This window comes from Ambystoma mexicanum, chromosome 7q (assembly GCF_040938575.1).
Source record: "Ambystoma mexicanum isolate Mex_15411 chromosome 7q, UKY_AmexF1_1, whole genome shotgun sequence".
NCBI classification, from domain to species: Eukaryota; Metazoa; Chordata; class Amphibia; order Caudata; family Ambystomatidae; genus Ambystoma; species Ambystoma mexicanum.
In genome coordinates this window covers 961,155,031-962,297,429 of record NC_090941.1, presented here as the reverse complement: position 1 = coordinate 962,297,429, position 1,142,399 = coordinate 961,155,031, and the positions used below count along the sequence as shown (strand labels likewise).

At 47.2% G+C, this 1,142,399-nt stretch overlaps 1 protein-coding gene and 1 pseudogene across 5 annotated transcripts; one reads left to right on the top strand and one right to left on the bottom strand.

Annotated features, from left to right (window-relative positions):
- Window positions 1-272,548: 272,548 nt before the first annotated feature.
- Window positions 272,549-272,699, bottom strand: LOC138529137 (5.8S ribosomal RNA; annotated as a pseudogene).
- A 17,361-nt stretch (window positions 272,700-290,060) lies between these two features.
- Window positions 290,061-988,465, top strand: EMSY (EMSY transcriptional repressor, BRCA2 interacting). 5 transcript variants are annotated; one of them, XM_069640040.1, is made up of 20 exons: window positions 290,061-290,170; window positions 291,207-291,310; window positions 334,354-334,453; window positions 336,872-336,946; window positions 353,374-353,549; window positions 391,181-391,333; window positions 391,954-392,213; window positions 429,012-429,282; window positions 444,462-444,704; window positions 455,249-455,398; window positions 562,252-562,425; window positions 627,374-627,513; window positions 663,090-663,263; window positions 711,817-712,015; window positions 783,828-783,887; window positions 784,520-784,684; window positions 865,439-865,692; window positions 895,312-895,848; window positions 959,600-960,178; window positions 982,579-988,465. In XM_069640040.1, exons 2-20 carry the CDS (start codon window positions 291,241-291,243, stop codon window positions 982,762-982,764), a joined length of 3,966 nt encoding a protein of 1,321 aa, XP_069496141.1. In that variant the 5' UTR covers window positions 290,061-290,170; window positions 291,207-291,240; the 3' UTR covers window positions 982,765-988,465. The 5 variants fall into 5 exon arrangements, with proteins under 5 accessions (XP_069496141.1, XP_069496140.1, XP_069496143.1 ...); XM_069640039.1 differs by having other exon boundaries at window positions 711,793-712,015; XM_069640042.1 differs by lacking the exon at window positions 783,828-783,887.
- Window positions 988,466-1,142,399: the final 153,934 nt, after the last annotated feature.

Below are 1,142,399 nucleotides of genomic sequence, written 5' to 3'. Positions count from 1 at the left end.
CGCAGGCACAGAAACTGCTCTTCTGAACATCCGTGAAGACCTGCTCTCAAATCTTGACCCTAACACCCCATTTCTTTTGTATTTATTTATATCATTTGTTACACGCCCAGACCCTGGGGTATCACGGCGTGGTTACAGACAGCTTTGGCATAAGTCATACAATTTGTACAGTTTACATAGGTTATTTACAGACAGCAAATCAGTATAGTACAAATAATGAGGTACTTAACAGATTACACCTGTGGGCTTCGGTTGGCAGATCAATGTGCTAATATTGGTTGAATAACCAAGTTTCTAGTTGTTTCTTTAAGCCGGGTAGAGAGGACTCTTTTTTGATGTTGAGTGGGAGGGTGTTCTAGTGTTTAGGGGCTAGAACCAAGAAACTGCTGCCCCCCGCTCTGGTAGATTTGTAGCGAGGCGGCACTAGTAGTAGATTGTCGTTGGATCTCAGTGTTTTGGAGGGTTCTTTTTTCTGAAGGGTGTTGTTTGTTGTATCTGGCCCCGAGGCCCACGCACACAGACACGGACCATAAGAACATGCGGGACGCGATGCTGCTTGCTCCGCGTCCCGGCGGCAACTGCCGCACGGATGCACTTTATTCAACCACGCATGCGCGGGACCATAACGAGGCCCGCGCATGCGCACCAACAAACCGGGACGTCACATCCCTTTTTAACTTTAACCAAAACAAATTAAACAGCTAGGCGTGCCTCCCCCCCGCACGCCGGGTACCCGGGTGGGCGGACATATGACCACCTGAGAGTCTCACCTTGCATCGCTCAGCTCAGTCACATGAGTCCAGGACATAGTCCTTGAGATGCCCGGGCAATCGCCGCTCGCGGCGGATCGGGTACCTTGGTGATGCGGGAGGTGGAGTCGAATCCTCACGTTCAGGTCTCGGGGAGTCCCTGCCCTGCTCGCCCTCCTGATCTCCTGGCGGACCATCCTGCCCTACGCCTTCCTCTGATGTCCCATTTTCCGTCGGTCTTTCAATGCGTTTGAAGAACGACCGGTTGCGCGTGACTGTTCCTCGGTCGCAGGCTGCCGTCACCATGGTGCCCTTAACATGCGTTACCTTCCACGGGCGCGGCTCGAAGGGCAGGGACAACTTCCCCTCGGGGTGCCTGTTCCTGACCAACACTGTGTCCCCCACTCGCACCTCCTTTTCTTGCAGACCCCTTCTTTCACTTTCTTTGTCGTTGCACCTGGCCCGTTCTTCCCTGACACCAACATTGTCTATTACTCCGGGCAGACGGCCGTCCTCTTCCGGTAGCATTCCCCTCGGGCATCTCCCAAATAGTGCCTCGGCTGGAGCCACTCTCGTGGACTGGTGGGGCGTCGTGCGGTATTCTCTCAGAAACTCCACGAGCTTCCTCTCCAGGTCTTCACCGCCGCAGGCGGAGATCCTCAGGACCTTGTTAAGAGTCTGCATCATTCTCTCGGCCTCGCCGTTGGCCCGCGGCCAGAGCGGGGACACCCTGCGATGCCGGATCCCCCTTTCTCGGAGGTAAGTTGCAAATTGGCTGCCTGTGAACGGTGGCCCATTGTCCGAGCACAGGAGGTCTGGGAATCCATGGGTGGCAAACATTTTCTCTAATGCCTTCGTTGCGAACTCTGTCGCCGTCGACTGTACCACCTCCACCTCGGGGTACCTGGACCATTGGTCCACTGCCACCAGAAAGTACATTCCCCGACCAGTGGAGCCAAAATCCACATGGACAGTTTCCCATGGTCTGCAGCTACGCTCCATCGACCTTATCGGCGGAGCTCTGTCTCCCGGGGCCGCTGCTTAACATGCGATACACCTCCTCACAAAACTCTCCACTCGCCCCTCCAAGTCCGGGAACCATACTTTGTGTCTCAGCCGAGCCTTCATTTTGACAATCCCCTGATGGCCGATGTGGGCTAGTTCGAGGACCCTTGACCTCAGTGCCCGTGGGATGACGATTTGCCGCCCTCGAAGTATAAGCCCATCGTCCGCGACCGAGAGTTCATCCTTCACCTTCCAGAGCGCTCGGAGGTCGCTCTGAGCCTCCGCTTGACGGCGGGAGTTGTCGTGAAGCACTTCCCTCCACTCGCCGCTCCTCACGGCATTCTTGACAATGGTAAACACCTCGTCCTTGGAGCATTCCGTTGCCATCTCAAGTCTCGATATTGCCATCGGAAGGGACCCTTCCACCACCTGACACAAAAGCCCATGGCACTCATTCGCCCCAATGTCGGTGACAGAGTTCTCCTTGCTGGGGTGGCGCGACAGGTAGTCGGCCGGGTTATTCATGCCTGGTCGGTATACGAGTTTCACCCCGTACTCCATCAGGGCTAGCATCCACCTTTCGATCCTGGGGGGCGGCTTGGACGACCCCCCAGCCAGTATGGGCAGGAGCGGCTTGTGGTCAGTTACCACCACGACAGGTTTGCCCAGTATGTACAACCGGAAAGGGCGACAGCCCCACAGGATGGCTAACGCTTCCCGTTCAATCTGTGAGTAACTCATTTCCGTGTCCGAAAAGGCCTTACTCGCATAGGCGATGGGGCGCATGTCCCCACGTTCGTCAGGTTGCAGTAGCACCGCCCCTACTCCCACTGGACTCGCGTCAACCACCACCTCTGATTCCACTTTGGGGTTGAAGTATGCCATGGTGTCCCCATCGGATAGGGCATTTTTCAGAGTCTGGAATGCCTCCTGCTCACTGGCTCCCCATTTCCACACAGCGTCGTTCCTCGTTAGCACTCTGAGTGGTTCCGCCAGCGACGCTAGCCCCTTGATGAAACGCCCACAATAGGTCACCATCCCCAGGAAGCTCCTCACATCCGTAGGGGACTGCGGGGGGGTGGCTTCCTTCACTTTGGCTGGGTCGGGCGACACACCGGCCGCGTGGAAGATGAACCCAAAGAAACCAATACGGTCCTTGAAGAACTTGCATTTTTGTCGATGAAGGGTGAGCCCTAAGTTCTTCAACCTCAGGAGCGTGTCCTCCAACCTCTTCATGTGCTCCCTTTCAGAGTCCGCAAAGACTAGAATGTCGTCGCTCATGTTCAGCACCCCTTTTAGGCCAGCCAAAGCCCCTCTAATGGTGTTCTGGAAAACTTTGGCGGCCGATGAGATGCCGAAGCTCAGTCGTTTGAATTGGAAGAGGCCGTCATGCGTCGTAAAAGTAGTTATGAACCTGGAGTTCGGGTGCAGTTCGAGCTGATGGTAGCCCGCTCGTAGGTCCAACTTCGAGAATACTCTCGCCCCCTGAAGCTCTCCGATAATGTCATCTAGTGTGGGTGTAATGTGCCTCTCCCTCTTAATTGCAGCGTTTGGGAGGCACATGTCTACGCAGATCCTCACTGCCCCAGGCTGTTTTGGCTTGGGGGCCACCACTATTGGGGACACCCAGGGCGTCGGCCCCTCCACTCTCTCAATGATGTCCATCTCTACTAGTGACCGGAGTTCCTCCTCCACCTTTTCCCTTAGGTGGAACGGGATCCTGCGGTGCTTGAGGGCTGTCGGTCTGATGGACTCATCGATGTGCATGCGCACTGGGGGTGCTTTAAGTTTCCCTATGCCCTCGAAGATGCCCGAGAACCTGTCCAATAGTGTCTCAATGTCTATCTGGTATACACCATACGCAAAGTGAACCAAATTGAGGGCCTCCGACGCCACGCAACTGAGAAGCGAGTGAGGGCTCACGTCTGTGACAAAGAACTTTGCCTTGATGGTACTATCCCCCTTCGACACAGGTGACACGAACACACCCTTGAGTGGCAGTGGGGTGTCTCCTCCAAAAGTAAATATCTTCGCCATGGACTTGTCCAGTGCAGGCGGGCCTGGAAGTTTCAGGTAATCTTCCTCTGCCAGCACGCACACAGAGGCTCCTGTGTCTATGAGTATCTGAGTCGGCACACCCAATATGTCCACCAAACACCTGGGTTGCCTCCTCCGTTTGTCTTTCGAGGCAATGTTAGAGATGAAGAACACCTCTTCTTCGTCCTACTCCTCTTCTTCCTCTTCCTCCGCGAGTTGTAGCCTCCGTATCTCCTGTTCGAGGGCTGCAATGCTGCGTTGCCTTCTGAACCCGCCGCCTCTCATTCTCGCGGGGCCTCTCTGGGTGGGTACAGGGGCCGATGCGCGGCACATGCGAGCATAGTGCCCTAGTCCATTGCACCGTCCGCACGACCTCGCCTTGGCGGGGCACTCCTCTGCATGTGGCAGGTCATATCCGCAATCTGGACAAATCGACCCAGGCGTGGACGGATGCCTGTTCTCTGATGCCTTCGGGGCCCACTTCTCCTTCAGTTTGTTCTTCTGTAAACAGCAAAAGCCTCCTCCCTTGCATTCGGCCTGACCGCCGCGTCCATGCTAGCACCTCTGGATTCCGCTAGCTCATATGTCCTTCCACTGTCTAGTATCTGCTGCAGTGACCACCCCGGCTCCCTCAGCACTTGCCGCTGCAATTTGCCCGAGCTGCAGCCCTGGAGCACCTGGTTCCTTATCATCAGCTCGTCGTTGTCCCAGCGACACGTGCTGGCTACCAATCGCAGTCTGGCACAGAATTGATCGAGAGATTCTTCTTCCCTTTGCTTCTCTCTGCAGAATAGGAACCTTTCGTAGTCGACATTTGATTGTGGGATGAAATGGTTTTCAAGCGCGGTCTTGACAGTGTCATACGTTACCACTGGTAGGGCGAGTGATTCATAGATGCGCATAATGTCCAGGCCAGCTGAATATAGAAGGGTCACCCTTTTTGCGTCGTCATTCGAAGTCCCAGTCGCAGTAAAGTACATTTCCAACTTCTTGACCCATAGGAGCCACCTGGGTCCCAGCTTGGACGGGGGCCCTGACATGTCAAACTCCTGCATGGGCAGCAGCGATCCCTGTTGTGTCCTCACCACTCTTGTCGCCACTTCCGTTTCATCCTCGCTGCTTGTCATCTTCACAGGTCGCACAGGCACCTCTCGGGGTGGTCGAGGCCGCAAACCTGGCTGGTGTGCTCTTCGACGTACCTTCTGCTGTGGTCAGCCGCTCTAGCCTTGTGTCCGGCTTTTTTTTTTGATTGGATTGTCCCCAGGTTGCTGGGGACAATCAGGAGTTCCAAAAATGTCCTTCGTGGCAGCGCACAAGCACCTTTGCAGGTCGCTACTGCCTCGAGGCGAAAAACGTTCGCACTCGATCCGCGTCGTGCACTCGCGTGCCGACGATGTGTATAGTGCGCCCACGTCCGTTGGGCGAACGCTGTGGCAACGATCCCGCCTCGTCGCCAGTTGTTGTATCTGGCCCCGAGGCCCACGCAGGCACACGCACACAGACACGGACCATAAGAACATGCGGGACGCGATGCTGCTTGCTCCGCGTCCCGGCGGCAACTGCCGCACGGACGCACTTTATTCAACCACGCATGCGCGGGACCATAACGAGGCCCGCGCATGCGCACCAACAAACTGGGACGTCACATTGTTGAGGTAGATTGGGGCTTTTTTGGAGAGACATTTGTGGGTGATGCAAAGTGTTTTAAAGATAATTCTAGCTTTGATTGGTAACCAGTGGGCTCCTTTTCTTGTCATAGAAATACAATCAAACTTTTCTATCCCTAGTGCTGCCCGTAGGACTTTATTTTGCAGAAGCTGCAGTTTGGAGAGGTTGGTGTTGGAGGTCCCTAGTAATAGTACATTGCAGTAGTCCAACTTGGATAATACCAAGGCCCTGGCCAGGTTGAGGCAGTTGGTGGGGGTAAGATATTGTTGACTTAGTGCAATAAGTTTGGAGGTATAGGCCATGGATGAAGAGAGCGTGCTTATGTGTTTAGTAATGGTGAGATTGGCTTCTAGGTATACACCTAATGTTTTCACTTGCTTAAGTACTGGGATCAGGGTTCCGTCAATATTGATAGAGGAGTAGTCTGGGTGGAGGGCCGTTATTTTGGATGGGGATCCCACGATGAGAACGTCTGTCTTCTCATCGTTGAGGCAGAGGCTGTTCAATGCCATCCAGTTTTGGATGAGGGCATATATTTTATTAATGGTCGCTGTGTCCTGGTCATAGTTACCAGAGATGGGAATGAGGATTTGGGTGTCATCAGCAAAATCAGTGTAGATGACACCCATATCATCTAATGCCGAGAAGAGGAGCTTTGTGTAAGCATTATATAGTGTAGGGGAGAGGCATGAGCCTTGGGGTACACCGATGGGGACTGGAATGGGGTTGGCCGCTTCTTTGCCTATGGCGACTCTAGAAGTGTGTTCGGCTAGGAAGGATTTAACCCACATTGTGGCATCCTTGGAGAAATTGAAGTCCTTTGCGAGTGAGGTGCACAGTTTGTCATTGTCTACGAGGTCAAAGGCCGCAGAGAGGTCTAGCAGCAGTAGTATGCATAGTTTCCCTGAATCCCTGTGGATAGTGGATTTTGAGATCTAGGAGGGCAGTTTTCGTGCTGTGATTTGGCCTAAAGCCTGATTTTCGTGTTCCGAGGAGCTGGTTCTGTTCAAGGTGTGCTTGGATTTGAGCGTAGGCTATTTTGTCTATAAGTTTCAGTAAAAAAGGGACCGTAGTTATTGGGCGATAACTGGTCGGTATTGTGGGGTCCAGTGTTGTTTTTTTTAGAAGTGGGGTGACCCAAGCTTCTTTGATGCTGGCTGGGACTGTGTTGGTGTTGAAAGAGGAATTGACAAAGTTGGTGGTATTAGGGGTAAGGATGGATGCGCATGCTTTGACTAATTTATCTGGAACACTGTCCCCTTTACAATTGGTGGCTTTTAGCTTAGCAATGGTGTCAAACACTAATTCTTGAGTGACTGGGGCGAAGTGGAATAGGGAGGTTACGTTCTCATTAGGGGGTGTTAGTGGATGGGACATTCTTGTCTGCTAATAATAGTTTTTTGGTAGATATTCTGTTTTAGAGCAGGGCAATTTTAAAGGCAAGAGCCTCTTGTATAGTGGTGCACCATTCTTTACTGGAGTTGACAGCGGTGGTGATAGGTATAGGATTTTCTAATTCTCGAAGGATAGAGAAGAGTTCTTTAGAGTCTGAAGCTGCATTACTGATACGCGTGTTGTAGTAGTTAGCTTTATGGGAGATGATGGCTGTTTTATTGGTTTTGTTGGCGTCCTTGAAGGCTTTGGCAGTGTCAAAGGAAGGATGTTTATTATAATTGTGTTCAAGTGAGCATTTGATCCTTCTTAGGGAAGCTAGTTCGTCGTCGAACCAGAAATGCGTTTTTTTGTTGGCACGTCGCGTTTTTTGGTTGTGATGGGGGCTACTTCGTCTATGGTAAGGGTGAGGCATTTATGGTAGTAATTGGCAATGATATTTGGATCGTTGCCAATGACTGAATTTGTTTCTAGTGTTTTGTTGAGGGTATGGGTGAAGTTCCCTACCGTGAGCTTTCAGGGGTTTCTACCTTCAAACAAGTCTATTACTTTGGCTTTGGGAGGGCAGAGTTGGTCAATCATTATGGTGAATTCTATGCAAGAGTGATCTGTCCATCCGAGGGGAGTGATTGAGTCTATGGTAAGGCTGGTGTTGAGAGAAAGGATCCAATCAAGGGTTCTGCCCTTGATATGAATGGGTGCATTGACCAATTGGATGAAGTTCATGTCTTTGAGTGCTGAATGAAGGGCTGCCGCTTTAGGGTCTTGGTCATCATTGAAGCCTAGATTCAGGTCTCCAAGGATAATGCATTTCATCTTGGGTTTAATGATGGGTGCAAGAAACAGTGGGATGTCTGTTTCTGGGTGGCTATTGGAACTGGGAGTTCTGTAGATCACCACAATATTAATCGTGGTATTCTCATTCATGGCGAGTTTGCCTAGCAGTAGTTCATACCCTGCAATGTCTTCGATGGAGCTTGATCTGATTTGTAGGTTACTCTTGGCTATGATGGCTACGCCACCTTCTGTAGATTTGTTTCTGTCGGCTCTAAGGATGGAGTAGTCGGGAGGGATAGCCAGGGCTAGCAAAGGTCCTGAGGCTTGGTGAAGCCAGGAATCTGTGATTATTAATCGGTCCAGATTTTGTTCAATAATTAAGTTGCGGATTTCGATAGTGTGCGCTCCTAGAGATCGGGAATTGATGAGGGCAATTTTGAGGCTAATGGGTGGCTTGGGTGCAGCTACAGGCGCAGACTTGGGCATCTGGGGATGAGGGGCATCGGAAGTTTTTTTTGGGGTCGGGCAGGGAGGGGGTTGTACTTTTGGATTTGCCAGGCGTTATTGTACTTGGGAGGTTTGGGTATCATGAGGGTGGGGGTAAGGCTGCGATGGAGTTGCTTGCTGCGTGATCCTTGGCGGAGCATCCTATCATTCCCTTCGCCATCTAACCTCATTCTTCTTGACCTCTCCTCTGCTTTCAACACATTTTACCACAACATCCTGATCGCACGTCTCAGCAACACCATGGGAATCTCAGGTCAGGCTCTGGCATGGTTAAACTCTTTCCTCTTCGACTGCCCATCGCAGCTGGAACTCGGAACCTTTCACTCGACTATCACTCTCTCAAACTGTGGCTTTCCCCATGGATCTAACCTATCCCCATGGTTCTTCAACATCTATATTGCTTCCCTGGCACGGGTGATTGCCACCTTCACCTCTAACTTCCAGTGCTACGCGGATGACCAGGATCTATCTTTCAGGCTACCCTCAGCCGCCTCCTCCTCTTCGCTCATATCCGACCGTCTGTCCTCTTTTCAGTCGTGGTGTGCTGCAAACGACCTGTGCCTCAATGCCACCAAGACTGAGGTTGTTTGCATCCGAACCCCTGCTCCCGCTTTCCCACTTTCACTCTGGCCGGCCTCCCTTGGCCCTGCACCTGCACTCACCTGCGAAGCAAGAAAACTTGGGGTCATCTTTATTTCCACTCTCTCCTGCTCCTCTCACATTTCAGACATCTCTAAAACTACACCTCCTCAGGGGTTCTCTACCCTTTCTCACTTTCCCCCAGAAGCTCACTCTCTCTGGAGCCCTGGTTCTCTCCAGGTTGAACTACTACAACAGCCTCTTCCTCAAACTCCCTTCTTCTGCCATGTGCACTCTGCAACTCATTCAGAACAGAACCGCAAGACTTATTCTTGGGCTCAAGCCCAGGGACCGCATCTCTCCGGCGCTGAAATGTCTACACTGGATCCCTGTGGCTACAAAGATCAAATTCAAGACCCTTTGCATTGTCCACAAGGCTTTCTGGGGCCTGGGACCCACCTACATTCAATGCTGTCTAGCTAAATTCTGTCTCTCACGAGAGCCTCCGCTCATCTACCTCCAACCTTCTGCGAATGACCGGTTCTCCAAGCAGAGATTTGGTAGGAGATCCTTATCCTCAGCAGGTGCCTCCCTCTGGAACAGCCTCCCTGCCACCCTACGTCTTGAGCCGGAGCACCAGAAATTCTGGAAACTCCTCAAGACCTTCCTCTTCCTCCTCTCTCCCTCTACCCTGCTAACCTAGCTCTCTGTCCCCTCCCTCTCTCCCTCCTACTCCTTACAGCATGCTGACTGGCCGCCTGGTGGACCTCAGAGACTCAATGGTCCTGGCACGTCCTCCAGTCCTCTCTTGCATTTGCCTCAACTCAACGCACTAAGAAATGAACCCAAGAGAGTGGCTCTCTCTGCACGTACCCCATTCTCAACCAACCTGGTGCACTTGACCCTCCCCTCCCTGTGATCCTCTGCCTCTGTGCACTTGCTTCCATCCATACGCACCACTCCTGAAGGTTGTCTGTCTGTCTCTCCTCTGTCGTCACCCTTTATTGTACTATTAAAATTGCACAATCGCTGTCAGGCCTATGTGCTATACCCCATACTGTTTAAATGTATTTTAAGCACTTACTTTGGCTGGGCAGACTATTATCGTCTCAGATTTTCAAGGACTCTGAGCAACTGTTGTTTTTTTCCCTGTGTTCTCACCGCCCTTCTTGAGCACTTTGAAACACTTGCCTGTATATAGGCGCTATATAAATAAACAATACCATACCATACCTATGGGGTGGAAGAGGTGACCTGTGACATTAGGAGGGAGGAGGTAGTGTTCAGATTTAAGGACCACTACCTCGAATCTCCTATTCAGGTCATCACCATCAAAAGAGATCTCTCCAACCAACTGGAGGATACTGCTGAAATTGCCAAGCCCAAGGTCTTTCCATGTTTCAAGCAGATGGTCGAGGAAAGGATCAATCTTGCTGATGCCTTTGAGACTGAGGAGCAAAGACGAAAACGAAAACAGGTCTTCCTGGAATTCCAAGATATCTTTTCAGTGGACTCATGCGACTGTGGAAAAAACATCCATTCATTCAACCACTATACCAATGAACCCTGAGATGGCTCCAGTGTTTGTGAAACAATACCGGTTACCTCTCGCGTCCATGGAGTCACTCACAGGAATTATTAAAAACTTAAGTTCCTGTGGGATCCATAGTACCTTCAACAACCTTTCAAACTACCACCACAGTGCCACTCCCTCCTACAACTAGAGCGCAGTGTGGGCTTCCATGCTCTAGTGATGTTCTTAACTCTATTCCTCCTCGCCCCAGTATCTTTAACCCCTTAAGTGCTGAGGACAAGCTACCTTCAACTCTCTCTTCCTAAATATCTCCCTTCTCGAGCTCTTCGCTCATCCGCCTTCAACTACCTCAGGGTCAACGAGCAAAGAGTTGGTGGTAGATCTCTTTCTTCGGCTGGTGCCTCCCTCTGGAACAGCCTCCCTGCCTCCCTTAAACTTGAGGAGAACCATCTCCGGTTCAGGAAGCACCTCAAAACCTTTCTATTTTCTTCTGATTTTTCTCCTCCTCTCCTGGCTGTAAACGGAACTGCACTGGCTACCTGGACACCCACTAATCTTGGGTCCAGGTCCCTCCACCACCAGTGTCACACCCGCACTGCCCACCTTGCAACCCCCACACTTGTGGGACTGTTTCTGTATCCTGATGTCTGCACTTACCTTTGCACTTAACCTTGCACTTGCTGGCCGTTACTTACTTATTGTTATTACCTATTCCCATGTTCTGCACTGTCCCTGCTCCCCCTTCCATGCACTTTGCGCGATCTGAATGACACCTGGCCTAGTAGGATCGTTGTCCGTCCTCCCTTTGTTCCCCTCCCTTGCCTTGTCACACCTTGAAACACTTGTGTATAGGCGCGTTATAAATACCATATCATATCATATAACCCGGTACTGGTGATACTCAAACCAAATGGCCAATGGAGACTGTGTGCAGACCTAAGGGATTTGAACAGATGGGTCACATGTCAAAATGGCCCCTTCCCTACATCGATCAGGGACTGACCCAGATCCAAGGGGCAAAGGTGTACACGCCATTGACCTGACCAATGGCTACTGGACAGTACGCGTGAGAAGGAAGACCAGTACAAGCTTGCCTTTACCTTTGGGGGCAGAAGTACACGTGGACCAGAACCCCCTTTGGATAGATAAACTACAGAAGGCCATGCCCGTTTTGGGCAAAAGGGGAAACCTGGCCTATGTGGATGATGTTTTCGTCAAGAGCTCAACTGAGGATGAACATATACCAGAAATCAGCTATGTCCTTACCCATTTGCAGAAAGCCCCAACAAAATTGTCCTTTCAGAAAGTACAGTGGTGTAAGGCTCGAGTAAACCTCTTAGTGCACTAGATGACCCCTGAGGGTCTTAATCCCCAGGCAAAGAAGGTGAAAGCCTTATTGAAATTAAAATCCTCTACTACACTGTGAGAATTAAAAAGCCTTCTTGGACTCACTAATTATAGTTGGAAGTTAATTTAAGACTATGCAGCGGTCACACGACCCTTGGTCCATTTATTAAAGACCAGAGTCAAGTAGGGGTGGGGCCTGGAACAAGCTGAGGCGGTTAAACAACTGAAAATAAGCCTTTCCAGTCTCCTTGTTTGGCTTAACCTATATACAACAAGGAGTTCTTCTTGGAGATGGGGTTCCCAGATAGTTGCCTAACAGCTGTATTGTATGAAAAGCATGACAAGGTCAACAAAGTCATCTTGTACGCAAGGAAGACTTTGTCCTCTGTCGAAGAAAAATTCAATGACTGCGAGAAGGCACTCCAGGCAGCGGTGTGGGCGTTAAGAAATTACCGCCCATTCATCCAGGGGGAGCATATCATTGTCCAGACTCCTCACCAACCCATGCAATATCCCCAAAATGACAGAATCCAGATTGGGAACGGTAGTAATTCCAGAATTACTTCCTGGATTTTGTACATGCAAGATTTTCCTGTGGAGGTCCGTTATGGCCAAAACAAGATGAGTCCCCTAGCACAGGGATTGGTGGACTTGCATGGTTGTGCTCAAGAAAACTGTCATAACGACGAAAGTCTAATGACCAACAACAACATGGAGGCATACTTAACTTCCCCACACAAGGTCTATGAAGAAGACACATGTCAGGGTATAGCCACAGTTTATGTGGATGGGTGTTCCTACCTTGTTGATAACAAAGGGGGAAAATAACTGGTGGCTGGCATTGAGAATGCCTGGGTTAATGATACCCTGGAACCCTCTGATGGTTATAAAATAGAACCCTAAAGTAGTCAGGTTGCAGAGTTGATGGCCGTTCATCAAGCCATCCTCTCTGCAGTGCACCACCAACACAATGAACTGGTCATAATCACTGACTCTGATTATGTCGGGAATGGGTTTGTGGAGCACCTGATTAACTGGAAAAATGGAGGCATGCTTTGAGCCAACAATTGGAAAAAGATAAGAGGTCATTCCAAGATAGAGGAACCAGATAAGACTGGGAATGACCTGGCTGACCAGCTGGCTAAAACTCTGCAGGAGGATTTCATAGAATCTGAATCCCTGCTGGGTGAAATCCTTATTGCTGCTGTCACCAGATCATAAACTTGTGTGAATAGCGAACTCTCAACAGCCCAGTGAAGTAAAGATTCCCCAGATGCAGATTTGATCACTGCACAGAAAGCAGACCCGATCATCGGGAAATGTTATCAACGCACTGAAGACCCTGTGAGCTTTCCTGTAACAGAGTCAGATTGTACCTGTAAAGAATATCTCTGGGTGTTGATGAAGTTTTCCAAGATGTTCTGGATCCAAGATGGTTTGTTGATAAGGAGAGCCCTATCTGGCTGTGACCAATGGGTGGTACCTACCTTATTTCAAAGCCTGATGTTGAACCACGCCCATGACACAGCCACTCCCGGTTATAGGGTGTTTCACACAACATTAGAAATCTTGTGCAAGGTTGTCTACTTGGCCACACATCAGCCAGGACCTCAGCACTTACCTAATGGGGTGTCTGGTGTGTGCTCAATTCCAACCCAGTTCACTCACACACAGAGCTCCCCTACAGAAAAGGGGAAGGACATTACCTTGGTCAGATTTGCAAGTTGTTTTAATCGGACCAGTGATTTGCTCCTCTAGAGGAAACAAGTACATGTTGATTGTGACATGCTTGTTCACAAAGTGGGTAGAATCTTTCTCAGCCCCGAATTGTAAGGTGGTGACAGCTGTGGCACCAAAGATCAACCACATATTATCTCATCTCGGCCTCCCACAAGGATTGAGTCGGACCAAAGAAGCCATTTTACCAGTGAGGTGATAGAGAACATGTGGGAGATTCTATGGGTAAAAGGAAAACTCCACATTGTCTACCACCTAGCCTCAAGCGGTGGGAGTAGAGGGATAAAAGAAAACAATTGTGAGTATCTTAAAGAAGTTCATGGCAGACTCTGGACACAATTCGGTCATCCGGTTACCGCTTGTCCTGATGGCTATTAGGTCTGAACCATCTTCTGCAACAATGATGTCTCCATTTGAGCTCATGACTGGCCAAAAAATGGTTTTACTACAGGATCTGCTTTATAGGACTCAGGAGCAGACCGTGGTAAATGCGTCCACGACTCATGAGTACATTTAAAATGGAAGGAAGCACCTCCAGCATGCTTTTGCTTATGCACAGCGCAATTTAGAAAAGTCGGCTGAAGGATGGAAGGCCTATTATAATCTAAAGACTACTATGAAAGAGTATGAAGTAGGGGACAAGGTTTACTTGTACAATCTTCAAAGTAATCAATTCCTCCCATTTTAGGTGGCCTCTGTACCTAATACGCACTCACTGTTCTGTAATGTGGTAAACTAGGGCTGGCCGCTCTCTTACTGCCTGCATGCTCTCGTTTCGTCTGTCCTCCTCCCCCACTCTCTCCCTCCTACTCCATGGTACTCTCTATCTCGCCTATCTTCTCTAACTGCTTCTCTATTGACTACCCTGCTCTCCTCACTAAATCTGGTAGGAAAAAGTTTAAAAAGGACATCCTGGTCTCCAACCCAGGCCTCCCTATCGCTGACACCTACACTAGTGCCTGCTCCAAGGAAACTCTCACTGACATCCTCTTTTTCATGCCTTCGCCTGACCTATGGACCCTTCATATGGTCTCTGTGCTCTCTCCTTTCTCCTCTTCTCCCATTAATGGTGGCACCCGTTGGGATGTCCTCTTGGCCTCCTTCCACTCCTCTAAGGCCATCATTAATGTCTACGCTAACGGGACCGTCTTGGTCCAAGGCCCTCAGGCCAACCTTCACCTCTTTGATAGACGCTTCCCATGCCTCATTAACTTCCTTTCCTCTCCTGCTGTCCCCCCTCCTCTGTCCTCGGCTACCTTGCCTCTACCCTCCCTCCCTGCCCCCTCTCTTGCTCCTTCTTCTACACCTCCACAAGGCGTACCTCTGATCTGTACCCCTCCCCGGAAGTCCTTCAAGGATGGCAACCTTCTCCACATTGCCACTCTTAACTCTCGCTCTGCAATCAAGCATTCTTCTGATATCTGTCACCTTCTTGAGGAGCTGGACCTTGACGTCCTCGGTCTCACTGAGACATTGTTCACGGCCAGCTCTGTCACCAGCTTTGACACACGCCTACCTGACGGCTACAAGATCCTCTCCGTGCCCAGGCCCAACCGTGCAGGGGGTGTGTTGCCCTTATCTTCCCTGAGTGGATTCCTGCCACTGTCACTCCTACGCAGTCCTACCCCTCTTTTGAATGCCTTGTCTGCCGTCTCTCTCTCTCCTAGCCATTCCCTTACCGTGGCTACTATCTATCGGCCACCTGGTCAAATCTCCTCCTTCCTCTCTGAGTGGGCTGACCTCTCCTCCTCACTCCTGCCCTCAACCACTCAACTCCTCTTTCTTGGTGACTTCAACATCCACTTGGATGTCTCCTGTCCCCCCACGGGACTCTTTCGTGACCTCTGCGACTCTCTCTCACTCTCTATTCTCCCGTCTGGGCCTACTCATTCTGCAGGGCACACTCTTGATGCTCTGATCTCTTCTGACCTTCCCCTCTCCCTCCCTCTCTCCACTCCTCTCTCCTGGAGTGATCACTTTCTCCTATCCTCCCACCTCACCCTCCCTACCCCACTGACAAAGCCACCCTCATCACTGCCACCCACCTTCTCGGTTATCCGACCCATGAAGCGCGTGTCAGTTGAGGCTTTCGCTGCCACCTTCGCACCCCCCCTCCCCCTTCGGCGGACTCCCACCCTGACACTGCCCTCTCCATGCTCCACTCTGCTATATCTGATACTCTTGATATCCTTGCCCCTGTCATGAGAATCCGCCTGAAGCCCAAAGCCAAATGTAACTCCTGGTATGACTCGGAGCTCGTCACCCTTAAACGCAAGTGCAGGGTGGCAGAGAGGAAATAGTGTGCTTCATGTTCATCCTCTGACAAACTGGCCTGCCGCCTGCTCCAAAGGCAATACCGTCCCTCCGTTCTCTCCAAGAAGAGAGCCCTTATCCAAGCCCGCATCTCTGCAGCATCTAACAACTCGGCCGAACTCTTCAAAATCTGTAAGGAGCTTGCCAACCCTGCTGCAGTCTCTACCTCTCCTGTCCCCTCCCAGGCCCTCTGCACTGCACTTGCCTCTCACTTCATCTCTAAAACTCAGGACATCATGTCCTCACTCTCCTCCTATCACCTCCCTCCCTCTCTTCCTGGCTCTTCCTCTGGCCCTTCTACAGCCACCCCTCCTCCCTCCTTCTCTGCCTTTCCCCTTTTTTCTGCTGACGAGGTTTCCAGACAAGTCCGATCTATGAAAGTCTTGTCTAAACAGATTCACTGCTGTTCCTCCAAAACTATCAAGGACCACATCGACGCCCTGGCTCCTGCCCTGGCTGACTTTTGCAACCACTCCTTCGCCTCTGGAGTCTTCCCATCCCCCCTTAAGCACTCCCTTGTGCACCCTCTTCTTAAGAAACCCTCTTCTGACCCCTCCTGCCCGGCTAACTATCACCCAATCTCCAACACTCCCTTCCTGGGCAAGCTCCTGGAGAAACTGGCCATCTCCCAGCTTAACCTCCATGCTGAATCTGTTGGCAGTCTTCATGACCATCAATCTGGCTTCAGAGCTGCCAGAAGCACGGAAACTGCTCTCCTGAACATCCGTGAGGACCTACTCTTGAACCTTGACTCCAACACTCTGTGTGTTCTCATTCTGCTCGATCTCTCTTCTGCCTTTGACACTGTCAACCATGCCTTCCTGCTCAACCGTCTCCGTGATAACCTGGGTATCACTGGTCAGGCTCTGGCGTGGCTGACCTCTTTCCTCTCCAATCGACCCTCCCAGGACCAACTGGGGTCCTTCCTCTCTGACATCTTTTTCTCCACCTGTGGTGTCCCCCAGGGATCAAATCTCTCCCCCTGGCTGTTCAACCAGTACCTGGCACTCCTTGCCCACCGCATCGCCGCTCTCTGCCCCAACTTTCAGTGCTATGCGGACGATACCCAGCTCATTTGCAGGCTACCCTCGGCCTCCTCCTCTCCTTCCCTCATCTCTGACTGTCTGTCTGCTATCCAGGAATGGTGTGCCGCCAATGACCTCTGCCTTAATGCCAGTAAGACTGAGATCCTACTCATCGGCACACCCACTCCCTCCTTCCCTGCAGCTCTCTGGCCGGCCTCTCTTGGCCCTCTTCCTGCTCCTACCTGCACGGCAAAAAACCTCAGGGTTATCTTCGACTCCACACTCTCCTTCTCTCCTCATATATCTGACGTCTCTAAGAAGTCACACTACCAGCTGCACCTCCTCAGAGGTATTCTTCCCTTCCTCTCCTTCCCCCAGAAGCTCACTGTCTCACGAGCCCTGGTTCTCTCAAAGCTGGACTACTGTAACAGCCTCTATCTTAATCTGCCTGCCTCCACTCTCCGCCCTCTGCAACTCATCCAGAACAGAACTGCGAGACTTGTCCTTGGCCTCAAGCCCAGGGACCGTATCTCTCCAGGACTGAAGTCTCTACACTGGCTCCCAGTGGCTGCGAGGATAAAGTTCAAAACCCTCTGCATTGTCCACAAGGCCTTCTGGGGCCTGGGGCCTAAATACCTTCAACTCTCTCTTCCTAAATATCTTCCTTCCCCAGCCCTCCGCTCATCCGTCTCCAACTCCCTCAGGGTCAGCCGCTTCTCGAAGCAACGAGCTGGGGGTAGATCTCTCTCCGCGGCAGGGGCCTCCCTCTGGAACAGCCTTCCTGCCTCCCTGAAACTTGAGGAGAACCATCTACGGTTCCGGAAGCACCTCAAAACCTCCCTCTTTGCTTCTGCTTTCTCTCTCCCTCTCCCCTGCTAATTCTTCGCTGAATCTGCACTGAATCTGCAACTGGGCCACTCTCTCCGACCTCGGTCCTGGGCCCAGCCACTCTCTACTTTCACTGCCTCCCTGGCAACCCCTGCACTGCGAGACTGTCTCTGTATCCCTACAGCCCCCGTTCCCAGCACTTGTCTGCACTTACCTTGCACTTGCCACCAGCTGGCCCTATTTATTTTATTCAACTTACCTTGTACTGCACTTACTCCCTCCCCTCGCACTTTCTCCCTTCCCCCTACCCCTGCACTTGCGCGATCTGAATGACACCTGGCCTAATAGGATCGTTGTCTGTCTTCCCCTGTTCCCCCCTCCCTGCCTCATCGCGCCTTGTAACACTTGAAACCCTTGTGTAAAGGCGCGTTACAAATGCCTTATCTTATCATATCATATCATATCTTGGCGTAGTGCTTTTGAAATTGTAGATACAATATCACCTATTGCCTACAAGATCCGCATCCCAAAAAGAGAACAGACAGACGGAAAATTGGTCCACATCAATCAGCTGAAAAGCTGTCATCCCAGAAACACTTTACAACTGATTGAGGTGCCAAATTAAAGTAGAGCAGTGGAACCATCTGAAGAATGAAAAGGAAGGATGAAAAATCGGATGAAAGCTGAAACAAATATATATATAACGGAGTTATTTACTTGTTGCTCATTGTTAAAAGGAAAAAAAATGTTTTTTTGTGAAATGGTGAACATGTCTTTTTATTCTTGTATGTGTTACGCTCACCTGGTTCCCACAGGGGTGTCGGGCGCAACTGGACAGCCGCGGTCTCCGCCAACGTGATGCGTAGTGCAGAGATGACTGACTGGACTGGCCCACCTAGCTTCGTCTGCTTGACCCGTAGAAGTAGTCTCCTAAAGGCAGAGAAAGGGAATTAGCTACCCGTGGAGTTGAGTAATAGCCCCTCACTGCGTCCCCATTTATCACCTCTGATATTCCCTTTCACCAAGCTCACCTTATAGTTTTGAATGATGAGCGCTCCATCCTGGGAGGAACGCAGGGGCGCGTTGATGGCCAGTTACTTCACTGGTTTGAGGATATTGGAAGAGTTCTAGACAATCTTGGCTCCAAAACTCCTGGCGAAGGGCCGTAAGTATATAGTTCTAAAGAGTTCAAAAATGTCTGAATAATCACTCTTGTCCAATTCCTTTGTTTATCTTGCAGCTTAGACCCAAATGAAGATAGTTCTGTGGCAGCTGAAAGCGTTCTGGTAAGAGTCTGTGCTATTCCACACTGTCCGTTAAATGACGCCAAAGTTTAACTCGCTGCTGTCTCTTTTCTTACAGGTGCGGCATAAGAAGATTTGGCGTGCTGATGAATAATACCTCCGGCGGTAAAATCAGGTAAGTATATGGTGGCAAGAGATTGTCCTCATTTGTTTCCCCTCGGCTCACCTTTTTGTTTTCTTGTCCCCCTTAGGTGCTGGAATGCGGCAACTTAATGATGGAGACAGCGCTGTATCATAGAGATGCTGCGATGAACGGTGAGTATGGCGGGGCGCTGCTGCTGGCGATGCGCCGTGTTTAAAATAAAGTATTTTCATCGTGCAAAGATGCAATGAATCCGGAATCAGGTAAGAAACCCAATAATGTTCTTGTTCTAACCTTTCTTTTTCTTTCTCTTCTTTCTAGGAGCTCTGGACTCGAGGTGGGCGTGGCACGAGGCTGGATGCTGACTGCAGGCAAGGTGAGCGTTACGCTGCTGGATGCAGAATAACGCGAAGCGTCTGCTGCCCTTCGGGCGTGGTTTAAATAGCCGCCAAAGTAGTCCCAGATAAGTATTCCTCCACCACCACACCCGAGTAACAAAATAGTCCCTAGGTAAAGTAGTCCCTTCCATGCCTCACATGGGCTTGGATCTCTTGCAGCATGGTCTGCATCAGGTAAGTTTTAACATATGAGCCTGGCGCCTATGGCGCCAGGACTGTTCCCCCATATGAGCCTGGCGCCATAGACGCCAGGACTGTACCCATATAGACCCTTGCAAGGGTTGCTGGGTTTTCTCTGGGTAACATGATACCTGCTTCCGGGGTTGCTGGACTTGCTCTGGATGCCCGGGGGTAGGCATCATGACAGCACTCCCCCCCCAAGGCCCCTCCTAAAGTCGTTCTTCACCTTGGTCCTGGTTTGTCTGGGAAATTCCGGTGGAATCTTCTCACCAACCTAGGTGCATGAACGTGGTCACTAGATTCCCATGACCTTTCTTGTGGTCCATAGCCTTTCCAGTCGATTAAATAAAAAAATTTTGACTTAACCATTTTGGAGTCCAGGATACTTTTAACTTCAAATTCGGGTTCCCCGTCTACAAGGATGGAGTCAGGTGGCTTGGTTAGTCTCGTTCCAGGTTGTACTGGCTTCAGAAGCGACACATGGAAGACGGGGTGAATCCGCATACTAGCAGGTAATTCCAATTTGACGGCCACCGGGTTGATAATGGCCTTAATAGAGTAAGGTCCCAAATATCTAGGGTTAAAGGTTCGTGTTCCCTTTAAAGGTATGTGGTTTGTGGCCAACCAAACTTGATCCCCAATCTGGTATTTTGGAGCATCACCTCTATGCTGATCAGCATTTTTCTTGTATTTTTCTTTCGCTTGCTTCAAATGTTCAGTTGCTTCCTTAAAGGCTTGTGTAATAGTAGCGTGCAGATGGTTCACTGCGGGCATTTCTAAGTGTTGAGGTGAGTCAAGTTCTGAGGTTCGAGGATGGTGCCCGTATATGGTATAAAAGGGGCTTTGTCCAGTTCCGGAATGTACATAGTTATTGTATGCGTATTCGGCAATCCATAAAATGTCCTTCCAATTACCTTCAGTCTGATGTAACATACAACGCAGGTATTGTTCAAGAGTCTGGTTGGTCCTCTCCGTCTGGCCATCGGTCTGGGGGTGGTGACTGGTTGATAACCTCACGTCGATTTGCGCCAATTGACAACATTTTTTCCAAAAATGTGAAATGAATTGACTACCTCGGTCAGACACCAATATGGAAGGAAATCCGTGTATGCGAACAATGTTTTCAAGGAACTCCTTGGCCAGGATTGAAGCAGAAGGTAATCCCTTTAAAGGAATAAAATGGGCCATCTTGGAAAAAAGATCCACAATAACTAGAATGGTGTTAAATCCATTACATGGAGGTAGGTCTGTAATAAAGTCTAACGATAAAGTGTGCCATGGTGTAGGCGGGACATCCAACGGTTGTAAAAGTCCAGCTGGTTTTTTCTTCTGACTTTTGTTTTGGGCGCAAATGCCACACGACATTACAAATGACTTTATGTCTTTTCGCCAGGTGGGCCACCAGAATTGTCTCTTAATTTTAGCTTCAGTCTTTGCGATACCTGGGTGCCCTTCCATCAGGGTGTCATGATAATTGGAGATGACTAGTTCTTGTAGTTCCTTGTGTGGCAGAAATAGACGCCCTTGATAATAAGGTAGATCATTGATGACTGAGTAGTCCAAGCCTTTCTTTACCCAGTCCTGCAGGGCTGTTGGATCGAAGAGTTGTTGGATCTTTACCTGAATATCCTCTAGTGTCTGTAGAGTAGTTATGCCAAGAATTCTTTGTTCTGAAATTATAGGTACCGGTTCTGGGTTCACATATGCTTCTCCCATCCCTATTCGGGATAAGGCGTCTGCCTTCCCATTTTTACAGCCTGGTCGATAAGTGATCACGAAATCGAATTCGGCAAAGAACAATGCACATCGAAGTTGGCGTGACGATTGGGCCTTGGCTGTTTTTAAATACTGCAAGTTCCGGTGATCGGTGATTACAGTAATGATATGCCTGGCACCGAGAAGATAGTGCCACCAAGCCTTGAAGGCGGATTTGATGGCTAATAACTCTTTATCAGTAACTGCATAGTTGAACTCGGGTGGACGAAAACTTTCTGGACCAGAATGCTACTGGGTGAAGTTGACCAGTTTCAGGATCCTTCTGGGACAGGACAGCTCCCATGGCTAAACTGGATGCATCAGTTTCAACTATGTATGGAAGTTCAGGGCGTGGGTGTTTTAATACAGGTGCAGACGTGAATTTCGCTTTCAACTCTTGGAAGGTGTTTTCAGCTTCTTCAGTCCACAAGAAGCGTTTGTTTTTTCGCAAGAGTGCTGTGATAGGGTGTACAACATGTGAGAAATCCGGAATGAATCTGCGGTAGAAATTAGCAAATCCGAGCATGCTTTGTACTCCTTTAACTGAACTGGGTGATGGCCACTTGAGAATTGCGTCCACCTTTCGAGAATCCATTCGGACTCCTTTTGGAGTCAGGATAAATCCAAGGAATTCAACTTCCGTAGCATGAAAAACAAAATTTTCCAATTTTGCATATAACTTGTGCTGGCGTAATTTGTCTAGGACTGCACGAACGTGCTTCACATGGTCTGATTCTGAAGAGGAGTACACTAGAATATCGTCTATGTATACGACAACACAGACGTCAATGAGTTCAGGAAGGACATTGTTCATAAAATACTGGAAGGCTGCTAGTGCATTGCACAACCCGAAGGGCATCACCTGGTATTCGAATAACCCATACTTAATGCGAAAAGCAGTCTTCCATTCGTCACCTTTCTTCACACGTACCAGATCATGTGCCCCTCAGAGATCTAATTTAGTGTAGATGCAAGCGTCCTTTACTTGGTCTAGTAATTCGGGGATCAGAGGCAATGGGTATCGGTTCTTAACCGTGATCGGATTCAATGCGCGGTAGTCAATGCACGTTCTGAGGTCACCTTCCTTTTTTGGCACGAAGAACAAAGCTAAAGATGCAGGGGACTTGGATGGACGAATGAAGCCATTGGCAAGGTATTGGTCCAAGTATTGTCGTAGGTGAAGGTTTTCAGGTTCAGTAAGGGCGTAGATCCTACTACATGGAGGTTGTGCACCGGGGATGAGATCGATTTGACAATCGTATGATCTGTGAGGTGGTAAGGTGTTTGCCTGTTCTTTTTGGAAAACATCCTGGAATTCTTGATATTCCTGAGGTAACTGCACGACTGGAGTAGCGACTGCGGCCAGACCTTTGTTCAAGGGTTTTTTTCAGGTAACAAGTATGTGCACAATCCGGGAAGGTTATTCTCTTCTCTCGCCAATCAATACAAGGATTATGTGTTTCCAACTAAGGTATCCCCAGTATTATTTGGAACTGCGGGGCTTTGATTAAATCAAACACAATAGTCTCTCAATGCCCATCCTGACCCAATAGTCTCATCTCTGCGGTGGAATGAGTTACAGGCCCAGAGGCAATTTCAGTTCCATCGACGGTGGTGATGATATCCGAAGTGGTCTTTCTGCAGAGAGGTAGATTCATCCTAGAAGCCAATTCATGGTCCACATAGTTTCCTATGGCCCCGCTATCAATCTATGCCCTTACTGTGTGCATACGTGATGGTTGCCTTGGATCTATTAGGACCATTGGTATGATAAAGTGCAAGGTCTGAGTATCGTTCTTCAAGTTCGGCAAGCGGACCTCTACGCTTGTCGGGCGTGGTCGTTTCCCGAGTCAGACTCCATATGGCTTTTATCAGCAGCTCCTACCACTTTCTTGGGTGGTTTTACAGGGCAATCCCGTAGGAAATGTCCCGAAGTTCCACAGTATAGACACAATTGCTTTTGCCGTCTCCTTTCTCTTTCCCTCTGAGTCAAGGGTCCTTTAACCCCTACGATTTGCATGGGTTCTGAGGCATCTGCTCCTTTGGAGGTAGAGTTGGGTTTAACCAACACCCGGTTCTCGAACTTGGCTCGATCAGCCTTTCTGTTCCGAAGTCTGTGATCTAACTGGACCACTAAGTCTATATATTCAGCACAGTCTTGAGGTGGGTTCACAACTTGAGCCAAAACATCTTTGAGTTCTCCTCGAAGTCCTCGATGAAATAACGTAATCCGTTTTACCTCAGGCCATCCAGTTTCCACCACCAACCTATTGAAGGTTGTGATGTATGTTAAAAGGTCCTGGTTACCCTGTCGTAGAGACAAAATTTCGTTATCCAGGGCCTGTCCTTGGGAGTGCCGGGCAAATAGTCTTTCCATGCTCATTTGAAAACCCTAAAAATCCCGAAGAATAGGGTCCTCCTGATGGACTAGTAGAATTGACCAATCCGCTGCACTGCTGCTGAGATATGAAAATACAAAGGCTGCTTTGGCTTGATCGTTTGGAAAGGCTCCAGGTCTGCATAAAAAGTGCAAGCGGCATTGGTTCATAAACACGGCGAACCTTTTTGGGTCCCCAGCAAAGCGTTCAGGCGGGCTAAAGGAATGCTCCTGAACCACTTGCACAGGATTGCTTGATAAAACAGGAGTTGAATTCCCCCTGAGTAAAGGTAATGGTGTTTGCCCAGCTTGGTTTTGCAATAATTGTCTAGCAAGATCATCAGTGCGTTCCTTAGAAACAATAATTTCTCTCCTGAGAGTATTAGTTTCTTGACGAGCGGCATGTACTTCAGCCCTAAGTTCCCTTAATAATAGGGCCAATTGGTCAGTTTCTGAGGTATCCATGACACCCGGGTGAGGGTATGTAGAGAGGCTTTGCGTTCTGTTACGCTCACCTGGTTCCCTCAGGGGTGTCGGGCGGAACTGGACAGCCGCGGTCTCCGCCAATGTGATGCGTAGTGCATAGATGACTGACTGGACTGGCCCACCTAGCTTCGTCTGCTTGACCCGTAGAAGTAGTCTCCTAAAGGCAGAGAAATGGAATTAGCCACCTGTGGAGTTGAGTAATAGCCCCTCACTGCATCCCCATTTATCACCTCTGATATTCCCTTTCACCAAGCTCAACTTATAGTTTTAAATGATGAGCTCTCCATCCTGCGAGGAACGCAGGGGCGCGTTGATGGCCAGTTACTTCACTGGTTTGAGGATATTGGAAGAGTTCTAGACAATCTTGGCTCCAAAACTCCTGGCGAAGGGCCGTAAGTATATAGTTCTAAAGAGTTCAAAAATGTCTGAATAATCACTCTTGTCCAATTCCTTTGTTTATCTTGCAGCTTAGACCCAAATGAAGATAGTTCTGTGGCAGCTGAAAGCGTTCTGGTAAGAGTCTGTGCTATTCCACACTGTCCGTTAAATGATGCCAAAGTTTAACTCGCTGCTGTCTCTTTTCTTACAGGTGCGGCGTAAGAAGATTTGGCGTGCTGATGAATAATACCTCCGGCGGTAAAATCAGGTAAGTATATGGTGGCAAGAGATTGTCCTCATTTGTTTCCCCTCGGCTCACCTTGTTGTTTTCTTGTCCCCCTTTGGTGCTGGAATGCGGCAACTTAATGATGGAGACAGCGCCGGATCGTAGAGATGCTGCGAGGAACGGTGAGTATGGCGCGACGCTGCTGCTGGCGATGCGCCGTGTTTAAAATAAAGTATTTTCCTCATGCAAAGATGCGATGAATCCGGAATCAGGTAAGAAACCCAATAATGTTCTTGTTCTAACCTTTCTTCTTCTTTCTCTTCTTTTTTAGGAGCTCTGGACTCGAGGTGGGCGTGGCACGAGGCTGGATGCTGACTGCGGGCACGGTGAGCGTTACGCTGCTGGATGCAGAAGAACGCGAAGCGTGTGCTGCCCTTCGGGCGTGGTTTAAATAGACGCCAAAGTAGTCCCAGATAAGTATTCCTCCACCACCACACCCGGGTAACAAAATAGTCCCTAGGTAAAGTAGTCCCTTCCATGCCTCACATGGGCTTGGATCTCTTGCAGCATGGTCTGCATCAGGTAAGTTTTAACATATGAGCCTGGCGCCATAGACGCCAGGACTGTACCCATATAGACCCTTGCAAGGGTTGCTGGGTTTGCTCTGGGTAACATGATGCCTGTTTCCGGGGTTGCTGGACTTGGTCTGGATGGCCGGGGGTAGGCATCATGATAGCACTCTCCCCCAAGGCCCCTTCTAAAGTCGTTCTTCCCCTTGGTCCTGGTTTGTCTGGGAAATTCCGGTGGAATCTTCTCACCAACCTAGGTGCATGAACGTGGTCACTAGATTCCCATGACCTTTCTTGTGGTCCGTAGCCTTTCCAGTCGATTAAATAAAAAAGTTTTGACTTAACCATTTTGGAGTCCAGGATACTTTTAACTTCAAATTCGGGTTCCCCGTCTACAAGGATGGAGTCAGGTGGCTTGGTTAGTCTCGTTCCAGGTTGTACTGGCTTCAGAAGCGACACATGGAAGACTGGGTGAATCCGCATACTAGCAGGTAATTCCAATTTGACGGCCACCGGGTTGATAATGGCCTTATTAGAGTAAGGTCCCAAATATCTAGGGTTAAAGGTCCGTGTTCCCTTTAAAGGTATGTGTTTTGTGGCCAACCAAACTTGATCCCCAATCTGGTATTTTGGAGCATCACCTCTATGCTGATCAGCATTTTTCTTGTATTTTTCTTTCGCTTGCTTCAAATGTTCAGTTGCTTCCTTAAAGGCTTGTGTAATAGTAGCGTTCAGATGGTTCACTGCGGGCATTTCTAAGTGTTGAGGTGAGTCAAGTTCTGAGGTTCGGGAATGGTGCCCGTATATGGTATAAAAGGGACTTTGTCCAGTTCCAGAATGTACATAGTTATTGTATGCGTATTCGGCAATCCATAGAATGTCCTTCCAATTACCTTCAGTCTGATGTAACATACAATGCAGGTATTGTTCAAGAGTCTGGTTGGTCCTCTCCGTCTGGCCATCGGTCTGGGGGTGGTGACTGGTTGATAACCTCACGTCGATTTGCGCCAATTGACAACATTTTTTCCAAAAATGTGAAATGAATTGACTACCTCGGTCAGACACCAATATGGAAGGAAATCCGTGTATGCGAACCATGTTTTCAAGGAACTCCTTGGCCAGGATTGAAGCAGAAGGTAATCCCTTTAAAGGAATAAAATGGGCCATCTTGGAAAAAAGATCCACAATAACTAGAATGGTGTTAAATCCATTACATGGAGGTAGGTCTGTAATAAAGTCTAACGATAAAGTGTGCCATGGTGTAGGCGGGACATCCAACGGTTGTAAAAGTCCAGCTGGTTTTTTCTTCTGACTTTTGTTTTGGGCGCAAATGCCACACGACATTACAAATGACTTTATGTCTTTTCGCCAGGTGGGCCACCAGAATTGTCTGTTAATTTTAGCTTCAGTCTTTGCGATACCTGGGTGCCCTTCCATCAGGGTGTCATGATAATTGGAGATGACTAGTTCTTGTAGTTCCTTGTGTGGCATAAATAGACGCCCTTGATAATAAGGTAGATCATTGATGACTGAGTAGTCCAAGCCTTTCTTTACCCAGTCCTGCAGGGCTGTTGGATCGAAGAGTTGTTGGATCTTTACCTGAATATCCTCTAGTGTCTGTAGAGTAGTTATGCCAAGAATTCTTTGTTCTGAAATTATAGGTACCGGTTCTGGGTTCACATATGCTTCTCCCATCCCTATTCGGGATAAGGCGTCTGCCTTCCCATTTTTACAGCCTGGTCGATAAGTGATCACGAAATCGAATTCGGCAAAGAACAATGCACATCGAAGTTGGGGTGACGATTGGGCCTTGGCTGTTTTTAAATACTGCAAGTTCCGGTGATCGGTGATTACAGTAATGATATGCCTGGCACCGAGAAGATAGTGCCACCAAGCCTTGAAGGCGGATTTGATGGCTAATAACTCTTTATCAGTAACTGCATAGTTGAACTCGGGTGGACGAAAACTTTCTGGACCAGAATGCTACTGGGTGAAGTTGACCAGTTTCAGGATCCTTCTGGGACAGGACAGCTCCCATGGCTAAACTGGATGCATCAGTTTCAACTATGTATGGAAGTTCAGGGCGTGGGTGTTTTAATACAGGTGCAGACGTGAATTTCGCTTTCAACTCTTGGAAGGTGTTTTCAGCTTCTTCAGTCCACAAGAAGCGTTTGTTTTTTCGCAAGAGTGCTGTGATAGGGTGTACAACATGTGAGAAATCCGGAATGAATCTGCGGTAGAAATTAGCAAATCCGAGCATGCTTTGTACTCCTTTAACTGAACTGGGTGATGGCCACTTGAGAATTGCGTCCACCTTTCAAGAATCCATTCGGACTCCTTTTGGAGTCAGGATAAATCCAAGGAATTCAACTTCCGTAGCATGAAAAACAAAATTTTCCAATTTTGCATATAACTTGTGCTGGCGTAATTTGTCTAGGACTGCACGAACGTGCTTCACATGGTCTGATTCTGAAGAGGAGTACACTAGAATATCGTCTATGTATACGACAACACAGACGTCAATGAGTTCACGAAGGACATTGTTCATAAAATACTGGAAGGCTGCTAGTGCATTGCACAACCCGAAGGGCATCACCTGGTATTCGAATAACCCATACTTAATGCGAAAAGCAGTCTTCCATTCGTCACCTTTCTTCACACGTACCAGATCATGTGCCTCTCAGAGATCTAATTTAGTGTAGATGCAAGCGTCCTTTACTTGGTCTAGTAATTCGGGGATCAGAGGCAATGGGTATCGGTTCTTAACCGTGATCGGATTCAATGCGCGGTAGTCAATGCACGTTCTGAGGTCACCTTCCTTTTTTGGCACGAAGAACAAAGCTAAAGATGCAGGGGACTTGGATGGACGAATGAAGCCATTGGCAAGGTATTGGTCCAAGTATTGTCGTAGGTGAAGGTTTTCAGGTTCAGTAAGGGCGTAGATCCTACTACATGGAGGTTGTGCACCGGGGATGAGATCGATTTGACAATCGTATGATCTGTGAGGTGGTAAGGTGTTTGCCTGTTCTTTTTGGAAAACATCCTGGAATTCTTGATATTCCTGAGGTAACTGCACGACTGGAGTAGCGACTGCGGCCAGACCTTTGTTCAAGGGTTTTTTTCAGGTAACAAGTATGTGCACAATCCGGGAAGGTTATTCTCTTCTCTCGCCAATCAATACAAGGATTATGTGTTTCCAACTAAGGTATCCCCAGTATTATTTGGAACTGCGGGGCTTTGATTAAATCAAACACAATAGTCTCTCAATGCCCATCCTGACCCAATAGTGTCATCTCTGCGGTGGAATGAGTTACAGGCCCAGAGGCAATTTCAGTTCCATCGACGGTGGTGATGATATCCGAAGTGGTCTTTCTGCAGAGAGGTAGATTCATCCTAGAAGCCAATTCATGGTCCACACAGTTTCCTATGGCCCCGCTATCAATCTATGCCCTTACTGTGTGCATACGTGATGGTTGCCTTGGATCTATTAGGACCATTGGTATGATAAAGTGCAAGGTCTGAGTATCGTTCTTCAAGTTCGGCAAGCGGACCTCTACGCTTGTCGGGCGTGGTCGTTTCCCGAGTCAGACTCCATATGGCTTTTATCAGCAGCTCCTACCACTTTCTTGGGTGGTTTTACAGGGCAATCCCGTAGAAAATGTCCCGAAGTTCCACAGTATAGACACAATTGCTTTTGCCGTCTCCTTTCTCTTTCCCTCTGAGTCAAGGGTCCTTTAACCCCTACGATTTGCATGGGTTCTGAGGCATCTGCTCCTTTGGAGGTAGAGTTGGGTTTAACCAACACCCGGTTCTCGAACTTGGCTCGATCAGCCTTTCTGTTCCGAAGTCTGTGATCTAACTGGACCACTAAGTCTATATATTCAGCACAGTCTTGAGGTGGGTTCACAACTTGAGCCAAAACATCTTTGAGTTCTCCTCGAAGTCCTCGATGAAATAACGTAATCCGTTTTACCTCAGGCCATCCAGTTTCCACCACCAACCTATTGAAGGTTGTGATGTATGTTAAAAGGTCCTGGTTACCCTGTCGTAGAGACAAAATTTCGTTATCCAGGGCCTGTCCTTGGGAGTGCCGGGCAAATAGTCTTTCCATGCTCATTTGAAAACCCTAAAAATCCCGAAGAATAGGGTCCTCCTGATGGACTAGTAGAATTGACCAATCCGCTGCACTGCTGCTGAGATATGAAAATACAAAGGCTGCTTTGGCTTGATCGTTTGGAAAGGCTCCAGGTCTGCATAAAAAGTGCAAGCGGCATTGGTTCATAAACACGGCGAACCTTTTTGGGTCCCCAGCAAAGCGTTCAGGCGAGCTAAAGGAATGCTCCTGAACCACTTGCACAGGATTGCTTGATAAAACAGGAGTTGAATTCCCCCTGAGTAAAGGTAATGGTGTTTGCCCAGCTTGGTTTTGCAATAATTGTCTAGCAAGATCATCAGTGCGTTCCTTAGAAACAATAATTTCTCTCCTGAGAGTATTAGTTTCTTGACGAGCGGCATGTACTTCAGCCCTAAGTTCCCTTAATAATAGGGCCAATTGGTCAGTTTCTGAGGTATCCATGACACCCGGGTGAGGGTATGTAGAGAGGCTTTGCGTTCTGTTACGCTCACCTGGTTCCCTCAGGGGTGTCGGGCGGAACTGGACAGCCGCGGTCTCCGCCAATGTGATGCGTAGTGCATAGATGACTGACTGGACTGGCCCACCTAGCTTCGTCTGCTTGACCCGTAGAAGTAGTCTCCTAAAGGCAGAGAAATGGAATTAGCCACCTGTGGAGTTGAGTAATAGCCCCTCACTGCGTCCCCATTTATCACCTCTGATATTCCCTTTCACCAAGCTCAACTTATAGTTTTAAATGATGAGCTCTCCATCCTGCGAGGAACGCAGGGGCGCGTTGATGGCCAGTTACTTCACTGGTTTGAGGATATTGGAAGAGTTCTAGACAATCTTGGCTCCAAAACTCCTGGCGAAGGGCCGTAAGTATATAGTTCTAAAGAGTTCAAAAATGTCTGAATAATCACTCTTGTCCAATTCCTTTGTTTATCTTGCAGCTTAGACCCAAATGAAGATAGTTCTGTGGCAGCTGAAAGCATTCTGGTAAGAGTCTGTGCTATTCCACACTGTCCGTTAAATGATGCCAAAGTTTAACTCGCTGCTGTCTCTTTTCTTACAGGTGCGGCGTAAGAAGATTTGGCGTGCTGATGAATAATACCTCCGGCGGTAAAATCAGGTAAGTATATGGTGGCAAGAGATTGTCCTCATTTGTTTCCCCTCGGCTCACCTTGTTGTTTTCTTGTCCCCCTTTGGTGCTGGAATGCGGCAACTTAATGATGGAGACAGCGCCGGATCGTAGAGATGCTGCGAGGAACGGTGAGTATGGCGCGACGCTGCTGCTGGCGATGCGCCGTGTTTAAAATAAAGTATTTTCCTCATGCAAAGATGCGATGAATCCGGAATCAGGTAAGAAACCCAATAATGTTCTTGTTCTAACCTTTCTTCTTCTTTCTCTTCTTTTTTAGGAGCTCTGGACTCGAGGTGGACGTGGCACGAGGCTGGATGCTGACTGCGGGCACGGTGAGCGTTACGCTGCTGGATGCAGAATAACGCGAAGCGTGTGCTGCCCTTCGGGCGTGGTTTAAATAGCCGCCAAAGTAGTCCCAGATAAGTATTCCTCCACCACCACACCCGGGTAACAAAATAGTCCCTAGGTAAAGTAGTCCCTTCCATGCCTCACATGGGCTTGGATCTCTTGCAGCATGGTCTGCATCAGGTAAGTTTTAACATATGAGCCTGGCGCCATAGACGCCAGGACTGTACCCATATAGACCCTTGCAAGGGTTGCTGGGTTTTCTCTGGGTAACATGATGCCTGTTTCCGGGGTTGCTGGACTTGGTCTGGATGCCCGGGGGTAGGCATCATGACAGCACTCTCCCCCAAGGCCCCTCCTAAAGTCGTTCTTCCCCTTGGTCCTGGTTTGTCTGGGAAATTCCGGTGGAATCTTCTCACCAACCTAGGTGCATGAACGTGGTCACTAGATTCCCATGACCTTTCTTGTGGTCCGTAGCCTTTCCAGTCGATTAAATAAAAAAGTTTTGACTTAACCATTTTGGAGTCCAGGATACTTTTAACTTCAAATTCGGGTTCCCCGTCTACAAGGATGGAGTCAGGTGGCTTGGTTAGTCTCGTTCCAGGTTGTACTGGCTTCAGAAGCGACACATGGAAGACGGGGTGAATCCGCATACTAGCAGGTAATTCCAATTTGACGGCCACCGGGTTGATAATGGCCTTATTAGAGTAAGGTCCCAAATATCTAGGGTTAAAGGTCCGTGTTCCCTTTAAAGGTATGTGTTTTGTGGCCAACCAAACTTGATCCCCAATCTGGTATTTTGGAGCATCACCTCTATGCTGATCAGCATTTTTCTTGTATTTTTCTTTCGCTTGCTTCAAATGTTCAGTTGCTTCCTTAAAGGCTTGTGTAATAGTAGCGTTCAGATGGTTCACTGCAGGCATTTCTAAGTGTTGAGGTGAGTCAAGTTCTGAGGTTCGGGAATGGTGCCCGTATATGGTATAAAAGGGACTTTGTCCAGTTCCAGAATGTACATAGTTATTGTATGCGTATTCGGCAATCCATAGAATGTCCTTCCAATTACCTTCAGTCTGATGTAACATACAACGCAGGTATTGTTCAAGAGTCTGGTTGGTCCTCTCCGTCTGGCCATCGGTCTGGGGGTGGTGACTGGTTGATAACCTCACGTCGATTTGCGCCAATTGACAACATTTTTTCCAAAAATGTGAAATGAATTGACTACCTCGGTCAGACACCAATATGGAAGGAAATCCGTGTATGCGAACAATGTTTTCAAGAAACTCCTTGGCCAGGATTGAAGCAGAAGGTAATCCCTTTAAAGGAATAAAATGGGCCATCTTGGAAAAAAGATCCACAATAACTAGAATGGTGTTAAATCCATTACATGGAGGTAGGTCTGTAATAAAGTCTAACGATAAATTGTGCCATGGTGTAGGCGGGACATCCAACGGTTGTAAAAGTCCAGCTGGTTTTTTCTTCTGACTTTTGTTTTGGGCGCAAATGCCACACGACATTACAAATGACTTTATGTCTTTTCGCCAGGTGGGCCACCAGAATTGTCTCTTAATTTTAGCTTCAGTCTTTGCGATACCTGGGTGCCCTTCCATCAGGGTGTCATGATAATTGGAGATGACTAGTTCTTGTAGTTCCTTGTGTGGCATAAATAGACGCCCTTGATAATAAGGTAGATCATTGATGACTGAGTAGTCCAAGCCTTTCTTTACCCAGTCCTGCAGGGCTGTTGGATCGAAGAGTTGTTGGATCTTTACCTGAATATCCTCTAGTGTCTGTAGAGTAGTTATGCCAAGAATTCTTTGTTCTGAAATTATAGGTACCGGTTCTGGGTTCACATATGCTTCTCCCATCCCTATTCGGGATAAGGCGTCTGCCTTCCCATTTTTACAGCCTGGTCGATAAGTGATCACGAAATCGAATTCGGCAAAGAACAATGCACATCGAAGTTGGCGTGACGATTGGGCCTTGGCTGTTTTTAAATACTGCAAGTTCCGGTGATCGGTGATTACAGTAATGATATGCCTGGCACCGAGAAGATAGTGCCACCAAGCCTTGAAGGCGGATTTGATGGCTAATAACTCTTTATCAGTAACTGCATAGTTGAACTCGGTGGACGAAAACTTTCTGGACCAGAATGCTACTGGGTGAAGTTGACCAGTTTCAGGATCCTTCTGGGACAGGACAGCTCCCATGGCTAAACTGGATGCATCAGTTTCAACTATGTATGGAAGTTCAGGGCATGGGTGTTTTAATACAGGTGCAGACGTGAATTTCGCTTTCAACTCTTGGAATGTGTTTTCAGCTTCTTCAGTCCACAAGAAGCGTTTGTTTTTTCGCAAGAGTGCTGTGATAGGGTGTACAACATGTGAGAAATCCGGAATGAATCTGCGGTAGAAATTAGCAAATCCGAGCATGCTTTGTACTCCTTTAACTGAACTGGGTGATGGCCACTTGAGAATTGCGTCCACCTTTCGAGAATCCATTCGGACTCCTTTTGGAGTCAGGATAAATCCAAGGAATTCAACTTCCGTAGCATGAAAAACAAAATTTTCCAATTTTGCATATAACTTGTGCTGGCGTAATTTGTCTAGGACTGCACGAACGTGCTTCACATGGTCTGATTCTGAAGAGGAGTACACTAGAATATCGTCTATGTATACGACAACACAGACGTCAATGAGTTCACGAAGGACATTGTTCATAAAATACTGGAAGGCTGCTAGTGCATTGCACAACCCGAAGGGCATCACCTGGTATTCGAATAACCCATACTTAATGCGAAAAGCAGTCTTCCATTCGTCACCTTTCTTCACACGTACCAGATCATGTGCCCCTCAGAGATCTAATTTAGTGTAGATGCAAGCGTCCTTTACTTGGTCTAGTAATTCGGGGATCAGAGGCAATGGGTATCGGTTCTTAACCGTGATCGGATTCAATGCGCGGTAGTCAATGCACGTTCTGAGGTCACCTTCCTTTTTTGGCACGAAGAACAAAGCTAAAGATGCAGGGGACTTGGATGGACGAATGAAGCCATTGGCAAGGTATTGGTCCAAGTATTGTCGTAGGTGAAGGTTTTCAGGTTCAGTAAGGGCGTAGATCCTACTACATGGAGGTTGTGCACCGGGATGAGATCGATTTGACAATCGTATGATCTGTGAGGTGGTAAGGTGTTTGCCTGTTCTTTTTGGAAAACATCCTGGAATTCTTGATATTCCTGAGGTAACTGCACGACTGGAGTAGCGACTGCGGCCAGACCTTTGTTCAAGGGTTTTTTTCAGGTAACAAGTATGTGCACAATCCGGGAAGGTTATTCTCTTCTCTCGCCAATCAATACAAGGATTATGTGTTTCCAACTAAGGTATCCCCAGTATTATTTGGAACTGCGGGGCTTTGATTAAATCAAACACAATAGTCTCTCAATGCCCATCCTGACCCAATAGTGTCATCTCTGCGGTGGAATGAGTTACAGGCCCAGAGGCAATTTCAGTTCCATCGACGGTGGTGATGATATCCGAAGTGGTCTTTCTGCAGAGAGGTAGATTCATCCTAGAAGCCAATTCATGGTCCACATAGTTTCCTATGGCCCCGCTATCAATCTATGCCCTTACTGTGTGCATACGTGATGGTTGCCTTGGATCTATTAGGACCATTGGTATGATAAAGTGCAAGGTCTGAGTATCGTTCTTCAAGTTCGGCAAGCAGACCTCTACGCTTGTCGGGCGTGGTCGTTTCCCGAGTCAGACTCCATATGGCTTTTATCAGCAGCTCCTACCACTTTCTTGGGTGGTTTTACAGGGCAATCCCGTAGAAAATGTCCCGAAGTTCCACAGTATAGACACAATTGCTTTTGCCGTCTCCTTTCTCTTTCCCTCTGAGTCAAGGGTCCTTTAACCCCTACGATTTGCATGGGTTCTGAGGCATCTGCTCCTTTGGAGGTAGAGTTGGGTTTAACCAACACCCGGTTCTCGAACTTGGCTCGATCAGCCTTTCTGTTCCGAAGTCTGTGATCTAACTGGACCACTAAGTCTATATATTCAGCACAGTCTTGAGGTGGGTTCACAACTTGAGCCAAAACATCTTTGAGTTCTCCTCGAAGTCCTCGATGAAATAACGTAATCCGTTTTACCTCAGGCCATCCAGTTTCCACCACCAACCTATTGAAGGTTGTGATGTATGTTAAAAGGTCCTGGTTACCCTGTCGTAGAGACAAAATTTCGTTATCCAGGGCCTGTCCTTGGGAGTGCCGGGCAAATAGTCTTTCCATGCTCATTTGAAAACCCTAAAAATCCCGAAGAATAGGGTCCTCCTGATGGACTAGTAGAATTGACCAATCCGCTGCACTGCTGCTGAGATATGAAAATACAAAGGCTGCTTTGGCTTGATCGTTTGGAAAGGCTCCAGGTCTGCATAAAAAGTGCAAGCGGCATTGGTTCATAAACACGGCGAACCTTTTTGGGTCCCCAGCAAAGCGTTCAGGCGGGCTAAAGGAATGCTCCTGAACCACTTGCACAGGATTGCTTGATAAAACAGGAGTTGAATTCCCCCTGAGTAAAGGTAATGGTGTTTGCCCAGCTTGGTTTTGCAATAATTGTCTAGCAAGATCATCAGTGCGTTCCTTAGAAACAATAATTTCTCTCCTGAGAGTATTAGTTTCTTGACGAGCGGCATGTACTTCAGCCCTAAATTCCCTTAATAATAGGGCCAATTGGTCAGTTTCTGAGGTATCCATGACACCCGGGTGAGGGTATGTAGAGAGGCTTTGCGTTCTGTTACGCTCACCTGGTTCCCTCAGGGGTGTGGGCGGAACTGGACAGCCGCGGTCTCCGCCAATGTGATGCGTAGTGCATAGATGACTGACTGGACTGGCCCACCTAGCTTCGTCTGCTTGACCCGTAGAAGTAGTCTCCTAAAGGCAGAGAAATGGAATTAGCCACCTGTGGAGTTGAGTAATAGCCCCTCACTGCGTCCCCATTTATCACCTCTGATATTCCCTTTCACCAAGCTCAACTTATAGTTTTAAATGATGAGCTCTCCATCCTGCGAGGAACGCAGGGGCGCGTTGATGGCCAGTTACTTCACTGGTTTGAGGATATTGGAAGAGTTCTAGACAATCTTGGCTCCAAAACTCCTGGCGAAGGGCCGTAAGTATATAGTTCTAAAGAGTTCAAAAATGTCTGAATAATCACTCTTGTCCAATTCCTTTGTTTATCTTGCAGCTTAGACCCAAATGAAGATAGTTCTGTGGCAGCTGAAAGCGTTCTGGTAAGAGTCTGTGCTATTCCACACTGTCCGTTAAATGATGCCAAAGTTTAACTCGCTGCTGTCTCTTTTCTTACAGGTGCGGCGTAAGAAGATTTGGCGTGCTGATGAATAATACCTCCGGCGGTAAAATCAGGTAAGTATATGGTGGCAAGAGATTGTCCTCATTTGTTTCCCCTCGGCTCACCTTGTTGTTTTCTTGTCCCCCTTTGGTGCTGGAATGCAGCAACTTAATGATGGAGACAGCGCCGGATCGTAGAGATGCTGCGAGGAACGGTGAGTATGGCGCGACGCTGCTGCTGGCGATGCGCCGTGTTTAAAATAAAGTATTTTCCTCATGCAAAGATGCGATGAATCCGGAATCAGGTAAGAAACCCAATAATGTTCTTGTTCTAACCTTTCTTCTTCTTTCTCTTCTTTCTAGGAGCTCTGGACTCGAGGAGGGCGTGGCACGAGGCTGGATGCTGACTGCAGGCACGGTGAGCGTTACGCTGCTGGATGCAGAATAACGCGAAGCGTGTGCTGCCCTTCGGGCGTGGTTTAAATAGCCGCCAAAGTAGTCCCAGATAAGTATTCCTCCACCACCACCACACCCGGGTAACAAAATAGTCCCTAGGTAAAGTAGTCCCTTCCATGCCTCACATGGGCTTGGATCTCTTGCAGCATGGTCTGCATCAGGTAAGTTTTAACATATGAGCCTGGCGCCATAGACGCCAGGACTGTTCCCCCATATGAGCCTGGCGCCATAGACACCAGGACTGTACCCATATAGCCCCTAACAAGGGTTGCTGGGTTTTCTCTGGGTAACATGATGCCTGCTTCCGGGGTTGCTGGACTTGGTCTGGATGCCCGGGGGTAGGCATCATGACAGTATGCTGTTTTTGTTGTCAATTCTTTGTAAATCTTCTGCAGAACAATGTGAGCAAAAAGTACTGAACGTCTTTTTCTTTCTGTTGTTAGAGAACTAACCACCTTAACTTCCAACCTGGAGGTGAGAGGGGAGTCCAGTGAGAGCCCCAGGGACCCCAAAAGACGGAAGAAAGGGGGTGCCATGTCACACACCCAACCCAAAGATTGAAGGGGAGGCTGGAGTGCCGGAAGAAAGGGGGTGCCGTGCCACACCCTCCAACCCAAAGATGGAAGGGGAGGCTGAAGTGCCCACTGCCTAATGAAGTAAGAAAGGGGGTGCTGTGCTGCATCCCCAAACCCAGTGACTGAAAGCGAGACTGAAGTACCCTCTCCCTAATGAAGGAAATTGAGCCGGACGAGCTCCAACAGAAAGATGAATATAAGGGGGAAAACAGTTCATGTTGACAAAAAAGTAATGTATATAATGTTTCACATACAAAATACCAGCAGACATTCAAAAAGAAAAGCCCACTTTATTTACATGAAAATGTTTCTGTAGGCCAGAGGGAAACCCTTTTGCTGGCTGTGGGACACATGTCACAAAAAACTCCCCCGCTGGAAAGCCTCGTTTACATCCCCCTAGCTATTTTACAACTGCAATAAAATGTGGCCTCTGGAAGGTGTGGAAACCAAGTGTCCTTTAGACTTGCTGTCTTTGCAGGACAATTTCTTTTGTCTGATGCATGACCCAAATGTGAGAAGGAGGCATGAAAACAGGAACTACCATTAAGGGAGGCTGAAATGCCAACTTCAAAGAGCAAACAACCAACTTTGTAGAGACTCATAAAAACTCTGGTCACAGGCTGTCCGGAGAGACAAATGGCTGGATGAAGTAGTGCTCCCATTTGCTGAACATACAGATTTAAAAGGACTATTATAATTTAGGCTTTTTTCCCAACAACCATAAGTCGGATTTCCTTTATGCATGTGTCAATTTTTAGGTAATTTCCATGTGATTTTGGAGATATAAAATTCCTCCACCTACGACTCAGGTAACTGTAATGGCCATCTAAGATGTGTTTCTGGCTGATCTGAAAATGTTCCAAATGTGAGAGTTGGTGAACCGGCGGAGGGTAAAATTAGGAATATGGGTAATAAATTACATGTTCCTAACTATTACGCTTTTGGTAAAAATGGTGGAAAATTGCCACACATGGGCGTGCAACAGGGTGTGGACCTGGCTGTTATCTTATTTAATTCCCCATGATTAACTGAATCAGAAAAGATACATATATTTTGGCAGTTACAACTAAAATTATTAACTTTTGCCTCATAACTAGACGCTTGCCAAAATCTGACATGAGAATAAATGGCAATTACAAATGGGAAATTCCATATGTCTGCTCCAGAGTTCTAAGCCAATCCATCCATACAGAGGGGCTGGAGTGGGGAGGAGAGAGAAGGGTAACTGTCCAATCCTATTTGCAAAACCTCTTGCAGGGTACTTCCCCAAGATTGTAAACTTGATGGTGTCATCACTGCTATATAAAGTGGAATGCACTATGACAAAGGAAAAGAGCTGCTGAAATATACCATCAAGAGGGCTGTTGAAACTTACCATCTGACAGCTGCAACAAAACACCAGAGGAGATTGCTGAGAGTGCATCTGGGTGAAGCTGTCTATTTCTGTGAAGGCCTAAAAACTGACTGGGTCATACGGTGGAGTGCTGGGGGCCATCCTTGAGAGTGGAATGACCAGGCCCCTGTCCTATCTTTCCAGAGGGTCCTGACATGCAGCTGGCTTTCCCTGAACTTTAAACAGAGGCTTTCTATGTAAGTAGAATGGAGACCTGTGAAACCAAACAGTGGGGGAATCTACCGGCCTTACATCCGTTCCCTTAATAGAGGGTGGGGGGAAACTGTGTAGATCCTTAGCCTATTAAACTAAAAATGCTAATTTAAGTAATTCCCTTTGGCAGAATACTAGGGGGTGATTTTGTTAAAATTCAAAAGTAGCAAAGCTCATTGCCTGTAGACAAATGGCTCCACACTTTAGAAACTGGGCCACATTGTATAATGAGTGAAAAATATATGCGTTTAATGGGTTGCCCTCTTTTGATAACACGTGTTTCGACACACAAGTGTCTTTTTCAAATCAGGGCTAGTCTTAGCTATCCTCCATATCAACATTTTTCAATTCAAGATGGCAACATGAATGGTCATGGGATAAATCCCCCTCGGTCTCGCTTAGCGTCTCCTGCCGTCTGGTCCTCAACTATAACGAGCAATCTGGCGCAAGGGCCTACAAGTTGGTACTAAAAAAAGCCCCAAAACGCTTTTTTTTTTACAGAAAGCTCATTGCCAGTGTGGGCTGAAAAACTATAGCCTATAATTTAATTGGGTAATCCTTTTTATCCTGTTGATCCCCCGACTTATTTAAGGAAGAGGGGTGTCGTTGTTCTTAAATCAGGACTGAAATCTCTGCACTGGCTTCCAGTGGCTGCGAGGATTAAGTTAAAAACCCTCTGCATTGTCCACAAGGCCTTCTGGGGCCGCAATACCTTCAACTCTCTCTTCCTAAATACCTTCCTTCTCGAGCTCTGCGCTCATCGGCCTCAAACTCCCTCAGGGCCAGTCGCTTCTCCAAGCAACGAGTCGGTGGTAGATCTCTTTCTTCGGCTGGGGCCTCCCTCTGGAACAGCCTCCCGGAAACTTGAGGAGAATCATCTTCGGTTCCGGAAGCACCTCAAAACCTTTCTCTTTGCGTCTGCTTTTTCTCCTCCTCTCCCTTGCTGACTTCCTGGCTGACACTAAAACTCCACTGGTTACCTGGCCACCCTCTGATCTCAGTCCCAGGTCCCCTCCCCCACCAGTAGCACTCCTGCACTGCCTTCCCAGCAACCCCTGCACTTGGGGACTGTTTTCTGTATCCCTACAGTCCCACTACCAGCACTTGACACCCAACGTCTGCACTTAGCCTTGCTCTTGCCACCTGCTGGCCATACTTTTACTTATTGTTTATTTTCTTATCCCATGTACTGCACTGTCCTCCCCACCTTTCCCCCACACTTCTCCTCCTTCCCCTTCCCATGCACTTGTGCGATCTGAATGACACCTGGCCTAGTAGGATCGTTGTTTTTCTTCCCTCTGTTCCCCCTCCCTTGCAACGTCGCGCCTTGAAACACTTGTGTATAGGCGCGTTATAAATGCCATATCATATCATATCAAATCAGTCCAATCTTTTTGTCCAAATTTCCCTGACACAGACCGTTCAGTTGAGGGGGTCTGAAATCCAAAATTCTTCAATCATCTTAATTTTTCTGTCAGACTTCCCCAACCCAAACCAAAGTAAGGGGCTGGGGTCTGAAAAACAAACATCTAAATCAACCTGTACTTATTTTAAAGCGAAAGTGTAGGTGAAATAATAATGGTCATATGCATTGGCCCACATTTATAAAACTAAACTGCTAGCCTTTACGCGTGCAGGAAAATTGAAATTGCACAGCACTACATCTATAAATTGTGTTCACTGACCAGCCCTAATTATTTCTTGAATTGAAATTGAGATAAAGTATTGTGATTTGTGTTGTTTTCTTAACTAATTTGTATAATTGATTTGTGTAACAAGAAGTTAATGGTGAGCCACAAATAAGGTGACGTGTGTAGTTTGTGCGATTATTCTTAACATTGAATTCAAATAAACATAAATATATTCCCTGTACACCAGCCTGGTTCTTGACTCATTGGTAGCTCAGGGGGAGGGATCCAAGGGCTATTAGATGAATTGGACATAGTGCTGAATAAAATAACCCATTAAACAGTTTGTTGCATGACACCTTGAGTGAGGTGGGGGACTTCTGTGTTGAGGGTGGCCCCTCGATAAACCGTTTGAGGACCCTGAAGTCTGAGAAGTTAAGTGACAGGGCTTCCAAACCAACAGTGGCCACTAAAAGGTCTCTTGGGTTTGATATTTGTAGTAGCCGAACAGAAAACATCCCGCCAAAAGAAAGGCGTCTTATCCCTACTGATCATGTTCTTATTACACCTCCCGGAATATACATCAGGTTGGCACCCAAGTCAGGACTTGCATGGAAGTTTGGCATCAATGTGCTGGCCGGGGTGAGTGACCCTGATTCTAGAGGGAATGTGAAGGTACTAGTCCAAAACCATGGGCAGGAGGCTTTTCAGATCCAGACAGGAGACCAAATAGCACAGGGAATACTTCAAAGAGTGATGTTGGACTGGCCACCAGGGGGCAGGTGGATGAGGTCTGCCTCTATGTGAGCTCCTCTCCCATGGTCCTGAAAGCAGTCTGAGCCCTCGCTAATGCCCCCCCCCCACCATCGGTGACATTAAAACCCAAGAGGCCCCCCATCATTTGGGAAAAAATCAGACAAAAATCGGAGTTTCCTTCACTGCAAAACAGCATCTCCGAGTGGGGTGAACAGCTACGCCACGTTGGAGGCACACGCCGGCGCTACACAGCCCGGAGTGAGGCCGCTGGAACCAGAGAGGCGCTGAATCCACCGAAGGCAGAAGAGGTGCTCCGGAGATGTCTCAAACGTCGGAGGCCTGGCATGAACCAGCAGACCCACGGCGACATGGGAGCAGCTAGACCGACCCCGTTGGGCAGAGAGGTGAGGTCTGGCCCCTGGAGGCTCGGGATTATGCGAAGTCCACCGCACATAGTCCCCTGCCCGTCCTCCCCAGCGAAGGTTGAGTCCCTGGGGCTCTCCCCATGGGCACACCCCTGCAGATCCCTGAGGGTCTCCGCGGCATGACATCTGCATCATATACCGCATCCAGCGGGCGCACAAACGATGGAGAGTCCCGCAGAGCAGATCTTCGCGCACCGCTGCACCGGACATGAAATAATAAAGACAGGCAGATGGGAGGAGGATCTTTCACCTGACACCGAGATGGAATCTGCGCTGTGCCGTTCACCAGAGGAATGGGCACACGGAGCCTTTGCCGGCTCCACAAACACCCAGGAGCACTCCGGTGCACACACTCTCCTTGCCTGTACAACATGCTCCCCTGAGAATAGGACCAAAGGAGAGAAGAAGCGAACGACGTCCGCTGGCACAGTGAGAGCGGGATACACGGAAGAATATAGCAACTGAAGGGGGGCCTGTGCTTGACAACTCCATGAGAGGAATGATCCCCAGGCAGAAAACCTAATGTGCCACAGAGGTATACATCAACCCCGAAACCCACACCTGACAGAAGACAGGTCCTCCACATGTACTGACCTGAAATCACGCGGATACAATACAGATATCCTCCACTTGCCTGCAGGATTACTGTGGACACTCTAAGCCCTCCCTATAACCGCGACCCAGGAGGCGAGTGGGGCTTCCCCTAATCTGCCCAAGAGACTCCATGAGAGCATACGACTGTTAGAGGCAAACAAAAAAGAAGGTACAGGTACGGACCAGGAGAAAGTGGAACTTTTTGTGGTACAAGGAAATAGTAATAGAAGCCGAACCTCTGGTTCCTGGAATCACTCTGAGGTCAACTGAATTACACGTACCTCGTCTGGTGTATTGGAGGCTGGGCGAAGATGACACAGACAATCTAGGGGCACAGCGAATTTTCACCTCGACAAAGAAAATAACAAGGGGATCAACGATTCCCATATAGTCAAACGCTACAGTGATTTACATACGGTGACACTTCTACACGCCAAACAAACCACCGTAACCTCACTCTCCCCGCACCCGGAGCTTATGGCCACCAAAGAAAAACTTGCATCTTACAGATTTATGCCACAACACGTTCCGACCATTCCTCCTCCTCCCAGTAGTGAAAAGGCGACCGCTGGACCTGAAGCTTCCGCTACATAATCCGATGTTGCGGACCTGCTTTCTGAAATGAAGAGCATGCGAGCGGACATAAGCGGGAAGATCGACAAAATAACGCAAAGAATTGACAAAATGGAGGAAAGACTCGAGGAAGTAGAACATAATCAAACCTCACTATCGACACTTGAAACACAAATGGAAACCAGACTCACCGACATAGAGATGTGGGAGGAAGAATTTCAGCTGAAGGTCGATGACCTGGAAAATCGAGAACGACGTAATAACATTTGTGTTTTTGGTGTACCAGAAAAAGAAGGTAAAACAGAACAAGATTTAAAGAGCACCCTACACACAATCTTGAACCTATTGTTTGTTGATGAATCTGTTGATGAACCCAATCTGTTGATGAACACCGTGCAGGAGGTGTCGCGGGCAGACCCAGGACGATACTGGCCAGATTTCATAATTACGCAGACAAGGCTCGAATCTTAGAAAAAGCGAGAAATACCACCCAGATCTCCATGGGCACAGCCAAGGTTACCTCTCCTCCCTCACCCTGGCTATGCGAAGAAAATGCCTTCCACTGCCTAGATTCTTGAAAGACAAAGCAATCAGATATCAATGGGGCTACCCTTTCTCGCTGACTTTCGAGTGGGAAGGAACCACAATTAAACTGAAATCTTTAAACTGAAATCTGAGAGAGATATTAACAGCTACATATCGGAAATACTTGGAGAACAGAAGGGCCTCTCGAGTTCTGAGGGCAATTGAAACAGAGACAGAGAATGGAAGATCAAAGGCCCAAGGTGACCGAAAATCCCTGGATCCTAAAAATTTAGACGGAGAAATGCCTCTTCCAACATGGAACACTGAACCACACAACAAACACTAAAGTCGTCAAAGCGGTTCTGAACAACGTGGGCATCTGGTGATTATTCCTGGAACTACTGTTCTCCCACGTGAAGCTTCGAACAATTTGACGACCAGCAAAGTTGAAAATAATGCTCCATTGCAAGAGTATCTGGTGAGATTGAATGCTCTGAATTGGGAAACGAAGGGGGGGCGGCAGGGTCTCATTGTTTATTAGGAGATGATAGATGATTGGACCAACGAGGTACGGTCCTTACTGGTGGTCCGATGCTGACTGGGTGTGATCAACCCAGATGGATCGGATGCTGTTCAGGGGGGTGGGGCAGAGAGGGGAGACGGGGGCAGGGGGTTCAAAAGGGGAGGAGGTATACAGTGATCCACGTTCACATGAGAGCTAACTTCTGCAACTACACAGTCAACACAGATTTGATAATGTCCCGAATGAGTGCACAACGACCCTTAGGAGGATGATGGCGGTACCTGTTACTAAGACTGAGGGTACTCACATGAGAATCTGCTCGCTCAATGTCAAAGGGCTTAATTCTCCCACAAAAGGTCCATGGTGGTGAGAGAATTTAGGAGATCAGGGATAGACATACTCTACATGCAGGAGACGAAGTATGCCAGGGGATAGGAGCCGAAGGTGATACCACCCAGGATGGGTTCGGAATACTGGGGTTCTGGAACTCTGAAGAGAGCAGGTGTGGGAATACTAATCCGAAAGAGTATTGACTTTAAAGTCTCAAAGATTTGGAAAGATGTGGAGGGGAGGGCCATGGTGCTTGTGGGTACCACGAGGGGCCTTAAGGTCACGTTAGCAACGCTTTATGCCCCAAACGTTGGCCAAGCCAAATTCATACAACGCACACTATCCAAAATAATGCTGGAGGCCGAAGGCCATGTTATTGTTTGAGGAGTCTTCAATTTATGGGCCGATGCTAAAAAAGACAGACAATCAGCTGTCCCTTGCCCATCCGAACCAGCAGATGCTGGTAGAAAGGAGGTAATGAGAATGATACAGACCTATAGATTGCGAGACACCTGGCGTGCCCTGCACCCAGACACTAAGGGGTTGTAAGAGAGCAGTTGGGTATAGACCACTCAGTACACAGATTGGCTTGAACTGCGTTTATTTCTCTAAATTCATAACTTTAGGAACAAAAGGTTCAACAACTAGACTTCTGTCTTGACTCCCTGCTTTGACAGCCAGTCTTTCACTTCTTTGGGCTTCCTGCTGTGATGATTATACTTGTTGGTGGTAAAGCGTCTTTAGGCCGTTACAAGTTAATCTTCATGTCCTTTCAGAACATGACCACTCATAGGAATGACTTTGTCTTTCATGAAAGTGCCCTTTCAATTTTCCACGTGGCTGAACGTGAGTGGCGATTAAGGGGTTAAAGGCAAGTACCCATCAGGTTTGAGGTATTACTGTTTTATCCCCATAGACCAATTGTTGTTAAAGTAATTCTCTATAATTCAAATAACAGCTCCCCTCCTTTCTGATCTTCACCTTTTCACTTTGATTTAACTTTCTCTGCCGCCCATTTAGGCAATTCAACCACCTCACCTTTCATACAGAGTCTCTGACTCATTCTGGGCACTTCCGAAGATCTCCTGTCCCTCCGCTTCTTGTGCGTCCTTGTGAATCAGCTGCCTGGCTGTCGGCTGCCTATTTCGCAACACCGGGCCTGGAGCGGCTGTGCGGAATCTCGCAGCTGGGCCCGACGTCTCTGATGGCTTTGCCGCGTCGGCTCCTCCCCCGCAAAGGTGGGGGCTGGAGCGAAGCAGCGGTGTCCTTCTCAGCGGTCCTGACAGCTCTGGGAAACTTGCTCTGGCGGCTCCTCCTCTACAGCGGTGGGGACTGGAGCAAAAGTGCGACGTCCCTCTCAGCTGCTCTGACAGTTCTTCCTCCGCAACGTAGGGCCGGAGATGTCGATCGGGAGCTTACAGCTGATCTCTTCTATTTCTCTTCAAGCATCCGGCCTTCGTGACGCCGTCCAAGCTCTACTCTCACCTCGTTAGTCTGTATAACTTCTCAACTCAGCTCAAACAGGTTTGTTGAAAAGACTTCACAAGACGCTCAACAGGAGCATATCTTGACTTACTCTTGGGCCATCCTCTTATCAATATGCCCATTCATAAATGACATCTTCTTCTGGGCAAACCCTGTCCTCCTCAACCTTTTCAAAACCCTGAAAACAATAATCAACAGAAACCCTGAAAACAATAATCAACAGAAGTCCAGTTTTAAAGAAAAGCACCCATTTGAGAACAACCTCTTTATCTCTCATTGGCCCACTCAAAAGTCTTTCTAACAGAGGGCCCTCCCTTCCTGACACTTCATGACATCATCACCTCACTCTTACTGGCTTGATGATGAAACAAAAGGAGATTTAATTATTTGATTGGCTCTGAACTCCCTCATCTTCTTCTGCCTTATCACAGGGGTACACCTTCTATTCCGCACCTCATGGTACATATACAGAAATTGATTATATTTATATCTCGGAAGAACTTATGGCAGTAACGGAATGCTCGAAAATCAAACCAATTACTTGGCCAGATCACGACATGGTCTCCACGGAATTAGAATTAGGTGCACTTCCGCCCCAGAGGGACGAAAAGGCGCTGCAATGACTCATTATGGAAAGAAAACCTTTCATGCAGAGATGATGACTGAAACAGAAAAATACGTGAAGTGGAACGACGATGGAGTAGTGCCCCTCCAAACTGTCTGGGATGCAGGGAAAGTGACCTGGCGGGCAGCATTGATAAGGGAAGGTGCGAACAAAAAAAGAGAAAGATCCCTGATAGAGAAAAAATTGAGAGGAAAGATAGCAGATCTACCCTTGGCAGCCCGAACAGCCACAGAGGGAAGATAAGAGCAGATCCTTTTATCTAGACAGAAAAGAGAGGAACTTCGTCTCCTCGAGGAAGCCCAAGTCATCAAGAAACTACAGCTTCTTAAACAAAAATACTATGAGAAAGGAGATAAAGCTGACGCCTTATTAGCGAGCAGACTTCGCGGGCAAATGGAAGAAAGATGGGTAACATCAATACAAAACAACCCAGAGAACCCCCTGAGCGCACAAGAAACAGACCTCCCAGAAGCTTTCGCCCAATTATACCAACTTCTATATAACTCAGAAGTGGAACAAAATAGTCTAGAGATAGAGACCTACCTGTCCAAGATTACGATGTCCATTGTAACAGACAACGAGGCGTGTATAATGGATGCCCCGATCACCGGAAAGGAAATTGAGGCGGCAGTAAAAAGACTACCATTAGGAAAAGCCCCTGGAAATGACGGCTTCACAGCCTGTTTCTATAAGGCATTCCTGTCCCCTTTGCTCCCCCTGTTAATAAAACTATTCAACGGCATCCTTGACACCGGGAAAGCTCCGGACTCGTTGTCCGAGGCCCTGATTTCAGTAATACCCAAAACAGGAAGTGACCCCAAACTTTGTGGCTTGTACCGACCAATCGCATTGCTCAATATAGACGCCAAGATATATGCCAGAATATTAGCAGCACGATTAGAAATATATATGCCTCGACTTATACATCCTGATCAAGTGGGATTCATAATAGGCCAGCAGGGTGATGACACAATGCGAAAGACCCTACACCTAATAAATGAATCACAGAAGAGAGGGGAGTAATCAGTCCTCCTCTCCATCGATGAGGAGAAAGCATTCGATAGGGTAGAGTGGGGGTTCTTGGAAGCAGTCTTAAGAAAGGCGGGTCTCGGGGAGGGATTCAGAAGAGAGATGAAGGCCATTTATACATCCCCCAAAGCCGCAGTGTCTGTCAACTCTGATTACTCTAGATGGTTCCCCCTGAAGAGAGGAACGAGACAAGGCTGCCCCCTATCTGCCATTCTCTTTGCCCTATCACTAGAACCACTGGCACAAAAAATAAGAGCAGATCGATCGGTCAAGGGGATCTTGGTCAATGAACAGGAATATAAACTAGCATTATACGCGTATGACCTCTTATTATATATCACAAACCCATTTGAATCCATTCCCAGAGCGATACAATTGATTGAACAATATGGCCTTCTCTCCGGCCTCAAGATTAACAAGAGCAAATCCATCCTGTTCCCCCTTCATGAACACACCCAGAATGATAAAGAGAAATACTCGACCCTAGGACTCACCATCGGCAGGCCCACATTGAAATACTTGGGGATCAACCTGGTTAACCACTTGAGTGCCCTTTATGATGCTAACTTCCCACAATTACTTGAAAAATTTCGCACCGACTTGGTGAAGTGGCAAAACCTAACGGTCTCATGGATAGAGAGTGTCAACGCAATTAAAATGGTATGTCTTCCGCAATTTCTATACTCCTTCCAAATGCTGCCCATCAGAATCCCCAAGTCATACTTCAATGAAGTCAAAAAGGCCATCCTGCGCTTCTTATGACAAGGGGAAAAAAACCAAGAATCGCATATGACGTTCTGACGCTACCCAAGGAAAAGGGAGGAGTGGGTTTACCAGATCTCGAGAAATACTACATGACAACACAACTTACAGTACTGATTCCACATCTCAGAAACCACACACACTTACAATGACAAGCCCTCGATTATTCCCACTTCGCGCCGGCCACTCTCTCAGAATGGACTGGGTCCCAAAGGGGAAACTGACACGCACAATACGGGAACACCCAATAATAGGAACTATTTGGGAAATTTCGAAGGACACTCCGGAAATGCGACACATCACAACTTGGCCATCCCCACTGAGCAATATTTGGGCACCGGGAATAAGAGAGGAAATCCCGGATCATGCACGGTTCCGATCATGGTTCGAAGCTGGTTTAGAGAGGGTAGGTCAACTCTGGAAAGAAGGGACATTTATCACAATGACTGATCTCGAAAATTCCCTAAACATTGACAAACTCTCAGTCTTCCAATTCCTACAGTTAAAGGGAATAATGCTAAGAGGCCCATGGAAGGAAAAGATCCAAAGGGACCTTACCCCCTTTGAAAAGCTTCTCGAACCCTTTCAAACACCGAAGGCTTAATCTCAGCCAACTACAAAGCTCTGATAGAAGCAGGGAGAGGTTCCACAGATAAGCTGAGGAGAAAGTGGGAAACCAATATGAAAACAGATATCTCCCCTGAATTATGGTCTAAGATATGTACAGGAACCCCGAAGGTAACAATAGCCTCCCAGTATAAGTTACATGCCGTAAAACTCCTCCACAGGTGGCAATATGACCCCCACAGACTATCCAAAATGTACCCGCCTGTGAACCCCGGGTGCTGGCGCAAGTACGGCCAAATTGCAACCTATTGGCACATGTGGTGTTAGAGTGCCCCAAAATAAAGGTGTTCTGGAATAAAGGTTGGGGTGGATTAAGGATATTGGGCCTCATTACGACCCGGGCGGTAAGTACCGGTCATTACCGGCATGGCGCAATTACCGTGTCCGTGCTGGCAATAGACCGCTAAAAGCGGCCCTTTACGAGTTCGCGGGCACGAGCTTTGTGCCATGCCGGTAATGACCTCACCGCCATGCCGTAAAAGGCAGAAAAATCCCCCTTTCCGGCACTGTGTGTAGTGGAAATAGCTCCTCCGGCATCCAAGCCATCGGCATTAGCGGTGACCACTAATAGCGGTCACCTCTAATAGCGGTAACCGCTATTAGCGGTGACCGTAAATATGCGGAACCGGAAGTAGCGTCATCGCACAGTAACGGGAAAGAGCATGGCGACCATCTTTAAAAACACAATCCATTGCCATCCACCACAACCAGGAGCCATCTGACCCCCAGAACTCGAGCACACCTCCACCATTACCTGTTGCATTTTACTATGCCAAAAGCAGTGAAAAAAATCGGAGATCGCCTGCGCAAGGAGCGCTTCTCCAGAGAGGAGCTCACCATGTTAGCGGAGACACTGCAGGAACATGCAGATGTGGTGTTCTCAAACGACATGTCCCGTCCAGCACTGCAGCGCAAAAAGCAGATTTGGGCAGAGGTCGCCCAGAGAGTCAGTGCCGTTGGCACCACACCCCGCACACCCAAACAATGCTGTAAGCGCTGGGATGACCTGCGTCTACGTGTGCGGAGCATACTCTCCGCCAACTGCAACCTTGGGATGGCGACAGGCGGAGGTGCAGAGTCCTCCATCAAACTGCAACCATGGGAGGAGATAAGCGCCACCACCATAGGCACCGAGGCAATAGAGGGAGTCGGAGACATGGAGCGAGGAGCCCCGTCATCAGCCGATGCAGGTAGGTGTCTAAATGAAACAATGCTAATACCACCACGATGATGTCCACCTGAACTGACAGTGCAATTATGTAGAGCAGGGTCCACCAGACACATAAGTACAAGACTGCCTACAGGCAGTGCAGAGCATCACCTTGTCCACATGCATAATGCACCCCATATGTGTTGCAACCCAGATGCCTCCATGCATCACCCACCCAAGAGTGAGGCAACCCGTATGTCACTCCCCCCAATGTTAATCATCTACCATTCCATATCAATGCAGCCACCCCAATGCATGCCCGATGCCTGTAGACCCATCACTAACCCTCTCCCTCCTTTGGTCCCCCACAGGCACACATTCTGACAGCGGTGATGAGGACACCAGGGAGAAAGATGCCACACCACAGAAGAAGGCCAGGGCCGAGGAGGGAGAACACCGCCCCTCAACCTCAAGGGGCAGAGGCCAACCTGCACCACCGTGGAAGGCCATGAAAACCACAGAGGCCACAGCACCAATGTGCACCACGGCCCCCACAACAAGACCCACACCAACCACCATCACCAAGGAGGCATTGGCAGAGGGCACACCATCGGCTGCCAGCAGCACAGTCGGCACAGTCGGTGAGACAGCTGCCACAGCAGCCATATCGGACGACAAGGGCGACGTACAGCTGCATGGCGCAACACCCACCACAGGCTCCCTGCACTCACCACAACTATCCCCATGCAGCGTGGTGGACGGCAGCATGCACGGGCTGTCACCTGGAGATTCATGGCCGGCAGGTTTCAGCCCCATGTGCCTGATTGTTACGCTCACCTGGCTCCCACACAGGCGTCGATCTGGACTGGACTGCTGCGGTCTCCACCAATGTGACGTGTAGGGCCGAGATGACGGACTGGACTGGCCCACCTAGCTTCGTTTGCTTGGCCCGTAGGAATATTCTTATGCAAATGGAGAAAGGGAATTAACCACCCGTGGAGTTGAGCGTAAATTCCCCCACCCCGCTGTTCTCCCCACTGATCACCTTGGATGTCCCCTCTTATAGTCTCACCTGATGATTTGAAAAGATGAGCTCTCCATCCTGCATTGAGCGCAGGGGCGTGTAGATAACCAGTTACTTCACTGGCTCGAAGGAATTGGTGAGTTCCAGGACAATATTGACTCCGATATTCCCGGCAAGACGCGTAAGTATGTAGTTCGTAAGAGTTCAAATGCCTGACTTTCACTCTTGTCCGATTCCTTGCAGGTTGCAGCTTGACCCTACTGAAGAGTTCCTCGTGGCAACCGGTAATGTTCTGATAAGGATTTGTATTATCCAACACAGTTCGATAAAATAATGTCCATATGTAACCTGTTGCTTTCTCCCTTATTCAGGCGCTGAGAGAAAGTATGATGTCTCGGGGAATAATGCCTCCGGCGGTAAAATCAGTTAAGTCTTTTGTGGTGAGGAGGGTTCCCCTTGTTAGTCCCTTGTTTAACCTTGCTGTCCTTTTGTTTCTCCTTAGGGGCCGGGGTTCGGCTAGGATGCAGTGGAAGCTGCGCCGACCCGTGAAGAAGAATAGTACCCCCGGTGGTAAAATCAGGTAAGTTTTGGGGGGGTTTTCCTCTGTGTATTCCCTTGGCTCACCTTGCTGTTCTTGTCTTCTCCTTAGGTGCCGGAGTGCGGCGGGAACATGCAGGAGGATGCAGTGAAATGTGAAGATGCTACGAAGGCCGGTGAGTTTAGCGCGACGCTGCAGCAGGTGAGGCGACGCACATAAAATAACTTCTTTCTTCCAGCTCGAAGGCGCGATGGATTGGGAATTCAGGTAAGGATCAAAGGTATTGCTCTTGTTATAACCTTTTCTCCTTCTTTCTCCCCTTTTCTAGGAGCTCCAAACTCGAGGCAGGAGTGGCAGAAGACTGGATGCAGACTTGCAGGCACGGTGAGCGTTACGCTGCTGGATGCAGAATAACGCGAAGTGTGTGTTGCTCTTCGGGCGTGGTTTAAATAGCCTCCAAAGTAGTCCCAGGTAAGTATTCCTCCCCAGCCCCACCTGAGTAAAAAAATAGTCCCTAGGTAAAATAGTCCCTTCCAAGCCTCATTTGGCTTGGAGCTCTTGCAGCATGGTCTGCATCAGGGAAGTTTGCAGCATGGTCTGAATCAGGCAAGTTTTAATCTATGAGCCTGGCGCCTATGGCGCCAGGACTGACTCTCCATATGAGCCTGGCGCCATAGGCGCCAGGACTGCACCCAAATAGCCCCTAGCGGGGGTTGTTGGGCTTGCTTGGGGTAACTTGATGCCTGCTTCTGGGGTTGCTGGACTTGGTCTGGGTCCCCGGGGTAGGCATCATGACACTGATGACCAAAGCATGGTGGAAACGCCTCACACTTCCACCCCAGTGACAACCAGCCAAGAGGGGATCATGGCTATACAGAGGCGCCAGGAGGAACTCACAGGGCTGTTGACGCAGCATATTACCGAATGTACCCATGCAAGGGATGACATTAGGGATTGTGCTGCATCCCTAAAAACAGCCATCGAGTCCACCTCAAAGGACATTTGCGCGGAACTGGCAGCAGTGCGGCATGTCCTCTCGGAAATGGTGGCAGCAATGCGGGACATGCATCCACCACAGTTGCCAGGACAATCTGGACCTTCATCAAATGCCAGCTCTACTGGGACCAGCCCTGTGCGTCGGTCTGGCAGGAACCTGCGCAGATCGGACAGGGGGGCACCTGGTGCTGGAAGAGGGGGAGGGCAGTAGGCACAGCCATGCATACTGGTGCCATGTGGACTACTGGTGCGCGCTACTGCACAAAATGTGTTGGGAAGTCAAGGGGGAAGGGGGAGAGGGTGTGTGGGGGAGTTGAGGGGGGCGGGGGGATAGGGTGTGTGGGGGAGTTGAGGAGGGAGGAGGGAGAGGGTGTGTGGGGGAGTTGAGGGGGGAGAGGGGAGAGGGTGTGTGGGGTGGAGGGCTTGTTCACTTTGTTATGGTTCTTTAATACACATTTTGGTGACTCATGATTCACATGTGTGGACATTGCTTATTGCGTACGTGTGCTTTATTGGTGAACAGTCTACAGTGTCCATGTCCCTGACACACCCAGTGCCCCGAGTGCCACATCCATGTCACACTCCCCGTCCATGTGTGCTAGAAACATTGGTTGATCAGAGTCTGACGCATGGCACGTCCCTCCTGTGCATCGCAGCCTCCCTGAGGTGCTGCCCCATCCCCACCCTCCTCATCCTCATCGTCACATGGTTGCCGTTCTGCATCAGGGGGCAGGGGCACATTCCGTCTGATGCACATATTGTGTAGCATGACACATTCCATGACGATCTTGGCCACCTTCTCATGGCGGTACAGGAGTGCCCCACCAGACCTGCTGAGGCAGTGAAACCGTGCCTTCAAGAGGCCAAATGTCTGCTCAATCACCACACGGGTACGTGCCTGTTCTGTGAGTTCCGGACTGGGGTAAGCAGCCATCTCTTCAAGGGATAGCATGCATCACCTGCATGTGGGCAACAATGTAGAAGTGTAAGTCATCACATCATATGTGACCTCGATCAATGAAACCATAGCATGCATTGATTTCCTGATTGCAACCACATTCCCAGGCATGAATGGAGACACACGATGTGACTGCTATGTGTGTATTCGTTTTATGGACTGGAATGCATGCCATCGACTAGTGGGCGCAGGGGCGGTCCAGTTCCTTGTGAGTGCTCATGCACTGTGTTAGTCCACGCCGGTTGTTTCCATGATCTGGCTGATGTCCAGTAATTTGTATGCTTTCATCCTGGCACCGTTGATGTCAGCCTCATGATGATGTCACTATGCAAAACAAATGGTGAAATGCACTTTTGTTGGACCTCTGTGTCAGTGTAGTGGTGCATTAATGTATTTGGCCCTCATGTGACTCCTTTGTACACAGTAATGGGGGACTGTCCTTTCAGTTGATGGTATTTGGTGCTGTGTAACAGACATAGTAATTGCTTGTAGCTGCATTGTGTTGAGGGGGATACGGTCTGATTAGGTACAGTGCACATGTAGATGGCTATGGAATGGTTGTGACACTGCATCATTTACATGTTAGGGCAGCTTTCATCTTGCATTATGTGGTCAGGTGTCAGGTCCAGTCTGGGCTGCTTTGGGGTATGAGCATGGTCCATTCTCTCAGGCACTCGCAGCCAGGTGAAGTATGCATCTCCCCCCCCATCTCAGCCAGGTGAAGTATGCATCTCCCCCCCCCATCTCAGCCAGGTGAAGTATGCATATCTCCCCTCCCCATCTCAGCCAGATGAAGTATGCATCTCTACCCCAATCACCTACCCACATCATATTTCCATGGGCCTAACATGCGACTCACCGAGAAGCCAGGATCTCTGCCCTGTATGTCGCTCCATGTAGCGTGGTCTTGTGGAGTTCCGCAGGACCATTGAATCATGGTGTCACGTCCCCCATTATCGCTGCTCCTCCCTCCTTACACTTACCTGCAAAGGCAGTCACAGCACACACACCAAGGCGGCAGCATCCTACCCAACGAGCGAAAACACCAGCATGCAATCCGGGTGTTTTCCGTCCTTCATTTCGTTGGCAGTTGCCATGGAGACTTACACACAACTGGCAACGTCCCCGGTCTTCACGATCATCCATGCGGCACATAGAGAGACTCCCACAGCAACCTCGCTCATCCTGCATGACGTGATCAAGATCACGTGACAATCCTCACACTGCACGCTTCCATGATTCACATCACGTGACTGCCTCAAACGAGTTCAAAAGCATCCGAAAACACGGAAGCAGTGCTTCACAGCTGATCTTGTGAGGATTGTTTGGCGTTTCTTGTTTTTCCCTTCGAATCACGTTTACTACGACCTCGGACTGCTTAACGGACCTGATTTTGCCTTCTCCCTGGATTTTGGAACTGTTTCCTGTACGACCTCGGATTGCCTTACGGACTCGATCTTTGTCTACTCCTCGGAATTCGGAACTCCTGTCCCTTACGACCTCGGACTGCTCAATGGACCTGATTTTTGCCTATCCCCTGGATTGCTTCTGATCAATCTCTCTGGAACTTTGGATCTTTGAACTCTGTATCTTGGAACTTGTGTTTTCGGGTCTTTGCCATCTGACCCAGGTGTTATCCTCCTACAAGCCGTGCGGAACGCCTGGTCTTCCCGCCCTCGACCTCCTGCTACCCACTACATTCAAGGCACTGCTGTCATACACTGGGGTAAGCCTTATTCCAATTGGTGTCTACATTGTATTTCCTTAGTATTGCACCTGTTTAAATAATCACCCATTGCCTTACAGTGGTCTGGGGTTCTTCCGTTGTTCCTGGTTCCTGATTGACGGCTCACAACACCTGTGGCCTCAAAGATTGCACAGGCAGTTTATTTCTCCTGCCTGTGCGGTACTTGGGGACAAAGGTACGATAATCTGCACGACCATCAAGTTCAGAACACATGGGTTGATCTGGGGTATCGGGCACAGCAATGTATGATGATCTTGTTTGAGTCACATACCATTTGCACGTTCATTGATTGGTATAGCTTACGGTTGTGGTACGCTACCTCCATGGCATGTGGGACCACCAATTCCACATGGGTGCAGTTGATGGCGCCAATGCAACCAGGGATGCCGACCAGTGAATGGAAACCAACTTTGGTGTTTGGGATCTCCTGGGCAGACCGTGGTAAGTAAATGTGGTCGCCTGTGTTCTCCAGGAGGGCATCAAGCACTTGGTTCAGCGTACATGAGAATAATGGTTGTGATATGCCATGCATGTGCCCCACTGTGTGCTGGTAGGTGCGTGTGGCCAGGAAGTGGAGCACAGACACTATCTTCAGTAGGGGTGGGATGGTGGTGCGTGATTCAATCAAGCTGACAATGTCGTCATGTATCATATCCACAATGGTGGTGATGGTGTCCCGGTCCAGATGGTACAGGGTGTGGATCTGCTCAGGGGTTAGGTTGAATGGACTGGCTCTGATGCGAGGGATTAGGGGCTGCCTGCGTGGTGGCACTGGCTGCACTGGTGGGGCATGCTGGCCCTGCCTCGCCCTCCTCCTCCTCCTGCGTCTCCTCTGTGCTGCCAGTTGTTGTTGTTGTTGTTGTTGTTGTTGTTGTTGCAGCAGTTCCACAGCAATCATGTCCTCCAGCCCCAGCATTGCTAGTAGTATTGGAATCATTGTGGAGTGTGACTGGGTGTGGGAAGGGGTGGGGTGTGGTCCTTTTGTGCTGACCCAGTCTGTATTGCCTCTACCTGCGCTGATTGTGTGCACCTGTGGCAGTTGGGAACACTGCACATGGCCGTTTACGGGTGTCCGCGATGCCGGAATTAGCTCCATGCTGGTGAGGTACTTTTCGGGCTTCAGTAGGGCGTTGTTTGCATGTCCGTCTGACTTGTGATGTTCCCCTGTTTGCGCCATGCTGGTATTGGCGGCATGGATGGTTGCGTGCCCGCGCTCCTGGCGCTATTAACGGCACTGTTAATTACGGTGCCGCTAATAGCGGCTAATCGTGTCCTAATCGGCCGGAGTGGTAAGCGATGCCGGTAATCCTTTACCGGCATCGTTGTTCACTTACCGCCCGGGTCGTAATGGGGCCCATTGAAGGGATACAACGCGAATGCACAGCCCTTTTAATACTGCTCGGATTGGAGCTGAATGAGGATGAGTATGTGAGAGTAACTGGTTTGGTCACCCCCTTGTTGTTAGCAGCCAGGGCCTGTCTTGTCATCAAATGGAAAGCTGAGGTAACTCCAAGTAAGGGAGAATAGGTGAATGTTGCAATTAGCATCTATGTGATGGAAAAGATTACAGCAGGTTTACACGCGAGATCTACCCAGTGTGACACCCTATGGCAGGATTTTGTAGACCAACACATAACCAGTCACTAGACCACAAAATGGCACTGAACAAAGAATTTAAGTGCTATGATACAGGTGATTAAATGTGTGCAAGGGTCTTTTAGTTAAACTTTATTTTCATCCCACTAATACCCTCAGCTTATGAATTCTTTATCATCCCCCAATTGCCCTGCCAGATTTTCACGAGCAATTTGGGGCATTCCTGGGTCCCCTTATCAAACCCCTATCTCCATTTATAGTGGCGGGAGACTTCAACCTATGGGCTAACAATACCACAGATTTGGAGGCATGCTCCATGTTGAACCTCATGGCAAATCTGGGCTTTAAACAACGTGTCAGCACTGCCACCCATCAAGGGGGGAATACATTAGACTGGATCTTGTCCAGAAACCAGTTGATTTCAACCACAGAGGTCAAAACCTGCTGCAGGTCGGAACACCATCTCATTTCTTTCCCACTTGTTATACCTATTATGGTGAAGTAAGCCTGTGTACGTACTAAATCCACCATGCGTAGATGTACAAGCAAGGTTACTCATGATGCATTTACTTGCCTTTATTATCTGGAAATTGATGAATCCAGTTTGCTAGATTCCTGCACATCCCACTTGCACAGTATTCTTAACCAGTCCTATGATAAGCTAGCCCCTCTTAAAGCGAGCTACGGAAGGAAAGATATACATCCTAGTGCAATCAATTCATTCTCTTCAGATGTCTTAGCAGCCCGACATACCAAACAAGCTGCCAAAAGAAGTTGGAGGAAAGCACCCAATAAAAACACTCTGGCCCTCTACAAAGAGGCAGCCAAACATTATAAGAATGTTATCTTGGCAGCCAAAATAGATACTCTGGAGGAACGTATATTGGGTGCTAGATCTAGCACTAGAGAACTCTTTAGTATCTTAGGTGAGCTAAAAGGGAAAGTTCATGAATAAAGCATGGTGCCAGAAAATCCATGGCTGCTTCACACCTAAGGTTAGGCTTAGGTGTGAACTGGTACTGGTACTTCCCATGCAGCACAAAACCAGATAGCCATTGTCGACGAGGTATTTACCTTCAGGCAGGTTACAGATGAGGATGTACTGTCAACTGTGGGAAAATTAAAACCTACCACATGTAAGGGGGATATAATCCCAGCAAACATGTTTAAGACATTTTTTCCCAGCATAGCAACTTCTATTACTGCTATTGTAAATCGCTCCTTTATGGAAGGGGTTGATCCTGTTCCTGAAAGCATCAAAGAGGTCTGGATCACCCCCCTTTGAGAAAAGAGGGGTTGGATCTGGAGGGCCCCTTAAATTACCGCCCGATAGATAACGTTCCATTTCTTCTGAAGATTATGCACAAAATTGCCTGCTCATAATACAATAAATCTGTTGAGGAGCAAGGTATTCTGTCTAGTAGACATTCCGGTTCCGGAAATACCATGGCATGGAGACTGCGCTCATAGATATTAAATCTATGCTTTGCGGGATAGTAGATCAAGGCAGAGTGGCCATGCTGTTGTTGTTAGACCTGTCCACCGCCTTTGATCTTGTTGATCATGGAAAGTTGGCGGACAGGCTCACGGAAGTGGGCAGATGCTCCGAGCCTGCCCTTGATTGGTTCCGTTCCTTTTTTGGACCAAGGAGGGCCAGGGTAGCCCATGGAGACTGTAAATCAAAGGAGGCCATCCTCGACTTTGGAGTGCCTCAGGGATCTAGTGTGTCCCCACTACTTTACAACATTTATTCCAAGCTATTCTTTAATCTCTTGGACAGTATGGGAGTCAGTTATGCAAACTTTGCTGACGACACACAGATAGTCCTGCAACGTGCAGATTCCTATGAAGAAGATGCAGAGCTGGTTTCAAAAGTCTTTTGTGCCATTAAGGCCTGGATGACTGATAATGTCCTAGCCTTTAATGACAAAAAGACAGGAAGTTTGATGGTGGGCAGTGCGGCCAAGCTAAAGACTCTTGACTATTGTTACAGTGCCTTCCAAGTTGGAGGGGCTTCTGTCGAGGACTCCAGCCAAGTCAAGACCTTAGGAGTAATCTTTGATTGCAACCTTAATTTTGACAAACATGTTGCGTACATAAGCTCTAGCTGCACTCATACTATTCATCTGCTATGGCAGATTAGGCCCTATCTTTCTGAAGAAAATTGAGCCTTAATAGCTGCAGCCACTATTAACTCGAGGTTGGATTATTGCAATGAATTACTGACAGGCACCACTTCCACCAATATAAAGAAACTGCAAACCCTGCAAAATGGTGCAGTCAGGGCTGTCTGTGGGATAGAGCGCAGAGACCATGTGACTAATGCACGGAGGAAGCTACATTGGCTTCCTGTGCCCAAAGGATTTGGTTTAAGTCTTATTGTCTTGTCTATAAATGCCTTGCTTGCACTGCCCCCGGTACTTACAAGATCGTATCAAGAAAATGCCTTTTAGACATTCTCTTCAGTCTAATGACAAAGATCTGTTGCAACAACCTCAGATTAAATTGTACAATGACCTTAGCTTCAATGCATGGGGCCGAAGGTCTGGAACGACCTCCCAATTGCATTTAGGCAACTACCGTCATATGCTCAATTTAGAAAGTCCATCAAAACCAGTCTGTTTGATGGCGGAGGTGCTTAGATTGGTTCCATGTTCTTTCATCGACAGGCTTTCTAACGCCTAGTCTTTCAACGTGGAAAGAATAACGAAAACGTTAATCAAATCTTTTTTTATTTTTTTAGGGGGGATCTGCCCCCCAAACCTCCCCTCACTCACCCCTTTTTAACTATTCCTGACCCCCCAAACCTTTATCTGCCCTTTCCCACCCCCCAAAAAAAGAATCGATGAAACGTTTTTGTTATTCTTTCCATGTTGAAACAGCAGACGTTAGAAAGCCTGGCGATAAAAGAATGTTGTACCCTTAGATTATCCCGTTCTGACCATCTCGCTAGAACCAGGGACCTTGGCACTTGGACCTTTCTTATTATACTATGTTAATTCTTGTCTGTTCTATGTATTCTTTCAGCGCTTTGAGTCCTGCGGGCGAGCTAGCGCATTACACAAGTTAAATAGAATAGAAAGTAGCACATCTCAAACCGTTTCTACCTGAGGCCCGTAGAAATATCGTCATCAAAGAAGTAGAACAAATGCTCCAGGCCAACATAATTGAGCCATCTACCAGTCCCTGGTCCTCCCCCATTGTATTAGTAGAGAAGCCAGACAAATGTCGGAGGGTCTGTATAGACCAAAACGTGAATAACATCTCAGCCTTCGACACCTACCCAATGCCTCGTATTGACAATCTTGTTGACAAATTGGGTAGGTGTCGAAGGCTGAGATGTTATTCACCTTTTGGTCTATACAGACCCTCCGACTTTTGTCTGGCTTCTCTACTAATTTTGTCCACCCTAGACTTAACCAAAGAATACTGGCAAGTTCCCCTACATGGAACAGATAAAGAGAATAGCACTTTTGCTACCCCGCTAGTTCTATATCAGTTTAGAATCTTACCCTTTGGGTTGCATGGTGCCCCAGGAACTTTCCAAAGGATATGATATGATATGGCATTTATAACGCACCTGTACACAAGTGTTTCTATGCGTGACAAAACAAAGAGGGGGAAACAGAGGGAGGACAAAATAATGATCTTACTAGGTCCGTGTCATTCAGATCGCGCAAGTGCAGGGAAGTGGAAGGGGAGAAGTGCAGGTAACTCAAAAGTGGAGCCAACGGTGGCTCATAAGTGCAGAGAGAAGGAGAAATAGGGTTGCAGATACGGACCACAAGTGCTGGAGGAGCCAAGAGGCAGTGCAAGGTGAAACTGGACCTGGCCAGGTGACTAGTGCATGGAGCAGTCAGGGCATCAGCAGGGGAGAGGAAGAGAGAAAGCGGAAGCGAAGAGGAAGGTCTTGAGTTGCTTCCAGAACTGGTGGTGGTTCTGCTCAAGTTTGAGAGAGGCAGGGAGGTTGTTCCATAGGGAGGCCCTAGCCGAGGAAAGAGATCTGCCCCCAACTCTCTGCTTGGAAAAGTGACCGACCCGCAGAGAGTTGGAGGTGGATGAGCAGAGAGATTGAGAAGGGAGATGTTTAGTAAGAGAGATTTGGAGGAAGTGCAGTCCCAGGCCCCAGAACGCCTTGTGGGCGATGGAGAGAGTCCTGAACTTGATTTTTGCAGTCACGAGGAGCCAGTGGAGAGGTTTCAGTGCTGGAGAGATACAATCCCTGGGCTTGAGGTCAAGGACAAGTCTTGCAATCCTGTTCTGGATAAGTTGTAGAGGACAGAGAGTAGAGGCAGGTTGATTTAGAAAGAGGCTGTTGCATTAGTTCAGTCTATAGAGGACCAGAGCTCTAGAGACAGTGAGCTTCTGGGGGAAAGTGAGGAAAGAAAGAATACCTCTGAGGAGGTGCAGCTGATAGTTTGACGTATTAGCGACGTCAGAGATGTGAGGAGAGAAGAACAGGATGGAGTCGAAGATGACCTCAAGGTTCTTAGCCACACAGGTAGGAGCAGGATGAGGGCCCAGAGTGGGCGGCCAGAGATGACCATGTTTTTTCTCACTTCCTTTAAGGAAATCTCAGAAACATTAGCACCATTAAAGAAAAAAATCTGCTTTGAAGAACGTAAGAATAATAGGTGGTTTAATGCAGATATTCAAGAGCTATAAATAAGGAACCCCAAATGCTTCTACAATTGGAGGAAAAGGCAGGACACTTCAAGCCTGGAAGTGTATACAAAATCTGCTAGGATTTATAAAAATGCAATTCTACAGTCTAAAAAAGTCATGTTTAATGATAGAATAGCAAATGCCACCTCAGATAGTAGAGAACTATTCAAGATTCTACCGAACAGGAATGCCCCAAGGGACCCAGTAAGGAACCACTAGTGAAAGATAAGGCATGGCGCTCATCAATCCAGGAGGCCATGACAGATAAATTAGAAAAAATCAAAAAAGACATTGAGGCAAAGAAAACACCTTTAATAAACAATTAGGAATATACCATAAGGCTGTCAGCAGTAAACCCAGCATACAGCAGGAATTGAAATTCTTGCCTATCAGAGAAGAGGAGCTGGCAAAGGTTATTAGGCAGCTAAAAACCACCAGCTGCAAGGGGGGCCCTTGTTCCACCCTGATCATCAAAGAGTGCGTATCCACATTGAAACCGGGACTCACCAAATTTGTGAATACTTCATTTGAAAACAATGTTGTGCCAGACGGACTAATGAAAGCATGGATAACATCCCTCCTCAAAAAGGCAGATCTATGCCCACATAAATCAATTAACTATAAGCCGATCACAAACCCCCCATTTCTCTTAAAGATTCTTGTTAGAGTTGCATACAATCAAATCTCATCATACCTGAATAGCCATCAGATTCTGAATAAGTATCAACTGGGCTTCAGACAATATCATGGGACTGAGACAGCCCTCCTCAACTTGAAATCTAAGCTGTTGGAAGTCATGGGCATTGGTCAAGCCTCGTTGCTAATGATTCTCGATCTCCCCGCAGCCTTTGATTTTGTAGATCATTCCATCTTTGTCACCAGGTGTTAGGCAGAAACCTGTGCAGTTCCCTTAGGGACCACTGCAAAAGATTTAAGACTACAAGTGTTGGCAGTAAACCCACTTGGTAGCAGTCTGTACCACCCAGATCTACCTGGTAGCTGTGGCTGAGCAGTCAGACTTCCCTCAAGAAGAGTTAGGCAGTATGCAGAGTTTACACAATAGGCACTCAGGTACAATAATACAAGAAAACACTGACCAGAGCTTTGGTATCAAAGTATATAATTATTTATTTAAAAACACACAGTTTGAAACACTCCAGCACTCTTATTGTAAAATATTCTAAACACAGTTACTATTGTAATATATACACCCCTTTTCCCCTATCGGATAAGTCACAGTAAAACACCACTTATTTTCATACAGAGGTGAGCGCTTAACTAGATTGCACTCCAATAAGTTTGTGAGAAAGCGGGGGAAAAGACAGCATATGGAAAGGTACACCACTCTAAGGTTCAGGAACACTACAAGCAAGGCAGAAGAGCAAAAGTCACTGGTGAACCAAAGTCCAAAGGCTGGGCCCACTCTTAGAGAGAGCAGAGCACAAATGCGCCCAAGATCACACAGTTACACTAGGCTTTGAAAGTCTTGCAGAGGGTTCAAAAAGGGTTTAGAGAGGCTTTAAGAAAGTTTAGCCAGGGTGTCCCAGACTAACCCAGGTTCGAAAGCCGGGGACTAAATCTACCCTGTACAGTCGGTAGCAAGGGAAGCCAGGCGGGACACGGTACCTTAAGTGGGAAGGATCCTCCAGCGGTGGCAGTTGTTCCTGGTAGTGGGTGCAAGTTGCGTCGTCATCCAGGGGAAGAGAAGATCTCGACTTGGAGGAAAGATGAAGGTCGTTGCACTACCAGGGAAGAAACCAGCCGCAGAGTTTTCCGGTTAAAGGTGGTACCTTTGTTTCGCGATCGTGGTAAAACGTGGTATCCGGGTTGCCGGGGTGCTTGGCATGGGCAAGGCGGCCACGAGATACGTCGGGAAAGCGAAAAGACGGTGATACTGGTTATCCCCACCAGTCAAAGGAAGAAGACTCTCCGGGGGGAGATCTCCTCTGTCGTTGGGAAAAGTGGTGAGGCAGTCCAGCAGGGCTCCACCGGTGGTGGTGTCGTGGCAGGTCGGCTCAGCCTCTCCCTCGTCGGATTCTTAGGTCCTGTGGCGACTTCTGAAGTTCCAGTCCCCAAAGCCCTGCTTTTATGCAGCAAACCCTCATTCACTCAGCCTAGCTGTCACTCAAACATGCTAAGTGGTGAACCGGCCGGCTCACCACTTGGGCCAATCAGGATGGAGTGCGACTTGAGTTGCCTAGGCAACTCAGTCCAGGGTGCCTAAATTCCCCTCCACCCCTCCCAAGTACCCCAGACAGAGTGGCACCACTTTGGAGGGCTTCTGTGGAGAAGCCCGCCAAAAAGTGGAACAAAGGGCTCGACTTGGGTTGGAGTCACAGAAGAGAACACAAACGCCATTTTAGAATCAAGTTTTGGCAAAAAATACCAACCGGAGAATTAATATTAATTAAATAAACCGGCGGTATGTTCAAGGCTACCGTAAATAAATAAAGATAGTAGCCTAAACAATGGGAAATCCCATAGGAAAATATTCGCGGTTGAATATAAAAAGTAGTATCCACTGCCACCAGCCAAAACTCGATCAGGGGGGACGGAGACGTGCCCCCTCGACTAACAGACCCCGGGGCAATTGAATTGCCCCAGCCAGTACGTCCACAATATGATGGTTTGTACTGGTTCTGTTCAGATTTTAAGACTAGTAAAGTCAATGGTGACTTTACATGCCCTGGGAGACAGTAGTCAGTCCCAGGGTATGGAGTCTATACTGGGGGGTCACTATGACACCCCTGTGTTACTGCATGGAGGGTGTTGTGTAACACACATCACAAAAACACATGAAGCCCTATGGAGTAAAAGACCCCATAGCCCATTAAACACATCTAGATTCAAAGAAACACACTTAAATCATGCCCAAAAGTGAGGGTAAAAGAGTCTCACTCTTGGCAGGAGAAAAAAATAAACCCCAAAAATCCAGCAAAGCTGCTGGGGGACTCACTAGGTTAGGAAATTCAGCCTAAACAGAGAATTCCCCCTAACACCAGGCTAAAGGACGTCGCTTCATTCTCAGAGCAAGCTGCTCCGTGGATCACATCATTCTTGAATGGAAGGCAGAGTAGCATAGCCAGCGGGGAAGCAGAGGCTGAAGAAGTAGCCTTAGTCTATGGTGTACCACATGGTGCATGTGTCTCCCCGTCCCTATATAACATCTTCATGGTGCCCTTTTTTGACATGCTAGAGCATAAAGTCATTGCATTCGCTAATTACGCGGATGACACACAATGTGTCATACCGCTTACAGGGTTACACAGCACAGATGAAATTCAGATCAATAAAGTATATTATTCCATCCAGACTTGGATGGCACAGAATGGCCTAGCATTTAACAACGAAAAAAATTAACTTATGGTGGTGGGAACGAATAAGAAACTGGCCAAGTTAGGGCCTTTGTTCAACAGTTTTAACATTGCAGACTGTAAGATCGATATTGCAAAAGAAAGTCAAAACCTTAGCCATAACACTAGATAAGAACCTAAAAATGAAATCCCAAGTGAGCAACCTGGTTTCCTCCTCCACCTACTACGTAAAGCTATTAGCTCATGTCTGGCATTTAATCTCACAAAATAATGCAGAGACAATAGCCAGAGCCATAATCGGCTCAAAGATCAACTACTGCTGCAGTCTGCTTATTGGGGCCCCACAATCCGAGATCAACTGTCTGCATGTGATACAGAACAGTGCAGTCAGGTTAGTGAAGGGTCTTGAATGGAGAGATCACATGTCCGATGACAGGCGCAGTCTACATTGGCTCCCAGTGAAGGGAAGAGTGCAGTTTAGATTGCTACTGATCATCAACAAATGTCACCTGGGCCGCATGCCAATCTACTTGACAGAAGTAGTGGGGTAGTGGAGAAACAGAGCCAGAGGGCTCTGAGATCCAATAACACCCACCTGGTGAGAACACAGCGATGCAAATCCAGTAAAGCTCTAAATTTCGCATAGCGGCCCCCATGGCATGGAATGCTCTCCCCCTGGATTTAAGAGAGAGAATCCTGTGTCATATTGGAACACAAACTGAGACTCTCTAAATTGTTGTCGTCCTGTCTGCGTTTCATTATGTGTGTGCCCATAAACCTTCAGGTAGCTGGAGTGCGGTAGAAATTAAAGTAAAGTAAAGAGAGAGAGGAAAGGAGGGAGCTGGTGTTCCGATGAGGAGGATCTGTCAGGAAGGGCTAAAAGGTAGAGGCGTGCCCACTAAGCTAAAGGGAGAAAGGCACACAAGAAGCTGGATTACAAGGAGTCCTGCAGACAAGAAAGGATAGGCAACAGAGGCTGTGAACAAAAAGGGGCAGGGAATACAAAGAAAACAAACACGTTTGGTTCCCTCTTGGGGTGTATGCAGAATGGGGGAAGAGTGTCCCACGGAACCAGGGAAACTCCAGCCTTCTGAGCAGATTGCTATTACAGGGGCACACTCTGAATGCTCATGGAAAGGAGCAACAGCAGTGGGTGTCTGTGTCTGAACCCCAAGGCACGAACATGGTAACAGTACTCATAAGCGTGAAGCCTGTACAAGTCACCCAGGAACTAAACAATGACTGCTTCCTGAAACAGGTACCAGTACACTGTTAACAATGACATGAAGTACAACACTGAAACGGGACGAGGGAAGGGGCAGAGATTGCTTGCTGGAAATCCAGCAGCCAAACTCTGAACATAGGAATTACATAAAGCACAAGTGAAGACAAGAACAGAAATATCCAGGGGAAAAGGAAGTCAAAGAAAGCAAGGTTGAGGACAGAGAACCGGAAGAAAAGAACGGCAAAAAACGAATATCTAAATCCAGGTAACGGCGACCGGAAACTGTTAACAGGAATCAAAAACAATAACTCAGGGCTGGAAGAACAAGAGTAAGCTAGCAGAGGGAAAACAAGGAAACAGTACTACTGAAGTGGAAGGAAAAAAGGGGAGGACTGAAGACTCAAGGAAGCTAAGGACAGGAATCATGGGCAGCGGGCGCAGCACACGGCAAGGAACAAGATAATTGATGGTAGAAAGCAAAGTGGGTGTAGCCAGGGAACAGAGGGCTGCAAGCAAAGAAGAGAGAAAGGGGGCTATAGCCAGGGCACAGAGGGCTGCAAACAAGGAAGCAGGGCTGCAGTATGAGAAGCACAGAGGTGCAGGCAAAAGGCAGGGGACAGAAGGCTGAGAAGCAGGGTTTCAAGGCAGGAAGCACAGGGCTCTGGAACAAGAGCAGGAACTAGAAACCACAGGACACAGCAAATTACCAAGGAACAAGGCAACACAGGGCTGGTAGAAAGCTCAATGCAAGAGACCTGTGCTCCTGCAGGCAGCTGCTTAAATACTGACCTGCCCTGTGCTGAAGTAGGCAAATTAGCAGTACCTGGAGCAGCACACCTGAATGTAATTGGCCTCCTCCCTCTCTAGTCCTGGGAAAGCGAAAGCTGCACTGTTCTCTAAGGCTTCTGGGGATTGTAATACTAGAACTGCTGCATAGGAATAGCCAGGGAATTGGAACTGCCACAAGGTGCATTATGGGACATGTTGTTTGTAAAAGTAAATAAGAAAGTTCCAAAGCCTTGCAAACGGAAAGTAAAGACAATAATATGAATTGGTGTTGTCCATGGAGTATTACGGAAATGAATGAGTCCCAAATAGTCCACGATGGGTGCCAATTGGTGCAGCAGTGGCACAGTCGTGACAGAATCTCAGTCTTGCTGGCATTAAGGCAGAGATCATTGGCGGCACACCATTCCTGAATTGCGGCCAGACAATCTGGAATGAGAGAAGGTGAAGGGGGGGCCAAGGGGAGCCGGAAAGAGAGCTGGGTGTCATCCGCATAACACTGAAAGTTGGAGCAGAAAGCAGCGATGCAGTGGGCAAGAGGTGCCAGGTATTGGTTGAACAGCCAGGGAGAAAGGTTAGACCCCTGGGAAACACCACAAGCAGAGAGAGGGATAGAAGAGAAGAAATACCCCAGTTGGAGCTGTGGGGGTCCTTCAGTGAGAAAGGAGGACAGCCAGGCCAGGGCCTGATCAGTGATACCCAGGTTATCACGGAGGCAATTGAGCAGGAGGGCATGGTTGACCATATCAAAAGCAGAGGTAAGATCGAGGAGAATGAGGATAGAAGGAAGGTAGAAAAAAGGTTAAAGAGCAGGCCTTCACAGGTGTTCAGGAGAGCAGTTTCTGTGCTTCTGGCAGCTCTGAAGCCAGACTGGTGGTCGTGGAGGCAACAAACAGATTAAGTGTGCAGATTAAGCTGGGAGATGGCCAGATTTTCCAAGAGTTTGCCTAGGAAAGGAGTGATGGAGATCAGGCGATAGTTGGCCGGAGAGGAAGGATTGGCAGACAGCTTCTTTGGGGAGGGGTGCACAAGGGAGTGCTTAAGGAGAGAGGGGAAGGTTCCAGTGGCAAAGGAGTGATTGCAGGAATCAGCCAAAGCTGGATGAACCGGGGAGAACCTGTTTTGACGCGAATTTCATAGATCAGACTTGTCTAGAAACATCGTCTGGGGTGAACAAGGGAAAGGAAGAGAAGGGAGGAGGAGAGACGGCCATAGGCGGGCCAGGAGTGGAGGATGAGGAGGGAGAGGTAGAGAGTTTGTGGACAGGATGCCTGAGTTTTAGTGCTGAAGTGAGAAGCTAAGGCTGTACAGAGGGCATGGGAGGGACCAGGAGTGGTAGAGACTACAGCAGGATTGGCAAGCTCCTTCCAGATTTTGAAGAGTTCGGCCGAGTTGTTAGATGCCGCAGATATGTAGGTTTGGAGGTGGGCTCTCTTCCTGGCGAGGACACAGAGTCTGTATTGCCTTTTCAGTAGGCGGCAGCCCAGTTTGTCAGACGGTGCACCTGATGCCCTCTACTTCCTCTCAGGCACCCTGCACTTGCGTTTCAGGGAGATGAGGTTGGAGTCATACCAAGAGTTGCACTTGGATATGGGATTCAAGTGAATCCTTATGACAGGGGCAAGTACATCAAGAGTGTTAGAGATTGAAAGATGAAGGTTAGATAGGGCTGTGTCAGGATGTGAGACAGCCAAAGGTGCAGAAGGAGGAGAGAAAGTAGAGGCTAAAAGCATCAACTGACACACGCTTCATGGGTCGGATGACCGAGAAGGTGGGTGGCAGTGCTGGAGTTGGCTTGGCTTGAGGGGTAGAGAGAGAGAGGTGAGAGGAATGGAGAAAGTGATGGCTCCAGGAGAGAGGAGTGGTGAGAGCGTTGGAGAGGGGGATGTCTGAGGAGATCAGAACATCCAGGGTGTGCCCTGCAGAGTGAGTCGGGCCAGGGGGAAGAATAAAGATAGAGAGAGATTCACAGAGGTTGTGAAAGAGTCCTGTAGAAGGGCAGGTAGCATCCAGGTAGATGTTAAGGTCTCTGAGGAGAAGTTGAGAGGTAGAGATGAGGAGGGAGGAGGAGAGGTCTGCCCACTGAAAGGAAGGCATGGTATCAACAGTAAGACAGACACAAGTGATCACAATACAGGGGTGTCTATTGAACTTCAACAAGGGTGTAATAAATGCCTATCTAATCCTAAATCTACAGATGGGAGTAAGCTACGACCATCAAATATTAATAATGCAGTCCTAGTGAAGTCTCGTAAAAAAAAAAAACATACTAAAAATAAACTATTGCCAAGCATTACTGCAAAATACAAATAGTGTGGGGTAGTGTTCATGAAAAAAGAAAGAAGTGTTCACAAAATGATATGTCAGGATGTTCAGGCAGTTGGCCTCCCTTCCCCACATTTTCAGCATGGGACACGGCGGTTCAGTCGACCAAAGCAGACACTCTGGCTTCTTCGGCACAAGGATACAGTTCCATTACCAGCATCAGGCCTTTTGTGCCCAAGTCTGTTTATTTATCAAAGTCCCTTGATTCAGAGGGCCTAATGTACCAAAACAAAACATAAAGTTCCTTTCCTCTCATGACTACTCAATTCAGATGATTCACCCTGAATCCCCCTCAGCCAGGCTCAGATCACTTTTATATTACAATCGTTACTGTGGATCCCCTTCTTCTGGGCTCAGATCCCCCCTTTTTACAATCTTCAGAGAATATTCTTCATCGGGTGACTCACAGTTCACCCCGGAAACCCCTCAGGCAGGCTCAGATCCTTCCTCTTACACAATTAGTCTCCCTCAGCCGGGCTCAGACCAATTTCAGTTTGCATTAAGCTATCAAAGACTTTGAAGGGTGCACAGAGTTTAGCTTGACCCGTTGCTGGACCACTTTGATCTCAAAATTCCCTTTTCACAGTAGCCAACCAGTTGGATACCTAACAGAGACCTTCAAATGAGCACCCTTGTGGAGCCAGACCACTCTGTCTACGGTACCTTTCTTGGCCTCCGAAGTTCAGTCACTGCTCCCTGAATGGCCGTTGTGCTTCCCTGAAAAAAACGTTTTTCATGTGAGGGAGCCCCTCTACAATTTGCCATCATTGTCAGTTTGTGGTGAATGCCACTCGTTTTATCTTCACCTGCCTCCATTATTCTGGAGTGCATCCGTCGCCATCTGTGACCACGAGGACCTTTTGCCACTTAAAAATGGCCGCCCGCTTTGTTGTAGCTGGTGGAGCTGGTGTTCATATGAGGAAACACACCATGCTCATTAGCCGAATCTGATTGGCCAAAGGACGCTACTTTCAGCCAACTGCAAGCCGGCAGGCGTCTAAGCCGGCCCACATTTCAAGGCACACTTCCTAAGGCAGCCTCCTGTCCTGAGCCTGTCAGGAGCCGCAAGCGCCGAGTGCCAGGACCCCTGCACCGCTGCAAAACTGAACGTAAGACTGTTTTACATCATAATTGTCAACGTATCCATTAGGGTAAGCAGTGCTGTGCTGTCGCTACCCATTGCCTTAATTTATAACCATTGGCTCGTTGCGCCTCACGTTCCACTAGGGTGCCGTCCATACTGTAACTTTGCTCTCTGGCGTGCATGCCTCTGCCCTGTCGAAACCGCCCCTGCCACCGATGTCTCTGGGCTATCAGACCTGTTGTTAACCTGCTAGATTACTCAGGCGTAATCGATAACTAACTGTCTACAACTACGGCCATCTGCCATATGTAGACTCTCATATTGGTGCTTACCACTTTGCCATTTCAACCATGCACATATGAATAATTAACACAGATTTATTCTGACTACATGGTCACCGTTACTGCCTAATCCGTTCTTGTATCCATGTATTACCGTGTCACTACTGTTGCCCACATTGTGCTTCAGCATGAGCGCCTTACTAGTCTTGTCTAAACATGCTCCAGCAAGCTGCATAACGCTCTGATGCCTACTGTTCTATTACGACCTACTTGCTACCAATGTTACTTATGTTACTATACTGCTATTGTTCTGCTCGATTCTGTTCTCCTACAGCAGTGTTGCTCACATGCCCAATGATACCTACATTGCAGGCTAGATACTTTATAGATATAAGTCACTGAGGTACTGCCTTCATCTCGCTGTCCAAGTGTTTAGGCCAAAATGACTAGTTCACAGACAGGTGCTATACCTTTTTATTGCTTATCACAGCCATTTCCTGTGTATTATAGTCATAATATAGGTACTACCTGTGCAATTGATACTGGCCTACCTGCCTATTGATATTAGCCTACCTATGCAATTGATACTAGCCTACCTGTGCTATTGATACTAGCCTACCTGTGCAATTGATACCGGCCTACCTGTGCTATTGATACTAGCCTACCTATGCAATTGATACTAGCCTACCTGTGCAATTGATATTAGCCTACCTGTGCAATTGATACTAGCCTACATGTGCTATTGATACTAGCCTACCTGTGCTATTGATACTAGCCTACCTGTGCAATTGATACTAGCCTACCTGTGCAATTGATACTAGCCTACCTGTGCAATTGATACTAGCCTACCTGTGCAATTGATATTAGCCCACCTGTGCAATAGATGTTAGCCTACTTGTGCAATTGATGTTAGCCTACTTGTGCAATTGATATTAGCCTACCTGTGCAATTGATATTAGCCTACCTGTGCAATTGATATTAGCCTACCTATGCAATTGATACTAGCCTACTTGTGCAACTTATTTCTTTGCCTACCCCAACCCACTAGTGCAATTGCTGTACAATCAACACTAACCTGCCACTAGCCTACTAAGTGAATCTCACCTAACCCAAACACCATCTGAGATCCCACGGCATTGCCCTGAACATGCTTGACAACCTGAGAATCCTACCTTTAGTATTTACACTCAGCCTCCTAGTCATTATGTCTCTAGCCACCCCCCTAACGCGCCCACCTTTGGATAGAAATATGAGACTTAGATCCAGACTATCCCGGCTCTATGATCCTAAAAATACCAACAACCGTACAGTGTTACCCACTCCTAATAACCAGATTACGTCCAATATAGTAAAAATAAACCTTGCTAGTCCCAACAAACCTGAAACCAAACCTCCCCCATACCCCACAAATAAAGGCACACTATCCCTATCTGGATCACTTATTAACGCCAGATCCCTAGTAGCCCATGCCTCTGAAATTTCAGATACATTGCACAATGAGAATCTATATCTATTAGCCGTAACTGAAACTTGGCTTCATGATGCGGCAGATCCTGCCCTCATGATAGTAATACCCGAGGGCTACCAGATACTCAGAGTGGATAGGCCTAAATCTCGCGTGGCGGCCTAGCTATCATCGCCAAAACTAGCCTCTCCATTAGACTTGCCACTCCAACTACATGTCCCTCATGCGAAGTTCTCACAGCTAAACTTCTCCTATCCAACAACCGTACTTTAAGGATCCACCTGATATACAGACCTCCTGGCCCACTAGGAACCTTTGAGGAGGACCTTACAGATATCATAACTAGCAACACTAAAATCCACTTACAAACCCTACTACTGGGGGATTTCAACCTCGACTTCAATGAGGCTGGAAACAAACTTACCCAAGCTATAGCTGCACTTCTCAAAGATCATGAACTCTCACAAAAAATCCTATCCCCTACCCACATCAAAGGTAGAACCTTAGAGTGGGTGGCTGACTCGAACTGTAACATTATTATTACAGATAATGTACCACAATTATGGTCCGACCATCACCTCATTACTTTCTCAGCCACACTTGACCTCCTTAGTCCTAAAACCATTGAGCTGGCACCCCCACTCCCCACAAGAAGCAAAAAGTACATCACAGCACAAAAACTACACCCGCACCTCCTCTCTTCTCTGAATAACGTTAACAATAATGCTGACCCTAAATCTCTATGGTATATCTTCAATACTACCATGCCTAAGCCTTGGACTCGGCCGCCCCACTAAAAATGCTCAAAGCCAGACAAAAATCCCACCTCAACGCATGGTTCACACCTCAATTTAAAGAGTTAAGACTACAGAAAAGAAAATTGCGAACAATCTGGCGCCACTCCCCGACTACTGTCAATAAGGCTAAATTAACAGAACTCTCCAAATACTACAAAAAAGAAATAACCAACACAAAAAAATATATATTCAATGATAGTATTGCAAAAGCTAGCTCCAATACTAAGGAACTGTTCTCCATGCTTCGTGAAATGGAAGTCCCAACTCCACCGGCAGACACTGTCCCGAAGGACAAGCCATGGTACACTGCAATTCAAAAAGCCCTCCTAAACAAAATCACTACACTCCAACAGAAAATAGCAATTAAAAAAGCCTCCCTGCCCCCCTCTGACAAACAACCATCCCTTGACACAGGGTGTAACACAACTACACCATTTACCTTTAAAGACATCTCTATTCTTGACACGGAAAAAATAATTCTCTCTCTAAAACCATCTAACTGCAAGGGCGACAGTTGCCCGACACAAATCATAAAGGATGCGGCTAGAGACCTTGCCCCATTTATCTCCAAGCTAATAAACGCTTCCTTTAAAACCAATACAGTTCCTAACAACCTCAAAGAATCCTGGGTCCTCCCCTTGCTTAAAAAACAAACACTAGACCCCACCATCCCTACCAATTATAGACCAATTACCACTGTCCCCTTTCTACTTAAAATTATTGATAGAGTAGCCTATATTCAAATTCAGGAATACCTAGAAGCTAATCACCTACTAGGATCACGACAGTCTGGCTTCCGCCCACTCCACGGTACGGAAACTGCCCTGCTAGACCTTAAGACTCAAATTGACGAGTTGAAGGGCAAGGGCCAAACAGCTATGCTACTTCTCCTGGACCTCTCTGCAGCGTTCGACCTAGTGGATCATGCAGTCTTATGTAACCATTTTAGGTTGGCGGCGCACTTCTCAGGGGAAGCCATAGCCTGGGTCCAATCCTTCCTGGCCAACAGGACAATGCGAGTCTTTTCCCCACTAACGGCTGCTGACCCAACTCAAATCTCCTGTGGAGTACCCCAAGGATCCTGTGTCTCACCCACTATGTATAACATCTTTACTAAGCCTTTGTTCGACAAATCGGACAGACTGGGTATCACCTACACAAATTATGCAGATGATACCCAGATCCTCATTCCCCTTTCGGGCAACTTTTTGGAGGACACAGCCTTAGTAAACAGAGTATACCTCCGCATTCAGGCATGGATGGCATCTCATGGCCTCTGCCTGAATGACGATAAAACTGAGATACTAATCCTAGGCTCTGAAACTAACATAAAAAACCTAGCCCTAACTATACTGCCTTCAATATCGACAACAATCTCATCAAGGTGATGCCAGTGGTCAAAGCACTAGGCTTCTATCTTGATGCCACTCTCTCGCTTAAGAAACAAGTCAACTCACTCGCATCTTCCACAGCTTATACCTGTAAGCTTATCCGAACTTGCAGACCATTCCTCTCTACCTCGAGTTGCATCACCCTCGCCAATGCCCTTGTAATGTCGAGATTAGACTACTGTAACGCTCTCTACTCAGGTGCCAACAAAAATATCATCGACAAAATATAAAGAATGTAAAATAACGCCTTAAGAGCGGCCCTGAATATCCCTTAGAGAGAACACATCTCTGATGCTAGAAGAGAGGTTCATTGGCTAAAGATATCTGACAGGAAACTTCTAAAAACAGCCTCCCTTACCTCCAAATGCTTAAATAACTTGGCCCCACTCTACCTTGCTGAAAGGATAAATAGAAGATCGTCCACACGTCCAACGAGAACAGCCAATGCGTATAGATTTGAGTTGGGTCAGCAGCCGTTAGTGGGGAAAAGACTCGCATTGTCCTGTTGGCCAGGAAGGATTGGACCCAGGCTATTGCTTCCCCTGAGAAGTGCGCCACCAACCTAAAATGGTTACATAAGACTGCATGATCCACTAGGTCGAACGCTGCAGAGAGGTCCAGGAGAAGTAGCATAGCTGTTTGGCCCTTGCCCTTCAACTCGTCAATTTGAGTCTTAAGGTCTAGCAGGGCAGTTTCCGTACCGTGGAGTGGGCGGAAGCCAGACTGTCGTGATCCTAGTAGGTGATTAGCTTCTAGGTATTCCTGAATTTGAATATAGGCTACTCTATCAATAATTTTAAGTAGAAAGGGGACAGTGGTAATTGGTCTATAATTGGTAGGGAAGGTGGGGTCTAGTGTTTGTTTTTTAAGCAAGGGGAGGACCCAGGATTCTTTGAGGTTGTTAGGTATTGTATTGGTTTTAGGAAGGAAGCATTTATTAGCTTGGAGATAAATGGGGCAAGGTCTCTAGCCGCATCCTTTATGATTTGTGTCGGGCAACTGTCGCCCTTGCAGTTAGATGGTTTTAGAGAGAGAATGATTTTTTCCATGTCAAGAATAGAGATTTCTTTAAAGGTAAATGGTGTAGGTGTGTTACCCCCTGTGTCAAGGGATGGTTGTTGGTCAGAGGGGGGCAGGGAGGCTTTTTTAATTGCCATTTTACCCTGGAAATGCCCAGATTTAAACGTGTCACAGCTGGAGGATCTAGCTTCCCAGTTATTGCAGCACAAACTTGGAATGCACTACCGTATGACCTCAGAAAGGAACAACCATATCCTAAATTTAGAATCTATGTAATTAAATGGCTACGAACGAATGACTGTTAGCGTACCTTCTCGGTATATTGCACTCCTGTCTCTGCTGCATGTCTCCTAATTTGTTTCCTTCTGTATGCCACTGTAACCATCCTGGCAGCCTATTGTCAAACTGTCTTGTATATTATATGCTTCTTTGTACACATTATGTAACCAAGCTTAAGTTGTCTTGATCTCTACTGCGCCCGGCTACCTAATGGGTACCTAATGGGTTTGGCGCGCAATACCAAATAAATAAACAAACAAACAAACATACAAACTCCTCTTGTTTTCAATTATATTTGTTTCACTTGTCACATACGTTTCACACACTGTTCGCTTTAGATTTCTTCATAAATTGTTCATGCTTGCAACCTTGGTTCTAACGCTGGCTGGTCTGGTATCGGTCTTTCCGACTCATCGGCTGTGCTGTCTTTACTGGCGCTGCTTTATTGTACTGCGTTTCATCATCTAGTGTCCCACTCCCTGAAGACACCTCATCCAGGTGATCCTCCCCCACTGGTCCACTGCCAGGAACTGGATCCAAAAGCCATGGCCGTGTCCTGGCCACCTGGATGACAGATCACCGAGGACTAGCGGATGAGACAGCTTCTGGTTTCTCACACCACTCAGAGAGGAAGGAAGCGGCCTCGCCGGGCGGCCTGTAGAAAGTGGCCACAGTGAGAGAAAGGCCAGGAGAGATAGAGAGCCTAGAGAACAGCCATGCAAAGGAGTAGTCCTGCATAGGAATGATAGAAGCAGGGATCCACTCTAGGAAGATCAAGGCTACACCCCCATTGGGATGGTTGGTTCTGGGTTCGGAGAGGATCATGTAGCCATCAGGAAGGAGAGTGTAAAAGCCTGTGACGCAGCTGGCTGTGAACCAACTCTCGGTCAGACCGAGTACATCCAAATCGAGTTCTTCCAGGAGACGACAGATGTCAGAGGAGTGTTTGACAGCTGAGCGAGAGTTCAGAGTAGCAATGTGGAGCAGGTTGCTTCTTTGAAAGACTTCCATCTAGGGGTCCTGGTCAGAGGTACACCCTGCAGAAGTGTTGCAGGTGACCCAGGATGGGCAGAGCAGGAAGGAGGAGAAGGCAAGGTAGCCAGGGAGGAGGAGGTGGGTGCCAGAGGGGTGGCGGAAGAAGAAGGCAACAGGGTGGCCAGAGAAGCAGCAGAGGCAGCCGTAGAGGTGGCAGAGGATGGAGGCGGCAGAGGAGCCAGAGAAGGGAAAGAAGGGACACCAGGACAAGAATGGAAGTTGATAAGGCGTGGGGAGTGTCTATCAAAAAGGAGGATGTTGGCCTGAGGGCCTTAGACCAAGACGGTGTAGTTTAGGTAGACATTAATGATGGTCTTGGAGGACTGGAAGGTGGCCAGGAGGGCCTCACACCTTGTGCCACCATTAATGGGCATAGAGGAAAAAAGAGAGAGAACAAAGACCATATGTGTGAGTCCGTAGGCCTGTAGAGGGAACGCCCAAGAGGATGCCAGGAAGGGTCTGTCTGGAGGGAACATTGGTGTAGGTATCAGCGATAGGGAGGCCTGGGTTGAAGACCAGGATATCCCTTTTGAACTTCTTCCTGCCAGACTTAGTGAGAAGGATAGGATAGTTGATGGAAAAGCAGTTAGAGAACATAGGTGAGACAGAGAGCAACATAGAGGGTGCAGAGAGGAAGAGTGGGGGGAATAAGTAAAGGGGAGTGGGATAGCACTGCGAGGCAGGCAGGTGGGGAAACACTAGGGTGAGGGGACACAGAAGGAAGAGGATCACACAGAGGACAGAACAACGGACAGAAAATCAGATGCAATACATAGACAAAAGACAATCACCAAAGGAACCTAGAATTAAAGAATGAACACAGAAGGGATGCAGGCAGTACAATGCAAGCAAACAACCGTGGAGAAACAAAAACGAGAAGAACAGAACGATCATCAAGGAACCTAGAAGTAAAGAATGAACACAACAGGGATGCAGACAATGCAATCTAAGCCAACAACCGTGGAGAACCAAACGTCAAGAACAGTACACAATAGGTCAGAGGCAAGTGCTAAGAAAGGAGGGTGCCCACAGGGAGTGCAGGGGGCACAGCAAGGACAGTTTAGGGGAAGGAGGGGTGCACGCAGCCGAGTAGAGAGAGAGCGCACGCAGCCTAGAGTTACGAGGGAGGGCAAGCAGACTAAGATACAAAGGAAGGCACACATACAAGAGTTGCAAGGTAGCGCACACGGCCCAAGATGCGAGGTAGCGCACGTGGCCTAAAATGCGAGGGCGCACACGTTGGCTTGGGGTGCAATGGAGTGCAAGTAATCAGGAGGGGTGAGGGGGGTGCGAGGACAGGTCACAGGGAAAAAACAACACGTGTGCAAGAGAGATGATGTGGGGTATACATCGACGACATTGTAATACACAGTCCAACATGGGAATACCACTTATACCATCTATACACTGTAATAGGAGCCTTTACGAAAAGCTTGGTTAACAGCCAACACAAGAAAATGCATGCTAGCCCTACCTGCTGTAAAATATCTAGGGTTCTTTGTTGAAAATGGCAGTATTCAACCTCAAGAGGAAAAAGTTAAAGCTGTTTTAGAGTCCCCAAAACAAAAGGCTAAAAAGGATTTCAGATCTTTCCTAGGGTTAATTGGGTACTATCGAAGGTTGATACCTAATTGTTCTGATAAAACAGCTAGATTGACCGATAAACTACGAAACTCAGAACCCCAAAAACTCACATGGGATAAAGAGGACGAAATGTCTGATCGGGTGCTCAAACAGACCTTATGTCAAAGCCCTATTCTTAAGGTAGCAGACTTTTCTAAGGACTTTATATTACAAACTGACACTTCTTCGACTGGTTTAGGTGCAGTATTGTCCCAAATCAATGATGGGCTAGAACATCCCATTCTATATACTAGCTGAAAACTGTTCCTCAGGGAAAATAACTATTCAGCGATTGAACTTGAAGCCGTGGCAATGGGCCATCATAAATCTTTAATATTACTTATTGGGCAGAAAGTTCAGATTGGTCACTGATCACTCCCTGCTAATATGGATCAGTCAACAATTGTGGATTGAAACACTTTTGTATAGGCGCGTTATAAATGCCATATCATATCAAAGGAAAGTGTACAAGAGTTGTGGATTGGTTCTTGGACTTACAACCTAATTGCTTCTCAGTGGAACATCGAAAGGGTAAGACCAAGGAAATGTAGATTTTCTTTTGAGGTATCCCTGCAAAGCAATTCAGTCCAAACCGCATAGGGTAAGGGTATGTGAGAAACCTGATGGTATTCTCCCACCCACCCCCTTGGATCTTCCATTTAGGTGGCCAGGGAAGCGCCATCGCTTTTGGATCCAGACCCTGGGGGTGGAAAAGCAAGGAAGGATCAGCTGAGTGGAGGGTCATGAGGGATTGGGGGGATACCCAAGGGCAAGACATGGTATTTACCCAATCCCAAACCTACTCCAACCTACTCTCCCTCAGCCTTTTTGGGGCATTTCCAATCTCACACCAACTCCGGCTCCCATTTCCAACAAATACTAAGACGAGGAAGAGGCAACTAAGATCAGTAAAAAGAACTCAAGTTCTCCCACTAATAGAGTCAGGCAGGGTCAGGCATTCACTAATAACTATTCACACCTGATGCCACTTGACTGGTCTTTTTCCTATAAAAGGTGTGGTTTTACACAAATGGATGAGCCAGTAGGAGAGCAAGCAGAAGAGTAAGTGGGGAGGAGAGCCAAGACACCAGAGCTGCCCAGGACCAGAGGCCAGAGACCGGGATGCCAAGACGCTGAAAAGCTGCAGTTCATAATTGCAGAAGTGTGTCGAGGGAGCCATGTCTTCAGGGAGCCCATGAGAGTCTGTATATGGGAGCCGAGAGGCGTGCTGATCTCCTGCTGAAACTGCGGATGCAAGTGTTTGTTCCTCTGGGCCGGTGAGACAGCCCAGGAGTTTCCGAAGGGCAGGCCGTGAGACCCTGAACGAACAGAACAAAGAACCATTGTGAAGCCGAAGCACTGAAGTCAGCCCTGTGAGTCTGAAAGAATTGCAGTGCAGGGTTGTGAAGATCGTGATACAAAGTGGCATTTGAAACGCGTAAGAAAGAGAACTACGTTTGTTTGAGTATTCGAGTGAAGTTAAACGGAAGACTTCAACGATGTGAAAGTAACAGTGTAAGCATGACAATGTGGAGACACGTGTGTGAAGTAATAAGTGGAATAAAGTCAGACATTGAAGTGATAAGTGCAAAAGGGGCCAGAAGCCCATGGAAAAGGTGCAAGAGGCACGAAAGGAAAAGAAAGTGTCAAAGAAGCCCATGGAAAAGGTGCAAAAGGCACGAAAGGAAAAGAAAGTGTAAAAGGAGCCAAAAGCCTGTGGAGAAGTGTACAAGAGGCACAGCAAAGAGGACGATTAAAGGACTGCAAGTGAAGATAAAAAGTGCAAATAGTAAGAAACCAAGAGAGGGGCAAAGGGTCAGAGTGGTCGCACTGAGGAAAAGCAAAGAGCCTGGCATTTTCGAAAGCCTCTGATTCTACCCCATGAGAGGATGATGTGTAAGAAAGACTATATGTAAGGTAAAGGCATACCCTGACTAGTTGAATTAGTGTTTGGAACTAGAGGGGTCTAAGCTTGAGCAAAGGCACTCTGTGAAACGAAAAAAGGGACTGTGATATATTGTGTTTTGTTTTGAAAGCTGGAAGAGGCCTGCGCTTGGAGAAGGGAAACCTGAGAGGCCTTTTGAGGAATCTGACTTTGTGTTTTGTGTTGATAGCTGGAAGAGGCCTGAACTTGAGGAAAGGAGCCCTGAGAGGTCTTTTGAGAAAAGCAAAGTGAACAAGTTGAAACTTGGGGAAGGGAATCCCATGGAAATCAAGGACACTGGAGGTATTTGAAAAAATCACTTTAGGGGCTCTGTGGAGAAGGCCTTACTAACAGCCCTGTACAGTGAAACCATCTTTGTGACATTGACCAAATTGAAACTGTTGAGAGAACCATCAGAAACCAACTCTGGTTTTGCCATTTTTGTTGAACTACCATTTTACCTTATAAAAAGACTTCCCATCACATTTGTGTACACCGTCAGGGCAAGCATATGTTTAGACACATACAGATTTTTATTTTGGACTATTATACAACAACCACCATTAGAAACATCAGTTAAGGGAACCATCCCTTTAGAGTTAGGGGCAGTCAGGCATTCCACCAACCCAGGAACCTTAGTAAATAAAGGTTTAAAAACAAATGCTTTTGAGTCTGTGTCTCTCTTGATACCATGCCTGTCTCACACCACTTAAAGCCTTGCATATGTGACATAAAAAAGATAGATTTCTTGCTGTCCTCAGAAATCAAAGCTGTCACCATTCACTGGAAAAATGCCAATTTATTAAAGGTGCTAATTCAGTGCCAGATAGGGGGCAGCTCATACCACCTATGAGAGTAAACAAGGGGGGCGTGGGGTACCATCTAGGGGGAGAAAACACGGGCACACAAACCAACTGCAGTCACACCATGAAAGAAGGCCTGGTCGGGAAATGCAGGGATGGGGTTGTACTGGGGAACCCATGAACATCAGAACAAAACATAGAGGAAACCCCAAATAAACACATCTATCAGGGATGCCCACAGGGGGAACCTGCTCTGAACACATCATCAACACACACACCACGGGCTGGGGAGGAGAGTGACAAAGCCCACTCTGCACGTCACGGGCAGACTGAATCAGCTAAAAACAACACAAGGTGATGTAACAGCAAGGCACCGAGCCACCCCTGTGGGTACTTGGGGGTAGAAAGCAAGTGGATCTAAGCCAGCAAACTGTTCACATGGCCACGAGTGCCTCTCAGCAGGTGGTTATGAGACTGGGAAGCTGAACAAAGTGGCATTCCAGGAAAGACCAATAAAATGGTACGTTTCTCTGTCCCTGGGAGGTGGCAAGCTATCAGAATATCCACTACAAGGTTTGTGAAGGCCAATATCTAGCAGGTACTGTATGAATGCCTCCCTTCCCAACAGTAACAGTGTGTCTTGTCTTCTTTTTGCAATGGTGCTGACCAATGGCAGTATATTGACATTCCGGCGGTCTGCACAAATGTTATTTTACTGATTGCAAACTGTTCCTGGGAGGGGTGAGAATAGGTGTGGTGCCACATGGGGAAGCAATGAGTTGGGATACTGTTGATCTCTTAGCTCCAATCATGTTCCACTAGCATACATTAGTTCTGAGAATATGCCATAGTATGGTCAATGAATTTCTTGGGAACTGTAGAAAATACAAACCTTCAAGCTGTAACAGTGTCTAATGTTCTAATGCCTTGACCATTGTATTCAGATTATAACATTAAGGTTCACTGTATGAACAGATGCCAGCTCTCATCAACCAGTTCCAGTCCACTGTTCTGTTTGATTTGTGTTCCTCCAGCTGTAATAAACAGCATTGCTTTTTGCCTGGTGTGTGTTCCGTTTTGACTACAAGCTTTTTATGGTGGTATCGGAGGAACCCCGAGTACATTTGTTGTAGGCCCCAGTGAGATCCTTAGTCCTCCCCATTAGCTGAGGGTATCCAAGCAGCCCTCTCTTAGGGTCCGGTGGCTAAAGACCTGACCAACGCACATCATCGGTACAGGTACAGGACCTATGGACGCAAGAGACGTGAAGGTCTTGGGATGAATGCATACCCTTGTTCTATCATATATTGATAAAAGGATTGCAGCCAGAAGTACAGACATCATTAGATAAGATAGTGGGCATCAAAGCTAAAGGGTGGCCAGAAATACAGGCAACAATAGTACACTGCTGCAAATGAAAACAAGAGTGTGAGAGACAGGCGGCAGAAAATGCTGCCAAGTCAGAAAACAGACTGGTGTAAAATAAACTGGCAAAGCAGATGATGGAAGGGACAATGCACGTGCCAGATGCTGCACCGGTGGTGCCCGCACCACAGGGAGGGTTTCCCATGGGGAACGTGCTACCACAAGGGGGTTACATGCAGCCACAGTACACGCCACAATGGGGAACCACACCACAGGGAAATTGCATGCACAGGGGACTTTTTCCTATGGGGAGAGGTTACCTGCAGCAAGGAATAGGGGGATATAGAGGGCCAGGGGGCAGGGTCTTCAGGCCATGAACATGGACCTAGTCCGTACACTGCCCTTTGGTGCAGCAAGCACAGGCAGAGGGGATCCAAGTGGCGCAGCAACAGGGGTACAGCACAGTATGGCTACAGTGGCAGCAGGTGCAGCTTCTTTCAGCCCAGCCACAACAAACACAGATGCCCATTCAGCAGGGTGCGACGCAGATACAGAGAGGGACAACGGAAGGTGGAATAGCAGCCCCAGCAGCGACACAAACACCAGCAGTGGTGGCAGGAACAGCAGTGGTGCTAGGAAAAAATGTGGTACCCCATTGTACAACGTTAAGCGTTGTAGGGGAAATTCTTTCCCTTTTCCACCAAGTAACATGCAACACAAGTGGAGTCCACAGAGAGCCAGAATGTGTCCAGTCCTAGCAGTAACTGATGACCCCGAAGAGGAACCCGGTGTAGCAGGGAAAATAGGGCCAAGAGAATTGTCCTTTCTTATAGACACAGGAGCAACCAATTCCTGCATTTGGGAGGGGGAATTCCCATTATAAAACAAAATAATAGATACGCTGGGCTTCTCTGGGGCAGTGGTCACGGTTCCAGTTACAAGATGTTTACCACTAATCATAGGGATGCAACACTTTGTAGAGCCACTACTATACTCCAAAGCCACTCCTATTAATATACTAGGGAGAGATTCGCTCAATAAGTTAAATGCAACAATATTATTCACAAATAAAGGGATGGTGTACACTACGCCATGTATTTATTACACACACATAGCTGCACTCTTCTTGGCAGCACACGCACAGAGTACTCTGCAAGCGCAGCCTTTGTATCCAAGCATGTTCCTCTACAGGGTCAGAAATCTGCTAGAATCAGTTCCGGGGATATAAGGGAAGGTGTTCTGATTGGCCTCAGAATTTCTTTTCAGACCACAATGCCAGAAAGATGACGTGAAGGGTACAACAATTGTGTTACAACTGGAGGAAGTAGTGATACCCAAAGACATTGTAATCCTGTGTGGGACAGATAATGGCAACATGGAATGGCATGTGGTGCTATGCATCACTGACAATTACAGGCATATCGGACGAACAATTGTTCTCCGATGAAGAAGAGGAGGGAGAGATGGTGTTTCAGATACAGATCCCTTGCCCAGTTCAATTAATGGAAATGCTGGTACCAATACTAACACAGCTAGTGAAACAAGGGAGCAAACATACAGAAGAGGATCTAAAAGAAATGCCAGAGCAGTTATGGATGAAGGGAAACCATGATGTAGGGGTACTAAAAGGAGTGGGGGCAGTGAAGATAAAACTGGAGGAAGGAGCGCTACTGCCCAGTGCAAAACAATACCCATTGTCCAGAGAAGCAGATGAGGGAATATACTCAACCCTGCACGCACTATGGTAGCAGGGCATCATCCAGACATCCACAACGCCATGCAACATGGCGATATAGCCAATAAAGAAATCAAAGGCCGGGTCATGGTGTTTTATTCAGAATCTACACCCTATAAATGATGTGGTTGAAGCTGAATTTCCCTTGATCCTGAACCCTGCAACAATAGTAAGCAACATCCCAACAAAGGCCAAGTATTTCACGGTCATTGACTTGCAGAGCACCTTCTTCTTTATTCCCTTGCACCCAGAATCAAGATATTGCGGAACCAGATTCAGGCACACTCGTTTGCCTCTGGGGTACTGCGAGTCACCTAGCATTTTTAACAGAGTGATATGTATGGACCTGTGCAATGTACAAATGCCAAGCACAGTGATCCAGTATGTTGATGGTCTGTTGATATGCAGTGAGAGGGAGGAAGAGTGTAGAGCTGACTCGGTGCACCTCTTGACATTGCTTGCAGAAAAAGGATACAAGGTGGAGAAAGCAAAATTACAATATTGCCAGGAAGGGGCTGTGTAGTTTGAGGCAAATAATATCAATTGAAGGGTGCAGGATAACACCAGAGAGGGTACAGACATCCACTACACAACTTTCCCTCGTACAGCAAAGGAAATGCAGAGGTTCCTATGACAATGCAATTATTGCATGGGTGTTTGATTATTCCACATTCACAAACCCCTTTTGCAGGGCCTAAAGAGGCGGAAATAGAGAAGAGGGAATTCAAATAGACATCAGAAATGAATGAGAGCTTCACAGAGTTAAAAGAAGCTTTGGCCCATGAACAAGTACAGGCCATCCAAAACTACAGAGAATAGTTCTATTTGTTGTCACATTCAGGTGACTCAGTAATGACGGTGCTCCTCACACAAAAGATACCCCAGAGACTCAAGCATGTGGTATACTACAGTGGGATTCTATATCCAGTGATGCAGGGACACTTCTTCCCCAGCAAACAAGCGCTCGCAGCTGCAGCGTTTGCTATAGAAAAGGGAGGAAAGATCGCCACGGGATGTCCTGTAGTACTGTACGTGGAACAGTCATTATTTGCCATCCTCAAAAAATCTTAAAGTACAACACAGAGGGCATCAGGTTATAAAATAATCCTGGCAAACCCAGCCTTGAAGTGGTGAGGTGTCATGTGGTCATCCAGCCACCTACATAGCAGAACCTGTAGAGGAAGGGGACTACATGCACGATTGTGCAGCACACATGGACAGAATGGAAGGGAACATACAGATAAAGGAGGAGGAAATAGCAGAGGCAGACATGGCTCATATTAACGGGTCGTTGAGTATAGACGTGGAGACAGGGGGAGACATACTGGAGTGGCAGTGGTGTGCAGCATAAATGGGGAAAATGTAGTAGCATCCCAACAATGACTAGCCTCCCACTATTCAGCATAGGCAGCAGAACTAGTAGCAATGATCAGTGCATTAAACATGATGGAAGGACATGCGGCTAACATTTATTCCAACTCTGTCTATGTTACATCAACAATACATTCAGGATTAACACAATGGGAAAAGCAAGAGTTCGGAAGGAGTGACGGGTCCCCAGTACAACACGTAGAGCTGCTCAAACAGTTAATTGAGGCCATAAAAGTACCAGTAGAAGTGGCAATGATAAAATGTGCTGGCCACACAGGTAAACAAGACATGATATCAATAGGAAATTAAATGGCTGACAGAGCAGTGAAAGACGCAGCCTATTTACCTGAAGGAAGTATAAGAAGGTACCCAGGAGCAAAAGAAAGAGCCCCCCTCATGAGCCACAGAAAGGAGGATGGCTGGGGAGGAAGAGAGAGAGGAAAGCTTCAACACAATACCCATTGTCCAAATTATAGTGCTGAAAGGAGAAGCACCGAAAGAACAAAAAGAGTTATGATACAGTGTGGGTGCTCATTCTCACCCACTGACTTGATTTGGCATCAGAATAGCAGAGAGAAGCCTGTAATGCCCCAAAAATAACTAAGTGTAGTGCTAGAACAGCTGCACTTCCATGCATCCAAAGAATGTAAAGCAGCAGAAATGAATGAAGGATCTTACATGCCAAACTTGCATGAGAGAGTGGCAGAGTACTTAGGGAACTGTGTGAGGTGTCAACAGGTCATACATTAAAGTAGATCCAGGAAGGTATCCCTCAGCCGGAAGGGCCCTTCCGGCACATGCATATTGACAGGCAAGAAAGATGTGCCTCCTATAGGTACATGTTAGTTGTTGTCTGTCCATTCTCACGTTCGCTTGAGGTGGGACCCTCTGCAAATAATGACACAAAATGTGCGGCCAAGTTCTTGCTTAGGGAGGTGTTTCCAAGATGGGGAGTGTGTGAGGAGATAAAGTCAGCACTTTGGCCAGCACTTTGCCAACTACCTTTTTGATGAGATTACGCATCTCTTGGCAATAAAACATAAACTTTGCACAGTGCACCGGCCACAGGTGAACAGGATTGGTGAACGCCTCAATGGCTTACTAAACAAACGCTTGGTGAAGCTAACTTCTTCTATGTGCCAAAAAGGGCTTTCTTGCCACCCCTTGCCCTCTTTGCTCTGCATAACTCATCCAGTGTGGATTATCACTTGACTCTGCACGAAATTGTAACCGGTAGGAGGATGCATGCACCTGTCCCTCCTACACGTTTAGTTTTGGATGCTAACCCTAGATCAGAAAAGCTCAGAGATAAAATGAAAGCATATCTGACTGAGATGACAAATGTACTCCGCCAATTCTCCCGCCAGGTCCAGCGACCTACATGTCGCTGACCAACATTGAAAAACACGCAAGTGCCTATCAGGGGGAGAAATTTCCGCAAAAAAAAAAACCTTTATCTGAGCGACAGAGTTCTCGTCCACAACATGGTCAGAAGGTGGAAGGAGCCAAAGTTTTGCGGCCCTTTCGAAGTGGTCTATGCAACACAACAGTGGTGAAAAGAAGGGAGAGAATAGCATGGATCCATGCGTCCGACGTTCGCAAAGGCAACAGGAGCGCTACAGAAGGAGAAAGAGTGACGTAATGGGGAGTATTAGCCAGTTAACATTGACTTTGTGTGCTGCAATAAGATTGTACCGCAGGCCCATAGATGAAAGAGAAGATGGACAAGAGAATACTAGGGGAAGTGGGGGAAGAACAAACATTGATGCAAATATAATAGGAAGTGGACTGTTCTGTGTTTTTGTCTTTTCCTCTTCTTCTGGTTCCTACTGCATACAGGTATTATAAGCACGCCAGCTGATGGTGAAAGGAAGAAATGCACTAAGAGGAGTATATCAAGTATTGAAGGATTTTACAATGCTATTGGGGAGGGATTGGACATTTCCTCTGAAAACGTGTGGTACAGAGCGATGAAGATGGTGGGGTGGCTGAGCACTATTGGCATGTGCTATGTATTCTCCCTCATCCCACACCTTGCAGGGACACCGAAACAATTCCTGACACAAGAAGTAATGGTAGAGGAAGAGGAATGTCTGATGCATATGTCATTGTGTAAAACGAGAGGGCTCTTCCACGGGCACACCGTAGAAGTAAAATGGATAGATGAGGGGGACGAGGTGTACACTGATAACTATATGCAACTAGAAAGCATGGCCCAGGGTGAAGCTACCAAGCGCATTATCCTGGAATACAACACAGAGGGGGCACAGAGGGGAAACAGGTTATCACTGCCCATAGGAGAATATTTTGCATGAGTGCAACAGGACATGATATATGGTGTCACACCAGGCCCCTGATGTGAATCCAAGGTTCAGTGTATTACAGTGGACAATGGGAAAGAGGGATGGTGCAGTGCCTAGCAGAAGGGCTGGTCGGATTTGAAGAGAAAGAGGTGAAGAAAATAGATGCAGGATGTAGGAAAATATGGAATAACAACATAAATGCCTTAACCTGGATAGATGAAAAGCACTGCCCAGTCTACATAAAGCCGCTCAAGCAGTATTCTTTGTGTTTCAGAGCAAGTGGGACAGTGGCATTGGGGATGAACACCGGCTGTGAGAAGACGATGGACATTGCAGCGTTGTAGAAAGGGACCGCTTCAGTGATGGATGTGTTGTGGGCCAATGGGGCAAGAGCGTATGTCCAACTGCCACCAGATTGGGGAGCCATCTGTGCACTGGTGACCCTCCAGAGCCCTGCCTTCTTGGTACCCCGTGCATATCTGGTACCATTCACCAAGCTATCCACCCAGAAATGGAAGAATAAAGTAACTGGGGCCATGCAGATGCGGGGAGAACAACTGAAGATAACAAGGAGGAAGAGGTCGAGTAACTATATCTCAGCAGAATCCACCCAGAGCTCGGACGCCATTCCACTACATTTAAGAATCTTCAGCAAGGCGTCCGTGTTCTTCAGCTCACTCCTACTTCTTGGAGTACAAACGACAGCTAATGCAAAATGATACAACTACGCATTATGAGCTGCTTCAATTGGCTAATGCAACCACGAAAGGATTAAATACAGTTCGAGAAGAGCTCCGAGACTTGCGTCTAATGGCCCTCCAAAATAGGTATATACTGGACCTCCTGACTGCTATGGAAGGCGGCTGTGCCACAAGATCGGAAGCACATGTTGCACCGCCACACCCGCAAACGATGCAGCCAACGAAACACTTACAGAGGCTGTCGAGGATATACGAACAATGCATGAAAAGATGATGAAGGGGACACAAGATATCACATCAAACACCTGGTTGGGCACATTATTTGCCTGGGTGCCGGATTGGCTGGCAGCGCTGTTCAAAATAACTGTCCCTTTGCTCATTGTGATGCTCGTCACCATCTTCATCGGCTGGTGGGTCATCGGATGGTGCAACTGCCACCAAAGGAGAGCACAATATATAATGTCTTCCAATAAAGTTGAGATTGAAAAATGTTAGGTAAGGAACCTCCAAGTGTGAATGAGAATGAGGATGATGTGGAATTAATATTTACAGCACCCCCACAAGACTTAGAAAATTATGAAGCCCTTTGGTGCGAGTGCTCACCCGATGAAACAAAAATATTAGTATTCAGAAAATACATAGAGGGATACGAAGAAGAAGGGGACATAAACAGGGTCACATGGGTGTGGGTACCTAAGGAAAGGAGCGAGGACATGAGTGGGATCGAGATGTCGATAGACAGATCGATCAAAGTGGGAATGTATTAAAGATGCTAATTTAGCACCAGATAGGGGGCGCACCTAAAACCTACGAGAGTACACAAGGGGGGACGAGGTACCTTCTAGGGGGAGAAAACACAGGCACACAAACCAACTACAGTTACACCATGAAAGAAGGCCTGGCCAGGAAATGTGGGGATGGGGTTGTACTGGGCGTATCATCGGCCTGGAGAACCTTTGAATGTAAGAACAAAACATAGAGGAAACCCCAAATAAACGTTTACTTTACTTTACTTTATAACATTGTAACGTTCGCAAAGACAACAGCAGCGCAACAGAAGGAGAAAGAGTGACGTAATGGGGAGTATTAGCCAGTTAACATTGACTTTGTGTACTGCAATAAGATTGTACCGCAGGCCCATAGATGAAAGAGAAGATGGACAAGAGAATACTAGGGGAAGAACAAACATTGATGCAAATATAATAGGAAGTGGACTGTTCTGTGTTTTTGTCTTTTCCTCTTCTTCTGGTTCCTACTGCATACAGGTAATATAAGCACGCCAGCTGATGGTGAAAGGAAGAAATGCAGTAAGAGGAGTATATCTAGTATTGAAGGATTTTACAATGCTATTGGGGAGGGATTGGACATTTCCTCTGAAAACGTGTGGTACAGAGCGATGAAGATGGTGGGGTGGCTGAGCACTATTGGCATGTGCTATGTATTCTCCCTCATCCCACACCTTGCAGGGACACCGAAACAATTCCTGCCACAAGAAGTAATGGTAGAGGAAGAGGAATGTCTGATGCATATGTCATTGTGTAAAACGAGAGGGCTCTTCCAGGGGCACACCGTAGAAGTAAAATGGATAGATGAGGGGGACGAGGTGTACACTGATAACTATATACAACTAGAAAGCATGGCCCAAGGTGAAGCTACCAAGCGCATTATCCTGGAATACAACACAGAGGGGGCACAGAGGGGAAACAGGTTATCACTGCCCATAGGAGAATATTTTGCATGAGTGCAACAGGACGTGATATACCATGGTGTCACACCAGGCCCCTGATGTGAATCCAAGGTTCAGTGTATTACAGTGTAAAATGGGAAAGAGGGATGGTGCAGTGCCTAGCAGAAGGGCTGGTCGGATTTGAAGAGAAAGAGGTGAAGAAAATAGATGCAGGATGTAGGAAAATATGGAATAACAACATAAATGCCTTAACCTGGATAGATGAAAAGCACTGCCCAGTCTACGAAAAACCGCTCAAGCAGTATTCTTTGTGTTTCAGAGCAAGTGGGACAGTGGCATTGGGGATGAACACCGGCTGTGAGAAGAAGATGGACATTGCAGCGTTATAGAAAGGGACCGCTTCAGTGATGGATGTGTTGTGGGCCAATGGGGCAAGAGCGTATGTCCAACTGCCACCAGATTGGGGAGCCATCTGTGCACTGGTGACCCTCCAGAGACCTGCCTTCTTGGTACCCCGTGCATATCTGGTACCATTCACCAAGCTATCCACCCAGAAATGGAAGAATAAAGTAACTGGGGCCATGCAGACGCGGGAAGAACAACTGAAGATAACAAGGAGGAAGAGGTCGAATAACTATATCTCAGCAGAATCCACCAGAGCTTGGACGCCATTCCACCACATTTAAGAATCTTCAGCAAGGCGTCCGTGTTCTTCAGCTCACTCCTACTTCTTGGAGTACAAACGACAGCTAATGCAAAATGATACAACTACGCATTATGAGCTGCTTCAATTGGCTAATGCAACCACAAAAGGATTAAATACAGTCCGAGAAGAGCTCCGAGACTTGCGTCTAATGGCCCTCCAAAATAGGTATTTACTGGACCTCCTGACTGCTATGGAAGGCGGCTGTGCCACAAGATCGGAAGCACATGTTGCACCGCCACACCCGCAAACGATGCAGCCAACGAAACACTTACAGAGGCTGTCGAGGAGATACGAACAATGCATGAAAAGATGATGAAGGGGACACAAGATATCACATCAAACACCTGGTCGGACACATTATTTGCCTGGGTGCCGGATTGGCTGGCAGCGCTGTTCAAAATAACAGTCCCTTTGCTCATTGTGATGCTCGTCACCATCTTCATCGGCTGGTGGGTCATCGGATGGTGCAACTGCCACCAAAGGAGAGCACAATATATAATGTCTTCCAATAAAGTTGAGATTGGAAAATGTTAAGTAAGGAACCTCCAAGTGTGAATGAGAATGAGGATGATGTGGAATTAATATTTACAGCACCCCCACAAGACTTAGAAAATTATGAAGCCCTTTGGTGCGAGTGCTCACCCGATGGAACAAAGATATTAGTATTCAGAAAATACATAGAGGGATACGAAGAAGAAGGGGACATAAACAGGGTCACATGGGTACCTAAGGAAAAGAGCGAGGACATGAGTGTGATCGAGATGTCGATAGACAGATCGATCAAAGTGGGAATGTATTAAAGATGCTAATTAAGCACCAGATAGGGGGCGCACCTACAACCTACGAGAGTACACAAGGGGGGACGGGGTACCTTGTAGGGGGAGAAAACACAGGCACACAAACCAACTGCAGTTACACCATGAAAGAAGGCCTGGCCAGGAAATGTGGGGATGGGGTTGTACTGGGCGTATCATCGGCCTGGAGAACCTTTGAATGTAAGAACAAAACATAGAGGAAACCCCAAATAAACTTTTACTTTACTTTACTTTATAACATTTGTAATGCGCAGCCATAAACCCGTGGGTGTGAGGGCGCGGACAAAACCGAACGTAACAGAAAGCAAACAGTGGATATCCTGAAGTCAAAGAGATGCCAGAGAGAAGAATATCACATGAGTGTTAATTAAAGAGGAATGTTTTTAGATCCTTTTTGAAATTACTCAAGACTGAGGAACTTCTCAGGTGACTGGGCAGGGCATTCCAAAGTGCAGGGGCCGCAAACACAAAGGCACTGTGTGAGGTGTCAACAGGTCATACATACATACATGCTTTTAAATCTTGGCTGGTGAAGGAGATTAAGATTGTTGGATCGCAGATTTCTGATGCAGGATTTTTTTCTTATATACCTTTGTAAGTAAGGGGGCATCGTTCCCTTTAGACATTTAAAGGTAATAGCCAGAAATCTGAAGGATATCCGAGACTCCACAGGGAGCCAGTGCAAGGCTCGACGCACTTCAGAGACATGGGCCCTATACGAGAGTCCAGCTACGACTCTGACCGTGCCATTCTGGACCACTTGAAGACGATTAATAGTGGATTTACTGGAGCCTGCTAGCAGACTACAACAGTAATCCAGTTTGTCGATCTAGAAAAACAGACACCCCTCGATCATGGGGAAATGTACTATGTTGGCCAAAGACCAACCGTCTCATGCTCTTAGTGTTAGTAATACATAACCATAAGCTTGACCGAAGTGTGGCCATTTTAAGGTGACAGAAATCGCCATCTTGTTTTCTCTAACGTTTGCTTATTGCTTTCTGTTCTAAATGCTTTGCTGACATGATATTCTGCTTTACCAGTGTGCAATGCAAGGCCAAGGGAAATATGCTGAAACATAACGTAGCAACCCTGATAAAAATACCCGGTCTCCTCCCACGCGCTATCCTTTAAAGAGGGCAGCGAGGCATCATAATCAGCCCACAGGTGCCAGTGTGTCTCGAAAACACAGTGAAAATACTCGGAACGAACATTAAATTGCTTGAATTATGTTCTTCTTTGTGGCCCCCCTTCTTGAGCCCTGTAGAGTCCTGGAGAGCGAGTTGACCCCCAGGACCCAAATAAAAACTAGGAGATAGGAAGGCCTGGAATGTGGCTCTCCCGCCCACATACAGCTTGCTAGCGAGAACAGAAGCATTCTGTTCTTTTCAACAAAGACTTATGTCTGCAGCCTTACAAAATTGCAAACTGTTGCTAAAACAAATGTTTGAGGTGTCATACTCATCACGATTGTCAATCATCGTGCTCAGTTCAAAGGAGATGTGCAAGGGGTGGTTTTTGATGTGACACTACTGATTGTAAGATGTTAGTTTTGTATATATGTAACTGATGTTTGTGTCTCGCTCTCTTGCGTCTCCCGAGGTCTGTTAGACACACGTCACGGGGCGTGAGACCAGTTGGCCAACTGAGACTATTTACTTTGCAATAAACCCTAGCTTTTGGGAATACAACCTCGTGTCCGGCGTATCAGTTCGTGTGTGGTGACTGTGCCTTGTTTCCACATTCGAGGGTCCCTCAGGGGCCCCTTCACTACAATCGCTCGAGCGATAGACTCAGCATTCTGTTGAGAGATGAGCTGTCTCAGGTGTGCCAACAATTTGATATAATATGTGGCGGATGAAACTATACTGGCCACATAGGACTTCATGTTAAGTGACTGATCCAGTACCACACCCAGGATTTTTACTTTAGGGAGGGTGGGGATTTGATCATCCCCTAACTGGAAGTACTTGTAAGCTGGGTCCAGTTTAGCTAAAATACCCTCAGATCCCACCACCATAAGTTCAGTCGTACTGCGGTTGAGTGCGAGGTTGTTAAGCATCATCCATTATTCAATAATGCAGAATATGCGATTAAGTTTGTACTCGTCTCGGTCGTGCTGACCCATAAGAGGGATGACACATTGTGTGTCATCGGCATAATTAGAAAAAAGAATACCCTCTTGAGCAAGATAAGTGAAGAAAGGAGCCATGAATATATTCTAAATACAAGGAGATAAACTAGCTCCATGTGGAACTCCAAAGAGCACCTGAATGGCCAGTGTCTTCTCCTCATTGGCGCACACCCTACTGACTCTATTTGATTGAAATGAAAGCAGCCATTTGGTGGCGGCTTGGGAACAATAGGCTACCGACATAAGCCTATCTGTCAAAATAGAATGGTCGACGAGATCAAACGCCGCAGATTGGTCCAAAGAGATTAAAAGTGAAGTCTGCTGATTATCCAATCTCTGGAGCAATTGAGATTTGAGGTCCAGTAAAGAGGTCTCAGTGCCGAAGACTTGTCTGAACCCTGATTGAAAGGGATTAAGGATAGGGTGCAAATTAAGATGTTGAGCAATTTGAGTATAAACGACCCGGTCCATTATTTTCAACAGGAAGGGGGTGTTGATTATTGGCCTATAATTGGTAGGGACCATCTGATCCAGGTTGGATTTTTTAAAAGAGGGGTAACCCAGGTTGCTTCATGTCGTCTGGAACAATACCATTGAGAAATGAAGAGTTTACAAATGTACATATGGCTTGTACCATTGTAGCGTGGCAAGTTTTAATAACAGTAGAGGCACAAGAATCCCCTGTACAATTGGTGGCTTTTAGTTTGGAGATAATTGATGCTAATTCCTCCTCCGATATGGGAGTGAAATCAAAAATAGGAATATCTGGGCTCCTAGTGAATGTGTTGCTGGCTATATGTGTGCCGTGGGTCTCATAGGCACTTTTTTTAATAGATATGCCTTCCCGGATTCCATCCAATTTCTTGGACATGGCATTCTGAATATCTAAATACCAATCATCGTTTTTGATGATCATGGATGCTACAGGCTCTGGAACAACCTATTGTTCCTTCAGAATTCTGAACAATTCCCTAGAATCAGATGATGCATGTGAGATTCTGGTGTCCAGATACGATTTCCTAGCTTCCATAATGGCTGTTTTGTATGCTTTGGATGCTTTGTTGTAGTTGGAAAGAGCCAATTGAGATTGATTGGCTTTCCATACATAGAATAGCTTAAGGGATGCAGCATTAAGAGGAGAACCATGAATTGGTTCTTTTGGTTTCTACAGATTTCTTTTTGTTTCTTAGAGGCGCGAGTGTTTTAACCACCAGGTTCAGAGTAGACTTAATTTTCTTAGCTAAAGTGACTGTGTCATCAGTCTCCAAAGTTAGCATAGCATGTGATGTTAGGGCTTCTATTTTTTCCAGGGCCAAGAGTTTATTATTGCGATATAACGTCGCTTCAGAATGGATCATCTGGACTTTGGTAACATAAGGAACTGAGATTGAAAAGTGAACGAAAGCATGATCTGACCAAGGACAGGGTGTTACCATCACGTCATGACACGGACTATTGATGGCAGATACCCAATCCAGGGTGTGGCCCAAGTTATGGGTAGGGGCTTGAACCATTTGTGTAAAGCCCAAGTCTGAGAAGGATTGAACTAATTCAGCTGGCAGGGATGCCCCGAGGATGGGCTGAGCCCGTGGAACCCGCTCTGAACCCATGGTCAACACACACACCACGGGCCGCAGAGGAGGGAGACAGAGCCCAAGCTGCGTGTCGCAGGTAGACTGAAGTAGCTAAAAACAACCCTAGGTGATGTATCAACAAGACAGCAAGCTAATCCTGCAGGCCCTTGGGGGTAAAAAGGAAGTGGATATAAGCCAGCGAACCGTTCACATGGCCACGAGAGCCTATCGACAGGTGGTTATTGGAATGAGAAGCTGAACAAAGTAGCGCTCTAGGAAGGACCAATCAAATGGTAAGTTTCTCTATCCCTGGGAGGTGGCTAGCCTTCAGAGTATCAACTGCAAGGTTTGTGAAGGCTGATATCTAGCAGGTACTGTGTGAATGTCTGCCTTACCACCAGAAGCAGGGTGTCTTGTGTTCTTTCTCAATGGTGCTGACCAATGGCAGTATATTAAAGTTTGGGCTGTCCCGGTGATTGCTCCTTATTAGAAATAATTTTTGTCGTATTTCAATTGTCATGTCTATGTAATAGTTCATGATTGATTGACAATGTTACCTGCTCTTTCATGCCAGTTATAGGCTCTGTGGCGAGTTAGAAGAAGGATGCAGACTCTGATAAGCCATTCCACTGATAACTGTATTACATAAAAAGATAATACCTATCTTTCCCTATGGTATAAGGTATCCCTACATAGCAAAACTAGCTAAGGTGCTCGTCAGTCGTCAGTGAATGTTTTTACAGAATCTGTCTACCGTCCAAACTAACTAACGGACCCCACCATTAAGATAACAACTAAACAGGGAAATGACATCCTTCCCCTGGGCTTTTGGCTTCTTCACAACTCCAGTTCAATAGCTGATTTTCAGATAGTTTCTGGTGACCGTTTTAATCAGTTCATACTGTTCGCTCAATACTCTATTGGGCTTTTGTTTCTTTTCTCTTGTGATCCCATAACGATTCTCATTCATTCCTCTGGGTTTCAATATTATAATCTCCGTATCTTGACTGGAACGAGTATGATTGGTCCCATAACAATTTTCATTCACTCCTTTGGGCTTGAATAGTATAACCTCTTTACCTTTACTACTGGTACACTTATGATTGATCCCATAACGATTTTCTGTCCATCTCTCAGGTATCCCATGTTCCCTTGTTAAACGGAAATCATATCATGCCTCCTTTTGACTTATATTGGCCTAAGCCTAGTTGCGCTGCGAAGAAAACCGCGTTGCAAAGTTTTGATTTTGGATCGACCTCGCCGCCATTTTAGAATCATCCGCCATTTTGATTTCTGTTTGTGTGATTCGCTGTTCTAAAATGTTGGACTGTGTTTCTAACTTTCAACCAAGCCTCCCGACCTTTGAGTTCTGTTTGTGGTTAGACTGTCCGTGGGCAGACTGTTTAAACTAGGTAAAGAGACCTTGTACTATGAATGAACTGTCGTCTCCGTATTGGCTGGCTAACAAGCCTCATCCACGAATACACATCGGCGACAATGAAATGCAAACGCCAAGCGTGGACACAGGCTGAACTACGTTGTGTTGGGATATACACTAAGGCTTATTGTGAGATTTGAGAATATACATCGCCATTGTAACTTGATGGAAATACAAATGTATGTAATCCTTCCGCATATTATTGTACAAGCTGTATGTGAACTCGGCACAAACTCTAGCCCACAGATTATTAACATGTAGAGGGGCTGGACAATATTGTTGAAATGTATAAAAAGCATGAATGTTCAGATGTCCAGCACTCTCTCTCCTCTCTTTGAATCTCGTGAATCTTTATAGCCTGTGTTTGGTGTATTTCAATTTGTGGTACTCAGCCTCGATATTTCCTTTTGTTTTAACAGATGGCGCCCGAATAGGGACCCTCAAGATTGATGCCATCTCGTTGAAGAGTTGACACGGCTATCGGACCGGGATCGGATGGTGAAAAAGGTGGCCCCTTCTTGGATGTGACGTGACACCTCAACAGTACTGCACGACCCGATCCCCGGACGGTGAGCACGTGATTCGAGACAGCATCTTGACGAGGGTCCATATATCGAGGCGGGCAGTTTTGCTGAAATCACCAATCACGAGGGTCCTTTGTTGTCCTTAGTAATCCAATCGGACCTCCCTTAGTTCTTTGATCAGGTGAGTCGTGCCCCGATTCCTAAGTATCCTGATCATTTGATTTGGCGTATTGTCCTCGCAGAACAATTATTGACCAGGTAACACCAGAAATCTGATATGCCTGAGAAATTGTCTGCCTGTTTCAGGGCATTATTCCGCAGAGACAGACAATCTTTGGAATTTGGCTGTCCGGCACCACAGGAGGAGGCCCCACGTGTACTATGTACTGTAAGCACAGCATTGGTAGTATAGTGTTTAACGATATTTGGCACAGACAAACCAGACATGCTTCCGAACTTCAGTGGCCAATCAATGGTAGCTTTGAAATTTCTAGTATAGAATATTTAGAATCTATATTATTGAAGAAAAAAGCTAGACCTGCAGCATTTGATGTATTGCAAACTTGGAAAAAAGGAGCTATGCAGCAGCTTAAAAGTAGAGAGAAACATGCACGCCGACATATGTCGAACGCAGAGAAAGCGTTATTGTATGATCAACAAAAACAGTCAGAGTCAGTTAGAAACATGGATAGGGCTTTTCAACTTGGCATTCAGAAAATATACCCATCTAAAGATTTTCATGCGTCAGATGGATTAATTGACAAGCTTTTAAATGAACGAAGGCCTGGTGCCACTGCGCCCGCTCCGTATGTACCTATTCCTATTGCTTTACCTCTTCCTGCTGTTATTCCTCCTCCCGTAGCAATTCCTGCTCCTCCTATCATTCCTCCTATTGCTCCTCTTCCTCCAGTTATTGCTCCTCTTCCTATTTTTGCTCCTCCGCCTATACCTCCACCTTTGCCTGCTGCTATGGGTTTGGTAGATTTGTCTTTTCCACCAGTGATAACACCTTCATTACCTAGTATACAAGAGTTGTCTACTCTTTCTCTTCCAAGTGGTTCTGTTTCGCTTATAGTTGATAAGGGAGCGGAATCAAAGATTGTAACTCGTAATACAGTTTCCAAAGAAAGAAAGTGAGATTTGAATGCATGGGCTAGACAGTGCATGGAGAAGGGTGAACAATCTGATGTTCTTGCTACACTCTCTAATTTGGATACATTTCCTGAGAAAACTGTGCTTATTGACGGACTGGGAATTCATTTATCCGTAATGTGGAACAGACTGAACGATACAGAGGGTTTTTGAGTATAGAAGGGAGTTCGAAAAGTCACGGAATGAAGAAATAGATGGTGATGATTTGGGCGCTATTTTTGTACAGAAACGGTTCCTTCCCCTTAGTAAGTCGATGAGTGAAGAAACGCGAATTTGCACGAGAGATGCACTTAGATGGATTTTAGATATGTCGCTATCTCCCGTAGAAGTATATGACACGTATAGTCAGTATACGCCAGAAATGCAGAGGAAAGTGACACAGGTAATGGTAGAATACCTGCAGGATGAATGTATAAAAGGAAAGATTTGTTGTCCCGCAGAATTATTGAATATCTATAAGAGATCATTTTCGTTTAACACTCCTTCAGCTGCTTTAGCGCTCGATTTGTCTCTGTTGCTCAGTAAGAGTTTGGAGTTGCCTACTTCTCAGTTGCCTATGAGAGAGGTTCCTCCGAAATGTGTCCGTAAAGTCGAGGTTCCGGCTAACGCCGCAACGGGTCTTGCCACCTATGACACTGATGCACATTATGTATCGCAGTTTGTTCACGTCCCGTTCTCAAGACAGGAGGCGAACACCATTAGACAATCTATCCCAGATATTAGAAAGAATCCGACAGGGTTCTATAAAGAGATAGAATCTGTCTTGCAGTCGTCAGTATTTATTCTGGGTGATATAGATTTGTTATTTCCTGTGCTCCTACCTGCTGATTTGTGGAAACAGATTAGAACAGTAGACGATGTACCACGGTTAGGGGACACATGCACTAATTTGACTACACAAGATAGAGATAGACCACCGGAGGTAATACTGACCTTGCCTGATAGAATAGTGACAGAATTGAAAGCCTTAATTCCTGAGAGAAGGATTGTCTGGGACAAACTTACTGCTTGTGTCCAAGGAAAGTCTAAGGGTGCTACCAAATTCTTTAATCGGTTTGAACAAGTATTTTCAGATTTTAGTGGACAAGATTTAAGCACAGAGTCTGGAAAACGATTACTTGTAGACAAATTTGTGCATGGATTGTTGCCTGACATCCAGTCGCAAATTATGACTTCGGAGAGCGCATGGCAAGCTAAGTCTCAGTCTGAAGTGTTGCATATGGCTCAGTATTATGGAAACCGAGTCAATAATAAGAAGGAAACTAAGGTGTTGTTGCAACAGATTGTTAGAGGTCCTAGAGGGGGTAGTACACAGTCTAGGGGACAGTGGGGGTCATTACGAGGTTGGAGGTAGCCATGGCGCTATTAGCGCCATGGCTACCCCCTTACCGCATTCCAGGTCCGTGTTCCCGGAATGAGGACTTACCAGATCATTCCGACCTTTGCGGGACCGGTAAGTCCCCATTGCGGGAACCATTCCCCATTCCCATTTGAGCCCCCATAGGGCTCAATGGGAAGGGGGAGGGCGGCAATAACAGTACTGCAAATTGCGGTATCGTTATTGACCCTGGTGTCCCTTTGAGGGTCCCGTCCTTAACGCCTGCTAAAAGCAGGCGTCAAGGAAGGACCCGCAAAGGGAACTCGTAATACGGCGCAAAGGGATTACCGGCATCGGTGTCATTACCGGTGCCCGGTATCCCTCGCGCCTTACTTGTAATGAGGCCCAGTATGTTCCACAAGGTATTATGCCGTTGGGTCCTGTACATGCGAACCAATGTACTTATTGCAGACAGGAGGGTCATTGGCGAGCACAATGCCTGATCCTCCAGCAGAGGTCGAATAACACATTTGGCATCATGGGTAGATGATCCAGAGGCCGCCCTGTGGCAGGAGGTCCTGGTAGAAGTCAGTTCTCTCAGAATCCTCAGTCTTTTTCACAAGACAATCAGCCACTGAGTGTGGATAGTAGAAATATTTTTGATCATCCCTCCATTGCATATCTCTGTGAAGACCTTCCCTTAGATGATATATTGTTTCGCTAGGATTGCCCGAAGCAAGGTTTGGAAACTATATCTATTCCCGTTAATCAGAAAGACCCCTACGTTGAGATGACGGTGGGAAATAGGAAATATCTATTTTTGATAGATACAGGAGCACAGAAGTGTTCCATTGACCATTCACGGGTTCCAGACATTCCACTGTCAGGGCAAACTAATGTTTATGTAGGGTTTTCTGGTACGCAAGTGGTTAGTCCGGTTTCTCTGCCGGTACCAATTTCACTGGGTCCATTCACGGATCACTGTCCGTTTCTTTTGACATCAAACTGTGGTGAGAATTTGTTGGGGTTGACTCTGTTGAAGGAATTAAATGTGGTAATTCATTGTTCTTGGGATGGAGTGCGTTTAACGATTTCACCACAACAATCTTCTGTCTCACAGTTTCTGACTAGACCGTTGCTGCTGGAATTTAGTGATGTTCCAGAATGCGCATGGGCAATTAATGACAATGATGTTGGGGTTTTACAAATTGAGCCTGTTAAAAATGTTTTGAAACAAGGAGTAAAGTTGCCACGTATTCCTCAGTATAAGATTTCGATTGATGGTGAGCAAGCTTTGAAGTGTATAGTTTCCGATTTTGTACACCGTGGTGTAATTGAAGAAATTGTAGGTAGTTTGTGCAATAGTCCGATTTTACCAGTGTATAAGAAAGGGGATAATGCATTTCCTTTTCGTTTCATTATCAATTTACGTGCTATCAATAAGATTGTTGCTCCACAATTTCCAATTGTGCCTGATGTAACGACGATATTGACGATGATTCCAGCTTCTGCTACACATTTTAGCGTTGTGGATCTTAAGAATGCCTTCTTTAGCATTCCTATACCCGAGGATGGCAGATACTTGTTCGCCTTCACCCTATGGGGACGGTCGTTTACATTTACCCATGTGCCACAGGGGTACACGAAAAGTACAAGCATTTACAGTAGGGCTTTGAAAGAACAGCTTGATATACTCGAGTTGCCTGATACTTGTACATTGCTCCAGTATGTTGACGACTTTCTTTTAGCTGCAGATTCAGAAAGTGCCTGTAAGAAGGGCATCGTGTTATTGCTTATTCACCTAGCAAAGCATGGACATAAAGCTTTGCTGAAATTTTTTTAATATTGTCGACAGGAGGGAAGAAGATTGACGCTGGAGCGGATTAAAATCATTGCTGGCATGTCTGTCCCAAATATGCAGAAGGAAGTCAGAGCCTTGATAGGAATGGCTTCTTACTGTAGGCAGTGGATCCCAAACTTCTCACTAGTGATCAAACCAATGTTGGCTTTGACAAAGAAGGGCATTTCTTTGCAATTGCCATGGAACTTGGAACACCAGAAAGATTTTGATCTGCTCAAGACTGCATTGTTCAGCACCAGTTTTGGGCACATCAAATTATGAAAAGGACTTCGAGTTGTATGTGCATGAACGTGATGGATGTGCTTTGGCTGTGTTAACACAGGAACATGGGGTGAAGAATAGGCCGTGCAGCTACTTTTCCTCCACCCTTGATCCTGTTGCATGCACTTTGCTGAGATGTCTGAGAGCTGTCGCTGCTGCTGCTGCGTCTGTAAAACAGAGCAAGGGTATGGTCCTAGGCCATGCTTTAACCTTGTTGGTACCTCACTCTGTAGACGTTCTATTAAATAAAACGCAAACACAACACCTCACCTCCGCACGATTAACGAGATACAAATTGATCTTGTTTGCACCGCATATTCAAATTAAGAGGTGTTGTGTACTGAATCCGGCTGAATTATTACCTCTCCCGCAAGATACTGCTTGCAGTGACGAAACGTCACATGACTGCCTTTATGCCACAGAACAAGAAACTAAAGGCAGAATCGATTTGAAAGATACACCTTTGAATGATCCACAAGGGGAGCTGTTTTGTGATGGCTCCTGTTTCAAACTTCCGGAGGGTACATCCACAGCTGCTTATGCCATCACTACACTGAGCACAATCGTGGAAAACAAAATAATTTTGCATAACTCCAAGCAGGCCGCAGAGATTATTGCATTGACTCGAGCTTGTGAACTTTCCGAAGGGCTTAGAGTAAACATATATACTGATAGTCAGTATGCTTTTGGGGTAGTTCACAACTTCGGTAGACTTTGGGCAGAACAAGGTTTTTTGACCTCACATGGAACGAAGATTCAATATGGCACCTTGATAGTTCAGCTACTCTCAGCGCTTACACTTCCCACTCAGCTAGCGGCACATCAGAAAATCATAGACGATGTAGGAAAAGGGAACGCTTTTGCTGACCAGATAGCCAAACAGACTGCTACTGATCTCTATTCAGATATGTATTCTACAAGGGAAGCCACAAATGTCTGTACCATAGACGAAGGAATTGAGTCTATAAAGAATATCCAAGCCAACGCCACTCTAGAAGAAACAAAGCAATGGGCTGAGGGCTTGGCGAGGTTGGATGATGATGGGTGTTGGGTGGATAACCTAGAGGGAAAATGGATGCTGCCGGATGCATACATTACTATGATGGTTTTGATGGCTCATGGTTCCACTCACATATGCGCTAGGAAAATTTGTAAAATGTTAGAAATTGTCTGGGTAAATGTTAACATTCCGAAAACTGCTCAGCGTTTTGTCCAGAGTTGTATGGCCTGTTTACAGCACAATATGGGGAAGGGTACATCAACACTAAGGGTTAGTTTTGGTCCACCTTCTGTCCCTTTCGAAGTGATCCACTTTGACTTTATTGAAATGGAGCGTTGTTTTGGTTGTTATTTGTGCTTTCAGTAAATGGGTTGAAGCCTTTCCTGTAAAAGATGCCACAGCAATGACAACGGTGAAAACCATGTTTAAGGAATATTTTCCAAGAGTCATCTGGTCGGACAAGGGTCCACATTTTATCGCTGCTGTAATTCTACAGATATGTGCGGGATTACAGTTCGATAAACGGTTCCATTCGGCCAGACACGCACAGAGTGCTGGATTGGTAGAGAGACACAATGGAATCTTGAAGAACAAGCTCGCTAAGACGTGTGCCGGCACCAATTTTAAATGGCCGGACGCATTACTGATAGTGTTACTCTCGATGCGAACAACCCCACAAACTAGGACTGGGCTCTCCCCATATGAGGTGGTGATGGGGAGGCCAGCTAACATTTGGAATCTTCCTAAGCCCAGGGCTTTGAGGGAAATAGAACATGTACTTCTTTCTGAATATTGCAAACGGTTAACTAAAAATCTGTATTTGATTCATCAACAGATGCGAGAAGCCCTCCCAGCTAAATACGAGGGGCCAGGTCATTGCATCCGACCTGGAGAATGGCTGCTGACTAAAGCATTTGAGAGAGCATCCTGTCTCACACCGAGGTGGAGAAGGCCCTATCAGGTCCTATTGGCCCCACAGACTGTGGTACGAGTAGCTGGAAAGAAACATTGGATACACTATTTTCTGTCGTGATTATCAGGGTTGGTTGAACTATCCCCTCCTTCCTCCTCACCTGAATTGACTGTGGACCTTTCTTGTAGTTCCGGCCTTCTTCCAGGACGTCTTTGGGTCTGCGCTTTATCAGTCTTCCTTGCTTCCTTCTTCTCTTCTTCTCTTCATTACGAGGTGGACGCAAAGGGATACCGGGCACCGTTGTCACGACCCACCTCTTAAAACCCCCCAGGCAGGCCCATAAACCAGGAGGAGTCCCGACTCGGGCCCCCACCAAGCTGAAGCGTCCTTTGCCCCGGCCCTCTTGGGGCCAGTCCCATGCTTAATGAGGACTGTGCTTGGGAACTACCTTACTTGATGCCAGTCAACATGGAGGCATCCAGATAGCTTGGTTCCTTAGAACCAAGTTATACAGTATAGTGTTTTGGGTGTGGTAGCCTAGGGACTACTTTACCTGGACTACTTTTCCTGAGGCTATTTAAACCACACCCAATTTAGAGAACACGCTTCGTGTTACTCTGCAGTCCTGCAGCGTGACGCTCATCGTGTCCAGCAGCATCTGCGAACCAGGAAAGAACCGCACCTGAAAGACAAAGGAACATCGTTATTCGCAGCAGCTTACCTGTGATTCCACCGCTAGCTGCCCTCTGCTCCTGCAAACAACATCCAAGTAACAGCGAGCCTCCCGAATCGTCGGACCTGCAAAAGGAGGAAAAACAAGAACATTAGACTTTTACAATTGCACCGGCGGCTTACCTCTCGAGTTGCCCATCGGCCAGCACCGCCTTGGAACTTCTTGCTCTGGTGAGCGCCGCAACCTACAGGAACAAAGGACAAACCGGTTAGCAAAGGCAAGGCATTTGAGCGCTGCGCATAGCGCTTACCTACCATCTCAAGGCGCTCTCACCATAATCAACCGTCGGGGATCCCGAATTCAACAAACGTCCCACCACGAACTCCCGTGCAGCTGACGAGAGAGAAAAGACATTATTAGAAAAGGCAAGGCATCTTAGCGCCGCGCACAAGCGCCTACTTACTGCATCAAGGTGCTGGCAAACATCATCATCACCTGCCGGCGATTCCAAACTCAGCCCAAGGCCCACCGCGAACTTTCGCGCATCTAAGGAGAGAGAAAAGACATTAGTGCAAGAAAGGCTTACAGTATACCAGCAATAAGACCTACCTGAAAGACTTTAAGGGGAGCATCAGTGAAGTAACTAGATCGCTCACCCCCACAAGGACAACGCGCCCCTGCCAAGAAGGCAGGACGGAGAGCACGCCAAAACAGATAACAAGGTGAGGAAAGGCCCGGGGAGGGGGCTGCGGGCATACCGGGTGTTGGGAGGCTCTCACCCCAGTTGCCCAGTATTGAACATTGCCCACCTGTTTTCCAGGCAGAACTTCCGCGCTGATAATACCACGGAGCGGCTGAGAAGGGTACCAGAGTCCCTGCAAGTGAGTGGCATCCCTGTGGATACCTGGTGAGCGTAACAACCGTTAAGGACATCGGTGCCGTTAATCCCTTTGCGCCCTATTCCGAAGTCCCTTAGCGGGAGCCGCAAAGTGACCAGGGAGCAAATAACGGTACCGCAAATTGCGGTACCGTTATTAGTTCCCTCCCCATTCTTATTGAGCCATATGGGGGCTCAAATAGGTATGGGGATTACCTTGTTCAATGGGGACCTAACGGTCCCTCCAAGGTCGGAATGGACCGGTAAATCCCCATTGAACCAGGGCGGACTCGGTACCGGTATGGGAGGTAGTCATGGCACAAAGTAGCGCCATGATTACCTCCATACTCGGAATGAGACCCAATGTCTTCCTGCCATATGTTAAATGATAGGGGGATGTTGTGCACAGACTGTGGGAACGTTAGGACCAAAGGTACACACACCGGAAAGAATGACCAACGAATTTGTGAAGAAGGAAATTTCCGTCGTAGATCTTATGGCGATTGATATATCTGATGAATGTGATTCAGGTTGTATGGACATTGAGACGTGAAGTTACTCGTAAAGTGATTAGTTCTTAGTTTAGCACTTGGCTTAGACCAAAAGGAGGGTTTGTTAAAAGGAAATCATATTATGCCTCCTTTTGACTTATATTGGCCTATGCCTAGTTGCTCTGCAAAGAAAACCGCGTTGCAAAGTTCTGATTTTGGATCGACCTCGCCACCATTTTAGAATCATCCGCCATTTTGATTTCTGTTCGTATGATTATCTGTTCTAAAATGGTGGACTGTGTTTCTAACTTGCAACCAAGCCTCCCGACCTTTGAGCTGTGTTAATGGTTAGACTGTCCGCAGGCCGACTGTTTAAACTAGGTAAAGAGACCTTGTACTACGAATGAACTGTTGTCTCTGTATTGTCTGCGCTAACAAGCCTCATCCACGAATACACATCAGCGACAAGGAAATGTAAACGCCAAGCTTGGACACAGGCTGAACTACATTGTGTTGGGATATAGACTAAGGCTTACTGTGAAATCCAAGAATATACATCGCCATTGTAACTTGATGGAAATACAAATGTATTTAATCCTTCTGCATATTATTTTACAAGCTGTATGTGAACTCGGCACGAACTCTAGACCACATATTATTAACATGTAGAGGGGCTGGACAATATTGTTGAAATGTATAAAAAGCATGAATGTTCAGATGCCCAGCATTCTCTCTCCTCTCTTTGACGGGCTGGTACTCATTGTGGGGTGTTGAGAGCCAGCTATCTATCTGTATCTGTTTCTATGTTCTTTGTAAACTGTACAGTAGAATAAAAGATCTGTGAATCTTTATAGCCCGTGTTTGGTGTATTTCAATTTGTGGTACTCAGCCTCGATATTTCCTTTTGTTTTAACACCATGTTACATGTTGCTCTTAGGGATAACGTCACTGAGCCATTTACTCGCTAGAGATCAGGTATCTCTTCTGCCAACTTGGTTTCTCTCGTTCCTGCAAAGCTTCTTCCTTTGTGCTGTCACGAGGATGGCCGTACAGTATTTCCGATAACATTGGGTTCCACGTCTTCAGTCATGAAATGGTTTCAGTGTTGTTTTTGGGCCACCTATCCACCACAAGTTTTTTGTGCTCATGCCACAATTTTTCGTCTCTCTCTCTCTCTATCCTGAAATATATAAATATATATATATATTTCAGGATGGAGTAAGGCCTAACTTTCCCTATACTGAGGTGGGATTTCCCTACATAAAGAAACTAAAGATAGTCTGAGCCAGTAAGTTTAACTTAACAGTCTGTCTGTGTCCAAAACCTGTACTTGCCCTCACAACTAAAGCTAAACAATGTGTAGGGATGTCAGCACTAAAAGGAACAGTGTTCAAAATAAAGTGCTCAGCTTCGTCCAGCTCAGGTGTGTTTCAACTTCCCCTCCCCCAAGTTCAAAATAGTTCCAAAAAGGTCTTGGGGTTCCCTTCCCCAAGTTGAACACAGTTCCAGGATATCTTGGGGGTTCCCTTCCCTAAGTTCAACACAGTTCCTTCAAGGATATCTCGGGGTTCCCTTCCCCAAGATCAACAAAGTTCCAAGTCTCGTGACTTTCAATGATACTTTCGGTGTATCCTTTATATTCTTTAACAGTTCAAACAGATGATTTCGTTAATTTCAGCACTTATACCACACAACCTTTGCATCTTGACTTTTCTTGGCTCTTTCCCATGTCGGGGCTTTTCGGTTTAGGCGCAGTTGTCGGAACACACAGTCCAACCATTACAGGTCACGCAACCGATAACCCTTGGCACTTTGTGATGCTTTTGGTTTTCCTTGCCCAACATATTTTTCCCATCACACACCTTTGTCAGTACTGTGAAGGCATCATGAAGTAAGACACAGACAACAGATTCACTTTTCTAAAATAGAGCTTTTTATTTCTCAAATGTCAGGATGGATTAAGGCCTTACTTTCCCTATGCTAAGGTGGGATTTCCCTACCTAAAGAAACTAAGGATAGTCTGTGTCATAAAGTTCAACTTAAAAGTCAATCTGTGTGCAAAACCTATGCTTGCCCTCACAACAAAATCTATACAATGTGTAGGGATGTCAGCAACCAAAGAAACAGCGTTAAAACTAAAGTTCTGTGCTTCTTCTTTCTTAAACTCAAAATAGTTCCACAAAAATGTCTTAGAGATCTCTTACTCAAACAAAATTCCAAACAACCTTTGGCGTTCCCTACCCCAAGTTCAGCAAAGTTGCAAACAACCTTGGGGTTCCCTTCCCCAAATTCAACAAAGTTCCAAACACACTTGGAGTTCACTTTCCCAAGTTCAGCAAAGTTCCAAACAACCTCAGGGTTCCCTTGCCCGTGTTCAAAACAATTCACAGTTAATTCAACTTTGTTAGCTTTTGGTACACATGGTATTCTTTTAGGCTTCCTCACCATTTGCTTGGCTCTTCTTGCTCTTTTAGTCACTTCCAGACTGATGAAACAAACCTTCCATCTCCTTGTGTTCCTTCGCTTACTCCAAGTATGGGTTACTCAGTCTAGGCGCAGTTGTTGGACCACACAGTCCAGCCATCACAGGTCACACAAATGATAAGCCATGGCACTTTATATTGTTAATTGATTCTCATTGGACTACCTTGCCACCATATGATTCCTTTCTGCACTTGTGTCATTAGTCCATTTACACTCTTGTTTCTTCTTGGCAGTGTGAGAAACCAGAGGGTGTCTCACCGTCTAGTACCTGGGGATCTCTTGCTCAGGTGGCCAGGGCACAGCCATCGCCTTTGGATCCAGACCCTGGGGGTGGACCAGTGTGGGAGGATCACCTGAGTGAGGGATCCTCGGGTAGTGGGGGTGAGATACCCAATGGTGAGATGAGGTATCCCTCCTTTTTCAGAACTTTTATCCCATCCTATTTTTTAGGATATTCCGATTTTCCATCTCCCCCCCTTTCCTGCACAAACACTGAGCCAAGGAAGAGGAGATCTGAATGAAGAAAGACTAACACTCAAACATTACACCGGATATGTCCTTTTAGTACGGTCAGGCAGTGTAAGGCATTTGATCACATTTGCCTACACCTAATACCTATTGACTTTCCCCACATGGATAAAAGGCAGAGCACTGCGACACACTCTGAGTTTGGGCAAAGCAAACCACGAGAAGGAGCAATTCCTCCGGGGCAGCAGCGAAGCACGTGGAGCAGGACGGCAGGCTGGGAAGCAGAATCAAGTAGTGGAGAGACCTTTGGCATCCGGCCGAACAATCGTTACCTCCAAACAATCTTGAAGGCTGCACAAGTGAAGCTGACGAAAGAGAAGCATGAATCTGGCACTGTGTACGAAAGATACCAAAAGACCTCCGGGGTGAGCAATCGAGTTGGGGAGGTGAAGCAGCAGCTGTGGTATCAACCTTGGCTCCTAGATCAAAGACGCAAGCACAGAAACCATCATCAGCCGTTGAGTTAAAGAAAGCTGTGAAATGCCAGTATGTGGGGGAGATAAGATTTACAAGCAGCAATCGTTTATCGCAAGAATGAAGGTTGTGCGTGAAATGAGAAGACGCGAGCGAAAGTAAAATTTGATTAAACCGCCAAAGTATTGCTGAACTGGGAAGTGAGACATGATACAAGATAACAGAGTGGTCCGGCATAGCAAAAGTGCTAAATAGAAGGTCTCTGTCTAAATGTGCATAGTGGTGCAAGCGGAAAAGTGAAAAGCAGAGAAACCCATGAATGACAAAGATATCTGACAGTGGAAAAATGAATATGAAAAGTGAACTGTAATCAAAGTTGTCATGCTGATGTATTCATAAAACCCCTTGCACCTTCGAAAGTCTTCGATGAGAAAAGCAAATCGTAAGCAATTGTGATTTGGAGGGTCCGAGTCTGACCGAGGGAGACCTGTAGCAAACTGAGCAATTATGAATTAGATGGTCCGAGCCCAACAGAGGGAGACCTGTAGCGAACTATGGGAAAGTCTGATCGGAAGGTCCGAGCCCGACAGAGGGAGACCTGTAACGGAATCTGAGAAAGTGTGATCGGGGGGTCCGAGCCCGACAGAGGGAGACCTACGTGAACTATAAAGCCTGAAGTTTGTGAACTCTGAATCCTGGAGGAAAGGGACCTTTGTCAATAAGAAACTTTATGCGAACAAAAGACTGTGTGCGACCAAGAGACTTTTTATTCATGGAAGGCCATGGTCCGCCTCCTGAGCTGCATCCTTGTGTCTAAAGCCAGAGTGTGCTCTAAGACCCAAATGTGCCACCATATCCCATGCTAAAACGTGGGGAAGGGAGTTTTTCTCAGTTACCTGGACATATAGTTTTGAACACTGCTTTTTCATTTACATATAAATCTTTCCATATACACATGTATTGTAGTAGATTAAGGGCAGGCAATGGTTTTTTTTTTTAGTATAGGCCATTTTGCTGTAACTGACAATTGACTAGGACTGTGTTTTATACTTTGATGGTCGAGAGTACTCCCATCTTTATATATAGCGCATGTTGGGAGTTTTTCAAACCCCCCCTTTTAAGTACAATAGAGGTTTTTGAATTTGCTAATCTTGTGTCTGTGTCTACTTGTGATACCATACCTCTGTTACATATGGTGTCAGAAGTGGTATGCGACTCAATTGAAACAAGTTGGGGAACACTAAAATTTCAGAAACTTAGCCTCAGAACTGTAAGGATGGCATGGCATCACAAGTAAGAATATAAGACAATTGGTTCAAGTTCATGAGTGTTTATTCAATAGTTTTTAAAGAGTTGGAGAATTCCTATCTTGCCCTTATGGTAAGATGGGAGTATTCTCAACCATCAACACAAAAGAAAAGACAGTCCTAGTCAGTCTAGTCAACTTAAAAAGGCCTAAACTAAATAAACCTATGTCCTGCCCTCAGTCTAACACAATAAATTGACAGGAGAAATACAGCTTCTTATAATTATAATGCAGAGAGTGTTTTTTCAAAGAAAAGAGAGTGTTCAGGTTTTCAAGGAGCAAAGAAAAAACGGGCAATGTGTATCAAAGCAAATATAAGATTAGCTGGATATGCCAATATTAACTCCCTTTCCCAAGTTAAAGCCATTGGGGTAGGTAGAGCTTGTGTATCGCTCACCTGGTATCCACAGGGACGTCACTCAGCCTGTTCAGACCTCTTACGACCTCAAACCCTTCCCTGGGGTCTACTTGACTGGAGACTGGGCCTGAAACACAGGATTGGTAGAGTTTAACTCCCTATTGTCTCTGTGTGCTTTAACCCCTTTCTTCCCCGGGGTCCAACCCTTCCCTTTGATCCACAGCTCACCTTGTTTTCTTGGAAAATGTGCTCTCCGTCCTGCTTTCAGCGCAGGGGCGCGTTGATTGATGCGGGCTCATTGCTGCCTAGTTACTTTACTGGCAAGAGTCCGACATGTAAGTATAATGAGTCTTTTGAACAGTTCTCTAACTTCGTTCCTTTCCTTCCTTAGATGATGGCCGGCGTCCGGGGATGGCGACGTGCTGCTGAGATGAGTAGCGCTGAAGGTGAGTGAGAGCGCGATGCGCGATGCGATCCTTTCATATTTGTATTGAACTGAGTTCTTTTTCTGTGTCTTTTAGGTGCCCCGACGTTTTCAGCATGGATGCCAGTTATGAAGAAGAAATGCGGTGAGTAAGCGCGGTATGCAGCGCCTCTAGATGTTTCCACGCTAACCTGGAGTGTCTTTTCCCTCTTGCAGATGGATGAGAAGTTCTGGAGACAGAGTTCCCCCAGAGCGGCTGGGATTCAGGTAAGCGTTTGGAGCTCCTACAGTCTTTAAAAATAAGCAAAGATTTGCTGAATGCTTACTAATGCCTTTTTTCTGTTCTTTTCCCTTTTCCTTAGGAAGCGCGTGCCGGGATGGGAATGACACCGCCGAAGATGCCCGCAGAACAGAAGGAGCGATGAATGATGGGCAGAAGCGCCGCAAGGTAAGGCTGTTCCTAATAGTGTTCTTCTTCTTGCAGGAGCTGAGCGCAGAAGAAAGATGCAGGTCTACTGGAGACCGATCCGAACACGGTGAGTGTCACGCTGCAGGTGCAGAAAACACAAAGCATGTTTCTCAGCCTGGGCATGGCTTAAATAGTCTCTGGTATCCCAGGTGTCTCTGGGCTGAACCACACCCAAAAGACTAGACTGCACATGCAGTTCTGGGAACCGAAATATGTGGGGGCATCCATCTTGTCCCCATCAATGCACTACAAGTCCAATCCCCAATGTTATCCTATGGGAATGAGTGAGTCTGGTGCCACAAGCGCCAAGTCTGACTCCAAGTGGGTCTTTGGAGGGATGGAGAGGCCCTTAAGGGCCATGTAGGTGATCGTGGCCTGGCTCCAGCCTGACATCTTGGAGGGCTGGGGACATGAGGGGCAGGAATCATGACAGCACTCTCCCCCAAGACCCCTCTCAAGGTAGCTCTTCTGTCTGGTCCGGGTTTGTTTGGATGGTTTTGATGAAATATAGTATAATTTGGATCTGACCTACTTTGAATCCAGGATGTCCTTGACTTCGAATTCTGGCTCCCCGGCGACTACTACTGGCTGCGGTGACGTTGCTACCCGGGTCCCAGGTTGAACAGATTTAAAGAGAGACATGTGGAACAAAGGATGAATTTGCATGTTTGACTGCAAAGCTAGTCTGACCGCCACAGGATTTATCACAGAGGTGACGGTGAATGGACCCAGGTATTTTGGATGGAAAGTTTGGGTTCCTTTAATGGACACGTGTTTAGATGCCAGCCAGACTTTGTCTCCCACTTGGTAGTTGGGGGCCTTTGCTCGGTGTTGATCAGCAAACTTCTTTTGGCGATTCTTAGCTTGAAGTAGGTGTTCAGCTGCCCTTTTAAAGGTTTGAGAAATGGTCGTGTGCAAGATTTTGACTGCTGGCATTTCCAGGGTTGTAGGAACGTCCAATTCAGAAATACGTGGGTGCCTGCCATAAATGGTATAAAAGGGTGTCTGCCCAGTGCTGGCGTGTAGGGAATTATTATAAGCATATTCAGCTATCCATAATAGGTCGAACCAGCTTTCTTCAGCTTGGTGTAACATGCAACGCAGATACTGCTTGAGCATCTGATTTGTCCTCTCAGTTTGACCATCCATTTGGGGATGGTGACTGGTGGATAGCCGGATGTCGATCTGGGCCATAGAGCAGCATTTTCTCCAGAAGTTAGATACGAATTGAGTACCTCGGTCTGAGACTAAAACTGAAGGAAACCCATTGAGCCGTACGATGCCTTCAAGAAATACCTTTGCCAGAGTGGAAGCATTTGGGAGCCCCTTAAGAGGAACGAAATATGCAATTTTTGAAAATAGGTCCACGACCACAAGAATAGTGTTAAACCCTTGACTGGGTGGTAGGTCAGTAATAAAATCGAGGGACAACGTGTGCCAGGGTGCTGGTGGGATTTCCAATGGTTGTAATAGCCCAGCCGGTTTCTGCTTGGATGACTAGTTTTGAGCACACACTCCACAAGATAGGATGAATTGGATAATGTCTTTACGACACGTGGGCCACCAATAATTTAGTTTTACCTTGGCTAGGGTTTTAGCGATTCCGGGGTGGCCCTCGATCAAGAAATCATGATAACCAGACATGACTTGTTCTCGTAGTTCTTGGTTTGGTAAGAATAAACAATTCCTGAAGTAGGGCAACTGATCTTTTATCATGTAATGTTCTCCTTGTGCACTCCACGCTTGTAATTGCTCCGGACTCATCAGGTTTTGGATTTCTTCATGTAATTCTTTCTGAGGTATGGTTGCTGTGATTCCTAGGAGCTTGTCACTCGGGATGATTGCTATTGGGTCAGGGGTCTGATACACTTCGCCTTCCACCCCATACGGGAAAGGGCATCGGCCTTCCCGTTTTTCACCCCTGGTCGAAATGTAATCACGTAGTCATATTCAGCAAAAAAAAAAGAGCACAACGTAGTTGTCATGAAGATTGGGCCTTTGTCGTTTTTAGGTACTGGAGGTTCCGGTGGTCAGTTACTACGGTGATTGTGTGTCTGGTGCCCAAGAGGTAGTGCCGCCATGCCTTAAAGGCTGACTTAATGGCCAGGAGTTCTTTGTCTGTGATAGCGTAATTGAGTTCAGGGTGTGTGAATTTACGCGACCAGAAGGCAACAGGGTGTAACTGGCCCGTTTCGGGGTCCTTTTGTAAGAGGACGGCTCCCATAGCCATGCTTGAGGCATCCGTTTCCACTAGGTATGGGAGATCAGGGCAAGGGTGGTGTAAGATTGGGGCAGATGTGAATCTTGCTTTGAGTTCCTGGAAAGCTTCCTCGGCTTCTGTTGTCCACTGGAACTTTTTGTTGCTTTTCCTTAGCAATGACGTGATGGGATGCACGATTTGCGAAAATCCTGGGATGAACCGGCGGTAGAAGTTTGCAAAACCCAGCATACTTTGAACCCCCTTGAATGAATTTGGGGATGGCCAGTTCAGGATAGCATCTACCTTGTGTACATCCATTCGGATTCCATTCGGGCTGAGAATAAAGCCCAGGAATTCCACCTTGGAGACGTGGAATGAGCACTTTTCGAGCTTGGCATAGAGCTGGTGTTGACAGAGTTTCTCCAATACAGATCAGACTTGTTTAACGTGGTCCTGCTTTGATGCAGAATATACTAGACTATCGTCGATGTACACTAAAGCACAGACATCAATCAATTCCCGTAGGACATTGTTCATGAAGTATTGAAATGCTGCAGGTGCATTGCAAAGGCCAAAGGGCATTACTTGATATTCGTACAAGCCGTATTTGGTGCGAAAAGCGGTTTTCCATTCGTCCACCTGTTTTACGCGAACAAGGTGATATGCCCCCCTCAGGTCTAGTTTTGTGTAGATATGGGCATCTTTGACTTGATCAAGCAATTCAGGGATCAGTGGCAGGGGGTAGCGGTTTTTTACGGTAATCTGGTTCAGTGCGCGATAGTCGATGCACGTTCTCAAGTCCCCCTCCTTTTTTGGTACGAACAATAGAGGACTGGCTGCTGGAGACTTCGATGGTTGGGTGAACCCGTTGGCCAGGTATTGGTCAAGCGAGGCCTTCAGGTGCTGGTTTTCTGGTTCCGTGAGTGCGTAAATTCGCCCACAAGGGATTTGTGCGCCGGGTCTCGGGTCGATTTGGCAATCGTATGGTCTATGCGGTGGCAGTTTATTAGCCTGTTCTTTCTGAAAGACATCTTGAAAGTCCTAGTATTCATTTGGTAGGGTGCCGATTGCCACAGTCGCAAGCGTGGAGGTTCTGGTGTCTATTGGTTGTTTCTCTTGGCGATAACATGTGTGGGCGCAAGTCTCGGGAAAGGCCAATTCTTTTGCTCGCCAATCGATTCGAGGATTGTGAGCTACCAACCATGGCATTCCCAAAATCAACCGGAACTGTGGTGCCTTAATGAGGTCGAAAACAATAGATTATTGGTGTCCATCCTGGCACAGAAGGGTTAAAGCTGCAGTACATTGGGATACTGGACCAGAAGTTATTTCCGTGCCGTCGACAGTGGTAACAGTGTCGGCGGTTGATTTAGGGCATAACGGAAGCCCCATCTTTGCCGCAAGATCCTGGTCGATGTAATTCCCAACGGCTCCACTGTCAATGTACGCTCTTACTGCGTGCATCAGAGATGGTTGTTGGTGATTGATCAAGACCACAGATAGTGCAAAATGGAAGGTCTGTAGTTCACTTTCTTCGCTCGACAAGTGGACCCCTACACTTGCCAGGCTGGGGAGTTTTCCGATTCCTTGATGGTATCTTCCTTGTCCGTGGCCCCTACCATCCACCTCAGTGGCTTCACAGGGCACTCTTTAAGGAAATGACCTGACCTTTCACAGTACAGACATAACTACTGCTGTCTCCTTTTATCCCTTTCCGCTTTAGTCAAGGGGGATCTGACCCCCCCGATTTGTATTGGTTCTCCTGAACCTTCCGTTGTGCGGGCAATATTGTCCTTCGGGCGAGGGTCCGGTCTGGTTCGATCTGCTCTTTGGTCCTGCAACCTATGATCCAGTTGAACAACAAGGTCAATGAATTCTGAGCAGTCTTTCGGGGGGTTCACTACGTGTGCGAGAACATCCTTGAGCTCCCCCCGCAACCCCCGATGAAATAACGTGGTTCTCTTCTCCACTGGCCATTCTGCTTCAACTACGAGTCTATTGAACGTGACTATGTATGTTAACAGGTCTTGATTCCCTTGGCGTAGGGACAGAAGTTCGTTGTCTAATGCGTGCCCATGAGTACGACGGGCGAACAACTTTTCCATCTCCTGCTGAAAGCCCCTGAAGTCATGCAGCAAAGGATTGTCTTGGGCCACAGAGGGTACAGACCAGTCTGCGGCGCTACCACTCAGGTAGGATAGCACAAAAGCGACCCATGATTGGTCATCCGGAAAGGCCCCGGTCTACAAAGGAAGTGCATGCGGCACTGGTTCATGAACGTTGCAAACCTCTTGGGATCCCCCGTAAATCGTTTGGGCGAGGCCAAGGGAACTGCCCCAGGAAGGGTTATCTGAATGGGATTGGCTGATGGTGCTGGCATCGAGGGCACGCTTCCCGGCAATGGTGCATGCCCTGCTTGTGACTGGAGAAGTTGCCGGCTTAAATCATCAGTGCGTTCTTTGGCTACTATCAGCTCTCTCCTCAGAGTGTTGGTCTTCTGCCTGGCTGCATCTACTTCGGAACGTAGCTGCCCCAACATGTGGGCTAACTGGTCGGTTTCTGACGTTTCCATGACGCCCAGGTGGATTTTCATGTGAGGCTTTGTGTTCTGTAACGCTCACCTGGTATCCACGGGGACGTCACTTAGCCTGTTCTGACCTCTTACGACCTCCAACCCTTCCCTGGAGTCTACTCGACTGGAGACTGGGCCTGAAACACAGGATTGGTAGAGTTTAACTCCCTATTGTCTATGTGTGCTTGAACCCCTTCTTCCCCGGGGTCCAACCCTTCCCTTTGATCCACAGGTCACCTTGTTTTCTTGGAAAGTGTGCTCTCCGTCCTGCTTTCAGCACAGGGGCGCGTTGATTGATGCGGGCTCGTTGCTGCCTAGTTACTTCACTGGCAAGAGTCCGACAGGTAAGTATAATGAGTCTTTTGAACAGTTCTCTAACTTCGTTCCTTTCCTTCCTTAGATGATGACCGGCGTCCGGGGATGGCGACGTGCTGCTGAGATGAGTAGCGCTAAAGGTGAGTGAGAGCGCGATGCGCGATGCAACCCTTTCGTATTTGTATTGAACTGAGTTCTTTTTCTGTGTCTTTTAGGTGCCGCAACGTTTTCAGCGTGGATGCCGGTTATGAAGAAGAAATGCGGTGAGTAAGGGCGGTATGCGGCGCCTCTAGATGTTTCCACGCTAACCTGGAGTGTCTTTTCCCTCTTGCAGATGGATGAAAAGTTCCGGAGACAGAGTTCCCCCAGAGCGGCGTTTGAAGTTCGTACAGTCTTTAAAAATAAGCAAAGATTTGCTGAATGCTTACTAATGCCTTTTTTCTGTTCTTTTCCCTTTTCCTTAGGAAGCGCGTGCCGGGATGGGAATGACACCGCCGAAGATGCCCGCAGAACAGAAGGAGCGATGAATGATGGGCAGAAGCGCTGCAAGGTAAGGCTGTTCCTAATGGTGTTCTTGTTCTTGCAGGAGCTGAGCGCAGAAGAAAGATGCAGGCCTACTGCTATGCAATGCTAGGCAATTCTCCTCTGAACAAGAGTACAAACAGAAACCCCAGACACGTGTTTCGGTCTGGTTGGACCTCATCAGTAGGGTGGATCTGTGCCTCTCTAAGACTCCCAGGACCCCCCTTGTTAATTTGCATATTTAAGTAACTTTGGGTCTCACCCGAAGTTACTGGTGGAATCCAGACGTGGACCCCTTGCTCACTATTCTTTTTTTTTTTTTTGTTTTTGTTTTTTGGAAACTTTATTTACAAAATTATAAAATCACATACATTACAATACACTCCATAAGACATTTAAAGTACTTGAAACCATCAAAACACATTTTTTTTAAAACAACTAATTACATTGAAGCATATAACCACGCATAGCCCCCAGCCTAATTCACCACATCCCCAGTCACCTCCCCCCAGCCCCTATTTACATAAGTACAACACCAAGTCTAGTATAGCTGAAGAAATTTACCCCATATTTTCTCAAATAAAACCAATTTCCCTTCCCTTCTGTAAAGTGTCCTCTCCATAGCCGCCAAGTCATGCATTTCAGTCAACCACGTCTCAATATTCAGAGTCAATACCGACTTCCAGTTCCACAAAACAATTTTCTTACCGATCATTGCCCCTCGCAACAACCACTTCTTCTGATTCTGAGTAAGATCCTCCAGAGACTCATCACCCCCCAATATCACCATTTTGAAATCCAAAGCAGGTAAACCCTCAATCACCACATCGCACACCCGACCAACCTCACCCCAGAACAATCTCACCAACCTGCAGTCCCACAGCATGCCACATGAATACACCTCCAACAATCCAAGCTCTCCGACATCCCCCTACTCACCATTCTCTCTGGTGTCCAAAAAACCTGATTAAGAATCTTTATCTGTCTCGACCTCTCCGTGAGCCCCAAAGAACAAAGGAGATCCCTTGCTCACTATTCTTAGAGAGGCACAGCTCCTCCCTACTGATGAGGTCCAACCAGACCGAAACACGTGTGGGGGGGATGCTGTTGGTACTCTCGTTCAGAGGAGAACTGCCTAGCATTTCGGTGCTGGACTGCCCCAGGGCAGGACAAAGACTGATATGTTTGGGATATTTCTTCTCTGTGAAAGATAGTGAGCTAAAGACTCTGGGTAAGTCTCTCGTAACCAGGGCTAATGTCTGGCAGAGGGACTCCCAGGATCCCCCTTGTTAATTTGCATATTTAAGTAACTTTGGGTCTCACCCTAAGTTACTAGGGGAATCCAGACGTGGACCCCTTGCTCACTATTCTTAGAGAGGCACAGCTCCTCCCTACTGATGAGGTCCAACCAGACCGAAACATGTGCCTGGGGATGCTGTTGGTACTCTCGTTCAAAGGAGAATTGCCTAGCATTTCGGTGCTGGACTGCCCCAGGGCAGGACAAAGACTGATATGTTTGGGATATTTCTTCTCTGTGAAAGATAACAAGCTTAAGACTCTGGGTAAGTCTCTCGTAACCAGGGCTAATGTCTGGCAGAGGGACTCCCAGGATCCCCCTTGTTAATTTGCATATTTAAGTAACTTTGGGTCTCACCCTAAATTACTAGGGGAATCCAGAGGTGGACCCCTTGCTCACTATTCTTAGAGAGGCACAGCTCCTCCCTACTGATGAGGTCCAACCAGACCGAAACACGTGTCTGGGGATGCTGTTGGTACTCTCGTTCAGAGGAGAATTGCCTAGCATTTCGGTGCTGGACTGCCCCAGGGCAGGACAAAGACTGATATGTTTGGGATATTTCTTCTCTGTGAAAGATAGTGAGCTAAAGACTCTGGGTAAGTCTCTCGTAACCAGGACTAATGTCTGGCAGAGGGACTCCCAGGACCCCCCTTGTTAATTTGCATATTTAAGTAACTTTGGGTCTCACCCTAAGTTAAGAGGGGAATCCAGACGTGAACCCCTTGCTCACTATTCTTAGAGAGGCACAGCTCCTCCCTACTGATGAGGTCCAACCAGACCGAAACATGTGTCTGGGGATGCTGTTGGTACTCTCGTTCAGAGGAGAATTGCCTAGAATTTCGGTGCTGGACTGCCCCAGAGCAGGACAAAGACTGATATGTTTGGGATATTTCTTCTCTGTGAAAGATAGTGAGCTAAAGACTCTAGGTAAGTCTCTCGTAACCAGGACTAATGTCTGGCAGAGGGACTCCCAGGACCCCCCTTGTTAATTTCCTTCCAACTCGCTCATTCACCCAAAGGAGACGCTGGTTATCCTTCAACAAAGTGGAGGAGTTTTCTTTGAAGCTTCTATCACGACCCTCCTAGTTATACGTATATGGCCATGGTCTTACTTGCACCGTCTCGCTGCCTCGCCTCTGCATCCAGGGCCGCCTCTTTCTGCTGGGAACTGCTCTAATGCTGCTTTGCTCACCTTGCTCAGCATGTGCTTCTGAGCTCTGCCTTTTATCCAGGTGGGGAGAGTGTCACGCATCCAGCACATAATCTCATAACTCATGCCAAACACACTCACAGTACACAATGGCGCCCTACCAAACAGCAGCATGGCGGTTGTTTTGCAAGCCGCTTCAGATTTCAACCAAGAAGAGGCACTAACTCCTCACAGAGATTGTGCCATTGGCAGCTCCGGCCATGTTTCAGATGGCAGTTGTCATGGAAATTGGGGGAGGCGCGTACAGCGCGGCCGTCCGATCACGTGGCACGGATGCTGTCACATGATCAGGTAACCATACCAATGGTATAAGAGAACGCTAGACGCTCCACTCTGCGCTTCTCAACTGTGTTATTTTTCACAGTTTCAAGCGTTATCTCTTGTATTACGGACTCTTGTTTCTCCTGGATTATGACCATGTCTTGGCTTCACAGATTGCTTTTGGAACTCTACTCAACTAAGACGCTTAACTTGCATTTGGATTTACACGAACTGAAACTACCTTTGACAAAGCTTTCAAGGACCGATTTATGATATCGTTTTGCTACGAGCTCCTCTCTTGTGCTACCGGACATACCCAACCTCGGACTCTGTTATTTGTATTGCTTTTGGATTTTCCCTTTGCATCACGCACAGCCTCCCAAAGTCCCCTGTACCTGGGTTATTGCCCTTCACGCTACAACTATCGTAGTGGTGCCACATCACGTGCTTCCTTGGACCAGGCATCTAAGTTGCTGGATTATTATTGCTCCACAATACTGCACCACCCTAGTGGGGGAACTGCTTCCTGAATTCAGGGACCCCGTTTCCTTCCCTCACTTCCATACCATCCTCAGTAACACAACTGGTAGGTGCCATTTCTCTACTTGTGTCGTTATGGTACTTGTGCATTATACAGTACTGTGATTGATCCTTTAATATCCTATTTCCATTTCAGCTACCTGGGGACCAGGTACTCTTGTTCCAGCCAACTGTGGCCTCAATAACCGGTCAGTGAGTTAGTAATTATCTCCCTGACTGGTGCTTCGGGACGGAGGTATACATAGTCTACGCGGAAATCAAATCTTGAGAGTTAACAAGTCTCAGGTGAGTTTTCTGGGCTTGGTAAGCCTGACTTGGCTGACTCTTGTTAGTGAAGAAGAGCCATGGTAACTCACAGAAAGTAAAGCGTCCATGGTCTGTCATTCCTTTCCTTACCATAACAGTGGGATTGTAAGGATTGTGGGAGTGATGCTGTTTTACTGGATATTTAGAGAGATTACATAACTTGCTGTCAGAAAAAGAAGAATAGGTGTGTTTTTGTGAAACTTGAGTACTCGGGTAGTCAACAGGAAAATAGGGATTAAGGGAGATGCGATTTCCCAATGCAACTGGGTTTGGGTTTAAGTAGTGTGGATTGTTTTTGATACATGTCGAGAATGACAACACGGAAATGGAACAGGAATGATAGTGTCCCAAAATAGCAGAGGGGGAGTATGGTGATGAAGAATTGGGAAGAAGTGGCAGAGGATATTGTGGAAAATAGCTGATCTCTCTTTCAACACTGGGACAGGCAAATGGCATCTGTGAATTTTGGGAAAGGTAGTTTCCTGTCTCAGCTTAAGAATTTAATCTGTTAGAAAGTTGGTACGAGAAATGATTGAACACTGGTTGATCTATATAGTTAAAACAGGGATTATGGGAGTTGTAGTTTGGTATATAAATCACAGGAAAGTCTTACAAACCCTTGTCAGGATAAAGGGCACACTTATGTTGTGGTGAAGGAATGCATCTTAATTCTCCCACGTGTACTCCCAAGATGTTCTTTCTTGTTTTCATCTATTTTCTCCTTTTCCCTATAGGTTTAGCAAATACAGTGGGGTTGTTGGATCTTCCTTTTGGTAAGGGAGATTTTTAGGGTGGAAGGGAGGGTGATTGGGAATAGCCTATAAAAGCCCCAGGGACTTCGGCCTCCTCGCCTTCTTCCCCGCTGTAATGCTGCATCTCACCTTGAGTATTCCCCCGAGCATAACTCCGGGTTATCCAACCCAGGTGATCCTCCCTCTCTCGTCCACCACTAGGGTTGAGGTAGGCGAGCGTCAGCCTTTCCCTTGCCACCTGAATAAGGGATTTGTGGGATCTACCTGCCAGAATATCCTCAGGTTTCTCACAGACCCCTCTATAGCCACTAAGGAATCCATTGGAGTTGATATATGTAGCAGTAGGGAAGCAACCATCCCTTCTGGGAAGAGAGGATTAATTCCCACTGAACTAGTTGTAATTCCCCCATCGGGGGGTGCAATATCAGGATAGCCCCAAAATCTGGTCTAGCCTGGAAATTTGGTCTGGATGTCCTGACAGGAGTTACAGATCCAGACTTTAGGGGAGACATAAAAGTTATACAAAATCATGGAGAAACATGGAGAAAACCCCTTTGAAATACGACCTGGGGATAAAATTGCCCAGCAAATTCTTGAGAAGGTCCCATTTCCCCATCTTGAAGAGGAAATTGAATCTGAGGAAACTGGGAGAGGCAACTTAGGTTATGGAGAGGCTGACAAGGAGCCTAGCATCAACGCCAAAAGGAATGACAAACCCACCATCCTTCCTGACTTAGCCTTTACCCAACAAAATGATCCAGTACTCGCAGAAATCTTCTTACAAACTATTCCTGAAGAAGGCCAATAAAAAGGCAGCCCCTTTTTCTTTCTGAAATAGGGACTCCAATATAGGAGAGAAACATTTGGGGAAGGCCTGGTCAAAACCCAATTGCTAATACCTAAAACTCATCGAAAAATAAAATTGGAAATTGCACATTCTAATTTGACAGGGTGTCAGGCTGCGAGCCTAGAAGCTGTGGCAAAGGTGGAGATACTAGTCCTGTTACGTTCTGCCTCTGTGAGAGGACTCGGTCTAGTCCTCACCTAATATGGCCACCTTCTGTTTATCAATTGCCGTTCCCTAGGAACGGTACGTTGTATCCGTCACTTTTTTTGGGACATCGCTGCTGTGTGACTTCACAGTTTTCCCTCTACAGTTCCTGACGATTTCATTGTCCAAGCTCTGGTTTTTCCCTAGCCTTTCTGCCTATCTTTCTAGCTCGCTCGTATTTCTTCTTCTCTGTATTCCGACTTGTTTGTTCGTTTTGTTGTCACAGTGCACACGCTATATTCTGTGCTCTCCCTTTCGCTCCTGCTGTGCCTTAACGCTCCTCTTCGTTCTACCTTATCCCAGGCTTATTACCGTGGGCTTCGTTCTGTCCTTCTCAGATCTTATCTCTACTTTCTTTTGTTCTGCGTACCTCGTGCTCCCTCTATCTTGCTCCGCCTATTCTGTCCTTTGATTCCTGGCCACACGTAGGATCTCTCTTCCCTCTCCGCCTGGCCTTTTTGCTCTGTCATCCTTCTCTTTCTGGTACCTCCTTTGGAATTACTGCAATTCTAACTATTGCCTATTGTATGGGTCCCGCTACTTACTCCTTACTATCAGGAGTGCTCCTGTTACTCTCTAAGAACTCTGGGCTGGTTTCAGTCTTCCGTATAGAGGGAGACACCATCAGGTGGCAGACCTGTCCTGATTCTTCTAGTCTTTTAGGCTGTGTACGCACATCTTCCGGCAAGGAGACTTCAAGATGCCATCCATCTTCCAAGGGGTCTAACTCCTCACTCAAACCACAGGAGCGGATCCAGAAGGTTCCTACGAACTCCCCAGACAGGACTGTTTTACCTCCTGGTACATTTTCTTAGCAAGTTCTCCGACACCTCCCAGGGTTTTTTGGTGCCCACTGGCTTTTCTCCTGGAATTTGGGGTGGCTCCTTTGCGTTCACCGTGACTTGGAGCTTATACCAATCAAGGTGGCCTCCGAAGGAGCTCAACCTTACTTAGACGATAAGAAGGAGAAAAAGCCCAAAGAAAAGAAGACCACGGAATCCAGGCGAATACGAAAGGAGAAACAGACGGAGACAGCTCTTCGGAAAAGATCAAGGTGAGGAGGAGGCTCGGGAGGGTAAACCACTGCATGACACATGGGGACACCTAGGACAATCTAAAACCCAAACCCATATCGGCGGAAAATTGTATTGCCCGGGTATACATGCAGATATAAAAACCTTTATTCAAACATACGAAATATGTCAAAAGACCAGTGCACCTATTCCTTTACCCGCTCTGTTAAATCTGCTACCCATAATAGAAATTCCCTTCTCTAGAATAGGCATGGACATTATCGAACCCTTGGAAACCTCTAAATTGGGCAATAAATGTATTCTTGTAATTGTAGATTATGCCACCAGGTACCCAGAAGCCTTGCCCATGAGAAATAGCACCACTCAGCAAATCTTAAAGCATGTGTTACCCTTCTTTTCTAGGGTTGGATTCCCCAAGGGAATTCTAACTGACCAGGGAACGATTTCCATGAGTAAGGTCATGGGTTAAATAAAGGAATTACTCCACATTACTACCTTGAGAACCTCAGTTTATGCCCCCAGACAGATGCATTGGTGGAGAGATTTAAAAAGACCCTCAAAACAATTTTGAGAAAGTCACAAGATTGGGATCCCATGATCCCATGGGTCGTCTTTGCAATGAGGAAAACCCCAAGCATCTACTGGATTCTTCCCCTTCTAATTACTGTATGGTAGGAAGCCGAGCAATGTCTTAGACATGCTCAGGGAGACATGGGAAGAAAGAGAAGAAGCACCAATAACCTTGTCACAGACAGCTAGCCGATTGCGAGAAAACATGAAGCTAGTTAGAGCTCTAGTTCATACTCATATGGAAAAAGCTCAAGCCCAACAAAAACAGGCCTGTGATAAGAGAGTGAACCGTAAAATATTTTCAGTAGGTCAGAAAGTGTTAGTCCTTTTACCCACCTCTGAAAATAAACTTGTTTCAAAATGGCACGGGCCCTATGAGATACTAGAACAAATGAGAACCTGTACCTACAGGGTAGCCCAACCAGATAAAAGACAAAAAAAACATCTGTATAATACAAATCTCCTGAAGGAGTGGAAAGAAAACCCAGCTGCCTCCAAACCTTCCATATTATCCTGTCTGGTACCTAAAGAGATGGATACTCTAGACCTAATTCCACAAGAGATATCTAAGGCTAAACAGAAAAATTGAATAAACCTTGTTAGTGCTATCACTGATGTATTTAGTGAAAAACCTGGAAGGGTACAGGGTACTTATCACTACATCAGGACCCCACAAGGGAAGGTAGTGCATCTAAAACCATACAGAGTCCCATCGGCACAAATGTACATAGTGGTTGAGGAGGTTGAAAATATCCTAAAGGCCAATGTCATTGAGCCACCTTCAAGCCTGTGGTCCTCCCGTATCGTTTTGATAACCAAACCCGACCGATCCTGGCAGTTTTGCATAGATTTCAGGCAGGTCAACGCCATCTCTGCCTTTGACGCCTATCCCATGCCTCGTATCAATGATCTAATAGATAAACTGGGAAGTGCAGTATTTTTGTCAACCCTGGATTTAACAAACGGATATAGGCAGGTCCCGGTACATGGACCTGATAAGGAAAAGACAGCTTTGTCTACCCCAATAGGGCTATTCCAATTTAAAGTCCTCCCTTTCGGCCTGCATGGTGCCCCAGCAACTAAAAAACTTATGGATAGGATACTCTAACCCTACTCCGATTTCTGTGGGGCCTACATTGACAATATTGTCCTATATAGCAAAACATGGGGCGACCATCTCTCCCATCGTTACACTATTATGAGGGTACTCTGACAAGCTGGATTGATTGCCAACCCAAAGAAATGCAAATTAGCTCAATCAGCAGTAAACTATCTGGACTTCTTTGTTGGGAATGGTAGTGTAGAGCCACAGGAAGAAAAAGTAAAAGCTGTTCTAGACGCTCTGACACCCAAGACCAAGAAAGATGTTTGGGCATTCTTGAATTTGATTGGATATTATCATAGGTTCATCCCAAGGTTCTCTGACAAAACATCTAGGTTGACTGACAAAAACAACAGAGCCTCAGAATGTTTTGCTGGACTGAAGAAGACAATGAAGAAGACGATATCTGTCATAGCAACCTAAAACAGACCCTATGCCAGAACCCCATACTAAAGGTGGCAGACTTCTCCAAAGAAGTTACATTACACACTGATGCATCCTTAACAGGATTAGGAGCAGTATTATCCCACATACATGACCATCGTTTTGTATCCAGACCCTAGAAGTGGACCGGTGTGGGAGGATCACCTGGGTGAAGGGTTTTCAGGGAATGGGGGTGAGATACCCAATGGTGTGACGCGGTGTCCCTCTCTTTTCAACACTTTTACCCCATCCTATTTTTTAGGATATTCCGATTTTGCAACCCTCTGACCCCCTTTCCTGCACAAACACTGAGCTGAGGAAGAGGAGATCTGAGCAAAGAAAGACTCAAACATTACACCGGACATGTCCCATTAGTACGGTCAGGCAGAGTCAGGCAATTGACCACAATTGCATATGCATGATACCTATTGACTTTCACTCCACGGATAAAAGGTGGAGCACGGGGACACACACTGAGCTAGGGCAAGGCAAAGCACTAGAAGGAGCAGTTCTTCTGGGGCAGCAGCAAAGCAGGTGGAGTAGTGTAGAGGAGGTCCCAAATAAAGCCTGCATTCCAGTTACCCATTTTGAAGTTCCAGGAACATTCACACCAAGAAATGTGATGTATGATGAGCAAATAAACCAGCAGAGAGCTGCAGTGAGGATCTGCCCAGTGCCTATTAGAAGAGCAACACCTATTGAAGTACCGATACCCAGAAAATCATGCATAGTAAGGAATCCATTGAAGAAACCCTACCAGCAAATGAAACAAAATGAAGATTGATCAAGTACTGTCCCGGAAGAAAAAAGCCTTAATGGAAGACGAATAGTGACGTCACAAGGGCACAGACTAACATGCAGATAGAAGAAATGACAACCAAAAAATTACACACAGAGACGAAACGTCATGAAAAAAGATATTGTGAACCTAGAGGGGGAGAATGATGTTGAAATACAAAGAGGTTCAAGCTGTAAGCAAGATGAAGATATTCGACCACTTTACACCTGTAAATATGCTTGGAACCGCAAAAAAGCTAAGGAAACAGTGCGGCTTGCTATGCTAAGTAGAAAAGTAATGCGGCAAGCGCCATTATACATAATCTACCTCAAACGAAGTACCTTATTATAAGTATGTTTCCACTTTGCAAACAAAGAAGATCCAACCCAGGTTACTCAAGGCCAAATGAGCAGAGATTCATATTTAGCAAAACAAGAAGAGACGGCTGAATCGAAACTCGGCAGATGCAGCTCGTGTCAGGGAAGCCAAGGTCGTACCAATAGAAGCTATGAACGGTAGCTACTTTTAATTGAAACTAAAATCAGATTATCCTACCTCTGAAGGATTGAGATAAGTGTAACGCTCACCTGATTCCCGCAGAAGCGCCGGTCTTGACTGGGTGAATGCCGTATCTTCAAAGGTGATGTGTAACACACGGTTGGCTCTTTGGGCTGGACCTCTGTGCACTGTATATCTGACTCGAAGAGTAAGATGTCTGCAGATAGAAAATATGGGATTAATGAACTGGGGTTATTGGGTGCCTCTCTCCTCTTCCCTTTCTCTTCTCCTGTAGAACCCCAAAGGTTAACGCCCTCACCTTAGGTAAGTGAACGCCGAGCTCTCCATCTGCCTCGGGGCAGGGTGCCGTAACCAGTTTCTTCACTGGATAAGGGTGCAGGCCTCTTGACCTCAGAGGACTGCTGTCCGTCGTTAACTGCACGAACGGTAAGTTCTGGGCACTTCAAATGTCTTAAAAGTCTTTTGTAATGATATCTCTTGTTTTGCAGGATTCCGGCGATGGCGGATGGCGGGCTGATGAGAGTTGAGGATCGAACCCGCGTGAGGAATAGAAGCGCCTGGAAGCACGTAAGTAAGCGCTTGTAGCCTGCTTCACGATGCGCACTAACTGTCCCTTTTATCTTGCAGGTACAAGTTCGGAGCTTTAGAGAAGCTGAAGGGTGCTGGAATACCCACTGGATTCGGCGTGGGAAGGAGTAATGGCACGTGAGTAATAAAGTTGCCCAATGTCTTTAAACGCACCTTTTTTTGTCTTTCAGATGCGGGATGCAGCGCCGAAGGCCTCCGGAGCGTGCGAAGAGCTGTTAAGCTTTTGTCTTTCCGATGCCGGAATGCAGTGCGAAGACCTCCGGAGCATGCAAAGAGTAGGTAAGCCTTTGTCTTTCAGATGCCGGAATGCAGTGCGAAGACCTCCGGAGCATGCGAAGAGTAGGTAAGCCTTTGTCTTTCAGATGCCGGAATGCAGCGCGAGGCGTTGGTGACAGCCGATGGACCAGGTAAGAGATGCGCTGCCACTGAAGACCGTAGTGCTAACCTGTTCTTTCTTTGTCTTTACAGGTGCTGCTGAAGACTGGATTCTAGGATGGTAAGCCTTTATTCCCTTAGGCCCAGGATCAGAAGCAGAAGACACGATGAGCGTTCTGCTGCAGAGAATGCAGAATAACACAAAGCAAGATTCATCCATCGGGTGTGGTTTAAATAGCCTCCTGAAGGGCTTAGGTATCTCCTTCCACAGCCACGCCTAGGTAAGAAAAGAGTTCCTGCTTTCCAGAAGAGTTCCAGTGTTCTGAACCTAGGGAGTGGCTCCTGCCCCACCCAACAGGAAAAGTAGTCCCAAACAGAAGAGGATCAGGGGTTCAACTGGCAGGTAAGTAAGCAGCATGGTCTGCTGCAGGTAGGTCCACCCAAGCATTATGAGCCCGGCGCTTCCAGCGCTGGGACTGGGCATCTTTATGAGCCTGGTGCCACTGGTGCCAGGACAGGGTCCAAAAGGTCCCAATTGGGACTGGCTGGCACTCGGAACCAGGGTTATGGGTCTGCTTCCAAGGGAGTCGGGCAAGTCCTGATCTTTTGGAAGCAGAGATCATGACAGCACCCCCCCCTCAAGGCCCCTCCCAAACCGGGCTTCTCTGGGGGTTTGGGCTTGTTAGGAAATGTGCGATGAAATCTTTTGATTAGACGAGGCGCGTGGACATATTCTGCAGGTTCCCAGCATCTTTCTTGGGGACCGTAGCCTTTCCAGTCAATCAGGTAAAATAGTTTAGATTTGGAGATCTTGGAATCCAGGATGCTTTTGACTTCAAACTCGAGTTCTCCATCAACTAGAATAGGTTTTGGAGATGTAGTTAGTCGGGTTTGAGGTTGCACGGGTTTTAATAGAGAGACGTGGAAGACCGGATGTATCTTCATGTGAGGAGGCAAGTCCAACTTGACCGCTACTGGATTTACTATGGTAGTGATGGAATAGGGACCAAGGTATCTTGGGTTGAATGTGCGTGGTCCTTTTAGAGATAGATATTTGGTGGATAACCAGACTTGATCTCCTACTTGATATTGGGGGGCTTCATTCCGATGTTGGTCTGCTCCTTTCTTGTATTGTTCTTTAGCCCTTTGAAGTTGAGAAACGGCTTCCTTAAAGGCTTGGGTGATTGTAGAATGCAGGTGGTCTACTGCTGGTGTTCCAAGATCTTGGAGTGGATCCAACTCCGAGGTTCGAGGGTGACTACCGTATAAAAGAAAAAACGGGGTCTTCCCAGTTCCCGAGTGGACAGAGTTATTGTAGGCATATTCGGCTATCCAAAGGATATCTTTCCAAGTTTTTTCAGTTTGTTGTAGCATGCAGCGCAAATACTGTTCCAGAATTTGATTGGTCCTCACGGTTTGTCCGTCGGTTTGAGGGTGGTGGCTGGTCGAAAGTCTCACATCAATTTGAGCCGACCGACAGCAACTTCGCCAAAAATGAGAAATAAATTGACTACCTCGATCCGAAATTAGAACTGAAGGAAAACCGTGCAGTCTGTCAAGTTGGGAAGCCCGAGAGGGCTGCGTACCTGATGTCTTGGAGGTCGATCTCGCAGAGGTCGCCAGTCTGGAGCTCGTGAAAAAGATGAACAAGTGGCACGAAGAACCAGCCTCTCCACCACCCACGATTAGAAATGGGTGGAGGATGGACCGACTCCCAATGTCACAAAGGCACTCTTCTGATAACTGTGACAGTGGGACTGTGCAAGCACAGACAGGTGAGGCCAAAGTTTAGGTGAAGATTGCTGGCAAGATGAAGTCCGATGACAATACTCCGGAGGCTCAAGAACTGCAGTAGTAGTCAAAATGTCCGACGCGGCAAGACAGGTCAATACCGCAGAAAGAAAAGATCTTGGCAGATGCTGGTGGTCCGACAGGAGCAGGCAGACAGGAATGAGGGAGACCAGATATAACTAGCAGTCAGGCCCTAAAAGGTGCCGAGTAGGCGGACCCAGAGTTGACCTGGAAGAGTTGCTTGGCAGGGCCCAGGTAAGTGATTGGCAGGTTCTGGACGGGATTATGGCAGGAGTGAGCAGGCAGGCCCAAGACAGGACCCAGGTAAGGATAGCTGGCAGGCCCAGGGCAGGTCCTAGGTAAGTAGTTGGCTGGCCCAGGATAGGGCCCAGGTAGGGGTAAACAGGCAGGCTCAGGGCAGGACCCTGGTAGGGTAAGCAGACAGGCCAGGGCAGGACCCAAGTAAGGGTAAACAGACAGGCCCAGGGCAGGACCCAGGTAAGGGTAAACAGGCAGGCCCAGGGCAGGTCCCAGATAAGGGTAAACAGGCAGGCTCAGGGCAGGTCTCAGGAAGGTGGAAGGCTGGCCCAGGACTGGACCCAGGTAAGTACAGGAGCACAGGACCAAACAAAGCGAAGCGAAGCAAACCGCGTTGAGACGCGGCTTGCATCGATTCGTGGCCTCTTTTATGGGTCGCCGGCGCCCGAGAGGCTTGGAACGCAAGCCGCTTCGTCTCCGGGCACCGGCGAACCCACAACAAGGCCTGGAAGGCAAGCCCTTCCAAGGAGGCGAGCCCAGTCCACGGCGCATGCGCGGAACCGCGACAGAGGTCTCCTGCGCATGCGCCGTAGGCCGCCGGGCCCAACACCCAACGCTCCTCCCCTGGCGAGTCCCCAGACGCGAACGCGCGGGTAGACTCGCCAGGAGGAAAAGGGAGCGGCAGACTCCGGTCTCCCATGTGACATGACACTATGCCCCCTCCCAGGAAGACCCGGGGCCCCAGGTTTCCAAGGAAACCGTCTATAGAATTCACGTACCAGACGGGGGTCATGCACGTGCCGGTGCGGTTCCCAGGTACGATCACAGGCCGGGTACCCTTTCCAATCAACTAAATAGTGTAGTACCCCCCTGCGATAACGGGCATCACAAATCTCGTGAACCTCGAACTCTGGAACGCCTTGCACCAGGACAGTGGCCGGGCGAGGACAGGTGCGGCCGTAGGTATCGACCAAGTAGGGTTTCAACAAGGACACATGGAAAACGGGGTGTATATGCCAAGAAGGGGGTAATCGGAGACGGAAGGCTACAGAGGACAGCCGCTTGGTAATAACGAAGGGCCCAAAAAATCGGGGAGCCAGTTTGACGGGCAGGTTGTGAAGCGGCAGGTTCTTAGAGGATAGCCACACCCTGTCTCCCTCCTGAAAATCTGGTTCTACACTCCTCTTCCTGTCTGCCTGTATCTTTGGTTTCTCTCAGGATCTTGCGTGCTAGTTCCTGTTGTTTCTGAATGTGAGTGACATAGCCATCAGCAGATGGGACTGTACTGGAAGGAACCGGATGAAAAGGCATCAATCGAGGATGTAGACCAGTAGAGCAGAAGAACGGACTGACTCCAATGGAAGCGTGAATTGTATTGTTGTAAGACACTTCTGCAAGATCTAAACCAGCTTTCCAGTTGGACTGAGTAGCATTAGCAAAACAGCGGAGGTACTCTTCCAAAGTTTGATTGGTCCTTTCGGTGAGCCCATTGGTCTGTGGGTGATAGCCCGAGCTTAGAGCCCTATGAATTCCCAGATGACCACACACCTTGCTCCAGAATAAAGAGAGGAACTGGGTCCCTCGATCTGAAATGATCTTCTCAGGTAGACCATGTAACCGGTAGATTTCATGCAGGAACGCTGAAGCCATCTGGGTTGCTGTAGGGATCTTCTGAAATGGGATGAAATGGGCTAGCTTAGTGAAACTGTCCACTACCACCATTATGCAAGTAAACCCATCTGAAGGAGGTAGATCCACAATGAAGTCGGTGGCAATGGTATGCCATGGGTAAAGTGCTATTTCAGTAGGTACCAGCAATCCCAACGGACGTTTTCTAGGTATTTTGCACTGGCCACAAATTGGACAAGCTTCGATATACTTCTGGACTTCGGTAGCCCAACCAGGCCACCAAAACTGTCGGGATATCAACTCCCGTGTGGCTCTTATCCCACGATGTCCTCCTATAGGCGAATCGTGGAATCCATGCAAAATGCCATTCCGAATAGCTCCCTTAGGAATGTACAGCCTTTTTCGAAAAAACAAAAGCCCATCTTGTTCAGACACAAATCGACAACAGAGAAGAGTCGCTCTTTCGGGATCAGTTCGAGTAGCGTCCACGATGGATTCAAGGTGAGGAGACAAAGTCAGCAAGAAATGTTGAGGGGAAATCAGTGGCTGAGCTGGGCAGGTCACCTCTTCCACATTCCCTAGGGATCTAGAAAGTGCATCTGCTTTCAAATTGGAGGTTCCCGGGATGTAAGTAACATGGAATTCAAATGGAGAAAAGAAGACGGCCCAACTGGCCTGACGAGGAGTACAACATTGCAAGGAGCGAAGGTATTGCAGATTGCGATGATCTGTCCGTACTTCCACGGAAAAGCGAGCTCCGAGAAGGAAATGTCTCCATTCCTCAAATGCGGTCTTAATAGCCAACAGTTCCTTTTCGATCACCGCATAATTTCTTTCGCTGGGATTCAGTTTGCGAGAAAAATAGGCCACTGGATGTTCAACCAACGTAGTCGGGTCTTTCTGTAGGAGGACAGCACCGACTGCGAAGCTGGAAGCGTCGGCCTTCACAATGTAGGGTAGCTCCTCCTGTGGATGGCGCAGTATCGGGGCTGCCATAAAGGTTGACTTCAGGATGTCGAAAGCCCGAGAAGCCTCGGAATCCCACGAGAAAGCGATTTTGCAGCTGGTTAGCCTGGTGAGGGGCGCAGAGATCTGAGAAAATTGAGGGATGAAGCGCCTGTAGAAATTAGCGAATCCCAGAAAGCGTTGAAGGGACTTGATATCATAAGGAGGTTTCCATTCTTGTATGGCTTGCACTTTCTTGGGATCCATCCCAATTCCTTCCTGATTAATCACAAACCCCAAAAACTCGATGCTGGATTGGTGAAAGCTGCATTTCTCCACCTTGGCGAATAGATGATTAATGGACAACCGACGGAGGACCTCACGAACATGTTCTACGTGCTCGTCAAAGGATTTGGAAAAAACCAGGATGTCATCCAAATACACCCAGGCGGATAAGCCAAGTAGATCGCCGAAGATGTTGTCCATAAATCATTGAAAAACAGCAGGGGCATTGCATAGGCCAAAAGGCATGACTCGATACTCAAAATGCCCGAATGGTGTCTTGAGGGCTGTCTTCCACTCTTCCCCGTACTTGATACGTACCAGGTGGTAAGCTCCGCGTAAGTCCAGTTTGGAAAAGACCCGAGCAGTATGCAAGGATTCCAGGATGCTGCGGATCAGAGGTAATGGATAACGATCTTTTGCTGTCATATCGTTCAGTTGCCGATAATCAATACAGGGTCTCAAAGTGCCTTCCTTCTTCTTTATAAAAAACATGGGGAATCCTGCGGGCGATTTAGACGACACTATGTATCCTTTTTGTAGACTCTCAGACAAGTACTCCAGAAGCACCTGCTTTTCGTCTCGTGTAAGGGCATACAATTTCCCATGGGGGATGACACAGTCCGGCAGCAATTCGATGGAACAGTCAAAGGAACGATGTGGAGGAAGAGGTATATCACCAGGCTCAGAGAATACCTGTTCGTAGTCGATGTATTCCTGTGGAATCAGAGACGTGGAACATAGACTGATCCCTCTGCCGTATGTTTCCAGGGAGGTTGAAACGGCCAGGGTAGGAGCTGGTAGTTTGCATTTCTGAGCGCAAACAGTGGATGAAAAGGTTAAAGTCTGAGTTCTCCAGTCTATCACCGGGTTATGATATTGCAGCCAAGGTAACCCCAAGACCACTTTGTAGGATGGGGACTTTATTACATCCAAGGCGAGTTCTTCACTATGGTCCGCAATCTGGAGGACTAGACCTACTGTGAACTGACAAACGGGCCCGGAAGACAAGGGAGTTCCATCAATGAGCTCCACGGTTAAAGGAATGTGTCTGGAAATTAATGGTATCTTGTGTCTGGAGGCGAATGTCTCGTCGATGTAGTTGCCGGAAGCCCCACTGTCCAACAGGCCTAATACTTCCAAATTCTTGTCAGGCAACTTAATCTGGATCTTCAAGGTCTGTAACACTGCTGGTTGCATGGGAAGACGAATCGAACAAACAACTGAAGGGTCTGAAGATGGATTGAGACCTGTCGTTGCCCTTCCAGTACACGACAGGTCTCCTAGTTTCCCGACTTCTTCTTCTGCGGGCGCAATGGGCACGTACTGAGATAATGCCCGGCTGCTCCACAGTAAAGACATAAACGTAAAGACCTCCTCCGTTTCTTCTCTTCCTCAGACAATGGACCTCTTATGGCTCCCAGTTGCATTGGCTCCGATCCAGATTCAGTAGGACCGAACGAACCTGCGGGTAAACTGGACTTCCTGGGACTGTTTCTTTCAAGCCGACGTCTCTCAGCCTTTCGTTCGGCTAATCTCTGGTCAATACGGAGCACCTGATCTATCAACTGTTGGAGGCTCTCTGGTTCAGGGATATGGAGTAACTCGTCCTTGTACTCCTCTCTGAGGCCTCGGCAGAACAGAGTCTTCTGCGTAATTTCTGGCCATTGGGAGTCGGTAGCCAAAAGTCGGAAGCGGCTGATGTAAGCTATAATGTCAGTGCTTCCCTGCTTGTAATCCATCAGTTGATTCTGTGCAGCGGAAGCCAAATTAGGTGTCTGGAACACCTCAAGGAATGCCTTTTCAAAAGCAGCAAAATCGTTCAAAATGGGACTGTTTGTAACTACAAACGGAGTTGCCCAGGCTAACGCATTTCCAGTTAGATTTCCCAGGATATACCCGATCTTGGCCCTATCATTGTTGAAGTAAGTAGATCTGAAAAGGAAATGTATCCGACAGTGATTACAAAATTCAGCCACCCGTCTCGGGTCTCCATCAAACTTGATAGGTGTAGTGTGAGCCAAAGATCCCTCCACCTGAGAGGTACTAGGCGCTCCTTGGGTTATCATCTGGCGTAACGTCTGATTCTCCTGGCGCAGGGCGGTCATCTCGGCCCTGAGAGCTAGTAACTCATTCCGCATGTCTTGCGTATCATCCATCTCCAGGTCAGAAGGCAGGCGTCTCAATCTGTCAAGTTGGGAAGCCCGAGAGGGCTGCGTACCTGATGTCTTGGAGGTCGATCTCGCAGAGGTTGCCAGTCTGGAGCTCGTGAAAAAGATGAACAAGGGGCACGAAGAACCAGCCTCTCCACCACCCACGATTAGAAATGGGTGGAGGATGGACCGACTCCCAATGTCACGAAGGCACTCTTCTGATAACTGTGACAGTGGGACTGTGCAAGCACAGACAGGTGAGGCCAAAGTTTAGGTGAAGATTGCTGGCAAGATGAAGTCCGATGACAATACTCCGGAGGCTCAAGAACTGCAGTAGTAGTCAAAATGTCCGACGCGGCAAGACAGGTCAATACCGCAGAAAGAAAAGATCTTGGCAGATGCTGGTGGTCCGCCAGGAGCAGGCAGACAGGAATGAGGGAGACCAGATATAACTAGCAGTCAGGCCCTAAAAGGTGCCGAGTAGGCGGACCCAGAGTTGACCTGGAAGAGTTGCTTGGCAGGGCCCAGGTAAGTGATTGGCAGGTTCTGGACGGGATTATGGCAGGAGTGAGCAGGCAGGCCCAAGACAGGACCCAGGTAAGGGTAGCTGGCAGGCCCAGGGCAGGTCCTAGGTAAGTAGTTGGCTGGCCCAGGACAGGGCCCAGGTAGGGGTAAACAGGCAGGCTCAGGGCAGGACCCTGGTAGGGTAAGCAGACAGGCCAGGGCAGGACCCAAGTAAGGGTAAACAGACAGGCCCAGGGCAGGACCCAGGTAAGGGTAAACAGGCAGGCCCAGGGCAGGACCCAGATAAGGGTAAACAGGCAGGCTCAGGGCAGGTCTCAGGAAGGTGGAAGGCTGGCCCAGGACTGGACCCAGGTAAGTACAGGAGCACAGGAACAAGCGAAGCGAAGCAAACCGCATTGAGACGCGGCTTGCATCGATTCGTGGCCTCTTTTATGGGTCACCGGCGCCCGAGAGGCTTGGAACGCAAGCCGCTTCGTCTCCGGGCACCGGCGAACCCACAACGAGGCCTGGAAGGCAAGCCCTTCCAAGGAGGCGAGCCCAGTCCACGGCGCATGCGCGGAACCGCGACAGAGGTCTCCCGCGCATGCGCCGTAGGCCGCCGGGCCCAACACCCAACGCTCCTCCCCTGGCGAGTCCCCAGACGCGAACGCGCGGGTAGACTCGCCAGGAGGAAAAGGGAGCGGCTGTAACGCTCACCTGATTCTCGCAGAGGCGCCGGTCTTGACTGGGCGACTACCGTATCTTCAAAAGTGATGTGTAGCACCCGGTTGGCTCTTTGGGCTGGACCTCTGTGCACTGTATGCCTGACTCGAAGAGTAAGATGCCTGCAGATAGAAAATATGGGATTAATGAACTGGGGTTATTGGGGTGTCCCTATCTCTTTCCTTTTCTCCTCTCCTGTAGAACCCCAAAGGTTAACGCTCTCACCTTAGGTAAGTGAACGCCGAGCTCTCCATCTGCCTCGGGGCAGGGTGCTGTAACCAGTTTCTTCACTGGATAGGTAGCGCAGGCCTCTTGACTTCAGAGGACTGCTGTCCGTCGTTTACTTCACGAACGGTGAGTTCCGAGTATTTCAAATGTCTTTAAAAGTCTTTTGTAATGCTGTCTCTTATTTTGCAGGGTTCCGGCGATGGCGGTTGACTGGCTGAAGTGAGTTGAGGATGGACCCGTATGCGGAATAGAAGCGCCTGGAAGCGCGTAAGTAAGCGCTTGTTGCTTGCTTCACGATGCGCACTAACTGTCCTTTTATTTTGCAGGTACCAGTTCAGAGCTGCTGAAGGATGCCGGAATGCCCACTGAGTTCGGCGTGGATGGAGTAATGGCACGTGAGTATTTAACGTTACCCAATGTCTTTAAACGCACCTTCTTTTGTCTTACAGGTGCGGGATGCAGCGCCGAAGGCCTCCGGAGCGTGCAAAGAGTTGGTAAGCTTTTGTCTTTCAGATGCCGGAATGCAGTGCGATGACCTCCGGAGCGCGTGAAGAGTAGGTAAGCCTTTCTCTTTCAGATGCAGGAATGCTGCGCGAGGCGTTGCTGACAGCCGATGGACCAGGTAAGAGATGCGCTGTCACTGAAGACCGTAGTGCTAACCTGTTCTTTCTTGTCTTTATAGATGTTGCTGAAGACTGGATTCAGGATGGTAAGCCTTTTTCCTTTAGGCCCAGGATCAGATGCAGAAGACACGATGAGCGTTCTGCTGCAGAGGATGCAGAATAACGCAAAGCAAGATTCATCCATCGGGTGTGGTTTAAATAGCCTCCTGTAGTGCTTAGGTGTCTCCTTCCACAGCCACGCCTAGGTAAGAAAAGAGTTCCTGCTTTCCAGAAGAGTTCCAGTGTTCTGAACCTAGGGAGTGGCTCCTGCCCCACCCAACAGGAAAAGTAGTCCCAAACAGAAGAGGATCAGGGGTTCAACTGGCAGGTAAGTAAGCAGCATGGTCTGCTGCAGGTAAGTCCACCCAAGCATTATGAGCCCGGCGCTTGCAGCGCTGGGACTGGGCATATTTATGAGACTGGCGCCACTGGCGCCAGGACAGGGTCCAAAAGGTCCCAATTGGGACTGGCTGGCACTCGGAACCTGGGTTATGGGTCTGCTTCCAAGGGAGTTGGGTAAGTCCTGGCCTTTTGGAAGCAGAGATCATGACTCCGGTCTCCCACGTGACATGACACAGTCGGACGATGTTTTCGAGAAATTCTCGGGCCAGAGTTGCTGCTGTTGGTAAGCCTTTGAGTGGAATGAAATGCGCCATCTTGGAGAATAGGTCCATGATTACTATGATCGTATTGTATCCAGAGCATGGAGGTAGGTCGGTGATGAAGTCCATAGAAAGCGTATGCCAAGGGCGAGGCGGGATGTCAATAGGGCGTAAGAGGGCGGCTGGTTTTTCCTTTTGACTCTTGTTTTGGGCGCATACTCCACAGGACATTATAAAGTCTCTGATATCTTTTTTCCAAGACGGCCACCAGAAGTAGCGCTTGATCTTTTCCGAGGTCTTGGTCATACCGGGATGTCCTTCCATTAAAGAATCGTGATAACAAGAGATTACCTTTTTCTGTAAATCTGTGCTGGGCAGGTATAACCGTTCTTGGAAATATAATAGGTTGTCCTTCACCGTAAAGTCCTTTCCCTGCAGATGCCAATTCTGTATGTCTGTTGGAGTTACCAGTAGCCTGGCTTTATCCTTAACTTCCTCTATGGATTGTGTGGCGATTACACCTAGAATTCTTTGTTCGGGAATGATAGGTACAGGTTTAGGATTGATCAAATGTTCTTCCACTCCCATCCGAGAAAGGGCATCAGCTTTACCGTTTTTTGTACCAGGTCGATAGGTAATTATGAAGTCAAACTTGGCAAAGAATAGTGCCCAACGGAGTTGCCTAGAGGATTGAGCTTTTGCGGTTTTCAAATATTGCAGGTTTCGGTGATCTGTAATCACAGTAACGGTGTGTCGGGCCCCCAGAAGATAATGCCGCCAAGCCTTAAAGGCGGACTTGATAGCTAGAAGTTCCTTATCAGTAATAGTGTAATTGATTTCAGGAGGCGAGAATTTGCGGGACCAAAATACCACGGGATGCAACTGATTGGTTACTGGGTCCTTTTGTGATAGAACTGCCCCCATGGCAAGGCTCGAAGCATCAGTTTCAACGATGTAGGGGAGTTCTGGGCGAGGATGTTTTAAGATCGGTGCAGAGATAAATCTAGTCTTCAAATTCTGGAAAGCTTGTTCCGCCTCGGTAGACCATTCAAAACGTTTGTTTTTCTTTAACAAGGCGGTGATGGGCTGGACTATTCGAGAGAATTCGGGGATAAACCTGCGGTAAAAGTTAGCGAAGCCTAACATGCTTTGAACACCTTTTACGGAGGATAGTGATGGCCATTTGAGAATTGCATCGACCTTCTTTGAATCCATACGCACTCCGCTAGGTGATAATATGAATCCCAAGAATTCAACTTCAGTCACGTTGAAAACACATTTTTCCAACTTAGAGAAAGGTTTGTGTTCACGCAATCTCTCGAGGACCATTTTCACGTGTTTCCGATGTTCAGTTTCCGATGAAGAATAAACGAGGATGTCGTCAATGTAAACAACAACACACACATCTATGAGCTCTCTGAGGACATAGTTCATAAAATATTGAAAGGCGGCCGGGGCATTGCAAAGTCCGAAGGGCATGACCTGATATTCAAATAGCCCATACTTGGTGCGGAAGGCCGTCTTCCATTCATCGTACCAAGTGGTAGGCTCCTCTAAGATCCAGCTTTGTATATATGCATGCTTTTCTGACTTGGTCCAGGAGTTCAGGAATCAAAGGTAACGGATATCTATTCTTAACGGTGATCTGGTTCAGGGCGCGATAATCTATACAAGTTCTAAGGTCCCCTTCTTTTTTTGGAACGAAGAACAAAGCTGAGGAAGCAGGGGACTTGGAAGGACGAATAAACCCATTTGCTAGGTATTGATCCAGGTATTGTCGGAGGTGAAGATTCTCAGGCTCGGTGAGGGCATAAATTCTACTACAAGGAGGAGTAGATCCAGGTATCAGGTCTACAGGTCTATCTGGCAGTCATAAGACCTATGAGGAGGTAGAGAGTTAGCCTGATCCTTCCGGAAAACATCTTGGAATTCTAGGTATTCAGGAGGTAACTGGGGAGCCTCTGAGGAAATTGCTGCCAGTGCAACACCAGGTCGAGGGTGACAAGTAGAGACACATTCTGGAAACTGAACCGTTCTTGCTCGCCAATCGATCTGAGGATTGTGCTTCTCTAACCAAGGAATTCCTAGAATAATCTGGGACTGAGGGGCCTTGATCACATCGAACACGATCTTCTCATGGTGTCCATCTTGACTTACTAGCGTCACTTCTTGGGTGGTATGCGTTACTGGTCCGGAGGCTATCTCCATACCATCCACCGTAGTAATGACGTCCTTTACAGCCTTTGGACAAAGAGTCAGATTCATCCTCAAAACCATTTCATGATCCACATAATTGCCGATGGCACCGCTGTCGACGTAAGCTTCAATCGTATGTAATCGATCCGGATGTTCAGGGCTAATGAGGACCATAGGTATCACGAAATGCGAGGTCACGGAACTGGTTTTAACGCTCGGCAAGAGGACCTCTATTCTTGTCGGGCGAGGTTGTTTCCCTGCTCAGAGTTTGTGACCCTGGTAACTGCAGCTTCTACTGCCTTCTTGGCTGGGTTCACCGGACAGTCTCGAAGAAAGTGCCCCGAGTTTCCGCAATAGAGGCATAATTGCAGCTGTTTTCTCCTTTCCCGCTCCTTTTGTGTTAGTGGTCCTTTCAGGCCCCCTATTTGCATGGGTTCCCCGGAGTCTACTCCTTTGGTAGGAGTTGGTGGTTTGGAAAATACTTGAGCATCAAACTTGGAACGATCGGCCTTCCTGTTCTGCAGTTTGTGGTCAATTTGAACGACTAAGTCAATATAGTCCGAACAGTCTTGCGGGGGATTCACTACTTGGGCTAACACATCTTTGAGCTCTCCACGTAGACCTCTATAAAACAGCGTAATCCTTTTGTCCTCAGGCCATCGAGTTTCCACTATCAGTCTGTTGAAAGACACAATATAAGCCAAAGGGTCTTGATTACCCTGTCGCAATGAAAGGAGCTCATTGTCCAAGGCCTGCCCCTGTGAATGTCTTGCAAACAGTTTTTCCATACTGAGCTGAAAAGCTTGAAAATCATGGAGAACCGGATCATCTTGATTAACTAGAGGGATCGACCAGTCTGCCGCATTGCCACTAAGGTACGAAAGCACGAAAGCTACCTTAGCTTGATCAGTTGGAAAGGCTGCTGGCCGGCATAAGAAGTGCAACCGGCACTGATTAATAAATACTGCAAACCTCTTTGGGTCACCAGAAAATCGTTCGGGCGGAGCCAGAGGTACATTCCCAGGTAGGATGATCTGCACTGGGTTCGTAGAGGATGTTGAAGGAAGATTTGCCCCTGATGCGGGTAACGGAGTTTGTCCGGCTTGTGACTGTAGCAATTGTCTAGCGAGATCGTCTGTTCGCTCCTTGGAAATAATCAGTTCCCTTCTTAGAGCATTCGTTTCCTGACGGGCTGCATGCACTTCTGCTCTTAGTTCCCCAAGTAACTGGGCTAGCTGGTCGGTATCCGAGGTTTCCATAGTGCCTGGGTGGGAGTTTTGCGGTGGGCTTTGTGTTCTGTAACGCTCACCTGATTCCCGCAGAGGCACCGGTCTTGACTGGGTGAATGCCGTATCTTCAAAGGTGATGTGTAACACACGGTTGGCTCTTTGGGCTGGACCTCTGTGCACTGTATGTCTGACTCGAAGAGTAAGATGTCTGCAGATAGAAAATATGGGATTAATGAACTGGGGTTATTGGGTGCCTCTCTCCTCTTCCCTTTCTCTTCTCCTATAGAACCCCAAAGGTTAACGCCCTCACCTTAGGTAAGTGAACGCCGAGCTCTCCATCTGCCTCGGGGCAGGGTGCCGTAACCAGTTTCTTCACTGGATAAGGGTGCAGGCCTCTTGACCTCAGAGGACTGCTGTCCGTCGTTAACTGCACGAACGGTAAGTTCTGGGCACTTCAAATGTCTTAAAAGTCTTTTGTAATGATATCTCTTGTTTTGCAGGGTTCCGGCGATGGCGGGCTGATGAGAGTTGAGGATCGAACCCGCGTGAGACAAGCTTCGATATACTTCTGGACTTCGGTAGCCCAACCAGGCCACCAAAACTGTCGGGATATCAACTCCCGTGTGGCTCTTATCCCACGATGTCCTCCTATAGGCGAATCGTGGAATCCATGCAAAATGCCATTCCGAATAGCTCCCTTAGGAATGTACAGCCTTTTTCGAAAAAACAAAAGCCCATCTTGTTCAGACACAAATCGACGACAGAGAAGAGTCGCTCTTTCGGGATCAGTTCGAGTAGCGTCCACGATGGATTCAAGGTGAGGAGACAAAGTCAGCAAGAAATGTTGAGGGGAAATCAGTGGCTGAGCTGGGCAGGTCGCCTCTTCCACATTCCCTAGGGATCTAGAAAGTGCATCTGCTTTCAAATTGGAGGTTCCCGGGATGTAAGTAACATGGAATTCAAATGGAGAAAAGAAGACGGCCCAACTGGCCTGACGAGGAGTACGACATTGCAAGGAGCGAAGGTATTGCAGATTGCGATGATCTGTCCGTACTTCCACGGAAAAGCGAGCTCCGAGAAGGAAATGTCTCCATTCCTCAAATGCGGTCTTAATAGCCAACAGTTCCTTTTCGATCACCGCATAATTTCTTTCGCTGGGATTCAGTTTGCGAGAAAAATAGGCCACTGGATGTTCAACCAACGTAGTCGGGTCTTTCTGTAGGAGGACAGCACCGACTGCGAAGCTGGAAGCGTCGGCCTTCACAATGTAGGGTAGCTCCTCCTGTGGATGGCGCAGTATCGGGGCTGCCATAAAGGTTGACTTCAGGATGTCGAAAGCCAGAGAAGCCTCGGAATCCCACGAGAAAGCGATTTTGCAGCTGGTTAGCCTGGTGAGGGGCGCAGAGATCTGAGAAAATTGAGGGATGAAGCGCCTGTAGAAATTAGCGAATCCCAGAAAGCGTTGAAGGGACTTGATATCATAAGGAGGTTTCCATTCTTGTATGGCTTGCACTTTCTTGGGATCCATCCCAATTCCTTCCTGATTAATCACAAACCCCAAAAACTCGATGCTGGATTGGTGAAAGCTGCATTTCTCCACCTTGGCGAATAGATGATTAATGGACAACCGACGGAGGACCTCACGAACATGTTCTACGTGCTCGTCAAAGGATTTGGAAAAAACCAGGATGTCATCCAAATACACCCAGACGGATAAGCCAAGTAGATCGCCGAAGATGTTGTCCATAAATCATTGAAAAACAGCAGGGGCATTGCATAGGCCAAAAGGCATGACTCGATACTCAAAATGCCCGAATGGTGTCTTGAAGGCTGTCTTCCACTCTTCCCCGTACTTGATACGTACCAGGTGGTAAGCTCCGCGTAAGTCCAGTTTGGAAAAGACCCGAGCAGTATGCAAGGATTCCAGGATGCTGCGGATCAGAGGTAATGGATAACGATCTTTTGCTGTCATATCGTTCAGTTGCCGATAATCAATACAGGGTCTCAAAGTGCCTTCCTTCTTCTTTATAAAAAACATGGGGAATCCTGCGGGCGATTTAGACGACACTATGTATCCTTTTTGTAGACTCTCAGACAAGTACTCCAGAAGCACCTGCTTTTCGTCTCGTGTAAGGGCATACAATTTCCCATGGGGGATGACACAGTCCGGCAGCAATTCGATGGAACAGTCAAAGGAACGATGTGGAGGAAGAGGTATATCACCAGGCTCAGAGAATACCTGTTCGTAGTCGATGTATTCCTGTGGAATCAGAGACGTGGAACATAGACTGATCCCTCTGCCGTATGTTTCCAGGGAGGTTGAAACGGCCAGGGTAGGAGCTGGTAGTTTGCATTTCTGAGCGCAAACAGTGGATGAAAAGGTTAAAGTCTGAGTTCTCCATTCTATCACCGGGTTATGATATTGCAGCCAAGGTAACCCCAAGACCACTTTGTAGGATGGAGACTTTATTACATCCAAGGCGAGTTCTTCACTATGGTCCGCAATCTGGAGGACTAGACCTACTGTGAACTGACAAACGGGCCCGGAAGACAAGGGAGTTCCATCAATGAGCTCTGCGGTTAAAGGAATGTGTCCGGAAATTAATGGTATCTTGTGACTGGAGGCGAATGTCTCGTCGATGTAGTTGCCGGAAGCCCCACTGTCCAACAGGCCTAATACTTCCAAATTCTTGTCAGGCAACTTAATCTGGATCTTCAAGGTCTGTAACACTGCTGGTTGCATGGGAAGACGAATCGAACAAACAACTGAAGGGTCTGAAGATGGATTGAGACCTGTCGTTGCCCTTCCAGTACACGACAGGTCTCCTAGTTTCCCGGCTTCTTCTTCTGCGGGCGCAATGGGCACGTACTGAGATAATGCCCGGCTGCTCCACAGTAAAGACATAAACGTAAAGACCTCCTCCGTTTCTTCTCTTCCTCAGACAATGGACCTCTTATGGCTCCCAGTTGCATTGGCTCCGATCCAGATTCAGTAGGACCGAACGAACCTGCGGGTAAACTGGACTTCCTGGGACTGTTTCTTTCAAGCCGACGTCTCTCAGCCTTTCGTTCGGCTAATCTCTGGTCAATACGGAGCACCTGATCTATCAACTGTTGGAGGCTCTCTGGTTCAGGGATATGGAGTAACTCGTCCTTGTACTCCTCTCTGAGGCCTCGGCGGAACAGAGTCTTCTGCGTAATTTCTGGCCATTGGGAGTCGGTAGCCAAAAGTCGGAAGCGGCTGATGTAAGCTATAATGTCAGTGCTTCCCTGCTTGTAATCCATCAGTTGATTCTGTGCAGCGGAAGCCAAATTAGGTGTCTGGAACACCTCAAGGAATGCCTTTTCAAAAGCAGCAAAATCGTTCAAAATGGGACTGTTTGTAACTACAAACGGAGTTGCCCAGGCTAACGCATTTCCAGTTAGATTTCCCAGGATATACCCGATCTTGGCCCTATCATTGTTGAAGTAAGTAGATCTGAAAAGGAAATGTATCCGACAGTGATTACAAAATTCAGCCACCCGTCTCGGGTCTCCATCAAACTTGATAGGTGTAGTGTGAGCCAAAGAGCCCTCCACCTGAGAGGTACTAGGCGCTCCTTGGGTTATCATCTGGCGTAACGTCTGATTCTCCTGGCGCAGGGCGGTCATCTCGGCCCTGAGAGCTCGTAACTCATTCCGCATGTCTTGCGTATCATCCATCTCCAGGTCAGAAGGCAGGCGTCTCAATCTGTCAAGTTGGGAAGCCCGAGAGGGCTGCGTACCTGATGTCTTGGAGGTCGATCTCGCAGAGGTTGCCAGTCTGGAGCTTGTGAAAAAGATGAACAAGGGGCACGAAGAACCAGCCTCTCCACCACCCACGATTAGAAATGGGTGGAGGATGGACCGACTCCCAATGTCACGAAGGCACTCTTCTGATAACTGTGACAGTGGGACTGTGCAAGCACAGACAGGTGAGGCCAAAGTTTAGGTGAAGATTGCTGGCAAGATGAAGTCCGATGACAATACTCCGGAGGCTCAAGAACTGCAGTAGTAGTCAAAATGTCCGACGCGGCAAGACAGGTCAATACCGCAGAAAGAAAAGATCTTGGCAGATGCTGGTGGTCCGCCAGGAGCAGGCAGACAGGAATGAGGGAGACCAGATATAACTAGCAGTCAGGCCCTAAAAGGTGCCGAGTAGGCGGACCCAGAGTTGACCTGGAAGAGTTGCTTGGCAGGGCCCAGGTAAGTGATTGGCAGGTTCTGGACGGGATTATGGCAGGAGTGAGCAGGCAGGCCCAAGACAGGACCCAGGTAAGGGTAGCTGGCAGGCCCAGGGCAGGTCCTAGGTAAGTAGTTGGCTGGCCCAGGACAGGGCCCAGGTAGGGGTAAACAGGCAGGCTCAGGGCAGGACCCTGGTAGGGTAAGCAGACAGGCCAGGGCAGGACCCAAGTAAGGGTAAACAGACAGGCCCAGGGCAGGACCCAGGTAAGGGTAAACAGGCAGGCCCAGGGCAGGACCCAGATAAGGGTAAACAGGCAGGCTCAGGGCAGGTCTCAGGAAGGTGGAAGGCTGGCCCAGGACTGGACCCAGGTAAGTACAGGAGCACAGGAACAAACAAAGCGAAGCGAAGCAAACCGCATTGAGACGCGGCTTGCATCGATTCGTGGCCTCTTTTATGGGTCACCGGCGCCCGAGAGGCTTGGAACGCAAGCCGCTTCGTCTCCGGGCACCGGCGAACCCACAACGAGGCCTGGAAGGCAAGCCCTTCCAAGGAGGCGAGCCCAGTCCACGGCGCATGCGCGGAACCGCGACAGAGGTCTCCCGCGCATGCGCCGTAGGCCACCGGGCCCAACACCCAACGCTCCTCCCCTGGCGAGTCCCCAGACGCGAACGCGCGGGTAGACTCGCCAGGAGGAAAAGGGAGCGGCTGTAACGCTCACCTGATTCTCGCAGAGGCGCCGGTCTTGACTGGGCGACTACCGTATCTTCAAAAGTGATGTGTAGCACCCGGTTGGCTCTTTGGGCTGGACCTCTGTGCACTGTATGCCTGACTCGAAGAGTAAGATGCCTGCAGATAGAAAATATGGGATTAATGAACTGGGGTTATTGGGGTGCCCCTATCTCTTTCCTTTTCTCCTCTCCTGTAGAACCCCAAAGGTTAACGCTCTCACCTTAGGTAAGTGAACGCCGAGCTCTCCATCTGCCTCGGGGCAGGGTGCTGTAACCAGTTTCTTCACTGGATAGGTAGCGCAGGCCTCTTGACTTCAGAGGACTGCTGTCCGTCGTTTACTTCACGAACGGTGAGTTCCGAGTATTTCAAATGTCTTTAAAAGTCTTTTGTAATGCTGTCTCTTATTTTGCAGGGTTCCGGCGATGGCGGTTGACTGGCTGAAGTGAGTTGAGGATGGACCCGTATGCGGAATAGAAGCGCCTGGAAGCGCGTAAGTAAGCGCTTGTTGCTTGCTTCACGATGCGCACTAACTGTCCTTTTATTTTGCAGGTACCAGTTCAGAGCTGCTGAAGGATGCCGGAATGCCCACTGAGTTCGGCGTGGATGGAGTAATGGCACGTGAGTATTTAACGTTACCCAATGTCTTTAAACGCACCTTCTTTTGTCTTACAGGTGCGGGATGCAGCGCCGAAGGCCTCCGGAGCGTGCAAAGAGTTGGTAAGCTTTTGTCTTTCAGATGCCGGAATGCAGTGCGATGACCTCCGGAGCGCGTGAAGAGTAGGTAAGCCTTTCTCTTTCAGATGCAGGAATGCTGCGCGAGGCGTTGCTGACAGCCGATGGACCAGGTAAGAGATGCGCTGTCACTGAAGACCGTAGTGCTAACCTGTTCTTTCTTGTCTTTATAGATGTTGCTGAAGACTGGATTCAGGATGGTAAGCCTTTTTCCTTTAGGCCCAGGATCAGATGCAGAAGACACGATGAGCGTTCTGCTGCAGAGGATGCAGAATATATCTCAGAATATATCTCATCATTCAGGCATGGATGGCCACACACGGTCTATGTCTAAATGATGAGAAAACCGAAATCCTGCTCCTCGGATCCAATACCAATCTCAAAAAACTCAGCTCCAACTATAAGGCCTTCAACATTGATGGCAATACCATCACAGTGGCCAAAACAGTGAAAACACTGGGCTTTCACCTTGATGCAACCATGTCACTAAAAAAACAAGTCAACTCACTAGCATCCTCCACCACCTACACATGCAAGCTAATTAGGGCATGTAGAGCCTTCCTCACCCAAACTAGCTGCATCATCATAGCCAACGCCCTAATACTATCCAGACTGGACTATTGCAACGCCATGTACCTAGGAGCCAACAAATGCATAACCAACAAACTACAGACACTACAAAACAACGCTCTCAGAACAGCCCTCAACCTACCCTCTAAGGAACACATCTCCAACAAAAGAAGAGAACACAAATGGCTTAAAATCCATGACCGCATCTCCCTCAAAACGGCATCACTCACCCACAAATGCTTAAACAACGCAGCCCCCCCCTATCTCGCATCCAGAATAAAGAAAAAAACGTCCACCCGCCCCACCAGATCGATCAATTCCTACTGCCTGCAGGTACCCAATTTCAGACAAAAGAAAACCGGCGGCAGCAGCTTCCCTGTCCTGGCAGCCCAACACTGGAACGCCCTCCCACTCCACATTAGGACAGACCAATCCTACTATAGCTTCAGGCGAAACACCCTCACTTGGCTGCGGGCCAATGATCCTCACGACTAACCCTGCCATCTAATCTGATCATGCCAATGCTATAACCTGACTACCATGCACAGCCTTAAATTTGTAAATATGTAAATGCAACCGAACTGCTCCTACGCACAGTATTAATATGTACATTTGTAAACCTTCGCTCAATTATATGTATATATGCACATCCCACACAATGTAACTGTAAATGCAATGCACTTTTTCTCATGCCTATCTTATTCTGTAACCAAGTTTTTAAGTAATCCTATCTTCCTGACCTCTGTTGCGCCCTGTTACCTCTGGGTTTTGCGCGCTATACTAAATAAATAAACAAACAAACAAACAAACAAACAGAATAACGCAAAGCAAGATTCATCCATCGGGTGTGGTTTAAATAGCCTCCTGTAGTGCTTAGGTGTCTCCTTCCACAGCCACGCCTAGGTAAGAAAAGAGTTCCTGCTTTCCAGAAGAGTTCCAGTGTTCTGAACCTAGGGAGTGGCTCCTGCCCCACCCAACAGGAAAAGTAGTCCCAAACAGAAGAGGATCAGGGGTTCAACTGGCAGGTAAGTAAGCAGCATGGTCTGCTGCAGGTAAGTCCACCCAAGCATTATGAGCCCGGCGCTTGCAGCGCTGGGACTGGGCATATTTATGAGACTGGCGCCACTGGCGCCAGGACAGGGTCCAAAAGATCCCAATTGGGACTGGCTGGCACTCGGAACCTGGGTTATGGGTCTGCTTCCAAGGGAGTTGGGTAAGTCCTGGCCTTTTGGAAGCAGAGATCATGACTCCGGTCTCCCACGTGACATGACACAGTCGGACGATGTTTTCGAGAAATTCTCGGGCCAGAGTTGCTGCTGTTGGTAAGCCTTTGAGTGGAATGAAATGCGCCATCTTGGAGAATAGGTCCATGATTACTATGATCGTATTGTATCCGGAGCATGGAGGTAGGTCGGTGATGAAGTCCATAGAAAGCGTATGCCAAGGGCGAGGCGGGATGTCAATAGGGCGTAAGAGGGCGGCTGGTTTTTCCTTTTGACTCTTGTTTTGGGCGCATACTCCACAGGACATTATAAAGTCTCTGATATCTTTTTTCCAAGACGGCCACCAGAAGTAGCGCTTGATCTTTTCCGAGGTCTTGGTCATACCGGGATGTCCTTCCATTAAAGAATCGTGATAACAAGAGATTACCTTTTTCTGTAAATCTGTGCTGGGCAGGTATAACCGTTCTTGGAAATATAATAGGTTGTCCTTCACCGTAAAGTCCTTTCCCTGCAGATGCCAATTCTGTATGTCTGTTGGAGTTACCAGTAGCCTGGCTTTATCCTTAACTTCCTCTATGGATTGTGTGGCGATTACACCTAGAATTCTTTGTTCGGGAATGATAGGTACAGGTTTAGGATTGATCAAATGTTCTTCCACTCCCATCCGAGAAAGGGCATCAGCTTTACCGTTTTTTGTACCAGGTCGATAGGTAATTATGAAGTCAAACTTGGCAAAGAATAGTGCCCAACGGAGTTGCCTAGAGGATTGAGCTTTTGCGGTTTTCAAATATTGCAGGTTTCGGTGATCTGTAATCACAGTAACGGTGTGTCAGGCCCCCAGAAGATAATGCCGCCAAGCCTTAAAGGCGGACTTGATAGCTAGAAGTTCCTTATCAGTAATAGTGTAATTGATTTCAGGAGGCGAGAATTTGCGGGACCAAAATACCACGGGATGCAACTGATTGGTTACTGGGTCCTTTTGTGATAGAACTGCCCCCATGGCAAGGCTCGAAGCATCAGTTTCAACGATGTAGGGGAGTTCTGGGCGAGGATGTTTTAAGATCGGTGCAGAGATAAATCTAGTCTTCAAATTCTGGAAAGCTTGTTCCGCCTCGGTAGACCATTCAAAACGTTTGTTTTTCTTTAACAAGGCGGTGATGGGCTGGACTATTCGAGAGAATTCGGGGATAAACCTGCGGTAAAAGTTAGCGAAGCCTAACATGCTTTGAACACCTTTTACGGAGGATAGTGATGGCCATTTGAGAATTGCATCGACCTTCTTTGAATCCATACGCACTCCGCTACGTGATAATATGTATCCCAAGAATTCAACTTCAGTCACGTTGAAAACACATTTTTCCAACTTAGCGAAAAGTTTGTGTTCACGCAATCTCTCGAGGACCATTTTCACGTGTTTCCGATGTTCAGTTTCCGATGAAGAATAAACGAGGATGTCGTCAATGTAAACAACAACACACACATCTATGAGCTCTCTGAGGACATCGTTCATAAAATATTGAAAGGCGGCCGGGGCATTGCAAAGTCCGAAGGGCATGACCTGATATTCAAATAGCCCATACTTGGTGCGGAAGGCCGTCTTCCATTCATCATACCAAGTGGTAGGCTCCTCTAAGATCCAGCTTTGTATATATGCATGCTTTTCTGACTTGGTCCAGGAGTTCAGGAATCAAAGGTAACGGATATCTATTCTTAACGGTGATCTGGTTCAGGGCGCGATAATCTATACAAGTTCTAAGGTCCCCTTCTTTTTTTGGAACGAAGAACAAAGCTGAGGAAGCAGGGGACTTGGAAGGACGAATAAACCCATTTGCTAGGTATTGATCCAGGTATTGTCGGAGGTGAAGATTCTCAGGCTCGGTGAGGGCATAAATTCTACTACAAGGAGGAGTAGATCCAGGTATCAGGTCTACAGGTCTATCTGGCAGTCATAAAACCTATGAGGAGGTAGAGAGTTAGCCTGATCCTTCCGGAAAACATCTTGGAATTCTAGGTATTCAGGAGGTAACTGGGGAGCCTCTGAGGAAATTGCTGCCAGTGCAACACCAGGTCGAGGGTGACAAGTAGAGACACATTCTGGAAACTGAACCGTTCTTGCTCGCCAATCGATCTGAGGATTGTGCTTCTCTAACCAAGGAATTCCTAGAATAATCTGGGACTGAGGGGCCTTGATCACATCGAACACGATCTTCTCATGGTGTCCATCTTGACTTACTAGCGTCACTTCTTGGGTGGTATGCGTTACTGGTCCGGAGGCTATCTCCATACCATCCACTGTAGTAATGACGTCCTTTACAGCCTTTGGACAAAGAGTCAGATTCATCCTCAAAACCATTTCATGATCCACATAATTGCCGATGGCACCGCTGTCGACGTAAGCTTCAATCGTATGTAATCGATCCGGATGTTCAGGGCTAATGAGGACCATAGGTATCACGAAATGCGAGGTCACGGAACTGGTTTTAACGCTCGGCAAGAGGACCTCTATTCTTGTCGGGCGAGGTTGTTTCCCTGCTCAGAGTTTGTGACCCTGGTAACTGCAGCTCCTACTGCCTTCTTGGCTGGGTTCACCGGACAGTCTCGAAGAAAGTGCCCCGAGTTTCCGCAATAGAGGCATAATTGCAGCTGTTTTCTCCTTTCCCGCTCCTTTTGTGTTAGTGGTCCTTTCAGGCCCCCTATTTGCATGGGTTCCCCGGAGTCTACTCCTTTGGTAGGAGTTGGTGGTTTGGAAAATACTCGAGCATCAAACTTGGAACGATCGGCCTTCCTGTTCTGCAGTCTGTGGTCAATTTGAACGACTAAGTCAATATAGTCTGAACAGTCTTGCGGGGGATTCACTACTTGGGCTAACACATTTTGAGCTCTCCACGTAGACCTCTATAAAACAGCGTAATCCTTTTGTCCTCAGGCCATCGAGTTTCCACTATCAGTCTGTTGAAAGACACAATATAAGCCAAAGGGTCTTGATTACCCCGTCGCAATGAAAGGAGCTCATTGTCCAAGGCCTGCCCCTGTGAATGTCTTGCAAACAGTTTTTCCATACTGAGCTGAAAAGCTTGAAAATCATGGAGAACCGGATCATCTTGATTAACTAGAGGGATCGACCAGTCTACCGCATTGCCACTAAGGTACGAAAGCACGAAAGCTACCTTAGCTTGATCAGTTGGAAAGGCTGCTGGCCGGCATAAGAAGTGCAACCGGCACTGATTAATAAATACTGCAAACCTCTTTGGGTCACCAGAAAATCGTTCGGGCGGAGCCACAGGTACATTCCCAGGTAGGTTGATCTGCACTGGGTTCGTAGAGGATGTTGAAGGAAGATTTGCCCCTGATGCGGGTAACGGAGTTTGTCCGGCTTGAGACTGTAGCAATTGTCTAGCGAGATCGTCTGTTCGCTCCTTGGAAATAATCAGTTCCCTTCTTAGAGCATTCGTTTCCTGACGGGCTGCATGCACTTCTGCTCTTAGTTCCCCAAGTAACTGGGCTAGCTGGTCGGTATCCGAGGTTTCCATAGCGCCTGGGTGGGAGTTTTGGTTGGCTCTTTGGGCTGGACCTCTGTGCACTGTATGTCTGACTCGAAGAGTAAGATGTCTGCAGATAGAAAATATGGGATTAATGAACTGGGGTTATTGGGTGCCTCTCTCCTCTTCCCTTTCTCTTCTCCTATAGAACCCCAAAGGTTAACGCCCTCACCTTAGGTAAGTGAACGCCGAGCTCTCCATCTGCCTCGGGGCAGGGTGCCGTAACCAGTTTCTTCACTGGATAAGGGTGCAGGCCTCTTGACCTCAGAGGACTGCTGTCCGTCGTTAACTGCACGAACGGTAAGTTCTGGGCACTTCAAATGTCTTAAAAGTCTTTTGTAATGATATCTCTTGTTTTGCAGGGTTCCGGCGATGGCGGATGGCGGGCTGATGAGAGTTGAGGATCGAACCCGCGTGAGGAATAGAAGCGCCTGGAAGCACGTAAGTAAGCGCTTGTAGCCTGCTTCACGATGCGCACTAACTGTCCCTTTTATCTTGCAGGTACAAGTTCGGAGCTTTAGAGAAGCTGAAGGGTGCTGGAATACCCACTGGATTCGGCGTGGGAAGGAGTAATGGCACGTGAGTAATAAAGTTGCCCAATGTCTTTAAACGCACCTTCTTTTGTCTTTCAGATGCGGGATGCAGCGCCGAAGGCCTCCGGAGCGTGCGAAGAGCTGGTAAGCTTTTGTCTTTCAGATGCCGGAATGCAGTGCGAAGACCTCCGGAGCATGCAAAGAGTAGGTAAGCCTTTGGCTTTCAGATGCCGGAATGCAGTGCGAAGACCTCCGGAGCATGCGAAGAGTAGGTAAGCCTTTGTCTTTCAGATGCCGGAATGCAGCGCGAGGCGTTGGTGACAGCCGATGGACCAGGTAAGAGATGCGCTGCCACTGAAGACCGTATTGCTAACCTGTTCTTTCTTTGTCTTTACAGGTGCTGCTGAAGACTGGATTCCGGGATGGTAAGCCTTTATTCCCTTAGGCCCAGGATCAGAAGCAGAAGACACGATGAGCGTTCTGCTGCAGAGAATGCAGAATAACACAAAGCAAGATTCATCCATCGGGTGTGGTTTAAATAGCCTCCTGTAGTGCTTAAGTGTCTCCTTCCACAGCCACGCCTAGGTAAGAAAAGAGTTCCTGCTTTCCAGAAGAGTTCCAGTGTTCTGAACCTAGGGAGTGGCTCCTGCCCCACCCAACAGGAAAAGTAGTCCCAAACAGAAGAGGATCAGGGGTTCAACTGGCAGGTAAGTAAGCAGCATGGTCTGCTGCAGGTAAATCCACCCAAGCATTATGAGCCCGGCGCTTCCAGCGCTGGGACTGGGCATCTTTATGAGCCTGGTGCCACTGGCGCCAGGACAGGGTCCAAAAGGTCCCAATTGGGACTGGCTGGCACTCGGAACCGGGGTTATGGGTCTGCTTCCAAGGGAGTCGGGCAAGTCCTGATCTTTTGGAAGCAGAGATCAATGCAATAAGAAGGCGAAGGCAGGTGGAGGGTGAAACGAAAATCAAATACACAAATTGAGAAAAACGAGACAAATTCACGGTTTGGTATTCATGCGACCGGCTGAGCAAGAAGAAGCACAGGTTCACACCTATGCTTGGCACCGGACCAAGCAGTGATATCAGAACCTTTCCAGACAGAAGATGCAGTTTCGAGGCCAACCACAGTGAACTAATTGACACATGGCTATTAAAGTAATGAATGATTGTAACCATAATCGGAGGAAGGCGGGTAACTAAGAGGCACCCCGCACCTGCCCGACCATTCTGCGTGCTGCTAAGCAAAGTGGAAAAGTATGCATGGGGTTTGTGCCAACCCAATCACAATGGACCAAATAATCTAGGGTCCTATAGTTAGTAAAACCGATAGGACGTCGTACTTTTAGTGACGCTCGCTGTAGTCATTTTTGAAGGAAGGGCTTAGATGCCCACCTGACAGTGTTTATCCAATCCCCTCACTCCGTTACGATATACAAATATAGTACCTATAGTAAAGTTACCTTTTTCCAACCAATAGAATTGCATGTTAACTTTTGACTGTTACACGTCAATTATGACAAGTTTTGAGTATAAATGTTACAACTTGTATGAAGTTCATTGGAGTTGAAGCGAGAAGGACGATGGCATCACTGCTGATATCCATGACTCCCCGTTTTTTGTACTTGTCATTAAATGGACTCCCTTTGTCAAACCATTGAGTTGTCCTTCTTGATTGGTGTTGGAGTAATGAACCTGCACCCCCATCCATCACAATGGTGCAGCTATCTCGTCTTAAAGTACTTCTGAGCAAACCTCGGCTCTATGGGCCGGCCGGGGGTCTCAGAGTACACTTGGTAGCAGAGGATGGTTATCGATTATTGATTAGAATAAGACACCATTGACCGTCGACATAAAGTAACTCTAAATGTCTTCGGCAATATCACAAATCCTTTGCCATTTGGCTGAGCAGACTGTGAAGCTCACCGTAGACAGTGGTAGTGTAAAAGAAGTCTGCAGACCAGGGTCTGAAGGAACCCGTGTTACCCACCTAGCCCCTCCCCATTCCTACGCGCAGCTGAGTGGGCGAAAAACCGAAGAATGCGGTAACAAAGGCGGTGATCCCGAGGGTCCAGAGAGGAAAAGAAATGCGAACGGTGAGTGAAAAAGACTGAGTGTTTTGGCAAAAGTGCACGCTTTAGAACAAGTAAAGGGAAAGGGTAACGGAGGGAGAGGGGAAAAAACAAAATATAGTTGGAAGTAGAGAAGAATGTATATATCTAAGGGGAAGGGAATAATATCTCGAGAATAATTAAGTAAATAGAGAGAGGTTACCGTGGAGGACACCCGGGAAGAGAGAGGTTACCGGGGAGGACACCCAAGAAGTGAGAGGATTCGCCTTATTCGGACGCTTGTAATACAAGCAGCTAGAAGAAACGTGTATCCATAGTCCCAACTAAAGGGGAACAAATAGACTACCACGGCGATTAAAGACGCTGTGAAAGGGATATGTTAAAACTCCATGAAGGGGTAATCATTAGAGGCAGAGATACCTGTGACCAGCTGGTGTTCGTCTAGTCTGTTAAACGTCTGTCTTACATGTTGTGTGTTGTGATGTCACAAGTCGAAAAATTTCCTTTGAGAGAACAGATTTAAATGTTACGTGATTGAATACCTAAGATACTATCGCATGCGAATCAATGTTTTTGAGTAAAATAGGAGATATAAGATTTTGTGGAAAAAATCGTGATTGAGCTTGCAGGGTTTGGTGCTCGCTCATATTGTTGGAAGTTGTTTAAGTCACGTGAAGCGTTGTCAAGTGTTATAGATGGAGAAAGGGAACAGATTTAAGCATGGAAGACATAACTCCATTGGCACACCTATGCAAACAGTTGCCAAAACATGCACCTAAGTAAAGAAAATACAGTACAGAGTGGGTTGAAGGAACCGCCCACAAAATGTTTATGCCATGGCCACAGTGTGGGTCCTTATCTAAAGCTGTCTTGCAGCACATGATGACATATTTGAGACCACATACACTGGCTAAAAGTTAGACAAACGCATCGCTGTTCTCGAACTTTGGAAGATGTATGAACAGGGACAGGAAGAGGAGCCACCAATAGGTTGGATACTTAATGTATGCACAGAGGGGGTGAGACGCCTACTGCGCCACCCGCCCCATCTGAAACGAAGGTTGAAGAAAACAAAGACGAGGGGTTATACCCGCTGAGAGAAAGTAGTGACGAAAATCAAGGGAGAGAAAAGGATAATGATATTGCCTCCAAGGTCCCAAGGGACAGGGAGAGACGCGATGATGAGAGAAGGGACCAGACACAGACAAGTGCATCTCTCGATAAAGAAAGAAAAGGGAAAAGATGGAAGGGAAATGAAGATAGAACTGATGAGATAGCATTCGCAAAAAAATGAATGGATGGGAGGGCAAATTTTATTGAAACTCAATGGCAAAGGCATTGATGATGTGAAACAAAAGGAGAGGCTAGACGAGGTACAGAGAAAGGGGAACGAGAAGGAATTGAGAGACAAAAGAATAAGGAAAAAAGATAGACAAAGGCGAGAACAGGTATATCGCGAAGAGCAAGAAAGACAGCTCGATTCGCAGACAGAGAACAGCCAATGATCAAGACAGACAGAAGCAGCAAAGGTTAGAGGAAGAGCAAAGAATACGAGAGAAGAGAATAAAGAGACAAAGGGATGAGGAAATTCGAAGGGTAGTTGAACGTAGAAGTGAAAAGAAAAAGGGAGAAGATGGGGTCAGAGAAGAAGCGAGGAAGCGCAGAGAATTCGATGACGATGTAGAGCGAAAACAAAGACAGAGAGCACGCAAACTTGAATATCTGGAGAGCGAGATTAAGAAACCTGCTCCAGTGGTAGACTGGGAAGACATTGAAGAATTCTTTCCTGCGTACGATTCAGTACCAGGCACGTATAGAGCAAATATTGAAGATGACCTCGACACCAGAAGCATCAGGGAAACGATCAATAGAGTATATGATGAAATGAGGCTAGAACATATACCCCAAGGAGAGGGGGAGGACGAGCACTTGGAAAGCACTCAGCTGTATGACACTGAGGATGTCACCCGAAGTAGTGGAAGTAGGAAACTGTCCCTGGACAGATTAGAAATCAGTAGAAACGAGGAAGACACAAGGAGTCGCGTGAATTGGGAACAAACCATGCCCGACTCCGAAGGGGAGGAGCACAAAGCAAACGAGGAAGGGAGATGGCACGAAAGACGACTCCCATGGGAAAGAAGGATACGATGGTCAGACAATAGTGAGTCCGCACCGAGGGCATCAGAGTCAGCCGTACAGTCTGACCGACATGAAGGAGTACCTCATGGTCAGAGGAGGGTGTCGTCACCGCCCTATGTAGACAGGCTAAGAACATTGCCAGGTAGGCGGCGATGCAGGAATATTACCCCTGCGATAGACAGGAGAACTATGAGAGAAGATAAAAGCTGGCAATTCCAATTTCCGCTACTAGAAAAGGGGAAGCAAGACCACAATATATTCCATCACCACACATGGATCGAGAAAACTTGAAAAACAAGCTTCCAATGCTGACATCGGGAGCTGGAAAATGGATACATGAGTTAGAAAAATGACAGGGGGAAACATGCTAGCTATAGGGGACATTAAAGGTCTCCTGATCGCTATAATTGGTGAGAGAGCAGATGATGTGTGGACACAGGCAGGCTACCCCGGTGTAACCACAATTAACAACGCGCATGACGGAGTGCCATTTAACAATTGCAGAGCTGCAGTATGGAAAGTGTTACGCTCACCTGGCTCCGACAGGGGCATCGATCTGAACTGGACAGCTGCGGTCTCCACCAATGTGACGCGTAGTGCCGAGATGACGGACTGGACTGGCCCACCTAGCTTCGTTTGCTTGGCCCATAGGAATATTATTCTGCAAATGGAGAAAGGGAATTAACCACCCGTGGATTTGAGCATTAACCCCTCCCCACTCCCGCTGTTCTCCCCACTGATCACCTTTGATGTCCCCTCTTATAGTCTCACCTGATGGTTTGGAAAGATGAGCTCTCCATGCTGCATTGAGCGCAGGGGCACGTAGATAACCAGTTGCTTCACTGGCTCGAAGGAATTGGTGAGTTCCAGAACAATATTGACTCTGAGATTCCCGGCACGACGCCGTAAGTATGTAGTTCGTAAGAGTTCAAATGTATGACTTTCACTATGTCCGATTCCTTGCAGGTTGCAGCTTGACCCTAGCGAAGAGTTCCTCGTGGCAACCGGTAATATTCAGGTAAGGATTTGTATTATCCAACACAGTTTGATAAAATAATGTCAATATGTAACCTGGTGCTTTCTCCCTTTTTCAGGCGCTGAGAGAAAGTATGAAGTCTCGGGGAATAATGCCTCCGGCGGTAAAATCAGGTAAGTCTATTCTGGTGAGGAGGGTTCCCCTTGTTTGTCCCTTTGTTTCACCCTGCTGTCCTTTTGTTTCCCCATAGGGGCCGGGGTTCGGCGAGGATGCAGTGGAAGCTGCGCTGACCCGTGCAGAGGAATAATATCCCCGGTGGTAAAATCAGGTAAGTCTATGGGGGGTAACTAATATTGCCTCTGTGTATTCCCTTGGCTCACCTTGCTGTTCTTGTCTTCCCCTTAGGTGCCGGAGTGCGGCGGGAACATGCAGAAGGATGCGGTGGAATGTGAAGATGCTGCGAAGGCCGGTGAGTTCAGCGCGGCACTGCAGCAGGCGAGGCGATGCGCATTAAATAACTTCTTTCTTCCAGCTCGAAGGCGCGATGGATCGGGAATTAAGGTAAGGATCAAAGGTATTGCTCTTGTTCTAACCTTTTCTCTTTCTTTCTCCCTTTTTCTAGGAGCTCCAGACTAGAGGTGGGCGTGGCAGAAGACTGGATGCAGACTTGCAGGCACGGTGAACGTTGCGCTTCTGGATGCAGAATAACGCGAAGCGTGTGCTGCTTTTTGGGTGTGGTTTAAATAGCCTCCAAAATAGTCCCAGGTAAGTATTCCTCCCCAGCCCCACCCGAGTAAAAAATAGTCCCTAGTTAAAGTAGTCCCTTCCAAGCCTCCTTTGGCTTGGAGCTCTTGCAGCATGGTCTGCATCAGGTAAGTTTTAATCTATGAGCCTGGTGCCTATGGCGCCAGGACTGACTCTCCATATGAGCCTGGCGCCACAGACGCCAGGACTGCACCCAAATAGCCCCTAGCAGGGGTTGTTGGGCTTGTTTGGATTAACTTGATGCCTGCTTCCGGGGTTGCTGGACTTGGTCTGGGTCCCCGGTGGTAGGCATCATGACAGAAAACGCTACGAGTGCTTTACCCAGATACTTCCAATATGGGAGCTATAATGACTGGAAAAATGAAGGAGTCAGAAGATCCCTTAATTTATATCCAAAATTTCCAAGACGCGCGGGTGCTCGAAACTCATGAATCCTGGACGAAATCAATACCTGTGTTTTACCATATATTGTTTCAAGGGTTGCCAGAACCAGTGCAGAAACAACTCAAGAAATTGGTAGGAGTTGAGGCTAAGCCTTGGGCTGAAATACAGTTGACTATCGCACATTACTGTAGACTATTGCAAGAAAAAAATTGTTAAAAGGAGGCAGCTCGAAAGGGTGAGGAAGCAAAGCTGGTGCAAAAAAAATTATCAAAGTATGATCTTGAGAGAGCCATGCTAACTAACGCAGCTGAACAGAGCACGCAGCAGGTGGCTAATCCACAGGAGAATAACCAGGGTAATGTAGGGTTTTACCCATGGGGAAGAGGATTTAGAGGAAGAGGATGGCAGAGCAATCAGGGAAATTTCCAAAATAATCAAGGAGGCTTTCAAAATGTGCAAAATGGTAACCCAGATATGTTAAACGGACAAATCATCCGACCACCACCAGTATGTTGGCTGTGCGGAAAGACAGGGCATTTGGCTTGCACGTGCAGAAGTCAAGGCATGATGCAAAACGGCCAAGGAATGGGAGCAGGCACGGCGAATCCACCTGCAGTCTTACAACAGGGCATTGCACAGAATTACATGGTGTAGCAACAAGCGCCAGGAGCGTAACAAGGGGCCCAGCCACAAAACGTGGGGAATTTTTCACAAGGACAATCCCAACAGGCATCGTTGCAAGTGTCACACACAATGAGCACAGGGCAGGCCCAGAACCCTGGAAGGGGAAGAAACACTGGGAATGGGGAAAATCCTCAAGGGCCAATGGGCCAAACTTATATATAAACTAGGACAGCTCACTGGGAACCTTGATGTGCTCTATCCTATCAGTGACACCAGACCCTCATAGGGAACCTAGGGTGGATGACGTTATAGGGGGTAAAGAATATTCCTTCCTAGTGGACACAGGTGCAACACGCTCGTGCATACGTGAAGGCAAGTTTTCCTTGTCCGGCGAGGCCATAGATACTCAGAGTTTTACAGGAGCTCACAGTCGAGTTCCCTTTACAGACGCACTCCCAGTCTCCATAGGAGAGTGCGAAATGAATTTACCTTTATTATATTCACGTCAAATCCCAGTAAACATTTTGGGTCGAGACTTAATGGCAAAGTTGAACATGACAATTCCGTTCACGTAGGAGTGCATAGTATGCTCCACTCCAGGAATGCACTATTCAAATGTATGCGAAATGATTAGAGCATACTCAGGATGCATAGCCATGAGGGCCATACCATTGGAGCCAGAGGTTTTCGCATATGGCATGCGTGTGCTTATGGCAGGATTGCCAGGCCTTGCAGACAGAATCATGAGAACCCCTGATGAGTTTTTATTGACACCACAAGTACCTATGCACAAGGAGGAGGGACAAGTATTTCCCTTGACGATACACACAGCGGCAGTATGAGGGAAAGTAGCATTGGTTGATGGGTACGATGATAAAGGCAGACAATGGTGCGCGATTACGCCATCGGAGAAGGGTATCGAGTGACTGACGTCACCGATGACGATCTGTTTGAAGAACAATCAGACACGGAAGAGACAAGAGTGAAAGTGAGTCTCATTTTTTGGGTAAAAATGATCAAAAGGGAAGTGCCTCAGAGAATGATGTTGGCGCTGAAACGTCCAGAATATTTTGATGAGGACATAGCTAAAGTGCCTGTCTCAGTATGGACTACAGGACCCTATGACGTAAGCCTCTTGAAGGGGGTGGGAGAAGTGAAAATCAAACTAAAACTAGGAGCAATTTTACCGAGAGTCCGACAATATCCCATGTCCAGAGAAGCAGATGAAGGGATTTTCAAGACAATGGGCCTCATTACGAGTCTGACGGTAACCGTGCCTGAAATTCCGACAAGTTACCACCGGACTTGTATTACCATTCCGCCTCCGTGATTCCCGGAATCACTGGAGCATTACAATCCCGGTGACCCAGTAATTCCGGAGGCAGAATTTGGTAAATCCCCATTCCCATGGAGTCCCATAGGACTCCATGGGAATGGGGAAGTGGAAACACTGGCACCATCTTGTAATGGTGCCGGTGTTTCCACGTCCGCCTGCAGGCGCGTGGTGTTAAACCCGCCAGGTCAGACATGGCGGGAGTGACACCTCCCGCCTGCAGAACTTGAGATCAGCCGGTCCGGAAACAACGGTGGCGGTGGGTTTACCACCACCGTTATTTCCAGACCGGCTGACTCGTAATGAGGCCCAATTTCTGCTATGATGGATCAGGGCATCTTGGTGACGTCAGAGTCACCATGTAATACAGGAGTTTATCCTGTCAAGAAATCAAAAGGGGGTTCTTTTAATTCAGGATTTACAAGCAACAAACAATATTTTTGAAGCCAAGTTCCCTTTAGTCCCTAACCCATCTACAATTCTATGTAATATACCCGTCGAGGCAAAATATTTCACGGTGATTGACTTGAAAAATTCCCTTTTCTCAATCCCGTTGCACCGTGACTCACAAGATCTGACGTCATTCATGTTCAGACAAATGCATCTGTAAAGCACGAGGCTGCCACAAGGGTACTGTGAGTCTCTGTCTATTTTCAACAGAGTCCTGCAGATGGACTTAAGCAATATTGCATTAGAAAGTACCGTCTTGCAGTATGTGGATGACATCCTTATCTGCAGCACCACAAAAGAGCAATGCAAGCACGATTCTGTTCAGCTACCGAATATACTGGCTGGGAAAGGTTATAAGGTTGACAAGGAAAAGTTGCGATATTGTCAACAGGAAGTGCTGTACATAGGCCAGTTAATCTCACATGAAGGCAAAAAGGTGACCCCAGAAAGGGCTGAAGCCATATTGAACGCGGCTAAGCCACACATGATAAAGCAAATGCAGAGCTTTTTAGGCCTGTGCAACTATGTTAGGGCATGGGTTTTCGATTACAGCTCTTACACCAAGCCTTTACTTCAGGCTCTAAAGAAGGCCCAGGTGACAAAGGAAAATATTGAATGGTCTGAGACAATGGAGAAAGGGTCTACTGAACTTAAGAGAGCGATTTGCACAGCTCCAGTTCTCGGAATTCCCAATTATGCAGAGGAATTCTACCTGTTTTTGCACACAGATGGTAGCTTTATGACGGCAGTGCTCGCCCAAAGAACCTCGCTGAGGTACAAGCCCTTAGCATATTACAGTGGGAACCTGGACCCAGTAATGAAAGGCCATTTCCCATGCGAACAAAGTTTATCTGCCACAGCGTTCGCCATAGAGTAAGCGGCAACAATTGAAATGGGATGTTCCATGACATTATACGTCAAGCACTCATTAGTTGCCATTTTAGAGAAACCAAAGGGCACATTGACATCTAAGAGAGCTTCTGCCTATGAAGTGATCATATCAAACCCATCGATCAAAAAAGTCTGATGTAAGATAGTGAACCCAGCTATGTTTATAGCAGAGCCAGTCCCTGAAGGAGAGCCGATACATGACTGCACGAATTATGAAGAATTTTATGACGAAATCCCTGGGGTGAAAGAAAATGCCTTGGCAGGAGAGATAGTCTTTATTGACGGGTCTTTGAGGATCGACCAAAGCAATGGGCAAAGATACACAGGCGTCGTTGTGGTGAAACACATAGCAAATGGAGAATTTCGAGTATGAATTTTGAGTACTAGTGCGTGAATACCATCTCATTATTCAGCACAGGCTGCAGAATTATTGGCGTTGATACTCGCCATTGAGAATCACGCAGACCAGGAAATAACGGTGTAAAGTGACGGTAACAGTGCATGCAGGCTTAGCGTGCTGGCAAAGGAGGGGCTACCTCCGAGCGGATGGCACACCAGTACAGCATGCAGCCTCATTGGACAGGCTCATTAAGGCACTACAGCTCCCAGTGGGCATAGCGGTCGTGAATTGCACCGCCCACACGAAAGGGACAGATTGTGTATCACGCGGAAATCACACCGCAAACACAGAAGCCAAGCGTATGGCATCCAAAAATGAGATGGTCATGGAAGTGGAAGTGGCGTGCACACATGAAAGGAGGATGGTAGCACGAACCACACCAGAAGCCTATAGCAATCTTGGGCAAACACAACTAATGGAGCTCCAAGGGGAGGCACCACAGGAAGAGAAAAACTTGTGGAAGTGTCGAGGGTGTTCTTTAAACCCCTCTGACAGCTTGTGACTACAAGACAGCACTGGTAAACCAGTGATGCCTGTAGCCCTACTAAAAATAGCGCTGGAACAGTTGCATTACCCGACACACATGACAGAAGAGAATCTAGCAGCAACGCTCGCAGAAGACTGGTTCACACCGAATTTAGCTGAGCATATTGCATTCTTTATGGTGAACTGCATAATCTGCCAGCAATTCACCGCTGGGCACACATTAAAAGTAATGAGAGGAGTCATCCCCAGGCCAAATGGGCCTTTTCAGCACTTGCATGTCAATTTCGTCGACATGATTCAAGCATGCAATGGGTACAGATATTTAATTGTCGTGGTGTGTCCATTCTCTAGATGGATAGACGCAGGTCCATGTACACACCCAAACTCTACCTGTGCGGCCAAATTCTTAGTGAGGGAAGTGTTCCCCAGGTGGGGGGTGTGTGAAGTGATGAGATCAGATAATGGGGCTCATTTTGTAAATGCAGCAGATTAGCTTACTGCTTGGTAAAAAGCACAAGTTCTCATCGGCGTATCACCCAGAAGGTAATGGGATCTGTGAGAGGCTCAACGGCTTGTTAAAGGAAAGGAAAGGATAGCCAATTTGAAGCTTACTCTTAAAACGGGATGGTTGCACTGCCTTCCCCTGGCACTGTATGCTCTTCGGAACCAACCCGGCCCGACCATCATTTTACGCCACACGAGATAGTCACAGGAAGAAGAATGAGAACTCCCCTCACACCCCGTGATAGAGCTAGATGTGATGCCCAGTCGACAGGAGAGGTTCTGAGTTCTGAAATGCAAAATTATCTGAACTGCATGACATCTTGCCTTACTGTAATTTCAGACCACCTGCAGCGACGACGAACAGGGTATTGTGCAGCACAGAACACAGAAAGAGACACTGCACCAGACACAGCTCAGGGTCTACGTGTTTCACTCGTCTTCCCTGGGGACCCTGTTTTGCTGAGGAATCACACAATGAAAAAGTGGGACGAGCCAAGGTTCAACGGACCATTCACAGTTGAAGACGTTACTCCATCCGCAGTCAAACTACAAGGAAGAAGAGCTTGGATTTTCCTGGGTGACATCAAGCCATACATTGGAGGAACCCCCCTGCCTGCACCCCACTGCGAAGAGACTACAGACAACAGGGAAGAACCACAGCACATGCAGACGAGATCCATGACGAGGAAGAAGGATGCATGACTAGCAAAGTAAAGACAAAGAACTTTTGCAAGTTGTGGCTTAACTTGGACACTTCCTCTAAACAAAAAGAGGGATAAGGAAATAAAAATGGACTCTCTGTACATCCTAGTTGCAGGGTGAAGAAGAAAATTGCACGTATAAGCCACAACATGTTTTGTTGACTTGAACTTGTTGAACGAAGACACCCTCAAGCCGCAAGGAGAAAAGGACTATTACAAACTCTGATCAAGGATACGTACATTGGAAACAGACACAGCATCCCGATTCATCCAAAACCGAGACTTTGTTTGGAAGCACTTATGGTGTCCCACAGTAGAGACATTACAAAGGACATGGTCACGTACTTCCACATAGTGTTAAGATCATATCCGTCACTGGTAGGGAGGCTCACCAGTGTCACAGACTTTCTTCAAGATCCTGACAACGAAAAAATAATCAGACAACTGCTTACTGTCATTGCTGAAACATTCATTGTACTCCCTGAGTACAGTGAGAAGGAAACAAATGCTTCCACCACAGGCGGAAATAGATGAACTCATCAATACACTTTTCTTTCGCATAATGTCCATCTCTTGTCGGGAGAACAACTGATACATTGACATTCCTTCGGGATCCAGCAAACACTGAACATTTAGCCATCTGTTGAATAAGATCACTATTTTGGTCGCACTCCACGCGACCGGACAGTGCAAACATTGTTTACGTAAAGAAATGAACGTATAATTCTGAATCTCAACAATGACAGGACAAATGTCCCTATCACCAGAAGCGCACAATGTCCTTTTTCGTCTAGTTACTGACTTTCCGGAATTAGTGGGGAGACCTATCGACGTTTGACGTCCTCACCTTCATCAGAGATCCAGCCAATATCGCAGAAATGGGAATGCTCCTGCATGGAATCATACTCCAAGTGGAACTTTCCAACCATCAGAGAGATTATCTGAGGAGATTCTGAAGAGACTTTTGCCAAGGGACAGCTCGAGGGAGCAGAGTCAAGAACCTTATTTGTTATATTTGTTGTCATTTTTCCCTATTTTCTCATACTGCCCAGTGTCCAACATGTCCTCAGGACTGAAGCAGATTCGAGGAGTGGACTGGGAACTCACATACTTTGAACATGCACAGTAAAGGTGACTCATCAAAGTATTATTTGAATCTATTTTTCCCATAGTTTAGCAAATAAACTGTATCCTGTATTAAGATACAATCGCCACTCACAGGAGGGGGGTGTAACGCTCACCTGGTTCCCACGGAGGCGCGGCGTCGAAGGCGCAGAACTCTGAAGATGGACAGGAAGGGCCCCTCTATTCTGGCTTCCCTGGCTCGTTGGATACCCTCCTGTGCGTGAAAAGGGAGTATTACCAACTGTGGAACAATGCTCAAGCCTCCCACTCCCTTCCAACCCTCCACGATACCTCCTCCACGATTCCCCGTGAAGCCTCACCTTAGGGTTTGGAAGGATGAGCTCTCCATCCTGCTTCTGATGCAGGGGCGCATTGAAACCCAGTTACTTCACTGGATTGAGGATTGATGGGAGTTCAGGTAAGCTTGACTGTTCAGGTAAGGCGCTGTAAAAGTTCTGTTCAAAAGTTCAAGCTTAATAATAATGTTCGTTGCCTAATTGCAGCAAGCGCTAATGCTTATGTCTTTTTCCCCTTAGGGGCCGGGGTTCGGAGTGCCGGAGATATGGCGCTGACCCGAAGTGAAACAGTTCTGGATGAGCGCTCAGGTAATGTCTTTGCATTCGCTCATTCAATGTCTTTGTCTTTTTTCCCCATAGGGGCCGGGGTCCGGAGATGCCAGGAAGCGGCAGGACCCGAAATGCAGTGGGAATAATCCAACAGGTAAGACTTAAAAGGAAACTGAGCTTTCCTTATTCCTTTTCTCCCTCTCACCTTTGTTCTTGTCTTTTTTCCTCTAGGCGCCGGGGCGTAGCTGAATCCGGAAGATCGCTGCTGAAGATGGAAGCGCCTTGCAAAGGTGAGTAAAATGCAGCGCTGCAGCGATCGAAACGAAATGCCTTTAAAATGATGTCTTCCTTTTCAGGGCCGTTGGAGAAATGACTCCGGGATGCAGATTTAGCAGGTAAGGGCTTTTCTTCTCCTATTCTCTTCCTTTCTCCCCTTGCAGGTGTTCCAGGGTGCTGGCAGGCGTGGCTGAAGTCAGGATGCAGGAGCTGACACGGTGAGCGTCCAGCTGCTAGGTGCAGAACAACGCGAAGCATGTGTGGCTGTTCGGGTGGGGTTTAAATAGCCTTGGAAGAAGTTCCTGGTATGTATCCTTCCACCAATCAGGTATGTATCCTTCCCCGACCACACCCGGGTGGTGAAGTAGTCCTACAGGTTAAGTAGTCCCATTCAGGCCTCAAGAGGGCCTGGATGAAGCAGCAAGGTCTGCATCAGGTAAGTGTGCACCCAAGCACTTAAACACATATCCTCTTCTATGAGCCTGGCGCCTAAGGCGCCAGGACTGGGGTCCGCTATGAGCCTGGCGCCTAAGGCGCCAGGACTGAGTCCAAAGGGCCCCGACTTGGGCCCGCTGAGACTTCCCTGGGGAAAATGATGACTGCCTCTGGGGTTGCTGGGCCCGGCCTGGCTCCTTAGAGGTAGGCATCATGACAGTACCCCCCCTCAAGGCCCCTCCCAAGGTCTTTTCCTCGGGGGGTTTTGGTTTGTGCGGGAATCTTCGATGGAATCTTTGAATTAATCGTGGTGCGTGAACATAGTTACTGGGTTCCCAAGATCTTTCCTGAGGTCCATATCCTTTCCAATCAACAAGATAGAAGAGTTTCGACTTAACTATCTTGGAATCTAAAATGTCTTTCACTTCGAATTCTAATTCTCCATCAATTTGGACAGGGCCTGGGGGCTCAGACAGTCTGGTTCCAGGTTGTACTGGTTTTAGAAGAGATGCGTGAAAAACGGGATGAATCCGCATGTTGGATGGTAAATCGAGTTTAAAGGCCACTGGGTTGATAATAGCTTTGATGGGGTAAGGCCCAATGAATCTGGGATTAAAAGTTCGCTGACCCTTGAGGGGTAGATGTTTAGTTGCTAGCCATACCTGATCTCCTACTTGGTAAGGAGGAGTTTTACTTCGGTGCAAATCAGCGTTTTCTTTATACTTTTTCTTGGCTTGCTGTAAGTGGGTTGTAGCTTCTTTGAAGGCTTGGGTTATTGTGGAATGTAGGTGATTTACTGCAGGCATCTCCAGGGTCAGAGGTGGATCTAGGTCAGAGGTCCGAGGATGGTGACCATACAGGGTATAAAAAAGAGTCTGTCCGGTTCCAGAATGCACTGAATTGTTGTATGCATATTCTGCAATCCAAAGGATGTCCTTCCAATTCAACTCGGATTGGTGTAACATGCACCGCAGATATTGCTCGAGAGTCTGATTGGTTCTCTCGGTTTGTCCGTCGGTCTGGGGGTGGTGGCTGGTGGATAACCGCACGTCTATTTGTGCTAGTTGGCAACATTTCTTCCAAAAGTGGGAGATAAATTGACTTCCACGGTCTGAGACTAATATGGAAGGGAAACCATGTAACCGCACTATATTTTCCATAAATTCCTTGTCCAAGGTGGAAGCTGACGGCAATCCTTTTAAAGGGATAAAATGGGCCATTTTGGAGAATAGATCCACTATTACGAGAATCGTGTTGTAACCACCACAAGGAGGCAGGTCAGTTATAAAGTCCATTGACAAGGTGTGCCAAGGTGCTGGTGGAATGTCCAAAGGTTGAAGTAGGCCGGCTGGCCTTTTCTTTTGACTCTTATTTTGGGCACAGATTCCGCAAGGCAACACAAATGACTTTATGTCTTTTCTCCAAGAAGGCCACCAGAAGTGGCGTTTGATCTTTTCTTCTGTTTTCGCGATACAGGGGTGTCCTTCCATTAATGATTCATGATGACGGGTAATGACAAGGCGCCAGGACTGGGGTCCGCTATGAGCCTGGCGCCTAAGGCGTCAGGACTGAGTCCAAAGGGCCCCGACTTGGGCCCGCTGAGACTTCCCTGGGGAAAATGATGTCTGCCTCTGGGGTTGCTGGGCCCGGCCTGGCTCCTTAGAGGTAGGCATCATGACAGGGGGACACTTGTGAAGCACGTGACACTTTTGACACAAAACTCTGAGAACGCTACTCAGTGGTGGAACAATAACATTGACATTTGGCGAATGATCGAGATGGGGGCCCAGAACAGAAGCCTGGTCCTCTCACAAGCAGAGAGGCACCCCCGCTTTTCTGGAAGAAAATGCTGTCGTCTTACATATTGAACTATAATGTATTTATGCATTGTATTTATCATTATTTTACTGTCATTAACGATCAGAACTGCATTCTTTATTGGTGCATGAAGCGTTACAATTTCAGTGCACCCACCAGATGATACACGCATGAAACCCACAAAAGCACCCAGACCCTATATAGTCATTCCAGTCCCTAGGAGATCTGACGGTGGAGTGAATGAACTCGAAATGAAAGCGATTAGCAGTGATGTACACACTTGAGGTAACGAATGAAGAGAAAAGCCTAAGACGGGGTCGGCACGAGATGAATGAAGTGAAATTGCTGACAACTACACGTACACACACACTGAAGGCACACGAACCAGGCCAAGCTACCAAGGAACCTCAAATGAAAGCAGCAGAGAAGATGAGACTGCCTAACGCAAAAACTTTCACAGGAGATAGTGAGAAAAAAACGAGAAGAATTAAGAGGAAGGCCAACAGAAGCAGTCTTGTCAGAAGCCCTTAAGAAAACAGAAGCGGCCTCAGAAAAACTTTCCACAAGGACAAAATTGTTAGTAGACCTTCTATTCCCGCACTTAACTAGAGCGAGAAAACGACAAGAGGAACTGAAGAACAAAACGGCAGAGACTGTATTACCCAGCACGCATATTTCAACACAAGGGACAAGTACCAGGCCTACAATACAACCATATACCGGACCAGTGCTAGGCTGGTTGGCATGGGCACTTGCACACAGCAGAGAAAAGATGCATGAGGACCAGGAAAGAGCTGCCAGACTCGTGTCCACTCTAATGGCGCAGATGAAGAAGCATGCACCATGGGCCAGGATACCTGAGAACCTCCCAACAAGAAAAAGCCATACAGAGGCATTCAGAGATGTAGTCATAGCAAACTACAGGAAAACATTAAGAATCAAGAGAAGCTTACAAGAAGATAATAATGAACTAAACGATTACTTGGACAGCACAGCACATCTAGGGAACAACATTTGGTACCAGCACATGAAAGAAGTGCAACACCAAAGTCCAGTTCATGGGAAGTGATGCCTCATTGATTTGGGCAACTGAAACAGATTATCCCGATGAAGACGAATATGTTCAGGACATTAAGACGAGAAACAGAGCTCATACTAGGAATCGCGTGATCAGGTACGAGAAACCTGAAGTTAAAGGAGCAGGGATAAGATGGGAAATAAACCCAAGACTGAACATCCAAGGAAAAACTCCAGAAGAAGCTCAAATTTGGAAAAACAGAGGCCAAATGCAGATTTGGGGAACAGTGCTTTTACCAAACGGATGGGAAGAAGGAGTAGTGATCTGCCGAGGATGGATGGTCCTTGGAGCCTGCCAGGAAGCCATAGAAACCTCACAGAGATTGTGCAAACCACTATGGCCAAAGCTTACAAGATTACTGACATGGGTCGAAGACAGAGGAGGACCCTTGCAGATAGTGCCACTAGAAAGCCCGAAATTGTGCTTCAGGAACAATGGCACAAAGAAAATGGGAGAAAACCAGAACTGTGGACGAATTTTTGAAGCTCTAGGAATGACTCATGGGATTGCAGTAATCATGGATCATTATTGGGCATGTGGATCCAAAGCATACATCAGACTGCCGAAAAACTGGGGAGGCATATGCACAATAGTGAATGTCCACGTTCCAACACTAGTGATCCAAAAAGGTGACCTGAATATTGACAGTTTCCCGAAAGCAGATGGTCACCTGAGGAAGAAAAGATCTGTGGAACTGACAACTCGAGTGAAGGGAGAACATTATTTCTCTGCCAAATCAGAAGAAGCATTTCATGCAATCCCATATGAACACAGGCTGTTCAGCCTCATCTCATCAGTGTTCGCGACAATCCTCATGCCAAGATTCCAAGTTGGAGCAAATACTAAATGGTTGCAGATAGCCAGATGGGAGTTACTGCAAACCATCAACTCGACAATAAAAGGATTCAGTGAGATCAAGGAAGAGTTAAGAGCCATCCGACTGATGACTCTCCAGAACAGATTTGACATGATCACAGCTATGAATGTAGGAGTTTGTCCAAAAATTGGAGAATCATGTTGCACATTTATAACCTCTCATGACGAAGAAAACGGAACTTTAACAGAAGTCATAGGTATGCTGACAAACCTGCAGAACCAGATGATCAATGAAACCGATGAAGTTGATAATGACAGCTGGTTTGGATCACTGTTTTCATGGGTTCCACAATGGATGGCAGATGCATTCAAGTTCTTGGGAGCCCTGCTTGTAATGATATTACTAGGATTTTGTAATGATATTACTAGGATTTTGCGTTATCAAGATAATAATCTCGCAATACCAGAAAACTGCAAAGAAAGCCACAGGGATGAAGATCATGATTGATGCCAAACCAGGATGGAAGCCCAGAGATCTAACTGACGATGAAATAAGAGACTTTGTGAAGGCAAGCGAGCATGTGCCAGAGGGTAAAAAGTTTCTTTATCGCAGAAAACGCAGAAATTATGAAGGAAAATGGATCTATTGTAGCCCAAATGGACAATGTCAGATAATGACATGGAACAAGGATGAACATGTAAAGACAGCAGGAAGCCTGAAAGGAGTGATAAAAATATGGACTCCAAAGAGACATTCCTTCAAACCATCATGTACAAACCCAGAAGACGAAGAAGAAATGGATACAGAAGAACCAAGTAAAAAGAATCCAAAAGAGGAAGCGGAAGTGGTGGATGAACCGACCAGAGGGGGGAGTGTAGAGGATGTCCCAAATATAGCCTGTACTCCAGCCACCCATTTTGAAGTACCAGTACCATTCACACCGAGATATGCGACGTACGATGAGCAAATAAACCAGCAGAGAGCCGCACTAGGGCTCTGCCCAGTGCCCATCAGAAGAGCAATACCTATTGAAGTGCCAATAACCAGACAACCATGGGCAGTAAGGTATCCATTGAGAAAACCCTACCAGCAAATGACACAAAATGAAATTGCTTAAACACTGTACCAGACGAAACTCAACAGACCTCAATTGAAGACAAACGGTGATGTCACGAGGGCCCAGACAGACTCACAGATGAAAGAACGGTAATCAAAAAATGACACACAGAGACCAAACGCCATGAATAAGGATATCATGAACTTAGAAGGAGAGACGATGTTAAAAGATAAAGAAACTTAAACTGTAAAGCAGGATGAAGCTATTCAACAAGCTAACGCCTGTATATATGCTTGTAACTGCAAGAAGCTAAGCAAACAGTGCGGCTATGCTTAGTAGAAGAATAGAGCAGCAAGCGCCACCTATGTATATACCTCAACAAAACACACTATATAAGTGCGAGTCCACTTTACACAAAATCAGAATTAACCCAGGTTACTAAGGGTCAAACCGGAAAGGATTCGTATTCCAGCTAAAACAAGAAAAGAGACGGCAGAATCGAAACTTAGTAAGAAGCAGCTTGTGCCTGGGAAATGGAGGTCAAACCAAGATAGGGAGGCGGACAGTAGCTTCGAAGAATTGAAATTTAAGAACAGAGCAGCCTGCCCCTTGAAGGTCGAGATAAGGAGGCCCAGGCAGGTGGCAAGGCAAATAAGAATTAAATGCACAAATGGAAGGAAAACTAAGCAGATTCACGGTGTGCTAGTACGTGACCAGCCGAGTGAGAAGAGGCATCTACGCCTGGCTGTCTCCCAAACAGAAGATACCATAACTTTTCCTGACAAGAAGCTACAGTTTAGAGGCCGACCACAGTCAACTAATTGACACATAGCACTAAAGTACTGATTGATGGAAGGGAGGCTGGGTGAATCTTGGGGCATCCTGCACCTGGTTGATCATTCTGCGTGCTGCTAATTAAAGTGGAGATTTATGTATGGGGTTGAAGCCAACCCAATCATAGTGGACCAAATAATCTAGAGTCCTATAGATAGTAGAACCAATGGACATTGTACTTTTAGTGACGTCTACAAAAGTAATGTTAGAAGGATGGGCTTAGACGCCCACCTAATGATGTTTATCCAATCCTCACACTGCGTTACCATATATAGATATAGCACCTATATTTAAGTTACCTTTTCCACCCAATAGAATTGCATGACAAACTTTTTGAGTGTTACATGTCAATGATGATGAATTTTGAGTATAACTGTTACTGATTGCATGAAGTTGTTGGGAGTTGAAGCGAGACGGGCTATCGCATCACTGTTGATTTCCATGTTCCCCCGTTTTTTGTACTTGTCATTAAACGGACTCCCCTTTGCCAAACCATTGAGTTGTCCTTATTGATTGGCGTTGGAGTAAAAACCTGCACCCTCATCCACCTAAAGGTGCAGCTATCTCGTCTTAAAGTACTTGAGAGAGAGCTCTGACTCTATGGGCCTGTAAGGGGTCACTCTCTCTCCTGTACACCAGTTCCTCCTTTGATTCATTTGTTCACAACCTAGATTTCTGGCATATATTAAACGCCTCTTACTATAATTCCTGCATGGCCGGTCATGCTCACATGCGCACCTGAAGCAGCCCTGTGTAGCATCAGGCAAAACTGTATGAGATTGCGTGCTCCCACTACACATGTCTCCAGTGTGTTTATTATCATGCCAAGTACCCTCATGCACCACAAGGTGAGGCTTTAGAACACTGTGTACTCATACCTAATTTGTTTCTAGCATTTTGGTGCACTCAAAGTGACCCCTTCTGCCATCAGGGATTTTAATGTGGTGTATCTATCTATTTTTTTATTTTATTTAATTGAGCATTTGTAAGTTGCTTTATACAACAGAATTATGTTTCAAAGCACCACAATGCTTATTGGGAACGGAACTTGGGAAGTAATAACAATGGCAAGAGCATAGGGGTGGACAGGTGCTGATGGAGGGCCCGAGAGGGAGGTGCCAAGCAGAGCCAAGGAAGATAACCTCGGGGTCAGTGCTAGTACAGGTTCTCAATGGAGGTTTGTCGAGCCATCAAGCAGGGGCCCACAGGGCAGTGCATTAGGGCAGGGGGGCCGTTATTGACTTTGAGGATGGACCTAGTATCCTGTGAGATACAGGATGAACAAACCACTGTGAAAGAACAAAGGCTGAGTACCACAAAAAAAATACACCAATCACGGGCTGAAAAGATACAAGTATCTTTTATTACAGTACAGTTTACAAAGCAAAACAGATAGCTATCTGGCTCTCAACACCTCGCAGTGTGTACCAGCCGACACAGTGAGGAGAGAGAGTGCTGGACATCTAAACACAGGCATATTTATACAATTTCTACAATATTGTCCAGCCTCTCTCCAGGTTAATATTCCACGGGCTAGAGTTTGTGCCTAGTTCACATGACAGATGTTACAATATTATGCAAAGGATTATACAGGTTTACATTTCCATGAAAATACAATGATACTGTTGGTTCTCAGATCCGCGGTAAGCCTCACTTCAAGAGTCACTACAATGCAGTTCAGCTAAAGCATACGGTCAACGTTTACTCTTCATTGTTTCGGTGTTTATACAAGGATGAGGCTTGTGAGCGCAGACAACACTTGAATGGCAGTTCGTAGGAAGCACAAGGTTTCTTTGAACAGTCAGCTCTCGGTCAACCTAAGCATTAACAGAACTCAAAGGTTGTTCAGCTCCACTGCAAGACGAAAACACAGTCCACCATGTTAGAACATGGAACATGATTTAAAATCAAAATGGCGGATGAGTCTCAAAACGGCGGCGAAGTTCACCCTAAAATTGGAACTTTGCAACGCGGTTTTCTGTGTAATGCAAATGGGTTTAGGCCAATATTCATAATAAGGAGGCACTATATGATTACTGTTTAACAAACCCTCCTTTTGGCCTAAGCCAAGAGCTTTACTAAAACATTTGCTTTACTCAAAACCCCACGTTTCAATGTCCGTACATCCTGAATCACATTCTTCAGATATATCAATTGTCATTAGATCCTTGACACTAATATCCTTTATCACAAATACATTAGTCTGTTTCTCAGGTGAATGTTATCTTTGGCCCTAATGTACCTACATATTGCACACAACATCCCCCTAACATCGAATATATGGCAGGAAGACATTGTATGCAACAACTACAGAACAATAGAATACCAAGGGTTACCACTAAGACTGGAAAGAGTTTCCATCCCCAAGACTGTAAAAAGTCCCAGAAGCAAGTACTAAGATCCAGATTTCCCTCGGGAACATGTACTTCTATACTTAGGGCGTGCAGATTTTGTATTGCCTTGAATAAGGTAGGGGAGAAGTCAGGTACGAAAACACAACAAGCAGATCCCACCAACTTACATACTCCACCACGCTCAGCTAGGGTGACGTCTAACAATATCCTATTCTGCGAAGCCACTAATCTAATTGCTTTCTGTTCCAACGTCATATTGTATAGTATATCGGTGGTTCTGTTGATGGTTCTCTCCAATACTCTTGCCAGTCTCCTAATATGATCAGAATTCATGATCTGTCCCCAAAATGGCACAAAGGATTTCGCTACATCACCCAAGACCTGCGAAGGAGTATCACTGTTCTCGTCCCGCCTTGGACGAGCTCTAGAGACCTCAGAGGTGCTGGCTACAAATAGCCCTGGTAGCAAGATACCCAAATAACAAGTACCCTGCCAATCTCTAGGTAGCCAAGGATAAGCTTCATTGCCATAGACAAAATAAATGGGATCACCTACATACAAAGGTCTGTCCTCAGTAGTCAGATTTGCAATATTGGTACAACCCTCAAAAGTACCCATTGACTGAGAACCATCCCTTTGTAAGCAGAAGGAAACAGAGTTGGGGCTGTGATTAATAGGGTAAGAGGGAGGCATGGCATCTTGGTTGCCTACAGGAGCCATCTTGAAAGAAATCAGTGATTGGAAAGGTCTAGAATGTCTATCGGAAAGGCCTAATAGAAGCAACATTGAGTTTGCTCCTATTTGCATAAAGGGAACATCCCAGAGGCGTCAGGAATCGTCTTTCAAACTCATTCAAATTAGTTCCATCGAAGTTCCCAGAGATGCTATCATTCCAACGACCAATGAATAGTGCCCTAGCATGCAGTAGTCAAAGGAAGAGGATGAATATACCAGCCCAACCCTTTTTCCCCGTGCTGTGGCAAATGCGAACATATCCAGCAATTCGTCCTATTCAGAATCGCGTAGGTCGCATTCATGATTAATAAAAGAGTATTATTGTGGTAATTCTGTCTGTGTTGGGAATCCCTAGAGGGTAGAGTGTGCAGATGCACGAAAGGTAACAATAGGGGTCATTCTGAGTACGGCGGTAGGGGTTTAACAGCACTGGTAAGATGCTGGTGCTGTTAACCCCATACCGCCGCATTCCAAGGTCACTTAGCGGGTCCCACTAGGGCCGGCTGGATTTAATAACGACCATGGAGCTAATAACGGGCCTGCTATTTGCGGGCCCGTTATTAGCTCCTTCCCCATTCCCATTGAGCCCTCTAGGGGCTCAATGGGAATGGGGAATGGTTTTCAAAAAGGGGACTTACCGGGTCTGCATAGGTCGGAATGTCCCGGTAAGTCCCCATTCCGACACCACAGACCCAGACACGTGTTTGGAGGCAGCCATAGTGCTATTTGCACCATGGCTACCTCCAAACTTGTAATGACCCCCAATGTCTCAAGTGGACGCACCCCCTCAATATACCAAAACCCAAGCGCAATCACAACTGTTAGACCAGTTAACATAATTACAAGAAAGCAGTAAGTTCTCAAGGACCATGATTTTTGCTGTTCAGTGTCTTTGTTAGCCACAGGACCGATCAATTGCTTTGTACGAGTAGGGTTAGCGACGCGCATTGTTCCTCAAAGTTCGCTTTGAAAAGTCTCTGCAAAAAACTCGTTAAGTTTGTTCGTTGGTGATCTCTTGACCACGTGGTTTATCTTGATTGACGATAGCTTTGCCGGTCACGGCCACTTACTTATGTCTCAGTGAGAGAGTGGCAAGGGACTAGCTCAACAGTCGTTTCCTGTGGGCACAGCCGTGCTGTGCTGTAAATCTAGTGCCGTGGATACAGATCGTACCTCAAGACTCCAGGTACTGCGTGATCTGCGAACAGAGTGCCGTTGCTTCCTGATGGAAGTGGTGAAACAGAGGCAAGATTACTCGAGGGTGCAGATAGATCCGAAGAAGAATTCAGAGACAAAGCAGCAGTCTCCCCAGGCCCCATGGGTTCAGGAAGAATCTCTGAAACTCCCTTGGTGTTGTTCACGACAGGTTTATCTTGTGAAGCAGAACAAACAGTTTCTTTCTTCTCTTTTTCATTGAGTGCCAAAGGAAAAGGTATTCTCTTGATGTGTGTCGCGTGGATCCAGTGTCACTTTCCAGCTACTCGTACTGCGGTTTGTGTGGCCAACAAGATCTGAAACGGTCCTCTCCAACGCTGTGCGAGGATGGATGCTCTTTCAAACACTTTGGTAAGCACCCAGTACCCAGGTCGAAGTTGAAAACCTGGCCCCTCGTATTTAACTAGGAGGGCTTCTCGCACCTGTTGATAAATCAAATACAAGTTTTGAGTTAACTGGTCACAGTATTCAGCAAGAAGCAAATGCTCCACATCTTTCAGTTTCTTGGGCTTAGGCAATTTCTAAATATTAGCTGGTCTCCCCATTACAATTTCATAGCGGGAGAGTCCAGTTCTAGTCTGTGGGGTCGTCCGCCTGGACAGGAAAACTACCGGTAAGGCATCTGGCCATTTCAGGTTACTGCTAGCGCAAACATTTGCGAGCTTGTTCTTTAGGATACCATTATGGCGGTACTCTGAGCGTGTCTAGCCAAATGGAACAGTTTATTAATCTGCAATCCCGCACATACTTGCAGGATAACAGCAGCAATAAAATGCAGACCATTATCCGACCAGATGACCCTCGGCAAACCAAAACCTAGGAAAATATTCCTTAAGCATGGTTTTCGCCGTTGTCATTGCTGGGGCATCTTTCACAGAGAAGGCTTCAGCCCACTTGCTAAAGGCACAAATGACTACCAGAACATACTTATAGTTATAGCAGTGTTCCATTTCGATGAAGTCGAAATGAATCACTTCAATGGGCACAGAGAGGGGAACAAAACTACCCCTCGGTGTCGACATACCCTTCCCCACATTATGCTGTAAGCATACCATACAGTTTAGACAAAATGCTCAGCAGTCTTTGAAATGTTCACATTTACCCAGACAGGTTGTAGTAATTTACAGATTTTTCTAGCATATATGTGAGTAGGACCATGAGCCGTTGTAACCACGGAGGTGACATATGCATCGGGTAGCATCCATCTTTTTCTATCGTTGTCCACCCTACAACCGTCCTCATCCAAACTTGCTAAACCCTCAGCCCAGTATTTAAGTTATTTTGGAGTGGCATCAGCTTGAATATCTTTTATGGAATCGATTCCTTCATCTATTGTACAAATATTCGTAGTTTCTTTCGTTACATACATTTCTGAACATAAATCAGTAGCAGTCTGTTTAGCTATCCTGTCAGCAAAAGCGTTTCCTCTTCCTACATCATCTGTTACTTTCTGATGTGCGGCGCACCTCATGATTGCTAGTTGCGTAGGAAGTGCAAGTGCTGAGAGTAGCTGAACTATCAAGGTGCCATGTTGGATTTTTGTTCCATTTGAGGTCAAGAAACCTTGTTCTGCCCATAATCTACCGAAGTTGTGAACCACCCCAAAGGCATACTGGCTACCTGTAAAAATATTTAGTCTAAGCCCTTTGGAAAGTTCACAAGCTCGGGTCAGTGCGATAATCTCTGCGGCCTGCACGGAGTTATGCGAGATTCTCTTGGTTTCCACAATCGTGCTTAATGTGGTGATGGCATAAGCAGCAGTGGATGTACCATTCAGAAGTTTGAAGAAGGAGCCAAATCAAAACAGCTCCCCTTGTGGATCATTCAATGGTGTGTCATTGAAATCAATCCTGCCTTTGGTTTCTTGCTCTGTGATATAGAGGCAGTCATGTGACATTTCGTCACAGCAAGCAATGTCTTGCGGAGGAGGCAATAATTCAGCCGGATTCAATACGCAACACCTCTTAATTTGAATATGCAGAGGAAATAGGATCAGTTTGTATCTTGTTAATCGTGCAGAAGTAAGGTGTTGCGTTTGCGTTCTGTTTAATAGAACGTCTACTGAGTGGGTTACCATCACGGTTAAAGAGTGACCTAAAACCATACCCTCACGTTGTTTTATGGACGCAGCAGCAGCAGCAGCAACATCTCTCAAACATCTCAGCAAAGCGCATGCAACAGGATCAAGTGTGGATGAAAAATAACTGCACGGCCTAGTCTTCCCCCCATGTTCCTGCGTTAACACAGCCAAAGCACATCCATCACATTCATGCACATACAGAACAAAGGCCTTATCATAATTTGGTGAGCCCAAAACTGGTGCTGAACACAGTGCAGTCTTGGGCAGATCAAAAAGCTTTCTGGTGTTCCAAGTTCCACAGTAATAGCAAAGAAATGCCCTTCTTTGTCAATGCCAACATTGGCTTTATCGCTAGTGAAAAATTAGGTATCCACATTCCTATCAAGGCTCTGACCTCTTTCTGTGTATTTGGGACAGACATGCTAGAGATGCTTTTTATCCGTTCAGGTGGCAATCTTCTTCCCTCCTTTGACAGGGGATAGCCTAGATAGGCGACCTCCTGTCGACAATACTGAAACTTTTTTAATGAAGCTTTATGCCCATGCTCTGCTAGATGAATAAGCAACAACACAGTACCTTTCTTGAAAGCAATTTCTGAGTCTGAAGCTAAGAGAAGGTCGTCAACATATTGCAACAATGTACAAGTGGAAGGCAACTCAAGTGTATCGAGCTGCTTTTTCAAAGCCCTACTATAAATACTCGGGATCTCTGTGTACCCTTGTGGTGCACGAGTGAATGTAAACGAGCATCCCCCTAGGGTGAATGCGAACAAATATCTACTATCCACGTGTACGGGAATACTAAAGAAGGCATTTTTAAGATCCACCACACTGAAATGAGTAGCAGAAGCTGGGATCATTGTTAGTATCGTGGTTACATCAGGCACAATTGGAAATTGTGGAGCAACGATCTCATTGATAGCGCGTAAATCAATGATGAAACGGAAAGGAATTGCATTATCCCCTTTTTTATACACTGGTAAAATCAGGATATTGCACAAACTTCCTGCAATTTCCTCGATTACTCCACAATTGACAAAATCAGAAACTATGCTCTTCAGAGCTTGCTCACCATCAACTGAAATCTTATATTGTGGAATACATGGCAACTTAGCTCCTGGTTTCAAAATAATTTTAACAGGCTCAATTTGCAAAATGCCGACATCATTGTCATCAACCGCCCATAAATACGCCAGAACTTCACTAAATTCAGGCGGTAAAGATCTAGACAAAAACTGTGAGACAGAAGATTGCTGGGGTGAAATCGTCAAGCATACTCCATCCGAAGAACAAAAAAGAAGCGCATTTAATTCCTTCAACAGATTCAACCCCAACAAATTCTCACCACAATTCGTCGTTAGAAGAAATGGACAATAATCCGTGAATAGCCCCAATGTAATGGGTACCGGCAAAGAAACCGGACTAACCACTGGCGTGTCAGAAAACCCTACAGAGACTTTATTCTGCCTTGACAATGGAATATCTGGAACCCGTGAATGATCAATGGAACACTTCTGTGCTCCTATATCTATCAAAAATACATGCTTCCTATTCCCTACGTTCATCTCAACGTAGGGCCCTTTCTGATTGACGGGTATAGGCATTGGTGCCAGACCCTGCTTCGGGCTGTCCTAACGAAACAATATATCATCAAAAACAAGATCTTCAGAAAGATAGGCAGTTGAAGGATTATCGAAAATATTTCTGCAATCTATGCTAGGTTGCTGATTATCTTGCAAGAATGGCGGAATGTGGATTTTGAGTGAACTGGCTTCTACCAGGATCCCCTACCCCAGGGTGACCTCTGGATAGTCTACCCATGACACCGTATGTGTTATTCAACCGCTGCTGATGGATCGGGCATTGTGCTCACCAATGACCCTCTTGTCTGCAATAAGCACATTGGTTCACGTTGTCATCAAAAGTGGGGCTCACCTGTGCTTCGAGATCCGTTTCGCCGGAGGAGAGGTCAGATCCGGAAAGAGTCGTTGCCGAGAGATCAGGCGTTCCTTTTTTTGTGAAGAGGTAAGGTCTGTTCCGGGAGTTCGCCACAATTGTCGTGCTGAGTAACAGTCACAGACAGAAATGACAATCCCCCTGTGCAGACCACGGAGGGGAAAAAGCCTGTGGCACAAAAACCCCTATAGATGGAATGGCAAGAAGGTATGGAGGTGATGGCTTGTCCGATCCAGTAGCATGACTTGAATAAATCAGGTAAGTTGAAAAGTAACTGTTCTTTCTTTAAATCTGATCCTGAAGGCTGGTATGATGGAGATCCAGCGGACGAAGAAGAGACAAAACTATGAAGGCAAGATGCGAACTGGGAAATGTAGTTCTGAAGAAAAAAATGGAGGGCGGAAGAGGACCAGAGACAGGAAGATGAAACTTCGGTGAAAAAATAGAAGGAGAAAGGAAACCAAGGAAAATATCAGGGGAAAAGATAGAAGGAGGTTAAGTTGGTATAAGAAGGAGAGAATGGTACTAGCGCATAAGGTCACTGTACTAACGTGTAAAAAAGAAACCCCTGCAAGTGGAAAACTTCTTACCCCAAGAATGAAGGCACCGAGACGGGAGCAAAGTGGTCAGGATACCTGAAAGAGGCGGAGTAAGAAAAGCGGCGAGCGCCATGACAGAAAGTGAAAGTAAACAATGACAGAAAACCTCGAATTACTGCGTGCAGAAAAAGGTAACAACAGTAGACAGATAGGCAGGAAGAAATGAGCTCAGGAAGAAACGCTACGGAGGGCGTTCAGGAAGAAACGAAGGAAGGCTGGAACTACGAGAGAACCAGAGAGCGAGGAAACCGCAACACAGTTGCAACGCATTGAGGGGGCGTGGCTTCCCTGCTTTTAAAGGGGAAGAGATACATAGTTGCAGAGAGATATAAACAGGACTAGCGGAGTTTCCACCGGGACCATATCTTCCATGAACCTCCTTTCATGACACACGTGTACAGGACCCAACTGCGCATTACTTTGTGGAACAACCTTACCTCAAAACTGTGTATTCCTACCTCTAGTCCCTCTAACTATCTGTTGCAATAATACTTGGGTTTTCAGGTCTCCCTTTTTCTTTTCAATCCTCTCTTTTTCATTATTGACCCTATTTTCGTAATATTGAGCAATATGCAATACTTCAGACTGCGATTTAGCTTGCCAAACACTTTCAGAAGTCATGATTTGTGATTGGATATCAGGCAACAATCCAAGCACAAATTTATCCACAAACAACCTTTTCCCTGACTCGGTCCTTAAATCCTGTCCGCTAAAATCTTAAAATACTTGTTCGAACCGATTAAAGAATTTGGTAGCACCTTCAGATTTTCATTGGGTACAAGCAGTGAGTTTGTCCCAAGCAATCCTTCTCTCTGGAACCCGAGTTTTTAAATGTTGTTACTATCCTGTCTGGCAAAGTCGGTATCACTTGCGGTGGTCTCTCACCAGCTTTTCTTTCTCCGTCCATCCTCACCAAGTTAACCCATGCGTCACCCAGCCCTGCTTGATCGTCTACAGTCCTAATCTGTTTCCATAAATCAGCAGGTAGGATCACAGGAAACAACAAGTCCATATCACCTATGGTGAAAACTGACGAATGCAAGAAAGATTCTATTTCTTTATAAACCATGTTGGATTTTTCCTAATGTCTGGAATCGACTGCCTAATAGTGTTCACTTCCTGTCTGGAGAACGGGACATGAACAAATTGTGATACATAGTGAGCTTCAATAGTAGTGGCTGGTACGCCTGTTGTGGCATTAGCTGGAATCCCAACTTTAGGTACAAATGTCGGAGGAACCTCTCTCATAGGCAACTGAGTAGTAGGCAACTCTGAACGTTTGATAAGCAATAAAGCCAGATCGAGCGCTAAAGTGGTGGAAGCAGAATCAGGCGCAAAGGTTCTATTATAAATAATCATCAATTCTGCGTGGCAACAAATATTTTTCTTCGTACACTCATCCTGCAGGTATTCTACCGTTACCTGTAACACTTTCTTCTGCATTTCTGGAGTATACTGACTAAACGGATCACATACTTCTATGGGAGATATCGACACATCTAAAACCCATCTAAGCGCATCTCTGGTGCAAATTTGCGTTTCTTCACTCGTTGACCTACAAGGAGGAAGGTACCATTGCTGCACATACAGAGCGTTAAATCTATCACCATCTACTTCATAATTCTGCAACCATTCAAACTCCCTTCTTAACTCAAAAACCCTCTTGAGATGTTCATTTACTTTCTCCGCAGTATCCCTAAAACATTCAAATCCCTCAACCCTTATGGGACATCTATGTCCGTCAAATTATTCCACATTACAGCCAAATGTATTCCCATCCCCTCAATGAAAACATACTGCTCAGGAATACTTTCTAGATCAAGAAGTGTAGCTAAGACAGCAGATTTTTCACCTTTCTCTATACATTGCTTAGCCCATGCATTAAAATCTCTCTTCTTTTCTTTAGAAACTGTACTACGAGTCACTACTCTTGATTCAGCACTCACCCCTTCATCTGCTACAAGCGGAGGAGAACCGCTTGGGGAAGAGAGAGTGGACAAATCCTGTACAATAGGTAGTGGAGACACTACCATGGCAACAAAGACGGAATCACGGGAACAGTAATAGCCAGTAAAGGTGGAGATACAGAAGGAGAAGCAACAATAGGAAGAGGAGCAACAGCTGGCGGCGGAGGAATAACGGGAGGAACAGGGATTGCTATGGGAGGAGGTGCAACAGCAGGAAGAGCTAAGACAACAGGAAGAGGTACATAAGGAGGTGGTGCAGTGGCACCAGACCTACGTTCAATTAAATGTTTATCAATTAGCTCAAATGAGACATGAACATCTTTAGACGGATATATTTTCTGTACACCAAGTTGAAAAGCCCTATCCGTGTTTCTAACAGATTCTGACTGTTTTGTTGATCATACAATAATGCTTTTTTCTGAATTTGACATGTTACAACGTGCATGCTTCTCTTTGCTCTTAAGTTGCTGCATAGCTTCTTTTTTCCAATTCTGAATTACATCAAATGCTGCAGGTCTAGCTTTTTTCTTTAACAATATAGATTCTAAATACTCTATTTGGGCAATCTCAAAACTAAGATTGACTGGCCACTGAAATTCAGAAGCATGTCTAGTTTGTCTGTGCCAAATATCGTTAAATACTATACTACCAATGCTGTACTTACAGTACATAGTACATGCCGGCGACCCTCCCTGTGGCGCCGGTTGGACAAATTCCAAACATTGTCTGTCTCTGCGGAATAATCCCATGAAACAGGCAAACAATTTCCCAGGCATATCAGATCACTGGTGTTACCTGGCGTCGTTTGTGCTTGCGAGTACAAATCTGCAACCAAATATCAGGATACTTAGGAATCGAAGCACGACTCACCTGATTACAAAGGACTGAGGAGGTCCGATCGGATTACAAAGGACAAAGGACCCTTGTGGTTGGTGATTTCGGCAAAACTGCCCGCCTCGATATGTGGACTCTCGTCAAGATGCCGTCTCGGACCGCATGCTCACCGTCCAGGGAATCAGATTGTGCAGTACTGTTGAGGTATCACGTCTCATACAAAAAGTGCCCCCTTTTTCTCACCGTCTGATCCCGGTCCGATAGCCGCTTCTTCTCTTCAACGAGGTGGCATCAGTCTTGAGGGTCCCTATTCGGGTGCCATCTGAAAGAACAAAGAAATATTGAGGCGGAGTACCACAAATGAAATACACCAATCACGGGCTGAAAAGATACAAGTATCTTTTATTACTGTACAGTTTACAAAGCAAAACAGATAGCTATCTGGCTCCCAACACCTCGCAGTGTGTACTAGCCGACACAGTGAGGAGAGAGAGTGCTGGACATCTAAACACAGGCATATTTATACAATTTCTACAATATTCTCCAGCCTCTCTCCAGGTTAATATTCCACAGGCTAGAGTTCGTGCCTAGTTCACATGACAGATGTTACAATATTATGCAAAGGATTATACAGGTTTACATTTCCATGAAAATACAATGATGCTGTAGGCACTCAGATCCACAGTAAGCCTTACTTCAAGAGTCACTACAATGCAGTTCAGCTAAAGCATACGGTCAACGTTTACTCTTCATTGTTTCGGTGTTTATACAAGGATGAGGCTTGTGAGCGCAGACATCACTTGAATGGCAGTTCGTATGAAGCACAAGTTTTCTATGAACGTTCAGTTCTTGGTCAACCTAAACATTAACAGAACTCAAAGGTTGTTCAGCTCGACTGCAAGACAAAACACAGTCCACCATTTTAGAACATGGAACATGAGTTAAAATCAAAATGGGGGATGAGTCTCAAAATGGCGGCGAAGTTAACCCAAAAATTAGAACTTTGCAACACGGTTTTCCATGTAACGCGAATGGGCTTAGGCCAACATTCATAATAAGGAGGCACTATATAATTATGGTTTAACAACTGATCACAGCAGTAGTGGGGTGATTAGCGGGGAAGGGAAAGAGGGAAAGCGATAGAGAAGAGCTGAGTTTTGAGCGATGCAGCTCAAGTTTGAGAGGGAAGGAGAGGCTGTTCCAAAGATAGGGACCAGCCGAGGAGAGAGTCCCCTCCATCCTCTGCTTGGAGAAGCATTTGACTGTCAGACATTCTGAATGTGCGCATCTGAGATGCCATCCTTTTCCGCACTTTCCATGGCACTTTCTGAAAACGTTTAGTCTTGGAGGAAAGCACCTCCACTTCGTAAAGATGAAAAAAAAACGATTACTGATCATACTTATTACCTCTGCATCAATATATCCACGGATGGATTTCCACGTGTTTACCTATGCTTCCATTATTTGAACTATGCATCAACGTTTAGACCAATGTGCTATATGTCTGTACGATAATTGTCAAGTGCAGTGAGTTTCTTTAGCTGAGTTGTTTGTGGTTATTGCCCATAGATACAATTACCATTTTTGGGAAGGGGTTAAACCCGACCCACCCCCCTAAGCGCTTTAGAGTGAGATGAGCCACATTGGGAGAATTGTAATGGACCAAGGGGGAGGTGTGCATTGTAATATCCCTGCACGACCACAAATATTATGATCAATATAGAAATTTAGACATAGTGTGTGCATGCAAGGGTATCACTACATATTATCCCCACCAAACATATCGCCGTATATATGGTCGTATGCAACGGCCATAGGTGATATTTTTTGGGGGGGATCATTTTTGGGGTTTTTGGGAGCGGGTGTTATGGGGGTGATCCCCGCTCCTTGGTTCTATGCCTTAATACCGCCAGAAAAATGTGGCGATATTTTTTTAGTATGGCGATATTTTTGCGGGGATATTAACACATGGAACCCATGCGAGCAAACGCCATTTTGTTAGATATAGCCAAAGCATAGCCACGGGGCATTCAGCGCATCAGGATACAGGCTTCGAAGTTGCATGGGGAAACCTGACCAGGCCCAAACCATAGAGAGACGGGCCAAACTCTCATTGATCACTGCATGTGCAAGTAAATGAGTTGCATGGTGAATATATGAGCGCCTAGAAACATATTGTAGTTGCTAAGAAGAATCAAATGAAGAAATGCATCACACTTGAAGCCATCAGTAGTTATGGCTAGCAAAAGCATAAATAAATACATGTATTTAACAGAGGGGCATTAATGATAAGTCCAATTTTCTGTTACTGGACATAGCTAAGAACAGATGAAGGAATGCATATATTTAATGTGAGGTATTAATGTAAATTCCAATTCTTATTACTGGCCATAGACTCGAGGTAGGACGGCAGATTCTTTGAGAACCCATTACAAATGAACATCCAGCACAGATCGGCACCTGACTTTCTGACCCAACAAGCTCTGGAATGTGTGATCTTGAGCTTATGTCCACTTTTGTGAATTGTCCACAGTTTGAATTGATGATCCTTGAGGTAGACTAATACATGGGTCCCTCTGTCACCCACAGTGATTTGCAAATAGAGATCATCCAACCCATAATAATGATGTGGGCTTGAACTTGGGCTTTGAGGTATAATGCAGTAGATTTTCAGTTCCTTGGATCTAGAGTGCAGTGCCAATAGTGGTGGATTCAGCAGTATTTCAGACTTTCTGAAATCAAGGTTTGCTGATAATCTTCCCTTGATGTGTGTCAGGAAACAAACTGGTGAAGAAAAAAGAATTTGCACCCCAGATTTCTGCAAGGACATGGGCATTGCCTGGTTATGCCTTGCACTCCTGGTACCAGAATTATCCATCACTTGGTTGGAATTGATTTGCGCCTTGGGAACAAGCGGTATCGAGGCAGCCATTGTCATCTTGTGTTTGGCTTGAATCAAGCCTTTGATCTGGCTCTCTAGTTGTTCCATTTGCTGCTGCGTTGGTTCACAGGATTCATCTGGACATAATCATCGTTTTTGTCCTCTGAGCAGTTTCCTTTTGCCCCGACACAACCCCATGGTGATCCGTGCCGGCTGCAGGGCTGTCAATGAACTCGCAATTAAGCACTTGAGGGAAGAATGTCTGGATCCCACACACGTCTCTGTGCACGGACAGAGTCTTGAAGAGCAATGCTTGCCACAATGCAATTCTGGATGGTGAGATTCTGACCCCCACGCTCTCAGCGAGAAGCAACTCCTTGGAACACACCAAGCATGTGGCAATCGCTGAAACCTTCAACTTTTTCCCGATCAATGAAAAGATCAAATGCTTTTCAAATTGCGCACATTGCTGGTACCCCAGTCATCTGCATATCTCAGTTCTGAATCGAAAACGGATTGTTTCAAGGCTCTTCGTGTGGCGAGCATTTATAATTCACTGTCTACAGAGAATTAAGGAGAAAGTCCAGGTATAACAGCAGTCAACACAGTGAACCAAGTGGTGAATAAGTCAGTGTTCTAATGAACGAATTGAGCGTGGTCAGGAATTTTCACAAGCTTTTTGTGGCAACCATTGTAATCGCAGCAAAACCAGTATTTATGCCAGTAAACTGTGAGCTGTTGGTTACCGAGTGCATGGCCCCTTCCATTGTATCTTCAAAGGCTAGGAGAGATGCAATCTGTCTGACCACTGTGGAGTATGCTTTGGGATACGATTCCTCACTGCTGCACACTCTTAAACGTATGTTTTGCAGGCGTGCCAAATGCAAGCTTAATTTTGGAAACTATAAGGGTCTTAACTTGAGGCTTGGCCAGGGTAAACATTTGAATTGTGAGGGCCTTGGTGGATTCAAAATAAACCCACAACATTTAACTTGTGTACTTACAGTGACTAATGTTGGTATCCCAATTTTAACATTACAGCAGGTTTCATTGAATTGCACCAGATATGAGGCATTTGACAAGCTATGTACTTGACTGTGAAGAAATGCATCTGGTGTAACATGGAGAGTGCATTCAGTGTTACAGGAGTTCAATTGCACAACATGCGCACAAACTTTGCGAGTGGAGCCTTGACATTTAAATAATGAGTACAGTGTTATTTCAGGACTTGAAGGGGAGACACATGAATGTGAATAAGGCACAAAATAGTCTTCCCTATTCCATGTGTCATTAATAACGTGCGCATTACCCCAGGAATGCAGTTCCTGGCAAACCATGGAAGGTGTGGATTGAAGGGGAGTATTTAAAACGCCATGCAGAATCCAATTAGTCAATTCCGGTATCCAAGCAGATAATGTCACAAAACATCTTGTAAGCACACTAAGCAAAAAGAAAGTAGAGCCTGACATTGCCTGGTGTATTGCAACCCTGGACAAGTTAAGTGCATTTATTTGTTCTGGCCATGAAATTAGTTCAAATCTGGGACTCCTCTGCTAAGAGTGTCCAGGAAGTCTGTCACAACAGAAAGATTTCCTGCTACTTCTTGGTCATGTCTAATTATAGACAGGTCACTCTGAACCAATCCCACCACATCTGTGGTGGCATCCCTTAGCGCATAGAAGCCCTGCTCTAGCGCTCGATCATTAGAATCTGATGCATGGAATCCCTGCCGGACTGCCTCATTCTCAGTCTGTAGGATTTGCATTATTGCTTGTGACCAAGTGTAAGTTCTACCTGTTACGGACGCTTGTCCCACCTTACAAGGTACTCTAGGATCAGAGGTGGTGCAGGTAGCTGATCTCCTGATACGCTCATTCTGTGTTTGGCTCAGAACAGCAACTGTCTGCATGATAGCTGTCTAATTCCCTTCTTTTATAAAATTATCTAGTGCTTGTATCACTTCACTCTGTGAAAGCATTCATTGGCACAGCTTACCTATTGATATAGCTTGTGTTATGGGAATTCTAAGCCTTATATGGGCCCATGCTGGTGCCTGTTCATCTTTTATTGCATTCATTTGCTTGAACCACCCACAACACAGGATCCCCTGATGCATAGGTAATATGCTTGGTGCCATTGCGTTCTTTTTCTTCTCCATAGGACGCACTCCAAAACTCACCTTCTGCCCTCTTCCATTCAGGGTAGAAGTAAAAGTTTCTATTACTACAAGTAGTCTGGAAATGCGTATAATTTAAAAAATACATCAAATGGTGGAAATCTACATGCCATGTCTAATATGTGAACACCTTTGATTTGCCATATTTGCTGACCCCACATAGACCACAGAGGGACAGTTTCTCACCATTTTGTTCAGTCATGTTTGAAAAGTATTCTCTGGCAAAAATGACTGAATCTGCAATATACACGTGCTGTGCATCATTTGGCTCTGGGGGGGAATTTATACTGATTTTCAAACCTATAATCCCCTACTTGGTATGGCTTCAGTGAAATATATGGGAACTGTACTTGGAACTCAGGACTATCGGTTTGGAAAGGCATTGCACAGTGTCCCCAGAAAGTTTATTTTGGCCACAGGATGGGCTCATGTTTGACAAACAAAAAGGCATTGTAATATCTCACATAACACACATGGGAGGGACCCCATCTCATGGAGATCCTCAATAGCAACACAAGCATCAAACAAAGCATTTTGTGCAAATGTATGGAGCCTTGTTCTTAACAGATCTCTATATGTTATGGACACAGGATTACTGGCTGCAAATAATCTGGATTCATCAATCACAGAAAATGTGTGAACTTGCAGCTGCTTGGCTGGACCATTGAACGTCATGAATGATGGCATCCACACATGACCCATGGCTAGAGGAAACATTTGTACTGAGGCTGGAGTTTCTGGCTCTTGAAGCTCTCTTTTCTCTAACATGTGTGAAGAACTTAAAGGCTTTAGAACTTCTTTGCTTGCAGGAGGAGTGGAAACCTTGCTCAGAAAATGCCCTGAAGTTAGTGAGATGAGAAACACTGTGAAAATAACTATTTCAGTACTTTAGCAACCAGCAAGGCTTTCTGTTTCCAAATTGGCAGACCTGCAGTACTTCCCTGAAATATGGAGTTGTAGTCAAGTGTGGTATATTCTTCATCCTCGTACACGCCTATCATAATAATTTGTCGGATCTCCATCTATTTTCCTTCTTTGGGCTCCTCACCTGGAAGAGGATGATTGTATGGAAACAATGCAGTAACCATCTGGAGCAGATTTCAAGTGATCCACAGAAAATTGTCTAGTGCCTCTCTAGGTTGGTATTGCGGGCAGGACACCAGTTCTGGACCTTTTTAATCAGATTATTTGCACTGCTGATCTGTAGGACGGGCCAAACAGAGTCTTATCATGTATTTTCTCCAGGACCCACTCTCCTGCTTTGAGAATGGTCTCAGGACTGGCCTAAGCAGTTGCCACCTGGAGGGATTCTCTCAGCAGCAGTTGCTCTTGCCTAGAGGGGGGCTAGGGAGAGTGTGCAGGTCAGGCATATAAGTTTTCCTTCCTAACAGAAGTTCAAATGGAGTCTTACCGCTGCATAGAGACTGCCGTGGTAAATTATTTAAACTTCTGATCACTAGCGGCACATGGTCTACCCAGTTACACTCCACATTGAAAGGTGCATTTAGTCAGGCACACTTTTATTGCACGTTTGATAATCCTGTTCGTCACCGGATCAAAGGAATTGGAATATTGCAGCTCTGATGCCCACGCCTCTAATGCCTTTCTCAGGGCCCGCCCTCCGAAAGTTGGACCATTGTAAGCATGGAAAGTTTGAGTTGCTGTCATAGCTACTACACCCCTAAGTACCTGTATGACTGATTTGCAGTGTGCTCTCTTTTGAGGAATCATCCAGGTGAACCTAGTACAAGAATCCACTATTACTATAATATGTGTGTACTCATTTATTGCTGGTAGTGGGTCTATCTGATCCAGATACTGGATCTCAAATGTCAAGGTTGCCTTTCTTAGAGGAGTCTCTTTAGACATGAGTCACAGTTTGCTATGTATACTTTAATTTGTTGCCTTACTCCTGGCCACCAATACCTTTGAAGAGGCAGCTGTGCAGTTGCAGTAACCACAAAATGGGAAGGTGCAAGTCCATCAGGTGTGACTGCTAATAGCTTTTCCCTGTCTGCTCCATTGGGGATTAATCTTTGAATAGGGTCCCCTTTTTTTCATAGGAATTGCAACTACTGCTTTATTATACTCAATGTCATAAATGTAATTACTTTGGAAACCTTTTGCTCTGGGTAGAATACCCAAACATGCATCTTTTATTTCCTCATCCATTGCAGTTGCTGACCAAGGTATGGCTGCTACTGTTTTTCTCATTGTGTGCTCTTTGGCATATTTGTTTGCCAATCTATTGCCAATGCTATGAATGTGCCCTTTAGTATGTGCTCTTGTGTGCATCATCCATAGCAAAGGGCAAGTCTGTTTAAGGTCCCACACCTGTTTCCAGAGTTGCTCGGAAGGAATAGTGTTATGCATGATGTCTCTAAAGTCACTTTGAATCCACCAATGCAAATCAGTGTTATAAACCAGGACAATGTAATCTGACTCTGAGACCACTAGTGTGGGCATCTCAAAGTCTGATTGGCGCAATGCAAGCAGCAATCCATGCGATTCGGCAGTCTGGGTGGAGAGGTCTCCCAGGTCCTTGGTTGCAATATCAGTATGTATAAATGCTTCTTCATGTGTAAAATGTCCTACCAGTGCTGCACATGCAGCAGCATATTTGGAACATTTTCCAATAGCTGGTATGGCAGAGCCATCAGAGTACATTATTTGGAAAAAATGTAACAATGGTATGTCAGGCAGTGAGGTGTGGGTCTGTATCCATTGTCCAAGTCAATCCACTCATTCTTTGCAATTCTGCTTTATAATTATATTTTACATCTGGAGCATGTTGAGATGCTGACCATTGAATCCACCAATGCCTTTGCATTGGGTACACTAGAGCTAAAGGTGCATTTTTGTGTATTATTCTATTCGCCGCCAGGGGCCTTTCTTTCTGATTGATCATCTAAACCGGAGAGAGTATTTTTCCTCAGGTGTAAATCTTAATTCAGGTGTGGAAAACACATGTGACTTTATAAGTAATTTGTTTAGTCTCCCCTAAATTACAGACTGTGTATGTGAAAGCATTATCTCCCAACAGATTTATTTCAAAATCCTTTTTTGTGTTTCTGTCTTGTTAAAGACTGGTTTGAGTCATTAATGAGTACACATGGTGCACAATGTGAGTGTGCTCTGGAGCTAATGCGCTGCTTTGAAATTTGGTTTTATCAAAGCATACAATGGTTTCACTAGCCTAGCAAAATTGGACACATAAGATCTGGCAAAATTAAAAAGCCCTAAAATGGCCTGCAATTGCCTAAGTGTGTTAGGTGGTTGTATCCTGCCACATTTCTCAAGAAAACCTGACAATCTTCTGCCCTCATCTGTAAGCGTGACGCCTAAGAAGGTAACCTCACGATGAGCTATTCTGGATTTCTTGAAATTGATCAGGTACCCTTTTGCTGCCAATGTGTGAATGACTAAGTCTATGTGTTGCAAGTGTTCGTTGGGATCCTCATGGGTGATGTAAATGTAATCTACATATTGCCGAAACTCTGTATTATACTCGAGAATGTGCTCAGCGATTTCTTATACCCCTGCATTTTTCTAGTGAATTGGAAATGTGTTCCCTTAAAAGTGAATGCAGTGTATTTCTGGCTTTGTGCACTTAAAGGCTCTGTGATAACCTGAGCCAATCGTACACAGATTTCCTGCAATGGATGGGAATATTGATTTCCTGATGGGCCATCTTCTGTACCCACCTAACTTCTTTATTATTAAAAAAGCTTTTTTAAGAAACATTATTTTTGCTACGTCCGTTTATCGTGACTGGGGCGTGAGGTTATTAGCAACGCTGCGGTCATCTACAAGAAGCCCTGCATTTGTTGGGCGCCATCTGACAAGAATGCCTGTGGTTCAGTCGAGACCACCATCTCTGTTCTCTCCACCTCGTGCGATGCTGTGAGAATGGACCTGTGGTCATAAACACCCCAGGCCAGGTATCTACCACTAAAAGACAGGCTGGCCCAGTGTCTGGTGTTGTGAACATGATTAAACATATTTTGTATTTTTTTTTTTAAATCCTCACACAGCCGGGGGGCATCGAGGCGCTGTTACAGGAGTCGCTTATCTTAGTTGCGTATTTATTTTTTTTTTTAACAAATTTTATTGAGTTTTAATACTACAATACAATGACATACATTACACAAACATAGAAACTTTGCATACAGATGGTGGAGCAGTATTATCAGACACTGTATACATTGGACGCATCACCGCTTGTTCCATTTGATTTATAACAGGTCATGATTAGGATCTTTAAGGTAGTGGCAAAGATATGCAACAGGGTCTATTGGTTCAGCTTATATGTACTTTACATAGTTTGTTCCCATTTTCCCCATATTTTGTCTGCCTTGCCCGGGCAGCCTCTTGCCTCATAGACTCGGCGCTCCATTGGAATGCTAGCATCTACATCTGAAATCCATTGATCATATTGGGGGGTGATCTCTGAACCCCACAGTTGCGCAATGTTCCTTTTGGCGATCCCTGTGGACGTTGAGAGTAGAAGTTTTTCAAAGCGAGTCATTTCTCCTTCCTCTACGATTCCTAGGAGAAAGAGTTTGGGTTAATTTGGGATTGGCCGGCCCATGACCCTTGTGAGCCTTTCACTACATTTTAGCCAAAAGTGTTGTATTCGTGTGCATTGCCATAGGATGTTGTAGAAGGTTCCTTCCTCCTGCTTACAACGTACGCATTTGGGATCAGTTGTTCTGCCCCAGTTGTATAGTGCTACTCGGGGATAATATATCCTATGGAGTATTTTCAGCTGTACAAGCCGGATTCTAGCAGATATCGCTGTATCTCTGGGATACATTAAAGTTGAGATCCATTCTACAGGTAGTATCGGGCCCACATCCCTTTCCCATTTCACCTTCAGGCTAGACATTTCTTTTGTGGCGAAAGAGGAAATTGTGTTGTACATGGTGGATGTAACCTTCCTTTTCACGCTATCTATGACTATGTTCCTCTCTATGGGCGTGCACTCTGGCATGTCCACCAGTTTGGCCCTTTGTTTGGTGAGTGCGTGGTGCAGTTGGCTATAGTGGTAATTTTTTGTTGGGTGGAAGATCGTATGTAGCCGAGATCTCGGCAAACGGTATAATTTGGTTATCTGCGATCATTTGCTGAATGGTCAGTATACCGGCTGTTTCCCAGTTTGGCCATTCAGGGAGTCTATTGAGTTCCATGAGGTGGGCATTGTTCCAGAGGGGCTGCACTGGGGTGATTTTATTTTCCCACCCAACGTGCCTGTGTGTTTCTCTCCAGATTTGGGATGTGTGTGCTATTATCGTGCATTTGGGGGGGTGTCCCTTCGTGGTGTAGAGGCTTTCAATTGGAGACATGCCGTGTCTTGCTGCTAATTCGGCCTTTATATATGGGAGTTCGGGGTTGCCATGTAGTATGTTGTTTACCGTCACCATCTGGGTCGCCCAGTAGTAGGTTTGGATATTCGGAAGCCCAATTTCCCCCTCCCACACTGAGCATTGGAGGGTCCTGAGAGCTATGCTTGGGTGTTTCCCTCCCCATAGTAATCTTCGTTTTATTCTGTCTATTTTGCGAAACTCCATTGTGGGGATGTGGAGGGGGGCATTTTGTAAAATGTACAAGAAATGAGGGAGGGCAAGCATTTTGAAGAGAGACGCTCTGCCTAGTAACGTTAATGGCAGTGCTTCTCAGTGGGCCACATCTTGTGCACATTTTTTCACTATTGTTTGCAGGTTTTGGGTCACGTAACTGTCCAGTCTGTTTGCAATCAGGATGCCTAGATATCGGAATTGATTAAATTCGATTTCATATGGGGAGCATTGTAGCAGTATACAGTCTATTCCTTTGACTGGAAAGAGCACTGATTTAGACCAATTCACCCTGAGGCCGCTGAAGGCCCCGTAGCTTACCAGTATTTGAGTAACTATAGGGCAGGAGACTGCTGGGTCGCCTAGACATACCAGAAGATCATCTGCGTAGAGGGACACTTTATCTTCCCACGTCGAGTTCCAACGGAAACCAGACCATGTCGTTGTGTTCCGCAGGATAATGGCTAGTGGCTCAATAATCAGTGCGAACAGCATTGCCGATAGCGGGCACCCCTGCCTGGTACTTTTCCCTAGTTGAATATTACGAGAGGACCATCCGTTCACCCTCACTTCTGCTATCGGGGTGTTGTATAGAAGCTGGACCTATTTTATGAATTGTTCCCCGAAATTCATTTTCCTGATAATTGCCCACAGAGCCTCCCAATGGACCTAGTCAAAGGCTTTTTCGAAGTCTATGGCCAGCAACGCTAATGATTGTTGTATGGTAGGTGCTCTTTCCAGTGCTAAATGCAGTCTACGGATGTTCATCCTCGTGGTCTGGGTGAATCAGTGCTGTAATAACCGTTTGGAGTCTATTAGCTAGTACTTTGGCTAGTATTTTGGCTTCACTGCTAATTAGGGATATGGGCCTATAGGAGCTACATTAATCTGGGGGTTTGACCTTTTTTGGAATTACTATTATTGTGGCCTTGCATAGGTCCAGTGGGAGTATACCCACTTCTAGGGAGTGGTCGAACATGTTAAGCAGGTGGGTTGATATATCTAGATGCATTATTTTTTTCCAGATGTCAAGTGGGAAGCCATTAGGGCCTGGAGTTTTGCCTGTTTGAAGTTGGGTGATAGCTGTCGATATTTCGTCTTCTGTTATTTTATTGTCTAGTACAGTGGCTTGTTCTGCGGTAAGTGCTGAGAGATCAGTTACATCTAGTATGGTTCTGTCCGCTGTGATACTGGGGGGTTTGTATAGCTCTTCGTAGAAGCTAGCAAAACAGTCCACTATCTCTCCATCAGAGGAGACTATTTCTGCGCTCATATTTTTAATGTTTTTCACTTGCTTGTGACCCTCGTCTCGTTTTTCCAGCCATGCGAGCAGTTTGCCAGCTTTTTCCCCTGTTTCATATGGGCGTGCCTTCATGGCACTATGTGCTTTTTTGGCGCAGTCTAAGGACAGATTGTGCAGCTTTTTCTGTGCTAGCATTAGTGCTCCGTTTGTTTCGGGAGCATCGTTAGTAATGTGTTCTGCTTCTTTGATCATAACTTCTTTTTCAGCTTCTACAATCTGATCCCGCTGGGCCTTTTTTTTTGGCTGTTGTCCAAGATAGGATTTCGCCCCTCAAAACTGGCTTGTAAGCCTCCCATAATGTTCCAGGGTCATCGACCGAGCCTGTATTGAGTTCGAAATAGTTGGAGGTAGCTGTTTCTATTCTTTCTTTTAGGTCCGGAAACCCTAGGCAGTTTAGCAGCCTTGCTTGATGCTATGTGTTCGTTTCCTCGTCAGGGGGGGCGGCTTCTAGGTTGGCCGCCAGCTATTAGATGCTTTGTGATTCATGTTTCGGTTTGGAGCGGGGGCTCCTTTGTATTTATGCGTTCGGCAGTTAAATTAGTTTGGAGGTTACTGTTCCTTGTTATTCATTTCCTTGTTGCGGCATTCATTCTTGTTGTTGTTGGGGCCCTGTGTCTGGTGGTTGCTGTGGGTGTGGTCTATTGCGTTCCCCTCCCGATTTTCTCCTGGTGCTCCAATCGCCTTCTATATGTCTTTCAGCCCAGTTCCACGCCTCTTTAGGGTCTGTGAAATGCACCGTCGTGCCGTTGTGGAATATTTTGAGTTGGGCAGGGAAGATTAGGCCGTATTTAGTTCCCATTGCTTGCAGGTGTTTTTTGAGTGGATCAAAGGATTGGCGCGCTTTTTGCACCTCCCAGGTGAAGTCAGGGAAAAAGGCAATTTTAGATCCATTGTAGATGACGACCCCTTTCGATCTTGCCCTCTGTAGCACGGCGTCCCTATCCCGATAGTTTAGGAATCTTGCGATGACTGTGTGCGGTGGTGCACCTGGTGTGACTTTACCAGTTGGAATGAGGTGCACCCGCTCGATGGAAAAGAACCTGGAAAAGGATTTTGCATCAAATGTATCTGTGAGCCATTCTTCAAGGAATAGTTCCATGCTTGCCCCTTCTGCCTTCTTAAGGAGGCCAAGTATGCAGATGTTATTGCGGCTGGATCTACCCTCACTCTCATCCACTCTTGTTTCCAGGATTTTAATGCGTTCTAGCATGCCAGGCATGCGTCGATTGACCCCCCCCAAGGGTTGTCTTCAGTCTCCGAGATGCGTGTTTCAGCCTCCCCATTACGTGAGGTTAGTTTTTTTAGGTTGTGTCTCAATAGTGACACATCGGCCCCAATACTGTCCATCTTCTTCTCCATTGATGTCCTGGAACTGACAATGGCACTCATTACGTCCCTGAGGGAGATGCCGTCCTCCATGCACTCTGGTTTCGTTGATGCCAACCTCTCCGGGGAGCGAGACAGCGGCGTGGTCGTGTATTGTTCTATCCTGCTTTGTGTGGAGGTTTTCCTAGGTGTGTAGTTCCCCATTTTGTCTATTCGTCATGATGGCGTTAGAGACTATTTCGTTTCGTGGAGGGGGGTGACAATGCTGATTAGCAAGTGTTTTCCTGAAGTTTGGGAGTGATATTCACTGGATCGTGGTGTCCAGTGGGTGGCAATCCTGCGGGACTGTATGATGTGAGCCCCTGTTTCACTGCTTCCACCTGTTGACAGGAGTGACTACAGGTTGCAGTACTCTGTATGCAGTTGTATTCGTTATAACCATGAACATGTGCGTGCTTCGTCTGCCGTGGCCGCCTTTCCTGTTCACAGGTTAGGTGCAGTTCCCTCTTTTTGCTGCGGTGCAAGTATATTGGTTTGTTGCTTGCGGCAACAGGCTGTAATGGGGCACCTGTCTTGCGAGTGGAGCAGTGGTAGTGTGTCTTTCATGGGCGTGGGGTTCTACCACGTACACCTCCCTGGGGGGGTGGCAGTTTCGGTTGCTGTTATTCGTTGCTTTCGCCGTGGAATATGTCAGTTCATTTAGGGCACCGTTGAGCGTCTGCGGTTGATATCTCTCTGTCTGGCACACTTTGCTTTCTCTGGGCTGCTAGTGGGTCTTGTCTGGCGCTTCTATGGGCATCATTGACTGGCCACTCTGGCTCGTGTGCATATGATATTGGGGTTTGTTTGTTGTGATGGGTTGTTGGACATATTACATGTGACCTCACCCTTATCTTAGTGTCCAGTGTCACAGGTTCGAGGTCTTGGGAGGGTTTCCCCCTGCCTCCCACTGCTAGCGGTGTGCACTCCTTGCTTGCGTACTGTAGCAATGTCACAGTGCTCACTTTTGGATGTTGGAGTGGTTGGTGCAGTGGGGCCTTGGCGGCTCGCAAGGTCTTTGTGGCTGTGTTGGTGTAACAGGAGAGCAGGCAGGGGCTCACATCTTCCGCCGCCACCTCCCGTCTCCCCCATTCCCCCCTCTCCTTACCGTTGATCTCTTTCCCGCCGCGCGAAGGCAGGTGTGTGTGTTGTCGCTGGGTTGAGGAGGGTTCAGCAGGCGCTCTACGTGGAGCGGAGCGCCCGCGATCTTGTTTTGGGTCCTGGCAGTGTTATTCGGGCCCTTCATAGAGCTTCGTTGGTTTCTCACGAAGGGAGATTGTGGCAGTTCTCCTCCCTTTTGAGGTTTAGCAGTGGCGGCGCTGTTGGGGGGTATATTGTGCACCTTGGGTCTCTGAGCCCTGTCCACACGTCGCTGGCAGCCTGGGCTCTTCCGCACTTCGTTGCTGCTTGGGGGTGGAGGAGGAGCATCCACGTTTGGCTGTTCGTATGAGTGTGTTTGCCACTGCAGCGTCACTCGTTTAAGCTGGTCCGAGGAAGAAGAGCAGGGGTGGGTTGACCCCGATCGACCATATGCTCACTCTGCAGCCACCAGGTTGGAGGCAGCATGCGGTCCACCCTTCACTATCTCACCGTTGGTGCAGCCTTTCCTCTCGGGTTGGCTCCCTCGCAGATGTGTCGCGCTCTCCGCCTACTTTTCGTCCTCGGTGGCCATTTTGGGTGGCTCTCGCGGTTCGCTGTCTCTGGCTTCCGACAGCCGTATCTTCAGAACCCTGCACCGGTTTCGGTCCGCTATGACACGTACTGGTGCAGTAGTGCGTCATACATCGCTGGAGCGTTTTTGGTCTTCTCACAGTCCTTTTCATGTAGGATGCTTGCAGGATTCGGCTGGCGGCACGGGAGCGATGAAGGATCATGTCTTAATCACACGCCTGCTGGCCGCGCCCCCCTAGTTGCAAATTTATAATGTGCTTAAATTCCCAGAGGTTTCTAATTGCGGACCCGGGGTTCCAAGGCGAGCACATTGCTGCTGAGCTATCCTCCCGGGACTAACATATGCTCTCAGAGAAATGAGGTTTGTGACTGACTTAGAGTTAACATTTCACCTAGTTGCAATTAAATATACACTTGACAAAAGTTATTATTTTAATGCATTTTAATATGATGCCTTATCTTCTGAGGGTTCTCAAACTCATTAAACAAGCTCCAGCAAAAGCAGATATAACATAACATCACACCTATTAACAAAATTGCCATATGAGCGAAGAGCATCTTTGAATGGTTAAATACTAGAACAAGTGGTGTTTAATTTTAAAGCATTGGTAACCTACATCTCTTGCTAAGATACTATGCATTACACGCCTTTAGTTTCCATGCACACAGGAAGCATCCACTTGACACGTTTAGAGAGGATTCTGTTGCACAGCAGGATGCTGCATCCATGGTTGACAAGATCTGCCTCGTGTGGACCTGGCTATTCTCTGCTCTCCACAGCCCCTGCGGCCTTACCAAAATCTCACGTCTGTCCCTCTCCATCTCCTCGGCCAACTATTTACTACCCGCAATATGCCACATATCCGCTTTTTTCAACAGTAAAAGGTGGCACAATAGAGGTAGTGCTCTAACCTTATGCAGAACAGCGCTTGTGTTTATCGCAAGGTGCATACATTTTCACCCGCTTGTCGTCACTCATTCTATCCTATGGGCACTTAAGTTTACAAGTCTAGAGAGTTGTCCCTTGAGCCTTGCGTGCTAACTGGGCACTAACTGTATCAGATAAGAAACTTTAACTGAGAAATGGCCCAAAATGTCGCCCTCACTATTGCAATGGCTGAAATGCGAGACTTTTTCTTTTTTTTTTTTTTTAAACACCCCCTTTACACCACATATATATATATGTGTCGGGGGATGAGTATGGGATATTATACCGCATATCTATGTGGTGTAAAGGGGGTTTAATGAAAAAATACATTTGAAAAAAGTCAGCATTTTCAGCCGTTGCAATTATATGTGGTCGCAGTGATCACATAGATCTCTTTAACTGTACACTGACATTTTGTGGTGAGCCTGTGCGGCAAGGCAGGAAACAACCTTGTCGTTAGCTTGGGTGTCAGACCTCATGCGCATTTTGCTAAGGCTCTGTCACCCATGTGTTTAGGTTTCCAGGACTAAGGCAATGCAATGCAAAAATGACAGCACACATTGTCTACATTATTTTACTGTCCGTTAAAGGGGCTGCTCCATTAATACATTTTAGAGCTGTAGTTTGTCTGGGCTATGTAAGGAACTCATGGTGGCAACAGTAAAGACAGACACAAGTGATCACAGTTCAAGGGTGTTTAACATGTATAAATGGGTGAGAGAAACACCTAATATTAACCTAAATCTAAGATGGGAGCAAGCTAAGACCATCAAATAATAAGGCAGTCCTTGTGGTGTCTTGTAAAAAAAATGGGCCTATACAAAAAAAACAATTGCCAATCCTTACCGCCACGTTACAAAATAGTGTGGGATAATGTTCATCAGAAAAGAAAGAAGTGTTCTCAAAATAATAAAAGTCAGGATGGTATGGCTGGGATCTCCCTTTCCCACATTTTTAGCATGGGACAAGGCAGGATTCCGGAGCACACCACACTCCTGGGCCTCGCCAGCACAAGGTTACAGTTACAAAATATCAGGGCTTCTGTGGCCAAGTGTCTTTCTTTGTTTTAAAACCTTTATTTTTCAGTTGACTGTAACAGTACATTTTAAACAAGGTACATAACATTTGTATTTATATTATAGCAGTGTAAAACAGTGTCATCATTTATGGTTGGTTTTACTTGGTGAAGCGGCAGTATTTCGCCCATGTAGTGTCATCTATGGTTATGTTCAAGTCCTTTTCCCATTTGCTCCTCATATTGTTTCTGCATGGGGTGTGCGCTTGTGCAGCTTTATTTAGTGGAGAAATGCTGCCTTTGAACCCCATTTGTGATATGGTGTTGGTCAGATATGGATGAAGGGTTGGGGCTGCTGGGAATGTTAACCACTTGCTTTTGCATAATGACCTTAGGCAGTGATATTGCAGAGTTGTGGTTAGGCCACCCCCGACCTTATCCTGGGCCTCGTTAAAGTGGACAAACCTTCCCTCTGGGAAGAGGTCCCCTATGCACATGTCCTTGTGTGTGTCCCATCTTTTCTGAAGTGCCGTGTCAAATGTGGGTGTCATGTCAGAGTAATGACATAGTGGGGTATGTGGCCAATATAGTTCTGAGCATCCCACTCTACGAAAAAGAGTCGCCCAGGCTCGAGTTGTGCTAGCGACTGGATCGACCTCCCCCATGTCTCCGATCGCCCTCGCAAAGATCATAGATTGTAAGGACACGGGGAGGCTGCACATTTTCCAGCTTGAATATGGGCATATGGTTCTGTGCAGTGGGACCAATATTTCGCAAAGTGTGTTTTTGCAGCAAGGTAGTATAGTTGGAAGTCTGGGGCAGCCAGACCGCCTGTGTCATAGGGTTCACATAGCTTGGACCAGCTGAGTCTCACCGTGCCCCTTCCCCATACACACTTTGAGGCAGTAGGTTTCTGTATTTTGTCGATGAATTGGTGGCCTGGCCATATCGGAATGTTGCTGAATAAATATAATAGTTAGGACACCACAACAATGTTTAGCAGGGCCACCCTCATACATAGAGATTGGGAGCTTAACCCAGATGCTCAGTTTGGTCTCGAGTTCTCGAGTGTTGATATGTAAGGTTTGTAATTTGTGGAATACAGGTTTTTTTTTGTCCGTGGCCAGTAGGATGCCAAGGTAGCGAGCTGTGTTTGGGGACCATCTGAATTGTGCTGTGGCTTCCGATCCGATTGTGCCTGGTGTGTGTTAATGGGATCATTTCTGTTTTAGTACGATTAATTGTGTAGCCTGAGAATTAAGGGAATTCGTAACTTTCTTGCATTACCGGAGGCAGATTGGTATTGGATCTCTCAGGTACAACATAGTGTCATCGGCGTAAATGGATATGAATTGGGGGAGGGGTGCCCTAATGCAAATGCCACGCCATGTGTGCTTATGTCTCAGATCTGCTGCCATGCCCTCTCTGGTAAGGGCGAAAATGAGGCCAAATCTCTTTCAAACAAAGTCTCATGCCTCAGAGGACCTGGTATGTTACAATCCACAAAACAAACGGTTCCTTCAGTAACTCTTCATAGGGTGATTACTCTTCGCCTTAGCATCCCCCTGTGCCGGGCTCCGATCCTTCGTGCAACACGGGCCTCCCTCCGTCAGGTTCACTACGGCCTTTCATTCACAATGTAACATTCCAGAATCTCAATGTCTTTTTAAACACCTATTCACTGTGGACAATCCTCTGCGGGGTTCACTCTTGTGGACACAATGTTTATGGTGTATGCCTCTTCACGTTGATTCGTAGGCATCCCTCAGCCGGGTTCATGTTTGCTAAACACACAGTTCCCTTTGCTTTATCAATATGCGGGATTCACTCTCCTTAGCTTTCCCCTTTACATCCCTCCGTCAGGTCCACATAGCCATTCTAACATATGATTTGCTCATTCTCATCAGAAAGTGGGGTTCCCTTCCCTTAGCTTTCTTTCGGCATCCCTATTGTCAATGTGTCAGAGACTTTCGATTGTACAAGGGGTTTGACTCGACCCTTGTATGACCCCTCTGAATCCTCACACTGGCCTCTCCTAGTGCGTCTTGGTATTTGTAGTTTCAACAAAAGGGGACCAGCCAGAGTCCTTTGAACAAGCACTCACGTGGCGCCTGACCACTTTGCAGTGGTCCTTCAGTGGACTGTCTTTCAATATTAAACACACACAAGTTCCTTGTTCACAAGTTCATACAATGTTGCCCTTCACAACCTTGGGTTGAACATGCTATCAGCTCTCTCCAACTCCCCGGTTGTGCTAAACCCGTTGGCTTGTCTTGCCTCTGGAGTCAACAACGGTACCACGGTAGCAAGCGTGCCAGTCTCTGCCTGGTTTATCAATACGGGAGGCCCCCATGCACTGTTGACATCTGTCACACCACACACCAGCTGTAAATCCCGGTCTTATGATTCTTTTTACAGAGGCTTAGCAGGTCTGGGTTCAAAAGGGCAAGGGCACTTCTCTCCTTGTCGTCCTGTCAGGTCCCGCCCCCTTTCTTCTCCGTTTGAACTGCTGTTTTGGAATTACTGCTTCCTCATGCGCTTGGCCTTTGCCCAAAGTGTGCTTTCGTGCTCCGTCTTTTGTCCCTGTGGGGAAGGGGAAGGGCTGTAAGGTGTGCGTAGTTATTATAAATTTCCTGACTCTGCCTGACCCTGGTGTTGGGACATGTTAGGTAAACGGCTCAGGTGTTAGTGTTGGAAGAGCGGGTGGGGGTAGAGCTTCTACATATCCTACTGGGTAGGATGGGGAACAGGTGTTAATGGGAAGGGGGCACCACGTCTCAACCCTCGGTGTCCCACTTACACTCCCCGAAGACTCCTCATCTAGGTGATCCTTCCTCACTGGTCCACCCCCAGGAATTGGATCCAAAAGTGATGGCTGTGTCTTGGCCATCTGGGCGACATATCTCTGAGGTCCAGCGTGTGAGACATCTTCAGGTTTCTCACAGCTATGAAAACTGTTTTAAATTATTCTGGGTTCATGCCAAGTGGGTCCAATCCTTTCTGACCGGCAGGATGTCCAACGTTTTCTGGGGCGATGACTCTGCGACCCATGAGCTGTGGTGTGCTCCAGGGGGCATGTATGTCCCAGGTGCTTTTTAACTTATACATGCGACCTCTCTGCAGCCTTCTGGAAAATACTTTTTTTTTTCACTAACTACGCAGACGATACCCAGCTTGTCCTGGAAGTCTTTGATGACTAGTAGATCGACAAAGCAAACCTAAATCACATCTATGGCCTGATTGAATCTTGGATGTCAGAAAACTGTATGTGCCTTAATGGAGGGAAAACAGACTCCCAAAGTTTGGATCACCACAAGCAAAGTCCAAATTAATATCGAATTACAAGGCGTTCCCATCCATTATTGCAACATTCCTGTACTGAGTAAGATTAAAACCCTCGGTATACATCTCGACTCATCCCTGAGTGTAGAAACCCATGCCAATCAGGTCTAAAAAATCTGTAACTACTACCTTTGGCTCTTAAAAAATATCCACCCCTACCTTACTGAAAACAAGAGCACTATTATAGCACGGGCTATCATCCTGTCAAGGGTTGGTTAGTGCAACATTCTTCTTGTTGGTGCTGACAAAAAGAACTTGCAGAATCTCCAAGTCATCCAAAATGATGCAGTTCGTATCATCAAAACAATTCCAAGAAGGAATCACATATCACAGCATAGACAGGCATTACATTGGCTTCCTGTCAAGCCCAAGGTCAATTTAAAGAATCGACTATGGTGCATAAATGCCTCCATGGAGAATACCCTGCCTACATGAAAAACCTAATGTTTTATCACAAGCCTGCCAGATCACTGCGATCATTTAGCCGGTAAACGGCCCAACTTTTAAACGAACAAAAGGTTTGGGTAAATCTTTTGCTGTATGCTCTGCAGAATTTGGAACACGCTACCTCTATGGCAAGAAACCAACAAATTTGGGATGAGGTCACTGTGGACATTTGTTTGATCCATCCCAAGATTAGATCACTTGTACAATTTATTGTGCTCATGTACATTGATTGCACATCTTTTTATAAAATCAAAATTATACATAGTTTATTATGAATTTTCATAGGTTTTATCTCACATATATTGGTGTTTGGTATCAGTGTATGGATGCATGAGGGTTGCCTGTGGACGAATGAGTAAACGACTGAATGGTATTTTGATGAATTATATGAATTGTATTTAATTTGTATACTCTTAATTTTCCTGCTATGTAAATTATATTTGTAGTGCTGATTAAATCATGATTAAATTCATACATTGAAATAATGTATCAGGTATAATAAATTCCCTTTGATACTTTGGGCCTCATTCCGAGTCCGGCGGTAAGTAACAGTAATTACCGCCATGGCGTAAATACCATGTACGATGTGGTTGGAAGGCGCTATTTCCACCATATTCCGACTTCGCGTGCACGAGTATTCCGCCATGGCGGTAAACTCCCTTGCGGCATAGCGCAAAAGGTCCCGTCAAACCCCTTACCGCCATAAACCTAGACGTATTTAACACCATCGCCTTCGATGGAATCCGTAATTAGCGGAGACCGTAATTTACGCTAACCGTAAATTACGGCCACCGTTAAATACCGGAAACGGAAATAACGTCATCGCACAGGAACGGGAAGCATCACGGCGGCCATATTTAAAATCACAATCCATTGCAATCCTCTCCATACAGGACTCCATACAGGACTCAGATCGACCAAATATACCACAGAGAACATCAGCATGCCTAAAGTTCTGAAAAAGGGCGCTGCGCGCATCCGAAAAGAAAAATTCACCCAGGATGAGTTACAGGTCCTGGTCGACACTCTGCATGAACATGCAGATATCGTATTCTGCAGCGACATGCGTAGGCCCACCATCCTCAGAAAGAAGGAGATATGGGAGTTGGTCGCACAGAGGGTGAGTGCCGTTGGGAACACCCCCCGCAGCACAACGCATTGCCGCAAACGCTGGGATGACCTCCGTCTCAGGGTGCGGGCCATCATGTCAGCAAACCGTCAGCAGGCCCTGGAGACAGGAGGAGGCCCAGGCTCACCCATTAAAATGATGCCCTGGGAGGAAACATGTGTGGAGATGATGGGCACAGAAGCCATCGAAGGTGTTGGTGAAATGGATTGCGGTGATCCCTCATCCGCTGATGCAGGTGAGTGTCATGAGTCCAAACAGTACATGCATCCCTAATGTAATTCACCGCAAAGGGCCGGCCAAAGAGTCACATCATGTTTGCTTCGTAGACCCCCACCCCCTGCAACCATGTCGTAACAAGTGGGACCCAGGATGATGTCAGGTGCAAGGCTGACACCCATATTGGCCATGCCACACAGAAAGCTGGTCAATGTCACTCACCACAGTACTCCGCCAACATGATTGACCCCGCCAACAGTATGCTTTTACCATCCAAGCCAAGTTCACTCACCGACCAAAATATCACCAAGACGCTGCTCTCCCAATGTGTTACCATAGGCTTGAAGTCATGATGACCCCCAGATCATTGATCATGCTGTCTCTCTCTTGCCCCCCACAGGTAGCGGTCATGAAAGTGAGGAGCAGGAAGGCTCCCAGCCAAGTACCTCCCGGGACAGGGGCAGGGTACAGCGCATACCTGCTGGCAGACATAAGGCCCATACTACACCACCTGCTCCAGCAACCCCCATGGAGGGTATACAACCCCCACCCGCGCACCTGGACATGGCTGCAGTTCCGCCGGAAACATGCCCCACACTGCACCCTGAGGAATCCAGCATGTCAGGGGAGAATGCTGCCATGTGCCTCCTTAGTGTGCCAGACAGCCCCACATCCTATTCCGTGGTCAACGTGGAGGAGACCAATGTCTACAGCCCTGAGTCACCATCGTACAGCCAGGTTGCACACAGCGACTCCGGGTCGAGTGATGGCCCAGGTCTCACAGGCAAAGGGGTAACACCTGTCTCACATCAGCCCACTTCCCCTGCCGAAACACCTGAGAGGCCTGCAGGCCCAATACCAAGCCTGCCAACCACATCCCCCACATCGGCCGCAGAAGCTGTGCACTCCCAGAACCTCACGGCCATGATTGAGGAGTTTCTCCGGGACAACGGGAATCAGGGTTGGTGCATCACAAGGACATGCAGGCTCTGGGCGAGGTCATCACTACATCCACAAACCGGCTCTGTGAGGTGCTCCGCAGGATTGCTGATGCCCTGGAGGTAGCAACCCCCAGACCTCAGCCCCAGCAGGAGGAACCACCCTCCCAGTGCTCCTCCACGCAGACCAGCCCGGTCCGCAGGTCACAACGCACAATGCGAAAATGATACCCCAGGCTCGGGGAGTGCCCATTGACTATGAAGCCACACACATGTGGCCTAGGTAGTATTGATGGGACCATTGTGGGGCTGTTGTGAGGGGAGGGTGAGGGGGGTGAGGGTGTGCGTGGGAGTTCGGGGGGAGGGGGGTGAGGGTGTGCGTGGGAGTTGGGGGGGAGGGGGGTGAGGGTGGAGGATTATTTGTACACGTTTTCACATGATTATACAATACACAGTTTGGTGTATCCTGGAAAACAGAGTGGACATTGATCATTGTGCATGTGTCTTTTAATGTCTCACAGTGCATGTAGTACATGTATCCCCACACCCAGTGCCCAATGTCCTGTCATCCTCACCCCCTCAGCTGACTTGTGACTCAGAAATATTGGTCAATCAATGCTTGTCGCACATGACGTCCCTCCTGTGCATCGGCCCCGTGATGCTGTCCTGCCATTCCTTCCTCCTCCTCCTCCTCCTCCTCCTCATCTGGTGGTAGCAGACCCACGTCAGGGGGCAGTGGCACATTCCGATGGATGCACATGTTGTGCAGCATTGCACATGCCATGGTGATCTTAGCCACCTTCTCGTGGCTGTAGATGAGGGCCCCACCTGACCGGCTGAGGCAACGAAATCGTGCCTTTAAAAGGCCGAAGGTCTGCTCTATCACCACCCGTGTACGGGTATGAGATCTATTCTAGTCCTCCTGGTGCCTGTTTTGTGGGTTGCGGACCGGGGTCATAAGCCACGGCTTCAATGGGCAGCCAGCATCACCTGCATGAGAGTGGAATGAAGGTAACTGTTCGTGCAATCATGGTGGAGAACTGTGCTAATCTGACATTGCAGCAGGTGTTCACTGGCCATGCACACATGTCCCAGGATACAGTCACCCCATTACATCGTACAATGGCGTTGACTGTCCCACCCTTATGCATCTCTCTACCCCACCCTTTACCACCCGGGTGGAGTATGCTGACAGCCTACTCACAGCCCCAATGGACTGCCATGGCCCATTCCGGTTACTCACCAAGCAGCCAGGTACGTCGTTCAGTATGTCGCTCCATGTAGCGTGGTAGTGTAGAGTTGCGCAGGACCAAGGAGTCATGAGTTGATCCGGGGTATCGGGCATTGCATTGTGTGATGGCTTTACTGGCATTACACACCATCTGGACGTTGATGGAGTGATATTGCTTGCGGTTGCGATACGGCACCTCCATGGCATGGGGAATCACCAATTCTACGTGGGTGCAGTCGATGGCACCTATGCAATTTGGCATGCCTGCAAGTGCATGGAAGGCAGCTTTGGTATCATATGTCTCCTGGGGAGTCCGGGGGAGGCATATGTAGTCCCTTCTGTGCTTGAGGAGGGCATCGAGCACTTGGTTGAGTATCCGGGAAAATATGGGCTGTGAAATGCCATACATGTGCCCCACTGTATGTTGGTAGGTCCCTGTGGCAAGGAAGTGGAGCACAGGCACCTTTAGTAGAGGGGGGATGGCAGTGCTGATTTCTATTAGGCTCACTATGTCGTTATGTATCAGGGCCACTATGGTGGTTATGGTGTCCCGGTCAAGCCGGTACAGGGTGTGTATCTGCTCTGGTGTGAGGTTGAAGGGGGTGGGTCTGATGCGTGGAATTGGGGGCTGACGGCGTGGTAATGGTGGCTGCACCGGTAGGGCATGCTGGGCCTGTCTCTGCCTCCTTCTCCTCCTGTGTATCCTCTGTGGTGGGGGCTGTGGTTGCTGTGGTTGCTGTTGTTGATGTTGTCGTAGTTGCTGCCTTGCAAGCAGGCCCTCCAGCTCCATGAATGCTGCAAGAATTGGTATCATCTTGGTGTGGGAGGGGGTGTGGTGTGTGGGTGTGCTCCTTTTGTGCTGTGCCTGACTCTATGGACTCCACCTGTGCTGATTGGGTGCACCTGTTCCTCTTTCTGGCACTGTTCAGGGTTGTTAACACCTTCTCTGCGATGCCGGTAATTACGCCATGGCGTTAAGGTACTTTGCGCTCTTGTGGAGCCCGTTTTTACCGTGTCCGCTTTACTTGGGATCAGCACGGGTTAACGCCTTAGCGGTATTTCCGACGTGGTGTCTCGGGCGCGCGACACTGGTCCGCTATTTACGCCGTCGTACTTTACGGCGGCGGTAATTACGGTGTGATGGGTCTGAATAGTCCACGGCGGAAAAGGATGGCGGTATTACTTTACCGCCATCGTTTTTCCATTAGCGCCGGACTCGGAATGAGGCCCTTTGTCTTTAAAAAATGGTATCCTGTGGACTTCTTTTCCGAGTGAATAAGAAACCAACATCAGACATTTTAGGAAGTCACACAAAACTTTTCATTGAGTAATCCCCGGCTGCACCCCCTCACTGGGTCACTTATCCCATGATTTTGTTGTTTACTTTGTGTATTTATGCGCCCAGATGCCTGCGGGTTCTGGCGTGTTCTAAACCTATAAATATAAATAAATAACAATGTAGACTCCCATCTTCAAATGCACATCATAACAGCGTGCACTTTATACAGTTAGGCAATGCAGGACAACAGCTTGTCATAGCACACACACCATTGTCTGGGGGAGGTGGGCATGACCAGCTCCTGAATGACACACACAGTAGGTCGCGTGGCCGCAAGGATTGGCACAGCCATGGGGTTGGAACCTTGGTCAACAACAATTTATTAGTCCTGGAATTTAATAGGGAGCGCTCCTCTAGCTGGCAAAGCCGTACCAGGGATACCGGGGCCAAATCGGCAGTTTGATCATGGGGTAACCAAACGCATCACGAGGGACCCTTTCATGAACAGGGGGTGTGGGAATTCCTACAGCATAAAACATTTGATTAACAGTGGGTGGCAGCATCCAAAACCTAATACCAGCATAGCATTCACTGAGTACATTTCAAGCATCTCGAGCATGACGGAGCACAGCTTTTGCTGGATCTACTTTAAAGCACGTTAGACAGGTAGTATCCCAACTTTTACTGTAACCATTTTAAATCATATTCGTACAATGCAGGATCACAGTTTGGGTCATGGATCACAATGTAATGGTATACTGCGGCGTTGGAACATCAACGTTTTTGAGTAATCCCCGGCTGCAACCACATTATTTGTACATGATTGCAGAACGCTTCACTGGCTGGCAAAGCCGCACCTGGGAACACCGGGGGCCACATCGGCTTAGTCCCTCTATTCGTCTGGTATCACTCTGGACCGCGAACGCGCATCCTCGTGAGTGCTGGCCGAACCTCATTGGGTGTTGCCAGTGGTCACATCTACTGTGCGCTGGCAGTCTCCTTGGGGACTTAGTCTCCTCTTGGTGGGCTTGCAGCAGGCAGGGTGCCCGACTAGACCAGTATCTGCCATGCTCACTGAAGGGATGGAAGGCTCCACAGGCAGCGGACTTGGTGGTCATTGTGGATGAGGGGGAAGCAGGCCTCCGTTCAGCCCATCTGCACAAGCACCCTCTTAGGGGTGGGCCGGCGGATGGGACTGCGCTGCATGATGGTGGGCCAGGCGGCAGGATGGCTGTCCTTGGTGGTCTTTGGCCTGTTGATGACGGATCCCACATCAGGCGGGGAACTAGTGGCAGTGTGTCTGGATGGTGCCATCTTCCTTGGCTCACCCCCTGCCTGATCGCACAAGCACTCTGTCCGGGGAGAGCCGCGGTCAGGCCAACACTGTTGCACTGGGGACAGGGCCCTTACCTGCGCCTGATGTGCGGGTGTGACCGGGCTGTTCCACCCCACCTGTTGGTGTAGTTGCAGCAGTGCTGTCCCTTGGAGAGGTACCCAAGTCAATACAGTAGCAGCGAAAAAAACAGGCTCCCCCAGGCAGGGGTTGATGGTAGCGTGTTTGGTCTGTGCCATCCTTCCAGGCTCACCTTCTGCCCGACTGTACAAGCACTCCCTCTGGGAAGAGCCGCAGTCAGACCACCGCTGTTGCTCCCTCGTCATCTCCCCCAGTTGGGAGTTTCTTTCCGTCAGTGAGCTGGCAGCGGCCATGTGTTTTCTACCCCAGATAGGAGCTCTCTCTATGCTAAGGCAGCAGTGCACAGAAACAGGTGCAGCATGGAATGTCGGCCACGTCCCTATGTTGCAGGGTGGCCTCGTGGTCCCACGGCCGCAGGCAGATGGTGTAAAACTATGTTGCTATGATCACTGCAGCTATCCAGTCACACAACAGGCCTAGGGTTGCCACGGTTAGGCAGGCTTATTCTGGTGCCAGCGTCACCATACTTATCTCGGCCGTGGTCACACTGCTGTGGGGGCGGGGAAGGCTGCGCCCTTGTTCTCTCCCCCAGGCAGGAGTTTTGCTGTGACTGCGTTCCTGGTCGCGCCAATTGCGGGCTCCCCCAGGCAGTGTTGGGGGTGGGTACAGTGCCCCCACGCGATGCCCGTAAGCCCCCACCCTGTAAGGACCACACAGCACACGTCCTTACAGTTCGGGCTTCCCGGTCGCTCTGACGTGGCTGGGAACGCCCCGTTTATTTATACAGCATGCGGCGGCATGCAACGTCACCCCGCCGCATGCGTGTCCCGTCACGGGGCAGCGCCACACTCCTCCTTTTTCGGGAGGACAAACAAATGCTTTATTACTATACACTGCAAACCACACAAACGCTTAACAGCAACATTTTACACACCACTTGCCAAAAAACCCCTTTATTGTCAACCACCCGGGTCTCCTTACTCAACAGTCCCGGACTGAGGTTGATCAGCCACATGTCCCAGCACATAATCGCTGAGGTAAGCGGGTTCCCCTCGCCCAGCCCTCTGGGGGTACCTCCCGCTTACCTCCGGCACGGGAAGGCCTTCCACAGACGTCCCCCAGACAGGGGATTCGAGTATGCTAGGGGAGCCACCTCCATCATTCGGCATGTCCATCACGTCCGGCTTCAAGGGGGGTTCAGTTATGGTATCCCCCAGCTTCTTGGAGAAGCTGACATTCCGGGTGACGGCAGATCTTCCGTCGGAGGCAGTCACCATGGACCCCTTTACGGCCACAACGTCCAATGGCTCCGGCAGAGCTACCCATGGGGGTGTCTGTTGCGGATGAGGACCTCGTCTCCGGGCTCCAGCCGTTGAGGACGGAGGCCCCTTCGCAAGTTCTCCTGATCGATCCTCATCCGCTGGTCCACCTCGACCTGTTGGTTGTCAATCACCCCAGGCTCTTTCTCCCCCACTTCGGGCAGCAGACCCCACGGGCAGTGCTTGAACAGGGCCTCGGCCAGCGCCACCCCCTGGATGCATGCGGGGTGGTACGGTACACCCGCAGGAATTGATACAGAGCTCTTTGGAGGGACTGTCCCTGCCCTTGTGCGATCCGGAAGGTCTTATTGAGTGTCCGCATTAGTCTCTCAGCATCTCCATTTGCCCTGGGCCACAGCGGGGACACCTTCCGGTGCTGAACCCCGCAGCTCTCCATCAGTTCAGAGAACCATTCACTCTGGAAGGGTGAGCCGTTGTCCAAACACAGTGTGTGGGGGAATCCATTGGCCGCGAACACCTTCTCCACGGCCACCACCACGTGCTTAAAAGCCACAGACTCCACAAACTCCACCTCCGGGTACCGGGAATACTCATCGACAATCACCAGGAAGTGGGTGCCTATGGCCGTTGATCCAAAGTCTGCATGGACCACCTCCCAGGGCCGCCTGCCCCGGGGCATCGCTTCGATGGCTGGCTCTCGCTGCAACGGAGATGCCGCCTGGCACCAGACACATGCCGCCACAAAGTCGTCGACCTTCCGCTCCAGTTCGGGGAACCAAACCTTCAGCCTCAGCCTTGCCTTGGTCTTTGCGGCACCCTTGTGTCCATGGTGGGCCAGGGTGATCACATCCTTTACCTTGGACTGTGGGACCACTATCCGGTCGCCTCGAAGCAACAGGCCCGACGCCGAGAAGGACAGCTCTTCCTTGATCTTCCATAGCTGCTCTAGCCCAGTCTTGTCCTCCTGAGTCCGTCCTGCCAAGGACTCCAGCACTGACCTCCAGGAGCCCTGCTGCATGGAGTGCTTTAGGATTTGGAAACACTCGTTCTTGCCAGCTGCCACCGCAAGCTCCGACAAGGGCATTGCGTTGGGCATGGCTGCCTCCATCACCATTCGGATATGATCATCAGCCTCCTCAGCACAGGTGTCATATTCTACTCCCCCACATGCTCCCGGATGCCGGGAGAGATAGTCTGCTGCATTGTTGGCCCCCGGCTGATACACCAAGGTGACCCCATACTCCAGAAGAGCGAGCATCCACCGCTCAATCTTGGCCGGTGCCTTTGAAGAGGACCCTGCCAAAATGGGAAGCAGGGGCTTATGGTCGGTCACAACCGTCACCGGGCGTCCCAGGACATAGAGCCGGAAGTGCCTGCACCCCCAAAGGACTGCCAGAGCCTCCCACTCAATCTGTGAATATCTCTGTTCAGTCTCGGACAGCACTTTGCTGGCGTACGCCACTGGCCGAACACCCCCATCACGGTCTACCTGGGTTAGCACGGCACCCAGACCAAATGGGCTGGCATCGACAATGATCAGGGATGGTAACGCCAGGTCGAAAAACGCCATTGTGTCCTCAGCTTCCAAGGCACCCTTGATGTCTTCGAATGCAGCTTGCTCAAGTGGGCCCCAGTGCCAGGTGGATTCCTTCTTTGTTAGAGCCCTGAGGGGTTCAGACCTAGAGGCGAGGTTTTGAATGAACCGTCCACAGTAGGTGACCATGCCAAGGAAGCTCCGCACATCGGACACCGACTCAGGCGGTTGCGCCTTCTTAATGTCCTGGACCTTCTTCAGGTCTGGCGATACCCCTCCCGCCTTGAATACAAATCCGAAGAATTCGATGGAAGGGCGCAGACACTTACATTTGTCCCTATGAAGGGTGAGGCCTAGCACTTGCAGTCTCTCAAATGTCTTCGCCAGCCTTCTCAGATGGTCCACCTCGGTCCTTGCAAACACCAAGATATCATCACTGATGTTTAGCACACCCTGCAGATCTGCGAGGGTGCCTCGGATGATATTTTGAAACACCTCCGCTGCCGATGACACCCCGAAACTCCGTCTCTTGTAGCGGTATAACCCCCGGTGAGTTGTGAATGTGGTGATATACCTCGATTCCGGGTGGAGGACTACCTGATGATAGCCCGCTCAGAGGTCCAACTTGGAAAAGAAACAAGCCCCTTGTACCTCTGCAATAATGTCATCGATGGTGGGGGTGAGCTGCCGCTCCCTCTTAATGGCCTTGTTGGGCAGCCTCATGTCTACACAGATACGGACAAAGTCAGGTTGCTTGGGCTTCCTCACAACCACAATCGGGGATACCCAGGGAGTCGGGCCCTCCACCTTCTCAATGATGTTGAGGCTCACGAGGTTATCCAGTTCCTTGTCCACCTGCTCCCGGAGGTGGAACGGCACCCTGCGGTGTTTCAGGGCAATGGGCTGCACAGAGTCATCAATATGCAACCTCACCGGGTCACCAGTCATCTGTCCAATTCCACTGAAGAGGGCGGCATACTTGTCGAGCAGATCATTAATGTCCTCAAGGTACACTGAATATGCAAAGGTGACAATTCCAAGAGCCTCAGCGGTGGCACAGCTCAGGAGAGTGTTGGTACTCACTGGCGTTACATAGAATCGGGCTATGATCTGCGAGCCCTCATGTTCCACCTTTGCCAAAAATGCGTTGTCCAGTGGGATTGGTTCCAGTTCCCCAAATGCAAATATGCGAGCTTTCGGTGTGAGTAGCTTGGGGGGGCGAGTCCAGAGCATCATAATGCCCCCGGGCCATCACATTGACCGATGCTCCAGTGTCTACCAGGACCGGGACTGGCGATTGATTGACTTCCACCACGCACCTCGGTTGTCTCCTGTTCTTGCCCCTCAGGATCCCCACACTGGAGACAAAGAAAATGTTCTCTTCCTCGTCGGCCTCCTCCACGTGGGCATCTTCCCCGCCCTGGTCCACCTCGGCCACGTTTGGTGGGCGGCTTTGGGGCTGAAACCAGGTCCGAGCCGGGCCTCTCGGCACCATCACGGGCAGGGCTGCCTTGCACACCCTTGAGAAATGGTCAGGCAGTCCGCACCTACCACACGTTCTTCCGGCCGCCGGACACTCAGTTGGGCGTGGAAGGTCGTATCCGCATTTCTGGCAAGATTCACCTGCTCTTCCTGCTCTGTCACAGGGTCCTGCCCCAGGCCTTCTCGATCCTCTACCACCCCGCCACATGGCACACACCTCCTCAGACTTGACTGAGTGGGTAGTGTGATTCCCGGCTCCCTCAGGACTTGCCTTCTGAGTTTGCCCGAGGAGCAGGCCTGGATCAGCATGGTGCATATCATGTCCTCCGCGTCTCCCCATGCGCATGCCAGGGAGAGGCGGCGCAGGCGTCCATAGAAAGTGTCCAGCGTTTCATCCTGCTTTTGTTTGGCCGGCAGCATTACAAATCTCTCATAGTCCGAGTTGGCAAGAGGGAGAAAGTGAGCCTGGAGGGCAGTCTTTGCTGCATCGTAGGAGCCATCCTGTTGGGTGTCCTGACCCACGTTTGGACTATTAAGCTGCAACATTTGGTGCTGTGGGCTTAGAAAATCCAAGATGGCAGAAAAGCCCACAGTTGCACCAGAATCTGGGAAAACCACGCAGTTTTTGCGCACAACAAAGTGGTCCCCTGACCTGCCACCCACCAGTGCAAGCATGATGGGCCAGGGGTGCCCTGAGTGGAATGTGTGCCAAAGGAAAAACAGCAGTGCCTGTTAGCTTAAAAGCGCTTTAAAATCACCTTTGTTTCCCTGAATGCAAGCTAAAAATGCCTATTTTAAACATCACAAGATATTCAAAAATCTCAATGAACACCAGCATACAAAATCTGGAAAGATGAAGAGCCCAAAACAATGTTTATAACAAAACTGGCTGAGTTGTGGATGTCAGCACCTTAGGTTAAATCGACAGAAAGCCACTAAAATCGAAATGTTTAAAATAAATGAGTGACCTACTTTTGAGTGTAACATAGGTTGCAACTGTTAAATGTCATAGTTATGAACTTAGAATCAGCATTCTAGCTGCATGTGCAAAAATTGTGAGTTTGATTTGAATGAAGAAAAACTCGGAACAAAAGTGACATTTAGCTGAAGCCTGGCTTAATGAAACTGGATTCTGCCTGACAACTACCCCCGACAGGAGAGGGAATTCAGCAGCTGTGTTCCCAGGCCTGGCTGCATCCTGCTGCCCCAGCCAAAAGGAGATGACACCTCTCTAATTGAATTAGGGGAGTGGCACCTGGGGACTACAGGAAACTAAACAAAGCACTGTCCCTGGCTCAGGCAAGTGTTATATTGGGGGGGGGTCGTAAAATGGCTTCCTCTTGGGAGAAACTGGGAGGGGCAGTGCCTGTAAGAGCAAGCTGAGCTTGGGGGAAGTGGATAAACCAGAAATTCCACCATGTGCTTTGGAAAACCACACCCCTTTGGGGCCAGAGCCTGATTTTAAAAAGATGGATAATTCAGAGTGCGGAATTGTAAAAATTATATAAATAACATCATCATTCTTGTGATTTTTCTGTGCACATTTTAAGAGGTGTTAGGACCCTGTGGTATGTTCTTGGGGATAGTAGCGGAAAAAAGGGTTGTTACTCCAAATGTATGCATGTTAAAAATCTGACACTTTATCATCTGAAACCCATATCCCTGGTGCACATTTGTGTAAAATCTGGAAAGGTTTAGAGGTCGTTATCTGGATGAAAAGGGGAGAATTCTGTCATAAGTGGACACGACATCGTACAAAGACAGGGATCGGATGGTTTGGTGCTACAGAAAATATGTTAACTGGACCTATAATATTAGAAAAATGGTACATAGATAAACATGTATTTGGATCAGAAATAGATTTGTGTGCAATTTGACAAGGGGAGGATCCTCTGACCATAAACCTACCTCATCACTCTGACTCACAACCCAGTTCCCCCAATCAAGGAAGAGAGGAGGAACTGGCCAATGATAAGTTGAGAGGGTTGGGCATGCAGAATGAGCCGAGCCACCCACTTTCTAAACACATAAAAAGAGCCACTGGAACCCAGGTAGGGACATTCACTTTCCACTTTCTTGCTGGACGCTTTGCCGGGAGACTCCAGACTTCAAATCCATCAATCTCCAGAGACCAGAGATCCAGAGAGACCAGAGAACCAGAGAGATCAGAACTGTGCAGTGCTGAGAGCAGAACCGGAGACCAGACCACTGTGCAGTGCCGCTAGCAGAGCTGACACAGATCGCTGTGAGCAGAACCAGGCAGAGATCGTCCGTGGCGAGAGAACCGCCAGGAGTCCAGTCCAACCGGTTGACCCGATCCGTGACGAAGTCGCATTCCTGTCCAAAATCTAGTGTGAGTACCCAGCTAGCACTGTGCCAAAACCAATCTCTTAGTTTAAAATAATCTAATCCAACCTATTTTAGCCTATTAGAACTGCCTCCTAAAATCGTGTCATTCTGTCATTTTTAAAACTGAAAACTGTCATCTGTCATTCTGAGCTTTAAAATGTAAAATCCGAAAAACTACCTTTACTAAATCGGCCGTATCTCCGGAACCGTTTGTGCTAGGAGCGAGTTTTAACTGTCATCCTAAAGCTAGGACTCTAGGCTTTCCAACAAACCTACTTCCTACTCCTTATAGTGCCTCCGTAATTGCGCTCGACGCACGTGACTAAATTGCTGTGATTTTACATTTTGCTTAATTTCAGCCACGTGTAAAAATATTTGTCTTTGCTTTTCATCCCTGAAATCAGTTTTCAACCTAATAACCATCCCTGAATCATTGATAGGGCTGGCCTGAACTAATATAAAGTAGCCATCACCTACCCTGAACCTCCTAGAGGGAATTAAAAGCAATTTTAGCACATTTTTCAATTCATTGTTATTACATTCTGAGCATTTTGGGCCTGTGTTTAAAACTCCCACCTGTTTCCTCTAAGCTTGCTAGGGGGGAACTGAATTATATTGTTTGCATTCCTGAGAACTGTATGCTCTCCTTTTCATCTCCTTACATTGCATAGGGGGGGGGAGTGAATTGTTCAAGAAAAAGTGATCATATTATCTTTTGGTTGAAATCATATCAAGGTTATTTCTGTGCTGCATTCTGTCTCACCTTGCCTTTCCTTGAACCATATAAAGCATTCTCTGCCACCTTATTCATCTGTTCCTATTTATAAGTAACCAAGAACTGTGCTACTGTAGGATTACCTATTGCTGATTACTGCTCATATTCACAAGTGTGCTATCAATAATCAATTTATTTATAAAAGTGTGATATATAGATATATTGGTTAATTTTCAAATAAACATTTTAATTTGCAAAACAAACCTACTTCTTGGCTCAGTGGGGTCAGGGGGATTCTAGGAGAGGGGTGTTATATAAGGGTTGTCATCCAGAGTAAATGAACTGGACATAAAAAGATATCAATAAGGGTTTCCCTCAGCATCCCAGACTAGGCATTGACTTAGCTGTAGTGTTGAATGGAATCCGCTTACAAAGTGGGGGCTCGGAGCCGGGATATTCTGGGTTAGATTTACCACTTGTGCAGCTTAATACAGTGTGCCAACTGACCGGATACACATATCCGGTTAGATCACCACGCTGTTTTACACTGTGAAAGCACCCCTCAAAGGAACGCTCTAAGGAAACGGTCTGTTTTGCAAAATAAAATACAAACTTCTGTAAATCAGGAAGGAACTCAAATTCCAGAATGACGACACTGGTAGACATCAAAATAGTCAGAGAGCACTTCTTACATAAGCTATTTGTGAGAGGTGAATGGACTGAGCAGGGCCAGGATGCGTGGTTGCAGGCAATCACACAACAGGTCACTGCATCTGGGTTAGATATCTGGAGAGATCAGGGTCCCTTACATGTGGCCCTGAGTGAACTATTCATGGCTCCTAAAGCTAAAGATGAACACGACAAGATGGTTAGGATAGCGGCATATTTGTATCTATATATGGGAGCCATGCAGGACAAATGTGCTGAAGGCCAAGATCTGGCAAGTAGGCAACTGTTGGCATTAGAGAAAGCCCAATCTGACCTGGTCTCTTCTGAACAGAGGCTGCAGAGAAGCCAGGAGTCAGAAAATGATAGTAGGCAGTATATCATTAAAATAAAAGAGGACATGGATATACTGCAACAGGAAAAGACAGACCAGGATACCAGAATTCTGGCTTTGCAGAAGGAGCACCAAGACAGTTTGGACTCCTTACTGCAGAGCCAGAAAAAACTGGAGCAACAGATCAATTTCAACAGGACATGCACAGAGCAGGTAGCCACCCTGCAAATCCAACTAGACAGAGAGAAAGAGGAAAGCAATACATTGATTTTGAAAGACCTGGATACCCAGGCAGAGTTTGATGAAGAACACCAGAAAGCTGGTGCCTTTCAAAGGCAGAGGGACGACCTGGCGTCACAAATGCAGGCTCTTGGTCAGGAAAGGGATACCTTAGGCCAGGAAGTCTGCCATTTAAAAAGAAAAATTGAAGAAAATCACTTGGCCCTCCAGGGGCTGGGTGACCTCCAAAAAGAGCATCAGGGCTTGCTAGATCACACCAGGAGGGCTCTGGCAAGAAAGAAGCAGGCCAGTAGGGATGGGACTCAGGAGGTAACCCTCCTGCAGCAGAGACTGGCCCAGTACTCCAGGACCAATCAGGAGGCACAGAGAGAAAATGAGGCTCTCTGTCAGCACAATGATAGGCTCCAGCAACAGGTACCCATGCAGGAGAGACTGATAGAGTCTAGTAAGGCCTTAACTGAGGAACTGAAAGCGCAGGCTCTTGCATTGCAACAGGGAGCAGGAGCTGACAGAGATGAGGTTCGCTGGGAAAGGGAAACGCCTGAGCATAACCTCAGAAGCCCTAGTACCAGAGGCCTTCATCTCTCTCAGTGCCTGGACTCTGCCACCCCCATGTCCCCTGGCGCGCATGAGCACAGGGCCACAGGAATGGCAGATTACTATCCAGCCAAAAGTATGGGGCTCATAGGCCAGTACCACCCAGGAATGGATGGGCGGGCACCCGGGTATGGGCACCTAAGTACAGTACAATTTAGTGGGGAACCCCAGGAAATTAGGCCCCCTAAGGGCATCCTAAAAACCTCTGCCCAGTTAGGTCACTGGGGGGGGTACCCATCAAATCCTGGTAGCAAGGAGGGGTCTGAAGACTCCTCTGAGCATCACAGGACACAGGAGACCAGGTCCCCACATTCTGCCAGCTATTCCCAGGCTCGCAGAATCCGGGAAAACCTGGAAGATCAGACGGGCACCTCTGGGAGCAGTGCTTCTGAATCAGAGGATGAATGGACCGGGTTACCCGAACCAAAAAGGCCAATAAGGTGAAAAGGGCCTTGCTTAAGGACCCCTTAAAACAGATTAAGGCAATCAGGAGTGTCATCACGCCTTATCATAAGAACGCCAAGTATTCTGTTTGGGAACACTTGGAGCTCTATGAGCAAATGATGGAGTCTTTCCATTTGAATGACAGCAGTAGCTGTATCCAGTATGTCAAATGGACATTCTCCCCTGAATACTCCAGTTTCTTTGCGGGGCTGGAGGACCAAGACCATTCAAGATGGTCCACATATAGGGCGGCCATCTTGAAACATTTTTCTGTACATAGAAATCCCCACGAGGCTCGCAAGGCAGCCTACAATTTGCAATGTGGGGAGGATCAGGCCCCACAAGAATTCATGCAAGAATTGAAGCATGCCTTTGCGCAGACCACCAGAAGGGTGCGCACGGACAGCAGAGAATTCATCAACACATTTTTCCATGCTCTTCCCAAGTACATAATGACCCAGCTCGTGAGAGATTTTCACTAGAAAAGATCTTTAGACTGGGTCATTGAGCAAGCCACCAGGATCTATGAGGTGCAGAAGCCCATAGAAAATAAAAGTAATGCGCAGAAAAACCCCAAAACCAACAGCACCCCTGCTGCTGCCAAGGTGGCGGAGGTAAAGGTTGCCCCCGTTTTAGATTTGGAGATGGGGGGGCCTAAAAACCTGCCTGCACAGAATAACTCTAACACCAGAAGGCCCTTGGGTCAGTCACAGACAGGGAGTCAAGGAGGTATTCCCACAAATGGGGTCCCTCGCTCCCCTGATTATGTAAGTCCCCGCTACAAGGGAAACCGACCCATCTTGGGTTATGTGTGGACTCCTCCAGCCCAAGGGGGGGGATCCAGTCAAGCACCTAACCCAGAGAACTTCCCTCTAAACTTCCCACAGGAGGGCAGAAATTCACCAAACCCTGGGCCGAACTTTTTCCCCAGGTATCCACAAGGTTTCCAGCCCCAAACTCATCCATCCGTCTTTCCCCAATTCCCTGAGACCAGACCACCTAATCCGGGAGAGGGGAGGCCAAGGGTGGAGGGGTACCCAAATCTTCCCAACCTGGGGTATTACCAGAGAAGGGATAGCTACCCTTCCCGGGATCAGCCCAGGGGAGAAAATAGAGCCCCGTATCAGCCTGAGCGGGTTTCCCAGTTAGAGCACCAGGTTCAGAACATGGCACAGGATTTGGGCCGCATGCTGAGGGCCCAACAGAACCCTCAGATGGGCATGCCAGCACAGAATGCCCCAAACTCTGGACCTAGTGCTCCAGAACAATGACGGGGGCAGCTCCCCGGTAACCCACCGGTTCCCAGGGAGGAGGCACAAGGGGAAGGGGGGTGTAAAGCCTTGGAGGAAGCTTCCTTCCCAACTTGTAAACAGCCCCTGGAAAACCAGGAACCGGAAACAAAACCTCCTACCCCTGAAAGTCTGCCACCCAAGGAACAGAGGGGAGGTAGGAAAAACAAAGTACCCAAACAGACCCATTTTGTGGAGGAGGTACAGGTCTTCCAATTTGAGGGAGAGGGATCCTCAGAGGATCCTGGGGAAGGGATCTTCTCCTTCAGAGATGGGGGAACTCCTCCCAAGGAAAAATGGGTCCCAAGGGATTTCAACCCAGACTGGGTAGATGTGAGGATTGAGCTGTTGCCGCCCATCATCCTATCCCAGAACCAACAAAAACCCCTGGTTCAAACCCATCCCGGTGACTGCCTCCCAAAAGGCAGGGGCGGCCCAGAACCGGAACCAGGGGAGCCTAAAACCGAATCAACAGACTGGGTAGATGTGGGGATTGAGCTGTCGCCACCCATCATTCTATCCCAGAATGAACAATACCAAAATCCCATAGGTCAAATCTATCCTGATGACTGCCTCCAAAAAGCGGGGGGCAGCCCAGAACCCAAAACCATTTCCAGTTGCCAACTTTTTCTTTCAGATTCCCCAGGCTCTCCACAGAATTCTGCCCAAATCTCTTCTCTCGCCATGTCCAAAACCAGAAAATTAGCCCACCAGTTGTCCAAAAATGTGCATTATCTGTGTCCCCTTGAGGAGAAGGAGGGAAGATACTATGCCCCGGTACAAGTACAGGGGCAGAGTACAATTTGGGCACTGGTGGACACTGGATCCCAAGCTACCCTTCTGTCCAAAAGGGCCTTTGATGAACTAAATGCAGGAAGGGGGGAGAATTACCGTATTCCTCTCACCTCTCTTCCTGGACAACTGCAGAACTTTGACAGGACGGAAATTCCCGTCGAAGGGACTGCAGACTTGGACATTAAAATTGGGCGACACAAGGTGAAACGACCCGATCATAGTAGTGACTCCAGAGGGCACCCCTGTTTACTAGGGAATGACCTCCTGAGAAGGTTGTCACCCCTAATAGATTGTGTAAAGAAGGTCCTCTGGACCCAGACTAGCCGACCAATAAAATTAAAACAGAGTGTCAACCATGTTAGTTTCAACGGCACCTGCCACCTGGTTGAACAAAAATCAGACCAACTAGAATTTCACTTCCAGAACAACCAAATTCCAGACGTGGCAGTAATAGCAGTAGGACAACAGACTGGTGATGGGGGGTCCTCTCTATTTCTGAAAATCAACCTTCCTTCCAGTTTAAGGTGGTATTCCACACTGGAAGGAAATACTCTGAAATTCTTTACCAATCCACAATCAGACACTCCCATTCCTATAGTCCAGAAAGATGTGAAATCAGCTCAGAGCCTGGCTGATATTCAGCAAATTGGAGAGCAGTTGTTCATCCCTGTTCAGTTAAATGATGGGAAGGACTCTGTTCTCGCTCGAGTGTGTGTAAACAACGGTAAGAGCTTCATCAGCGAAGCCATGTTCCGCCAACTCCCAAAAGATCCAGCCATTCCCACATTCAAACTGATAGACAAATGGGAAATGGATCTGGAAACCCCCAATTCCAAACATCTCCTGCCAAGCAGGTGTATGCTCAAAATCTCCATTGGCAACAAGAGCATAGTCCATAATTGTTGGGTCGTGCGAGACGTCACTCCCGCCTTTTACTTAGGCTGTGACATTCTCAATCGCTTCGCCATTAGTTTGGACCTAATAAACTTCAAAGCTTGGTCCCGATTAGCGGATAATCCCATGGGCTATGATGATCAAGAAAAAGCATTTAGGTCAGCTCAATTGCTACCTTATGCAGTTGAATTTCAGCTTAAAGAGGAAGTCACCATCCCAGAAAGGACCAGACAATTCTCCCTGGAAGTGAAAGTTAAAAGAGGATAAAAATTGAAAAACCCTGATGCTTATATTCATCTAAATGCTTCTCTCCAACAGCAAGGGTTGGGGGTAAACCCAACACCATTAGTCAACATAGAACATGACACCATTCCAATAGAGGTGAATAACAGTGATTTAAAGAGTATTACTCTTGCCGCAGGCACCATTATTGGAATGGCAGTTGATGACCGACATTTCTCCATTGATTTAGGAAATGAACTGTTAGGACAAATCCCCAAGGGCTGTTTTGACAGTGGACAGTGACAGTGATAACAATACAACACCAGACAGGATTTTCCCCCGGCATGGGGGGAACTTCCTGGTGTACACTTCTTGCCCTTATGGTAAGGAAGATGTGACTTGTGACTTCAGGAGGGATGAGGTGATTTTCCAGGTCCATGAGGGCTGCCTTTACCACCTGAAGCCTCCAGTCCAAATCAGCACTCTGACCAGGGACTTCTCCACCCAGCTGGAGGAGGCCGCTGAGATAGCTAAACCAGAAGTCTTTCCAGGCTTCAGGCAGATGGTGGAAGAGAGAGTTAACCTAGCTGATGCCTGCGTGACTCTGGAACAGAAGCAAAAGTTGAAACAAATTTTCTTGGATTTCCAAGGTCTCTTTGCGGTAGACTCATAGGATTGTGGTCACACCGACATCCACACAACAACAATTCCCACGGATCCTGGCATGACTCCAGTGTTTGTGAAGCAATATCGCTTGCCTCTCGCATCCATGGAGTCCCTTACTGAAATAATTAAGAACCTTGAGTCCCAGGAAATAATCCGTCCAGTCCACAGCACTTTCAATAATCCGGTGCTGGGAATATTGAAGCCAAATGGCCAGTGGAGACTCTGCGCCGACCTTAGGGAGCTCAACAAATGAGTCCATACTTCCCGATGGCCTCTGCCCTACATTCACCAAGGGCTGGCCCAGATTCAGGGGTCACAGGTATTCACAGCAATAGACCTGACCAATGGATACTGGACCGTGCCTGTCAGTAGGGAGGACCAATACAAACTGGCTTTTACCTTTGGAGGCCAGCAGTACACATGGACCTGAACTCCTTTCGGATACCTCCACTCCGGCAATGAATTCAACATTTTCCTGCATAAGGCCATGCCCGACCTGGGTGCGAGGGGTAACCTGGCTTATGTAGATGATGTCCTCATCAAAAGTTCATCTGTGGAGGAACACATAGCGGAGATCCGTTATGTTCTGACGCAGTTGAGGGCCGCCGGAGCAAAACTTTCCTTTCAGAAAGCACAGTGGTGTAGAACCCGTGTTAATTTCTTGGGGCATGAGATTACTCCTTAGGGTCTCTGTCCCCAGGAAAAGAAAGTGGAAGCACTTCAGAGACTGAAGGATCCCACAACTCTGCGGGAACTAAGGAGCCTCCTTGGACTGACTAATTACAGCAGAAAGTTCATTGAGGGCTACGCAGAGATCACCAGACCCCTGATTCATCTCTTGAAGGGGGGGGGGGGGTCAAGTGGGAATGGGGTCCAGAACAATCCGAGGCAGTAAGACAACTCAAGAGAAGCCTCTCACAAGCGCCTTGCCTAGCTTACCCTGTCAGAAACAAGGAGTTCTTCCTGGAGACAGGGTTCTCTAATACTTGCTTGACGGCAGTATTATACCAAAAGCATGACAAGGTCAATAAAGTAATCTCCTATGCGAGCAAAACTTTATCCTCTGTGGAGGAAAAATTCAACGATTGTGAGAAGGCACTCCTGGCAACGGTGTGGGCATTGAAGAATTACCGCCGGTTCATCCAGGGGGAACACATCATAGTGGAGACTCCACACCAGCCTCTGCAATATCTCCAAAGTGACAGAATCCGGCCCGGAAATGTGAGTAATTCCCGAATTACTTCCTGGATTCTGTCAATGCAAGGCTTTCCTGTAGAGGTCAGATATGGCCAAAACAAGAAGAGACCCCTCGCGCAAGGTCTGGCTGACTTGCATGATTGTGCCAGAGAAAACTGTCTCGAGGACGAAAGTCTAAAAATCAAGGACAACATGGAAGCATACCTTAATTCCCCACACAAAGTCTTTGAAGAAGACAAGTGTGAAGGGATGCCCACTGTCTATGTGGATGGATGCTCTGTCATGATGCCCGCTCCCGGGGAGCCGGTTCAAGGCCGGCATCCCCGAAAGCGGGCATCCAGTCCCCAAGGAAGGACCCAGCAACCCCATACAGTGGCCCTTTGGACAGTGTCCTGGTGCCTATGGCGCCAGGCTCATAAAAGACATCAGTCCTGGCGCCATAGGCGCCAGGCTCATTATGGGAATGCTTGGGTGCACTTACCTGAAGCAGACCATGCTGCAGGATCCCAGCCTCCTTGAGGCCTGAAAGGAACTACTTTACCTGTGGGACTAATTTACCATCCGGGCGTGGTCGGGGAAGGATACATACCTGGAACGTCTTCCAAGGCTATTTAAACCCCACCCGAACAGCCACACGTGCTTCGCGTTGTTCTGCATCTAGCAGCTGGACGCTCACCGTGTCTGCTCCTGCATCCTGACTTCTGCCACGCCTGCCAGCATCCTGGATCACCTGCAAAGGAAGAGAAGAAGAGAACAGAAGAAGGAAAAGTCCTTACCTGCTAAATCCACATCCCGGAGACATCTCGCCGACAATCCTGAAAAGGAAGACTTTAATTTAAAAGCTCATCGCGTCGATCGGTGCAGCGCCACATTCCACTCACCTTTACAGGGCGCCTCCATGTTCAGCATCGATCATCCGGATTCGCAGTCACGCCCCAGTGCCTAGACGCCTAGGGAGAAAAACACCAGAACAAAAGGTGAGAGAGAAGGGAATAAGGAAAGCTAAATCTCCATGTTGACATCAGCGTTAATGAGCGAATGAAAAGACATTACCAAAAAAACGCTCATTAAAGACTTACCTGATTTCTACAAGGATTTCACCTCTCATCTCGGGTCGGTGCCTGTTCCCCGGCATTCCGTACCCCGGCCCCTATGGGGAAAAAGACACTAGCATTAGTACATTAATGCATGGACACAAGGGGAACCTCTTATCAAAAAACTTACCTGGAAGCCAAGCAAGTTTGGTTCTCACCAATCCGAAAATCCAGTGAAGTAACTGGATACCAACGCGCCCCTGCATCAGAAGCAGGATGGAGAGCTCGTCCTTCCAGACCCTAAGGTGAGACACTACGAGAAATCACAGAAGGGTTTCAAGGAGGGTGAGAGGGGAAAGTGGGAGGCCGATTGCATTACCCCGCAGACAGTTAATCCCCTATTTTCGCCTACAGAAGGATACTTCTGCGAGCCAGACAAGCCAGATTTGGGGGCCCGGTCCAGTCCGTCTTCCGAACCCTGCGCATCACCTTAGAAGAGGTCACAGCAGCGCGAACCAGGCCAGCGCCTCCGTGGGAGTCAGGTGAGCGTAACATGCTCTTACCATGTTGACAACAACGGAGAGAAAGAACTGGTGGCCGGCGTAGGGAATGCATGGGTGAAGGAGTTTCCAGAACCCTCCGCTGGGTACAAAATTGGTCCCCGAAGTAGTCAGGTAGCAGAGTTGATGGCTGTGCATCAAGCCATCCTTACTGCTGTCCAACATCAACTCCACGAACTGGTCGTAATCACAGATTCAGATTATGTACGGAACGGGTTCATGGAGCACCTGGTTAACTGGAAAACCAGAGGCATGCTATGTGCTAATAACAAACCTTTGAAACATGGGAAGTTAATTCAAAACATTGATGACCTGGTCACCTCGAATGGGATGACCATCTACTGGAAAAAGATCAAGGGTCATTCCAAAGTAGAGGGACCAGACAAAACTGGAAATGACTTAGCTGATCAGCTGGCCAAAACCGGGGCCATCCAAGGGGATCTAATAGAAATAGAGTCCCTGTTGGGGGAAATCCAGGTCACTGCTATCACTAGGTCCCAGACAAATGCTCACAATGATCTTTCAACTGCACAATGGAGTAAGGAGACCCCTGATGCTGATTTGATTACAGCTCAGAAAGGTGATCCAATAATTGATAAGTTTAACCAACACATTGAGGACCCTGAGAACTTTCCCATGACGGAGACCGATTACATTGGGAAAGAGGACCTAAGAGTGTTGATGAAATGTCCAAAAAGGTTCCGAATCCAAGACGGTTTGTTGGTAAGGAAATCCCAAGCTGGCCATGATCAGTGGGTGGTTCCTACCTCATGCCGAAGCCTGATGTTATAGGGGGTTTCATACAACACTTGAAATCTTAAGAGAGGTTTCATACTGGCCACACATGGGGCAGGACCTCGACCAATACTTGAAGGGGTGTCTTGTGTGTGCACAATTTCAGCCAACATCCCTCACACACCGGGCGCCTCTCCAAAAGAGGGGGATGACACTGCCATGGTCAGATTTGCAAATCGACTTTGTAGGCCCTGTAATTCGCTCGTCTAGAGGAAACAAGTACATGTTGACCGTCACATGCTTGTTTACCAAGTGGGTGGAATGACTCCCGGCCCCAAACTGCAAGGCAGAAACAGCAGCTGCCCTGATGATTAACCACATCTTTCCCGGTTTTGGTCTACCTCAAAGGATTGAGTCAGACAGAGGTAGCCATTTCACCAGCGAGGTAATGACAAAGATGTGGGAGATACTGGGGGTTAAAAGGAAGCTACATATTGCTTACCGGCCAGCTTCTTCTGGAGCAGTAGAGAGATACAACCGAACCATTGTGAGCATATTAAAAAACGTTTGTGGCAGATTCTGGGCCAAGTTGGGATATCCGATTACCTCTGGTCCTAATGGCCATCAGATCTACCCCTTCATCTGCAACTAAAATGTCACCATTTGAGTTGATGACCAGACGAAAGATGGTGCTTCCCCAGCATTTGCTCTACAGGACCCAAGAGCAGATGTTGATAAATGCCTCCACAACTCATGAGTATGTGGAGAATTTAAGGAAACACCTTCAGCATGCTTTTGCCTATGCTCAGCGGAATCTAGAAAGATCAGCTGATAGCATGAAAACCCACTACGACCTGAAGACCACCAGGAAGGAATATACTGTGGGAGACCGGGTCTATCTATACAATTTCAAAAGGAACCAGGCCAAACAGCGAAACTTTTTGCCTACGTGGAAGGGACCGTTTGAAATTATAGAAAAAATCTCCCCTGTAGCCTATAAGATCCGCATCCCCAAAGGTAGTCTGGCGGAAGGGGAAGACAAGTGGGTCCTTATAAATCAGCTAAAGTGTTGCAATCCCAGGCACACTCTGCAACAACTGGAGGAATCCTCTGGAATCCCAGAGGGGGTCGCTCCAGAGTAATTCAGTTCCAACCCTAAAATATCCCACATATAGTCGCTAAAATATGATGATTCTGGAAAGAAAATATTTCCTGTTATATCTTGTTTTTTAAAACAAGACTGAAAAATGTAACCGGATGCATAACATGTATGTGTTCGCCACACCATTAATAGTGGTGGAGAAATGTCTACGAATAGGTATTGCCGCTTTTGCTTTATCATCCTAGGAGAGATGAAACCACAGAGGCTGACCAAGGAGAATGACCAGGAGACCGGGAGCAAAGATCCGAGGGGCCCGGGGTACCGCCCAATATTCCCATCAGGAGAGGCGAGGAGAACCGATCAATCCAACCGGATGGAGGAAAAGATGCTGAACTGTGCCATCTACGGAATTGGAAGAAGATGATGCGGACATACCAGCGCGTGGATCAAAACATCCTTTGCACCCGACTCCCCCTCGACTAGAAATCAAAGTGCAGTCGGGCAGGAAGGGCTTGTTGGGTGTCCTGACCCATGTTTGGACTATTAAGCTGCAACATTTGGTGCTGTGGGCTTAGAAAATCCAAGATGGCGGAAAAGCCCACAGTTGCGCCTGAATCTGGGAAAACCGCACAGTTTTGCGCACAACAAAGTGGTCCCCTGACCTGCCACCCACCAGTGCAAGCATGATGGGCCAGGGGTGCCAGGAGTGGAATGTGTGCCAAAGGAAAAATAGCAGTGCCTGTTAGCTTAAAAGCGCTTTAAAATTACCTTTGTTTCCCTGAATGCAAGCTAAAAATGCCTATTTTAAACATCACAAGATATTCAAAAATCTCAATGAACACCAGCAGACATTTGGCAGAATGTATTCTTGTGTGCATACAAAATCTGAAAAGATGAAGAGCCCAAAACAATGTTTATAACAAAACTGGCTGAGCTGTGGATGTCAGCAGCTTAAGTTAAATGGACAGAAAGCCACTAAAATCGAAATGTTTAAAATAAATGAGTGACCTACTTTTGAGTGTAACATAGGTTGCAACTGTTAAATGTCATAGTTTTGAACTTAGAATCAACATTCTAGCTGCATGTGCAAAAATTGTGAGTTTGATTTGAACGAAGAAAAACTGGGAACAAAAGTGACATTTAGCTGAAGCTTGGCTTAATGAAACTGGATTCTGCCTGACAACTACCCCCGACAGGAGAGGGAATTCAGCAGCTGTGTTCCCAGGCCTGGCTGCATCCTGCTGCCCCTGCCAAAAGGAGATGACACCTCTCTGATTGAATTAGGGGAGTGGCACCTGGGGACTACAGTAAACTAAACAAAGCACTGTCCCTGGCTCAGGCAAATGTTATATTGGGGGGGGTCGTAAAATGGCTTCCTCTTGGGAGAAACTGGGAGGGGCAGTGCCTGTGAGAGCAAGCTGAGCTTGGGGCAAGCGGATAGACCAGAAATTCCACCATGTGCTTTGGAAAACCACACCCCTTTGGGGCCAGAGCATGATTTTAAAAAGATGGATAATTCAGAGTGCGGTCTTGTAAAAATGATATAAATAACATCATCATTCTTGTGATTTTTCTGTGCACATTTTAAGAGGTGTTAGGACCCTGTGGTATGTTCTTGGAGATAGTAGCGGAAAAAAGGGTTGTTACTCCAAATGTATGCATGTTAATAATCTGACACTTTATCATCTGAAACCCATATTCCTGGTGCACATTTGTGTAAAATCTGGAAAGGTTTAGAGGTCGTTATCTGGATGAAAAGGGGAGAATTCTGTCATAAGTGGACACGACATCGTACAAAGACAGGGATCGGATGGTTTGGTGCTACAGAAAATATGTTAACTGGACCTATAATATTAGAAAAATGGTACATAGATAAACATGTATTTGGATCAGAAATAGATTTGTGTGCAATTTGACAAGGGGAGGATCCTCTGACCATAAACTTACCTCATCACTCTGACTCACAACCCAGTTCCCCAATCAAGGAAGAGAGGAGGAACTGGTCAATGATAAGTTGAGAGGGTTGGGCATGCAGAATGAGCCGACCCACCCACTTTCTAAACACATAAAAAGAGCCACTGGATGTCATGCCCACGCCGCTGGCGCACGCATTGGCAACCATCAAGTACTACTTGGTACTCATTTATCCTTCTAATACTCCTTGAACAACTCCTTTTCACGCCGTGGTCTTTTATTTCCATTTGCTCAACTTTGGTTCTTTCTTATTTTATTCAATTAACTACATTTACCATAATACACCTGGCTGCAGTCCTCAATTCCTGGCTATTCTCATTCATCGTTATTGGGACCACAATCCCCAGAAGCCCTAGCGGCCAGTGCTGCTTCCACCTGCTCAGGACCAGAGAGGGAGGAGGCAGATTGTCTTCAGGTGTGCTGCTACAGGTGCTGTCAATTAGCCTGCCTCAGAACAGGGCAGGGCTGTATATAAGCAGCTGCCTGCAGGAGCACAGGAGCACAGGAGCTCTCCCCGCTCCTGTTTGCCTTGACCCGCTACTTTGTATGCTGTGCCTGTTGCTGCATTATCCTGTTTTGATCCAGTGCCCTTTCCGGGCTCCCTACCTTGCAGCCGATCTCGCTCTGCTGCCTTCTACCTACAGCCCTTATCCTCTGGGCTCCGCTGCCTTCTACCTACAGTCCTTGTCCTTTGGGCTCCCTGCCCTGCAGCCTGCCTCACTCCGGCTGCCTACAGCCCTTGTCCTTTGGGCTCCCTGCCCTGCAGCCTGCCTCACTCCGGCTGCTTACAGTCCTTGTCCTCTGGGCTCCCTTCCCTGCAGCCTGCCTCACTCCAGCTGCCTACGGTCCTTGTCCTCTGGGCTCCCTGCCCTGCAGCCTGCCTCACTCCGGCTGCCTACAGTCCTTGTCCTCTGGGCTGCCTGCCTACAGCCTGCCTTACTCCGGCTGCCTACAGCCCTTGTCCTCTGGGCTCCCTACCTTGCAGCTTGCAACCCTCTGCTGTCTCCAAGCCCTTGTCCTCTGGGCTCCCTACCTTGCAGCCTGCACCTCTTCGCTGCCTACAGCCCTTATTCTCTGGGCTCCTTTCTTGCAGCTTGCTCCCTCCGCTGCCTACAGCCCGTGTCCTCTGGGCTCCTTCCTTGCAGCCTGTCTCCCTCCGCTGCCTACAGCCCTTGTCCTCTGGGCTCCCTGCCTTGCGGCTTGCTACACTCCTCTGCCTTACAGCCTTTATTACACTTAGCTACCTAAGGCCCTGCTCCTCTGGGCTCCCTACCTCCCGGCCCTATTCTTTTGGGCTCTCTGTCTGTCGCCTACTACTAATCTCCCTATGTCCTGTTCTTCTGGACTCCCTGCCTTGCAGCCTACTACAGTCCTCCGCAGTCCACTACAGTTTGCCTGCACCTAGTGCCACTCTTGACTGCAGACCTGCAGACCTGCAGACCTGCTTCCTACTTTGCAGCCCTTCTGTTTTCCTGACTGCTGCTCCCTTGTTCTCTTCCTTGAGTCCTCTGTACTCCACCTTAGGTTATCTACTTCAGTCTAACTGCCTTTCCTTCATTTCCTTCTGCTAGATTGCTCATTGACTTCCTTTTCGCTGGATATATCTGTTCTTGTCTTCTCATGTGTCTTATGTAATCCCTTTGTACAGAGCTTGCCTGTTGGTTTCCGGCAGGTAACCTCTGCCCCTTCCCTTGTCCCGTTTTCAGTGTTACAGACACCCACTGCTGTCGTTCCCAGCCATGAGCATACAGCGTGGGCCTCCGTTATAGCAATCTGTGCAGAAAGCTGGAGTTTCCTAAGGTTCGTGGAACACTCTTTCCCATTTCAGCATACACCCCAAGAGGGAATCCGGTTTGTTTGTACCTAAAACCTACCTGGGTACCCTGTGCCACTCTTGACAGAGTGCCATCCTTGACACTGGAACCCAGGTAGGGACATTCACTTTCCACTTTCTTGCGGGACGCTTTGCTGGGAGACTCCAGACTTCAAATCCATCAATCTCCAGAGACCAGAGATCCAGAGAGACCAGAGATCCAGAGAGACCAGAGATCGCTGACCCAGATCGCTGTGAGCAGAACCAGGCAGAGATCGTCCGTGGCGAGAGAACCGCCAGGAGTCCAGTCCAACCGGTTGACCCGATCCGTGACGAAGTCGCATTCCTGTCCAAAATCTAGTGTGAGTACCCAGCTAGCACTGTGCCAAAACCAATCTCTTAGTTTAAAATAATCTAATCCAAACTATTTTAGCCTATTAGAACTGCCTCCTAAAATCGTGTCATTCTGTCATTTTTAAAACTGAAAACTGTCATCTGTCATTCTGAGCTTTAAAATTTAAAATCCGAAAAACTACCTTTACTAAATCGGCCGTATCTCCGGAACCGTTTGTGCTACGAGCCAGTTTAACTGTCATCTTAAAGCTAAGACTCCAGGCTTTCCAAAGAACATAGAACCGACTTCCTACTCCTTATAGTGCCTCCGTAATTGCGCTCGACACACGCAACTAAATTGCCACGATTTGACATTTTGCTTAATTTCAGCCACGTGTAAAAAATATTTGTCTTTGCTTTCCATCCCTGAAATCCGTTTTCAACCCAATAACCATCCGTGAATCATTGATAGGGCTGGCCTGAACTAATATGAAGTAGCCATCACCTACCCTGAACCTCCTAGAGGGAATTAAAAGCAATTGTAGCACATTTTTCAATTCATTGTTATTACATTCTGAGCATTTTGGGCCTGTATTTAAAACTCCCACCGGTTTCCTCTAAGCTTGCTAGGGGGAAACTGAATTATATTGTTTGCATTCCTGAGAACTGTATGCTCTGCTTTTCATCTCCTTACATTGCATAGGGGGGAGTGAATTGTTCAAGAAAAAGTGCTCATATTATCTTTTGGTTGAAATCATATCAAGGTTATTTCTGTGCTGCATTCTGTCTCACCTTGCCTTTCCTTGAACCATATAAAGCATTCTGTGCCACCTTATTCTTCTGTTCCTATTTATAAGTAATCAAGAACTGTGCTACTGTAGGATTACCTATTGCTAATTACTGCTCATATTCACAAGTGTGCTATCAATTATCAATTTATTTATAAACGTGTGATATATAGATATATTGTTTAATTTTCAAATAAACCTTTTAATTTGCAAAACAAACCTACTTCTTGGCTCAGTGGGGTCAGGGGGATTCTAAGAGAGGGGTGTTATATAAGGGTTGTCATCCAGAGTAAACGAACTGGACATAAAAAGATATCAATAAGGGTTTCCTTCAGCATCCTAGACTAGGCATTGACTTAGCTGTAGTGTTGAATTGAATCCGCTTACAATCCCCTGCTGGAAGCGACTCAAAAACCTCCTGGACCGACTGCCCCGCAAAGTACAGCATTGTCGCCACCCTGCTGTCATCATCCGTCACCTGTGTGGCCCTAAAGTACATATCAAGGCGGTCAACCCACCTCTTCCACCTGGGCCCAATGCTGGACGGTGGGCCCGATATGTCGAACTCGGGGATGGGCTGCAGGGCCGCATGGGCACGTGCCTGGGCCATGATGGGAAGTCCTTGCTGAGTAATTGGCTGTGCCAGAGGCGGCACCGAAGCTTGACCACCGACTTGGGCTTAAGCGAGTTGTTGTGCAGCAGCCGCCTGTGGCTGTTCTGGAGGCACCGGGGCCTGAGGGGCCTGTTGTTGAGCTGCTGCTTGACCACCGTCCTGATCCTCCGGATCACTCATGGGATCTTGGGGGCCGCAACTCAATCACCCACCACCTCTGCACAGTCTTGATGCCCCACCTAGGCAAATACAAGTTCAGCCGGGGGGGAGAAGGTGGAACTCCACAGGGTCTGCCACTGCAGCAGTCCACCCAGATGATGAAGAGGATGAAGATGAGGCTTCAACAGCTTGATGATGAAGGGGGTGAAGAAGCACCAGCCACCTCGCTGTAGTAGCACCCAGTGGGTGTAGGAGTCCCAAAAATTGAGCCAAGAAAAGAGAATTGGGCTAAGCAGGCCCAGCCATTATAGCCCCTCTCCTAGCTTACACTCGACGTAGGAAGCCCAAATGTTGGAAAAAATACAAAATTCGGGCATGGACATGCAGGTATAACTGCCTGGAAGCAGTGTATCCACAAATTAGGCCTGGATGCCACTCACCGCCCAAACCGGAGCTCAGTGAAGTTCAACGGCCTCGTAGACAAAATGGCCGCCAGCCGTGTGAGTGATGCACGGCCACGGCATGAAACGAAGCGTTCGTTCGGTTTCAGGGAAAAAAATTGTGCATATTTTCAACTCTGGGCCCGGGCATCAGCCTCCACTCGTCGCCACTGTTGGGGGTGGGTACAGCGCCCCCACGCGATGCCCGTAAGCCCCCACCCTGTAAGGGCCACACAGCACACGTCCTTACAGTTCGGGCTTCCCGGTCGCTCTGATGCGGCCAGGAACGCCCCGTTTATCTATACAGCACGCGGCAGCGTGCAACGTCACGCTGCCGGGTGCACGTCCCATCACGGGGAAGCGCCACAGGCAGGAGCTATTTGTGGGGATAGCAGGGCGCACAATGAGAAGCAGTCTAGGTTGCGCCATCTCCGCGCCCCCCGGGGTCACCCAGTTGTAACCAAGACAGCAAGGCCGCATCCTCCCTCATCCAAGTGTTAGCGGATCACCTTGTCTACATTGGCCTGGGGCACCCAGATTATGCTGTGGCTGTGGGCACACACATGGTTTGGGTGCATGGGGCACCCAGATGCTGGTCCAGTGGGCACACAGGCCGTCCTCATCATTGCTGGGGGACCAGCATCTTACTTAGTCGCCGAGGTCACCCGGACTTACTCAACTGCAGCGATGACCCTGCTTGCTGTGGTCACACAGACTTGGGGGTGCTGGGGCACCGGGGATGCTGGGAGCTTCCATGTTGTAGAGTGGCCTGGGCGGACCAATGGCACCATGCTGATTGGCGGGGTCCAGGTCAGCAGTGCCTGCAGTACCATGATCACTCAGCATCAGCCTGCAGGCCAGGGTCGCAGGGTCGCAGGCCCAGGATTGAGACATGGACACGGGATATCCTTTCTTGGTAGTCTGCCGCCGGTCTCTTCTCCCATTTTGTTTAACCTTTGAAGGTGCTGGGGGTGTTCCCAAATACATGACCTGCTCCTGGCTCATGGCCACAGTGATCGGCAAGGTCCTGGTTGTGACTTCCTGTCAAACTACTCCGGCGTTGGTTCTTGCAGTGCTTTTCTTTTCCCTCAGGTGGGAGCATGCATACAAAATATGGTGGCATGTTATGTTACTTTGCATTTATATAGCGCCTTATGTGCCATTGGTATGGTCTCACGGCGCTGGTAGGTTGAGCGCCCTCGGGAACCGAAGTTCAAGTCAGTAGAGAGAATAGAGAGAGTCATAAGGTGCGTGTGAGCACCGGATATGTGCGCAGCCGGTGTGGCATTTGTGTGATAGCTGCTTCTTAACGGTAGGTGTGGTGGTTGGAGATCATGAGAATGTGTTTGTTCTGGCAGGTTGTTATCCAGACCGATTCTGGCTGCATTAGGCCTGAGGAGAACGCCTAGGCTCGAGGGTGTGTACCAGCAGTGTTTAGTTAGGGTGATGGGGAGTATGAGGCAAATGATGGTATGAGAACAGCTATACTGAATGGTGTCATAGAATCGCTGTGTTCTAGTTGAGTGGTGGTGTTAAGAAGAGAGTAAGCATGAAGATGTGATATGGTGGTTTAACTTAGGTGTTTGAGATCAACCCCACTGCAATGGTTCCATGTACTCCATCCGTTCCATGTACTCCGAGCTGTTCCATGTATTACGGCTGATTTGAGCACTCAGAACCGTTCCTTTCAATGCTCTTTCATCCGTTCCATGCACTCCAATCCACACCATGCACTCCAAACTATCTTATGCACTCCAACCATTTTATGCACCGCTCCTTTCATTCGTTCTACCTACGTTACCTTTTTCCATGCGTCATCCTTCCACATACGTCATCTTCACACTTTCCATCCACTTCATTGGTTCCAGCCATTTTACATGTTCCACCCACTTCACCGGTTCCAGACACATCACCCGTTCATCCTCCTACTTCGTCCGTCCTACCATTTCACCCGTTCCACCCACTTCATCTATTCTACACCAGTTCATCCGTTCCATCCACATGCTTCACCCTTTCCCCCTACATACTTCACTCGTTCCACCCCCATACTTCTGTTCCAACCACATTTTTCACTTGATCCATCCACTTCACCTGTTCTATTTAATATATTTGACCCATTTTGTCCACATACTTCACCCATTCCTTCCTTATACATCACCCTTTCTTCCAGATCCATCCTCCGTTCCTGCTATCCACTTCAACGTTTCTTCCCCCTACTACACCCATTCCTTCCAACCACCTCACCCGTTCCTTCCATATAGATCATCCGTTTGCTCGACACTTCCCACCCCCTCTGCACTGTACACCTGCTTTGCACTTTACACCGGCCCCACACTCTACACCCGCTGCTCGCTCCACATTCTACACCCACTTCGCACTCCACACCTGTTCCGCACTCCACACCCGCTCTGCACCCCACACCCGCTCTGCACTCTTCACCTGCTTTGCACCAGCAACATACCCTACATCCGCTGAACACCACTGCTCCCTACCTCTGCTCAACACCATAAATCTGCTCAACACCATCATGCCCTACATCTGCTCAACACCCTACATCTGTTCCACTCTACTATCTACTCACACTCTGCATCCGCACCACAACCTACATCATCACCACGTTCCTATTTGCTCCACGCTCCCATCCGCTCCTCTACTCATCTGCTCTCATCCGCTCCTCTACTCACAACCTACATACGCACCACAACCTAAATCCACACCACAACCTAGTGTTAGGGAGAATTCTCATCTATGGCTGATTTCCCTCACCTAGTGAGTCCCCCAGCAGCTTTGCTGGACTTCTGGAGTTAATTTTTTTTCCACTTGGTAAGAGTGAGAGCTTTTCCCCCACTCTTACCTGTGTTTTGCTATGTGTTTCTATCCGTTTTTGTGATTGTGGACTCTGAAGTACACCACTTCAGTAGCCCCATTCTTTTTGTGTGTCACACAGCACCTTCAGTGCCATGGCACAGGGTTGTCCCAGAGATTTCCCCCAACTCCATTTCTGAGGTTGACTACTGTCCCCCAGAAAATGGTAAAGTTGCCATTAACTTTACTTAGTCAATCTACCACAGATCCAGTACACCACATCTTCCATGGAGTACTGGAAAGGGTTAATTCGTATCTCTTTATTTGTACCTCCTAGAGCATTGTTTCGCTCTTTTAACATTTAAACTTGGCTGGTGGCAGTGGTATCTACCCTAACTTTTCAACCGCGATTATATTAGATAAACGTGGTACTGTTCTTGGCTATTATATTAGCCTCGAACATAAACCCGCTTGACCAAGTCGTCTTTCTTTTTGCTCCGGCTGGGTTTATTCGCCATTTCTTTTTGTTAAAGTCCTTCTTGTGTTTTACTTTCCGCAGCAAACTAGGTTTGCCTTCTTTGTTCACTGTCTTTCGTGGGCTTCTGCTCAGAAGCCCACCTCAAGGCGCCTGGGTGTCTAGGTGGGCTGAATGTGAGGGAGGGGTGTAGTCACCCCCTGCACACGGTATCCTTGGAAACCCAAGTCGCACTTTGTCATGATTGGCCTGGGTAGTTGTCCGGGCTGGACAACCCCTCTGCTGGGTGATTGACAGCCAGGCTGTGTGAATGGGGGTTTTTCGCATAAAAGGCAGGTCTCTTGGGCTAGAAGTCAGAGAGTCGCCACTGGAACTACAAGGAACCGAAGAGAAGCGGCGAGAACGACGGCTGCTGCAACTACCTTGTCCCGGTGAAGCCCTGCTGCAGTCCTGAGCTATCTTCCCTTCAATGACTTAGAGAAGATCCAGTCCGGAGTCTTCTTCCCTTGAGCTTAGTGGGGATAACCAGCTCATCTTCTACAGCCAGAGGATCCTCTTCCTTGGTCGAAATCGTTGCACGCTGCTGTAGTGGTCCGGATATCCACCTGAAGAGCCTCACCTGTTTTTAAGGAGCACCCCTTTTATTCCTCGTCGCTGCTGCTGGCTTCATCCCTGTGTGGTGCAGACCCCCTTCAGACGTCCTCCTTCAAACCGAAGCTCCACGAATCGTGGGTCTGCGGGAAACCAACAGGAACAACTGCCAGGGCACCAGCTGCACCATTGGAACAAGGTACTGTGTTCTGCTTGAGGAAATTGGATGAACCCCTTTTTCTTCATTTCCAAGGCTTGCCCTTGTCTTCCCTCCTTCTTATAACTTTTGCTTTCGAACATTGATAATGTCGAAGTACTTTTGGCTACGTTGAATCGTGAACTGTCTGACTGTGTGATCTTCGGCAACATGCCCCGGTGTCGTTCGACCCTGGCTCCGACCCTTTGACTTTTGAACTCCTGTCTCTGAGTGTTTCTTGATTCTGCCTGCCTAACCAAAATATTGCCTGTGATTTTTGCCTCCAACTCCCTCTGGGTATCTCAAGTGCTAGGTGTGTTTTTGCCTCGGTAGCATTTCATGTCACGGATACGCGTTTATTTAGACCGAACTGTCAAAAAGTGATCGCAATCGTATTCGTGGTAACGTGTTTTGTTCCTAACACCGGTTCATTCAAACACAGGTTACTTACCTTGAGACTTACTGTACAAAGTGAATTGGTTAGTTGTAGTATATTTAACGTGTGGTTTTTATTGAAGTTTAATAGAAGTGTTGTGTTCATAACAAATGGTTTAAAAATAAATGTACTTATATTTTTCTACCTGAAACCTTGAGTCAGTGTTTGCTTGAGTCACAGTAATTGTGGTCCCTTTGTGTAATCTCTGCTACTGCTCATATACTCTTGAAATAAGCCTGGCTGCTCCACCACTGCTACCACTCTGACATAGTAGTACAGGCTTGTACCAAAGGTAAAAACATGTATTGCCACCTGTGGTCTTAATTGTGTGTAGTGGTCCCTAAGGGCACTACACAGGATTCTGCCTAACACTGGTGTACAGCGGTGAGGATTTGGAAGCAGAGTGATTACACTTAGAGTGCTGCTGTTGCTTGGGTTCAACTAACCACAAGGCTAACACCACTAATTCTATTTATCTAAGAAATCATGTCAAATATGGAAAGCTATACTGAAGAGAGTCTTTTACTCTATACTGCTGAGGTAATGAGAACCATGTGTAGGGATAAGAATATCTCTGGTAAAGGAAAGAAATCTGAACTGGTTGCAAAGTTAATGGGGGAAAAGCCTGGAGAGTGGGTCAGAAGGACCTACCACTCCAGCAAATGTGGATTTTGATGTTTCTGATTCTGAGAGTGTTAATTGTGAAGAGGTAGATGAGTCCTTGCTAGGAAACCCTGCAACTCCCTTGCCTGCTCAGAATGCACAACCTCTGTCCACAGGGACCCCCACAGGTCCTACACTTACTCCTGAGTTTATTGCACTTGAGAAAATGAGACTTGAATTGGAAGTGAAACGTATTGATGCATAAACTGCCATGAAACATCAAGAGTTAAGGCTCAGAGAAATGGAGAAATTGTCTCTAGAAAATGCTTCTCTCCCAGAGCTCTCTAGGTCTTCCAGCCCTAAGAGACCCTGTATGCCCAAGGAAATTATTGGTATGTATGAGACTAAACTTGATATTTTGGATTGGTTAGCAATGTTTGAGTACAATCATGGGATTCAAGGTATCTCAGGGAATCAGTTGATTCCTTGGCTTTTCTCTAGGCTCCCCCCTGTTGCAAGTGATGCTGTAATGGAGTTGGGGGAGGAGGATAAACAGGATTATGAGTGTGTGAAACTAGCATTAATAGCTAGGTTTGGGAAGACCCCTTCCCAGTATCTTAAGATGTTTAGAACCCTCAAAAAGCACGATGGTACCCCTTGGGTTACCTGGGTGTGTGAATGTTTGAAAAACTTAGATGGTTGGGTTAAGGGTTACAAAGTCAACACTTATGAAGGTTTGAGGAATCTTGTAATGTTGGAGTCTATTTTTGATGTCTGCTCTCCTGAGCTTAGACAGCACTTGGCTGATTCGAAGGAGATAGATCCTAAGAAGCTAGCTAAGGCTGCTGACTTGTGGATTGCCAACAGGGCCACTCACAAGGATTCTGGGGCTACTCAGAAGAAGGATGAGGAGAAGCAGCCAAAGAAAGACAACAAAGAGCATTCCAATAATTCCAATCCTAAAGAGGGCCCCAAACATAACCAGGGTAAGTCACAAGGTAAACCAAATCAGGCTAGTGTACCACCTGGTTCCACACCAGATGGAGGTCAGAGCAAACCTCCATTCCAGAGAGCATTTGGAAAATGCTTTGTTTGTGGGTTGCCTGGCCATGTGAAAGGAGATCCCAAGTGTAAGGGTAAACCTTCAGGGATCAACACTGTCTCCTTACCCTTCTCCCAGGTGGATGAAGTACCTATGACGAGTGGAAACTTTCAGCTACTAGCTGATGAGCCCATGAGAGTCTAATCTAGTGTTCCTTTAGTGTCCTTGGGTCTCTGGGAACAACAGAACTTAGATGTCTTTAACTCAATCCCAGATAGGACTAAAGAGTATTATAAAGATAGTCTTCTTGTGAATGGTCAGGAGACCCCTGCCATCAGAGACACTGGATTATATACAAGAGAGGTACTCTCAAATGTACAGGAACTCAATGGAGCACAAAGACTAACCTAAGACACAAGGGTGTTCCTGACCAGAATAAAGTAATGATGTTAGTTAAATAGCTAACAGTACTTATTCAACTGGTAGCTTGAACTGAACAAAACATATAGTTATTCATGTACATTTTCAGTGTCTCACCAATCTAATGATACTTCAACAAAAGAGTAAATACAAGAAATATGAAAAGAATTATTTTTTGTTTTATTATCTATAAGAAGGGTGAATTTGACGAATACATAATTGTAAATAAAGACAAAAATAATGCAAATCAACATATATAATTTAGACTACAAGGTAGAACCTAATTTTTTTTTATTTTAGTGGTAGAGTAGGAAGGGACAAAATCGTACATGAATTAAATAAGAGGGAGGAACAGGAGTACAGATATGCCACCACATCATGTGGTATACAAACAATACATTAATTACATATAAAAGTTCAATAATACTAGATACAAAAGAACATTCATGGAGTAACACGAATACAAATTGTTTTTATTTTTCAGAAAATTCAAAGAAGAATTATTTAACAAATATGAGTTAGACTATCACTGACTAGCCCTTACTGTCTAAAGGATAAGGTATATCCACAAGTTCACAAAAAGTCTCTTTCTCAGGAGGGACAAATTGAATGAAAAAGATTATCTAAGCAGACAGTAAAGACTGTGCATTGGGCCTAATTTCGGCAAGGAAGCAACAGCATTAACAAAATCACATCAATGGGGATTTGTAAGGCTACTATATACAGTTGCTTTAGTTTAACAGTAAATCAAAAATGATGTCACGGACTGAAATAGTATACTAACAACCTCAAAGGTTATATCACAGTCTGAAAGTGGTGTACTACACCTTCCACTAGTAAGCGTGTATAGCCACGAAGCGTGGGACTGGGTGGCATTTCGGTCGTATACTAACAGATGAAGACCACCTTCTTCAGGTACTGAGATTGTCAAGTTCAGCCCCTATAAAAGCAAAAAAATGCAATGTCCACCAGGAATGGTAGTCACAAGGGACATATAGAAGTATTGCAAGTATTTCTAGATTGGCAGATAGGCAGAGGTAGGTACCAGTGTCTGGTGAGAGACATCAGGCCCATGCCCCCCTGCTACTGGCATATGGTGACCCCATCAATAAAGATTAAAATATTCAGCGACCCTAATACTCCAAGAAACCCCTCGTGAGACACTGGAGCCTGCATAACTGTGGTTGATGAATGTTTTTCCAAAGTGGAGGATGTTGCTAAGGCGCCCAAACACTTAACCAAGTTAGCTGGAGGCCCTGTGCAAATGGTTCTCCAGTTACCAGCTCTCATCCAGTGTAATGACATGACTATCAGAATATCTGTAAGTGTGCAAAATAACGTACCTGGGAGGGTCCTGTTGGGTAATGACCTTAAAACTCTTGGAGTTGTGTCTAGCATCCCCAGGCCCCCCAGCAGAAGGAAGCAGGAGCTCACAAGGTCTGCAAGGGAGAGAACCTTAAGAGGCTCTCCTGGGGACATGATAGAGGAAGCTATCACCCCAAGTCCACAGGATTTACTGCCATTGCAGGACAAGAAAAGACAAAGGGGAAACCTAAGTCTGCCAGCAAGAAACCAGCAAGCACTCCTGTGCCCAGAAGGACATCTCCAAGACTGTCCAAAGTCACACCTGTGACTCCAACACCAGCTGAGGCCGAGGTTCAACCTTGTATGGTCAAACTAGATACTGAGGAATCAGATCTAGAAGAGGATCTTACCTTGGTGGGAGATCTTGACCCTGTTGACCATCCTGAGCTGCAGTCTTTACTGGCAGAAGGTGCACCCAACAGGGAAGATTTCAGTAAGGGACAAAGAGAGTGTCCTACCTTGGAAGGTCTTCGCCAACAGGCAGCTTCTCAGCTCAATGGGACTGAGCCTGGGAAGTATAGGTTGCACTGGGAAGATGGCCTTTTCTACAGTGAACCAACTGAGTCAACCCCTGGGGACTACAAAAGACTTGTAGTACCTCTAGTGAACCGACTTCAGTTTCTTCAGTTTGCCCATGAGGTACCTTTGGCTGGTCACTTAAGTTTTAAGAGGACCAAAGAAAGGCTATCTCTGCACTTCTACTGGCCTAAAATGGGTACAGAAGTAGACAAATTCTGCAGAAGCTGCCACACTTGCCAAACCTCTGGCAAGAGTGGATCCAAGAATGTGGCACCATTAGTGTCTCTCCCAGTGGTGGGAATTCCTTTTGAGAGGGTTGGGATTGACATTGTTGGTCCGCTTGACCCTCCCACAACTTCAGGCAACAGGTTTATCCTAGTTGAAGTGGACCATGCCACTAGATTTCTTGAAGCCATACTTATGAGGACTGCTACGGCTCTGGCTGTGGCTAAGGCCCTACTTGGTATTTTTACCACAGTAGGTTTTCCTAAGGAGGTGATATCTGACAGGGGATCAAATGTTATGTCCCACTACATGCAAACCATGAGGAAAACCTGTGGAGTCACCTACAAGTTCTCAACAGCCTACCACCTCCAAACCAATGGACTGGTAGAGAGGTTTAACAGAACTATGAAGAGCATGATAGGTGCTTTAGAAGTACCCCTTAGAAGAAAGTGGGACCTTCTACTGCCATGCCTTCTCTTTGCATATAGAGAAGTCCCTCAGGAGGGAGTAGGATTCAGTCCCTTCGAACTTCTCTATGGCCATCCAGTCAGAGGTCCATTGGCCCTGATTAAGGAGGGGTTGGAGAGTGCTCCTTCCCCTAAGCCAGTCAGAGTGACTGACTATGTGATAGGTCTCCGGAGGAGAATGTCACACATGATGGCAGAGGCAAGTGATAACTTGAAGGCTGGTCAAGCTCTGGTCAAACATTGGCATGACCAGAAGGCTAACATGGTTGAGTTTAATCAAGACCAGCTTGTTCTTGTTATGATCCCCACAAGGCAGAGGGCCTTGCAGGACAAATGGATAGGACCCTTCAAGGTTGTGGGTAAACTTGGAGAGGTGAACTCTCTGGTGGACTAGGCAATCCTAAGGAGGCTCCCAGAGTCTTTCACACCAACCATTTAAAGGCTTATGTCTCTAGACCTGACATAGGAGCTTTGCTTCTAGCTTCAGCTCAGGAGGAGGAGGAGAGTGAACCTCTGCCTGACCTCCTCAGAGGCTTACCTTTGGATGAGCAAGTGGAAGGAGTTAATCTCTCTTCCAGTCTCACATCTGACCAGCAGGATGAGTGCAAGTTACTGTTAAATCAGTTTGCCTCCATGTTCTCACTTTCACCAGGCTTGACCCCTTTGTGTCAGCATGACATACACACTGGTGACTGTTTGCTTGTCAAAAGCAGGGGGTACAGAATGTCAGACAATGTCAGATCCCACATAAGGAATGAGGTCAACAAGATGCTTGAACTTGGGGTAATAGGTCCCTTTACTAGCCCATGGTCTAGCCCAGTTGTGCTTGTACCAAAGGCAGGATCCAAGGAGTTGAGATTCTCTGTGGACTATGGAGCTCTAAATGCAGTCACTACGACTGATGCCCATCCTTCGCCTAGGACAGATGAGCTGCTGGACAAACTTGGTGCAGCCAAGTACTTCAGCACATTTGACCTAACTTCAGGCTATTGGCAAATAGCCCTGACAGACCATGCCAAGAAGAAAACTTCATTCTCCACCCCAGCTGGCCTCTACCAATTCAAGGCAATGCCTTTTAGATTAAAGAATGCATCTGCTACATTTCAGAGGATGGTCAATCAAGTTCTGAATGGAATGGAGGACTTCTGGATGACATACTTGGATGACATTGCAGTGTTCAGCCCTACATGGAAAGAACATGTTGAACACCTAGGTTATGTATGGCAGGCTTTGAACAGGCCCATCCCACCATAAAGGCAAGCAAATGTCAAATTGGTCAGAGTTCAGTGGTCTACCTTGGACAGGAGGTAGGAGGAGGTGAAATAAGGCCATTGCCTAGCAAACTACAGGCTGTACAAAACTGGGTCACCCCTAATACTCAAACCCAAGTGAGAGCCTTCCTAGGTCTCACTGGGCATTATAGGAACTTCATAGAGAACTATGGGACCATAGCTTCTCCCTTGAATGTCATCTCCTCTCCCAAATTTCCTAAAAAGGTCAGATGGAACGAGGAGTGCAAGCAAGCCTTTGAAGGTCTAAAGAAAGCCCTTTGTCAAGCTCCAGTCCTAAGAGCTCCTGACTATCACCAACCCTTCATTTTACAAACTGATGCTTCCAATGTAGGTATAGGTGCAGTCCTTAGTCAACTGGATGAGAAAGGTAGGGAACACCCCATTTGTTTCATCAGCAGGAAGTTAAAGGATCCTGAAACAAGGTGGGCAACAATAGAAAGAGAATGCTTTGCTATTGTGTGGGCACTGAAGAGGTTTAGACCATACTTGTATGGATGTACCTTCACTATTCAGACTGACCACCAACCCTTGAGATGGCTGATGCAAATGAAAGGGGTAAACCCAAAATTACTCAGATGGTCAATCTGCTTGCAAGGATTTGATTTTTCCATTGAGCACAGAGCAGGAAGTCACCACCAAAATGCTGATGGTCTCTCTAGGATGTTTGTAACCGACTAGCGGTATGAGGTCCATCCAGGAGTGGATTAAATCCTCCTGTCCCTTAGTCTGGGGGATAGGGGCGAGTGTTACGGAGAATTCTCATCTGTGGCCGATTTCCCTCACCTAGTGAGTCCCCCAGCAGCTTTGCTGGACTTCTGGAGTTTATTTCCACTTGGTAAGAGTGAGAGCTTTTCCCCCACTCTTACCTGTGTTTTGCTATGTGTTTCTATCTGTTTTTGTGATTGTGGACTCTGAAGTACACCACTTCAGTAGCCCCCTTCTTTTTGTGTGTCACATAGCACCTTCAGTGCCGTGGCACAGGGTTGTCTTTGAGACTTCCCAACTCCATTTCTGATGCGGACTACCGTCCCCCAGAAAAGGGTAAAGTTGCCATCAACTTTACTTAGTCAATCTACCACAGATCCAGTACACCCCATCTTCCATGGAGTACTGGAGAGTGTTAATTTGTATCCCTTTTTATCTGTACCTACTAGAGCATTGTTTCGCTCTTTTAACATTTAGACTTGGCTGGTGGCAGTGGTATCTACCCTAACTTTTCTACCGCGATTATATTAGATAAACGTGGTACTGTTCTTGGCTATTATATTAGCCTCGAACATAAACCCGCTTGACCAAATCGTCTTTCTTTTGGCTCCGGCTGGGTTTATTCGCCATTTCTTTTTGTAAAAGTCCTTCTTGTGTTTTACTTTGCGCAGCAAACTAGGCTCGCCTTCTTTGTTCACTGTCTTTTGGCGGGCTTCTGCTCAGAAGCCCACCTCAAGGCGCCCGGGTGTCTAGGTGGGCTGAATGTGAGGGAGGGGTGTAGTCACGCCCTGCACAGGGTATCCTAGGAAACCCAAGTCGCACTTTGTCATGATTGGCCAGGGTAGTTGTCCAGGCTGGACAACCCCCCTGCTGGGTGATTGACAGCTAGGCTGTGTGAATGGGTTTTTTTTCGCATAAAAGGCAGGTCTCTTGGGCTAGAAGTCAGAGAGTCGCCACTGGAACTACAAGGAACCAAAGAGAAGCGGAGAGAACGGCAGCTGCTGAAACAACCCCGTCCCAGTGAAGCCCTGCTGCAGTCCTGAGCCATCTTCCCTTTAATGACTTAGATAAGATCCAGTCCGGAGTCTTCTTTCCTTGAGCTTGGTGGGGATAACCAGCTCATCTTCTACAGCCATAGGATACTCTTCCTTGGTCGGAATCGAGGCACGTTGCTGTAGTGGTCCGGATAGCCACCTGAAGAGCCTCTCCTGTTTTTAAGGAGCACCCCTTTTATTCCTCGTCGCTGCTGCCGGCTTTATCCCTGTGTGGTGCAGACCCCCTTCAGACGTCCTCCTTCACACCAAAGCTCCAGGAATCGTGGGTCTGCAGGAAACCAACAGGAACAACTGCCAGGGCACCAGCCGCACCATTGGAACAAGGTACTGTGTTCTGCTTGAGGAAATTGGTTGAACCCCTTTTTCTTCATTTCCAAGGCTTGCCCTTGTCATCACTCCTTCTTATAACTTTTGCTTTCGAACATTGATAATGTCGAAGTACTTTTGGCTACGTTGAATCGTGAACTGTCTGACTGTGTGATCTTCGGCAACATGCCCCGGTGTCGTTCGACCCTGGCTCCGGCCCTTTGACTTTTGAACTGCTGTCTCTGCGTGTTTCTTGATTCTACCTGCCTAACCAAAATATTGCCTGTGATTTCTGCCTCCAACTCCCTCTGGGTATCTCAAGTGCTAAGTGTGTTTTTGCCCCAGTAGCATTTCATGTCACGGATACACGTTATTTAGTAGACTGAACTGTCAAAAAGTGATTGCAATCGTATTCGCGGTAACATGTTTTGTTCCTAACACCGGTTCATTCAAACACAGGGTACTTACCTTGAGACTTACTGTACAAAGTGAATTGGTTAGTTGTAGTATATGTAACGTGTGGTTTTTATTGAAGTTTAATAGCAGTGTTGTGTTCATAACGAATGGTTTAAAAATAAATGTACTTATACTTTTCTACCTGAAACCTTGAGTCAGTGTTTGCTTGAGTGACAGTAATTGTGGTCCCTTTGTGTAATCTCTGCTACTGCTCATATACTCAGATAAGCCTGGCTGGTCCGCCATTGCTACCACTCTGACATAGTAGTACAGGCGTGTACCAAAGGTAAAACTTGTATTGCCACCTGTGGTCTTAATTGTGTGTAGTGGTCCCTAAGGGCACTGCACAGGATTCTGCCTAACATCTACATCCGCACCGCAACCTACATCTGCACGACACACTCATCCGCTCGATGCCCGCACTCATCCGCTCCACACACTCACACGCTCCACGCACTCATCAGCTCTACGCACTCATCCGCTCTACGCGCTTCATCCACTCCACCGACTTCACCCGCTCCAATTATTTCGTTCATTCATCCTGCATTATCGGTTCGCACTCGATCCGTTCCGTGCTCTCCATCTGTCCCATGCACTACACCCATCTCATGTACTTGAATCATCTATTCAGTACTTTGCATTTATACCACACACTCTTACATTCAATGCTTTCAGTCTGTGCACTCATCCGTTTCCTGTATTCATCTTTCTATCCTCTTCACTTTATTCCTTTTGTCCATTTTGTTCCTTTCGTCCATTTCATCCATTTAATTTATTTCAACCGCTTTACTGCTTTCGTACAATTTATTCTTTTATCCACTTCACTGCTTTGGTCTACTTTACTCATTCTATTCAGTTTGTCTTTTTTAGTTTACATTGGAGGTTTTAAGTTTTTGATTTCTCGCATTCATCTTGAGGTTGTATTGTTATATGTTTTATTGTTATTTATGCTCTAGTAGTTTGGGTTAGTTGGATTGTTGTTATCCACTTTAATCCTATCGTCCACACTGATCCTCTTGACTATTGCAATTTATTTTGTCCATTTCATTAATTTCGGCTACTTTACTGATCTCGTACAGCTTTGTCTGTTTGTCCTTTTCAGTTTACATTTGAGGTTATTAGTTTTTGATTTCTCGCATGGAATCTTGAGGTTGTATTGTTATTTGTTTTATTGTTATTTATGATCTGTAGTTAGGATTAGTTCACATTGTTGTTTTCTACTTTAATCCTCACGTCCACATTGATCCTCTTGTCTATTACATTTATTTTGTCCATTTGATTAATTTTGGCTACTTTACTGCTCTCGTACAGCTCATTCTTTTTTTCTAATTCACAGGTTTGATCCTTTTTATTCATCCTGTTTTGTTGGTTCTTTTTAGCTACACAAAAGAGGTTATTAGTTTTCAATTTCTTGCTCGGATTGTGATGCAGCATTGCTATTTATGATCAAGCATTTGGGCAAAGGTCATCGACTTGCTGTTATCCAGTTTGAGTTAGTTTGAGTTTGGCTCCATTTATAGGGGAAGCGCCAAGTTTTCAGTAATATGCGGAAAGACATGAGGTCTTTGGTGAGTCGGATGTGGGGTGGGAGTGCGTTCCATAGCGTGGGTGCCAAGGCTGAGAAGGATGATCCGCCTAACCAGAGTTTGTTTTTAGTATGACTTGAGGCCGGCTGAGCTTGATCTTAGAGTACGTGCAGGATGATAGGGTTTTAGTTTGTCTTGAAGATATTGAGGTCCAGTTTTATGCAGTGCTTGGTGAGAAATGCATAAGGTTTTGAAGGTCACCCTTCGGGCAACCAGAAACCAGTGCAGAGTTTTTAGGGCTGGGGAGATGTGGTCTCTAGGGCCAAGCGCTAGTAGCAGTTTGGCTGCAGCGTTTTGTGCTCTTTGTAGTTTAGTCAGTTGGTATGCGTGGACACTGAGGTAGAGGGGGTTAGTGTACTCCAGTCTTGAAATAATAATTGATTGGACCGCGGAGAGTCTGTTGGGAAAGGAGAGGTATGGAAAAATACACCTAAGAGTTTTAAGGTGGTAGTGGAAGGACTTTGAGACATTGTTGACTTGGCGTGAGAGTGTTAGGTCAGAGTCTAGGCTGCATCCAAGGTTTTTTACTGAGTTAGAGGGAGTCGGTGGGTTGCCCATGGCAAATGGCCAGTGTAGTGGGTGTGGAAGAAGTTTGTGGTATGTGGCAACACCGATTTCGGTTTTGGAGGGGTTTAGCAAGAGGTGGTTTGTGGTCATCCAGAGCTCTATTTCGAAAAGGCAGGAAGCGAGGTCGGGTCGGCAGTTGGGTTTGAGTTCAGGAGTTTTAGAATTAGTTCAGTGTCATCAGCGTAGTTGTATCACAGGATGTTGTGCGAGCTAATTATTCGTAGGAGGGTGGCCATGTAGAGATTGAACAGGAGGGCTGATAGACATGCTCCTTGTGGAACTCCTGTGTCGTCTGGTCGGGCTTGGGAGGAATAGGTGGAGAGTAGGGTTATTTGGTTCCTATTTTTGAGGAAGGATGCTATCCATTTGAGAGCAGTTCCACGAAATCCTAGGGAGTGGAGGACGTCAAGGAGGATTGAGTGGTTGATTGTGTCAAAGGCGGCGGATAGGTTCAGAAGGATTAATGCGGCGCATTCCGCAGAGTCTGCCGTGTTTTTAAGGTCATCCCGAATTGCGGTTAGGGTGGTTTCGGTTCTGTGTCCAGCTCTGAAACCTGATTGAGCGTGGTCTAGGAGATTGTTGGCTTTGACAAAGGCATTTAGTTGGGAGTAGGCAGTTCGGTCGATGAGTTTGGCAAGGAACCTGGTGTTTGAGATGGGGCGGTAGTTTTGGGCTCGAGGGGGTCAAGGGAAGGTTTTTTTACCGGAGGTTTGACATGAACCGTTTTGAATGCGTCGGGAAAAATTCCCGAGGAGAGGGAGTATTTTATGATGGTTCTTGCGTGTTCTCCTGCACAGGTTCATGCAAACATTTCTTTGAGGGTTGTGGCCGGGCAAGGGTCCAGCGGAGAGCCGGATGTTTTGCGGGCAGAGTGGAGTTTGAGAAATTGGTCAGCTGATATTGGACTGAAGGAGCATGGGCCACTCATCTCCCCCTGGCAGGAGACACAAGTACCTGCAGCGGCATGGACCGCTCTTCTCTCCCAGGCAGGGGCTGACACGACACTGCTGGCAGCGGAGGGTGCACACGCACCCACACAGTGGTGCAACCTTCATGTGCTCTTCATTGGACATCTGAGTTAACCTATCTGGGGGCAGTGATTAGAGCTTTTCCAACAATGAGCCATCTTCTTGTGATTTTGGATCATAAAGTAATTAGCTTGGAGCCCAGATGAAAAGAATTTACTCCAAACTGTGTACATTTTCCATCGAACCATTAGTGAGGTTTTACATAGGAAAAGTGGCTCCTGTAAATCTTTCTGGCTTGGCGTTGAATCCCTCATCTATGAAAATTGATTGGGAAAAACTGGAGATTTGGAAGAGGTCTTTGAATCTGCCCGATTGTGTCCCCATTGGGTGTTTAAGATATGAGTTGGGCTTGTCCTCTTTGTTGGCCATGATGGAGTTGAGATGGATATCGATGTATAGGTTAATCCTTGATCCTCCAGAGGGCTCGCTATATGAGGATGTAGCAGTATTGCTGACAATGTCTTTATAAATGCGCTTAGTCTAAAATGTGGTGAAATACTGGTGAATTCGGATTGCTCTATTGATATTCTTATCCAGAATCCAGAGAAAGTGAAAATGCGTATGAACCAATGGGATTGGATTCGGACGACAAATCTAATGAGGATGGCAAAGCTATCAGCGTCTCATACGCTTTTTGACAAACCTAGATCAAGGCTCCCTCTTTACCTGAATACGTTTCTGGAGCTGAGTTTCTGAGATTTAGATTGAATCTGTGTTTAACCTTGGAGGTTCCCTCAATCCGAAACACTGAGAAATACCCCTCTCCCATTTGTGATAAGTGCAATAACAATGAAAGGCAGTCTTTGAAACATCCATTTACGTACTGTCCAGGAACGTGGTCATTGAGACTGGTAAGATTCCAGAGATTTGTTCACGATCCTGGTTGGTTGAATTCTGATATCTTTTGGGATAGACTGTCATCAGGTAATGAAACACTCCAGACTTTCGAAGTAGTTGCTCTCTTAACAAATCTGTTGTGGGAGGGGTGGGGTCACTCTGTTGAGGTGCTGGATGTTTGAGTTTTTGTGACATTTTCATTTGTTTTAAACTTTTTTTGTGATCAGTATCTTCTTAATCTTTGTATGTCATGAGTATGTATTATATTGATTTTTATATGGCTATGACACAATAAAACATTTTTTTGTTTAAATTGGACATCTGCTGGGCACTTTTCTATGGGGACGCTCACCAGTTTCTTCGTTTCCCATTTGCTCCTGAGCAGTGTCCACGGGCCTAGTACTACTGCACCCAATATGCACTTTTCCTTTCTTGCTCGAACACGGAGTGCATTAGTATTCACTGCCTTGTCAGCTCGGGATCACCAGGGTTTGGTGGCTGCTTGTTTCACATGCGCACGGGCAGGTGATTTTGTCGGAGATCACAAGCTCACTGCATATGCAACCTGTGGACCTGCATGGAAGAGGGGCACTCCTACTCTGGAGCGCGCCAGAGGTACCTCCCTCCTTTTCAAAGAGCCCCAATGGAGCATGGGCACTGCACAGCTGGGAGCCATGCAGGAGCAACACTCACCTTTTCTTCGCCCCGATCCCGCAGTAGACAGACACTCATTGCACTCGCCAGCAGCTGCTAGCATGGGCACCGCAGAGAACAGGGCATTCAAGCTCACCACAGCGGGGCTAACAAACCCCTAATCACCACCGGAGGGAGGAGGATACAGCCGGAGAAGAAGCAGGGAGGAGCAACGGTCCGCACACGCCCGCTCCAATCACCATTGTATGGGGTATGCCTGTCCGGCCCCATTGTGGTGAATGTGTCCTAGGATGCAGGGTGGCCCATTCGGGCCATGAAGCAGCCGACAACACTGGGGCTGCAATAACACACAGACACAAGTGATTAGTGTTACTGCAACTGCCGAGCGGGAAACTGCTCTGCCCTTTAATTAGCCTGGTCACAACACGTGCTCTAAAATCTCTCCGTTGGCTCCTGGTGACTGCAAGGATCAGATTCAAGACCCTCTGCATCACCCACAAGGCTGTATGGGTCCTGGGACCTCTCTACATACAGCTTTATCTCCTGGAATACCCCCCAGCCTGTGTCCAAGTCCGGTGATCCGTAATCTGCAGGGGGCCCGCTGTGTGATCGCAGCTCTATTGTCTTTACCGGGTGATCCTGGTATCCTGTGGGGGCCACCACATTGGCGACAATGGTGGTCCGGGCCCCATGCGCATTGTTGTGCAGGCTGCTGGAAGCCCATTTCGCCATCAGCAGAGGGGCATCGGCCGAATGGTGGAGGAGGAAGTAGCATCAGCTGCATGGGTGGGGAGCAGCGTCGCCTGCAAAAAGAGAGGGGTGTGGTCTGGAGAATCCCAGGCCCATGGCGGTGAGAGTGCGGAGCGCTGAGGCCAGCTGGAGACTCCCTGCGGTTCCCGGAGGGAGGAGGATACAGCCGGAGAAGAAGCAGGGAGGAGCAACGGTCCTCAAACGCCCGCTCCAAGAACAAAAGAAAGAAAACGGCATGTAAGGCCACATGTGTGTGGTGGCCTGGCCAGCTGTTGGCAGCGGTCCCCAAAGGGAGGGGCAAAGAAGGCCAAAAAGGGTAGCAGCACCGAGCAGCATTATCAGGCCCACCAGGACAGAACAGGTGAGGCCGTGGGGGCATGCCCATCCCCCAGGACATTACTACATTAGTGCAGGTGAGCCTGGAGGAGCCACAGTGCCCAGTCTTCCCCACAGTATCAATGGGGAGGAGCAAACGGGTCGCTCCAATAGCCCCACAGCATCAAGGAGGAGGAGCATAAATGCGAAGGGGAAGGTGGCGAAACGAGCACATCACATGACAGGTATCGTACAGTTACAGGGTCACTTCGATACGTGCAGGAGCCACGAGAGGACCTGTATCCCACATCTGCAAACGGAGCAGGCGCAACGTGAAGATCGGCACCCATCCTGTGGGGGAGTGCGGTGCAGGGGCACAAGGACCGCCCCAAGGACCGCCCCAGAGAGGAGCCGCCCTGCGGTCCCCAGGAGAAGGGGTAGAAGAAAAACAGAAGAGCATAAAAACACCTTCCTGCCCTGATCTGAGGGTGAACTGTTGGTCTGTCCGGATGGGGTGTGGCCAGCAGGGAACCCACAGGCCTGTTTTAGTGCTGTGGAGGGCTGCACTCAGCATCAAGCAACAAGGTCCACACAAGCTGACGCCACAGGGTAGCGGCTCCAATAGCGTGCTTGTGCGCCCTGGTGGTAAGGAACCGTAAGGAACTGGGCGACATTACGTACCCAACATGGGGGATAAGGAAAATGAAGGGGCGTATAGACAGAATGGACAGCTTGCGCCCCTGTATCCCTCCAATGTGGTAGGAGCACCTGCCAGTCTAGGACCCCGGTGGATGGTGTGGGTGGAGAACCTTGAGCTATATTTCGAGGCCGTCGAGATCAAGGACAGGTTGAAACGCCCAACCCTCCTTATTCAGCTGATACGGCTGTCCAGATACTGTTCAAGACCTTGCAGCCCAGAGACCAATTGTATGATGCAGTCATTGCAGCACTGAATAAGTACTTTATGCCCATGATCAACCAGGATTATGAACGGTTCAGGATGAGATGCACGAGACAAGAGGAAGGGGAGAGCCTCGATGCATTTCATGGCAAGCTTTGGGGCATCGCGTTGTCCTGCGCTCTGGGCAACATCGAGGATGAAAAGATCAGGGTTCAGATCATTTACGGCTGTAGCTCTGCTAAACTGCGGAACCAGGTCTTTAGGGAGACAGGGCTGGGCCTCGACCAATTCCTAGAACTGGGCTGCGCCCAGGAGCTGGCAGAGATGCGTGCCTCTGCTATGGATCTCTCCAAGCAGCAGCTCAAAGTGGAAGCCCCCAGGCAACGGGTGAAGCTGGAGGTGTTGTTGCTGTGGGCAAATGGAAAGGAGGTAGGCCAACAAGAAAAGGGGAGTGGGCAGAGAGCCAGGTGTCACGCTATGCCTTCAGTGTGGATGGGGACTCCCGCACGAGTGCCCAGCCAAAGGACATACATGCGGAAGGACCGGAAAAGAAGATCACTTTGCATGGGTGTGCCAAGCCCCAACACCTGCCAGCATGGTAGGGCCAGCAGTAGGGAGTGCGCCAAAGGAGATTACGGGGAGGAAGCACCCAAGACATCGGAGGTCCAGGTGGCTGAGGACCACAAGAGGCCATATGACTATGCGGAGGATGATGAAGACGAGAATGCGTTTTCTGTCCTGCAGTGGCACAAGTGGCCACGAGTGCATTCAGCGGAAGCCGGGGGAATGGAGTGTAACTCCACAGGGAGGACAGTTAGATCCAGGCATATTTTGATCTCAAAATGGGTCACTGGATCTCAAGTGGGTGCTTGGACTGGAATGTACAACAGTTTGCTGTCATTTTGTAGGTGACAGGGGTGGTGTGGTTAGAGGGTTGCTGTTTTTATGTTTGATTTGGTTATAATAAAGGAGGAGTGTTGTGTATTGACCATTTAACTGTGGGTGTATTGCCCCTTTTAGAAAACGAGTCATGACCTTGTCATGACTTGTCCCAATAAAAGGGGCTCTGCTGGAACGTGAGGGGCACTGCAGCAGAGCCCCAAAAGTGGCAACTCTTCTGTGTGGTCTTTAGGTCTGTCCTGCCGTGTGACCACAGCCTGTGTTGCAGCCCTGGCCTGAGTGCCTCCAGAGCCGAGGCTGCTGTTAGCTGGGTGCCCCCAGCTCTTGTGTCTGAGTCCGGTGATCCGGAATCTGCAGGGTGCCCCCTGCGGTCTGCCTGCTGCATGATCGCAGCTCTATTGTCTTTACCGGGTGATTCCAGTATCCTGTGCAACCCGCCCCTGGTGCATGTGGGCGGGCCACCACACATGTATCTCCCCGAAACACACCCAGATAGCCTCAGCTGACCCCCTCGAAAATCACTCCATCCTCTCCACAATTTAACCTAAACACACACCTCTTCATCAAGCAACATTCAAAATTCCCCTTTAAATTAGTTCTCTAAATTAGCCTGTTTTATTAGCCCCCTTTGATCAGTTAAACACCACCATCCATTGCCCGAGCCACTGTTCCTTTTCTTAAACCTACATACCGGTCAGGTTGAATAGGTGAAAATGAGGTTTACAGTAAATGTAATTTTCCGCTCCCACATGTCCATTTGGTGTCTTGGACTAGACTCTGGCTCCACGGGTATCCCGAGGAAAATGCCAATTTAAATGTCATCTACGAAAAAGCAGGCCCCTTTCCGGCTGCTCTTGCACCCTAGAAGCTGGAGCCTTTCCGGTTCGGTTGATACTAGTTCCCATCCGAGAAACGGACCTTTGGTTGCTAGGGCCATTTCTCAGATGGGAAATAACGGCTTCAGTTTGAGTAGGCTAGTTCCCATTAGAGAGTTGGCACTTGTTGCCCCGAGTGGCCAAGTCCTGCATAATGATGGGTTTAAGATTATTCTGACTGAGAAGGCTAGTTCCCATTAGACGAGAGGACCTTTCTCCCACTCCAGTTTGGAGGGCTGTTTCTCTAATGGGAAATAGCTGCTTCAGTGTGAGTAGGCTTGTTCCCATTAGACGAGAGGATCTTTCTGCCTCTCCAGGTCGGAGGGCCATTTCTGTAATGGGAAATAGCTGCTTCAGTGTGAGTAGGCTAGTTCCCATTAGACGAGAGGACTTGTCTGCCTCTCCAGGTCGGAGGCCGTATTCTAATATTACTGAACTAGAGTTGTATTGCCAAGTGTGAATGGTTCAGTTAGTCCCCCTCTAATGCTCTATATGAGCATGGGGTGACCCCCCTAGTATTGACGACGCATTGGCCCCATTAGGCATGAAGATATTTTGCTCTCCTGGCCAGAAAGACCATTTGTCTGTCCTGGGCTTGAAGACGCGCTGGCATTCCTGGGCTGGAAGACACAGAAAGGCCCTTCCAGGGGCCAGAAAGTGATGTGATGCATCGGCAGGGCCAGAAACCGAAGAGAGGCACCACTCACCTTGGTGTTGAGAGTTAAACCACAGTCAAGTTGGTTCATCCTGGGTGCTGCACTCCCCCTCGTCTTTCCACTACCCCACTCTACTTTTGATGGGCTAGTTATTAGATGTACAACCAGGTGCCAGATAGCACACTTTTTAATTGACACAGGCCTTTTTCCACACTATTTACATTCTTTTCAGGCTCCACCTTCTGCACTTCTTCCTTCCTCCACCTCACTTTTCTTCCTCAGTACCTCTCCCAAAGTGTTACTCCATCGGTTGTCCTCATCTTCCTACACCAATTTTGTCTGTACAAGTAATTTCCTCCTTTCTCTTGTGTCTCCCCTTCCATCTGTTTTTCCCCCTCGCTAGTTTTCCCCTCTTCACGCTGCTCTCCACTTTCCCTTCTTTTGACGCATCTTCACCTTCCTCTCCCATCCACCTCTCTTTAAGTCTTACTCTCCTTCCACTCCCTTCGCCTTCCTTCTTCCTCTTTTACTCTGCTCTTTACTGCAATGCTTGTTTCCAAACTCCCATACTAGGCCTTCTACCCAAGCCTCCCTGTATAGTAATGCCCCTTTTGAAACAGAAAAAGGAAGGGTGTTAATGAATGTGCCCAAGTCCTTGCGTGTACGTGAGAAAGCCATTGGCTCTTCTGAGTAACTCATCTTAAGATCTAGTGATTTGATTCAGTCATAAATTGTCAGCTGCCAACTTGAAATAAAGCAGCGCTGTCATGGTAGATGCCTGACCCCACCATGGTGCCTCCTGCAGACAGCTGCACAATAACTCTGCCAACCTTTAACCACCTCATCTGCCAACTTTATTGCATACCCTCAAGCTCAAGTAGGTCTTTTTCACATTCCATCCTGCAGTCTGTGTATTCAAATGTACCATTAGTTGGATCAAAGACGATACCTACAGACTCTACCAGGTCTTGAATTAGATTGGTACCTGGCAGAGGATAAAATGGATAGGGTAGACGCCTTGGGAATGCCTTATATGAGTGCAGAGAGCGCAAGAGTGCAGAGAGCGCAAGAGTGCAGAGAGCGCAAGAGTACGGTTTGAGTGTAAAGAGCGGACGAATATGAAGAGCAAATGAATGTGGAAGACGGATAAAGTGTAGAGAGCGGTTGAGTGTGGAGAGCGGTTGAGTGCGGAGAGCGGATGAATATGAAGAGCAAATGAATGTGGAAGGCGGATAAAGTGTGGAGACCGGTCGAGCGCAGAGAGCGGTCGAGCGCAGAGAGCGGAAGAGCGCAGAGAGCGGAAGAGCGCAGAGAGCAGAAAGCAGAAGAGCGTAGAGGGCAGAAAGCGGAAGAGCGTAGAGGGCAGAAAGCGGAAGAGCGTAGAGGGCAGAAAGCGGAAGAGCGTAGAGGGCAGAAAGCGGAAGAGCGTAGAGGGCAGAAAGCGGAAGAGCGTAGAGGGCAGAAAGCGGAAGAGCGTAGAGGGCAGAAAGCGGAAGAGTGCAGAGAGCGGAAGAGTGCAGAGAGCGGAAGAGTGCAGAGAGCGGAAGAGTGCAGAGAGCGGAAGAGTGCAGAGAGCGAAAGAGTGCAGAGAGCGGAAGAGTGCAGAGAGCGGAAGAGTGCAGAGAGCGGAAGAGTGCAGAGAGCAGACTAATATGAAGAGCAAATGAATATGTAAGACGGATGATTATGGAGAGCAAATGAGTGTGGAGAGCGGCAGAGCAGGGCGTGGAGAGCGGCAGAGCAGGGCGTGGAGAGCGGCAGAGCAGGGCGTGGAGAGCGGCAGAGCAGGGCGAGCGGCAGAGCAGGGCGTGGAGAGCGGCAGAGCAGGGCGTGGAGAGCGGCAGAGCAGGGCGTGGAGAGCGGCAGAGCAGGGCATGAAGAGCGGCAGAGCGTGAAGAACAGCAGAGCGTGAAGAGCGGCAGAGCGTGTGGAGAGCGGCTGAGCGTGTGGAGAGCGGCTGAGCGTGTGGAGAGCGGCTGAGCGTGTGGAGAGCGGCTGAGCACGCGGAGAGCGGCAGAGTAGCGAACAAACGTGTGGAGAGCGAACAAACGTGTGGAGAGTGAACAAACGTGTGGAGAGCGAACAAACGTGTGGAGAGCGAACAAACGTGTGGAGAGCGAACAAACGTGTGGAGAGCGAACAAACGTGTGGAGAGCGAACGAGTGTGTGGAGAGCGAACGAGTGTGTGGAGAGCGAACGAGTGTACAGCGGATGAGTACATAGAGCGGACGAGTGTTCACGGACGAGTGTGTGGAGCGGATGAGTGCGGAGCTGATCAGTAACAGATGAATCTGTAGAGCGAACGAGTATGGGTGAATAGTGCATAGAGCAGATGAGAAACATATAGAACGAACCTGACCGCTCAGAATTGCGTGACGTGCATATTTTGTTTTGGAATGCAAGGAACCTTTGAAAGAGCATACTTCATATCACACCCCACGCTTACTCTCTCCTTACACCACCATACAACTAGAACACAGAGATACTATGACACCATTCGGTATAACTGTTCTCATATCTACATTGCCGCTCACCCCCCATCACACTAAGTAAACATCGCTGGTTTCACACCCCAGCCAGGCGTTTCTCCTCAGGCCGAACGCTGCCACACTCGGTCTGGATAATTCCAGCCGGACCGAACACATACCCCTGATCTCTCAACCACCACACCTACCGCTAAGAAGCAGCTACCACACGAATTCCGCACCAGCTGCACACATACCGGTGCGCACACGCACCTTTGGACTCTGTCTAATCTCTCCACTGACCCGAATTTCGGTTCCCAAGGGCGTTCAACCTACCAGCGCCTTCAGACCATACCAATGGTATATAAGGCGCTATATAAATGCAAAATAACAATAATATACTGGCTATTATCTTTCTGAAGGTACAGCCCCTCCCGCCCACGGGTCTCGTAGCGCCATTCACGTGTCCATCTAGAAACATGGTCACAGTTCTCTTTTTTTTATGCTGTCACTCAGTTCATTGTTGTACTCCATATGCAATTCTTTTCATTGACTGTTTGACATTTTCAGTCATTTATATTCCAAGAAAGTATTTATATTGTTAAAGTAGTCCTCATTTTCATTTATTATATTACTCGAGTTATCAGTACATGGTTCTTACATATTTATCATATTCAAGATCTATGTGTTCAACTTGAACCTGAACTAGTTGCATTTTTTCCAAATGATTTGTACCTTTTTTTATGTCAGATTGTGGGTAGGTTGCCCCTCCACCACCCACCTCCCCACCCTTTACACAATTCAATATGGCCTGACCCCAACCCAGCATCTACCTTAGATGGTATAAAAAATGTAAAGAAATTGAGGTGAGGAGGGAGAGGAATGTCAACCATTTTGGGGAGGGCGGCATCAACCAAAATCCATAAACCTAAAGATAGTTATGGTCACTAATATTCTTAGTAAAAATGTGCCCCTAGGAAGAGGCAAATGTGTTTTTACTGGAGTGTGAGGGTCACTAGACCACCAGGGATGGCTTGAAAGGGGGGCGGTGATCAGAGCATGATGGTTATGATTTGTTTTTGCTGGGATGACCGTAGGTAATGAATGTTTTTTGTTTTTTCACAGGTTTTTTTTTTTTTACACGAGGAGCTGCAACCTTATGCGAGTCGTCTTTTTATTCTACTGGACTGGGCAGTCTGAGGAGGTATTTTGGTGGGCTGGGACACAAACGCAGGGTCAGGCCACAAATTGCCCCCCATGCCAGTAAAACATTGGCGTTTCTCTGGGAGCGGCCGTCTCCCATGTCGGTTGACTGTCTGCAAGCCGAGATTGCATCTCTGGCTGTGCTGTGTTACAGATGTCACCTCCACGAAGGAATGGACACCCTGCCGTGGCTCCCAGGAACTGCCGCTGGACTTGGGGATGGTCGACCCACATGGGAGACAGGTGCCGGAGGCATCACCTCCGACCATCCTGGAGCTCTGGCTGGCCTGCTTTACAGCTTTTTCCTCCGGGACAAGGACCCTGCCTTGCCAGGGCTCCTTGGAGCTGCAGCTGTGCTTGGGGAGTCAACCCACATGGGAGACAGCCACCCAAGGCCAGCGACATCACCCCCCACCCTCCTGGAGCTCTGGCTGGCCTACGTTACAGCTTCTCCCTCTGGGAAAAGACAGGGACCCTGCCAGGGCTCTGTGGGACAGCTGCTGTGCTTTGGGATGGTAGACTCACATGGAAACGGATGCACAAGGCCAGGGACAGCACCCCCAACCATGCTGGAGCTCTGGGTGGGTTGCGTTACAGTTTCGCCCTCTGGAAAGGATGCGAACCCTGCTGAGGTTCCTACAAAATCTGCTTGGCCGAAACACTTGCGGTTACCAGTGGTTTAGCCTTTTCCCTTTGCACCCAGGTAGGTGCACCCCCACACGAGTTACCGTTTTCATTGGGACACCTGTGGGAAGGTAGAACATTTGTTTTCTCTTGGTTTTCATACATTTGCTACTGCACTTTGTTCCTCAACCCTTTCATTTCCCAAATGTGACCTACATTTAGTTGCCGATTTAGGCAATTTACGCTTTTGTAACCTGCACAAGTCACCTACCCTTCAAAAGGTCTGCCTGTGCTTTTTCAAAAATTGTATGCTTGCCATTCCTCATTTTGTTTTCCTTATTTACACATGCTAAGTACGTCTGTTTAGACCATCAGCATTGAAATGCTGTGTACCTAGGCTCCGTTTTTGGCTTGTGGTATTGCTTGTTTTGTGAAACTGTACAACAAATGTGTGATTTCCCAGCTGGAAGAGTCAGGAGATGTAGCGGGGCATTTCTTTTCTCAATATTCACAGAAGCCATTACCTTTCAGGTCCAACCATGTCCAGCACATACCTTTTTTATGTCATTTTTCCAATTCTTCCCTAACCTATGGGAATTTTCCCTACCTAGTTGTTGCCTGACCTGCACAAATCACCCATTCCTAAACTTGGAATTTTCTCTACTTTTCAGAAATGTATGCCTTTCTGTCTTCCCATTCAGCTTTCCTACCCTCCTCTTCCATTCCGTCCACTCATGGACTATTGGGAAAAAAAGGGTAAAATCGCCTACCTATCACAAAATTAATGGTAACCTTACAAAATATGTTTTTTTTTTTAAAATTGCAAATTCAGCACAGCAAACCATTTCTTGGACATCATTTTATTGGCATTTTCTGAAAAAACACAAAATGTGCTCCCTTTTCGGTTATTTTCTCTCATCCCTATACATCAAACTAGGATTCCTTGGTGGCGTTATGACTGCCTACATGTTACAAGGGATTGAACGGCGAAATACCGAAACCACCAAAAAAGGGCTTGGCACGGAGGTTGGGGGGCATTCGCAGTTAAGGGTTTAAAAACTAATAACACATAAGCTTAAAGAAATAAATAGACAATGGGGTAATGGAAGTGTTTTTATTATGACATGTTTTTATTATAACAAGTGCTTACACTGTAAAGAAACAGTACATATACATGTGTAGACTGGATACATACTATACATTACACAGTATATTTGGCAATTGCCTTTTTAAAACCAAAGAACGAATTGGTGGAGCCATATGGAGTGAACCTGCTTTACCTGGGGGATTGGAAGAAAAAGAAGCCGAATAGTAAAACATTTGTGGAAAAACAAAAAACAGTTCTCATAACAGCACATGAAAAGCTGCAAGAATTTGATAACAGAAAACTTTATTATTGAAAATGTTCACAATTTTTTGTTACAATGTTTCCTGTAAGGGCTCCACAGATATCTCGACTGCACACCTTCAGCATGAGCACGCTGATACACAGTGCCAGAGGTTTGAGACGCAATTATCAATCTATACATTATTTGCCTTGCATAATGGTGCTGTAGTGTGAACAAGTATGGGTAAACTATAGACAACTAAAGATCTCAGAAAGAACATTTCCAAGTTAAAAATGTCACTCGAAATATGGATTTATAGGACAGTGAGTTAAAATAACCTGAAAAGCAACTCACACTGCCTAAAATTAAAAATATGATTAGAGTGGAAAAAACTCAGAAACACTTGACACTTTTTTGAAGCGCATCTGGTACTTTTTGAATCCATTGCACTTTATTCGGGCATTTCCAATATTTACGATATGCCTTGGTGAAGTAATATGGTTCTGCGTTGACTTTATGACGCATTTTGCACTCAGCATTTTTATATGGATGTATAATGGATTTGTATGTCCAAGGCAGTTTTGTCAATATGCCGAGCAGGAATGTGCAGACAGAATTTGGCCTGTAGATATTCTGCCCCAGTTCCATAAAGACATGATGAACTAGACATTAGGCCTTGACCTGAATGCGCTTGGCCATGGGTAACCAATGAAGATGGTGCACAACTGGAGTAATGTGAGCAGAACTAGGTGTGGAAGCGGCTACTCTGGCTGCAGAGTTCTGCACAACCTGAAGGTGCAATAAGAGGTAGACAGGTTGTGCCAGAAATACAGCTTTGCAGTTGTCCATGGAGGACATAGCAAGTGTGGACACCACAGGGGCATGTAACTGAGAAAGGAGTAAACAAAGAACCTTACTAAGGGTTTTCAGATGAAGATATCCCCTTTGACATCCTGGACATATCTGAGATTCCGCAGACAGAAAAGCTAATATATTTACCCATAATTATGACCAAAAATAGGGGGTCCAAAAGGAAGTAGAGGGAGGGCCCACCACCAACACCTCCATGTTTACCCCATTCAACTTGAGCCAGCTATTACACATCCATGCACCCACAGCTTCGAGGCAGGCCCTAAATCTGGTTGCTTTCTCAACAAGAGAAAGATATAAATGGACCAGAATCCATCTCATCTGTTAAGAATAACACTGGAAGCTGTGAGAGCAGATAAGCTTGATAAGAGGTTGCATGTACATGCTAAACAAAACCTGGAAGATGTAGCAAACCAGGAAAGAACAGCACCAGAAAGACCGGCCCAGATGAGCAAGAAATCATGGTCAATGGTATCAAGGCGGCAGATAAGTCAAGTAACAATAAAGCACTGACGCCGCCCGAGTTGTGCAGCCAAACCACATCGTCAACGTTAGAGACCAGCACCCCCTCTGTGCCATGTCCTGGACGAAAACCAGATTGGGAAGTGTGGAAGAAGAAAGATTACTCAAGTAAGGCAGACAAAGGCTTCAAAAAGCTTCATAAGAAATTGAAGCTGGGATGAAAATTAGCCGGGACAAGAGGGTCTAAAGACGTCAGGCCAAACCTGCTGGTGCAGGAGAGGCAGCGCCGCCTGTCCCGCCTGCCGCGGCAAGACAGCCCAGCGTCCCTTCTAGCTTCCCCACGTGGGAGTCGGCTGAGACCATTGGGGTTTTAAAACAAAAATTCAGGTGCTCAGCACTGGAAGCCTGCCCGCCGCCTGCAGTAGCACAGCGGCAGGGCTTCCCACAGCGACAGAGGCAGGCCGCTCTGCTGCCGGCCCACCCTGCCCGATCCCCGCTCATCCTTCCACGACCCCCTCCGTTGCTCACCTATTCGGGTGAGCGAAAGGAGAGGCGGGCCAGAAACAGCACGGGAAGGGGTGGGTCGGGTGGTACCGCTAGAGTCTTCAAACCCGAGCCCAGCCGCGCGGGACCAAGTTCTAGGTACCTGGGAAAGAGTGAAGGTCACCCGCTGCCCCAGCGCTCCTGGCCATCGTTCGCCCACAGATGGGAGCGCCTGGAACCTCGAGTCCCGCCCGTCGAATAAGCCCGGCTGCACCATGGCTCAGGGCTCGCCCGGAGTGCCGTGTACCTGTCCACCTCGGGAGGCGTCCCTCGAGAACAGCCGAGCTTTCCTCGGCTCCCGGCTGCTGCCATTTGGGACTTCCCTGCCGACTGTGGTGCACTCGCCAATGCCCGCCCGCTGGTGCGTCAGTGTGGAGGAGCGCGCCCCAACCCGGCGCGGCAGCTCAGGGGCCGGCTCAGTGAGGAGAGGATGGAGGCACCCTCGGTGCTCCCCCTCTCCGATGGGGGGACGTCCCCGGCTAGGCCGATCCGAGGACCTCACAAAACCATCCGATCGGTAGTAGCGACGGGCGGTGTGTACAAAAGGCAGGGACTTAATCAACGCAAGCTTATGACTCGCACTTACTGGGAAGTCCTTGTTCATGGGGAATCATTGCAATCCCTATCTCGAACAGGGTTCAGCCTGTTACCCACACTTGCAAGTGAAGGGTAGACACTGATCCGTTCAGTGTAGCGCGCGTGCGGCCCTGGACATCTAAGGGCATCACAGACCTGTTATTGCTCAATCTAGTGTGGCTGAAAACTACTTGTCCCTCTAAGAAGTTGGCCCACCGCTGGGGGGTTGCGTAACTAGTTAGCATGAAGGAGTCTCGTTCGTTATCGGAATTAACCAGACAAATCGCTCCACCAACTAAGAATGGCCATGCACTACCACCCACAGAATCGAGAAAGAGCTATCAATCTGTCAATCCTTTCTGTGTCCTGGCAAGGTGAGGTTTCCCGTGTTGAGTCAAATTAAACCACGGGCTCCACTCCTGGTGGTGCCCTTCCGTCAATTCCTTTAAGTTTCAGTTTTGTAACCATACCCCCCCCCCCCAGAACCCAAAGACTTTGGTTCCTGGAAGCTGCTCGGCACGTCATGGGAATAACACTGCCAGATCGCTAGTTATGGGCGGAACTACTACGGTATCTGATAGTCTTCGAACCTCCGACTTTCGTTCTTGATTAATGAAAACATTCTTGGCTAATGGCATGGCCGAAGTCCCGCAAGGGCATCCACCGTTCCTTGCGCCGGTCCAAGAATTTGACCCCTAGCGACACAATACAAATGCCCCCATCCGTCCCTCTTAATCATGGCCCCAGTTCCGAAAACCACCAAGATAGAACCAGAGTCCTATTCCATTATTCCTCGCTGAAGTATTCAGGCGACCGGCCTGTTTCAAAGTAAACACTTCGGACCCGCAGGACACTCAGTCAAGAGCAGTAAGGGGGTGCCGAGAGGCAGTGGCTAGGACAGGTGGTAGCTCGCCTCGTGGCAAACCGCCAGCTCGATCCCAATATCCAACTACAAGCTTTTTGACTGCAGCAACTTTAATATACGCTATTGGAGCTGGAATTACTGCAGCTGCTGGCACCAGACTTGCCCTCCAATGGTTCCTTGTTAAAGGATTTAAAGTGTACTCAATTACAGGGCCTTGAAAGAGTCCTCTATTGTTATTTTTTGTCACTACCTCCCAGAGTCAGGAGTGGGTAATTTGCATGCCTGCTGCCATCCTTGGATGTGGTTACCGTTTCTCAGGGTCCCTCTCCAGAATCAAACCCCAATTCCCCATTACCCGTGGTCACCATGGTAGACACAGAAAGTACCAACAAAAGTTGATAGGGCAGACATCCGAATGCATCATCGCCATCACAGGGACGTACGATCGTCCCGAGGTTATCTAGAGTCACCAAAGCGGCCAGGCGAGCCCGGATTGTTCTTGGTCATGATAAATGCACGCATCCCAGGAGGTCAGCATGCATTAGCTCTAAAATTACCACAGTCATCAAAGTAACAGATGGAGCGATCAAAGGAACCATAACTGATTTAATGAGCCATTCACAGTTTCACTGTAATGGCCGTGTGTACTTACACGTGCATGGCTTAATCTTTGAGACAAGCACATGCTACTTGCAGGATCAACCAGGTAGCCACACCTGCTGGAGGGTGGCAACGGTGGGAGCCGCGTGCCCGCCTCTGAGCCAACCTTCGCATCCTCTGGGGCTGTCTGTGGGACCTGAGCGGCAAAGAGCATCCCCCGACGCGTGCAGGTCAATTGGACAGGTCGGTCACGCGGGAGCCGGTGGGCCGGCCTGCTCCGTCACGCCATTAGGTGGGAGGTTGTGGCCAGGCACAAATTGAAGCGGTAGGGGGTTTGCCCGCATGCCACCACTGGTGTGGCAACAGAGGGGGGTCAGCACCCTGCGGTACGTGCCTTCTGAACTGCTGGAGAAACGTGCTCGGTGGAGGAGGGGCAGCTTTGCGGCTTGTGGGGGCCCGCACTGGGGCCAATGCCACCCGACCACTCTGATATGACCACTGGGGAGCTGCCAGGCTGCTCAGCCTTCGCTCTGCTCAGAGGGGAGAGCTGCCCACATGTGGGTGCCCTCCCCGAGAGGGCCACACCCGTGACACGGTCCCAAGGCGGGTGGAAGCGAATTGCTTCAAACAACAGCTGAGGCTGGCCAAGCAGTCCAGCCCTAGACGGACCAAGTGCGTCAAATTGATCCCATGGAGTGCTCGGAAGAGCACCCCTGCAGGCCAGTCTCTGTTGGGGCATCACGTGGGGCCCAGCCCGCAGGAAGCCCGCGGAGGTACTGTGGTTTCACCACAGAGCCCAGGTTGGGCAGCGAGAACCAAGAGGAGCACAGACAGGTCCCTCTCACCCAGTCTATAGTAATCCAGAGGAAGGTGACTAAGCTTTCTTGTAATCTGTGTACCCAGAGTGACAGAAGGCAAAGCGTCCGGGCTCCTTATAAACCCAACTGGAGAAAAGTGTCTAATTGACGCCCATCAGGACTTACAGAGCAGCCTGACCATCTGGTCCTTGCAGTCATTCCTATGGCCAATGACCAGATGGCCGGGCTTAGAGAGCGGCCATCTGGTAGGGCAATGCATTCCAATGGGCCTGGACAGGAAGGGCCTTTGGCCCCCCGCCTGACAAAGGACAGAGGACCGGAAGGTGCCCAAGGGCATGGGCCAGCACCAATGGTCATCCTCGAGCTCTGGCCAGGCCACCTTAGAGCTTTTCCCCCTCCACGTAAGAGGTTTCTTGTCCGCCTTGGAGCTTATCCCTTCGGGGAAGGGCAGTCGACGCACACATGAGACAGGTGTCCAAGGCCGGGGGGGGGTGGGCTAGTCCCTCCCCCACCAGCCAGCCTGGAGGAGCTTTAGCAGTCCCCCTTTAGAGCGCTTCTCTCTGGGGAGGAATGGGGACCCCACCGTGGCTCCCCGCAACAGCAGCCAGGCTTGGTGAACGAAAACACACACACACCCCCCCCCTCCCAGGGCCGGTGGGGGCAGCAGCCCTGGCCAACCTGGAGCTCGGACCTGGCCCGCCTTAAAGCTTCTCCTGCCACATTATAGATTTTCCCTCTGGGGAGGGACGGGCACCCCGCCTGGGCTCCCCACGAACGCCACCGGGCTTGAGGACAGTTGACCCAGACATGAGACAGGCGCCCAAGGCCAGAGCCAGGGCCAGCACCCCCCCCCCCCATCCACATGCCCTGGAGATTTAGCAGGGACCCTTTAAAGCTTTTCCCTGTGGGGAGCGATTGGGACCCCACCGGGGCTCCACCCGACCCCCACTGGGATTGGAGACTTCGCAACCAGGCACGAGACAGGCACCCAAGGCCGGGGGCAGTAGCCCTGATCATCTCCCTGGAGCTCTGGCTGGGCCCCCCCTTAGAGCTTCTCCCACATTAAAGCCTTTCTCTCCAGGACTAACCCACAAACACTGTGGAAGCGGCTGGACACAGCGAGCGCATTTTATCCTATGTGGAGGAAAGGGACCCGCTCAGGGCACACCTTGACACAGGCACCCTGTTTTGGACCTGACCGCACGCGGGTGACACTTGCCAGAGTACCGGGAGCTCACATGAACGCCACGGAACCGAGGCCGGTAACTGCGCCATGGCCGCCCTGGAGGCCGCAGGGTGGCACTTCCACTCCGACTATTAAGCCCCCACACAGTGGGGACTTATGGAACCCGACCGGAGACAAATGTAGGAGCCAGCCGTGGCAGCCGCAACTCGGGCCATCTGGTTTGCCGGCCACCACTTGGGTCATCTGGTCCTACTCCCCAGCAGGCGCCGGGCACTTAGAGCCAGAGGCGAGAGCCCCACGGGGATCACCCCCTGCCTCACCGGATAAGTGAAAAAAACTATGAGAGTAGTGTTATTTTACCGGCACCCCGAGGGCCTACCACTTATCCTACACCTCTCATGTAGCTTCACAGTGCCAGACTAGAGGCACGCTTAACCGGGTATTCCATCCCAGTTGATTCTGCCACGCCAGTTCCCTTGGCTGTGATTTGGTACATAATTGGTAGGGTCAGTGGGAATCTCGTTCATCCATTTATGCACATCACTAATTAGATGATGAGACATTTGGCTACCTTAAGAGAGTCATAGTTACTCCTGCCGTTTGCTCGCGCTTCATTGAATTTCTTCACTTTCACATTCAGAGCACTGGGCAGAGATCACTTTGTGTTAATACCCACTGCAGGCCTTCGCAATGCTTTGTTTAATTAAACAGCCGGATTGCCGTGTCCGCACCAGTTCCAAGTCGGCTGCTAGGCGTCGGCCAAGGCAGAACGTCGGTCCCGAACCCCGGGAGGGGAATGGAGAGAGGCAACCACCGCAGATGGGGCGATCCACAGGAAGGGCCCGGCTCACGTCCAGAGTTGGCGCCGCCCTGGGCAGGGGTTGGCAGGGGGAAAGACCTCGTCCAGCGGCTTCGCGCGCCGAGCCCGACCGACCCAGCCCTTAGAGCCAATCCTTATCCTGTAGTTATGGATCCGAGTTGCCGACGTCCTTTACCTACATTGGTCCAACATGCCAGAGCCTGTTCACCTTGGAGATCTGCTGTGGATATGGGTACATCCCTGTGCAAGATTTACACCAGCTCCCCCAGATTTTCAGGGACCAGCGAGAGCTCACTGGACGCCGTCCGAACCGCAGTGCTTTCCAAGGCTCGGGCCCCTCTCTCGGGCAAACCGATTCCAGGGTGCCCTGCCCTTCACAAAGAAAATAACTCTCCCCGGGGCTCACGCTGGCTTCTCCGGGATCATTTGCATTACCGCACTGGACGCTGCGAGGGCGCCAGTCTGCGTTACTCCAGGTTCAGGGATCTGAACCTGACTCCCTTACGATCGGCTGAGGGCAACGGAGGCCATCGCCTGTCCCATCCGAACACCTCTTGGGAGAAGGCTGACCCATGTTCAACTGCTGTTCACATGGAACCCTTCTCCACTTCGGCCTTCAAAGTTCTCGTTTGAATATTTGCTACTATCACCAAGATCTGCACCTGCGGCGGCTCCACCCGGGCTCTCGTCCGGGCTTCTGTGCACATCGCAGCGGCCCTCCTACTCGTCAGGGCTCTCAGCGCCAGCAGGGTATGGGCCTGACGCTCCAGCACCATCCATTTTCAGGGCTAGTTGAGTTGGCAGGTGAGTTGTTAAACACTCCTTAGCGGATTCCGACTTCCATGGCCACCGTCCTGCTGTCTATATCAACCAACACCTTTTCTGGGGTCTGATGAACGTCGGCATCGGGCGCCTTAACCCAGCGTTCGGTTCATCCTGCAGCACCAGTTTTGCTTACCAAAAGTTGCCCACTGGCCACTTGCATTCAATGCCCGGCTCCACGCCAGTGAGCCGGGCTTCTTATCCATTTAAAGTTTGAAAATAGGTTGAGATCATTTCGGCCCCAAGACCCCTAATCATTCGCTTTACCAGATAAAATTGGGTTTCCGTGCGCCAGCTATCCTGAGGGAAACTTCGGAGAGAACCAGCTACTAGATGGTTCGATCTTCTGTACCCAGGTCGGATGACCAATTTACACATCAGGACTTTCAAAGACCTCCACCAGGCCTAGTTCACCATCTTTCGGGTCCTATCACACACGATCATGCTCCATCTCCCTGACAGAGCTGGCGAGACGGGTCGGTGGTGCGCCCACTGCAGTGGGATCCCACCGCAATCGGCACCCGCCAGCCCTCACCTTCATTGCACCACAGGGTTTCATTCGGCCTTTCGAATCACGCACGTGTTAAACTCCTTGGCCTGTGTTTCAAGACAGGTAGGGTGGTTAACCGATATCACCTCAGACCCCTGGCACCTTTTATGGGCCTCCCTGCCCAGCAGCACGACATGCTCGAGGCGCACTGAGGGCAGCCCACCACAGTCTCATTCGGAGCCCTGTCTCCCGTCGCCGCTCTGGCGACATCCAAGAGGGGCCAGGACGGTTGCCGGAGAAGGACATGGCAGCAGTAAATCTCTCTCGGCCCCGCGGACACAACAAAACTGCCGTCAGGGGGCTGTAACACTCTGCCGGAGCAGAGAGCCACTTGCCCCCTGGGGCCTTCCCAGTCGGTCGCGGTGCACTGCCACAGAGGAAATGTGCCCTGCGGGGGCCGGGTGTACCCGGGCCGAAGTCCCGCAAGAGCATCCACCGTTCCAGGCGACCAACCTGCCTGCTGTGTTGAATCCTGCGGGCGGAATGCATGGACCCCACCAGTTTACCTCTCAACGGTTTCACGCCCTCTTGAACTCTAAGTTCTTTACAACTTTCTCTTACGGTACTTGTTAGCCATCGGTCTTGCGCTCGTGTTTAGCCTTAGATGGAGTTCACCACATGCTTTGGGCTGCATTCCCAAGCATCCAAGAAGACCTGATCCCGGCGTGCCAGAGGCCGCTACCGGCCTAATCGATCAGAAGGACTTGAGCTCCCTGAGCGATGGCGGGGAGTCGGTCTTCTGTATGCCACATTTCCCACGCCTGCCACTGAACTGGGATTCGGCACTGGGATCTCCCCTCTTCACTGGCCATCACTAAGGGAATCCTGGTTAGTTTCTTTTCCTCTGCTTAGTAATATGCTTAAATTCAACGGGTTGCCACGTCTGATCTGAGGCCGTAGTCGGGGGAGCACAAAGCTTGGGGCAGCTGGCCTCGGCCCCGTGCAGGGGCTTGTCCCAGCCCCATGCCTCTGCCGCAGCCAAGTTTGTGCTGTCCCGATCTGTGTCCGAAGCCCAGATGGTTGCAAGGCCCGCGCTCCAGGGCCATCCTGCGCTGGCAGCCGTGGGACACCACATACAGCCACACACAGCACAGCCAGGTGCCCCGCGTTAGGGTGAATGTGCACCAGGCTTTTTTAAGGCCTGCTGCTGCCGCTGCTGCCACCACCACCACATCCGGGGCGCACCGGCCACCTGGCCCTCCCGAATCCTGCATGGGTCAGGGAAACTGGGGAGGCCGGGGCGCCCCGGCAATGAGCCTGCATGCCAGGTCCAGGGATCCTGCGTTGGTGCTGATCGGGGGTCTGACCTTAAAGGGACGAAGGGAACAGGGTCACTGCAACAGCCCCAGTCACGCCCCTGGGAGGGAACTCTGGGGCGATTGATGTACAAGCGACCCTCAGACAGCCGTATCCCCGGGAGGAACCCGGGGCTGCAGGGTGGGTTCGAAGTGTTGATCAATGCGTCCTGCAATTCACACCAATTCTTGCGGCTAGCTGCGTTCTTCATCGGCGTGCGAGTCGAGTGATCCACCACCAAGAGTCATAGGCAACTTTTTTTTTGGTCCAGACGTCAGCCTGACCCTGCCGGTGCAAGAGTGGCTGGGGGAGGCAGCCCGCCTGTGGCTAGACAGCCCAGCGCCCTGTCTAGCTTGGCTGAGACCATTGTGGTTTTAAAACAAAAAACAAACAAATCCAGGCGCTCAGCCCGGGAAGCCTGCCCGCCGCCTGCAGCAGCATTACGCTTCCCAGGGGGATGGAGGCAGGCTGCTCCGCCACCACCCCCCCTGACCCGATCTACTCATCCTTCCCTGACCCCCTCCGCTTCCCATTTGGGGGCGGCAGTGCTGAGGGACGGATGGAAAGGCGGGCCAGAGACAGCACGGGCAAATCGGGTGGGACCACTAGAGAGTCTTCAAAGCCCAGCCCGGCAACACAGGGCCAAGCTCCAGGTGCCTGGGCAAGAGGGAAGGTCACCCGCTGCACCAGCGGACCTGGCCATCACTCGCCCACAGATGTGGGCGGCTGGAACCTCGATGCCTGCCCGTCGAGTAAGCCTGCTGTGCCATGGCTCCACGCTCGCGCCTGGCATGCCGGGCCCCTGTCTGCCTGGGGAAGACACCCCTCAAAAGCAGTCATGTTTCCCTCGGCTCCCGGCTGCTCCCACATGGGGCTTCCCTGCTGACCGTGGTGCACCCACCAATGCCAACCTGCTGGCGGGTCAGAGAGAGGAGTGCACGACCCCGGGGCAGCGCAGCGGCCAGCTCGGTGAGGAGAGGGGGCCGCGCAGGGCTCCCTTTCCGGTGTGTGGTTGGTGACATCCCCAGCAGGTTAACCCAACCCTGCAAGGTATCCCTGTCCTCTCCTGGATCGTGGACCCCCCTCCAGTGCAAGGGAATCCCTGCTCCCCGGCACCTGGTTGCCCACGTGCCCCAGGCCACTCTGCAAGAGGTGCCCCGGGTTGTGGGTGGGCGCGTCTGGGATGCAACCGAGGTGGGACCTACGACTCTCCCTCTGGCTGCTTCCGCTGTTCATGATTCTTCATGCCCACACTCACAAGCAGATACCCCAGCCCTAGATGTTCAAATTCACACTCAAATGCCCCATTTCTCCTTCCAAACACACGTTCCAGATTCAAATTCCACCTCCCTCCCGACCCACATGCAACTATCCCGCCCTCCAAACCCGCCCAATATCTGTGCCTCCATACCTACATCAAGATGCTCCACTCCTCAGAGCCACACTCTTATGCTTCACCTCTACTTCCAGACACTCACTCAGATGGCACCATCCGCCCTCTCTATACCCCCCTTTCTTCCCACCAGAATGTTACAGCCCTCACTCACAACCACATGCTCCATCATTCCCTGACATTCGACCCATCATATGCCCTGTTCCATTCCATGGAGATCAACGATGCCCCCCTCCGATCCAGACTCCACCAAGATGCCCAATCCCTTCCTCAAGACCCATACCACGATGCCCCATCCTCCCTTCACACAGCAAGATGCCCCTATCCCTCCCCTGACCAATGAGCACCCATCCCTCCCTCCAGACCCACACCAATGTGTCCTATGCCTCCCTTCACACCCACACCAATATGCCCCATCTCTCCCTCTCAGACCCACACCAATATGCCCCATCCCTCCCTCCAGAGCCACATCAAGATGCCCATCCCACCTCCAGATGCACAGAGATGTTCCCATCCACCCACACCAGGATGCCCCAATCCACCCTTCAGAACAGATGCCCCATACCTGTTCCAGACCTGCACCAATGTGCCACCATCCATTGCAGACCCCAAGATCCCACCATCGCTCCATCCACAGCAAAATGCCCCATCTCGCCTGCCAGACCCACACCTATTTATTTACATTTATAAAGCGCTCACACAGCCCGCAGGCATCGAGGCGCTGTTACAGGAATTGTTAGTTTTTCTTAGTTGTGCAATTGTGTTTTTTTTTTTTCTTTGTCTTAGTTACGTATTTATAACGCGCTTAAACACTCAGAGGTTTTTAAGCGCGGACCCGGGGATCGAACCTGTTGTTGCTTTGTGTCGTCTTGCTTCCAAGACGCGCACGCTGCCGCTGTGCTATCCTCCCGACACAGACCAATCCCTCCACCAGACACAGACCAATGTCCCCCATACCTTCCATCAAACCCCCTAATGTGCCCCATCCCCTCCCTCCAAACTCACACCAATATGCCCCAACCCCGTCCCTCAGATGACCCATGCCACCCTCCAGACCAACAGATGGCCTATACCCGTTTCAGACCAACACCAATGTGCCCCCATGCCCCCACTCTAGACCCACACAGATATCCCCATCCAACCCAAACTAGGATGCCCCGTTCCCTCCAGACCCACACCAATATGCCCCCATCACTCCCCCACACCTATGTGCCCCATCCCTCCCATCAAAACGACACCAATGTGCCTCCATCCACTCCCTCCAGAGACACACCAAGATGCCCCATCCAACTCTCCAGGTGCACATAGATGTCCCCATCCCACCCACATCAGAAAGCCCCATCCCACCCTCCAGACCTACAGATGCCCCATACCTGTTCCAGACCGACACCAATGTGCCCCCATCCATTGCAGACCCCACCAAGATGCCACCATCTCTCCCTCCAGACCCACACCAATTTGCCCTGTCCCTCACATCAAATCCACACCAATGTGCCCCATCCTTCCCATCAAACCCACACCAAGGTGCCTCCATCCACTCACTCTAGAGCCACACCAAGATGTTCCTATCCCACCCCCAGATACACACAGATGTCCCCATCCCACCTACACCAGGATGCACCATCACACCCTCCAAAACAGATGCCCCATACCTGTTCAATACCGACACCAATGTGCCCCCATCCATTGCAGTCCCCACCAAGAACCCACCAACCCTCCAGCAAGATGCCCCAATCCCTCCCCCAGTCCCCACAATGTGCCCCCATACCTCCTCCAGACACAGACCAATGTCCCTATCCCTCCCATCAAACCCACACCAATGTGTCCCATCCCCTCCCTCCAGAGCCACACCAAGATGCCCCATCCCACACCTAGATGACCCATTCCACCCTCCAGACCCACTGTGCCTTATCTCTCCCTTCAGACTGACACCAATGCGCCCCATCCCTGTCCCCAGACCCACACCAAGATGCCCCATCCCACAACTAGATGGCCCATGCCACCCTCCACACACTCTGCCACATCCCTCCCCCAAAACCCACACCAATGTGCCCCATCCCTGTCTCCAGACCACACCAATGTGCCCCAACCCTCCCTCCAGACCCACACCAATGTGTCCCAACCCTCCATCCAGATCCACACCAATGTGCCCCAATCCTCCCTCCAGATCCACACCAATGTGCCCAATCCTCCCTCCAGATCCACACCAATGTGCCCCAACACTCCCTCCAGACCCACACCAATGTTCCCCAACCCGTCCCTCCAGACCCACACCACTGTGTCCCTATCCCTCCCTCCAGACCCACACCAATGTGCTCCATCCCTCCGGACCCACACCAGCGTACCCCTATCCAACCATTCAGACCCCACCAATATGCCCCATCCCTCCCTCTAGACCAATACTATAATGCCCCATCCGCCCTCCACACAGCAGGATGCCTCTTCCCCCTTGCAGACCCACACCAAGATGCCCATGTGCCTCTCCCGAACCACACGCAGATTCTCCCTCTAAAACCACCCATCCTAAACATACCCTCATGAAACATTAAATTACTCGATAAGCCCCCTTTGATCAGTTAAACACCATTGTCCACTGTCCCTTTTCTTAGCCCTCCATACCGTTCACGTTGAATAGCTGAACATGATTTTTAAAGTAAATGTAATTTTCCGCTCCCCGTCTCAATCTGCTGTCTTGCAGGAACATTCACGGTATCCCGAAGAAAATGTAAATTGTATTCTCAGTCAGCCAAGAGCATACAGATTGCTGCTGCTCTTGCAGCCTGGCATCCAACGCCTTCTTGGTTTCGAGCTCAGAAAAATTACGATGAGGGACAAGACGAAGTTGGACGCTCCATCTGGGGTCTTGCAGAAACATTCCGGGTATCCCGAAGAAAATGCCCACCCCAACAACTGCAAGCCAAAGGCATGCAGATTCCGGTTGTACTTGCACCGGCGGCCAAAGCCTTTCCGCGATTTCTGCTGCTCTTGCAGCCTGGCAGCCAGAGCCTCCCTGAGTTCCAGCTCGAGTCAAGGGCATGCAGAGTCTGGTTGCACTTGCACCGGCAGCCAGAGCCTTCCCGCTTCCCGAATCCCGCTCACTGAAATTGCTCCGGAACGGCTCCATTGCTCCGTAAAAAATCACAAAGATGATGTAGGAAGTCACGTGAAGAAGAGTAGGCGGGCTGTTGCTATGGTCTGTTTCTCGGATGGGAACGAGTTGACAGCAGAGGGTAGCTGTCATGTACTTATGCTATAGAGGCAGCGATCCACTAACCTTGACAGATGACCAATCCTTGACGACAGTCAGAAACCCCCCAGGGGACCTTGTCATCCTCCGCCTGCTAGAAACAGGAAAAGGTAACCCCTCCTCCCCCCGAGGGAAACCCTCTGGGGCAAAAAACCCTGTGCAGGATTGAGTGCGAAGTTCTGCGAAAGGTCACTCTCAGGGATCCCAAGGGTAGGGTCTTCGGGCTGGATTCCCTCAGGAGCTGACATCCATGGAAGCCTGATAGTGAAAATGCCACTAGTGAGTCGTAGAAGCATAGAAGAATGCACACAGAGAGAAATATAGAAAGACAGCAGCGCCTGTGTCAGTTTAGAGAAGAGTCTGGAGAGCTTGTAACAGTGTCATGGATTCTCTCCTGGAAGTCTGACAAGGTAAACGGGAAGGAAGGAAGATAGAGAAAGAAGTAAGTACTGAGCTTGCGGTTGGGGAATGTGGGTCTGCAATCTTTCTTGTAACCTACTTGCGAAGATATGGGTTCTAACGGAAGAAGTTCTGCGGTCTGAATCCGCAGGATTAGAGTTGAAGAATATCTGATTCGGAATGCTGATATTGTTGTACAAACTACAAGAGCAAAGAAACAATGAGCATCACCCGGTGGAGCGAATGGGGACGTCAGAGGGAAGCGAGGATTTGAGGAGTCCTACCGTGAGCCCCGGACTAGAAGAACACTGTATCCAGCCTCCGAACGTGGCGGCTGGAAAATGCTGTGTGATTCGAGCGGCAGCACACGGCGAGGGATACCGCAGGAGAATGGGTTCTGTCGAATGACAAGGAAGTTAGCAGAATAGCGAAAGGAACAGGAAAGAAATTCCCTAGGAGCCGTACTTTCGAAGTGTCTTTGCTAAGAGCAGCGATGCCCTGGATCTCAGACACAGCTCGTCTATATCCGATCACATGACCGCACGGAGCCAGAGCCACGGGAGAAGCTAGAACGGGCAAAACAGCATTGCAGGAGCTGGACCCTCCAACGGCCATTCTAGGATACGCAAATGCAACAGTATACCGGCGCCTGCCCTAGCGCCACCAAGACCACTGCCCATAACGGGTTGTAACAGTATGCCCCCTTGCAGAGGGGGACAACCCGGCTTACCGGGATGGAGCCGATAAAACCACCTGATCAACCGAGAAGCATGAACCCCGGAGGCCGGGTCCCAAGTTCTGTCAGCAGGCGAACAGCCTTTCCAATCGACCAAGAACTGTAAATAGCCTCAAATACATGGAGTCGCAGATGCCGGACACTGCATATTCAGCCCCCGCTGGGGTAACCACGGGGATGGCGGGGGGAGGGAAAGGATGAACAAACGAAGCTCAATGGAAACGGTCAGAGACATCCAGCTTAATTTGGGACAGGTGGAACACCGGATGGATCCTGGACCATGTGGGGGTGGGGGGTAGCGCAGACAAACTGCTGCTTCACCTATCAGTCAAAGCACAGGGAAAGGACCAAAGTACCGGGGAGACAACTTGGAAGTAACCAGGTGACGTGGTAAAACCCGTGAGGATAACCATACAGAGTCACCAACAGTGAGCACCGGAGCGGGCGACCTCTTCCGATCTGCATGGCGTTTGGCATGATCCTGGGTATCCTGAAGATCCTTCCTGGCCAACCAAGGACCTTGTTGGATGTCGGTGATCAGGGTTTCAACGCCAGGGAATGGAGTAGCCGAAGGCACTGTAGAAGGAAGAAAGGAAGGATGGTAACCATAAGAACAAAAGAATGGACTGGTACATAATGCAGTGTGTGGGGCATTATGATACGCAAACTCTGCGAGCGGTAACAGTTCCACCCAGTCGTCTTGTACGACAGACACACAACAAAGAAAATAACCTTCCAGCATCTGATTCAGCCTCTCGTTCTGTCCGTTGGTCTGGGGGTGAAAACCTGAACTCAATGCACGTTGGATGTGTAAAAGAGAACATCCACCTCGATTCTCCCCGTCTCTCATCATTGCTTTTTCGCGACCTCTGCGACTCCCACGCTCTCTTTATCCTCCCCACTGGCCCAACGCACTCTGATGTCTTGATCTCTACCGTCCTCCCCCTCTATCCCTCTGACTACTACTCTCTCCTGGAGTAACCACTGCCTCCTCTCCTCTCATCTCTCACTCTTCCCCCCCCCCAAGCCAAGCCCACACCAACACTGCCACCCACCTTCTCAGACATCCGACCTATGAAGCGTGTGTCAGTTGAGGCTTTCGCTGCCACCTTCTCCCCCACTCCCTTCTCCTCCTCTGGCTGACTCACACCCTGACACAGCCCTATCCCTGCTCTACTCTTCTATTTCTGATACTCTTGATGCTCTTGCCCGTCATGAGGATTCGCTTGAAGTCTAAAGCCAAGTGCAAATCTTGGTTTGACGCCGATCTAGCTACACTTAAATTTAAGTGTAGGGCAGCTGAGAGGAATTGGAGGGCTTCTTGTTCATCCTCTGACAAACTGGCCTGTCGACTGCTCAAAAGGCAATACTGACTCTGTCCTCACCAAGAAGAGAGTCCACATTCAAGCCCGTACTCTAAAATCTACAAGGAGCTGGCCAACCCTGCTGCAGTCTCTACCTCTCCTGTTGCCTCCCAGGCTCTCTGCGATGACCTTGCCTCTCACTTTATCTCAAAAACCCAGGACATCCTGTCCACCCTTACTTTGCCTTCCCTTCCCCGCCCCTCTCAGTCTATGCCTGCTGACCCTCCTTCAGCCACCCCCAATACCCTTCTCGTCCTTTCCTCATTTTTCCCCAATGAGGTTGCTAGACAAGTCCAATCTATGAAAACCTTGTCACAATAGGTTCATCCCTGTTCCTCTAAAACCACCAAGGACCACATTGACACCCTTGCTCCAGCCCTTGGTGACTTCTGCAACCACTCTTTTGCCTCTGGATCCTTCCCCTCCCCTCTGAAGCGCTCCCTTGTGCATCCTCTTCTCAAGAAATCCACAGCTGATCCTACCTGTCCAGCTAACTATCGGCCAATTTCTATTACTCCCTTTCTGGGCAAACTTCTGGAAAAACTGTCCATCTCTCAGCTTAGCCTTCATTCTGACTCTGTTGGCTGTCTCCATAACCACCAATCTGGCTTCAGAGCTGCCAGAAGCACGGAAACTGCTCTCCTGAACATCCATGAGGATCTGCTCTCCAACCTTGACGCTAACATTCCTCGATCCCTCATCTGCCTTTAACACGGTCAACCATACCATCCGGCTCAACCGTCTCCGTGATAACCTCGGTATCACTGATCAGGCTCTGGCCTGGCTGACCTCTTTCTTCTCTGACCGACCCTCCCAGGTAAAACTTGGATCCTTCCTATCATCCATCTCCCTCTCTACGTGTGGTGTTCCCCAGGGATCTAACCTCTCACCCTGGCTTTTCAAATTATACTTGGCAACTCTCGCCCACTGCATTGCCATTTTCTGTTCAAATTTCCAGTGCTACGCTGACGATACTCAATTTACCTTCAGGCTACCCTTGGCCACCTCCTCTTCTCTCATCTCCGATTGCCTTACTGACATTCAAGATTGGTGTTCCGCTAACAATCTCGGTCTGAAACCCTCCTCATCGGGACACCTTCTCCATCCTTTCCCCACACTCTCTGGCCGGCCTCCCTTGGCCCTCCTCCTACCCCCACCTGTGAGGGTAAGAACCTCGGGTCATCTTTGATTCTACACTTTCCTTCTCTGAAGTCTCTAAAAAGTCAAACCTCCTACTGCACCTCCTCAGAGGTACTCTATCTTTCCTCTCTTTCCCCCAAGCTCTGGTTCTCTCTAGGTTGGCTTATTGTAACAGCCTCTTTCTAAATCTACCTGCCTCTTCTCTCCGCCCTCTGCAACTAATGCAGAAGATGACTGCAAGACGTGTTCTTGGCCTCAAGCCCTGGGATTGTATCTCTCCAGCTCTGAAATCTCTTCACTGGGTCCCAGCGGACGCAGGAATTACATTTTAAACCCTCTGCATTGTCCACAAGGCTTTCTGGGGCCTGGGTCCAAAATGTCTTCAGCTATCCCTCGGTAAATACCTCCCCTCTCTAGCTCTTCCCTCCTCCTCCTCCTCCTCTAGCTCCCTCAGGGTCAGACTTTTTTCAAAGAAACAAGCTGGGGGTAGATCTCCGTCTTCGGCTGGGGCCTCTCTCTGGAACAGCCTCCCTGCCACTCTAAAACTTGAGGAAAACCATCTCAGGTTCCGGAAGCACCTCAAGACCTTACTCTTTGCTTCTGCCTTCGCCCCCTCTGTCCCCTGATCTGCTCTCTCTTGGCACATTGCATTGGGACACTATGTCCTTTGGTCCCAGGTTCCTGGTCACCCTACCGCATTGCCTCTGGGCCACCCCTTGCACTGGGGTTTGTATCTGTACCCATACAGCTCCCTTCCCCCCCCCCGCACTTATCAGACCCACTTGATCTGCTGCCTCAAACCTAGCACTTGCCACTTGGCTGCACTACCACTTTGTGCTGATTTTATTATTTATTTTATTATTATTTATGCTGTTTCTCCTTTGCTCTGCACTTTCCACTTTCTCCCTCCCTTCCATGCACTTTTCCCCCTCCCCCTCTCCCATGCACTTGCCCGTTCTCAATGTCACTGGGCCTAGTAAGCTCGTTGTTTTGTTCTCCCCTGTTCTCCTAACTTGCCTTGTCACGCTCTGAAACACCTGTGTATGAGCGCGATATAAATAAAATATCATATCATATCAAAGCTTTTGCCAGTATCTGGAAGTGTACTGCGGACCCCGGTCTGAAACAATGGTGTCAGGCAATCCGTGACAAGTGAAGATTTCAGTGATGAATATCTGAGCCATTTGGGCAGTGTTGGGAACCCCAGGCAAAGGAGAAAAATGTGCCATTTTCGTGAAATAGTCTATAGTCACCATGATGGATCCATGTCTGAAATGACAAGATCCATGATGAAATCGGTAGAAATAATCTTCTAGGGTTTGACAAGGATTGGCATTCGAGTAAGTAAACCCAGACGAGAGGAACGTGGGGATTTCGACTACAAACAGGTGGGACAGGCCTTGACACAGTCTTTAACGTCCCTTCTTAAGTGTCTCTGGATTAGATCAAAAGTAGCTGAGATCCCTCGATGGCCTGCTGCACAGGAGTCAAGACACATGTGCAGTATTTCTAGCTGTAAATCTTCTGAAAGAACTAAGAACTGATGCCCATGAAAAAAGTATCCTCTTTTCTGAATAAAATTCTGGGTTTGTAGTAACTCCAGACAATGATCCTGGTGCATTAAGGTAGATAGTAGATCTTTTTTTGTAAAGTAATGGCATAGATAAAAGGTAGAACGAGGGAAGATTTTCTCCGGATGGAATTTGGCCGTGAGGTGATCTTTATGAGAAAGTGCATCGGCCCAGAGGTTTTGATTTCCTGGTAAAAAGGTGAAACAGTAGTTATAGGGAGAAAAAAATAAAATGTCTCCATTCCTCAAAAGATCGTTTTATTGCCAAAAGTTATTTTTCTAGAACAGAGTAAAAAACTTTGGAAGCACTGAAGGTCTTGGACGAATAGGCCACGGGTGATTCTCTGTCGTCCGCCGTTTCCTGAAGTAAAACTGCACCTAAGGCGTAGTGAGAGGCGTCCGTTTCCAGAATGAAGCTCTTATGTTGATCAGGAGTTATCAGTATTGGAGCGGTGGTGAATAATTTCTTCAGGTAGTCAAATTATTTCTAGACTTGTGAGTTCCATACTTTCTTTAGTAGTCTAGTGAACGGTAAGATAATTTCTGAAAAACAGGGGATGAATTTCCTATAGAAGTTGGCAAACCCAACAAACCGTTGGCTCTCCTTGACGTTGGCAGGAGGGGGCCAATCTATCACGGCAGCAACCTTTTGTGGGTCCATGGACACTCCTTGGGCAGACAATACAAACCCTAAATAGGTAACATGGGAACAATGACATCTTCCATTCGTCTCCCGGGGCGATACGGATGAGATGATACGCCCCTCGGAGGTCTAGTTTGGTATAGATTGTTGCACCGGTAACAGCTTTGAGAATGTCAGGTATTAGAGGCATTGGATTCTTATCAGCCACTGTGATCTTATTTAACCCCCTGTAGTCGATGCAAGGTCGTAAATCATCTGTATTATTTTTTAGGAATAAAAAACAGAGAGGCTCCTGCAGGCGAGGTAGATTCGGAAATTAGACCATTCTGTATATTGGTCTGGAGGCATTCCTTGAGGACCGTTTTTTCCCTTTGGGATAACGTGTACATGTGTCCAAATGGTATGGGTTGCTCTGGGATTAAGCCTATGTGACAGTCGTCCCGTAGATGTGGAGGGCATGAGGAAAACTGGGGTGTAGAGAAGACCTGGGTATACTGAGCATACTCCTCAGGGATACCACCCAAGTGGTTCAGCATTGTGGTGGCTCCGGCCTAAAGTAGCAAAGGATGGTATGGATCCCAACCGAATTGTTGGACAGACAATGTTACGCAGTGTTCGGAGCCTAGAAAGAGAGTGCCAGCTGACCAATTGATGAACAAATTGTGCAAACGGAGCCAAGGTAGACCTAAGATGATAGGAAAGTGGGCCGCCTTTATTAGATCAAAACTTAATTCTTCTTTGTGAGAAGATATAAGACAAGTAATGGGGAGTGTTTGCTCTAGAATTGGCCCAGACACCAAGGGACCGCCGTCGACCCCTTGAATGGGCATGGAAACAGCTTTTGGTAAATGTCTGATACCTTGACCCTCGGCCCATTTATCGTCCACAATGTTCCCAGCAGCACCACAGTCCACTAGGTCAGGCACATTATGCACTTAACAACCGTCAAAGAATAGCTTCAACATAATGATTACTATAGGATTCTCTGTGATACTGGCATTTTGAGATGGTTCTTCAGAAACCCCAGTGCTATCATGACACACCCGGGCTGTGGTTCCCCTTACCGCAGGGCTTGGGAGTTTCCCAACCTCCTGATCTCCGAACCCCTAGGAGGGGCAACGAGAAATTCCCTAACCAGATGGGCAGATGAGCCACAGTACATACAAAGCCCTTGTGTCCGCCAGCGATCTCTTTCCTCAGAGGATAAAGGATCCATGGCGGTCCCAAGTTGCATAGGTTCTTCAGGTGGCACACTTTTTGGGGTACTACTAGGGTAATCAAATCTAGGTCTTGGAGGACACCCCTTTCTTCGTTCCTTAAGTCGTGGTTACTCTCACCTGGTCTCCGCGCAGGCGTTGGGGCATGTTTGCAGCCCTCCCTGAACTTGAATCACCCCCTTCAGGCCTCCTCTCCCTCAGTAGAAAAGCTGTGAGTGGTGGTACGTGGTGATACTGCTCCTGTGTGGAGATAAGAGTGTGTGAGTGCACCAATCTGCGATTGTTGTACCTCTCTAACCCTTCACCCCAAAGCAGTTTCTGTGATCATACGCCGGCCCATAAAGCTCACCTGTGAATTATGGAAGATAAGCTCTCTGTCCTGCTACTTCTGGCAGGGGCGCGTCGATTGGCATCTAGTTCCTTCACTGATCCCTGATAAGGATTAGTCCAATCCAGCTGCGACTAGGCTTCTCCTTATGATTGTTAAGTCTTTCTGTTAAGTCTTTTTTGAGCTCTTGTGATGCTGTTCGTTCTGTTTAATGTCGTTATATGTTGCTCCTATTTATGCCCGCAATAATGCGTCTCTTCTGTTTTCTTCCCTTAGATGGAAATGCAGCCTCAATACAGCTGTGAGACGCGAGACGGAAGATGGATGCTACCGCAATGTTCGACAGCAGGTAAGTGATGGTTTAAGGAAAAGCGCGAAGTGTAACCTTAAACCGACTGTTTTTTCAATGTCGAACCTTGTTGTCTGTTTTTCCTTGCAGGCGGTGCTGTCGACGATGGGAGCGTGTCGTGCTGCGGTGCCAAGATGAACATTTCGGCGTTCCCGAAAGTGTAAAGATGAATACTTGGTTTGCCAAAGAGATGTACAGGAAAGAACAGCTTCCCCCAGTTGGTAAGTATGCTGGCAGGAAGCAGGATGTCCAGGAAGCAGGATCTTCAAAGGGAAGTCTGACCTCAGGCGTCGGTGAGCGCTACGCTGCTTGCAAGTGCAGAATAACGCGAAGCGTCTGTCTTGAGGATCGGGGCAGCTTATATAGCTGAGATCGTGGGCCCGTCCATTAGGGCCGGTTTACCAGCCACACCTAGAGAGTGAGCACGTGCAAAGGCAATCCATTAGCAGCCACACCCAAGAATATACTTGGGGCTGCTTAATGGATGGAATGTTCAAGGTTTATGCCTCCTGCTTAATGGATGGAATGTTCAAGGTTAATGCATCTGAAGTGCTATGTCCATGATAAAAGCTTTTTGTGTTAAATGGATGTTCTTGTTTACTTTTGTTCATGAGCCTGGCACCAAAGGCGCTTGGACAGTGTCCACCCAGGTCTCCTGTGCATGCGACCCCTGCATGCTTGCGCCCCTGACTTCATGACCATGACAGTCGTTCTTGGAGTCAAAAATCAATTTGCATCGTAAGAGTAATCATGTCGGCTCTAAATTGCCAGGCCAGGGTACTCTTGACACCTTGTCTTTTAGTTCTTCGCTTAAGCCTCTTCGGAACATTGTTAACAAGGCATCATCCGGCCATGCAGTTTCCGAAGACAATTGTTTGAACCTTGTGATGTAGGTCGTAAGATCTTGTGTCCCCTATCTAAGGTCAATAAGTTTCTCCTGAGAAGTAATTGAGATTTCTTGTCTGCTAAACATGGATTTTAGGCTGTTGACAAAGCCGGATAGGAGTCCAATAAAGGGTTGCCTGTGGTAACCAACAGAGTTTCCCAGGCAAGAGCCGCTCCAAGCATATTTGAGATAAGAAACCCAACCTTTACCCTTATCAGTAGGAAAATAGTTTGCCTTGAATGTGAACTGAACTGTGCAGCTATCCAGAAATTCCCTTAGCTTATGGGGGCTTCCGTCGTATCTGCCGGAAGGTAGGAAGGGGGGGGGGGGGTTGCTCGGGATTGACTCTAGCTACTTGCTGACGGAGGTGGGCATTCTCCTGTTTGAGGTCTTGCACCTCATGCGACAAGGACTGCATAGCAGCCATGAGCTGATGCATCTGTTGCTCCATGACCTCTGCTCCGTGGGCGTCGCTATCTGTCATGTACTTATGGTACAGAGGCAGTGATCCACTAACCTTGACAGATGACCAGTCCTTGACGACAGTGAGAAACCCCCCCGGAGACCTCTTGTCCTTCACCCGCTAGAAACAGCAAACAGAGAAAGGCAACTCCCCCCACCCCCCCAAGGAAACCCTCTGGGGCAAAAGAATTCTCTCTGGGATCCCAAGGGTAGAGTCTTCGGGCTGGATTTCCTCAGGGGCTGACATCCATGGAAGCCTGGTGGTGAAAATGACACTAGTGAGTCGTAGAAGAACGTACACAGAGAGAAATATAGAAAGACAGCAGCACCTGTGTCAGAAGAGTCCCTGAGGAGCTTGTAACGGTGTCAAGGATTATCTCTCTGGAAGTCTGACAAGGTAAACAGGAAGGTAAACAGGAAGGAAGGTAGATAGAGAAAGAAGGAAGTACTGAGTTTGCGGTTGGGGAATGTGGGTCTGCAAACTTTCTTGTAACCTACTTGCGAAGATGTGGGTTCTAACCGAAGAAGTCTGTGGTCTGAATTCGCAGGATTAGAGTTGAAGAAGATCTGATTCGGAATGCTGATATCGTTGTACAAACTACAAGCGCAAAGAAACAATGACCATCACCCCGTGGAGCGAAGGAGGATGTCAGAGGGCAGCAAGGATTTGAGGAGTCCTACCGTGAGCCGCAGACTCGAGGAACACTGTAACCAGCCTCCGAACATGGCGGCTGGGAAAAGCTGTGCGATTCGAGCAACAGCTGCGGGTGGCAGCACAGTGAGGGAAACCATAGGGGAACGGGCTCTGTGGAATGGCAAGTAAGTTAGCAGAATAGCGAAAGGAACAGGAAAGAAATTCCCTAGGAGCCGTACTTATGAAGCGTCTTGGCTAAGAGTAGCAACGCACTGGATCTCAGGCACAGCTCGTCTATATCCGATACGGCCATTCTAGGATAGGCAAATGCAACAGTATACCGGCGCCAGCCCCGGCATCAACAGAATGGACAGCTTGTACCCCTGTATCCCTTTGATGTGGTAGGAGTACCTGCCATTCTAGGACCCCGGTGGACGGCGTGGGTGTAGAACCTCGAGCTATATTTCGAGGCCGTCAAGATCAAGGACAGGGTGAAACGTCCAAGCCTCCTGTATTTAGCTGGTCCGGCTGTCCAGAGACTGTTGAAGACCTTGCCGCCCAGAAACCCAACTGTATGAGGCAGCCATTGCAGCACTGAACGAGTACTTTGAGCCCATGATCAACTGGGATTATGTACGGTTCAGGATGAGATGCGCAAGACAAGAGGAAGGGGAGAGACTCGATGCATTTCATGGCAAGCTTCACGGCATCACATTGTCCTGCGCTCTGGGCAACTTCGAGGATGACCAGATCAGGGCTCAGATAATTTACGGCTGTAGCTCTGCTAAACTGCCGAAACAGGTCCTCATGGAGCTCTGGACCTCATGCAATGGGTGAAGCTGGAGGTGTAGGCCAACAAGAAAAGAGGTGTGGCCACGGAGAGAGCCAGGTGCCATGCCATGCCCTCAGTGTGGATGGGGCCTCCCGCACACACATGAGTGCCTGGCCAAAGGACATATGTGCGGAAAAGAAGATCACTTCGCACGGGGGTGCCCAGCCCCAACACCTGCCAGCATGGTCGGGCCAGCAGCAGGGAGTGCGTCAAAGGAGGAAGACCCCAAGACAGCAGCGGTCCAGGTGGCAGAGGACCACAGGACTATGCGGAGGATGATGAAGGCGAGAATGTGTTCTTTCTGTCCTGCAGCGGTACAAGTGTCTACGAGTGCATTCAGCAGAAGCCAGGGGACCGGAGTTTAACTCCCCAGGGAGGACAGTTTGATCCAGGCATATTTTGATCTAAAAATGGGTCACTGGACCTCAATGGGTACTTGGACTGGAATGCACCAGTTTGTTGTGATTTTGTAGGTGACAGGGGAGATGTGCGGACTGGAATGCACCATGGTTGTGGGCCCGGTTAGAGGGTTGTTGTTTGTATGTTCGTTTTGTTTTATAATAAAAGGAGGAGTGTTGTGCATTTCCCGTTTAACTGTGGGCATATTGCCCCTTTAAGAAAACGAGTCATGACCTCGTCCCAATAAAAGGGGCTCTGCTGGCAAGTGAGGGGCGCTGCAGCAGAGCCCCAGGAAGTGGCAACTCTGACACTGTGTGGTCTTTGTCTATCCTGCCATGTGACCACGGCCTGTGTTGTAGCCCCAGCATCGGTGCCTCCAGAGCCGAGGCTGCTGTCAGCTGGGTGCCCCCAGCTCCTGTGTCCAAGTCCAGTGATCCGGAATCTGCAGGGTGCCTCTGGCGGGCTGCCCTCTGCATAATCGCAGCACTGTTGTCTTTACAGGGCGATCCCGGTATCCTGTGCAACCTGACCTGGTGCCTGTGGGCAAGCCGCCACACATGTGCCTCCCTGAAACACACCCAGATAGCCTCAGCTGACCCACTCAAAAATCACTCCATCCTACCCACAATTTAACCCAAACACACACCTCTTCATCAATCAACATTCAAAATTCCCCTTTAGTTCTCTAAATTAGCACTTTTATTATTCCCCTTTGATCAGTTAAACACCACCATTCACGAAATCGGCCTGGAACTCAAACCATACCTTAAGAAAAAACTTGGAGGCACTTCTTTCTACCACATAGCTGCAAAAACCTGGAACAACATCCCAAAAGAAATAAGAAACACTGAAGATCACCTAAAATTCAGGAAATCACTAAAAACCTGGCTCTTCGACACCACAGACTAAATCTGGAAACCAAAACAGAAAAAAGGATGACTAAACCGGAAAGGACACGGACATCCCCGACCCGAGAGGGTAACTCCCACGGCACCTAGACGGGTGACACCGGATAGACTGGAACACAGGCGACACGCACGGAAACTGAGTCAACTACCACAGACAATCCCACCATCACTTCGCCCGCCCCTTAGTTACCGCCAGGCACCACAGTGATGTGGAATTGTTGAGATATTGGCAATCACCACATGACCTGAGAGGTTGACATTGGCAATTGCACTGGCCACAGGAGTATGAAGGGAGGATAAGGGGAGCTATTAGAGAGCATGTTAGAGGTGGGGCCAGAGGAGTAAAGAACCTTATATACCAGTCGGACCCAGATCAGGACAGACCCGCATCAGGGGAAGCCACGCAAGCCGAGCACCTCAATTCAGGATAGAGACGCAAATTAACCAACCCTACTAACAACTTCCCTCTCTGCATACACCTCTTAAACTCCAACCCAAACACAACCAAAACCTACAGCACAACAAACCGCACAAACTTCACTACATCGCAACAACAAAACAAAAACACACATAGTCTTGCACAACAGTACACGACTACCGGCTGCAAACACTCCAGGCCCAGCCAACAGATCCTCCGGGCTGAGGCCGTCAACAGCACATCCCTGCTCCCTTGCACTTTTCCTGCTTCCTCCCACTAACTCAACCTCCCCTCCTCTTTCAGAGCCGCCAGGGGACCACTCCGGTGGTGATAGTGCGTGGTACAAATGTCCTTTAACATTAACGTTAACATTAACATTCATTGTCCTAGCCACTGTTCCTAGTCTTAGTTCTCCATACCCGTCAGGTTGAATAGATGAAAATGATGTTTAAAGTAAATGTAATTTTCCGCTCCCATGCGTCCATTTGGTGTATAGGACTAGCCTCTCTCTTCACAGGTATCCCGAGGAAAATGCCAGCCACGAAAAAGCAGGCACATTCCGGCTGCTCCTGCACACTAGCAGCTGGAACCTTCCCGGTTCCCACACAAGATGAGGGACAAGATGACGTCGCACGCTACGTGCTTGGTAGGAAACGCAACGTGCTAAAAGTCACGTGAAGAGGAGTAGGCGGGGCGTTACTATGGTCCGTTTCTCGGATGGAACTAGATACTACCGAATCGGTACCCGTTGTTGTGGTGTATCTGCCCGGCCCACCGAAGCTCCCGCGGAAGGTGGGTGGGGCTGCCTTGGGGGGAGGAGTATTATCCTGTCAGGGCGGCGCCACTCCTACTCGGCTGTCACTGACAGACCCTGCTTTTCTCTGTTTACATATATGGCAGAGCAACTCCTGTCATTGAACCCTGCTGGCTCTTTCTCAGCACATCGCTCCCCGATCTCCTCACCCCCTGTCGGCGTAGTGTCTGATTCCCCCTCTTACGTCTCGCTGGCGTTCCAATGTCGAATACAGCCCCTGTTGGCACTTTAGTATCAGGAGTTTGGTTGTAAACTGACTGTTTTAGAGCTTCCCAGACTATATATACCTTGTACTCTGCAACTACTCCCAGCCTCTGCGCCTATTAACCAGTGCCTCAACCCGTGAATTCCTCCTCTCCTTTTGTGTCACTTGTCTTCACTTCCTTTCAGCTATGGTGGTGTCCTGAGAGGGCTCCCACTGGAACAGGAGAGGCGCCTTCTTGTTGCATGCACATTGCTACAACTGTCGCCACCACCAGCTTTTCATTGCATTATCAGCACGCACTGCTTCTTCCCAGCCCCTCTCCTACACACCTCCGCCTCCCCCCATCCCTTTAATGCCACCTCAACTTCTCTGCTGCCGCTTGAGACCCTATTCTCACAGCCTACCCACTACCATCTCCCATTGCCCCTGCTGCTCATGCGCTACACCGTTATGCGGCCTTTCCGCCACAACTATTCGGCCTTCAGCTTTCTACTCACTCTCGCCGCTGTAATGTTTCCTGTGTAAACACCCTTTGTATTTTTTCATTTTTCACTCTGCTTGTGTTTCCTGCACGCTAATACATCCTTATCATTACATCTACCTGACACTGACAGGTGGCCAACCCTGGGCCATTTCTATAGACGATATAGTTGTTCATATGTGCAATCTTGCAGCGAAATAGGCATGCACTTTCCGAGTTTTTCCTATAACATTCCATTCAAGTAGTCAGAAAGTGTGCTACAGTTAAGTCCATGTTGTAATTGTCACAGACATTTCCCGGCCAAACCCACCATCATTTATATTTTCAGGGAGGGAACACTCCGGTCACCTGAATGCAGGAAGATGCCAGTGGTATGGCCAACGCTCCTGGATCTGAGCAGGGATGAGTGCAAGAGGATCCTGCGCAAGCTGGGTACGTACCTTTCTCTTGGATTTTGGGATCAGCCCCCTCCCTTCTCACTCTGGTACATTAGCTGACTCTGCACCTTTGCCAATGTCCAATTTGAACAATAAGGGTTTCAGCATGCCCTGATTGGTTGCTTTTTAGTTCGATTAAAGTGGAACACTATATATCAATCAATTAAATTTGTTTTGCAATATTGGTCTTTTTGTACACCTCATCTCGTTAGGTGTATTTACTATCATTGTAGGCTTTGGAGGGCAAGACAAGGTAGTATCTGCTGTGATGAAGTAAGCTGGGTAGATCGTGATGGTGTCCATGTGCCCATTATATCCAGTCTGTGTATAATGTTCTAGTGAATGGCAGCTTTCGTAAATGTCAAGGTTAAAAAAACATGGAATGTAGCTGGTTGGAACATCAGTTGAAGGCGAACAATACAGTATCTGAAAAATGGTTGGCATTTGGTTGTGTACCAATCAAAAAATTGAAAACAATACAACCTAAATTAAAACTCCTTCTCCCAACCCCCCTTCACAAGTTTGCTGTACAATTTCGGTCCTCAAAAGTTTCAACACATATATAACACTGATTCTTTAACACACATATCGCATTATAAATCAGAACTCGTTCCCAAATTGCCACGTAAAGGTTGCCTTTCTTTTCTCTGTGCATTAACATATTTTTCGTAAAGGACATACTTCTCAAGTCCTCCGACCATGTTGACGTTGAAGGTACACAATCACTTTTCCAATTACGCAAAACAATTTTCTTTGCTGATAAAGACGCCCTCAAAACACATCTCTGTGGGTAAGACAAATCTGAAACCTGTTCCTCTTCTCCCAGTAACATCATTGTCAATATCAAGCAACAGTTCATAGTTGTTGTGACCCCTTTCCAAAATTCCCTCAACCCACTGCATTCCCACATATGTTCAAATGAACCCACTCTGTGCTTGCATCGCCAACACATTTCTGAGTCAATTAATCCCCTTTTGTACATTTGTTGCGGTGTCCAGTAGACTCTGTTTAATATTTTAATCTGCTTAACACAACGTTCTCCTAGGTTTAGTGAAGTTAATTTAATATTCCTGCTTTCACTCATCTCTGACCCCAATATTTCTGACCATGTTCCCAATAGACTCGCATTTATGTCCTTGCATCCAGCAGCATGTTTGTAAACTCTTGAAACAACGTTACCTTTTGCCTTGTATGCCTTAAAAAAAATCAGCCCATCCTCTTAGCCTTCCTCAATTTTTGATATTCGGCGTATGAGCAGTTGAGCAGTCTATCATGACCCATTCAGTTCTTAACTCTTTAAAAGGCTTCCATTCCATCGGTTGGCAAATCTTTGACCTGTTGAGTTAAACCTCTAGTTGATAACATAATGTCTTGGTACACCTCCAAAGTCAGAACATGGTTAAGTGGTAGGATCTATGACATCGCTCACAAACCTTCAAATTAAAAGGCCTTGTTGTTGAATTAAGAAACATAAACTTCTGCATTTAGTGATCCTCGCCTGCAACAAGTAATATTTACTCTTGATGTTGTTAGGAAAAGAATGCAATTATAGTCCTGAATTGGAAGTGAACTTGAGAGGTATTCGGATCAAGGTTGAATCCAGAGAAAATTGTAAGGCTGAAAGCGTTGTTGTTGAAAGAAGTTTGAGGAAGCAGGTGAGGAGGGATCCTTAGTGAATTAGGCTAGCACCCTGAATGACTTTAAGAAAGTAATAGTGGGATTTACCAGACTTGTTACAATCGCAAACATTCTATTGACTGGGCAGTACAGCAGAGAAAGAAAGAGAGAGTTGAGACGAGAACTGAGCTTAATTTGTAAACCTATCACAGAAGAGCGGGTTATGTTATTAAAAAATGTAAAACTAAAGTTTAAGAACTGGCTCCATGGGCAAAGAGCCATGAGGTGACAAAAAGATGCCGAAACCATGTAATACAACTGCTGAATTCTGGTCTATATTGAAACCTGATGAAACCCCTCCAGCTGCACTTCTTATAAACCCTATTTCAGAAGCCGTTTGGGTAACGTTTTTTAAGTCCATTTTTGCTACATTACCACCTGTAGAGTGAACTATTTAAGTCCTTGTGGTGAGTAGTTGGGATTTATTTGAGATGAAGGATGCACTTGATTTAATTCGGAAAGCTAGTTATTCTAGAGCTCAAGGCCCAGATGATCTCTCTAATTTTATATTGAAAGCAGACCCAGAGCTCTGTGTTGAGGCTCTTAGCACTAGATTTAGTCGGGTGCTTAAGGAAATATTAAAACCTGATTCTTGCAAGACCGTTATAGTAGTGCCTGTTTTAAAAAAAGGAGATAGCATGGATCAGAAAAATTACAGGCCTTATTGGATGCTCCAGGCAAACTGTTTGCATGCCTAGTCCTAATTGAGCTCCAAAAATGGGCGTAGAAAAGAGGCATATCTGATATTAGACAATCGGGTTTTGCGAAGGGACTATGTACTTCACTTAACCAGTACATTTTGAATTTGGTAAAGAAGAGAGTTCAAAAGTTGCAATTGGCTAAATTGACTTGTGGAGACCGAACTGTACTGATCTGTGATTGCGGAAAGCCCCTCCAACTAATCCAGAAGCCCTACATATACCGGAGGCCGCGTGCATCTGCGCACATGCTCTGGGAGTGCTGTTTGCTCACAGGCCACTTGAACTGGAATCTATTGGAGACCGAACTGTACTGCACTGTGGTACGCCCTTTGACCTACACCTCTACTGAGAGACAATTTCACCGGACTGATACTGTCTCGCTAATTTGCTAATGACTTTAGCACTAAGATATATAGCTTTCTCATTATTTTGTAGATTGCGACAAGCCCCTCCCACTAACCCAGAAGCCCTACAAATATCGGCGGCCGTGCGCATCTGTGAGTGTGTGCCTCATGAGTGCTCTGGGAGTGCTGCTGGGCTGCCAGATTGTCATTTCTGCTGGGTGGTGCGAGTAGCTAATAAGCAAGATTCTTATAACTAACAGCAAACAAGGTCGATAGAAATAACTTTCTAAGGCTGCCCGCAGCTACAATTAGGTGACCTACAACACAAATTAAATACCTCACATGAGTCCGTACAAAACGACCTCAGCAACACTAGTATGAACTCCACTGCAAAGTTTCTAGCATTCGAGAATTTGCTCACCACGTTAGTCGATAGATGTCCAAATGGAGAACAAATTGGACATCTAATCGGTCCTCCTTCACAAGTCTATCAACCGTGGCAAAAAGACTTTCAAAGAGCAGGGAGTTGATACAATAGCTACACCAAACCATAAATCTATTGGGGTTAATACTGAAGGGATAGTGTGCTCCCAAATAGAATTTGCCGCCAATGCCAGAGTTCATATTGGCCCGCGAAAGGGTTTGAAATTACGCAAGAAGAAGCTCACAAGTATGTATTTATGCAAAACGCACTAAATTAAGAAAGAATGTTTGCATTATTGAGGACAGTAATATTCTCAGCATTTTGGAGCTATATAGTGTCCCTAATGTAGAATTCCCAGAACCAAATCTGATGTATGCTGCGCCAGTACCAATGAATGGTAGTGGCCAGATGATTTCTGTACCTCGGTGTAAATCCTCAGTACCAAAATTGTGTGAAAGTACAAACCCACAAGGCTGTGACATTAGGAACTACATCCTCGAACCAGAGCAAAAGGATTGGATTAGACATGTTGATGAGATCTTCACTAATCTGCAAAAATGAAAACAATATCAAAGAAGAAAAAACACAATGAAGTGATGTCGATGTTGATCTAGCAATTGTATACACCCCAAGGTTATTTGCTGGTGAAGGGCACCTATCATCTGCTCCTCCCATCAACGCGCACCTATCTGATACTATTGTTGTAGAGCCATGTACTTCTAACATCACTGTCCAAACAGTGCAAAATACCGTCGTGAAGGTCAATACGCTAACAATCACTTAAATAATAAAGCTATCATAGGTAATAAACGCGAGGGCACTAGTGGAGAAATTAGAGCCCTCCAATTACAGACTGTGCTACACTTTGAATATCATCCTCCTCTTAATCAGTCAGCAGTACTGCCCATCTTGCACACGGTGATAGCTCTGCTCCACGAAACGGAGCTTTTTAGATTAGGATACATATGTAGAATTTTATACATGTTACCTTGTAAATACACAAATATCCCACTTGTGCATACATCTAGTAAGGCCATGAACCACTCAACTAAGGCACGTTACACACTACCCCTGTCGGTTGTGGCATAATGTGTGTGGCCTATCCTAAACCTCAAAGTACATTGAGTGGACCAAATATTGTCAAAGATGACATTGATAAGGGTGATGGATACTGGTAATGGCTACCCAAAGTTTTTAAAAAACACTTTTCAGCAATAGCACGCTGACCAGATATTATACGCTCCTGGAACACTATGGGGTTTGGCCATTTATCTGCTGTGGGTGGGCTGATTGACACTTTTTCCATAATTGCATTACAGGAAACTTGGATGATTGATGAGTGTTAGTTTGACAACAGAAGTACTGTACATGTAGCTGCTAATAAAGGACCAATTGGCCATCCGAAGGGTTGTCTATTGGACACAGTGCGTCATCCCTGGCGTGTCTGTCAAGTCCCTGTGTCTACTCTAATGTTCCAGGTGGTAAAACTGACTTTGAGCAGTATTTTATGTTCCCGATTAACGGATATGACACCCCAAATGTTGTAGCGACAAAACATTGCGGCTGTGACCAAAATTCTTGAAAATATTGATCAAAACGCTCCACTGCGTTGTAGGTGACTTCATGTCACAGATAGTAATGGGTGATGAAGATCTCTTCAATGTGTGCGTATCTGCCCCGTTGAAGCCTCCTGCCCGAATTAGACAGGGCAGAGCCTGGGCAGCACTGTTACATTCTCATCACCTCACCCAGTTGAATGGACGACGTGTGAGTGTTTGCAGTGCCTCTACCATTGATTATGTGTTCACTAATACTGAGGCGCTTGATAAGGTCAAGGATATGGATGTTCTCATAAGTAATGAGAGTGACCATCTTCCCCTGTGTGTCATATTAAATATGTATGCATGTAGTGGAGTTGAGATCTGAATGGAGACATCTACTTAAATGCTGGCCAGAACCGCATATTCTGGAATGCAGTCAATATAGATAAACCGAAGCATATTGTATCAATGTTTCCATTTTAATTGGCAACTTTGCAGACGGTTCTGGTAGTGATAAATCAGCTATGATACCGGACTTCCTGAAGTTAGCAACTAGCATTAAAGAAGCCATACAACAACAGAGGCGATTTAAAAATGTGCATGAGCGATGGAATTGCGTGAGTAGGAAAAAAGGTCAAAACTACGATAAAAGAATTGGTGATGCCAAAAAACAATTGTGGGCTAACATTGTTGAAATCCTTCAATCTTCCAATGGCCAGCGTACAGCCATAGAGATATCTGAAATCTATTAAACTAGTAAAAAATAAATTTCGTAGGTGGTTAAGAGAGCATAAGTGGCACTGTGATAAAGAAACCTGGCAACAACTAGCGATCCATGCACGTACTGTAATAATACAGGTATATGGTCTGTGATCAGGGTGCTACCAAAAAGGGCCTGCCTATTAATAGTGTTCCCGAAGAGGTCTGGTGACACACATTGCAGCGACGTTGGGGTCCACTGCTCTGGTGGACTGAGGTGGTCCTTCCAAAAGCATTTTGGGCGTAAAAAGCGACAGTCGCAGACCTAACTACTATTATTCAGAGGCTTTGCAATTCTCGTGCTGCTGGCCCTTGATGGTACCTGTAACGACTTGATAAAATCTTCTCACAAGATATGGGCAGAAGCACTGCATCATTTGTATACCCATATAAGCAAGTGTGGACTTCCTGCCTCTTGGACAGTGAGTCATATTCTTCGAGTCCACAGGAAGGGCTGCTGGACCAGTCCAGCTCGTTATAGGATGCTGGCCATGTTAGTTACAGGCTACAATATTTGCTAAAGTCCTTTCGATTGAATTAAATCAGTGGATTTCTGAGAATCACATATTGCCTCCTAATCAAATCAGATTTAGGGAAAATGCAGAGACGACTCACAATCTGCTGCTGCTAACATCAGCAGTTGAGTATGCATGGATTGGAAGAAAGGTGTCAGTCTATGGTGCATTTACCGATCTCAGCTCTGTGTTCGATACAGTAATGAGTAATAGGTTGTGGCGGAAACCTATTGCATGGAATATACTGCGTGGCCTCCTGAATATGCTCGTGCTACTCCACAGAGGAACTAGTATTAGAGTGCGCCTTGATGGGCAGGGCAAATTGTCTTAGTCCTTTCCTACCAGTAGAGGTGTTAAACAAGGGTGTATAGGTGCTGCAACCTTATTTAATCTGTACCTTGCAGATCTGGCTGAAGTGTTTGACAATCTAAACAGTCAGCCTGGTAAAAATAGGTACACAGAAAAGGAATTGGCTGGGATATGCTGGTGACCTACTTCTATTAGATCATACGCCAAAGGGACTGCAAACTATGTTAGATGCTCTCCACAGTTATGCCGAAATTAATGGACTACGATTCAATGTAACAAAAACCAAGATCATGGCATTCACTGGTAAAATTAAAATAAATGGCACTTGATAATTCTGAAGTACAATGTGTGAAGTGCTATACATATTTGGGTGTCATTGGGGATGATAGACTAAGTTGGAATTGACAATGGGAGGACACTAAGAGGAAATGTATGACCATTGTACAAACCATAAGTTCTTTTATTGGGAGACATGGAGGATGCTCTTGGAAGACAATACTACTGCTCTATACTGTAAAAATTGAACCTGTCCTAATGTATGGGGTCACAAGCTTACCAATGAGCTGGGTACATTTGAGGCCAAAATATTAAGGATCTTGCTTCGTATGCCTAAGACGCTGGCAGTTGAGTTCTTAAGATTGGAATTCAATCTCTTAGGCACCCCAGTAGTTTTTATTCGAAAAGTAGTAATGTGTTACGAAAAGATGCTGCACCTTGAGAAAGGAACTATTGTTAACTTTATTCAAGCCTATATGAGACTAGATCATTTCGAACAAATGGGTAGTTTGGGCCTGATGTATACTTTACATGAGGCATGGTTTGTAGGGTTTGTTGAACCGGTAAATGGCACAGCAATAAGATCACGTAAACATTGTCTAATAAAATATAGGTTAAATGAATACAGTTGTGAGACGAATCTTGTGCAACTATCCACAAATGTAAACGGTGGTCGATTTATAGAACACAGATTGATGTGCAGATCACTTCCTGAATATGTGTCAGCATACTCTGATAGTTGTATCATGAGGCAATTTCTGTTGTTGAAGTTTAATGTTAACCAAGTCCTTGAAATTAAGGGCGCTAGGATTGGATTGGCTAGATCTGAGCGTATGTGTTGGCTATGTGGCGTTAATGTAATGGAGTCTGTGGACCACGTTTTGATACATTGTGAGAGCCTAAGCTCCATCAGATATGTAAAATCATACAACAATACCATAGATGAGGCTGATATATTTACTATGTGGAAATTGTGGATGGAAGGAAACAATATTAATTTTATGATGAAATGTTATATGAAATGTATAGAAATGTTAAATTATATTAGAATGCTTTAATTGAATGTTTTTAAGGTGGATATTTCTTTTTATTGGTTTTACCTTACCAAATGTATTCCGAATTGATACATTGTTTTTTATAATGTATTTGATGAAGCTTCTTTGTCTCGATGTGGAAAATGTTTATCTTTTGTGTCAACAAAAGGAGAGAGGTGGGGTATATTTTACAACCATGGGAACAGCCCCAGAATAAACGCTAGACAAAAGGGTTCCAGTGGTTCTCTGTCGAAAGGCTACCAGACTTTATCACAAATGTTCAGAGACATTGTTTATCGAAAAGCATGAATACATATTTTATTTACCTTTTTACATCAAAATCAAAGGATTGTTAAACCACCATTACTGCAGATGGGGTGGTTACTTCAAAACACAAAACCTATACATTACATATAAAACTTTTAAAAAAAACAGTGTATATCACACTTAGATTCTCACCACTTGAACAAACATCCACATTCATTAATTTATACCACTCCTACTCAAACACCCAACATTTTTCATTCCATCCATTCATTGTTAGAAAGGTTTTTCTGGAAATTCTTCAGGGGGGCAATGTGTAATAACCACACAATCCAATTCAACATTCCCTGTTTAACATTCTTTTCACAAATTGACACGTAGTTTCTTACGAACTATTAACAAACAATTCCAAATAAACAACACTACCTGGTTCTTCTTTTTTTTTTTTTTAAAAACTTTATTTTTGGTATTTAACTCACGATACAACTTCACACCCACATTAGGGTGGACTTAAACCTTGCGCCTGGACCCGGGACCCTTCAACTGCCCCTCCCCCCTCCCCCTCTCAGCTCCGTCCCCCTGCAACAGCGCCCTCTTTAATTGAGATAGCGCCCCCTCTAGCCATCGCTACGAGGATGTGGAGATACCCTGGCCCAGCCCTCACCGGGTGGTGTCCTCCGAGTCTGACGATGCAGATGCGTGCTCTGTCGCTTCGCCCATCAAAAACAGTGTCAATGGCCCCCAGATGTCTGGAGGTCTGGCGTGCTGAGGGAGTAATTTAATGAAGTCTGCTTCCACATCTTGGTAATATAACAAATCTTTGCGCCAGGCGAGGACTGACGGGGGGGGGGGGGGCCTCTGCCCCAGGCCATGGCAACTCTCCTGCGGGCCAAAGTCAACATTACCCCTGCCAATTTCCTTATTGGAGCGGAGAGCAGCCTCGTCATGCCCAACAGGGCCGCTGTGTGGCTTGGTTGTATTGGTTCTCCCACAACAGCCGCTGTCGTCTTCAGAACTTGATTCCAGAAATGCGTAAGCTCGGGGCACTCCCAAGCTAGGTGAATGAAGTTTGCTGAGGTGACCCCACATCTGATGCATTTTGCTTCTGTGTCTGGATGATGCTTGTTGGTTTTCGCCGGTGTGTGATACGTTTGATGGAGGAAGTTAAAGTGTATAAGTTTTAGGCGTGAGTTAAGCGCCACTTTTTGAGTTTGTTTCAGACTATAGAGCCAATCTTCCTCAGAAATCTTAACCTGTAACGACTTCTCCCATCTATCCTTTGCACCTGAGATGGCGAGAGGTGTGCAGGGAATGAGGGCTTTATAGATCTGTGACACTAGCCTACCTTCGCCCTGTGCTTGGATGACGCTATGCAATAATTGCCATGTTGGTGGCTGACGTGGGAAGTCGGGCAATAGAGCCTGCATGGTGTAGCGGGTTCTGAAGTAGAGGAATACATCTAAGGCCGTGGTTCCCCCCTTACTTTTTGCTTGCTCTGGTGTTAAAAAACTGTCTTCTGTGAAGAGATCCCCCAATGTTTGTATGTTCAGCTTGTCGACCCACTTGTGAAACACCGTCTCCGAGGTCAGTGGGACTCCGGGAATAAACTTGACAGGCAGGAGTGGGGAGTACCGTGTCTGCACCCCAAGTTTCTGGGCCAGCGTCCTCCAAACTTTGTACGTTGTGAGCATCACATTCATCGTGTCGCTGGGAGCTGGCATTTGACTGAGGACGACTGCAGTTAGGAAGTTGCGAGGGCACGCTCAACTTGTACATGTGGTCGAATCGCTTGGGATGCGTACCAATGGCTGAGGAACTGTGCTTGAGCTGCCCAGTAGTATCTTTCCAGGTCTGGAAGTGCCAGCCCCCCCTTGGTGACGGGGAGCGTTAGCGTGGTATATGCCACTCTCGCTGGCTTACCCGCCCAGAGTAGTTCGAGGACCAAGCTTTTCACCTTTTTCCAGAAGGGTTTTTGCAGCAGCATCGGGATATTGTTGAATAGGTATAATAGTTTGGGTAACATCACCATCTTCACCAGGGAGATCCTACCCCAGTGGGTTAGTGGAAGAGACCTCCAGCGCGAGATCTTGTCCTGAAGTGATTTGACCACCACTTCATAGTTATCCCGGAACACCTCCTGGCGTTTCAGAGATAATTGTATCCCGAGGTATCGAACTCCGGAGCACTTCCATGTGAGTTTGAAGTCGTCTGGGAACTGTTTTGTGGCTGGTGTTAGAGGGAATACAATGGATTTTGACTGGTTGATTTTTAATCCAGACGCAGCTCCGAACCTGATGACTTCCCTCATGACTGGATTGAGATTGTCTTCCGGGTTTCGGATGAATAGTGCTACGTCGTCGGCGTAGAGAGAGATGATGAGTTTGTGAGGGCCTATGATGAGTCCCCTCTGCTGTCTCTGTTCTCGCAGTCTGGAAGCTAGAGGTTCCATCACCAAAGCAAATATCAAGGCCGATAGTGGGCAGCCTTGTCTCGTGCCTCGTTGCAGAACCATTGGGGCCGACTTGCCTGTACCTACAATAATGTTGGCACGAGGCTTGGTATACAGTAGAGAGACCAGGTTAATAAATCGGGCTCCTAGGCCCATTCTGGTGAGCACCGCAAACAGAAATGGCCACTCGACCGAATCGAATGCTTTTTCGGCGTCGAGAAGCACCGCCACAGCCTGCAGTGAGGGGTCCAGAGCGGCCATGACACCGAACATTCTCCTAAGTCCAAACGTTGTGTTGCGGCCTGGAATGAAACCGGCTTGGTCTGCCAGAACAAGGGTGGGCATTAATGGCATTAACCACTTTGCCAGCACCTTGGCGAGTATTTTATTGTCTAGATTGAGGAGCGATATTGGTCGGTATGAAGAACAGTCTTCTGGAGGTTTGCCAGGTTTGTGCAGTAGAATAATATTTGCTTCACAGGTAGTAGGGGGCAGGTGCCTTCTTTCCAGTGCTTCCGCGTATACTGCCTCCAAGAGAGGGGCCAAGGTGCCCGCGAAGGACTTGTAGAATTCTCCAGTCAGTCCGTCGGGGCCCGGTGCTTTGGAGCTGGGGAGGGACTTTATGGCTTCTAAAATCTCTTCTTGCGTTATCATTTCGTTTAGTGGTTCTCGGAGAGAATGCTCGACCCAGTAGAGTTCCGTGTCTTCAAGGTACTCCAGTGGAGCGGTCGACGACTTATTGAGTTTAGCACTGTATAGATCTTGGTAGAAGATCCTGAACTCCTCCGCTATCCTTTCATCAGTATAGACTGCCTCACCCAGAGAAGTCCGAATCGATTCAATGTGTGCAGATCTGTAGTCGGCTCTGATTATATTTGCTAGAAGGGCCCCGGGTTTTTGGCCTTCTCCGTACTGACGAGCTTGGCAATTGCGATACAGGAATTTGATTTCGCGGTCTGCTGCGAGATTAAATTTCGTCAATTCTTCCTTCAGGGCTGCTGATATTTTGGGATCTGCCCCACTGGTGGCTTGACGCTCAAGGCTCTTTAGTTTTCCTTCGCTGCTTGTGAGCTCGCGCTTGATGAGCTTATGGATGCCATTTTCCTTGGCATGGCAGACTCCTCTTATAAAGCATTTTAGTGACTCCCAAATTGTGCTTGCGGATGGGACTGAGCCAATGTTGGCATCTAGAAATACCTTGATCTCGTTCCTCAGTTCGGAAGCAAACACTTCATCCCTTAACGAGCCGTTCTTGAAGCGCCATCGCTGTAGCGGTGGTATCGGAGTGGATGGTTTTAAGTTGAGGAAAATCGGGGAATGATCGGAGAGAGTTCTCGGATGTATGCAGCATCGATCACCTGTCAGAGGACCATTTGCCGAAACGAAGAGATAGTCGATACGAGAGCTCGAGTTGTGTACAGGTGAATGAAATGTGAATTCTCGTGAATCACCATTCGAGACTCTCCAAATGTCTATCAGGCTGAAGGCATTACATATTTCTTTTATTTGAAGTCCAGCTTTGGTTGGAGGCAGCTGAGAAGCTTTTGATCTGTCCTTTAGTGGATCAAGTACAGTGTTCATGTCACCTCCCCAGATTATGGTTGCAGGGTCCTGTTTGGACAGCTGGGTGAGTACCCATCCAAAATTGTCAGGGCCGTCTGTATTCAGGGCGTAGGAGTTGACGAAGGTCACCTTCTGACCGGCTACGATACTGCTCACTATGATTGCTCTCCCCTCTGCGTCTTTCGCCATGCGTATCAAGCGGAAGCTCATCCTTCTGTGTATGAGTAGAGCGACTCCTCTGGAGTATGTTGAATAAGAGGAGTAGTATCTGTGACAGCCCCAGCTCTTAGCCCATTGGTGCTCCGACCCTGGTAGAATGTGGGTCTCTTGAATCATAGCCACGTTGATTTCGTGACGCCTGAGGTATTGGAGTATTTTCCTGGTTTTGGCTGGGATATTTCCGCCTCTGATGTTCCATGTTAAAACGTTGAATGGTTCGGATGGGGCATTCTAATTGACCATTTTCTGTTTACTGCAGCTGGCCGTGCGGAGGCACTGGGAAGAGACTTGCTGACCTTGTTGCTGATAGCTTTGAGACTTGCTTGATTGGACGACTTTGGTATCCGCCTAGGCGACGGAGAGTGAGGGGAGGGGTGGGGACTGGAGGCGCTGTGCTTTTCTGATGAACCTTGAGGGCCCCGTCCGAGGTCAAACCCCCCCAAGTCCGTGGTGTATCTCTCTTCCAGGTGGGCAAACCCAACTGGCCCACAGAGAGAACCCACTCAAACCCTTTAAAACAATCAGCGTAACAGGTGGAGACCATGTCGCTGTAGAACTGTACCCCCGAGGAACTCAGCCACGCAACCTACGGGTAGCTGAGTGTACCCTGGGGAGTAAACTGGTGCTGTGCTAGGGGCGCCTGGGGCCCTCCAAGCTTCCCTGCCCCGCGTTGAACTCACTGTGTGTTGAGCCTGTTTCCGATGTGTCATCTTGCGATTTTTCATCTCGCCCCTGGTCGCTCCGGATTATGGCGGAATCCTGATGTTTCTGTCTCTTTGGGGCCTGGGCCGGTTAGGATTCGGGTCAGGGCAGCCTATCCGGTCGAGAAACATGCGTGCATCCTCGGGTGATTGGAAAAAATGGACCCTTTCTCCGTGCTGTACTCTGAGCCGTGCAGGGAAGAGCATCGAGTATGGTAATTGATTGGCTCGGAGCCTTTGTTTGATGGCAGTAAATGATTTCCTCTGAGTTTGTACCGTGGGAGAGAAGTCCGGGTAGACGTGAATTTTGTCCCCATCATGCAGCAGTTCTCCTTTCTCCCTTGCCATGCGGAGGATGGTGTCCCTGTCTTTGTAGTTGAGCAGCCTCGCAATGATTGGTCTAGGTGGTGCGCCGGGGACAGGCCGGGTCGACGGGATCCTGTGAGCCCTCTCTACTATGAACATTGGTGACAGTGATTCTCTACTGAAGAGTGATGTACAGAGTGATTCCACGAACTCCTCCATTCTGCCTTGCGGCTGCTGTTCTCTCACCCCGATGATTCTTATGTTATTCCTTCTTGAACGACCTTCGAGGTCTTCGCATTTAGCTATTGTTGCCTTCATTTGGGCCTCGAGTTGCGAAACTTTGGTTGAGAGGGATGATGTGCCATCATCTAGATTTGACACTCTTTGCTCGACCTCGTTTAGACGTTCCGTGTGGGTGTCGATGCGGTGTTGAAGGAGGTCTACCTTGGAGGCGATGCCGTCCATTTTGTTGTTGAGATTCCCGATGCCGGCCTTCAAGTCTAAAAGGAGTTCCTTTATTTCAAATGCATTACCCTCTGACTCCGTCGGGGGCGACCCGCTGGGGGCGGGAGTCTGGTCTTCCCGCTGAGCGGGGGCTTTTGGGGTCGCACCACCTTCGAAAGTTAACTTCCTCTGGGACTTGTCGTATTTCCCCATTTCGGTGCACTTTGTGCTGGAGCCGCTGTATAATGTGATGTGTTGCCTGGGGAGGGTATGAGGTGTCCGGCTGCACAGTTCTGGACGGGTTATTGTTCGATAGTAGAATGGGACGCCAGTTATTGGGCTGCGTTCTGCTGGCTCTGGGGGGCTGAGATGGTTCGATTTAGGCGAGGGGTTGGCGATTTGCTGTGGTGGCCGGGGTGGCTGCTGTCGGGTTCCCCCGGGGATAGTGCCAACTCCGCAGCGGGGAGGTAGCAAGCGCTGCACTCAGACTGGAATGGCGCCGTAGCCTCAGGAGGTGGATGAAGTGGCAAGCGGCCCTGCGTTGGCTGCTCTCCCGGCAGGCAATATGGCAATTATCAAGGTGCAGGGTCAGAATCGCCACAAGTGCGTCCGGCAGCCCATCACACCCGAAGCACCAGACTGAAGCAGGGGGGAGCGGAGGGGCCGACGCCTCCGTGTGCTGTTGGAGACTCCACTCTCCCTCTAACCCCCAATCGCGGCCGGAGCCGCAGCCGGGACCCGGGGCCGAAGCGGCAAGTGGGCGGGGGGTGTGTCGGGCCGGGGCCAACTTCAGTGCAGCGCGCGAACCCCCCCCCCCGTACCTGGTGTCGCTGCTGATCTTCCGGCCTCGCTCTCCCGGTACTGGAGGCTCGTCGCGGGGCCCCGCGGGGCGTCGGGCGGGCGCCGATGATGGCCGTGCGCCGGGACGGCGGAAGCTGGGCCCGCACCGCGGGGACCTCGTAGCTCGCTCCCGCCCCCGATCCGGCTCAGGCCGAGTGGAGGGGGTCCCTCGGCGGCGCGGCGTTGGCCGATGCGGTCCGCTGGCTGGATGTGGGCTACGGCGCCGCGCCCTTTACTCCGGCAGGCTAGCCGTGCTGGGCCCAGACCTAAGGCCTCAGGGGTCTCAATCCGGCATGGAGTGGCCGATTTACGTCCGGAAAACACTGCCAGGCAGCTGGACAGACCGGGAAGTCAGGGGGCGAGGAATTGGTGCTGAGCAGTGCAGAAACAGCAGGATTATGAAGGATTGATGCAGGGTGCTTGCGGGAGCTCAGGCCAAGGTGGCCATCTTGGATGGCCCTCTAGCGCCCTCTCTTACCTGGTTCTTCTTAATCACACCAGTGTAGGTTCATCTGTGAGAATGACCTAAAGGAATGACATATAAAGAGGGACTTAATACCTCGGATATACATTGAATTTTTTACTCATCAGCTGATTATAAAATCGTAGTCACCCATTTGCACATTTTTAATGTGCCTAGGAACACCAATTTCCTATAGTATTGTACAAAGAACTGTTAGAAACTGCATACTCGCCCATCTAGACATCTCTTTCCTATTGCAAAAGGCACACAAAGGTGAACGAAAAACTGCACTCCTATCTTCCAATTCAGACCGCCTGTAGTAGGAGGTGGTAGCTGCTGTACAGAAGCCGCTTCAAGACTGTGTCGGTTCTTATTCTGAAAAAATGATAATCCGGAGCCAAATCGCCACCATGAAATTCATAGCAATTGAAAGGGTTGCGAGGCAGAGTACAGCGTCTGTCTCCATTGACAAAAGCAGATTTAATTTCTCCTACTATCCTCTCAGTTAACCACTGGCTGTGGGCAGCAGCGCCTGTCACTATTGACAAAGGACAGATATAACTCCTCCTACTAACCTCTATATTTACCATTGGCTGTTGGAACCACTATTCCTAATTGAGGGTTAAGTTTCAGGAAACACTTGCATTGTTTGTTTGTTTGTTTGTTTGTTTAGTATTTATTATGCGCACCGGACCCTGGGGTATAAGGGCGCAGAAAGTAAGAAGATGTACAGCTTGGAGCATAAATTACGGGTTACAGTTACATGTTACAGATAATTACCAGTTACAGATGCAAGTTTACAAATACAAGTTTACAATCATATGGTACAGATGCTGTGTAGCAGACAGGCGTAAGCATTTCATATATTCATTTGGCAGTAGCTGTCGTCAGCCAGTTAATTACAATTTGCCTGAATTTGGAAAAAGAATGTTCTAGCCTCGCGGTAGTAGGTAATTCGTTCCACAATTGAGCAGCTTTGACTGGGAAGCTAGCTCCGCCTATGGTGGTCAGTTTAAAACAAGGTACTTGGAGGCGATTGGTGTAAGCAAGTCTGGTTTGTCTTGTGGAGTGTGATCTGGTGAATCTGTCCTTAAGGTATTGTGGGGCTTTGTTGTGTAGAGATTTGTATGTGAGAGATGCAGTTTTAAGTCTGATTTTCTCATGGGTGGAAAGCCATTTGTGTTTCCTTCTTGTTTCTGTAATGTGTTCTCTCCTGGGGATGTTCAATGCTGCTCGGATGGCCTTGTTTTGCTGTATCTGGATTTTGTTGATGATGGATTTAGTGGCTCCTATGTACAGTGCGTTACAATAATCTAGTTTAGAGATGATAAGGGCTCTGGCTAGTGTTAGACAACTGTGCTGGGATAGGAATTGTTTTCCTGCTCTAATGAGCTTGCATGTGTAGGCTGTTGAGGAAGCTAGGGAATTTACCTGTTTGGAGAATGATAAGGTAGAATCAAGGTAGATCCCTAATGTTTTGACTTCTTTAGCAACTTGTATGCAGTTCCCATCTATGATAAAGGAGGAGTAATTTGTACTTAGTTTATTGATGAGGGGTGCTGTGCCTAGGATAAGAAGCTCAGTTTTATCATCGTTCAGGCATAATCCATGGGTTGCCATCCATGCCTGAACGATGCTGTATATTTTGTTCACCAGTGCTAGATCTTTTTCGTAAACCCCCGTGAGTGGGAGGAGGATCTGGGTATCGTCAGCGTAGTTAGTATACGTGATACCCAGATGGTCCAAATCATCAAACAGGGGCTTGGTGAATATGTTATATAGCGTTGGTGAAACGCACGATCCCTGTGGCACACCGCAGGTAATAGGGATGGGGTCTGTAGCTGCTGTAAGTGAGAAAACCCTCATGGTGCGGTCACTAAGGAAAGATTGTATCCATGCTATGGCCTCGGTGGAGAAGTGTGCTGCAGAGGCTAGGTGGTTACATAGGATTTTATGGTCCACTAAATCAAAAGCGGCCGATAGGTCTAGTAGCAGGAGGAGTGCTGGTTTTCCAGAATCTCGTACTTTGTCTATTTGAGCTTTAAGGTCAATCAATGCAGTTTCTGTGCCGTGAAGAGGGCGGAAGCCAGATTGTCGGGAGCCTAATAGTTGGTTTTGTTCCAGGAAATTCTGGATTTGGATATATGCCACCTTGTCCAGGATCTTCAAAAGGAACGGTACCGTCGTAATAGGTCTATAATTGGTAGGTATAGTGGGGTCTAAAGAAGCCTTTTTTAAGAGTGGGAGCACCCAAGACTCTTAAGTTACTGGGGATAATGCCTGAGGTAAAGGAGGCATTAATTAACTTAGTGATAAATGGTGCTAGATCTCGTGCGGCATCTTTGATGAGTTGTGCTGGACATAGGTCTCCTTTGCAGTTGGAGGGTTTTAGACCGAGTATTACTTTCTCTACTTCTAGTATGGAGACTTTGGAGAAGTGGAATTGCGTAGTGGGTTTGAAGTTAGGGAGTGTCTTAGTAGGCGGTAATATATTGGACGCTAATGTCTCACGTTTTAGTTCTATTTTCTTTTGAAGGTTTCGGACTTTGTTAGAGAGAGCGTGCTGGATTTCAGAGCACCATTTTTTGTCTTTAAGACAGTTATCTTGAGGTGTTATTGGGTTTTCCAGTTCTCTGAGTATGGCGAACAGTTCTTTTGTGCTTGAATTAGCTTGTGTAATTCTGTTATTGTAAGCCTCTTGTTTAGCTAAAATGATTTATTTTTTATAGTGAGAAGAGATGTTAACTAGTTTCAGTTTATTTTCTGGAGTGGGGTTAGTTTTCCACGTATTTTCCCATTTCCTTTTCTCTAATCTCAGATTTTTTAGGAGAGGGGTGAACCAGTTGTTCAGGTGGCTCTGTGGTTTGCTGTTTCTGAGCTTTAGTGGTGCGATGTCGTCAAGGGTTTTGTTCATGATGTTGTTAAATTCTTCCAACAGGCTGTTAGGGTTAAGGTTGTCAGGTAAAGCGTCCAGAGTGGGCATGATGCCGGGAAGTAGTTTGTCTAGTGTCATGTTTTTTTTGTTTCTGGTAAGTGCTGGTGGTGCACACGGTTGTTGCAGTTTAGGGGTGACAGTGTCCAAGGAGAATGAGATTAGATGGTGATCTGACCAGATTTGGGGTGAGATGGTGAGAGTGGATATATTGCAGTTGTGGTCAGCAATCCAATCAAGGGTTCTCCCTTTGATATGGGTGGGCTCAAATACTCTTTGGGTGTATCCCAGTTCTGTTAGGGTGTTGGATGCTGATGTGGCGTGTACGTCGTTGATATCATTGAAGCCAATATTGAGGTCATCTAGTAGTATTGATTGAGTAGTATCTTTGAGGTTTTCTGATAGGATGGTAGTTAAGTCTTCTATGAAATTCTTGATAGGACCTGGAGGTCTGTATATCAAGTGAAGGTTAAGAGTTTGAGAGTTAGCTGTTGAGGTCTTGGTAGACATTATCTCACAGGATTCAATGGTTGGTGAAGGGGTGAGTCTCATCCCGAGTTTAGTTTTGACGATGATGGCTAGTCCGCCACCTCGAGCTCCGCACCTATCCGTTCTGAGGATAGTATAATTGTTGGGTACAGCTAGGGATAGTGCTGGGCCTGATGCCTCATGCAGCCAAGTTTCTGTAATGGCTAGGAAGTCGTAGTCTTCAGTCGAGATGACTTCAGATATTTCTATGGCATGGGCGACTAAGGATCTAGCGTTTATTAAGGCTCCTTTGAGTTTAGGTGTGCGGTTTGGGTGTGTAGCAGTATTTATTGCTGCATTAGGAGTGGCACTTGTTTCTTTGTTTGTTTGGTAATTGTTGTGCATAATGTAATTATGGGTGAAAGGTTTGGGAGTAGGTTCCTTTTTGGCTCGAATGGTGTTATTTTCGTATTTGGTGAGAGGATCAAAGATTCTGGGTAGTCTTGCTCGTAGTCTTAGGTTTCTGTCGGCTACGTTACATTGTGTAGTGGATTGTTGTATTGTGGTTGCTGTAAGGGGCGACATGGTGAGTCTTTCCAGTAGGGCGAGTGAGGTGGCCAGGTATACTAGATAGGATAGTATAAGGAACATAATATAATGTGTGAGAGTCCTGTATCTAGATGAATGGCTAGAGTTCTAGTTTCTGGGTAGTGCACAGGCAGAGTAGCTGCTAGGTCTGCTGTGTTATTATCTAGTGAGTGAGGTCAAGCACACAGTGTTGAGTTGCAGTGACCATAGGGCGCAAGCAAATGGCAGTATGGTGTATATATGGCCATGGGCGCTACACAATTACTGTAGTCTATAAGCGACCATAGGGCGCAACGCAATTACTGTAGTCTATAAGCGACCATAGGGCGCAACACAATTACTGTAGTCTATAAGCGACCATATGACACAACACAATTACTGTAGCACATGAGCGACCATAGGGCACAACACAATTACTGTAGTCTATAAGCGACCATAGGGCACAACACAATTACTGTAGTCCATGAGCGACCATAGGGCACAACACAATTGCTGTAGTCCATGAGCGACCATGGGGCACAACACAATTACTGTAGTCTATAAGCGACCATAGGGCACAACACAATTACTGTAGTCCATGAGCGACCATAGGGCACAACACAATTGCTGTAGTCCATGAGCGACCATGGGGCACAACACAATTACTGTAGTCTATAAGCGACCATAGGGCACAACACAATTACTGTAGTCTATAAGCGGCCATAGGGCACAACACAATTACTGTAGCACATGAGCGACCATAGGGCACAACACAATTACTGTAGTCTATAAGCGACCATAGGGCACAACACAATTACTGTAGTCCATGAGCGACCATAGGGCACAACACAATTACTGTGGTCCATGAGCGACTACAGGGCACAACACAGCTGCAGTGGCATCAGTGAGGCGCAGCGCGATATGGCGCATAAGAGCAGTAGCAATAGCGCCAAGCACATGAGCAACAACGGTTAGTAAAGGTGAATTAACTAAGTTTGTGTGTTCATGCTAGCAATTAGCAGTAGACATTCCCATGAGGACCGTAGACTAAGGGTAGACTTAGGGTAGACTAAGGGTATTATGCTTTACTCACAGTGGATTAAGTCCAGACAGTGCAGGTAAAGAGTACTGGTTCCACGGCTCCGGGGCGAACAGGGGCAAACAGGAAGGGGCCTTACTCTCAAGGGCCTTCCTCGAGTGGGCCGGCTTCCGCCTGCCAGTGGCCTTCTGGGCCAAAAGTAAGTGTTGCTAGGCAACACGATAAACAATGATGGCGGCGGCCATCTTAGGATGCGCTCCGAGTTGGTTCCGGGTGCCTGCTAGGCGGATGCGCGGGGTGAAGCGCACCGCCGGTGGGCTTCAGGCTCACCTGCAGTGGGCAGAAGGAGGGCTACAGATGATGCAACGGCTGCTCCAGCAGACCGTGTTGATGTAGGTCGGCAGGACTGTAGAGTTGCATCAGGTGCACAGTGAAGGGCTCCTGCCCTCTCAGGCGTCTGGATGGAGTGGGGGACAGGGCAAACAGGAAGGGGCCTTACTCTCAAGGGCCTTCCTCGAGTGGGCCGGCTTCCGCCTGCCGGTGGCCTTCTGGGCCAAAAGTAAGTGTTGCTAGGCAACACGATAAACAATGATGGCGGCGGCCATCTTAGGATGCGCTCCGAGTTGGTTCCGGGTGCCTGCTAGGCGGATGCGCGGGGTGAAGCGCACCGCCGGTGGGCTTCAGGCTCACCTGCAGTGGGCAGAAGGAGGGCTACAGATGATGCAACGGCTGCTCCAGCAGACCGTGTTGATGTAGGTCGGCTGCAGATGATGCACGGCTGCTCCAGCAGACCGTGTTGATGTAGGTCGGCAGGACTGTAGAGGTGCATCAGGTGCACAGTGAAGGGCTCCTGCCCTCTCAGGCGTCTGGATGGAGTGGGGGACAGGGGCAAACAGGAAGGGGCCTTACTCTCAATTATTTTTATAAGAAGAAATCGCGCTACTACAGCGTGTCTACTATTTAGGTACTGCCTGTTTTCTAGGACAGACCACATTCTGTGGTTGACCAAATATCAACGGACGATCAAAGGGAAGAAAACTGGGCACCACGTACCTACTTACCTATATGCTTTGAGCCATATCGTGCACACATCATCAGTCGCCGTACTGAAGCGCTGAGTGTAGCTGCTCGGTTCTTAATTGTGCCGCTCCCTTCTCACACTCGTCCTCTACACTATGCGTTGCTTTACTGCCTGTAACCAGCAGAAGGAAAGCGCAGAGAGGTTATAATCTAAGAGCTTACCCTATGCTGCGTCTCTTCCTATTACGCCACTACACCGCAGTGATTACCGTGCTCTTAGTCTTGCATACGTTCTTCCGGGTCAGTTTCCTTGTGACGGGAAAGTTGTTTCTCGTCGCCATGGTGATATTCCATAGAGTTGCTAGGTTCTTTCTTCTAACTCTATCCTCTTTCCGTTTCAATACAAAAAGGAACTTTATGCTTCAAATGAAGCTAACTTAAACATGATGAGCCCGTCTATCATAGTAAGTTGTGGTATTTATAAATTGTTTGAACTCCATACTGCGCATGTTCCAGCATGGGCAGTCCTTCCTTAATGCCGTCTCGCCTCATTAGGAACCAAAGACATCTGTTTTTAATCTGTCGCCAGGATCTATGAGTTAGCATTCTGCAGCGTGTTCGTTCAGGCCTGTGGTTGCATTTTAGTCAGGTAAATTTAATTTTTCTTTTTCTGAAAGTTTCCTTTTGTCCAGATTCCTGTCACTACTCGGCTTCACCTGGTACAGGATTGTCAATTTGATATCTTCTGCCTTATGTATCATTTCAATAAAATGACTAACCATAGGGGCAGTTTTTTTTATGCAACTCTTGTGTTCAGTAATCCAGATTTTTATTCTCCTCTCCGTCTTCCCTATGTACAACTTATCACAGGGACATCGAATTACATACACCACCGTTTTAGAGTTACAATTAATAAAGGTGTTTTGAATACAGGTTCTTCGCAAGCCTATATCAACTGTGGTGCTCCTCTGTGTTTGTGGACAACGTACGCTATTCCCACATGGTGTGTGTCCCACTGGCTTGGAAAGACCGCAGGAGAATTGTATGTTGTTTGGCTTCCCTTCCTACTACATTGTTCCTGGTTACTTGGTCCCTGATGTTCTTACTTCGCTTAAACGCAATCAGTGGTCTCTCTATCGGACTCTCGCCATGTTCCAACACATTCCAATTCTTGTGGATTATTTTCTGGATTTCATTTGATAGATGACTGAATGTGTTCACGAAAACTAGTTTTTCTTTTTTCTCTTCATCTCTTTTGTTCCAATAGGGCTTCCCGATTTAAATTTTTTGCTCATTTCCATTCTCTCCCATGTTAGTTTAAACGGGTAACCCCTCTTATCGAGTTTTTCCCTTAGAAATTCAGCTTCTTGCTTGTAATCTTTCTGATTTAGTGCTTTTTCTTTTCAGCCGGAGGAAGTGACCCAGAGGTCAGAGGTAAGTTGTCCTGTGTGTTTTTAGGGTGGGAGATACTATAATGCAGTAGCACATTTGTATCTCTTTGCTTGTGAAAAGGTTTTACCCCCAGTGTGTCATTTTCAATATCAACTGAGATCGTTAAGTCAAGATAATTAATTGTGTCACAGTGTATAGTCAATCAGCAAATGGACATTTTGCTGATTGACTATGTATAATGGGAGAAACCGTTGTCCTTCCTCGCTTCATTCAAGGGTTCTGGTGGTCCTGTTGACAGAGCCAAGCTCCGACCCAAATCAGTGCAATCCTTTGATGATACTCTATTCCTATATCTGCTGAATTGTATTATTTGACCCCTGATAAAAAAAATGGGTTCCCATCTAGCAGGAGCCATTACTTTCTTAATTCGCCCGCTCACAGCCAGATTTCACCTCAAGTCAGATGATTCTTGTTATATTGTCTCTGTATTTGTGCAGGCAGGTCTCGTGTCATTTCCTCACCCCCCCCCCGGTAAAAGGTAGGTTCCCATTGAACTGGAGCCAATACTTTCTCCATTTGAACACCCCCACACACACACACCCTTGATAATAAGAGATCTTCTTTTGAGGGTAGGGAACTTTTACTTCACACAGCTGCCTCCAAATGAACCTCCTTCCCACTATCTCCTATGTCATAGTCACTGGAGCTCGTTTCTTGATCAACACACTTTGATTTAAGTTTTAGTGTGTGTATAGGAGCCACTTCCTCCATCTGATTTAAAGCATGCTTTTTGATTCTTAGTTTTACGCTCCAGTAACCAGGAGTTAGATGCTTTTGCTTCCTCATTAGCTTGAGTTTTCCTTTTCTTCCCTTTCTTTTCTTTTTGTGTTGCAACAAGTTTATTTAATTTACCAACACACACTTAAGCAATAAATAAAAATTCAGAGCTATAGTGGAAATTGGGCTTGACATTGATGAGCCTTGGTTTGCCTCCTTGCAGGAATCTTCATTATTATCTTCATCCATGCTTGGCTTATCCGAGATCTGAGCCAGTCTTATGCATTCCTCTAAAACAGGCTGTAAAAGAGGCGTGTCATCCAAATCCTGATTTTCCCCATCTGTCTCCAGGCTTTGTACATGCCTCAACACCTTCCATCATTTCTTGTGATTTACTTATCAATCCCTGCACATTTCTATTCAAGACCTCAATTTGCTGGTCAGTAGTCGTCACATTTCCCTGTAGTTCGTTTAAGGCAATAGCTTTCTTTTTTGATTCTGCTCTTAGCTCATTTATTCTGTGAGAGTTGAATTTATCACTGATCCCAAACACGCTAAAGGTGAATCACAGCAGCCCACTTCTTTCGTTAGCTCCAGAAGAATTTCTGAATGAGCTTGGACTTCTCCTTTTTAGGAACTCAAAAACATTGACCAAAGAGTTCAGGAGAAGGTTTAATGCCAACAGTGTTGAATCTGTCGGCGGACCCCCGATTCCAGAGGGAAGGGGATGAGAAGGAGAAGGCAATTAATTTTCATTCCTCACTGGAGCCAACAGATGCGGTGGATTCTTCTTATGAATATATTCTTCCATCCTCTGCATAGGGCTCCTTCCTAGGCCATGTGGCAGTGCATTCAAAGAGCAAGCAGCCATACTGTCTATCTTTATTTCCTGATTCAAATAGGTAGGCAGCCATTTCTCCCTTAACAATGAACAACCTGGCATGTCTGTCGAAATTATTAATTCAGTGCAGTTTTCATCATCTAAGCTATGACATCTCCTTTTTGTAAAAAATAATCGATCTTCCTTTTTCATGGATGTCACAGACAGAGTATATTCCAGACTATTTACAAAGGCAGTTTTTGAATTTTCATACAATGGTTGCAGACTGAATTAAATGTAAGTTTTGGTCTTCTGACGATTTGTGAAGTGAACCTATATTTTTGGACCGTTCCTGGCAATCGCCTTCTTGCAAGTGATGGCTTTCCACAAGAGACCTTGCTGAACAAACAGGGTCATCCATTTGGGGTACTCTTAGATCACCCCTATAAGTGACCACTCCTCAGATTATATATTTTGTGCATCCTAATTAATAAATCTGTAGGACTCCGCTAAGTCAAGCAACCGTTGTGGGCATGTATTAAAAAAGAAAAAAAGAAACACAAAGAAATAAAACAAAAGAAGACACCAGTTCAACAGGATTTATGCTCTTATGGCACTCACCGCAACCAGGCTCATCACTAGATTAGGGTCCAAAGCTTCCATGATGTTAGGGAGAATTCTCAGAAATGTGTTAATTCTCTTCTACCGTAGAGACCCCCAGATCATTTGCTGGACTTTAGGATTTTTAATTCCTAACCTGGAGAGAGGGAGACCCTTTTCCCACTCCCTCAAAGTTTTTTTTCTGTGATGTATACTCTGTGTTTCTTTTGACTTTGGAGTCTGACAAACTCCATAGGCATCATCTTTGCATTGTGACACACAGCACCTTCACTGCGGTGGCACAGGAAAGTCTCTTAGATTTCCCAAAGGTTTAAATACCTTCTCTTGGTAAAACTACTGTTTTAACTTTCTACACCCAGCACACACTATCTTACGATAGGGTGCTGGAGGGGTTACTTAGTATCCCCTTTGTCTAGTTTCTCATGTAACTTTTTATGTTACCATTTCTACAATTAATGGCTGATGGCAGCGGTTTACTTTTTGCTACCATTGTGTGTTTTTACAGCGGACTGCGTTCGCAAGCTGCAATAAGACACCCATGGGTGCCCATTTAGTCAAAAGGGCCCCGGTTTTCTTTTTTAGCCATTTCTTTTTGGAAAGGTACTTCTTGAGATTTACTCTACGCGCCAAATCAGGTTTGGTCCCTTTGTTTGTTTTGCCTTTGGTGGGATTCATGAGTGACACCCTCCTCTGGCTCTAGTATCTCTGGCAGGGGCAGGAAGTGAGGGAGGTGCCCGAAACTCCCTGTGCTTAATCCCCTTGGTTACAGGAATGCATCCAAAGGGGATTTTCCGGCTGGCTGTCCGGCAAGGACAGCCACCCTGCTGTGTGGTTGACAGCTAGGCTGGAATGAATGGGAGAAATCTCCATAAAAGGCAAGTCTTTTTGGCTTGGCAAGGCAGAGTCGACCACTGGATGAAGGAATCCGAGGAAGAACTTGGAAGACATGCCTGCTGCAACTCCTGGACCGTTGGTTTACCTGGTGAAGCCCTGCTGCTGTGCTGAAGCTCTGAATTCGTTTAGACTAGAGAAGCCCTGCAAGGACGACTTCTCCCCTTGGGTCGGTGGGACCAATCGACCCCAAAGTGAACTCGTTTGGACATCCTCTCGGAGCTGGCTGTACTTCAACTGCTGCTGCTGTTGGAACCGAAGTGCCAGGGAGAGGAACACCAAATCGAGTGGATCACTTTTAAGTCAGACCCGAGCGCCAGGAAGATCCTCCGGACTTCCCTGAAGCATGACTGACCAAGCCTGAGCCACCTCAACAGAGTGCTGGACTCCAGATGCGAGGAAAGTCCGAAGTGGTATCTGGGAACCGCAGTGTTGGTATTTGCTGTCCGACACGATGAGCTGAAACTGCGAAGTGCCGCTGAATTGAAGTTTGCCCATTGCTGCCGCTGACCTTCCCATTGCAGTGCAGGAGTCCCCAGACGTCCTCCCTCTTGTCCCCACAACTGAGGCTCAGGAACGCCAGGATCTGCAGAGCTGTACAGGAACAGAAGCCAGCTGGAACCATTTCTTCTAACCAAAGGTATTGTAAACCTAAGAGGGCTTACCTCTTGTTGTGTAGCCTTACTTTATCTCAGTTGAGACTTGTCTTGGTTGCCCTTGCAGAGTTGCTCACAGCTTTGCCCCTCACAAGCCTCACACGTGTGGCCCTTCAAGTGAATCTTATTTCTACAAACATTTCTAAAAACATTGTGCAGACTTTTACTTACCTGTGCCTTCACCTTTCCCCCAGAAAAGGCTTAAATGTACTTGACATTGGATGGTTTTAAAAGTACTTGCGTGTTTATGAATTATTTGTTAACCTTTGTTTTATTCCCATATCTAACCTTTGCACCAAACTCAGTATTGCTCTAAATGTACCAGTGATAAATCAATGTCCACATTGCCCTAGCAATTTAACTCACCTGAGGGCGTAGGAAGTGTCTGTTTGCCATTCCCAATGGGTATCATCTGATTTAGAGAATTGTTACATGTTTTGCTTTCTTCTGAAGAAGGCTTATATAACTGACTGTTAAATAAATGAATAATTGTTTAATCAAGAAGCCTTGAATCTAAGTGTTTTATTTGAACAACTGTCACTGTGAAACTGTGTTACAGCCCTACTGCTCACATTGACCCCTCTTGAGATGAGCCTGGCTGCTCAGCCACACTACCAGTAGTACAGACTTATACCAAAGGTTGGGCTCCTATTCCCAGGAGGTCAAGGTTGCTGTAGTGTTCCAAAGGATACTGCACACAATCTTGCCTAACACATGGCTTCCAAAAAGGCTGCCAAATCGGGCAGAGATGTGTACCCCTGCGGACCACTGCAGACCACACTCTTTGCAGCACTCCTCCAGGTAACCGTTGAATGTGGGCCTTTATAAATTGTCAGGTACACAATGGGGAGGTATGAAATTGTCAGGAGTCTCACTCTTTTATCAATTAACTATTCGACATTGGATCCAATATTTTATGACACATGAAAAGTAATTGACTGGGCACAATGTAATTGTCTCTTTATTGGCATTTCGAAAACTGTGTTACAAACATCATTAAATCCCCTCCTCAAAAACCAAGCCCATGATATCCCCCCTCCCCTTTCCTCCTCCTTGCCCTCCTCACATACTCACCCTCATGCAGCAGGTCCTCATCAAATCCACAAAGTTCAAACGCTAGGTAACACCCCTTTCATGAAACACTGTTCCAAAGGCGGCCAGCATTTAGACTTCTGTACTGTTAACCTTCCAATCCTGTTGGCTGGCCATGTAGGTAAATGGTTTGTCTACTTCGAGTCACGAGCATAGTCCAATTTGAGTACATTTTGTTCCCTCAAGACATCCCTGGAATCAAACAGGATAAGGTACATTCCCCTTCCTGGCCATTCCAACATAAAATCCCCACCGTCCTACCCCACCTCAGTGACCATATTCCTCAAAAAAAAGGAGAAAGGGAGCCATAGGCCTTCAATATAAGACCGGGACTCATCCAGTACATGCGTGAGGTATTCCATATCGTATATCGCCCTGATCTTTGCCACCCACTCCTTCCCCAGCATGCACAAGTTCTTCCACAGTTGGGTCAAACAACATCTAGCAGAGACCAACATAATCTGCAGCACATGCCCCCTTCAACCTCCTCTAACCATACCCCAAAAAGAAGAAGCCATGTCTCTGTGGGGTCGTCATGATGCCCACGCAAAGATTTGGCCGGATTCAGACTTTGCAAGATGATGCACTTGTCTCCCTGTGGACCCCATCAACCCCCTTGATCCCTGATGGAACCTCCCTCCAGTATGACTGCACTCTGGGGCAGTCCCACCACATGTGCATATAGTCATCCTTCACCTGTTGGCACTTCCAACTGTGTGGGTCATATCCCATACACATGTTCGCTATCCTAGCTGGCCCGTAATGTCATCTGTGTATCAACCTCAATGTTTGGTGCCTATACTGCAGGGAGATCACAACCTTTCTACAGATCTGCATCCACAGTGCATCCTTAATGTCTCTCCCCGGGTCCAACACCCATCTAATCCTGGCTGGATGTGGGTCCCTGGCCTCCACCAACAAGATTGTCATATATAATCCTGCAATGAGTCCCTTAGCACCCTTCCCTGTTAACAGGAACCACTCATAGTCAGTCAATTCCCTCAAGTTCTCATTCCACCAGGCATCCATCAGGACCGCCTTCAGCTGCCGGTATCGGAATGGTGACAACTTGCCCAGGTTCAGAACCTCCTCCAGCCTACTCAATGGGAGAAAAGTACTGTTCGGTAAGAATTAGCGCAGTCCATCTGGTGAGGACTACACAAGACTTATCTGCTTGGTATTAAGTATCGCATCTTTTAATATAGACCTGTACTACACAAGTTGGCAGTGTGACTGAGCAGCCAGGCTTACCATAAGAGGGGTAATGTGAGCTGTAGAGCTGTACAATTGAAATCAGCAAGTACAAGTAGCCAAGTAACACTTTATATATGTATTTATAATATACACAGGGTTTAAATAAGCATTCTTTAAAAAGTGTTATCCACTAGTAAAATTCAATCAAGGTTTGGATTCTGTTTGTAAAAGACAATACAGGTTGGTAAATACTTTTCTTATGCGAACAGAAACTCCAGCACACGGAGTGACTTCAGTTACTGTCAGTATTGCACTTATTTCCAGTTACCAATTCAGTTATTGAATTGTAAAGGGAGGAAAGGTTAGAATCAGATTTAGAACATACTTTCCACAGTGTAAAACAATTACAATCTCCCAAATGGAGGCAGATGAACTTTTATCCCAGCTATAATAGTGTCCACAATTATAACCTGTGAGGGTACAAGTACGGCCAAAACCAGTAGGGTTAGAATGGTGACTTCAGGGATCCAGGACAGCCAAAGTTAATGGACAAAGTCAATAGTTCTGATGCACTTCGTCATAGATAAAGTCTTGACAAAGTTAGTAAGTTCAGCAGAAATCACAGTAACTCGAGTGAGCTACTTTATAGAGAGCACAAACTGTTCAGGCCAGTGCAGGAGAGTTGGTATTTATTTATTTTGACACTTGTAAAGCGCACCTAAGGCATCTGCAACTCCAAAGGAAGCACAATTTATGGCTAAAAGGTGAACAGCCCAAACCCCATAGTACCTGTGATTCGAAGAAAAATGTTCCAGCTGGATTCCTCCTTGCTACAGCTTGGCAGACCCTTGTTCCTGGAACGTGATCGTGGTGACTAAAGGAAGGATGTCTGACGTGCTCCTGCGGCAGTACTCGGGAGAGGGACTCCTCAGTTACGGATTTCCTTTGTTTCAGTGGCACTTCAGTGTTTTGGCACCTTTTCCTCACCGTCAATGAAGAACGAATATCTCTGGTTGGAAGAAGCTGGCTCCTTCGGTCCTGGACTCTGGTGAGGGGACTCTGGATCAAGATTTCGTGTCTCTGTGGGGTCATCAGGATGCCCACGAAGATTTGGCCGGAAGCGGACTTCGCAAGATGATGCACTTGTCAATGGTCACAGGACCCCTGGCATTGGGCTTCTGCAGCTCTGGTCAAATGGAAGCTTGTCTTGAGGCTAATTGGTCCCACCAGCCCAAGGGAGGAAGTCGTCCCGTCCCGTCCCGTATGGGTCTTCCCAGTCGATATGAAAATGGGGTCAGCACAGCTGCAGGGCTTCACCAGGCACTTTGCGGTGCAGGAGGTTGCTGCTGGCGTCTGATCACGTCTTCTTCTTTGGATGTTCCTTTCCAGCCGTCTACTCTGCCTCTAGTCCCAAAAACCTCACTTTTTATGCGGTTTCCTTTCATTCACAGCCTATGCTGTCAATCACACAGCAGGCTGGCTGTCCGCCAGTTGGCCAATAGGAACTGGTTTTGCTTAGGCACACCTAGAGACAAATGACAGGGATGTTTCGGGACCCTCCCTCACTTCCTGCCTTTCTAGATAGACTGGAGCCTGGGCAGGCTTCAAGGCTGAAGCCTTCCAAAGGCAAAACACACAAAGTACTCAAACCTGCATCAACTAACAGAGTTAAAGCTGAGAAGAAACTAACAAACAGAAAATGGTTAAAAAATAAGACAGGTACCATACTGGAGCTGACAATCGAAGGCTTCTCGGCATCCAGGGCCAGCAGCAGACCGACCGAGTTAAACAGCTTTGCCAGTGGCGCAGCGAGTAAAGATTGGTAATGCTTGTAAAAGTCTCCTGTGAACCTGTTCTCCCCCGGAGCCTTCCCAGCCCTTAATCTCTGATCGCCTGCGGCACCTCTTCTCGCGTCATCTCCCACTCCAGGACTTCCCTCTCTGCACTAGTCAGGTTGTGAAGCCGTCAGTCTGTGAGATAACCCTGCAACGTATCTCCCAGTGCTTCTGCCGGTTTGGCATAGAACTCTTGGTAGTACTTCCCGAACCGAGAATACATTTCGTGCCCCATAATCCCATGCTCCCATCCGTGCCATGTATTCCTCCTACTCTCCACCTTACACCCCCGCACTGTTTGCCAAAAGCGTTCCCACGTTGTCCCCTGTTTGTAGTACCTTTCCCTCGTGAACCCCATCTTCTTTACCCCCTCCCCTATCAACACTGTGTGGAGTTCCAGCCTCTTATCCCTCACCTCACCCAGCCATGTTCCGCTATCGGCCCCCCTACAGAGGAATTGCGACCATAACACTTTCAATTCCCCCCGAAGCCTGGCCTTGATCGGCCCTCTCTCTTTTCTTTTGCGAACCCTCAGCTATGCGGAGACTCTGGAACATGGCCTTGGCGGCCTCCCAGACCATTCTCATACCTGTCTCCCCATTGTCATTAACTTTGAAATACGTCTGCACCTCCTTCCCAAGAAGTCCCGGAAGACTTGGTCCCTCATCAGTGTGTCATTACAACTCCAGCAGAATTGCTGCCTGAGCTCCTTATCTTCCACTCCGCCACCACCAACTCGTTGTCTGACTAGGTAATTGCCTCAACCGAAGGTGCCCCCACCTCAGCCTCCCTGTCCTGCGGAACCAGCAAAAAATCCATCCTGGTATAGTACTGATGTGGGGACGAAAAAAACATGCAACCCCTCGGACCCGGGAATTATCCCTGCCATATGTCAGCCCAATACTGGTCCTGCAGGAGGTTCCTGAAGGCAGTGTTCACTGGTCCCGCCACTTTTGGACCTCTGCCATTAGTCGACCACCAATCGAGCACCGGATCAGCCACCAGATTGAAATTCCCCCACACCCCCCAGTATTGTGGCCCGCTCTGCCCAGCCCTCCAACATCCTGAATACTTGGCGCAAAAACTCCAACTGCACCACATTCGGAGCATATAAGGTAGCCAGGGTAACTCTCGTTGCCCCGTAGAATCCCTTTATTCCCAGAAATTGGCCTCCAAATCCCCTCTTGGTCTGTATCTCAGTCATCTTGAAAGTGGTTCCCAGTAAGATACCCACCCCTTCCTTCTTGCGATCCCTGTGCGAAGCCCACACATTCCTATTGATTTCCTTCCCCCGTACAGCAGATACAGCCCCCTGCTTATGAGTCTCTTGCAAAAAGCGGATTGCCAAGCGCTGCTTATGTAACCTATTGCTAGTGAGCGATCTCTTTTTTTTTTTTTGGGAAGTATATTCCTTTCACGTTTAACGTGGCTATACACACCTCAACCATAGCCCTTCCTTAACATTCGACGGATGCCCTTTACTTCATTCAGGAGATTCCCCCTCAATGCCCTCCATAAGACCCACTGCATGACACCGCCCCCCACATTTCTGCCCTCCCCCCAATGGAGGCATCTGACTGTGCGCCCCAAGTATGCTGGTCACACTTGTCGAACCACCAGGAATGTCGCCCCTGACCTTGCCACAACGTTTGTCACCCTCCCTACCTCCCAAGGCCCATGTACCCTCATAACAATGCCCATGACCACGTCCTGTTTATTATTCAACTCCATTCTGAGTCTCCTGATTCCAGCCACTGGCCGAACCACTGTGGTAATGGGCCCTTACCCATCCATAATAATCTCCAACCCCCCTCACCTACCTCACCCGCCCCTGCGGTCCCCATGGATTCCCCCCCCACACCCCGTGCCCAGCCATTCCCCTGGCCTACCCCCATGCAACCCAACAATCTTCCCCAATCCCAGAGCATTGACAACGAAAGAACAAACCCCCCAACTCCAGTCCGTTCACCCCTCCCATACCCTCTCCCAATCCACTCCCTGAATGCGAGCGGACAATCCCAACCTGCCCCCAAACACTGGGTATCCTAAGCTCATCGTAACAAACAGATTTTGTACTGTACACCGTCCCCCTTCAGGTAGTCTCCATCCTGGGTTACCATGTAAAGCGCATTCCAAGGAACCGATATCGGGCGCCACCACCCCCTTAGAGCAATTTACCTGAAAACCAACTGGTCTGTGCACCTCATGTCACTTCCCTTCTGGGAGAGCGGGTGTTCAGCTTCCGAAACTTCATGGCCCCTTGCCTTCTCTGGGGGCCTTGCTCCATCTGTGGGGCAGAAGTCCCACGCCACTCCTGTATCCCTTCTTCTCCTTCCAAAGTAGCACTGTTCCTTCGGGGTTCCACAAGTCCATCCATGGCCCTCATAATATCCTCCCCCGACAACAGGTGAAATATTTCTCCCTCCCATTCAAATATTAGTGCAAAGGGTTATCCCCACCTATATCGAACTCCTTTCTCCTGTAGCCACCTCGTGAGAGGGCCATACTTTTTCCCTCTCGGGAGGGTCTGGGCCAAGAGGTCCTGGAATATCGGCACTTTGGAGTCCTTATATCCAATAGTTCCCATGCGCCTGGCCTTCTCGAGGATGTCCACTTTATCATGATAGTAGTGTAGCTTTGCCAGCATCCAACGGGGTCCTCTACTTCCTCCTCCTGCCCAGGAGACTCTATCCAGGGTCACATGTACTCCCTCCTTCGACCCCAGGACCATCCAGATGATTTCCTGGATTTTCTTTCCAAATCCCGCAGGGGAATCCCCCTCCCTTTCCTTGAGTCAAAAGAACCGAAGATTGTTTCACCTCTCTCTATTTTCAGTGTTGTCCACTTTGAGGCCCAACTCCCTCTTTCTCCTTGAGCACCCCGCGGAGGCCTGATTCGCCTCCACGCCGTGGAGCTTTTCCTCCAGTGTGACCACTTTTGCTGACAAGGCAGCCACTTTGGCGCAAATATCGGTTCTCATCCACAGCTCTCCTCCCGGATCATCTGGATATCGCTCTTAATGCCCCCCCCATCTCTGCAGAGCTGGGGTGGGGCCCGCAAACCTCCTTCGCCTTCTCCAGATCTCCTCCATCAAGGCAGTGGTACTGGTATTGGGAAAGCTTCTCTCTCCAACTCATTTATCCAGTACGCCCCTGTTCCCTGACATCCCCTCACTGTCGCACAGTACAACATCCTTAGGGTGGCCTTGCCACTCTCCACGCTCTCTGTTTTCAAGCCCGGCGTCCCCGAAAGCGGACATCCAGTCCCCAAGGAAGGACCCAGCAACCCCATATAGGGGCCCTTTGGACAGTGTCCTGGCGCCCATGGCGCCAGGCTCATAAAAGACATCAGTCCTGGTGCCATAGGCGCCAGGCTCATTATGGGAATGCTTGGGTGCACTTACCTGATGCAGACCATGCTGCAGGATCCCGGCCTCCTTGAGGCCTGAAAGGAACTACTTTACCTGTGGGACTAATTTACCATCCGGGCATAGTCGGGGAAGGATACATACCTGATTGGAGGAAGGATACATACCTGGAACTTCTTCCAAGGCTATTTAAACCCCACCCGAATAGCCACACGTGCTTCGCGTTGTTCTGCATCTAGTAGCTGGACGCTCACGGTGTCTGCTCCTGCATCCTGACTTCTGCCACGCCTGCCAGCATCCTGGATCACCTGCAAAGGAAGAGAAGAAGAGAACAGAAGAAGGAAAAGTCCTTACCTGCTAAATCCGCATCCCGGAGACATCTCGCCGACAATTCTGAAAAGGAAGACTTTAATTTAAAAGCTCATCGCGTCGATCGCTGCAGCGCCGCATTCCACTCACCTTTACAGGGCGCCTCCATGTTCAGCAGCGATCATCCGGATTCGCAGTCACGCCCCAGCGACTAGGGAGAAAAACACCAGAACAAAAGGTGAGAGGGAGAAGGGAATAAGGAAAGCTAAATCTCCATGTTAAGACTTACCTGTTGATTCATTCCCTCTTCATTTCGGGTCCGCGCCGCATCCTGGCATTTCCGGACCCCGGCCCCTAAGGGGAAAAAGAGACATCAGCGTTAATGAGCGAATGAAAAGACATTACCAAAAAACGCTCATTAAAGACTTACCTGATTTCTACAAGGATTTCACCGCTCATCTCGGGTCGGTGCCTGTTCCCCGGCATTCCGTACCCCGGCCCCTATGGGGAAAAAGACACTAGCATTAGTACATTAATGCATGGACACAAGGGGAACCTCTTATCAAAAAACTTACCTGGAAGCCAAGCAAGTTTGGTTCTCACCAATCTGAAAATCCAGTGAAGTAACTGGATACCAACGCGCCCCTGCATCAGAAGCAGGACGGAGAGCTCGTCCTTCCAGACCCTAAGGTGAGACGCTATGAGAAATCACAAAAGGGTTTCAAGGAGGGTGAGAGGGGAAAGTGGGAGGCCAATTGCATTACCCCGCAGACAGTTAATCCCCTATTTTCGCCTACAGAAGGATACTTCTGCGAGCCAGACAAGCCAGATTTGGGGGCCCGGTCCAGTCCGTCTTCCGAACCCTGCGCATCACCTTAGAAGAGGTCACAGCAGCGCTAACCAGGCCAGCGCCTCCGTGGGAGTCAGGTGAGCGTAACAAGAGGATTGCAATCTTTAGCTCCATAGATATCTTGGATTAAAGTCCTTTCAGCCGGTGAGGGATCATAGGAGTGTACTCAAACATTTGGAGTGTTACGTAATGAGCAAAGACTGGCTCAACTGAATATTGCAATTCATGCACTAACCTGGTTGGGTTGGTGATCCTGAAGCAGCAACGGCAGAAGTAAGAGACCCACTGAGGACCCTGCCCCCACACCGCAATGGAACAGCCCACGGTGAAAGGAGCACGAGCCCCAGGGAAACCCTCTGGGGAAGAAAACCCTGGACGATCTAGACGAGTGCCTCTCGGGTGGATGGATGTCTTCTGTTGTGAATTCTCGGTAGTGCGGGAAGCCGGGACTCTAAGGAGTAAGAAGAATGATTGGTGAGTGTGTGATTGATAAGAGATGGAGTGAGCGAGATGGAAAGAAAGGAGGAAGGTCTTACGGGAATTCCAGTACCGGGAAAGACTCTACATGGAGCGAAGAAAACCCCTTGAAAGGGAACCCGTCTGGATGGAATCTCCCAATTGATCCGGGGGATCCTGTAATGGGAGGTAAGTAAGTGCAGGAAATGGAATAAGGTAGGAACAGAGAAAGGGGAAGAGACTACTCACTGTGTTTGGCGGGAGGAGTATCAAGAGTTCGCCCGATCGCGGATCGAAAGAAGGACAGGAGGCTGGATTCGGCAGATCCGGAAGTACGGGCGAACTTAGGCGAATCGCGGGGAAATGGCACTGAAAAGATGCTCTACGGTACAAAATAGAGTGGTTAGTATAAGAAGGAAAGAAAAAAGGAGAAATAAGGTTAGAGGAAACTGATTCTCCCTAGATGCGAACTTACGGAGCGTCTCTGAAAACAGTAGCGACGCTACGAAGAGAGTCCCGCTTCTGCCTTAAAGGGATCACATGACTTGCATCCGACATTCGTTGAAGACGTGGAAAGACTAGACCGCTAATACTAGTACAGGCAGAATTGGCTGACTTCAGTGAGGCAGAGCGTTGTATTGAACCACAGAAGCTTTTCTTGTAAAACAATGACCATCGCCTAAAGGGTGTAACAGTATGCCCCCTCCTCATGGGTGGAGACCCTTGTTTCTCCGGGTGTAATAGAAAGAAACAACGTACCAGGAGAGGCGAGTGGACTCCAGATGCCGGTTCCCAAGTTCTTTCCGGCGGAGAGTATCATTTCCAGTCTCTGAGGAATTGGAGGCGACCCTTATGATAGCGAGAGTCGCATATTTTGGCCACCTCATATTCAGTTCCCGAACTGGTGACAATTGGGGGAGGTCTGTGTCTCATGGATCGTTGAAAACGGTCCTGAACTGAAGGTTTCAACTGAGACAGGTGAAAAACTGGGTGTATCCGATACCAAGAAATTGGTAAGGCTAATCGAACTGCTGTAGTTCCTACTTGGGAAATTATCTTTAAAGGCCCAAAGAACTTGGGGGACAACTTGGAAGGAACCAAATGTTTAGGGAGAAAGCGAGAAGCCAACCACACACTGCTTCCAACTGTAAAGACGGGCATCTCACGGTGAGGTTTGTCAGCATAAAATTTGGCTCGGTCCTGGGCTGCTTGAAGGGCCACACGGGCCAGTCGTTGAGCTGACTGAATGTCAGCTATGAGACAGTCTATTCTGGGTAATTTTCGATGAGGACGGAGATGCCTTGGGAACAAAGGAAGGATGAAACCCATAAGAGCAGTAGAAGGGACTTGTTTTGAGAGCGGAGTGTTTGGCGTTATTATAAGCAAATTCCGCCAGTGGTAATAGATCTACCCAATCGTCCTGAGCTGCAGATACAAAACAGCGTAGGTATCCTTCAAGTGTCTGATTAAGGCGTTTTGTTTGTCCGTTGGTTTGGGGATGGTATCCAGAACTCGGAGCTCTCTTGACACCCAAAATGTTACATAAGCTTTTCCAAAATTGTGAAGTGTATTGGGGCCCTCTGTCCGACACAATGGTTTCAGGAAGACCATGACGAGAAAACACTTCTGCGATGAAAACCTTGGCCATCTGAGCGGCTCCTGGGACTTTGGCTAGAGGAGTGAAGTGTGCTAGCTTTGTGAAATAGTCTATGGTAACCATAATAGTGGTGCAATGTGACGAGGGTGGAAGATCCACAATGAAGTCTGTGGATAAAATCTGCCAAGGCTTTTCGGGAATAGGCATACGAGCGAGGAGGCCAAATGGGGAGGTTCGTGAGGACTTGGACTGAAGGCAAGTGGAACACGCATTGACATAATCCCGTACATCAGATGGAACCATAGGCCACCAAAAATGCCGTCTAATCAAATTGAGGGTGGTCTGAATGCCTCGATGTCCGGCGGCCTTAGAATCATGACACATCCTAAGGACTTCTTCTTGGAGAGGACGAGAAGGAACTAAGACCTGATCTGCATGGAAGTAAAGATCCTGGTTCTTGACTAGGTGATGAGATGACGCAAGCTTCTCACATAACAGACTCTGCTTGGAGGTTTCTTGTTTAAGACTTTGCAGAAAATCCGTAAGAATAGCAATAAATCTTGCTTTAGGGAACATTCTCTCTGCACAAAAACAGGTTGTTACTGGTCTTTTCCGGGATAAAGCATCAGCTCTCAGATTTTGGTTCCCCGGCAAAAACGTGAACTCAATCATATGGTAAGAAGTGTGCCCATCGCGCCTGTCTGCTATTCGTGGTATGGGCTTGTTGTAAAACTTTGAGGTTTTGATGGTCAGTCCGAACTACTACGGTCCAAGGTGACCCTAACAATAGATGTCTCCATTCTTCAAAGGCCTTCTTAATGGCCAAGAGCTCCTTTTCTAGCACAGAATAATGCTGTTCCGAAGGGGTGAAAGTCTTTGACAAATAGGCTACGGGCCTTTCTTCCCCCTGGTTGTTCTTTTGTAGAAGGATGGCTCCTAAAGCATGATGGGAGGCGTCGGTCTCGACAATGAATTGTCGAGACTGGTCTGGATGAATCAATATGGAAGCAGAGGTGAACAATTTCTTTAGTGTTTCGAAGGCTTGTTGTGCTAATGGGTCCCAAGAAAATGCTGTTCCTTTCTTCAGTAAACGGGTAATAGGCAAAATGGTTTCAGAGTAACCAGGAATTAATTTATGGTAAAAGTTTGCAAATCCCAGAAACCTTTGAACCTCTTTGACTGTTGATGGGGAAGGCCAATCTAAAACAGCTGAAACCTTTTTGGGATCCATGGAAATCCCCCTAGCGGAAAGTACGAATCCGAGGTAAGTGATCTGAGTCTTATGTAATTCACACTTCTCCGCCTTGCAATATAGCTGATTGGCTTGTAAACGGTGTAGAACAGTGTTGACATGCTGGATGTGCTCCTCCTTGTTAGTAGAAAAAATCAGGATGTCATCTAGATAGATGATAACAAAATGTAGGAGAATATCTGAAAACAGATGGTCCATAAACCGCTGGAACACAGCAGGCGCGTTTACAAGGCCAAAGGGCATAACTTGGTACTGGAAGTGACCGAAGGGGGTACGGAAGGCGGCCTTCCATTCGTCATTTGGTGCGATTCGAATTAGGTGGTATGCCCCTCTAAGATCCAGTTTTGTGTAAAGAGTAGCTCCACGAACAGCTTCCAGAATGTCCTTTATCAAAGGCATGGGGTACTTGTCGGGTATAGTGATCTTGTTGAGACCTCTGTAATCTATGCATGGTCTAAGTTCTTCTGGGTCTTTCTTAGGTATAAAGAACAGCGATGCACCAGCAGGGGATTTAGATTCCGTAATTAAACCATTCTGAAGATTGGCCCGTAGATATTCTTTGAGGGCATCTTTCTCTCTTTGGGATAGAACATACATGCGTCCAAATGGTACAGGTTGATCCGGGAGGAGGTCGATGTGACAATCGTCCCGTCGATGTGGAGGAAGAGAAGGAAATTGTGGTGTATCAAAAACTCCAATGTATTGTTGGTGACAGGAAGGAATCAATTCTATCTGACCTATGTAGGGAACTTTGGGAATACTTGCTACTTCGGATGGCAGATGTAGGCCTACGGAGTGTTGTGAAAGACAGTGGGAGACGCAATATTCTGAGCCTAAGAATAGAGTACCAGCCTTCCAATTAATATACGGATTGTGAAGGCGTAACCAAGGTAAACCTAGGATGATCGGAAAGTGGGCGGTTCGGATGATATCAAAGACCAACACTTCCTTGTGGGAGGCAATCAGGCAGGTCAAGGAAGTGGTTTGTTCCCTAATGGGTCCGGAACTCAACGGGCTACCATCTACCCCTTGAATGGGGGTAGAAAAAGCCTTAGAAACCCTAGCCAACCCATTCTTGGTTGCCCATTGATCATCCAAGAAGTTCCCCGCAGCTCCGCAATCCAGTAGCGCAGGAATCCCTGCTAAAGTTTGGTCTGGTAGGATAATAGTCAACGAAAGGACTACCATCGAATGCTGTTTATTCAACGGGTCTAGTGAAGATTCGATTCTTACAGGGGAACCCTGATGTTGAACTCCTACCGTGGTTCCCCCTACGGTAGGGTCTTGGCGTTTCCTGATTGTACAGGTTTGATTCTGCAGGGAGGAACAATCGGACACTCTCGTAAGATATGAGACGCCGAACCACAATACATGCAAAGACCTAGAGTCTTTCGCCTTTCTCTTTCAGAAGCCGGGAGAGGTCCTCTTACGGACCCAATCTGCATGGGTTCTTCTGAGGAAACGGGTTTGCTGGGAGATGTTATAGGATTGGGGTTCAAACGAAATCCCTTCCCTCTTTTCTTTTCTTGAGATCGCTTTTGAAGGCGATAGTCTATTTGCATTGTTAAGGTTATCATCTCGGCCAAGTTTCCTGGTCGTGGGACTTTAGACACCTCATCCTTCAGATCCTCAGCAAGTCCCCGTCTGAAGAGAGTCAGTAAACCATCATCAGGCCAACCTGTTTCCGAAGACAATTGCTTGAACTGAGTAATGTAAGTTATTAGGTCCTTATTGCCTTGTCAGAGATCCAGGAGTCTTTCCTGTGTGGTGACAGTAATCTCTTGCCGACTAAACATAGATCTAAGACTGTTGGTAAATGCCTGGTAAGACTCTAATATGGCATTACCTGAAGTAACTAACGGGGTAGCCCATGCAAGGGCGGGACCCGTCAAATGAGAGATCATAAAGCCTACCTTATCCTTATCGGTAGGAAAAAATCGGGGACTAAAGGCGAACTGGACTGTGCAACTGTCCAAAAACTCCTTTAGCTTATGTGGGTCTCCATCGTATTTCCCTGTGGGAAGGGTTATAGGAGGGGAGTCAGAGAAGGCTCTGGCAACTTGTTGCCTTAATTGAGCATTATCTTGTTTGAGGTTCTGCATTTCCAAGGACATGGATTGCATGGCGGCCATGAGCTGCTGCATTTGCTGCTCCATGCCCACGTACCAACCAGGCGCCAATGGCGTCGCTATCTGTTACGTAATGAGCAAAGACTGGCTCAACTGAATATTGCAATTCATGCACTAACCTGGTTGGGTTGGTGATCCTGAAGCAGCAATGGCAGAAGTAAGAGACCCCCTGAGGACCCTGCCCCCACACCGCAATGGAACAGCCCACGGTGAAAGGAGCACGAGCCCCAGGGAAACCCTCTGGGGAAGAAAACCCTGGACGATCTAGACGAGTGCCTCTCGGGTGGATGGATGTCTTCTGTTGTGAATTCTCGGTAGTGCGGGAAGCCGGGACTCTAAAGGGTAAGAAGAATGATTGGTGAGTGTGTGATAGTGTTTGAGATGGAAAGAAAGGAGGAAGGTCTTACGGGAATTCCAGTACCGGGAAAGACTCTACATGGAGCGAAGAAAACCCCTGGAAAGGGAACCCGTCTGGATGGAATCTCCCAATTGATCCGGGGGATCCTGTAATGGGAGGTAAGTAAGTGCAGGAAATGGAATAAGGTAGGAACAGAGAAAGGGGAAGAGACCACTCACTGTGTTAGGTGGGAGGTGTATCAAGAGTTCGCCCGATCGCGGACTGAAAGAAGGACAGGAGGCTGGATTCGGCAGACCCGGAAGTACGGGCGAACTTAGGCGAATCGCGGGGAAATGGCACTGAAAAGATGCTCTACGGTACAAAATAGAGTGGTTAGTATAAGAAGGAAAGAAAAAAGGAGAAAGAAGGTTAGAGGAAACTGATTCTCCCTAGATGCGAACTTACGGAGCGTCTCTGAAAACAGTAGCGACGCTACGAAGAGAGTCCCGCTTCTGCTTTAAAGGGATCACATTGACCACAAAAGTGATGGGTGGAAGGTTTCGAATGAATCTAAACCACTGGCAATTGCTCTGGGCAACCTTACACACCACCGTTTTTTAGCCCGTCTGCGCCATTGCAAAAGGGGACCAGCCATGTGCAAATCAGTCAGCAGCTGCCGCCACCGAAGGTAGCAGCCCAGCCCGAACTGCTAGGCCAGGACCCCTCTGCACAGAAAACCAAGCAACCCCAGACATGTTTTGGCCTTGTTGGACCTCCTCAGTGAGGTGCAGCCTGCTTCCCTGTGGCGCAGCGAGCAAGGGACCCACGTCTGGGCATACCCTCTCTCACAAGGAGAAACAAACTGACCACAAAAGTGATGGGTGGAAGGTTTCGAATGAATCTAAACCACTGGCAATTGCTCTGGGCAACCTTCCACACCACCGTTTTTAGCCCGTCTGCGCCATTGCAAAAGGGGACCAGCCATGTGCAAGTCAGTCAGCAGCTGCCGCCACCGAAGGTAGCAGCCCAGCCCGAACTGCTAGGCCAGGACCCCTCTGCACAGAAAACCAAGCAACCCCAGACATGTTTCGGCCTTGTTGGACCTCCTCAGTGAGGTGCAGCCTGGTTCCCTGTGGCGCAGCGAGCAAGGGACCCACGTCTGGGCATACCCTCTCTCACAAGGAGAAACAAACTGACCACAAAAGTGATGGGTGGAAGGTTTCGAATGAATCTAAACCACTGGCAATTGCTCTGGGCAACCTTCCACACCACCGTTTTTTAGCCCATCTGCGCCATTGCAAAAGGGGACCAGCCATGTGCAAATCAGTCAGCAGCTGCCGCCACCGAAGGTAGCAGCCCAGCCCGAACTGCTAGGCCAGGACCAAAGCAATTGCCAGTGGTTTAGATTCATTCGAAACCTTCCACCCATCACTTTTGTGGTCAGTTAAAGGGATCACATGACTTGCATCCGACGTTCGTTGAGGACGTGGAAAGACTAGACCGCTAATACTAGTACAGGCAGAATTTGCTGACTTCAGTGAGGCGGAGCGTTGTATTGAACCACAGAACCTTTTCTTGTAAAACAATGACCATCGCCTAAAGGGTGTAACATGGAGCGCTGCAGGTTGCACGATTTTCCTCTAAGCAATTTAAGGTTTTTAACAAGACAGGCATGCTCTTCAATAAACCATGCAGAGCAAAACGAGAACTGTTGAGTTAAACTACCAACATCTGGAACTCTTTCGGTTAAATGTGCAACAATGGCAATCAATTCCTGCTAATGCACACACAGAATGTTCACCTTTCGGCAAATCACAATGCCTTGCACATTCAAAAGGAGGGGATAATGACCACTTGGTAAGACGGCCGTGTTTTCATTTCATTCATATTTGCATCTACCAGTATCTAGTACCCGTCCATACAACTTCACACTATCATATGCCCTTAAACTTTCATTCATCTCTCCAGCAGCATACCCTTCTTAATTAATTCACGTCCTTCTCACTTTCATTATCGATCTTCGTATTCAGTAAACCACCACTCCTCCACCCTCTCGCCTTTCCTTCTATCTTCCTTTCGACATATCCCCCATCTGTGTGTGTGTGTGCGTGCGTGCGTACGTACGTGCGTACGTGCGTACGTACGTACGTACGTACGTACGTACGTACGTACGTACGTACATTGGCTCTGTCAATGATTGTTTTTTTGGTGTCATGTCAGCCCCTTTTTGGGAACTCCCTTGCTTTTATGAGCCTCCACAGCCTGACATTGTACGTTTTTTTTTTTCCTTTTCCTGCAATGTCCGTCCCTATTGGAGAGTAGTGTTCTCTTTCTGGCATCTCTTGCTGAACTGGCCATTCACACTATCTATATATCTAAATGAATTCTTGTAAAGTTACTAGGGGGCAAAATTTGCACTGCCCACTAGCCAATGGCTAGTGATATGTGACTCTTGGCAAGTAAGAAATGGTGTGGTGTTTGTATGTATAGAATTGAGGTGATGAGTGCCTTTTTTAATGGCTGGCTGGTAGCTTTCAATTTGAAATTATGCACCCAGACGTTGCTATTTTGTGAGCAAAAACTAATTTGAATTCTTATGCCTACTCAGAATTGGAGGCGTATGCTGGTGTGATCAGTGCCTTACGTGCTCAAGGTGACCTAAGCAGGGATAAAAAAGATCTCCTGAGTGAACTCTCCAAAGTTCTAAGGTAAGTTGCATCTCCATTGTAACAGTTCATGGTTGTTATTTCCCCATTTATTATGAAAGAAGCACTGTGCAGTTGGAAGTACTGATGTATAGCAGATGTTGCTTAGGTTTAGACGTAGGCGACGCATGGGTACAAGCAGTGACAGACTTCCCTTTGGCACATGCCAGCCAAGTAGAAGTAATACCGATAAAATAATATATGGATGGGAACTAATAGGTCTACAAGGAGTGACGGAGAGGTAGGTGGTACGTATATGTATGACAAAATTGCGACTGTAGTTGGGCTCCACATTGCAAGAGCGCATTTTGGGTGGCTTATAGCTTTGCAGCTTTTCGAATTTCCACAAAACCTTTCAAAAGCTATAGAGCCAGCTACATTTCTTTAGGAAAAATGTTACATATCCGTCCTGGAGGTTGGGAGGTTGGGAGGTTGGGGAGGACGGGCAGTGAAAGGGCAACATTATAAGGGAGGTCCCAAAATGTTTTCCCATTAGTTTTCCTTAGATAACATTGTGCTGTCACCTACAGCCCAAACTGTGGTTGGACAGATTTTTGCAAAACCTTCACCAGGACCTTGCGTCTGGTCTGACTCTTTATGGTTCAAATCTGTCCAGACCTTTTTTTTTATATCTGCTAAATAATGCCCATACATTAATCAGCTATATCTCGGTTCATCCAGACCACTCTTTGGAACTGCATGCAATTTTTGATTGCCTGTGCAATTGGCTTCCTGAGCCCCAAGCGTTGGACCAGCTTCTGTGTGCTCTTGTTCCTGGACTGTACCCTGTATGGGCCAACCTGATTACCTTGAGTGCCACATCTTTGAGTGGACCCCCATTGGCTCCTCAGATTTTTTTGTGGCTTCTGGCATGTCATCACCCCGCCAAAAAGTTGGCTCAGTGAGTGTAGCCCACTGCAATCTGTCATTGACCATGGCTTGAGCACAGTGGCTACTGCCAGAGCTGCTGGTCGGGTCCAGTGACCATTTTGGGTGGCACAGTGTCCACTTGGCAATGGCCACTGACCATTGCAACAGGCTGTGACCCTTGCCTCTAAGTGAGACTTCGGATGAGGCTTGGAGAAAGGTTCAGGACATGACCGAAGGCCATGCCATGGTTAAACGGACACTGGTAGTGGTCACTTGGGGGGCAGCGGGGAGCAATCGGCTCTACAGCTCACTTCTGTTAACCCAGCCATGAACGTGGTCACCTACTCTTTGTTGTTTTACAATGGTGATTGCTGTCAAGATATGTCCCGCCCCTCCCACCCGAGATTCCTGCATACCTGTTATGTCCCTTCGCTGATCCAGGGTAGGGGAAAGCCTGGCATCCAACTCGGTCCATAGTTGTGCATTTAGGGAAGCTGCCCCCCCATCCCTGGACTGTAAACGGTAACACAGCCAGAAACCGGGAGCCCTCTCCCAACACCACAGGGAAAGTCCACCTACAGATTATTGTGGTGCCAGGCAGTGCGGAGTACTGGGTGTGGGAACCCCAAGGTGAGAAATAAAGACCCCTGCCAGATAGAAGAGCGAATTGACAGAAGAAGTAAAAATACAAGATGGCCCAGGAAGGTTCCAGGAGTCCAGAGCAAAACAAGGAAAGAAGGTATTAAAGATGTTGAGACCAGCAGAGGCCGGAGAGAAAGACAAGAGATCTGTATCCAGGAGTATGAACCAAGCTGCTAGATACAAGAGATCAGGAGCAAAGAGCAAGGCAGTGGAAGGCAGCAAACGGATCCGAACACTAGCGTCCCCTCCCGAAAAGGATGCAACGCGAGGAGCTGAGGGCGCAGCCTTATTTATGGGACCCGAATCCCACTGTCGAAGGATATGCTGCAATGGGTTCCAGACCAGACCAAGCGATGCGCACTGCGCATGCGTTGAAGGCAGATGCGGGACCACCGCACATGCACGATGCAGCCAACATGGCTGCCCCCCACCGCCATGGTCCAGGGCCTCGACAACGGAGAACGCTGGTGCAATTCCAGAGTATGTGGATAGTGCAGCAGTGGGCCTCGGGGATGCAGATCCTGCAAGCGCCACGTGAAAGGATCGACCCCACCGGAAAGATGGGGGCGCAACAGTTGCACAATTATGGTTACTTTAGAAACTACAGCTGGCAAATGTGTTGGGTTTTGGGGATTGCGTTATAACTATTTCATCCCTTAAAGCACGTTTCTTTCAATCAATTATATAAACGATGAGGGAGAGGACTTGGGTAGGAGAGGGTTTGTAGTGCTAAGTAGACAAATAGACGTTTATGCCGCCCTGAAACTGAGCGGAGCTGTAAAAGTCATAGAAATCCTGTGCTGACTGGTTGCCATCTGTGTTTGTGTAAGCTCAGTTTTCTGCAGTGGAGAGGAACAAAGAGCACAGCTTTTCATTTGTTTCCAATTCTGTTTTTGAAATGTTTGATAGCATATCGACGGAGAGGCACCGAGCGGAGGTCCGGAGAGCAGTCAATGATGAGCAATTAACAACCATTGCGCACAAGTGAGTGACTGATGATTGGGTATCATCTACTGGTTTTACTGACGCACTGCCTGCCACACTTCTTAACCTCTTGACCCTCTTCCTTCTTCCCTCATTTTCAGAGCTTTTTCATCATCTCCTCCCTTTTTTTTACCATCCTTTTTAATACTTCCTTTACTACTTCCATCCATCCTCTAGCTTTTAGCATGCAGTTATTCAAAGAAGCCTTCTTTGATTCGTCTACTCTTGCTATCCTCTAATTTCTCTTCCTTATTTGTCTAAAATTCTTGAACATATAGTCTACACTCAAGTCTCTACCTGTCTGCACCATCACTCCATTCTCCCATTCGCTCTCCAGATCAGTCTGGGTTTCGTCCCATTCCCGCTACAGAACGGCTCTCATTAGTGGAATTAATTTGCTTGTCTCACCTTGTCACTCTAAACACTCCTCCGCTCTGGTTCTTCTTGCTCTCTTGGCATCTTTCGCCCCTGTGGACAATCCTACACTTCTTTCTACCCTCTTGTCTATGTGCTTTTCTGGTTCTGTCCTTCACTGGTTTGCCAGAGCTGTCTGATCACTAATTTTCCATTTCATTCCATTTTCCAATTCTTCTTGGGCCGGTAAACTATCTACTACTTTTCTTCCGCATTCATCAATTTTGGTTCCTGGTCCCCATCTCTTCTCTCTGCACATATCTCCTCTTGCTTCTATTGTCGACTTTTTTGGTGTCCCTTCTCCCTTCTCTTTTGTATGCTGATGACTCCCACGTTTCTTCTTCTTTATAGATTCTCTTCTCACTGCGCTCCCACCCATCTATTGGCCAGCTAATCATGGATGTGTTCTCATTTTTTCCACCTTAATACCTTCAAAATTGAGATTCTGTTCTTTGCTGGTTTTGCTAGTTCTACCTCTCCCGCTTTCATTTTCTTCACCCCCTTCCACTATCCCTTTTTCACAATCTAGTCTTCATCTCGGGGTCTTTTTGACCCCACACTTTCCTTTTCAGCACATATTTCTGTGTCTCTTCTTCATGCCATGTGCAACTCTACAATCGCAGCAAAGCCTGACATTTTTGTTGTTGTCGTATTTTCTTCCATGCTACAAAACATATTTCCACATTGGTTTTCTCTTGTCTTGACTATTATTCTGGCCTTCTGCCCTATCACCTTTGCTCCCTTGTGTTCATTTTCAGCTTTGCTATCCATACTCTCTTCTCTTAGCCCCATTTCTGCTCCTCATTTGTCCATTCCCTGGCTTCCCTTTGAATCCCGCCTTCTCTTCCATTTTCTCTGCATTTAATTTAAATGCACACATAGTCTGGCTCCATCCTATCTTTCTTCTCTTGTCTGAAACTATTTCCCAACTCACACTCTACGTTCGCACTCTTTTTTTTTCTCTTGTGGGTTTCTAAGCTGCCCCTTTTTGCGCACTCCTGTTGCCATACTTTTTCACTTTCACCTACATTTTGAATACTTTACCTCTTGCTATTGGCTCTACATCTATTATTTCAATTTTTTAGATTATTTTATTACATTGTCTATTTCTGCATTATTTTTTAACGTTTCATTATTGTATCTTGCTTTGGTGATGGCGTTTTATAAATCAATGAATTCAAATAACAATGCTTGCTCAGGTTTTATAACTATTCAGGGCCTTCATGAAGATGCAGTACCTCACTCGTCATAGGAGACTGCGTGGCTGTCTTGTATTTGCTGTTGTAGGGTTTGCTGGGCAAGCTCTGTCTCACACCACTCTTATTTCTGGGAAAGCCCTCCTACTCTGATTTTATTTCATGTCTTATTGTGTTTGAAATGTACAACATTGTATTTCAATGGGCTCTGCTTTTAGCCCATATGCCTTCACAGTTTCCTGTATGTTTGCATATGTTTTTATATGCAAGTTTTATTATAGCTTGATTAGAGGCACTCGGTTAGAAAACGTCCCTTTGTAGTGCTTATGTTTTGCAGTCGACAATAGGTATTCCCTATGGTGACATACACCACTTTTTCACACAGTTGCACCACAAAGACCGAAAAGTCCTGTTTAATGTGCCTGTCCCTTTACATTACTGTGATTTTCGGGTTAATGTTTTCAAGGAAATAGTGTGGCTTCCCCAGCTAATGTGTGCATATCTACAGCTTGTGCTTGTTTCTTGGTGTTAGTGTGGCATGCCTTGATACAATGCTTATGTGCTTTTTTATGTGTTCAGCATTTCGAATGTATCTCGACTGCTCTTTGCATTGATAGTTTACCAATTTCATTTAATGGACATTTCATTGATGACATTGAAAATATTTGAAAGGAAACTGCTTATTATTCACTCAATGCTTACCACTAGATTTTGTTGTAGTCTGCTGCAAGATGGATCCTTTAAAAGACAATCCGGTAGAAGATTCTTAGGACTTGAGTATCCAAGCTTTTGGCACAACTTTTGTCAAAGACTCAACCCAGCAAATAAAATAAATAACAATGTGAAGTGCTAAACTCCCAGTTTAGACAAAGAAAGTCACAATAACTACTGCAAATAAAACCCAATTGGAATTAAATTACGCAGCAATAGCTTTTGCATAATTATAAATGGGGTGGAACAAGAAACTTCTTGTACCTTTGTCCCCCTTTCTTATAGACGTGACCAGAAACAAAAATTAAATAAATGCCATGTGTTTGAAATTTCAACCGGCAAATAGTCCTACCTTAATCATTTGCAGTGGGAAAGTATCCAGCGTTCGAAACACGTGTTGGCAGAATAAATTTGCTAGAAGAAATAATTCATCGTCAAATCAAAAACACATGTTTTCAGTCACCCCGAAACACATACAAGGACTAACACACAGACATAAACTGATGACCTTGCCATGGGCATATTTATTGTTTGACACACAAACACAACCCTTTTTGTGAATAATGCTTCATGATAAACACATAACATTTGTATAAACATCCAATTGTACATTGTATGCATTGTTTATTATCTGGTGCAGATAGATATACCAGTACTATGAAGATTCTGTGCATAAATGAAAATACTTTTGTTGCTGTTTTCAACCGTACTGTTTATTAATCATATTTTACTCAGAATCAAGTGTTTTATATTTGAGATTCCTGAAACTTGTTTTGGCCCGTAATTGTGAATCTGGATCAACAGCCTTGTCTTCTTTTTTTAAGCGACAAGTAGACTTTCGTTTTGGTTGAAGGAGCATGTTTCCCAAAATAGTGACTTTGTTTACTTAAGAAGAGGAGTTTAAGGATGAAGGGGCCGCAAGTATCGTCTCTTCTGACCGTCCACATCGGCCATTACGATGACATGTAGGCAAGAGCGTTAATTGTTCCTGGCTTACATCCCTTCAGAAAGTGACCTTTCGCCCTCCAGGTGCCAAGTTGCAAACAAAGCTATCACTTCTCCTTAGACTGGTCAGTTTTTACCACTGTTAAGAATTTAGAGTGCAATAATGTCATCTTCTTTGTGTTGGCATTGACATTTAGGGATGATTGTGCCAAAGGCCTGGATGTCAACGATAACATCAATAATTTGCTCCCAGTAAAGGATTTCAAGTCTAGTTTGATGTGAAAGCCTTTGGGCCCCAACATCGTTATAACCTTTGCTGTTAGGAACTTTTTGTATGCCAAATCAAACATTGACCTCTGTGCTGCTGACCCTCGAATGCAATAGTGGATATATGATGGATAACTTTGCAGAAGAGTCTAATAAGCAGTCGGTGGACCTGACTGGAGAAGCTCTGCAGAATGATTAATTTGATATAATGATCCTTAACATTCTCAGTATTACAAAAGGCTATCTGAACATTTCCTGCTTCCTTGGTGTTGTAATGGCAGAAATATATTTTATATTTGAATTCTATTATGTAAATTGGGAGCTCATTATTGTGTGTGTGTGTGTGGGTGCGTGCGCGCGCGGTGCCAGCCTAAATCATCTTTCTTTAATGTGAACCTTTGAGAGACTATATTCTCTTCATCAATATGCAAAATTCAAAGTATGAATTGTATTGTATACTCTTTTTTTATATAGCGCCTATGCACGGACAAGTGTTTCAAAGCACTCGATGAGGGTGGGAGCATGAGGAAAAAAAGCAAATCGTCGCACAGAGCCCTTGAAATTCTGAGACGATAATAGCCTGCACAGGCAGAGTAAGTGCGTAAAAAGTACATTTAAGATTGGGGGACGGCAAATAGGCCTGACAGCTATTCTGCAGATTTAGACAGTGCAATTAAGGGGTAAAGACAAGGGAGAACAGACATACCATCTTCAGCGCAGTGTGTACCGATTGAGCAAGTGCAAGTAAGGTCACAGGGAGGGGGAGGATCAAGTGCACCTGGTCGGTTGAGACTGGGGTAAGTGCAGAGAGAGCCACTCTCTTGGATTAATTTCTCAAGTGCATTGAGTGGCGTAGGGTGTAGGGCCCTGACGCAAGTGATACACCCGGCAGCCAGTTAGCATGCTGTACGGAGGAAGAGGGAGAGAGGGGAAAAAGCAGAGAACTAAGTTAGTGTCACGATTCCTGCCCCCAGTCCCCCGGCATATCAGGCTGGAGCCAGGTCACGGCCACCTAGTCGGCCCCTAAGGGTCTCTCCATCTCCCCAGACACCTACTTGGACTCAGACCTGGCGCCTTTGGCACCAAGCTCACACACAGTCCTGAGATCCACTTAGTATTGGACTTGCAATGTATTATGGGGCAATGGATGCCCCCATGTAATTCAGTTCCTTGAACTGGATGAGCAGTCTAGTCTTTCGGGTGTGGCTCAGCCCAGGGATACCTGGGATACCTACAGACTATTTAAACCACACCCGGCTTGAGAAACATGCTTTGTGTTTCTCTGCACCTGCAGAGTGACACTCACCGTGCTCGAATCTCCTGAAGAGGCCCACTTCTTTCTTCAGCGCCAGCGCACCTGCAAGAATAAGAACTTCGTTGCCAATACTCACCTCGAAGAGCATCCAACTTCTGTCCAGCTCTTCCCAGTCTTGTCGATTCCTACGACAGAGTCATCTCCATCTCGGCAAGCCACGTCCTACCAAAGGGGAGAAGAATACAAGAAAAGACGTTAGTACGCATTCTGCAATACTTGGCTCTCTCGAATTTGCAAATAGAGTTTAATCCTTACCTGAACTCCCGTTGATCGGACAACTTCTGCTCCGGAGCATCCCGCCGATCTGAAAAAGGGGAAAAGACACATCAGGTTAGCGCAAAACATTTAAGAGGCGCCACACATTGCGCTTTCTCACCGCAGCTCATCTCCTCAGCTCGGTTCCATGCTGGGTTACTACGGCACTTAAAAGGACACGGAAAAGACGAACATTGGTTAGTGCTAAGGAAGCCAATAAGCATCACGCTCCGCATTCCTACTTACTTCAGCAGCGCATTACCATCCTCAAGACCTTCATCACATAAGGAAAGAAAGAGACAGTATTAAAGGGACTAGAGCCATCCGAACTTTTGTAAGACTCATTCCAATTACCGGTCGGGCTGAAGCCGCATCAAGCCCTGTCCGCCGGGCCTGTGCCAGTGAAGCAACTAGCCACCCTCCAGCCCGCATCACCCAACGTACCCCTGCATCGAAGGCAGGACCGAGAGCGCCCCACATCAAAAAACAAGGTGAGGAGAGGTCCGGGAGAAGGTTGGGACCCAGTTAAGAAAAGGGGAGGCCAGACAAGCAAGACCAATAGGGAATTGACCTCTGATAATACTGTGTTTCAGGCCCACTGCTTGGTTGAGCAAGTCCAGGGAAGGGTTCGAAGTGGTCGGAAGTCCGGACCGGCTGAGTGGCGTCCCCGTGGATATCAGGTGAGCGTTACAGAACGCAAAGCCTCACACCAAAAATCCACCTGGGCGTCATGGAAACGTCAGAAACCGACCAGTTAGCCCAAACGTTGGGACAGTTATGCTCTGAAGTACACGCAGCCCGGCAGGTGACCAACACCCTGAGGAGGGAGTTGATAGTTGCTAAGGAACAAACAGATGACCTAAGCCGACAACTTCTCCAGTCGCAAGCGGGACATGCACCATTGCCAGGAAACGTGCCTACAATGCCAGTACCATCAGCCAGCCCTGTTCAGATAACCCTTCCTGGGGCAGTTCGCTTGGCGCCACAGGAGCGATTCACTGGGGATCCTAAGAAATATGCACTTCCTTTGCAGGCCTGGGGCCTTTCCAAATTACCAATCACGGGTCGCATTTGTGCTATCTTATTTGAGCGGAAGTGCTGCAGACTGGTCAGTACCATTTGTGACTCAAGACTATCCTCTGTTACGCAATTTCAGTGGTTTTCAACAGGAAATGAAAAAACGTTTCGCCCATCGAACTCATGGACAGGCTCTAGACAACAAACTTCTATCCCTTCGTCAAGGGAACCAAGACCTATTGACATACATTGCCACGTTCAATAGACTTGTGGTTGAAGCTGAATGGCCTGCAGAGAAGAGAACCACGTTATTTCATAGTGGTCTGCAGGGAGAGCTAAAGGATGTCCTCGCACAAGTAGTGGACTCCTCTCAAGACTGTGCAGAATTTATTAACCTGGTGGTTCAGCTAGATCAAAGATTGCAAGACCGAAGAGCAGATCGGATCAGACCCGACTCTCGCCCTATTTATGTGCATTCAAGGGACAATGTTTCTCGATCAACAGAAGGCTCAGGCGAACCAATGCAGATTGGAGGCGTCAGGTCACCCTTGACTAAGGCGGAACGAGATAGGAGGAGGCAACAGCAATTATGTTTGTACTGTGGAAAATCGTGTCACTTTCTAAAGGAGTGCCCAGTGAAGCCACCAAGAAGGATAGTAGGAGCTACGGACAAGGAAGACCCCACCAAAGAGTCGGAAAACTGCCCAGCCCGGCAAGTGTAGGGGTCCACTTGTTGAGCGAAGAAAGTGAACTACAGACCTCCCATTTTGCACTACCTGTGATCCTGATCGATCACCAGCAACCATCGCGGATGCACGCAGCAAGAGCGTACATAGACAATGGAGCTGTTGGGAATTACATAGACCAAGATCTCGCAGCAAAGATGGGACTTCCTTTATGTCCAAAGTTAACCACAGTCGATGGCACGGAAATCGCCTCCGGTCCAGTATCCCAATGCACTGCAACATTAACCCTTCTGTGCCAGGATGGGCATGAAGAATCTATCGCTTTCGACCTCATCAAGGCACCTCAGTTACGACTGATCTTTGGAATGCCCTGGTTGGTAGCTCATAATCCTCTAATAGATTGGCGAGTAAAGGAGCTGGCTTTCTCCGAGACCTGTGCTCAAACTTGTTATCGTCAAGACAAACAATCAATCGACGCCAGAACCTCTACGCTGGGAACAGTGGTGGCCGGGACCCTACCAAGAGAGTACCAGGATTTTCAAGACGTGTTTCAGAAGGAACAAGCTAATACCCTACCTCCACACAGACCATACAATTGCCAGATTGACCTGATACCCGGCGCCCAGATCCCTTGTGGACGAATCTATGCACTCGCAGAACCAGAAAACCAGCACCTGAAGTCCTATCTCGACCAATACCTGGCAAACGGGTTCATCCATCCCTTGAAGTCCCTGGCGGCCAGTCCCCTGTTCTTCGTACCGAAAAAGGAAGGGGACCTAAGAACGTGCATCGACTATCGCGCATTGAACCAGATTACTGTCAAAAACCGTTACCCCCTGCCATTGATTCCTGAACTGCTTGACCAAGTCAAAGACACCCGAATCTACACAAAACTAGATCTAAGAGGAGCATATCACCTTGTCCGAGTTACAAAGGGCGACGAATGGAAAACCGCCTTTCGTACCAAGTATGGCCTGTACGAATATTAAGTAATGCCCTTTGGCCTTTGCAACGCGCCAGCTGCATTTCTATATTTCATGAACGATGTTTTAAGGAAATTAATTGATGTCTGTGCTTTAGTATACATTGACGACATTCTAGTGTACTCTGCATCAAAACAAGACCACGTCAAACACGTTCGATCCATACTGGCAAAACTCTGCCAGCATCAGCTCTATGCCAAGCTTGAAAAGTGTTCATTCCATGTTTCCGAGGTGGAGTTCCTTGGTTTCATTCTTAATCCGAAAGTGTATCCGTATGGATGTACACAAGGTAGATGGGATCCTAAACTGGCCATCACCAAACTCGTTCAAGGGAGTACAGAGCATGTTGGGTTTCGCAAACCGCCGGTTCATCCCGGAATTCTCACAGATAGTACATCCCATCACATCGTTACTAAAAAAGAGCAATAAAAAATTTGAATGGACAGAGGAAGCAGAAAGAGCTTTCCAGGAACTTAAGGCTCGATTCACTTCGGCCCCAATTCTACATCATCCTCGCCCAGAACTCCCATACGTGGTGGAAACGGACACATCAAACATGGCCATGGGAGCCGTCCTCTCGCAAAAGGATCCTGAAACTGGTCAGTTACACCCGGTTGCCTTCTGGTCACGTAAATTTACACCCCCCCAGCTCAGTTACGCCATCACAGATAAAGAGCTCCTAGCCATCAAGTTTGCCTTTAAGGTGTGGCGCCATTACCTTCTGGGTGCAAGACACGCCATCACTGTCATAACAGATCACCGAAATCTCCAGTATCTAAAAACTGCGAAAGCGCAATCTTCACGACAGTTATGTTGGGCCCTATTCTTCGCTGAATATGACTACGTGATTACATTTCGACCTGGAGTCAAAAATGGGAAGGCTGATGCCCTTTCCCGTATGGGTATTGAAGAACAGGACTACAAACCACCGGACCCGATACCTATTGTCCCATGTGATAAACTCCTGGGAATTACAGCAACCATCACTCAGAAAGAACTGCACGAAAAAAATCCAAAACTTGATGAGTCCTAAGCAATCACAAGAGTGGTGCACACAAGGGGAACATTACACGATAAGGGACCAGTTGCCCTACTTCAGAAACCGCTTGTTCTTACCAAATCAGGAACTACGAGAACAAGTCATGTCCAGCTATTATGATTCCTTAATCGAAGGCCACCCGGGGATCGCAAAAACTTTAGCCAAAGTAAAACTGAATTATTGGTGGCCCACGTGGCGTAAAGATATTGTTCAATGTATCCGATCTTGTAGAGTATGCGCTTAAAACAAATCATCCAAACAGAAACCGGCAGGACTCTTGCAACCGTTGAATATCCCACCAGCACCCTGGCACACGTTATCCCTCGACTTTATTACTGACCTACCATCCAGTCAGGGATTCAACACCCTTCTAGTAGTTGTGGACCTTTTTTCAAAAATGGCACACTTTATCCCTCTAAAGGGCTCCCAAACGCTTCCACTCTAGCAAAAGTATTTCTGGAATGCATCGTACGGCTCCATGGTTTCCCCTCGGTACTGGTTTCGGATCGTGGTACTCATTTTGTGTCCAATTTCTGGAGTAAGTGCTGCTCTTTGGCCCACATTGACACCCGACTATCCACCGGTCACCATCCCCAAACGGATGGTCGAACTGAGCGAACGAATCAGACGCTCGAACAGTATCTACGCTGTATGCTCCATCAAGCTGAGGAGAGCTGGTCAGATATATTATGGATTGCTGAATATGCCTGTAACAACTCCATACACACCAGTACTGGGCAAACACCCATACATGGTCGACACCCACGCACTTCCGAGTTGGACACCCCTACGACCTTAGAAATGCCAGCAATTAAAACCTTACATACAACCATTTCACAAACCTTCAAAAGAGCAGCAGGACACTTACTCCGAGCTAAGGATCGTCAGTAGAAATGTGCAGACCAACACTGAATCAAAGCCCCTAACTACCAAGTGGGAGACGAAGTCTGGCTGGCATCCAAGCATGTACCCATTAAAGGGACCCGAACCTTCCGTCCAGGATACCTAGGCCCATACACTATCACCTCCCTGATAAATCCAGTAGCTTACCAGCTAATATATCTAATTCATCCTGTGTTCCACGTGTCTCTCTTAAAGCCTGTTCAACCTTGGACCCGTGTGACACCAGCACCAAAGCCAATAGAGATCGCAGGAGAGCCAGAATTCGAAGTCAAGGACATCCTGGATTCCAAGCATGTCAGATCCAAACTATACTATCTAGTGGACTGGAAATGGTACGATCCCCAGGACAGAACATGGGAACCCTGTGAATACATCCACGCACCTCGTCTGCTTAGGAGGTTCCACCAAAACCACCCAAACAAGCCGGAACCTGAGGGGAAAGCCACCTTGAGAGGGGCCTTTGGGGGGTAATGGGGAGAGTGCTGTCACAATTCCTGCCCCCAGCCCCCCGGCATATCAGGCTGGAGCCAGGTCACGGCCACCTAGTCGGCCCCTAAGGGCCTCTCCATCTCCCCAGACACCTACTTGGACTCAGTCTTGGCGCCTTTGGCACCAAGCTCACACACAGTCCTGAGATCCACTTAGTATTGGACTTGCAATGTATTATGGGGCAAGGGATGCCCCCATGTAATTCAGTTCCTTGAACTGGATGAGCGGTCTAGTCTTTCGGGTGTGGCTCAGCCCAGGGATACCTGGGATACCTACAGACTATTTAAACCACACCCGGCCTGAGAAACATGCTTTGTGTTTCTCTGCACCTGCAGCGTGACACTCACCGTGCTCGGATCTCCTGAAGAGGCCCACTTCTTTCTTCAGCGCCAGCGCACCTGCAAGAATAAGAACTTCGTTGGCAATATTCACCTCGAAGAGCATCTAACTTCTGTCCAGCTCTTCCCAGTCTTGCGGATTCCTACGGCAGAGTTATCTCCATCTCGGCATGCCGCGCCCTACCAAAGGGGAGAAGAATAGAAGAAAAGACGTTAGTAAGCATTCTGCAATACTTAGCTCTCTCAAATTTGCAAATAGAGTATAATCCTTACCTGAACTCCCGTTGATCGGACAACTTCTGCTTCGGAGCATCCCGCCGATCTGAAAAAGGGGAAAAGACACATCAGGTTAGCGCAAAACATTTAAGAGGCGCCACACATTGCGCTTTCTCACCGCAGCTCATCTCCTTCGCTCGCTTCCATGCTGGGTTACTGCGGCACCTAAAAGGACACGGAAAAGACAAACATTGGTTAGTGCTAAGGAAACCAATAAGCATCACGCTCCGCATTCCTGCTTACTTCAGCAGCGCATCACCATCCTCAAGACCTTCATCACCTAAGAAAAGAAAGACACGGTATTAAAGGGACTAGAGTCAGCAGAACTTTTGTAAGACTCATTCCAATTACCAGTCGGGCTGAAGCCGCAGCAAGCCCCGTCTGCCGGGCCCGTGCCAGTGAAGCAACTAGGCACCCTCCAGCCCGCATCATCCAACGCACCCCTGCATCGAAGGCAGGACGGAGAGCGCCCCACATCAAAAAACAAGGTGAGGAGAGCTCTGGGGGAAGGTTGGGACCCAGGGAAGAAAAGGGGAGGCCAGACAAGCAAGACCAATAGGGAATCGACCTCTGATAATACTGTGTTTCAGGCCCAGTGCTTGGTTGAGCAAGTCCAGGGAAGGGTTCGAAGTGGTCGGAAGTCCGGACCGGCTGAGTGGCGTCCCCGTGGATATCAGGTGAGCGTTACAGTTAGCAGGGTAAATTGAGAGAAGGAAGAGCAGAAGAGCAAAGTCTTGAGGAGTTAACGGAATTTAAGGAGATCTGGCTCAAGGCGGAGGGTGGCAGGGAGGTTATTCCAGAGGGAAGCACCTGCTGAGGATAAGGATCTCCCTTCAAATCTCTGCTTGGAGAACCGGCTCACTCGCAGAAGGATGGAGGTTAGATGAGCAGAGCGCTCGGGAGGGACAGTATTTAGGTGGACAACGTTGCATGTAGGTCGGTCTTAGGCCCCAGAAAACCTTGTGAACAATGCAAAGGGTTTTGAATTTGATCCCTTGCCGCCACGGGGAGCCAGTGAAGGGATTTCAGTGCCAGAGAGATGCGGTCCCTGGGCTTGAGGCCAAGGATACGTCTCACTGTTCTTGTCTGAATGAGTTGCAGAGGGCACAGCGGAAGGGAGGTTCACGAAGAGACTGTTGCAATAGTCCAGCCTGGAGAGAACCAGGGCTCTGCAGACACTGAGCCTCTGGGGGAAAGTGAGAAAAGGTAGAGTACCTCTGAGGAGTTGTAGCTGATAGTTAGACTTTTCTGAAATGTGAGAGAAGGAGAGAATGGAGTCGAAGATGACCCCAAGGTTTCTTGCTTCGCAGGTGGGCGCGGGCACAGGCCCAAGGAATGCCAGCCAGAACGAGAGTGGTAAAGCAGGACCAGGGGTCCCAATGTGAATGATCTAAGTGTTAGTGGCGTTGAGGCAGAGGTTGTTTGCAGCACACCAAGACTGAATGGCGGACAGACAATCAGATTTGAGTGAGGAGGCGGCTGACGGTAGCCTGAAAGATAGTTGAGGGTCATCCGCGCAGCACTGGTAGTTAGAGGTGAAAGTGGTGACCAGATGTGCTAGGGCACCCATATAGGCGTTGAAGAACCAGGGGATAGGTTAGATCCCTGGGGAACGCCAGAGGTTGAGAGAGTGATAGTCGAGTGAAAGGCTTCGCGTTCCTCCTGGGATGGGCGGTTGGAGAGGAAGGAGGTTAACCATGCCAGAGCCTGACCTGTGATTCCCAGGGTGTCATAGAGACCTGTGATCAGGATGTTGTGGCTAACGGTGTCGAAAACAGGGGAGAGGTTAAGGAGAATGAGGATAGAGAGGGTGTTCGTGTCAAGATTTGAGCGCAGGCCTTCACGGGTTTTCGGAAGAGCAGTTTCCGTGCATCTGGATGGTCTAAAGCTAGATTGATGGTCGTGGAAGGAACCAATAGATTCGGTGTGGAGCGTCAGCTGAGAGATGGCCAGTTTCTCCAGGAGTTTGCCCAAGAAAGGGAGTGATGGAGATAGGGCTGTAGTTTGCTGAAATGGAGGGGTCGGCAGAGAGTATTTTGAGCAGAGGGTGCACAAGGGAGTGCTTCAGGGCAGTTGGGCAAGCTCTAGAGGAAAAGGAGAGATTGCAGAGATCCTCCAAGGCTGGGGCGAGGGAGTCAGTATTGTCTTTGATGGTTTTGGAGGGGCAGGGGTCCACCTGTTTGGATGAAGCCTTCATGGACCGGACTTGTCTGGTGACCTCATCCGGTGTGACGGGCGAAAGAGAAAAGAAGGTAAGAGAAGGGGGGGGCAAGGGAGGCTCCGGTGTTGGTGTATGCTGTGCTGTGGGAGAGAGGGTGGAAAGGATGTCTTGGGTTTTTGTGGTGAAGTGTGCAGCCAGGGCCGAGCAAAGGTCCTGGGTGGGTGTGACCGAAGAGGAGGCTGCTGCCGGATTGGCCAGTTCTTTGCAGACTTTGAAAAGTTTGTCTGTGTTGTTTGAGGCTGCAGAGATGCAGGTTTGAATAAAGACTCTTTTCTTGGTGCGGATGCAAAGTCGATAATGCCTTTGAAGGAGGCGGCAGGCCAGTTTGTGAGATGGTTTGCCTGACGCATTCCATTTCCGCTCATCTGCCCTACACTTGCGTTTAAGGGCAGCCTGGTCGGAGTCGTACCAAGAGTTGCACATTTTGGAAGGCTTCAGTCGGACCCTCGTGAGAGAATGTCAAGAATGTTGGTGATAGAGAGATTCAGGTTAGCGAGGGCTGTGTCGGGGTGGGAGTCAGCCGAAGGAATGGGCGGAGGAGAGTAGGAGCAGGCAAAAGCAGCCACTGTCCCTTTTTTCATGGGTCTGGTGACTTTGAAGCCAAGTGGCTGTGCCATATGTAATGCTGCAAGAGGAGAGTAGAGGTATGTTGAGATAATGGATTGGTCAATGCAGGAAAGGGAGGTAGTGATGGGGATAGAGGGAGAGATGTCAGTAGAGATGAGAAAATCCAAGGAGTGGCCACTGGTGCGTGTAGGGCCAGAGGGAAGGATAGAAAGTATGAGAGAGTCGCAGAGGTTGCGGAAAGGGCCTGAGGAGTCTGGATAGTCCAGATGGATGTTCAGATCGCCCAACAGGAGGAGGAAAGTAGAGGGGAGGCCAGGTCATCCCTTTCAGAGAGGAAGAGAGTGGACTGACCTGGTGGCCGATAGAAAGTGGCCATAGTGAGAGATGATTTAGGTGATAGTGAGAGTCTGCAGACTAGGCACTCGAAGGAGGAGTAGGCCTGAGTAGGGATGGTGGACACAGGTATCCATTCTGGGAATATAAGTGCCACTCCCCCACCTATCTTTTTAGGCCTGGGCGCAGAGAGGGTTTTGTAGCCTTCAGGGAGTAGTGCGTCAAAGCTCGTGACGGAGCTATCCTTGAACCATGTCTCTGTGATGGCGAGCACATCAAGATCCATCAGTTCGAGGAGGTTGCAGATGTTTGACGGCCAAGCGGGTGTTGAGGGTGGCAATGTGGAGCAGATTGCCATCTTTGAGGCTCTTTCTCAGGGCCACAGGGGATGGTGGAGGATGGCAAAGGAGCCAAGGCCAGCAAGGGCGCCGAGGAAGTAGGGCAGGGGCGCCTCTACAGAGGAGGAGGAAGGCACAGAAGGCAAGGGATCCTGGCCGGTGAGAGAGGTGAGGTTAGAGAGGTGAGGGAGGAGCCTGTCAAAGAGAAGAAGGTTGGGTTGTGGACCATGCACCATGATGGTGCCATTGAGATAAACATTAATGATGACTCTGTAAATGGTGTAGAGATCAAGGAGACCCTTCCAGCGAGTGCCACCATTAATGGGAGAAGAGGCGATAGGATAGAGAAAGCCGACCATGTAGCGAGTCCATAGATCTGGTGAGTTAACGAAGAAGAGGATGTTAGTGATGGTCTCTCTGGCAGAAGCCGTGACATAGGTGTCTGCAATAGGAAGGCCTGGGTTGAAGCCCAGTATGCCCTTCTTAAGTTTCTTCCGGATAGATTGAGTGATTGGAGAAGGATAGGAGATAGTGAAGCAGTTGGAGAGGATAGGAGCGATAGATGGCGACCTGGTTGGCAGAAGTGGAGGGGGGGGGGGACACTTGCCAGGCTGAAGCACTGATGCACTTGGGGGTAGGGAGGATGTGGGAGGCACCCGGGGGGAGGAGGAGACAGAGGGAAGCGCGCCAGCTGGTGAGAACACCAAAAGCCACAAGGCACAACTAAATTCGAATTTTGGCAAGGCAGGTGAAATACATGCAGTCTAGACAGGCTAAATTCGATTTGCCAGCAGGGCAGGTGAAATACATGCAGCACTAGACCAGGCTAAATTCGATTTGCCAGCAGGGCCGGTGAAATACATGCATCAATAGCCAATGGCTAAATTCAGTTTTCCATCAGGGTAGGTGAAATACATGCAGCACTAGACAAGGCTAAATTCGATTTGCCAGCAGGGCCGGTGAAATACATGCATCAATAGACAATGGCTAAATTCAGTTTTCCATCAGGGTAGGTGAAATACATGCAGCACTAGACGTGGCTAAATTCGATTTGCCAGCAGGGCAGGTGAAATGCATGCAGTCTAGACAGGCCAAAATCGATTTTAGCAGGGCACGTGATACATTCAGTAACTGTGCAAGGCAAGTTAAGATGAAGTCCAGATCAGGTGAAGGGGGAGGTCGACAGACCAGGTGGGAAGGAAAGGATCGAAGAGGCTAGTTAAAAGAACTGACCTTCAGAGTAGCGTTCGGAGGTCCATTGCTTACCACAGGCCCAGGAAACATGGAGTTTCCCTCAGCCTCCATGTGCACTTGGATGGGTCTAGGAGAGGACCTACAGACCTGGCCATGCAGTGGACAGGGGAGCAGAAACGGCCGTAAGTGGGCCTTGGAAGGGGTGGGCCGGCTAAAGCCTGCCGGCCCCCCATAGGCCGAAATGAATTTGCAGGTGGCCAATCTGCAAAGCCAAAGAGGCAGATGCTTGTGGCCACAGTGGGCCATCAATAGCATGAAAAGGCGGCGGCCATCTTTAAAAAGCCACAAGGCCACAGAGAAAGGCCTCCTGTGTGGCTCACACTTCACAGTGAACACGGAAGGCATCTGTCAGGGTGTGGGAAAGAAAAGGAAAACAAAAATGAGGGGTGAAATTCAAATGTTCCAAGTCTATTTTTCCGATATTTGGAAAATAAAGCATAAAAAATCAGCAAACTCCTTTCTCAGTTTTGTAATGCTGCAAGAGTTCCTCCTACCTCGTGTGTGAGGAGATACACGGGCAATGGACCCCGTCTGAAGCCTTGTCGGGTCACAGGGAAGAGTCTGTGAATAAGTCTTCTAGCTTTAATGGAAGGAATGGATTGTGCTCCATGCTGAAGTTGCATAAACTGGTGGTGGACAATGTTGGTTCCCAAAAAAGGCAAGGATTAGAAAAGAAAAAAATAATTTGATGAAAGAAAATTTAAGGGGAGCCTAAAACACAATCGAAGGAATAACAAAAGGACCAAATGATAACGTGCATTGTAATTTTTTAAGTTATCACTTAACATAAATCAACCCAAATATTATGAATTTTTATTTACTTTTCCATTTGGGTGCAACCGCAATGTATTTACTTTTTTAACATTTTTTCTTTTTTTAGTATGTGTGGCCCCAACAGCTCTGCTGAGTGGTCTGTCGAAGGCCGTCGTCTGGTGCCGCTAATGCCCCGGTTGGTTCCACAGACAGCCTTCACAGCGACCGCCAATGCTGTTGCAAATGCAGCAGTTCAGCATAATGCCTCTCTCCCTATCCCTGCGGAAACAGGGAATAAAGAAGGTAAGGCATGCCTGAGCAGGTTTTCTTTCTGTATTTTACCTAATTGTTCGTATTCTTTCGTAGTTGGATTGGCATTAATATCAGTGCGGGTCATTAGGACTCTGCCAGTCTGCAAACAAAGTGCTGGTATTTCCAAATACCGTCCCTTTTCCAGACCGGCAGAGTACAAGTTGGCCAGTGGGGGACACTTGATTTACCTCCAGCTCTTGGCTGGAGGTAAATTGGGCCACACCAATGAAAAACAGCCGGTATTCGGTAATACCAGTAATCCCCTCCATGGAGTCCTAGGTAATTCAGAGGACCATCAAATCCCTTTCATTGTCAGTAATAGCTAATAATCTGTCTTTCACGAAAAGAGAAATGTTGATAGACTAGATTCGTAGCAATTGACCAAAGCAGTGCCTTTCGTTTTAAATATTTTAACATCGATTATGACATGCTCTAGGCTGTGTCTCCCTTTTCCAACATTCCACCAGGACCATGCTAACTGCAATATTCTGAGTACATTCTCCAACTGTTTATTTTCATATGTTCAACAAAAATAGGTTAAAAGCAACATCTAATTAGTAATGTTACAAGGGCTGCTGGGGCTGTGACAGTTGTTATTTTGGATCATCCTCAGTATGTGCCCTCTGATTATCTTCGGGTTGATAACATTGTTCCAGCCCAATTCCCAGGAATGTTCCTAAAAATCCTTTCTAGAAATATAAATTACGTGACATTGAAATGATAACATGTATATCAGAAATACCAAACTGAGCTGACAGTTGGTATCATTGCGTAAAGATAATTTTGTTTTGGTTTCGGATTGAAGATGTCCAATTCCCGCACTGTTAGATGTATGTTCCAGTGAAGTGATGGCATACTTTCTCAAATGATAAAATGTGAACTTCCTTTGTGACCTCTTGAATAATGGTTGATCACATCTTAAGTGTTTCCGCAAAAATGTGCAACACCTACAGCATGACTTGAAGTGTACACACACTGCCTCTTTGAGCAACCCACTGGAAACTTGTTAAGCCAACTGAGCATGCCAGTAAGTGCAGCCGCTTTCTCTACTTACCTTATGCGCTTGACTGACAGCCTTATGCACACTAGAACCTGTGGTGACTGTACATATGTTTAATATGGAGTGTTGTGCATTATCACCTGCTTGTTAGATTTTCTGGTGTGTATTTTGGACCTAAAATAAATATAGTATTTTTGTACATTCCTGTATACATTGAATTATTGTGTGCTTCACTGTGTGAGCTCATTGTGGGGCACTGACCCCACTCACACACTCCTTAGAATAGCCTTAACTGCTCGCCATTGCTACCTTAATTGGATTTTGGCTAACCTCTCAGAGTTCCCCTGTACACTGTAACTAGGTATGCCAACTTAAATCTGTCCACCAGGCCTGATTCTAGAAATCCATCTTAACAAGTTGGCTCTCAGCAGTGAGGTTAAGGTCCTGGGTACTCCAGTGTTGTTCACTGGTATGTAGTACAATAATTATATTTTCACAGGACACTGTTATTTGAAGTTACTAGTTTAATATAGCAGTTGCCTACTCCTGTTTAAATATGGAAACATTCACCATGCCTACTCTTGGTGCTCTCAAAGTAGAATATTGAAAAAAGTTGATTGTAGTTAGATGATTGTAGATAGATGATTGCCATCCTCTGGTATAAAGACTGATCTGATACAGAAATTGCTAGATCATCAAGAGTCTAGGATATATCTTTTGCCTCTAACCCGTGATGCAGTAGATGCTGGGGCAGGTCCCTGAAAAAGCAATGAGGCTGTGGTTACTGCCACTATTGAGAATGCAGAGGACAAGGGGTCTTCTCATGTTTCAATGTCATCCTCAGATGCTCAGGCCTTTTTTGAGATTAAAAGAGAGAAACCTAGGCTCAGGAAGAAGGAGTGGACTTTAACATGGCTAAGCTGGAGTATGACAGGAAAGAGAAACAGTAAGACCGGGATCACCAGTTGGAGTTGGCCAGACTGCAAGGGTCTCAAGGCTCCTCCAGAGGTTCTGGGAGTGGTTCGGATCCTCTTCTCATTCAAGATTTCCAAAGGATATGCTTAGTAGGTATGATTAAAAATAATTATATCATTAATTGGTTAACAACTTTTGAGTGCTTTTGAGGTGCAGGAAAGAGGTGAACCTGATGAGATTGCTTGGCTGCTCAGCAGACTACCTCTTTCTAGCTTTAGTGCCATTATGGATGTTTCAAATGCTGACAGAAGACTGTTAAGTTGAAGTAGGCTTTCCTTAAAGTTTGGGGAGACTCCTGCCGAATGCTTAAAGAGGTTCAGAGAATACAAAAAGAAAGATAATAATACTTGGATGTCTTTTATGTCAGATTCCTTGAAGCATTTGAGTCGCTGGGTAGAAGGCCATAAGGTAACCACTTTTGAAGACATGATTAACTTGGTCAAAAGGGGTGGGCCTACTGATAAACCTTCTTCCCATAAGGCTGCCATACAGTTTCATTAGGGGAATAAGTTACAGGTGCATAAAAAGGGCAGTGGGACTAACTATTGTGAAGAATCCTACGGATCCCCACTGAAACCCTGCCTAAAGTCTCCTCCCAGGCGGCCAGGGAAAGGCAAATGCTTCCTGGTCTTGACCTTGGGGGTGGTGTTCACTGCCGTAGGATCATCTGGGAGGAGACCAGGGCCAGGGTGGTGAGGAGATCCTGTGGGATGAGACACAGTATGTGTCCTTTGAAAGGGAATATCTTTCTGAATTGCCGAAACAGTTTATGGCTTACTGTCATTATAAAGTCCCTGAATCACATACAAGATCCGTGGCTCTGGGCACAATTACTATAAAACCTGAACAAGCCTTACCCGCATAAAGACCCTTCTAAATATTTCAGGATAAACGCCCTCCTTCCTCCAAAAGGTATCTTGGAAAGGAATCTAAAGGTATTGCCTTAAACAGACTGTCTTCCTCTGTAACTAGAAATTGTGATGATCCATCCTTAAATAACTTTAAGGGGACTAAATCTACCCTTAATCAGAGGGTATTTAAGATAACTAACTTTGTTGTTGGGGTTTGCGAGTCCCATAATCCCATAAGTACTGGGACGAGGAAGAGGGCTGAAGAGGTATGTTGAAGCAGTAGTCAGGCAATATAGCCTAACAGCCCACACCTAAAGGAACCTGGGAGGCATAAAAGGCCCCCTCAGGTGCAGGCAATGGGAAAGAGCTTGAACTGTGACTGGAGTGCGTGCTGTAGTAGCATAAAGAAGAAGTCACTGAGCTGGCAAACCAAGCAGAAGTGGGAGAACCAGCGGGTCACCGGACTGTAGATGCAGCAAATTTCACCTGCTTGTTTTGAGAGGGTCCTGATCCCCCAAACTCTGAAGTGCAGAGGCTGCACAGCAGAAGGCGTGCAGGAAGGCTTCCTTTCCCCATATGAGCCTGATTTCCGTGGTTGCCATGCAGAGAACGTGTTGGAGAATGAGGTGAAGAGCTGTTGTCAAGCTGTGGGTCTCGTGAGCAAGAGGGACTCCTTAAACGAGTGGCTGGACCGGAGACGCCTTCAGTGAGGAAGGGTGTCGGTCCCTGTGAAGCCAGAAGCAGTAGAAGTTGTGGCAGAACTCGTGGAAGCTGTGCAACCCGCAGAACAAGGATTACAGAAGCCAGCGAGTGAAATCTGGCATTCTGATTACTTGCACGAGCACTGCCATCAACAGTATCTAGTTTCCTATTCACTTGTATATAGTCAGAAGCGAGCTGAAGTTGTTTGTTCAAACTTTTAATAAGGGAACAATGGAAAAGTAGCACTCGCATGTATCAGGTAATTCCCATTTAGTTGCGTGAAGCGCAAAATCCCCGAAAGACCATTGTTAAACCCTTAAAAGACTGTAATCCTTTATGAAGACGTGGCCGTGTGTTTCCCATTATGAAGAGTAAACATTGCAAAGGCCATTGCTAAACATTTAACGTTGGTAAGACCATTGTTTAACCTTTCAAAACTACATAAAGAAGTGGTTGCATATGCCTAATTGTTCTTTCCAAAGGAAGACTGAACTCTATCCTTTAATTTTACGTGGGCATACATTTCTTATGAAAGAAGTTAAGCAGTTAAACCGTTTATCTACAGTTAAAGAGAAGAGCAAGTATTGCCCAAGCCTAGAGTCTCCCATACTAAGTTTGAAAGCAATGGCGCGTGAGTTCGGGCAGGAGTTCCAGTCATTACTCTGTGTCTGGCGTGAGAGGAGCTCCTGTTGCTGGAGATGTGAATTCTGTGCTTTTGAATACCACTTTAATTGCTGAGACCACCCTTATAATCTCATCCCAGACGCGTAGTGCTTCGCATGAGTTCTGGCAGGAGTTCCAGTCATTACTCTAGTCATTACCAGTCATTACTCCAGTCAGAGTCGAGGAGGAGTAGTGGAGGACTCACCGTTGCACCATGAGACCTAACACCAGAGCAAAGACGACAGCGAGAGACAACCAGCCGTCTGCATTACTATGGAAGCAGAGAAATAAGCATTGCTCCCGTGGACTATCGGTAAAGGAAGCGAGCGGGATGAATGGAGAATGCTGTATGATGTCGTTAAATAACTCAACAAAATATAGTGGCACTGATTCAAGTGAGAGCTTTGTAAAAGTTATAGCCACTGAGCATGCAATTGTCTTAGAAACAGACATCTTACATAAACCCTTGATTGAGAGAACTATTGAAGCTGTACACATGAATGTCGCTGAGCTGAGTGAACTCGGTTCTCTTGTTGACATACACTGTGTAAATTCGGATACCGTAATGCCAAATAACGTGGGTCAAGTGGGCGCGAACATCTGTCAGTCCGATGTAACATTGCCCAAAAAAATTATTTCAAACCGGACATAAGGAACCCGAGTTAGCAGAAACTTTGCCAATTGCAGTACTTGCCAAACCATCAAAGCAACAAATGATTGACACGAAGCAAAATATCAACTAACTTCGCAACCAACTCGACCCACCTGAAGCGCTGTCATCCGGCTCCCTGCCCCACACTAAGGGAACGGTGGAGGCGGTAGAGGCGAGTGTGGACACAGGTTTGGACGATGCTCCAGTGAGCTCTGCGGGATCGGACACGTCAAGAGCTCAGACAGGAGACGCCTGTGAGGACGAGTGCGAAACAGCGCCACCGCAGCTGGAATTCGAGCAGCAACTCACCAGGGCACACTGATCACTGAAAACAACAAGAGAATTCCGGGTGACACACTGGAAGACCCGAAAGAGGTGTGGTGCCTGGGAAAAAAACAAGGAGAGCAGAAAGAGAAAAATAAGAAAAGTAAAAATATTATGTTAAACGACAGCGAAAGGCTAATCGGGAGTCTGTATAATATTACTCATGAGAAACCTCAAGTCTTATGTTAGACATAAGGAATGCACTGATGGTCTTGCAAATATCCACAGGAAGTTAACAAAAGAAAAACATCACGAGCCAGCAAACCGAATTGGTATTGAACAAAGTGATACATTTCCATACGTTCCCCTAACGACCAACTACGTAAAGTCAATCAGCATAGATCAAGACTCCTGGAATGAAGATGATAACACATCAATGAACATTGAAGATGAAGAATGGGAAGACATAAATCCAACACACAAAGAGGACAATATGCTTACTCCTCACCAAATGCAGACCAATCAAGCAGTAGAAGTTGTGGCAGAACTCGTGGAAGTTGTGCAACACGCAGAACATGGATTACAGAAGCCGGCGAGTGAAATCTGGCATTCTGATTACTTGCACGAGCACTGCCATCAACATTATCTATCCTATTCACTCGTATATAGTCAGAAGCGAACTGAAGTTTTTAGTTGAAGCTTTTAATAAGGGGACAATGGAAAAGTAGCACTCACGTGTATCAGGTAATTCCCGTTTACTCGTGTGAAGAGCAAATGCCCCGAAAGACCATCGTTAAACCCTTAAAAGACTACACGTGGTCGTGTGTCTCCCATTATGAAGAGTAAACATTGCAAAGGCCATTGCTAAACATTTAACGTTGGTAAGACCATTGTTTAACCTTTCAAAACTACCTAAAGGACTGGTTGCATATGCCTAATTGTGCTTCCAAATGAAGACTGAACTCTATCCTTTAATTTCACGTGGGCATACATTTCTTATAAAAGAAGTTAAGCAGTTAAACCGATTTATCTCCAATTAAAGAAAAGAGCAAGTATTGCTCATGCCTAGAGTCTCCCCATACTGATGAACAAAATAACCGAGAACAAATTATAACAGCCTTGCCAAGATGCAAAGCCTCTACCCCGCTAATAGGGAAGCGAGGGAAATTAAGGAATAAAAGCTTATACGAAACATCAATTGCAGAGGAGATTTGTGAAATGGAACAGCGTGAAAACATTATTAGGACAATGAAAGCCAGAGATTATCAAGGGTTAAGTAACCAACAACCAGTGATCCTGACCTTGCCTGCAAAAAACACAAGGAGGCTCCACCACCAAATATGGAGCGAGAAGTGAATAAAGGAACAGATACTGACTTGGAGATAACACGCCGGGCTCAACAACAACCAAATATAAATGATATGGACGGAATGTCAAAATCTCTCGCAAAAAGACCAGAAGGGACACAGAGAGAGGAAACTGAGAACCAAAAACATTGAGTATTAATTGACAAAAAGATGCATAAAGATTGAGAAAGAAATTCTCAACATCCATACATTGATTTTGACACGCATAGAGCAAAAGCTAACGAGGAGAACTCATACACAGTAGAGACAAAGGATGTAGATCTGTCAGACGAACGAACTGTGCCAACTAAAATACGCTCAAATAATAAGCAGGCATTAGGAAAAAAGAAACGAGGAGAAGATGAATCCTGCTGGAAAAAAGTCATTGATCCATTGCTGCAGGGATCCGGAGTCACAATAATGTTATGGCGGAACTTTCTATCTCTCTTGCTCCATATACCAAATTATGTGAATCACTTAATGAAAATATAAAGGATAACACCAATCTGTTATTACAAATACAGTCCCCAATAACAAACTTGGAAGCTTTCTCAGTAAAATTGGAAAATCGGCAAAATCACGGGGCAGAAAGCTCTATCACACGCCTTATTGGATTCACTAAAGTGGATGAGAAAAACATCTGAGCTTAATGAGGGAGAGTGCCAAAGAAGACATGATGTTGAGCTTGAGCTGGCACTGGGACAGCAGGGGCTATCAACTAATCAGACTGCAGTGCCGCCCGTGGTCAACAGAGCACCTACAGATCAGAAAGTTCAGAGAGACACGGAAAATCGCTTTGATTTCCAAAATAACAGCGGACTCCAACAAAAAAGGGAAAGAAGCGCCCTCAACAGGAACGAAAGAAGGCCCGGTGTCCTACCAACGGCCTTAAGTAACAAACCAGGCGATAGCCGACTTAGATAAAAGAACAAGATTTGAGAAATAATACACCAAAGAGAAATGTGGATGTAGGAAATACCTACGCCTGGAGCTACAAAGTGGATCCAACAACAGAATTGTAACAAAAGACAGCCTTTACCCAGTCTTCAGCACAAATCAAGGACCCACTTCTGGGATCGTGGCAGTGGAAGAAGCTAATAGTAGGAACCTTTGTGACAGTACAAAACAAGATCAACGAAAATACCTTGTAAAAAAACCCAAAAAACATCAAATTAGGGAAAATAAATAAAGGATCAGATTCAAGGGCTTTCTTTAGAAATATCCAAGCGATTTCGTCGCCTGAAATATTCGAAAGAAAGAAGCACTTAAGCGAAAAAAGGATAACAATGAAAACAGATGAGGCAATGGGAAATGTAGTACATCTGAGCAACTCGGAGGAGGACAACGATAGGAGTATAGAGGGAGTGGAAACGGAAGCGGAACATGACCTAATAGATGACGCTTCCTTTTACATTGATGTAAACCAAACTGATTCAGACAGACTTAACCAATGAAAAAAAGTCAGCAAGAGTGGTGACGACTGTGCTAGAGTCTTTGCTGGAAGGAAATAATGAAACCGCGATTACGGACACAAGAAACAAGGAGGGCTCAGAAGAAGCAGCTTATTTCTTCTCCACAATGGAACAAAAACAAAAGAGAAGACAAATAGAGGAAATAAAATAAACTCAGCTACAGGGAATAAGGAAAAAGCAAGAAACAATAAAAAAAAACTGGAATCCAAAGAACCCGGCAAAAACCACAGCTAAACCAACTCGAAATATAAATACTGAATGAAAAGAACTTGCGATTGTGGATTCCAAACTCAAAATTAGGATTGTAAACATACTGAGCCTTAACGATGACACAAATTTAAACCGGAAAAACGTGATCAAGTTACTTCATTGTGCGTCATCATTAAAGCACATCTTGTCGGATGACATTGCATGAACGAGAATAGAGTGGATGAAGTTATCACACATCTGTTCTCTTCAAAGGTAAAAACTAAAATTCTAAAAGAAAGAAGTAAACTAAGAAAATTGGGATATGACATAAATGATCACAATACAAAGTCGGTGGAAAAAAGGAAATCAAAAACTAAAAATAGTGGAATCGGAGGACAAACAAAAGGCACAAAAGAAAGACGTGCCTGATGAAAAGAGCATTGAGAGGAGAGAAAATCTGAGTAACCTTTGAAAATACCATCAAAGAAAATGAATATCAGCAACAAAGAAGTTGCAGCAAAGAATCATCAACCACGAAAGATGACTTGGGCATAGCTGGCAAATTCTCTAATAACGTAAAGGAAACATTAACAAAAAGAATATAAGGAAGAAGAAGCAGTGACAAAAGAGATGCTTATTTCATGGAATACTAAGGGGTTTCATCATAGTTTGAACTGCTCAAACAAAGATCTGAAGGACGCCTCGTTTATTTGTCTCCACAAACTGCCTGTTTGTGAAAATTACGAGGTCTATATCAATCCTGACCAAAAAAGGCAAAAAATGGAAGACCATACAGAGGTATGTTGATCCTGATTGAACAAGGAAAGGGTAATTCACTATTAAACAATGGAAACCACAATAGATTCATACAATGGTGTCATGATGCCTACCCCCAGGCATCCGGATCAAGCCCATCAGCCCCGGGAGCAGGCATCCAGATATTTAATAAAACCCCAGCAGCCCCGGCTCATAATAGAAATCAGTCCTAGTGCCATAGGCGCCAGGCTCATAGTCTTCACTTACCTCATGCAGACCATGCTGCAAATTAATCCAAGCCAACGTGAGGCCTGGATGGGACTATTTTACTACAGGGACTATTTTTTACTCGGGTGTGGTTCTAGGGACTTCTTACCTGGAACTACTTTGGAGGCTATTTAAACCACACCCGAACAGCAGCACATGCTTCAGGTTATTCTGCATCCAGCAGCGTAACGCTCACCGTGCCTGCAGTCAGAATCCAGTCTTCAGCCACGCCCGTCTCGAATCCAGAGCTCCTAGCAATAGAAGAAAGAAGAAGAAAAGGTTAGAAAACAGATATTATTTCAATCCTTACCTGAATTCCGGATCCATCACGTCTTCAAACTTGAAAAGGACGTTATTCTACACGCGTCGCATCGCCAGCTGCAGTGCCGCGCCATACTCACCAGTCCTCACAGCATTTTTCGATCCGGCACAGCCTCCATCATTTTCTCCGCCGAATCTAGGGGACAAAAGAAACATAAGGTGAGCCGAAAAAGCCAACAAATACAACCTCTCCACAATAGACTTACCTGATTAACAACCAGAGGCATTATTCTGTAACAAACCGCAACTTCTTACACCGCACCTGTAAGGAGAGAGAAACCAGCAATTTAAACACACGCATCTTTTGCCGGACAGTGTTGGGTAATAAAGACTCTTACCTGAACACCATCAGCTGCCACAAGACAATCTTCCCTTGGACCCAGCTGCAACACAAGAAAGGAATGTACAAGAGTGAACATCGGACATATTGAACTCTTTGAACTTTATACTTACGGGTTCTCGGCTGGAACCTCGGAGTCAATATTCATCCGAAACTCTTCCAACGCCTTCAAACCAGTGAAGTAACTGGTATCTACGCGCCCCTGTTTTCCACGCAGGATGGAGAGCTCATCATTTACAAACATAAGGTGAGCTTACTGAAAGTGAATCGGTGGTAATTAGTGGGGAGAACAGTGGGGTGCCATTACTAGAATCCACGGGTGGCTAAATCCCTTTCTCCACTTGCAGGAGTATACTTCTACGGGTCAAGCAGACGTGGTTAGGCGGTCCAGTCCAGTCTGCCATCTCTGCACTACGCTTCACGTTGGAGGAGGTTGCAGCTCTCTGGGTCCGATCGACGCCCCTGTGGGAGCCAGGTGAGCGTAACAAATGGGCACTACTAGAAACCAAAGACCAGGATTCTGGAATTGAACACAAATCACTGCTAATAAACATCTACTGGAATCCACAGATAATTAAGATGAACATACTGTTGGATAAAATTGCGAAGATAATTGAGGAAGAAAGATATAAAGCTGCGGACGTGGCCGTGATTCTATGCAGTGACCTAAACATTAAATGCTTGAATGCCCAGGGACTCCCAATTATCGAAGATCTGAAATCTGAAAAGTCGGACGTTCGAAAATGGGTCCAGATGGCTAATGAACAATGTTGAATGGGCAAGTGAAAGGGGATACCCCCGGAAAGTCCAAACGGAGTGGTCAGTTCAACATTGGATTACATATGGTCCCTGAAGAATGATCTATATAAGATAGACTGTCTTCTTTTTTTTTTATATAACATTTTATTGCTTTTTGAAGAAAACAATGTTACAACATACAAACAAACCCCTCCCCCCACTACTCCTTTGCCACCTTGTCCGGTCTGTTAGGCATATTGGTCGTAGCGCTTCGTACTTGTCTTCACTGATGTGTAACCCAATGCTATATTACTGAGTACTCTCCCATTCATTCTCCCACTTTGTCGCATTGGTTCTCAGTTCACACCCTCCTCCCACTTCCCCCAGATCTTGCCGGCCTTAGCTGGGCACCCGTGTGCGGTATATGTTCTATGTTCTTTCGCTGCACAGGTGTCCATTTTGGCAGACCGTTGGGCCAGGGTCGCACAGTCTGGGGCTCCCCATTTCTGTGCAATATCACGCTTTATCAAACCCATTGCAGTAGATGGGGGGGAAAATACCCTCCCATTTATTTGCGTAATTTTCATCTGGGACCCCTAATAATCGCTTCGCAGGTTCCAGTGCCACTGTGCGACCCAAGACCCAGTCTTTGATAGCATTGCGTCCAAAAGGTTTTTATCCGGGGGCATTCCCAGAGTAGATGGAAGAAGGTACCTTCCTCTCTCCGGCATCGCAAGCAGTTGGGATCAGAGGCCCGCCCCCAGCCGAACAGGGCCACTCGGGTGTAGTAGACTCAGTGCAATATTTTGAGTTGTACCAGCCGGATTTTGGAGTCTATGGCGATTTCGCGCATAAGTACTTGAACCCAGTCCTCTGGTTCTATGGCGCCAACGTCCTTTTCCCAGTTAGTTTTAAGGCTGGCCAATTCCGTAGTAGCGTTTATGTCTTTATATAGAATTGATGTGATTACATCCCCGACTGTGGTTATTCCTGCCTCCACCAACCGGGTCCATACAGCGAGCTTCTGCACCTCAGTGAGCATATAGTTATTGCACAGTGTTTGCGCCAGAGTTATTTTGTTCCCCCAGCCTATGTGCGTATGCGCCTGCCTCCAGACGATTGCGATATGTGCGGAATTTCTTTTGCGGGGGTGAGAGGGTCTAGTAAGGTTCTGGTATAATGTGATGAGTAGTGGGGTATCTTGTACAGTGGACATCTCTGCCCTAATGTTTGGGAGTTCACGGTCCCCATGAAGCAGTTCGTTGACCACTGTTAGCTGGGTCGCCCAGTAATCGGACCGGAGATGTAGGACTCCAATACCCCCCTCCCAGATGGACCTCTGCAGCGTTGTCAGCGTGATACGGGGTTGCCCGCCCTTCCGTATCAATTTCCTAAGGAGGCGTTCCTCTCGGACGAATTCTGAGTCCGGTATTGCGTGTGGGGCATTTTGCAGCATGTATACAAAACGTGGAAGTGGCAACATCTTGAAGAGCGCTGCTCTACCCATTATTGTGAGGGGGAGATGCATCCAGTGCTTCACGTCTTACGCAAGGGGATCAGTTAATGGGTGCAAGTTACTGGGCACATAGGCCGAGAGGTTCCCAGAGGTCCATATGCCCAAATAGCGAAAGCCTTCCCTCTACTCGATAAGGGACTTCTTGTGGGATTGCCCGGTCTCCTCCTTTAACTGAAAAAAGGACTGATTTGCCCCAGTTTAATTTTAGACCGCTAAAATCCCCTAAGGCTGCCTGCATCTGGGCCACTATCGGGCATGCTTGGTTCGGGTCGCTCAGACAAAGTAACAGGTCGTCCGCATAGAGGGAGACCCTATCCTCTCGTCCTTCTGGTCATCGGAACCCACACCATGTGGTGACTTGTTGAAGCCACTGTGCCAACGGTTCGATTGCCAACGCAAAGAGGAGGGGGGATAGCGGGCAGCCCTGCCGTGTGCCCCTGCCTAGCGGAAAGGTTCTGGAGGACCAGCCATTTACCCTGACCTCTGCTTGTGGTGCCTCATATAGAAGCTGAACCCATCTCATAAAGGTTTCTCCAATCCCCATGTGTTGCATCGTCACCCACAGACTTCCCCATATCACTGAATGAAACGCCTTCTCAAAATCAATTGCTAGAAGAGCGAGTGCCGGTTTGATATTTGGGGCTCTTTCCAGTAGTAAGTGGAGTCGGTGTAGATTAATTCTAGTCGACCTGTGTGGCATGAAGCCGCACTGATCAGTGTGAACCAAAGAGGATATGACTGACTGTAGCCTGGTCGCTAGTACTTTGGCAAGAACTTTGGCCTCGCCGTTAATAAGTGATATTGGTCTATATGATGTACATGATTCAGGGGGTTTGCCCTGTTTCGGGATTACCACGAAGCTGGCCCTTCTAAGATCCATGGGGAGAGTGCCCTTCTCTCTAGCGGCGAGGAACATTTTGCGGAGGGGCGTTGCCATCTTGTCGCTGCCCATTCTCTTCCACGTCTCAACCGGGAATCTGGTGCATCCCAGCGTCTTCCCGGATTGCAACTGGGCATTGTCCTCTGCAATCTCAGTTTCGTCTAGCTCTCTATCGAGGCGTGTTCTCTGCTGCTCCAATAGTTGTGGGATCACGATTTCGTCCAGAAAGGACCGGTCTGTTGGGGCAATTGGAGCCCTGTACAGATCGGCATAACATTAGAGCGAATGCCTCTGCTATATCTGAGTCTGTTTGGGCCGGACTGTTCGCATTGTGGACAATCTGTCTGACATATCTATGACCCTCCTCGCGTTTCTCTAACCAGGCCAGTAACTTGCCCGCCTTGTCACCATATTCGTAGAACATAGTCCTAGATTCCCTGTGCGCCTGTTTTGCATTGTCTAATGCCATATTGTGAAGGGATTACCTGGCTTTTAGGAGCGAGTGATGTGTCTCTGGGTGGCATTTAATATGTACCTGGTTTCCGTTTTTTCCACCTCCCCCTCTGCCTCAATCACTTTATTGTGGTGTTCTTTCTTTCTGTTGCTTGTCCAGGCGATCATTTCCCCTCTAAGCACTGCTTTGTGTGCCTCCCACAGTATGACTGGGTCCTTTACCGTGCCTGCGTTTATTTCGAAGTATTCATCGGATTTCTCAGTGATAAACTCTACAAATTCGGGAAGACCCAGATAATAGTTATTCAGTCTCCATATCTTGGGAGGCAGCGGTCGACTCGTGCGAAGCGCCATCTCCAGGGGAGAATGTTCTGAGATGCTGCGGGGTAGCTGTTCTGCAGTGATTACTCTATACGCCTCAGAAGTTGGAAAAAAGAAGTGGTCTGTCCTGGACAAGGACACGTGGGCTCCTGAGTGGAAGGAGAACCCTTGATCTATGGGGTGAAGTTCCCTACATACATCACGTAGGCCCAGCGCAGAGGAAAAGGTAGCCAACCTAGTGGGTATGTTGGGGTTGCGATTTCGTATGTGAGTTAGTTCGCGATTATTGGATAGCACATCATTGAAATCCCCCCCCAGGATCCACAAATCCGGTTGGTGTTTAGCCAGTAAGGTGGTCACTTCTGTCAGAAGCCCCTCCCTAATCCGTGCGGGGAGTATATCGCTAGTATAGCTAGTGTTTCCCCCAACAGCGCTCTTCACACCAGCACAAAACGGCCGCTGGGATCCTGCTCCACTGCACTCAATTGGAATGGGAGATGCTTATGCAAGAGGATTAGGACTCCCTGTGACCCCATAGTGTACCCCGCGTGGAACGCCAGGCGATAATTAGTCCTGAGGAAAAACTGGCAGGTCGAACCTGCTAAGTGGGTCTCAGTGAGGGGGGCTACATTGGGGTAACGCCTATTAAGGAACTGAACAATGAGGTGTCGTTTAATGCTCGATCCCATGCCATTTACATTTCAAGTGAGGAATTTAAGGGGCTTAAAGCGGTCCGCATTTGCTAGTGGAGTTTGTACATCCGCAGTATGGTCAGTAGTGGTCCGTATTGAGAGTTATGTTGGGAAGGATGAGGTGGTGTATATGATGGTTTGGCTTGTTTGCAGGTGGAGACTTAGCGGTCACTTGGGACAAAGGTGTGTGTATCCAGTATAGATAAGTGGCGGTGTCGTGAGTGGCAACAGATTGGCGCAACTACCTTGTGCATAACCGGTGCAAAACCTATCCCATCCCACCTTCCCATACTCCTTCCCAGCGTGAAGTATCTGTCCCCCGAACTCATCTGGCGACCGAGAAACTAGGTCGCCAGGTCAACTAAAATGGAATCAACTGTTTCCAAACTTCTCGAGACTTATTGCGCCTGATGCAAATCAGATGTCTCGGGTTGGGGGTCATGGGTCCATCTATAGCCTGGCATGTTGGTGAAGAGGACTCCTGAGTATTCTAATAATTGCTCTAGGACCAAGATTGGCATCCCAGTATTCTTAGATCAACTGAATGCTTGTTCCGAAGTGACTGATCGATGAGGCGCCGGCTACGGCTGGTGCCAGGTGTTCCCTTCCGATCTTGCCTTTGTCGACCGCCGTTGTTAGGGCTGTTGGGGATCAGCATTTCCATCCGGTACTTCCTGGACCTCTGGTGCGGGTTGTCGGGCAGGTCTGTCTCGCCTTTGCTGGGGTCCTGGTCTTCCTCTGGGAGTCGGATCAGTCCTGGTCCAGTCCCCACTGATGTGGGTCTCTGCCCAAGTCCATACTTCCTGTGGGTCCGTGAAATGAACTGTTTTACCTTTGTGATGGATTCTCAATTGGGCTGGGAAGAGGAGTCCACATTTAACATTCATGGAATGGGGCTTTTACTTCAGATGTTCAAAGGATTGTCTGGCCTTCTGGACCTCGCAGGTATAAATATTAACAAGGGGGGTCCTGGGATTCCCTCTGCCAAACATTAGTCCTGGTTACGACAGACTTACGCAGAGTCTTTTGCTCACTATCTTTCACAGAGAAGAAATATCCCAAACATATCAGTCTTTGTCCTGCCCTGGGGCAGTCCAGCACCGAAATGCTAGGCAATTCTCCTCTGAAAAAGAGTGCCGACAGAAACCCCAGACACCTGGACCGCACCACGCCTACAGTCCGGGTCGTCTCCCCTCTCAGCGCAGCCTCCGGCGCACCGGCCACCGTCCCTTCGGGGGCGCGCCTAGGTCCAACGGGCACCTCACTGCTTCATTCCGCCCGGGTCCTCAATGTCTCTCCGGGCCATGGGTGCGCCCCGCTGGGCTTCCGCTCGGGGATCCCGGCAATAGTACAGCCTACCCTCTGCAATGCTGGTCAGTGGTGGTGAGCGGGTCCAGAGTGTTTCTTCGGGTCACAAATCCGCCCCTCGGGGCTTCTGCTGCCATCTTCTTTAGTGCTGGTTAGTGGTGGTGAGGGTTGACGGAGCTCGAAGAATGCTGTCCTTTGTTTGGCGTGGACGGCGCACAGTGGCCATTTTCTAGGTTCTCCAGCTCCGGCCCCTCACGGCGTTCAGTCCAGCAACCCCGTCAGGAGGGATCTCCGGGCTCCCAAATTTCAGGATTTGCTCCTTGGGTGTTCACCTCCTCATCAGTGTGTGTTTGCGGACTCTAAAGCTACCAGTACAGGTTACTTCCAGGATAATTGTTGGCAGCCAACGGATCTACGAGAGATCACGTCTTCATCGCTCGGCTGTTGGCCACACCCCCAAGATCGACTGTCTTGAAGTGATAATGCAAGAGATGAGCGACCATAACATCTTACGACTCACTTGGCTGAAAGAATTCAAAACCGATGTAACAATGAAAGAAGATTCCCTGGAATAAAATCCAGAAGGAAACTGATTAAGACTAAGAAATAAGATGTCATCGACCTAACAGAGACATATAAAACTCAAATGTCATCAGACAACGCTGATGCAGCATTTGACACCCTTCTAAAAATCTATGAAACAAAAAGATCTGGATCATGAATGTCTCAATTGGTACCAAAGCACCAATATAGTATGGAATTGGCCGCAAAAAGGAAACAACTAAGAGGAGATATTTGTCAAATAAAGAAAACACTTATTGGAGAAGATCAGCTGCTGCAAATCAAAAACAAGAAGCAACAGTATAAGCACTGGCTAAGAGATTTTAGATTTCTAAGAGATCAAGAGCAGGGGGAAGGAATCCTACGTGCAATGACACAAGTAACATCCAGGAAGATGTCGGACCTAATAAACAACCAAAAATTAAACCAACAATGTTGTCTCATAAGTGGTGTAACTGAATCCCAATGGATGAAACATTACGCAGAGGTTTATTTGAAGTGCCGAGGTAAGCACTGGAGCTACGCCTTTAGAGAAAGACTTCCCATGGAACTTCACGAAGGATGAAGAGTAAATAGAACAAATTATTAAAAGGTTGAAAGACTCAACGGCAGCTGGACTAGATGGCCTAAACAATCTACATCTGAAAGAAAATCCAGTGAACTGGCCTACTGATAAGCTTGATATTCAGGAATGTTGAAGAAAAAAAACAAATTCCAGAATCGTAGGCAAAAAGCATCACAGTCACGATTTTTTTAAAAGGCAAGAGAGACGGTCCCATCAATTACCGGCCAATATCCCTGCTAGATACCATTGGTAAGATTCTGGCTGCAGACCTACAAAGAAGACTTTCAGAGTGGGCAGACTCGAAGAAAATCATAGACCCACGCCAGACAGGATTTACTAAAGCCACTGGCATGGACCTGAACTTGTTTATCTTATCAGTGCTAAAACTTACTGCCATCAAAACAAAGGAAAAAATACACCTAACCTTTATTAACCTAAGGCATGCTTTTGATGGAGTTAACAGGCAAACATTTTATTAAACAAATTAGAGAACTGGAACTGTCCCGAAGATCTATTGCAACCAATAAAAGCACTCCACCATAAAACCTCAACGCGGATAAGGATCAATAACAAGGGCAGTTTATCTGCAAAGTTAGTGGTTAACAAAGGAGTGAAACAAGGGTGTCCACTTGCGGCAACACTTTTTAAGTTATATATTGACGATTTACCGGGGGCCTTAAGATTTGCCGGGGGCCTTAAAGCACACAAGACACTTCACACCAAAAATCAATAACCAGGAATTATCAATGATTTGTTATGCAGACAACATCGTACTGCTCGATTAAACTCAAATTGGGCTGCAATGGCTACTACACAGCCTGCAGACCTACATGACAAAAAATGAACTAGTGATCAATACTGGGAAATCAAAAATTCTAACACCAGGGGGAACCAAGAAAACCAGCGAGAGAAGATTCAACTGGGAAATTGACGAGGAAACCTTTGAAAAGGTAAGAGATTCGATACCTGGAAGTGAGAGTAAATCAGTCAATTGCAGAGAAAGAATGGGAAGACAAGCTTCTCTCGAAGGTACGAATGTCGCGTGCCCATGGGTCAATTCTGAATGAAAGATTCAGCAAATCTTCGCTAATCCCAGTATGTTCATTTTACATTCAAAAGGTAGTTCCGATTTTAACGTTTGATGGAGAAGCAGGATTGAACTTTTTGTGGGGAACTTGGGCAGAAGTTGAGGCACAATTCTGGAAGCCAATATTAAAGCTACCCAGATGTACCCCTATGGTCGCAATCAACATAGAGCTAGGACTTCAGTCCTTGGATTCCATAATAAAATGGATATCCTTTGCATTACTGAGAAAAATCTCGCTGGAAACACCAGTGTTGGGATACCAGCTACTAGCACTTCATGAGGCGAGAAAACGTGCTGACTTGCTTAATCTTTGGAAAACGGAATGGAGGAAACCACTACTTTACAGAAAGAGAGATAGCGTGCTGAAATATATTAGAATATTCCCGTCCAGGCACTTTCGAGAGGGACTGATGCAAATCGGACTAGGAGTTTTTCAAACAAAGGACTTCAAACATAAAATGGGCAAGTGTGGCAAATGAAGGCTCATGCAGATTTTGTAAAAATTCAGACTACGCCGAAAAACAACATCTGTTACTTGAATGTAACGCAGTGCTCACACAAAGGCAGAAAAGCCTCGATAGTTGCATGACGCCATTCCAAGTGAAATCCTTGAATGAATGGTGGGAATACTTAAGAGGTGGACATAATGAGTGTTTTACTTGTGCTGGAATAACATTTCTGGACTCGCTATTAAAGGCACAACAACATATTGAAATTAAAGGAACTGAAAACAGTGACAAATAGTCATGGAATTTAAAAAGCAAAGAAAGCAGAGGATGTGTTGTAAAAGAAAAGGAAACCCGATAAACTTAAAGTGTTCCGATTTTTCTCATTGATGAACTTTTGTTTTCTTTATTTTATACTTGGAGGGATTGGATAGAATGGACACATGTTATCTGAGGATTTGGTAAAGTGAAATGTGATAAAAGTTCTGTTTGTTCAAAATTAAAAACACAATAAAAGAAAAAAGAAAAAAAGAAAGCAGAATTTCTCAAAGCTAAAAAGCAATCTGCAACCTTTGCGTCTCTCACTCAGCTGCACTCTCTCTCTCTCTCTCCATCTCCCTCCATCTCCCTCTCTCACTCACTTTCTCACTCTCCATTCTTCCCTCTGGTCTGACACACTGTGCCGGACACACCTTGGAAGTTCTTATCTACTCATACATCCCCTTCTCTAACCCTTTTACTACTCCTCTTTCTTGGACTGACCACTTTCTGCTCTCCTCCCACCTGAAACTTCTTGTCCCCCAGGCAAGTCCCTGCCCAGCACTGCCACCCCCCTTCTCGGTCATTTCGCCCAAGAAGCGAGTGTCAGTGGCCGCCTTTGACTCAACTTTCTCTGCTCCTCCTCTTACTCCTGTGGCTGACTCCCACCCTGACACAGCCCTCTCTAACCTGCATCTTTCCATCTCAACACCTTGGACATCCTTGCCCCTGCTATGAGAATCCGTCTGAAGCCTCCCTCCAAGTGTAACTCTTGGTATGACTCTGAACTTGCCGCCCTGAAATGCAGTTACAGGATGCCTTAGGGGAAGTGGAGGACTTTGGGTGCATCCTCCTATAAACTGGCTGCTGCCTGCTCCAAAGGCAATACAGACTCTTTCTTCTCCAAGAAGAAGGCCCATATCCAAGCCTGTGTCTCTGCGGCATATAACAACACGGCTGAAATCTTTAAAATCTGCAAGGTCAATCCTGCTGCAGTCTCCACCTCTCCTGTTCCCCCCCCAGCCCACCTGTATGGCCTTGGCATTTCATTTCACCACTAAAATTCAGGGCATCCTGTCCTCGCTTTCGGCCTTCTCCTCCTTCTCTCTGACAACACCTAACGATGTTTCCAGACAACTCCGATCTATGAAAGTGTCGTCCAAACGGGTGCTACCCTGCTGCTCCAGAACTATTAAGGACAACGTTTCCACTCTTGCACCAGCCTTGGCTGGTTTCTGTAATCATTCTTTCGCCACTGGATATTTCCCTTCTCTCCTCAACCGCTCTATTGTGCACCCTCTTGTAAAAAAGCCTTCTGCCGATCCTACCTCTCTGGCAAACTATTGCCTGATTTCTATCACTCCTTTCCTGGGCAACCTCCTGGAAAAGCTGGGCATCTCCCAGCTTGCTCTATACACTGAATCTGTTGGTAGTCTCCATGACCATCAGTCTGGCTTCAGAGTTGCCAGAGGCACAGAAAATTGCTCTACTGAACACTTGTGAAGATTTGCTCTCTAATCATAATTCCTGCTCTCCCTCTGTCCTCAACCTCCTTGACCTTTCCTCTGCCTTTTATACGCTCAATCACGCCGCCCTGATCAGTGGACTCTGTTAGAACCTGGGCATCACGGATCAGGCCCTGGCGTGGCTGACCTCCTTCCTCCTGGACCAACCCTCCCATGTCCAATTTGGGTCCTTTCTGTCCACCACGTCTCTCTCCACATGTGTCCCCTAGGGCTCTATCCTCTCACCCCAGCTCTTCAATATCTATCAGGCCCCTTAGGCCCACCAGATCTCCACCTTCTCTTCTACCTTTCAGTGTTCTGCGGATGACACTCGGCCTCCTCTCTTTCCTCTCTCATTCCCGATTGTCTATCCGCGATTTAGATTGGTGCTCCTCCAACGGTCTCTGCCTTAATGTCAGTAAGACTGAGATCCTTCCCATTGGGACATCTGTTCCCGCTTTCCCTCTCTCACTCTGGCCGCCCTCCTTGGGCCCTCTTCTCTCACCGTCCTGTGAGGCAAAAAACCTTGTTGTCATCCTGGACTCCACTGTCTTCTTCTCTCCTCCCATCATGGGGCTTGCCAAGAAGGCCCACTTCCAGCTGCGCCTCCTCAGAGGAATTCTACATGTTCTCACCTTCCACCAGAAGCTTACTGTCTCCAGAGCCCTGGTTCTCACCATGCTGGACTACTGCAACAGTCTCTTTCTCAATCTTCCTAAGTCTACTCTTCGCCCCCTGCAATTAATCCAGAACAGGACTGCAAGACTTATCCTTGGCCTCAAGCCCAGGGACTGCCTCGCTCCTGCCCTGAAATCTCTCCAATGGCTCCCAGTGGTGGCAAGGATCAAGTTCAAGACCCTCTATCGTCGCCTAGGCTTTCTGAGGCCAGGGCCCTCACCATATCTAACTCTCTCTGCCTAAATATCTTCCTTCTAGATCCTTTCGCTCAGCTACCTCTAACTCTGAGAGTTAGATGCTTCTCCAAGCACAGAGTGGGGGGGGTAGATAACTCTCTTCTGCATGTGCCTCCCTTGCCCCTCTCAAACTTGAGCCAGACCACCTGAAGTTCCAGAAGTGGGTCAAGACCTTCCTTTCTCCTCTGCCTTCTCGCTCTCGCTTCCTTGCTAACTTACTTTTATGTGGCGCTTTCTGGTTGTTGGTACCCCAAGAGTCTCACTGGGCTCCAGGCTCCTCCATGACAGTCTTCCTTGCATTGCCTACTGCGCAGTTAGGGGCTGTAATCTGTAACCATTATAGCCCCCCTGCCTCCTTGCACTTACCCAGAGCCATGCTGCTGTGATCGAAGTTCCCCCTACATCTCCCCTGCACTTCCCCCTCTCCCTTCCCCCTGAATTTTTCATTGTCGCACTTGCCCGATCCCAATGTCACAAGGCCTAGTAGGATCATTTGTAATGTCTCCCCTCTGTCTCACTTCCCTTGTCTTGTGGCGCCTAGGATGTTTGATCTGCCGGCGAGCCGGGGCTTGCAGTGGGGATATCAAAGCAGGACAGTAAAGTTAGCCTGCGGTTTGCCAAGCACCTGGGTCGCTGTGTCACAGATTAATTAGTCTTATTAAGACAAGTTGGCTCAAATCAGGGAGGTTGAGGTGCTGGGGAGATACATCCATCACAGGTCCCCGAGCAGTGGTAAGAGCAAGCCTGATTGACAGGAAGTCGTGGTCAATTCGCATGCAGCCTAGCAAGCCCTGAAAGCGTGAGTTTAAATATGTGGAAGTCGAACTGCATGCGTTTTCTGAGATTAAAGGCGTGTTTTATTATGTTACACCACTCCCGATCATACCATAGCTTAGTATAGACCAACATAACATAAACTCTATGTTGCTCAAGCTGCTATCTCAAAATGATTAATTGTACCTGTTCTTTATGAAATGTAAATCATGCTTTTAGCTTATACAATAATGCTCTTCAATATGTATGGCAATCTGCTATGTTATAATTGCTGCTTCCATAGCAGGTATAATGACATTTTTAAAAAAAAAAAATGTTATCAACTTTATTTAATAATTATACAAAACATAATACAACTGAGTAACAACAGAATGGGAACAAGCAAAAGATTACTCCATATACATCAGTGCAACAAAATGCAAATTACTACTAAAGTAACAGCTATTCAAAACGAAATCCGAAAACATCCCCACCATCCTACTATCTCATGGCAAGACGTGACAACACAAAACACACAAAAAAAAGGACAAAACATACACCCCTACCAATCCCCAACCTCAATATCCACAAAATAAACCAAAGCCTACACCTCATCCAAATAAATCCCTGAATGACCCCCATCTCTCCTCGTACTCAGTTTCCCGATGTTGTTGAACTGCCAGAGTCTTCTCATACCATTGTTGATGGCCATAAAACAAATAATGAAGGTGTGGAAATCCAGGAAGAAGCCACATTGCGAGAACTGGGTGTCGGATATGAGGTATAATGAAAATTTGAGCTGGTAAGAAATAGAAGTGGTATTAAATATATTAACTTGCTACCTTCAAGTGTCAACTTCATATTTCTGAGTAATGTGTCATAATGATGTCTGAGTCCAAACGAACGACACAAACATTTTCCTGGCTGTATTTTGTCAAGTATGTCAAGGGGTGCAAACACTCAAGCAAAGAGTCCTAGCGCTAGACCCCTACTATAGAACACGACTTTTGATTCCATGCCTACTTCACACAGCCCTATTTAGGGCGGAGGGAGGGTGCAGAAATAGCGCCCTAAAGGGGCAATAAAGTCAGCTGAGATTCATTCCCTCTCTCAACCAACTGCAGTCGAGGAACGCGGCTACCCCGGGACATTACATGCATTTATCCCTATCAAAAGCAGTGCATAGTAATTCCACAGGCATTGCTACTTTCCCTGTACTTTGTTGTCTTCATAAGAGATCAGTGGGTGCTTGCACGCACCCATGTTTCAGCCATATGTCCTGTTCTTTTGGGGGTGCCCTACGCTGCAGCTCAATTATCTGTGCGATAGGGAGAGCTGTGTATGCGTCCATTTCTGGTCTTGTGGTTACTGTGGTTACAACATATTCAGCTGATGTGGGCACTGGGGGGTAGGCTGCAGCCTTTTCTGCGGCGTCGGCGGCCGCATTACCCACCGAGATTTCATCAGTATTGCGCGTATGTGCTGCACATTTAACGACAGCCACCATAGAGGGTTCTGCAAAGGCGGAATTCAGTGTGTTGAGCAGGAGGGCATGCTGTACTGGTGAGCCATCTGCTCGCCTAAATCCCCTTCTCCAGCACGACAGACTTGCATGCACTGGTGTGGTGACATTGGCAGAGTCTGAGTAGATGGTAATATAACACCCCTTGGATGCTCGTGGGGCTTCAATGAGTGCTACCAGTTCAGCCGCTTGTGCTGAATAATGTATGGGCAATCTCTTCATTACGACTATTTCGTATTCTCCTTCCTCTTGGCGTACCACTGCTGCCCCAACATGTCTTTCACCTGTCTCTTGATCAATTGTTGCTGACCCGTCAACAAAGAGGATTTCTCCCTCTTCTAGGGCTCTGTCTTTTGCTTTGGGGCTATGATCATTTTCCCCTTCATAAGATGAATAGTCATGATGTTGCAAATCTTTGGCAGTACATGGTTGTGCGAGAAATGTAGCTGTGTTTGTCATCTTGTACCTCACAACGTGAATGTGTGGACTTGATAATATGATCTCTCTGTCCCTCTAATGCATTTCCAGCATCACACCAACATTATAAAAGGAAGAGTGTTCAGAGCCCGACCGAGGGAGATCCATTGGTGAAGCTGTCACCCAAAGTTGATTGATAAAGGAACTTTGAGATATTTGTGGAATACAATACATGAAAGATCAGCGCCCAGAAGGGGGTTCCAGGGGTGAAATCACCACACTTGGTGAAACTGCGATAAACAATTGAGAAGGGTCAGCGCCCAGAAGGGGACGGGACCCACGGGTGATCCCATCACCCAGCAAACATTGGAAACAAACTTTCATTTGTTGAACATTTGTTTTTGTTATCTGACCACATCAGGCCTCGAAGACAAGAGACTTTCACAGGAAACTAGACTTGCCCATCGACTGTCCTGAGAACTGCCATTGGAATTGTCGTCTCGTGATGGAGAAGTAGGAGACTGTACTGTGCTCCAAGCGCCCATCTTAACCCGTGTCCAAAACGTGGGGAACGGAGACACAGGCTACCACATTGTGACATATTATTTGAGAACCCTTCTTTTTTTTCTTGAGAATCATCCCACACCTTTTTTTGTATTAGTTGTAAGGTTTGGCAATACGTTTCTTAGTATAGGCCCTTTTATTTGACACAGCGCCACTAGGACTGCCTTATTTTTCATTTGATGGTTGACGCTCCCATTTTAGATTTAGGTTTAGAATAGGCATTTTTCCAACCCGCATGCAGAATTAATTGTTCAATAAACACCTTTGAACTGTGATCACTTGTGTCTGTCTTACTTGTTGTCACCATGAGTTTGTAGGTCTGCCTGTCTGAATGGGGGTGGTGCAACTACAACAATGAGGGGGCTCTGAACTTTTCTGTATTGCACTATGATTTCGCAGGGTATGCAAATCTCGAGGATGATCTCCCCATCATAGTTGTCATCCTCGAATAGTTCATCAGTCAATTCTCTTAGGGGCATAGTGGGATCAATACATAACACAGTGCGCCATTGGCACCAGTGGGGTCAGTACATATTACTACAATCCTTTTTGCAGACACTAGTAAGCCTTTCTAAAACTAATGATAGTATTGTGCCAGCAACCACCTCAGGGAATACTACTGGTCGGAAAATGAAGTCAGTGGGCACTCTCCCGCAGGTTCTTGTGATCTGAGGGATGGCTCGTGCAAGCACAGTGAAGCCCTTTGGATTTCTGCTAAGGTTTAAATACCGTCTCTTGAATAAACTACTGTTTCCAAGAGTAGTAAAGTGAAATTGACTTTACTTACCTTTTACTCTTTATAGACCCATCACACACCATCTTATTTTGAGTGCTGGGGGCTTACTTCGTATTCCCTTTGTCTAGCTTCTCACGCACCAGTTTCTTTTTTTTTAAACTTTATTTAACGATTGTGGTACACAACCATGCAACAACACGACATTCCATACAAATCCATATCATAGACGTTCAGTTCAGTTACATAAAATAATGTGCGGTATTACAGAATAGACGTATTACTGGGCCCTGCCGGGCTACTGCTGGTCGACTCCATTTCGCATAGATATACTCTGAACGGAGCCCAGATGTCCTTTGTTTTACATGAGTTCGGGAGTGACATTACATAGTGTTCCTCGCATTCATTAACATACATCAGCTCCTTAACAAAATGGTTCACTTGTGGTGTCTGTTCCACCTTTGCAGAATACACTTTTTGGCCACCGCGCATGCAATGTTAAAGAGCCTTCTGATCACCTCAGATCTCTTTCCTATATCCCCGAACAGGTATTTTTGTGGTGTGAGGTCTGCCGGTATCTGCGTGACTTCTTCCAGGATTTTCGCCACCTCCCCCCAGAATACACATATGTGTGGGCAGCTCCAGTACATGTGAAACGAGTCAGCCTGATCAGCCCCGCATTTCTGACACCTCCCGGGACTGTTTTGTGTGAATTTTTGCGCAATTTTTAGGGGGGTATAGTGTAACTTGTTCAACACCTTAAATTGGATCAGCCATGGATACCCTCTTGGTCAGTTCGCAGTATCTCTCCCAGGATCTGTCAGTTATAGTAGCACCCAGATCCGTTTCCCAGGAGGTCTTTATCATGTTTACCGTTGGAGTGTTGGCCTGTACGGCCGTGTAAAGTCCCGAGACACTGGTTCCCGACCGGGTGGTTAGAGCCACCAGGCACGGGTGTGGTGGGGGCTCATCTGGGAACAGTGGCCATCTAGCCTTAAATGCCATTCTCATTCTGTGATATTGTAATACCATCAACTGGTCTCTTCCCAACCCTGTTTTGAATTCTTCCAATGTTATAAATTTGCCATTAGGGAATATGTCCTTGATTTTAAATTCTCCCTCCGGGTCCCATGTCTTTTGCACATCTGGATCGTATGTGGGTGCTATACCGGGGAAGTTCAAGTACGGGGCCTCCAAGTAGTATGGTGTCTCCAACCCGAGCCTACGGTAAATCTTGGAACATGCATGCACTGTTGTACTGACTGGATCGAATGGACACTCATCCTTGTGTTTTTCTTTAAAGATGACTGACCTTAAGTCGGTTGGGCGTGCTGCGTGTTTCTCTAGGCAGATGTGGGGTGAGGTATCCTGCTCATTATACCAGTGTTCAACAAACTGGGCCTGTGTCACTAGATAATATAATTCAAAGTCTGGAGCTGCTATGACACCTTTGTTATAGGGTTCCATCATCTTTTCCCACTTCATTCTGGCCACCCTCCCCCCCACCCCCCCGCAACAGACAAACTCTGCAGCCATGGACCTGAAAGTATCAAAGAACCGCCTACCAGGCCATATTGGGGCATTAGTAAATATATATAGTAGCTTGGGGAGAATAACCATTTTCAATATAGCGACCTGGCCTATAAGTGAGATGGGAAGTTTGGCCCAGAAGCGGAGTTTAGTAGAAATCGTGTCCAATAAGGAGTCATGGTTGTTCGAGAGTAGGGATGCTTTGTCTCCCGACACAATAGCACCCAGGTATCTTATCTTAACAGGGGACCATTGTAGGCCGTGTGTGTTGTTTGGACATCTAGTGGCAGGGGTTAAGGGAAAGATTTCAGATTTGGAGCGGTTGGTTTTGTATCCTGAGTATTCTGCGAACTCATGCACGGTTTCCATTGCTGGCCCCAGGTGTGTGTCTGGCTCTCGGATGTATAACAGAGTGTCATCTGCATATAGCGATATTGATTGGGTCAGGCCCGACATCCATATACCCCTCTGTCCCTGGTGTTCCCTAATTGCTGCTGCGACTAGTTCCATAGTAAGGGCGAACAGTATAGGGGATAACGGGCAACCCTGTCTCGTACCCCATCCCAGCTCAAACCATTCAGACATGGTGCGATTAGTCAGTACCCTAGCTCCCGGGTTAGTATATAATAACTTAATCCATTTTAGGAAGTATGAGCCTAGTCCAAATTTCTCAAGCACCATGAACAAGTATGTCCATGACACCGAATCAAACGCCTTTTCGGCATTTAGAGATACGGCCACCGCCTGGGCTTCTGGCTTAATCTGGGCCATGATACCAAACAACCTGCAGAGATTTAGTGCCGTCGACCTGGTGGGGATAAATCCGCATTGGTCCGGATGAACCAGCACGGGCGTGTTGGGTAGGAGTCTCGTGGCCAGGATCTTTGCAAATATTTTGGCGTCACAGTTTATAAGGGATAGGGGCCGGTACGAGGACATCTCATTCGATGGGCGCCTGTGCTTGAGGAGCACCGTTATTATGGCCTCTCCCATGGATGTTTGAAGTGTCCCTAACTCCATGGCCTCCTCCCACACGACAGTAGTACCGGGGCCAGCTCCTCATGGAGTTCCTTGTATAACTCAGCCCCCAGTCCGTCTGAGCCGGATGCCTTTCCGTTAGCTAGTGATTTTATTGCTTCCTTTATCTCATCGACCGTTAGGGGCTGGTCTAGCAACAGTCTATGCTCTATTGGCAATGTCGGGAGCGTGATTTTGTCTATGTATTCTCTAATGTCCTTGGGTGTTTTCAGGTCATGATTGGCATACAGGTCTGTGTAGAAATGGGTGAATTCTCCATTTATGCCTTCCTCACTTGTGGTTACCTTGCCGTCCCCCGCTACTATGCTAGAGGTCTTTGTATGGTGTCTCTCGGCCTTCAACAGGTTGGCTAGAGTGCGACCTGCCCTGTTCCCCTCACCATACCGGCGTGCTCTGACAGGAGTTGCCATATACAGCAGCTCCCAGGTGGCTAGTCTCCATCTTCTGGCCGGGGGTTTTAGATTTCCTAGTGTCATGTCTAAAGGGATAGGCGAGTGATCCGATAGGGTACGGGGAAGCATTTCACTATTGGCGATTTGGTTCATAAGAGATGCGGACACCAGCCAGTAGTCTATGCGGGACTCGGTGTCATGCACCGAGGAGTAAAAGGAATACTGTCTTTTATGGGGCTGTAGTGTTCTCCAGGCGTCCACTAGTGTTAGTTGCAACAGGATTTGTTGTAGGATAACAGCTGTTTTTGTGGGATTTCTGTGTTTGGAGGTGGAGCGGTCTAGGGTAATATCCAAGATGGTGTTGAAATCCCCCCCCCTATAATAATTGCTCGCTACCAGAGAAGCCTATCTCTTGCATTACATTTGTATAAAAGTCAGGGTCGTCCACATGCGGACCATACGTGTTCACCAATATTAATTCTTCCCCAGCGATGCTGCCCCACACTATTACATAGCGACCCAGAGGGTCTTTTTTACTTTTCCCAAATTGAAACCCAGCGGAGGGGTGGATCACGATGAGTACTCCTCTTGCCTGTGAAGAGTATTCAGTATAGTATCTATGCTGACCCCCACCATTTCAAGAGGTCAGTGTTGACATTCTGGAGTGCATGAGTTTCTTGCAACTTGATTATCTGGGGATGGTGTCGAGTGACATAAATCCCCACCTTGTTCAACTTGGCTCGGTTGTTCAGCCCACGGACGTTCCATGTGAGAAGTTTTCGTCTCAGCCCTCGGCCCGTCACATTAGGATTAGTCATATCTGTATACCCTTGTTACGTCTTTTGTCTTGCTGTTACTCAGGAGAGTTCCATGTGCTGCAATGTCACCAGGATTTCTAACGTGTAGGATTCCTCCAACTGAGTCCCAGAACCTCAACACCCCCTGCCCATTCCCACATTGCTCAACAGAGCAGAACATCCTGTGATACTTTGGTCCCCCACCCACATCCTCTCCCCCAACTTGACGATGCTGCCCTGCAATTTTCATTCCATTAAACTGGTGGAGCTTTCCTGAGGGTCGCCCGTTGCAAACATCTGGCTTGCCCCGACGGAGGCTCACGGCTCGGTTAATCATAAGTCTTCGTTCAGTCCGTCCATGTTACGGAGCTTCCCTTTTCTTCTGGTGGTACGTAGCTGGCTATCATTCTCTCTTTCAATCTGTGGGGTCTCGCCTCTCATCTCTCGGTTGTGGTCTCGCATTTTGGTCCACCGCTCTATTTCCAGGGGGCAACGGGATGGAAGCTTCCACATATGTCATGGCTTCTGTGGGGTTCTCGAAGAAGTGAGCTCTTCCCCCATGTTGTATTCTCATCTTTGCCGGGAAGATAAGGGCATAAGGTACATTGCGCATTCGTAGCTGCCTTTTCACCCCTTCGTAGGATCTCCTTTGCGTTTGCACGTTAGCTGAGAAGTCCGGGTATATGTGGATTCTGTTTTGGTCATGATGCAACGTTCTTTTCTCCATTGATAATCGAAGTATGGTGTCCCTGTCCCTGTAGTTAAGAAGCCGTGCAATTATAGTGCAAGTGGGTGCTCCTGGTTTCGGGTGTGGTGCTAATGTACGGTGCGCCCTTTCAATTAGCAAATGTTCCGAAAAGGTGTTGGCTCCGAGGATGTCTTTCAACAGGTTTTCCACTTGTTTCTCCATTGGTCCTTTGCCAAAGGTCTCTGAAACCCCAACAATCTGGATGTTGTTCCTGCAGGATCTCGATTCGAGATCCTCGCACTTGCTTTGAGTTTTGTGCAATTGCGTTTGGAGGTGGGCTATGTCGCGACTGTGTTGTGATATCGTATCCTCGCTTGCGCTTATCCTGTTATCCGCCTCTGTGATACGTGCGCTCTCTTTTTCCACTCGTGCTTTCAGGGATCCGATTGTCGCGACTCTATCATCCAGTTTTACATTCACAGCCATGAATCCATTTTGCACCAGCGTTTCTAGGCGATCTATAGGATCATTCTCCTGCCTATCAGGTGTCGGTGGTGCCCCCCCAGTCGCCCCATGCGGCTGCGAACTGGCAAAGGTATCTATCGGGCCGATCTTTTTCCCTCCTGCACCCTTCTTCTCGTTGCGGGCCATGTGTTGTGGCTTACAGTTGATGGTGGACTGTGTTCTCCCACGTAGTGTCGCCAAATGCACCGCTGTATGGCTCAAGATGAGGGGGGATGTTTCCCTGTACATCCGCTCCTAGCTCATGATATGTTGCATGTATACCAGGAGTGGGTTTGGCAGTTCTGTGTTGGCGAGATCCCCCCTGGCTGATCTCCAGGCTTGTTTGCGTGAGAGCTTCGTCGGAGCGTGTGGCGGCGCGCCTTGAGCAACAGGGATTGCCCGCAGGGGCTTCCTGGTTGTGCCTGTGTTGTTTAGGACTGCAGGGTTGCGGGTGGTTATTCCGCACCTGAGGATTGGTGCTTATCTCCCCGGTAGTCAGAGGTTCAGCCTGGTGGGCTTCCTGGATGTGCCCGTGTTGTTTAGGACGTTTTAAGATTGCGGGCGGCCATTCTGCACCCGAGGATTGGTGCTTATCTCCCCCGTAGTCGTAGAGGTTCAGCCTAGTGGGCTGTCTGAGACCGCAGCTGCAGAGTGTGATGTGAGCCCCCCCCCCCTCGGCGGTTACCACCGTGGTCCGTACATTAGAAAAGGTCCGCCTCACGAGCATCAAAAAGGCCAAGAGGGCCTCCACCTCCGGCCCGGAATCACTTACTTGGTGTGGGGGGGGGGGGTTCCCCGCGTGTCCTCGGCTCCAGCCCGCTCCCCTCAGCGGAGATCGTGGGCAGCACCGCGTGGAGACGCGGCCCGGAGGCAGGTCCATGCAGCAATCACAGCGCCTTCAGCCGCGCCTTCGGCGGGAGCAGCACACGGCCTCCGGGTTTCTCTTCCCCGCTCCCTCCTCCTCCCGTCACCTTCCACGGGTCACGAGGAGCATTCGCTGGCGCCGCTGCAGTCGCCTCAGGGCTGGATGGCTGCTCGGCTTCCTCCTTTAGTCTCAGGATATTGCAGGCCGCGTGGCGCCCCTCCTCCAGCTCGGCTCGCAGCCTACGTGTTCATGGAGCCTCCAGGCGGCCACACGGAAGCCTCTCGGCCGCCGGGAGTGTTGGAGGCGAAATCTCGCTGATGCAGCCATGGAATTTTACACCGTTTTTTTTTCCAGGTTGTGTCCTTCGTCTTCCGCCACCGGATTCCAGCTTCTGGATGTGTCTGGGATGGTTCTGAAAGGATCTGTTTTATATCAGGATTGCTGTCGAGCCGGAGCTCTCCCTGTAGGCGGCCATACTCGATGCGCGCAACAGCGCCTCCCCTCATGCACCAGTTTTTATGTTTCACTTCCTACATTTAATGTCTGGTGGCAGTGGTTTAATGTTCCTACCATTGTGCTTTTTTACTGCAGGCTGTACCATCAGCCTGCAGTATTGCACTCATGGGGGCCCATTTTGTCAAAATGCCCCAGTCGCCATTTCTTGGTTGTAAGGTCGTTCTTGAGATTTACTCTGCGTGCCAGACCAGGTTTGGTGCCTTTGTTCGTTTTGTCTTTGGCAGCATTCACTGGTGAAGCCCGCCTCTGGCTCCTGCGTGTCTGGCAGGGCAGGAAGCGAGGGAGGTTCCTGAAACTCCCTGTGCTTAGTCTCCTTGGTTACAGGAATGCACCCAAAGGTGATAGGCTGGCTGGCTGTCTTTGGAGGTGTGAGTGACAGCTAGGCTGCGAATGAATGGGAGAAACCTGCATAAAAGGCAAGGTCTTTTTCAAGGAAGGCAGAGTCGACAACTGGACGAAGGAACCGAAGAAGAAACTGTAAGAGAAGCTTGTTGCACCCTGCTGGACAGTTGGTTTGCCCGGTGAAGCCCAGCTGCACTGCTGAAGCTCCACATTTCGAATCGACTAGAGAAGCCCGAAACAAAAACTTCTTCCTCCCGGGGTTGGTGGGACCAACTGACCCCAAGACGAACTTGACTGCTGGCTGTACTTCTTCGCTGCTGCTCGACAGGGGACATGAACACCAGAATCGAGTGCATCGTTTTTAAGCCAGACCCGAGCTCCAGGAAGATCCTGCGGACTTCCTTGAAGCAGGAGTGCCCACGCCTGAGCCACCTCAACAGAGTGCTGGACTCCAGAAGCAAGGGGAGCCCATAAGGTGTCCAAGAACCGCTGTGGTGCTATTTCCAAGTAGCTGAAACCGCAAAGTGCTGCTGATCTGAATTGTGCCTATTGCTGCCGCTGACCTTCAAACCGTAGTGCAGGAGTCCCCAGACGTCCTCCCTCTTGTCCCCACGACTGAGGCCCACGAACAACAGGATCTGCAGGACTACAACAAGGACAGAAGCCAGCTGGATCCCTTTCTTCAGACTCAAGGTTCTGTGTAACTAGGGGTACTTACCTCTGGTGGTGTGTAGCTTGCTTGTTCTCACTGCAGACTTGCATTTGCTGCCTTTTGCAGAGTTGCTTGCATCTTTGCTTCTCACACGCCTCCCAGCTTGTGGCCCAACAGTGATTCATTTTGCTACAAAACACTCTTTAACATTGTGCAAGACATTTGTGCTACCTCCAAGAAGTGCCTCAGCTTTCCTAGACTTTGCTCAACTGACATTGGCTGTCCTGGCTCCCTGTAGACTCTTCTTACCCTCTGACTTTGCGTTGCTCTGTCACTCAAAAAGTCATACATACCTTACTTGTATAGCTGGGAAAGGGTTTACCTATATTTCATTGGGGGATTGTAAAGTACTTACCTGTTTGGAGAAACTTGTTAACCATTATTTCCTTTCCTAACCTTTCCCTTTTTCCACAACTCCAGTATTGCATTTAAGTGTAAAGTGATATCAATGTCCACAGTGTCCTAACTATTGAAGTCATTTCAGGGTGTAGGAAGTGTGTGTGTGACATCCCAAAAGGCTATCTATTTAGTTAACTGAAACTGAAGGAGTGTATTTTCAAGTGTATTTGATTGTTGCCAATTGCCCCCTTCTAAAGAAGGCTTATTTTAAAACTGACTGTTAAATTAATAAATTATTATTTAATCACGAAACCTTGAGTATAAGTGTTATTTGAATACATGTCACTGTGAATCTGTTACAACCCTACATCTCACATTGACCCCTCTTGAGATAAGTCTGGCTGCTCAGTCACTCTACTAACTTGTGTAGTAAAGGCCTATACGAAAGGTTGGGTTACCTATTGCCAAGAGGACAAGGCTGGTGTAGTCTCCCACAGGGTTACTACATACAATCTTGACTAACGGAGCACATTCCAGGTGTGGCACAGACAATACCTCTATCTGTAAATGAGATTGTCATGTTCAGCTTGCTAAGCGGGTCCCTACCGACCAAGTTGACAGGAAAACTCTTGAGTATAGGAGAGGGGGCACTTACGACCTTCCCTCCCACTTCGAAGTTAAGATCTTTTGTATGTGGCACTGTTAAAACAGCCCCAGAGAATCCCTGTGTGCCGATAGTCTTTCCTGATAGTGGATAGATGACTTACTCTACTCCTGAATCCACCATAAAGGTGAATTGTTTGTTCCCTATCTCTGCCCCCACCGACGGTTCCTCTTCTGGATTTAGGGTCATTGACAGGACTGGACACGCAAGTGCTCTCTGTTTACTTTCCTAGTCCGGGTATGTGCCTGTCCCAGGGAACAAAAAAGGGTTTCCCCCACTACAGTAGCACCTTGAAATGGTGCCACTGTGCCATTAGGCGCAGTACCAAAAGCGTTTCTGTTCTCTGTTGGCTGTGGGTTTGGGCGGGGCTGGTAAGGCTGAACTGCTTGTTGCTGGTGATGGGGGCCGGGAATTTGTGGGGGTAGCTGTGTGTAAGCCTGATGAATCTCATATGGTAACGAAGTCATTCTGGGAGGTGGCCTTTGGGGGCTACCTGGTATGATATGGTATGGTATTGTTTATTTATATAGCGCCTATACACAGGCAAGTGATTCAAAGCATTCAAGGAGGGTGGGAACACAGGGAAAAAACAGTCGATCAGAGCCCTTGTAATCTGAGATGATAATAGTTTGCACAGGCAGAATAAGTGCATAGAATACATTTAACCATATGGGATATAGCAAATAGGCCTGATGGCGATTCTGCAATTTCAACAGTACAAATTAGGGGTGAAGACAGGGGAGAAACAGACGATCTTCAGGCGTGGTGAATACCTGGATGGGGACACTCATAATTCTGCTGGTTGTAATTATAATTCCCTCCCTGCCTGCTGTGACATTCTGCACTGCATTGCCCTGGTGCCCCACCTCTTTGTCCCGGACCCCAAAAACCCCCTACTCTAGGCCCTCGGAACAAACCTCGCCCTCATACTGTCCTCCTTGCCATTGTGGTCCTGAAAATTGCTGGTTTCCTCCCCACTTCCCCTGTCCTCCTTCAGCCCACACACCGCTATTGTAGCCTGTGTTGCGTTAGAGGCGAACCCTTCCACTACCGCCTGCTCTGGTTGCGGCCCTATCGCTACTGTGGACACTTTCACTAGTTTATTTTGAACTAGTTTTGCTTCCTCAGCCTGTCGCCTTTGTATAGTTTCCTTTTCTCGCTCTTTTATTCTTCGACAGTGGTGAACTATTATACTTTGAATTTCAGGCCACCCCTTAGCTTCCACCCCAGTTATCTTGTCAAGCGCTTTCTGTACATCTTTGAGGAGGCCTCTTTTAACTATGAAATAGAAAAATGATGTAGATTGATCCCAGGTGCTGCCAGTTTCTGCGCTCCACATCTCTTGAACCCTTAGAATATACTGTGCAGCGCCTTCCTCGTTTCCCATTGTGCACTGCATGATGGAATGTAAATCTGGGGTGTCTGGGAACGTTCGCTGCAGCGCATCCCATAGTTGTGCTCCGATATTGTTAAATGATGCTCCATCATGGGCATCCTTACCCAATGTTACTCCCGGGTACCGTGCTTTAATCCACAAGTCTCTGCTTGGTCTCCAACTGCGCCTACCACCAAACTCTTAATTTCTTCTGTTGCTAAGGGCACTCCTGTGTTCTTCTCAAATGCATAGATCCATTTCCCAGCCCCCACTGTGAGTTGGGGGAGCGCTTTAAGGAGGTTATTTTTGTCCATTTGTGCCCAGGGTACATAGTGCGGTCGCCCTGCGCCCTTGTTTTCTAGGGGCATTTGCATTTTCATTGTTCATTTTCCTCTCTTAGTTGCACTTCCCTTTTTCCATGCTAGCGCTATTCTGCCAAACCTCTCTTATTAACCTTCCGTCCCAGAGACTCTCTAGTCTTGTTGTGGCCTGGGGCGCCTGTTCTGCCCCTTCCCCTCCTTCCGTATCATCAAAATCACTCCAATATTCACTGTCTCCTCTTCATGACCCTAAATTCTGGAAAACTGTCTGTTTCCCAGCCCCGCTCTATGTGGACAGTTCTTATAGGCGCACTGTCTATTCTGAATAGGAAGTCACCTGACTTCCACTCATCCCTGGGTGGTTGTGAGGCAACATTGGTGTTTCTACCACCCCATTCGCTTCACATGCTACCCGTAACCTGGCGAATTCAGTACGTGTTGATGCCAGTACTACCTCTAGATCTCTTGCGGTCACCCCGGTTCCGTCAGTGAGACGTATGGCGGGGTGGGGATGTGCTTGGTGTGCCCACCATAGTGCCCACTGACGCGTATGTCTGGTTGGTATTGGATATATCCCCTTTTTAGTCTCCACATTCTTCTCTTCCACCTCTGTCTCATTGTTACTGTCATGTGTCACCCCTTCTCTCTTTGGTTCCTCTGTTTCTTCAAACATTTTTTAGAGGTTCAGTACCTTCTATTTTGTAACGGTCTCCCTTTATACTTTGCTGTCAGAAAAGTGGAAATGTGCTCTAGGTTAAAAGCGTCCTTGCTCTGGCCAGTAGTGAGGCATTCCTCCCACTTTGGTCTCAGTCACCCATTGATTGTCATACTTCTTAATTTTTTCACAATACAAGGGCAGGGCCTTGCATATATGGTCTAAGTGTATGTCTACCCCCATAGTCATGTCTGGTAGTGGTGCTACGCCTACTGTACTGCACCACAGTTAAAACAGAAGTCTGTGGAAAATACATAAAGCATATGCGATTCAGTCTTTTCTCTTATACTTGTCAGTATTATCAGTGAATTCACAGAAAATCATCAGTTCAATTCTCCCAAACCCACTATCTTCTAATAGACCTTCACGCGTTCACCGCACTCTCCTGATTCGCCCACACATGCCCCTCCTGGGCCTCCTCCGTACACTTTAAAATACAGCAACAAAAAAAAGTAAAATAACAAGCTAAAATAAGTCACTACTTTTCCAGAGCTCTCTAATTATACGGAGCTCCTATGTTTATCCTTATATTTCTCAGCACTGTTCGAGACAGTGCATGTGGCACCACCCTCTCCCCTCACTCAGGGATGCTCCCTTATTCCGTTTTCCTTATTGCCAATATCTCTAAAAACGTGATAAAAGGCCAACAAATCAACACAATCCATAAACGTGTCACACTCTCAACTTCGGTCACTGCGTGTTCACACTCTGCACACTGCTCCGTACACCCATCCCTACTTTATCCCTTGCAGTCTATACTCACATGTTCACACTCTCCAGAAGACCTCAGTTCATGGGCTTCCACGACTGGCCTGCGCCTCTCCTTGAGGCAGCACCCCGCTGTAGAGAGCAGACGGGATTCTGCAAAGATGGCTCCCACAAGGTCGCTCAGCGTACGCATTTTGCGACTGGTCACGGAGGTGGGCACTGCCGCCTGAATACCTCTGCAGGTACAAGTCCGATGGAATCACATTGCCTGGGTCACCAAATGAAGGCAAGTCCCTCTTTACGCACCCTCCAGAATAAATACAGAATAAATACACCCCTCTAGGAAAATAAGCCAGGAGATAGCTTGCAAGAATAACACCGAGATTTCATAGTGCGCTTCTCTCCCTCCTTATACACTACCCTACCCTATTTCATAGGGAATTCGCCTCACCTAAAAGCGCCTAGGGGGGTGGGATATACTAATTTCCATCCCAACAAATGTTCTATGTCTGTTAAATGGTAAATCGACCACACCGTTATTCCTCCTTAAGGGGTGACATTGACTGCTCAGCCAGATCTACCACTAGGTGAAACATGAAAAGTGTGCAGTAATTCCTTTCACCTACTTGCGGGTTAATTTTCATGGACTGAACATGGGGATGAAAGAAGCCGTCCAAATGATATGCCGGTTTTCTTTTTCTGCTTCCCTTCAACCAGCGAAATAATTTAAAATAGTACGAGGACCACATTAGTTATTAGTAAGCATAAATTCCTTCTGTGATGCAGCAGTGATTAAAAGTTGACAACACAGTGAGTGAGTACTTCATGAACTGGAATTTTTCCTGAGAGCTTTAACAGGCTACCCTTTTCAAAGTCTCTAAATTAGTTGGATATAACACTTTGCTTATATAAATACAAGATCACATGTTTTGAGCTTTTATTGATTTACTAATTTAGTGAATATTTAAGAGTGTTGCAGTTAGAGATCGCTTCTGATTGTATTCCACAAAAATCTATTGGGTAATGGAAATATGTTTAAACAAATCTTGGAGTCTGTTGATTTTTCCATGTCCTATTTTCTTATAGTGGTTGTCTGCTACTCTTACACAACTACCACGTCAACCCCTACGTCAACTCCAATTCCGTGTGGCAGCATGGCCACTGTGAAGTCCCCCAGGCCTGCCAGCCCAGCTTCTAATGTTGTTGTCCTACCAAGTGGAAGTACAGTTTATGTCAAAAGTGAGTTGTACTGGTGCTATATTTTTTTTAATAGCTTTGCGCTTTAAAGAACAGCCATGTTTAGCTTTTATCACATCAGTTTAGGTGATGCTCTTGATGGTGGATACCCCTCTGCCCAGGTTGCCTACAATATATTGATGCTTACTTACCTCTCTGCGTGATCTTTCCCTACTTCCTCTCAATTGCTTAATAATTAGCATTTATACAATAATTCCCTTAAGTCTATGTGTTGACTATTTTATTTGGATGTATTGTCATTGAAATATGTTTATTTGGATTGCTGTGATAAGATGACAGGATACTGAATTGGGATTCTGAACAGTGATTGGAATGAGAGGGATTGAGGGACCATAAGCATCAATGAAGGCGGGTGGAACACTTGAGGTACTCGTTATAGGAAAGCAAGAGAACCTCAACCATTGTTGTAGCAGTATCATATCATTTACTTGCCATTATTTCCTAACCATGCATACATTTAGGAAGCCGTGGAAATGTGCATTATGTGACTTTCTTTTTATTTTGTTTTTATTCACATATTGTTTTGCATGGGCTATTTGTACAGTTGCAAAAGGCTTAGGGTTGTTGTGCTTTCTTAAAGATAAAATTCATAACGTCTCTAGGTGTCAGCTGCTCAGATGAGGATGAAAAACCTCGCAAACGGCGACGTACCAACTCCAATGGCTCCTCACCGGTTGTCCTGAAGGAAGTCCCGAAGGTCGTAACTCCAGTCTCCAAGACCATCACGGTGCCAGTCACGGGAAGTCCCAAAATGAGTAACATCATGCAGAGCATCGCCAACTCTCTACCGCCACACATGTCTCCAGTAAAGATCACATTCACCAAGCCCTCAACGCAGACCACCAACACAACCACTCAAAAGGTAAGGGTGAAGGCAGCTTTCTGAGAAACGCTTTTGCTGAGGTCTGGACTGAGTGTTCAGTGACTGCATTTTGAATGTTTGGTCAAGGTATATGTACAAATCTGATGAACACCCTTTGCATATTCTCTTACCCAGTTCTCTAAAACTCCACTTTGGCCATGTATTTCCTTTTCATCGTGTTGTAGCCATATATTTCTTCAGCACTGTGCTGAGATGACTGCTAGAACAGATCCAGTACATCCTTTTGACGGGCATCATGTGCCATCTCATTCTAAGCCTGTGACATTCCCTGAGGGTTCAAAAGCCTTGGCCACCCAAATCACATACTTCTGAGGAAACTCCTCAGATGATAAGCTAGCCTCTGGAGGGCAATTATCAACTGATAAATTATTTTTCAAAAATTGATTAGCAGAGATTGCCAATTAAAATATTCTTGATTAGCAAACAGTGCCAGGCTTTGTGCAGCTGGGTGTGGTTGGTGTTCCACAAGGCCTTGTCCCGTATATATTATGCTTGACACATCATCTACTGTGCAAAAAGTTCAGACGCTTAATAAATCAAAATGATTACTTTGTTAAAGTCCTAGCCTGAGACTAAGTATGAAGTATAGTGTTGCGGCAGGCATGGGAATTGTCCACTTCAGCTGGACAAGATGGGCCCTTGCCTGTCATTGATATCAACTGTTTTAATTCCAGCTTTAAATACCACTTTCGGGGGAGGGCATGTTCGCAAAAAGGTCCTTAACCATGAAAGCTGTATTTATCGCTATTAGCGCCCAGAGCTGCCATCAGGGGTGCTTAAACCTTTTGGTTTGTTTTTATGAGAAACATGCTTTGCCCAATTCACGCTTCCCTTAAAAAAGAAAATGCACATGTTTGCGATTGGAAATTAGGACCTGGAGTTGAGCCCAGGGGTGCGCACGAGTCTGCAGCAGGCGGCAGAGGGTCCAGGTGTGGCATTTCGGTGGAGGCGTGTCCTGTGCACTGCCACCAGGGACAGGGGTGATGGCTGGGCAGAGGCCCAGCATGAAATGCGGGCCGCTACTTTCAGATTTCCACTTTAGTTGCCAGCCTCTGGATTGGCCAGCACACACCCGCAGGTGGTCATATATTATGCTAACCTAATCTTAAAGCAAAGCGAGCTCTGGAAGATAGCTACAGTGTATGGTGTTGCAGTAGATCTGTAGATATACAGACTGGACGGAACCATTGATCACTACTTTTCATAAACATCTAGTTGGCATTGTGTATTCATTATGTCAGAGGAAAGAAAGTAAGAGATTGGCTGGCGTAGTAGGCACAGAACTTGACAAATTAGATGGAATATTGTAGTTTGAGGCCATCTCACTTTCAGGGTAACTGGTATGAAACAGGGAGAAAAGCTAGAATTTCAAGGAGTATGGGATCAGCTCATGGGTTGAGCACCAGTTACAGATTTATTCAACCAGCAGGTCACAGAAATGGGAGTGCCATTAAAATTATTTGGTTGTGGGGGGTGCTGTTGAGCAGCTGAGAGAGATGGCTGCCTGAATGTGAGGCTCCGTCCCCACTATCAATCCTGAACAAAAAGATCCAGAGCCGAGCACATATAAGCGGTTTCATGTGACCGACGAGGAGTGAGAACCTGCTGGGCACACACTTCCCAAGTTTGGTGAAACACAGTGAGGTATTTCTGAAATTACTGCGTCAGCAACACCTGCCGGAGCCGTTACTGCAGAAGTGCTGTGTGCGGCCTGGAGAGAAGGCGGCGCCTTCACCCACCAAGACTATCGTGACGCTGGAGAGGCAGCAGAGCGGGTCGCCGAATTGAGCCCATTGTTAGGGCATTACTCCGAATCTCTGGTGTTAGGCGGAAACCTGTGCAGTTCCCTCTGGGACCACTGCAAAAGATTTAGGACTATAGGTGTTTGGCAGTAAACCCACTTGGTAGCAGTCTGTACCACACAGATTCACTTGGTAGCTGTGGCTGAGCAGTCAGACTTCCCTCAAGAAGAGTTAGGCAGTATGTGGAGTATACACGATAGGGCAATCTACACAGTAGAACAAGCAAACACGGAACAAGGCTTCGGTGTAAAGATATAAAGGTATTTATTTATAACAACACATCTATAGAAAACACTCTGGCACTAATACGGCAAACAACTTCAATCACAATTACTATACGAAGAAAAAGATCAATCCCCCTAACAATAGTTCGACAAGTCTAGGTTCACCGGCATCACTTATTTGCAGACGGAGGTGTATGTTTTAACCTAGATGGCACTCTAGTATTCGTTAGGACGGGAGAGAAAAAATAAGGCAGGTTATGAAATCAACCCGGTACCAATACTTTACGGACAAATTCAAGGCAAGTAAGGCAGGGTCTACTGCAGATCACAAAGTTCAGAGGCCAGGCCCACTCGGAGAGAGGCAAGGCGATATGTCCCAAAAAGTGTCTCAGTGGAAATGCGCTTCGAGTCTTTATCGCAAATTGTTATGGAAAGATTGGACCAGTTCAGAACAACACGTTAAAGAAAGCTTGGAGGCGACCCAATGGAAAGGCGAGGATTAAGACACCTCACTCTATCCGGCAGAAAGGGAAGCCAGGCGGACACGGTACCTTGTTTGTGGAGAGACAGCTCCGGCGGCGGCAGTTGTTCCTGGTGGTGGATGCACGTCGGGTCTTTGCCAAGAGTAGAGATGATCTCGTCGTCGAAGAAAAGTGAAGTCCGGTGCACCACCAGGGAAGAGACCAGCCGCGGAGTGCTCCGTCACAAGGCCCAACCTTTTGGTCGTGGTACAGGGGTAGTGGCTATCCGGTTGCCGAGGTGCTCTGCACGGGCAATTCGACCACTGCGTCCTGGAGCGAAGAAAAAGCAAAGGGGACTGGTTGTTCCCACCAGTCAGGGGAAGAGACTCTCCGGCAGGGAGATCTCCTCTGTCGTCGGGAAGTGGTGAGTCGGTTCCGCAGGGCTCCACCGGAGGTGTCGTCGTTGCAGGTCGGCTCAGCCTTACCCTCGTCGGATTCTTAGGTCCTGTGGCGACTTCTAAAGATCCAGTCCCAAAAGCCCTGCTTTTATGCAGAAAACCCCCATTCATTCAGCCTAGCTGTCAATCAAAACACGCTAAGTGGTGAGCGGGGTGGCTCACCACTTGGGCCAATCACACTAGAGTGCGACCGGAGTTGGCAAGGCAACTCGGTCCAGGGTGCCTAAACCCCCTCCTACACCCCTGTGGTAACCCAGACAGAATGGCACCACTTTGGAGGGTCTCTGTACAGAAGCCCGCCAAAAGTGGAACAAAGGGCTCAACCTTTGGTTTAGGAGTCACAGAGACGAACACAGACGCCATTTTAAAAACCGAGTTCTGGCAGAAAATACCATCCGATAGACTTATTTAAGATAAGTAAATAGGTGGTATGTTAAGAGATTAACGAGGAAAAGTATCAATCTCCAACAATGGGAAGAATCCCATAGGGTTATATTCGGGGTCGAATATAACAAGTAGTTTCCACTGCCACCAGCCAAATCTCGCCGAGGGGGGACGGGACAGTGCCCCCTCGAATAACAGACCCAGGAGTAATCGAATTACCCCTACTAGTACGTCCACAATAGGATGGTTTGTACTAGTTCTGTTAGTAAATGTAGGTCTAGTAAAGCCAATGGTGACTTTACATGCCCGGGGAGACAGTAGTCAGTCCCCGGGTATGGAGTCTATGATGGAGGTCCGCTAGGATGCCCCAGTGCTACGGCACGGAGGGTGCGTTGTAACACACATAGTAAAACATATGAGACCCTATGGAGTAAAAGACCCCAGAGCCCATAGAACACATGGACATTCAAAGGAATTACACACATTCATGTCCAAGAGTGGGAGAAAAAGAGTCTCACTCTTGGCAGGATGAAAAAAACAAACTCCAGAAATCCAGCAAAGCTGCTGGGGGACTCACTAGGTTAGGAAATTCAGCCTAAACAGAGAATTCTCCCTAACAGCTGGTAGTAAGGTGGAAATCAAGCAAGTCACTGTTACGCTCGCAGACGGAGATCCTACGGCAGTACCAAATATTTAAGAGAACCAACACCAGAAAGATTGGAGAAAAGTGCATGCAGTTGCATTCAGTACGACTCTGAACCGCTGAGAGATGCGGCATTGATCGCAAATTACAATGCCCCAATGTTAGTGAGAGTGTGAAGGTGTTCTGACCTCCAAGAGCGGAAATGCTGAGCACAGCAAGAGTCCCGGTTAAATGCAGTGCTCTGGCTGATGGAAGCCGCAAGAAAAATATCTGTCAAGTCCGGGCGACCGGTCTGCGGATTGCCGGAAATAGCTCCTTGACACCATGGAAATTGGAAATACGAGCAGAGGACTGTGTCCACTATTACTTGGACAGAGGGATATGAATGAATGGATGGCGGTAGAAGACAGCCTGAAAGAATCCTCGACGAGGAGGTGCGGTAAGGTTGCGTTACCGGCCCAACACCCCACCCCCCCCCGGCACAGGCAACTAAGTCCCATACCCAACTACAAATCACTACTACGAAATGTAGCGCCTGTCCCAGGAGGCCAGATAACAGCAGCCCCCACGGGGAGGGGTGGGGCTGGTGCCTAAGAACCGGGGCGAAGCAACAACAGGCAGCGCGTGTTGGGCAACCCTCTTGTTTTACCCGGCAAACAAAACCACATCCCCGAAAACCTGATTATGGGTACGTCAAGCTCTAAATTACTGAAACTTCTGCCCAGGATCCAAAAACCTCTAGCAACTCCGTTAATGAGGGGAATAGTGTGCAAATGATTACAACTGCCGAAGCCACATGAGTGTGAGTGGAGCATGTAGTAAAACGGCTACGATCCTATGAAGAGTCGTCAAGAGCCAAAAGTGTATAAAAGGAACCAAACTTACCCCCACATTGTATTAATCCTTGGATGCGCCCTGAGACATTTGACTATAGACCGCAAGGAATGACTGTGGTAAGAACTACTGGTGCAACCAAAGGCAATCGCTCATGAGTTAGCACAGCATAAATCAGGCCACTAGACCCCATGTGGGGAAGTCAACGAAATTACCTGAAATCATTTATTAAACAATGTAATTCCGTGAGACTCTCCTAAGCGGTGAATAAAGGATCCAACACGCACACCGCCCTTGCTGTGACTGTGCTGAGTCATAATCAGGGATGTCGAAGCCTTGATTAAGCCTAGCAGGTGCTGAGTAACGACAACACCGCTATATTACAGGAATAGAACTCGACATATTCAACAACATGACGAAAAGGGGCTAACAAGAAAAAGGGCCCCATGGACTAGTTCACGGGTTCCGGACCCTCTACTTCAGAAACATCCCCGCCTGACAGCACGCCTCGGATTGAGGAGGCAGAGGGCAACCCACGCGATGACCAACTACTACAAACGATGCAGAATGGTTTTATGTCCATCAACGTCAAATTAGACGATCTTGTCAGCACAATAGGATCTCTAAAGGCAAAGATTGAGAAAGAAAGCGGACGCATAACCGAAGCGGGAAAAAGCGAATTTGTGTAACTGAAGACACTCTTACACACCATGACCGAGACTTAGCAACTATTCAGACAGAGCTCAAGAAGGTAATGAATAAATGTGAGGATTTAGAATTAAGATCTAGATGCACCAATATCCGTGTGGTGGGGGCGCCAGAGGCAGCCTGTAGGGGCCCATGGAGCCCTTTGTGGAGAGCCTCCTCAAAATATTGTTGGATGAGGCCAAATTATCCTCCCAATTCCTTGTTGAGAGAGCACACCGTACGCTGACCCCGTGACCACCCCCCCCCCCGCGTCCTGGAGCACCACCACACACCATAATCCCTAGAATATTAAATTACAGAGATACAGATGCAATACTCTAACTATCGAGGGAAATGGGCACGCTGCGCTTCGAATCCAGCAACATATTCACATATACCCTGACTTTGCAGCTGGAGTGCAAGCACAAAGGAGGACATACGACCCAGTGAAGCGTCTCCTCCAAGCTCGGAAGGTGCCATACTCCTTGATCTACCCCGCTAAACCTAGGATCCAGCACAGGGGCAGAGCTCACTTCTTTGACAATCCCTCAGATGCTCTATCCTACATTGAAGCTTCTATACCTGCCCCCCCCACGTCACAGAACCAAGAGCCAAATGGTCCACAGAGAGACGAAGGAGAACACGGCGATAATAATGACTGAAATGGCCACATACAGTCTCTGGGAGACCAGACAGACTACCCAAACATCCCACAGTACAGGCAATGTATAAAAGGTTGTGTGGGGTACGTTGAGTTGGACAGACAGCTGAGGCTATCAACATAGCGCCTGGAGGTATATCCAAATGTTTAGGGTTGGAACATTATCAGGTTGGGGCAGATGGTGAGGGTGGTGGGTGGGAGGGGCAAGGGCAAGGACAGCCACCCTGCTGGGTGAGTGGCAGCTAGGCTGGAATGAATGGGAGAGAACTGAATAAAAAGGCGAGCCTCTTGGCTTGGAAGGCAGAGTCGACCACTGGATGAAAGAACCGAGGAAGAACTTGAAGAGGATGGCTGCTGCAACTCCTGGACTGTTGGTTTGCCCGGTGAAGCCCTGCTGCAGGTCCGAATCGCCAAGTTTGCATCGACAAAGAAGCCCTGCAAGGACAACTTCTCCCTTTTGAGTTGGTGGGACCAATCGACTCCCAAATAAGCCACCTGGACACCCATCTTGGAGCTGGTTGCATTTCCTCAGAGTGCTGCAGGAAACCGTAGAGCCAGGGAGAGGGACACCAGATTGTGTGCGTTGCTTGTAAGCTGGCCTAAAGCTTTTGGAAGATCCTCCGGACTCCCCCGACGCAGGACTGACCAAGCCTGATCCCCCCTCAGTTGAGTGCGGGACCTCAGATGTGAGGAAAGTCCACCTTGACGGCCAGGAACTGTGCTTATTGCTATTTGCTGTACCGCAAGGAGCTGAAACGTGAAACAGCCACTGGAAGTAAAGTTTGCCGGTTGCCAGCTTTGACTGTGCCAATACAGTGCAGGAGTCCCCCAACGTCCTCCCTCTTGTCCCCATGACTGAGGCACAGGAACAGTGAGATCTGTAGAGCGTTAGGGAGAATTCTCATAAATGTGCTAATTCCCTTCACCTTATAGACCCCCAGCAACTTGCTGGATTTTGAGGACTTGATTTTTTTACCTGGAAAGAGTGTGAGCCTTTTTTCACACTCTTTCATGTATTTTGATGTATGTTTTACTCTTGTGTTCTTTGATTTTGGAGTTTTAAGATAACTCCATAGGCATATTTTCATGTGTGTTACACAGCACCCTCAGTGCCGTAACACAGGGATGACTTTTTAGACTTCCACAAGGTTTAAATACCTTCTCTGGGATACACTACTGGTTCCCAGAGAATGTAAGGTCAAATTGACTTTACTAGTCTTTTTAAATTCCTAGACCCAGCACACACTATCTTCCTATAGAGTGCTGGAGGGGTTACCTAGTATCCCCTGTGTCTAGAAATTCATGTAGCAGTCAAATGCTACCCTTTCCTATCGAAATGGCTGGTGGCAGTGGTTTTACAATGAACTACCATGATTTTTCCCGACGCGAACACCGGTAGCTAAAAATCGCCAGAGAGCCATGTTTTTCAAGATGGCTCCTTAAACCCCTTTGTCTAAACAGGTCCCAGCCTTCTTTTTTCGCCGTTTCTTTTTGGAAAGGTCCTTCTAGAGTTTGTCTCTGCGCACCAAACCAGGTTTGGTCCCTTTGTTTGTACGCCTTTGGTGGGCTTCAGGACTGAAGACCGCCGATGGTGCCTATTGTCTGAGGTGGGCAGGAAGTCAGGGAGGTGCCCGACTCCCTGTGCTTAGTCTCTTAGGAGACCCAAATGCACTCTGGCGTGATTGGTTGGCTGACTGTCTGGCAAGGACAGTCGCCCTGCTGGGTGAGTGGCAGCTAGGCTGGAATGAAAGGGAGAAAACTGTTTAAAAGGCGAGTCTCTTGGACTGGAAAGCAGAGTCGACCACTGGAACGAAAGAACCGAAGACGAGCTGGAAGAGGACGGCTGCTGCAACTCCTGGTCCGGTTGGCCCGGTGAAGCCCTGCTGCAGGACTGAATCGCCTAGTTGATCTCGACAGAGAAGCCCCTTCAAGTACAACTTCTTCCTTTGAGTTGGTGGGACCAATCAATTTTTAAGCCACCTGCATACCATTTTTGGAGCTGGTTAGGTTTAACTAGGGGGAAGGACACCGGCTTGTGTGCTTGACGACAGCTACTCGAACTGAAGATCTTCCATTTTGCCAGCTTTTTTGACCCGTCCCCGTGCAGTGCAGGAGTCCCCCGATGTCCTCCCTCTTGTCCCCACGACTGAGGCTCAGGAACAGTGAGATCTGCAGGAACTGCCAGGAACCAACGTCTTCAGCTGCATCTTTTTCTTCTTTACCAAGGTACTGTAAAACTAGCCTACGAGAACTTACCTCTTACTGTGCAATTGCTTGTAACTTATGCAACTCACAAGTCTAATCAGCTTGCGGCCATACATTTTTTTCTTCTTTTTATCAAAGACTCCCTTGCGCAAATACTTTTCCATTTACCTACCTGAAGTGCTGCATCCTATACAAATACTTTTGCCCATTGACTTTGGCTTAGCCTATTGAATTGAAGGACTCTTCTAAGTGCTATCTGAAAGCAATTGCCCTGCTTATGAATATTTGTAATTTCTTGTGTTCTAATAACCTTTGCCTTTTACAACCTATTGAGAGTATTCTGTATGCCAACAGTAAGGTATTCATGTCCCCCGCACCCTTGTTACTGAAGTCACCTGTGGATGTAGGTTGTGTCTGTGGGCCATCCCAAAAGGGCCTTGTCTGATCCAGAAACTCAGTGTACAGTATTGAAGTATATTTGTGTGTTACTATTTTATTGCTCTTTTCTAAAGAAGGCTTTTCTAACTGGCTGATAAATTAATTGTTTATGCAAGAAACCTCGAGTGTAAGAGTTTATTTGAAAACCTGTAACTGTGAATCTTACTCCACTTCAACTCACATTTCCCCTCTTGAAATAAGCCTGGCTGCTCAACACGCTACCAAAACTGTGTAGTACAAGCTTATACCAAAGGATGGGTTGCCTATACCTGTAGTCATAGTTTTTTGTAGTGTTCCTAGAGGGTACTGCATTCAAACTTTGCCTAACAGTTCTTTAGTAGCAAAGGTCCGCGTTCCCTAGGAAAACTGGGCAAACAGGTGAGTACTCTACTTTAGAGTTAGAAGAGTGCCCAGGGACTTCGCAGAAGACACCCTAGCAGGATTCTAGCAGTGGGACTGGGTGCACTGGATGAGAGGCCTCCCCATCACAGAAAACACCCCACAGCTACACAGAAATCCTAAGAGACTTAAGATAAGTACATACCCAAGCCAACACAGTATCTCAGCATTGAAGAAGATTTTGCAGCAGGAGGACTTCAGGATCTGCAGCCAAAAACCTGGTCAGTGGATTCCTTGTTATGGTGACTGATAACAGGACCTTGGAAGGGACTTTGCTGCAGGGATCGTTGAAGAAGGTTCTAGGCAAGGTTTCCCTCGCGGCTGAATGTGGTTCTGCGGATTTGGCAGCTTTTCAAGGAGCACAGATGAAGACTGAAAATCGCGATTGAATTCTCATTGTTACAAATGTCCAGCACTCTGTTACTGGGACATTTCGGACCCGATTCGTGTCTCCGGAGATCCACCAGGATGCCCACGAAGTTTCAGTGAGATTCGTAATTTGGAAGACCGTGCAGCGCACAGTGGCTCGAGGTCCCAGGGTATTGGGGTATTGCAGCAACACAAGGTTGCAGCAATGCGTGGGATGGCTCAAAATGTAGGTCTTCTTGAGTCTAGTGGGTCTCGTCAGGCTCTGGGTCGGGGTCGTTGTTTTTGGAGTCCCCAGATCGATTGGAAGTAAGGGCTACAGCAGGTTCCGGTTACACAACAGGCTCTCCGGTCGCTGGAAATAGTCTGTTGCTTTTGCCTCATCCTCCTCCAGTTTTAGTTCCAGTGGTCAACTACTCTTCAGCTCCCAGGTTCGCAGTATTTATCAGGAACTACAGCACAACCTCTGCATTCTGTCCCTGCATTTCACAAGAAGCAGCGGTCTGGTTGTCCAATCAGGATAGCCAGACCCCCACTGGGATTTGTCCTCATTCAAGCAAGGTAGAAGACAAAGGGCTGTGGAGATTTGGACTCCTCCCTCGCTTCCTGCCCTTACAGACAGATTGGAGCCTGGGCTGAGAATCCAGGAGACTCACGGCGATGATAAAAATCACACAAAGGAATTTCCTGCCCTGGATGTCAGAGGAAGGAACAAGTAACACTAAAATGTTGAAAAAAGAAGACTGGGGCCATTTTGGTAAAATGAGCACCCTTAGGTGCCTTTACTGCAGCTATGAACATAGCCAGCGGTAAAGATGCACCAAATTAATACAAGGTATCACTGCCGCCAGCCATTGAAGGTAAGCTTGTCCCTGTAACAGAATTGTTACAGGTTTAATGTGAAAGGGGATACATTGTATCTCCCCAGCACTCCACATAAGGTGGGGTGTGCTGGCTTCACAGAATAAAATGTAAAAGGGATCCAAAGATCCTTTCTACCCTTGAGAACTGTAGTTCACCCAAGGTTAGCAAAAGGAAGTTATAAGGGGAACCCCTAGGGCAAAACAGCAACATCAGGCACTTATTGCCAATAAGTTGTTACAGAGGATAACTTTAAAAAGACACTATGGAGAGTCAAAAAAATGACACCCATAAAAAGAGTTAAAGATTCTGTGAATGTGGAAAAAGGTTCCCACTCACTGAGGTATTAAGGAACAATATCCCACTAATAAAGCAAAAAGTTCTGGGGTTGACCCAGGTCAGGAAGATTTACCAGTTCTGTGAAAATCTTACCTAACATGAGGGGTCAGCAATGTGAGGCAGAAAACAGTTTGATGATTTTTCAAAACATGCCATTTTATTGAAGTAAAAATGAAATCAAATGCCACAGTATCCCTACTCTGAGGATTTCTTTGCCTAAGAAAACTAAAGGGAAACGCTCTCAACACAGGATGTCTGGCCCTCACACTAAACATCAAATTACAAAAGAAAATATATGGCAGTTCAATTAACATCAACAATGATAGTCACAGTTTCTTCATACCCTTTTAGTAATCTGGGTGAATTCCCTTCCCCAGGATTCAAGGTATATTCAGCTTCAATGTTCATCAAAGGAAATAAGGAAATCCACATAGGTAACAAAGTCGCAATTCAGTTCTTGAAGTCTCAATGTTAAGGTAAAGTTTTGTTAACCAAAGTTCCAAAAACAGCAAAAGTAAGGTAAACAGAAGGCCTTGGATCTGGCATAAGGAAGACACATACTGCAACAGGAAAGATTAGCAACCACCAATTGAAGACGGGCCCAACCTACAAGACACGTGGAAAAAGGAAAACGGACCCAAAACAGGCCTAAGCAATCGCCTAAAATTAGGAAGCTGGAACACGCGTGGCATCGACCACTTAACCAAAATAACAGACGTCAACTTAGGCCACTTTGATATCCTGTGTTTGCAGGAGACTTGGCTGACAACTAAACCCCAATTGGATGGGTATGAAATAATCTTTTCAGCAGCAAAAAGAGGGGTTGTAGGTCGACCATCAATGGGGCTCATCACGGCGCTTACATCGGGATCAGTGGCCACAAGAAAGAAAAAATTCTCTTGGCATGGCGAAGGGAAGACGCTCGAATCAGTCAACGCCTTTAAATATCTGGGCATTTTGATCAGCAACGACAAGGAGGAACAAGTCATGCAGGAGTCCATTTGGTTAAAACTGAAAAAGCTTATGGCGCAGGCCAAAGCAGTGGACAGGAAGCACAGAAGATTCTCCATCATGCCCATCATAAGATTTTACAAATCTAAGGTTGTTCCTGTCCTGATTTACGGCACGGATGCAATGCCTTTGATCCCTGACTCAATCTGGCTAAAATACGAAGGTTTCTTCTGGCAAGGTGTTTTGAATCTGGCTACCTGTACACTGATAGCCCTGAGAAGAAGAGAACTTTGTCTATCCTGCCTTCTGGCTTTAAAAATTAGATCAACCCTCATGTTGTACCACAAAGTTTTCAACTCTCCAAAAAACAAAGTCCAGGACCTCATTCGGAGAGAAACCAAGTGCGGGAACAACACAATTCTTACCAGATGGGACCAATACAACCTCTCCATCCTTTAAGAACTAGATACTACTCTGGAAACACTGATACAAAACCCTAACCAGGTATCAAAGAAACTCTTCGACGCTGATTGGATAAATACTCTGGAAGTTGCAAACAACTACTCACTGACAGCAAACCTACCCAACACGCCGATGAAACTTGACGAGGTGCGTGGATACCTCCTCAAATTCCCAGACAAACGGCTAAGTAGAACCTTCCTAAGGTTCAGACGGAATCAACTAAAAACAAATGAAATCTTGTCAATTCGTAACCAATCCATTTCAAACAACTTTCGTTACTGTGGAGTACCGGACACTGTAGAAACTACCAAACACTTGATTCTTGAATGTACAGGCCTAACTGCGAACAGACACCGCTTTCTGGTCGAGCAACTGAAGAACTACCGTACTTTAGACCTAGAAAAAATGTATGGGCTCTACTGGCCAGCGGTAATAACAGAAGATGCTCCATTGGACTGTCCTTGTTTTTGAAAACGCTGAACTTGTGAAAGTAGCCTTCCAGATGAAAGTCACTCAGCTTCCAACTTAGAAAGAACAAACTATCATTTGGGTTGGATTTATTTTGTAAAAATTGTAACACAATTAAATCAAATAAAAAAATAAAAAGAAAGTTCTTCTTTTTGGTGAAATACAGACTTTCCCACTTCTTCAGAATAGCATCAATGTTATTCCCAGCCACAATGCTTTGCCACCACCTCCAGTTATCCACTAAGACTTGACACAGTTCGAAAGATATACCACTTCTATAAATGTTAATGTTAAAGGTATTTGTACCGCGCACCGTCACCAATGGAATTGGTCCCCAGGTGCTCTGGCAGATCTGCAAACAGAGGAGGAGGGTGGGGGGTTAGTAGGGTAAAGTGGGAGTAGAAAAGTGAGAGTGGTGGTGTCCTGTTGCGAGCTTCAGTACGGTTTTCACTGTGTGCTGAGCTTGGGTGTGATCATCGGATCTATTTGTGGGTCCTCATGTGCTGTTGATGCGAGTTATGTGTTGTTTGTTGATGCAGTGTGGTGAAGTACGTGCGGTGTGCTGTGTGGAGAAGTGATTGTGTGGGTTTCTGTGTGAGAGTGAGAGATGTATGCGGAAAGTTGAGCTTTTGGCTTAGTGGGTTTTTGTCTCTCAATCTTTGCATTTCTTGTTGCACGTCTCTGATTGTCCTAATGGGTTGGTATTCTAGTTTTCTGTCTAGTTGTTAGGTGTGAAGGGGTGGCAAGTTTCCATATGAGATATTTTGGGGCTTTCTGTACTTGTTTGAGGCACGCATTGCCCCCCGCCCCACCACCTGCTATTGATGCTGTATATTTTACATTCATCAGCTCCATTCCTAGCCATTTCCTTGTTGGTGATCCAGAGCTGGCTATGCTTGCTTAGTTGGCTAAAGGTGTGTTGGCATGTCTTCCTTACCCTTCCTTTCCTGATTTCTCCAAATTCCTTCCTTAGTGTGATCATAAATTTCTATGTTTCATTTTGGTAGAGTGATATGCCGTAAGTTGTTCTCCCCCCCCCCCCCTGTGTTCATGGAAGCTAGCTTATGGAGGATTGGTTTCAGCTGTGTATAGGCTCCCATGGCATTCCTTCTAGTTATGGGGAGAAGGTTTTGAGTCGTTTTCTAAATAGAAGGTGGTTTTGCGTGTTACCTATGTTCTTGGGTAGCTCATTCCAGGTTTTTGGTGCAAGGTGAGAGAAAGAGGATCCTCGAAATGTTCTTTTGTTGTATGGCTTTGGTTCCAAACCGATGTCACTGCTAGATCTGAGTGGTCTTGTTGGGTGGTAGACACTTATTTTCTTTCTAAGGAACTACACGCCTTGACCGTGGATAGCTCTGTGCGTACTGCACATTGATTTGAACTTTATTTGTTGTTTCATTGGCAGCCAGTGTAGCGTTTTAAGAGCTGGTATGATGTTTTCACTTCATGGTAGTTTAAGGAAGAGTGTGGCTGCCGCATTTTGTATGCGTTGGAGTTTTTTTAGAAGTCGTTCTGACATGCCTAGATATAAGCTGTTGCCCTAGTCTACTCTGGACATGATGAGAGCAATGATGGTCAGCGTTTTGTGGACGAATGAGAGGAATGGTAGGATCCTTTTTACTGCTTGTAGGAGGAAGAAGCCTTTCTTGATTAGAGTGTTTATTTGTAGCCCTAGAGTTAGTTCGTTGTCCATCAAGACTCCCAGGTTTTTTACTATCGTCGATGGGGCTGGTGCAGTACCAAGTTCCGTTGGTCAAGGGATGTAGTGATTGTTTTCTCCATTTTTAGAGATGATCATTATTTCTGTTTTTCCTCGGTTGAGTTTGAGGTAGTTCGAGTTCATCCAGCTGTAGATTTCATGAAGGCAGCTATCTGGTGTTTTTTTTTTTCTTGTGTGTCCTGTATTTTGTAGACTACGTGTGTGGTGTTGGGTAAGAATTGGTGCAGTCACATTGTGTGAGACTACACAAGACCTATCTGCTTGGTATTAGGTAACCCACCTTTTGGTATATGTCTGTACTACACAAGTCGGTAGTGTGACTGAGCAGCCAGGCCTATCTCAAGAGGGGTAAATGCGAGCTGTAGAGCTGTAGCAATGACATTCGTAAATACAGGTAATCAAGTAACACTTACGCCCAAGGATTCTGTTTTAAATTATTTATTTAACATACATTTTTAAATACGCATTTGTTAAAAAGGCAATTCCTGTAACAAGGTACATATACTTTAAAATACTTTTCAGGATCAGCACTAGTTAGTGGATACTCTTTGTATATGCGTCTTACACACACCCCGAGGTGACTTAATTCACAAGGACAGTGATGGCATTTATATATCACACTGGTTATACTTTGCAGATTCTGAGGTTGCAGAACGGAAAAATTTAAGGAAGAGGTTTAAGGAAGGAAAAAGGTTAAACAGGTTCTCAGTATATTTGAGGACATTTAAATCTTCCAATAAAATCTAGACAAGCCTTTCCCAGCAATAACAGTCTAAACCAAGTTGGAACACAGTCTATGGAGCTGAGGTACTTCTTAGGTAAAAAGTCTTGCACAAATTTAGAGAAATTGTGGAAATCACTTGTAGGGTCACAAGCTGTGAAGCCTGTGAAAAGCAGAGTTGGAATCATCTCTAAAGGTAAGCTAATGCAGTTCCCAACTGAGAAGAACACAGCTAAAAAGACAGTGAGGGACTTCAAGATGGCCGCTGACACAAGATAGACATGTTGATTGCGCTCCCGAGCCCATACGCACCAGCAAGCGGTTCCATCACCCCGGAAGAGCCTTGCAGGACCTCAGAGGCAAGAAGAAAAATGTGTGAATATTCCGGGTGAAGTTTTAGCCCCGTGGACAGGGGTCGAACCTGTCTCCAAGCTGTGATAAAGAGAAGGAGGAGGGCCGGAGAGGAATCCCGGGACAGCTGGCCCGGGAGAGCGGCAAGCCGCAGTACCTCGCGCTTCGGGAGGAGGGCTGCTGTGGAGGAAAAGTCGCAGCGTCCTAAGAAAAGCTGAGGGTCAGCTGAGGGACCCCTAGGCCACCGCAGAATTTGGGACTGCTGGTCCGGGAGGGCTGCAAGCTGCAGCTCTGCCTGCAATGTGAGGGGAGCGGCCGGGCAGGAGAGGTTTCCACACCCAAGAAAGAGCTAAGGGAAGCACTGACAGCCACGGGCAGCCGCCGAGAGGAGGAGGGGACGGCACAGAGCGGATGGACAGAAGCCCTGAGGAAGTAGCAGGCATAGTGGAAGGTGGGTAAACTACACGACAGCCCGGTGAGGGAGAGCGGCACCGGAGGTCAGACACGTCCCCCGGACAGAGGAGGAGTGCAGCAGAGTATTGGAAGACACCACCGGCATGGGTGACTGCAGGTGAACCTCCCCCATAGGCCCTGAACATATCCCCAAGCACCGGCAACGGGAGGGGTGAAACGGAGGAGTTGTTTGCCCCCAAGCCTCGCGGAAACAGAGGCAGGGGACCCGGTGAGCGGCCCAGCTGTGGGCATTGGGGAAGAGCCCTAAGAGCCCTACGGACTCCTGGGGAGCATTGAGCGGAACATCAAGGGACAGAGCAGAGGAGGGCTACCACAATAAGGAGAGGTAGCGGTACCTGGAGGGTAAAGGCACCAAAAACAGAACACAAGCCCACATAGTGGGACAGTTGGGACCCACCCTCCCCCAATTTACACAGTAGGATAAGGGAGCATAAGCACAAAACTCCACAGCCCGGGCCTAGAACCCCCTCAAAGGCTGGGAAGACAACTAAGAGTAGCCCAACCAGGCGCAATACGAGTGCAAGGAAGGGGGGAACCCAGGCTATCCCCCGAATTGACCAAGCGCACCCGATCCCAAGAGCAGGCCAACTGCTACCACCCTAGGACGTGGGAGAAACAGGTTTAGGAAAGGTTGGCAGGCCCAAATAAAGAGGGAGAGACCCCCGAGCGGAGAGGGAAAGAGAAGAAGAAAAGGAACAAATCAAGAGGAAGCTACTGCAGAGCAAAGGCACAGGAGGGCCGGACAAGCCCCGGAGGATCAGACACAGGAGGGGAGAGATCTGGTGCCCCCACAGTGAGAAGGGGGATCACCTGGAATAGAAGAGGAGGAACACGAGACCAGGAGCGGGCGGGGAGGCACTCTGCAGCCCCAAAAGGACAGCCATGACAAAAAAGGCCAAAGGCAGGACAACTAAGGGGGGAGGGCGACACAGGGAGATGCTCTGGGAACAACGCTCGCAACGATGTGGCCGGCCCAGGAGACCAAAGAAGCACCAAGGGGTACCCAGGAAGGAGCAACAGGTCACAGTACTCCCAGAGGACACGGATCCAACGACCCCAATGTCACGACTTCCATGGGGAAATGATCTTCCTACAGGCCACCCTAGCAAGGATGTTCCAGGAACAATTCCAACTAATGTCAGACCTCAACTCTGCCTTGGTGGAAATAAGACCGAAAATGAGTCAACTTGGCGAGAGAATGGATTTCCTGGCGAAGGAGCTGCAGGAGGTGGACAAAGAAACCATGGCAAACAGTGAGGCCATAGAAAGGCTGGACGTGGCAACGCAAAACCTGACCTGAAAGACATGCAGAATAGATCCTGGAGGGTCAACATCAGACTGAAATTACTACTGTAAATGGTTTCAGACAGAGTTAAAGAGGGTTAAAGGGGGTTACGCAGGAAATCTTTTTGGAACTCCTGGAAGAAACAAACCCAGGTACCGTCAAATTGGACCGGGTTCGCAGAGTAGGACGCTTAAACAAGAACACAAACGCAAGACATAGAGACGTCCTGACAACATTCACAAATCGCGCTGCACCAGGACTAGCCAATAGCACACTAATCAAGCGATGTCAAATGGGTCCAATTCTTAAAGTGCTCAAGGAACTAGGGATTAAGTACAAGTAGACGTTCCCCTTTGGACTTCTCTTCGAATGGGCAGGAACGCATAGTCTCACCGCAAGAGGGGGCAGACATACTACACCTGGATTTGGGCTCTGACCAGCGGGACAACAGATCACCAGCAACAGAGAACCGATAAAGACTTAGACCATGGGAATGGACCACAGTGATGGACAGACGGAAAAGGACAACGGCACTGCGCGGCCCACCCTGAAAGGAGAGAGGTGAGAAGTCAAGCACGAGGGGGGGAGGGGCGCCAACGGGGAAAAACCATGAGCAGGTAGAATAAAAAAGGGGTGCTGGACTCAAAGGGGACCTAAGCGGCAGAGGGGTTGAGGGGGTAAACATCATGGAGTTAAAAAGGGCGAAGCAGCCCGGTAGGGGGAAAGGGAGGGTAAGAGGAGGAGCAGTTGTCCCTCAAGAGGAAGGGGGGGGGTAGGAGAGGAGTTGGGGTTAGGGAAGGGGGCAGGGCAGCAACAGGGGACAGGTAGTGGCAGTGTGGAGAGGGGAGCAGGTTGGGGGGACGGAACAGCGTGGGCTATGAAGAGGATCAGAAAGGGGGGAGGGTACAAATAGAAGGGGCAGCATGGAAGAAGGGGGAAACACTAAAATAATAATAGGCACCGACCGCAAGCGACAACACATTCAAGTGGCTGACCCATAACGTCTGGGGACTTAACACTCCCCTGAAAAGGAAAAAACTACAAAAATTCAACAGGAAAGAGGGCCCGATATCCTGGGATTGCAGGAGACACACCTCCTGAAGAAAGATCAGGGATGGTTAAAATTACGAGGATTTGATCAAATATTCCATGTATCAGGCTCGACAAAGTCAGGGGGAGTGGCTTGGCTATTAAAAATACAGTGGACTTTAGGGTAGCGGAGATCATTAGGGACAAGGTAGGCAGGTATATTATAGCTAGAGGGACCCACATGGATTCCCCCTATACCATAGCTATCATCTATGCACCCAACTCAGGCCAAGAAACATTCCTTGGAGTTCTGGAAGACAGTGCGAGGGGTCACATAATAGTAATGGGAGATTTCAACATGGCATGGCATAGGAGGCAAGATAGTTCAGGGGGGGAGGAATGGGTGGGGAGTAGTGGCATCAGCAGACCTACGAGACAGAATGGACCGGGCGGTACTAAGTGACGTGTGGCAGGGATTGAAGGGAGATGAAGGAGTATACCTTCATCTCAAGAGTATACAGCTTGCAGTCAAAAATTGATTATATATGGGTGTCAGCGGCCCTGTTGGGGTGTGTCAGGGAAGTAAAGATGGGACCCATTGGGGTAGCAGACCACAAGATAGTCTCCATGCGGATGGAACTACAGAGTAAAAGTGGGGGGTTGGGGGGAGTGAATACCCGGGGAGCCTTCTAAGGGAGACAGTGATAAGGGAGGAAATAGAAGGGAAAGAGTACTTTGAGATTAACAATAGTGCGGAAATAAAGGAGAACACCAGATGGGAATGCGTTTAAAGCCATGATGAGGGGGGAGTTAATAGCTGCAAAATCACAAAGGGAGAAGCAGCTGAGGGCACTGGAAGCACAGCTGGTGACGGAGGTAGAGGTGGCAAGGAAGACAGCAGGGGAGACCCCTACTAGGTCCTCCCTTAGGGACTATAGGTGGCCGATTGGTCAGCTGGGGGTCCTTCGAACAAAGAAAGCAGAAGGGGCGCTACTCTTTGTCAGACAAAAATATTACGCTAAAGCCAATAAAGCAGCACCCTGTTGGTTCGACTTCTAAGGGGAGAGGGGGCTAAAAAGGCGATCACAGCACTGAAAGAGGAACACAAGGAGCACCTTACACGCACTGAGGATATACAAGAATGCCTGGCACGATTTTACTTGGTACTATACAAATCCCAAAATCCCCAGCGATCAAGCGGGCTTCCTCAAGAGCATTTATTTGCATAAAATAAGTAGGGATGCCCAAGAAACACGAAGCCAGGTAATCACGGAAGATGAGGTGAGGAGGGTCATCGGGAATCTACCCATGAACAAGGCACCGATGCCGGACAGCTACACAGTGGCCTTTTATAAGACATTTGCACCATCACTTGTCCCACAATATTGACACAACTCTTCAACACATTTAAAAATACAAGCCACATTACCTCCTCCATGGAAGAGGCTAAAATAACCCTTATGCTTAAATCCAATAAAGATCCTTTGAAACGCACCTCATACAGGCCCATCGCGCTGATTAACGTTAATGCAAAAATGTATACCAAAATATTGGCGAATAGACGAGAGGGGCTTCTCCCAGAACTGATCAGGCCGGATTCATAAGGGGAAGGCAAACGGTGGACAACATTAGGAGTGTGGCACACCTAGTGGAAAAAGCACAGAAAATGGACACTCCTGTGGTACTTTTATCACTAGACGCAGAAAAGTCTTTTGACTGCGTGGAGTGGTCCTTCCTGTTTCAGGTCATGGAGAAAATGGGCCTGGGACGAGATTTCCTCAAAATGTTCCAAGCCAACTATCGGGCACCAGTAAAGCGCCTGGCGGTCAACTGAACCATGTCACGCCCCATACGATTGGTCAGGGGAACAAAACAACGGTGCCAACTTTCCCCGTTGCTTTATGCAATCTACCTGGAACCCCTGCTACAAGCAATATGCGAAACGGAAGTGATACAGGGCATACCATTTGGGGGGGAGCAGCAACATGAAGCTGCAGCGTTCGCCGACGATATGCTGCGCTCATTGATTTGACCCCAGGAATCCATTCAAGCAGGCAGGGAGCTACTTGAGAAATGTGGGGAGGTATCGGGCCTGCGCATCAACATTGGCAAGTCCGAGCTGATGAGTCTTACGCTGGGGAAGGGAGACCAAAATACACTGATAACGTCAACGCTGTTTGTGTGGAGCTCCGGGATGGGAGGGATCAGGTATCTAGGGTGCACATCACGCCAGCTCTCTCAGGTGATATGCAGCCAACTACCCTCTCCTATTAAAGGGAATAAAGAAGGACTTCCACAAATGGTGGAACCTCAGCATATCCTGGATAGGGAGTCTGGCAGCGGTTAAAATGGTTACACTGCCCCGCATGTTATGCTTCTTCCAGGCAATTCCACAGGCGGTACCGGCAAGCTTCTTCAGGGCGATACAGACACTAACCAATGAGTTTATCTGGGAGGGCAGGAAGGCAAGAATTTACCGCCTCTTGCTCATGGCCCCCAGGAGGGAGGAAGGGCCTGGCCCTCCACAACTTCCAGCAGTACTACGAGGCAACACAACTAAGGATGATCAGGGAATGGCTCCATGAGGGACAGGGGAAACAGTGGGTCCTGATGGACCGAGCGATGTTACAACACGACTTGAAGGAAGTACTTGGCTGCCAAAGCAACACTGACTGAAACATGTGTATGTGAGTACCATCATGAAGCTAGTAGTGGATATTTAGGACAAGCTAGTGAAGACGCAGGGAGTTACAACCTACCCGTCCCCCTTTACTCCTATCTTGAATAATGGAGACTTTTCGCCTGGGTTAGAAAACGGTGCATTCAAACAGAGGCGCTAGGGAGGATGTAGGAGAATACAGAACATGTTCCAGGGAGAGGATAGCCTTTCCTTTACAGTGTGCAAAATAGAATTCGCAGTGGGGGGAAAGGGAGAGACTTATGGACGCCCAACTAAGACACTGGGTATTGAACTCCACAATTAAGTAGGCGACCACCAGAAAGCTAACGTCATTCAAAAAGCTCTTGCTGACGAATGACAGGTCAAAGGACTTGATCTCCAACTTGTATAACATACTGGATGACGCCATTCACACACAGCATTAGCCATACATGCGAAGATGGGAGCAAATACTGGGGAATGTTATATATGTTGTAAACTTAGTTTAAAAAAAAAAAGACACTGAGAGAAAGTATCCCAAGTCTAAACAGTACCTCTGGTTAGAAGAAGAGTGGTCCAGCTGGATTGTGTCTTATTGCAGTGGTGCAGACCCTGGGTTCCTGAGCCTCAGTCGTGGGGACAAGAGGGAAGACGTCTGGAGAGCTCCTGCAGTGGCAATTTGGAGGTCGTCGGCAGCTATGGGCTCTTTTCTGTTCCGCTGCATTTCGCAGTTTCAGCGCTCAGTAAACAGCACTGTTGCGGGTCTCGGATACCGGTTGGGCTTCCTTCACTTTTTGGGTCCTGCACTCTGGTGAGGGGCTTCGAGCTCTGGTCGTCCTGCTTCCGGAGGGTCCTTAGGAGACTCTGGAGCTTCTGGATGGATTTCAGATGTTTCGACTCGACTATGGATTTCTCGACCCCTGGCACTCTGTTCTTGCAGCAGCAAAGAAATACAGCCAATCAGGGAAGATGGTCCAGTGGAGGTAGTCTCAGGGTTAGTTGGTCCCACTAACCCAAGGGAAGAAGTTGTCCCTTCCGGAGCTTCTCTGTCGAATTGAAAAAGGAGTTTCAGCACAGCAGTAGGGCTATTCAGAGGTCCAGGAGGATGCAGCAAGCTTTGTTCATGGTTTCTTCGTCAGGTATTTCTCTCAGTGGTCGACTCTGCCCCTAGTCCCAACACCCTTACCTTTTAAGCAGGTTTCTCCCATTCATGCACAGCGTAAGCTGTCAATAATAATAGTCAATCGCACAGCAGGATGGCTGTCCTGAAAGGACAGCTAGCCAGCCAGTCAGGACTGGTTACATTCATGCACTCCTAGATGCAAAGGACAGGGGAGTTTCGGGAACCTCCCTCACATCCTGCCTTTCCAGACACACAAAACGAACAAAGTGATCAAACCTGGCTCAACGCACAGAGTAAAACCCAAAAAAGACCTCACAAACAGAAAATGGCAAAAAAAGAGGACCGGGCCGTTTTGACAAAAATGGTCACCGATGGGTGCTGTACTGCAGCTGAGGATTCAGCCTGCGGTAGAAAAGCACAATGGTAGGAAAATTTAAACCACTGTCACCAGCCATTGCTCCTGATGAGGATGTTGTGGTTAACTGTGTCGAATGCTGCAGAGAGATCTATAAGTATCAGAGTGGTGCTATTGTCTGAGTCTGCGTTTGCTTTTAGATCATCCCAGGTTGATAGAATTACTGTTTCTTTTCCTCTCATTGGTCTGAAACCTACTTGTGCCTGGTCCAGTAGGTGGTGTTTTTCTATAAATTCTTGTGTTAGTCTGCAGATGTAGGTTTCAAGTAGTTTCGCCGGGTACGCAATGTTGGAGATAGGTCTGTAATTAAAGAGGTCCTCCACGTTTCCTGCTGTATCCTTGAGTAGCGGTTTTATGTATGCTGATTTCAAGGATTGTGGCTTTTTCCCTTTTGAGATTGAGTGGTTGAAGAGGTTTCTCTAGTAATCCATGGGTGTTCCTTGTGTGAGGATTGATTTGTATATGTCGGAAGGGTGGGGGGTGGCAGGGGTCCATGGGGGGGAGCCTGTTTTGTTGCTTTTGTTTACTAGTTTGATGAATGCCTCGGCTGATATTTGTGGGAAGCTTCAGAGTTTGTACGTTCGTTCCTCGTACTGGTGTTTGGGTTGCATATTGCAGTTGCATGGTCTGCTTTGTATGGTCTATTGGATAGTGAAGATTTTTTCAATGGTGTTGCAGCGTTGTTGCAGTCAGGGTTTTTTAAAATTTCATTTATGGTTTTGAACAGTTCTTTTAGGGTGTTTGGTGTTTTGATGAGCCTGTTGTCAAAATATTTCCTTTTGGCATTTTGGATTTCCTTTTTGTATGAGTGGATTTGTTGTTTCATGACACTGATTAGCGGGGGAAACCCTTTTGCTGTCACTCTTTTGTGTGATGTAGTAAAAGGTTTTTCTTTGGCGATCTTGTCTATTGTTGTTGTGATCCAGTTGTGAAGTAGTTCTTTTTTTCGTCCAGGTCAGCTTCGTCCATAGTTGTTGCTTGTGGTTAGCTGAACTACTGGAAATCTGTGAAAGGTACAGTGAGAAAAAAGTGTGTGCTGCAAACTCATCTCAGAACATGTTATCATGCTATGTTCTTGCTGGAGAGGACCGCCTGCTACCTTTTTTGAAATACTGGAAATCAGTAATGTTGCAATTTTTGATGGTCCTCCAGTTTCATTTCATGATAGTCGTCAGACTGTCTTGTTGCTTGATTATTGGTGTGGCCAGCGTGATCGTGAAAGGGATGATGAGGTGGCCGCCCCATAGGATCTGAATTGATGGTGTTGTGGTGTAAAGACTGGAGGGGGTGTCTGTACTTCTGCTCTCTATATGGTAGAGGAGAGGCACAGAGGACCCCTGCCAAGATTCTCTATTCGGTAGCTATGGTTGAGCAATCACGTCCTAGCTTCTCAGGAGGTGATGCAGGCTGGTTCTTAAGTACAGTGTAGTCCCCAAGCCCCCACAAAAGAATGTCCACACACTGTATTAGTTAAAACACAGTCTTTTATATAATTAATATTCAAGGTTATGTACACTATCACAATAACTCACTTTGTGCTCAGAAAATCAACAATGGTAAATATATACAGTTCTAAAGTGGTACCACAAGCATTATCAGATCTCATTAAAGTGCACCAACTATACTGTCAAAATGTCACACAGATCAATAAAGAGGAAACCAGCAGTAGAGAGAGGAAGGAAAGCAAGATGGTTGAAACAATTGGGAGAATATTGGCCTGTGTGGAGATCCCCCCCACCTTCGCAAGCAAAGATGTATCACAAGCCCAGTCCATATATTGTTCTACAAGTCTTATTTCCCTCTACAATAGTTCTACAGCCCCAATGTACCTGGAATTGTAGCGTTCGTCCTCGGGGATTCAACGGCCCTTCTTGACTGCCCTCCGTTTAAGGCAGGAGTCACGGGTCGTCGAACGTCCGACGGAGAACAGGGTGAACTACGGCGGTGAAGTGGCAGCTTCGTTCCTAGCGGTGCTGGCCGATGACGGAGCGTTGGCGTCCTGCAAGGAAGAGGCATGTGGGGCACCTCAGTGACGATAGTTCTGGACCACAAAGAGATGATGAAAAACTGTGGCCCAGCAAGGGCGTCGAGTCGTCGGCGTCTCTGTGGTCTTTAGGTGGCGGGAAACCCACCGGCGGATGCTCCTTGGCGCGTCGACGGTCGGGCCTTCTCCAGCGGGATAAAGCGGGCGGCGATGCAGACGAGAGCATCCTTGGCTCAAATTAAGTTCTTAGGCAAACGGGAGCATGCCGGCTCCAGTCGGCGATGACGGTCGTAGACAGTGGCGGAAAACAGTCCAGGCGCTTCTCTTCTTCTCCGGTCAGCAGCCTGTCGTAGGTCTGTCTACCAGGGAGCTTTGGCAAAGATCAGCTGGTGCACGATGGTCCCTCGTAGCTCGGGAACAGGGCGCCTTACCAGGTCCTCTCTGGGTCAGTTCTTGGAGACACAGCAGCTTTCAGATTGTGAAGGAGAGCAACAGCAATTCTTCTCTTCCAGCAGGGCTTCAAGGTTAAGGTTCAGTTTCACTCCAGTTACTCTTCAGCTTCTGAACACGAATTCTAGCAGTGAGAGGCTACCAGATATACTATTTGATCTCCCATTCATTCTGCTGGGTCACACTCAGGCAACCAATCGGTCAGAAGGGCATTCATGCAGGCAGGCAGGCATCCAATCAGGTGCATAGTGCAATCAGGCCATTCACTCCTCTCCAGACACTCGCAACAAGTTATGTGTATTGGGACAAGTACCCAGCCATTCAACACTCCACACTGCATTCATACCAGTTTCGGGTAGGGCTGTCTCAGTCAATGTGTCAACCACCAGATACTAGACACCCACAACACAGAATGCGTATTCGTCACACACTCCATTCACCCAGGTCCCACCCACAGGGTGTACCCACAACATACAGTCACTGTGAAGGCTCCAGCCAGTCTGGCCTGGACTTCACAACACCACCATATATGGAATTTCCACCCAACAGCCGGTCAGGGGGATGGGACAGAGTCAGGGCTTCCCAGGACTTTGGGAAACATGTTAACAGGCAATAGAAAGCAAGAGGCCACGGGGGCCATCTTGTTTCCCATCAGGAATCAACTGATTCCAATGGCAGGCCTGGGTATCCCAAAATGGAGGATACTCAGAGCACCTGTCAAATTCAGCATGGAGCTGCCACCAGCCCATACCCTACTCTGTGGGCCACACCCATGTGCCCAAAAACATACACTAGGGGTACAGGGTTGTAGCCCCACCCATGGGTGCCATACGGGTATCCCATGGGTCTGTACACCAAACCAAAAGAGAGAGCTGCACCGCCAGGAGTCCCACATGAACTCCTGCGTGGAAAACATGACGGAACACACGATAAAAAGCAGTAAAGGACAATGATACGGAGGCCCTGTCCCTCCGATGCATTTCCAGCATCACACGTGGTAATGAGATTTTTGTATACGTAGATTGCGTCTAGAGTGTGTCCTGCCGTGTGGGTTGCTCCTTTGACTAGTTGATGTAATTTAATTGTTTCCAGTTGTTTGGTTAATGATGTTTGTGTAGTTGTGTTTGCTTCATCGAACCATATGTTGAAGTCACCGATAATAATCAGGTGATGCTGCCCAATGGCCATGTTGATGATTGCTTCTGTGACGGCTTCTACGACGGTCGCATCGTAAGTCAGCGGTTTCTATACCAGTATGAATTTCAGGTTTGTTTTGGGATTTGTTGAACGGCGAAGGATTAGGGATTTGCAAATTTTCATGTTTAGTGGGTCTTCCAGTTTAATTTCCAGGTGTTCTTTGTGGGCTGTCACCAGTCCCCCACCTCTTTTGTTTTTCCTGTTTGCTTGGACGCACTTGAAGTCTTCAGGCAAGCAGTTGTGGAGAATGATTTTGTAGTTGTCTTCTAACCATGTTTCAGTTATGAGTAGAATGTCGACGCCTCCGTCGCATAGGAGGTCATAGATTTCGGTAGCGTATTTGGACATTGATCTAGCCTTGATTGGATTGCAGTGGATCTTTTTTGTGTGGTTTTGTTAGTTTTTTGTTTCCTGTTTTGACTTGTGGATGTTTAGGTGGAATGCTTCTGTGTTGTTGTCGCCGATTGTTTGGAGTTCCGTGGAGGCCGCTTCATCGTTGAATCGGTCTGTTAGGTTGATCATTGGATTGATGAATTCTAAGGCTTTGTCATCTTTCGTGTTTTGATATAGTTGTCGGTGGTTCCCTGCTGTTCTTGTGATATGTGGAGTAAGGGCGTCAGTATCGTCCCTTACTCTCTTGGGTCCATCGTCTTTTTTGCGAGGTTCGATATGATTATTAGCTTGTTTTCACATGTCAATGGAGCTGAAATGTCGAGCTTCTGTGTTTGTTGCGAGGTACGGTGTAAGGTATAGTGCTTTTCCTCTTATGATGTTTGTTTTGTTGGTTGTGTTGCTTGCTGGGGTACGTTCTATATTCGAGGCAGCTTCTGCTGGAGAGGGGTGAGTTTGTGTACCCGCTGTGATTGATCCTTGAGCCAGGTCTCTTTGGCATCGTCGAATTGTGCGTCTGGGCATTTTGTATCCTCAGTAAAAAGATTGGTTTGGGTTTGGTTTTGAGTTTGCAGGGCAGTAGCCTACCTGTCGGGCACGGTGCTTGGATAGCATTGAGTTTTATCCTCTTAGGTTGTGATAACTGGATACTCTCTGAGGGTGTCTGTACACTCAGTCGGTTGATTTGGGTGTTTGTCTATCTATGGGTAGACTGTCTAACCGCAGTATTAAGTGTTAGATCCGTGGTGTAGTTGGTTGTGCGAGGATTATGGGTTCTTGGTTATCTTGGGTACTGATTCTAGTTGTAGTTACTAGATTTCAATGGTTGCTTGGTGTTCTTGGGTAATGGGAGGGACCTAGCATTCAATGATACACCAATATTTGAGATCCTTAGATAATTGGGGAAAGCCTAGGTTTCACAGAGTGGTTTTCAATCAGGTAATACTCTGGAATATTGGGATCCTAGAGAGTGGGAGAGAGGCCTGAGTATCACAGAATGGCAAACTGTAATTAAGCACCTAGATTTGAGACTCCTGGATAAACGGGAGAATTACCTAGGTTTTACAGAATGTCAGGCAGTATTTAAAAGACCTAGATTTGAGATTCCTAGATAACGGGAGAAAGGCCTAGGTTTCACAGGATGGCAGGCAGTAATAAAACACCTTTATTTGAGATACTTAGATAATGGGTGAAAGGCCTAGGTTTCGCATGATGGCAGGCAGTAATAAAACACCTAGATTTGAGATTCTTAGATAACTGGAGAAAGGCCTAGGATTCACAGGATGTCAGGTAGTAATAAAACACCTAGATTTGAGATTCCTAGATAATGGGGGGGGGAAGCCTAGGCTTCACAGGATGTCCGGCAGTAATAAAACACCTAGATTTGAGATTTTCCTAGATAACGTGAGAAAGGCCTAGGTTACAACATAAAGTAGGTTTTTCCAGTGTATGCAAGTGAGAGGTATTCACATTGGATTCCCAGAGGATGTCCTGGTTGTGTCTGTGTAGTGGTTAGATTGCTTATTGCATGGGGTGGTAGTAGTTAATACCTGTAGTTCCCCCTACGTTGTCTTTCACGATGCTTGATTGCTGTCTGTTCCTCTTTCAGCATGTGTGAGCACTGTTCGATGGTGTTTTGTGCTGTTTGGGGGCTTCTTGAGGTGTTTGCAGGAGGCTTGTGAGCAGCCGCTTTGGCAGTCAGTGGCGCTTGCTGCTGCAGTCTGGCATCGGTGTCAGTGATTCTATACCTGTTGTTTGGTCTCTGCGTTGTTGTCATGATCTCTGCTTCCAAAAGGTCAGGGTTTTCCCAACTCCCTTGGAAGCAGATCCATAACCCAGGTTCCGAGTGCCAACCAGTCCCAATTGGGACATTTTGGACCCAGTCCTGGCGCCAGTGGCACCAGGCTCATAAATATGCCCAGTCCCAGCGCTGGAAGCGCCGGGCTCATAATGCTTGGGTGGACTTACCTGCAGCAGACCATGCTGCTTACTTGCCTGCCAGTTGAGCCTCTGATCCTCTTCTGTTTGGAACTACTTTTCCTGTTGGGTGGGGCAGGAGCCACTCCCTAGGTTCAGAACACTGGAACTCTTCTGGAAAGCAGGAACTGTTTTCTTACCTAGGCGTGGCTGTAGAAGGAGACACCTAAGCACTATAGGAGGCTATTTAAACCACACCCGATGGATGAATCTTGCTTTGCGTTATTCTGCATCCTCTGCAGCAGAACGCTCATCGTGTCTTCTGCATCTGATCCTGGGCCTAAGGAAAAAGGCTTACCATCCTGAATCCAGTCTTCAGCAACACCTATAAAGACAAGAAAGAACAGGTTAGCATTACGGTCTTCAGTGACAGCGCTTCACTTACCTGGTCCATCGGCTGTCACCAACGCCTCGCGCTGCATTCCGGCATCTGAAAGACAAAAGCTTACCAACTCTTCGCACGCTCCGGAGGCCTTCGGCGCTGCATCCTACATCTGAAAGACAAAACAAGGTGCGTTTAAAGACATTGGGGAACTTTAATACTCACGTGCCATTACTCCTTTCCACATCTAACCCAGTGGGTATTCCGGCACCCTGCAGCCGCTCCGAACTTGTACCTGCAAAATAAAAAGACAGTTAGAGCGCATCGTGAAGCAGGCAACAAGCGCTTACTTACGTGCTTCCAGGCGCTTCTATTCATCACACGGGCTCCATCTTCAACTCACTTCAGCCCGTCATCCGCCATCGCCGGAACCCTGCAAAACAAGAGACATCATTACTAAAGACTTTTAAAGACATTAGAATTACTCGAAACTTACCATTCGTGCAGTAAACGACGGACAGCAGTCCTCTGAAGTCAAGAGGCCTGCTCCCCTTATCCAGTGAAGAAACTGGTTACAGCACCCTGCCCCGAGGCAGATGGAGAGCACGGCGTTCACTTACCTAAGGTGAGAGCGTTAACCTTTGGGGTTCTACAGGAGAAGAGAAAGGGAAGAAGAGAGAGACATTCAATAACCCAGTTCATTAATCCCATATTTTCTATCTGCAGACATCTTACCCTTCGAGTCAGACATACAGTGCACAGAGGTCCAGCCCAAAGAGCCAGCCGTGTGTTACACATCACCTTTGAAGATACGGTATACGCCCAGTCAAGACCGGCGCCTCTACGGGAATCAGGTGAGCGTTACAGTTGTTTGGTGTTTAGGCGGATGAGTAGGAGGTCAGGAAGTGGGGTAATCTAACGTACACTGTATGTGGTTGTGTTTGGAGTTGGGGTTTGGTGGTAGTGAGTGGTGAACAAACTTTAATAGGCTGATATTCCGCTTCCCCTGCTGACACCTGCAGACACCTCTTGGGGTTGCCTGTATGGGGTTGCCCTTTACCTTGTGGCCCTTTGCCCGTAGCAGCCCCTGCTGCTGAGCACTGCCATAGCACTATGGTTTTTATGGGATCCGTTGGCCAATAAGTTGAAGGGGGAGGGAGGTGCAGCGAGATATGGGAGAGCCAGAACCCGGTGTGCGACTTGGTGAGCGCGCCCGTGCCGGAAGAGCACATCTACTTCGAAGGCGTGAGGGTCGTGCTCTACACAGCTGAGCTTTTACACCCAAAAAGGGCTCAGGGGGCAAAACGCTGGCCAACACGCTTACCTGCTGACTGGGATAGTAAAATGGCACAGGTAGGTGGGGTGCCGAGGGTTAGGCCCTTGTTGTTGTGCACTAGTTTGCTCAGCCAATCAGGGCCTGGGGGCCAGCAATGGAGGAGGGCTGGGACCGGGCCCCAGGAAGGGAGTAGGGTGAGGCCGAGGGTCGCGCTCTACACAGCAGAGCTTGAACACCCAAAAATGGCTCAGGGGGGCAAAACGGGTGCCAACACGCTTACCTGTTGCCTGCGATAGTAAAAGGGCACAGGTGGGTGGCATGCCGAGGGATACGCCCTCATTGTTGTGCACTAGTTTGCTCAGCCAGTCAGGGCCTGGGGGCCGGCAATGTTAGTGAAATGTTAGCGAAACACCAGTCTTCTTTTAACAGTTATTATCTCTCTTCATAAGATTAGGATTCACAATAAGTATATTTGTCAGGATGACCTCACAGTGCTGCTGCTTCTACTTCAACAACGTCACTTCTACTAGAGTTTGCAATGAGGACATTCTCCTTTGCCTAATAGCACTCCACTTCATTTGGACTACTGAAGTATTGCATCTACTGATAACCAGATATACCACCACAGCTTCAGTACTTCTCGTTGCAAGACAAGTTCTGACGAGATTCACTTTAAGGCACTGCAACACCTTTATCTAGGCAAGGCATTCTTCCTCTGAACATCTCTCTTCAAAAGGGGCTGCCTCCTTGCACCTCTTTCCTGTCTGCCACACCATCAACCTATGTTTGCTTTTATGACGCACTTCTCACTTTTTCTTACAATCTTTGGCAATATAGGTTATGTAAACTTCAAGTAATCTGTATAAGGCACAAGGCTTCCCTTCCCCAACTTTGCCTTCACCTCTCTGCCAACTGTTAGCCAAATAATTACCCAGAAGCCTTTGTGCCGTTCTCTTGGCTTCAGGTAATGCTTGCACACTTGTATCTTTGGCAAGGTTGAACCTCTATTGGGCTTACAGTAATTGCGAGATTGTTTTCTGCCTTTCAGAGCGGCTACTTTAATCTAACTAAGGGAATACTCTTGGCTTGGTGTGCTTTTTTGCTTTGACTAGGTAACTATTTTACCTTGTCACTACATGAAGGAGGATCTTTCCCCCTGTCTCTTGGTCTTTTACTCCTTTTATGGGTCACCTTTTTATGTCTCTCCATAGTATATGGTTGAAGTTATAGTTTCCTTCAACGTTTAGGCTTAGCCTGCGTTGCCCCAATGGGCTGATGTTAGGTAAGAATTAGTGCAGTCCAACCGGTGTGGGACTACACAAGACCTATCTCCTTGGTATTTGGTAACCCACCTTCTAATATAGGCCTGAGCTGTGCAATCAAACCAGTAAATGCAAGTATCCAAAACACTTACACACTTAGTACTATAATAAATATTTATTTATTTATACACAAAGATATGTAAAGCATTCTTTAAAAAGGAATAATTAGCTGGAACATTAATCCCAAATTAGGATTCGATTCAAACCGTGAACAATAAAGTAGGTGAGTAAGTCATTCATATGTTACACATGTTCCAGCACCCAGAGGTGACGTCACTCGAGGTCAGTATAGCATTTATATAGTAGGACCTTTGCAATATTGAGTTTTTAAGGAAGGAAAGGTTTGATCAAAACACACTGATGGGTTGTATGAACAGTTAGATTCTCCCAAAGGGATGCAGGCAGTCAATTATCCCAGAATTAGTGTTCAAAATGTAAAACCTGTAAGGGAACAAGCACTGCCAAAGCTAAAAGGTTCAGAAGGAGGCCTTTGGGGAGCCAGGACAGCCAACGTCAGTGGGCAAAGGCAACGTTCTGATGCTCTGCTTCTTAGAAACATGTTCTTAAATAGTCACTGTTCAAAGGAGAAATCACAGAAACTTGAGAGGAGTCACCTTTAGAAAGCACAGGCTGTAAGGCCAATGCAGGTAAGTTAAGGTCAACTTGGAGTAGGGTTAAATCACACTACCAAAGATGGGAAGCACCCCAAATGGCAAAGGAATAAAATACCCCAAACCCCACAGTACCTTGAAAATGAAGAATGTTTTCCAGCTGGTTGCCTTCACGATGCAATGCAGTAGACCTTTGTTCCTGGTCCTTGGTCGTGGTGATGAAAGGGAGGACGTCTGGTGGGGTCCTGTGGCAGCACCCAAGAGAGGGACTCAGCAGCAATGGATTTCCATTGATTCAGCGGCTCTTTGTGGTTTTGGCGCCTTTTTCTCAGAGCCAATGAAGAGCAAAAAGCTCTGAGTAGGATTTCCTTGATTCCCTCGGCCCTGGACTCTGGTGAGGGGACTCTGGACGCGGAGTCCTTGCTTCTGTAGGGTCCTCTGGATGCCCATGAAGACCTGGCCGAATTCGGACTTAAGAAGACAATGCACTCACAAGTGGTTGAGATATCCCGGGTATTGGGCTTCTGCAGCCTTGGAAAGTCGCAGTAAGTCGGGGGTTGCTCCCAAATAGAGTTTGTTGCGAGGCTAGTTTGTCCCACCAGCCTAAGGGAGGCAGTCGTCCTTTACAGGTCTTCTGTCGATTCGAAAAACGGGGTCAGCACAGCTGCAGGGCTTCACCAGGCACTTTGCGGTCCACGAGGGTGCTGCTGGCGTTTTCTTTCATCTTCTGCTTTGGATGTTGTCCTCCAGTGGTCGACTCTGCTCTTAGTCCCAAAAACCTCGCTTTTTATTCAAGTTCCCATTCATTCACAGCCCTAGGCTTTCGGTCACACAGCATGGTGGCTGTCCCTTCAGGACAGCCTGCCGGCCAATAGGAACTGGTTTCACTCAGGCACACCTAGAGACAAAGGACAGGGAAGCTTCGGGACCCTCCCTCACTTTATGCTTTTCCATATACACTGGAGCCTGGGACAGCTTCAGGGCTGAAGCCTGCCAAAGGTGAACTACACAAAGGACTCAAACCTGATGCAAACAACAGAGTAAAAGCCTAGAAGAAACGAACTAACAACAAATGGCGAACAAAGAAGACAGTGGCCGTTTTGAGAAAATGGTCCCCCTTGTGTGCAGCGCTGCAGCAGAGGGATCAGCCTGCAGATACATGTCACTATGTATTAAAAAAAGAAACCACTGCCAGCAGCCATTCATGTAGGTTAGTGTAACAAAATGTTACATGAGGAATGGATTAAAAGGAATTACTAGGTAACCCTACATCACTCACCACTGGTGTGTGCTGGACAAATAAAGTAAAAGTAAGTAAGACAGGGGTCATCTTATTTATTCATTTTATTTATTTCTTTAGCATTGGAGACAAAGACCCTGAAGCGCTGAAACATGACAGACAACAAAGAACAAATAAAACAGTGATAGGTAGTAAGGGAAGACCGGCTAGGTTGCGACAGGCATCCTAGGGGGAATTATTCAAAAAGAACAGATTTCAGCTTTCATTTGAAGATAGAAAGGCTAGGGCAGAGCCGTAGATCAAGCGGAAGGGTATTCCACAAATGTGGGGCAGAGAATGGAAAACAGCCATTCTGTACCAGTACCAATTTGGCTTTCGGTGCCCATAGTATCCCTGAGCTGTTTGACCTCATGCAACGTCTGTCAGGGAGCCATTTGAACTGATTGGCGTAGGTAGGATGGACAATGGCCAAAGAGACAGGAGTGTGCTATGCAGACGGTGCAATACTGCATTCTTTTGACAATGGGCAACCAATGTAGTTCTCTCCTGCCGATGACGCCTAATCCAACTTGGATAATCCCAGTACCGCCCTTACATTATTGTTCTGCACCACTTGCAGACGGTTAAGTTCCCCCTTGCGCACCCACAGTAGTTCATCCAAGAAAATGTAGTTTAACATTAGGAGAAGTCCAAGGGACTCCTCTGTGGTACTGCACAAAAGGTGCTGTGTGTCACAATGCAAAAGTAGATGCCTGTGGAGTTTACAAGACTCCTTAAAACAGTAAGGAACATAGAAAATCATAGTCAGGAAAACACATGAGTGAGAAAACTGTCCCACTCACTCGGGAGGAAAAATTAAAAAGCCTTGAGTCCAGCAAAAGATCTGGGGGTCTCTAAGGTTAAAGGGAATTAGCACAGAAATGAAAATGTCTCCCTAACAGCTCCCCTGTTCATTTCTCTTTCATGTACTTGGGTGAACTACAGTTCCTAAGTAGTAAAGAGGGATTTTCATCCCCCTTTACATTTTGTATAGTGAGCCTGCACACCCCACCTTATGTGGAGTGTTAGGGGAATGCAATGTATCCCCTTTCCTACTTACCTGGCAACATTTAGTTACAATTGTGAGTTTTACATGGATGGCTGGTGGCAGTGGTTTTACCTTTAAGACAGCCTTTCTGCACGTCTTCCCCTGTGCAGCCTCTGCACTTCAGGGGGAACAGGGCACTCACAGAACAAGCAGGTGAAATCTGCTGTATTAATGTTCCTCTGGTTCTCCCACTGTTTAGATTACCTACGCTGTGCCGCCTTCTTTCTGCCTCTGCTACTACTGCACCCACTGCAGTCACAGTTCCAGCTCCTTCCTCTTGCCTGACCTGAGGGGGCCTTTTATGCCTCCCAGGTTCCTTCAGGAGTGGGCTGTTAGGCTTAATTGCCTGATTACTGCTACAGCATGCCTCTTCCGTTCTCTTTTGCGTCCCAATACTAATGGTTTTATGGGACGTGTAGTCCCCAACAACAAAATGAATTCTTTTAACTTCTGCTGTTTGGCAAACAGCCATTAAAAGTGTGGGATTACAGGGAAAGTTAAACGGGGGGTTTTCCCAGTGTTGCTAGACTGTTTCCCCCTATTGTGATCCTCCCACAGTACACCACTCCAAGGGTCTGGATCAGGAAGCGTCTGCCTTTCTCAGGCCACATGAGATGGGTCCCAGGCCAGATTTCTGGGAGGAATAATTACTGATGCATCACATTGTGTAGTAAGTATTAGCATTAGGGATTTTCTACATATTTTCCCTGTTGGTAAAATTATGTATCCCTTTTTCTCCTTACCCCTACCATATTTCTTAGGTGCTGACCTCCAGGTCTAGGGCCTTCCACATAGACTACGGTAGTGCCTTTAGGACCCTGTACTGAACTGTGCAGGCCTATACAGGGTGTACCTGCTTGCTATGCTTCATGGGTCCCTGGTTCTCCTCACACCCATGTTATTTTGTGGCAGGTACTTTCCTCTGGTAGTCAGACCAAATATAGACATTGGGGTTAGGAGAGTCCTTGTTTAGAAATTGTTTTTTAAAATTTGCTTGGTATTTTTCTAATGCTGTATATTTATGCCAGAGTATTTGTGAACTGATAGTTTTAGATGTGTGGCTTTATTAAAAGCATATGCATATTAGTGTTGTGTATTTTCTTAGAGGTAAGTGTGTGGACTAATTGTACCTTTGTTGACCTTCTAACCCTATCTGACTGTTAAGCATTGTCTCTCTGACCATGTAACCTACATTAAGCAAGGTTTGGCTTCCCTTTTATGTCAGGTGTATTAGCTCCCCATTAAGTCCAGTGGTTGTAGTGCTTCAGCAGAGGGTGGTACAAAAACTGCCATACAAATTAATATCTGGGTAGTACCCGTTGGCTGTGCATGAAAATGGGATTACTATTACCATTTCAAATGGGTCTCCTTTTCCGACTGTTGCAGTAGCTCCTTGATTTGTGCTTTTTGTTTATTTGCTCACTTCTTGCTTTCTCTGCTCCCTCACTTCTCATGGTCTGTCACTAGTGTTCTACATTTAAGTTGTGCCCACACAGATTAAGAACAAAGGAAGAAGGTTTTATTTGCCTTATATCTGTGTGAGATCTGCATCACTGTATTCAGAAGTTAATCATGTCTAGAAGCTGTCAGGATTGTGTGGAAGTTACATTGTTAAACATATAAATGTCCAATACTGACTTGTATTTAAATTGGGAGCTGTTCTAGAATATACACCGATACACACTAATAGATAAATGTGGCCTACATTAAGCAAAATCAACTGGCAATTTGTAATGGATAAATCACATTTAAATTATTCATTTCTTTAGTTAAGTGTTTCCTTTTTTTGTTTGACTGAGGCTGGTTCCATGCTTTCCCCTCATCTAACACTTTCTATCTCTTTCACTATTGTTTGGGTTTCCCTTATGTACAATCATTCTCAATATCTTTTCTCAGTTTTCTTTCCATCTTTCCTGCTCTCTCTCTCTCTCTTCTGCTTCTGCTATCCATATCGTTGCCTTTTCACCTTCTCATCTTGGTTTATGTTAGTTGTAGCAGTTTTGCATTTGACTGCTTTGCCCCATTAGTTTATTTAGTATTTTATTTTGGGTATCTCTTTAGTCCTAACACTCATTGATGAGACCACTAACTTGGATTCCTTGCCTTAAGCCAATCTGCTCCTTGCCTAGTAACATGCTTGCACTTATTCTCCATATCTATTAAATGCACCTTTGAGTGAAAGGCCAATGCAGAGAACAATAAGTGTAAACGACTTAAAAGAGACAATAGCAAATGAACACTGTATGCGTTACAGTTACTCTGGGAATGATACAGACCGGATAGCCTTGCTTTTATTAAATGCAAAGTGTTCTAAGTTGGCATCTCAACTGTGCCAAGCAGATTATTCAAGGAGGCTAGCCATAGAGCTCTAAATAAAATGCTGTTTGTTTTGGAAGCTTCTATAATGAAGAAACATAAACATTAGAAATGATCCTGTCTGCACTAGGCTTGCTAAAATGCTGAGTTGTAGCATGTTGTGTAAGGATTTTTTCTTTTCACAGGTGATCATCGTCACCACTTCGCCAAGCTCAACATTTGTTCCCAATATTCTGTCTAAGTCCCATAGCTATGCTGCAGTCACAAAGCTCATCCCCACGTCAGTGATCACCTCAACGACGCAGAAGTCGCCGGTGGTGGCAACAGCTTCTCCGTCTGGCCTTATCAGCAGCAGCTGCACAACTAGCAGTAGTTCCTCACCCACTCCCAGTTCCATTGCTGTCACGACTATGGTGACATCATCTCCATCCATGGTTATGTCCACCACTGCACAAGGTAAGACTGCTAATTGCACTGTGGCAGAGTTGGCAGTTGTAAGGGCTTCATCAAGGCACAGGGTGTGGATTATTCTGAAAGAGTGCAAAGTTGTGGGTTGTTTGTCCAAGTCTTGCTACCTGTAAAAGGAGGAGGTAGTTTGTGTGGGAAAGGAGTGTAGTCCTTGATTAGGACATAACAAGCACACTGTGATGCTGTTACAATGCAACCTTTGATGGGGGTCAAAGACTGGGACTTAATGCAGCTTCGGTAATTAGGCCCCAAGTTTTTATTTGTCATTTGAGCCTGTTCCAGCTTCTCACTGTTAAGGGCTTTTGCTAGGAGAGATCACTGTCCTCCTTATTCCTGGGTAACCTAAGCACAGTGCTCCAGTAATGCAGGCAGAGTATTATGGTAATAAATGTATCATCAGCAGTGACCTTTGAGATTACCAGCAGTGCTTTGTTTACTGTCCTCCTCATTGAAAATTGGGGCCATTTATCTATTTGTATTTTTAACAGTGTGAATGTTTGAGTTGTGCGTCAGGACCGGGCTAAACTCCCCCCTCTTCCTACTGAAGTCCTTCCAACCAACTGATGCTTTTGCAGAGAGTCTCTGTACAGTTGTATGTTTCTGGAGTACACAACTAGAAGTTGGCATAGTAGTGTGTGGAATGTCCTTAATCCGGATGTTGGCCTCCTCTTAGTGCCAAAACAGCCGCTTCCAATTAATTATCAACTGTGTATTTGGTTGGACAGCATCTGTAAGGAAGTAAGCAACCAGTACGTATAAGTGACGGGGGTACACTTGGCAGTCCTTTTGTTCTTTTCTGCCATCAAAGTGATATACTATATGATCCTGTGACATTCAGCCTGATCACATTGATTGTGCGCAAAGCTAATTGTTGAAAATAAAAAATAACCCTACAGAGACTGTAATTCAATGCTAGATGGGCATGTAACCGCTTATTCAAAACTTGGTGGTACATATGGCAGAAATGTGCACTCTCCAGTCAGTTTGAGTCACAATGACTAATGACAAGCAGTGGATTGATGGATGTGCTTATGTAGCCCACATGTCATTTTGTGTACTCTTGAGTACTGATTTTCAGTTTTTCTGGTCAGGAAACAGCCAACCAAGGCTGTCTGTGATGCGTTTGCTGCTGTACCATTACTTAGTGGATTATATAAGAAAAGTGGAGATTTTAGAAAAATAGGAACAAGTAGTAATTGCGCAGACCTGGCCTAGTTCTAAGAGGAAAAAATGTGTGACTATATGGCTAATAAAAAGAAATTAAAAAAGGGTACTGCGTAGAAAAAAATAAATAAATCCGTGTCCCACATACTTGGCTATTTGGGGGAAAAATAGAGGAAAGTGTTGTCCCCATGTCATTTTGTGGGTTCAGAATGTACAGACCACGAAATAGTCTAAACAGGCTGCCAGGGAGTGCAGGGGTTAAACTCTCACCTTTTTAATACCTGATGTTATGTTATGCTGGTTGTTTATTAGTTGGGTGGTCCTGAATTGTGGAGAGGGGGACTTGCCTGTAGATGGCAGTAAGGTATCTGTCTGGGAGTCAGTATTACTTTGGAAATGCTTGATTGAGAGGATGGCAACAATGTCTGTAAGGACTTCTGACCACATAGAGAAGCTGAGGCTTTCTGTGTGAGAAGGCTGAAAAGGGGTAGATATATTTTCAGGCAAGTTGTGATATAAACCGAGTCCCTCACAGAGAGGGGTCCCACGTAGGATTTCCTATGATTATCCCTTCAGCTAATGGGGGAGGGGTGAGTCTATAAATATAAATACAAGAGACTGGCATTATTTGGGTGAATGCGTTATAAACCAGGTCCCTTTAGAGAGGCTAGCCCATAGCTTAGGCCAGGGCATCCAGGAAAGGAATGATGCCATTGTGTTTTGATGACAGAACCTCGCACAGACTGACAGGAAAGCTGAAATAAATAAACATTTAATTAAAAGGAGCTGGGTATCTGGCATTGCCCAGTAAACCCGAGTGACCACGGGGGAACATGCGCTATTCTATAGCATGTCGCTGATTTATAGTATTTTTGAGCAACATAGATTACCAAGTATGCTTGAAATGTCTTTTAGATGTGTCCGAAACACACACAGTTAATGTCACAAAGGTATGTTTTATGGCACCAGTTAGCCTGGGAGCCAAATGTAGCTTCTGGTAGCTTTTTGTATCAAGCCCACCAAGCTCGCCAAGGCTATAACCAGTAGGTAAATATCTCCAACGTCCCTGCAATTTCCAACCCTGGAAAGGATGTACAGGACCATTAATTACATGACTGTAGTTGTAGCGGAGGAGATGTAAGGGAAGTACTCTCTGAACCCCAAGTTATTATTTAGTTAATACAGTTATAGCCCTGCCTGATGACAAGGCAAGAAAATGCGTAGCTATGGTACAGGTGACAAGCGGTCACTTTGTACAGAGAATGCCTTGACTGGTATAGTCAGGTCAAGCCTAAAGAGAGTTGCCCCTCGGATATCAACTTGTGAGTGTTTTATCCTACTCTCCAAATCCCTTATTAAAACATAAAAGGGCAGTCCTTGTGACCGGTGGCCAGATAAGGAGAACTTTAAATCGGTTACAGGTCACTGGAAACCTTAACAGGGACCAGGTTAACTTTAGCCAGAGGTGGAGTTGTAGACTTTCATCCTTGGTCTTAGATGAGCACACATGGTCCCGTCTTCATAACAAACGTCTCTGAGGGTCATGCAGGTTATTTAGTTCGTAAAATTGGGAATGTGGTACAGAGTTCAGAGCACCTCCTTACTCCTTCAGAGTCTTGGACATAGACAAAAAGGTTATATATCTTGCAGGCATTCGTGATTCCGTGGTGTGTAGTTAGTAGCTATGTTAAATGCCAGCATGCCTGGGCCTAGATAACTTCACCTCTTGGTGCCATCCAAAATGTTCTTACTTGAGGTTTGGAATGCATGAGAACTCCAAGAGTTCAGTTGGAGCCTGTGGGCTGAAGTGACCGCAGCCAAGGACTTTGTCTTCACTTACCTCAATAAACTGGTTTTACCTTTTCATTTGTGGCGAAGTCTTGCATATTTCATTTGGCGACAAGCCGCGTTGTTAGTGGCTGCAGTGGAGGACGGAGCAGCTGGGAAACTAATTCTGAGTTCTGCTGGCGTGCTGCCGTTGTCTCTTCCAGGCGGATTGCGTTCTCAGGGATTCCAGTAGTGGGATCCTACTGCAGAGGTGTAGGAGCAGAGCTCTGCTCAGCAGGTGCCTTGGGGGCAGCTGGCTGAGCAGTGAAGGGCCGTTCTCCTCAGCGCCCTGTGTGCAGTCCCTGCCCCGGACAGACGCGGCTTGGCAGGCGGAGATCGTTTTGGAGCCATGCTGCGACTCCACGGGCGAAATTGCTCTGGTGCCATAATGAAAGGATGGTGCGTCTCTTGTCACCTGGGATGCAGTAGCAGTGAAGTGCTTTCCAGTACAGCGCTTGGCTGTGGTGTAACCTGGGAGCGCCGGTAAAGACTGCTTCAGTGCCATGATGACAGTACAACAGCTCTGCTGTGTTGAAGCCTGGGAGGGCTGGTGTACAGCGAGCAAAAAGAGACAGCAGTGTTTTCACCGGTCCGTTCTGCGAGCCCTCCATTTGAGTCGATAAATCGTAAAAGCGAGAGAAAAGTACGTTAAACATATGGAGCATTTTGGTTGCCGTGAAAACCATCGTAAACTTCAGCATTACAGTGTTGACACAGCGTGCATCATCCTCGTCCCAGCAGATTTTGTTTTTTTTTGTTTTTGGCATCAGAGCACAACATACATCGGCATAGCTTTGCATAGTCTGACAGCCAGTCCAGTGGATACTTTGTGGTGCATTGATTCTGTTGTGCCATACTGCCAGCAGAATCTCTTTTTTTCTTTCTTTCTTTTTATTTCTTAGTTATGGCGATTATTCTGGTCCTGCACTGTGTCTCTCTCAGGGTGGTAAGCCTCTCATTAAGTGGAAGGATTGGAGGGAAGACTTCCTTAAGTTTGTACTAGCAGTTTGTCGGAATTATTCTGTGGAATGGAAGGATGCAGTACTGTACCATTACTTAGGCCATGGGGGCCAGGAAGTCTTGAAGAGATTACCAGCACCGTTCCTTGATGATGGTGTGGCTTTAAATGTGTTTGAGACCGGTTTGGTCACCCAAGAGCAAAAGAAGGGTGAGGGCGTTGAAGAGTTTGTCACAGCTCTAAAGGGTTTGTGTCACGACCCTCGCCCAAAACCCCCTCTGGCAAACCCATTGGCCAGTTGCAGTCAGGACTCGGGCCTCTAGAGCCTGGCATCCTCTTCAAAAGCCCTCATGGGGCCAGTCCTGGCGCCTATGGCGCCAGGCTCATACACCATGAACAACAATGTGCTTGGGAACTACTTTATTGTATTGTCAGCCAACATGGAGGCATCCACATAGCTTGGTTCCTAAGAACCAAGCTATGCAGTCTAGTGTTTTGGGTGTGGCAGGCCTGGAACTACTTTCCCTGGTACTACTTTACCTGGGCTATATAAACCACACCCTGACTGCAGAGCATGCTTCGTGTTACTTTGCAGCTTTCAACGTGACCCTCACAGTGTCCAGATATTCCCTCGAACCTCGGAGAAGCAGAACCTGCAAGGAGACAAAAGGAACATGATTAGCAGCAGCATCTTAACTGCAGTCTTCATCTTTAAACACTCGCAGCTACTGAGAACAGCTTCCTCGAATCTGCACGCCTCCCGGACAGAACGACCTCAAAGAGGAAGATAGAAGCAACATTAAAGAAAGCTGTAGAGACATTTACAAATTACGAACTGCTCAAAAGGCTTACCTGGCTGTTCGCCTCTCGGCTGGCACCACTCCGGACATTCCACTCGCGCTGGAGAACACTGCGATCACAAAGAAGGAAAACGCAGGTTAGCAAAGGCAAGACTTCGCAGCGCTGCCCATAGCGCTTACTTACCGCATCATAGTGCTCTTAATGCGCCATCATTTACCAGCGGGGCACAACCAAGCCAGTTCGCCGTGCTGAAGCTCAGCATAACTAAGGGAGAAAAAAGAGACCTTTTAAACAAAGAAAGGCATGCAGGATAGCAACAAAACTAAAGAACAGCAATAATACTTACCTGAACAATATCAAACGGGCTGGCGTCAGTGAAGTAACTGGACCGCACTCGCCCATGAAAGACAACGCGCCCCTGCATAGAAGGCAGGACGGAGAGCACGCCTAATTCTACGACAAGGTGAGGAGAGGGCGCCAGAGGGACTGAAAGCATACGGGGGTGGAGGGAGGATACTTACCCCAGTCGGTCAGTCTTGAACAGAGTCCTCCTGTATTTTCAGGCAGAACCTTCCCCGCAGACCACATCAGGGCAAAGCTGACAAGCATACCAGCGAGCAAACCAGCTCACCTGGTATCCACAGGTCCCTGTGGATACCAGGTGAGCCTAACAGTTTGGCTGTCAAGTGCCATTTTGGGTTGTGCTGTCAGGAGGAGCACTTGAGGGACCAACTAATGATCAAATGCTCTGATAAGGTCCGTAAGGAACTGTGGAGAGAAATACCCCAATTTAGATAGGGCCATAAAATTCGCTAAACCGGTTGAGCATACCTCCTTGTGCATCAAAGAACCGGCTAAGCAGACGATCAAGAGTGAAGAACCGGCTGAGGCCAATCTCATACGCAGGAACAAGTCAATATCCAAGGCTAACAACAGAAAAGAGCCTCACAGAGACGCTGAAATGAAAAGGCGTTACAGGTTGAAGGGTGGTGTTCCATTCCGCAGAGATGGTCCTGCGGGCTCTCAGCAAGGATCTCATCAAGGGTCCTGCACTTGCCGATTTGGCAGTGCACAGCATCTGGCCTTTGATAAAGAATGTAATGCTGCGTTCCTTGAATGAGGATTGTGTGGGGAAAATAGGTAATTTGGCCAAGTGTTGTAGGATATCTGCTGGTTCTAATGTCAATGAAAACTTTGGATATGAGGATTATGATGCTTTTGGTGGGTTGGAGGTGGTGCATATGATTAATGCTGTATGTGAAGCAAAGATGAACAAGCCTAAAGCCATGGTGTGAGTGAATGGATTGTGCATTGACATCCTTGTCAACAGCGGGCTGATTACACCTTGATCAGTCGGAAATCCTGAGAATGAATTATCCTGTTGTGTGTTGAAGGAAGCCAGAGTGAAAGCTCATGCCTATGGTGAGAAGCCTATTGTTATTGGTGAGCTGCAAGGTAATTTAGCATTTAAAGGGAGGCATACCTATATTCTGGTGTTTGTCACGGATGTTGGTAAGAACGTGCGATCATGGAGCGGTCAAGCTGATCTGGGAATTAAATTTGACCCAAATGCATCAGAACATGTGTATATTGTTACGAGTAATGTGATATCAGAGATCAAAGTACAAGATGAGAATGAGGTGGCGAAGTGGGCCCAGAGTGTGAGGACAAAGTGGGTTGTATGAGAGGTTTTATCCACAAGATCAAACTTAAGAGATGCCATTTTATCAGTTGCCAAATTGCATTTAGTTCCCATGTCCTTCAGCAAGGATGTTGAAGAGGAGCTGGAGAGGATGTTCAAAGAGGGGGTCATTGAACGTGCAGATACCTCTGAGTGGGTCAGCCTCATAGTGCTAGTAAGAAAAAGCAATGGCTCTATTAGGTTGTGAATTGATACCAACAATGTGGTCACTGAGAGGCTTTCTCTACCTCAGATCAAGGAGTTAAATGCTGATATGGCTGATTCAAAGGTCTAGATTTGCGGTTGGTGTATCACCAGATTTGCATATCCCCTGCCTAACCCCCCCCGATTTGTATGACATCCTTACCTTCATTACCCATATAGGCATGTTTAAGTGTGTGAGTATGCTGTTGGGGTTGGTCTCAGCAGACAGTGTCTTCCAGGAAGTCATGCATAACATGCTTGGTGGCCGACTGGGGTCAAATTTGATCAAGATGAGATCTTGGTATGGGGCAATGACAGGGATGAACTTGATCGCAGGCTGAGATCTGTTGTGTGTAAATCATTTATTTATTGTAATTCTGGTTGCTCATACTCAACCTTACACAAAAGTACATCTAAAAACATCTTAAAGACCTAAACATGTCAAATGCAAATGCAATCACATATATACTTCAATAGTTATAAAACAATTCAAGACTTTTGATGATTCCAAAGAAGACATTTCTAAATAACTTAGAGGGGGAAGAAGACCCATCACATTTCATAATCGCCACAGCAAAAATAATCAGCACCTCAAGTAGCTAAGCCGCTTGTGTTGCCTACCATCATAGCCTTATCAAGCTAGCCTTATGTAGGATCCTAACAGCAAAAGTAGTAATGGTCTCCTGACCACTTGATAGTCAGGCAAAAAAGTGATCTGTATTGAGCAGAGCAAAATTATGTACATAACGCCCCATCCATAAACTTCTAACTACTGCTACGGCGGGACAATTCCATCAATATGCCCTCTATTTTGTAAGACTGCCAAGTCCTTGCACAATGAACAACTCATGCCAGTCACCATATTCAGTTATCTAATCTGGCATATCTCACCCTTGGTGAGCAGGTTCATGCTATATCGCAAGAACTGGCAAGCCCAATACTTGTTCAGGAATTTTCTAATGCTACCCCGGGGCTTATCAAGTGGTGACAGACTGCTGTATAATTTATATTGCCTCATCTTTGAAATTGTAATTATCCAATCATGTCTCATCAGACGCTTCTTTACCTCATTTGGATTAGGATTAATAATAAGATCACTGGTTGATAGCACCACCTTATTCAGGATTTTGTAGGCACTTTTCCTAAAGTTGGTCACAGCTAGTATTAAGGATGTGTGTAGAACCCATAGCAAGCCTTCAAGCAAGGAGTCCTTTTCAGGCTCCAAAAACCTTCTATACAGCAAAATGATCCTCCACTCTTATCAGGCACCTCCACAAGATTAAACCAAGATTATACCTCAATGAGGCCATAAACATACAATCTGGTAAAACAAGAACTTCCTTCCATACCCTGGATTCGATCTTGCCACACTGAAGCGAGCGCAGCTCGTGATTAATTTGTGTGACATATAGCAACTGAGGGACACCTTCATTTTATAATATTTAAGCAACGGGCAGATGAAGGAACCCACCGTATTAAAACCAAATCTTCATCTGCTACGCTGCTTGAGATGCCTTCGTCAGCAGCCGACCCACCGGGACATCAATATTAATGTTGATATTGACGTATTGGGGTCTTGGGATATCAACTTAAAATGCCCTGCGCCTGTGGTGGTGTTGCATGCTTGTGAAGTTACGGAGACTACCCCTTGCTCCGTGCTAAGTATACCAGAAAAAAGGAAATGACTCCTTCACTTTTTGCGCAGAGCCACATAATTCATGCAAACACGGATTATGATTTTCCTCAATACATCCTAATCTTTATTAGGTAGGTTCTCACATTCCTTGATAGAATATTCTAATTGCCCTTAGTGAAGGATGTATTGAGGAAAATCATAATCAATGTTTGCATGAATTATTGTGGCGCTGCGCAAATAGTGAAGGAGTCATTTCCTTATTATTGTGGCGCTGCGCAAATAGTGAAGGAGTCATTTCCTTTTTTTCTGGTATCAATATTCATGTGCGTATCCATTATGAAGCCTAAATAGGTTAACGATTGTCCCGGGAACAAAATTTGATTTTTCATATGCCAACTGTAACCCATTTGGCTTTTTTTGTTAGCAATATCTAATCACTTTGGTCTTGCTATTGATACACAGTTCGTTCCTGTTAGGCAACCTTGTATGCAGTACCCTGTGGGAGACTGCACCAGCCTTGACCTCTTGGCAATAGTTAACCCAACCTTTGGTATAAGCATGTAGAGTGACTGAGCAGCCAGGCTTATCTCAAGAGGCGTCAATGTTAGCTGTAGGGTTATCACACAGAGATTCACAGTTACAATTATCCAAATAAACAATTACACTCAAGGTTTCTTGATTAAACAATTATGAATTTATTAAACAGTCAGTTGAATAAGCCTTATTTAGAAGGGAGCAATCTATATGTAACACAGAAATATACTTCAAAATACACTCTTAGTTTCTCTGAATCAACAAATACCCATTTGGGATGGCACACAGATTCTTCCTACACCCTGAGGTGACTTAAATATCTAGGGCACTGTGGACATTAATATATCACTGGTACATTTAGAGCAATACTGAGGATATGTCAAAAGAAGTTGAGGAAATAAAACAATGGTTAACACATATTCTTAAGCAGGTAAGTACCTTTACAGGATCTACATGATCCGACCGCGGCTGATTTTCCCGTGGCCGGAAAGTTCGCATGAGAAATGTGCGACCCACCAAAGGTTTGCACATTTCCCATGCGAACACACGTACACACCCCTACATACCCATACCCCCAACCCACACCCACAGCACACCCCCACCCTCACAACACCCACACCTCCAACATAAACATACCCTACTTACCTTTTTCTTCACGCTGAGTCCCTGCAGCGCCAGTTCCCTTTCATTTCTGTGATCGGGAACCGGCGCTGCAGGGTCCTTTTTTTACAGGGGCTGCAGGGGTTTCCCCCTGCAGCCCCTGCTCACTATACTGCAAAGTATAGTGAGCGGGTTGTTGCGTTGTTGCGGGGGACACCCCTGCAGTCCCCATTTTTTTTATTATTTTGTTTTTTCAGGTGTGCTGCGGTGTTGTCCCCCGCAACACCGCGCTCAATATACCACACAGTTTTTGGTGTTCGAACCTTTGGTGGTAGCATTTTTCTGACTTTTTGTTCATGCGAACCTTTGGATGCGGCCCCTTCGTACAAATCCCTTTTAGAATCCTCCAATACAAAGTAAATGAACCCTTTCCTGGGATAAAGGCAACGTACAAAGTCAGAGGTAAGAAGAAACTTTCAAGTTTTTAGAAGTTTTTGTATAAAAATGAAATCGCTGTAGGGCCACAAGCTGGGAGGCTTGTGAGGGGCAAAGCTGCAAGCAACTCTGCAAAACAACCAAGACAAGTTTCAACTGAGAACAAGTGAGGCTACACGACAAGTGGTAAGTCCTCTTAGTTACAGTACCTTTGGTTAGAAGAAAAATTGCTTCCTGCTGGCTTCTGTTCTTGTGTAGGTTTGCAGATCCAGTGTTCCTGGGCCTCAGTCGTGGGGACAAGCGGGAGGACATCTGGGGACTCCTGCACTACGAATGGAAAGTCGGCGGCAGCAATGGGCAAACGTCCGATCAGCGACACTTCACAGTTTCAGCTCGTCGCATCTCTCGCAAATGGCACCACTGCGGTTCTCGGATACCACTATGGACTTTCCTCACATCTGGGGTCCAGCACTCTGTTGAGGTGGCTCAGGCTTGGTCAGTCCTGCTTCATGGGAGTCCAAAGGATCTTCCTGGAGCTCAGGTCCGGCTTAAAAGCAATGCCCTGGATCTGGCGTTCCTCTCCCTGGCATTCGGTTCCTGCAGCAGCAGTGAAAGTACAGCCAGCTCCGAGAGGATGTCCATACGAGTTCACTTTGGGGTTGATTGGTCCCAACAACCCAGGGGGAGAAGTCATCCATTGCAGGGCTTCTCTAGTCGAGGCGAATTCGGAGCTTCAGCAATGCAACAGGGCTTCACCGGGCAAACCAACGGACCAGGAGTTGCAGCAACCGTCTCTTTTAAGTTCTTCTTTAGATTCCTTTGTCCAGTGGTCGACTCTGCCTTCCAAGCAAAAGGCCTTGTCTTGTATGCAGGCTTCTCCCATTCATTCACAGCCTAGCTGTCACTCACACAGCAGGATGGCTGTCCTCCAAGGACAGCCAGCCGGCCAATCACCTTTTGGGTGCATTCCTGTAACCAAGGGGCTTAAGCACAGGGAGCTTCGGGCACCTCCCTCGCTTCCTGCCCCTGCCAGACATGATGGAGCCAGAGGTGGGCTTCACCAGTGAATACCGCCAAAGACAAAACTATCAGAGACCAAACCTGGTTTGGCGCGCTGAGTAAATCTCAAGAAGACATTTCCAACAAGAAATGGCGAAAAAAGAAGACTGGGGCCATTTTGACAAAATGGGCACCCATGGGTGTCTTATTGCAGCCCGTGGTAAAAACACACAATGGTAGGAAAAAGTAAACCACTGCCACCAGCCATTAATTGTGGAAAGGGTGACATAAAAATGTTACATGAGAAACTAGACAAAGGGGATACAAAGTAACCCCTCCAGCACCCTATTGTAAGATAGTTTGTGCTGGGTCTAGAAAGTAAAAAAGTGTAAGTAAAGTCAATTTTACTTCACTGCTCTTGGAAACAGTAGTTTCGCCAAGAGAAGGTATTTAAACTTTGGGAAATCTAAGAGACTTCCTTGTACCACTGCACTGAAGGTGCCGTGTGTCACAAGGTAAAGATGATGCCTATGGAGTTTGTCAGACTCCAAAGTCAAAAAAGAAACAGAGCCCAAATCACAGAAAAATACATGAGAGAGTGGATAAAAGGGATCACTCTCTCCAGGTCCTAAAGTACAGCAAAAAGAGCTGGGGGTCTCTAAGGTAGAAGGGAATTAGCACATTTCTGAGAATTCTCCTTAACAGTTTCCGAGTGGAGTATTGCCGGATGGCATGAATCTGTCTTTGCAGGTCCACCAGGGTCTTATCTATGAGGATGACATTGTCAGCGTAAATTAAATATGGGCTTGCCATGGAAGAGAACCTAGGTTGAGCAAAGGAGGATGCTGATAACAACTCTCCCAGATCAGACTGGTAGAGGTTGAAGAGGCAGGGAGCTAACACACAGCCCTGACATAGCCCCCATCTAGCAGGAAAGACCCTGTGCGTTCAACCGCACCTGCAAGAGTGTGCACTTGTGGAGATGAATCAGAATAGATAAAAGTGACTCAGGTATATTCCAGTCCCTCAGTTTACACCATAGAAAATTGTGATTTACCACAGTCAAATGCTTGTGTATAATGAATGGCAGCCATAAAGGCAATCTTCCAGGCCCAAATGAGTCTTCCCTTAGCCAGCTCACCACCAGACCATTAAGTTCTGTACCTAGCCCCTTACCGATGCCAGTCTGATACTTCTGGAGGTGGCCTGTGAGAGGAGCCCAATCCACCAGGTTGCAAAAACCACCCCAACAAAGATCTTACTTTTGCTGTCAAGAAGGGAGATGGGAGATGGATTGAGCCCTGGCAATTATCGGGACCAAAGACGGTACAAACACATTAACAAACACATGGATCATTTACTGTGGGGCGGAGGCAGAGAGCATAGCAGGGGGGAGATTTATTCAAATAGGAGATTTTTAAAGTGTTTTTGAAACACCAGATAACGTGGTTCCCAGTGTAGGTCCGCGGGCAGCCTGTTGCAAGCTTGCGCTGCAAGGACGGGAAAGCGTCGCCCTGAGCCTCTAGCTCTTTTTCATCTTGGGACAGTCAGATATCCACAGTTACTTGAGCAGAGTGATCTTGAGGGGACGTATAGGATTGCTTGTTCCTTGAAATAGATAGGTGGGCCGCCATTGAAACATTTGTGGATCAGAGAACGAGCCTTAAAACATATTCTTGCTGATACATTCAGCCAATGAAGATTCCTTCTAGCATGGGAGATATTCTCCCCCATTGGGATGATACAGCTGATTCAGGCAGATTCATTTTGAAGTATTTGTAGTCTGTTTATGGAGTATATGGTATCACTGAGGTCCTCCACACTGCCTGAATAAAATAAACAACATCTTAGACCACATCACGGGTCATTTTTTAAAAGAGTGCTTGACATACCATTTGGGCCGGCGACCCTTGAACTAGAGGCTTTCTTAATTAGACTGTCAATGGATTCCAAAGACATATTCAACCAGACCACTGAGTTGAGAGTGTTGACCAAGAGAGGGTTCAACTTTGACTGGTCTCATCTTGCGAGAAGGAGTTTACACAGGTCAAGCAAGAGTTAGTCAGTGCCCGGTCCTCCAGAGATTCAGAGAAGGGATGAGGACTATGCTTCATACTGATGCGTCTGAATGGGGCTTATGTGCTGTGCTTTTAGAGGAGGATGGGAGAGTTGAACATACGGTTGTGTTTACCTCACGGAAGCTCAAAGATGCTGAATGCAGGTATTCTGTTATTGAGCAATAGGCCCTGCCAGTTATTTGGGCTGTCCTGAAATTTGAAGTGCATTTGTATGGGAGATAGTTTGTTATTCGGACCAACCATAAGCCCTGTGTGTCTATTTTCAATAAGAAAGGTATTTATGGTGTTTACAGGCACATCTCGAAATGGATAACCAGATTGCAGGGTTTAAACTTTACGGTGGAACATATGCAAGGCAGAGAGAATGTTGAAGCCCCAATGCTCACGGTAGGCGCACAGGACATCCTGAGAACATCACGGAGCACAAAACAAAGTATGTAGATGAGTGGGGAGGCGCCAGGGGCAGAGACAGTCCAAGGGGGGGCAAGTAATCCCATAGTCACATGAATGGGTCTGGGACCCTAGCAAAAGTTAAGACTTTTGGAAAGCCTAATCAAGTGATCAATACTTGTCAGAACAGTGAACTAAGTTCTGTGGCGTATGGGGTGGGCCTTGAGAGTGCCTGCTCAGATGAGGCAACTGGAATATTAATATTAAAAGGTAGAATAAAATGATCTGTCCAGAGGACAGGCAGGGCAGGACACACGGTTGAATGTTGCAGCTGAGAATATAAGATCCAGTGTGTTTTCATGATTGTGAGTAGGTTGGTGAACCAGCTGCGGGAGGCCTAGATCCTCTAAAGCTAATGGTGGAGTGATCAGTAGGATCATTAGGGTGCAAGTTAAAATCTCCAGCAATGCAACAGTGAGTAAAGTGCAATTTTAAGTTGGCAACAAACTGAATAAAAAGGCCAAGGGAAAAGATGAAACGGGTGTCGGAGGCCGATAAACTAGTAAAACATGAAGGGTATGTGACACTAAGAGAGATATGCGAATGAGCAATAACTCCATATCCCCAAATACTTCAAGGTATGAAGATTCCGGAACTGTCTTTTGTCCAGGGGAAGGGTGCCACTCCTTATGGGCTAGAAAGACCCTCTTTTTTTCATTTAGTTTATACTACGAGTGTGAGGGACAGAGTTATGATTCTGTCATACATTGGCATTTTTGCTTTGGACATTCTGACACTAGCTATTTCAGTAGAGGCTGGAAAACCCCTCTTAGATTTATGGCAAGATAGGTTTTTCTTTTCCTTTTTGCACTTGAATAAACATTTCTAATAATTACTATGACCCCTCCGTGTCAGAGTCTTACTTCTGCACCCTTACACTTTGTAAAATAAAAATATTAAAAATCAAAGAATATGTAATGTAAAAAATGTATCAATTATTTTCCTTTTTGTGCATTCCACTGATGAGTTCTTGTGTTTAGTTGTATTTTTCTTTGTCATTTACGTTAGCCCAATGGCTGGCAAGAGGGATTATAGATCCTGTATTACCCGTTGGTACATTTTTCACTCCTGGGGAAATGGATGTCCATGCTGTTACTTGCCAGGGTTGCATTTGAGTCCTAGCAGTAATAAACTGCTTGATATTATTTTTAAGGCTACTCCTGAAACCTTTCCCCAAGCACTATGTATGTCTTGTCAAGAGTGGATGCCAAACCTGCCATGGCCTTCTAAAATGACTTATTTACTTAGTCCTTTGGACTTTTGCTGAGTTTCCCATTTTTGCCTTTCTAGTAGATTTGATGCTGTTAGTTTTTCCCTTGTACTGACACTTTCCATGGTGACTCTTGTACTGGCAAAGCACAGTGCAACTCTCATTTCATTCAGTCAATACATCTGTCATCTGTTTTAAGAACTGGGGTAGGAAGGAGGTGGCTGGATCATAAGACGTTTGAGATGAGGTGATCTGGCTCTTCTGCCTTTTCAAATGTCTTAACCCTTTGCTATTTGTATCCTGGCTAACTTGCAATCCAGATTCCCATCCTACTTGTAGACGCCCCATTAACTTGGAGAATGAGGGACTATGGACTACAAGTACAAGCATCAATATGGCATACAAAATGTTTGTCAAGGCTCTGATAGTTACCGGTTAGTTGGTGGCAGTGTGAAAACTCCCCTACCCTGCCCACATGTCTGAGACTTTGCCTCTTGTGATGAGTTGCTGCTGTGTGATTTTCCTTACTCGTATGACTTTGTATTACAGCATCACTGTGCACATATTTGGTTTCCATCTTTATTCCACAGGCACCCCTACATCAGCAATTAAAGTTGCTTCCACCAGACTTCCATCCCCCAAATCTTTGGTGGGATCTCCTACACAGATCCTGGCGCATTTCCCAAAGCAGTACCCACAGACGCCAAGGCAGCCATTGCCTCAGATGTCACAACAGTCACTACAGCAGATGACACAGACCTCTCCAGTAAACCAGCAGCAATCCCAGGTGCAAGCAGGTGTCAAACCCACCATACAAATCAAGCAGGAATCTGGTAGGTTGATATGCAACACTTTTAATTTTAATTTATCTCAAGCTGCTCAAGGAGAGCAGGAACGTTTTAGTAAATAAGATGAATAATTAAATTCAATAGGGGTAACTGCACTGTCTCAATATCACAAATTGCAAACAGCTAAAAAAAACTTCTATCCGCAGAAATGGTGTCCGATGTAAAGTTGTCAAATGTAAGAGTTGTGATCTTAGTTTATGGGGCAAGGTCCTGCAACATGTAGCTGAATAAAAAACATTTTAAGTAGCGTTTAATGCAAACACAATCCTTCTTTGAAGCGCTTACAGTTCAGTTTTCATGTCTCTGGGCATCTCATTAAGTGGGGCTGTGTTAATTGTTACCTGTGCCATTCGTCACAGCTGTAAACACATGAAAAAGGTATCAAGGTTAACAGACATTCTAAGCAGGTGATTTTCATTTTGTTCCTTCCCCATCATGGGCTCTTCATTAACATTCGTAAACATTATTTTCCATCCACTTGTGGAATCCTGGAACACTTTTTAATAATAGAAACCCCTCAATAAGTGTGACAAAGTTCCCTGCTTGGAACTTTGTCTGGTGTCCATGGGTCACGCCACTCAGGGAACCATGACAAAGCCAACCCATTTAGAGAACAATACATTTGCCACAATGCCCCTCAGGAACCGAAACAAAATCTAGACTGGGTCCAGGAAGCAGAAATGGGTATGAGGTAAACCAGGTTAAATATGCATGTCACCTAAGCCAGGGAAGACATTAGGAAACCTGTCTTGGGGCCAAAACACTGATTTTGTACGAGTCAATCATCCTCAAATGGCAGCTGGCACTTATATAGGTATTGACCAGCCCATGCCCCAATTTAGGAACATCATATCTCCCTTCGCCCAGGTGCAAGGTATTCCCTTGAAGCCCAACCCAAAGAAGGAGCCATCAACAGTTAAAAGCTAGTCAGCGCAAGCAACCTTTGCCAGTCCTGGAAAGAACTTGGAGGAATGTATATCCTGGGAGACCCCACAGCAGGAGACTTGGCAGCGACCTGTCAGACCAGAGAGAAGCTGACCAGAAGTGTAAGGAACTCATGGTGGCAACAGTAAAGACAGACACAAGTGATCACAGTTCAAGGGTGTTTATTAAACTGTAAATGTAGGGTGGAAAAACACCCTAGCTAAATCTAAAATGGGACCAATTGTCGACCAAAGTATAAACTTTATTTGGAACACCCAACAATAGTTCTAGGGAAGTCAAAACTGTGTGTTATCACAAAAGTAGTTATAGGTCAAAACCTTTTCATACTCATTCAGTATAGGTCACACCTATTCTTGGGGAGTAAAAACCAATGATTACTTTCACATTTACATTCAGTAATGCAAGGGCAGTAGACCCTGCCAGTTGTACAGTGACTCTCAGTACAAATCACTTAATCAGTCAACTGGACAATTATACTTTTTGTGAATAGTGGAACACTTATTCCAGGTACTGTAAAAACCTATAACTACTTTTGTGATAACACACAGTTATACTAGGTGAGTAAAACCTAAGGATGTAATATTCACTTACAGGTGCTTTTGAGATCAGTGAACACAGATTGAGATAAGCAGTAACTGTTGTAACTTATTTTTTGGATGGCACACAGCTAACTCAAGGTAATTAAAACCCATATAATTCTTTAATCTCACAAGGAATCCAGGTTGGATCTTTCCCAACTATACAAGTGACTGATGTAGGACTTATAAGGGACGGTTAAAAGCACAGACTCTGGCTTAGATAGCACAGGGAAAGTAAGCCCTAATATTACACTTGAGTAAAGTTATTCTAGGTAGGCAACAACCTATTACTGAATTATTCTGGACTGGCTAACAGCAAATCAGGGGATGCTAAACCCAGTTGGGGGACACTCATACAATTATCCTAACAGGACTAATCTGGTGATACCAACAATTGGAGGACACTCATCCAATTGACCTGCATGAATCATTTGGTGAAACCAACACATTACTTTTGGGAAGAGGCACACCCTAATCACAGGAGAGTGATATACCTTCACATCTACTTTCTGGTAGAATGGCAAAACATTTTCTAAGGAAAGAAAATATGTTAGCCATACTTTGAAGAATAGTGCATCACACATCCAAGGTAAGTAAGAATTACTGTAACTGTTTACAGTTACCAACCAACTCTTTACAAGTAAGTAACTTTTAAATACTTCTTTTCTTTTCTAGGCAAAATACCCAATCCCTTAAAAGCCTTATTCTTGGAGCATGAGTGTTATCAGTGGCAGAAGGGGGAGGTCACTAGGCTCTAGTGTCCAACAGGCAGTGTCAGGATAGCTTCTTAAGTAACAAAAGTCAGAGTTCCTTACTAAAACTGGGCAAACAGGTGAGTATTTTGCTTCTGAATTAGAAGAAGGTCCATGGGTTTCACAGAAGACACTCTAGCAGGATTCTAGCAGTGGGATTGGGTGCACTGGATGGGAGGCCTCCCCATCACAGAAAACACCCCACAGCTACACAGAAATCCTAAGAGACATAAGGTAAGTACATGCCCAAGCCAACACAGTACCTCAGCATTGAAGGTTTTGCAACAGGAGGATTTCAGGGTCTGCAGCCAAATACCTGGTCAGTGCATTTCTTGTCGTGGAGACTGAAAATAAGACCTCAGAAGGAAATCTGCAGCAGGGATCGATGAAGAAGGCTCTAGGCAAGGTTTTCCTCACGGCTGAATGTGATTCTGCGGATTTGGTGCCTTTTTAGGAAGCACAGAAGAAGACAGAACATGAAGGTTGAATTTTCGTTGTTACAAAGGTCCAGCACTCTGTCGAGGGGACGTTCAGGACTCGATTTGTGTCTCTGGAGATCCAACAGGATGCCCACAAAGTTTCCGCGCAATTCGTAATTCGGTAGACCGTGAACTGCACAGTGGCTCCAGGTCCCAGGTTATTGGGGTATTGCAGTAACGCATGGTCGCAGCAATGCGTGGGATGGCTCAAAATGCAGGTCTTCTTGAGCCTAGTGGTCCCACCAGGCTATGGGTCCGGGTTGTCGTTTTCAGAGTTCCCAGGTCGATTGGAAGGAAGGGCTATTGCAGGCTCCGCTTACACAGCAGGTTCTCCGGTCGCTGAAAATCCTTTCATCCGCTTTTCCTCCAGTCGCTGCCCAAGCCGCTTTAAAACTGCTCTGAGGCCTGGTCTCATTGTTCACTGGTAGGGGGCAGGCTGTATCAGCATCTAAAATAATGGCGAGCCATTACTTCAGATGCGTGGTCACTGGAACCGATTGACTACGGCTACTGCCTTCCTTTCATACGACGGCCTGACGACAATCTACTGGGGAAGCACTCTTTGAGGGTTCCGGATCCGCTCCGTGTGCAGGAGATTTTGACCCTGCTAGAGAAAGGCGCTATAGAACCAGTGCCTCTGGCGGAGAGGAACAAGGGTTGGTATTCCCCGTATTTTTTTATTCTAAAGAAGGACAGAGGACTGAGACACATCTTGGACTTGCGATACTTGAACAAGTTCCTCAGGAAGGACAAGTTCAGGATGGTCACTGTTTCTCAGATCCTTCAGGCCCTCCAACTTCAGGATTGGTTGGTGTCATTGTACCTGAAGGATGCTTATTTTCATGTGCCAATCCATTTCAAGCACAGATAATACCTTAAGTTCACGGTTGGCGGCTCGCACTATCAGTTTTGAGTGCTGCCTTTCGGGTGGACCTCCGCCCCGAGGGTCTTAACCAAGCTCATGGTGGTGGTGGCAGTGCATCTCAGGGAGGGGGAATTCATGTCTACCCCTACCTGGACGATTGGCTGATCAGGGCGCGTTCTCCCAAACGAGCCTTGGATCATTTCGTTGTCACCTGCCACTTCCTTCACAAGCTGGGCTTCTCCCTCAATTTCAAGAAGTCGCATATGACACCTTCCCAACAGCTCCAGTACATCTGGGCTGTGTTGGACACGTCCTTGGGGATGTGCTCGCCAACCATGGTGAGGGCTCAACACATTCTCCAGATGGTCACCAAATTTCAACAAGCCCAGAGTTTTCCGGCTTTTGAATTCTTAAGGTTGCTCGGCCTCATGGCTTACCTGCATTTCTCTGGTGCCAGAGGCCCGACTGCGGATTTGTTAGGCAGAGTTTGTATGCAGTAAACTCTGGGACCATTACACACAAATATGACTAGAGGTGTAAGCAAACCGACCTTTGGTATAATTCTGTATTACACAGTTTTTGTAGCGAAGCTGAGCAGCCAGGCTTATCTCAAGAGGGGAATGTGAGCAGTAATGATGTTACACAGAGGTCTACAATCACAGGTGTTCAAATAGACTATTACACTCAAGGTTTCTTAGTTAAACACTTATTTATGTATTCAACGGTCAGTTATAAAACATTCACTAGAAGGAGGCAGTTAAATATTATACACATATATACTTCACTACTACACTCTTAAGCATTCAACTACTTTGAAGGAAGAGCAAAATGGCATTCAGAGTACTTTGAAGGAGGAGCAAACAGGCATAGGTTATCAGAACATAGAAAGATTACAATTATTCTTACAGTACAGATACTTTGAGTTCACCAGAAGAGTCAATGAAATTCAATAGGTTAGGCCAAAGTCAATGGGCTAAAGTCTTGGATAGGATAAAACGATTCTGGTAAGTAAACGGTAAAGTCTCTGTAAAAGTTCTCAGAAGTAGTTTGTAAAAAGAAGAATCATATGTTAGGGTCATAAGCTGATTAGGCCTGCGAGTTGCAAAAGTTTCACGCACTTTAACAGTGAGAGGTAAGTTCTCTCAGTCGGGTTTTCACCGTATTTTACAATGAAGAAAAAAATGCAGCTGAAGACTTCTGTTCCTGGCAGTTCCTGGCAGTTCCTGCAGATCTCGCTGTTCCTGAGCCTTAGTCGTGGGGACAAGAGGGAGGACGTCCGGGGACTCCTGCACTGGGACTCGCCAAAAAGCTGGCAATGGCAAATCTTCAATTCCGGTAGCTGTAGTCAAGCACACAAACTGGTGTCCCTCTCCCTGGTTATTCGGTTTCCTGCAGCACTCTGAGGAAAATACAACCAGCTCTGAGATTGGTATCCAGGTGGCTTAGTGTCGAGTTGATTGGTCCCACCAACTCAAAGGGAGAAGTCGTCCTTGAAGGACTTCTCTGTCGAGATGAACTTGGCAATTCGGACCTGCAGCAGGGCTTTGCTGGGCAAACCAACGGTCCAGGAGTTGCAGCAGCAGTCCTCTTCCAGCTCGTCTTTGGTTCCAGGTGTCAACTCTGCCTTCCAAGCCAAGAGACTCGCCTTTTCTCCCATTCATTCCAGCCTAGCTGTCACTCACCCAGCAGGGTGGCAGGTTGCCGGATAGTCAGCCAGCCAAATATGCCAGAGTGCATTTGGGTCTCCTAGGAGACTAAGCACAGGGAGTTTCGGGCACCTCCCTCACTTCCAGCCCACCTTAGACCCTTGGGCGCCGGAGGCGGTCTTCAGTCCTGAAGCCCGGCAAAGGCGAAGGAACAAAGGGACCAAACCTGGTTTGGCACGCAGAGACAAACTCTAGAAGGACCTTTACAAAAAGAAATGGTGAAAAAAGAAGACCGGGACCTGTGTAAACAAAGGGTGCTCAGACACCATCTTGAAAAACATGGCTCCCGTGATTTAACGCTACCGTTGTTCGCAGTTGGGAAAAATCATGGTAGTTTGTTGCAAAACCACTGCCACCAGCCATTTCAAGAGGAAAGGGTAGCATTTGACTGCTACATGAGTATTTAGACACAGGGGAAACTAAGTAACCCCTCCAGCACTCTATTGTAAGATAGGGTGTGCTGGGTCTAGGAATTTAAAAGACTAAGTGAAGTCAATTTCACTCCACTGTCCTGGGAAACAGTAGTTGATCCCAGAGAAGGTATTTAAACCTTGGGAAAGCCTGAAAAGGCTTCCCTGTGTCACTGCATTGAAGGTACTGTTTAACACAAATAGTGTAACACAAATAAACAAGATGATGCCTATGGAGTTGGTTAGACGTCATATCCAAACAAACACACACAGAAAACACATAGAATTAAAAAGTTAAAAATCCCAAAGTTTAGCAAAAGAGCTGGAGGGCTCTAAGGTGGGAGGAATTGGCACATTTATGAGAATTCTCCCTAACAGGATGCTATCCCTTCAGTGGGCTTTCGGACTCGATGGTCCCAGTTCTCGGACCAGATGTCGGATCTCCTTCATGTTCCGGTAAAGGTCTCACAGGATCTTCTGTGGTGGGCCAGTGTTATGCAAGATTGTATGCAGTACCCTTAGGGTGCACTACAACAACCCTGACCTCCTGGCAATAGCAACCCATCCTTTGGTATAGGTCTGTACTACGCAAGTTGGTAGTGTGGCTGAGCAGCCAGGCTCATCTCAAGAGGAGTCAACGTGAGCAGTAGGGAGATTAACAGTGACAAGTATCCAAAAAAAACACGTAAACACAAGGTTTCTTGATTAAACAATTATTAATTTATTTAACAGTCAATTTGAATAAGCCTTCTTCAGAAGAAGCAATATAATAGTAACACACAAATACACTTCAAAATACACACTCATAGTTTCTCTAAATCAGTAAGTACCCATTTGGGATGGCACACAGACACTTCCTACACCTTCAGGTGATTTAAATAGTTAGGACACTGTGGCCATTAATATATCACTGGTACATTTAGAGTAATACTGAAGTTGGTGTCAAAGAAAGGAGGTTTCAGAATAGGACCAGAGATCACACAAATATTCTGAAGCAGGTAAGTACTTTTGAACCCCCCCCAATGCAAAGCAAGTTAACCCTTTCCTGGAAGGAAGGTAAAACACACAATCAGAGGTGAGAAGAGTCATCAGGGAGCCAGGCCAGCCAATGTCATTTGGGCAAAAGTCTAAGTGAGCTGAAGCACTTCTTGCAGGTAAGTAAAAGTCTTTGTAGAAAAATGTAGACTCAAGTAGGGCCACAAGCTGGGAGGCATGTGAGTTGTAGAAGATGCAAGCAACTCTACAGAAGCAACCAAGACAAGTCTCAACTGAGAACAAGTAAGGTTAAAAGACAAGAGGTAAATTCTCTTAGACTGTACAGTATCTTTGGTTAGAAGAAATGGTTCCAGCTGGCTTCTGTTCCTCTGTGGCTTTGCAGATCCTTTTGTTCCTGGGCCTCAGTCGTGGGGACAAGAGGGAGGACGTCTGGGGACTCGGACTCCTGCAACACAACAGAACGGCCAGCGGCAGCAATGGGCAAACATCAATTCAGTGGCACTTCTGCATTTCGCTCCTCACATCTGACAGCAAATAATAACACTGCGGTTCTCAGATATGACTTCAGACTTTCCCTGCTTCTGGGGTCCAGCACTTTGTTGAGGTGGCTCAGGCTTGGTCAATCATGCATCAGGGAAGTCCGAAGGATCTTCATAGCGCTCGGGTCCGACTTAAAAGCGTTCCACTCAATTTGGTGTTCCTCTCCCTGGCACTTCGGTTCCAGCAGCAGCAGTGGAAGTACAGCCAGCTTCGAGAGGATGTCCAAACGAGTTCACTTTGGAGGTGATTGATCCCACCAACTGAATGGGACAAGTCGTCCATGCAGGGCTTCTCTAGTCAAGGCGAATGTGGAGCTTCAGCACAGCAGCAGGGCTTCACCGGGCAAACCAACTGTGCAGGAGTTGCAGCAGGCGTCTCTTCCAAGTTCTTCTTCGGATTCCTTCGTCCAGTGGTCGACTCTGCCTTCCAAGCCAAAAAGGCTTGCCTTTTATGCAGGTTTCTCCCATTCATTCCAGCCTAGCTCTCATTCACACAGCAGGGTGGCTGTCCTTGCCCAACAGCCAGCCGGCTAATCCCCTTTGGGTGCATTCCTGTAACCAAGGGGATCGAGCACGGAGTTTCGGGCACCTCCCTCACTTCTACCCCTGCCAGACATAGTGGAGCCAGAGGTGGGCTTCACTCGTGAATCCCACCAAAGACAAAACGAACAAAGGGACCAAACCTGATTTGACGCACAGTAAATCTCAAGAGGGACCTTTCCAACAAGAAATGTCAAAAAAAGAAGACAGGGGTTATTTTGACAAAATGGGCACCCATGGGTGTCTTACTGCAGTTGCAATTGCAGCCCGCGGTAAAAACACACAATGGTAAGAAAAAGTAAACCACTGCCACCACCCATTAATTGCAGAAAGGGTAACATATAAACATGTTAAATGAAAAACTAGACAAAGGGGATACTAAGTAATCCCTCCAGCACCCTATTGTAAGATGGTGTGTGCTGGGTCTAGAAAGTTACAAATGTAAAGTCAATGTCACTTTACTGTTCTTGGAAACAGTAGTTTATCCAAGAGAAGGTTTTTAAACCTTTGGGAAATCTGAAAGACTTCCCTGTGGCACTGCACTGAAGGTGCTATGTGTCACAATGTAAAACGATGAGGCTAAATCGTCCTAGATTCAAGTAAAAGTGCTGGGGGTCTCTAGGGTATAGAGGAATTGGCACATTTCTGAGAATTCTCCCTAACACCACATGTGCTGGTTTGATCTCTCAACGCCAGAACCGTTTCTGGGCCATTTTACTGCCGCTACCCACAGTTTACCGCCAGAATTTTCTGATTGGCTGTGGGTCGATGCAGAAGTCCAGAAAGTGGTTGAGGTCTCAACTACCTGCCAGATCTTGGTGCCCAAGGGTGTCAACAGATGTTGCCTCCATACTAGGACCATTTGCTGCCATGCTGCTGCCTTCTTTTGCTCACCGTTCTGTTCAAATCTGTTTTCCTATTTTCCCTCCTAGCCCTGAAGTCTCCCTGATCAGATTTTTCTCTTCTCGCTTCAAGGTAGTGTTTCTTTCCTGGGTTGCTGGAGCCAGGGTTCAAGTCGTAGAGAGCCAAATCTTTCAAACTTCACACGTGGGAAAGAGCCATGTACTCAACTGATTGCATTGCATTGGAGCCGTTTTTGACAAATCTACCGACTAGAGTCCTGTGGGTCCTGTGGTGGGTGATTATTTGAGATACTCTCCCCCACAACCTCCAGGTGTTCCACTGGACCATGATAGAGATTCCCTTTAGGCGTGTCTTTGCTGCAGTCCCCATAGATTTCTATTGGTGGTCCCCTTGTTCCGCTTCTTCTTTCTCTGTGTCCTGGGGCCTTTTTCCAACCTCTGGAAGACTTCTTTGGGGGACTCCTGTAGGCTTCTTATGTGACAATTTCTACTAACTCTGATTTCCTATAAATTATTGAATCCGCTAACTGTTATTAAAATGTTTTGCTAATTCTTGGAAAACTTTGCTAGGCTTTATAGTTGTTCAGTTCTCTCTTTGCCTATAATATATTATTGTATGTGCCTGTGCATTAATACTTGTTTATTGCCTTAGGGAGTTAAAATTAACATGGAGTGTACTGTTTAGGCCTTAGGGATATATTACTCACATAAGGCTTCCCAGAGCGGTCGTTGCCCTTGACAATGCTGCTCAGAGAAAAGGTCCCCCAGTGTTTGTGGTTTTCCTTCAGCTTTGATACTTGTATCCACTGGTTTGCCTCTGCGAAATGGCACAACATTCTGTCCTATCAGTCAAAGTCTAGCAAAGGAGGAATCCAATCCCACTAAAAGTAAGGATCCACAACATTTAAACAGGTAGGCGGCTGTCAGGTAGTGGAAAGTCAGCTGCCTCCCATCTGCCCAACACAAGACATCACACTGGTTGGAATGTGGCGCTGTCTGGACATCTCCGCTCCCCCTTTCCTGCAATCACGTAGGTACCAAGGATACCCTCCTTGTCTTTTTGCAAGAATTCCATGCAGATAGATGCTCTAATAAGATTCTCTCTGAGCTGAGACGGTAGAAAGAAAGCTATAAAAAAGATGAATCCAAAAACAGGGCTTATACTATGATGTCCAGCCATTTTAAGTATATGGTACTCAAAAAGGCATCATTGCCATTAACACAAAGGTGCATGCAAGTGCACCTGGAACAAATAGTAAAAATGGTTTCACTGCCAAAAGCTTCTTGAGGGCAGATTTAAAAAGTAACAAAAAGTTAATTTAGTGAAAAGAACATGGGGCACAAAGTGTCCCTACAGTTCTCCAATTGTGCCATTAAAAAGTGAAGGTGAAAAAGCAAATGGGAGCATTCTCCCTACTCTGGTAACCAGTGCACCCCCAAACAATGACTACATCACTTATCCCAAAAATCTGTTGGTGTCCAACTCCATGGGAGAAATGCTGAGGTCACATCGAATTCAACGGTGGAAGTTGAAAAAAGAAACATTGTTCCTTGACCCATTGAGTAAAATCCATCAATTGATGCTAATTTGATGCTAATTTACAGGGAGCGGCCCCTAACAGTGTGGTCCCAAGTGGTTTTTCTGATTGGCTTAGTTTCTTTTTCTTAAATGCAGTTAAATGTGATTCTCTATATATAGGTAATGTTAGATCATGCAATGATTGGTCATCATGTTCTTATCCTTTCTTTTGATACATAGTTCTATCTCATAGTATGATCACTTAACGCTGTTTACTGTACATTGCCTGCTTGCTTTTCTTTCATTTTTTTTGTTGACATTTTTCTTTTCCATGTAGGTGTTAAGATCATCACTCAGCAGGTTCAGCCCAGTAAAATTCTTCCCAAACCAATGACTGCTACTCTGCCCAGCAGTAGCAATGCACCCATCATGGTGGTGAGCAGCAACGGCACACTCATGACCACTAAACTGGTCACAACGCCTAGTGGTAAGTGGAAATCCTCTTGGTGCTTTGCCCGGAGATAGTGTACATATAAATGCCTCTTGGGGGATTTGAAACAAATTATTTATGTTAACTAACGAGCTGATTTGTCCAAATACTGTGTTCCTGGGCCTGAATTAACCTTTGCCATAGAGTGAGTCACCAGACATTAACGGTACAGCGTTGAAGGTCGGAGTAGAATTTTCAATGGTATCTTTGCAAATAGTATATATAGATGCGTACATTCACATTTCAATGTGCCCAGTGCACAGGAAATACCAGTGCTTCTCCAGCATTGGATCTTTCATAGATTCAGATGCTTGAATATTCCCCGTCGTCAGACTGGGAATCCTCGGTGATAAATTTAATAATACATTTTTTTTTTTTATTTAAAAAATATACACACATTGCTACCTAGCAGTGTATGTACATAGCCCATTATGGCCTATGAGCCATTTCATTGTGTAGTCCCTCCACCTCACTTTGGTCCTTTATGGCCCCAGCCAATGAGGTGGCAGGGCTTAAGCTCCGCCCCCGGCAGCCATCTTTAGATTTTTCACCGCAGGGAATCCTCAAGCTCTCTGAGCTTTTTCAAATTCTTTCTACTTTTGTGTGGAATATATTTATTAAATATATTCCATTTTGTTCCCCTTCTCAGGGGCTTTGTTTCCAATTAACCTGGGAGACAAAACTTGTTGTTTTCCTCTCAAAATCGTCGACTGAACTTTTCTTCAGAAATGGAGGCACCTCAGGCTGTCAGGAAGCCTTCCCTGTTCAGGGACTGCACGAGGTGCAAAAAGAAATTGGTTTACAACAAAGACCCCCACGAGCATTGCATTTATTGTCTGTACCCACATGACATTAAAAAATGCGAGATTTGTAGAACTTTTTCCACCAAGACCCTTCATGACAGGCATAGAAGACTCCTTTCTTACCTGGAATCCAGGGATCAATCTTCGGACGAAGAGTGTGTCAGAACAGCTCCTGTCCAATCCAGCACTCCATCTGAGAGACAAACTTCAAAGAGAAGGGCCTCTTCAGTGGAAAGGAGTTCCTCTCCCAAGTCCAAAAAGAGGAAGCTGGAATTGATACCCTTTCTGCCTCCAGTTGATTTACCAAGCCAGAAGAAGTCTGCAAAATCTGCCTCCAGAGGTAAGGAGGAGTTTGCAAAAAACGGGGGGGGGGAGTCGTCGGCGGGGAAACCGCCCACGAATGAAGGGAAAGGTAAAGGCCCGTCATCGGCCATACCGTCGACGAAACCAGCAACGACGACGACCACGCTTAAGACATCGTCGACAATAAGATCATCGTCATCGGACACGTCGACCGCGAAGCAATCGTCGACGAGCAAACACCACTCGTCCACGAAGCATTCATCCATGACGCAGTCGTCCACGAAACGCATTCCACATTCGTCAACGAAGCTCTCGTCGACGGCAAACCCTCAGTCGTCGACGGAGAAGCCCTCGTCGACGGGAAAATCTCAGTCGTCGACGGGAAAATCTCAGTCGTCGACGAAATCTCATACAGGATGTTTGTTGACGAAGATAGCACCGCAAATTACGGAGGAATTGCGGCCTTCCACATTTGAAACTCCTGTCATTGAAAGCAATGTCATTGAGAAGAATACTGAAACTGAACCACTGGTACAGCAATTTTCACCTTTGGGTCACATGGCAGAACTTCCGGATGTAATTCTTCAGGAAGAATTCTCTGATGCGGAAGTGATGGAAGAGTCCACCGGTCCCTTACCTAAACAATATAGCCCTCCTTGGCAACCGTCCACGGGAGAATCCGAATACCCTCATGACCCGATACTCATGTTATCCGTGCAGAGGATTGTAGAAGAATTTTACAGGCGGCAAAAGGAGAAGCAAATTCCGATTGATCCCATAGAAACAGGAATTATTCCTAGAGAGTCATCTCCGATTCCAGGCACATCTGGTTGTTCTCCTCACAGGAGTAGACCGCAAAAACGGATGGGATCACCGGAACCTGCTCGAAGACCAAGGAGCAGCACCCACAGTGCTTCACCTACAAGAGTCCCGTCGCGACAGTCATCGTGCAGACCGCGATCTCCGGATGTGGACCCCACTATGGTACCGTCCACCATCTCGGTATCAGACTGGCAGGAGGATCCTTTTAGAGAATTCTCGGAACCAGAAGAAGGAGAAATAACACAGGAGCCAGACGCATCCAGTGAGTGGGATGACTACGTAGTCGAGAAGCCAAGGAGGAGAGACTCGCCGGGCAAGGCCTCACCGCCGGATGATCTCGTCTCTTTCCACACCATTATAGGTAAAGCCGCAGAATTGTTTAAAATTCAGGTTTCTTCTGAGGAAAGGAAATCAGTGCTCTATGAGCACAGGGACAAACGAAGGAGGACAGTGACCACAATTCCTCTCCTCGATACCATCTGGGATTCCGGATCCAAGATCCTATCCACCCCCTTATCGACTCCGGCGCTGGTGTCCAGGCCAGAAAAGAAATATAAAGCTCCGGATTCGGCACCTCTTTGTTTGAGAGGTCATACGAAACCAGACTCGGTTATCACAGTGGCGGCCAGAAAAAAACTCGCCAACCCCTCCTCACCGTTGTCGGCACCACCGGATAAGGACGGACGTAAACTGGAAGCCATGGGCAGGAAAGTATCATCTTCTGCATCGCTTACAATCAGAGCGGGCAATGCGCTGGCCATGACCGCAAGGTTCGATCGCGAGCTTTGGCTCCGCATGTCTAAATTGGCGACACAATTACCACCAGAGCTCCAGGAGGAGGCAAAATCGATAATCGCGGATGGTGAAGCAACATCGGATCACATGATCGATGCAGCGGTTGATGTGGCCGAATCAGGCTTCAGGCAGATGGCGCACGGCACAGTGCTCAGAAGGCAAGCCTGGATGAAGGCTACTAACTTTAGACCTGAAGTCCAGGCGCAGATATTAGACATGCCGTTTGATGGACAAGATCTCTTTGGAAAGAAGATAGACGATCATTTGAAGGGAATCAAGACAGACACGGACACAGCCAGAGCCATCAGTTCTTTAAAGGACAAAAGTAAGGACCATCGGTCTTTTCGTCCCTTTAGAGGCTCATCTTCCAAGTTCAGAGGATACGGTCGTTCCTCGTATGGTCAAAAAGCACAAGGCGGCACGTACCAAGACAATAAATATTAGTCATCCAACAGATACGCCCATAGAGGCAGACGTGGCTCCGCCCAAGGGAAGTCGCAAGGCAAGCAAAACTGACGAACAATGTTTTTCCCCTCTTCACCACACCCCGGTGGGGGGAAGGGTGAGCCAGTTATTCCAGCGCTGGCAATCAATTACATCGGACAAATGGATGTTACAGGTGATCCAGAAGGGTCACACCTTAGAATTTCTGGACCAACCTCCTTCCCTGCCTCCAACATCTCGCAGAGTGCATATGTTAAGACAGGTCATGTCCGAAGTGCAAAAACTGCTCCAGAAGGCAGCAGAGTCCCTTATTCTCAGAGGGGAAAAGGTTTCTACTCCTGATTCTTCCTCGTCAGAAAGAAAAACGGTCAATGGAGACCCATCTTGGACCTGAGGGCACTCAACAAATTTATCAAGCGCATAACATTCAAGATGGTAGCTTTACAAGGGGTGCTACCTTGGTTAAACAAGCACGACTTCTTAGCCACTTTAGACTTGGAGGACGCATACTTCCATATACCGATCCATCCAGCGCACAGGCAGTTCCTCAGGTTCACGGTGGGAGAGCTTCACTTTCAATTTCGAGTGCTCCCGTTCGGGCTAAAATCGGCTCTGAGAGTTTTCACAAAATGCTTGGCGCCGGTAGCAGCAAGTCTCAGGAGGGCAGGAACGGACGTTTTTCCATACCTGGACGATTGGCTGATAAAGGCAAGTTCCGCTGCAAAGGCTCGCTCGGCAGTGTCGAGGACTGTCAACCACCTAAAAGAGTTAGGTTTCTCCATAAACCAGACAAAATCCTGCCCTATTCCCAGCAAGGTAGCTCTCTTCCTGGGAGCCGAACTCGATACCAGCATTCCCAGAGTGAGGCCATCCGCAGAAAGAATAGCAGCGATTCTACGCTCAACTTCAAACTTCCTACAGAAAGAGACAACATCCGTACGCTCTTACAAATCCCTATTGGGCATGATGTCATCATGCATATTCCTCATACCGAACTGCAGGCTTCGCATGAGACCTGTGCAGGAAGCTCTGGACCACCAATGGAAACAAGCTTTCGGAGGCTGGGAAGACATTGTCCAGATTCCATCGACGTTGCACAAGGCCCTTGGATGGTGGAATGTTCCGAGGAATCTTCTGCAGGGGATGCCGTTTCAAGCACCGACATCGACCCTTCTGCTGAGGACGGACGCTTCCTTATCAGGTTGGGGCGCTCATCTTGCGGACCTCCAAACCAAGGGCTCTTGGTCGACACAAGAGTCCCAGCTCCACATCAACGTGTTAGAGCTCAGGGCCGTAAGGTTGGCGCTGAAAGCCTTCCTACCGGTTATAGCTGGTCAAGTTCTTACAGTCCAGACAGACAACACGACCTCCTTGCACTATACAAACAAGCAGGGAGGCACGAGGTCACAGATCCTGTCGCAAGAAGCCCAACAGCTTTGGGCATGGGCCTTGCACTACGGGGTGCAGATCAGGGCAGAGCATCTTCCAGGAGTGGACAATGTCCTAGCGGACAGGCTAAGCAGAGAATACTCAGCGTCCCACGAGTGGGAGCTGGACTAAAAAGAAACCCAACGGATATTTGCCTTATGGGGCCATCCGCAGATCGACCTTTTTGCCACGAGGAACAACAAAAAATGCAAGAGATTTGCTTCAAGATACCCGGAGCACCAATCACTGGGAGACGCGTTCTCAGTGAATTGGTCGGGGAAGTTCCTCTATGCCTTCCCACCCATTCCCCTCATGTCGAGGGTACTTCGCAGGGTAAAAGAACAGGATTGTTCTTTGATTCTAATTGCACCGGATTGGGCACGGCAAGTCGGGTACCCGACGCTGAGGCACCTATCCTGTCAACCCCCGATTCGTCTCAAGACGCATCAATATCTACTGACGCAACAGAACCGCAAGGTCCTCCACCACGACCCGAGGAGCCTGTCTCTCAAAGCATGGTTCCTGAGCAGCGCAAACTGATGCACCTAAAGTTACCATCGGAATGCTGGGATATCATCAGGGCCGCTAGAGCCCCGTCCACGCAAGTCACCTACACAAGGAAATGGACCAGGTTTTCCAAATGGTGCGAGACCTCTGCAATCGATCCCCTCACGGCCTCGGTTAATCAGATTCTGCCCTACTTGTTGCACCTGGCTAAGTCAGGGCTCTCTCTGTCCTCTATCAAGGTCCATCTGTCAGCCATAGCGGCTTACACAGTAACCGCGGAGACGCAAGCCTTACTTTCCTTACCAGCGGTTAAAATCTTCCTAAAAGGACTGATGCGTACTTTTCCACCTACACCTACACCAGTTCCGGAATGGAGCCTCAACACCGTCTTAACAGCCCTCATGCAACCTCCCTTCGAACCCATACACAGATGCGAAATGAAATTCTTGTCCTGGAAGACATCTTTCCTGATAGCCATCACATCAGCCAGAAGGATCAGTGAGTTACAAGCTTGGTCTTCTGAACCCCCGTTTACTTTGTTCCAGAAGGACCGCGTCATCTTAAGGCCTCACCCGAAGTTCCTCCCCAAGGTACTTTCTGAGATGTCGTTCACTGAGCGCATTGTTTTACCAACCTTTTTCCAGAATCACGCTTCTGAAGCGGAAAGAACATTACATTCTCTAGACGTTGCTAGAGTGTTGAAGTTTTACTTGCAAAGAACCAAGGAGTTCCGCTCCTCAAACCGGCTATTCATTTCTTTCTCTGGCCGTACCAAGGGTCAGCATATATCTAAACAAAGTCTGGCACGCTGGGTATCGTCCTGCATCATCCACTGCCATCAGTTGAAAGGCGACCCTTTAACTAGACCGCCGTCTGCGCACTCCACCAGAGGAAGGGCGGCGTCAACAGCATTCCACGCAGGGGTGGCATTGAAGGACATATGCAGAGCCGCCACGTGGAGCACTCTGCATACTTTCGCCAAACACTACTGCCTGGCTGAAGATACCAACAAAGAAGCTGCAGTTGGACAGGCAGTGCTCCGCCATCTCTTTGTATAAGGTAGGACCAGCCTCCTTTCCCACCTTTCCCGAAGTATGTAACCGTTGTGTTGCTGCATGGTAAAGGTTTGATCAGAAATATGTTTTTTCTGTATTTATGCATATATATATATATATAGGTGGCATGTTTTAACTGCTTGGTATTCTATTCAAGCATCTGAATCTATGAAAGATCCAATGCTGGAGAAGTCTTAGTTACTTACCTGTAACTGTATTTCTCCAGCATTGGTATCTTTCATAGATTCACATGCGCCCGCCCGCCTCCCCTGAGAGGCTGCTTCTATGCTCGGCATCCATCATACTGTAATCTCTACGGTTCAAAATCTAAAGATGGCTGCCGGGGGCGGAGCTTAAGCCCTGCCACCTCATTGGCTGGGGCCATAAAGGACCAAAGTGAGGTGGAGGGAATACACAATGAAATGGCTCATAGGCCATAATGGGCTATGTGCATGCACTGCTAGGTAGCAATGTGTGTATATTTAAAAAAAAAAAAAAAAAATTATTATTAAATTTATCACCGAGGATTCCCAGTCTGACGACGGGGAATATTCAAGCATGTGAATCTATGAAAGATACCAATGCTGGAGAAATACAGTTACAGGTAAGTAACTAAGACTTCCAAATATCAGTGAGACACCGGATGGCGAGAAACAGTATCCCTCTACTCCCTGTAACACCTTTATCCCTTCTTTCCCGATGGGATATTTAGAAACTCAATCCCCCTGACCCCGTTTTCCGGTACGAACACTCTTACACGGACAGCCCGCTCTGGGAGAAAAGACTTGCACCCTAGCCATGCAACTGACATGTCCCAATACCATGGTCAGGCGCGGTCAGGTAATTATCGTCAGTCACTCACACCTGACTTCCATTGCACTTCCTCCCCACATGGATAAAAGGCGGAGCACGAGAGCACTCTCTGAACGAGGTGAAGCACGCAAAAGTACAGCAGTTTCGAATCAGCAGATGAATGAGGGGAGAAAGATGGCAAGGCACAAGAGGTTCGTGAGAAGGGTAACCCCCTTGACCTTTTCGGCAGGAGGATGTTATTTTCATGAAACCTTCAAGGCAGAAAGCAGAAGACCAGGAAACCAGGCTGAAGAATCCTGTATTGTGTGTCAGAGATATCGAGGGCCCTCCCGCGTAGCTGACCAAGGAGCGGAGGAGTTGCAGACACCCTGGTATCGTCCTGGGCTCCAAGAACAAAGAAACAGACCAACACATCTGGTGAGTTGGGGAAACCAAGGCCAGACCGGTCTGTGTTGAATCCAAGGCTGCAAGCGGCAACATTGTAAAACGAACAAACATTGTTAAACACGTTCGATGAAAGACGCAAGTAAAGCTAAATTGCTGGTGAATGTTTGAACTTAAAAGGAAGGATATGATACCGTTGACGGAGTGGTCAGGCACAGTGAATATGCTCTATCGAAAGTCTCTGTACGGTGTTGCAACAAGGTAAACAAAAGTAGAAGATTGCTGTAAAGTACAATTGTGTAAAGGAATCTAAGTGGTCCTGCAACGGTTAAAGCAAAACCCATTGCACATTCAAAAGTCTTTGATTCAGATGTAAAAAAGGGATCTGAGCCCGGAAGAGGGGAACCATGGTCTGAGCCGGGGTGAGGGAGACCAGATTGTGGACATTGTGTGAAAAGGGATTTAAGCCCGGATGAGTGGGATCCATGGTCCGAGCCCAGATGAGGGAGACCAGTCTTGAACTTATGAATCTGAGGATACTGACAAAGGAAAGGAACTTTTGTGTTTTATTAGCTACATCAGGCCTTCTGCAATAATAGACTGTCATTGTGAGAGAGACTTTGGTGGAAGACCCTGATGCCTATGTGTTGAACTGTTAAATTGTGGCCAAGACGCCAGAATGTATGTGAAGCCCGCACATGCCGCCTTGCCCCGTGCTGAAAACGTGGGGAAGGGGGAAGCCAACTGCTCAACTATCCTGACCTGTCGTTTCTTGAACGCTTTTCTTTTGTATACATTGCTATCTCACATAACCTTTTATTTAGAAGTAAGAATTGGCAATAGGTTTAATAGTATAGGCCCTTTTATTTTGACAGACTGCACTAGGACTGCGTTACTATTATATGATGGTCGTAGCTTGCTCCCATCCTTAGATTTAGGTTTAGATAGGCGTTATACCAACCCAGTGAAGTTCAACAAACACCCTTGAACTGTGATCACTTGTGTCTGTCTTCACTGTTTGATACCATGCTTTCCTTACAATACCAAGACTTTGCATAAAAGTTTCCCCAAACAGGCTCCAAGGGGAACGCCCTATGGATGAGTTGGTCAGGGAAATCTGCTTAAGCTTTTCCACCGTCCCCACTCCTCAACAAAATAGTGCACAAAATGCACCAATAACAAGTCACTCTGAACCTAATAGACCAGATATGGGATTGACAACCATGGTTTTCACACCTACTCAAACTAGCAATGTGCAAACAGATCACGCTTCCTTGCCCACACAACATGCTTTCCCAGTACAAAGGGACAACAATCCATCCATACCCTCAAACTCTGAACTTGGCAGCTTGGTTAATGAAGTCATAGAGTTTGGACATTTAAACCATCCACGGAGGTGTATGGCCACTCTAAAACAAGCACAGAAACCTAACATAAGACACTGTTATTTTAACAAGTGGAAGAGATTTTTCATTTGGTGAAGGTCACGCAACATTAATCCAATTGACATAATCCATCGCACTTCGTTCACTATATGATTTACCTCATAGACTCGGTTCTAGTCTTTAATTTAAGTTTACTTGGCAGCTCATATCAAAACAAAAAATCGTGGTGGAAAGTACCAGTAGCTAAGCATTCATGGAAGGAGTTCAAAGACTATATCCTCCCATTTCAAGGATGGGAGGATATACCTTTTTGGGACCTCAATGTTGTACTCGCAAAACTCATGGGCCCACCTTATGAAACCAATGCACAAAGCCAGTCTTAAGCATTTAACTTACAAGGCTGCTTTTCTAGTGGCTATCTTTTCTAAAAGACGAATCAGTGAACTGCAAGCATGGTCAGTCCAAGACCCATTAATTATCATTCACAAAGACAAGGTGGTTCTTAGAACACATCCTAGGTTTTCACCAAAATGTAACTACACAGTTCCATGTTAATCAGTCCATCGAACTTCCTACTTTTTTCCAACATCCTACTAATTCGGCAGAAAAATCTCCCATACGCTAGATGTAAGCAGGGCTGTCACGTACTCCCTAAACAAAACTAAACCGCTAAAGAAAAACAGATCAACTCTTTGTTTCCATAGCAACTGGCAGAGCAGGAGATCATCTCTCTAAAAACACGATCTCAAGGTAAATGGTCAAATGAAACCAGCTTTGCTACTCACTCTCAAAAAGACTTTACCTTCTACACCGAGAGCCCACTCTGCTCGAGGCACAGGGGCTTATTTAGCATTTACTAGCTGGGGTACCCGGCATTGCCCCTGTCCTGATCGAGTGGTGTCTCATGTGCCCTGGATGATGTTGCTTTTGTCCTCTTGTCGGCAAGTCTTGCTTAAGTTTGCTCTGGTGTTTCATGTGCCCTGGAGGATGTTGCTCTTGTCCTCATGTCAGCAAGTCTTGCTTCAGTTTGCTCTGTCATCTTATTTGCCCTGGAGAAAGTTGCTCTTGTCCTCTGGTCGGCAAGTCATGCTGCTGTTTGTTGTTGTGTTTCAGAAGGTCTTGATATTGATTTTCGCTTTGCATCAGATAAACCTTTTCCAAGTGATGTTTGTTTTTTGTTCGGCATGTTTCAGTCACTCAGTGGCTTCAGCACATTTGAAAAAATGTCCAAGAAAGATTGATTGATTGTGCTCTCTTCTTGTGAATGAAGTTAAGTAAACTGTAACCTTACCATTTCCCATATTTGGAGTGGCTTGATAAGTACAGAAATTTCTTTTTTTTGTATTCCCTTTAAAAATACTTACAGTAGTAATACATTTCAAAGGAATAACCAACACATCGAACATTTAGCTTCAGCCACTTTTCAAAATTTTGCATCCTTCTAGTACCTACTGTAGTGAATCGGGGTGAGTATCAGTAAATGAGGGTTTCGAGGGGATTGGGTCCTCCGACGTATTCCATATCTATGACATGTAATCACCACAGCTGTGCTGCTTCGGAAACTTTTTTCTGCGTCCTGCGTCGATGACGTCGATGCGTCGTCGTCGAGGACCTCCTCAGACGTCCGACGTCATCCGATGTGATAAGTAGGACGCACGACGCCCGTAGCCTCAGTTCCGTTTTTTCCGCGAACGTGTTGCTTCGTGAATCTCGGTTAACGCCTCGACTCTTTGGAGTTCTGTTCTTCTCGGTTCTTCGAACCTGTTTGTTTTTGTGAAAATCCTTCGTGTGAAGATGTCTTCTACTTCGTCTACGACCCCGCGTCCGGGCTTCAAGAAGTGCGGGGAGTGTGTGTCCAAGATGTCGGTGACGGACTCGCACGACGCCTGCCTCTGGTGCCTCGGGGAGGCCCACGACACGGATGACTGTATCGACTGCCAGTCGCTCACGTCCAAAGCCTTACGCGAACGTAAGAAGAAGTTGTCGGTAGGTCGGGTGTCCAAGCCCCGGAAGTCGAGGTCTGCGGGGCTTTCGACGGATGATTCGAGGGGTGACTCTCCGCGTCATCATCGGAAGTCTCGTGGGTCTCCTTCTAGGAGTCGGTCTCGCCACTCCTCAGCCTCTTCGAGGCATTCTCGGAAGCGCCGACACCGGTCGTCTTCCAGGTCCTCTTCGGAGGACTCTGCCCGGCACGTCGCTTACCCCACCAGCCGTGCGACGCCGGAGGAATGGGCTTCCTTCGGGAAGAAAATGCTGGCGATTCTTGAGTCGCACGGTACTAAGCCGTCCGCGCCCCCCCGAGTGGGGTCGGTCGTGAGAGGTCGAGAGACACCGCTCGCAAGAGTGGTCGGCACGAGTCACGGGAGAGGTCCCGTTCGGACAAGGAGACTTGTTCTCAACGTACCCGTTCCAGGTCCCAGTCCTCGACGCGTTCGAGACCGTGTGCACCTGTGAGGTCTTCGAGGAAGACATCGACGTCTGAGGCGTCGACAGGCTTTCTCGAGGCTCCGGCTCCGAGGAAGTCGTCGAAGCCGTCGAAGCTCAGGTCGTCGAAGGACACGCTCGGGGCTCAGGCTTCGAGGGCTGTGTCGACGCCGCCGATGCTGGCGGCGCTGCATCTGACGTCGACGCCGATTTCCTCGACGTCGATCCTCTCGGCGCCGATGCCTGTTCTCTCGACGCCGGCGGCGATTCGATCGACGCCTTTCGTTTCGGAGGTACCCCGTGGCACGGGGGAACCCCCTAGGAAGGCTCTGGTTAAGAGCAAGCACTCTCGGGTGCCTTCTTTTCGCCACCTGGAATATATTTCAGAGGCGGATGAGGATTCTGATGGCCTAGTTCCTAGTCAGGTTCCAGATGAAATTGTCTCGGGCCATAGTCGGTTTGACGATTTGAGGCAGTCACTGCATGATGCCAGTGGACTGGACACCTCTCAGGAGGTGGAGTTTTGTAGGCCTGAGCCTGGCTCTCATGCCGATTCCTCGTACCAGCGCCTTATGGCTAGGGTTTCTGAGTACTTGGGATGGTCTGCTCCCCCAGGGGAGTTTGTGCAGGATGATCTAACGGACATCCTTGATGTTGGTCCCCCAACTGACCCGGTACTGCCGTTCCATATGGCTTTACAGAGAAGGGTGGCGGCGGCTTGGACTGCTCCGGAGAGTCTCCCGGCGGTGGGCAGATCCTTGTCGCAAAAATACCGTCCAGCCAGTAGCGACCCCTGCTACTTGACCAGGCACCCCACTCCGGAGAGTTTGGTGGTGCAGGCGGCCACGGCCCCGGCAAAGCAGGCGTCGTACCCTACCATCCCTCCTGATGGGGACGACAAACATTTTGATGGCTGGGCGAAGAAAGTGTTTTCTTCTGGTGGTATGGCGCTTCAGGCGGCCAACTCCATTTGTGCCTTGTCTCGTTTCACACACACTCTGTGGAACTGTGTTGCGTTAGCGGCTGAACATATTCCAAAGGGGAGGAACGGGATGGTTTCCTTGCTATGGTCCAGGATGGTAAGGATGCCATGTGTGAGTCCGTTCAGTCGGGTTTGGACTTAGCTGAATGCGTCAGTAGGTCCATGGCGGCGAGCACCGTGATACGCAGGTTTGCGTGGTTGCGGAAGTCGGGGTTTGCTCCTGATGTGCAGTCCCGGCTCCTCAACCTGCCCTTTGACGGTGAACACCTTTTTGGCAGCAAGGCTGACGAGAGCCTTGAGAGGTTGCAGACCTCAAAAGCTGCCGCGAAGTCGTTGGGCGCTGCAGTTCGCTAACCTCTGCCTTTTCGTCCTAGGGGACAGCAGTGGAGGGGTGGTTCCTTTCGCTATTACTCGTCCTTCAGTAAAGCGAGAGGAGCTGGCAGTCAAAGAGGCCAACGCAGGGGTACCAGAGGTGGACGACAGGGTACCCGTGGTGCCAAGGCCGCTCGGGCAGTTGCCTCTTTGCACTCGGGTAACGCCGCAGCCTCTCCCACTCAGTCATGAGGCCATGTCCCATGGTTCGCCGGTTGGGGGAAGGCTGGCGCAGCATCTTGTAGAGTGGCACGCCATTACTTCAGATGTGTGGGTTCTAGAGATCATAACCCACGGCTACTGTCTTCCCTTTCGGCACAGGCCTCGCGACAATCCACCGGGGAACCTCTCTTTGCAGAGTCCGGATCCGCTCCTTGCGCAGGAAATTCAAGCCCTGCTGGCGAAAGGCGCCATAGAACTGGTGCCTGTAGCGGAGAGGAACAAGGGATGGTATTCCCTTTATTTTTTGATTTCAAAGAAAGACGGGGGATTGAGACCCATCATGGACTTGCGCGGTTGAAAAAACTCCTCAGGAAGGACAAGTTCAAGATGGTTACTCTCTCTCAAGTCCTCCAGGCCCCTCAGCGTCAGGACTGGTTGGTGTCTCTCGACCTCAAGGATGCTTACTTCCATGTGCCGATCCATCCCAAGCACAAGAAGTACCTGAGGTTCGCGTTTGGCGACTCGCACTTTCAGTTTCGGGTCCTGCCGTTCGGATTGACCTCCGCCCCAAGGGTTTTCACCAAGCTCATGGTGGTGGTGGCAGCGCATCTCAGGCAAGGGGGGATTCACGTCTACCCCTACCTGGACGATTGGTTGATCAGGGGGAGCTCTCCCGAGCAAGTCCTGGATCATCTGTCCGTCACCTGCCACTCCCTTCACAGGCTGGGCTTCTCCCTCAATTTAAAGAAGTCCCATTTGACGCCAACACAGCGGCTCCAGTACATCGGAGCAGTGCTCGACACTTCCCTGGGGCAGTGTTTTCCTCCCCAGGTGAGGGCTCTTCACATTCAGCAGATGGTGCACAAGTTTCAGCATGCCCAGACGCTCCCAGCGTTCGAGTTCTTGAGGTTGCTCGGCCTCATGGCATCCTGCATTCTTCTGGTGCCAGAGGCTCGCCTGCGGATGAGATCTTTGCAGTGGGCACTCACGACGCAATGGTCGCAGTCCTCCGGCAGGATGTCGGACCCGGTTCAGGTGCCGCCCTCGGTCGCCCGGGACCTTCTGTGGTGGGCCGTCGAAGGCAACTTGATGAAGGGGGCTCCATTTTGGCTTTCCTGGCCGGAGGTGACGATCGTGACGGATGCATCCCTCACGGGATGGGGAGCTCATGCCAACGGGCTGACAGTCAGCGGTCGTTGGTCTCCGTCGGAGTCCAGACTCCATATCAATCTGTTGGAGCTGAGGGCCGTCAGGCTAGCCCTGAAGGCTTTTCTGCCGACTGTGCGAGGAAAGAGTGTCCTGATCCTGACGGACAACACAGTGGCCATGCACTACCTCAACAAAAAGGGCGGGGCAGGAACACTTCCTCTGTGCAGGGAGGCGATGCAGCTCGAGTTCTGGGCCATCCAGCAGGAAGTTTCGATCTCGGCAGTTCATCTGGCCGGAGACGAAAACGTGACGGCGGACGCTCTGAGCAGGCAGAGCGCGATCTCTCACGAGTGGGAGTTGGCTCAGGAGATTCTCCTGGAGATCTTCGCCCTTTGGGGGACCCCTCAAGTGGATCTCTTCGCCTCCAGTGTCAACCGGAAGTGCGAAAGGTTTTGTTCGCGGGAATTTCCTCCAAAAGGAGCCTTAGGAGACGCGTTCGTGGTGGAGTGGTCATTCCCGCTGCTGTACGCATTTCCTCCAGTCCCCGTCATCCCGCAAGTGCTGCAGAGGTTACGGAAGTTTGGTTCCCAGATGATCCTCATTGCCCCGGAGAGGGCTCGGAGGATGTGGTACCCGGACCTTCTCGACTTGTCCATCTGCCCTCCACGTCGTCTTCCCTACCGAGACGATCTGCTCTCATGGGAGGGGGGTCCGGTTCTCCATCCAGAGGTCAGATCCCTCAACCTTCACACTTGGCTTCTGAACGGTTGAGGTATAAGGATTGGGACCTCCCTGAAGACGTGATGGAGGTGTTGCTTTCGGCCCGAAGGCCAGCAACAAAGTCTCTGTACCGTTGGCGTAAGTTCTGCGACTGGTGCAGAGTTCAGAATGTGGATCCTTTTGCATGTGACATCCCCATGGTTCTGTCCTTTTTACTTTCTTTGGCCCACAGGGGCTTGCAAGTGGGTACCATTAAAGGTTACCTGGCGGCGCTGTCCATCTTTAAGCGCTCGTCTGAAGAGTGTTCTTACTTTAAAATCGCTTTAATTTCACAGTTTCTGAAAGGGCTCACTAATGTGTTCCCTCCGTCACCTTTCCTGGTGCCTGGTTGGGATTTAAACCTTGTTCTTAGGTTTCTTATGGGTGCTCCGTTTGAGCCTTTACTTCTCCAGCATGGGGTCTGGCATGGATTCACATGCTCATGAATATTCCCCGTCGTCAGGCTGGGAATCCTCGGTAAAGAAAAAACCAGTATCAGTTTCGTTTCTGATCTGTCTTTCGTAGTAATAACCAATCACTGGTCTCTGCGTCATACTGACCACAGCCAATGACTGCCCTCTACCTAAGCACCGCCTCTGGCAGCCATCTTCAGATTTTTACCGCACGTTCATGTGTTGGGATCCTCGTGCTATTGCTCTCGAGCGTTAGTGCTATTTTTCGCGCTTTTTTCACAAAAACTTCGATTCTTTCGGTCAAAAGAGCCTCAAGCTCCACCGATCCTACATCCGATCAACGGGGACCCGTGTCGGATTCGTCTGCGCCCCTCAAGGGTGAAGATTTCGTCGAGCTACACTTCGGAGGACTCCAGAAGCTTCTCAGGCCCGGTCTCGGAGATGGCCCAGGAGAAGGGAAGCTCGACGCCCGGAAAGCTGTTCAGGGTCTGCCCTGGATGCCAGCTGCAGAACGTCTTTAAGGAGGACGAACACTCTTTCTGCCTTTACTGCCTTCATGAGGACAAGACGCACGTGGAGAAGGACTGTGCGTTTTGCGGCAACATGTCGGAACGGACCATGAAGGACCGCCATCAACGTCTCGCCAACTGGCTGGAGGGTAAGAGCCCGTCTGGCGAGAAGAAGAAGAAATCCGAGCGGTCTTCTAAGACCTTTGAGGGCGCCCCGGCGACGGGGGCCCAACATAAGGCCAAGCACCGTGAGTCCGCTGGCACCGGGAGCGCCGAACGGTCGGGCTCTACGGGCGCCAGGCAGGGCGCACCCTCCCCGGCACCATCAACCACGAGCCAACGCTCTGGGTCGGGTAAGAGGAAGGCCGAGCACCCGGCGAAGCTCCTGGAGAGGCCCCGGTCGAGCTCTAAGGCAGAGGAGGAGCGTGGCAGTGCCCCCTCCCTCAAGGATAAGGCGGTGAGCGCACCTAAGGTGGTGAAGGCCTTGATCCATCCGACCAAGCCCTCTATCGAAACGGTCGCGGCGGCCCTGGCCCAGCCTGTGGAGGCTGCACCAGTGGTGGCGACCTCAGGGCCCAGGATCTCCCTGCCTCCTCGGAGGGAGTCTTCTTTTGTGCCCATCGATAGGACCCCCGTGAAACCCTCCGTGGGGAAGAAGAAGGGGGGGCAGGGCGTCGTCGTAGATTCGGCCTCAACCTCAGAAGAGGAGCTGATCGAGGTCTTAAGCCACGGCCTAGGAGTGGAAGAAGGCCAGCCCGTCGGAATGGACCCCGACGCAGGTGACGACGACGACATCGTCGAGGATACCGACGGGGCCCCTGCTCGCCCGTCGGATTCCCCTCTGCCAGCGCCGCAAGACAACTCGGCGGCCATTTTGTTGGCCATACAGTCCTTATGCTCCGAGATAAGGACGAGGCTACCGTTACCGACGGAGGAACCTCTCCCGTCGGGGGATCCAGAACCGGGACCTTCTGTTGTTCCCCCTACCAAGAAAAGAAGGATCCATCCACCACCTCCTTTTCAACCGTCGCGCCCCGTCCAGCCCTCCTCCCCGTCCACCCGAGGGGATGATACGGGGTCTGACACGGCAGCGACGGGTACGGACGACGAGGCATACGACGAGGATATTCCGTCGTCGCCTCCCACCAGGGCTTCTCCGCCCGACGAGATCGGATCTTTCCACTCCATGATCTCCAGGGCTTCCGAGCTTTTCCAACTCTGCCCTGAGGAGAAGAAAAAGGAAGGCTTCCTTTATCAGCGGCGCGAGGCCAAGAGGAAGACGGTCCTCGCAGTGCCTCTGTTGGACGACATTTGGGATGAGGGCCTTTCCCTCCTCAAGAACCCTTCCACTACGCCAGCTAGAAGAGACCGGTACGAGAAAAAGTACCGGGTCCCGGACACGGCCCCCCTATGCCTCCGGGCGCAGCCTACCCCGGATTCCGTCGTCTCCGCGGCAGCCAGGAAGAAAGCGGGGGGGGGTGCGGCCTCCACATCGACTTCCCCGCCGGACGGCGAGGGAAAGAAATTGGATGCTATGGGACGTAGAATCATCTCGTCGGCAGCGACGACGATTAAATCGGCCAACGCCTTGGCTATCGTGGCTCGCTACGACAGGGAGCTGTGGTACAAGATAGCTCCCCTGCTGGATTTTCTGCCGGACGACAAGAGGGCGGAGGCCCTGGAGATCCTGCAGGAAGGTGAGGTGGCCTCGGACCACGCCATCACCGTGGCGACGGACATCGCCGACACTGGGTTCCGCCAGCTGGGCAACGGCGTTTGCCTTCGACGTCGTGGATGGCTCAAAGCTACGGACTTCCGGCAGGACGTCCAGACCAGAGTCCTGGACATGCCCTTCGACGGGAACAACCTGTTTGGGAAGACAGTGGACGATTCCCTTCAGGCCATCAAGGCGGATACTGAGACGGCCCGGGCCCTTGGAGTTCTGCAGCAACGACGGACGCCCTTTCGGAGCGGCGGAGGCAAGGGCGCCTCCAAAGGTTCCGGCGGCGGTTTCGCTTCCTACCGTCAAGCGGCCCGCTCGTCGTCGCAAGAGGCCTACAGAGGACGAGGCAAGTCTAGCGGACCCCGCCGTCATCGCCAAGGAGGTCAAGGCGGCAAGGCCGCGTCCAAGCAGGATTGAACCGGCCGTGGGGTCGGGCCCCCACCGAAGCACCCCGGTGGGAGGCCGGCTGGCGGGCTTCGTCAGCGTGTGGGAGTCCATCTCCACCGACCGTTGGGTGCTGGACGCCCTGGCCCGGGGCCACGCGCTCGAGTTTCAAAGAAGGTGCCCGCGCGTCCCCCCCGTGGCCAGGAAAGAACTTCACGTCCCTCAACTTCTCCTGGAGGTAAAGGCGATGCTCAGAAAGGGCGCCATCAAACTCGTCCCAAAGAGGCTTCGGGGCTCCGGAGTCTACTCGAGATACTTCCTCGTGAAGAAGAAGACGGGAGGATGGCGCCCCATCCTAGACCTGCGACGTCTGAACAAGTTCATCAAGGCGCAGAAGTTCCGGATGGTCACCCTCCAGCACGTCCTGGGTCAGCTGGAGGAAGGAGACTTCCTATCGTCGTTGGATTTGGAGGATGCCTACTTCCACATTCCCATCCTAAAGGGGCACCGAAAATTCCTCAGGTTCGTGGTCCAGGGGCGTCATTACCAGTTCAAAGCCCTTCCCTTCGGACTACGGTCGGCACCCAGGGTATTCACCAAGTGCCTCGCACCGGTGGCGGCGCAGCTGCGCCGCGAGGGGATTCACGTCTACCCCTACCTGGACGACTGGCTCATCCGCGCCAAGACGAGGGAGCTCGCCGTGGTCCACACGGCAAGGACCGTCCAACTCCTCACGGACCTGGGATTCTCCGTGAACTACGCCAAATCCCACCTGGTGCCCGCGCAAGTCGCACTGTTTCTGGGAGCGAGGCTCGACACAGTGTCCCTTCTGGCCTCCCCGTCGGAGGAGAGGACCAGGACCATCTTGGGCAAGGTGCAACGGATGTTGGTGGCCGACGCGGCCAAAGTGAGGTCCATCAAGTCCCTCCTCGGGATGATGTCTTCCTGCATCTACCTCATTCCCATGTGCAGGCTACGGATGCGCCCGTTGCAAGAATTCCTGGATGCGCGCTGGATCCAGACGACGGGCAGCTTCGAGGAAAGGATCAAGCTCGACGAGAGTTTCCGACGAGCGATACGGTGGTGGGGCACCCGCGCGCATCTGACGGCGGGCATGGACTTCCAGACCCCAGCCCACCAGGAGACTGTGACCACGGATGCCTCCCTGGAAGGGTGGGGAGTGCACACCGAAAATCTGCACGCAAGGGGACTCTGGCTCCCGACGGAGAAGTCCCTGCATATCAACGTCCTGGAGCTCCGTGCAGTGTTTTGGGCCCTCAGGTCCTTCCTTCCGTCCCTCAAGGGCAAGGTGGTGAGGATCTTCACCGACAACACCACCACCATGTTTTACATCAGGAAACAGGGCGGAACCAGGTCCCCAGCGCTGTCCAAGGAGGCGCAGGACCTGTGGCATTGGGCCGTCGCCCAAGGGATTTTTCTGGTGCCGTTTCATCTGGCAGGGATAAAAAACACCATCGCCGACTCACTCAGCAGGGAGCTGCGCTCGTGCCACGAGTGGGAACTACGGCAGGATCTGGTGGATCGCCTCTTCCGACGGTGGGGCACACCCCAGATCGACCTGTTTGCGACGGCGACGAACACCAAGTGCCGGAGGTTCGCCAGCAGGTTTCCCCAGACGAGGAGCATGGGCGATGCTTTCTCGTTCCCCTGGGAGGGCCTGTTCCTCTACGCGTTCCCTCCCTTGCCTCTGCTAATCCGGCTCGTCAACCAGCTCAAGAGGTCACGGTGCAGGATGATCCTCGTCGCACCTGCGTGGCCGAGGCAGATATGGTTCCCGGACTTGCTGGACTTGTCAGCGTCCCCGCCGATCAAGCTGCCGGCGGACGCGTATCTACTCTCCAGGGAAGGAGGCGCCATCCTCCACCACGACCCGAAGTCGCTGAACTTGCAGGCCTGGCTCCTGCAGCGCTAGAGTTTGGAGGATACGACATACCGGCCGATTGCAGAGAGGTTCTTGCAAAGGCCAGGGCGTCCTCGACTCTTAAATGCTACGGACACAAATGGAAGAGGTTCTCTGTCTGGTGCCACGCACAGAAGATTAACCCTCTACGGATTACGGCTCCCCAAGTACTGCCGTACCTGCTGACGCTGGCCAAAGCTGGTCTGGCACACGCGTCCATCAAGATTCATCTTGCTGCGATCTCCCGATACACCAGAACCACGGGGCGGACGTCCTTGTGGTCTCATCGTCTGGTGAAAGAGTTCATGAAGGGACTGTTCAGATCGTTCCCGCCGGTGAAGGCTCCGGCCCCGGCGTGGGAGCTCAACGTGGTGCTGACCAAGCTCATGGGACCTCCGTTCGAGCCTCTGCACTCGGCCCCGTTGAAGTTTCTATCGTGGAAAACAGCTTTTCTTGTGGCCATCACCTCCGCACGACGAGTGGGAGAGATCCAGGCCCTTTCCTGCAAGGCCCCGTACTTGACTTTCCACGACACGAGGGTAGTGCTCAGGACGCACCCCTCCTTCATGCCCAAGGTACCGTCGGACTTCCATCTCAACGAACCCTTGGTGTTGCCTGTGTTCTTCCCGTCGCCTTCGTCGCCGGCTGAGAGGACTCTGCACTCGCTGGATGTGGCTAGAGCGCTGAAGTTCTACGTGGACCGCACGAAGTGTTTTCGGAAGACGTCACAACTCTTTGTGAACTTTGGACCTGTCAATCAGGGGAAGGCTCTCTCGAAGGCTTCCATTTCCAGATGGCTCTCCGGCTGTATCATGTACTGTCATCGGTTGGCAAACCGACCGCTGCCTGGCCGTCCGAGAGCCCATTCCACCAGAGCGATCGCAGCTACCACGGCGTTCCTTTCTGGTGTGCCCCTGCTGGACTTATGCAGGGCTGCTACGTGGAGGTCGACGCACACCTTCACGAAATTCTACTGCGTCGACCGGGATTCCAGGGAGGAGTCCAGGGTCGGCCAAGCAGTGCTGCGCAACCTGTTCGCCTGAGGTGAGCCTGGTGAGGAGGTAAGATGCTTAATGTTGAGTTTGATGTAATGCTTAATGTTGAGCCTTTGCCACCTCCCGTGGTTGTGCATGTGTGTACTGCTATGTATTCTTTATTCATGAGCATGTGAATCCATGCCAGACCCCATGCTGGAGAAGGAACAAGTTACTTACCTGTAACTGTTGTTCTCCAGCATGGGTCTGGCATGGATTCACATGCGAACCCTCCCGCCTACCCCTCTGCGGCTCTTCACTTGGTCATACTGCCACTTTACGTGCTTCCAAATCTGAAGATGGCTGCCAGAGGCGGTGCTTAGGTAGAGGGCAGTCATTGGCTGTGGTCAGTATGACGCAGAGACCAGTGATTGGTTATTACTACGAAAGACAGATCAGAAACGAAACTGATACTGGTTTTTTCTTTACCGAGGATTCCCAGCCTGACGACGGGGAATATTCATGAGCATGTGAATCCATGCCAGACCCATGCTGGAGAACAACAGTTACAGGTAAGTAACTTGTTCCATTCTTGCCCTTTGAGGCTGTTAACTCTGAAAACTATGTTTTTAGTTGCGGTTACTTCCGCTCGCAGAGTGAGTGAGTTACAGGCACTTTCAGTTAAGCCACCCTTCACTCTATTTCACAAGGACAAGGTTGTCCTTAGAGTTCGTCCTTCTTTTCTTCCAAAGGTAGTGATGAAATTTCATTTGGCCCAGAAGGTTGTTCTTCCGGCATTCTATCTTCCTCCGCATCCTGGTAAAGAAGAGGAGAGGCTCCATAGGCTTGATCCTAGGAGAGCTTTAAGCTTTTATGTTTCACGCATGTCCCGGGTCAGAGTGGACGATCAACTCTTTATTGGTTACGCTGGAAAGCGTTTGGGGCAAGCTGTGACGAAACAGACTTTGTCTCGCTGGATTATTTTGGCCATCTCGGAGTGTTACCGCTTGGCGGGTAAGGACCCACCGGCTGGCTTGCGGGCCCATTCTACCAGGGGTATGGCTGCATCTACTGCCCTGCAGAGGGGTGTTCCTATTCGCAACATCTGTGATGCAGCCACTTGGGCTTCAGTACATGCATTTGTACGTCACTATTCCCTCGATTCCATCCGAGGACAGGATCTGGCCTTTGGCAAGGCGGTCCTTTGCTCTGCTATTTGATTGGCTATTCTAAATTTTGATTCTAAATTCTTTCCCTCCTCCTTGCTCTGGTACTGCTTTGGGAGTCTGTCGTAGATATGGAATACGTCGGAGGACCCAATCCCCTCGAAGAACAAGTTACTTTCTTACCTGGTAACGTTCTTTCGATGGGATGGTCCGATGACGTATTCCATATCGCTCCCGCCCTGCCTTCCCCGCTGCAGAATTTTCTTTACGTTCCGCAAGGCTTTGTGTCTGACTGGCAGTTGACTAATGTCACACGTTCTGGAGGAAAAAACTGCAACTGAGGCTACGGGCGTCGTGCGTCCTACTTATCACATCGGATGACGTTGGACGTCGGAGGAGGTCCTCGACAACGGCGCATCGACGTCATCGACGCAGACGCCGAAAAAAGTTTCCGAAGCAGCACAGCTGTGGTGATTACATGTCATAGATATGGAATACGTTGTCGGACCATCCCATCGAAAGAACGTTACCAGGTAAGAAAATAACTTGTTCATCTAGGGAGTGAATTGTTTGGCATCCAAACATTGACTACAATCTTGCCCCCAGTCAATTGAGAAATCCATTAAAGATTTGGTAAACGTGTGTTCAACAGTGTGGATTTGTATAGCCGGACAGAGGCACACACAGTCTCTCCCTCTCCCTTTTTTCGCTCTCTTCGCTCTCTTCGCTCTTTTCGCTCTTCTCTCCCCCCCACCCTTGGATGCAATTTGCAAGTCTGCTCCATTTGTGCCTTTACTCTGCATTACTGCCGAAACACACACACTAGAGCAGATTCAAAGGTGGGACAAGCGTGATTAAAACATCTATTTACTGGTGTACCTTCACATACCCCACCTACTGCTCGATAATCTATGCACAGCATTTGACCTAACCATATCTGCACGCCACAGAAAGCATACATTACTCACCGTAATCGTATTTCTGATGTTTGTATCTGCTTAGTTTCACATGTGCCCACCCAACTCCCCTCCTGGAGTTGAAGGTGCATTGATGTTTTTTGTATCTTTACCGTTCTACGTTATCTTTCTTGTACTCACGCAAACACTTCATGCACCCTCATGTTCGACGTGTGAAGGACCATGGGTACAGTAGACGTCACACAAGGGATAGAATTACAAACCCGTCCAATCAACATCCCTTTTTCGAATTTCGGAAACAAGTCCTGCAATACTCTGTGACTACCACTAAATGTCAGCCTATGCATAGCATGTGAATCCAAGGAGATATAAGCATCAGAAATACGATTACGGTAAATAATGTTATATATATATATATATATATATATATATATATATATAATTAATTAATTTGTGGAATCTGCTTAGATCACATGCTGTGCGTAAGCCGACATCTAGTGGAAGCTACGGAGTATTATAGTTGTTGTTATCAAAATTTGAAAAGGGACATCGACATGGCGTGCCAGTAATACTATACCTAGTGTGACGTCCACTGTACCCATGATCCCTCACACGTTGGGGTCCCTCAAATAGTTTTTTTCCGCCATTCTAGACGGAAGCTTAAAGCAGAGTTCCTCTTTCGGCTGATAGCTATTTACGTTTACCTAATTACAGATAGTTCCTTCTTTCTATCCTTTATATCATCGACTATCGACATACAGACGCCGGTTAAGGACAGGAAAAACGACCGTCGAAAGACTTCAGCAACAAATCTGTTTCGGCCTTGGAAGGCCGCTACGGGCTTCGGCCCAAGCCGTAGGGAGAGAGGGGAAGGTCATTATAGAATATATATGCCCCTTTTCTTGCACTACCTTCGCCTAGCTGCCACATCTTTTCGTTATGGACAAGACCCCCTTTAAATTCTGCCCCAAATGCAATAGGAATTTTCGCAGGGTCGATAAACACCCAGGGTTGATGTAACTTGTGTCTGCCGAGAGACCACGTTGAGTGTTCTTGTCGAGCGTGTAGGCTCTTCAAGCCCAAGACTTTGAAGGACCGATCTAGCAAATGCTGGGCCTGCTACACCAGGCAACTCAAGGCCATGGAAGTAGAAGGTGTTTTCAGTGATGGCAGCAACGACGCAGTTTCTGACTGTGAAGGCGATGGGGTGGCTTTGGCTACCCAAGCGCAGGCCCCCGACCCCTGAAGACAGGCAGTCGGCCTTGTTATGGGAACAACACCCTGCGGCGGAAACGCTAACACTTCATCCACCGCTAAGCACACAACCCAATGCCGAGACTCGACACACGTATCGAGCGGACGGCAACGCACGACGTCCAGGGGAAGGTCCGTAGAAACTCTGTCCTCTGGGCACTCTCGTTTGAGATTACCGCATGACAGGTCCCGACCGTCCAAGGACGGTACAGGCATCGCGTGAAAAACTGCCACTGAGGGGCGATCGTCTGCGGACGAGACTCCGGTTCGGACCGCACCCGAAATTCGACGTTCTGCATCAAGTCAAGTGCTAGGCCCCAAGCAGTCTGTTAAACATGCTTAAGAGAGAGTCAAAGCAGGGAGAAAGAGCCCAAGAATAAGTCCCCTAACACCCCTCATAGGGACAAAACCCCTCTTAGGGAAAAGAACCCTCATAGGGAGAGATCTCAGGAGGCTAGGCTCACCCCTCATAAAGAAAAATCTCAAGATAGGCCTAAAGAATCTGTATTACTTCCTCCAACAGATGAAGATTTAGGGCCCCCTTCCCAACCATTGGTCATCCCTAGTTCGGCACAATAGTTGGCTGAGGATATAGACAGGGTCATGAGGAGAATGTCCTTCATGGCCAACTTCTATGAAAAGGACCCTGCCTATTCTCAAAGTTTCCAGTCCACTCCCCTCACTACAGCCCCCTCTGGGTTGCATATCCCTGTTCTACCTGCTCATCCCCCTGCTAAGAGGTCTTGCCCCGAGTTTCCAGGGCAAAGCACAGTCATTGATCTCTATGACCCGGTCTCTGACCATGAAGACCTCTCTATTCAAGAGGCAGCAGACCATTATTACGGGGACGATGCAGCAGACCCGTATTACAGGGATGATGAAGGCAAATATGTATCCCATAGACTCACCCGTTGATCAGGATCCCCCGGTCACGGACGCACCAATTGACAACCAACCTCTTCTGAATGAGTTGCTAGTCAAAGCGGCAGAGCATTTTCAGATAGAGACTCAGGAGGTACAACAATATTTTGTAGAAGAAATCCTTGGGCATAAGAAGGCTGTTACACAGTTTATCCCACTCCTCAAATCCATTCAGCGGAAAATACAGCCATCGCTGGAGACCCCTAATCCTATGCGGGCAGTGAACCCCTGCATAGAGAAACTGTTTAGACCTTCCCGTTCTGACCTGCGCTATATCAGAGGGCAACTGAAGCCCAATTCCTTAGTTTTAACTACAAGAAGGAAAAGGGCTAGTACTCCCCTAGCTTCCTCTGAGGCCCCGCTTGACAAGGAAAGCAAGAGAATTTACACGATGGGCAGAAAGGTTGCATCCTCCGTGGCTTTCCAGACTATAATTCTACCCTATTGGCCAGTTACAACTGCCACAAATGGGTGGAGGTCTCGGCCTTACTATCATCGGCCCCAGAACCACTTAAGTCTCAGCTTGCTCAGGTAGACGCAGAGGGCAGAGCAGTGTCAAGCTGCTTATTAAAGACCAATCTTGACGCCGCAGACAATGCAGGCAGAATAATAGCGGAGGGTACTATTATCAAGCGTCATGCTTGGTTGCGCCAATCAGGTTTTAGATCACAGACGCAAGCTACCCTTATCAACATGCCCGTTGAGCCCAATGTGCTCTTTGGCAAGGTTGTAGAAGACACCTTAAAAACAGCCAAAGAAGAGTACAAGACTCTCGGGTCTCTAGGCCAAATCACCAATAAACCCACTGGCCAGAGGAGAACCGGGAATTTTCGTCACTTTCGCTGGCCAAAATTCTCAAAGGGGTTCCACTTATAGCCAAAGCCAAGGTACTAACTGGGGAAACAATCCGGGTCAGTCCTCTCATTATTACCCAAGAGGAGCGCGCAGAACCCGCGGACGCGGTAGAGGCAACTCCTCCCGAGGTGGCACTCCACCTCAAAAGCAGCGACTATCCGCTTCAGGTGCCCTCCCATGCCTCTCCAGTCAGAGGGCGCATATCCAGCTTCACCCATGCATGGGAGAGAATCATCACAGACAGATGGGTACTGTCCACTGTAACAGGCGGATACTGCATAGAACTCCTCCAGCAACTCCAGAAACACCCACCACGACAAAAGACCCATTCCATGGAGCACCAGCGCATACTCCTTGAGGAGATCGCCACGCTGCTTCTAAAGGACACCATCGAGGTTGTCCAGGCCAACTGGGTAAAAAAGGGTATTTATTCAACCTACTTCCTTGTGGCAAAGAAAGATCTAACAATGCGCCCAGTATTAGATTTGTACCCTGCAAACAAATATGTCCAGCCACAAAAGTTCTGCATGACTACTCTACAAGAGGTAATCCCCCTACTAAAAAAGGGGGGCTACATGGCAACACTGGATATGAAAGATGTCTATTTTCATATTTCAATGTTCCCAGCGCACAGAAGATTCTTGTGTTTCAAGATAGCGAACCAGCACTACCAATTTAAAGTGCCGCCCTTCGGAATAGCATCTGCTCCAAGGGTATTCACAAAGGTAATGGTGGTGGTGGCAGCACACCTGCGCAGGGAGGCAATCCCAGTGTGCCCTTACTTGGATGACTGGCTGATTACAGGGGAGTCTCCCCTAATTTGCAGAAAAAACATTCAAAGAACTATCAACCTTCTCTTTCAATTGGGCTTCTCCATCAACGTGAGAAAATCAAGCCTAGTGCCAAGCACGACCAAACAGTTCCTAGGAGCTGTCTTAAACACTCAAGAGGGGTTGGTCTTTCAGTCAGAGGAAAGAGTCCAAAACATGTTATTGCAAATACCGCATTATCTGGCCGGCCGCCAGATAAGGGTGCGCGAAGCTATGCGTTTGCTAGGCATGATGGAATCTTGCATTTACCTGGTACCTCACGTGCGCCTTCGCATGCGACCCATGCAGGAGTGGTTGGCGAAACAGTGGTCTCAGGTATTGGTCAGTGGGATGATCTAGTGGTTGTTTTGCCAACACAAGTACAAAATCTTAGCCGGTGGACAAGAGAAAACCTGTTGAAAGGGAAAACCGGCTACGATCTGGAAGTGCAAACGATTGTCACAACGGATGCCTCACTCGCTGGGTGAGGGAGCTCACTACCTTCACCACACAGCTCAGGGTCTGTGGTCTCATGCGGCAGCACAGAACCACATCAATCTACTAGAACATCTGGCAGTATTCAAAGCCCTTCAGGTGTTCGAGTCTCACCTAGCGAACCAATCAGTGCAAGTCCTGACAGACAGCACTACAGCAATGTTTTACATCAACAAACAGGGGGGCACACATTCTCCAAATCTGTCCAGGTTTGCGCAGCAAATTTGGAAATGGGCATTCAACGGAAAATATACCTATCATATTGCACGCTCCAGGGGAACTCGACTCTCTCGTAGACTCATTGAGTAGAGATCCCCTACCAGAAGAACACGAGTGACAACTTCACGCAGGAGTTGTAGAACACCTCTTTTCTCAATGGGGTTTACCCACAATAGACTTGTTCGCTACAAATGAAAACAAGCAATGCGCAGACTTCGCGTCCAGGTTCCCCAAGCCAGGTTCCAAGGGGAACGCCCTATGGATGAACTGGTCAGGGAAATTTGCCTACGTTTTCCCCCCAACACCTCTAATGAGGAAGGTGTTGAACAAGATCCACAAGGAACAGCTGACACACATCCTAGTGGCTCCTAGTCTTGTGGGCAAGACAATCCTGGTATCCACATCTGCGCAATCTGGCGATGTGCGATCCCATCAAACTCCCGTGCCCGCACAATCTGCTCACTCAGCACGGGGGCCTAACATTGCACCCTCAACTTCACTCAATGAACTTGACAGCATGGCTCCTGAAGTTACAGAGTTTGGGCATCTTAATCTGCCACAGAGATGTATGGATATCTTGAAGGAATCAAGAAGGCCTAACACTAGGCACTGTTATTTTAACAAGTGGAGGAGATTTGTGATTTGGTGCCAGTCCAAACAAATTAACCCCATAAAATGTACCCCTTCACACATACATACTAACCTACATGCTCCACTTGCTAGATGCAGGGTTAGTATTCAACTCATTAAAGGTCCACCTGGTGGCTTTGTCAGCCTATACCACCTCCCACAATAAGGTCTCATGGTGGAAGGTACCTGTCATCAAAGCATTCATGGAAGGGATCCGCCCTCCAATTTCAAACCCACCGCCAGGATGGGACCTCAATGTTGTGCTCGCTAAGCTCATGGGACCCCCTATTGAGCCGATGAATAAGTCTAGACTCAAACACCTGACTTATAAAACTGCCTTCTTAGTGGCCATCACTTCCATGAGAAGAGTTAGTGAAATACAAGCATTGTCAGTGCAGGATCCTTTCTTTGTTGTTCACAAAGACAAGCTGGTTTTTACGTTCTCACCCTAGGTTCTCCCCTAAATTCATCTCCAAATTTCATCTAAACCAGTCTTTTGAGCTTCTGGCTTTCTTCCAGAAACCCACCAGCTGAGCTGAAGTAAAACTCCACACGCTAGATGTGCGAAGAGCAGTCCTCTACTATGTAGATAAGACCAAACAGCTAAGAAAAACAGATCAACTGTTTGTCTCCATAGCGCCAGGCAGAGAATGCGATCACATTTCAAAGAATGGCATCTCTAGGTGGATAGTCAGATGTATACAATTGTGCTATTCCCTATCAAACAAGGCACTGCCTTTTACGCCCAGGGCTCACTCCATGAGGAGTACAGGAGCCACCCTGGCTTTCATTGCAAATGTCCCTTTAGAAGGTATTTGCAAAGCAGCTACATGGAGCTTAATATATACTTTCACTCAGCACTATTGCATTGACACTCATTCCAAGACAGATACACAAGTGGGACAAGCGGTTCTTAGACATTTATTTGCTCATGAACCTTCTCACATCCCATCTCCTTCTTCTAACACTGCTCGCTAATCTATGAACAGCATGTGATCTAAGCAGATTCCACAAGCCTCCGAAGGGATACATTACTCACCGGAATCTTATTTCTGATGCTTGTATCTGCTTACATTCACATGCGCCCACCCTTCCTCCCCTCAGAGAGAAGGCGCATGGATGCTTATGAGCTTGTCTGATACGTATCTGCTTGGATACAACTGTACTCGTGCTACACCTCATTCTACCTCATGTCAGAAAAATAACAATCTTTTTGGGATGGCCCACAGACCCAAGATACACCCTCAGGTGACTTCAGTCGCTAGGGTGCTGGGTGCTAGGGTGCTGAGGAAATTAATATATCACTGTTGCATTTAGAGTCATTTAGGAGGAAGCCAAAGGAAAAGGTTATTCGAACATACAAGAGACCACAAATATTCTTAAGCAGGCAAATACTTTCAGATCCCCTAAGAGTCATTCAGTAGAACAGGCTAAGCCAAAGTCAATGGCCAAAAGTCTATATGAGCTGAAGCACTTCTTTGCAGGAAAGTAAGAAAAGTCTTTGCACAATGTTTTAGAAGTCTTTGAAGAAAAAGAACAATCAATGGAGGGCCATAAGCTGTTAGACTTGTGAGTAGTAGAAGATGCTAGCAACTGTACAGCAAGAGGTAAGTTCTCTCAGACTTTTACAGTACCTTTGTATTGAAGAAAAAGTGCAGCAGATGACTTCTGTTCCTGAGCAGCTCTGCAGGTCTCACTGTTCCCGGGCCTCAGTCGTGTGGACAAGAGGGAGGATTTCTGGGGACTCCTGCACTACAATGGAAGAATCACCCCTCGCAACCGGGCATCTTCAAATCAGTGGCTGTTCAGTGTTTCAGCTCCTCGCGTCTACTGCAAATAGCAACACTGTGGTTCCTGGCTGTTCAGATGGGCTTTCCTTGCTTCTGGGGTCCCGCACACTGTTGAGGGGGCTCCGACTCGGTCAGTCCTGCTTCCCGGGAGTCCAGAGGATCTTCCTGGAGCTCTTGGCCAGCTTCAAAGCAACGCACAAAATCAGGTGTTCCTGGCATTTCGGTTTCCAGTAGCAACTCTGTGGAAAGTCAACCAGCTCCGAGAGAATGTCCAGGTGGCTTAGTTTGGAGTTGATTGGTCCCACCAAGTCGAGGGGAGAAGTTGTCCTTGCAGGGGCTTCTCTGTCGATACGGATTTGAAGTTTCAGCACAGCAGTAGGGCAAACCAACGGTTCAGGAGTTGCAGCAGACGTCCTCTTCAAGTTCTTCAGTTCCTTCATCCAGTGGTCGACTCTGCCTTCCAAGCCAAAAGCCTCCCCTTTTATTCAGTTCTCTCCCATTCATTCCAGCCTAGCTGTTAGTCACCCAGCAGGGTGGATGTCCTTGCCGGACAGAAAGGTGGCCAATCACTACAGAGTGCATTTTGGTGTCCTAGGAGACTAAGCACAGGGAGTTTCGGGCACCTCCCTCACTTCCTGCCCACCTCAGACACCCTGGAGCCAGAGGGGGGGCTTTACTTGTGAATCCCGGCAAAGGCCAAGCGAACAAAGGGACCAAACCTAGTTTGGCGCGCAGAGTCAATCTCAAGAAGGACCTTTCCACAAAGAAATGGTGAAAAAAAGACGACCAGGGCCACTTTGACAATAATTGCACTTTTTGGTGCTTTAATGCAGCTGCGAACGCAGCCCACACTATATGCACACCATGTTAGTTCAAAGTAAACCGCTGCCACCAGCCATTCATTGAGGAAAGGGTAACATAAAATTGTTACATGAGAAGCTAGACAAAGGGTATACAAAGTAGCCCCTCCAGCACCCTATTGTAAGATAGCGTGTGCTGAGTCTAGAAAGTTACAAATGGAAGTAAAGTCAATTTCACTTTACTGCTCTGGGAAACGGTAGTTTATCCCAGAGAAGGTATTTAAACCTTTGGGAAACCTGGAAGACTTCCCTGTGTCACTGCACTGGCTGTGTGACACAATGTAAAAGATGATGCCTATGGAGTTTGTCAGACGCCACAACCAAAAGAAACGCAGTGTTCAAAATCACATTAAAATACACAAGAGAGTGGGGAAAAAAGGTCTCACTCTCTCCAGGTTAAAAAAAAATCAAGTCCTCAAAATCCAGCAAAGTTGCTGGGGGTCTCTAAGGTAGAGGGAATTGGCACATTTCTGAGAATTCGCCCTAGCAGTGCCCACTTCTCCCAAAATTATAGATATATCCCCATGATGCATTGTGGCAGAGAGGCTTTTCCGAAATGAAAAAGCTGCCATCTTTTTTTTTTCCTATGCTAAAGATAACCGCGGCTATACCCGTAGGTACACGAAAACAAAAAGCAGAAAACTGGCATTTAGAGTAAAGAAATTGTAAAATGGCACCAGTGTAGGTGGAGCGAGGGGGTAATATGAAACTATAGATAGTCACGGCTATATGTAATACATTCATATTATAGCTGCGTGTTAGGGAGAATTTTAATCTTAGTGCTAAATTCCTCCCACCTTAGAGACCCCCAGCTCTTTTGCTGGACTTAGGACTTTTGAATTTTTACCTTTGAGCGAGTGAGAGCTTTTTCTTACTTATGTGTTTTTACCTGATTTGGATGTTTTGTTTTCTCTGTTTTTGGTGTCTGACAAACTCCATAGGCATCTGCTTTTTTGGATGGTGACACACAGCACCTTCAGTGCATTGTCACTGAGAAATCCTTTCTTTTCGTTTCTTTTCCTTTCATGGTTCGCATATTTGTACTGTTACAGTTCTCCTGCTATTCTTGTTTACTCATTTATCTATCATTCCCACTCTTGGTCTCTGAGTCAATTTTTTCCAGCGCTGACTGTAGGATTTTAGTAGTGGCAATGGTCCAAGCAGTTCTTTGGCCACTGATCATACGCGGCCACCAGCTCGATTCTTCAGGGACCCCGTAAGGCTCTAAGACCGGTTTTAGATAGCTTTCTCGTATTGATTGAAGTGCTGTGCATGAAGTTACTAAATAGCGGATTGATTCTGATTCGGCCTCCTCCTTGCATAGTCTGCAAGTATTCGTGATTGCCAATCCTCTGATGAAGCGGATTTCATTAGTTGGCAATAGGTTCAGTCTTGCTCTGATAAAAAGATTTCGAAGTTTTTTGCTTGGGAATTTTTTGTAAATTTCCGCTGGATCATTGATTTTCCTTGCAAAGGGTGGCAGATGCCTTAGTAGCTTATTCTTTGCCGCATTTTCTTGAGTCTTGATCCAGTCTAGATCTTCAAGTTTTTTTTTAATTCTCAGTGGGTTCTGCAACAGTTCAGTCTCTGAACATGCAACAGATTCCAGCTTGGATTTTCTCTTTGAAGCTCAGGCAGTAAGCATTTTTGATCTGCCTGACTTGAGTTCTTTTTGGCGCAGGATATACAAAGGCGGAGCTTCCGGGAGCAAGATGTTTCTGTAGAGAGACCTGCTGTTGTTTTCAGCCCGGGCCTCCAAGGAAATTAGGCCTAGCTCTCTCCTGATGGCCGACATGGATGTGGAGTTCGGTAGAGACAGAACTGATCTCCATAAGAATCCTTCGATCTTTATCCAAATCTCCTCTGGGAGAGCTGGCATGGCTTCTGCTCCGTACAATAAACTGGGAACCACTTTTGACTTGTAGTAGGTTAGCAGCGGAATCGGGGAGAACCTGTCGAATTTGTTGTCTAGCATTCGTGCTTGGGTTGCTGAAGATCTTGCTTTCGACCATATGAAGCGTTGCATGCAGGTTTCTGAACGTGAGTTGTCCAGCATGACGCCCAGGTATTTGAATTCCTTTGCAACTTCAATAGGGTTGCTTTCTAATTGCCATGACGGGCACTTCGAATTAGAGCTGGTTTTGTTTCTTGGACTTTTTCCCAAAATCATTATCTTTGTTGTCTTGACATTGATTTGCAATTTGTTCGATTTGATGTAGCTTGTTAGATTGGTTAGTTGTCTTTGCAGGCCGATGGGGGTTTGGTCGGCCAGGGTGATGATATCCACATAAAGTAGTCTTCCGATTGCCACTTCTCCTATTTTCCGAGGAAAACTTTTCGCCGTTTCTGCAGTGACATTGAAGTCTCCTAGGAAGGCAGTAAATAAGGCCGGGGCAAAGGGGCAGCCCTGTTTTACACCCCTGGATGTTGGAATTTCTTCTGACAATAGGCCTTTAGTGGTCAACTTTACTCGCATTGATGTATTCGTATGAAGGGCCTTTATTGGATTCAGTATCGCCTTAGGACAATTTGCGGCTGCCGGTTTGTTCCACAATAGTGGTCGGTCCACCATGTCGAAGGCCTGTGAGAGGTCTACGAATGCGAGGAACAGCTGTACGGCTCCATCTTGTGATTTGCTTTTGAGAGTACTGAGTAGCATGATGTTAACGATGGTTCCTGAGTTTTTCCGGAAACCCCCCTGAAACGGATCGTTAAGGCTAGTTTTCTTGAACCAGAGCTGAAATTCGCATAGCAGGAGAGAGGCGAACACTTTCCCTATTGCATCAAGAATTGCAATTGGTCGGTAGTTTTGAGGGTTTGTCCTGTCGCCTTTTTTAAAAATCGGGGCTACCACAGCTGTTGTCCATGATCTCGGGGGCAGGCGGCTCTTTGCACAGGTTTCGAAGACTTTGGAAGAGAAAGATGGACCATTCTCATGGAAAGTTTTTCAGGTCTACGTTTGTCACCCCGTCGGGGCCCAGTGCCCTTGAGTTTTTTAGTTTGCTTATGGCAGTTAAGATGGACTCTCTGTCTGCGACGTCTACCCATTCCTCGCTTGTATCGGAAATCCCGCATTCAGAGATTACAATGGAGCCTCCAAAAACTTTGTTAAAGTGGGCCGTCCAGCAGGTTTCACTCACTCTGTTGGTCAGAGACGGCTCAGCGTGAGCCCCCGAGGATTTGATCAGTGACCAAAAGGCTCTTGCGTTTTTTCCCCCCATTTTTGCAAGCATTGCTTCTGAGTCTTTTTGGTAGAGGGACAGCCGTTGATTTCTTAACCAGGCTTTATATAGTGTTGTCTCTTTTTGCCATTCCAGAAGGGCGGCTTGTGTGTTTGCAATTCTAGCCTTTCTCTTTAGGCGTCTTATTGCAGCTCTTTTCGCCACTAGTTGTTTATCATATTGATGCGCGAACTGGTCGCTCGTAGGAAGTTTTTTAGTTGTCCTTGATTTGTAAGGGCTCAACAAGGGCTGATAGTCCGGTTCAGAAAGCCCTGGAGTGACTTTGTTGTCCAAACTGTTGTTGTATCTAACTCTTAGTTCCTTTATTCTGTGCTCCGTTAGTTTCAATCGGGACCTCTGTTGGTTGCACTCAGTTTGGGATTCAGACCACGTAGCTTCTGGGGGGGACACAGTCCAGGTAGCTTTAAGCAGGTTGTGATCGCTTGCGATCGTTTTTACGACTTCAAACGAGGTTGCCAGGTTGAGCATATGGTTACATGTGAAGATATAATCTATGGTAGCGTTTGAAATGTGGTTTTCCCATGTTGGACATCGATTAGGATTGGGAAATGCTAGGGCGAGATTTGCGCATCCTCTCGACTTCATCAACTCCACCCATTGTTTACCGCGGTTTTCCGCTGAGGTAGTGCCATGTTTGATGTCGCTCGGGGTCGAGGGGGATCTCGCATTTAAATCTCTGCAGATTATCAAGGCGGACACTTCTTTTTCTGTATACAGCTGGTCGATAGTCGCTTCGATGGAGTTGAGAAAGGCCTCATCCTCTATAATTTGAGGATTCCAATAGACTGCAATAATTGCAATCTGGAGTTTCATAGTAGTTCCTTTTTTTGTAGGATCCGGCAGTATCCAGCTGGTAAGAACTGCAAGATGAGTTCTTGAAACTGATATGGTCTGCTCAAGTGTGATTCCTCTGCCTGATTGAACTGCAAGGAGAATTCCTGCTGACGGACGGCCTAGGACGTTTTATTTTAGCTGGCGAGTCCACTATAGTGAATCCGTCAAGGTATGGAGTTTCTGATAACCAGGTCTCTTGCAAAGCCAAGATATCGTAATCATTTAGATTGACATCCCCTCTTTGCATCAGATGCCGGAACCCACGTGTGTTCCAAGATCCCATTGTTAAGACTGTTGACGATAGGACTGGTTTTCCTAGCTTACCCGACGGTTGTGTCGTGAATCGTTTGGTAGCAAACTGCTATTTGTGGCTTCTGATTGACAGCTGTTTAAGGAACCACGCCCACAGTTTTTCTAGGGGTGCAGTTAGCGATTTGCTTCCTTTCACGTTGTTGGATTTGATTGCGGACCTGTCCAGCTTCTCGCTGGGTGCTGTGAGCGACGAGGTACTAGATTTGCTTTGAGTTCTAATTAGCTTAGTTTGGTTGACTTTTTGCTTGCTATTGTCAGCCCCAGGCTCGAATCTGGGCAGTTGGTCCATCTTTGGACCATACTCTGTCGCATTGATGGTTCTGCTATGACTAGGTTGCCGCTGCACCATTGGATTGGCCTTGCCACTCGACGTTCTTCCCGCTTTGGTGGAGTCTCTTATTGTGGACTTGTGGTAAGTTCTGCTTGGCGATTGTTTTAGCTTGTGGTTAGGGGCTGCAGAAGTTGTTAGAGATTTAGTTAGTATTGAAAGGTGAAAACCCTGTGAAGTTAACTCGTCCAGGACTTTATTCATTGAGGTTGGGAGTGCAGTTGTTCTTATATGGATGTAGGCTTTCGCTGTTTTACCCTTATGGTAAGGTTCAATCCTCAGGTAGTCTTCCATTTCCAGGTGTTTAAGTGCCGGGATTTTGCTGAAGAGATATCTCACCATTCTACGGTTTAGCACCATGTCGTCTTTGTTCCTAGTTGATTGTTCTAACTTCAGGGATAAGATCGATGGTGAGCGGCCTCTCCTTTCCCCAGTGTCGGAAAGTGCTGTCTTTCTCTTTTCCTAAGACCTTCCCCTTCGCGAAAGTTTGCGAGGGCTGTTTCTGAGTGCCGATTCTGCATCTGATGGATTTACTGCGCTTTTATGCTTTGAGGGTGAGGCTTTATTCTCTCGGTGATGGAGTTTAGGAGGAGTTTTCAATGATGCTCTTTTGGCTCTGCTGTATTCTAACTCTTCCAACCTCTTAGTGCTACACTGCACTGCTCCCTGCGGGTATCTTCGTCGCTCTCCAGTATGCAGTTTAGGTGTTCGCTCCATTGCTGTCTGGTGTCTTTGGGTGGATCTGGCGGTCGACGGAGTCCTTTGAGTTCTTCCATCCTCACCTAGTACAGTGTTGTTCAATTGTTGTGAGAGAGCCATTAGAAATGAGTCTGCGAGAAAGTCTTCAGTTGTCTTAGGGGATTGCATGTTGGACTCACGCAGAGTTGCGCCCCTTTTTGGCGTCGCCGGAACGGTTTCTGGTATTTTTTTCCTGACAAGGGATTTGATTTTGTGGGATAGTCTGGCGCCTGGTTTTGGCCAGTCTGATCGGCCAACTGCTTTGGCTGGTCCGAAGGATCATTTAATTTCAGAAGGACTTGGTTTTTTTTGGCGATCTCTGAGCATTAGGAGTATGTTCCAGCGAGCTCTTGGTCTCCTGCGAAACCCTCACCAGTCAATTTGGACTTTTCTTGGCAAGCTTTCCTTGAAAAAGAAGACCTGCGGCAGGTTTGCACTTTTGGGGGACTTTGGGCCACTTGAGAAATTGAAAATGCTAAAGTTGTCCCAGTGTAGATTCTTTTTAGTCACTGGGTGTGGTTTTTTCGGATCTGTTTGAGTGCTTTGAGATTTCATTGTGAAGCTCTTTTTTCTCAATATGGCCTGGTCTGTATTAATTTGTGAATTTTCCGATTCATTGTGCATGGACTGAGTATTGGTAGTTGGAGTAGTAGAACAGGCTTGCCTTTTTTCCGGTCGCTTGGATGAAACCTTCTAAATAGATGAGTTTCGTGTGCATCATCGCTATTAAAGTTGTTTGGTCTCTTTGATTATCATATAGCGCTTCGTAATGGGCTCAACGCGATGGTAAGGGCTGACATGATAGTTGACAAATCTTTTGACTTCGATGGGGTTTCTTTGAGGGCAGGCGGCAGTTGATTTCCCAGGCTCTGACGTCTCTGGGGTGTACTCGGCGGGGAAGAAAGATTGAAAACATGGGCTGGAAACAATTGAGGTGTTGAATGTCTTTCAGGTCTACCCAAAGGTGGTCGTTCACGGTCTTTTCCCGAGCCCACGTCCTGCTGACTGAGAGACTTTTGAGGCTTCGTTAGCCGAGAATTTGAAGCAGGATGGTGATTAGGGGTACCAACTGGAGCAGGGCTGGAGGGCCAGTCAATCGGTAACGGCTGATCACAGGCTTTCCCGGCTGACAGATCCAGTTCCCCCAAGGGTTCTGCCGGGGGGTTGAACCCCGAATTTCAGCCAATTTTGCAGGTTTGTGAGTTTCTTTAGAGTTTTTAGAAGAGTGGATCTGAGGCTGGGCAGTGTGCATTTCGATATCACTGGTCTGGGTTGCTGATGCTGCAGGAGGTTTGTTGTTTAAGTCCTTTGTTTCCAGGTACTTCCCAGCGGGCTCGGTCAGGCCCATTGATGTTAGAGAGGCTGTGCTGTTGTTAGTTTTCCTTATTTTTTTCCTTATTTTTATGGCCGGAGGAGGCTCCTTTGTGGCCTCTAAAATCTCGGCATCGGAGAGCTCGTCCATTTGATCGTGGTTTCTTTTGCCTTGATTTATGAAAAAGTCTTTCAGTGAGTTCAGTTGGACCATTTTTCGCAAAGGTTTTCTTCTGTTTGTTAATTAGGGCCTTTTTCCTGCTCATTCCTCTCTTTTGAACTGCAATGATTTTCCGTTGACATAGTGGCTTTGGCTGACCCGCTTCGGCACTCTTTTTTCTTGTGTCTTTTTTGGATTGTAGTTGGCTGAGTTTTGGTCTTCGCCGAAAGGACTCTTTTATCCATTTCCTTGAATCCGCTGGTCGTTCCGTCTGCTTTGGCGTTCCTGCAGAGAAAGATTGAGATGGGAAACCAAAGAAACTGTTTTGCCCGTTGAGCCATCGCCAAGTGGCGGAAGCATCTCTACAATCAACTAGACCGCCTTGCTCATGCATCCGTTTCCGCGGAACGGCCTTCCTGCAGGCACCGCGCCTCCCACGGGGAGCGCGCTGCGATCTTCAGATCCTGCGGCCGGGAAATCACCGGATTGGGGACCATCCTCACCGATCCGAGGGCTACAAGGTAAGAAGACCCAGGGGGATTCCCTTAAGGCCAGTAGATCCGTTGATGATTCCGGGTTGATCGCGGATAACTGCGGGGTCACCAGGATGGAAGTGCTCGCCGGTAAGGTTGTTGGATTTCCACTGGGTGACTCCCGCAGTGCAGCTCGAGCGTCGTCATTGTTTTCCAAGCCCGAGACCGGGCTGATGTGCGGCTCTGAAGTTTTTGTGGTTTCTGGGTGTTTCACAGCGGCTGACAAAGGCTCCGACACCGAAGACCCTCCGGTCCTCGGGACCGAAGATGTCGGAGCTGGCTGAACGTCTGGCTTAGGGCGAGGGGAACCCGCAGCACGGTTTTAATCGGGTTTCTGCATGTTGTGGTGACTCCTTTGCACCTTGCTCGTCAGTGGGGTCCATGTGATCTTCTAGGCTCTGTGTCGAGAGGTGGGTTTGTTTCTCTGGTGTTTCTGGTGCTACCGCAGCCTCCGAACACGCGGGAGTGGCCAGAGAAGTCCTCACATTTTCGCGCTGTGATTTAGGCTGCTTGCAAAGTTTCGATGGTGCCGACTGCAGGCGGCTTCGCTGAGGGGAACAGATTGGGTGTAGGTCAGTTCTGTTTTGAATCGGTTTAGAGCTACGGAGAATTCATTTGGCTCTTTCACCTTCTGCTTCTTCAATTTGCAGCTCAGTTGGTGTCAGTATTTTGAGTCCGAGAGGCGCCGAGGGGGAGGCATGTCTGGCAAGTCCTGGCACGGACTGCACTGACTGCTCCTATCTCAGCGACTAGCTCCGTGGCCTGGGGTGGGTTTTTGAAGGATCCTCCCACAGCAGAAAACAGTAGATCTGGTAGACAGACTTCCAGGCAGATAACTGGAAAACAGGAGCTCAAGGAGGTAGCGACTGCCCTGACTGCTCCTACCTCAGCGACTAGCTCCGCGGCCTGGGGTGGGTTTTTGAAGGATCCTCCCACAGCAGAAAACAGTAGATCTGGTAGACAGACTTCCAGGCAGATAACTGGAAAACCGGAGCTCAAGAAGGTAGCGACTGCACTGACTGGTCCTACCTCAGCGACTAGCTCCGCAGCGCTGAGAAATATACAATGGGCACTGCCAAAGGCTGTGGCCACTGGCCTTGCAAATGGCCAGTGGTGCTGAGAAAAAACTATGATATAACAAAACCCTTGAAATTCATGGAAAAACTTTAGTTGAAGTGCAGTTTAAGTGACTAAACGTAACGCAACAAAACCCTTGAAAATCAGCACATTGGGAAACTCAGAACCAGCTTAAATCGGCACGTTCCTGTTGCAAAGCCCAAGAGCACATATATATTTTAAGTGAAGGGATTCACAATGCCATATAAAATGACATTATGGGGGATATAGCATTATGGCGTAGATCAACGGGAACGTGCTGAGTAAAGTTGGTCCTGAGTTTCCATATGCACTGAAGTTCATGGGTTTTGTTGCATTAATTCTGCTCAACTTAACTGCACCTTAATTTTTTTTTATGAATTTCAAGTTTTTTTTTTTTTATACCATAATGTTTTTACAGTGTACTAGCCAGGTGTTTCGGCCATGTCCACTGTACATGCTCCCTGAATATGTTTCTTCCAAACCTAGTAGTTGGCCATGGCCTACTGCCTTGGCAACTATACATGTCTTTCGGGACCAACAGCCAGGGTTTTTGGCCCTGGCCAGTCAGCACCATGGCCTTTGGCTGTGCCCACTGTATATTTTAAAACCCTACCGGGGCACTAGCTAAGGCCCCCAATCTCACTGTGGCTGTAAAATTTAATTTTTTTTATTATTCCAATTTATATTTAACTCTCTGTTTTGTAAAATAATTTTGTCACATGACCGTGGTTATGGAGACAATGTAGTACAAATAACCACTGCTGTCTGTAGGCGCCCGCAAATAACCGCAGTTAGAAATGTGCAAAATCCAAAACTCTTCCTTGCCCTCCCAAACCCTCACCAAGTGCTCCCCTCCTCTTGGAATGCTCCGCCCACTTCCCTCAGGTCCTCTTTCCCTCCTTAGCCCTCTCCCATTCCTCCCAAACTCGTCCTTACCTCTGGCACACTTTCATTCCCAATCTAGTTTTCCATCATGACAACGGTTATCCTGCCGAAAATGTTCTAGTTCTGAACTTGGTCCCCTCCCCCCACAACGCCGCAATTTCACATGGTGTCCTTTCCCCCCTCCTCACCTCTAGCCTGATGCTATTTCATGTTTTCCTCCTCCAAATAGCATTTTTTCCACTTTTCTTTTTCAGCGAACCCCAGTTATACACGGTTACCTCTCGCATTGAGCAGAAAAGAAAAGCAGGCCTTTTCTATTTCTGAAAAGCCTTGCTGATGCATTGTGGCATACATATATGGCTATAGTTTTGGGAGAAGGGGGCACCCCCTTCTCTGTCAAGTATTTTAACTGCTACTGGACGGAATAACCCCAGAACTCGCCCACCACCCTTGAAAATGTTTTTAGCCTCTCTACGGCAAAGCGCCAATACTGATATAAAGGTTTTAAGGTGCAGGGGGTGCCCCTTTCTCTGTCAAATATTTAAAAAACTACTAGATGGATTTACCCTAAACCAGTAAAGAAATTTAAGTCGGCACTTTGTGCCCAAATGGGTTTTTTAGTTGGTCCAACGGCGGTTTTCATGCTACAGTTGTTCAAAAACTGCACTTTGTATCTATGGGAAAATTAATGGGCTGAAAACTGTGAACATGTGGTATTTTGTTTTCTTAATAAGTTTTTCTTTTTATTACATATTGTTTCCAACATTTCCAATTTGCGGGTAGGGGGGCGCTTGACAGACTTTTTATTTTGAGAATGCCATTCAAATTCATCCAGCAAGTCAAATGTTATTAGCAATGTAATTCTGTTGAAAAGGGCTGCTTTTATATTTCTGACAACCCTGTCAAAATATCTGCTGCAAAGCACCATAGGAGATATAGGTATAATTCTGGCAGAAGGGGCACCACCTCTGTCAAATATTTTAACTACTGGATGGATTAACCCCAGACTCCCCCCAGAAATCGAGTCAACGCTCCGTGCCAAGTTGTTTCATACCTGGTCCAATTCCGTCCAGTGGTTTGGGCTCTGTGCTGAATCTATGGAAACATGAATGGCAACTAGGCTGAATCAGCGGTTTTTTACGTTCTTAATAACTTTATCAATTTTTAACAGCTCTTTCCCAAAATGTCCAGTCTGGCGGAGGGGTGGGGGCCTGGTGGTGACAAAAATTTAGTTTGCCAAATGTCATCCAAATTTCAGCCAAATCAGTCACTTGAGTAAAAAGTTATTAGCAATTCATTTTTCAGGTTTCCTATGCAACTTGATACTCACCTTATAAAAAGGGAAAACACACTGTAAACTGAACAGCTACATGTGCTTCAGTACTCTGTGCTCCTTCATGATCTTGGGTACCTGATTCTTCATGCACTTGTGCAACACGAAATGCCTAGAAGTACTATTAAGTATGATTTTGTTAACCTATTTTAGCTCATTATTTTATGTTATATTTTAGTTCATTTTTTTTGTACAGTACTCTGCATTTCCCTACCCAGTGAAGATGTCCCGATTTCCAAGACTATGTTCTAACAGTGGATTTGCAATGATGGGTTGAAGGAAACGCCTAGTAGACTTGTTAAAGTTCAAATTGCATTTATTGTAGTTTATGCAGATTGAAACATTGTTCAAGACCTCTCCAAGTGTTTCACCACTACAGAGTGGTTCATCAGCAGGGTTTACTTGGCAGACAATTTAGCTGTTAATAACAAAATATACATATTATCCAATCAAATACAAATATATCCAGAGCAAATAGAAAGTTCACTAAAGAAATCTTGAATTCAAGTTCTACTATGCACATTCACTGAAGTGAATTTGTTTAAAATTTCTCACTATGCTTCTGGTAAATCACCACATCTAAAGAAATAATGGCATATATATAATCTATATTTATATATATCAAGACCAGTTAACAAAATTAAAGAATCATAAAGTTGTCCTAACGAAGATATGCAGAGGTAGATTCAATATGCCCTCAAACATATATGGGTTCCTTAGCTCTTAATGGTGGTTCCTATAGCTTTAACACAGCAACTGGATGTTCTTGACCAGGAAAATCTGCACGCTGATCCACGAGGATTCAGCGTTTTCAAAATGAGACTTAGTGGCCACTGCAGGGTTCGACTTTTTTTAAACATCAAATAATAATCCTGCTAATCAGTCTCCAGGCCACCAGGGCCACATTTGGATTTTGCCGTGTATGTCAAAGGCATACCCCCTGCATATTCTTTCTTTTACACAGCCAACATGCCTATTCCACCAGATTTAAGACGCATCAATAGCCTTCCAGAGTCACGCGCCCATTTGTGACATCTATCCAGTGACCAACTGGGCTACCCCCATGTGTTCCTTAAGCAGTATTCCGTTGATGTTTCCTCTAGGTGATGTGCTTCATTTGACCAGGAACCTTGGTGTAACCTACTCACTTGAAACCCTCTGACAATTGCTGCACCTCTTGACCACCAATATATTCTTATCTAATCTGTTCCCAAATGTTGGAAAAAGAGCCTATTGGGCGTAGAAGTAAAGAAACATTACCATTATGGTGATTTGGTTACTCTTAGTACATGACTCTCCCTCCTTCATAACTCCCACCCAGCCAATCCTTCGAGTATATGCCATTGCTATTTTTAATTATGACTGGCGTTAAAACTCGGGATCTGGCGTTTGGGGTGCGGGGCATGGCTATATCTCTATATAGGGGAGCGTACGTACTTGCTTCCCTAATGGAGACGTTCACCTACCAGGATTCTATATTTTAAATTCTATTACCACTTTAATGCAGCATCTTTAGGGCAGTTGTCCTCCTTGACAGGTTTTAGTAGAATGTCCCAATAAAGTGAAGTAGGGAAGGCACAGACTAAAATGTCCCTCAATCGCTGCAAAATTAATGTATTCTTCTTTTACCCATGGTCTAAATGCTTCTGGTAAAACATGTTTGCTGACTTGCAGTAATGCCTGTCTGTCTCGAAAGGTCCCGTTCATTGAGCTGTTTGATATTTTGCTAGACCTAGGCCAGCAATTGATGCGACTGCCTTTACATGTATGTGCATAGCAGTTATAGGTAGCTTCACATACATTCTGCGAGCATTAATTAAGATCTTGTGAGTTTGCCGACAGTTGCCTTACCAACCTTGTAGTATACAATTTGATGGGCGCTTTCTTTATTACCGTTTTCTATATCTTCTTAAGATTGGCCACTCATTTGCACATGTTTGGATGACAAACAAGGATGATGATGGGGTATACAAGTTATTTGCTTCTTCTCTGTTTTTGCGCAACTCAGTATTACTACTATCCACCCTCCCTGTCTTTCTGTCCCACTAATGTGATCTTTACAATGACCCTGACACTGTGAAATGAAGCTTTTGCTGTTAGGGTTCTCAAAGCGTCCAACGCCATGGTCGTGTTGATGCTTTGAAACTAGTGTAGAACATATGTCGTCATACCTTTATAGTGTACAAGTGACATCTATCTCACTGTCTTAAATATTGCCATAACTTTCTAATTTGAAGTCGCACATGGAAGCAGCATATCAATTGGCAGAACCCACCAACAGCTCCTGCGCTTAACACCATTCACCGAAGGATTGCATCCTCCCTGCCCTTCTTCGTTCATGGTTTGCAAAAAATACATGTCCCAGCCAGCCCATCCCTGACATCCATAGCAAAGTGCACTCTAGACAAGGGCACTGTTGATTGGGCCTGCTAGGCCCCAGCCTCCCTACTTGTAGCAAGGACAATGCAAATTCAACCCTGAATCTTATCTTGCTGTTGTCAGTTCCTCCTGTCGGTTCTCGCTGCTCTGTTTTGCTTCTCCTCGATCCTCTTCCATCGAACAAACCTTCTGCTTTCTATAAACCTTTTGACCTCCACTGTCCTTCTCGTACTTTCACTCCTATCCTATTTCCACAGCCCTAGATTAACGAAATGCGACTGTCAGTAGATGAGGAGGAGAGAGGGTGTGCAGTACTTTCTCAAAGAGGCTCTTCTCTCCTTCACTGCAGCCCTTGACTTGACCAAAGCATCTCATTTCATCAATCTCCTCTCCAACCTATCAACGTGGCAAACTCTCTTCCACACTTCAAGCCTTGCTGACCCTTCTTTGCCACAGGTCGAGGTCTTCTTCACTTTGCCAACACGTTAACCTCCTACTTCTCTAAAATTGATACAATCTGGTCCACTCTTACCACTCTTTCGTCCCTCCTTACTTTATCCCATCTCCAGAGGACACAGATTCAAATTGCAAGCTACTAGCCAGACATAAAGAATGCAATACATACACACATCACACCATATCTTACTCGCCAAGAGTGAAATATCACGAGCCATTGGCTAGTGCCGAATACAGCTTTTGCACCTGGCTACCTCCACAACCCATTAACTGCCTGTCTAAACCACCATCTCCCTAGGTTCATTGTCCCGCACCTCCGCTCAAACTTGCCCCCATCCTCTGGACTGCAAACCCCTCTGCCACCCCTGTTGACCCCTTTTCCTTCCAGATAGTGAATGCGCTTGTACACCTACTCCCATCCCTCATCCCTATGCAACATCCACCTTTCCATTGGTGTCATTCCTTCCTGCTTCAAGGTGGCAGCTGTCATTCATTTACTAAAAAATGCATTAGCAGACCCAGACAATCGCAACAACTATCGGTCTGCATCTTTCCTCCCTCGTTACTCTAAAAGGTCTTCAGTAGAATCTCTTCCTACCTTGATTTGAAAATTCTCAGGGATCTGTTCCAATCTGGAATTTGCAGCCAGCATTTCACTGAATCGACCCTTACCCATGTTTGCAATTTCTTCACCTCTCCTTACCTCTCCAAACTATTGCCCATTCTAATACCTCTTGACATCTTAGTTCCCTTTGTACTGTGACCAAGTCTTCTCTCCGCCAGTCCTTTGGGGACCAAGAAGTCCCCCCACAGTGGAACCTTTATAAGAAGAGTCCACTGTTCACAGAACAAAAGTAAATGCAGGAGGTGAGTGAGATAAAACAATGTCTCACTCACCTTCAAGGTGAATGAAAAAATCCCAGTAAGCCCAAAGGTAGTACTGGTACGCTCATGACGGGCGGGGGGCGTTCATGCCAGAGGGGCGGACGGAGCAATGGGGTCTTAAGAGGGTAAGATTTGACAAAAGATAATCTTCCTAACACACATGAATCCTCAACAAAGGCAATTACAAATGTATGGATGATGTTTTATAGCGTTTGTTGGCATGCCACCCTAATGTCTCTTGGGAGCGCTCTGTAACCAGCCTTATGGATAGATTATAAGACTCGGGTGTGGGAGCTAAGTAAGCAAAGGAAATATGCACTTTTAACTTACTGCGTGTGGTGCTGCTGCTTGAACCGTTAAACGATTGCCCAATTACTCATGTTTATCATCTTTCTGCGTGGATTTGTGAGATCTGTACAGAGATATCCTTTCGGCTTTGAAGCAAAATATATTTTTTCCTGGTGGTTTACTTATGTACTTTAGCCCGAAGCAGCGAGTCTGCTTCTCCAATCTACCGCATCTTTGTGTTCAGCACTATTTCTCCAGTATGCTAAAGATCTACAGTACTCTAAAGTGAACACAAGAGGGAGACAAGGTGCCATTACAAAAAACATCAACTACTGTATCGCCAATGGGAAATAGGTGGCTCGAGAAAAATGTGGTGACCCGGCTTGTTGCAGCCTTTATGTATTTGTTTATTGTTCCCAACTTCAGACACTTTTTCTATTCATGTTTAATTTGTTTCATTGTTCTAATGCATGCATCCTTGGTTGTCATTTGCCGAGTGCTGCTCTCATTTCCGTTTTGCAGTTTTGAATCTTAATATCAAAGGGCTCTCTTTCTGTCTCCTTAAAGGGTTTTTGATTCCGCACAGTGTTTTTTTGTTGTTTTGTTGGTCCAGCGTCTGCAGCTGCTACAAAATGCTGCAGCTCCATTGGCCCTGGGCGCCACTAGGTTTTCTCATTCTCGTAGCCTGCTTCAGCAACTCCATTGGCTTCCGGTGAACAACCGTATCATATTTAAGATCCTTTGGATGGTGCACCGCACAATTCATAAAACTGCTGCCCATTATCTACAATCTAAATTGATCCTCTGTACTCCAGCTAGGGTGCTTCCTGTGCTTCAGAGAATGTGTTGAGTGTTTCTAGATTTCGTAGAGCTATGGCTGGAGGCAGTTCTTTTTCAGTTCTGGCTCCTTCTCTGTGGAATTCTCTTCCTCGTCATCTTTGCAAAATTACCAATTGCCTTGTTTTACGCAAAGCTCTTAAGACCTATCTATTTAGCTGTGTCTTTTTCTTTACTTTTTTTGTCTGCCTCTTTCATGGACTGCCTACCTGCCTGCCTTAGCGTCTAGATGCCTTTGGGCCATAGTTAACACGTTATACATATAATTTCACTATATAGAGAGGGATCTAACCATTCCCTTAGTGTGCTAAAAGTTTGTGGCAAACATTTGAATTTCCTTTCATGTAGCTCCCAGCCATTCCAGATTTCCTTCAAGTAAATATGTATCTTGCAAGTGGTTGTAAGGTGCCACTTTGCCCTATTTGCTTCATTGTTCACAGGCAAATCACTAAATCTGTTATCCAGTATGTTCCGCCTTTCAAAACAGTGTTCGAGTTTTAAAATTTGTGTGAGAACTCCTTGATGTTTTTATTACTTACATAGATAGGACTTTTTCGAGTAATGTGGGAGGAATCAAAATAAAATTGATGGTTGAGTGGGAGGCTGATCTAGAACATGTCGGCTGACTGAGGAAATCCCCCTTTTAAATGTCTATCAGGTTCCATTTAGCCATACATTCAGCACAGTTAATTACTCTTGATTTATTTTTGCTTTTGACATTCACGCCTTTCTTAGGAGGTAGCGTGATAAAGAAGCTATTGTGCACCCTACCCTCCCTGAAATCTGGAGAGTTACAATTAAAATCCCCAGCACAGATAACATTAGAGGAGCCACCATTGCGCTAGAATGTTATCCAACTATGATCTTACTGGTCCTCGCACACTCCGCCCTGCGCTTACAGTGCAGGTTAATTAAAAGCATATCCTGATCTTTGATACCATTATCGCTGGATAGGAGCATTGAGGCAGCGTTGTTATTTTGAACCACTAGTGTCGCACATAGATCCACTTTTATTGCTATCATGAAACCACCAGATGCTCAAGCCTTTTTCCCGGTGGTAGCCTTGCTCATGGAGATTTTAAACCAATCAGAAACCGCCAACTCAGTCAGCACACTTCCTGTAATATTGCACATGTACAAACTGTTCATAACATGAACATTCAAAAACCTATTAAACCCTCTTGTATTCCCCCATAACAATGACAAAGGTCCACGTTTAGCACCCCGAACACATGCTGACTGAGGGCTGCAGGACATAGGATAGGCACGACCAATCTTGTGAATCGATGCATTTCTTGACGTGCTTGATAATTATAAAACCTGGCCTTTACCAGACCTCTCAATTAAGCATTTTAGATTGACATCATAATTTAAGGCTGGAGGAGGCTTCTGTTTACGTTATTAAGCGAAAATCCCCTTTTCACTTTACCGGAAAGAAACCAGCAATGGCAATGCTAATAGTTTTGGCGTTTACTGCTGTTCTTTGCATTTTGCATTTATAGGCACCAGGGTGCAATGAGGAGAGTGCAAAATTTGAAAGGGGGATGCAATAAGGGGTGCAGGTGTGCAATAGAATGAGAAGAGGAATAGAGCACAGGAGAAAGTCGTTGACAGAGGGCACCATCAATGATGAGCAAGAGGAAATATGAGCGAGAAAGGGTGAGAGAGTAAGAAATAAAGCAAGTGTGTGAGAGGAAGGATGAGAGGGGACAGGAAGAGGGGGTAAGATGAGTGGCTGAGGAATAGAGAAGGTAGGGTGGGCGGGTGCGGTAATAAAGGTGGGTGGGGGTACAAAAGGTGATGGTAGGGTCGGTGAATGTAGACAGAGTGGGGGTAGAGAGAGTGAGGGTAGGGTAGGGTGGGGTGGGTGGTTGGATGGGGAGAGAGGGTGGGGTAGGTTGGGGGTAGAGAGTGGGGTAGTTTGAATGGGGGTAGAGAGAGTGGGGTAGGGTTGGTATGGGGGTGAGGTAGAGCGAGTTGGGATAGGGGTGGTGTGAGAAACCGGACGGTATTCTCCCATTCACTCCATCAGGATCTTCCATTCAGGTGTCCAGGGAAGGGCCATTGCTTTTGGATCCCGACCCTGAGGGTGGACAAGCGAGGGAGGATCACCTGAGTGGATGGTCACGAGGGATTATGAGGAGGATGCTCAAGTGTGAGACATGGTATTTCCCCAATCCCAAACTACCCCAACCTACTCTCCCTCAGCCTTTATGGGGTATTTCCAATCTCGCCCCATCTCCCCCTCCCCATTTCCAACAAATACTGAGAACAGGAAGAGGCAACTAATATCAGTAAAGATTACCCATGGGAATAACATGGGGGGAAAATAAGGGCATTCCTACGCTAGAAAGAACTCAAGTTGTCCAATTAATAGAGTCAGGCAGGGCCAAGCATTCACTAGTAACTATTCACGCCCGACTACACTTGACTGGTCTTTTCGCTATAAAAGGTGTGGTTTTACACAAATGGATGAGCAAGTAGGAGAACAAGCAGGAGAGAGAGTTGGGAGGAGAGCTGAGACGCCAGCGCTGCCAAGGACCAGAGACCGGGACGCCAAGACGCTGAAAAGCTGCAGTTCGTAAGAGCAGAAGTGTGGCGAGTCAGCTGTGTTTCCTGGGAGCCCAGGAGAGTCTGCGTATGGGAGCTGAGAGGCATGCTGGTCTCCGGTGGAAAGCTGCGGATGCAAGTGCTCATTCCCCTGGGCCGGTGAGACAGCCCAGGAGTGTCCGAGAGGGCAGGTGATGAGACCCTGACCTTGGAACAAACAACCGTTGTGAAGCCAAAGTGCAGAAGTTAGCCCGGTGAGTCTAAATGCATTGCAGAGCCGGGTTATGAAGGGAACAATACAAAGTTGCATTTGAAACACGTAAGAAAGAGGGCCACGTTTTGTTTGAATATTCGAGTGAAGTTGAAGGGAACTTCAACGGTGTGAAAGTAACAGTGGAAGTGTGAAACTAGAGAGACCTGTGTGTGTGAAGTAATAAGTGTAATAAAGTTGGACATTGAAGTGAAAAGGGGCCAGAAGCCGGTGGAAAAGGTGCAAAAGGCACGAAAGGAAATAAACTGCCAAAGGGGCCAGAAGCCTGTGGAGAAGCGTGCAAGAGGCACGACAAAGAGGAGCAATACAAGACAGTGGAAGTGTGCTCGACAAAGGGAAAGGAATGTATGAAAGTGTTGCACGAAGCACCTGAAGATAAAAAGTGCAAAGAGTAAGAAACCGAGAGAGGGGCAAAGGGTCAGAGTGGTCGCGCTGAGGAAGAGCAAAGATACTGGCGTTTTCAAAAGTCTCCTATTCTACCCCGTAGTGGATGATGTGTAAGAAAGACTATTTGTAAGGGAAAGTCATATTCTGACCAGTTGAATTGATGTTTGGAGCTAGAGGGGCCTGAGCTTGAGGAAAGGTGCCCTATGAAACCAAAAAAGTAACTGTGATATATTGTTTTGTTTTGAAAGCTGGAAGACACCTGATCTTGGGAAAGGTAACCCTGAGAGGTCTATTGAGGAATCTGACTCAGTGTTTTGTGTTGAAAACTGGAAGAGTCCTGAGCTTGGGGAAGGCCTATTGAGAAAAGTAAAGTGAACAATTTGAAACTTGGGGAAGGGAGTCTCAAGGACCTTAAGGACAGTGAAGGTATTTGAAATCACTGTAAGGGCACTGTGGCGATGGTCTTAAAAACAGCCCTGTTGAGTGAGACCAGCTTTGTGACATTGACCAAATTGAACCGGTTAAGAAGACGACTTAAACCAACTCTGGTTTTGCCATTTTTGTTGAACCACCATTTTCCCTTTTAAAAATACTTCCTATCACATTTTTGTACAGTGTGATGGCAAACATGGGTTTAGCCACAGGCAGACTTTTATTGTGGACTATTAGACGCGACTGCGACAGCGACATTAGTTAAGAGAATGATCACTTTAGAGTTGGGGCCAGTCAGGCATTCCACCAACCCAGGAACCTTCGTAAATATAGGTTTTAAAACAAATGCTTTTGCCTCAGTGTCTCTCTTGAAACCATATCTGTCTCACTGTGAGTAGGGGGTGGTTCAGAGTTTGAGGGATAGGGTGAGTAGGGGAAATACATGTTGTAGTAACATACACCATCTTAAGACTCTCACATTTGCCATAAATGTTTATTTATAGATCGAACGAATTTTAAAAATAACAAATATTTAGCACAATAGAACGTATTCTCGTCTCTGTGGAGTGAATGTATAGGACTATGTAGAAATCAGGACAGTAGCCGATGTGGAGTTTTGTAGACCTTTATTACACACTGGTTAAATGTAATGTCTTAACCACAGTAGTTGAACTCCAGGATTGACCCCACAGTTACTTCACTGTGAGTAAAAGGCACCAGGAGTTCCTCTTCTCTGGTAGTGTCTCCTATTTTCCCGGACCCGGATAGGCCCACCAGTTGCTCTCACTCTCCTCTCCTTCTCCCTGCAAAAAGCAACCAAAATGCCATTAGGCCAGTCCCTTTTATACCTGGTGCTTGGAGGGAAAAAGGGCCAATCAGGGACAACTGCCCTCCCCCCCTTTCCGATTGGTGGGGACTCTAGGCACCCACCCTCTATAAATAGAGCTGCCTCCTCCTCTCCTCCTCCTCCCTTACTCTGGCTGCCTTGTTCCGGCTCCCCCTCCCCTTTGTCAGCCACGCCCTCTCCTTTGGCCCCGCCCCCTCCCCATGGCGTCTCCCCTGAGGCATGCCTCCCGGAGGCCCGTACTGTTCGAGGCCCCAGGTTGCTGTTAGGGGTCTGCCCTGCTTGAGGTAAGGAGGGGGCTCTATTCTGTTCCCCTTGTTGTGCTCCTGTCCAGCTGTCTGGCGCACCTCCGACGCCGAGCGGTCGGCACACGCCGGGCTCTCCAATTCCCGAGCCTCGCCGCCGCTCGCCGCCGGAGGCCGCCGAGTCCTGTCGGGTTCGCGGGTCTCCCAGCCGCAGCGCCAGTGTACCAGGTCCTCGTGGACACACGCGGCGCTGCGGGGACCCGCGCCGCCGCAGCCGCCACGCCGGCACTGTCGCGGGCCGCCCACAAGGCTCTCCCTTCAACAGGGACGCCTCCCCGGCGGCCGCCCCCAGCGTCGCACACGCCCGCGGCATAGCGGGCTCCCTCAGCCGTGCGTCCTGCTCCTCCCCGTCCACCCTCACCTCCTCACATACCCCCACCACGGATCCAGGCCGGTCGGGCCGGATCGAACACCTGGATAAGTAATCCGCCACCAGCTGGAAGCTGGCAGGTCTATGCAAGGTAACGAAGTCGAAGGGCTGGAGGGACAGGAACCATCGCAGAACTCGTTGGTTGGAGTCCTTGTGTCTCGCCAACCACTGCAGTGGCGCATGGTCTGTATACAACGTAAACTTCCTCCCCAGTAGGTAGTATCGCAAAGAGTCCACCGCCCATTTAATGGCGAGACATTCCTTTTCAATAGTGGAATACGCTAACTCATGTGGAAGGAGCTTCCGACTCACAAAACAGATCGGTCTTAGGAACCCGTCTACCTCCTGCGTCAGGACCGCCCCCAACCCCATGCCAGAGGCATCCGTCTGCAGGAAGAAGTGCTTCCGGAAGTCCGGGCATACCAACACTGGGTGGGACGATATACTGCGCTTCAACCCTTCTACGGCCAGTATGGCTGCGCGATTGGTTGACAGGTCCGGGGAACCCCCGATTTTCAATGCCTCGGTCAGTGGCGCAGCCAGGGAAGAAAAACCAGGAATAAAGCGCCTATAGTACCCTATAAACCCCAAGAAGGCCCTGATTTGTTTTCTGTTAGTTGGTACTGGGATCCCCTGAATAGCCTCGATTTTGGACACCTGTGGCCGAATCACGCCGCCACCGACTATATGTCCGAGGTACTTGGTTTCCTGGGTCCCTAGCACCGATTTCACTGGGTTGATGTGGAGTCCGGCCCGGGTCAGGGTGCCGACCACCTCGCGTAGATGGGTCAGGTGGTCATTCCATGATGCGCTGTATATCACGATGTCGTCCAGGTAGGCTGCAGCGTACTGGTCGTGGGGCTGTAGGAGGGCGTCCATCAGCCTCTGAAAGGTGGCCGGAGCCCCATGCAACCCGAATGGTAGTACTTTATACTGAAAGAGCCCCTGGGGTGTAGCAAATGCGGTTTTTTCTTTGTCAGCTTCCCGTAGGGGGATCTGCCAGTATCCCTTGGTGAGGTCCAAGGTACTGAGGTACCGGGCAGCACCCAGCCTTTCCAGTAGTTCATCCATCCTGGCCATGGGATAGGCTTCGTAGTGGGATATCATGTTGAGCTGCCTAAAGTCCATACAAAATCGTACACCCCCGTCTGGCTTGGGTACGAGTACGATCGGAGAACACCACGCACTGGTTGATGGTTCAATAATATCCAACCTAATCATTTCTTCGATCTCCTTCTTAATGATCGACCTTCGGGCCTCTGGGATCCTGTAGGGTCTCAGCCGGACTGTCTGTCCGTTTAGGGTTTCGATACGATGCTCCATTAGGCCGGTCCTTCCAGGTAAATGGGAAAAGGTGTTGCTATGTGGTTTGAGGGTCTCCAGGATCTCGTTCTTCATGTGTTCAGTGAGCGTTTCACCCCATTGTACCGCATCCAATTGGCCGGTTGCGTGGATCAACCCCGTATCCTGGGTGGCTAGAATATCGACCGGGGCAGGCTCAGTCCATTTCTTCAGCAGGTTTATGTGGTAGACCTTATGTGATGGGCTCCGGTCAGGTTGGTGTATCCGGTAATTCACTGGCCCCACCACGTCCTTCACTACATAAGGACCTCTCCACCGAGCCAACATTTTGTTCGTACTGGTGGGTAGTAACACCAGTACCTTATCCCCGGTTTCTAGTTTTCTTAGGCGACAGCCCTTGTTGTATGTCTTCTCCTGACGGTCTTGGGCTATATTTAGATGGGATTCTGCTAGTCCCCTCAAAGTAGACAGATGGTTCTTAAGGTCCTCAGCGTACTCGGTGAGAGACGTTTCCTTAGTGTTTTCCCAGTCCTCCTTAACCAGATCTAGGATTGTTCTGGGCTGTCTTCCAAACAGCAGCTCGAATGGGGAGAATCCTGTCGAGGACTGGGGGGTGTCCCTTAATACCATCAGGATTAGGGGTATGACTCGGTCCCAGTCCTTCCCCTCCGGACCTGTTACCCTCTTCATCATTTTCTTTATCGTTTGGTTGTACCTCTCCACCAACCCATCCGTTTGGGGGTGGTAGACGGAGGTACGCAGCCGTCTGATTTGTAGTCTTTCACAGACTTGTCGCATAACCGCCGACATGAAGTTTGTACCCTGATCGGTGAGGATTTCGGTGGGTAGGCCTACCCGTGCGAAGTAGGGGATGAGTTGGTCACATATTTGGTTAGCCGACGTCCCCTTTAGGGGAAAGGCCTCGGGGTACCGGGTGGCATAATCCACAATGAATAGCAGGTATCGATATCCACGACTGACTGGCTCGAGCGGGCCTACCAGGTCTATACCTATCCTTTGAAAGGGTATGGTGATCAAGGGCATCCGCTGAAGAGGCGCCTTGGCTGGCTTTTCCCCACTCGTCAACTGACAGATTTTGCATTCCTTACAGAATTTCGCCACCTCCCCATAGACCCCTGGCCAGTAGAAACGTTTTAGAATGTTTTGCTGTGTCTTTAGGGAGGCCATGTGGCCGCCACACGGGTGGTTATGTGCCAACTGGAGGACGATGCCCCTGTGTGTTTTGGGGAGGAGTAGTTGTTCCCTCCGTGCTCCTCCCTCCTCTTGGTAGACCCGATAGAGCAGGCCCTGTCTAGATGTAAAACCAGCTCCCTTGGTCAGGTCGGGGTCCCCATTTGTGATGGCTCTTTCGCGGGCCAATGTTAAGGTAGGGTCCGTCAAGGTTTCTCCCCGGATGGAATCCTCATGGTCCTCCGGGTTCCAGGCTATCCGTTGGGTGGCATACATGGAGGCGCATTGAGCAAGGCAAGCTTCCCTTCTTTTTCTGGCGGGTTTCTCTCGTCTCTGGGTGTTCGGGGGGATGGGCTCCCTGGCAAAGGGTGCTTCTTCCCACCATCCCTGGTCTAGGGCTTTGATGGTCTGGTGGAAGTGGGGCAGATCGGTCCCAATCACCACTGGGGCGGGTAAGGAGGGGAGGACGGCAGCTCTCATCTCTGTAATGTTAGGGCCCACCTCTACTGTTATGGATTTCATGGGGTAGGTTCTCACATCCCCGTGTATACATCGAATTGGGATACTAACATTGGTGAGATAAGGAGAATCACTTACGGTTGGTAGCACCGCTGTTTGCCTGCTTCCACTGTCGAGTAGGGCCCTGGCTTGGTTCCCGTCTACCCGGACGTCCATCTCGTATAGACCTTGGCATCGTGGTCCTTGCTCGGTCCGCATAAATCCGATCTCCATCGGCTCGGTGCCTCTCTTCCGGGGACAGAACCGGGCTATATGGCCCTACTCACCACAGTCATAACATTGCGGTTGCCGGTACCCTGTGGACAACGGGGTGGACCGTGGGTCGGGTCCGCTCCTCTTCTCCTCGGATCCAGAAGGGCGTCCTTCCATGGCTCTCCATTTGGGAGGCCCTACTCGCAGGCTCTTGGTTGTGAGGGGTTCCAATGGTGGTATCGGGTTGCGAATGGGAGATCCGACTCCAAAAGGTTTACCCGTTCCCCCTGCCTTTTGGTAGGCTGACGCGATGTCGACAGCCTCAGATAAGGTGGGCCTGTGATGTTGTCGGACCCATCTTTGCATCGGAGGCGGTAGGGCCTCAATGAATTGCTCGAGGGTGACCTTTTCTAAGACTTCTGGGAGGCCTGTTCCCGGTACTTGTAACCATTTCTCGGTGAGGTCCTTAACCCGGTAGAAGAGTTGTCGTGGGTTCTCCCCTGGTCTGAGTTTAGTGTCGCGCAGCCTCATTCTGTAGGCCTCTTCATCAAGTCCCAACCGGTCCAATACAGCCTTTTTGATTTCAGCGTAAGGCGTGGTTCCGTTTGGGTTAACGGCCTGGTAGGCACCTTGCATGATGCCAGACAAAAGGGGAGCAACATACTGGCCCCAGCGGTCCACCGGCCACTGAGCGTTTCGGGCGATCCTCTCGAATGTGGTAAAAAAGAAAGCCGGGTCTTCGCCTTCCTTGAACTTCTGCAACACTGCGGAAGGGACCATGGGCTGGTTCCGGGTGCCGGTGACAGCATCCGTCAGGTGTTTTATCGTCTCTTGATGTTGGTCCTGAGAGGTGGACTGCAGGTCCCCCTGTAATTGTATTGCCTGCTGAAAGGCTTGGCGATCAGCGGCCGCCTGCTGGGCCTGAAGTTGGAAGAGCTGCTGTAACTGTTGTTGCCCCTCGGACAATGTCTGTATTATTTTCTCCATTGCGTTCTCTTAACCCTGCCGACTACGCCAGTTGTAGAAATCAGGACAGTAGCCGATGTGGAGTTTTGTAGACCTTTATTACACACTGGTTAAATGTAATGTCTTAACCACGGTAGTTGAACTCCAGGATTGACCCCACAGTTACTTCACTGTGAGTAAAAGGCACCAGGAGTTCCTCTTCTCTGGTAGTGTCTCCTATTTTCCCGGACCCGGATAGGCCCACCAGTTGCTCTCACTCTCCTCTCCTTCTCCCTGCAAAAAGCAACCAAAATGCCATTAGGCCAGTCCCTTTTATACCTGGTGCTTGGAGGGAAAAAGGGCCAATCAGGGACAACTGCCCTCCCCCCCTTTCCGATTGGTGGGGACTCTAGGCACCCACCCTCTATAAATAGAGCTGCCTCCTCCTCTCCTCCTCCTCCCTTACTCTGGCTGCCTGGTTCCGGCTCCCCCTCCCCTTTGTCAGCCACGCCCTCTCCTTTGGCCCCGCCCCCTCCCCATGGCGTCTCCCCTGAGGCATGCCTCCCGGAGGCCCGTACTGTTCGAGGCCCCAGGTTGCTGTTAGGGGTCTGCCCTGCTTGAGGTAAGGAGGGGGCTCTATTCTGTTCCCCTTGTTGTGCTCCTGTCCAGCTGTCTGGCGCACCTCCGACGCCGAGCGGTCGGCACACGCCGGGCTCTCCAATTCCCGAGCCTCGCCGCCGCTCGCCGCCGGAGGCCGCCGAGTCCTGTCGGGTTCGCGGGTCTCCCAGCCGCAGCGCCAGTGTACCAGGTCCTCGTGGACACACGCGGCGCTGCGGCTGCGGGGACCCGCGGCGCCGCGGCCGCCACGCCGGCACTGTCGCGGGCCGCCCACAAGGCTCTCCCTTCAACAGGGACGCCTCCCCGGCGGCCGCCCCCAGCGTCGCACACGCCCGCGGGATAGCGGGCTCCCTCAGCCGTGCGTCCTGCTCCTCCCCGTCCACCCTCACCTCCTCACAGACTATAAAAACATTCAAATATGATTCAACACGTTGTCATGCATGCTATTGAAATTCAATAAAATAGCATTTGTTTATAGTGCATGTACAAAACATGTTGTTTTCCAAAACTGCTCTGCGTATGCTTTAAAACCCTGAACAGTTTTGGAAAGCAAACTGGTAATTCATTAAACACGGAGCACATGATCCTCGATCACACAAGCAGTGCAAATATGTAAAAAACAAGACAAGAATGCAGATATCGATCCCGCTACCTCTCGCATGGTAAACCAGCACTCTGAGCCAACTCCAGTTCCACGTAATTCGAAGAGCATATTGTTCAGATGACTCACATAGGAAGGTGAACTGCAGAGATATTTCTATGAAGCCCGTGACTTGGTCTTCCCTTTTCACAGACAGGAAGTGCTCACATAGTTTACACAAGTCAGGGCAAATAAAACCTAACTTGGAACGCTCAAAGAGACAAAGTTGTTAAATATATGTAAATTATAGTTGGATTATAAAATATTGTAAGATTTTAAGTTCCTGGTAATGATTTCCTCCTTGCAATGCTCGATGTCTCCTCTAAAATATTTGCTTGCATGCTTTTTGATGATCTATGGACGTGGGCCACTCAACCAGACCACTTTCTAACGTGGTCTGAGTGCGACGACTAATTGTCTTGCACTCCAGACTGTCATCCAGCAGACTTGGCTGATTAGCCAGTGTCCTGTATATACGACCTTTATAAACTACAGCTCAGCATTCAATACTGTCAACCAGAATAAGCTTTGGCAGAATTGATCTGCTTGGAATGTCCCTGCTGGACTTTTGTCTATGATTAGCCTTTTACACTCTGAGACAAGGGTCAAGGTCAGATTGGATCAATCTGGATCGACCTCTGCTTGGATCCCGATGGTACGAGGCCTAAAACAGGGTTGCATTCTTGCTCCCCGTCTGTTTATTTTATATCTTACAAATTTGGATCAGGCCCTGGCTAACACTACCGCGATTCCGCCTAAACTGGGTGACTTCCCCCTCCAATCGATGGTATATGCGGATGATATACTGCTTGATCTCGCTCCCGTGGGCTTAGAAGCATCCCTTGACTCCTTGAAAAGATTCTGACTCTTTGGATCTCATGGTCAACATCCAGAAAATTAAGGTTATGGTATTTCATCCGCCCAGCCGCCAGGTTACGGTGGCTTGGCATCTGGAGGAGGTTCGTCTTGAGGTTGTTAAGAAATATAAATACTTGGGGATCCATTTTGATGAAGGCCTGTGTGGCAATTCTCACCTTGCCTATGTCTTAGGTGTTCGCAGGCCATTGTTGAGACGACACCCGGCGGCTCAAGCACCTCCATGACATGACACACTAAGCACATCCCCCAGGGCCGACAGTCGACCTCGTCGTTGACCAATAGGCCACACATCGTGATGAGAGGAAGGTCTGAAAAGTCTCTGCCCTCTGGGCCATCGCGATCACAACACGACAGGCCCCCCGAAACAGACGCCAATGTCCGATACCGCGACCAAACCAGGGAAGACCTCAGGCTCCGGCGAACGGGCATCGAAAGATGCATAGATGGCCCCTACAAAAAATGTCAAAATGAGTGAGTAAATTAAGAAACACGTCTCTGAGACACTGCTCAAGGCAAGAATGTCGAAAACTCAGTCCTTGACGCCCCAAGCCACACAATCACAAGGTTCAAAGGTTAGGGAGTATTCTACCTCTAAAGACACCCTGGTCCAGAGCCACTGCCAACACCTACCCCCTCAGTGTTGCCAAGCTCCTCACAGTGGATCTCAGAACAGTTCGATAAAGTCATGAGGAGAATGTCTAGTTTTCTCAATTTCTTTTAGCAACACCCAGAACGACTTAACAGCCTGCAGGGGCCACCTCAAAGCGATAGAGCTAACAAACAGCCTGACGCCAAGAAAGCCTGACAGGAACCAACACAAACTTATACCCCGACACATTAAGATGGGGCACAAGACCCATATTATTATGCCACTTGAGGGTCACAGTACACAGGCTCATTTACAGACCCAGATGACCAAGAGGACACAGGGGAAATAGATCAGTACTATGATGATGATGATGATGTCTAAATCATCCAATCCCCAGACCATACCGACCAACCAGTGGCTTATTCCCCGGTAGACAGCCAGCTGCAATACAATGACCTCAAAGAAGCTCAAGTCGATAAAGACTTTGTAGAAGACATTCTTGGCCTTGGCTGATTCTCAGTTGATTCATGCCATTGTTAATATCGATATCAGGGAGTTGTATATGATCTTTGGGGATGCAGTCAGCTGGCCATGATCTGGTCATAATGTAGTGGTCACTATTTGCAGAGTATATGTTATCGCTATTGAGAATGGAGTCCTTTATATCTGTTGAGATGTATATATAGTCTATTATGGCCGTTTTAGTTCCTCTAGACCAAGTTGGCTTGAGGTCTCCTGATGTTTTTTGTCAGGCATCAGTTCGATGTAGGTTTCTGCTAGCTGTCTCTTTTTTCCAGCGCCGCACTCAGGTAGTTAAACTGCCCTCATCTAGCTGTATCCCATCTTGGTCGAAGAAGTGTATATTGAAGTCACCACATAGTATGAAATCAATGTCGATAAATCTTGCTGTGGCTTCATCCATGGCTGAGAAAATTGCGTCAATAAATATTTCCTCGTTAATGGCTATGGGATTCCAATATGTGTTCATTATTCCTAGTTCCTTCTTAAGGAATCTCATTTGTGGATTGTGTATCAATCTGTTTTTAGTGATTGTTTGCTCAGTGATGGTCAGTTGAGCCCAGGGATTTATGTTGGTCGATTCAATTACATTTGTTTTGCCTGTTTTTATCAATGTCAGGAGTCCAGCAGATGGTCGCCCTTTTTCTCTACGTATTGCCGGATTCATGAGGCAAATATGGCAAATATGGCCGTCAGAGACAGGTTGATTATGGAACCATGTTTCTTGAATACAAATTATTTGGAAATCAGCAAAGGATTGCTCGTTGTTTTGGAATGGCCCCGTGAGTTCCACAAGCATAAGGTCATGTTTTGACTTTTTAACGTAATTGATGGTACAGTTGCTGAGTGGAAATTTATCGTTCGTCTGTGTTCTGGTAATCTATATCTCTCCAAAAGAAGTGTCTTGTCCCTTCGTAGCGCGCTCTGTAGGTATTATCATTTCGATCGTTGCTTCTTAAGGGTTCTTTCTGTTCTTTGTGATAATTTGACTGCATCCTTTCTCTAATTTCCCTCTCTGTATTCCGCTCTCTGTTCATACCTTTTAATGTTTGCTCATAATTGAAGCAATTTTCCTTGAGTCTGACCTGAGATTGTTTGATCGAGCAGATTGCAAAGCCCAGTTGCTTAATTTTGACTTCATGTCTAGGATTAAGTTTTTACATTCAATGGCGTATAATTCTATCTCAACTCTGTCCAATCTGTTTTCCTCTATAAATTTAACTAATTTTATATCACACGATCTAATCGATTTCATCTTTGGGATTGCCTGTAGTAATAGTAAGATGAGTACGAGACCATCATTAATGGGTTTTATTCTTTCCAGCTTTACTTTGTGAGTATTGTTTTTTTTGTCTGGGATCATGAAGTTGTGTCTGTGTTATCTCTCCTGTTTCTGTCGCTTGTGAAATGTCAGTGCTTCCACAATTTTCTGATTGATTGGCAGACCTTTGATGATCATGGGACGAGAGCTTGCTCTCGGTTATGGATTGTGTAGATGCATCATTTCTTGGACAGTTAGTAGACATGTGGAGGTCTTGGTATGAGAAGTCTTTGTCGCTTATTGAATGTAAGCTAATAATGGTTGAGTTAAGTGCGAGGTTGGAATCTGATATGTCTTTGCATGTCAACTTGATTCTGGTTGAGTGCTGTGATTGTCCTTCCACATATTGGTCAATTATTAACGACGTCTCCTGAAGCTGTGATTCTTCACCTTTTCCATCTGTCGCCGATGGATGATCCATATGTGTTGAAAGTGTTATAAGATCTATGCTTTGTTCATTGTTTTTTTTGTTGATTACATTGTTGTTCCTCGTTGTTTTTCTTGAAGATGTAATTTGTCGCGCTTTTGTCTCCTTTTTTTCTGTACGAAATAATCTTCTCTATTCTTTTGACACGCTGCTGTCTTTGCTTGTGGTAATGATATGTTTTGCAGGAATGCGCTTGATCCTTTTTCTTTTCGTCTGCTTTTTTTTTCTTTGACACTCACAGGCCGATTCATGTAATTCCTCTCAAAAGTGTCGCACGCGGCTGGCGCACAGCGTGCCCGTGCGAATGTCTGCGCCAGCCGCTTGCGATAAAATCAATTTCCACGCACAGCATATTCATGGATTCCCACCTCCAAAAGCAGACGTGGCGCAGAGTGGTGCAGCGACCCTGCAGCAGCGCCAGTTACGCCCCCAAGAACGCGCTCGCGCAAGGAAAAGCCATCAAGATCGCAAAACCATCGCAAAGGGCTGCGCCAACCCTGTACCAGTTTACCGGACTGGCAAACAGCAAACGCAAAGCGGGGAACGCGTATTACGGGTGTCGGGAACACGCGTGCGCGAGAAGTTTCACACGCGACCTGGCCTGGGGGAGCGTGTGCGTGTATTTCAGGGGTTCCATCAACGCCCGGTAGTATGTGATGCCAAGGGAATCATCACCTCAGTATACGCCAACTATCCAGGCTCCACCCACGACAGTTTCATCTACAGAATGTCTACCCTAAACCGGGACATAGAAGCTGGGCGGCATGGCGATACATGGCTGCTCGGTGAGTATAAATGCCACTGCGCATGCATGCATGTCAGATACTGAGTAATGTCACAACCCCACTGATGATACCCATCACCATCACCCCAGGGGACAGTGCCTACCCTCTCAGCACCCACATGATGACGCCAATTCGGAACCCCACCACGCCACCCCAGGTAAGATACAACACAGCCCACATTGCAACCCGGGGCATCGTGGAGCGCACATTCGGAGTGCTCAAGTCACGCTTCCGCTCCCTTGACCGTTCTGGCGGGCAGCTGTTATACGCTCCCCCAGTAGTGGCAGCATGTGTCCTGCACAACGTTGCAACACGCCGGGGCCTGTTCGTGGACATCGTGGTGCCCGCATATCCCCAACCACATGCATGCCCACTGCGCATGGGAGGGGAAAGGGCACTGGGTGAGGCAGCCCATACGCAGCTCGTGGCTAATTACTTCACATAAAATCACACCCCTTTGGAGTGCACACAACCCTGGCACATACCAGCTGACAATCAATGATGATTGTAACTGACAATTATGATGTGTCAATGGACAGTCAACTGTCACAACCATACCAGCCTGAGATTGTACATCTGGAAGTGTTCCATTGTGTGCTTCCCTACCTACACAAACACCACCAATGCTGTGTTCAAAAGACACACTTCTATGCTGCTAAAATCATTACCCCCTTGCAAGACACAACATGACAACAGTGCCATGTCACCCAACCCCTCCCCAGCACCGCCACCCAACACACCATGGCATGACATGCCATGTGAGAGCAAACAAAGTCATCCCCCAAACATGATACGTGTGACAAAGTACAGTGTCCCTAATGGAAACTGGCCACACACAATATGCCCACATAAATGTAGAAACAACAACACACATGACCAAATACTTACCACAATACAATCGACATAGCATAAACATGACAGTACTAAGGCAAAGGATATGTAGTCTTACAACATGAGAATGCCAGCACATCCACCACCTCCAACTGTACAGTGTTGTTGCCACGCACATCTGGAAGTCCACTGCTCACAACATGTGCTCCATCTCCAAAGTGGACGGCCTTGTGAAGACATGAGGAATGAACCTGCAAATTAGGAGGGAGACATGGATGCACAAGCACACATCAATACACCATGCAGTGCACAATACAACAACAATATGCACTAGGAATGTATACACAGTATTGACTACAGACTGCCCACACAGCTCATGGGAGTCCAACGTCACTGTGTAATTCACTGTCACTTGGGCACACCCTTTGCAAGCCCATGGAAACGGGAAGCAGGAGGGGTGTGTGTCTCACGGACCCAAGCATCTAACCCAAACTCAGGACAAGCCTGCATGTGCCCAGCCGGAATACAGTGAATGCCCACGGGAGCCACACAAGGCAACACACTGCAACAAAAAATAAAAATCAAAAATGGCCATGTGTGGGCCAGGGGGGGGTGGGGGAGGCCACCCAGGAGGTCCGAGGACAGGGTGCCCACCAACAGCCACCTGCGTGAATGTTGCGGAAAAAAAACACCTCCATGGGCTCATGGCCTGCACAGCTACTAAATAGTGGGAGATTCACTGCTGGATTCGCTCTCTTCAACCCCTGCTGCTGCTGCCACAGGAGGTGGTGGTGCTATGGGAGGCAGCCCACGCAAAGCCCTAGTTTGGTCCTCCATGGCAGCAAGCATGCAGGTCTGGAAGGCCTCGTTCTGGAGGGATATGGTGCGGAGATCCCCATGCAACACCCAACGTGTTGCCCGGACCTCCGCCCGAGTTGCCTGCATCTCTGCTGAGAGCGTACGGGTGACGCGCTCCAGCAGCTGTTCCGTCCTGGTGACAGTGGAAGCCTCAAGGTCCACAAGAGTCTGCCTGAGGTGCCGGACCTCTCCCCTCAGGGATTCCCTCTGTCCCTGGCATCTATAGAAATTGATTCCCTCAGATTGTCCAGGGCCGCCTGTCTGTCCCTGTTGGACGCCAACATGTCCTCCCTGACTGATTGGTAAATGGAGTCTGTTGCCTGCTGTAGTAGCTGCATCTGCCTTTCTGGGGGGACAATGGAAGTGGCCACCCTCTCCATGGCTTGAGCAATCATTTCGGATGATGCTGCCTGTTGGTTGGCCATACCGTAAATGGATTGCTCCCATGCGGTATTGCCTGTTGGCGGACGGCCACCGCGTTGGCGGGCACCACACCTGTCTGGGGCAAGGCGAACTGCGCCTTGCTGTGTCGGCACTGCCTGAGGCTGCAGGACTGCATTTCCCCTCTGAACTGCTGGCCCAGGAACAGGATCAGATGGTGCGGAGTGTGGCCCTGCATCCGTAACCACCACAGGCGCACCTACCAACACTGACATCCCCATAGTGGGCTCTACCCCTGGTGCAGGTGGGTCGGACAGAACAGTATCCCTTCCATGAACACATACCTGCGAATCCACATAGGCCTCACCCGAATCAACACCTGAAAAGAGTTCTGGGGAGGTGCAGCCAGGGACACCCCTGGACAGTATGGCCTGCAGCAAGAGAGGGTTCTCCCCCACCACCAAACCACGTCCCCCACTGGTGCCTGGTCGTGCTTCAGATCCCTCCTGGGCCTGCACCATCTCCTCTCCCTCAACAGCATCAGGTGCGTCATCCTCTGAAAATACATGAAAGACAAAAAATGGGAACAGGCATTAGCACCATGGCACGCTATTAGGCCAGACAAGCTACAGTACCAGTACTTGATTTACACATGTCCCACATGACTATAACCCTCCCATGCATGCACTGTCCATGAGTTGGAAGGGGAGGAAAATGTCAGACACTGATGACACCAAGATGGGAGAGCAACACATCAGCTGCATGCTGGCTAGCAGTGCCGTCACACATTGGCCTGTGAGTGGCATGTCCAATACACATACATGACTGTTAAGACGGATTTCTGAACTCTGTCCTGGTGGCGCAGAAGTTCAGAAGGCCAACCTAATTACTTGGAACAGGGTAACCTCTGGACGAGCCAGACCAATCAAGGTAGTGATTGCGGCGGTCAAGACTAGGTCTCAAGAGGGGTGAGGGTGACTGAAAGCCCGCAATGAGCACACAAAGCAAGAACACTTACAAACTACTCCAAACAGTTGTTATATCAAAAATATATACACATTTATTTTAAGGCCTTTAAAACAATGACCGTAGCGAGAAAATCACAGTATCACAATATTAAACCAACACATACCATACCAATACAATATATATACAACTACGACAGTCGCAAGCGTTATATGCACGAAATGTGTAGTCCACCTGCAAGGGAAGGAAAACAGGCAGTGCGATACAATGCTTTAGACTCAGTTCGCCTTCAGAGGCACCTAACTAGATGGAAGTCCGAGCCCTGCGAAGAGTGGAGCCTTGTGCTCAAAAGTACCTGCACACGCTGGTGCCAACGGGCAAAAGGAAAGTCTCTTCTAAGGAAATCAGGCAGTTCAGTTCAGTGCACAAATGAAGGAGAACAAGTTCCGCGACTCAAGCGCAGCCTCCACAGTGGGCAGAAGCAGAGCGCAAGTACGGCAAAAGGGTGCTGTTTTTACACAGCGGGGAAAAGCAGATCCTAGCTATACTACTCACCGGACCCCGATGCAAGCAGACCCAGGCTTCTCCACGTTAGTTTCAGCAGCTGGCAGGTTCAGAAGAGCCGGGAATGCCTCGTCGTGGTGTAGAGAAAAAAGACGTCCCAATCGAAGAAACCTGCACAGTTTTGTCACCACAGCAGGGCAACGGAGCGGCCGTGTGTATCTGAGCCAAATGTACACTACTCACTTCAGACTTGGGAACGCCAAGTGTACTAAGCGTGTGAGAGTGACAAGGACTCGAAATACAACACAACCTGGCGGCGGTTACAGAGCAGGACTCCCGTGTAAGCTGGTCAGTCAACTGGATGGCCCAGAGACGCTTCCGAAGGCTTACTGGCAGGAGATGATGAAGTCGCCGAGAATAGCTGTTCCTGCTATTCCAAAGGTCGAAGCACCAGTACAGGCCTTCTGGTTCGATCAAAGGAGGAAAGGGTTTCACAGGACGACAGCAGTGCAAAGGAGGAGTCCTTCAGCGGGTCACCAGCGATTCCTCGGTCCAGCCTCTTGGTTGCAGGATACTTGGCTCCTGTATTCCTTCGTTCGTGAGAACTCAGGAGATCGACATGGTAGTGGTGTTTCCAGCCCCCTCTTATCCACGGTTCCCTCCGCGCCAAAATGGAGGGGAGCCAATGGGAGATCCGCTCATCAACACACACACCATTCGTGGACCAATCACGAACCACGGTGGTCCCAGGCATTCACACTACCCTAGACTCTCTGGCACCCAGGATGTGTATTGGGACCAGACATCCCAGCCCACACCCTGGAGGCACACAAAAGACATGTAGAAGCCCACGAAAGCATCCGTGTTTCGCGGGAAAGTACATGCCCAAATAAGGAAGACCCCGGGTCGCTCGACCTGGGGAAGGTGAAGGGAGCAAGACGGTCAGTGGACAGGACAAAGGAGCCTCGTGGTCTGGCCATTTGGGGAGCCAGGCCACCATTTTGGGTTAAGCGCAAAAAACGTGCTTAGAACGCCAAAAGGAGCTCAAAATATACAAAACGATCGCTGCCACCATTCCAGTCCCTGAATGACTTGCACCGATCAAATACAATCCTAAACGAGTATCTAGGGCCTGTAGAAGGCTAGAGACCCAAGAGAGCTGTAACTTAGCTTACAGTGCCCTCTTGTGTCATGTTGCACTAAAGCCGCAACATGATAAAAGAAACTACGGGAAACAGCGTTCCCCGGTACTGACTGTCTTAAGGGCATGTTTCCCCATAAGAAAAGGAGCGAAAGCCCAGAGGAGTGCAGCAGAAGGCTGCACTTCTCTGGCAAAGTCAAGAACACGGTGAAAAACAACAGCAAAAAGTTTAGGGGTTGCCACATGGAAGGAAAATTACCTACAATTACGAAATCTTTCCTAACACTCGCCCCTCCCAGACTATGGACAGGGGGAACTAATCCACCCCTGGATGAGTCTCTTGTTCAGGTCGGTTAAACATTCTGGACAACCCATCAGCATTGCTATGTTGGACACCTGGCCTATGCTCAATAGTGAAGTCGAAGCCTTGTAGACTTATGGACCACCTAAGCAACTTTGGATTCTCCCCCTTCATGTTCATTAGCCACTTTAACGGCTTATGGTCAGTCTGCACAGTGAAGTGGGTCCCATAGAGGTAGGGCCTCAGCTTCCTTAGGGCCCACACAACAGAGAAACATTCTTTCTCTACCGTGGACCATCTGAGCTCTCTGTCCTTAAGCTGGCGACTAATAAAACCGATAGGGTGTTCCTTACCCTTCTCATCTACTTGTGATAGTACAGCTCCTATCCCAGTGTCAGAGGCGTCCGTCTGCACGATAAAAGGTCTTTGATAATCAGGGGCCCTGAGGACAGGGGCCTGGCACAAGGAGTCTTTTAAGCCATTGAAGGCCTTCTCACACTCGTCGGTCCAAGTTACCTTCTTGGGTTTCTTCGGAGTTGTGAGGGCAGTCAGAGGAGCAGCTATGGTGCCATAGTCTGCCACAAAATTGCGGTAATACCCCGTGAGTCCTAAGAAGGCTCACACTTGGGTTTGCGTAGTGGGGGTAGGCCAATCTTGTACTGCTTGTACTTTACTGGGTAGAGGCTGTATCCTCCCTCCACCTACTTCATGTCCAAGGTAAACCACTGAGCCTTGTCCAATCTGGCATTTACTAGCCTTTATGGTCAAGTGGGCTTTCTGAAGAGCCTGGAGCACAATCCCGAGGTGTTTCACATGGTCTTCCCAGGTGGCACTGAAAACTGCTATATCGTCCAGATATGCAAGACAGAATTCGTCCAACCCATTCAACACATGATTCACAAGCCTCTGGAAAGTGGCAGGTGCATTCTTCAACCCGAACGGCATTACCCGGAATTGGTAAAGGCCGTCTGGAGTAGAAAATGCTGTCTTCTCCTTGGCATGCTCTGCTAAAGCTATTTGCCAATAGCCAGCAGTGAGGTCAAACGTGCTGAGGTACTTGGAGGCACCCAAAGTATCCACCAGCTCATCTGTTCGAGGCAAGGGGTGTGCATCTGTCTTGGTGACAGCATTCAGAGCCCTGTAATCCACGCAGAACCTCAATTCAGAAGTGCCTGCCTTTGGAACCAAAACCACAGGGCTGGACCAAGGACTACTAGAGGGTTCAATCACCCCAAGGTCTAACATCTTGTTGACCTCGGTCTTAATATAAGACCGTACTTTGTCTGACATCCTGTATCCCCTACTTTTGGTAGGTACACTGTCTCCTGTGTCAATGTTATGTTTGCACCAAGGTGTCAAACCAGGCGACTGTGAAAACAGGGGGGAAAACTGCCTAAGCAAACTTTTCACCTCAGCCTGCTGATCAGAAGTCAGGTGAGGGGCCACTCGGACACCCTCAAAGGAGCTATCTGAAGGACCGCTTTGGAACAGGTCGGGGAGAGGTTCAGACTCCTCTTCCTCAACATCTGAAGCCAGTAGCAGTGCTGCGTTTTCGACTCTTGGGACGAAAGCCTTCAGCCTATTTACGTGAAACACTTTTGGAGCCTGTCCAGGCCTTCCAAGGTCCACTAAATAGTTAACCTCACCCAGGGGCTCCACCACTGTGTAAGGGCCTGACCATTTGTCCTGTAAAGCTCGAGGCCTTATGGGATTCATGATCAAGACTTGCTGACCAGGTGTAAAGTTGATGAGGGAAGCTTTCTGGTCGTACCAATGTTTCACCAGCGCTTGCCCTGCCTTCAATTTATCACTAGCCAAGCCCATCAGAAGTACCATCCGTTTTCTGAGCCCTAGCACATAATCAACTACGTTGGTAGTAACAGGGGGAGTGGGCATCTCCCATCCCTCTTTGACGATGGCTAAGGGTCCCCGTACGGGATGACCGAACAGAAGTTCGAAGGGGCTGAAGCCAACACCCTCCTGTGGTACCTCTCGGTAGGCAAACAGTAAGCATGGTAGGAGAAGATCCCATTTTCTTCTCTGAGGTTCCTCCAGAGCCCCAATCATGCTCTTTAACGTTCTGTTGAAACGTTCCACCAGACCATTGGTCTGGGGGTGGTATGCAGAAGAGAACTTGTAAGTGACCCCACATTCTTTCCACATAGCCTGCATATACTTCGACATAAAGTTGCTGCCACGATCTGACACAACTTCTTTAGGGAAGCCAACCCTAGTAAATATGCCAAGTAAAGCTTTTGCAACTGACTTGGCAGTTACAGTTTTCAATGGGATGGCCTCAGGATATCTGGTTGCATGGTCGACCAGTACCAGGATAAACCTATTGCCCGAGGATGTTTGCGGGTCAAGGGGACCAACGATGTCGATCCCTACCCTTTCAAATGGTACCCCCACAACTGGGAGCGGTACCAACGGAGCTTGGATTGTCGCGCCAACCTTACCAGACAACTGGCAGGAGGCACAACTCCTGCAGTGACTTTCTACTTGCACCCCCATCTTGGGCCAGTAGAAGTGCATGGATAACCTTTGCTTGGTCCTCTTCATACCAAGGTGACCAGCAAGGGGAACTTCATGCGCCAACTGCAGGAGGAAGGGCCTAACAGCAAGGGGAACCACCAACCTCCTATGGTCTCCTTCTGTAGACTCTGTGGGCTCGCTATACAGGAGTCCACCTTCCCAATAAATCCTATGCGTCCCAGGAGGTTCACCCTCAAGCTGGGAGCAGGCCTGTCTCCTTAGGCCTTCCAGAGATGGGCACTCACGTTGGCCTTTACTGAATTCGTCCCTATCAGGACCTCCTTCAACTAACAAGTCTTTTAGTTCAGGATGATCGTTGGGGTCAAATACTTCAGGCATCGCCACCTCCTCGTCAGGCCCGGGCGATTGACCAACTTCCTCCACCGCAGTGGTAGGCGAGCTCGGGGGAATATTCTCTTTCCCTCGTCTTGACTTGTCGACTCCTTTCGCCTTGGGTTTCCCCTTCGGCTGGGGCGGCGTATTGGACTGCTTCTGCCCCAATGGTAGAACACTTTATTGAAAACCATCATGGTCCGGACGATATCCTGTGGTGGATAGCAGACACAGTTCCAAACACAAATAATGTGACTAACTCGCTTAACCACAAAGAAGCATGGTGGATATTTAAACTCAAAAGTACCACCAATGGCCTTAATGAGATGGATCCCACACAGTTCAGCAGATAAACACATCAATTTATGTCCCACTTTCCTTTTTATGACTCCTGACGAACTCTCCTCCTCTCCTGATGAGACCACAAATGGTGGCAACTTGCCTCACTTTACTATATGTTGTACATAAATGTCCCCATACTTCACTGCCATTCACAGTAACCACAAGGATTTAGTCCCGTTCGAGCACATAAAGCGATGTGCACCGAATGTCCTTGGCACGCATGCGCCAACGACTAGCATCTCCACCTTTGACAGGCTCACTCATTAACGTTACAAAAGTTCAGGCGCGGGCATGCGCAACTGCTGAACACTATTCGAGGCGCGCATGCGCACCGAGCACCGCTGTACACAGCACGGCCTCTCTTCCACTTATTGCTAAGAGCTTCCCCGAGCGAATGAGACGCTCCGCTCGCAAGCTGCCCACGCGAAGCCACTCGCCAGACTGCAGCACACTTAGAATCGGACCAAAGGTAACAAGAACCTCCCGTTTCTTCTGTAATACTTCACTTATTCAACTTACCGGGACCTCTCACTCCCTTTCTTTTCTTTTTTTTTTTTTTTTTTACTAATACAGACCTGACATCGAAACAGGCCCCTACTCGGCAATAATCACATGGAAGTCAGACCTTTACTGACCGTGGCTTACTTACCAGCGTCCTAGGAATTTCCAGCATCTATCTGGACAAATAAATCACCCAATAAGGTGAGCGCTCCCCAACCTCACGTTCCCAAGCTACCACAACTCGTATTTTTCTGCACTTCATGTTTGTGATTCCTACATCTTTTTCTGACTCCTGCAGCGTTTTACAGCCTGCTATTAACGCCCAGAAGTCCACCCAGCTTTGCACCCTAATTGTCTTGGGTGGCACAAAACAATCCACAGAATCCCGCAGTACCGCAGCCCCCAAGGTCAGTTCTGTCTCTCCCTAGCTCTCGATTTTATTGTGGTGTACCATATTCTCGGAATATATTGTGTGTTTTTAGTACAAGCATTCGTTTTTACCCCTTGATTCAGACATTAATAGTGTCCCCAAATCTTCATTATAGGGAGACCTATTTCCAGGCCCAAGATGAAGGCTACCAGCCGAAACGTCTTTTAGGACCAATACTTGCACACCTCTTCTGGTCCCTAAAATCTTTGGATCTAAATCCAGACGTCTTTGTTTTGCATTTCTGTTGACTCTCAGTAAAAACAGTCCGGTTTCAACAATATGGATGCATGATTTACTAAATGCACCCAGCAGCAAAATAAACTTACAAGCTGTATATACAATACCTATTTCTGTCTGAACAACTGTGTGTACATCTTCACATTTACAGTGTTTTTGTATTTCCCTGGACACAATAGAAATGACTTGGGCCTACCAGAATTAAGAAGTAGTCCCGCTCCTAAACATGTTATACGGCAGAACAAACCCCTCCTTGTTAACCAAGTTCTACTAGCCCAGTGTTCTGTCGGTGATGGGCTATCCCTCCAGTTACCAGGCGTATTGGACTTGGCCAATGCTGCCCGTGCTTGAGACCGTGTGTAGGGTCTTTGGGCAGTGTCTCCTACGAGCCCTAAAGCTCTGAGATCATTACCTAACAAGACCTTTCCCGGGACGTTTCTCTGAATGCTCACTGGAATCCTGACTGCTGTACCATTTAAAGTAAGATTTACAGGTATTACGGGAAACATACGGAGGGGGCCGTCAGCCAACTTAGTGGGCATCAGAGTAGCTCTGGCAACTTCCTCCGAGTCTACCAAGGTAGAATCCACTACAGTGCGACTGCACCCACTATCCCTAAGAGCTGGAGTATCTACTCCATTGATCAGCACACTGTCTTTAAAGTAGTGCTTGGTATTATCCGGAATCCTAGCATAAGCCTCTGCGACTTTAGGCTCCCAGGAACCCAGGGACACTAAAACTACCTCAGCCTCTATCCCGCTGGGAAATGAGTCTGAGGAGAAGGATGCTCCTGTAATCTCTTCTTCCTCGTAGGAGGAGAAGGCCAGATTAGCGGAGTGGACCCCCAAAGGTCTAACCTTACAACGGGGATCCCCCTTCACGTGGTCAGTTGCTCCACAAGCAAAACAAGATCCATTGGGTCTGTTTACAAAGGGAGGCTTATTGTAACCAGAGTTCTGTTTCGGAGGCGGACCTCCACTACCCTTTGAGTTCTCTTGTGTCTTACCCTTATTTTTCTTTTTGTGGCCCTTATGAGAAGAAGATTTATCAGATTCTCCACCCTCCATATCTTTGGACTTTTTCCCTTCCTCCTGCTTACCAGGATGAGTTTTGTCCTTATGGGACACTCGATGTGACACCCATAAGTCTGCTGCAATGGCCAGCTTCTTAGGATCTATCTCCTTCGAATCGGCCAAATGCTGCTTAAGCTCCGGGGAAGAAGAAGCAAAAATGTGTTCCAGCATGACAAGATTTATCATGCCTTCGAAGGTAGAAACCTTATAACCTTCGAACCAGCCAGTTAAGTTTTTCAAGGATTCAGTGACATAAGATACCCAAGTACCACCTTCCTTTTTCTTATACTCTCTGAAACGTTTCAAATATTGGGCCGGAGTCTTCCCAAACTTTAAAATGAGAGTTTGCTTTAACATTGCGAAATCAGCTCGCTCAGCCTTCGACATTTCCATAATGGCACTACAGCCAGAATGGGGCAGTCTGCTGAGTAACCATGCAATCTTATCAGCATTGTCAACTTGTTGAACTTCGCATGCATACTCAAACGCATTCAGCCTGTCCATAATGTCATTCCTTTCTTCATACACACTGAGCAGATCTTTCGGAAACCGTGGATGAGAGGAAGCCCCAGACCCATGTCCAGGACCCTTGGACCCATTTGCAAACTGAAGCTTGGCCAGTTCCAACTGGTGATCCCAGTCTTTCTGTTTTTCTGCCTGTTCGATTTTTAGTTTGGCTATGCTGAATTCAAGCTCCTGCTGCCTAAACCGCAGCTCTCGCTTCTTGAATTCAAGCATAGCCTCCCCATCAGCACTCGCAGAGGAAACATTAGACATCTCGTCCCCCCTGTCCTCGTGGTCGCGATGGATCAGTGCGGCGGCAGAACCATCGGTTCTACCAGTGAGAGCAGCCCCACCACCTTCCGCACTGTCCTCAGAAGTTATAGCGTCAAGCTGCGCTTCTTGCCACGCCACGATTCTTTGGATCATTTCCAATTTCGTGCCTTGAGAGGAAACACCTCTCTCCGCACACATCTTCTTCAATGTTTCTGATTTGGAAGCATTTAAAGTTAACAAGGTATTTGTTTCCATACTGTTAGATAGGACTATGGCCTTTTTAAAGTTATACTACAACAATTCACTACGTGTCCTGGTTGGAATAACCTGAAATGCCTTAGTTCGTGCGCAACACTGGATACCTTCAGTCGTATCCCACCGCTGTACACCAATTTGTTAAGACGGATTTCTGAACTCTGTCCTGGTGGCGCAGAAGTTCAGAAGGCCAACCTAATTACTTGGAACAGGGTAACCTCTGGACGAGCCAGACCAATCAAGGTAGCGATCGCGGCGGTCAAGACTAGGTCTCAAGAGGGGTGAGGGTGACTGAAAGCCCGCAATGAGCACACAAAGCAAGAACACTTACAAACTACTCCAAACAGTTGTTATATCAAAAATATATACACATTTATTTTAAGGCCTTTAAAACAATGACCGTAGCGAGAAAATCACAGTATCACAATATTAAACCAACACATACCATACCAATACAATATATATACAACTACGACAGTCGCAAGCGTTATATGCACGAAATGTGTAGTCCACCTGCAAGGGAAGGAAAACAGGCAGTGCGATACAATGCTTTAGACTCAGTTCGCCTTCAGAGGCACCTAACTAGATGGAAGTCCGAGCCCTGCGAAGAGTGGAGCCTTGTGCTCAAAAGTACCTGCACACGCTGGTGCCAACGGGCAAAAGGAAAGTCTCTTCTAAGGAAATCAGGCAGTTCAGTTCAGTGCACAAATGAAGGAGAACAAGTTCCGCGACTCAAGCGCAGCCTCCACAGTGGGCATGAGCAGAGCGCGAGTACGGCAAAAGGGTGCTGTTTTTATACAGCGGGGAAAAGCAGATCCTAGCTATACTACTCACCGGTCCCCGATGCAAGCAGACCCAGGCTTCTCCACGTTAGTTTCAGCAGCTGGCAGGTTCAGAAGAGCCGGGAATGCCTCGTCGTCGTTTAGAGAAAAAAGACGTCCCAATCGAAGAAACCTACACAGTTTTGTCACCACAGCAGGGCAACGGAGCGGCCGTGTGTATCTGAGCCAAATGTACACTACTCACTTCAGACTTGGGAACGCCAAGTGTACTAAGCGTGTGAGAGTGACAAGGACTCGAAATACAACACAACCTGGCGTTGGTTACAGAGCAGGACTCCCGTGTAAGCTGGTCAGTCAACTGGATGGCCCAGAGACGCTTCCGAAGGCTTACTGGCAGGAGATGATGAAGTCGCCGAGAATAGCTGTTCCTGCTATTCCAAAGGTCGAAGCACCAGTACAGGCCTTCTGGTTCGATCAAAGGAGGAAAGGGTTTCACAGGACGACAGCAGTGCAAAGGAGGAGTCCTTCAGCGGGTCACCAGCGATTCCTCGGTCCAGCCTCTTGGTTGCAGGATACTTGGCTCCTGTATTCCTTCGTTCGTGAGAACTCAGGAGATCGACATGGTAGTGGTGTTTCCAGCCCCCTCTTATCCACGGTTCCCTTCGCGCCAAAACGGAGGGGAGCCAATGGGAGATCTGCTCATCAACACACACACCATTCGTGGACCAATCACGGACCACGGTGGTCCCAGGCATTCACACTACCCTAGACTCTCTGGCACCCAGGATGTGTATTGGGACCAGACATCCCAGCCCACACCCTGGAGGCACACAAAAGACATGTAGAAGCCCGCGAAAGCATCCGTGTTTCGCGGGAAAGTACATGCCCAAATAAGGAAGGCCCCGGGTCGCTCGACCTGGGGAAGGTGAAGGGAGCAAGACGGTCAGTGGACAGGACAAAGGAGCCTCGTGGTCTGGCCATTTTGGGAGTCAGGCCACCATTTTGGGTTAAGCGCAAAAAACGTGCTTAGAACGCCAAAAGGAGCTCAAAATATACAAAACGATCGCTGCCACCATTCCAGTCCCTGAATGACTTGCACCGATCAAATACAATCCTAAACGAGTATCTAGGGCCTGTAGAAGGCTAGAGACCCAAGAGAGCTGTAACTTAGCTTACAGTGCCCTCTTGTGTCATGTTGCACTAAAGCCGCAACATGATAAAAGAAACTACGGGAAACAGCGTTCCCCGGTACTGACTGTCTTAAGGGCATGTCAGTTTCCCCATAAGAAAAGGAGCGAAAGCCCAGAGGAGTGCAGCAGAAGGCTGCACTTCTCTGGCAAAGTCAAGAACACGGTGAAAAACAACAGCAAAAAGTTTAGGGGTTGCCACATGGAAGGAAAATTACCTACAATTACGAAATCTTTCCTAACAATGACACATGCCATCACACAGATGGCATGTACCATAGGCATGTCATATATGTGACAATAGGGCAGAGTGATGCGCAGTAGAACCAGGTGAATTCCTACAATCAGCCTGAATGAACACAGCTAAATACGGAACAATGTTGTAGCAAGATGCCACTTCAAGGGCAACTGGCGCGATATAGTGCAAAACGCCTACTGTGGCCAGAAGGGATACTGTAATACCCAAATCCCGGGGCGCCAAATGCATTGGATGAAGCACATGGGTGGGCCAAAACACTCTGGCACACACACCCTGACCTGGCACTCAACCAGAACCCCTCCCACAAACAACATACACGTGGATCACACACACATGCATGTGCACTCACCGGACAATGTCTCGTAATGTGGCAGTTCTCCCACACCTTGGATCTGCTCCTCTGTGACGTAGGTCCCAGCAACATGCTCATGTAGAGTGAGTTCTATGTCCTCTTGTGGAGACCCACTTCCAGTCACCAGAGTTGCGGCATGACTTGAAGCCAGCTTTTTCTTAGCCCTACGCTTAAGGTCGTTCCAGCGCTTGTAGCACTCAACAGCTGTGCGCCTCATAAACCCAAGGGCACTTATGCTGTCCGCGATGGACTGCCAGTGTGCCTGACGTCAAGCAGGTGTAATCCTACACCCTGAAGTGACCAACATTTCGGCGTCATGTTCGGACACATACTGCACAAGTGCATCCAGTTCGGCATCATTGAAGCTAGGCTTCCTTGGTGTGCCGGACCGTGTAGCCGTGTCGGGGTCATCAGCCTGTACTGGACGAGCACTCTTCCTCTTTCTTTTTGTGGGTGGTGGGGATCCGGAGTGCCCTACGCCGCTCTGGACACTAGAGGCAGGAGCACCGGTGGACTGTGTAGTAGTAGTGTGCGATGGCACACTGACCACATGACTTTCTGCAGGCATTAGCTGAAGTGTGATGATGGCAGGGGGAACCTCAGTCTGATGTACTGGGACCAACACTGTCCTTGCTGGGGGAGTCAGAGCTGGGGTGGACGGAGCTGCAGCTGCCCCTGCAGCCTCCCCACCCCGCCTACTCGGGGCAGCAGATGACATGGCTGCCCCTGTACCACGTGGCCTGGTGACACTGGCTTGCGCCGCCACCCGTGGCCTAGACTTGGCGACCTGGAAGTCAGCCTGGGAGTCACCCTGTGCTAGGTCAGGTGCCACAATGGGCCAGTCCAACAAGGGCTGAGCAGGGATGGTGTCAGCCACGTTTCCCTCAACCATGGGGGGGGTATGTGTGTCCCTGACTGGTCCTCCACACGTGGGGGGCTAGGGGGAGACTGCAAATCCTGGCCACGTCCCCTACCGCGCCCACCACACCCACCTCTTGAGGCTCGGCCACCTTTGCCACCCTTACCACTTGCTCGCCTCCCAGCCATGGCACTGATGGAGTTGTGCGTATGGGAGTTGCAGTGGACAATTGTCCTGGGCAATTGGGGGTTAAAGGGGTAGGGTACTAGATGGAATTCGTGCCCAAGTGCTCTAGCAAGGCTTTATGGAACCCCTGGGGAAAGATGACGGGTCACGCAACGCACAGGTACCCCTAAAACAGGAAAAGACGTGCACGCGACCCCTCGTAGACCACGTGCGTGGGAAAAGGAACCTGCACTACGCTGTGGCACCCAGAAACACAAAAATGAACGTATGCGTGTCACATGCAGCCTACAATGACCTCTGAAGGGGTACGCTACACACGGGGCTAGCACAGTTGGTAAATACGTGCGCGACTCACCGTCTGCCTGGGAAAAGAGCGTGAAGAATATGCGCGTGTGCGCGTTGGCAACACCCCTGCCAAAAGAAGAATTGTACACTGTCTGAGGAGACAGGACAAAAGGAGAAGTCGACGCTGTTTGAGGAAACAGGTCGAAGAGAAAATCAGAAAAATACTGACAGAGGTAACAGGGAGTACGAACTAGAAACGCTGTGAAGTAAATCGCGTGTGAACTGACAAGAAGTACAGATTTCACCCACTCGCTCTCCACGGGAAGCACGTACAAGGAAATGACGTACTACACGCACCTTTTAAACCGCACCACACGTCCAACGTCACTTCCGCGTATACACACTGAGGCACTATCCTCCAATTACGCGGGCTGACACTCGGACGTGCAGTTTTTGGTCTTGTAACATTCCCCCGGGTACAGGGACACGCACGCGTGTGTCACGTCACAGACGCGCCTGTGCTGTCAGGGCCTTTGGTCCAATGGAATCACGTACACAGGCCAATCGCGTGTGGAACTTCTCGCGCACCCCTGAAATACACGCGCCCAGGCAAATCGCGTGTGGAACTTCTCGCGCACCTCAGAAATACACGCGCCCCCAGGCCCGATCGCGCGTAAAAACACCCGCGAGCCCCTGAAATACACGTACCCCGCTCCCCCAGGCCCGATCGCGCGTAAAAACACCCGCGAGCCCCTGAAATACACGTACCCCGCTCCCCCAGGCACGATTGCGTGTGAAAACACCCGCGAGCCCCTGGAATACACGTACCACCCTCCCCCAGGCCCGATCGCGTGTAAAAACTCCCGCGAGCCCCTGGAATACACGTACCCCACTCCCCCAGGCCCGATCGCGTGTGAAAACACCCGCAAGCCCCTGAAATACACGCGCCCAGGCCAATCGCGTGTGAGAAACTTCTTGCGCACCCCTGAAATACACGCACACACTCCCCCAGGCCAGATCGCGTGTAAAACTTAGTGCGCACCCCTGAAATACCTGCACGCAGCCCAATCGCGTGTGAAACTTCCCGCGCACCCCTGAAATGCCCGCACGCAACCCAATCGCGTGTGGAACTTCTCGCGCACCTCTGAAATACACGCACACGCTCCCCCAGGCCAGATCGCGTGTGGAACTTCTCGCGCACCCCTGAAATACACGCGCACAGGCCATTCGCGTGTGAAACTTCTCGCGCACCTCTGGAATACACGCGCCCAGGCCATTTGCGTGTGGAACTTCTCGCGCACCCCTGAAATACACGCACACGCCCCCCAGGCCCGATCGCGTGTGGGCCTTCTCGCGCGTGTAGGACTTTGGCGCACATTTTTTTCCTGCGCAGGGACGCTACCGCCTGCTTTCGTGTGGCGGACATGTATGGGCCTGTGCGCGTCTTTGGCCGTGCGCTGTTTTTCCCTATTCGATTCCATGAATACGTGTTGTAGGCGAGCGTGTGGGCGTTCTGCGCACTTGCCTCCTGTACGTCCCCCGTGACGCCCACATTTTCACAAGTTGTTCCCCATTCTGCGTGTGACACCCCGTGTTACGCCTACTTTTGTTATGTGCGCCGCGCTATGTGCGAATTCGCTGTGGCCTTATCGCACGGCGTTCGATGACCTGTGCGCCAGCGTGCGCTGCGCACTTTTTCAGCGCACATCCCGCATTTCGCGCGTGCACGGACTACCATGAATTGATGTGCGATGTTTTCTGTGCGATAATTGCACTTGCACTGCGATTTTCGCTATTTCATTGCGAATCGCACGTTTTAGCACGCGTGCGCCGTTTTTTCGGCGCACATTAATTCCATGAATCGGCCTGTTGGTTGTTGGTTGGTTGTAATTTCATATTCTTTTGTTCGAAGATTTCAAAGTTCTCAGTTTTTTTTCTTTCCTGTCCTTGCTTTTGGTGTTGTCTTGGTGTCGTTGCCTCAGTTTTCTATGACGAGATATAGGCGGTATCATTATGTGTCAACGCTGGAAGATCGTTTCTCAGATCGATGAGGTTTCCCAATGGAATTTTCGTCATGACTGGCCTCGGATTTTCTCTGTCAATCGGCCTTTTTGTTGGGTTTTGAAGTGCCATTTCTGGACGTGTTTGCTCCTCGTATGCTTTGGCTCGGGCTTCGATATTGGAATTTGTTCTGGGACTTGCTATTTTGCTCTGTGAGGTCATTGCTGTCGTTAAGGCTATTAATGCCGATGTTAGCCGTGTTTTTTCGGCGTGCTCAGCCCGTGCTATGTCAAATAGTCTTGCCTGCCTCATTGAGCTTGTCCTGGCTTCCAAGTTCAGGCGCTCTTGTATTTTGTTCAGAAATCTCATTATGAATTTGCTTAGAGTGTATCAGGGGGAAGAGGGTTGTTTGATCTTTAAGCGACTCTGTAGTTGTTTCTTGCATTTTTAGAAATGGATCATTGCTTGAGAGGAAATTGCAATTAGCATGTTTTGAAGGTCTAACGTAGTTGGAATTGACTCTTGTCCACATTGTTTGGGTAGTTTGCACAAGCATTTTCCACTGTCAGGCTCTATTAAGGTTTGATTCAGTTCTGTTTTGAGGTGCCGTTCTGGTTCGGTCGTCGGCATTGGGTGTCGAGATCTTGTTTTCTTTGGTATCACAGATAGTTCAGTCAGGGATCATCTCGTGTGTTGGTAAGTTGTTTGGAGACGGTTGGATGTTATCAATTGCCTTATTTGTTTCACCGCTATTTCCAAAGACGTCTTAGTCTTTCATGGTTTCTCATCAGTGTCTCAATTTCAGTTATGTCGAGTGATAGTCTCGCCACACGCGCCTCGTTCTGTTGGTTGGGCTGTGCAAATATTTCTGAATGCATCCAACGGCCATATTTTGCTTACCGTCTATGTTTGGCCAGGATGGCTTTGTTTATTTGTGATAATTCATGACCAGGTGATTTAAAAAATTCTGTCTGTTTGTTATTAAAGTGTGGGGGTTCTTCGTGCAGTTTCACCTGTGGTCCATTGGTCTCACTTGTTCTATCTTGGCTTGTTTGCGAATTTCTCTTAGCTGGGAGTTTTTTTTGCTTTCTTTCTTCTTTTGGGGTGTCGAGAGCCTAAGTGTGTGGATTGTCATGGGCTCTTTCATCCCCTTTATTATGTGTGTTGATAGGTCGCTGTGCGTTTAGCTGTGAGCAGGTGTGTTTGTCTCTCGGCTCTGCTTCCACGTTCCGCCTGTGGTGACGCAGTTGAATTTTGTTCTTTGTTCATTAGTTTGTTAAATTGTTCTTGCGTTACTTGCATTACTTGGCTTTGTGTTGGTGTGTCTTGTCTTAGGTCTTCATTCTTGTCGTTCATTATTTGTTGCCCAGGGGCCGTAATCAGAATGTCATTTGACCACTGCTCGTTATTCTCTCTGAGTATTGAGTCATTAGTGCATGGAGAAGTCTCTCTGGTTGGCGTTTTGGCGTCGAGGCGCATAGGTGAGCATCCTGTTGGTGTTCTGGCCGTATTCTTAGGTTTCTGTCCTGTGTAGTATGATTTTCGCTTACCAAGAGGGAGTGCCCAGCTGGCGGCGAAAATGTATAGTGTTGTCTTGTTCGTAGGCCGGGTAAGTCGCTCATGTTTCTGCCTCTTCGTTTTTCTGCAGCTATTCTTTTAATTTCGCACTGAGCGAAAAGCGCAATTTTTTTATTTTTGTTTGTGTGTTTATACTGTTGGGCTGCTAGCGTTTCAATCCATACATTGCAGTGCTTTAAACTTGCTGTGTAGACGAACTCAAAGGCGCATGGCCCGCAGTCGTTTCTCGTAAATGAGCTTTGTCCAACAGAGTGAATCACTTGGACGTTGAAATAGCCAGTATGACTCATCCTATGTATTGCTTAGAGTTTCTAAGATCGTCTGTACGTTTGTTGGATCCCGCATAGCTCAAGGTTTGTGTATAAATGTTCACAGTGCTGAGAAACTCCAAGGCACAGGGCCCACAGTCGTTTCTCGCGTTTGTACTTTCTGCAGAGTCAGTGTTCGGAGACGTCAGAGTTCCTCTCCATGCTTAACGTGGTTTCAAGCAACTCAGAAATTACAATAGTGTGAACTTATGTGTCAATGAACAAGATATACGAGGGGCACAGAGCCAAATGTCTCTGGTCTATGCTGGAGAGTTATTAAGTAAATGTAATGGTAAGCTCGCGTAGCTCCAGAGCGCCTTCTTATGAGTGTAGCGGGCCGGCTCCGGTTTCCATAGTCCCGGATGCAGAGGCAGAGGCAGAGAGACTGCCTCCACTCGCCTCCACTCCGCTCCGCGGTTCTGGTCGGAGTAGATTGATTAGCCTCCTCCTCTCCTCCTCAAAAACAAGGCACAGTAGAAAGACTGCAAGGACTGCACAGACTGCCTCCACTCCACTCCGCTCCGCTATGCGGTTCTGGTCGGTGCAGATTGATTTGATTTGGCTCCTCCTCAAAAACAAGGCACATTAGAAAGACTGCAAGGTGCAAGGACTGCACAGACTGCCTCCACTCTGCGTGCTTGTACTTGAGGAGCCCTTCCCTGTTCTAGGGCATGGGATGTTCTCAGTGGAAGAAGGAGGACCCTGGTGGTCCAGGAACTAGCTGTAGGTAGATCAGGATAAGACCGAACTGTTCGCAAGTCAGACTTCCAGAGGATTTCACGTCATATAAGTAAGTATAAGGTCTCGGGAGGATACCTCAGGGGCAACGTGCTCACCTTGGAAGCAAGATTATACGAGGCAACACCGGTTCTATCCCCGGGTCCGTGCTTAGAAACCTCTGGGTATTAAGCGCATTAGAAATAACCTATCATGTCTTATCAAATATCACACTTTAGATATAGTAGAGGTGTTCAGGGACTTCGTAGAAGGCTACCTATATGCATCTGGGTGAACGGTATGGGCGAACTCCTAACTACATGAATCACCACCTTAGCCACTCAGGAGTGACGCAAGACTTTAGGTAAGTATTACCCTCAGCCACACAGTACCTTCAGCAGTGAAGAAGAGCTTGCAGACAGACTGTTAGGCTAGATTTACTGTAGTAAACCTGTGGCATACTACAACAGCTGTGTCCTCTTGGCAATAGGGAAGCCAACATTTGGTATAGGCCTGTACTACACAATCTCAAGAGGGGTCAATGAGAGCTGTAGCGAGTCAACATTGAGATTCACAGAGGCAAGTATTCAAATAACACGTATAGTCAAGGTTTCTCATTAAAATTAATGTATTAATTTAACAGTCAGTTTTTAAGTAAGCTTTCTTTACAAAGGGTCAAGATGCAACAATACAATACACTTCAAAAATACACTTCTTCAGTTTCAATTAAGTAAGTAGATACCCTTTTGGGATATGACACAGACACTTCCTACACCCTCGGGTGACTTCAATAGCTAGGACACTGTGGACGTTGATATATTACTTTTATACTTTATGCAATGCTGGAGTTATGGAAAAGGGAAAAGGTTAGGGAAGGAAACAAAGGTTAACAAGTTTCTCTGAACATGTAAGCACTTTCACAATCCACCAATGAAATATAGGTTAACCCTTTCCAGCAATACAAGAAACTTATGTATGATTTTTTGGAGGGACAGATAAACACAAAGTCAAAGGGTCAGAAGAGTCTGCAGGGAGCCAGGACAGCCAGTGCCACTTGAGCAAAGTCTAGGGGAGCTGAGGCACTTCTGGAAGATAGCACAAACGTCTTTCACAATGTTATAAAGAGAGTTTGTAGAAAAGAATAACTACTGGGCCACAAGCTGTGACTTGTGAAAAGCAAAGATGCAAGCAACTCTGCAAAAGGCAGCTACTGCAAGCCTCCAGTGGGAACTAGCAAGCTATCAACAACAAGAGGTAAGTACCCCTAGTTAGACAGTACCTTAAGTCAGAAGAAAAAGGATCCAGCTGGTTTCCGTTCCTGTTGCAGTCCTGCAGATCCTGTGTTTGTGTGCCTTAGTCGTGGGGACAAGAGGGAGGACGTCTGGGGACTCCCGTACTGCTGTTTGAAGGTCGACAGCAGCAATTGGCTTACTTCCGATCAGTGGCACTTTGCGGTTTCAGCTACCGGTCAATAGCATCATTGCGATTTTTGGACACCTTGGGGGCTCCCCTTGCTTCTGGGGTCCAGCACTCTGTTGAGGTGGCTCAGGCTTGGGGTGTCCTGCTTCGAGGGAGTCCGTAGGATCTTCTTGGAGCTCGGGTTCGGCTTAAAGATGATGCACTCGTTTCTGGTGTTTCTGACCCCTGACTCTTGGTTCCAGCAGCAGCAAGCAAGTACAGCCAGCAGGGAGAGGGGTTCCAGGCAAGTTCGTCTTGGGGTTGATTGGTCCCAACAACCCAAGGGTTCTGGGCTTCTCTAGTCGATTCGAAATTTGGAGCTTCAGCAGTGCAGCAGGGCTTCACCAGGCAAACCAACGGTCCAGGAGGGTGCAGCAAGCTTCTCTTCCAGTTTTCTTCGGTTCCTTCGTCCAGTGGTCGACTCTGCCTTCTTCCCAAAAGACCTTGTCTTTTATGCAGGTTTCTCCCATTCATTCGCAGCCTAGCTGTCACTCACACAGCAGGGTGGCTGTCCTGCAAGGACAGCCAGCCAATCACCTTTGGGTGCATTCCTGTAACCAAGGAGAATAAGCACAGGGAGTTTCGGGGATCTCCCTTGCTTCCTGCCCTGCCAGACATGCTGGAGCCAGAGGCTGGCTTCAGCAGTGAACCCCGTCAGACAAAACGAACAAAGGGGCCAAACCAGGAGTAAAACTCAAGAAGGACCTCACAAGCAAGAAATGGCGAAAAAAGAAGACTGGGCCACTTTGACAAAATGTGCACCAATGGGTGCAATACTGCAGCAAAGGGTTCAGCCAGCGGTAAAAACGCACAATGGTAGGAAAATTAAACCACTGCCACCAGCCATTAATTGTAGTGAGGGTAAAATAACATTTTTACATGAGAAAGTAGACAAAGGGGCTACTAAGTAACCCCGCCCAGCACGCCACATACAATGGTGTGTACTGGGTCTACAAAAGAGAAAAGGGTAAGTAGAGTAAATTTCACTTTACTACTCTTGGAAACAGTAGTCTATCCAAGAGGAGATATTTAAACCTTAATAGAAATCCAAAGGACTTCTCTGTGACGCTGCACTGAAGTGCTGTGTGTCACAACACAAAAGTTGATGCCTGTGGAGTTTGTCAGATTCCAAAATCATAGAAACACAAAGTTCAAATTAAACAAAAATGCATGAGAGAGTGAGAAAAAGGGCTCACTCTCACCAGGATAAAAAATGAAAAGTCATAGAGTCCAACAAAAGAGAAGGGGGTCTCTAGGGTTGAAGGGAAAGGAACACAGACATGAATTCTCCCTAACGCTCATGCCCCCCAGAGTAAGGGACAGGAGGATTTAATCCACTCCTGGATGAATCTCCTTACTCCAGTCGGTCATACTTTCTGGAGAGACCTTCAGCATTTTGGTGATTACACCCTGACCCATGTGTTCTATGGTGAAATCAAACACTTGGAGGCTGATTGACCACCTTAACAATTTAGGATTCTCCCCCTTCATCTGCATTAACCATCTCAGGGGTTGGTGGTCTGTCTGAATTACAAAAGTAGATCCATACAAGTATGGTCTAAACCCACAACGACAAAACACCCACGTTCAATCGTTGCCCACCTTGTTTCATGGTCCTTCATTTTCCTACTGATGAAGCAGATAGGGTGTTCCCTGCCTTTCTCATCCAGCTGACTCAGAACTGCATCTATCCCTGTATTTGAAGCATCATTCTGTACAATAAAGGATTGGTTGTAATCCGGAGCTCACAAAACTGGAGCTTGACAAAGGGCTTTCTTAAGTCCTTCAAAAGCCTTGTTGCACTCCTCATTCCACCTGACCTTCTTGGGGAATTTTGGTGTGGAGATCACATTCAAGGGAGAAGCTATGGTCCCATAGTTTACATTGACGTTCCTATAGTACCCAGTGACACCTAGGAAGGCTCTCACCTGGGTTTGAGTAGCGAGGGTGGCTCAGTCTTCTACAGCTTGTACTTTGCTTGTACTTTGCCTGGCAATGGCTTCATTCACTTCCTCCTACCTCATGATCACTTTGCTCTGACCAATTTGACATTTACTAGCCTTTATGGTCAGATGGGCCTGTTCAAGAACATGCAAAACATACTCAAGGTGGTCAAGATGTTCTTCCCAAGTGGGGCTGAACACTGCAATGTCATCCAAGTTTGCCATGCAGAAATCCTCCATCCCATTCAGAACTTGATTCACCATCCTCTGGAATTAGCAGGTGCATTTTTGAGTCTAAAAGGCATAACCTTAAATTGGTAGAGTCCTTCTGGGGTAGAAAATGCAGTTTTCCCCTTGGCATAGTCTGTCAGTTATTTGCCAATAGCCTGATGTTAGGTCAAATGTACTAAGGAACTTGGCTGAACCAAGTTTGTCCACCAGCTCATCTGTCATAGGTAAAAGATGGGCATCCGTTGTGGTGACTGCATTCAGAGCTCTATAGTCCACACAGAATCGGAACTCTTTGGATCCTGCCTTTGGTACTAGTACAACTGGACTAGCCCATGGACTTGTCGATGGCTCTATTACCCCAAGATCTAGCATCTTCTTGACCTCTTCCTTTATGTGGGATATTACATGATCTGACATTCTGTAACCCCTGCTTTTCACAGGGAGACTATCACCACTGAGAATATCATGCTAGCCCCAAGGGGTCAAGCCTGGTGTTGGTGAAAACAGGGAGGCAACCTGATTTAACAGAGGTTTGCACTCCTCCTGTTGTTGCAGAGTCGGATCTGAAGAGAGTTTTACTCCTTCAATTTTCTCATCTGAAGGACTTCTCCTCAGGAGATCAGGGAGAGGCTCACTCTCCTCCTCCTCTTGATCAAAGGCTAGAAGCAAAGCTCTTAGTTCTGGTCTGCAAACATAAGCTTTCAGACGGTTAGTGTGATAGACCCTACGGGCCTACTTGGGATTGCCCAAGTCCACTAAATAATTGACCTCTCCAAGTTTGCCCACAACCTTGAAGGGTCCAGTCCATTTGTCCTGTAAGGCCCTCTTTGTCACACTTTGCCTCAAATCTCACCTGTTTGTCTTTCAAAGTCTTGGACTGGTTCTTTTCTTTTTTCCGGACATCTCAGGACTTGTAAAGACACGGTCGCGTATCCTCCGTCGCCAGCGTGTAGGCGAGTCTGACAGAGGGTGTCTGTGTTCAATTCCAGGAAGAAGCACAAGCAACTAAGTCCCGGGAGGAAGGGAGCCAGGGAGGAACCAGGAAGAAACAAGGTAAGGAGCGAGCACTACGGGCGGAAGGCCCTTAAAAAGAGAAGTGCTGAAGATGACTAGGAATAAGGAGCACTAATAACCTGGACAGAGAAGGTAAGAGCACAGGAAGGTACGAGTACACGTGCCAAAGTTCGGAAGTCTAGCGTTGAGACGCGAAGCGCCGCGGGGGTGTGTCCTTTTTCAAGGAACTGGCGAACTCTTGAAAACGTTAGAGTGGTACACGCGCACTAACGTCGGCCATGTTGAGTCTATCTTAGAGGGAATGTAGCAATGTTTTATGGACCACATATTCCAGGAGGGACTGAAACAGCGAATCATAACACTCTGCCTTGTAGGTACTAGAACATGCGGGTCTGGAGTAAACTCCAACATGTTGGCCTTCCAGTCATGTCAATGTTTGACCAGAGCCTGAGAAGCTTCTGTCATCATTTGTGCCATTCTCCTCCGGAGACCTAGCACATAGTCAGTGACACTTACTGGCTTGACGGAAGGAGCACTCTCCAACCCTTCCTTGATTAGGGCCAAATTACCTCTAACCGGATGACCATAGACCAGCTCAAAGGGGCTGAAATCAACCCCTTCTTGAGGAACTTCTCTATAAGCAAAGAGAAGACATGGCAGTGAAAGGTCCCACTTTCCTCTAAGGGGTTCCTCTAAAGCTCCTATCATGCTCTTCATAGTTCTATTGAACCTCTCCACCAACCCATTGGTTTGTGGATGGTAGGCTGTTGAGAACTTGTAGGTCACTCCACAGATGTTCCACATGGTCTGCATGTAGTGGGACATAAAATGTGACCCCCTGTCAGAGGTGACCTCCTTAGGAAACCCAACCCATGTAAAAATTCCAAGGGGGGGCCTTAGCCAATGCCTGCGCAGTAACAGTCCTCATAGGTATGGCTTCAGGATACCTGGTAGCATGGTCTACCATAGCCAATATAAATCAATTGCCTGAAGAAGTGGAAGGCTCTAGGGGACCAACAATGTCAATCCCCACCCTCTCAATAGCAACTCCCACCACTGGGACATTCTTGGCTCCACTCTTGCCAGATGTCTGACAAGTGTGAAAGCTCCAACAGCATGTATCTACACCAGACCCCATCTTGGGCCATTAGAAATGCAGATATATCCTCTCTTTGGTCTTATTGAAGCTCAAGTGACAAGCCAGAGGGATATCATGAGCTAACTGTAGGAGCTGGAGTCTCACCGCCTGGGGCACTACAAGTCTTCTGTAGTCTCCTGGGGTAGACTCAATGGGTTCACTGTAGAAGTGTCCCTCCTCCCAGTAAAGCATAGGCTTCCCTGACTCTTACCCTTCCAGCTGGGAAGCTGCCTGTTGGCGAAGACCTTCAAGAATAGGACACTCTCTTTGACCTCTGCTGAAGTCTGCCCTAGAGGGTCCACCTTCTACCAGTAAAGTCTGTAGCGCAGGATGATCTTTAGGATCCAGATCTCCAGCATAGGGAAGAGCTTCTTCCAGCTCTGTTTTGGCACTTTCTGGTTGGTCCTCCCACTCAGCCTCAGCTGGTGGAGAGGTCACTGGGGTGACCTTGGACTGTCCCCTCCGGGATGTCTTTGTCTTTTGAACAGGTGTGATACCTTTCTTTCTTCCTGAGACTTTGGGTTTCCCCTTTGTCTCATTCTTTGGCCTGGAATTAGAAGGGTGTACTTCGTGTGGACTGGGGTTTATAGGTATCCCTGTAACCTCCCATTGAGAGTCATCTAAAGTTGCCTCTCTGGCCAATCTAGTTTGCTCTTGCTTTCTTTTTCTGGGAGGCCTGGGGGTGTTTGATACAATTACAAGAGTCTTTAAGTCATTCCCCAGCAGCACTCTCCCAGGCACCTCATTTTGTACAGTGACAGGTATTCTAAAAGTCATATTGTTGCACTGGATGAGAGCTGGCAGTATTGGAACCAATTGTATTGGGCCTCCTGCAAGTTTAGTGGGAACTTTGGGTGCCTTAGCAACATCCTTCGGCTTGATAAAACTTTCATCAACCAATGTAATGCTTGCCCCAGTGTCTCTAATGACGGGAGTCTCCTGACCATTTACAAGTACACTGTCCTTGTGGTATTATTTTGTTATCTGAAATGTAGTTGTACATATCCTCATTCTGTTGTTCCCACAGACCCAGGTACACTAAAGAAACACTGGCTGAGACTCAGATGGGGTCTTCAGTCAATAGTTGAAAGTTACCACTTGCCATTTGAAATCCTCCCTCAGGGATGAAGACTGATGAGGCAGTGTGGAGCCATCAAGTTATACCCTTACACCTGGGATCCCCTGTCACAGTGTCCAGTTAAAGTTTAGAAAACAAAAAGGTTGAATGCAAAAGGGTAGAGTCAATTTGACTGAAAACAAAAAGATTTTTTTTTTTTTTAATTTATTTTTTTTTAAAATATTTTTATTTTTGGGATTTCCGTTTTTGTAAAAAAAAGTGGTTTTTACCACAAAAAAAGTGGGTTTGGGAGGGGACCCCCCACAAAAATAAAATAATTTGCCCCATTGTTTTCGGTCCTTTTGATTCAACCCTTTTGTCATTCGACCCTTTTTTTCTATCCTTTGACCTACAACCCCCTGTCATATAGTTGACTCACAAGCATAGTATTTACCAAATGCTCTCTGGAATGGGGGTTTCTGCTGACCTCCCTCTGGTTTGGCACCAGAGGGTTCACTAAACTTAGGTTTCCCCTGGAATGTACCCTTATTTTGTTTGTGGCCCTCTTTTGGGTGGTTGGGATAAGAATTCTCTTTTCCCTCTTTTTTGTGCTGCTTCCCCTCATCCATTTTGTGAGTGGCCCCAGAATCCTTGAGTGGACCTGTTGGCTCCCCACAAGTCAGCAGCCTTTGCCAACTTCTTGGGATCAATCTCTTGTGAGTCAGCCAAGTGCTGTCTCAGCTCAGGACAGCAGGCATCAAAAATAGATTCTAACAAACACAGATTTCTCATTCCTTCAAAGGTGTTCACTTTGTAACCCGTAACCCAAACATCTAAGTTTTTCAAACATTCAAAGACCCAGGTAACCCAAAGACCCATCAGTCTTTTTGAGGCTCCTAAACCTCGTAAGTTACTGGGAAGGAGTTTTCCCCAATTTGGCGATTAATGCCAGCCTCAAATTTTCATAATCTTGCCTCTCAAGGACACTCAACTCCAGTATAGCATCAGTTGCACTCTGGGGGATCCTAGACAACAGCCAGGGAATTAACCAATTCCCTTTGAGACCTTGTTTCTCATGATTGTATTCAAAAGCACTCAACCAATCCAAAATATCAAGTTTCTTATCATACATATGCACTGCTTCTTTGGTCTGACGAGGCCTCTTGGAACTGGAGGACCTAGAGGACCCTGGGAGGGAAGCAGATTCAATAGACAGTGTATGCTGCATTTCCATTTCCCTGATGTCTTGATGTTTGGCTTCTCTTGGAGCATCTAATGTTTTGGTTTCCAATTTAATTCTCTTCATCTCAAGAAAAGACATACTCTGGGCTCAATGTTGGACCTTGTGGGGTCCCATTGGAAAGGGGTTGAGGCAACAAGGCAGGTTATGGCAGAATTAGATCCTCATCCTGAGACTCTTCTACTTCTCCTGACCCTATACTGTCATCCTCATAATCATTTTCCACGTTTCTTGGGTTATTAGGGGTTACAGGCCTACTACCCAAACTTAAGTGATTCAACAACCTTGCAATTAATTCATTTTTCTTTCCTTTTCCAGTAAGACTCCTGACTTTACACATTTCTTTCAGTTGATCTACTGTTAAAATGATCAGGGCTTCCTGACTCAAGTTATCCCTATTTGGCATGTTACAATTGCTTTGTACTTTCTGATGGAGCGTAGCCTTGTCTGGGTTTAGTTGAACACAATCACAGAAACACTCAATGTAACAACTCTACACAAATACTCACCACCTGCCACTAGTGTTAGGCAAGATTGTATGTAGTAACCCTCTGGGAGACTAAACCAGCCTTGTCCTCTTGGCAATAGGGAACCCAACCTTTGGTATAGGCCTGTACTACACAAGTTGGTGGAGTGACTGGGCAGCCAGGCTTATTTCAAGAGGGGTCCGAGATACAACATAGAGATTCACAGTGACAAGTATTCAAATAACACTTATACTCAAGGTTTCTTATTAAAAATGTATTGATTAATTTAACAGTCCGTTTTTAAGTAAGCTTTCTTTAGAAAGGGTCAAGATGCAACAATAAAATACACTTCAAAATTACACTTCTTCAGTTTCAGTTAAGGAAGTAGATACCCTTTTGGGATGACACACAGACACATCCTACACCCTCAGGTGACTTCAATAGCTAGGAAACTGTGGACATTGATATATCACTTTTATACTTAATGCAATACTGGAGGAAAAGGTTGGGGAAGGAAACAAAGGTTAACAAGTTTCTCTGAAGAGGTAAGGACTTTCACAATCCCCCAATGAAATAAAGGCTATTGAAGGGACTGACAAGGGCAGTCAGCAGTGTGAGCAGTGAGCGCTGTTCGAGAGCGCAGTATTTCCTCACTTTCATTTGGAGGCGTGTGCTGAGAGGCGTGTGCTCTGGTGAGCCTCTGGTACATAACCATTTCCCTCCGCGAAGCGGACCGCGAAGGGACTGACAAGGGCAGTCAGCAGTGTGAGCAGTGAGCGCTGTTCGAGAGCGCAGTATTTCCTCACTTTCATTTGGAGGCGTGTGCTGAGAGGCGTGTGCTCTGGTGAGCTTCTGGTACATAACCATTTCCCTCCGTGAAGCGGACCGCGAAGGGACTGACAAGGGCAGTCAGCAGTCCGCGGTCGGCGGGAGGAGGAAGGAGTGCTCTTTAATCAGCGCGTCTCAAGGGAGGGGCCCTCTCCACCATGACTGAGTTGGCGCAGAGAGCCAAAAGGAAACCCTCGGTGAACGAACTTGAGCCGAGAAATCTACGGAGCAAGAAACCGCGGTGCCCAGAGTTTCTAAATTGCAGCTCCACCGATGCAGCTGAGCAGGTAATGGAACATGGCCCCTCGTTGGATACGCATCATAACCTCCCCCTAACAACATTTCCCAACAATGTAAAGAACCAATTACAACATTCAGAGTGTGTTTTCAATTTCCCTACGATCGAGAGGAGTGAATACCGGGGGGAGGAACCAATCACGTTGGGGAAGGGCGCCACAGACTTCTCCATGACTAGCGAAACGCCCACGCCCAAAATTTTACCCCATGTGACAAAAGGGAGAAGCAGGGAATCCCAAGCGTCATCTAAGACAAGTCCAGTCCCATGGATAGAACCCCTCCCCATCAGACCTGAGAACTATTTATGCCCGCTCGCTTCGGAGAGAGAGCCAGTGGATGCCAACCTGAGGATGGGGGGGCTTGGGGGTGGGCCTACCCTATACGCCTTCTATGGGGGGGGGACAAGTGAACATCATGATACATACGATGGGGGAAATGGATGACCTGCGAACACCGCCAGGTGGCGAGGAGATCTCCCCGCCTACACCACCAACCGACCCAGAGGCTAGCCCCGTAGCACTAAAATCTAGTCCTTCTACCTCCCCGAAGAGACTGGTGCCAGTAGCCGGGGCGAGATCATTGTCGCCTCAAGGAGAGGTCAGGTTAATGGACTCTCCAAGTTCCCAGCACTACATTGCCTCGGCTACCACAGCGTCCCTTAGCCCGGTAGCGCTGTCTCAGCCGAATGCAAGTCCTTTGTCCAACGCTCCTCCAGTGATCACCCCACCATCGAGTCCTCAATCTGACAAAAGGAGGACGGAACCCTCTGTTCACTCAAAGACACAGCGGAACTTACAGAAAATGCTCCCCAAAAGGCCAGCGCGTTTAAAAGCTCCGTATAAGAGAGGGGGAGTAGGAGGGAAAAAAACTCAGCATCAGAACCCTTCAAACGCAATGACCACCCTCAAACACTTTTTTGGTAAAAAATCGCGCCGAGAAGGTCGTGGACAGCAGGACTTCTCTGATGCGGAGCTGCTGGCCATAATGGAGGATACGGCCCTACATCTCTCAAATCTAATTCTACCTTCAAAACCTAAACCTCATGTGGAAGAGGTTATCAACAAGACGGTGCCAGCGAAGTTACCCACCGGACCTGTAAACGACCCACCCAGTAATATGCTACCAGGGTTGGAGGTTGGGCTTCGTGATGAAGGAGACACCCATGCTGGTCCGGATGCGAGGAGTAATCCTTCAGAGATAAGTGACGCTCTTGAAGTGGCATGCAGAGGAAAAGAGTGCCCTCTCGCTGCCAAAGTTCAGGACCCCCGTCGGCAGCCCCAGGAAGATCAGGATAAGGACAAGAGGGGCTTGCGGGAGAGGAAGGGGCAGACCTCTCTTCCATCTGACCCTGAAGAGGGGGCAGCCTCCTCGTCCAAACCTTTCCTCCCTTCGGCTCCTCTTGACTCGATCTCCCCCCCTTCTCCTAAGGGAGTCAAGGAGATAGGGTTAGGAAGCGGCCTAGACAAATGCATCGGGAACGATCAGCACGTGAACTCCCCTGTGCTTCCTAGACGGATGAGAGAACTTACTGCCAAACCGATGCCAGAAACACCTGTCAAAAAGCTAGATCCAATGACGATCCTGTCCACCGTCACGATAGCATTGGCTCCGTTTGGGAAGCTGTACGAATCGATCCATGAGACACTTAAAGATCAAGACACTCTAATAGCATTTATGCACTCCAAACTCACCTATCTAGAAGGTTTTGTGTTGGCCCACAGGACTTGCGTGCATGACTCTCAAAATGTTTTAGGTAATAAGAGACCTCAGCATGCGGATGGGGGCCTGACTGACAACTCGAGGGCGCCCAAACAGGTTTCCTTAAATAACCAGGAATCCCAAACAACGGAGGATGTCTGCAGCTCAGCTGATCTGAGGGCCACAAGTGGAAATTCCATCTTCCACCAGCCTCCTAGGATTGAGGTGGGCTTAACTGACCCGCAAACAAAGAGCTTAGCAGGCACGAAAAATGGTGTGGTAGTTCTTAATCCTCCCGGAAGACGGTCAGATTCTACCTGCAGCGACGGGAACCAATTTTGCAGCAATTAGGGTCCCGTCAACTTTTGAAATCTTTAAGCACGTAGGAGCTCCTTACCCGGCCCAAGGAAGAAAAAAAGCCCAGAGAGCGGCCAAACCAGCGTCAATTGTCTCGAGAAAAACAGCAACGCTGAAACCGAATAACATAAGAGAGTCAAAGACGGCAAATGACTCGTCACCTGTGCAAAACAGAAAAGTGTTTAAACTAAAGCCAGCTGATCAAAATCAGGAGGACCACCCTGACATGGAATCCTGTAGCGACTTAGACTCAATTGATCTAATCGACCTCAGTACATACTCGGTGGAAGAGGACGAGATAGACCCGCTGCCCCCAATACAGCAAAAACGAAAAACCCCAGAGGCTCGCGAAAACAGAGCCGCGGAAGAACCAAAAACAAAAGCCCTCCTCATGGACTCGCCAACAAGCACCCCTCGGGCCAAGAACAAGAGGAACTCGAGCCAGACCTCCAGGGCAGGTCCTGAGGGAGCGAGATCCAAGAAGGATAAATTCTCACACAAATCCAGGGAAGATGGGCGCTCCCCCCGGCTTATCACCAGGAAGAAGTGTTATAGCGATAACAAAAGAGCTTCCGTAGATCTAAGAGTCAGGTCGCTGACGGAAGAAAGAGACCGTAAGGAGAGATCAAAGGCTGGAAGAGTCTCCCCAGCAGTCCTAGACCCGCATTATAAATCACGAGTCCACGAGCAGAGGTGGAATGAAAGGGGAGCCGTGTTGGAGGGGCTCCCACGAAGGGCAGCGGTGGATCAAGAATTTCCAGGGAAAAAAGAAAAGACTAACAGGATTTTCAAACTCCAAAGGGTCCATGAAAAACAGGACAGTTGGATCCTGAACCGTAGAGCCCTGGCAAAACTATTTAGCGAGTCTCATCTCTCGCAAATTAATATCACAAAGGAGATCAACATCCTCGAGCCAAATCCCAACGGAAGAAAAGAGAGCTCGTATCTCCACATTGACTCAAACTACACACAGCAACAGATCTGGGGGGGAAAGGTCAAACCTTTTCAAATTGGGTTTCGAGCTGTCCTACGTTGCAGACGGTATCCTGGGGCCTAAACCACCCCAAGAGGGGGCGTCACGAAATGCGACAAATCATAAGGCGAACAAACAAAATTACGGACGCCAAAGGCCGATCCTGCAAAACAGACGAAGACACGAACTGCGAAATGAAGAGGGGGGTTTCACTAACACTGGCAAGATGGAGGACGCCCCTCCAGCAAGAAGGAGCAACCAGCAACACTCCTCCGGAAGAGGCAGAAATGAGAGGGAATGGGAACCCGATGAGAAGCCGATACCTTCTACTCGTAGAATTTTCCAACTAGCTGAACAAAAATTGAGTGACAGAGGGGCTTGTAGGGCGCCTCCCCGTGATCTAAAGCCCTCGAATTTCAACGATCAAAATGGAGACAAGCCGGAATCCAGCAGAGGTCCCCAAAGAAGCAAGTAGCCACCACAAGGATTAATCACTGACTTCTTTGAGGATGTCAAGGCATCTTCGACACGGGACCCCCCCCTCTTTAAAGCTAGGGTCTTGGAACACCAGGGGCTTCAAACACCTGACTGTGGAGTCAGATGTCGACCTCACAAGTTTCGATGTGCTGTGCTTACAAGAAACTTGGTTAAGGGAGAAACGTATTTTGGACGGTTACACCTGATTCACTCGCCGGCTCTTAAAGAAAACAAGGGCAGACCCAGATCAGGGCTTATCATCGCCATCAGATCGGGAAGTGGCCTTTACTTGAAAAAGGTACTCAAAACAACAGAGTTTATATTAGCGGTAATCATCACTTGGAACACTTCCCGCAATGTTGGTGATAAGGCCCCGCAGTTGGAGATATTACTGGTGAATACCTATTGGAACCCAAAACGGGTGACCTGTGATAATTACATCAATCAAATGGAGACGATCATCGATGATCATCTAACTTCGAACACCGCCAATTATACCATCCTGGTAGGGGATTTGAATGTTGACTTAACTAAAGGACTAAACTCTCCGACGGGAAGAGCCCGCAGATGGACAAACCTAATAAAGGCAAGAGATATACATATTCTGCTACAAAGAGTAGCCCCTAATGCAGAGGTTATCCCAACTTGGGAGAGAAATAACCAAATGGCCATCATCGACTACATCCAGGTATCAAGGAGCTTTTTAATAATAAAATAATCCTTTGAAGTGACCAGGACTAAATATAGCGATCATAATATCGTGAGTTTTTCTTGGGCCTCACCAAGAGCAGAAGCCCGCTACACAAACGCAAATTTGGAAGTCAATCAAAGTGGCACACAGCTGAAGATGTCCGTATCCGCAATCGCCCAGTTGACACAGCTGTATAAGGAGGAGGAAAACGGGAACCTTATTGGGGCTAAGGTATCGACAGACTACGCCTCAGTTCTCTCGATATTCGCCTCTAATAAAGGAAAGAAGCAGCCAACAGCAGCGCCACTTAATCATGTATTTAACCCACAACTATTAGAACGCAGAAAATGGGTGAGAAAACTGAAGCGAGCAGCAGCTACTTCGGAGTCCGCAGAGAAAAAAGAAGAAGCAATTGTGGCGGCGATTAATTACAAATCATGGTTAAGGTCATCGAAATACCAGCGTGCTCAAGATGACGCCAAGCTCATGCTACGAACCATTTGTGGTAAGAACGCGCAAGACTTCTGGTCCCTAATTAAGGGGGATTCGAAAGTTCTGAATCAAGCCCTTCAAAACTCAATAAACGATGCAAGTTGGGTATCTCACTTCTCGGACCTCTATGGAGTCCCATCATCATCTAAAAATCTACCAACAACAGATCAGCAGACAAAAAAGATCGTTTGGGCTGTTCCAATTGATATCGAGACGATCGAATGGAAAATTAAAAAACTTAATGGCTCTAGAGCAGCCGGCCCTGATGGCATCACGAACCATGATATGAAAAAGAATCTGAAAGCGTGGTCAATTTTCATCAAAGAGGTTTTCATGACATGTGTTAAGCACTCAGAGATTCCACTATCATGGAAAAAGGCGTTAGTGGTACCTATTTTCAAAAAGGGCTCTAAAGACACTCCCTCGAACTATCGCCCAATAGCGCTGCTAGACTCCATAGGTAAAGTTTTTGGAGCTCTACTGTTGGACAATTTTCAATCTTGGATACTAACATCAGCCCTCTTTGATCCTCTGCAGGGAGGCTTTGTGAAAAACATTGGCACGACGGCAAATATATTGGCTTTGAGTACACTGAAAGCTAAGGTATCAGAGGGACAGCCCAAAATATACATGGCTTTTATTGATTTGGTCCAGGCCTTCGACCGTGTTGATCGAGGACTACTATGGGAGAAACTACATCATCATGCTTGCCCCTTACAGATCCTGGATCCAATAAAGGCCCTGTACTCAGAAACCTCAATGTGTGTACGGTTAAACAATCTGGGTCGCCTCTCTTCCGAGTTCAAGACAGAGAGAGGCGTCAAGCAAGGCTGCCCACTGGCCCCGGCCTTGTACAACGCCTATATAGCGGATTACAAGGAATACGAGGAGAGAGTACGTAGCCTCCCCCCGACATTGGGAACAAGCAAAATATCACGCCTGCTATATGCAGATGACATTATTCTCATGGACCTCACACCTATAGGCCTGCAGAGACAGATTAATAATCTTAACGCCTATCTTAAAGAAAACCATCTCCAGATGAACTTCGATAAAACCAAAATAATGACATTTGGGAAGTCGTCCCGTGATGCGGAGAAATTCGTCTGGGCAGTAGACAACAAACAGCTGGAAAAAGTGACCAACTTCAAGTACCTTGGGATTATCTTAAATAAAAGCTTAAAAGAAGTCCCAATGCAAGACAACATAATGACTAAAACTCGCCTACTCACAACCCAGGCAAGAGCAGTAGCGACCAAATTTGGCCGTTTCACATTAGCGCCAGTCCTGACCTTCTACAGAGCGAAGGTGGTCCCTACCCTGACTTATGGAGTTGAAGCCTTACCCAATTTACCATCGAACTTCTGGGAAAAAGTGGAGGGACTCTTTTGGAAAAAGCTGCTCAATTTGCCACAGTCGCTTCCAATTGTATTAATAAGGAGAGAGCTGTCGCTTCAATCGCTGAGCTCCATTGTGGCTCGAAACGAAATTATGCTTTACCGAAAAACGTTACTACCCTCTCCGCCGCTGATACTAAAGGAAATACATCAGGAAATAATATCAGGGTCGTGTAAAATGCTGTCGGATTGGTCACTAAGAATGACAACTCTCCTAGATTGGGCGAGTAGTTCTAGTGACGAACTCATTAACAATCCGGTAAAGGTGAAAGTGCGCATTATGGAACAAGACTGGATTGACACATTGGAGAAGGCCTCGACTTCGAAATTGATATTCGATCTACCTTTGAGCTGGCAGAAAGTCAACTCTACAAAACAGTACCTGTTGAAATGTCCTGACAAGAAAGTACGAGAGTCCTTCCTGAGAATTCGACTGAATATCATTCATACTAAGGAAGTTTTGTCAAGAAGGAATAAGTCAGAAGAAAAAGGGTGCAAATTCTCCAAACTTGGGGACGAGGTGGAAACTATTAAACATCTGCTAATGAATTGCCCGGCTGTGCTGGCTTCACGTACACTACATCTCGGTCCTCTATTCAGAAATTTGCAGTCCTATGATGAAGAGGAATGGTGGTGTCGCTTAATCAACGGGGAAAAGACGTCTTGGGTTATAGCAGTGGTGGGCTTTTTTCATGCTATTGGTCTAATAACTCAATAAGGAGGGGAAAGTAAACGGAAATCACAGCTTGAAATTTTCTCTCTACTACCCTTACAGGAGGTAATAGGGAACAAGCAGGATTTTTGTTGTCCTCCTCGCCTTTATCCTCCTCTTCTTCTTCTGCTGCTCTTTGTCTCCTCTTTTGACTGTGCTATCCCCTTATCATCAAGGATTTTTTTTTTCTTTTCCTTTCTTTTCTTTTCCCCTTCTGACTTTAAGGATCTAAAACCTTGTAAAAATTGTTTTATACAATTAAATCAAGTAAAATAAAAAAATAAAAATATATAGGCTAACCCTTTCCCAGCAATACAAGTAACGTATGTATGACTTTTTGGAGGGACAGATCAACACAAAGTCAAAGGGTCAGAAGAGTCTGCAGGGAACCAGGACAGCCAATGTCACTTGAGCAAAGTCTAGGGGAGCTGAGGCACTTCTGGAAGATAGCACACAAGTCTTGCACAATGTTATAAAGAGAGTTTGTAGAACATAATCACTGTTGGGCCACAAGCTGCAAGACTTGTGAAAAGCAAAGATGCAAGCAGCTCTGCAAAAGGCAGCTACTGCAAGTCTTCAGTGAGAGCAAGCAAGCTACCAACAACAAGAGGTAAGTACCATCGTTAGACAGTACCTTAAATCTGAAGAAAAAGGATCCAGGTGGCTTCTGTTCCTGTTGCAGTCCTGCAGATCCTGTGTTCCTGGGCCTCATTCATGGGGACAAGATGGATGGGGCCTCCTGCACTGCGGTTTGAAGGTCGGCGGCAGCAATGGGCTTACTTCAGATCAGCGGCACTTTGTGGTTTCAGCTACCGGTCAATAGCACCACTGCAGTTCTTGAACACCTTGTGGGTTCCCCTTGCTTCTGAGGTCCAGCACTGTGAGGTGGCTCAGGCTTGGGGTGTCCAGCTTCGAGGGACTCTGTAGGATCCTCCTGGAGCTCGGGTCCGGCTTAAAGAAGATGCACTTGTTTCTTGTGTTTCTGAGCCCTGGTACTCGGTTCCAGCAGCAGCAAGGAAGAACAACCAGCAGGGAGAGGGGTTCCAGGCAAGTTCGTTTTAGGGTCGATTAGTCCCACCTACCCAAGGGGAGATATCCTTTCCGGGCTTCTCTAGTTGATTCAAAATGTGGAGCTTCAGCACTGCAGCAGGGCTTCACTGGGCAAACCAATGGTCCAGGAGGGTGCTGCAAACTTCTCTTCCAGTTTCTTCTTCGGTTCCTTCGTCCAGTGGTTGACTCTGCCTTCGTCCCAAAAGACCTCGCCTTTTATGCAGGTTTCTCCCATTCATTCGCAGCCTAGTTGTCACTCACACAACAGGGTGGATGTCCTCCAAGGACAGCTAGCCAGGCAATCACCTTTGGGTGCATTCCTGTAACCAAGGAGACTAAGCACAGGGAGTTTCGGGAACCTCCCTCACTTTCTGCCCTGCCAGACACGCTGGAGCCAGAGACGGGCTTCAACAGTGAACCCCGCCAAAGACAAAACGAACAAAGGGACCAAACCTGATTTGGCGCGCAGAGTAGAACACAAGAAGGACCTCACAAGCAAGAAATGGCGAAAATAAAAATACATGGGCCATTTTGACAAAATGGGCACCATGGGTGCAATACTGCAGCTGAGGATTCAGCCTGCGGTAAAAACGCACAATGGTAGGAAAATTAAACCACTGCCACCAGCCAGTAATTGTAGTGAGGGTAACATAAAATTGTTACATGAGAAAGTAGACAAAGGGGCTACTAAGTAACCCCCCCCCCCCAGCACTCCACATAAGATGGTCTGTGCTGGGTCTATAAAAGAGAAAAAGGTAAGTAAAGTCAATTTCACTTTACTACTCTTGGAAACAGTAGTTTATGCAAGAGAAGGTATTTAAACCTTAGAAGAAACCCAAAGGACTTCTCTGTAACACTGCACTGCTCTCCCCCCTCCTCCTTCCTCCTTCTCTATCATCCTTTGCCTCTCCCTCCTCCTTCTTCCTCTCCCTCTCACCCCACCCTCAATCCTCTCCTTCCCTCCTTCTGTCAATCTCCGACACTACCCCAATTGCCATCAGGCATAGTAATTGTAGCCACCTGGCCTTGCAGCAGTTTGCCCCCCCGTCACACCTCCTCTCCCACCCCTTGTCCTGTATAAGTTTGGTCACTACCTCAATTGCCGTCAGGCATAGTAATTGTAGTTGCCTGCCTTCTGCAGCCATCCTCCCTTCCCCTTCCCCCTTTTCCTTCTATTTTACAAGCACTTACTCTTATCACTGGCCTTTGACCTCTGATAATCTGTCCGTTTCCCCCTCCTCCTCTTGTCTTCGCCTCCCCTCCCTCTAGCACTACCTTGATTGTTCATTGACACTTTAAGATATTCACCTGTTTGTTCCTCTCCTCTTCCCTTCCCTCCCCCACAGCTCCCCTCCCCCTCCTTTTGTCATTTTTTTCTTTGCACTGCAACAATTGCTGTCAAGCATAGTAATGTTACTGCTTGTATTGTCTCCTTTTTGCCTCCCTCACCTCTCCCTTATTGTTCCATGCACTTGTACTATCTGTTATGATATGATAGTTATTTCTCACATTCTGATTTGTTTCAATGACCTGTAATAATGTAATTGTATTGTCCCATGTTCCCCCCTTCCTTGAAGCACTTTGAAACACATTGTGCACAGGCGCTATACAAATAAATAAACAATCAATCACAATACAAAAGGTGATGCCTTTGGAGTTTGTTAGACTCCAAAATCATAGAAACTCAGATTTCAAATCAAACAAAAATACATGAGAGAGTGAGAAAAAGGGCTCACTCTCTCCAGGGTAAAACATTAAAAGTTCTAGAGTCCAGCAAGAGAGCTGGGGTTCTCTAAGGTTGAAGGGAATTAACACAGAAATGAGAATTCTTCCTAACACAGACGCCTTCATGATGCAGCAGCACAGGACCCGGTCTGGATTCTTGGTCGTGGTGATGAAAGAACAGACACGGGATGAGATCTTGTTGACAGAAAAGGCTCCCAGCAAAAGATTCTTCGGTGCTTCTCACGGCTCTCTGATTTTGGCACCCTTTTTAAGGTACTAGATGAATGATGGTTGTCGACGATCGGATTCACGTCTCTAGCTCAGTACAGCACTCTGGTGAGGGGACTTCAAGGAGTGGAATTGTGTCTTTGAAGGATCAGCAGGAGTCCACCAGTTTCAGCAAGATTTGTTCTTCGGAAGATGTTAAACAGCACTCAGTCTCGAGCTTCCAGGGTATTGGTGGTTTGTATCCCAGGAAGGTCACAGCTCCTTGTGAGATGGCTCTAAATGCAGGTCTTCTTAAGACTGATTGGTCTAACCACTCTATGGATCGGATTCTTCATCTTCAGGACTCCTGTGTTGCATCAAAGAAGGGGTCAGCACAGGCAGCGGTTACACAGCAGGCATCTCTGGTCGCTGGAAGGAGCTACAGTAGTCTTCTCCTCTTCTTCTTCATCGGATTCAGCTCGAGTAATCGACTTGTCTTCAGCTTCCAGATCCAGGCCAGTTCAATAGGAACCCAAGCTCATCCTCTCCAAACTCTCCCTGCAGTTTACAGAAAGGGGTGGGTGGCTGTCAAGTCAGGACAGCCAGCCCCCCAGTGGGAACTGGTTACTCTCAGGCGCACCAGAAGACAAAGGAGAGCTGTGTTTCGGACTCCTCCTCACTTCCTGTCTTTACAGATGCTCTGGAGCCTCAGCGGGCTACACAAAGGATTCCCGCCAAAGACAAAAGTACAACCGGGACCTCCACCACCCAGGACGGCAGACAAAGGACCAGGAAAGGACAACCACACAAGAAATGGCAAAAAATTAAAGAAGCCACCAATCTTGCTGAATGGTGACCATTCTGTGCATTACTGTGGCTTTAATAACAACTTGTGAGAGAAAATCATACAAGTCAGTAAAGTATGTCCACCACCACGTGCCATAATTGTAAGCTTGTCACTGTAACAGAAATGTTACAGAAGCAGTGAGAAAGGGGATACAGAGTAACGCCCCAGCACTCCATATACGGTGGGGTGTGCTGGATTCACAATATAAAATGTAAAGAGGATACAAATGTTTCTACATCCTTGAGAGCATGTGTTCTGCAAAGTAAGTAACTTTAACAGAAAGGTTTTAGAAACATTGAGAAAGGGGATACTATGTATCCCTTCATCCCTCCGCATAAGATGGGGTGTGCTGATCTCACAATGGGGATTGTAGAAAAGATAACAAGTATTCTTCTACCCTTGGGAACAGTAGTTCACACAAGGAATGCAAGAGGAAATAAAAAGGGAAGCCCTAGGGGCGCCTGTTAGGCAAGATTGTATGCAGTACCCTTAGGGTGCACTACAACAACCCTGACCTCCTGGCAGTAGTAATCCAACCTTTGGTATAAGTCTGTACTACACAGGTTGGTAGTGTGGACGAGTAGCCAGGTTTATTTCAAGAGGGGTCAATGCGAGCTGTAAGGGAGTTACACAGAGGTTGACAGTGACAAAAATTCAAGCAGACACTTACAGGGTTTCCTGATAAAACAATTATTAATTTATTTACCAGGCAGTTAATATAAGCCTTCTTCAGAAGGCAGCACTGTAAAACACCACACAAATATACTTCAAAATGACGCAACCTCTTAGTTCAGAATCAGTAAATACCCATTTGGGATGGCATACAGCCGAGACCTACACTCTCAGGTGACTTCAATTGCTAGGGTGCTGTTGACATTAATGTATTACTGTTGGCATTCAGAATTAGTTAAGAGCAGGTAAAAAGGGGAAAGATTATTGGAGCAAACAAGATACCACAAATATTTCTTAAGCAGGCAAAAACTTTCAGATCCCCCAATAAGTCATTCAGCTAAAACAGGCTAGGCCAAAGCTAATAGGCAAGACTCTATATGGGCTGAAGCACTTCTTTGAAGATGGATAGAAAAGTATTTGCACAATGTTTCAGAAGTCTTTGAAGAAAAAGATGAATCAATATAGGGCCACAAGCTGTTCGACTTGTGAGTAGTAGAAGATGCAAGCAACTCTACAGCAAGAGGTAAGTTCTCTTAGACTTTGTACAATAACTTTAAAATGAAGAAAAGATGCAGCAGATGACTCCTGTTCCTGTGCAGCTCTGCAGATCTCACTGTTCCTGGGCCTCAGTCGTGGGGACAAGAGGGAGGACGTCGGGGGGACTCCTGCACTGGGACTGGTCAAAACTTGCAACCGGCAAACTTCACTTTCAGTGGCTGTTCAGTGTTTCAGCTCCTCGCGTCTACCGCAAATAGCAACACTGCAGTTCCTGGCTGTTGAGATGGACCTTCCTTGCTTCTGAGGACCCGCACTCTGTTGAGGGGACTCCGACTCGGTCAGTCCTGCTTCCTGGGAGTCTGGAGGATCTTTCTGGAGCTCTTGGCCAACTTAAAAGCAACACGCACAAACTGGTGTTCCTCTCCCTGGTTCTACGGTTTCCAGCAGCAACTCTGTGGAAATTCAACCAGCTTACTTTGGAGTTAATTGGTCTCACCAACTCAAGTGGAGATGTCGTCCTTGCAGGGGCTTCTCTGTCGATGCGAACTTGCCGTTTCGGCACTGCAGCAGGGCTTCACCGGGCAAACCAACGTTCCAGGAGTTGCAGCAGGCGTCCTCTTCAAGTTCTTCTTCGGTTTCTTAGTCCAGTGGTAGACTCTGCCTTCAAAGCCAAAAGACTTGCCTTTTGTACAGTTCTCTCCCTTTCATTCCAGCCTAGTTGTCACTCAGCCAGCAGGGTGCTGTCCTTGCCGGACAGTCAGCCAGTCAATCATCACAGAGTGCATTTGAGTCTCCTAGGAGACTAAGCACAGGGAGTTTCTGGCACCTCCCTCACTTCCTGCCTACCCCAGACACCCTGAAGCCAGAGGCGGACTTCACTCGTGAATCCCGCCAAAGGCAAAACAAACAAAGCAACCAAACCTGGTTTGGCGCGCAGAGTAAATCTCAAGAAGGACCTTTCCACAAAGAAATGGCGAAAAAAGACCAGGCCATTGTGACAAAAATGGCACCCTTGGGTGCTTTACTGCAGCTGCGAACGCAGCCTGCGGTAAATGCACACCACGTTAGTAAAAACGAAACCACTGCCACCAGCCATTCAGTGAGGAAAGGGTAACATAAAAATGTTATCTGAGAAGCTAGACAAAGGGCATACTAGATAACCCCTGCAGCACCCTATTGTAAGATAGTGTGTGCTGGGTCTAGAAATTTACAAATGTAAGTAAAGTCAATTTCACTTTACTGCTCTGGGAAACAGTATTTCATCCCAGAGAAGGTAGTTAAACCTGGGGAAATCTAAGAGACTTCGCTGTGTCACTCCACTAAAGGTGCTGTGTGACACAATGTAAAAGATGACGCTTTTGGAGTTTGTCAGACTCCACAACCAAAAGAAACACAGAGAACAAAATAAATCCCATTAAAATACATGATAGAGTGGGAAAAAGGGTCTCGCTCTCTCCAGGTAAACAAAATCAAGTCCTCAAAATCCAGCAAAGTTTGTGGGGGCTCTCTAATGTAGAGGGAATTGGCACATTTCAGAGAATTCTCCCTAACCGCGCTCCAGCAACACGGCACAGAAGGTGCTGTGTGCTGCAATAATAAAATGCAATAATAAAATGTAGATGCCCCAAAAGTTATAGGAAAGTATAGATCCAAAAATAAAGTATGGAGAGTCAGAAAAAAAGACACCCATAAAAAGAGTAAAAGAAAGGGTGAGTGGGGAAAAACGTTCCCACTCACTCAGGAACATAGAAAAAGAATCCCCAAGTACAGCAAAAAGTGCTGGGGGTCTCGTATGTAAAGGTGATTTGGCATATAAATGAAAACTAACCTAACAGTAATCTATCAATGTGGGGATAAAACAGGAGAGACTGTGGGCTTCATCAGGGGTTGGGTGGAGCTGTAAAAATGTGGCCGTAATGCTATTACCACCGCATTACTGCTGCGCACAATTATAATTGTTATGCTTAATCCCTTTCCTAGTGAGACCCCCAGCAGTTTTTGCTGGACTTCTGGACCCTTTTCTTTCTATCCTAAATTAGTGGAGCCTTTTTCCTCTCATGCATTCTTGTGTGCTCTGTCTTTTGGAACTCTATTCTTTGTATTCTACCTGTACTATGAAGTCTGTCTGCTCCATAGCTCTTAAATGCATCTGTGTTTTACTACTGCAGCACACAGCTCCTTATGGGCAGTGTTGCTGGGGACCCTTAGATCCTCCTTTAAGTTTATTTTGCTGTATCCTCAAGTAACTACAGTTCTTAAGGATTGAGGGATACTTAGTATCTCTCACAAAACTCTATAGTCTGAGAAATTGGCACACACCACCTTCAGTGGAGTGCCAACGGGATACCTTCCCCCCCCTTCTCTCTGCCCCTGTGACTTTTTAGTCACATAGACAATCGCCTAGTTATAGCTGGTGGCAGTGGACGTGTTCTACCAACTATTGTGTATTGTTTGCACCGCAGGTTATGTCCATAGCCACGGTAGGGCCCAATAAAGGCACCCAAGTACTAACTTGGGGCCTCCCTTCTTTTTTCGCCATTACTAGCTTGGTCGTTCTTTGTTGGCCCTTGTTCTACCATTCTGGGAGGGGGAGGTCAGTGTGTGTGTTTTGCCTTTGGCGGGAACCCTTGGGTATCCCCGCCTAGGCTCCTGAGTACCTGGGCAGGCAGGAAGTAAGGGAGGAGTTTTCCACCCCCCCTTTCCTTTGTCTGCCAGAGTGCCTGAATAGGTCCAGCTTCCACAGGGGGTCTGGCCATCCCGATTGGACAATCAAACGCCCCTTTCTCTAAAATGCTAAGAAAGATTGCAGAGGAGTGTGTGCTGGAACTGTATAAAAGGCGAGGCTTCTGGAGTGAAAAGCAAGTCGACCACTGAAAACAGAAGTAACCGAAGAAGACAACGACCAGAAACGCCTGCAGACCCTTTGCAACACTGTGAAGCGACCACTCCTGTCCTGACCCTGTTTTCAATGCGACAGAAGAGCTCTGAAAGGGACTCCTCCTTCCCTTTGGCTGGTGGGAACAACCAGTCCCAAGATGAACTTTGAAATAAGCCATCTTCCGAGGTCCTAGGAGCTTCCAGAGCTACGGAACCCCAATACCAGGAAACCTGCTGCCCTTTTCGAGTGCAGAGTCGCGGAAAGGCTGAATCTTTCTAAATCTTTGCTGAACCCGTAATGACACTCCAAAGATCCGATCTAACTCGCCCAGACCCCCTCACCTGAGTGTGCGACTGCAGGAAAGGAAAAAGATTGACCGGGGGTTATCTGTGTCCTTTGTTGGTGCTGCAGAAAAGGCACCAAAACTGCAGAGTGAACCAAGAAGTTGCTGAAGGTGGTGCCAAAGGTCCTCTCTCGAGACTGCTGCTGAGTGATCCCATCCATTGTCACCAGACCAAGGAATCCGAAGGTCTGGTCCAGAGCTGCAGCATCGCAGAGCATCAGGCACAAACATTTTCTTCTAACCTAAGGTACTGTGGGGAAAAAGGTATTGCTTACCTGATTCCAGAAAGTCGCTCCAGAGTGTTGGAGTGCACATAGAGGTGCCCATGGCAACCCTGCCTTACTTCTGACCCAAGCCGCTGCTTGTTTCCCCTTTTGAAGTCAGTTTTAAGGTCTCCCTTGTTAGTTGTTAACTTGCTGCTTCAATAACTCTAGGCACTGGAAGAAACCCACAGGAACTCTTCATTGATTGTCAAGACTTCAAGCCCTCTACGAACTGCCTTTAGTTAGGCTTGCGATTTTGGATTTAAAAGACTTACTAGGCAAAAAAAACATCTCTAGAACCTTAAACTAAGCTCATGCTATACTAACCAACCATTTTCCTTCCTTTAAGTGACTTTATTATGTGTTTGTAGTGTAAATGTACTACCGTATAAACCGTTGAAAACCGCATGAGTGCACAATAACCAATCATTCGTTTCACTTTCTAACGTTGCTACACATGTACACAAAAGTGAAAGTGCCCTTTGAAGTGTATTATCAAGTATTCCTAAGTGTTCTACTGTTACCATCTGAAGTATTTAGAGTGATTCTGGTGTAAATATAATAAATATATACTTTTTATATAATTATACGTGTAAGTGCTTCTTTGTTGTGCCTGTCTAGCTAAGATTCAGTGTACCTATCTACAGCAGTGCAATTGAGCTTTGTTTACCTTCCCAGAAATGTTCTTTTTGGCTAACTACTGCTTCAATTCTGACTTTTAACATGACCTTACAGATACTTTTAATTTCTTAATATTTTGTTATAAAATGTTTTCTTTCTGTATAGGCACCCAGACCACATACACTCGCCCAACAGTCACCTCTACTCTTGGTGCTCGGATGGCATCTGCACCAGGAGGTGCCACTTATGTCAAAACAACCAGTGGAAGCATAATTACTGTAGTGCCCAAATCCTTAACTTCGCTGGGTGGCAAGATTATTAGCAGTAATATTGTTTCTGGTAGGTATTTAAATTTGTGCTGACATTTTAATGACAGTGCATGCATGTCCTAAATTAACTTTTGTGTAGGTTTTTGTCACCTGATCAGATAAGTAACCTGTTTAAAAAAAAAAAAAAATACCCCTTATACGAGTTTCCATTTAGCAACCACTGCCCGGTTTGTGCTTGTACCTTTTAATGCTATAAGTAGAGTGGGAAAATTGTACTAAGAACGTCAGAGGAAAATATATATTTTTCAAAAAACAATCTTGTGCCTTTTTGAGTGTTGAAACAGCCAGAAAATAACTAAGGTTTGGAATAAAACAGTGCAATGCAGGACACCAGAATGAAGGACTTTAAAGGAATGACATTGACCCTGCTTTCTTTGGGAAGAAAAACATTTGTTAGAAAAGGTAAAATGCAACTGCTTATAAGTGAACTTGTGGACACAAGTATGTTTTGATGAAGTATGTTTTTTGTACAGTGCAAATCTGCAACTTAAGACTGCCTAGCGGTACAGATGTTTATTTCTTGAATCATCCTGGTTGGACAGATATTGGGAGACCACCCTAGTTATACTGAACAGGGAACTCTGAGAGGTTTTCCAAAAATCCAATCAAGGTACGTGATGAGCAGTCAAGGCTTATTCTCAGGAGAGTGCGAGTGGGGTCAAGGGCCCCCAATGAGTCCATGCAGTATGGCACACAATTCAATTTATACAGTTAATATAAAATAAAGTTATTTATTATAGGCCTTCTGGACACACTGAAAATTAATCTAAAGGGTAGTACTATCACAGAATGCTCTGTTACAAATAAATGCATTCACCACAGTTCAAATATACATTAACATAACTTATTCATCAAAGCATGTAAACAGAGAAAATGCAATACATGATGTAGCAACCAGGTCACAAGTTAATACCCTAACTTAAGCAGTCAAAACCTTAAGAAGAATGGGACCATGTGCCCAAAGGTCACAGGAGCCGCAATGTTTCTCCACTAAAGAGTCTCTGCTGGTAAGTAGTAATTCACTTGTGTTGGTGATGGTTAAACAAAACTTCAACAATTTGACTAAAGGTAAGTGAATGTTTTCTTATATTTTAGGTTACTCTACTCCGGTTTGATGACCGAAAGGTGAGTGGAATGGAATGCAGGCGACAAAGGGACTTATTCTTTATATTATCCTATGGAGGACGGGGGGGGGACAGATACACTGCGTTTACTTACCCCACCAACTTTAATTTTCCCAGATGTCATTGTGGATTGTATAGGGGTTGCATTAGTAAGTGAGCCCAAGGAGTTGCAGCTTCGAGGATTCTTCTGGTTGGGTGCAGCTGCAAGATGCAACCTCTGTTGATGAAGAAATGCAAGAAACACTGATGCAGACCTCCTCAGAACACCTCATGGGTTGGAGAAAGGCAAGTCCTAGCAACGGTCTCCGCACACAGGCGACAACAGGCGTCCTTTCAGTCACTGTCGCAGCAGCTGCTCCAGGACAGGATCCTTTGTTGATGGCACGCTGAAGTCTCAGGCTTGTACATGGCTTGTACATGGAAAGGCGATGCTTCTGGTGAGGTAGCCCACGAGAGAGCTGGTCAGTCCACCGGGAAGTCCAGGGACACTTTCGAAGTCTCAGAAGGACAGGATCCTCAAGTAGGCATTGAGACTAGTTGGTCCTAATAGTCCAAGGGCTGAAGCACTGCGCAGTGTCTTTGGCGGTCAGGTATTCAAACTGGTCTATACTGGGGCGGACACAGGAAGGGCTGCTGAGCCACTTCAGGAGTCGTCTTCGGATCTTCAGCAGGCTGTTCTTCTTTGAGGGATTCTTGGCTCCAACGAAGATATCACAAAATGCTGCAGAGGTCCTCTTCTTATCCAAAGTCCGAGCCTGAAGTAAGTTCAAGCCCACCAATAGTAAGGATCTGCACCACTCAAACAGCCAGAAGTTGTCTAATCTGAGACAACTACTGCTTTCACATTTGCCCCATACCTAGACATTCTTGCACCAAGGATGTGGAGTGAGACTTCACAGTCCCTGCCCTTTCTGGGCCACACACACACAAAGCATCACTAGTGTATGACCTTATGAGGAATTTACTGACCTGGCAAGATAGGAACAAGGCCAAACAATAACATGGCCAAAGAAACAAGCAATCTCGTGACATGGCCATTTTAGGGCACTAGCCATGTTATTAGCCATAAGTGGTAAATGCGAATGTACACATTAAAAATAAGCGGCAAAATTGTAAAATGTATCTTCTGCCACCAGCTTGTCTTTCGGTGCACATAAAAGTAACCAAAAATCCCTTGTGAAAAAAGCTAGGGTGATACAAAAGTATCCCCATTGCACTGTGCAAAAGTGCAAGAATTAAAAAGGGAAACGAGTTTCCCGGTTCTGATAGTCTGAAGGACTGATCAGTTTCCCCATAACACTCAGCTAAAGGCAAGTGAAGCTGAAGGCTTTACTTCCCTTCAAAAAGGCAGAGCCGGTTTAAAAACAGAGCAAAAAGGATGGGGCTCCATTGGAACTATGGAGAGAATGTTGCAAAAAAAAGGGTGCTAGTCAGGATGTCTATAAAATAATAACAAAGTCCTCTATCTGGAATCCTGTCCTAACATACTTATTTTCCCTAATCCAAAAGAAAACCTCAACACAACAAAAACAACAAAGAAAGACTTTAGTGGGTATGGCTGCTGGCTTCTGGCTCCAACCTTGTCCCTTTTATTAAAGACTTCCCCCCCGAGGTTTAAGTTCCAAAGAAAGACCGGTAATAGTGTGCTGGAAGGTGTCCCAGTTCAGGTCTTTCTCCATCTTTCAGTCTTTCTCCCCTTTCAGTCTTTCATCCTCCCCACTAAGTCTCTGCTCCCCACTCTGGGGTTTTCCTAGTCTCTCCCCATTCTGTGTCCCTTTTTCAATGGATTGCATTCTCCTACAGATTCATCATCTTGATAGATAGCTATCCAGCATCAGCTGCTCAGAAATCTTTTCGAGATGTGGGGGCGTAGTACCACTCTATCGACGATGACTGCCTCATATATGGCTGTGCCATTCATCGATCAGAAGTGACGTCGGCTGATGTGTAAAAGGAGGCACTACGCCCACATATCTCCGTCACTGTTTTCCGTGTGCTCGGCACGCTATTCAGGACACACTCGTTTTCGATAATCATTGAATTACTGCATCAGTATGTCGGGGCCTAAGTCGTCCTGGTTCAAACATTGCTAGGACTGCAACTCCAGAAGATCCCTCACAGACCTGCACACTATATGTGTGTGGATTCTTGGGAGTGGGGTATGATACATAGCAACGTGGTTCCTGCCTTTCGATGAACCCCAAAGCAGTGAGGGTATGCTCGACGAAACTGGCGCTCGGCAGATGTCTCTCCAAATCCCCGGCACAATCACTCCTGCGCTCATCGGATCATGATACCCAGAATCTGACTTTCGAAAATCACAATGGGGGCTTGCCATGAAAAGTCAGAAACGCTCACACTCTCAGAGCGTATCGCAGCACTCCTCATAGTTAAACAAGAAAAAGCACAGACCATTTCCGACTCATCGGACTAAGGATAAGTCGTACCTTGCAAAGGGTGTGTATAGGAAGGAGTGAAGATGATTTCAAAACCGAAATGCTCAAGGTTTTTGAGAAGGCCTTGGCTAGTACGGCTTCCGCCTCGACACTGCTGGCCGATCCGGTCCATCTGGCACAAAGGGATCCAGAAAGGGTTGAACACCTTCGAGCGAGATCCCTCTCGTTCAGTGCTCTTCGATTCAATGCAGTCGATATTCATTATGGAATGTGACCAGATTCCATTCGGTTTAGCGCCCATGGGGTAGTGGTCTTGGTTCGATGCCTGTTTTTATGGCAGACCAGACAAGGTTGCTCCAACTGGCAAAGGGCCTCCACGATGCCAGTGGATTGGACACATCCATGGATGTGGAGTTTTAACAACTCAACCCGTACTCACACCCACATTCACAATACTCCAAGGCGATCGAGAAAGTTATTGTGGCTTTGGGGCTCGGCGCACCATGAACACCAGTTTTGCAGTACAACTTGACCGACATCCTTGACCGTGGGCTGCAAACTGAACAAGTGTTGCTTTTCAATGCAGCTATAGCCGATCCGGTTATTGCTTTGTGGCAGAGTCCGTGCTCGACACCTAGCTCACTAAGAAATATAAACCGGTGAGCGGCGACCTTCTATTCCTGTAGTCCCACCCAAACTCAGGGAATAGTGGTGCAGGTTGCGACTGTTGCATCTAGACCATCGACGTTGAATCTTCCACCGACAGGGAGCTGAAGAAGGTCAAGGCATTGACAAAAAAGGTCTTCGCATCAGGGAGTATGGCCCTCAAGGCAGCAAATGCTTCTCCGAGCGGAACCCACTTGTGGCTTTCAAGAGTAAAGCCAAAGCCTGGCTATCCGCCCAAGATCAGTCCTGACTCTGATCGCCTCTCCTCCTCATGCCCTAACTCTGATCGCCTCTCCTCCTCATGCCCTAACTCTGGTGTAAATATGTAAGTAATGCCTTTGATCTATATTTTGTATATATACCTAAAAAATGTCCTTGTTTACTGTACTGCTTTCCTTTTTTTTTTCTGTATACCCTGTCTGTAACCTAAGTGATGCGCCCGGATGCCCTTGGACCTTATGTGCTTTATAAATAAAATAAATACAAATTCAAGATTTCTCACATACTCTGGAGTACTATCTCAGAGGCAGGTAACCACCTCCATGATTGGTAAGTCAGAGCTGGTTTCCTCGACATGGTTGCCGACGGAAAGGAGATGGCCTCCCAAGCTCTCCAAGCAGCTTTGGACACGTCTGACTTCACGGGTCGTGTTATGGGTTTGCAGTTCAATTCTCTGCTTTTACACGCAGTTTCAGGACAAAAAGAGACAAAAAAAATACAAAACAGTAGAATCTCAAACATTACAACTATCCTATCATTGGCTAAAATAGTATAGAAAACGTAAAACAACAACAAGTCTCATGATTTTACCAATATAAATAGACGAATTCCATAATACCACTGATGAAATTGTTCAGGTAAGATTCCGTGATAAAACATATTTCACAACCGCTATTGTCAGTGATGTATATCGGCCACTTAATAGAATACCAAGCCATTTCTCACGGGGTAACAGTATATACTGAACTTTCAAACTGTCAAAAAAATGACTCCTTACAACCTTCAAGGCCATACAATCCGTGAGCAAATTAATCAATGTTTCTCGAGCAAGCTGACGGAACCTACAATTTGCATCATATAAAGAATCTTGACATCGAATTGCCAGCAGATCCTGAGTTAAAAGAACATTAAATCTGATACCTAAAATATATATTTAGAAAGTTTACATTTGGAAACTTTCCTAAATATTTCAGCAACACATTAAAAGCTTTAGGTTCTAACAGGAAGTTTTTTAATATTTTATAGTTTTGACAGGCTGCTTGTGTAGAAAGCCAATCCGCAGCCCAGAGTTTTGACTTGGCTTTGTTAGGATTAGTCAGCAGAAAATCCTCTGCACTTTCCATTGCAATTTTGATTACATGAAAGCAAGAGTGCAAAGTTGCCAACCAGCATTTTGTAAAAAGGGAAAGTCGTTTCCATGCAATTATGCCCTGCAGAGAGAGGAGTCCCAACTCATAACAAATTATTGCAATTGGAGCACTCTTACGAAGAGGTGAAAGTCGCTTGCAGGACATACCTTCTAGATATTGCCACTTTACTATCTCTCAGTTAAAGTGTCTGCATCATAAGTAATAACCGGAACCACTTTTTGCTTGTGGAACATAAGAAGAGGGCATAATGAGTACATACTGTATTTTTTGTTGATAATCGAACCTTGCGCTGCTAAATCTCTTTGCAAAATCAACTTCTCCAAGTAGGGAGATTCACCTAATTTGTTGTTGTAACAAATCCCCAAATATCAGTAATTTTGTACTATTAAGAAGCAGTTTACTGCTCAAAGACCAACCTGAGCCTTTCAAATTACACTTCTTGTTGGCTTGAATTTTCATCACATTAGACTTAGCAATATTGATAGTTAAACTATGGCTTGAGGCATACATCGAAAGAGCATCCAACTGCCTCTGCATTCCAATAGGAGTTTGAACTATGAACAGGTTGAGTGGAAACCAAAAAAAACATACATACCAGCCGTTTTGTGAGAGGTAGGCGATTTATTTTATTTTTTTCCCAATAGGACATGTGTGGACGGAATGGAAGAGGAGAGTAGGAAAGCTGAATGTGAAGACAGAAAGGTATACATTTCTGAACAGTAGACATAATTCCAAGTTTAGGAAGGGGTGATTTGCGCAGGTCAGGCAACAACTAACTATGTAGAGAAAAATTCCATAGTTTGGGGAAACATTGGAAAAATGACATACAAAAAGGTATTTGGTGGGCATGGTTGGCCCGGTAAGGCAATGGCTTCTGTGAATCTTGAGAAAAGCAATGCTCCGCTACATTCCCCTGACTCTTCCAGTTAGGAAATCGCACATTTTTCGTAATGTTTCACAAAACAAGCAACACCACAAGCCAAAAACTGAGCCATGGGAAACAGGATTTTTATGCTTACGGCCTAAACAGACTTACTTAGCATGCATAAATAAGGAAAACAAATGTGGCGAGCAAGGGAAAGCATACATTTTTTGAAAGAGCACAGGCAGACCTTTTGAAGGGTAGGTGACTTGTACAGGTTACAAAAGCATATTGTGCCTGAAGCAGCGACTAAATGTATGTCACATTTGGGAAATGAAATGAAAGGGTTGTGTGACAAAGTGTAGCAGCAAATATATGAAAACGTTATGAAAGCCAAGCGAACACAACAAATGTCCTACCTTCCCGCGTTCCCACAGGTGTCCCGATGAGAACGGTACCTCACATGTGTGGGTTGCACCTACCTGGGCGCAAAGGGAAAAGGCTAAACCACTGGTAACCCCAAGTGTTTTGGCAGAGCAGATTTTTCCAGAATTTGCTCTTGTGGACAACCTACAGATCTGGGCCTGGGGTGTCGCAACCACTAAGGAAAACGGGGAACCCCATGCATTTCCGACAAGAAGACACCAGTGGGAATCCACAGAGGTCTAACTTGCCCGAATTGCCCCAGAATGTATTATTCACAATCCCGGGCAAAGTTTGAAATTTGGCTAAAAAAAACATTTTCAGAGATTTACCAACGTCAACCCACCGAAACACGCAGCCAACAACACATGTCCTACATTCCCGTGTTTCCACAGGTGTCCCGACGAAAACGGTACCTCACGTGTGGGTGCACGCACCTGGGCGCAAAGGGAAAAGGCTGAACCATTGGTAACCCCAACTCTTTCGGCAGAGCAGATTTTGCTTGTAAAACAAGATTGTATGCAGTACCATTTGGGTGCACTACAATAACCGTAACCTCCTGGCAATAGGGATCCAACCTTTGGCATAAGTCTGAAATACACAGGTTGGTAGTGTGGCTGAGCAGCTAGGCTTATCTAAAGAGGGGTCAATGTTAGCAGTAATGTTGTGACAGAGTTTCACAGCACAGTTATTCAAATAAAATCTTACACTCAAGGTTTCTTGATAAAGCAATTATTCATTTTTTTCATAGTCGGTTGTATAAGCCTTCTTCAGAAGGGAGCAGTATATGTAACACTTATAATACACTTTAAAACATACTCTTAGTTTCTCTAAAACAGATGATACCCATTGGGGATGGCACACCGACACATCCTACACCCTCAGGTGACTTAAATAGCTAGGACACTGGTACATTTAGAGCAATACTGAGTTTGGTGTAAAAGATAGAAGAGAGGAATAAAACAAAGGTTAACAAATAATTCACCAACAGGTAAGTACTTTTAAAAACCTTCCAACGTCGAATAAGTTTAACTCTTTCCTGAGGAAAAGATAAAGCATAGAGTCAAAGGGAAGACGAGCCTCTAGGGCAGTGGTCTTCAAACTTTTTTGGCCAGGGCCCCCCTGAGCAAAATTTGGGCAGGTCGGGACCCCCCAGAAATGCCAAATGGACAGTATATATTGCGCGCCGTCACCTGCTCCCATCAAAGTCGCTGGGCTCCCTCATCCCACTCCTACCCAGTCGCTGGTCTCTCCCCACCCCATCACACACCCAGGGCTCTCCCCACTCTGCTCCCATCACTATCCCATGGTTCCCGCCCATTGTGCTCCCACCATAGTCCCTCGGTTCCCCCATCCCGTTCCCAACACAGTCTGAGGGCCAGTGGCGGCTGGTGAATCTTTTTTAAGTGGAGGGGCATTAAGGGGAGGTTCGGGGGGGTTTCCCCCTGTGAATTTTTTTTTAAATAATAGGTTAAAATGTTGCATTGTAGAGCATACTTTTAACAAAAAATGGGTAAATAGCCAAACAGTTTGCAATTGTTGCTGGGAGTCCAGGGGGCAAGCATTGATATTTTATTTCTATCGCGCTCATACACAAGTGTTTCAGAGCGTGACAAGGCAAGGGAGGGGAACAGAGGAGAATAAAACAGCGATCTTACTAGGCCCAGTGACATTGAGAACGCGCAAGTGTGAGGGGAAAAGTGCATGGAAGGGGGGAGAAGTGGAAAGTGCGAAGCAGAGGAGAAACAGATAAATAACAATAAATAAATAATAAAGGCAACAAACAGTGGTAGTGCAGCCAGCAATTTGCAAGTGCTACGTTTAAGGCAGCAGACAGGGTAGGTCTGATAAGTGCAGGAAGAAAGATGGTTCTCCTCAAGTTTTAGAGTGGCAGGGCGCTGTTCCAGAGGGAGGCCCCAGCCGAAGACAGAGATCTACCCCCAGCTCGTTTCTTTGATAAACGACTGACCCTGAGGGAGTTGGAGGTAGAGGAGTGAAGAGCTCGAGAGGGGAGGTATTTGCGGAGGAATAGCTGAAGGTATTTTGGACCGAGGCCCCAGAAAGCCTTGTGGACAAGGCAGAGGGTTTTGAATGATAGATGTCCGGTAAAAAGATACCATCCCTGTCCCCTGGGCCCCACTGGTCCTAACACAATGAACATGATTATGTGTATATGCAAGGCGCTGCACATTCATACAGCAATCACTCTATCATTCACATGAGCATCCATCACCATACACTCACTCATAACGCATCCATACACATGTTTAAATAAAAACAATGAACATAAACGTACCTTCTGCATTGGCCTGTGTGTGGGTGCTGCTCCAGCTGCTCTGTCCGTATGTGCGAGGAGGCGCAGGAGCTCCCCCTCGGACATACAGACATGCAGTGCCCCAGCCAGCATTTCCAATGAGCTATGCAATGCTGGCGAAGCAAAACGCCCCAGCACTTGCATGGCTCAGTGAGCATGTGCGGCTGGGGAACTAAACTGAACTGTCAAAGGGAAACAGTGTTTCCCTTTGACAGTTCAGCCAGCCCAGGAGCACTCCATTAGCTGGATAAAGCAGCTGAGGGAGTGCTCACTGTTTCACTGGGCTGGCTCCTTAGCTCCTCCATAATGGGTGAGGGGCCACTATGCAGTTAGTAATGTTGACCATTGTTGCTGAATATATCACAATTTACTTACATTTTAACACAAAGCACCCCTTTGGGTACTATTGAAACAGTGGGCTTCATAACTACTCTGGCGGTAGCTGTGCCGGTAAAACCGGCACGGCTGCCACTGGAGTTGCATCCGGGTCTGGCACCCGCGAATGGGCAATTACTAGGTCATGCCGAGTTAGGCGGACATGATAATTGCCCTTTCGAAGGTGCCGGTAGATCCCCATTCCCATTTGAGCCCCATATGGCTCAAATGGGAAGGGGGAGCTCGGATGCACCGGCACCGTTAATAACGGTGCCGGTGCATCCGACGAGCTGAGGTCAGACCTGGCGGGGGCTGTCAAGCACCCACGAGCACAACTCTTACTATGGCGGAACGGTAGCAACGGTGCCGGTAGCTTACCAGCACCGTTGTTACTGGTCCGCCATAGTAGTAATGAGGCCCAGTCTGTGACTAAAGGAATGAATATCCATTTACAACTGTGGGCCACTTTTTCATTGTTGCCTGAGACAGTTTCATGCTTCAGCCCGCCCATGTGGGCCACCCCTGCCCATTTCTTCCAATCTAAAAAAAAAAAAAAAAAAAATAATAATTTTTCATGCTGAGCTCTCAGGGCCCCCCTGGGATGCACCCGCGGACCCCTAGGGGGTCGCGACCCACAGTTTGAATACCACTGCTCTAGGGGATCCAGGACAGCCAATGTTAATTGCACAATGTCTAGGGGAGCTGAAGATCTTCTTTGCAGGTAGTTAAAAAGTCTTGCACAATGTTTTTAGAAATAGTTGTAGAAAATAGAACACTTGAAGGGCCATGTTATGACCGGTTCTTGGTCATAGGGTTCACTCCAAAGGACACTCAGGATACTCAGGCCAGGTACTCTTAGCGGTTACTTTATTAGCGTCTTAGGTTACAGGATCAGATGTCATCAAGTCATTGAGATGCAAAGAGGATCAGGTACAAGAGCCCACTGGCTCCCACCACCCAGGCTCACATCTTGTAACTGCCTGGGTTAGAACCAATTCAACTCTAAACATTCTAACCTCACACTCACAACCTACATACTAATGATGACATAGATTGTGGCACAGCATACATGCAAGCACAGGAGCCAACCCTAACACCTCCTTTCCTACAACAAACGTATGTCAAACTCACCAGAAGGAAGCCAACCCTAACACCTTCTCCTGTTGCATAAAGACAAACCCACTACCACACTATGCACATGACTTCCTCACACCAACCATGTTCCACTTACCACGGGCAATTGAACCAGCAGGCTTAAATAACATCCTACGACAGGCCCAGCTGCCACAACTAACACTCCTAACCAATCAAAGCAACACAATTCACCTTCTGTTCCCACCTGCCACGAGGAACCTCGAACTGCCACTTTCAAGCACTAACCGCACACCTTGGCAACCACAACAAACACTACCAAAGCCAACCAAACACACAACTCCTTCCGTTCCTTCCTGCCACAAAGAAACCTCGAACTGCCACTTCCGAGCACTAACTCCCAAAACCGGGAAAAACCAGGTACTGTCGTAACAACACGAGACACTTACTAACAACCCAACAATCTACCCGGGTCAACTAGGAGCTACACTTACAACTCAAACCGCTTTTAGACCCATTCAGAAACTCAAGCAAACACAGCCACACCAAGTCACCACTCACTCACCCAATCACACCAAATATAAAGGCAACTAGCTGTCACTAAAACAACCACAACTAGATCCAACTGCAAATGTTGGCCAGACATTTGAGCCCTTCTGAACAATTAAAAACCCCCAAAGTGAACACAGCCGAAGATGAAACGTTGCCAGGGTTCGGAGATTGACCAAGAGGAATTCAAGAACAATCTCAGAAACCACCTAAAAATTCAAAAAGAAAAACACAAGATGCAATATCACCTGCATCTTCAGAATTTCAAACGAAATCCCTGGACCCTAACAACTCCATGAGGTCACCAAACAACATAAAAGCTTCACACAGCTTCAGGCACTAGTCCCCTGCTAGATGCCTCTGGGCTTCGCAAGACCACAACCCAAAATAACGTAAAAGCTACACTAAGCTTCAAGTGAACTCTGCAGAGCCACAATTTACCACAACATGAAAGCTTTGCAAAGCTTCTGGTACTAGTCTGCTACTAGGTACCTCTGGACCCCACAGAGTCACTAACCAAAACCCATCAAAGCTCCACCAGTTTCCAAACTAGCCTACCTCTAGTATATTTGTATCTGACCTTGCAGGGCCACACACACACACACAACACCACCAACTCCGCAGAGTTCTTTGACCAATCACTTCTTGGTCATGCACTCGCCCAAAACATTCACATAGTGCTCTAAAACGTAAATCAGACACCAGATACGCAAGATACAGACAACCCCCACATAGAATGTTAACTACTAAGCAGCGCTGCAGTCGCTCTAGCAGTCATCATGGATAGTACTAAAACAAACACACAAACAACACCTCACATATACAACTTCATCAAAATGGTTATGTTAAACATAGCATTGGGTGATCAGTACTTTGAAACATTGTACATCCAAGTCACGTTTCTAAAAAGTCCATGTCACCATTAAACAGGCAACCTAATATGCTAAAATGCCTCAAAACGTTATACTAAGCATTGCATTGGCAGATGTATAATCACATTTTAAATTGCAGATCTCCTTTTCTAAAAGTCCACGTTGCTATTACACGGGCAACTCTACATGCTGAAAATCCTCAAAAATGTCATGCTAAGCAAAACATGGAAAACATCACTTTGATCATGCACCCACCTGATAGAGACCCAATAAACCTTCAGTTCACCTAAAAGCCCATGTTGTCACTCTGCCGGAAACAACGCTACAAGCTGAAAACATTCAAGTAATCAAAGCAAATATGTAAAGTAGCATGAACTGACTAACACTTTAATTATATGATAAGTCATGTCTAAAACCACATAACACAAAAAGCACACCTCAGGCATCACGTACTAAAACATTCCCAAGCACTTCCATTTAAAACAGCGCCACCCATTGCAAACGGATTCCACCCTGCATAGCCCGAAAAATATACCTCTACATCATGTATTCAACAATGTGAACCAAGTGGGACAGTTCATTGCTATCCACTCTACCAGAAAACGATAATATGCAAAAGGAATTAACCACTGCTGTCTAAGCTTTGAACAACACCGTTCCTGATTACAGAACAATACTCCTACCCGCCAGAATGTCACCCTTTTCCTTTTGATTTTCCATGTCACCGTTCTTGAGGCGACAAGACAAACTATTGCAGACTTTCCACGCAAAGCAGGACGAAACCTTATCCCGGTTTATTTGCTTCCGAATGGAGGAGCGTCACATACACAAGGAAATCGAAGAGCTTCCTGGTCACGTTAGGCCACGTCGATAGGTGCCCTCTTCCACACTTCCAGAGCACTGTAGCAGCTTTACTGTATATCCAGATCGTGACCCCGCACACTCGTTGAGCTTCAAAAGACCCAACGTTCGATCTGATCACAGACACCTCAGGCCCCATGATGACGTCACCACAGCAGCGGCAGTCCCTGCACCGCGCAGAGCTCCACAGCAGCAACGCCGCTTTGGCTGTCAGCGGACCGCTGAACTCCATGACCACCAGACTGCACTTCCAAAACGAGAATCCAAAACGAATACAGACCAGCGCGCTCTCAACTCATACAGCATGTCGGTAAGAACATTTCTTTTAACGGAAAGTGTCTGCCTTCCTTCCAATGACAGACCCACGCTCACTTTGCTGCTTAGTGGACAGCAACACAGCCTGTTTTAATCAACTTTGGGTACTCACGCAACTTAGGCAACCCTGCCTGGGCGCTCATGCCCCCTCATGTGCCAGGGTGACTACTGGAACAGGCTGTCTGGCAATTCTTCCCGGGGCCTTTCATCCTGAGTCCCAGGGAGGCCCTTCATCCCAAGTCCTTGGGGGCCTTTCCTGTCAGCCGCTCCTGATCCCGCCTGGCACTGGCAGAAAACTCACGTCCCAGCGAACCCTTGGGACAAGCTGCCTTATTCAGCCCTGGGTGGCTGCCTCAAACAGCCCTGGGTGGTTGGCGCTAAACAATCTATGGGGGGCAGTGGGCTCTCCCTCTCAACAGTCACTTTTATCCTCTTGCCTGCACCCCCCGCAGCAGAGTCCTCTTCTTTTCTCTCACATGACATCACACAGGTACCTGCTTCTCTTTACTTCCAGCTGTCCACTCCAAGGTCCTTCTTCACCATACTTTGGACCATCCTCGTTGCCAATTGTTATGACCGGCTCTTGGTCATAGGGTTCACTCCAAAGGACACTCAGGATACTCAGGCCAGGTACTCTTAGCGGTTACTTTATTAGCTTCTTAGGTTACAGGATCAGATGTCATCAAGTCATTGGGATACAAAGAGGATCAGGGACAAGAGCCCACTGGCTCCCACCACCCAGGCTCACATCTTGTAACTGCCTGGGTTAGAACCAATTAAACTCTAAACATTCTAACCTCACACTCACAACCTACATACTAATGATGGCATAGATCCTGGCACAGCATACATGCAAGCACAGAAGCCAACCCTAACAGGCCACAAGCTGGGAGGCTTGTGAGGGCAAAGCTATAGCAACTCTGCCAGGTAACCAAGACAGGCCTCAACTGAGAGCAAGTAAGGCTACACAACAAGAGGTAAGTTAGCTTAGACTTTACATTACCTCTGGTCCGAATAAGTGCTTCCAGCTGGCTTCTGTTCCTGTACAGCTCTGCAGATCCTGTTGTTTCTGAGCCTCAGTCGTCGGGACAAGAGGGAGGATGTCTGGGGACTCCTGCTCTGCAATAGGAAGGTCAGCGGCAGCAATGGGCAAACTTCAATTCAGGGGTCCATTGGTGTTTCAGCTCCTCGTGCCTGACAGCAAATAGCAACACTGCCGGTCTCGGATACCACGCTGGACTTTTCTTGCATCTGAGGTCCAGCACTCTGTTGAGGTGGCTCAGACTTGGTCAGTCCTGCTTCAGGGAAGTCTGGAGGATCTTCCTGGCACTTGGGTCCGACTTAAAAGCAACACACACAATCTGGTGTTCCTCTCCCTGGCACTTCGGTTCCAGCAGCAGTGGAAGTACAGCCAGCTCCGAGAGGATGTCCAGACTGACTTACTTTGGAGTTGATTGGTCCCACCAACTCAAGAGGAGAAGTCATCCTTTTAGGGTTTCTCTTGTCGAGGTGAATTCAGAGCTTCAGCATTGCAGCAGGGCTTCACCGGGAAAACCAACAGTCCAGGAGTTGCAGCAGGCGTCTCTTCCGAATTCTTCAGATTCCTTTGTTCAGTGGTCGACTGTCTTCCAAGCCAAAAAGCCCTGCCTTTTATTCAGGTTTCTCCCATTCATTCCAGCCTTGCTTTCAATCACACAGCAAGGTGGCTGTCCTTGCCGGACAGCCGGCCAATCACCTTTGGGTGCATTCCTGTTACCAAGGGGATTAAGCACAGGGAGTTTCGTGCACCTCCCTCACTTCCTGCCCTTGCCAGACATACTGGAGCCAGAGGCGGGCTTCACTTGTGAATCCTGCCAAAGAAAAAACGAACAAAGGAACCAAACCTGGTCTGGCACGCAGAGTAAATCTCAAGAAGGACCTTTCCAACAAGAAATGGTGCAAAAAGAAGACAGTGGCCATTTTGACGAAATGGGCACCCATGGGTATCTTACTGCAGCTGCGAACACAGCCCACGGTAAAAACACAAAATGGTAGTAAAAAGTAAACCAATACCAGCAACCATGTAGAAAGGGTGACAAAGAAATGTTACCTGAGAAACTAGACAAAGGGGGATACTAAGTAACCCCTCCAGCATCCTATGGTACGATAGTGTGTGCGGGGTCTAGGAAGTTACAAAATGTAAGTTAAGTCAATTTCATTTCACTGCTCTTGGAAACAGTAGTTTAACCGAGAGAAGGTATTTAAACCTTTGGGAAATGTAAGAGACTTTCCTCTTCCACTGCACTGAAGGTGCTGTGTGTCACAATGCAGGGATGATGCAGAGATGATGCCTATGGAGTTTGTCAGACTCCAAAAAAACAAAATGAAACACAGAAAACACGTTACATTAAAAGTTCAAAGTCCCAATGTTCAGCAAAAGAGCTGGGTGTCTCTAAAGTGGGAGGAATTTAGCACTAAACTGAAAATTCTCCCTAAAAATGCTCTTGTGGACAACCTACAGATTTGGGCCTGGGGTGTCGCAGCCACCAAGGATAACGGGGAGCCCCATGCATTTCAAAAAACAAGACACCTGTGGGAATCCACAGAGGTCTGACTTGCGTCAATCGCCCCAGAATTTATTACCCACAGACCCCAGCAAAGTCCCAAATTTAGGGTAAAAAACACAATTTTCAGACATTTCCCACCTGGAAACTACTGAAACACGCCGGCAACCAAACATGTCCTACCTTCCCACATCCCCACTGGTGTCCGGATGAAAACAGTACCTCACATGTGTGGTTGCACCTACCTGGGCGCGGAAAAGAAAAAGTGTTGACAGTCCACAAGTCCAACGGCAGTTACTGGGAGCCCCGGGAGGGTTCCCGTCCTTTCCCCGAGGGAAATTCTGTAATGCTGCCTAGCCAGAGCTCAAGGATGGTTCGGGGTGATGTCCCTGGCCTTGGGTGGTTGTCCCTCATGTGGGTGGACTGTCCACAAGTCTAGCAGCGGTTTCAGGGAGCCTCGGCGGGCTCCCCGTCCTTTACCAGAGGGAGAAGGTGTAACGCAACCCAGCCAGAGCTCAAGGATGGTCGGGGTGATGTCCCAGGCCTTGGAAACCCGTCACCCATGTGGGTCGACCATCCCCAAGCTCAGCCTGGAGCTCTGGCTGGGCTGCGTTACATTTTCTCCTTCTGGGAAAGGTCGGGGACCCTGCCGGGGCTCCCTTGGAACCACTGCTGGGTTTGGGGATTGTCGACCCACATGGGAGACGGGTGCCCCAAGGCCAGGGACATACCCCGACCATCCTGGAGGTCTGGCTGGGATGCGTTGCAGAATTTACCTACGGGAATGGAGGATGACCCTGCCGGGGCTCCCTGGATCCGCTGCTGGACAGTCAAACCACATGGGAGACAGCCGCCCAAGTTCAGGAACATCCCCTCTGACCATCCTGAAGTGCTGGCACTCTGAGTGACTTCAGTAAAGGTCAGTATTGCTCTTATTTTGGTTACCAATTCAGTTATTGAGTTATTGAAGGAAGGAAAGGTTAGACATACTTTCAACAGTTTGTAAAACAATTACAATCTCCCAAAGGGAGGCAAGTAGACTTTTATCCCAGCAATAATAGTGTTAACAATTATAACCTACGAGGGAACAAGTACTGCCAAAGCCAATAGGTTCAGAGAAGAGTGGAGTGCCTTTAGGGAGCCAGGACAGCCATAGTCAATGGACAACGTCAATAGTTCTGATGCACTTGTTCTTAGATAAAGTCTTGACAAAGTTAGTAAGTTCAGAAGAAATCACTGTAACTCAAGTGTAGAGAGCACAAGCAAGTATCTACACTTAGGCCAGTTGAGATCAACTCCGAAAAGAACGTTGCATGACAGGAAGCACAACATATGGGGAAAAGGTGGATACTCCATGCCCCACAGTACCTGTGATCTGAAGAAAAACTTTCCAGCTGGATTCCTCCTTGCTACAGCTTGGCAGACCCCTGTTCCTGGACCTTGGTCATGATGACGAAAGGGAGGACGTCTGGTGGGCTTGTGCGGCAGTACTCTGGAGAGGGACTCCTCAGCAATGGATTTCCTTTGTTTCAGCGACACTTTAGTGTTTTGGCGCCTTTTCCTCTGCGGTAATGAAGAATGAAAAACTCTGGTCAGAAGAAGCTTGCTCCCTCGGTCCTGAACTGTGGTGAGGGGACTATGGATCAAGATTTCCTGCTTCAATAGGATCCTCAGGATGCCCAGGAAGATTTGGCCGGATTTGGACCCCTGGCGTGTTTCTGCAGCTCGGGTGAGGCACAGCAAGTTGGGGGTTGCGCCAAATGGAAGCTTGTCTTGAGGCTAGTTGGTCCCACCAGCCTAAGGGAGGATGTCGTCCCCTACGGGTCTTCCCAGTCGATATGAAAACAGGGTCAGTACAGCTGCAGGGCTTCGCCAGGCACTATGTGGTCCAGGAGGGTGCTGATGGCGTCTTGTCAAGTCTTCTTCGGATGTTCCTCTCCAGTGGTCGACTCTGCCTCTGTCCCAAAAACTTGCTTTTTATGCGATTTCCCATTTATTCACAGCCTATGCTGTCAATCACACCTGGTCTGGTTTCAATCAGGCACACCTAGAGACAAAGGACAGGGAAGTTTCGGGACCCTCCCTCACTTCCTGCCTTTCCAGACACACTTGAGCCTGGGCGGGCTACAGGGCTGAAGCCCGCCAAAGACAAAAGGACTCAAACCTGTTTCAACTAACAGAGTAAAAGCTAAGAAGGAACTAACAAACAGAAAAGGGTGAAAAAAAGAAGACGGGGGCCATTTTGGGAGAATGGTCACAGATGGGTGCTGTACTGCAGCAGAGGGTTCATCCAGCGGTAAAAAGGCACACTTGTAGTAAAAAGTAAACCACTGCCACCAGCCATTTAAAGTATGTTAGTGTAATAACAAATGTCACATGAGAAGCGGGATAGGGAATTACTAAGTAACCCCCAGCACTCCACTTAGGGTTGTGTGTGCTGGTGCCACAAAGAGAAAAGTAAGTAAGACCAGGATCATCTTACTATTCTTGGTAATGGTAGTTTACCCAACAAAATGCATTTAAACATTCAGAGTAGTCCAAAGGATATCTTAGTGTGGCACTGCACCTAATGTGCTCTGTATCACCATGCAAAAAGCAGATGCCTATGGCGTTTGTCAGACTCCATAAAACAGTGAAACACAAAAATCCTAATCGGGAAAAATACATGAGCGAGTGAGAAAAAGATCACACTCATTCAGGAGGAAAACATCACAAGCCATAAGTCCAGCAAAAGAGCTGGGGTCTCTAAGGTTGAAGGGAATTAGCAAAGAAATGAAAATTCTCCCAAACAACGACATTGGGGGAAATTCTCGAGGCTCTACAGTCCCAAGATTGGCAGGTGTCGCTTGACTTTCAGGACGCCTAATTTTACGTGCCATTTCACTGGGAGCTGTGATGAATCCAATGGAGTCATTGTGGATTACCTGGCGGTAACCTCCTCCCATGTGGCATGGGGACGGCAGCCCCTACCTGATCCTGACCCTGGCGGCGGTTATATGAGGGAGGAGACAACTACCGCAGAGATCTTTTGACTTCATTGGACAAGACACAGTATCCCCTTTTCCCATGAGGAAGATCCTCTGACACCCAATAAAGTAATGGCCCATTGCCAGCTAATGATTCCCCCTTGAAGAGGAAGTCAAGAAACCTTTGCTCTACACTCCTCTGGTCAGGCCCCCTCATTTGACCCAAACACCCACAACTCGCATATTTGTATTTGTGTTTTGTATTTAGGTTTCTGATGTTTAATCTGCTTAGAATCACATGCTGTGCATAGGTCCGACATCCAGTGGTCACTGCGGAGTATTGCATTTTGTTTTTCGTAGTCGAAAAGGGGACGTCGACAAGGCGTGTCTGAAACACTATCCCTATAGTGACGTGCGTTGTACCCATAATCCCTCACGCGGCGAGGTCCCTCAGATTGTTTTTTTCCGCCCAGCTACTGGTCGCCTTTACGCTGAGCTCCTCGAGAGACATTGCAGATTTCATCTCCTCGACCTTTGGTCTTTTTTCTTATAATATATAACACATAGATCCCTCCCTCGACGCAGTTGTGAAGCTGTTCTGCGCCGAGCAAGATCTTCAACGGAGGGGACGAGCGGAGGAGATCCTTCGGCATTGCCGAACACGTGCCCTGGCCTCGCAGGCCAAATACAGTAGGGAGAGTGGGGTCGTGGGACATCTCTTGTTTCCTTTCTGAGAATGCCTTTCCCTTTCCCATTCCTTTCCCTTGGGGTCGTTATCACGATTTACTGCCTCAGCTATGGAGAGGACACCCTTTAGGTTTTGCCCGCGTTGCAAGGGCAAGTTCACTTGGAAGGACAAGCATTCACGGTGTAACCGCTGCTTGCCCCTCGATCACAAGGAGGAGGGTTGCACGGCTTGTCGGCTTCTTAAGCCAAAGACTCTAAAAGACCGTAGGGTCAAGAGGTGGGCGGCCTACGCTATGTCGAAGGCCGATTCCTCACCCGCCGCCGCTACCACCGACAGTGACGAGGAACGTGATAACACGACCTCCGCTACGGAAGTCGTAGACCCCTCTAAAGAACGCTTGCGCTCTTAGTCGTCTGTCCCCGGCCCCGACGGGCTCGGCTGTCATGATGCCTACCTCCAAGGAGCCAGGTCCGACCCAGCAACCCCAGAGGCAGGCATCATTTCCCCAAGGGGAGTGCCAGCAGGCCCAAGCTGGGGCCCTTTGGACGCAGTCCTGGCGCCTTAGGCGCCAGGCTCATAAAGCTAGACATGTGTTCAAGTGTTTTAATGTGCACTTACCTGATGCAGACCATGCTGCCACATCCAGGCCCTCTTGAGGCCTGAATGGAACTACTTTACCTGTGGGACTACTTTCCACCCGGGTGTGGTCGGGGAAGGATACATACCTGATCGGAGGAAGGATACACACTTGGAACTTCTTCCAAAGCTATTTAAACCACACCCGATCAGCAACTCACGCTTCGCGTTGTTCTGCTCCTCGCAGCTGGACGCTCACCGTGTCAGCTCCTGCATCTGGACTTCAGCCACGCCTGTCAGCATCCTGGGTCACCTGCAAAGGGAGACAAGAGACCTACCAGCTAATCTACACCACGGAGACATCACTGACGATCCTGAAAGGGAAGAAAATCATTTTTAAAAGCATTTTGTTACGATCGCTGCAGCGCTGCATTTCACTCACCTTTCCTGGGTTCCTCCATCTTCAGCAGCGATCATCCGGATACACAGCCACTTCCCAGAGCCTAGAGAAAAAGACAAGAATAAGAGATGAGAGAAGGAAGGGAATAGGAAAAGCTCAGTTTCCTTCTAAGACTTACCTGTTGGGTCATTCCCATTTCATTTCGGGTCTTGCTGCTTCCAAGCAGGACCCCGGCCCCTATGGGGAAAAAAGACAAAGACATTAGATGAGCGAATGCAAAAACATTACCTGAGCGCTCATCTAGGACTTACCAGATCTTTACTGCAACTGCACGTTTCACTTCGGGTCGGCGCCATATCTCCGGCATTCCGAACCCCGGCCCCTATGGGGAAAAGACATCAACATCAGCGCTTTGTTGCAAGAAGTCTCCAAAGGAATCTTCATTCATCACCTGAAAAAAGACAATGAACATTATTATTTAAAGCTTGAACTTTTGAACTTGCAACAGAACTTTTACAGCGCCTTACCAGTATAATCAAGCTTACCCGAACTCCCATCCAACCTCAATCCAGTGAAGTAACTGGGTTCAACGCGCACCTGCTTCAGAAGCAGGATGGAGAGCTCGTCCTTTCAGACCCTAAGGTGAGACTTCACGGGGAATCGTGGAAGGGTATCGTGGAGGGTTGGAAGAGAGTGGGAGGCTTGAGCATAACTCAGTCAGTAGGTAATACTCCCTTTTCACGCACAGGGGAATATTCCTGCGAGCCGGAGAAGCCAGAGTAGAGGGCCCTTCCTGTCCATCTTCAGAGTCCTGCGCTTCACCATTGAAGAAGCATCAGCACTCGAAGCCAGACCTGCGCCTCCGTGGGAATCAGGTGAGCGTTACATCGGCTCACGCCCTGCTTATGGGGATGAACACCCCGGCGACACTGACGCACATGATACCACCCATAAGCACACAACCCACGGCTCTTCTTCGTCGAAGACGAAGAAAGCATCAGCGCCCATGGAGACGCAGGTTCCACCGGCGGCCTCCTCGGACCGTTCAGCGACTGGGCTTTCGGCAAATAAGGGCGCCGCCCCCAAACCATCGGCCGGTGCGCACCAGCAGAGAGCGCACGCCGCCGTAGAACGATCGACACCCGTAACGTCGAAACCACAGCCCTCCTCAAACTAGTCACAGAGAGCTTGGCGAGGATCGTTGTAGCCGACGCCCAGAAGCGTACGCCGAAAGACACGTCGAGCGCTACGCAAAGGTCGAAAGACAAGCCGAAAAGGGCCGAAGAAGGACAGGGACTACCCCCTTCAGTCGGGGAGACCCCCAGCACACCGGAAGGCTTTTCTGACGGCGACGGAAACTTTCCTCGACGTTATGGGAGAGGTCGAGCCGTTTTCAGGCGGAAGACACTAATTTTCCCCCGCTAGACCGCTCAGGGGTACCCCATGAGACCATGGAAAGGCTCCATCTCTGCATGGAGAGGATGGAGAGGTTCATGAAGACCCAGAACCCTCCCACTCCCAAGAGAACAAGAGAAGGGCCTCAGGAGGACCCCAGGGCTAAATATCCGAGACTATTCAACCCCTCCCAGCATGACACAGCCTCAGATTTCCATAATGTGTATGACCTCACTGGTGAGGAGCAATACTTGGAGGAGGAGGATGAATTTGTGGACGATGAAGAGGGACAGAACCAGGAGGAAGGTCTGGAAGACAGCCCAGACATGGTAGGAGAAGGCTTCGGAGAAAATCCAGAAGAAGGGCCTTCACATCCCTGGCAATCCCCATCAGTATATTCGGACACTGATGTCCTGAACCTAAATCCTCCTGACAATTCACCTGTTAGGAACACGTCTCCCATAGACGATCAGCCCACATTCAATGCCCTGTTGCGCAGGGCAGCAGCACATTTCGAACTGGAAACTGGGGAGATCTCTCCTGAAATAGACTTTGTGGAAAGAGTAATTAAGGAGAAACCCCCGGTCAGCCAGACCATTCCCCTCCTCGCTTCAGTGAAGAGAAGAATCATCCCTTCGCTATCCACGCCCGCACTAATCAGAGGAGTTAATCCAAGAATTGAAAAACTTTTCACTCCTTCACCCTCAGACCCGCTGTACATCAGGGGACATTCTATTCCTGACTCCCTTGTAGTAACTAATACAAGGAAGAGGGCAGGGGTGCCGCTGTCCACCAGCGAGACACCACCTGACAAGGAGGGCAAGAGATTATATGCCCTTGGAAAGAGAGTCACATCCTCGGCTGCCTTTTCTGCAAGAATTGCGAACAACAATTCCTTGCTAGCTAGCTACGCGGACGTGCAGTGGGCCAAACTGCGCAAAGACGCCAAAGAAGCGCCGGAACCGCTTCGGACACGCCTGCTATCAACTATTGGCGAGGGAACCAAGGTCAACCAGAGCATTGTGAAGAACTCTCTGGATGCTGCAGAGACAGCGGGACGTTCCCTGGTTCAGGGAATACTCCTAAAACGCCATGTATGGCTGCGTAACTCAGGGTTCAAACCGGAGACACAGGCGTCTTTAATAAATAAACCTATTGAAGACTCAAACCTCTTCGGGAAAGCGGTGGATGAGGCTCTGGAGATGGCTAAAAAAGAGTTCGATACTATCAAAACTCTTGACCAGATCTCTAAGCCCACTACCAGACGCGGCTATGGCAACAAACGCTTTTTTTCGTGGCCAACGCCAACAACAGAATCAGCAGCAACAGTACCCTGCCACCAATTACCAGACCAATAGTGGGCAGTACAGCCAAAGAGGCCAGCGCCGTGGCAAAGGGAGACGTCGGGGGTCTACCCCCAGAGGCTCCCAAGCCCCCAACAACACCAAGTGACGAGAAGATTCGCGTCCCCTCCCATGCAACACCGGTCGGGGGCCGGCTAACATCCTTTCTTCCAGCATGGGAGGGAATAACGTCAGACCGCTGGGTACTTTCCACCGTAGCCCACGGATACTGCATCGAATTCAACGGTTCCCCAACATACAGACCCCCGAGGGGACGACGCATGACACCAGAACACCTTGCCATCCTTCTCCAAGAAGTAGACCAACTGCTGGAAAAAGGAGCCATAGAAGTCATGCCTCTATCTCAGGTAACGGAAGGTATTTATTCAGTGTACTTCCTTGTACCTAAAAAGGATCTAACCATGCGCCCTGTATTAGATCTGCGCCCAGCGAACAAGTTTGTCAAACCCCAGAAGTTTCGTATGGTGACCTTACAGGAAGTGATCAACCTGCTATCACAAGGAGATTACATGACAACACTAGACATGAAAGATGCATACTTTCATATTTTAATGTTGCCAGCGCACAGAAAATACCTCAGGTTCATGATAGAGGGCAAACACTACCAGTTCAGAGTGCTACCCTTCGGCATAGCATCTGCACCAAGGGTATTCACGAAGGTACTGGCAGTGGCAGCGGCCCACCTGCGCAGGTTGTCCATCCCAGTTTACCCTTACCTCGACGACTGGCTCATAACAGGGGATTCGTACGAAACATGCTTTTCCAATACCCAAAAGACTGTAGACCTTTTGTTCCAGCTGGGCTTCTCCATCAACGAAAAGAAGTCCAGCCTAGACCCCAGCCAGATCAAACAATTCCTAGGGGCTCTAATTCAAACAAAGGACAGCCTCGTCTTCCCCTCCAATGAGAGGGTCCAAAACAATGCGCTTGCTAGGAATGATGGCGTCGTGTATTTATTTGGTACCTCACGCGCGCCTGCGCATGCGCCCAATGCAAGAGTGGCTCAACAGCCAGTGGTGTCAGGCCAGCGGACAATGGGACGATCTAGTGGTGGTCTCGCAAGCCTTGGTTCTCTCGCTACGGTGGTGGACAAAGGAAAACTTGGTAAGAGGGAAACCTTTTGCCACACCCGCGGCGGAAGCCACTCTAACCACAGACGCATCCCTCACAGGATGGGGGGCTCACCTATCCCATCAGACTGCTCACGGAGTGTGGACTCCGAACGTAGCATCCAAACACATAAATCTACTGGAGCTACTAGCTGTGTTCAAGGCGCTAAAAGCCTTCCAGGAACACCTACAAGGCAAAACAGTGATGGTCCTTACAGACAGCACCACAGCCATGTACTACATCAACAAGCAGGGGGGGCACCCACTCTCCAGGACTGTCCAAACTGGCCCAAAATATATGGAAGTGGGCTCTCAAACAAAACATGTTCCTACTGTCACAACATGTACCAGGGGAACTCAATCTGCTGCAGACAAACTCAGCAGAGATTTCCCCCTGCCCGAAGAGTACGAATGGCGACTGCACGAAGACATCGTCTTCGACGTCTTCACGCAATGGGGATTACAGAAATAGACCTGTTCGCAACCCTGGAGAACTCACAATGCCAAAGTTACGCCTCCAGGTACCCCCAGAACCAATCCAAGGGGAATGGTCTGTCGATTCAATGGTCAGGGAAATTTGTTTACGCTTTTCCCCCGACTCCCCTTCTCAACAAGGTGGTGCACAAGATGCACCAGGAACAAGTGACCATGATACTGGTGGCCCCAATGTGGGCCCGACAGCCATGGTTCGCTCACTTAATGGAGATGTCTCTATCTCCCCCAGTGAAACTCCCCTGCCCGTACAACATGCTGTCACAAGACAAGGGCAGGACTCTGCATCCATGCCCCCAGAACATGAACTTAGCAGCCTGGCTCCTGAGATCATAGAATTTGGACATCTACAGCTCCCGCAGAGATGCATGGACATCCTCAGGGAAGCCAGAAAACCTAACACTCGCCACTGCTATTCTAGCAAGTGGAAGAGATTTGTCATCTGGTGCAGAGGAAAGAGCATCAACCCGATTGACTGCTCTCCCACACATATTGTTCTATACCTGACCCATTTATTGGATTCAGGTCTAGTGTTCAATTCCATTAAAGTCCACCTAGCGGCACTTTCTGCATACACCACTTCCCAACTCAAAGTGTCGTGGTGGAAGATCCCTGTTATAAAGGCCTTCATGGAGGGAGTAAAGAGAATACATCCCCCGATAGCTGACCCAGCTCCCGGATGGGACCTTAACGTGGTACTTACCAGACTCATGGGCTCACCATTTGAACCCATGCACAAAGCATCTCTTAAAGACCTCACTCTTAAGACTGCTTTTCTAATAGCTATCACCTCCATCAGGAGAGTAAGTGAACTACAGGCTCTTTCTGTTCTAGACCCCTTCGTTACAGTTCACAGAGATAAGGTGGTTCTACGCACGCACCCAAGGTTTGCACCGAAATTCATCTCAAAATTCCACGTAAACCAGTCTATAGAACTACCAACGTTCTTTCAAAATCCTTCCGACCTGGGAGAAAAAAGCCTGCACACACTAGATGTGCGCAGAGCGGTCATGTTCTACATGGAAAGAACCAGACCACTGAGGAAGACTAATCAGTTCTTCGTCTCGGTGGCAGCAGGAAGAGAAGGGGATGCGGTTTCAAAGTCCACTATTTCTAGATGGATTGTTCAATGCATCACTCTCTGCTATACTCTTGCTAAGAGAGAACTGCCCTTTAAGCCAAGAGCACACTCTACTCGAGGCACGGGGGCGTCCATAGCATTAATTGCAAATGTTCCCCTTGAGTCCATCTGCAAAGCGGCTACCTGGAGTTCTGTGCACACCTTTACAAAACACTACTGTCTAGATGCACACTCGAGATCTGACTCCCAGGTGGGACAGGCAGTATTAAGACATCTTTTCTCTACTGTTCCTTCTCATAACCCACCGCCAACTCCGGGTACTGCTCGCTAGTCTATGCACAGCATGTGATTCTAAGCAGATTAACAAACATCAGAAGACAATGCATTACTTACCGTAAAAGCATTTCTGATGGTTGTATCTGCTTAGATTCACATGCGCCCACCCTTCCTCCCCGCTCGGATGGAAGGAACATAGACTTCCTTTTATATCTCTCTTTCTGTACTCACTCACGTCTAGAAGGCTCCCTCAGGGCAGAAAAATACAAACAGAGGGACCTCGACGCGTGAGGGATTGTGGGTACAACGCACGTCACTATAGGGATAGTGTTTCAGACACGCCTTGTCGACGTCCCCTTTTCGACTACGAAAAACAAAATGCAATACTCTGCAGTGACCACTGGATGTCGGACCTATGCACAGCATGTGAATCTAAGCAGATACAACCATCAGAAATGCTTTTACGGTAAGTAATGCATTGTCATTTATAGCTCGCACCAAATGAAATTAACCGTATAACGGCGCAGATGACACCCTGATTAGTAGAAGTTACAGATGAATCCAAACCAGGCCCCCAGAATTCAAAGAGCCATCTACCTGAATAGGAAAGTCTTTAGTGCTCTGCGAAATTGAAGAAGTGGCAGGGAATTCCCCAACCTAGGACCAAAGACAGAGAATCTTCTGTCACCTCGAGATTTGTAGACTGAGTGAGGAATAACCAGAAGACTATCACTGGAACGTAGTTGTCTCACAGGATGATATGACTGAATTAATTAGCTCTCTCGGGTACAAAGCGGCAATGCCATTTACACATTTGAAAACAATGCAGGCTGTCTTAAACTTAATACGGTCATCAATTGAAAGCCAGTGTAATTCACAGCTAAATGAAGACACATGAGCAGTTTTACTTAACTTAAATATTAATCTAACAGTTGCGTTCTGTGCTTTCTGAAGCCGCTGAAGCTGTTTAGATGGGACGCCCAACAATTGACTGTTACAATAGTCTAGGTGGCCTCTAGTTAATACCCCCACCAATGATGCATGATCCTCTTTAGGTATATAAGGAAGCACATGACGTATCAATCTCGGGACAAACTGTACTGCTTTGATCTTAGCTCCCACCTGGGCTTCGCTACCAAGGTCGTCTTGCCATATCCATCCCAGGTTTTTTATTTTAGACCCACATTTTTGATTTTTGCCCAAAAGTGTAGGAGTGGGCAACTTCTTGGCTGCCCTCAGCAGGTGATTGGGTCCGAACAATATAAGTTCTATTTTAGCAGCATTAAGCTGCAGATAGTTCTTTGACATCCAACTGCTTACTTCTTCCAGACATTGTCCCAGTCTGCTGAATGCTTCCTTGAAGTTGACAATTCGTACAAAAATCTGGGTATCGTCTGCATATGAGTGGAAATCCAACCCATAGCATCTCAGAATTTCCAAGAGAGGCTGAATGTACAAATTAAACAGCAGTGGAGAAAGGGAGGATCCCTGTGGGACCCCACAATTCAATTTGATAAGGTCTGACAGGAACTCCCACCCCAATCTCACACGCTGTTGATGGTTGGTCAAAAAAGACCTAAACCAGCTTAATGCTGAATCAGAGACTCTTCCTACCTCCTGTAATCGTTCCAGGAGAATGTCATGATTTACTGTGTCAAAGGCTGCGGACAAATCCAACATTACCAGGAGTGTAAATTCCCATTGGTCCGCAGCCTTTAACAATTCATTCTTTACTACCAGGATGGTAGTCTCAGTTCCATATTTTGGTCGGAATCCAGATTGGAACTTGTCCAATAATAATTTGTGTTCAACAAAATCCTGTAGCTGGTTGGTAACAACCTTTTTTCGATAATTTTGGCTGGCCATGGTAGTCCTGCAAAAGGGTAATAGTTTTGTAAAATCTCCACATTTTATGATGACTTTTTCAGTATAGGTGAAACAATAGAAAGCTTTAAACTCTCCGGAACAGTCCCACTCAATAGTGACCTATTAATGAAAGTAGTATTGAATGGAGTGCTGGCAGGAGAGAGAGAGAATCAATCGTAGGTTTGAGAGTCTTAATAAGTTGAGAAACATCTTCTTCAGTAACTGGATGAAAGTCAAAAGTTGATGGTAACATCTGATTTTGTAAGTCATCTGACTCAACTACTAATTGATTACTTATTTATACAGATGGTTTTATGGAAGCTGCCTGCTCAATGCCTGCCCTTATCCGTTCGATCTTATGTACATAAAAAGAGTTGAAAAGGTTGGCTCGTGCCACAGAAAAATCAGGCACTGCATTTTTGCAATTTAGGTTACAGAATCTAGATATAATGGAGAACAGTTCTCCTGGTTGGTTACTGGCAGTTTGCAATTTTTTACCCAGGAAATCTTTCTTGGCCAAAAAAATAGCCAATTTATATTCCAGTAAAGCACTCTTAGCTTGAGTTTTATTCTCCAAAGTTGGCTTCCTAAGCCAAACCTGGTTGGTCCTACTAACTAGCTTGCGTAGATATTGCAAATTATCTGAAAACCAGGGTTGGGAAACCTTCTTAGCTTTCGGTTTTGGCGGGGTTATCTTGTTACAAATAGCGCTCAAAACTGAGGTTACTGCTGCGAAAAAAATCCCTGCATGGAATTGTGGGGTCAATGGAGGCAAGAGGCCCAACAATTTCAATAACAGTAATTTTATCTAAATCCTTAGCTTTCCGAGAATAAGTAGCCAGTCAGGTCTTAGTATTAGTTTTAACACAATTAGGTAGACTCAGTGAAAAGAGTTTAATAAAATGATCCGACCAATAAACTGGCATAATATCCTTCATGGTAGCACATCCACCTCTTGTTATAATAACATCTAGGCAATGGCCCTTTATATGCGGGGGTTGAACTCCTAGTGAGTGAAGGTCATGAATATTCAGTAGGTCCCAAATTTCTTTGGAGTCTGGTTTTGTTTGGTCATCTAACCAGATATTCCCGTCACCTACTAAGAGCAACTCCTTATGTTTGCTCCCCTCACTACTGAGGAAGGCATCGAGCTTCTCCAAAAATTGTTTACAAGGGCCCGGGGATCTATAGCCCAGCACTAGGTGGATAGTAGCTTTAGGGGAAATGTGGAAAGTAATTTTTCCCATTTGCAAATCATCACCCCAATCCAAAGTATATAGGTGCGAGATAGATAGTGCGGCCTAATGGATGATTGCAATACCTCCACCTTTTTGCAAAGTCCTATTAATATGTTTAATTAAATAGTCATCCGGAACCAGCTCGTGAAATGTTCTGGGGGAGGATTCGGAAAACGTTTGTATGTCCAGATCATGGAAGCGGATAAGCTCTGCAATTTCTGTGGTATGTGCCCTAGCGGATCTCACATTTACTAGTGCTGCTTTACAACTCTCCATAATTCCAGTACTAGCTGGGGAAGATCCCAATATGGGTTTGAGAATTTGCAGATCTCTAATTTTGTTTAATGTTCTTAAATGGCATTATAAGTAAAAGTTAATTGTACACATCTGTCTTAGCTGATTAGAAGAAATCAATAATTTGAAAGACAATCTTGTCAAACGTGGACTGCTGCAGGCAGCGTCTCATGCCGACTGCAGACGAGGCAGAAACAGGCTAAAACAGGCTTCGCGTTAATGCGGACCAGTTATAGCCTGTGTTGCGCCCTGATGAGGCAACGGGTGTAGTTCTCACACTGCTCGTTTGTGAAAAATATGTAACCACGATCACAGAAAACTTTCTATGGTGCTGACAGGGGGCAGCACCCATATGACAATAAAATCCCAATACTTTCCCTTCAATTTGTTAAATACAGCACTTCACTGAAACTAAGTATTTTTAAAAGTTGTTAAATCTATGTCTTACAAGTGAACATAGATAAATCCTAGCAGTTAGCTCAATTTCAAAGGAGCCCACACTAAAAGTAAAAAGGATCTCAATATAACACCTTTTGTGTCTGATGTGCCTTCATGTGATATCTCTGAGAAAAACTATCTAAGAGTTAACAGTCCAATGCCCTCCATGGACTCCAACTCCCATAACCACCCAGGTACTGGGATGATGAGGAGGAGGATGAGGGAGTTTGTGCAAATTGACAGGAGCTTGAAGTATCGCATGCAGGTTGGTTGTTTTTCCAAGTTTTCAATGTGTAGGACATTTAAAGATGGCAACAGCACTATTGGATCAAGCAGTGCAGGAGAAGACGTTCAACCCCCATGCTGAGGCTCATGAATGTGAGGCACACGGATATGAGTGGTGGAATGGAGAAGGCCGCTTGGACAGGAGGAGAAACGCTGCGTGCAAGCAAGAAGGGCTGCAGAGACTCTGGGAGCTGCGCAGGAGCTCCTGGATGTTGTGGTGATCGAAGAGACAGCGTTCTCTAGTCAGGGCCAAAAAGGAAAGCTGGCGTGTCACTGAGGAGCCACACATCACTAGCACAGAAGCTCCAATTCATTAGAGCCGTCTTGGACACCCGAGAAGGGAAGTCCTTTCCTCCCGAGGAGAGTCGCACCAACGTGGGACAGATGGTCAGTCTTTTGCAGACTTCCAGCAGTCTACCGGCATGGGCGTTCTTGCGCCTACTGGGCCTCGTGGCATTCTGTATTTTCCTATTGCCGCAGATGAGACTGTGATCCCTTCAGAGTCAGAAGAAGGACATAGCCTCTCAAATGGCATGATGTATGATATTTTATTAAAGTAACACTGTAAGGCCTATCTTTCCCTATCGCTATGGGTGGTCCCTACCCTTGTCATGAGTGTCCAAAAGAAATAAGTCAGCGGTCCAAAACTATTCTAACTGACCCTACCACTTATGAAAACTAACTTCGATCAGGAGAATGACTGGCTTCACCTGAGAGTACCTCTGGTACCAGTCTTCAATATCCAATCAACAAATAGTTTCTCTGCACTTTTCTGATCAGTCTTTGAAGTTTTTCGATTGGCTTTGTGTGCTTTCCCTGGTCTCTGGAGCTCCCTATTTGGGATTTCCTTATTAGCTTTATGTTCTTTGCCTTGGGCCTCAAAGTATTCTTGGCAGGTAGTCTTACTTTGATATTCTTTCTCTCTTGTGTAATAACAGTTCCACTTATCTTGGTCTATGTGTCTTTCTGTCTGGCTCAATTGTTTAGTTCCTCTGAAGTCTGGTTCATCTCATCCTTTCTTTCTATTATTATCTTTGCCTTGTACAGAATGACGAGTTGTCTTCCCCCTTTTACCAGGGTATTTTTATTTATTGGTTTTCCTTCACAGTGTTCAGCTTTTCAAAAATCCTTTCTCTTGATTCGCAATCTTTGTAGCTACTTTTCTTCAAAGTCAACTTTGTTTCATAGCTTCTACTGTGACGACTAAACTGTGTGATATGATTCCCTTGAATTCTTCCGGGCTTCCTGTTCTCCCCATTAACTTCGTTCTTGAAGGAGAACGTATTCAGAAGCCGTTTTCCTCGGGAGCTCCCTCTCAATTGTTAAGCCGATGGCTCCTTCTCTTCTCTGGCGTCCGTCTCCTCTCTTTCTTCCATTTCACTACAGTGTCAGTGTTCGGCTGCTTGCCTGTACACACTGTGACTTTCTCTTTCCAGTGGTATCAGTGATGTTCTGTGGACCAGCTGTCAGCCACGTACTTCCCACTGTGGTCTCGCCACCACCTCTTCCTATGCTTCTGCCTTGTCGGGTTCCCGTGCTGCGGGTCTGCCGCAAGTCTGGCGTTCCATTCTGCAGTTCCCAACGTGTTTGAAAATTGTGTGCTCCCTGGTTACCGTCGTCTCCAGTTGTTGGGGCCTCCCCCGGCTTGCTTATGCGATCGTCTTAGTTCTCTTCGTGTTCTGCTTTCTCTGGACTCACACGTCCTTGACCAGTGAATGGGGCATACTGAATTAAAGGGACATGATCCTTTTGCATATAACAAGGATAAACATTGAGTTTCTTCTTCCCAGCTCTGATATTTTATGGTTTCTGGCATGTAGAAGCATCCTGTATATGCCATAGTATGTATAGCTTGAAGGGAGTTCCTCGTAGGAATAGGGAGGTCTTGTCCCCAGAGGGGCGGGGGGTCTCTCCATTTGAGGTCCCACTTGCCTCTACCCCTAGGCAGGGTATTGCAGAGTAGGCTCATCTCCCTGGCCTCACAGGGGGGGGGGCTCCCCCTTGGGAGAAGGGACAAATTCCCTCGATTCATCACACTTTTCAGGAGCCAGTGGTCATAATTCTACGGCCAGATGTCGGATGTGCTCCAAGTGTCAAGGTCAGTGGTAAACAACCTGATTTGGTGGAGCGACAGAACAAACATATTGGCGGGTGACCCTTTCTGGCACATGACCGGAAGAGCAGGTGGTCAAGGTGTCCATTGTAGCTCACTCCAGATCAGCAGCGATTGGTCTCAGGAGGAGGAACATCAATCTGCTGGAACTGCTCGCAGTCAGACTGGCGCTGACAGCTTTTACGCCTGCTCTACCTGGTGTTAAAGGACCACACAGTGACCATGCACTACCTCAAAAAGCAGGGAGGCGTGAGGTCACTATCCCTGTGCAGGGAGGCCATGCATCTATGGTTCTGGATGCTAGAAAACAACATCTCAACCTCTGCAGCTCATCTGGCAGGGATGGAGAATGGGTTTGCAGATTCACTGATCAGGCACAGCTCGGTCTCCCATGAGTGGGAGCTATGCCCTGAGGTCACAGCAGAGGTCTTCCTCTATTGGGGCACCCCGACAGTGGATCTGTTTGCGACAGTGGACAATACGAAGTGCAAGCAGTTCTGTTTGAGGGAATCTCCCCCAAGGGGGCATTGGGGACGCTTGTCTAGTGGAGTGGGTCTTCGACCTCCATTATGCGTTCCAGCCGATACTAGTCATCCCTTGGGTTCTCAGGAGGTTGCAGAGAACCTAATCCTGATCGCCCCAAACTGGGCGAGGAGGATGTGGTACCTGTATCTTCTGGATCTGTTCGTATGCCCACCTCTCCGGCTCCCTCGGAGGCTGGACCTCTTGTCTCAGTCGGGAGGCAATGTGCTTCACCTGAACCTGGACCCTCTCAACCTGCATGTGTGGCTCTTGAGAGGCTGAGGTATGACTGGGACCTCGATGTGGAGGTACTCGAAGTTCTGTTGGCTTCACGTAGACCTTCCACTAGGTCCCTTTATGCATGCAAATGGAGAAGGTTTGTGACCTGGTGCAAGGCGAAAGGAGTGGACCCCACGTTGTGCCCCACTTCATGAGTGATGGAGTTTTTGTTGGGCCTAGCCAAATCAGTCCTGCAAGTGGCCACAGTGGAGGGGTATCTGGTAGCTCTGTCCATTTTTAAGAGGACACCAGAGCAGGGCTCTTACGTCCCGTCCCCTTTCCTCCATACTGCATGGGCGTCCCTTCCAAGGGACGGGAGACGGATCCTTTTTCACCAGAAAAAGCCTTCATCCCCTTTAAATTTAGAGGCGTGCAGGGGTGCGGGCCAGGGAGCATGCGCTGCCCTGACTCTGCCCTCTGGCGCCACACCTCAGTCCTCTTTTCCGCGCCGACGGGATTGGGCCGAATTCACAAGCGCTCCTGGGTTTGGCTTCGGCCATGTAATTCCATGCGCGGATACTAGTTCTTTGTCTTTTTTGTCTTTTTATCATTAAGGTACTCGGTCCTCAGGCACCATGCTCCTCCCTGGCACATGTCGACTTCCACAGGGTTCAGCAGGTGTGCATCCTGCAGCGGGCTCGTCCCAACTTCAGACACTGATGCCCTCTGTCTACGTTGCCTTGGCCCAGACCACGGTTGGCAGGCTTGTTCAGCGTGTGGCTCGCTGTCCTCGAAAGCGATGAAGAAGTCGCCTCCAGAGGACCTCAAGAACTTTGTGAAGCACCGAGCCAGGCCCAAGAAAGGGCTGTTATTTTCCATCGCACCCCGCAAAAGAGACTCCTTCCCACGGACTCTCGCGCGTGCGAGGGACCGTTCAGGTCCTTGTACCAGCATGTGCACCGAGGCTGCTTCAGCTACCGTCCCTCAAGCTGAGTGTTGAGGGACCGGAAGGTTTCTTGTACCGGATCGTCATCCGAGAGGCTCCGCCCTTGTACCAGCAATATGGCCGCGGGGCTATGCCCTAGTATATGATATTTTATTTGTATCGCGCACGTACACAAGTGTTTCAGAGCGTGACTAGGCAAGGGAGGGGAACAGGGGAGAACACAACACAACAATCTTACTAGGCGCAGTGACATTGAGAACGCGCAAGTGCATGGGAAAGGCAATACGTCTGAGGGGGCGCCTAAAAGCACCTCTACCGACCCTCGGGTAGAGGGTGTCACACCTACCGGGCCTAGGCCTGAGGAGTAGGGTAGGCCTCATGATCCACATACAAGAGTCCTGGAGGAGGCTGGGCCCAGCGAGCAGAGCAACACGTGGCAGGCACATGGCAGGCAGCTCGACAAGATGGCCGCCGCACCACACAGAGGCACCTGTCCAGCGCCATTCCAGGAGTTTGGCGAAGAACGAGTGTCGAGGTGATACTGGCCTCAACCAGGTACGTGACCTACAGCCTATCCTCCCTATGTGCAGGGCAGCTTCCCACTGCGTCCATAGGGGCAGGGTATGCAGCGGCTCCAGCAGCCCCCGGCTACCCCGTGAGTACCCGTGAGTACCCCCTAGCCCCCCTCAGTCCAGTGAGGAGTGGTTCTTCGAAAGGTTCCTCGGACTCATGAAGTCACCTCGGGTGGGGGTTATCCTCAAGGACGCCATCAGGGAAGTCCTCCTGACTATGCTAGCAGCACCACAAGCGCTGTCACCGGCCCAGTGCAGCCGCTGGTCCCGGCTCCGCAGCTGACGTCTTAGGCGGCTCCGTACCAGCCTCTGCCGCCTCCTCACCAGCCTCCGCCGCCTCCTCAGCCCCTGGCTGCGGTCCCTGTGCCCCAGCCTCTGGCTCCAACTACTCCTCCAGATCCGCAGATGATGAGGAGGATCTGGACATGCCATCCTCAGCCAGGGCCTTCCACAAACGTCTTGCTGGGCTGGCGGAATACCTGGGCCTACCCCAGCCCGAAGTCGAGCATGCGGCAGAGGGGGTTCTGGCTGAAGTCCTCACCAACGCCCCTCTGCCAAAACAGGGATTCCTCTGCAGACCGATGTAGTCTCCCTGGCCTAGAAGGATTGGTTTAAGCCCCACTTGACCCAGCCGGTCAATCGACGCCTGGACGCCAAGTACACAGAGATGGAGGGGGGTACACTCTTGCTCTCGCCCCATCCTCAGCCACACTCCTCAGTGATCGCTGCGGCATCACTGTACTCCAAGCCTCAGTCGTCCTCCACAGCCTCCTCTGCGGCTCTACTAGGCAAGGAGGAGAAGACCTTGGAGGCGTACAGCAAGAAACTCCATTCCAACGCATCCCTGCACCTTTGTCAGGCCAACGCTGATGCCATGCTGGCTGCCGCTAACCAGAGGTTGTGGCGGGAAATTGCGGACTTCCTCCCGGTACTCCCTACGCAGAGCCAATCATGTTTTAAGGTGGGGCTGGCAGAGGCCAAGATGGTGGCGCATGACCTTGTGGAATCCACTGTGGCCCATATCGACACCTATGGCCGTGGCAGCTGTATCGCCACGGGCATGAGAAGGACAGCCTGGCTCCTGGCCATGAAATTCAACCCGGACGTCCAGGAACGTGTTTTAGCTCTACCGTTCGAGTTAGGGGGGGGGATCTCTTCCACTCCACCACGGACGAAGAGCTGGACAAGAAGAAACTCTGCTCACAAGTCAAGTCTTTATCCATCTTGACAAAGACCACGTCCAAGTCGTACACCCAGTCACAGCAGCGCTCAGACAGGGGGCGTACGTATGGAGGGTTCCGCGGCTTCCAGGAACTGAGATCCCAGCAGCTGGACCGCTCGCCGTCTCAGAACCCGCGCAAGCAACACAAAGGGCGTGGGGGGGTAAGGGCTTGTTCTCCTCCATGACAGCCTCGGAGGGAAAGAAGGCATAACACGCCCCTTCGGGTCCACGTGTCTCCAGTGGGAGGCAGGCTTGCTCTCCATGCACATTTCTGGCACCAGAATTTCACGGACCCCTGGATCCTCTCCGTAGTATCCACGCGGTACCGCCTACCTATCCCAGCCTCTTCTCCCTCCTCCCCTCCACTTCCTCAGGTTGGGACAGCAACTCTTCTGGTTGAGATCCGGTCGCTTGTACAGAGCCAGGCAGTGGAGGAAGTCCCAGCCTCCCAGCAAGGCTTGAGCTTTTACTCCAGGATTTGTCGCCATTCAGAAGAACCACCAGGTGGGCCTGAGAGCTGTGCTGGACCTTTCCACCCTCAACCTCTCCTTACCCCTTCAGAAATTCAAGATGATTTAACCAGCTTTTATAGCTGAGATATTGTACAAAGGAGACTGGATGGGCTCCATGGATCTGAAGGACGCTTACCGACACGTCCCGATTTGGCAGCCCCATCGTTCTTTCCTATGGTTCAGGATCATGGGCTAGCATTTTCAATACAAGGTCATTCCTTTTGGCCTTAATTCGGCCCTCCAGTGTCTTTACCAGGCTCATGAATATGGTGGCTGCCTTCCTCAGAGCACAGGGCCTCCACATCTACCCATACCTCGATGATTGGCTCGTCAGGGCTACATCTCCGGAAGCGGTTCACTCCTCATCCCAGGCCCTTATGAACACACTGCACGATCTTGGCTTCTTGCTCAATCTCAAGAAGGCACAGCTGCACCCCACGCAGACTCTGACATTCTTGGGCGTCATCTGGGACACATGCTCTGTCGGAGGACAAGATCTCGGCCATCAAGAGGCCCACCACCCACTTCCTCAGCAGAGAGGTGACCTCGGCATGGTGGTACCAGCATCTCCTGGGTCTCCTGGCGGCGGTCCTATTAGCCGTCCCACACACGAGATTGAGGATGAGGAGGATTCAGCTGCGAAATGGAACCAGGAGCGGGGCTCGCAATCCAAGATGATCAACGTTCCTCCATCTTTCTACCCGGACCTAACATGGTGGTCCAGGCACTGCAACCTACAGACGGGCAAGTCCTTTCGGCCGCCCACACCGCAGGCCACCTTCACCACAGACTCCTCTCTCGATGGCTGGGGAGCCACTCTGGACGATCTCTCCGTCCACAGCACCTGGACCCAACAGGAGCAGGAATACCACATCAGTTGGTTAGAGCTGAACGCCATCTGGCTACCGCTCAGAGCATTCCTACCACTTCTCAAGAGCAAGGTTGTCCTCATCCAGACAGACAACTCGACCAGCATGTACTACGTCAACAAGCAGGGAGGCACTAGCTCCCCCTCCTCTGTGCAGCCTGGCAATCAACATGTGGGAGTGGGCCCTGGAAAACGACATCTACCTCAAGGCAGTCCACCTCCCATGGGACTCCAACCTGGAAGCGGACAGGCTCAGCATGTTGGGAGCGGACAATTACGAGTTGCAGCTAAACAACCTTGTTATTCAGGAGATCTTCAACAGGTGGGGTCATCCCCAACTGGATCTCTTTGCCACCTGGCACAACAAGAAGTGCCCTCAGTTCACCTCCTGGCAGGGCCAAGGCCCCGGCTCCCTGGGCGACGCATTTCGGGTTCAGTTGAACGGTATGTGGGCTTGTGCCTTTCCTCCGCTAATTCACAGAGTGATTTGCAAGATCAAGGAGTCTCGCCAACTCAACATCATTCTAATAGCTCAATGGTGGCCGGCCAAGCCATGGTTTTCAGAGCTGCTCAGACTCTCGGAGATGCCTCCGATTCACCTCCCGATGGGCTTAGCACATCTTCTGGCACCGCAGGGGGGGCAGGGTCATCCACCCGCACCACAGAAACTAGCCCTCACAGCGTGGTACTTGAGCAGGTAACGCTGCAGCACCTCAGCTTCTCCCAGGCTAATCTGGAAATCATACAGGGTTCAAGGAGCAAGGCTACCAGGGCCCAGTATAAAAGTAAATTGACCAGATTCTGCCACTGGGCAGACTCCAGGGAAATCGACCCCCTGGCATGTACCTTGGGCGACCTGCTCTCCTTCTCGGCGCACCTCACCCACTATGGTGTACAGGTTGACACCTGCCGTACATACCTCGCTGCCATCGGAGCTTACGGGAACTCAGAGGAGGGAACTTTCTCCTTCCAATCCTATCGTCAAGAAGCATTTGAAGGGGCTCGCAAGCCTCTACCCGCCTGTCAAGAGGCTGCACCCCGTGTGGGACCTCAACATGGTCTTGGGTGACCTGGTGCACAAGCCGTTTGAGCCAATGGTATCCGCGGACATCAGGTTGGTCACCATCTAGACGGCCTTACTAGTCGGCCTCCCCTCGGCTCGTAGAGTCAGCGAAATCCAGGCACTGGTCGCCTCGGAACCGTATACCATCTTTCACAGGGACAAAGTAGTCCTGCGGACACACCCAGCATTTCTGCCCAAGGTGCCGTCTGCTTTCCACTTGAACAAGGAAGTAGTCCTTCCTACGTTCTTTGCCGATTCTAAGGACGAAGCACAGAGAGTGCTGCACTGCATGGATGTCAGGCGTGCTCTGAAATTCTACTTGTCAGGACCAAGGGCTTCTGCAAATCGGACGCCCCGTTTGTCACTTTCTAAGACGCAAGACCAGGCTATCAGGCCTTCAAGGCCTCCATATCCCGCTGGATGATCTCGGCCATCAATGAGGCGTACGAGAGCCAGCACAAGCCGCTTCTGGCCAACATGCACGCCAACGCAGTCAGGACCAAGGCAAAGGCCATCGAATTCCAGCGCCATGTCCCTTGGCAAGTCATAAGCAGGCAACCACTTGGGCCACTCCCTCAGCTTTCTGCAAGCATTACTGTTTGGATGCCGGCTCTAGATCTGATGCGGCTTTCGGACAGGCAGTTCTCAGGAACCTATTTGCTTAAGGAGGCCCTCCTCTCCAATCTCAGGCTACATTCAGTTGTAATCGCCCATGCAGTATTGTGAAAAGGGGACGGGGCGCAAGAGTAATTATAAGTTACCCACTGTAGTGACTAACGTACTCTTAGTCCTTAGTCCCCTTTCCTCCATATGTCCCACCATCCTCCTCCCTAATAGTACTGGTGTCATTAGGCAATGTTCGACGCGTCAATGGAGACTGAGGTGGGCGGAGTCAGGGCAGTGCATGCTCCCTGGATCTCACCCCTGCGCACCTCCAAATTTAAAGGGGAAGAAGGTTTTTTCTGGTGAAAAAGGTTCCGTTTCCCATCCATTGGAAGGGACGCACATGCAGTGTGGAGGAAAGGGGACTGGTTAGTCACTACAGTGAGGAACTTTTAAATTCTTAACCATTCCTGTGTTGGCACAGTTTCTTTAAAAAAAATAAAAAAAAATTAAACTTTTATTTTTGTTGAAAGAGGCATAAAGCATATACACACATCAGAGCAGTCAAAACAAAAATGGTACATGAATAGATAAGTACAAGTATATACCAACAGTAGTGCGACAACAGTAGATGAGCAATGAATTATCACAGTGCATCGAGTTCTCAAACAGTCAATGGAGATGGCCGGGAGGACTCGTCCACTGAGGAGGTGTCATTTAAACTGTTCAAATAGCTGTTTAAGGCGGACCATATATTTGGGGGACGAGAACGGGCTGGGAGCATACCTAGGAACTCCTCCTCGCATTTTCGGGACCACATGAGTAAATTGAGCCTTTTCTGGAATGAAGGGGGAGTGGGACTCTTCCAGTTCTGCAAGACACATTACTTGGCCACCACACAGCTCACGTTCAGGAACTTAAAAATATCCTTAGCCCCCTCAGGCTGCCGCACCCCAAACAACATTGGTTCGGGACCAACAACAGAATCAGTGATTACAGACAGCGTTTCTGTGATCTTACCCCAGAATGTGGCTAGTTCCGGGCAATCCCAAAACATGTTCAAATGGCCAGCATCCACCGCGCCGCAGAGCGGGCAGAGCCGAGGGTCAGAGCGCGTAAACCTAGAGACTTTGCGCGGAGTGTAATACAGCCTGTTTAGCAATTTATATTGGGAGACCCTGTTGATATGAGAGCACATCCTCTCCCACTGGTGATCAGTGAGTTCCAACTTCCCGGGCCTTGGATGGCTGGGGAGAGGCAGTGGTCAGCAGGATTTTGTTAGTGAAGAAACCAACCCACTAGCACCACCCGAGTTGGCGATGTAGGCAATCCCAGGGGAGTCCTGGGGTTCATTGGGGAAGTCAGGCCATGCATTTCGGGAAAGCAGCGTGGAGTCTGAAGAACTGCAGAAGTTCCCAGGGCGGTATCGTGAGTGGGTTCCAACCCGGGGAAGTTCCAGGCGGGGAGCCACTTGTAGTACGGGTATTGTTCGGCGCAAGTTTTGAACATCCAACCCCAGGCTTGCACCGTGGTTTGGACCGGGTCAATGGGTGAATCCGGCTCGTACTGCCGGTTTAGAATTGAGGACATTACGTTGGTGCCTGCTGCTCCCAGAGCCTCCAGCTTAACATGAGGACGGGGTGGGGGCCCGGGGTACCTGTAAGATGCGAACTGTGCCTGTGATGCAGTCCAATATCGTAGCATGTCTGGGGCGGTGAAGCCCCCTCTATCGTAGGGTAGTGACATGTCTGACCACTTCTTACGCACCGCGCCGGAGTGCCATAGGAATTGAGCGAACAGCTTGTGCAGGTTCGCGAAGTATCTCTTACCCGGCCAAATGGGGACATTGCTAAATATATATAGCAACTTGGGGAGTAGAACCATCTTCACCAGCGAGAGTCTTCCAGCTAGGGATAGAGGAAGGGTGCGCCAGCGCGTTATTTTGGCCTACGCCTGCTCTGCTACGGCCCGGTAGTTGTCTGCCAGCAGTGTATCTTTAGTCAGGGACACCTGAACTCCTAGGTACCTGATCATGTCCGGGGACCAGCAGAGCGGGTACTCCATGGTGGGTTGTAGCGTAGAGCTGGTGAGTGTGGAAGATCTCGGATTTAGCATAGTTTATAGTAAACCCGGAGTATGTACCTATACGAGTGATATCGCGTAGGATTGGGTCTAAATGTACGGCCGGGTCTCTTATGAAGAGTAACACATCATCCGCGTAGAGCGAGATAATCTCAGGGGAGTCTTTTAACCGTATCCATTTGCGTGCATGCCGCCACCTAACGTCCGCCATTGGCTCTATTGCCAGGGCAAACAGGATAGGGGAGAACGGGCATCCCTGTCGGGTGCCTCTAAATAGAGGGAACAGGTCTGACGTCTGGGAATTAACTCGCACCCTGGCCACCGGGGACTTGTACAGTAACTTCATATATGCTATCATATTAGGCCCTATACCCATAGTTTTCAACACCAACCATAAATACTTCAGGACACCATGTGGAACGCCTTCTGGGCATCCAGTTTGACCGCAACAGCGCTCACACCTTGGTCAATGCGCGACATGACATTAAGCAACCTTCTAATGTTGTGGGATGTGGATCTTCCAGGCACAAAGCCTGACTGATCGTCGTGGACCATATATGACATAACCGGGAGGAAGCGGTTGGCTATTACTTTGGCGAAGATTTTTCGTATCCAAATTCATTAGCGAGAGGGGCCTGTATGATCCGCACTCATCAGCGGGTTTCCCCGGCTTGAGTAAGACCGTAATAGCAGCCTCACGCAGTGTTGGGGGAAGAGGACCTGACCGGAGTGACTCATTCCACACTTCAAGTAGCCTAGGGGCCAAAATGGCCACGTGCTTCTGATAGAACTCTGCTGTCAGCCCGTCGGGACCAGGTGCCTTTCCTTTGTGGAACTCGGATATAGCCTCGACTATTTCGTCCAGCAGGATGGGAGAGTCTAGTTGGTCTCTGGTTGATGAGGAGACGAGAGTCGTGGTGATCTGCCCGAGGAGGTCACGATATGGGACTCACTATGTTCGGGGGGTTGAGAATACAGCTCTGAGTAGAAGTCCTTGAAGACTTCCAGGATTTGATGGTCGGACCACCGTTCCGACCCCAGTGTATCCTTGACGCAGGTAATCTGAGTTTGGCCCCACTCACCCCTAGCCAATGCAGCCAACGTCCGACCGGGTCTATCCCCCTCTCCATATTTCCGAGCCGCCTGTGGACGGCTGAAGTATTGGACCTCCCTGGTGGCCTGCTCATTAAAGAATTGGAGTTCTTTACTGATCTGGGAGAGAGTGGCAGGGTCAACGGATGAAGGGTGAGCACTCTCCAATTCACGCAATTTGCCTTCAGAGCGGGCAAGGGCCGCCCTTGTGGCTTTGAGAACTCACGCCTCCCCTGAAATGGACATTCCCCTGATGAAGACTTTGAAAGCCTCCCAACGAACCCCCAAGGAGGTGGACTGGGGTGTATTAAGCTCCAAATAAGGCTGGATGTCAGAAAGAATATCAGCCTTAAATACTATATCCTGTAAGGCCAAGGACAGGAACTCCTAACTCTAGGGACATCTGGACCGGTGAGTGGTCTGATAGGGTGCGCGCCAGAATCCGAGTGTCCACCACCCTCCCCATCAACGCACTGGACAGAAGGAACACGTCTATTCTGGAGGAACTATCATGCACAGAGGAGTAATGGGTGTACTCACGAGTCTCTGGGTGCAGTGCCCGCCATGCGTCTCGAATGTCAAGTGTCGTGCTGTGTACTAGGAGTCTGCGCGCCGCACTGGACACTGGTCTGGGGGCTGTGCCGGTTCTGTCCAGTGCGCTGTCGAATATAAAATTCAAGTCCCCCACCCAAATGATCCGCACTCCCACATAGCCCAGCAATATGGATACCACCTGGTCGACAAAGTCGGAGAGTCTACGTTAGGGCCATAAGTATTTACTAGCAAGTATTCCCTAGTGTCTATAGCGCAGTGTAACACAATATATCTCCCCTTAGGGTCTATATAGCTCTTGTGGAGTACAAACTGAAGTGACCTATGGATCATTGTTAACACCCCTCTGGCGCGGGCCGAGTAAGAGGTAGAATACCTATGGGGACCCCATGATGGTGCCATGCACTTGGTCAGATGGCCCGTAGAGTGCGTTTCCTGCAAGAGTAGTATTTTGCATCCATGTCTACTGGCGTAGGCCATAATTTTGCAGGCCTTGGTGTAGTTTCTTAAACCCCCGGACATTCCAGGACCTCGGCATTTCAAGAGACTAGGGTACATCCCACCACAGTTGTCGAAACTTACATAAAGAGTGAAGCAATCCCTATTGGGGGTGCCCTGATGTCGTGCGTTCTGCCAATCTGCCCCCGTCTTTTACATTACCGGTAACTCATTTCCCAACATTACCACCCCCCACCCACACTGCCCACCCCCAACTTGCAGTGGAAATCCCCCACACCCCGGATGCAGGAGTCAACAACTGAACCGACACTCAATGAAAAGTAGAGGTCAGAGGGCAATATCCAACGGGGATATGCCCCTTCCAAGGCCCAACCGGGGCCAACAAGCAGTAACATCCAACAAAACATAAGCATTGGAATTGCAGGAGGTGCGCTGTTGCCGTGTGGGCGGCTATTTGAACGTCCTATAGGACAGCATGGGCCGTCAGGGACGGGTTCCTGCGGAAGACGGAGCCTATATTGGGCCCCAAAGCAGGTAAGTTAACAGAGGCCAGGTGAGACTGAAGAGGTATCCAATGCCAGTTCAGCTCCATTCCCTCGAGGGGAGAAGGAGATCAATGTCCACAGTCCCAAAAACAGGCCACAATTCGGATGTGTGTAAAGGGGACCTAGCTCGCATGATGAGCGGTAGATTATTGCCATCGTCACATTCAGAATCGAGGGTTACTAGCCAAGGTGAGCCACGTCGGGCCGAGTTGCATTCAGTGAAGACAGGATGAAAATGAAAAGGTAACAAGGACTCATGGTCAGTTCCATGCTCTGGACGGAAAGCGAAGATCCATGTCCAAGGTACGCAGAGTAAGCCCGAAGCCAGATGTCTGTAGATGGGGCTGAATTTGCTGAGATTGCAGTACATTATGGCCATTAACACAGTCAGGTTGAAACATTACTGGGCAGGTTAGGCCACCTTAGAGCCGAATATGCTAGATCAGTCTTCGCCGGCACGGCCATCCGTTGGGATGCAGAGAGGGATGTGCGCTTCAATGAATTTCACTGCCTCGTCAGGCACAGTGAAAAAATACAATTTGCTGTTGTGTGTGATTTTGAGACATGCGGGGAACAGGATGGCGTACGGGATACTTCGTTCCCTAAGCAACTTCTTGACCCCGAGAAATTGGCGTCTCTCCTGTTATACCACTATCGAAAAATCAGGGAAAATCCTGACGGTATTTGCCTCAAGACGTAGGTCTCCCTTCTCACGGGCTAGGCGAAGGATGAGGTCCCTGTCGCAGTAATTTAAAATCCTGGCGATGATGGGCCTTGGGATGTCGCCTGGTTTGGGGCGCAGCGACAGAGCTCGGTGGGCGTGCTCGACTGTAAAGTAGGGCGAGAGGGCCGGATTGCAGAGGAGGTCTCTGAGCAAGGTTTCAACAGCGTCTTCCATGCGCCCCTTCAGGGCGTTTTCCGGGACCCCACTGATTCGCAGGTTGTTTCTACGAGAGCGCGATTCCAAGTGGTCGCACTTTGCTTTTACATTTTTCATGTCACGTGACAGGGAGGCAACTGTGTTCTGCAGGACTTGAATATCCTCTTCGTTCGTTGATATTCTACTCTCATCGTCAGTGATCCTGGTAGCCGCCTGGTCCACTCGTGTCTTTAGGGAGGCCACATTGGCATTGATGTCATCGAGCTTCTCGTGGAATGAGGTGACATTTTTGGCCATTGTTTCCATGAGCGTAGTCAAGTCGGGGGCCAATGCACAGGGATGAGGGTCTGGATCCACCTGCAAGGATGACGTGTGTCGAGGTTCCGTCCTCGGGACAGCTTTAGTGAATTTGTCCATGGCTCCTCCCTTCGGGTTCCCTCTGGATCTGTTAGACATTGCCGGTGCAGTCCCAGGTGATGCAGGAGTTCACAATTGGAGCAAGCAGAAAGGGCGGATGGTCAAAGGAACCAATCGACGGGAGACGTCAAGCACCGCACCCGTGGCGGTGATATGGGCAGATTATGGCAGCAGTGAAGGCAGGGAGGCAGCAACAAAGTGGAGAGCGTGGGACCACTCGGAGACCAGTAGGGGAAGGCTGCCAACCCACGGGGCCTCCATGTAGGTACAGTTCGTCGGGTGCCCCGAACAGGATAGGGGGGAGGGTGAGGGTCAAGCATCCCCCCCAGTCCATGGGTCCCGCAACCTCAGTCCACTCGAGCAAGCGGGTGCCCCCAGCGCAGGCCAAGGCTCCAGTGGCGATAGGCGGCGAGTATTCAGTGCCTAGGCTCCCCGGTGGGATCCACAGGGGCAGGCAGTCGAGGTATGGCCTTAGCGAATTTGCCCATGGCTCCCCCCCTTTGAGTTCCCTATATATCTGTCAGACCTTGCCGGTGCAGTTTCAGGTGAGGCAGGGGCTCACAGTTGGGGCAAGTAGGGAAAGGTGGATGGGTAGAGGATCAAAGCAATGGCAGGTGTCAAGCACTGCACTTGTGGCGGTGGTATGGGCAGATTATGGCAGCAGTGAACGCAGGGAGGCTGCAGCAAAGTAGAGAGCGTGGATCCATTCAGGGACCAATAGGGGAAGGTCGCCAGCCCACAAAAGCAGGTAGTTTCCTGACAGAAATATGCAGCAGTTCACTGTTAGGTCAAGGGGTTCTGTGTCGATCTTAGTTTGTTGGGAGCCTCCAATGGGATGGGGGGGGGGGTGAGGGTCAAGCACACCACCAGTCCAGGGGTTCCGCAGCCCCAAGCTCCTCTCACAAGGGGGGGGGGATCCTGGTGCAATCCAGGGCTGCAGTGACGATAGGTGGTGAGGTGTCCAGTGTCTAGATTTCCCAGAGGCCCCCACCGGGGCAGGCAGTCAAAGTATGGTGCCCCCCTCCAGGGTGGAGCGAGAGGCTCTCAAGGCAGCAAGGCAGGGTGATGGGGGGCCAGCCCAGAAGTGCTACGAGCAGTGCAGCACGGGCACCCCACCTCCGCGCTCCTCCCCTGGGTGTAAGTGTCTGTAGCCCAGGATCGTGGGCCGCCAATTTCAGGGGACAGCTAGGCTCCGGCCCAGCCGCCTCACGCTGCGGCGAGGTGAGCGCTCCAGCGCTGATATGAGGAAGAGGAGCCGGTGCGCTCCAGGGCAGGCCCCCGTGGCAGCCGCCCGTGCAACGGCGCACTGGGGGCCGCCGCAGGCGATGGTGAAGTTCCGCTTCAAGTGGTCTGGCGCAGGGCGTGCATTGGAGGCCTTCAGAAGGGGGGAAGGACACGCGGGCACCGCGGTCGCAGCCCGCTGTAGCTGGGAGCCAGCAGGGGGGAGGAGGCGGGAGCCGGCCGCGCGTGGAGGGCCCTGCAGGCCGGCAGCCAGCTGGGCGAGAAGTCCCATTCGCTGGCTTCCCGGGACCGATTCGCGCCGGGATTGATGTGGAGCCGGCAGGAGGGGTACAGTAGCGATTCCACCAAGTGATAGACAGCAAAGTCAGAAAGAACCGCAGTTGAGGGCTGATTTTGGCCTGGCCACCTGGAGCTCTAGGACTAAGCAGCCATCTTGGGCTGCTCAACAGCGCCACCTCCGTTGGCACAGTTTCTAAATGGTCTTGTTAAGGCTTCTCTCCTTCGCCCTTTATAGCCTCAGACTAGGATCTGAATCCCTGTCTTTTCTGATTACGGCTCCATTTGAGCCCTTGCATTCAGCCCCCATCAGATGTGTCACGTTGAAAACCGTTTTCCTTGTTGGCAATCGCCTCCACTAGAAGAGTTAGCATATCCTTTCTGATGTTTTTCAAGTAGGTCTCCTTGAAGGTGCGTCCCAAACTTTTACCAAGGGTGGTGTGTTAGGCAAGATTGTATGCAGTACCCTGAGGGAGACTGCACCAGCCTTGGATATAGTTAACCCAAACTTTGGTATAAGCATGTACTACACAAGTTGGTAGAGTGACTGAGCAGCCAGGCCTATCTCAAGAGGGGTCAATGTGAGCTGTAAGGTTGTAACAGAGTTTCACAGCGACAGTTATTCAAATAAACACTTATACACAATGTTTCTTGATAAAACAATTATTAATTTATTTAGCAGTCAGTTGAATAAGCCTTCTTTGCTGTTAGGGAGAATTCTCAGAAATGTGCTAATTCCCTCTAACTTTGAGACCCGCCGCAACTTTGCTGGATTTTGAGGACTTGATTTTTTTAACTTGGAGAGAGTGAGCCCCTTTTTCCCACTCTCTCATGCGTTTTAATGTGATTTTGTACTCTGTGTTTCTTTTGGTTGTGGAGTCTGACAAACTCCATAGGCATCATCTTTTACATTGTCTCACGGCACCTTCAGTGCAGTGAAACGGGGAAGTCTTTCAGATTTCCCAAAGGTTAAAATACCTTCTCTGGGATAAACTACTGTTTCCCAGAGCAGTAAAGTGAAATTGACTTTACTTACATTTGTAACTTTCCAGACCCAGCACACACGATCTTAAAATAGGGTGCTGGAGGGGTTAATTAGTATTCCCTTTGTCTAGCTTCTCATGTAAAATTTATATGTTATTGTTTCCTCACTGAATGGCTGGTGGCAGTGGTTTACTTTTTACTGCCATTATGGGTTTTTACGGGGGGGCTGCGTTCGCGGCCACGGTAAAGCACCCATGGATGCCATTTTTGTCAAAATGTCCCAGGTCTTCTTTTTTTCACCATTTCTTTGTGGAAAGGACCTTCTTGAGATTTAATCTGCGCGCCAAACCAGGTTTGGTCCCTTTGTTCGTTTTGGCTTTGGCGGGCTTCACGAGTGAAACCATCCTCTGGCTCCAGGGTGTCTGGCCGGCCGGCTGGCTGTCTGGCAAGGACAGCCATCCTGCTGGGTGACTGACAGCTAGGCTGGAATGAATGGGAGCACGCTACATAAAAGGCAAGGCTTTTTGGCTTGGAAGGCAGAGTCGACCACTGGACGAAGGAATCCGAAGAAGAACTTGAGGACGCCTGCTGTAACTCCTGGGCCGTTGGTTTGCCCGGTGAAGTCCTGCTGCTGTGCTGAAACTCCAAATTTGTATCGACAGAGAGGCTCCTGCAAGGACAACTTCTCCCTTTGAGTTTGTGGGACCAATCAACTCCAAAGTAAGCCACCTGGACATCCTCTCAACGCTAGTCGAGTATCCACTGCAGTCGCTACTAGGACCAGATAGACAGGGAGAGGAAACCTAGTTCGTGTGCGTTGCTTTTAAGCTGGCCAAGAGCTCCGGGAAGATCCTCTAGACTCCCAGGAAGCAGGACTGACCGAGTCGGAGCCCCCTCAACAGAGTGTGGGACCCCAGAAGCAAGGAAAGCCCAGCTCGACAGCCAGGAACCACGGTGTTACAATTTGTGGTAGGCGCGAGGATCTGAAACAGTGAACAGCCACTTGTTTGAAGTTTGCCAGTTACGAGCGGTGACTGTCACATTGCAGTGCGGGACTCCCCAGAAGTCCTCCCTCTTGTCCCCTTGACTGAGGTCCAGGAACAGCGAGATCTGCAAAGCTGCACAGGAACAGAAATCACCTGCTGCATTTTTTCTTCAACCTAAAGGTACTCTAAAGTCTAAGAGAACTTAACTCTTGTTGTGTAGCCACTTGTCCTCGTTGGAGACTTGCTTGGCTGCATGTGTAGAGTTGCTGTTAGCTTCTTTACTTCACAAGCCTAATCGGCTTGTGGCCCTACTTTGATTTTCATCTATTCTACAAAGACTTTTTAGACATTGGAAAATACTTTCTACTTACCTGCAAGAAGTGCTTCAGTTCACCTTGACTTTTGCTCACTTAACATTGGCTGGCCTAGGCTCCCTGAATGACTTTCTCTGCTGCTTATGTGTTTTGCCTGCCTTCCAGGAAAAGGTTAACTGACTTTGCATTGGGGGGTTGTATTGAAAGTACTTACCTGCATGAGAATAACTGTGAATATTTGTTTCATTCCGAACTCTCTCCTCTTTAACACTACTCCTAAGAATATTCTAAATGCAACAGTGGTATATTAATGTCAACAGCACCCTAGCTATAGAAGTCACCTAAGGGTGCAGGTAGTTAGTGCCTGTGTGTCACCCCAAATGGGTATTTGCAGATTTAAGTAACTAAGTGTGTGTATTTTATAAGTATATTTGTGTGGTGTTTTATATTGCTCCCTTCTGAAGAAGGCTTATTCTAACTGACAAATACATTAATAATTATTTTTTTATCAAGAAACCTTGTGTATAAGAGTTTATTTGAATACTTGTCACTGTGAATCTCTGTGTAACTCCCCTACAGCCCACATTGACCCCTCTTGAGATAATCCTGGCTGCTCCACACGCTACCAATCTGTGTAGTGCAGACTTATACCAAAGGTTGGGTTTCTATTGCCAGGAGGTCAGGGTTGTTGTAGTGCACACAAAGGGTACTGCATACAATCTTGCCTGACAGTCACACTTTCAAATATGCTTCAAAACACATTCTTAGTTTCTCTAATCAGATGATACCCATTCGGGATGGCACACAGGCACTTACTACACCCTCAGGTGATTTAAATAGCTTGGACACTATGGACATTGATTTATCACTGGTACGTTTCGAGCAATACTGCGTTTGGTGCAAAATATTAGATATGGGAATAAAACAAAGGTTAACAAATGATTAATAAACTGGTAAGTACATTTTGAACCCTCCAATGCAAAGTAAAGTAACCCTTTCCTGGAGGAAAGGCAAAGGCATGAAGTCAGAGGTAAGAAGAGTTTCTCTGGGAACCAGGACAGCCAATGTTAGTTGAGCAAAGTCTAGAGGTGTTGAAGATCTTCTTTTAGGTAGGTAAAATTCTTGCACAATGTCTTTAGAAAGGTTTGTAGAAAGGAAATAACTGTAGGGCCACAAGCTGGGAGGCTTGTGAGAGGGCAAAGCTGCAAGCAAGTCCACAAAAGCAACCAAGACAAATCTCAACTGAGAACTAGCCAGGTTACACAACAAGAGGTAAGTCCCCTTAGTTTTACAGTACCTTTGGTTAGAAGAAAACTGAAGCCAGCTGGCTTTTGTTCCTGTGTTGGTCTGCAGACCCTGTGTTCCCAGGCCTCAGTCGTGGGGACAAGAGGGAACCCGTCTGGGGACTGCTGCACTACGAATGGAAAGCCAGCAGCAGTAATGCTCAAACTTCAGATCAGCAGTACTTTGCAGTTTCAGCTCCTTGTGTCTCTCGCAAACAGCACCACTGCGGTTCTCAGATACCTTAATAAACTTTCTTCACATCTGGGGTCCAGCATTCTGTTGAGGTGGCTCAGGCTTGGCCAGTCCTGCTTCATGGGAGTCCGGAGGATCTTCCTGTAGCTCGGGTCCGACTTAAAAGCGATGCACTCGATCTGGTGTTCCTCTCCCTGGCAATTTGGTTCCTGCAGCAGCAATGGAAGTACAGCCAGCTCCGAGAGGATGTCGAGACGAGTTCACTTTTGGGGTTGATTGGTCCCCCCAACCCAAGGGGAGAAGTCATCCGTTGCAGGGCTTCTCTATTTGAGGTGAATTCAGAGCTTCAGCACAGCAGCAGGGCTTCACCGGCAAACGCAAACCAATGGTCCAGGAGTTGCAGCATGTGTCTCTTCCAAGTTCTTCTTCGGATTCCTTCGTCCAGTGGTCGACTCTGCCTTCCAAGCCAAAAGCCTTGCCTTTTATGCAGTGTTCTCCCATTCATTCGCAGCCTAGCTGTCGCTCGCACAGCAGGGTGGCTGTCCTAAAGGGACAGCCAGCAGCCAATCACCTTTGGCTGCATTCCTGTAACCAAGGGGATTATGCACAGGGAGTTTCAGACACCTCCCTCACTTCCCGCCCCTGCCAGACACGCTGGAGCCAGAGGCAGGCTTCACCAGTGAATCCTGCCAAAGACAAAACAAACAAAGGGACCAAACCGGGTTTGGAGCGCAGAGTAAATCTCAAGAAGGAACTTTCCATCAAGAAATGGTGGTAAAAGCTGGGGCCATTTTGACAAAATGGGCACCCATGGGTGCTTTACTGTAGCTGTAATTGCAGCCAGCAGTAAAAACACACAATGGTAGGAAAAAGTAAACCACTGCCACCAGCCATTAATTGTAGAAAGGGTAACATAAAAATTTACATGAGAAACTAGAAAAAGGGTATACTAAGTAACCCCTCCAGCAACCTATTGTTAGATAGTGTGTGCTGGGTCTAGAAAGTTACAAAATGTAAGTTAAGTCCATTTCACTTCACTGCTCTTGGAAACAGTAGTTTCAGCAAGAGAAGGTATTTAAACCTTTGGGAAATCTAAGAGACTTCCCTGTGCCACTGCGCTGAAGGTGCTGTGTGTCACAATGTAAAGATGATGCCTATGGAGTTTGACATACTCCAAAGTCAAAAGAAACACAGAAAACACATAGACTTAAAAGTAAAAAGTCCCAAAGTTCAGCAAAAAGAGCTGGGGGTCTTTAAGGTGGGAGGAATTTAGCACTAAGCTGAACATTCTACCTAACATGGTATCTGAATTCCATCTGGGCCAGAGCATAGATCTTTCAGCATTTCTTCGAAGGATGAGGAGAGGCTCCACAGATTGGATCCCAAATGACGCTGAGCTTTTACATGGCCAGGACGAGCTCCTTCAGGAAGGATAACCACTTTGTCGCCTTCTCATAAACCAGGCTGGGGCGTGCAGTCACAAAGCAAAATAGCTAACGTTGGATAGTGCTCTGCATTTTGGATTGTTTCAAGGTTCCAGCAGGGCTTAGGGTCCACTTTACCAGAGATGTTACGGCTTCCTCTGCTCTTCAGAGTGGAGTGCCGGGCAGAGACATTTGTCGAGCAGCAACGTGGTCCTCTCTTCACACTTTTGCCAAGCATTACAGCTTGGACTTGGGCCGTGGGGCAGATGTGTGCTTTGGTAGAGCAGCCATCCAGAGCTTCTTGGTTTAAACTTACAATCCTCCTCCAGCATGGCTGCTTTGGGGTAGAAAAAACAGCAGGGTATACCACTAGCTTCCCACCTCTACCACACACCAGTACTGGGCAAAACCTACTCACAACAAATGGTACAAACCATTAAATTGAACAGAAGGGCCTCGTATCAAAACAGACATATTTTAATATTTATACATCAGACAGTATTCTCACATAAAACATATAAAATACTACTATATGCAGATGTAGCTTGAAGAGCAACACAAAACCACCATGGGAATTCACCCACAGCGAGAGCTGTTTATAAATGAACTGCAAAGATTATTCATTTGTGGTAGAGGTGGGAAGCTAGTGGTATACCCTGCTGTTTTTTTCTATTTTGATTCCTCCAATACCACAGCCCCCATATAAAAAAGAGGAACCCCCTATTGCTCAATTCTCTTCTTCACTGGCTGCTTTGGGAGTCCGTCAAGATGTGGAATCTGTGGGAGAATTCAATCCATTGAAGGAGAAATTACTTACCAGTAATGTTCTTTATATGGATTCTTCCTCCACAGATTCCTCATCGCCCTCCCAGCCTACCCTGCTTGGAAGTCTGTTTGCATAGTCCTAATTACATTTTGCGGTCTCGTTTCTGTGCATGATGACGTGAGGAGCAGGGCTGTGTTTTATGCCGCAGCGTTTGGCTTGCTGACTGTATTCTTCTTCCTCTTCCTCCTCCATATTGAAACATGAGGAAATCAAATGATAGTGGTTTGCTATATTGTTTTTGTTTTTGTTTTAATGCATTTCCACTTTATTGTACATTTCCTCTTGCAGGCTGAACCCAGGATGCAGTGGGGGAGTAGGGAACTGAGATATGGGGGGCATAGTGTATCCTTTTATACAAAGTTGCGTCTGATCAAGGAATGGGGAGGCCGTATACGAGGGGTGGTAGGAGTCAATGATATCAAGCAGCACTACGTCTCCTGTCGAAAAAGTTTCCAAGCAGATGACGCTGGATAGCTATCTATCAAGATGAGGAATCTGGGAGAAGAATCCACGGAAAGAACATTACTGGTAAGTAGTTTCACCTTCTCACTCCCCGCTCTAGGGGGTCTCAGGCTATCACCACAGTGGGGCTCTTCTTAATCTCACTGCCCACTCTGTCGTAGGTGCCTCTGTTAGGGAAATGTATCATTTATTTGCTTCATCGCCTCTCCTAGTGAGACCCCCAGCACATTTTGCTGGACTGCTGTACCCTTTTCTTTCAATCCTGAATGAGTGGAGCCTGTTTCCACTCATTCATCCTTGTGAGGTCTGTCTTTTGGAACTCTATTCTTTGTATTCTACCTATACTATGGAGTCTGTCTGCTCCATAGCTCTTAAAGATTTAACAAGTGGGGTCCTGGGAGTCCCTCTGCCAGACATTAGTCCTGGTTACGAGGGACTTACCCAGAGTCTTTAGCTCACTATCTTTCACAGAGAAGAAATATCCCAAACATATCAGTCTTTGTCCTGCCCTGGGGCAGTCCAGCACCGAAATGCGAGGCAATTCTCCTCTGAACAAGAGTACCAACAGAAACCCCAGACACGTGTTTCGGTCTGGTTGGACCTCATCAGTAGGGTGGATCTGTGCCTCTCTAAGAATAGTGAGCAAGGGGTCCACGTCTGGATTCCCCTAGTAACTTAGGGTGAGACCCAAAGTTACTTAAATATGCAGATTTAACAAGTGGGGTCCTGGGAGTCCCTCTGCCAGACATTAGTCCTGGTTACGAGGGACTTACCCAGAGTCTTTAGCTCACTATCTTTCACAGAGAAGAAATATCCCAAACATATCAGTCTTTGTCCTGCCCTGGGGCAGTCCAGCACCGAAATGCGAGGCAATTCTCCTCTGAACAAGAGTACCAACAGAAACCCCAGACACGTGTTTCGGTCTGGTTGGACCTCATCAGTAGGGTGGATCTGTGCCTCTCTAAGAATAGTGAGCAAGGGGTCCACGTCTGGATTCCCCTAGTAACTTAGGGTGAGACCCAAAGTTACTTAAATATGCAGATTTAACAAGTGGGGTCCTGGGAGTCCCTCTGCCAGACATTAGTCCTGGTTACGAGGGACTTACCCAGAGTCTTTAGCTCACTATCTTTCACAGAGAAGAAATATCCCAAACATATCAGTCTTTGTCCTGCCCTGGGGCAGTCCAGCACCGAAATGCGAGGCAATTCTCCTCTGAACAAGAGTACCAACAGAAACCCCAGACACGTGTTTCGGTCTGGTTGGACCTCATCAGTAGGGTGGATCTGTGCCTCTCTAAGAATAGTGAGCAAGGGGTCCACGTCTGGATTCCCCTAGTAACTTAGGGTGAGACCCAAAGTTACTTAAATATGCAGATTTAACAAGTGGGGTCCTGGGAGTCCCTCTGCCAGACATTAGTCCTGGTTACGAGGGACTTACCCAGAGTCTTTAGCTCACTATCTTTCACAGAGAAGAAATATCCCAAACATATCAGTCTTTGTCCTGCCCTGGGGCAGTCCAGCACCGAAATGCGAGGCAATTCTCCTCTGAACAAGAGTACCAACAGAAACCCCAGACACGTGTTTCGGTCTGGTTGGACCTCATCAGTAGGGTGGATCTGTGCCTCTCTAAGAATAGTGAGCAAGGGGTCCACGTCTGGATTCCCCTAGTAACTTAGGGTGAGACCCAAAGTTACTTAAATATGCAGATTTAACAAGTGGGGTCCTGGGAGTCCCTCTGCCAGACATTAGTCCTGGTTACGAGGGACTTACCCAGAGTCTTTAGCTCACTATCTTTCACAGAGAAGAAATATCCCAAACATATCAGTCTTTGTCCTGCCCTGGGGCAGTCCAGCACCGAAATGCGAGGCAATTCTCCTCTGAACAAGAGTACCAACAGAAACCCCAGACACGTGTTTCGGTCTGGTTGGACCTCATCAGTAGGGTGGATCTGTGCCTCTCTAAGAATAGTGAGCAAGGGGTCCACGTCTGGATTCCCCTAGTAACTTAGGGTGAGACCCAAAGTTACTTAAATATGCAGATTTAACAAGTGGGGTCCTGGGAGTCCCTCTGCCAGACATTAGTCCTGGTTACGAGGGACTTACCCAGAGTCTTTAGCTCACTATCTTTCACAGAGAAGAAATATCCCAAACATATCAGTCTTTGTCCTGCCCTGGGGCAGTCCAGCACCGAAATGCGAGGCAATTCTCCTCTGAACAAGAGTACCAACAGAAACCCCAGACACGTGTTTCGGTCTGGTTGGACCTCATCAGTAGGGTGGATCTGTGCCTCTCTAAGAATAGTGAGCAAGGGGTCCACGTCTGGATTCCCCTAGTAACTTAGGGTGAGACCCAAAGTTACTTAAATATGCAGATTTAACAAGTGGGGTCCTGGGAGTCCCTCTGCCAGACATTAGTCCTGGTTACGAGGGACTTACCCAGAGTCTTTAGCTCACTATCTTTCACAGAGAAGAAATATCCCAAACATATCAGTCTTTGTCCTGCCCTGGGGCAGTCCAGCACCGAAATGCGAGGCAATTCTCCTCTGAACAAGAGTACCAACAGAAACCCCAGACACGTGTTTCGGTCTGGTTGGACCTCATCAGTAGGGTGGATCTGTGCCTCTCTAAGAATAGTGAGCAAGGGGTCCACGTCTGGATTCCCCTAGTAACTTAGGGTGAGACCCAAAGTTACTTAAATATGCAGATTTAACAAGTGGGGTCCTGGGAGTCCCTCTGCCAGACATTAGTCCTGGTTACGAGGGACTTACCCAGAGTCTTTAGCTCACTATCTTTCACAGAGAAGAAATATCCCAAACATATCAGTCTTTGTCCTGCCCTGGGGCAGTCCAGCACCGAAATGCGAGGCAATTCTCCTCTGAACAAGAGTACCAACAGAAACCCCAGACACGTGTTTCGGTCTGGTTGGACCTCATCAGTAGGGTGGATCTGTGCCTCTCTAAGAATAGTGAGCAAGGGGTCCACGTCTGGATTCCCCTAGTAACTTAGGGTGAGACCCAAAGTTACTTAAATATGCAGATTTAACAAGTGGGGTCCTGGGAGTCCCTCTGCCAGACATTAGTCCTGGTTACGAGGGACTTACCCAGAGTCTTTAGCTCACTATCTTTCACAGAGAAGAAATATCCCAAACATATCAGTCTTTGTCCTGCCCTGGGGCAGTCCAGCACCGAAATGCGAGGCAATTCTCCTCTGAACAAGAGTACCAACAGAAACCCCAGACACGTGTTTCGGTCTGGTTGGACCTCATCAGTAGGGTGGATCTGTGCCTCTCTAAGAATAGTGAGCAAGGGGTCCACGTCTGGATTCCCCTAGTAACTTAGGGTGAGACCCAAAGTTACTTAAATATGCAGATTTAACAAGTGGGGTCCTGGGAGTCCCTCTGCCAGACATTAGTCCTGGTTACGAGGGACTTACCCAGAGTCTTTAGCTCACTATCTTTCACAGAGAAGAAATATCCCAAACATATCAGTCTTTGTCCTGCCCTGGGGCAGTCCAGCACCGAAATGCGAGGCAATTCTCCTCTGAACAAGAGTACCAACAGAAACCCCAGACACGTGTTTCGGTCTGGTTGGACCTCATCAGTAGTGTGGATCTGTGCCTCTCTAAGAATAGTGAGCAAGGGGTCCACGTCTGGATTCCCCTAGTAACTTAGGGTGAGACCCAAAGTTACTTAAATATGCAGATTTAACAAGTGGGGTCCTGGGAGTCCCTCTGCCAGACATTAGTCCTGGTTACGAGGGACTTACCCAGAGTCTTTAGCTCACTATCTTTCACAGAGAAGAAATATCCCAAACATATCAGTCTTTGTCCTGCCCTGGGGCAGTCCAGCACCGAAATGCGAGGCAATTCTCCTCTGAACAAGAGTACCAACAGAAACCCCAGACACGTGTTTCGGTCTGGTTGGACCTCATCAGTAGGGTGGATCTGTGCCTCTCTAAGAATAGTGAGCAAGGGGTCCACGTCTGGATTCCCCTAGTAACTTAGGGTGAGACCCAAAGTTACTTAAATATGCAGATTTAACAAGTGGGGTCCTGGGAGTCCCTCTGCCAGACATTAGTCCTGGTTACGAGGGACTTACCCAGAGTCTTTAGCTCACTATCTTTCACAGAGAAGAAATATCCCAAACATATCAGTCTTTGTCCTGCCCTGGGGCAGTCCAGCACCGAAATGCGAGGCAATTCTCCTCTGAACAAGAGTACCAACAGAAACCCCAGACACGTGTTTCGGTCTGGTTGGACCTCATCAGTAGGGTGGATCTGTGCCTCTCTAAGAATAGTGAGCAAGGGGTCCACGTCTGGATTCCCCTAGTAACTTAGGGTGAGACCCAAAGTTACTTAAATATGCAGATTTAACAAGTGGGGTCCTGGGAGTCCCTCTGCCAGACATTAGTCCTGGTTACGAGGGACTTACCCAGAGTCTTTAGCTCACTATCTTTCACAGAGAAGAAATATCCCAAACATATCAGTCTTTGTCCTGCCCTGGGGCAGTCCAGCACCGAAATGCGAGGCAATTCTCCTCTGAACAAGAGTACCAACAGAAACCCCAGACACGTGTTTCGGTCTGGTTGGACCTCATCAGTAGGGTGGATCTGTGCCTCTCTAAGAATAGTGAGCAAGGGGTCCACGTCTGGATTCCCCTAGTAACTTAGGGTGAGACCCAAAGTTACTTAAATATGCAGATTTAACAAGTGGGGTCCTGGGAGTCCCTCTGCCAGACATTAGTCCTGGTTACGAGGGACTTACCCAGAGTCTTTAGCTCACTATCTTTCACAGAGAAGAAATATCCCAAACATATCAGTCTTTGTCCTGCCCTGGGGCAGTCCAGCACCGAAATGCGAGGCAATTCTCCTCTGAACAAGAGTACCAACAGAAACCCCAGACACGTGTTTCGGTCTGGTTGGACCTCATCAGTAGGGTGGATCTGTGCCTCTCTAAGAATAGTGAGCAAGGGGTCCACGTCTGGATTCCCCTAGTAACTTAGGGTGAGACCCAAAGTTACTTAAATATGCAGATTTAACAAGTGGGGTCCTGGGAGTCCCTCTGCCAGACATTAGTCCTGGTTACGAGGGACTTACCCAGAGTCTTTAGCTCACTATCTTTCACAGAGAAGAAATATCCCAAACATATCAGTCTTTGTCCTGCCCTGGGGCAGTCCAGCACCGAAATGCGAGGCAATTCTCCTCTGAACAAGAGTACCAACAGAAACCCCAGACACGTGTTTCGGTCTGGTTGGACCTCATCAGTAGGGTGGATCTGTGCCTCTCTAAGAATAGTGAGCAAGGGGTCCACGTCTGGATTCCCCTAGTAACTTAGGGTGAGACCCAAAGTTACTTAAATATGCAGATTTAACAAGTGGGGTCCTGGGAGTCCCTCTGCCAGACATTAGTCCTGGTTACGAGGGACTTACCCAGAGTCTTTAGCTCACTATCTTTCACAGAGAAGAAATATCCCAAACATATCAGTCTTTGTCCTGCCCTGGGGCAGTCCAGCACCGAAATGCGAGGCAATTCTCCTCTGAACAAGAGTACCAACAGAAACCCCAGACACGTGTTTCGGTCTGGTTGGACCTCATCAGTAGGGTGGATCTGTGCCTCTCTAAGAATAGTGAGCAAGGGGTCCACGTCTGGATTCCCCTAGTAACTTAGGGTGAGACCCAAAGTTACTTAAATATGCAGATTTAACAAGTGGGGTCCTGGGAGTCCCTCTGCCAGACATTAGTCCTGGTTACGAGGGACTTACCCAGAGTCTTTAGCTCACTATCTTTCACAGAGAAGAAATATCCCAAACATATCAGTCTTTGTCCTGCCCTGGGGCAGTCCAGCACCGAAATGCGAGGCAATTCTCCTCTGAACAAGAGTACCAACAGAAACCCCAGACACGTGTTTCGGTCTGGTTGGACCTCATCAGTAGGGTGGATCTGTGCCTCTCTAAGAATAGTGAGCAAGGGGCCACGTCTGGATTCCCCTAGTAACTTAGGGTGAGACCCAAAGTTACTTAAATATGCAGATTTAACAAGTGGGGTCCTGGGAGTCCCTCTGCCAGACATTAGTCCTGGTTACGAGGGACTTACCCAGAGTCTTTAGCTCACTATCTTTCACAGAGAAGAAATATCCCAAACATATCAGTCTTTGTCCTGCCCTGGGGCAGTCCAGCACCGAAATGCGAGGCAATTCTCCTCTGAACAAGAGTACCAACAGAAACCCCAGACACGTGTTTCGGTCTGGTTGGACCTCATCAGTAGGGTGGATCTGTGCCTCTCTAAGAATAGTGAGCAAGGGGTCCACGTCTGGATTCCCCTAGTAACTTAGGGTGAGACCCAAAGTTACTTAAATATGCAGATTTAACAAGTGGGGTCCTGGGAGTCCCTCTGCCAGACATTAGTCCTGGTTACGAGGGACTTACCCAGAGTCTTTAGCTCACTATCTTTCACAGAGAAGAAATATCCCAAACATATCAGTCTTTGTCCTGCCCTGGGGCAGTCCAGCACCGAAATGCGAGGCAATTCTCCTCTGAACAAGAGTACCAACAGAAACCCCAGACACGTGTTTCGGTCTGGTTGGACCTCATCAGTAGGGTGGATCTGTGCCTCTCTAAGAATAGTGAGCAAGGGGTCCACGTCTGGATTCCCCTAGTAACTTAGGGTGAGACCCAAAGTTACTTAAATATGCAGATTTAACAAGTGGGGTCCTGGGAGTCCCTCTGCCAGACATTAGTCCTGGTTACGAGGGACTTACCCAGAGTCTTTAGCTCACTATCTTTCACAGAGAAGAAATATCCCAAACATATCAGTCTTTAAGGCATCTGTGTTTTACTACTGCTTTGTTTGTTTGTTTATTTATTTGTTTGTTTATTTATTTGGTATTGCGCACCAAACCCTTGGGTAGCCGGGCGCAGCAGAAGTCAAGACAATTTAAGCTTAGTTACAGAATGTGTACAAAGAATCATATAATATACAAAACAGTTGGAAAATAGGTGCTGCCAGGATAGTTACAATGGCATACGGAAGGAAGCACGGTAAGAGACATGCAGCAGAAACAGCAGTGCAAGGTACCGAGAGGTAAACTAACAGTCATTTGTTCGTAGCCATTTAATTACATTGAGTCTGAATTTGGGATACGGTTGTTCCTTTCTGAGGTCATGCGGTAATGCATTCCAAGTTTGTGCTGTAATAACTGGGAAGCTAGATCCTCCAGCTGTAACACGTTTAAATCTAGGCATTTCCAAGGTATGGGCATTATCTGCTCTGGTTGGGCGTGTGGATGATCTTCTGTTTATCCTTTCAGCAAGATAAGGTGGGGCTAAGTTGTTTAAGCATTTGGAGGTGAGGGAGGCTGTTTTTAGGAGTACCCTGTCAGATATTTTTAGCCAATGAACCTCTCTTCTAGCATCTGAGATGTGTTCTCTCATAGGGATATTCAGAGCTGCTCTTAGGGCATTATTTTGCATTCTTTGTATTTTGTCGATGATATTTTTGTTGGCACCTGAGTAAAGAGCATTACAGTAGTCTAGTCTCGACATTACGAGGGCATTGGCCAGGGTGATGCAACTCGAGGTAGAGGAATGGTCTACATGCTCGGATAATCTTGCAGGTTTAAGCTGTGGAGGATGCGAGTGAATTGACTTGTTTCTTGAGCGAAAGAGTGTCATCAAGATAGAAGCCTAGTATCTTGACCACTGGCATCACCTTGATGAGATTGTTGTCGATATTGAAGGCGGTATAGCTAGGGCTATGTTTTTTTAAGTTAGTTTTAGAGCCTAGGATTAGTATCTCAGGTTTTATCGTCATTCAGGCAGAGGCCATGAGATGCCATCCATGCCTGAATGAGGAGGTATACTCTGTTTACTAAGGCTGTGTCCTCCAAAAAGTTGCCCGAAAGGGGGATAAGGATCTGGGTATCATCTGCATAATTTGTGTAGGTGATACCCAGTCTGTCCAATTTGTCAAACAGAGGCTTAGTAAAGATGTTGTACATAGTAGGTGAGACACAGGATCCTTGAGGTACTCCGCAGTCGATTTGAATTGGGTCAGCACCCGTTAATGGGGAAAAGACTTGCATTGTCCTGTTAGCCAGGAAGGATTGGACCCAGGCTATGGCTTCCCCTGAAAAGTGCGCCGGCGACCTAAGGTGGTTGCATAAGACTGCATGATCCACTAGGTCAAACGCTGCAGAGAGGTCCAGGAGAAGTAGCATAGCTGTTTGTCCCTTGTCCTTCAACTCGTCAATTTGAGTCTTAAGGTCTAGCAGGGCAGTTTCCGTTCCGTGGAGTGGGCGGAAGCCATACTGTCGTGATCCTAGTAAATGATTAGCTTCTAGGTATTCCTGAATTTGAATATATGCTACTCTATCAATAATTTTAAGTAGAAAGGGGACAGTGGTAATGGGTCTGTAGTTGGTGGGGATGGTGGGGTCCAGTGTTTGCTTTTTAAGCAGGGGGAGGACCCAAGATTCTTTGAGGTTATTAGGTACTGAATTGGTTTTAAAGAAAGCGTTAATGAGCTTGGAGATAAACGGGGCAAAGTCTCTAGCAGCATCCTTTTATAATTTGTGCTGTGCAACTGTCGCCCTTGCAGTTTGAAGGTTTTAACGAGAGAATGATTTTTTCTGTGTCAAGGATGGAGATTTCTTTAAAGGTAAATGGTGTAGTTGTGTTACACCCTGTGTCAGGGTATGGTTGTTGCTCAGAGGGGAGCAGAGAGGCCTTTTTAATTGCTTTTTTCTGTTGGAGGGTGGTGATTTTATTTAGGAGGGCTTTTTGAATTGCGGTGCACCATGGTTTATCCTTGGGGACAGTGTCTGCCGGTGGAATTGGGGCTTCCATTTCTCGGAGGATGGAAAACGGTTCCTTAGTATTAGAGCTAGCTTTTTCAATTCTATCATTGAATATCTTTTTTTTGTGTTGGTTATTTCTTTTTTATAGTGTTTGGAGAGTTCTGTTAATTTAGCCTTATTGACAGTAGTTGGGGAGTGGCGCCAGATAGTTTGCAGTTTTCTTTTCTGTAATCTTAACTCTTTAAGTTGGGGTGTGAACCATGCGTTGAGGTGGGATTTTTGTCTGGCTTTGCACATTTTAAGTGGGGCGGCGGTTTCCAAGGCTTGGGTCATGGCAGTATTGAAAATGTCTACTAATGATTTAGGGTCAGTATTATTATTGACATTGTTCAGGGAAGGGAGGAGGTGAGGGAGTAGTTTTTCTGCTGTGATGTTCTTTTTACTTCTTGTGGGGAGTGGGGTGCCATCTCTGTGGTTTTAGGACTAAGGAGGTGGAGTGTGGCTGAGAAAGTAATAAGGTGATGGTCGGTCCATAATTGTGGTGCATTATCTGTAATAATAATGTTACAGTTTAAGTCAGCCACCCAGTCCAGTGTTCTGCCTTTGATGTGGGTAGGGTATAGGACTTTTTGTGAGAGTCCATGATCTTTGAGAAGTGCATTTATGGCTTGGGTGTGTTTGTTTCCAGCCTCATTAAAGTCGAGGTTGAAATCCCTCAGCAGCAGGGTTTGTGAGTGGTTTTTAGTGTTGCTGGCTATGATATATGGAAGGTCCTCCTCAAAGGTTCCTAGTGGACCAGGAGTTCTATATATCAGGTGGATCATTAAGGTACGGTTGTTAGATAGTGGAAGTTTAGCTGTGAGCACTTCGCATGAGGGGTATGTAGGCGGAGTGGTAAGTCTAATGGCGAGGCTGGTTTTGTAGATGATGGCTAGGCCTCCTTATGGGCAGTGTTGCTGGGAACCCTTAGGGTCTTCCTTTAAGATTGTTTTTCTATATCCTCGATTAACTACAGTTCTTAAGGATATCTCTCCCCAAACGCTATAGTCTGAGAGATTGGTACACACACCCGTCCGTGGACTGCCAAAGCTGTGATGCTGGAAATGCGTTGGAGGGACTGAGCCTCCCTGTCCTTGTCCTGTACTCCTTTTTCCTGTGTGTTCTGTATTGTTTTCTGCACAGGTGTTGATGAGGGACTCCTGGCAGTGCCGCTCTTCCTCTTTTTGGTCATGGTGAACAGACCCTTGGGATACCCTTATGGCACCCATGGGTGAGGGTACATCCCTGTACCCCTAGTGTATGTTTTTGGGCACCTGTGTGTGGCCCACAGAGCAGGGTATGGGCTGGTGGCAGCGCCATGCTGAATTTGACAGGCGCTTTGAGTATCCTCCATTTTGGGATACCCAGTCCCTGCCATTAGAATCGGTTGATTCCTGATAGGAGACAAGATGGCCCCTGTGGCCTCTTGCTTTCTCTTGCCTGTTACCTTCTTTTCCCAAAGTCCTGGGAAGCCCTGGCTATGTCCCTTCTCCTGACTGGCTGTTGGGTGGAAGTTCCATATATGGTATTGTGTGGAAGTCCGGGCCCGACTGGCTGGAGCCTTCCCAGTAACTGTATGGTGTGGGTACACTCTTGGGGTGTGCCCTGGGTGAATGGAGTGTGTAACCAATATACATTTCATGGTATGGTTGTCTGGTTTCTAGTGTGTGACATAATGAATGAGACAGCCCTGCCCAATACTGGTATGAATGCAGTGTGGAGTGCTGAATAGCTGGGTGCTTGTCCCAATCCACATTCCTTGTTGCGAGTGTCTGAATGGAGAAGAAGGCCTGAATGCACTATGAGCCTGATTGACTGCCTGTCTAACCTTCTGAATGATTGTCTCTCTCTCTCTCTATCTCTCTCTCTCTCTCTCTCTCTCTCTCCCTCTCCCCCTCTCTTTCTCTTCCCCTCTCTCTCTCTCTCTCTCTCTCTCCCCCCTTTCTATTTTGGCCTGTTTGGCACGGTTAAACTCTGCAGGGGCTGCTGAGGATCCTCTGTGTTTGGTTCTCCCAGGGACGCTGCTCCAGCGTGCTGGTTCATCGTCTCTCCTCATTCTTCACAGGAGATTGGGCATACCTACAGCCAGAAGCCAAGTCAGCCTTTAATAAAGGGTGTATATGCCTATTGTAAAACTTAGCCCCTAGATACCATGCAGAAGTGTTAGTGCTTGGAGGGGGGAGTTGGAGGCAATGGTAACTTTTACTCTCGCTGGGTCTATATCCCCTAAGGGAAGTCCCCTCCAGAGAGATCCTGCTTACCCTGACCCCTAGGGGTTAAGCATAGAGGGCTCACCTCCCTAGTATCAAATGGGGTGGCTTTTCCTTGGGAAGAGGTGAAAATCTCCCTGGATTTGTCACAGATTTCTCAATGTCTCGCAAACACGAGGGGGCACCACGATGGAAGAAAAAAAGCCGCCTGAACAGGCTGCAGAAGAGGTGCATGAGCAGTGGGCACCGAATCTAGTTACAGTCCCAGATCAGATAGGCCCAAAGCTCCAGAGAAAGAGTCTTCTCAGCAATAAGCTTATTCCCCCAATACTTCACAACAAGAGGAGTGAGCAGCAAGCTCCTGCTTTAGCAGTTCAATGAAGCGGTTTAGGGCCCATGGATTATTCACCAAGATTCCTGGTGTGCTGGGGCAGGCTGCACAGACTCTGCAGTTCAAATTTCAAACATACATGTCTTATAAAACAAGTATGCTTGATTATTCTACCTCTAGGGAACTACCATAATGGGGGAGAACCATGGCCCACCTATAGACACACCATAATTATTTCCATTACTCTCTATTACATAAACAGCAGAACTGGTTTGCCAAAGAGTATGTTTACCAGGACCTTTGCCATCGGACAAGGAGGATTGTCATCGGCTTTCCCTCACTCCTGCACAAAGTGTGAACTTGTCCCCTCAGGGGTCTTCCCAGGATTCTGGGAAAGCCACCTCATCACTGATACCTACCTGCATTGTGAAGGGGACACCGGTCTTTCCTGGGCGTAAACCTGGATGCATTTACATTAAAGGGTGAACAATATTCATAATTGCCTGTATTAAAACCCCCAAAACTGATTTTTGTATTTTAATATATTGTTCAGTTTCTTTGAGGGATGAAGCAAGACATGTGAAAAGGAAATGTTAAAGGAAACCTGCTGTACAGTTTTGCTAGATTTAGAACTCGCTAATTTAATAAAATGTGATTTAACTATGAATGAGCGCTGAAGTAACTTTCTTTTTTTTTTAATATAAAGGAACAACAACTAAAATAACAACAATCCCTATGACTTCAAAGCCGAATGTCATTGTTGTGCAAAAGACAACAGGAAAAGGCACAACTACGTTTCAAGGCATCCAAGGAAAAAATGTTGTGACAACATTGCTAAATGCTGGCGTAAGTATTTTGGAGCAGATTGGATTTTCTGATGTGCTGTATTCCTGTTAATTTCTGTCTATTCTAATTTGCCCAGCTTTAACCTCTTCCTTTATGTGTAAAGGTTGCTCTATGCACACATTCTAAAATGTCTATCTTTCCACAATACTTTTGGCACAATTATTGAAGAAGGCTGAGGCTATTAGCGCAGAAGAACATTTTTTTAAATATCATGCAAGTGACCTGAGAAATCCACAGACAGAGTACATTTAAGGTGTTTTATTAACTGGTCCTAGAACATTGGGATAGTTGAAACGAAGGATGCTGCCTATAGCTTTCTCAATCTCCCTGTGGGCTCCCTCTACCCTAGCTGCCCCCTACCCCCTTTGAATCTTCCCGACATGCTCTAAAGCATGCTAGCCTCTACTACCTTTGTAATCTTAACAAGAAACCTAAAGTCCTTGGCCTTTGCTATCCACCTCCCTCTGGTACTTTTTAAGGGATACCTGTGGTCTGTTGGACTGCTCGATGTCAACAGGGTTGCTCTTCCAGTCTCACCCCCTCTTGCTCTATCTCTCCCTCTATCTAAGTTTCCACTCTCCTCCCTCTCTTATCTTCCTTGTCCCCTCTATTTCTACCTGTACCCATTTCCTTTTCCGCTCACTCCTCTCCCTTCCCCATCTCCTTCTATCTGATCACCTCTCATTCTCCTTTCGGCTCTCTTCCGCCGCCCTCGCACTATGTATACCTCTCACCTCGCCCCTCACATTGTAATCTGAGTCTACCCCTCTTTCTCCTAATATTACACACTCTTTGCCTGTCTCTCCCCACCACCTTCCCCCTTTTCTCCACCTTCCCCTCTATTACCCCTACTACCACCTTTACTTTTCTCACCAATCTCTGTTACTTAGTGTTAGGATAGTTTTTCTCAAGTCCTACTTATAGGAAGACTTTAGTAAGCTATCCCGGTGGTTTGTAGATCTCCAACTCTTAGTATCGGTCCATACTAACTCAGGACCTTTGTAGAGAGGCAGAGCAGTCAGGCTTCTCTTAAGAGGAAGATGCAAGCTGTAGGTAAGTACACGGAACCTAAGCTAGACATGCTCATCAAAGAAACTCTTACACTTATAATTAATATACAGTTATATATTTATTATATATACACTATAATCACTTTAATTTGTTTGCATTTATATTTACTTTAGATGTTTACACTAGAACAATTTGGAATACTTGAGAATACGCTTCAAAGGACACTTTCACTTTTGTTTGTGGTTACATTTGTAGCAACGTTAGAAAGGGATAAGAATGTTATAGTATTTCGATTTTTACGCACACCTGTGGTTTTTAACAATTCATACGGTAATACATTTACTCTGCAAACAAATATAGTGAAGTTACTCAAAGGGAGGAAAATGGTTAGTTAGTGTAACTTTAGCATGGTTCAAGGTTCTAGAGAGGGTTTCTTTGCACAGCAAATCTGTTAAGTCCATTAACACAACCCTAGCTAAAGGCAGTTCGGAGAGGGCTCAAAGTCTTGACAAGCAGCAGAATACCAAGAATTCCTGAGGATTTCTTCCAGTCTCTAGTGTTATAGAAGCAGTAAGTTAACAACTAACCAGGGAGACCTGTAAAAGGACTTGATGAAGAGTCACAAGCAGCGGCTTGAGTCGGAGGTAAGAGGGGGTGACACTGGACACCTCTAGGTGCACTCTAACGCTCTGGAGCAACTTCTTGGAATCAGGTAAGCACAAATAAGCAATGCCCTTTTCCCCACAGTACCTTAGGTTAAAAGAAAACGTTTGTGCTGGATGCTCCGCGATGTTGCCGCTCTGGACCCGATCTTTGGATTCCTTGGCCTGATGAGAGAAGGCAGGACAGTGGATGGGATCTCTCAGCAGCAGTCTTGAAGGAGGACCTGTGGCATGACTTTCAGCAGCTTCTTGGTTCACTCTGCTGCGGTTTTGGTGCCTTTTCTGTAGCACCAACAAAGAACACGGATCGCCCGGTCAATCTTCTTTGCTTCCTGCTGTCCCACACTCTGATGAGGGGGTCTGGGCGAGTTAGATTGGATCTATGGAATGTCCTTAGGGGTTCAGCAAAGATTTGGACGGATTCGGCATTTCCACAATGGTGCACTCGAAATGGGCAGCATGTGTCCTGGTTATTGGGGTTCTGCAACTCTGGAAACTACTAGGACCTCGGATGATTGCTCAAGTCAAAGTTTGTCTTGGGACTGGCTGTTCCCATCAGCCAAAGGGGAGAAGTCGTCCTCTTCAGAGCTACTCTGTCGCACAGAAAACAGGGTCAGGACAGCAATGGTCGCTTCACAGTGTTGCAAATGGTCTGCAGGCGGCTCTGGTCGTCTTCTTCAGTGACTTCAGCTTCCAGTGGTCGACTTGTTTTTCACTCCAGAATCCTCACCTTTTATACAGTTCCAGCACACACTCCTCTGCAATCTCTCTCAGCATTTTACAGAAAGGGGCGTTTGGCTGTCCAATCAGGACAGCCAGACCCCCTGTGGGAGTTGGTCCTATTCAGGCACTCTGGCAGACAAAGGACAGGGGATGAAAAAATCCTCCCCCAATTCCTGCCTGCCCAGACACTCTGGAGCCTAGGCGGGAATACCCAAGGGTTCCTGCCAAAGGCAAAACACACACACTGACCTCCCCCCTCCTAGAATGGTAGAAGGGCTAACAAAGAACAACCATGCCCGTAAAAGTGAAAAAAGAAGGGATGCCCCAAGTTGGTACTTGGGTGCCCCTATAGAGCAATACCAGGGCTATGGATATAGCCTGCTTGAAAAAACTACACAATAGTTGATAGAACACGTCCACTGCCACCAGCCATAACTAGGAGATTGTCTATGTGACTAAAAAGTCACAGGAGCAAAGAGAATGGGGATACTAGGTATCCCTTTGGCACTCCACTGATGGTGGTGTGTGCCAATCTCTCAGACTAGAGTTTGGGATATATACTGCTTTGCTGGACTTGGGACTGTTTCATTTTAACTCCTGAGTGGGACCTTTTTATCTCACACTCATGTGTTTTCCCCTGATTTGGACTTTATGTTCACTGTTTTTGGATTCTGACAAACTCCATAGGCATCTGCTTTTTGAATAGGGACACAAAACACCTTCAGTGCAGTGTCGCTGAGAAATCTTTTGGATTTCTCTTAAGGTTTAAATACCTTTTCTTGGGTGAACTACAGTTCTCCTGCATGAGGTCTGGCATGGATTCACATGCTCATGAATATTCCCCGTCGTCAGGCTGGGAATTCTTGGTAAAAGAAAAATCAGTTTGTTTCCTTTCTGAACTGTCTTTCTCCTAACAACCAATCACTGAGCTCTGGATCATACTGCCCCCAGCCAATGACTGCCCTCTACCTAAGCCCCTCTTCAGGCAGCCATCTTCAGATTTTTACCGCACGTTCAAGTGTTGGGAGTCTTCGTGCTTAGCTCTCAAGCTTTTACTGCGATTTTCGCTTTTTGGAAGAGTTTACTCTATTTTTCGGTCAATCGAGCCCGTGTGCTCCATCGATCATCCTTCCAATTAACGGGGACCTATTTTTCGGATTCTTCAGCGCCTTTCAAGGGTGGATTTCGTCGAGTTTCTTCGTGGAAGGTTCCAGAAGTTTCTTCAGGCCTACACTACATCGATCATGTCAGACGAGAAGAAGGATTCCCCTTCCCTTGTCAAGCTTTTTTCCGACTGCGGTTTGCGTACATGGACGACAAACATTCCCAGTGCCGATACTGCCTGTACCCTAGCATAAGAAGGAGGATTGAGCGTTTTGCCGTGATCTCTCAAAACGCACGTTGAAGGATCAGCGCAAGTGTCTGGAAGAGTGGCTGCAGTCCACGGCCTCTGCACCGGGTGGTTCCCAGGGGCATGCTTCTCCCGGATCCGGAAATGCTTAGCAGGCTTCTAAGTCCTTTGAGGGCGCTCCACCCGTGGGGGCCTAACACAAGGCCAATCACTGCGAGTCCACTTCTGTCAGGGTCGCCGCTGCTGTCGCTGCTGCTGTGGGTCCCCCGACGGTCAGGGCGCGCCCTTCATTTCCATCCACGTCAATCTCCAGTCAACGCTCTGGTTCCTCATCCAAGAGAAAGTCTGATAACCCGGGAAAGCTATGGGAGAACCCGGAGAAGACCAGACCGGAGAAGGCCAAGCAGGGGTTGGTGTCCAGCCTACACGCGGCGGAGAAGGCCACAGGAGACAAAGGGTCTGATCCGGCCCTTAAGGAGAAGGCCAAACAGGACAAGACCTCCAATCCGGCCTTGAAGAAGGCCAAGCAAGACAAAGGGCCTGGAATCTCTGTGAAGGCCCAGGTGCACCAGGCGAAAGCTTCACCCTCCCTTGAGGTGGTGGTGGTGTCGCTTTCAAGGGCCGTCGCAGCAGACCCGCAGGGTTCCCCGGTGACGGCAAATGTGACTCTTCTTCCTTCGAATATGCCCGCTGATAAGACGCCGGGGAAGCGGATTCCGGACCTCAGCCCGAGACCGACCCCTCTGAACCCGAAGAAAGGGCGTGGGGGGCGTTGAAGGCCTTCAGAGAACAGACTTTCTTTGGCTGGAGATGAGATGAGGACGACGTCCTTTCGTCCATACCGACCTAGGGAGACGGAATCGGACACGGCGACGACGACGGGAACGGATGACGACAGCGGGATGAGGGACCTCCCATCTCCTCTGCCCAGAGCCTCTCCTCCGGACGAGATGGGATCGTTCCACGCAATGATCTCCCAAGCATCGAGCTTTTCCAGCTCACACCGGAGGAAAAGAAGAAGGAAGGCTTCTTGTATCAGCGCCGAGAGGCGAAGAGGAAGACCATCCTCTCAGTCCCTCTACTGGACGATGTTTGGGGATGAAGGGTTGGCTCTGATGAAGAACCCCTCCACAGCACCAGCAAAGAGAGACCGACTGGAGAAAAAGTACAGGGTGCTGGACTCTGCATCCCAATGCATGCGGTCTCAAACGTCGCCAGACTCGGTGGTCTCAGAGGCGGCCAGGAAGAAATAGTCGGGCTCGACATCTTCTGCCTCATCCACCGCTCTGTACAGCGAGGGGAAGAAATTGGAGTCCATGAGTAGGAAGGTTATCTACTCTGCGGCGTCCACTATCAAGGCTGCCAACGCCCTCACCATTGTAGCCAGGTATGACCCGGAGCTGTGGTTTAAGCTAGCTCCGCTCCTGGACTTCCTCCCCGGTGACAAGCGGGTTGAGGACTTGGAAGTCCTTCAAGAAAGCGAGAGGGACTCGGATCATGCCATCGCTGTGTCCATGGACATTGCGGACGTGGGGTTCCGCCAGATGGGTAACAGCGCCTGCCTTCAACGTTGTGGCTGGCTCAGGACCACCAACTTTAGGCAGGAGGTCCAGACAACGGTTTTGGACATGCCCTTTGACGGGGACAACCTGTTTGGAAAAGCTGTGGATGAATCCCTCCAGGCCATTAAGACGGACACCGAGACAGTTCGTGCCCTAGGCAGCTACAACAATGACGGCAATCCTTTCTTTCTCCAGGAGGAAAGTCTAGCCAGACTTCGAGGAGTTTTGGCAGGGGCTCCACCTCGTACCTCCAGCCCCCTTGCTCCTCGACCCAAGAAGCCAACAGGGGCCGCTCCAAGGCCTTCGGGGGCAGTCGCCGCCGTCGTCAGGGACCGCATGGCTGCCCGACGACCTCCAAACAGGATTGAACCGGCCAAGACATCGGGCCCCCACCTGTTTACCGCGGTGGGAGGCCGGCTGGCGAACTTCGTCAGCGCGTGGAAGACCATCTCCACTGACGTTGGGTGCTGGACGCTCTCGCCCAGGGACACACGCTAGAATTTCAACGAAAGTGTCCTCGAATACCACCGGTGGCCCGGCAGGAAAACCACATCCCTCAGCTGCTGCTGGAGGTGCGGCCCATGTTAAGGCAAGGGGCGATCGAGCTGGTGCCAAAGCTGCTCTGGAGTTTACTCAAGGTACTTCCTCGTACTAAAGAAGACCGGAGGCTGGAGGCCCATCCTCGACCTATGACGACTGAACACATACATAAAGTCCCAGGAGTTCAGAATGGTCACTCTTCAACACGTGCTCGGACAGCTGGAAGAGGGAGACTTTGTCGTTGTTGGACCTGGAGGATGCATACTTCCACATCCCCATCCACAGAGGACACTGGAACTTTCTTCGCTTCATCGCTCAAGGGAAGCATTACCAATTGAAGGCCCTTCCCTTCGGACTGAGTGGTGCTGACTAGGCTTATGGGGGGCCCCGCAGTCAGCTCTGCTCAAGTTTCTGTGTTGGAAGACCGCTTTCCTCGTGATCATCACCTCTGCTAGACTAGTAGGTGAGATTGAGGCCCTGTCACGCAAGCGGCCTTACTAGACTTTTCACGAGACAGGGGTGGTGCTGCAGACGCACCCCCCCTTCAGGCCCAAGGTGCAGTCGGAATTTCACCTAAGCGAGCCCTTGGTGTTACCTGTGTTTTTTCCAACACCTTCGTCGCCGGCTGAAAGGACTTTGTACTCGCTGGATGTGGCACGAGCGCTGAAGTTTTACATGGCCCGCACAAAGAGTTTCCGGAAAACTTCTCAGATTTTTGTGATCTTTGGTCCTGTGAACCATGGGAAGGCCCTGTCCAAGGCCTCCATTTCCAGGTGGCTCTCTTGGCAAACCGACCATTGCCTGGCCGTCCGAGAGCCCATTCCACCAGGGTGATCGCTGCTACAATGGAGTTCCTGTCTGGTGTACCCCTGCTGGACATCTGCAGGGCTGCTACGTGGAGGTCGACGCACACCTTCACAAAATTCTACTGCGTCGATAGAGATTCCAGGGAGGAGTCCAGAGTCTGCCAAGCAGTGCTGTGCAACTTGTTCACTTGAAGTTGAGCCTGGTGAGGAGGTAAGAGATTGCTTCTGTTGATCCTTTACAGCTCCCGTGATTGTGCATGTGTGTAATACTATGTATTCTTTATTCATGAGCATGTGAATCCATGCCAGACCCCATGCTGTAGAAGGAACAAGTTACTGACTTGTAACTGTTGTTCTCCAGCATGGGTCTGTCATGGATTCACCTGCAAACCCTCCCACCTACTCCTCTGCGGCTCTTCTCTTGGTCCTACTGCCACTTTACGTGCTACCAAATCTGAAGATGGCTGCCTGAGGAGGGGCTTAGGTAGAGGGCAGTCATTGACGGGGCAGTATGACCCAGAGCTCAGTGATTGGTTGTTAGGAGAAAGACAGTTTAGAAATTAAACTGATTTTTCTTTTACTGAGGATTCCCAGCCTGACGACGGGGAATATTCATGAGCATGTGAATCCATGCCAGACCCATGCTGGAGAACAAGTTACAGGTAAGTAACTTGTTCCTTCCCAAGAATAGTAAGGTGGAATTGATCTGGCTTACCTTTCTACTCTGTAGGTCCAGCACACACCATCTTATGTGGAGTGCTGGGGGGTTACTTAGTAACCCTTATCCTACTCTCTCATGTAACATTTTTTGTTACCCTCACTACTTTAAATGGCTGGTGGCAGTGGTTTAATTTTTACTACCATTGTGCTTTCTTACCGCATGCTGAATCCTCAGCTGCAATACAGCACCCATGGATATCCATTTTGTCAAAATGGCCCGTTTTCTTTTTTCACCATTTTCTGTTTGTGAGGTCTTTCTTGGCTTTTACTCTCTGCGTTGAGACAGATTGGAGCCCTTTGTGTGTTTTGCCTTTGGCGGGCTTCGGCCCTGAAGCCCGACCCTGGCTCCAGTGTGTCTAGAAGGACAGGATGTGAGGGAGTGTCCCGAAACTCCCCTGTCCTTTGTCTCTAAGAGTGCCTGAACGAAACCAGTCCTGATTGGCTGGTTGGCTGTCCTCAAAGGACAGCCAACCTGTGTAATTGACAGCCTAGGCTATGCACAAATGGGAAAACTTGCTTAAAAGGCGAGGGTTTTGGGACTAGAGGCAGAGCCGACAACTGGAAGAAACATCCGACGAAGAAACTGTGAAGAGAAGCCTGCTGCAACCTCCTGGACCTTGAATTGTCCGGTGAAGCCCTGCTGCTGTGCTGACCTCCTTTTTCACCCCGACAGAGAAGCTCCGGATGGAACGACTTCTCCCCTTGGGTTAGTAGGACCAACTACCCCCCAAGACGAACTCCCCTTTGGCGCAATACCCGACTTGGTGTGACTCTCCGTTACTGCACAAGCCCAATGCCCGGGATCGAGTGTCCATAATAGAGTGTAACATCTGCCGCAGAACGAATCCGGCCAAAAGCGCCAGGAGCCACCTAAGGGCACTCCAGAAGCAGGAAATCCCAATCCAGAGTCCCCTCACCAGAGTCCAGGACCGAGGGAGGATGGAAAGTCCAACCGGAGCTATTCGATCTGCATCAGTGCTGTTTGTGAACCGCAAAGTTCTGCTGAATCGAAGAGAGTCCGTAGCTGCCAAAGTCCTTCCAGAGTACTGCCGCTGGAGCCCTGCAGACGTCCGCCCTCTTGTCCCCACGACTGAGGCTCAGGAACCAGGGTCTGCATAGCTGTAGCAAGATGACATCCAGCTGGACCACTTTTCTTCTAACCAGAGGTACTGTTTGGGCTTAGGGGTACTTACCTCTTGCCTTAAGTTATGCTGTCTCACTTGTGATTTGCACTTGCTTAACCTTCTGCGTTGATTTCAACTGCCCTTTGCACAGGCCAAACAGCTTGTGTGTCTTCAGTGATTTTCTGTGAACAATCTGACTTTGTGAAAAACTTTATCGAAGAAGTGCCTCAGAACTCTAGACTTTGTCCAAATGACTTTGGCTGTCCTGGCTCCCTAAAGGCACTCTTCTGAATCCATTGACTTTGGTATTTCTTGTCCCTCCGTAGGTTGTAGCTTGTTGAATACTGTTACTGCTGGGAAAGGCTTATCTAGATTTCATTGAGGATTCAGTTGTCCTCACATTTTCGTTGAAACTGTTCTAACCTTTTACTTTCCTTAAGCCTTCCTTTCTGAAACTGAGTCTACAAAGTATATTGGTGTGATATAAATGCAGATTCTATCCTTGTAATTGAAGTCACTTCAGGGTGTAGGAGAAATGTATTAAGCATATCCAAAGAGTATTCACCAGTTGTATTGATTCTGAAAAGTAATGCCAAAGTTTCCTTGAACTGTTACAAATAATTGCCTTTTTTAAAGAATGCTTTATTAAAACTGATCTTAAATAAATAACTATTTATTACTCAAACCTTATGTGTAAGTGTTACTTGGTTACTTGTATTGGCGAATTTCATCTGTACAGCTCACATTTACCCCTCTTGAGATAGGCCTGGCTGCTCAGTAACACTAATAACTTGTGTAGTACAGACCTAATATCAACCAGATAAGTCTTGTGTAGTCTCATACAGCGTGACTGCACCAATTCTCAACTAACACCAGTGGTCTCGATTTCAGGGTCACATGTTTGATCTCCTACAGGTGCTGAGAAAAGTTACGTAAGTGGTGGTCCCTGAGAGACTACCTACTGAAAAGTAAGTTGTTTGTCAACTCTGGCCACAGGTGACAATGGTCTCCAATGCATCCCTGACCGGTTGGTGCACTTGCACATCTAGAAGTGAAAGGACTGGTTTCCCTTTTGTCTCTCAGGAGCACATCAACTTGCTGGAGCGGAGAGCAATCCGGTTGGTCCTAGTTGACTCCTGCTCTCTAATGTATAATGCTGTGCTAATCTTAATAGACAACACAGTGGCCATGCACTACCTCAACAAGTGAGGTGGTGTAGGTTCCTTGCCGCTACGCAGGGAACCAATGGGATTCTGGTTCTTCGATCCTAACGACTGCCCTTGCTCGAAAAGAGAATGTCACGGCAGAGGCCTTGAGCAGACAGACTATGGCCTCCCAGTTCTAGAGGAGGGTTTCTCCCTCTGGGAAACTCCTCAAGCGGATCTATTCACTTCTTTGTATTGTTTTATTATTATTATGGTATTTATTGATTGTAGACCTAGCGTCGAGAAGCAACTGAGCACTTTAGAGGTATACACCAATACAGATGCATAACGGATCGCTTTACAGAGGCGTATAACATTACAGTTGCAAAACGGATCGCTCTTCAGTGGTAACAATACAGCGGGGCTAGGATACAGAGGGGCACAGAGGAAGGGTACAGCAGTACCTGGTGGTGGGGACCAGAGGGGTGGGTTGCATCTAACGAGTCAGGTGGTGTGAGGGAAGACTTGATGATCTAGGACTTCCAGTGTGAATAAGAATTATGAGTTGTTCTGCTCAAGGTAATTTCCTTCGACAGGGAGCTTTGGGGGTGCACTGGCGGTCGAGTGAATGTTCAACCGATTTTATGTGTTCATGCTGATCCCTGTCATTCCGCTGGATCTCACGAGGCTGTGCTTGTTCAGGTCCACGTTGATTCTGATGACTTCTGACGTTGCTGGATATGACCATCTGCCATCCCTGATGTGTTTTGCTCAGAGTGGCACTGCTTTTCCAGTTAGAAGGTTGGGTGCTCCATCCGAGCCGCAGCATCCTGAACATTTAAGCATGGCTAATGAGAGGGAGAGATACAAGGAGTAGGACTTGTCAGATGACATCTTGGATGTACTCCTATCACATCAGAGGCCCACAATCAAATCTATTTATGGCTACAGGTGGTGTACATTTACAGCTCTGCCGGGAGAGAAATCTGGACTCTTTACCTTGGCCTTAATCCACTCTTTTGAATTATTTCTGTCTTTGGCCCTGTTGTGTTTGTAGATCAGCACTGTAAAGGGGTACTTCACTGCTATTATGTTTTTTCAGAAGTACCCAGAACATGGCTTGTTCTTCACAGTCCCACAGTTATGCAGTTCTTGTGGGGTTTGTGTAATTCGTTACCTCCACACCAGTTTGTGGTTCCAGTGTGGGATTTGAATTAGGTTTTTGACATTCCTTATGCCTCTTTATTCTTGTTCTGTTAGGTTGCTCACCCTTAAGGTGATTTTCCTGGTCGCGATCACTTCCGTTAGACTGGTGCGTGAGCTGCACGCTTTCTGTTACCACTCCATATTTGGTTTCCTCCAAAGAGAACGCAATGTTGAGAGTGGGATCCTCTATTCTTCCGAAAGTGCTCTCGAATTTCCATCTCTCTCAAAAAATCTTTCTCCTTCCAAGGCAGTGGAGCAGTGCTAGGGGAAAAAGGGTCATGGCACGCTGTTCCTTGATATATACGGGCTGCAACGATTCTAGCAATATCGTCACTGGTTCTCTGAAGGGAAGCTTCTCCTTCATGGCCAGGGGAAGGCAGAGGCTACCTGACACTGACCATGGGGGTGGCTATCTGCGGAAGGACCACGTAGGGAAAGACAAACTCCAGGGAGGCAAGAGAATACCAGACTTTAACCCTTCAGTGGCGACTCCTAGTAACAGCCAAGGATTTATACCACAGTCATTGTAATGTGGATACTGAATTCCTAGGAATTTCTAGCCCACAACATTATGCCCCCCTAGCCGCTTTCTAGTACTGAGACGAGGAAGAGGGATGGAGTATTGAGGAATACAAAACACGGCAACCCAGCACTGCACTCTAGTAATTGGAAACTACTAAATAATACTGGTGTTAGGCACGATTGTATGCAGTACCCTTTGGGTGCACTACAACAACCCTGACCTCCTGGCAATAGGAACTCAACCTTTGGTATAAGTCTGTACTGCACAGGTTGTTAGTGTGTTGAGCAGCCAGGCGTATCTCAAGGGCGGTCAATGTGAGCTGTAGGGGAATTACACAGAGATTCACAGTGACAAGTAATCAAATAAACTCTCACACACAATGTTTCTTGATTAAACAATTATAAATGTATTTAACAGTCAGTTTAAATACGCCTTCTTCAGAAGGGAGCAATATAAAGCAACACACAAATACACTTCAAAATACAAACTTCGTTTTCTAAATCAGCAAATAGCTCTGATAAATCAAATTTAGCACTGATTGCCTAAAGTCGAATCTAGCTGCTCCACTTTTTGTGCATTCACAGCTCTTTAGCCCGCATATGTCTCGTTTTCAAGCTTAGACATAGCAGCATTCTATATGCCTTCCTCGATTACCAGTATTGTACTTAGTCTCCTCTACATACCTTGAAGCTCTTCCTAGTATCCCGTCTCACTTGCATGCCAGTATACTCTGCATATATCCCACCTGATGCGGTATCTGATCAGCTTCGACTGCAGTGCACCAAACGTCAATGTGCCCTAAATGTGTCAGATATCCTAAATCTGATCTCCCATAGACGCTACTAGCCCTAGACTGTTCCTACACCTTATGTGATACCTGCCCAGCCTCCATTGAATAGTACCAGGTCTTTCCATTTGCCTGTGTTACACCTTTGTTATTATGTATGGACATTTGCTATACTTTGCTTGATCCCTTACCAATTCCCTGCATACAATGTATTTCCCAATGCTTTACACTGTCCTCCTAAGAACCCTCCTATACATTACTAGCCTACATGACCATACCATGTTCCTTAATCCACCACTACCTGCCCCACGCAGAATGCCCTCAAACAGGTTGCCATGATTACCATACCCTGCACTGTTTTACAGAGGTACCTCAAATTACGTGCTAGACTACCTAGGCTCTATGACCCTCCAACCAAACTAGCGCATAGTAATGCCACTCGCAGCTTGCGCAACTCAAGCCACCATCGACACCCTCTACAACTTAACAGTAGACTCTTCTGAGAACCTACCTTTTCCCCCAAAATGCAAACCTAAAACACAACTAACAATCTTGAAACCAGTTCAGTCTGGGACAAGAGCTGCTCTTATAAATGCACGCTCTATGGTAGCTCATGCTACTGACATAGCTGACCTACTACACAATGAAAATCTAGACTCTAGCGGTTACCGAATCTTGGCTCCACCCAGCAGCCGGCCCTGCAATTATGCTAGCCGTGCCAGACGACTACACCCTCCTAAGACTAGACCGTACCACCTCTCGAGGTGGTGGCCTTGCTATCATAGCTAAAACTAACTTATTAGTGAACCTCTCACCGCCACATAACACAAATTCTTGTGAATCCCTAACGGCTAAATTAACTCTATCTAATACTCAGACTGTATCCATTCACCTAATATACAGACCTGCTGGTCCACTTGGATACTTTGAAGATGACCTGACAAATATTTTATCACATAATCTCAATAACTCCTCCCAAAGTATTATATTAGGAGATTTTAACCTGGGTCTTAGCGACCCGTTAGACACTAATGCTACTATAATCAATAACACCCAAGAGGAACTAGGTTTCACTCAGAAAATCACAGCTCCTACCCATACCAAAGGTAGAACCTTGGACTGGCTAGCTGTGCATAATTGCCCACTTAAAGTCTCATCTATAATTCCACAGCCGTGGTCTGGTCATCACCTGATCACATTCTCACTAGAGCACACACCACCACCGCTACCTAACAGCATAGCTCTAGCTGTCCCAACTAGAAATAAGAGAAACATCACTCCTGAAAACCTTAATCCTCTGATTTTACCTACTCTTAACACTATTCCTGACCATTCAGATCCCTCAAATATGGTAGACCTGTACAATAAAGTAATGCTATCCTCCCTTGATGCCATAGCACCTCTCAAAGTGAGAAAGCGCAAACCTCGCAAACATGTGAACAACTGGTTGTCTCCTCACCTTATGGCTATCAGACAGGAGAAACGACGCTATGAAAAAATCTGGAGATTAGATCCTTCTGAAATGAATAAGATAAACCCAAGTAATTTAGCTTCCCAGTACAAAAAAGAAATCATCCTTGCAAAACAAACCTCTTATGACCTTCAAATCTCTCAAGCAAAATCTAATACTAAAGAGCTCTTCTCAATTCCGAAAGAAATAGAAACTCCCATCCAGCCGCCTGACTCATGCATCAAGGACAAAAACTGGTGCACAGATATTCAAAATGCTCTTGCCAATAAAATTACTTCTCTGCAAACTAAAATCAGTAACAAAAAAGAATCCCTCCTCTCCGTCTCCAAATTGAGTAACACCAGTTCTACTTTTCCTCAACCTACCTGGACGTCACCGCCTGTGCCCACCCCCCTCTTCAACTTCAGTAAAATCTCTACCAAAGAGGTTGAAAAAGTTATTCTTGCACTCAAACCTTCGAACTGCCATGAGGACCTATGCCCGGCACAACTGATAAAAGATGCAGCTCGAGAACTCTCACCATTTATCACTGAACTAATAAATGCATCCTTTACAGCCAGTATCATAACTAACAATCTGAAACAATCTTGGGTCCTCCCACTCCTTAAAAAACCGAATTTAGATCCTGCCATCCCTACCAACTACCGTCCTATCACTACAGTGCCGTTTCTCCTCAAAATCCTTGATAAAATAGCATACCAACAAATTCAACAATAACTTGAACTTAACCACCTCCTAGGAGTCCGACAGTTGGGCTTCAGACCCCAGCACGGGACTGAGACTGCGCTTATAGATCTTAAGGCACAGATAGATGAGCTGAGAGATGAGGGCAAGACAGCACTTCTGTTATTTCTCGATCTCTCAGCTGCATTTGATCTGGTCAACCACGAGATCCTCTGCACACACCTACAGTCGGCAGCTCATTTCTCCCAGGAGGCAACTGAATGGATTCAGTCCTTCCTCAACAACCGCACTATGCAAGTTTTTTCCCCTTCAGCAGCTGCTGACCCTATGCCCATTACCTGTGGTGTGCCACAAGGTTCTTGTGTCCCCCCACCCTGCACAACATTTTTACAAAGCCCCTTTTCAATGATCTAGATGGCCTGGGTATCACCTACACAAACTATGCTGATGATACCCAGATCCTCATCCCGCTGATGGGGGATTATGACAAGGATTTGGCCTTTGTAAATCGAGAGTACCTCCTCATCCAGGCATGGATGGCTTCTCATGGTCTATGCCTGAATGATGACAAAACAGAACTCCTCATCCTAGGCACTGTACCCAACCTCAATAAATTAGGTCAAAACTACTCATCTTTTGTCATTGACAATAATATCATCACCGTAGCCAAGGAGGTTAAAACCTTAGGATTCTATTTAGACTCAACGCTCACCTTCAAAAAACAAGTCAATGCCATGGCCTCTGCCACATCTTATACATGTAAACTCATTAGGGCAGCCAAACCGTTCCTCTCACCAAACAACTGCATCACTCTAGCTAGAGCATTGATCCTATCCAAGTTGGATTATTGCAACGCGCTCTAAGTAGGCAGTAACAAATACATTACAAATAAAATCCAAACCCTACAAAACAATGCCTTAAGAGCAGCCCAACGCCTCCCGAGGAAAGCACATATCTCAGAAACGAGAAGATCGTACAACTGGCTTTCTACAAAAGATAAGATTTTCCTTAAATCAGTCTCTCTGACCCATAAATGCCTACATCAAGCGGCCCCTCAATACTTGATAATGAGATTCACTAGACCCACCTCTTGCCGCCCCTCTAGAGAAGCCAATTCAAACCTCCTTCTTGTCCCAAGATTCAAACATACTATGTCTGGAGGGAATAGCTTTCCTGTCAAAGCAGCACAATTTTGAATTCCTTACCACCATCTCTCAGGGAAGACCTTCCTTACCCACAATTCAGATCTAATACCATCCGTTGGATCAAGGAACATGACATCTAACGCTAAGACACCTAATCTCTTCCACTGCTGCGCCTATTGTACATTTTTGTATAAATTGTACATCCTCTCACCTATATGCTTAGATATATCTATAACTTGTAAACCATGTATATTCACCTATAACTTTATATTCTGATGTATTGGTCCCAATGTTTGATGCTTCCAACACTATAACCCAGTTGGATTCATTTTCTGCGTGCTCTGTAACAAGTTGTACACTCCTCTTGCTGCTTTGCGCCCTGCTACCCACGGGTTAGGTGCGCTTTACAAATAATAAAAACAAACAAACAAACCCCTTTGGGATGGCCCACAGACATTACCTACACCCTCAGGTGACTTCAATAGTTAGGGTGCTAGGGACATTAATATATCACTGTTGCATTTACATTATTATTGAAAGCAGTGCCAAAGAAAAGAGGTTTTAGAATAAGACAAGTGTTCACACAAGGTATTCTTAATTAGGTAAGTACTTAAAAAAAAAAACAATGGGGGTGGCCACCAGGGGGCGCGCAGATGAGTTCCTCTCCAGCGTGAGCTCCCGTCCCGAGGTCCCGAAAAGTGGAATGAGCCCCCACTTTTGGACCCCCCGGGGTTAAAACTCGAGACGAAGGTTTATGAAGGTAACAACCATACATGGGAGAAAACCCGGGTGAAAACGACCCAGGCTTCCAGTAAATATCGCCAAGAACTCGTGGCGGCGAAAACGAAACTGGATTTGGCCTTGTTGCGGCCAGGAACTTCTACCCGGCCGGGAGCGACTGCTGCGCAGACACCAGTAGGAGTGCACGCCGGAAGCTGAGCCCCCACATCTACGCGACGCCACTCCTGGATGCGAGGACCCGGCGGAACAATCGGTGGCCCGCAATAGCGAAGAAAGGGCCAGAGACAAACCCGGCAGTGCGAAGCCGGACACCCCGTGGGGACAACAGAGGCACAGGCCCTGTGCTCCCTCTTCCGCTGCGACGTATTCCCGTGGAGGGATTAGTTCGCCTCCCTCTGCAAGGAGTGCGAACCAAGAGAAGTAAGTGATTCCCGTTGCCCCCCCCCCTCGCTTGGCCGTAGGACACAGAGCCCTCAGGCCGAACCCCGGACACAGTTGATTGCGGCCTTGCCTGCGCCCTACTCCCTGGGGGAACCCGCAAAACCGAACAAAGGCAACGCGTTACCTTCCAGACGCGGGCTGTCCGCGGGGCTTCTTGATAGTTAGCGACAACGAAGGGGTGGGCACACAATGGGTGCACTTTGCGTCTGATCTGCAGGCCCCCACCTGGAAGTGTCCGCGGGACATTGAGAGACTACCAACAACCCCGCTCCCGCCGTTCTCTAGATGATAAGGTCCTTGCTCAGACTGTAACAATAAACGCATCTTCCCCACAGAGGGAAAGGCCCCCGGAGACACTCTTAAAACGGCCCGTCTCGGCCAGAAACTGAATTAAAAAAAAAAAAAGGAAATAATTGGACTAGGGGGCGTGTGCCTCCTCTGTGCTACCAGGTACTTGAGCACCTGCACTCACAACACGTTGAAACTGCAACATCAGGCGCATGAACGCCCGCCAGAAACTTGCCATATACTCAAACGGACCAGCACCCCAAATTGACGTCGGCCCCACAATGGCCACATCATCAATTGCTGGCGCAAAGACCGTCGCGAAACAAAAGGAGATATTGCAGATTTACTGGCGGAAATAAGGAATATGGGAGCCAACAAAGGAGGAAAAATCGATAAACTCACACAGCGCCTTGACAACATAGAGGACAGGGTTGAAGGTGTTGAGAACAATCAGGCCTCAATTGATGTCTTGGAAACGCAGCTCACCCACAGAATAACTGAATTAGAAAGAAGAGAGCAAGAATTCAAACTTAAGATGGACGATTTGGAGAATCGCGAAAGACGAAACAATCTACGCTTTTTTGGAATTCCTGAGAAGGAAGGGGAGACAGAGGAGGACCTAAAAACGACCCTTCATGACATCATCAAGCTCCTCGTTGCGGATGACAACTTTGATGAACCCAAAACAGAACACATTCACAGAGCGGGAGGCCCACCTGGAGGCCCGAGATTGGTGCTGGCAAGCTTTCACCGGTATCAAGATAGGATGAGAGTGTTGAAAAAGGCGAGGAGTGGAGACACCATCACCCTGAGTGGAGCCCAAATATCGATATATCAGGACCTCTCTGCCCTGACATTAGCCCTGAGGAAAATGTGCAAACCACTCACGACGTGGCTTAAATCTCGGGACTCGCGCTACAGGTGGGGATATCCCTTTTCTCTCTCCTTCGAACATGAAGGCACGAAGATCAGGTTGAGCTCTGAACAGCAGATCAAGGATTACATCGCTGATGTACTAAGCCCGCAGGATTGCGAGGAATCCCGTGACCGTCCTCCCTGGGATGGGACGGAATGGCAGACACAGGGCCCGAAGAGGAAGAAGGTGAAAGGTTCGAGGAAATATCGCAGAGGAAACGGCTCTCCGGAGGGGGTCAGTTGAGCCTCGATAAGTATGGTACTCTTTGCTTGAATTGACATTTGATAAAGGGACAACATGGTTGCTTCTTGGTGAAATGCGATTGAGACCTCCACTCATCTTGCAGAATTGGGCTCACTCTGGGGGGAGGTTCCTGGGGGCCCATTAGTTATGTTGATGTTTATTCTACGAGGGGACCGTGAGGTAATGGTCTCCACTGGTGGTTCGGTCTAGGGCTAGTGAATCTAACTTGGCCCGATCGGACGCCACCAAACTCAGGTAGAGGGAAGGGGGGGTGGGGTGGGGGACACTAAGGCACGTGTTGAATCAAGTGTAAATTTAAGAACTAAGAACAGTGCAGCGGTCATGTGGTTGTTTCGATACCAAGGAATTGAGTTACAACGGTCAGAGAATATGTATGGTCTTAGATTCCGTTGTTACGATGACCGCTGAATCACATTGCAGGGGTGCCATAAGGGTGGGAACGTTGAATGTCAAAAGTCTCAATTCACCAACGAAAAGATCACTTGTCTTTAGAGAATTTCGCAGATCAAAAATTGATATCCTTCTATTGCAGGAAACTAAATATATGAAAGGAGAGGAGAGGGTGGTCCTGGGGAGGCGTTCCGGGATGGAGTTCTGGGGTTCGGGACCATTGAGGAGGGGAGGAGTGGGAATTCTCATTAGGAAGGGGTTAGACTTCAAGATCACAAAGGTTTGGTCAGATGTTGAGGGCCGTGCCCTGCTGGTTTTGGGGACCATTGGGAATGTGTCCACCTCGATTGCCGCCATTTACTCCCCCAATGTAGGGCAAGTTAGATTTCTCTCCAAAACAATTCCTAATATTATGCTAGAGTCAACAGGTCACGTCATCCTTGGGGGAGATTTTAATACATGGACTGATCCCACATTGGATTGGAAACCTGGTAATCCAGAAACGCGTGATAGACTCAGGAGATCACGCTCAATTCAGGTCAATGATGGAACTGTATGGACTGACTGATGTGTGGAGATAAATGCACCCTTCAGAGAGAGCTTACATCTTTTTTTCAGGCCCACACAATACACTCACCCGCATTGACCACCTCTACTTCTCAAGAGACCTATGCGGTACGACCTCACACACAGAAATCACACCAATCACATGGTCTGATCATGACATGGTGATCGCCGACATGGTATGGGAGTCCTTGCCAGTCAGAGGTGGGAAATGGAGATGCAATGAAACCCTATGGAAAGACCCTTTTTTTAAGTCGGAAATGGAAACTGAGATCGCTGAATACTTTCGATTGATTGACACCTGGGAGGTCTCTAAACATGGGGTCTGGGATGCGGGCAAGGCGACCTGGAGGGGAATCCTTATGAGGGAGGGAGCCAACAAGAAAAGAGAGAGGGCTCTGATCGAAAATAGACCCCGCAGGGAAATCACTCAACTAGAAAATGAGGCGAGGGATGGGGGATGTGCTAAACCATGAAAGAGCCAGCCAAGCACGGAAAAAAAGAGAGGAACTCTGTCTCCTGGAACATGACCAAATAACACGCAAACTCCTGTTCCTCAAACAAAAGTTTTATGAGAAAGGAGACGAGGCGGACGCGTTGCTGGCGGCCAGGCTGCGAGCACAACAAGCAGAACGCAGAGTGCAGGAAATAGTTGACGGAGGACCCAGCACAGCGATAAGTAGGACCACCATTCCCGAAGCATTTGCAGACTTTTATGAAGCGCTGTACACCCCAGAGACGGAACCGGACCCGTCTGGCATTCGCTCCTACTTGTCTGACATTGATATGTCCAAACTGTCATGCAATGAGTCTGAGGCCCTGGACGCCCCCCTAACTGAGGAGGAGATTCAGGAGGCCATAAAACGATTAACACTAGGTAAATCTCCGGGCAAGGATGGGTACACTGCAGGTTTTTACAAGACATTTGCCACACAGCTTACGCCCTTCCTAGTGGAATTATTCAATGAAATCCTAGAGACCGGGAAACCTCCAGATTCATTTGTTAAAGCACTCATAACTGTCATCCCGAAAGAAGGGAGAGATCCCAAAAAATGTGGATCATATCGCCCCATTTCCCTGATTAACGTAGACGCGAAGATATACACAAGGGTCCTGGCTGCTAGCATTGAGTCATTCATGCCCCGCCTCATCCACCCCGACCAGGTTGGCTTTATATTGTGTCGCCAGGGTGCAGACACCATGCGTAAAACCCTGCACCTGATACATGCCTCCCACAACTTGGATACTGATCCCTCATTATTTTCCATCAACGCAGAAAAAGCGTTCGATAGGGTTGACTGGGACTTCCTAATGGGAGTCCTTTGCAAGATTGGAATGGGCCCTAAACTTAGGAAGGGAATCCAGGCAGTCTACTCGAGGCCCACAGCTTCGGTATTCGTAAATGGGACATATTCTAGGTGGTTTCGGTTGAAGCGAGGAACCCGACAGGGATGCCCACTATCGGCCATTTTGTTTGCCTTATCGCTTGAACCACTGGCACATAAAATACGATCAGACACCAGCATAGAAGGGATGCACCTGGGTCACACAAAGCACAAGCTGGCAATATATGCTGACAACATACTCCTTCATGTGGTCAACCCCACTAGATCCATTCCGCGAGCTATATCCCTCCTTGAAGAATATGGCCAGTTATCAGGGTTTAGGGTCAATCGGTCCAAATCCAGATTGTTCCCCCTCCAGGGGACACCAGAGGCAAATGAAACGAAATATTCCTCCCTTGGACTGACGCTAGAACATGACGCTATGCAATATTTGGGGATTCAAATTACGAAACGAATAGACACTCTATATGAGGCAAATTTCCCAAAACTCCTTGCCAGATTCCAGGCGGACCTAGCCAGGTGGGACAAATTAACTATCTCGTGGCTTGGCAGACTTAAAAATGACATGTCTCCCGAGGTTCCTCTATCCCTTTCAGATGCTCCCCATTAAAATTCCAGAGCGATACTTCACGAGGTTCGAAAAGCGACCCTTAAGTTTCTGTGGTGGGGGAAAAAAGCCAGAATCGCCTATCACACATTAACGTTGCCCAAAGACAAAGGAGGGGTAGGCCTTCCAGATCTCAGGAAGTACTATGTTGTGGCTCAACTGCGAGTGCTCATCCCTCATTTACGCAACCATAAAGAACCACAGTGGATAGAGATGGACAACCACTATTTAGACCCAGCGACACTCTCGGAGTGGCTATGGACCCCACGAAAGAGAGTGTTGAGGAAAACAAAGGAGCATCCGCTCTTTGCCACCATATGGGATTATATGGAGGGAGGGTCCAGAGATGAGAGAAATCACAACATAGCCGTCTCCCTCGAGTCACCTATGGTCCCCGGGCATTAATAACCACATCCCCAATGTTGAAAGATTCCAGGCGTGGTATGAGGCGGGGCTAGAGAGGGTAGGCCAGCTTCTCCGATGTGATTCCTTTATCACTCTCCCGGAACTAACAGAGGCCCTAAATATAGGCGTGCTGTCCACTTTCCATTACCTACAGATCAAAGGGGTCTTAACGAAGGCGGCATGGAAGGCAAAACTAAGTAGAGAACTTACCCCCTTCAAAAAAACTCTTGGACTCCAAGACTGACAGGAAAGGCCTGATTTCCGCCATGTATAAATTACTCGTAGAGGCGGGTGGAGGGAACACACATAATCTCAAAACGCGTTGGGAGAAAGACATGGGGTTGGAAATCGATGATGACATGTGGGACAATATGTGCCGCATGGCAATGCGCACATCCATATCGTGCCAATACAAACTCCATTCCATCAAACTCTTGCATCGTGTATAAGTACATGCAAAATGCAAAATGCAAAATGTATAAGTCATCCTCCCCCCTCTGTTGGCGTGAATGTGGACAAGTTGCAGACTATTGGCACATGTGGTGGGGATGTCCTAAGATTAAGATCTATTGGGATGAGGTCTTTGGGGTGGATTAGACACCTGGACGGGATTCAAAGGACGGCGGACCCTCATCTTGTCCTATTTGGTCTACAGAGAATGGAGGATGAGTGGAAGAGAGTGCAAGGCTTAGCCCCCCATCTCTTGCTTGCGGCTCGGGCCTTATTAGCCACCAAGTGGAAATCGGCTATGACCCCAACCGAGAATGAATGGATTAATACTGTAATGAACATATGCACCATGGAAAAAATGACTGCCTCGCTCCACCGCAGGGCAACACAGTGCGAGGTCCTGTGGTCAGACTTCCTATGCAAACACACATCAAACAGACACCCACCCTAATAGAGATAGGGTCCATTGTCCGTAGAGCCCGATTGGGTCCCTGTCATGATGCCTGCCCCCGGGAAGCCAGACCAGGTACAGCAACCCCAGAAGCAGGCATCATGCCATTTAGAGCATGCCCAAAACCCCAGTTAGGGGCTGTTTGGGTGCAGTCCTGGCGCCTATGGCGCCAGGCTCATAAGGATAAAGTCAGTCCTGGCGCCATGGGCGCCAGGCTCATTTCAGAAAACTTACCTAATGCAGACCATGCTGCATACTCACCTGGTGCAGACCATGCTGCACGAAGCCACAAGCCAAATGGGGCTTAGGAGGGACTATTTACTTAAGGGACTACTTTTTTCTCGGGTGGGGGATGTGGAAGAATACTTACCTGGGACTTCTTCCTAGGCTATTTAAACCACGCCCGGACAGCCACACGTGCTTCGCGTTATTCTGCATCCAGCAGCGTAACGCTCACCGTGCCTACAGCAGCTTCCAGTCTTCTGCCATGCCCGCTTCAAGCCCGGAGCTTCTAGAAATAAGTGGAAAGAAAGAGAAGAGGTTAGAACAGGAGCATCTCAGTAATCCTTACCTGAATCCTTGATCCATCACGCACTCGAGCTGGAAGCAAGAAGTCACACGTGCGTCGCCTCGCATCTCGCGGCGCCGCGCTGAACTCACCGGCCTTCGCTGCATCTCCGCATTCCATCGCGATCTTCAGCATCTCCCGGCCGCTCGCCTACACCTAGGGAAACAAGAACAACAAGGTGAGCTAAGGGAAAACAAAAGGACATGTAAGCAAGCTACCCCCAAAGACTTACCGGATTACCACGGGGGATACTCACCTCATCTCGGGTCGGCGCAGTTAACTTTGCATCACCGCCGCACCCCGGCCCCTAAGGGGAAACCACTGGACATTACAAGCTACCCCCAAAGACCTACCTGATTTACCGCAGGGGAACTCTCCTCATATCGGGTCGGCACAGTTAACTCTGCATCATCGCCGTACCCCGGCCCCTAAGGGGAAAACCACTATAGACTTACCTGACTCGCACCAACTGCCCTTTGGACTCTCCGTGGTGGTTAAGTTGGCAACCTACAAGGAATCGGAAAGAGTGAAGATCAGACATTTGAACTCTTACAAACTATTGGATCCTAGAGTCAATACTGGAACTCACCAATTCCTCCACGCCAGTGAAGTAACTGGTCATCTACGCACCCCTGCGCTCGATGCAGGATGGAGAGCCCATCTTTCTAAACCATCAGGTGAGAACAAGAGGGAACATCGGGAGTGGTCAGTGGGCAGACAGCGGGAGTGGAAGGTGGGTTAACGCTCGAATTACGGGAGGTTAATTCCCTTTCTCCTTTGCAGAAAGATATTCATACGAGCCGACAAACGAAGTAAGTGGGGGTGTCCAGTCAGTCATCTCGGCTCTACGTGGCACCAGGCCGGTCCAGATGGACGTCCCCGTGGGAACCAGGTGAGCGTAACAGTCCCTCTCTTCTTGGTACTGTTCCCCTCCTGCCTTCCGCTTTGATCCCATTCCCATACTGTCCACCAGACACCATCAAAATCAAGATAAGACGCCCTCCCAATGGAGAGCCCCCGAACACATTCCATCGAAACAGTTTCAATCTGTGACAAAGAGCACAAGATCATACAAGCACGACTCCTTGGTAACACGACTTCTTAGTCCAGGGGAGGTGGGTGGAGGGGGGAAGGTGTAGGAGAATGAAGAAAACGAGAAATCTAGGTAGAACATTATCACTGTTATTCAGTTTGGTGGTTACGAAGTTGTGCATTGTATATTGGTTTTATTTCCACCTGTGTAACGTCTATGAATCCATATGTAACTTTTTCTTTTGTTTCTTTTCTCATTGAGAGAACTGTTATGTGTAAAAACCTAATAAAAACCAAATGAAAAAAAAAAAAAACAATGCAAAGTCAGTTAACTCTTTCCTGGATGGAAGGAAAAAACACATAAGCAGAGGAGAGACGAGTCATTCAGGGAGCCAGGCCAGCCAATGTTAGGTTAGAAAATGTCAAGGTGAACTGAAGCACTACTTGCAGGTAAGTAAAAGTCTTGCACAATGTTTTAGACATTTTTGTAGCAAAAGTAGAATCAAATGTAGGGCCACAAGCTGTTAGGCCTGTGAGTAGTAGAAGATGCAAGCAACTCTACAGGAGCAACCAAGACACGTCTCACTGAGAACAAGCAAGGTGGCACAACAAGAGGTAAGTTCTCTTAGACTTTACAGTACCTTTAGGTTGAAGAAAGGTGCAGCAGATGGTTTCTGTTCCTGTGCAGCTCTGCAGATCCTGCTGTTCCTGGGCCTCAGGACAAGAGGGAGGACTTCTGGGGAGTCCTGGACTGCAATGGGATCGTCACCGAACACAACCGGCAATCTTTAAACAAGTGGCACTTCGGTGTTTCAGCTCCTCACGTCTACTGCAAATAGCAACATTGCGGTTCCTGGCTGTTGAGATGGGCTTTCCTTGCATCTGGGGTCCAGCACTATGTTGAGGTGGCTCAGGCTCAGTCAGTCCTGCTTCCTGGGAGTCCAGAGGATCTTCCTTGTGCTCTTGGCCAGCTTAAAAGCAACGCACACGATCTGGTGTTCCTCTCCCAAGCTATTCGTTTTCAGCAGCGACTGCAGTGGAAATTCAACCAGCTTCGAGAGGATGTCCAGGTGGCCTACTTTGGTGTTGATTGGTCCCACCAACTCAAGAGGAGAAGTCGTCCTTGCAAGGCTTCTCCAGTTGAAACAAATTCAGAGCTTCAGCAGAGCAGCAGGGTTTCACCGGGCAAACCAGCGGTCCAGGAGTTGCAGCAGGCGTCTCTTCCAAGTTCTTCTTCGGATTCCTTCGTCCAGTGGTCGACTCTGCCTTCCAAGCCAAAAAGCCTCGCCTTTAATGCAGGTTTCTCCCATTCATTCCAACCTAGCTGTCAATCACCCAGCAGGGTGGCTGTCCTTGCCGGACAGCTAGCCAGCCAATCACCTAAGAATGCATTCCTGTCTCCTAGGAGACTAAGCACAGGGAGTATTGGGCACCTCCCTTGCTTCCTGCCCCCGCCAGACACCCTGGAGCCAGAGGCAGGCATCACTCGTGAATCCCGCCAAAGACTAAATGAACAAAGGGACCAAACCTGGTTTGGTGAGTGGAGTCAATCTCAAGAAGGACCTTTCCACAAAGAAATGGTGAAAAAAGAAGACTGGGGCCATTTTGACAATAATGGCACCCTTGGGTGCTTTACCGTGGCTGCGAACGCAGCCCGCAGTAAAAACACACAACGGTAGTAAAAAAGTAAACCACTGCCACCAGCCATTCATCGAGGAAAGGGTAACATAAAATTGTTACATGAGAAGCTAGATAAAGGGGATACTAAGTAACCCCTCCAGCACCCTATTGTAAAATAGTGTGTGCTGGGTCTAGTAAGTTATAAATGTAAGTAAAGTCAATTTCACTTCACTGCTCTTGGAAACAGTAGTTTATCCTAGATAAGGTATTTAAACCTTTGGGAAATCTGAAAGACTTCCCTGTGCCATTGCACTGAAGGTGCTGTGTGACAAAATATAAAAGATGATGCCTATGGAGTTCGTCAGATTCCACAACCAAAAGTAACACAGTGTTCAAAATCACATTTAAAATACATGAGAGAGTGGGAAAAGGGTCTTACTCTCTCCAGGTTAAACATTCAAGTCCTCAAAATCCAGCAAAGTTCTCCAGCATGGGGTCTGGCATGATTCACATGCTCTTAAATATTCCCCTTTGTCAGGTTGGGAATCCTCGGTAAAGAAAAAATCAGTTTGTTAAGTTTCTGAACTGTCTTTCTCCTAACAACCAATCACTGTCTCTGGGTCATACTACCCCCAGCCAATGACTGCCCTCTACCTAAGCCCCTCCTCTGGCAGCCATCTTTAGATTTTTACCGCACGTTCAAGTGTTGGGAGTCCTTGTGCTATAGCTCTTTTACTGCGTTTTGTGATTTTCCTAAGAGTTTCTCTATTTCACGGTCAATTGAGCCTCAAGCTCCATCAATCCATCAACTGACTAACGGGGACCCGTTTTTCGGAACTTTTTACGCCCCTCAAGGGCGTTTTCTCGTCTAATTCACTTCTTGGAGGATTCCAGAAGATTCTTGGAGGCCTACACCGCGTGGAAATGGCCGAGGATAAAGGAGACTCAACGCCTCTGTTCAGGATCTGCCCAGGATGCGGGCTGCGGAACAACTTCCTGGACGATGGGCACTCTCTGTGCCTTTATTGCCTACATTCGGACAGCTCACACATGGAGGAGGCCTGTGAGTTCTGCAAGGACATAGTGGCACGGAACCATGAAGGACAGTCGCAAGCGGCTCAATGAGTGGCTGCAGGCGAAGATCCCGGCGGGGTGAGCCCCGGCAGCATGTTTCTCCCAAGAGAAAATCTGAGCGTTCTTCTAAGACCTTTGAGGGCTTTCTGGCACCAGGGGCCCAACATACGGCAAAGCACTGCGAGTCCGCGGGCATCAGGAGCGCCGTTGATATGGGCTCCACCGCAGCCAGGCCAGGCGCAGCATTGCTGACGCCGTCAACCACAAGCCTGGGAAAGAACTGGGCTTCCGAGGTAGACCGATAGGGGAGGTAATGCACGCCTCGTACAACAAAAAAAAAAGGGGCGGGGGCAGTCGTCATGGCCAGAGACTTAGGCTTCCAAACAGAGGCCACGGTCAAGGACCTGGAGGGTCGCTTTTTATTTGTCAGAGGAATGCTCCAGGGAGCACAGCTGACCCTGGCGGTGGTGTATGGTCCAAATGAAGATCAGGTCTCATTTTGGGAGAAGGTAAGGGACAAACTAAGACACTTTGTGGAGGGCACCCTAATCGTAGGAGGGGACTTCAATATGGTAATGAACCCTGAGAGATGGGAAGAAGATGGCTCACCAATCCCTCCAGGTAGCAGATGACCCCATGTCTCGGAGCTTTCGCACAATTACCTGTGAGCTGGGCTTGGAAGACATGTTCCCATGCTCAGCAGAAGGCGAACCTGCCTTACACATATTATTCGAAAACGCATGAAACCTTCTCCAGGATTGATTATATTCTGGTAGACAGTACCCTTCTGGCCCACGCAAAAGACCATAGGGTGGACCCTATCCCCTGGTCCGATAACGACCTAGTGAGGATCACCTTAATGGAAGTCTGGGGTGGACAACGAAGAGCCAGATGGAAATGCAACAATGCCCTGCTGAAGGACCCGGTAATCACAAAAATGGTGCTAGACAAAATAATAGAATACTTCGAATTGAATGATAATGGGGAGGTCCGCCAACACATTCTATGGAACACGTTTAAGGCCACTATTCGGGGGGGGTCTTAATAAAAGCGGGGGCTCAAAACAACAGGAAATATATGCACAGGAAAAGGTCCTTCGAGATAAAATAGCCGAGCTACAGTCTGGACTAGTGCCAGGCAAGTCTATTACCCTGGACCAAGCAGCAGCTCTGGATCAGTGCAGGACCCAATTGCTGTCCAAAATGGAGAGATGCCTCCAATTCCTCAAACAAAAATATTATGAGAAGGGGGACAGGGCAGACAAAATACTGGCATGGAAACTGAGGGAAGCCCAGAAAAGTAAAATGGTAAAAGCCATGAAATCTGAGGAGGGGGGATAACCTATGACACCCTGAGTATAGGGGGGGGCTTTAAAAGGTACTATGAGAAATTATACCGATCTGAATTCGACGGTAATGACACCCTAATAAACGATTTTCTCAGAAGATTCCCATACCTGGTCTTCCCAGAGAGGCGGCGGATAGCCTGGAAGCCCCTATAATGGAGGAGGAAATTGTCCAGGTAATCAAGGCAGTGAAGGGAGGGACGACACAGGGAGAAGATGGGTTCTCAGTGAAAGTTTATGAATTGTTTTGCTCCACCCTCGCCCCACACCTTGTTAAAGTCTTTAATGCAGTCCTCATGGGGCTGACCCTGCCTGAGGGGGCTATAATACTTGTGCTACCAAAGGACGGAAAAGACCCGACAGAGTGCTCCTTGTACCGCCCGATATCATTGCTCCATACAGACGTTAAAATCCTGGTTAAGGTGCTCGGGAGAAGGATGGAGGGGATCATGCCTTCCCTGGTCCATGGGGATCAAGTGGGTTTCATTGGGGGACATCAGGGGTCGGATAACATCCGGAAGACCATAGACCTAATCCACCATTCCCGGGAATCAGACCTAAATGCCAGCTGGATTTCCCTCGATTCAGAGAAAGCCTTTGACAGGGTGGAATGGCGTTACATGGCAGTCCTCCTTCAGAAAATGGGATTCGGAGAGCATATGCTTAAATGGATAGCCGCCCAATACAGAGCCCCCACAGCGAAAGTACTAGTAAACCGGGAGCTCACAGCCTCTTTCAAATTTACCCTGGGCACGAGACAGGGATGCCCCTTGTCCCGCTTGATATATGCCCTCACAATGGAAACCCTAGCAATAGCGGTGAGATCACTCCCAGAAATGCAGGGGATACGTAGGGGCCAGGTTGAATTCATACTCTCTGTTCGCAGACGACATCCTGGGGTATGTGGTAGATCCGCAACTGTCGCCCCTCCTTCTCTCTTTAATTGATACCTTTGGGGTCTTCTCTGGACTGAAAATCAATAAATCCAAATCTATGTTGCTCCCCCTCTGAGCACACAACCCGATCCTAGACTCTTGGTCCACTTTCCTTGGGGTCAGGGTCGAAAGAACTGCGATCCAGTACTTGGGGGTGCTTGTTCCTAGGGTTATCCAGGCACTGGCGTCAGCTAACTACAATCCACTAATGGCCAATATCAAGACAGGTTTAAAACGGTGGGGCAATATGATTCTGTCATGGTTTAGCCGCATGACGGCAGTGAAAATGAACATCCTACCGAGACTGCTGATTCTATTCACAGCCCTCCCCACGAAAGTCCCTGATCAAATCTGGAGAGATCTCCAATCAGCAGTGCTGAACTTCATCTGGCAAGGCAAACCTTCGAGGACCAAACCTTCGAGGACCAAGAGAGCCATTCTCACCCTTCCCAGTGAGGAGGGGGGCTTCGGCCGCCCTGACTTCTGCTATTATCACACAGTGGCTCAACTCCGGGTTCTCCTGTAGCACATGAAACATAAGGGTACATACTGGTCCTATCTAGAGGATATGGATACCCATCCGCTCAAAGTGAGGGGCCTACTTTGGGCCCCACGAAAAGATATCCTGGCTAAATTACGCAACCACCCCACACTAGGCATGCAGTGGTCTTTGTGGAGGAAAGGCGCGCAGACAGATCTACGTGGCCCTCCCCAATAGTGTCTCTATGGGGCCCCGTTCTTGGGTTTGGAGACAGGGGATTCCGGAATGCACATAACTGGTCAGAGAAAGGTTTGGAAAGGGCGGGCCAATTATTCCGGTAAGGAAAGTTCCTAGCTTACAAAGAGGTGATAGAACCCCTGGGTCCAGACATGATTACGGTTTAAGGCTTAAGGGTCTCCTCTGCGACCAAAAATGGGGAGAACATTTTAAGAGACCTCTAAAACCCTTTGAGAAAGTCCAAGACTCAGCCGGCTCAAGGAAGGGGATGGTATCCAAATTATGAACGTAATCAACGCCAATAACTTAAGAGAGACAAGGGTTCCGACAATACTGGAACGACCTAGCCGGGGGGGAAGTACTCATGGAAGAGGCATGGGGTAAGGTATTCAGAATAGCTTTCCATGGGAATCTTTTTACAGCGGATGTGGAGCATAACTTTTAGGTACTCCAGGGGTGGCACAGGGACCCCCTCAAAATATCAAAAATATTCCCGGGGGCCTCCCCATGATGCCGAAGGCTCGAGGGCCCACATGTGGTGGCACTGCCCACAGATACAAGTATATTGGGAGATCTTGCAAGGGTGGATTGCTGAGGTTACAGAGAAAATGCTCCCACAGGACCCGCTGACAATGTTACTGGGCCTACCACCAAAAGACTCCAAAATATACAGAGACCCCAGAATGTGGGATACTGTGTTACGGGCGGGGAGGGTAGCCCTGGCGCAGAAGTGGAAAATCCCAACGACCCCCATCAAAGAGGAATGGCTGTCGAAAGTGAAAAACATGTTTTTGATGGTCAAGCTAACGGCCATGGTGAATGATGAATCGGGCTCCTTTTGAGCAGCATGGGACGGAGTGCGACAGAAATAGGGATGGGAAGTTTCCTGAGGGAAGGAGCACTGACACTTGCCACATCAAAAGGTGGTGTAAACATCAATATAGATCTGAAAAAAGAGGAACAGGGGGTACGGGGGAGAACCGCCACAGGAGGGAGTGCAAATAAGAATGATAGGATCAAATTTAGAGGCAACTGGACACAATGTGATGAGCCGTCATATTAAAGGCCCAGGCCTGGGAAAGACGTCCCCCCCGGTAGGGGCAGAGGACTGGTAGTGAACTGTTCTCCGAATGGATTCATCTACCTATATGCAGGAAACCACTGTTACTGTTTTTGGGTTACAGGGTGGGAGGGGCGGGAAGGGGAAAGGTTTTGTTTACTAAGGACGGACACAATGTGTAATCGATTTGTACTGATGCTCCTTGTCTTGGTTTGTTTGAAATGCCAATAAAAATCCAAAGTTAAAAAAAAGAAGAGTCTTCAGGGAGCCAGGACAGCCAATGTCAATTAAGCAAAGGCTAGAGGGGCTGAGGTACTTCTTGAAGATTGGCGCAAAAGTCTTGCACAATGTTAAAGAGAGTTTTGTTGTAAAAGAAATCACTGCTGGGCCACAAGCTGGGTGGCTTGGGAATGGCAAAGCTGCAAGCCACTCTGCAAAAGGCAGTAAATGCAAGTCTCAACTGAGAGCTAGCAAGCTACACACAACAAGAGGTAATTACCCCTAGTTCACAGTGCCTTGAGTCTGAAGAAAAGGTTCCAGCTGGCTTCTGTTCCTGTTGTAGTTTCTGCAGATCCTGTTGTTCCTGGGCCTCAGTCGTGGGGACAAGAGGGAGGATGTCTGGGGACTCCTGCACTATGTTTTAAAGATCGGCGGCAGCATTGGGCACACTTCAGATCAGCGGCACTTCGCAGTTTCAGCTACTCGCAAATAGCACCACAGCGGTTCTTGGACACCTGGTGGACTTTCCTTGCTTCTGGGATCCAGAACTCTGTTGAGGTGGCTCAGGCTTGGTTAGTCCTGCTTTGAGGGAGCCCGGAGATCTTCCTGGAGCTCGGGTTCGGCTTATAAACAATGCACTTGTTTCTGGAGTTTCTGTCCCCTGGCTCGGTTCCAGCATCCGCGAAGAAGTATGGCCAGCAGGGAGAGGGGATCCAGTCAAGTTCTTTTTCGGGTTGATTGGTCCCACCAACCCAGGGGGAGAAGTCGTCCTTGCAGGGCTTCTCTAGTCGATTCGGATCTTCAGCAATGCAGCAGGGCTTCACTGGGCAAACCAACGGTCCAGGAGGGTGCAGCAAATGTCTCTTCCAGTTTCTTCTTCGGTTCCTTCATGATTTTCATGCAAGTTTCTCCCATTAATTTGCAGCCTAGCTGTCATTCACACAGCAGGGTAGCTGTCCTCCAAGGAAGGCCAGCCAACCAATCACCTTTGGGTGCATTCCTGTAACCAAGAAGACTAAGGACAGGGAGTTTTAGGAACCTCCCTCGCTTCCTGATCTGCCAGACACCCTGAAGCCAGAGGCAGGCTTCAGCAGTGAACCCAGCAAAAGACAAAATGAAGAAAGGGACCAAACCTGGTTTGGCGCACAGAGTAAATCTCAAGAAGGACCTTTACAACAAGAAATGGCGAAAAAAGAAGCCTGGGGTCATTTTGACAAAATGGGCACCCATGGGTGCAATACTGCAGCTGAGGATTTAGCCTGCATTAAAAATGCACAATTGTATGAAAAATAAATCACTGCCACCAGCAATTAATTGTAGAAAGGGTAACATAAACATTTTACATGAGAAGGTAGACAAAGGGGATAGTAAGTATCCCCTCCAGCACTCTATGTAAGATAGTGTGTGCTCGGTCTACAAAGCTAAAAAGGTAAGTAAAGTCAGTTTCACTTTACTACTCTTGGAAACAGTAGTTTATCCAAGAGAAGGTATTTAAACCTTTGAGAAATCCAAAAGACTTCTCTGTGACACTGCACTGAGGGTGCTGTGTGTCACAATGTCAAAAGATGATGCCTATGGAGTTTGTCAGATTCCAAAACCAAAATAAACACACTGTTCAAATCAAAGAAAAATACATGAGGGAGTGGGAAAAAGGTCTCACTCCAGGATAAAAATTCAAAGTCCTAAAGTCCAGCAAAAGAGCTGGGGTATCTAAGGTAGAATGGAATGAACACATTTCTGAGAATTCTCCCTTAACAAATTGGATAAAAAGGAGTATTCAGGGGGTCATCTCATTGGAACATTATTGACTTTACTGGAAGTGCCGGATCGATGATCAGAAACCATAAGAAACATAGAGGAAAGGAGAACCCCTTTTTCCTGGTGGAAAATTCTTCCTTGAACTTAGTTTGGAACTTCAAGAATAAGCTATAGGCTTATGGCTCAGAAAAATCCCCATTTTCACCTTGTATTTAGTTTAGCATATAAGAGTCAGTTCAGAGTTTTGGACACAAGACGTAGGGTGCTTTATTTGTTGAACATCTGGACACAGACGTTAATTAGCTTTGTTGCAGCAGGGAAACCCCTCATAGACCTAGGGACAGATAGGAGTTCCCCAACCCTTCTTATTATTTTGACAGTAAAAGTACTATTTCAAGCCCGAAAACTGATACTGTGTCCGACTCTTACGCTAGACGCCTTACAGGGCCCTGATTTCTTGTTCGACACGGGCACGTAGAGGCATCGGGTGGAGCCAACACAGAGCTGGCGGTGTCTCTCTGGTGGCAGAAAAGTTTCCCAAGATCGGCTGCACTGCGGATAGGATATCATAGATTCCTCATCTGTGGGAGGAACATCCAACAGAAAGAACATTACCAAGAGGTAAGTAATTTGTTATTTTTATGCAAGTTGAATCTAGTAAAAGTTGCTGGATCCCTATCGCATGGGAAAGAGTGGATAGGTGAGGGATGGGGTGCTAAGGTGTAAGAATGTGAAAGGTGAGGAAGTTCCCTGGACTGTCCTGTGGTAGTCTCCAAGGGCCATGGGGGAACCTTGTAAATGCAAACTTGCTTAACTAGCCAGAGGCATACCCTTACAATGGAGACTTTCATTAGATCTCTGGAAGTACAAGGTCGGAAAAGAGAAGCAAAGAAGAAACCAGAGATTCTGCAGAAGGAAGGGCCATGGGCTTTCTTCGGAATGTATGTGGTCTTTCATTAAAAAACTGGAACAAGTTTAAAGGGATGGTCTAGTAAAAAATTTTATTTAAAAAATAGATAGGCAACATAAAAAAAAAAATACTAGCATTCTCCGTTTTAAAACTTCCTATGTAAAATTTTGAGCTAATCAAGCTCAAAATTCGCAAAAGCAAGCACATGGGCGCATCCATTTTGTGAAATGGAGGCCCTCCTGTGCTGGCTTTTGCTTTTGCGGCACTATTGAAGGAAAAGCCAGCCAGCTGTAGTAAACAAAGGCTACCGCTGGGTGGCTTTCCCTTCATTAGTGCTGTAGGCGGAGGACGGGGACCGGAGACCAGAGCAGGAAAGCTGCAGCTGAATCTCGGTAAGTGCTATTTATTTATTTTTTTAAAATAAGCACTAGCTGTGTTTTTTTTTCTAAGTTTTCCGGGCTGGAGGAGCCCGGAAAACTTAGAAATAAAACCGCAGCTTTAAAAACTTATTTATGTTTGCGGTTGCTTTTGAAGCGATCGCAAACATAAATACAACGTTATTGTGTTGGAAAACGCTGCGGTTTTTCTTTCCGAGTTTCTCAGGCTCCTCCGCCTCGGAGGAGCCTGAGAAACTAGGAAAGAAAAACCTCAGCGTTTTCCAACACAACCGCGTTGTTTCTGCCTGAATCTGCTTTCCCATTTGGGGCTCTCGGGCTCCCCATGGGGAGCCCGAGAGCCCCAAATGGGAAAGCAGATTCAGGCAGACAACGCAGCATTTAGCATTTCCCATTTGGGTCTCTCGGGCTCCCCACGGGAGCCCGAGAGACCCAAATGGGAAATCAGCTGCAGGTAGAAACACTAGGCGGCATGTAAACATAACCGCGTGTGTTTCTGCCTGCTGTGGCTTTCACTTTGGGTCTCCGGTGCTCCGCACCGGAGACCCAAAGTGATAGCCACAGCAGGCAGAAACACACACGGTTGTGTTGGAAAATGCTGCGGTTTTTCTTTCCAAGTTTCTCAGGCTCCTCCGAGCCGGAGGAGCCTGAGAAACTTGGAAAGAAAAACCGCAGCGTTTTCCAACACAATAACGTTGTATTTATGTTTGCGATCGTTTCAAAAGCGACCGCAAACATAAATACAACGTTTTTAAAGCTGCGGTTTTATTTCTAAGTTTTCCGGGCTCCTCCAGCCCGGAAAACTTAGAAAAAAAAACACAGCTAGTGCTTATTTTAAAAAAATAAATAAATAGCACTTACCGAGATTCAGCTGCAGCTTTCCTGCTCTGGTCTCCGGTCCCCGTCCTCCGCCTACAGTACTAATGAAGGGAAAGCCACCCAGCGGTAGCCTTTGTTTACTACAGCTGGCTGGCATTTCCTTCAATAGTGCCGCAAAAGCAAAAGCCAGCACAGGAGGGCCTCCATTTCACAAAATGGATGCGCCCATGTGCTTGCTTTTGCGAATTTTGAGCTTGAATAGCTCAAAAGTTTACATAGGAAGTTTTAAAACGGAGAATGCTAGTATTTTTTTTATGTTGCCTATCTATTTTTTAAATAAAATTTTTTACTAGACCATCCCTTTAATAGGGATTGGACCTGGGGCTAAATGGGTGACACTCCTCATTCAGGAAGACCAGAAGAGCAGCAGCTGCTACCGCATCTTCTGAGAAAAAAACACCCTTGCACAAGAGCTGGCAGTTAAGCAGTCTGGTCGAGTCCAAGCTGGATGCTGGTGTGGAGGTAGGAAGGTGGTGGACATGTTGATAACATGAGCTGCCAGAAGAGCTGTTTGCTGTAGAGATGCCTGGAGGTGAGAAGTAAGGAGGATAGAAGAAACAAGTTTGACCAGCAGTTGAGCTGAATGCCATGGTTTGGGTGGTGTTTGAATACTGAAGAGGGGGCAGGTTATGCTCAGCAAGCATGCTCTTTCTGCTACTGTTAGTTTGGAGAAAGTGTCTGTGAACATGGTGTAACATTATTGCTTCAGTGTCTAATTTCTACTTTTTTCTCCACGACAGGGTGAAAAAGCGCTCCAGGGAATGCCGCCCGGTACAAAGCCAGCAATCATCACTGCAACAAGACCCATCACTAAAATGATAGTCACTCAGCCCAAAGGTATGGGCTCGGCAGTTCAACCAGCAACCAAAATCATCCCAACTAAAATAGTGTATGGTCAACAAGGAAAAACTCAGGTATGCATTGGAACTAGCATGTGGTGATCTTCTGATTGCTGTTTTCCAGTGAGGTGTTTGTATTAAATTGTTTTGCTAGGTTACTAACTGTGAACATTTGCCATCTGGCAAAGGGTAGAAGCCCTGTTTTTTTAAAATAGTAAAGTGATGAGGGTAATCCCTCTCAGAAAGGGTGGTCTGCTAAACAAAAAAACACCCTTTATTACGCACCATGCAAAAAGCATAGTGCACATCTGTGCCCTGCAACATCCGTTTCCTGGTCGGCAGCACCTGCTCTCCAGTGGTACAGGGCAGGTTGAAACAGTAAAGTCACTGCAGACTGAGAACACTGGTGTCAGGGTAATCTTAAACAATAAACCATACCCAGCTTTTTTTATGGCGGCTGCTAGTTCACATAATTATTAGTCATATCTGATTTGTAGCATTCTCACGTCAACTGTGCGCCCAGGCCAGCTACGGACAGGCTGTGTGCACTGGTACTCCAGCTCCTCACTGAAGGTGAAGGAATCCTGCAGGTTGCTATCTAGCCTCCCCCAGGTGGTAATTAAGAGAACAATCACCAGTCTTGTACGAACCCTGCGTTTGAACGCCTTCAAACCACCAGGACCCGCAGTGCTGCTTTTTGCACTTGGATCAGTTCGACACTGAATCGTTCCAAGCAGAGCACGTCACTTGTCTGGGCCAGACCACCAGCTCTTCTATGCTGAAGATTTTAAACTGCTATGTCTCAAACGCATGAGCATCTTCGCCTCGACCCAAGCTCCACTGTCGAACCGAACCTGGTGAGCTTGTTGAATTGCAGCTCTCGAACTAGCTTTCAGACCACTTGTAGCTTTCGTTTAGAACCAACTCCACGCCAACTCGCCACATGAACCAGCACGATTCACAGCATCCAAACCTGGTAAAACCCACAAAGACAGCATCCAAAAGCCTGGTTTGAACCAGGTTATATTAAAATCTGCAAACTTATTGTTGACGTTATATTGATTTAGAAAGGAAATCTCACATTCCTGGAATGTTTCCGCCAGTGGCTTAATGCACTTAACCCTAACATACAATTCATTAAAAGTGAACCACAAGGGTATCACCTGTGATGTTCTTTGTACCGAAAAGAGACAGACAGGAACACCCGAATACACTTTAGCAAATATCACCTAAGAGCACTAAGAGGAAATCTCTCCTATGGACCATACCTATGAGTTTGGAGTAACTGCAATTCCACTACAGAATGCTATCTGCAGGCAAAATTTCTTGACCGACGACTTAAATAATGAGGTTTCCCTAAGACACTCATACAGCGGTCTAATAAAGTGAACGGTACATCCCTTGAGAGGTACTGTTGACAAAAAAGGAGAAGTCCCCTCTAAATGATAAACTGGTTTGTGTTACTCCCTACATCCCTAACACCACTAGAATAAAACACATTAATAAGACACGTTGGTTGCTGATTCAGTTACACCTCCCTAATGAAAATCTACCAAGGCTTGCATTTAAAAGAGGTAATTTATAAGACATTCTGAACAACTCTAAAACATGAGGAGAAATAGGCAAGCAACTCTTTTGTAGATAGTATTGCTTTCTAAATCCGAGAACTGAACTTGTAGAAATTTTATTTTTATTGTTGGGTGAAGCAGGGAGTGTTTTAGTGAGAACATTGTGTTGGGTGCAGTTTTTGCACTACATTTTCCAGCTACCCTTAGGGCACGTATTTAGTGTTTGATCAGGCACCTCATGCACCGTCGCATCTGCGTCACGCCGGTCTTCGCTAGGTCCACGCTGGATACGCTGAGCATCGCTAGCTTTTTATTCTGTTCATGCTTTTGGGGGTAAGTGACCAAGTATGTTTTTTTTCCTTCCTGTTGCCTTTTACTTGCTTTTTCCAGTTGAATAGTAATAGTATCACTATGCATCCTCTTAGCTCTGGAACTTACTAGTGCCACTGCCCCAGCTACCTCTAAACATTGCTGGTATGCTGATATTTTGGCCAAGTACCTGGCATTGGCTGCTGCCCCTCCCACACCCAAGCAGAACCTAGCGCCACTGAAGTCATTGACAATAAGTAGGAAAAGTTCTCTCCCATAGAGCAACCTGAAGTTTAATCTAGTGTTCCCTGAAAATGATATGCTTGTGGGTATTAGATTATCTACCCACTCGATCTCTGATATCCCATGTCCCTCTTCAGGGATTTTTGGGGACGATGGACCATCGGATGTGTTAGGGAGAGTTCTTATTTCTGTGGTAATTCCCCTCAACCTTAGAGACCCTCAGCTCTTTTGCTGGACTTTAGGACTTTTCATTTTTATCCTGGAGTGAGTGAGACCTTTTTCTCACTCATGTATTTTTGATCTGATTTGGATTCTGTATTCTCTTTGTTTTTGGAGTCTGACAAACTCCATAGGCATCTACTTTTGTATTGTCACGCACAGCACCTTCAGTGCAGTGCCACAGAGAAGTCCCTTGGATTTCTCATAAGTTTTAAATACCTTCTCTTCGATAAACTACTGTTTCCAAAAGTAGTTTCCAAAAGTAGTAAAGTTAAATTGACTCTACTTACCATTTTCTCTCTATAGACCCAGCACACACTATCCTATGTGGAGTGCTGAAGTGGTTACCTAGTGGCCCTTTTGTCTACGTACCCATGTAAAAAAATGTATGTTACCCTCACGACTTTTAATGGCTGGTGGCAGTGGTTTAATTGAGCGGTTTTACTGCAGGCTGAACCCTCAGCTGCTGTATTGCACCCATGGGTGGGCATTTTTGTCAAAACGGCCCTGGTCTTCTTTTTTCGCCATTTCTTGCTTGTGAGGTCCTTCTTGGGTTTTATTATGCGCGCCAAACCAGGTTTAACCCTTTTGTTCGTTTTTCCCTTTGGCGGACTTCAGTGCTGAAACCCGCCTCTGGCTCCAGTTTGTCTGGCAGGGCAGGAAGCGAGGGAGGTGCCTGAAACTCCCTTTCCTTAGTCTCCTTGGTTACCTGAATGCACCCTATGCTGATTGGCTGTCCTTTGAGGACAGCAATCCTGCTGTGTGAGTGACAGTTAGGCTGTGTATGAATGGGAGAAACCTACATAAAAGGCGAGGTCTCTTGAACAGAAGGCAGAGTTCACCACTGCAAGAAACATCCGACGAAAGAAACTGGAAGAGAAGCTTGCTGTAACCTCCTGGACCATTGAACTGCCCGGTGAAGCCCTGCTGCAGTGCTGAAGCTCCAATTTCACATCGACTAGAGAAGCCTGGAACGGACGACTTCTTCCCTTGGGTTGGTGGGACCAACTAACCCCAAGACTAACTTTGCTGGAAAACTTCTCCCTGCTAGTTGTACTTCTTCGCTTCTGCTGGAACCGAATGCCAGGGGTCAGGAAATCCAGAATCGAGTGCATCATCTTTAAACCAGACCAAAGCGCCAGGAAGATCCAGAGGACCCTCCTGAAGCAGGACTACCCAAACCTGAGCCACGGTCATCGGTTGGTCAACCGACCGCTGCCCGGCCGCCAGAGAGCCCGTTCCACCAGAGCGATCGCTGCAATGATGGCGTTCCTGTCTGGTGTGCGCCTGCTGGACATCTGCAGGGCTGCTAAGTGGAGATCTGCACACACCTTCACAAGTTTCTACTGCGTCGACAGGGATTCCATAGAGGAGTCTAGGGTCGGCCAAGCAGTGCTACGCAACCTGTTTGCTTGAGTTGAGTCTATTCCAGAGCTAAGAGTTTTGCTTCTGTTGAGCCTTGCCACCTCCAGTGGTTGTACTGCTATGTATTCTTTGTTCATGCTCATGTGAATCCATGCCACAGCCCTTGATTGAGAAGGAACAAGTTACTTACCTGTAACTATTGTTCTTCCGCATGGGTCTGGCATGGATTCACATGCAAACCCTTCCTCCTACCCCTCTGCAGCTATTCTTGGTCATACTGCCACTGTCCAAATCTGAAGATGGCTGCCAGAGGACGGGCCTAGGGAGAGGGCCGTGATTGGCTGGGGGCAGTATGTGGTTGGTTTAGAGGATAAATACAGTTTGTAAGTGAAAGTTAAACGTTTTTTTCTTTTACTGAGGATTCCCAGCCTGACAACAAGGAATATTCATGAGCATGTGAATCCATGACAGACCCATGCTGGAGAACAATAGTTACAGGTACGTAAGTTGTTCCTTATTAAGGTTCCTGGGTTGGTGTAATGCCTGACTGGCCCTAACTCTAAAAGGATAATTCCCCTAACTGATGTTTCTAATGGCCATCATTGTCTAGAGTCCAAAATAAAAGCCTGTATGTGTCTAAACCTATGCTTGCCCTCACTCTGTACAAAAATGTGATAGGAAGTCTTTTCAAAATAAGAAAAATAGTGGTTCAACAAAAATGGAAACCAGAGTTGGTTTCAGGTGGTCGTCTTACCAGGTGCTGCTTGTCAATGTCACACAAAGGAGTTCAACCCACAGGGCTATTCGTAGGACCTTCTCTGCAGGTCTCCTGGAGTTATTCCAATTACCTTCAGTGTCTTTGAGTTCCCTTCCCCAAGCTTCAATCCTTTCAACAGTACAACTAAAAACGAATAAGTCTCTTACATGGCTAGGCCTCTTAGGGTTCCCTTCTCCAAGCCCCTTTCAACCTTTATACACAGTCACTGTTATCGGGATACTTACTTTGATAGGCCTCTCAGGTTTCCTTTCCCCCAAGCCTTGGTCCTCTTCCAGCTTTCAAACACAATATATAATTTAACACAGTTCTTTCATGAGTTGACAGGGTGCCCTTCTTCAGGTTTAGGCCCCTTCAATTTACAACAAAAGTCCAGTTGGTTAGGATGTACCTTTTCAGATTAACAAATCTTTTCCACATACCATCCTTTAATGGGGTAGAATCAGAGGCTTTTGAGAATGCCAGGCTCTTTGCTTTTCCTAGGCACAACCACACTGATCCCTTTGCCCCTCTTAGTTTTCTTGCTCTCACTTTTTCTGATACCTCTGTTTCCTTCAGATGCTTCCTGCACCCCTTTTCTTCTGCTTTCTTTTCTGTGCACACTTGCACCCTCTTCATTTCAGCATAAAAATCCCCCATACGATATGAAAGGACTCCAGACGATCATTCTTCATAGCAGGCAGTTTTTCATACGTAAATATGTCCCAAAGTTTGTTCAGCCAGTCATTTTTGGAGGGTAAGGAGTCACACTTCCATTTTCGGGCTAAGGCCACTCTCCCCGCTCTCAGCATAGCTTCAATAGGTTTTGGGAATCTTGGGTAGTTACTATCCTCATACGGGACGCCCAAGAGTAGTTGGAGAGGTGCCTGCACAGGGGTTATTCCCACTGAGTCTTTAATCCAACTGAGGAGTTCAGACCAGTAAACCTTTACTTTTGGGCAGGACCACCACATGTGGAACCATGAACCAGTCTGGTCTCAGGGTCTGGCCCAGTGGGGGGAGGATCCCAGGAACATCTTGGGAAGTCTAAGGGGCGATAAGTGCCAGCAGTGTAGTATTTCGAAATTGTGTTACATTTTCGAGGTGTAAAGATTGCCAGAAAACATTAGCTTATACATTTTACCCAAGGTCTCATCTGGTATTTCCCGCCCTAACTGTACGGCCCAGAATTGCTTGAAATTTTCTCCCTTCCAGGTCCGACGTAATCATCACTTTGTATATTCTGGACAGGATCCCCTTTATTGAGGTGGCTTTGTTAATGACTTTCTCAAAGGGAGTGATGAGTCTAGAAATCTTGGCGTGCCATCTTGGATCAGACAGTATACCCTTGAGGTGAAGGTACTCAAAAATACTCTGAGAGTCCGCCCCCAGAGATTGGGACAAGGGGATGAATTAAATAAATTGGCCTTCCGGGAATAGTTGACCAGCTCTCTCTAGACCGTTGTCGGACCATTTTTGTGAGTGGCGAAAACCCCTCCCACCAACCTCCAGGGGGGTCCCCCCCACCAAACTCAACAGGGATGGCCAGGAGGAGAGGAGCTTATTGCTTTTACCCCATTTCCATAATTTACATAAGACAGCGAGAGTTGGATGCTTCCTGATGTGGTCGGGATAGCTTTTGTTGGGGACCACTTTAAGTCTCTGACTTTATTTGGGTGAGTGCGTAGGTCTTCCATGTAGGTCCAGTATGTGCCCAAGTCATCTCTAAGGTGTTCTAACAGGACTTGGAGTTGGGCGGCTTTGTAGTACAGCCAGAGGTCAGGGAGCCCAAAGCCACCAAATTCTAGGCAGGGTTAGTGTCGTAGTTTTTATTCTAGGCATCTTCCCCTTCCATAAGAATTGATTTATCATCATCTTTAGTTTGACAAAGAAGGGTTTAGAGAGAGAAGTAAATAGGTACTGCAACCGCAGAAGCACATTCATCTTAAATGTCACCATCCTCCCAAACCATGAGAGTGTTAGGAGGGGCCCAGCGTGTTAGATCTGATTTGATCTTCTCCAACATTGGTGTAAGGTTGTGCTCCACCAGTGTTGCAAGATCCATGGGTATTTTGATACCCAAGTACGGGGTAGCTATGTTCTCAATTCTCATCCAACTCATGGATCTCGTGTCTCTAGTTGCAGAGTCGTTGGCTCAAATGGGCATTATGCTAGACTTGGCAATGTTTCTTTTCAGAACCGACAAAACTGATGTATTTGAGAGAGAAGTTCAGGTAGGGACTTTTCTACATCTGTCAAGTAACACAGGATATCGTCTGCAAACAAAGACAATTTAAAGTCTAAGATACCACAAGGAATTCCTGCAATATTTTGGTTATCCCAAATTGCAATGGCTTGGGGTTCCATCGTAAGGGCTTATATCAATGGGGAAATGGGACAGCCTTGTCTGATTCCTCTAGTCAGGTGGAAAGGGGCAGAAGTAGTTTCGTAAACCGCCACACTAGCCACAAGGTTGTTGTCAAGAGCTGAGGTCCATTGCCTAAAGTTGTTACCAAACCCCATCTTTTGCAGGACTTTCCTCCATTCTACTCGATCAAAGGCTTTCTCGGAATCTATTGAAACCAAGTAAGCACTCATCCCCATATATTGCGCCTCATACATTAAGTTGATACATTTTCTTATATTGTCTGAACTCGGGCGGCCCAGAATAAACCCTGCTTGGTCCCCATGGATCAGGGAAGACATTGCGTGGTGGAGTCTATTGGTCAAGACTTTCGCCATGATCTTTACATCCGTATTCAACAAGTAGATAGGGCGGTAGGATTGGCATCGGGATGGTCTTTGCTTTCCTTCGGGATAACGACTATAAGGGCTGAGAGCATCGACCTCGGGAGGGAGCCAGTTACCAGGGCGTTATTGAACAGTTTGGTTTGTGAAGCCATCTTCCCCGGGCGATGTGCCCCCTTCATTTTACCGATGGTATCAAGAACCTCCTCCTCAGAAAATGGGGCTTCCAACGCGGCTACTTTGTCCGGTGACAGACACGGAATGGGGAGAGCGTTCAAGAATTGGTCTATGTGCGAACCTTATTATATTCAGACGTATAAAGAGTTTATTTACGAAATTCGTCTGCTATCTGGGCATCGTCTAGGAGTTTTTCTCCTTTCATTGGTTGCATTGTGGCTACCCTTCTCGAGTTGCTTTGCTCCCTTAGCCTCCAAGCCAAAATTGTATTGGCTCGTTCTCCCATCTCCATGTATTTTTGTTTGAGGAATGCAAATTTACGTTCCGTTTGGTGAATCAGAAAGGCTTTCAGTTCGGCTCTGTATTTCTGTAGTTTCTCCTGATCTCCAAGCAGCATTTTGGGACCTCAGTTTCCTCCCCCGGTTGCAACTTGTCTACTTTACCCCTAAGTGTCGACTCTTGCACTGCACTTTCTCTCTTTTTTTTGGCTCCCATTCCTATCAAGACTCCTCGAATCGTTGCCTTAAATGCCTATCATACTCCCGGAACCCCCACTTTGCCATTGTCATTAAAGTGGAAGAATTCTCTAATTGATTTCAGTAGTGTCTGGGCCAGCTGCTTGTATTTTAATGAAAGGTTGTGTCATGATCTCTGCTTCCAAAAGATCAGGACTTGCCCGACTCCCTTGGAAGCAGACCCATAACCCCGGTTCGGAGTGCCAGCCAGTCCCAATTGGGACCTTTTGGACCCTGTCCTGGCGCCAGTGGCACCAGGCTCATAAAGATGCCCAGTCCCAGCGCTGGAAGCGCCGGGCTCATAATGCTTGGGTGGACTTACCTGCAGCAGACCATGCTGCTTACTTACCTGCCAGTTGAACCCCTGATCCTCTTCTGTTTGGGACTACTTTTCCTGTTGGTTGGGGCAGGAGCCACTCCCTAGGTTCAGAACACTGGAACTCTTCTGGAAAGCAGGAACTCTTTTCTTACCTAGGCGTGGCTGTGGAAGGAGACACCTAAGCACTACAGGAGGCTATTTAAACCACACCCGATGGATGAATCTTGCTTTGTGTTATTCTGCATTCTCTGCAGCAGAACGCTCATCATGTCTTCTGCTTCTGATCCTGGGCCTAAGGGAACAAAGGCTTACCATCCTGGAATCCAGTCTTCAGCAGCACCTGTAAAGACAAAGAAAGAACAGGTTAGCACTACGGTCTTCAGTGGCAGCGCATCTCTTACCTGGTCCATCGGCTGTCACCAACGCCTCGCGCTGCATTCCGGCATCTGAAAGACAAAGGCTTACCTACTCTTCGCAAGCTCCGGAGGCCTTCGGCGCTGCATCCCGCATCTGAAAGACAAAAGAAGGTGCGTTTAAAGACATTGGGCCACTTTATTACTCACGTGCCATTACTCCTTCCCACGCCGAATCCAGTGGGTATTCCAGCACCCTTCAGCTTCTCTAAAGCTCCGAACTTGTACCTGCAAGATAAAAGGGACAGTTAGTGCGCATCGTGAAGCAGGCTACAAGCGCTTACTTACGTGCTTCCAGGCGCTTCTATTCCTCACGCGGGTTCGATCCTCAACTCTCATCAGCCCGCCATCCGCCATCGCCGGAACCCTGCAAAACAAGAGATATCATTACAAAAGACTTTTAAGACATTTGAAGTGCCCAGAACTTACCGTTCGTGCAGTTAACGACGGACAGCAGTCCTCTGAGGTCAAGAGGCCTGCACCCTTATCCAGTGAAGAAACTGGTTACGGCACCCTGCCCCGAGGCAGATGGAGAGCTCAGCGTTCACTTACCTAAGACATCTTACTCTTCAAGTCAGACATACAGTGCACAGAGGTCCAGCCCAAAGAGCCAACCGTGTGTTACACATCACCTTTGAAGATACGGCATTCACCCAGTCAAAACTGGCGCCTCTGCGGGAATCAGGTGAGCGTTACAGAACACAAAGCCTACTGCAAAACTCCCACCCAGGCGCTATGGAAACCTCGGATACCGACCAGCTAGCCCAGTTACTTGGGGAACTAAGAGCAGAAGTGCATGCAGCCCGTCAGGAAACGAATGCTCTAAGAAGGGAACTGATTATTTCCAAGGAGCGAACAGACGATCTCGCTAGACAATTGCTACAGTCACAAGCCGGACAAACTCCGTTACCCGCATCAGGGGCAAATCTTCCTTCAACATCCTCTACGGACCCAGTGCAGATCAACCTACCTGGGAATGTACCTCTGGCTCCGCCCGAACGATTTTCTGGTGACCCAAAGAGGTTTGCAGTATTTATTAATCAGTGCCGGTTACACTTCTTATGCCGGCCAGCAGCCTTTCCAACTGATCAAGCTAAGGTAGCTTTCGTGCTTTCGTACCTTAGTGGCAATGCGGCAGACTGGTCGATCCCTCTAGTTAATCAAGATGATCCGGTTCTCCATGATTTTCAAGCTTTTCAGCTCAGTATGGAAAAACTGTTTGCAAGACATTCACAGGGGCAGGCCTTGGACAATGAGCTCCTTTCTTTGCGACAGGGTAATCAAGACCTTTTGGCTTATATTGCGTCTTTCAACAGACTGATAGTGGAAACTCGATGGCCTGAGGACAAAAGGATTACGCTGTTTTATAGAGGTCTACGTGGAGAGCTCAAAGATGTGTTAGCCCAAGTAGTGAATCCCCCGCAAGACTGTTCGGACTATATTGACTTAGTCGTTCAAATTGACCACAGACTGCAGAACAGGAAGGCCGATCGTTCCAAGTTTGATGCTCGAGTATTTTCCAAACCACCAACTCCTACCAAAGGAGTAGACTCCGGGGAACCCATGCAAATAGGGGGCCTGAAAGGACCACTAACACAAAAGGAGCGGGAAAGGAGAAAACAGCTGCAATTATGCCTCTATTGGGGAAACTCGGGGCACTTTCTTCGAGACTGTCCGGTGAAACCAGCCAAGAAGGCAGTAGGAGCTGCAGTTACCAGGGTCACAAACTCTGAGCAGGGAAACGACCTCGCCCGACAAGAATAGAGGTCAGCGTTAAAACCAGTTCAGTGACCTCGCATTTCGTGATACCTATGGTCCTCATTAGCCCTGAACATCCGGATCGATTACATGCGATTGAAGCTTACGTCGACAGCGGTGCCATCGGCAATTATGTGGATCATGAAATGGTTTTGAGGATGAATCTGACTCTTTGTCCAAAGGCTGTAAAGGATGTCATTACTACGGTGGATGGTACGGAGATAGCCTCCGGACCAGTAACGCATACCACCCAAGAAGTGACGCTAGTAAGTCAAGATGGACACCATGAGAAGATCGTGTTCGATGTGATCAAGGCCCCTCAGTTCCAGATTATTCTAGTAATTCCTTGGTTAGAGAAGCACAATCCTCAGATCGATTGGCGAGCAAGTACGGTTCAGTTTCCAGAATGTGTCTCTACTTGTCACCCTCGACCTGGTGTTGCACTGGCAGCAATTTCCTCGGAGGCTCCCCAGTTACCTCCTGAATACCTAGAATTCCAAGATGTTTTCCGGAAGGATCAGGCTAACTCTCTACCTCCTCATAGGTCTTATGACTGCCAGATAGACCTGATACCTGGATCTACTCCTCCTTGTAGTAGAATTTATGCCCTCACCGAGCCTGAGAATCTTCACCTCCGACAATACCTGGATCAATACCTAGCGAATGGGTTTATTCGTCCTTCCAAGTCCCCTGCTTCCTCAGCTTTGTTCTTCGTTCCAAAAAAAGAAGGGGACCTTAGAACTTGTATAGATTATCGCGCCCTGAACCAGATCACCGTTAAGAATAGATATCCGTTACCTTTGATCCCTGAACTCCTGGACCAAGTCAGAAAAGCATGCACATATACAAAGCTGGATCTTAGAGGAGCCTACCACTTGGTACGAGTAAAAGAGGGCGATGAATGGAAGACGGCCTTCCGCACCAAGTATGGGCTATTTGAATATCAGGTCATGCCCTTCGGACTTTGCAATGCCCCGGCCGCCTTTCAATATTTTATGAATGATGTCCTCAGAGAGCTCATAGATGTGTGTGTTGTTGTTTACATTGACGACATCCTCGTTTATTCTTCATCGGAAACTGAACATCGGAAACACGTGAAAATGGTCCTCGAGAGATTGCGTCAACACAAACTTTTCGCTAAGTTGGAAAAATGTGTTTTCAACGTGACTGAAGTTGAATTCTTGGGATTCATATTATCACCTAGCGGAGTGCGTATGCATTCAAAGAAGGTCGATGCAATTCTCAAATGGCCATCGCCATCCTCCGTGAAAGGTGTTCAAAGCATGTTAGGCTTCGCTAACGTTTACCGCAGGTTTATCCCCGAATTCTCTCGAATAGTCCAGCCCATCACCGCCTTGTTAAAGAAAAACAAACGTTTTGAATGGTCTACCGAGGCGGAACAAGCTTTCCAGAATTTGAAGACTAGATTTATCTCTGCACCGATCTTAAAACATCCTCGCCCAGAACTCCCCTACATCGTTGAAACTGATGCTTCGAGCCTTGCCATGGGGGCAGTTCTATCACAAAAGGACCCAGTAACCAATCAGTTGCATCCCGTGGCATTTTGGTCCCGCAAATTCTCGCCTCCTGAAATCAATTACACTATTACTGATAAGGAACTTCTAGCTATCAAGTCCGCCTTTAAGGCTTGGCGGCATTATCTTCTGGTGGCCCGACACACCGTTACTGTGATTACAGATCACCGAAACCTGCAATATTTGAAAACCGCAAAAGCTCAATCCTCTAGGCAACTCCGTTGGGCACTATTCTTTGCCGAGTTTGACTTCATAATTACCTATCGACCTGGTACAAAAAACGGTAAAGCTGATGCCCTTTCTCGGATGGGAGTGGAAGAACATTTGATCAATCCTAAACCTGTACCCATCATTCCCGAACAAAGAATTCTAGGTGTAATCGCCACACAATCCATAGAGGAAGTTAAGAATAAAGCCAGGCTACTGGTAACTCCAGCAGACATACAGAATTGGCATCTGCAGGGAAAGGACTTTACGGTGAAGGACAACCTATTATATTTCCAAGAACGGTTATACCTGCCCAGCACAGATTTACAGAAAAAGGTAATCTCTTGTTATCACGATTCTTTAATGGAAGGACATCCCGGTATGACCAAGACCTCGGAAAAGATCAAGCGCTACTTCTGGTGGCCGTCTTGGAAAAAAGATATCAGAGACTTTATAATGTCCTGTGGAGTATGCGCCCAAAACAAGAGTCAAAAGGAAAAACCAGCCGGCCTCTTACGCCCTATTGACATCCCGCCTCGCCCTTGGCATACGCTTTCTATGGACTTCATCACCGATCTACCTCCATGCTCCGGATACAATACGATCCTAGTAATCGTGGACCTATTCTCCAAGATGGCGCATTTCATTCCACTCAAAGGCTTACCAACAGCAGCAACTCTGGCCCGAGAATTTCTCGAAAACATCGTCCGACTGCACGGTTTTCCTTCAGTTCTAATTTCGGATCGAGGTAGTCAATTTATTTCTCATTTTTGGCGAAGTTGCTGTCGGTCGGCTCAAATTGATGTGAGACTTTCGACCAGCCACCACCCTCAAACCGACGGACAAACCGAGAGGACCAATCAAACTCTGGAACAGTATTTGCGCTGCATGCTACAACAAACTGAAAAAACTTGGAAAGATATCCTTTGGATAGCCGAATATGCCTACAATAACTCTGTCCACTCTGGAACTGGGAAGACCCCGTTTTTTCTTTTATACGGTAGTCACCCTCGAACCTCGGAGTTGGATCCACTCCAAGATCTTGGAACACCAGCAGTAGACCACCTGCATTCTACAATCACCCAAGCCTTTAAGGAAGCCGTTTCTCACCTTCAAAGGGCTAAAGAACAATACAAGAAAGGAGCAGACCAACATCGGAAGGAAGCCCCCCAATATCAAGTAGGAGATCAAGTCTGGTTATCCACCAAATATCTACCTCTAAAAGGACCACGCACATTCAACCCAAGATACCTTGGTCCCTATTCCATCACTACCATAGTAAATCCAGTAGCGGTCAAGTTGGACTTGCCCCCTCACATGAAGATACATCCGGTCTTCCACGTCTCTCTATTAAAACCCGTGCAACCTCAAACCCGACTAACTACATCTCCAAAACCTATTCTAGTTGATGGAGAACTCGAGTTTGAAGTCAAAAGCATCCTGGATTCCAAGATCTCCAAATCTAAACTATTTTACCTGATTGACTGGAAAGGCTACGGTCCCCAAGAAAGATCCTGGGAACCTGCAGAATATGTCCACGCGCCTCGTCTAATCAAAAGATTTCATCGAACATTTCCTAACAAGCCCAAACCCCCGGAGAAGCCCGGTTTGGGAGGGGCCTTGAGGGGGGGTGCTGTCATGATCTCTGCTTCCAAAAGATCAGGACTTGCCCGACTCCCTTGGAAGCAGACCCATAACCCCGGTTCCGAGTGCCAGCCAGTCCCAATTGGGACCTTTTGGACCCTGTCCTGGCGCCAGTGGCACCAGGCTCATAAAGATGCCCAGTCCCAGCGCTGGAAGCGCCGGGCTCATAATGCTTGGGTGGACTTACCTGCAGCAGACCATGCTGCTTACTTACCTGCCAGTTGAACCCCTGATCCTCTTCTGTTTGGGACTACTTTTCCTGTTGGGTGGGGCAGGAGCCACTCCCTAGGTTCAGAACACTGGAACTCTTCTGGAAAGCAGGAACTCTTTTCTTACCTAGGCATGGCTGTGGAAGGAGACACCTAAGCACTACAGGAGGCTATTTAAACCACACCCGATGGATGAATCTTGCTTTGTGTTATTCTGCATTCTCTGCAGCAGAACGCTCATCGTGTCTTCTGCTTCTGATCCTGGGCCTAAGGGAACAAAGGCTTACCATCCTGGAATCCAGTCTTCAGCAGCACCTGTAAAGACAAAGAAAGAACAGGTTAGCACTACGGTCTTCAGTGGCAGCGCATCTCTTACCTGGTCCATCGGCTGTCACCAACGCCTCGCGCTGCATTCCGGCATCTGAAAGACAAAGGCTTACCTACTCTTCGCACGCTCCGGCAGCCTTCGGCGCTGCTTCCCGCATCTGAAAGACAAAAGAAGGTGCGTTTAAAGACATTGGGCAACTTTATTACTCGTGTGCCATTACTCCTTCCCACGCCGAATCCAGTGGGTATTCCAGCACCCTTCAGCTTCTCTAAAGCTCCGAACATGTACCTGCAAGATAAAAGGGACAGTTAGTGCGCATCGTGAAGCAGGCTACAAGTGCTTACTTACGTGCTTCCAGGCGCTTCTATTCCTCACGCGGGTTCGATCCTCAACTCTCATCAGCCCGCCATCCGCCATCGCCGGAACCCTGCAAAACAAGAGATATCATTACAAAAGACATTTGAAGTGCCCAGAACTTACCGTTCGTGCAGTTAACGACGGACAGCAGTCCTCTGAGGTCAAGAGGCCTGCACCCTTATCCAGTGAAGAAACTGGTTACGGCACCCTGCCCCGAGGCAGATGGAGAGCTCAGCGTTCACTTACCTAAGACATCTTACTCTTCAAGTCAGACATACAGTGCACAGAGGTCCAGCCCAAAGAGCCAACCGTGTGTTACACATCACCTTTGAAGATACGGCATTCACCCAGTCAAGACCGGCGCCTCTGCGGGAATCAGGTGAGCGTTACAGGTTGTTGCAGGACCATTTAGTACTGTGTTTATCTGAGAACCATTCCCCTATTTTGACTCCAACCATGTTGTGGTCCGACAACGGTATGGACTTAGTGGTTGATTCCTGCACTCTGTTTTTTAGAGGGCTCTCGATAAGAAGGTAGTCTATCCTTGAGAATGTGTCGTGTACTTTAGAGTAGTAAGTGAACATGGGTCCCGCCCCCTCACTGGGGCGAGAGAATCCATCAACTCCAATTCTGCATTGGTTTGTTGAAAACGGAGAGCCTTTTTATACTGCGCTCGGGTGGCCACGTGTGTGCCCGCCCTTTTTCTGTCCGTCAGGGTCAAGGACCATGTTAAAGTCGCCCCCTATAATCAAGGAACCTTCAACAAATGATTGAATTTTGCCCTTAATTGAGTGCCAGAACTGGTCTTGTCCATCATTAGGACAGTAAACTGAGACGTTGCCTTTGATCTCCCCATTGACCATTACGTATTGACCACTGGGGTCTTTTGACTCCACCTTCGAGACAAAATTTAGCTTACTAGCCACCACAATCGCAACCCCCTTTTTTTTTGACTGGTTGGATGCTTAAAAGACCCCACCTATGGCGTTGGCTCTAAGGACTGGTTCCTTCCCTCTCTGGCAGTGTGTCTCCTGCAAAAACATGATGTCTAACTTAGATCTGTGAAATTTGAGTATTATTAGGGATCTCCTATTCAGGGAGTTTAAACCTCTGACGTTCAGAGAGCCCAGTGCCATTGTGCAAATCAATTGTGCAAATCACATTAGCCATTCGGATCTGAATTTGATCCATAAAACAACCTCTTATCAGGACCGCCTGAGATGTGAACTGGTGTCATAAACCCAACGTTGGGTCTGTTGATATCCCAACCCTCTGTAGAATGGTCTTAACATCTAGTAAACATGGTAAACCCCTTGCAAGGAACTTCCTCTCACCCCCACTTGCTCCCCCTCCCCCGGCGTCTGGACTCCTGACGACATCCTGGACATCGCTGGCACAGACCACCATTTGTAACCCCACCCGCGGGCGCTCTGTGCCCACAATGCCCCCACTGAGCCCCCTCCTCAATAAAGCCCCCTCTTGTATGGTTAACTCGCCACTCAGTCTACATGAACTTTGGAGAATCGGAACAGGAAGAGAAAAAAGCAAGAAAAGAAAAACCCCTTCAGACTATTTGAGACTAGAGAAGCCCCCCCGTACTTAACAGGCTAGTGAGGTCATGTTCCTCTCCCATTATTTGGAAAGTTCACCAGTTTTCTCCCCATAGCTGCCCATATACGCCTCGCCCCCTCAAGGTTGTGGGGGGGATGCCGGATTCAACTTCTTGACCCGGGGCCTTACTACGGAGCCCTTGCTTTTTGGGGCTGTCCTGTTACGCTCACCTGGTATCCACGGGGACGCCATCCAGCCCTGGTTGGATGATTTGCACTCTCAAACCCTCTCCCGGTCCCTTAGTAAGGCCTCTGGTTAAAGATGGGTCTGCAATATAGGAGAGCTGGATTCAATACCAGATTGTCTTTGTTTTCCCACCTCCCTTGGCCTCAACTCCTTCCTCCCCCTTGGGCCCTCTGCTCACCTTAATATTGTGAAAGGTGGATTCTCTGTCCTGCTCCTCGTGGCAGGGACGCGTAGATGTGGGGGGCGAGCAGCGGCCAAGTTACTTCACTAGTGCAAGCCCTCCTTGTGGGAATCCAGGCCTGCTGCGACTCCGTAGGTTTGCTTCTTTACAGCCTTTATATGCAGTTCTTATGTTCCTCTTAGTTCGAATAATAATGTCTTGCTTCTTTCCTTTTAGGTATGGAAAGGTATTTTGGTGTTGTCATGCAGTTTGAAGATGTGCATGGGCCAGTAGGCGAAAGCGCAGAATGCGCGATGCTGTCCGCTGAGTAGTGCGTGGCACTGTTTCGCCTTTTATATTGCTAACCTGTGTCTTTTCTCTCCTTGCAGGTTGCGATGTTCCCCACCGAGCACCGTAATGTTCCAGCAATGATACTGACCAGAAGATTACTACCCAGGTAAGGAATGTGTGGCTTTCTTCATTCGGGAGGAAACGTGAGTAAACAGGTACTAATGCTGTCTTTCTTTCCTTCTTTCTTTCTTTCTTTCTTTCTTTCTTTCTTTCTTTCTTTCTTTCTTTCTTTCTTTCTTTCTTTCTTTCTTTCTTTCTTTCTTTCTTTCTTTCTTTCTTTCTTTCTTTCTTTCTCTCTTTCTCTCTTTCTCTCTTTCTCTCTTTCTCTCTTTCTCTCTTTCTCTCTCTCTTTCTCTCTTTCTCTCTTTCTCTCTTTCTCTCTTTCTCTCTTTCTTTCTTTCTTTCTTTCTTTCTTTCTTTCTTTCTCCCCTTTCCAGGTTATGGTATTCCAAGATGCATGCGGTGCCGGATGAGGGAGTTCGTACCTTCAGGTGAGTGGAACTGAAGTCGGCGATGGATTGAAGCAGGATACTGTTCCAGATAAGTTTCGTAGTGGTCTTTCTCTCTCTGCAGGTCCTTGGTTTCAGGTAAGCTGGCATCAAAGAACTGGACATGGTGAGCGTTACGCTGCCCACAGCAGAATAATGCAAAGCATATTCTGCTGTTTGGGTGTGGTTTAAATAGTCTCAGGTAAAGTATTCCAGGTAAAATAGTCCCTGGCCTGCCACACCCAAAGTAGTCCAGGTAAAGTAGTCCCAGGCCTGCCACACCCAAAAGACTAGACCGCATAGCTCAGTTCCTTGTAACTTGAGCTATGTGTGTGCCTCCATGTTGGCTGAACCCCTGCTCCCCCCAAGGTAAATAGTCCAATTCTAATGTTGGTCTTCATGATGGTTATGAGCCTGGCGTCAAAGGCGCCAGGACCGACTCCAAGAGAGTCTTGGATGAGGTTTTCAGGCCTTTGACATATGACATGTATATGACAAGGTATATGACATGTCCTCTGCGTTCCTTCGGGGGTGGCCTCTCCAAGCAACTCCTATGTCACTCTTCTGATGTCGTCCTCTGTGACCAGGTTGTATTTGTAACCCTCAACTCGAAGGGGGGGGAGAAGGGAAATCCCCATCTGTATCGCACACTCTTTGTTGTGAGCCATTTAGTCCGGGGTGCAGAGTCTTCTGCAGGACAGGTTGAAGGCCGACAGGTTCTGGAATATCGAAATTTGGGAGGTTCCCCAAGCCAACTGCCATTTTTTTCTTGCAATGTCCAGTATCTTTGCTTTTTCCGAGTACAAAGGGAATTTAGCCAGCACTGACCGCGGTCCACAGGCCCCCCCTCCTGTTCTGTGTGCTCTGTCGATGGTGGGTTTGGTGGTGTTGTCTTCATTAAAGACTTTCCTTATGACTTGGTTGATGGCTTTAATTATGTCACCTTGCGTTTCTCCATCCCTTTCCGGAAAGCCAAAAAACCTCAGGTTGCACCAGCGTTCTCGGTTTTCTAAGTAGTCCATTTTGTCGGTGCTTGGGCGCTTCCTGGAGGAGGCGTGGCCGACCATCTCACGTGACTCCTCACGTGACCCATTACCTCCTCATAGCGGCGTCCCATCCGCCCGAGGGGCGCATTCTGCAGCTTGTGTGCAGTGAATACAGAAGCCAGACCCGGCGCTCTACTTAGCTGAAAAACAGCTGTTTCCAAACTTTCTCTCCTTCCGAGCCGTGAAGGGGCTCTGTCGGTGCTTGGGCGCTTCCTGGAGGAGGCGTGGCCCGACCATCTCGCGTGACTCCTCACGTGACCCATTACCTCCTCATAGCGGCGTCCCATCCGCCCGAGGGGCGCATTCTGCAGCTTGTGTGCAGTGAATACAGAAGCCAGACCCGGCGCTCTACTTAGCTGAAAAACAGCTGTTTCCAAACTTTCTCTCCTTCCGAGCCGTGAAGGGGCTCTGTCGGTGCTTGGGCGCTTCCTGGAGGAGGCGTGGCCTGACCATCTCACGTGACTCCTCACGTGACCCATTACCTCCTCATAGCGGCGTCCCATCCGCCCGAGGGGCGCATTCTGCAGCTTGTGTGCAGTGAATACAGAAGCAGACCCGGCGCTCTACTTAGCTGAAAAACAGCTGTTTCCAAACTTTCTCTCCTTCCGAGCCGTGAATGGGCTCTGTCGGTGCTTGGGCGCTTCCTGGAGGAGGCGTGGCCCGACCATCTCACGTGACTCCTCACGTGACCCATTACCTCCTCATAGCGGCGTCCCATCCGCCCGAGGGGCGCATTCTGCAGCTTGTGTGCAGTGAATACAGAAGCCAGACCCGGCGCTCTACTTAGCTGAAAAACAGCTGTTTCCAAACTTTCTCTCCTTCCGAGCCGTGAAGGGGCTCTGTCGGTGCTTGGGCGCTTCCTGGAGGAGGCGTGGCCCGACCATCTCACGTGACCCATTACCTCCTCATAGCGGCGTCCCATCCGCCCGAGGGGCGCATTCTGCAGCGTGTGTGCAGTGAATACAGAAGCCAGACCCGGCGCTCTACTTAGCTGAAAAACAGCTGTTTCCAAACTTTCTCTCCTTCCGAGCCGTGAAGGGGCTCTGTCGGTGCTTGGGCGCTTCCTGGAGGAGGCGTGGCCCGACCATCTCACGTGACTCCTCACGTGACCCATTACCTCCTCATAGCGGCGTCCCATCCACCCGAGGGGCGCATTCTGCAGCTTGTGTGCAGTGAATACAGAAGCCAGACCCGGCGCTCTACTTAGCTGAAAAACAGCTGTTTCCAAACTTTCTCTCCTTCCGAGCCGTGAAGGGGCTCTGTCGGTGCTTTGGCGCTTCCTGGAGGAGGCGTGGCCCGACCATCTCACGTGACTCCTCACGTGACCCATTACCTCCTCATAGCGGCGTCCCATCCACCCTCACGGCGTTAAGCCCGACAGGGGTAAAGGGCGCCGGCTGTTGTGCGGCTGTTTGGCGCTGGAGGCGCCTGATACTTATAGGGGAGACTGCGGGGAAATTATCTCTTTGATCCCCGAAATCCTCCACAAAATAAAACCCAACTCTCTGAGACTCAAAAATTGAATCAGCGCAAAAGACACATAAACGTGGCAAGTGCAGCCAAGACTGCGCTTAGCCGCTCCATGCCGGACGTTACAAACACACCGAGCAAGAAGTCAGGGCCCCAGACTCGAAACAAAACCCTCCAGCAACGCCACATGCTAAATCCCTGGACGGTCATGAGCAAGGAGTCACCTCATGACGGAAAGGTAAGCAAACAAATTGTACAACTACAGTCACCTATTGACATGGGGGAAAAAGGAGTCTCGAATGACGTAATTGAATTACGTAAGGTGTCCCTAGCAAACGTGACGTCGGAAACCCTAAACATCCATTCATCTGCAGGATTAAATGGGGTTATAACCACATCCAATACACCTCCTTTGATTTCTCAAAAAAGCCCAAAAACCAGAACTGTTCCAACTGACGACATATACAACAACAACGATGTCCTAATCCGCCCAGCTTGCGAGAAAGAATCTGCTCCGTTGGTGACGGAAGTGGTCCTGCATGAGACACAAGCAATGCAATCTATGAATGTATCGGCAAACACTTCAATGACAACGCCTCCAAAAATTGTTCTACTAACACTAAATAAATTACAATCCCTTTCACAGTCAATATGTGAGTTAAATGAGAACAATTGCTCCCCTGTGTCGCCTGAGGCATTCTTTTCACCATTTGAACTTACAGATGCCGATTTGATTGCAGCCGCACATGTTGACTTGACTGAAATCAGCGGCGTAAAAGCAAATACGTCACATATGGTATTGCATGACTGTCTAGAAACAATTACCTGTGATCAGAATGGCATACCTATTCCATTAGAGCCTGAGTACACGGTGCCATCTCAAATCACAGCTGGCAAACAAATCGAGTGTCTAATTGTTGATGCAGACCCGGATATCCAACAAAGTTTCCATCCTGTTAAAATGAATAACAACAATTTAGAAGTGGGCGAGGCAAACAGTAGCGAAATTGAAAGCACTCATGATTTCCCACGCGCCTCGATAAATGCCACCACGAAAAATCTGCATCAGATACAATCCCATGCAACCCATGGAGGATCAGCACTACCTGCAGGGAAAGTAAGACGTTTTCATCCTATGCCAAATGGAAAGCGGCCTGAAAGAGCCTCAAACCAAATCTTTATTGCTCCACCAATGCTTGTAAAAGAAAACAGCATTAAAAAAATGCAGGCTAAACAGGGTAACACACTTTATGAAAAGAACCTACATGGCTCGATGCTACCCAATGCAGGCTCCCTGCAACAGCCGCCGACAAACTGTGCTCGGAGCTTAGACGGCAATATGCAAGTTAATGAAATATCACATCACCTGCATATCGCTTCCGATCAAGACCTCCATCAAAATGTAAAGTTACTAAACACAGCTGCTACAGCTTTGAGGGCACCCATGTCTGCATGCCGAGACAAAGATACTGTCTCTAACACACAAACCACAACAAGAAACACTGTCAAAGGAATAATGTCGGATCCAATCCTTGAAACAGGGAATCCATTCACAAGCACTCCCTTGGCATCTATAAGGATAAGTAAATCTAACAAGAACCTTGATTCTTTACGAAAAGCTGATCCAACTCCTGAAATGAGAGTGCAAGCTAAGGACGTATCGTGCCTCTCAGCAAGTGGTGCCGAGACTATTGGACAAACGCCAGCAAAAGCTAGCATCTCGTCAGCCGCAGCAATGCAAATACATAACAATATTTTAGCAGCATCCTCTTTAGCCATGATCCCATTTATTAAACTTTATGAAGTCCTAAGCGAACGGTTACAGGACCAAGGTGCCATGCTGTCGAACCTAATTCAGAAAATGGAAGAAATTGAAAAATCCAATACAAACCTAAAGGCAAAAATACAGGCCGAGTTCGAACGTTCAACATCATGGCATCAAAGACAACATGACCAGGCCGCTCATAACAGCATGCAAATGGAGAAACTTGTAGATGGACTCATTAATGCTCTAAATACAATGCAAAACTGTCAAAGTCATGTGACGCGCAAGGATGAAAGCCCAAATACCAGCACAAAGAACGCCATAACTTCGACAACGACATCGGATGAAATCTCCGTAAAACAATGTCAAGTCATAATGGAGATCGAGAGTGCGATATTACCAGAAGCTACTGGATGCCGCCAAATAGCCACCAACATAACAACGACAAATGAATTAAAGTCTCAGAACATCGGGCGGGACACTGCGACAGACCCTGGCAGGACAACTCAATCTGGTACCCATGGAAGCGAATCAATGGACAACAGAACAAAAGATGTTACGGTTGAACCGCACCAAAAAGATCTACAAGTGAAAGTTGCCTTACCAGGATGTCATTTTCTTCATTTGGCATCTTTTCTGGCTCTGCAAAAACAACTGCCACCACGTCTACTGTAGATGTAATCAAACTTCTTGATAAAAAAGAAAGTGGGATAACAAATAAGGTAGCAAAAAAAACGTCCAAAAGAGCAGGCTCCTCTAAGAAAAAAGAATTCATAAGAAACTTATCAACTGTGCCACGTCCGAGTCTGTTTAAACGTAATAACAATCCAAACAAGAAGATTTCTGATTCTGCTGCAAACCCAGCTATTCCAGTGTCCTTGTCTAAAGGAATTCACAAACCATCCTCGAAACGAAGAAGAATCATCTCTGACTCTGAGACCAGCTACACTACAATCGAATCCACTTCAATCGATCTATGCGATCTGTCCACATATTCGATTGCAGAGGAACTGTCTGACGAATGCAGGTTACCGGGCACAAATGGGTCCTCCGGACTGTCTTTAGCACAGGCCGTAAAACAACGGAAAGGCAAACAAGAAAAAAACGGGTCACAAGCAAAGCATCCAAGTTTTGGATGCTCTGTTAATTCCACTCAGGATCATACGGGGGACAAGCAGTTGAATCCGAAATTTACATCCAACCAACAAACTCAACGGGTTCACTTTAAAAGTAAAGTACACGAGATTACACACACACGGAAATTTCAAGTGGATGTCGTAAATTACGTCTGCAAAATATACAATGCGATGATGCGGAGGTTAACCTCAACAGGTCAAATATCATGAAACTGTTCAAATGTGTGCCGTCGTTACGCACAATCGTTTCAGACGACATACGCATTGTTGATTATGCGACCGAAAGAAACTCAGACCAGGTCCTATTACACATCAACTCTGCAAGCGTGCGCAGCACGCTCTTAAAGGCGGTTGATGAACTGCTATTCTTTGGGTTTGAAATTTCTCAGGAACCGGATCAAGATGAGCCAATTCAAAGATCAAACAGGGGGAAAAAACAACCATCTAACCCAATTGACTCGGACACATTAAGACAGTCAATGAGTATCTCCGTGTCCGCAAGTCCAGGTCAATTCTCAAAAAGGAAAAATACATCGAAAAAAAATATTCAAAATCAAACAAGGACACATCATTAGCCATGACTAGCTTCAAGGGGAAAGCCAATGGTACTTTTATCCTGGAACACACGTGGATATAAGCATTTATTCAATGATTTTGAGACACCACCTGAAAATATTTTCATCATTTGCTTGCAGGAAACATGGCTATGCACACCTCCTATTTGTGATGGATTCACTGTTCTATTAAATACAGCAGTTAAAAACACTAAAGGTCGCCCAAGCTCGGGCCTAATCACATTGGTAAGAATAACTCAATCTTGGTCATCTCCGATATCACTAAACCCAAATCCGTACGTACAAGGAATTATCATACATACCTTAGAAAAAAATACCACAAAGAAACTTCATTTACTAATTATAAACATCTATTGGAACCCATTAAAGATCAGCACAGATGCCATAATTTCGGCAATATCACTACTAATTGACGACGCAATGATAACCTATAACAACTTAACAGTTATATGCTGTGGCGATATGAATTGCACGTGGTTCCAACAAAATCACTCGTCGAAACAGTACCAGCAACTCGAAAACGAGGCGCTCGATGAAAGAGCAAAAAGATGGCAAACCGCCATGAGTATCCGCGAGCTTGTAATGTTAAATGGAAACGTTAAAGGAGACGTGCCTGCCAAACCAACCTGGTATCGAGATGCCTCACATAGCATTCTTGACTATGTTTGGCTCTCGAGGAACCAGGTGCCCAAGCTAGTGGATCTGCAAATAAAGCAAATGAACTATAGTGATCACAGCCTTCTTCAACTACGCATCAAGATGAACACGAATTTGCAAACACATTCATTCAAAGCCTCACTAGAAACCAATTGTTGTGGAAATCGTCTACGACTAAAAAGCAATCAAATTCAACGAATCGGGGAGAAATTAATGATTGAGCCAGGAAATCAAAGACCTGATTATATTCCATTGTTAACAGATTTTACCATTTCTGGAAAAAATTCATCAAAGTCTGGTCAGACTCATCGCCACATATATTGTAAAATACTACATGAAGCAAAAAAGGCTTTGCGGAAAGATCTGAGATTGATAAAGAAGCGAAATTCCAAGTTGGACGCCCAAAAAGAACTAAAGACACGACGCATGAAGTATCGAAATTGGACAAAGTCACATGCTGCCATAATAGAGCAAGATCGTGCAGAGCATATGTTACAATTAATTATGACTAAAAACACACGTGACATATGGAAAATCCTGAATATGGATCTCTCTAATTGCAACTCAATCCCAATAAACACCATAACAGGCGACGTTTGGAATAGGCACTTCTCTCTGGTGTTCAAAAAACCGGAATCTGAGATTCCAACACCAAAACGCTCTGCTGATACTCAATGGGATGTGCAGATGGACCATGAGGAAATCGTCTGTGCTATTAACGCTCTAAAGATCTCACGTGCTGCTGGACCTGACTTGATCTCAAATATCGATCTAAAAAAACATCCAAACGAATGGGCAGACTTTATTGGTAAGCTATTCTTAAAAATCAGTCGGTCCAAAGAACTGCCTGAATCTTGGACATCGGCGATTGTGGTGCCAATTCACAAACGAGGCAGTTGGGACGATCCAAACAACTATCGCCCAATTGCCTTGCTAGACACCATTGGCAAGATCTTTGGGTCGAATTTACGTATCAAACTCGCAAAATGGGCCGAGATGTCACAAATCAATGACATCCGGCAAACTGGATTCACGAAAGGGACCGGAGTCGACGTAAATCTGCTCATTCTTACGATTCTAAAGTTGGAAACCTTAAATAAAAATGGCAAGATTCACCTGGCTTTCATCGATATGAAACAAGCTTTCGATGGTGTGAATCGAGGCTTATTATGGGAAAAATTGTCAAAATGGCTATGCCCGGCATCCATTTTAGAGCCTATCATTGCTCTACATGAAAACACTTCAAGCAAAGTCTGGCTAAACAACAGCGGTTTGTTATCAAATGAAATGGCTACCCACAAGGGTGTGAAGCAAGGTTGTCCCCTAGCTGCAGAATTATTCAAACTATTTCTAGCAGATTTGCCAATCTACCTGAACAAAGTCATATGCTTCTCACCAAAAATAAATCAAACAGCAATTAATTGTATAGTCTATGCGGATGGCCTGGTTCTGATAGACAAAACCCAAATTGGCCTCCAACGTCTCTTACTAGGCTTGAAATCCTATATGGGCATAAACCAATTGGAAATAAACTCACATAAAAACAAGATCATGTCCATTGGAAATATTAGAAGCAAAAAAGATAAAGGTTTCAGGTGGAAAATCGAAGAAACTAACTTAACATCTGTCAACTCAATAAAATACTTGGGGATACAATTTAACAACTCCGTCTGCGAACAACAATGGACCGCAGAACTAACATCCAAAATGTCGAAGTTAGCAATACAAGCTGTAAAAATCAATAAAAATTTTGGAAAATTTTCATTGGAACCCGTACTCAAATTCTACGTACAAAAAGTAACCCCAACAATAATCTTCGGGGCTGCGGCGGGTTGGAATATAAGCGTGCAAACTTGGCATGCCTTGGAAGGTCACTTTTGGCGGAAGGTCCTGCAGCTGCCACAGGCAACGCTGCTATCTAGTCTGCGACAAGAACTAGCAATTAACTCCCTTCATATGAGAGTGGCCTGGAACTCAATCTCAATAATGCGAAAAATGACCCTCGATTCATCGGCATCGGCTTACAAAATCTTTGCCAAAAATGGCAGTTCAAAAAAAGGCGACCTTCTCAATCTATGGTTTCACAAACTGTCGGCTTTTCTTACAGCCGCACAAATAAGCAATCAAGAACTGCTCAATCGGCCACAGCTCGCAAAAAAGAAATTTGAAAACTGGGCATGGATCATAACCAATGAAGCAATGTCAAAATTAAAGTCAACTGAGGAAATGAGAGGCGTGCACAGGAAATTGAACCAACCAGCGCGATATCTACTGCACTGTCCTTCTCGTCATCACCGAACCCAATTCTTAAGGTTGCGAGTCAATGCTTTAAAAATGAAAGGAACTCTTTGGCAAAGAAAGGATAAATCTATCGACGATAATCTCTGTCGTTTCTGTAAACAGTCAATTGAAACAGTCAAACATCTGCTAATCGAATGCACTCAAACTGTCAGACAACGCTCACTACATCTAGGAAATTTTGCACCACAAGATGAAGATATGGAGCGATGGTGGAGGCGGATCATTTCAGGAAGTAACATAAGACTTGTTTGTGCGACTGTGAATTATTTTGACTCAATTCTGAAAATGGACTCTCTTAACTAGAATTATCAATAAGAGTCTGTTTTAGAAGACTGGTCGAACCTATTTCTTCGCTATGAAGTGATTTCTTCTGCTGAAACAAAAGTTTGTCTCTTGAATTCAAACTGAAGTTTTTCAATTAAAAAAAAAAAAAAAAGTAGTCCATTTTCAAAGCACTCTGCTCCTCTCTCCTTTCCAGTTCTGAGATTCATATATCGATCTGGGTCTCCAGTATGTCGATCGAGGATTAGTTTGCCTTAAGTCATTAAGACATATATTTTGCGAAGAGAAGTAGTAGGAATAGCCTCCAGGGTTTCATACATACAAAGGATGTCCAGACCCCTATTACCTCCTCCCACTTCCCCCAGCACCCGCAATGTGGTTTGGCGTATATAGCCCCAATATACTTCCAGTTTTGGGCATTCCCGCCAAATGTGAGCCCAAGTCCCCACCCCTCCACAGTCCCTCCAGCACATCTGGGAGTGATTCGGGAACAGCCTATGTAATTTAACCAGGGTCAAGTGCCACTGAAACATGAACTTTAGCCAGGTCTCCCGGACCTGTATAGACCTGTTAAGCTTAGGAATCTGGGTCCACAATCTCTTCCACTCTTGATCCCCTATGCCTTTACCCGCAGCCAGTTCCCACTGCTTCATGTAGGGTCGAGTGGGGACATCTTCCCCCTCCTTAATATACATGTATATATTAGCCATCAGGCCTATGTCACCAGAATGGGTATCCAAGGGGTCAGGGGATGAGATCCAGCAGTTTTCAGGGACGGATGCGACAACCAGTGACGCAGTTGCATATAACCATATCTTTGGGGGGCGTGGCTAACTAGCCATGGACTAGGTTGTGTTTCCGTGCAGAGCTGCTGATGATCCGACTCTTATCCGAGAAACTACGCTACAAATATGCTATTCGAGACTTGAAACTGAAGGAAAGGTTGTCGGAATACATTTACAGCAGGAATCCTAAAGGGCAAGTCAACCGTGTCTGCGGATCGGCAGATAATTAACTTTCTGTGTGGCGGCCGTGTGGAAACGTTGTTGCCAAGATGGCAGACAACAAAGGGAGCGGCATTGCAGCCCTGTGATTACCGGATTGCTGCTGAATTACACAGACCGTGAGGGAGGCGGCGGCCTGCAGTAACGAAGGGCAAGCATCGCTTTGTGTTGCAATAGCGAGACGGCGCCCCCAGGCCCGGATACATGTAGCAACTTGTGATTGCTACTGCCTACGAGGAAGCGCCGTGTGCTGAAGCGGCTCTTCGCTGCCTGAGGAGACTGTGGGACCCTGCCGAACCCGCACGGAGTGCAGGGACGTCGGCTAAAGGAAATAAGAGCCTAACATTGCACTGAACAGCGAAAGGAAGAGGCGGTGCTCCTGGCTGAGCATCAAAGCAGGGCCCGCAGACGGACACAAAGTAACAGTAAGCGCTTACAGCAGCGCGGCTCCCAGCCGCTCATGAAAGCAGAGCAGCGTGCGACGACTGCTGGGTGCCGCGTAGGGACGCTGCGGCGGTGGAAGCGGGCAGATAGCAGCATAAAGTGGTGTGTGCTGGCAGACGGTGTGGTCCCGTGCGCCATAGGTAGTAATGGTACGCCTACGCACGGGACACACCGATCAGTGCTCTGAGGCCGCAACAAACGGAACAGTGAAACGAATCAAGATTTTTCACAATAGTGACTGGGCACTGAGAACGCGAAGGTGCGCACTGACTACATTGACATCTGGCTACAATTAGGGCTACCCGGCTAGGTAACAGCAGCAAACCAAAGCACAGTGGAAGCTGGCCCGGCTACATCACGCGCCCAGGTACTAACCCCATCCATGGCTAAGACATTAAGTAAACAGCTGAGTTTGAGCTGTATGGGGACACCGTGACTGCTGGGCAAAACCGCGCACGCCATAGTGCGCAATAAGCATCAGAGGTGGCTTATCATCACTTGCATACTGTTGAGATGCAGGGACACATGGCACGAAATGTATGAACGGATGGGGCGGATTGTAATTTTATTTATTTATTTATTTATTCGCATTTGTTAAGCGCACATCAGACCGAAGGCATCGTGGCGCTGGTTACAGTGTTTCTTATACTTGGTTACATACAGTTGTGCCCTTGGTTACATTGGGCAATGGTTATGGTTAAGGTACATGTAAATAGAGAGCAAGAGGGTGTGCAGGTGCGCATGTTAGTTGAAGAGAGCAGTTTTGAGTTGTTTCCTGAAAGAGGGGAGGGATGTTTCTGCTCTGAGGTTAGTGGGCAGTGCGTTCCAAAGCTTTGGTGCCAGGTAGGGGAAGCCTATACCCCCTGCCTTGAATCTATTGATGCGTGGTATGATGAGACGGTTGGTGTATGTAGATCTGGTAGGTCTTATGGACTGGGATCTAGACAGGGTGTCGGATAGGTAGGAAGGTGCTATATGGTTGATGCATTTATGCGTTGTGGTTAGGATTTTGAAAGCAATCCTATCCTTGACTGGGAGCCAATGGACCGCTTTCCTAGCTAGAGTGATGTGCTCTCTTTTTGGTATGCTGAGCGCTGCTCTGAGAGCATTATTTTGGGTGGTTTGGAGCTTTGATATGTTGTTCTTGGATGTGCCGGCTAGGAGCGCGTTGCAGTAATCCAGCTTGGCTCCAATGGTGGCTCTTGCTATGGACAGGCAGTTATCTTTAGTTAAGAACGGTTTTATTGCGTTGATGAGTTTGGTACTTAATGCCGAGGCTGAGACTATTGCGCTTACTTGTTTATCCATAGATAGGGTGGCATCTATGTGGACTCCTAATGTTTTGACTGATGATAGGACTGGGATAATGCAGTTGTCTATGTTAAAGTTAGTGTATAGTGGGTTGAGGTTGGCAAGAGTAGGCTTCTGTCCTAAGATGAGGATTTCAGTTTTGTCCCCATTCAAGCAGAGGCCGTTGGTGGCCATCCAGGCTTGTATGGTGGAGTAGATTAGTTGAAGGGCGGTGGAGTCTTGATGATAGTTACCCGTCATGGGCAAGAATATCTGCGTGTCGGCAGCGTAATTTGTGTAGGTGATCCCCATAGCGTCTAGCTTGTCGAATAGGGGCTTGGTGAAGAGATTGTATAGCGTTGGGGCCGTGCACGAGCCTTGTGGGACCCCGCAGTGGATGATGGAAGGCGCTGCATGAGCTGTGTTGGAGAAGACTTTCATAGCTCTGTCTTGTAGGAATGAGGTTACCCATGAGGCAGCGTCTTTAGAAAAGTGTGCTGCATGTGTTAGATGGTTGGTGAGTGTGCTGTGATCTACCAGGTCAAATGCTGCTGATAGGTCGAGGAGGAGGAGGAGAGCGGACTTGCCTATGTCGAGAATGTTGGTGATTTCGTTTTTTAAATCTAGAAGGGCGGTTTCAGTTCCATGTCCTTTACGGAATCCAGATTGCCTTTTACCTAAGATTGCGTTCGATTCCAGGTAGTGTTGGATCTGTATATGGGCGGCTTTGTCAAGTAATTTTAGAAGGAATGGGACTGTGGTTATGGGTCGATAGTTGTTGGGGTTCGTGGGGTCAAGTGTAGGTTTTTTTAGGAGGGGGCGCACCCAGGCCTCTTTGAGGGTGTCTGGGACTATTCCTGACCTAAATGATGCGTTGATGAACGCGGTGAGGATGGGTGCGAGCTGCTCCGCACATTCTTTGATAATTTTTGGGGGGCATACGTCACCCTTACATAGTGATGGTTTGAGATGTTTAAGGATGTTGATGACCTCAGTATTGGAGATTTCGGTGAAGGTGAACTTGGGTATGTTGTTGGCTTTGACATTAGGTTTCATGGGTGTGAGTGAGCTTTGCTTGGGTAAGGAGTTGTAATGGTGTGATATCTTTTTTTGGAGGAGTTTTATTTTTTCTAGCATGGCTGTTTGTATGCCTGTACACCAAGCCTCATCCTTGACGATCTCGTCTGGGCATGTGGGAGGTATGGTTAGTTCTTGCTTGCAATATAATAAAAAGGTCCACAAACGGAACCCTTTCTGCCGCGGAAGTACCCAGCAATTACAGACCACTGGGAGCACGGGCCCCGGAAGCACGCCACCAAGAACGCGGCATAGGGGGGACACGTGGTAGGACAAAGCCCACTCCAGGGTCGAGCCTGCGTGCCACCTAGCAGGGTAGCCCACCGAGGCCACCCAAGCACTGACTTGAAGAGGTGAAATTACAGTGACACAGGTGAGCTGATATAAAACACTGCGAGACGGCAGGATGTCGGTGAAAGGGCTGATGTCCAGGAGTAAGCAACCCACTATGGACACCTATGCGAAGGCGCAACGGGCCCCTTCAACCCCGGCACAAAAGACGGGAGCGGCATCGAGGGATGACCCCCCTGAAGGAGATAATCAACAAGTCCTAGCGGCCATAACTGACTTGAGTGCTAAGTGGGGCACGGCCATGGCGGAACTGCGGACAGCCCTAGAAAATAAAATAGATGCCGTGGGGATTGAAGTTACCTTGCTGAGGCAGGACGTTCGAGCGCTAGCAGAAAGAACTAGCGGATTGGAAAGCGCAGTAAAGACCAACACTGATGTAAGCACGAACAACGCGAAGGAGGTCCATGTGCTCAAACAGCAGGTTGCCAACCTCGAAAACAGGGTGGAGGAAGCAGAAGGATGGGCGAGACGGAACAATATCTGAGTGGTCGGCCTGTCTGAAGGAGAAGGCCAGGACCCCACGGATTACGTGGAGAACATGATCCTGCAGGAAGTGGGAGTGGACAAACTCTTGCAGGGGTTCACGGTAGAGCGGGCACATCGAGCCCTTATGAGGAAACCACGGACTGGAGCTCCACCGAGGCCGATAATTGCGAAAATCTTTAATTACAAAGACAGGGAAAAGATTTTGGAGTATTTTCGTAAGGGCGGCACGATAGAAAGGGCCTCCTCTAGGGTTACGGAATACCCCGACTATACTGTGGTGGTGCAAAGGCAGCAATATAGTTATGTTGCGGTTAAGAGAAGATTACGTGCGGCAGACATCAAGTACATGTTGTTGTACCCTGCAAAGTTGAAAGTTCTACACAAAGGCAGTGCTGTTCTTTGACTCCCTGGAGGATGTGGAATCGTGGTTAGATCTACAGGGCTGCCCGACGAGGAACAAGAATCCCAGGAACACGATAAGTGAAGACACTATGTCATGTACCCTGTGTGGTGGGGAGAGGGGGGAATCCGGATATAGCGCCTTGAATTGCTTGATAGACACAGCGTAACCCTTGAACTTTGTGACTTTATGGGACTGGAATATAGTGTGTCAAACGCTAATCAAAAAGGAAGTATTGTGCGTAGCAACTTTAAACAAATAGGAGCGGCAGGACCGCACTTACCTACCCCTGAGATCTAGTAGAAAGGCGGCCAATAGAGCGGCACAACCCTGCTGGGTTGGTACCAAAAAGGGCTAGATGCGGGGGTGCCTGAGATCCAGGTATGGAGCTGGGCAACAGTTAGGGAGGGTGAAGTTGGGAAAGGGAAAGGGAAAGGGGGGGAGGGTGGGAGGGAGGTGAGGGTGTTTGGGGTGTTTGTAGTTAAAGGGAGTTTGAGTTGTGGGAAGCGGGCCTATATAGATTGAGATGGAAGTGGGATCTGGGCCGCGCCGGTGGGAGGAGGAAGGGGATTCTAATGGGTCATGGGGGACCTTAAAATAATTACGTGGAACCTCAGGGGTCTTAATAGTTATCTAAAAAGGAATAAGGTTATGTTGTACTTGCGCAGACAAAAAATAGATATTGCACCATTGCAAGAGACACCCCTGACACGGTAAAAGATGGAGACGGTGGTGAAGAAATGGAAAGGGGTTGTGGTGGGCTCGGCATACTCTGCCTATGCTAGAGGAGTACTCATCTGGGTGGTGCCGCACGTCCCGTTCCAACAGCTACAGGTAGTGGCGGAAACGGATGGGAGGATGGTCATATTGAGAGGATTAGTGGAGAACAGAGAGATAAGCATTGTGAATACATATGCCCCCAACCAAAATACGGCGGCATATTTCAGAACTCTGTGCCATAACCTCAGCCTATGCATGGGTGGGGCGGTGATTTGGGGAGGAGATTTTAACTGTGTACTAGACCCTAGGGTAGATAGATCGGATGGGAAGGATAGACCTGCCCCAGCGGCTAAAGCGCTGCAGACTCTGCTGGACGACTTTGGTCTAGCGGATGTGTGGAGAACAAGACACCCCCAAGATAGGCAATACTCGCATTACTCTGCCCTGCAGCAATTGCATACGAGATTGGACTACGTCTTTGCCATGTCGGACCTGGTGATGGAGTGTACCCTAGCAGAATATAAAGCGAGGGTCCTTTCGGACCACTCGCCCCTTGCCGTTGGGTGGCAATACTGCCCCCCGAGGGCAAGGATTCCAACATGGCGCCTTCAGGCAGAGGCGCTTAAGGATCCCGTCTTCAGGGAAGATATAAGGTAGGAGATTGTAAACTACTTTGAGACCAACACAGGTAGCGTTGATTTGGCGAGCACACTATGGGAAGCCTTCAAGGTGGTGATGAGAGGGGTAGCCATAGCTAAATCGAAAGGCCTACAAGGTGGGATTTTAGCTGATATGCATGAAACGGAAAGAGTACTGGAAAAGGTACTGAAGGAGGGAGGTGCAGACATGGAACTGATACTGAAACTGCATCAGAAATGTGCGGAGCAATGGGAGAGACTATGTAACCTCAACTATAAAAAATACATAGAGAGACAGCATGCGGGAGGGGATAAAACGGGGAGGCTTCTGGCGTGGCTATATAAGAGTGAAACTCCTAGACCCACAATTAGGACGATTGCGAGAGAAGATGGGAGTGTAGTTGACACTCAAGAAGGAGTTAATCAGGAATTTGCTGAATATTATAAGGTACTATATGGGGATGAGGGGGGTAGTAGTCTGGGGGATATTGCGGAAACACCGGAAGACATAGGATTGCCAAGGATAAGTGTGGAAGAGAGGGAAGAGCTGGATGCACCGATTACCTTGGGGGAGTTGGAGGAAGTGGTGAGGCAGCTGCCCACCAGTAAGACCCCGGGGTCAGACGGGTTCCCAAGCGAATTTTACAAGGTATATAAGGAGGAAGTGCTCCCCCCCAATACTAGAAATGTTCAATGAGGCGTTTGAGGTGGGACGGCTGCCGCAGTCACTTAGAGAGGCGATCATAATACCGCTTCCCAAACCCAACAAGCCTGGGCATAGTTGTGGCTCCTACAGATCTCTGTCAATCTTGAACCAGGACAGCAAGATATTGACGGCTGTCCTGGCGAACAGATTGCGCAGAGTTATTGGCAAACTAATACACCCAGACCAGACGGGCTATGTCCCGAATAGGAATATCACTCAAAATCATAGACGACTCCATCGGGTGGTTGAGTGGGGTGCTGGAGCGAGGGCGAAATGGCGATTGTGTCCTTAGACGTGGTCAAGGCTTTTGATTCAGTCAAATGGCCATGGCTGCTTGCCGCCTTGGCGAGCTATGGAATGGGGCCTGGATACATAAGGTGGGCAACAATGTTATATAGTGAACCGTAAGCTAGGGTCAGAACAGGATCGGTGATATCTGACAGATGGCAACTAAGAAGGGGCACCAGGCAAGGTTGCCCATGGTTCCCAATGCTCTATATATTAGCCTTGGAGCCCTTAGCGATATAACTTATGCAACAATATGACAAAATAGGTATTGAGGTGAGTGGAGAACCACACCTGATTTCTCTGTATGCCGATGGCCTGCTGCTGTACCTGAGGTATCCGGAGGAAAATCTCCAGTACATATTAGAAGTGCTGGATAAATATGCTGGGCTGTCTGGCATAGCGGTGAATCCCCAGAAATCTAGTATCTTCCCGCTAGGTAGTTACAAAGGAATCTCTATGGAGAGGTTACCAGTGCTGCAAATACCATGGGCGGTTAGCACATTTAGCTATCTTGGGATAGACGTGTACCACACGGTGTAAGAAGAGCATAAACATAATACCGAAAGGGTCATTGGGAGAATTGAGAGGTGCATGAAGTTCTGGGAGAAGTTTCCCCTAACAATGATGGGACGGGGGCGATGCTTAAGATGGTGGTCCTGCCCAGACTCCTGCATTATTTTGGAAATATCCCATATGTAACACCCAAGAAATTTTTCACCAAACTGGCTAGCATGTGTAGGGAATTCCTTTGGCATGGCACCCGGAATAGAGTGGCATTATGGAAACTGCAGAACTTTTACGAAAAGGGGGGAATAAAGCTGCCCAATTATGCAGTGTATTATGTCGCAAGCCAACTGCAATAAATAGCTAAGTGGCTTTCAGACAAACTGACCCCTGAATTCAGATTGTTTGGACAGGATTGTGCCCCATTTTATCTGAAAGAAATGATCTGGCTGCCCAAGACAGAAATGGAAGGGCGTCCTAAAATGATGAAGCTCGGGTGGGAGATGTGGCGCCGAGCGTGCCAGATGATGGAAAACCCATACCCATGCTCCCCGCAGGTGCCATTAGTCGCACTGGCGGGGGAAGATGAGCAGCTGAGGATGAAACTCAGGAACCACTGGGAGGCGGTTGGAGTGGTGACAATGGGGGATGTTTGGCAGGAGGGCACCATCACATAGTTTGGAGTACTCGGGGAAGAGATGGGGTTACACACGGGCCAGTATATTACATATCACATGATGATACAGAGAATCAGGAGAACATGGCCTGAAACGATATTGGAGGGAGAACCAGATGCTATTATAGACATGATATATGATATGACAGAAGGGGGGCATGAGATTTCCAGACTGTATGAGATGATGATGTGGTCGGGAAGGAGTTAACACAATTGAGACTAGACTGGGAGGCGGAGGTGGGTGCCCCGCTAGAGAATGGGATGTGGGAACGTGCTCTGGGATACCACAAGAAGGTGTCAAGAAATGCGAGACAAACAGATACAGCTATATATCACGCATAGAGCATACATGACACCAGAAAGGATATCTAGATTCAAGGATGCTGGGAGACAAGCGTGTCCCAAATGTGATGAAGAAAAGGCTGGCATGGTGCACATGTTCTGGGCATTCCCAGTAATTGAGCGCTTCTGGGGGGAAGTAGCACAAAAACTAGAGGAAAAGGGGGTCAGGATGATTGTAAACACAGCATGGGCGTTCCTCAGACCGCAGAAACTTAAGCATGTTAACAAATTGAAAGACCTAGCATATGTGCTTGCAAAAAGGATTGCCATGGGATGGAAGACATGTCATAAGCCACGGGTGGACGTGTGGTGGAAGGATTTGCAAAAGTGGGCGGAGGCAGAAACCATGGTATGGCAAGAGGCAAGCACTATAGGGGGAGAGGAGGAGGCGGGAAGCCTGATGGCATGGAGATTATTAATAGCGGAACTGTTTGGAACAGTACAAAACCTGACAGGGTCCACAGGGTGCGAGACTCCACCACGTGGGGCAGATATAGAGGGTTTGGAACAAATAGGCTCGTAAGGGGCTCAGGGGGAGGGAGGAAGCAGTGACCAGAATAACTCAATGAACATTTGTATTGTTGATGCATACACTGCGTGTGTGGTTTGTATTGTTTTTGTTTGAATAAAATAATAAAAACATTTTTTTTTTAAAACCATATCTTTGTCTCTCGTCGAAGTCAAAATCTACCTTGCAGCGCTCGAAGTCTTTAACCTTCCCATCTACAAACATATCGCTCACCATCCAGCACCCGCCTTAATACCACTTCCAAAATGTTAGCATATCTGTGCCCAGGGTAAATTGAGGGTTTCCCCACAGCGGCGTGTAAGGGGACGGGAAGGTGGTAATCTGAGCCTCTTTCACTGCGGTGTCCCAGGCTTGCCCAATTGTCGAAGGGATTTTACTGGCATACATCTGGGGGGTTCTATCCTCCCTCGGTTTCCATAAGATCCCTTCTAAATGGCCCGCCACCACCGCCCTATCCATCGGCCTCCAAGGTTTATTTCTGTCGTCCCTTTGCCAATCTCTAATTATCCTAATTTGCGGAGCAATATAATATAATAATCTGCTGTTCAGTAGATGTAGGGAGACCAAGCTGAGTATTTCTGACTTATTGGCATTTACCCTCAACCCGGCAGCCTGTCCAAACTGGGCGAGTTCCTCGCTAATTCCCACAGGGACCGATCAGGAGATGTCAGCGAGAAAAGGAAATCGTCTGCGAAAGCAGCTACTTTATGCTCCTGCCCCCCAAACGGAATGCCCGATATCGAGGCTGCTCCCCTCACGGCAGACAGGAACGTTTCGAGATGCAAGGCGTATAACAAAGAGGAAAGAGGGCACCCCTGTTTAGTGCCCCGTTCCACTGTTACCGGCTCGGATACCTGACGGTTAACTGACAAACGGAGAGTCGGGGCTTGATAATTGGCCTTAATCCTGTCCAAATATCTGGGTCCAAATCCCATCTTTTCCATCGTGGCAAAGAGGAAACTCCACTCCACCCGACCAAAGGCCTTTTCGGCGTCAATTGCAAGAAGGAGGGCGGGAACCCGCTTCCGATGTATGTGCTTTTTTGATCAGGTGGGATATCCTCCGTACATTATCAGCCGTTTGTCTGCCCTTAATGAATCCCGCCTGATCGGACCCAACTATTCTGGGCAAGATCAATTCCAACCTGGCACCGAGGACCTTAGCATGTATTTTAGCGTCGACGTTGATCAACGCGCTCGGACGATAAGAGCCACACGTCTCGGGATCTTTCCCTTTCTTGTTGACTAAGGATGACCTTCGCTTCCTCTATAGATCTAGGTAGAGTTTTGGCGGGACCCACCTGATTAAACAGCCTTGTCAGGTGCAGAATTAGAAACTCTTTGTGCAATTTATATAATTCGGCCACAAAGCCATCAGGCCCAGGAGCCTTGTTCGCTGCTAACGAGGCAAAGCTTTCCTGACCTCGTCTGTTGTTATGTCATCTTCTAGTCTTTCCCTATCCTCGCCGGTTATCCCCACTAGTGTAATCCGATCTAGATAGGCCTTTTGCGTCGCTGGGTCTGGATTTTTAGTGTAAAATCTACAACATTCCCTTTGTATTTCGTGGGTTTGTGTATATACCCGGTCTCCCTCTCCCCTAATTCTTAAAATTGTTTTGTCATTTTGTTCCTTTATTAGCATCTTCGCCAACAGGCGGTTAGATCTATTGGCCTTAACATAGTATTTTTGACGCAAGCGTAGGAGATTATGTTCCGCTGCTCGCGTTTGAATGAGATTGATTTGTCCCCTAAGAGCCCGGACCTCCCGCTCAGCAGACCTTGTATGTTTCACCGCCATCTGGGACATTGCCTCTTTAAGCTTACGCCCCAGATTGTCCTCCTCAAGCCGCAGCTCTCGGTCTCTCCTAGCCTTGATCGCTATAATCCTCCCCCGAATCGTGGCCTTGAGGGCATCCCACCAAACCTGGGGTGACGTGACTTCCCAACTTTTATAGGTGACAAACTCCTCCAGGGCTTGCTCTATTTCCTTAACCAATACCACATCTCGGAACAGTGGCGTGGGAGAGCTATTGGTCCTCGCGATCTAGCAATAGACAAGATCATTGGAGCGTGGTCTGAGAGTGACATAACCCCTAAATTGATATCTGTTAAGGAGCCCAGTAAGGAGGAGGACAGCCATATATAATCTATGCTGGAGTGGGTTTTGTGCACATAAGAGTAAAATGTATACCCTGGTGTATTCCCCTTGGTTTCCCTCCATGCATCAATTAGGGCTAACGCTCCCATTTTCCTCCTGAGATCCCCTGATGGACCCGCCTGCTGTCCCCATGTGACCCTGCTCCTGTCTATTTCGGGATTCCATGCTATGTTAAAGTCTCCTGTTAAAATGATGTTACCTCTGGAAAAATATGCAAGACGGGTTAGGGACTTTTGGATAAAGGAGTTTTGGCCATTATTAGGTGCATATATTGTTGCAATTGTAATAAGTTTGCCTCTGCCCTCCAACTGGATCGCCAGATACCTGCCTTGTTCATCTTTCTGTGTGGCTTTAATTTCCATATCTAGCCCGTCCCTCAGCGCTATTTTTACTCCCCATTTCTTACTCGGTTTGGTAGCCTGAAGCAACCTTTTATACCCCCAGATTTTGATTCTGTATGCATCCCTAGAGTGAATATGGGTCTCCTGGAGTGTGGCGATATGCGGGTGCTCCCCGCCGAGGTATCTCTCCACTTTTTTCCTCTTAAGAGGGGAATTTAAGCCGTTGACATTTAAGGACAATATCTTAAGTTGATCCATACTAACCCATTGATTGGATCCTTCTAGGTGAACCGATAGTTCTGACAGGGAGATGACCCCGCACTTCTAATTATTGGAGTTGACCTATGTATCTGGACGCCTTCCTTATGTCCCAACCTACGGATCAGTCCACCCTACCCTTCCCTCCCCATTCCCTCCCCCCGTTCCCTCTCCGACCCACCGGGTGGATCTAGCTGGCACCCAGCCCCCCTCGGTAGCAAAACCCGAGAGCCAGATCCAAAAAATACCCTGGTTCGTCTCCACGCAGGAACTCCCATTCCCATTCCAAGAATCCAGTTCGTCATCGCCTCCCGCCCTTTTAGCGGCTCCCGCCACTTCTATTTCGACAAGCACTGCATTTTCTGTAAATTTAAGCCCTCCCCAGGGTTATGAACTAAGAATTGTTTTGTGCACAATAGACAAGCTAATTGTCCTTCCTTTCAGAGTGATCTCCCCGGCCTGATGCAGGGGTGTCAGATTGCGAACCGCCGACCATCTGCTTTCGTTCCTTCCTTGATTTCCTCGACCCCACCTCTGACAATTTCCAAGGCTTGCGGGGGGCCCCCTCATCCACTCGGGGACACTCGAGGCGGCGCTGTGTTGTCCTCCAGGACTAATAAGGCTAGACCCTGCTCGCATGTCGTAATTTTGTGATTTTTCCCCTGCCATATGAAGTAGAAGGCGAATGGATGGGGCCATTTATATCTGATTTGTTTTTCCCTCAGATGGACCAGAACTGGGGCCATGCGCCGTCTCCTGTTCAGAGTGGCTTGGGAGAGATCTTGGAACAACTGAATTTCTACTCCATTGTGGCTGATTGCAGGACCCTCTCTTTCTGCACATAATTCTGGAAGGCCACCAGGACGTCTCGCGCTCTTGCTCCCGGTTCCTGGTGTTTCGGCCCGACTCTGTGGATCCTGTCTAAGCTGAGCTCGGTATTCTGTTCTTCCTCTAGCAGCTCTCCAAAAATTGCCCTTATCGTATCAGCCAACTCTTGATCCTGAACCGACTCTGGCAAGGATTTAACACGTATATTAAACCGTCTGGATCTGTTCTCCAGATCCGCGGCCCTCAGTTCTAGATTATGCGTGGCCGTGGCCAGGGTTTCCAGAAGCTCGTCCGCCTTCCTCGCATCCTCTGACAGCTCTTGAATGGCCCTTTCATTCGTATCCACTCTCTCTTCTATTTTATTGAGGTCTCTTTTGATCTCCTGCAAACTTTCAGCCAGATCTTCCCTCAACGCATCCATTTGTTTCTGGCCAGCTTCTGTGATTTTCTATACTATCTCTCCAAGGAGGGTCTTAAGCGTTGAGCGGGTGATGGGAAGGTCCTGCGGGTCCTGATTAACATCCATCTCCACTTCCGAGGACACTTCCTTATGAGGCCGGGGTGTCCACTCGTCCAGATCCCTGGCCCAGATCTGGGCAAGAGGCCCTTCTTGAGCTTTTTTAGCCATCTTGGAGGGGCCCGGAGGGTCCTTATTCTTATTTCTAGACATGTCTCTGAAGTGGTGTCTGCCTCTGCGGATTGACGAAGTGCGTATTACAGAACAGTATTCCGCGTGTTCTGGTGTCTCGCGGGGCCACGACCAGGGCAACGAAGACGCCTCAGTAGCTCACAGCTAGCGGGCGGGACAGAGTCTTCTTCACTGTATTAGTGGGCCTAGGGGGTCAGCACATCCGAAAGTGTCATTATTGTGGTCACAGATGAGCTTGCACTGGACTGGGCCCGCCAGAACACCAGCATTAGACACTGCTGGTCCCCCCAAAAGGTCCCTCCAGCTCCCCTTCCAGTATCACCCGTGCCCAGTCCGTGGGAATTAACTTTAATATAGTGCGCCGGGGTACAAAACGGGTCCTCCTGGGGGTTCTTCCTCCCGCCTACCAGCGAACTTCCAAAATGGTACCGCTGCGGGCACCAGGGACACTTCCAGGGGCGCTGCGGGGTCCCCCTCCACTCCTGACAGCGTGTCCCCTGCACTTCCCCACTTACTTGTACTTCCCGCACTGGGTGGGTAGAACACCTCTCCCGTCAGGAACACCCGCACCGGCACACCGGTCTCAAAGCACCTCCACCCCACTGTGGGACCTCCAAAGCTTGGAGACCTGTCTGTTCGGCTATATCTTCACGGGGGCGGGCCTGCTCTGCGTCCCAGCAGACCCCCCCTCACCTCCCAGGAAAGCTCGACTCAGCGATCTGCACCGCCTCCAGGGCCCGGTGTCTGCGCCGCCTCCAGTCTGCTGCGGCGCTGAAGTCCTCCAGACCCGACAGAGCGGATCACCGGCTCAGGAGGCGCTGCTCCTCTCCTCTGCCTGCCACCCAAGTGCGTCCAAGCCCGCTCCAGCCCCAGAGTCCGCTTCGAGCGGCGGGCCTCCGCGCTCAGTCACAGCCGCCGTACCACTGCAGGAGCTCCGAGGCCAATGCTGAGATTCCCCGGACTCCCGCGCACCTCAATCAGCAGCTTTTCCAGGGCAGACGTAGGGGCTCTGCAACTCCTGCGCTCCCGCACCGGATCCCGGAGAGGGCAATTGCGCAGATTACGCAGATTCAAGTGCTTTTCGGTGCTGGGCTTCACATTCGGGACGGGAGCTCCGGGCAGTGCGTCTTCCCCTTCACGCCGCCATCTTGGAAGCCCCAATTTCTTTCTGTGTTTTGATGGGTTTCTCGAGAGCTGTAACCCATGTGAGCTTTGTGATGTGTTGGGACCAGACCGGAGTGCATGTCTCTTTGACCCATTGAAAGTTCTCTTCAGTAAGTCCTCCCAACGTCTTTGCCTTGCACGTGATCGTCTCGTCATGCCATTTGTTTTCTGTGAACTGTGTCCCTCTGATAACAAAAAATTGTTCTTTGATACAAATCACTCCTTGCGGCTTACTCATGCAGGTTTTTTCATTCTGCAGCATTTCTATTGTGACTGGAAGGTGCTTCGAATCCTACACAATACGAGGTGGACTAAACATTTGGCATCCGACAAGGGTACTTCTTAAGGTATAAGCACTTTGGGTGTGCCGGAGGCATGAGGAATAAGAGAGCAGACAGCTGTCATTCATTGCTTGTTTGGCTGTTGCACTCATATCTGAGTACCATTTGTTTGATTGATCCGGGTGGCGGGGGTCTTCAATCTCATCTAATCCGAGGCCATGGTGTGCATCATAGCTGCCCCTCCTCCCCCGTTCACTGTTATCTATCATTTTCACTCTCCGGTACTTTATGGGAAAGACATCTGCCCATGTTGTATCACTTATTTCACTAGCAGCTTGCCAAGACTATGGTACTTGGGGGTCTTGGGTAATTGGGGTATCAGGGTTAAAGTGCATTACAGTGCCATGTGAGGTAGGTTCTGTGGTTGCATGTGCATTTGTATATGTCAGATCTGGCTCACCGAACAAGGAATAATCACCATCCTATTCATTAGTCTCATTATCTTTGTCGAAACCCATAGCAGCAAGTGAAAAAACAGTTTTAAAAAAAACTTTTTATTGAAATATTGTTTGAACATTAAATTCATCAGACATCAATACAGGTGGTAGTGCAGTCAATCTCAAGATTATAAAACTTTAAGACAGTCCACTGCCTGTTACAATTCATCGTTTGTAAGGAGATCAACTTCATAACTTCTTCGCAGGTACAACAACAATTACATTTCAATTCAACATCAACATTTCATTTTAATAACTGTGTCATTCATCACATCTATAAAGTTTGCAGGTATCCTCTGGGGATATGATGGCTTGCTGAATCGCTATTAATTATCCAAATTAAAGAACGCAGGGAGGAACAAAACCTTTTATTTAAAAAAAATAATAAATAATAATCTCACCAAAGTTTCAACCAGTTCTTCACAAGGTCCCATAGGGAGCTGGCTCTTTCATTACCAGATGTTCATTTAGTGGGCACTTTCTTTGTTCCATAAGCGTGTCAGGGTTGACAGAGATACTTAATCATTCTTGGCTGAAAGAACATATGGTCTTTTTCTGCAAAGTGGTCTAGGAATTGGCCCCATATGTTAGTGAATTTAGAAGTCTGACCTTCTATTGCAGCCGATAATTTATCCATGCCCAAGAGTTCCCATACTTTAACCCACCAGAATGCTATGTGCGGCCCATCTATTTCCTTCCAAAAGCGCGCTCGGGTAAGGCGGGCTGCCATTAGCAATTGGGTGATCAAGCAGGCAGTAGGGCCAGAGCGGGGGTATGACCCGGCATCTGGAGAGTGGCCTAATAGCATCACTAATGGGTCCATGGGGAGAAGGATTCTACTTATGTCTTTAATTTTGGACCTAATCTCCAGCCAATAAATTTGAATGACCGGGCAGTGCCACCAGAGGTGTCCCAGATCCCCCTTCGCCCCGCAGCCGTGCCAGCATGTAGCTGGGTATTCCGGATTTATCGCGTGCAGTCTCCGGGGTGAGAAATACCAGCGATAACAGATCTTAAGTGCACATTCCTTCGCTGAAGTACATCTCGAGGACTTCTGTGCCCTGTCCCAAATTCTTTGCCAAGATTCTGGGGGTATTTCAATTCCTAGTTCTCTCTCCCAAGCCATGCTATATGGGAGTTTCTCCTCTTCCGGGACCTGTTCTAGAAGGCGGTAACAACTTGTTACTCTCTGTGAACGTTGACCTTCCGCAGCTGTCAGTTCCAGGCCTGACGGTGGCTTAGTGGCAGCTTTTTTAATAATTGGGTTGGTGACTCAATGCCGTAATTGTATGTATCGAAACCTCTCGATCTCAGGGAGATTAAACTTTTCTTTGCATTGGGCAAATGTCAGTGGGATTTGGTCATTATATAGTTCATGCAATCTCAGGGGTCCCTCTCTCGACCAGTGTCTATAAGAGTTAGCCTGAAGCCCAGGTGTAAAGGCCGGGTTTTGCGTAATTGGGGAGAGGGGTCCCAATTCTGGGGAGATTCCTCTTAATTTATACTGTCTGTCCCAACATTGGAGTGTTGCTTTCGTGATTGGAAGGAGAGGTTTCCGGGAGGTTCTCATTTCATGCGGGAGGAAGGGAAGATGAGTGAGAGGGGCCTCTGAGCACAGTTGCTCTATGTCCTGCCACTTAGGGGGATCAGAGGGGTTGGTCCAGCTCAGGATAGGGGCAATTTGGGTTGCTCGATAATATCTTAGTATAGAAGGGAGTCCAAGACCACCCATCTGTTTGCTTCGAGTGAGGATCTTGTGCTGAATTCTGGGCGTTTTTCTGCCACCAAATGAAACGGCCTAACTCGGTCTGCAGGCTTGTTAAATCTCGCTCTGGGATGAGCAGTGGGAGTGCCTGTAGCGTGTAAAGAAGTTTCGGGAGCAAAGTCATTTTGACTGCGGTTATGCGCCCTAACCACGATATCTCCTGAAGGGCCCATTTCTGCAAGGACTCTTTAGCTTCTTTTAGTAAAGGGGGACTGTTAGCCTTACATAGGCCTGAGTAGGTTGGTGTCAGGTGCACCCCCAGGTAGGTGATTTTAGAGCTTTCCCATCTGAGGGAATAGGTGCTGTGAAGGGCATTTAGCACTTGTTGCGGTTCAGATAGGTTCAGGCCTATCGATTTAGTCATTTTTATCTTGAATTCCGATATTACCGCAAATTGGTCAAGCAGATCCATAAGCGGGGGGACTGAGGTTTGGGCATCTCTTAGGAAACAGAGCACATCATCTGCATAGAGTGCGACTTTGTGACATTCGTCTTCCACCTCGAATCCCTGAATATCGGGGCAGGTACGGATGTGTTGTGCCAGGGGTTCCATAGCTTGTGCAAATACTAGAGGCGATAGGGGACACCCTTGTCTGATTCCCCTATTGAGGGGTATCTGGGGTGTCCACCGGGAGTTGATTCGTACTCTGGTAGAGGGGATCCGGAAGTTTGATAAAAATCAATTTAACAAAATGGGGGCCAAATCCAAAGCCTTCCAGGACCAACTGCAAGTATTCCCATGACATGCTATTGAATGCTCTATAGGCATCTAGGGACAGCAGGATTGATGGGGACAGGGCTATCAGATCAATCGCTCTACGGATGTTGTCATGGGCAGAACAACCTTGGATAAAGCCGGTTTGATCTCTGTCTATTAGTGTGGGCAAAATCTCTCCCAGTCGCTGTGCTATAATCTTACTGTATATGTTGGCATCCGTATTGAGCAAGGCTATGGGCCGGTAGGATGAGCATTCTGCAGGGTCCTTCCCTGGCTTCAGAATGAAAGTTGTGTTAGATTCCGCCATAGATTGTGTGACAGTTCCGGTTTCCCAGCATTCGTTAAATAACCTTGTGAGATTTGGCGTGAGATCCTTACAGAAGGTTTTATAACACTTGTTTGTGAAGCCATCTGGGCCCGGAGCCTTGCCAATAGAGAGTGATTTTATGGCTGATTCTACTTCTTCAGAGAATATTGGGTCTTCTAAGGGTTCCTGGAGGGCGTGCGAGAGTTGCGGTAAGGTTGCTGTATTTATAAACCTCTCGGTGGATTGTAAATCTCCTCTGAGGGGCTGCATGTTCCCTGAAAAATTCCTCAACAATGAGGCATTTCCCCTCTTCGGAGGTGGTGCTCTTGCCCTGTTTATCTCGTAGGCGGCCAATCCTGTTCTGTCATGTCAGTTTCCCTAGCTTAGCCGCTAATAGTTTGTTAGCCTTGTTACCCCTGGTATAAAAGAATTGTTTGGTGCGCATCATACAATAGGCTGCCCTCCCCATATGATGTGCTGCAAGAGCTTTTTTTGCCATACGTAAGTCTCGTAGTGCGCGCCGCAAGGGCTTCCCTTTATGTATGTGCTCTAACCTATGGACTTCCCCCTCTAGTTGTTCTTGGAGCAATCTCCTAGCTTTTCTTTGTTGAGCTGCTTGGTCAATGAAATGCCCCCTGATTACTGCCTTACTTGCATCCCTAACCGTGCCCCAACACACATCATCAGTGTCATTCTCATTGAAGTAGATGTCTAAGGATTCTCGAATGTGGGCACAGGTCACTTAGTCCTCCAGGAGGAAGTTGTTTAGCTTCCAGGTGGGATTTGAGTGGGGATTAGCTCGTGGGGGAGCTATGGTTAATAGAACTGGGGCATGGTCTGCGAGCGCCTCAGGGAGAATCTCTGTTTCCTCAACCTCATGGATGAGTGAGTCCGCTATAAAGAACATGTCCAATCTGGAGAATCCCCCATGAACTGCTGAAAAATAAGTATAGTCCCTCTCATCTTGATGATAGTACCTCCAAGCTTCAATCAGAGAATGTTCTTTAAGTAGGGAGGTCAGGACTCTAAAGTTGTTCCTGTCGTTCAGTGTGGGTGGGAGGGTCATATCAACTAGGGGGTTTACCACCTCATTGAAGTCGCCGCCCATGATCACTTCTCCCTCAGCATGGGCAAGTAGAGCTTTCGACAATTTCATAAAAAACAGGTCTTGATTGGGTTGGGGCCATATATGGAAACCAATGTGATTTTACGACCATCCAGCATGGCATTAACCAGCAAGAACCTCCCCTCTTCATCTCGCACCACCCCCACAGTTTTAAAGGAAATCCCTCTGCGCACTAGAATGGCAACCCCTCGTTTCTTTAGGCCACTTGAGGCAAAGATCTTAGTGGGATAGAACTTGTTCGTTAAGCCCGAATTCATCTGCAGGCGAAAGGTGGGTCTCCTGAAGGAATAAAAATGCTGCATCTAAGGATCCTAATCTGTGAAGGAGTGCTTTTCGTTTCAGGGAGGAGTTCAGACCCTGCACGTTAAGGGAAATACATCTATAACTCGGGGTTGCCATATTGTAGTTGCATGAGTTTTCGTCTCACATTTCTTCCTCTAAAAGGACTAAGCGCTAGGCATCTGGTCAGGGAGATCACTGCAGTGTAATCATTATGAAATCTGTGGTGAGAGAGGAGATAATGCCAAATTAAAAATTTTAGGTTGAGCTCAAACAAGTAGTCAAAATAAAAGCATACAAAACAAGATAACCAATTTGTTTCCATCCCGGAATGTACTAATCTCATCTCCAGAATTAACTTTAACCAAATGTAAGGTAGGTCAAGGCGCCATCCACTCAGGCGCCCAAGCTGATTAACATGTGGAAATTTCCAGTGCTCCTATGTATATTCGTCCAAGGCCTCTAATGGCGATAGAGAGCTGGGTAACTTACAAGATTGCGTTCAGGCTGTCCAGTTCTTCCTCGGTCCCTTGCCCAAGGTTGGAAGTGGGAAGTTCCTGGATGAGTCCCGCGAGAGAGAGGAAGACGTTTACAGAGGTCCAAGATCCTCAATTGGGCACATGGTATGTATTTTGACCAAGAAGAGATCTGGCCGCAGTGGAGGGCCCTAGTACAGTCACGTCCTCACGGAGCGGGATTCTGAGATCCTTGTGGTAGATTCAGGCAGTGGCCCAGTCTTTCTGTTCTCTCGATTCCAGGGTGGGCCGCTCTCCAGAGTGAAGGGGGCTTTTCCCAAGTCTGATCCCTGGCAAGAATTCATTGCGGACTGGTGTCGCCGCCGAGTCTTCCCTCGTCCGGCTTTCGGCAAAGGATGTGGGGTAGAGCTCTCCGTGTTCTGAGCCTGTGGATTCAGCGCTCCATTATCAGGATCCTCCGACATCAGGGATCTCGCTTCCTCTTCAGAAGTAATTATATAGTGCTGGTTTTGAAAATCAAAGATCAATTTGCAGGGGAACCCCCATTGATAACTGACTTTTTGGGTTCTCAGCCAATAGGTTACTCTCTGTAGGCGCCGCCGGCATGCTAGAGTGTAGGGAGCTAGGTCCTGGAAGAGCTGAATCTTCGTGCCTTGGAATTGTATTGAATCTGAGTTCCTGGCAGCTGCCATAATTGCTTCTTTCTGGTAAGCACGTCTGGTACCAGGTTCCTCTTGAGCTGGGCAAATGAGTATACACGGTGGGTTCTATCTAATTGTAGTTCTTCATTTGGCATGCATGTCTAAACACCTCATCTGAAAGAATGATCATAGTAATGTACTATGTATGGAAGACAGATATGTACTCAATTAACTCAGTTGTAGGTTTTTAGTATTTGCCGTTAACATTTACGACAACTTTAGTCACTGCACCTGAATGAATATGAATCTCGTAGCGCTTATCAGAGATGAACAGAGGTTATTAGATATATACCCACTTGTGAGACCCTATTCTAAGAGTTGTTTATCCTCCATGAGAATTATTAATGGTTTTATGATGTAAATGCACATTTTATTAATGGAAAAGAAATCCTCTATTGATAACAACTGTTACACAGTATATGTATTGTATTTTTTAATTTCATGAATTGTATATATGTATTGTTGACAAAGTATGTGTTTATGTGTTAAATTATGAATTGTTGTAAAAGTTCATTTATTTTCTGAACTATAATCAACAATAAATAATTAAGTTACTTTCCATTACTATTGCATTATTATTACTGCACTGTATACAGAAGAGATTTGGGAAAAGGAAGATTAAATGAAAAACTGTTAGTGAGTTCTGCTGCAGAGTTTATTCCCACTAACCTGATCTTTGTGATTCAGCAGTTCAAAGGAATTCCTCCTGTTCTAGCTCTGTTTCATTCAATCATGTACTGCTTTTGGCATGTCTGTAACTGCAAATCGCATGCATTCTTCCATAATCGGATGATCATTTCTAATGTTGTGTTGGGCTTGCACATCAGGCCACAGTTTGGCTAACACTAGAGCTGTTGTGTTTTATAGGTGCTTTTGTTCATTGAATTTCATCTCATGCTGTAAAAGGCATTTGTTGTTCCTTTGTCTCAGGTTCTCATAAAGCCAAAGCCTGTAACATTCCAGACTACCATGATGAGTGAACATACCCGTCAGCTTGTCACCGAAACCTTGCAGCAAGCCTCAAGGGTGGCAGAGGCTAGCAGCGCATCTATTCAGGAGGTGAAAGAAGACATACAGGGCTACGGAGACAACAGCTCCTCCTCCACAGAATCTTCACAGAGCTCCCAAGGTACTTTGTTTGACAACCCATTACTGGATTCAGTTACAATCGTTTGTTATCCATAGTGTGTAAAACATGTGGACATTGAGAATAGGGGTGCTAACCCAAGATAGTTTGGAATAGGATCATGCTACTGTGATCACTCATTACATTCATATGTTTAATATTTGGTCGGGGCTTAATATACTAATTCTGACTGCATTCAAACAGTTGTGCCTGCAATTCAATTTCTTGTTAATCTAGCGCATGTTCATAAGCAGTAAGAAAATATGTCCAACAATAGTAGATTGTTGTACATATTTTGGAACTTAGGCTATATCCCTTTTAGATAAAGCATTAATTTGTTGCCTGATCTAGCATTCATTTCAACAGCATGAGCTTATTTTCCTTGGTTTATAATTGCAAGAGTTGAAAACCAAAGATACTTTCTGCTGGTGCGTTTTTTTTCTTGTTTTGCATTATAAACCATATCTTGAGAAGCAGAATCCTGATCCTTAACCTTAAAATGATACCTTGGGTATGGCCTTTCAAGTGCACCAGATATTTTTCTTCTTAATGCTTTGGGCTCCTTTCTTTGTGCAGCATGGGGAAGTTTCAGACCTGCTCTTTTGATTGTATTAGCATTTTTTATGGAATCGTTATTTCCTTTTGGTTTTTAGTTTAATAGCTACTGATTACTTCCTACCCTCGTTTGTTTAATATTTTGAGTGTGGCCAGATTTCAGACTTGGTGGTGACAAAACAATTCCTGCAAACAATTGTCTTGATTAACCAATAAGATCACAAAGAAAGCCTCTAGGACAAGTTATATATGATATCGCATTTGTAACGCGCCTATACACAAGTGTTTCAAGGCGCAAAAGTTATCTTTCTTCTCACATGATTGCACAGTATCTCTAAACCGGATTCTTCCATAACAATGTAAAGGCCTTGTATTGATGGTGACAACAACATTAAATAAGGAATTAGACCTTAAACCACTCCCTGGTTTTCACAGACATTGTGTCCAAAGCTGACAAGTCAGGTAAGAAAGAAATATTCTTGGAGCTTGCTTTTTGTTATTCAGCTTAAAACTCTACTTGTCAAAACAAGTCATTTTTTGCCAGGACCACAAGTCCACAGACCTGCACCAGTACTGACTTTCAGGAGTCGTAGAAAGCCTAAAGCCTGAGCACTCTGATCTATCCTCCTGAACTCTGTATTGTCTATAACGGCTGTTTAAATGGCAGCACTACTTCGCCATGGAAAAGCCATCAGGTCAATCCAACACAAAATAACTGTCTTGCACACATTCTATGGGGCCCCATTTCCTTTTGCTTGTTTTGAAACCTGTGTATTTTCGAACGTCAGTAATGTCTTCTGCTTTATTTCTTTTGCCTGTTTTGCTCCTTTTTATGGGGGAATTGGACTAGTCCCTAAAACTGTCAGTACTGAGAGACTACGTCTCTCTTTATGAATTCTTGTATTTTTACAATTGCTCACACCAATTTAGTGTAGTGCAGTTACAATACTTAGTATCCTTATAACTTTTTATATAATGGCTTTTTTGTTATTTTGACAGTGCACCTAAGACAAGCTTGTGGCAGCTGTGTGATCTTTACAGTTGTTATTTATTTGTGCACTTTTGTATTTACCACAAATGGCTACTAAAGGTGGCTAGCACCCTAAGAAGGCCATGCCACAAGATTGTTTGCTTGTTCTTTGGCTTTCTTCCTGGCATGTCATATCAGAAAATGCCTTGTATTCAAATCCCTTTCCCGGAGAAACACGTGGCTTTCGCAAGCTATGGTGGGGTTTTGTGTCTGTGAGAGCCAGAGGAGGGGGCTGGGACTGTCTTGTCCCAATCCACAAACTCTGACTCCTGTTAGTCTGTTGCTGGACAGATGTGGTGACCAGTGATTGTCTAGGATTGGAAAACCCCTAGCTGTTTCGAATGGTGCAGATCCTTAACTTTGGGGGGGCTTGTTCCAAGCCTGAATGTGGGATAAAAGGGAGAAACCTGCAACTCTTCTGCAGATTCTCGTTGGAACCAAGATTTCTATGAAGAAGAGCAGCCCGCTGATGACCCGAGGACGACCCCTACAGCTAATCAGCATGAACTCCAGTTATTTGACCGGCGAAGCCCTGCTCCTCTGTCTGATCTCAAGAAGACCTTCTTTGGTGCTTCGACTCCTGGACCAGTAGGAACAACCAGTCTCGACTCCTGCTCCAGGATTCATGCCTGCTGAGCCATCGTAAGTGTCCTTCGACCAACCAGTGGACTGAGCAGCTCTCTCCTGGGTTCTCTCGCTCCAGCCTTGGAAGCTTGCAGATCGGAAGGTTGATCGATGGAGCACAAGGCTCGATTGACCAAAAAAAAAAGTAAAACTCTTCCAAAAAGCGAAAAAACGCAGTAAAAGCTCGAGCGCTAAATATGAGGACTCCCAACACTTGAACGTGCGGTAAAAATCTGAAGATGGCTGCCAGAGGAGGGGCTTAGGTAGAGGGCAGTCATTGGCTGGGGCAGTATGACCCAGTGCTCAGTGATTGGTTGTTAGGAGAAAGACAGTTCAGAAATGAAACTAAAACTGATTTTTATGGGTGCTCCTATTTTTCACTATCAAGGCTCTAGACGAGAACTAAAGGGACGTCCCATTGAGAGACCCTTTTCTGCAAAAACAACAAAAACCCTCAAGCTGTCTCAGAGAGTTTGTTTGTTCTTGAGGGCATTTGAGATATCTGGTCTGCCTCCCATACTTTATTCAAGAGCTACTCACTGCTCCAGGGCACACAACCGTTTTGTTTAGATAGTCCTGGAGAATATTTGTTTTCTTTATGTTGTTCATTATTTCTGCTATTCTCCTGTTTGTTTCCTGCTTTGGTAATGGTCCATACTGCTGACTGGAGGTGGACATAAGGATGAGAATTTATTTGTAGCAATGCCCGATTAGCAGTACCTTTTGACTTAACAGAATAATTTTCACTTGGGATTGACAACTATTTATCTCTACACTTAATATGTACACTTGTATCCATCTGCCAATTCATAGTGGCCTGAAGGTTTGCTATTGGTCAGGGTCACAGTGCATCATTTATGAGTTTCGGACACATTGTGATGCACTTTACTGAGATGGAATATAATGAACTTTCCATAAGCGTGACAAGTGGGATATTTCTGGAACAGAAGAAAATCAAGACTCCTTCACTCTTGGAAATCGTGTAGGGTTGACTGATGTTTCTGTGGTTGTGCAATGTTGTATGGAATGGAAAAGTCTGTGTTAGGGAGAATTCTCTGTTAAGGCTAATTTCCCAAACCTAGTGAGTCCCCCAGCAGCTTTGCTGGATTTTTGGTGTTTCTTTTTTTTCTCCTGCTAAGAGCGAGACTCTTTTTCTCCCACTCTTAGGCATGATTTGAGTATGTCCTTTGACTGTGAATGTGTTTTATGGGCTATGTGCGTCTTTTACTCCATAGGGCTTCATGTGTTTTTGGTATGTGTGTTACACAGCACCCTCAGTGCAGTAACACAGGGGTGTCATAGTGACCCCCAAACATAGACTCCATACCCTGGGACTAACTACTGTCTCCCAGGGCATGTAAAGTCACCATTGGCTTTACTAGTCTCAAATTGTGAACAGAACCAGTACAATCCATCATATTGTGGAAGTACTGGTAGGGGTAATTCGATTGTTCCCGGGTCTGTCTTCCAAGGGTCGCACTGTCCAGTCCCCCCCTCGTAGAGTTTCTGGCTGGTGGCAGTGGATACCACGCGAAATATTCCACCGGAATATTTCCTATGGGATTTTCCCATTGATTTTAAACGCACCACTTTTTGGTGCAATGTTAAAGATACCGCCGGGTTATTTATTTAATATTTATTCCCCGGTTGGGTCTTTTGCCAGGACTCGGTTTTAAAATGGCGTTTGTGTTCGCCTCTGAAACTCTAACCCAAGTCGAGCCCTTTGTTCCACTTTTTGGCGGGCTTCTCCACAGAAGCCCTCCAAATGGTGCCACTCTGTCTGGGGTCTACAGGATGTGTGGGAGGGGGATTAGGCACCCTGGACTGAGTTGCCTTGGCAACTCAAGTCGCACTCTTGTGTGATTGGCCCAGTGGTGAGCCGCCCGGCTCACCACTTAGCATGTTTGAGTGACAGCTAGACTGTTGATTGGGGGTTTTTCTCATAAAAGCAGGGCTTTGGGGACTGGAACTTCAGAGGTCGCCAGAGGACCTAAAGAATCTGAAGAGGGGGAGAAGCTGAGCCATCTACAACGACGCCGCCACCGGTGGAGCCCTGCTGTACGAACTCACCACTTCCCCGACGACAGAGGAGATCTTCTTCCAGGAGAGTCTTCTTCCCTTTGAGGTGGTGGGACCAACCAGTTCGCCTTTTTCGCCTTCCTGGACGTCTCGTGGTCGAATCGCCTGTGCCAAGCACCCCGGCGGCTAGATAGCCACGCTTCACCATTACCGCAAATAAAAGGGTCGTACCTTTTAATCGAGAACTCCGCGGCTGGTTTCTTCCCTGGCAGTGCAACGACCTCCAGCTTTCTTCCTCGTCGAGATCATCTCTTCCCCTGGTTGAAGCCACGACTTGCACCCGCTGCCAGGAACAACTGCCACCGCTGGAGCTTTTTCACCATTTCAGGTACTGTGTCCCACCTGGTCTCTCTTGCAACGGATTGTCCAAGGTGTCCCGTAAATCCTTGACCTTCCAACTGGGTTGACCTCAGACCTGCTAACTTTGCCTTTTTGAACTGATCCAACCTCTTTTTGACTTTTCTGTAAAGACTTTGAGTGCCTTTCCACTGTGTGATCTTGGCCACATTCCGCCTTGCTCTCTCCAAGAGTGGGCCTGACCTATGAAATTTTTGCCCTACAGTAGACCCTGCCTTTCTTGACTTGCTGTGGTTTCTTAAAAGTGTTGGTACTGTGTTATTTTCCTACTCTGCCTTTTCTCTCCCTTTTTAAACATATTATTGGAGTGCCATCTACGGTTACGCGCTCACCTTTGTTTTGCTAAATAAGTGGTGTCTTAACCTAGACTTGTCGAATAATTACCTAGGGAGGTGTATATACTTATAGTGACTGTGTTTGAACTTGCTTGATATATTAGTGCCAGTGTATTTTCATAAGTGTGTTTTTAAAATAAATAATTATATACTTTTATACCAAAGCTCTGGTCAGTGTTTGCTTGTTCTACTGTATTATTAGCTCTATTGTGTATACTCTGTATACTGCCTAACTCTTCTTGAGAGAAGTCTGACTGCTGAGCCACAGCTACCAGGTAAATCTGGGTGGTGCAGACTGCTACCAATTGGGTTTACTGCTTGCTCCTGTAGTCTTAAACTTTTTGCAGTGGTCCCTAAGGAACTGCACAGGTTTCTGCCTAACAGTCTGAATCAGGGCAATCTGTGCAAAAATGTGTTTTTATCAGAATGGTGCCCGATTTAGCCCTCCTTGATTGCTGAGAATATGTTGTCTTTTTTTCTCTGTGTTTCCCTTTTAATCGATAGTAGGATCACCTGGACCAGACATTCCCAAGATCTTTAAGGCACCAGGATTAGCACCTAGCATGGTCCCCATCAACATGTGGTGGCCGCTTAGTGCCCCCAAGAGGTCAGCACAGGGCTTGAGCTTCACTAGTAGGACCAGCTAGGGTCACTTGACTGAATCATACACCACTAAAATTGAATAGACAAAGGGGGGCCTCTCCTGGCCGGCCAGGTGAAGGGCTGTTAAGTAATGCGTAAAACCGGTTAGCTTGTTCTCCTAGCTCGCTCTGCTGCTCCAAAATTTACTCCCTCTCTCAATAACCACTCTTTTCCATTTAATAACTGCCCACCATCTCCACCCTGGACTGCAATTAAGGACCATTATTATGCCAGTTTCTATTGTGTTTGGGCACTGTTCCTGCATACACTGTACTGTGCTCTTTTATTTTACAATGCATATACTTGTTTTGGTCATTAGTGGTCCTGTGATTAACACCATGTGAATTAAGCTCTGCACTCAGCCAGCTTTTCTTTACCCTCTAAACCTCTTCACTTACAATGTCATCTCCTATCTGCTGATTGCAAACACCCAAATAATGTTTTACTTTCCTGCCCTCACCTCTGAACCCTTCTAGACGATCTCCACCTGTCTTTCTGCTATGTCACTGTTTGGCACTTTGCATTCTCTACGACATTCTCCATCTTCCAGCCAACAATAAACCAACCCTGCTTCCTTTCAAAATCTTTTCCCACTAGTCTCCTCTCCCCAGAGGTCGTAACCGATTTTCTTTTTAACAGTGGTTTTCAACTCCATTGCTTCCTCTGCTGCTGGAATCAACCTGCTAAACCTCAGTTAGACCCACCCTCTCCACACCTACCATTCTACCAAAATGTGCATCACTACTCTGCCGAAACGTGTGTTAAGATGGGCTTTCAGACTGAGCCTTGTGGACCGGTTCGAAGAGGCTATCCTGTTCTGTTGAACATAACATGAAACTAATAACTAGCCAAACTGTGTCTGGCTAGTGTGACTGAGCAGTGAGCTTGAGACTTTGGAAGCGCGAGATTGGTGAAGGGTTCAGTTAAGCATGCACAGAGCACTCTTACTAACACAGGTTAGGCAGAACATATACAAAATAGTTATTTGGTTAAGCCTTAGACAAACTCTTAAAAACCACAGGTAGGTAAAACACTAAACCATTCGCTATTAATATATACACATTCATTTTTGGTGTGTTCTGATAAGAGCACTAACACTTCACTTTTAGAATACAGTTGTAGTTTCAGAATACTGTAGCATAGTAAGGCAAGTGAACAAAAAGAACCAGGCACGTAACTATCAGAGTCTTAATTTGTTGAAAATAAAGAAGTTCAAAACACCATATAAACCCTTACAATTAAAGCACAACATCTTAAATACTCCTTTGCTAGCTAGAAAGATGGAACCTAGTGCAGTAGAGTCACAGGTCCCAATGCAGTTTTCTTTAGAAGGCTATGTGTCTTTTTAGGAGTGTCAACAAGAGTTTGCAAAGCCAAGAGGCAGTTTGTAAGTACCTCAAAGTTAGCAACCAATTGACTAAAAGTTCTTAGCAGACCCTCTCCCAATCCAAACAATTTGGCTCTCTCCTTTAACTCCACACTTCTGGTTTTCTGGAGTGATCACTTTGTCAGACACTTTATGTTAAAGCTTACCACTCACACTAATGGCAGACATATTATCACATCCAACATAACCCTCTCTGAAATAGCCCTCCTGTGCATAAGCCCTGCAGAGTTCAACTCCTCTCTTCACGGGAAAACTGATTCTTTTTTTGATGCATGTCATGCTTCCTTTCAAACCATTGTTCATACAATTCCCTGCTTCTAATCACTAGTATTCAGAGGATGTAAAAAAACTCAAGCAACATTACAGGAAAAATAAAGATTATGGTGCAGGACCAGAAATGTGTACCAGCTACCTGATTCCTTTGCTGCTGTCCTTTTGTATAAAAAGGCTATTGGGAAGGCCAAAAGTGATTACCTACATATTTGTATTAGCTCTGCCCTAAACAGGCCTGCCAAATGTTTCTACATTGTTCGCTGCTTCACTCACCTCCTAGCATCAGTCAGCAAATCTGTCCCACTGCTGACTTGGACGACGTCTTCAAAAAACTTTGGTCTTAACAACATCAACATGATTCATAGCAATCTACTTAATGAGGTTTTGTCTAATGGACTTAATGATCTATCTTCTGATCTTTCGTCCCCCTCATGCTCGTTTGTTTTTAAAGAAGTCTCAAGTGACGACATTCTTGCTCTACTTTCCACGCTCAAACCTACCTGTTATCATATAGACCCTCTTCTTGCGTTAGTGGCTCAAGCCCAGGCCCCAGTCCTCGCCAATTGTCACCAAATTCACAAACCTCTTCTTAAAGGAAGGTGTTGTTCCTCTCGCCTTAAAGGTTCTCTTATAGCTCCTCCCCTAAAAAGTCTCAACTCAACACTGCTGTCCTTAACAACCAACGCCCCATAGCGGGACTGAATGGGATGGCCAAAATCATAGAGAAGATCTTAGCCCAACAACTTACACAATTTATTGAGGATAATCACATCATCCCTGCCCTTTAATCAGGTTTTCCTCCAGACATGGCACCAAAACTGCCCTGGGGGCCGACTGGGACGATTTACTCCACCACTCTGAACAAGGCCATCTTTCTCTACTGGTTATGGTTTACCTTTCTGCTGACATTGAAACGGTGGACCATGCCATTCTCTTATCCTGAATTTCTCATGCCATAAGGTCAAGGAATGGTACTACAATGGTTCTGCAGTTTTTTGTCTGATAGAAGACAAACTGTTAAACTTGGACTTTTTGCCTCACTCCCTGCATCAGTCACTTGTTGTGTTCCCTCAGGGCTCCTCTCTGTCCCCTCTTCTCTTTAACATGTATATTCTTCTTTTAATGTCTTAATGTCTATCAACCAAAATTTCAACATTCATTTCCACTCGTATGTGGGTGATAGTCAACTCTATTTTAAGGTCTCGGCCCGAAAAGGTTCCTTCAGCCAGCTTCAGATATGTCTTGACAAACTTAAGACTTGGCTTACTGTGACAAATCCCTTGATTTTTCACTCTTCCCCCAGAGGGGAAGTCTTCCCATAGGATCAGGGAGGTGAGGCTGCTAACCGTTACTCAGCATTAGGATCCCATGTGAGGGGACCCCCTCTGTAGAGGAATAGAAGAATATCAAGGGAGAATGCGGTAGAACTACCACTCTAACACTCAAAACACATCTCCCCACACTGTTGGGGCCAAAACACTCCCATCCCCTTTACCTCCTCTTTCTACTCAGTGACTTTATGTAGAGTATACCTGTCTGAGTATGAGAAAAACCATACTGTGATGAGGAAGAGTAGAACACTTGGAAAGCTATGGTTCTATAGATACTGGCACGAGGAAGAAGAAAAGAGAATTGAAGAGCCCTTCGCGGAACCAAAGTGAACATACTAGCTCTCAACCACACGCGAGCCAGCCGAAGATAAAGAGAAGGAAGACTTCTTTTGTTGTCTGATCCTCCCTGGAGGAACCACACACTGGCGGGAGCTGCCCTGAGGAGAACAGGGACCAAAGGAGACCAGGACGCTGGCCAGACAGCAGACGCGTCCCATTGGAGCACACCGTTGAGACATGGTGACCACAGCGGGAGAAACAGGTATCCGGCGGTGAGCTGAAGAGCGGAAAAAGGTCCTGCTGTACCTGTGAGCGACCCAGGGCTGTCTAACTGCCACATGACTTCCAGGGGCAGGAGAAGCTGGGACCCGGAGAGAGAAGCCACCCAGGGAGAACGGGGTAAGGATCACACCCCTGATGTTGAGGAAATCAGTAAAGATGAATTGGGAATTGCTCTACAAATCAGAGGGCAGAGCAAATACCCTGATGAGAGCCTGAGGGGCAGAGTTGAACAGAGTCGTGGCAAGAGAGAAATCCCTGAGGTGAAACTAAGTGTTGAGAACATTCTGAGTACAAGCGTCGTCCTCTTCCTCGTACCAGTACTTGGAAGAATCCCAGAGGACCTTCTATGAGAAAAAGTGCCTGGCAGGATAGTGAACTGGGCCTGAGCGAGAGATCTTAGAAGCCTGAGAAAAGGGCCTGGGACCCACATAATTGGAAGAGAAGACCAAGGGGAGAATGATATCCTTTGGCAAAACCACAGACATTATTGGGAATATTGAAAGAGAGCCAAGAAAGGCTTGGGGAAGGGAGATATTTTCCCCCATCTTTGTGGAACTGTAAAGAGTTGCCTAAGAAGGCCTGGGGAAGGGAGACCTCCCCCTGTGTCTCCGTGGAAGTATATTGAAAGAGCTAGGGACGGCCAGGGGAAGAGGGATGTGCTTCCAAAGGTCACAAACGGCCTAAAACTGTCCAGAAGGAAGGAACCACCTTTCTGGAGTCAAGGTGGAGCTAGTTATATAGTTTTCTTTTGCAATGTAAGGGATGGAAATAGGTTTGGGACATAGGACAGTGGACTATTATTTCTTTTGGTGGGCCTTCTGACAGCATCCTTAGTTTTATTTGAGGCAGGGAAACCCCTTTTAGATATAGGGACTGACAGGGCTTTTCAAATAAAAGTTTATGCCAACAAACATACAATCTTTGTGTCCCACTTCTACTTCTGCACCCTTACATTACTAAGAACAATATTCAGCTCAGCGCAGATAAAACTTAAGCTATGTTCCCCGGCCCCACATATCTTCTACTAGACCGTGATCATCGCCCTTGGCCACCTTCGTTATTTGGCCTTCCGACCACCCGAACTTCCAAAGTAAAAAATCTTGGGGTCATTGTTGACCCTGAGATGTCATTATCCAAACAAGTTAACACCAGTATCAGGCATGTCTTTCTAAACATTTGTGTTCTTTGACATGTGCTTCCCTATCTCCCACTTAACGACTTTGCTCCTATGGTCATAGCATTGGTCAATTCAAGGCTTGCCTATGCCAATGCCCTGAATCCTGGCCTACCAAAATATCTGGTTCACTGGCTGCAAACTAAGTGGACAGCCGCGTTTTGGGAAATCTGCAAACTCCGAAGGGAATTGCCCATCTCCCTTGCTAGGTGCAGCTTTCATTGACTCCCTGTACACTTCCATTTCACTTTCAAAGTCATGTGCATTGTGTTCAAATGTGCCCATGGACTGGCCCCTCCTTACCTTGCCCAACACATTGAACTTTATCAACCTACCTGCGTTCTTCGATCCTCTAACGCCTCCCTACTTAATGTCCCTAAAAGCCGTATTACCATCAGAGGTGATAGGCGGTTCTCTGTGCTTGGATCTAAGCTCTGGAACAATCTCCCTCTCTCTTTGCTCTCCTTCGACTCCATTGAGTCTTTTGGGAAACATCTAAAAACAAATATATTTTCTCATTCCCAATCACTAGAGACATTGCAGCAATCGCTAGCACTCGATACTTCTACAAGAATGTGAATTGTTGCTCCATCTGCGCCCAGATGCAGTTTAGACTGCTTGGTTTCATATCCATATGTTCAGCACATTACAAATTCAAAATCACATAAATAACCTAGGGGAAGCCCTGGGGAGGATCCTTGACCAGAACACCACTGCTCATTGTCAGGCAAGGAAGATGTAGGGTAAAGGTATGCCCATTAATACCCATTAAAACTTTAGGAGGTGGGGGGGGGGGGTTGGAACAGGTATGTACTCCAGGTTACCTTGGTTCCGTTGAAGGAAGTCCAGGGCTCTCCAGTCAAGAGGCCACTTGTGGCGTCTTATTTTGGGCCTGGTTATTTTGAGGTTGAAGCTCTGATTAATCTGTACTGGACACCTCCTACTGGACTGAAGAAAGAACCACCACTCTGTGAATGACCTCGGAGAACCCCCAGGACACGATGCAGGCAGCGATCAGCAATGGCCACTCCGAAGAAATGGCAGCAAATGACACCTGTGTCGGAAACAAAAAAGCCTGTCCTGCAAAGTGCCTCTTTGTGTTGGAGAGTTGGAACTTCAGGGAACTGGTTCTTGTTTCATAAGTCGAGGATCGGCGAGTCCTAATGCTCAACTCAGGACGGGGACCAATGAAATGTAAATTGGTCGTATATATTGCCCTTTCGACAATAATGTTGACCTCACTGCACAACACTCTGTGAGAAAACAGTCAGATAGATGGAAGTCATATGCAGAAACCTGTGGTGTTGATGGCTTCAGGTCGGAAGTACCCATTACTTGTGTATGTTTGTGGTTGGGTGTCGGCAGCCCCCAGATTGTGGAGTTCAAAAATCGACAGAATGGTTGTTCAATGAAGATGGATAGGGTCTGGGTCAGTTAAGTGCACTAGACCTGTCGGCCGCCTGAAGGAATATGGGTAGTGTAAGGATGCAAGATTTTAGTAGCGAGGAGTTCATTTGGGGGATGAAAGGAGGTTTTGGTGGAGGGGAGTTAGGGTGCTGCTTCCTGATTCTTGGTTATTGATTTCACTGAGATTCAAGTGCCGACCAGTGTTATGCAAAAGAGTATCCGTCAATCAAATTGGTTTCCCACAAATGGTAGTGCAAAGTGTTTTGAAATTGCCCAAGTTTCTGATGCACAGTTTTTATTCAGTTGCTATTATCTTTCATTTATCCTAGTGATTTGTTGAAAAGCCAGGTCTATAGCTGTTTCATGAAAGCCAGGAAGTTCACTTCCTGGAGGAGTGGTTTGGGTAGGATATTTCACAGTTTTGTGGCCAGAACTGAAAACGAGGCTCCTCCTTGTTGTATCTTGTTGAAGTTTGGGACTAGTACAAGCGCAGCTTTACTGGACCTAAGTGTTCTGAAGGGAGTGTAGTGTTGAAACTTACTTCTGCAGGAGCAATGCTATGAATGATGGGCGATGCACAAGGTATTGAAATGAACCCTTTTTGATGTATAGCCAGTGGTGAATATGTAATGCTTGTGTGATATGTTTAAATAGTTTAGTTCTGAGAAGTAGACTTGCTGCTGCATTTTTAACTCTTTCAAGTTTCGTCAGTAGGCAATATGGGAGTCCTAGATAGAGGCTGTTCACATAGTCTAGTTTGGATAGCATTAGAGATATTATGGCCATGGTCCTGTGGGTGAATGTTAAATAAGGTAAGATGCGGAATAGCATACGCAGCTGGGAGTGTTAAGATGGATTTCTGAACTCTGTCCTGGAGGGGCAGAGGTTCAGAAGGCCAGCTTAGTTTCTTGGAACAGGGTAACCTCTGGACAAGCCAGACCAATCAGGGTAGCGATCGCGGCGGTCAAGACTAGGTCTCAAGAGGGGTGAGGGTGACTGAAAGCCCGCAATGAGCACACAAAGCAAGGACACTTACAAATTACTCCAAGCAGGTGTTATATTAAAAATGTAGACACATTTATTACAAGGCCTTTGTAACATTGACCGTAGCGAGAAATCACAATAAAACTCAAGTAAACCAACACATACCAAACCAATACAATATATATACAAATACAAACAAGTCTAACGAGTTAGACGCACGAAATGTGTAGACCACCTAGATGGGGAGGAAAACGGGCAGTGCGAATAATAATTAGACCCAGTCCGCCTTCAGAGGCACCTAAAAGGAAGTCCAAGCCCTACGAAGAGTGGAGCCTTGTGCTCAAAAGTACCTGCACACGCTGGTGCCAACGGGCAAAAAGGGGAGTCTCTTCGAGGGAATCAGGCAGTTTAGTTCGGTGAACAAATGAAGATGAACAGAGCTCCGTGACTCAAGCGCCGCCTCCACTGTGGGCAGAAGCAGAGCGCGAGTACGGAAAGGCGTGCTGTTAGACACAGCGGGGAAAAGCTATGGGCTCCTGCAGGAGGGCGACCGACTCCGATGCTACTCACCGGTACCTGATGCAAGCAGACCCAGGCTTCTCCGCGTCAGTTTCAGTGCTGGCAGGTTCAGATACGAGCAGGAAACGTCTCGGCGTCGTGTAGATTCCGCAGCAGCAGAAGTTCAGTTGAGGATGTCCCAAACGCAGTGAACCCGCACAGTTTGTTACCACAGCAGGGCTATGGAGCAGCCGTGTGTATTTCAGCCAAATGTACACTGCTCACTTCAGACCTGGGAATGCCAAGTGTACGAATCGTGTGAGAATGACAAGGACTCGTAATACAACACAACCTGACGGCGGTTACAGAGCAAGACTCCTGGGTAGGCTGGTCAGTCTGCTGGATGGCCCAGAGACACTTCCGAAGGCTTACGTGCAGGAGATGGTGAAGATGCCGAGAATAGTTGTTCCCACTATTCCAAGGGTCGAAGTACCAGTACAGGCCTTCTCGTTCGATCCGAGGTAGAAAGGGTTTCACAAAGCGACAGCAGTGCAGAGGAGCAGTCCTTCAGCGGGTCACCAGCGATTCCTCGGTTCAGCCTCGTGGTTGCAGGATACTTGGCTCCTGTATTCCTTTGTTTGTGAGAACTTAGGAGATCGACATGGTAGTGGTGTTTCCAGCCCCCTCTTATCCAATGGGAGATCTGCTCACAAAACACTCACACCATACGTGGACCTATCACGGACCACGGAGGTCCCAGGCATTCACACCACCCTAGACTCTCTGGCACCCAGGATGTGTATTGGGACCAGACATCCTAGCCCACATCCTGGAGGCACACACAAGGCCTGTAGAAGCCCGCAAAAGCATCTGTGTTTTGCGGGAAAGTACATGCCCAAATAAGGAAGGCCCCAGGTCGGCTCGACCTGGGGGAAGGTGAAGGGGGCAAGACGGTCAGCGGACAGGACAAAGAGCCTCGTGGTCTGGCCATTTTGGGAGCCAGGCCACCATTCCGGGCTAAGCGCGAGAAACGCGCTTCAACGCCAAAGGAGCTCAAAAACACAAGAAACGATCGCTGCCACCAGTCCCGTCCGTGATTCACTTGCACCGTTTATTATCAATCCAAAGAGAGTTTCTAGGGCCTGTAGGAGACTAGAGACCCAAGAGAGCAGTAACTTAGCTTACAGTGCCCTCTTGTGCCATGTTGCGCGAAAGCTGCAACATGATAAAGAAACTACGGAAAACAACGTTTCCCGGTACTGACTGTCTTAAGGGCATGTCAGTTTCCCCCGTAAGAATGGAGTGAAAGCCCAGAGGAGTGCGGCAGAAGGCTGCACTTCTCTGGCAAAGTCTAGATCCTGGTGAAAACAACAGCAAAAAGTTTAGGGGTTGCCACATGGAAGGAAAATTACCCACATTTAAGAAATCTTTCCTAACAGGGAGTATCAGCTTCTGACTATGGTTCTGCCCTGTCGATCAAGAGTGAGTGCGGTTCCAACATTCCTTACTGTGGTCCATGAGATTGGTCAAGGGCCCATCTCGGCAGGCCAAGGGATTGTGGTGGAGTTAGAACCTGTAGTATTGCAGAGCACCAGGTCTGTTTTGCTAGGGTTTAATTTTGATCTGTTTGCTCTTCATCCACGCTTCCATCTGTGCAAGGCAGTTTTTAATGGCTGGAGCGTCTGGTGACGGGTGGTTTACAAATGTGTAGATTATTTGTGTGTCATCTGCGTAGTTGTAGCAGGAGAGACCACATCTATTGATGTCTAGTAGGGCTGCCATGTACATGTTGAAAAGTAGATGTGAGAGTGTGGCTCCTTCGGGTACTTTGCTGGTAATTGGGTAAGGTTGGGAATTGTTGGAGCCGATGATGGTGGTTTCTGTTCTACCCGTGAGGAAGGAGTGATATAATGTAGAGCTGTTTCTTTAATACCAATATTTGTGACTCTTCCGGTGCTGATTGAGTCATTGAGGAGGGATAGGAAGATGGGTGTTAAGACTGTGGAGTTTTCATGATGGATTTGTAAATATTGGGGCAGGCATGGATTCTCCAGAGATCATGATGCGTTGCACGAGTCAATGGTAGCTTGCTGGTCCACTGAAGACAGAAGGTGGGAAGACGATAGAGAGAAGGAGTTGGTGGCGTGTAAGCATACTATATTTTTGAGCGGACCCTGGATTTCGATGATCTTTTGAAGTGTCCAGCAATCTGGTCACAGAGCTCCTCTGTTGGGGTAGGGGTTGCATTGCATGCTGTCAGGTTTAATTCTCTGATGATCTTAAACATTTCTCTTTTGTTGCAATCTGCCAAATAAATGCGCTTGGAGTTGTGTGCTTTCTTTGTTTTGACTATTTCACCTCTGTGAAGGCGTAACTGTTGATGGTAGACGAATTTGGTAGTGTTGAGATTTTTCTCCACGTTCCAATTTTCAATTATTAAGGCGTTTGGTATGATGAAAGAATATTTAGCTTGATTTTTCTTTGCAAAAAAAAAAATGTTGAGTTTTTGAAATGTTTCTTCGGGGCAATACAGTCCAATGCACAAATAATCCTGATCTGAATATTGTGGATTTTTGCATCTATTGTGGTTGTTGGTCTATCTGCAGGGACAGTAGATTTGGTTGCTTCTAGTCATTTTAGAAAGCAGTTGATGTGTATTTGTTTCCACTGTCTGGTCATGGACGAATTTTCTTTTTATTGTACTGCAAGGCGTGGTGTCTCATTGAAGTTTGTGAATGGACTAGTTAACTGGGGAGCAGATGGTATGTTCTCTTTGTTCTTTCTTCCTTTCTGATTATATCTTTGCACTTTCCAGAAATCTTGTTACTGTGTTTTCACTCTGTAGTTGTTGAGGGGTGTGGAGAGAGGGTGAATGAGTAGGGAGGGACTGGAGCGGTGGTATTCACCTTTTGATTTTATTTGGGCTTGCATGTCATTGGTTTGTTAAAGGATTTCCTAATCCCGCTATGACGTTTGTTAGCTGGAACATTATGGAAACATTCTGAGAATACTATAGGCTAATTAACTTGCAGACTATACGGCTGAGACTACAGATGAGATGATTTATCAGGAGGCAGGTAATGTAATGGACTCATTTGTTGCAGCAGTGTACGCGGCTATGGGTTATAAAGATTCCAGCACTTAAGCACAATTTATTTTGTCTGATTCTCTACACGTGACAGGCCTAGTTTCCATGAGACAGGGCTAATTACGAGTGATTGTGTAATTAAAAGGGTTAATTGATGTTTTGATTTAGTTTTGGGTTGGTTGTTCAGGAAAATACAGGGAGTCCAATCAGGCATGCGTTGGTGTCTTAGACGAATACCATGAGCTATCGAGTTATTTTGCGGCCAGCACAAATAGTTAAAGTATGTAGGTCATTGGAATACAAAGCTTGTATGTGTTTAGTATGTTGGCACAACATAAAAGTAAACCAGTTATGTACTAGGTATACAGACAACAGTAATAGGTCTATTGTTATTGTGGAGGTTCACACACTGATTCAAATCGCCAGAAGAACTAGGATTGCAGGCATACAGTGGAGCTATGCAGTAGTTAGTGCAAGTTGGGTTAATCTATCATGTAGATGTTATGAGCAAAGCACTATGACACAGGCTCATAATTTGCTTGGTATGCAGGGAGGTACAAAGAATCAAATCTGGCTGTGTGATAGTTGTTCAGGTTTCAATATTAAGTTAAGCAGTTGTTATGGAGGCATGTAAACATGCAATTGAGTTAATCTAGCTATATGCTACTCAGCAGGCAACACAGTGATGCACCTATGCAGTAGGGATGTAACGGTATACCGTTAAAGATACCGTGAACCACTTAATTGAACAATAATAACCGTCACATTGTTTATACCGCTATACCGTTCATACCGTAAAGTGTGCTTTTCAATCTGATTTGGAAAGGCTGCAGTAAGCAAGTGCTGCGCAGTCTTGGTCTTGCACTGTTGGATGTGCCGTCTGCCAAGTAGTTTCAGTTGGAGCAGTTTTTAATGCCATTCCATAAACCACACGTGCCTGACACAAAATCAATATGTTAGCAATAGGAAGAATAGATGCAGTGCCAAGAAGGAAAAGGATTTACTTTGGGTTGGCGGCTTTGTGGTTTATATATTTATAATGGATAATGTTCTCTAAACATATGGCAATGGGGGATTTCCCTGGTTCTATCATTGAATTTACATATAATAAGTCACACTGCGAAATTCACTCATCTCTGTGGGTATTCCCTGCTGCCATACCAAAGGGTAACATGTCCGTGAGTACTGAACACCTTTTGGCCCGCAAGTAAACTAAAGGCTGTAACGTAAAGAGTGCGTCTGTGTGTGTGTGTGTGTGTGTGTGTGTGTGTGTGTGTATATGCGCACAAGCGTATACTACCATCAGCCTCCATTGATCGGTGGAATGCAGGTTATCAAAATGGCAACATGTTCATCTTCACCAGTAGCCAGTGGGGGAGCATAAAGCCTAAATGACCACTTAAGAAAAGCTATTCAGTTTGCTTTGCCAGTTGCAGCAGCCCCCCCCCTCCTCTCCACACATGTGTTTGTGCTTGGTGGAAGCAAGGCATTTCAGTGGAAAGTATGTTGAAAAGCCCAATTCTGGCCCTGGGTGCCTGGTTTTGTTTGTGATGATAAATCTGTCAATTTATGACCTTTTAGAAAATATTTGTTAAGTTTAGTTAACTCCACCTGCTATACCGCGATAACCATGATATACCGTCATTTGGCAAGAAGGTTATCATACCGTCATAAAAATAATACCGTGACACCCCTACTATGCAGTTATGGTCGAATGTACGCAGGTAATCCAGTCAATCTGTCAATGTGCTTGGTATGGTATGCAGATAATCCAGTCAGTTAGTTTAATAGCTCTGTGTTGTGTGTATGTGCACATCAACCAAGTCTGTGGCTATGTGCTTGGTATGCAGGTCCTTAAAATGCGTGAAATCCAGCTATATAATGGGTATACAGTGAGTAGTATGGTGAGAAGCGCATTTGTTGTGAGGACTGACTCAATGATTAACAGATTATGTGCTAGGTGTGCTTGCAGCAATATATTTCTGTACAGATGTGGAGGAGTCTGAACACAGAGCCTCAAACCATTTGATTGGTATGAAGGCGGCAATGTAGTGCACTATAGTGATGTAGTGCAGGTTGAACACAGCGATTCAGTCTAGATAATTGCTACATTCTAACACCAGGAACAAATCAAGGTTTTAGCTGGGCAAAACAGGGTCAATCTAGCTGTGTTATGAGTAGTGAAATAGCCCAGGAGGAAGCTGGTCATCCCACAGGATGGTTCCAGGACAACTCTAAGGCATTGGAACGCTGGGTATTAAAACAAGGGTCGAGATTGGTTCTTCCCACTGTCCAGGAGTTAAATACGTCTTAAGATCTTCTTGAGATGTGCAAACGCGCAGAGATTCACCTGGACAGTCCCAGCTCCCATGTGTGTGTGTATATGTATATATATATATATATATATATATATATATACCTCTTTCAAAACAAGAAGGGTAAACAACAACCTGGTCAAAGGACAGGCATAATGGTTGTGACACAGCCATTTTAGAATATATAATACTCTTTTTGGCACCAAGCAGTAAAATGCAAAAGTTTACAAGACCTTAAAAGTGGAAAAGTATGTGTTGCCACCACCAGCCCATCTTGGACACATGAGGTTAGTGACCACAAAGTTACACAGACTCACTGTCTCTACCACAAGGCGATGTGTGCATGGAAAACAGATTATTTTCACTGGAAAAAAAGGTTTTCCTGTATTGCGAGTCTTAGGGGACAGATCAGTGCCCCCAAAACAGATGAGCTTAGCATGGCCAGTGAAGTAAAAATGATTCACTGGTCCTCAAACGTCTCCATGGAGAGAAAGCAGCAAATTGAAAATATTTTCTAACAGCGTGCATCACCACTGTACCAGAACGTGCATTACCACTCTAGTACTCGGCAGAACTGGCTGCTCTTTGAGCCTGCACGTTGGCAATTCTTATTGCTCTTTTGCTCTGCTTGACAAACATTTTTATTTTATCACTATATATTTTTTCTTCATAAAAAATGTTTCATTGGTTTATTAACAACAAAAGAACTCAGACTTCAGTATGTTACATAACCATTTACAATCAAACAAGTCTGTCAACGCCCACTCCTCCCCACACCTTCCCCCAGCCTATACCACCCGCATTATTATCACACCTTAGAACCTCACAGTTTTTCCCACTTCCTCCTTCTGTCTAGTCTCCATATTGGTGGTTGGTACTCACATAACTGGTCCCTAATCAGATTCATGATACTTGTCTTCAAAACCAATCAATGGTCTTGCTCTGCCTCCCCTACAACCTGTCCCTTCTTATCTGCTATCACTTGCTCCAAGCACGCTCCATCCTCCATTCTCTTCCTCTCACCCACCCTTCACTCTCGCTTGCTTCTACTATTTTATTCTGCATCGCATCCCATAATAGAATGCTCTTCTGTCAACATGAACAATCTTACAAAAACGAATGTATTGAAGTTGACCCTCAAACACCACCTCCACCTCTGTTTTCTTTTTTATTGAAATACCATGCACTAATAAACATAAATGTATATAAGGTAAATGTTACTCTTCGCAGTAGAATTTAGAATTCTGGACATGAGCACCGTGGCCATGCCACACGTCGCTCTAGATGTACAGTTCATGGGACCAAGAGAGACAGTGGCAACTTTGCTCCTGTTGAGCATGTACAGACTGGAAAAAGGGCCAACAGTACATGCCAACCTTTTTCCCATGGTCTCTACAGATATTTCTTTGATGCTTTTTAATTTTTGTAATTTCGTTTTCGCAGAAATCGAGATAAAGTTGATGAGCAGGAGCTATCTCTCTGTAAAAAGGAGCTAGTACCCATTATACCGCATATTTTACTGCCACATAAGATGCAAGCCATAACTGTTTTTGTTTTTATTTAATGACCTATCACGTGTCAAGCGTCTACTAGTGATGTCCTTTACACACAATCCCAAACACACAGAGTTAATATCACAAAGGTATGTTTGTAAGGCACCAGTTGATCTGGGGGAGCCAAAAGAAGCTCCTGGTAGTTGTTGCTGTGATGCTAAGCAGGCTTTTCTAGGAAACAAGTAGGAGCCGAATAGTGCCCACCAATTTCGAACCTTGGTGTTGCTAAATAATGTGCTTTTAGTTTGTTAGGGAGATTTTCTTTTTGCAAATCTTAACCCCTGTCCTGAGACTTCCAGCACAACAGCTGGACTCATTGAGATTTTTTACATTGACTTTGGAGGTGAACAAGCCTCTTGCATTCACTTTTGTTTTGGGGACACTGGACCTTTTCCTGAAGGTTGCAGTATGGGTAGACTTCTTACCTTTATTTTTGCTTCATTGCTTTTCCTACAGCAGCAGCTGCCCCCATTTAATGAGGTGTTCTGCCAGGAACTTCTAGAGTCCCTTTTGCAATGTTTTTTTGGGTTCACTGGTTAATCCTACAAGTAGAGAAGTACTCATCTCCTTTTTATGACATGTGTTTGTACCTCTGCAGGACAAGCCATCTTACATTGAGTGCTGTGGGGGCACTCTCTGCCCTCTTTTCTTTGATCTATGTAACCTTTTAACTACTTTCAGGCATCCCCTTAACTGCCTGGTAGAGGTTATTACATTTTTACACTGTTTGTGGATCTATTATTCCAGGCTAATGTTTTAACCATGGTAATGCACTTAATTGACCACATACTCCTAATAGCCCCTTGCGTGTTTTAAGTCCTGTAAATGTGGCCTGTTCTTTGTTGGCCATCTTTCTACCTTGACTGGTGGGAGAGGACTCCCTTTCTTCATGCGCCTTGGCAGGCTTCTTGAAAGAAGCCCACAAAGGTTCTCCTTTGTGTCTCTGCTGGCAGGAATTGGGGAGGTAGCTGTCTGCCCCCAATCCTCCACATTCCTCCAGGGGCTTGGATCTTGCTGGGCAGAATTTGGAGACTGGATGCCCACTTTTGGACACCAACCTCCAAATTTGAATGTTACAAGTGCCTTTATTGGTGCGCTAGAGTCACCCCCAGCACAGACAATGCATAGAAGGAGACAAACTGGACCCAGGAATCAAGTTGACCATTGAAGCAGAAGATGATGGCCGGGGGACGCCAGAGGACTGCTGCAGATACCTGCATTGGCACAGCCAATACCCTGTGTCATGCACCTCAACTGTGTAATCGAAAGGTAAGATCTCTGTGAGGTGCCTTCCGCCCTTTGACTAGTGGGACCTGTTAGGGAGATTTTGTATTCGTATACGAAATCCCCTCTACCTGTGAGACCCCCAGCACTTTTTGCTGGACTTCTGGACTTTATTCCCCCTCATTCATTCATTTTGCTCAGAATGCTGTTCATTGTATTTTTACTTTGTTTTATTGAGGCATGCTTTCCTCCATAATTTTTTAAAGGCATATGTACTTTACTTTTGTAGCACACAGCCCCCTTTGTGCAGTGTTGCCTCAAGCCCTTTGGGTTTTACTTTTTATATTCTTTTATTTTCCTTGAGTAATATTGTTCTCATTGTTAGGATTCTTTTTTATCCTTCTTAGCTTTTCCCTTTGTAAGTTCAGCACACACCACCCTATGTAGAGTACTGAGGGGATGCCTAGTATCCCCGTTCTCGCTGCTAGTGTAACATGTCTGTCACAGTGACAAGCATACACTTATGGCTGGTGGCAGTGGATGTGTTCTACCGACTTTTGTGCTATTTGTGCTGCCGCTATGCACAGAAGGCTCTTTCTTTTGTCGCCATTTCTTGTGTGGGTGTCCTTTCTTAGTCCTTCGTCTGCGTCCTGGGTGGGGGAGGTCCTGATTTGATTTCTGTCTTCGGTGGGAACCCTTTGTGTGGCCCTCTGAGGCGCCACTGTGTCTGCGAGGATACGAGGTCTGGGAGGATCCCGAAAACTCTGCTATCCTTTGTCCTCTGGTGTGCCTGAAAGGAACCAGTTCCCACTGGGGGGCTGGCTGTCTTGGTTGGACAGCAACCCACCCATTTCTGTAAACTGAAGGGAGAGTTTGCAGACAATGAGTGTGAAATCCTAATAAATGGCCAGGGTCCTAAGGCAGAAGACAAGTCGACCACTGGAACCAGGGAGACTACCAGAGATGCCTGCAGCCCCTTCCAGCAACCGCAAAGGGACCACTGCTGTCCTGACCCCATTTTCCAATCGACAGGAGCTCCGAAAAAGACAACTCCTTCCCTTTGTCTGGTGGGACCAACTAGCCATAAGACGGCCTGCACGATGAGATCCCCTGATGTGCTGTGACCTTCCTGGCCTGCAAAACGGCAATACCCGGGGCCCTCCGACCATATTGCAGTGCATCATCTTCCCGTGAACAAATCCTCCCAGAACTTTGGTGAGCTCCAATTGGAACTCCAGAGACAAAATCCCCCTCCTCAAAGTCTCCTCACCTGAATGCAGGACTGAAGAATTGAGTCGGATTGACCGTGCGTTAAACGTTAATCCTTGGAGCCTGTGAAAAGGCGCCAAAACTTCAGACTGACGTTGAAGCATGAAGAATCCTTTGCTTTGAGTCTTTTCTCCCGACTGCTGCTGCAACATCCCTTCCAGAGTCCCTCCTGTCATCACCACGACCAAGGGACAGGAGACCGGGTCCACCGCTGCTGCACCATTAAAGAATCCGGCTGCATCTTCTTCATAACTCCTCAGGTACTGCGGGACTCCTGGTATTACATACCTCAAGTCATTGTGTCGCTCCATTGCTGCTGGATTGCCGATTCCGGTGTTTGACTTTGAAGAAGTCGTATCTAGATAGGGATGGATTGCTAAATCCTTAAGGCCACTGAAAAGTATTACAAGTCTTTTTCAGTATTTAATTGCTATTGCTGGTGTTGAATTACTCCTTTTATTCCTACAACAGAACATTTTCTGAGTTGCTATAACAAGTGATTTTAATTACCATTGAACTGTGCTCATGCCTGTATAATTCCCTACTATTGGTTTACTCGCCTGAAGTATGTTTTCTATTGTGTTGATTATTTAAAATGGTACTTACTTTCATGAATAACATTACCTTATGTGTATAAAATAAATATCTATTTATTTTACTATAACTACAAGTGTGTAGAGGTTCTTTGGGCCTATGCGATTAGTGAGTTCATTGAACTTACCTACAGCTCAAATTCTCCTCCTAAAATAAGCCTGGCTGCTCTCCCATTCTGCCAAACTTTTGACAGACTCCTGACTTATGTTAGAAGTTGGGGCCTGTATACCAAGGGATAGTTCTATAAGGTCTCCCTCCCCTAACAGAACAAACCAGTCACCTGTCCTGCTTGAGGCATATTGCCTGTTTTCGATCTTCAGATTCAGCTTTCATCGTTTCAAGGATTTAGACTACCATTGGCTTTTGAAGTACAGCCTGTTGAAATTAAATGATGTGATCATCAAACCCTTGCTGTATTGGCTTAAGATTTGGACTTTGGAAGAAGTTGCCTCATACAGAGATCGTCTTGTAGATGTTTTAGCCATGGATGGCGCAAAATCCAAACCATGGCTGAAACATGAAAAGTATTTTTTTACGGTGCTAGATCTTGACTCTGTGGTCTGATGCTTCCAGTTTTAATTCACAGTTTATACTTTCAATATTAATCTGCAGTCCAAAGCATTTTCAAGGGGACGTTTTATGATTGGGTTTTCCCAAGTACCTGGGAGGGTCGATCAGAGAGAAAGGAGGTAAGCCAAGCCAGAGCCTGATCAGTGATACCCAGGTTGTCACAGAGACAATTGAGCAGGATGGTGTGGTTGACCGTATTGAAGGCGGAGGAGGGATCAAGTAGGATGAGGACAGATGGAATGGTCTTCACGGATGTTCAGGAGAGCAGTTTCCGTACTTCTGGCAGCTCTGAAGTCGGATTGGTGGTCATGGAGAGAGCCGACAGAGTCAGAATTAAGGTTAAGATGAGAGATGGCAAGCTTTTCCAGGAGCTTACCCAAAAAGGGGGTAATGGAAATAGGGCGGTAGTTAGCTGGACAGGAGGGATCAGCTGTGGGTTTCTTGAGGAGAGGATGTACAAGGGAGTGTTTCAGGGGGGAGGGGAAAGAACCAGAGGCAAAGGAGAGGTTGCAGAAATCTGCAAGGGCAGGTGCAAGGGTGCCAATGTGGTCCTTAATGGTTTTAGAGGAACAGGGATGGACCTGTTTTGATGAGGCTTTCATAGATCGGACTTGTCTAGCAACCTCATCAGGGGAGAAAAGAGGAAAGGCAGAGAAAGAGCGAGGAGGGGAAGCTGAGGGGAGGTCAACAAGCAGAGGAGGGGAGGGGAGGGGAGAGGAGAGGGTGGACAAGATGTCTTTAGTTTTAGAGATAGTGTGAGGCAAGGTCACTGCAAAGAGCCTGAGAGGCGAGAGGAGAGGTGGATACTGCAGAAGGGTTGGCCAGCTCCTTGCAGATTTTTAAGAGTTCGACCGAGTTAATTGATGCTGCAGAAACACGGGATTGAATTTGGGCACGCTTCTTGGTGCGTACAGAGAGGCAATATTGCCTTTGGAGCAGGCGGCAGGCCAGTTTGTCAGAGGATGAGCAAGAGGCCCTCCATTTCCTCTCGGCCGCCCTACACTTACGTTTAAGTGTAGTTAGGTCAGAGTCAAACCAAGAATTGCACTTGGCGGAGGTGGATGAGCAAAGGGCTCGAGAAGGAAAGTGTTTATGAAGAGAGAGTTTGATGCAGTGTGGTCACCGGCCACAGAAAGCCTTATGGGCAATGCAGAGCGTCTTGAACTTGATCCTTGCAGCCACAGGGAGCCCTCCGCTTGAGGCCAAGGACAAGTTTTACAGTCCTGTTCTGGATTAGTTGCAGAGGGCGAAGAGTGGAGGCAGGTCGATTTAGAGAGAGGCTGTTGCAGTAGTGCAACCTAAAGAGTAGCAGGGCTCTGGAGACAGTGAGCTTCTGGGGGGGAAGTGAGAAAGGGAACAGTACCTCTGAGTAAGTGGAGCTGGTAGTAGGACGTCTTAGAGAGGTCAGTGATGTGAGGAGAGAAGGAGAGAGTGGAGTCGAAGATGACACCAGGGTTTTTTCACTCGCAGGAAGGTGCAGGCAGAGGGGCTAAGGAGGGAGGCCAGAGGGAAAGCAGGAGTAGGGCAGTAGTTTGCCAGACAGGAAGGATCAGTAGAAGGCTTCTTAAGGAGGGGGTGCACAAGAGAGTGCTTGAGGGGGGGAGGAAAATTCCAGTGGTAAAAGATTGATTGCAGAAATAGGCCAAGGCTGGAGCGAGGTTGTCAATGTGGTCCTTGATGGTTCTGGGGAAACAGGGGAGGACCTGCTTGGACGACACTTTCACAGATCAGACTTGTCTAGAAACATCATCAGGAGTGAACACAGGGAAAGAGGTGAAAGGAGGAGGAGAGGGAGAGGTGGCCTTAGAGTGGCCTGAAGAGGGAGAGGGAGAGTGAGAGGAAGAGGAGAGCGAGGACAGGATGTCCTGAGTTTTAGTGGTGAAGTGAGTAGCCAGTGCCATTTAGAAGGCCTGGGATGGAACAGGAGAGGCGGAGGCTGCAGTAAGACTCAGCAGTTCCTTGCAGATTTTGAAGAGTTTGGCCATCTTGTTAAAGGCCACAGAGATGCAGGTTATGATGTGGGCTCTCTTCTTAGACCGGACAGACAGTCTGTGTTGCCTTTGGAGCAGGCAACTGGCCAGTGTGTCAGAGGATGTGCCTGATGCCCTCCACTTCCTCTCAGCCACCCTACCCTTGTGTTTTAGGGTGGTGAGGTCAGAGTCATACCAAGAGTTGCACTTGGAGGTAGGCCTCAGACGGATCCTGATGACAGGGGCAAGGACATCAAGAGTGTTGGAGATAGACATATGCAGGTTAGAGAGGGCTGTGTCAGATTGTGAGTCAGCCGCAGGCATAGGAGAAGGAGAGAAAGTACAGCGAAAGCTTCCACTGACTCACGCTTCATGGGCCATTTGACCGAGAAAGGTGGGTATGATGATAGGGCATTGATGGGGTTGTTTCACATTGGGGAACAGAGAGTGTGAGGTGGGAGGAGAGCAGAAAGTTGTCAGTCCAAAAGAGAGGGGTGGTGAGAGGGTTGGAGAGGAGGATGTCTGACGAGATGAGGACATCCAGGGTGTGCACTGTTAGGGAGAATTCTCATTTTATGGCTAATTTCCCTTACCTAAAGAGTCCCCCAGCAGCTTTGCTGGATTTGAAGGGTTTGTTTCTTTTTACCTGCTAAGAGTGAGACTCTTTTTCCCACTCTTAGGCATTTTCTGCTATGTGTGTTCTAGGCTATTGTTGTGTTTAATGCCTATGGGATCTTTCTCAAACCCCATAGGAACCATCTTTATTCACATGTGTTACACAGCACCCTCAGTGCAGTGACACAGGGGTGTCGTAGCGACCCCCAAACATAGACTCCATACCCTGGGGTTAACTACTGTCTCTCAGGGCATGTAAAGTCCCCATTGACTATACTAGTCAAATCCTATGAACTAAACCAGTACAGCCCATCTTACTATGGAGGTACTGGGGAGGGTTAATAGCTTTTCCCCTACATTCATTTTCGAGAGGGTACCCTACAGTCCCTCTCTCAAAAGTTTCTGGCTGGTGGCAGTGGTTACTACCATAAATATTCAACCACAGATATTTCCCTATGGGATTTTCCCATTGTTCGAGACAGCCTCTAACATACCGCCGGTGCATTTTAATATTAATTTTGCTCCGGTCGGTTTTATTTGCCAGAACTTTAATATAACTTCTTTCTCTAAACTCCTAACCCAGGTCGGGGATCCTTTGTTCGTCCGTTTGGCGGGCTTCCACCAAGAAACCCTCCTTTCGGCGCCACTGAGTCTGGGGTGGGTCCATTGTGTGGGAGGGGGAGTAAGACCCCTGGACAAGGTTGCCTCAGCAACCCATGTCACACTCTATCCTGATAGGCTGGAGGGTCTCCCGCCAAGATGACCACTCCACTGTGTGAGTGACAGCTAGGCTGTATCGATGGGGATCTTTTTGCATAAAAGCAGGGTCCTGAGGACTGGAAGAGCAAGACGTCGCCACTGGAACGAAGAAGCCGAAGAGGAGAGAAGCCAAAGACATCTGCAACGACTGAACCACCGGTGAAGCCCTGCTGCAGCGTCTCATCACTTTTCTCCACACGATGAGAGAAGATCTTCACCTGCCTTCTTCCCTTGAGCTGGTGGGGCCAACCAGTTTGCCAATCGCCTTCCCGGACCTGCCTTGGTCGAATCTCCCGTACCCTGTGCACGGAGGCCGGATAGCCAGGCACCAGTCCACCCGGACCGCGATTTAAAGGAGCGTACCTTTTATTCGTCGGGCAGCACCGCGGCTGGTTTCATCCCTGGGTAGTGCAGTAACTCGAACCTTCCTCCACGACGAGAGCCTCTCTTCCTCTGCTGAATCACCTGAACTGCAGGAACTACCAGGGACAACCGCCACCGCAGGAGCCACTTCTTCATTTAAAGCTACATTGTTCCGCCAGGCCGCCCTTTCTTCGCGGTAGCACAAAAGGTGTTTTAAATCCTTTACCTACCTGTTGGGTTGGCCGCCCCTCTCTCTTAACATTGTCTTTTCAACTACTGTAACCACCTTTTCAAATTCGTTAACCAAACACTTGACTGCAGCTACAAGAACATTTTGCTCCTGGGCCCTTGCCCTGTACCACTGACTCTGGCACAGGCCTTCTGACTCTGGTCACATTTGTTAGATCTGCTTTCATTAGATTGATTCTCACTGAGAACTGTGTTGGTGCACCAATTTCTTTTGACTGCCCTTTCCTTTCCATTCTTAAACATTGTGAAATGCCATTTTGCTCAGTTTTCATTTTAAGTATTGCCTATACTGATGCACTGTCTTGCTGAACTGGTTCACAACCTGATGGGAAGTGTTGCTATGGTGTATAAGAAACTATTTCTAGATAACTTGTGTTTTCCCTCCCTTGTGAGGAATTGTTAGAGGATCCCTTGTGTGTAGTTGTCACTGTGCCGTTTTGCTCAGTTTTCACTCTGGTTCACTTGGTCTACAATTCAACTTGGGTGTGGGTATATTTTTCCTTTGACTTAATTTAACTTACTTGATAACTGTGATACATGTGTTTTATTAGAAGTGTATAAAATAAATATATAACTACTTTTTAATACAAAGCTTTGGTCAGTGTTTCCTTGTGCCATAGTCTTGTAGGCCTTTTGTGTAAACCCTGAATACTGCTCATCTCCCTTTTGCGATAAGTCTGACTGCTTGGCCACAGCTACCAACTAAATCTTTGTGGTACAGACGTATACCAAAGAGGATTTATTGCTCTCACTTGTAGTCCTAATCTGGTGTAGTGCTCCCTAAGGGAACTGCACTGGATTCTGCCTAACATGCGCAGCAGTGTGTGTCGGGCCAGAAGGTAGAATAGAAGTAGAGAGAGAGTCGCCGAGATTGAGAAAGAGCCCTAAGGAGGGGTTAGAAGCATCCAGATGGATGTTGAGGTCTCCGAGGGGGAGAGGTTTAGAGGCAAGTAGAGAGGAGGAAGAGGGTGACCTGGCCAGGTGGCCTGTAAATGGTGGCCACAGTCAGAGAGAGGCCAAGGGAGATAGAGAGCCTGCAGACCAGGCATTCAAAGGAGGGGTAGGTCTGCGTAGGAATGACAGATGCAGGGACCCACTCCGGAAAGATCAGGGCTACTCTGCCTCTGGAGTTAGTGATGTACATCAAAGAAACACTTACATATGCATTTATAATAAAATATAGATTTATTATATTTACACAAGAGTCGCTGTTAAATACTTAGCATAATATACCAACAGACATAGGTATACCTTACAATACTTTCGAAGGGCCATTTCTTAGTTGGTAGTTGCTGAACGCACACAATTGTTACAGGAATTTGACAGGTCTACCGTACTATCGGTAACGCGCACCCACAAAGTAATACAGTAATTGCATTAAGTCAGCATACTTAAGATATAAGAGCAGACCTTCAGGTTCTAGAGGCAGTTTCCCTACACAGCAGGTCTTTTAAAGTCCAAAACACAACCCTAGCTAAAAGAATGTTCGGAGAGGATTAAAGTCATGATAAGAGTTACTGTGTATACTTTCTAATCGCTAGGAAAGAAGATACAAGAAGACTTAACCAACGTTGGATATCATGTTAAAGGACTTGCTAAAGGGACACAACCAGTGGCTTGAGTCGGAGGTAAGAGGGGTTGCCCTGGAGACCTCTGCGTGCACTCCCAACAATATGGAGTGACTTTTTGGAATAAGGTAAGCAATACCCTTTTCCCCACAGTACCTTGGTTTGAAGATTCGCCCGGTCAATCTTATTCGGTTCCTGCACTCTCACACTCTGGTGAGGGGGTCTGGACGAGTTGGATTTTGTCTCTGGAGTGTCCTTGAGGGCTCAGCAAAGACTTGGAGGGATTCGGCCTTTCCACAACTATGTACTCGAAATTGGGGTTCTGCAGCTCGAGAAACTCACAGGACCGCGAGAGATTGCTCAAATTAAAGTTTGTCTTGGGACTGGCTGTTCCCACCTTTCAAAGGGAAGGAGTTGTCGTCTTTGGGGTTCCTCTGCTGCACAGAAAACTGGATCAAGACAGCAGTGGTCGCTTCACAGTGTTGCAAAGGGTCTGCAGGCATCTCCGATTGTCGTCTTCGGTTACTTCAGATTCCAGTGGATAACTTGCTTTTCACTCCAGGAGCCTCTCCTTTTATACAGTTTCAGCACTCACTCCTCTGCAATCTTCCTCAGCAGTTCACAGGAAGGGGCGTTTGGCTATCCAATCAGGACAGCCAGACCCCCAGTGGGAGCTGGTACCATTCAGAAACTCTGGCAGAAAAAGGACAGGGGTTTGGAAAACTCACCCCCCACTTCCTGCATGCCCAGACACTCGGGAGCCTAAGTGGGGACACCCAAGGGTTCCCGCCAATGGCAAAACCCACACACAGACCTCTCCCTCCCAGAATGGTAGAAGAAGGGCTGATAAAGCACAACAACGCTAGTAATGGTGAGAAATGAAAGGAGGCCCCAAGTTGGTACTTAGGTGCCCCTATTGTACACTACCGAGGCTATCGACATAGCCTGCTGTAGAACAATTACACAATAGTTGGTAGAACAGGTCCACTGCCACCAGCCATAAATAGGAGATTGTCTATGTGACTAAAATGTCACAGGAGCAGATATAAGGGGTATACTAGGTATACATTTGGCACTCCATTTAAGGTAGTGTGTGCCAATCTCTCAGACTCTAAAGTTTTAGGAGAGATACTAAATATCTCTTCATCCTTAAGAACTGTGGTTGCTCTAGGATAAAGAAAAATAATGTCAAAGGGGGACCCCAAGGGTTCCCAGAAACACTGCCCAAATGGAGCTGTGTGCTGCAATAGTAAAATACAGATGCCTTTAAGAGTTTTGGAAGAAAATAGACTCCATGGGAGAAGTACAGTACAAAGAATAGAGTTCCAAAAGACAGAGCCCATAAGAATGAATGAGTGGGTAAAGTCTCGGCTCATTCAGGATTTCAGAAAAAGGTCCAGAAGTCCAGAAAAAAGTGCTGGGGGTGGGGGTCTCACTAGGAGAGGGGATGAAGCATAAACACAATAAATCGCCCTAACGCTCCCGCCCCAAACCCCCCCCCCCCCCTCTCCCTGACCAGGGACAGGAGGATATAATCCACTCCTGGATGGCTCTGTTGGTCCAGTCGGTCATACTTTCTGGTGAGACCATCGTCATTCTTATGTTGGGTACCTGATATGTGCTCAATAGTCAAGTCAAAGCTTTGTAGGCTTATGGACCACCTGAGCAAGTTTGGGTTCTTCTTTCATCTGCATCCACCACCTTAAGCGTTGATGGTCATTTTGAATCCTATAATAGTTCCATAGAGTTAGGGTCTGAATTTCTTCAGGGCCCATGCAATAGAAAAACATTCACGTTCAACGTCACCCACCTGTTTTCCCTATCTTTTTGTTTTCTACTAATAAAGCAAATGGGGTGCTCCCTGCCTTTGCTATCAAATTGACTCAAGACTGCTCTGATCCCTGTGTCGGAACCATCAGTCTGGTCTAAGAAGGCCTGAGTATAATCTGGAGCTCTCAGCACTGGAGCTTTACCGAGGGCATCTTTCAGCCCCTGGAAGGCTTTTTCACAGTCCTCATTCCCCCTGACCTTTTTAGAGTACTTGGGAAAGGATACAGTATTCAGAGGAGAAGCTATGGTCCCATAGTTCTCAATGAAGTTCCTGTAGAAACCAGTAAGTCCTAAGAAGACTCTTACTTGAGTTTGAGTATTTGGAGTGGCCCAGTCCTGTCCAGCCTGTATCTTTCTGGGTAAGGGTGTAATCCCGTCTCCTCCTATCACATGACCAAGGTAGACAACTCTACTTTGACCAACTTGGCATTTACTTGTTTGATGGTCGGATTGGCCTGTTGAAGGGCCTGTAACACGTCACAGGTGGTCCAGATGTTCTTCCCAGATACGGCTGACCACTGCAATGTCATCCAAGTATGCCATGCAGAAGTTCTCTAACCCATCCAGAACATGGTTAATCATTCTCTGGAATGTGACAGGTGCATTCTTTAATCCAAAGGGCATGACCTTGAACTGGTACAAGCCTTCTGGGGTAGTGAATGCTGTCTTCTCTTTGGACTGGTCAGTCATGGCAATCTGCCAATAACCACTTGTCAGATCAAACTACTGAGGAATCTGGCTGAGACCAGCTTATCCACCATTTTATCTGTCCTTGGCAAGGGATGGCATCAGTAGTTTTGGTAACTGCATGTAATGCCCTATAGCCCACACAGAATGTAAGTTCTTTAGTTCCTGCCTTTGATACTAACACAACTGGTTGTGTTAGCCCCTATGTACTTGTGGAATGCTCAGTCACTCCACGATCAAGCATCTTGTTGACCTCTTCCTTTATGTGATTCCTCACATTATCTGACATCCTGTAGCTCCTGCTTTTAACAGGTACATTATCACCAGTGTCATGCCATGTTGGCCCCAAGGGATCAAGCCTGGTGTAAGTGAGAACAGAGGGGCAAAGTGAGTATTTGTACTCTTGCTGTACTGCCAGATTAGTAGAGAGTTTGACCCCTTCTACTGGCCCATCTGAAAGGTGTCCCCTTAGAAGATCTGGGAGAGGCTCACTCCCCTCTTCTTCTTGATCAGAAGCTAAGAGCATCTCTTCTCTGGAAACATAAGCCTTAAGACGGTTGGTATGAAAGACCCTTGGGCCTCCTCGGGGTTGCCCAAGTCTACCAAATATTTGACATGTCCAGGTTTTCCCATAGCGTTGAAGGGTCCTGTCCACTTGTCCTGTAAGTCCCTCTGTCTTACTGGAACCATGATGAGGAGAAGAAGAAGAAGAAGAGAAAAACAATGGGTAGAAGTTAAAAAAAGAGGAGGGGGGGAAGCTAAACATACATGTCATTAAAATCAACACAAATGGCTGCATACATATCAAGTCGCTGTTTATACTTGAAGGACACCTTCTCCCTAGCAGAACGGATTGATAAGCTGTGAAGCCAGTCATCAACTGTATGCCTGGCATCACTCTTCCAATGCAACAAAATATGCTTCTTTGCCACCACAAGGGCTCTATAAACTCACTCCAATGTTGCATTTTACCTATTGGTACCTGCTGACTTGATGTAGCCCCCGTACCATGAGGTAAGCCGCTCCAATGTTGCATCATACCTAATTGTCCCTGCATACTTGATGTAACCGGCCTGAACCATGAAGTGATGCTTTCCCAATTTGTGTACCTGCTCCAATGTTGCATTTTACCAACTTGTCCTTGCATACTTGATGTGCCCCCCTCGAGACTTTCTCTCAAACCTCGACTGCAACTCTCCTTCCGATCTCATTCTCCTCGATATGTCCTCTGCCTTTGACACCGTCAATCACTCCACCCTCATGAATCGGCTCCATGATACCCTGGGCATCACATACCGGGCACTGGACTGGTTGACCGCCTTCCTCTTGCATCGGCCCTCACAAGTGCAACTGGGCCCTTTTCTCTCCTTTATCTCACTCTCTACTTGCGGCGTCCATCAGGGCTCCATACTCTCGCTGTGGCTTTTCAACATTTATTTTACCCACCTGATCTCCACCATCTCTCCTCATTTCCAGTGCTATGCTGATGACACACAGCTTTCCTTCAAGCTTCTCTCCTCTTCCTCCTCTCCTTCCCGACTGTCTGACTGCTATTCAGGCATGTTGTGCTGATAACGATCTCTGCCTTAATGCCGGTAAGACTGAGAACCTTCTCATTGGGACTCCTTCCTCTCCTTCTCTCTGGCCGCCTCTCCTCACCCTCCTGTGAGGCTAAAACCCTGGGTGTCATCTTTGACTCCTCTCTCTCCTTCCCACCTCCCATCGCTGATCTTGCCAAGAAGGCCCCCTTTCAGCTTTACCTCCTCAGAGGCATTCTCCCTTTCCCAAGAAACTCAGCGTCTCCAGAGCTCTGGTTCTCTCTGGGCTGGATTCCTGCAACAGCCTCTTCCTTAATATTCCTCTTCCCTCCCTCCACCCTCTTCATCTAATCTAGAATTGGACTTTGAGACTTATCCTTGGCCTCAAGCCCAGGGCCCGCATCTTTCCAGCCCTAAAACCTCTCCACAGGCTCCTGGTGGTTGCAAGGATTACATTCCAGACCCTCTGCATCATCCACAAGGCTTTCTGGGGATGGGGACCTTGCTACATCCAACTCTCTCTCTCTAAATACCTCCCTGCTAGAGTCCTTCGGTCCTTCTCAAGACTTTCCTTATCTTCCTCCTCCCCTCTTTCCCTTGGTAGCCTCGACCTGCCGCTGTGACTGGTTGCCTGCAACCCTTATGAGTATTACCGGGGCCAGGCTCTTCCCTGACTAGCCACTGAGTTTGGTCCATCCTCGTCCTCACACTATTCACCCGTACCCCTACTCCTTGCTCCCCTGGCATATGCCCTCTTGGAATCTCCCTAGCACTTGCCCATCCCCTGGGACACCATCCCTTCTGCACTTCTCCCTCAACCCCTCTCCCATCCCTTGCCTGACCTGCCCCCTCCCCATGCACTTCATGTTACTGCACTTGCACAATCTGAATTTCACAAGGCCTAGTAGGACCGTTATTGTTGTTTTCTCCTCTGTCTCCCCTCCTTTTTTTTGTCTTGTGGCGCATGGAAACACTTCTTGCTGTTTAGGCGCCATACAAATTTTCAAGGCGTGACTCTGCTAAAGTATGCCTTAACTCTCTGCTGCATGTTGTAACTATCTGTGCGTTGTCTTTCATGTGCTAACCTGTTCTCTTCGCACTTAATGTCACTATCGCTGTGATACATGAGTCTTCTGCGCTGCTATAAATGCTGAAATGTAAATAAATTAAAGAGGGCTTATCAACAGACAAGTCAATATCAGCTGGAAATAGTCCCAAAATACACAACGTAGGCATGCGAGGAAGAGAAAGGCAATCTTGAATCTGCATGGACCAGTACATATATAAGACCATTCAATATCCAAGAGTTCACAACCTGGGTCTCGGGCCCAGCGGTCTCTGCCACATGACAACAGCAAGTTATGTTCACATGGATTAAGTTGTTTATAGAGCAAAGAAGCTGTACTCTTAGTCAAATACAGGATCGTAGGCAAGCCATGCAGACTAGCATTGGGGTGTGTGAACCGTACTTCAAAAAGGTTCTGTAGGGCCGAATCACGATTAAACTCAGACGATTTCAACTTGTATTTGAAGTGCAAGAACTCATACTCAAGAAGAGTATGACCATCATGAAAAAATATGACCTATTTACCAAATACCATCCTGTTGCCAGGACACCCAAGAAAGTGCCCTATCTTTAATCTGCATTGCTGGATTCCTCCACACACAAGAACCTGCAGAAAGCAAGAACGTATCCCAGTGGGTCACATTACTCTTCTTCCAAACCTGCAAAACATTCTTATTAAATGGTGCGGTCGAGTCACATGGAAGTCTACTGTCCATGTAAAGCAGACGGTCAAGTGGTATAGGAGAAACAGAATCCTATTAAATAGTGGGCCAGTTCAGACAGTCATCTTGGTCTAGTAACCAGGAACGGCAGTATGCAGTGTGAAGGCTGTGTGATATTGCCTAACTACAGGAAAACCAAAACCACCCAAGTGCAAAGGTCTCAAACAGACATCTTTCAAAATTCTTGTCTTCCTACCCTCCCCGCAAAGATAATTACTAAATAATTTGTTAATATCGCTCCTCAGTTTACCCAAAAGCGGAAGTGGAAGCATGCTAATCACATACAGAAACTTGGGGAGCAGGGTCATCTTAATTGTACTCATTTTACCCCAGAGCGACAAAGACAGTCTATCCCACGTATGATGTAGCACGGCAATCTCTGCAAGTTTAAGCCCAGTGTTCAAACCCAGGAGTGAATTCACGTCCCTAGTGACCTGGATACCTTACCTAAACACTTAAAATCACCCGGCGACCAATCATTTCGCCCTGCATCAAAGAGGGTCCTGTGACACAAAGACGAGATAGGGAAGATCAGCCTTTTATCAACGTTAACCTTATAATCGGAGATTTCACCAAACATCTGCAAAGACAAAATTAACTCCTTAAAAGGGCTTTCTGGGTCCGAGAGTAACATCAATAGATCGTCGGCATATAAAAGCACCTTAGAATCACAACCACAAAATTAAATCCCTCGTTTACCCTGATGCACTCTGAGCATAAGCAGCCAACAGCTCTATGAATAAGTCAAAAAGCATCGGTGACAAAGGACTGCCGTGCTGTGTATCTCTTTTAATGGCAAGAAAATCAGAGGCCAAATCATTGATGGACACCGCAGCCTTAGCCCCATTATACAAGGCTGTTAGGCAAGGTTTGCATGCAGTACCCTCTGGGAACACTACAAACACTATGACTACAGGTATAGGCAACCCAACATTTGGTTGGTATAAGCTTGTACTACACAGTTTTGGTAGCGTGTTGAACAGCCAGGCTTATTTCAAGAGGGGAAATGTGAGCTGTAGTGGAGTTACACAAAGATTCACGGTTACAGGTATTCAAATAAACTCTTACATTCAAGGTTTCTTGCCTAAACAATTTATTTATTTATCAATCAGATATAACGCCTTCTTCAGAAGGGCTCAATTGAATAGTAGCACATAAATATAATTCAATACTGTAAACTTTGAGTTTCTGAATCAGACAAGGCCCTTTTGGGATGGCCCACAGACACAACCTACACCCTCAGGTGACTTCAGTAACAAGGGTGCTGGGGACATTAATACCTTACTGTTGGCATTCAGAACACTCTTTAAAAGGTGGTAAAAGGCACAGGTTATTAAAACACAAGAGACAACAAATATTCTTAAGCAGTGCAGATACTTTTAGAGTTCACTAGAAGAGTCATTCAATACAATAGGCTAAGCCAAAGTCAATGGGAAAAAAGTCTTGGATAGGATAAAGCACTTCTGGTAAGTAATGGAAAAGTCTTTGCACAAGTTCTTAGGAGTCTTTGACGAAAAGAAGAATCAAATGTAGGGCCACAAGCTGATTAGACTTGTGATTGTGGAAGTTACAAGCACTTCTAAAGTAAGAGGTAAGTTCTCTTAGACTTGTTTTACAGTACCTTGGTAAAAAAGAAAAGATGCAGCTGATGACTTCTGTTCCTGTGCAGCTCTGCAGATCTCACTGTTCTGGGCCTCGGTCGTGGGGACAAGAGGGAGGACGTCAGGGGACTCCTGCACTGCACAGGCACTGTCAAAACTGGCAACCAGCAAACTTTACTTTCAGTGGCTGTTTCGCGTTTCAGCTCCTTGTGGTACAGCAAATAGCAATAGGCGTGGTTCCTGGCTGTCAAGGTGGACTCTCCTTGCTTCTGGGGTCCCGCACTCTGCTGAGGGGGCTCAAGCTTTGTCAGTCCTGCTTCGTAGGAGTCCGGAGGATCTTCCAAAAGCTTTATGCCAGCTTAAAAGTAACGCACACAATCTGGTGTCCTTCTCCCTGGCTATTCGGCTTCCTGCAGCAACTCTGAGGAAATTCAACCATCTCCGAGATGGGTGTCCAGGTGGCTTACTTGGGAGTTTATTGTCCCACCAACTCAAAGGGAGAAGTCGTCCTTGCAGGGGCTTCTCTGTCAGTGCAGACTTGGCAAGTAATCACTGCAGCAGGGCTTCACCGGGCAAACCAGTGGTCCAGGAGTTGCAGCAGGCGTCCTCTTCAAGCTCTTCTTCGGTTCCTTCGTCCAGTGGTCGACTCTGCCTGCCAAGCCAAAAGACTTGCCTTGTATTCAGTTCTCTTCTATTCACTCCAGCCTAGCTGTTGCTCACCCAGCAGGGTGGCTGTCCTTGCCGGGCAGTCAGCCAACCAATCACCACAGAGTGCATTTGGGTCTCCTAGGAGACTAAGCACAGGGAGTTTCGGGCACCTCCCTCACTTCCTGCCTACCCCAGACACTCTGGAGCCAGAGACGGGTTTCTCTCAGAAACCCTGCCAAAGGCGAAATTAACAAAGAGACCAACCCTGGTATGGCGCGCAGAGAAATTCTCAAGAAGGACCTTTCTACAAAGACTGGTGAAAAAAGAAGACCGGGCACCATTTTATCAAATATGGCTAGACGCCATTTTGAAAAAGATAGCTTCTGTGGTTACTTTACCAGAGCCGCGAACGGTCACGGTAAATGCAAACCAAGGTAGTTCAAAACGAAACCACTGCCATTAGCCAGTCAATTGAGGAAAGGGTAACATAAAAAATGTTACTTGAGCATTTAGACACAGGGGATACTAAGTAACCCTTCCAGCACTCTATTGTAAGATAGGGTGTGCTGGTTTTAGCAAGGACAATGCTAAGTAAAGTCAATTTCACTTTACTGCTCTGGGAAACAGTAGTTGATCCCAGAGAAGGTATTTAAATCTTTGGGAAATCTGGAAGACTTTCCTGTGGCACTGCACTGAAGGTGCTTTGTGACACAATTGTAAAGGTTGATGCCTATGGAGTTGGTTAGACTCCATAACCAAAAAGAAACAGTGTATAAAATCACTTTAAAATGCATGAGAGAGTGGGAAAAAGGATCTCGCTCTCTCCAGGTTAAAAAAACATCAAGTCCTCAAATTCCAGCAAAGTTGCTGGGGTCTCTAAGGTGGAGGGAATTAGCACATTTTTGAGAATTCTCCTCAACAAAGGCATGAAAGAGACACAAGAACCGATGCCTGCAGTTCATTTAAAGCATGACTTGACGGAGATACGTCTAGTTCACCCTGTAAAACACTTCTCAGTATCAATTCTGACAGCTGCAAAAGCTTTGGCAAGTCCTTCCTAAAATGGATAACGTTCTACAACTCCCTCAGGTTATCATTGCTATTCCTGCCATAAACACACCCTGTCTGATTTTTCTGGACTAGATGGACTAGCTTTGGCAGCAAGCTATTAGATTAATGTTTGACAATTCTGTCAAACATTATAAAATTTACGTGATTATTGGCGTTTTTTTGGAGAAGCCGTCCACTATTCTTTGTTCTTATAGCCATGTTTCTTGTAAAAGTATCATAGGGTGGTTTTTAAATATACTTTTCCCCCCCTCTAAGTTGTTCATAAAACTATTCAAATCTCTGGTATTCTACTCCAGACTTTGTTCGTTGAAGAGCAGCTTGAATTCTTCTCTTGTGTTACTAAATAGTTTAGCCCCATGTGTAAAAAAAGAAAATGTTCTCCAAATGTGTCTTGTTTTGAGTTTATATAACAGAGGATTGCTCAGGCTACTCAAGGTAAATCTGAGACATAACTGGCCTGTTGTAGTTACCTTCGTACTTGCCCTGTAGCTTCTATATTCACAATTGGCCCTGCTATGTGTCAGCTTGTATGACTCAAATTAAGATGACATCCCACTGCTTAACAATTGTTTAATCATTACACTGAGGAATGAGGTAAGCACAAGGCCCATGGTGGGTTGCACAATAGTTTGATGTGAGGGATCCACATCTCTGTCACTCGGTGAACTCATGAAGAATGTCTTTTTGTCCCTAGAATATATGATGTTCTAAACCATGAAATCCAACATTATGCGCTTTTGGACTTGTTGTGTAAACCTTGTTTATGTAATGGATGTGCACAGCTTTTTCACTGTAACAAAAAAGGATGACTTAGTTTTGCAAAATTTTAAAATAACATTTGATGATGCTATTGTAACACTGGGCCAGTGAATGAAAACGAACATAACGGTGATGTCCACTACCAGAATATGACTGGGTAATTGAATCTGTTTAGTAACATGTTTATGATTTATGTTTTAATAGTCTTTGATGTTTAATGTGAAGGTTTGCCAAGTTTTTTGATTTTCCCTTTTTTTTTTTTTTTTTTAACCCTGTTCTAATTCCTGCCGCCTCCCTTTTTTCCAGTTTGGCTTTTAAAATGTGTGTTTTCTACTTTGAGTTGACAGCAATGAAAAAACACCAATGAAAAAATAAGACATGTTTGTTTACACCAATGAAAATACATGCCACCATATTTTATGTTTTGAATCATACCCACACAGTCAAGTCAATAAGTAAAATGAATTGCCCACAATATAAATATTATATTATCAGTAGTATGCTCTTGAACATTTGTCATGCCTTTCTCACTTGCACAGTGTGGCTTCTCTAGCCATTTTCCAGAGACAGCAGATGCATGTTTACTGTCTTGCCCAAATGCAGGCCCCAATCACAGAGGGAAATCACACAGTGGCCAAAATAACACTTTGTCCTCATTGGTGTCTAGATGGCTATTCTGACTGGATCAGCAGTGTTCCTAAGAAAGCACCCAACGCCAAACAAGACCTGACTCAGAAAAACCATTGGGCATGGGGGAGGAGGTTTGTTTGGGAATTATTGCTGTCTCTTGCTCTCTTTGTTCCAAGATAGTTTAGTCCAGCTTAAGGATATACTGGATAGACTCCCTTAAGGCCTAGACATCTCTACCAATCCTCAGCATCTATTTAACTCTTGAGATGGCCCTTGTGTGTGCCATCTCAATAGCACCTCTACCACAAGGATAAGAAATGTGCACAAGTCCTGGTCAAGGGTCATTGATGAAGATTCTTTTCTGCAACCCTCAAGTCAGCACCTTGAGGCATAGGTCAGGATGTTAAGTTTCTCTGTTCCAACAGTCATTTGTTCAACTGCAACTACGATTAATGACTTACCCCGGGGGTCTGCAGCCTGCAGCTCTCAATATGTTGTGGACTACAACTCCCACGATCCCTCACCATTTATTATGCTGGTCTGTGCGTATAGGATTTGTAGTCCTAACCATTTGGTGAGCCAAAGATTGCAGTTCCCCGACTTGCCCTCTTTGAAACATTTTCAAACGGGACAGGTGTTTTGCACAATGTCAATACGCCAGTATTGAGTCCTGATGCATAGAGAGAGTGATTGTGTTGTGTCTTGCAGATATCAAGACACAATATTTGAAAGAAAACCACCCAGTGTGGACTGAGCTGCCAGATAGCAGAACCCTTGAAACAATATTTGCAAACTCAATTTTCCATGCATCATTCACCAAAATATTTAATATTCCATATTTACCATTTCATAAATCCAGCTCAAATCCATAGCCTCATATATTTTTTTAATTAAATATATTATATAATTATATATTATAATGAGGTTCTATTTTCTGTTCTTTGTTGAAATTCATTCTGTTGCAGAATGTATTCATTTGATACTGCATGCTCTGCAGATTTTCGGGTGAGTGAGCCTTTCTTCAGGAGACAAAGTTATAGATTGCTGTTGATAACCTTTGCCTACATATCCATCAATGCATGCAGAGAAAATATAGCAGTCATTTTCTCCCTTCCTTTCATCTTTGGAGGACGGGAAATGGCATGAATGAGTATATCCACTGTTGGTTTAATTATTTTGGCAAGGGAAGACTTTGTCCTATTTCGGGGTGGACTGAGATATAATTTTACAGTTTCACAGGATGCTATTTAAACACTTTCCTTGGCATTCTTTGTTCTCAGAGTTTGTTTTTCGTGGTCTTGTGAGTGGAAGGAAATATATAGTTTGGTGCACTTTTCCTGTTCATTTCTAAAGTAATCTGAAATAACTGGAAATAATTGTTATAAAGAAATTCTGGAAATGGTCACAAACAATTGGGCACTTTGTCTTTGTAAGTTATTTTTAAAAAAAAAACATTTTTCTTTTTTGTGCATATGCCAACAAGTGACTTACACATTTACATTTCCTCTAACAATTATACTCTCATCTTATTTTAAAATGTCTAAAAGGAATTTACAAATTCATATATCTAAAGTAGTTCCATTACAAAAGTCACTCTCTTAATATCTTCACAACTTCAATCGTAAGCAGTCTTCTCATTGCCTGCAACGGGGCGTTCCCAAAAAGAATTGCTCGTAACCCACATGTTATGGTTACAAACTGACCCAATCATTTTTCATAAAGTTCTCTTGTTCCTTTGCATGATATTAAGATGTGATATAACGATTGAGATACATTTTCGTCACAAAGATTGAAAGGAATGAGGACGAGTTGCTTGCCTCTTGCAGACTGAATTTCACCTGTTTTCAGTGTTTTCAATCTTATTCTTAAGAAGTCCATTCTCATTTTCGGGTCTGGAAACTGTGTTAAGTAATTTGGAAGAAAATGTTTTGGTTTGTCAAAAATTGAGAGCGATTTGTATAGCCTAGAAGTTCTCATTTTGGTAATGGTTTCAATCCAGTCTGCATGAGACAAAGCTAACTTGACACCCATTGGATTTTCTACTAAGTCGATTATTGTCCGATCACATTTGTCCAATACACTCAATGCATATTTTCCAAATTTCGTTAAGTATCTATTTCATCTATTACCCATCTCGTTCAAAAGATTTCTAATTGGAGAGTTTTTTGTAGAGATTTGTATGGCTCTGAACAAAGTTGTCATTTTCTAGTCAAGGTTCATTTTTAGAGAGTTTAAACCGATTTTGAATCAATCCAAGTGTAGCCATTGGAATAATTTTATGAGATTTCATTTTAATCTCCCCCCAATTTAAGAGATCAACGCCCGTAGAGGGATAATATCAAAAATCTTATTGCAGGCATTGTCTAAATGTCAAAGGAGTCAAAACCCGGAAACACATGTTATTGAAGTGCCCATCATTTTTATGCTTTCGAATGTTGTATTTTGGGCAGTTTGTTCACTGCTCCAGCTACATCGATTATTAATCTCTGTGGTATTTGCTGCTGAGCCTAGACAATACAAAAATAAAAAAGCCTTGTGGTTAATAAAAAGCCTTAAGGTATATATCCAGTATAGATAATGATGCTTGCCGTATAGATAGAATGGATTTTGGTTTTACTGGACTATAGTTTTAGTGGCACTCATTTTTACTTGAATTAAATAACGGTTGCTTTTATGTATACATTGTGAAATGTAAATTGGAATTGACTTGATGAACTAATATGAAGTGATATGAGGATTTTGATTTTTAAGGAATTGTAATATTGTTTTAATCTATAGAATATATGTGTCATAAATCACCAATGTATCAACTGAAAAGGATACAGTAACCAAAAAAGGATACAATTTGTTAGGGCTCTTCCGGATCCTATTTTCACACGACTTGATTGTAGGCAGGTCAAATTAGACCTTCCAAATGATACAACTACCTGACTGGATGAAACAGGCAGAGAGATGGATCCCTGGAAAGGGCGTGGGAATTGTATAGGAAGTATGCCTAGTATAAATAAAGTATCATAAGAAACTGTCCCAATCGAATACTAAGATAACACAGAATTAGTATTAATTCAGACACTGACCTTAAGGCAAAACTGAAGTAATCCACGAAAGTTTCTTGAAGAAAACCAGGAGTTGAACAAACGACAAGGGAAGGAAAGATTAGTAAGGGAGACTTATCCCGAACGGCACGAGGCTCTCGCTAGATACCGGTTGGTGCACCACAGGATAGCGTCCAATGTACTATGCACAATCACCTTCCAATAGTTCATGAAATACTTCCTTTCCCATGAAGAACAAAAATTAGAATTTCACCTGTTAACTGTCACAGGTACCAAAGGTTCAAAATAGTTCAGAAAACCACGTGCAGGATTACACGCGATAGCATACACGCAGCCAAGCCAGCCGCGCTTGAAGACAGCGTTTCCGCGTGAAGATTTAGCACGCGAACTGGATACACGCAGCCCAGGACAGCCGCGCTTGCAGACAGCGTACGCGTGGAGATTTGGCACGCAAACAGGATTCACGTAGCTCCGGACAGCCGCGCTTGCAGACAGCGTCCGCGTGGAGATTTGGCACGCGAACAGGATTCACATAGCTCAGGACAGCCGCGCTTGCAGACAGCGTCCGCGTGGAGCTTTGGCACGCGAACAGGATACACGCAGCTCAGGACAGCCGTGCTTGCAGACAGCGTCCGCGTGGAGATTTGGCACGCGAACAGGATTCACGCAGCTCAGAACAGCCGCGCTTGCAGACAGCGTCCGCGTGGAGATTTGGCACGCAAACAGGATTCACGCAGCTCAGGAATTAGCGTGTGGAGGAAAACACGCTCAAATTTGGCCAAAGAAATTGCTGAAAAGAATGCGAGAAACGCAGGTCCGGAGATCAGCTACAAAACGCCAACATAGACTTAATCAGAAGCAGCGATCTGAGTTTCCACGCTGCTTATGTACGCACTGCCGTGATACACGTGACGGAACTAAATCACGTGAAATTTAGCGGCGTGAAAAATGCAGACGTCGTTTTCCGGGCAATGCATCGAACAACCTCCATTTTGATTAGAATGGTCTAGTGGATCTATGGGCGTAACTCATCTTGTATGGAGAGATCGTTCCTGGTCCAGAGATATGTCCAGCAGGCATGACAATATGTTTTTGATATGACCTATTGTAAAGGTTGAATATTTTATTTAACCATAAACCATACAAAAAAGAAATACTGTAGCATATATAATCCATCAATTGAACTCCAATGTCATAATCTTAACCTCATCTTCAGTGAATGAGTGTTGAGATACATTTAGAGAACCAACCCTGTGAAACAGTTCTGAGAGGACGACTTTGTTAGTGAACAAGGTATTTGATACTTAGTCCAGCAACACTCTATCAAGGTAACCTAGAATGAGCAGCAAGACAGAGCTCTGGAGATATGGGAGGTATATGTACAGTTAATAACAAACATAACAATCAAATATTCGAGTCAGCAAAGAAGTACAAAAATATTCTTGTTTATAGATGGAGGGTTTTTCAAAGTCACTGCTGTAGTAGGGCTTAGAGGAGCCAACCTGGGACAACAGGGTTGTTACAACCAGAGTTTAACTTAAACACTCTCTTGATGGTAGCATGGCTGAACAGTCAGCCTGAACTAAGGTGAGAGGGGTGTACTATTGCGTTAACACAGTTAACATTTACAAAGATGCCAATTAAAAGGAACTGAGTCAGGTAAGTACTAAAATTCTCTCATTTATTACACTATCACACCAAGGCACACTTTCTACAATTAAAGTAAAAATACAATATATTTATATAATACACAGTTTGGTAATCAACTCGGGGAAACGCATATCACACAATATACTGTATTTTCTAAATTAGGGAAAAAAATGTTAGAGACATCCAAACCATAGGCCTTACACTTATAAGACAGCTCATATACAGTGTGGCTAACTTTAGACATCCAATCGATTAGTAAGTCATTTAAGTGTCCCACAAATGTACTTCACAGGTGAATAGCATTGAGAGGGCACTTAAATTGAGCAATCCAGACAAAGAAGAAGCAATTTTAGAGCACAAGTAGAAATTAGGATACAACTTAATTGCTGTAAGTAAAAGTTGTATTGTAGAAACCAATTGCCACTCCAAGGGTCCAGGATGACTTAGGCTAGAACTACCGGCCTGGCCACCACCAACCTGTAGTCCGCCCTTGGCTAATGCTAAGCTAAGCAGGACTTTGTGCCCAATGCAAAACCAATGGGTATAACGGATATCATGATGATGATGTTTTATTTGTATAGCACTTTCGCCAAATCGATTTACATATAATATATTTACATACATTATCACCCAACAGTGGTTTATACTCATTTATCGACCATGGAAGGATGAATGCTGAGTTGGCGTTGCTGGGATTTGAATCTGCAAACTGCAGATCACACACAGATCATAGCAGTAAGGGCTATGTTACCGGCTGAGATATAAGGGATCTCAGCCCCTGGAACCTCTACAAAGGTAGGAAAACTCCCAGTAGATATCAAATAGCTGGAGAGAGCTGGTCTCTTAATTGTTGATGTCATGCTGTGTCATTGACAGTCCCTGGGGCATCCACCAATGGTTATCTTCTGGTTGTTCCGGAGACCTCAGATTGGAGTGGAGCCACCATGTATCAGTCCCACAATGGAGCAGAGACCCCCATGGACAACTTGATGATTGCATTCCTTGCATTGATCATGGACCGGGTCTATAGGCCCTCTGCAGCTCTGAGAGTGGACATTGGAATCTTGGTAGGCTCCTCTTCTGGTGACGGTTAGCAGAGCAGGAAACAGTGTCGCAGCAGAGCACAGAGAATGCCCGTTCTTCGATAGAAGTCCTTGCAGCGGTGCAAAGCACTTGATAATGCAAGCGAATTTCAGACTTGCAAGCCCCATAGGCCTGGAAAGGGTGATGTAGGTCCATCAGGACAACTGGTTTCTTGTGCCTGCAAGTGAAAGAGAGAGAGAGAGAGGGAGGTGCCTTGCAAAGGTCTCCCCTATCAAGCAGAAAGTAAATGTCTGAAATACGACAGAGCTGGTTCCTGCAGCAGTCCCTAAATTGCTGCCTTCTTTGCATCTCTTCCAATTCCAGCAGTCAACTTACATCCTGGGTCCAGCTCCCACTCAAACCCACCCACCCTTATATCTAGAATTCAGGCTGGGAAGTAGCTTAGCCCTCCAGTAAGAGACTTGGCAACATTCAAACTTGGAGATGGCTGTCCAATAGTGGAAAACCTGCCTATTAGTTAGTATCTTCCCAGCAACAGCCATACCCCTTGAGAAATGTGGTTTATGGGCAGACAGCCCCGTCCCCATTTCCTGCCAGCAGACACAACTGATAATCATTGCTGGGCTTTCCAACTGGAAAACCTACAAAGATGCATTAGGAAAAAATAATGCTGCCTCTGTGGAAATGCAGAGACATAGCCAACAAAGGCCATGCCATCTTGAACAGGACATAAAACACAAATAGTAGCCGGTGTGAGTACATGGGCCTCCTAAATGTATTATCGCAGTGAAACAGGCAAACGCGACCATGCCTTGGGGGAGGGGTATCAACTGACACCAGCATGTTCAGGAGGTGTATGAAAAGTAACAGAATGCTTCTTCTGACACAGTGTCCCCATTTCACTCCATGGAAGATGGCTAGTACTGTAATCTGATAAATGTGTGTCATTAAAAGGGGATGTTATCTCCTGCAACCGTAGCCACATGGGCTCATAGTGCACCTCAAGACCTAGCAAAAGGAGCCCTGGGGCCCCATACAGCACGCGCATAGGGAGGGGGGATGTTGCCATAGGAAAAACATGGATTCCAGAACAAAGGAAGAGCTCTTGCACCACTGGTAACCGAAGAAGGGGGAACCAGTGCCCCAAAATAAAAATAAATTTAGAGGAGAGTGAGGTTGAAAAACCTCACTAAGCTTCAAAGTCGATGGAAATATCCAGAATGTACAGCAGTACTTGTGGGGGACTCACAAGGGCTAGTAGGAACATTTGCAGAAAACAAAACCCCCTAACTGTTTATTTGGCTTAAAACTCACTAAGTGGGTAAAATCCAAAAAAAGTATATATGACCAAAAAAACACTTCTATAAATGCACACAGTTGATAGTGTCAGAGTGAGGCTACCTACAATTTACTCTTACAGTGCAGCAAAGCATTTAAATGAATGAAAGCAATGAAAACTGTAGCAAGTAAAGTTAAAAGACCAATAAACCAACTACCAAATACCCTGTTTTATAAATTATAAGACAGTACTTAAGACAGCAATTCTTCCTATTACCTCAACATAGTCAAAGTTCCCGGGACTTGCCCGTGGAGTGGGGATTAGGAACTCTCCTTCCAGAGTTCTCGCAAAACCAAAAGCTTGAAACAGATGTAGCCTTTCAGGTAGGGGGTAAGTAGTGAATTTAGGGGTACTCTTTTTAACTCCACCACCCTAGGGGCTACTGCGGGTGGGGCTACAACTTCACCTTGAGGTAAGAGAGTAGTGCAGAGTGGTCTCGGCGCCCATTTGATCCATATTTATTCATTCACTCACATTTTTAAAGCCCGCAACAGCCCTTAGGCATCGTGGCGCTGTTACATAAAGTCTTACTGGTTACGTGGTGCTGTTACATAAAGTCTTACTGGTTACATAGGACAAGAATTTTCATTGTTACATAACAGGCACAAGATACATTAAACAGTATCGCTACATGGTTAAATGGCGATTAGAATTCCATAACTTCATTTCCTCCAGGTGGTTACACCGTTAAGATGACATGGGAAGGTGGATACAAGAGTAACCTATTCAGCATTACAGGTGAGGGTAGACTGCAAGAGGGCTCAGAGCGCCAGTAGTGGCTATATAAATAGTGGTCTTGAGGGATTTGCGAAAGATGGATGATGGTTAAGCTCTGAGAGAATTGGGAAGGGCGTTCCAAAGTTTGGGTGCAATGTACGGGAAACAAATGCCGCCAGCATTTGTTCTTTTGACAGATGGGACTAGAAGTTGGTTGGCATGGTGGCTTCTTTTTGGGCATGTCGAGATGTTCTTGAGTATGGTTTCCGATAGGTATGAAGGAGCAGAGTGATTGATGCATTTGTGTGTAAGGGTGAGGATCTTGAAGTTGATCCTCTCCTTTACTGGGAGCCAATGCGCTTCTCGTCTGATCTGGAAGATGTGGTCTCTTTTGGGTATGGAGAGGGCTGCACGGAGTGTGTTGGACTGTTTGGAGTTTCTTTTAGGTTTTTTCCAGAAGTGCCTGCCAAAAGGGCATTACAATAGTCAAGTGTGGCTCATATTGTAGCTCGGACGATGGAAAGTCTGTTTTGAGTGGTGAGAAAGGGTTTTATGGCATTTATTTGTTTGGTGATGTGAGCAGAGGCAATGGCATTGACCTGGCGTGTCATCGAGAGGGTTGAGTCGATGTGGACTCCAAGGGTCTTGACTGAAGTGGAGACAGGTATGGTGGTGTTGTCAATGGTGAGTGGTTGTAATTCAAATTGAGTTTGGGCAGTATTTCTCTGGGGCCTAAGAGGATGATCTCAGTGTAGTCCCTGTTTAGGCATAGGTCATTTGCAGCCATCAAAGTTTGGGTGGTGGTGTAGATTTGAAGGAGAGCAGCTTGTGTCTTGGTCGTATGACCCAGTGAGGGGGAGGAGGACCTGAGTATCGTCGGCATAGTTCATGTAGGCTATGCCGAGCGAGTCCAGCATGTTAAATAGAGACTTTGTGAATAGATTATAGAGGGTAGGCACTGTGCAGGACCCCTGTGGCACACCACAATGGATGGTGGTGGGAGCTGCATTGGCCTGGTCTGAGTAGACTTTCATGACCCTTCCTTCTAAGAAGGATGTGATTCATGATGTGGCTTTATTGGAAAAGTGTGCTGCGTTGGAGAGATGTGTGGTTAGGATATCATGGTCAACAAGATCAAACGCTGCAGAGAGATTTAGGAGGAGCCAGGAGGGCAGGTTTTCCCATGTCCATTATTTTGGTAATTTGTTTTTTTGAATCTAGGAGGGCGGTTTCTGTGCCATGACCTCTGCGAAAGCCTGATTGTCTCTTACCGAGGGTGGTGTTGGATTCAATGTATTGTTGGATTTTGTTGTGGGCAGCTTTGTCAAGGATTTTAAGGAGGAAAGGGACTGTGGTGATGGGGCGGTAGTTGTTGGGGCAAGTGGGGTTTAGGGACGATTTTTTGATGGGCGCACCCAAGCCTTCTTTAAGGCTTAATTGGACAATTCCTGCTCCATGGTGGCGCGGAGCACGAAACCAGCTTAAGTACACTTGTGCCCCTTCAGTTTTCTGACTGACAAGGTGCGCAGAGTCACTGGGCACACTTAGTTCTGATTTTGGTCTCGTCAATGGAGGTCCAGGGGTCTCAGGTGCAGTGGATGAAAACTGTTAGGCTTGAATCTGGCTATGCAGTGGGTCGTATCTCCGGTTCAGAGACGGCTCCGACTGACTCGCAGCTGAACAGGCCAGACACTTCAGGACAGCAGCCACAACAGGTTCCACGACATAAAAGGCCGCCAGGACATGACCGAGTAGCAGCGAGGGAAAACCATGGCGTGAACGGTGAGATTCGTAGCAAGGTGAAAGAACCAGCTCCTGGATGGCCCCATCTCATGCAAAAGAGAAGCAACTGCAGGATCACCTCGGGATGCTTCAGACAGCTTCTGGCCGCAGGCTTCTCATATAGTTGTTAAGACTAGTTAGTCCCACCTGTCCAAGTGTCAAAGAACCTGCAAGGGCCTTGTAGTTGGTGTGTGCAATGCTGGTTAATGGTAGCAACAGTTGTCTGTGTCCAGTCACCACTTCCTCTGCATCTTGACTCCAGTAGACGATTTGAGAAACTGCTTCAGGGATGCTCTTCCTATCCCAAATTTGGTCTGGGCCAGACCACCAATGGCAAGGATATGCACCATTCAAATGGGCAAGGCTGTCCAACTCGGGATAGCCCCAAAGCCCACATATGTCCAGTAACGCATGCTCTGGCATGGATGTTGATTGGGACTAGACGGTCCTGAACCCATTCCGGCTAGGTCACACACATACACCAGTTTGCCTAAGAATCTAAGCCTGATTCTGTGAAACTGCTTACCATGCATGGCATTTGCCGCCATTTTAGTATATCTATCTTACAATGGCATCATGCAGTTGAAAAAGAATGGTGTACTGGTGTGCATTGGAAAAATGAATAAAACGTGGGTCACTCTCACCAGCCTGTACTAGGCACTTTCAAAAAGTAACATAAATGTTACACAAAACCAAGGAAAAGGAAACAAAGTACCCCTGCAGCACTTCACTGGAAGGTGATGTGTGCAACATGAAAATTAAAAACCGGAATCACAAAAGGGACACTTGTTCTAGTAACCCTAAAGGATACCACTGCCTTCAAAATAAATGAGTTGCGTAATGTAAGTGAAGCAAAAAATGTTTACTCGCCTCCAAAGCCAGGTGAGTGTTCAAGGCATGGCAAAATAGCTGGGGGTTCCATTAATGTCAATGGAAGTAATGTTGCAAAAACGAAAAATCTTCCCCAGCAATAAGCTATGTACACAAAGAATTATAGGAAACTTGGAGATTAAATTGTTTATAGAACACTACATTTCCGAACAAATATTCAGATGATTGCTCCGCACATAAACACTTTATATCTGAGGTGGCAAAATGTTTTGTACCAGGACATCTCCATATCATCAATGTATCAAGGCCAAATTGCTATATCTAAATCAAAAAATGTAAATTATTGAAACCAACATTATAAACTACAATAAATAATCAGACAACTAAAAGATGATCAAGTTCATGCCTTGTTGCCCAGTAAGTACATTATTTCTGATTTCCTCCCCACTACTAGCCTGACAAAATCTGCAATTAAAGCATTGTTTAAGCAAAGCCATTACTAGCAAATATTTATTTTGTGCAGACTCTATGATGAATCCCCGGATATGGACACTTCTCCCCTAGGCGAGGGGGAGGGGAGGCCCTTCCCATGAGGCCAGGGAGCTGAGACTGCTAACAGATAGTCTCCCTGGCGTGGTGCTCAGCGGGTGGTTCTCATGGGGAGGGAAGTCAGTCTGAGGAAAACGTGGTATCCCCGTAGCCCACCTAATCCTAACCAGCCTTCCTCTCTAACCTCTTAAAACACCACCCCTAGTGTCCCTATCTGTTTCCTTAAAACCAGTAAATTAGGGAGTACTGGGACGAGGAAGAGTGCAACTGACTCACTAGGAGTCCTCAAGACCAATACTGAGACCAAGAAGAATCCAACTGACTCACTATGGTTTCCTCAAGACGAGTACTGAGATGAAGAAGAGTCCAACTGACTTCCTAGGAGTCCTTCAGATCAGCACTGAGGCGAGGAGGAGGTGCGAAAGCATTTAGGGCACCTCTGTGAATTATTTCTTTTTTTTTTTTATTGTATTACAATTTTTACAAAATCATTCTTTTGGCTGTGGATTTGATAGATTTATGCTGTAATTCTGGTTTGTTTTATGTCGTTAAAATTCTCGTTCTGTGCATTCTTCTTTAAACTCATCATTTTTCAGTCTGTTCCCAGCTGGTTTGTCTTCCAATGCTAGGCTTTCAAGAAACCTGGCTGTTGCCACAGTCAATGTTATGGATTCTCCACTCCACTCATCAACCTATTTCACCATTCTTCTTCATTTGTGGTAAGATGTTTTAATCTATGTGGGCGCAAGTAGGTTGTTCTGAGTTTATTTGTACACGGGCAATGGAGAAGTAGATGTCGTACTGTTTCTGTCTCCAAAGTATCACAGTATCCACAGTTTTCGTCTTGCGCAGTTTTCGTCTTGCGCCTGCTTTCTGAGGAATAGAATTTCTTTTGTTTTCAGAATGGTGAAACGTGCTCTCAAGAAAGTTGTGCGTAGGCGTTTATCCAGAAATTGTTTTAGGTAATTTCTCGTTTCATCAATCCTTTGTGTGTTGATGGTGTGATGAGTCTGAGATGTGTGCTTCTCTGCTTTTTCTAGGGTCTCGATCCAATCGTAGGTTTTTAGTTTTCTCTTTATTTTCTCTGGGATGCGTTCTATGTCCCATTCTGAGCATCCGATTTTTTCTAATTGATCTAGTAGATTTTTATACCACGTCGTCATCGTGTTTTTTTTGCTCGTTATTTCTTTATAGATGATATCCAGGATAATGGGACGCGGAGTTCTTAGGATTTTCCCCAGGAATAGAAGACCATTTCTCACTACCACAGATTCTAATGATTGAAGACTCAATTCTCTTCGGATAACTGCTGTAGGGGTAGAGTTTGGTAGTCGCAGAACTTTGCGCCAAAAACGCCTTCCAATTTTGTCCATAGTGTCGACGGAAGGTGTGGCATTGCTTCTGCCCCATAGGTTATTGCTGGAGTGGCTTTAGCTTTGAAAAATGTTATTATCGGGAGGATTGTGAATTTGCCAAATTTGCATTCCAAAAGTAATGCTTGTGCTGCTAATGTTTTTGTCTTGATGATGAGGTGCTCTTGCATTGATATTTCTATTTGGCTGTGAGATATTTTCACTCCCAAATATGTAAAACTTTTCACCGTCTCTAATTTTTCCGAATTTGCAAACCATTGTGATCTTTTAGTTGGCTTTGTCGATTTTTCCAAGATCATAATTTTGGTTTTTGTTGTGTTTAGATCTAGGTCGTTCTTCTTCAGATAAATTACGAGACTGTCCAATTGGCGCTGCAGTCCAATGGCTGTTTAATCCAGCAGCAGAATGTCATCCGCGTAGAGCAGTCGTGTCACTTTCGATTCTCCTATTTTGGGAGGAAAGGAACAGGTGTCGTTTTCTGCGTCTATGTCTGCCATATATGCCTTATAAAGAGCCGGAGCCAGGGGACAGCCTCGTTTGACGCCTCTTGCTGTTTTTATGGTTTTTGACAATAGGCCTACTTCATTCAGGCGTACTCTGATTGAGGTGTCACTATACAGGGCCTTGATTGGTTCAAGGAGTGATGGTGGGCATTTTTGTTTTTCCAGTTTTCTCCATAACTTTCCCCTGTTTACACGGTCGAACGCTTGTACCAGGTCAATCGAGGCTATGAAAATTGTTGGATGGCCTTCAAAGACTCTGGCCTTCAAGATGCTGATCATCATGATGTTAACCGCAGTGCCTAAATTCTTTTCAAATCCTGATTGTAATAGGTCTGCTGTCTTTGCCTCTTTCTGCCATTCTTGGAATTTCTCCAACACCAAGGATCCGAAGAGTTTTCCCAGGGTACCCAGTAATGCGATGGGGCTGTAATTTCTTGGGTCGTCCCTCAGACCTTTCTTATAAATTGGGACGATGTTTGCTGTTTTCCATGTTGCTGGAATAGATCTCGTTGTTCTGCATCTTCTTAAGATTTCCGTTATTAACGGTGCCCAAGTTTCCGACTCCTCTTTGAGGTGGAGATTTGAGATCCCGTCGGGACCTGGCGCGCGGGAATTGTTCAGTTTGTTGATTTTCTCTAGAATTGCCTGCTCAGTGCATACCATCCATTTACATGTCTCGTCTTTACCTAATGTTTTTTCCGTTGATTTTGGTTCTTTAAATAGGTTAGTAAAGTGTTCTAGCCATTTCTCTTCGGAAACGTTGTTAGTAATGGTCTTTACTGCGCCTGAGAGGTTGTTCTTTAATATGGTCCAGAAGTCGTTTGAGTTTCTTTTACAATATGCTTTAAGCATAGTCTCTGCGTCTTCTTGGTACAATTCTCTTCGGATTTATTGGAGCCATGATTTATAGATTTTTTTTTGTTTGATTGCCAGGTCTGTTTTTTTGTGTGGGATTTTTCTGGGCCTGCCTTGTCGCTTTTCGTAAGTTAGATTTCTTTAGTCGAAGTTCCACATTGTATTTATGAAGATGGATTTTTTCAACTTTTCTGGGGCATAGATAAGGAATGAGTAGCGGGCAATAGTCCAGATTTTCTAAGTTGTTATTCATACTTTTGCATCTATTTTCCTGTTTATAATTTGCTGTGATCGAAACAATGGCCTCCTTTGTCATTTTCAGCCGATTTCCTTGTATGTTTGTGTCCACCTTAGTCGGCGTTGTCACTGGCTGGCGTTCTTTTGCATGCCATGTCGCTTTAAGTAAGTTATGGTCAGTCCTAGTTAATTCCACTATCTCGAAGCTCTTAATTAGTAGATATAAACCCTTAGATGCAAAGATATAATCAATTGTACTTGTGTTTCCTTCGCTCTTCCAGGTTGGAATCCTGGGTCTGGCTGTTTCTAAGGAGTTTAGATTATACAGATCTCAAGATTCCATCAACTCAGCCCACGCGAGACCTCTTGCTGTTGGATTCGAACAGGAATTTGTTTTGTTTCCGAGTATGTTTTTCGCATCATCTATCACGAGGCAGGTGGAGTTCAGGTCACCGCATTTTAGGATGTGGTCCACATTATACGTTGTTGTCGCCAACGTTAGTATTCTTTCTATCTCATTTAAGAAATCGTTGGTTCTGATTATGGCAGGATTCCAATAGATGTTCAGTAGGAGAATGAGATCTTTGCTTGTTTTGCTCTGTGAATTTCCTTCTTTTTCCCATTCCAACAGAATCGCCTGAAATAGCGTGGCTGATACCAAGTTGTGGATTATTCGCAAACATCCACCTGTGCGTACAGCTGTTAGAAGGCCGATGTTAGGCGACCTTTTTTACCTTTGTGCGCTGGAGACAGTTGGACCTCGTAGCCGTCCATACTAGGCGGCAGTAACAGCCAGGTTTCTTGTAAACTTAATAAATTCAAATTGGCCTAGGTTTATCTCAGCAGGTTCTGTAAGGTGGGTATGGCCTCTGGTGTTCCATGATCCGATAGTGATTGGTTGCTTGTTATTCTGGAGAGCGATGTCCTCCTTTACTTGTTCCCTTTCGCCACCTGAAGGGGAACCGATTGACTGCTATTTTCTAGTATATCGTGTCAACGCCGAGGGAAACCATGCCCATCTATTTAAGTTTTTTTCCATTTGATCTGGTTGTTTTTGAGTCGAGGCTTTATCTTTCACGGTATGTCTCTTTTCCTGTATCGGCTGGCGTCTTGACTGGTCCCTTTATTATTCTGGTTGTTATTTTTTCTGAGTCCTCATCGTCGTTGTTCCGATGTCTTTTAATAGGAGAGTTTTCTCTTAGTTTTGGTCTTTCTTTTTCTCTGACGATTTGTGTTGAGTTTGAGACTTTAGATTTGCGACTTGCTGACCTGTCCGCTTCTTTTGTATATTTGTATTTCTCCGATTCTGGGGTGTGTTCTTTTTTCTCTCGGGGCGTTTTTTGTGTTTGAGGATCTCATTGTCCAATCCCTTATTTCGTTTTCTTTATATTTCTCCGATTCGAGGGTGTGTTCTTTTTTCTCTCAGGGCGTTTTTTGTGTTTAAGGATCTCTTTATCCGATCCCTATTTTCGCTTTCTTTATTGTCGTGACTATGGTCTTTTTTTGGTCTGTTCGTTATTGTACTCTTGTGTCCTCTTTCTTCTGATGTTGTTTCTTGTAGGAGGTGTAACCTCTTTTCAACAATTCTTCTGTCATCAGAAGCACAAGTTTTTTTACAGTTTGGGACGTAATATGTAGGAAGATGCTGTCTGACCGTCCCTTATGAGCAAATTCTACAATATTTATGTCCGCACTTCTGATTTGGTCTCCTTTTGAGATTTTGTGGAGGAGCTTCATCGTGGCTTTTCTGTTTAATATGATTTTTTCTCCAGAACTGTCTCTTCTTTCAAGTTTTTTTTTTTAAAACTTTGTTTTATTGGCATTTTCATAATATAACAAAAAGGCGCAAGACATTTTCACAAATTGTGTAAATAACTGGCCCAGTAACCCCCCCCCTTCACCCTCCCCAAACGAACCCCCCCCCCCCCAAAAACATAGTCCCCGTAGAAACATCTTGCTGGGGAGCCGCGTTGAAAGCTCCGAAAGTCTGGAGCTCGAGAAGGAGCGAGAGCGTTGACTACGTGAATGGCTGATTATCTACCATCGTCCCCTGGGCCGTGGGCCCTGTCCACTCCTTGTTCCCCCCCTGAGGATCAATGCACCTCCCAACCCCATGTCTGCTGTACCCCGTACCAGTTTGCTTGGAATGAGCCCAAGTCATTGTTCATCACTGCCGTCAATTTATCCATCAGGAACATGTTTTTAACCTTTTTTAGCCAGTCCTCCTTCGAAGGGGTCTCTGGGCTCTTCCATTTCTGGGCCAGTGCAACCCTTCCCGCCCTCAACATTGTTTCCCACATTCTAGGGTATCGGGGTATGTCCGTGTCTTCCGGGGGGAGGCCCAGCAGCATTGTCAGGGGGTTCTGGGGGAGAAGCTCTTCAGAAACTTCGGCGATCCAGCCCCTCACCTTCTCCCAGTATGCCTGAGCTTTCGGGCAGTGCCACCACATGTGCCCTCTCGTACCGACCTGGTCACATCCCCTTGGGCATGCGGGGGACACTCCCGTGAACATTTTAGACAACTTCACAGGGTCTCTGTGCCACCCCTGTAGGATCTTGAAGTTGTGTTCCATGTCCGCTGTGAATAAGTTCCCATGGAAAGCTATTTTAAATATCCTCGACCAGGCGTCTTCCGAGATCTCATCCCCCTTCTCTCCCCCAGGTTAACCATGTTCAGTAGTCTATACATCCCTGATACCGCTCCCTTCCTGGAGAGTCCAGGAGTTTCTCGAAGGGGGTCAGCTGTCTTTTCAGGTTCTGGCCCCAGGCCTGGTCACATAGGATTCCCTTCAAGTGGATGTATTCAAATATGGAGAGGGACCCCTGACCGAGGGCGTCTCTCAGTTCCTCATATGGTCGGAATTCCCCCTCCCTAAACATTTGCCCCTCCCACTCCATCCCCAAGTCGGACCCCGACTGGGCGTTGCGGAACCCCCTGCTTCCCAGTTTGAGGGGGTGACCCCAGAGCGATGACATCGGTGACGGCCACGATGTTAGGTGTGCCGTCTGGGGGCTTTCCCTCCAGATTGTCCAGAGAACTCCCAAGGTTGGATGAGATTTAAGTCTGTTCGGGATGAACTTGCTAGGGGCCCACAGGAGGTCCCGAATCTTAAGTGGGTGAGCGTCCATATCTTCCAAATAGGACCAGTAAGTGCCCATCCCCTCTTTCATGTGTTCCAGGAGGACGCGCAGCTGGGTGGCCCGGAAATAAAGTTGAAAGTCTGGCAACCAGAACCCTCCCTCCTCCCTCGGTAAGGTCAAGACCTTATTTGCGGTCCTCAGGGTCTTGCCCTGCCATATGAACTCACGCACCGCATTCTGGAGGACCCTGAAGGTCCGGTCGGGGACAACAGTTGGGAGGGCGGTGAAAAGATATAATAATCGCGGGAGAAAGTTCATCTTCACTGCCATCATGCGGCCGTACCAGGACAGGATCATTGACCTCCACCTCCTTAAATCTGCGGTAACTCTTGACACAACGGGGTCGTAGTTGGCAGGGGCAAGATTGGATAAATCCCGGGTGAGGAGGACTCCCAGGTATCGAATGGAGGCCTTCCCCACTGTTATTCCTTACAAGCTGTCCAGAGGGTCCAAGCCCGGGTCCCGGGTTCTCATGGGGAGCAGGACTGATTTGGACGCATTGATCTTGAGACCTGAGAAGCGCCCGAACGCGGTCATCAGGGACAGGAGTGGGGGAGCGAGGATCTCGGGTCAACCAAATAAGCCAGAATATCGTCTGCGAACAGGTAGAGCTTAAATTCCACCTCCCCCCTCCTAATCCCCTTGATCTCTGAGTGTGCTCTGACTGCTAAGGCCAGGGTTCCATGGAGAGGACATAGATTAAAGGGGAGAGTGGGCATCCCTGCCTTGTCCCCCAGAAAGGGGGAAGGGCTCCGACAACCCGCCATTCACTTGGACTCTGGCCTTTGTGGCCCTGTATAAAGCCGCCACCCAATCCCTGATGTGTGGCCCAAAGTCCATTTTCTGGAGGGTAAGTTCCATGAATCTCCACTCCACCCTGTCGAACGCCTTTTCCGAATCTAGGGACAGGACGCTCGCGTTCAAATCCGACCCCTGGGCATAGTGCAACAAGTCTATAGTTTTCCGGATATTGTCTGAGCCCTGTCTTCCCCTAATGAACCCCACCTGGTCTCCGTGGACCAGCTTCGGCAAGACCCCCTCCAAGCGCCCCCCCCAATCACCTTGGCCAGAATCTTTACATCGACATTCAATAGGGAGATGGGTCGGTAGGAGGAGCATTCCCTGGGGTCCCTGCCGTCCTTGGGGAGCACCACAATAATTGCCTCCATCATGGAGTCCGGGAGGGACCCCCTTTCCAGCACCGCCTTAAACACTTTAACCAGGTGGGGAGAAAGGGTCGAGCGAAACCTTTTGTAAAAGTAGACCGAGTAACCGTCTTTGCCCGGGGAAGTGCCCACCTTCATCCCACTAATCGTGCGTTCCACCTCATCCTCGGTCACAGGGCTCTCCAACCCCTCTGCCATCTCCCTGGTCAAGGCCGGGATCTGGATCGAGTTCAGGAACCCCTCCATCTCCGCCTCATCCCCATTATATTCAGACGAATATAGTTTCTCATAGTATCGGCGGAAGGCCTCGCCAATGTGGGGTCTATCGTAGCCTACCGTTCCCGCCTCGTTCTTTACCGCTTTCACTAATCGGCTTCTCTGCACCTCCCTCAGTTTCCAAGCCAGAATCCTATCCGCCCTGTCCCCTTTTTCGTAGTACTTCTGTTTGACCAGTTGAAGACTCCTCTCTGTCTTGTGGAGGAGGAGATCCTTCAGTTGGAGTCTATAATCGTCCAGGCCGGCCACCTGGTCGCGGTTTGGGGGAACCGTGGGAAGACCCCCAGGTTGGAGTGGGGCGATTTCCTCCCTAAGATACCTTTCCTGGGCCTCCCTTTCCCTTTTTTTCTGGGCTCCCATTTTGATCAAGATTCCCCGTAGGGTCGCCTTAAAGGCGTCCCAAAGGGTGTGTAAACCTACCTCCCTGTTGTCATTGAGTTCAAAAAATTCCGTGATGGCCTCGAGGACCTCCTGGGCTAGGACTTCGTCCTTTAACAGGGAGTCGTTGCACTTCCATCTCCCCCTGCGTTCGCTTAGTCCTCCCCTTGCTATAGTGACTCGGACCAAATCGTGGTCAGACCAGGGGACGGGGTCGACCCTGTGGCCTGAAATAAATGGGTGTAGGGTCTCGCCCACCAAGATGTAGTCAATCCTGGAGAACGACGTGTGGATGGCTGAGTAATATGTAAAAGAGGGGGAGTCTGTTCTGGGGACGGGGATCGTGTCCATCAGACCCAGTTCTAGGTTGACTCTTTGGAAATTACGCGCCATGATCTCGTCTGCTGCCCTGGAAGACTGCGGACCTGCACGTTTCCTATCCAGGGCAGGGTCTAGAACCATGTTGAAGTCCCCCCCCCCCCCCCACCACCACCGTGCCATGGACGAAGTACTTGAGTTTGTCCCCTACCTCCTCCCAGAATTGGCCTTGGCCTTCCTTTGGGCCATAAATGATGGCTAGGGTCAGTGGGGCCCCCTGCAGGGACCCCCGCACCAGCAGGTAGCGGCCCCCTGGGTCTTTCAGCGTGGCTTCGTTCTCAAAGCCCACATGCTTCGCTACTAAGATGGCAACCCCTCTCTTTTTGCACTTGTGGGATGCACTGTAAACCTCGCCAATTCCCCCCTCCCCGCAGTTTGGGCTCCTTCCCCCGTGGCCAGTGAGTCTCTTGCACGAAGATGAAATCTAGGTGTGCCCTTCTAAATTCCCTACAGACCAGGGACCTCTTAGTGGGGGTATTTAAGCCACGTACATAAGTGAGCCCACACCCAGGGCGGGCAGACTTGTCAGCCATGGTCTCTATGTTCCTCTCTCTCGGTCAACGTCTTCCCAGGGCTCTTCTCCGCGTGCTCCGTTATTTCAGCTCTGTGTTCCCCTTCTCCCCCCGCCCCATCCCCCCGGGTGGGCCTAAAACAAAACCCCAACTGCCCCCCCCTCCCTGAACCGTAACTGAACTTCCCCAACTCCCGTGTTCCCCCAAACCCCCCGCCCCGGCGTCCAGCCAAGTAGTTCTGCCATCGCTGGCTTTTGGCCGAACCACCAGCCTGCCCACCTCGGCCAGGCAATCTGCATAAGAAGCTCATCTCCTTGAGCCCCCTAAGATCCCCCCGCGGCTGTGACCCCTCTATGGACCCCACCTAATTGCTGATCGTAGGGACGTTGTTAGTAGTGAGTCCTCTGAGTCTGCGTCCCTCCGACCAGGGCACACCAGGGTGCCCCCGTGCTCAGTCCTCAGAGTCATTACGTTCTCCATCCTTTGATGGGGAGGGGGTGTTCATTTTCCTGAATTTCCTCGCACCGGTGCGCCTTCTCCTCTCACCGGACGGACCAGAGCCACTGGGTCTGCCATGCTGCGGCCCCGACGGGCCCCTCCGGGGGTTCTTATCCACTGTATACTCTTGTATGGCTCCCCTTATGTCCTCTTCCGTTATCAGGGTCGATCTTTGGCCCATGTATTCAAAAGTCAGGGAGAAAGGGTAGCCCCATCTGTAGCACACTCCCTTTTCCTTAAGCACCTGTGTAAGAGGGCGGCACATTCTACGCCTAGCCAGCGTATAGGCGGAGAAATCTTGGTATATGGAGACATGGGCGTTGTTATAGGTGATTTCCCTAGCCTTTCTGGCCTCCTCCAGCACCTTCGTCTTCTCTGAGTAATAGTGGAACCGGACCAGAATCGACCGGGGGGCCCCGGCTCTGCCCCCCGCCCTGTGCACCCTGTCGAATGTTAGCTCAGTTGTCATCTCCTCCCGAACAGGAGGGTGATGATATCTCGTACAGCTCGGGTGACGTCCCTCTCTGTTTCCTCTTCCATTTCGGGCACCCCAAAGATTCTGAGGTTGTTCCTCCTCTCCCTGTTTTCGAAATCATCCATCTGCCGGACCCTTTCCTCGTCCCTCTTCTCCAGGGCCTCCAGCCTCATGCTGTATTGTACGTCTTGGACTGCTGTTGAGGATTGGTTGGATTCGACCTTTAGCAGTCTGTCCTCGATCTTATCCACCCTTTGGTCCATTTTCTCAAATTTCTGGGCAATGTCGGAGCGCATGTCCCTGATTTCCTTTAAGATCGAGGCAAAGCCCCTTTCCATTGCCGCCGAGGAGGGGGCTGCGTCCCCAGATTGGGCCATGGTCCTTTTGCGGTTCGAGCCTTAGTCACCTCTTACAACCTCTTGGAAGCGGTATCTCTGTGAGGCTTCCCTCCAGCTCATGTGGTGCTTTCCTGTGTCCTGTCGTCCAGATCCCCGCAGCCCCGGCGGGGGGCTGAGAGTCCCCTGCTGGCCAGTCCCTCCTTGCTTGGGTTGTACGCTCCTCAGATGCCCCGAAGGGGTTGTCAAAGTCCAGGTGGCGGGCACACGCCCCACCTGTTCCCAGGCGGGGGCCTCTCACCCTTTCCAAACACCTCGTGGTAGTCTGAGGCCTCCTCTGGTCTCCCTGTGGAGGGGAGGTGGTGATTCAAGGGGGCCCCACCGTCCAGGCCAAAAGGGCCCTCCCCACAGAGCTGGGCGGGGGAGGGCGCCGTGGCTCATGCCCCAGGCCTCGTCTTGGGGGGGGGGCACCTCTGGGCGGGCACACGCCCCACCAACAGCCTCGCACCCAGGTCGCCCCTGCGTCAGGCTGTGCTGTCTCTGTGTCCCAAGGGGGGGGGGGTCCGGAGCCCCCAGCCAGAAATCCACAATGTTTGCCCTCGTGTTCCTGGGGCTCCTCTCCACTCGAGCGGGGGTGCAGGGGAGCCCCCACCCCGTCGTCCGCTCATCCGTGGGGGGCAAATCCCAGGCCCTCCGCCGACTCCGCTTCTCCGGATTCCGGCGGGCCGCGAACGCCCGCGATGAGGACTCCCGGGGGGGAGACAGCCCCGCTCCTTCCTCTCACTCCCGGGGTGGGGGGGGCGCCGGGTCCCTGGAGGCACCGCTCCAGACCCCCGTTTGCCGGGCGTGCACTCATCTCCTCGCCGCACGGGAGATCCCGGCGCGTTGTGCTCTGGCTCCGGTTGTGGGGGGAGGGGCGGAGAGAGCCGACCCATGCCCCGCGGCCGCGTCTCCGAAGTCTCGGGGGCCCGGACCCCGACCAGGTCGCTCCCCGCACACTGAGAGGGGCGGTAGTCGCAGGGAGAGTGAGGGCTGGTCGGGCGGCGAGGCCGTGCGTGCCCGGGGAGGGACCGCTTCTCTTGCGGCACCAAGGCCGTTCCGGTCCTGCTGCGTCACCCGCCCAGGAGCCACGGGTTACGAACTCCGGCTCCCCGGGGAGCTCAAGCTCCGCTCTTTCCCTCGAAATCTATCAAGTTGGGCTTGCGGGGGGGTCTCGGGGGGGGGGGGGGGCTCAATCCCCTCGGATTCCCGGGCTTCGGCGGGAGCTGTGCACTCAGGCAGCCATTGCCTGTGCGCCCCCTGGTGGCCTCCTTCTTTCAAGTTTTAATGTTCGTGTTGAGTTACTCTTGTGGGTAAAAATCGCCGAATTTCCAGTTAAGTTTGGCTGTGAAGGCTGATAAGAAGATCTCTGATTGGACCTGTGTCTATTTTCTGGAGACTTTTCTCTTCGTCTGCTGTCATCTGTCTGTTTAACGAAACTTCTCTGTTCATTTATTTTGCTTGCCTTTCTGTTTAATCCTTTGGTGGTCGAGTGACTTAGTCTGTGTCGTCTATCACTCTTTTTCGTTTCTTCTTCGTAAGTCTCATCCTCAGTTCTTTTTTTTTTTTGCTCTTTGATCAATCTTCCTCATAGGCTCTTTGGCTATACTCGTATTTGTTTAACCTTGTGTTGGATAATCGGAACAGTGTTTTTCTTTCCGGAGTGATCCGATATCTTTTATAGTTTGAGTCGTTCAACTTGACTTTCTCTTGTTCTGAACTTGTTGTTTGTTTCTTATGTTCCTTATCCTTTCGGTTTTGTAATGATGGTTTGTTATCCACGAATGATAACTTTCTTTTTTTTGCCGTTGGTCGGGGTATTTCAGACTCAGAGTTTTCGATAGAGTAGATACTGATATTGATATATCAATCATGCTGTCATCCGACACTGGAATGCATTCTCTTTTTTGGTTCATCTGGTTGTTACTATTCTCTTTAGTAGTTGGTTTTTTATCTGTGATAGTTATCCATTTTGTCATAAGTTCATTTGTTTTGGTATCATTTTTCGCTTTCGCCTGTGCCTGTTTTAGGTTGAAATTTTGGGATTCTTGTGGTGTTTGTCAATTTTTTGTTAATGTCTGTCTCAGTTGCTGTTGATGCTTTGCGTTGTTATTGTGATGCTGGAAATGCATCGGAGGGACAGGGCCTCTGTATCCTTGTCCTTTACTGCTTTTTATCATGTGTTCTGTCGTGTTTTCCGCGCAGGAGTTCATGTGGGAATCCTGGCGGTGCAGCTCTCTTTCTTTTGGTGAACGGACCCATGGGATACCCTTATGGTACCCACGGGTGGGGGTACAACCCTGTACCCCTAGTGTATGTTTTTGGGCACCTGTGGGTGGCCTGCAGAACAGGGTATGGGCTGGTGGCAGCTCCATGCTGAATTTGACAGGTGCGCAGTGTATCCTCCATTTTGGGATACCCCGGCCCTGCCATTGGGATCAGTTGATTCCTGATGAAAAACAAGATGGCCCCTGTGGCCTCTTGCTTTCTATTACCCATTACCTTGTTTTCCCAAAGTCCAGGGAAGCCCTGACTCTGTCCCTTCCCCCTGACTGGTTGTTGGGTGGAAATGCCATATATGGTGTTGTTGTGAAGGCCCGGCCAGACTAGCTGGAGCCTTCCCGTTGATGTATGTTGGGGTACCTCCTGTGGGTGGGACCTGGGTGAATAGAGTGTGTGACGAATAGGCATTCTGTGTTTTGGGTGTCTAGTATCTGGTGGTTGACACAATGACTGAGACAACCCTCCCCGAAACCGATATGAATGCAGCTTGGAGTGTTGAATGGCTCGGTACTTGTCTCAATACACATAACTTGTTGTGAGTGTCTTGAGAGAAGCGAATGGCCTGAATACCTCGTGTGCCTGATTGGCTGCCTGCCTGCATGAATGGCCGTAGTCGTGATTGGATGCTTGAGTGTGACCCAGCGGAATGAATGGGAGATCAACAGCATATCTGGGGACCTCTCACTGCTAGGAATCGTGTTCAGAAGCTGGAGTCCACAACAACGAGTAACTAGATTACCTGACGCTTGACCTTGAAGCCCTGCTGGATGACAAAAATTGCTGTTGCTCTCCTTCACAATCTGAAAGCTGCTGTGCCTCCAAGGACTGACCCAGAGAGGACCTGGTAAGGCGCCCTCTTCCCGAGCGACGAGGGACCATCGTGCACAGCTGATCTTTGCCAACGCTCCCTGGTAGACAGACCTTCGACAGGCTGCCGACCCGATACGGGGACTGCTGCGGAACTCCAAGGAGAAGCACCCGGACTGTTGTCCGCCACTGTCGCCGACCGGAGCCGCCGTGCTCCCGTTTGCCTAAGAACTTCCATTGATCATCGGACGCTCTCGTCTGCATCGGCATCCGCTTGTCTCCCGCTGGAGAAGGCCCGACCGTTGACGCGCTGAGGAGCATCCACCGGTGGGTTTCCCACCACCTACAGACCGCAGAGACGCTGACGACTCGACGCCCTTGCTGGGCCACAGTTCTTCATCATCTCTTTGCGGTCCAGAACTATCGTCCCCGAGGTGGCCCGCACGCCTCTTCCGCGCAGGACGCCAACGCTCTGTCGTCGACGAGCACCGCTAGGAACGAAGCTGTCACTTCCCTGCCGTAGTTCTACCTGTTCACCATCGGACGTTCGACGACCCGTGACTCCCGCCTTAAAGGGAGGGCACTCAAGAAGGGCCGTTGATTCCCCGACACCGAACGCCAAGTTCCCCGACACCTCTCGACGATCCGTGGCTCCCGCCTGAAAGGGAGCCACTCAAGAAGGATCGGTCGGCACATCGTCGGAGAACACTACTCCACCAGGTACATTGGGGGGTAAAAACCTTAATAGGAAGAAGTAAGACTATCGGACACTATATGGACTGGGCTTGTGCTATATATCTTTATTTATAGGTTGCCCAGGTGGGGGGGGGGGATCTCCACACAGAACTGTGTCTAGGTAACGGGGCCAGCATTCTGTCTATTGTTTCCACCATCTTGCGTTCCTTTCTATCTCTATTGCTGGTTTCCTCGTTATTGATCTGTGTGACATTTTAACCGTACAGTTGATGCACTTTAATGAGATTTGATAACATTAGTGGTACCACTCTAGATGTGTATATAATTATCATTATTGACTTCCAAGTACAAAGTGCGTTATTGTGATCGTGTACATACCTTTGAATATTAATTATATAAAGACTGTGTTTTTAGTAATACAGTGTGTGGACATTCCTTTGTGGGGGCTCGGGGACTACACTGTACTTAAGAACCAGCCCGCATCACCTCCTGAGAAGCTAGGCCTTGATTGCTCGCCTATTGCTACCTTATAGAGAATCTTGGCTGGGGTCTGCTGTGCCTCTCCTCTACCATATAGAGAGCGGAAGTACAGACACCCCCTACCAGTCTTTACAGTTATGTACTGCGGAATTTTTTGCTTTCATTTTCGAGTGATCGTCTTTCGCTTTATTTTTTGTCGATGTTTCAGTTTCAAGCAACTTGTCTTTTGAATGTGTGTGTTTTTTTGTACTACTTAGTTCTTGTGTGTCCTCCTCAGGTATTTCTTTGTTAAACATTGATGTCAGTCTCTCAGTGTGGTTTTCAGGTACCTCTGATGGGTCATTGTCGTTCTTGTTCTCGCGAATTTCAGCCTGAACAGTTTGGGTACTAGTGTTCACTGGTTTTTTCTTAAATTGGAATACGTCGTTCTTTTGTTGTTCTGGAGGATTTTTTTGTGTTTCTGTTTTGTCCGTCTGTGTTCCTTGGTTTCTTATGTTAGCCTTCCATGCTTCGAGGGCCAATATATATCCTTCTAAGTGGGTCAGCTTTGAGTTTACAGATGCTAGTATTGAAGTATGGTCCTTCAGAGTGTTGTTGATGGTTTCGTATAACTTTCCAAAAGGTGCTAAGGCAACTGTCACCGCTGACATAACAAGTTGTAAGTCAGGCTTTTTTCCAGGTGAATTTTTTTCTTTTATCTTTGTGGTTTCGTGGCCTGACTTGACTTTGTTTGGAGTAGAGAGAAGTGGATGCAATGCGTCCACCAGGATGTCATCCTTTCTGTGCTGACCAATCGATTTCAAGCCAGCAATCAACGATCTGTTTGATCATGTTTTTATAGTTTAGTATAGCCTCTACCGGTTGTGTTTCTTCTTGGTTTCTTGGGTGGATGATGTTAGGCTTCTGTGTCGTTTCGTGTTTTTTTTGTTGCCTCATTCAATGTCGTATCTTGGTCTGACATGTTTTTTCTTGCTTCTTCGATCGTTTCTTTTTGTTCAGACGTTGTTTTCTGGTTTGAGGTAACTTTCGTCGATGTGCCTTCATCCTCGTTGTTTGGGTAGACGATATTTGACTTCTGCTTCTTTTCATGATTTTTTTCGCCTTCTTTAGATGTGGCTTTATTTTCCAAAATGTTTTGTTGCTCCTCTTTTTGAATTTGTGTCGTTTGTTTCATGTTTCCGTTATCGATATCGAGTTTAGGTTTCTCCGTTTTGACTTGAAGAGTCTCATTTTGACCAAAATGCCAACATAATTGGGGCGAGAGGCCTCCCGGTTCAAGGGGGTGTACTGAGGCCAGTTGTTTAGGTGGATTTCTTTGGGGAGATGGCGGAATCCCCTCGAGAATTTCTATATCGGAAAGTTCAAATCGGTTCATTATAGGGATTTTCCCTAGTTTCTCAAAGAATCTTCCGATCGGGTTGTTTGTCTGCGGTGTCAATTTGCCTGTTTTTTTTTTGTTGTATCTTTAGTGGCAATTTGAAGTTGGGAGTAGATGAGGAGATAATGTCGGGAATACTGGGTCCTGGTATTTTTATATTTCGGTTGTTTTCAATTTCTTTTGTTTTAAACTCCTGGATTTTTTCCTCTTTCTTTTCAACATTTTGATCAGCAGATAAAGAGTTCAGTTCTTTTTGGAGTGTGTTCTTATTAATGGAATCTATTATTGAGTGCATGTGTGTTTTGACCCAGTTATGTTCTCTCAGGATGTTAATTTCATCTAATTCTTGTTCATCCTAGTCTCCCAAATATGATATGGTTCCATTCAGAGAGTGATTTTCTCTCAAGTCTGTTAAGTTCAGTTCAGGGCTTGATAGTTCTGCCCTAGCTATCACTGGATGTGTCTCCATTTTGATTTGCAATTTTGGGCTATGCAGACGTGTTTCGATCTCTTTCGATCTCTTTTGCTTTCATTGAGAAGGTATGATCCAAACAGTTTTTTAAACCCTCTTCTGTGGTTAAATTCTGTAATGGGGTTTTGGTTAGGTCCGTGGTTTTGTGTTTGGTCTGCGTCGCGTCATCAGGGGTCCGACTGCAGCTTTCGGCGGACCCCGTCTCCCACTCCTTTCCGACGGCAAATGCAGAGGTCGTTTTCTGCCGGGCTCCAACATATCCGGCTGATGTTCCCTCTTCCCCTACCTCCGGCTTCACCGGTCGCGCTTCTTCTTTGTCCCCAGAGAAGTCCGGGCCAGGGAGCTGAGCAGTCATCCCCGCTACCTCTGGCCCCCCCTTCCCCCATGGTCGCCTTCTCCGGCGCTTGTTCCACATATGCTTTTCCCGCTACCCCTCTTGCGTTCTCCAGCGAGACGTCGGTGTGGCTGGGTGTGCCCCCATGGGGCTCCCGGTGAGTGCAATTGTTATCAGGCGCAACGGCTGATTGTGTAATGGCGCAAGTAGGTATGGTGTGTCTGTGTGGGGATCGGAGGGGGGGATTGGGGGTGATAGCGTTGGGTTTGGTATGGGGTGTGTGATGGCCATTCCGATTGGAAAAAATGTTTCCGGTGTTGTCCTTGGCAGGAGTTCTGATGGAGTTTTCATTGTTTGGAAGCTGCTTCTCAGTATGCGGCCTGTTTCTTCAGAGGTGTTAGTCGGTAGATTGGCCGTCAATAATTTTTTTGTTTTAGTTTCCATTTGTTTTTGGTTTTTGGTCATTCTATCTTGTATTTGGTAGATGGTGGATGGAACTGTCGTCCACACGACTCTCCCTACTTGTTTTCGGTAGTGGAAACAAAAAGGAAGGTCCTAAGTGTTGTTTTGCGTATGTAGGATTGGCAGTTGATTTTGCAAATGCTTACCGCTAATACCGCCGGGACCAGCTGGAAACAGCAGAAACAGTCGCGCCCGTTACTCCTCCGCGGGCTTCACGCCGCAAGGGTCGCGCTGTCCTGCATTTATGATGCACTTTCTGGAGGTGTGGCAGGAATGGTCACGTGACGGATGTCACGTGTGAAAAATGAAAGAGATACCCACTCGCTTCAACAGCTGTCAGCTCCAGCTGACAGGCTTACGCGAGTTGGAGCGGGTTTCCACAAAGATGGTAAGTTGCACATCGGGCACAGTGAACATAGGCAAGAAGTTTAAATAACGTGGACATTTAGATGTCCCCCTTCACAATAGGGGTAAGAGTGATACTTATTAATAATGAGTAGTTAGATCGCAGCATTTGACATCCACATGCAGTGTCCATACTAATTACTACATTGTTAGTATATTGGATGATTTAATACATATAAAAGGTAACACCCATAACTGACTTGGATGATTTAATACATATAAAAGGTAACACCCATAACTGACTTAAGAATTTTAATTAGCTAATAGGCTAGAACCCTTTTTTATGCAGATTCACGTATCAACCCATTGCTGATATTTTCTGTTATCCACATAAAAAATGCCTGTGTACTGTATTTAGCTAGGGAGTTTGATTTTTTTCTGTCTAGACTGTCGATAAATTAAATAACCTTAGTCAGACATCAATTTGTTCTGACTGATTACTAGAATGGTCTTTAACTAATGAACTAAATGTCTTAATTTGTTGGTGCACATATTAATATCACCAAAAATGGTTTTCTTGTAGAAATTGATTGAATGGAATTTTTTGGCCCCTGATAAAGAGTGAAAACTACTCAAAACGCGTTGGGCTGCTCCTTACAATAAATCAATTTGTTGATTATTAATAATTGAATTTGTCCAATGATTTAAATTGTCTAATGAAATATTTTGTGTTACCACATGAAATGTCACCTCATACCATGTAAAAATAGTGAATGAATTCATGAATACCCTCAAACACAAGAGGGTCCACTTTATCCTCCTCACTAAGGGGAACAAATACTAGACTGGACTTGTCTAAGAGCCCATAGGCCTTTGGTTATACAACAGTGTGGAGGGGACGCAGGGTTCCTAATTGGAACTCCTTTTGTTTAGCATTGTTCGTCCAGCTTAGATACCAAAGCTGAGTTTTTCTCTCCCGCACCTTAAAACATTTTTAAAAATAATGACTATACAAATCACCACCTAATTCACTGGAAGTCAAATTGATAAATGAACTACAATATAGAAAAGGTGTGCTAAAGTGTTCTTATCGCTTGTTCTACCCAAAAGAAAAAAGCCAATACTACAGGGGTCTGGGGCCAACAATAAAAATATCTGGCAGGATAGTGAACCAGGTATAAAGCCAAAGTGGTCTGGGACCCGAAAGCAAGATACTAAAGGTGTCTGGGACCCAAGAGAAGACTGACAATATTACAGGGGTCTGGGACCCAAGAATAGGAATACCTGGCTGGATAGTGAACCGGGTACAACGCCAAAAGGGTCTGGGACCCAAGTGAGAAAAGTCAATACAACGGTGGTCAGGGACCCGACAACAAGAGTACCTTGCAGGATAGTGAACCAGGTGCAAATTGTTAATAGCCAAGAAAAGTCAAGAAGGAATTGAGATCCTCAGACAATAACAAACCATACACAAAACCTTTGTAAAAATGATAGTGCCTGGCAGGCTAGTGAACCGGGTAGACTGTGAACACAGCAAGCATTGTAAATATACGAGACATTTTGTTCAATGTGCCTAGACCTGGGGAAGTAGGCATACCGGTATAGAGTTGTTTTGCCGACCAGAGTTTTTTCGATGTATTTTTTTAAACAAAAAATGTATATCAAAAAAACTCCCATCGGCAAAGGGACATAGAAACGGTATATGGTGTTTCTGGACATTGTCAAAGGAATAAAGAGAAGGGGACCTTCTTTTGACATTGTAAAGGTACAAGACTCTCTTGTTCTATGTGCCTTATTGGAACCTCAATCCAAGGAACCTTTTTTTTATACTTTTGTTTTCTATCCCTTAAGAAGAACATTTCATTTTAAATCACCCAGAAGTGAACTTTTGAACATCCCCCTGGAGAAAGAAGCCTTTTTTTATCAAGAAGAACGCCCCTTTTCTTAAAGGTTGAAAATGGGTTTTTGGAGACAGGACGATGAACTATTTGCTTTAGTATTATTTGAGGCTGGGAAACCCCTATTAGAACTAGGGTAAGACAGTTTTCTCTTTTGCTTTAACATAAATAAAAATCTATAGCCAGAGACATGTCTCCTGTGTGTCAGTCTCCTCCTTCCACTCCCTTGCAACTCCCAGCCACTTTTGACTTAAGGTACACTGTTGGCATCACAAGATAGTGGGCTTTCTCTACAGTATCAAATTGCGTCTGTGACCTCTTCAAAGAAATGTTTTACTATTATTGACTAAATTGTTATGCATTTATGCTCTGTCCAACAGGTTTCAGCTAAGAAATTATGATATTGTGGATTTGTTCTGAAAACATGATATTATGACGACAGAATGATAAAATGTTTTTTGGACATTACATGAGAAATTGATCACTAAACTTTTTTGTTGCTTGTCTTGATCAGAATCAATACCTTATGTAATTGCAGATTGCTTCATGCAACTTGCCAATAATCGTCCATATATAACACCATCAACACAAATGTGAGACTTAAACTTCACTGCAATGATTTTAGTGTCTGTGCAACTGTAACATAGCAAAGATGTTGCATCTCTGGTCCTGCTGCTGTCGAAGTAGGTCCCTACCTATTTAGACTCAATTGCAGAGCCTTGGCTCATATAAAGCTTTGGCACTATGCTTAACACACCCCCCTGGTCAGTGGTTTCTTTATACGCTGTAAATGTAGAGCGGGTAGCACTTGGTGTACAGACTAATGCAATTCATTTTTGATTTTGGATGGAACATTATTATGAGCACCAATTGAGGAATTTACATTATTGCTCATAATGGACTAGGCTTTCTTTAAAACCGGAAATAGCACCAACAACCCACTGATGCATAAAGCAATCCACTGAAAACCAGGACAAGAGCTGTGCTCTGCATTGGCCGAGCTAATTCATGGTCTCCTCTATCAGTGACTAGTGAATTGCACCTCTTCAGCCCAGCCCTCTCTAATGCATCCCCTTCAAGTTTCTGATCCTTCAAGAAACATAAAAATGTCAGAAGTTTTTAAAGACCAATTTTCCCTCCTGCCACCACTTAAACCCAAGAAATAAGTTACTGTCTGATTTTTTTTGTGCAAGTCTAGCACAAAGATGCAGTGAGCAATGATTATGTTCTACATATAATGTACCATATGACTTGTATTGAGGTGCTCCAATTTGGCTTGCCTGATGGCAGCAAAAGGTTTCTATAGAGCTTTTAATCCAACTTCTTAATTTATTATAGAGAACCAATGCTTTAGTGATTTAAATGTGGAAATACAAATACAGAGAGAAACATTAACATGGTGTGAAGAGCAGGTGATCTCATGTGTGTTTATTGGGAGATTAAAGGGATACTGTCTGGGTAGAAAATGTACATTTTATTTCTCCTGTAAAAACTACACCGTGGAATGATATCATGGCACATGGGTAAATAAATGACATTGATATATTTACAAAGAAATGTTTACATGCCTAGTTTTTTTGTCTTTTTCTCTGGATCCCAGCCCCACCAAAGTCACATTTTCTGGATACCTCATGGTACCGCACAGTAAACGCCTCCAAAGGTCAGTGAGGTTATCTGTGAAAAGAGAAAAATGTGGTAGATCCATAATGGGCTGTTAACACTAACGACTGTACGATCACAACCTGGTGCTAAAGTTCAGTGCACGTTGGAATCACCTAGAATGCCAAAGCTCCACTTGATGGGTGGGGATCTTTTAAGGAAGTGAAAGTGAAAAGTATTTTAAAGCACGGTTCTCCTCAGTGTAGATATTTTGTTTCTTTTAGTTTCATGTGCATCACCCGATGCCCAACATATGAAAAGGGGGAGTTTTTGCACAGCCCCTCAATGATTTGAAACTCTACTCACTTTCTGTATGTCACTTAAATTTAATCGGTTTGGATTTAGAAACTGGATTTGTTGGTAGCATGCCCAATGCAGGTTACCTAAGTGAGCAGTAATGTCGACTTTAATATTTTAAAATGTTTCTATTGTTAAGGTGGGGCTCCCAAGAGGGTTCCCTTTGGCCTTTCTTGTAGAACTGTCTCCCAAACCTGAAGAGAGCCATGCTTTAACGCAGCATAACCATAATGCTGCTTTTGGCATCATTCATTACCATTTTTCTAGTCCACTTTTCACTTTTAATTAAATTGATCAATTGTTTTGTCAGTGTTTATCTGTTTGTTGATTTAACAGATTCCCAGCCTGTAGTACACGTGATTGCTTCCAGAAATCAGGATTGGTCTGAACACGAAATTGCCATGGACTCCAGCCCTACAATAATTTACCAGGATCTGTCTGGCGAATCCCAGTCTGCTGCTTCAACTATAAAAGCTCTGCTGGAACTCCAGCAGACATCTGGTATGTGTTTTGAAGAGGTTAGATTATTTTATTGCAAAATACAGCAGTCCCAGGAGAACAATGAAACTGAACCTGTTTTTATATAATTAAGCTATGTCCCCTGTGTTTTCAGGCACATTGTTGTAGTGTAAAAATCTTTGTGATGGCCAAAACATTTACTAAATTGGTTGCAGCGTGATATGGTGTGTACATAGCTCTTGTGCATTGCTTCTAATTATCTGCAAATGTACCTCCACTGTAACTGAGATTGCTCCTTTTTGTCTAGTTTTTCTGGGTCCAACCAAGTAGTGACTTAGTCCAAGTAGGGACTTATTATTGTCACTAAGTCTTAGAGAACAAAATGATGCTACCAAATTAGGTACTGTATGTGTTGAAAGCCAGGAATGTATTAATATAAAAAGGCTGTAGAAGCTGAGGCAGTCCCTATGGTGACTTTACTAGTTTCATTGGTTCAATGGAGCAAGAAGACCTGGTGGTGAAAAGGTAATAAAAAGGCACAGAGGCTATTGGGCAATACTTAAATAATGACATTGTGTATTTTGGGCTATAGGCCGTTACTTAGATGGGTACTGTTTACGCTTGCGTGTTCCTATGAAACATGTTCCTGCAAAACATTGCGTAGAGCGGTGGGTTTGGCATTCAGATGAGAGGTAATCGCTTTGGGATTGTGTGCACTACTTCACAGCTGGTACATGGTGTTAGGGCATTATCTTCAATAATTTTGTTGGCAGAAGGGCGTTTATGGCTGCGTAGTGTATTCCAGTAGAATGGGGCAAGTAGTGAGAAGGAGTAACAGAGGCAGGAGACGCATAGTGGGTGGGGGATTGATAGTTTCAGGAGTGCAAAGTCAAACAGGTAGAGTACAATGAGTTGCAGTCAGCAAGGTCATGGGGAGTTGGGTAAGCCTGTGGGTAGATTTAAAGTTAAGGTGTTTTAAGGAGGGTGTGTTTTTTGCATATAGATTCCACCCACTGCCAGGGTGGTAGGTTTATGTGGCGCAGGATCTGGGTAGGTTACGAATATGTATGTAGAGAAGTTAAGAACTTTGAGGGTAGCAAAGGAGCAGAGGGGAACACCAACAAGCAGGCATACACAGTAGTCCAATTTGCAGCGCACCAGGGTAGAGATCAAAGTCTTTATTTTGTGGTTTGCACGCATATTTTCCTTTGTATTGAGGATGATGAGCCTGGCTGCAATGGAAAACAATTGCTAGAAGAGTTTTGGTTCGCTATAAGGATCCGCAGGTTATGAACCATGGATGAAGGGATGAGGAAGTGCAGGGGAAGCAGATAGGAGATTCTGCTTGGCACTAGATTCAGGGAAAAAGATGACTTTCATCCTAAAGGGCGAGAGGGTGCTTGTGTTGCAAGCCAGACAGCAGAGCAACATGGGTTTGAATCCCAGTCCCGCGCTTGGAGACTGGTCTCTTTGCAAACATGGAGCTGTACTTTGATGCATGTGGTGAGGCTGTTGCTTATGTGTTCAGAGATGGGGATGAAGGAGAAAAATAATCGTGTATCAGTGAATAAGTGACAGTGAAAGTCAAATGAAGGCATGCTTTTCCACATGGAAGAGATGTAGAGGGTAAAGAGACATGGGCCCAGGACCGATGCTTGAGGATAACCCACAGGGGTCTGTAATAGGGGTCTTTTGGAGCTGCAAAATACAGATGAGTGGTCCGAGAGATATGAGGCCTCCGGGTGCAGTACAGAGTCATTTAAACCGATAGAGAAGAAAATTCGGAGGTGGGAAAACAAGGCTGCAGAGAGGTCAGGTAGCATTAAGTGAAACTGCAGCGAAGATAAAATCTGTGAGAAAAACGCCAAAATAGCAGCTGCCAGGTTTCATGCAAGAGGATATAAGAAAGCAATCAGTAAGGCATATGACAGATGCTCAAAACAGACCAAAAGTGATGTACTCACCAGATGAAGGACAAAATGTCTGAAAGCCCCAAGAGTTGAGTAATTACATTAGGTTTATCACAACCTTCAATGAGGGAGCTAAAGAGGTGATATAGATTATAGGAAAACATTGGCATCTCCTAACTAGAGACCAGGATATCCGTCCTCACATACAAGTGAATGCAAGTGTAACCTTTAGAAAAACAGCATCAATGCAATCAAAACTGTCACCAAGTCTATTCCAATCGGCCGTCCCCCCAGCACCAACAGGGTGGCTAACAGATAAACCCATTGGCTTCCGCAAATGTGCCAAATGTAAGGCCTGCAAATTCGGGGCCAATGTCAAAAGTTACAACCGTCCACGCACAGGATGAGAAGTCAAAATCAAGAAGTTGATCACATGCATGACTACAATTTTTGTATCTGCAATCTCATGTAACTGTAAATTATGGTACATTGGCAGCACCAAGTTGGAGGTAAAAGCCAGAATACTACAACATCTGAGAGCAATAAAAAATGTTGATATGACATATCCTTTGGCTAAACATTTTGAAGAGGTACACCAAGGAGACAAATCTTCCTTCATATATTTTGCCATCAATAAAATATTCCACCACCCAAGGGGAGGCAACAGAGAAAAGACTTAGACAAGCTGAATGCAGATACATTATTGATTATAATACGAAGACTGCTAAAGGACACAAGGATGAGGAACCATACACCTTATTGGGAGACTACTCACCAAATCTTATCCAAAAATTCTCTCTCCCGCCTTTTGTTCCCAAAATGCTATGTTAGTTTCTATATGTCATGTGCTATTTAACAGCTGCAATAGTGATTAACAGGTTGATTTGAAATTCATTTTAATGTATTTTCATGTATATGTTTTAGATACAAATGAATGGTTTGCATGGCCCGTGTAATTTATGTGGTACAGTTTTACCCTCTTACATAACAATTGACTTTAGCGGAATTAAGGCCATAACCAGCAACTGCTTGGATTGAATGCACTTGCATGGCCTTTATAGGTCAGCACAGGATTTGTAATTAGAATGCCATTGGTCCATCACATGTAAGCTAGAGGCTGAGGTCCCTTAGAGTAATGCAGGCCGTACTAAGACAAATGATGTCAAGCACTGTGCACTTTATGATATAACTATTCAATTGAGTAATCAAGCATTTTTTTTGAAAGTTTTGTACTATGAATCCTACAGACCTCCACCCAGTCCCAGTAGAACATTTGATAATTAACCAATGGCCTGATTCTACAAACCTAATGCTAATTTTAGTGTTATTGGTCATAATTATTCTGCACTACAATCTCAAGCACTTTACTGTAGATTATTCACAATTACTGCGAGGCAGAACGCCCTTCACGCAGTGTGGTACAGCCCCAGGACGATGTTCAATAATTTTTGCAGCTAGATCGTAGAGGTGAAGTGGCTAGCCTTGAGCGAATGTAGCTCGATTGCTACATAGAAGTGGTAGTTTTAAAGTTAACAACGCACTCAGCGCTTTACTCTATTTTGGAACCTCCGTTATTGCTTTAAATGACAAATACTGCGGAGCCGATGTTTCAAACCATAGCACAAAGCACTTTATTTTGGAATATTTCGAAATTGCTGCTCGGCAGTAAACCCCAGTGTCAAGACCTCGTAGATAATGCTTCAAATTATTTTGCACAAAGTGCTTTATTATGGAGGGCTCTTAACTATTGCTAGGCACTAAGCACGTTATGTATCAACATCCAGCTCCTAAACCCATGTAGCTGCTATTTTTAAAGCATGCCAAATAATATACAATCAAAAATACACATTAAAGCAAAGATTGACAGCAGCCATAAGAACGTTTCACGATTAGATGCATATTCATGGACTGTATTTATAGAAGCACAAATCTACATCATTTTTACGTGATAGATCTATTATCTTCACTATAAGTAGGAACACGTTCCAAAATGGCGGGCTGTATTGCATTGCCTGTGTCAAGCATGTACTGGGGCTGAACCAGGTCATTAACACTAAAGAGGGACACTGTAATAGATATAAACAGGTCTTTGCAAAACTTGTTTGTACAATTTGATGAAGCCTGCAGGGTAGAAACACATTGTTGTTTGCTGTTTGTGATGTTCACACCTACTTAAAAAAGTAATGAACAAAAGCCCGTGGGAGTTTGAGTACATTATTGAACTCATTGGAGCGAGTGCCGCCACTTGCACTGAGGCTTGTGGAATCTGCTTAGATCACATGCCATGCATAGGCCGACATCTAGTGGAAGCTGCAGAGTATTACAGTTGTTGTTTTCGAAACTCGAAAAGGGACGGTGCCAGTAATACTATCCTTAGTGTGACATCCATGTACCCATGATCCCTCACGTGTCGAGGTCCCTCAGATAGTTTTTTTCCGCCATTCTAGACGGACGCGTATAGCAGAGTTCCTCTTTCGGCGTAAAGCCATTGACTTATTTCAATTACCGATAGTTCATTCTTTCTATCCTTTACTTCACCGACTATCGAAACATCACTCCGGTGAAGACAAAGAGACTGCCTGTCAAAAGACTACCGCGCTGGACCGTTCGGCTTTGGAAGGCCACCCTGGGCCTCGTCCCAGACAATAGGGAGAGAGTGGGGATGTCATTTTAGGATGGATATGCCCCTCTTCTTACACTACTTTCGCCCAGCTGTCATAGTTTGTAGTTATGGACAAGACCACATTTAAAAATGCCCCAAGTGCAATCGTAAATTCCTGAGGGTTGATAAGCATTTAGTCTGTAACTTGTGTCTCCCAAGAGACCACGTTGTGGCGTCTTGTCGAGCTTGTAGGCTCTTCAAGCCCAAGACTTTAAAGGACCGCTCCACAAAACGATGGGCCCACTACGCCAGGCAACTCGAGGCCAGGGAGGTAGAAGACGCTTTCAGTGATGGCAGCAAAGCCGCCGTTTCGGACGGTATGGCTGACGGGGTAGCTCCGGCTACCCAAGCGCAGGCCCCCGACCGCGGCGGCCATGTTGTGGGGACTACACCCGGCAGCGGAAGCGCATCAAAACCACCCACCACTAAACACATAACCCCAAGTCGAGACTCGACACATGGGTCGATAGTCTGACAACACACGCCACCTTGGTAAAGGTCAGTTGAGTCCCTGTCATCTGGGCATTCTTGTTCGAGATCGCCACATGACAGGACCCAACCATCGAAAGACGGCAAGGGTGTCCCGTGTAAAACACGAGGCTTCGGTCCTTCCCACACCCGATCAGGTAGTAGGCCCCAAACAGTCCAAACCGTTGGATAAACACGGCTCTGGGCGGCGGGGGGCGGGGTGCGGGCTAGAACATAAAAAGGAAGTCCTCAAAGACCCCTCATAGGGATAAAAGCCTTCATACAGGAAACACTTCTCATAAAGAGAAACCTAAGAAAACTAGGCCCATCTCTGATGAGGATAAACCTGTAGAGACTAGGCCTAAACAATCTGGGGTTATTCCTCCCACAGATGAAGATTTGGGACTTCCTTCCCAACCCTTGGTAATCCCAAGTTCAGCAGAATGGTCTTAACAAGACATAGATAGGGTCATGAGGAGAATGTCCTTTTGGCCAATTTCTACGAAAAGGACCCTGCATACTTCCAGAGTTTCCAATTCACTCCCCCCACTACAGCTCCCACTGGGTCTCAAGTCTCTGCTCAACCTTCTTAACCCCCTTCTAAAAGGTCTCGTACACAAATTCCAGTGCATAGCACAGTCATTGAGCTCTGACCTGGACTCCGAACCCGAAGTCCTCTCAATTGTAGAGGCAGCTGACCCTCAGTATGATGAGGATGCAGCAGACCCTTATTATGGGACAATTAGGACCAAGAGGCTGACCCAGAGGCCAATATGTATCCGATAGACTCACCTATCGATCAGGACCCTCCTATCGTTGATTCTCCTATTGACAACCAACCGCTTCTTAATGATGTGCTAGCCAGGGCGGCAGAGCACTTTCAAATTGACACCCAGGAAGTACAGGAGGATAAGGACTTTGTAGAACAGATCCTTGGGGACCAGAAAACAATGGCGCAGTTTATTCCTTTACTCAAGTCAATACAGCTCAGGATACAACCGTCATTAGAAGCCCCTAACATCACACGGGCTGTGAACCCACGTGTAGAAAAGCTTTTTAAACCCACCCCTTCAGACCCACTGTATATTAGAGGGCAGCTGACACCAGACTCATTAGTTGTAACTACAACTAGGAAAAGGGCGGGCACCCGCCTTGCTTCCTCTGAGGCCCCACCCAACAAGAAAAGCAAAAAGATTTACACCATGGGTGGGAAGGTCGCCTCCTCTGTGGCTTACCAAACCAGAATTGCTAACAATGCTACCCTTTTGGCCAGTTATAACTGCCACAAATGTGAGGAAGTGTCTGCTCTACTATCGTCTTCCCCAGAACCACTGAAATCACAGCTAGCACAGGTTGCCGCAGAAGGGAAGGCAGTGTCAAGCTGCTTACTTAAGACCAAACTTGACTCGGCGGACAATGCCGGAAGAATCATTGCTCACGGTACTAACGTTATGCGTGGCTGCGGCAATCAGGTTTCAGACCAGAAACGCAGGCCACACTAATTAACATGCCTATTGAACCCAATGTGCTCTTCGGCAAGGCTGTTGAGGACGCCCTTAAGACAGCCAAAGACGACTATGACACTCTTAAATCGTTCGGTCAACTCGCCAACAAGCCACCCGGCCAAAGGGTTAGTGGCAGTCTTTGCCGTTTTCACGGCCAAGGTTCTCAACGGAGGTCCAATTACAGTCAAAACCAAAGCTCCTCCTGGGGAAATAATCGGAGTCAGTCCTCCCAGGGCTATCCTAGAGGACAGCGGAGAGGTTGTGCTCGGGGCAACCCCTCTCCACTTGAGGTGCCCTCCCATGCCTCTCCAGTACGAGGGCGCATTTCCAGCTTCACCCATGCATGGGAGGGAATCACCTCAGACAGATGGGTGCTGTCCACAGGAGCAGGCGGATACTGTATAGAGCTCCTCCAACGACCCCACGACCACCCCCACGACAGAAGATCCACTCAAGAGAACACCAGCGTATCCTCCTCGAGGAGATAGCCACTCTTCTAATAAAGGACGCCATAGAAGTCGTCCAGGCCAACCAGGTAAACAGGGGTATTTATTCAACTTACTTCCTTGTGCCAAAGAAAGCTCAAGCAATGCGCCCCATATTAGATTTGCGCCCTGCAAACAAGTATGTCAAGCCACAAAAATTCTACATGACTACGATACAAGAGGTAATCCCTCTACTAAAAAAGGGGGATTACATGGCAACACTGGATATAAAAGATGCCCATTTTCATATTTTAATGTTCTCAGCGCACAGAAGATTCTTGCGTTTCAAGATAGCGAACCAGCCCTGCCAATTCAAAATGCTGCCCTTCGGAATAGCTTCTGCTGCAAGGGTATTCACAAAGGTACTGGCGGTGGTGGCAGCGTACCTATGCAGGGAGGCAATCCCAGTGTACCCTTAGCTGGACGACTGGCTCATTACAGGCCAGTGCCCCCTAATTTGCAGACAAAACATTCAAAAAACTATCAACCTCCTCTATCAATTGGGCTTCTCCATCAAAGGTGAAAAAGTCAAGCCTAGTGCCAAGCACTTCCAAACAGTTCCTAGAGCTGTCTTAAACACACAAGAGGGGTTGGTCTTTCCGTCAAAGGAAAGAGTCCAAATTTTGTTACTGCAAATACCACATTATCAGACCGGCCGCCAGATAAGTGTGTGTAAAGCTATGCGTTTGCTAGGCATGATGGCATATTGCATTTTCCTAGTTCCTCATGCGCGCCTGTGCATGCGACCCATGCAGGAGAGATTGGCGAAACAGTGGTCTCAGGCAAGTGGTCAATGGGACGATCTAGTGGTAGTTTTCACCAACAAAATCTTCACTGGTGGAAAAGGCAAAATCTACTGAAGGGGAAACCCTTTTACGATCCAGAAATAGATGCAATTGTCACGACGGACGCCTCGCTAGCGGGCTGGGGCGCTCATTACCTTCATCACACAGCTCAGGGTCTATGGTATTGCACGGCAGCCCAAAACCACATCAATATGCTAGAACTTCTGGCAGTAGTCAAAGCCCTTTGGCTTTCGAATCCCATTTAAAGAACCAATCTGTGCAAGTCCTGACAGACAGCACTACAGCAATGTTTTATATCAACAAACGGGGGCACGCGTTCTCCAAATCTGTCCAGGTTTGTGCAACAAATTTGGAAATGGGCACTCAAACGAAGATGTCCCTATCATCACAGCATGTTCCAGGGGAACTCAACTCTCTAGCAGACTCATTGAGCAGAGATCCCCTACCAGAGGAACACGAGTGGCGCCTACATGAAAAAGTCATAGAACACCTCTTGTCTCTATGGGGTTACCCCACAATAGACTTGTTCGCTACAAGCGAAAACAGTCAATGCCCAGACTTAGCGCCTGGGTTCCCCCAGCCAGGCTCCAAGGGGAACGCCCTATGGATGAACTGGTCAGGGAAATTTACTTACGCTTTTCCCCCCCAACACCTCGCATGAGGAAGGTGGCGAAAAAGATCCACAAGGAACTGATGACGCTTATCCTAGTTGCTCCTATGTGGGCAAGACAACCATGGTATCCACATCTGCGCAAATTGGCGATGTGCGATCCCATCAAACTCCTGTGCCTGTACAATCTACTTGCTCAGCACGAGGGACTAACAGTGCAGCCGCAGCCTCACTCAAGGAACTTGGCAGCATAGCACCTGAAGTCATAGAGTTCGGACATCTTAACCTGCCACAGAGATGCATGGATTAACTTGAAAGAATCAAGAAAACCAACACTAGACACTGTTCCTTTGACAAATGGAGAAGATTTGTAATTTGGTGCTAGTCTAAACAAATCAGCTCCATACAATGTACTCCTTCCCACATTCTAACTTATATGCTCCATTTGCTAGACGCAAGGTTAGTATTGAACTCCCTAAAGGTCCACCCGGCGGCTTTATCAGCCTACACCACTTCCCATAATAAAGTCTCATGGTGGAAAGTACCTGTCATCAAGGCATTCATGGAAGGAGTAAAGAGACTCCAACCTCCTATTTCGAACCCACCGCCAGGTTGGGATCTCAACGTGGTACTCGCTAAGCTCCTGGGACCCCCTTTGAGCCAATGCACAAGTCTAGTCTAAAACACCTGACTTACAAAACCACTTTCTTAGTGGCTATCACTTCAATAAGAAGAGTGAGTGAAATACAAGCATTGTCAGTGCAGGGTCCTTTCTTTGTTATACACAAAGACAAGCTGGTTTTACGTACTCACCCTAGGCTCTCCCCTAAATTCATCTCCAAATTTCATGTAAACTAGTCAATTGAACTACCGGCTTTCTTCCAGGAACCCAACAGCTCAGCTGAGGTAAAACTCCACACACTAGATGTGAGGAGCGCGGCCCTCTAATATGTAGAAAAGACCAGACCGCTAAGAAAAACAGATCAATTGTTTGTCTCCATACTGCCAGGCAGAGAAAGTGACCGCATTTCAAAGAATGACATCTCTAGGTGGATAGTCAGATGGATACAACTGTGCTATTCCCAATAAAATAAGGAACTGCCTTTTACGCCCAGGGCCCATTCCAATAGAGGCACAGGGGCCACCCTGGCTTTCATTGCAAATATCCCTTTAGACAGTATTTGCAAAGCAGCTACATGGAGCTCAATACATACTTTCAATCAGCACTACTGCATTGACACTCATTCCAAGACAGATACACAAGTGGGACCAGCGGTTCTAAGACATTTATTCGCTCAGGAACCTTCTAACATCCCACCTCCTTCTTTTAACACTGCTCGCTAATCTGTGCACAACATGTGATCTGAGCAGATTCCACAAGCCTCAGAAGGGATACATTACTCACCGTAATTGTATTTCTGATGCTTGTATTTGCTTAGATTCACATGCACCCACCCTTCCTCCCCTCGGAGAGAAGGTGCATGGATCCTTATGAACATGTCTGATGCGTATCTGTTTGGATACAACTGTACTCACGCTACACCTCATGCTACCTCATCTCAGAAAAATAACAATCTGAGGCACCTGACGCATCAGGGATCATGGGTACAATGGACGTCACACTAGGGATAGTTTTACTGGCACGCCCTGTCAACGTCCCTTTTCGTGTTTCGAAAACAACAACTGTAATACTCTGCAGCTTCCACTAGATGTTGGCCTATTAACGACATGTGAATCTAAGCAGATACCAGCATCAGAAATACGATTACAGTGAGTAATGTATCCCCTTTTTAGGTCTGAGATTGGTTTGAGGTTTTTTAATCATGACACTTTAGATCTTTATCAAACTATATATGCTGCTAATTAATATTTTTCTCTTATGCACTTTGTTTTTATTGATGACTTGTTTATTACTGTTATATAGATCCTATTGTTTGATCTAACTATACCACGCCTGTATCCTAAGAGAGTCACTTCCTCTTCTTTTAGTATAATTCATACTAGAGTCTATGATATATGGCTTTGTCTAGTTTAGGCACGGCCCTAAGCGGACTTCGGGCCAGTCTTGGTTAAATATCTATCTCTAAAGGACCTGTTTGGAGCCAGAGGCTTTGAGGCCTCTTTTATGAACTGTTATTATTGACCCACATGTTTTAAATGCCCGTGCTGCGCATATTTATCAAACTTTAGTTCATGCAACAGACTGACCTATTTTTCCTGATATGAGCATGTATCCTGGATGTATTACTGTGGCTTGTTGAGGGTTGTACCCGCGATTTCTACATAGGAATTCTTGCATTAATCACTTTAATCTTTAGGCACCTGGCACTTTATCATTGCTCTTTGCACTTAGGCGATGTGTACCACATTGAGTGTGGCATTGCATTGTGTTTAGCACTTTATTGCAGATTTTGCACGTAGATGTAGAGTTGCAGGTTTGAAACTCTCAACATATAGCCGCACTGGCAGGACAAAATTGGTCATTATTCTATAAAACATTGCATATGGTCTGTCATTCATGTTTCATATATTCTTGTTGATTGAAACACTGGGCACTTTGTACTTTTGTATATTATCACATGTTGTCAACATGTTCTTTCCTAAGGCTTGAATTATACACGGTCATGTAGCCCACTAGGGCTTGATATAGAGATATATATATATATATACCTTGCCATAACATTTCTATGTGGTTCCGCACATGGGCAGATAACGTTCCCTTCATATGTTCTTTGTTGGAGTTCATTAGAGGTGTCATCCATTCAGATTTTATACTTAAGGGGAATGCAGCAATGTTCACTATTGGCTCCTGTCTCATGTTCTCCACAGATAAGTGGATCAGCATAAGCCTAGATAATCGTGCTGGCCACTTACATGAATGGTTTCAGCCTATCGCTTGCCAGTATGTCATGTCTCATGACCTCTGCTATTACAGCTTCGGCATTGTACTAAAGGAAGTTTTCCTTTTATTTGTATCCACTGTCACTCAACGGCAGTATGTAATGATGTAGCTGGGAAATTACATATGCTTAATATAACAGAGTACAGCTGCAAGAGCCGCCCAGATGGGATCCATATATGTAGCTTTTTCTATTTGAATGGATGCCATGTCTTTCCATATGTAGTTTCTTTTTCGTGTATTTGACTACGAGTGAGATTCTACCTTTCCACAACACTACAGTTGGCCATTTTCTGCTAACTCGAAACATTACAAGATGTCCGTGCCTGCACATACAGCTAGTCAATGAATTTTCATGCCGGTCTGGAGACATTTTAGCCATGCAACCATAGAGACTGGGAGAGGTTTATTAGTCCTTTCTTTCTGTGGAGACTCTTTTATGTGAACAAGCGGTTTGTGACTGCGAAATGTGTCGTTGCCTGCAAATTTCACATTTATTGCACGTTAAATAAAGGATATTTTCCTGGTGTGGAGATTTTGGCTGTTTCTTCTGGTAATGTGGATACTTATTCACATGGCTGCTCCTGGAGTGCTGTCCGCCCCTGTACTTTGATACCAGTTTTGAATATATATATTTCTGAGGCTTGTGGAATCTGCTTAGATCACATGCTGTGCATAGGCCAACATCTAGTGGATGCTGCTGAGTATTACAGTTTGTTTTTCGAAACTCGAAAATGGGCGTCGACACAGGGCGTGCCAGTAATACTATCCCTAGTGTGAGAGTATTGCATTCTGTTTTTGAGTTTCAACTGGGCATATTTGTAATACTATCCCTGTGTGACGTGTATGGATATCCGTAAACATTTAGAGAGAAAAAAAACGAATGGCGAAATGACAACATTTTGGGGAACGAAAAACGAACATTACTTTGCTTTTTTAACTTTTTTAACTTTTTTTAAAAAAGGGTTAGGGGGGACGCAGAGGTTCCCCCTAACCCTCCCTAACATATATCCCCCTGAACTTATACCTTTATCCCCGATATCCTTACCCCACCCCCCACGTATTATTTGCCATACATATACGAAAATACATATAATTTTCGGTCAAAATAATTCAGTCATTTCTGCTTCTTTTTTTGCATTTGCTTTTTCTGCGGACTCGGACGTGTATTATACCCATGAACCTTCACGCGTCGAGGTCCCTCCGATTGTTTTTTTCCGCCATTGTGGCTAGTCACATATGCAGTGCTCGTAGCCTTACTACTGTGATAGGTTGCAGTTTTATCAAATAATTTAGATCAGAATAGTTCCATTGCGACAGTCTGGCAATTACCATCTGAAGTTTCAGCGATCATCTCCTTCTCGACAGCTGGCTGCAACCTCCACCAGGCTTCGACCTTTGCAGTAGGGAGTCAGAGGGGCCTTTCACATTTACATTCCTTTCATAGAATGCTTCCTTCCGCTTTATTTTCAACTGATATTTGTATAGCTGCCGCTAAATTTATACAACATTATGGAATGGATGCTCTTTAAATTCTGTCCATCCTGTAATAAAAAATTGTCATGGAAATTGCCTTCCACGTGATTACACCGAACATGCATTGTGACTCCTGCCAGCTTTTTAAGCTGAAAATGTTTAAAGATTGGTACACCAAGTGGTGGGCGGACTACGCCATGCAGGCCACATCTCATTCGCCCAACGGTGCTGTTGGGTCGGACAAGGAAGAGCTTGACAGATACGTATCTCTTTCGGAAGCCGAAGACTTACTGGAGTAGTCGATAGACTCCTGCGTGTCTATCCCCAACCCCACTAGGCGGACCGAAAGCTCTGATATGGATCCACCGGCAAAAAGGGCACACATGCACTAACAAAAGCACACAACCCCAAGCCAACCTTTGATGTGATCATCAAAAGGAGCTTCAACGGCAACCGAACTTTCGACTAAAGTGTAGTCGAAATCAATCAAACCCTTGCGTTCGAAGTCCTCTGAGCATTCGCATTCGTGCTTTCTGCATGGCTCTAAACCCAAATAAAAATCAGTTGCGGCCCAGAAATGCACATCGACGGCTGATTCGGATACGACGAAATGTACGTCGAAACACACTTCCAAACACAAACATGGAGAAAAACAGGCCAAACCAACACCACGGGCATCTACACAGCCTTCTAGCCCCCCTGTCACTACATCAGTAACCTCCTCTACATAAACTACAGCTACTGATACTTTAGCCAGGTCCCTGCAATGTTAATGATCTGTAGATCCTGAGGAAATTGTGTTTCCCCTTCCTGAAAACCTTACAACAGGGCCTTGGACAAAAGAAACATTTGAGAAGACTAAGGATAAGGTGTATGAATTTGTGACCTTTATGGAAAGGTACTCTATTAAATAGAAAACACTTTTCCGAGAGGAGAGTGAGCCACCTACCAAGAGTACCAGATTTCATCACTCTCCACCACATGTTGTCTCTGAAGACACTTGAAATATTTTTCAAAACGATCAAGATGATTTATACTTTATCCCAGGCAAGGGGGTTAAGGACCAAAATCTTTGGCAAAGGGGCGCTGATCAGGAAACTTGGCCAGCAACTCCCACTCATGATACTCTGTGTGAGCCAGATGTTGTTTTTGATGATGACGACAATCCTCTAGAGCACCGCAGAGACTCGTCTCCCATTGACGACCAACTCCTCTTTAATAATCTACTTAAAAGGGCAGCAGAGCAGAAACTGTCTCTGATCCTGACTTTGTAGAGGACATCCTAAAAGAGAAAAAGGTGGTTAGCCAGTTTATCCCCCTCTTGCACTCTATTAAGAAAAGGATATCACACCTTCACTCACACAGGCAGTTAACCTGCGTGTGGAATACATTTTCAAACTTGCACCAACTGACCCTCAATATATCCAGGTCATGTAACACCTGACTAGCTGGTAGTCACTACCACTAGTTAACGTGCTGGAGTGCTATTTTCCAATACTGAGGCACCTCCAGACAAAGAATGTAAAAAGCTTTACACTTTAGGCAAGAGGGTCACTGCTTCAGCCGCTTACTCGGCACCCATTGCCAATAATACTACTCTGTTGGCAAGCTACAGCGAGGTTCATAAGGGGTTGCTCCAAAATAACTGACCTCAACTAAGTCCCAACTACTTAACAGCATTAAAGTGGGTAGGCAGATTACCCATTATATTTCAAAGAATACCCCGGACTCCGCAGAAGCAGCAGGCAGAGTCCCTGCTCAGGGAACTTTATTAAAGAGGCACTCTTTGCTGCGTAATTCTGGGTTCAAGCTAGAAACACAGGCCACGCTAATTAACAAGCCCATTGAAGATTCAGTCTTGTTTGACAAGGCTGTGGATGTGGCTTTGGAGACAGCTAAGAAGGAACACGACACGCTTAAGACCCGTAGTCAAATTTCTAATAAGCCGTTTGTTCAATGCAGAGTTTTCAACAGACGTTGTTCCTTTTGTTCACAAGCCTTCTCCAGAATCACACGTTCATGGGTTCCATCAGGGTCCTCTTCCTGGTAAACATTCTACTAACCAAACCTCATAACAGCACGGTTTCAGACGAGGCAAGGGTTAGAGGTAGGAGTGCAGCCTCTAGAGGCTCCCGTGCCAGCAAGGGACTTTCACATCAAGGTTCCCCCCCATGCACCTCCAGTAGTAGGTCAAATATCATTCACCCACTCCTGGGAGAAGATGACCTCAGGCCAGTTGGTGCTGACTACCGTTGAAGATATTCAGTCGATTTTCTACTAAATGCCATGTTACCATCCGACGAAGAACAGAAGGATGTTGCAAGAACATCAGCTCATCCTGCAAGCAGAGGTCGAGAAATTACTGTAGAAAGGATCCATAGAACTCGTGCTCTTTCTAGAGGTAAACAAGGGTATTCGTTCAGTGGACTTCCTTGTGTCCAAAAAGGACTATATATACCATGCGCCCTGTATTTGATTTGAGTCCTGCAAACAAGTATAAGAAGTCACAAAAATTCAGGATGACTACACTGCAGGAGTTAATCCCCTATCTCAAACAGGCGTATTACATGGCGACATTGGAAATTAAAGATGCATACTTTCATATTTCAATGTCAACAGCGCACAGGATTTCCTAAGATCAGGTAAAAGTACTTCCATTCAGCATAGTCTCAGCACCAAGAGTATTCACTGGGGTTCTAGCAGTGGTGACGGCCCACCTCCGCAGAACATCCATTCCAGTCTATCCTTATCTAGACAACAAGCTAATTACAGGGGACACACCTCAAGCATGTATCAACAACACCCATACTATCAACCTACTGTTCCAGCTAGGTCACTCAATCAATCAGAAAAAATCAAGTCTTGCGCCCAATCAAGTGAAACAATTTCTTGGAGCTTTGATTCGGAAAAAATACAGTCTTTTCTTCCCTTCCAACGAGAGGGTCCAAAACATGCTATTCCAAATTCCACAATATATAGCCTGTCGCCAGATAACCGTACACAAGGACATGCGCCTGCTCGGAATAATGGCTTCTTGCATCTACCTAGTGCCTGACGCCCGCCTGCGCATGCGTCCAATGCAAGAATGGCTCGCAAGACAATGGTCTCAGGGAAGTGGTCAGTGGGACGATCCGGTGGTTGTCTCACAGTCTCTAGTTCTGTCTCTGTGGTAGTAATCAAGAGAAAACCTTCTGAAAGCAAAATCATTCACCACACCAGCAATGGAGGCCACTCTTTGCACAGACGTTTTTCTAATGGGGTGGGGAGCACATTATCTCCATCATACAGCGCACAACGTGTGGACAATGGCAAACAAGCACATCACCGGTTAGAGCTTCTAGCAGTGTTCAAAGCTCTAAAAGCTTTTCAGGACCAATCAGTTCTAGTCCTAACAGACCGGAGTACATCCATGTATTATATAAACAAACAGGGTGGTGCACACTCTCCAGGTCTGTCCAAACTAGCACAGAACATATGGAATTGGGCGCTGAGACACAGCATGTTCCTTCTGTCACAACATGTTCTAGGGAACACAATCTTCTAGCAGATGTACTCGGCATAAACATGCAACTTCCCATGGAACACGAATGGCAGCTGCACACAGACGTTTTACACTACGTCTTTACAGAAAGGGGTCATCCACATATCGAGGGCTTCGCAACACTGGAGAAAGCTCAATGCCCAGACTTAACCTCCAGGCATCCCCAGAGAACATCCAATCGATTTTCATATGCTTCTCCTCCAACTCCTCAACATGATCATCCACAAGATGCACCAGGAACAAGCCAAACCTCTCCTAATAGCTCCAATGTGGGCCTGGCAGACAGGGTTCTCAGACCTAATGAGGATGGCTCTTTGTCCTCCAATCAAACTTCCATGCCCGTTCAACATGCTCTGCCAGGATCAACACTACATCCATATCCTCAAACACTGAACTTAGCAGCTTGGTTCCTGAATTCAGAGAGTGTAAGCATTTGAATCTGCCTCACTGATGTATGGACATTCTTAGAGGCACATAAACCTAATACCAGACACTGCTATTTCAATAAATGGAAGGGCTTTGTCAATTGGTGTAGATCACATAGCATCAATCCTATTGACTGCACACCCTCTCACATTGTTCTATATCTACTTTACCTTTTGGATTCAGGGTTAGTCTTCAATTCACTAAGAGTGCTTCTAACTGCTCTTTCTGCTTACACCACCTCTCATGTTTCCTGGTGCAAAGTCCCTGTCATTGAAGACTTTATGAAAGGGGTCAAAAGATTGCACCCTCCAATTTCAAATCCAACTCCCGGATGGGACTTGTATGTTTTTCTTACTAAACAAATGAGCCCTCCTTTTGAGCCAATGCATATAAAAACCAGTCTAAGCTGTCTCACTTATAAGACTGCTTTTCCCGTGGACATTACATCTATTAGGAGGGTGAGTGACCTGCAGGCTCTCTCAGTTTAAGATCCATTTGTCACCATTCATAAGGACACACTGTCTTTATGCACACATCCACACTTTTCTCCTAAATGTATCTCTAAGTTCCACGTCACTCAGTCTATAGAACTGCCAGAATTCTTGCAAAACTCTAAAATTTCAGCAGAGATCAGCTTCCATTCATTAGATGTAGGAAGAGCTGTAATGTATTACCTAAATACAACTAAACCACTACGGAAAATAGAACAGCTCTTGGTTTCCATAGCCACTGGAAGAGAAGGGGATCATGTCTCAAAGTCGGCTATTTCGAAATGGATTGCGAAATGCATCCTAATGTGCTATTGTCTTTCAAAGAAAACTTTACCCTTTATGCCCAGAGCACAATCTACCCAAGGTACAAGGACTACTTTAGCTTTTATTGGAAATGTACCTATAGATGTTATTTGCAAAGCAGCTACCTGGAGTTCTATCCATACCTTTACACAGCATTAATGCTTAGATACACAATCTTAGAGTGATTCACAGGCGGGTCAGGCAGTGCTAAAACATCTTTTCCACTGTTACGTCCAACATCCTAACATCATCTCCTGGTACTGCTTGCTAGTCTATGCAAAGCATGTGATTCTAGGCAGATCCACAAGCCTCACAAGGCATACATAGCTTACCGTAATCGTATTTCTGATGCTTGTATCTGCACAGATTCAAATGTGCCCTACCTACCTCCCCTCCTGGAGTCGAAGATACATAGACGTCTTACAACTTCTTAATCTTCTGTGCTCACGCATCACTTCATTCTCCCTCTTGTCAGAAAGAAAACAATTGGAGGGACCTTGACGAGTGAAGAATTTTGGGTACAATACACATCACGTAGGGATAGTATTACAAGCACGCTCAGTTAACGTCCCTTTTCAAAACTTGAAAACAGAATACAATACTCTGCACCTACCACTAGATGTCGGCCTATGTCCGGCATGTCAATCTAAGCAGATACAAGCATCAGAAATGCTATTACGGTAAGTAATGTATGATATATATAGTTCGGCGGCTTGTGGGTCTGCTTAGAATCACATGCTTTGCATACTCATAGGCCGACATCTAGTGGGAGCTGCAGAGTATTGCACATGAAGTTTTTGAAGTTTGAAAAGGGACGTTGACAGGGTGTGTTGGTAATTCTATCCCTAGTGTGACGTCGATTGTACCCATGATCCCTCACACGTCAAGGTCCCTCAGATAATTTCTGCTGCCATTGTGGTTAGTTGTTTTTCCTGGAGTCCTGTAGTCGCGCTACTTTGGAGTTAATATCTCTAAATTATTATTTTAACAGTTATGGCTTGATGCAACATCTCGACGGAAGATCTCTCGAAGACCGTAACAGGCGATTGTTCCGGCAACAGGCTTTGGCCTACAGCTGGCTTAGACCTAGCAGTAGCGAGAGTGGGGGGGACTGATCCTTTTCATATAGCGGATACCTACCTCCATTCTCTGCTTCTACTGCTCTTGTCTTGCTGCACTTTAGTTCTCTTTCAAACATGGAGCGAACTCCATTTAAATTCTGTCCAAAGTGTACCAGAAAGTTTCTGTGAAAAGGCACCCATTGAGTGTGCAATCACTGCCTTCCCCGCGATCACCAGGAGACCCGGTGCGCATCCTGTAATCTCCTTAGACCCGAAACATTGAGGCCCTGATTCATGGAATTATGTGCGTGTAAAACTGGGATTTGCATGCCATTCTGCCCGCAAATCCCTGTTTGACGAATGGTGTTTGCAGGCATAATGGCACACAAATCCCTGTTTTACACGCAAATAATTCCATGAATCAAGGCCTAAGAGCGTCAAACAAAACAGTGGGCGGCACATGCGATGTTGGCAGTGTCGTATACTGCCACCAGTCTTTTTGAGTCTGATCAGGAAGGCCAGGGTAGCGAAGGCTCCTGTTCGGGGCCCGAAGACACCTCGAGGGAACCATTAGGCTCCCGCTCGTCAGTCCTCAACCTCGAAAGGCATTTCCAGTGCGCTGCTGTGGGGAAGGCCTCTGGTGACGCACACGCACGCACTCCCACACCGAAGCACATGCGCCAGGGCTGCTCCTCGGCAGAACTGCTGAATGAAGTCTGAACCCCAGCGGCAGGCGCATTGCAACCTACCGAACCACCGTAGAAAAAGCATGCTGCGGTTCCACATCAGCGTTTACCGCAAGGCGATAAGGATAAAGTAGAGGAAATAGGTGTGTGCAAATCCCTTGCAATGGATGATTCAGAGGCACCGAAACATCTGTCGAAAAAACATAAACTGAAAAGCATCATAAAAAGGCACATAGCCATAAGACACAGACACACACACACTCATGCAGACACAGAAGAATGTGAAGAGGCCCATTCTCCTCTTTCTTCATCTCTTCAAAATAAAAAGGCAAGGGAAGAATCTGAACCAAGTAAATACCCAGAAGCAGTTGAGTTTCCTTTAGCTGACACTCCAAAAACAGATACCTGGACAAAAAAGAGGTTTGAAGAAACTATGTACAAGGTTTCCTCCTTTGTCGACTTAATGAATAGGTACCCTATTTGACAAAAAACATTCGAAGCATTGCAGGCCCTTGAGTTAGGACAACCACGCAATATATACCGTCACCTAATCAAATGCCCACCCTTACATCCTTTGGTAATTCCCAGGTACTTTCAGCCTGAACAGGCAGATCAAAACATCTGGTATGTTGACCAGGACGACCCCAGTCAAGACCTGGCTGATTTGTACTCAGAATATCAGGATGACTTAGATGTGGCCATCATTGACGCCCCCGATATTACAGCGGCAGATAGTGGTCATACATCACCTATTGATGACCAACTACTATATAACAACCTGCTTAAAAGCTGCTCACCATTTTAACATAAACACAGAATATACAGCCCCTGATAGTACTGATTTTGTTGAAAATATTCTTAATCAGAAAAAGCCTGTATTCCCTTACTCCATGCCATTAAAAAGATGATTTCTCCAGCATGGGGTCTGGCATGGATTCACATGCTCATGAATATTCCCCGTCGTCAGGCTGGGAATCCTCGGTAAAGAAAAAATCAGTTTGAGTTTCGTTTCTGAACTGTCTTTCTAGTAGTAACCAATCATTGGTCTCTGGGTCATACTGCCCCCATCCAATGACTGCCCTCTCCCTAAGCCCCTCCCCTGGCAGCCACCCAGATTTTTACCACACATTCAAGTGTTGGGGGTCCTCGTGCTATAGCTCTCGAGCTTTTACTGCGTTTTGCCATTTTTCAAAGAGTTTAATCTCATTTTTTCGGTCAGTCGCGCCTCAAACTCCACCGTTTCTACTTCCGATCAACAGGGTCCTGTTTCAGAATTTTCCACGCCCCTCAAGGGCGAAGTTTTCGTCAGGTTACGCTTCTTGGAGGATTCCAGAAGACCTTGAGGCCTACCCCGTGGCCATGGCCCAGGACAAAGGAAGCTCGACGCCCAGATCCAAGCTGTTCAGGAACTGCCCTGGATGCAGATTGCAGAATGTCTTCAAGGAGGATGAGCATTCTAGATGCCTCTACTGCCTTCACGAAGACAAAACGCATGTGGAGAAGGACTGTGCGTTTTGCAAGAACATGTCGGAGTGGACCATGAGGGATCGGCATATCCGCCTCACTAACTGGTTGGCAGGGAAGAGCCCAGCGGTAGGTGAGAAGAAGAGGTCAGAGCGGTCTTCTAAGTCCTTTGATGGTGCTCCGGCAACGGGGGCCCAACAAAAGGCTAAGCACCGCGAGTCCGCGGGCACCGGGAGCGCCGAACGGTCAGGCTCCTCGGCTGCCAGGCAGGGTCCGCTTTCACCAACGCCATCAACCACGAGCCAACGCTCTGGCTCGGGGAAGAGGAAATCGGAGAACCTGGGTAAGCTTCTGGAGAAGCCCTGGTCGATCTCGACGGAAACAGCCGAGGGGGAGCGAGGCGGTGCCCCTCCCCCCAAGGTGAAGGCCTCAAGCGCGCCTAAAGTCGTAAAGGCCTTGATTCACCCGGCTAAGGCCTCTATCGAGGGAGTCGTGCCGGCCCCGGCGAAGCCTGTGGAGGCTACCCCAGTGGAGACGACCTCGGGGGCCAGAGTTTCCCTGCCACCACGGAGGGAATCCTCTTTTCAGTCCTTCAATAAGACCCCAGTGAGAACCCCGGTGTAAAAAGAGGGAGGGGGGCCGATGGCCATCACGGATACAGCCTCTGAAGAGGAGCCGTCTCGAGTCGTGAGGATCCTCAACAAGAAGTTCGAGGAGGTTCGGTCCCACAGGAGGGATCCCGACGAGGCGGACGAAGAGAGTGACGGTGGTGCCGACGAGGTTCCCGTGGAGGCAGAGGGTTCCACTCCCCAACCGTTGCAGCCGGTACCCGAGCCACGGGACAACTCTGGAGCCATCTTGATGGCGATCCAGGCCTTATGTACGGACGAGGTTGCCCTTATCCCCAACGGATGATCTAGCGGAGCCTGGCCCGTCGGGGAACCCTCCAAGCAAGCAGAGGAGAGTTCACCCCCCCCGCCCTTCCAGCCCTCGCGGCCCTCACAGCCTTCATCTCCTTCCCCTGATCCTAGGGATGACACAGGAACAGAGACGGCCACGACAGGGATGGATGACGACGGTGGTGACGACGAGATGGGCCTTCCATCACCACCCCCTCGGGATCCCCGCCTGACGAAATTGGCTCCTTTCACGCCATGATTGCCAGGTCATCCGAGCTCTTCGAGCTCTGCCCCGAAGAACAGAAGAAGGAAGGTTTCCTCTATCAACGGCGTGAGGCCAAAAGGAAGACAGTCCTCCCAGTCCCGTTACATGACGAATCTGGGACGAGGGGCTGTTGCTCCTGAAGAACCCGTCCACGAACCCTGCCAAAAGAGACCGGTACGAGAAGAAATACCGGGTCCCGGATTCCGCCCCTCTGTGCCTTAGGGCACAGCCGACCCCGGATTCAGTCATCTCTGTGGCGGCCAAGAAGGCGGCGGCAGGGACTACGGCTTCGACTTCAACCTCCCCCCCCGGACAGCGAGGGGAAGAAACTGAATGCCATGGGGCGACGGGTCATCTCGTCGGTGGCGACGACGATTAAAGTGACCAACGCCCTAGCGATTGTGGCCCGCTACGACAGGGAGCTTTGGTTTAAGATAGCTCCTCTGCTGGACTTCCTCCCGGACGACAAGAGGGCGGAGGCCCTGGAGATCCTGCAGGAAGGCGAGGTGGTGTCGGACCACGCCATAACGGTGGCCACGGACATTGCTGACACATGTTTCTGCCAGTTGGGCAACAGTGTTTATCTTCGACGGCGTGGTTGGCTCAAGGCGACCGATTTCCGCCAGGATGTGCAAACCAGAGTTTTGGGCATGCCCTTCGACGGGAACAACCTGTTTGGCAAGACAGTGGACGAGTCACTGCAGGCCATCAAGGCCGACACAGAGACAGCCCGGGCCTTGGGGGTTTTGCAGCAACGACGGCCGCCCTTTCGGAACTCTGGAGGCAAGCAAGGTGCCTCCAAAGGATTCGGCGGCAGCACCTCGACGTACCGCCAGGCGGCACGCTCCTCGTCGCAGGAGGCCTACAGAGGACGCAGCAAGTCAGGAGGATCTCGTCGCCAGGAAGGCCAAGGCGGCAAGGCCGCTGCCAAGCAGAACTAAACAGGCCGTAGCGTCGGGCCCCAACCTGAGCACCCCCGTGGGAGGCCGGCTGTCGAAGTTCGTCAGCGTGTGGGAGTCCTTCTCCACTGACTGATGGCTGCTGGATGCCCTGGACCGCGGGCACCCTCTCAAGTTTTTAAAGAAGTGCCCCCGCATTCCACCTGTGGCCAGGAAGGAAAACCACGTCCCTCAACTGCTGCTGGAAGTAAGGGCGATGCTGAAGAAAGGAGCCATCGAGCTCGTCCCAAGGAGGCTCCGGGGCTCTGGAGTGTACTCATGATACTTCCTTGTAAGAAAGAAGACTGGCGGTTGGCGACCCATCCTGGACCTTTGTAGTTTAAACAAGTACATCAAGGCCCAGAAGTTCCAGATGGTCACGCTCCAGCACGTACTGGGGCAGCTGGAGGAAGTCGACTTCCTATCGTCGCTGGACTTGGAGGATGCCTACTTTCACATCCCCATTCCAAAAGGACATCAAAAGTTTCTCAGATTCGTAGTCCAAGGACGGCACTACCAATTCAAGGCCCTTCCTTTCGGATTGAAGTCGGCGCCCAGGGTATTCACCAAGTGCCTAGCACCAGTGGCGGTGCGGCTGCACCTGCAGGGGATCCACGTCTACCCCTACCTGGACGATGGGCTAATCCGAGCAAAGACAAGAGAATTCGCAGTCGGGCACACAGCGAAGACCGTCCAACTGCTCACGGGTCTGGGATTCTCTCTCAACTTCACCAAATCTCACTTGGTCCTGTCACAGGTCGCACTGTTTCTGGGAGCCAGGCTCGACACAGTAGTGCGACTGGCCTCCCCGTCGGAGGAAAGGACGAAAGCCATCATGGGCAAGGTGCAGTGGCTGTTGACCATGGACGTGGCCAGGGTGAGGTCCATCCAAGTCTCTTCTCGGCATGATGTCCTCGTGCATCTTCCTAGTGCGCCTGTGCAGACTGCGGATGCGGCCAGTGCAAGAGTTCCTCGACGCCCGGTGGATGCAAGCGGCAGCCAGCTTCGAAGACAGGATCCCGCTCAACGAGACCTTCCGCCAAGCGATCTGGTGGTGGGGCGTCCGCATGCATCTGGCGGCGGGTACGGACTTCCAGACCCCGGCACATCAGGAGACGGTCACAAAAGATGCCTCCCTGGAGGGATGGGGAGCGCACACCGAGATCTCCACACAAGAGGCCTTTGGCTCCTGGAGGAGAAGTCACTACACATCAACGTCCTGGAGCTCTGAGCCATGTTCTGGGCCCTCAGGTCGTTCCTCCCGTCCCTCAAGGGCAAGGTGGTGAGGATCTTCACCGACAACACCACCACGATGTTCTACATCCGGAAGCAGGGAGGCACCAGATCCCCAGCCCTATCCAAGGAGGCCCAGGAACTGTGGCACTGGGCCGTCACCCAGGGGATGTTTCTGGTGCCCTTCCACCTGGCAGGAATAAAGAACTCCATCGGAGACTCTCTCAGCAGGTAGCTATTCGAACGATGGGGCAGTCCCCAGATCGACCTATTTGCGACGGCAGCGAACACCAAGTGCCGGAGGTTTACCAGCAGGTTTCCCCAGCCGGGGAGCATGGGCGATGCCTTCTCATTCCCCTGGGACGGCCTGTTCCTGTATGCATTCCCGCTGTTGCTGCTGCGACTCATCAACCAACTCAAGAGGTCCCGGTGCAGGATGATCCTCGTCGCACCAGCGTGGCCGAGACAAATCTGGTTCCCGGACCTTCTGGACTTGTCAGCGTCCGCCCCCCGCCCCCCAAGTCAAGCTGCTGACGCACGCGGATCTCCTCACCAGAGAAGGAGGCGCCATCCTCCATCACGACCCAAGGTCGCTGATCTTGCAGGCCTGGCTCCTGCAGCACTAGAGTTTGGAGGGTATGCTATACCGGCGGACTGCAAGGAGGTGCTTGCAAAGGCCAGGGCGTCCTCAACTCTCAAGTTCTATGGACATAAGTGGAAGAGGTTCTCCGTCTGGTGCGGTGCACAGAAGATTAACCCTCTGCGGATTATGGCCCCTCAATGATGCCGTACTTATTGTCGTTGGCCAAGGCGGGGCTGGCCCATGCCTCCATCAAAATCCATTTGGCGGCTATCTCCTGCTACAGCAGAACTCCGGGGCGCTCATCCCTGTGGTCCCATCGCCTGGTGAAGGAGTTCATGAAGGGACTTTTCTGATCGTTCCCGCCGGTGAAGGCTCTGGCCCCGGCGTAGGAGCTCAACTTGGTGCTGACCAGGCTCATGGGGCCGCCATTCGAGCCTCTGCATTCTGCACTGTTGACGTTCCTGTCGTGGAAAACATCGTTTTTTGTGGCCATCACCTCCGCACGACGAGTGGGAGAGATCCAGGCCTTTCCTGCAAGCCTCCGTACCTGACTTTCCACGAGACGAGGGTGGTGCAGAGGACGTACCCCTCCTTCATGCCCAAGGTGCCGTCGGACTTTGATCTCAAACGAGCCCTTGGTGTTACCTGTGTTCTTCCTGTCGCCTTAGCCGCCGGCTGAGAGGGCTTTGCACTTGCTGGATGTGGCTAGAGAGCTGAAGTTCTACGTGGACCGCACATAGAGTTTTGGGAAGACGTCACAGCTGTTTGTGAACTTTGGACCTGTGAGCCAAGGGAAGGCCCTCTCGAAGGCTTCCATTTCCAGATGGCTCTCCGGCTGCATCATGCACTGTCACCGGTTGGCAAACCGACCGTTGCCCGGCTGTCCGAGAGCCCATTCGACCAGAGCGATCGCTGCTGCCACGGCTTTCCTATCTTATGTGCCCCTGCTGGACATCTGCACGGCTGCTACGTGGAGGTCGACACACACCTTCACGAGATTCTACTGCGTCGACCGGGATTCCAGGGAGGAGTCCAGAGTCAGCCAGGCAGTGCTGCGCAACCTGTTCGCCTGAAGGGGGGCCTGGTGAGGAGGTAAGAGATGCTTAATGTTGAGTAGATGAAACGCTTAATGTTGAGCCTTGCCACCTCCCGTGGTTGTGCATGTGTGTACTGCTATGTATTCTTGTATTCATGAGCATGTGAATCCATCCCAGACCCATGCTGGAGAACAACAGTTACAGGTAAGTAACTTGTTCCTTATTAATACTGTTCAATGCAAAAAACCATTGTCCACTTTAGCATATATGTGCAACACAAACATGTAATAGTCATTGGCGCAAGCCGAGCTGTCAATGTAAATGAGAGATAGTCCAGTGATAACACTCTTCACACTTGGACATCACCAAGAATTATTACAGAATCACATAGATTTCACAGTAGCTCCTTGTGGGTGTCACAGTGACCAACACGTTTCGGATCCAAGATGCATCTTCAGGGTGGGAGCTATATGTTCCTTGTCAATCTTTGTCATATGCAAGATCCTACCGGGTTACAAAGGATGCGTATTAGGAGTAGGAAATCAAGTATAAGCGGAGCTAGAAACAACTAGCATATTGGGAAGTCAGGAAAAAATAACACTAACCTTCACATTCTTGTTAAAATTCGTAATGTATCGATTGCCTAAAATGTCAAAACAACAATGAGCCATCAGTGTTATGTCCCCAAAGGAACATATTAGCACCGACAATGGGCAGATGATTAGCTGGCGACAAACTAGAAATAGTGAAGGACAACTCACCCATACACTCGGGTACAGTCAGTCGATAGAACAAGTTTGTCAGAAGCAAAGTCGAATCAATCGTATCTGTACAAAACGACACAAGGGAAAAATACAACTCTAAGGGGGGGCTGTGAAGACCAAATGGGTCGACAAGCATATCCAAAAGCAAGTCATAATAATCACGAAATTTTCAAATGAGACTGGATGTTTCATCTTGAAATACCCATAATAGCATGCCGTTCGTAGTGAGTAGTGCGTACACAACGCGAAGGTGTACTGACCGGGTAAAAGGCTGCACACAGTCTTTTCCCCTCGGTCCGCACTCAACTTAGGGTGACAGCCTCAGGTGAGCGTGGTTAGCGTTCAAGGGTGTATTAATGTCTCAATTCCATGACCCACAAAGTGGTGACTGGCCTAGTGTGTAATAATAGGAAGTGGCGGAACCGCCTCCTAACTTGCTCAGATGGTGCTGGAGCGCAACGTGAGACAACCACAGCATGCAGTGTCTCCTGAATAGACAAAAAGAGCCAAGTACCAGCTTACTGATGCAAACAGATCCAGATAACAGAACTGTTCCACATGCACGTCAATCATAAACAAGCCAGTAGATACATTGTGGTCTCAATAGGGCTTACCTTGCTATCAGAGACCACGAATACAGCAGCCGCCTAACAGGGCTAGCACTGAAGCGACGTTTAAACGGTCGACATGGTATCCGCACGCATGCATGTAGCGGGCCATGACTCACGTCAGCCATCTTAGAATGGAGAGATTCGTTGCTGTAGATACAGCGACTCAAGAGAGTAAAAAACCATCATGTTAGAAATGATTAAGTATAATCCGTCAGGCTCATAAAGACCATGGATACATCAGCCGCCTGATCTTGGCTCATGCTCATCCAACGTTAACACGGTCGTCATGGTACTCGCGCGTATGCACTATGCGGGCCATGACTCACGTCAGCCATCTTGGAGTAGAGTAATTTGTTGCCACAGAAGCGTTGATTCATAAGGATGCAAGCATAAAACGTTTGGGGAAGATCAAGAAAAATGTATCAGGCTAAATATGTAACCCACGTTGATGGCAGTAGGAGGAAGGCCTCACATAAGAATCCATAGTCAATCTCACTAGGAGTGCAGCATGACTCAAGTCAATTCACAGAGGACTATTCGTATAAACGCATTCAATTTGGGGATATCGAATTGTATATGATTTGTGATCATTGCCCCACAAAGGAGAGGGAGGCTATCACCCTCTCGAAAGACAGAGTGTGCGTGGGAGCACAACCAAAGAAAAATTTGAAGTAATTATCTGCGGGGTGCCCCCACGCTAAAGACACTCCGTCATGTTGCCTCAGAAGTGACAGTAAATTGAAACCACGTACAGGGCCAGATCCAGCCACTCCAATGTATAAAGGGCAACCTTGTTTGAGTAAACACTCAAAGAGGATGACATGTCTCATAAAGTGGTACGGAGCAACCATGGCTGGACACACTGTGTAGATAATTTTGGTATACAATATAGCTTAATAGGACAAGTGACATAGAACTCCCAACCTGAGTAGGTTCCCTTACCACTTGGGGAAATCCTATTACCAAACACTTGGTGCCAAGCATCAACTGATGTAAATGTATCTTAATTCAACAGTTTCACATCAAGACTACGCCACAATCTAGCATGCTCTTAACCAAACATACATGGTAATTCTTATGGATTCCCAGCCCTCTAAACGGATGTACAAGTTATTTTATACAAAACACATTAAATCAAACTCATTGTTCATCCCCCTAGGGCTCAGGGAGTCCAAAAGATCTACCCACAAGATTTCTCTCTGTAATAGTTTACGTTGGACATCACCTACCCTGTTGCCCATTGACACCTGTTCATGAATCACGCACTTGAGCTGAGCAATCGTATGCCCAGCTTCCAAAAAGAGCATGGATAACGGGGACTTCGGGTTCTTAGTCCTAATATTTCACTTGTGTTCTGTCCACCTCGTCTTGACCTTCCTGGTGGTCATACCCATGTAATACTATCCGCAGGGGCACTTTAGCGCATAGATCACATTAGAAGCATCACAAGTGCAGGAATGTTTTAGCAGAATTGGTTTTCCTGAGTATGGATGAGAGATACGGTTTCCCAAAATAATAATCCCACAATGTTGACAGTTGTGGCATGGGATTGTCCCTTTGAATTCACTCTTGGTTGATGGCTGGAGTACTTCTGCCTTGACTAAACTGTTGCATAAAGATCTGCTGTTCCTGTACGCAAATATGGGAAGTTTGTGGAACAGCTGTTGGAGTTGGGGATCCATTGCCAACATTGGCCAGTTCTTCTGAATTATCTTCTTGATCCTCCTGCTCTGTGTTGTGTGCGTGGTAACATAGACCAACAATTCCATCATCTTGGGGGGCTTTGGGATAAGGAGTGTCTCTCGATCAATCCGGCTAACTTTGTCGGCAACTTCAAAAATGTGTTGGGTTGCAACCCCTGGCCGTGAACTTAGTCCGCAACGAGCGGGACTGGCGTTCGTATTCAGAGTCCTCAGAGATGTTTCTGCAGTAATGTAAGAATTGGCTTAGAGGAACACTATCAATCGTTCTTTGCGGATGAAAACTTGTCGCCAATAACAGGCTGTTCCGATCTGTTTATTTGGTATAAATCCGTGTTTCCAAAGACCGGTCTTTTGTGTAGCTCTCCACATCAAGGAAATATATCATCGTGTCACTTGTCTCTGTGGTGAATTTGATTCTCAGATGTATCTCATTCATCATTGTAAAAAATTCCCGAAGTTCTTCCTGGGGGCCGTCCAGATGCCAAAGATATCATCAATATACCTCACATAGATGGAGAGATACCTCATCCATCTAGGTGAAGACAGCACGTGTTCATGCTCTAGATAATACATGTAGGTGTTAGCATAGCATGGTTCCATTGCGGCCCCCATGCTTGTTCCTGAAATCTGAAGGAAGAAACGATCTTGAAATTTAAAGAAGTTGTTCATGAGTATCAGTTTTAGTATGGTGATGACAAACAGTCGATCACCCTGGCAATTCTCTTTCCTTAGAAGAAGCCACTCTACATCCTTGATCCCAGCCTCATGTACAATGTTTGTATAGAGCAATGTCACATCCATCGTAAATAACGTGTCTCTTCCTTTCACAAACTGTACATCTTTAAGTTTCTGCAGGAGATGCATCGTATCTCTGACATAGGTACTAGTGTCCTTGATCAGGCGTTGTAAAATGTTGTCCAGGTACTGTGCCAAGGGTTCAAGGAGACTCTCAGTGGCTGCGATGATCGGCCGCCCCGGTGGCTTAATCAGCCTCTTATGCATTTTGGACAGTATATACATAACTGCCTTGATCGGGTGTTTGTTCTTCAAGAAGCAACAAGTCTTTTCAGATATCACTTCTCTCTCTTCAGCTTCATCTAGGACTTCCTGGATCAGTGCTAGCACCTTCTCAGTCGGATTGAATGATATTTCCTTGTAAGTTTCTCCATCATTCAATTGATATTCAATTTCGTCCAGATAGTCCTGTTTGTCCATGAGCACTAAGGCTCTGCCTTTGTCGGCTGGTTTAAAGATAATCTCCTTGTTATCCAATAAGTTCCTCAATGTCTGCCGTTCCCTGATTGTAAAGTTTCCATGCATCTTGGATTTAAAGTCCAGTCTTTTGAAGTCCTGCAGGACAGTTTTTTCAAATACTGTTAGAACATGATTCTGGATCGGTGGATTGAACATGCTTTTTGGATTGAGTTCAAGGAACCTATGTGGTTCATCGTCCATGGCATCGTCATCCAAGGAGTTGAAGAAAACCTTAAACCTTAATTTCCTCATCAGAATGAAGAAATCAATCTGCTCCTGAAGCAATGTACTGTCATTATGTGGAATGAAAGAGAGACCCTTCGTTAAAACCTGTAGTTCCATTTTCGACAAGGAATATGATGAGCTGTTCACCACTGTGTTGTGTTCGTCTTTTTTTTCCCCTGGGTGTTTTTTCTTTTTTCCTCTTTGGATAGGCCTTTGTCTAAAAGATTTTGCAGTTGTAGGGTCAACCACATCCGGGGTGGTGAGGATTTCAGTACTTGTGCTAGGGATAACCTCTAGCTCAGTGCTGGATGCATCCGAGGAGGCACTCTTTGTCGTAGAGGGTCCTGATTTCCGATTTTGATATGGTTTACTGGGACGCTATGCACTCACCCACGGTTTTCACCAAAATGTATATCTAAACTTCATATAAACCAGTCCATAGAGCTTCCTGCGTTTTTCCAACACTCCACAAACACAGCATAACAAATCTTTAATACACTGGATGTATGAAGGACTGTCATGTGCTACCTACAAAAGACTAAAGCTATCGGAAAAACAGACCATTTCTTTGTATCCATAGGCACCGTAAGAGAAGCGACCCCATCTCTAAATCAGCAATTTCAAAATAAATGGTCAACTGCATCAATTTTCATTTTCCTTTAACCTTAGAGACCCCCAGCTCTTTTGCTGGACTCGGGGCTTTTTAACTTTTACTCCTGAGTGAGTGGGACCTTTTTGTTCCCTCACTCATGTGTTTTCCTGACTATGATTTTCTATGTACCGTACTGTTTTATGGAGTCTGGTAAACTCCATAGGCATCTGCTTTTGCATTGTGACACACAGCACCTTTCGTGCAGTGCAGCTGAAATGTTGAACTACATTTTCTTGGGCGAACTACAGTTCCCAAGAATAGTAATATGACCCCTCTCTTACTTACCTTTAATTTATGGGTCCAGCACACACACCCCTATGGAGTGCTGAGGGTTACATAGTAATTCCTTTAACCCATTCCTCATGTAACATTTTGTTACACAAACTCACTTGAATGGCTGGTTTCTTTTTTTCTACCTAGTGACATGTATCTGCAGGCTGATACCTCAGCTGCAGGGCTGCACCCAACGGTGACAATTTCCACAAAATGGCCCCTGTCTTCTTCTTTCGACATTTCTTGTTAGTAAGTTTCTTCAGGGCTTTTACTCTGTTGTTTGCATCGTATTTGCGTTTTGTGTATTTTGCCTTTGGCGGGCTTCAGCCTGCCCATCCTCCAGTGTGACCGGAAAGGCCAGAAGTGAGAGAGCGTCCCAAAACTTCCCTGTCCTTTGTCTCTAGCTGTGCCTGAGTGAAACCAGTTCCAATTGGCCGGCTGGCTGTCCTGGAGGGCAGCCACCCTGCTGTGTGATTGACAGCCTAGGGCTGTGAATGAATGGGAACTTGCATAAAAAGTGAGGTTTTTGGGACTAAGAGCAGAGTCGACCACTGGAAGACAACATCCAAAGCAGAAGACGAGGTGAATATGCCAGCAGCTCCCTCCTGGACTGCAAGTGCCCGGTGAAGCCCTGCAGCTGTGCTGACCCTGTTTTCGAATCGACAGGGAAGACTCGTAAAGGACAACTTCTCCCTTAGGCCGGTGGGACCAACTGTAAACGTCCAAAAAGTCTAAAAAATAAATTTAAAAAAAACAAATGGCAGATTATTACCAAATTTCGGCCGCTGGAAAATTCTGAACGGACGAAAAGTTCGACCAAATCCCCCATTCGGTGACAAGGGCCGCGGGGGTGTCCCCTGCACCCTTGTTCACTTTATTGTGAGTGGAGGTTGTGGGGTGTCCCCTGCAGCCTGTCCTATAAAAAGAAAAAAAAAAAGGAAAAACCCCTGCGGCGCCGGTTCCCGATCACGGAAGTGAAAGGCAACAGGCGTCACAGGGACACAACTTCGCTGTGTGCCGCCGCAAGGGAAGTAGGGGGTTGGGGGTGTGGCTAGGGGCAAGGGCAAAGGCTGAAATTTTTAGGGGGAGAAGACCGAACGTTTATTCAGAAAAATTACTTTTGGTCTTTTCTCTCTCGAACATTTCAACCGTAAGCTTCCAACCCTGATCCGGACCAACAATGCTCGAGACAACCCGACTTGCCGCAAATTTCCAAGGCTGTAGAAGCTCAATCCCCGGTGTACCTCGACCACTTGTGAGTGCATTCCGGCCAGATCTTCATCGGCATCCAGAGGACCCTACAGAAGCAAGACATCTGCATCCAGAGTTCCCTCACCAGAGACGAGGACCGATGGATCAAGGAAATTATAACCAAAGCTTTTCCTTCTTCCCTGGCGCTAAGAAAAAGGCGGCAAAACCAGAGCCGCTGAATCGATGGAAATCCATTGCTGCCAAGCCCTTCTCTCAAGTGGTGCTGCTGGAGCTCGCCAGACATCCTCCCTTTCGTCACCATGACCAAGGACCAGGAGCAAGGGTCTACTGCATTGCATCCTGTAGGCAACCAACTGGAACAACTTGTACTTTGGGGCGTGGGCTACTTTATTCTTTTGCCATTTGGGGTGCTTCCTATCTTTGGGAGTGTGATTTAACCCTACACCAAGTTGACCTCAAATTACCTGCATTGGCCTTACAGCTTGTGCTTCCTCAGGTGACTCCTCTTGAGTTGATGTTATTTCTCTTTTGAACACTGACAATTTAAGAACATATTTCTAAGAAGAAGAGCATCAGAATCTTAATTTTGTCCATTGACTTTGGCTGTCTTGGCTCCCTAAAGTTCTCCCTCTGAACCTATTGGCTTTGGCAGTGCTTGTTCCCTCACAGGTTTATAATATACTGCCTGCATACCTTTGGTAAAATCTAACTGTTCTTATTACCTATTAGTCTGTTCTGATCCTTTACTTCCTTGAAAACTCAATATTGCAAAGGTGATACTATATAAATGTTATACTGACCTCCAATGACGTCACCTACGGGTGCTGGAACATGTTTAACATACAAATGAATTCCTCACCTGCTGTATTGTTCACTTTTTGAATTGAATCCTAACTTCGAATTAATGTTACAGCTAATTACTGTGGCAATACGCCACGAGACTGCGGGCCAATACCGCCCCAGGTAATGCCCCCGGGGCGTAGTTACAGGCACGAGCATAGCGAGTGCCTTAACGAAGCCCCGTGGGCATTACCTCGGGCGGTATTGGCCCGTAGTTGAGGGGCTTATTGCCATTAGTACCCCGGCCCGTTAGACCAGGGTACTAATAGCTTTTTTTCTGTTCCGAAACACGTTTCGGAACAGGAAAGAAAAAAAAAAACACTCTGTTCCCAGCGTGCCCGCTCCCGAAAAAAGAAGAAAAAAGAAGCTAAATGGGGTAGGGAAGGAAGAAAAAAAAAACGTACCGCGGTCTCCAGTGGGGGATGATGGAAGCCTCCAGCCTTGTGGAGGCTTGGAGCGGGGATGGCCCTGCTCCGAGTCTCCACACGGCTGGAGGTTTCCATTGTCCCCCGCCGGAGACTGCGGGATAGAAGGTAAGTGGGTTATGGTGGGGTGGGGTGGGGTGGGAGGAGGGAGGGAGGACAGGGGAAACAACAAAAAAAAATATGTCTTACCTGAGTCCCCGGCGAAGGGCGAGGGAAGCCTCCAGCCATGGGGAGGCTTGGAGCGGGGATTGCCCCGTTTCGAGCCGCCTCATTGGCTGAGGGGCTGCCACGCCCCTCGCCGGGAACAGAAAACCCGGCACGCAAGGCGTAAAAGGGAATACCGTGTGGTATGGCTCGCAAACTGTATTCCCGTTGTGCCGCGCGTGCCGGGTACTAATGCTTTAGAATGCTCTAAAATATCATTGTGTATAAATAAATAATGTATTATATAAATTTAAGTGTGTAAGTATTTGATTGGATACTTGTATTTACTGATTTAATTGTACAGCTCACATTACCCCTCTTAAGATAAGCCTGGCTGCTCAGTCACACTACCAAAGTGTGTGTGTGTGTGTGTGTGTGTGTGTACACTTCAAAGTTCTATCGTTCATAACTTTTAATTCGAGTAATGGATTTGACAGAAATTTTGAGTGATTAAGGAGTCACGCCCCTTCCGTAGCCCCCTCGGACTGCAAAGTTTCAGAAAGATGCGTTAAAAAATAAAAAAGTTATTAAGAAGATGAAAACATTTTTTGCCCAAAAGTGCGGCCTACTTCCCATTCATTTTCCCATAGACAAACCAGGTCAATTTTTGCAAAAGCGCACAGCCCAAACCACTGGATGGATTTGGACCAGGTCGTAAACAACTTGCACGTTAACTAGTGATCCATGCGTTGTTTGGGGGTTATTCCATGCAGTAGTCATTTAAACATTCGACTGAGAAGGGGGTGGCCCCTTCTCAAAAATAGATGGCAATATTTTGGGGATTTACCCGAAAAGGGAGTTTTTAGCAATGAAACGTCTGCCATCTTGTTTTTCTCTCGATGCAAGAGATATTCGAGGTTATAGCTGAGGATATGGGAAAATGAAACGCAGGAAATAAACTATTTGCAGGTCAAAAACATGAAAATGACATGAGACTAGTGGGGGGTGGGTGGGGTGTTGCTAGAAAGCACCAAGTGAAATTTGGGAGTTGGAGGGTGTCTAGGGACTGAGTTTGCAACACAAAGCTTTCTCTAGCAACAACCAACGTCTCAAAGCAAACTGCATCACAGAAACAGTGTGTGTTGGGGGGGAAAGGGAGATAGCATGGGAGGTGAGGCAGCGATCTGGGGAGCGGGGGGAGCTGGCACAGATGAGGGGGGCACTTGGTGAAGGCCTGGGGGGCAGGAAAGTATTGTTTTTTCGGGCCGTTTTGCAGATATTCGTGGCTATATTCAAGGCTATAAAGGACTATAGATAGCCAAGGGTATGTGTATTTACAGTTTAAAAAAAAGTTATTCTTACAGCTATATTGACATTGGGGATGAAAAATCACTGGCCATTAGGCTATGGCTAGTGACACGATTACCATCCAACGCTCCCATCCATGCAGTAACCAGGAGAGACCCTGCTTAGCTTCCGAGGAAGGGGCCAGGCTCCTAAGGCCATGTTGCCTGATAAATGAGCCAAAGTTACAAGAACACTTGGAGAAAAGGGCCAGCCCTTTAGTTGCTTTGAAGATAAGCAGGGTCAGTCCCACTTTGAAGCCAAGCTGGGTCAGTCCCAGTTACTACATGGATGGGCGACAAAATGGGCATCTAAATTCTCCACCTTGGGGTCTGGCATGGATTTACATGCTCAAGAATATTCCCCGTTGTCATGCTGGGAATCCTTGGTAAAGAAAAAATCAGTTTGATTCACTTCTGAACTGTCTTTCTCCGAACAACCAATCACTGGTCTCTGGGTCATACTGCCCCCAGCCAATCACTGCCCTCTACCGAAGCCCCTCCTCTGGCAGCCATCTTCAGATTTTTACCGCACGTTAGAGTGGTGGGAGTCCTCGTGATTAGCTCTCTGGCTTTTTATTGTCTTTTGCTCTTTTTCTTAGTTTTCTCAATTTTTTCAGTCAATCGAGCCTCAAGGTCCATCAATCCATCATCTGACTAACGGGGTCCCATTTTTCTGAACTTTGTACGCCCCTCAATTGCGATTTATCGTTGAGTTCCCTTCGTGGAGGATTACGGAAGATTCTTTGAGGCATACTCCGCATGGACATGGCTGAAGATAAAGGAGACTCGACGCCTCTGTTCAGGATCTGCCCTGGATGTGGACTATAGAACATTTTCCTGGACGATGGGCACTCCCTGTGCCTTTACTGCCTACATTCCGACCTAATGCACGTGGAGGAGACCTGTGTGTTCTGCAAGGACCGTCTGAAGCGGCTCGCCGAGTGGCTCCAGACGAAGATCCCTGGGCAACAAGCCTCACCCAGCAAGAGGAAATCTGAGCGGTCTTCTAAGACCTTTGAGGATGCTCCGGCGATGGGGGCCCAACATAAGGCAAAGCACTGCGAGCCCGCGGGCACCGGGGGTGCCGTTGGGACAGGCACCGCGGTGGCCAGGTCGAGATTGGCATCTCGGGTACCCTCGACCACGAGCCAACGCTCTGGGTCAGCGAAGAAGAGAAAGTCGGACCACCGGGTAAACTTCTGGAGAAGTCTGAGCTGACTTTGACAGAGAAAACCAAGGGGGAGCGGGGCGCGCACCCTCCCCCCACGGTGAAGGCCTCAAGCGTGCCCAAGGTCGTGAAGGCCCAGGTTCACCAGGTGAAGTCCTCCCTGGAAGGAGTGGTGGCGTCCCTAGCGAAGGCCACGGATATGGACTGACAGGAAGCAGCCCCTAACACAAGAGTTTCCCTGCCTGCTCGGAGGGAGTCTTCTTTCCTACCCATTGAGAAGACACTGGTGAAGACGATGCCGATCATCTCCCCCAGACTGCCCCCGCTGCTCGAGCAGAAGGGGGGCCCTTTAGTCCCGCAGGGCTCTGACATCTCCTACAAGGAGGAGATTTCAGTTCTGAAGGCCGTATTGGACAAAAAGTTTGTTGTAGCCCGGTCCTATGGAAAGGACCGCGGCGATGCGGATGTGGAGAGCGGCGAGGATACCGAGGAGCAGCCGGGCGGTGAGGAGCCAGAGGACATCACGCCGATCATTGGGTGCTGGTCACCTGGCCCACGGACACCCTGGAATTTCGACAGAAGTGCCAGTGCATTCCACCAGTGGCAATGAAGGAAAACCATGTCCCTCAACTTCTGCTGGAGGGACCTGCCATGCTGAAGAAGGGCATGATAGAATTCGTCCCAAAAAGGCTCCGGGGCTCCAGAGTGTACTCCAGGTACTTCCTCATCAGCAAGAAGACAGGCGCTTGGAGACCCATCCTAGACCTCCGCCGCTTCAATAAGTACATCAGGTCCCAGAAGTTTCGGATGGTTATCCTTCAGCACGTGCTGGGACAACTGGAAGAAGGGGATTTCCTATCGTCGGTGGACTTGGAGGATGCCTATTTCCACATCCCTGTTCACAAGGGACAACGCAAGTTTCTGCGCTTCGTGGTCCAAGGGCTGCATTACCAATTAAAGGCCCTTCCCTTTGGATTGAAGTCGGCACTAAGGGTTTTCACCAAGTGTCTGGCACCAGTAGCGGCGCGGTTGTGCATACAGGGGATTCACGCCTACCCCTACCTGGACGATTGGCTCATCCGAGCGAAGTCGAGCACACCACAGGGACCGTCCGGCTACTCACGGAACTGGGGTTCTCGATAAACTTTGCGAAGTCCTGGTTGGTGCCACCGCAGGACATGCTGTTTCTGGGGTCCCGGCTCAACTGTGTTGTGTCTGGCGTCCCCGTGGGAGGAGAGAATAGCGGCCATCCAGGGCAAGGTACAATGGCTGTTGACACTGAAGATCGCAAGGGTGAGGTCCATCAAGTCCCTCCTCTGCATGATATCGTTGTGCATTTATCTCGTGTGACTGTGCAGGCTGCGGATACGACCGCTGCAGGAGTTCCTCGGCGCTCGTTGGATCCAGGTATCGGGAAGCTTTTAGGACAAGATCACCCTCGATGAGAGTTTCCTTCGAGCGATTCGGTGGTGGGGTGTCCGCCCATCTGTCGGCGGGCACGGAGTTCCAGAACCCCCCCCCCTCGGTCACGACGGACACATCCCTGGAGGGATGGGGTGCACACACCGGTCGTCTCCACGTAAGAGGCCTGTGGCTACCGGAGGAGAAGTCGTTGCACATCAACGTTCTGGAGCTAAGGGCCGTGTTTTGGGCCCTCAAGTCTTTCCTTCCGTCCAACAAGGGCAAGGTGGTGTGGATTTTCACAGACAACACCACCACAATGTTTTACATCTGGAAGCAGGGGGGCACCAGATCCCCGGCGCTCTCCAAAGAGGCGCAGGATCTATGGCGATGGGCAGTCGCACAGGAGATGTTCCTCGTCCCATTTCATGTGGCAGGAGTGAAGAACACTGTGGCCAACTTTCTCAGCAGGGAACTTCGCTCGTGCCAGGAGTGGGAGCTTTCGCAGGACCAAGTGGACCTTTAATTCCGACGATGGGGCAATCCCCAGATCGATCTGTTTGCGACGGCGACGAACACCAAGTACCGGAGGTGCGCCAGCAGGTTTCCCCAGCTAGGGAGCATGGGGAATGCATTCTCCTTCCCCTGGGATGGCCTGTTCCTCTATATGTTTCCCCCGTTGCTGTTGATTCTGCGACTCGTCAATCAACTCAGACGGTCCCGGTGCAGGATGATCCTCGCCGCACCGGCGTGGCCGAAGCAGATATGGCACCCGGACCTTCTGGACATGTCAGCGTCCCCTCCAGTCAAGCTTCTGGCAGACGCAGATCTTCTCGCCAGGGAAGGAGGCGCGATTCTGGACAACGACCAAGGGTCGCTGAACTTGCAGCGCTAGGGTTTGGTGGATACGATCTTCCGGCGGTCTGCAGGGAAGTGCTTGCCAAGGCCAGGGCTTTGTCTATGCTGAAATGCTATGCGCATAAATGGAAGAGGTTTGCCGTCTGGTGCCGCGCACAGAAACCGACCCTCTGCGGATTACGGCTCTGCAGGTGCTGCCGTATTTACTGTCGCTGGCCAAGGCTGGGTTGGCTCCTGCGTCCATCAAGGTTCATCTGGCGGCTTTCTCCCGCTACACCAGAACTCTGGGGCGGTCGTCGTTGTGGTCACACCGCCTGGTCAAGGAATTCATAAAAGGACTTTTCCGTTTGTTCCTGCTGGTGAAGGCTCCAGCCCCAGCGTGGGAGCTCAGTGTGGTGCTGATTAGGCTCATGGGTACCCCGTGGAGCCTATGCATTTGGCACCACTGAAGTTTTTATCGTGCAAGACAGCGTTTCTTGTGGCCATCACCTCCGCACGACGAGTAGAGAGATCCAGGCCCTCTCCTGTAAACCACCTTACTTGACAATCCACGAAACGAGGGTGGTGCTACGGACGCATTCCTCCTTCATGCCCAAGGTGCCGTCGGACTTCCATCTCAACAAACCCTTGGTGTTACCTGTTTTCTTCCCATCACTTTCGTCGACGGCTGAGAGGACTTTCCACTCGCTGGATGTGGCTAGAGCGCTGAAGTTCTACGTGCGCCGCACAAAGTGTTTTCGGAAGACATCACAACTGTTTGTGAACTTTGTCCCTGTGAACCAAGAGAAGGCCCTCTCCAAGGCTTCCATTTCCAGGTGGCTCTCCGGCTGCATCACCCATTGTCACCAGTTGGCAAACCGACTGTTGCCTGGCCGTCCGTGAGCCCATTCGACCAGTTCGATCGCTGCAACTACAGCGTTGTGCCCCTGCTGGTCATCTGCAGGGCTGCTACGTGGAGGTCATTGCCCACCTTCACGAAATTCTACTGCGTCGACCGGGATTCCGAGGAGGAGCCCAGAGTCGGCCAAGCAGTGCTGCGCAACCTGTTCGCTTGAAAATGAGCCTGGTGAGGAGGTAAGAGATGCGTAATGTTGAGATGCTTAATGTTGAGCCTTGCCACCTCCCGTGGTTGTGCATGTGTGTACTGCTATGTATTCTTTATTCATGAGCATGTGAATCCATGCCAGACCCCATGCTGGAGAAGGAACAAGTTACTTACCTGTAACTGTTGTTCTCCAGCATGGATCTGGCATGGATTCACATGAGAACCCTCCCTCCTACCCCTCTGCGGCTCTTCTCTTGGTCCTACTGCCACTTTACGTGCTACTAAATCTGAAGATGGCTGCCAGAGGAGGGGCTTAGGTAGAGGGCTGTCATTGGCTGGGGGCAGTATGACTTTGACCAGTGATTGGTTGTTAGAAGAAAGACAGTACAGACGTGAAACTGAAACTGATTTTTTCTTTACCAATGATTCCCAGCCTGATGACGGGGAATATTCATGAGCATCTGAATCCATGACAGACCCATGCTGGAGAAGAGCAGTTACAGGTAAGTAACTTGTTCCTTATTTTATTTTTTTAAACCGTGCTTCTGTCAGTCCTTGAAAGTTTTGCGCTCAAGGACAATTTTATGCCTTTTGCTGAATTCCAAACTGGTATTTGTAGTCTCCTGGTCAATAATACAAAACAAATAGATATTTTTACAGCAACATTGGGTTTTCCATCCCGGCAATAACTGAGATTAAACTGTTTAGCTTCAAAGCGAGGAAGGGGTCAGCCTCCTAAGGCCATGTTGCCTAATAAATAAGCCCACCTTACAAGACCACTTAGAGAAACATTGCCTAAGGGGGCTGAATCCTTCCTCTCTGAAACTAAGCAGGGTCGGTCCCGGTTACTGCATGGATGGGTGACAGTCCACAGTCCCGAATGCTGTGTGTTTGCATAGCATTTTTGCCTTTTGCTAATTGCATTCTGGTAGTTTTAGTCTTAGTCAAGATGGGGGAGGGAATAATGCCACAATTGTACACGTTTTGCCTAACATTGTTCTATAAGGATTTATGTATTTGAGTAACACTATGGTATGTGTACTTTTCAAATTACCTTTATGAAGCCGAGTATTGTTGAAAGCTAAACGACAGAGAAAAGAGGATCCTAGATTGGAACCCTCCTGTCCCCTGCAGACTGTAATCTACCGTCATAAGACATTTAAAGAAGCATTTTGAAGTGTAGAGTAATGAAAAAACAGGTATAATAAATGTTTACATACTCAATGCTCATAAGAGACAATATTTATAAATTAAAAGAAGAAATATTTCATGAATACACCATTTTTTCAATAAAGATATACAGGTGTCCAATATCAATGGCTGACGCGTTTCAAGCCTTTCTCTCTTCTTGAGCCTAATTGGACTGTGAACAAATAATCCAAAAGAAATACTATCAGGATGCTTGTTAACCTCGATATACATCACACATCGTAAAAGTAGTCTGTCAAAACACATTTGATATGGGTCAATCAGGTATTATCCATCCAATTGCATCAATACCTTTTCTAGCAAATATACACCAAGGGATGTGCATCCACCCCTCACAAAACACAGATGTGTAAGTATCTACAAAAGATACACCACATCTAAATGAGGTAACGCTCTCGCAATCTGTCTGACCTGGAGTTCCTAATATTGTAAACACACACTGTGATGATACAAATTGTCATCACCATGTGCTATCATATTACATTGACCTCAGTGAAACACAAGTAGCTTCCCTTTAGAGTGCCCATCTTTGACGTTTATGTACCTTTCCTTCAAGCTGCGGTGCTCCTTTTCTCCATGGGTAATCTAAAATTCTCAAAGCTATACATAACGGCACATATTGTGTGGCGAATCCCCTGTGCAAGATAATTTAAAAGAAAGCCAATCTAAGATCTGTTGTTTTACTCTCGTAGTCAAGGATCATAATATGTATACATACTTCCAGAGCCTACTAAATCATGGTAGTACTCACTGCCTCCACGGTTCTCACCTTAACGTCCCTGCAACTAAAGTATTTTCCTATATATTTTTTCTAGCAAAAAAACAAACGTTAGTTGCAGGTACGTTAAGGTGAGAACTTAATGCAACACAACCCCTGCAATTCAGCTAAAGCCACCTTAACTTCGCACCCCCTGTTGCACAGCATATGACCGCAATGATGACATCACAGATCACATCACTGATGACATCACTAATTACATTACAACAGTAACTGGCATTAAGCATGGCCTTCAGCCATGGTTAGTGTGCATGGCCAAATATATTTTAACACATTAATGGGTACTAGTCATGGCCTTCAGTTGACATCATTGGTGACATCACTAATTACATCATCTATGACCTCACTGGTGCAATCAATGGTGGCATGACTGTTTACATTCTATATAACACCACTGATCACATCTGTGATGGCATCAGACATAATATCATTTATAAGTTGGCTAATAAAAGCTTTGCTCAACTAAATAACAATTTACGCTGTGGCTTTTGCCATGGCCAAAGGCCATGGCTATTGACTGGTGAGTGTTGCAAAATATACAATGGGCACGGCATTGTTGAGATCATTAGATGGGATGGATTCAAGTATATTTCCCACGTGATGGTGCAAACGTAGAAGCTTTTAATAAATGAAGGCAATATTCAAACAATAATTGTTCTTACACTCGATCTCTCAGTGTATTGTCTTATATCAAAAACAAAAGCTAGTGGATCAAGAAAGTATATCCAATGTGGTAGTTTAAATTAGAATGGAAAATACTAGTCTGCCAGTGGGCAGTTCGAAAAATCACTATTATGAAGTATGATGCGTAATCATGCAAATGTAGAATTGATATTACTTAATGATCACAGAATCCAGTTGTATAATTACCACAAGAGTATGTTCACAATCTTCAGTAACTTAAATCAAATGTGTTTTTTAAAAAAAACATTGGTTTAAACTTATTCACCATACATTACACCAAAACACGGTACACAAATACAGTTCCCCAACATTCCCTCCCCCCACTTCCCTCCCCTTCTCCTTAAGCCTCACAACACTACAGCCTTCCCTTCTTGTTCCCTGGACATCACGCTCCCCTCACTATCCGAGGAGCTATTTCCTTCAGGTCCCTTTTGAACAGATCCCGACAGTGAGGCGACCGAATGCATCCAGGCTGTCAGTGTGCCTGCTTCCTCCTCACCGGCCCTGTCCACCGCTTCTCTCCACACTACTGATCCATCATCCTCCCATTTCAGGATATCCTGCCACCAGACCTCTGCTTTTCCAGACAAAGCTATCCTGCACTTAGCTAATATATACGCCAGGTCTTTAAGTTTGCTCCCATGTTTGAGTTTGCGCGGCCTAGGTAACCCACCCACCATGCACGCCCACCCACCATGCACGCCCACAGAGAGTCCACATCCAAGTTTATTCCTTCATCTGCTAAGAGGTGTGCTACCTCCTTCCAGTATCTTTCTATGTCAGGGCTTGCCCAAAACATATGTACCATCCCTGCATCAATCTCCCCGCATTTCGGACATTGCTGTGTTTTGGCGTTCGAGAACTTGGCAATCTTCTTCGGGGTCATATACGCCCTGTGAGTAACATATAGCTGTATTTGTTGTAATCTCACATTTCTTGACACTTTCTTATGATATCTTTGCATCCTGACCCATAGACCGTCCCCTATTGCTTCCCTGCCATCTACCTCCCATTCTCGCCTCATCTGGGTCACCTCCTTCCTAACTTTAGACATCATTAGTTCATAGATACGGGAGACCTCATGGCCTCCTTCAGACACGGCCTGGAACGTTTCAATGGCAGCATCAGGTTGCCGGGTTAGTTCTGCGTCCGACCACATCCCCTTTACTATTTTCACCAGCCTGGCGTAAGTAATATATTGTCCCCCGTGTAGTCCTGTGTCTTCTTTTAATGTATCAAATTCTATCCTCTCCCCTTCTTGCCAGACATCTCCAATTGTTGTTACTCCTACTGGTTCCCAGTGCGCTCTAATAATTTTGCCCAGCTGCTCATCTATCCCTTTCAATGCTACTAGCGTTATCTGCGGGGAGCACGGAAGCCGGCTCCCCATTACTTGACAGGCTCTGCGCCATATCTTCCACCCCAGGTCTAGTAATGTAGTCCCTTTCCCCTCTAGTAAGGTGTACACTCTGCCCTCAACAATTTAGACTCTGGTGTAGGGTCTTCTGATAACCATCTCGCCACATTTTGGAGTTGGCCAGCCAAGTAGTACACTTCAAAATTCGGCAGTCTGATCCCCCCCTTGCTCGTATGGGTTTTGCAATTTCCACAATGCTATCCTATTTCTAGAATTATGCCAAATAAACCCCCTGCAAATACTCTGTATCTTGGTGAAGAACCGTTTAGGTATCATGTACGGGACATTCGCAAAATAGTGTAGTAAGCTGGGTAATACTACCATCTTCAATAGCGCCGCCCCACCCATCATGGTCAAAAGTAACTGGGCCCAGAATACCATACTGCGCTCGATTTTTATCACTGCCTTTCTCGTATTAAATTTGTGTTCATCCTCCACCTTGTAATATATATCTACACCCAGGTACCTAAAAGTATCAGTCGTCCATTTTATCTGTAACACTGGCAGCTCGTATCGTGGTATTCCAACATATCTACCTAGGGGAAATATGCTAGCTTTTTTAGGGTTAATCGTTATGCCAGAGAGTATCGCATATCGCTCCATTACCACTAGAATGTATTGTAGGTTTTCTTCAGGATATTTCAAACATAGAAACATATCGTCTGCGTATACGGATATCAAATGCTGTCCTCCTTTCGTGCTGATCCCCACCTCCCCATATTGTTGTCTCAGATATATCACTAGAGGTTCTAGTGCCAAAATAAAGAGCATCGGGACCAAGGGCATCCCTGTCTAGTGCCTCTGCTCAGAGTCCATCGTTTCGATGTGATCGATCCCGTCCGGACTTGGGCCACCGGCTCGCTGTATAGCAACTGAGCCCATTTCAAGTACACTGGTCCCATCCCATCCCATATTCTTTCGGGACAGTCATCAGCCACGACCATTTGACCGAGTCGAAGGCTTTCACTGCATCTAGTGAGATTATAGCCCTCTATTGGGGGCTTCCCTCCATCCGGTCTATGAAATGATGAAGCCTCCTGAGATTGTCAGAGATACACCTGCGCGGGACGTACCCCATCTGATCGGGGTGTATACGTTTGGTAAGCACTGGCCTCAATCTGTTAGCCATCACTGCGGTGAGTATCTTGCTATCCTGGTTGAGCATCGAGAGTGGTCTATGGGATCCGCAGTCCGTTATCGCCTTCTCTGGTTTGAGGAGCGGAATAATAATCGCTTCCCTGAGGGTCTCTGGCAACCTACCTCTGTCAAACGCCTCGTTTAACATCGGTGGAAGCAATTCTGCCCTTTATGTATTAGAGAACTCACTTGAGAGACAGTCCGCCCCCAGGGCCTTGTTTGTGGGTAGTGTCTGGATCACCCGCTCCAGCTCCTCTAGCGTAAGTAGGGCCTCTAAGTTCTACCTTTCCGCTTTCCTGAGCTTAGGCAAATTGATTTCAGTCAGTGTTTCTATTATGTCTATTTCCTCTTCCCCAGTAGTGTTTTCATATAACTTCCGGTAGTATTCATAAAAGCATTCATTCACACCCACCTGAGTGTCTTCTACCAACCCATCGTCCCTTTGTATTTCCCTCATTGCTTGTCCGGGAGTTTCATTTTTACACAGCCAGGCACGTAGCCTGCTCAGTTTGTCACCCTCTGCATGTTGCCTTTCTATGTATTTCCTATAGTCCAAGTTGCTTAATCTCTCTGTGGCCTCTGCATTTTTCCTGTAGCTGAAGTATGACTTCAGCCTCATCTGGGGAACTTCCTCCCTTTTGTGTTTTAGTCTCCATCTCCTTTTCTGTGTCATGCAATTCCCGCACTATGCTTCCTTGTAATCCTTTCGATTTAGATATTGCTTCCCCTCTCACTAACACCTTAAATGCCTCCCATAACGTGCCGGCTGATCTCACGCTCCCGTGTTGTGCTCAAAGTATTCCTTTCAACTTAAATCAAATATGTTAAAGAATACCAAAGTAACCATTAATTCAGTCAGTGTCAAGACATTCATACACACTCGGTATAAGATATAGTACATATAGTTGCAAATATAGTTTACTCAATGTAATCCATATTAGAGACCAATTTCAAGTGTGTCCGTTACCTTTATAGAGGTGACAGCATCTTATCAATCATCACAACGTCTATAGATCGGCCCCGGTAGAATTCCTTGTTCATCCCGTATTGGCATAGAGCATCTAGTCTGTCAATCCAGGCTAGTACCCATTGGGTAAGTCTCTTATGGAGGTCACCTCCTCTCTGTGGTCTATTCACAACTTCTAGTATCACAAATCTTAGCTGGGCTATGGTATGCCTGTGGTCTAGCGACAGGTGACTTCTGATTGTGTGTGCGAACATTGCTTTTATGTTGGTTCCATCTCTTCTTGGCACGTCTGATGGTCTGGGCCACATAGTATATGCTGCAAAGGCAGCTTAATCCATAGATCATGCACCTAGTCTCACAAGTTACAAATCTTTTCAATACTATCTTGGAGCTTGAGCGAGGGTGCCCCCTTGATGATGATATTACAGTTGTTGCAGTTCAGACACGGGGAAGTGCGTTTCTTTTGCTAATGCAGAACTTGGTGGATTTCTCTGCCTTCACTAGTTGGTCACAAACGTTTCTGCCCCTTTTGTAGGCTATCATTGTAGGTTTTGGAAAAGTCTACCCATCTGTGGATCTAGTTGAATGAGTTTCCAGTTCTTCTTCAAAAGTCTTGTCACATGGTGACTCTGGCTTTAGTATATCATATAGTACAAAAAAGGTGTATCTGTACTTGTGTTTAGGGATAAGCAGCTTCTACCGAGTTTTTTGTTGGACTTACACTTTAGCTGTGGTCACTATTTCTTGCGGATAACCTCTTTCATATGATCTCCCACTCATTTTTTCACATTCTTCTTCAAAAGTGATCTCATCAGATATTATTCTCCTCAATCACATGAATTGGCTGTAAGGTAAGTCATACTTCATATGTTTAGGGTGTTGTCTTAGGTAATGTAAGGTGTTGTTAACATCAGCCTTTTTCCAGAACATGTTTGTCCATGTGTTTTCTACTATTTCAAGTTCAATGTACCAAAAATGTAATTTAGGGTTTCCAAACTCCATTGTGAATTGAATTCGTGGGTGGATCGAGTTGAGAAATCGTCGAAAATCAGGTAACTCATCTTTGTTGCTCTATCAAATTGCAAAAATGTCATCTATGTACTTCTCCAAATCACCAATCTAGGTCACTAGTGTTCGTTACGTAGTACATGGGAACTCTCCAAATAGTACATAAATATATTGGCATAAACAGTGTCGTGGCAGACCTCATAGAGGTACCGGATGCTTGCAAATAAAACTGTGTGTTATGTCAAAATAAATGGTGTAAGCTGACTTTTGCCAGCTTCAGGGCAAAAACCTTTGCCGCTTGGCAATGTTCCTCCTGTAAGAGGGCCCATTCCAGAGCTTCAATTCCTTCTAGATGGGGAATGGAGGTATAGGGACTTTGTACATCGAATGATATCAACATGCAATTATCTGATAGTGGTCCTAGCTCCCCAATATGTTTAAGAAAGTGAGATGTGTCCCTTAGGTATGTAGACGTCTTCTGTACAATTGGCTGTTGGATCTTGTCCAGGTAAATAGCCAAGGGATCGAAAATGCTACCGGCCCCTGCAGGGGGGGCTTCTTGAGATTAGAATACTGGGGTGATAGGAAACTCATTGTGTAGGAAATCTCTTGTTTGCTTGTTGATCCATCCATTATCTATAGCTTTGTCAAGAACATTCTTGATCAAATTCCCTGTAATTGGGGTTGTGTCATTGTCTGTTTTGATATAGGTGTCTCTGTCATTGAGCACTTTGATGCATTAATTGTTATAAAAGGTGGTATCCATTATTACAAGTTCTCCTTCTTTATCTGCAGGTTTTAATGTTAGTTTCCCATCATCTGCTAAATTCTTGATAATCTGACTGTTGTTTCAGGATGTTCTAACGAGAAATGTTATTATAATTAATACTTTTGAGGTCGGAGAGCATCTCTTTTCAAAGATGCTAAGTGCCTTATTGATCTGAGGATCGAAAGTACTTTTTGGTTTCATCTTAATTTAATTAAAAGTGGCAGATGGTTCCTCACATGGTGGCTGTAGATCAATGAAAATATTTAATCTCATTTTGCGGATCAATCTAAATAGATTGATACGTTCCTCAAACAAGATTGAGCCTTGTGTTTGTGTAAACGAAAGACCGAAGTAGAGGGTGTCCATTTGACTCTTAGACACATTTTTGCTAGAAATATTCACGACCAACTGGTCTTTTATCTGTTGTGTGACCTTCGTTTTTGTACATCCTCTACTGGTCTTCTTTTTTTTTTGCCTTGTTTAGATTTGCATACAACGCCCGTTGTCCCTGGACATTGCATTAAAAACATATTAAAAAACACCACTTTGCACATGTCAAACTAATTAAACCATCTCTGGGGAGCTGAGGGGTAACGAGGATGGGATGGGATATGGCCATAAAAAGCCAAAAAACAGGTCTTTTTTCATCTCTGATGTCCGCGAACAGTTCAGAGACAACCCTGCAATGTTGGCTAACAGCTTGGATGTTCGGGTGCCTCCATACATATTTTTGCATTACAGGATTGTTGAAAAGCAGTTTTTGGATGGCGTATAACTTTGCCACCACTCAATGAAACTGTATGAAATGTTGTGATATTCTAAATGTGACCTTGAATGGTACTACAAAGATTGGTGCTGTTTTGCCAAGAGGGAACATTAGAGGGGTAATCCCAAAATATTTGAAAGGCTTAGAAATGTTATGCCGTTCCACGAATCTGCACAAAAGTTTGCAAAAGATTTAAGACCCAGATTTTTATGTTTTCGCAAAGTTTGGTGGGATTTTGTGAAGAGGGGGCAAAATTCGAGCAGGTGTTTCAACATTGTTAGATGGGTTATAACTTTATTGCCGTTTGACAAATGTGCACAAAAGATTTTAAGATTATAGAACGAACCTTGAATTTTTTTGCAAAGTTTGAATGGAATTCGTCAAGTGGGAGCGAAGTTATATGACTATTTTATGTACGTATATTTTGAAACTTTAAATTTTTTTTAAATATGGATGGATTTGCAGGAGAGTTGAGCAAGGAACATTGGCAAGGACTTGAAAGCATGATTTTGCAAATGTGTCAGTTTTATTTTTTTGAAAAGTGTCATAATGTAGGTACAAAAAATACTGATATACCTTTGGTGACTGAGGTATAGCCAGTGGCCATGGGCAGTGGCCAGAAAAGGCCATGACTCATATAATATGGCTACTGACCATGACCACGAGAGACTGACAAAGGGGTTAAAGTGGTCATGGCCACCACGGACTGGCTATGTGGTGAAGTTTTTCAAAATCGGGATAGGTTTGAATGAGAAAAGAAATTCTGCCTGTGGCTAAAATTGTGTCTGTGCTATAGCCCGAAATGCTGCACAGGATTGCATCAACAGATCGCTGTGACTATCGCTGCATACACTCTGAGATAATGCTCATCAGCAGATAATTACCAAGCGTGCTGAACCAAGTGCCCACGTGGTCACCAGGACACCCCTTGAAATCATTAACCTACCTTATTTGCGACCATAGTGGGGCATGGTATTGGAATTGTATGGCAGACTCCTTTCCACAACCTTGCAACAATGACTCGCCCACAATCCACATGCCTTGAGAAAGATCCTAGAGTCTCCAATCACGTGTTGGCTGACTTACAACAATAAATATAGCATCAAGAATGATTTTGAACACTGCTTCATTTCGACAACAGTAACTTATTAAATAATGCAGCACCGAGGTGAACAGGGGTCATTCTCCTATTTGAAACCTAACACTTGAAGAAGGAAGGCCACCTTCACAAACGAACCCCATTACCGGCAGCAGGGTAATCTGTTTAAAGTACTAGATGAAGCACAGTGATCTACCCATTCTACCGCCCTGCAATTATTTGATAATTGTGTACTTTGATTTGATTATTGGGGCATGCAGCATTGCCTAACCCTAGGTTTGAATGGGAAGAACTATTCTGTTTGTGGCTACATTCTGAAGTGCTCTACTGAATTACAACAAACATGCGTGAGGAGCATCTGCAAGGATCTGAAAGCATGGTTTTGCAAATCTGCTTTGTGTTTTATTTTTACAAAGTGTCAAAATGCAAGCACAAACAATTGTGATATAAGTTTGGTGCATGGACAATGGGCCTGGCCCTCGGCATGGACGAATGCCTACTTTGATTTACATATTGGGGCATGCAGCATGGAAGAAGCTCTAGGTTTAAATGGAATTCTGGATCGGATTGCAGCGAAGTGGCACGAGGAGCATCAGCAAGGGCCTGAAAGGATGCTTTTGGAAATCTGTCCTGTTTTCCTTTTTTAAATTGTCGAAACGTAAGTGCAAAAAATAGTGGTATAGCATTTCTGCTGTGGGCATACGGCCTGGCTATCGGCAAGGACAAAGGTCTACTCTGATTTGCCCATTTGAGGTTTATAGTTTTATATATGTTAAGAGGAATTATTAATATTTTTATACAGTGATGTAACATTATGAAACATTTTCACTTATGAAAACATATTCAGTTGGCAGAAAAAAAATATTTAAAGGGACGTTACGGTTAAGACTCCTCTGCCCCAGCAGTTAGCTAGTGGCCGCCCACCTTGGCATCCCTTGGCACTTCCCTCCTGCGCTCCCATGAGCACTTGTCCATCCGTACTGCCCCTTGTATTTATGCACTTCTGTCACTGCACAATGCATATGTTAATTCATAGGAGCACTATTTTTTGGTACAAGTATGGCAAATGTAGATGCAAAACATTTGTAGAACATTGTTAAGTGGCAGTTGGTGGGTGGAAGCTTAATATGTTGATAGGCTATATGTAGAGTTTTTTTTAAGTGATTGGTGGATGTTAGGGAGATTTATCATTATTGTGCTTCATCCCTTCTCCTAGCGAGACCCCCAGCCCTTTTTGTTTGCTGGACTTCTGGACCTTTTTCTTTTAATCCTGAATGAGTGGAGCCTTTTTACACTCATTCATTCTTGTGGGCTGAGTTTTTTGGAACTCTATTCTTTGTAATCTACCTGTACTATGGAGGCCGTCTGCTCCATAGCTCTTAAAGGCATCTTTGTTTTACTACTGCAGCACACAGCTCCTTATGGGCACTGTTGCTTGGGACCCCTAAGGTCCTCCTTTAAGATTAATTTTCTATATCCTTAAGTAACTACATTTCGAAGGGATTGTGTCCTCCGACGCATTCCTTATCTTTGATGTTACCCATCCCAGCTTGCTGGATGTTACCCATCCCAGCTTGATGGCGTCGGAAATTATTTCAGTAGAGGGCGCTGCACGTCGACGTCCCTCGAGTTGATGTCCCTTGACAGCCTCCGTCTCGGCGCCGACGTCACCTTGCGTATAAATAGACTGGCGTAGCGTCTGTTGCTCAGTTCCGTTTTTCCGCGCTTCGTGGGCCTCGGAAACGTGTTGCTCAGTTCTTTCTTCAAGAAGATTAAGACTTATTCTTCGAAGATATAATCTTAATTCGATGGCTTCTTCATCTGAACCATCGACCGCTCGGTCCGGCTTCAAAAAGTGTTGTGACTGTGGGAAGAAAATGTCGTTGACGGATCCTCACAGGATCTGTTTGTGATGCCTGGGATCGGAGCATCACTGTTCGGAATGCGAGGACTGTATGTCCATGATGGTGAAAGCCTTGAAGGAGCATAAGGGGAAGCTAGAAAGAGGTAAGACTCTTAAATCTCTTACTCCCTCGAAAGTTTCTTCGGCAGAGTCGAGACATTTGTCTCCTTGTCGTCATAAGAAACATTCCCGCTCAAGATCTCAAAGTTGTTCCCATCGGTCTTCGAGATCGAGACACTCTAAGAAGAGGCATCGTAGATCTCCCTCTTCTTCGTCTTCTTCTGTCTCTCCGGAAAGGGTCACCTGCCCCACGAAACACAGCTCTCCAGCTAAGTGGGAGGAATTCTGTAAGAAAATGCTTAGCGCTTACGAGAAAGCGGCCTCGACCCCCTCGCAGACGTCTAAAGGTAATACCCCGGGTGAAAGACCCGAAAAATCAGAACGCTGCAAGTAATTGCACCCGGCGAGAGAAACTACCCGAGAGCGTCATGAACCCTCGAGTAAAGGCAGTAAGACCGCGTCATCGACGCCTTTGTCGAAGTGCCCGTCGACACATAAACCGGTTGTGTCGACGCCGTCTTCGACGCCACTGTCGACTCCGATAAAAGACAGACCTGCAACTGTCACTACATCTCAGACAGTAGAGGTGTCGAGGACCTCGACCATGACGTCGAGAATGCCATCGACTATTTTGATGACGCCGAGTAGGATTCCGATCCTCTCAAGTACATCGAGGTCTCTTCAAACTTTTTCAACGCCCTTTTCGAGTTTGTCGAAGCCTGTGACTTCCACATCGACATCCTCAACATTTTCTCAACCAGTGACAACAAATTTGGCTCCTTCTGCTCTAGAAATGGGTTTTAAACGACATCCTAGGTCTGACTATTTTACAGTCTTGTCCTCTATATATGAGGGAGGGGAGGATTCTGACCATGAGAGACCTTTTGGTTTACAAAGGCCCACTACACCTATACCAGAGGAATTTATCTCTGAAGAGAACAGGTTAAAGGACCTTCAAGACTCCTTACATGAGGCAAGTGGTTTAGATACTTCTCCAGAAGTAGAGTTTGCTAAACCAGACCCTGGGGAGCATGCTGAGACCCCTTATAGGGTACTGATGGCCAGAATAATCGAATTCATGGGGTGGTCTACACCTACACCTTCTTTTCAGCAGGAGGACCTTACTGATATTTTAGATAAAGGTCCACAGGAGGACCCTGTTGTTCCCTTTCATTCTGCTCTGCAAAGAAAAATTTCTGCAAATTGGAAAACTCATGAAGTTATCCCTGCAGTTAACGAGAGACTGTCTGCTAAATGCGGGGTATCTGCTACAGATCCTGAATATTTGAGCAAACATCTAACTCCAGAGAGTTTGGTTGTACAAGCAGCAACTTCATCAAACAGTAGATCTGCATAACCTACTATTCCACAGGACAGGGATGATAAAAGATTTGATGCTATGTCAAAAAAAGTATTTTCGGCATGTAGCTTCGCGCTTAAATCTATTAACGCCACTTGCAAGATTCAGCCATACACTTTGGGAGTGTGCTTCATCAGAGACTGACTGTCTCCCAGAAGGAGAAGAAAGGGAAGCATTTTTAAACATCATCAATGTGTGAGTCCCTTCAAACAGGCATTGATTCTGCTGACAGTATCAGCAGGGCCATGGCGGCAAGTACCACAATCCGCTGATTTGCGTGGTTGCGGAAGTCTGGTTTTGCTCCAGATGTACAAGCCTGACTTTTGAACATGCCCTTTGATGGCACTTCTTTGTTTGATAAGAAGGCTGAAGACAGCCTGGAGAGATTACAAACATCCAAGGCAGCAGCAAAATCTCTTGGGGCTGCAATCCGACAGACTCCGAATCGCCCCTCAGGAACCTCCTGGAGGGGTAGGTCCTTTCGCTGTTACTCCGCATTCGGAAAAGGTAGAGGACAGCCAGCTCAAAGGGGTCAGAAACGATTCACCCATGGTGGACGGGTCAGAGGTACAAAAACCGCAGCAGCAGGTGCCACTTTACTCTCGGCATCTGCGTCAGCCGCTTCTAAACCCCTCTGAGGTCTTTCCTCACTAGACACCAGTAGGGGGCAGGTTAACTCAACATCTGGCAGAATTGCAGGCTATTACGTCAGATGCTTGGGCATTGGAGACAGTTGCCCAAGGTTAGTGCCTGCCCTTTCTACACACCCCTCAGAGTCATCCACCGGGGAACAACTCTTTGAAGTTTCCAGATCCGCTCCTTATGCAGGAGATTGTAGACCTGCTAGAGAAAGGTGCCATAGAACCGGTACCTGTAGCGGAGAGAAACAAGGGTTGGTATTCCCCCTACTTCCTACTGACTGAGACCCATCTTGGACTTACGAGAATTGAACAAATTCCTCAGGAAAGACAAGTTCAAGATGGTAACTCTTTCTCAGATCCTTCAGGCCCACCAGCTTCAGGACTGGTTGGTATCTCTAGACCTTCAGGATGCTTATTTCCATGTGCCAATCCATCTCAAACACAGGAAATACCTGAGGTTCCCAATTGTCAACTCTCACTATCAATTTCGAGTTCTGCCATTTGGGGCTGACCTCTGCCCGACTGTCTTCACCAAGCTAATGTCGGTAGTGGCTGCAAGTCTAAGGAGGGAAGGGATCCACGTCTACCCCTACCTGGACGATTGGTTGATCAGAGCAGTATCTTTGGAACAAGCTCCGATCCATCTGGATTATGTCTGCTACTTCCTTCACAAGCTGGGCTTCTCCCTCAACTTAAAGAAGTCACAGATGATACCATCACAGAGACTCCAGTTCATTGGAGAGGTCCTGGACACTTCCCTGGGAAAAGGCTCGCCACCAGAAGTGAGGGCTCAAGATATTCTGCAGATGGTCAACAAGTTTCAAAATGCCCAACGTCTTCCAGCCTTCGACTTTTTGAGGTTGCTAGGCCTCATGGCATCCTGCATTTTCCTAGTGCCAGAGGCTCGCCTGATAATGAGATCACTCCAGTGGGCACTAAGAACCCAATGGTCGCAATTCCCAGGAAGAATGTCAGATCTCCTTCAAGTCCCGGACAGAGTGGCTCGAGACCTTCAATGGTGGGCCTGTCGGTTGAATCTTTTCGCAAGGAGAACTGTTTTGGCAACCATGGCCGGAGATAACGGTAGTCACGGATGCCTCACTCACGGGTTGGGGAGCTCATGCCAACGACTTGACCATCAGCGGTCGTTGGTCTCCATCGGAGTCCAGACTACATATCAACCTGTTGGAGCTGAGAGCAATCAGACTAGCGCTGAAGGCTTTTCTGCCATCAGTACAGGGGAAAAATGTCTTGATAATGACGGACAACACAGTGGCCATGCACTACCTCAACAAAAGAGGAGGCGTAGGATCACTGCCACTGCAGAGAAGCAATGCAGCTCTGGTTTTGGGCAATTCAGGAAGGAATCTCTCTATCGGCAGTTCACTTAGCCGGAGAGAAGAATTTGACGGCGGACGCTCTGAGCAGGCAGAGCACAGTCTCCCACGAGTGGGAGCTAGCTCAGGAAGTCCTTCAAGAGATCTTCGGCCTTTGGGGAACCCCTCAAGTGGATCTGTTCGCCACCAGTATCAACAGGATGTGCGATCAGTTCTGTTCAAGGGAATTTCCCCCGAGAGGAGCTCTAGGGAACGCGTTCGTAGTGGACTGGAAGTTTCCACTTCTGTTTCCTCCAGTCCCTGTCATTCCTCAAATGATCAGGAGGTTGAGAATATTCCGGAAAACTATGATCCTAATTGCCCCGAATTGGGCCAGGAGAACGTGGTACCCGGACCTTCTGGACATGTCCATCTGCCCTCTGATTCGTCTTCTGCAAAGAGAGGATGTTCTCTCGCAGAAGGGAGGTCAGGTTCTCCACCCAGACATCAGAACCCTCAACCTTCACGCTTGGTTTCTGAAAGGTTGAGATACAAGGATTTGGATCTCCCGGATGACGTCATGGAGGTGATGCTTTCGGCTTGAAGGCCGGCAACAAAGACTTTATACCGCTGCCGTTGGAACAAATTTTGCAGCTGGTGTAGAGAAAAGAATATTGAACCCTTTTCATGCAGTACACCCATGGTGTTATCTTTCTTACTGTATTTAGCAAATTCAGGTCTTCAAGTTGGTACGATCAAGGGCTACCTCGCAGCGCTAACATACTTTAAGCGCACTACAGAGGAGCCTTCATATTTCAAGTTACCCCTGCTAGTCCAATTTCTGAAAGGGTTAACTAATGTTTATCCCCCAAAGCCCTTCCAAGTTCCATTGTGGGACCTAAATCAAGTCCTAGATTTTCTGATGGGTACTTCTTTTGAACCACTCCATTCTTGTTCATTAAGATTTCTCACTCTTAAAACAGTCTTTCTAATGGCTCTAACATCTGCCAGAAGAGTGAGCGAATTACAAGCTCTATCTTGCAAACCTCCTCATACAATCTTTCATAAAGACAAGGTTGTCTTACAAGTAAAGCCTAATTTTCTCCCAAAGGTGGTCTCTGAATTCCACATTACTCAGAAAATAACTTTACCTTCATTCTATCCTCCTCCCCACCCAGGGAAAGAGGAAGAGAGGTTACATAGGCAGGATCCAAGGCGTGCCTTGAGTTTTTATATCAGCAGACTTGCTAGAATAAGACAAGCAGACCAACTACTATTTGTAGGTTATACAGGACACAAATTACGGATGCCAATCACGAAACAGACCATTTCAAGATGGATTATTTTAACCATTCTAGAATTCTACAAATTGGCAGGGAAAGAGCCCCCTCAACATTTTAGGGCTCATTCAACCAGGGGTATTGCAGCCTCTTCGGCTCTCCAGAGAGGGGTTCCGATTCGGGACATATATGTGGCTGCCACATGGTCGTCCGCACATACTTTTACAAAATTTTACAGCCTGGATTCCTCCTCTAGCCAGGAAACCAGATTTGGCAAATCTGTGTTACATTCTGTACATTCTTAAAGGGAAGTATTCAATGTTACTCCCACCTCCTCTTTTACACCACTGCTATGGGAGTCTATCAAAGATGAGGAATATGTCGGAGGACACAATCCCTTCGAAGAACAAGTTTCTTCTTACCTTGTAACGTTCTTTCGATGGGATGTTCCTCCAACGTATTCCTTATCGCCCCTCCCATCCATCCCCGCAGTAAAACTTCCCTTGTAGTTGCAGTTTACGCTCCTTCAAGGTCAATAACCAATTCATGCACAGCTAATTTCAAGCTTCAAAACGGAACTGAGCAACGGACACTGCACAAGTCTATTTATACGCACAGTGACGTTGGAGCCGAGACACAGGCTGTCGGGGGAGATCAACTTGAGGGATGTCGACGCGCAGCGCCCTCTACTGAAAAAATTTCCGACGCAAGCAAGCTGGGATGGGTAACATCAAAGATAAGGAATATGTCGGAGAAACATCCCATCGAAAGAGCGTTACAAGGTAAGAAGTAACTTGTTCTTCTTAAGGATAGGGAGATACTATACTTAGTGTCTCTCCCAAAACTCTATAGTCTGACAGATTGGCACACACCACCTTCAGTGGAGTGCCAAAGGGATACTTAGTATCCCCCTTTTCTCTGCTCCTGTGACTTTTTAGTGACGTAGACAATCACCTAGTTATGGCTGGTGACAGTGGACGTGTTCTACCAACTAGTGTGTATTTTATATATATCGCAGGCTGTGTCCATGGCCTCGGTAGTGCACAATAGGGGTACCCAAGTCCCAACTTGGGGCCTCCCTACTTTTTTTCACGATTACTAGCGTGGTTGTTCTTTGTTAGCCCTCCTACCATTCTGGGTGGGGGAGGTCTGTGTGTATGTGTTTTGCCTTTGGCAGTAACCAGTAGGTATCCCCGGCTAGGCCCCAGTGTCTGGCCAGGCAGGGAGTGGGGGAGGAGTCTTGATTAGACAGCCAAACACCCCTTTCTGTAAAATGCTCAGAGATTGCAGAGAATTGTGTGCTGTAATTGTATAAAAGGTGAGGCGTCTGCAGTGTAAGGCAAGTCGACTATAGGAAACAGAAGTAACCGAAGACGACAGCCAGAGTCGCCTGCAGACCCTTTGCAACACTGTGAAACGACCACTGCTGCCCTGACCCTGTTTTCGATGCGACAGAGGAGCTCCGAAGAGGACTCCTCCTTCCCTTTGGCTGGTGGGAACCTTGAAACCTAGGAGCTTCCAGAGCTGCAGAACCCCAATACCAGGAGACCTGCTGCCCATTATCGAGTGCATCATCGTAGAAAGGCCAAATCCGTCCAAATCTGTGCTGAGCCGCTGAGGACAATCCAGAGAGCCGATCCAACTTGTCCAGACTCCCCCACCAGAGCGTGGGACTGCAGGAAGCAGAGAATATTGACCGGGCAATCCATGTCCTTTGTTGGTGCTGCTGAAAAGGTGCCAAAACCGCATAGTGAACCAAGAAGTTGATGAAGGGCATGCTACAGGTCCACCTTCAAGACTGCTGCTGAGAGACACCGTCCGTTGTCCTGCCTTTCGTCGTCAGACCAAGGAATCTGGAGGTAGAGTCCAGAGCTGCCACATGGCGAAGAAGCCAACACAAACACTATCTTCAAATCAAAGATACTGTGGGGAAAAAGGTATTACTTACCTGATTCCAAGAATTCACTCCAGAGCGTTGGAGTGTATGTAGAGGTGTCCAGAGCAACCCCCTCTTACCTCTGACCCAAGGTGTTGCTTGTGTCCCCTTCTCGAGTCCGTTTTTAGGTCTCCTTTGTTAGTTGCTAACTTTCTGCTTCAATAACTTTAGACACTGACAGTGGAAGAAATCTGCAGGAACTCTTCATTATTCGTCTTGTCAAGACTTGAAGGCTTCTCCGAACTGCCTTTAGCTAGGGTTGCATTTTTGGACTCAAAAGACTTGCCAGGCGAAGAAACCGTCTCTAGATCCTTGAACTAAGCTCATGTTGCACTAACCACTTATTTTCCTCCCTTTAAGTGACTTTTCTATATGTGTTTGCATAGTAAATACATTATCGTATGACCTGTTGAAAACCGCATGAGTGTGCAATTACCGATTATATGATAACCTGGTCCTTTTACTTTCTAATGTTGCTACAATTATAACCGCGAACACAAACAAAAGTGAAAGTGCCCTTTGAAGTCTATTATTCTTAAGTGTTCTACCGTAAACATCTCAAGTATTTATAGTTATTCTGGTGCAAATATAATAAATATAGATCTTTTGTTTAATATATGTGTAAGTGCTTCTTTGCTGTGCATGTCTATTTACGATTCTAAGTACTTACCTACAGCTCACATCTTCCTCATAAAATAAGCCTGACTGCTCTGTCACACTACCAAGGTCCTGAGCTAGTACAGACTTGTACTAAGAGTTGGAGATCTACAAACCACTGCGATAGCTTACTAAAGTCTTACTGCCAGTAGGACTTTAGGAAAACTCCCCTAACAATGTATACATGTGTGAGTGGTTTAAAGCAGGCACAAGGGAGTGTTGCAAACATAACAGCAAAAAGAGTAGAAGGGCTGTTTTGTGTGATGGTGTGCATGTGCAATCGGGGTTTTCTAATAAGACATGGGCTAGACAGAGGAATGCAGAGACTGTGGATAGTTATAAACGGCAAAGGATTATGGTGTTTATTGTATGCTAGAGAGAATAATTTTGGATGGAAAAGTGTTTCTGTGCTATTTTTCTTTTTCTTTAGTATACAGTTGTCCATTATTTCCATTAGCATAGTAGAAAATGCTAATGGGAATGTTGGAGAATCTTATTGAATCTAACTACTTTAATGAAAAATGAAAAGTAGATGGAGTCTATAAGCTTATTTTTTAGTTATATTTTTTAACTGTGAAAGGTGGCTCCTAAAGGAAGCTTTTTTTTTGTTTTATTTTTAAAATTCTTTTTTATTTTGCAGGAGAGGCCAGAAAGTAAGGTGGGGAGAGAAAATAGGGCAGGGCACCAACCACAGATATGGAGGGGCAGGTGGACAGGGGAAGACGTGTTTTAAATCTAAGGTAGAGGGCAGTGTTTCTCATGCTCCTTGATTACAGCTTCAAAAGCGTGGTGTTGCATTATATACAGAATACTGTTGTTTTCGAAAGATATGGGTCAACAGCCTCTTTTATCGCTTGCAAGGTAGCTGGTGGTATTTTTGCCCCACAGACGTAAAGTAGACTTTGTGGTTACAGCATTGGTTGAGGAAGACCGGGTAGAGGAAGACAGCCTACTACTGCCTAAGAAAGGAGCTGCCTTTCTGAGAGCATTGCAGTGGTTGGATTTGGTGTGGCAGCGCATGGAGGTGGTCCCGTAGGAGTGCTGCCCAGCTAGTCCACGACTGAGTACAACGTTGCAAACCGTGCATTTCACTTTGGTATCTTTAGCCAATTGTACATTTCCAACAGTGGTAAAGAACTGCCACACCCATGATTCTCTCTGAGTGCTAAAGGTAGGCACTTCTTCTACCTGGTCTTCTTGATTATCTTTTGAAGTATTGCGCTTCTTTCATTGTGTAGGTCCTCCAACTGGTGGCGGTGGCGGCTCTTGGGGAGGAGGGATAGCAATAGCTGATGCCATTTTTAAGATAAATAGCAGCTTTCCTAATATTCTTCAAAGTATGCATTGTATTCTAGATTGTTAATGGATAATGAGTAAGAATAGGTGTAGGAGCTTTGCAAGGGTACATTTTGAGTTTTAAAGTTTCTAGATGAGCTGAAAAATGCAGTTTTGAACTGTTCACGGTGGAAAAAGTTGCAAAAAGTGTACAGAAGGGTTAAAAATGTTGCTAGAAGGTGGGGAATGGCAGAGTTTTAAGAAGAAACTTTCTAAAATGGACATCATTTTTGCTATATTGGGGTAAGTATGATATTAGAACCTTGTAGCAAATTAGGGTGCACTGGTATAAACCCATGAAATTCACTGAAAAACTTTGTTAAAGGGATGTTATGGTTAAGTTGCACTAATAAAAATCCATGCAATTCAATGACTTAGTTAAAGGGACGTTATGGTTAGGTTGCACAAATAGAAACCTATGAAATTCAATGAATTATTTTTATTATAGTTACAAGTAAAACCCCCAGAAATTTTCTGGTTAGATTCACATGCCTGTCATAGGCCGACATCTGCCGTTTGAAGATTCAGTCCTGTTTGGAAAAGCTGTTGACGATCAACTTGTGACTACAAAGAAGGAGCACAAGACTTAAAAACATTAGGCCAAATCTCAAATAAGCTTCATGTCCAACGGGGCACCTTCAACACAGGGCACACTTTTTGCAGCCAAGGCTTTACAAGGTGCAATCAATCTGGATTAGGAACATCCACCTCTTACTACAGTCCCCAAGGGCAATATCCATCAGGCAAACCAACAGAGTGGATTTCCTAGAGGCAAAGGTCTGGCAGCCTCTAGAGGTTCAATTGCCCCGCCAGCATCCAATTCTCATATCCTACCATGCTTCCCCAGTAGGGGGTCGCATATCATCATACACCCACTCATGGGAGGGGATAACGTCAGATTGATAGGTGCTCACAACCATGGCAAAAGGGTATTCAATCGAATTTCTCAAAACGCTGCGCCACCATCCTCCTCATACAAGAAGAATGTCAACAGAACATTTCCTAATTCTAGAAGAGCAGATTTTAACTTTAATGCAAAAAGAAGTAATAGAGCTGGTACCACCTCTACAGGAAAATCAAAGTATTTATTCAGTCTACTTCCTTGTTCCAAAGAAAGATATGACAATGTGCCCAGTTCTAGACCTGCGCCCTGCAAACAACGTATGCCAGGCCACAAAAATTCAGGATGACTATGTGCAGTAGGTAAGTCCTCTGCTAAAACCTAAAACAAGGGGATTACATGGCAACATTAGACATGAAAGATGCATTAAAAGTTGGAGAAGAGCACTACCATTCAGCATACCCTCACTTCCTCAAGTTTTTACAAAGGTTCTAGCAGTAGTAGCCGCACACATATGAAGGCAGTCCATTCCAGTGTACCCTTACTGAGACGTAATAAGAGGCGACACCCCTCAAATGAGTCAAATCAAGTCTAGTGCCCAACCAAGTAAGAGTTTCTAGGGGCACTGATTCAAACAAAAGACAGATTAGTCTTCCTCTCCAATGAGAGGGTACAAAACATGCTATTTCAATTCCTCAGTACATAGCCGGCCGTCGGGTAACCATGCGAATGTTGATGCGCCTTCGAGGAATGATGGCTTCCTGAATTTTCCTAGTGCCACATGCCCGTTTGCGCATGCGCTCAATGCAAGAGTGGCTAGCGAAACAATAGTCGCAAACAAGCGGTCTGTGGGACGATCTAGTGGTGGTTTTGCAACCTCTGGTTCTATCGCTGCAGTGCTGGACGAGTGCTGGACCAAAGAAAACCTTTCAATACTCCAACTATCAAAGCCTCTCTCACTACAGACTCATCAAAGCCACTCTCACTACTCGACTTGGGTCAAGAGTCAATTAACTCTCGACTCAAGGACATATGGCACCATATCGAAGCTACCTTGTCTCCACCCAAATGTGTACTGACAGTGCCGAGGAGTCATCTGGTCAAGCGTGAGACGGAGCAAAATATCACTGTTGCTGGTCTCACTCTGTGTCCCTCCCCCCGGCGGGGTATTACGGTGAACTGGGTTTGCCTGAGCGCATAACCAACTGTATGGCTGTATCATTAATGTATAACTTGCTACACTGGTTGTTGGCATTATTCTTGCTGTAATGTTGAACGCACTCTTTTTTAAATAAAGGTTTAAAAAGAATTCCATCTCAATGAGCCTTTGGTTCTACCAGTCTTCTTCCTGAATCCTTCTACACTGGCGGAAAGGACATTGCATTTGCTGGACGTTGCTCGTGGCTTAAAGTTTTACGTGGCAAGCACGAAGGACTTTCGGAAGACATCTTAACTCTTTGTGAATTTTGGACCTTTGAATCGTGGGAAGGCCCTGTCTAAGGCTTCCATAGCCAGGTGGCTCTCCGACTGCATCATGCACTGTCACCATCTGGCCAACAGACCTCTTCCTGGCCCGATTGAGAGCCCTTTCCACCAGAGCCATCGCAGCAACAACCGCATTTCTCTCTGCTCAATATCTGCAGGGCTGCTACGTTGAGGTCCACCCACACCTTCACGAGATTGTACTGCGTCAACAGGAATTCCAGGGAGGAGTCCCAGGTCAGCCAAGCAGTGCTATGCAACCTGTTTGTTTGAGCTGAGTCTGTTCCGGGGTGTATTGCTTCTGTTGAGCCTTACCACTTCCTGTGGTTGTGTATATTTACTGCCATGTAATCGTTTTCATGAGCATGTGAAACCATACCAGACCCCATGCTGGAGAAGGAAAATCTGAAGATGGCCATCAGGGGTGGAGCTTAGGGAGACGACTGTCGTTGGACAGGGGCAGTATGACAGTGATTGATTTAGGGGAGAAATGCAGTTTTCAGGCTAAAGCGAAACTGCTTTTCTTTTGACTGCAGATTTCCAGCTTTACAGGGAATATTCATGAGCATATGAATCCATGCCAGACCCATGCAGGAGAACAGGAGTTAGAGGTAAGTAATGTTTTCCTTCTCAGATGTTGGGAGGAGAACGAGATCCTTTTGTCCATTGGGAAAGGACCTGCGCAAAGTTTTCTCATCATGAGAGGTCTTTTGTTTTTCTTGAGCTTTAACCAGGTGAACTTGAACTATTGTTCTCACAGTAGCCATATGTTCTCTTAAACGTTGGGCTGTTTGGGAAGGGGGCAAGGCAAGATGGCTTCCTTCCGTTCTTCCAAAGTCTCCCATAACATGTCAAGGACATCATGTGGCTCTCCACCATGTAATAATTCAAACAGAGAAAACCCGTTGAGGATTGTGGTGCCTTTCAGTTGGCAAAAAGGGCCCACGGTATTGGGATGTCCCCTGTTTTTGCCATCTGCCTCAGCTAATTTTTTTAGGACATGTTTCAGGGTTTTGTTGAACCGTTCTACTAATCAGTCAGTTTGCAGATGATAAACGGAAATCCTGAGAGTTTTTATATGTAGGATTTCCTTCACCTCTGCTATTCACTCATGAATGCAGTCCCTTGGTCCGTTAGGATCTCATTCACCCAACTCGTGAGAAAAAGGATCTCATTCACCCAACTCGTGAGAAAAATGGGATCAGGTGTTTTAGAATTTGTTGGGTCATATTATTGTGTAATGGGAGTGCTTTCGGGTATCGAGTTATATAAGCCACAATTACCAATATATAACGGTTCCCCAATTTAGAAGGTTCAAGGGGTCCAACTATGTCCATGCCATGTGTGAAATTGATACATCAATGATAGGTAAAGGCTGTAGTGGAGCTGAAGGGGGCATTTGAAAACTGCTCTTTTGGCACAAGGCACAAGTAAACACAAAGTTGTTCATATTGGCTGTTCCTAACTGACCACCTGTTAAATGAGAGTGCGCAATTTCTAATATCATTCTTTTGTGGCTTTTGGGTACTATTATCTGAGATCTGCGCGTACCATCTTGACTAAGATCACCTATATACAGTAGCCCATATTTTGGAAAAAAGAATGGTGCCCTTTTCTGCTTGCACTGCTCTTCAGATACCACATGAAGGAAAGATTCTGTTAGCAAAGGGTGATTCCTTTGGGTGAACGCCAAATCCGGCCTAATCTCGGTTTCCTCCCACAAAGGCTTTTGGTGGTACTGCCTCAGATGTTGTTTGGGAATTTTTGTCTGCCTCTCCAAAACCTTTTTCTCCCCCTCTGTTTTGTTAGCTTTCTTGTTTCCTCTGCTTTGGCAAATAAAGCACTCTCCAGGATCCCAAGGGCTATTGTTTTCTACTGCCTTTACTTCATATGCCTCTTTGCCACTGTTTTTAATCTTGGTGTTTATATCACCTCTATAGTCATGATATATGACGCCTGCTTAGACGTCTAGGCTATATCACCAAGCTTCGCCCGACTTAGAGACATTGCTAATGTTAGTGCCCGAGGGGGGTATCAAGACCAGATCAGTGGGTATCAACACTCTGTCTCCAGGTTGTATTTACTTTACCCTGCTGATACATAGATCAAATACAATAGAATCTGTTGCTAAGTTTTTCAAACATGAGGGTTCCCCAGTTTGTCAACTGAGCCTGATCCCACCGCTGACACCATCTGTGAGGAGCCACGAATGAGACGCTGACCTAGGAGACTCATGGTTTTGGCCATAAAAATGTATTGAAACATAGAGGTTGGAAAATACCTCTGACCCTAGTCTAATAGGTATTTCACTACCTAAAACAAAACTAAAAGGGTCTGTCCGATGTCAAGATGTTCAAAGCAAAATGTTGTGTTTCCAAAATACTATTCTGGCCCTTACATTCTAAAAATCAACTCTAAGGTGAAAAGGGAAATGTCTTTGGCCTTGAGTAGTGTACAAATGTTCAAAAAGGAAATGCGTAGCTCCAACACAACTTCCAGAAGGATAAAGTACACAGTTCCAGAGAATGGTCCCCTTTCCCTGTATTTCTCTTCACTTTGCTTTATAGTTTTATGGCTATCAGTTACTTGAGTATCTTTTGATCAGCAACATAACTGGTATGTGTGAAAACGAGCCTTCTCGGCCTACACTCCAAGACTTTGGAAGCTCCTCCCTGTCGGCATCCGATTCACCCCCACGCTTCTACAATTTAGAAAATAACTCGAGACCCACCTCTTCAAGGAGTTTCTCCTCTTCAACACCTAGGCCATCACATCACCCCTCTTGCAACCTTCCTCTTTATTCACTGCCCATCCCTCCCTTCTCCGCCACCCGGTACAGCTGTACCCCTCTCTATCCTACCCTCTGCTGTATATGTGTTCTGTTGTTACCACTGAAAAGCGATTCATTATACATCTGTAATGTTGTACACCTCAGAAAAGCGCTCCGTTATGTACAGGCCAGCGAATAGGGGGCAAACCCAGGAACAACATCGGTACAAGGTATGACAACATGTTCGACCAGAGGACAGACGAACAAATGAAAAGGACAATGGAGCAAGAATTAGAAGTAAAGATTTTAAATGTGTCAGATAGACATCTCACCCCTATGGAACTACAAACACTGAAATTAGGTCTCTCTCTCTCCTTCTGTCCGGATCAACCGTTTGATTTTGTCCTAACAAGAATTGATCTGTTCAAGTTTCTTCGAAAGCTAAAACTAAAAAAAGATTTTTCTACACAAAGAGAATGACAACAGAGAAACTTCAGGAAGATTGAAACCCAATTCATTAACGGTGAAACATTGGTCTCTCTTGAAGCATTGAGAGAGGAAAGTTTTCACCGAAAGGAAAGAGTTGGAAAAGAAAGAAATAGTTACCAGATTTGGCATAGAAACTGATTACCCACTAGAGAGTGGTTTCAAACTGAAATCAACGTTTTGTCCAAATATAAATGCCACTAAAATTGATGTATTTGAAGATGTAGCGATGAAAGATCTTTTAAGAAATTAACAATCAAAAAGAAAAGATCTATCAACAATTTGTCTACAGAACAAATGGAGATACCAGATAATTTTCGTAAAGATGAAAGTTTCATCATTGTACAAGCAGATAATGGAAGAGGAGTAGTAATATGGGGCAGAGAACTGTATATACAAGACGCCATGCAGCAATTGGAAGATTCAGAATGCTATGAAATGTGTGAAATGAAATTACTGGAACAACCCAAAAGTGAATAGGACTACATTTTGAAAAATTGCAATTATCTAAACATCATTGATTGGGATGAAATGTTGTTTTTGAAGAACCATCCTACAACCCCAATCTTATATTTTGTTCCCAGTTCAGGAGGTTGACCACCTATTAGACATGTGTATTTACACATTATTTATTGTTTTTTTTGTATTTCACAAATTGATGGGCTACACTATGATGAAATTAATAATGGAATTGAAAGTACTTAATGCACGCTCTATTTAGTGCATACTAATTTAGTATTCATCTCCATTGAACATAGTTGTTCCAAAATGGCTGCCATCTTAACACCATGGAAGGCCATACCTACATGATCGTGGTAGAACAATAATAATAATTAAAGAGGTATAGACAATCGCATGTAGCTATATAAAGTCAAGCCCAATGCAGTGAATTTGATTGCACCTGATGAAGTCCTGGCTCTGGGATGGAACGCGTGGTGAGCGCGGAGTGTAAACTTCTGGACTTCCCATATCTTCAGTAAGTCCATGTCTGTTTGTTATTAACATTATGTGTGTAATATGCACTGGTGAATAAAACAGTGCATTAGCGCAACCGAGTGCCCTGGTTTTTGTTTGTTCAATTCTATTGGTGTCCTTGTTACTAAAGGAGCTCTAACAAGGGTTAAGCAACAATGTTTTGTCAAAATATCAATGTCTGCTTTCAGGACCACCCAGGATGCACCCACAAAGAGGCTGCGCTCCAGTTACTGAAAGCGTTTTGTGTTCTCATATATATTACAAGGCCTGCGCTAGCAGCCGTGTAGTTTATGGTTAAATTGCTAAACCCATAGGAAGAATACTTTTTCGGGTGCTTATAACTTTGCTCCCCGTGGACCAATCTTCAACAAACTTTGCCTAAAAAGTATATGGGGCTGCTGAATTTGTTTGGCAAGTGGGAAAGGTTTGGTGGGGGGGCAAAGTTTTAAGGGGGGTTCCAATTTTTTTTTATCCATAGACTGAATGGGGAAAAACTTTGTGCACGGCTACAGGCTGGACGGATTTTAACCAGATTTGCGGCAGCAGTGGGGGCTTGGTTCAGAAAGCGTGCTTTTGTGTGTTTGGTGGAAATCTGACCAGTACTTTTGTTTCAAAGAACTGTAATGTACGTCTCAAAAAATTAGTCATATCTGTCTGCTCCGCGGATCCATTTTCCTGTTCGCTCCGTGGACAAAATTCTGATTGGCTTGCAGTACATTGTGATGTCGGCGAACATTGGACGCGGCCAGGGGTTGGCTGGAGGGAAGCGTGCTGTGCGTAAAACTTTGGGGAAACGCTGCCATGGTGCATCGGAGGATAGTGTTGTGGTGTGTGTGCCAAGCCCCTAAGCCATTGTGTGCATGGCTGGGGCTCTTGTACGTAACGGTGTGCCCACTGGAATTAGTCATATCTGGCTCCGGTTCGGCGTCCCATTTCCCTGTTTGCTGAGCGGTCAAAAGTTTGATTGTACTGTAGTGTGCAGTGACGTGATGTGCGTCATACGTTTTCTATAACACCAGCATGTTGTTTCCGAGGACAATGCAGTGGCAAAAGGGTCTGGTAAACATACTTTACAGCATCTGTTGGTGGGAAGAGGGGATGGAAAGGGTGAGGGAGTGAGAAGTGGTTCATCTGATATATCTCATTAGGGGACAAGGCATAAAATAAGCAGTATCTCATCGCAATTTGCGATATGATACAGCTGGTTTGCCTTTTAATTTATTAATCATGTCGCAGAAACTGTGATATGATTCATGGCACCAAGCGCAGAGCTTAAAGGCACAAATAACTGTGCCTTTTAAGCTTTGCGCTTGGTGCACTGACAGTGTGTAGGCAGCAGCAGAAGCTCCCGGGCTGTGCTAAATACATTGTATCAATGTAGGAGCCCAGCCCAAGTGCAGCATCGAAGTCACATGGAGAAGAGACTTCGAGATTACAGCAGGAGCACCCCAGCTCCACTCACAGACCCGGCTTTGATCCGAGGTAAGGAGTCATGCTGGGGTGCTTAGGAGAGGGTGTGGGGTGCGGGGGGATGCATGCGTTCTGCAAGCCCCTTGTGTGTGGGGCTGGGTGTTAGCAAGTGGCAGCAAGAAATATTTCTCCGCCCGTTCGGGTGGGAGAAATATTAATTCCAGCCACTTGCTAGTACCCAGCCCCACCATAACATGGCATGCTGGTAGATCGTCTTTCAAGTATTCTTTCCTTCTCGTGATTCGCGAGAAGGAAGGAATATTTAAAATGCCCTCTGCAAGCAGGCTATGTTATTACTGCAGGCCTGGGTGCTCAGAATGTGGCGGGACATAATATTTCTCCCGCCCGAATGGGCTGGGGACATCCTTGAGGCTCATGGCCCTTATCAACTGAAAAGGTTGAAAGACCCTGACGCTGTCCCTGATTGCAGGGCTTGTTGTTAGCAAGTGGCTTGCAGTAATATTTCTCCTACCCGTTACGGTGGGACAAATATTTCCAGCCACTTGAGCACAATGTGTCTGTAGAGGAAGATAACAGGCAAGAGTCACCTTCACACTGACTTTCACAACAAAGGAAGAGTTGCCCGAGAGGTAAAAGTGTAGCCCATCTTTTTATACTAAAAAAACATCTTTTGTGTTTGGTGCGATGGGCAGCGCTTTACTAGAATGGAATATTTAAAAGGCCTTTTGCAAGCAGGTTGTGTTATGGGGCTGTCACTTGTAGTCTTATATTCAGGGTGGTGCAAATACTCCCCAAAGGTGGTTGCTTCGAGTGATTTGTATTCTTTGCAAATAAACAACCATTTTGTGGTTCTTGAAACACAAAACAAACGTGTACTAATTAGAGCTTGGAAGGTATGTTGTAAGTTGCTTAAATTGCTGGCAAATTCTTCCTTCACTGCTTAACCAAACTGTGTGATCCTGGGCAAAACATTTGACCCAACCCAGCCACACCAGTGTGCTGGCAAGAACAGAAATGTGCATTATTTATCCTTAGACAGTGTTGGTGGCCTGGTGGGCATTACATTGCACAATTTACTGCAAACTTGCCACTCAGTACTTCCCAAAATGCGGTGCCTGTGTGCCATAGGTTTAGAGAAGAGATTTCCGACCTCTTGGCAACCCTGATGATTTTTCTGTTGGCTTTTAGGTGTCTGGGAGGGCACTCCCTCTTTAGAGCATTTATTTCAATCTTTTAAAATAATATCAGTTTTTGCTGACTTGCAATAAGCCAGACCGCAAATGGATGATTACATGTTAACTTGCTGGGACCATTTGTCTTTCAGATGAGACTTTGCGGCACTAGTAACTGGTAGGTGCTGCATCAGGGCCTCACTGACCTGGGCAGACCAAGAGACTAGCATCTGGGCATTTGGTTCTGCAGAATAAGATAACTAATGTCCCCAACTTGTCACAAACTCCTTATAGCTGCTGTCTTCATCTTGGGCAGTTACTTGTGACTGTTCTATACTAGCTAAATGAAACTTTCTAATAAAATGACACACACGCAATTACGTCTTTATTGATGTCTTGTTGACAATTTGATGGACACTGCACTATGCACCACTGACTGCTGCATGGCCCAGCTGCAGAGAGCCTTGAACTGAAAAAAATGTTTTCAGAGCTTTTTTTTTATCAGATCTATTTATGTGGTCCATTCATGCAGTGAACCTTTACATTTTACAAACACTCATTGCACTAATGTATTACTTCAGAGGTACATAGAAATGCTGTATTCTTGCTAATTGTATGTCTTGGGGTAAAACTGACTTCTGGTGACATTTAAAATAGGAGTACAAAATTGCTAATTAAATACCTTTATTTGCTAATCAAAAATATTTTAATTAGCAAATTCTGCTAATCTTTTTTTGAAAACGAATTTATGCCTTGAGAAGAAGACGGTGGTGTGCCAGTGGTATTGTGCCTTCTACGCTAATTCGTAAGTCTGTTGCCCCGTCAATGCATGGCTGGACCCCTTACATGGAAAAGTATGCCCACTGGTTGAAAAGGTTTCAAATTGTTGATTTGTGTGTGTGGTTTGGCTGCATTGCATACATTATTGGTTCCATGGATCTGGCGATTGTTAGAACATCCTACAGTTGTCGGTGTATTGGTGGAGATGCTGCAGTGAGCAGTCCTGCAGGGTGTCCACTGGATGCAGTGTTGGAATAGTGTCCATATAGAAGCAGGCATGGTTGAACTGGTTCTTATTTGTGCCTTGGTAGTCTGCATTGGCCAGATTATTAACTGTTGTACTGCACTATGCTGCATTGGTTCTATGCACTTGCTCGAGTGTTTGGAGTGGGACCAATGTTGTGAAGATGTTGTGGTTTGGTTGCCAGTAATACAATGCTTTGTGAATGGAAGTGGGTAGCAGTGCCAAACACTGTGGTATGTTTATGGATTATGGTATCTGGAATATGTTTGCATGCATCGCTGTGTTATGGTGTGGCGGTTGGGTTGAAGTGGCAGTGCCTATGTTGCCTTAGTGGATTCTGGTACATGGCTACATGTTCGCCTGCATGGCTCTGTTATGTTGTGGTGGGTGTGGTCAAGCCTTAGCCTGTTGCATACTCAAAGGACGTAGGCCATGCACCCAAGAGCCTAGGCCTTCGCCACTGCAACATAATGCAGCCATCCAGTTGTAACTCTGCATGTCTTCAAAGGTGGGGACCTTTACACAATGGTTGTGGAGGACATTGTACACTTGTTAGAACAGCAGAGGTGAACTGCTATGCGTACATTAGCATGTGGTGTAGGTCATTGCACGTGTTGCACATTACGGAGTCACATGTGACCATTTGCATTTGCTGCGGTTTGCCCTTTATAAGAACCTTCCTATGTTGCGTTGGATGCATGGCTGAAGCCCTTGCACCAACAAGTATGTCCACTGGTTGCAGGTAGGTTTGACATTGTTGCTTTGTGTGTGTGGTTTAGCTACATTGCATACTTTGTTGGTTCCATGGGCATGGTGATTGTTAGAACATCTTACAGTTGTCGGTGCATGACTGGAGATACTGAAGTGAGCGGTTTTGCTGCGTGTCCAGTGGGTGCAGTGTTGGAATACTGTCCGTGTAGAAGAGGGTACGGTTGAAGTGGATGCAATATGTGCTTGGGTAGTCTGCATTGGGCAGATTAGTAAGTGTTGTACTGCACTATGCACTATTCCTTGTATGCAGTTACTTCTTACAGTTGTCACTGCATGGGTGGGGATGCTGCAGTGAGCAGTCCTGCAGTGTGTCCACTGGGTGCATTGTTGGAATAGTGTCCATATAGAAGAGGGTACGGTTGAACTGGTTCTTACATGCGCATGGGTAGTCTGCATTGCACAGATTAGTAAGTGTTGTAGTGCACTATGCAGTATTGGTTCTCTGTACTTACTAGAGTGTTGGGAGCAGGACCAGTGTTGTCAAGATTTTGTTGTTTGGTTGCCAGTAATAGAATTCTTTGTGAATGGAAGTGGATAGCAGTGCCAAACATAGTGGTATGTTTGTGCATTATGGTAATTGCAACATGTCTACTTGCATCCCTGTATTATGGTGCAGCGGTTGGGTAGAAGTGCTGGTGCCTATGTTGCCTTTTTGCATTCTGGCACATGGCTATATGCTCGCCTGCATGGCTCTGTTATGTTGTGGTGGGTGTGGGCAAGGCCTAGACTGTTGGGTGCATGGCCGAAGGCCGTAATACATTAGGTTAAATTCATGTACGGCATTCTCCACATCTGCTCCTGCCAACATCAGGGGCACTCCTGTAGGCAGCGGATCCTTAAAATATCCTTGCAGACCATATGCTGCGCTGCAGACCCTTACCTGGCAAAGGGCATTGTATTGTACATGTACTGCGACGCGCTACTCTATATAGGGAAGCTACTTGGAAGTGTTTTGGGAAGGGTTGGTCCGGGAGCATGACAATGACTGCCGCCTATTTAAGTGAAGGCCACCCAACATTTCCCTCCTCTGCACATGCCCTATGTTTATCCCTGTAGATGGTGCCCCTTCTGTACCGGCCCTTGCCTTTCTTTCCTTCTGTGTCGTGTGCGCCCTTATCCAAGCCCGCATCTCTGCGGCATCTAACAATTCGGCTGAACTCTTTAAACTCTGCAAATAACTGGCCAACCCTGCTGCAATCTCTACCTCGCCTATCCCCTCCCAGGCCCTCTGCACGGCACTGGCCTCTCACTTCATTTAAAAAACTCAGGACATCCTGTCCTCTCTCTCCTCCTATCACCTCCCTCCCTCTATTCCCTGCTCTTCCTCTGGCCCTTCTGCAGCCACCCCTCCTCCCTCCTTCTCTGCCTTTCCCCTTTTTTCTGCTGACGAGGTTTCCACATGCTTACTAATAAGCTAAACTCCAACACATACATGCATCCAACTCTGTAGCGGGCCCACAACGGACATCAAACACAGGGAACCAGCCCTCACTCACAAAACCAAACCAACAACTCGGACACCATACCATCATCATCCATAATCCCTTAACAAGATGTGCAAGGACACCATAAGAAGTTAAACACCTCCAACTGTTTCCACCAACACAGGATACCAATTTCTACAAATAACAACATCAGCATATTTCACGCTCCCAAAGTAGCGTGAGTGGGACACACATCCCAATACACTAGGACAAATGTCGGAACCCTTAATCCCAACACAACTCAGCAACAGTGTAAGAACCTCAAATCACCACAATGCACGTGGTGCAATTACACCAAATCACTGAAGTGCACCTAATACGAAGGATACAAATTTCACCCAACTTGCACCTTTTTACCGGGACCACACATCCCATCACACACATCTCACTAAATGCACCTAGTGCGAAGGATACCAGTTCAACCAGAACCTTTTACCGGGACCATACATCCCACCGAAACACCAAATTGTCAGACTGCACCTAGTGCGAAGGACACTAGTTCAACCAGAACTTGTACCTTTTACTGGGACCACAAATCCCACCAAAACACACAACTCAACAAATGCACCTAGTGCGAAGGATACCAGTTCAACCAGAACCAGAACCTTTTACCGGGACCATACATCCCACCGAAACACCAAATTGTCAGGATGCACCTAGTGCGAAGGATACCAGTTCACCCAGAACCTTTTACCGGGACCACAAATCCCACCCAAATAACCAAAATATTGTTACCACCACAACACAAACACTTCACTCACCACAAATCTCTTACCATGCAAGCAAAGATAAATTGAGAGTATAAAAATGGTAAGCGGGAGTTAAACACTACTACCGAATCCATATTCTTTACCCTACAAAGTCCTTTGTGTTTGATGAACCTGTGAATGAAAATGTGGTTAACCAAAATAACATACATAATGCAACTCATCATGTCACACATGAGAAACTGAAACAGAGGCAAAGACAACCAACCATAACATCAAACCTCTCAGTCACCCAACCCTGAAAGCCATAGCAACAATTCTGCAACGAAATGATCTAACAGGCATCACATGACATTTTAATCCTTTGCAATCTAAATGCCGCATTAACGCTTTAGTGTAACAGCACTGTAATATATATATATATCACCATTTCTTATTAACCAGAATAAAACAAAGACCCCATCAGCAGAGCGTCTCTGAACTTGTCGAAATGTAAAAACTAAACTGGTATGGCAGATAATCAGCATGAAATCCATAGCTCCTCCAAAAAAAAAATTATGCCGCACTTTGCCAATGAAGACATCTTAGATAACCCATTTGCTTCACTGTCTCATCACCCTTTATGACATCCGGCGATTTGAAATGAGAAAAACACCAAACCGACAGTAGACTGCGCCGCATTGCAGCCAACCAGCCACAGAAATAATGTAATGTAAATCACCACAGCTGCGATATTCTCCTCACAAGCAGCTTCACCACCTTTACTGATGCCAGAACACTTTGAGCGCCACCAAAATAAACATGAAAAGTACCTTGCATCACCAAAACGGCAACAGCCGATGTTGTTTAGATTACAACAAAAGAAAACAAACGGGTCCACCTTGATGGCTAGCTCCGTTGTTCCATATTGCAGTTCCTTTACAATCACAACGAAACGAAAGAAAAAAAACAAAACTCTGATCCGTTTTCAATTACTTTTGGCATTAATCCAAATCTTGCCGTCTGAAATCCAAGGCAAGTTGCAATGTTCTTTTCTGCGAACTCCTCATCCGCTGCAAAGCTCCTTCACACCCAGAAACATGTCACGCAGCACGCACGTTGGAAAATGCTTTTCCACACTGCAAAACTCCTCCAGACCCGGAAATAGGGCACGTACATAGTACGTTGGGAAGTGCTTTTCTCTAAACACACAGAAACTCGTGATGATTGACCCCATAGACAGCTCAGTCCTGGAACACCGGCATTAGAATTCCAACCAACGAATGACATCGCTAATACCCCAGGGATTCACTTGACGTCATCATTGGGACAGAGGGAGCAGCCACGGACACAGCTCTCTTCTCCAACCGTCACCTATCGCACCACCCCTGGGGTTTCTGCCCGACACGACAGACGACCCTTTCACATCCCCAGCCAGGCACACATTAAATGAGACAACTCTCAGGGCAACAAAACGATATCACTTGCTGCGTAAGTTATAACTGTAACTTCATATGGAGTCAATGAACATTTTGCAGCGCCGTGATATGTTGCAGCGTCAACCTGCATATGCTACAGAGTTTTTTTTTTCCAGCCCCTGCGCGCTGTTAGAAATGGGAAATGTGCAGCTCCAGAGTCATTTTACCCAAAATAACGGCCGCGCAGCGCAGCCCCTGTAGGCACAGATGTGCCTGTCTCCATAAATCAGTCACAGGGCGCGCTTACCTTTGGGGCCGGGGGGGGGGATGGCCGGTGGATGTCTCCTCTGGCACTCTGCTTCTTTTTTAAGTTTAGTGCTCCTCCTGTTGCTCCGTTATCTTTTCCTTGGCACATGTTTTGCTTTCAAAGTCCCCCAAAAATCCTCGTCGCCAATGTTAAGTTTAAAGATCAGATAGAATAAGTGCAGGGAGTCTCTTAACTTGGGTTCAAACGTTTACTAGGTTAACACAGAAGGTAAGTACACATGTAATAATTAAGTCAAGTATAACGGGGAGAGACATCCAACCCAGACTGTACTCTCCACCACCAATACTTCCATACCTAACAATATGCTAAGAGCAAAACTGATCAACTCCACCAGACCTTAAACTAGCTTACTAATAAGCTAAACTCCAACACATACATGCATCCAGGTTGGCTGCAATGCGGCGCAGTCTACTGTCGGTTTGGTGTTTTTCTCATTTCAAATCGCCGGATGTCATAAAGGGTGATGAGACAGTGAAGCAAATGTGTTATTTAAGATGTCTCTCCCACAACACTTTGCGCACTCATCGGCAATATGAATTAACATTTAGCATTGCACCTATACATTGCTTGCTACATAACATTTGCAACCTCACACACATTCCCCAAACAATACAGTTCGAAACATTTGGCATAAAATATGGTTATCAAATGATAATCCTACACTTGAGTCCAATGTTTAACACTTGCAATGTCTTTCAAGGTCTTTCACCTGTGAAAGAAAATTGTTTTAAGTTAATGTAAGACATAGCATGACTGAACATTACCCAGGATTGCAGTACGTCCAAATATAACAAAACATTTTTCAAATTTTTTAGCACTCTCACACATGCCATCAGAGCATATGTCGAAAAAAAATGCCTGTGGAGAAATGGTCACGTTAGTGCAAATCAAACATACCTGACCATTCCTTCTAAAAAGAGTAGAACCAATCAGTATCCAAAACTTGTCATAAACCTCTTGACACAATGAAACGCTAAAATCACATTTTGTCATCACAAAGCACCACTTAAATTGGCACCATACCAGTAAATGGCTCCAACATAATAACTTTCCCACCACAGAGCCATCATATGCCAAATAACAATGCTATGCCTAGACTAGACTGGGAACAAACTTCCACTACATGAAATAAAAACTGTGGTCACTACATTTGAGTCTCAACTTTTAAAATTCAAGAGTCCATCTTGGTTGTGTACCTGTGAAAAAAAATTTAATGGAGCAACACACATGCCCATTACCTCAGCACAACCAACGAGAAGTCCCCATACCAAAAACGCAAGATTGGGTGCATACAAGAAAATAATCCCAACAACTCACAACAATTTCAGAAAGCATGACATTTTCTTTTTGCGATGGCCTTTCAATTACTGATGAAATTCGATTAGCTTGTGACATGTTGCTTTTAAGCCAAAAAAATACCAGGCCATATAGAATAGTGATGTCAATGACACTAGATGCAAATAACAATCAAGCCGTATAAATGGCCATCCGATCCTGCATAAGAAACGTTAGAACAGTACCTCATGTCTCCGATGGTTCAGTGTGTAATAAATGCAGAAAAAAAAACAAATGTGTCCCCTTTGGCAGCTAACACAATTAATCCACTTGTGAACTTGCACACTTTCCTTTTTTTTTCTTTTTTTCCGACTGCCACGAGACGAGCGCTTTGATCCAAATGTTGTTTCTATTCCGCAAAACATTTTTACTTTAGTTGCAGTCCTTTTTCTCGATGAATCATCCATGGTACGCAGATGAACAGATGCCGCAGACCCGGAAGTACAGCACGTTATGAGCACGTTGAAAGGTGCACTTTTCGAAACTCCCATGAGTTTCTTATAACGAAATGCTCTACACTGCAGAGACTCGGAACGTTGGGGTAAACATTCTGTACACGCAATTGTCACCAGTACACCCTCAGCCACGCTGTGACGTCACCACAACAAGGATTTGCAGAGCCACAAACAGAGCTCTCCAGGCCAACCGTCACACACAGGACAGATGCCCAACTTGATATATCACAGCAGCAATATGCTAGCGCAGATGAACCTCCACCAACTTTCATGACGGTAATCATTTCAGGACACCGTTAATACATTTAGTGTTTACCGGAGCGCTAATAAAGCTGCCTATGCGAGGTGCAAATATTTTTCCTTTTCTAGTTACCCAGCCCCTTTGCGCGCTTACCTTAGGGGCCGGGGGGGGGGCGGTGGATGCCTCGGATTCCTCTGTTTCTCATTTCTGCTTGTTCTGGTGGCTATTTCCTTTCCACCGATTGTCCTTCAGTTCCAGCTTGATCAAACCCTTGATCCTGCTCCTTTCCTGTGCTTTTTTTTTCCAACCTCTTCTAGATCCTCGTCGCCACTGTTAATTTCTGGGTCCGGTTACAAATGACTCTGACAACTTCTTGTTAACTGTAAGTTCTTTACTTAGTTTGGGCTTATTAGTTACAGTTCTTATGTCAGATAAGTCATGGGGAAAATAGGACACCCACCGGCATCCTCTCTCAGGGCTTACATCTTTCAACTGACCACCCTGGAACACTCACTCATGGGTAAACATTCTGCGCTCTGCCTTCCATCTCAACATTCCACTCTCTTGCAGGCAGAGCTAATCATAACACCTGTTCGCACGGTATCTGCCACTGAGCGTCCATTACGTTCTTAAAAAGCTTACTGTTTTTTTCTCCCATCCACTACCATCAACTGGCACTTCAATTGTATATGCTTGCCATGTTTCCATTTACCCATATTACCCATTGTAATATCGAAACAGGAACTCTCTTCTTTCCTTTCGACAATACTACACATCAACTTCAGCCAAGTTGATGTCATCATGACATTTGTGATGTCATTTTTGATGGCATGGGTGTTAGTCTTAGAAGTGCACAGTGGTGGCGCAAGTTATGGTTGCTTAGCTTACCATAACTTGCGAATTTCTGGAGTTAAGGTGAGTTGGAGACACATAGGAACCCCTCAAAATTCTATTGTTAATAACTTTGAGTTTGAGTAACGGATTTGGCCAAAATTCCAAAAGTGATTAGAAACTGTGGGGCCCCCCTAGACTGCACAGATTCGTAAAGATTCGTTAAACAATCAAAAAGCTATTAAGCGTCAAACATTTTTTTTTCTCCAAAAGTGCAGCCTACTTCCCATTCATTTTCCCATAGACAAAAAAGGTCAATTCTTGCCAAAGCGCACAGCCCAAACCGTTGGATGGATTTGGACCAGGTTCGAAATAACTGGGGCACGAAGCGTTGACTCGCACGCCATGCGTGGTTTGGGGTTATTCCATGCTGTGGTTATTTTAAAATTTGACAGAGAAGGGGGTTCCCCCTTCTCCAAAAATTATAGTTATATCTCCCATGGTGCATTGCAGGATTATGGTTTTCAGAAATGAAATCACTGCCATCTTGTTTTTCTCTCAATGCGAGAGATAGTCAAGGCTATAGCTGAGGTTAAGGTAAAATGAAACGCAGTAAAAAGCTATTTGCAGGTCAAAAAACATACAACTGCCTTCATTGCAGAGGTGGGGGATTAGAGGGGTGGCTAGAAAGCACAGAGTGACATTTGGGAGTTGGGAGGGGGTCCATGGGCCGAGTTTGCAACACAAAGCTTTCTGTAGCCTCGGCTATAGCCGCGAATAGCCGACATCTGAGAAAACTGCATCACAGAAGCAGCGTGTGCTCTGGGGTGAAAGGGAGAGGGCAGTGAGGAGGCGGTCTGGGGAGTGGGAGGAGCTGGCACAGATGAGGGGGGCACTTGGTGATGGCCTGGGGGAGACAGTGAAGCATTTGTTTTTTTTCGGTTGTTTTGCCGATATTCGCGGCTATATCCGAGGTTACAAAGGATTACAGATGCCCTCAGGTATGTGTAGTTCGGCACCTGCGGTTACATTTTTTATTTTTTATTTTAAAAAAAGATATTTCTATAACTAAAATGACATCAGAGATGAAAAATCTCTGCCCTGTATTGTGCTAATGTCCATGGCTGGTGCCTGACCAGTTTATTTAATATACAGTGGACACGGTTGAAAGCTGTACCGCTGGTGAAGGCCAAAGTCTATGGTTGTAGACTTAGTGTTTTAAAATATTCAGTGCACATGGGTGAAGGTTGTCACCACTGTCCATAACTGAAGTCCATGAGTAGCACCCATTCATGTGTTAAAATATATTTGCCCATGCACACTGACAGTGGCTGAAGGCCATGGTTAAGGCCAGTTATTGTTGTAATGTAATTAGTGTTGTCACGAGTGATGACATCAGTGATGTGATTTGTAATGTCATCAGTGTTCTCATATGACATGTAATTAGTGATGGCGTCAGTGATGTCATCGTGGTCATAGGCTGCGCAACAGGGGGCGCAAAGTTAAGGTGGCTTTAGTTGAATTTACGGGGTTTTGTGGCATTCAATTCTCACCTTAACATCCCTGCAACTAAAGTTTTTTTCTTGAGTATATATAGAGAGAGAAATTGTCATTGTTTTTGTTGTGCAGGAATATTGCCATAGCACTGCAGCACATTGTCCATATGCAGTTGTATTACAGGGATATGGACAGTTTCATCGGGGACAGACTTTGTAAGGGACTGGAGGATCATGCTTTACAATTGCCTTTTTGTTATTTTCTAATTTGTGTTAATATTGTCTGTGCATACTGCAACAGGTTCATGTTCAGGCACACTAACAACCAGTCAGTGGCCATCACACAAGGTTAAACATTTCCTTGGTACTCACAGAAAGAAATACCCTTGGTTTTAATCTCAGTGTGACCCTTTCCAAGAAGGAAGGGTGTTTTTAGAAGCAAAATGTTGTTTAATCTCAGCCAAAGGGGCTATTGGAAAAAAGCTAAATGAATTGTAGAAACATTGAAAAGTAATGACTGTCAGTATTTCTCACAGTCCTAATAAGAATGTTACCTTTGTCTTTCAGTGCAAATCACATTATCATAAGCTAGAAGGACTTATAACTTGTCTGATATAGGGTTATCAATCCAAGATAGACAGTCGGGTTTACACCTGCTGTACGCTTCAAAATTTCCAGATGGGTAAGGGGACAAATAGTACCAAAGGGGGTTCCTCGTTGCAGTGTATAACATCAAAGTGCATTTTGGGAACGTGAGAATGACCATATTTGACAAATATGTATGTGATAAAAGGGTTGTAGATTTGAATCACTAAGTACACCTTGCACACTGGCTGGTATCAGGTAATATTATCTCCACCAATAATATTGCCATATATATGGTTGTGGGGTAAGGCCATAGGCGATATTATTAGTGAGACTAATTTATGGGGTTATTGGGACCGGGGGTTAAGGTGTCCCCTGCTCTATTCCGAAAATTATGGGGGTTGCCGAGGTGTCTCCCGCAGGTTCCATTGCTTAATATTGCCTCAAAAATATGGTGATATTTTTGGATGGCAATATTTTTGCGGGGCTATTAACACATGGAACCCACTGGCTTTAGTGCTCTTTGCATTTTTCACAGCACTTACCCTACCTTTACAGTGTTTGTAACCGTGAACTATATGTACTCACTCAGACATCCTGCATGAGTGAATGGGAAGATAAAATATCTGTGACATGTGTGACTCCATTAGGGTCTGAGGGCCTCACAGAATTTTAGATGAGGGGTTGGGTCTCAGGATAAGGATGTCTTACTTGGAGAATTTTAGATGCATATTTATTTATTATATTAGCAAAATCAAAAGGCACGTGAAAGTTTTCATTTGTGCACTTGTATTTTGTTTTTCATCTTTTTAAAATCATGTGTCTCTCTAAGTCTTCAAAAAGAGACCCACACAATATTTAATAGTCAGTTAAACATGCTTGTTGTATTGGAGCAGTTCATAAATGCAGTGAAGAATATGTACGTTTTTATTGTGCTTACCTTCTCATTTAAAGGTAAACCACGTTTTTATTGTGCTTACCTTCTCATTTAAAGGTAAACCTGCAAGACAAGTGGCTTCAACAACTACTGTCAGTTCTGGGGAAGTGCCATTAACCTCCCTGCTCTCAGTCAGCCAGTCATCCCAGCCCCACCAGCATCACCACCACCACCTCCCGCTTCAGACATCACAGGCCCAACGGACTCTTGTGCAGCACGTGTCACAGTCACAGTCCGCAGCGCAGACATCTGTGGTTGTGAAGTCGATTCCAGTGTCTTCTGCTGGCAGCATTACCCACATCATGCAGCAGGTGGGAATTTGGATTTCTTTTCCTTTCTTTCATGTGTTAGTTTAAGTTGCTCAATGGCCAATAGATGCAATGGGAGGAATCCACTTATTGTAATGTAACTTTGATTTTGAATGTATTTAAAAGCGTATTAAAGCACACATCACAAAATTCATTGTTGCTAGTTGCTGCAAGAACTAGATGGGCAATGACAGTTCCAAAGAGATGAAAAAGGCCACAACCGATGTTGCTTGATGGATTTAGATGGATAATGCGTTCCACAGCATAGGAGCTACTGATAATGTTCTGTTCCCTCTGCCATGGTATCTGGCAGTAGGGGAACACTTTTAGTAGCAGCTGTCCCGCAAAATAGAGTTCTTTGGTAGGGTGGTAATGTTGGATCCTGTTTTCTAGAATAGAGGGTGCAGAAACAATATGGCATTTGAAGGTTAGTGTGGTGAGTTGTCAGAACTTCCCGGAGCCAATAGAGACTGGGATTGTCCGACACATACCCAACATGTCTCCCATTGGGTGTTTGAGGAGGGATCAGACCAGCTTGTTTTCCCCCAGAGAGGTGGTTATATCGGCCTGAGAGCCACATTGAGGGATCATGACCGTAAGGACTACAGCTTCCAGGAATACTTATTGAAGGTCTGTTACCCAGCAACTACAAGCATTTACCATCAGCTGGTTTAACAAGCACCAAAGTTCCCAGGACACACTACTCAGGACCTGGCGATGTTGTTATTCTTCAAGTGTTCTTAGATTAGTTACCCATTGAGAAAAAAGAACTCCTACTTACGTGACAGAATAAGAGAAACAGGAGGGAAGCATGCAGTGTTAAACAATTTCACAATGGAAGACCAAGACCCACTGAACTGATGAGTTTAGCACGGTAATTAAAGCAAAATAATAGGGGGGGTTCAAGAGATGTCTATCGAGGGAAAGGAACAAAACATTTGTCTTAACAGCAGGTATACCATATTAACCTGTTATAAGAATGGAAAAACTCTAACGTCTCAGTACAGACTATGGCTAAGACCTGTGTGCAAGAGATACCGCCAGACTTGTCCTAGAAAAATCAGTTGATAGCAAGGACATGTTTTCTGAAGACCGTGGCCGAGTGGAAGGTTTCTTTCATAGAATCTATTGTGGTAAGTCAGAATCAGGAGACGGACAAGAAGGCTTGATTAGTATCAATTTTATTCTGTCTTCATTCCTTACACCTGTAGTACTAATCCCTATGCTCTACAGAGGAAAATCCAAAAGGATGCTCCTCAGGGTGTCAAGATGGCTAAACATAATGAATCCTATTCTAACCTAGTTTCTCTCCATACTACTCAAAAGAAAAACATAAAAAACCAAGACATACTTTTGGGCATTGCTCAATGAAACGGAAGGCTACTGGCTTCTGACACCCACCCCTGTGTCTCTTTACTATAGGCCCTTACCTATGTTCACAGTGCCAAACTCACAGTTTGTGCACTGCTGAGGCCGGCCTGGGGTCCATCTAGGTTTTTCTGGTTCTCTTGCAAAGTTGTTTTTTTTATCAGTCTTTCTCCCCTTGGGGGAGACTTTCCTATATTTGGCTTCCCCATACTATCGGGGTCCTTTCACTCTCGTTCTCCCCACTCTCCCCACTTTGGGGGTCCGTCTCTGTCTCTCTCCCCACTCTGGGACTTCTTGTTACTGTCCCCGCTCTGGGGCTCGTCTGTCTTTTGCCCCAATCTGGGGTTTCTTATGATCTTTACCTTCTCTGGGGCTTGTCTCTTTCTTTCTCCCCACTATGGGGTTTCTCTGATCTTTCCTCGCTCCGTTGCTGGTCTCTTTCTTTCTCCCTTCTTAGGGAGAATTCTCAGAAATGTGCTAATTCCCCTCTACCTTAGAGACCCCCAGCAACTTTGCTGGATTTTAGGACTTTTCATTTTTAATCTGGAGAGAGTTAGACCATTTTTCCCACTCTCGTATTTTTAACGTGATTTGAACTCTGTGTTTCTTTGTTAAGTATGGAGTATGACAATCTCCATAGGCATCACCTTTACATTGTGTCACACAGCACCCTCAGTGCAGTGGCACAGGGAAGTCTTTCAGATTTCCCAAAGGTTTAAATACCTTCTCTTGGATAAACTACTGTTTCCAAGAGCAGTGAAGTGAATTGACTTTACTTACATTTGTAACTTTCTATGTTTTGTTTATGTTTACATTTATATAGCGCACCAGGTACCCTAAGGCTTAAGGGCACTTTCAAACGCAAAACATTCAAACATGAAAGAACAGATGCATACAGCCGAATCCAGGACCTTGCTCACAAGCGAGAGTCCAGCCAGAATAGGGTCAGAACAGATGGATGCATTTTATGAAAAAAGTACGGTTTACAGCCCCTTCTTAAAAATTTCTGTAGAAGAGGTGGTCCTCAAAGTAACAGACAGAGAGTTCCACTTAAGGGGAGCTGCCGATATGAATGCGGAATCCCTAGATTTTTTTGTTTTCAGGCGTGGCATAATCAAGGTATTTGTTTCGTCCGATCGAAGGGATCTGGTGTTTTTTTTAACCAAAATTAAGTCTTTCAGATAAAAGGGCATGACTCTGTGTACGCATTTATGTGTGATAAGGAGAAGCCTAAATTCAACCCTAGCCTGCACAGGTAACCAGTGTAGACTTTGATGGGCTTCTGACACATGGTCTCTTCTAGAGAGGCGTTTTACCACTCTAACTGCTCCATTCTGTATGACTTGTAGCCGATGGACGTCAGAAAGCGAAAACCCAACAAGGAGTTGACAGCAATAGTCGATCTTAGATCCGATTAAAGCCCTTGCCAGAGTTTCGGAGTTTGATTCTGAAATAAAAGGTCTGAGGCAGCGGAACAACTTGAGGAAATATGAGGCCGATGAAACAAGGCTATTTACGTGGGCATTCATATTCAGGTTTTTATCAAGATAAATACCCAGTGTTTTGACCTTGCTCATGACCTCTATGTGGCAATTATCTATAAGAAAGGATTCGTACCTGGATCCTAACTTCTCTAATTTGGGCTCTGAACTGATGAGTAAAAGCTCTGTATTTGAACTAGTAATGGCTAGGCCATTCCCCACCATCCAGTCCTGAATTTTTTTGTATACTTCGTTGATCCTCCGTTCATCTTCCACATATGAGCCTGATATGGGGATAACACATTGTGTGTCGTCGGCGTAATTTGCAAATGTGATCCCCTCTTTCTCCAACATCTGGAAGAAGGGGATCATGAATATATTATAAAAGCAGGGCGACACACAAGGCTCCTTGTGGGACCCCATACTCCAGCCTGGTCCGTTGTGCTTCGGCAGTGTCATTAGCCACTCTATTTTGTCTGTCCTTCAAAAAGGAAATGACCCAGTTAATCGCCTCATCAGAGAAATTGGCATTGCTCTTTAGCCTGGTGGACAGTATGGAATGGTCCACCAGGTCAAAGGCAGCCGATAGATCTAAAATCATGAGGAGCAAGATATGTCCTCCATCCATCCTATGAAGGAGGTGTGATTTAAGTGCCAACAAGGCCGTCTCCGTGCCATGATTCAGGCGGAACCCTGATTGGTATGTATGATAAGCCTGGTTTTGCTCCAGGAAGATCGAGATCTGATTATAGGCCACTCTGTCCAAGATCTTCAACAGTAAAGGAGTATTGGTAATAGGCCTATAATTGGAGGCTGTAATGGGGCAGAGATTGGGCTTTTTCAACAATGGGGTGATACACGCCTTTTTTATGTCAATTTAATTATTAACGAAGAGCAAGGGTCTCCTTTACAACTCATGCTTTTTAAGTTCGATATCACCTTAGCCAGTTATTGATAAGAGATGGGCTTAAAGCTGAACATGGCTTGGACCTCCAATTTATTAGTAGGGAGCAATAGACTGTTCTCTAAGCCCTGTGTTGGTAAATCGAGTTTCTTCAGTTCAATCCCTTCTCTTATTTTCTCAAGTTTATTCAAGAGGGCAGCTTGTATCTCCATACACCATGCCTCGTCCTTAGTAATGTTAGCTTGAGCAGATCTGGGAGCTTGTGCCTGTTCTTTTAAGATTTTAAACAGTTCCCTACTGTCCGATTTACCCTCCATTATTCTAGTATTAAAGGAGTCTTTCTTAGCTAAATGAATAGCTGATTTATAGACCTTGGCAGCTTTTTTATAAGCATCAAGGTCCGTAGGATTTTTATTTTTTCGCCACGTATGCCAGCACACAGTATCTGTGTGCTGGCATATCTAGACCCAGCACACAGTATCTGTGCTGGACCAGTTACTTAATATCCCCTTTTTCTAGTTTCTCAGGTAACATTTTTATGTTACCCTTTCCTCGATGAATGGCTGGTGGCAGTGGTTTATTTTTAACTACTGTGGTGTGCTTATGCTTATTCCGTGGGCTGCGTTCGCAGCTGCAGTAAAGCACCCGAGGGTGCCATTTTTGTCAAAATTTCCCAGTCTTCTTTTTTTGCCATTTCTTTGTGGAAAGGTCCTTCTTGAAATTTACTCTGTTCGCCAAACCAGGTTTGGTCCCTATGTTCGTTTTGTCTTTGGCAGGCTTCACAAGTGAAGCCCGCCTCTGGCTCCAGGGTGTCTGGCGGGGGCAGGAAGCGAGGGAGTTGCCCGAAATTCCCTGCGCTTAGTCTCCTAGGAGACAGGAATGCACTCTTAGGTGATTGACCGGCTGGCTGACTGACAGCTAGGCTGGAATTAATGGGAGAATCGTGCATAAAAGGCAAGGCTTTTTGGCTTGGAAGGCAGAGTCAACCACTGGATGAAGGAATCCGAAGAAGAACTTGGAAAAGACGCCTGCTGCAACTTCTGGACCGTTGGCTTGCCCAGTGAAGCCCTGCTGCTGTGCTGAAGTTCCGAATTAGTCCCGACTAGAGAAGCCCTGCAAGGACGACTTCTCCCCTTTAGTTGGTGGGACCAATCAACTCCAAAGTAAGCTACTTGGTCATCCTTTCAAAGCTGGTTGTATTTCCACTGCAGTTGCTGCTGGAACCGAAGAGCCAGGGAGAGGAACACCAGATGTGTGCATTGCTTTTAAGTTGGCCAAGAGCTCCAGGAAGATCCTGCAGACTCCCAGGAAGCAGGACTGACCGAGCCTGAGCCACCTCAACAGAGTGCTGGACCCCAGATGCAAGAAAAGCCCATCTCAAAAGCCAAGAGTCCGCAGTGGTGCTATTTGCTGAGACACGAGGAGCGGAAACCATTAAGTGCCACTGAATCGAAGTTGGTCCTTTTCTGTCGCCGACCGTCCCGTTGCAGTGCAGGAGTCCTCCAGACATCCTCCCTCTTGTCCCCACGACTGAGGCCCAGGAACACAGGATCTGCAGAGTTGCACAAGAACAAACGCCAGCTGGAACCGTTTTCTTCTAACCAAAGGTACTGTAAAGTCTAAGAGAACTTACCTCTTGTTGTGTAACCTCACTTGTTCTCAGTGGAGACTTGTCTTGGTTGCTTCTGTAGAGTTGCTATCAGCTTCTTTACCTCACAAGCCTCATCTGCTTGTGGCCAAACTTTGATTTCTTCTTTTCTACAAAGACTTCTAAAACAATGTGCAAGACTTTTACCTACCTGCAATAATTGCTTCAGCTCCCCTGGACTTTTTCCCAATTGACTTTGTCCCGGCCTGGCTCCCTGAATGACTCTTCTTTCCTCTGACATCTTGTTTTGCCTTCCTCCCAGGAAGGGGTTAACTTACTTTGCATTGGGGATTACCAAAAGTACTTACCTGCTTCAGAATATTTGTGAGATCTCTTGTTTTATTCGAATAACCTTTCTCTTTGACAAACTCCTAAGTATTGCTTTAAATGCAACAGTGATATATTAATGTCCACAGTGTCCTAGCTATTTAAGTCACCTTAGGGTGTAGGCAAGTGTCTGTGTGCCATCACAAATGGGTACTTGCTGATTTAGAGAAACTAAGAATGTGTATTTGAGTGTATTTGTGTGTTACTATTATATTGCCCTTTCTGAAGAAGGCTTACTCAGACTGACTTAAATAAATTAATAATTGTTTAATCAAGAAACTTTGTGTGTAAGAGTTTATTTGAATACTAGTCACTGTGAAGCTCTGTGTAACGCCCCTACAGCTCACATTGACCCTTCTTGAGAAAAGCCTGGCTGCTCAAAACGCTACCAACCTGTGTAGTACAGATTTATACCAAAGGTTGGGTTCCTATTGCCAGGAGGTCAGGGTTGTTGTATTGAGCCCAAAGGGTACTGCATATAATCTTGCCTAACATCCCCACTCTGGGGCTTCTCTGTATTTCCCCCACTCTGGAGCTTGTGCCGCCCACCTCCCGTTCGGGTGGGGCCACTGCGTTCCTGCTTGTGATGGGTGGTGCTCCTCAGGCGGGCTCTGTAGTCTCTCTGCTAGTCCTCTCTCCACGGAGCCGCTTACGTGACTTGTCATTCAACTCTGCATTGACCAATGGCTTTTCTCCTTTCCAGGTCTCTCAGTGCAAGGACCTATGAGCGGTTTCTTCTTAGGGCCTTCGTTTGACCCTCTAAACGTTACTTGTCTGGGAGGCTTTGCTGCACTTACCAAGAGCACACTGCAGCATAGGATGCCTCATCTGGCATAGTCTCTTGCCGCCCATGTTTCCTGTGTGTGCTGCAATACATTTGAACTCTACGTGCTGCGCTGATACCTTCTCCTAATTGGTTGGTTCCTCAGACGAAGTGCCTCCAGGGGGCTGTTCTTTTTGCCTTTCTGCTGTTTCCCATAAGGACAAAGTAAAGTTTGGGTCAGAAACACAGCCAGCCATTACAAGCGTCATAGGATTATATTACACCTTAGTTTCTAGATACCCCATAAAGGTGTTTGTGTCTGGGGGAGAGGAATGGTGACTTAGTTACCTCTCTGAGGGTTTCCTAACCCCTCAGGGGGCCTCACCTCCATAGGGATCCCGCGTACTCTGTCCCTTAGGGGTGGTAAGTGTAGCAGGCTTGGAATCGTCCAAAAAGACAGAAAAAAAAACCATGGCATATTTGTCCGAATTTTGGCTATACGAAAATCTCGTACAGCCTAAACATTTGAAGAAATATGCCATACAAAACATAAAAGTGAAGAAGGGCTGCCGGGATGTCCCTGTACTCTTCTTCATTGTAATGTGAGCAGGGGTTGCGGGGTGTCCCCCAATCCCGACTCAATACAATATTTAGAAAAGAAAAGTGGACCCTGCGGTGCTGCTTCCAATCCACGCAAGTGAAGGTAACCAGTGTTGTAGAGGGATGTTGGTGACGGCGGCACACAGGAGGTGTGCCGCCCACAGGTAAGTAAGGGGGTGGGGGTAAGGGAAAGTCTCAAATGTTCAGGGGTGAGAATTTCTGAAAAATAACTTTCGGTCTTTTCTCCCTCGAAGGTTTCAGCTTGAATCTTCAAACCCAAATTCAGCAGGATCAACTCACTAATTATGTTATTGTGATTCATACAACACACCACTGTCATTTTCATGGTCTCCAGGCAGCCAGGCAGATCTGAAAGAAAGGGGGTTTTGGATGGGTTAGTTGGATAGTGGGTTGATAAAGCTCAAGAGAGCTTTCATGTGCTGTTGGTAGCTTCAGTTTGGTAAAACCGGTCGCTGTGTCCTGGTTTATTTTAAGTTGATCGACGTTGGGTGGTGTTTGGTGTGTCTTTGCATGTGGGTGGGTAATATGCATCTCCTGGTGTTGTGGAGAGAGTGAGAGTGCTACTACTGATTTTGTGGCAGAGGTATGTGTCTGTTTTCTACACTGTTGCAGGGTGGGTATGCAGAAAAGAGTTTTTAGTATGGTTAGTCAGTTGTCTTCTAATTTTTCATGTGGGTTTGGTACATCAGTTCGATTAATATTCTTCTATGGTGTTCAGGGTCGGGTGTTTGATTTCTCTGGGTGATCCAGTTTCGGATTTCCTGATTTCTAATAATATCGCATTGGCGGTTTTCATTCGCTGGTGTTTCCTCTGTAGCTTGGTGAGTAAAAAGCCATGTTTTTAACAAATTGACAGAATTTTTGGTGATCTTCTGTTTGAATTTCTGTTGGTAGTGAGTACCAAAGTCTCATCTCTATGCAGGAGAAAGCTAATCCGCCGAATTTGTGCTTTGCGTATTGTTTTGTTTCGAGGCAAAATTAATTGTTGGACCTTAGCGTTTGTGTTGGTTTGTAGATGTAGAATTTTTCCTGAATGAATTCCGCTCCTTGACCGTGGATTGCTCTGTGTGTTATGCAGAGCGTTTTGAAGATTTGTTTTTTGACTGGTAGCCAATACAGTGCTCTTATTGCTGGTGTGATGTGTTCTCTCTTAGTGAGTCTGAGGAGTATTCTTGCTACTGTGTTCTGTATTTGTAGCAGTTTTCTCATAAGGTATTCTGGCATTCCGAAATTATGCTGTTGGTGTATTCGATTCTTGACATGACGAGAGAGATGCCGGCGAGTGTTCTGTGTGGGAAGATGAAGAACAGGAGTATTTTCTTGATTGTGTTCAAGTGGAAGAAGCATTTCTTAATTAAAGCTTTGACTTGTGGTTCTTGTGTTATTTCTTGTCCATTAGTTTTCTGAGATTTTTGACCACTTTGGATGGTTCTGGTTGGTTTCCCTGTTCGGTAGACCATGGAAAGTGGTGATTTTTTTTGCCGGGTTGTTAGGTGCGATCATGATTTCAGTTTTTGATGGATTTAGTTTAAGGCGGTTAGTGCTCATCCAATAGTTTAATTCAATGAGGCAGTTGGTAAGGGTTGGGTTTTGCTCTTAGCTGCAGTTGATTTGTAGATGATTTGAGTGTCATCTGTGTAGTTGTAACAGGCGAGGCTGTGTTTTTTGTTGAGGTTAATCGGGGGGGGTTCATGTAGATGTTGAAGAGTAGTAGTGGTGATAGCAATGAGCCCGGTGGGACTCCATGTTGTTTTATAAGGTGCTGATTCGAACAGTGCTATCCAAGTTGTTTCCGTTCTTCCAGTCAAGAAGGATTTGAGACAGAGGAGGGCTGTGCTGCCGATTCTGATACCTTTGAGTCTTTTGATGAGTGTTCGTGATGGACTGTGTCGAAGGCTGCTGACCGGTCGAGTAGTATTGGTGTTGAATTGATTTTGGAGCCTGCATTGGTTTTAAGATCATCCCATATGGTAGCAATGCAGTTTCTGTTAGTTTCATGGGTCTGACACCTACTTGTGGCTGCTCTAGTGTCCGATTGCCTTCTACATGTACCAGGATTTGTTCGTAGGCATAGCTTTCTAGTCGTTTCACCAGGTATGGGATTTTTAAGATTGGTCTGTAGTTGGTTAGGTCTTCAGTGTTTCCTGATGGATCTTGTGAGAAACCTGAGGGTATTCTCCCAGCAAGACCTCCAGAATCTCTTATTCAGGTGGCCAGGGAAGGGCTGGCGCTCTCAGATCCCAATGCGGGGAGTGGACGAGCGAGAGCGGATCACCTGGGTAGGGGTTGTGCTTGGGGAGATACCCCAGGTGAAATGCGGGATACTACCGGGGAAGAAGAAGAGGATGAGATCCTTAAGACCTTTGTAGGATACTCCAATCCTAAGCCCCCCCCTCCTCCTGATAAATCTCTGTAGCCAAAGCCAATAAACCATCTGTCTTTCCCAAACCCTGTAAGAACCCCCAAACCCAGTGTCGTGGGAAACTACTTCTCCAGCATGGGGTCTGGCATGGATTCACATGCTCATGAATATTCCCCGTCGTCAGGCTGGGAATCCTCGGTAAAGAAAAAACCAGTATCAGTTTCGTTTCTGATCTGTCTTTCGTAGTAATAACCAATCACTGGTCTCTGCGTCATACTGACCGCAGCCAATGACTGCCCTCTACCTAAGCACCGCCTCTGGCAGCCATCTTCAGATTTTTACCGCACGTTCATGTGTTGGGATCCTCGTGCTATTGCTCTCGAGCGTTAGTGCTATTTTTCGCGCTTTTTCACAAAAAACTTCAATTCTTTCGGTCAAAAGAGCCTCAAGCTCCACCGATCCTACATCCGATCAACGGGGACCCGTGTCGGATTCGTCTGTGCCCCTCAAGGGTGAAGATTTCGTCGAGCTACACTTCGGAGGACTCCAGAAGCTTCTCAGGCCCGGTCTCGGAGATGGCCCAGGAGAAGGGAAGCTCGACGCCCGGAAAGCTGTTCAGGGTCTGCCCTGGATGCCAGCTGCAGAACGTCTTTAAGGAAGACGAACACTCTTTCTGCCTTTACTGCCTTCATGAGGACAAAACGCACGTGGAGAAGGACTGTGCGTTTTGCGGCAACATGTCGGAACGGACCATGAAGGACCGTCATCAACGTCTCGCCAACTGGCTGGAGGGTAAGAGCCCGTCTGGCGAGAAGAAGAAGAAATCCGAGCGGTCTTCTAAGACCTTTGAGGGCGCCCCAGCGACGGGGGCCCAACATAAGGCCAAGCACCGCGAGTCCGCTGGCACCGGGAGCGCCGAACGGTCGGGCTCTACGGGCGCCAGGCAGGGCGCACCCTCCCCGGCACCATCAACCACGAGCCAACGCTCTGGGTCGGGTAAGAGGAAGGCCGAGCACCCGGCGAAGCTCCTGGAGAGGCCCCGGTCGAGCTCTAAGGCAGAGGAGGAGCGTGGCAGTGCCCCCTCCCTCAAGGATAAGGCGGTGAGCGCACCTAAGGTGGTGAAGGCCTTGATCCATCCGACCAAGCCCTCTATCGAAACGGTCGCGGCGGCCCTGGCTCAGCCTGTGGAGGCTGCGCCAGTGGTGGCGACCTCAGGGCCCAGAATCTCCCTGCCTCCTCGGAGGGAGTCTTCTTTTGTGCCCATCGATAGGACCCCCATGAAACCCTCCGTGGGGAAGAAGAAGGGGGGGCAGGGCGTCGTCGTAGATTCGGCCTCAACCTCAGAAGAGGAGCTGATCGAGGTCTTAAGCCACGGCCTAGGCGTGGAACAAGGCCAGCCCGTCGGAATGGACCCCGACGCGGGTGACGACGACGACATCGTCGAGGATACCGACGGGGCCCCTGCTCGCCCGTCGGATTCCCCTCTGCCAGCGCCGCGAGACAACTCGGCGGCCATTTTGTTGGCCATACAGTCCTTATGCACCGAGATAAGGACGAGGCTACCGTTACCGACGGAGGAACCTCTCCCGTCGGGGGATCCAGAACCGGGACCTTCTGGTGTTCCCCCTACCAAGAAAAGAAGGATCCATCCTCCACCTCCTTTTCAACCGTCGCGCCCCGTCCACCCGAGGGGATGATACGGGGACTGACACGGCAGCGACGGGTACGGACGACGAGGCATACGACGAGGATTTTCCGTCGTCGCCCCCCACCAGGGCTTCTCCGCCCGACGAGATCGGATCTTTCCACTCCATGATCTCCAGGGCTTCCGAGCTTTTCCAACTCTGCCCTGAGGAGAAGAAAAAGGAAGGCTTCCTTTATCAGCGGCGCGAGGCCAAGAGGAAGACAGTCCTCGCAGTGCCTCTGTTGGACGACATTTGGGATGAGGGCCTTTCCCTCCTCAAGAACCCTTCCACTACGCCAGCTAGAAGAGACCGGTACGAGAAAAAGTACCGGGTCCCGGACACGGCCCCCCTATGCCTCCGGGCGCAGCCTACCCCGGACTCCGTCGTCTCCGCGGCAGCCAGGAAGAAAGCGGGGGGGGGTGCGGCCTCCACATCGACTTCCCCGCCGGACGGCGAGGGAAAGAAATTGGATGCTATGGGACGTAGAGTCATCTCGTCGGCAGCGACGACGATTAAAGCGGCCAACGCCTTGGCTATCGTGGCCCGCTACGACAGGGAGCTCTGGTACAAGATAGCTCCCCTGCTGGATTTTCTGCCAGACGACAAGAGGGCAGAGGCCCTTGAGATCCTCCAGGAAGGTGAAGTGGCTTCTGACCACGCCATCACCGTGGCGACGGACATCGCCGACACTGGGTTCCGCCAGCTGGGCAACGGCGTTTGCCTTCGACGTCGTGGATGGCTCAAAGCTACGGACTTTCGGCAGGACGTCCAGACCAGAGTCCTGGACATGCCCTTCGACGGGAACAACCTGTTTGGGAAGACAGTGGACGATTCCCTTCAGGCCATCAAGGCGGATACTGAGACGGCCCGGGCCCTTGGAGTCCTGCAGCAACGACGGACGCCCTTTCGGAGCGGCGGAGGCAAGGGCGCCTCCAAAGGTTCCGGCGGCGGTTTCGCTTCCTACCGTCAAGCGGCCCGCTCGTCGTCGCAAGAGGCCTACAGAGGACGAGGCAAGTCTAGCGGACCCCGCCGTCGTCGCCAAGGAGGTCAAGGCGGCAAGGCCGCGTCCAAGCAGGATTGAACCGGCCGTGGGGTCGGGCCCCCACCGAAGCACCCCGGTGGGAGGCCGGCTGGCGGGCTTCGTCAGCGTGTGGGAGTCCATCTCCACCGACCGTTGGGTGCTGGACGCCCTGGCCCGGGGCCACGCGCTCGAGTTTCAAAGAAGGTGCCCGCGCGTCCCCCCCGTGGCCAGGAAAGAACTTCACGTCCCTCAACTTCTCCTGGAGGTAAAGGCGATGCTCAGAAAGGGCGCCATCGAACTCGTCCCAAAGAGGCTTCGGGGCTCCGGAGTCTACTCGCGATACTTCCTCGTGAAGAAGAAGACGGGAGGATGGCGCCCCATCCTGGACCTGCGACGGCTGAACAAGTTCATCAAGGCGCAGAAGTTCCGGATGGTCACCCTCCAGCACGTCCTGGGTCAACTGGAGGAAGGAGACTTCCTATCGTCGTTGGATTTGGAGGATGCCTACTTCCACATTCCCATCCTAAAGGGGCACCGAAAATTCCTCAGGTTCGTGGTCCAAGGGCGTCATTACCAGTTCAAAGCCCTTCCCTTCGGACTACGGTCGGCACCCAGGGTATTCACCAAGTGCCTCGCACCGGTGGCGGCGCAGCTGCGCCGCGAGGGGATTCACGTCTACCCCTACCTGGACGACTGGCTCATCCGCGCCAAGACGAAGGAGCTCGCCGTGGTCCACACGGCAAGGACCGTCCAACTCCTCACGGACCTGGGATTCTCCGTGAACTACGCCAAATCCCACCTGGAGCCCGCGCAAGTCGCACTGTTTCTGGGAGCGAGGCTCGACACAGTGTCCCTTCTGGCCTCCCCGTCGGAGGAGAGGACCAGGACCATCTTGGGCAAGGTGCAACGGATGTTGGTGGCCGACGCGGCCAAAGTGAGATCCATCAAGTCCCTCCTCGGGATGATGTCTTCCTGCATCTACCTCATTCCCATGTGCAGGCTCCGGATGCGCCCGTTGCAAGAATTCCTGGATGCGCGCTGGATCCAGACGACGGGCAGCTTCGAGGAAAGGATCAAGCTCGACGAGAGTTTCCGACGAGCGATACGGTGGTGGGGCACCCGCGCGCATCTGACGGCGGGCATGGACTTCCAGACCCCAGCCCACCAGGAGACTGTGACCACGGATGCCTCCCTGGAAGGGTGGGGAGCGCACACCGAAAATCTGCACGCGAGGGGACTCTGGCTCCCGACGGAGAAGTCCCTGCATATCAACGTCCTGGAGCTCCGTGCAGTGTTTTGGGCCCTCAGGTCCTTCCTTCCGTCCCTCAAGGGCAAGGTGGTGAGGATCTTCACCGACAACACCACCACCATGTTTTACATCAGGAAACAGGGCGGAACCAGGTCCCCAGCGCTGTCCAAGGAGGCGCAGGACCTGTGGCATTGGGCCGTCGCCCAAGGGATTTTTCTGGTGCCGTTTCATCTGGCAGGGATAAAAAACACCATCGCCGACTCACTCAGCAGGGAGCTGCGCTCGTGCCACGAGTGGGAACTACGGCAGGATCTGGTGGATCGCCTCTTCCGACGGTGGGGCACACCCCAGATCGACCTGTTCGCGACGGCGACGAACACCAAGTGCCGGAGGTTCGCCAGCAGGTTTCCCCAGACGAGGAGCATGGGCGATGCTTTCTCGTTCCCCTGGGAGGGCCTGTTCCTCTACGCGTTCCCTCCCTTGCCTCTGCTAATCCGGCTCGTCAACCAGCTCAAGAGGTCACGGTGCAGGATGATCCTCGTCGCACCTGCGTGGCCGAGGCAGATATGGTTCCCGGACCTTCTGGACTTGTCAGCGTCCCCGCCGATCAAGCTGCCGGCGGACGCGGATCTACTCTCCAGGGAAGGAGGCGCCATCCTCCACCACGACCCGAAGTCGCTGAACTTGCAGGCCTGGCTCCTGCAGCGCTAGAGTTTGGAGGATACGACATACCGGCCGATTGCAGAGAGGTTCTTGCAAAGGCCAGGGCGTCCTCGACTCTTAAATGCTACGGACACAAATGGAAGAGGTTCTCTGTCTGGTGCCACGCACAGAAGATTAACCCTCTACGGATTACGGCTCCCCAAGTACTGCCGTACCTGCTGACGCTGGCCAAAGCTGGTTTGGCACACGCGTCCATCAAGATTCATCTTGCTGCGATCTCCCGATACACCAGAACCACGGGGCGGACGTCCTTGTGGTCTCATCGTCTGGTGAAAGAGTTCATGAAGGGACTGTTCAGATCGTTCCCGCCGGTGAAGGCTCCGGCCCCGGCGTGGGAGCTCAACGTGGTGCTGACCAAGCTCATGGGACCTCCGTTCGAGCCTCTGCACTCGGCCCCGTTGAAGTTTCTATCGTGGAAAACAGCTTTTCTTGTGGCCATCACCTCCGCACGACGAGTGGGAGAGATCCAGGCCCTTTCCTGCAAGGCCCCGTACTTGACTTTCCACGACACGAGGGTAGTGCTCAGGACGCACCCCTCCTTCATGCCCAAGGTACCGTCGGACTTCCATCTCAACGAACCCTTGGTGTTACCTGTGTTCTTCCCGTCGCCTTCGTCGCCGGCTGAGAGGACTTTGCACTCGCTGGATGTAGCTAGAGCGCTGAAGTTCTACGTGGACCGCACGAAGGGGTTTCGGAAGACGTCACAACTCTTTGTGAACTTTGGATCTGTCAATCAGGGGAAGGCTCTCTCGAAGGCTTCCATCTCCAGATGGCTCTCCGGCTGTATCATGTACTGTCACCGGTTGGCAAACCGACCGCTGCCTGGCCGTCCGAGAGCCCATTCCACCAGAGCGATCGCAGCTACCACGGCGTTCCTATCTGGTGTGCCCCTGCTGGACATATGCAGGGCTGCTACGTGGAGGTCGACGCACACCTTCACGAAATTCTACTGCGTCGACCGGTATTCCAGGGAGGAGTCCAGGGTCGGCCAAGCAGTGCTGCGCAACCTGTTCGCCTGAGGTGAGCCTGGTGAGGAGGTAAGATGCTTAATGTTGAGTTGATGTGATGCTTAATGTTGAGCCTTTGCCACCTCCCGTGGTTGTGCATGTGTGTACTGCTATGTATTCTTTATTCATGAGCATGTGAATCCATGCCAGACCCCATGCTGGAGAAGGAACAAGTTACTTACCTGTAACTGTTCTCCAGCATGGGTCTGGCATGGATTCACATGCGAACCCTCCCGCCTACCCCTCTGCGGCTCTTCACTTGGTCATACTGCCACTTCACGTGCTTCCAAATCTGAAGATGGCTGCCAGAGGCGGTGCTTAGGTAGAGGGCAGTCATTGGCTGTGGTCAGTATGACGCAGAGACCAGTGATTGGTTATTACTACGAAAGACAGATCAGAAACGAAACTGATACTGGTTTTTTCTTTACCGAGGATTCCCAGCCTGACGACGGGGAATATTCATGAGCATGTGAATCCATGCCAGACCCATGCTGGAGAACAACAGTTACAGGTAAGTAACTTGTTCCATCTCCCAGAATCCCTGTCTTTCTGTTATGTACCCGAATACTCCTGATCCTTCTTTTTCACGTCCCTCTGATTATTATTTCCCACACTCCCAACCCCGGCTCAAATAAAATACTACAGTTCTCCCAATATTTCACGATCCCAGCTATTCTTGTTTGCCCCACAAACCTTACCAATCCTGTCCCTCTGATCGTCACTTTCTGAACTCCCAGTCGAAAGTGACCAACAATGACAGTTCCCACAAACCCTCCAAAACCTATCCTTCTGACATCACCTACCCCCCAGGACAAAGACTATAATTCCTGATAAACCTTTATCCCCATCCTACTACGCAGAACATGTAGAAACTCTACCTCTCGTCTTTTCTAACACCAACACTTTGGTACACCACAGACAATGGACTAACATACAACCTGTTCACCTGACATGTCCCAACCCCACCGTCAGGCAATTATCCTGAATCACACACACCTGACGGCCCTTCCTTTTCCCAACAGGGATAAAAAGTGGAGCGAGAGAGCACAGTATGGGCAAAACACGGACTGCAGACAGCACGACGAGCCGGCTAATCAGGTGCAGCAGTTCAAGGGAAGAAGAAAGGCAAAAGGAATCGAGATGGTGACGAGGAGCGAAATGACCTTGCCCTTTTCATCCCAGACCCGTGAACCTTTGTGGAAGAGAGCCTAAGACTGCGAACAATAGCACAAGTGTCTTGTAGCAGATGTCAACGGTACACGGGTAAGCCTATGCCGACAAGCAGGAGCGGGGGAAGCTCCCACGAGCGCAATACCGACCTTGACTCCAATGAAGAGGAAAGCCAAGCGGTTCATCACAGCCTGTGAGTTGGAGGCAGAACCGATAAGAACCGGGCAGTGTTGAGTGAGAATCGCAAAGTGGCAAGTTTGAACCAAGTGCAATGAACTATGTAAGAACTGCAAAGAGTGTTAAAGGGGAGACCAGCTGCAGAGGGAAACCATTACCACGTGGGTGCTAACTCAAGAGACTCTGGTCGATCCCCACCTGAGAGAAACTACAGATACCAGAAGGCCGTAGGAGGGCCACTGAAATAGTTAAAAATGGTCATACTGAGGGTCAAGCAAAATCCCTGTACAATCGAAAGACTTTGATCTACAAACTGTGTGAAAGGAAACAAGGGAAGTGAATCCCACCAACATTTAACTGTGTAAAAGAAACGGCAAGAGTGAAACCGACTGAGGGATGCCAAGGAGAAGGGGCAAAGTCTAAAGTCCCGAGAAACAGTGTGCTGACAGATGTGAACCCGACCAAGGGATGTCCACTATGAACTGATTGAAAAGACATTGAAAAATAAAGGAAGGAGAAATCCCGCAAAAGTCAAGAGGGGTACGAGCCCGACCGAGGGAGATCCAGGGGTGAAGCCATCACCCAAGTACCTAAAGAGAAGAAGGGGCCGAGCCCGACCAATGGAGTTCCAGGGGCAAAGTCGATCCAGGGGTGAAGCTATCACCTAAAGTTGATTGATAAAGAACTGCTATATATAATTTGTGGAATATGATACGTGTGGGGTCAGCGCCCAGAGGAGGGGGATTTATGGTGGGAAACATTTTCACTCTAACAAACTTTCATTTGGTTAAAGGAACTTTTGTTTTGTTAGCTGAACATGTCAGGCCCTCGAAGGCAAGAGACTTTGAAAGGAAACAAGACTCGGCCATAGACGGTCCTGAGAGCTGCCATTGGAGCTGTCATCTCGTGCTGGAGAGGCCCGAGGGTGTACTGTGCTCCAAGCTCCTATCTTAGCCCATGCTCAAAACGTGGGGAAGGGAGACCCAGGCTACTGCATCCTGACATATTATTTGAGAACACTTCTTTCTTTTCTTGAAAACTATCCCACACCCTCCATTGTATTAGTTGTAAGGTTTGGCAATACGTTTCTTGGTATAGTCCCTTTTTGTTTTGACACAACACCAATAGGACTGCCTTTTTCATTTGATGGTCGACATTTGCTCCCATCTTAGATTTAGGTTTAGAATAGGCATTTTTCCAACCTTCAAACAACATTCATTGTTCAATAGACACCCTTGAAACTGTGATCACTTGTGTCTGTCTTACTTGTTACCACCATGTCTTCCTTACAATCTCTAAGGAGTGGCTTGATGTACGCCGATTTCAAGGCGGCTGGTTCCTGTTACTAGTGAGTAGTTGAAGAGGTTAAGGAAATATTCTGCAGGTGTGGTGAGGTGAGGATAGTCGTGTGTACGTCTGGTGGTGTGATGTGTATCCAATGGAGTCATCACAGATCCCCCTCCCGTAACCTCTTCCGATGTGGCCTGGGGGAAGGCGGCCGCTACCTGATCCTGACCGTGGGGGTGGCTACATGAGGGAGGATCAAATGGGAGGAGACAGCCTCCGGGGAGATGTCATGACTTCATTGGATGCGACATGGTAGCCCCCATTTGCATATTAAAAAACCCTTTGATACCCAATACCCTAATGGCCTATTGCCATAAATCTATACCCCCTTTCAGGGAAAATAGAGAAACCTTTTCTTTCCCAAAACCCATTAGGCCTAACTTCCATCCCTGAAATCAAGGGTACACCTTCAAGACTGTCTTTTCCAGTTCTAATTATCACCCATGTAGAACTAGTTAATCATTTGGAATCATTACAAGTAATTTCCCAAGTAACCTGCATCCGTTTACATCAATGGCATCCATCTCCCACAAAAACCCAAGCACTGGGACAAGGAGGAAGAAGGGAATGATGCAGAGTGCAAAGAGCTTCAAGCTCAATGAACATGTTAGTTGTTTTCAGAATGCACCTGTGTGTGGGACATTTAAGGATTGAAAACCAACTGCAAGAGGCTGCTGCTGTCTGGGAGAAGTCGTTGAACCTCTCTGCGAGGCTTGGAAGTAGGAACTAGTATGGCAGAGCCAAGGGGCTCGCTGTTAGGGAGAATTATCTGACATTTGCTAATTCCTCTCTACCTTAGAGAGCCCCAGCACTTTTGCTGGACTCTAGGACTTTTGATTTTTAACCTGGAGAGAGTGAGGCCCTTTTTTTCCACTCTCTCATGTAATTTTCTGCGATTTGGACTCTGTGTTTCTTTTTGGTTATGGAGTCTGACATACTCCATTGACACAATGTAAAGATGATGCCTCACAGCACAATCAGTGGGTTCCATGTGTTAAAATTGCAGAAAGAAATGTCTGTTTACACAAATAATCGTGGCAAAAAAGCTGTGGTTTTGCAGCCGCAATCCATGTAAAGGATGCAGGCGACACCCCTGCAACCCTCTGACCCATTATACGCAACGCCCGCTCCCCTTAAATGGTATAATGGGGTACACCTTTACCGGGTCAAACCACAGCATTTTTACCGCAATTATTTGTAAAGGCGACATTTTTGCCACAATTTTATTACTGCATACCCTTTAGTGCACCGACACAGGGAAGTCTCTTTGATTTCCCAAAATGTTTAAATACCTTCTCTTGGATAAACTACTGTTCCCAAGAGTAGTGAAGTGAAATTGACTTACATTTGTAACTTTCTAGACCCAGCACACACTATTTTACAATAGGGTGCCGGAGGGGTTACTTAGTATCCCCTTTGTCTAGTTTCTCATGTAACATTTTTATGTTACCCTTTCTATAATTAATGGCTGGTGGAAGTGGTTTACTTTTTACTACCATTGTGATTGTGTGTTTTTACCACGGGCTGCAAGTAGGCTGCTGTTGTGGCTGTGCAAGAGGGAAAACCCGAGGCATTTGACCACAGCAATTAAGGATGGGACAGGCTTGGTGCATACACAGCAATCGTCAATTAATGAAATTAAAAAAAAAGTTACTCCCAATTGTACTGCCATGACACGCTAATACCACAGGGCGGCATACTAGACACGTTGGGAGAAATAGGCCTGTCCACGCTAGATAGCACGCAACGCGAAATGCTGGAAGGTGAGTTAACGGCCGAGGACATAAGTGAACCATCCAATCATTAACTACTAGCAAGACCCCTGGGAGTGATGGGTTACCCCCCTGAGTTTTACAAGGCATACAGCCAGGAACTAACCCCGGTCTTACATGAGATATTTAAGGAGGCATATAAAAAGGTGTTGCCTGGGAGCATGAGGGAGACATTAGTGATCCTGATATCTAAACCTGAGTGCGACGCATATAGACCATTAGCAATGCTGAATTATGATGTCAAAATATTGACTACCATACTGGCCAAACGCCTGTCAAGGGTTATAGGGACAATAGTACATGGGGACCAAAATGGGTTTATACCAGGCCGAAACACAGCAATAAACCTGCGACGGCTGCAGCAAATATTGGCGCAAACGACAGGCTCGCAGGAACAGTATGCAATAGTGTCATTAGACGCCATAAAAGCTGATGATTCCATATTCTGGGAATGGTTAATTGCTGCTTTGAGAACGTTTGGGTTGGGTGAGCAGTTCATTGGGTGGATCAAATTACTCTATGAAGCACCGGTGGCTAGGGTGAAAACTGGTAGAACAGTGTCAGCAACCTGAGACATCCAAAGGGGCACCAGGCAGGGCTGCTAACTGTCGCCAATTCTTTATGTTTTGGTACTAGAGCCGATAGCAATATATCTCGGGAAACAATTCATTGATGTGGGAATCAGAGTGGGAGAAATGTATCACGTCGTCGTAAAGACTGGTAGGGGGTGTCTGTACTTCTGCTCTCTATATGGTAGAGGAGAGGCACAGAAGACCCCAGCCAAGATTCTCTATTACAGTAGCAATGGACGAGCAATCAAGGCCTAGCTTCTCAGGAGGTGATGCAGGCTGGTTCTTAAGTACAGTGTAGTCCCTGAAACCGCACAAAGGAATGTCCACACACTGTATTACTGAAAATACAGTCTTTATATAATTAATATTCAAAGGTATGTACACGATCGCAATAATGCACTTTGTACTCGGAAGTCAACAATGATAAATATATACAATTCTAAAGTGGTACCACCAATGTTATCGAATATCATTAAAGTACATCAACTGTACGGTTAAAATGTCACACAGATCAATAACGAGGAAACCAGCAATAGAGATAGGCAGGAACGTAAAATGGTTGAAACAATAGGCAGAATGCTGACCCCTACGACTAGGCACAGTTCTTTGTGGAGATCCCCCCACCTGGGCAACCTGTAAATAAAGATATTTAGCACAAGTCCATATATTGTTCAATAGTCTTATTTCCTCTTATTAAGGTTTTACCCCCCCCCAATGTGGAGTAGAGTTCTCCGAAGATGCGTCGACCGATCCTTCTTGAGTGACTCCCTTTAAAGCAGGAGCCACGGATCGTCGAGAGGCATCGAGGAACTCGGCGTTCGGTGTCGGGGAATCGATGGCCCTTCTTGAGTGCCCTCCCTTTAAGGCAGGAGTCACGGGTCGTCGGACGTCCGACGGCGAACAGGTTGAACTACAGACATGAAGTGCCAGCTTCGTTCCTAGCGGTGCTCGTCGACGACAGAGCGTTGGTGTCCTGCAAGGAAGAGGCGTGCGGCGCACTTGGGTGACGATAGTTCTGGACCGCAAAGAGATGATGAAGAACTGTGGCCGCGCAAGGGCATCGAGTTGTCGGCGTCTCTGTGGTCCTGAGGTGGCTGGAAACTCAACGGCGGATGCTCCTCGGCGTGTGAACGGTCGGGCCTTCTCCAGCGGGATAAAGCGGGCAACGATGCAGACAAGAGCGTCTGATGATGAAATGAAGTTCTTAGGCAAACGGGAGCACGGCGGCTCCGGTCAGCGACGGCGGTCGTCGACAGTGGCGGACAACAGTCCGGGTGCTTCTCTTTGAAATTCTGCGGCAGTCCCCGTCTCGGGTCGGCAGCCTGTCAAAGGTCTGTCTACCAGGAAGCTTTGGCAAAGATCAGCTGTGCACGATGGTCCCTTGTAGCTCTTTCCCCTTTTCATTTTCACCAAGGACAAATGAGAGACAGAACCCTTAACCCCCTGCACATGGAACTATAAGGGAAGCAAGAAGACACTAAGTAGGAAGATAAGTCTTTTCAATCCAATGTCTAACACATAAGCTAGGAGAAGGGAGGCCATCTCCTAGCCATAGGCATTTCAACCCAGGAGAAGGTAGACCTTCTCCCGGGATGTGATTTTGTTGTTTTTAATTGGTAGGGATAGTTTAGAAGTTTGGACCATGACAGATAATTGTTTTTGTGAACATCAGACTTCCTGACCAGCCTGATTATTAGTTTGGTTGAGGTAGAGAAAACCAGAGATAGGGAGAGATCGTTTTGGGAATATTATAATACATGTTTTTAGCCCAAACGTCCATTCTATGTCACCACAATACCCACAGAGCAAACTTTATTTAAGCCAAAAGTGATTTTTGGACAGGAAATTTACAATTACATAGATCCTTGATTTGCTTAATTTCCACTGTTTAATTTTCACAGTTGCCTAATATGCTGCTAACCCTCCTTTTTCAGTTACATAGTCCCTCTCCTAGAGTAAATTCTGCTGGAGTCCAAAAAAAGGCTCAGTAGTGGGGAAGATGCCTCGGGAGCAAACAAGTAGCTTATAATACCAGGTTTAGATGTACTGTGTGAAAAGTAATCTCGATGTTTGCTGTTTGTCACTCTGTCACTGCCAGTCTCTGAAGCTAGCACCTTCTCCTGCACCGATCACCTCTTCTTGGCCGTCACTCACCTTATGTTATTTTCTTTTCCTGCCTCTGTTCATCTCCTGGAGTTATCATGTACTTTCTTACTCGCTTAATTCTCACCCCTACCTTCTCTTTCGAGGGGATTGGGTCCTCCGACATATTCCATATCGATGACAGGTAATCACCACAGCTGTGCTGCTTCGGAAACTTTTTTCTGCGTCCTACGTCGATGCGCCGTCGTCGAGGACCTCCTCCGACGTCATCCGATGTGATAAATAGGACGCACGACGCCCGTAGCCTCAGTTCCGTTTTTTCCGCGAACGTGTTGCTTCGTGAATCTCGGTTACGCCTCGACTCTTTGGAGTTCTGTTCTTCTCGGTTCTTCGAACCTGTTCGTTTTTGTGAGAAATTCCTTCGTCTTCGACCCCGCGTCCGGGCTTCAAGAAGTGCGGGGAGTGTGGGTCCAAGATGTCGGTGACGGACTCGCACAACGCCTGCCTCTGGTGCCTTGGGGAGGCCCACGACACGGATGACAGTATCGACTGCCAGTCGCTCACGTCCAAAGCCTTACGGGAACGTAAGAAGTTGTTGTCGGTAGGTCGGGTGTCCAAGCCCTGGAAGTCGAAGTCTGCGGGGCTTTCGACAGATGATTCGAGAGGTGACACTCCGCGTCGTCGTCGGAAGTCTCGTGGGTCTCCTTCTAGGAGTCGGTCTCGCCACTCCTCGGCCTCTTGGAGGCATTCTCGGAAGCGCCGACAGCGGTCGTCTTCCAGGTCCTCTTCTGAGGACACTGCCCGGCACGTCGCTTACCCCACCAGCCGTGCAACGCCGGAGGAATGGGCTTTCTTCGGGAAGAAAATGCTGGCGATTCTCGAGTCGCAGGGTACTAAGCCGTCCGCGCCCCCGAGTGTGGTCGGCCGTGAGAGGTCGAGAGACACCGCTCGCAAGAGTGGTCGGCACGAGTCACGGGAGAGGTCCCATTCGGACAAGGGGACTCGTTCTCAACGTACCTGTTCGAGGAAGACATTGACGCCTGAGGCGTCGAGGGCGTCAACTGGCTTTCTTGAGGTTCCGGCTCCGAGGAAGTCGTCGAAGCCGTCGACGCTCAGGTCGTCAAAGGACACGCTCGGAGCTCCGGCTTCGAGGACTGTGTCGACGCTGTTGATGCTGGCAGCGCTGCATCTGTCGTCGATGCCAAATTTACTCGACGTCTACGCCGATCCTCTCGGAGCCGATGCCTGTTCTCTTGACGCCGGCGCCGATTCACTCGACGCCCTCGACGCCTTTTGAGGCATGGGTGTCGGAGGTACCCCGTGGTACGGGGGAACCCCCTAGGAAGGCTCTGGTTAAGAGCAAGTACTCTCGGGTGCCTTCTTTTCACCACCTGGAATATATTTCGGAGGTGAATGAGGCTTCTGATGGCTTGGTTCCTAGTCAGGTTCCAGATGAGATGGTTTCAGGCCATAGCCAATTTGACAATTTGAGGCAGTCACTGCATGATGCCAGTGGACTGGACACCTCTCCGGAGGTAGAGTATTGTAGGCCTGAGCCTGGCTCTCATGCCGATTCCTCGTACCGGCGCCTTATGGCTAGGGTCTCTGAGTACTTGGGATGGTCTACTCCCCCCGGGGAGTTTGTGCAGGATGATCTCACGGACATCCTTGATGTTGGTCCCCCAACTGACCCGGTACTGCCGTTTCATATGGCTCTATGGAGAAGGGTGGCAGCGGCTTGGACTGCTCCGGAGAGTCTCCCGGCGGTGGGCAGGTCCTTGTCGCGAAAATACCGTCTAGCCAGTAGCGACCCCTGCTACTTGACCAGGCACCCCACTCCGGAGAGTTTAGTGGTGCAGGCGGCCACGGCCCCGGCAAAGCAGGCGTCGTACCCTACCATCCCTCCTGATAGGGACGACAAACGTTTTGATGGCTGGGCGAAGAAAGTGTTTTCTTCAGGTGGTATGGCGCTTCAGACGGCCAACTCCATTTGTGCCTTGTCTGGTTTCACACACACTCTGTGGAACTGTGTTGCGTTAGCGGCTGAACATATTCCCGAAGGGGACGAACGGGATGGTTTCCTTGCTATGGTCCAGGATGGTAAGGATGCCATGTGTGAGTCCGTTAAGTCGGGTTTGGACATGGATGAATGCGTCAGCAGGTCCATGGCGGCGAGCACCGTGATACGCAGGTTTGCGTGGTTGCGGAAGTCGGGGTTTGCTCCTGATGTGCAGTCCCGGCTCCTCAACATGCCCTTTGACAGTGAACACCTTTTTGGCAGCAAGGCTGACGAGAGCCTTGAGAGGTTGCAGACCTCCAAAGCTGCAGCAAAGTCGTTGGGCACTGCAGTTCGCCAACCTCCGCCTTTTCGTCCTAGGGGACAGCAATGGAGGGGTGGTTCCTTTCGCTATTACTCATCCTTCAGTAAAGCGAGAGGAGCTGGCAGTCAAAGAGGCCACCGCAGGGGTACCAGAGGTGGACGACAGGGTACCCGTGGTGCCAAGGCCGCTCGGGCAGTTGCCTCTTTGCCCTCAGGTAAAGCCGCAGCCGCTACCACTCAGCCATGAGGCCATGTCCCATGGTTCGCCGGTTGGGGGAAGGGTGGCGCAGCATCTTGTAGAGTGGCGTGCCATTACTTCAGATGTGTGGGTTCTGGAGATCATAACCCACGGCTACTGTCTTCCCTTTCGGCAGAGGCCTCACGACAATCCACAAGGGAACCTCTCTTTGAAGAGTCCGGATCCGCTCCTTGCGCAGGAAATTAAGCCCTGCTGGAGAAAGGCGCCATAGAACTGGTGCCTGTAGTGGAGAGGAACAAGGGATGGTATTCCCCTTATTTTTTGATTTCGAAGAAAGACGGGGGATTGAGACCCATCATGGACTTGCACGGTTTCAACAAACTCCTCAGGAAGGACAAGTTCAAGATGGTTACTCTCTCTCAAGTCCTCCAGGCCCTTCAGCTTCAGGACTGGTTGATGTCTCTCGACCTCAAGGATGCTTACTTCCATGTGCCGATCCATCCCAAGCACAAGATGTACCTGAGGTTCGCGGTTGAAGACTCGCACTTTCAGTTTTTGGGTCCTGCCGTTCGGATTGACCTCCGTCCGAGGGTTTTCACCAAGCTCATGGTGGTGGTGGCAGCACATCTCAGGCAAGGGGGGATTCACGTCTACCCCTACCTGGACGATTGGTTGATCAGTGGGAGCTCTCCCGAGCAAGTCCTGGATCATCTGTCCGTCACCTGCCACTCCCTTCACAGGCTGGGCTTCTCCCTCAATTTAAAGAAGTCCCATTTGACGCCAACACAGCGGCTCCAGTACATCGGAGCAGTGCTCGACACTTCCCTGGGGCAGTGTTTTCCTCCCCAGGTGAGGGCTCTTCACATTCAGCAGATGGTGCACAAGTTTCAGCATGCCCAGACGCTCCCAGCGTTCGAGTTCTTGAGGTTGCTCTGCCTCATGGCATCCTGCATTCTCCTGGTGCCAGAGGCTCGCCTGCGGATGAGATCTTTGCAGTGGGCACTCAAGATGCAATGGTCACAGTCCTCCGGCAGGATGTCGGACCCGGTTCAGGTGCCGCCCTCGGTCGCCCAGGACCTTCTGTGGTGGGCCGTCGAAGGCAACTTGATGAAGGGGGCTCCATTTTGGCTTCCCTGGCCGGAGGTGACGATCGTGACGGATGCATCCCTCACGGGATGGGGAGCTCATGCCAACGAGCTGACAGTCAGCGGTCGTTGGTCTCTGTCGGAGTCCAGACTCCATATCAATCTGTTGGAGCTGAGGACCGTCAGGCTAGCCCTGAAGGCTTTTCTGCCGACTGTGCGAGGAAAGAATGTCCTGATCCTGAAGGACAACACAGTGGCCATGCACTACCTCAACAAAAAGGGTGGGGCAGGGTCACCTCCTCTGTGCAGGGAGGCGATTCAGCTCGAGTTCTGGGCCATCCAGCAGGAAGTTTCGATCTCGGCAGTTCATCCGGCCGGAGACGAAAACGTGACGGCGGACGCTCTGAGCAGGCAGAGCACGGTCTCTCACGAGTGGGAGTTGGCTCAGGAGATTCTCCTGGAGATCTTCGCCCTTTGGGGGACCCCTCAAGTGGATCTCTTCGCCTCCAGTGTCAACCGGATGTGCGAGAGGTCCTGCTCGCTGGAATTTCCTCCAAAAGGAGCCTTAGGAGACGCGTTCGTGGTGGAGTGGTCATTCCCACTGCTGTACGCGTTTCCTCCAGTCCCCGTCATCCCGCAAGTGCTGCGGAGGTTACAGAAGTTCGGTTCCCGGATGATCCTCATTGCTCCGGCGTGGGCTCGGAGGACGTGGTACCCCGACCTTCTCTCCATGTCATCTTCCCTACCGAGACGATCTGCTCTCACGGGAGGGAGGTCAGGTTCTCCATCCAGAGGTCAGATCCCTCAACCTTCATGCTTGGCTTCTGAAAGATTGAGGTATAAGGATTGGGACCTCCCTGAAGACGTGATGGAGGTGTTTCTCTCGGCCCGACGGCCAGCAACAAAGTCTCTGTACCGTTGCCATTGGCGTAAGTTCTGCGACTGGTGCAGAGTTCAGAATGTGGATCCTTTGCATGTGACATCCCCATGGTTCTGTCCTTTTTACTTTCTTTGGCCCACACAGGCTTGCAAGTGGGTACCATTAAGGTTACCTGGCGGCGCAGTCCATCTTTAAGCGCTCGTCTGAAGAGTGTTCCTACTTTAAAATCCCTTTAATTTCACAGTTTCTGAAAGGGCTCACTAATGTGTTCCCTCCGTCACCTTTCCTGGTGCCCGGTTGGGATTTAAACTTGGTTCTTAAGTTTCTTATGGGTGCTCCGTTTGAGCCTTTACATTCTTCCCCTTTGAGGCTGTTAACTCTGAAAACTGTGCTTTTAGTTGCGGTTATTTCCGCTCGCAGAGTGAGTGAGTTACAGGCACTTTCAGTTAAGCCACCCTTCACTGTATTTCACAAGGACAGGGTTGTCCTTAGAGTTCGTCCTTCTTTTCTTCCGAAGGTGGTTTCGGAATTTCATTTGTGCCAGAAGGTTGTTCTTCCGGCGTTCTATCCTCCTCCACATTCTGGTAAGGAAGAGGAGAGGCTCCATAGGCTTGATCCTAGGAGAGCTTTAAGCTTTTATGTTTCACGCATGTCCCGGGTCAGAGTGGACGATCAACTCTTTATTGGTTACGCTGGAAAGCGTTTGGGACAAGCTCTGACGAAACAGACTTTGTCTCGCTGGATTATTTTGGCCATCTCGGAGTGTTACCGCTTGGCGGGTAAGGACCCACCGCCTGGCTTGCGGGCCCATTCTACCAGGGCTATGGCTGCATCTACTGCCCTGCAGAGGGGTGTTCCTATTCGCAACATCTGTGATGCAGCCACCTGGGCTTCAGTACATACATTTGTATTTCACTATTCCCTCGATTCCATCCGAGGACAGGATCTGGCCTTTGGCAAGGCGGTCCTTTGCTCTGCTATTTGATTGGCAATTCTAAATTTTGATTCTGAATTCTTTCCCTCCTCCTTGCTCTGGGACTGCTTTGGGAGTCTGTCATAGATATGGAATACGTCGGAGAACCCAATCCCCTCGAAGAACAAGTTACTTTCTTACCTGGTAACATTCTTTAGATGGGATGGTCCGACGACGTATTCCATATCGCTCCCTCCCTACTTTCCCCGCTGCAGAATTTATTTTGCGATTGCAGCTTACGTTGCGCAAGGCTTTGTGTCTGACTGGCAGTGGACTCATGTCACACGTTCTGGGGGAAAAAACTACAACTGAGGCTACGGGCGTTGTGCATCCTATTTATCACATCGGATGACGTCGGAGGAGGTCCTCGACGAAGGACGCAGACAAAAGTTTCCGAAGCAGCACAGCTGTGGTGATTACCTGTCATAGATATGGAATACGTCGTCGGACCATCCCATCGAAAGAACGTAACTTGTTCTTCCCCTACTTTATTACCATTACCAGCAACTCTGGTTGTCACCTCCTCCTGTGCACTTCCACACTCTGATGTCACCACTTCCTCGTGGACACTCTTAGCTCTTATCACCCTTTACTGCTTGCCACTGCTTCCAAATATCTTCTCTGTCCCTCCAGAATGTGCCTCTTCCACCACTCACCAGTCTCCTGCTTTCTCCAGTGAGCCTCCTGCTCCTCCAACCCACACTGAGGAACTCGGGCTCATCTGGGAGCTGATTGTCCATAAGGGGACAGCATCTGTGACTTGTAATTGGGTGAGAGCTGTTGTTGTTTTTTCCTCTCTGAGCACCGCTGAGGCTGCTGTGTGCTCAAGTGGTTGGACCAAGCCTATAAGATGGTCGCAAATTTGGATGGTTGTTTTCCCTCTGTTATCCTCCATAGTGCTGTCTGCGTTGCACTGTAGAGTTTGGTGTGAATTAGAAGCTGGAAACAAACTGGGTAAGCCTTTTAAACACTTTTCTTACCTATTGCACTGGACATACAGAGAAATTGCAAAATTGTGTCCCAGGCATGAACATCTCTTGCAGGAGCACAGTGCCTTGATAGCTTTGTTTCCTGCGTGGAAAGTTCAGTGTTAAGTCATGAACTGATTCCACCAGTATCAATCGAGCCTAAGTTGCATTCTCCAGACATTTCTGAGTCATGTATATTTGTATGATGGCTTTATGGGCTACTGCAAATGCTTTGAAAGCATTACTCACTGGATGCATCCACCACAAGTAAAGCAGAAGTCATTCCAGATGTCCCAAGAAACATGTCCATATATTTGTCCTATCTCCCCAATCTGGCTTTTTTCTCCTCCTGTTTTTCTCTTTTTGATTGAGACTCTATCCTAAGGTCTGGGAATATGGGAGTACCAAGATGAAGCAGTAGGAAAATGTTACTTTTTCAGAGACCTTGTTTCTCCTTGTCCTAAACACTCTCTCCTATTCCCAACACCACACCCTACCATCTACAACTCTACTTAAAGAAAAGCTGTACCTGAATGGCTACAAAGTAAGGGGGAGCGAGTGGTGCCTTGCAAAGTAAGGTTTTTGGGGATGCATGCAGGGGGAATGTGTGTACCACTAGCATCACGGAAATGTGTACTTTGTGCTTAATGAAGCAATTTTCTTTTCCATTTAGTTGGGAACTATAGGTAGATCCTAGGAATGCAAGTAACAAGATAACATCCTATGTTCACTACTTCATTTAGTGGCTTGCATTTATTGTTGTATGTTGAGAATGTCCTCTTATGAGCAACATGAAGTAGTTGCTAGGTTATATTGTCAAGTGAACAGGGAATTTAAGTGTAGCTTTTCTGATTTATACAAATCTTTCAACGGTTTTATGTGTTTTTGTCTTTTCAGGCTTTAAGTAGTCACACTGCTTTTACCAAACACAGTGAAGACGTTACAGAGGAGGGCGAAGTGGAAGAGATGGACACTTTGGACCCACAGACAGGCTTGTTTTACAGATCTGCACTTACTCAGGCCCAAAGACATCAGAAGCACCTCCATGTGCATCAGGAAGGAACACATCTGCAACTTAAAACTGTGCAGTCTTTACAAACTAAACAAAAGCAGATCATACAACTTCACCCAGACCAGTTCCAGCATAAGATCCAACAAACAGCACAGTTTTCCATTCGGCAGCAGAAATTTAGCCCACTTCCACAGGATCATGCACAGCAGCATACGCAACATCTACTTGTCAAAGAGAGGCAGCACGTTTCTTCAATGGTGACACAGCCACAGCAGACTGTAGTGCAGGTATTGGCTGTCAAAACAACACAGCATCTCCCAAAATTGCAGCAGGTGCCAACTCCACAGAAAATGTATGTCCAATCCCAGCCCACACAGACTCAAGTGCAAGTATCTGCTTCACCTGATAAACAACTAAGTCAGGTAACCAAACCTTGGTATCTCATCTTTCTTAATTGATTTCTTGTAATTTAAACTAATATAATCTTCGTTGTGTGATTTCTTGTTTTTTTTTTTAAATGTGTGATTTCTTTTTTTAAATAGTGTTTGTTCCATGTAACTCAAAAGCACCCAATAAGCTTACATTTGAAATTACAAAAGCAATTTCTATATATTTGTGTACAGGATTATACATGGCATGTACAATGTTCATTAGTGTGTTTATTATATATTTGAAGCTGTAAACAAGATGTGTCCAAGTTGGCTTGTTTGTAGTGAAAGTTGGAGTGCAGGAAAAATAACCGACCATAATAAGATCTACCTTATAAATGGAGAAGGGATTGGTTGGCACTGGCAGTCTTTCTGGACCAGCATTTAAAGTCCACTTTTTCTCTAGGTTAAGTGAGTGGTTCCTGTATGTCTGGTCCTCGTCCTATACATTCAAGAGGAAACAGCTATTCAAGTTTTTTATCAAGCTCAGAGAAATGCTTTAAAATGGAATTTGAGCTGTCTGTTCTTATAGGAACAGCTTCCTAGAAATTGCAAAAGACAAGCACCCTATCAGTTTTTTTTCTTCAATGTACTGTTGCTGCATTCTTTTGAGAAAATGTTTCCAATTCCATATATTTTGGTCAACACCTGTTTCAGTTAGTAATATATTGACCTGGTCGGCCCACTTTAGGGTAGTTACCCACCTAGGATTGACACCTGTATATCAAGTAGCATATTTCTCAACTTTCTTTCCATGTTTAAATTGTGTCTTTTCAGAGTGCTTATTATTTAAGAGGGTATCAAAGCTCTGTCTTGAAAAGATACATTCAAATATAAGGAGAAGGGAAAATTGCTATGGTTTTGGTATTATGGGAGATGTTTAACACTTTACTTCGGAAGCTGTTGTTCTAAAAGAGGAACTAACATCTCCCTTCTATGATGCATAATTGAAATAGCCGAAATACAGAATACCACATTTTGTTCTTAAATGAGTCAAGCGGTGCATAGGTGAAAAATAATAGATTCTTCATCATGCCATCCTTCCGAGAATAACATGCTTAAAGATTTCTTTTTTCAGGGAACATGCTAGAACCTTGTTAAAACAACATAATTTGTGCACATTGATTGCAAGCAAATTCTTTTTATGTGTAATATCAGAGGAATTTGCTTAGAAATGTTTTGGACAGTGCTGGGGAAAATGCTTCAAGTTAAAGAATGTACACAGGAAATTGTTTCCCTTTTAAAGAAACATTACTTGTATTAAGTAACACTGGACCTGTTTCATAGTATTTTACCTCCCGATTTATTGTGTCCTACTTGCTTTCTGGCACTTCAAGTATGTTCCTATTCCTCTGTGGTAAAAGTATCTGAGCATTGAGGAAGGACATGGGCGCTTCAACCGCACAACTACAATTGTTAAAAAAAGTTTAGGAATTTGCAGAGGAAACATTTTGTGCATCCCTGCCAACTTCATAAAAGTAACTTTTCTATTTTAATACATAGTTTCTAGCATTACAGGTTGTGATGGTGCAAACAAGCTCCCTCCTTGGGGCATTCCACAAGCTGCAGTAGGATTCTTGAGTGATGTTGCCTTGCAGGAAGTATAGAGAGAAACATATAGCCTGCTGATGTACTCTTTTTCAAAGCTGCTCTTCCTTAAGTCGGATGCTTGAGCATAGGCATAATTTGCAAGAGAATTAGCTCTTCAGCCACTGCAATTTACTTGAATTCCTGTGCTCGGGCAATGCTTCAAAAGATAAAGAATCTGAAGAACAAGTAGGGCCACTTAAAAAAATGAATGGCTGTTCTGAACTTCTGTAATGATATTTATGATGGATATGTTCTTTTCATTGCAAGTGAACGTTAAGTTATTGGGTGTTTTATGCCCCGCTGCTGCCTTTACCATGGTTTCTTGGTACTCTGGCATTTGCAAGCATAGCTGGTTGCGTTTGGTGATAGGGATAAAAGGAACAATGCAAGATTGCCTTACTATTGTGTTCAGGTGATTTGTTATGAGTGCACTTGAAGTATGTGTAACCCAAAAGGATCTGGATGGGCCACTAGAGCGAGTAGATGGAATGGACTGTTTTGCATGCTGGTGGCAGAGGTGTAGAATTATGATACTGTTGGTGCGTATTCATAGGGGGCTTCTAGTTGGTTTTCAAATGCCATGTGAGTAGATTTGTTATTGTGCCTAGTACGTAGTGAAAAGTAGAATGCTTAGCAGTCTTGTATAGACATCGATTCAAAATGCTAAAAGGCACTTATGGTATCACAGGGAGTATCACTGTGCAACCATCACAATGTACCCATTCTATGCATTGCCCTTATAGAGGAAATTTCACAATTGACCCACACCAGAGCAGATGCCACAGATGATCCAGCAGCAAATATCTCAATGCGAGCATCACATTTGGCATCCATTTAATCACACCCAGAAGCAAATAGCCATAAAACTATCCAGTAACAAATAGAACATATAACCCTGCCCCTCACACCACCCCAAGCGAAGGTGGGAGGACAAATGATCCCACCAAGGAGCTACCATCACTGTCCACATTTCATCCCACCTAGTGGACAATGTTGCATAGTTCTCCACCCAGAAGTAGCATCCCATATGACTTCACAGGGGAAAAAAAAATCACATTTAACCCCACCAGTGGCAGATATCACATTTGACCCCTCCCATGAGCAATGGACACATTGCACAATTCGCGATAGGCCCCCTGACTTAAGGACTTTTGAAGTAGTGCCATCATCTTTTTCAGGGTAACTTCTCTTACCTCATTAACGAGCCGGCCTTTTTAGGTATAGATGGTGAAATAGCAGGTCTTGGGTAAGGCAGCAAAAGGCATCACCCTTAGGCAGTACCCTTCACCAGCTGCAGGATTAAACAACCCTGTGCAGTCAGTATAGCTCGTGATCATGTGACAACCTTCTAAAATTGGCAGTGAAATCACTAGACACTATTGTAACTGGTTGGGAGCATGGGTCTGCTGGGCTGGACACTGAAATCATGAATCGCACAATGGGCTAAAGATAAAAATAGTTTCACTCCACTTACCCCCAGGAATATAAGCACTATTGAAGTCGTGCCTCAAGGGGAATGAGGGTCAGGCCCTGGAGGCTGAGACCATCACTCCCCTAAGCCAAACAGCTAACGGATTGGCCCCCCCAGTGCTGGTATTTGAACCTCTGCACTTTGAGCAAATTGGCAGGATCATAATTGTCTGCAATGAGTCTTAACGCACCAAGTGATTATGAATAAAGGCCGGACCTTAATGATAAAAAGCTTTATGTACCATACAAAGTGCCTTGAATTCTAACTAGCGCAAGTCTTCAAGGACAGAGGAAACGTGAGCCTGTCTGATCAAATGAAAAAGAAGACTGGCTGTGGCATTCTGAATTAATTGCAATTTAAAAAGTTTTTTCTTTGGCAGGCCAAGATATATAGTAATGCAGTAATCCAAGCAATTTGAGATGAAAGCATTCATTAGTTGAATTCTTGCTGGAAAGGTGAAGTGATCGACTTCAGCTGAAAAAAGCAGCTTCTCGTAAGTGAATTGATTTGTGTTTTAAAAAGTAAAATCAGTGCTGAGTCAGACACCCAGATTACGTACCAATGTTACAGGTGAAGGACAGGGACCCAGAGAGTTTGGCCAGAACCTCGTGCTCTCAATTGCTCTCAGAGATGCATGCATTAGGCTGTTTTAACAGATCATAACTTCAGTTTATTGCAGACGATTTAAGAACATCCATAGACCCACTTGCTCAATGCATGATTTAATACTCTTGATTGGATTTTGGTCACAGGATGAGTTGGTTATCATCCGTATACATATAAAACTGTCTCCCAACAGCATGGATAACATATGCCAGAGCTTCAAATACAAATTAAAAAGAAGTGGCTCAGGGTTGAGCCCTGGGGCAGTCCACAAGTTATAAATCTAGAGGGCTGAAAAGGCGGGAGTGATATCTGTAGGATCCAGTCAGCCACTTTCGATTTGACCGAGTTCCAGGGTATTTCTAATAGACCCATTCTATATAGACGGCACAGCAGGATGTAATAGTCCATGGTGTCAAAGGCTGTGGAAAAATCAAACAAAATTACCACCCATGTTTCTTCTAAGTCGATCCAACCCTTTAGATTGTTGAAGGCTGCGTAACTGCTGATAATATATTGTAGCCAGTGCGAAAACCAGCTTGTGTTTCATGGAGCCACTCATTATCTTCAGCCAAAATCTGAATTTGAGAGATAACTTCAGCTAAGCAACATTAAGTAACTTTGAGGTAGGTCTGTCATTTGCTGGACAGGAAGAACCCAATGTTGGCTTTTTAATGAAGTGTTATCACAGTCATCTTTAGTGAGCTAGGTACAAATCCTGAAGACAGAGATTAATTGATAAAATTATATATATTATCTGAGATAAAAAAGAACAATTATAATAATTCTCGGATTGGTTGTAATGAATACATCCTGTTTACTTGCTGTGGATGAAAACAGCAGTTGGGCTCTGTTATTCATAATGTTTGACTAATAAAAGCCAGCCAACGCATCGCAAAAGCATTGAGAGGGCGAAGGAGAAGATCCAGCAGATTGTGCAGAGTGTAACTCATCTAGCAGTTTAAACCGTTCCTTACTGCTGTTGGGGCTTGATGATATTCGCTTCGCATAATACCTTTTTTAGATTGTTTTATCATCCTTTTATATCCACTTTTTTATATCCACTGTGAGAAACCTAAGGGAATAATCACTCATACTCCTTGACGCAAAGAACACTACTTCTCCTCATAGACACCATGTTTTCCAAGAAAGGCATCTTCCAAGTAAAGAGCCGCAAATAAGCTGTATGCATTGGTTTAAAAGGAGGAGGGCACCCATTTGTTTGAAGAGAACCATAATCAATACCCTTTTGGTCTGGAATTCATGCTGCATATGTCAAAGTGGGACCAAAGGTATTGCACTCCACAGCTAGTTTCACTTTTTGAGGAAGTATCCTGCAGCTTATTACTTGATCGAGGCAGCAGTAAAAATTAGATATCCTTTGCCTACATCCTTTCTCTCCAGAAAAATTAGAAGGCTGGAGTCTGTGTGTAGAAGGATCTCTGGAATAGTCGTTACCACCTTCTTTATGGCCAACTCTTCTGCGTCACTAGGGAGCTACAACAGACCTTTATGGATTCTGCGCAGAAGTTTGCAGATTTCCCGCTTTTATCTTTTAGCAAAGGTATGACTTTCTAGAGGTTCTGAAGTAACTAGCATCAGATCACACCATCAGAGTGTCTAAGGTCGTAGCTGATCTATATAGTATCAATTATTGCCATGGATTGGTAATTGGCCGCCTTGATTCCATCACACCACGCTGAAAGCAGATGCCCAGTCGTGCCATTCGTCGGGAACTCCTTATTTGGTTTGCAAGAGGATGGCTAAATCAATCAGATTTAAGATGAGGCAGAGACCTTGAATCCAGTTGGATTAGAGCACACAGCCCTCCCCCATGAGATTTCACCCACAGAAGCAAACATCTAATGGGAACCAATGCTAACAAAAGTCATATCAGTACCAGCATAGACTCCAGTTCCTGTCCAAACTGATATAGAGGAACCCAGGGTCCAGCAGCACCAAGTAGAAACCATCTCCCACACTAAAAAAGTTATTTCCCCTAACTTCTCCTCTGAGCACCCAAGTCAGAGGGTTGAGGTTGCTTCCCATTTACAATAATGGCAGGAAGTGACGAAGGACAATTGGGTGCTGCATAATTATAAAAACAAACTGGCTACATGCTTCATCGGCTACATGCTTCATTTTATCGTCACACCCCCCTATACCCCCTCACCTCTGTATCCTCTCCTTCATTGAACCTAGAAACAGGTGGTCCCTTATCATGAGGACAGGCTGGTCAAGAGGTAATGTTTCTTCTTCAAAAAGGAAATGTATAAAGAAACGGGGAAAAGGCATTTATTATGTCTACACTCTGGTGGGAAAGAAAAGAAAAGTACAGACCAAATCAAGCCAATACTGTGACTCTAGACAGCGAACAAATAGGTACAGTAGTAGTTCAGGTCTTTCTAAGTCTTTTGATAAATGGCTTGATGTGCTTTATAGATATCCAGGATGCATACTTCCACATTCCCATTGCCAGGAAACATTGGAGATTCCCCAAGATTTATGTTGAATCAGTGCCATTACTAGTAATACGTATTTCCATTTGGCCTCAAGTCCATTATTAGAGGGGTTTTGAAGTGTGTTGCTGTGCCATCTCAGCAAGGTCAAGAAGATATTTGTGTACTAGTATCCAAATGATTGGCTGATCAAAGTAGACTCGTTCGAGAAAAGCAAATAGTACTTTATGAAAATGGAAATCTTTATTGCAAGATTGGGACTTCAAGGGAACATTCCAAAATAAATCTCTGCACCGATCAGTTTTTAGGATTGGTCGGTTTACAGCATACGAAAACCCTTTGGAGTAGTAACTGGGTTCCCTCTCTCAGGAAGACTGATGTCATGGTCATATGATCATGCTTTCACATTGTTCCCCTTGCTCATTTTCCTTGGTGTACCTCTCTGAGAGTGCCTCTAGGACTAGTGGTCACAGAAATTGGACTTCTGGCAAGTTTTCTGTTTCAAAGGCAAAATGCCTCCTCAGGCACTTGTGCCATCTGCCAACTCCTGGCTTGTGGTCTTGTTGAGGTCCACTGGATCTTTGTACATCTTCAAGTAGAAGAAGCTGTACCTGTGGTACCTAGACCAACTAGCAAATGCAACATCATCCTCTAATAAAGGTTTTATTTGTAAACTGTATATACGTAATATAAATAAAATACTCTTCATTTGGTAACAACTAACTTGCCATTCTCCTCCAGAAATGTATATTTAACAGCCACCAACATTTTCAGAAGGCTCCCCCTAAGGAATACCTTTTCATGAATCTGTGTAAGGACACATGTAAATGTACCCCACAGGTTCTTTGCCCTCCTGGGTATTGATTATGGTTCTCTTCAAATGAATGGGTGCCCTCCTCCTTTTGAACCAATGCATACAACTTATTTGCAGCACTTTACTTTGAAGATGCCTTTCTTGGAAAACATATCTATGAGGAGAAGTAGTGAGACCCATGTTCTTTGCGTCAAGGGACCTTGCATGAATCTTTTGCAATAACAGGGTCCTTTAGAACACACAATTCTTTCTTTCTCCAAATCATTTGAGCTCCATATTAATCAGACTATTTAATTGCTGTCTTTCTTTGCCCACCCTTCTTCTCCAGCTGGAAGGTCCCTTTACTTTAGATGTAAAGATGGCCCATTAGGTGCTATTTTGACAGGACAATGTTTTACAAACTGCAGTACTACAAATCCAGGTTTCCTGGGTGTTGTGCATGCTGTAGCTAGATGGATTGTTTCATTCATTACCTTTTTTTATCAGAAGGATAACCCATTCCTTCCGGGTAGAACTTTTGCCCACTCAACAAGAGGAAAAGTAGCATTGCAGCTCAATACTGTTCCTATAACTGAAATGTGTAAGGCCAAGGATTTATTCCATATGTATATGCACCTCACTACTGCCTTGAAGCAGGTGCCCAAGTGGGTCAGGCATCCCTACCAAACCTGTTCAGTTAATTCTCTCTTTATTGATGTTTCTTTTCTCTCATCAGTGTCTCGTCTTTTTTGCCCCCTCTCCAATCTTTTGGTTTGGATGGCCTAGCTATTCTCTTCGATATTTATTAATAATAATGAACATCCAATGATGAAAATAGTAGTCACTGGCTTGTAACCCTAGTTCCCAGTTATAGGTATGTTCATTAAATGTATAAACAGTGTGCCTTCTTGCTTCTTTGTCACTGGATAGAGGGAACAAGGTGGAGAAATAGTGTAGGATATTCTCTTACCCATTCTGTAAACATTAACAGAGGCTTTTCACCTCTTTTCTCAATTCTAATCAATAACCATTGTTTTTTTTCTTCATTAAAGCATCTTATTGTGCATTCTGGAGGCAAATTGTTAATTTTTGTTTGAAAAACAACTTAAAAGAAAGCTAGATTGGCTTTCAAAAATGTATTTTATTGGCTAAAATTAAGAATTGTCTTGCTATAAAAATATTTCCAGATCTCTCACGTGGTGGGTGAGGGGGCGATCTATGATAATGTATTTAGTCCATTAAGAACTGCATTTACAAATAACTTTTTCTTCTGCGTACATCATGTATTTCCCTTGCCTAAATTCAGATGATCGTAAAGATTGGTATGTGTGAGGTAAACAGTCCATTGCCGAAGGACCGCTCAGCAAAGTCTACATTCTGTCAAGGACCCACATACATATTACTTCTTATTGATGTTGATAATTGGTGCTTTGCAGAGAATGTAATGGTGAGCCGGAGAATAGAGGTACCATGACCCAGTGTTATTGACCTAATGGTATGTCTATTTACCAGTTAAAACATATTGTTAGAGAAAGATTTTGTTAGCACAGATATTTTACATCATCTAGAAGAAGTATTAAACAGGAAAATATTGTTTTGGAAAAACAAGCTCCAAAGATGTACAGCAAGCTAATACCAGCATTGGAACTACTCCAGCTTGTTCTGATTTCAAAAATTGCTAATATAGATGCTATAGATACAGAATGTAGCCAGGTAGTCACTCCTTATGTGACTAGCAAAGGTAGTTCACATAAGATAAGATACAGAGAGCAACATTGTTGGTATAATAACAATTGTAAACGGGTAAAAAGAAGATAAAATGTGGCTTTGAAAAATAAAACTACCATGGGAGTCATACAACATACAAATACTATGTTGTAAATTTAAAAAATGAAGACCAAACAATTGACAGAGGTAAACATTTTGTCAGCACTACTAGTAGCCTCAGAGTCTAATGATTTGTAAGCATTCTGGTGCTTAATTTCCAGAGATATGAATGCTCTGGGCTACTCTAAGGCTACATACAATATTCCTTGAAATTGATGGGTATCACACTTTGTAAGTATTTATGGAAAAGATAGGGATGATACAAATAAAGAACCAACATCAGTTTTTCTCTAAGCCGAATCTCTGTTAGTATTTTCTGAACTGGAGATTAGAAGAGCCATGTCCTCTGAGAGTAGGACATCCAGTCTTAAAATCCTGTTTTAATACTATAAATAGTCAGAGAAATGTCCCAACTAGTTGGCTGTCTTGGGGTGGAGATAGTGCCTATACATAAAAAGGGGATTACTCACTCCTGAAAAACTATTACCCTATACCACTCCTTGACAGTATGGCCATAGTCTATTGTAAGGCTATCCTGTTCAGCTTTGAAGATTGGGCTGCACACAATAGCATAATAATCGATTTACACGGCAGCTTTCGGAGTAGTCTGGAAACAGTTGAGCAAGTGTTCTTCATCACTGCCCTATTACAAAAATGTGCGATAAAGCAAGATGTGTTTATATTTATTTTAATTGCAAGACTGCTTTTGATAGTATTAATGATAGGAAACTGTGGGCAGTGCTTCAGGAAATGGATGCACCAGCTGATTTGGTTTGCACAACTGCCAGAATGTATTATGACAATTGTGCCAGATTGAGATGTGGTCAGGGAGGGGAATGTACAGCTTCATTTGAAGTAAAGTCAGAAGTTCGATAAGGGTACGTATTTGCCCCCTTTCCTTTTTTTTTTTCTTTTTCTTTTTACTGTATATTAATAACCTTGCTGACATTATAAGGGAGCTAGACTGACACCTCATTAATTGGAGATAGGAAAATTGGAATTTTATGATACGCTGACAGTGTTTGTCTTTATAAAACACCTATGGGCATAGTTATAATTGGTTATATATAAGCGCTTAATACCCAGAGGTTTCGAAGTGTGGACCCAGGGATCAAACTTGTGTTGCTCGGCATTGTCTTGCTTCCAAGGCGAGCGCTTTGCCCCTGAGCTATCCTCCTGAGACTAATAAGAAAGCTATTCCAAGCCTTATATCATTTTTGTTTAGATCGTTCATTGTTCGTCATCACCACTAAATCAGTTGTGGTGGCCTGCTACAAATCTAGAACTGTAAAATGTCTATTACAGCTTTCAACTACTTTGGGATAAGGTTAATGTCCAACAGAAAGTGGTCTTCTCACGATGTGCATCGTAGGCCACTATTTGCCCAAAGAGCTGCAGCTATCCACTCATTTGTATATAGAACCACAGCTATGGCTATTTCACCTGTTTTAAATGTTTATAAGGTCCAAGCATGCTATCTGGCCCTTTATGGTGCCGAGCTTTGGGTACCTCTTTCATGCTTTACTCTGGAAGAAAGAAGAAAGATGCGTTTTTAAACTTACCTAAAAATATTCCAACTGTTGCAGTCTATGTGGAGATAGTTGTATGTTCTCTTACCTATGGAGCGCAGTTTAGACTTTTATCATTGTGGTTCCGTATTCACGACTTGGAAGATCTGTTGCTTTGGAGGAAGGCCATTTTGGTGTATGTCATCAAATGGTGATGGCCAAATGTGGGGGTGCTGCATAATGTTATATCTCTTTTTAGAAGATCTGGAAATCTCTGGCACAGTGATGCAGAATCTACTAGGAAAGAATATTAGGCAGTGAGAGCAACCCAGGAAGAATGGACAATGTGCCATTTTTTTAATGTGTCGCCTTATGAACTTGACTTTATGGATTACCAGATTCTGAAAAGAATCTTAGTTGGATACTAAATGCATCTAAAGTTTGATTATTTTTAAAATTCTGACTGAACCTTTTAGCCATGGCCTATAACACAGTGCGGTGTTATCCAGATAAGTCTGATTGTTGCCCAATCTATCTTACTGTTACTGGACAGTAACCCATTTTGTTATTTTATGCCCTTTTAATAAACACTTTAGGACAAAATCACTCTTCCGATTTTAAGATTTGAAAGAATGCAATATACAATAGAAGCTATAATCTTCTTCAAAAGTTTTGATACCCCTTTACGAGTATTTTGAGTGACACATTTTTGGGATTGTATTTTCCCAAAACATTGTAAATTGATATCTATCAGCTATTTCATGTTTAATATCTTATTAAGCGTTTTAACTATTCTGTTCTTGTATATGAGTTTTTAAAAATATGTTGCAATCTGTTTTTAGCTTTTATATTGTTTTAATAGCTTATAATTTTTGTATTGATGAGCTGATATTTTTGGGCAATGTGATGTTTCCAGATGAGGATGATGATGATTACAAAAGGAGAAAAGAGCTTATCTGTTCTGTCGCAGAATTTGGATCTATCTTCCCCTCCAAATTAAGGGAGAGAATAAATATTGTTTCGGAGGTTGTAAATACATTCCTGTTCAAGTGACAAAATAGTTTTACCCTGCAGTCGGATTATGCTGTCATAAAGTAGTGGTGACTGTTCCTCAAGGATGTCTAACCCTTGCAGCACGCTTTTCCACTGATTGAAGTCTATCCAGTGTAGGCGTACAGAAGAAAGAGATCAACACAATGGTGGCATGTTTATTGCTATAAACCTTTATAAAGACAGTGAGGGTTGGAGAAAACCTAACTATCCCTGATAATAAGGGGGGTTACCCTGTGTCAAAAAATAATCTAAGGAGTCTGTCTGTATGTCCAAAGAAGATAGTCCATCTTTGTGTCAAACCTATTTCTCCAGCATGGGGTCTGGCATGGATTCACATGCTCATGAATATTCCCCGTCGTCAGGCTGGGAATCCTCGGTAAAGAAAAAATCAGTATCAGTTTCGTTTCTGATCTGTCTTTCTTAGTAGTAACCAATCACTGATTTCTGGGTCATACTGCCCCCAGCCAATGACTGCCCTCTCCCTAAGCCCTGCCTCTGGCAGCCATCCTCAGATTTTTACCGCACGCTCAAGTGTTGGGAGTCCTCGTGTTTAGCTCTCGAGTTTTCTACTGCGTTTTCACGCTTTTTCAGGAGATTTTCTCATTTTTTCGGTTTAATTGAGCCTCAAGCTCCACCGTTTCTACTTCCGATAACGGGGACCCGTTTCGGAATTCTTCTACGCCCCTCAAGGGTGAAGTTTTCGTCGAGTTTACACTTTTTGGAGGATTCCGGAAGATCTGCGGCCTACCTCAACGGACATGGCCCAGGACAAAGGGAGCTCGACGCCCGGATCGAAGCTGTTCAGGAACTGCCCTGGATGCGGATTATATAACGTTTTCAAGGAGGACAAGCATTTGCGATGTCTCTACTGCCTCCATGGGGACAAGACGCACGTGGAGAAGGACTGTGCGTTCTGCAAGAACCTTTCGGAATGGACCAAACAAGATCGTCGTTCCCGCCTCGCCACCTGGCTGGAGAAGGGCACAGCAAGTGAGAAGGCGAAGAAGAAGTCTGAGCGGGCTTCTAAGTCCTTTGAGGGCGCCACGGTGACGGGGGCCCAACAGAAGGCCAAGCACTGCGGGCTCTGGGAGCGCCGAAAGGTCGGGCTCTTCGGTTGCCAAGCAGGGCGCTACATTCCCGGCACGTTCGACCACGAGCCAGCGCTCTGGTTCGGGGAAGAGGAAGTCCGAGAACCCGGGTAGGCCGCTGGAGCGGACCCGGTCGATCTCGAAGGGGAAGCGAGGCGTTGACCCTCCCCCCAAGGTGAAGGCCCAGGACGCACCTAAGGTGGTGAGGGCCTTGATCCACCCGGCTAAGGGCTCTACCGAAGTGGTCTCTGCGACCCTGGCGGAGCCGGCTGAGACTACGCCAATGGAAACGACTTCTGGGCCCAGAGTATCCCTGCCGCCGCGGAGGGAATCCTCTTTCCAGCCCACCGCTAAGACCCCCGTGAAGCCCCCGGCTGAAAAAGAGGCGGGGGCGGGCCGGTGGCCATTACAGACTCGGAATCAGCCTCTGAGGAGGAACTGGTGGAGACCGAGAGGGGCCTCAAAGAAAGGTCCATAGGCCTCAACGAGAGGTTCATAAACCTCAACGAGAGGTTCGATAAGGTTCGATCCCAGGGGACGGTCCCTGCTGACGTGATCGAAGATAGCAACAAGGACGACGAACAGGGCCCAGTGGAGCGGCCATCCCGTCCATCGCAGCCATTGCCCAAGCCCCAGGATAGCTCGGCGGCCATTTTGTTGGCAATCCAATCCTTATGTACCGAGATAAGGACGAGATTACCCCGGACCCCGACGGAGGATTCAGAACCAGGCCTATCGGGAAACCCTCCGAACAAGCGGAGGAGAGTCCACCCCTCTCCGCCCTTCATGCCCGCGAGGCCGGTGGACCCCTCATCCCCCTCGTCGGGAGAGGATACGGCGACGGGGACGGACGACGACGACGACAGTGATGACACAGCAGACATCCCGTTCTCACCCCATCACCCCCCCCCCCCTCGCGGGCGTCCGCAGCCGACGAGGTTGGCTCTTTCCACGCCATGATAACCAGGACATCCGAGCTCTTCCAGCTCTGCCCTGAAGAACAAAAAAAGGAGGGGTTTCTGTACCAACGACGAGAGGCTAAGAGGAAGACGGTCCTCACAGTGCCTTTACTCAACGACATCTGGAACGAGGGGCTTGCTGTCCTCAAGAACCCTGCCACGACACCCGCCAAAAGGGACAGGTACGAGAAGAAGTACTAAGTCCCCGATGCCTCCCCCTTGTGCCTCAGGGCCCAGCCCATGCCAGACTCGGTCGTCTCGGCAGCGGCTAAGAAGAAGGCAGCGGGCGCGGCGGCTTCAACTTCCACTTCCCTGCCGGACAGCGAGGGTAAGAAGTTGGACTCTATGGGACGTCGAGTCATCTCGTTGGCGGCGACGATGATTAAGGCGGCCAATGCCTTAGCGATCGTGGCCCGCTACGACAGGGAACTCTGGTTCAAGATAGCTCCCCTGCTAGATTTCCTGCCTGATGACAAAAGGGCGGAGGCCCTAGAAATTCTGCAGGAGGGCGAGGTAGCGTCGGATCATGCCATTACGGTGGCAACGGACATTGCTGATACCGGATTTCGCCAACTGGGCAAAGGAGTTTGCCTCCGACGACAATGATGGCTCAAGGCGACAGACTTTCGCCAGGACATCCGGGCCAGAGTGTTGGACATGCCATTCGACGGCAACAACCTCTTTGGTAAGGCGGTGGATGAGTCTCTACAGGCCATCAAGACCGACTCGGAGACGGCCCGGGCCCTTGGGGTGCTTCAGCAGTGACGGCCCTTTCCGAGCTCTGGAGGCAGACAGGGTGCCTCCAAAGGATCCAGCGGTGGCTCTTCCACCTACCGCCAGGCGGCCTGCTCCTCTTCCCAGGAGGCCTACAGAGGTCGCAGCAAGCAAGGGGGTTCCCGCCGTCGTCGCCAAGGAGGCAAGGCCGCTTCCAAGCAAGACTGACCCAGCCGGGTAGTCGGGCCCCCACCGAAGCACCCCATTGGGAGGCCGACTGACAAAGTTTGTCAGGGTGTGGGAGTCCATCTCCACCACTCGTTGGGTGTTGGACACCCTGGCCAACGGGCACTCGCTGGAATTACTAAAGTGCCCTTGCATTCCTCCCGTGGCCAGGAAGGAGAATCACGTCCCTCAACTGCTGTTGGAGGTAAAGGCGATGCTCAAGAAAGGTGCCATCGAGCTCGTCCCCAGGAGGCTCCAGGGCTCTTGAGTATACTCAAGGTACTTCCTTGTCAGGAAGAAGACAGGCGGTTGGCGCCCCATCCTAGACCTGCGTCGGTTAAACAAATACATCAAGGCGCAGAAATTCAGGATGGTCACCCTTCAGCACGTACTGGGACAGCTGGAGGAAGGCAACTTCCTATCGTCGCTGGACCTGGAGGATGCTTACTTTGACATCCCCATTCTAAAAAGGCACAGGAAGTTACTCAGGTTCGTGGTTCAAGGACGCCACTACCAATTCAGAGCCCTACCATTCGGATTAAAGTCACCCAGGGTTTTCACCAAGTGCCTGGCACCAGTGGCGGCGCGGCTGTGGCTGCGCCTGCAGGGGATCCACGTCTACCCCTACCTGGACGACTGGCTAATCCGGGCAAGGTCAAGGGAACTTGCCGTCGATCATACGGCGAGGACCGTCTGGTTGTTCACGGAGCTGGGGTTCTCCATCAACTACCCCAAATCCCACCTGGTTCCGTCGCAAGTAGCAATGTTTTTGGGGGGCGAAGCTCAATACAGTGGAGCAATTGGCCTCCCCTTCAGAGGAGAGGACCAAAACCATCCTGGGCAAGGTACGGCGACTGTTAGCCACGGACATGGCCAGGGTGAGGTCCATCAAGTCCCTTCTCGGGATGATGTCCTCATGCATCTACCTTGTACCCCTTTGCAGACTTCGGATGCGTCCGCTACAGAAGTTCCTCGACGCCCGCTGGTTTCAGGCGGGGGGCTGCTTCGAGGACAGGATCCCCCTCGAAGAGGAGTTCCGTCAGGCGATCCTATGGTGGGGCACCCGGGCTCACCTCACGACGGGCAAGGACTTTCAAACCCCGGCGTTTCAGGAGGCGGTGACTACGAACGTCACTCTGGAGGGTTGGGGGGCCCACACCGGAGATCTCCACGCAAGAGGCCTTTGGCTCCCGGAGCAGAGGTCTCTTCACATCAACATCTTGGAGCTCCGTGCATTGTTCTGGGCGCTCAAGTCATTCCTCCCGTCCCTTAAGGACAAAGAGGTGAGGATCTTCACCGACAACACCACCACGATGTTCTACATACAGAAGCAGGGAGGCACCAGATCCCCAGCCCTATCCAAGGAGGCCCAGGATCTGTGGCACTGGGCCGTCGCCCAGGGGATGTTTCTGGTTCCCTTCCACCTGGCAGGATTAAAAAACACCATTGCTGACTCACTCAGCAGGGAGCTGCGCTCGTGCCACGAGTGGGAACTGCGCCAGGATCAAGTGGATCGACTCTTCCAACGATGGGGCAAACCCCAGATCGACCTGTTCGCGACGGCGGCAAACTCCAAGTGCCAGAGGTTCGCCAGCAGGTTCCCACAGCCGAGGAGCATGGGCGATGCTTTCTCGTTCCCTTGGGACGGCCTGTTTCTATACGCGTTCCCTCCATTGCCATTGCTGCTCCGCCTCATCAGCCAGCTCAAGAAGTCCAGGTGCAGGATGATCCTCGTCGCACCGGCGTGGCCGAGGCAGGTCTGGTTCCCAGACCTTCTGGACTTGTCAACGTCCCCGCCAGTCAGGCTGCCGGCAGAGGCGGATCTTCTCTCCAGAGAAGGAGGCGCCATTCTACACCACGACCCACAGTCACTGAACTTGCAGGCCTGGCTCCTGCAGCGCTAGAGTTTGGAGGGTACGATATCCCGGCTGATTGCAGAGAGGTTCTTGCAAAGGCCAGGGGGCGTCCTCAACTCTCAAGTGTTAGGTCATAAATGGAAGAGGTTCTCTGTCTGGTGCCGCGCACAGAAGATTAACCCTCTGCGGATTACGGCCCCTCAAGTGCTGCCGTACTTACTGTCGCTGGCCAAAGCTGGACTGGCCCACGCCTCCATAAAAATACATCTGGCTGCCATCTCCCGATATACCAGGACTATGGGACCGGCGTCCTTGTGGTCTCATCGCCTGGTAAAGGAATTTATAAAGGGACTATTCCGTTCATTCCCGCCAGTGAAGGCTCCTGCCCCGGCGTGGGAACGTAATGTGGTGCTGACCAGGCTCATGAGAGCCCCATTCGAGCCTACGCATTCGGCGCCCTTGAAGTTCCTGTCATGGAAGAAAGCGTTCCTCGTGGCCATCACCTCTGCACGACGAGTGGGAGAGATTCAGGCCCTATCTTGCAAGCCTCCATACTTGACTTTTCATGACACAAGGGTATTGCTTAGGATGCACCCCTCCTTCATGCTCAAGGTGCCGTCTGACTTCCACCTCAACGAGCCCTTGGTGTTACCAGTTTTCTTCCTGTCGCCTTCGACGCCGGCCAAGAGGACTTTGCACTCGCTGGATGTAGCTAGAGCGCTGAAGTTCTACGTGGACCGCACGAAGAGTTTTTGGAAGACGTCACAGCTATTCGTGAACTTTGGGTCTGTGAATCAAGGGAAGGCTCTCTCGAAGACTTCCATTTCCAGATGGCTCTCCGGCTGCATCATGCATCGTCAACGGTTGGCAAACCGACCGCTGCCAGGCCGTCCGAGAGTCCATTCGACCAGAGCGATCGCTGCTACCACGGCGTTCCTGTCTGGTGTGCCCCTGCTGGACATCTGCAGGGCTGCTACGTGGAGGTCGACGCATACCTTCACAAGATTCTACTGCGTCGATCGGGACTCCAGGGAGGAGTCCAGGGTCGGCCAAGCGGTGCTGCGCAACCTGTTCGCTTAAGGTGAGCCTGGTGAGGAGGTAAGAGATGCTTAATATTGAGTTGTTGTATTGCTTAATGTTGAGCCTGTTGCCACCTCCCGTGGTTGTGCATGTGTGTACTGCTATGTATTCTTTTATTCATGAGCATGTGAATCCATGCCAGACCCCATGCTGGAGAAGGAACAAGTTACTTACCTGTAACTGTTGTTCTCCAGCATGGGTCTGGCATGGATTCACATGCGAACCCTCCCACCTACCCCTCTGCGGCTCTTCCCTTGGTCATACTGCCACTTGGCGTGCTACCAAATCTGAGGATGGCTGCCGAGGCGGGGCTTATGGAGAGGGCAGTCATTGGCTGGGGGCAGTATGACCCAGAGATCAGTGATTGGTTACTACTATGAAAGACAGATCAGAAACTAAACTGATACTGATTTTTTCTTTACCGAGGATTCCCAGCCTGACAACGGGGAATATTCATGAGCATGTGAATCCATGCCAGACCCATGCTGGAGAACAACAGTTAGAGGTAAGTAACTTGTTCCTTCTGACCCTTACACTATGAACTCAAATTAAGGTGCAGGTTATCTTCTTTGGTTCAAATGAATGTCTTTCTTCTTCTCAATGTGGGTTTACATGTTCTTTTCCAGCTGGTAAAACAAAGTTTAAATGGTGCAAAAACCCACTTCCAAAGGATGTGCAATCTTGTGCCAAAAAGGTTGAGGAGTCCTTACAATGCCAGGAGAATGCCTCCCTTCTTTTGTCTTTCCAAAATGTTCCCAACACCAGGGGAAAGGACTCCCTTCCCCTGGTTTCTCTTCAGCTTCTTCAAGAGTGCCAAGAGAGTGCCACCCTTTTCTTGGCTGGGTATATTGTTCACTCCCACCAGGGGGATGATTAATTTCCCCTGGATTCTCTTCAGCTTCTTCAATGTGCCAAGATAATGCCTCCCTTCTCTTGGCTTAGTATATTGCTCACAAATCCCAGGGTGAATGCTTCCCGTCCCATGGTTCACTAACCTGCCGGGTACTGCAACTATGAAGATTTCCAATGATATAATCCTAATGGATGCAATCGCCTTTCTGACTTATATTCTGTGTTCTGCTATACTTGGAATACTTCCCTGCCAAGTATCAAAGGGCGGTTTTTTGATGTTAAAGTTCTCTCACCTCTGTCAGGGTCCAAGACTCTTGTTTTCTCTCACCCTTCTGGGTTCTTCACCAACTCCTTTGGGCCCCTGGGCCTCCTTGACAACCAGTGGACCTTTTTTCCCCTGTCTGCGATGGTTTTGTGTCTTCCAGGGTGCCTGGGGTCTTCTGTGGGGCTTTCCCAACCTTCGTAGTCGGTCTGCGGTGACTGCGCAGTTGAAATCTTCTTCCGGTTAACGCAATGTTTCCTTCTCAAGTTCTCCAGTCTGCTGCTACGCCAGGAGTTTCTCCTTTCATGTTTGTACATCGGTCCTTCGGCTTTGGGCCTGCTCAGCTTCTACTTGCTCGCATGTCAGCATCTTGGCGAACGTTCTTTCTTCTCTCGGGTCTCTGCTTGCTCTTGCAGCTCCTGTAGGGATGGCTCAATGCCATTCCCAGCCCTTCTTCTGTTTTTATACTCTGTTGTGCTTTAGATTGTCCAGATTGACCAGACAGAACTGTTTAGACTTGCATGGTATTGTTGAATTACTCTGCACCTCTTTTTTTGTCTGTTTTCCAGTTACACTGTTCACATGGGTAGTCGATATTCTCCCTTGTTGCAGTGTAAGGTAAGGAATTGGTATCTTCTACCTTACAGTAATACATAGAGGGAGGGAGGGAGATTTGGGTTGCCCTGAATAGGGTAAGAGGGTAAGGGAGTGAATAATAGGGTATGTACATACCGCATTCCCTGTAATGTCATCCCTCGTCCCATAAGGGATTTCCCCATCCATGTCATCCTCCCACGGTGCACCACCCCCAGTGGGACTATTCTGTGGCCATTCCGCCCTGGCCCCATGGGTGGGGGTTCCCCCCATAGGAGAAGCGACGAGATCCAAGGACGAGGCACAGTAGCCACTCCCAAATAACATCTCACAGTAGTTTTGCTGTAGCAATTGTTTATGAATTGACATGCTTTGCATGAATTGCCACCTAGTGGTTTGGATTATGATGAAACAATGTTAAGAGGATTCCTATAGTCTTATGTTTAGGTTGTGGGGTTACTGTCCCAAAGCTTGGAAAACAGGCTTTCCTTGTTCACCTAGTGGCAGCTGCGGTGGAGTGATTATGGCTACCTCTTAGTAAGGGCGTTGGGTAGACAATAATACAGGTTTAAACTGCATCACATTGAAGAGTAGACTGTCCACACACTTGCATATGCAAATATACTTTATATCTAGTAAAATGTGGTGCAGGCTGCAGTTGGTTAGGGTTTGGAATCTCCCGGCATAGAGGGGCATGTCCTCCAGGTAGAGTCAACTGGATGGTCCTAGGTCAACTGGGATCTTGAAACTGTAAGTTTGTCAAAGGGTGCCCTATTATCTCAACCAGGGCTTAGTCTTGCCAAGGAAATAATAGGAATAGTCTCCTGATTGGCTAAGCAGGATTCTCATCCTGATGCTGCACAGCTAGCGACAGTTTAATGTTGTGTTAAAGCTGGATATCTTACTTCAGGATCATTCTGTGCTTTTCCAGAGGTCAAGCAACTGGTAGAAACAACATGATAGGGTATATTTGGTAGTTTGCTACAACAGCTAGTTGATGCTCAGGTTTCAGTAGATGTGGAAGGTGCAAGGCGGTGCTTCCTGCAATGTTCATGCATTGGGGAAAGCTATAATGACACTGGAATTTGGAGGTATTCTGAATAGAAGAACTGGTGACTCCAATTTTGGAATCCTGCAGACAATGTCTTCAGTAAAACACCACTCAAACGAGTGTCTTGTGGGTTGTGGCTTAGTGTATTCACTTGTGCGCAGCAGCCGCAGGTGTTTCTACCTTGTCTGTCAGAGCACTTAGTGTGCTGTACACTAGCACATTTGAGTCTGTTCTGGTGAGCTACGAGCAGCCCTAGAGATAAGGGGTCTAACAGCCACTTTTACTCCTGAAAAATAGGTAGATACTCCCCCAAAAAAGAAAAATAGCAAGCTAAAATATTCCATTAAAAAATAGGAAACCGACACATAAGGTGCCTCTCCCACTGCTTTCACCCACACAGCTCCATGGATATGTTTAGACTAGTAGTACAAGTGATAACACAAGAAGAAACAACTATTACTTATCTGAAGAGGTACAAATAGATATTTTAATATGGCAATAATGACGAGTTACCCGGGTGGTAATGTCCGCAGACTTTTTTAAAGGCTTTTGCTGGTACGGCTCGAGAAACTCGTCATTATGGCTATTAGTACCCCGGGATTACGTCCCGTGGTTCTAATATTCTTCAATTTCTTTGAAAAAACATATTGCGCACAGTCTTTCAAGGTTCCAATGATCTAACATGGCCCCCATGGAAATGGAAGTGAGCCTCCAATCGAATCCCCTCTTCCATTTCCATGGTGGACACCCGTCTTGAGGTAAGTGGCGCAGTGGTGGTGTAACCTCTTGAGATCAGTGGGAGGGGGCAATGGGTGTGAGGTGGGCAACAAAGCAAGTTGGCAGAGGGAGGGATAAATGGTTTATTGGAAGGCCAGGCTTATACCGTCAGGTTCAGCCCGTGTTCCGAGCAACCTGATTGGCTGAGGCGTCCACCCGGGATGCTAATGTGTATGGCTAACTACATGCGAAGAAATGTTTATTAGCAAAATATTTCTTTTTACAATTAAAACATATTTTTCTCCAGCATAGGGTCTTGCATGGGTTCACATGCTCGTGAATATTCTATCTTCAGGCTGGGAATCCTCAGTAATATTAAAGCAGTTTAGCTTTAAAGCTAAAACTTATTACTTCTATAGCCTATTGCTGTCAGTTTGGGTCATACTGCCCCAGCCAATGACATTCGTCCTCCTAAGCTCCACCCCTGGTGGTCATCTTCCGATTTTTACCACAGGTTTTCATGTTGGGAGTCCTTGTGTTTTGCTCCTCAAAAATCAATAACTATTTTGCCTATTTCTGTGAGAAATCGTCTTAATTTTCTCATCTTTAGTCACGTTGTGACTAACGGCGGCGAGGACCCATTGCCGGAGGAGATACTTTCATCGTCTGATCTCTGGTCTGTGGGCAGCCACAGACCCAGGCTTGGACCTTCTTCACACCATTGCGGACACCACGATATAAAGCCTGTTCAAGGCTTGTGAAAATTGCGGCCTAAAAAACATCTTTATTGAAGATCGGCACCTCAAGTGCATCTACTGCTTGCATCCTGACCTTGACGCCAAACAGATGTTCCATCTGCCAGGCCTTCTTTTCCAAAACCTGAAAGGTTCACCATAGAAGGTTGGCGCCATGGATTGAGGAAGGGGGAGGCCTTTGACTCAGCCTCTGTGCACAGTCATACCTCCTCCAGGGTCGGCAGGCCCAAAGAGCGTGATCCCTCTGACCAGAAGAGGTCAAAATCCTTTGAGGACACCTCCTTGGGGAGGATGCAAAAAAATGCTAACGCTCCGATGGCTTCTTCAACGGACACCGCGGCTGCAGAGTCAAGGTCTGAGTGACACTGAGCAGCATCTACTATCGAGTGGACAGGTTCCGTCTGCAAGGAAATCGCTGATGCCAACTACCAAGCATAAAACCTCGTCGACATGGACCCCGTCAAGGGGATCCGTCGGCGGCTTCACTGTCGACGACTTCGTCATAGTCGCATACCTTGTCGAGGGACCCGTCGACAACGACCTCATCTACCAAGGCTGTAACTCTATCGACGACTTCGTCCATAAAGGTTAGTCTTGCTTCAAATACTCTAATCCCATCGAGGGGCTCGTCTATAACAGTCACCATTTCCACAACAGTGATTGCCACTCACAGAGTGGCCCTGCCAGCTAGGCCTCCGTCACTGGTACCGACAATGGCCCTGTCAACGTCGGCACCATTATCGGCTCTGCAGGCCCTGGTGATCACCTCCTTTCCTAAAGGCTCAAATTTGGGGAGAAAGATGCCCCCTTCTCTCTTTTTCTCACTAGACTCACCAAGGCTGCACCTCTCTTCACCTTGTCTCCTTTGGGGTCTCCCAGAGCGTCATCCCCAGTTCCAATAATTACCTTCTCCAGTCCTTCTGAGGAGGACCTACCAGGGATTTTACTCCGACCAGTTGGGTGGTCAGGGGGAGCCTGATCCCATTTTGGCAGTGCCTCTGCAAGGGGCTCAACCATCTCAACAGCCATCTTGGCCTCTTAGCCTTTCACTTCATGGAACAGTATGGGCTCCTGCAGCTCCAAGGGATACCTGCTCCATCAAGGAGCCTTCCAGTGCATTCCTGAGCACGGCTGACCTGGCATGTGGCCGAAAGCTGGCATTTTGGCAATGAATCGCGAAGTAGCAGGACTGGAGTCATCTTTGCTCAAAAGATTGTTCCGGTTGCCTACTTGCGCTCTGGTGCAGACCATCTTCCTAGAATTTGCCATTTTTTCCTGTAAGGAAAGGCAACATCTGTCTTTGTTGAGCATCTTTTGTAGTTTGGCCAATGCAGATGACACATTGAATTCTATTATTTTTAAGGCTGCACTGAGTTGATTTGTCTATATACAGGGCAGTGCTTTACACTGTATTGTGCAGTCGGCGCATCGATGGCTGCCCTCGCCCTTTGGAGTCTTTTCGCTGCTCTTATTTTCGGTATAAAACAGTCATGCAAGAGGTGTTTTTTTTTTTTTTTGTTTTTTTTTTTAATATTTGTTTATTACATTTAGTTAAACATACAAACAGTAGGGCCTTGAATGGCCGCATACAACACCTTTTGAACTCCCCGCCCTTTCCCTGCACCTCCCTCCCTCCCTCCGTCCCAACCCGCAAGACCATTTCGCTCTGCACCGCAAGGTCCTTTCCGCTCTATTCCACAGTGATCGTACTGTCGCTCACTGAGACCACCATCTTGGGGCTGAACAGCGTCACCGTGAGCTCCACCCATTGGAGTAGGTCGGCCGAGGTGTCCAGCCTCTGCTGGCTTCGGGCGTTTTCCCAGGCCCCCGTTTCAGCCTGTGTCCATCTCCGGAGGTCTTCCCACCATGTCACTAAACACGGGGCCTGGGGGCGTTTCCAGCACATGGCGATGCGTCGCTTCGCAAGAATGTACATTAGGTCTTTTAGCTTATTCAGTGGCTTGTTCTTCCGGTTCCTGGGGTATCTTCCCAGGATGCATGCTGTGGGCGTATGCACCTCCAGGGTAACGTCAGCCTCAGCCACTTTGGTTTTGATTAGTGTCCAGAAGGTTTGTATTGCGGGGCACCCCCAGAACATGTGTGTCATATCTGCGTGGGGTTCTTTACACTTGGGGCATCCCCTGCTGTTGACTTGGTTGAATCTGGAAATGATTGCCGGGGTGAGATATGCTCTGTTTGTTATGTAGAACTGTATGAGCTGAAATCTGGCGTTTCTGGATACCTTTTTGTGGTATCTTGTAATGGATTCCCATTCAGCATCTTCAAATTGCTGTCCAAGTTCCATTTCCCACTTTGCCTTGCACTTGAGGCTGTGCTGGGTAGTACTGTCTAGCAACGTTTCGTAAACCCTGGAGGTCTCATGGCCCCCTTCCGCCGCCGCCAGCAGGCTCTCGATCCCTTCATGTCCTGTGTCCAAGTTTTCTACAGATGGCCAGCGGGCAGCCACCCTCTTCGCTACAGCGTTGTGCAGCAGGAATTGACCCGTGTGTAGGCCAGAGGTTTCCTGCAGTTCAGCAAATGTCAGGATGCCCTGGTCATCCACTAGGTCCCCCAGGGTGGCAACGCCGCACAGCTCCCATGTGTCTCTTATTATTTTCCGACTCCCCGGTCTGTTTGCGATGAGTGCAGCTATCGGGATCTGTGGGGAGTAGGGGTCCTTGAGGCTCATGGATTTGCTGGCTCTTTTCCAAATCTGAGTTCCGAGTTGGACTAAGTATGGGTATCGTTGTTTTTGGCATGGCTCGACCCACAGCAGGTCTCTCAGTAGCGATGGGGCTATGCTTGGCCGCAGCAGGCGGGTGTCTGTGGAAGCGCCATCCGCCATCCACTGGATCACATGTTTTAGCTGACCGGCTAAATAGTACAGTTCAAGGTTGGGGACCCTCAGGCCTCCCTTGTCATAGGGTCTTTGCATCGTGTCTAGGGCCACTCTGTGCCTTCCTTCTTGCCACAGGAATTGCCTGCAGAGCTTATGTAGGTCGTTAAAGAATTGATGTGGGATGTTGTATGGCACGTTGGTAAAGTGGTAAAGAAGCCTGGGTAATGCTACCATCTTGAGGAGCCCCACCCTGCCAGCCACCGAAAGCGGCAGCCTGCTCCAAAAGTTCATTGATTTCACTAGGCCTTCCTTTGCCCTGACTGTGTTAAGGATGTGTTCCGTCTTAGGGTCTCTGTGGATCACGATGCCCAGGTATTTAAAGGAGGTGGGTTCCCATTTCAATTCTAGTGTAGGGAGCTTGTCGGCTGCAAGCTCGTTCAAGGCCGCCAGGGGGAACAAGCAGGATTTGCTATGGTTGATGTGAATGCCAGTGACTCTGTGAAACCCCTCCAGGGTCTCTAGGATGTAGGGCAGTGTGTGTTCTGGGTTCCTCAGATAGAGGAGCATATCATCTGCGTACAAAGAGAGCAGGTGGGATACACCATCTATCTCGATGCCAACGTCCTCATATTCCTGTCTGAGGTATGCTGCCACGGGTTCGACGGCGAGGATGTATAGCATGGGGGACAGGGGGCAGCCCTGTCTAGTACCTCGGGATAACCTCCATTTGTCCGAATAAGTTTTATTGGTGCGCACTCTGGCCTCTGGGTTAGTGTAAATGAGTGTAACCCATTTAATAAAGCTGGGCCCCATCCCCATTTTGGACAAGGTAGCTAGGAGCCACCTCCAGCGAACCGAGTCAAACGCTTTTGAGGCGTCTAGGGACACTACTGCGTATTTCTCTCGTCTACCCTCGGTACTGTAAATGACATGGTGCAGTTTGCGCAGGTTTTCCGTGATGGTTCTACCCGGCACGTACCCTGTCTGGTCTTGGTGGATCAGGATCGGGATGGCTCTGCGCAACCTCATGGCCAATATTGCCGTCAGAATCTTGCTGTCCACATTTAATAGGGACAAGGGCCTGTATGGCCCACAGTCTGTGGCATCCCTGTTGGGCTTTAGCAGTGGGATGATGGTTGCTTCTCTCATGGTGTCCGGGAGGTAGCCCAACTCATACGCCTCATTGAACACCTGGGACAATAACGGGGCCAGTGTATCTTCGTAGGTCTTATAGAACTCTCCTGGGAGTCCGTCTGGTCCAGGTGCTTTCCCGGAGGGCAGCGATCTGATGGCGGTCGCTACCTCCTCAGGGGTGACAGGTCCTTCCAGGGACTCTGCCATTTGTTCCTCGAGGTGTGGTAGCCTAATGATGTCTAACACATCCTCTATTGCCATGTCAGTGGGGGGTGAGGGGTCAGTGTATAGTTTCTGGTAGTATTCTGCAAAAGTGCGGTTGATATCTATTTGTGAGTATGTTTCTAGCCCTGCTGCATCCCGGATTTGGCAGATGGGTTGTCTAGGGGCCTCTCGTTTATATAGCCACGCTAGCAACTTCCCAGGTTTGTCGCCTAGGGCATGGCTTCTTTCTATGTGTTTGGCATAGAGCGCCTCCCAGTGCAGCAGGCAGGCCTGCTTTAGTTCGACTGCTCTGCATATTTGGGCAGGGTCCGATGAGGCTGCAGCCTCTAGGTGTTGTAGCTCGTCCTCTGCACGCGTTAGCTGGGAGGTGATGGATTTTTGGGCGCCCCCTGCGGCGGCTATCATGTCCCCCCTTATCACTACTTTGTATGCCTCCCAGGCAGTGTTGATATGCTGGACACTGTCTTTATTTATTTGCCAGTAGGTGGATGTGCATTGCCCTATCTGTTCACAGAATGCCTTGTCTAGTAACGCTTCACTCCGGAGCCTCCATGTGGGTATAGGGGGTCTGGGCGCAGTTAGGGACCATGTGGTCATCAGAGGGGAGTGGTCCGACAGCACTCTGGCCAGGTATTGGGTGTCTTCAAACGCGTCTAAGTGTTCGTCGCTAACCAGTATGCTATCTATTCTAGTGTGCACTGCATGCGGTGGTGAATAAAAGGAGTAAGCTCTACCCTCGGGGTGCTGTGCTCTCCAGAGGTCGCATAGGGCATATTGTTGTGTAAGGGCCTTCAATATTTTTGCAGGCGGGGAGGGCTGTGAGTGTTTACTGTCTGATCTATCCATGCGCGGCTCTAGAGTACAGTTGTGATCCCCCCCCCATATGACCGTGCCATTCCGGCTTGGGCTCAATCGGTTATACAATGATCTAAAGAAGACCGTGGCGTCATGGTTGGGGGCATAAGTGTTGACCAAGCATAGTTCCTTGCCTTCTATAGTGCAACGTATCTGGACCATTCTACCTTCGTCATCTATGTTAGTGTGCATCACCTTGATAGTCATGTTAGGGGCTATCCATATTAGCACCCCTCTGGCGTAGCTGGAGTACTTGGTGCCTATTAGGGTCCCCCTCCACACCCCGGCCAGCGCTGCTAATTTCCGTGCGTTCAGGTGGGTCTCTTGTAATAAGGCAATGCCTATCTTATGGCGTTTGAGGAAGGTGTAGACTCTGTGTTGCTTAATGTAACTGTTCAATCCTCTAATGTTCCATGTCATTACTCTGATCGCATTAGCCATGAATGTGGTGTGGGTGAGAGTACCTGGGTGGGCCGTCCAGCAGCGTCTGGCTATTAGTTCGGCGGCCTATCATATGGCGAGTGAATCTGATCAGTTCCAATGGCATCTTTGGGTGTATGATTGGTTTGCGGTGTGTTCGTTGGTCTTGATCTTCTTTGTCCCCATAAACATTAACTGTTAACTGAACTTGTAACATAACTCGTCTAGCGGGGTATCCCCCGTTCTGACATTCCCGTTTCTGCTCCATGGACCCAAGTCCCTAGGTGCCCTACGGGCGGGTAATTACCCGAAAAAAAACAGAGATAGTTCTGGGGCGGGTGTGGCTTCACCTCCTGATTGTAACAAGTGTGAAGTACTTCCGTGGTGAGTGTGGCTCCGGTCGCATCTGGGTTGCCGCTCTTCATCTGGTAGTTCTGAGTATGTGGCAGGTGCTGCTTGGGAATGGTATGAGCGATCTCATGGGATGGGCGGTTTAGGCTTGTGCTGTTTCGGTTCCCAGTCTGGGACCTGTGCTCTGTCCATCCAATCAGTCGCTTCAGCGGGAGTGTCGAATAAATGGGCCTTGTTGTTGTGAAGGACCTTCAATCTGGCCGGGTATAGGAGCATGTATCGCAATCCAGCATTTTTTAGTCTGGCTTTGGTGTGGTTGAACATAGCCCTGCTTCTCTGGACCTGTAGGGTGTAGTCGGGGTAAATGGTGACCTTGGCGGAGTCTCGCTGTATAGAACCGCCCAGCCTGGAGAATGCCAGGATTGCCTCCCTGTCTTTATAATTCAGTACTTTGGCTATTATAGGCCTGGGCGGATTTCCAGGTGGCGGCCGTCTGGCTAGGGATCGGTGGGCTCTCTCAATAGTAAAGCCTTGGGACAGCTTCCCCGCGCCAATCTCGTGTATAAGTAGGTTTTCGACGTAGTTCGTGGGGTCATTGCCTTCGATTCCCTCGGGTAGGCCGATGATCCTGATGTTACTCCTGCGGGCCCTTCCCTCTGCCTCCTCGGCTCTATCTTCGAGGTTCTTTACCTTCTGTACAAGGCCGTCCACTTCCTTTGCGAGCTTAGCTTTGGACTCATAGTGTTCCTTTATTTGGGTTTCTAGGGTGTCTGTTCTATCGGCAATGGATCGCACATCCTGACGTAACAGATTCACGTCTATGGCCACAGCGTCTATCTTGTTTTCCATGGTTTTCTGGAGTGTCATGATGGCCTCCAGAAGTTGCGAATTCGATGGTTCAGGCGCTTCTGCGTCTGGTGCCTTATTGCTGGCATGGGTGGCGTGGGTGGCGTCCGGGCCGGGTGCCCCGGAGGCGGCAAAGGATTCCATAGTGGTCTGTCTATGTTTGCCTCTGGCGTTTTTAACCGACATGGTTTAAGTGATGTGGCGGCCCGCCGAGTGCTCTGCTGGCCCCAGGTGGTAGCGCTGCACTGCGCTATATGACCGAGTGCATTGCCCTCTATCCCTAAGGGGGCAGGGGTGATCCGAGGCAAAGTCAGGGCGTTAGGGCGCTTGTGGCGCGGAGGCCTCTGCAGGCTGGTTTAAGCAGACGTTCAGGGGTTGAGCTTGGGTATAAGTGCGGGGAAAAGGCCCTCTGCTACAGCCAGGGCGCCCCGGGGGTTCTCGTTTGTTTCCGTTCCCTTGACTCTCCGCTCCACTCCAGTCACTGGGGGAGCCCACACCCTGTGTAGGCCGCTCTTCACTCTGGGCCCGCCACGCTGGCCCCTGCTGGCGTCCCACACCAGCGCACCACTCCACTCCCCGGCGCCGGGCCCTCGGCTTTGGGAGCTGGGGGGATAGAGATCACCGCTCCCCCCACCGACTCCTTACCGCCCTTCTTCAATCGTTCCGCTGTCTCCTCCGGGGACCTTGTTGTGGGGGCCGCGCCGCCCAACTGGACGTCCAGTGGCGGGGCGCCCCAGCCGGCGTAAGCAGCACCTCTCGCCCCCGGGCCCCTTGGCCGCTCCGTAATGCTTCCCGGAGCCTCGTCCCGGGGTGCCGGGGGATCAGGGGAGCGCCGGCCGGCCCCACGTTCCTTCCTCTGCTCCGCCGACCGGGTGCACCGGAGCGCCGGCCCCCCACCTCAGCACGCCAGTGCCGATCGCTCGACACCCGCTCCCCCCCGGCAAAGGCCGGGCTCCTCGGATCTGGTGGTGGCTCGATCCGGGCCGCTGATTTTCACAGCGCGGCGGACATCAATGCGGCCGCCATTTTCCGGCGTCGGCGTCTCTCCCCTCTCATGCGTCGCAGTGTCGGAATAAGGGAACGGATCTGCTCCAAGCCGCAGCTGCCAGTTCCCCAGTCATTCACGGTCCGATGAGGCAATTCTCAAGTATTTTGCACGTTTTATCTTCAGTTGGCGGCGGATCGTTGAGCGTATTACTCGGAGCTCTTCCAAGGTGCGGCTTCCTCACATGGCGGTTGGCCACGCCCCATGCAAGAGGTGGTTTATGCCCACTTCCGTGAACTGTACATCGTGCACTTGAAAACCTTGAAAACCTTGAAATACGTGTAAGCTATGCGGCTCTGGCTCTTTAGAGTCTGTGCAGCATTTGCCGGTTTCTTTGTGAATAACTGAAGGCTCAACGGGCCATGGCCATGCTTGCCGCTCGTATACTCACTCATAAAATAACCTCACCCACACACAACAAAGGCCGTATCCTGGACTGGATAGCTGACCACAATTGTCACGTCGACATTAGCTCCATCACCCCGACTCCTTGGTCAGATCACCACCTCATTCACTTCTTTATTCCCGCCGTATCTAACACAAACAAACCTAACCCCATCCCCCCAGCACTGGCAAGATGTGTAAAAAATCTCACGAAAGATAAAATTACACCCCACCTTCACATCCTCTCCACAGACCTCAAGTCATCTGACCCGTCAGAATTAGCAGATATCTACAAGAGCACCATAAGCACCGCCATTGACGCCATTGCCCCCTTGCAGACCAAAAAAGCCAAAACTATCAAACACTCAAATACCTGGTTCTCCACTGAACTCAAAGAACTCCGCTCACAGAAAAGAAAAGCACTAAACTCCTGGCAGAAATCGCCTTCCCCAGCCACCCTATCCTCCTACAAAAAAATCACTGCCCAATACAAAAAAGCCATAATCACAGCTAAATCAGTCTCTTATAATGACAGAATTGCTAATGCAAGCTCCGAATCCAAAGAACTCTTCGCCATTTTCAACGAACTCACCACACCGGCCACCAAATCACAAGACATTGTTAAAGACCAAATCTGGTGCAACTCCATACAATCTGCCTTGTTAAATAAAATTGAACTCCTACAAACAAAAATTAACGAGCACCACAAAAACCTATCACTGCACCTCAAATCTCCCACCACCACGAGCCACATGCCCACCCCTAGCTCGGGAACCACATCCACCAAAGCCCCCACTACCCCGTTCAAATTCAGGGAAGTCACAGAACACGAAGTTATTGAGATAATGAACAAGATCAAACCATCCAATTGTAAAGGAGATCCCTGCCCCGCCAGCCTGATCAAAGACTGCACTGAAACACTCGCACCTTTCCTTAAATCATTCATTAATGCCTCTTTCAAAGCCAATACTGTCCCTGACAGTCTAAAAGAAGCCTGGGTGCGCCCGCTTCTAAAAAAAACCACCCTCGACCCTGAAGTAGCTACCAACTACAGGCCCATCACCACTGTGCCTTTCCTGCTCAAGATTCTGGATAAAATGGCCTACACACAAATCCAGGATTATCTCGAAACCAACCATATCCTAGGAAAAAGACAGTCAGGCTTCCGACCAGGTCACGGAACAGAGTCAGCCCTACTTGATCTGAAAATACAGCTTGCAGACACTATGGATAAAGGCAAACCTGCACTCCTTCTCCTACTGGATCTATCTGCCGCCTTTGACCTTGTCAACCACGATATCCTAGGCATGCACCTAAAAAATGAAGCACACTTCTCCCCGGAAGCCATTGCATGGGTGGCCTCTTTCCTAAATGGCAGACGCATGAAAGTCTTCTCAGACACTGCCTCGGCAACCCCTACCACCATCCACTGCGGCGTCCCACAAGGCTCCTGCACCGCCCCCACTCTCTACAATATATTCACCCTTCCTCTCTTCAATGACCTCGACTGTCGTAACATAGCGTACACCAACTACGCAGACGATACGCAGGTACTACTCCCTCTAACTGGTACCTACGAAGAAGATGCGACAGCATTAACCAAAATCTACACAGCCATCCAAACCTGGATGGCGGCCAACGGCCTCTGCCTAAACGGGGACAAAACCGAAATCCTCATAGTAGGGACCAATGAAATTCTCAACAAACTCCCCCCCCAATACAAATCCTTCAACATCGACAACTCCACCATCACAGTCTCCAAGACTGTTAAAACCTTAGGCGTTCACCTAGATGCCTCACTATCTATGTCTCGCCAGGTCAACGCCATAGCCTCTTCCTCGGCACTTACCACCAAGATGATAAATGCTGTCAAGCCTTTTCTCTCCGCTAAAAACTGCCTGTCCATCGCCAGAGCCACTATAGGGACAAAACTAGACTACTGTAATGCCCTGTTCCTAGGCACCTCCGCCCACAACCTAAAAAAACTCCAAATCACGCTAAACAATGCGCTCCGGGCAGCACTGTCCATTCCAAAAAGAGAACACATCTCGCAAGCAAGGAAAGATGCTCACTGGCTACCCGTGAAGGAACGCATACTCTTCAAAGCCATGACCATCACACATAGATGCCTATCCCTGGATGCCCCACCCTATCTCGCAGAAAGAATCACACCGAAAGCCTCCATCAGACCCACCAGAGCGCACCGCACCAACATGATTGATGTCCCCACGTTTCAAAGATCCAGGGCGGGAGGAACCAGCTTCCAACACCTCGCACCTAAAAACTGGAACTCCTTACCTACCTCACTAAGGAACGAAAAATCATACCATACCTTCCGTAAAAACCTCAAAACCCTCCTATTCCGCTAAAGTCTACCACATGCACTCTCATGCTTGCATTGTAACCACAGCATAGCATAACCTTTAAGCTCAATGTTTATTACCAATGTGAAATGTACTCTGTAACTCGGTTTACATCTGTAAACACATTCCTATGCTTGTGTTCATGACTAAGTCTGCTGTAACAGCGCCACGATGCCCCAGGGCAGTTCTGTGCGCTTTATAAATGCAAATAAATAAAATAAATACACCATCTTTACCCTGATGAGGCTCTCTGGGAACTTTTTATGGGGGGAATCATGAGCCTTGTATTATATTTTTTACTCTATTGTGGAAGAAGTTTGTGTGTTTGTTAGAAACTTTTAATCACCAAGCTGAACCCTAATGGTAATTTTTGTCTTATGTTGTGTTTTCTCCCTGTGCGTGTGTTGAAAAGCCATTGCAAAACTGCTCTGTTACACTAGTTAGTAAAAAATAAAAAAAGCACGGCTGACACCGTCTCAGCCGTACCTTGCTACCCCTCGCCAATTGCCAGTTGTACCTCCGCCTATGGTGAAAGAGGCAGCTCAAACAGACACTGATACCGATACTGTCACAACCCAGGATACACAGGGGACTGGCGAGTTTGGCGACTACTTTGCCACAGATGTGGAGTCTCCTGATGTTGTGGTGCCCTCCACGGATTCCCTGCCAGACGAGATCAGTTTGTGTCATTCAAATATCTCACGGGTGGCGAAGTTGTTCAACCTCATTCCTGAGGAGAAAAAAAGGAAGGTTTCCTTTCCGAGTGGCAGGAGTCCTCCAAGAGGACTATTGTTTCAGTTTCCCTCCTAAATGACTTTTTGGAAGATGGCATGTTGATCATGAAGACACCTGCAAAAAGGGATTGTTTGGAGAAGTAGTAGTCCGTGTCCCGGACACAGCCCCGAAGTGCCTCAGATTGCAACCATCGCCAGACTCTGTGGTCTCTGCTGTGGCTAGCAAAAGGTCCTCTAACCCATCTTCCTCTTCTATGGTTCTTCCTGATCAGGAGAATAAGCTGGGCGTGACAGGGAAGTGCAACATCACCACAGTGGCGTCTACTATCAAGGCCGACCAACGCCTTAGCCATTCTCTCGAGGTATGACAGAGAGCTTTGGTATAAGTTGGGACCCATCAGCAACTTTCTTCCGGAGTTCAAAAAGGCCAAGGCCCTAGCATTGTTCCACGAGGGAGAGGTAGCCTTCGTCCAAGCGATTACCGACACCCTGGACATCGCAGATTCAGGATTTCGGCAGATGGGCAATGGAGTGGCCCTCCACCGCCAAGGTTGGCTCAAGGCCACCAACTTCCGTACGGATGTATAGACAAAGGTTGTAGACATGCCACTCGATGGAAACAACCTTTTCGGGAATGCAGTCAGCAACACCTTATTGGCCATAAAAAAGGACACAGAAACGGCACGCTCATTGGCCACTCCAACAGAGGAGGCCATATTATCACTCTTCTAAAGGGAAAGTCTTGATAGTCCTCCAAAGGTTTCACCTCACCCTATCACCAGCCCTCCTGTTCAACCACCCAGGAGGCATATAGGGGACATTCCGAGGCCTACAGAAGTGGCAACCAACGTTTTTGCGTTCCAGCATCCAAAAGGCAGTCTCCAAAACAAACCTAACCCGGCCCGGACCTCACTTTCGCACCCCAGTTGGAGACTGGTTATCTGTCATGACCCTGCCCCTGGCCCTCACTGGCAAGTCAGCCTTCCAGCTAGGGCCTGGTCAAAGGCCTTAAAACCTCATCCAAGACTCTCTTGGAGTCAGTCCTAGCGCCGAATCTGTGGCACAAGGCCATTGCTCAACAAATGTTTATAGTCCCATTTCACTTTTAGGCGTTCAGAACACCACCGCGGACTCGCTCAGCAGGGAGCTGCAGTCCTGCCATGAATGGGTGCTTCAGCAAGCACAAGTGACTCGTCTCTTCAACTAGTGGGGTTTCCCGCAAATCGACCTCTTTGCAACATCTTTCATCGCCAATTATCAGAGGTTTACAAGCAGGTATCATCAGCCAAGTAGTCTTGGGGATGCCTTCTCATTCCCTTGGGAGGGACCTCTTTCTGTATGCATTCCCTCCAATTCCTCTGTTGCTACGAGTGATCAACACACTCAGATGTTGCCACTGCAAGATGATACTCATTGCACGAGCGTGGCACAGGCAGATCTGGTTCTCAGAACTTCTCCATCTGTCAGTGGTCCCAGTCATCAACCTGCCCCCCCCTTCCAGACCTGCTCTCCAAAGAAGGAGGGTCAATCCTGCACCACGACCCAGCGTCTGAGCCTCACGGCCTGGCTCCTGCATCCCTAGAATTTGGACACTACTCGTAGCTTTTGGAATGCAGGAACAGTCTTGCCAGAGAGCCCTGCTACACGAGCCTGCTAGAAACACAAGTGGAATTGCTTTTTAGTGTGGTCCAGTCACAGAAGTTTTGTCTGCTCTGCGTAACAGCACCACAGCTTCTCCCTTACCAAGTCTGGCATTGGCCGTGCATATATTCAGGTACACCTGCCCGCCATATCCCGGTACACCCAGGCTCCAGGCAAGCTCTCCCTGTGGTTGCACAGGCTCGTTAAGGAGTTCCTCAAGGGCCTCTTCAGAACATTCCCTCCAGAGAAGACTCCTGCCCCTGCATGAGAACTAAATGTGGTACTGTTGAAACTTTTGGTGTCTCCGTTTGAACCTATACATTGGGCCTCCTTGAAGTTGCTGTCATGGAAGACCGCCCCCTGGTGGCAATCACCTTCGGCCAGGCGGGTTGAGGAAATGAAGGCTCTCTCCTGCAAGCCTCCATATTTGTCATTCCATTCAGCTAAGGTGGTTCTGGGAACTCATCCTTCTTTCATGCCAGAGGTCCCGTCCGACTTTCATCTAAATAAGCCCTTGGTTCTACCAATTTTCTTTGCAAACCCTTCTTGACCTGCTGAAAGATCTTTCCATTCGCTGGACGTTGCGCGTGCCTTGAAGTTCTATGTTGCGCACACAAAGGACTTTCGAAAGACTTCTCGGCTTCAATTTTGGACCTGTGGGACATGGGAAAGGCCCTGTCTTAGGCTTCCATCTCCAGGTGGCTCTCCGGCTGTATCACACATTGTCATTGTTTGGCCAACAAACCGCTACCAGCTGGCCGAGAGTCTATTCCACCAGAACCATAGCAGCGACTACGGTGTTCCTTTCTGCTTTTCCCCTGCTCAACATCTGCAGGGCCGCTACGTGGAGGTCTACCCACACCTTCACAAGATTCTGCTGTGTCGACGGGGATTCCTGATAAGATTCCCGGATCGGCCAAGCAGTGCTTCACAACCTCTTTGCATAAGGTGAGTCTGTTCCAGGGGTAAGTGTATTGCTTCTGTGAGCCTTGCTACCTCTTGTGGTTGTGTATATGTACTGCTGCGTAATCGTATTAATGAGCATGTGAATCCATGTATGAACCCATGCTGGAGAAGGAACAAGTTACTTACCTGTAACTCCTGTTCTGATGCTTGTTAATCTGCTTAGAATCACATGCTGTGCATATGGTCCGACATCCAGTGGTAACCGCGGAGTATTGCATCTTGTCTTTCGGGGGACCGAAAGGGGACGTCGGCATAGGCGTTTCTGAAACACTATACCTATCGTGACGTGTGTAGTACCCAAAATCCCTCACGCGCCGAGGTCCCTCAGATTGTTTTTTTCCGCCCAGATAACTGGTCGCCCTATAGCAGAGCTCTTCATGAGACATTGTTTATCTTACCGAATTGTCGGTTTAATCCCCGTTAAGTCACTTCGCCTATCAAGAACATCTTCGACGAAGACTACGGGGGTTCCGTCTATGGCTGTGGATTCCGGCACCTAAGATCCGGCGTTCGGACCTCCACGTGGTCGGGCCTTCTGGCCGGCCTACACAGTAGGGAGAGTGGGCTCGGGGTTTGCCATACTGCTATGATGTCTTTCCTCTTTTCCACTTCTTTCCTTTTTGGTCTGGTCACCCTTCCCTTCTGCTATGGAAAGGACTCCATTTAGATTCTGCCCTCTGTGAAGGGTCAGATATCCGTGGAAAGACGAGCAAACTTTGTGTACGCTTGTCTCCCCATAGAGCACTAAAGCGGTGTTTGGCGTTAAACTCCTAAACCTAATCCCTTAAGGAGCGCCGGTTGAAGCGGTGGGCCGCGTACGGTATGTCACGCGTGGAGCCTCCCTCCCCTGCCGCGACACCAGCCGAAAGTGACGGGGGTACATCGGATGACCAAACGTCCAACACGGACGTTGTAGACCTTGAGGCGGACGATTCTAGAGCCACCACGCCCGTCCCCGACCCTTCCAGGCCCGACTCCGGTCTTGCTACAGGGACCACACCCGGTGACAGGGGCGTACAATCGCACCGCACAAAACACACAACCCAAGCGCCCTCCTCGACGACCTCGTCGAAGAAGGCGCAAGCACCATCGGATCGATTTGATCCGAAGCCTTCCCCGCATCCGCAGCAGCGCATGACGACTGGGCTTAATAAACATAACAAAGACGCTACTCCCAAACTACACACGCCGAAGTTTCTGAACAAGAAACTTTGACGAGTTTCAAGGTTTCCAAGGCCCGTGCAGGCCCGAAAACTACGAGTAGGCCTCTAACTACGAGTAGGCCTCTAACTACGAGTAGGCCTCTAACTACCTGTAGGCCTCTACCCGAGAAACCATCATCGGAGGCTTTGTCCCCCGAAGATTCAGTAACCAGTATCAATAGGATTGCTACGGCGGTGGGCCTAGTACCGGTTTCGCCCACAGTTTTGGGCCAATCCGCCGAAAGGTTTTCCACAGTTTTGGAAGACAATCCTGAGGACTCTTACGAAGAGAGCTAGGTACCCCTCTCAAGCACCCTGAGGAGATCCTCTGAACGCCTTAGGGCGGAGGACCCTGATCCTGCTCAGCTGGGTCCATTTGGGTCATCCAAGTGGACTACGGAACAATTTGAGGGGTATATGGATCGGCTGGAGCAGGTTTTCGGGGCTTCTGATCAACCTCCGCCGAAAAAAGCTCAGGTAGACCTTAACCCTCACACACGAGTTGCCCAACACCTAGATGTTCAACACTATGTTGATTATCAAGAAGATGTCCAGGAGCACACGTATAGAGACATCTATACAGAAGAAGAGGACACTTCTTTTCTGGACAATTATGGGGAAGACCAAGGCGCAACGGACAACTGGGAGGACACCCAGCAGGACGATCGCAATTCTGATATTGTTTGCCTCGACTCTTCCCCATCCACACCGGTTCGGCAAGCTCCCCCGGTGGATGATCAAATGGCTTTCAACAACACGTTGAAAAAAGCAGCGGAATTCTTTAAAATTGCCACGCTTGAGGCATTGTCTGAACAGGATTTCGCAGAAAACATTATTAATGACAAGCCTCCGGCAAGCCAGTCTATTCCCCTCTTGAGCTCTGTAAAGAGACGGCTGGCCCCTTCTTTACTCACACCCGCTCAGACTAGTGCTGTGAATCCAAGGGTCGAAAAACTCTTCCAGCCCTCCCCCACCGACCCGCTTTATATCAAAGGACACGCAATCCCGGACTCGCTGGTGGTGACCAACAATCGCAAGAGAGCAGGGGTTCCCCTTGCCACGGGAGAGTCACCCCCGGACAAGGAGTTAGGCAAACGGGTCACGTCGGCTGCTGCTTATACCGTCCGGATTGCCAATAACACGACGTTACTGGCAAGCTACGTCCAAGCCCAATTGAACCTACTCCAGGAAGGCCTCCAGGAGGTTCCGGAACCAACCAGAGCCAAGCTTCTCGCCATTGTCTCCGAGGGCAAACTTGCCAATCAAAATGTTGTAAAGAATACCCTGGACTCCGCAGAGACAGAAGGCAGGTCTCTCGCACAGTGTACTCTCCTAAAGAGACACGCGTGGCTGCGCACGTCAGGTTTCAGGCCTGAGACCCAGGCATCCATCATCAATAAACCCATTGAAGAGGCCAACCTCTTCGGAAAGGCGGTAGACGATGCATTGGAGACAGCCGAGAAGGAGCATGAGACTATTAAGTTGCTGCACCAGATTTCCCAAAAACCCTCTTCACAGAGGGGCAGCAATTCTCGACGGTCCTTTCGAGGGCAAACCCGCGCCGCTCAAAATAATTTCGGCACGGGCAACTTCAAGGCAAGTCAACCGGCTGTAAGCCCCACTTACTACCCCAAGAGGGGTCAGAAGCGCGGAAAGAATAGAGGCAGAGGCTCCAATTCCAGAGGTGCGTCAACCTCGGGTCAGAAATGACCACCAAGTTCAGGTTCCCTCCCATGTCTCCCCGGTCGGGGGGGCGATTAACATCTTTCCTCAAGGCATGGGAGGGGATAACTTCAGACCAGTGGGTATTAAAGACGGTCGCCCACAGTTATTGCGTGGAATTCGCCCGACCCCCACAGATCAGACAGCCGAAACATCGACGCCTTTCTCCGGAATATCTGCAGATCCTGGTCCAAGAGGTGGAGGCGCTGCTGGGAAAGGACGCCATAGAAACCGTCCCGATTCTTCAGGTAAACAAGGGTATTTATTCAATTTACTTCCTTGTACCCAAAAAGGATCTCACCATGTGTCCTGTTCTAGACCTGCGCCCGGCGAACAAGTTCATAAAGCCCCAGAAGTTTCGCATGGTAACACTTCAAGAGGTGATCCCATTGCTAAAACAAGGGGACTTCCTGACAACATTGGATATGAAAGATGCATACTTTCATATTTCAATGCTGCCAGCGCACAGAAAATTCCTAAGGTTCGTGATTCAGGACAAACACTACCAGTTCAAGGTACTCCCCTTCGGCATAGCCTCAGCGCCACAGGTGTTTACCAAGGTCCTGGCAGTGGCAGCAGCACACCTGCGCAGACTTTCAGTTCCAGTTTACCCTTACCTCGACGATTGGCTCATCACGAGGGACTCGTTCGACGTTTGTTTTTCGAACACCCAAAAGACAGTAGACCTACTGTTCAGCCTGGGATTTTCTATCAACGAAAAGAAATCCAGCTTAGTCCCAAGCCAAGTAAAACAGTTCCTGGGGGCTCTAATTCACACGGAAGGCTTTCTGGTCTTCCCTTCCAGCGAGAGGGTTCAGAACATGCTCTCTCAAGTTCCTCAGTATGTAGCCAGTTGGGAGGTGACGGTACGCAAAGCTATGCGTTTGCTAGGGATGATGGCGTCATGCATATACTTGGTCCCCCACGCACAGCTGCGCATGCGTTCCATGCAAGAGTGGCTCAACAGCCAGTGGTGTCAGGCCAGCGGACAATGGGAAGATCTGTTAGTTGTCTCGCCAGCTTTCGTTCTCTCTCTGCAGTGGTGGTCGAGGGAGAACCTCTTGAAGGGGAAAACCTTCACCACCCCTGCAGTGGAAGCCACTCTCACGACAGACGCATCTCTCACAGGTTGGGGGGCACACCTGCTTCAACAGACAGCGCACGGAGTGTGGTCCTCTCAGGTAGCGTCCAACCATATAAACCTACTGGAGCTACTAGCAGTGTTCAAAGCATTGAAAGCCTTTCAGGAGCAACTGCAAGGGAAGACAGTGCTGGTCCTTACCGACAGCACAACAGCAATGTATTATCTGAACAAGCAGGGGGGCACTCACTCTCCAGGGCTATCCAAGCTGTCCCAAAACATCTGGATATGGGCTCTCAAACACAAGATGTTCCTGATATCCCAACATGTTCCAGGGAACTCAATCTTCTGGCAGACGTACTCAGCAGAGATTTTCCTCTGCCAGAAGAATACGAATGGCGTCTGCACGAAGACATTGTATACAACGTCTTCGCAGAATCGGGGTTTCCAGAGATCGACCTATTCGCTACTCAGGAGAACGCCCAATGCCCAGATTACGCCTCCAGGTACCCCCAGGGCCGATCCAAGGGGAACGGTCTCTGGATAACTTGGTCGGGGAAATTTGTTTACACTTTTCCCCCCGACTCCCCTTCTGAACAAGATAGTGCACAGGATGCACCAGGAACCAGTCACCATGATTCTGGTGGCTCCCATGTGGGCCCGCCAACCCTGGTTCGCACACCTGATGGAATTGTCCCTCTCCCCACCAGTCAAGCTGCCCTGCCCGTACAACATGTTGTCTCAGGACAGGGGGGAGACTCTGCACCCATGCCCACAATCTCTGAACATAGCAGCCTGGCTCCTGAAGTCATAGAGTTTGGACATCTGCAACTCCCTCAAAGATGCATGGACATACTGAGGGAGGCAAGAAAGCCTAACAAACGTTATTGCTATGCCAGCAAATGGAAACGTTTTGTCATTTTGGTGCAGTTCCAAGGGCGCCAATCCCACCGATTGTTCGCCTTCACACATTGTGTTATATCTAACCCATCTCTTGGACTCTGGGTTAGTCTTCAATTCCTTAAAGGTTCATCTAGCGGCGTTGTCAGCCTACACCACGTTACAGCAAAAGGTGTCATGGTGGAAAATACCTGTGATTAAAGCCTTTATGGAAGGGGTTAAAAGAATTTATCTCCCCCATCACTCAAACAGCCCCTGGGTGGGATCTAAACGTGGTTTTAACTAGGCTCATGGGACCCCCTTTTGAGCCTATGCATAAAGCTAGTCTGAAAGACCTGACTTACAAGACAGCCTTTCTAGTAGCTATCAGAAGAGTTAGCGAACTACAGGCCCTCTCGGTCTTGGACCCCTTTGTTACAGTCCACAAAGATAAAGTAGTTCTGCGCACTCATCCCAGATTTGCGCCAAAATTTATTTCAAAGTTCCATATGAACCAGTCAATCGAACTACCCACGTTCTTCCAGAAACCTACTAACATGGCCGAAAGAAGCCTTCACACACTAGATGTGCGCAGGGCAGTCATGTTCTACATGGATAAAACTAAACCACTGAGGAAATCTGTAGCATTCATTGCAAATGTTCCCCTAGAGTCCATTTGCAAAGCGGCAACCTGGAGTTCTGTACACACCTTTACAAAACACTATTGCCTAGACACTCATTCTAGGTCTGATTCTCAGGTGGGACAAGCAGTACTAAGACATCTTTTTTCTACTGTTCCTTCTCACAACCCACCTCCAACTCGTGGTACTGCTCGCCAGTCTATGCACAGCATGTGATTCTAAGCAGATTAACGAGCATCAGAAGACATGCATTAATTACCGTAAAAGCATTTCTGAAGATTGTATCTGCTTAGATTCACATGCGCCCTCCCTGCCTCCCCGCTCGGGGTGGAAGGAACATAGACTTCTTACTACTTTCTCTCTTCATGTACTCACTCACTATAGCCTTGGGCTACCTCATGGTAGAGAAAATACAATCGGAGGGACCTCAGCGCGTGAGGGATTTTGGGTACTACACACGTCACGATAGGGATAGTGTTTCAGACACGCCTATGCCGACGTCCCCTTTCGGTCCCCCGAAAGACAAGATGCAATACTCCGCGGTTACCACTGGATGTCGGACCATATGCACAGCATGTGACTCTAAGCAGATACAATCATCAGAAATGCTTTTACGGTAAGTAATGCATGTCTTCTCCAGCATGGGTCTTACATGGATTCAAATGCAAAGCCTCCCTTCTACCCCTCTCTTGCTCTTCTTGGTTCCTACTGCCACTGCACGTGCGTGACCATATCTGAAGATGGCCATCAGGGGTACCGCTAAGGGCCATCTTAAGCACTTTTGGGGCCCGGGGCACAGATACCTGTGGGGGCCCCCCCTCCCTGAACCCAAGAAATTAAGGGGTGCAGAGTACCTGGTCGCGCCCCAAACATCACAATCACAACACATTGGTTGATATGCTGCCTATCAGCAATCAAAACAGGCATGGGTACCCTTTCAGTCCTTTTACCCTCTTCATGCTTGCTGTAATCAGAATGATAAGCAAGTAGCATTTCAAGGCCAACATTAGCATGAGGGTACTTATGGTCTATCATAAGTACAGTACACGTTTCACCAATAGCTGCCAAGAGAAAGGTATAGCTGCCATAGTATAAATGCAGCACAGATCATATGAAAAATGTGCACATAATCCAGAATAGACAGATTAGCTGCCTCAAAGAATGCAAAAGTGCTCAGGCATGGCTACAGGAGACACATTGGATGCAAGGAGTAAGCTACACATGCCATATAGTAGATAATAGATGGAGATTAGAAGCTGCCAGAGAGGTGTCCTTAGCCAGACAGATTGAGATTATAAAAGGGACGTGGTTTTCAAGCAGAATTACCATTATATAGCAAAGAAACAAGTGGATTTGGTGTGCAGTATATCAATGCCTACTATTTTTTTTATAGAGGAAGCAGAACTATAGCCAGTGAAACCTTGAAAACGAAATAATTCTAAATACCGACAATTTTGAAAGCTTTCGAGACTGGCAATTTTGATAGGTTAGGCAATTCAAGATTGAATGGGATCCCTAGGATCACACATTAGTTAAGATATGAAGCTGGGATTTTTACCCACTCTGCAATTTCTGCACTTCACCACTTTCTTTTTTTAGCACTTACACTTAACTAAAATGATCACATTGTATAGAATTGACTTGGAAAGTAGACAAATTGTATAACCCATCAAGTCAACTTTGAAAAACAAAATGATATGGAAGCGTATTATGCAAAATGGTAATGATTGTTGCTTCATTGTCTCCATCAACAAGGGAAGTAATTGACATGATCTTAAAATACCTTTTCTGGGTTTCTCTTTTCTATTTTAAAGCATTGAATTCACCCAAAACACAGGCTTGTGAAATTATTATTCATAAATGAGCAGACATACCTTTGAGTTGTACAGAAAAGCCAACCGTTTTTATGTCAAAGAAGCAGACTTTAAAATATGCTTGCCAGAAGCCTTCAATATCTGGTCCTCTCTTCTGTCTAGAAGCCCTTTCACACAAGTGGCCTACATAAAAGAATGATGATCAGGTAATGGTCTAAACAATGCCACCAGCATTTGAAAAGGCATTCGTTTTCACAGAAGACACCACAGTAATGTCAGTGATATAAATGATTTGTCCAGGATCACTCTAACGTCTGCTGGCATAGCCAGGATACAAGCATGAACAATTTGGTTCCACATTCTTGAATATGGATTGCTTATCACCTCTTGAAAATAACACTTTATGTTCATCATTTGGGGTGGCTACCTAAGTTTTACAAAACCCCATCTGAACAAACCAATTTCTAGACCTTCACCATATTGATGCTTTGTTTGCTTTTACAGCAACCACTATGTGGTGCATGTACATTGCTAATAATAGCACCCGTTGTGCTAAAAAACAAACTACATATACACAGATGTTATCAGATTCAGATATAGGAAATGCTGAGTTGACCTTACTGGGATTTGTTACTGTAATCTTGCATATGAACACAGACCTCTGCAATGAGTGCTTAACTCACTGAACTATATTTTGACCTATTGGAGCACTCACGTTTATCAATACGCATTTGAACTTTGAGTATTGCACATGATCAATATAATCACAACAGAAAGGTGAGAATTGTGTCTTAGTGAACACACAAACTATGACTATCACAGTGAACACAAAGCATTACATGATCAATAGATCAAAGCAGAATTTTCTTTTCAACAAGAGTCAGGCAATAGGATAGGAGTCTCAGCAGCAAGCCTTTAAATATCCTCAAGTGTGCTATTCAAGTCGGATAAACAATGTGAACTGATTTATTTAGAGTAGGCAGCCTTGTGGGCACCCATCCAAGGCGGGTGCCGGGGGCAAGTGCCATTTTGCCCTCCCATAAAGACGTCTCTGGTGCCGCTTAGGAGGACGAATGCCATTGGCTGGGGCAGTATGACCCAAAGTGACAGCAATAGGCTATAGAAGTGACAAGCTTTAAAGCGAAACTGCTTTAATATTACAGAGGAATATTCTCAGCCTGATGACAGGGAATATTCATGAGCATGTGAATCCACGTAAAACACATGCTAGAAAACAGGTGTTGGAGGTAAGTAACGTGTTTCTTATTTGCATATAAAATACTCCCATTAGGAAGGGAAAGTACTTTTTCAATCTGTAAAAAATTATTTTACATACAATTTTTTTTAAAATAGGGAGCAGAATGCTCCCACTTTATCTGGGACACTGGGCAAGACCCGGAGGGCCTATGTTCTAAAGGGCTTGTGAATTGGGTGGTTCTGCTGAGTTAGGAGAAGAGAGAATTATACCATAATCTTTCCCCAGTAACAGGAAGTGCAGTGCATTCAGTACCATGGTAAACCTGTGCTAACAGGAAGATTCCTGGCCAGTTGAAGTAGGGACTCTTCACAATCTGTTTTCTGGTTGGCGTCTTCCTCCATAATTTGGTAATTGACACTGCATGTTGAAAGGTACGAAAGCACATCCTCCACTTTTTAAAGGGCGTTGTGGATGTTTGGGGAACCCCAGGTTACTCCCAGCATTTTATTCAAAAATGTTTGCTTCCATCCAAACATTTGGGGCTGCCACATTCAACTTTGACCCGATTCTTAGCAGCCTTTCTGTTGCATGTGCATTCATGCTTGAATCACAGACACCATTTATAAAAAGGTTATATAATGTTCCAACAAGTTCCTGTTTCTTCAGAAGCCATATAATTGCTGTGCAACACTGAATGGCGATGGCTGCAAGGTTATTATAAAAATGGAACCACTGGCAATTAATTGGTCATTGCACTGTGCAGCCAAGACAAGGGTCCCTTGCTCACTGCGCCATAGAAAACCAAGCTTCACCTCACTGAGGCTCAACAAGACCAAAACATTTCTGGGGTTGCTTTTGTTATACAGTGGTGGAGATGTGCCTAACAGTTCGTACTGGACTGCACACATTGGTGGTAGTTCAATATTTATTTGAATATGGCTGATCTACTTCTGCAATGGCAAAGACAGGCTAAATAAACAGTGCTGTGGAAGGTTTCGTAGAGCTATATCGGTGGTTAAGATTAATTCAAAACGATGGCTATTTGCATGATAGCAGTGACCATGAATTACCACTTCCGCATCCCCTTCACATACGCGTGCCTGCCTGTTTGATTAGTACTGTACTTTCTCCCCTAGGGACAACCATGGGGTACAGTACCACACTATAATCACAGAATGCTCCCACTAAACAGTGGAGCCCATACAGACAGTTCTGTGACGAGATGTGCACAGTCAAGGAGAGTACTTGGTTACCCTTGCCACAAAGCACCCTGGGGTCTCTTGCGTGAAACAAACTGTATTTTATGATGCCTCATCTGAAAAAGTCTGCTAAACCAGAGAGGAAAAATCTAAAATAGATGTGGCCTAATAACAGAGTGGCAGGTTATGTATGACCTTTGGTCACACACATCTTCATTCACTACAACTCCTATGACCCTTTTATCGTTGACTATGCTGGCTAGGGTTGATTGGAGTTGTATAACAAAACATCGGGCAAAGGTTGCAGAACCCTGGCCTATGGAAAGAAAGGTTCAAACCGAAAATGAACTTTGCTATTCCATGTTGAAACCAGCCACTTTAGGACAATGAAGTAAAGAAATCACATTTCTAAAATTCGACTCTGGCACCAAAGAATGTAACTTGTGAAGAAACATGGATACAAACACAGGGTGGTAATCGAATAGGACTCTGCTCCTATGAGACAGAAGGGAAGAGGAAACTGTCAAAAGTTATCACAGGCCAATACAAGATCTCCCCTACAAAGCCTATTGACACGCTTCCCTAACAGCAAGATAAATACATTATAGAACACATTACACCACATAAAGTCGAACAGTTGTATAATTAAGACTCCAGTTGCCCTATTTATGAAGAATTAAAAAAATTATGCAAGGAAAATAGTTTATTCATTCTATGAAAAATCATCTGAACCGTATTGTACTGCATTTCCTCCTCAATAGCATTGCTATTAATAGCATATAGATTGGTGCACACCATTTTGAAATTAGATGCAACAAGCGGGGGCAACAATTATTTTTGTTGTAAAAATTAACCGCATCCCAAGTGAGAAATAAGTGCCTGGTAATCTTTAGTGAATTTAAAAACGAATAAATGTTATGTTAAAGTTTCTTATGCCGCACACTGTTGCAACCTGCGTGGTCTCTTGACACTCTTGCGGATCTGTAATGCAACGAGGGCGGCGGGTAGGTTAGGACTGAGCAGGAAAAAGAGCATGAGAGCTGTGATGTGCTGTTGGCAGCTTCAGTCCGGATACACCGCTCACTTGAGCGTAGGTGTGTTTTTCGGTCGGCAGACGCCATGTGGTGTTGGGCGAGATTATGTGTGCTTAGTTTCGTTGTTGTGGTGTTGTGATGTGCGTGTGATTAGGTGGTGCTGTAGAGGTATGGTTCTGTTTAGTTCAGTGTTTGAGAGGTGTATGCAGATGGGTAAGCTTTTAGTATGGTTAGTTAGTGGCAGTAGATTTCCTACCCCCGCTGTTCTGACCAAAAGCACTCCATATCCCTTTCCCTGACGTTCATTCTAGAGAGTAGCAATTACCACCCCCCCAAGTTCCTCCAGGAGTAAAGTATTCCCTGTGTCCCGTGGACAGTCCGTGGGCTGCCTGATTTCTGCACCCAGCCGTATTACTTTTTGTGTGACGAGTTTCACCCCCTCTGTATTCCGATTAAGTGGAACACATCTCCCTCCCCCGTTTCCACCTGTGGCCCTCTAGAAGGATTGGTGCACAAAGACAAATTTGTACACACTGCAACTATAATACCTGGAAGTTATCACTGGGGAAACAGAAGTGGCCTCCATAGGAACGTGTATATTTACCCCGGGTCTTGACTTGGTGATTGTGACAACATCACTAAAGCAAGCATTTAGTCAACATGCTATTAAAGGATCTCAAAAAGACTAGGTTATTAAGTGATGGGAATCTCTGGGTGGTAAAATGATATACACTATAGGGCACCTGGCAATTCCATGATCTGCCCAGGTCAGTGAAATAATAAAGGAAACAAGTTATCCGGGCGTACCGAATGGACGAAAAACTCTAGTGAATCAGATGAGTTTTTTGTAAAAATGCTTTACTCACATTTAGTTTCTTAACATAACATGTTTAACGTGATCCTAAATACACAGGACAAAAGACATATCATTATACATGTGTGGTGTGTTTGCACAGGCACAGGAATCAATGCACAGAGCCAATTATTAGCAACACATATTGTACAGATAAGACAACAAAGGAATCCCATTCTATTTTGCTGGGAAACGTACAACTTTCAGACTGCTGATTCAAACAGCTGAACAGATGACAGTGTTGGCAATTAACACTGTAGGTGAAATGTCAGCACGGCTTTGTTTCGGCCACAAGTGGCGTATTATGGTGCCAATGATTGGGTGGCCTTCATCAAGACGGAAGGGAGTGTAGAGAGAATAAATGATTGATCCTGTGTGGGTCGTGTGGCACTTGCGTAACACAGTGTCAGGCTCCACTTTCATTTGTTGAGGGGAGTCCGGAGGAGGCCAGTCATGGTCTCCAGATGGGTAAACTTCACGGCCATTAGGCTGTGAGTCGGACACACCGTCCGCATGTAATTCGGGCAGTGAGTGGTAAAGTGACAGCTTGTGGAAAAACATACTCGTATTGCGATATGATCACTCTCAGTAGGAGGTACCGGAACTAGATGTCTCACTGAAAGACCATCATATGAAGAGACCACCTTACGTAGTCGGAGGGGAAAGTACTTTAAAGCACAGGCCTTCAAATGTTCTTTAGACGTTGTATGCACGGTTAGGCAGATATACAGCAATATTTCTCATTGAAAACATCCGAATCCCTTTAATTGCCACATTTTTTTCGGCAATGCCTTACATGTGACATGAAAAAGATCAACAAGGAAACGGATGCCGCTAAATCTGTGGGTGTACTAGAACAAAGATCGACCTTTTGAAGGAGTCCCCTACCCACGCTAGAAAAACAATGTTTGACACATTGCTTTCAATGCTACATACAGCATTTCCCTATCTAGCTATATTCTCAGCAATGCATGCAGCTGCATTGGTTTCACAGGGAATATTTTGAGGCTTGCGTTCAACACCCCAACCTGAGATCGCAACCCTGCTATAAGCAAGCTTGCCTTACTTTTCAAAGGTAGCTAAGGTCGAGCAGCCAATGGATACCCCTGTACAGGGGATGTGGGTAACAGAAATACATTGCCACAAACAGTTGGTTCAAATAATTGAATGTTCACACATGTGTGGTAGCTACAGGTGCAGGTAAAAAAGAATGTATATGTATGCTTAGCAGGTATGTATAACATTCACAAGTTGCAAGATGCATTTTGTTTAATATGCCAATATTTGGGCCGCTCATTAGGTGGTTATCCCGATCTCATACCCCCTAATGTACTGTCCCTCCCCACAATTCTGGGCAAGAAACAGTCAGTTTATGCAAAACTCACATTTATTTAAATGCGGGAATAAAGGTGGTCCCCAGACTCTATCCAGTTGAGGTCAACACAATGCTACATATCAAAATTGCAGCTTGTGTACAGAAAATTAAATTAACCTGCCTGTATGAATCTCACTATTTCTCACACACCTGTATTCATTTCCATGATCAATTCTGCATAAAACTTAATTTCTACGTAACATTAGACAGTCTAGGCATACTTCTACTTCTTGTCAGTCAATTTATCAAAATCCTTGACTTGACAAAAATAGTCTCTAAATGGCACATAAAGTCACATTTACAAGTGAATCAATGATATGATATGGCATTTATAACGCGCCTATACACAAGTGTTTCAAGGCGCGACAAAGAATGTTGCTCCCCGAATCACACCTGCAGTTTACATAATCAGAGAACAGTTGCGTTTTCCAAGTAGATCCGGTACTGTGGACTGCTGACTTGTGTGCAGTTTCAAATGGGTTTACAGTAGTTTACATGAACATTCTACAGGTTTTGGGTTAGAGAAGTAATGTTTTCAATTTAGAATGCGCAGATTATTTTTACTCACCCAACCTTAGAAAATGGTTTTCGGATTGTATTGTATTATTTGTTGTTACCTACTCGTTGTGAAAGGATCTTTTCTGCGGCAGCCAGACTATGAGCACCAGAATGCACAGCAGTGTCTGTGGGGTGTTACCCATTGAAATGCTGTGCATAAAAGTCACAGAGTAGTGCTGTAGCGGCACATAAGAGGTTGTAGTGCATGTGCCAAGTGAGTCACTGTTGTGCGTCTTGGCGGTAGTGGAGTGGACTTTGCCCAAGATGTTGAATAGTTTGTGCCTGATAGTCAACTCTTAGAAGACAAAAAACTGGCAAGAGTTGTGGAAAACACAGAAAAAGAGGATGCTGCGAAATGTATACATTCCTTACAACATCAAAGAACCTGCATTTCCGAAAACCATCCAGGTACCGGCTGCCGAAAGCAAAGGTTAGGTCTGTGCCAAAAAGGTTTTTCCCACTACGCGAAAGAAGCTCTGAGAAAGAGAGGCTAACATTTGACATGGAATTGTCTACATTTATGGTCTGCTTTGGCACTAAGTTGACGGAGAGCATTAATATTAGCCTTTTGCCCGTGTCAGATGCCGTTGGGACCGTTATTTCGAATGTGCAGGTGGTGCTGTAGTCTTCTAAGCCTAAGGCTCATACTTCACATGTCAATCCTGTGTGTCATAATGTGTGCGAACAACCTGTCATGGAAATGGAGGAGGGGAGATTTTGTATGGCCGCTGCATCAACCACAAGAAATGACTGCTGCACCTGTTGATAGACATCATAGTATGTGGATTGTACCCTTGGTTTCCCCTTCACCTGAAACATGTATGTCATCATCTTATTGATGGATGACAAAGTGACTAATGATCTTGAGGTCCCTAAGAATTCAGTGCTGTCCATCTCGAGTGTCGCCAGTCGCACCTCCACATCAATGTACTCGACTTTGAACAATGTCCTGTGAGAAACCTGAAGGTAATCTCCCAGGTGGAGCCCAGGAATCCTTTATCCAGGTGGCCAGGACATGGCCATCATTGTTGGATCCTGTTCCTGGGGGTGGACCAGTGGGGGAGGATCACCTGGGTAAGGGAGAGCAGGGTTATGCTTGGGAGGATATCCAAGGTGAGGCGCAGTACTGTACCGAGGAGGAAGAAGAGGACGAGATCCCTGAGGCCTTCGTAGGTTACAATACATCTGCCTCTCCGTCTCCCATTAAATCCCTGATACCCAGATCCAATAAACTCTGCATATACAATCCATCCTCTAAGATCTCTAACCCGCTTGCATCTCATTCAAACACCCCCAGACATTCCTTTCCACATTCCTCTAGTTATTTTGTCTCGAAAACCCAATCTACTAGGACAGAACACTACTATTCCCATAATCACCTATGTTCTGTTATCCATCCCGGTCATTCTAGTCCATTTCACAAACCTACCCTATCTTGTAGCATAATCTGACACTCCAAACCTTCCCTGTTCCAATACAAAGACTATAATTCCCAATAACACCTTATCCCCATCCTACCATGCAGAACATGTAGAAACTCTACCGCTCCCTTTTCCGACACCAACATTTTTACCTGATGTAGAAAACAGACTTGTAATAAGACTGCTTACCTGACATGTCCCAACACAAGGGTCAGGCAAAGTCAGGAAATTTACTTAAAGCACACACACCTGATGACCCTTTTCCCCACAAGGATAAAAGATGGAGCAAGAGAGCACAGGAAAAAGAAGGCAAGCACGACAGACAGCATGATGGCACAGCTAACCAGGCACAGCAGTTCAAGAGAAGGATAAAGGCTGTGGGAGACGAGAGGGTGGCGAGGAGAGAAGCGACCCTGCCCTTTTTGTCATAGGCCTGCAGAACCTTTGTGGAAGAGGACATAAGACCACAAACAATAGCACAAGTGTCTTGCAGCAGATGTCAACGATACACGGGGCAAGCCTACGCCGATAAGCAGGAGCGAGGGAAGCTCTTGCGACCGTAGTACCGGCCTTCAGTTCAGTGAAGCCGAAAGCCAAGCGGTTCATCACAGCCGGTGAGTCGAGAGGAGAGCCCATAAGAACCTGGCTGTGTTGTGAGAATTGCAAAGTTGCAAGTTTGAACCAAGTTCATAGGACTGTGAAAAGTGTTAAGGGGGGACCAGCTGCTGAGGGAAACGAGCACCACATGGGTGCTAACTCGAGATACTCTGGTCGATCCCCATATGAGCGAAACTACAGGTATCAGAAGGCCAAAGGAGAGCCACGAAAGGAGGGCAAAGTGGTCATACAGGAGGTCTAGTAAAATCCCTGTACAGTCCAAAGTCTTTGATCTGCAAACTGTGTGAAAGCAAGGGAAGTGAATCCCGCCATAGAAGTGAAAGTAAAGCACGGTCAGTGCCCAGAAGAGGGGGACCCAAAGGTGAGCCACTAACACACTAATCGAGTGCCAAAATGAACTCGTAGGAGGGAAGCTTACAGTCGAGAGGGGTCAGAGCCCGGCAGAGGGGGAGCCATGGCTGAAAAGTTGTCACCCCAAAGATTGGTGAAAGTAAAAGCCAGACGCGAATGTAAAACGAATTGAGAAACGGCAAGAGTGAACCCAAAGAAGGGATGCCAATAAAGAGGGCCAAAGTCTAAGGTCCCAAGGAACAGTGTGTTGACAGACGTGAACCAGGCAGAAGAATGTCCACTACGAACTATTTAAAAAGACATTGAGATTTTCGAACCGGAGGAGGGAAAGCCAGAGTGAACCCGGCAGAGGGAGGCTGAAAGCAAAGAGGTATCTGCTCCCAGAAGAGAGGGACCCAAGGGTGAAGCCATCAACCAAGACACATATAGAACAGAACTTTGTGTTTGTTAGTTGTTTTGTGAAACTGTGGCTAAGAATCGCAAGGAGTCTACGCCCAGAAGAGGGAGACCCAAGGGGTGAATCATTACTGCCCCACTACTGTGTGAACAGAACTTTGAGTCAAAGTAATGAGAAGGGTCAGCGCCCAGATGAGGGGGACCCAGGGGTGAACCATTATCATTTGTTAAAGTTAATGTTTATTTGTTCTGTTGCTTGAATACGTCAGGCTCTCGAAGGCAAGAGACTTTCATGAGAAACGAGACTTGGCCGTCGACGACCCTGATAGCTGAAACGGAACTGTCATCTCGGGCTGGAAAGGCTTGAGTGTGCGCTGTGCTCTGAGTTACCCCTTGCTCAAATCGTGGGCAAGGGAGACCCAAACCAGCGCATCCTGACATATTGTTTAAGAACACTTCTTTCCTTTCTTGAAAACCATCCCACAGCCTTTTTGTATTAGTTGTAAGGAATTGGCAATGGGTTTTCCTCAGTATGGGCCTTTTATTTTGACACAACGCCACAAGGACGTTCTTATTTTCATTTGATGGTTGACGTTTGCACCCATCTTAGATTTCAGTTTCGTTTAGGCGTTTGTCCACCCTGCATTTATAGTTCAATAAACGCCCTTGAAGTATGATCACTTGTGTTTGTCTTTACTGTTGTCACCATGAGTTGCTTACAGTGCTCACTGTTTTTATTGCTAAATGTGATAGTATTGATAAAAACTTGATCTGCATTTGATGTCCCTGAACTCTACTATGCAGAAATGTATGTAAGGGTTCTCCTGCTAAATCGGTAAAGCCCATAATAGCAAACGTGGCCCAGGATGAGACATGGGGTGTAATAGTTGACACTGATATCCGGGACCCTGCCACTAGCCAAAAGCAAGCTAGTGAGTTTATTTATATTGAGCGGGCCGGACTGGTGTGCTGTCTGAGGTTGGGAGGATCGGTGGGAGGTAAGAGGCCAGTGAGACCCGAAGTTCTTGGTATGCACCATCATTTTCATGATGGCAAGGGGGACATACATATGGTGATGATGTGGGGGGGGACCAGGACAGGTTAATGGAGGGGACAAACGTTGCAAAAAAGAAGCATACGAGTTGTGAGGCAGGCGTTTATGTATGCTACGAAGGAAACACACAGGCAAAAAAGACCAATGACAATGCCACAGAATTCTGTTCCATCGAGAATGCGCAGGGGCAATTTGAATTCGAGAAAGAGAGGCTTCCGACCAATAATAAACCAATACAAGCGGTAAGAAAGGGTGGAGTACCCTGTATCTTCTGATAAAGGGAATGATATACAGGGTTTTCTACTTAAACAAGGTCCTAAGGCCAATAGGCCTGATAAATCTCCCATGCTTGATTGCCAGGTGGTAAATAACATTGCTAGGAAGGTTTGTCTCAGGGAGGATGAAATGCTTGATGGGCTGCAATTGCTATCTCAAACAAAGCAGCCTGAATCTAGTTTGAGAGATGACATGACCCAGACTAGCGGGAATTTAGTGGGAACATAAAGTTCCATTGCATGCCAAGCATCATTTGATCTTCCAGTGGAGGTTGGGCAAGGGGTGGCCAAATACTCCCTCTGTGCTTTCCAGATCCAAGTACTAACTTAGCAACCTGGACACCCAATTTTACATTGGCCCACTTTCCTGCAAATATTACAAAGTGGCCAGCCATTCAAAGGTATTACCTCCGATTACATATTGATTGTTGACCAGGTTGAAAATGTAAATGGACAATCCACCAATGTACGTTTTACTGCTGACACAATAATTGAGTTGATCATGATGCACAAGGTGGCTGAAGCGTGTATATCAGTGTCACACAGTAAAAATCCCGAAAAATAAATTTAGACCTAACAGGCCAGCGACTATATCAGCATTGGAAAAAAGGGGGAAGGAGCCCTATGCAAACAGAAGCCCACAATAGGAATATTTCAATCTGAAATAGCATAGGTGACACCGATGTATCTCCTCCTAAGGATGTTAACCTAAATGCAGGTAGAAGTAATACAAAGGAGGACTCGCGTGGTGTTAGAGGTACGCACTTGGAGGTGGAGGAATACTGGAAATGGCTGCCGAAAGTTTTTAAGTCACATTATTCGAATAGACCATGAATGACTAAGGAATTATTTGTGCTCTGTTTTTCGAACACCATGGTTTCATCCCATTTTAGGGCTGAGGAGGGGTTACTCGAATATTTGAATCTCTTCCTAGGGATAGCCTCCTTCTACAGGAGACTTGGATGGTCGAAACTCCTGAGTTTCATGGTAGGTCTACCATGTATGCATCAGCAATCAAAGGGCCTGTGGGGCGCCCTAGTGGAATGCTTAATAACATCTATCCATAATCAAAAGCGGTATAAAAAAATGAGACGCTAATACCGATACAGTATTGACTGGGTTAATTTCCAGAATTCCAGATAAGGTTAAAAACATTTTAATTATTAATGTGTATGGCCCCCTGTGGTGAAAACATATGCAAATTAAATTGGATATGCTAGGATTGGCAGACATAGTGCTAGTACCATCGATTATATTTTTGTCAATCAAGAAGCTTTACGTTTAGTTATTGAAATGGCAATAACCACGGGAAACGAGAGTCACCATCTACCGCTCAGTATCAACTTCAATCTAGAGCTTGGATCTTTACCATATGACAATGATAGTAGGTTGTCTGTCAACACTAGTATGAATAGGATATGATGGAAGCCTGCGGGCTTCAGTGCCTTATAAATTCAAATCAAATCAATCTAAGTTAGAGAACGCAAATACTTTCGACACCTCCACACTTTTAAATCTTGTGGAAGTGATGGATACGGAAGGCAATCTGACTGTCAATTATGTAGTCAGATGCATTCAATAGTCACTGAGAGTAATTGGTTTACATGTACTTTTGAGCAAAAGCCAGTGGACTGGGTGTGAGGGTACCAGAAAAATAAATTGCAAAAAGACCATTTGATAGAAGGGTACAGGAAAGAAAGAAATCACTTTGGCATGAGCAAAACAAAGTGCTTCACTCTCCATTGGGAGATAATACATCCCCCACCATCAATAGCCATCAAAGGCTTTAAGAGAAGCAGTATCAGCAGTGGCTGCGTAGGTATTTTAATCAGAAAGATGAAGAGGTTTTTTCAAGAACATTTTCCGCTGAAAAAAACCATCAAAAAATGAATTTTATTATTGGGGGGGGGGGGTTCCCGCTCAATTGTTTTTTTTTACTATTCCCGACCCCCCAACCCTTTATGCCCTTGCCTACCCCCTATAATTTCCGATGTTTTTTTCTGCGAAACATTTTAGTTAAAAAACCCATAAAAAATAGCCACCTTTGAAAGAACAGTAAACGAAAGAAATCTGGCTGCAGTTGACTGGCTGTAAAACAAATAATGAGAATAGATTATTTTGGAGAACTATGAATTCATCCACAAGTAATATCACCCCTGGTAATTGCTCAAGCTCTGAGATCTGGGCTGAGTACATTGGCCAAACCTTGGGTGCCTGTACTATACTAATTACAACATATCTGATGAGATGCCTGTAGGGCACTGTACCTGCACTGTTGGTGACCTCATGCCCATTTTATTAAATCTCTTAATTCATTGTGTGCATCAGGCTCGGATGGGACCTGTAATGCCCTGGTGAATATGAACCCTGAGATTCGGGCACAGGTGTTCTTTCGCTTATTTGGGACCATTGGTTCAACAGCGTTATTCCATCATCGTGGAGGGATAGTGTTATCGTCCCTATTAATAAAAAGGGGTGTTGACAAGATCTGCAGAATTACAGATTGTTAGCCATGTAGAAATTCCCTTGAAGATGTTTGCATGTGCACTATTGAAAGACCAGAGGACATGGATAACATGTAACAATATCTTGCCCTTTAATCAAACGGGATTCCGCCCATAGTCTAGTACGCTATACAAACTCCTGACACTTGTTACATTGGTGCAACATGCCTGTGCTAGTAAGCAACAACCTATATATGTTGTCTACATAGACTTTAGTGAGGATTTCAACATCTGGGCTGTTACATTTAATGGCCCAGCTTCTCACAAATACTTGTGTAAGAATAAGGCTGGACAGGCGGGATCTCTGACTGGATCACCTCACAGAGGGGGGTGAAACAGGGATGTATTTTGGCCCCCACCCTTCTTAATTTATATCTGGCCGATCTGGATGCTGTTCTGAATCTCCGTAATGCATACCCTGTTAAGTATGGTAACACTGCTGTGGCATGGCTTAGATATGCAGATGACCTGCTCCTGTTAGATTACACACTGCAGGGTTTGCAAACCTGGCTGCAGGCATTGGGCGATTACGCCGCAATAAATGGACTCCAAATACAAAATCATGGTTTTTGCACCCCCTCATACTAAATGAAAAGGTACACCTGGATGATCAACCATGGCAAACTTGAATAGGTTTCAGCCTACAAGTACCTGGGCGTCCTAGTTAATGAGAAATTGAAATGTACTGCACAGTGGCAATTTGTATATTAGAAAACCATCCAGCAATAGGAGCCCTAAATAATTTTGTGTCAAACGGGGGTGTGTGTTCCATGGAAGCAGTGTTGGCACTAAACAGAGTCAAAATATTGCCTTGCATGCTATATTGATATTGATACTTTATTTCTATCGCGCTCGTACACAAGTGCTTCAGAGCACGACAAGGCAAGGGAGGGGGAACAGGGGAGAACAAACAGCGATTTTACTGCCCGGTGACATCGAGAACGCACAAGTGCATGGGGGAGGGGAATAGTGCATGGAAGGGGGGAGAAGTGGAAAGAGCGAAGCAGAGGAGAAACAGATAAGTAACAATTAATAAATAATAAAGGCAACAAACAGTGTTTGGGGCTGAGGTGTGGGACTGAAAGTATGGGAAGGCCCTGGAAAATGTAGAAGGCAAGGTAATGACAGCTCTTATGAGGCTGCCTAAATCCCTGCCAGTTCCATATGTACGACTTGAATTTCATTTGCTCTCCATTTCTTCCTCGGTCACTCAGAAAATACTTATGCTATATGGGAAGCTCTATAGCACTGAGTCGGGCACTTTGCTTTACTGGCTAGTTCAGTACCATCGGACCATGCAAAGGCCTGTGAGAGATACTTGTCTGCAGTGGCTATTCCTGATGTTTGAACAGTGTGCCCCTTTACTTAATATACATCCAGGGAAGATTTCTACACTTGCATATGAACGAATGGTAAAAAGAGTGTTGTATGAGTACGACTGCAATATCTCGCTGGTCCATTTAGGTTCTAACTCAATAGTGGGGACTATTTAGAACATTATAAAAAAAGAACGGCCACCCCTGGATATATTATTGCTTATCCAACCATCTATACTCTCCACCAATATTTCAATATTAAATTCTTTTGAGTAGGTTCATTAGAAATCGTTACTGCTAGGATGGGTATTCCCCACCAGGAGAGATGTTGCAGACCATGTGGAGAGAATTTTATTGAATCGACATTTACTGGTGAAGTGTGAAAGTCTGTCTTCACTGCGTCGAAATTACTCCTTGAAAACGGCTTTCATGTCCCATTCCTTACTAAATAGTTATGGCCTTCATAGAATAGACAATATCAAAAATATCCTCATTAGGCTCTGTTATGGATGTCACCACATCACAGTCCAATGTTAACTATTTCTGTGAAATCACTTCGGGGCTTATGTTCCACTAAAACATAATTTGGCAGCAGAGAGCAGTTACGTTTGCACACCAATGTAAACGGCTCCCCACCACCAAATGTTCCATGATTTGCACAGCAGGGTGCAAAAGGTAGCGTACAAGAATGTGCACCACCTTTGCCCTTCACATGTGCCCTCCGCAGTGCAAAGTGAGTAAACACTGTCTGGTATGCCAGGCAGCATTTACTTTTCATTGTGAGCCCCGCTTGCCATGCTTTCGGGGAGGGTTTCATTTCGATTGTACACAGGGAGCGTACACATCTGGGCAAACCCGTGCCACTATGGGTGACAAAAACAAAACAAAAGGTAATGGCTGGAAGGCTAGAATGAATCTTTCGTCACCCTGAGTGGGACGCCCAACAAGGCTGAAACATGTCTGGAGATGCATGTGCTCTCATGCAGAAGGGTGGTGACCTAGCAGTTCAGGCTGGACTGCCTCTTTTCGGGTGGAACCAAACCTAACTTGCATATGGTTTTTCCCCTTCTGTAATGGTTTGGCAGGCTGAAAAATGATGGTCTGGATGGTTGCCCAAAGCTTAGCCTGTGATTATGAGTTATTCAAAACCTTCCAGCCATCAACTTTTGGTTTTGCTCCAGTTAACAGGATCATATTTATGACAGATTTGGGCCTCTTCACACTTTTACAAATGTGTTTTTTAGTTTTAAGCTTAAGCAGTAGCATTATGTGTCTCCTGTTTTCCTTGACATAATTAAAAACTCAGTCTTTGAGTGGAATGTACTCAGTGGCCCAATGCTTCGAGTGTTACATTTCTGCTTTGCAAATAATTACCTGCATCCCTCAGGTGCACCCTTGTCTTGGTAATATAACCAATTTTATGCATTTTTAGGGTGCCTCCCTCAATGAAACTTGAAACATTCTCCATTGGTCGTTGCTTCTCTCAACACTGAGCCATATGCCTTGGACTTAAAAATAATTGGGTTCCATTTTCTTTGACAAAGTATGTTGGTGGGTAGGTTACTCTCTGGTTATGTGAAGCTAGAGGCTTAGCCCAGCTTTGGCTGTAATGGCTAAAGTTCTGGAATTTTTGGATATTGGCAAGTCTCAGGACCTCTTTATTTTCCCCAAACATGACTGTTATTCGCATGAGGAATAAAGCTTCTAGATGATTCCTTGCCCAGGGCACTCCCGCTGATTCTGCCGTTGTCCCATTGTTAAATATAAGCCAATGTAAACCCTGCAGTCAGATAATTCTGGCCCTTTCTGACAAGTAATGTCAGTTCCTGGCCCTCTGGAGGTCTTTGGTTACGAGGAATCCATTTCTTTAATTTCTTGGGATTCCATTGGTGGTTCCTGTGGACTCTCAAATGCTGCAGGAAGCTGGAGGACCTTGGAAGGTAGACCAAAGGAAGAAAAAACTTGGCTACTGCAGAGCATTTAGAGCAAGCCAGACCAGAAGAAAACCATGGTTTCGGTGACAGGACATAGCAAGAATGGTTTAGTTGTTGTATTTTCCAGATTTCAATGTTCTTTTATAGACCAAATGTAGGACATGTTAATGTTAAAGGATATTTATACTGCGCACTATCACCACCGAAGTGGTGCTCTGGCGGATTTGAAAGAGAGGCCTGGTAGGTTAGGAGGTGCTAGTAGGACAAAGTTTGGAGAAAGAGCAAGGGAGCTGTGATGTGCTGTTGTCAGCTTCAGTTCGGTTAACCCTGTTCGCTGAGCTTATTGGTGTGGTATCTGGTCGGGGTCTGTCATGAGCTGTTGTGTAAGGCTCTGTGTGGTGTGGTGTGTTTGTTGTTGCAATGTGGTGAAGTGCGTGTGGGTTGCTGTGGTTTAAGAGGTATGGTTTTGTTTAGTTAGGGTTTGAGAGATGTTAGAAGAGGGTGAGGTTTTAGTAGGCTTGGTTATTAGTATTGTCTGGAGAAACGCACGTTCATCAGAACCCAGAAACCTAAGTAGGCTTAGCACATGTCGCAAAACAAACATGCAGTTTAAGTTTTAGAGGTTCAGAACAATAGAAGCAAAGTTCTTAGGACGACCTCCCACAAGACAATCACCTTGGAGGAAGCCATGGGACGGATCCTTTATTTTATATAATGCGGAACAATGTTCTTGATCACAAACTGGCTTACAAAATAAAAGAAATCAGATTTAACAGGAAGCAGTGAGCATTCTTACAATGGGGCAAGTTTGAGGGACATTCTTACCAGGTTGTGGATGGGAGTAAATGAAAGCCACCGGGGACAATGCATAAGTGGACATGCGTTCCTTGACCAAAAGCCCACTGATCAGTCAAGCAATATGTTTGCATAGAAACTCTAGACTTGCTGGTCTATCCATTTACCAGCGCATTCTTGTCACAATATCCTCACCTTGGTTTTAACACACAGGGTCATACACAGGGGTGAAGCAGTTGATTAAGTGGATGTCTGGATTCCCTCCTATTCAAATGCAGCCTCATGGTCTTGTTCCAGAGGCTCTGGTATTCCTAGACAACAGCAGCGATTCACCATCTGGGCTGATCTAGGATGGGTTGCACATCCAGCCGAATCTTCTGCAATTCAGGAAGGGGCTCAATACCCACAACTTCAAGAAATGGCTCCTCCCTAACAACTAGGTCGACACACAGACTGGGTGATCTGATTCCTCCCACTGTTTCCTCCCCTGGTTGCTTGTAGACCCCCCTTGCTGACAAACTGCCCCCTCTCCTGTTGTTGGCTCCCCAATCCTTGTTTCTCTTCTCCTTTCACCATGTTCTTCCCCCTATTATTGTAAAGCATTCTGTTCCTTCGAAAGGCTATGTCCATGCTCAATAAATAGCCCAATAGTAGTAATAATGATAAAACGTCTGCAAAGCCCTTGACTTGAGGCATTATCTCTGTGCTTTGAGGACTCGTCACAGTATTCAATGTTGCAAGAGGGCAGACCCTTTTTCTTTATGGGAATTTGGCACTGAAGTCGGAACCCAGCATCCTCTAAACCTAGGGATACATCCAGTCGAACCTTTTGGCGGCTTTAACCCTGACTTTTGGTGGGTATGTGAATTTCAGTCAAAGCCCTAGACCCCCTTTTACACAAGTCTTATCTGCTAAGATTGAGCCTGACTGTGCAAAACCTTTATTAGGTAACAATGGAGTCCTCCATTTTTACCATGGAAGGCTGCTTTCCCTTTCTTCCCAACAACTATCAGGATATGCGAGTACGTGTCCTGCTTTGTATCACATTTACTGACATGTGTGCAACCAGGTATGCCTGTAGTACAATGTACAGGATTTTAACAAGGGTGTTCTGAATTGCCATCCTAGTGGTACCACCTGTACCCAGAAATACAATTGGCCAGGATCCAGCTGAGTACTTGGCTAAGTGAGAACTTTCACACAGGACTAAAAAAGCTCTTTGATGTACCCAGACCCCTAGAAGCTTAGGGTTTCAAGGTCACAACTGTCACATTTGTGTCCATTATGAATTCCAAACTGAGGCATTTTTTAACCAGTCTGGTAAAAAAGCAAATATCATAAGGCCCTCTTGACTGTATTGCAGTTTAGGACATTTCTCGAGCACGGCTCACACAACAAATGGTATCTTGGTGCATCTACTTTACAGTTATTCTTAAATGACATTAACAAGGGATACCTTAGCCAAAAACCTGTATGTAAAGTAAGGTCTTAGGTTTCTTTCTTAGGATGTTAAAAGATGTTTTGGACTTTCAACCTCTCATCCAGAACAGAGTTTTCAAGAAACTATCAAGGTACAGATGTGTATTTAACCGTGGATCCACACACTCAAAACAACGCCTCCTCCAACATATCCTTTGGCTTCAGTAGTCCACTCGGAAGATGAGTGAAGTCATACCCACACAATTGGAATTACGTGACTTTAGACCAATGGATACAAGAGACAAAAAATACAAATTTACCCAATAATGAGCATGCGATACATCCCACTTCTAGTCAAGCACTTTAGCTTAAATGTGCGATAGAGTAAGGGCCCTAAAAGGGGACACTGGGGTCTATTAAGCATACCTCCTAATGCCAAAGAAAGATTTAAAAGTGCATCCACTAAACCATTGTCATGATGCAAACATTTCAACTGACAACCACACAGGACATTGCCCCTCTTCAACAAGAATGAGACACAATATATTGACAGAATACATACTTCAACATACTGATGCTTCGCAAATAGAAGACATGCCTGCATTTTCAAGTGCATTTTACACTGCCAGGACAAATGTTCTCCAAAAAAGACCTTTTTTGTGGCCTTTGGACAGCCACATATGGCAAAGCCATTACTAAATTGTGTAAAAGCTAACAACTGAACCAAAATGTCATACCACTTGTAACTAAAAGCATTACCATTGCCATACCAATGCACGACTTTTGAACTACTGCAGCATGTTCAAACATGAATACATTAACTAAGCACTACTTTGCTGTGCATTAAAATCTATACCAAGCATGGGAATCTACAACCAATTGACAGTTGAGGGGAAATCATAACTTGCATGTAACTATAGTTTTGCAGCTTGATATTGGTTATGCATTTGCATCTGGTCCACCTAACACTCCCCCCATACCCACTTGAGAAAAACCAACATCATACATTCATGCCAATGAAGAGGGATCTAAACATCTCAATAGTTACACCTATTCCACTCTCTGCCCGTCCACAGAGAAAAAAAAAGAGATGTACTTCACTCGTAGCCCCCTCCTCTCCTGCATGATTGATGTATCATAGGTGTGAGAGACGTTATTCACTTAGACTGCCATTCAGACCATACCCAGATGATGTTACAGAAGAGACTAGCCTGCAATCAATAGAGTAAGCTGACTGACCGCCGCTAAAAGGAGCAGATGACGTCACAACAGACCTCATTACATAGATACGTTAGACATGAAGTGCATTTGCATCCATGCATGAAGTTATGCAGACATTTTAGTTAATTGCAGGTAGACACGAAGGATATGCTTATGACTCGCATAGCTAGAGGACTGACACACACATATACTCTTTGCTGAGCATGAAACCGCAAGACGTACGAGAATACATGTGAACAGCTTGCTGACACTTAACACAATTAACATGGACAGCCATTTAAATCAAGATGCAAGCCACAGGTACATTGGAATGAATGGGAGAAGCTTCAAGAGTTTGAGACTCAGAGAAAGCCAACAGGCTACCCAGTTGAGGCTGACAGGACAGGCTTCCAGTCCAATCATGGTGCACAGATATCCAAGGACACAGAGAGAAGGAAAGTTTCCAGATAAGCAAAGGGACGGAGCACATGCAAGAAACCCAAGCTAAAATCCTCATATCTACAGACAGTAAGGCTCCATTTCGTAGTCCCTACACACATGACTTGCACCTGCCAGACATTACCTATTCATACGGGTTAGATAAGGGATGCTTATTCCCATAGAGCTGAAGGCAGTGTGATACAAATGTAACACAAGTTCAGAGGCAAATGTTGTGTCTCATGGCCTAGGAGATTGGAGAAGGTAACTTAATGGTAACATGCAGCACCTTCAGAGTCGTTCTCACTACCTTGAGTTGTTGCACTCGACCTGGTGTCTGTCTAAGGCTGAGAAGAGCCTTTTTGTCCAATCCCTGTTCACCATTCACGCTGAGCTTACATTATCTTGCATTGGCCAACCACATTTCACTAACTTGTAACTCTACATTTGATACTTTCTGAGGTAGCCACCAGATATTGTTTATCCATTAAGTATACCAATCCATTATATAACCTATATGTAGTTGGCCTCATTAACCAATCCCCCCCTTATTTATTTTTTAAGTAACTGCATTTTGTGACATCATTTGTGAACAAAACAAGCCAACAAGTACCTATAGACACTGAGAGCGTCTAGAGAATGTCACGTTCTTCATGCTGCAATCCCTGTCATTTGAATGCGCAATAAAGACAGTTTAACTTGTCCTATGGCTGGGCCTTCCGTTCTTGGTGTAGGGGATTTCCAGGGCCCAGTTCTGCTTGCATGTCAATCGGGAGGGTGTTAATAGCCCCCTGACCGCCATTACACCAACACACTAACAGAATATTGTGGTGAAATAATCACAATCTAAAATGCTGTCTCGTATGATAGTTGACAGCATTCATTCAATATTCTAGAAGTTGATGTCCACAAATTAAAAACTTTTACAGCAACATCATATACATTTTGAACCTAACCAGTATGTTCTACCATGTTACCTCTCATCTTTAGAAACTCTTGCTTAAAAAAAACATTGGACTTGGCAACCCTTCAATAGAGAGTTTGGTTCACCACTCTTCTCAGTCTGCCCTTGCTATCTGAGGTTTTGCAATGTTTAATAGTAATGAGTTTATGGTGATTTTATTCATAGGGCAGAAATGCCTTGTATACGTTAAGATAAAAGGTATGTCACTAGAAAAACGCATTAATGCACTGTTTTCTCTTTTCAGGTTCAGCAACCTGTCATATCCCAAGGATCATCTGTTACAAAGATTACGTTCGAAGGGCATCAACCTCCCACTGTGTCAAAGGCTGCTGTTGTGGACTGCATGCCAAAGTTGGCACCATCAGTTACAACCATTTTTCCATCAAATTCATCCGATAAGCAGTCTGTTTCAGATATACTCAAGATGTCTATGATGGAAGCTGAAATTGACACCAATGTAGATTCCATGACCGGTCAGGGAAAGGGAGTACCTGTTACAAAACTACCCACTGAAGTAGATATGCCCTTGCCACCTACACCATTGCCATTACCACCTACACCGTTGCCCTTGCCTCCTACACCATTGCCAAGGGTAGCCATAGCAGGAATGCAGAATACACCAGTATTACCACAGCTGAAATGCAAGACATCCTTTGCAAGCTCCACGGCTGTGTCAGTTTCTTCCTCTTCTCCCCTTCCTCCTCCACCTCCTCTCACAAGGAAAATCGATCTCCAGCAAGTGCCTACAGCAAGCCAGTTTATTCACATTCAGAATATCTCCCAGAAGAACACTGAAGAGATCCCAACTGAAATTATCATTCAGGTAAGCAAATTATTATGGCCCAATGTTAATCAAACATGTGGTTTTATTGCACCAAGTGCTTACTGGGATAACTTTCAGTGCATTATTTGCACCTTAAAATGGTAAAGAGGGAATGTATAATAAATGACAAGATTCCCATAAAGGTAAGTTGAAGACCAAAGGCATTCTTAAGTCTTTTCATTCGGACAAAATAAAATGATAGTTTCTTGGAAACCTAGTCTGCAAAGTCTGATGTTTAATATAGGATTAAAGTTTGCAATAAGTAATGATGTATGCATCAAATGTACATTTTAATATAAAAACGTGTTTTACTTTTAGTTTGACATTGACTCTGTAATTCTTTCATCTGGTTAGTCACCCACAAAAACGCGTTCTTATTTCATATCTAGCGGCTACTTCAAGGTTTCAGATTTTCTACACATCCCGCGTCCTGGAACTAGCTGAAGGAAGTTTTGTGTGAGCAAGTAACATTGCATGTGCTCATTTAGTAACCTACAATCTGTTTGACCTCACCATGGGAACTCTGAAAGACTTCCAACTAAAAAATGATGAAAATCTAGCTTACTTTGATATTGTGGCATCCTATTTTAAATAATATTTTGCTAGTAACTTCCAGAAATAGTTAAGAATTTTTAGTTTCATGTCATGATCCTCAATTGCAGCTGCACATGAACCATGTGGTCACTCTGTTCCGACCTAAATTGTGTGAATTGCTGCTGGGTATGGGGGTTTAAGAGGTAGAAGGAGGACATAAAGGAGGTACAGCATGGATGGCCCGGGAAGAGAACAATTGATATTGACTTGGATAGAGAGTCACAGATCAACACACATCCACCGAGAAGTGACAAATAGATTACAATAACTACTCTTGGACATCCGACATTACCTATCCTCAGCTGTGACATATATCTAGGTCGTCATACCGAGACTCGACCTTGAAAGGTTTCAAAATCTAGGTCCATGATGACTACAACAAAACAAATCAACAGGCATGAGGAAAACTGAACTGCAGGGTTTCAACGGTAATAAAGGGGCAATCTCATGGTGGTTGTTTAGCTTTTCCAGCATTGTATCTTTCATTCACATTCTTGGAATACTTCCTTGTTGTTTGGCTGGTGCAATTGAAATAAACAGAAACCAAAATTGGATAGCCTATTCACCTCCTTATGGGCCATTTACTCCATGGCGTATGATTGGGTATGCTAAACTCCTCCCTGCGTGACCATGTTTAGATATTGTAAGAATTCCACTTCACTTCTTTGAAGGTTTTTTCGTGTATGTTACAAACTTTAAAATCATACTTTTTTTCAAGTGAATTTCAGCTAAGCTTGTTGCCTTCATGGTTTGCACCTGCTAGTGTGTTGTGTTGGTAATTTGTTATTGAAAATCCTTTTATGGGTTTGGCTGTGGTGCGATTTACCTGCACCAACATCTGTATATCGTTTTGTATGTTCTAGATTAGAATGTGGGGAAGGGAATCTTATGAGGGAACTTTAGTCAGTTGGAGAAGAATGAGAGAGCAAGGAGGAGGAGTAACTGGGTGTTAAATTTACCCACGACATAGAAGAGAGAATAAAGACTTCCTTGCCTGGATATCTTCCTCTGGTCTCCTGTATAACAGTGGTGATGAGCTGGAAAGCCCCAGGGTACTGTTTTGGCCTCTCCATGTAGACGTTGTCTGGTTTGCTGACGAGTTTCATTTCAGACTGCTATTGTGCACCATTCAGGTTTGCTAGGATTAGGATAGAACATCAGTTGTACAAGTGTGTTCAGCTGCAGTGCGGTTTACCTGCACAACACACCAAGTACAGGGCATCCTCAACTGTTAATAGGTATACATTTTGGGGCTTCAGAATTAAATCCACTAAGTGAGAAGATAGGGGTATAGCACCTAGGAATACAATTGGTAGCTTGCCGTCCCGTTTCTACCCAACCCCGGAGTACCTACTGTCAAGTGGGAAACATGGAAGGAGGATTTCTGGGACTATGTGCTTGCAATACATGGGCAATCATACAGCATTGATTGCTGATGTGTGCTCCTCATTCACTGTCATAGTTTTGAGGGACAAAGCATCCTGCAAAGTCTTCCAGACCTGTCACAGGGCGGAGTTGGACACATACATGAGAAGATTGGTGCAGGGGGAGGCTTTTAATACAAATGAAGAGGTACTGAGGAAATTGGACATTCACTTTGATAAGAAAACAAGCATTATACTGGAAAGATATTATTTTGGAATGTGTGAAAAAGGGCTAGGCGAATCAATTGAGTACTTCATAACAAGTCTTCGAGAACTTGCAAGTAAGTGCAATTTTGTTCTATTGTATGATAAGCAACTGCGGGATGAGTGTATGCTTAAAGTAAGAGAAAACAAAACAAGAGAGGAGATAATGGACCAAGGGAGATCCCACTTTGGCAGAATTGCTGGAAAACGCAAAAAAGATGGAACACATGATGGCATGTGTGAAGGAATTGTACAAGAAGGATAATTCATTGGCGGGATGTACATGTGCAGCCATGATAGCCCAATCTGAACAAAGGAAGAGTCTCCTGAAGAAAAGCCTATAAAGGGGGATGTTGCTAAGAAGGGTGCAGGTGACAGCTTTGATGACAAGAGGGGAAACAGAATCAAATGTTAAAAGATGTTTTAGATCCGGGAATACATTTCATTTTGCTAAAAGAGAAGCATGCCCTGGGTTCAAGTTCGTATGTCACAAATGTGGAAAGTAAAGACATTTTGCACGAAAAACATTTAGAAAGCGGCGGTCAGAGAAATACGCTTAAATACAGATAGTGATGGTAATGGCTGCGAACAGAGTGATATTGCTGAATGTGCGTGCTGATCTGTTATCCAGGTGGGTTCAAGACTGAAGAAAGTGTAAAAGTCACATGCTGTGGTAATAGTGAATTGAGTATGAGCCTCCATGCTTGTCGATATTGGGTCAGACTACACCATATTAGATAACTGGATTTGGGAGGAGAAATTCAGACACCATAAGCTCAGACACCCATTATAAAGGCTATTGCTTATGGGAGAGCACATGGACATTCTGGGAGTGTTTAAAGCCAAGTTGGAATGTAAATCATCTAAGCGAAAAAGTCAATATTTAATACCAGTTTTACCATTGCGGAACATGACTCTCATGAATTGGTCGAAATCCTGAAGGAGCTGGAGAACCCATGTCCCAAAAGAACTGCAAGTGTCTCTAAAGATAGCACCTAGTGTGCCTCAATTCAAAAGGTAATGTTTAATAAGCTACACAGGATTAAAGAAAGCATCAATATCAAAAGCAGTTTGTTAAACACTGGGGACAGGACAGAAGTAGCTCTGGATAAAACTGTAAAGGTCTCCCGGGAGTTAGGACAGACTGAGTTTACCTTTAGATCAGTGACAGAGGTGGAGATGATAGACATCATTGGGAAGCTTAAGCCTCCGAGCTGTGTGGGTGGGGGGGGGTCTCTGTCCTGCTATTACAGCAATGCATGTCTTCCTTCATTGATCACTACCATAACAACATTTGTCAATTTATTTATTTATTATTAAAAGAAAACAGGTCTTGATCCTCTCCTTTCGGCCAATCATGAATATGTCTTTCCTGCTGAAATTACTTGATAGGTTTGCATATCTGCAAGTTCTGGATCACTTGGAGAGTAACACCATTTTGAGTAAGTGTCAGTCTGGATTCAGGCCAGACCACTGGACTGAGACAGCCCATCCTTCTACAAGGTTCTACCTAGTGTACCATGCCTTGTTGACAGATGGACTTCAGAAGGTTGCATCTTCCTCCACCTCAGTGGCTTCCTGGGTGAAATCCTTTTTGGAGAACCGGTTAGCAAGAGTTTGTATTGATACCGCAGAGGCAGCTCCAGTTAAAATTCTGTATGGGTCCCGCAAGGATCCTGTCTTTCACCATCACTTTATAACATCTTCACCCTACCACTGTTACTACTGCTGGAGGACAAGGTAGTCAAGTTTACAAACTATGCAGATGATACACTGTGCATAATTCCGTTGTCCAGGGTATCAAGAGGACTCGAAGAATATCAACAGAGTGTATTCATTATTCCAGTACTGGATGGTAAAGAATGAGCTTGCCCTTAATGATAAGTCGGAGATCATGATTGCTGGTATCGGGGCTAGACTACGCGAAACAGACACATTCACAGCACACAACACCACTCACCCATTCAAACATCAAATATGCTCAGCCTGTTGGGTGTGACCTAATTAGCCAATACATTCAAATACTGCAGAAGAAGCTGAGACACTGGCCAGGCATCCCAAACCCATCTGCGTACCCGGTGAATGACCACAGTCAACCCAATGCAGAATTGATAGAAACTGGCATGCCACACCCCACTAATTTGGATGAAACACAGGCTTTGACACAACTACACATAAGAAAATATCACTACAGAGGGGCTACCTCCTTTAAACAATTGCGGGAACAATATGACATGGTACTCATCCACTGAGGTACCTGTCCTACTCTACACGGGCTGAGGCGCTACCTCACGCACATCACTATGTTCCACAAACCTGAGGCGCTATCTCCCTCATATACACTTGTATCCATTCACATCAGAGGCGCTTTTCTTGCTAACACTAATAGAGACACCTACCGGAGGCGCTACCTCCCTTATATGCACTTACGTCCATGCACATCAGAGGCGCTACCTCTCTCTAATACTATACTTCGCATAAACCTGGAGGCGCTACTTCCCTAACATACCCTAGTGACACTCACCTCAGAGGCGCTACCTCTCAAAGAAAACCTATTGTCACTCTAGCTGGAGGCACTACCTCCCTAAAATACCCATTGAGCCACACTCATCAGAGGCGCTACCCCCATCAACCGTGACCCACATATCAGAGGCGCTACCTCTAAATACTTCCACGGTGTCATTCATCTCAGAGGCGCTACCCCTTACTAAAACTGATGGAGACACATACACATCAGAGTCGCTACCTCTCATTCCTTACAAAAATGCCATTCACATCAGAAGCGCTACGTCATCAGTTACTGCCTGATCCATACCACCTACATGCCCATTATTTTGCATCTATTTTACTTCCAACTTTAACTGAATCAGGCTAAAACATTTTACAATTCACCATGTTGTAACTGCGGTGTTATTAAGTTAACCAACATTTTTGTCCTAGAAGTCCATGGTCATCTCTTGACCTTAAGATAAATACTATGCTCCTAAAAGTCCATGGTCAAGTTTTGACCCTATATGCAATGGCAACTGAACTCCTGAAAATCCTCAAAAAGATTATAATAGCTCACTCTTCCACATGCAACTCCATTAGATACAAGCACCATAACATTACTAAAAGTCCATTAATTGCTCGGAGCTTCTTCCTTAATCAATGGCTACTCCCAAAACATGTTGCACTTTAACATACCCATCACATTACTCAAAGTCCATAAATTACTCGTAGATCAGTTCCCATGACAACTTCTCATTGCACACTAGAAATTAAATGCCATAAAATAAACAGTACCTCATGTTCCAGTTCCAGTGAAGAAAAAAACAATTCCACACACAAAACTATTGCTGCTGTTTGGAACTTTGCTTCTGTTCAGGAACATTAATTCTTCCTGCGCACACAGCACAAAACACTTTCTTTCCACAAACCTGTGATACGATCACACGGATTGCCACCAGCTGTCTCCTTACTCCTTGACAGCCGTTGATTCTGCAGGCATTGTTTCTCCAATGAAACAATTTATTTCCTTTTTTAAAAAATGACTGCATCCACACACGGTTCACCGAGACTGATTTCATTTCCACATGACAATGCATTTCGGCAACTTTGAACACACGGCAACTCTTCATAGAAGCCGTTGGCCACGTACGCATGGCTTTTCCTTTACTGTAACCTTCACTCAGAGGCAGGCGCTTCACTTGTTACACGCAACTCCGGTGCAGACAAACCTGCTTACCAGAATATCTTGGCTGTTTTAATGTATTCACCCCCACGTTCCAAGGGGTAGAGTCACAGTTCTGCCTATGTCAGCACGTTGATGCTACGTACCAAGGGCCATTCCTCGAATGTGTTTCCTATTCTCTTGATAATACAGTCATAATACGATTTGAAACTGTAGAAAGAACCCTTTCGCATCAGTATTCAGAGCTTGCTGGGAACACTTGTTCACAAGCGTTCGAACTTCGCCAACACCCCAGAACATTCTAATGTGTCATCTTTCAGAAGGTGAGTCTCAAGCAGTGCTCATCTCTGGAGCTGTGACATTTTTAACGGTCGCAACAACGCTCACCTCTGAATTATATCACGGGTCCGGAATCACTTGCAGCACGCATATGCACATTATAGGTGTTGGCCGTAATAAACATACATACAAACGGCACGAACGTTCCCTTTTGATTTAAAAGGCTAGTTCAGTGTCATATGCACTATCAACGTACTGAATAATCAGAGGTTCCCCAGATACCATATGTGCACATCACAACGCGCTATCTCCGCTTCTGTGGCCTCATTTAATATGATCTCTTCATGTATTACAGCCACTCGAACTCTTCATGTATTACAGGCATTCTTGAATTAATCTTCCTCATCTCTGGGGTCGGCAAACTTTCACATCCATTTGTCACAGTCATAACACAGTACAGTACCTTTTATTTGTAAAGAAAGCAGGCATTTCTCTCCACTCCTCTGGCTGCCTGCAAAGGAGAGTGTGTCCTCCCATCCCCACCAGGACTTAGGCCACGTCGCTGCACAAACAAGCTTTGTTTTCCTGGGCACTTTCCACCTGGAGATACTTCATCTTCATACTGTTTCATGTATAAACCTCGTGGGGCCTCCCACTTCTGCTGATCCCTGATGAAGTGGGGCTTCCTTACTCTTCCCCTCCTTAACCCTGGGTGATGGGTCTCTTACTTGTGTTGTGGGGGCAGTGCTGATCTCTGCTGTTTCCTCCTGTCTACTGCACCCCCCGCAGAAGGCTCCTTCTTCTTCAGCTCCTTCTTTTGTGCGCAGATTCTTGTAGGAAGACCAACTCGTCGCCAATGTTGCGAAGTGACTTGCAGGCTTAACTTAGGTTATATATTAGGTTTATTCAAGACACTTCAGTTAGTTACATGGAAGTAAATACAGGAGTATGGAGTATTATCAGCACTGGCCCCATCACCCAGGCAGGGGAGCTCTAACTGCCTGCCTCAGTATGGAACCCTCAGATCAGCATTCCATCATTCATCCAACAACATTCCATATGGCATCACACATTCACATATGGCAGATCAACACAGACAGTCACTATGTAACAAGTATGCAAGCCCATGTTTATAGTCTGATCTCTATGTCAGGCTATTATACCAAATTAGTGAGACAGATCAGCTGTTTCTGTCCAAAACAAACTGTATTACCATGGCCAGGGCTATAATTGGAACAAAATTTGACTATTGTGGCAACCTCCTGGTAGTATAAGGGTGACTCCTCGAAACTACAGGCGATTCATAACACGGTGGTGAGAGTGGTGGAAGGGCTAAACAGGAGTGAAAATGTCTCCCAAGCAAGGATAAGCCAGAATTTCACATTGCCTGCTAGCAATAACTCATAAGTGCCTGTCGGTAATTAACACTAAGCAGAAAGTCGGGTATTAACACTTGGCAGAAAGTTTGGCTAAAAGACCCATTCAGAGATTATTACGATCCGATGAGGCTAATTTGCTCACTGTTCCAAGGACTAAGTTGACTATGTGGGTAGAAGCGCATTCTATGCTGCGGCGCCCAGGGCTTCCAATGTCCTACCCCCTGATCTTAGAGGGATCTAACCGTTGGTGATTTTTTATTGCAATCTAAAAACATACCTTTCGAATGGATTGTGTCCTCCCACGTATTCCTCATCTTATGATATTCGTTGTTGCCAGCTTCGCCGCTTTGGAATTTTTTTTTCGGCAGAGGGCGCTGTGCTCGAGGTTGTGGCGTTGATTGTCCCTCGACAGGCTCCGTACCTTGTCGACGTCACTGATGGTATAAATAGCTCGAGCCGTGTCCGTTGGCTTCAGTTCAGTTTTTCCGATTGCTTCCCTCTCGAGAACGGCGCGCTTCAAAATTTTCTACTGAAAATGTCGTCTTCTTCAACACCTTCAATGCCCAAGACTGGGTTTAAAAAGTGTATCGACTGCGGATCGAAGATGTCGATCACAGATCCTCACCACGTTTGTCTCTGGTGCCTCGGTTCAAGTCACCGTCGTGAGAGGAAAGGCAAACTGGCGGTGGGGCGGGAGGCTTCTAAAGCCTCGAAGGCTTTTTCGTCATAAAAAATCGAGCGATTTGAAAGAATCGGATCGTCATAGAAACACTAAGAGATGTCGATCTCGTAGTAGATCGAGGCGCTCTTCATCTTCCTCTTCTAAGAGAGTGAAAAGGAGACATGGATCTCCTTCGTCATCTTCCGATTCATCGACTGAAGTGGTACGATGCGCGACTAAGTCGGATTCCCCTAGAAAATGGGAAGAATTTCGAAGGAAGATGATGGAAGTCTTTGAGAATGCGGCCTCAACCCCCTCAAAGAAACCTCAGAAGAGCCGGACCCCTGTCGCTCCATCGGACGACATAGGGAAGTCGGAAACTACTGTGGTAAAACCCGGTAGTATGGATGAAACTCAAAAAACTTGAGTCGACGCCAAGTCGTCGAAGACTCATCGAGAGTCGAGTATTTCTCCGACACCACATAAGAAACAGAAGTCGTCGAAAACATCCATGACTTTGTCGACGCCATCGGCGCCGGCAGCTTCGACATCGAAGGCAAAAGCGTCTTCGACGCCTGTGTCGAAGACTCCATTGGGGGTCGTCGAAGATTCCTTCGACACCTTTGAAGAATCCTTCCATACCTTCAACGAAAACTCAGGAGGAAGAGAGGAGATTTACACCATTACCAAAATCAGACTTTTTTAAGTCTGTCTTCGATTTTTGAAGAAACTGGCTCTGAGGATGAGGACATTTCTCCTTTTGGAGTGCAATATGGCACTAGACAAGTTCCTGAAGAACGTATAGACCCAGAATCTAAAATGAGAGACCTGTGCGACACTCTGCATTCTGCTAGTGGCATTGACACGTCACCTGAATTAGAGTTTGTAAGACCTGACCCTGCACAACATGCAGATTCAGGGTACAGGAGTTTAATTAACAGAGTAGTAGAATATATGGGCTGGGGTAGAGCCTCACCCACTGTTGAACAGGAGGATATGGCGGACATAATTGTTCGGGGCCCCCAGAAGGATCCAGTTCTCCCCTTCCATAGGGCAATTTAGAGAACAAGGGAAAAGAACTGGGAAATTCCTGACTATATTGCTGCGGTAAACAGTAATTTCCCTAAAAAATATAGACTGTCTAGTTCTGATCCTGAATATTTAAACAGACATCGCACTCCAGAAAGTCTGGTTATTCAAGCTGCAACTACTTCAAGACAGACTGCATATCCTACTATCCCCCCGGATAGAGAGGATAAGTGGATGCTTGGACCCGTAAAGTTTTTACTTCGTGTAGTATGGCTCTTAAGTCAACCAATGTCACCTATGCCCTGGCCAGGTTTACCCATACCCTGTGGGACTGCATTTGGGCGGCGGCTGATCATATTCCGGAAGGCGAGGAAAGGGAAGGCGTCCTGAATATTGTCAAAGATGGAAAGTAGGCAATGGGGGGGAATGTCTGCAGTCTGGACAGGATACTGCTGATAGTATCAGCAGATCCATGGCTGCAAGCACTGTGCTATGCAGATTTGCGTGGTTGAGGAAGTCGGGGTTTGCACCAGATGAGCAGGCCAGATTTCTCAGCATGCCTTTTGATGGCTTGAGACTGTTTGGTAGTAAGGCTGATGAAAGCCTAGAAAAACTACAGACCTCAAAAGCGGCAGCTCAATCTCTTAGTGCCTCCATGCGACAGCCTCAGAAACCCTATTCGGGCTCATCTTCCTGGAGGGGTCGTTCTTTTCGGTACTACTCCTCTTTTGGTAGAGGAAGAGGACAGGCTTTTCAAAGAGGCAAGAGAAATGTCACTCGTGGTGGACGAGGAAGAGGTGCGAAATCAGCCTCAGCAGCGGCATCTCTGCCCTCAGCCACTCCTGCAGCCGCCTCAAAATCACTCTGAGACCTTGTTACACAAGACCCCAGTGGGAGGCAGGATCTCTCAGCATCTGAAGGAATTGCGGGGCATTACCTCAGATGCTTGGGCACTGGAACCAGTAGCTCAAGGTTTCCGTCTCCCCTTCCTAAAAAGGCCTCGGAACCATCCACCGGGAACCAACTCGGTCAAAATTCCAGATCTGCTCCTTTTGCAGGAAATTTTAACCCTGCTAGAGAAAGGTGCTATAGAACAAGGGTTGGTACTCACCATACTTAATCATCCCAAAGAAGGACGGAGGATTGAGACCCATCTTGGACTTAAGAAACTTGAACACGTTCCTCAGGAAGGACAAGTTCAAGATGGTAACCCTTTCTCAGATCCTTCAGGCTCTCCAACTCCAAGACTGGTTGGTATCATTGGACCTTCAGGATGCTTACTTTCATATGCCAATCCATCTCAAGCACAGAAAGTACCTGAGGTTTGCGATTGGCAATTCTCACTATCAATTTCGAGTTCTGCCATTCGGGTTGACCTCCACCCCGAGGGTTTTCACCAAATTAATGGCGGTGGTGGCAGCGAGTCTCAGGAGAGAGGGATTCACGTCTACCCCTACCTGGACGATTGGTTGATCAGAGCACGTTCTCCCGAACAAGCTCTGGAACATCTTTCGATCACCTGTCACTTCCTTCACAAATTGGGCTTCTCCCTCAATTTCGAGCAGTCCCACATGATACCATCCCAAAAGCTCCAGTTTACCGGAGTAGCCTTGGATACTCCCTCGGGCAAAGCCTCGCCTCCCGAGGTGAGAGCTCTCCACATTCTGCAGATGGTAACAAAGTTCCAAAATGCCCAGTATCTGCCGGCCTTCGATTTTCGAGTTGCTCAGCATCATGGCGTCCTGCTTTTTCCTAGTGCCAGAGGCCAGATTGAGAAAGAGATCCCTTCAATGGGCACTGGTCCCAGTTCTCAGGGAATATGTCGGTTCTTCTGCAAGTCCTGAGCGCAGTTGCTCAGGATCTACTATGGTGGGCTTGCAACGAAAACATCCTCAAAGTAGAATCTTTTTGGAAACCAGGGCCGGAGATAACAGTAGTAACGGACGCCTCACTCGCGAGCTGGGGAGCCCACACCAACAATCTGAGAATCAGCGGTTGTTGGTCTCCATCGGAGTCCAAACTACACATCAACCTATTGGAGCTGAGGGCAATCAGACTAGCGCTGATGGCCTTCCTGCCCTCCGTACAGGGAAAGAAGTCCTGATAATGACGGACAACACAGTGGCCATGTACTACCTCAACAAGAGAGGAGGCCTAGGGTCACTACTACTGTGCAGAGAGGCAATGCAGCTCTGGTTCTGGGCAATACGAGAAGGAATCTCTCTATCGGCAGTTCACCTAGCCGGAGAGCAGAACACAGTGGCAGATGCTCTGAGCAGGCAGAGCACGGTCTCTCTCGAGTGGGAGCTAGCTCAGGAAGTCCTTCTGGAGATCTTCGCCCTTTGGGGAACCCTCAAGTGGATCTGTTCGTAACCACGGTAAACCGGAAGTGCAAACAGTACTGCTCAAGGGAATTTCCTCCGAGAGGAGCTCTAGGAGACGCGTTCGTGGTGGAGTGGAAGTTCCCACTTCTGTACGCGTTTCCCCAGTCCCTGTGATTTCTCAAGTATTCAGGTTGGTTGAGAAAGTTCAGGAAAACCATGATCCTATTTGCCCCGGATTGGGCCAGGAGGATGTGGTACCTGGACCTTCTGGACATGTCCATCTGCCTTCCAATACGTCTTCCGCAAAGAGAGGATCTTCTCTCGCAAGAGGAAGGTCAGGTTCTCCCTCCAGAGGTCATGACACTCAACCTTCACGCATGGTTTCTGAGAGGTTCAGATACAAGGATTGGGATCTTCCGAATGACGTAATGGAAATTTGGCTTTCTGCCAGAAGGCCAGCAACAAAATCCTTGTACCGGTGTCGTTAGAATAAGTTCAGTAACTGGTGCAGAGATAAGGATGTGGACTCTTTTCAATGTGGCACCCCAATGGTGCTTTCTTTACTATTATATCTAGGCAATCTGGGGCTCCAGATCAGAACAATTAAAGGATATCTGGCTGCGCTATCCATTTTCAAGCGCTCCTCGGAAGAGGTTTCTTATTTCAAAATTCCGTTGAAATTCAATTCCTGAAAGGGCTTACTAACGTATACCCTCCAGTACCTTTTCATGTCCCAATTTGGGATTGAAATCTAGTACTTAAGTTTCTAACTTGTATACCTTTTGAGCCTCTGCACTCTTGTCCCTTGAGGCTTCTAACATTAAAAACTGTCCTTGTAGCCTTAACATCAGCCCGCAGTGTTAGTGAACTACAGGCTCTCTCATGTAAACCACCATATACTATTTTTTAAAAGGACAAGGTAGTTCTTAAAGTTGAACATTCCTTTTTACCAAAAGTAGTTTCTGACTTCCATTTGTCACAAAAAATAATATTACCAACATTCTATCCTCCTCCTCATTTGGGCAAAGAAGAGGAGAGACTGCATAGACTGGACCCCAAAAGGGCTCTCAGTTTTTACATTTCAAGATTGTCAAAATTACGTCAAGATGACCAACTCTTTGTGGGTTATAAAGGTCATAAATTGGAATTATTGGTGACAAAATAAACCATATCCCGCTGGATCATTCTGGCTATAATTGAATGCTACAGATTGGCAGAAAAGGACCCCCCAGATGGGCTTCGAGCCCATTCCACTAGGGGGGATGGCTACTTCTGCGGCTCTGAAGAGGGGAGTTCCTGCAGCGGATATTTGTTCAGCTGCAACATGGAAATCGATGCATACTTTCATCAAGCATTATTGCTTAGATGCTTCCTCCTCCAATGAGGGTTTATTTGCCAAGGCGGTACTTCATTCCGTCCATGAAAACAGTATCTAGTACTCCCACCTCCAAATTTGCCACTGCTATGGGAGTCTATCATAAAATGAGGAATACGTGGGAGGACACAATCCATTCGAAGAACAAGTTACTTACCAACTCGAGCTATTTATACCATCAGTGACGTCGACAAGGTACGGAGCCCGTCGAGGGACAATCAACGCCACAACCCCGAGCACAGCACCCTCTGCCGAAAAAAAAATTCCGAAGCAGCGAAGCTGGCGATAACGAATATCATAAGATGAGGAATACGTGGGAGGAACATCCTGTCGAAAGAACGTTACAGTTGGTAAGTAACTTGTTCTTTTACTTGAGACCCTGCCTTTTCTGGACTTGTGGCATGTAGCCAGATTTATTCTTGCTCCTCGCTTGTTATTTGTGATTGTTCTGTTATCCTTTGGTTGGGTTTAGCGCTCTTATGCCTCTGAGCCACTCTCAGAGCTTTATTAATACATTAAACTAAACAAAGCTCAAGGAAAGGAGGCTATTGTCGATGTCGGTTTCCCTCCGTTTTTGAACCCCCCCAAACTTTTTGTTTACTTTGGCTTACCTTACCTGTCTTTTTCCAGTGGAGCACTGCTTTCACTCCTCTGGGCTTTTGATCATGTGTTATGGGTAAACTGACGCATCATTCAGGCTGTCAGTACTGGGAAACTATGTTTCCCTTAGTCTTTGACTATGTTGCCATTTCTTGGTAACTTTTTATCTATGTGCCAAGTACCGTACAGTACCGCGCATAGGGGTCAGTTTTATGGCCCTAGCCCCCCTCTAAGGATTTTTGGGTGTTTGTACATTTGCAATCCCTGTGTCACTCCGCTGTGGCGACTGTCGCTTTAAGTGTCTGCAGACCTGCCCCACCGTATCCTGAGACGTACTGCACCGGAACCATCCTTCTCCTTTCTTTGAGAGATGAGAAAAGGCTACTGTCCCTCCACGGACGATCGTCCCTTCTCGCAGCCGCTGAGAGCCAGAGCATCCTGTAACTGCACGGGTGAAACCTACTAGCGAAGTGGACTAAACTGGGAAAGTTTGGTTCGGACTGTGTCGTTGGTCGGTGAGTACTTGCATCACTTACCGGTGGCCCCCTAGCACATCCATCTGTTTTTATGTATTATGATTCCTCTTTTGGAGGCTTCACGGGTCTGAGTTGAAAAGGGCAGGTCTCACTGACTTTCTCCTCCGTTTGAATTGCCGGTCCAGTGTAGCAGTTTCCTTGTGCGTTTCGGCCTTGCTCAAAGTGTGCTCTCGTGCTGCGCCTTTTATCCCTGTGGGGGAAGGGAAAGGGCCGTCAGGTGTGCATAGTTATAGTCAATTGCCTGACTCTGCCTGACCATTGTGTTGGGACATGTCAGGTAAACGGCTCTGGTGTTAGTTCGTTGTCTTTCACAGTGTAGGAAAGTGATCATGTCCGAAAAGGGGTGGCGGTAGAGCTTCTAAGTATCCTACGCGATAGGATGGGGAAAAGGGGTTAGAAAGAGGGGGGTAACGTGTCTGGCCTGTAAGTGTCCCACTTCCACTCCCCGAAGACCCCCATCGAGGTGATCCTCCTCCACTGGTTCACACCCAGGAACTGGATTCAATAGTGATGGCCGTGTCCTGGCCACCTGGTTGTTAGATCTCCGGGGTCCAGCGGGTGAGACACCTTCAGGTTTCTCACATAACATGCAGTGTCTGCCATGGGTGGCGTGCAGGCGCTGTGTTCTCAGAAGTAGTTCTGTATAAGTTCCTGGTGGGCTGCACACCCATCCCTGTCATCCATGTGATGGTGTATTTGCATGTCTGCAGCTGCATCCACGCCACTGTCATTATCATCCACCGGAGGCATGTCCGGTGGCAGGGGGGTGTTCTGCCAGATGCACATACTGTGCAACATGCCCAGGCCAGGACTATTTTTCCCATTTTCACTGGCCTGTACATCGGTGCCCCATCGGAGCAGTGATGGCAACAAAGCCGTGCCTTCAACAGTCCACGGGTGTGCTCAATTGTCACCCTTGTTCTGATGTGAGCACGATTGCATGCGGTTTCCTGGTGGTTCTGCGGATGCCTCACAGAGGTCAATAGCCATGGTAGTACGGGGTAGCCGGAGTCACCTGGATGGAAATGGACACAGTGTGGGCCATATTATTGAGGTGACTGGACAGTGCATGCTGTGGATGTGTGACACATGCATCTGGGTCTGTTCGCTTGCAGGCCATCAATCACCTTGCTGCACCCTATGACAGGTAATTCTGGGCAGGTAATGTGCAGGATCTGACTCCGAAGGATGGGTTGATGGTGATGGGTGGGGCAGAGTGAGGATATGCTGTGCTTTGTGACATGGGAGTGATGCATTCTGGTACCTGTGGTGCATTACATGTGCCTGTCCTTCCGTGCCCAGATTGTGCTGGTATGTTCTTCCGTTGATTCATGTGGTACATACCAGTCGTTGCCACCCACTCTTGTCTGCAGAATGTGTCCCTGCGTTTGCATGGCGTCTGGGGCCATGCACTGGTGACAGTGAACATCCCCATGCCCTGGTGCACATGCAATATGGTGTGTGTGTTGATCCTTTGACTCCTCTAATAGCCAGGTCTGTTGTCTGCCGTAACACAACTTGTACCCAGTCAGCGTGCTGTTGCACAGGACCATGGAGTCATGTGTTGATCCTGGCAAGTGTGCGCAGCAGTGTGCGATGGTTAGGTCTGCATCACAGACGACCTGCACATTCATAGAGTGGTATAGCTTTCTGTTCCGATACACCTCCTCTGGTGTGGGCAGCCACTAGCTCTGTGTGTGCAGTCCACTGTTCCCAATACATTACGTATGCCTGCAAGGGCATTGAAGCGGACCTTGGTGGCGTGCCTGTGCCGTTGGTAGGCGATGTGCTGGGACACATGACCCAGGAGGGAATCCAGGACCTGCACAAGCACAATTGAAAATGCTGGCTGGGAGATGCCATGCAGCTCCCCGGCTATGTTTTGGAATGTGCCTGTGAAATGCAGCACAGACACCACCTTCAACGGGAGGGGTTATGGCAGTACGGATGCCAAGGCTGCGCTGGATGTCGTCCTGGGTGAGGTCTCCTATTGCAAGGATGGTCTCCCTGTTCAGGCAATAACATGTTTGGATACGCCTGTCAGTCAGGGACCAGGGTGTGGCCCTTGTCGGGGATATAGGTGCATGCCTCCGGGTCACTACTTGCTGCCCATTGTTACTGTGCATTCTCCTTCTCATCCTCCTCCACTGCCTGTCGGCCTGTTGCCACTGTTGCACCTCCTGCTCATAGAGCTCCACCCCTGCATGCAGCACCTCCATATCCATGACTGCTGCCGCGAGTGGCAGCATGGTTGTGTTGGAAGGTGTGTGTAGTGTGGGTTTGGTCCTTTTTAGCAGCCGCTGTGCTCATTGTGTGCAACTGTGTCAATTGGATGCACCTGTGGCCTGCTCCTCCACACCTGGGCCTGGTTACCGCCTGCTCCTTGGTGCTGGAGTTTCTGGCATGGTTTTCCTAGTGGCACTGCTATTTTTGTGCAAGTGTTTCTGAGAAATCCGCTGTTGTAATGTCTTCTTTCCGCGGTGCCAGTGTTTCTGACACTGCTCCACGAGGTTTCCGCTGTTTTTATTTAGCAGTGCTACTGGCAACGGTAGCACAGTGTACGCTGTTGCTGGCACTGTTATTGCCAGAATTCCCTCTCGTAGTGCTTCAGTCTGGAATGAGTGCTAGTAATCGGAATTACCGGCACGTTGTTTCCGGACCGCCACTCTTGTAATGAGTGTAATGCACTTCATCTTGTATTTCTCACATCTGAGGAGATTGTTATTGGGGAAACAAAATGTTTCCTTGTATGGAAGAATTTTTCGTTGTATGTACTTTATATTTTTTCTGGTATCTGTGTATTGAGCATTCTTTTCACAAGTGATGATTTATGTGTCTATGGCGATTCTGTTTACCATTGAGTTTTGTATTAATGCTGATTTCGTTTATTTGTTGTTTGTTGTATATTGTTCCAACCATTACACAAGCTTGTGATGCTTTTTTATTGTTAGCCCGGTGTTTAAGGTTGTCAATGGGGCACACATACCTGTTGGTTTCAGAACGTGAAAAGTGGATGCCAGAACAGCAATATATATGGCATGCACATCAAATAAAGAAAGAAAAAAGCTCAAAGTAGTGTTAAACAACATTTTTATCACAGGAGTTAATATGCAGAAGATTACATGTGCCCTATATTGTGAACCTGTTTGACAAGGTGGAAGGTCGGTTGACAAACCTTATAGCTGCGGTTGTTTGAATTTGTAATCTTATATTTTGTTTTTCATTTTTTTATGTTTATCTGATGCTGCTTGATGCAGGGATGGGTAACACACAGCCATATGTTACTGTAACAATAGTTTGAGTTTCGGAAGGTTCATACCTATGCATGCGCTTCAGAAAGTAAAGTATATAGTGAGCATGTAGGTTTCGTTTATTTAAAGCATGAACCAAGAACTAGTTCCAATTGATTTTCACAAACGCTTGAGCAGTTTTCAGTGAGACTGTTAGTATGTGACTTGCATATATTAACGCAATTTTTTTATATCGACATATACTGTTGTTACTGACTCCTGTTCTTGGCAATATAAAAAAAAAGTGATTGCCAACTGCGAGGCCAACAGTTTTGCCTGTCTGGGCTTTGTCAAGGCAGGTTAGTTATATATCACACTGAACAATTTTTCCGAGACATTCACATTTATACATTCCTTATATGACCTAACATGGTTAACATGGGATCATGTGAGTTTCTATAATGATGGAGCATGTATGCGTTAGAGCAGACGAGTGCGTAGAGCATGCAGAGCACCTAGAGCATGCAGAGCGGATGAGTGCTTAGAGCGGATGAGTGCTTAGAGCGGATGACTACGTAAAGCCGTTGAGTGCCTAGGGCGGACGTAACGGGTGAAGTTTGTGGATGGAAAGGGTGACGTATGTAGATAGAACGAGTGATGTATGTCGACGGAACGGCTGACGTATGTGGATGGAATGGGTGTCGTATGTGGATGGAACGAGTGACGCATGTGGATGAAACGGGTGAAATATGTGGATGGAAGGGGTGAACTATGTGGATGGAACGGATTAAGTATGTGGAAAGTACTGGTGGAATATGTGAAAGGTACCGGGAAGTATGTGGATGGTACGGGTGAAATACGTGGATCGAGTGCATAAAACAACCTAGAAATACACTGAACGGACTGGAGTGCGTGGAGCGGACTGGAGTGTGTGGAGCGGACTGGAGTGCATAGAATTGCGCGACTTACATAGAATGGTATGGAATGCATGGAACGCTTGAAGAGCATGTAACCCACCATATCACATCACCACGCTTACTCTCTTCTTTACACCACCATTCAAATAGAACACAGAGATACTATGAAACCATTCGGTATAACTGTTCTCATACCAACATCTTCCACATACTCCCCATCACTCTAACTAAACACTGCTGGTTACACACCCCCCAGCCAGGCGTTCTCCTCAGGCCTAACGCAGTCACAATCGGTCTGGATAAATCCTGCCAGAATGAACACATACTCTTGATCTTTCAACCACCACACCTACCCCTATGAAGCAGCTAGTAAACGAATACCACACCAGCTGCACACCCCCCTCTCTCTCGCCCCCCCCAACCCACCCACCCTCCTCTCTCTCTCTCGGCCTCCCCGACCCTCCTCTCTCTCTCTCGGCCCCCCCGACCCTCCCTAAACCCCTCCCACCCACCCTCCTCTCTCTCGGCCCCCCCCCTCCCACCCACCCTCCTCTCTCTCGGCCCCCCCCCTCCCACCCACCCTCCTCTCTCTCGGCCCCCCCCCTCCCACCCACCCTCCTCTCTCTCGGCCCCCCCCCTCCCACCCACCCTCCTCTCTCTCGGCCCCCCCCCTCCCACCCACCCTCCTCTCTCTCGGCCCCCCCCTCCCACCCACCCTCCTCTCTCTCGGCCCCCCCCTCCCACCCACCCTCCTCTCTCTCGGCCCCCCCCTCCCACCCACCCTCCTCTCTCTCGGCCCCCCCCTCCCACCCACCCTCCTCTCTCTCGGCCCCCCCCTCCCACCCACCCTCCTCTCTCTCGGCCCCCCCCTCCCACCCACCCTCCTCTCTCTCGGCCCCCCCCTCCCACCCACCCTCCTCTCTCTCGGCCCCCCCCTCCCACCCACCCTCCTCTCTCTCGGCCCCCCCCTCCCACCCACCCTCCTCTCTCTCGGCCCCCCCCTCCCACCCACCCTCCTCTCTCTCGGCCCCCCCCTCCCACCCACCCTCCTCTCTCTCGGCCCCCCCCTCCCACCCACCCTCCTCTCTCTCGGCCCCCCCCTCCCACCCACCCTCCTCTCTCTCGGCCCCCCCCTCCCACCCACCCTCCTCTCTCTCGGCCCCCCCCTCCCACCCACCCTCCTCTCTCTCGCCCCCCCCCTCCCACCCACCCTCCTCTCTCTCGCCCCCCCCCCTCCCACCCACCCTCCTCTCTCTCGCCCCCCCCCCTCCCACCCACCCTCCTCTCTCTCGCCCCCCCCCTCCCACCCACCCTCCTCTCTCTCGCCCCCCCCCTCCCACCCTCCTCTCTCTCGCCCCCCCCCTCCCACCCACCCACCCTCCTCTCTCTCGCCCCCCCCCTCCCACCCACCCACCCTCCTCTCTCTCGCCCCCCCCCCTCCCACCCACCCTCCTCTCTCTCGCCCCCCCCCCTCCCACCCACCCTCCTCTCTCTCGCCCCCCCCCCTCCCACCCACCCTCCTCTCTCTCGCCCCCCCCCCTCCCACCCACCCTCCTCTCTCTCGCCCCCCCCCCTCCCACCCACCCTCCTCTCTCTCGGCCCCCCCCCCTCCCACCCACCCTCCTCTCTCTCGGCCCCCCCCCCTCCCACCCACCCTCCTCTCTCTCGGCCCCCCCCCTCCCACCCACCCTCCTCTCTCTCGGCCCCCCCCTCCCACCCACCCTCCTCTCTCTCGGCCCCCCCCCCTCCCACCCACCCTCCTCTCTCTCGGCCCCCCCCCCCTCCCACCCACCCTCCTCTCTCTCGGCCCCCCCCCTCCCTCCCTCCCACCCTCCTCTCTCTCGGCCCCCCCTCCCCCCCACCCACCCTCCTCTCTCTCGGCCCCCCCTCCCCCCCACCCACCCTCCTCTCTCTCGGCCCCCCCTCCCCCCCACCCACCCTCCTCTCTCTCGGCCCCCCCTCCCCCCCACCCACCCTCCTCTCTCTCGGCCCCCCCTCCCCCCCACCCACCCTCCTCTCTCTCGGCCCCCCCCCCCACCCACCCTCCTCTCTCTCGGCCCCCCCCCCCACCCACCCTCCTCTCTCTCGGCCCCCCCCCCACCCACCCTCCTCTCTCTCGGCCCCCCCCCCCCACCCACCCTCCTCTCTCTCGGCCCCCCCCCCCCACCCACCCTCCTCTCTCTCTGCCCCCCCCCCCCCACCCACCCTCCTCTCTCTCTGCCCCCCCCCCCCCACCCACCCTCCTCTCTCTCTGCCCCCCCCACCCACCCTCCTCTCTCTCTGCCCCCCCCCACCCACCCTCCTCTCTCTCTGCCCCCCCCCCACCCACCCTCCTCTCTCTCTGCCCCCAAAAACCAACCCACCCTACCACCCACCCTCCTCTCTCTCTCGGCCCCCCCACCCTCCCTCCCACCCACCCACCCTCCTCTCTCTCTCGGCCCCCACCCTCCTCTCTCTCGCCCCCCCCCCACCCTCCCACCCACCCTCCTCTCTCTCGGCTCCCCCCCCCCCCCCCACCCTCCCACCCACCCTCCTCTCTCTCGGCTCCACCCACCCTCCTCTCTCTCGGCTCCCCCCACCCTCCCACCCACCCTCCTCTCTCGGCTCCCCCCGCCCTCCCACCCACCCTCCTCTCTCGGCCCCCCCCCCCACCCTCCCACCCACGCTCCTCTCTCGGCCCCCCCACCCTCCCACCCACCCTCCTCTCTCGGCCCCCCCCACCCTCCCACCCACCCTCCTCTCTCGGCCCCCCCCACCCTCCCACCCACCCTCCTCTCTCGGCCCCCCCCACCCTCCCACCCACCCTCCTCTCTCGGCCCCCCCCACCCTCCCACCCACCCTCCTCTCTCGGCCCCCCCCACCCTCCCACCCACCCTCCTCTCTCGGCCCCCCCCACCCTCCCACCCACCCTCCTCTCTCGGCCCCCCCCACCCTCCCACCCACCCTCCTCTCTCGGCCCCCCCCACCCTCCCACCCACCCTCCTCTCTCGGCCCCCCCCACCCTCCCACCCACCCTCCTCTCTCGGCCCCCCCCACCCTCCCACCCACCCTCCTCTCTCGGCCCCCCCACCCTCCCACCCACCCTCCTCTCTCGGCCCCCCCACCCTCCCACCCACCCTCCTCTCTCTCTCTCGGCCCCCCCACCCTCCCACCCGCCTCTCTCTCTCTCTCTCGGCCCCCCCACCCTCCCACCCGCCTCTCTCTCTCTCTCTCGGCCCCCCCACCCTCCCACCCGCCTCTCTCTCTCTCTCTCGGCCCCCCCACCCTCCCACCCGCCTCTCTCTCTCTCTCTCGGCCCCCCCACCCTCCCACCCGCCTCTCTCTCTCTCTCTCGGCCCCCCCACCCTCCCACCCGCCTCTCTCTCTCTCTCGGCCCCCCCACCCTCCCACCCACCCTCCTCTCTCTCTCTCGGCCCCCACCCACCCTCCTCTCTCTCGGCCCCCCCCACCCTCCTCTCTCTCGGCCCCCACCCTCCCACCCACCCTCCTCTCTCTCGGCCCCCCCCCCACCCTCCCACCCACCCTCGTCTCTCTCGGCCCCCTCCCACCCACCCTCCTCTCTCTCTTTCTCGGCCCCCCCACCCTCCCACCCACCCTCCTCTCTCTCGGCCCCCACCCACCCTCCTCTCTCTCGGCCCCCCCCCACCCTCCTCTCTCTCGGCCCCCCCCCACCCTCCCACCCACCCTCCTCTCTCTCGGCCCCCCCCCCACCCTCCCACCCACCCTCCTCTCTCTCGGCCCCCCCCACCCTCCCACCCACCCTCCTCTCTCTCGGCCCCCCCACCCTCCCACCCACCCTCCTCTCTCTCGCCCCCCCCTCCCTCCCACCCACAATAACATCCTCCTTTCATACTTTGTACTATCCTCCTTGCACTCTGGAGCCTGTAAATGCAAAATAAGAACAGCAGTAAATACCAAAACGATTGTCTTTTCCAATTCTTGTTAATATATCTTTGTCTAGTGAAGTGTAGTTAAGTATAGAAAGTCTAAGGAAATTGCAGTTCCCAGAGCCACCAATAATAATCAGCTTATTCAGCAATATTCTAGTATTTTTTGAATGATCTGTTTAGTGAAGGGCTTAGAGCCATCACCAGCTATTTTTGTCTCGGTCTGTCATTTGGTCATTCTGCTTGCCCAAAAATGCTCTATAAAAAAGAAATTGCTTTTTCTTTCAGACAATCCCTCAGTATTCCATACCTTGCCACTCCAGCTCAAATGTGGTAGTGGAACCCAGTGGACTCTTGGAGCTCAATAATTTCACCAGCCAGCGTATTGCTGATGAAGAGACCGCAATGGAGCAAGACGTGGACAGCAGCGCAGAGGAAGGCACAGAGCCCAGCCCTTCTCAAACATCAGTTTAACGCGGCGTGAAGAAGACATTGAGCTCTCAAAGCACACCCCTGTTACACATACATGTCCACTATTTTCATTCTACAATTGTTATCTGAGCCTAATGGTGTATGGTTAGCAAACATCTGAAAAGTCATAAAAACGAAATGTACATCTTTATAGGGCAATCCCACCAGAAGAGCTGTTGGATCACAGAGAAGGATCCACCCCGTCACCTCTTTCTGAGTATGGAAAGTTATTCTTCTATTACCGTAACAGCATAGGACTGGAGTTCAAAATGGCATGGGAGTTGTAAGTTAGTGGTGTTGCTTTTTCATATACGTGAGCAGCGTGCAGTCCAGAGTCTAGAGTGTTACTTTATGGTGGAATTAAGAAGAGACCAATGCACTGACCCTGTGGCTTGACAACCAATCTAGCTTGTTAAGGTTGACATCCTTTCTACCACTCATATGTCTTTTCCATAATTGTATTTTGTGTGCAGGTCACCACGAGATGAAGTTGTTTATTTGGGCACTTTTTGTAAAAAGCTGTTATCCATGTACCATATTTCTATGTTAAATTATTGCACATTTGTCGACTGTTGATCTCATCGTTGTTACTCTGAAGTGAAAATAGTTAGATCGGTGAGGTTATGATGTTATTAATAGTGTTGTGGGCACATGTGACTTGAGTGTTTAACCTGCCTCCTTAACCTATATTTGAACCAGTTCAGAGGTCCCTACTGCATCTATACGAGGATAGGCGAGGACAAATTGGCCTCATGCATTTTTTGGTCAAAGTTGCAAGATTTCTACAGCTTACTACTGGTAACGGTGGGACAATATCAGTTTTAATTCTTTCCCTAAAATAAAACTGCCAAATTATGAATTTCTTTTACAGGAATATCACATGTGTTCATCTTGTTTTTAGTACGGTGCAGTTGATCAATTTGTGGTTAACAAACGACGACTTTGGTACCCTTCATGGCAGAACTATTCTTAGGCAAACTTAATGCTATTTCTAATACATGGCCTCTTCCCCGAGCACTGCTCAGCAAAATGATATTCAGAGGAAACGAACCATTCACTCTTAAATTCATCACATGTACCTCTTCCTAGTAAAAGTCCTTTCCTTTGCGTCTGATCGAAGCCTAATCAGTGTTGCCATGCTAAAAGATGTTCTCGGCACCTCTCAGTGTGATTGAATATAGCTGAAACCCTTCAGAGAGTAATCCCATGCATCTATTGCTGCAGTCGGGACCTTTGGGTCACCACCACTGTTTTCCATATCATACTTGTGCAACAGGTTTTCTAACATTAAAACCCTTTATGTGTATTCAGCACAAGAAAGGTTGCCCTCATACTCGTTCTCTGCAAGGCTGGCCTCAAATATTTGGATAGGCTCTTTTTTTTTTTATTCGTTGCTGTTCTTGTTTACTGTTTCCATTTGTACATATTGTTTACATAATTCTATGGACAAAACATGGAGTGCAAGTTATTAAATTTAGTTAACCTTGTATTTGCATAATTTACATTAAACTTTGTGTATCATCAGTTCGAAATATCAGAAAGCACATTTGCTATCCCTTACCTGAGTGCATTATCCCAACGTTGGTGTAGTTAGTTCATACGGCGAGGAGGGAAGATCACTGACTTCATGATTACAAGGACTCTTAGTGCATTACACCACCCTCCATTGCTTCCCTCTCTGCAGCCATCAACCACTCTGCTGTGTGCAACCGAGGATGCTTCGTGGGCCAGGCAAGTTATTTGTATTAAAAGCTACTCAATGCAGAGCTTCCCAGGCCTCTACCTTGAAGCCTCTTTGCAGCAATCCATATTTCATTTACATTGTTTCAAAAATTCAAACCTTGACGATTCTGAATAATATGACAGCAGGGACTGTCCTGCTTTTTTTGTTCTTTCTTTCAGTGCCCTTTACACAGGATACTTCAATAGCTGTAGCCATTGACGATATTATTTCATGTATTGCTATTAAAAGTCGGTTATTGCAACCTGAACTCTTTCGAATTTGAAGAAAATACATGCAACAGGAGGTAGATACCACGGATCACCTGAGTGTAAAGTAAATCCCTCAATCTGTCTCTTACTTTTTGTCTCCTTAACACCTGCTTCCTTGCCCCCTTTGTGGAACTGAAACTGTTTGTCTGGCCTCCTTCGAAGAACAGCACTAAGGGCACCATTGAGGTGCGGAATGCTTATCAGCTGTTTGGGGGAAGTGATTTCATGAGCCCAGACTACTCTAATCTCTGTATGCATGGAATGGCAATCAATGCCAGTCCCAGAACTGTAGGGTGCTGCAGTGTTGGATTGGGTAAATACAAGGCATATATTTCTGTAATCCTCAGTACTTCTGGTCTAATTATAAAGTCAACAAATCTTGCTTTGTGCATATACATATTTTCTTTTTGCCGGTCATTTAGCTAAAAGTGGCTTTGAAGTTGACACTTCCGAAGGCTATTAATGGACCACTGAGGCCTAATCGAGGTCTTCCTTTTAAAATGTTCTCTGTTGCACAAGGATCCCATTCACACCCCAAAGTTGGCGTCATCCAGTTGATTGAGATTTGGTAGTAATGAAACTTTCAGGTATTATTTTTGTTGTGCGGAACAGAAACCTTTGTACACAGTGGTTCCCCTTGCCATACTTGTATTGGCTCATTCTGTAAAGGGGTCCTTGTAAACATTGTGCTGATAAATATCCCAGCAGCCTTTGTATCAGCAGAAAAGTACAATTTTTAAAGTACTGTTTTTCTCTTCTTTTGGCTTTATAGTGGGAAACTTCCCGTATTGTAATTAACTTATTTTATTCCCCTTTTGGGTTTTTTCATTTTATGGGAAAAAAAGTGTTTTCTGCCGATAAAACCGTATGTCTAGACACTGAAATAATGACGTGTTACACAGGGAAGGATTTTTCCATCGTTCAAGGGAACAGTGACTAGCCAACTCATATCTACGTGCTTTATTTTATAGTGTCTAGGATAAAGAATCGACAGCCCTCCCTACAACAGATACAGACCTATTTTCCAAAGCTGCTCGTGAGACGTTTTCTGATTTGAACCTATTGTTTGCTTTATAACCAGCGGACAATGGAGCATCACTATTGTGTGTGTGGATTTACACATAAGGCAGTGTGCTTCAAGCACTAAAATGTGCCTAATTCGGTTGATGAATCACAGCACTTAGCAATTCCTCAGCTAAGATCTTTCTCGTTTGATTAACTGTGTTTAGAATCCCAGGGTTAAGAGCTCTAGATAGGGTATTAAAGACAAACAAAATCGCATCTACTTTGCGAAGGAAAGGACGAGTTTGGATGAACCTTTACTACAGTGTTAATGCAAAGTTGCGTTTACCAAGGTCAATGGTGTGCAAACAATATAAGTGCATCACTAATGCATGCTTACCACACTGTGAGCGACAGGAAGAATGCATTAACAAACACCTTTAACCACACAGTGCATTCCTCTCTGGGAGGCCCAGGTCCTTTCCTTGCTAGAGAAGTTGGGATCCTGTTTTTGGATCAGGGGTGTAATGAGTGCACGATTGTGCGGAAGTCCTCCATTTAGAATTCTGAATTGTCTTTTTGGTCTATTTAGGGGGCACTGCTGCACTTCAATCAAATATCTGCTTCTACCAATGAAATGCGTTCATCATTTCATAGTTTGTTTAAATATGAATTAGTACACCTGCAAAACTTGCCCTAAAAGATTGCTGGTGAGATGAAAGCTTGGTATGTGCTATTTAACCTTTGAGGATTTTTAGGACATTCTCTTCTGTTGTAATGTTAGAATAGTACATTACTTGTCACACTAAAGCTTCCTTTGCCTGTGTTTCAATCTACCTTCTGTGCCTGTGTGCTGTTGGTTTACATTGCAGTGGTAGGCAGTACCATATTAACTCATTTAAATGTTGGGGTCTTGAAAGACCTAAATAGCAAGAGTTACAGATTTGCACTTATCCTGAGGTTTTCTGAGCGACAGAGGGGGTTAGTGGGCTACGGACCAGATCCTTTGGCACCCTTTCCACTCCATTTCCTAGGAGGGATTAAGGTGTGCATGGGTTGTGTGTGTGAGGGCGTGTGTTGTGTGTGTGTGTCCATTAGGAGTATGACATTGGACCTCTTTTTTCAAGACATTTATATATCCATCGGTCACTGGAGGATTAAATATTCACATTGTTGCTAAAAACGTTCCCTTTAAATAGGGTTCCCCAAGGTAGGGAGAGTTGGAGACCAGGGTCCTTCAAGATAGTTGCTCATATTAAGTTGTTGATTATACTAGTGCATGATTACATTATTAGCATTTCTGTACATTTTGGACCTTGGTTTCCATGTATATGTTTGCTTTGCAAAATGAGTTCCATCTTCCCATTTTGTGTTGTGCCCTCTGAGAATGTCTCTCCTATTTATGATTTATAAATATCTTCATGTGACATAATTTCCTTTATGTACTGATGTTTTCAAAATATTTCAAAATACACTGCCAGCATTGGAGTTTCTAATTAGGCCACACTTAACCCTTCACTGGCATATTTAAGGCTGATTTATTGAAGCTACCAAGAAGAGGATAAAACATGTAGAATGTTTTCAGACACTAGGTTTACGTTTCACTTTTGTAATTGTAAATAAGAATTTTGTTCCACTGTTTTCTGTACAGACCTTGCGTGTATTTATAAAATATTTGTATATTTTTTGAAAATGCCAGTTTGTATTTTGGTGCTGAAGTTGCTACAACCTGGATTCATAAGATGTCTCCAGCGATGCAACCTTTTGCCTCGATGTACATATTTTACATTCCTCCTTTGATCTACTGTTTAAGTTGGAATTGCAATAAAATTGCATTATGTTTGAAGCTCTTAAAAGGTTCCACAATGGTAAAAAGTTGATGAAGTTTTCCAGTTATCAGTGAAAATGATAATGGCTGGACTGAGGGAAGGCAACTTTGCTGGGATTGCGATGTTTGATGGGATCTAATGGCCATTATCAGTTACTTGACTGATGAAGTCGATGTTCTTTACTTTCCATAAAATGCACCTTTGCTAAAGATCTTACAATTTTACCAAAATGTACCTTTAATAAGTTGATCGAGTGCTGTATGCATACATACAGAATTGTTATCCAACAAAATGTCCGTTATGTATATATGTTCTAATGTTTTTAAAATCTTCAAGTTAACTAAATAGTGTAAAATAGCTGTTATTGTCAAACTCTGTTTCATAAGGTTTTGAGTATGTGCTACTTACAGAAGTAGCTTGCCAGAAGCCAAGAAGCTGAGGGATTTTGGTAGATTTGTCCTACCTGTATAGAAACTTGGTTATACCCAAGAATGGCACAAAAGACATACATGGAATGTGGAAGCATTTTTATGTATGTGCGTATGTATATATAAATATGTATATGTTTAAGTTAAACACAGTAGCAGTGTACCATATTTGTTTTGGTCAGCTGTGTATTACAAACCTGGTCCAAGACTGTTTTTTTTCCAGTTATTTAAAATGTCACTAGAAAGTTTGTTATAGAAATTTCCTAGTAAAGGTGCATTGCAACTCCATCTTTGTAAACTTGCAAATTGTAATGAGGCAAAGTGGGAGGGACATACAATTGCAGTCAAAGTGTACATATGCAATTTTGATACTTTAATAAAAGTACTTAGTTAATTTGTATCTTCCTTCAGATTTCAGAACAATAAAATTCAGTCTGTTACTCCTTTTTTTTACACTGTCTTTTTCTTTGCCTTGTTTAAACTATAATCTTTGTAAAGAAACAATATTGGTCAAAATCTTGATTTTCAGTATTTATGTCCAGTTTTCACTTTTTAATTAGCTTTGGACTATTAGTTACATTGCATGTATTAAGCAGAAAAGTTAGCACGTTTTTGTTTTTTTACCATAACTGGGTTTTGATGTCATTGTAGACATAAATGTTTAGATTGTTTAATTTAGAGAAGGGTTGCATCATTTTTGCATTTAGAACTGAAATTGTTAAACTGGATTTAAAGACCCTTTGTTGCACAGGCTCTCTATTTAACAGCTATTGAATTGAAAACGAGAGTTAATGACTTAAGGTAAAAATAATTCTGATAGGATACACGCAAAAACTTTCCATAAGACCTTTATCTAAAGTTTACAAATGCCCCAACATTAAGCAAGACTGGTAACATACAGGTAATGCTGCGGGAAATAGGATGAATGTAGAATGATTTAATAGCCACTTTGCCAGTGTAGGGTTTTAGTTTACCTCTGTCACACAGAGCTGTTCATTTGAACCTAGAAGTACACAATAGATAGCAAGCCTGAAAAAGATCAGTTTATATTGGGCAACATGTTAGAGATGTAATGCCAAATGAATCACTGTGGTTTTGCCTGTGCTACAAAAACTGTATTCGAACACTTGTATTTTTATAACATTTAGACTTTATTAAAACAACCCTTGCTTGCCAGATGCAGGGAGTACATTCTTAACATATTTTCCATACTAGATGCATCAAGAAAAGGCTTAACTTACAGCGACACATGCTCCCAAATATACCAGCAACTTTTAATCGGGCTGCAGATGTTAAGTGTGCTAACGTCTATTTGATTTCACCTCTATTTGGATTTCAACACCCCAGAATCATTAGAAAGTGCTTCACGATTAGTGTCAGCTGCTTCCCATCATTGTGGAGTGAATCTGAACACCAAATGCACAAAACAGTACTTAAGGAAAATTATTGATCATCCTCAACATTCTACATGCAATACTGCCTGCCTGCAAGGAAGCATTGCATTGAGACAAATTAAATTCATGTAGAAGTAAAATATGAGTCTTGCTAGAAATGTAATAGCCAGCTTAAGGCAACATCCATATGAACATGCTTTTGACCTAAAGTATAATTTTTAGAACCCCCAAGTATATTTGGAATGATAAAGTATAAATACTTCTTGCATACGAACTTTCCACATAGGAGTACTTCAAAATTTAAAGGACAGATTTACAGTATGCAGATTCTGTTTTGAAGTATTTTTTTTTTTGGTAGCAATATACCTCCAACTGTAAGCCATAACAAAAAAAAACTTGTTTGTGTCCCATACACTTAAGGTTTGATAACTCAGAACTCCAGTAGTGAGCATGTTTTGTTTCAAAAAAGGTAGCAGGCGCTCCTCTCCAGAAAGAACATGGCTTGATAACCTGTTCTGGTTTGAGAGTTTGCAGCACACACTTTTTGCTCACTGTACCTTTCACAGATGGGAAATATCCATTTGCATATCAGTCTTTGTTCCGCCCACATGGCCAGTCCAGCACCGAAATGCTATGACAATTCCTCTCCGTTTGTTTGTTTATTTAATATAGCGCAAAACCAAACCTGCAGGTAGCTGGGCGCAAACATTACAAGGATACTTGAGAACTTAGTTACAGTGACACACACAAAAATAGGCAGTAGGACAGTTCAACAACATTACAGTCTGAATATACTTATACAGTTAATGCCAGGTGTCGGAAGCATAAAGAGCTAAGTAACAATCAACCACAGTTTTGTAGTCCCGGTAGGATCCAGTGAAGTTCCTAGATACTAGCAGTGGTAGTCGGAGGTCCCAATGGGGGACAGGTTAACAATGGGCATAGTCGGGAGGTGTCACTCAGGACTAGTTGTTCTAGTAAAAGAGGGTGATCACATTAGATGTCATTAGATCGTATCCATGAAAGAACCTTGCGCCTGAAACTTAGGTAAGGTTGGTCCTTTCTAAGTTCTAAGGGGAGTTTGTTCCAGGTTTGGGCAGCTATGACTGGAAAGCTAGCGCCGCCAGCTGTACTCTTTTTGTATCTAGGCACCATCAAGGTATAAGCGTTAGTCATTCTTGTGGGGCGGTTTGAGATTCTCTTGTTGATTCTGTTTGCTAAATAGGGAGGAGCTATATTGTTGAGGCATTTGGACGTGAGCGAGAGAGTTTTGAGGGTGATCCTGTCTTTAATTTTTTGCCAGTGGATATTCCTTCTGGCGATAGAGACATGGGCTCTGTTAGGAATGTTTAAGGCTACTCTAAGAGCATTATTTTGGAGTTTGGATATACTTGTTAGATCCCGCATATAGGGCATTACAATAGTCCAATCTGGATATGATAAGTGCATTAGCTAAGGTAATACAGCTAGCCTCTGTTAGGAATGGTCTACATGCTCGGATCAGTTTACAAGTATAGGCTGTGGAGGAAGAGTACCAACAGCAACCCCATACACGTGTTTCAGCCTTGTTGGGCCTCATCAGTGAGGTGAAGCTGCGCCATTCTGGGCACAGTGAGCAGGGAGTCCACGTCTGGTTGCCCCCAGGTAACTCAGGGTGACCAACCCCAAGTTCCTTACAAATACTTCAAAAAAGGTAACAGGCTCACCTTTCACAGATGCGAAATATCCATTTGCATATCAGTCTTTATCCCGCCCACTTGGGCAGTCCAGCACCGAAATGCTGTGGCAATTCCTCTCTGAACAAGAGTACCAACAGCAACCCCATACACGTGTTTCAGCCTTGTTGGGCCTCATCTTGTTCAGAGAGGAATTGGCATAGCATTTCAGTGCTGTACTGCCCATGTGGACGGGACAAAGACTGATATGCAAATGGATATTTCCCATCTGTGAAAGGTACAGTGAGCAAAAAGCATGTGCTGCAAACTCTCATCTCAGAACAGATTATCATACCATGTTCTTTCTGGAGAGGAGCGCCTGCTAACTTTTTTGAAATTGTTGTAAGGAACTTGGGGTTGGTCACCCTGAGTTACCTGGGGGCAACCAGAAGTGGACTCCCTGCTCACTGTGCTCAGAGAGGCACAGCTTCACCTCACTGATGAGGCCCAACAAGGCTGAAACACGTGTATGGGGTTGCTGTTGGTACTCTTGTTCAGAGAGGAATTGCCATAGCATTTCAGTGCTGGACTGCCCATGTGGACGGGACAAAGACTGATATGCAAATGGATATTTCCCATCTGTGAAAGGTACAGAGAGCAAAAAGCATGTGCTGCAAACTCTCATCTCAGAACAGGTTATCATGCCATGTTCTTTCTGGAGAGGAGCGCCTGCTACCTTTTTTGAAAATGAGCATGTTTTGTGTTTATATTGGACATGAGAAAGAAATGCAGTGAAGTGTTTCGGGCACGCATGGTCTTATTTCCAAAAGGGTGCTGCCACTGCTGAGGGATTAACAGACATGTCAAGACCCGGAAAAGGGATACAAACAAATTGATATTTCAAAAAGACCCAGTGTTGGGTTGGATTAGGAAAAGGAATTAGTGATTTCTGAATAAATCAGAAGGGCGCAATTCCAGCCGGCTTGAATACAATAGTATGTCAGTCTTTCCCCCACTTTCCTTGGGCTGAGCCTCTTAATTGTCAAAAAATTACTCCCAGGCAACAGGGTTTCATGTGTCCCTTGCACTTCTTTCTTGGCTTGTTTTGCTGAGTTACACAGTCAATGGCTTGGTCAGGATGCTGAGGTCTTAGGTGGACCCCTTTACCTTACAGGATCGAGAGGCACAGAAATTGCTCATTGGTCCCACACTTGGGTCAGGATTTGCCAGAGCTCACTGTGCCCGGTGGGTGTGGGGGGCTTTGAGGGCTTAAGGTATGACATTGGAATGGTGGCAATATTTTCCTCACTTGTAGCCACCACTGGATGGTCAAGTGCTGCTTCCTCATGATACCCTTGTATCCTCTCTTGTGCCCCTCGATTCCATTCTATGTTCTCTTGAATTTAGTTTTTACTGCTCCTCCTCAATGCCCCACAATGATCAAGGCCACTTCTCGTTTCCTTACTACTGTCCCTACCTCCTCTGTTCCAGATGCTTCTAACAGAATGGCTAACCCACCCGCTGTCACCTTAAGTGGTTCTGCTCTCTCATTCTGTCCTCTTTCATTCTCCTCTCCTTCTTTCTCACCATCTTGTCTTCCTCTACAATGTTCGCCTCCTCCAATCTCTACTGCTTACTCTAGGACTTTCCACTCTGCTCCACCTTGCATGCTTTCTTCTACTTTCTTATCATTGCTGCTGCTCTGTTTTCACCTTCCTCTTGCTCGCTCTTTACGCTACTCCTCGGTGGCGCTTACTCCATATCGGCATCACTCACCTCCTTCTAGCAACAACACCCACTTTTGCTCCTGGTTGCTTCACGGATTACATTAAAATCCGTCTGTATCATCCACAAGGCTTTTGGGGGCCGGGGACCACACTATTTGCCACACTCTCTTACTAAATACCCCCCCCTATAGACCTCTGCACTCCTCTGGCTCCAACTCTTTGTGTGTAAAGCGTTTCGTTAAACAGAGGGCAGGAGGTTGATCGCTTTGCTCAGCTGGCTCCCTTCTTTGGAACAGCCTCCCCCTCCCTCTTTGTCTTGAGGAGGACTTTCTTAAATTTCAGAAGCTCTTCGCGACTTTTCTCTTTACCTCCTCCTTCCTTCCCTCTCTCCTCTGCTAATCTCACAGTTGCTTGTTTGGTGTTCTCGGGGCCCTTATGCATCCTCTGGTCCCTGACCTCCCACACCAAATCGCCCCCAGCTTCTGTCTATCCTCAGCACTTGCCTCTGCTTAACCTCCACTCTTGGAGGCTAGCACGTCCTACTTTGCACTTCACCTGTTGCTCACCCATGAGCACCCCAGCACTTATCCCATTCCCCCTCCCTTCTGCAATTGCACGTTCAAAAGGCATAGTAGGTTCCCCCCCCCACTGTTTCTAATATTTTTAATGTATTTCAATTGTTTCTCACCCCCTTGTTTCCTCCCTATTGCCATATGGGCGCTTTGAAACAGTAGTTACTTCCTGTATACGCGCCTAACAAGCAAACTATAAATACATACATTTGGGGTGGCTTATATCATAACACAGACCTATTGCCCAGGTATGCCTAATGTGCTCAACTGTGTTGTAGATTGGTCACCTACATTTGTATTCTTCACAGTTGTTATGTATTTATCTGTGCTTCCCAGCGCAGCTCCATGAAGAGAACCTAGAAGACTGGTGTCTCCCATCTGGCCTGGTAACTGCTGCTGTTGCTTTCCTCCACCGTGGCTGGCAGCCGGTCGCTCCAGTGCCTCTTCTGCTTCCCATGCAGTCTCTCCAAATGTGTGCTGTCTATCGAATGGAAGTGTCTAGTGGTTCTCCGGATATGAAACCATTGTTCAATATTCGTTGGTTGCATTCGAAAAGACCCCGTGGCTGTGAATTCTCTTGCTTCTCTCGCTGTCACATGTTAATTTTCTTGTGCACAGGGCCGATGGCAAACTTAACCTGACAAATGGTGTTCAGTGGAAGTTTGTTGTGTTTCAGGCCTCTATTCTGGCAAGTAGCACTGTGATTCAAGCAGACTTGGATGAACAGTGGGTGTTTGGGCAGGTAAGGATTGCCTACATGGATGTGGTCGAATAGATTGTGGGCTGTGGGACATAGGGGGAGTCTTAGGGTGACGCAGTGAATGAATTCCCAATGGTTCTGGAACCTTCTTAGAAACATGGAGGCTGCCTCTTATAATGGAAGGAGTATGGGAAAAACAGCAACTTGGAGGTATGGGGGGGGCTCATTATTTTCCTGCCCAATGGTTGTCCCTTAGTCAACAGATGCCAAATATGATTTCTGACCTGGGCACCTTTGTATTGGTCCTTCTACCCCTTTGGGGTCCTCTTCTCTTTGTCAAACTCTCCATTCCCCTTTTCTGGGGAGTCTTAGGTTCCGGGGGACATATTTTTACTACGGCTGGTGATCGGCATGGTGAACCTCGGGGACCCACTCTTTACTGCCTTTGGGCCCTATAACACAAAGTGAGTTGCAACCTCCATCCCCCATGGTCTTCTCACCACTCAGCCCAAAACATGTCTTTTTGGTACAACCCCTGTTCATCACAATTGCCTTAGCTGAATGTTAACAGAGCGCGTGAAAAGGTACTTCTCACACAAGTGGGTATTGTTAATGTAGTTATTATTGATGCCAAGTGAAACATCATAAGGTACCTCTGCCTTAGCATCTTGTAATAGCAGCAGCTGTATCCCAATGGCTTTCCTCCGTATCCTCAAGTAAGCTCTTACAACAATAAGGTCTATTATATGCTGACATACGAGCTGGAAGCAACTATTTACCATTACATGATAGCTTATGAATGCATTTCTACATCCCTTTGGAAGGAATTACCCTCACACTATAACATGGCCAGTAACTTTCAGTACTGTGCTCCTTAACATTTCCAAATTTCATCAACAATTCATCACCAAACTACACCTTACTGTAGATGGGGCGCCAAATGTAACCCTTGTGCCCCCCTCACAACCCTCAGGATGAGAAACGACAGATGTGCCTCACTCCTAGGCCCATCACCACGAACTTCAATGTATCAAAGGTGTGAGAAACGCTATTCGCTCAGACAACCGTTCAGACCATACTCAATAGATGACATGGACGATATGGAAATGTCATTGATCGAGCAAGTCGACTGACTGCAAGGCCAGAAATCAAAAACGCCATTGCTGACATCACGGCGTAGCCACATTTTACATGAAGTACATATTCATACATTCATGAAGTTACATGAACCTGTTCTAGTTTATTGCATGTAGGCATGAAGCACATGCCTTTGACTCAAGTAGGTATAGGACGAATACACGTGAATATCGTTGGGCCTCATTACAAGTCAGCCGGTCCGGAAACAACAGTGGCGGTAAATCCGCCGCCACTGTTGTTTCCGGACTAGCTGATTCCGAGTCCTGCAGGCGGGAGGTGTCACTCCCGCCAGGTCTGACCTGGCGGAAGTAACACTACCTACCTTCCTGCAGGCGGACATGGAAACACTGGCTCTGTTATAGACTGAACCAGTGTTTCCATGGTCCCAATCCCCATGGAGTCCTATGAGACTCCATGGGAATGGGGCTTAACAGAATTCCACCTCCAGAATTACCGGGTCACCGGGGTTGTAATGCCCCAGTGATTCCGGCAATCACGGAGGCGGAATGGAATTACTGGTCCGTCGGCAGCCTGCTAGTATTTCCAGCACGGCTACCGCCGGACTCGTAATGAGGCCCGCTGTATTCATATCTTTCACCAAAGCTGAAACCGCAAGATGCAAAAAATGCATATACTTAGCTTGTGCATGCTTGTCTGCTATTATTATGGAGAAGCCATAGGGAATAATATAGAAGGTATAGATCTCTTAAATGGATGGCAACGGAGAGATGGACTTCGAGCACATGGAAGAGCTCACACAATCGCTGCAGTAGGAGGCGAGCAGAAACAAGGCACTCAGCCAAGGACAAGTGGAGACGGAAAAGTTCCAGTTACTAGGACAATAGGCCACCTGCAGAAAGTCAGGCTAACATCCTCATAATTATAGGCCAGAGGGCTTCCTTTCATGGTCTCAGGACATGTGACCCAGCCGAACAGGACAATGCCAATTCAACGAAGGCAGACAAAGAGAGCCGTTCCCATTGAACCAGGGGAGAATAAGCTACAAGTGTTGCATCTGGATGATCAACTGAATGCACTCTCACAGTCTTAGGTGATCAGAGAATGGCAACATTAGGGAACACTGCATCACCATGTTCATTCCCATTGCCTTGAAAAGAAACACTCAGGGCCTCATTACGACCCTGGCGGAAGACCATGGTGCTATTAGCACCATGGTCCATTCCGGTAAATTACCGACTCTGTCATGGAGAAAGGGGGAATTACCACCCCATTACAAGGTTGGCGGGGCGGTAATTCCCCCTTCCTCCATGGCCCTTCCCCATTCTTGCCCCATAGGGCTCAATGGGAATGGGGAAGGCGCCAAGTACGGTGCCGCAAATTGCGGCACCGTAATTAGCAACAAGGTCCCTTTGCGGCTCCCTACTTTAACGGCTGGTCTACACCAGCCGTTAAGGTCGGGCCCGCAAAGGGACCTCGTAATTAGGTGCTAATAGGTTAACGGTGCCGCAGCCTTTTACGGCGCCGTTAACCCATTAGCGCCTGGGTTGTAATGAGGCCTTCAGTCTGGTAACTGTGCAGGGTCCCAGGGATGGGAGGATACACTCGGATCAATCCAGATTCACCTTTTACGTGAGGATAATTTGGTGCAAGGGCCAATGGTCTCTCTGCGAACCTGTAACTTTGTAGATTAATACTAGTAGAGGTGGTCTTAGGAGGGGCTCATAGACATAGCTATCCAATCTTAGACCTAACCTATATTTTCTCTTTATGTAGCCTGCCCAAACTGGCAAAAACAAAGAGGTGATGGCTGGAAGCTTTGGAATGATTCTTAACCACTGACATTGCTCTGGGCAACCCGCCAGACCACCGTTCTCCGCCTGCCAAGCCATTACAGAATGGGAAAGACCATATGCTAATCAGACTTGGCCCCACCCCAAAAGGGGCAGTCCAGCCCGAACTGCTAGGTCACATTCCTTCTGCACGAGACCACAAGCATCCCCAAACATGTTTCGCCCTTGTTGGGGCTCATCAGTGAGGAGTAGCTTGGGTCTCTAGGCCCAGCAGGCACGGGACCCACGTCTGGGCATACCCGTCCCACTTGGGTGACATAGCAAAAACAAAGAGGTGATGGCTGGAAGGTTTAGAACAAATCTTAACCACTGGCATTGCTCTGGGCAACCCTCCAGACCACCGTTCTTCGCCTGCCAAGCCATTACAGAGGGGGAAAGACCATATGCAAATCAGATTTGGCCCCACCCCAAAAAGGGGCAGTCCAGCCCGAACTGCTAGGTCACATCCCTTCTGCGCCTTATCAGTGAGGAGTAGCTTGGTTCTCTAGGCCCAGCAGGCACGAGACCCACGTCTGCCTGCCCAAAATGACCAATGTAATCGGCTGATAGGTTTTTAGGTTGGAACCTCCGGGATAAAACTGGGTGACACATGCTTAGAAGACACGATTTCCGGAGGATATTTGTTTTTTCTGGTGTGATTCCTGTCATTTTGTTTGCTAATAAAAATACAGTAACTTTGCCCCATGGCTGAGTCTTCCAATCTTGTGGCGGGCAGTTTTTGATGGGCCCAAGTGTTCTGTGATGATAATTGGGGTAAATGCTAGAGAGCCCCGAACACCTTTACAAAGTGGTAGCAGAGGACGGTTGCTAGGCGTTTTTGGCGAAAAACCGTCTGGTCCCTCCGCATGTCTGAGGGGCTGTGTGCTACCCGCTGTAATTGAACCCCTACAATCACACGTGTGTAAAGAAGTCGACAGGAGCCACCTTTGAAGAGAAATTCCTTCCCACTTATCCTGAGACGCCTATCGGACCGGACGGCACAGTGGCAGGTTGTGGGAGAGCCGGTGTCCGAGGGACCTCAGCAGATCATGGAGTGCAAGTATAGACTCAGCTATAGGGCAAATGGGGGGAAGAAATGTCCATTTGGTGTTTTTTGTTGAAATTTTTGTTTGATGTAAAGATGTCTGTTTGTTAGGCGGTCAGTTTGGGTTGTCAGCTTAGACAGTCAGCTCTGGTTGCAGATGAAAAATCTTTGGAAAAAAGTATAATGGTTTCCTTGTGAGTTAGGCAATTCACCTTGGTTCATGGATGATTAATGGTTTAGCTGGGTATATTGGCTAGCGGAAGAAGCTACCTTATATTGCGGAAGGTGGTTTTCTGTTTTGCCTTGCAGAGGAGCATTTATGTAAGGCAACACTATAGGAAAGGGACCACGAGATTTATTGGATTTTCCTGTTAGGAGACAGGAAGGTGGCTGTATACATGTTATGTTCTGTTCGTTATTGTGTTTGTGGCAGGGCAGAACAGGACACATTTGTTGAAAGCTCGAGGTTTGAAATTTCTTTTATGGTAGTGGTGACATCACTGGTAATGTTGCGCAATAGGACATGAAGTGTACAGGACAAGGTGGAACTTGAGGGGTAGTTTACTGATTGTGAATTGAGAAGTAGTGTTGTGCCATTTGGGTGGAGTTTGAGAAGCCTACGAGTAAAGTTGTATTTTGAGCCTTTAGAGCAGATCAAGCTGCAAGAGGGCCGGTTGGCCTAGCATGCCTATGTTTTTTCTTTTTTGATGTTGAGCCAGAGGCCAGACATGCTAGAGAAAATGTCTGTTGTATTAATTGCAACTGGATGTGTTGAAATCCCTATTCGAGGTCAAGTAAGTATTAATAGAGTGTTATAGAAAGGTGATGAAAGTGAGGGATACACCTCTTCAGCATATGTGCAAGTCCATCCCGCAGTACAAGTACACAAGTATAGCCGGAATGGACTTGCGACACAGATGTCAAGTTGGCAAAACCATGGCCTAAAGACAGAAGTTTTTCCAAATGTGTGCAACAACAAATGGTCACTTATCTGCAGGCAGCCTATAATGGGAATACATTGAGTAATCGATTAGCTATATTAGAGTTATGGAAAAGGTTTCAGAATGAGGAAGGGGACTCGGTTTGCCAGCATTGGATGCTGAGCCAACGGGACACAGGGGACGAGCAACACTCCCGTTGCCCTCCTCCTTCTCAAGCAGATGATGTAGGAACAGCAGTGGAAAGCAAGGGATTTTACCGGATGTGGGAATTAAAAGCAGCAGTGGGATACACCAATCCCACTTTCGCACCTCCAGTGTATAGTGGCAAGAATGCACCGGATGGTGCAAAGCAAGAGAGCAAACAGCGCAAGACAGAAGCAGCAAACGTAGGTAGTGCAGTGAGATGTAATCGAAGCTAAAGGAGAATGACCTGGAGAAAACGAGGCTTAGTGAAGGCCAAGAATTAATAGCATCAAATTAGTCGATAGGCAGACAGATATTGCTTAAACTGGACGTAAAACCAGTCCGCAAGACAGGGCTCGCAGGGAAGGAATTGCTGAGTAGCAAAGACGCAGAGGATGAGCCTAAAGAATGGGCAGAGATAATAGAGGAAGTACAACAAATGGAGAGAGAAGAGAAGGAAGAAAGTGTAAGACTAAAAAAGGAAAGGGAGTGAGCGGAGGCACGAGACAGGGAGGAAAGACGGATCTTGAAGTTATCGCAAGGAGACAAGCAGACAAAGTGTCAGGAATCTGTGGAAAGGCCGAGGACGGCGCTTGGTGCTTGGCAGGAGGAGATAAACTACATTTCCCATTAGGCTTTAGGAAGAGTGTAGTTCTCCTCTATCGCGCGCGGCACCAGCTGCTCATTAGCAGCAACTGTTAAAACCCGCCGCCGCCCGTGCCTCGGTGCAGGTAATTACTGATTATCAGCATAGGCGGCAGCAGTGTAGGAGCAGGCATGTGGGAGCATATCCGACGCCAAAGGACTTATTGAGCTTCCCTTCTCCCCGGGCCTCGACGGTAACGCTGAAGAACACCAGAAAGTCTGTCGCGGGCTGCGGCGGTGAAGCAGTTCTTACTACCCGGTGTTGGGCATCGCTCTTCAGGGTCCGGATGTCCTCGTGAGGCATCCGGGCCATCAGTTAAGTGTTTTTTGGACCTCGGTGCTTACATACTGGGGTTATAATATGTTGATGTTCATGTAGTGATTTATTATCCAATATGCAGTGAGTGTGTGAGGTAACACGCTCTAGGATACACGTCCCACTTGATACACGCCATGTGAGAGGAAACATGTTATAAGAACTCAGGACTGATAAAACAGTGCCCATAAGGGCAGATTATCCTAATGTGTATGTAATTGGAATAAGTCTTTGGAGCCCACTTATCACAAGGGCCTGTTATGTGTTATGTTTGGTCCCAAGACTCTTTTGTGGTTTCATTGTGCCCAACGGGCCATGTGTCTTGTACCTTCATGAAAGGGACAACCCTTGTTTGTGCCATTTGTGTCTAAACCATGTTACGTTCAAGGTCTGTGTTCTAGGAAGACTTGTAAAGCCACCATGGTTATAATTTAGCAGGTTTACTTCAGGAATAAGAGATTAGGCTAGGTGATTTAGAATTACGGTTTCAGGTACAGGAGGATTTGCTGTTGTATGTATTGGTTTGTTATGTTCCCCTCCTTTCCTTTGTGACTCCATCCCCTTTCCCTAACTCCATCTTCCCCCCATTGGCTGCCACGTGGCTCCCTGTGATATACGTTCAGGCGCCCGTGCCAACCACGGTGGGAGGGGTCAATCTATTTGGCTTCTGTGGTTCGGAGGAGGGGATCGAGATCCCTACTCCATATAAGTTTGACACAAAGAGTGGGAAAAGCAACTGTTAATAAAGAAGGAGAAAAGGGGTTTAGAAGTAGAGTGGCTTGTTAAAAAATGCCTACTCAGGGAAGAAGATGGAGACCAGAGCACACAATGGTGTGCCGTTCAATAACTGCAGTGTGGCCATATGGCAGGCTTTAAGGGTGCTATACCCTAACATGTCATACATAAGCATGATCATGGCATGCAAAATGTGTGAGGATGAAGACCCACTTAAATACATTAAACATATTCAAGAGAGATGGCATCTTGAGATGTGGGACAAAACAGTGGGGTTATTTGATCACATATGTTACGGGTTACCTGAACAAGTGCAAAAGCAGCTTAAGAAACTAGTGGGAATGGAGGCTAAGCCTGGCTCACAAATCCAGCTAACCACAGTGCACTATTGCAGGCTAATGCAACATAATGCGAGAAAGAAGTGTGAGGAGAGGAAACGAGAAGAAACGAAGTTAGTGCAGAAGAAATTATCCAAGTATACAATGGAAGAGGCGATGTTGACGAGCGGGGAAGGAGTGGTTGCTTATCAAGTGCAGAACCAACCACAGATTGTGGGGGCGGTGTTGCAGGACACAGGAATATGAATTGGTGTCCGGGAGGACAAGTAGGGATACCTCGAGCAAGAGGGTTAGTAGTCCCAAGGCAGTAGAATGCATGAGGGTTTCCTGGGAGACAGCGAAGACCGATGGGGCATCGCACACAATGCTGGGTGTGCGGCCAAATGGACCATATCCCATGAGTATGTAGATACAAGAGCGATATGTCTCAGAATGGGGGGATGCAGCAACAGCCCACATACCAGACAGAGCAGACTATTATGCCCAAGATCACATGCAAGCACAAATGTACACACTACAACAGACGCATACCCAAGACGCGCAAGTGCAGCCATATCAGCCCATGACGCATTCATTACAGACGCGGGGACACATGCAGCAATCGCAACCAGCACAGCAGGCACCGGTTTAGCAGAACATGATGAACACAACACATGCAGGCTCCATGATGTTGGCTCTCATGCGAAAGCTGGGAGTGGCTGCTATTGTAGGGGGCAATACATTTACTGGGAAGGGGATGTCATTAAATTCACAATAGGATAGCCCACAGGCAGGCTTGTTGTGTTCAATCCTGTCTGTCACGGTAACGGCCAAAAATATTGTAAATAAAAAACCTAAGGGTTGAAATGTCGAACATTTTAACCATTTAGTTTTTATTATAGCGAACAAGGGAAGCAGGGGTTGCAGGGATGTCCCCCCCGCACCCTTGTTTGCTAAATGGAATCAGAGGTGGTGGGGGTATCCCCTGCATCCAAAACAAAGTTTTGAAAAAAGAAAGAAAAGGATGTTACAGTGCTGGTTCCCATCAACGGAAGGGAAGGGAACTGACGCTGGAGGGACTCGGCTACACACACAGCGAAGTGTGCCGCCAAAAGGTAAGTAATGGGGTGGGGAGATCGGGGTATAGAAAGGCCATGTAGTAGCGGGGTGATAATTTCGAATATGAACATTTAGCATGCAAGATTTTCGTCTTTGAAATGTTCCTATTCGAAATAATCACGTACATCTATCTGTCACACCTTATCCGGCTGAGGAACCATGTATAAGGGTGACCATAGGTGGCAGGGCTTTTTCCCTTCTCGTGGATACAGGGGCCAATAGGTCCAGCATCAGGGAGGGGAGATACCCAATGTCAGGTATTGCCATGAATGCACAGGGATTCTCTGGGGTCACGGATTGGGTTCCTTTTGCTGACATATTGCTGCTTTCTGTGGGAGAACACAACCTGACCATGCCACTGTTATATTCTCGACAGACACCAGTAAATATAATGGGTAGAGACATGATGAGCTGATTTAATATGACCATTTCATTTACAGACCAAGGGATAGTTTGATCGACACCAGGGATCCATTACATGAATGTGATGGAACTTATCCAAGCTTACTGTGGCCTAACAGTACAGAGGGGGGTGCCATAGACATGGAACTGTTTTCATATTGGGTAAAAGTATTAATTGCATCGCTCCCACGATACAGGATAGACTGTGAAGCATACCAAATTAATTTCTATTCAGACCACAGGTTCTCTCAGACAAGAAAAAAGGAAAAGTGATCCCAATAGAACTCGAGGCAGTTGTGATAAGGGACGAGAGGATAGAACTGCATGGGACTGATGATACAGGATGATCATGGAGAACTGTAGTTGCAGTGGGAGAAGGATACAGGTTGACTGACGTGACAGATGAGTTATTCTAAGATGACCGATAACAAGGTAGCGTTTCACATAAGCATTACACATTGGGTGGACATACTTTATAGGGAAGTGCCACGGAGAATGGTTGCGAAAACCGCCACCACCATTCCTTGTGGAAGACTTAGGGTGGGTACTCAGTGTTTTATGCACTAATAGTCCCTATGACGGGGGTCTTCTAAAGGCGATAGTTGCAGTAAAGATAAAGCTTAAACCAGGAGCTATCTTGCCAAGGGGCATTGGCTATCGATTGAAGCAGACGAGGGCATCTATGAAACTATTGCCGCATTAGGGAAGCAAGGCATTCTGGTGCCTTCAGAATCACAGTGCAACACTGCAGTGTATCCGGTGAAGAAGGTGACGGGGGGGGGGGGTCATGGCGTTTCATTCAGGATTTGTGCCCATTGAACCAAATTGTTGAAGCAGATTTTCCTTTGACGAATCCAGCGACAATCTTGTGCAGCGTCCCAACGGAAGCTACGTACTTCACAGTAATAGATTTGAAGAACACCTTCTTTTCTATACCACTTCATGAAGAGTCACAGGACTCAACTTTCTTCCTATTTAGGAACTGGAAGTGGAAACACACAAGACTCCCACAAGGGTACTTTCATCTTTAATAGGGTCCTTCAGATGGATCTAGGCAACATACCAATAGCAAGCACAGCCATACAATGGGTGGAAGGCATTTTAATCTGTAGAAAATCAGAAGAACAGTGTCAAAATGACTTAATATATTTGTTGACAGTGTTAGCAGTGTAAGGTTACAAGGTGGACAAGGTAACATTACAATATTGCCAAAGGGAAGTGCTATATATACGACACTTGATATTACAAGAAGGGCGCAAAGTGACTCCAGAACGAGCTGCGGCGATCAGTAGAACGCTGATGCCAAAGACATTGAGAGCAATGCAACTGTTTCTGGGCCTTTGCAATTATTGCAGGGTTTGGGTGTTTGACTATAGCACAGACACCAGACCCTTTTTGAGCGGGCTTAGGGAGGCACAGAGAGGGAATGGTAAGTTGGTATGGACAAATTAAATGACTGAAGTATTCGAAAAGCTGAAGAAAGCAATATGCACAGCTCCTAAAATGGGGATCCCAGACTATTGTTTTTGTCCTCACACTCCAATGGAGTAGTGATGACTGTGGTACTCACACAGAAGACTACCCTAAGGAACAAGCCATTAGCTTATTATAGCGGATGTTTGGACCAAGTAATGAGCAGACATTACCCTTGTGAGCAAGCTCTGGCTGTTGCCACATTCGCAGGAGAGACGTCCGTCAGTATTACCATGGGGTGCAGCACACTTGTTATGTGGAGCTTGTCCTCTTTGCAATTCTTGAAAGACACAAGAGTCTGTTGACCACAAAGCGAGCTTCTGTATATCTCAAACCCAGCGATCAAGGTAGAAGAGGGAGACTATGTACACGACTGTACTACATACATGGAACAGTATGATGACCTTCCCATGGTGGGGGAGAAGCTATTTTAGGGGGTTGAAGTGCTTTATATTGACGGATCGTCGACAATAGACCAGACAACGGAAAATTCACACAGGGACGGCAGTGGTGAGACTCAAAGCAGACGGTACAGCAGAAGTAATAGCCAGCCCGAGATTGCCTTCACATTTGTTTCACAAGCAGCAGAATTAGTGGCTCTCATAATGGCATTAGAAGCAAGGACCAGGAGATTAAAGTGTATTCAGATTCAGCCTATGTGTCATCTACAGTACACTCTGGGCTGTCGGTGGCATAGGAGGGGCTTTAGATGTGCTGACGGCACACTGGTGCAGCATGCTTCCCTAATGGGTTGGCTCATAGACGCACTTGAACTCTCAGCAGCAATAGCAGTCTGAAAGTGCCAGTCCCACCTGAGGGGGGAGGACGCAGTCTCCCGGGGCAACAAAGCAGACGCAGAAGCATAGCGCACAGCCTTTTCCCCTGGAATAACAGACTTCGATACTCCATCAAGCACACTTTAGTGTATGCAATATGATTATAGGGGAAGGATATAATACGTTAACAGCCACGCAGATAATGGAGTTTCAGGGGAGGGCTCCAACAGAGGAGAAGGACCTATGGGTAAGAAGGGGGTGTTTGATGTCTCCCACAGATGCTCTGTGGTGACTAGAAAACACAGGGAAGCTAGTACTCCCAATAGCGTTATTGCAAATTGTGCTCACGCACAACTGCATTATCCCACCCACATGGGTAAAGAGGTATTTGCTGCTCACTATGGGCAAGATTGTTTCTGTCCTAACATCACAGAGCATATAACTGCGTTCATGGAGAATTGTCACATGTACCTGTTGTAACGCTTACCTTATCTCTGCAGGAGCGTAAGTTGCCTGAATATTCTGTGTGCTGCGGCTGCTGGATGGAAAAGAGGTTCTCCCTGTTGTCAACGAGAGAAAAGGGACATGGAATGATTCTAAATGTGGGTCACAATTATATGGCTCTTCCCCCACCCTGCTGTGCTTCCTTCTGCTAATCAGAGTACCCTGTTTCTCCCCTCTCACCTGTGATTTTAGATTATGGAGCTCTCCGTCCTGCTGTCGTGCAGGGGTGCGTTGGTAATGAGACGAAAAGGAATCTCCTGACTGAAGAGTTCGGAAGCGCCTTGAGATGGTAAGTATCTTGATGCTTGAGCTTTGCTGCTTCAGGTTTGTATTGTCATCTCTGGGGGACACTATTGTCTGTGGAGATTGATTCTCTTCATTAATGTCTAAATATCTCTTTCCCTTGCAGGTTTGAAGAGGGGAAAAACCATGCAAAGGAAACACAGGCATTTTCGGAAAACGCCACAAAGTCTTGCTCCTCACGGTAAGTTTGCGCACGCAACAAGGAAGACACACGGTGATACTTGGCTACGTAAGTTGCTGCAGGGTTTAGTTGCGTGGCCAAGCAGTTGGAAAAAAGTCGAGAATGTTCGTAGGTGTCTGTGGTAAGTAAGCGCATAGTTCTTGCTTTCTTACGCGGTCTTTGGTTAAATGTCTTGTATAACAAAATACTGTGTCTTTTAGATTGTCGAAGAGTCGGAGGTCTGAGGCACCGCAGAACCAGGCTGCGGCTGTAAAAGAACGTAGCAGGTCTGTGGCGCGAAACTCGGCGAAGAGCTCCACTTACTGCTGCGGAATTCGTGTCAGGTATGTAGAATCTTCAGTCTTTGGATTTTCTGGTAACTCGATAAGTTTATAACATGAATTTCTCTTGCCTTTACAGGTCTGCGAACAGAGCACCGGTAAGCGATGTGCCGCTGTCAGTGTTAGGAAAGATTTCGTAATTGTAGGTAATTTTCCTTCCATGTGGTAACCCCTAAACTTTTTGCTGTTGTTTTTCACCTTGTTCTTGACTTTGCCAGAGAAGTGCAGCCTTCTGCCGCACTCCTCTGGGCTTTCGCTCCTTTCTTACGGGGAAACTGACATGCCCTTAAGACAGTCAGTACCGGGGAACGCTGTTTCCCGTAGTTTCTTTTATCATGTTTCGGCTTTCGTGCAACATGACACAAGAGGGCACTGTAAGCTAAGTTACAGCTCTCTTGGGTCTCTAGCCTTCTACAGGCCCTAGATACTCGTTTAGGATTGTATCTGATCGGTGCAAGTGATTCAGGGACGGGAATGGTGGCAGCGATCGTTTCTTGTGTTTTGAGCTCCTTTTCGCGTTCCAAGCGCGTTTCTCGCGCTTAACCCAAAATGGTGGCCTGGCTCCAAAAATGGCCAGACCACGAGGCTCCTTTGTCCTGTCCGCTGACCGTCTTGCTCCCTTCACCTTCCCCAGGTCGAGCCAACCCGGGGCCTTCGTTATTTGGGCATGTACTTTCCCGCGAAACACGGATGCTTTCGCGGGCTTCTACATGTCTTGTGTGTGCCTCCCAGGATTTGGGCTGGGATGTCTGGTCCCAATACACATCCTGGGTGCCAGAGAGTCTAGGGTGGTGTGAATGCCTGGGACCACCGTGGTCCGTGATTGGTCCACGAATGGTGTGAGTGTTGATGAGCGGATCTCCCACTGGGTCCCCTCCGTTTTGGCGCGAAGGGAACCGTGGATAAGAGGGGGCTGGAAACACCACTACCATGTCGATCTCCTGAGTTCTCACGAACGAAGGAATACAGGAGCCAAGTATCCTGCAACCAAGAGGCTGGACCGAGGAATCGCTGGTGACCCGCTGAAGGACTTCCCCTCTGCACTGTTGTCGTCTTGTGAAACCCTTTTCACCTTTGATCGAACCAGAAGGCCTGTACTGGTACTTTGACCCTTGGAATAGCGGGAACATCTATTTTCGGCATCTTCACCATCTCCTGCCAGTAAGCCTTCGGAAGCGTCTCTGGGCCATCCAGCTGATTGACCAGCTTACACAGGAGTCTTGCTCTGTAACCGCCGCCAGGTTGTGTAGTATTTCGAGTCCTTGTCACTCTCACATGCTTCGTACACTTGGCGTTCCCAGGTCTGAAGTGAGTAGTGTACATTTGGCTCAGATACACACGGCCGCTCCGTTGCCCTGCTGTGGTAACAAACTGTGCGGGTTCCTTCGATTGGGACGTCTTTTTACTCGACACGACGACGAGGCGTTCCCTGCTCTTCTGAACCTGCCAGCTGCTGAAACTGACGCAGAGAAGCCTGGGTCTGCTTGCATCGGGGACCGGTGAGTAGCATAGCAAGGATCTGGTCGCCCTCCTGCAGGAGCCCATTGCTTTTCCCCGCTGTGTCAAACAGCACCCTTTTCCGTACTCGCGCTCTGCTTCTGCCCACTGTGGAGGCTGCGCTTGAGTCGCGGAACTTGTTCTTCTTCTTTTGTGCACTAAACTGAACTGCCTGATTTCCCTCGAAGAGCTTCTCTTTTTGCCCGTTGGCACCAGCGCGTGCAGGTACTTTTGAGCACAAGGCTCCACTCTTCGCAGGGCTCGGACTTCCATCTAGTTAGGTGCCTCTGAAGGCAAACTGGGTCTAAGCATTATTGCGCACTGCCTGTTTTCCCTCCCTTTTAGGTGGACTACACATTTCGTGCATATAACGCTTGAGACTTGTAGTATTTGTATATATATTGTGTTGATATGGTATGTGTTGGTTTACTTTCGTTATATTGTGATTTTCTCGCTACGGTCATTGTTTTAAAGGCCTTGAAATAAATGTGTATATATTTTTAATATAACAACAGTTTGGAGTAGTTTGTAAGTGATCTTGCTTTGTGTGCTCATTGCGGGCTTTCAGTCACCCTCACCCCTCTTGAGACCTAGTCTTGATCGCCGCGATCGCTACCTTGATTGGTCTGGCTCGTCCAGAGGTTACCCTGTTCCAAGTAATTAGGTTGGCCTTCTGAACTTCTGCGCCACCAGGACAGAGTTCAGAAATCCATCTTAACAGTCAGCTGAGCCAATGCGAAGCATGTGCGAAGGCACGGGCGAGGCTTATAGAGTCCTCCACACCCAACTACTAGTTCCCTCATGCAATTCAGTCTGCGACCCACCCATTAAGTCTCTATGGGTCCCACTGTGGTTCTGGTGCTAAGGAGTATGAGGAATGCCTGGCATGCCATGCTAATAACCATCTAGCCCCGCATGTCTGCACAAAGAATCCTTGCTAGCCTGCATTAAAGGTCCCAGCCCTCCCTCGAGGTGATCATGACAGTTGCCCCCCTACCCCCAGGCCCCTCCTAAGGATGGACCTTCTGGCCCAAGCTTAGTCGGATGATTCTGATGAAACCTTTTAATTAGTCAAAGAGAATGGATGTTATTACTGGGTTCCCAGGTTCTATCCTGTGTGTCTATAGCCTTTCCAATCCACCAGGTAAAACAATTTCCTCCTGACTACCTTAGAATCTAAAATGTCTTTTACTTCAAACTCTGGCTCCCCCTCAATAATCACTGTGTCTGGAGACTCCTGCACTCTGGTTCCCGGACACACCGGCTTCAATAGGGAAACATGAAACACTGGGTGTATCCGCATGTGGGATGGAAGGTTCAGCTTCATAGCTACAGGGTTGATGACTGCTTCAACTGGAAACGGGCCCAAAAATCTTGGTTGGAATTTTCACAGCCCCTTAAGAGCGATGTGCCTAGAAGCTAATCACACCTTGTCCCCCACTTGATAACTTGGAGTGTCTTTTCAGTGTTTGTCAGCAAATCTTTTCTGGCTCTCTTTCGCTGCAGCCAGATGTGCCAAGGATCCTCTTTAGCTCAGTCAATGTTTTCATGTAAGTTCTATACTGCAGACATCTCTAAAAGTTCTGGTGGATCGAAAGCTGAGGTTTGTGGAATGCAACCATTCAAAAGGTAAAAGGGGGTACAACCGGTAGATGCGTGCTCTGGATTGATACAAGCGTACTCTACAATCCAAAGCAGATCCACCCAATTGTTATCCGTTTGATGGAGGAGACATCAGAGATCTTTTTCTAGGGTCTGGTTTGTCCGCTTCGTCTGTCAGTCTGTGGACGATGACTGGTGGACAAACACACCTCAATCTTGACCATCTAACAGCATCTCTTCCAAAACTGGCTGCCTCTATCAGAAACCACAACCAACGGGAAACCATGTAAGCGTACAATGGGCTGCAAGAAGACCTTAGCAAAGACTGATGCCGACGGAATTCCTTTTAGAGCTACGAAGTGGGCCGTCTTGGAAAACAAATCCACCAGGATTGTGTTGTAACCCTAACAAGGCAGCAATTCTGTAATAGAATCAATTTAGATGGTGTGCCATAGGGCTGGTGGAATGGCTAAAGGCTGAAGAAGTCCCGCAGGTTTCTGCTTGGAACATTTATTCTGAGCGCATATTCCGCAAGTCTGAACAAAATCAATGATATCTTTACGCCACGTGGGCCACCAAAACAACCACTTAACTTTGGCTGTGGTCTTAGCAATGCCCGCATGACCCTCCAACAGAGCACCATGATAGTCTGCTAAAACCTGCTCTTGTAGGGCCTGCGTAGGCAGATATAGACGTCCCTGGAAATACAGTAAGCTCTCCTGGATCGAACACTGAGGACCTTTGGACTCACAGGCCTCCAACTCTGTGGTTGTCATACTGAGCCGGATCTTTGTCTTTAAATCTTCTAATGAGAATTCTGTAACACCCACAACTCCCAACATCTTTTCTTCATGAATGATGTTCACCGGACTTGTAGCAACCTAGACATACACCTTCCCCTATGCGTAATAAGGGATCTACCTTGCTGTTGCGCACCCCAGGGCGATACGTGTTAACAAAATCATATTCCGCAAAGAACAGAGCCCAACAGAGCTGCTGTGATAACTGTTCTTTCGCTGATCGCAGATATTGCAGATTCTGATGGTCCGTAAGGACAGTGATAGTGTGCTGAGCTCCTAACAGATGATGTCACCATTCTTTGAATGCATTCTTGATAGCCGATAATTCCTTGTCTGTGTAGGTATAATTTAATTCAGCTGCAGAAAACTTCTTGGACCAAAAGGCCACTGGCTGCAACTGTCCGGAGTCTGGGTTCTTTTGGGACAGTACCGCTCCCATGGCGGCACTAGAAACATCGGTCTCCACCACAAACGGCAGATCAGGTTGAGGATGCCGTAACACTGAGGCCGTTGTGAACCTATTCTTCAATGCCTAGAATGCTTCTTCTGCCTCGACTGTCCAATCAAATTTTCTGTGTTTCCGAAGTAACAACGTAATTGGATGGACAAGTTGAGAGAAACCAGGCACAAAGAGCCGGTAAAAGTTTGTGAATCCCAGGAAACTTTGGACTCCTTTTACCGATGTGGGAGACGGCCAGGTTAGAACTGCTTCCACCTTCCTGTCATCCATCTGAATGACCTGTGGTGATAAAACAAATCCCAGGAATTCCACAGCGGTCACATGGAAAGAGCACTTCTCAAGTTTGACTTACCTTTGATGTTTCCGTAACTTGGTAAGTACCGCTCGAACATGGGAAATGTGTTCCTGGACTGTGATTTAGTAGATCAATTTATCATCAATGTACACCAATGTGCACACGTCTAACAACTCCTCTAGCACGTCGTTCATGAAATTCTGGAAAGCTGCAGGGGCATTGCGCAGGCCAAATTGCATAACTTGATACTCATACAAACCGTACCGGGTGTGGAAGTGGTTTTCCACTCATCACCTTTCTTAACCCGCACGAGATGGAAGGCTCCCCAACGGTCTAACTTGGTAAAAACTTTAGCATGCTTGACTTGTTCCAACAACACCGGGATGAGTGGAAGTGGGGGTCTGTTCTTTACTGTGATCTGATTGAGCGCACGGTAATCTATGCAAGTACGTAGGTCCCCCTCTTTCTTAGGCACGAACAATAGGGGAGAAGCTGCAGGTGATTTCAGGGTCAGATGAAGCCGTTAGCGAGGTACTTATCAAGGTATGCCTTCAAATGTGTGTTTTTTTGTTCAGTCAAGGCATAGATCCGACTGAACAGGGCCTGGAATCCAGTGACAAGATCGATCTGGCAGTCATATGGCGATGCAGTGGTAAAACTTTGGCCTGTTCCTTCTCGAAAACGTCCTGGAAATTGCGATATTCTGGGGGTAGGATCCCCAACAACCTAAGTGTATGGCCCCCTCTTCGTACAGCCTGTACCAGGTTTTCCAAGTCTTTTTCCATACTATAACATGAGTTCTTGCAATCTTCTGCGAAGTTCAAGGTTCTGGCACGCCAATCAATGTGCAGGTTGTGTTCTTCTAACCATGGAATACCCAAAATAAGTTTAAACTGCGGAACAGTGATTAGGTCAAACGAAATCTTTTCTTGATGTCCATCTTAGCAGAGCAAGGTGCAAGCCTCTGTGCACTGTCACTGGTCCCGATATAAGCTGAGTACCGTCTACAGCCGTAACGTTCTCAACCACTGGCTTAGGGTACACAGAAATACCAATCTTGCTTGCGAGTTCGTGATCCATGTAGTTGCCTTCCGCACCGCTATCCACATATGCTTCTAAAGCATGCAGTTTGGAGGGTTAATGGTGGCCAATCAGGATGACCGGTACAACGAAATGAGAGATCTGAGATCCCTTCCTCTGGCTCGACAAGCCAGACATCAGGAGAAACAGAGGGAATCTTCAGTGTCCGTCACACACTGCTTCTTTGTCATTGAGATTTGGAGCACCTCATCCCACAATCATCCAATGTGGTACCCGGGTCCTTCATCGACCAGGACACCTTATTCTGCTTCATGGATGTTTATATCAGCTGCTACCTCAGAGGAGAGTTTTTTTTTTTAGCTATTCTAGAGGCTAATGCACTCCAAACCCATGGTGGGATATTTTAAAACTCTCATCACAGAGATTGTTCCTCAGTCTGTGGCCTATCAGCCTACACGACCTGTTGATACCTTCTCCTGCTGCTTTTAAGGAGACAGTTCCACCTGCTTCTATTGCAGCTCCTCTTCTCCTGTACCTGCATCTACAGCACCCATACAACCATCTACTCCCAATACCTCTTCAGGTTCTACACCAACAGTCCCTGCTCCTTTTCCAATACCAGTTGCCCCTGGACAGAACACAGATGATAATGATGAGTCTCGGGGGAAAGGCTTTCCATATCCGCATGTGGGAGGCAGGTCCAGGATTTCCTGGAGTTACCCTTTCCAGAAGAGATCTCCTCGGAACCAAGTGTTCTCACCGGAGTGCTGTCTTTAAATAAGGAAGACAAGTTAGGAATACATATACAAACGGAAAGCTGTGGAAATCCACTCACTACACCTCAGCTACAAGTAGATAGATGGCAAATGTCACCAATTACAATCAGAAGCATCTATTTTGGCTACAAATCCTCAACCTCAATCCTCAGTAGTTGCAGCAGACTCTCGTATGCCTAGGACTTCAGCTTCTACATAATTTGGAAATCAATCCGAGTCCCCTCTTTCCGAGGAAGAAAACATAATTCAGACTTATTGAACAAAGGTTTATTCAAACAGCATACTGCTATTAACATGGTATCAGCAGCTAATCAACGCTTATAGGTGGAGATCTCAGATGTCCAACAATGGGCCTCATTACGAGTCCGGCGGTAACCGCGGCGATAAAACCACCTGGTTACCGCTGGACTCGTATTACCATTCCGCCTCCGTGATTCCCGGAATTACTGGGGCATTACAACCCCGGTTTTCCGGGAATCACGGAGGCGGAATGGTGTTAATCCCCATTCCCATTGAGTCCTATGGCACTCTATGGGAATGGGGATCATGGAAACACCGGCAGCATCTCGTAATGCTGCCGGTGTTTCCTCGGCCGCCTGCAGGCGGGCGGTGTTAAACCGGCCCGGTCAGACTTGGCGGGAACATCACCTCCCGCCTGCAGGAGTCGGGATCAGGCGGTCCGGAAACAACGGTGGTGGCGGGTTTACCGCCACCGTTATTTCCGGACCGCCTGAGTTATAATGAGGCCCAATATCTGGGTAAAGACTGGATGGGGTTATCTGTACTCCTGCCCTCTATATGGCAGAGTAGAAGCACAGAGCACCCGAGCCGAGGTTCTCTATTTGGTCGTGAATGGCCGAGCAACCAAGGCTTAAGCTCTCAGTAGGTGATGCGGAATGGTTCTTAAGTACAGTGTAGTTCCCAAATCCCCACAAAGGAATGTCCACACACTATGTTATGTGCTAACGCAGTTCTTTATATAAAAAATAAGGATCAAGATATATACATTAATAACACACTTTGTACTCTGGCAATTCTAATATGGCAAATATATACAATGTCTATGTGGTACCACACTTAGCTATTGACTCCTCTAAAATGCATCAACTGCTGACAGTTATAATGGCATACAAATCATACAGCAATGTGTATCCTCATAGATTATAGGAAGGAAGGCAAGTTAAGTTAAACAATGGCAGAATGTTTTCCACCTAATCCAAGACACAACTCTGAGTGAGGATCCGATTTCCCCCCCCCCACCTGGGAAACCTGTAATAAAGAGTATTAACAAGCCCAGGCTATTAATGTTTAAATAGCCTTGTTTCCTGGTTGATATTTTCAACTACCCCAATGTATCAGTTAGAAGAGGTTCTTTGACGATTCGACGGATCCCTTGAAAGTGGACTCCTTTTAAAGCAGGAGCCATAGGGCATCGAGATTCCTCGAAGAAATGTAAATAATTGCGTGAAGATGGCAGCTTTGACCTTCACAGTGCTCTTCGATGATCGATCGTGGAAGTCATGTGAAGATGAGGCATGTGGTCCCCTCAGTTTAAAGAGTTTTGTGCTGCAAAGAGCACTTGGTGATGAACGTAGGCCCAGCAGCGGGCATCTGGATAGCTTTGGCGATAGGGACTCTACCACTGGCTGCACTTCAGATCTTCACTCCGTCAGCGTCGTCGGCAATGGAATTCGATGGCCTTGATGTCCGGGTGCATTACATCAAGATTCTCGATGAACCCCTTCTCCGGTCGACAGCCTTTCAGGACTGGCTTCCAGGATTCCTCAATGAAGATCAGCTTCTGCACAATGTTCCCTCATACCTCGTAGCTCGGGGACCTCTCTTGGATCAGTCCTCGACAGATTTGACAGCTTTTAGATTTGGTTGAAGGAAAGCAGCAGCAATTCTTCTTCCAGATGGGCTTCAAGGATAAGCAGCCTGAAGTTTCAACTTCAGCTTCTGAACACATTGGGAAGTGAGAGGTCCCCATATTTACACATCTGTCCCTCATTCACTCTGCTGAGTCAAGCTCAGCCAGCCAATCAGACAGAAGGGCATTCATGCAGGCAGGGAGCCAATCAGGTTCATAGGCATTCAGGCTAGTCACTTCCACCCAGACACCCATAACAATGAATGTGGATTGGGGCAAGCACCCAGCCTTTCAGCACACCAAACTGCATTCATGTCAGTTTCAGGCAGGGCTGTCTCATTTATTGTGTCACACACACACAGAAACCAGACACCCATAACATAGAATGCATATTAGTCACACACTCTATTCACACAGGTCCCACCCCAAGGGTGTTCCCACAACATACAGTCACTGAGAAGGCTCCAGCCAGTCTGACCTAGACTTCCCACAATACCATATATGGTTCTTCCACCCAACAGCCAGTCGGTGGAAGGGACAGAGTCAGGGCTTCCCAGGATTTTGGGAAACCAAGGTAACGGGCAATAGAAAGCAAGAGGCCTCAGGGGGCATCTTGTCTCCTATCCGGAATCCACTGATTACTATGGAAGGGCCTGGGTATCCCAAAATGGAGGATACTCGGAGCACCTGTCAAATTCAGCATGGAGCTGCCACCAGCCATACCCTGCTCTGTGGGCCACACGCAGGTGCCCAAAAACAGACACTAAGTGTACAGAGTTGTACCTCCACCCATGGGTGCCATAAGGGTATCCTATGGGTCTCTGTTCACCACAACCAAAAGGAGGAAGAGCTGCCAACTAGAATCCTGTGCAGAAAACATCACAGAACACACATGGTAAGGGAGTATAGGATAAGGACATGGAGGTACTGTCCCTCCAATGCATTACTAGCATCACAGTCGATCCCCCTCTTCCCCCTGACTGTTAGGGTGGTCTAATCTCCCATGAGAAGGACACCCTCATCCAAACGGTCAACATACCTTCTGGAAAGGCCATCTGCATTATCATGACTCGTCCCTGGTCTATGCTCAATAGTGAAGTCTAGCCCTTGCAGGGTAATGGACCACCTGAGCAGTTTAGGGTGTTCACCCTTCATCTGCACAACCCACTTTAAGGGCTTATGGTCTGTTTGGACCTTGAAGGTAGACCCAGTAAGGTAAGGCCTAAAACGCCTAAGGCTCCAAACTATACTGAAATATTCCTTTTCAACAGTAGCCCACCTAAGTTCACTACCTTTCATTTGCTTACTGATGAATATGATAGGATGTTCCCTTCCTTTGTCATCTAACTACGACAAGACAGCTCCAATTCAGGTGGCACAGGCATCAGTCTGAACGATAAAGGGTTTGCTGTAATTGGGTGCACACAACACAGGTGCCCCACACAAACTTTCCTTCAAGCCAACAAAGGCCCTTTGACAGTCTTCCGTCCAATTAACCTTCCTAGGTTGCTTGGGTGAAGTCGGAGCTTAGAGGAGCAGCTGTGGTGCCATAGTCAACCATGAAGTTCTGGTAATACCCAGTGAGGCCCAAAAAAGCTCTCACCTGGGTTTGAGGAATGGGAGTCTCCCAGTCATGTACATCCTGTACCTTACTGGGGAGAGGTTGGATTCGACTCCCTCCTACCTCATGACCAAGGTAAGTGACTTTCCCCTGAGCTATCTGGCACTTGGTGGCCTTGATAGTGAGGTTAACCCTTCACAAGGCCTGCAACACCCTATCCAAATGATTCAAATGCTCTTTCCAGGTGGAACTGTAGACATCAATGTCGTCTAGATAGGCCACACAAAGGTCCTCCATCCCACTGAGCGCATGATTGACCAACGTTTTGGAAGGTGGCAGGTGCTTTCTTCGACCTGAAAGGCACAACTCTAAAATGGTAGGGCCCCTCAGGTGTCGAGAACATATTTTTTTCCTTGGCCTGGTCCATCAGAGCTATTTGCCAATAGTCTGAGCTAAGGTCAAAGGTGCTTACAAATTTGGCATCACGCCTGGTCAATGAGTGCGCCTCAGTTTTGGTGATGGTATTGACTCCTCTGTAATCCACACCTCCAATCCTTGGTACCTGCCCTGGAACTTGCCTTGGGCATAAGGACCACTGGACTGGACCAGGGACTCACCCCCTGAGCGTGCAGCTCCAGGATTGAACAGGAGCTGCCCACCCCACCTCGCATGTTGCAGTAGCAGCTTGACGCACCTTCTTTATTCCAAGGTAAGCCCGTGGGCTTATTGTACTCGATGTCCAGAAAATAAGATCATCTTTATTTGTAATGCAAAATGTACACTGTGTGAAGCGGCGTGCTTAAAAGCGACGCCCAGCATCTGCTACATGCACCACCGTCCTTGCAAGTTTCCGTTGCCCAGCAACCACTGTATTTGCAGGCCATTACCGAAGGCCAGATCCGAACTACAAGATGGCCACCCTAAATGCAGCCCGACGAGCAAACAGCCAGCCCGAAATAGCATTCCAATGAGTGGCTCCTCACAGCTACTTTAAACCAACCAGTGGATCGGTAGGCAGAAGCTGGCCCCTTGTTTCAAGGCCCCTCTTCTATGGCTCCTGTCTGAGCCTGTCAGAGCTTGGCAGAGGTGCTCCACCACTCTGCGGTCACTGAGCTACCGACATAAACTACCACAGACTCGCCTGCGGACAACCAAGTAAGTCTTGCCAAGTAAGGCGCGCATCCGGAAGTGCTTAAGAAGTTTGTAAGACTGTTTGTGGAGCCATCGGCAAGAAGAAGGACAGATAGCGTGGAAACGCTTCCACGTGCCTTTTTCATCTAATCAAAGCAAATAACAGATTTGGCAGATTTTATAGGCTGCCAAGTTGCTTCTGTTTCTTAGTTAGTCACTCCTGTCTTTGACTGTGACTCCTTTCTTGTGTGCACACACGCTAAAACTCTTATTTCCTGTTTTTAGCGTCACCTACGACCATGCCCACCTTCACGGAGCCTTTCCCACTAAAGCACTGGTGCACGCGCATCTCTCACGCGCATCTCGCACACGCATCCGGAAGTGCTTGAGAGGTGTGTTCGGCTGTTGGGCTGTTGGGCGAAGAGACGACGGGCATGGGTATTTTAAACTGTGCCCAACATAGCATTCTTTGGCTAAATTGATCTTGGTTTACTGGACATCTCATATCTATACTGACGACTGTTATGCAAGACGTGTTACCTCAACTCCCACGTTGATTATCGTGGAGATAATTGAAGATTACGTCCCGTATAGCGATTTTCATCGGCCGGGCTGTGATGGTCAATCTACAACTTTAGTTGCTATTGAAGGAGTCAATTTGGTGGCAATGGTTGGAAGTCTACGGAGCGGGAAGCATATTGCGGAAGGCAAAATGCCTCCGGGATCGAGCTTCACCGCACAAATCAAACTTCATGACTCTTGTGAAGAGTCTTTAATTCTTATGCCACACGCTATGATAAACCGTGAATGGCTAATGGATACACATACGGTTCCATTTGGGCAACAATCACTTGCCATTGAAACCAACGACAGTGTTTACTAGAAAGGTATAATTTCATTTGATCCACCGTTTGTTACATATACCCAACAATGATCCCGAAAATGTTCAGTCTAAAACCATGAAAGAAACACCTTTGACTCGTAATTCGGCTAAACCCTGTAAAGCTAGCATGTGTGTGACATTTAATCATTGTATTTCAGATTTCTCAATTCTTGCTCCTACACTTCAAAATGAATGGGGGAAGCGATGCAGGATCTCACTTGATCCCACCTCCCCTGTTGTATTTCTCCCGTCTGATGTAGAGAAAATATGCTTATATAATTTTCAGGGGGATAACCTTCTACGAGTTTGCCAACATTTCATAACAAAGTAACCAATTCTAGCGGTGACCACATAGCTCCAAAACAATGATATGACTCTTCTGGGAGCGATGTTGGTGAACACTGCGACAAAGGCAATAGCAGTGATAACTCGCCTCTGCAATCTGAACCATTCTAATTTTTTGTAATAACTAGGATCCTGAATCTTTTAGATAAGGGACACAATCTCTCGCATGCGCACCTTTCCAATTTAAAATCCATGATAGGGGAGCTATCCTGTAAAATTAGTAAATGAGAACGTTTCATGATAGCGCATGCAAGTCATCAAACCGAGAGAATGGGTATTTTAGACTCCCTTATCTCTAACTATCTCACGTCTGTGGTTCCTATGAAGACTACCAAGTCTACCCAAACACAGGGGGAGCGCATTGCTAACGTGCCAGCAGAACGCACCTATGCAAATGTAGTCTCAGTTGGACTTGCGTTCACTTTGCCTTTTCCTGACACCGATTCTGTTACTCTACTGGAGGCTATTCAAGTGAACTCTTTTAAATTGGATGATGTTTGTCGCCATTTAATTACACAAAGATCAAATCGTAGTGCGGTTAACAATATGCTCCTTTCTAAGATTGGAACTGTTGAGCTAGCTACTTCCACCCTTGGTGACTCTCCTAACAGTCCAACTCCATTGAATGAAATCATGGAGAAAGAGGGGAGTGGGCCTCTAGCAACTTCTTCTGTGCCTTGTGACCGTCCAGTTGCTAGTATGGATGACGTTGCTGTAATTAATGACTCTGACTGTGACGTCTCTTCTAATGACTTGTGTATGCTTCTTTACTCCTGGAAAAAGCGGCGTGCGCACGCAAGAGCCCTTAATCGAAACAATGACATTAAAAAAAAACTGGTAACGGTTCACAAGACGTTCAATAAAAAAAAATTAAATCCAAAAACCAAGTCTTAGCAAATAACTGTGGTTAGAATTCTAGTGACAAATTTCTTGTCAACATTTCTAACAATGACGCTATCATCGATCTCAATCAGTTGAACGATGAGTCCAAACAAGTCCTAAACCTACATACACACTAAAATTATGCTGCATAACAAACCCGTGTTTGTGTCTAGCTCACTTACACCTAGGGAGGGAACTTCACTGGGGCCGCACCTTGAGCCACAGGCTTTCAAACAAAGCCAAATTTACAATTACTATCCTGTGACTTGTAACAAAACTACTGGCAATTCATATGGATGCAGTGTCAACATGGTCATCGTCAGAGAGGCACCACTAATGAGCTCAGCAAATTCGGTTGTTGTAACAAAGAATGAAAATCCACTTCAACACTACTCTGAACCGCTCTCGACACTTGCCATTGTCGCAAACAACACCCAAAGCATCAGTAAGGACCGGGTTAATCCTCCACCTAGTGTCGCCCTTATTAATGATAACAACGTGTCTGCTACTGCCCAATTGAACTCCCAACCCGTGACCGCATTCATGTATCATCATGTTGACGTTAAATCTAAACAAAGTTGATTCAGCAACATTGGTTAATGCGGACTTTGCGCCATTGCGGGACACTGCATATATTTTAGGTTGGCGCAGTGATCCCAAGTGTAATGGTTCCCTCGGATTAAATCATTGTTTTCTATTTAATATATTTAAGGGGAGTCTGCAACTGCGCACACTCCATTCTGATGATATTGAATGGATCAGGTTGGCGAATCACAACAATCACAGATGATCTGTGCTCCTCAATCTGTGATCATCCTCAAACTATTATGGCAACATAGAGAAGACTTTCCTTTGCGTGGCCTATCACTTGAGTTATTCCGTACCATTGAAGAGGCCACAGATTTTTTGGAAGTTCAACTACCAGCTCCAATGTCCAACTCACATACTGCAAACAATTCACATGATGTTTTGACTCAGAATGCAGACTTAGTAACACAATTATCAGCTTTAGTGGGGGTTGGCTCCAATATCACCCGGTTGGCATCCCTTTTAACTTCAATGATAGAAATGTCCGCAGTGTCAAAATCGTCCTAGCACTGCTCCAATTAATTAGATTTCTTGTAACTGTTGTGGTCTCCATAACTTTACAACTTGGTTAGGATCTACACAACCTGGTGATTATTCAAATGTATTGTATCTACAAGAAACTATGGGCCTCATTACGAGGTTGGAGGTAAGTAACGGTCCTTACCGGCATGGAGCAATTACCGTGTCCGTGTAGTAAACAGCCCGCTAATTGCATGCCATTGTGAGTTCGCAGGCACAAGCTTTGCGCTATGCCGGTAAGGACATTACCGCCATGCCGCTAAAGACCCCAAATTTGCCCTTAGTGGCATCAAGGAAAGCGCTGATAGCACTACCGCCATCCTTGGATCCGGCATTAGCGGGCACCGCTAATAGTGGTGACTGTAAATAAGCGGAACCGGAAGTAGCGTCATCGCACAGGAACGGGAAAGGGCACGGCGTTCATCTTTAAAAACTCAATCCATTGCCATCCTCAGCCCACAGGACCTGCAACACCACAACAGCAGCCCCAACTGCACCTAACACCACATCAGAATGTCCAAGGCCCTCAAGCATGGTGCTGCGCGCCTGCGCAATGTCCGCTTCTCAGTGGAGGAGCTAACTATGCTAGCCGACACATTAGCTGCTAATGCGGAGGTCGTGTTTGCGCAAGACATGCGGCGTGCCGCCCAGATAAGAAAGGAGATCTGGGAGGAGGTGGCACGCAAAGTCAGTGCGGTGGGCTCCACCACCGCACTGTAAAGGACGTGCGCAAGCGCTGGGATGCAGGAGCATACTTGCAGCCAATAGGAGCCATGGCATGGGAATAGGTGGCGGAGGAGGCTTCCTGATCAAGCTGACACACTGGAAGGAGACATGTGCCAGCACAATTGGCATACAGACAATCGAGGGAGTGGGGGAATGGAGCGTGGTGTGCCGTCATTGTCAGATGGAGGGGAGTGTCCAGCCAAAACACTGCAATGCAAAGCATGACGTTGTCCCCCAAATGTGAGACAAATCAGTCAATGCATGGGGCATCACACACACATGTACACAACCCCGCCCATAGGCTGTGCACATCACCATCACATCCCCATGCATGCAGCACCTCATAGATGTCACCCAGACGTATGCCCGTATGACCCACCCATATGGCAAGCAACCTGTATGTCACAACTGAAAGTCCAAATGCACAGAACTGCAGCAATAACATATGCATGATGCACGTTGCACCATCACTGATGCTGTCCGTCTCTTGGTCCCCCACAGGCTCACAATCTGACAGTGAGGACCAGGTCTCCGCAGCACAGGCCCCAACACCGATGAAGAAGGCCAGGGGCATGGAAGGAGGCAACAGGCCTAGCATATCAAGGGGCACTGGCAAACCTGGACTGCCGCAGAGGGCCAAAGCCACTCAGGTTGATACGTCACCAAGGTGTGAAAGGGGGACCGACAATGTCATAGCACCCACACCAGCCACTCCCACCACACAGGAGCCAGTGGCAGAAGGCACACTGTCCGCTGCCAACAGTTCGGTTGGAGAAGCAGCTGCCACGGCACCCCTGTCGGATGTAGAGGGACCATGCCAAACACCCGTATGACAGGGCACACCCAGCCCGCAGCTGTCAACCCACCACAGCCCACGCCCCACATCCAGTGCCAGCAGCCATGAGCTGTTTTGTGGTGAGTCATTGGCAGGGAGATGGAGCCCCAGGGAGAGCTCACCTGATGGCGGACACATGCCGCAAGCTGCGCCAAGATCAATCAAAGGCCGGGACAGAGACCAGGGAATCGGCCTCATCCAACAGCGCCAGGAGGAGCTCACTGCGCTGTTTGGCCAGCACTTGAGCGAGGGTGCCCTTTTGAGGGAGGAGTGGTATGAATATGCTAAGGGCATAAAACTCGCAATAGAAGCCAGTACAACACACATTTGCGATGAGTTGGCATCTGTGAGGCAGGTCCTCAGCCGCATTGCGGTTGCAATGGAGAGCCAGCGTCCCACACAGGGACTGGAGCAACCAAGCACCTCCTCCTCTGCCAGCCCCCAGCAGACTAGCCCCCTGTGCAGGTCCGCACGGTCCTTGCGGCGGCCAGACTTGCAACCACCCAATGCTGGTAGAGGACGTGGGAAGCAGGGGCAGCCTGTCATTGGTGACTCTTGCAGACTAATGCTGCACTGAAGTGCACACCATGTTTGGGGGAGTTGTGGGGGCAGGGAGGAGAGGGTGTTTGGGGGAGTTGTGGGGGGAGTGGAGAGAGGGTGTTTGAGGTGGAAGGTTCATACACTTCCTATTCACTTAATGGTTAATACACCCGTTGTGTCAAGAACAATCACATGACTGGACATTTGTTATTGTGTGTGTGTGCTTTATTGGTGAACAGTGCACAGTGTCCATGTCCCCTCTAACACCCAGTGCCCTGAGTCCCACATCCATTGCACCCTCTTCATCCATGTGTATTAGAAATATTGGTCTATCAGATGCTGGCGCACAGCACATCCCTCCTGTGCATCGCCACCTACCTGACGTGCAGCCCCATCTTCTTCCTCCTCCTCAGCCTCACCAGGCGGTTGCAGTTCAATGCCAGGGGGCAGAGGCACGTTCCGTCTGATGGACATATTGTGCAGCATGACACATGCCATGATGATCTTGGCCACCTTCTCATGCTCGTACAGGAGTGCCCCACCCGACCTGCTGAGGCAGCGAAACCGTGCCTTCAAAAGGCCAAAGGTCTGCTCTATCACCACACTGGTACGGGTATGTGCACGATTGTAGTCCTCTTTGTGCCTGTTCTGTGGGTTCTGGAATGGGTAAGGAGCCACCTCCTCAAGGGATAGCCAGCATCACCTGCATGGGTGCAACAATGGTTATGTGTAAGTGATTTCATCAAATGGAACCTGTACCTATCACACACAAGCCTGCATTGATTTCTTGATCACATCCACATATCCCTGCATGAATGGAGGTAATCAAAGTAACTGCAATGTGTGAAGTCACATGATCCACAGGTGTGCGTAGCATCGTCTAGTTGATGCAGGGGTATCCTATTCCTTGCAAGTGTTCATGCACTGTGCTTGCCTACAGCAGTTGTTGCCATGATTTAGGTGATGCGTAGTTAATCGTATGCTTTTATCCTGTCACTGTTGGAACCAGACTCCTAATGATCTGCCATTCCATGCTTGCTGTCCCCATGCTGGCATGCTGCACTTCTGTGGTGGTGTGCCAGTGGGATTCTGTATATTGCCTACATGTGATTCCTTTGTACACACTCATGGACGCTTGTCCGTTGTGATGCTGTTCAGCGGTCATTTGCATTGGGCATACTGAAAGCATGTCGCTGCTTTGTGTTGTAGAGGGTACGATCTGATGATCTGCAGTGTACATGTGGATGGATATGGTATGGTTGCAGTACTGGCTTGTTGTCATTGTTGTGCAGTTTACGTCTTGCATATTGGTGTCAGGTTCAGTCTGGGCTGCTTTGGGGCACAGTGTATTACAGTATGGGCATTATTGAGTCTCTCAACCGATACCACCCAGGTGACGTATGCATCTCCCCCCCCCAATCTCACCCAGGTGAAGTATGCATTTCTTCTACCCCCATCCCACCCAGGTGAAGTATGCATCTTTCTCCAGCATGGGGTCTGGCATGGATTCACATGCTCATGAATATTCCCTGTCGTCAGGCTGGGAATCCTCGGTAAAGAAAAAATCAGTATCAGTTTTGTTTCTGATCTGTCTTTCCTAGTAGTAGCCAATCACTGATCTCTGCGTCATACTGACCACAGCCAATGACTGCCCTCTACCTAAGCCCCGCCTCTGGCAGCCATCTTCAGATTTTTACCGCACGTTCAAGTGTTGGGAGTCCTCGTGCTTAGCTCTCGAGCTTTTACTGCGTGTTTCTTGCTTTTTCAGGTGAATTTTCACATTTTTTTCGGTTAATCGAGCCTCAAGCTCCACCGTTTCTACTCCCGTTAACGGCTACCCATTGCAGGATTTTCCTACGCCCCTCAAGGGTGACGATTTCGTCGAATCAACTTCTTGGAGGATTCCAGAAGATTCGCGGCCTACTTCGAGATGACCCAGGATGCGAGTTCGTCGCCCGGACCCAAGCTGTTTCGCAGCTGCCCTGGATGTGGGCTGCAGAATGTGTTTAAGGAAGACGAACATTCGCGATGCCTCTACTGTCTTCATGGGGACAAGACTCATGTAGAGAAGGACTGCCAGTTCTGCAAGAACTTGTAGGAGCGGACCATGAGGGACCGTCGATCCCGTCTCGCAAGCTGGTTGGAGAAGGGCTCGACGGGTGAAAAGAAGAAGAAAGGGTCCGAGCGGGCTTCTAAGTCCTGTGCGGGCGCCCCGGTGACGGGAGCCCAACACCAGGCCAAGCGCCGCAAGTCCGCTGGCTCCGGGAGCGCCGAAAGGTCGGGCTCTTCGGTCGCCAGGCAGGGCGCACCTTCCCCGGCACCGTCAACCACGAGCCAACGCTCCGGTTCGGGGAAGAGAAAGTCCGAGACCCCGGGTAAGCTTCGGGAGAAGCCCCGTCCGATCTCGGAAGAGGGGGAGCGAGGCGTCGCCCCTCCCCCAAAGGAGAAGGCCCGGGACGCACCTAAGGTGGTGAAGGCCCCTACCCAGCAGGCGAAGGCCTCTATCGAGGCGACTCTTGCCAAGCCGGCAGAGACACCGCCAGCGGAGACTGCCTCCGGGACTAGAGTTTCCCTGCCGCCTAGGAGGGAATCATCTTTTCAGCCCCTCGTCGTGGCCGTCATGATGGAAGAAGCGAGGGGGGGCACGGTGCCCTCCTCGAGCTCGGAGTCAGCCTCGGAGGAGGAACTGACCGAGGCCGTGAGGAACCTCGAAGTCCAATTCGAGAAGGTTTGATCCCGTCAGGAAGATCCTCGGGAGATAACCGAGGAGGACGACGATGGTGAGGAAGAGCGGCCTTCCCTTCCGGCGCAGCCAGATCCTAGGCCTCAGGATGGCTCAGCGGCCATTTTGTCTGCCATCCAGTCCTTATGCTCTGAGATAAGGACGAGATTCCCACGGCCCAGGCCGGAGGACCCGCAACCTGGCCCGTCGGGAAGTCCTCAGAACAAACGATGGAGGACCCAACCCTCTCCTCCGCTCGCCCCCGTAAGGCCTACAGTTCCCTTCTCATCCTCCCACAAGTCGGGAGATGACGGTGCGTTGGGCTCGACGACGGAACGGGTCTCCCGTCGCACGGGCCTCGCCGCCCAACGAGATTGGCTCATTCCACGCCATGATCGCCAGGGCGTCCGAATTGTTCCAGCTCTGCCCGGAAGAGCAGAAAAAGTAAGGTTTCCTCTATCAGCGCCAGGAGGCCAAGAGGAAGACGGTCATCGCGGTGCCCCTAATCAATGACATCTGGGAGGAGGGCCTGTCGGTTCTCAAAAACCCCTCCACGGCACCAGCCAAACGGGACCGGTACGAGAAGAAGTAACGGGTCCCCAAAACCGCTCCCCTGTGGCTCAGGGCCCAGCCAATGCCAGACTCGGTCGTCTCGGCGGCGGCGAAGAAGAAAGCGCGGGGTCAGGAGCCTCGACATCGAATTCCCCGCCGGACGGCGAGGGAAAGAAGTTGGACGCCATGGGGCGGCGGGTCATTTCGTCGGCGGCGACCAAAGCGGCCAACGCCCTGGCGATCGTGGCCTGCTACGACAGGGAGCTCTGGTTTAAGCTGACCCCCATATTGGACTTCCTGCCGGATGACAAGAGGTCCGAGGCCCTGGAAATACTGCAAGAAGGCGAGGTGGCGTCGGACCACGCCATAACGGTGGCAACCGATATTGCCGATACCGGGTGCCGCCAGCTGGGCAACGGTGTTTGCCTACGACGACGGGGTTGGCTCCGGGCGACCGACTTCCGTCAGGACGTCCAGACCAGGGTGTTGGACATGCCGTTCGACGGCAGCAACTTGTTCGGGAAGGCGGTGGACGAGTCCCTCCAAGCCATAAAAACGGACACAGAGACGGCCCGCGCCCTAGGAGCCCTTCAGCAACGATGGCCCTTTCGGAGCTCCGGAGGCAGACAGGGTACCTCCAAGGGATCCAGCGGTGGCTCGTCGTCCTACCGCCAGGCGGCACGCTCCTCGTCTCAGGAGGCCTACAGGGGTCGCGGCAAGCAGGGACGCCTCGCCACCGTCGGCAAGGTGGCCAGGGCGGCAAGGCCACCACCTCCAAGCAGGACTGAACCGGACATGGTCTCGGGCCCCACCGAAGCACCCCGGTGGGAGGCCGGCTGACGAATTTCGTCGGCGTGTGGTGGGTGCTGGATACCCTGGCAAGAGGACACTCTATCGAATTCCTGAACAAGTGCCGTCACGTTCCACCTGTGGCCAGGAAGGAAAATCACGTCCCGCAACTGCTGTTGGAAGTACGGGCAATGCTCAGGAAAGGCGCCATCGAGCTTGTCCCGAAGAGGCTCCGGGGTGTACTCAAGGTACTTCCTTGTCAGGAAGAAGACGGGCGGCTGGCGCCCCATCCTGGACCTTCGTCGTTTGAACAAATACATCAGATCACAAAAGTTCAGGATGGTCACCCTCCAGCACGTACTGGGACAGCTGGAGGAAGGCGACTTTCTATCGTCGTTGGACCTGGAGGATGCATACTTCCACGTTCCCATCCTCAAAAGTCACCGAAAGTTCCTCAGGTTCGTCGTCCAGGGACGCCACTACCAATTCAGAGCACTGCTGTTCAGATTTAAGTCGGCCCCCAGGGTCTTTACCAAGTGCCTAGCACCAGTGGCGGCGCGGCTGCGCCTACAGGGGATTCACGTCTACCCCTACCTGGACGACTGGTTAACCGCTCAAGGACGATGGAACTCGCCGTCAAACACACTGCGAGGACCGTCCAGCTACTCACAAACCTGGGATTCGCCATAAACTACCCGAAGTCCCACCTGGTGCCGTCGCAGGTGGCCCTGTTTCTGGGAGCGAAACTCGATACAGTGAGGCGCCTGGCGGCCCCGTCGGAAGAACGGACGAAGACCATTCTAGGCAAAGTGCAGCGCCTGCTAGCCACGGACGTGGCCAGGGTGAGGTCCATCAAGTCCCTCCTGGGGATGATGTCCTCTTGCATCTACCTGGTGCGCCTCTGCAGACTACGGATGCGCCCTCTTCAAGAATTTCTCGACGCCCGTTGGATACAGGTGACGGGCACCTTCGAAGACAGGGTCCCCTTCAACGAGGTGTTCCGGCGGGCGATTCAGTAGTGGGGCGTTTGAGCGCACCTCACGACGGGCAAGGACTTTCAGATGCCGGCGTACCAGGAGACGGTGACGACGGACGCCTCCCTGGAAGGTTGGGGCGCCCACACCAGAGATCTCCACGCAAGAGGCCTCTGGCTCCCGGAGGAGAGGCTCCTGCACATCAACGTCCTGGAACTCCGAGTCGTGTTCTGGGCTCTCAAACTGTTCCTCCCGTCGCTCAAGGGCAAGGTGGTGTGGTTCTTCACGGACAACACCACGACAATGTTTTACATACGGAAGCAGGGAGGCACCAGATCCCAGCCCTATCCAAGGAGGCACAGGATCTGTGGCACTGGGCGGTCGCCCAGGGGATGTTCCTGGTTCCCTTCCACCTGGCAGGAGAAAGCAACACCATCGCCGACTCGCTCAGCAGGGAGCTGCGCGCATGTCACGAGTGGGAACTGCGCCAGGATCAGGTGGATCAACTCTTCCGAAGATGGGGCAAACCCCAAATCGACCTGTTCGCAACAGCGACGAACTCGAAGTGCAAGAGGTTCGCCAGCAGGTTTCCCCAGCCGAGAAGCATGGGCGATGCGTTCTCGTTCCCCTGGGACGGCCTATACATGTATGCGTTCCCTCCGTTGCTGTTTCGACTCATCAGCCAGCTCAAGAGGTCCCGGTGCAGGATGATCCTCGTCGCACCGGCGTGGCCGAGGCAGATCTGGTTCCCGGACCTTCTGGACTTGTCAACGTCCCCTCCCATCAAGCTGTCGGCGGACGCGGACCTTCTCTCCAGAGAAGGAGGCGCCATCTTCCACCACAACCCGGCGTCGCTGAACCTGCAGGCTTGGCTCCTGCAGCGCTAGAGTTTGGAGGCTACGATATACCGGCCGATTGCAGAGAGGTTCTTGCAAAGGCCAGGGCGTCCTCGACTCTCAAATGCTATGTTCATAAGTGGAAGAGGTTCTCTATCTGGTGTGGAGCACAGAAGATCAACCCCCTACGGATTACGGCCCCTCAAGTGCTGCCGTACCTGCTATCGCTGGCGAAGGCTGGGCTAGCCCATGCCTCCATTAAGATTCATCTGGCGGCGATCTCCAGATATACCAGAACCACAGGACGGACGTCCCTGTGGTCCCATCGACTGGTAAAGGAGATTATGAAAGGACTGTTCCGGTCGTTCCTGCCGGTGAAGGCCTCGGCCCCGGCGTGGGAACTTAACGTGGTGCTGACCAAGCTCATGGGGCCCCCATTCGAGCCGATGCACTCTGCACCTATGAAGTTTGTGTCGTGGAAGACTGCGTTCCTGGTGGCCATTACCTCCGCACGACGAGTGGGAGAGATCCAGGCCCTATCCTGCAAAGCACCGTACTTGACTTTCCATGCCTCGAGGGTGGTGCTTAGGACGCACCCCTCCTTTATGCCCAATGTGCCGTCGGACTTCCATCTTAACGAGCCCTTGGTGTTACCTGTTTTCTTCCCGTCTCCTTCATCGCCGGCCGAGAGGGCTTTGCACTCGCTGGATGTGGCTAGAGCGCTGAAGTTCTACGTGGACCGCACAAAGAGTTTCTGGAGGACATCACAGCTGTTCGTGAACTTTGGACCTGTGAATCAAGGGAAGGCTCTCTCGAAGTCTTCTATTTCCAGATGGCTCTCCGGCTGCATCATGCACTGTCACCGGTTGGCTAACCGACCGCTGCCAGGCCGTCCGAGAGCCCATTCGACCTGAGCGATCGCTGCTACTACGGCATACTTATCTGGTGTGCCCCTGCTGGACATCTGCAGGGCTGCTTCGTGGAGGTCGACGCACACCTTCACGAGATTCTACTGCGTCGATCGGGATTCCAGGGAGGAGTCCAGGGTCGGCCAAGCAGTGCTGCGCAACCTGTTCGCTTAAGGTGAGCCTGGTGAGGAGGTAAGAGATGCTTAATGTTGAGTTTTTTTTGTATTGCTTAATGTTGAGCCTTTTACCACCCCCCGTGGTTGTGTATGTGTGTTCTGCTATTTAATCTTATATTCATGAGCATGTGAATCCATGTCAGACCCCATGCTGGAGAAGGAACAAGTTACTTACCTGTAACTGTTGTTCTCTAGCATGGGTCTGGCATGGATTCACATGCGAACCCTCCCGCCTACCCCTGTGCGGCTCTTTACTTGGTCATACTGCCACTTCACGTGCTACCAAATCTGAAGATGGCTGCCAGAGGCGGGGCTTAGGTAGAGGGCAGTCATTGGCTGTGGTCAGTATGACGCAGAGATCAGTGATTGGTTACTACTAGGAAAGACAGATCAGAAACGAAACTGATACTGATTTTTTCTTTACCGAGGATTCCCAGCCTGACGACGGGGAATATTCATGAGCATGTGAATCCATGCCAGACCCATGCTGGAGAACAACAGTTACAGGTAAGTAACTTGTTCCCTCCCCCCCAATCTTACCCAGGTGAAGTTTGCATCTCCCCCCCCCCCAATCTCACCCAGGTGAAGTATGCATCTCTCCCCCCGCCCAATCTCACCCAGGTGACGTATGCATCTCTCCCCCGCCCAATCTCACCCAGGTGAAGTATGCATCTCTCCCCCCCAATCTCACCCAGGTGAAGGATGTATCTCTTCCCCCCCAATCTCACCCAGGTAACGTATGCATCTCCCCCCATCACACTGCAATGTGCTTGTCATGCAACTTGCCGAGTAGCCAGGAACGTTGTCCGGCATGTCGCTCCATGTAGCGTGATATTGTAGAGTTCCGCAGGACCATTGAATCATGGGTTGATCCACGAAATGGGGCACAACATTGTGTGGTGATCTTGTTAGTCACATACCATTTGCACGTTGATGGAGTGGTATAGCTTATGGTTGCGGTACACTACCTCATGGCATGTGGGACCACCAATTCCACACGGGTGCAGTCGATGGCACCGATGCAACTTGGGATGCCTGCCAGTGAATGGAAGCCAACTTTGGTGTTGGAGATCTCCTGGGGAGTCTGTGGTAGGGATAGGTGGTCACTTGTGTGCTTCAGGAGGGCATCGAGCACTTGGTTCAGCGTGCGTGAGAATAATGGTTGTGATATGCCATGCATCTGCCCTACTGAGTGCTGGTAGGTGCCTGTGGCCAGGAAGTGGAGCACAAACACCACCTTCAGCAGAGGGGGGATGGCGGTACGGATGTCTATGAGGCTGGCAATGTCGTTGTGTATCATGTCCACAATGGTGGTGATGGTGTCCCAGTCCAGACGGTACAGGGTGTGGATCTGCTCAGGGGTTAGGTTGAATGGACTAGCTCTGATTCGAAGGATTGGGGAGTGCCTGTGTGGTACAAATGCCTGCACTGGTGGGGCATGCTGTGCCTGTCTCACCCTCCTTCTCCTCCTGCGTCTCCTCCGTGCTGCCTGTTGTTGTTGTTGCTGGAGTTGCAATGCAAGCATGCCCTCCAGCCCCAGTATTGCTACTAGTATTGGAATCATTTTGGTGTGGGAAGGGGTGTGGTGTGCTCCTTTTGTGCTGGCCCAGTCTACATTGCCTCCACCTGTGCTGATTGTGTGCACCTGTGGCAGTTGAGAACACTGCACATGGCAGTTTACAGGTGGTTCGCGATGCCGGCATGTCGGTATCCACTTTTAGCGCCTTCTTCATGCCGGTATTTGCATATCCGCCTGACATGTGATGTCCTCCTGTTTACACCATGCCGGTATTGCCGCCATGAAGGGTTGCGTGCCTGCGCCCATGCCGCTATTAGAGGCACCGTTATTTACGGGGCCGCTAATAGCGGGTTGGCGGGTCGTAATAGCCTGGAGCGGTAAGCGATGCCGGTATCGTTTTTCCCTACCTCCAACCTCGTAATGAGGCCCTATGTGTTCGAAACAGTTTGTATGTGATGGTTTTACCACTTACTGTGCCCCCGCTGTTAAAGGTCTTTCTGGTAGACCAGCAGGAGGGATTGCAATCTTAATCAATAACTCCTTTAATCACCAATCTCGTGTGATCGTCTCATCAAACCAAATCATTGCTATCAAATGTACCTTTTCTGATGTCTTTTGCGATGAATTTCTATTAATCTGCATGTACTATAATCCAGTGAATTGCCAGTTAGCTAATTGCTTTTACCTGCTTGACGAGATGTTTGAAGATTCTTTGATTGACAACCCAGATCTTCATATAATTATTGGTGGTGACTTAAACTCAATATGTCAATGTGTAATTCCTAGTTATGAGGTAAGTATTGGTCTTTCTCACCATTGGCAACTGGTATGAAGGGGTCAACATGGATTCAATATATGTTGCAATGGAATATGCATGTAGACATTTTTGCAATGAGCCATAATTTAGGAACTTGGGTAAGAAGGTTAACTTCTTTGTTTATTGATTATTTTTTGTATCCGCTGGTTTAATCAATTTGTCTGCTACAGTTAGCATTTTGGATTGTTTGTTTAGCGATCATGCACCGATTAGGTTACAAGTGGCTCATGTGAGTGAACCTCTTCCATCTGATTCCACTTTGTGCTTAGTACAATCTGATCGAATTTTGACTTTGGTGAAGTGGAAACCTGGCTTATCCAGAGAATTGACCTATTTTGTCAATAGGGACGTGTGGAGAGTGCATTCTGACCAACTTAGGTCCCCACATGCCGTATTATGGGAGGCTTGGAACGGCCACATCATTCATGAGCACATTTTAAAGCTAAAGCTTAGATTTCAGGCTGCATTGATTTCTAGCGGGCCTCCATCCAATTCGATCATTGCTGCTCTTAAAAGAGATAGAAATCGCTCTCTTAGAATAATTAGGAAAAGTAACATGGAAGAGTTCACCTATGTAGCTGCCAAAGCAAGGATCCGGAAATCTTGCAGGAACGACATGAAGGTTGTCTAATATCAAATTCATCTCAAGGCAAACCAAAGGATGCTGTCCCTCCTTGTTAAACACGACACTTGTACCATCTGGTCCATTCTTAATGGGAAACATCTAGTTAAGCAATGTGATCTAGCGGCTTCTATTTCTTCTAAATGCTGGGAACAGTACACATGTTCAAGGTTTACTCTCCCACAACGCTTCCTGACATTCGAGTCAGGGATCCTGTAAGTGAACTGCTATGAAAAATTGTCATTCTCTTTGGACGAGATTACTTTGGCTTTCCAGCATATCAAATTCTCAAAAGCCGCTGGGCCTGTCAGTATTTCGTCGTGCATTTTCAAGTCAGATACCTATTTTTGGGCTGCAATATTGTATACTAAATTTGACAACATCATTCGCTCCAATAGGATTCCTGACTCTTGGTTGAATGCCATTATTATTCCTATTTTAAAAAAAGGAAATCCACAAGATCCAGAAAACTTTCGTCCTATTGCTCTGATGGACACAGCAGCAAAGGTGTTTGCCAGCCTTTTGCTGAAACACCTGGATGCCTTTATATATAAGCACAACATATATTCTAGGCATCATGTGGGATATGGGAACCTCTTTAAATGCTTTTCTGATGGCCCTGATTCATGCCAAATCTAAAATTATCGACTCTGGTTCGATTTACCTTGTGGCGTTGGACTTAACCTGTGCCTTCGACACAGTCATTCGCAAATTGCTCTGGTCCAAATGATTGACTATGGGTTTCTCTTCGAGTTTCGTGCAATTGATTGCAAAATTACATTCCAAAACCACCTTTCAAGTAAGAGTCACCAAAGAGGGTGCCTTGACTACTCCTATTCCAACAAGGACTGGAGTAAAGCGGGGGTGTAACCTTGCTGCTACTATGTTTAACCTATATATCGCAGACATGGACAAATTGTGGCTTGATTTAGTTATGTATCCAGTTAGACTGGGGGCGACCAAGCTGCATTGGTTCTGCTTTCCGGATGATATTATTTTGATGGACCGAACATTGCACGGCTTACAACTAAAACTTAACAAATTCTGTGAATATGCGAATGAGCACAATCTGAAGGGCAATTTGGCTAAGCCCAACATCATTATCTTTTGTAAGAATAAACGGGTCAAATCTTACCATTGGCAGATGGCTGGCACACGAATTGAGAGAGTCTACAGTTGAAGCTATTTAGGATATATGTTGACTGGTGCCAATTCAAAAAGATCATGGACTATTGGGCTCCAACAAAAAGCTTGTCCCTTAATCTCTATGATGAGGATTATCTATAAGAAGCATTGTAAATTCTCCTTACTCCCAGTTATTGAGTTTTACATGAAAAAAGCCGAGCCTATTCTACTCTTTGGTTTGGCATTCTGTTTATTGGAGTTAGATGAGAGATTAAACATCCTACAGGGCCAGATGCGGAAACGTGCATTGGGTCTGGCATTGGCAGTTCCCAATTCTATCATCTTACACGAACTAGGCCTCTCATCGCTGGCCTCCTGATGGACCTGGTGTAAATTGGCCAGTTAAGCTAAAATTCTGGTCCCCCTATGTAATTCGCTTTTTGAAGATCTCAATGAGATTATGCAAGAAGGTAAATTACCAGCTATGGTGACATATAGGGGCCAAATGAATCAAACGCTGGCAAATGTAAATTCCAGCAAAGATGATCCATTGCTGGGGTTACCCAATGTCAAACCTAAACGATATCTTCATGATTGGTTAAAGACAATAGACTCTGACAGTTCATATAAAATACCATACTCTCGAACACGTTAAATACTGGGGTATCTCTTACACAGGGTATTCTGTAACAACATGTCGCTTATGTAAAAGCAGGGACCAGTTGGAAAGCTTAAAACTTCTGGTTGTGTATTGCCCATGTTTCGAACTTGTTAGATGTCTACTTCTAGGTATGTACTATCCACTGGCCTTTGATTTTGCACAAATGATGTTTTGGGATAGATGCATGCGGGGGACAGCATCCGTTTTGTACTAGCATTAACTAGATTGTTATTTAAAATTGAGGCAGCACCACAAAGTGTGAACAAAATGGGTGTATAGTGTTGCATTCTGTTTTGAAAATATACGATGACTGTACTTGACATGGCCTGTACTAACTGAGTACTCTGGGAAGTTTGGAATTTGGTTTTATGACATGCGAGGCCTCTGTTTTATGAGGGCTCGATCATTATATTTGCAATGTTTTTTATATGTGATGTTGAGAAGTATATGTTTTTATTACTGATTACATCCAAGTTTCTACATAATCTTGGAGATGTATGCAAAAATTGGCGATAACATCAAGGCCATTGAATTGTGACGAAAATATAACTGCTTCCCGCTTTTTGATTGAGAGATAAATATGTAGAATGTCGCATGTCGAAACATGGATGGGAATTACATATCTTCTCTCATGAAGCAATTGTATTTCATTAATTGATTTTTTTGTAGATCAAAGTAACGTATAAATGCACATTTTCAACAATTTATTTTATGATATGATTGTAAAAGTGTGTCTCTTGCAAAACTAAACACAATATTTTAAATTTAAAAATGTTTAAAAAAGTCTTGCCACCAATGTCGGGGTGACCGCCATAGCATTTAACACTAGTCGCACCCAACCTCCCAATTCTATCACCTCCCTAGAAAAGTCAACCTACCTTCTTCCAGACCACCTGGGGTCCGCCCACCCTTGTCGACATAAAGACACTGTCGCACGTTGACAACCAATCCCACGCCTATCACCTTCTTGCACAGCTGGCAGCCACAACCCAGCCCCACGACTGCTTTTTATACCGCAAGGTGCCCTGTGCACTGCCATATTATATTATTGAGTGTAAGATCATGTTGAGCCTTGCCCACTTGCAGATGATACTATAGAGTGTCACTTCATGTTGCTCCTTGCGCACTGCCATACTGTAATACTGAGTGTAATCGCCTTGTCCTACTGTAATACTGCGTGCAAACTCATGTTGCGCTCTGCCATATTATATTATTGTGTCATTTCATCTTGGGCCCTGCACACATTGCAATATTGAGTGTAATATGTTCAGCCTTGCCCACTGTCATATTATACGATTCTATTGAGTTTCGCTTCATGTTGTGTCCTGTGCATGCTATACTGTACTAATGAGCGTCCTTGCATGTTGCCCAGTGAGCTATAGCATGCTTAACCATTGTTAAGCCGCAGAACTCGCTCTTATCCTGTTGCAAGCCTACTAACTGCGCCCTGCCGCTGAATTCCTGCCTTAGACAGACCTATGCTTAGCCTCACAATGGCACCCATGCTTCCTAATCCATGCCACATCTCACCAACAGCATTCCTTCCCAGCGTGCTGACTGCTCACAACAAGACACACCCCTCAACCACTGAACATCAGACCTTATTCCTCTTCAAAATCTCTTGTTCCTGCAAGCACAGGAAAATACACCTAGCAACTCGCATACGCCACCACCACCCTAGGGCACAGCATCAGCACAGTACTACTGGCCGGCCAATCATACGACCAGTGCCATTCCTAAAAAAACACCTTGGTCAACTGAGAAAAGAGACACGCATAGCCTCTCGCATCTCCCTGGATCAACACCACATACCGACGGCAACCCCATCTATCACGAGAAGAAATGAATGCCTTAACCGCAAAACCACAACCCCTACAATGCCTACAGGGAAACCCACCCAGCAGAGAACACGACCTCCACCCAATGGACCAGTCCACACGAAAACCCCTAGAACTCTAGACACTAACACCATGAGACCCAAATTCACCACAGGCAACCTAACTGCCAAATATCTGACCCAAACAAAAAAAAAACACCTCCTAAGGGCAAATACAGTAAGCTCAATACCTCAGCCAACTCGACACTTAAGACTACACAGCTGAAAGGAACCCTTATCAGTGCCAGACAATCCCAGCCCATGCTCTTGACATCACGGACATCATCTTCACTAATAACCTAAACTTCCTAGCAATTATGGAAACTTGGCTACACTGAGCAGCTTTCCCTGCCCCCTCCCTTTCTATCCCAGAGGGATATACCATCCTCAGGAAAGATAGGGAATCATCAAAAGGAGGTGGAATAGCCATCATCGCCAAAAACAACCTCCCCTGAAACCCAACACTGAGATCCACTCAAGCAAACTAATCTCACTCAATATCTCACTTTTGCCCAATTCTACCCTTACCATACACCGCCCACCAATAATAATAATAATAATTTAGCACTTATATAGTGCTACGAACCCTCAGGTATCTGAGCGCTGCTTATTATTACCCACGGTGTGTGGTGCTCATTTATCGACCTCAGAAAGATGAAAGGCTGAGTCTGGCCCCGCCGGGATTCGAACCTGCGTTAGCAGACTCTGCACGGATGTCAAGGGAGCGCTCTACTCCCTGTGCCACTTGACCGGCTAAGACCACTGTAATCATATGAGGAGGACATCACACAACTCCTCCCTACCAATACCAAGCCATCCTCAAAAATGATCATCAGTGGAGATTTCAATCTTGGGCTTAAAGACCCTGCAGGTGCTTGCTATTGCTGGCACGCTGGAAACATAAGGCTTGCCAGCGAATAGCCAACCCACCACACGAAAAAGGTTGCAGCCTCGACTGGCTGGCAGACTGCAACTGCATTACGAACATTACAGCCAACAACCCGTGGCCATGGTTAGACCATAATCTCATACTATTCTCTATCAACAACACAGCCCTGGGTAATAACCGTCCTCAACACATCCAAACGACTCTCTCCAGAAATCCACATATCACCCCTGATAAATTACTCCCGCTCATCTCACCACTAACTACAGACCCACCTAGCCAGCTCAACCCTATGGTTATGGTCACGGTATTCAACCATACCATCCTTGGTGCTATCAACAAAATCACTGCACACCAAAACTCTTGGTATAACCCCAGTCTGAAAGCCTTACGCTCAGGAAAAAGAACCCTCTAGTGCAAGCAGTTGGCAATTTGACACCCGGGCCACAGAATATGAACGAGCCATCCTCCAAGCAAAAGAAAACTTCTACAACGAAAGAATTGTGCAAGCTAACTCCGGTACAAGAGAACTCTTTTTGATTCTACGGGAGCTAGAATCCCCCGCCCCACCATCAGAATACTGTAATAAAGAATCTCAATGGTGCAATAGCATTCAAAAGGCTCTCCTTGGCAAAATTTACGTACTCCAAGACAAAATTAATCTATACTAGCTCCTCCTATCCAAACCTGTGATGCGCAACCTACTTTGCCCAAATCTTTGCCCAGATTCAAATTCACCCCTGTAACCATAGCAGGAACCATTAAAAACATCCACGGCCTAAAATCCTCAAAATGCCAAGGTCACATCTGCCCAGCCTCTTTCATAAAAGAGTCAGCCGAAGAACTAGCCCCCTTTATCACAACTCTAATTAACAATTAATTCTCCTCGAGTGACGTACCAGAACATCTCAAAGAGGCCTGGGTTCTCCCTCTCCTCAAAAAACCCACAGTAGACCCTAACATCCCAACAAACTACCGCCCAATCACCACCGTACCCTTCCTTCTTAAAATACTGGATAGGATAGCTTGCATGCAAATGCAAACATTCCTGGAAACTCACAACCTCCTCGGCCTCAGACAATCGGGCTTCCGTCCTGGCCATGGCACTCATTTTTAGCCTGCATTTGGTTTTAATTGTGGACATTCGTGTGAATATTATTATTTTTAATTAATTCTATTTGTGCCTTTCGGTGCTACTACACTCCTGCTGCTATTCCATTCAGTGCGATTTGAATCATAGCCCTTTTGGGTCTCTGCACGCACTAAGAGAGAAACTACAATCCCCCCATAAGCATTGTAGTTCCCTGCTCTATTTCCATAGAAACCCGGCGCGAATGTGCTGGTGCGAAGGGGGCAAGCCGGTCTGTGACTTTGGGGTCATGGGGGCCTTCTCTCTTGCAGTTGGCGTTTTTCATCTGGTAAGTACTATGAGTCTCCCGACTATATTTGATCTAATCGCCAAAGAAAGAGCAGACTCCGAACAGAGAACAGCTAATTTCTTAGAAATGGCAGCAGCCTCTAGTTCTCGTATTCAAAACATGCTAATTTTGATCTGCCCGGACTTAGGACCACCCACAGGTAACATGAATAATGATAATCCGCATTTAAGACTGTCATACCTGAACGTGGAACTTTTAGAAACCCCCAGTGATAACAATACTAGAATCACTGATGAGGTCCAAAACTCTCATTTGGCACTTCCGGAGGATTAGGCTGCTAGCAATAATGCCACTAATGCTCAAACAGAGTTCATGCTCCCCAAGAAGAGCAAGGATACCTCCACTTTTAAGCTCAAATGCCTTCTACTTAACACGGAGTCTCTATGAAACATGCCGTAGAGGTCGCTGCATACATCTCTACACGTAACATTGATATTTGTGCCATAACCGATACGTGGAATCATACTGCAGCGTGTCCCTCTCTTGTCCTGGCAATACCTCATGGTTATAACATACTTTGTCAGGACAGGCTCGAAGGTAAGGGGGGAGGGGTGGCAATTATTTTTAAAGATTCTCTAGATGTATGGAAAACTGACATTTTGAGTATAGATAGTTGTGACATTCTACATATTAAAATTAGATTACATGCGGAAAATACTGTGAATGTTATTCTTGTCCATCGCCCACCTACTCCTATGAAAGATTTCACTAGCCAACTATCGGATCGCCTTTTAACTTTTCTAAAACACTCTTCAAAAGTTTTACTTCTCGGGGATTTTAATTATTGTCTAGGTGACAATAATGATCTTCCAGCCAAACTACTGGATAGAGCTCTCTCAAATCTGGGCTTCTCCCAACATGTCAATGCTCCTACCAGAACACTCTTGACTGGCTGGCGGGTCTTAATATAACGCCAACCAATCAGACAGCCAACCTGTGCCTCTGGTTTGATCACATGTTTATCTACTTTGAGATCGATTCTGAAAAAACTATAATAAATAAGAAACCTACTTCTACCACAATTTTTTGCAGAAATCTTAAAAAGCTGCCCCCAGAATCCTTAGCTCCTTGGACTCATGGACTACAGGAGAAGGTAAATAATGAGTTCTCCATAGAAGAAATTGTACACTCATATCAGGACACTTTGCAAAAAGCAGTGGACAACTCCTGGTTCTCCACTGAATTGCAAGCCATGAAAAGCAATAAAATCAAAGCCCTCTACAAATGGAAAAACTCACAAACCGATTTGGATAAAGAAACTTATCAAACACTGGTTAAGAACTATAAAAAGGCCATTATTACTACCCAGAGAGCCCACCTTGATGATCGTATAGCTAAAGCTCAATCTCAACTTAAGGAGCTTTTTAAAGTGTTTAGGGTGCTGGAAACTACACAAAATAACAATATGGACACAATCACTGAAGATGCCAACTGGTGTAACATGGTCCAAGAAGCTATGGATACTAAACTTAGCAAGATTAAAGCTGGTATCATGCTATCTAATAAAACTAAGGTCGGAACTGATCCTAATATGACCAATCCTATACCCAGGAGCTGGAAACCAGAAGAACTTTTCTCTTTTAAACCTATATGTGAAGATGAACTTATTTCAATCATAGAGAAACTCAAATCCACATCCTGCGCTAACTATTAAAGCATGCTCTGTTGCACTGATCACCACTCTCTGCAGTTTTATGAATGTGTGTTTTAGATGTGCCAGCCTGCATCAACCAATCCTGGGTTACACTGCGCCTTAAGAGGTCAAACATTTCACCTGGCGACCCGCTAAACTACAGAACCATTTGTAACTCCCCATTTCTTGTGAAGATTCTGAACAGGGTGGCATACACACAAGTGCTTGGCCATCTGAGAACCACTGATATCTTGAACCAGAGACAATCTGGCTTCAGAGAAAAGCATGGCACAGAGACAGCTCTGCTAGATTTAAAATCCTGACTCCTGTGGCACATGGACCAGGGAAATACTAGCATGTTAATGCTGCTGGACTTGTCTGCCGCCTTCAACCTGGTGGACCATGCAGCTTTGGCCGCCAGGTTAGAGGAGGTAGCGGGTTTCACGCCTACTGCAGCCTGATGGGTTAAATCATTCCTGGGGGGTCGTCAGTGGAGAGTGAGCAGTGATTTAGCGGATGCCACTCCTATAGAGTTACCACAAGGAGTTCCTCAAGGAGCTTGTGTTAGGCAGAAACCTGTGCAGTTCCCTCTGGGACCACTGCAAAAGATTTAGGACTACAGGTGTTTGGCAGTAAACCCACTTGGTAGCAGTCTGTACCACACAGATTCACTTGGTAGCTGTGGCTGAGCAGTCTGACTTCCCTCAAGAAGAGTTAGGCAGTATACAGAGTATTCACAATAGGTCAAGAGAAGACAATAGAACAAGTAAACACTGACCAGGGCTTGGTGTAAAAGAGATATAATTATTTATTTAAAACCACATCTAGAAAAACACACAGGCACTAATAGTAAGCAATTCAAAAATACGGTCACTAAAAGATATACACTTCCTTAAAAGAATATTAGACAAGTCTTAAGTAAAGCCCCACTTATTTTCAGACAGCGGTGAGCGCTTAACGTAGATGGCACTCTAATAATGTGTTTTAAAAAGGGAGAGAAAAACAGAGAATAATTTGAAACAGATCCCAACACTTTTTCACGAACACAACAAGAGAGGAAGGCAGAGTAACACCGTGAATTCAGAGTCAGTAGGCCGGATCCGCTTTAAGAGGATCAAAACGAAATGTGTCCAAGGTCACACGGTTGCAGTGCACAAAAGTCTTGTAACGGTTCAAAAAGGAGTTGGACCAGAGAAAGGTACGAGTTAGAGGGTCAAGACGGCCAGCCCAGTCCAGAAGGTTAAGGGGTTATTATTACCTTGTAGCAATCTTTAGAAAGGGAGGCCTGGCGGACACAGTACCTTAAAGTGGTGGGAACACTCCAGTGGGGGCAGTTGTTCCTGGCAGCGGATGCAAGTCGGTTCTTCGTCCGGGGGAAGAGAGGATCTCGTCGGGGAGGAAGACAGATGTCCGTTGCAACCAGCCACGGAGTTTCTCAGGTACAAGGAGCGGTCTGTTGATTCGCGGTTCAGTGGTAAGTGGCTATCCGGCTGCCGGGGTGCTTGGCTCGGGCAGTTCGACCACAAACCGGTCTGGGGTGCGAACAAAAGAAGGTAAACTGGTTGTGCCCACCAGTCAGGGGAAGAAGCCTCTCCAGCCGGGAGATCTTCTCTGTAGTCGGGAAGTGGTGAGTTGGTTCCGCAGGGCTCCACCGGTGGTGTCGTCGTGGTAGGTCGGCTCAGCTTCTCCCTCGTCGGATTCTCAGGTCCTGTGGCGACTTCTGAAGTTCCAGTCCCCAAAGCCCTGCTTTTATGCAGCATACCCGCATTCACTCAGCCTAGCTGTCAATCAAACATGCTAAGTGGTGAGCCGGCCGGCTCACCACTTGGGCCAATCACACAAGAGTGCAACTTGAGTTACCAAGGTAACTCAATCCAGGGTGCCTAAACCCCCTCCCACATCCCCTGTGGTACCCAGACAGAGTGGCACCACTTTTGGAGGCTTCTGTGGAGAAGCCCGCCAAAAAGTGGAACAAAGGGCTCGACTTAGGTTGGAGTCACAGAAGAGAACACAAACGCCATTTTAGAATCGAGTCCTGGCAAAAAATACCAACTGGCGAATTAATATTAAATAAACCGGCGGTATGTTCGAGGCAATGAGAATTAAATAATTAAAGTTGGTAGCCACGAACAATGGAAAAATCCCACAGGGATATATTCGCGGTCGATTATAAAAAGTAGTATCCACTGCCACCAGCCAAAACTCGATCAGGGGGGACGGAGACGTGCCCCCTCGACTAACAGACCTCGGGGCAATCGAATCGCCCCAGCCAGTACGTCCACAATACGATGGTTTGTACTGGTTTCTGTTAATAATTTGGGACTAGTAAAGCCAATGGTGACTTTACATGCCCTGGGAGACAGTAGTCAGTCCCAGGGTATGGAGTCTATGGTGGGGTTTCACTATGACACCCCTGTGTCACTGCACGGAGGGTGCTGTGTAACACACATAGAAAAAAACACATGAGACCCTATGGAGTAAAGGACCCCATAGCCCATAAAACACATTAACAGTCAAAGGAACACCATAATTCATGTCCAAGAGTGGGAGAAAAAGAGTCTCACTCTTGGCAGGAGAAATAAACAAACTCCAGAAATCCAGCAAAGCTGCTGGGGGACTCACTAGGTTAGGAAATTCAGCCTCAAGAGAGAATTCTCCCTAACAGCTTGTCTCTCCCGTATCTTCTATAACATTTTTACTGTGCCATTCCTGGACTTCTTGGATCTTAACGGCAGTGAGTTTACAACTACGCCAGTGACACCCAATGTGTCATTCCACTCACTGGGGTCTTTGCTGAAGATAAAAAAAAATCAATAGAATCTATGGTCTTATCTAAAACTGGATGAGCACTAACATGCTTTCGCTCAATACGAGCAAGACAGAGTTCATGCTTGTAGGAACTGAAATGAAAATTTGCAAGCTAGAGGGGCAGTACACCAAATTCTTCATCAGTGGCTGCACTATTGAAACTAAAAAGGTCAAAGCTTTAGGGGTTTATTTGGACCGTAGTCTAAACATGAAGGTACAGGTTTTGTTGCCTCCACAGCCTACTAGAATGGACTGCTGTAGTAGCTTACTGATTGGTCTACCCAACTGCCAGATCAATAGACTCCAAGTGATGCAGAATAATGCTGTCAGAGTCATTGTGAACCGGAACAGAAGGGATCACATCTCGGACAAAAGAAGAGACCTATATTGGCTCCCAATTAAGGAGAGAATTCGGTTTCGGTTGTTGGTGATCACCTTTAACTGCCTGAAAAATCTGTGCCCAGTATATCTTAAGGATGATCTGGTTCCTAAAACCAGTAATTATAATTTGACATCCAACAACTGCTCCCTTCTTAAGACTCCTGTCGCCGGCTCTCACAGGCCAAAACTGCAGCCGCCTTCTCGGCATCTCCAATTCTTTGGAATGGACTTCCCATCAACCTGAGAGAAGAACCATCTATCAGGATATTTGGAAAGGGACTTGCAGAGTGGCCCAAGGATCGTGCATCCCCCCACTCTCTACAATGTCTTCGCCAAGCCATTGTTCGAACCACTAGACAAACTGGGAGTCATTTACACCAACTAAGCGGATGATATCCAAATACTCCTGCCTATCACGGGCAATCCAACCTAGATTCCTAGGCACTGAATTAAATCTACCTAACCATTCAGGCCTGGATGGCGCACAATGAGCAATGTCTGAACAACAATAAAACTGTGTTACTAATCATTGGCAATCACTCTCAGGTTAACCTCTCTGACGACTACAAATCTGTCATCATCAATGGCAACACCATCAACACTTCCAAAGAGGTAGAAGCACTAGGTGTTTATCTCGACTCGTCACTCCCCCTGACTACGCAAGTCAATGCTGGTCCGATAGCACAGCGAGTAGAACGCTCGCTTTGAGATCTGTGCAGAGCCTGCTGATGCAGGTTCAAATCCCGGCAGGGCCAAACTCAGCCTTTCATCCTTCCAAGGTCGATAAATGAGCCCCACACACCGTGGGTAATAATAAGCAGCGCTCAGATACCAGAGGGTTCATAGTGCTATATAAATGCAAAATTATTTATTATTATTATTATTATTATTATCATCAGCTGTGGCCTACACTGCCAAACTGATCCCCAACAGCAGACCCTTCCTGATCTCAGACAACTGCGTCACCCTCGCTAGAGCACTGATATTGTCGAGGATTGACTACTGCAATTCCCTCTTTGCTTGCTCCAATACCAGGAACACTAAGAAATTACAAATCATACAGAATAATGCAGTCAGAGCGGCACTCAACATTCCTAAAAAGGATCATATCTCTGCAACTAGACTGAAAATCAATTGGCTCCCAGTCCCGGAGTCCATAACATTTAAAATCCTATGCCTTACTCACAAATGTATATCAAAGAGTGCCCCTAGTTATCTATCTAGTCAATTATCCTAAGCTCAGTCCATCGGACCCACTCAAGCTGCCTACTCCTTCCGCATTGACATCCCCTGCTTCAAGCACCAAAAAGCTGGCGGCTGCAGCTTCGCTTTGATTGCAGTTAGACAATGGAACACTATGCCTCTAGCACTGAGATCAGATCCTTCCCTATGATCCTTCCGGAAAGAACTCAAAACATGGCTCTTCAATCAGGGGAACTAGCAACACATGTCTCCCCCTTCTGCTCCCTTTGCCGAACGCACCACTGATGCTTTCTACCTGCTTACTACCTAAACTGTACCTGTAATCTGCAACCTACTGTATGCATCTGTTAAATGTAACCTAGGAACACTGCTTGATTGATTTTGTCATCTGTAACTAACCCATCCTGCACTGATTGTAATCTAAGATAACTACTGTAACCACCACGCTTATGTAATCAGCACCTAGATGCCCCCGGGCTAAGTGCACTTAACAAATGTCAAAATAAATAAATTTAACCCAGATCCAACATCTTGGTGACCTCAGCCTGGATGTGGTTCTTAACCGTATCCGACATCCGATAGCATCTGCTTTTGACAGGTACACTGTCACCAGTGTCAATTCTGTGCCTGCACCATGGGGTGAGACCTGGTGTCAGTGAGAACAGAAGGGCATACTGTCGGAGTAAAGCCATGCAGGCCCTCTGCTGCTCTGGTTTCAGATCTAGAGAGAGATGTACTCCCTCCACTGAGCCATCCTGAGGGTTGCTATGCAGCAAATCAGGAAGGGGCTCACTCTCATCTTCCTCTTGCTCGGAAGCTAGCAGAAGACATGAGACTTCCTCTTGCCTGTGGAAAAGGCTTGAGCCTGTTAACATGAAATACCTGAGGGGGCTACCCCAGGGACTCACATATCAACCAGCTAGTTGACTTTGCCCATCTTGGAGATTATCCTTAAGGGTCCAGTCGATTTATCTGCCAAAACTTTAGGCTTGGTAGGCTCCAGCACAAGGATCTCCTGTCCCGGAGTCCAATCTACTTGTGATGCCTTAAGGTCATGATATGATATATGATATGATATGGCATTTGTAACGCGCCTATACACAAGTGTTTCAAGGCGCGACGAGGCAGGGAGGGGGGAACAAGGGGAAGACAGACAACGATCCTACTAGGCCAGGTGTCATTCAGACCGCGCATGTGCAGGAGGAGGGGGAAGGGAAAAGTGCAAGGGGAAGGGGGGGGAGTGCAGTACAAGTAAGAAGATTAAAGTAAATAAATAGGGCCAGCTGGTGGCAAGTGCAAGGTAAGTGCAGACAAGTGCTGGGAAAGGCGGGGGGCTGTAGGGATACAGAAACAGTCCCTCAGTGCAGGGGTTGCCAGAGAGGCAGTGCAAGAGGAGAGTGGCTGGGCCCAGGACCGAGGTCGGTGAGAGTGGCCCAGTTGCAGATTAGGTGCAGATTCAGTTGAGAAATTAGCAGGGGGGAGGGAGAGAGAAAGCAGAAGCAAAGAGGAAGGTTTTGAGGTGCTTCCTGAACCGGAGATGGTTCTCCTCAAGTTTCAGGGAGGCAGGAAGGCTGTTCCAGAGGGAGGCCCCTGCCACGGCGAGAGATCTACCCCCAGCTCGTTGCTTCGAGAAGCGGCTGACCCTGAGGGAGTTGGAGATGGATGAGTGAATGGCTCGGGAAGGAAGATATTTAGGAAGAGAGAGTTGAAGGTATTTAGGCCCTAGGCCCCAGAAGGCTTTGTGGACAATGCAGAGGGTTTTGAACTTAATCCTCGCAGCCACTGGTAGCCAGTGTAGAGATTTCAGTCCTGGAGAGATACGGTCCCTGGGCTTGAGGCCAAGGACAAGTCTCGCAGTTCTGTTCTGGATGAGTTGCAGGGGGCGGAGAGTGGAGGCAGGCAGATTAAGATAGAGGCTGTTACAGTAGTCCAGCTTCGAGAGAACCAGGGCTTGGGAGACAGTGAGCTTCTGGGGGAAGGAGAGGAAGGGAAGAATACCTCTGAGGAGGTGCAGCTGGTAGTGTGACTTCTTAGAGACGTCAGATATATGAGGAGAGAAGGAGAGTGTGGAGTCGAAGATGACCCCGAGGTTTTTAGCCTTGCAGGTAGGAGCAGGAGGAGGGCCAAGCGAGGCTGGCCAGAGAGCTACAGGGAAGGAGGGGAGTGGGTGTGCCGATGAGTAGAATCTCAGTCTTACTAGCATTAAGGCAGAGGTCATTGGCGGCACACCATTCCTGGATGGCAGTCAGACAGTCAGAGATGAGGGAAGGAGAGGAGGAGGCCGAGGGTAGCCTGAAAATGAGTTGGGTGTCCTCCGCATAGCACTGAAAGTAGGGGCAGAGAGCGGCGATGCGGTGGGCAAGGAGTGCCAGATACTGGTTGAACAGCCAGGGAGAGAGTGCCAGTACTTGTTCAATTCTTGGCTGGCCTTAAGATTTACTAATGCCTGGCCCATCATCTGTGCCATCCTCCTCCTGAGGCTTAACACATAGCCTCCCACTTGCTTGGTAGGACCTGGAGGTGTGGCTTCCAAATCTTCTCTGATTAAAGCAAGGGGCCCCCTCATGGGATGTCCAAAGAGAAGCTCAAAGGGGCTGAAACCAACACCCTCTTGAGGCCCTTCTCTATAGACGAACAGCAGGCATGGCAGGAGGAGATCCCATTTGCTCCTTAGGGGCTCTTCCAAAACACCCAGCATGCCCTTGAGATTTTTATTAAACCTCTTGGATGGTAGGAGGTGGACAACATATATGTCACTCCACATTTCTTCCACATAGCTTGCATGTAACTAGACATGAAGTTGGATTCTCTGTCAGAGACCACCTCTTTAGGGAATCCAACTTTGGTGAAAATGCCCAGGAGAACCTTGGCAACCACCTTGGCAGTAATGGTCTGAAGGGGTATAGCCTCAGGGTACCTGGTGGCATTTTCAACAAAGACTAGAATGAAACGGTGTCCACATGATGTGGGAGGGTCCAAGGGACTTCCAATGTTGATGCCTACCCTCTCAAATGGTATGCCAACCACTGGCAAAGGCTGCAGTCGGGCAATGACACTGCCTCCAGACTTTCCAGACAATTGACAAGTGGGACAGGTCCAGTAGTGGGACTCCACTTCTACTCCCATCCGGGCCAGTAGAAATGTGCAGAGAGCCTTTGCCTAGGGCCTCATCACGAGTTGGGCAGTATCCCGAATAACATTATTTGCGTTAATGCCCACCGGTCCGGCCGTATTACTGCTCGATCATGGGTTGGCTGCTAAACGTTATTCCCCATTGGGTCTATTGGACACAACGGGGAATTTTCTGCATTTTTCGGGTGTGTTTACCCCCCAGCTCTCAGCTGGGGTTAAACATGCAATACTCTGGGCGAACCCTTAAATGTGGCGGTAACCCCATTACCACCGAATTTAAGGGCTACCACCCAATTCATGATGAGGCCCTTAGTCTTCTTAGTACCAAGATGACCATCTAAGGGCACCTCATGTGCAAACTGCAACAGCAAGGGTCTGTAAACCTTGGGTACCACCAACCTCTTGAAGGCACCAGGTCAGGCTTAGTGGGCTCACTACAAAGGAGCTCACCCTCCCATTACATCTTAAATAACCTAGGCACTTCCCCTTGTGCCTGGGCCTGTTTTCTTAGACCCTCAAGAGAGTGGCACTGTCTCTGACCCTTGCAGAAGTCTCCCCTAGAAGGCCTCCCTTCAGCCAACAGGCATTGAAGGTCAGGGTTATCCTCTGGGTTGAGCACCTCTCCTGCCGGAGGGTCTTCTGGCTCTTCTCCCTCAGGAGTTGTCTTATGTTGCCACTGGACCCAGCCACCCAGAGCCTGAATCGCAGTGGCTGCTGCTGAAACAGCAGGAAGAGATGGATCCCCCTTCACAGAGGGAGTCCTCTTTCTCTTCCTTCTCACCTTGGGTTTTCCCTTTGGCTTGGGTAACTGACCAGCCGTCAGACCCGGTTTGACCTGAGACCTAGTGGCTACAGCAGCAGTCAGCGGTAGTCTATCAGAGATCAACCCCAACTCTACTAGATCATTTCCCAACAAGATGTGGGCAGGCACATTGTCCTGAACCAGGACGGGAAGCTGTCATGATCACTGCTTCCAAGGAGTCAGGAACAGCCCAACGTCCTTGGAAGCAGGCCCCTAACCGTTATCTTAGGCACCAGTCGGTCCCCACTGGGACCTTTTGGACCTTGTCCTGGCGCCGGTGGCACCAGGCTCATCAAAGCCATCGGCCCCGGCACTGGAAGCGCCGGGCTCATAATATGTATGTAGATGCTTGGGTGGACTTACCTGCAGCAGACCATGCTGCTTACTTACTAGCCACATAGGAATTCTCTGTAAACAGGAACTACTTTCTTACCTGGGTGGGGCAAGCTCCACTCCCTGGATACAACACGGGAACTCTTCTGGAACTCTTTTCTTACCTAGGCGGGGCCGTGGAGGAAGACGCCTCATCACTCCAAGGCTATTTAAACCACACCCGATTGAACAAACGTGCTTCGCGTTATTCTGCATCTGCAGCAGAACGCTCACCAAGTCTGTTCCAGCCTTTCTTCCTTCCGATCCTGAACCTGCAAGAACAATACTTACCACTCCTGTATCCAGTATTCAGCAGCACCTGCAAAGACAAGAAACAACAGGTTAGCACGGCAACCTTTACACGCATCGCTTTCCTCACCTGATCCATCGGCAGCGAACATTTCTTCACGCTGCACCTCCGCCTGTGAAGACAAAAGCATTGTTATTACTTACCGGCACTCCGCGAATTCCGGATTTCTTCAACGCTGCAACCCAGCATCTGAAAGACAAACAAAGAGACATTAGACAGGTATTTACTCACTTCCATCGCGCTCGCCACAATTGAACGCCTGCAAATACTCTGGCGTTTTTCCAGCATCTCTTCAGCACGAACTCACAGCTGCAAGGGAAAAGAGACAGTTAGAGCGCTTGCATTTACTTACGCATTTCCAAGCGCTTCATTCCAAGGCTCTGGCTCCAACTTCGGCTCTCTTCACCCCATCTCCTATCTCAAGAGCCCTACAAGACAAATAGGAAAAAGCATTATACAGAGTCCTGTTCTATATTAACGTGCCCACGCACCTAAAGACTATCAGGACTAAAAAGGTGTCCGGAAACTCACCGCTCGTGCAGTTAATGACGGTAGCGATCCTCTGATGTCAAGAGGCCTATGTTTCACCAGTGAAGGAACTGGCAACGACGCAGATGGAGAGTCCAGCATTCACCTATCTAAGGTGAGCACGTTGACCTGGGGGCTCTACGGAGAAGCTAGGAAGAGAGAGGGAGAGAGGGACATTCAACAACCCAGATCATTAACCCCCATATTCTTTCACCTGCAGAAATCTCACTCTTCGAGTTCGACACACAGTGCGAAGAGGTTCGGCCCCAGAAGCAAATCGAGTCCTGCACATCACTTTTCGGGTCACAGACACCTTCCTGCCAAGACCAGCGCCTCCGTGGGAATCAGGTGAGCGTTACAGAACGCGAAGCCCACCACAAAACTCTTACCCAGGCGCAATGGAAACCTCAGACACTGATCAATTAGCCCAGTTGCTTGGGGAACTAAGAGCAGAAGTACATGCAGCTCGTCAGGAAACAAACTCTCTAAGAAGAGAGCTGATAATTTCCAAGGAGCGAACAGAGGACCTCGCTAGGCAATTGCTACAAACGCAGGCAGGACAGACACCTTTGCCCGCTCCAGGAGGAAGTTATCCTTCTGCATCATCCTTAAATCCAGTGCAAATCAATCTACCCGGCAATGTGCCCTTGGCTCCGCCCGAACGCTTTTTTGGTGACCCAAAGAAATTTGCAGTGTTCATTAACCAGTGCCGCCTACACTTCTTATGTCGACCAGCTGCCTTCCCAACAGATCAGACCAAGGTGGCTTTCGTGCTTTCTTATCTCAGTGGCAGCACCGCAGATTGGTCGATCCCTTTACTCACTCAGGATGATCCGGTTCTGCATGATTTCCAGGCCTTCCAGTCCAGCATGGAGAAACTGTTCGCAAGACATGCACAAGGGCAGGCCTTGGACAATGAACTTCTTTCGTTACAACAGGGTAATCCAGACCTCTTGACTTATATAGCCTCATTCAACAGACTTATAATGGAAACTCAATGGCCTGAGGATAAGAGAATAACGCTCTTCTACAGAGGCCTGCGTGGAGAGCTCAAGGATGTGTTAGCTCAAGTCATGAATCCTCCACAAGAATGCTCAGACTATATTGACTTAGTTGTCCAATTGGACCACAGATTACAGAACAGGAAGGCTGATCGTTCCAAATTTGATACCCGAATGTTTTCTAAACCACAGACCTCTACTAGGGGAGCTGACACTGTGGAACCCATGCAAATAGGGGGCATGAAAGGACCTTTAACCCAAAAGGAGCGGGAAAGAAGAAGACAGCTGCAATTATGCCTCTATTGCGGAAACTCGGGGCACTTTCTTCGAGACTGTCCAGTGAAACCAGCTAAGAAGGCTGTAGGAGCCGCAGATACCTGTACCACAAATTCGGAGCAGGGAAACGACCTAGCCCGACAAGTGTAGAGGTCCTCTTGCCGAGCGTTAAAATCTGTCCCGTGACCTCGCATTTCGTGGTGCCTATGGTCCTCATTAGTCCTGAACGTCCGGATCGTTTGCATGCAATTGAAGCTTACATCGACAGCGGAGCAATCGGTAATTATGTGGACCGTGAAATGTTATCAAGGATGAATCTACCTCTTGTCCCTAAGGCAGTAAAAGACGTCATTACTACAGTGGATGGCACGGAGATAGCCTCCGGACCAGTAACGCACGCCACCCAAGAAGTGACGTTAGTGAGCCAAGATGGACACCGGGAGAAGATAGTGTTCGATGTGATCAAGGCCCCTCAGTTCCAGGTCATTCTGGGAATCCCTTGGTTAGAGAAGCACAATCCTCAGATCGATTGGCGAGCAAAGACGGTTCAGTTTCCAGAATGTTTTACCACTTGTTATCCTCGGCCTGATGTTTCACTGGCGGCAATCTCTTCTGAGGTTCCCAAATTACCTCCCGAATACCAGGAATTCCAAGACGTCTTTCGGAAGGACCAAGCTAACACCCTGCCTCCTCATAGGTCTGACGACTGTCAAATAGATCTGATACCCGGAACAACTCCTCTTTGCAGTAGGATTTATGCCCTCACCGAGCCAGAGAATCTTCACCTCAGACAATATCTGGACCAATACCTAGCTAACGGGTTTATCCGTCCTTCAAAATCTCCAGCTTCCTCGGCTTTGTTCTTCGTTCCGAAAAAGGAAGGAGACCTTAGGACTTGTATAGATTACCGCGCCCTGAATCAAATCACCGTTAAAAACAGATACCTGTTACCTTTGATCCCTGAACTCCTGGACCAAGTCAAAGACGCATGTATATATACAAAGTTGGATCTCAGAGGAGCCTACCATTTGGTACGAATAAAAGAGGGCAATGAATGGAAGACGGCCTTCCGCACCAAGTATGGGCTGTTTGAATATCAAGTTATGCCCTTTGGACTTTGCAACGCTCCTGCCGCCTTCCAGTATTTTATGAATGATGTCCTTAGAGAACTCATTGATGTGTGTGTTGTTGTCTACATTGATGACAACCTCGTCTATTCATCATCTGAAGAAGAACATCGGAAACACGTTAGAGAGGTCCTCGAGAGATTGCGTCAACATAACCTTTTTGCTAAGCTCGAAAAATGCGTTTTCAACGTAACTGAAGTTGAGTTCCTGGGATTCATATTGTCACCTAACGGAGTCCATATGGATTCAAAGAAAATCGATGCAATCATCAAGTGGCCTTCACCAACCTCTGTAAAAGGAGTCCAAAGCATGTTAGGCTTCGCTAACTTTTACCGCAGATTCATCCCTGAATTCTCTCGAATAGTCCAGCCCATCACCGCTCTGTTAAAGAAAAACAAACGTTTTGAGTGGTCTACCGAGGCAGAACAAGCTTTTCAGGACTTAAAGACTAAATTCATTTCTGCACCTGTTCTAAAACATCCTCGCCCAGAACTCCCCTACATCGTAGAAACAGATGCTTCTAGTCTTGCTATGGGGGCAGTTTTATCACAAAGGGATCCGGTCACACACCAATTACATCCTGTAGCCTTTTGGTCCCGCAAATTCTCGGCTCCCGAGATCAACTATTCAATTACAGACAAGGAACTTTTAGCTATCAGATCGGCCTTTAAAGCCTGGCGGCATTATCTTTTGGGAGCCAGACACACAGTCACCATAATGACTGATCACCGCAACTTACAGTATCTGAAGACAGCCAAATCTCAATCTTCCAGGCAGCTTCGCTGGGCTCTGTTTTTGGCTGAGTTTGACTTTATAATTACTTATCGACCAGGCAGTAAAAATGGAAAAGCAGATGCCCTCTCCCGGATGGGAATAGATGAACATTTGACCAATCCAGAACCAATACCCATAATCCCAGAACAAAGGATTTTGGGCTTGGTCAGCGCTCAATCCTTTGAAGACATTAAGACTACAGTCAAATCATTTTTAACTCCGGCCGACTTACAGGACTGGCAATTAAAAGGAAAATAATTCTCAGTGGATCGAGACTTACCATATTTCCGAGGACGATTGTACTTGCCCAGTGAGAAAATACAAAAACAGGTAATCTCCTGTTATCACGATTCACTAATGGAGGGTCACCCTGGCATAACCAAAACTATGGAAAAGGTCAAAAGACATTTCTGGTGGCCATCATGGAAGAAGGACATTAGAGACTTTGTAATCTCCTGCGGTGTGTGTGCCCAGAATAAGAGTCAGAAGGAGAAACCAGCCGGTCTCTTACACCCACTAGACATCCCTCCCTGTCCATGGCATACCCTGTCCATGGATTTCATCACGGACTTACCTCCATGCTCAGGGTATAATACCATTTTAGTAGTCGTGGATCTATTCTCCAAGATGGCTCACTTCATTCCACTGAAGGGCCTACCTTCAGCTTCAGTATTAGCCCGAGAATTCTTAGAAAACATCGTTCGGTTACACGGTTTCCCCTCGGTTTTGGTCTCCGATAGGGGAAGTCAATTCATCTCCCACTTTTGGCGAAGTTGCTGTCGTTTAGCCCAAATTGATGTGAGACTTTCTACCAGTCACCATCCCCAAACTGACGGACAAACCGAGAGGACAAATCAAACTCTAGAGCAATATCTACGTTGCATGCTCCAACAAACTGAAAACCCTTGGAAGGACATTCTTTGGATCGCTGAATACGCCTATAACAATTCGACTCATTGCGGAACCGGGAAGACTCCCTTCTTCCTATTATACGGACACCATCCTAGAACCTCTAACCTGGATCCTCCCCAAGAATTCGAAACACCTGCTGTGGATCACTTGCACTCGGAGATCACTCGTGCTTTTAAGGAAGCCACTGCCCATCTGCAAAGAGCTAAAGCTCAATTTAAGAAAGGAGCAGATCAGCACCGTAAAGAGGCCCCTCACTACGCAGTGGGAGATCAGGTCTGGTTATCCACTAAGCACCTACCTCTAAAAGGACCCCGCACTTTCATCCCGAGATACCTTGGACCCTATCTTATCTCTACCATAATTAATCCGGTGGCTGTTAAATTGGAATTGCCTTCGCATATGAAAATACATCCAGTATTCCATGTCTCCTTACTAAAACCAGTGCAGCCAGGAACCCGATTGACCGAACTTCCGGAACCTGTTTTAGTAGATGGAGAACTTGAGTTCGAAGTAAAGAACATCCTAGACTCCAAAATCTCCAAATCTAAATTATATTACCTGGTTGATTGGAAAGGATACGGCCCCCAGGAAAGGTCTTGGGAACCCTCAGAGCATGTCCACGCACCTCGTCTGGTCAAGAAATTCCATTTGAATCACCCCGACAAGCCAAGACCCCCGGAGAAGACACTCTTGGGAGGGGCCTTGAGGGGGGTGCTGTCATGATCACTGCTTCCAAGGAGTCAGGAACAGCCCAACGTCCTTGGAAGCAGGCCCCTAACCGTTATCTTAGGCACCAGCCGGTCCACACTGGGATCTTTTGGACCTTGTCCTGGCGCCGGTGGCACCAGGCTCATCAAAGCCATCGGTCCCGGCACTGGAAGCGCCGGGCTCATAATATGTATGAAGATGCTTGGGTGGACTTACCTGCAGCAGACCATGCTGCTTACTTACCAGCCACATAGGAATCCTCTGTGAACAGGAACTACTTTCTTACCTGGGTGGGGCAAGCTCCACTCCCTGGATACAACACAGGAACTCTTCTGGAACTGGAACTCTTTTCTTACCTAGGCGGGGCCGTGGAGGAAGACGCCTCATCACTCCAAGGCTATTTAAACCACACCCGATTGAACAAATGTGCTTAGCGTTATTCTGCATCTGCAGCAGAATGCTCACCGAGTCTGTTCCAGCCTTTCTTCCTTCCGATCCTGAACCTGCAAGAACAATACTTACCACTCCTGTATCCAGTATTCAGCAGCACCTGCAAAGACAAGAAACAACAGGTTAGCACAGCAACATTTACACGCATCTGTTTCCTCACCTGATCCATCGGCAGCGAACATTTCTTCACGCTGCACCTCCGCCTGTGAAGACAAAAGCATTGTTATTACTTACCGGCACTCCGCGAATTCCGGATTTCTTCAACGCTGCAACCCAGCATCTGAAAGACAAACGAAGAGACATTAGACAGGTATTTACTCACTTCCATCGCGCTCGCCACAATTGAACGCCTCCAAATACTCCGGCGTTTTCCAGCATCTCTTCAGCAGGAACTCACAGCTGCAAGGGAAAAGAGACAGTTAGAGCGCTTGCATTTACTTACGCATTTCCAAGCGCTTCATTCCAAGGCTCTGGCTCCACCTTCGGCTCTCTTCACCCCATCTCCTATCTCAAGAGCCCTGCAAGACAAATAGGAAAAAGCATTATACAGAGTCCTGTTCTATATTAATGTGCCCACGCACCTAAAGATTATAAGGACTAAAAAGGTGTCCGGAAACTCACCGCTCGTGCAGTTAACGACAGTAGCGATCCTCTGATGTCAAGATCTACCTAGACCTCTGGTTCTTTTGTTTCTGATTCCCTGTAACATGGTCCGTTCTGATGATTGTAAATCTCTGACCGGTTTGTAGGGTACCATCATGTTTTCTAGGTACTTCAGGGCTTTTCCATAAATGGAGTGGTGTATTCATGATCCCGTTTTGAAATGAATGCGTTGTACCAGGTAACCAGTGTAGCTCCTTCCTGGTATTAGTAATGTGTGTTCTCCTTGGGATGGACATTTTGGATGACTTGACATGTTTGAATATTGGATTTTGTTGCCCCACATAATAAGATGTTACAATAGTCAAATCTTGATAAAATCATAGCCCCGGCAATTGTCACCACGTTCTTGTTGTTAATGTAGGGGTGTGCAGTACACAGAAGCCTCAGATGGTAATTGCATGAGGTTCTGTACATGGCAATCTGAATTCAATGAGGCCTCAAGTATGACCCCTAGGGGTTTTACTTTAACTTGAGTTTTGATCTTATTACCTTGCAGCAAGAAGTAAGTGAAGTCAGGGCTCTTGTCTGCGGCGAGCCAAAGATGAGATGCTCGGTCTTATTGCCATTCAGGCAGAGCCAGTTCAAGAACATCCAGTTTTCAATGGCATTATAGATGTTTTCTAATGTTGATGAATCTTGATGTTAGTCGCTGCTTAGCTTGATGACCATTTTCGCGTCGTCGGCATGTTCATAAAAAAGACTCCTAGCTTCTCCACTAAGGTACATAAGGCACGCATGTAAAGATTGAAAAGGAGCAGAGATATTGATGCTCCTTGAGGAACGCCTGTCTAACAAAAGCACCTCCTCCATACCATAGGGAACAACCTAAAAAGATCTACCAAAACCTTACTGCTCAGTGATCTGAATTTAGGCATACATGACCCCAAGGACAAAGCAGCTGCATCACTTGCCAACAAACTCACTAACATTGGGTTCGTCCATAAAATCATGGAACCAACCCACTACAAAGGCTGTTCCATAGATTGGATCGTGGACCACAACTGCTCCTCATCCATCACCAATATCGCAGCCCTTCCTTGGACTGACCACCACTGTATTCACTTTTCCATCCCAACCACCTGTCGCACAAAGTGCTCACCTATGCCCCACCTACCAAAGTCAGAAGCTCAAAATAACTTTCTAAAATCAACCTCACACCTCTTCTGGACATCCCAGAACTTAAACCTCCTTTTATCAACGACCCCATCCCTCTGGCCAACACCTATGCCCACGCACTCACCCACGCCATAGAGTCCATAGCGCCCCTAGAAAACAAAAAAGAAAAACAAATCTATGCACTCCAACTCTTGGTTTACGGAAGAGCTATTAATCTTACACACCAGTAAACGCAAAGCCCTTGCAAAGTGGCAATCCTTGCCTAAGCAATCCTCTCTAAAGGAATTCAAAGATATCTCATTGTCCTATAAAAAAAAAGCCATCTTCCTAGCCAAATCAGAATCTTTCAACCACAGAATCTCCAATGCCAACTCTAAAACTAGGGAAATGTTCTCGATCTTCAAAGATCTCATCACTCCAGCCACCAGCCCTGACGAAATCACCAAAGACGAAACCTGGTGGTCCAGCATCCAGGTCACTCTTATCAATAAAGTTAGGCTGCTCCAAGAGAAAATACTAGCATAACGCAAAGCCCTTCCCAATTAGAACACCCCTCCCACGCCTGCCTCTCCTAATCCTCCCACTCAAATCCCTCTCTTCGTCTTCAGGGACGTCACAGAGGAGGAAGTTATATGCTTTCTTAAGCACATCAAACCCTCCAACTGCAAAGGAGACATCTGTCCCCCAACCATCATTAAAGAATGCACCGACTCACTGACCCCTATCATTACAGCATTCATTAAAGCTTCTTTCTCCTCAGGAATTGTACCACCTAGCCTAAAAGAGGCATGGGTTCGCCCACTCATAAAAAAAACCCACCTTAGACCCGGCTTGCCCCAACAACTATTGCCCCATCACAATCGTCCCCTTTCGCCTTAAAATCTTAGACAAAGCCGCTCACAACCAAATCCAACACTACGTGGAATCTAACGCAATCTTTGGCAGAAGACAATCAGGCTTCCGCAAAGGACACGGCACTGAGACTGCCCTTTTGGATTTAAAAAAACAAATCACCAAAATAATGGACAACAGCAATCCAGCCCTCCTGCTCCTCCTCAATCTCTCTGCTGCGTTTTATCTCATCGACCACAACATACTCACAACCCACCTATCTAATGCAGCCCACCTTTCAGACAAAGCCACCTCCTGGATAACATCATTCCTTGAAGGAAGGGCCATGAAAGTGTACTCTGAACAGGCCAATGCTGCCCCCACTTCCATCGACTGTGAAGTCCCCCAGGGATCATGTACGGCCCTTACTCTCTATAACTTGTTTACCAAACCTCTCTTTGACATGCTGGATCCGCTCGGCATAGCCTACACGAACTATGCCGACGATACCCAAAGTTATCCTCCCTCTCACAGGCAATTATGACCAAGACTTAGAAGCTCTCCTCCAGATTTATGCCACCATCCAAACCTGGATGGCAATCAATGGTCTTTGCCTAAACAGGGATAAAACTGAGATCATCATTCTAGGCCCCAAGGAAACTCTCTCCAAACTCAACCCTAAATTCTCTCATTTCACCATCGACAACACAAGCATACCTGTCTCCACATCAGTAAAGAACTTGAGAGTCTACTTGGACTCCATACTCTCAATGTCAAGACAAGTTCGCGCCATCTCTTCTGCCTCATCCCTCACCACCAAACTGGTTTACGCGATAAAACCTTTTCTAACCACTCAAAACTGCCTTTCCATAGCCAGAGCAATAATAGGAGCCAGACTTGACTACTGCAATGCCCTTCTGGCTGGCACTATACAAAATAATGCGCTCCGCGCTGCCCTCCACATCCCCAAACATGACCACATAACACAGGCAAGATGGGACGCACACTGGCTCCCAGTTAAGGAAAGGATCAACTTCAAAATCCTCACCCTCACTCACAAATGCATCAATCTCTACTCCCCGTCCTACTTATCTGAAACCATTTCCAGGAACATGTCTGACTGGCCCAAAAGAAGCCACTACACCAACCAACTCCACGTACCCGCGATAAAAAGAGCCAACGCTGGCGGCATTAGCTCCCCCCACATAGCGCTCAAACTATGAAACGCCCTTCCCAACGCACTCAGAGCTGAACCCTCCCTATACTACTTTCGCAAATCCCTCAAAACCACGCTATTCACTTAGCATCACACAACACCCCCTATCACTGCACCCTTAGCACCCCTTCCCTGAGAAGCCCTTCCCTTCCCAGCTAAGCCAAATTCTATGTAACCCTTGACTAAGCTCAATGCAATCTTATGTAACCATGAGGCTTTCCTCACAATGTAATCTTATGTAACTATGATGCTTTCTGTTATGCTCACCTGGTCTCTGCGGGGGTGTTGGGGCACTGTTGGAGCCCTCCCTGGACTTGGCTCCCCTGGATCAGCCTTTTTCCCCAGCTGCTGTAGTGTGGACTGCTCTGGTTGCTGGCGCTGCCCCTGAGAGAATACGAGAGGCAGTGAGAATGCTGTGGTTGGATCGTGATTCCCCGCGAACCCTTCGTTCCAGAACGAGGTGAGCATGCGTTTACCCATAAAGTCTCACCTGTTTTCTTGTAAGGATGAGCTCTCTGTCCTGCTTCTCATCAGCAGGGGCGCCGTTGATGGACCTAGTTGCTTTACTGGTCTGTGTGCGTGGCGGCCCAGACCGGCTGTGACCGAACCACTTTGAAGGTAAGTCTTTGTAACAATGATTATTGTCCGTTCCTTTTGCAATGTCTTTTTCCAATGATTATTGTCTGTAACCCTTGTAATGTCTTTTCCAATGATTATTGTCCTTAACCCTTGTAATGTCTTTTCTCTCCCCAATAGGTGTGAAGATGGCCACGCAGAGTCGCTGTGTTGTAGGCAAGTCCTAATGGTGCCAGAAGGGATTGCGAGGTTCCTCTTCGCAGGTAAGTGGAATTCCAAGGTTGTACGCAAGGCTTATGTGTTGCGTGACCATGCGTAAAATATTTAATGCAGTCTCTAACCTTGTTTCTTTTCTCTTGCAGGGCTGGCCTGGGGGCGTTAGATGGAGAGCTGCCGGAGATCGTTGGATGGAAAGATCCATGAGGATGCTGGGCGAGAAGAAGACTCCCGCGTAGCTAGACGTCCGGAACAGTTAAGTATGCGGCCCGACTCCGATGACAATGGGAATCAGGTACGCTGCAATGCGCTGCAGGCGATGGGATTGCAGAGACAGGTAAGGTGCACGTCCGGCGATGGAGTTGCTTGAGTCAAGTAAGCTGCGCGTCAAGCGATGATGTTGCTGAAAGCAGCTAAGATGCGCACTGAAGATGCTGTGTTGGAATCAGGCAAGCGGCGCTTAAAGCGATGGTGTGGCTGGATTCAGGTAGGTGCGCGTTGAAGGAGATGTTCTGGAACCTGATGAGATGCGTGCAGAGATGACAAGCTAGAAACAGGTAAGAGCGCTTCAGGCGGCGGTAAGTGTTACAAACGCGAAGCGCATGCCAGCGGGTTGGGCTGGCTTAAATAGCCTGGCCCCAGCCACTCCCATTAGCCCCACCTTGTGGCTCCACCTTGCTCCTCCCAGAGACTTCTGCATATGAGCTCCAATGATTCCTAATGGCCACCCCCGGCCTGGATGCACGTGCCCTAGACACCAAGTGCGCAGAGCATGCTTTCTTATGAGCCTGGCACCAGAGTTTCCAGGACTGGGTCCATTTGGGCCCTTTGGATGGCAAAGGTAGTGGCCCTTGACCAGTGGCCATGACAGCACTCCCCCTCAAGGCCCCTCTCACGGGCGTTCCTCTCCTGGGTCCTGGTTCGGTCGGATTATCACGATGGAACTGTCTAATTAGTCGTGGAGCGTGGACAAACTCAACGGGTTCCCATGTGCGATCTTGAGGTCCATAACCCTCCCAGTCGATCAAGTAGTACAGGTTTGATCGCACTATCTTGGAATCCAGAATGCTCTTGACTTCAAATTCTGGATCTCCTGCAATGACCTCAGGCTTAGGTGGTGTTGGGATCCGAGTATCGGGTTTCACTGGTTTTAGGAGGGAAACATGGAACATTGGATGGATTCGCATATTGGCTGGTAGATCCAATTTCATGGCAGCAGGGTTAATGATGGCTTTGATGGGATAGGGTCTGAGGTATTTTGTGCGGAAGGCCGAGGTCAAATCAATGGGATATTCTTGGATGCCAACCATACTTTATATCCGACTTGGTAATGCAGGGCCTCTCTTCTATGTCTGTCTGCAAACTTTTTCTGTTGTTCCTTGGCTTTGATCAAGTTCTCGGTAGCTTCTTTAAGGGATTGAGTAATGGTCTTATGTAAGGAGGTAATTGCTGGCATTTCCAATTCGTCAAGCGGATCAAAGGAGATGTCCGAGGATGCCGACCGTTCATTGTGTAGAATGGGATCTGTCCGGTGCTAGTGTGAATAGAATTATTGTAGACAAATTCGGTTAACCAGAGAATGCTTTTCCAGGACCCTTCTGTCTGCTGTAACATACACCTCAGGTATTGCTCCAGAGTCTGATTGGTCCTTTCCGTTTGACCATCAGTTTGGGGATGGTGACTCATGGACAAACGAAGGTCGATTTGGGCTATCTTACCACACCTCCTCCAGAGAGCTGAGACGAATTGAGTTCCACGGTCAGAAATCAATACAGACGGGAAACCGCGTAATTTGACAATTTGCTCCAAAAATACTGTGGCCAGACCAGCCGCAGTGGGAAGCCCCTTTAGCGCAGTAAAATGTGCCATCTTGGAGAATAGGTCTACCACGACCAGGATTGTATTAATCCCATCGCAGGGTGGTAGATCGGTAATAAAGTCCATAGACAGCATATGCCATGGTGCTGGTGGTACCGCTAATGGACATAACAAGCCTGCAGGGCTTGACTTATGGGATTTGTGTTGCGCGAAAACACTGAAAGTTGCAATAACCTGGGCAACATCTTTTCGCCAAGTAGGCCTGGGATGCTGGAAATGCATCAGAGGGACAGGGCCTCTGTATCATTGTCCTTTACTGTTCTTATCGTGTGTTCTGTCGTGTTTTCCATGCAGAGCAGTGCAGCTCTCTCTTTTGGTTTGGTGTACAGACCCATGGGGATACCCTTATGGCCCCCTGGCACCCATGGGTAGGGGAACAAACCTGTGCCCCTAGTGTATGTTTCTGGGCACCTGTGTGTGGCCCACAGAGCAGGGTATGGGCTGGTGACAGCTCCATTCTGAATTTGACAGGTGCCCTGAGTATCCTCCATTTTGGGCTACCCAGGCCCTGCCATTGGAATCAGTTGATGCCTGATAGGAAACAAGATGGCCCCTGTGGCCTCTTGCTTTCTATCGCCTGTTACCTTGTTTTCCCAAAGTCCTGGGAAGCCCTGACTCTGTCCCTTACCCCTCACTGGCTTTTGGGTGGAAGTTCCATATATGGTGTTGTTGTGAAGTCCAGGCCAGACGGGCTGGAGCCTTCCCAGTGACTGTATGTTTTGGGTACACCCTGTGGGTGGGACCTGGGTGAATGGAGTATGTGACAAATATGCACTTCTTGCTGTGGATGTCTGGTTTCGGTGTTTGACACAATGACTGAGACAGCCCTGCCCGAAACTGGTATGAATGCAGTGTGGAGTGTTGAATTGCTGGGTACTTGTTCCAATACACATAACTTGTTGTGAGTGTCTGGAGAGAAGTGAATGGCCTGAATGCACTATCCACGTGATTGGCTTCCTGCCTGCATGAATGCCCTTCTGACCGATTGGTTGCCTGAGTGTGACCCAGCAGAATAAATGGGAGATCAACCAGTATATCTGGGGCCTCTCACTGCTAGAATTTGTGTTCAGAAGCTGAAGAGAAACTGGAGTTGAAACTGAAGCTTAACCTTGAAGCCCTGCTGGAAGAGAAGTCTTGATGCTGCTCTACCTCATCAATCTGAAAGCTGCTGTGTCTCCAAGGACTGACCCAGAGAGTACCTGGTAAGGCGTCCTCTTCCCGAGCTATGAGGGACCATCGTGCACCAGCTGATCTTCACCAAAGCTCCCTGGTAGACAGACCTACGACAGGCTGCCGACCGGAGACAGGGACCGCCACGTAATCACAAGGAGAAGCGGCCGGACACTATTATCCATCTTCGTCGACGACCGTTGTCGCCGACCGAAGCCGGCATGCTCCCTTTGCCTAAGTAACATTTGATCCAAGGACGCTCTCGCCTGCACCGTCGACTGCTTTGTTCCACCTAACGACCGTAGAGACGCCGGACGACTCGACGCCCTTGCTGGGCCACAGTTCTTCACAATCTCTTTGCGTTCCTGAACTATCGTCATCGAGGTGCCCCGCACGCCTCTTCCTTGCAGGATGCCAATGCTCCTTTGTCGCTGAGCACCGCTAGGAACGAAGCTGCCGCCTCGCCGGCCGTCATCGTTCACCCCTTTTTCCTCATGGGATCTCGACGATCCGTGGCTCCTGCCTTAAAGGGAGCCGCTCAAGAAGGATCTGTCGATGACCCGACAACAAACTCTGCTATTCCAGGTACATTGGGGTTGTAGAACTATTTTAGAAGGAAATAAGACTCTTTTGAACAATATAAGGACTGGGCTTGTACGATATATCTTTATTTACAGGTTGCCCAGGTGGGGGGATCTCCACACAGAAGTAGGGGTCAATATTCTGGCAATTGTTCTAACCAACTGCTTTCCTCCTATATCTATTGTTGGTTACTTTTATTCCTTAATCTGTGTGACATTTGACCCGAGTATAGTTGATGCACTTTAATGAGATCTGATAATAATTGTGGTACCACTTTAGAACTGTATATATTTGGCATTGTAGATTTTCTGAGCACAAAGTGAGTTATTGTGATAGTGGACATAACCTTGAATATTAATTATATAAAGACTGTGTTTTAACTAATAAAGTGTGACCACATTCCTTTGTGGGGGTTTGGGGACTACACTGTACTTAAGAACCAGCCTGCATCACCTCCTGAGAAGCTAGGCCTTGATTGCTCGTCCATTGCTACCTTATAGAGAATCTTGTCTGGGGTCCTCTGTGCCTCTCCTCTACCATATAGAGAGCAGAAGTACAGATCCCCCCCTCCAGTCTTTACATGGCCAGCAGTAGTTCTTTTGAATTTTGGCTCCAGTCTTAGCAATTCCAGGATGTCCTTCCACTAACGACTTGTGATAATTGGCTTTTATTTTGTTTTGTACTTCTTTCTTTGTCCCAGATATATAGTCTTCCCTGAAAATAGGTTAAGTTATCCTTGATGGAGTACTGGTCTCCCTTAATCAAACATTCCTGTTGGGCTGCCTGATCCATTTGAGATTGGAGTTCGGTGTTCAAGTCTTCCCAGCAGGCAGTGGCAGCGATCTGGTTTTGAATCTGTTCTTCGGGAATAATGGCCACTGATTCAGATGGTTTGAAGGCGTCTTTGTCTTCTCCCATGCGTAATAGGGCGTCTGCTTTTCCGTTACGCACTCCTGGTCTGTAAGTAATAATGAAATCGTATTCAGCAAAGAAAAGAGCCCATCGAAGCTGACGCGAAGATTGGGCCTTAGCAGTTTTCAAGCATTGCAGTTTACGGTGATCTGTGATAACGGTGACCGTGTCTCCCCCCCCTAGAAGGTAGTGTCTCCAGGTTTTGAGGGCTCCTTTAATGGCCACTAGTTCCTTGTCGGTGATTGCATAGTTCATCTCTGGTGCGGAAAATTTACGGGACCAAAATGCTATGGGATGTAGCTGTCCTGTCTCCGGCTCCTTTTGTGATAATACTGCCCCCATAGCCACACTGGAGGTGTCTGTTTCAACGACATAAGGCAGGTCTGGTTGAGGATGCTGAAGAACAAGGTGCTGAGGTGAAGGCCTGTTTCAATTTCTGGAAAGCGTTTTCCGCCTCGGAAGACAAGAAGAATTTCTTATTCTTTCTCAGTAGAGAGGTCATTGGGTGGACAATCTGTGAAAATCTTGGGATAAACCGTCTGTAGAAATTGGCAAATCTGAGCACACTTTGCACTCCTTTGATCATTGTTGGGGATGGCCACTGAAGAACCGCATCCACCTTGCGTATGTCCATGTGAACTCCTCGTGGAGTAAGCATAAAGCCCAAAAATTCAACTTCCTTGACATGGAAGAAGTATTTTTCCAATTTGGCAGACAGTGGATGCTGACGAAGCTTCTCTAGAACTGCTCTTACATGGCTAACATGGTCTTCCTTGGACGTTGAGTAAATAAGAATGTCATCGATGTAAACAAGGACGCATACGTCCAGCAATTCATGAAGCACATCGTTAATGAAGAACTGGAATGCCGCTGGTGCGTTGCATAACCCAAAGGGCATAACCAGATACTCGAAAAGCCCATATTTAGTTCAGAATGCTGTCTTCCACTTGTCGCCCCTTTTAACTCTCACAAGGTGATAGGCTCCTCGTAGGTCTAGTTTTGTGTAGATTCGAGCATTCTTCACCTGATCAAGCAATTCGGGATGAGTGGCAGAGGTCTGTTTTTAACTGTGATTTGATTCAGTGCCCTATAATCTATACATGTTCTGAGGTCGCCCTCCTTCTTGGGTACGAAGAAGAGAGCCGAGGAGGCACAAGACTTAGACGGGCGGATGAATCCGTTAGCTAGGTATTGATCTAGGTAAGTCCTCAGGTGTTGATTTTCTTGCTCAGTTAGACCATACATTCGACTGCAGGTAATTTGTGCTCCAGGGACCAGATCGATTTGGCAGTCGAAAGTTCTATGTGGAGGCAGGGTGTTTGCTTGCTCCTTTTTGAACACATTCTGATAGTCCAGATATGCATGCCTGCGGGTGGGGCTGGCTTAAATAGCCTGGCCTCAGCCACTCCCATTAGCCCTGCCTTGTGGCTCCACCTTGCTCCTCCCAGAGACTTCTGCACGTGACCGCCAATGATTCTTAATGGCCACGCCCGGCCTGGATGCATGTGCCCTAGACACCAAATGTGCAGAGCACACTTTCTTATGAGCCTGGCACCAAAGGCGCCAGGACTGGGTCCATTTGGACCCTTTGGATGGCAAAGGTAGTGGCCCTTGACCAGTGGCCGTGACACTTTCCTCCCAATGTAACCAGCAATGCATATCAGTAACAGCACCACAATGCCCACGGGCTGTTGTGTACTTTAAAAATATGAATACATAAATAAATAATAAATAACGCCATATATTATTGGAGAAACCAATTGTACCTTGGATACCCAATTGGACAAGAATGATTTAATACAGTTGACCGCCGTCTCTGAGCAACTCCTGTGTTTTTGTTAATACTTAACAGTCACTCGTGATCAACGAAATCAAATGCAGCTGATAGATCCAACAGGATCAGCAAACCTGTTTTCCCCTTGTCAATGATCTCTAACATTTGATTTTGAAGGTCCAGGAGGTCGGTCTCAGTACTATGGGCTGGGCGCAAACCGGACTGTCTGTTGTACATGTTGTTTTCTACAAAGGTCTGAAGACCTTTATATTCTTTCGATGGGACTCAAGCCTGTGGAGGGTTTTTCCCATGTCGTAGAGGATTCTAGGCATCAAAGTTGCAACCTCACTTTTTTGAGTCACCCAAAAACCTCAGCATAGGGATTTCAAAAGCATCTAGGGCTTATGGCAGCCTCCATGCTGTCCGTACCCTTTGCCTGCCTTAAAATTAGATGCCTTCAACTTCACCTTGCCGCTTTATGGAACTAGGAGGTGGACAAACGATATTGGACCTCTTGGTGGAATGACACACAAATGTTATGATTTGGGTTCCTTTCCAAGACCCTTCTCCTGTATTCCCTATATCTTCATATTCCTCATTTACATGTTGGGTTGCGAGCCTGGGACAACTTCAGACTCATGCTCTTTGGTCCCCTGAAGAGAAGGAGGAGTTCTGTATACATTTTCAGGAACTTCTTACCATCTGCGAGGTATTGCAATCATTCCTCCCAGTCATGCGGAAATCGTCTGTTATCATAGGGACCAACAGTATGACGGCAATGTTTTACCTCAACAAGCAGCGGGTAACCAAGTCTCCCCCCTCTTTGCAAGTTGGCTAATTCAGATCTGGGAGTGAGCCATTCTAAAAGACATGCTCTGTCCAGTCCTGTAATGAGTAGGTATTCTGTGTCTTTAAGTGATGGACACTCCCGTCCCCTGCACCCTAAGACATCCACAAATATTGCAGCATACCATTGACATATTTAAACCACACTTCCTAAATTGATGTGCAGGCCACAATAGTTTTTCTATATCAGTCCAGTAAGGAAACCAGAGAACATTCTTACTACCAAAATTCTAACCTGGGTCTGCTACAAAGTGAAGCAGATCTTGACCTCCATGTATTCGCTTACCTTGTAAGAAATTACTGAGCCGGGCATGGACAGAGAGCAGCTGGAATGCAGCCTCCCGTCCTGTGCTCGGCTTTATGCTGTGAATATCAATTACGTGAGACACTCAGCACAGTCATGCGTCGTGCCGTGGTTCTATGTGATAGAAATATATAAGGGATTGGAATTAGTGCCCAATCGCTGCTAGTGTGTTACCGTTCTAATGTTTATGTATCCAACGTATGGATTCAATCTATAATTAAATATATCTCTCGTACTGCAGGATTATAGAATGTGCCTGTAAGATACCATTCTATTTGATGATGTATCAGCAATTGAGCAATAAGCCCCAAGACTGCTGGCCATTACCACATAAGCTGGTGAAACAACACTATAAACGAGCCCTCAACACACATCATGAGATCTGTTTATTAACGAAGACCAAAGAAAAGAATAACAGATTGATCTGTGTGTCTACATTTTCCACAATAAGCAACCTGATCAAGAGGATTGTTAATAGGAATTGGCACCTGGTGAAATTCCCAGGGAGGATGGCACAGAAACCAATGTTCGCGTTTAAACGCAACATGAATCTCAGACAAAAACTGGTCCACACATACAAAGAACAAGAAGATAACAAAACAGTGATGAACCAATGGGGTTTGAAACCCATTATGGGACATCACAAATGTGGCCATTGTGTGGCGTTTCAATTTACCTCTACGAAAAAATCATTTGAATATGGCAACAAGAAGGAGTGGTTCTTTAAAAATCACACCAATTGTTTGAGCAAAAATGTCATATACATTATCCAATGTCCATGTGATCTTGTATATGTAGGAAAAACTATGAGAGAGGTACGCCAGAGAATATCGGAACATCGTTCCTGCATAAGGAACAAAGTGCAAGACAAACCTTTAGTTGAACATTTCTCTAAATTGGGGCACACAGACAAAGACATTAGGTGGTTTGTACTTCAAACCATCAAGACACCCCATGAGAGGAGGGGACATGTCCACGATGTTACACAGACTGGAACAAAGATGGATTCACTCTTTGGACTCAGTTAAAAATGGTTTGAATATTTCCATAGAGTGTAACAAACTGGTAACTGGATAAAGAGACATGGTCTCTGCTCTAATTGGTTGAGCTCCATTCTATATCAGTTATCTGGTGAACTTTGGATATACATGCCATCTGATAAATATATATGAAGGGCATGGCATGTCAGCACATACATTTGGATTCTGGATTACCCATATTTGAATTTTACAATATTGGTTTTGGTGAATGCGCCTCCTGCCACTGTTAGGGGGAAGGGCGTTTGTGTCTAATAGTGAGTCATGGAAGTAACCTGCAGATTAGATTACACCATGATCCAGGATGAACTGAGGGTGAGTGGCCATGACCCAGAATAGCTAGCTATACCCAAGGATCACCTTGGATGTTGTAATGAGCCACATACACCAACAGTAACAATTATGCAGCATAAGCACCCATTGGTCTATGCACAGAAGAGGGTGAGGTAATGCATTTTTGTAACATCCCTCATGCTGCACTGGTATTACAATCCAAAATGTTTGTTTATGTAAAACACTTTTGTCCATGAAGGGCCTACAATGCCCAAAGTTACTGGGAGCCGGGGCTTAACAGTCCTGTCCACCAACAGAAACAATCAGGGTTTAGCAGCATTTATTGTTTTCATGCACGTAATAGGGTTAGGTAATTCATCCTTAACGCTGCATTGTTTCCCCAGATTTGGCAACAAGAAGGAGTGGTTCTTTAAAAATCATTTGAATAAAAAAAAAAACACTATTTGGTTCAAAAAAGAAAAAAAGAAAAAATGCTTTACAAAATGTTTTACACACGGAGGGATTACATGGCCCAGAAGTCTCTGGCAACTGGGGCTTAAGAGTCCTTTCACCATGTTGATGGCATATTTAAGGAAGCCACGCCCAGGAACCAGCACAAAATGTGGTATTTGGTGTGTGTGCAGGACAAGAGAGAAGGAACCCCCAGGGTAAGTAAAATGTGCGTGTGTTTGAGTTTTTAAATACACACAGTTTGTTTGAGGTTTTGAAGAGAGAGAGAGTGCGAGGGTAAACCCGACCCTTTCAATTCCATTTCTGCTGACAATCAGCGTGCACAGCGCATGCGTCTGCTTTTCCCTTTTTCACGCATATAGAGGTGTTTGAACAGCCATGGAGCCCAGCTAAGGCAGCAGTTGTGTGTTTTCCATCAGCATTATAAGCTATTATTATTATTTTTATTTTTAGGGTCAGAAAAGCCTAATATGATAGTGTGGTCGTTATAGACCTCCAGCATGATTGTACAAAGGTTCATGAAGGGAAGTGAGACAGCAGCATTAACAAAACCTTGACAATGTTCTGAGTTAGTTAGATGTATGAGCATGACGTTTAGTTCCATGTATCCCTTCAGGAACATTGAACTGGAACCACCGCGCAGTGAGAAAAAACTGGGGTACCAGAATAAGAACATATCCGGACTCGGCCACATGAGGTGAGGCGAATTGATAGGAGGTTTTGATTACCTCCAGTGTTGTCAAGATGTAAATATTTGAGTCTTGAGTCTCTGTGTTGCATTTCAGGCGAGAACAGGGATTTTTCCTCTTTGGATTTATTGACTAAAGACGCAAGACACCCCCATATCTGAATTTTTGATCAGGTAAGATAGTGTGTGCATACCATATATATAATGGTGTATTGTTTATAGGGCAGGCTTACTAAGATGCTTTGTCCTCCTCTTACGTTGCAGTATAGGCGCAGGGTTATCTAGCACCACTGCAGGATTTAGTCCATCGTTGACACGCGTCTCCATTAATTCACGTGGAGGTGAGTGCCAATCTGTATACACATAAACTGAGATATACACACAAGATATATCTGTGTCTAAACAAATAAGAGATCGGAATTCTGATGTTATGTATATTGTTTGTTTGTAGATTGAGGTTTGATGACATCCTCCACCTTTTGACATTTCGGAGTGGTTGCAACAGAACCATCCGTCTCCTGAAGAAGGTCGCTTATATTTCCCGGCTTTAATTAGGGGCCTATTGTGACGACCGAAACATATGTTGAGTTACAGCAAATAAGCAATATGCTATTTGTTTTTGTATTAACACTTACTGTAATCACCAAGAGGTGTTGAAATTTATGTTAATATATTGGTTCTAGGTGGTCTTAGTACCACAAGTGTGGAATATTGACATGTATAGTGAGATTGTGAATGAATGATGGAATGAATGGTGGTGTTTAAATGTGGATGTTGAGAAGAATAAATATTTGTGTAAATTGCTTATAAATAAATATATATTTTTTGACAAGACTTGGTATTGTTTAAATGTGTACAGATGTTCTGATCTCATTTCGCCCAGGTTCATTTTTGTTGTTCCATTACCACATAAGGTAATGTTCCCGGGGCCCAGAGTTACAGGCCATAATAAGCCCCTCAGTCGAGGAACTTATTGCCCTTAGTACCCTGGCCCGTTAGACCATGGTACAAAAGGCATTTTTTTTAAATGTCAAAATAAAATGGCCTCCGAGGAAGGGAAAACAAAGTTTGTTTTCCCTTTCCATGGTGGCCATTGAAAAAACATGGGGAAAAAGGAAACAAACAAAATGGCCGCCATGCCAAGGAGAACGGTCTACATGTAGTCACATGTTGGTGCCAATGACTAACACATTGTTCGAAAATCCTCTGGGTAACACAAATCTAGACACCTCACTAACCCTGAGAGAACTTAGGCAGGTGGCAGAAGACCTGCTGACTTATTGTGAATTAGATAAATCCATACTGATTACAAACCCTTTGAAGGTTAAGAAAGCCCTGATTATGAGAGATTGGGTCTCTACAGTGGACATGGTGAGGTCATCTTCCATCCCTACATCTTTCTTTAAGTACGGGAAAAAGCAGGGTTTCGTTCCGAGGTATCTGACAAAGTTCCCAGATGTAAAAGGAAGGCAGAATTTCATGAGAGCACGCCTGAATTTGATCAAGACGGGCGCAGTATTGACTAAATGGGGTCTCACAGAAGGTACTCGGAGCTTATGCATGGAATGTTCGGACCCAAGCAAACAAACACTCGAGCATTTGTTGAGATTCTTCAAAGGCACTTGGGACATAAGGATTGAATATCTGGGTAACCTAGTTGGATCACTAGATTGGTTATCTTCAAGTGCTTTCTGGGAAAGAATGATTGCTGGTCATGAAACCAAATTGACTCTAAATGTATTAAGAGTACTGCAATATACAGGTTTTACCCCACAAAAATATTGGTAAATTAATTATTTCAATGGATAGGTAAAATCCTTGTATGATTACCTCACTCCTGACTGTTATTGTTCAATGTTAACTTATCTATTTATAATCATGTGAGAACTGTACGTGATGAACATGTTGTAATGGTATTTGACTTAAGTTTTTTTCTTTCATCTTGTGTTGTTTATTCTCTTTTAAGAAGAATGTGTAAAAAACACAAATGTGGTTATATCACAATCATTTTTTTTTTAAAAGTAGTCCCTTCTTCCTTTCTATGACACCCTGTCGCAGATAGGGAGCGGGCACATCTGCTTTCGAAATGGACAAAAAAAGAAGGTAAGTGGGGTGGGGGGAGCGGGTGGCAGAAGACTTACCTGATACCCTGGCGAGAAGAGATGGCAGCCGCCGGCCGTGAGAAGTCTCAGGGCAGCAGGATTACCATGTGGTAATGCCCGCATTCTGAGCCTTCCTATTGGCTGGGAGGCCGCCACACCCCCCTCGCCGGGTGCTAATTGTGATTATACCAACGATTTGTAAATCATGGTTAACAGTTGTGCTCTTATGCATGTTGTGTCCTACGAGCCAACAAAGGTCTTAATAGCGATAACATCTAACTTGCACACTTTATTTTTTATTTCGTTTTTATTAAAGGATTTAGGTGACATCATTAAACATATCAGAAACATAACTTGGGGTATGATATTAACATAAAGGTTTCATTCCCATCCCTCCCCCCTAACAACACCTCCTTGTACACACTACCTTCTCCCCTCTTCTCTCCCTCCCCCCTTGAACGGTGTCTTCTCTCTCATATACCACCAGCATATGGTCTTTCAGTCGTGGTATGTGGACAGTTTGTGCCTCCGGTATTAGTGAATGGCTTGGTCTGTCACGTGGGGGCCCTATCTGGTATACAAATTAAACCTACTTCGATGAATCCCATCTCGAGTGAGGGTGGGAACACTCTTGGTGTAATTATTAAGATAGTGAAGTCCGGGGCACTTACACTACATACAAAGCATTCTTCTACTGGTTAGCCAAATAGCCCTATATTCTCCCCACAACTGTTCACATGGAGCTGCTTTCCCATGGAGTGCCGCAGTTATCGTTTCCATTATGCGTATGTTTGTGGCGACATTAATACATTCTTTCTTTCCAGGTACATTGGCCCCTTTCCAAACATCCAAACTAAAGTAAAAAGTAGCTCAGCATTTTCAATTTTGTGTTATGTCAAATACTAAATGGAACAGTACTGTTGACTGATCAAATCGCATTATGCTGTTGTGTCTGGTATGAAGTATTGCCCATTCTTTATCGGTGTACAGGTCACCATTACACACAATCACTCTTCCGCTACAAAATTAGTCATTGGTTATAATACCAGGAGTTCAAGCATCCTGAAAAGTAGACATCCAATATATTTCTCCTGAGATTATCATAGTTAACCACATTACATGTTACATTTCAGTTTCCATAGTGTATATGCCTGAATTCTTATGATATTATAAGTTACAGTCTACAAATTCTGTGGGGACAGTGAAAGCATACAGATGTCATATTCTCTTTGATGTTGATTAGGATTGCAGTATTCATAGTGTATGGTCAACATGTTCTCACATGTCCAAAGTACATTGAACTCTCAACATTAACATTAAGGCACCACTATATCGGTGATAAGTATAGTCGTATATTGCCACAGATACTCAATACTTCTCATTAAATATTACAAGTGGCATGTGGGGTCCCGATCAGTATTCATTCCACAAATCCAAGGTGCATTGAACTTTCGACATTAAGGTAACTCTATATCCGTCATTTCGACAGTGTTGTGTGATGGCACAGATGCTCAATCTTGTTCATTAAATATTTACAAGTAGCGTGTGAAGTCCCATTCAGTGTTCATTCCATTCGGAGGATAAACAATCAAGCCGTTCAATCCAGAATATCTCTTTTTGGAGTAGATTCTTGAGGGTATCCAGTCATTGCATCGAATACAAAGCATTGAATGCCAAAAGCATAGGAAAAAAACATCGAAAAAAAGCATTGAATGCATTGTTTTCAAAGGTAAAGGTTTTATTTTAATTATAATGGGTTTTAATGGGTAAAACAGGGGTCAGGGAGGTACCCCCCATTAAAACAATAAAATAAAATGCATTGAATGCTTTTTTTCGTTGCTTACGTTTTAGATGCTAAGGCATTCAATGCTTTGGCATTCGATGCAAGCACTATAAACCATTCCTGAGCACATTGCCACCCCGTCCAGATGGCCTGATTTGATATAATATAATCACCTGCATTGGAGCTACATCCTGGCATGCTTGAATTAAGTGCTGTGCGAGTGGGGATTTTTCTGACCTAGTCCTGATCTTAAATAGGTGCTCTGTTCAAGGTGTCTTGGCCTTGCGTGTGGTGTTTCCGACGTAAATGATACTGCAGGGGGATTTAACTCCATAGATCACGTTGGCAGAGTCACAGGTCATGCATGGAATGTTTAAGCATGATTTTCTGTCCTGAATATGGATGGTTAATGGAATTGCCCGTAATCACGTTCTTACAGTGCTGGCAGTTGTTGCATGGGGAGGTGCCTTTGTATTTAGTTTGGCTATTCTTAGGGAAGCTCTTGTCAACTCTAATGAGACTGTCCTTTATTGAGTTACTCTTACCGTATGCAAAGGCGGGAAGGTCTGGGAATAAATGGCTCATGGTTGGATCTGCCGGCAATAATTTCCAACATTGTTTCAAAATGGTTTTCACCTTGGGACTTTAATGAGAGTATGAAGCCGCGTGTACCAGCATAGACTTGAATTCTTTCACTTCAGGAGTGAGGGCAGTTTGTCCTGTAGTAGTGTTTGCCTTCCAGGCTACTAGATCCACGTTTTCCTTAAGGATCCTCTGTCCAAGAACTTCTGGCGTAGCTCTCCTGTTTTGTCAGTGTACTGACGAGTTTCAGAGATGATCCGCTTGTATCTGAGAAACTGGCAATACGGGATGTTCTCGATTATTCTTTAATGGTGAAAACTGGAGGATAATACACTGTTCTTGTCCGTGAGTCCATTTTCTTTTACATAGATTTCCACATCCAGGAATTCATCAGATGAATTGCTACATTTTGAAGTAAATGTGATCCTTGGAGTCATGTCATTCACGTGTTCCAGAAAACATGTAAACTGTTCTGCTGTTTCTGACAATACCCTGAAGATGTCACATATATTTCTATAGAAACATTTCAGAGGCGTGGTCCACCGTTCACAATTGAGGACATAGGACACATGGTAGGTGTGGTGCAGTGGCTGTGTGAGGTCAGTAGAATGTGATTTTTTTTATGGGGTATAACTGTGTTCTAAAGACTGTTGAGGTGTTCATGGAGGTGAGTAGGTATGTGTGCAGCTCGGCTGAATTGATTGAGGGGTATAGATGCATTTTATTGTGTGTTCATTGCATCATTTCCTAGGCAGAGCACAGTAACCTGGCTTAATAAGAGAGCGCCTTGTGTACCCGATGGATTATATTATCTGGCACAGTCGTAATGTTTGAACATAAATGCTGTCAGTTTCTGGGATTGCAGCTCTGCGCATTAATTCTCAGATGAGTGATATTCACACAGGTTAACAAGAGCAGGCCCAATCATATTGTTGTGAACATAAGTGCAATTATGCTCTGGGGTTGTAGTTCTGCACATTGATTCACAGATACGTAAGATTGACAGCGGTTGACATCTCCTGTACTGATACGCAGAGCATACGTAGCATCACAGTGAACCAGGATGTATCCCAGAGCAGGGGAGTTGCTAGGTCTGGAAAAGACCTGGGGCTAAGCTGATGTCGGAACAGTTGGGACTGGGGGCTAGCTAGTCTTTTGGCTGTAGCTTCTGAGATTCTATCCGGGGCTACAACCAAAAGATCAGGGGCTATAGCCCCCTTAGCCCCCCCCCCTAGCAACACCCCTGTCCCAGAGGCATCATACAAAACAGATATGTTTCTTATCATTTAAGATAGTTACTTTCCAGAACATACACCCGATGCCATCATCAGCATCAGCTTCCGTTCCTGATGTGTATTAAAGGAGCATACAATCGGAAAAGGTTTGTGCACCCCATGGGCCCGCCTCCATTTTCTTACACTATGATTTCAAATGTGTTAGACTTATTTCACTGATACTTTATATTTTTTAGCAAGACAGAATGCACTCACCTGAAGAAGGGAGAAGTTGACTCCCAAAACGTGTAGTGACAGCAGGAACAATAACCACCGCAGACAGTTCATAAGTGTCACAGCAATGGTTCAAAGCCTAGTACTAATTTGAAGAGTTTATTTAAAAGGATGTTCAAATAAATTGCAATGTGATGAAAAAAGAATTTGCCTGCAAATTGTGGTTTATATACATCTCCTTTGTGTGAAATAAATACATTAACCACACTTTTGAGGAAAATATCCTTGAATTCAATTTGGGATTTATCCCCAGCAGTGCCCAGGGATTTTTTCCGAGTCTGTTCGAAGAACTAACACGCCTTTCTAGTAGCAGTGTCCCCTTAGCCATGGACACTTACCTGGAGCACCTGAAACACAAATCACTTAGTTAATTTCTTTGCATTTTTAAAGCGCTCACAGAACCCGCAGGCATCGAGGCGCTGTTACAGGAATAGTTTTTTGTCTTAGTTGCGTATTTATAACACGCTTAAACACCCAGAGGTTTCTAAGCGCAATCCCGGGGATCGATCCTGTGTTGCTTCGTGGCGTCTTGCTTCCAAGGCGACCACGTTGCCGCTGAGCCATATTCCCAGTACATTATATTAAATTAGGTGTGCGTCCCCACACACGATTTACTTCAGCATATGTGCCATATCTCTTAATATATTTTCATTTAAGCATACATTGATTTGCTTCTCATGAGCTGCGTGCCAAACTCACAGTAACAAAGTCCTACTGTCTCACCCTCATTCTGAAAGTGATAATATTATATAATGATTGAGTTCATTTTGTATGGTGGTTCATTTTTTTGTTGTTATATATACACATTAATATCTTTGAAGGGATCCTTCTCTTCAATGGCCTCTCCTAATTTCAAAACTCTCCTTCACACTGACCGCATGCAATGAAGGAGTACCTTTTATTGTTCCACATTAGGATTGTGACCCAACACATTCATATTGTATTTCAATAATTCTTTCTTTCATTTTGTGCCTTTGTGACAAGGGAATGCAGGAAGAGTTCGGGATCAGTAGCATTCAGCATGTGTGTGCCAATTGAGTAGAGATACACTTAGTTATGCACTTAGAGAAACACTTGTTGCCAGCACTCAAGGGTGTGCCTAATGGTCCAGCTGTAAAAGTGTAGTGTAATAACTGAATCGTGCGCAGTCACGCTACCTACTGAGCTAGCCACATTGTTCAATATAGGTTTAACAGCTTATCGAAACACACACTGAATGCTTGCAGCCGTTAGTTCTCTTTTACTTTCACAAGCGATGTTCCATGGCAAACAGGTGCGAGTTTGCATGGGAAATTCAAATTGAAGTGCAAGCTGACCCTGGGCCTGATAAAGATGTATCCCAGATAGGCAATTCCCAGCCACGACCTCTCTCTGAGATGGGAGGTGGGGGAGAGGGAAGGGAAGGCATGTATCTACCAGTACTTTTCCCTAGACAACAAGTTAGCGATCTTTCGGGGGAAGAGTCTGCGTCACGCATGATTGACAAGCACACCTAATAAAAGATTTTCACCTACTGGGGGTGGGGGATTCTCCAGCGGATTTGCATTGTTAACGTACAAGTGCCTTGGGTTAACAGCTCGCTCCCACTGGTGGTTCCTGCCTTGCTGTGTCTTGCTTGAGTATTGACCAGTGAGAGAGAGGGTGCACAGGGAGTCCTGTCCAGGCAAAAGAGGCCAGTCCAGTCCCTGACCAGAGAGAGAGAGAGGGTGGCCCAAAGTGTTCAGTGCTTAAGCTAAAACTGGTCCCTGGTGTTGGCAGACGGATATCTGAGCAACCTAAGACTGTGCTCCATGTAATTTGTAACTTTTCACTTGCATTTTGTCCCCATTCTTGCTCAATTCTTCCAGTTTGTAGTGCTCGTTCACCAGGCTATCTACTCATTGCTAAATAAATGACAAGTCAAATATTTGAATTCCTCTCCAGAGTGCTTTCAATTCTTCTGAAAATCATTGAATCTGTAATAAAGTGTGCATGTTTACTTCGGGCCGGTTCCAGGGGCAAGCGCACACCTGCATAATACAAAAGGTAACTTAATCAATCTAACTTGATCTTTGGAAAATTCATAAAAGTAGTGGGGTGGATATTTTAACAGGTTGCATCACTTGGTCATTATCAATAGCATCCATTTGTCCAACAGGCTTCTTGGGACTAGATTGTGCTGTGACACTGACCATCTCCACCAAAGGAGTGTCAGTGTTCTGCACATTGCGTTTGCAGTGTTCCCATCTTCTAGCTTTAAAGGCCCTACTCCTCTGCCTTCATGCAGCCAAAGCCACAATCTACATAGTGAGGACGCATCTGCAGGTGTGTGCCTGCTTGCAAGCAGTGTTGCGTACTGTGATGAATCAGAGGTGATCATCCCAAAAACCCTGGAATCCTTCTTATTTGGCAAGTGTGAGAAAGGCATGGTGCCCAGAGGTAGACACAGACACAAGGATACACGTTTTGAAAACCTTTATTCATGAAAATGAAGTTTGAAGAATGCCTAACTTGCCCTATTTCTAAATGGGAGTAGTCCTCTCGACCATTAAATTAAAGAAGACCGAATGCTTCCCCTCACGTTATAACATAACAATGTGTAGGGTGTTGGATAAAATATAATTGTCTGAAAAGAATATCAGGATGGTCATAGCATTTCTTCTCAACTCCCTTCCCCAAGCTTAAGTCACTCTGGATCTCCAAAAGTTCAGTTCGTTCCAAACAGTTCACAAAAAGTCAGTTTAATAGTGTTATTATTCTGCACAATTCATGTACTTCTCTCTGGCGTTCCTCGCCTGATTCAATGCTCTCCGGTATAACACGGTTCTGTTTTAACAATGTTCTCTTTCTCAGGCTTCCCTTGCCTTATTCAATGCTCTCTAGTACAAAACAGTTCTACTTTCCACCATGTTCCTGGTTGGATCATTCTGGCTTTCGTCACCAGAGCGAGCTTAGACCCTCTTTACTTTCAACTCTTTAGTATTTTACATTGCAATATTTCATCATCTTGATACACGGGGGTCCCTTCCCCAATCTTCCTACTCTCCTCATGCAGTTAATGTCGAAGTCTTTCGAAACGGCATAGCTTTACTTATTCCCATGCCTGACCACTCAGACACTGTTGCATTCTGGTTATCATATTTCTCATACTCTGTTAGTCTTTCCTCAAGCGTGCCTTCTAGCATCACAACAAGTTCCACTTCCTTGTCACTGTCTCAAACGTGCTCCTTAGCACCCTGACAAGTTCCAATTTCTTGACTATTCATTTAATCGCTTAGTTCTGTTTTATCCGATCACCTTCAGGATCTTGCTTCACTCAATATTCTCTTCCGTAGCCTTTCCCGTCGGCTGTCACTTTCATTAACTTTATTCAACTCGCTTATCACCTCAGCAATACTTTGTTTCGACAATGCAGTATTTTACAGGACCACTCTGTTACTTTGTTTAATCACAGTTCGTATCAATCAAGGCTTTCCTTCAACCAGTCTCGCTTCTTACTCGTAACCTTGCTTGCAACTTGGTAATCATTTGAGTCCTTACGGACCAGGCTTTCTCATTACTTTGAACTCATCACCTTTACTTTAAAACGCATCCTTCACGTCCCCTCAGACCTTCCTGGGAGGTGTCACTTTCCCTGGAAAACGAGCAATCACTTGGCACAACGTTTGGAGAGATTAAACAGCTTCTCTGTTCTGGCGAACCTTGCTGCGTGTCTCACCTGGATCCTGTTCTGCATCTTCAGAAGCTGAAGAAGTAGGATCAGAGATCTTTTTCATGCTTTTCTTCCTTGTAACAGAACTCTCCTTGATGAGAAAAGCGCAGAGCAGGAAACTCTTGAAGATGATAGTACGGTAATGCTTCTTTGGATATCTGAAGATAATTAGACAAAGGATTCCGAAGATAGAAAAGGGGAGTCACAAGGCAAGAATGAAGGCAGAAGTACCAAATGGAGGCAATCGGAAACAAAAGGAAGCATTGAAGGCAGGCAGAGAGGGCTGAAGGATAGCAAAGGTAGAGCAGACACAGGTAGAGAAAAACATCATAAAAACACAAAGATGTTAAAACATTTTTTAAAAAAATACATATAGAAAGTGCAAGTCACTTTTCTTTTTGAACACTGTATTATGTTAAGGAGCCCTATTGATTGAAAAAAAGAAAAGTGACGGAATAATAGAAAATCCTCCTGAAGAAAGTTTGAATGAAAATATATGAACTGAAACATGTCGAGGCATTACACCAGCTATTAGAACATCTGGTTTGTGTACCTGGGTCTTCATTGACCAAAAAGCTTTTCCTCTCCTGTACATGTCATATGAAGCTGTATCACAGGAGTTGCGCTCTAGTCCAATCAAGGACTAATGTCTAACTGTTACATTTGATTTGTTACCATTGAGTTTTTGTGTCACTTGCACTTTCTATATGTATTTTTTTAAACATTTTTTTAACATCTTTGTGTTTTTATGATGTTTTTTAATGATCATTAATAAAATTTGTATTTTGTGATATGTTGGTGTAGCTGATTACATTTTTCTCTACCTTTGCTGTTTGTATTTTTGTCTCTGTAAACCTTTCTGCGAAGGTAGAGAAGCTACTACTACCTTAGTGAGTAAGCATCTTGAAGGGGTCCCCCCTTAGTATATTTTAGAGCAGACACATACCGTAAGAAGAGAGAGAACTTACACTACCACTGTCACCTGGCAGCAGGGTTGTAACACGATGAGCGATGTAATCCCGAAGGCTAAAGGCAGCAGTCTGCCATCTTGGGGAACGACTTGAGCGTTGCAGATGCTTGTGACTTGTATGTGCCAGCACAGTTGCATGCAGACACTTCCACTTTCCCTATATGGAGTATTGTGATGCTATAACATTCTTGACTTCATTTGACAAGCCCTTTTGGCTTCTTGGAGACACGGCTCCTTCGCCACACTTTCTCCTGCTTCAATCTGCAGCCTTGTAGCGTCTTGTCTTCCCGTTCTCTCAAGCCTGGTTCTCAACAGCCTCTTCTCAGCTGCTCACCATCTCGCCTGCTCTCCTTCTCAAACTCGCCTTTGCCTTCCTGGCTTTCCATTTCACCTTTGTGAATCTGGGTTCCACCTTTTATACTTAGTTCAATTCTCAATTGGATTCAGGTGTTTGTAATTGTAGCTAAGTGCCTGAATTCACCTGTCCTCATTAGAGGGACATTCATAGAAAGAGAAAAGTCTTTTTGAGTGTAGGTGTTCTGTCATAATATTATGAAGACGGGAGAAGCATTGAGGGTTCTGGGGAAACCAGGGATATGGCTGACTGTAGGCTGAGGGGATGTCAGGCAGGGGGTTATTTTAAAAGGAGGGGATACCATGTCTCACCCCCGGGTAATCCCTCTGCAATCCCAAGGGACCCTCCACCCAGGTGATCCTCCCTCGTTAGACGGCCCAGGGGGGCGGGATCCAAAAGCGATGGCCCTCCCGTGGCCACCTGTTTGGAAGATTGCCTGGGAGTGGGAACGGAAAAACCCTTAGGTTTTTCACACAAGGGAAAGGCAGATGCTCACTGATCCTGACCCTGAGGGTGGTAGTCTGTGGGAGGATCACATGGGAGGGGACCTGGGTTAGGCAGAATAACCCTGTGAATAATTCCCCTAAGGACCATACAGTTTTAATGGCCTATTGTAGAATTTAAGTTTCACAAGTTAGAACACCTAGGAACATTATGAACATCATGTCCTATAATGATTTCCCAAAGTGTGATGTGCGGTCTAGCTGTCCTAATGACCCACACCTGAGCGGGAAAACATTAAAGGTGCGAGCCAAACGGAGACAGCAGTGGAAGCAGCAGAACACAGCAGGGACTTAGGCCGTCACTGTAGTGACAGCAGGACGCCATGCGGAGAGCCTTGAGGAGGTTGGAATCTTTAATGCATGCAGAGGATGCGCAGCAGGAAGTGGTATTGGTGCCGGTGACCAAGAGGGAGAGAGAATCTCCCTGTGTCCTACAATACGCTCCGGTGTACAGTGTTTTGGAGATTATTGTAACCCGCATTGCCAAAGCCAAACTGGGAAATATCCAGTAAAGGAATATTTGTACCTACATTCAGATGTGATAGCAGAATGAAGGCAAACATTTTACAATCAGTGTCAATGAATGCTAAGGGATAATAGTTTCTAGCCTGATCCCTCTCACCACGTTTAAAGATAGGACCCACATAGGCGGTATGCCAAGAGATTGGGATAGCACCATTTTTCATAATATTCTTAAAAACCATGGTGAGGATCTGTGCCCAAACAATGGGGTGGCCCTTAAAGGTGTTGTCGGTCGGGCCATTCGGTCTTGCCGCCAGGGAGGATTTAGCATTTTTCATATGATATTCAATATTAGGCTGCCAATCTTCGCCACCATTTCGGTGTGTGGGTCCCTGAGGTCCTTAATCAGGACCCCAGGGGAATCCCCATATAGATCCAAGAAAAAATGGACCATTGTGATTCAGAAACCACGTTCAGTTGGCTAACAATAGTAGTGAGCTCTTGATCATTAATCAGTGCCTTAAAGTCTCTGAAATCTCTTTTAAAGAGAATACGTAACATGATTTCGTAGTCCTGTTGCTGCATTTCTGCCTTTCTTGATCTACAATAGTTTTTATACCTTTCTTTCACCAATTTGTATCTAGTATTTTTTTCTATTCAATCCCAACCAGAGGATCGAATCGATCTCAGGATTCGATGCATAGACGCTTTCACACAGGCCAACTGATGGTTAAAGTATGTCTGTGTAAATAAATGACTAGGGGGTGCCTAGCCTCATATTAGGGGTAATTAGACACACCTGCTCAACAGCCTCCCTGATGATTATTTGAGATAAGAAAGCGCTAGGAGGAGAACAACTACAGACCACAGAACTGCAGCTGAGGGATTTAACCCTGTTATTACTGAGTACCTGATTTGCAGCAAGGGATCTAACCCTGTTATTACTGAGTACCTGATTTGCAGCAGAAGAGATCTAACCCTGTGAATATTTGTCCATTTTGGGATTTGACCCAGCTACTTATTATATTTTTTGCAACAGGTTCAATTGACCAGGACCGGGAGTGCGCGCCTCACCCACCTTCTTTTTTGTACTGAATGCTATGGGAGTCCCGGGCTCCAGAGGCAGCGCCACGGGGTGACTGTGCCCCACTTTGGAGAATCATAAAGATGGTTCTCTCCCCTCCCCCAAATTTGGGAAGGACTTGTGCTTTGGAGGGGTGCCGGTTGCTGGTCACCTGAACAGAAAAAAACGTTTTCACTACAGCTACCAGAATCCCTTGAGTCTAATTAGACACACCTGCTCAACAGCCTTCCTGATGATTATTTGAGATAAGAAAGCGCTAGGAGGAGAACAACTACAGACCACAGAACTGCAGCTGAGGGATTTAACCCTGTTATTACTGAGTACCTGATTTGCAGCAAGGGATCTTACCCTGTTATTACTGAGTACCTGATTTGCAGCAGAAGGGATCTAACCCTGTGAATATTTGTCCATTTTGGGATTTGACCAAGCTACTTATTATATTTTTTGCAACAGGTTCAATTGACCAGGACCGGGAGTGTGCGCCTCACCCACCTTCTTTTTTGTACTGAATGCTATGGGAGTCCCGGGCTCCAGAGGCAGCGCCACGGGGTGACTGTGCCCCACTTTGGAGAATCATAAAGATGGTTCTCTCCCCTCCCCTCCCCCAAATTTGGGAAGGACATGTGCTTTGGAGGGGTGTCGGTTGCTGGTCACCTGAACAGAAAAAAACGTTTTCACTACAGCTACCAGAATCCTTTGAGTCTAATTAGACACACCTGCTCAACAGCCTCCCTGATGATTATTTGAGATAAGAAAGCGCTAGGAGGAGAACAACTACAGACCACAGAACTGCAGCTGAGGGATTTAACCCTGTTATTACTGAGTACCTGATTTGCAGCAAGGGATCTTACCCTGTTATTACTGAGTACCTGATTTGCAGCAGAAGGGATCTAACCCTGTGAATATTTGTCCATTTTGGGATTTGACCAAGCTACTTATTATATTTTTTGCAACAGGTTCAATTGACCAGGACCGGGAGTGTGCGCCTCACCCACCTTCTTTTTTGTACTGAATGCTATGGGAGTCCCGGGCTCCAGAGGCAGCGCCACGGGGTGACTGTGCCCCACTTTGGAGAATCATAAAGATGGTTCTCTCCCCTCCCCTCCCCCAAATTTGGGAAGGACATGTGCTTTGGAGGGGTGTCGGTTGCTGGTCACCTGAACAGAAAAAAACGTTTTCACTACAGCTACCAGAATCCTTTGAGTCTAATTAGACACACCTGCTCAACAGCCTCCCTGATGATTATTTGAGATAAGAAAGCGCTAGGAGGAGAACTACAGACCACAGAACTGCAGCCGAGGGATTTAACCCTGTTATTACTGAGTACCTGATTAGCAGCAAGGGATCTAACCCTGTTATTACTGAGTACCTGATTTGCAGCAGAAGGGATCTAACCCTGTGTATATTTGTCCATTTTGGGATTTGACCCAGCTACTTATTATATTTTTTGCAACAGGTTCAATTGACCAGGACCGGGAGTCCGCGCCTCACCCACCTTCTTTCATATTAGGGGTAGCCCTATCGATCAAGCAACCCAGGACATTTTATAATTCAGTGGGAGTGAAAACATGTAGTTTCCATTCCAGGGAACTAGTACTCATGAAGGTGGTCAATTCATTATTAAGAATACCTATATTCTGTGGGGGCCATCTAATCCCTTTTACTGTCCCACTGTTTTGAGATTGATTAGATCCCCTTTAACTGTCTAATTCACTAGTATATTGAAGTCCACTTTCAGAACACTATGGTCACTCCACAAATTGGTATAAATCTTAACACCTGTTCTAAGATTAGAGGAGATTACAAATTGGATTGGCAGCATCCAGACCTCCATTCAAACAGACCAAACCCATTGACTTGAGCGATAAATTCCACATTCTGCCCCAATAATGCTTGTGATTTCCCGTAATCATTGTTGGCAGGATCTACCAGGGATCATTGTCATCGTTCGACAGATGGCAATCCAAGTTGAGATCACCTGCCAGTGTAACTCTACCATGTAATCACACATTTAATCCAGAACTGGCAGGGAGCAACTCCCTGCCAGTTCTGGATTAAATGTGTGATTATTTCCAGAAATGCACATAATTTAGCTATTACCTAGTGCCAGTAAACATTGATAAGGAGAATTTCCAGGTTCCCCACCAAGGAGAATACTTTAACGGCCAGGATCCGAGCGGGATGTTAGGCACTACACTGCATGAGAATCCCAATGTCCCATTAATAGCAGTCATAAATCCCGCTGAGGGCCTCCCTCCTCTATTATTATGTTTTGCACGTTGGAGAATACCTTTTAGCTATCTATAGAAAGATTAACCAAATGCCATGTTTCTTGTAAGAGAATACAATCACTATCTTTCAACGTGGCAACGGTATCAGGGTTGTTTAACAGATGTAGGTTCCCCTAGTATTCCATGACAACTTCAAATTAATATCGTCCTCTAACAGCCCTTTAGGATCTCTGGATATAGAGAGACAATCATTTGCACAGAGCGGCTGTAATTTTGGCCCAATCTTCGTTCTGTTTATTAGAGCCTGTGCACTTTTACCTCCCTTGCCATGGACTGCGTCTATCAGGATGAAACACCCACCATAGTTAGAGTTGCTTTCTATGAGTTGTTGTTCTACCCCCGTTAATTTGACCTCAAACCCCAGTTGTCCTAAAGTATCAGTTTCAGCCAAAACAAGATTCTTTACCAGCTGGCAGTTAACGTAGATATTACATCTCTCCCATCGATCCCGGTCTGGGGTTTGAATCCTATTAAGATCACAGGAAGCTAGGAGACTTAGGTTTGGGATTTCCGCAAAGATAATATTTCCCTGGTTAAGACACACTGCCTCAAAGGCTAGTCCTCTGGATAATCTTTGTAACTTTGGGTTCCCTTCTAAGGTTCACATTAATATCATCGAATGTCCCCTTAGTATCGCTATTACTGCCGTACATAAATTGAGTTTGTCCCTCACTTCCCTTAGCCCCCCTCAGGATACTCTGGGATCCCACTACTGCCGGGCTGAGAGGTCTCCTATCTCGATTGCTAAAGGGGTCTTTAGGATGATCGTAAGCCACAGGATTCTCTGTGGCATTTGGTACATACATTTTCCCCAAAAATGTAACCTGCTCTGGGAACTGTGCAAAAGCCTTGCCAAATACACCCAAATTGCCACCTGTTGAAGGAGTAGCCTTCTCCGCTATCGGTACAGGAAAGTAATTGGACAAGCTAGGGAGAGGCAATTTCTCAAACAGTCACTTGGCTGTCTCTCTTTCTGTCGATGCGGTACCTTCCTCAACCCACGTGACAACCTTCCTAAATGGTTCAGGCTTAACTATTGTTTTATTTATAGATAATGTTGGAGTCCCTACCAGTGGGGTTCCTGCTACCGTATAAAAATACATATCTAAAAAAAATCACAATTTCCTGTGATTTCTTTTAGACTTTTGAGGTTTCAGTTCCTGCTACTTGAAATATAACAATATAACAATATCACAGTGTATCGAATTCCAAGTACAACAAAACGGTTTAACAGTTTCAGTTTCAGTTACCATTATCACAGAAGCACATGTATGTATGTGAGCTGTAAAGAAGCCGCGTAACACCTAGCTCACTTAAACTGTCTTTTCGGGTTTAAGAAACTTCCCACAGATGTTCCTTCAAAATAAATCTGCAGAGGTTGATTACAGTCAGCGGAGCTAAGATTGCGCCTGGTATATTTCACATCAGAAGGTCAAAGTGAAAAATCAACTAAGGTGTGTTTTCAGCAAGTCTCCAAAAGGAAGCTAAACAAAAAAGCAAATCCAGCAATCACTCCTACAGGGGGGCAACAATCATATAGAAGAGATGAATAAATATTAGCCTGCAAAATCCGCGGGAGAAGATAATCGTCAGGTATATTTTCAATCACAGGGGACTCAAAAGACAGAGCCCACAGCCACCTCCCTGTTAAAAAAGCCCATGTGGAGTGTTTGCTAGGTTAAATAGCTCCTTGGTAACATGAGAACCACACAGGTAAAAATTGTCAGCAAAGTTAGATTCCACCACAGGGAAGCTCAAAGGATGGCACCCAAAGTCACGCCTCTGTTTGGATCACCGCGATTGCTGGCCAGACAGCACCGCGTTAGCATAAGGTGCACATGTATGGTAAGTATTAGCTGTTTCAAATATAGCCACAGGGGAGCTCAAAGGACGAGCCCACAGTCACTCCCCTGTTAGTAGCCAGTCAAAAACACACCTAGTTTGTGGGATAAGTGGCCGGCAATATCCCAAATCAGTGTGGGACTTCTGAATCCACAAACACAGTTCAGTTAGCAAAAGAAAAGAAAAGAGGGCAGCCTCTTAGCCCCAGGTCGCGTACAACCGTTGTTTAGCCGATTACGGGCCCGGGAACACTTACTCGTCTTGTCCATGTTGATTGAACACAAGTCTTACCCCAGGTACCTGAGCACACTGGAACACAACTGAACACTTCCCGAGACACTTTGCAAAATGCTTCGCGTTATGGGAGTGTTTTTAAAGTCCTTGTATCCTTAAAGGCACAGGCAACACGGAGCAGATAGGCAGCAGGGCACAACCAGCAGTGTCGGGGAAACAAAGCTCAACTGAACACTTCCTGAGACATTGTGTTTAAATTTGTTGTATATTTTGTTATAATACATATATATTTCTATTTTATTAGAAATGTGAATGTGTAAATGTACTTGCAGAGAACACACAAACAAAATATACCTCAAGGGCCCTCCCTTAAGCTGTAAACCACTTAATCAAAAGACAAAAGGTTGTGGTAAAGAAAGTCAGATATAGCAGGAGAAAAACCCTCCTTGTAACAATGAACCAGGGGGAGAGAATTATAATCTGTGTTGCTTATGGCAAACAGATCATTGTGAAAACGGTTGTCCTTTTATGTAGCATGTTGGAGAAAGAAACTACGCAATTGTGTTAACCAGCCTTACCACAGAATACAAGTTATAGGAGTTATTGAAGCAGGAGAGGGACAATTAGTGGTTGTCCTGGCAGGCGAGTGGGTCAGGAAGATGATCACTTGAAATGTAATGAATGTGGTATAAGGTTGTGACAGAAAAGGAGTGGAAATTCCATTATTGTGTTTGATGAAATGTGACATAACCATCCTGACTAAGAAGCTGTTTCTAAGGAGGAGATTATTTGATGTTAAGAGAACAGTTGTTTTGACTGGAAGTGTGAAGAAAAAGTAAAATCGCTTTGTCGAGTGAAAAATATATTGAATGAAAAGAACTTTTATTTCTACTTCAAGTGAAACTTGGCTTATGAAAGGAACTTTTCTGAAACTGAACTTTAATTGGAAAGATCCTGAATTATTCCAGGGAAAGGGATCCAACCCCGGTCACATGATTATTGGTTATAACCTTTTTGTTTAAATTTAAATGTTATTTTTGTGAAGTTAAATCACGTAATGATTCCTGTAGGATTTTGTTATGTGTGTTAGTGTTGGGACAGATATTTTGAACATTAGGTCGATTTCCTTTGTCTTTAGTTTGTTAGGTAGCGAAACCTCTGTTAGGCTAGGTAAAGATAAATATTTGTCTCATCCCTTTATTATTAAATAAAATGGTGACTTGTGACAAACTTAAACCTAAGTATCTATCTCACATGTCTGACTCCTCACAGTACCTTTGGCTGTCATGCTCTGAAGTGATGTGCGGCCCTTAAGCATAATGTTCCTCCTTGCCAGTGCACAATGTGAGAGTGCACATGCTTATTTCTTAGCAGGCTGAGCAAGGGGCTGACAGCTTGTCGGCTCTCATTCCCGGCAGTGAAATAATTAGAAAAGCATGATTGGATGAGGACTATTGATATCGAAATAGCCAGTTGGGTACAGTGATTTGAAAACATTTTATATGAAAGAGCCCCTGTGACCGAGCATACCAGGGGAGCCCCAACCAAGTAGAGGTTGGATGGTGGGCAGGCGTTCGGGGGTGGAGGGGTGGTACATTTTACACATTAGATTCTGTTAAAAATTGGGTAAAAATCTGCATATTCTCTCATTGGTTTTATAGGGTAATGTGAACAATGCCAACAGATGCCAGGTCTCCAGCAGTGCACACGAGCATTTTTATGATGCACTTGCCCACAATATATGCCAGTATTTTGCCAGTGTAAAAAAAAAAAAGTCAAGATGGCTGTGCTCAAATAGGTTTATGTGGGCTGCCCAATATATGCCATACTTGTTTTGCTCCATGATGCCAGTACTAATACTGTAGGAAAACATGTCCATGCTGGCTGTGCCAAGCAGGCTAGTATTCCCGTTTAAGAGTCATCATGTCTGCTTTACCCGTGATGCCAGTAAAGAAATCAAGCATTTGGTTTGGCACTGAGAAACACCCCCTCCTCCAATCAGCGCTCTCATCTGGTTCCCACAAATGCAAATTCATGCTCACTCACATGCACACCCATGCACAATTAAACACTTAACCCCTTGCATGGTTGCTTACATACATACACAACGATTTTCTTTATTCCATGCTAGACTCTGCAGCTCCTCCACAGCTCGATTCTGTCCATCACCATACACACTTCTCTGGATAGCCCTCCAATTCCTGTGCACTCTGAGGCCTGGAGTCGAGGGTGGGGGGGGGCGTCAATCAAACATCTCTCCCTTCATGATTCACGGCATGCATAGAGGATCTTGAGTGCCTTCAAGAGAATGCTTGGGACACTCTGAACGTAGAATGCCCGAGACACCCCCACCATAACCCTGCTTCCACTCAGTGACTACTATCCCCTAGCTCACCCTCAACCCACTCCAGCTGATCTGCTACAAGCTCAGATTGCCTCTGTTTACAGTCTGAAGAGCCTGGAAGCCTGACGCAGAGCACATTGTGCTTCTGTGCACAGCCTTTTGTGACTCGGTCTTCCGGGGTCACGCTATTCAGACTGCAAATGCTTTTTTTCCTTGTAGCTTCTCTTCACTATTAAAGAACACCACACCCCCAGTGCGACCTGGACATACCAAGCAATAAATTGGACCAGAACCTTTAGAATTTCTATGACTGTCTGTGATGTTTTAGATTCAGAGCAATGAAGATTACAGTAAATAATCCGAACATGTCCTCTTAATCTGCCTCCCTACTCAAAGTCCTTAACTACGAGGATATGACAAGCAGTACCCTTTTTGTCTATAGACCTAACACATGTTGTGTATGGCACACACAGTTTTATTTCATAAGTCATATACACTATTACCGAGACACATATTTTTATGTAGGAACAGCAACCAAAACGTTGATTTCAAAGACACCAACTTGACTCTTCCAGCAACAGTCTGCAGAGATGAATGCAAATGTGCGGGGATAGACCACATTTCAGCTTTACATATTTCTGCCATTGTGACTCCTAAAGAGTTAGAAATCCTTCTAACTGGTCGTTGTTAGGTACTCCAGTGTAACTCAACCCTGCATCCAAACAAGCCTTGAGGATGGAGAATGGAATCCAATGCCCTTTGCCAGCACATCCACATAAAACAAACCTAGAGGAGCATTAACGGAAGCTGCTTGTGCACTCCGATATGTTAGAAGTTGTCTGGGTACATCCAAGGTGTAAAGGTAAAGTCCCCCAAACATAATACAATAATTAGTCAAAAATAGAGTGCACACATTGCAGAAAAAAACAGCTTTTATTGGAAAAATATGGCTGGGAGAATCAGACAGCTCCTTGGAACTGAACTGGCACCATCTCAACATGCTGACTCAGCACTACAATATTTAAAGTGAGAAACCACAAAATTAACATGTTCTACAAATGCAGCACTAATTCTAACATTTCCATTGGCTATTCATCATTGAACCACTAAAGAACACTACACATTAATCATCTTGATTGGAAGTTTCCTTTCTCGTGACCATCAACATGCCATCCCTCAAACATGACATAATTTCATACTCCGCACAAAATTAATTACTGTGATTGGTGGCACTCTTCATGGTGTTATCGATAAAAAGCTTTACCCTAATTGGACAGCAGCAGTTGAGACCGCTTGGGCTGTAGCTTCCCACCAAGACGGACCAATCATGTTGTACGTGGGAAACAGCAATGTCAAAACTTTGTTGCATCCCATGGAACACCACAATCCCTTGCCCATAATTGGCCCTCTTGGCTTCACGCCCCCTGCAGCTGCCCACTTTGAAACTCCCATCTCAAGACATGTTGCCAACTCTGTATGCAACCTTCTAGTTATCTCCTTACAATAAATAACAACATGAAAAATCATGTCTGTGACCTTGCTTCTGGAAATCAATTTTCTAGGTTTATTCGTTTTACCCAGGCACTTTTACCACTGCAGCGAGTGGCTTAACTTTCAGTGGGGACGCTGTGTTCATGTCTTATTTTTTAATTTTGGCAATAGTGCTTCTTGCATTTCTCACTGTGTCCTTCACAACCATTATGCATTCATTTGTCTACCATCTGGGTAGGCACCTGTTGTCTCAAATCTCATTTCAGGTCTCTGAGAACTTTCTCCCTCGCTACAATTGGCTAAAAGCTGTTCTGCATCTCTTTCCATCCTGACCTTGGCTGCTTGGAGCTTTCTGTCCAACAGCAGAAATAAAATCCCATTAAAGGACCATGGTTAGAAAATGAGGCCTAGCACTCTGAAATGGCAAAATCTACAGCCTTTAACAATGGCTTATTCTAACATGGCAGGCCTCTTGCTCACTACAACAACTATACTTGATGGAGCTCAAGATACATATTCAAATATTGCCACGGTACACGATACAAGGAATAAAAAGACATATTTTGATACATGTTGGTTTTACTATGCAATAAACAGCCTAAAACTCCCTAAAAGTGTGACAAAATGATGTCTACCCGAATTGCAATGTCCAACCACAAAAGCATGTGACAGCCTTGTCACTATCATAGGCCTAAAACATGTGATCACTATGTCACTACCATGGATCTGATACCTTGCTAAAAGAACTTTCTTAACTTGCGGAAAAAGGATTACTACAAATTGCAACTAATACTATGCCCTGTGACAAGGGAACAGAATCTATTTTGGCCAAAGCTTGAGACAAGGTATAAGGCAGGGAGTGGGATGCGGGAGTGCATTTGAAGCTGTAGTGTTTGCCCTCAGCTCTAGGATTGAGTCTGTCCTTGTTTACCTTTGGCATCACAGAGGAGGAGCCCCTCTTAGTTGCAGACTCGCGCGAAGCGCACCACAAGGATAAAAGTCCACTTACCCCGTTACCAAAATTACATCTTTTTTGTTTGTTTTTTAAAAGCCTTTAGCTATTAACGCATCATCACATGCGCTTTCCATACAGGAAGTTCAATATCAGTTACCAGAAAGCAAAATTTAAAACATACAGTTTAAATAAGCAGTAGGAAGCTCTGTCAGCTTGTGTAGCTCAGTGATGATGGATTTTTATATTAAGCACATACTAAAGAAAAAACAAACCAAATAATCCCCCCACCCCCAAACCCACAGCAAACAGATAAACAAGTATGGCTTAACATCAGATCTATGGAGCACTGAAACCCGATAAAATAACCCTGATTCCTTACTGCAAGGTCCAATACAGTTACAATATGGTGAAGCTTTTGAGCAGTCCAGGTTTGTAAAATTGTTGTTCCCTATCCCTAGCAAATTAGTAAAAGGGAAACCAAACTTTCAAAAACATCTAGTAAGTCCCAGCGGCCAAAGTGCACACCTTCTCCATAGCAAAGAACCCCCACACCTTGACCCACGACCATGCCACCTGCGGGCCCACTTCCATTTTCCAACTTTGGGCCAATGATGACATACAGGCATTAGTCAGTAAGTGTGTGATTAGTGTTGCCATGGCACCACTAGCAGCATATAGGTCCTCTGCCACCGCCCCCAACAGGACCACAACTGGCGAGTTCAGTAACTGCACCCCAGTGATATCTTTAATGTGCCCCAATATTTTTTTCCAAAAGAACTTGGCTTTGGGGCATTCCCACCACATGTGTCCGAGATCCCCCACACCACCTCATTTCCTCCAGCATAGGGGTGAGAATTGCAGATTCATTCTATGTATATGTTGTGGAGTCAGATACCCTACAGCAAAATAGAGGCTGGAGGTTTTGTTTTAACCGACTCCAATGAACAGCCTCTCTTTAGGTTACTGGCCTTAACAAAAAACAACAGTGCTCATGGGCCTAGGTCGTTTCAGAGGAGTGAGGGTCACTTATTCCAATCAGATACTTTTCATTAGGTCCCAGAAAAAACGAACACGTCAAACAATGTCATAGTTTATTAAATAAAATATTTTATTACTTTTGATTTTGTTAAAAATGGTAAAACACATGGGAAACAGCCACAAAAATATAACACGTCTGTAATTGATAAAGTGCTTCATGCTATACAGTACACTAAGAAAGATTGCACACGCTACCCATTCACTCTGTAAACTCAATTACACCCTTTCATACTAATCATACTACAAAAAACCCAACTTGATGAATTCCTTTTTTGTCTATTAACACATAAACATTATAGGAATTTCATCAGTGACTTTCTGTCTCCTTTTTTCGTTGACAACAATAGTTAGGACTTTTTTTCTTAATGTAGAAAAGACCCAATTCGATTGCAAGACCGGAGGCGAGCATTATGCTTAACTGTTTTATTGCCACTTCCCATAGCTGCCAATTTCAAAACTCTAACCTTCATAATCCACAAACTTTCTTCTCTTTTTTAGATAAACAGGAAAAACAGAAAGAAACAGTCCACAAAACGACTTTGACTTGGGTCTACAAATCCCCATAAGTCCCTAGAGTCCTTGTAGTATTGACCTCCGAGACCAGCACTGTCCATGCCTGCCCAAACTCCTTCCTCTTTCGTTGCTGCTTCCTGAGAAGATAAGTCGCTTTATTTTGGCCTTCACATTTATGAACATGATCAGTGTGAAAGGTTTGGTGTATGTGAGCAGGGTAGATAGAGTGCACTGGAAGAAGAAAGGAATAAGTGAAAGGGCGTACCTTTGTAGTAAATTACAAGGTAGCTTAGCGAGGAGATTCAGGGGTCGCGGGTAAGCTTAGAACGTTGTAGGGGCGGGGAGAGTGCCGGGACCGTGAGTCAGCTTCCTCGCAATAGGTGACCGGCACTCCCCCACGTCGCAGCATGTTTTGAGGTGCCCGGTGAGCCTGTTACGACCGTGCAGCAGTTTAGAGCAAAGGACCCATTGTTCGGGGGCATCCCGTGGGATGCGCGTCCTCGGGCATGCACGGTTCGCATTTATCAAGCGAATTCCGCACCCCAACAGAACCAGAGGGATCTTCTGTCCACAGTGCCCCCGGTTAATGGGGATTGCAGCGCAGCCTCTTGCCCTTACTGCCCTCTGCGAGGCATTGGCAATTGAGGCACAGAGAGCAATAGAATAAAAATAGAACCTTTATAAAAGAAGACAATAATAAAATAAAAATAAGGACTAAAAGGAGAGACAGGAGAGTCTTAGGTACATCCTTCCCCATACAGAGATGGAGGAAAGTAGTACTACTCCTGAATACAGTGACGAGGAATGGAACAGTGACAAGGACCTGTCTCTTAGTTTTTAGAGGGTCCTTGGGGATTCGCTAGCGGTGGCGGTATCCTAAGGGGCGAGGCCCCTCCAGGAGCACCTAGAGGTGCTAGAATCCCTCATTGCAACAACAGTCCCTAAGCGTAAGGCGAGAGAGCTCAGCCCGGGAGAGGGCACTTCTCAAGGCCCGCTTAAGAAGCAGGCAGGTGCAAAAAAGGGGTTGAATAAGACCCAGAAGAGCCCCCACTCTTCTACCGTCCCCGGGTCACAAATCAGGATTGCAGCTGAAGCCCTGGGAGGTCGCCGATCCCTTTGACAAGCTGAAGGCTACTTGTTTGGGGAAGACGGCAGTGCCGGACCTCGGACCACCTACCCAAGGGTGTTAAATACAGGGGCAGCCGAAGAAGGTGGAGATTCCTCACAGGAGGAGGATGGAGGAGGATGAAGAGGCCGAAGAGGGTCTCGGGGAGGAGAACAAGATGGACAGCAACCACAGAGTACCACAGGACGCGGAAGAGGCGGAAGATATAGATGACATGTTCGACCTGGACAGTATAAGACATCTGAGGTCCTCAGAGTAGCTGCCCTCCCCCAGGGTAGCTCAGTAATTGGCCAATCGAATTTGCAAACCCCTGGAGAGGGTGGCACACTTCCGCCTGAGGGCAGAGTGCCCAAAGCCAGATCTTCCAAGTAAAGTTATGGAAATACCTGAGCTGGATGCTAAAAGGGTCACTTTTGTGACTAAGGCTACGAAGGATGTTAGACGAGCTGTGGATCTCACCTGGAAGTCCTGCTAGGACAAGGTGCTGGATATGGCAGATCCCCTGGTGAAAATCATGGACTTGGCCGAGAGGTCCAGAGACACCAGAGTTCCGGTGGACCCACATACGCTAGCCAGCTGGACGCAGAGAGCAGTCTGTTTCCTAGGAAATGCCAGCTGCGCCCTTTCAGCAGAAAGGTGGCAGAGCCTGCTATTGAAAATTGACAGCAAGCTAGGGGACCTCGCCAATTATGAGACAGGCCAAGCAGCCAAAGGGTTGTTGTTTGGCGAGGCGTTTGTTAAAGAAATGTCCCGTTTTGTAGGGACCTATACAGCGCTGGAGAAAGCGCAAACCTCCATCCGTAAAATCTTCCTGGGGTAAGTTTTCACTGGGACCGGTCCCCACAGTGGCCACGTGGCTGGTCGCTCCTTCACAAGACGGCCTCAAGGACCCAGGATACAGTACTGGGAAAGCAGGCAGCAGGACGCGTTCTTCCCCACCAGAGGAAGAGGTTTTCGCGGGAGAAGAGGCAGAGGAAACGTCCGTCAGCATAATCCCTCCAGCGGTAAATGCGCTGATTGTAAGTTACCCCAAGGTGGGGGAGGGCACACAGCCTTATGTATAGACAGGTGGCACGCGATATCAGGCGATGCCTGGGTTTTACAAGCAGTAGTTGGGCTCAGATTGGAGTTTGTGAGTACACCACATCAGGCCTGGGTCCCAAGCAGTATAAAGATGCCGAGAGAGGAGGAGTGGCTCCTTGAGAGGGAGATGCTAGTGTTGGCAGAGAAAGGGGTGATAGAAAAGTGTCCCGACGAGAGTGCCGGTTTTTACAGAAATATGTTCCTGGTTAACAGGGAGGGGAAGTCGAGGCCGGTTATCAATTTGAAGGAGTTGAAAGGGTGGCTGGTTTACAGGCATTTCAAGATGGAAGGTATCCATCTTCTCAGAGATCTGCTGCGCAAGGGAGACTGGCAGGTGAGATTAGATTTGACGGATGCCTATTTTACCATCCCAATACAGCAGGGGTTCAGAGATTATCTCAGATTCTTCTGGAAGAAGCGAAGCTGGCGTTACGCGTGCCTTCCTTTCGGGCTAGCATCAGCACCCTGGCCTTTCACGAAAGTGATGAGGCCTGTGGCGGAAGCCATCAGAAGCAGAGGAATCAGGATTATTATTTACTTAGACGATATCCTGATACTGGCACAAAGCAAGTGGGTCTTGAAGGAGCAGGTTCTCTGAGTCAGCAACCTGCTATCTACCCTAGGGTTCCTAATCAATCAAGAAAAATCGGAGCTCGATCTGAGGAAGCGGATGGAGTTCCTGCGTTTTGTAGTGGACACCAGATAGGCCACCTCGGAGTTACCCCAGCAGAAGATAAGGAGTATAAAGAAGGAGCTGAGGATAGCAATGGGGAAGTCGCTCATTTCGCTTCGCAGTCCAGCTCGCATAGTAGGGCTCCTGGCAGTCTTGATTCAAGCAATCTTTCAGGGGCCTCTGCATTACAGAGCGCTTCAGAGTTTGAATATCAAACAACTGCGAGGGGGTGTGAGGTATCACCAGTTGGTTCCTCTGGACGAGGAAGGGAGAATAGAATTGCAGTGGTGGCTTCAGAATATGGAAGCCTGGAATGGTAAGGCCATCTTCAGGGACGTGCCGGTGATAGTCATAGAGTCAGATGCAAGCAGGGCAGGCTTAGGCGCCAAGTGCGGTCGGCTACAGACCGGAGGGCGGTGGTCGGAAGAAGAGTTAAGGTTGCATATAAATTGTCTGGAGTTGCTGGCAGGTTCGTTCGCAGTGCAAGCGTTTGCAAAGGACAGAGTTGTTGCATTCTGTTGAGAACGGACAATATATTGGCGGTGCACTATATAAACAAGTTAGGAGGAACAAAGTCAAGAATGTTGGCGGAGATAGCGAAGGACTTCTGGCATTACTGCCTGCAGAAGAGGTTAGTGATAGCGGCGGATTATCTCCTAGGGGTACAGAACACGATAGTGGACTGGAACTCCAGGTATCTATTGGATTCCAGCGACTGGAGGTTGAACACAAGAGTGTTCGAGCAGTTGCAGGGACTTTGGGGTCCAGTGTTGATAGAGCTGTTTGCCTCCAGATTGAACATGCAAGTGCCGAAGTATTACAGTTGGAGGATAGACCCCGGAGCATTGGCGATGGATGCTTTCCTACACAATTGGGGGGGGCGCTCTGCTTTATGCCTTTCCCCCTTTCATAATATTAATGAAGACCATGGCGAAGGCACGTCGAGAGCGAGCACAGGTGATAATGGTTGCACCGCTCTGGAAATCTCAAGCTTGGTTTCCGACTTTGATGGAACTTTCCTCGAATTTTCCGAGACTGATTCCGTGGGAGGCAGACCTGCTTTGCAATTCGTCACCCCAGAGACATCCCTTAGCTCAGGCGAGGACCCTGCAACTGTTAGCCTGCAGGATTTCAGGAGACGATGGGATTTGTCAGGCCTTTTGCGAGGGGCTGCAGATTGTATCAGGGTTTCATGGCCCCCCTCTACTCTTAGGAGCTATGACACCGCTTGGGAGAAATGGCAAGAATGGTGCAGACAGCAATGTATTCATCCCGTTTCAGCATCTCTAGTGCATGTACTCAATTTTCTGGCAGAAATGTTGGCGAGTGGGAAGGCTTTCCGCGCACTTGGAGTGTATAGGTCGGTGATTTACGCGGGGCACGAGAGGTGCGAAGGTTGTTTTATTGGGGAACATCCAGCAGTGTTTAGATTGAGGGTCATAAAGATGCGAAAGCCGCCAGTTCCCAGATATTCAGTGATGTGAGACGTCGAGAGGGTCTTCCGTCTCTTTAAGCAGTGGCCGGACAATGATGGTTTGTCAGCCCAGCGCTTGTCGGGCAAATTGGCTGTGTTATTGTGTTTGGTATCTTGTAGAAGGGTTTGGGATGTGAAAGCCTTAGAAGGTGACAGAAAGATCTTTTATCCGGAGGGTGTAGCCTTTCAAATTGCGCAGAGAACTAAGAGCGCTTCTACAGTTATTTCGTACCTGTACTTTCCAGATGAGCCCAAGTTGTGTGTAGCGCGTTGCATTAAAGAGTATGAGAGAGTGACCAAGAACGTGAGACCAGCAGGCGTGCAGCAGTTACTGTTAGAACGTAGGAAGCCTTTTCACGACATAGCTACAGCCACCATAGCTAGGTGGGTTCGGGAAGTCATGTGCTGGGTGGTCATAGACCTGGAATTCTTTTGGGGCGCATTCTGTGAGGGGAGCTATGGCTTCCAAAGCTTTTGTGTCAGGAGCTTCTTTGCATGACATTTTAAAAGCAGCAGACTGGTCTTCAGAATCTATGTTTAAGACTTTCTATTTTAAACCAGTAAGGTTTTTAGCTAAGGTGGTATTAGAAAGCTTTGAACAAGCAAAATGCTTGCCTCCGGTCTTGCCATAGAATGAAGATTACTAAGGCTGTTAGTGCCGGTAGTCTTGATTCTATTAAAGACACAGAGGTGAGCATTATTCACGCCCTCGTACACAGGAATGGAGTGGATGACGATGCGATTAGAGTCATCATGATAATAATGATAATAATGTCAATGATGTAATGAACGTTTTGATTTTGTATAGCTCTCTTGCTGATGTTTATAGGTGAAGACTGTGTACTCCCGCCCTAATGATGTATTTTTTCTGGTTTGGGTTCTAGGGGACGAAGCCAAGAGCAGCTGAAGGGGGAAGTGCTTCGGATCGGAGGAGTACAGTGTGGAATCGACTGGAAGTTGGATCTGGTTGTAGCCGGTTCTGGTTTATGTTGAAGGAGTTCTCAGTTTACGGTTGACAAGACATCAAAGAAAGAGGAAGGAGTTTGGGCAGGAAGTGAAGCATGGACAGTGCTGGTCTCGGATTGGTGTAGAGGCTTAGGTCAAAACTACAAGGACTCTAGGGACTTGTGGGGATTTGTAGTCCCAAGTCATAGTAGTTTTGTGGACTTTCTTTCTGTTTTTCCTGTTTATCTCAAAAAAGAGAAGAAAGTTTGTTGATTTTGAAGGTTACAGTTTTGAAATTGGCTGCTATGGGAAGTGGCAATAAAAGAGTTAAGCATAATGCTTGCCTCTGTGTCTTTAATAGAATCAAGAGTTCCGGCGCTAGCAGCCTTGGTAATCTTCATTGTCTTCACCATGATAGATTTAGGTACTATTGGTTCTGCAAGACCCATTTTACTTTCCTGAAACAACAAGAACATTGGTGTCAATTACCATATGTTTGTGTGGTTATAAATACACTAAACAAGTTATTACTACTCAATTTAGGACAGTGGCATACTATTTGTAACAGATTAAAGAACCTCGAAGTGGTAATTCACTGTGGCATATGTAAGCTTGACTCTGTCTCCGTCTAACTGCCTGAGGTGTTGCCCCTTTGGGGAAGACTATCTATATGTGTATGTGCATTCAGTAAGGATCCAATAAGGATGTTTCAGAGTTTGGATTGTAACTTTTGACATTCATGTGGAGAGTCTTATTCATATTCAGAACTTAGATTATCAACATTAATTGGGATTCACTACTGCCTAACTCCCTTATGTCCTCAGTGTCATCAGTTATGGGCCTTGGATTTACTGTACTAGTGTACATAATGAACCCTGAAACTTCTGCGAAGTCCCCCAGTCTCAACATCACTCTTGACAGCATCTGATTTGTGTCCCTCATGAACAACAGCACATCATCCATGTATAGTGTGATCTTGTGTATCTCATCCCTGCTTTCAACCCCCAGGATATCTGTCTAGTCTGATTAGAGCCGCCAATGGTTCGAGCCGTCAATGGTTCCATAGCCATGGCGAATATGAGCAGCGATATCGGACACCCTGGCGTGTTCCCCGTCTAATCTCCACCTGTGTCTTAAGTTGTCCACTAACCAGAAATTTCATAGAAGGAATTTGGAAATTGGCTAAAACCATTCACGTGAAATCTGGGCCACAGCCAAATACTCCCAAAGTGTTTTTATGAAATCCACAGTCTAGGCTATCAAAAGCCCACCTTGCATCTAGAACTGCCAAGGAAAATCTCTGCTCCGTTCTGGGCCCAAAGTCTTTAACATCTATTGCATGTCTTATCCTGCGCGTGTCTCCCAAGAATTAAACCAGACTGATCCCCATGGATTATTGTCGGTAAGACTCTTGCCAGTCTCCCGGCCAGAACTTTAGCATATATTTTTGCATCTACATTGAGTAAAGAAATAGGGCGGTAGCTAGCGTAATCAGTCTGATCTTTCTCCGTCTTAAGGATCAGTGATGTGGTGGATATGCATATGTTCTCTGTAATTATCCCACTTTCTATAATTTTGTTAAAATGGCTTGTCAGCAGCGGTATTAACTGGGTTTGAAAGGTTTTGTAATGCCCATTCCCAAAACCATCTGGGCCAGGGGCTTTGTTAGCTGGTAAGGAGCTTACGGCAAAACCGACTTCTTCCTCTGTGATGGGCTCCTCAAGGCCCTCGGTATCTTCATCAGAAACCTGGGTTAGCCTCATGCCATCAAAATACGTAGCTTGGGGGGGTCGAGTCAATATTCCCTCTTGCAGTATGTCTACATGAAAAGATTCCATTATTGCTAGCTTGCCAGCCTCGGCCCGTTGCAGCGCCCAGGCCTGATCCCTTAACTGTTTGATATAATTGCAAGCCTTCTGTTTCTTTAGTTTAGCTGCTAAGAAGCAGTTGGCCTTACCACCTTTAACGTAGTAAGTCTGCTTTGATCTTAATAGCATCTGACCGATCAGTCCGCCACGTGGGCCCCCAATTGAGCTCATATTTTTTTACAGGGCATGCAGTGTCTTAAGTGATTGTCTTGCTTTTTTGTTGGGACTCTGCTGCCTTCACCTCCCCTATGCAACGGAGTTCCTTATCCCTATTGTAAACTGCCGTCTTAGATATAAATTCACCCCCGGAATATTGCTTTACCCGCATCCCACACCACACTCCAGTCTATTTCCCCGGTGTAATTTTCCCTGAAGTAATCATCCATTACCTTCTCCATATGGGTCTGCAACGCTATGTCCCTAAGAATAATTTTGTTCAACTTCCACGGTTTCTGGGACCCATCCAGGGATTTGGCCATTTCTATTTGAAGGATCACTGGAGCGTGATCCGAAAGGTACCAAACCTCTAGCCCTATAGCCCTAACATCGGGAATTAATGTTGCAGAGACAAGGACCATAGCTATTCTCGAGAATCTGCTGTGTAAAGCAGAATAGTGTGCATAGTCTTTTTCGGAGTTATGAAAGTACTGCAAAGTTTCTATTAAGCTAAAATCCCGAAATAATTTCCCTAAGGCTGTTATTACTATTCCTGGGGGCCAATGTTTTGTCTAGTGTGGGGTCCATAACACAATTAAAATCGCCACCCACTACCACCTGGCCCTTGCACCATAGCCAAGAATTGGTCCTGCCTTTTGTTCGGGGGGTAGACTGCCACAAATGTAAATGTTTGATCTCCCAAGATTCCTTTTAGCACCAGAAATCTCCCCTCAGGGTCTTTATATAGAAATGGTTTCTGAAATCCCAGAGTACTTCCCAGGAATATCCCTACTCCTTTAGTTTTCGTACCTCTAGTCGCAAAATATTGTTGAGGAAAAGCCTTATGCTTCATGCGCTCTTGAATCTCTCTGGAGCATATGCGTTTCTTGGAGAAGGAACACCTTGGTTTTAAGATCAATTAGATGCCGCTGAGTAGAGCAACGCTTTACTGGTGAATTCAGGCCCTGAATATTCAGGGTCACCACATTCATATCAGCCATTCCCCAGGGGCAAATCTACCTTCCGTTGTGCTCCTCCACTCACTGCCCTTTCCACCAGATCTCTGCCATACCATAGTCCCAAACCAACTTTAAACCCCACCCCATTACCATCGGATGCCATTGCGAAAACCCCCACCACCATCCACACCTCATTGCTGGTCTAGTGGTGTCTGAATCCTAGCCCGGCCACCCCTGGGATCCCCCCTCCCCGACGAGACATCTGTTTTGACCCCCATGTCCCAATAATGGCAATCTCTGCCAAATATCAACTCAAGAAAAAACTTAGTATGACTGACCTCCACCATTCCACCCAATCCTGTGGGACTACCATCCTTCTATCTCCCACCTCCTCTTTGCAACAACATTAACAGCAATCCAGCAGTACCCCTCAAGGGGAAAGAAGAGAAAATAATAAAAGGAAGGAAAGAGAGAATCCCCCATCAAGTAACAGTTATTTGGGAACCCTCTTTCTTATGTGAAAGGACGTCGCTGTTGCCATCCTTCATTTCTAGCCATGAGCGCTAGACACCTCTCTGCCCCTCTATTCAGCGACTCCTTCCTGGATCACGTGGTGTTAACTTTCTCCATCAAGTCCACCATTTCTTCTTCCTTCGTTACATGATATAACTTGCCTTGAAAGTCAAACCGTAGACCACACAGGACGGTTCATCTGTAGCAGAGTCCTTTATCCTGTAACCAAGTCGTGACCACACTCAGACATTACCATCTCATTATGGTCGCTTGTGCCACGTACTGAAACCGCACTATGTGGGTGTCTCGGATCTCAGAATTGGACTGGTTCTTGCCTCTGTGCGGGTTGCCTGATCCTTTCTTTTGTCTGGTAAAAGTGGTCTCTGGTAAGCACATCCACGGTCAAATTCCTCTTTTGCTGCTACGAGGTATAGACGCTGTGCATCCAATCTAGTATGATATCTTCACCCATCGGTTCCTCCAGCAAATGTTGAAATAAGGCCAGTACCTGCAGTCATCAGACCCTATTACGCATGGGGAGTTATAGATAAAACTAAATGTATCATTTTAAAAATAGAATAACCTTATTAAATCAGGCCTTCCACAAGTAATTAAAAGGTCCTAAAATCAGAAAAATATATCGGCCAGTAAGAACAGTGGGTCAAGAATCTTACCCATAAAAACATATTCCAGGGTTCACAAAACTCTCTGGAAACAAACCTAAACACGTGAGGAAAAAGGCTAAAAAAAGGACCAGACTGAAGAAGGTAATCAATTGTCTGCTGCAGATCAGTCACTTGGATCCACTGGAATGAAAAAAGCTATCACTGTCATTCCTCCATTAAGTGAGAACCCTTTACTCAACCTATCTACCTATTCAGATCTAACTCAGGTGTCATCTCAAACTACCAAAGAAGTAACTAACTTGAATTTAGTGAACACGAACAAACTGTTATCTACTCAGTTCTGTACATTGGAAGAAAAACTGACTTACTTGTTCAAATCTGTTCAACATGTTTCAAACCTATTTCGTGAACCCATAGATAATACTTGCCTCTCATATCATTTGAATTGTTTAGGCTTGGATTCAGTTTTTCTTGAGCATAATAACGTTGTGCCTCATTCCAAGAACTCGTAACACTGTTCTGCCGCCTGATATCCTGGTGCCACACGGACATTACAAGTCCCTGCAGCCTGGGATATCAGGCGACAGAAAGTGTAAGTCCCCATTCCAGTGGAGTGCCATAGCACTCCTCTGGAATGGGGACACAGAAGCACTGGCACCGTTGCTAACAGTGCCAGTGCTTCCGTCAAAACCATGCCTGCAGGGACCGGTGCCCACGGCAGGTCAGACCTGTAGGGAGCAACTGCCTCTGCAGGCATACTGGCGGTCGAGAAAGGGTGCTGGTATGTTGCTACTGGCACCCTTATTTCCGGATCACCAGGCTCGTAATGAGGCCCATTGTCTTAACAGAAAAAGAGTTTTAGCTTTGCTGTCTGAAGTTCTTGAATTGAGATACATCAATTCTGCCGACAAGTTGCAGGTTGAATTTATAGACCACATTTCCTACCATTTGTCTATCAGACTTTATTGGCAGAAGCAACTACTTTACTTTCAATGGACTAGGAATTATTTCCAATTCATGATTTGCAATGTACTAAAGAATGACAGCAATCTAAAGATCATAGCCCAAACGCTCTTGATCTGTATGATCATTCATTAATCAGCAATAAGAAAACTTCCCTACAGGCTTTTTGTGATGCAAATAATGAATCTAACAGGAAGGTAATTTGTGTTGATTCCGTATCTAAGGCCCCTGCAGATAAAGTGCACGATTAGTGGTTGTTGTCTGTGTTGGTTTCAGTGTAAATTTGCATTAGAGGCTAGGTCTGATCTTCAGAAAACAATGTATCAACATATTATCCTGGAATACAAGGGACTTTTATTATTTGTCAAATTCCTTAGAACGCCCCATTGCGCAAGCAATTAGAGCTTGATATTTTCTTACTTCAAGAAGTGTGGCTTTATTAGATGGTTTCACAGTTCATTTAACTCCTGCAGAAAAAGGTACTCTGGGTTGAACGTTTGGTGGACTGCTTTTTGCTTCCAACAATTCTCTAGAGACCCGCAGCACTAGCTGGATGACCACGATTCCATGCCTACAAGCGACAATGTTATTTTACAATGCCAGGTTTCCCTCTTTAGAAGCTATTGTTTTATTAAAGTTTACTGGAATCATGACAAATGCCCTGCTAATTTATCATTTCATAATATTATTTGGATTATCACAGATTGCTTGGAAGCCTTTGCGAATCACAACATTATTATTGTTGTGGATCTTAATTGCTCTTGTTTACATCAAGGTTCGGAAGATATTTTGTATATTCATGAGACACAATCTCACGCCAAGGGAAATGCGTGGTTTGAACTAATGTCATCTTGGGGTTGCCAACCCTTAAATGGTAATGGTAGCAGTGACATTCCCCCCTAAGGAGACTTGGTACAACAATCTAAGTAGTTCTGTGATTGATTATATTTTAGTAACCAACAACATATTTAAGTATTATTACTCTTTGAAAGTTCATTATACTGCTTCATGTCTGACATGGAAAACATCATGATGGCCTGAGCTTCCCAGAAAATGCACAGGGAAATGCATGAAGAATAGGCTGCCACTCATTTTTGCCGATGTTATGGGCACAGAAGGAAACTGCTTAAAACCACCATTGGACTACCCGCACAGTAGTCTGAAACCATTGGGAATGGCAATGCTGATTGCCAAATGCAACCTAGAATGGTGGGGAATTCATTTCTTAAATCTCAAAAATGGGTGCAGTACCAGTACTCACCACTATCCAAAAGCCGACATTTTAAAACCACACCAGATTTTACTTTTTTGTGTAAAACTGAATGAACCCAAAGCAGGCTAAAGAAAGACTTACTGAGAGGTGGATACAATGTAAAGTGATATTCTGAAGTGACTTGAAGGTTTATAACAAGACTGGCTGAGCTGTGGATTGCAGCAGTTTAAGTTGCACTGGATTTAAAGATACTAAAATCGAAAATGTTTAGATTAAATGAGTGACCTATGTTTGGTGTCACATGCCTTTGTAACTGTTTAAATGTCATAGTTTTGCACTTAGAATCAGCCTTCTAGCTGCATATGTGAAAATGTTTAGTTTTATTTGAATGCAGAAACTGGGGAACAGAAATGACAGCTTAAAGAGATTCCAATTTGCCTGGCAACTACCCCCATCAGGAGTGAAACTTGAGTCACAGCTGTGTTCCCAGGCCTAGCTGCCCTTTTGCTGCTCACACTAAGGATATGCCATCTATCTGATAATTGAATTACCTGTGCTCTGCAGGAGAGTGAACAATGCAACTCCCTTCACCCAGGCAGAGGGTTTATTGAGAGGATCATAAATGGCTTCCTCTTGAACAATGAGCCTCTCCTGACTCAGGCAAAGGTTTTATTACAGCAGTCGTAAAATGTAGCTTCCTCTTGGCAGAAGCTGGGAGGAGCACTGCCTGTGAGAGCAAGCTGGCTTGGCAGAACTGGATAAACCAGTATTTCTACCTTGTGCTGAGAGGAAACCACACCCCTTTGGAGCCAGAACATAACTTTAAAAAGATGGATCATTCATAGAGCGGACATGTGAAAATTTTATAAATGATACCATAATTCTTGTGATTTTTCTGCCCACATTTTAAGAGGTTTTTCGACCCGGTGGCGTGTTCAGGGGGTTTTAGCGGAAAAGTGGATATTACTCTAAATGTATGCATGTTAAAAATCTGAAACTTCATCAGTTAATGTCCATACTCCCTGCACACATGTATGTAAAGTTGGGTCAATGTCAGAAAGTGAAAAATCAGTTAAAAAGTCAATTATGTGCCATTTCTGAATGCAAGCTCTTAGAAACAGCAGATTTGGACAGAGACATGGCTAAATTCAGCCACACCATGTATATGTAATTTCAAGCAACTGTGTAACTGTGAAATATGTCTTTTATTATCAAATATAGAATGTGTGCAATCTGACAGAGGAGTGTCCTATCTGCAAGCCATAAAATGACATCCCTCTGACTCACAGTTCATTCCCCAATCAAATGATAAATGGAAGTTTGACCAATTAGAAGCTGAGAGAGAGGTAGGGTCAGTGATGCTAGAACACACCCACATTCTAAACACATAAAAGCAGACAGACAGGACAGATAGGGATTTTCAAATCCATCTGCCGCTGGAAGCTCTGCCGGAAAAATCCATACTTTACCTCCATCAAACCTCCAGAGAGCCAAACTAGAGACTTCAATCTATCCAGAACTAAGAGACCAGACCAGAGAGAAAGCAGTGCTGTACCCAGAGAGACCCAGACCAGCAGAGAGAGCTGACCCAGATCACTGTGAAGTGCAGAGACCAGAGGCGAGTCTAAAACCCTGACCAGATCCGTGATGAGGCCCATTTCACTCAAGAATATAGTGTGAGTACCTAGAAAACTGTGCAGAACCAATCTCTTAGTTAAAATAATATAATTCAATCCTATTTTAATCTAAGTAGAACTGTCTCTTAACCGTCACCTGTCATTTGTAAAGCTGTCACTTGTCATTTTCTAGTTGCAAGCTGCACTTGTCTTTTTGAGCTTTTAAAATTTCAAATCTGAAAAACGACCTTCACAAAATCGCTCATATCTCCGCAACCGTTTGTGCTAGAGACTTGCAGTAACTTTTGTCTGAAAGCTTAGAATCGTGGCTTTCCTACGAACCTAGAACCGCATTCCTACCTTCTATAGTTTTACCGCAATCGCGGAACACGCATCCGCGAATTTTACCGCGATTTGCAAATTTCTCCACATGTAAAATCAGCTGCTGCTTGCCTTCCATTTGCCAGAAATTCGTTTAACCTGCTAACTATCCCTGCATCATTGCTAGTGTGAGCCTGGACTAATATTAACTAGATACCACTCACCCTGAACCTCTGAAAGGGAATTAAAAGTATTTTAGCATATTTTTCAATTCATTGCCAGCACATATCAAAGCAATTTGGGCCTGTGTTTTCAAACTTATGTAGTCTAAGCTTGCTGGATTGAACTGAATTACATTGATTGCATTTCTGAGAACTGTGTGTTTTCCTTCCATTTCCTTGCCTTGCATCAAGGGGGGGAGGGGATTGCCAGAGAAAAGTGATCACATTGTTTGGTTGAAATCATATTGAGTATTTTCTGTACTGCATTCATTGAATATTGCATCCACCTGAGCTTACATAAAGCATCCTCTACCACATTATACTTTTGTTCGTATTTACCAGTGTGCTACCTTATCCATTTCATGTCAACTCATTAGTGATTATAAGAAGTGTGCTAGTGCCAGATTCTCCGTTGTTGATCTTTATCATATCAGATTGTGTGCTATTCAATTATTAATTTATTATAAAGTGTGATATATATATATTTTAAATTATCAAATAAACCTTTTAAACTTGCAAAACAGAACTACTTCTTGGCTCAGTGGGGTCAGGGGGATTCCAAGAGAGGGGTGTTATATAGGGGTAGTCATCCAGAACGCATGAACTGGACATAAAGATATATCAATAAGGGTTTTCATTCAGTATTCTAGACTAGGCGTTAACTTAGCTGTAGTGCTGAATTGAATCCTCTTACAAATTGGGGGCTCGAGCCGAGACGTTGGGTTAGATTTACCACTTGTGCAGCTTAATACAGTGTGCTAACTGACGGGATACATACATCCGGTCGGATCACCACGCTGCATTACGCTGTGAAGCATTCCTCAAAAGGGACACTCCAAGAAAAGTTCTGTTCTGCAAAAATAAAATACAAACTTCTGTAAGTCAGGACAGAGACCAATCTCTAGAATGACGACCTTAGTAGACATGAAAATAGCCAGAGAGCACCTCTTGCATAAGCTATTTGTGAGAGGTGAATGGACCGAACAGGGCCAGGATGTGTGGTTGCAGGCCATCACACAACAGGTCACTGAAACAGGGTCAGATATATATAGAGATCAGGGTCCCTTACATGTGGCCCTGAGTGAACTATATATGGCTCCTAAAGCCAAAGAGGAACACAATAAGATTGCCAGGATAGCAGCATACCTGTACCTATATATGGGAGACATGCAGGATAGATGTGCTGAAAGCCAAAATCTGGCAAATAGGCAACAGATGGCATTACAGAAGGCCCAATCTGACCTGGTCTCTTCTGAGCAGAGGCTGCAGAGGAGCCAGGAGTCAGAAGATGATAGTAGGCAGCACATCATTAAAATAAAGAAGGATATGGATGTGCTGCAACAGGAAAAGGTAGAACAGGATACCAGATTTCTGGCCTTGCAGAAGGAATACCAAGAAGGTTTGGACTCCCTACTGCAAAACCAGAAAAAGCTGGAGCAACAACTGGACTTCAACAGGGTATGTGCTGAGCAGGTAGTCACCCTGCAAGGCCACCTAGATAGAGTGAAGGCAGAGAGCAACAAACTAATTCTGAAAGACCTGGATACCCAGGCAGAGTTTGATCAGGAGCGCCAGAATGCTGGTGCCTTCCAAAGGCAAAGGGACGACCTGGCGGCACAGATGCAGGCTCTTAGTCAGGAAAGGGATACCTTAGGCCAGGAAGTCTGCCATTTAAAAAGAAAAATGGAAGAAAATCACCTGGCCCACCAGGGACTGGGTGACCTCCAAAAAGAACACCAGAACTTGCTAGAGCACACCAGGAGGGTGGAGGATGCTCTAGCAAGAAAGGAGCAGGCCAATAGGGACACAGCTCAGGAGGTAACCCTCCTGCAGCAAAGACTGGCCCAGTTCTCCAGGACCAACCAGGAAGTACAGAGGGAAAATGAGGCTCTCTGCCAGCACAATGAGAGGCTCCAGCAACAGGTAGCGATGCAGGAGAAACTGATAGAGTCGAGTAAGGCCTTAACAGAGGAACTGAAAGCACAAATGCAGGCTCTTGCATTGCAACAGGGAGCAGGGGCGGATAGAGATGAGGTCCGCTGGGAAAGAGAGACTCCTGACCATAACCGCAGGAGCCCTAACCCCAGGGGCCTTCATCTCCCCCAGTCCCTGGACTCTACCACCCCCATGTCCCCTGGCGCACATGAGCACAGGGCCGCAGGGATGGCAGATTACTATCCAGCTAAGAGTATGGGGCTCATAGGCCAGTACCACTCAGGAATGGAGGGGTGGGCATCCGGGTATGGGCACCCAAGTACAGTACAGTTCAATGGGGAACCCCAGGAGAGTAGGCCCATTAAGGGCATCCTGAAAACCTCTGCCCAGTTAGGTCAGTGGAGGGGGTACCCATCAAATCCTGGCAGCAAGGAGGAATCTGAAGACTCCTCTGAACTGCGCAGGACACAGGAGACCAGGTCCCCACATTCTGCCAGCCATTCCCAGGCTCGCAGAATCCGGGAAAACCTGGAAGAACAGACGGGAACCTCTGGGAGCAGTGCCTCTGAGTCCGAGGAAGAATGGACAAGGGTTACCCGAACCAAAAAGGCCAATAAGGCAAAAAGGGCCTTGCTTAAGGACCCCTTAAAGCAGATTAAGGCGATCAGGAGCGTCATCACGCCTTACCATAAGAACGCTAAGGATTCTGTTTGGGAGCACTTAGAGTTGTTTGAACAAATGATGGAGACTTTCCATTTGAAGGCCAGCCAAAGCTGTATTCAATATGTAAAGTGGACATTCTTCCCGGAATACTCCAGTTTCTTTGCGGGGCTGGAGGACCAAAAGCATTTAAGATGGTCCACATATAAGGCGGCCATCCTGAAACATTTTTCTGTTCACAGAAATCCTCAAGAGGCTCGCAAGGCAGCCTACAATTTGCAATGTGGGGAGGATCAGGCCCCACAAGAATTTGTGCAGGAGTTAAAGCGTGCTTTTGCACAGACCACAAGAAGGGTGCGCACGGATAGCAGGGAATTTATAAATACGTTTTTCCATGCCTTGCCCAAATATATCATGACCCAGCTCGTGAGGGATTTTCACGAGAAAAGATCTTTAGACTGGGTCATTGAACAGGCTACCCGGATCTATGAGGTGCAGAAACCGATAGATAGCAAAAGTAATGCCCAGAAAAACCCCAAAGCCAACAGCACCCCTGCTGCTGCCAAGGTGGCAGAGGTAAAGGTCACCCCCGTTTTGGATTTGGAGATGGGGGGGCCTAAAAACCTGCCTGCACCTAATAATGCTAGGCCCAGGAGGTCCTCGGGTCAGTCACAGACAGGGAGCCAAGGAGGCAGCCCCACAAATGGGGTCCCTCGCTCTCCTGATTATGTAAGTCCCCGTTACAAGGGAAATCGACCCATCCTGGGTTATGTGTGGACTCCTCCAGCCCAAGGGGGGGGATCCAGCCAAGCACCTAACCCAGGGAACTTCCCTCCAAACTTCCCACAGGAGGGCAGAAATTTACCAAACCCTGGGCAGAACTTTTTCCCCAGATATCCACCCGACTTTCAGCCCCAAAACCATCCATCCTTCTTTCCCCAATTCCCTGAGCCCAGACCACTGAATCCGGGAGAGGGGAGGCCAAGGGTGGAGGGGTACCCAAATCTTCCCAACCCGGGGTATTACCAGAGGAGGGACAGCTACCCTTCCCGGGATCAGCCCAGGGGAGAAAACAGGGCCCCGTATCAGCCTGAGCGGGTTTCCCAGTAAGAGCGCCAGGTTCAAAACATGGCGCGGGACCTGGGTCACATACTGAGGGCTCAGCAGAACCCTCAGATGGGCGTGCCGGCGCAGAACGCACCCAACTCTGGACCTGGTGCTCCAGAACAATGACGGGGGCAGCACCCCGATAACACACCGGTTCCCAGGGAGGAGGCACAAAGGGAAGGGGGGTGTAAAGCCTTGGAGGAAGCTTCCTTCCTCACTTGTAAACAGCCCCTGGAAACCCAGGAACCGGAAACGAAATCTCTTGCCCCTGAAAGTCTGCCCCCTAAGGAGCAGAGGGGGGGTGGGAGAAACAAAAGACCCAAACAGACTCAGTTTGAGGAGGAGGTACAGATCTTCCAATTTGAGGGAGAGGGATCCTCAGAGGATCCTGGGAAAAGGATCTTCTCCTTCAGAGAGGGGGGAACTCCTCCCAAAGAAAAATGGGTCCCTAGGGATGCAAATCCAGACTGGGGAGATGTGGAGACTGAGCTACCGCCGCCCACCATCTCATCCCAGAACCAACAGCAAGAAAATCCCCGGGTTCAAACCCATACTGGGGACTGCCTCCAAAAAGGGGGGGGCGGCCCAGAACTGGAACCAGGGGAACCCACAATGGCTCTGATCTCCAGTTGCCAACTTTTTCTTTCAGATTCCCAAGGCTCTCCACAGAATTCTGCCCAAAATTCTTCTCTCGCGATGTCCAAAACCAGAAAATTAGCCCACCAGTTGTCCAAAAATGTACATTATCTGTGCCCCCTTGAGGAGAAGGAGGGAAGATACTATGCCCCGGTACAAGTACAGGGGCAGGGTACAATCTCGGCACTGGTGGACACTGGATCTCAAGCTACCCTTCTGTCCAGAAGGGCCTTTGACGAACTGAATGCAGGAAGGGGAGAGAATTACCAAATTCCTCTCACCTCTCTTCCTGGACAACTACAGAACTTTGACGGGAAGGAAATTCCCGTCGAGGGGACGGCAGATTTGGACATTAAAATTGGGCGACATAAGTTGAAACACCCGGTCATAGTTGTGACCCCAGAGGGCACCCCTTGTTTACTAGGGAATGACCTCCTGAGAAGGTTGTCACCCCTAATAGATTGCGTAAACAAGGTCCTCTGGACCCAGACTAGCCGACCAATAAAATTAAAACAGAGTGTCAACCATGTTAGTTTAAACGGCACATGCCACATGGTTGAACAAAAATCTGACCAAGTAGAATTTCACTTCCAGAACAACCAAATTCCAGACGTGACAGTAATAGCAGTAGGACAACAGACTGGTGATGGGGGGTCCTCTCTATTTCTGAAAATCAACCTTCCTTCCAGTTTAAGGTGGTATTCCACACTGGAAGGAAACACTCTGAAATTCTATACTAATCCACAATCAGAAACTCCCACTCCTATAGTCCAGAAAGATGTGAAATCAGCTCAAAGCCTGGCTGATATTCAGCAAATTGGAGAGCAGTTGTTCATCCCTGTTCAGTTAAATGATGGGAAGGACCCTGTTCTCGCTCGAGTGTGCGTGAACAATGGTAAGAGCTTCATCAGCGAAGCCATGTTTCGCCAACTCCCAAAAGATCCAGCCATTCCCACCTTCAAACTGATAGACAAATGGGAAATGGACCTGGAAGCACCTAATTCCAAACATCTCCTGCCACGCAGGTGTATGCTCAAAATCTCCATTGGTAACAAGAGCATAGTCCACAATTGTTGGGTCGTGCGAGACGTCCCTGCCGCCTTTTACTTAGGCAGTGACATTCTCAATCGCTTTGCCATTAGTTTGGACCTAATAAACTTCAAAGCTTGGTCCCGATTAGCGGACAATCCCATGGGCTTTGATGATCCAGAAAAAGCATTTAGGTCAGCTCAATTGCTACCTTATGCAGTTGAAATTCAGGTTAAAGAGGAAGTCACCATCCCAGAAAGGACCCGACAATTCTCCCTGGAAGTGAAAGTTAAAAGGGGACAAGAGTTGAAAAACCCTGATGCTTACATACATCTAAATGCTTCTCTCCAACAGCAAGGGTTGGGGGTAAACCCAACTCCATTAGTCAACATAGAACATGACACCATTCCAATAGAGGTGGATAACAGCGACTTAAAGAGTATTACTCTAGCCGCAGGCACCATTATTGGAATGGCGGTTGATGACCGACATTTCTCCATTGATCTTGGAAATGAACTGTTAGGACCAATCCCCAAGGACTGTTTTGACAGTGACAGTGATGACAACGCAACACCAGACAGGATTTTTACCCGGCATGGGGGGAACTTCCTGGTGTACACCTCCTGCCCCTATGGTAAGGAAGATGTGACTTGTGACTTCAGGAGGGATGAGGTGATTTTCCAGGTACATGAGGGCTGCCTTTCCCACCTGAAGCCTCCGGTCCAAATCAGCACTCTGACCAGGGACTTCTCCACCCAGCTGGAGGAGGCCGCTGAAATAGCCAAACCAGAAGTCTTTCCAGGCTTCAGGCAGATGGTGGAAGAGAGAGTCAACCTAGCTGATGCCTGTGTGACTCTGGAACAAAAGTAAAAGTTGAAACAAGTTTTCTTGGATTTCCAAGATCTCTTTGCGGTAGACTCATATGACTGTGGTCGCACTGACATCCACACAACCACAATCCCCACGGACCCTGGCATGACTCCTGTGTTTGTGAAGCAATATCGCTTGCCTCTCGCATCAATGGAGTCCCTTACTGAAATAATTAAGAACCTTGAGTCCCGGGGAATAATCCGTCCAGTCCACAGCACCTTCAATAATCCGGTGCTGGGAATATTGAAGCCAAACGGCCAGTGGAGACTCTGCGCCGACCTTAGGGAGCTCAACAAACGGGTCCATACTTCCCGATGGCCTCTGCCCTACATTGACCAAGGGCTGGCCCAGATTCAGGGGTCACAGGTATTCACTGCAATAGACCTGACCAATGGATACTGGACCGTGCCTGTCAGCAGGGAGGACCAATACAAACTGGCTTTTACCTTTGGGGGCCAGCAGTACACATGGACCCGGACTCCCTTCGGATACGTCAACTCCGGCAATGAATTCAACATTTTCCTACATAAGGCCATGCCCGACCTGGGTGCGAGGGGTAACCTGGCTTATGTAGATGATGTCCTCATCAAAAGTTCATCTGTGGAGGAACACATAGCGGAGATCCGTTATGTTCTGACGCAGTTGAGGGCCGCCGGAGCAAAACTTTCCTTTCAGAAAGCACAGTGGTGTAGAACCCGTGTTAATTTCTTGGGGCATGAGATTACTCCTCAGGGCCTCTGTCCCCAGGAAAAGAAAGTGGAAGCACTTCAGAAACTGAAAGACCCTACAACTCTGCGGGAACTAAGGAGCCTCCTTGGACTGACTAATTACAGCAGAAAGTTCATTGAGGGCTACGCAGAGATCACCAGACCCCTGATTCATCTCCTAAAGGGGGGGGGGTCAAGTGGGAATGGGGTCCAGAACAATCCGAGGCAGTAAGACAACTCAAAAGAAGCCTCTCACAAGCGCCTTGCCTAGCTTACCCTGTCAGAAACAAGGAGTTCTTCCTGGAGACAGGGTTCTCTAATACGTGCTTGACGGCCGTATTATACCAAAAGCATGACAAGGTCAATAAAGTAATCTCCTATGCGAGCAAAACTTTATCCTCTGTGGAGGAAAAATTCAACGATTGTGAGAAGGCACTCCTGGCAACGGTGTGGGCATTGAAGAATTACCGCCCGTTTATCCAGGGGGAACACATCATAGTGGAGACTCCACACCAGCCTCTGCAATATCTCCAAAGTGACAGAATCCGGGCCGGAAATGTGAGTAATTCCCGAATTACTTCCTGGATTCTGTCAATGCAAGGCTTTCCTGTGGAGGTCAGATATGGCCAAAACAAGAAGAGTCCCCTCGCGCAAGGTCTGGCTGACTTGCATGATTGTGCCAGAGAAAACTGTCTCGAGGACGAAAGTCTAAAAATAAAGGACAACACGGAGGCATACCTTAATTCCCCACACAAAGTCTTTGAAGAGGACAAGTGTGAGGGAATGCCCACAGTGTATGTGGATGGATGCTCTTACCATGTTGACAACGACGGGGAGAAAGAACTGGTGGCCGGCGTAGGGAATGCATGGGTGAATGAGTCCCCAGAACCCTCCGCTGGATACAAAATTGGTCCCCGAAGTAGTCAGGTGGCAGAATTGATGGCTGTGCATCAGGCCATCCTCACTGCTGTCCAGCATCAACTCCACGAACTGGTCATAATCACAGATTCGGATTATGTACGGAACGGGTTCGTGGAGCACCTGGTTAATTGGAAAACCAGAGGCATGTTATGTGCTAACCACAAACCCTTGAAACATGGGAAGTTGATCCAAAACATTGATGATCTGGTCACATCGAATGAGATGACCATCTATTGGAAAAAGATCAAGGGTCATTCCAAAGTAGAGGGACCAGACAAAACTGGAAATGACTTAGCTGATCAGCTGGCCAAAACCGGGGCCATCCAAGGGGATCTAATTGAGATTGAGTCCCTGTTGGGGGAAATCCAGGTCACTGCCATCACTAGGTCCCAGACAAATGCTCACAACGACCTTTCAATTGTACAATGGAGTAAGGAGACCCCTGATGCTGATTTGATTACCGCTCAGAAGGGGGATCCAATAATTGGTAAATTCTACCAACACCTTGAGGACCCTGAGAACTTTCCCCTGACGGATACCGATTACATTGGGAAAGAGGGCCTAAGAGTGTTGATGAAGTGTCCAAAAATGTTCCGGATCCAAGACGGTTTGTTGGTAAGGAAATCCAAAGCTGGCCACGATCAGTGGGTGGTTCCTACCTCATTCCGAAGCCTGATGTTAAGTCACGCCCATGATGCGGCCACCGCCGGTCATAGGGGGTTTCACACAACATTGGAAATCTTAAGAGAGGTTGCATACTGGCCACACATGGGCCAGGACCTCAACCAATATTTGAAGGGTTGTCTTGTGTGTGCACAATTTCAGCCGACATCCCTCACACACCGGGCGCCTTTACAAAAGAGGGGGATGACCCTGCCATGGTCAGATTTACAAATCGACTTTGTAGGCCCTGTGATTCGCTCGGCTAGGGGGAATAAGTACATGTTGACTGTGACATGCTTGTTTACCAAGTGGGTGGAATGTCTCCCAGCCCCAAACTGCAAGGCAGAAACTGCAGCTGCCTTGATGATTAACCACATCTTTTCCCGTTTTGGTCTACCTCAAAGGATTGAGTCAGACAGAGGTAGCCACTTCACCAGTGAAGTAATGACAAAGATGTGGGAGATACTGGGGGTCAAAAGGAAGTTGCATATTGCTTATCGGCCAGCTTCTTCTGGGGCAGTAGAGAGATATAACCGAACCATTGTGAGCATATTAAAGAAGTTTGTGGCAGATTCTGGGCCAAGTTGGGATATCCGATTACCTCTGGTCCTAATGGCTATCAGATCTACCCCTTCATCTGCAACCAAAATGTCACCATTTGAGTTGATGACTGGGCGCAAGATGGTGCTTCCTCAGCATTTGCTCTACAGGACCCAAGAGCAGACACTGATAAATGCCTCCACTACTCATGAGTATGTGGAGAATTTAAGGAAACACCTCCAACATGCTTTTGCTTATGCTCAGCGGAATCTAGAAAGATCAGCTGATAGCATGAAGACCCACTATGACCTGAAAACTTCCAGGAATGAATATCAGGTGGGGGACCGGGTCTATCTATACAACTTCCAAAGGAACCAGGCCAAGCAGCGCAAATTTTTGCCTACATGGAAAGGACCCTTTGAGATCATCGACAAGATCTCACCTGTGGCCTACAAAATCCACATCCCCAAAGGCGGTTCGGCAGAGGGGGAAGACAAGTGGGTCCACATAAACCAGTTGAAGTGTTGCCATCCCAGGCACACTCTGCAACAACTGGAGGAATCCTCTGGAATCCTAGCGGGTACTGTCTCAGACTAATTCAGTTCCAACCATAAAACATACCACATCTAGTCTCTAAAATATTGTGATTTGCATGAAACTGTCTCTTAGTTATACTGTTTTTATTTTTTCAAAATAAGAATGTAATGTTTCGTGATGATGAAATGCATATGCTGCCCCACTATCTCAACAGTGGTGGAAAAAGTCTATGAGTAGGTATTGCCGCTCTTCCTTTGTCGTCCTAGGAGAAAGAAAACCTGAAGACGGGCCAAGGAGGATGATACGGAGACCGGGAACGAAGATCCAATGGGCCCAGTGGACCGCCCAATATTCCCATCAGGACCGGCGAGGAGAACCGATCGATCAGTACCGGATGGAGAAGAAGATGCTGAACTGTGCCATCTATTGGAAGAAGATGAGGAAACATCCCAGGTCTTGCGAGTCCCATTCGTGAAATAGAATGGCCATCGCAAGAGGGGGGCTTGTGGGATGTATTTACCCATGCATCCGAGCCATACCTCAAAACTGTGCAGTACTGACATGGAAAACATCATGATGGCCAGAGCTTCCCAGAAAATGCACAGGGAAATGCATGAAGAATAGGCTGCCACTCATTTTTGCCGATGTTATGGGCACAGAAGGAAACTGCTTAAAACCACCATTGGACTACCCGCACAGTAGTCTGAAACCATTGGGAATGGCAATGCTGATTGCCAAATGCAACCTAGAATGGTGGGGAATTCATTTCTTAAATCTCAAAAATGGGTGCAGTACCAGTACTCACCACTATCCAAAAGCCGGCATTTTAAAACCACACCAGATTTTACTTTTTTGTGTAAAACTGAATGAACCCAAAGCAGGCTAAAGAAAGACTTACTGAGAGGTGGATACAATGTAAAGTGATATTCTGAAGTGACTTGAAGGTTTATAACAAGACTGGCTGAGCTGTGGATTGCAGCAGTTTAAGTTGCACTGGATTTAAAGATACTAAAATCGAAAATGTTTAGATTAAATGAGTGACCTATGTTTGGTGTCACATGCCTTTGTAACTGTTTAAATGTCATAGTTTTGCACTTAGAATCAGCCTTCTAGCTGCATATGTGAAAATGTTTAGTTTTATTTGAATGCAGAAACTGGGGAACAGAAATGACAGCTTAAAGAGATTCCAATTTGCCTGGCAACTACCCCCATCAGGAGTGAAACTTGAGTCACAGCTGTGTTCCCAGGCCTAGCTGCCCTTTTGCTGCTCACACTAAGGATATGCCATCTATCTGATAATTGAATTACCTGTGCTCTGCAGGAGAGTGAACAATGCAACTCCCTTCACCCAGGCAGAGGGTTTATTGAGAGGATCATAAATGGCTTCCTCTTGAACAATGAGCCTCTCCTGACTCAGGCAAAGGTTTTATTACAGCAGTCGTAAAATGTAGCTTCCTCTTGGCAGAAGCTGGGAGGAGCACTGCCTGTGAGAGCAAGCTGGCTTGGCAGAACTGGATAAACCAGTATTTCTACCTTGTGCTGAGAGGAAACCACACCCCTTTGGAGCCAGAACATAACTTTAAAAAGATGGATCATTCATAGAGCGGACATGTGAACATTTTATAAATGATACCATAATTCTTGTGATTTTTCTGCCCACATTTTAAGAGGTTTTTCGACCCGGTGGCGTGTTCAGGGGGGTTTTAGCGGAAAAGTGGATATTACTCTAAATGTATGCATGTTAAAAATCTGAAACTTCATCAGTTAATGTCCATACTCCCTGCACACATGTATGTAAAGTTGGGTCAATGTCAGAAAGTGAAAAATCAGTTAAAAAGTCAATTATGTGCCATTTCTGAATGCAAGCTCTTAGAAACAGCAGATTTGGACAGAGACATGGCTAAATTCAGCCACACCATGTATATGTAATTTCAAGCAACTGTGTAACTGTGAAATATGTCTTTTATTATCAAATATAGAATGTGTGCAATCTGACAGAGGAGTGTCCTATCTGCAAGCCATAAAATGACATCCCTCTGACTCACAGTTCATTCCCCAATCAAATGATAAATGGAAGTTTGACCAATTAGAAGCTGAGAGAGAGGTAGGGTCAGTGATGCTAGAACACACCCACATTCTAAACACATAAAAGCAGACAGACAGGACAGATAGGGATTTTCAAATCCATCTGCCGCTGGAAGCTCTTCCGGAAAAATCCATACTTTACCTCCATCAAACCTCCAGAGAGCCAAACTAGAGACTTCAATCTATCCAGAACTAAGAGACCAGACCAGAGAGAAAGCAGTGCTGTACCCAGAGAGACCCAGACCAGCAGAGAGAGCTGACCCAGATCACTGTGAAGTGCAGAGACCAGAGGCGAGTATAAAACCCTGACCAGATCCGTGATGAGGCCCATTTCACTCAAGAATATAGTGTGAGTACCTAGAAAACTGTGCAGAACCAATCTCTTAGTTAAAATAATATAATTCAATCCTATTTTAATCTAAGTAGAACTGTCTCTTAACCGTCACCTGTCATTTGTAAAGCTGTCACTTGTCATTTTCTAGTTGCAAGCTGCACTTGTCTTTTTGAGCTTTTAAAATTTCAAATCTGAAAAACGACCTTCACAAAATCGCTCATATCTCCGCAATCTTTGTGCTAGAGACTTGCAGTAACTTTTATCTGAAAGCTTAGAATCGTGGCTTTCCTACGAACCTAGAACCGCATTCCTACCTTCTATAGTTTTACCGCAATCGTGGAACACGCATCCGCGAATTTTACCGCGATTTGCAAATTTCTCCACATGTAAAATCAGCTGCTGCTTGCCTTCCATTTGCCAGAAATTCGTTTAACCTGCTAACTATCCCTGCATCATTGCTAGTGTGAGCCTGGACTAATATTAACTAGATACCACTCACCCTGAACCTCTGAAAGGGAATTAAAAGTATTTTAGCATATTTTTCAATTCATTGCCAGCACATATCAAAGCAATTTGGGCCTGTGTTTTCAAACTTATGTAGTCTAAGCTTGCTGGATTGAACTGAATTACATTGATTGCATTTCTGAGAACTGTGTGTTTTCCTTCCATTTCCTTGCCTTGCATCAAGGGGGGGAGGGGATTGCCAGAGAAAAGTGATCACATTGTTTGGTTGAAATCATATTGAGTATTTTCTGTACTGCATTCATTGAATATTGCATCCACCTGAGCTTACATAAAGCATCCTCTACCACATTATACTTTTGTTCCTATTTACCAGTGTGCTACCTTATCCATTTCATGTCAACTCATTAGTGATTATAAGAAGTGTGCTAGTGCCAGATTCTCCGTTGTTGATCTTTATCATATCAGATTAAGTGTGCTATTCAATTATTAATTTATTATAAAGTGTGATATATATATATATTTTAAATTATCAAATAAACCTTTTAAACTTGCAAAACAGAACTACTTCTTGGCTCAGTGGGGTCAGGGGGATTCCAAGAGAGGGGTGTTATATAGGGGTAGTCATCCAGAACGCATGAACTGGACATAAAGATATATCAATAAGGGTTTTCATTCAGTATTCTAGACTACGCGTTAACTTAGCTGTAGTGCTGAATTGAATCCTCTTACAAATTGGGGGCTCGAGCCGAGACGTTGGGTTAGATTTACCACTTGTGCAGCTTAATACAGTGTGCTAACTGACGGGATACATACATTCGGTCGGATCACCACGCTGCATTACGCTGTGAAGCATTCCTCAAAAGGGACACTCCAAGAAAAGTTCTGTTCTGCAAAAATAAAATACAAACTTCTGTAAGTCAGGACAGAGACCAATCTCTAGAATGACGACCTTAGTAGACATGAAAATAGCCAGAGAGCACCTCTTGCATAAGCTATTTGTGAGAGGTGAATGGACCGAACAGGGCCAGGATGTGTGGTTGCAGGCCATCACACAACAGGTCACTGAAACAGGGTCAGATATATATAGAGATCAGGGTCCCTTACATGTGGCCCTGAGTGAACTATATATGGCTCCTAAAGCCAAAGAGGAACACAATAAGATTGCCAGGATAGCAGCATACCTGTACCTATATATGGGAGACATGCAGGATAGATGTGCTGAAAGCCAAAATCTGGCAAATAGGCAACAGATGGCATTACAGAAGGCCCAATCTGACCTGGTCTCTTCTGAGCAGAGGCTGCAGAGGAGCCAGGAGTCAGAAGATGATAGTAGGCAGCACATCATTAAAATAAAGAAGGATATGGATGTGCTGCAACAGGAAAAGGTAGAACAGGATACCAGATTTCTGGCCTTGCAGAAGGAATACCAAGAAGGTTTGGACTCCCTACTGCAAAACCAGAAAAAGCTGGAGCAACAACTGGACTTCAACAGGGTATGTGCTGAGCAGGTAGTCACCCTGCAAGGCCACCTAGATAGAGTGAAGGCAGAGAGCAACAAACTAATTCTGAAAGACCTGGATACCCAGGCAGAGTTTGATCAGGAGCGCCAGAATGCTGGTGCCTTCCAAAGGCAAAGGGACGACCTGGCGGCACAGATGCAGGCTCTTAGTCAGGAAAGGGATACCTTAGGCCAGGAAGTCTGCCATTTAAAAAGAAAAATGGAAGAAAATCACCTGGCCCACCAGGGACTGGGTGACCTCCAAAAAGAACACCAGAACTTGCTAGAGCACACCAGGAGGGTGGAGGATGCTCTAGCAAGAAAGGAGCAGGCCAATAGGGACACAGCTCAGGAGGTAACCCTCCTGCAGCAAAGACTGGCCCAGTTCTCCAGGACCAACCAGGAAGTACAGAGGGAAAATGAGGCTCTCTGCCAGCACAATGAGAGGCTCCAGCAACAGGTAGCGATGCAGGAGAAACTGATAGAGTCGAGTAAGGCCTTAACAGAGGAACTGAAAGCACAAATGCAGGCTCTTGCATTGCAACAGGGAGCAGGGGCGGATAGAGATGAGGTCCGCTGGGAAAGAGAGACTCCTGACCATAACCGCAGGAGCCCTAACCCCAGGGGCCTTCATCTCCCCCAGTCCCTGGACTCTACCACCCCCATTTCCCCTGGCGCACATGAGCACAGGGCCGCAGGGATGGCAGATTGCTATCCAGCTAAGAGTATGGGGCTCATAGGCCAGTACCACTCAGGAATGGAGGGGTGGGCATCCGGGTATGGGCACCCAAGTACAGTACAGTTCAATGGGGAACCCCAGGAGAGTAGGCCCATTAAGGGCATCCTGAAAACCTCTGCCCAGTTAGGTCAGTGGAGGGGGTACCCATCAAATCCTGGCAGCAAGGAGGAATCTGAAGACTCCTCTGAACTGCGCAGGACACAGGAGACCAGGTCCCCACATTCTGCCAGCCATTCCCAGGCTCGCAGAATCCGGGAAAACCTGGAAGAACAGACGGGAACCTCTGGGAGCAGTGCCTCTGAGTCCGAGGAAGAATGGACAAGGGTTACCCGAACCAAAAAGGCCAATAAGGAAAAAAGGGCCTTGCTTAAGGACCCCTTAAAGCAGATTAAGGCGATCAGGAGCGTCATCACGCCTTACCATAAGAACGCTAAGTATTCTGTTTGGGAGCACTTAGAGTTGTTTGAACAAATGATGGAGACTTTCCATTTGAAGGACAGCCAAAGCTGTATTCAATATGTAAAGTGGACATTCTCCCCGGAATACTCCAGTTTCTTTGCGGGGCTGGAGGACCAAAAGCATTTAAGATGGTCCACATATAAGGCGGCCATCCTGAAACATTTTTCTGTTCACAGAAATCCTCAAGAGGCTCGCAAGGCAGCCTACAATTTGCAATGTGGGGAGGATCAGGCCCCACAAGAATTTGTGCAGGAGTTAAAGCGTGCTTTTGCACAGACCACAAGAAGGGTGCGCACGGATAGCAGGGAATTTATAAATACGTTTTTCCATGCCTTGCCCAAATATATCATGACCCAGCTCGTGAGGGATTTTCACGAGAAAAGATCTTTAGACTGGGTCATTGAACAGGCTACCTGGATCTATGAGGTGCAGAAACCGATAGATAGCAAAAGTAATGCCCAGAAAAACCCCAAAGCCAACAGCACCCCTGCTGCTGCCAAGGTGGCAGAGGTAAAGGTCACCCCCGTTTTGGATTTGGAGATGGGGGGGCCTAAAAACCTGCCTGCACCTAATAATGCTAGGCCCAGGAGGTCCTCGGGTCAGTCACAGACAGGGAGCCAAGGAGGCAGCCCCACAAATGGGGTCCCTCGCTCTCCTGATTATGTAAGTCCCCGTTACAAGGGAAATCGACCCATCCTGGGTTATGTGTGGACTCCTCCAGCCCAAGGGGGGGGATCCAGCCAAGCACCTAACCCAGGGAACTTCCCTCCAAACTTCCCACAGGAGGGCAGAAATTTACCAAACCCTGGGCAGAACTTTTTCCCCAGATATCCACCCGACTTTCAGCCCCAAAACCATCCATCCTTCTTTCCCCAATTCCCTGAGCCCAGACCACTGAATCCGGGAGAGGGGAGGCCAAGGGTGGAGGGATACCCAAATCTTCCCAACCCGGGGTATTACCAGAGGAGGGACAGCTACCCTTCCCGGGATCAGCCCAGGGGAGAAAACAGCCTGAGCGGGTTTCCCAGTAAGAGCGCCAGGTTCAAAACATGGCGCGGGACCTGGGTCACATACTGAGGGCTCAGCAGAACCCTCAGATGGGCGTGCCGGCGCAGAACGCACCCAACTCTGGACCTGGTGCTCCAGAACAATGACGGGGGCAGCACCCCGATAACACACCGGTTCCCAGGGAGGAGGCACAAAGGGAAGGGGGGTGTAAAGCCTTGGAGGAAGCTTCCTTCCTCACTTGTAAACAGCCCCTGGAAACCCAGGAACCGGAAACGAAATCTCTTGCCCCTGAAAGTCTGCCCCCTAAGGAGCAGAGGGGGGGGTGGGAGAAACAAAAGACCCAAACAGACTCAGTTTGAGGAGGAGGTACAGATCTTCCAATTTGAGGGAGAGGGATCCTCAGAGGATCCTGGGAAAAGGATCTTCTCCTTCAGAGAGGGGGGAACTCCTCCCAAAGAAAAATGGCTCCCTAGGGATGCAAATCCAGACTGGGGAGATGTGGAGACTGAGCTACCGCCGCCCACCATCTCATCCCAGAACCAACAGCAAGAAAATCCCCGGGTTCAAACCCATACTGGGGACTGCCTCCAAAAAGGGGGGGGCGGCCCAGAACTGGAACCAGGGGAACCCACAATGGCTCTGATCTCCAGTTGCCAACTTTTTCTTTCAGATTCCCAAGGCTCTCCACAGAATTCTGCCCAAAATTCTTCTCTCGCGATGTCCAAAACCAGAAAATTAGCCCACCAGTTGTCCAAAAATGTACATTATCTGTGCCCCCTTGAGGAGAAGGAGGGAAGATACTATGCCCCGGTACAAGTACAGGGGCAGGGTACAATCTCGGCACTGGTGGACACTGGATCTCAAGCTACCCTTCTGTCCAGAAGGGCCTTTGACGAACTGAATGCAGGAAGGGGAGAGAATTACCAAATTCCTCTCACCTCTCTTCCTGGACAACTACAGAACTTTGACGGGAAGGAAATTCCCGTCGAGGGGACGGCAGATTTGGACATTAAAATTGGGCGACATAAGTTGAAACACCCGGTCATAGTTGTGACCCCAGAGGGCACCCCTTGTTTACTAGGGAATGACCTCCTGAGAAGGTTGTCACCCCTAATAGATTGCGTAAACAAGGTCCTCTGGACCCAGACTAGCCGACCAATAAAATTAAAACAGAGTGTCAACCATGTTAGTTTAAACGGCACATGCCACATGGTTGAACAAAAATCTGACCAAGTAGAATTTCACTTCCAGAACAACCAAATTCCAGACGTGACAGTAATAGCAGTAGGACAACAGACTGGTGATGGGGGGTCCTCTCTATTTCTGAAAATCAACCTTCCTTCCAGTTTAAGGTGGTATTCCACACTGGAAGGAAACACTCTGAAATTCTATACTAATCCACAATCAGAAACTCCCACTCCTATAGTCCAGAAAGATGTGAAATCAGCTCAAAGCCTGGCTGATATTCAGCAAATTGGAGAGCAGTTGTTCATCCCTGTTCAGTTAAATGATGGGAAGGACCCTGTTCTCGCTCGAGTGTGCGTGAACAATGGTAAGAGCTTCATCAGCGAAGCCATGTTTCGCCAACTCCCAAAAGATCCAGCCATTCCCACCTTCAAACTGATAGACAAATGGGAAATGGACCTGGAAGCACCTAATTCCAAACATCTCCTGCCAAGCAGGTGTATGCTCAAAATCTCCATTGGTAACAAGAGCATAGTCCACAATTGTTGGGTCGTGCGAGACGTCCCTGCCGCCTTTTACTTAGGCAGTGACATTCTCAATCGCTTTGCCATTAGTTTGGACCTAATAAACTTCAAAGCTTGGTCCCGATTAGCGGACAATCCCATGGGCTTTGATGATCCAGAAAAAGCATTTAGGTCAGCTCAATTGCTACCTTATGCAGTTGAAATTCAGGTTAAAGAGGAAGTCACCATCCCAGAAAGGACCCGACAATTCTCCCTGGAAGTGAAAGTTAAAAGGGGACAAGAGTTGAAAAACCCTGATGCTTACATACATCTAAATGCTTCTCTCCAACAGCAAGGGTTGGGGGTAAACCCAACTCCATTAGTCAACATAGAACATGACACCATTCCAATAGAGGTGGATAACAGCGACTTAAAGAGTATTACTCTAGCCGCAGGCACCATTATTGGAATGGCGGTTGATGACCGACATTTCTCCATTGATCTTGGAAATGAACTGTTAGGACCAATCCCCAAGGACTGTTTTGACAGTGACAGTGATGACAACGCAACACCAGACAGGATTTTTACCCGGCATGGGGGGAACTTCCTGGTGTACACCTCCTGCCCCTATGGTAAGGAAGATGTGACTTGTGACTTCAGGAGGGATGAGGTGATTTTCCAGGTACATGAGGGCTGCCTTTCCCACCTGAAGCCTCTGGTCCAAATCAGCACTCTGACCAGGGACTTCTCCACCCAGCTGGAGGAGGCCGCTGAAATAGCCAAACCAGAAGTCTTTCCAGGCTTCAGGCAGATGGTGGAAGAGAGAGTCAACCTAGCTGATGCCTGTGTGACTCTGGAACAAAAGCAAAAGTTGAAACAAGTTTTCTTGGATTTCCAAGATCTCTTTGCGGTAGACTCATATGACTGTGGTCGCACTGACATCCACACAACCACAATCCCCACGGACCCTGGCATGACTCCTGTGTTTGTGAAGCAATATCGCTTGCCTCTCGCATCAATGGAGTCCCTTACTGAAATAATTAAGAACCTTGAGTCCCGGGGAATAATCCGTCCAGTCCACAGCACCTTCAATAATCCGGTGCTGGGAATATTGAAGCCAAACGGCCAGTGGAGACTCTGCGCCGACCTTAGGGAGCTCAACAAACGGGTCCATACTTCCCGATGGCCTCTGCCCTACATTGACCAAGGGCTGGCCCAGATTCAGGGGTCACAGGTATTCACTGCAATAGACCTGACCAATGGATACTGGACCGTGCCTGTCAGCAGGGAGGACCAATACAAACTGGCTTTTACCTTTGGGGGCCAGCAGTACACATGGACCCGGACTCCCTTCGGATACCTCAACTCCGGCAATGAATTCAACATTTTCCTACATAAGGCCATGCCCGACCTGGGTGCGAGGGGTAACCTGGCTTATGTAGATGATGTCCTCATCATAAGTTCATCTGTGGAGGAACACATAGCGGAGATCCGTTATGTTCTGACGCAGTTGAGGGCCGCCGGAGCAAAACTTTCCTTTCAGAAAGCACAGTGGTGTAGAACCCGTGTTAATTTCTTGGGGCATGAGATTACTCCTCAGGGCCTCTGTCCCCAGGAAAAGAAAGTGGAAGCACTTCAGAAACTGAAAGACCCCACAACTCTGCGGGAACTAAGGAGCCTCCTTGGACTGACTAATTACAGCAGAAAGTTCATTGAGGGCTACGCAGAGATCACCAGACCCCTGATTCATCTCCTAAAGGGGGGGGGTCAAGTGGGAATGGGGTCCAGAACAATCCGAGGCAGTAAGACAACTCAAAAGAAGCCTCTCACAAGCGCCTTGCCTAGCTTACCCTGTCAGAAACAAGGAGTTCTTCCTGGAGACAGGGTTCTCTAATACGTGCTTGACGGCCGTATTATACCAAAAGCATGACAAGGTCAATAAAGTAATCTCCTATGCGAGCAAAACTTTATCCTCTGTGGAGGAAAAATTCAACGATTGTGAGAAGGCACTCCTGGCAACGGTGTGGGCATTGAAGAATTACCGCCCGTTTATCCAGGGGGAACACATCATAGTGGAGACTCCACACCAGCCTCTGCAATATCTCCAAAGTGACAGAATCCGGGCCGGAAATGTGAGTAATTCCCGAATTACTTCCTGGATTCTGTCAATGCAAGGCTTTCCTGTGGAGGTCAGATATGGCCAAAACAAGAAGAGTCCCCTCGCGCAAGGTCTGGCTGACTTGCATGATTGTGCCAGAGAAAACTGTCTCGAGGACGAAAGTCTAAAAATAAAGGACAACACGGAGGCATACCTTAATTCCCCACACAAAGTCTTTGAAGAGGACAAGTGTGAGGGAATGCCCACAGTGTATGTGGATGGATGCTCTTACCATGTTGACAACGACGGGGAGAAAGAACTGGTGGCCGGCGTAGGGAATGCATGGGTGAATGAGTCCCCAGAACCCTCCGCTGGATACAAAATTGGTCCCCGAAGTAGTCAGGTGGCAGAATTGATGGCTGTGCATCAGGCCATCCTCACTGCTGTCCAGCATCAACTCCACGAACTGGTCATAATCACAGATTCGGATTATGTACGGAACGGGTTCGTGGAGCACCTGGTTAATTGGAAAACCAGAGGCATGTTATGTGCTAACCACAAACCCTTGAAACATGGGAAGTTGATCCAAAACATTGATGATCTGGTCACATCGAATGAGATGACCATCTATTGGAAAAAGATCAAGGGTCATTCCAAAGTAGAGGGACCAGACAAAACTGGAAATGACTTAGCTGATCAGCTGGCCAAAACCGGGGCCATCCAAGGGGATCTAATTGAGATTGAGTCCCTGTTGGGGGAAATCCAGGTCACTGCCATCACTAGGTCCCAGACAAATGCTCACAACAACCTTTCAATTGTACAATGGAGTAAGGAGCCCCCTGATGCTGATTTGATTACCGCTCAGAAGCGGGATCCAATAATTGGTAAATTCTACCAACACCTTGAGGACCCTGAGAACTTTCCCCTGACGGATACCGATTACATTGGGAAAGAGGACCTAAGAGTGTTGATGAAGTGTCCAAAAATGTTCCGGATCCAAGACGGTTTGTTGGTAAGGAAATCCAAAGCTGGCCACGATCAGTGGGTGGTTCCTACCTCATTCCGAAGCCTGATGTTAAGTCACGCCCATGATGCGGCCACCGCCGGTCATAGGGGGTTTCACACAACATTGGAAATCTTAAGAGAGGTTGCATACTGGCCACACATGGGCCAGGACCTCAACCAATATTTGAAGGGTTGTCTTGTGTGTGCACAATTTCAGCCGACATCCCTCACACACCGGGCGCCTTTACAAAAGAGGGGGATGACCCTGCCATGGTCAGATTTACAAATCGACTTTGTAGGCCCTGTGATTCGCTCGGCTAGGGGGAATAAGTACATGTTGACTGTGACATGCTTGTTTACCAAGTGGGTGGAATGTCTCCCAGCCCCAAACTGCAAGGCAGAAACTGCAGCTGCCTTGATGATTAACCACATCTTTTCCCGTTTTGGTCTACCTCAAAGGATTGAGTCAGACAGAGGTAGCCACTTCACCAGTGAAGTAATGACAAAGATGTGGGAGATACTGGGGGTCAAAAGGAAGTTGCATATTGCTTATCGGCCAGCTTCTTCTGGGGCAGTAGAGAGATATAACCGAACCATTGTGAGCATATTAAAGAAGTTTGTGGCAGATTCTGGGCCAAGTTGGGATATCCGATTACCTCTGGTCCTAATGGCTATCAGATCTACCCCTTCATCTGCAACCAAAATGTCACCATTTGAGTTGATGACTGGGCGCAAGATGGTGCTTCCTCAGCATTTGCTCTACAGGACCCAAGAGCAGACACTGATAAATGCCTCCACTACTCATGAGTATGTGGAGAATTTAAGGAAACACCTCCAACATGCTTTTGCTTATGCTCAGCGGAATCTAGAAAGATCAGCTGATAGCATGAAGACCCACTATGACCTGAAAACTTCCAGGAAGGAATATCAGGTGGGGGACCGGGTCTATCTATACAACTTCCAAAGGAACCAGGCCAAGCAGCGCAAATTTTTGCCTACATGGAAAGGACCCTTTGAGATCATCGACAAGATCTCACCTGTGGCCTACAAAATCCACATCCCCAAAGGTGGTTCGGCAGAGGGGGAAGACAAGTGGGTCCACATAAACCAGTTGAAGTGTTGCCATCCCAGGCACACTCTGCAACAACTGGAGGAATCCTCTGGAATCCTAGCGGGTACTGTCTCAGACTAATTCAGTTCCAACCATAAAACATACCACATCTAGTCTCTAAAATATTGTGATTTGCATGAAACTGTCTCTTAGTTATACTGTTTTTATTTTTTCAAAATAAGAATGTAATGTTTCGTGATGATGAAATGCATATGCTGCCCCACTATCTCAACAGTGGTGGAAAAAGTCTATGAGTAGGTATTGCCGCTCTTCCTTTGTCGTCCTAGGAGAAAGAAAACCTGAAGACGGGCCAAGGAGGATGATACGGAGACCGGGAACGAAGATCCAATGGGCCCAGTGGACCGCCCAATATTCCCATCAGGACCGGCGAGGAGAACCGATCGATCAGTACCGGATGGAGAAGAAGATGCTGAACTGTGCCATCTATTGGAAGAAGATGAGGAAACATCCCAGGTCTTGCGAGTCCCATTCGTGAAATAGAATGGCCATCGCAAGAGGGGGGCTTGTGGGATGTATTTACCCATGCATCCGAGCCATACCTCAAAACTGTGCAGTACTGACATGGAAAACATCATGATGGCCTGAGCTTCCCAGAAAATGCACAGGGAAATGCATGAAGAATAGGCTGCCACTCATTTTTGCCGATGTTATGGGCACAGAAGGAAACTGCTTAAAACCACCATTGGACTACCCGCACAGTAGTCTGAAACCATTGGGAATGGCAATGCTGATTGCCAAATGCAACCTAGAATGGTGGGGAATTCATTTCTTAAATCTCAAAAATGGGTGCAGTACCAGTACTCACCACTATCCAAAAGCCGGCATTTTAAAACCACACCAGATTTTACTTTTTTGTGTAAAACTGAATGAACCCAAAGCAGGCTAAAGAAAGACTTACTGAGAGGTGGATACAATGTAAAGTGATATTCTGAAGTGACTTGAAGGTTTATAACAAGACTGGCTGAGCTGTGGATTGCAGCAGTTTAAGTTGCACTGGATTTAAAGATACTAAAATCGAAAATGTTTAGATTAAATGAGTGACCTATGTTTGGTGTCACATGCCTTTGTAACTGTTTAAATGTCATAGTTTTGCACTTAGAATCAGCCTTCTAGCCGCATATGTGAAAATGTTTAGTTTTATTTGAATGCAGAAACTGGGGAACAGACTGACAGCTTAAAGAGATTCCAATTTGCCTGGCAACTACCCCCATCAGGAGTGAAACTTGAGTCACAGCTGTGTTCCCAGGCCTAGCTGCCCTTTTGCTGCTCACACTAAGGATATGCCATCTATCTGATAATTGAATTACCTGTGCTCTGCAGGAGAGTGAACAATGCAACTCCCTTCACCCAGGCAGAGGGTTTATTGAGAGGATCATAAATGGCTTCCTCTTGAACAATGAGCCTCTCCTGACTCAGGCAAAGGTTTTATTACAGCAGTCGTAAAATGTAGCTTCCTCTTGGCAGAAGCTGGGAGGAGCACTGCCTGTGAGAGCAAGCTGGCTTGGCAGAACTGGATAAACCAGTATTTCTACCTTGTGCTGAGAGGAAACCACACCCCTTTGGAGCCAGAACATAACTTTAAAAAGATGGATCATTCATAGAGCGGACATGTGAACATTTTATAAATGATACCATAATTCTTGTGATTTTTCTGCCCACATTTTAAGAGGTTTTTCGACCCGGTGGCGTGTTCAGGGGGGTTTTAGCGGAAAAGTGGATATTACTCTAAATGTATGCATGTTAAAAATCTGAAACTTCATCAGTTAATGTCCATACTCCCTGCACACATGTATGTAAAGTTGGGTCAATGTCAGAAAGTGAAAAATCAGTTAAAAAGTCAATTATGTGCCATTTCTGAATGCAAGCTCTTAGAAACAGCAGATTTGGACAGAGACATGGCTAAATTCAGCCACACCATGTATATGTAATTTCAAGCAACTGTGTAACTGTGAAATATGTCTTTTATTATCAAATATAGAATGTGTGCAATCTGACAGAGGAGTGTCCTATCTGCAAGCCATAAAATGACATCCCTCTGACTCACAGTTCATTCCCCAATCAAATGATAAATGGAAGTTTGACCAATTAGAAGCTGAGAGAGAGGTAGGGTCAGTGATGCTAGAACACACCCACATTCTAAACACATAAAAGCAGACAGACAGGACAGATAGGGATTTTCAAATCCATCTGCCGCTGGAAGCTCTTCCGGAAAAATCCATACTTTACCTCCATCAAACCTCCAGAGAGCCAAACTAGAGACTTCAATCTATCCAGAACTAAGAGACCAGACCAGAGAGAAAGCAGTGCTGTACCCAGAGAGACCCAGACCAGCAGAGAGAGCTGACCCAGATCACTGTGAAGTGCAGAGACCAGAGGCGAGTCTAAAACCCTGACCAGATCCGTGATGAGGCCCATTTCACTCAAGAATATAGTGTGAGTACCTAGAAAACTGTGCAGAACCAATCTCTTAGTTAAAATAATATAATTCAATCCTATTTTAATCTAAGTAGAACTGTCTCTTAACCGTCACCTGTCATTTGTAAAGCTGTCACTTGTCATTTTCTAGTTGCAAGCTGCACTTGTCTTTTTGAGCTTTTAAAATTTCAAATCTGAAAAACGACCTTCACAAAATCGCTCATATCTCCGCAATCTTTGTGCTAGAGACTTGCAGTAACTTTTATCTGAAAGCTTAGAATCGTGGCTTTCCTACGAACCTAGAACCGCATTCCTACCTTCTATAGTTTTACCGCAATCGTGGAACACGCATCCACGAATTTTACCGCGATTTGCAAATTTCTCCACATGTAAAATCAGCTGCTGCTTGCCTTCCATTTGCCAGAAATTCGTTTAACCTGCTAACTATCCCTGCATCATTGCTAGTGTGAGCCTGGACTAATATTAACTAGATACCACTCACCCTGAACCTCTGAAAGGGAATTAAAAGTATTTTAGCATATTTTTCAATTCATTGCCAGCACATATCAAAGCAATTTGGGCCTGTGTTTTCAAACTTATGTAGTCTAAGCTTGCTGGATTGAACTGAATTACATTGATTGCATTTCTGAGAACTGTGTGTTTTCCTTCCATTTCCTTGCCTTGCATCAAGGGGGGGAGGGGATTGCCAGAGAAAAGTGATCACATTGTTTGGTTGAAATCATATTGAGTATTTTCTGTACTGCATTCATTGAATATTGCATCCACCTGAGCTTACATAAAGCATCCTCTACCACATTATACTTTTGTTCCTATTTACCAGTGTGCTACCTTATCCATTTCATGTCAACTCATTAGTGATTATAAGAAGTGTGCTAGTGCCAGATTCTCCGTTGTTGATCTTTATCATATCAGATTAAGTGTGCTATTCAATTATTAATTTATTATAAAGTGTGATATATATATATTTTAAATTATCAAATAAACCTTTTAAACTTGCAAAACAGAACTACTTCTTGGCTCAGTGGGGTCAGGGGGATTCCAAGAGAGGGGTGTTATATAGGGGTAGTCATCCAGAACGCATGAACTGGACATAAAGATATATCAATAAGGGTTTTCATTCAGTATTCTAGACTAGGCGTTAACTTAGCTGTAGTGCTGAATTGAATCCTCTTACATATCCATTCTCTCTGGTGAAGGAATGCTGGGATTGGAGTGAGCCAGATGTCTGAGCCAGATGTCTGAGCCATATTTCCTGGCTTTCTACATACATTAATCTTGATAATGTGCTTCTCCGTTATGATAGATATGATATGGCATTTATAACGCGTCTATACACAAGTGTTTCAAGGCGTGACGAGGCAAGGGGGCGGGAACAGAAGGAAGACAAACAACAATCCTACTAGGCCAGGTGTCATTCAGATTGCGCAAGTGCATAGGAAGGGGGAAAGTGCAAGGGACAGGGGGAGGGGAGAGTGCAGTACAAGGGATAATAGATTAATAACAAAAGTAAGTATGGCCAGCTGGTGGCAAGTGCAAGGGTAAGTGCAGACATCCAGTGTCAAGTGCTGGTAGAGGGATTGTAGGGATACAGCGGCATAGTCCTGAGTGCAGGGTTTTCCAGCAAGGCAGTGCAGGTGTGTGACTGGCGGTGGAAGGGACCTGGGCCCGAGATAGAGGGTGGCCAGGTAACCAGTGCAGTTTCAGCCAGGGGTTCAGCAGGGGAGAGGAGGAGAAAAAGCAAAAGCAAAGAGAAAGGTTTTGAGGTTCCTCCGGAACCAGGGATGTTTCTCCTCAAGTTTCAGTGAGGCAGAGAGGATGTTCCAGAGGGCGTCCCCAGCCGAAGAGAGAGATCTACCACCAACTTGTTGCTTGGAGAAGCGACTGACCCTGAGGGAGTTTGAGGTGGATGTGCGAAGAGGTCAAGAAGGAAGATATTTAGGAAGAGCGAGTTGAAGGTATTGAGGCCCTAGGCCCCAGAAGGCCTTGTGGACAATGCAGAGGGTTTTTTAACTTAATCCTCGCAGACACTGGGAGCCAGTGCATGGATTTCAGTCCTGGAGGGATACAATCCCTGGGCTTGAGGCCAAGGACAGGTCTTGCAGTCCTGTTCTGAATAAGTTGCAGAGGGCGGCGAGTATAGGCAGGCAGATTTAGAGAGAGGCTGTTGCAGTAGTCCAGCCTAGAGAGAACCAGAGCTCTGGAGACAGTGAGCTTCTGGGGGAATGAGAGGAAAGGAAGAATACCTCTGAGGAGGTGCAGCTGGTAGTGTGACTTCTTAGAGACATCAGAGATGTGAGGGGAGAAGGAGAGCGTGGAGTCGAAGATGACCCCAAGATTTTTAGCCTCACAGGTGGGTGCAGGAAGAGGGCCAAGAGAGGCCAGCCAGAGAGTGACAGGAAAGGAGGGAGCGGGTGTACTGATCAGGAGAATCTCAGTCTTACTGGCATTAAGGCAGAGATCATTGGCAGCACACCACTCCTGGATGGCGGACAGACAGTCAGAGATGAGAGAGGGAGAGGAGAAGAGGTAGCAGAGGGTAGCCTGAAAATGAGCTGAGTGTCATCAGCACTGTAAGTTAGGGCAGAGCGTGGCAATGCGGTGCGCAAGAAGTGCCAGGTATTGGTTAAAAAGCCAGGGATAGAGGTTAGACCCATGGGGAACACCACAGGTAGAGATAGAGATGGAGGAGACGAAGGACCCGAGTTGAACCTGGGAGTGTCGGTCAGAGAGGAAAGAAGTCAGCCACGCCAGGGCCTGACCGGGGATGGCCAGGTTATCATGGAGATGATTGAGCAGGATGGCGTGGTTTACCGTATCGAAGGCAGAAGAGAGATCAAGTAAGATGAGGACACAGGGGGTGTTGGAGAGCAGGTCTTTGCAGATGAGAGGTTTTTGTGTTTCTGGCAGGTCTGAAACCAGACTGATGGTCATGGAGACAACCAACAGATTCAGTGTGAAGATTAAGCTGGGAGATGGCCAGCTTTTCCAGGGGTTTGCCCAGGAAAGGAGTGATGGAGATTGGGCTGTAGTTGGCCGAGTAAGACGGGTCGGCAGATGGTTTCTTAAGAAGAGCGTGCACAAGTGAGTGCTTCAAGGAGGGAGGGGAAGACTCCACTGGCAAAGGAATAGTTGCAGACGTTGGCCAGGGCAGGAGCCAGGGAGTCAATGTGGTCCTTGATGGTTTCTGAGGTGGGGGGTGAATCTGTTTTGCCAAGACTTTCATAGATCGGACTTGTCTGGAAACCTCATCAGGGGAGAACAGGGAAAAGGCAGAGAAGGAGGGAGGAGAGGCTGCCAAAGGAGGGCCAGAGGAAGAACAAGGAGTAGAGGGAGGAAGAAGAGAGGAGGAGAGGGAGGACAGACAGGATGTCTTGAGTTTTAAAACTCTGACAGGTGGATAGGTATTGGCTTCTTCAGTTCTTTGAGGGTGATTGGCCACTGTGATACTAGGTCTACTGGTATTTCCTGGCTCCTCCTTTTGCAGGATGTGACCCGTTTCATCCATGGAGCTCTGGGTCCATCGGACAACACGGACAGGTTTGCTGTACAATGGGTAGGCATCTGGGTGGCCAATTGTAGGGTCAGTGGGTGAAGTTATCACACATGCTTCTGCAAGTGGGGAGAAAGGGAGATGAAGAATTGCCTCCCTATTTGATCAAAAGGCGGATGCTTAACCCTAAATGCATAATAAACAGGCCCCCCAGACCATAAATGTATCCAGAGTCAATCAAGTTAAGGATTAAGCCTAGATAGTACGTCCCGAAAGCTTTCCTAAAGCCCAGCCCGTGTATCATCAAGTATATTCCGTTCCTCTATGCAATTCATAAATCTAGAGTGTATATCATTCTAGAAAACAAAATGGAAGCACCATCAAGCAATGTGACTGGACAGTGACACCTAGAGATGCCGGATCTCCTTTCTTGAAAATAGGTACAACTACCCCCTTCTGAAACTCTCCGATATTCATAGTATTGACTCCCATTGCAATCATGGGAGCCCATAACCTTATCTGACTTGTATCCATGAGTCCCTCCGTCCTACCGAGGGCTCTTCAGAGGAGGATGACTAATGAGGACATTCATTAACTCAGCCATGGATATCGCTGGGAGATTTGTAAGACTTTTAAAGGAAAGCGCGTTCTCCACACCACCTATCTCTGTTACCTGGGAGTTAGCGCCAGCGTACAAGTCGGAAACGAATTCTAGCTACACAACAGGATTAACATACACCTTACTATCACATAAATAGGGTCCATCAGTTTCCCTGACTTATTGGCCACAGGTTTTTAAAACAATTTGTATTTAATTAATCTGCCTTATTAATAAAGCAACCCCATTTCCCCTTATTTAATTTCTTCCTTCTTGTCTGCAGCTCTTCTCTCAAGTCTTTCCTTACAAGGCTTCCCTTCCTTATATTTAGTGGATGCCCCGTAAGAGCTATGACTAACGGCCTTGTAGGCCTTGTTAAGCAACATCTGCTTACCCTCCTAGACAGACTGCTGTGTTGGCACTATCCCGCTGTACGGAGAAAGCCACAATTCTAGGAAAGCCCTTGACTGCAGCAGAGGAAGGGGTCCTGCAATTCTTCAGTGCCTCTTTTCCCTTCTGATGTTTTCCACGTAATAATAATGGCAGTGCCGTTTAATAGTTATCCCATGATTTGCCATCTTGCATTGATCAATTCGGTTACATGTTATTCTACTGATTGGAGAACACCGGATTGACTATTTAACTAAACGGAAATAATTGTCAAAAAATATCGAGCAACCCTTTTCACCCAGGACAATAGCTACATGCAATCCAGATCTATAGTATTAGCCTGCCATCTAGTGGCCGTTTTATTAATGCGAATACAGAGTTGTGTTTGTAAAACGTTACTGTACTAACCCAAAATACGTTCCACCAACAAGAGCTAGTTTACATATCTTTAAATGGGGGCTACCCCCGAACCTCCCTTTGCTCTTCTAGCCCTGTAGCCTCTATTTCCCACTCCCATTCATATATTTTTATAATTTTATTCTCATTATGCTTTTAAAATGAATACAACGTACACCTGCATTTCAACATTCCTACCTGCAATGTGATATTCAAACCTCGATTCGATTTTTTATACGCACTATATTAAATATATGTGTTATAATGACACCATCTATCACTGACTCTTATTTTTTCCAGCAACATTATCACTGGTCACCATCAGCTCTATGGGGGACATAATGTGCAGTAATGTTGTCATGATCACTAGCCATCCTTACTTTGAATGATCTAACTAAATCCTGACACTTTAATGGGATTAACATGTAACCAATAAACTAATCTGCCCTTCACTATTAAATCTACATTACCGCGGGATGTGAAGGCTAAGCCTTGTTAGGGCTGAGGCGGCCGGGTCCGAGATCCCCACAGACATCTGATGTCCGATCTTGACCCGGCAAGAGCCGGCCCATTGACCAGCACTGGTGGAGTAAGAGAGGGGTGCCCAGTGTTGATTTTACAGGTTTGCCAGGGATAACCCATGACATGTGGGGGCACATTCACTGTCACCCTAACTCTGTAGGGGACTGAAGAGTGCTATAAGAGGCTCATGTCTCTTTTAATTCGAGCCTGTATTTTGGTGCACTAGTAGGGAGGACATCTTGGCTAAGCACATTATAGAAAATGGTAAAGTGCACCCTAACTGCAGTAAGTACTCCCTGCAGTCGAGGAAAACGTGGTTTGAGTGAGTCCTTTAAAAAGATGTCTGCGCAGTAAATCAGGCCCACAAGTGGATGTCCCAGTTCTATGGCGGCACGAACGCTGTACACATGGCGTCCCACCTGGTTCGCAAGGAGAAGCAGGGTCGCAGTTAATCGTCGAAAATCATCCCTGTAGGGGGCTTGACATAAAAAAAAAACAAGCTTCTGCCAAAAAGCAATTGGCAACATTCAAGGCCTCAAAGGAGAGAGAACACGCATGTTATGCTTGGCCTCTTAAAGTGGGGAGGCAGTTCAAATAGAGGGTGCGTGTGTTAGGGTCGGTTAGGACGCTGGCCCTCCTACACTCACGGAAGACCTGATTTCGGATATGTCTCTCATGGCTCCAACAATCTCACGGGAATTGGCTCGAATGACTTCCCCAACAGCTAATGCCAATGCTTCAGGAGAAATGGTCAGTACGTGTACTAATGTCCCTGAAGATTTGATGCTTCTGCCCCCTACTACACAACCATCTAACTGGATGGACAAACTCCTGAGCTGTTCGGTTCAACAGCCTCCATGTCGGATAGTAATATAACTAACGAGCATAGGAATAATTATGTGGAGTTCCAGAGTAACATTAACCCTGGTACTCCTATAGACCAAGCACCAGGAACCACCATAACTGCATTCATCTTCGTGTGAAACTCACTGGTAGGTTTTTACGAAAACATAAACGACGACATGAGAGATGTGAAACTCCAGCTCATAACTTTGAACTAAAAACGATGCTTTCCTGAAGGATTTGTTACGCCTCAAACAGCGATGAGGGCCCTCGGTCTTATGCATTGGACGAGGGGCGTTTTCCTAGTCCCAGAACATTGGTTGTATCACCGCACATTAATTTTGAAATGCATGAGAATGAGGAAAAAGGAATTTTGCAGGGAAGTGAACGAGTGAATATTTTCCAGTGTGAGGGATCTAAATGTAAGGGGGACTAGTTTGACGGGGAAAGAACCTACCAGAGCTCGACCCAAGCGAGTACGAAATGATTAGCTTGGGGTTAAGTAGCTCGGCTGGTCAAGAGACGGAGAAGACAGGCCCACTTGTAAACACAAAGAAATTAAAAAATGGAAAGGGCAACTGACTGAAAAGAAATTGAGGATCCAGAAAATTCCTTCAGTCCCTAAAACAACTATCCTTGATATATTCCAATGTTGGAGCTCACGCGGCAGAGAGAGTGGGTAAGAAGAAAAGCAAGAAGAAATAAGCCAAAAAAGGAACATTGAAGAAATCTACCTCTGAAGTGGCAGAAGGCACCATTCTGCCCTTTTTGAAAAAACTAAACTGAGACCATAAATCTCTCCACCTATGAGGCAACTGACAATGAAGATCCACCAATGAACAACTCTGTGGTCTCTACACGGATGTATACTAATTGACCTTTTCACAATTGACCTCGGGAGAATTGACCTAATTTAAAAGGTCAATTAGGACATATATGCAGGGAAAACCCTCTGCAATCCCGCACTCAATCCAAAACAAAACGCAACCCTCCACCCAAACTCCTCATAATATTTATAATCTAAAACCAATACAATACATACATAAAATAACTAAAATAATATAAAGGTCAATTGTGCAGGAGGTCAATTAGGACCACTATAATTAGGTCAATTAGGACAACATGTCAATTGTAAAAGGTCAATTTGGGTAATACCCTCTAAACATCAAGTCACTTCGGATTTATTGAATGAGAGTCTGGATTTGGCAGCTACCCTCGCTGGCCCCTCGTCACTTACCCGAATGGTGAATTTGCACCTCACCTTAGACCAGTAGGATTGGATGAAGGCATTCGGGTGTACCATAACACGTATAGGAAGGACATATAGGTGGCAATGGAGAAAGATGGTGTTTTGGTGTCCTACGCCTTGAATACATTATGGGCCCAGACTGTTACCTATTACTGAATAGGGCCAACATTCTATTGCTGTTTTCACATATTTTGTCCCTCAGAAATATTTATTCAAGCGACCTCACCTTAGTGTAATTTCCAAAAACGTGGCTACACATTAAAACGTGTATGAGCTGATTCTGGTAGAAATGGAAGCACTGTTAAAGATGGGGTTAGATTTGTTTAAATACAAACAACCTACTTTGAATGACTTTAAACAGAGGGAAGTGCCGGGTAGGTTGTTAAGGAGGGATTGTAGGGTCCATAATGGCTGCCACTGCCCAGATGGGGAGAAACCCCACTTCATTCGGGAAGTGGGTTGGTAGTGGATTTCCAAATGTTTAGCGCCAGATACTACGGAGGGAGGAATTAGATGGAGAACATCGGAAAGTTGTTGGCTGATAGCCTCTTGGAATACCCGTGGCTTCAGCCATTTATTAAAGGCGGGTAAGGATATGCACACTCTGCAAAGGTTCCATATTATTAATTTGCAAGAGGTATGGTTAAGAGACACTCCTTATTTTGATGGTTACACTATTTCTCTCCAACCAGCATCACAAGATCTGAAGGGGAACCCTTATGGTGGCCTCTTGACTACAGCTAAGAGTGATTTGAGCATGGTAGGGCATGTATGCCCAACATCCCATGCAGGGATCTTAGCAGTCACCTTAGTGCCCAATCATAATATTACAGTTCAGGAAGGAGTGCTTCTTAAAATTAACATTTATTGAAATCATGCACAGCAACAGGGGGACGTAGTTGAGTGTGCAAGGGCTTGATGGACTGCTATGGCGGTAGAAAGGACCCAAATGTGTTGATTGACAGTGATTTTAACTGTAATCCTGTTGAAACTAATAAATTGTAAATATCCCTATAAGGACCTGGGGTGATAATAGGGTGATGTCTAACGCGATGAGAAGGAGGGCTCTCATGAGTGAATGGGAGATGGCCTGTCTCAATGCATGTTTCCCAAAGAATGATGGGTTGGAACACACCTGGAGAAGGGATAACATTACCTCTACATTGGACGATATATTTATTTCCTAGACAATATTGGATAGACAGGTAATAAGAGTTGAATATGCCTGAATTTCGGTGCGCTCTAGTCCTAGAATTCAGGTGTTGGGCATGCAGCGCAGCTAGTACAGTGAGGCCCTACTCATAATCCCAAAAAATACCAGAAGTAACAGATTGCGCTAGTTAATCACGCGCGCCCTAACATATTGTTGCATGTGAAATTGTCTTGCTTTAATGTAGTCTACTCTTCAGAAAATACAGCCAACACGTGTTTCGATATTGTCTTTTACAAGGCTGTAATAGTACAACGGTCAAATAAAGCAGTATTAGCATGTTTACAAATCATAACAATCATATTGGAATCGGTAACAAATCGGTAACAGCAACTTAACCATAACTACACGGCCTGGCCGTGTAGTTATGGTTAAGTTGCTGTTTCCATAGGAAGAGCACTTTTTGGGTGGCTTATAACTCCTCTCCCCCTGGACGAAACCACACCAAACTTAGCAAAAAATGTATATGGCCCACTCTGAATTTGCAAAGTTTGGTGATGTTTGGTCCGGGGGGGGCAAAGTTATAGGGGGGAGTCCCAAACGTCTTTTTTTTCCATAGACTGAATGGGGGAAACATTTTGCGCACGTCTACAGCCGAAACCGCTGGACGGATTTTCACCAAATTTGCAGCAGGAGCTTGGTCCCGAAAGCATGCTTTTGTAAATTTGGTGCCAATCGGTCCAGTAGTTTTCTTTAAAACGACCAAAAAGTACGTTTAAAAAAATGTGTGATATCTATGTCCGTTCCGTGGACACTCTTCCCTGTTCGCTACGCGAACAAGATACCGGTTGGCTAATCCGTAGCGTCATGTTCGCGGACATGTAGCGCGTTCACTGATTGGATGTTGAACGGCGTGAAGTGCGTCAGATTCTTTCGCTGTGCCCGCCATCTTTCATTCGTGTTTTGGTGTACGCGGACATCGCCGCTAACACATATAAAACACACCATTGCACTTGTTAACCTTATGAAATACTGTTTCGGAAGGTGAGTGTTAATGAGGCTGGGATGGGATGTGGCAGCAGGAAGTCAAAAAGTGGTGTTTTCTTGTCACCAAAGTCATACGGTAAATTGGAAGTTGCTGCTCAATATATTGTCCACTAAGTACAGGCGAAGATTTACTGCGTCTGTGTTATAATTTATTTAAAATAATATTGCAGTCAGACTGGCGTCCTAGAGTTTGAAATCTGAGACAGCCACCTGCACTGTTTGATGGAAACAGAGGTTCTGCAAATGTATGGGAGTAGTAGTTCTCATGCATGCATTCAGACATGTTGTTGCAAAGTGAGAATGTATTTTCATTCTGAGTGAAGGTCACTTGGTTTGCTTTTTTGGTTGCGAGCTCAGTAGGCCCACACATCCGACTGAACCCATAAGGGTCAATTGTTTTTTGACCTTGAGCGAAAGGGAAAATTCAGTAAGAATGCAGGGAGCGAAAGTTTGGAAAAAAATGCCATTTGATAAGGTTATGTATTCAAAACATGTGTAAGACACATGTAATATCAGTTCAAGAAGAATCTTTGGTGCAAGTACATTGCTGTCTGGGTTTAACGAAGACAATGGAGACGGTAAATATCGTGTACGTTTACTTTTGACGACTCTACACCGGAACGAGTTTTAATTTTTTATTACCAGAACAATAATTTTGGCAATGTAACTGTTAAGACTGATTTCCTATACTCTGGCCTGGTGGAATATGTATAGAAGGCCAACCTATATTGTGACAGGGGCAACTCTGGGAAGCTGTAGCCAAACCAGTTTAAGGTATCAGTGACAGGTAGTCTAGGCTAAGATCTTCAGAAGGGTGAGATTGTAAAGGGTCCACAATGAGGTCGCACAATGGGAGTCACAAATGACCCCTAGACAGGATGTATAAAAATACAGTTATTTAATTATGGCCAAATACACTATAAGAAAAATGAACACAAGCATGTAGACTTATCAACCAATACCATCAAACTAAAATACATATATACAATCACAGGTTCAAGTGCATAATACAAATCAGAATACTCCTGCAAGGGAATGAATAAGCAAGTAATACACACAAAAAGGTCCACAGAGAATTAACCCCTAACTAATATTGTCCAACCCTAAGTTGCCTGGGGCCTTGTGCCCTATTGTTCAGGATACAAAGATACAGCACTCAGGAGGCAGGAGAAAATCTAGGTAGGGTC

What these genes read in the sequence shown, in the direction of transcription:
- EMSY (XM_069640039.1), top strand. Translation starts at nt 291,241, where the DNA reads ATGCCAGTGGTATGGCCAACGCTCCTGGATCTGAGCAGGGATGAGTGC. An exon ending in GGAAACAGGGAATAAAGAAG is followed by an intron (nt 353,550 to 391,180) that starts GTAAGGCATGCC and finishes ATTTTCTTATAG; the next exon opens with TGGTTGTCTGCTACTCTTAC. An exon ending in TAGCAGTAATATTGTTTCTG is followed by an intron (nt 562,426 to 627,373) that starts GTAGGTATTTAA and finishes TTTAATATAAAG; the next exon opens with GAACAACAACTAAAATAACA.